Source organism: Neolamprologus brichardi, chromosome 9 (genome assembly GCF_056152115.1).
Source record: "Neolamprologus brichardi isolate AB-2024 chromosome 9, ASM5615211v1, whole genome shotgun sequence".
Lineage (NCBI taxonomy): Eukaryota > Metazoa > Chordata > Actinopteri > Cichliformes > Cichlidae > Neolamprologus > Neolamprologus brichardi.
Window position 1 is genome coordinate 261464 of NC_142112.1, and position 1153433 is coordinate 1414896.

The 1153433-nt window shown below is 42.2% G+C and overlaps 28 protein-coding genes, 3 long non-coding RNA genes and 5 pseudogenes across 57 annotated transcripts in view; 13 read left to right on the forward strand and 23 right to left on the reverse strand.

The window, feature by feature from the left end:
* Positions 1–60933: 60933 nt before the first annotated feature.
* On the reverse strand, positions 60934–80169 carry LOC148101060 (protein NLRC3-like). Its single transcript, XM_087845722.1, has 9 exons — positions 80087–80169; positions 79910–80002; positions 77537–77615; positions 76648–76840; positions 69646–71440; positions 68301–68474; positions 67914–68087; positions 67568–67741; positions 60934–61126 (listed from the first exon to the last, which is right to left on the reverse strand). The coding sequence occupies exons 1-9, from the start codon at positions 80167–80169 to the stop codon at positions 60934–60936; spliced, it is 2958 nt and encodes a 985-aa protein (XP_087701848.1).
* Positions 80170–113446: 33277 nt separating this feature from the next.
* LOC148101061 (uncharacterized) lies at positions 113447–116663 on the reverse strand. The gene has a single exon (XM_087845773.1). It carries the CDS (start codon positions 116661–116663, stop codon positions 115068–115070), a length of 1596 nt encoding a protein of 531 aa, XP_087701899.1. The 3' UTR covers positions 113447–115067.
* An 11866-nt stretch (positions 116664–128529) lies between these two features.
* Positions 128530–687621, reverse strand: LOC118456097 (protein NLRC3-like). 10 transcript variants are annotated; one of them, XM_087845758.1, is made up of 13 exons: positions 683382–683649; positions 681948–683279; positions 681377–681854; positions 672343–672519; positions 664185–664364; positions 661736–661909; positions 653588–653679; positions 604540–604567; positions 602294–602374; positions 196994–197167; positions 151661–151834; positions 130698–130871; positions 128530–128719 (listed from the first exon to the last, which is right to left on the reverse strand). In XM_087845758.1, the coding sequence occupies exons 1-13, from the start codon at positions 683647–683649 to the stop codon at positions 128530–128532; spliced, it is 3522 nt and encodes a 1173-aa protein (XP_087701884.1). The 10 variants fall into 10 exon arrangements, with proteins under 10 accessions (XP_087701884.1, XP_087701883.1, XP_087701887.1 ...); XM_087845757.1 differs by lacking the exons at positions 604540–604567; positions 661736–661909 and adding an exon at positions 602643–602816 and having other exon boundaries at positions 602294–602467; positions 653506–653679; positions 681377–681833; positions 681945–683279; XM_087845761.1 differs by lacking the exons at positions 604540–604567; positions 661736–661909 and having other exon boundaries at positions 602294–602358; positions 653556–653679.
* Positions 141049–149719, forward strand: LOC148101062 (uncharacterized). Its single transcript, XR_015719591.1, has 2 exons — positions 141049–141544; positions 148075–149719. It is a non-coding gene; the product is annotated as an uncharacterized LOC148101062 (long non-coding RNA).
* LOC148101063 (uncharacterized) lies at positions 166446–167685 on the forward strand (annotated as a pseudogene).
* Positions 200116–206845, reverse strand: LOC148101064 (uncharacterized). Its single transcript, XR_015719589.1, has 4 exons — positions 206813–206845; positions 205737–205815; positions 200875–201061; positions 200116–200727 (listed from the first exon to the last, which is right to left on the reverse strand). It is a non-coding gene; the product is annotated as an uncharacterized LOC148101064 (long non-coding RNA).
* LOC148101065 (uncharacterized) lies at positions 253228–253883 on the reverse strand (annotated as a pseudogene).
* Positions 255225–256727, reverse strand: LOC148101066 (E3 ubiquitin-protein ligase TRIM21-like). The gene has a single exon (XM_087845774.1). The coding sequence runs from the start codon at positions 256725–256727 to the stop codon at positions 255225–255227; it is 1503 nt and encodes a 500-aa protein (XP_087701900.1).
* Positions 308757–310292, forward strand: LOC148101067 (uncharacterized; annotated as a pseudogene).
* LOC148101068 (protein NLRC3-like) lies at positions 334873–356927 on the forward strand. 5 transcript variants are annotated; one of them, XM_087845752.1, is made up of 12 exons: positions 334873–334959; positions 336655–338452; positions 342670–342843; positions 343132–343305; positions 343845–344018; positions 349778–349951; positions 351420–351593; positions 352165–352338; positions 352674–352832; positions 353424–353597; positions 356194–356240; positions 356389–356927. In XM_087845752.1, exons 1-12 carry the CDS (start codon positions 334923–334925, stop codon positions 356925–356927), a joined length of 3798 nt encoding a protein of 1265 aa, XP_087701878.1. In that variant the 5' UTR covers positions 334873–334922. The 5 variants fall into 5 exon arrangements, with proteins under 5 accessions (XP_087701878.1, XP_087701879.1, XP_087701881.1 ...); XM_087845753.1 differs by lacking the exons at positions 342670–342843; positions 343132–343305; positions 343845–344018; positions 351420–351593 and having other exon boundaries at positions 352165–352246; positions 352741–352832; XM_087845755.1 differs by lacking the exons at positions 342670–342843; positions 343845–344018; positions 349778–349951; ... (1 more) ...; positions 352165–352338; positions 352674–352832.
* LOC148101069 (uncharacterized) lies at positions 452529–459875 on the reverse strand (annotated as a pseudogene). Its single transcript, XR_015719585.1, has 11 exons — positions 459823–459875; positions 455431–455528; positions 455136–455270; positions 454755–454903; positions 454519–454655; positions 454329–454422; positions 454070–454193; positions 453734–453951; positions 453470–453653; positions 453109–453233; positions 452529–452937 (listed from the first exon to the last, which is right to left on the reverse strand). The product of XR_015719585.1 is annotated as an uncharacterized LOC148101069 (transcript).
* Positions 489342–490240, reverse strand: LOC148101070 (GTPase IMAP family member 7-like). Its single transcript, XM_087845776.1, has 2 exons — positions 490213–490240; positions 489342–490087 (listed from the first exon to the last, which is right to left on the reverse strand). Exons 1-2 carry the CDS (start codon positions 490238–490240, stop codon positions 489342–489344), a joined length of 774 nt encoding a protein of 257 aa, XP_087701902.1.
* On the forward strand, positions 490416–495637 carry LOC102777448 (uncharacterized). The gene is made up of 5 exons (XM_087845775.1): positions 490416–490475; positions 490574–490609; positions 491369–491888; positions 492530–492588; positions 494928–495637. Exons 2-5 carry the CDS (start codon positions 490588–490590, stop codon positions 495557–495559), a joined length of 1233 nt encoding a protein of 410 aa, XP_087701901.1. The 5' UTR covers positions 490416–490475; positions 490574–490587; the 3' UTR covers positions 495560–495637.
* Positions 519181–519857, forward strand: LOC148101071 (uncharacterized). The gene has a single exon (XM_087845691.1). It carries the CDS (start codon positions 519181–519183, stop codon positions 519850–519852), a length of 672 nt encoding a protein of 223 aa, XP_087701817.1. The 3' UTR covers positions 519853–519857.
* Positions 558511–567829, forward strand: LOC148101072 (uncharacterized). Its single transcript, XM_087845692.1, has 3 exons — positions 558511–559084; positions 565947–566216; positions 567735–567829. The coding sequence occupies exons 1-3, from the start codon at positions 558511–558513 to the stop codon at positions 567827–567829; spliced, it is 939 nt and encodes a 312-aa protein (XP_087701818.1).
* LOC148101073 (stonustoxin subunit beta-like) lies at positions 571298–572054 on the reverse strand (the record flags this gene model as incomplete). Its single annotated transcript, XM_087845693.1, has 2 exons — positions 571298–571836; positions 571985–572054. Coding segments are annotated over 2 exons (609 nt in total), but the record flags the coding sequence as incomplete, so codon positions are not given.
* Positions 576455–579026, forward strand: LOC148101074 (uncharacterized). The gene has a single exon (XM_087845770.1). The coding sequence runs from the start codon at positions 576553–576555 to the stop codon at positions 579016–579018; it is 2466 nt and encodes an 821-aa protein (XP_087701896.1). The 5' UTR covers positions 576455–576552; the 3' UTR covers positions 579019–579026.
* LOC148101075 (uncharacterized) lies at positions 580835–587931 on the forward strand. The gene is made up of 2 exons (XM_087845772.1): positions 580835–582247; positions 587376–587931. The coding sequence occupies exons 1-2, from the start codon at positions 581083–581085 to the stop codon at positions 587888–587890; spliced, it is 1680 nt and encodes a 559-aa protein (XP_087701898.1). The 5' UTR covers positions 580835–581082; the 3' UTR covers positions 587891–587931.
* A 13972-nt stretch (positions 687622–701593) lies between the features above and the next one.
* On the reverse strand, positions 701594–723846 carry LOC148101076 (NLR family CARD domain-containing protein 3-like). The gene is made up of 12 exons (XM_087845782.1): positions 723757–723846; positions 722418–722549; positions 722232–722333; positions 720782–720860; positions 718520–718721; positions 716574–718368; positions 715206–715379; positions 714819–714992; positions 714469–714642; positions 709713–709886; positions 703800–703846; positions 701594–703651 (listed from the first exon to the last, which is right to left on the reverse strand). The coding sequence occupies exons 2-12, from the start codon at positions 722504–722506 to the stop codon at positions 703116–703118; spliced, it is 3546 nt and encodes a 1181-aa protein (XP_087701908.1). The 5' UTR covers positions 722507–722549; positions 723757–723846; the 3' UTR covers positions 701594–703115.
* A 16400-nt stretch (positions 723847–740246) lies between these two features.
* Positions 740247–745117, reverse strand: LOC148101077 (hatching enzyme 1.2-like). Its single transcript, XM_087845785.1, has 9 exons — positions 745101–745117; positions 744790–744889; positions 743129–743156; positions 742986–743036; positions 742566–742697; positions 741835–741952; positions 740985–741163; positions 740592–740673; positions 740247–740379 (listed from the first exon to the last, which is right to left on the reverse strand). The coding sequence occupies exons 2-9, from the start codon at positions 744841–744843 to the stop codon at positions 740247–740249; spliced, it is 777 nt and encodes a 258-aa protein (XP_087701911.1). The 5' UTR covers positions 744844–744889; positions 745101–745117.
* An 11237-nt stretch (positions 745118–756354) lies between these two features.
* Positions 756355–760841, reverse strand: LOC102787746 (nuclear GTPase SLIP-GC-like; annotated as a pseudogene). Its single transcript, XR_015719582.1, has 13 exons — positions 760821–760841; positions 760167–760371; positions 759900–760076; positions 759188–759281; positions 759021–759108; positions 758751–758872; positions 757904–758074; positions 757668–757822; positions 757423–757541; positions 757203–757311; positions 756979–757107; positions 756651–756732; positions 756355–756559 (listed from the first exon to the last, which is right to left on the reverse strand). The product of XR_015719582.1 is annotated as a nuclear GTPase SLIP-GC-like (transcript).
* Positions 760842–778448: 17607 nt separating this feature from the next.
* On the reverse strand, positions 778449–788238 carry LOC148101078 (protein NLRC3-like). Its single transcript, XM_087845768.1, has 5 exons — positions 786035–788238; positions 783150–783323; positions 782699–782872; positions 779452–779498; positions 778449–779303 (listed from the first exon to the last, which is right to left on the reverse strand). Exons 1-5 carry the CDS (start codon positions 787771–787773, stop codon positions 778762–778764), a joined length of 2676 nt encoding a protein of 891 aa, XP_087701894.1. The 5' UTR covers positions 787774–788238; the 3' UTR covers positions 778449–778761.
* A 46209-nt stretch (positions 788239–834447) lies between these two features.
* On the reverse strand, positions 834448–863407 carry LOC102798425 (protein NLRC3-like). Its single transcript, XM_087845783.1, has 10 exons — positions 863325–863407; positions 861992–862123; positions 861806–861907; positions 850700–850778; positions 848415–848616; positions 846445–848263; positions 841096–841269; positions 840645–840818; positions 837401–837447; positions 834448–837252 (listed from the first exon to the last, which is right to left on the reverse strand). Exons 2-10 carry the CDS (start codon positions 862078–862080, stop codon positions 836696–836698), a joined length of 3243 nt encoding a protein of 1080 aa, XP_087701909.1. The 5' UTR covers positions 862081–862123; positions 863325–863407; the 3' UTR covers positions 834448–836695.
* Positions 853160–858918, reverse strand: LOC148101079 (uncharacterized). 2 transcript variants are annotated; one of them, XM_087845778.1, is made up of 7 exons: positions 857447–858918; positions 856679–856802; positions 856465–856509; positions 855718–855762; positions 854878–854922; positions 854038–854082; positions 853160–853335 (listed from the first exon to the last, which is right to left on the reverse strand). In XM_087845778.1, exons 1-7 carry the CDS (start codon positions 857569–857571, stop codon positions 853192–853194), a joined length of 573 nt encoding a protein of 190 aa, XP_087701904.1. In that variant the 5' UTR covers positions 857572–858918; the 3' UTR covers positions 853160–853191. The 2 variants fall into 2 exon arrangements, 1 of the variants encoding a protein (XP_087701904.1); XR_015719584.1 differs by lacking the exons at positions 853160–853335; positions 854038–854082; positions 854878–854922; positions 855718–855762; positions 856465–856509 and having other exon boundaries at positions 856724–856802; positions 857400–857518.
* Positions 863408–872389: 8982 nt separating the features above from the next.
* Positions 872390–907147, reverse strand: LOC148101080 (protein NLRC3-like). The gene is made up of 7 exons (XM_087845784.1): positions 906880–907147; positions 904958–906776; positions 895778–895951; positions 891611–891784; positions 880647–880820; positions 873356–873402; positions 872390–873207 (listed from the first exon to the last, which is right to left on the reverse strand). Exons 1-7 carry the CDS (start codon positions 907145–907147, stop codon positions 872666–872668), a joined length of 3198 nt encoding a protein of 1065 aa, XP_087701910.1. The 3' UTR covers positions 872390–872665.
* A 1260-nt stretch (positions 907148–908407) lies between these two features.
* LOC148101081 (uncharacterized) lies at positions 908408–922513 on the reverse strand. The gene is made up of 4 exons (XM_087845781.1): positions 922469–922513; positions 909132–909263; positions 908928–909047; positions 908408–908559 (listed from the first exon to the last, which is right to left on the reverse strand). Exons 2-4 carry the CDS (start codon positions 909218–909220, stop codon positions 908439–908441), a joined length of 330 nt encoding a protein of 109 aa, XP_087701907.1. The 5' UTR covers positions 909221–909263; positions 922469–922513; the 3' UTR covers positions 908408–908438.
* LOC148101082 (uncharacterized) lies at positions 919015–920315 on the reverse strand. Its single transcript, XM_087845777.1, has 4 exons — positions 920164–920315; positions 919867–919960; positions 919592–919679; positions 919015–919478 (listed from the first exon to the last, which is right to left on the reverse strand). The coding sequence occupies exons 1-4, from the start codon at positions 920207–920209 to the stop codon at positions 919095–919097; spliced, it is 612 nt and encodes a 203-aa protein (XP_087701903.1). The 5' UTR covers positions 920210–920315; the 3' UTR covers positions 919015–919094.
* An 81593-nt stretch (positions 922514–1004106) lies between the features above and the next one.
* Positions 1004107–1008590, forward strand: LOC148101083 (uncharacterized). Of its 3 annotated transcripts, none has more exons than XR_015719587.1 (6): positions 1004107–1004265; positions 1005221–1005353; positions 1006502–1006631; positions 1006848–1006960; positions 1007912–1008000; positions 1008193–1008590. It is a non-coding gene; the product is annotated as an uncharacterized LOC148101083 (long non-coding RNA). The 3 variants fall into 3 exon arrangements; XR_015719588.1 differs by lacking the exon at positions 1004107–1004265 and adding an exon at positions 1004574–1004678 and having other exon boundaries at positions 1005226–1005353; XR_015719586.1 differs by lacking the exon at positions 1004107–1004265 and adding an exon at positions 1004587–1004678.
* A 19017-nt stretch (positions 1008591–1027607) lies between these two features.
* itprid1 (ITPR interacting domain containing 1) lies at positions 1027608–1052543 on the reverse strand. 3 transcript variants are annotated; one of them, XM_087845788.1, is made up of 17 exons: positions 1052321–1052543; positions 1051370–1051499; positions 1050967–1051018; positions 1049225–1049262; positions 1046460–1046513; positions 1045357–1045405; positions 1042156–1042233; positions 1041871–1042073; positions 1041062–1041570; positions 1040548–1040608; positions 1035012–1035124; positions 1032707–1034830; positions 1029830–1029957; positions 1029013–1029124; positions 1028615–1028929; positions 1028170–1028220; positions 1027608–1027946 (listed from the first exon to the last, which is right to left on the reverse strand). In XM_087845788.1, exons 1-16 carry the CDS (start codon positions 1052438–1052440, stop codon positions 1028173–1028175), a joined length of 4134 nt encoding a protein of 1377 aa, XP_087701914.1. In that variant the 5' UTR covers positions 1052441–1052543; the 3' UTR covers positions 1027608–1027946; positions 1028170–1028172. The 3 variants fall into 3 exon arrangements, with proteins under 3 accessions (XP_087701914.1, XP_087701913.1, XP_087701915.1); XM_087845787.1 differs by having other exon boundaries at positions 1027608–1028220; XM_087845789.1 differs by lacking the exons at positions 1042156–1042233; positions 1045357–1045405; positions 1046460–1046513; ... (2 more) ...; positions 1051370–1051499; positions 1052321–1052543 and having other exon boundaries at positions 1027608–1028220; positions 1041878–1041966.
* A 6779-nt stretch (positions 1052544–1059322) lies between these two features.
* On the reverse strand, positions 1059323–1061084 carry LOC102779119 (neurogenic differentiation factor 6-B-like). The gene is made up of 2 exons (XM_087845544.1): positions 1060956–1061084; positions 1059323–1060661 (listed from the first exon to the last, which is right to left on the reverse strand). Exons 1-2 carry the CDS (start codon positions 1061082–1061084, stop codon positions 1059729–1059731), a joined length of 1062 nt encoding a protein of 353 aa, XP_087701670.1. The 3' UTR covers positions 1059323–1059728.
* Positions 1061085–1065182: 4098 nt separating this feature from the next.
* Positions 1065183–1082842, forward strand: abcd3a (ATP binding cassette subfamily D member 3a). Of its 4 annotated transcripts, none has more exons than XM_087845795.1 (23): positions 1065183–1065393; positions 1065879–1065909; positions 1065996–1066094; positions 1066999–1067087; positions 1067343–1067412; positions 1068778–1068875; positions 1069218–1069341; positions 1071968–1072024; positions 1072453–1072595; positions 1072668–1072737; positions 1072902–1072971; positions 1073109–1073206; positions 1074713–1074804; positions 1074947–1075038; positions 1075116–1075182; positions 1075282–1075345; positions 1075538–1075615; positions 1075696–1075761; positions 1076073–1076162; positions 1076230–1076349; positions 1079229–1079333; positions 1080020–1080076; positions 1081540–1082842. In XM_087845795.1, exons 1-23 carry the CDS (start codon positions 1065287–1065289, stop codon positions 1081615–1081617), a joined length of 1965 nt encoding a protein of 654 aa, XP_087701921.1. In that variant the 5' UTR covers positions 1065183–1065286; the 3' UTR covers positions 1081618–1082842. The 4 variants fall into 4 exon arrangements, with proteins under 4 accessions (XP_087701921.1, XP_087701918.1, XP_087701919.1 ...); XM_087845792.1 differs by having other exon boundaries at positions 1065184–1065393; positions 1075110–1075182; XM_087845793.1 differs by lacking the exon at positions 1067343–1067412 and adding an exon at positions 1068431–1068500 and having other exon boundaries at positions 1065184–1065393.
* Positions 1082843–1085404: 2562 nt separating this feature from the next.
* LOC118453601 (tartrate-resistant acid phosphatase type 5) lies at positions 1085405–1091073 on the forward strand. The gene is made up of 6 exons (XM_087845545.1): positions 1085405–1085525; positions 1086825–1087015; positions 1088535–1088662; positions 1088873–1089064; positions 1089275–1089422; positions 1089669–1091073. Exons 1-6 carry the CDS (start codon positions 1085450–1085452, stop codon positions 1089906–1089908), a joined length of 975 nt encoding a protein of 324 aa, XP_087701671.1. The 5' UTR covers positions 1085405–1085449; the 3' UTR covers positions 1089909–1091073.
* Positions 1091074–1093110: 2037 nt separating this feature from the next.
* On the reverse strand, positions 1093111–1098117 carry f3a (coagulation factor III, tissue factor a). Its single transcript, XM_006805143.3, has 6 exons — positions 1097986–1098117; positions 1097239–1097350; positions 1096962–1097155; positions 1096036–1096211; positions 1095780–1095948; positions 1093111–1093695 (listed from the first exon to the last, which is right to left on the reverse strand). Exons 1-6 carry the CDS (start codon positions 1098059–1098061, stop codon positions 1093568–1093570), a joined length of 855 nt encoding a protein of 284 aa, XP_006805206.2. The 5' UTR covers positions 1098062–1098117; the 3' UTR covers positions 1093111–1093567.
* A 28113-nt stretch (positions 1098118–1126230) lies between these two features.
* Positions 1126231–1144825, reverse strand: LOC102798192 (calponin-3-like). Of its 2 annotated transcripts, none has more exons than XM_006805144.3 (7): positions 1144651–1144825; positions 1134328–1134449; positions 1130454–1130520; positions 1130204–1130341; positions 1129993–1130109; positions 1129640–1129786; positions 1126231–1127067 (listed from the first exon to the last, which is right to left on the reverse strand). In XM_006805144.3, exons 1-7 carry the CDS (start codon positions 1144705–1144707, stop codon positions 1126732–1126734), a joined length of 984 nt encoding a protein of 327 aa, XP_006805207.1. In that variant the 5' UTR covers positions 1144708–1144825; the 3' UTR covers positions 1126231–1126731. The 2 variants fall into 2 exon arrangements, with proteins under 2 accessions (XP_006805207.1, XP_006805208.1); XM_006805145.3 differs by lacking the exon at positions 1144651–1144825 and adding an exon at positions 1143602–1144268.
* Positions 1144826–1145307: 482 nt separating this feature from the next.
* Positions 1145308–1150486, reverse strand: alg14 (ALG14 UDP-N-acetylglucosaminyltransferase subunit). Its single transcript, XM_087845796.1, has 4 exons — positions 1150255–1150486; positions 1147065–1147210; positions 1146458–1146580; positions 1145308–1145588 (listed from the first exon to the last, which is right to left on the reverse strand). Exons 1-4 carry the CDS (start codon positions 1150394–1150396, stop codon positions 1145358–1145360), a joined length of 642 nt encoding a protein of 213 aa, XP_087701922.1. The 5' UTR covers positions 1150397–1150486; the 3' UTR covers positions 1145308–1145357.
* A 2059-nt stretch (positions 1150487–1152545) lies between these two features.
* The window catches only part of steap2 (STEAP family member 2, metalloreductase), a 7239-nt gene continuing 6351 nt past the window's right edge, over positions 1152546–1153433 (forward strand). The window contains exons 1-2 of one of the 3 annotated variants that reach the window (XM_006805147.3): positions 1152546–1152799; positions 1153139–1153433. The exon at positions 1153139–1153433 is cut by the window's right edge and continues 106 nt beyond it. In XM_006805147.3, the coding sequence (XP_006805210.2) occupies positions 1153158–1153433 (276 nt within the window). In that variant the 5' untranslated portion in view covers positions 1152546–1152799; positions 1153139–1153157. The other 2 variants (XM_006805148.3, XM_006805146.3) reach the window with 2 other exon arrangements.

Sequence of the window (1153433 nt, forward strand, 5' to 3'; positions counted from 1 at the left end):
ACTGATGGAAGAACCTCCTCTAATTGCTGTCATTCAAAGTGATCCAACCTGTTTGTGAATGCAGCTCACAGACTCTCTACATTTCCACACGACTTAACAGACTGATGGTGTTTTTCCTTCAAACAAACTTTACTGAGAACACTCAGTGACACTCATGGACGCTCCAACAGAGTGAAGATGGTGATCAGGATGAAGAAAGCTTTAGAGAGTTCTCAGAGCTGCTGAGCTACTCACAGTGGAGACTCAAAGTCAGGATTTTAACCTTTTTAAGCATCTGTATTAAAGCAGATGTGCAGATATAATATTAAACAGTGCTGTCATATACAGGCTCACCTCCAGGAATAAACATGCAGACACATAAACTTGTGTTCATGCAGACATTAAATAGGAACATACAAAATTATTTGATCAACACTTACAGTTCAGATCAGGCAGAGTGGAGCTGTTTATAAAGACCAGTCAAATCTAAGATAAGATCATGAGAGGTGGAAACAAAATCCCCAAATGACTTGTTTGTATTTTAATGTCACAATAACTCGTGTGTTGCTCACCTAAAGTATAGAAAATGAAAAAGTCCATTGAGTTTAATTTCATCAAATGAATGTTGCAGTTCATTTTCACTGCAGTGAGATAAAAAGGTTTAGTATCTACGTGTTAGCTGATGTTTGTTTGCTTACAGCTGTTCGTTTTTTTAATGTTTGTCAACATCTACAAAGATTTTAGTTTTATATTATAATCATGTAAAATACTATTCTCACCGAGAAAAAGCAAAGATTGAATGTCACAGCTCAAAGTCTGACTTTTCCTACTAAAATAAAGCGTGTGAGTGATACGTATCAGGTCCGCTGTCCACAGGGTTCATACACCTTTTTCAGGGTGAAATTCAAGTACTTTTTAAGCACTTTCAAGGCCCCTTTTCAAGCTTTTTTCCAGCACCCCCCCCCCCCCCCCCACAGAAAAAAAAGGTGCATGTTTCAATTGGCATCACCCCAGTAAGACCACGTGAAAATTAAAACAAATCATCCCAGGTGAACTTAAACACCTTTGTTCACCTTTTGTTAAGAAATAGAAAAACACTCCACACAAAAATACTGCAAAAGGAAACTGTCGCCTTCTATACAGAGTGTATAAACTCAAAATGCACATTTCACTTAAAAATTAAGATGTGAACAAATCAACTTGTTAGATATTCTTCTCCTGTTGAAAAACAACCCAAAAAAGAGATAAATAAGTCTTCTCATCAGATATTGATGCTCCTTTCCTGTGTGACAGAAAACAGGAGACAGATGTTTGTTTGTTTTTAAGTTAATTCCCAATAAAGCTGTTTTATTGCTAACTACATTGCTGTCTGTATTATTGCTGAAGTCCTAAACGATCACCTTTAAAGTGTTTGTGCTAATAACATCATGTCACACAGGCCTGGAGAACAGCACTGACTGGGAGGCTTTGAACACATCACATAGTTCAGTTCAACATATAAGACTTTAAGAAAGAAAAGCATCTACTTAAAATCTATTTAATTTATCATCTGTGATGTTATTATGTACAATCCCAGTGTACTTTGTTCATCTCCCTTAAATAAACAGGCAGCCTTAAAGTATGAAATATTCATATACAAACACACATAAATGTGTAAACTGTCTCAGTGGCTGATTGTGCCCCACAGGCCTCAGTGTGAGCTTGAAGACATTTATAATGTTTAAGTAGTTTGATGTGTCGGTGCTGACCAGAAACACAGTTTGAATGAAACTTTGGTAGCACAGAAACAACTGGCTATTCTTTGTGACCATATGGATCGGTCCCTCATATTACCGTTATTTCAAATACTCCAAAAAGCTGGGGTCCAGGGTGTAACTGGCTGTTTCTGACTACTTTTGATTTGTTCTCTATATTTCACCTTTAAAAACTGTTTATCTTGCCAATCTGTTATTTACTCATTTTGACATACTCTAAATATGTAAATATTGTGCTTAAAACATGAGTAGAAAGTAATATTTTTGACTGTAAAAACCACAGGCATGTTTAACGAATCATTTTCATAACTTGAAATGCAAATAGAAATTGTAAATTTTTATAAAATATGCACAAGTTTTGCAAACAACAAAGTTATATGTTAGGGCTGTGCGATATGACCAAAATCTCATATCCCGATATAAGACATCTATCGTCCGATAACGATATAAATCACATAAATGTAACATTTTCTGTAAATTCTGTGAATCTCGGGCAGCTCAACTTGCGTGACGTGTTTCCAGCTGCGCGTCATGTAGCTGGAGTTGAGTGTTTTAACAGTTGCATGAAACAATACATTTTTAGACATAAGTTGTAACGGCGCCGTTTTCTTTGTGAGTATTTATTACACGGCGTGCTGCGGGGAAAAGCCTGTTCTAACGTTTGAGTCTAAGGTTTATTTTTTAGCACCTGGCGGCTCTTTTTTGCTTCTCATCCGTAAATAATCTGCTCTTTCACGTGATTCACTTTATTTTGAAAAGTCTCAACCGGATCTTGAGCTTTATTGTGAAAGGTTTATGTGGAACATAAACAAGTGGACACGCGATAGTGTTACCGTCATTGTTGCTAATGACAACGCATAAAAACAGGCGCTTGTCTGTCCGTAGTGTGGTTATATTAAATATAAGAGAAAGAGAGAACTTTAAGAAATTAATAATAACTACAGTGACCATCAAAACCATGAAAAATATTGCCATAAACAGTTTATTTTGCGACACCGCGAAACAAACGATAGCGTAAAATGAAACGACAGACGTTTTTATATCGTCATCCGATATATATAGTTATATCGAACAGCCCTATTATATGGTACTATTTACCTAAAAATGCAGCCAAGGCTCAGACATTTTTAACCATTTCAAACTATTTACAGAACAATCAGATGTTCTCCGTCAAATAAGAAGACACACAAATGATTTATGCAACTCCAAAAACATAGTTTGTGTCTCTCTAACACAGATGAGAACAGCACAGGGATAAACCTGCAGGTCTGACAGCAGCTGTGTCACTCAGCGTTTACACTGCAATCTGCCTTTGGTGGCTTTAAGGCAGCAACTGTGACGATCACTAGTAGAACTGACACACAAAACAAAACAACGACTGCACACTAACTACACAAGACAACACACTAACTACACAAGACAACACACTAACTACACAAGACAACACACTAACTTGAGACTCCAAATACGGCAAACGTCACAAATCTCTCACGTATCAAAACTCTCTCTCTCTCTCTCTCTTGCCGGTCACTCCTAAAACTTCCGCCTCTTCCCAAAAAACCAAATGCCACATGTTGCCATATAATTTTTGATTGGTTGACATGGTACATTCTTCTACCAATAGGGAAGGAGTGTTTTTTCTTTCTCTTTTTTCACTCACAAGCAAAGCGTGTTTGCTAGCGCTCTCCTTAGAAAACGCTGTTTTTACCGTTTCTTCCCAGAGGAAACCCACAGTTTTATTAAAAACAAAAAACATCAGTTTTACGTGGCCTATCAACACAATTTAAAAACTGGTACATAGTTTGAAGTCCGCACGTCCGACCCAAGTTGAAATGGAGACTCTGGGTCCGTCGACCCCAGAGGGTTAATCAGAAAGCCCAAGTTGGCTAGTTATGTATCAGGCTAATGTTTAAAACTTTCACTTGAGTAAATTAACTCATATCACTGCTAAGTAATGTTAGCTAAGTTCACAGCATATACCATAATAGCGCTGCCATACTACATCACACTCAGTGCATTTCAATCATTTCTCCAGCGAGTTTGATAGCAAAATAATAATTATAATTTAAAAAAATAGCATGTGTAAGGTACACATACTGGAAAATTATTTACTAGCACTCACCTATCATGACTGGAGAGCATGCTGGGGCTCTGGCTGGGCCTTGGGGGCTTCGGTTCTCGTTGGTGTGTCGCCGAGGTTGTGGGCGGGTGGGTGCACGGGGCCTCAGCCCTGGCGCAGGGGGCCTCTTGTGCATCGGCCTAACCGAGGGGCTCTTCAACTGGCAGGGAGGTTGTTCCATCCTTGCAGGAGTCCACTCTGCAGGTGGGGGAGAGACATAGGAGAGGTGGAGAATAAACTTAACCTGGGTGTCTGTTGTCTTGTGTAGTCTGGGAGATGATTGAATGTTGGGGTGGGTACAGTTTCCTCTGCGGTGGGGTAGGGTGGGCTGCCCCGGGTCCTGTGGGGCTTGGCGGTGCTGCTGCCATAGGCCCCGTTCTGGATGGGCCTGGGCTCCCTTGCCTTGGTGGATACCAGAGGACGGGGGTGCCTACTGGGGTCAGCGGGGGAGCTGGCACTAGGGAGGGACATCCTCCCCTCCCCTCTTTTCCTCCCCATCCCTGGCTACCTCCCTCTTCCCGCTCCACCACACCCACCCACACAGGTAGGGCCTTGGGGTGCGGGTGTGTCACCAGGGTGCAGGGGAGACATTCCCCCCCCCTGTCCTCTTCTGGCCACCTGTGCCTCAATTTTATATCACAACTTAGACATCCACATTACTTACACTCTCATAACACACACATATATATATATATATATATATATATATATATATATATATATATATATGTAGGGCCTTGAGGGTGGGCACGTTAACGGCGTCCAGTAGACGGTCTGTGTATTCAAACCTACCTCTGGTGCTGGTGCCCACCTCTCAATTTTAAATCCATGTAGACATTGAGGGTTCTCGGGAGGGGCCGTGCTAACACCTGCTGCTCTCTGGCAGCAGCACCATGCTCTCCCTTGTTTTAAATACACTTTAGAGCAGACGTTCCCAAAGTGTGGGGCCCGCCCCCTAGGGGAGGCGCAGAGCCATTGCAGGGGGGGCGCGGCATGAAAAGGGGAAAAAAAAAAAAAAAACAACGCTTGGACACTGCTAGCACGGGCGCCCACACAAAGGCAAAGCAGGAGATGAAGCATAGCTGAATATGTTTCCAAACCAACTTCATTCTAAGCCAAAGACTAGGAAATATGGTGAAGCATATCTTCCCTTTGGTTTCACCTGCACAAGTGCTGAGGTAGGTCTCCTTGCAGGATTGGTTTTCCCTTTGTTGGGAGCAGCGCTGGGCTGTTTAAATCATGGACAAACAGTATCCCACATTCTTGATTTGTAGTTCACAAACACTTGTTGTAATGACTAACTACTCTTGACATTTTGGAGATGTTAGCTCTTTATACAGTAAAGTTACAGTGGGATACAAATAACATCAGGCTGATCCTGCCACAATTTGTTCCTCGGTTCAAATCACGGACAAACAGCCTCCAACAGTTGTTTATGTTTTTGAACCCATTTTGCACAGGGATTTTTTGAAAAATGTATTGATAGCAATGTTGAATATTATTACACAGAAAAAAACAACTACATGTAAAATAATTACACCGTGACGCCTCTGCCTTTGTAAATGGAGGGACAGTAACTGCATGTATATGTAACCGTGTAAAACCTGCAGATAGTCAGATTAACAATATTTCGTCTCTACCTGCCATTCTGCAATTCATCTCATGTAAACAATAACGTGCACACAGCGTGATGTGAAAAAAGGCACATACCTTTGACATTGCATGAGAACTCTGTATTCCTCGTCCAGTAAACGCAAAAAAGGAGTTTTAAAAAATCTCCGTTCTCGGTGATTCGAAACGCCGTTTACGTGTGGACGAAATAGCTGCGTTTTCAAAAATACCCGTGTAGGTGTGGACATAGCGTAAAAGAGTTAGTAGTTTATTTTCTTACTACCTGTAATTTATTGCAGATTACTTGTAATTATTTGCTTAATTGTTTACTAAATGTTTGAGGTGTGAAATAAACCGCAATGGAGCAAAATATGGGTGTGTGTGGTTGGAGGATGTGTTCGTGCGTGCGCGTGCATGCGTGCATGCGTGCATGCGTGCGCGCGCGCGCGAGGGGGGGCGCGAACATTTTTCTTGTAAAACAAGGGGGGCCCAGCAAAAAAAGTTTGGGAACCACTGCTTTAGAGCAACATGCAGCAACACTACACTTGAGCGGGAGGAGGGAGGTATGGGGTCTTAACACACCCCCGTTCTCTACTAGCCATCGGGGCGGGGGGGGCTGGGAAGAGATGCTGGCTGTCCGATTGGCCTCCCTGCTGCTGCGGAGCCTGGGGCGGTCTGCTTGCCTCCACCCTGGAGGGAAGGGTAACATCAGTGGCACGCCAGTGGAGAGAGTGGACAGTTTCCGATACCTGGGTGTCCACATCACTCAGGACCTGTCATGGTCCTGCCACATCAAAACCCAGGTTAAGAAAGCCCGTCAGCGTCTCTTCTTCCTCAGAAGACTTAGAGACTTCCATCTGCCACTGAAGGTGCTCAAGAACTTCTACTGCTGCACCATCGAGAGCGTCCTGACGGCAAACATCTGCACCTGGTTTGGGAACAGCACCAAGCAGGACAGACGAGATCTGCAAAGAGTGGTGCGCTCGGCCGAACGATGATCATTCAATCAGAGCTCCCTGACCTGCTGTCCATCTACACCAAGCGGTGCAAGTCCAAAGCTAGGAAGATTATGATGGACCTCTCCCATCCCAACAATGGACTCTTCTCACTGTTGAGGTCTGGGAAGCGCTTCCGCTCCCTTAAGGCCAAAACAGAGAGAATGAGGAGGAGCTTCTTCCCCCAGGCTATTCGGGCCCTGAACCAGGTGTAGGACTGTACTCTCCCACACACATCACCTTAAGACTGGACTCTCACACACATCACATCACCACACGCACCACCACACATTTTCTATAATTTCCTATAATTTATAATCTTTATAATCTCTTTCTGCTGTTTGCACATTTTTATTTATTTATTTATTTTTATTTTTATTTTTACTGTAAATTCCTAAGTTAATTTGTAAATTTTGTAGTAAATTGTAAATACTGTAAAACTTTTTTCTGTCATTTAATGGTCGGGCATTGTACAGCTACAAGCATTTCACCCCCATGTCATACTGTGTATGGTTGTGTGTGTGTGACAAATAAAATTTGAATTTGAATTTGAATTTAAATTTGAATCTCTTGGGTCTGGGTGCCGTTTCCCCCTCTGGGGACGAGGGTACCTGGACCCGGGGTATAGAGTATGTTTGGGGAGTGTGATTGTGTGTACATGTCCATTTACGTTTATTCCTACGTTGGGTGAGTGCTGAGTGTTTGTATATGTGTGCATGAGGGTGGGAAGGCATGTCTGTGTCTGTGTGTGCCTGTTTGTCTGTGTCTATATGTCAGGTCGGGTCTTACACTCCACCTCTCTGGGAACTCCCAGGCCCTCCAAGTGTGGAGGCCTATCTCCCCTCACCACACTCCCTGCCGGTGACTGATGCCCTCAGGGGTTGGTGCATTGTTGGTTCTTGGTGTCCGGGGCTGGGCGCTCAGGTGTGTATCAGCTCACTCCCGGTGGCTACTTGGCGGGGCCTGGCGCCTGCTGCTCGGTCAGGCCTCTTCCGGGGCGCGGAGGGCCCTCGGGCCTCCGGCCTCTGTGCCTGCGGCTCGGTTCATTCTGGCACAGCTGGCTGCCGGCAGAGCCGGCGGGCACGCCGGTGCAGCCCCCTCTAGCTTCTGCCCGGTGGCTACTGGGTGACCCCTCGTCTGGGGATCCTCAGCCCTTCCCATGAAGGTGGCACGGATGCCCCTCCGGTGGTCCTCCTTGGGCTCTTGCACTCTGGGGCCTCTGGATGTCTGGGGCCTGGATCTCCTCCATGCCTGCTTCATGCCCTGGGGGACAGGGCTATGGCTCTCTACATCATCTTGCAGACCATTACATGGGGAAAACATTTGAATACAAGCGCGCCGATCCACACAGGTGTGCACACGGGTGTTCACTGTTCGTAGACTTAAATCACACCTTTCTTGACTGCTACTTCAAAGCACATTGTGCGCTGTCTGTCCTGCGTGCTGCACAACAACATTCAATATTTAGTATTTACTGCTGTTTACACTTAGCTAGATTAATGCGATGGTGTTGTGTTTAGTATGTTGCTTTGTTTTGTTTTTTTTGCTTGTTTTCTATTCTTTTTCTCTCAACAGGTGATCCCGGAGATATTTTTTTTTCCCCCCTTTCTCACTGTCCCTCTCCCCTTCTGTTTTTCTTTTCCTTCCTCTTTCTTTCTCCCTTTCCTATCCCTCACTCATGTCTGTCCCGTCTGTAACAACTGAAAATAAAATAAAATAAATAATAAAAACAAAGGTCGATCAAATGGAACAATACGGCAATGCCATGATGATCCATTTGGCAAAATAAATCCATTGGGTATCCTTGTTGGTCTTCAGACAACAATTCTGACGGCTAAAGAACCAAATGGGACAGGCAAAAAAAAAAAAAAAAATGACTGGAGAGCGCAAACTCCGCCATTTGTTCCATCAAACACTCGTTAAAACAGCGACCTACAGGTATGTTAGCGCACTCATCCCCGACTGTCCGAGGGAGGGGCGGGGTCACACGTTCAATTCAATTCAATTCAATTTTATTTATATAGCGCCAAATCACAACAAAAGTCGCCTCAAGGCGCTTTTGAAAGACGTTGAAACAGACACAAGGCAGCCAGGCGGGGAAATTTTGCTTTTACATTTTGCGACTCATTTTATTTCTCTATCTGATAAGAGAAGTATTCAACCAGATAGTTATTTGTGGTGAATGAAACACAGTTACACTTTCAAGCACGTTTGAGCGCCACATCTGAAATTCAAGCACTTTTCAATCCTTGAAAAGACAACATTAAAATTCAAGCATTTTCAGGGATTTCAAGCACCCGTATGAACCCTGTGTCCATCTCAGCTGAGTACGCTCCCCTCGGATGCATCAGTTTGGTAAGTGCTATAAATAAATAAATAGATCAAATAAAGTAGCAACATAAAGTGTCCTGAGATCTCAGTGTTAAAAAAACTGAATCCTTTTAGAGGTGAATCGTTGTATCTACAGCCTCCAAGGAAACCGGTGACTTCACTTCACTTGTAATTAAGCACATATTTCAACCAACTGATGGTTCCTGTATCACATCTATACAAAATTCAATAAAAGTCAAATTCCGCTAACTGTTGTCTTTTGCCTCCACATATCTTACATCTATGCAGTTCTTATTGGCCAGAACAAAAATACATTTGAGTGCAAAGGAACCATGGAAAGTGTCTCACATGGTGTGTTAGCTGAAACTAACAACACAAGTTAGCCCAGGGAGCACGTGTGGATACGCTAACATCCATTCACAGGCTAACACAGCTAAGAAATCATTAGCAGCTTCTACAATCACATTTCCAACAAAACATCGTATCCTGACTAGTTTTATAACTCAGACACCGGACTGTGAACCACAATTCAATTTGCAAATAAACGAGATTCACCAGGATCTTCTTCACAGAATAAACTCTGTGGTTCAACACGTTACTGGACAGAAACTTTGACAACAGCTTTGTGCATCTACAAAACAAAATCAGTGCTCAAAACCTTGTTTCATGGAGCTAAATAAACACAGGCTCTATATAGAGAGAAACTCACCCTGCTCCATGCAGACAGATGCAGGGAAGCCATGAGCAGCACAACTATGGAAGAAATATAGTATCATCAGAATTCAAGTATTTTTAGACATTGAATTTATAACACTGAACTTTTATTCTCCAAATTTCCCTGCAAAAATATTCACCTGCAAAAATTCACCTGCAAAAAATTCACCTGCAAAAATTCGCCTGCAAAAATTCAACTGCAAAAGTGATGAACTTTTGACCCAAGCCAAAGCAATCAGCACTAGATCGAGTCGAGCGGCTCTCAGCCAATCGTTAAAAAAAATACTCCGCAGATATTGATAGATAGACGAACACTGCAAATATAATGTTGGAAACGAGAACGGCCTTTGGTGAAGGGGTAAAATACACCATGAATAAAGCCATAGAGTGAATGGCTGCCATGGTTGCAGAACGGCCTGATTTAATGACAAGAATGGGGAAGAGTGAGGTGAAGTGAACCAAAGCCACAAAACACGGTCAGACAAGGCGGCAAAAGGGCAGTGATCTGTCCGTCAGTATGAAGTTGGTGTGTGCTGTGGTGAACAAAAACTCGAGACCGGTAGCAGGAAGATGGGAAACTCGTGTTTCACTGGAATAGTGGTGAATTAAAACATCCTTTGTTGGGGACATTTAGGTGTAAACGCATCCATACAGGCAAGACAGAGGTAGACCAGACAGTGAAGAAAACAAGGCAAACATTAGAAATATTAAAACAGAAATATAGGATTAATATAACAAACAATTAGGGAAAATGTAAGGAACACAATGTAAATGATATTGTAAAGTCATTAAAACAGCATACTCTGATTAAAAGAAACATGTAATTGGGTAGGATGATGATGATAATAATAATAATAATAATAATAATAATAATAATAATAATAATAATATTAAAAAACATGTACAAGATGGGTATGTATACTTGTACCCAGAATTTAACGATAAAGTTGTAGCATGCCAGACCATCTTGATTGAATGTAACTTTGCTCCACACAAGTTTTATGGTAGACATATTCATATTGGTATCTAATAAATGATTAATTCTTAGATTTTATCGAACGTTAATTTATAAATTGTTTCTGTCTTTATGTGTTTGTTTCAGATTATGCAAGATGAAATTATTCAGTCAGCAAGACACTTGCTGCAGTTGCTGACATCATCCAACCGAACTGCTGCTGTGATGAATCAGAATACAAGGTTTACTTTAGTAAGACTTATGAGTTAATGCTACATTTAACTAAATTGTTATATATTTTTTGTCCAATATTGTCTCCATATGATTTGGTTTTTGCAACATCTTGCAGAGAACAGAGTCAAGGTGGCCAGGGTACCAGCTTGGTCAACCCTGAAAGACCATCTGTTCATCAAGAAATGACCAGGTGAAAAAGTCATAAACTAAACACTCTGCATGGAATTTAGGATGCAACTTTATATCTTACCTGCTCTACACTCAGGGCTTGAATTACAACAATAGTCAATCACATAAAAAAATATATACTTTTGGTAGTTCTGTGTCTCTGTCTCTCTCCTCCAAACCCAGATGGCTGCTGGTACTGAACCGGGTTCTGGTTCTGCTGGAGGTTTCTTCTTGTTAAAGGGGAGTTTTTCCTCTGCACTGTCACTTCATGCTGCTCAGTGTGAGGGATTGTTGAGGTTGAGTCCACAACTGCTGGGCAATGACACCATGCAATCTTCTGGGATCCCTTAGATAGAAAACCTGTGAACTGCAATTGTCCTTGGTCTTCACAGCTCACCTTTTTACTGTTTATTGAATCAAAATGCTCCAGTGACATGGATTCTACATTGTAACTGATGTGATGTTCTATAAAGTGGTTTTAATAAAAAAAGGCAAAAATTAGTTTGTTTCTTTATTCAATTTTTGAACAGTGAGACTCAGTCAGTACATATTCAGTAAATGCATATTATTTACACGGCAGTGCACTACAGGCATAAATCTAGACCCCTAGATAAAACATTATGGCATTATAGCAGTGACAACTCCTCCACAGTAGCAGGTGGGATTTTTCTTTTTTGAGGACGGCTCCTTTTCCCTGTCACTACGGATGGTCTGTTTATGTTTTGATCAAGAGCCTTTTTTTGGGCAGCTGAAGAGGAGAAGTCTATCTTACGGCCAACCACTGACTGTATCTTGGTCATATTACCCAGCAAAACCCAGTATGCAGGTTCATCTGTAACAGTCCTTGTGCCACAGATCAACACTGTTGCTTCTACATTAAACAGAAGAGCAGTGACATGGGTGCAGGTCTCCGTGACTCCGGCCTTACAGGTGCAGCGGGCGGCTTCAACCTTCCCTGTGATGCTCACAGTGACCCATGGCTGCAATGCTGGTTCATTCAGTCTTTGAGAGTGCAGTACCTGAAACACACAGAGTTAATTTAAAGACAAGAACTATGAGCCAAGGCCGACATAAATGTGTTTAATCTACTTAATCATAAATGTAACAAAGTGTTTAGAAAGTTAGCGCATACATGTAATTTTTCATTTTTTTATGTGTCCATCTATAGAACGCTGCATGTTAAAGTGTAAATCTGCCTGTTCTCTGTCAGAAACCTGCCTGCAGAAAATGAACCTAAAGTATGTGATGCAAGGATGTCATCACTTTAGAGATGGAGAAATTAACAAACAATTATGAATCACTTAATATGATAAGGAGATTCTGCAGGTCATTAATCAATGTATAAAATTAAAATAAAATGTATTTTTAGTGACACAAGATACAAATATGGAAGCAAGATGTATAATCGCTCAGTTTGGGGAAATTGTGGGTAGCCTGCAAGGGCCTCAACTTCTCCATTCCCACAATGTGCAACAAATGGGCACAGCTGATCTTCAACAGTGGAACATCGGCCAGTTACTTCCAACTTTAACGTCTTGGAGAGCAGCACGCCAAAACTGCATGCACAACTTCTGCTAACAGTGGAAACGGATTAAGAAATCCATGCAAACAGATTCATAAACCGAAAGAATATTATTTTACAGGATTAATTATCATATCAGCTGCTGGCTGATCACAAACCCTGAGGGTGTATACGAGAAGCAGAAGAAGAAGAGGGAATATCCCGTTTAAGTTTAGATAGTATTTGTAAAGATATTGACCATATCCTTTTCTGAAAGTGTGGATATAATGGATGGGGTAAGGTACTGGCATGCTACAACTTTATAGTTGTTAAATTCTGGGTACAAGTATACATACCCATATTGTACATGTTTTTTAATATTATTATTATTATTATTATTATTATTATTATTATTATTATTATTATTATTATCATCATCCTACCCAATTACGTGTTTCTTTTAATCAGAGTATGCTGTTTTAATGACTTTACAATATCATTTACATTGTGTTCCTTACATTTTCCCTAATTGTTTGTTATATTAATCCTATATTTCCGTTTTAATATTTCTAATGTTTGCCTTGTTTTCTTCACTGTCTGGTCTGCCTCTGGCTTGCCTGCATGGATGCATTTACACCTAAATGTCCCCAACAAAGGATGTTTTAATTCACCACTATTCCAGTGAAACACGAGTCTCCCATCTTCCTGCTACCGGTCTCGAGTTTTTGTTCACCAAAGCACACACCAACTTCATACTGACGGACAGATCACTGCCCTTTTGCCGCCTTGTCTGACCGTGTTTTGTGGCTTTGGTTCACTTCACCTCACTCTTCCCCATTCTTGTCATTAAATCAGGCCGTTCTGCAACCATGGCAGCCATTCACTCTATGGCTTTATTCATGGTGTATTTTACCCCTTCACCAAAGGCCGTTCTCGTTTCCAACATTATATTTGCAGTGTTCGTCTATCTATCAATATCTAACGAGTATCCTATTTTCTAAAGCACAGCATGTAAAGGGTAGCTCGGTTAGCAGGAAGCTAGCATGTAGCGCTTAGCGAGACACGCCTCAGACGAGTTGAGCAACGACCCCGTCTGTGTACTTTATACGTGAGCAATGGATTTAAATAAAATTAACGTTTCAAAAGACAAACTTGAAGATAAAAAACAATACACTTACTGGAGAACCGCCAGGGTTTGCCGCTTCCATCTTGCTGCTCCTAAATTCAAAACTGCCTCTGCAGACAGGCAGGGGAGGCGTGGAAATTGTCTTTGAGTTAGTCAAACGTTTTCCTTAGTTCGAGTAGATGATAAAATAAAATAAAAATAAATGGGATTTTAAGTAGGACTAGGCGTTCTGTAATGATCTCTATTTAGGAGAAAAACTTAATCACTCACCTTTAAACAGCTCTCTTTTAGGAGACACACTGCTGGCTAACGGTGTCATGTGATCAAGCAGCGTAATTTAATTGGCTGAGAGCCGCTCGACTCGATCTAGTGCTGATTGCTCTGGCTTGGGTCAAAAGTTCATCACTTTTGCAGTTGAATTTTTGCAGGCGAATTTTTTGCAGGTGAATTTTTGCAGGTGAATTTTTGCAGGTGAATTTTTTGCAGGTGAATTTTTTGCAGGCGAATTTTCGCAGGTGAATTTTTGCAGGTGAATTTTTTTGCAGGGAAATTTGGAGAATAAAAATTCAGTGTCTAAAAATGCTTGAATTCTGATGATACTATATTTCTTCCATAAGGAGGCAGGTGAAGCAGGTGGAGCTGTTGTAATGCTGGCAGAGGGTGTGTCTTAGTAACTCTGTGAGGTAGAACTGGATCCAACATTGTGGATGTGTTGATGTTGGAGCCATTAAGATTCTCTGGCCACACTGTAGGATTTCCCTTTGATTCACTGCGGGGGCATTTTGGAGTCTGTCAATGAAACTCTTCATATTTGTGTTTGACACCAGTTTATAGAAACACAGAAATGTGTCATGCTTTTGTTCGGCCTTCACAAATACACACATTTGTTCATTGGTTGGACTTTTTGTAAGGAGACACATTGAAAACCGTGTTAATAAGATCTTGTTGTTTCCTGTGGATCCGACACAGAGAGTGGACTTCAGACAGAAACCATGGAAGAGATTTTAGAGGCCGTGTGTGGCAACAGGAAGTTTCTGTATGTTTGCTGATCTTACATGTGGAAAACAACACGTGATGTTTGTGAAGTTCTACAATGATCATTGTTCTCACAGCATTTTGAGTGGGAACAGTTTAAACTGAGAGTAGTGGGAGTTATTTACTGATTGAAACAAGCTGAATGTTTCTGTGCACGATGAAGATCAGCAGCAGCAGCTCAGCTGATCAATGAATTGACATCTATCAGTCATTTCATGAGATGAAGTCATCAGCAGACATTTGTTCTAGCTGTGTGATAAATGTCAGAACGTCAGGGCTCTGCTTTAGTCACTACTTGATGATCATTGGCTCATTGTTGAATCCAGTGGCCCAGTCTGACCTCTGACCCTTTGCTGCAGGTCTTCTGTGTTATCTCCACTTTCATGTCTGATCTTCTGCTGTATCGTCCAAAATAAACATCTGGATCATTTCCAACACTTCAGCAGATCTTTAGTTTGGGCAGTACAGTACAAAATAACACATATTGTACTATACTGCCCACTTCCTGATCTTATTGGATCTGTGTGTGAGGTTTGTGAAGGAAACACATATTTACTGAGTGAATCGCTGCCATTAGGAACTAGTTTTTATATCACAGCCTAGAAATCACACAGGACCATTTCTGCAAGTTAAAAGTCGTCATTGGAGGAAAATAATTGTGTAGTTTGTGCGACTGTTGTCTGTAAATGAAGAATTGTCCCAACTACATGTGCTGCTGACCTTTGACCTTTTCTTTAGGTGCACAGAGGAGTCTGTGGAAATATCCAGAACTGAGGCAGTGCTACAGATGTCTTCAAATAAAGTGGTGTATTATCCATGTTTTCTATCGATCACATCCAGTATCCTGATCTAACAAGCCCCCTTTTTGTGGATTTTAGAGCCTCTGACTTTTGCTGCGTCTGCGTCTCATTTCAAGCACAAGAGCAAGAAGTGGATGAAGAAATGGGGCGAGTGGGGTCAGTGTAGTCCATGTCAGCTGTGCTCACACATGCTTTCACAAAGAACATGTGTATTCATTGGCAGCATTAAGGTGCACTTTAGTCTTCTTAGTCTTCATAATACTAAAGTATTCTGACTTTATTATTATGAATCCTCACAGTCATGTTGCAGCTCTGCTTTGCTTTAAGAAAATGTTCTACCAGGATGTTACTTTCCTAAACGTGTTCTCCAAATGTTCCCAAAGACTTTGTTCTAAGTAGTTCTACATGATGAAACATTCACACTAAGTTTAAGAAGGACACACAAACACCATCTGTCCTTTCATCATGTGTACAAACATGTTCAGATGTCAAATGTACCGTGAATGGATGCAAATGTGGATTGTTGCAATGAAATGAGACAGTTTTGTAAGTGGATCACAGTTTGAAGTTCATTGAAACCTATAAGAACATGTTATTCAAACCAACTTTATCCAACAGGAAGAAGATCTGTCTATCTAGAAAGACTTGCATTGATTCACAGTGTACAATTCTTTCCAATCTATTAACATCTTCCTCCAAATCCTGTTTCCGCTGCATCAGAAGGGCTCAAACCTCCTGCTGTTTCTACTGGACCATCAATTCTACTTTATGATGATCTTCAAAGATAAAAACGTGAGTTTATTTGTGAACTCTGTGAAATGCGACTGATGTTTAGTTTGAACCAATCCTGTGTCAGCTGCAGCCACATCATTGCCACGCATACAAATGGGTGCGTTCCTGTTTAGACCTGCTCACTGTCAATGGGCTTCATTCCATTTCAGACTGCCGGTGGTCGGCTGTAAACTCAACATGGCTCCTGTGTTAGAAGAGCCTCTGATTTTAAATTTGCACATTTAATAGTTTCTTTCCAACACTATGGAGCTACCAGCCCAGTATATGTAGCCCACAGTAGATGGAGTTATCAAGCTGCACTGACAAACATCAGGACTCATGTAATCCCTACATGTGGACCTTTCACAGATGATCCAAGTGCAGATTCAACTCTGCATCACATTTAACTTCAGCTGTTACACACTTTCATTTTCTAGCTGTGTCACTTCCTGCTTTTTGGATCAGATAGTTTATCCATGTCCAAAAATGTTTGCTGCATATTTGTATCATCTATATTTTCCAGTCTTCATAAAGCCTATATTTCATGTGGACTCCAATCTGCCAGCTGCCATCACGTTTTCAGGGTTCATTCAGTGTTGAAATGTAGGACAAACAGCAGCACATGTTCTCTAAATGTTTGCAGTCATTTTAAATGAAGCTGATACTACATGAGACATTTTCCACATTTACTGTCTTTGAACAGAGAATAATAAAGCCATCAAACATATACGGGCTTGTGCAAATACAAACTTCTGTGGTGCATTTGATGACCTGCAGAGGAGAACAAGTCGGGCTTTTCAGCCCTAACACAACTTCTTTGTTCTCAATACTACAAAACCTTCAAAGGCTGATATGCAAGTTTGCATGAATCACCAACACAGCTGTGTTTGTTTCTAGTATAGTTATAAATAAGCTGATCAAATATCTGCTGACTGATTAGATCCAGTATCTATTACAGATGAACTGGATATCACAGCATGTTGTTTGATTACTGTGTCTGTAATCAAACCTCTGGAAATTTGCTCTGCTTCACTTCAGCACCATCAGGTCATGTTCACATGTGTTTTTGTTCTACTGCAGAATATTTTTAAGGTCATCTGCTATAAAAAGCCAGGCCAGGAAAATCTGCTTCATGTTCTTCTGTTTTATCCTCAGTTACTTTGACACAAAGGCCTCTGCTGTGATGCTCACACCTCTGATGAAGTCTCACAGTGTCAGCTTTCTTTTTATAGATATAAAACTATGGAAATGAATGATAATAATTCTGACTGTCTGAGGCAAACTTCACCGATTAAAAGTGAATGGATTGTAGAAATCAGTGAGGATACCCAGCCCTGTTAGCAGGTGTCCTCTGGTGGCTCCTTGACTGTCACACAATTATGTGCTGACAGGAAATGTTGCAGCAGCTTCAGTAAATGTTCCTCCCTTAGTTGTGCTCAGTCATGTGGTGGAGAGCTTCAGATGTTCAGAGCAGGAGAGCTCCAACAAGACCAGGACTGTGTATTTTCCACAATCTGCTGACATCACAATATAACTGGTTCCTGTTAGTAGTGCAGTGTCAGTGGATGCATTTGACCAAAACCAGAGTGGAAACGGTCATAGATGTCATGTTTCTTCAAGCAGGCTGTGAGGTGGGCAGCAACCGGCTTCTCAACAAGCTTTGACATGAAAGAGAAACGGATCTATAATGTTGATGTAATGTTGGATCTAAGCTGGGTTTGCTGAGCTTTGCTTCCACAATGGCATGTTTGAAAAAGCTGGAACACTCCAGTCTAAAGAAAAGCGTTAAAACGGTTTACAAGGCAAAAAGCTTTGTGGGGAGAATATCTGAGGGAGCTGAAGACGGCTAATTATCATCAAATGTCACAGGTGTAAAAGTAGAGCAGTAGTGAGCTGCCACAACAACACTGAAAAAAAGGGATTGGCCAGCTCTTGGATTTACATAAGCATCTTGGGTGTATTTAACACAATTGCCTCATGCTTTAAAGTTAAGTGTAACTATATAGTGTAGAAACTACATGATATGCAGAGAGGGTAGATTAAATTGTTCATATCATGTTCAAGTGAAGTAAGTCAATAATATAGCAATGTTAAATCCCGCGACACTGCACGGGATTTCAGTCTCGCACTCTTTGGATCGTGGTTTGAGGAAGGCATCCATGTCAGTCAAGTCAAGCAGCCACCTCTACTTTTTTTGGTATACCAAAAAAAGTAAATTGGGTGGTTGTTACATTAAAAAAGTCTACCTTGTAATTCGAACACAATAATTTCATGTTTCTATGAACGTAATTAAATCATGTAGGATCTGTATGAAATTCAACAACTTAATTTGTTCTTGTTGAGATGACATGATACAATCTAGTAAGAGTGGTTAGTTGCTGAACTCATGAAATTCACAAGATCACATGAGATTTCAAACTGCAGGAAAATCAGTGGAGTTATAAGAGGCAGAGAACTACACACACACCACATGCATGCTATTGCTATTTATTGTGGATTAACCTGTCAAGGACAAAAACAAAAAAATTCTGCATCAAATACAGGAAATCATAGCTTTCCTGTACTTCCTAGATTGTTGGCATGGTGGTTAGTGCTGTTGCTTTATAGTAAGAAGGTCCTGGGTTCAAATCCACATTCTGGCTAGTTTGCACTGGTTTCTCTCTGGGTATTCTGGTTTCCTCCCACAGTTAAAAGTCATGCAGTTATTAGAGTTAGGGTTAACTGGTGATTCTAAATTACCCGTGAATGTAAGTGCACGTGGTTGTTTGTTTCTATGTGATAGACTGGTGAGCTGTCCAGGGTGTACCCTGCCTCGTAACCTATCACTTCAGGGTTATTTCCCAGCTCTCCTGCAACCTGGAGAATGGTAGTCATTGTAAATCCATTCAATTTTTATGGTAACCAGGATCTAGACTTTGTTGAACATTATGTAATATGAAGACAACATGTAGTATTTAAGTGACCAAGTAGTACTGGGGTAAAAGTTATTGAATAGTGTTGAAATAAAATGACAAAATTGTGAAGGATTAAAATATTCCAAGAGCTCAACTTAATTCATCTAAACATGTTTCAATTGCGTTTTAGGAACACAAAATGCACAGGTTTATTGAATATGAAAAAGTTGTGTTGATTTAACTCAGTTGTTTAAGTTTCTGCCAAAGCAAAACATTTGTGTGCAACAAATGTCCACTATTGAATCAAGTAAATCCAACATGGCCTTTTTTTCAGTGAAGAACGCTCTGGGGGGGGGGGTTTGTCATCGATTTCTTTGATCTTATATACAGAAAATCAGACTTTTGTTGCTGTCTGCTTTAGAGAGCACATTTATAGGTGAGGCAGCTCGAGACACAACAGCTGATTTTGTCAAACAAAACTTTGGAATTTCTCCCATTTTCTGATCTGAGTTTTGTTTCTGAAGTTTCAAATCGACTCATCTATCCAATGGCACGTCCTCAAGTGAAGGTCAACAAAGACGCAGTTGTGGTCACTCAAACCTACATCCTCCGCAGACACGTTGCTGATGCTGAGGCCCAAAGAAACGAAGCATGTGAGACACGGCGGACTGTGGAGGCTCAGTCTGTCTGTTCTTCTGCTCTTCATCCAACATGTCTGCAGCACTTTACAGGACACTGCAGACTAGTTACCAAAGAACGAGTCAGGAACACATCAGGAACAAACTGAGACACACAAGTTTTACAGAGACCCAACGAAGATGAAGAGAAAGCTGCTGTAACCTGGAGACCTCAGTCTGACCCTGAAATACCCACAGATGGAGACACAAACACCTCCACCTGCACCGTCTGCAGCAGGGAGGGAAACATCCTGCTGAAGAAACAAGTGCTGCTCACTGTCAGGGCTCAGTGCTGTAGATGCAGGTCAGAGGTCAGAGGTCATGGTGGGACCAGTATCAGTTTACTCCATTTAATCCATTCAGCCTGTGGCTGATAATGTTTCTAATAACGACAAACTGGAAACACAACTTTACGATTGTTTCTTTAACATCATATTTCCTGAAGTATTCAGAAACTTATTTGAAGCACCTTCAGCAGCAATCACAGTAGCAGCTGTTTTTGGGGATGATGCAACGAGCCTCGTCCACACCTGGAGTTTCTGTCCTTCTACTTTCTAAATACTCACAGGCTCAGGCAGTGGGGGTCACAAAGAGGTGGCTCTGAGCCCTTTATCGTTTGCAGTGCTGATGAACACTCTGATGTTTGCAGACAAAGTTATGATCTGTAGTGAGAGTGAGGAGGAGAGTCTGGAGAGAAGAGAAAGTACAAGCAAGGAGAGATGAGGAGGAGGTCAGGGCTGATTGATCTATGACAGGAGGAGAGCAGTAAGAGTGAAGAGGAGGAGATGGCAGTGAGACCTGCTGTGATGGTTTGGAGACGGTGGCACACAGACAGGAGGAGCTGCAGGTGGCAGAGCTGAAGATGCTGAGAGTTTGGTTGGAGGTGAGCAGGATGGACAGGATTAGAAAGAAGAAGATCAGAGGGATCGCTCAGGTCCAGCAGAGCTGCAGTCAGACTGTGTGCTGGATGCTCCAGAAACTGACTCAGTGTGTGTGTCAAGTTCACACAGTGCAGAAACAAACTCACTTTACAACATTATCACAGGTTTATTGATCCATCAGAGCAGCTGGAAGGAAGAGACGAGCTCCTGAACATTTCCTGACGCTGCTGCACAAACAAAGTGATTCATTATTAGTTTGATTAGATCTTTAATGTCACAGCTGTCTGAAACATGCTAATGTCACACAGTTTGATCAGACTGTGCATTGGTACATATTGTTGATTTTACTTGCATGATTTTATTGTCATATTTATATGTTTGTTTATTGATATTTAAATCTCAGGTTTTATCCTGATATTTATATTGTGTGTTTTAGTGTTGTTGCACAATATTCTTTTAATCCACTGTGGACTAAGTGGACAATAGTAGGCACCTGTGGAGGTGGGGGCGTTCCCCGAGGCGGCCTATCAGCCGCCAGGCTGACCTGTTAAAGGGGATAGTGAGCGCAGAGATGGGAAGGCGACGCACGAAAGGCGAGCAGGAGGAAAAGAAACGCGCGCAAGCCAGCATAGTGGGAGGCGATGCAATCCACAGCAGGGCCGGGGTGTCCCTCTGCCTGCATCTGGCGGTGCTACGACGGAGGCCGTGTTCAGGTGTGGAGTGGGGCGGGACTGTGACGCGCTGTCAGGAGGAGACAGGTCTGCGACAGGAGCCCCGCCCCCTTGTTCCGGCGTGGTTTCCATCCCGGAAGAGAAATTCCTGTCCTGTTTCAGATAAGGAACATTTGCCCGCGTGTGGCTGGACTGTGGGATTATGGGAATTTTAGCCTATGGAAACATTAGTTTAGCCTTTGTGTTGACAGTGTAGAGTTATTTCTGCGGCTGGTTTTTAGCATGTTGAGACTCTTTTTATTGTATAGGGGGATTTACACTGTAACTCTGGTTGTGTCTGTTTCCATGGAAATAAATGGTGTGTTTAAGGCCAACTTAGTGTCTGTGCCCTGAGCGCTGACCCACTCACTCCCCTTCTACTTGTATGCGAACGCACTTTGAGGTGAAGATTTAGATCCACCACTTTTAGCGGCTCCACTAACACTGAAGCCTCACACAGAAAGTCATTTCCATGTTCCGTTTATTTACTTTCCGGCCCTTTGAAGCTTCGCTGCAAAATGTGGAGGAAAAGTTTTATCTGGAGCTATCTGCAGCATGTATAAACTGATATTAATCTTTAAGAGGGCTGTCAAAATTGAGAGCAAACAAAAGAACAGCTGTATAATGCCGTCCACCCACTCAGTTTAATTGGTCACATGACTGTATCATATGACTAAAATGCATCATTGTTTTCAAAGGGCTCAGTTTTTGCAGTCCAGATTGCAACATGAAAACTGCCTTTTCAAAAAGCTCAGTTTTCCTTGACCAAAAACGCCGTCTCAGTGTGGACGGAGGCCAAAACGGAGAGAAAAAGAAGCTTTTAGAAGGAAAACGTGTTAGTGTGGACATGGCCTCCATCCTCTGCTCTGATCGGCTTCAGCTTTCTCTACACCTCTGAAACCTGCTGCTGTCTGTACACCTCATGCTGTGTTTGCTGTTCTCTCAGAGTGTCAGGTGGAGGTGCAGCAGGGGGCGGAGTCTGTCCGACTGCCTGAGGACACTCAGTTGGAGTGGTGGCACCGTCCTGAGAAGCCTGACAAACAGGAGCAGCATCACAGAGACCGAGTGAAAGAAAGACGAGCGTGTGAAAAGCGGACAGTTCAGCCTGACCCTTAAACGCCCCACAGAGAGAGACAGATACAGCTGTGTGGCCTGGAGCCAGGGAAACATCATCGGATCGAGAGTCGTGCTGCTCACAGTTACAGGTGTTTGTTCACTTTCACTTGGTTCTCTCTGGTCAAAGGAGCTTGAAAAGAAAGGCGTCTGGACTTCTTTAAGTTACTTGAAGACGTTTCACCTCTCATCCGAGAGGCTTCTTCAGTTCTAAGGTCAAATGGTGGAGAGTCCCAGATATAAACCTAGTGGGAGTATCCCCCCACGGAGGGACAAAAGGACCCCCTGATGATCCTCTAATCGCCTGAGCCAAGGTGTGGAACTGGGTGTGGGTCCCAATCAGCCAGAGTTTCAGGTGAGTTCATTGTGAAACCTGGCCCCACCTTATCATGCGAATTCCTGAGGTCAGATGGCCCAGGGTGTGAGTGGGCGTTAAGGCGTCTGGGAAGGGATCTCAAAACTGGATTATAGATGGCAGAGAGTTGGTGTCGTAAACCACCGCCTCTGTTCAAAGATGGTCGCTCACAGTGGACATAGATGGCTTCTTTCACTCCTCTTTCAAACCATCTGTCCTCTCTGTCCAAAATGTGAACATTGGCATCCTCGAAAGAGTGTCCTTTATCCTTAAGATGCAGATGGACAGCTGAATCTTGTCCTGTGGAGGTGGCTCTTCTGTGTTGTGCCATGCGCTTGTGAAGTGGCTGTTTGGTCTCTCCAATGTAGAGGTCTGGGCATTCCTCGCTGCACTGTACAGCATACACCACATTGTTAAGTCTGTGTTTTGGCGTTTTGTCTTTCGGTTTTGTCTTTCACCCGAAAGACAAAACGCCAAAACACAGACTTAACAATGTTACAACAAGAGGCTAAATAAGGTGAAAAACATGTCAGTGTAATATATCAAATATGACAGGAAATGAGTTGGATAATTAACATTTGGAAAATAATCCAGAAGTCCGTTGAAGCTGGAGATGTTGGAGGGCAGCAGGAGCAGTCAGGGAGATGGTATGAAATATATCTTAAACTATCATAAACATGTTTTATCATATAACTAATTTTTCTACATTTTCTTCTACAGATCAGTTTATGTCAGTATGTCCATGAAGGTCCATTGAAGCTGGAGATGTTGGAGGGCAGCAGGAGCAGTCAGGGAGATGGTCACCCTGGCTGACTGCAGTGATGACCCCTGTGAGGGACTAAAGAAAAAAACATCCCCTACTGTTCTGACTGTGCATCACATGGACAGGGGTTTGACTATATCATGTTTAAGATGATTGTACTTAGACACACTGATGCACATGTTGTTTCTACTTTGAACTTACATACAAGTGTTTCCTTCAATGCTTTATGTGACTGTGAACAGTGTGTCTGTGTGTGTGTCACACTGTGTGGACAGCAGAGATACTTCCATCCCTTGTGTCGGAGCTCCACCTTGTGGCAGGTTTAAGAACTGCTGTTCTTGTAAAGCTAAATTAGACTGATGCACCTCCGTAACAGACTGTAGAGGGTTTCTGGGGCAGTGACATGAACACTTTGTCTTTATTTATACTGTCATATTTTCCTGTTACATAAACCACAGCATGCTGAATATGAATAAACTGCATTTATGCAACTCAGTCTCTGCTTCTGACTGAGGAAAACCATAAATCATGTGTGTGACGCCTCCATGAAACAGACTCCTGACAGCCTCTGGGGAGCGAGCTCACATTAGCCCTGTTTTATTTTCTTACATTGGCTCCTGGTTAATTTTAGATTTGCTTTAAAATTCTCACACTTGAGCTGTGATTCAGATTCTGCTCAAACTGTACGATTGAATTAGAAGTTCATGGGTTACGATGCAGGTTCTTACACTATACGACCCGATGCGCTGATGTGACCTGAGTGCTCACACTGTGCGTCCATAACATGAAGGTTATAACACAAAAAGTGTCTCTCTGTCTTTCACTCACACAGACACGCACATCACCATCATCAGCTTTGCTAAATTGCTAATGAAGAACATTGACCAGCTGTGACTGAGCAGCAACGTCCATCCAACTATTTTCACGGTTGTTGTGGTCGTGATAGTTTTGTGAGGCCACACTGAAAAGGCTCAGATGAGCCAAAGTTCCTACAAATCACATGATCACATGACCAGAGGGGCGTGAAACTTTGAAGGCTCCAACAAAGCAGACCTGTGATCACTTTAACTCAGTATGATGGCTTGTTTGGATTTGTCTTTGTTTCTCTGGCTTTTCTTGTGTGTCTGTGTGTCTTTGTATGTTGGATAGAGTCATGTGACCTGCCCAGGGACTACACATAAGCAGTTTAGCTCAAATCTGGCAGGTTTCCATCTTCTGTTTTTATCCTGATGTCCATGAACATGAACTCTGTCCCTGTCAGATAAATCCAGATAAAAACAGCCAGTTAATAATAATAATAATAATAATAACTTTATTTATAAAGCGCTTTCAAACAAAGTCTTGTACAACTATTTGAAAATAAAATAAAAGCGATACATAGCAATACAGGTAAAAGACACAATACAAGTTAAAAACAGTAAAAATTTAAAAACTAAAAGCCATAGAATGTAAGATAGGGTGAACAAATGTGTCTTCAGCTTAGTTTTAAAAACCCCCACAGAGCAGCCTGCCTAATATCTTGAGGGAGGTGTTCCACAGAAACGGGGCACGAAAAGAAAAAGCACGCTCTGCAATTGTCTTTTTTCTGGCTCTAGGAACTTTTAGAAGGTGTCGGATTATAATATTATTTTATGCCATGTTAGACCCCTAATTAAAGATTGTGAATTATTATGTAGTTTTAGTTTGCATTATTCTCCTGAATTAGAAGAAGGTGATAACTATTACATTTGGTAAACTGATTTGCATTATATTAGACTGCTGATTTATTGTGAATGAATGATATTGTTTTATGATGCATTATACTGCTGAGTTATAAGAAAATACTGTTCACAGAAAGTCATCGCCTTATTTGTCTGGTTAGAAGAGAACAGAGCATACTGCTCCCTGTTTATCTGCAGGAGCAGATAAACAGGGAGCCAAGGTCGTAGCTTAGGCGCTGTGTGTGAGAAAGAATGTGAATGTTTAGGCTTTTATGATTAGGTGGGGGCCACTAGAGGCTATAAAAGTTTGATCAAGGCTCCACCATTTTGAGATCTGATGCTGTCTGCTGTATGGTGTCCATCTCCAACGCGTGTGTTCATTAAATCATCGTTTGACTTGACCCGGCCGGACCAGTGTGGTTATTTTTGGTTTTCCTCTTGTATCCATCCCCAATATTTGAATCCGTAACAGTTTTGGGGGCTCGTCCTGTGGTATTGGGGAGGAAGTTTTGGAGGTTTTGGACGGTCCGAGGTGGTTGAACGGGCAGGCACGAGCCAGTGGTCTGACGTGAGTGGGCAAGCCGGCACATCTAAAGGTGAGGCACAACCTGTTGAATGTAAATCCAAACTGTGCCAAATTGGACTGTATAAATTAAAAGTCTACTCACTGAAATTACTGGTGAAGGCCTGTTTTGATTTTGATGAAAAATCTCATGAGTTTTGAAACTTGAAATAAGCTTATAAGTTACAATACTGGGTTAGAGGCCCAAGATAAAGGAAAATAATACTGAGTTAGAGGCTCAAGGTAAAGGAAAATAATACTGAGTTAGAGGCTCAGGTAGTTTGATAGGGAATTGGTCATTTTGTGAGTTAGAGGCTCCATTGGTCTAAAGGATTGCATCTGTGTTGGCCATGTTGAGAGTTAGAGGCTCCATTGTCCATAACGTTGCATCTGCGTCAGTCATACTCTTGTTTTAGAGGGTTGACGGCGGTTTAAAAGTATTATAAAATTTGTGAGAACGGTGGTTAGAGGCCACTAAGAGGCGCATAGCCCGGAGGTTACGCTCCCTCCTGGCCGCGGACGCGCGACCTTGACCTGTTGGCGAACAGGGTTAGTTCAGTTTGGCTTGACTGTGGGGTACAGGGCATCCTGGAACAAGCTAGGAGTTAGAGGCTCCTTACCGTGTTGAACGGTATCTGCGCTTTTTTGGACACTTTAAATTGAGTTAGGGACTTTAGAGATGAGGCCAGATACAGTTAGAGGCTGATACTGGTTAATTGATTACAAAAAAGTTGGACTTTCTTCGGTTGGACCCGTTATCTTAAATTTGTCAAAATTGTGTAGGCGCTAAAACTTTCAGGCCTGAGAGTGATTGTAAATATAAGACGTCTTTGTAAATGTAAGATAGAGAGTTGAGTGTGAAACGAGGCTGTGTGTGACGACAGCGCGCTGCAGCGCTGAGAGCTATTTTTAGATAGTGTGTGAACATGCAAATGAGGTGGCTGCTTTGAAGCCCATACAGGACTTCCTGTTTAGCGTGTTATTGAGTTTTATAAGTATGATTTGCAAACAATGATACATGCCTGTAATTAAAACGCTGATTTGCTGATTATAATATTACAAATAAAGTTTTGAATGACTACGGTGAATGTTTAATGTTTGGCTGGGTTTTGATATGGGAGAGACAGCTTTGCAGCTGCTGGGGGTAAGTGACCGGAAACTTGCATGCCCATAAAAGGCAACTGCCTGACTGTGTGAACTATGCACCAAGAGAGAGAGTAAAATCTAGGCAGATGAACCAAATGGATGTTGTAAGAAAAATAGTAAATGAATGTTTTAGTCTCTTAATACAGGTGGATTTCTCTCAACCTGGAAACCTGAGTACAGCAGCAAAAGGATAGATTAACAAAATTGGGACGACAGACAGGCCAAGCTTTGGCTCAAATTTTTACAGCTTGACCTCTCACTTTGTCCCCACCCGAAAAAGAGGCTTAAAGGACATCTTCTCCTCCAGTTATCGGTTACCATCACTGGAAATTTTCAGGCAAGTTTTTCACTGAATTGTTTTTGGCACCATGTGTCCCTGAATCTCACAAGCAAGCTCTAATTCCTGGCTGAAGACATGGAATGCTGTTATTTAAGGTGGGAAATCAAAATTTGGGAAACAAAATTAAAAACACACACAATTAGAGAAATGCCTTGTTGGAGAAAAAAAAAAAAGTTAAAATAACCCACCCACAAACGCACACACACGCAATGAAGAAACAGCTTACATTCATGAACACGTGAAAATTTTCCAGCAAGGTTAAAGCAGCGAAACTTAGTATACACCTGTTGTTAAATGATAAAGTTTATCCATTACTAACAAATAAACTCTCTGGGTTGCAGGACAACAACTTGACTTCAAAAAGAAAGACACTGGTATGACAAACCAGTGATGAAACAACAAATTTAGTGGTTAAAAGTGTTAGGAGTTGGTGGGGTTTCTCTGGTGTGGTGTCACGGGGTCTGCTTCTGTTTTCAGCTCAGGTAGGCGGGGTGGTGTGTCACGGGATGCTGACACACCGGCGGTGCATCAGACGTCATTTGATGGAGCGTTACTTAGGAGCAGCGCGACTGACGTCTGGTGTCGGAGTATTGCCACCTCCTCGAGTGGTAACGTGTTTAATTCTTCGCGGTGTGCATTACGGCCAACCTATGTCTTGGATTTTGTTTGCTTACCTGTTGTCCTGTATCCTCAGCCGGATCCATCACCCGCTTACCTGTCAGCTGTTTATGAAGCCGCATTTCCGGGATCACTACGGAGATCATTTACAGCGTTTCTCCCACATCCCGAGAATCCCCGCCCGAGCCCGTACAGCCAGTGTGACAAGTGAGCTCTCCAACTCTCCCCATGTTTATTGCTGTTTCTTACCGGTGGTTTGGCATCTCCCTCTAAAGTTTCGTTTTTTTTTTTCTTATACATCCACCCTGCGTGCGCGGGTAACCCCTTTCCCTCCGAATACGTGTCAGCCTCCTCCCCTGGTTTCCCTCTGTTTGTCCCTCTGAAGAACTATCTTCATGAACAACGCTTCCTTCCTGTCGGTGGCGCTGTCACTTGGTGTTCGCTCGCTCTGTGGTATAGTATCACTTCCTGTTCCTGCTCAAACACAGTGGTGTTTCTGAGTAGCTTATTTGCTTAGCAGTTTAATTAACAACTTTTAAATACATTCTTTTTTCATAGTATAATCTTCACGTGCTTCATCCGAAGCACACTTTCTGTGTACTCACTACCTAATTTATAGCCAAAGTATTCACTCACTGTCTCTGTACTGTTTCGCTAGCTTAGCTCGTAGCCGACTCGTTAGCACCATGGCTACTTCACCTGTCCCTCCTGCACTTTCTTGCTCATTGTGTCAGATGTTTAGTTACTCCTCGGCCTCCTTTAGCAGTAATGATATCTGTAACAAATGTAGCATATTTGCAGCTCTGGAGGCCAGGATTACTGAAATGGAGACTTGGCTTCGCACCCTTCACTCACCCTTAGCTAGCCAGGCCCCTGTAGCTGGTGCAGCCGAAGATAGCGTAGGCCCCGCTAGCTTTTCCCCGGCAGATCCCAAGCAGCTGCGGAAAGAGGGCGGCTGGGTAACGGTGAGGAGGAAGCATAGTCCTAAACAGAAGCCCCAGGTACACCACCAACCCGTTCATTTGTCTAACCATTTTTCCCCACTCGGTGACACACCCGCTGGGGGTCAAACTCTGGTAATTGGTGATTCTGTTCTCAGACATGTGAAGCTAGAGACACCGGCAACCATAGTCAATTGTCTTCCAGGGGCCAGAGCAGGCGACATTGAAGGAAATTTAAAACTGCTGGCTAAGGGTAAACGTAAATTCAGTAAAATCATAATTCACGTCGGCAGTAATGACACCCGGTTACGCCAATCGGAGGTCACTAAAATCAATATTGAATCGGTGTGCAACTTTGCCAAAACAATGTCGGACTCTGTAGTTTTCTCTGGTCCCCTCCCCAATCAGACCAGGAGTGACATGTTTAGCCGCATGTTCTCCTTAATTTGCTGGCTGTCTGAGTGGTGTCCCAGAAATGATGTGGGCTTCATAGATAATTGGCAAACCTTCTGGAGGAAACCTGGTCTTGTTAGGAGAGACGGCATCCATCCCACTTTGGATGGAGCAGCTCTCATTTCTAGAAATATGGACAAATTTATTAAACCCCTCAAAACATGACTATCCAGAGTTGGGACCAGGAAGCAGAGTTGAAGTCTTACACGCCCCTCTGCAGCTTCTCTCCTCCTGCTACCCCCCCAAAAACCCATCTCCATAGAGACTGTGTCAGCTTCCAAAAAGACAAAAAACAAACTAAAAACCAGCAACAAACAACTTAAACATTTACAAAGAAAGAACAATACAGTATCCACATCTGAACCAAAGAGTAAAACAGTAAAATGTGGATTATTAAATATTAGGTCTCTCTCCTCCAAGTCTCTGTTAGTACATGACTTAATAATTGATCAACAAATTGATTTACTCTGCCTTACAGAAACCTGGTTGCAGCAGGATGATTATGTTAGTTTAAATGAATCAACACCCCCGAGTCATTCTAACTACCAGAAATCTCGAAGCACAGGTCGAGGGGGCGGTGTGGCAGCAATTTTTCACACCAGTCTATTAATTAATGAAAGACCAAGACAGACTTTTAATTCATTTGAAAGCCTGATGCTTAACATTGTCCACCCCAGCTGTGAAACTCAGAAACCAGTCTTACTTGTTATCATCTATCGTCCACCTGGGCCTTACACAGAGTTTCTGTCTGATTTCTCAGACTTTATACCTAATTTAGTTCTGAGCTCAGATAAAATAATTATTGTGGGTGATTTTAACATCCATGTTGATGCTAAAAATGACAGCCTCAACATGGCATTTAATCTGTTGTTAGATTCAATTGGTTTCTCTCAAAATGTAAAAGAACCCACCCACCACTTTAATCACACTCTAGATCTTGTTTTAACATATGGCATAGAAACTGAACATTTAACAGTGTTTCCTGAAAACCCTCTCCTGTCTGATCATTTCTTGATAACATTTACATTTACAATAATTGATTACGCAGCAGTGGAGAGTGGACTTTATCAAAGTAGATGTCTTTCTGAAAGCGCTGTAACTAAGTTTAAGAATATAATCCAGCCACTGTTATCATCGTCAATGCCCTGTACCAACACAGAGCAGAGCAGCTATCTGAACGCTACCCCAACAGAGGTCGATTATCTTGTTAATAATTTCACCTCCTCACTACGTACGACTCTGGAAACTTTAGCTCCAGTGAAAACTAAGGTCTCTAATCAGAAGTACCTGACCCCGTGGTATAATTCTCAAACACGTACCCTAAAGCAGATGACTCGTAATCTGGAGAGGAAATGGCGTGTCACAAATTTAGAGGATCATCATTTAGCCTGGAGAAATAGTTTGTTGCTTTATAAGAAAGCCCTCCGCAAAGCCAGAACAGCTTACTACTCATCACTGATTGAAGAAAATAAGAACAACCCCAGGTTTCTCTTCAGCACTGTAGCCAGGCTGACAAAAAGTCAGAGCTCTTTTGAGCCAACCATCCCTTTAACGTTAACTAGTGATGACTTCATGAACTTCTTCACAAATAAAATTTTTATCATTAGAGAACAAATTACCAATAATCATCCCACAGATGTAATATTATCTACAGCTACTCTTAGTACCATTGATGTTAAGTTAGACTCTTTTTCTCCAATCGATCTTTCTGAGTTAACTTCAATAATTACTTCCTCCAAACCATCAACGTGTCTTTTAGACCCCATTCCTACAAAACTGCTCAAAGAAGTCCTGCCATTGATTAATTCTTCGATCTTATATATGATCAACCTATCTCTAATAATCGGCTATGTACCACAGGCCTTCAAGGTGGCTGCAGTTAAACCTTTACTCAAAAAGCCATCTCTAGACCCAGCAGTCTTAGCTAATTATAGGCCAATCTCCAACCTTCCTTTCATATCAAAAATCCTTGAAAGAGTAGTTGTCAAACAGCTAACAGATCATCTGCAGAGGAATGGTTTATTTGAAGAGTTTCAGTCAGGTTTCAGAGTTCATCACAGCACAGAAACAGCTTTAGTGAAGGTTACAAATGATCTTCTTATGGCCTCTGACAGTGGACTCATCTCTGTGCTTGTCCTTCTTGACCTTAGTGCAGCATTCGATACTGTTGACCATAATATCCTATTAGAGCGATTAGAACATACTGTAGGTATTACAGGTATTGCACTGCAGTGGTTTGTATCATATCTATCTAATAGACTCCAATTTGTGCATGTAAATGGAGAGTCCTCTTCACACACTGAGGTTAATTATGGAGTTCCACAGGGTTCAGTGCTAGGACCAATTCTGTTTACATTATACATGCTTCCCCTAGGCAGCATCATTAGAAGACATAGCATACATTTTCACTGCTATGCAGATGACACCCAGCTCTATCTGTCCATGAAGCCAGACAACACACACCAATTAGTTAAACTGCAGGAATGTCTTAAAGACATAAAGACTTGGATGGCCACTAACTTTCTGCTTCGTAACTCAGATAAAACTGAGGTCATTGTACTCGGCGCTGAAAAGTTTAGAAATATGGTATCTAACCAGATTCTTACTCTGGATGGCATTACCTTGGCCTCCAGTAACACTGTGAGGAACCTTGGAGTCATTTTTGACCAGGATATGTCCTTCAACGCACATATTAAACAAATATGTAAGACTGCGTTCTTCCATTTGCGCAACATCTCTAAAATTAGAAATGTCCTGTCTCAGAGTGACGCTGAAAAACTAGTTCATGCATTTATTACTTCCAGGCTGGACTACTGCAATTCATTATTATCAGGATGTCCAAAAAACTCACTGAAAAGCCTTCAGCTAATCCAAAATGCTGCAGCAAGAGTACTGACAGGGACTAGAAAGAGAGAGCATATTTCTCCTGTTTTGGCTTCCCTTCATTGGCTTCCTGTTAAATCCAGAATTGAATTCAAAATCCTGCTCCTCACATACAAGGTCTTAAATAATCAGGCCCCATCTTATCTTAATGACCTTGTAGTACCATATCACCCTATTAGAGCACTTCGCTCCCGCTCTGCAGGCCTACTTGTTGTTCCTAGAGTATTTAAAAGTAGAATGGGAGGGAGAGCCTTCAGTTTTCAGGCCCCTCTTCTGTGGAACCAGCTTCCAGTTTGGATTCGGGAGACAGACACTATCTCTACTTTTAAGATTAGGCTTAAAACTTTCCTTTTTGCTAAAGCATATAGTTAGGGCTGGACCAGGTGACCCTGAATCCTCCCTTAGTTATGCTGCAATAGATGTAGGCTGCCGGGGGATTCCCATGATGCATTGAGTTTTTCCTTTCCAGTCACCTTTCTCGCTCACTATGTATTAACAGACCTCTCTGTGTTGAATCATATCTGTTATTAACCTCTGTCTCTCTTCCACAGCATGTCTTTTATCCTGTCTTCCTTCTCTCATCCCAACCGGTCACAGCAGATGGCCGCCCCTCCCTGAGCCTGGTTCTGCCGGAGGTTTCTTCCTGTTAAAAGGGAGTTTTTCCTTCCCACTGTCGCCAAAGTGCTTGCTCATAGGGGGTCATATGATTGTTGGGTTTTTCTCTGTATCTATGAAGCGCCTTGAGGCGACTTTTGTTGTGATTTGGCGCTATATAAATAAAATTGAATTGAATTGAATTATAATTTCATCCCGTGTAAATAACTTTGACACTACTAATAAAGAGCACTCCCTGCATTTTCTGCACTGTGTGTGTGTGTTCTGCCATAGAGTCCATTCACTCAGCATAACAAAAAGAGTCAAATTGTGACATGTTTTCTTCTGATTGATTAATACAAGTGAGTACTGAATGAAAGAAAATTCCTTTTTTGAATTATTAAACATGATCTTAAGAATTTTAACATGTACCTGTGTTGTCCTGTCAACTTGGTGGGTTATGACTTGATTATATAGTGAGAAAAAACAAAAAAAAGGGGGGGAGAAGGCTGACACAGGGCCTGGCCCGGTGTTTCTCCCCTCTCTGAATAACACAGCCAAAACAACATCCTTTTCCTGTTTGTCTGTTTTTGTTTTGTTTTTGTTTTTTCTCTTTATGCTTAATTACAGGCTGCTTTGTCGGCCCGGAAAGCCGAGGCTGACCTGGACTCCTGCTCTCCCCTCTACCATCTTTGCTCTCCCCTCTACCATCTTTGATGTGACCCTGACCAAATGCTACAGCAGCTGGACCCACAACAACAGCCTGAGAATGTCAACAGTGTTGCAGGAAAATGATCTCATGCAGCGGAGACGGAGAACGTTAAATCCAAGGCCCGTTTCACTACACGGGGGAGATTTCCAGACAGCTTCAGCTGACAGAGCTGTGACGAGATGCCTATTAAGCCCGGATGAAAAGTGAGGCCGAGCAAAAGAATGCTGACCTTAACAACTCTGCATTAAAACTGTGCAGGACAGTGACGGACCAACACGGATGATCGGGCAGCAAAAAGGGCGTGCCAGAGACACGAGTAGTAACTGAGGTCAGAAGTCACCTCAGATTGGACAAAAGCAGCAGAAGAACATAAGCTGAAGGCACAGGTGTCGGGGCTCAGCCAGGAGCTGACCTCTGAGAAGAGCCAAACAGCAGAGCTGCAGAAGGCCGTGGAGCAAAGCAAGGAAAACATCAATAAACTTCAATCTGACGTGTACGGACAAGCCTCTGAGGTTTCTGCCCTTAGTGAGAGCTCAAGACATCAGAGCAGAAACTGGCTCAGGAGGAGCTGGCTGCTAATCAAACCCATCAGTCAGGCTTAGAGTCCCAGATACAGGACTTGAAATCAGGCCGGAGCTTGCTGGAGCAGGAGGTTGCCAAACCTGACGAGAAGCTCCAACAGCAGGAGTAAACCCTGAAGGAGCTACAGAAGCAAAAAGGGTCAAGTTAAGGAGGAGCTGGACAAGGAGAAGATGCAGGACACTGGAGAAAAGGACTGCCTCAATTGGGGCCAGAACCAGTATGGACAGAACTTTGGGCAGCAGCACCAAGGGACTCAAACGGACTGAAAAGGGGGAGGCAGGACCCCAGGGGCTTCAGGCCCTGGTTTACCCAGAACACCAGAACAGGAAAGTGATGAACACAAACACACACATACACACACATCTACATACACTGCCTCAGAATCAAGAGAAACACACATATGAACACATATGCACTCATTGATTGAGTGAGAAATGACACACACACACGCACACAAATTGAAATGCTGATTCAATTCACTGAGAAGTGATCCATACACACATACACACATACACATGTTTGTGCAATGAAGAGTGATACACACATGCTGATGCAATGAAGAATGCTTTACTAACAAATGCTATGCTGATACGCAAAATGCTGCACACAAACGTCCAAATACAGAATTTGTTACAACAACAAGAAGCCATTGATTGTTAATTGGTTAAATGCATTTCATGTCACCCAGAGGGCATTTGTGTAGATTTAGGGGACAAGGTCTAAAGCAGTTTGGTTATGAAAACAATGTCTGTGAGTGATGTCTGTTTATGGCTCAAGGCCTCGACTGAATTGTTTACTGTGCTTCACACAGCCTGATAAGGAGCAGTGGTACAGAGTGAAAATGATGAATTAACGGTGTGAGTCGTATTTCGGAGCACCACATTTTTGTGATTAAGATTTAATTGAAGGAGGAAAAAAGAAAAAAAAGAAAAAAAAAAAGAAAAGGGGGCCAGCCCTTGGATTCACGTAAGCATCCCACGTGTATTTAACACAATTGCCTCAGGCTTTAAAGATCTGTACAAAATTCAACAGGAAATTATAGCTTCCCTGTATTTCCTACATTGTTGGCATGCTGGTGAGTGCTGTTGCTCCACAGTAAGAAGGTCCTGGGTGCAAGTCCACAGTCTGGCTAGTTTGCAGTGGTTTCTCTCTGGGTATTCTGGTTTCCTGCCACAGTGAAAAGTCATGCAGCTGTTAGAGCTAGGTTAATTGATGATTCTAAATTATCCGTGAATGTAAGTGTAAATGGTTGTTTGTTTCTAGGTGATAGACTGGTGACCTGTTCGGGGTGCACCCTGCCTCGTAACCTATCACTTCAGGGTTATTTCCCAGCCCTCCTGCAATCAGGATAAAGATAGGAGGATGGTAGTTGTTGTAGACCCATTCAATTTTTATGGTAACCAGAATCTAGACTTTGTTGAACCGTATGCAATATGAAGACAACATGTAGTATTTAAGGGACCAAGTAGAATTTGGATAAAAGTTATTGAATAGTGTTGAAATAAAATGACAGAATTGTGAAGGATTAAAATATTCCAGGAGCTCAATTTACTCCATCTGAACATGTTTTAATCGTGTTTTATGAACCCTAACCCTAACCCTAACCCCAAAATGCACAGGTTTACTGAAAATGAAAAGGTTGTGTTGATTTAACTCAGTTGTTTAAGTTTTTACCAAAGCAAAACATTTGTGTGCAACTAGTGTCCACTATTGAATCAAATAAGTCCAACATGTTTTTTGTCAGTGCAAAAGAAGTTACGGTACCTGTATGCCTACACTATATTGTCCCAGGACAGAGAAAAACTTTCTGGTGAAGTTTTGGTTGATTTTGGGTTTTGCTTAATACTAGGTTGATTTTATCAGTGAGGTTTGGATTGTTTTCTTTCTCTAAGAGAGAGAAAGGTGGTTTTATGCTTGGACATGTTTCTAACGGGTCCCAGTATTTGTTATTATATGAGTATTTTATTGGTTACGTTTGTTTTTGCTTTTGTTACAGTGCACTGAAATAAGAACATCTGAGAGGAGTGATCCACCGGTGGTGATATTTTGGTATTTTGTGAGTTCCTGATTTAACAAATCAGCTCTTTAATCCAGGCCTGAGAGATTGAACTTTAAAGCGCTATAAAACATTCTTAGTGAAAACAGTTGCAAAGTATTTTTCTCCATGATTATAATGGGCTCTGGAGAAATTCACTTATATGGGACATTGATCACATGAGAAGTCCTGAGGCTAAAAGGATTGCAGCGAGTCAATCCAGTCCAAAAAACAAGGAACTGTTTTCCTTTAAAATGATGACGTCATCTTGCTGGTGATGGAGGCTCGAATAGGTTTTGTGTGAGACTCCATTATCAGCAATATCTGGTATGAATGTGTCTGGATGTATGCATGTGACTGGACTGATGACTAAAAGTTTTAACTGACTTGATACTGAGACAAAAACGGTACCGACTTTAGGATTAGTAAATGCCCACAAACAATTCACCCAGCCTGTAAAAGAAGGGTGGATGTTTTGTCTCGCTTTGTTTTGTTTTTGCAGGAACTGAAGGATGACAGAGACTAAAGGGGGAGGCTGTAGCTTCACATGAGTGTGAATCAGAGCTAAATGCCACATCACCATAGAGTTTGTTAACAACAGCTTTCTTTCCCCTTTGTCTCGATGGAATGAATCAGGGCAGACTCGTCATACTTCACCTCAACCATGTCACTGAGAGACCCCCAGCCTGACAAAGCAGCAGAAATGATGAAAGCAGAAACAGCAAACACACCAGATGGTTCAGTTGTGTTTTCCTCTCTGTGTGTGCGCTCACGCCGACTTGTGTATGTGAACTTTCCACGTACCTCAGTTTGTTTCTCCAACATGAGCCATTAGGGCTGCAAAAACATCACTAACACATGAATTCTTTCTCTTTTTTTGTTATCACCTGTGATCATGTGTTTTATGTTTCTTTCATTTACGAGTTCTTGTATAGTTACGTGTAACTAGACTTCTATGGGACGTAAATGATTGTTTTGTATACAGATCTGTACAAAGGATGTAAACACTTGATTAAAAAGGAGATCTCAGCTGTGTTGTTATGGATGGACTTCAACGTATTTGTTAAACAAGAGAATAAAGCAAAGTATTTTAGCTGTTTGGGAGTTTTTGTTTGATTCAATTCAGTTTTATTTCTATGGAGTCAAATAATAACAAAGGCCCTAGAATAGCCCTGAGTTTGTCCAGGTGACACTCCTCGGAAGAACAAATACAAAGAGGAATTGACCCTGTGCACGAGAAAATGCTAACTTCCTGGTTTGAGACCGGATGTGGGGTTGTACATTTTCAGTAGCTTTACTTTGCGGTCAATCGCTACTGCGAAGATATACTCCAAAATCATCTCGAAAACTCGAAAACGGAAAGATCGCGTTAAGTTAAGAGCAGAAGGTGGGAACAGAATCAGAATCAGAAGAATCAGAGTTTATTTGTCACATACAGGTTGCCCCGCAGTGAAATGAGACACCCCCCCCCCCCCCCCCCCCCCCCCCCCGACCTTACACACATAACACAGACATTACATGGGGGTTACAAGTCGGAGATCGGCAGAGTTACGGAAAAAACACTGAAATGTACACACAATGGGAAGGTACAAGAGGAAAAAAAAGAGACCTCTACTCATGCTGTGCTTTCATGGTAGGACAGCACGAGAACAGGAAACAAAAAAACTCCTCTGCACAAAAAAAGCACATGAATGTTCACAGCACAACATTGTGAAGACATAACAAGCCACAGGGTTGGGTAGGGGGATGAGGAGTAATCCCAGGCAACACAGCAGACATCCTGCCACTGCGCCGACTCGCCAGCGCGGGCCCAGACCCGCCTCGTGTTTCCGGGAGGTAACAAGCATCGAAGGCGTTGGAAAGGGAAGGGGAGATGAGTGAGTGCTTATCAGTGTAAGTGTGTGTGTGTGCGTGTCCATAGTTCAGCTGAGACAGTGTCCTTCGCCCTATCAGGCTAAGTAAACAGTCCTCCAGCCAATCCAGGTGGCCTTGCATGGGATGGGGAGAATAGTCATCACACAGTCGTTATCAGGGAGTGTTTGTCCGGCTTCAGCCTTGGGCCTGTGCAGCTGGCGCCGTGGTGGTGTCTGCATTTTGATCCCGAATTTGTTGATATTGTTGATTTTCTTTCAGCTCACGAGAATTTTCAAAGCTGATCTTTAACACTCTGATGCTGGTCTCTCGATCTCCCGTTGGAGAGCCGCGAGCCTCCCCATGATGGTATCAAACTTCTGATCCGTGGTGTTATCATTCTTTTGATTCTGAGACCTCACAACTGCAGTGATCCGTTCTGTGATGTGATCCAACTTTCGCTCAAGGTTATCATTTTGAGCAGGGCCCTCTCTGATGTATCCCACCATACGCTCAATGGTGTTGTTTTGAGCCTTCACAGCAGCTGTAAGCATCTCCAAGGTGTTAACCATGCTGCGTTCGTTGTGAGAGGTCGTGACTCGTCTCGTCGCTTCGATTCCAGCGGGCAGCCTTGGGGGGGTTTGAACAGCCGGTTCCGCTCTCTCAATTCTCCGATAAGTCAGGGCCATGCCAGCTCCGATCAGCAAGAACCCTGTTATCATGGTTCCGAATAGGTAGATATCTTCAGCGTCCTCGATCGACAGTCCCGCCAGGCACATGACTCTCCAGTTCTGCCACCCGTCCATCGTGTATCCGGCAGGGAAAGTCCCTCCAGGGCACTCGGGCTCTCCCGAGCCCAGACTTCTCGTTGAGAAGAGGGTGTCAATAGCATTCAGAGACCAGTTGATCAAATCCATAATTCTCTTTTAGCTTTTAGAGAACGACAGTGAGAGACTGTTCCAGGGAAAAAGTAATGCACATGAGACAGACAAGGACACAGAGGCTAAGCAGGGAAGATAAGGGTAAGGAGGAGAGGAGAAAAGTGCGACCGCCTTCGCTGAGAGCCAAACGAGAAAAAAAAAAAAAAAAAAAAAAAAATCAAAAAAAAAACCCCACTCACCACTGCTGTGTCATAAAAAATATAATGATCAATTTTGACGTTTAAAGAGTTTAGATCGATCAGTTGTTTACATCACTCAACACAAGCAGAACTGCATCACTGCAGCAGAAGACACATCGTCCACATTCAGAAGCACATCTCTGTATAGTGACTGGTCTCATGATTCAAACAGGCATATGTTTAGCATTCAAACTACAGGTGAACAATAGTCAAACCAGATTATTCCCCCATTATGTCGAGATCAGCTAGTCAGGTACACACCTACACAGCATGTTAACAAACCGTGAAAAAAGCCACACAAAAAATGAATGATTGCTGGTAACGGTTTCTATACATTAGTATTTACGAAGAGTATGTTGTGACTTACCTTAAAATTTACAGTGGTCCCTCGCTAATAACGCGGTTCACCTTTCACCTCGCTGTTTCGCAGATTTTTTAATAATGGATTGCATTTATATAGCGCTTTTCAAGGCACCCAAAGCGCTTTACAATTCTATTATTCATTCACTCACTGGTGGAGGCAGCTACAGTTGTAGCCACAGCTGCCCTGGGGCAGGCTGACAGCACCATCAAAAAATAAAATTGGCTACTTGATTTCACCTATCGCTGGTTATTTTTAGAACATAACACCCACGATAAACGAGGGACAGATGAGAAATATAAAATTTGGATGCCTTTTCTCTTTTGCTCTGAGGCGCGGGGAAAAAATATCGACAAGTCGATGAACATCATTTACAGATATATTGGGTAAATGCCCGAGACATCTATAGAAATGTAAATCGCCGCTTGATTCATTCATTTGCTTAACTTGTTTTGGACCGTAAAACAGGCGCGAATAGGACACCGGAAACAAAGCTCCCCACAGGAGTTTCCGCACCAGAAGTAGCATATGCTAACGTGCACATAGTCAATAAGGGGATTAGTTTTCAAGTTTGGTTTCTTTCAAAATAAAAGCTGAAAGTACCATGTTTTGGAAGCATGATAATATTTTCAGCCAGGATGCCGGTCTCCAAGGAGAACTGCACCTCAGCGCTGAGGTCCACATCACGCCCTGTGAAACCACAGATATAAATCTGCTGCAGTGAGAATAACTTTACCCAACACAAGTGTAGAATTAGAAATTTGACTTTACCTACAACCTGTTAACAACAAAGCTTTCATTGCCTCTGTTGCTGATGGTGTAAGTCATGTAGTACTAATCATACTTCACATCAGCCATGCACACGTCAGAGTATCTCCAGGCTTTCAATAATAAAGCCAAGGAGATGATGTGAACATAGCAATAGTAAAATATGCATCATAATCATTGTATGTGTCAACTATGTGGCACCTCAGTCTTGTTGGCATGAAGAAAAGTTGTGTAACATGTAGCATAAGGGCTGCAAAGACATCATTTAAACAGCAGTCGTCTATTAGTCGTAACGTATCTCCTGTTAAATAGTTAAATGTCTCCATCTCTGTCCTCTCACAGCTCGGCGTATACCAACTCCAGGTCCCCACCAGCAGCTGTGGTAACAATGGCTGTGCCCATCAACACGCTGAAGCTGAGACTCCACCCATCACTATGGCGACTCCAATAGGGTTACCTGTCAACTGTGGTGTATGTATGTATGCTGAAAGTCCCTCTTTTTGCTCCTCCCCTCACCTGTGGATGGACGGTGCTGTTACTGTGGTGACAGCTGTGAGCTTGGATGTGTTTCAGTCCTGCCTGGTTATCACTGCAGGAATCTTTACTTTCACATTTATTACAGGTAATAACTCTGATTTTTCTGTGTATTATGAACTAAATGTATCCTGATACACACAGAGATGGATGAGCAGAGGTCACATGATGAAAGAAAAAACATGGAGTCTTTGATTTATTTAGATATTTATTGATGAATGCAAACAAACCCTGACACTGAACCATCGTCCAGCGTTCACAGAACAAACCTGATCACATGACCTGCTGACCCAAACAGTGAAAAGCTCCATGGCAACAACAACAAACAGCCTCACATATGTTAACAGAGGCTGTTAGAAGCACAGAGTCTTTACAGTCTTTCTCCTGTTTGTACACAGATCTCTGCACATCTTCATCACAGTTACTCACAGACGTGCAGAGTGTGTGGATATCAAAGCTAAGTTTCCACCATGTTTGTAGTCTGTACTGGGACTCATGGAGCATCTCTCTATGAGCACTCAGTGCTTTAAACAGTGAGTCCCAGTTTAACCAGCAGCCTTCACACCACACATCACACAGACATGGAAACTTCAAACCCTCAGACTGAAGTCACTGACCGTCTCTGGCACCAGCGAGTGCGCTAACAAACACAGCAAACAGTGAAGGTTTGGTAGAGAAAGCTGGTTGGGTAATACTAAGTACGCGGCGGAGGAGGCGGGGTTACATTACTAGATGATTAAACATGGAACTATTTTGCCTTCTTTTTTTTTTCTTCTCTGTGTCGGATCCACAGGAAACAACAAGATCTTATTAACATGGCTTTCAATGTGTCTCCTTACAAAAAGTCCAAACAATGAACAAATGTGTATATTTGTGGAGGCGAACAAAAGCATGACACATTTCTCTGTTTCTATAAACTGGTGTCAAACACAAATATGAAGAGTTTCATTGACAGACTCCAAAATGCCCCCGCAGTGAATCAAAGGGAAATCCTACAGTGTGGCCAGAGAATCTTAATGGCTCCAACATCAACACATCCACAATGTTGGATCCAGTTCTACCTCACAGAGTTACTAAGACACACCCTCTGCCAGCATTACAACAGCTCCACCTGCTTCACCTGCCTCCTCAGCATCTGTACACCTGAAGAGAAAAGAAAGGCTCCAAAAGCTCAAATCTACAAAGGATTCATGAAGTTTCATCCAACAATAACATGTTTGCCTTCCACAGTGTGCTGTTAGACACCACTGTACCTCTGCCATTTCAAAAAGAGCAGCTTGCTAACATTTTGGCTCCAAACTCTTTGTGTTTAAGTTCCTAATCTTTGTTTTCTTTGTGAAGCCGACAACATCTGGAGCTTTTTGACTCATAGAAACATCATTTTGTTCTTTAGATGACAGCAGATTGGGACTGAATAATCAATCACTATCAAACCAATAAAGACAAAAATGCTGATTTTACAGGAACTTTGTTGGAGAAGCTGTAAAGACATGAAACTGGTGGAGATCCCAAACCAGTTGATAGTGCTGATTATTCCAAATAAAGCTGTTTTCCATTTGAGATGAAATGACTTTCTGTCCTGATATATAATAAAGATGTTAGTTGTTTTTGAGCCCCTGTATTAAAAGTAGATCCAGTTTAAAGTCAGCTTGAGTTTGATGTCTTTATGTCAAAGCTGCTCGTGATGTTGAGCTGCTGATGGAATAAAAACAGTGAAAAATCTGCCTCAATATAAAAGCATGTAGTCCAGACTTAAATGTAGCCTATTGTTAGCTGAGGTCCACACACAGTGTTTGACAGTGTAAACTGTGTGAAAGGGCTGCTGGTGGAGCTCACTAGGATGAGCAGGTGACCATGTGCCACGAGGTGGAGAGCAGCAGGCCTGGCTTTGATTCTGACCACGCCCCCTTTCTCTCTCCCTCTGATTTGCTGTCACTTATCTTCACTGCTCTGTCCAATGAAGCTGAAAAAGGCCCCAAATCAAAGAAATCTGCCTGCAGCCTCTGAAATGTCTTCTGTTTCCTTCCCGACGGCTTTTTCACCGTCAGCCCATCAGACAGTCCAGCAGCATTTATGATGATGTCATGATGTTGAAGAGACTGCTATGGTGGCCTCCCATGACCCCCAGCCTCATCTACACTGAGATGCAGACATTTGAAAACATTCAGCAGACAACTGAATAATAGTACAACACAACAGTCTGTGTACAGACACACACTGACCTTTCATACAGTCAAAGGAGTCAATCAAACACAGCTAGTTGAGTCATTTCTTGTGTGAGTCTAAAGTGAATCTAGTATTTGAAAGTCCACTTCCTGTATTTGTTGTTGAAGACTTCTTCAGCTTCTTCTCAAGGACATCAGCTGCTTGTTTGGCAGCAGAGGCAGTTAAGAAGCTTCTTGAAAAACACTGAACAGTGAGTTCACTGTGGCATATGACAAATTCAGCTTTCTATGTGCAAATGTGTCTGTGTCAACCTTTCAAATGCTGTTGAATCCAAAACATCAGCGGCTCCTTGGCTGCTCACTTCATGCACTTCTGTCTTTGTGACAGTCCAATGACATCACAGCTGTTTCCACCCCCAGTGTCTCAGGACTGGACACCTTTAAACATGTCGAGGATCAAACAGCCGTCCAGCTAAACATACATGAAACTATCAAAGCTGACAATCATTCCAATAACATCTAATGGTACATATATATAGACACAGGACTACAAGTAAATGGCTCTCAGCATCTGGCTGTGGTAACAAATGAGTCCCTGTTTGTGTTCAAATTGTGTCCATGTTTTAGACGTGTGTCACATGTAGAAACACAAAAATCCCACAATGACACAAAGATTGGTTTGACACAACTGTGCAGCTGTAAGTTGTTTTAATGATTCATTGAAGCTCTTCTAACATTCTGGAGACGATCAGTACATGAATCTGTTCAACACGACAACAATTTGACTTCAATGTGAACGTTTGCCATTAAATAACCTTCTTCATCCAGCTGACAGCATCCTTCATCCTATGATATTAACAGTTCCTCCTGTTGATGACAAACCTCTGACATGATCTGCTTGAGGAGCTTTTTCATGTGAAGCTCTCTGAGCTCAGGGCTAAGTTGCTGTGTTTCATCTTTAAGAGCTGCTGCCTCCTCGCCGGACTTGTTCTTCTCTTCTTCTCCTAATGACACCATTTCTGCTTCATATCTTTCACTGGGCCTAAAACAGATGAAGAGTAGATCTACTGCTGTTCACTGTTTGTGTCAATATGGAGAAATATGCAAAGACAAACACAGCACATACAGAGAAATGTAGACAGGATGTGCAGCCAGTGCAGTAAATGGTCTAAATATCAGCTCTTTAGAAAATGATCCTGATGAACATGAAACTAACATCCAATGAGAAACACAGCTTCCTTGTTTCATGTCCAATAACAATAAATGAAGAGCTAATAAAGAGCTGTTCTATTGTAAAATGCTGAGATGATTATTAGACAGAACCCAGCGGCTCACCAAAAGCCTGCATTGAAAATCTATATGAAAGTAATCTATGCTCATATATGGCAAAATCCTTTAACTGTCACTGTGTTTTTCATCTGTGCTCTTGTTGGTTGGACAAGTTTCTAAATGACAAAGAGCTCAGTGGACTTTGCATCCATCAAATCCTGTTAGATGTTTGGATTGTTTTTCCTTCACAGCTTTGTGATGAAGGCTAAAGAACAGAGATATGAACTATTGCCAATATGAATCCTGATGGCATGACGTGGGCATAGACCCACCAAAGCAACACTCAGCTCACCTCATTCCAGGCGCTTGTCTGCTGGAGACCATGAGCCTTGTTAGTCACACATTAGCACCGTGGTAGGAAACAGCCTCCATCATTTCATTAGATCTGAATTTGGACTGTTTCCCTCTGGATGAACCAAGTCTGTCAAATCTATTGATCCAACACAAACTATCAAACACATTGGCTCACAGTCAGATTGGCTTTGTATGGATGGTGTAACAGGGGGCTGGGAAAGGATGCTGAAAGCTGAATATAATACAGAACAATAACAGGACATATAATAATGTAGCAAACATGACCTTCAACAGGCACACTTATATTATTCATGATCACAAACACAAAGAACTTGTGCAGCCCTGATATCAGCCCTAATATATGAGTGTGTTTGCCCAAAGATTGAAACAGCATCAACATGACAGCTGTAAGAAATCTTCTCTCAGCCTTGTTTGGCAGAAGATCCCTGCAACAAAGATTGTAGCTGAAAGATGACGTGTGTAAAGTTTGCTCTTTGGGAGGGTTGAGGCTGTTTTTAGACCTTTGATAGTTTCCAATCCAGTTCTGAAAGACAGAAATAAAAACAACATCATTAAGATCAGATCATGGAGCTGTTTTCTGCCTTGTTTCTATCTTCACATTACAAGACTTTACTACTATAAAGATGCTAACATGTATCTGTAGCAACAACATCATTGAATCTGTAACAACTGGAGCCAAACCAGTGGCCTCTGCTGGGATCACTGGTGAGCCAACACTTCCTTGTTGGGTGCAGATTTCAGGGCTTCCTTTTGCTCCTCCGTTATAACTGTTCTCTCTTCTCAACAAATGATGACACAAAGGAATCAGCAGTGACAAAGATGATGCTGAAGAGAAGCACACATTTCACACATATAACACACCAGTCCAGTTACACACACCTCTGCTTGACATTAGGCCTCAAACAAAGACACAAAACACTAACTTGACTCTAAATAGAAGAAACGAGCAGCTTTTTCTGTTCTGGGCTTATTTATATTTGACACACATGCTTCTCTTTGTGCAAACACACATTGCACTATAAGGGTAACCTAGCACACAATGGTTGGACAGCACAGTGATGATGCTGGGAGATCCTATACGAAGCAACACAGAAACACTGAGAACAAAACTTTAAACATTGATTATATTGAGATAAGCAGCCGACCCAGTCTAGATAAAGGCGAGCAGCTGGGACCGCTGCTGCACCAAAAACAGGTTTCAGTGTTTCCATGTGTGTGTGTGATGTCTTTACTTATACTGGTCAATAGACTTTAGTCAACACATTATTGAAAGGTGTTACACATGAAATAAAAACAGTGTTTCATCTTTATTCCTCTGAAGCAGCTGCATTATAACCAATCTGCTCCTTTGTGGCCATTTAAAACAGCCTTAAATAACTGTTGTTATATTTGTTGCAGTTTCTGCTCCTCTTGGACAGACGACTCTTGAAAAGACATTTTTGAATTTCAACTTTTAAATGGATAAATATCGGATATATAAACGTCTGCAACAAACTGATTCCAGCTTCTACCTCATGATAGGAATGTTTTTGTGGCTCAAGATGACCTGATATCTTTCATGATGGAGACATTTGACACATGTTTCACATATTATAGACCAACAAGTTATTCATAGCAGTTTAAATACGGGGAGTCACTTTTGGGCCCAGCAGATAAAACAGAGCCAATATTTCCTTCTTTATTTAAGTGACGTGTGTCACAGATGTGACATAGTAAAGTGTAGCTGAACATTAGTAACGTTATTAACACTCTCAGCTCGTCCTTGTTCCAGACCTGAAGATCCTCTTCTTTCATTCAGCAGCAGCTTCAGGTCTCTGATGGTCCAGGGCTTGTTGTTGGGAAACAGCCCTGCTGGGATGATGGTGTCCTCACAGAAACAGTCAGTGATGCTGTTGATCTCCATCACAGAGCACGTCCCAGTCTGCAGGCTCAGTCCTGCAGGGTCTCGCTGGCTTCCTGACTCCACCCAGTCAACAACAGGAAGTGTTTGAACTGCAGGAACAAACTGAGGCTGTGGTCAAACAGGAGTTTTTATCTCCTCGCTCTGACTCTCACTGCGGCCCCGCTGCTGTGTCAACATGTGTTTGTGCTAAACAATGATGGAAAGTGTTATAAATGACTTGTTGGCCTCTGATCTGTCACAAACAGCTGAAACGTGTCTCTCATGAGTCACATGAAGGTTTTTGACAGAAAGGACAAAAAGCAGCTGCAGTCAGTTTGTGTCATTTTTATATTTATTCATCTGGGAGAAAAATCTGAGGGACATTAAAATGTGTTTTTCAACAGAGACAAGAACATAAATATAACAGAACAGGTAAATGAACATATTTCAAGTAAACAGCTGGACTGATCAGGTCCAAACACAGAGTGATAAACTTGTCAAACAGCTGTCATATCTTTATATATAAGCTCTTTATAAATCCTGTTCACTGCAGTCTGTTTACTAATAATGTCAAACTGTTAGAAAGAAAGAAACATCAGAATCGTCTTTGTTCACATAAACCTGTCTGGGATCCTTTGTTGTTCTTTTGATGCAGAGTTACATTATAAATATAAAGAGTTATTTCAGAGTCTCATCAGTTTTCCTACATGTCTTTATTGAACACATCAGCAGGGCTGAAGCTCTCATGTTAAACACACACTGATCTATGGACACGTTCATGTGTTTCTAACAGAACCAGGCTGTTATCAGCCCTGCACTAACATTATGTCACACACACTGAATGTAACAGTGACAGTTTACATCATCACACAATCAGCTGTGATTGTTTCACTGTCATCAAACTAGTCAACAGGAAGTAGAATCAATAGAAACCAATCATTTACTGACAGCATGTCTGATGTAAATAAGTGCAGATTATGTATGAAGTATAACTGCACACAGTAACTGTATTACAATAAGGACTTAACAGCGCCCTCTGCTGGAGTGTTTCAGTACTGCGTTAACTAGAATACACCACCTCCTCCTCCTCCTCACACCACCTGCTACAGCTCTACTCTTCTATGACTACAGACATCCACAGCACTGATGTGAGGTCACATGGTTCATATGTAAGGAGCACAGAGACGTCCTAGCAGCTGACCTCAGGTCAGTTTAATGACTGTGAGCAGCAGCTGTGTTATTGTCACTGTGACAGGGAGACACTCTCAGACACAGCGCTCATGTCAGCTTGTTCTCATGCAGGAGGATCAGGAGCTCCATGTTTGTCTTTCTGTTTGAATCATGATGTGTTTGTGCCATCAGAGTCTGTCATGAGTACTCAGGGTTTCACAGCAGCTCTTCTGAATGCTGACGAGGACTCCAACCTTATGTTTCACCTCTCTGAGCTTCTGATGTCTGTGAACACTCGTGTTTCTTCTCTGGGCTCGTCTGGACAAAAACACCTTTCTGTGTTTGGCTCCAGCCTCATTCTGACTGACAGGAAGTGTGTTATCCATGAGCTGCACTTCTGTGAGAAAGTTTCCTGCTGTGTTTCCTGTCTGTGGACAAACACGAGTGTTTCAGCTGAGGACTTGGTTCCTTCCACCTGTCCATACAGGACATCACGCTGTCTTTTCTCTTTAAATGCAGCTCCAGGTCCTTCCACGTGCTGCTCTGTATTTGTGCAGTTTGTAGTGTGTCCTGGGAAACGTAGCACACATGGTGTTCTTCTGCTGAGAGACTGAGGAGGAGCTTCTTCCCGCAGGCGATACGGTCTCTCAATCACACCACCACACAGGACTGACCCACACATATAGTTCTTACACACACTGGACACTCTGGACATTGTTTTCACTTCATCACTTTAAGCATATTTGCACTGCACAAGACACTATATAATGTGGATTGCACAACACTGGACATTATATTCCTCATTTCCAGTTAATATTTGTACAGCTGCTGTTATTGTGTATATATATATATTTATATTTCTCATACATTCTTATATATGTTTATATATGTCTATACTGTGTATTTTGTTGTACAGTTATCTTATTTTCAACTTTAATTTATATATTTTATCTTATTCTTTCCCAGTTAAATTACCCTTCATTCTAATTTGTGTTGTACAGTTATCTCATTCTTAACTTAATTTTTTATATTTTATTTTATTTTATTCCTTCCTGGTTAAATTTACCCCTTTTTTATTTTCATATTTATTTATTTATTTCCTATCTTATTCATAGCCTTTTTTCTTTTTTTTTTTAAGGTCACGAGCAGTTGTCCAAGCATTTCACTGCATATCGTACTGTGTATGACTGTGTATGTGACAAATAAAATTTGATTTGATTTGATTTTGATTTGATTTGCTGTTTTCTCCTTTCACTGAGTGTGAAACACTGACGCTGTGCTGTTGTTCACAGAGGGGAGCTGATTCTAGCTGCAGCTGGACCCTGTCATCTAACTGAATGTGTTGGTGCTGATCACGGGGCTCTGAGGGGGGAGCAGCAGGAGGACTCTGGATACTGACGTCAGTGTATCTGTGGAAGCTCACACAGCGTGTCTCTGTCATTCAATATTGTGCTATATATTGTATCTATGCAAAGATGAACAGACTGTGTATTCACTGGTCTCTGTGCTGCTGACTGCTTTGCTGCAGCTCTGATGTCATCATCACTCCCTCCTCCACCCTCAGCAGTCCCAGCATGCTGCTGTGGTGCACCCCACCCTCACTCTACACCTGAGCCATAGACCACACCCTCCACCTCAATATACACCACAGTTTTCTCTGCTATGGAAATGAGATCAGGAGGAAATCATTATTATTATTATTTAATAAATGCTCACATTAATGTGGGCTTATTTGTTTCATATTAGAAACATTAGTTGAGTGTTTTTAGTATAAAATGGTGAAAGTCCCTCTTTTTGCTCCTCCCCTCACCTGTGGATGGACGGTGCTGTTACCGTGGTGACAGCTTGGATGTGTTTCAGTCCTGCCTGGTTATCACTGCAGGAATCTTTACTTTCACATTTATTACAGGTAATAACTCTGATTTTTCTGTGTATTATGAACTAAATGTATCCTGATACACACAGAGATGGATGAGCAGAGGTCACATGATGAAAGAAAAAACATGGAGTCTTTGATTTATTTAGATATTTATTGATGAATGCAAACAAACCCTGACACTGAACCATCGTCCAGCTTTCACAGAACAAACCTGATCACATGACCTGCTGACCCAAACAGTGAAAAGCTCCATGGCAACAACAACAAACAGCCTCACATATGTTAACAGAGGCTGTTAGAAGCACAGAGTCTTTACAGTCTTTCTCCTGTTTGTACACAGATCTCTGCACATCTTCATCACAGTTACTCACAGACGTGCAGAGTGTGTGGATATCAAAGCTAAGTTTCCACCATGTTTGTAGTCTGTACTGGGACTCATGGAGCATCTCTCTATGAGCACTCAGTGCTTTAAACAGTGAGTCCCAGTTTAACCAGCAGCCTTCACACCACACATCACACAGACATGGAAACTTCAAACCCTCAGACTGAAGTCACTGACCGTCTCTGGCACCAGCGAGTGCGCTAACAAACACAGCAAACAGTGAAGGTTTGGTAGAGAAAGCTGGTTGGGTAATACTAAGTACGCGACGGAGGAGGCGGGGTTACATTACTAGATGATTAAACATGGAACTATTTTCCTGGCAATAATTGAAATTATGAAAGAAATTCGACAAGCTATTTATGCAAGATAATTCTTAATTTTATAAGCTGGAATGATAAAATTATATTGGCTGGATCTGATTATTGGGGGGGTCATGACCCCCGTAACCCCCCTGGAAATTACGCGCCTGGTCCTGAGGTCAAATCCACCATCCTTGTTTCAGTGCTGAGCTTCATGTTCTCCCGTGTTTGTGTGCGTCCTCTCCGGTACTCCGGCTTCCTCCCACAGTCCAAACACATGCAGTTAGTGGGGTCAGGTTAACTGTGAGTGGTTGTGTCTCTGTGTTATTCCACCTTAATCAATGACTTCCTGTTAGCATTAAGTGCTTCTGTAGGACTGATGTCATTTTCATGGGTTGGATCATTTAAATGAAGCTGGACTCAGATGCAGTAAATAAGTTGATTGATCATTAATGAATAAAGCTGGTCAAACTGCATCACGTGGACACATGTGATTGTGTATTGTAGTATTGATCCCAATGCTGGTATTAGTACTGGATCAATAACACTGGATGGATGCGTTCAGCATGGAGCCCCTGAGCTGTGTTACAGACAAACATGGAAAACTGACAGGTCTGTGTCATTCACAGTCTGTAACACTTCTAAACAACAGAGGCTGACCCAAGTGCCTCAGAGCCAGGCACGCTCACATCACAGCTCTCTAAATAAGCCAGTTTCAAAATAAGAGCTGAAAGCTGTGTTTGGTTGTGTTAGCTTATTATTGTGGAGACTAACATTCAGTGATCATGTGTTCAGACTCATAATGATTACTCTCATAAATCCTGATCTTTGTATTTACTGTGTGTTGGATCAATAACTGAGATTCATCGTATCACACAGCTGTGCTGCTGCTGCTGGTGATGTCAGCACATCTGGAACAATACGAGGTATCTGCTACCAGACTGAGTAGGACGTGAGACCTGTGGACTGTTTAAAGCTGTCCCTCCACAGGTCACTCAGATCTGATCCACACCTCAGTGATATTCTCTGACTTCCTCAGTAGAGACAGAAACCATTCAGATCTGGGACGATCAGCTGACTGATGATGTCACACAGACTGTGTTTTTCAGGAACAGTGATTCTGATGTGAGCCTGCTAGCTGACAGCAGACCTGATGAAACCACATGTTCACATCTGTGAGGACAGACTGGACTCTTTGACTGCACCTTGGTTCTCCTCAGAGGTCTGTACAGGAGCATGTCCACCCCCACTGAAGATCTCAGTCACTGTGAAACATAGAAAGCTGCTTGTGTAGCCTCTGCCTCACATGTAGATACAGCTACAGGTTTCTCTGTCAGTCAGACTGAAACAGTGTCCTGATGCTGCATCATTCAGCTCTGTGCCCCAGTCAGCATCACTGTGAGCTACCAGTGTCAGTGTTTCTGCCCTTTTCCTGTAACACTACACTCAGCACAGGCTCAGCTGGTATCCAGTGTTGGACTTTGGCTTCAGCTGCTGTGATAGATCCTCTAACATAGATCAGCTCTGCTACATGTTGTTAGATAAGTGCAGCTGCCTGTCATGTCCTGATGTTTCTCTGGGTCAGCAGCTTCTCCATCAGAGGTTCACATGGAGCTGATCCAGTATCTCCAGTAACTGTGTTCTGTGCCTCACTGGTTCATCCTTCTGTCTGTGTGACGTCAGTCAGATGTTGAAGTTAAACTCTGTAATCTTCACTGTGTCACAGAGTTCAGTGAGTCCCGTTATTCACAGTATCAATCAGATCATCAGAGAACAGCTGATCAGCAATCAGTGGTGCCAACAGCACCTCCTGTGGTGAGAGGATGCAATAATGCAATGTAGCATTTTTACACTGAACACTTCCAGTCATGGAAACTGTCTGTTGGATCTGTTTGACGTTGCTTTCTTGTGTTGCTTTCTTGGTTATAGTTCCTCACTAATGTCCAGATTATTCTTCTAATGAGGCGTCCACCATGTTTTCAGTTCTTTGGAAGAAAACATCGCCCTTTGCCATCCTTACTTTTCTTTGACTTCTTCAAATGCAGCTGAACTCCAGCTGGTATTTTATTGGACTTTGCAGCTGTTTCTGGTCATCAGTTCATTCCTGCAAACCTCTGAACCTGAACAACAATGATGCTGCATTGCTGGCTGATCCCAAAAGGTTGATTCTGTTCATCTGGACGCTTTCAGAAACGTTTGCTCACTGATCAGGTGACTTCTTCAGTCTCAGCTGACTGCAGCTTTACAACCTTACAAACAGCACATTTACACAATGACTGAAACCAGCAGCAGCAGCGCCTGATATATATGATACTAATATAATACATATACATATATAATCCATACTAATGATGAAGGAACTGAGCTCACAGTCCATTGTTCATTCAGTGAACTACTCAGTTTATTTTGGGCCTCAGAAATGCTCACTCTGTTTGTACATCACTGTCAGCAATAGACTCATTCTGCTGTGTGGACAGGAACACATGTGACATCACTTCCTGTTTGTTTGTGACTGAAGAGGAAGAAGTTTACAAGGAATCATTTAGAAGAGTTTCAAACATCAACTGATTGAATCCATGAATCTGAAAACGTGTTTGTGAGTGAAAGAGACAGACATGTACAGACTGAACTATCTGTTCAACAGTCAGAGTGTTTCTGTAACAGGAGACACTCTTTACACCCCACTCAGCACAGGGACACTGAAGAAACCAGACCAGACTGTAAACCCAGGATAAAGAGTTTGAGTGAACGTGGTGTTGAAGGTGTGGAGGTGGATCAGAGAGTCAGAGGAGACTCTGTAAAAGGACAGAGTGCCAGCAGGACAGTCCACATACACTGCTGCTCTGTTAGGGACAGAGGAGGAGGAGGAGGAGGAGGAGATGGATGTTTTTATGTTATTGTGAAGGACAGAATGAGAACCATCATCAGAGCAGCTCAGACTCCAGGACTGATCATTGTATCCAAACAAACAGTCACTTCCTCCTTTCCTTCTGATGCTTCTGTAACTCACTGATATATTCAATTCAATTCAATTCAATTCAATTTTATTTATATAGCGCCAAATCACAACAAAAGTCGCCTCAAGGCGCTTCATAGATACAGAGAAAAACCCAACAATCATATGACCCCCTATGAGCAAGCACTTTGGCAACAGTGGGAAGGAAAAACTCCCTTTTAACAGGAAGAAACCTCCAGCAGAACCAGGCTCAGGGAGGGGCGGCCATCTGCTGCGACCGGTTGGGGTGAGAGAAGGAAGACAGGATAAAAGACATGCTGTGGAAGAGAGACAGAGATTAATAACAGATATGATTCAATACAGAGAGGTCTATTAACACATAGTGAGTGAGAAAGGTGACTGGAAAGGAAAATCTCAATGCATCATGGGAATCCCCCGGCAGCCTACATCTATTGCAGCATAACTAAGGGAGGATTCAGGGTCACCTGGTCCAGCCCTAACTATATGCTTTAGCAAAAAGGAAAGTTTTAAGCCTAATCTTAAAAGTAGAGATAGTGTCTGTCTCCCGAATCCAAACTGGAAGCTGGTTCCACAGAAGAGGGGCCTGAAAACTGAAGGCTCTCCCTCCCATTCTACTTTTAAATACTCTAGGAACAACAAGTAGGCCTGCAGAGTGGGAGCGAAGTGCTCTAATAGGGTGATATGGTACTACAAGGTCATTAAGATAAGATGGGGCCTGATTATTTAAGACCTTGTATGTGAGGAGCAGGATTTTGAATTCAATTCTGGATTTAACAGGAAGCCAATGAAGGGAAGCCAAAACAGGAGAAATATGCTCTCTCTTTCTAGTCCCTGTCAGTACTCTTGCTGCAGCATTTTGGATTAACTGAAGGCTTTTCAGTGAGTTTTTTGGACATCCTGATAATAATGAATTGCAGTAGTCCAGCCTGGAAGTAATAAATGCATGAACTAGTTTTTCAGCATCACTCTGAGACAGGATATTTCTAATTTTAGAGATGTTGCGCAAATGGAAGAACGCAGTCTTACATATTTGTTTAATATGTGCGTTGAAGGACATATCCTGGTCAAAAATGACTCCAAGGTTCCTCACAGTGTTACTGGAGGCCAAGGTAATGCCATCCAGAGTAAGAATCTGGTTAGATACCATATTTCTAAGCTTTTCAGCGCCGAGTACAATGACCTCAGTTTTATCTGAATTAAGAAGCAGAAAGTTAGCGGCCATCCAGGTCTTTATGTCTTTAAGACATTCCTGCAGTTTAACTAATTGGTGTGTGTTATCTGGCTTCATGGACAGATAGAGCTGGGTGTCATCTGCATAGCAGTTACAATGTATGCTATGTCTTCTAATGATGCTGCCTAGGGGAAGCATGTATAATGTAAACAGAATTGGTCCTAGTACTGAACCCTGTGGAACTCCATAATTAACCTCAGTGTGTGAAGAGGACTCTCCATTTACATGCACAAATTGGAGTCTATTAGATAGATATGATACAAACCACTGCAGTGCAGTACCTGTAATACCTACAGCATGTTCTAATCGCTCTAATAGGATATTATGGTCAACAGTATCGAATGCTGCACTAAGGTCTAGCAGGACAAGCACAGAGATGAGTCCACTGTCAGAGGCCATAAGAAGATCATTTGTAACCTTCACTAAAGCTGTTTCTGTGCTGTGATGAGCTCTGAAACCTGACTGAAACTCTTCAAATAAACCATTCCTCTGCAGATGATCTGTTAGAAGGAAGGAAGGTTGGAGATTGGCCTATAATTAGGAAGACTGCTGGGTCTAGAGATGGCTTTTTGAGTAAAGGTTTAACTGCAGCCACCTTGAAGGCCTGTGGTACATAGCCGATTATTAGAGATAGGTTGATCATATTTAAGATCGAAGAATTAATTAATGGCAGGACTTCTTTGAGCAGTTTTGTAGGAATAGGGTCTAAAAGACACGTTGATGGTTTGGAGGAAGTAATTATTGAAGTTAACTCAGAAAGATCAATTGGAGAAAAAGAGTCTAACTTAACATCAATGGTACTAAGAGTAGCTGTAGATAATATTAAATCTGTGGGATGATTATTGGTAATTTTTTCTCTAATGATAAAAATTTTATTTGTGAAGAAGTTCATGAAGTCATTACTAGTTAACGTTAAAGGGATGGTTGGCTCAAAAGAGCTCTGACTTTTTGTCAGCCTGGCTACAGTGCTGAAGAGAAACCTGGGGTTGTTCTTATTTTCTTCAATCAGTGACGAGTAGTAAGCTGTTCTGGCTTTGCGGAGGGCTTTCTTATAAAGCAACAAACTATTTCTCCAGGCTAAATGATGATCGTCTAAATTTGTGACACGCCATTTCCTCTCCAGATTACGAGTCATCTGCTTTAGGGTACGTGTTTGAGAATTATACCACGGAGTCAGGTACTTCTGATTAGAGACCTTAGTTTTCACAGGAGCTACAGTATCCAGAGTCGTACGTAGTGAGGAGGTGAAATTATTAACAAGATAATCGACCTCTGTTGGGGTAGCGTTCAGATAGCTGCTCTGCTCTGTGTTGGTACAGGGCATTGACGATGATAACAGTGGGTGGATTATATTCTTAAACTTAGTTACAGCGCTTTCAGAAAGACATCTACTTTGATAAAGTCTACTCTCCACTGCTGTGTAATCAATTATTGTAAATGTAAATGTTATCAGGAAATGATCAGACAGGAGAGGGTTTTCAGGAAACACTGTTAAATGTTCAGTTTCTATGCCATATGTTAAAACAAGATCTAGAGTGTGATTAAAGTGGTGGGTGGGTTCTTTTACATTTTGAGAGAAACCAATTGAGTCTAATAACAGATTAAATGCCATGTTGAGGATGTCATTTTTAGCATCTACATGGATGTTAAAATCACCCACAATAAGTATTTTATCTGAGCTCAGAACTAAATTAGATATAAAGTCTGAGAAATCAGACAGAAACTCTGTGTAAGGCCCAGGTGGACGATAGATGATAACAAGTAAGACTGGTTTCTGAGTTTCACAGCTGGGGTGGACAATGTTAAGCATCAGGCTTTCAAATGAATTAAAAGTCTGTCTTGGTCTTTCATTAATTAATAGACTGGTGTGAAAAATTGCTGCCACACCGCCCCCTCGACCTGTGCTTCGAGATTTCTGGTAGTTAGAATGACTCGGGGGTGTTGATTCATTTAAACTAACATAATCATCCTGCTGCAACCAGGTTTCTGTAAGGCAGAGTAAATCAATTTGTTGATCAATTATTAAGTCATGTACTAACAGAGACTTGGAGGAGAGAGACCTAATATTTAATAATCCACATTTCACTGTTTTACTCTTTGGTTCAGATGTGGATACTGTATTGTTCTTTCTTTGTAATTCTTTATGTTTAAGTTGTTTGTCGCTGGTTTTTAGTTTGTTTTTTGTCTTTTTGGAAGCTGACACAGTCTCTATGGAGATGGGTTTTTGGGGGGGTAGCAGGAGGAGAGAAGCTGCAGAGAGGCGTGTAAGACTGCAATTCTGGATGAACAAAGAGTACCAGTCTGTGCATAGTGTAGGTGTGTGTGTGTGTGTGTGTGTGTGTAGGTGTGTGTGTGTGTGTGTTCCAGATGTGACCCTGTGACCCCCAAAGCTGGTGCTATGAGTCCAGTGGTCCCCCTAACAAAGGGCTCTTATACTTAACCAGACACAGAGTAGGTGTCCTCCTACACCAGGGGTCTCAAACTCGCGGCCCGTGGGCCAATTGTGGCCCGCAGGACGATAGTTTTTGGCTCCCACCTTAATATGAAAATTTAATGTTAGTTTGATAATGTATGACACTTTACAGTGTTGTGTGCGGAGCTGAATTAACCCACCAATCGGGGTGGGATATGGATTTCAGGGGACACCAGCCGGGCTTGATGCAAGCAGGGAAACATTTCTCAATGAGTAAAAGTTACAGCAGCGTTGCCCTGGAATGTTGCTTTCTTTTCTGTGCCTGGCTGGCTTCCTCCTTTCTATTGGGCAAACGCGGACATTCGCCCCAGCGCGCTGCGTTCACAACACTTCAAAAAAAGTTGTTTTTTTTTAAGTTGCTGCCAAGCGGGACATTATACGTATATAGATTTATACACACGTCAGTGGGATTTTTAATTATTTTTTCACAGAGAGAGATCTCATATTAACTCTCAAAGTGATGCGTAGGCGGCGGGATAAAAGAAAAGTAATGAAGTCAATGCAGCCCAATTTAGTCTGCAGTCACATAGCGACACCTGTTCATCGGCAATAACAGTCCCGGTAACCCGGACTAATTATAGGGTCGCACCGTAATTTGTGGGTCGATGTTTTTTATTTGCATCACTCCGTTTGCATTGCAGCATACATGAACATTACATATATTTCAATATAATGTAAAAGCAGTCAAAACAACTAACATCAGAAACAGGTGATGTTATTTGTTATATGTCACGGTGTCATTTCCGCTTCTTTCTCCTGTAACAACAGCCCGGCGCCGTGAGCAGTCGCCTTTTTTGCACTCGCCATCCCTGGCTACCATTAGTGGCTAATGCTAATTTTAGGTGAATAAGCATTGGCAACTAATGCTAATACCATATTCTCTTGATTTCTAACAATGTGAGCAGCTAATGCTAAGTAGGTTGCCGTTATTAGCTAATGCTAATTTATCCGCTAATGCTAACAATGTTGTTGCGGCTCCTCCAACCTATGGCCGCAGCAGGCTAAACATGAGGACACAGATGACGCGCAACAATAAACACATAAAATACACTTCTGTACCATTTGCTCCTTTTATTCCACATGCAACTGTCCAATATACAAATCAGTGCATGGGATTAACTATTAAACAAATGCACAGACTGCACAAACAAATAACTGCAACTCACCAATAACTGCACTAACTACTATGCCAAATTACAACTTGGTCTATGGCATCAATTAGTGCACAAATATACAAAAACCATCAAGTCACAGTCAAAATACATCAAAATAATTCAAGCTGCGCTCATGCTGCGGTAAACAGAAAGTTTTGCCTCATGCTCACCCTACCTTTCTGCTCATCAACATCAGGTGCTGTGAACAGGTGAGTGCAACCACATTTATCATCTAACACACCCATGAGACACGCCCCACACCCATGCACCAATAAAGTGAGTCCATTTAGACCAACCCACTTAGTCAAAAAAGGAACAACTCATATGGCTCCTACAAATGTTTTTTCTTACATTTTAACAATGTGATGTGTGTTACCGTTAATAACTATTGCTAATTTGATGTGAATTAGCATTATCAAATAATGCTTACTACTTTCCCTTGCATTATAACAATGTGAGCAGCTAATGCTAAGAAGACTGCTGTTATTAGGTAATGCTAATTTGATGCGAGTTACCATTACCCGATAATGGTAAGGGGCTGCGTATAGGGCGGCCAGGGCAGACCTGAGTAGAGGCATCAAGAAAGCCAAGGCTGCCTATAGGAGGAGGATTGAAGATCACTTTGCTGTCGACAACGACCCCAGAAAAATGTGGCAGGGGATCAATCACATTACCAACTACAGAAGAAATAACCAGGCGATATCTAGGACTTGTGGAACCAGCTTCCAGTTTGGATTCGGGAGACAGACACTATCTCTACTTTTAAGATTAGGCTTAAAACTTTCCTTTTTGCTAAAGCATATAGTTAGGGCTGGACCAGGTGACCCTGAATCCTCCCTTAGTTATGCTGCAATAGATGTAGGCTGCCGGGGGATTCCCATGATGCATTGAGTTTTTCCTTTCCAGTCACCTTTCTCACTCACTATGTGTTAACAGACCTCTCTGTATTGAATCATATCTGTTATTAACCTCTGTCTCTCTTCCACAGCATGTCTTTATCCTGTCTTCCTTCTCTCACCCCAACCAATCACAGCAGATGGCCCCACCCCTCCCTGAGCCTGGTTCTGCTGGAGGTTTCTTCCTGTTAAAAGGGAGTTTTTCCTTCCCACTGTCGCCAAAGTGCTGCTCATAGGGGGTCATATGATTGTTGGATTTTTCTCTGTATCTATGAAGCGCCTTGAGGCGACTTTTGTTGTGATTTGGCGCTATATAAATAAAATTGAATTGAAATTGAATTGAATGCCTCGCTGGCTGAGGATCTAAACCGTTTCTTCGCCCGCTTTGAGACGACCAGGCCCTCAGCTGTTACACCACTTCCACCCGCCTCTAGCACCGGCACACTAACATTTGGAGAGCATCAAGTGAGGCGTGTTCTAAGGTCAGTGAATCCCAGGAAGGCGGCAGGTCCTTTTTTTTTTTCCAATTTCGTTGTACTTTGTACAATGACAATAAAGGCTACTCTATTCTATTCTAATGCTAACACTTTTCCCTTCCCTTTTAATAATGTGAGCAGCTAATGCTAAGTAGGCTGATGTTAGCAGCTAATGCTAAGTTGATGTGAATTAGCATTGTATTAGTGAGGAGGTAATGTTAAGTAGATTGCCATTAGTCGCTAATGCTAATTTTAGGTAAATAGAAATTGGCAGCTAATGCTAATACCATATTTTCTTGCCTTATAACAATGTGACCAGTTAATGCTAAGCAGGTGCCGTTATTAGCTAATACTAATTTGAGGTGAATTAGAATTATCCACTTATGCTTACAATATTTTTTCTTACTTTTTAACAATATGCCATTAGTGGCTAATTCTAATTTTAGATGAAAAAGGATTAACAGCTAATGCTCATACTGTTTGCTTTGTAAGAATAACAGCAGCTAATGATACAAAGTCTACCATTATTAACTAATGCTAATTTGATGTGAATTAGCATTAACTCTTTTCCCCTGCATTACAACGACGTCAGGAGTTAATGCTAAGTAGGCTGCCATTAGGGGCTAACTCTAATTAGGGGTGAATAATTATTAGCAGCTAATGCTAATACCGTTTTCTCTTTCCTTATAACAACTTGAGCAGCTAATGCTAATTTGATGTGAATTAGCATTATATTAGTGAGCAGTTAATGTAGTAGGCTGCCCTTATTAATTAATACTACGTTGACGTGAATTAGCATTATGCGCTACTGCTAATACTGTTTTCCATTACTTTTCCCTTGCAATATAACGATGTGAAGGGTTTATGCTAAGTAGGCTCCCATTAGCAGTTAAAGCTAATATGAGGTTAATAAGCATTAGTAGCTAACACTAATACCCTTTTCTCTTTTGTTATAATGATGTGAAATGTTAATATTGTTCTCAAACAACAGAATGAGAATGAAATATTGATTCTAACAGGGCCCATAAAAAGCTTTAGCTTAGCAGCATTAGCTTATCAGAGTTTCCATCATGGTCACACAAATCCTTAGCAGAGCAAAGTGGCCTACTTAGGAATAGCTGCTCAAGTTGTAGAAAGCAAAGGCAAAACAGTATTAGCATTAGCTGCTAAATGTGCACTTGAGAACAAATTTATTGTGAATTCAGCTGTGAATGTAGAGTTTGTCATTATTTAAGCTTCCATTTCCAAATGTTAGCTGCTCCGTTGTCACACACACAGACTGAAATGATTCACAGCCTTGCTTCTGTCAGTGTCACTGACTGTCACTGTGACTGTGGACATACAGCATGGGAAACATACACATGGCTGAAACTTTATTAGGTACAGAGTGCCCACTATCTCAGGTGCACCTGTCACCTAATAAAGTGTATCTAAAGTTAAAAAATGTTGTCTCTATCCAAATATTTATGGACCCAACTGTAGGTCTACTTTTAATGAAACTCTCAACATGACTTATCAGTTATCATTAAAGTTCCTGCAAACAGACTCCTTGGAAACCCCCTACATAAATGGGGGTTGAGTGAAGGACACAGGAAATTTTTCCAGCTCTTCCTCTTCTATCAGACATTATCTCCATACCTCAGAGTGTCCAGTCTCCTGCTTGGATCCTTCCATCCAGCCAACAGCAGCTTCATTCCTTTGCTCCCTGGATAATTGTAGCTCAGGTCCAGCTCTCTCAGATGGGAGGGGTTGGAGCTCAGAGCTGAGGCCAGAGAAGTACAGCCTTCCTCTGTAATCAGACAGCCTGACAGGCTGCAGACACACAAAACAACAATCCGTCTGTTATCCATCTCTATGGCAGTATAACTAAGGGATGGTTCAGGGTCACCTGATCCAGGTCGAACTATAAGCTTTATCAAAAAGGAAAGTTTGAAGCTGATCTTCAAAGTAGAGAGGGTGTCTGTCTCCTGAACTCAAACTGGGAGCTGCTTCCACACCCAGTCCAACATAGCCAGGCTTTCTTTGTGTTTGCTGCTTTGATAAAACCTCAAATCCCAGTCAGAGATGATGAGCATCATCACAGTGATGATCATTTCTCTGTTAACCCAGGCTTTCTGCTTCAGGATCTGTGCACGCGCACAGAACAAGGAGACCTTTAAACATCATTTCACTAAATGGATGGACTGAGCTCAGCCTACAGATGAACTGGATAAAGATTTGACCTCAGTGTGCTCAGTGTTACTGTCTATTCCTAACATGATAGCTGCACTTTAGAGCTCTAAAACTGGAACTGACACATATTTAAACTCTACATGTTACTCAGTACATTCAGTTCTGACACTCGCCCACAGTCCAAAAAAGGAAACATGGAGATCACATCAGTTTGTCACCAAAGTCTAATTATTCCAGAGGGCAGTGTTGATACAACTAAAGTAATCTGGAAGCAAAGTTGAGTTTTTTATCACCGGAGTACTTCATGTCTGAAGTATCACTTAAATGCATTACACGCTGTTGATGGCAGCAAACAAACCACCCAAACAAACAGAGGTGGGAGGCTTGGGCAGACTATGTGGGATCAGCTTGTGGGAGGAGTCTAGATAAACCAAAGAAAGACAAGCTAACAAACGCCACAGTGAATCGGATAGCTACAAACTTCAGGCCGATTATTGTTGTTGAAGAAGTCGGTCTGAGGAACGTTCTTAGGATCAACAAATGATGGCATGTATGAGCCTCCCTCAAGACGCACCATCACAAGAAGAATACATGAGCTGTAGAAAAAGGAGAGACTACGAAAGCCACAGTGTTACAACATGAACCTGCTGTTGGTCTCTCTGGAGACTACTGGGCGTGGCTGGGTAACCATGGCTACTTGGGAGTTACGGTACATGATATTAATGAAGAGTGGGAGCTGCGTTCTATAGCAAACAATTTGTTATGAGGTAATCAGCTGATCTTAGTTTAACCAGAAGCCCTTCACAATAATTGCAAAGCCTTTATTTTGTCCAACTACGATCAGTTCGTCTGTACTGATGGTAACTTAAAGTCACACTAATGTCGTTTAGTTTCTATAGTGTAAGTAGTAGAAGTATACTACAGTACTCTGATCACTGACAGGACAGATTTATGTAGATATACACCTTTGTGTTTAACATTACTGCATTATAGTACTGTGATCTTTGTCCTTATATATGGCTATATTAGCTATACTGACGTATGTACATATATGTACGTACATATAACTGGATATGTAACTTATCTATTCATCTTTTTTGTCATGTATTTGTATTGTGTACTTCCTTTTTGTAAGAAACCACACACGTGATCACAGCCACAAGAATCAATCAGTGAAAGAATAAAGTGCCTCAATCCAAACCTTAAGGCAAGGCAAGGCAAGGCAAGTTTATTTGTATAGCACAATTCAACAACAAGGTGATTCAAAGTGCTTTACAGAGACATTAGAAACAAAAACAAATAAAAAGCATGATTTAAAATTGATTAAAACAAGCAAACAAACTAACTAATTAACAAACAAACAGACAAACAAACAAACAAACAAACAAAACAGTATATAAAATCAAAACAGATAAAATCAGAACAGTAGATAAAATCAGTAGTTAAAATGTAAGTTTTGAGTGCGGATTTGGTTCTTTATTTAAATGCAGCTGAGAACAGGTGAGTCTTCAACCTGGATTTAAATAAACTGAGTGTTTCAGCTGATCGGAGGCTTTCTGGGAGTTTGTTCCAGATATAAGGAGCATAAAAGCTGAATGCGGCTTCTCCGTGTCTGGTTCTGACTCTGGGAACTGATAAAAGACCGGATCCAGATGACCTGAGGGATCTGGAAGGTTCATACTGGGTCAGGAGGTCACTGATGTATTTTGGTCCTAAGCCATTCAGAGCTTTATAGACCAGCATCAGAACTTTAAAGTCTATCCTCTGACAGACAGGCAGCCAGTGTAAAGACCTCAGAGCTGGACTGATGTGGTCCACTTTTTTGGTCTTAGTGAGGACTCGAGCAGCAGAGTTCTGAATGAGCTGTAGTTGTCTGACGGATTTTTTTAGGTAGACCTGTAAAGATGCTGTTACAGTAATCAAGCCTACTAAAGATGAATGCATGGACTAGTTTTTCCAGGTCCTGTTGGGACATCAGATCTTTTATCCTTGATATATTCTTGAGGTGATAGTAAGCTGATTTTGTTATTGTCTTAATGTGTTTTTCTAAGTTTAGGTCTGCATCCATCACTACACCCAAATTTCTCGCCTGGTTTGTGGTTTTTAGGTGTATAGACTGAAGTTCTCTGGTGACCTGTAATCGTTTTTCTTTGGCGCCAAAGACTATTACCTCAGTTTTGTTTTTGTTTAGCTGGAGAAAATTGTGGCACAACCAGTCATTAATTTCCTCAATGCATTTACCAAGAGCCTGTACAGGGCCTCGGTCTCCTGGTGACATTGTGATATATATTTGTGTGTCATCTGCATAGCTATGGTAGTTTATTTTGTTGTTCTTTATAATCTGTGCCAGTGGGAGCATGTAAATGTTAAACAGAAGAGGTCCCAAGATGGAACCTTGGGGAACTCCACATGTGATACTTGTCTGCTCAGATGTGAAGTTACCTATTGATACAAAGTATTTCCTGTTTTCTAAGCATGTTTTGAACCAGTTTAGTACAGTTCCTGAAAGACCTGTCCAGTTCTCCAGTCGTTTGAGTAATATGTTGTGGTCAACTGTATCAAATGCTGCACTGAGATCCAGTAAAACTAAGACTGACATTTTTCCACTGTCTGTATTCAGACATATGTCATTAAACACTTTGGTCAGAGCGGTTTCAGTGCTGTGGTTCTGTCTAAAACCTGACTGGAAGGCATCATAGCAGTTATTCTGTTTTAAGAAGTAATTGAGCTGTTGAGAAACTGCTTTTTCAATGATCTTACTTAAAAATGGGAGATTTGAGATCGGCCTGTAGTTGTTCATTTGTGTCTTGTCGAGATTGTCCTTTTGTAGTACAGGTTTAATTACAGCCGTTTTTAGTGATTCTGGAAACACACCTGATAATAAAGAAAAATTGACGATCTGTAACAGGTCTGACTCTAAAGTCTTTGAGACCTTTTTGAAAAAACTTGTTGGCAGGACATCTAAACAGCAAGAGGAGGAGTTCAGTTGACCTAAGATGTCCTCCAGGTCTTTGCTGTTAATCGGGTGAAACTGTTTCATGGTGTTTAAACTGTTTTTCGGTGGACACAGTACATATTCTGGATCTGCTGTTGATGTACCAATTGCTTGTCTAATCTTTTGGATTTTTTCTGTGAAGAATTTGGCAAAGTCATTGCAGGCCATGGTCGAATGAAGTTCAGCACCCACTGACACAGGAGGGTTTGTTAGCCTGTCAACTGTAGAAAATAAGACCCGAGCATTATGACTGTTTTTGGTGATGATGTCAGAGAAGTAGGACCTCCTTGCACTCCTCAGTTGTAAATTATAATTGTGAAGTTTCTCTTTATAGATGTCATAATGAACCTGGAGGTTTGTTTTTCTCCATCTGCGCTCAGCTTTCCTACACTCTCTTTTTTTCATTTTTCACTAGTGTGGAGTTTCTCCATGGAGACTTTTTCCTTCCAGAGATAACCTTCACCTTAATGGGAGCAATTGTATCCATTACATTTAACATTTTAGCATTGAAGCTATTGACGAGCTTATTGACTGAACCTCTGGACAGGTCAGGTGTTAATGGGAAGACCTGGTTAAATATCTCACTACTGTATTCAGTTATACACCGTTTTGTGATCACTGCTGTTGATATATTTGTGTGGGCTGAGATTTTACTTTCAAAGAAAACACAGTAATGATCAGACAGGCCCACATCAGACACAGTAACCTTTGAAATGCTCAGGCCCTTGGAGATCAGTAGGTCAAGAGTGTGTCCTCTATTATGTGTGGGCTCTGTTACATGCTGAGTCAGCCCAAAGTTGCCCAGAGTGTTACTCAGGTCTTTAGTCCCTTTATCCTGAGGGTTGGATGTTAAAATCCCCAACAATAATTACACAGTCGAAATCAACACAGATCACAGACAGCAGTTCACTGAGATCATTAAAAAAGTCTGTGCAGTATTTGGGAGGCCTGTAAACATTAAGAAACACAACTTTGGATGGGGCCTTCAGCTGTAAAGCCACATATTCAAAAGACTGAAAACTTCCAGGAGATAGCTGCTTACATTGAAATGATTCATTAAATAAGACAGCAACCCCTCCTCCTCTCCTGCTCACCCTGGCCTCACTGATAAAACTGTAGTTAGGAGGGGTCGTCTCGATGAGAACAGCTCCACTGTTACTTTGGTCCAACCAAGTTTCAGTTAAAAACATAAAATCAAGGCTGTGCTCAGTGATTAAATCATTAATTAAAAATGTTTTCCCAGCTAAAGATCTAACATTTAATTAAGCCAACTTAAGTGTTTTAGAGGTATTACTTGTCCCCTCGTGTTTGGGAGCAGTCTGTGGCACACAAGGTATGTTTACTATATTTAAAGATCTTTTAGAGTGCAGCTCTCTGTGTTTTGACCAGGCCACATGTCTCCTTCTGTCACCTAAAAGTACAGAAATTTTAAAACCTTCTAGTAAACAAGGTCCTTATTCCACACGCTGGGATCATTTGGCCTTCAGTGGTGTTCTGGCTGACACAGCGGAGTGACCGGAGTGCTAAAGAGTGAATAGGACACACCAGTGTCATCCCTGATATCTCCACTTTATTTAATCGTCCTTCAGCTTGTGGCTGCCGTTAGCTGGTCTGCTAGTTAGCTGATCTGCTAGTTAGCCGGTGTGCTAGTTAGCTGGTGTGCTAGTTAGCTGGTGTGCTAGTTAGCCAGTGTGCTAGTTAGCCAGTTCACTAGTCAGCTGGTGTGCTGACCAGCGAACCAGTAGGTTACAAGATGAGCTTGTCTGTCTGATGAGCCAGCTCTCTCCATCTTGGTCGTTTTGTCCTTGTGCAAGACCTAACCTACCGCTTACTGGTGATGACCAGAGGGGCCGATGGCGCGATATGGCAGCCTCGCTTCTGTCAGTCTGTCCCAGGGCAGCTGGGGCTACAACTGTCGCTTACCTCCACCAGTGTGTGAATGTGAGAGTGAATGACTAGTGGGATTGTAAAGGGTCTTTGAGGGACTCAAAAAGCGCTATATAAATGCAATCCATTATTATTATTAAGAGCATCTTTAGGCCTGACTGTGCTCATTCTTCCTCCAACCTCTCCTTACCAAAGATAACAACTACATCAGTATTAGCTCAATAACAATTTCTGCAATTCAATTGTGGACATTCACTTTTAAACCTTGTGTAAAATGATAAAACCTAAAAGTCTGAGTATTATTCTTTGTGCAAACAGCTCTTGCAGGTTACCCCGGACTTAATAATCAAATAATAATAATAATAAAAATAACCTTTCCTTTAAGCAGCTGTTCAGGCTACTAAACTCATCCCAGAAATAACAAGTGACACCATTAATAGTGGAGCTACCTTTAACAGGTGAAACTGATTTGACCTATAAGGCTACTGCAGTTACTTCTTATCAGGGTTAGTAAGGAAGACATCTGGATGAGGTAGTTAGTAATATGTAGTTAGTACCGGGCGAGTCCCCTCCCCCACATCGGCACCAGAACCCTGTATTATCTACAGAGTAAGACTGCCTGTTTTATCAAACTATGGCTATTACTACTGTGTTCATTTGCAGCCCAGTGTGCTGCTCTCTCTGCTGGGATGAACCACTGGAGCTCACCCAGTCATCCCTCTCTTTCTCTCAAGAAGAAGTGAAATAAATATATTTATTATGTTACGAGTCTAATATTCTTTAAATCAAACTGTAATGAATAAATCAAGCAAGAAGATTTGGTGGCTCCAAGTGTTGTAGAAGAAAAGATAAACATCTCATTTTGAGAAATCAGCCTTCAAAATTACAGTGTACAGTGAATAAAAAACAAACAGCGAACCAATCAGTAGTCGCCAATATCCTCCTAATTTTATTCCTAAAGAAAACAAATATGTATATTATAGGCCCAAAGGAGCCTAAATCTTTAAATTAGGCAGGACATGAAGTATTTTTTTAAATAAACAAAGACATGACTATAACAACTTTTAGTAATTCAGAGTCCAGTTATCCACTCAAATGTGAATAAAAGTTCACTTGACAGCTGTATAAAAGTTACCTGTTTATACAATAATATAAATCACATTTCAAATGATCATCTGTGGATACGTTTGAATCCTGACCTGAGAGTTTCCACTGCACACTGTGAACTCTTTAGTCCAGCAGACAGAAGCTTCACTCCTGAATCCTGCAGGTCAGAGTTACTCAGGTCCAGCTCTCTCAGACTGGAGGACTGGGAGCTGAGGACTGAGGACAGAGCTTCACAGCTTCTCTCTGACAGGTTACAGCCACTCAGTCTGAAAAATAAAAGACAATCTATAAAACAAATACTCATGTAGAGTTTGTTAATACATTTCACAACATTAAATCATGACTTTCTATTTTTAAATGAAACATAAACATACTAAAATACATCATATGGATGAACTTTACTTAATAATTTAAAAACAAACTGTTTTCTGATCTGACCTCAGAGTATTCAGTTTACAGTTTAAACTTTGTAGTCCAGCAGACAGAAGCTTCACACCTGAATCCTGCAGCTTTCTGATACTCAGGTCCAGCTCTGTATGACTTGAGGACTGTGAGCTGAGAACTGAGGACAGAGCTTCACAGTTTTCCTCTGAGAGTTCACAGATGTTAAGTCTGAAGATAAAAACATGAATAAAGATTGTTGTTAAAGTGTAATCAGGGTGCAATAGCTTATTGTCTTGTGCTGAGCAGGTTAGTAAAACTTCACTTTAACTTGGAAATTAATAAAAATGCTATGAAACAAGGATAACTGGATAAAGATATAAACAAAAACAAACATCAAACACATAAACAAACAGAACTAAACAGAATACAAATTGATCTGACCTCAGAACATTCAGTTTGGCGTGTGGACTCTCCACTGCAGCAGACAGAAGCTTCACTGATGAAGCCTTCAGGCTGTTGGTACTCAGGTCCAGTTCTCTCACACTACAGGTCTGGAAGCTGACGACTGACAACAAATTTTCACAGCCTTCCACTGAGACGTTACAGCTGCTCAGTCTGAGAGAGAAAGGGAAAAAAACAAAACAAAAAAAACAAACAATATATGTGATCAAATTAAATTTGTTTATATGTTGAACCTTTTTTAAAAATGTTATTTTAAACCTATGAGTGCTACCAATCCAGTGCACACAATTGGTACCTTGATGGTACCTTGCTCAGGGGTACCACAAGGTAGCTATTCGGTGGATTCAACCCCTGACCTTATGATCATGGGGTGACCACTCTACCTACTGAGCTAATAATTCTGTGTACACTATCATACAATATTAACTAAAACAATTATTTAAGAAAATTTTACTAATTCAATAATCATTATGCTCATTACCTGTGTATTGTGAAGAACACTGGATTTTAAACACTAGCTGTATAAAACTCTTCCTGTTAAAGGTGCGTATAAAAGAGATGAGCTGAAATGCAGACTTCATGGAGAATGTTTGTTGTCAGGATATATCAAAGACAAAGCAGAGATCCATCCAGTCTCTTCCACTAAGCACACAGATGTACAGACAACCACTCTCACTCACACCTGCATGAAGTTTAGATCACCAGGTAATCTAACTGCATGTCTGTGGACAGTGGGAGGAAACTGTAGAGGACCCAGAGTGAACGCAATGTAATTCTGTGGGAACACTGGTTATGGAAGCCTTACAGTTACATATGGTTACTGACAAGAAACACGACCTTAGAGGCAATTTCAGTAATGAAGACTGAAGTTCTCCCTCCATACGGGATGAAAACATGACAGCACAGCAGAGATTTATATTTAAAAAGGGAGAGTGTGCACTGAAAGTGAGATACAAACTTGAACTTAAATTACGAACATCAGAAAAAGATGTAGGTGAAGTTTGTGCTTTAGAATAAAACAACCAAACTCCTGGAGTTGTAGACAAGTGAACAAGCTGAGGATAATAAACCTGTCAGAGGGGCTGAAGCAACACAGCTCATGTTCTCATAGGCTGGGTCTGGATTGTCCTTTGATAAGAGTTACAGAACAAAGTGTGTTTTAGAAATGCTGGAGTGAAACATTAAAACTACCATATATTTACTGAGTGACTGATGATCATTTAATTCACTATTTAAAAAAATGTTACAGTGCTCTTTGAACTCAGCATTTCAGATTTATTTCCCATGATTTTAACAATGAAGCAATGAGTTCATGTTTACTTACAGAGCTTTGTTGGAGGCTTTGACCACTGGCAGCATTCTCAGAAGAGCCTCCTCTGAAGTAGAGTATTTCTTGAAGTCAAACTCATCCAGATCTTCTTCTGATGACAGTAAGATGAAGGTCAGAGCTGAGCACTGAGCAGGAGACAGTTTACCTGTGGAGAGACTTCCTGAAGTCTTGTATCGTTGGATCTCCTCCACTAGAGAACGATCATTCAGTTCATTCAGACAGTGGATCAGATTGATGCTTTTCTCTGCAGACAGATTCTTACTGAGCTTCGTCTTGATGTACTGGACTGTTGCTAGAGTGATTCCTGAAATACTTCCTGTCTGTGACATCAGGGCTCGTAAGAGAGTCTGAGTGGTCTGCAGTGAAAGACCCAGGAGGAAGCGGAGGAACAAGTCCAGGTGTCCATTTGGACTCTGTAAGGCCTTGTCCACAGCACTCTGGTAGAAGTGTTTCTGTGTAGATTCTCCTGTTTCAGACTTCTGGGAGGTTTTTTGTTCTTCCAGCAGATTGAGTCCAGAGTTGATGAAGGTCAGATGGACATGAAGAGCAGCCAGAAACTCCTGAACACTCAGATGGATGAAGCAGAACACCATGTCCTGGTACAGTCCTCTCTCCTCTTTAAAGATCTGTGTGAACACTCCTGAGTACACTGAGGCTTCTCTGATATCGATGCCACACTCTGTCAGGTCTGATTCATAGAAGATCAGGTTTCCTTTCTGCAGCTGATCAAAAGCCAGTTTTCCCAGTGACTCAATCATCTTCCTGCTCTCTGTACTCCAGTGTGGATCTGTCTCAGCTCCTCCATCATACTTGACCTTCTTCACTTTGGCCTGAACCACCAGGAAGTGGATGTACATCTCAGTCAGGGTCTTGGGCAGCTGTCCTTCCTCTCTGGTTTCCAGCACGTCCTCTAGAACTGTAGCAGTGATCCAGCAGAAGACTGGGATGTGGCACATGATGTGGAGGCTTCGTGATTTCTTGATGTGGGAAATGATCCTGCTGGCCTGCTCCTCATCTCTGAATCTCTTCCTGAAGTACTCCTCCTTCTGTGAGTCAGTGAACCCTCTGACCTCTGTCACCATGCCAACACAGTCAGGAGGGATCTGATTGGCTGCTGAAGGTCGTGTGGTTATCCAGAGGTGAGCAGAGGGAAGCAGTTTCCCCCTGATGAGGTTTATCAGCAGCACATCCACTGAGGTGGACTTTCTAGGGTCAGTTAGGATTGTAGTTTTGTGGAAGTCCAGAGGAAGTCGACACTCATCCAGACCATCAAAGATGAACACAACCTGGACGTCTTCAAAGCAGCAGATTCCTGCTTCTTTGGTTTCAGTAAAGAAGTGATGAACAAGTCCCACCAAGCTGAACTTTTCCTCTTTCAGCACATTCAGCTCTCTGAAAGTGAATGGAAATATGAACTGGATGTCCTGGTTGGCTTTGTCTTCAGCCCAGTCCAGGGTGAACTTCTGTGTTAGGACTGTTTTCCCAATGCCAGCCACTCCCTTTGTCAGCACTGTTCTGATTGGTTCATCTCTTCCAGGTGAGGCTTTAAAGATGTCTTCTTGTCTGATTGTTGTTTCTGGTCTGTCTGGTTTCCTGGATGCTGTTTCAATCTGTCTGACCTCATGTTCATCATTGACCTCTGCAGTCTCTCCCTCTGTGATGTAGAGCTCTGTGTAGATCTGATTCAGAAGAGTTGGGTTTCCTGCTTTAGCGATGCCCTCAAACACACACTGAAACTTCTTCTTCAGTGCAGATTTAAGGTTACGTTGACATACCGTAGGAAAATGCTCTGGAAAAAGAATGCAAAACATTACATCTCATTTCTTAAAGCATGAATATTTGGCTACATGTTGGTCCATCTCTTAAAACAATAACAAATGTTCTAGTCATCCATCCATCCATTTATATTTTTCCGCTTATCCAGGGCCGGTCAAGGAGGCAGCAGCCTACGTAGAGAAGCTCAGACAACCCTCTTCATGACCACTTCCTCCAGCTTGTCTGGGGGAACATCAAGGTGTTCATTTCCACCACTTCACAATCAGGCATGAACCGTTCTGGTACGAGCTGGAGGCCATCACCTGATTAGGGCAGCAGAACCACATTATCTGCGAAAAGCAGAGATCAGATTCTGAGACCACCTAAGGGAAACCCTTCCGCTACTTGTCGCAAATTCTGTCCATAAAAATTACGAAGAGAATCTGCGGCAAAGGGTAACACGGGCAGAGTCCATCACCCACTGGAAACAAGTCCGGCTATGCTAACCAAGCTCCTGCAACAGGTGTATAAGGACCAAATACCCTTAGCAACAGGCCAGACACTCCATACCTCCCAAAAGATCACTCAGAGTGACACTGCTGAATACCTTCTCCAGGTCCACAAAACACATGTAGACTGATTGGACAAACACCAATGCATTCTCAAGTATATTCGAGAGGATAAAGAGCTGATCCAGTGTTCCACAACCTGGATGAAAGCCACATTTTTCTTCCTGCATTCGAGGTTCAGACGGACAGATGGACTCTGCTTTCCTGCTTCCTGGCATAGACTTTCCCAGGTAGGCTAAGTAGTGTGACCCCACTATATTTGGAACACACCCTTGGGACCCCCTTCTTAAAGATGGGGTATCGGAGGAAATCCCCTAGCAAAATTGTATATAGGCATGTCAACCAAGATAACATCCAGAGTCTTCAGGAAACCTCATCCACCCCAGGTGCTCTACACTGTAAACCCTAAAGTACAATGGGCTCAAAAGTTTTATAATCATAGAAATCAAAAGTAGCAACCAAGTCAAAACACCGTAAAAACTATAAGCAGATTCAACTTTTACTTAAGGGATCTTTATTAGAATAGAAAGTTAGGAGTAAATAAAACCTTTGTGTCAAAGTTATTAAGTTAAGAGACTTGATGACATCATGGCGTACGTTCGTGAACCTGAACTACATACTCTGAAAAGTTTTCAAGATGGCCGAGGTCTGAAGCGAAGCGAAGTGAAGAAAAGCAAAGCAAGAAGATATGTAAGTAAAATGAAAGACAACGTTTTCTGTTTGTTTTTTTATTCTTTGAGCTGCTGTCGATTGTTACCAGAGGAATGTTGCATCCGTGTTGAGTCATTTCGGTTGAAAAACTGAAGTTTTTTGTTGACGAGTCGGCGCACATTTTGGAGCTAACTGCTCACTATTTTAATGCAAGCCACGTACCAGTTGTTGGGAATTATTATTGCCAGTGGTTTACTTATTTTCACCATAAGCTTTGTGATATGGTAATGGTTACGTTTTGGCGAAATATGTTTTACATATTAACCTAATAACTGCCGTGGTGTAAATGTGGGCTAAGCTAGCTGTCTCATGGTAAGGTGAGTTGTGGTTTTTCTTTTCGTTCGAAAAGCTTGAAGTGGGATTTGAGCATTAAACACAGTTATTGCCAAACTCCGAGGTAAGTTTTTTTTTTTTTATTGTATTTTAATATTGTTGTGGTCAGTGCAGCAGCTGTAGTGGAAGATGAGCTTGTGGTAGGCGACATTCCCAAGTGGGCTGATGCATTTGTCTTGTTGTTCCGATTGTTTTATGTCTTGCATCTGGACTATCCGCAAAACCTGGTTAACACATTCATCCAGAAACTACTGATGGGCCTTGAGGATGGTAAACAGTTGAAACCATGTCTTCTTCACCCACACACTGGACCCACTACAGTTCGCTTACCGTCCAAATCGTTCAACAGACGATGCCATCTCTCATCTCCTCCACACATCACTTACTCACTTGGACACTAGAAGGGGGAATTATGTTAAAATGCTCTTCATCAACTACAGCTCTGCATTTAATACCATAATTCCTGTGGAGATGGAAAATTATTTTACTGTTACTATTCATAATCATTATTATTACTGTTGCATCACTTATGATTTATTATCACTTATGAGTTATCATCATTTGATTAGAGCATTTATTGAAACTGTTGATGTTACATTAAAGTCTGTATTTCAGGTGTTAGCTGAACCACATAATAATCTTTCATTGCAGGTGCAGCTGTAATCATGTTATACACATTTTGCATTTTTGTGCTAATTACAGAGTTGAAGCTCAGTTGATAATGGTCGGAAGCTTCGGTCAGCGTGAGTTTGATCGATCAATTGGAATACCTACTGGGCTAATGAAAGACTGCATACATGCTTACAATTTACCACATATTATATAGGAATATAATAAAGGCCTGTGTGCCCTCATGTTGCACTGGAGTCTGCCTGGTAACACATGACTCAAACGGCATCAGGCAGTATGCTTCTGAAATGTCTTTGTTTGTTGGTCATGCACTGAGGTCAGGACACACACAGGGTGCCTGTGCACATACATATGTACTATGGTTTGCTCAAAACTGCAAGTTGTACCTGCATACGTGACAGTTTAATTCCACAGACAAGTGAAGTGAAATAACAGGAAGCATCTGGCGATAGTGAAGGAACAAAGGAAGGAAATGCTCTTTTTTAGAATATGTCCTAGGATCTCTGGAAACTTACTGGAACTTATGCTTGTTGATTATCTGCTTGTGACGCACTATTTTCGTATATATATGACACCCAATGTATTGTTCTGGGAAGATCGATGCTGTGTGAGGTTCGTGCTCGGCTTCCCATATGTACAACATATGTTAATAAAATCATTCTTTTGACGCATCTTACTGGGACTTGGCAGTCGTTTGTCTTCACCTCAAATTAAGAATCAGGACATTCCCTTCCCTCACTCACCACCAAGCTGGAGCATCTGGGACTCAGCTCATCTATGTGTCAGTGGATCTCCAACTTCCTAACTGGCAGACCACAGGCAGTAAGGATGGGCGGACATGTCTCAGCCTCCACCACTCTCAGCACTGGAGCCCCCCAGGGGTGTGTTCTGAGCCCCCTGCTGTACACTTTGTACACATATGACTGTGTGGCCACTACCAGCTCCACCACCATCATCAAGTTTGCTGACGACACCGTCGTGGTGGGCCTGATCTCTGACAACAACGAGACGCCCTACCTAAAGGAGATTAGGAATCTGGAGAACTGGTGCCAGAGGAACAACCTCCTTCTAAACGTCAGTAAGACAAAGGAGTTGATAGTGGACTTCAGCACTAAGCAGGAGAGGAACTACCAGACCCCCGTCATCAACGAGTGCCCAGTGGAGAGAGTGGACAGCTTCAAATACCTCGGAGTTCACATCACGCAGGACCTGTCATGGTCCTGTCACATCAACACCGTGGTGAAAAAGGCCCGACAGCGTCTCTACCACCTCAGACGCTTGAGAGACTTCCGACTGCCCTCCAAGGTGCTCAGGAACTTTTACTCCTGCACCATAGAGAGCATCCTGACGGGAAACATCTCAACCTGGTTCGGGAACAGCACCATGCAGGACAGACGAGCTCTACAGAGGGTTGTGCGTTCAGCTGAGCGCACCGTCCGCTCTGAGCTCCCTGACCTGCACTCAATCTACAGCAGGCGGTGCTGGACCAAGGCCAGAAAGATCGTGAAGGACCTCAGCCATCCCAACAACAGACCGTTCTCTCTGTTGAGGTCAGGAAAGCGATTCCGCTCCCTGAAGACCAACACAGAGAGACTGAGGAGGAGCTTCTTCCCGCAGGCGATACGGTCTCTCAATCACACCACCACACAGTACTGACCCACACATATGGTTCTTACACACACACTGGACATTCTGGACATTGTTTACACTTCATCACTTAAACCACTTTAAGCATATTTGCACTGCACAAGACACTAAATAATGTGGATTGCACAACACTGGACATTATAGTCTTCATTTCCAGTTAATACTTGTACAAAAAAACTTTTTGCTGCTGTTATTGTGTATATATATATTTATATTCTTCATACATTCTTATATATTTCTATACTGTGTATTGTGTATTTTGTTGTACAGTTATTTTATTTTTAACTTTAATTTTTATATTTTATTTTATTTTATTTATTCCTTCCTAGTTAAATTTACCCTTTTTAATTTTCATATTTATTTCCCATCTTATTCATAGCCTTTTCTTTTTTTCTTTAGGTCACGAGCAGTTGTGTAAGCATTTAACTGCATATCGTACTGTGTATGAGTGTATGTGACAAATAAAATTTGAATTTGAAGGGTTACACTTAGCGTGCGGTTTAATAGGTAATGGGTAATTAGAGTTTATATAAGTTATAATATTTAAGTTAGTAAAGTAATGAAATAAAGTTCAAATAAAGTAAAATATACAAGTTTAGTGAAATTAAACTTTGTAAGTTACTTAAATACTAAGTTGGAGGTAGTTCAATTCTTTGATCTTATTCAGGTCATATTTTTTAAGTTACAGTGAACTTATAGTTTTTAAGTAAGTTAACTTAAAAATTATTATGTAATCAGTTTCCTCATAAATGTTGAGTTCACTGAACTTATTTGGGTATACAGTGTACCCAACAAGGAGTCATTTATCTCTCTTAGGGACCTCGCCCCCAGAGACAGGTAAGTCGTCCCCTCATCCACAGACTCTGCTTCTTCTACAGGAGGAGGAAGCCAGTGGGATTAAGGAAGTCCTCAAAGTATTCCTTCCTCCTCCCGACAATATTCTCCACCTGCACTATACACAGTGCAAGTAGAGCACCAGTCTCCCTCAGACTGCAGCTGAAGCTCTGCCAGAGGTGTATGTTGAAGGTCTTGCAGAGCGGGGCCTCTGTGAGGCGTTCACACGCACGTTTAGTTGTGCCAGGTCTGTGCCGCGTCCTGGTGCCACGTGCACTTATGGACCCTTATGTTCAAACATGTTGTTCATTAAGGACAAACTGTGATTTGCACAGAAGTCCAAAAACAACACACCACTCGGATTCAGATCCAGGAGGCCGTTCCTCCCAATCACGCCCCTCCAGGGCTCACTGTCATTGTCCACATGAGCGTTGAAGTCTCCCAATAGGACAACAGTGGTTGTTTAATGACTGTTGTAGTCATCAATCAGCTTAAACGCTTACAGAAATGCTCTTACTGCAATAGAGATGGTCAGCCAGCTCCTCCTGCTTCAGTCTCCTCAGGAAGTTCACTGTGATTGTCACAAGTGCCTTTCTGCTCTCCTCCTCATCATCTCTCTGACTCTCTAAGCATTCTGGGTAATCTGGACTCAGAACCTTCTGGATCTTCTTCAGCTCGTTCAAAAAAGTGATGATGTTGTCCTCCATCAGCTGGAGCAGAATACTTTATGAATGAACCAATCAGACTAAAATCATGTAATCATGAAAACATGTAAACACAAAGTGTGGATCATTAACCTGATGTTTACACCTCTGATGAAGTCTCAGCTTTGTTTTTATACCAAAGTAGTTTACACGGAGTTTGTAGTTGCAGAGAAAGACTCAAATCATTTGGAATTAAATGTTTTTCATTTACAAGGTTTAGAGGTTCTTTCAACAGTGAAATTCAAGATAAATAATCATGATTATAATATTTCTGACTGAGTCAAAACTGAATTTGTGAATCAGAACTGAATCATTGTAAAAATCACAAAGTACACAAAGTCTGTACTTTTGTTTAAGTAGAAGGACAACTACTACTATTAAAAACTACTCCAGTAAAAGTAAAAGTACTCATTAAACTTAAAAGTAATAGTAAAAAAGAAAGTAGCTCTTTGGAGGATGTTTCTACTTTTAAGAAGTAGAAAGTTCAGATATTTGTTTAAAAATGTACGGAGTAAAAGTAAAAAATAGTTAGAAAAAAACTACAAGTAAACTACAGATACCTGAAAACAGTAATTAGGTTATGTAATGAAGTATTTGTACTTTGTTCTGAGCCCTACAGACAATCCACTGGTCTACAAAGAGCAGCATGGAGATGACTGTGAACAGAACAGATGTAACAGTAGTTGTTGTACATGTACAGACCATAAATATGGAGTCCAGCTGTGTTTGATGCTGCTGGGCAGACTGACCACTGGGAACCTCTGAGCTCTGCTGGTCCACTCTGTGGAGGAACCATGAAGGATTAGATCAACACAGGATAAAGATCCAGGAGTTTCTGCTCAAATAACTTCATCTGAATCAAGTTTGTCAAGTTTTAGACTCTCAGATTCTGAAGATACATTTTCTGTTTTCTATGAACTTTCTTTTATCAGTGATAGAAGTGATGATGTTGCAGAAGCTCAGAGGAAACTTTGAGACTTCATCAAACTGATAAATTCACTCACTGGAAGGTAAAACTGTGATGAACCATCAACTAATGCTCTCAGGAGGTCAAAGGTCCCTGAATGTAACTGTGCAGTAGATTCATCGAGTGTTTGAAACCTGACGACTTCCATATGTTTTCATTCTAACACAAGAAGTCCTTTTCTCATTGGTTTGATTTGAGTTTTCATTTGAGTTTTCTGAGTCTCGTATTTGGAGTCGAGTCTAATCAATGATCTGACAGAAGAACATTAAAAAGGATTTACCAGTGCTGTCAAAATTAACATGTAGGGTTAGGGTTAGGGGGTTCATCTGTTATCATGATTAACATGATAAAAACCTTTAACACGACACATCTGGAGTGCAGAACGACTCAAAATCCCTGAAATGTTTCTATCAACGCACTTCGGGCAGTTTGTCCAAGTAGAGTTACCTTTGCACATGTGCAGATGTGCAGCACATCTGTTAGTGATGGCAGCTGAACCAATCAGCTCAATATGGAAGATGATAAACACACACTGACCTCTCGATGGAAAATTTGAGTATTAAAAAAAAAATAAGACGGACCAGCCGACCAACATGAAGGATTCTGCACATTGTGACAAAAGGAATTTTCTTTTCACCGAAGCACTTCCAGCTTAAAATATCACAATAATGCAAAGCACTGATGACACAACTGCCAAGTGGACAAACTGCAGACCTGTTAATATTGTTAATAACAACAACACACAGTTTTGGTTCCTCGTGTCTCATGACTTGAAGAAGAGTGACAGAGTGTGTTAGACTGCTGCATGATCAGTGCCACCACGACAGACTTGTGAAGAAAATGATTGTTTTACAGATGGGTTCAGGTTCAGGATCAGCTGAGGAGTTTGTGGCTGACAGAATCATGCACGTACAGAGCAGAGCCCATCATTAGCATGCAGGACTGTCCCTGGGGGGGTCGGCTCATTCAGGAGGTTAATCAATGTTTACAGAGTCGTTCAATAAACATGTTAAGTGTGTAAATTTGCCCTTTTCTCTCGAGTCTGTTTGCTCATGAAATGAAATTTGATTAGTTTACATTAAAAATGATATTTAATCGTGATTAATTCAAATTAATCCACAGTAACCCTGTGATGAGTCTGATTAAACATTTTCATTAACAGCAGTTTATTATATATTATTATATATTAGTGCACACTTACCTTTTAGTATATATGTTTGTTACAAAGTTGTATTTACAGGAGAGAAGCTGAGTTAAAGACTGAAGAAAACTATTCAAAGTCTCTTTGAATTGAAGCATTTAACATTCTTTGTGTTTATTCTGCATTTACTTCATTATATGGTGTAAACGTCTGTTACAGGCTTAAACATAAAGTTGAAAAAATGTAATTGCAGCTATTGATCAAGTAATTGTGATTAATCACGATTAATGACAGAAAATTGTGTCATTAATTAGTCATTTTTTAATCTACTGACAGCACTAGTGTTTACTCTTGTGCCTCCAACTGTTTTACGCCCTTTCAACACCTTCGTGGTCAAAAATGTACACGCACAAAATCTACAATAAAATCCTCATGCAACAATAGGACACACACACAATCCATTTATCTCTTTGTCTCAAACACACACACGTGTATTCAAAGCCTCGATTTGTTCATATTTCATTTGTTGTGTTTTTATCTTCAGCGTTTTCAGTGTTGGTGCATTTTACACCATAAATGTTTCTATTGATGAATCAGATTGATTTGAATGTGTTTCACACACATCCATACAAATCACTCCCTGGTGGTCACATGACTCTATAACATAACAGGAGTCATGTGACAAGAGTTTCATGCTGTGGCCTAAAATGTCAAAATGGTTGAATGTGGTGGAGTAAAAATGTGAGATATCAACTACTTTTCTTCAATATGAAATGTTTGCAGGGCCTGACAGGAAGTGGACGGACGCTCTGATCACTTCCTGTTTGCTGAAGTGGGTTTTCAGTTGTTTAGAAACCAAAGGCTTGTTTTAAAAGACAGTTTAAATGGGACTGAGGGAACGACGTGTTTGCGCTGCAGAACAACATCGAGCAGTTAAATCAAAGAGTTCATGTTACTAACAGCTCACCTCTCTGCAGGCTGGACTTTAAAAGCAATGGGCCAATCTTTAGACCGGTCACTCCTGAAGGACACAGAGCTGGATGGAGGTCCAGGCTGGTTCCTGTGAATAATGATGGAGCAGTGATGTGAGTGCTGAGCTGTGACATGGAGAAGAGTCATGGACAGTTAGAGATGGTCATCTCACCTCTGAGCTTTGGTCTCATGTTCCCCACACAGAGTGGTTTTAGAAGGAGGGACTCCCTCCTTCTTGCTTGCACTCTGACCCATGCTGCTCAATTCACATCAGCTCACACATACTTTCTACCTTCACCTGCAGAGGAAACACAAATCATTCATGTGCACATCAGCTGAAATCCTCCTTTCCATCATGTGTGCTGTCCAAATATCAGCTGCTTCTTTCCTGCTTCATCTCAGTGTCAGCTGAATGCAGTCAGACAGCAGTGTGAGGCAGAGGAAGCTGCCATCAGCTGCTCTACTATCAGTCCACTAGATGGAGCCGTGAAGCACACACGATGCATTCACTGACACACACTGATTCACTGTAACTGGAAGCTTCAGTCAGTCCAACACGTGTGAACAACATTTTAAACATTTCAGCTGATCCATGATTCAAAGAGGATCAGCAGAGTTAAAGCTTCACACTAATTATTCCTGCTGAGTTTGCAGAGAACTGCACACACAATGATTTAATGTTTGGGAAACTAGAAAAATGTTAGTCTTGAACTGGCTGCATAATGCAGACAGGGTAGGACCCGAATATAATGGTGAAACATCTTCAAGCAACTTACAGAAGTCCAGACGCTTTTCTTTCCAAGCTCCTTAGACTACGATGACCTGGATGACTGAGAACCTTCACAGGAAAAATGAAACACACTGAACAAAGAATGCAAGACTTTCACAATAAAACAGCAAACAAAGGAACGCAACACTGACACGAGAGCTTGTCAGAGGAGTGCAGGAAAGGCAGACGAGAGTGAGCGAGGGAAAGAGGAGACAAGAGAGACATGACAGGCTGAGGAAATATAGAATGGAGCACAAGGCCTCACACAAACACACACAAACACAGACACACACAGAGACACACAGAGACATAGGGGGAATCTAATGATCAAGAAACTAAACAGGAAGTATAAGAAACTCAAAGCAGCATAAATAAGACTGTAAATGAACCAGAACAAAAACCATAATACAAAATATCACCAAAACACAAGAAACTCAAAGTGCTGGGTCAAAGGGACCCAGAACCATCAAAGTTCTTTTCTTTGCTCTTCACTGTTTGAGTGCAGACAGACTCCACATTAAACTATGACAGCACCGTCCCTGCTGCTGCTGTCAGACCTGTTATTCACTCACTGCTCGTGTTTCTATTGAAGGTTTTACTCATCAATGAGAGTTTAAAGCTTGCACTTACAAGGTGACTACCGATAAAAATGAGTGTGCATTACTGTCAGAGCTACGGTGATTCAACCAGTAGGTCGAATGACTTGATAATAAAAATATTTGTTTGATGCTATGCATTGAGGTGCATTGTTGAATTTGCAGGGACACAATAACCACAGATCAATTGTTCAAACCACTACAGTAGGGAGCCATGTTATGAATAATAAACAAATAATAATACTAATACTACTACTACTAATAATGTTAATTTAAGTAATTGTTTTCGACTGAACATCACATATAATGTAACAAGCAGTAAATTCAGGTTAAGTGCATTATCAGCATTTGGAGGAGCTCCTTATCCTTCTCTTTACTGCTCACCTCTTACAAAGTGTTCACACAGTTTGCTAGCCTCTTTCAGCCTGCTAGCTACGCTAACAAGTCCACTGCCTGCACGTGACTCAATCACATGACAGGCAGCAGAGATAGCTGCTCTGCTAGCTAAGCTAACTCATGTTAAAGGTCAAAGAAATGACGTGATGGGAGTTACGTCACAGACTAGCAGAATTTAGTTACTCAGCATATATTTAATCCTTATTATCTGCTCCTCTCACCTCTGTTTACCTCTGAAAACAAGAAAATTTAGCCAACAGTTTATTAGCTTTGGTGAAATTATAAACAGGCATCAGCGCGGTCACCTATACTGTCCTTTAAAGCTGGAGCAGCAGGAACACCAGTTAATCTAAAATCTCATTTTTTCTCTAAAAAAAGTGACAGCAGACTGAGTCAAAGACAGAAACCTTATATAAACACCAAATATTCACTTCCTGATCCAGGATTCAAAGAGGTCGTTGCACTTACTTAGCTTCTTTCCATGAACTTCTTCACTCTGCAGTGTGGACCAGGTCTGTGTAGAAACAGAGAAAATCCTCTGCTTCTTCTCCGTCAGCAGTCGTCTGTGTCTGCAGACTGAAGTCACACTAAACACTTCACACCAGCAAAGAGTCTGAAGCTCACAGGTCAAAGGTCAGCTGATGCACCTTGTGTGATATTAATTTGATCAATCATTAACCTGCAGCAGGTTTCTGCTCCAACACTCTAAAGAACCCTGAGAACAAATCAGATGATGTGTGGGTGTGTCTGCAGGCTTCAATAGATGAGCATTAAACACTTCACACCAGCAAAGAGGCTGAAGCTCACAGGTCAAAGGTCAGCTGCCACATTGTATATAACAATACACTTTTGAACAGTAGATAGCCTGTATGCGTCTCTGCAGTGATAAACAGTTTACACATTAAACACTGAACCATAAAAGAAGCTTAAGCTGCAGCTCACAGGTCAAAGCTCAGCTGCTGCACCCAGTTATGAGTTTAAATAAATCATTAATCATGATCTTTTCCCTCTCAGCACTTTCACTTGGCCTTGGGGTGTTTTGACTGAGCTACACTGTATGTTTCAACTGTTGTAAATAAATTGGGAGTTAGGGCTGGGCGATATAGCCTAAAATCCATATCATGGTATGATTTGAAGCACGTGCGGTAACGATATATATCGCGATATATTCTTTTCTTCTGTATAACGTATTTTCCACACTATAAGTCACACTTAACATCCTTTAATTTTCTCAAAAATCGAGAGTGCGCCTTATGTATGAATTCTGGTTGTGCTTACTGACCTCGAACCAATTTTGGCGTGCAGAAATCTGTTAATAATGTTTTAGTACAACTTTGGTAAGCCGCGGGGTGGCGCAAGATGGCGAGTTGAGCAGTCGCACGAATTAGGAGCTCGTTAAACTTGTCCCAGAATTTACCTTGTGTTCGTTATTGTTTCCACTTGAAAGTAGTAAAATGACTGCCCCAAGTATAGTTAAACCTGCTAAATTCAAAAACAAGAAACAACATCGCCATGTGATGAAAAGGAAGACAGCAGAGAAGGAACGGATCATGACTACGTAGCAATGGACGTAGCAGTGATGAGCAAAAGGGAACGGGGCAACGATTCGGTTCCATCTACACCTAGTAAGAAGCCTGCAGAAAAGAAAGCTAAGTCAGCAGAGATAAGTGAAAGTGACAAAGTCTCCAATGCTACTATATTGAAAGCGATTCTAAACCTTGAAAAAAGAGTGGACGAGCAGCTAGCTGACCTGAGTGTGCAATGCAAGCAAGCTAGTACGATGCTAGCCAGCCTAGCCAAAGCGGTTCAGTTCAACTGAGGTTGAGGAGGTGAAAGAATGTAAACAAAAGGTTAAAGAGTTGGAGAGACGAAACGAGCAGCTGACCAAAGATAACTACGATCTCAAGGAGAGAGTGAGAGAGCAAGAAAGGTACAAAATGAGGTGGTGCCTCCAGATTAAAGGATTAGAAGAGAAAAAAGATGAAGATGTCAGATCGCTGGTTATTGGAATTCTTGGCAAGATTGCACCTGATATGATATCATAGCTTGAAGAATCTGTAGATGTGGTGCATAGAGTTGGGAAGAAGATTGAGAATAAGGTCCGACATATCATCTGTTTGCTCTGAGACATGTAAAAGAGGAGATTTGGCGCTGTACCAAAGATTCGGCTGTCTGTAAGAACGGGGGTTTCCACTTCGCTGAGGTATTGCCGCGGGAGGACTGGGAAGAGAGGAGGCGGCTGTGGCCGCAAATTGAACAAGCCAGACGGGCTGGGAAACGGGCCTTTTTCCGGGATCCTCATGGATACATCGAAGGACGGAGGATCGGTGACGTTGAATGAAAGACTTGATGTAAGACTGTATACAGTGGAATATTGTCAATGGGACAAAAGAGTTCTACTTAAAGTTAAAGATTATTAGTCACTGAGTTGGTGACAAGTGTTACAATTTAAAATCATATTTATATATTTTTCTTTTCTTTTTTTTTTTTTTTAATTATTATTAGTTATTTTCTTAGCATATTCTTGTTATGGTTCACTCAAAAATTTCTTTTGGTTCATTAAACGTTTGGGGTTCGAAGGAAATTGTTAAGAGAAAGGCACTTTTTTATTTTGCAAGGGGCAAAAATGTCACTGTCTGTTTTTACAAGAAACTCACTCTGTGGATGCCGATGTTTCCTTTTGGGCTAATCAGTGGGGAGACAAGATTCTTTTCAGTCATGGATCTAACAGATCTGGAGGTGTGGCGATTTGTTTTAATAAGCTCCCAGTAGTGATGGGTCGTTCGCGAACGAAATGGCTCATAGAGCCGGGTCTTTGAAGTGAACGACGCGAGCCGGCTCCTTATTGGGAGCCGTGAGGTTTTTTTTTTTCTTTCTCTCACCCTCTCTCTCGCCCTTTTTTTTGCTAAACTCCGCACGCGCGGCCTGTACTTTGCGCTGGGCAGAGGGGGGAGGGGCGTTAGTTACACTCGCAGTAGCACAGGAACAGAGCCAGAGCGAAAGAGAGCCAGGGACAACAACGTCACATTAGAAAGGTATAGTAATCATCCACTATTTTCAGCTGCAGATGATAAAGGATTCAGAAATCATGCAGGCCCATATGACAGAGAATGTGCATCTTCTTTTTGTTTTAATATTTTAATATATATTTAATTGTGTTGTGGTTTGCAGTGTTTTGTGTTGTTTCACATTAAATTTAAATAGTTAAAAGTTTAAAATGTAAATAGTTGTTTTTTTTTATTATATGATTTATTTATTACATTTTATGTGGAGTGAATAAATAAAGTATATTTATGGTGGCCCTTAGAGACAAAGCACGTACAAACTCCAAAACACGTACAAACTCCTAAGCATGTACAAACTCCAAAACGCGTAAAAACTCCAAAACAAAATGCTTTCAATTGTGTAATTTAAGTGATCTAGTAGCTCTGTTTTGGAAGTTCAGTTAACGCTAGAAATGTGTTTTGGAGTTTGTATATGCTTTAGAGTTTGTACGTGCTTTATCTCTAGGGGCCATATATAAACATGTAAAAATAAAACCACTTTTTTTACATTAGTAATTCCTTTTCTGCATAATTTTATATTATTGTTAATGATTGAATAATTAAAGCAACAAAACAACCTGAAGAGCCGGTTCGGAGCCGAAAGAGCTGGCTCTCTAAAAAGAGCCGGAAATCCCATCACTAGTTCCCAGGGGAGATTATAACATATAAAGCTGATAGAGAGGGTCATTGGTTAACTGCAGTTTTGAAGAGCGAAGGTATATTTCTAATTGTTACAAATCTTTATGGACATAATAATGAGGGTAAAAAAAAAAGTCTATTGGAAAATCTAACAAATGTTATTTCAGAGTTTAAAGTTATGTACCCCACAGATTACATCCTAGTAGGAGGTGACAGGAACATGACACCAGATGAATGGATGAACAGATGACCTCCTCACTTAGGAAGGAGGCAACAGAATAACATTATTGAGAACTTTGCTAGTGATAATAATTTTACAGACATTTGGAGAAGTTTGAATCCTGGAGTTAAGAATTATTCATGGTTTAAACCTAATGGAGAAAGCAGGTCAAGAATTGATTATTGGTTAGTGAGCGATGACATTTTGAGGTGTACTTCACAATTTAAAATCTCCAAAGCACCCCTATCTGATCACTGTTTCATTGATCTTGTCTTAGAACCAACAAGGATGAGACGTAGTAGCAGGGGATATTGGAAATTTAATGCCAGCCTTTTAAATAAGGACAAGTATTGTGATAAAATTAGACATATAATTACAGATATAAAAAATAATGACTCAGTAGTGGGTAATATACAGAAATGGGAATTTGTTAAATTCAAAATCAGAGAATTCACTATAAAATTCTGCAAAGAACTGAACAGGGAAAAACGGGAATATGAAAGTAATTTACTTCGTGAAATAACTCAGTGCTGTAGTACAGAAAAACTAAACGTGCAAGAGAAGAATAAATTGATGGGGTTACAAACTAAATTAGACGATCTGTACCTAGAGAAAGCCCAGGGTGCCTTTATAAGATCGAGAGCCAAATGGATTGAGGCAGGTGAAAAAGTGTAGACAGCAGAGAAATCTAATCACAAGCTTGTGATAAATGGGACTGAATGTAAAGATTTCAGAGAGATTGAAAAGGAAGTCTTCACTTTTTATTCCAAATTGTACTCCTCAGAATATTCAGCAGCTGATTCTGATCGTTTCTTTAATAAGATTCATAATCTCATCCCATGTATTGACAAGCCGTTCAAAGATCTGTGTGATTCAGAGTTTAAAATCGAGGAACTGGATTTGGTGGTCATGAAAATTAAACAAGTCCCCAGGGACAGATGGACTCACTACTAATTTTTATCAATTCTTCTGGAAGGACCTAAGAACTTTATTGTTTGATGCATTAAAGGAATCGATAGAGAAAAAAGAACTGATGCCGAGCATGAAACAAGGATTGATAACCCTGATCCCTAAATCGGGTAAGGGTAAAAGAGTTTTAGACAATTTAAGACCCATCACCTTACTAAACACTGACTATAAGATCCTGTCTGTAGCTGAGAGGCTAAAGAAAGGCATCTCAAACATCATCAGTGAAACACAATCAGGTTTTTTGAAAGGAAGACTAATTCATAACAATATTAGGCTGGTTTGGGATCTCCTTGAGTACAGTGAAATAATCCAAGAGAGAGGAAACATCCTGTTCTTGGATATTTACAAAGCATATGACTCAGTGGAACATACGTTCATATTAAAAACTCTGCAGTCTTTTGGTTTTGGAGAGGAATTTATCAATGTTATAGAGATGCTATATAATGACATTAACAGCTCTGTTTTGCTAGAACATGGTACATGTTCAAGGTTTGAGGTTAATAGAGGGATACGGCAGGGATGTAGCAGCTCACCACTTCTGTTCATCATGGTTGCTGAGCTGTTGTCTATTTTGATTAAAAACAGTCACATTGACGGGTTAACTGTGATGGGTGAACAGATAATAATCAGTCAGCTGGCAGATGATACCACCCTGTTTTTAAAAAATGAGGACCAGATTCCTTTAGCCTTACAGGCGATCAACCACTTCTCCAAAGCTTCTGGCCTACAGCTGAATATTAATAAATGTGAGATACTAGCTCTGCATGAGTGTCCCCTGCAAGCAATAAGTAATATACAGATCAAAAAAGAGGTGAAGTATCTGGGCATTGTAATTTGCAAGGATAAGATATCAACAGAAAATAAGAATATCTGTACCAATATAGAAAAGTGTAAGTCAATTTTAAACAGGTGGCTGCAGAGGGACATAACTCTGTTTGGGAGAATCTTGCTAACCAAAATGGACAGTCAGACTAATCTATCCAGCCTTTTCTTTGCCCATATCTCCAAAACTAATTAAATCTATAAATAATCTTAATTTTAGGTTCATATGGAGGAACAAATGTCATTATATAAAGAGAAATGATATGATTAAGAATTATGAAGAGGGTGGGGCTAATGCCATTGACTTTGATGTTATGAATGGTGTACTAAAATTGAAATGGTTAAGATCTTTCATTAGGAACAAAAATTCCTTTTGGAACATTATTCCCAGTGTGATTTTTGGCAAAATGGGTGGAATAGACTTTTTGTTACGTTGTGACTTTGATTGCAGTTCGTTACCTGTTAAACTCTCAGCTTTCCATCAGCAGGTCCTTCTCTACTGGAAATTAATCTATAAACATAACTTTACTCCTCACAACACCCCTATATGGAACAACAGGTATATCCGTTTGTGTAGGAAATCTGTGTACATGGATGAATGGAGATCTAAAGGGATTTGGGCTGTAGCTTATTTTATGGATGATAATGGGGTCTTATTAAAACATGAGACATTTTGTGAGAAATTTGATATGAGATGTACTGCTAAGAGATATAAATCCCTAGTGAAAGCCATCCCAGTCCCTTTGAGATCAATGATAAAAGAAGATATTGTGCACTCTAAAATTTCTCCTGGACTGAGGTAGCTCTACATAGCTGGAGTTGAATTTGGTGACGGCAGGTTTACAAACAAAGTGATCAGGAATATTTTGATAAGTGAAATTTGCCCTATTCCGGTTAAAAGAAATTATATCCTTAAAGAATTTGAGACCATGGAGGTTAAGACGATAAGAAAAAAGTATATTTCACTTCCTCTTTCCCCTAAAGTAAAAGAGGTTCACTTTAAAACCATTAAAGAGGTTTATCCAACCAATCAATTCTTAAGACGGAAATTTAACTTAGATGTGAACGCCTGCACATTTTGTGAAAATGATATAGAAAGTCTGGATCACTTGTTTTTCTACTGTGAATCAGTGCACTCCTTCTGGACTGACATGTGGAGCTGGCTACAGTCCAGGAGAATTCAGTTACCACATTTGACGGTGACAGTAATAAAATTTGGAATACTTGCTGAGAATGCAGATTTTGACCTGCTGATTAGGACGTTTTTGTTAATGGGAAAAATTTTTATTCACAAATGCAGATACTTTACAGCTAAACCATGCATAAACAGATGTCTGAATGACTTTAAACTCTGGGATAAATCGATGAAATTTGTGAATAACAAGAAAGCTCATAAACTTGTTGTTTTATTTAACGAGTTTAATCTATGTTAAAAAAAAGAAACCTCCCTATATTATAATCATGACTGCCCTTTTTTGCTCATGGTATTTTTTGCCTTTGGTTCAAATCCTTCAATGACTGTTATTTATTTTTGTACTAATTCTTTTAGCTTTGTGTTTATTGGGGTTTTTTTTTTTCTTGCTATAATGCTCAACCGAGGATGTTACATATTCGGATTAATGATGGTGCCTTGTATGTTATACTGTTGTTTGTAAATAAAGTTTAAAAAAAAACTGTGGTAAGCTGCACTGCTTGATGGATTGTCAGAGCATTACGGCTGCCGTAGTGAGGAGCTTCACGGAGTAATCTGGGTCCAAAACTCCGTCAACTTCAGGTCCCAACGTCAAACAAACACTAAGAGTTAAAAACAGTCTAAATTCTTTCATCTTTAATAAAATCATCAGCGTTGCTGCTTTACCAGGTGTAACGATTACGTTTATCTGCTTCTCCAGGCATCCATGAAAACAGAAGTTATTAAATTTAACGGAGGTAGAAGTTAACAGGAAGTTAGCTCGCTAGTTTCCACCTAAACATTTCATACCATGTTCTGACTGAGATTTTTGAAACTAATTAAAACGTACAGCTCTGCTACAACTTCCAACATAAATGAAGACAGAAAACTAAACAGCAGTGGCGTTTGTAGGGTTACTGAAGTTGGACTACCTGGTATATAATGTTGTGCTACGTGATTGCTAGCGACACAGCTATGTTAGCATAACATTAGCACAGTGAAGCTGGAGGATGAACGGCAACTTTTTTTCCACTCGATAAAAGTTAACGTGAGGGATTCTGGTGGTCAGGGACAAATGCAATCACATAGCAGGATGCTATACACGGGCCAAACTTCAGTCAGGAGAACAACTAAGATTATTCATCCACAATACGAGGTTAGTCATTAATATACTGCAACAACATGGGAACAGAGCAGCTGCGAGAGAATTCAACATTAATGAATCAATGTTACGGAAGTGGAGGAAGCGCAGTTTTTGGCTTTCCCCAAATTTCAAAAGTGCTTCATCTCTTTGCTATGACTGTCGCCCGCCATAATTTGCAGATGATAATGGTTGTAGCCTCTTCGACCAAAACAGGCGCAGCTTGATGACATCATCAACATGCGCTATCGCGATAGAGCGATATAGCCAAAATCTCTATCGTTGGCCAAATTTATAACGTTTCTATCGTATATCGTTTATATCGCCCACCCTACTGGGAGTGATTTGGTTGTATTGGTTTGTTTTTTGGTTTTATGTTTCCATGTAGATGAATAAAGACAGATTCACTCTTACCTTTTCAAAATGGCTATAAGGTAGACCATGTCTATGCTTTTCTGCCTCCATCCATTCGCTTTGCCAGTCGCGGGGGGCGCTGGAGCCTATCCCAGCTGTCATAGGGCGAGAGGCGGGGTACACCCTGGACAGGTCGCCAGTCTGTCGCAGGGCCAACACACAGGGACAGACGACCATTCGCACTGTCATTCACTCGCACATTCACACCTAGTGGATTGGATTGGATTATCCAATTAACCTATGCCCACAAGCTGCATGTCTTTGGACGGTGGGAGGAAGCCGGAGTACCCGGAGGGAACCTACGCAAACACGAGGAGAACATGCAAACTCCACACAGAAAGACCCCGGCCTGATGGTGGAATTGAACTCAGGACCTTCTTGCTGTGCGGCAACAGTGCTAACCACCGTGCCACCGTGCTGCCTGCTTTTCTGCCTCTTCACAGATAATCCCAGTGATTTTACCTGATCTTGTGATATTGAGAGTAGAGATGGATGATCCGATATTACGTATCGGTATCGGGCCGATACTGACCCAAATTCCTGGATCGGATATAGGCGAGTAATAAAAAATGTAATCCGATCCATTAAATATCAAAAAAGCACTTCACAAAACTTGCTACACGGCGTAACCCGGCTCATAACCGTAGCACGTCGGAGCAGTATGCATCACGTGATAGAGCAGCTGTGTGCTACCAAACCAGCATTTCATCTCCGAGGAAGTTTTCCCAGAGAGAAGTAAAGCAAGTGTGTAAGTTCAACTCTGAATGTTTGTAAAGCATTCCAGCGTTAAGCTTAACAACCGATATATGGAGCGACTGCCTCTCTCTCTCTCCCTCCCTCTCCTGCTCCTACTTCAAACGTGAAACTGATCAATGATCAGCTGATCGGCTTTTCTGTCGCGAGTCCGTCTCTCTTGTTTGTTTTTGGCCCACTTTGCGCCAGAAAGAGGAAACCAGCGGCTGAACAACAGCAGCACGTTTAAGCTTGATCAGCTGTTGTTAATTTATTTAATATTACTTTCTACACCAGGATCTTTTTCTACGTAGCTGACGGCTGGTAACTGTGCAGGGGCGGATCTAGCAAAGTGTAGCCAGGGGGGCCGATAGGGCATGAACAGGGAAAAGGGGGCACAAAGACATACTTTTCTTTCTTATTCTCATTTAAAATGTCGAGCTTTTAATAAATAATTATCTGAATCTTACACCCAAAGTTTTAATCTGATGTAAAATGTATAGAAGTCCATTACTGTATATAGTAACTGTTAAGTCTAATAAACCCTAGTAAGCTATAGTACTTTTTCCTTTGGGAACCATTTATGCAGTCTGCAATTCTGTTGAAGAATGATGTTGAATCTATTTGATTATTCTTGAAAAATAATTTATTTCTGTTCATTTTTTTCCCCCTGCATCAAATTAAATTTGATTACATCGATTAAGCATCATGAGGTGGAGGGTGGTTCCCTATTATTTTTTGCTGGGAGTTTGCAACCCTATTAGTTAGGTTGCTTAATATTTCTGCTAAGTACTCTTTAAAATACCATAATAGGAAAGTTGGAGCAGGTTTAAGTTTATTAGATTGATCAGTTTTGCTGAACTATGAAATATTTTGGGCACAGTGTATTTTTTACATACAGGTGTAACAGAATAGCTTTAGTGTTGTTATTTATTTAAACTTGAGTATAAACTTATACAAAATGCAGCAAGATATTAAAAAAACATTTTATTGATTAAAAAACACACTATATTGGATTCATATCGGTATCGGCAGATATCCAAATTTATGATATCGGTATCGGTATCGGACATAAAAAAAGTGGTATCGTGCCATCTCTAATTCAGAGTCATCTGCCTTTGAGGCAGCTAACAAAACAGTGTTCTCTAAACTCTTTAACTTTAATATACTTTGATATATTTCAGATTTCTGAGCTCTGCTCTGACTCCGTGCCAGTAGCTCCTTAATATGACTTTAGTTTGATCAATAATTAACCTGCAGAAAGTTTCTGTTCCAAGTCTGCCACGCCGAACAACCCTGAGAACAAATAATATGATGTGGGTGTGTCTGCAGGCTTTAGCACTGTGAGCATTAAACACAATAAAAGACTCACAAGTTCCAGCTGTCTTTAGATCAATCATTAACCTGCAGCAGGTTGTGGCCTGATGTGTTTGTAAGAGTTTCACTTTCAGGAGGAGAAGATTTAAACGAGTCACATAAATGTGAACTACAACGTCTGTGACAAACAATTTAGTGCAAACTGCAGTAAATCTGAGCAATGAAATCTGAGCCTGAAGAAATCCAGTCTTCTGCCTGTTGTGGTTGTGACAGCTGCTCGTAGGAGAGTTTGTTTTAAGGAGGTGGAGATGTTCTCAGAACGAGTGTGTAATCGGCTCTTTGTGTAGACGCTAAAGGCTGTGAGCCAAAACTCTCTGCTCTGAAACTGTTCACTCAGTCTTCACGCTGAGAGTTTAGAGGCTGAACTTCTTGTTCCTCCATAACACTGTTTTCATGAAACAGCAGAAATGAGCTTCTGTTTCTCAGCAGTGCGCACACAGAGAGCCTCTCCTCTCTGCTCAGTCTGAACCAATCAAAGTGAAACGTCTGTGAAAACACAGCTGCTGATGAAACTGTGTCAGATTAATGCCTCAATGTTTCACTGTGAGGTTAAAAAATACATAAAAATGATTCAAAGAAGTAGGAGGCAGATTTTCACAATAAGAGCACTTTGTTTTTAATTCAGTTAATGTCAAACTGTCATCAACACCTCTGTGTTGTCTCCGTCTCTGAGCAGATTCAGGCATTACTCAAATAATAAAGGCTTTTTATTACTATTATACTTTTCATTAGTCTCCAGGTTGATGATTATAAACAGAATTATTAAAGTTTTTATCATTTCAGGCTGAAAATCAACATGAATTTGGTTCTAATCAAAGAAGCTCCTTTAATGTGTGTCATTAAAATCCTCACACAGACTTAAAAAGGCGACATTAACGTTAAAATAAATGAATGCAGCTTCAGCTGAGAGCTTCATGCAGTCATCATAAGCAGCTCATAGCAGTCACAGCTCTTTATTACGCAGCTTTGCAGGAATTAAAGTGGCTGAAGTGTCAGAGTTTGTGTGAGAAGCTGCTTTATGGACAGCTGCAGACACTTCTTTATTATTTCTTCATAAATCAAACACACAGGTTTGTCTGTAGATGATTTAAAGTGTGTCGTTGTGCAGTTAAAGCTGTTTGTGTGACGCCCTGACCTCCTGTGAATGAAACAGCCAATAAGATCCATCAGAGAGAGAGCAGGAAGTGCCGTGTGTTTGTGACAGAACAAGGAAACAGTGATGATGATGAACATAAAGATCCTCTGATGACGTGTTTGTGTTTCCTGTTACAGTAACGCTTGTTCGTCTGTTGCTCTCCTACACTTTCCTATAAATAAAGGAGAAAAAGTCCATTTAGTTTCATTTCCTAAAGCTCAGAGTTACACTTCACATTCCTGCAGTCCAGGGGCGATTCTAGGATCAGAGCTTTGGGAGTGCTGAGCACCCACAGAGCTGCCCAGCCAGCCAACATACACTTTACTCGTCACATCGTCACAATGAGACTTCTTCCCTGTCTCTGTCAGTTCCTGCATCCTCCCTGTTCTCGTCATCTGTTGTCTTCGTCTCCTTTATCAGTCATCATAATTTTACCATCTCTGTGCAAGTCTGCAAATTTCTTCATTAAGTCATAAGATTCTTAAATTCATCAAGTCTCTCTGTGCCTGGGTCCTCGTCTCAAAACATGACATCACTGTGTTGTGCATTTTAACACAATTTAATCCCCACATTTGTGAAAGAAAAGCAAAACACAAAGTCTGTAATAAAACCATCAAATCTGATAAAGGTTATTTAAATGCTGCAAAAGAAGAATGGATTGGAATAGAAAAAATACATATCCTAACCTTAATTACTGGGAGAATAATGAATGATGCTCATAGTGAGTGAAAAATAAACTAAGTGCATTTTTTGGACAGAGATTCACTTTTAATGTGTATGCATGATATAATACAGATGCATTAAAAATACACTCCAAAAATAGAAGTGTTCTTATGCAAAATATACAAAATCTACAACACAAACACACTCCCAAAACAGAATAAATTATTACATATAAATTATTACAAAATATTAAAATATATGTATAAAAAAGGAGGCAACTCTGCCTGTGGTAGAATGTATAAAATGCATGAAAAAATATTTACTGCAGATACAAATTTGACTAATTTAATAATACTAATTTTGTGTTGTAAGATTTATGAGTTTCATGCTTTCATAGTGGTCCTTAGGACAGCTTGACATTTTATCAGGTGGTCCACACTGTAAAAAGTTTGAGAAACACTGATAAGTGTATGTGTGCTTTTGGAAAACATTTAAAGCTGCAGTACAGAATCTTTGAAACAAGCTTAAAACATTTGTAGAATATAAACAGAGCATCTGCTTCTCTTTACAGCTCCTCACTCCACCAGGGCTGTTTGGCACTGATAGTGTGCAAATGTGATGTACGTACAGCGGCAGTCATACAGACAACTGGACGGTCCAAATGTTGGCCTACCTATTTCTGGCTGAGGTTTTAGTAGAGTTGTGGCTGAACCACATAAAAATATATCATTAATTTTAATCTCCCCGATCAATCATAATGTTATGTTGGAATGTTATTAAAGAGGGTCAAAATGTTTCAATACAGTTTGTTTTGCAGATTCTGTACAGCAGCTTTAATATAGAGAGAACACAACTTCCAGATTGTGAGTAAAATCAGGTTTTTTCTCTTTGTCAGTTTAACAGTTTCTGCCTGTCACTGTTCCCTGTCTGTTTTCTTACCTGGTTCTTCCTGACCTTGTACTTTCTCCTCATGTTCCCTCTTTCCTCTCTCCCTCTTTGGACTGACAATCATACACAGATAGATTGTCTTCAATTAGATGAAAAATTACATTAATATGAAAAAATACTATTAAGATCACTAACAAAAAGTTCTCTCTCAGTGTACTTTCAACCAAAAGGCAAATAACCAAACCTCATGAACATCTAATAAAAGATATAAACATTGAAACACTGATCCAACATTATTCTTGATTCACAGGTCATTAGATTTTACACTTTTACCTGAATGTGGCTCCTTTTTTTAAAAAAACTTCCTCATATCCATTATGAACCTGGCTGTCTCTCTGTACACACACACACACACACACACACACACACACACACACACACACACACAACAGGAGTTATAAGGTCAATGGGCATCCAGTCAGTTAGCTAGTTAGTATCCATTTAACTCAGGACAGTGGTAACAACAGCAGGCTGCGGACAATTTTAAGTTTTAGATTTTAAATAGGCTGTAAACATTTCAATGGGAGCAGCAGGACGGTCAAATGCCGCTGATTTTACTACAGAGCAGGACGGATTGTAGGGTAGCAAACATAGTCGGGAAACACGTTTTCAACACTGCAGGTTACCTGGTGTAATGTTTTTCACGGTCTGACTCCTACCAAACTATATAAAGAGTAACTGAAGGTTAAATGCAGCTAACATGTCCTGTTTTAAGGCAGGCACTTACACCTCCACTCCGCTGCGTCTCAGCCACCATCGCTCTGGCAGACAGAGCGCTAGAGCCAGAGCAGGGGAGAGGCGAGCTGGAATAAACTTTTATGGGGGGGGGGGGGGGGGGTATCTATACTTTTGTTGTTAAAATGTTACGTCTCAACCAAGTACTGTTTGCTTTTTATATTTTTAGTAGTGTGTCACACAAACAGCAAATATTGTCAAAAAAGTAAGAAATCTTTGGGGGTGCTTTGATTCTATCCTCAAAAATGGGCTAAAATCGCCCCTGCTGTAGTCACATCAAAAAGCTTCACTTTGGTAAAACATTTACATGTTAACATAAAACACAGAGAGACTGCAGAACATCTGGAACATCTGCATTTTGACCCAAACTGTTATAACCAGAATATTTCCTACATATTTCAGACATGAAGCAAACCTTTATTTTGATTTCTTACATGTTCATGGATGGATGGACGTGTTTAAACTGCTTCAACGTCCCACGTCTTCTATTTAAATATGAATTGTAAACGACCTGTAATCATCTGTAAATGATTTGAGGCACACTGAGGCCACCTACAGGGCAGGTGGGGAACAGCAGGGATCTGAAATCAAATGAGACGTTAGAACAAATGGACTTAAGATGGCTCGAAGTGATCAAAGTTGATCTAAAAATGAAGATAAATCCAAAGCAGCATCAGATGAATGTTATCATTTCCAATTACGGTGCCCTTCATCTAATATGGAAATGTGTTTTTTTGCTGTGTTGTTGTTCTTCCTATTGTGTTTAGGCCAGAGATGCTCTTCAAAAAGCTGACAGACCACATTACAAGAACATGGTGTGAGTCCGATTTGATATTCCAATCAATGCTGAGAGACCTTAACCAGGAAGTCAGAGGTCAGCTGATGCTGCGAGCAGGAAATGAACCAAGGGAGAGGTTCACTCTACTCAATCTCAAAGAAAATATGCTGGTATTTGTTGATGTCGATGGTACAATAATAATATATAATATAATAAATAATAAAATATCATGTGATGTTGAGATGTGTTGTTGGTGTTTGTATTTTCTGTAAATATCTTTTTTAATGCTTTGTTCCAGACGGACAGGGAATCAGTTGCTGTACAATAACGTCATCTTGATGTTGACGAGGAGGGCGAGAAAAACTAGTTTTGTCCTGCAGATGGCGATCTTGCCAGAGCGCCGACACTGTGATGATGCTGCTCTACTTACTTTTAGCCTGGGTTGGACTCTATATGAGTAGCTTCCACTCTGGTTTCACTGTTAAGTTTAAGAATATAATCCAGCCACTGTTATCATCGTCAATGCCCTGTACCAACACAGAGCAGAGCAGCTATCTGAACGCTACCCCAACAGAGGTCGATTATCTTGTTAATAATTTCACCTCCTCACTACGTACGACTCTGGATACTGTAGCTCCAGTGAAAACTAAGGTCTCTAATCAGAAGTACATGACCCCGTGGTATAATTCTCAAACACGTACCCTCAAGCAGACGACTCGTAATCTGGAGAGGAAATGGCGTGTCACAAATTTAGAGGATCATCATTTAGCCTGGAGAAATAGTTTGTTGCTTTATAAGAAAGCCCTCCGCAAAGCCAGAACAGCTTACTATTCGTCACTGATTGAAGAAAATAAGAACAACCCCAGGTTTCTCTTCAGCACTGTAGCCAGGCTGACAAAAAGCCAGAGCTCTTTTGAGCCAACCATCCCTTTAACGTTAACTAGTGATGACTTCATGAACTTCTTCACAAATAAAATTTTTATCATTAGAGAAAAAATTACCAATAATCATCCCACAGATGTAATATTATCTACAGCTACTTGTAGTTCCATTGATGTTAAGTTAGACTCTTTTTTTCCAATCGATCTTTCTGAGTTAACGTCAATAATTACTTCCTCCAAACCATCAACGTGTCTTTTAGACCCCATTCCTACAAAACAGCTCAAAGAAGTTCTGCCATTGATTAATTCTTCAATCTTATATATGATCAACCTATCTCTAATAATCGGCTATGTACCACAGGCCTTCAAGGTGGCTGCAGTTAAACCTTTACTCAAAAAGCCATCTCTAGACCCAGCAGTCTTAGCTAATTATAGGCCAATCTCCAACCTTCCTTTCATATCAAAAATCCTTGAAAGAGTAGTTGTCAAACAGCTAACAGATCATCTGCAGAGGAATGGTTTATTTGAAGAGTTTCAGTCAGGTTTCAGAGCTCATCACAGCACAGAAACAGCTTTAGTGAAGGTTACAAATGATCTTCTTATGGCCTCTGACAGTGGACTCATCTCTGTGCTTGTCCTTCTTGACCTTAGTGCAGCATTCGATACTGTTGACCATAATATTCTATTAGAGCGATTAGAACATGCTGTAGGTATTACAGGTATTGCACTGCAGTGGTTTGTATCATATCTATCTAATAGACTCCAATTTGTGCATGTAAATGGAGAGTCCTCTTCACACACTGAGGTTAATTATGGAGTTCCACAGGGTTCAGTGCTAGGACCAATTCTGTTTACATTATACATGCTTCCCCTAGGCAGCATCATTAGAAGACATAGCATACATTTTCACTGCTATGCAGATGACACCCAGCTCTATCTGTCCATAAAGCCAGATAACACACACCAATTAGTTAAACTGCAGGAATGTCTTAAAGACATAAAAACTTGGATGGCCACTAACTTTCTGCTTCTCAACTCAGATAAAACTGAGGTCATTGTACTCGGCGCTGAAAAGCTTAGAAATTTGGTATCTAACCAGATTCTTACTCTGGATGGCATTACCTTGGCCTCCAGTAACACTGTGAGGAACCTTGGAGTCATTTTTGACCAGGATATGTCCTTCAACGCACATATTAAACAAATATGTAAGACTGCGTTCTTCCATTTGCGCAACATCTCTAAAGTTAGAAATATCCTGTCTCAGAGTGACGCTGAAAAACTAGTTCATGCATTTATTACTTCCAGGCTGGACTACTGCAATTCATTATTATCAGGATGTCCAAAAAACTCACTGAAAAGCCTTCAGTTAATCCAAAATGCTGCAGCAAGAGTACTGACAGGGACTAGAAAGAGAGAGCATATTTCTCCTGTTTTGGCTTCCCTTCATTGGCTTCCTGTTAAATCCAGAATTGAATTCAAAATCCTGCTCCTCACATACAAGGTCTTAAATAATCAGGCCCCATCTTATCTTAATGACCTTGTAGTACCATATCACCCTATTAGAGCACTTCGCTCTCGCTCTGCAGGCCTACTTGTTGTTCCTAGAGTATTTAAAAGTAGAATGGGAGGGAGAGCCTTCAGTTTTCAGGCCCCTCTTCTGTGGAACCAGCTTCCAGTTTGGATTCGGGAGACAGACACTATCTCTACTTTTAAGATTAGGCTTAAAACTTTCCTTTTTGCTAAAGCATATAGTTAGGGCTGGACCAGGTGACCCTGAATCCTCCCTTAGTTATGCTGCAATAGATGTAGGCTGCCGGGGGATTCCCATGATGCATTGAGTTTTTCCTTTCCAGTCACCTTTCTCACTCACTATGTATTAACAGACCTCTCTGTATTGAATCGTATCTGTTATTAATCTCTGTCTCTCTTCCACAGCATGTCTTTATCCTGTCTTCCTTCTCTCACCCCAACCGGTCGCAGCAGATGGCCGCCCCTCCCTGAGCCTGGTTCTGCCGGAGGTTTCTTCCTGTTAAAAGGGAGTTTTTCCTTCCCACTGTCGCCAAAGTGCTTGCTCATAGGGGGTCATATGATTGTTGGGCTTTTCTCTGTATCTATGAAGCGCCTTGAGGCGACATTTGTTGTGATTTGGCGCTATATAAATAAAATTGAATTGAATTGAATTGAACTGTTAAACATACTTGTTTGATTTCACTTGTAAAAGTTGAAAAATAAATATTTTATTGCAGAATTATTTGTTGGTACATTTTTTGAGGGTCAGATATCTTGTTTGATTTGAGGAATGAACTGTTAAGGTGGAAACATGAATCAGGTTAAAATACTTTAAATCAGTGCAGATGTATAATGTAATGTAAAATGTTGATAATGGTTGTAGTGGGCTTGTAATGTAAATGTGGTCTGATCAAATGTGACATTAATGGTGACGCTGCATAAACCTGATAAAACAGTTCTATTAGTGGGTCTGTGTGATCAGCATCAGTGAGTTAAGCTGAGGCCTTGACTAGTAGAACGTCATGTTGGTGACAACACATGAGCCAACATCAGACTCCGAGCTACGATGCTAAAGATCAGAAGATCCAGTGTGACATCATCGTTGCCTGGCAACAGAAGCCCTCATCTGACTTTATTGGAGGATATTTACACCAGCAACACTGTTTAGCTTGATATGACTGATTAACAACATGCTGTGATATCCAGTTAATCTGTAATAGATACTGGATCTAATCAGTCAGCAGATATTTGATCAGCTTATTTATAACTATACTAGAGCACTAAATGTGCACATATTAAAATCAGAGGCTCTTCTAACACAGGAGCCATTTTAAGTTTAGATCACAGCCGACCACCGGCAGTCTGAAATGGAATGAAGCCCATTGACAGCCAGCAGGTCTAAACAGTAACGCACCCATTTGTATGTGTGGCAATGATGTGGCTGCAGCTGACACAGGATTGGTTCAAACTAAACATCAGACGCATTTCACAGAGTTCACAAATAAACTCACGTTTTTATCTTTGAAGATCATCATAAAGTAGAATTTATGGTCCAGTAGAAACAGCAGGAGGTTTGAGCCCTTCTGATGCAGCAGAAACAGGATTTGGAGGAAGATGTTAATAGATTAGAAAGAATTGTACACTGTGAATCAATGCAAGTCTTTCTAGATAGACAGATCTTTAATAATCCCTCAGGTAGGTTCCTCTGGGACAGTCACAGCTAGAAACTCCAATTCTGACGTCCTTTGAAAGCCTGACTTTGAATTTTCATCACTCGTCATGTACACAGATGTTAATTCTACATATTCCTAGAACTGAACTTTAAATCAATATGAAGAAAATGCTCCTACTAATCTGCATATATGTTGATATCAAATCCTTTTCCAGCACATGGATAAATCTCTATAAATCTTTCAATCTGATCAGAATGGGCACAGTGTTGTTATTGCAGCACTCCCTCATGTTTGAAAAGCTAAATGTCCATTTTAAAGTGCTCGTGTGTAGGATTGTGTTTCCTTCCTTTGTGCAGTTCTTACAGTAAACATGTTTGAATGTTTCCTGTTCCTCTGATGCTTCTTCCAGTTGGATAAAGTTGGTTTGGAATAATATGTTCTTATAGGTTTCAATGAACTTCAAACTGTGATCCACTTACAAAACTGTCTCATTTTATTGGAACGATCCACATTTGCATCCATTCACGGTACATTTGACATCTGAACACGTTTGTACACATGATGAAAGGACAGATGGTGTTTGTGTGTCCTTCTTAAACTTAGTGTGAATGTTTCATCATGTAGAACTACTTAGAACAAAGTCTTTGGGAACATTTGGAGAACACGTTTAGGAAAGTAACATCCTGGTAGAACATTTTCTTAAAGCAAAGCAGAGCTGCAACATGACTGTGAGGATTCAGAAGAATAAAGTCAGAATACTTTATTATTATGAAGACTAAAGTGAAACGTAATGCTGCCAATGAATACACATGTTCTTTGTGAAAGCATGTGTGAGCACAGCTGACATGCACTACACTGACCCCACTCGCCCCATTTCTTCATCCACTTCTTGCTCTTGTGCTTGAAATGAGACGCAGACACAGCAAAAGTAAGAGGCTCTAAAATCCACAAAAAGGGGGCTTGTTAGATCAGGATATTGGATGTGATCCACAGAAAACATGGATAATACACCACTTCAAGGGCGTAGATTTGGCATGGACGGAAGGGACATGTCCCCACCAATATCAAGTGATTATTGAATTGTCCCCACCAATAATTTGATCTCTACGAGTAAAGAAAAACAAACCCGATAGAAAGAAAAAAAAAAAACGATCTGTCAACGTCTCATTCATCCAGCAGTGCAGAAAGAGTTAAATTACGTTCTCTATTGGAGTTTTACGTCATGTGACAAATATGACCATATGTGATTGGCTGTGCCTTTCAGGGAGCTTTGTTTAGTTTTAGCAGCGGCAAGCCTGCGCTGCCAGGAGGAGAGGAGGATGGCAGCAAAAAGGAAGAATATAAGAAAGTATTTTTCAAAGAAACCTGTAAGTCACTTAAAGTTCACTCATAAAATGTGTCCGTCATAATAACGTTACAGGCTATGCTAGGCTTTGGCCCACGTCCGTCTAAAATTGTATGTAACCATGAATAACGTGTTTTGTAAACTAACTGCACAACAAGCAGCACTATTAGTTTTCTCAGTCTCAGAGTAGCATTTCTAATTTTGATTGAAATTGTCAGAGGAAACGTCAGCCTCGAGTAAGCCAGGATATTAGTTTACAGAGGCTGTCAAAGTTATATGTCTAATGTTAAAATGTTGGTGACACAATAATTTCATCCTAATGGTAATGACATATTCATAGGGTTAATTTTTGAGACAAAATGTCATGAGGTAGTCATGATTTTGCAAATATTCCACCTTGTAGTGCAGTTTGCACAAATTGTTTTAAAAATGCACTCAGCCTACAAACATTACTGATGAGTCATGATCTGCACAAACTGACAGACATTCACAGACACAAACACTGAAGCACCTACCCATTTTATTCTTATTGTCATGTTTGTCCTATTTGTCAGGTGACAGAAGAACCAACACAAAGCTCAGAGAGTAATGGTGACACAAGATCACAGGTGAAATTGGATGATGACTTGTTGGTTCATGACTGTATTTGAAGCACAGGTGTGACTGCATGTATGTGGAATGTCTCACTGTTGTTCATCAGCTGACAGAGGCAGCTCTGCCATGTTGTAGCTCAGACAGAGGTGAAGAGGCGAGGTCACAGGTCACTGACTGATGATTTGGTGCTGTAGATTAACTAGTATTTATTATCATGACAATTGTCAGGCTGTTTTTAGTCATCCCAGTATCCTCAGTTGAGGCTGAAAGAAGCTTCAGTGCTGTCAGAAGATTAAAAACATGGCTAAAGTCAACAATGACTCAAATGAGATTAAACAATGCTGCTGTATGTCCACCAGGAGAGACTGGACAGTATAGATGTAAAACCAATATGCCAGCAGTTTATCTCAGTTAACAAGAGGAGCAGGCATGTGTTTGGCTCCTTCACATAGTGGACATTGAGTTGTTGTGTGGGACACCAGTAGTATTAATGTCTGTTGGTGTAACAGTAGTTCATGCTTAGAATAAAAAATCACAGCTCACTGATTTGGGCAATAGTGGCTAAAATGTTGCATAATTTTGCTGAGAGGTCTTTTACTTTGTGGTAATCTTAGATGGACATAAACCACCAGGTCATTCAGTGTTCCCTTAGTGCTAATGTATAAGAGATGGTGGTGTAATGTAACTGAAGTAATGTTGTTAAGTCCTTAAACTCATATTCGTTTATTGTCATGACTGTATTACTGTAACTAGCAAAGTTTTGCCAGGGGGCAGGTAGGCCATTAACAGGGAGAGGGGGGCACAAAGAAATACTTTTCTTTCTTATTCTCATTTAAAATGTCTCGCTTTTAACAAATAATTATCTGAATCTTTCAACCAAAGTTTTCATCTGATGTAAAATGTATAGAAATCCATTATTGTATTAGGTAAATATTAAGTCTAGTTAGTATATACCCTAGTAAGTTATAGTATTCTTTACTTTGTTAAGGTACCATTTGTGCAGTCTGCAATTCTGTTGAAGAAAGATGTTTAATCTATTTAATTACTGGAGAAAAATAATAGATTAATGTGCATTTGTTTTATATGTGGATTAAATTAAAATCGGTTTTGTTAGTTAAGCATCTTGAGGTAGAGGGTGGGGGAGTGGTTCCCTACTTTTTTTCTTTTCTTTTTTTGCTGGGAGTTGGCAACCCTATTAGTTAGGTATATGTAATTATAAATTAGGTGTTACTGTTCAGAATACCAGAATAGGGAAGGTGGTGTAGTTTTAAGCTTATTATAAAGGCTTTAAAGGATTTGTGACTTTTCCTATAATACCATTGTGGGCCGGTCACTAATCAAAATGCCCCGGTTCATATTTTGTCCCAGTGCAACCCTGCTGTATTTGAAGCCATTTTTATTTTTGTATGAAACCTGATTTATATTGAATATGGGTGAAGTAAACTAAAGTCTAAAATACTTAGTCATTTGTTTAATTGTAATTTAGCATTATATAACTCACATATAAAACTATCAATTGTAATTTTAAATGGTTTAAAAGCATGTAGAATAGCACATTTAGGCAAGTACATTTCTCCTTTTGTTATCAAGAAGCAAAGACAAAAAGGAAAAAAGAAACTGAATCATTCGTCCCCACCAATGCCAAAACGAAATATACGCCCTTCAACCACTTTATTTGAAGACATCTGTAGCACTGCCTCAGTTCTGGATGTTTCCACAGACTCCTCTTTACACCTAAAGAAAAGGTCAAAGGTCAGCAGCACATGTAGTTGGGACAATTATTCATTTACAAACAACAGTCGCACAAACTATACAATTATTTTCCTCCAATGATGACTTTTCACTTGCAGAAATGGTCCTGTGTGATGTCTTGGCTGTGATATGAAAAACTAGTTCCTGATGGCAGCGATTCACTCACTAAACATGTGTTTCCTTCACCAACCTCACACACAGATCCAATAAGATCAGGAAGTGGACAGTATAGTACAATATGTGTTATTTTGTACTGTACTGCCCAAACTAAAGATCTGCTGATGTGTTGGAAATGATTCAGATGTTTATTTTGGACGATACAGCAGAAGATCAGACATGAAAGTGGAGATAACACAGAAGACCTGCAGCAAAGGGTCAGAGGTCAGACTGGGCCACTGGATTCAACAATGAGCCAATGATCATCAAGTAGTGACTAAAGCAGAGCCCTGACGTTCTGACATTTATCACACAGTTAGAACAAATGTCTGCTGATGACTTCATCTCATGAAATGACTGATAGATGTCAATTCATTGATCAGCTGAGCTGCTGCTGCTGATCTTCATCGTGCACAGAGACATTCAGCTTGTTTCAATCAGTAAATAACTCCCACTACTCTCATTTTGAACTGTTCCCACTCAAAATGCTGTGAGAACAATGATCATTGTAGAACTTCACAAACATCACGTGTTGATCAGCAAACATACAGAAACTTCCTGTTGCCACACACGGCCTCTGAAATCTCTTCCACGGTTTCTGTCTGAAGTCCACTCTCTGTGTCGGATCCACAGGAAACAACAAGATCTTATTAACATGGTTTTCAATGTGTCTCCTTACAAAAAGTCCAACCAATGAACAAATGTGTATATTTGTGGAGGCCGAACAAAAGCATGACACATTTCTCTGTTTCTATAAACTGGTGTCAAACACAAATATGAAGAGTTTCATTGACAGACTCCAAAATGCCCCCGCAGTGAATCAAAGGGAAATCCTACAGTGTGGCCAGAGAATCTTAATGGCTACAACATCAACACATCCACAATGTTGGATCCAGTTCTACCTCACAGAGTTACTGAGACACACCCTCTGCCAGCATTACAACAGCTCCACCTGTTTCACCTGCCTCCTCAGCATTTGTACACCTGAAGAGAAAAGAAAAGGCTCCAAAAGCTCAAATCTACAAAGGATTCATGAAGTTTCATCCAACAATAACATGTTTGCCTTCCACAGTGTGCTGTTAGACACCACTGTACCTCTGCCATTTCAAAAAGAGCAGCTTGCTAACATTTTGGCTCCAAACACTTTGTGTTTAAGTTCCTAATCTTTGTTTTCTTTGTGAAGCCGACAACATCTGGAGCTTTTTGACTCATAGAAACATCATTTTGTTCTTTAGATGACAGCAGATTGGGACTGAATAATCAATCACTATCAAACCAATAAAGACAAAAATGCTGATTTTACAGGAACTTTGTTGGAGAAGCTGTAAAGACATGAAACTGGTGGAGATCCCAAACCAGTTGATAGTGCTGATTATTCCAAATAAAGCTGTTTTAATTTGAGATGAAATGACTTTCTGTCCTGATATATAATAAAGATGTTAGTTGTTTTTGAGCCCCTGTATTAAAAGTAGATCCAGTTTTAAGTCAGCTTGAGTTTGATGTCTTTATGTCAAAGCTGCTCATGATGTTGAGCTGCTGATGGAATAAAAAAAGTGAAGAATCTGCCTCAATATAAAAGCATGTAGTCCAGACTTAAATGTAGCCTGTTGTTAGCTGAGGTCCACACACAGTGTTTGACAGTGTAAACTGTGTGAAAGGGCTGCTGGTGGAGCTCACTAGGATGAGCAGGTGACCATGTGCCACGAGGTGGAGAGCAGCTGGCCTGGGTTTGATTCTGACCACGTCCCCTTTCTCCCTCCCTCTGATTTGCTGTCACTTATCTTCACTGCTCTGTCCAATAAAGCTGAAAAAGGCCCCAAATCAAAGAAATCTGCCTGCAGCCCCTGAAATGTCTTCTGTTTCCTTCCCGACCGCTTTTTCACCGTCAGCCCATCAGACAGTCCAGCAGTATTTATGATGATGTCATGATTTTGAAGAGACTGCTATGGTGGCCTCCCATGACCCCCAGCCTCATCTACACTGAGATGCAGACATTTGAAAACATTCAGCAGACAACTGAATAACAGTACAACACAACAGTCTGTGTACAGACACACACTGAGCTTTCATATAGTCAAAGGAGTCAATCAAACACAGCTAGTTGAGTCATTTCTTGTGTGAGTCTAAAGTGAATCTAGTATTTGAAAGTCCACTTCCTGTATTTGTTGTTGAAGACTTCTTCAGTCTCAAGGACATCAGCTGCTTGTTTGGCAGCAGAGGCAGTTAAGAAGCTTCCTGGAAAAACACTGAACAGTTAGTTCACTGTGGCATATGACAAATTCAGCTTTCTATGTGCAAATGTGTCTGTGTCAACCTTTCAAATGCTGTTAAATCCAAAACATCAGCGGCTCCTTGGCTGCTCACTTCATGCACTTCTGTCTTTGTGACAGTCCAATGACATCACAGCTGTTTCCAACCCCAGTGTCTCAGGACTGGACACCTTTAAACATGTAGAGGATGTGGTATTATAATATTACCTTATGCCATGTTATACCCCTAATTAAAGATTGTGAATTATTATGTAGTTTTAGTTTGCATTATTCTCCTGAATTAGAAGAAGGTGATAACTATTACATTTTGTTAAACTGATTTGCATTACATTAGACTGCTGAGCATTAGACTGCTGCTGATTTATTGTGAATGAATGATATTGTTTTATGATGCATTATACTGCTGAGTTATAAAAAATACTGTTCGCAGAAAGTCATCGCCTTATTTGTCTGATTAGAAGAGAACAGATCACACTGCCCCATCTCAGCAGGAGCAGATAAACAGGGAGCCAAGGTCGTAGCTTAGGCGCTGTGTGAGAGAAAGAATGTGAATGTGTAGGCTTTTATGATTAGGTGGGGGCTACTAGAGGCTATAAGAGTTTGATCAATGCTCCACCATTTTGAGATCTGATGCTGTCTGCGTACAGTGTCCATCTCCCACGCGTGTTCATTAAAATCATCGTTTGACTCAACCCGGCCGGACCAGTGTTGTTATTTTGGTTTTCCTCTTGTATCCATCTCAAATATTTTGAATCTGTAACAGTTTGGGGTCTCGTCCTGTGGTATTGGGTTGGAAGTTGGAGGTTTGGACGGTCCGAGATTGTCGAACGGACAGGCACGAGCCAGTGGTCTGACGTGAGTGGGCATAAGCCAGCTTATCCAAAGGTAAGGCACTACCTGTTGAATTATTTCCAAAGTGTACCAAATTGAACATGAAAAAATTAAAGGCTACTCACTGAAATTCCTGGTAGATGTCTGTTATGATTTTGATGAAAAAATCTCATGAGAATTGAAGCTGAAGTAATGATAATGAAACGTTGAAAGTGACAGTACTGAGGATTTCAAGCAGTTGGACTGCTGAGAGAATTTAAAGCAGTTGGACTGCTAAGTGAATTTAGTTTGATAGGGAATTGGTCATTTTGTGGGTTAGAGGCCCCATTGGTCATAAGGTTGGACCTGCGTCAGTCATACTCTTGTTTTGGGGTGTTGACTGTTGTTTCAAAGTATTAGAAATTATTCTAGAACGGCGGTTGGACCGCCAAGAAGCACAGTGCTCAGAGGTAACGCTTGCCAAGGCCGGGGAAGCCTAGGCCTTGTCCTCTTTGAGGGATAGTCAGTTGGTCACTGTGGAGCTTGGGCCACTCCAGAATAACTAGTGGTTGGACCACTTTACCGTTTGGAACGGTATCTGCACTTTTTTGGGCAGCAAAGGTTGGACCTTGGGTGTTGGACACTTTTAAATTGAGTTAGGGACTTTAGAGATGAGGCCAGAAACTGTTGGACAGATACTGGTTAATTGATCACAAAAAAGTTGGACTTTTTCTGTTGGACCGTTAACTTAAATTTGTCTAAATTGTGTAGGCGCTAAAGCTGTCAGGCCTGAGAGTGATTGTAAATATAAGACGTCTTTGTAATATAAAATAGAGACTTGGGTGTGAAACGAGGCTGTGTGTGACGACAGCGCGCTGCAGCGCTGCGAACTATTTTTAGATGGTGTGTGAACATGCAAATGAGGTGGCTGCTGTGAAGCGCACAGAGGACTTTCGCTTCCTGTTTAGCGTGTTATTGAGTTTTATAATTATTATTTGCAAACAATGATACATGCCTGTAATTAAGACGCTGATTTTGCTGATTATAATATTACAAATAAAGTTGTGAATGACTACGGTGAATGTTTCATGTTTGGCTGGGTTTTGATATAGAAGAGACAAATCGTGCATGATTTAGACCGGCACCTATGGGGTATGATCAAGCACAAATTTCAGCACTAGAGGTGGTGTAGTAATTTCGTTTTATTTAGATAAAAGGCATGTTTATTTCGGGGTCGTGCCGAATTGAAATTTCACCTATAGGGGATCTTCTTTACATGAATTGCATTTGTCACAGTGAGTACAAATAAATGACTAAATACAGTGAATTTTCTTGAGGGTGTGTTTCTAGGGATAATTATTACTGGTTTTATACATTCATATTAATGGAGCGGAGGATTGTGGCTGAGAGTGTGGAGAGAGGATGTGAAGACGGCTTTGCAGCTGCTGGGGGTGAGTAGCTGTGTGTGTGTGACAGGAACTTTGCATGCCCATAAAAGGCAACTGCCTGACTGTGTGAAGTATGCACCCAGAGAGAGAGAGAGTAAAATCTAGGCAGATGAAGCGAGTGGATGTTTTCAGAAAAGAAATAGTAAGTGAATGTTTTAGTGTGTTAATACAGGTGGATTTCTCTCAACCTGGAAACCTGAGTACAGCGGCAAAAGGATAGATTAACAGAATTGGGACGACAGACAGGCCAAGCTTTGGCTCAAAATTTTACAGCTTGGCCTCTCACTTTGTCCCCACCCTGAAAAGAAGCTTAAAGGACATCTTCTCCTCCAGTTATCGGTTACCATCACTGGAAATTTTCAGGCAAGTTTTTGGCTGAATTGTTGTTAGCACCATGTGTCCCTGAATCTCACAAGCAAGCTCTAACTCCTGGCTGAAGACATGGAATGCTGTTATTTAAGCTGGGAAATCAAAATTTGAGAAACAAAATAAAAACACACACACACAACCAGAGAAATGTATGAGAAAGGCAAGTGTTAGAGAAATGCCTCGTTTGAGGAAAAACGTTAAAATAACCCACCTACAAATGCACACACACAAAAAAACAGCTTACATTCATGAACACGTGAAGATTTTCCAGCAAGGTTAAAGCAGCGAAACTTAACATACACCTGTTGTTAAATGATAAAGTTTATCCACTACTAACAAATAAACTTTCTGGGTTGCAGGACAACAACTTAACTTCAAAAAGAAAGACACTGGTAGACCAACCAGAGATGGAACAACAAATTTAGTGGTTAAAAGAGTCAAATTGTGACATGTTTTCTGCTGATTGATTAATACAAGTGATTACTGAATGAAAGAAAATTCCTTTTTTGGGCTTTTAAACATGATCTTAAGAATTTTAACATGTACCTGTGTTGTCCTGTCAACTTGGTGGGTTATGAGTTGATTATATGGTGAGAAAAAACAAAAAAGGGGGAGAGAAGGCTGACACAGGGCCTGGCCCGGTGTTTCTCCCCTCTCTGAATAACACAGCCAAAACAAAATCATTTTCCTGTTCGTCTATTTTTGTTTTGTTTTTGTTTTTTCTCTTTATGCTTGATTACAGGCTGCGTTGCCAGCCCTGAAAGCCTAGGCTGACCTGGACTCCTGCTCTCCGCTCTACCATCTTTGATGTGACCCTAACCAAATGCTGCAGCAGCCGGACCCACAACTACAACCTGAAAATGTCAACAGTGCTGCAGGAAAACGATCTCATGCAGCGGAGACGGAGAGCGTTAAATCCAAGGTCCGTTTCACTACACCGGGGAGATTTCAAGACAGCTTCAGCTGACAGAGTTGTGACGAGACGCCCATTAAGCCCGGATGAAAAGTGAGGGCGAGCAAAAGAATGCTGACCTTAACAACTCTGCATTAAAACTGTGCAGGACAGTGACGGACCAACACGGATGATCGGGCAGCAAAAAGGGCGTGCCAGAGACAGGAGGAGTAACTGAGGTCAGGAGGCACCTCAGAATGGACAAAAGCACCAGAAGAAAATAAGCTGAAGACACAGGTGTCGGGGCTCGGCCAGGAGCTGACCTCTGAGAAGAGCCGGACAGCAGAGCTGCAGAAGGCCGTGGAGCAAAGCAAGGAAAACATCAATAGACTTCAATCTGACGTGTACGGAAAAGACTCTGAGGTTTCTGCCCTCAGTAAGAGCCCAAGGCATCAGAGCAGAAACTGAGCATGGCTCAGGAGGAGCTGGCTGCTAATCAAACCCACCAGTCAGGCTTAGAGTCCCAGATACAGGACTTGAAACCAGGCCGGAGCTTGCTGGAGCAGGAGTCACCAAACCTGACGAGAAGCTCCAACAGCAGGAGCAAACCCTGAACGAGCTACAGAAGCAAAAGGGCCAAGTTAAGGAGGAGCGGAACAAGGAGAAGATGCAGGACACTGGAGAAAAGGACTGCCTCAATTGGGGCCAGAACCAGTATGGACAGAACTTTGAGCAGCAGCACCAATGGACGCCAACGGACTGAAAAGGAGGAGGGCAGGACCCCAGGGCACGCTTCAGGCCGTGATGTACCCATAACACCAGAACAGGAAAGTGATGAACACAAACACACACATCTACATACACGGACTCAGAATGAAGAGAAACACACATATGAACACATATGCACTCGTTGATTGAGTGAGAAATGACACACACACACGCACACAAATCGAAATGCTGACTCAATTCACTGGGAAGTGATCCACACACACACACATGCACATGCTTGTGCAATGAAGAGTGATACATACACACGCTGATGCAATGAAGAATGCTTTACTAACAAATGCTTATGCTGATACGCAAAATGCTGCACACAAACATCCAAATACAGAATCTGTTACAACAACAAGAAGCCATTGATTGTTTATTGGTTAAATGCGTTTCATGTCACCCAGAGGGCATTTGTGTAGATTTAAGGGACAAGGTCTAAAGCAGTTTGGTTATGAAAACAATGTCTGTGTGTGATGTCTGTTTATGGCTTGAGGCCTCGACTGAATTGTTTACTGTGCTTCACACAGCCTGATAAGGAGCAGTGGTACAGAGTGAAACTGATGAATTAACGGTGTGAGTCTTATTTCGGAGCACCACATTTTTGTGATTGAGACTCAATTGAAGGAGGAACACACTGAAAAAAAAAGGGCCAGCTCTTGGATTTACGTAAGCATCTTGTGTGTATTTAACACAATTGCCTCAGGTTTTAAAGATCTGTACGAAATTCAACAACTTAATTTGTTCTCGTTGAGATGACACGATACGGTTTGGATTGTTTTCTTTCTCTAAGAGAGAGAAAGATGGTTTTATGCTTGGACATGTTTGCAATGGCAAGGCAAGGCAAGGCAAGTTTATTTGTATAGCACAATTCAACAACAAGGTGATTCAAAGTGCTTTACAGAGACATTAGAAACAAAAACAAATAAAAAGCATGATTTAAAAATTGATTAAAACAAGCAAACGAACTAACTAATTAACAAACAAACAGACAAACAAACAAACAAAACAGTATATAAAATCAAAACAGATAAAATCAGAACAGTAGATAAAATCAGTAGTTAAAATGTAAGTTTTGAGTGTGGATTTGGTGCTTTATTCAAATGCAGCTGAGAACAGGTGAGTCTTCAACCTGGATTTAAATAAACTGAGTGTTTCAGCTGATCGGAGGCTTTCTGGGAGTTTGTTCCAGATATAAGGAGCATAAAAGCTGAATGCGGCTTCTCCGTGTCTGGTTCTGACTCTGGGAACTGATAAAAGACCGGATCCAGATGACCTGAGGGATCTGGAAGGTTCATACTGGGTCAGGAGGTCACTGATGTATTTTGGTCCTAAACCATTCAGAGCTTTATAGACCAGCATCAGAACTTTAAAGTCTATCCTCTGACGGACAGGCAGCCAGTGTAAAGACCTCAGAGCTGGACTGATGTGGTCCACTTTTTTGGTCTTAGTGAGGACTCGAGCAGCAGAGTTCTGAATGAGCTGTAGTTGTCTGACGGATTTTTTAGGTAGACCTGTAAAGATGCTGTTACAGTAATCAAGCCTACTAAAGATGAATGCATGGACTAGTTTTTCCAGGTCCTGTTGGGACATCAGATCTTTTATCCTTGATATATTCTTGAGGTGATAGTAAGCTGATTTTGTTATTGTCTTAATGTGTTTTTCTAAGTTTAGGTCTGCATCCATCACTACACCCAAATTTCTCGCCTGGTTTGTGGTTTTTAGGTGTATAGACTGAAGTTCTCTGGTGACCTGTAATCGTTTTTCTTTGGCGCCAAAGACTATTACCTCAGTTTTGTTTTTGTTTAGCTGGAGAAAATTGTGGCACAACCAGTCATTAATTTCCTCAATGCATTTACCAAGAGCCTGTACAGGGCCTCGGTCTCCTGGTGACATTGTGATATATATTTGTGTGTCATCTGCATAGCTATGGTAGTTTATTTTGTTGTTCTTTATAATCTGTGCCAGTGGGAGCATGTAAATGTTAAACAGAAGAGGTCCCAAGATGGAACCTTGGGGAACTCCACATGTGATACTTGTCTGCTCAGATGTGAAGTTACCTATTGATACAAAGTATTTCCTGTTTTCTAAGTATGTTTTGAACCAGTTTAGTACAGTTCCTGAAAGACCTGTCCAGTTCTCCAGTCGTTTGAGTAATATGTTGTGGTCAACTGTATCAAATGCTGCACTGAGATCCAGTAAAACTAAGACTGACATTTTTCCACTGTCTGTATTCAGACATATGTCATTAAACACTTTGGTCAGAGCGGTTTCAGTGCTGTGGTTCTGTCTAAAACCTGACTGGAAGGCATCATAGCAGTTATTCTGTTTTAAGAAGTAATTGAGCTGTTGAGAAACTGTTTTTTCAATGATCTTACTTAGAAATGGGAGATTTGAGATCGGCCTGTAGTTGTTCATTTGTGTCTTGTCGAGATTGTCCTTTTTTAGTACAGGTTTAATTACAGCCGTTTTTAGTGATTCTGGAAACACACCTGATAATAAAGAAAAATTGACGATCTGTAACAGGTCTGACTCTAAGGTCTTTGAGACCTTTTTGAAAAAACTTGTTGGCAGGACATCTAAACAGCAAGAGGAGGAGTTCAGTTGACCTAAGATGTCCTCCAGGTCTTTGCTGTTAATCGGGTGAAACTGTTTCATGGTGTTTAAACTGTTTTTCGGTGGACACAGTACATATTCTGGATCTGCTGTTGATGTACCAATTGCTTGTCTAATCTTTTGGATTTTTTCTGTGAAGAATTTGGCAAAGTCATTGCAGGCCATGGTCGAATGAAGTTCAGCTGCCACTGACACAGGAGGGTTTGTTAGCCTGTCAACTGTAGAAAATAAGACCCGAGCATTATGACTGTTTTTGGTGATGATGTCAGAGAAGTAGGACCTCCTTGCACTCCTCAGTTGTAAATTATAATTGTGAAGTTTCTCTTTATAGATGTCATAATGAACCTGGAGGTTTGTTTTTCTCCATCTGCGCTCAGCTTTCCTACACTCTCTTTTTTCATTTTTCACTAGTGTGGAGTTTCTCCATGGAGACTTTTTCCTTCCAGAGATAACCTTCACCTTAATGGGAGCAATTGTATCCATTACATTTAACATTTTAGCATTGAAGCTATTGACGAGCTTATTGACTGAACCTCTGGACAGGTCAGGTGTTAATGGGAAGACCTGGTTAAAGATCTCACTACTGTATTCAGTTATACAGCGTTTTGTGATCACTGCTGTTGATATATTTGTGTGGGCTGAGATTTTACTTTCAAAGAAAACACAGTAATGATCAGACAGGCCCACATCAGACACAGTAACCTTTGAAATGCTCAGGCCCTTGGAGATCAGTAGGTCAAGAGTGTGTCCTCTATTATGTGTGGGCTCTGTTACATGCTGAGTCAGCCCAAAGTTGCCCAGAGTGTTACTCAGGTCTTTAGTCCCTTTGTCCTGAGGGTTGTCCACATGGATGTTAAAATCCCCAACAATAATTACACAGTCGAAATCAACACAGATCACAGACAGCAGTTCACTGAGATCATTAAAAAAGTCTGTGCAGTATTTGGGAGGCCTGTAAACATTAAGAAACACAACTTTGGATGGGGCCTTCAGCTGTAAAGCCACATATTCAAAAGACTGAAAACTTCCAGGAGATAGCTGCTTACATTGAAATGATTCATTAAATAAGACAGCAACCCCTCCTCCTCTCCTGCTCACCCTGGCCTCACTGATAAAACTGTAGTTAGGAGGGGTCGTCTCGATGAGAACAGCTCCACTGTTACTTTGGTCCAACCAAGTTTCAGTTAAAAACATAAAATCAAGGCTGTGCTCAGTGATTAAATCATTAATTAAAAATGTTTTCCCAGCTAAAGATCTAACATTTAATTAAGCCAACTTAAGTGTTTTAGAGGTATTACTTGTCCCCTCGTGTTTGGGAGCAGTCTGTGGCACACAAGGTATGTTTACTATATTTAAAGATCTTTTAGAGTGCAGCTCTCTGTGTTTTGACCAGGCCACATGTCTCCTTCTGTCACCTAAAAGTACAGAAATTTTAAAACCTTCTAGTAAACAGGGTCCCAGCTTCTCCTGGGAAAAGTCACCACTGCCATAATCCTCGCAGCCCGGACCCTCCACACATCAGACATCAGACTGCGGAGACAGGGCATGAAGGTGGTAAGGAGGAACTAAGGGGGGCGAGGCTGGGCAATGTGACTTCGATTGCTCTGTTGTGGGTAGGGCTCGATGGCGAACCTTTGGCTGCTCTGGTGGGGGGTTTATGGGGGACAAAAAGGGATTGGGCCGGGGGGTAGATCTGAGCCCAGCATTGACCCGCTCCATCATCTCCTCAGTGAATTTCAGGTGTGGGGAGGAGGGAGAAAGGGAGGGGGAGGAGGGTGATGGCCTGTCAGGGGTTTGGGGGACTGGGGAAGATTGTGGTCCCTGGTCCTGGTCGTTGGTGTTGTTAAGAGAGTTGGAGGCAAATAGGGACCCCTCTTCTTGCCTCTGATGTCTCTCCTTTCTGAGGCTCTTCCCGGGTGGGGGCAGATGGAGCTCCTCCTCAAGGTTTCTGCTGGGCTTTGTCTGTTCTTGGAGTACTGTTTGTTCCTCTTTATGAGATAACTCAGCCTTGGCACCAAGCACAGATGGATGACGTATGGAATAAAACAAGTTGGAGGTGAACAGTTTCACCCCTGACTTGTTAAAATTAAATCCATTTGCTTTAAACAGATGCCTGCGTTCCCAAAAAATATTAAAGTTGTTGATAAAATGCACTGAGTGGTCAGTACATGCTGATATGAGCCATTTATTCAGTGTAAACAACCTGCTGAATCTCTCGTCTCCTCCTCTGATGGGCGGTACAGGTCCACTGATGAATACAGCTGCATTCAGAGAGTTTACAGTATTTAATAATCCAGTAAAGTCCTGTTTCAGAACCTCCGACTGTTGTTTGGACACATCGTTTGACCCTGTATGCAGAACAATGTTTGTCACAGTTGGATATTCATCTGCAATCCGAAGAATTCTCTCCTTCAGGTTGTTGACCATATCCTTAGGAAAGCAGAGGACTTTAGTGTTCTTACCGCACATTCTTTGTACATCCTTTACGGCAGAGTCACCCACAATCAGAGTTTCAGGCCTAGCCTTTAGCTTTCCCTGTGGCCTTTTACTTTTCAGTAGATTTTCAGACCTTACTTCGCTACTTTTAGATGGATGGTTGTCCGATATAGATCCAGGGTCCTTTGATAGTGGAGCAAATCTGTTCTGCAGTTTCACATTCAGTTGTTTTGGAGGTTTGTTGTTAACCTTCCTATTCACGGTTGTCCAGTCCTGTTTCCTCTCGTATACAGGGGTAGAAGAGCTTCTCTGTCTCGTAGGAAGTGAAGGCCAGTCGGTTTCAGAGATTTCAGCTCGCTGTGCTCTGGCTGTGATACGTCCTCCCCCTTCCAGGAGACATGATTTATGTCTTGGTATTGCACCAAGACAGTCCAAGGGGGGATTATCGCTTGAGGATTTATAATATTGCACAAAGTCTACTTTCTTGTTCTTGTTATCTGTGCTCCTTAGCTGTGTACTAGCTTGCTCATTGCCATTGTTTTGAATCAAAGGCAAGGTTGTTTCATTTCCACACAGTCCATTTACCTCCACGTTTACTTCTAAGCGATGAATTTTTGCCTCCAGTGCTGCAATCTTCTGCAGGAGGCTGTGGTAGTCATCTGTGGAGAGGGAAGGCATCTTGTTGCTAGTTAGCCTAGCGGTTAGCACCTTTCCAGACGCTGTAATCAGGCTTCAGCTGTGTCTAGGCCACAGACACACGGAGCGCTGAGGATAAGGTAACTGTAAAAATGTTGCTGTTTCTGTTAAGAACACTTTAGTCCTAATGATCTATAAGTGTCCAGAAGCTATCGCAGGTAAGCTCATACGGAAAAAAGGGAAAAATCAGCATAAAAATCAATAAAAATCAATAAAAGAAGCAAAGCATTTAAAGAGCAAAGAGATGAAGCGTCCGCACTCACAAAAGGGGGAGGAGCAGCCTCAATGGGCCCCAGTATTTGTTACTTTATTAGTATTTTATTGGTTACGTTTGTTTTTGCTTTTGTTACAGTGCACTGAAATAAGAACATCTGAGAGGTGTAATCCACCGGTGGTGATATTTTGGTATTTTGTGAGTTCCTGATTTAACAAATCAGCTCTTTAATCCAGGCCTGAGAGATTGAACTTTAAAGCGCTACTGAAAACAGTCGCAAAGTATTTTTCTCCCTGATTATAATGGGCTTGGGAGAAATTCACTTATATGGGACATTGATCGCATGAGAAGTCCTGAGCCTAAAAGGATTGCAGCGAGTCAATCCAGTCCAAAAAACAAGGAACTGTTTTCCTTTAAAATGATGATGTCATCTTGCTGGTGATGGATACTCGAATAGGTTGCGCGTGAGACTCCATTATCAGCAATATCTGGTATGAATTTGTGTGAATGTATGCATGTGACTGGACTGTAATGAACTGACGACTAAAAGTTTTAACTGACTTGATACTGACACAAAAACGGTACCGACTTTAGGATTAGTAAATGTCCACAAACAATTCACCCAGCCTGTAAAAGAAGGGTGGATGTTTTGTCTTGCTTTGTTTTGTTTTTGCAGGAGCAGAAGGATGACAGAGACTAAAGGGGGAGACTGTAACTTCACATGAGTGTGAACTGCAGACTTAACCCTTTGGTGGCTAATTTCAATTTACTGATGTTTGCAATAAGAAAATTGTGTTTTATTAGCTGTGTTTCGATTAATGTATCACATTATATTGTTGGGAATGTAAAATGCTAAATGAAGAAAAAGTTTGATTTCACTCATGACTGAACATGTTATTATTAACCATGGCAGGCCACTGTAAAAAGTCAATTAACTTTTATAGAGGAAAAAGCCAAAACTTTAACAATACCTATGAATAACAGGGAAATGATAGCCTTGTCACATCCAAAATGGAGATATGTAACAATAAACACTGGTCCCCGTCATTTAGGTTCTTTCTTGAAATAGTCAGCAATTTAAAAAGTAGAGATATAACCAACAGGGGCATGGGCTGATGTGCTGGACAAGAACAAGAGCAAAATAAAGAAAGAAAAATTATTGTGTTTAGCTTTGATAAATTCAAATTAAAATGTACCATTACACTCAGAGGATCAATATGAAATTCAATATATACAAATTTTGCATGAAGCACATGACTGATAACAGTTCTGTCCTGAGCTTTTGTTTTTACAGCACCCACTTGTCCACACCAACAGTTTCTCGCCACCAAAAGGGGGTACTTGCAAAGAATAGGGAGGAATATCATCAAAAGTGGGAAAGGTAAGCCCCGATGGGGGTGATAACACCATAAATTTCACTTATGGTCAAATTCTCAAAATTTGACCCCAAACATGAAAAATTCTTCAAACATTTAGAGACAGAGTGGAGTTCTAGATAAATAGTAGCAAACCACATAAGGATGGAGCGTTGGAATCAAGAAGATGGTGAAATAACACGCAGGAAAAATGTTGATCATGTTGATTATGTTTATTCCAGTGTGCAGAGATTGGCTAATCTGACCAGGAAATGTTATAAAATGGATTGTCGGAAAAGTCAGCGTTAAAGTCAACTTTGACAGTCCAGACTAAGATGGCGTTGGACATCTTCAGGGTGGAAAAGGGTTGGTGTGACCAAGGTGTGGTTTGGCTTGTTGTATGTATATTTCAAGATGATATGGCTCTGGATGGACCAGTTACCAGGGCATGGAAGGAGGATAGACTCATTAAATGAAGAGAAGGAATTTTCTGGGGTTGGAGATCCTCTGGGTGAGTGGTTGACTAAAAGCATGCATAAAATAAAAGCTATCTTTTGTTATTGATTGGTAATAGATTGATTTTTAGCCACATTTACAGCTTTATTGACTTGTTGTGGACGCAGTCTACTTCATGTTTAATCACGCTAATTAACAGATTGAAAATAGTGACATTAAAGGAAGAACATGCAGCGCCACCCTGTCAGATGCCAGTGACGGTGGGGCTCATTGATGAATCAGGTGAGCTGGATTCATGGCTGAATCAAGACATAGATTCCCCTGCTGTGGTCAGTGAGGGAAAAACAGGGGGAAATAAAATTTAACAGAGGCGTTTTTATATGTGAAGTTCATATTAATACAGGTTTTGTTTCTAGGCAATTCTGCGGACGCAGTCTCTGGGCGGAGCCAGGAGTTGAACAGATCTAACATGACAATTAAATTGATTTCATTCCCTGGCATAGGATAACAAGACTGGAGCAACGACACTGGATAGGAAAAAGTCTGATACTTTCTGAGATATGAGGTCACTAACTTTTTCTTTTAATTTTCTAGCTCCGTTGAATTGACACGTGGGAATGTGTCAAAAGGGGGGGGAAGTTGAGTTTTAACATCAAACAAGGGTTATATGAACATTTTTATGACTTCATTTGTGCTTATAATAACTTAGGTATGGTAAAACTTAAGCTAATAATGACCCAAAAAGTTTCCAGATTTTTTTTAGAGAACCAGTGAGAAGCATAAATCATTATTTCCATGTTTAAGCGTTAATCATTGAAATGAACTGAATAGCGTTTAGAAGATAAAATGCCTGTGTTCACGAGAAGCTGAGTACCACACTGGAGAGGAAACCATGGGACGGTAGGCTGAATGAAACACGTGATTTTTGTGAAAAAGGGGGGGGGGGCACATGTTAGAATTAAAAATGGCTAATTTTTTTTTTTATGTCTTTTGTTAAAATTAGTGGTTTTAATAATTTTCCTATACTCATTGCAAATGAGCTTATAATGAGTTGGCACTCGGTCTTTTGAAGGTCATAAGCTTCGTTCAGCGTGATGTCCGGACTGATAAACTGTAGGAAATGCCTTGAGTGCAGAGGGCTAAATGCAAACACGCTTACACACACATAAATTATGATTAGAATAAGTTACTGGTCAGGAAGTCCTGAACATGATGTGCTAAACCGATTTTGAATCACTAAAGGAACATTGGATAACATCATTAGATTATTAGGGCTAGGCAGAGAGGTGTTTTGGTTTTCTGTCTCTTACAGAGAAAGGAACAGACACCAGACGAGGTCACGGAGATATGGGGATCCTTCGCAGCAGAGACAGACACAGAGATGGCCAAGACACCAACTGGGTTCAAGTGTCATGGCGTTTGGGCTCCGATTAGTGGCCTGGAGAGGATGGATCCCATAAATACAGCAATAACCATGAAGGGGTTGGCGGAAATCCAGGAACACCAGACCAACGAGGTTCGAGAGGCTCTTGGTAAAAAGGGGGACACGGCTGTGACCCCAGAATACACAGATTATTGTTTGAAATCGGGGCAGAATAATCCCCTGATCTGTGCAACGACTGAAGGGTGGTCTAACCCCTGAGGTTGAAGAAAGAAGAGCAGAGGATCACGCGACTGGAAGACACTGGTAGCTGCAGCAATAAAATAAAGGCTAAAAGCTCCTCGGACAGAGGTTCTAGTCTGAGTACGTTTGAAGGGTATAAGGTAGCACCAAAATAAAGCTGTGGGAGAACTGGGGAGTGATGGGAGTGTCATCTGTACCTACTATTGTTGTTGTAATAATAGTTTTTCTTGCATCTGGACTGCGCAAACACAGAGGTCATCTCACATATGGTTCACCCGTTGAAGGGGGACAAAGGGCCTCAGGGGTAAGAACAAATGAACCCGGCAACACTGGATTGCAGGGTGTAGGTGAGCTCTTTATTTTAAAGAGCACAAAAGGGGGAATGTGGGACTATAATATTACCTTATGCCATGTTATACCCCAAATTAAAGATTGTGAATTATTATGTAGTTTTAGTTTGCATTATTCTCCTGAATTAGAAGAAGGTGATAACTATTACATTTGTTAAACTGATTTGCATTACATTAGACTGCTGATTTATTGTGAATTAATGATATTGTTTTATGATGCATTATACTGCTGAGTTATAAGAAATACTGTTCGCAGAAAGTCATCGCCTTATTTGTCTGATTAGAAGAGAACAGAACATACCGGAGAGGTTTTCTGCCCCATCTCAGCAGGAGCAGGTAAACAGGGAGCCAAGGTCGTAGCTTAGGCACTGTGTGAGAGAAAGAATGTGAATGTTTAGGCTTTTATGATTAGGTGGGGGCCACTAGAGGCTTTAAGAGTTTGATCAATGCTCCACCGTTTTGAGATCTGGTGCTGTCTGCGTACAGTGTCCATCTCCCACGCGTGTACATTAAAATCATCGTTTGACTCAACCCGGCAGGACCAGTGTTGTTATTTTGGTTTTCCTCTTGTATCCATCTCCAATACTTTGAATCCGTAACACTACCCACCAGCTCGATAGCTAGCCGGTAGTTTGAGGGTCACTGGAGCCGCTGAGAACGGCACAACTCCCGGCACATCATTTTCAGATCACCGTGGACTTTCGCTACTCGAGTTAAACATAATATATAAGTCACTTAGACAACATAAAAATTTTATTGTTGGGCTTTTTTCAGTGTTTTGTTTGTTCGTGAGCAAATCGGTTTGGCTGAGATTATGGTTATTAGATTAGATAAAATAAAACTTTATTAATCCCCCGGGTGGGTTTTTACACAGCTGACTAAACGTCAAACAGAAAACTGATTAAACACAAGTGTGAGACGGTCGATAATTTACGCCAGTGTCCTGTTATATTTTACATAGCAAGGAGCAGACGGCCGAGTTTATTAAACTCCACCGAGACAGTGGTGGCGCTAATCAGAAGGTTAGACCGTCCAATTTCACAGCTGTTTACTTCCGGCCTACCCGACCTTCTGAGGACCCGGCCCACGTTGACCACGAAGGCCGGGTCCTAAGGAGGATGCAGCCCATGAATTTGGACACGACCTTTGTCTCTGAGCCAGAGAGATGGAGGTCCATGGAGCCTTGGAAAACTCATCTGAAATTCTGTTTGATCATAAAGTGTGAAAACGTCTCATTGGAGCATATTTGTTTTCTCTCTCATATAAAAAAAAGCCAACACAAGCTAACCTGGTAACCCAACAAAAACTCCTCAGTGTTTGAAGAACACAAAGTTAGTGTGTTAGTTTGTTTGCAGCACATCTCACTGTGTGATACATCATTTATCAAACACACCACATACAAATCCAATATGTCAATAAAACAATAAGGGCTTTTTTTTTTAGCTAATGTGATGAAATCATAACTATATGTTGATTAAAGTCTAATATAAGCACAGTGCTGGTGTACAGGGTTGTTATATGCTGCTGACAGATTATAAACTGTTATGTCTATATCAAGGTTTTAGCCTCATAATAAGCAGAGATATTTGTGTGTTTGTCTTCAACATTCAGATCATGCTGTCCTCGCCCTGAGTTTCTTAGTTTCACCAGCTAGACAGCGAGATAATGATGCTCTAATAACCAGACTTATTTTCCTTTTTGCGCTAATTTATTGAAGAATGGCCTCTGACCATTGCCTTCTCTTTGACCATCGTAAAACTGAAATGACAAAATATTGTATTAGCTAACTAACATCGTAACATCGTAAACTATCTTGTTACACTCTTACTACAAGCTAACAAGATAAAACTTTCAAATGTACAAAATATCGTACCATTTTTTTTTTTGTCCCGTTTGGATCTTTAGCCATCAGAATTGTTGTCTTAAGGCCAAGAAAGATGCCAAGCGGATTTATTTTACCAAGTGGATCATCATGGCCTTGCCATATTGGTCCATTTGATTGACCTTTATTATAATTATGTATTTTTTTTTTTTTTTTTTTCGGTTGCAACAAATGGGACAGAAATGACTGGGGGATTGGACAGGGAGAAAGAATGAATGAAAGAGAGGGAGAGAAAGAAAAACAGAGGGGAGACGAGACGGTGAGAAAGGGGGGAAGGAAGAAAGAAAAACAAACAAAACACCTGGATCACCTGTATGGAGAAAAAAAAAACAGAAGAGAAAACAAATAAAAAGAGCAACATAATAAATACAGCACCATCACAATAAACTAGCTAGCAGTAGATAACAGTAGATACTAAATATTAAACGCTATTGTGCAGCACGTAAGATAGACAGCGCACAATGTGCTTTGAGGCAGCAGCCAAGAAAGGTGTAGTCCGCGTCTGTGAACACCCGTGTGTACACCTGTGTGCACACCTGTGTGGATCAGCACACTTGTATTCCAAAGGTTTCTCCATGTAACGATCTGCAAGGGAGTGTGGGGAGCCATAGCCCCATCCCCCAGGGCATGAAGCAGGTATGGAGGAGATCCAGGCCCCAGACATCCAGAGGCCCCAGAGTACGAGGACCCGAGGAGGACCACCAAAGGGGTCGAACCGTGCCACCCTCCTGGGAAGAGCTGAGTAGAGCCCCAAACGAGAGGTCACCCAGCAGCTATGGAGCAGAGGCCAGAGGGGGTTGCAGTGGCGTGCCCACAGGCTCTGCCAGCAGCCAGCTGTGCCAGAGAGGATCGAGCTTCAGGCCCAGAAGCCAGAGGCCTGAGGGCACCCCACCCCCCGGAACGGGGCCCAGCCGGGCCACAGGAGCCAGGCCCCGCCAATCGGCCACCAGGAGTGAGCCGGTACATACATGAGCGCCCAGCCCCAGTCGACAAGAACCACCAACACACCAACGTCTGAGGGCATCAACCACCGGGTGTGGTGAGGGGAGATAGGCCTCCATACTTTGGAGGGCCTGAGATGTACCCAGAGAGGTTGAGTCTAAGACCCAACCTGACATATAGACACAGACGAACAGGCGCACGCGGACACAAACGTGCATTCCCACCCCCATATACACAACCAAATACTCGGCACTCACCCAACGTGTAGACAGACACAAATAGACACCGCACAGACAATCACACTCCCCAAACATACTCTATATCCCAGGTCCAGGTACCCCCGCCCCCAGAGGGGCAAGCCGCACCTAGACCCAGGAGATGTAACCCTTCTCTCTGGGGTGGAGGGAAGCGGACCGCCTCCTTATCTGCAGTAGCAGGGAGGCCCCGCATCCCAGACCCCAATCTGACGGCCAGCACCTCCTCCCAGCCCCCCAGCCCTGACGGCTAACAGAACCGGGGTGAGTGAAGACCCCAAACCTCCCTCCGCCCGCTCATATGTAGTGTTGCTGTGTGCTGTTCTAAAGTGCATTTAAAACACAGGAGAGCATGGTTCCTGCTTCCTATCAGAGAGCAGCACGGCTCCTCCCGAAAACCCTTAGTGTCTATATGCATTTAAAATCGAGGGCAGGGCACCAGCGCCAGAGGTGGGTTGGAATACACCGACCATCCTCTGGATGCTGTAAAACGTGCCCACCCCCAAGGCCCTATAAGTATGTGTGTGTGTGAGAGTGTGAGTAATGTGGATGTCAAGGTTGCAGAATAAAATTGAGGCACAGGCGACCAGAAGGGGACAGGGGGGGGGAGTGCCTCCCCTGCACCCTGGTGACATACCTGCACCCCAAGCCCTGCGTGTGTGGGTGGGTGTGGTAGAGCGGGAATAGGGAGGCAGCTGAGGATGGGGAAGGAAGAAAGGGAGGTGCAAGCGGCCCCTCCCTGGGGCCAGCTCCCCCGCTGACCCCAATAGGCACCCCCACACTCTGGAACCCACCAGGGCAAGTTAACTGCGACTGCTGAAGTTCCTGTATGACGCCAACAAGTGTGAAAATCCAAGGAAAAGCTGAGTGTGTTTTCTTTGAAGCTCAAATGGAACTTGGTGGACTAACATGCAAACTGAGGCTGTATGCAGGACTTTGTCACACTGGTATATGAAGAGTGGGACCAAGAGAAAGTGTGCACACACAATGGTCGCTTCATGCTTGCTCTTCTCCAGCCTCTGGTGTCACTTTGTCCAAACTTGTGTTGTTATTGTCTTATTTGTTGTGATTCAGGCTCTGTGAGCACAAGCAGAGGTTTTTGCTTGGGAAGTAACTGTGAGCTGGTTTTCAGAGGCTTCTCTAACATTTAATGGTGCTGAAATATGTCAAACTTTTCTCCTCGACTTTAACAGCTGAGAGCATTTTGAGCACAGCGGAGAAAAATGAATGATTTTGATGGTTAAGTGTTGTCACTGCTGTGGATTGGTGGACACAGATCTTTATTCACTTAGCTGCTGTTTACAGGATCAAAGTCTTCATCAGAACAAGCTCTTCTAATTGGACTTGGCTCTTAACTGTTTTTGAAAAGCAACAAATCCAGTAAATGTACTTTGATCTTGAAGTTTGGTGTAAAAACGTCCTGTCAGCCCTGTGCTGAGAGGGCTGTGCTCATCCATCCGTCCTGTTCTAATAAAGCCACATTTCAGGAACACCTTCTTTAGATGTGTTCAGCTTTATTCATACAGCACCACTTGACAAACAAATTTAGTCTCAAAGCTCGTTATATTGTAAGGTAAAGAGCCCAAAGAGTTCTCACTGGGATTCATTGATGAAGTGAATGTCATTCAGTAATCAGAGGTGGCTTTTTAGCTCTAACTGACTACATGTGTGTCCTGTATCATGAGTGGACATACATGGATGTGAAGCACACTTAACTGTTTGGCTGAGCCAAAACAAGCACAGCACTGATTCTAACAAAAGGATCATCAGGGAGTCCTTTTGTCTCTCTTTGGGGCGTTACTCCCACTGGGTTTAAATCTGGGACTCTCCGCCATTTGACCTTAGAACTGAAGAAGCTTCTCGGATGAGAGGTGAAATGTCTTGAAGCAACTTAAAGAAGTCCAGATGCTTTTCTTTGCAAGCTCCTTAGAATAGTTGTTCTCCATGATTTACTCCTATGTCATGTTTGTTAGTCAAAGGCTGTCATGCTGCCTTCATCTGGTTTTTACTGCAAACTTCTTCAATCTTGTTTCAAACAACTGAAGTTTTTCCCTCTCAGTATATTTGTGTAAATATCAGTGTGCACAGAGGACCACTAGATGGCAGAAGAGTCTGAGCAGCTCATAGAGCCAACAGCTCCTCAGCCTCCTCAATCCTGAACTCCTTCAACTTTGTAAGAAAACCTTTGAGCCACATGGATGTAGAGTAATGTTGGCCAGTACTACACTTGGAGCAATAACAGCATTATAAATATTTGTAATAATGTCACTAATGATTTTTTCTCAGATACTGTCTGACATATAGCACAACACAACATGATACAACACATCACAACGCAACACAAACAACACAACTCAGTAACTTAACTTAGTAATAAAAAATGAAGAATAGGTGGATGTGTATTGTACACTGTTATTATTGCACATTAATTTTTATTGCACCTTGTGATTAATATATATATTATTATCAATGTTATTGTTTTTACTGTTGTTACCCAACAAACAAATACCATGCAGGCTGATGGACTAACAGCGTGCTAACTTCCATCCAAAACACACAGCCAGCGAGTCACGTACTAACCACAATAATCAGTGTAGGAGCAGCTCTGACTGTGCTTCTCGGTGAAATCAGCAACAGTTCACATCAACGAGAGGAGGCTGAAGGAGGATCAATGTGTTCCTGCTGATAGAAACTGCTGGGACTGTGTGAGGTCCTGAGGACTGAGACTCGGGTGGAGTTCAGGATTTATCAGAGGAGATCTGCGTAATTACAGCTTTGTTCTTTGTTTTCAGCACATTGAAGCATCGAGGCATGAATCTCTCCACATTTATTTATACTATCCACTGAGATACTGCCTATTTACCTTAACACATGTGATGATGTTAAGGAACTAAATGTAATGGGTACAGACATTATCATAAGTCATTTATCATTAGAAACATTATTTCTAAAAGTTAAAAAAAATCATATTCCAATAACTATTAAACAATTTTAAAACTCTCCAAGAAATCTGGATTAACATTAAATCTTAACAACTGAACTGTTTGCCATAAATGATAAACTAGAAAATGATGTCTGTAACATTCCTGTTAAAGCTAAAATCAGATATTTAGGAATTCATCTCACAAAAGACCAAAAACTGTATCAGTCGCTGAACGTGGAGAAAAACTAAAAGAATGCCAAACTGAACTGTGCTTCATAGAAATTTATCAATTTTTATGAAGCCCAGGGAGAATTAGGGAAAATTTATCGAACAAAAATGGAAAGTTTATCAAGATGTATAAATCCAATGCCAACGCCACTAATGCCATTCCAGATAAATGAACAGAAGCTGTTCATCACATAATCTTTAATTTTATCTGTAGAAATAAACCTAACTACATGAAAAAGAAACATTTGATCCAAAATTCTAAAAATGGACTAAAAGCTGTTGACTTTGACCACCTTAAAAAGTAAACTGGTTGAGATCTGCTCTATAGGAATGAAACAGGTGAGACAGGTGGGATCAGCATTAATGTTGTGCAAATATATGAAAAACCAACAGAACAGTGAAAACACTTAGTGTTTCTAGAAAGATAGTTCACCTCATAGCTACTCGTAGTCTGTATTTACAAGTGACAAACTGGAGTATCTAACTCGTAAGTAAATCGACAGTATAAATCAAATATATTCTGTAAGCAAATCTATTCAAAGGTGTTTGAATACCTTTGAATATATTTCTAGGTGAGTTTGATCAAGGGAGGGTCTGAAGCCAGAGTCAGACAGAGACTGTGCAGAGACTGTAGAAGGACAGAGCAGCAGCAGAGCAGTCCAGATACACTGATGATCCTCTGTCAGATCCAGAGGGACACACAGGGATGATGCTGGACTCTACATTGTCTCTGACAGTGGAGCTGTTCTCAGAGCAGTTCACTCTGCAGCACTGATGATCATCTGCAATTCTTCTCATTCCTCTGTCAGTCACTGCTGGATGAAGCTCTCCTCTCCACCTCCCAGTAACATGGCCCAGTCAGAGTGTCTCTACACACAAGCTGCTGCTGCTTCAACCTCTCTGGATCATCAGGACACAGCTCCTCCTCTCTCAGCACACACACCATCCTGTTTACCATCAGCTCCACCTGCAGAGAGAAGAAGGAAGAGCAGAGGAGACGAGTGTTTCCAGAGACTCTTCATCAGCTGTCAGTCAGTGATGCAGCACATCCAGTATAAAGAGCAGCAGGGACTTCAGTGCTGGGACTGTACTAGGAATCATTGTTGCTTCACTTTTTCTAATCTTTGGATTTTTATTGAAGTTGATGAAAATGTTTTTCCCTCCTAGTTTGAGTCTGGACTTTCATTCATTAGAAGAACCTTGGTGTGTCCACTCTGAGCTCTGTAGGAACCCCACCAACAAGCCCAACAATCCAGATGGACGGTTCCAGCTGTTAACTGGAGGAATTCCATCCAAACATCTGCTCTCACTAAATTCTTCCTCGCCTACAGACTGTGTTCTTCACTGCTTTAAACTTGGAAATGAATGCAGTCATTGGTCTGCGTGCTGCTTTGTTCAGAGAGCTGATTGGCTGTTGACAGCGTTTGATCAGAGCGTGTCAGCCTTTACTATGGTGACAAAAAGGCAGAAACAGGAAGTGTTTGTGTCCAATCCTGAAGCCTGTCACCATTCTCCTCTCCCAGCTTCACTGAGAAGCAGCTTTACAGGAAACACTGGATTTTTTTTTCATACTGACTGTGTTTAGTACAATACTGCTGACAGCACCACCCACTCATTCCATCACTCTACTGACCTCAGAGTCTCCAGTCTGTAGTCTGGAATCTGCTGAAGATCAAACAGCTGCCTCACATCTGTAGCCTGTAGGCTGTAGTTTCCTCTCATGTCCAGATCTCTCAGATGGGAGGGGTTGGACTTCAGTGCTGCTGCCAGATAATCACAGCTGATCTCTGACAAACCACAGCCCCACAGTCTGTGTAAAGAATGAAAGATACAAGTTTATTAGACAAAGTGTGAGCTTGAAATCATTCAGTGTTTCATCATCTGTTCAGAGCTGAAGAAGGTTCAGAATGTAGAAGTTTAGAAAATGGAACCTCCAAACAGCTGAAGCCAACAGGAAGTAGTTTCAAACAGGAAACTGTGCAGAGTTTCAGACTATATGTCCTGATGCAGCCAGTTGAATTTTGGAGATTTGAATCTCTGTTCTGTGACTAAGTCCTTGAATCATTTCTTCCAGTTGGTCCAACAAGACAGACTAAGTATTGGACATGTGTTGTGGCTCCATTAGGGGAGCTTCTAAATGTGATGTGATGGCCCCTCTGGGTCTGTCTTGTCACAGGACTGAAGAGAGCTCAAAGTGGGCACACAGTTGTTCCAGTCTGGACCAAAGACTCTATACTGGAACTGAGGGACTGCTTTGACTGCACCCACTGGGACTTTTTAAAGGCTAATGTTCTCACTTAGATCATCTATTTCTACTCACATTTCGTACTGGGAAAAATTGGGACTATTTTGAAAACAAGAAGTATTTTCCCCAAAAAGCAGCCTTGGATTAGTAAATCACTCCAATATGTTCTCAGGCAGAAGAAGCTGTCTTGTTATGAGAGAGAGAAGAAAAAGATTGAGGCACAGAAACTTGTTGAAAGAGAGACAAAGCAGCTAAAATCAGGTGTAAAAGTAAAGCAGAGGATGAGCTGAATAAAGGACACTCAAGGCTGGCTTGGAAAGGAATGAAGTCCATGGTGGGGATGCAGAGCAAGGAGCAAAGATGAATGTGATGCTGAATCAGAAGAAGACTTGGACTCATTTGATTCCAGCTTTGATATTATTGATTTCAATGAAGAGCTTGCAATTTTAGGAAAGGGCTGGTAGCTCTGAGAGTCCCACTGATGAGGTGTTTGGGTGGAAATCTCTTAGTGGGACCAAAGAGAGAAAAAGCCCTGGCCCTGATGCTTTGGGAGGGAAACGATTGAAGTGTGCTGTGAGGAACTGACTGGGAGATTTTCACACATTTTCCAGTCCTCCTTGGAACAACAGGAAGTTTCCAGCATATGGAAACAAAGGTTAAGTGTCCTATGGCACTCAGTGATGATGGTCCTGTGGCTCCACCACCTCCACCTCTTTTTAAAGGAACTAACTCTAATCTGAAGCTTCAAATGGAACTAACATGTCCTCCACTAGGTGGCAGTGTCTGATGAGAAAGTGTTAGTGGAGCTGGCCTGGAGTCAGAAACAGGAAAATGCAGGATTCGGGCTGAATGGGGAAAAGGGGTTAGCACTAGTGCCTTAAAGCAAGAAGGTTGTAGGTTGAAGCTTAATATACAAATTACAACCTTTAATAGAAACCTACTGGTCAGCATCTTATTAGCCTGCTGTTAGCTTCATTCCACAGAAAACTGAGTGAAACTAACAGAGTTGATAAAGAATAAAGACAAATGTGCTGATTTAAAGCCTTTGAAGTGCTTCAGATGATCTCTGTCCACTTCTGTCCACTCATTCATTCATGTAAGCTTTCTAATGCAGCTTTGATCTTCACAGTCTGCTTCATGAAACTCATTCTAACCCTGAATGTCAGAGTGTTCCTCCTTCTCTTTTCCCATCATCCATGCTGGCAGTGGAGGAGATTTGGATGTTGGACTGTGTTTTGGATGATGTGTGTATGTTTGTGTTGGACTGCTGTCTGTAAAGCAAACGCACATTTTGCTTTGGATTTCAGTGTCAGACAGACTTTAAGGTGGAATGAAGAGTTTTAGAGTTTCACAGTAAATTATCTAGTGGAGGATTTTTCTTCTTCTTTGAAGGTTTGAAATGTGAACATTGTTCTGCTACAGTCAATGGACTAAACCAGAGAAGAAGAAAACAGACTTTACAATGAAGAACCTCATTGTGGATCAGTATAATATCACCCTGTCTGCAGTTCAGTGTCAACACAACTAAAACATGATGACTCACCTCAGAGTTTCAAGTCCACATCCTGGACTCTCCAGCAAACCACACAGCTGCTTCACTCCTGATTCCTGCAGCTTGTTCAGGCTCAGGTCCAGCTCTCTCAGATGGGAGGGGTTGGATTTCAGTGTTGCTGCCAGATAATCACAGCTGATCTCTGACAAACCACAGCGCTCCAACCTGCATAAAGAATGAAAGATTTAAGGTTATTAGACAAAGTTTTGCTTTAAATCATTCAGTGTTTCATCATCTGTTCAGAGCTTAAGAATGTTCAGAATGTAGAAGTTTAGAAAATGGAAACTCCAAACAGCTGAAGCAAACAGGAAGCAGCTTCAAACAAACAAGAGAAAAAAAATTTGAACTTTTCACATTAAAGTCATCGATTCATCATAAAAACATGAAAAGTTGTCAAGTTTTACTGTTTGAAATCAAAGAAACCGAACAGGAAACAACAGAGTCCAAAACAAACTCTGAGCTCAGGAGGCCAACAGTGGGACTGTGGTGAGGGCTCTACACTAAAGCTGCACAAAAAGCTGAAGTTTGAAGCTGAAACTGTAAAGTTGTGAGTGAAAGAGCTCCAGCATCTGTCATGTTAGAGGAAACTTTCTTATTTCCACATTGATGAAAGCATCATGTTTTGAGTTCCTGCTGCTTTTATTGAGTCACACTGTGAAACTGAGCTGAGTCAAAGCTGAACAAGCATCCCTGTACAGCAGACACTTACATCGCTTGGCTGCTTCCATTGAACCCTCTGCACAGAGGTTCAATTTACTCTTCTGCTCCCAAAGTGCAGAACAACAAGGTTTCAAACAGCTTCGCTCCAGTATCATCAGCCACCAAATGCAGAGAGAATTCTTTGGATCTCTTGTTTGTGTTGTATGATGCTGTGTTTGCATATCTGGTGTCTGTGTTGCTTTGTGAGGATGGATCACTCATCTACTGCAGCTCCAGATAAACAGAGCTGAACCTGAACCTGGTAGCTTCACTTAGAAGACACTTGTGATGGGAACGTGTGAGAAGTTTTGTGCAGGGCGCATGCACAGCTGGTTATTGTACTGCAAATGTTCTGCAGATGACTCCACACGCTCACAATAAAGCTCAGTGTGGACGACGCTGTGCGAGCTCCAATGCTGATTGGTTGGAAAGTGGGCGGGAACAGGGAAGAGAGCGACAGCAGCGTTCAGCACAAATATGGAGGATAAAAGAAGACGAGCATGACAAGCTCAGATGGAAGCTGCCATGGACACTTTTCATTGCTTTAACACTCGTTTTCACTTCAGATTCACCAACAACAGCACAAGCAGAGCAGCCCATTGACTGCATGGCTGTGGCAGCGCCCCCTGGTGACTGTAAACCACTACAACATGTAGATGGCTGTCTGCTGCTCATTTCTTTGCCTCCATCACAGGAGCTCTTTATCCTGTTCTACACTCTCATTGGTTCTTTGTGCGCTTGTTTTTACAATAGTAGTCATTCTGATTGTTCAAAGAAGACAGTCAGCTGTGACTAAATGTAGCTCCTACAGCAGTGATGGTAATAACTACTGAAGCTAATCCAGTATCAAAACTCAGGACTCAGCAGCTCCCACCTCGTTTTCTTGGAACAACTATTTTTAGCTGCTGTGTTTTTGTGTTACTGCAGACCTCAGACATCCTGCTGTTCTGGAGAACTGAAGATCTAAAGGGTTCAGCCTTTATCTCCAAGAAACAAAGCTGATCATGGAGACACAGCAGGTCAATTTTCAGTTTTCATTGAATTCATTTTAATTTAATATTTGAAGTCCAACAACACCTTTTTCAAGTCACATCACTAAAGCAGACAAACTACAAGCTCATTTTCATTCCAACAAGTCATCTTCGGACCTGGACTAACAACACTGGCCTCTATGTGCAGCTGGCTGTGAGACCAGTGCTCAGGGACCGTCTACAAAGTGCAACACTGAAAGAACATCACATAATTATTTCCTTCCAGCACTTTCACACAAACATCTACTGTCATTATTGTCACCAAACTCTGTGGATCCTTTATTGAAAATTCAAATGTGATTCAAATGGTCAGACAAAAGAGGGTTATGAGGAAATATGATGAAATGTTGTGTATTAGCAGGAAGGTATTGAATCATTTTCCTTGTAAATGAAACAAAATGATTGACAAACATGTTTTTACAAACTCAGTTTTGGACTTTGATCAGCAGGATAACCTGATGTTTAAAGGCATTTTAGTCTCGCTGTATGAGGGTCAAGTTATTACTCAATATTTATGGATGATGTTCTAAATTAGGCTCAAATATCTGACAGACATTTAATCCCATTTCAGTTTGGCCTCATCCTGGGCCGGATTATTCGACACACACTCTGACCACAGACCCAGGGGCCACGCACAGCCGGGTCTCCATCCAAGAGACAGGAAACAAATCAACACAATAAATAATAAAGAGCACCATTTGATTTTCTTACATTTTAGCTCTTCAAGCCAAACATAGTAAAAACATGAGCATATATATGTTTTCTGATAAAATTATGTGACAGGTAGAATAGAGTAAAGTGGTGGTGTTACAGCAGGTCTTTCTCCCCTCTGCCACCGAGGCTGTTAGTCTCTCCCAAAATCAGCTAGATGACTTCCAAATGAATGAAAGCAGCAGAAGTTCCTTTTTCAAATGAAAGAGGAAGAGGAGAAGAAGAGGAGAGGGAGGCCACCCTGACCATCACTCCAGCTGAAAACATCACACTTCCATTAAAGTTGGTGAGAAAATGTTGAGCAGCTTTGCAGACTGTTTCTTTCACACTGTATACACCCTCGACTCCTCCCCTCATATCTAAGCTCCTCCCACCAGAGACATGAGCGGGAAGTTAAGGCAACAGCTGTTTAATAACATCCTCCCTGTGGAGGCTCGTTTTAGATGAATATAATCTGTATAATATGGACAACATGAAGAGTTGTGTTACAGCTAAACTACAGCTGTATGTTATGATGTCAGCTGGTTCCTTTTTTATAATCATGCATAATTACATTTACAGTAAGACGTAGCATTCCCCTTTTCCCTGTCAGGCCCCACCACAGTTCACTTCAATAAAACTTAAGCTTTCATGTTTTGATCCAGCCATGGGAGCTGTTTTCCCCATGTCCAGTCCTTGTACTAAGCTAGGCTAAACATTTCTGACTTGTATTTTCATCCGTTTATTATCTTTCACTCAATCATGTGGATAGACAGAGTTTTTGTTCTTCTGGTGGCTGTGGAACTATTACTTTTATCAAGGAACGGGACCGCGGCAAATCTCCTACACACACGGACTGTTTACTCCAGAGATCAGCTGATCGCCCTGATGCCGGCCGGCTCACTGGCCAGACCCGCAGAAGTACCAGCTGAAATTTGGAGAAAAACACATCGGGGATGCAGAGGTCAAAGACAGAAGAGAAGAAAGAAGGAGACGGTGAGACAGCGGAGGCTCGAAGCGAGGAGGAGGTATAAACCGTGTCTGCCGTCTATCGTAATGGGAAATGTGCATTCGTTATCGAGTAAAATCGACGAGCTCTCAGCACTGGTACCGAGTCAGAGGGAATACCGAGAGTGTAGCCTGATGTGTTTCACTGAATCATGGATGCATGCACCGGGACATTCCCGACGAAAATGCTTCCGTGGAAGGCTTCCACACTGTTCGGGCGGACAGGGACAACATCGCTCGCTAGGTAAGCGGAAAGGAGGTGGGCTTGCTGTTTTAGTTAACAACCTGTGATGTAACCCTGCCAACATAACAATCAAAGAAAGGATCTGTTGCCCGGACATTGAACTGTGTGCTGTTGGACTCAGGCCGTATTATTTACCCAGGGAATTTACTCATGTAATCTTGGTGGCTGTTTATGTTCCTCCCTCTGCTAACCCCACAGCTGCATGTGACACTACCCACTCTGTTATAGCCTGGTTACAGACTCAGCACCCGAGTGCCTTTATTGTGATCTCGGGTGACTTCAACCATGTATCACTGGACACTATACACTATCAACATTCAGACAATATGTGGACTGTCCGACCAGGGGAGAGAAAATTTTAGACCTACTGTATGCTAATATCAAGGATGCATACAGCTCCTCCTCCCTCCACCCACTTGGTAGGTCAGATCATAACCTGATTCACCTCACCCCCCGCTATGTGCCAATTGTGAGGAGGGAACCTGTGACCACGAGGACTGTTAGGAGGTGGTCAGAGGAGGCCTTAGCGGAACTACAGGGCTGTTTCGAGGTGACCGACTGGAAAACACTCTGTGAGCCTCACACCATCAATGGGTTTACTGAGTGTATCTCAGACTACATAACTTTCTGCACCAACTCCATTGTTCCAGCTCAGACTCTTCATTGTTACCCAAATAAGAAGCCGTGGGTGACTAAAGACATCAAAGCCCTCCTCAACGACAAGAAGAGGGCTTTCAGAGGGGGCAATAAAGAGGAGGTGAGGAAGGTCCAGGTGTTACTAAAGGACAAGATCAGAGAGGCTAAGGACAATTACAGGAGGAAGCTGGAGTGGAAACTCCAGCAGAACAGCAAGAGAGAGGTGTGGAGGGGCATGAAGACCATCACTGGATTCAGGCCAACCAACAGCAGGGGAGCTGAGGGAGGTGAGAATAGAGCTAACGAGTTGAATCTGTTTTTCAATAGATTCGACACCACAGTGTCTGCTCCCACCCCCACAACCTCACCTGTAGTCAGCCTGGAATCCAGAGCCACACCACTGTGCCAGCCTCTCTCTTCACATGGCGCTGTTACCTCCTGTGAGATTCCTGACACCCCTTCCCCACCCATCACCTTCACTCAATAGCAGGTTGAGATGCAAATGAGGAGACTTCACTCAGGCAAGTCTGCTGGACCAGACGGAGTGAGTCCCCGCGTCCTCAAGACCTGTGCCCCCCAGCTGTGTGGAGTCTTTCATAAACTGTTCATGCTGAGTCTGAGTCTGCAGAGCGTACCAGTGATGTGGAAGACATCATGCCTCGTCCCTATTCCAAAGATGCCATGTCCCAGTGGCCCCCAGGATTACAGGCCCGTGGCACTGACCTCCCACATCATGAAGACCCTGGAAAGGCTCATCCTGGACCAGCTGCGACCCAATGTCATATCACATCTGGATCCCCTTCACTTTGCTCATCAGCCTCGTCTCAGAACTGAGGACGCCATCATCTACCTGCTCAATCGTGTCTACACCCATCTGGACCAGCCGGCGAACACTGTGAGGGTCATGTTTTTTCACTTTTCCAGTGCTTTCAACACCATCAGGCCGACCCTCCTGGGTGATAAGTTAACAGCGATGCAGATGGATGCTTCTCTGGTGTCCTGGATTGTTGATTACCTGGCAGGAAGACCACAATATGTACGTCTCCCACAGTGTGTGTCTGACAAGGTAATCAGCAACATAACCCTGAGCGCGAGGCCATGGAGCGTGACATCACAGATTCCCTCACATCGGGCATTATTCGGTCGTCCACGACACCCCTTGGGGCAGGATTCTTCTTTGTTGAGAAGAAAGATAAGACCCTGCACCCTTGCATTGATTTTCGGGGTTGAATAACATAACTGTCAAGAAGAAGTACCCCCTTCCGCTGTTGGCATCTGCGTTTGAGCTCCTGCAGGGTGCCACTATTTTTTCAAAACTCGACCTCTGCAATGCCTACCATCTGGTCTGCATTCGGGAGGGAGATGAGTGGAAAACTGCATTCAACACTCACCTGGTGCAATTCGAATATCTCGCTATGCCATTTGGCCTCACCAGCGCGCCAGCTGTGTTCCAGGCCATGGTGAATGATGTCCGTCGGGACTTCATAAACCACTTTGCTTTTGTCTATCTAGACGACATCCTCATTTTCTCAAAGACCTGTGCAGAACACATTAATGAACTGATGGCATTCATTTCAATTCTGTTTGTAAAAGCAATGTGTCCCATTGGTGCCATTGTGGATTGCTGGTCAGAAAGATTTCTGGTGCCAGTAATCAAAGAGGCAATGCCCCAAAATAGATTCAATTCAATTATGCGATTTGATGACAACGACACGGGGGCTGAAAACAGATAAATTTGTGGCGATCTCCGACATCTGGACACGCTTCGATGAAAACTTTGCTAAGAGTTTAACTCCAGGAGAACACATGACCATAGATGAACAGCTGTTCCCTACCAAGGTTTGTTGTCCATTCACACAGTATATTGCAACCAAGCCAGACAAATCTGGGATCAAGTTCTGGATGGCCATGGACTTGGACACCAAATATGTTTGTAGTGAATCTCCTTACTTGGGAAAGGACCCCAGTCATCAGAAGGGAGAGAGGCTGGCAGAGAACGTGGTCATGAAACTGATGTAGTGGTTTTTGGATGATGGGAGAAATGCCACAATGGACAATTTATTTCACTGTAAATGTTACACAGACTGTTGCAGCGCAAAACAACATTGCTGGGCACGGTGAATAAAGTCTGGCTTGAAGTTACTCAATTTGCAAAAGGCACTGCACAGCGAGAGGTACTCTCCACTTCAGTGCTTAGAAGTGGCAGTGTCTCCTTGACAATTTATGCACCTAAAAAAAACAAAAACAAGACTGTGTGTGTTCTATGTTCCATGCACGAAGACGTGACGATCGGTGACGGCAGAAAGAGAAAACCCAACACGAAAACAGACTATAACCATATGAAGGTATGTGAATGTGTGTATAATTTTACACCAGTGCTACAATGTTTTCTGATGTGTGCTATACAGGCCTATAGAAAAAAACATATACTCATTACTCTCTCTCTCTCTGCTTTTACAGTGTGGTGTAGACGTGTTGTACCAAATGGCGCAGATGTATTCCGTAAGAGCAGCAACACGCATGTGGCCAGTAGCGGTTTTCTACAAAATGCTCGACCTGGCGGCAGTGAATGCCTACATTTTGTACAAGGCATGTACAGGGTGGACAGGTAAAAGAAGATTGTTTTTGAGTCTTCTAGCCAAGGAACTTCATTGCCGATTCATGCAGCACAAGGAAATATTAGCACAGAGGCAGGCTGCTGAAGCTGCTGTGGCTGCTGCGGCTGCTGCTGTGCCTGGGACTGTAAAGACAACGCAGTGCCAGGTGCAAAAGAGCTGCAACAGAAATCGCAGCAGGTTTACCTGTGCAACATGTCACAAATTCACCTTTGCCAAATGCAGGGATGATGGACTCTGGGTCTGCAAACGCTGTAAAGTTTTAAACACGTGTGTACCAATATATATTGTGAATGTGTGTCTTTTGTATCAATATGGCAGGAATTTCTGAAGGTTGTAACACAGAGGTTTGGGCTGCCTTGGATCTGAGTAAACAAATGCAAATGTTGCGTGCACACACACACACAAACGCAGCAAATTTGCATTTATTAGTCCCACAAGTGGAAAATCTGCATTGTCATTGCAGAAAAGTGAACACTGCAAGACAAAAGCAGCAAAAATAAAAACTGTACCGAGAGTACAGGTTGGAGAGGAGCGTCCAAACAAACATCCAAACAAAAACACCCAGTTCTTGTTTGGACGGATCACAAGAGCCTGGCTTACCTTCAAGCGGCTAAACACCTCAACGCCAGACAAGCCAGGTGGGCCTTGTTTTTCACCCGTTTCACCCTTGTGATCACTTACAGGCCAGGTTCATGCAACACTAAACCCGATGCCCTCTCACGTCAATTCTCACTGGTGGAGGATGCAGAGAAAAAGGACAAACCTATCCTTCCAGCTTCCTGTATCATCCAGGGAGTCACCTGGGAGATCGAGAGGCTGATCAGAAATGCCCTGCAGCAGGATCCTGACCCTGGGTCAAGCCCAGTAGGCCGACAGTACGTCCGTGTGGCCGTTCGGGGCAAGGTGATCCACTGGGCACATACAGCAAAGTTCTCCTGCCATCCGGGTCGACATTGCACCCTTAGATTCCTACAGCGTCTGTTTTGGTGGCCTATTATTAAAGATGTACAAGATGTACGATTAACTGTGACTAATGTCTGGAACCTATTTTAATCTGTAATTGACGCCATGGGGGGAGGGGGGGGGCGTGTACCCCACTGCTTAATAAGTATCCACAACATGTATTTTGGTCAGAAGACATATGCTGATGTTTTCTCCGGGCTGTTAATAAACTCATCGTTTGATTGCACTTTTCTGGGGCCTCTGTGGTTTGTCTCACTGCTCTACATTGATCGATTTCGCGACAGCTTTGGTGGAGGATGCGGGCAGTGTAGGCTCAGCGGTGTTACTTTCCGCGGTGGTCGAGCCGGATTGGTGGTCAGACGGGCAGACGTCACGGGTGGTTTCTTGACTACTGTGGGCCCACATAAAAAAGGTAAGGCACAAACCTCTTAAACTGAAATTGTGCTGTATTGGATTATAATTCTAAAATGTAGTCAAGAAGTTATCCATTGATCTCTGCTTCGAGTTTTTGTTTGGAACGAAAGTGAAACTGTAGTGTTGCATTCAAGGTCGACTCATAAGAAACAGTACTGAGCTAAAAGTAACTCAAGACGTTGTTTTAAGGAAATAGAGAGAAAAGAGACCAATGTGTGTTAAAGAATAAGAGAATATAAGAGTTATTGGTCAGTTTATGGTTTAATAAGTGTCAAGTTCAGAAGTGCAGACTTCCTCCCTATTGGAGACGTCCAGTAGGTGGTCCGGCGTGGCCGTACTGGAGATTGACCATCTACCAAGACTTGGGACCTTGGTTTAAAATAGGTTATGATCAGAGGATCATTTTGAGATACACTTATTTGTGAGAAAAAGAGTAATACCGGACGCAGAGGTCCGAGGAGTTGACATATGATTTAACAGACTCAAGCCAGCCGTGAGCTTGAGGGAAACAGTAAAAACTTAGTTTGAAGCATGTCAAGGTTTACTGTGTTGAAGTAATTTTGATGATAATGCTGCAGGGGCTGTAGTAGTTTCATCCGTATCTAGAGAAAGGCATGCTCATTTCGGGATCGTGCCAAATTGAATACTCGCGTACAGGGGATCGTCTTTACATGAAATGTATATGTTGTGGTGAAACGGAAGAAACACCTTATTGTTTTACAGTGGCTGCAGAAATAAGACGGTCAGACTTATATAGCTTTTTGTTCCGGGGTTTCCTTATATTTAGGTGCTTGGTAATGTACAGTGCGAGACACGGCGAAGATCCGCGTGAGGCAGAGAGGGCATTTTCTTCCTTCTGCGAGCGTGCATTTAATGGGTTTGAAATTCAGTATCATTGGATAGGGTAAACTACGCGTTGCTGAATCAGAGAACGACTAGTAGCGTCTGAGGGGAGCTCCGCCGCTCCATATCCGGATCAGCTGTGATCCACAAGTTACAGTTGAAAACAGTGACGTAAGAAACTGTCTGAAGTGATCTAAGTGCCGTAGGCTGCAGGCGGTGTGTGAGAGGTTTTGAAGTCTCTTTTTCTTTCTTTTTTCAGGTTGAGAAAGTGCGTAGTTAACATTTGGGTGCGGCCAGTTCCCCTTTTAAGTTTAACGTGAAGGCGTGAGTATCCTCCTGATTACAGAGAAGTTATAGAATTGTTTGAGTGCGTTTCCTTGTAAAAAAAAAAAAGGATTCTGCACAGTGTATGGAGGAACGGTTCCCCTATCAGGCTTTTGATTCAAGCACATTAACTGGTTTTACCTTCACTATTTTGCTGACACCTGTCACTCATGGGGAGCCCGGAGAGGTGTTAGTGGAGGTGTTGGTTTGTTGTGAAACATCAGATAGAGAGTTTGATTTTGCTAGAGCAGAGATTTTAACCGAACCAGAGTTTCCCAGCTTCCTGGCTGATTGTGTAGAACTGCGCGAAGGCTTAGCCCAAGTTCTGGCACAGCACGGTTATTTAGAAGAGTGAGAATTTCCACAGTAAATGTTGGTGTGCCATAATATTTTGTTTCAGTGGAATTTATGGGATAATTCACGTTATTTTTTGACTGCCTAGAAGAAGAGTTGATGATTGGGGAGGCTTAGTTTCCCCTGTGGATGACGAAGTATGATATATTGTTCGTCGATCAGGTTAGAGTTGATTCATAGCATACATAGACACGGAATAATTCATGTGGTTGGTTTAGTTTACGGCGAAACAGAAAATAACTATTATGTGCTTGTACTCCCTGCAGACATCACTGAGGACCAGCTTCCCGAGTTTTGTGGTCATTGTATAAGAATGTTAGAGAGCTGGCTGAATTTGCTGAGAGAGGACTTGTTTCCGAATGAGAGACAATAAAACTCTTGAAGGAAAATCAGTGTTTATTGTGCTGATATTAACAGATCCGGCGTGGTCTGAGGAAAAGAAATAAATCGGTGAATGGTTTATATGCTTACATGAATTTTGGTGGATCCACTGAGGTCCAGAAAAATAATCAATGCGGACTGTGTTGGTTTGAATGTTGATAAATGATCCAGGAAGAATTGCCCTGGGTCTGTGTCTGTGTGTGTGTTGTTGAGTAACAACATGCACAGTTAAAATTGGGCGCTGTTCCTTCCTCTTTTTAGTTTCAAAACACGAAGGCTGTTGGTTGCAGTTTAAGGTTGGATTAAGAATTACTGTGTGAGGAACGGTTTCACTTTTGACTAGGGAAATAATATGCTTACTTTTGGGTTTATTAGAATTGAATTACAGTGGGAAGGGGATCTTCTGAATGCGCAGGTTGTTTGCTACTGTGAGACAGTGGAGAGACCTTACGAAGTTACCTTCTTTCACCAAGTAAGAGTGGAAGATCTCGTAACATTCCGGTGGAGATGCCGGGGTAAAAAGAGTGAGCTCCGACGAGGGAGTCCGAGAAAGGAACACCTTGAGTTGAGCAAGGTGTTTAACTGACTCAGGATTTCAGAGAATCGAGTCAGCTGTGATCTTGAGTTCTAATGGTAAGTTGATTTTAAAGAAAAATCAGTGTTTACCAATTTGAAGTAATTCTGAAGATATTACTAGATGTGCTGTGATAAAAGTGAAGAATAAGTTGTGTACGTGTGGACACACAATTGTGTTGATATGGATGGATCGGCTGCGGTCCATCCGATAAGTGAATGCTGGATAAACTGAGACAAGAAACTGTTTTTAAATCATCACTGGCTGCAGTGATATACATGTGCTGAAGATTACTGGACCCGGCGAGGTCCATATGATGAAGTTCTGGGGCAGATAAATGACAGAAACAGTTTCTGAATTTTGAGGAGAATTCTGAAGCACTGAGGTTGAATTTTCTCTGTGGTTGGTGCGCTGTGTGGACTTATATCAGAGTTATAAGTTCAAAGGTTATGACCTGGAGGTCATTCATTGAGTTTAAAGAAGAACAGGAATTAGAAAAGGATATTTAATGTCATATTTTGTGTAAATTGAGGAAAACTCACCATATATGTTCACCTTTTCTTTGTTTGAAGAGACACAGACATTAACACCCACACACAGTTCTTGGGTGTGCGTTACTTCCTCTTTTAATTTTAAACTGCGACACATGTGTTCATTGAACTAGAACTTCAGCCGTGAATGAGACAGGATTTAGATTAGGTCTAGTTCTGCTAAAGTAAAAGATTATGTTCAAAGTTTTATGCCGTGGAGGCCAAGAGTTGTGTGTAGAGAAGAACATGACTTAGAAAAGGACATTTAAGGACACATTTCGTCTAAGATGGGGAGAATTGTCCCATATGTGTTTATTTCTCTTCTCTTTTAACCCTTTAAGACCTACCATAGAACCAAGTCCGCCAGAGCTTATATTATATTTTTACATGCTGTAGTGCCATTTTTGGGAGCATTTCAAGTTGCTATACATCAATACAACCATTATATCCCAGATTTTAATAATATGTATGCATTAAGTGCATAGTAATTACATAAATTGCAAAAAAGTGCAATAAACTACAAAAAAAATTGAAAATCGTTTTTGTTTTTTTAACATATATTTCTAGTTAGAGAAATTTAAGAGGCTTATCCCTCAAAACTGTAAATACAAAAAAGTTGCACAAAATAGTTTCCCACCACAGGAAATTTATTTTGAGTGTCTTCATAGTTTTATTTTTGAAATACACCAATTTTTTACACTGCAGGAAAAACGAAAATAAATATTATACTGCAAATTTGCAAAAAAACAGCATATGCATCAAAATAAACTATTTCCAGCAGTGCAATATGAGTCCTAAGCATCCCAGAAACGACACAGAAAGTCATAAAGTCAAACATAACTTTTAAAAACACCAGTATAGGCTTATAAGGCCCTGATGGTAAAAAAAACTACATTTCTGCGAAAATGACGTCACTTCCGGTTTTGGGCAGGTAATGGCGGACATGCAAAGGTTCGCGCTGACGTCTATTCCAACGTAGGAAGTGTTATGAACAGCTGATCGGATTGGCAAAGCGTGTTTCTGGAATATTATGTTTTTGTTGCTGCAAGCACTTTTTATGCAGTTTTTGCAAAGCTATATGTGGAAGGAAACTGTGACCTAGGACAAGCTGTTGGCATAAGGTGTAAGTACAACTCCTCCGGTTTCATATGCAAAAAAAATTATTGCGCTAGCTTACGTGGTTGCAGAGCTACCGGGATTTAAAAATAGTTACGCAAAACAGAGCGTGCCCGCTCCCACCAGTTTTAAAGGGTTAAGAGGACATACGCACTTAACTGGGTGTTGTCTACTTCCTCTTTCTGAGTCTAAAAAGCAGGTTTGATAAAATACTCGTAGGAAAACGTATTTTGAGTGATTCTAAGTGTGTGAATATTGTGAGTACTCGATTTGAATGATTCTGTGTGATTTGTACAAAATAATAAATAAGTAATAATAACTCATAGGAGAGTGTGTGAACAGAGGAAGTCTGAGAGAGAAGTGTGTGCGTAGGCAAACTGCAGAGTGTGTGCGTCAAACAGGAAGTCGGATTATAGCTTGTGATGAGAGACGTTGCAACATGAAAACAGAGGAATTAGAGTGTTGATTAGAGTGTTGAGACTGAATGTTTTAAGAAAAGAAATGAAAATGATATTAATTGTATGCTTTAGTGTGTCAATACAAGGGACTCTCCTCAACCTGAAAACATGAGAACAGCGGGAAAAGGATGGATTAACAGAATTGGGTTGAAATTGAAGCCTGAACTCATGATGGTTTAGAGACGTCCACGTCACAAACAAACAGATAAAAAAAAAAAAGTAAAATAAAGAGAGAAAATAACTGACAATTACATTAATGAATAGAAAAAGCACGTACACAAATTGTTACATGTGAAATTATTGTTGGAAAGAATCAGAAGTGAGATAGTTTAATATACACATGCAATGAAGAAAGCAGCTTACACTCCTTTAATTTCCAGAGCCAGTGTGTCCCCTCCCCTCATAGCACCCCTGCCCACTTGGCCCCTGTATCAGGCGAGTATGGAAGGCTGGATAGCCCATGACGGGTAAGATCCCACCTCGAAACCCTGGGACAACCTAAGGCAGGCACAGTCACGATTACTCGGCCTCAGTCCCTGTGAGCTCAGACTCACTGGTGAGATGAAGTGAAGAAGACGGGACTTCAAGGGTAAAGCCGCTGGGCTGAGGTGGAGGGGGAAATGTCATTAACAATGACCAGAGATGAGCCAAAGAGAGAAAACACTCCCTCTCTTTCTGGTTGAATTATTCACAGCGCCATCTCTCCATAAACCTGACAAGTGGGCCCTAACTTCTGGCTGAGGACAAGGAATGCTGTTATTTAAGGAGGGGAATCAAAATTTGGGTTAGCAAATTTGGGAAAGAGAAAACTGACTGTTTAAGTGGAAAATTGTGAAGGAGTCTGAAACACCACAAAAAGAAACATATACACAATCACACACACAAATAGAAAATGCATTAAACTTAGAATACAAGACGAGCTCATGAAGATTAGTCAGCATGTTGAGCATATGAGTCTGTTTATCATCTTGTCCAAATCGCTTAGTGTGTAGTAGTTTTTAGAAAAGAAACTTAGAATTCAGTGATGATGGTGTGCAAGTCTTGTGATTTTTAACAAGATTTTCTGTGTATTGAGCAGGTGAAATTAGGTCAGTTGACCTCAGAGTCTCAGGAGGCTGAAGAACCTGAGGCAACTGAAATATGATGTGGGGAAAATGAACAGATGGAGCGATTTAAGTCTGATTTCAGACTATGTGAGTATTAGTCAAGCCAAAAGTAGGGCAAAACTTCTGTGACCCTGAAGTTCTAATCCCAACAACATATGGATAGATTAATAAGCAAAATGTTCTGAGTTTAAGATTTTTGAGGTTGTTGTTGTAGTGATGGGTTGCTTCTGTCGGTTAGGTTTGTGTTGTTTTCTTATTTTAATAAAGGGAGTTTTATTAAACATGGACATGTCTAAGAGGGGCCCATTATTTTTGTAACAGTGCGCTTAGAGAAAAACAGGCAGGTGATTTTGTTTTGTGCTTTGATGAGCTAATAATCAGCTCTCTTTTTTCTCATTTTTGTTCTAAGCAGGCCTGCAAGAGTGAATAACAGCGCTGTAAAAATTTCCAGGAGAACAAACATAAGGTGACCTTTTCCAGATTACAATGGGCGGAGGAGAAGGATACCTGTGGGGACCTGATCAGATTGGGAGTCCCTGTCTAAAAGGATTGCCGCGAGCCAATCCAGTCCAAAAGCATAAAGAACTATTTTCCTAGAAAAAGTAAAACAAATGAATGAGCTCATGTTGCTGAGAGGGGAGAATCTGATTATTTGCGCGGGAGTCTCCACTATCAGCAATACCTGGTGTGAATGCGTGTGAGTGAATGTGTGTGACCGGACTAAGATTGGGATGAATAAATATGGACAAACAATTTACCATGCCAGAAAGAGAAAGGGGATACTTTGCTTTGCTTTGTTTTGCTTTTGCCATGAGCAGGAGGAGTGGAAGACTTAACTCTGGGGATGCTGATTTTGGGTTGCTGATGTTTGCTTTGAGAAAATTTCTGTTTTATTTACTGGGGTTAGATTATGGTATTACATTATTATATTATTATTATTATATTGTTGGGATAATGCCGAATGCTAAAGGGGAAACATTTTTGATATAACTCATGTTACCATTAACTGAAGAAGCACATGACTGATAACTGTTCTGTTTTAAGTTTTCTTTCTTATAACACAGATTGGATCATAAGTGAGGAAAACTCAGTATGAAATGTGAAGTTCGGGTTAACACACAGGTTTTGTTTACCTGAGAGGAGGATTGCTGAGGTGTGAAATGATATGACTAACCTTTTTCTTTTAATTTTCTAAGCTCGGGTGAAGCATTTTGAGTTTGTGACACATAAGATGTGTCACAAAAGGGGGGATTTAAGGTTTAATTTGAAATGGGTTTTAGGATCATTTTATGACTTTGGGTTTTTTGATAATTTAGATATTGTAAAACTGAGGCAGAAATTGTTATTTTCAGGTTTAAGTTAAAGGATTAAAATGAACTACATCCTGTGTAGAAGATAAAATGCCGGTGTTCATAAGAAGCTGTATAACAAACTTAAAGGGAAACTGCGGGACACTTTGAAGAAAAGATATGCTTTGGGGAAAACTAGCGAAGATTTTAGGAGTAGAATATGGTTGATTTCTTTTTGATTTCTAGAATAAGAGGTTATAATTTAGGCTTACAAATACAGATATGTCAAAGGAAAATCGTGTATATGTGATCAGCTACATGAAATGTAGTCTTTTAGGATCACTGAGCAAATGTCTACATGACTTTTTACCTAATAACTTTTGTGATGATAAACTTATTTACCAACTAGCAGCTTGCTCTCTTCTAGAACATACAGATAGAAAAGGGGAACCTGAGCTCTGAGTTCTGAGAATAATTCTGTTATCTTTGTACACACACACAACAGACACAAGCTTATATAAATAAAGCACGCAGACAGTGATGAGACGCAGGTCTTGCGTTCCATGACTGCCCCTGGTGAGTGAAAGGATTGCAGTGTTAGTGTTCTCTAACTAAGGTGTATCAGCTGAAGAACTACGGGGTGATCTTTAGAAATCCCCTGTCAAGATATTACATTTATATATTATTATTATTTATTTATTTCTAGGGTAGAGGTGAAACACAGTTTGCTTTGTCTTTGTGAAGGAAGTAGATTTAGGGCAGCTCACAGCCTGGTGTAAACGCAGGGTGCTGTCAGACAGCTTAAGTTATTCGTTTGATTTATTTTTATGACAAAATAATTAGGATACAATGAAAACATACAACCTGTTGAGGGGACAGATAGGGTTGGACAATTGAAAGGTTTTGTTTGTTTAGCATAATCTCTTTGGTTACATTTTAGCTTTTAACATGGAACACGCCTCTCTGGAGCTTCTCTCTTGATGCTGCCCCAAATAAAACCCATCTCCACAGAGACTGTGTCAGCTCCCAAACAGACAAAAACAAACTAAAAGCCAGCAATAAACAACTTAAACATAAACAATCACAAAGAAAGAACAATATATAATCCACATCTGAACTAAAGAGTAAAACAGTGAAATGTGGATTATTAAATATTAGGTCTCTCTCCTCTAAGTCTCTGTTATCTCACACCAACCGGTCGCAGCAGATGGGTGCCCCTTACTGAGCCTGGTTCTGCTGGAGGTTTCTTCCTGTTAAAAGGGAGTTTTTCCTTCCCACTGTCGCCAAAGGGCTTGGTCACGAGGGGGTCATATGATTGTTGGGTTTTTCTCTGTATCTATGAAGCACCTTGAGGCAACTTTTGTTGTGATTTGGCGCTATATAAATAAAATTGAATTGGATTGTATTTAAGTAAGCTTAATGTGCTAAATTAGGAATTAGTGAGAAATGAAAAAGGGGCACCCCATCTTAGACGAAATCCTCTGTTAGGGATAAGAGAAATATTTTTTAATGTGTATCTGCTCATTATATTGTTTTATGTACTTTAATAAAGGCTTGTAGAGCAAGGCCACTTTTAACTCACAAACTAAGTGCTCAGCCAGACTGAAAAACAGGACGTTTTAGTGCACAGCCATATTAATAGATAAGACACTGAAATGAGGAACTTGCCATATAAGCAATGTTTGAGACTATGTGACGTGTAAAGTACCAAAATAAAACTATGTGAGGCACAGTTTATGATTCTAATGTTAGAGAGCTCTTGCAACTGGTGTTTAAGCTGTGCAGGGGTCTCTCTTTTCCGGAAGATGATTGAATAAAAGAAAGATAAATGTTTTAACACACTATGAGTCGGTTTTCTCTGTTTTGTCATGGGGAAAAAGAATCGGGGTTAATAGAAGTGGAGATGATGTTGGGAGTGAAACACAGGTTTGGAACAGTGTACCATCCTCAATCTCAAGGGAAGGTAGAGAGGATGAACTTAAATTTGAAAAACAAATTATCTAAAATCTGTGCGCAGACAGGGCTAAATTGGATCTCAGCTCTGCCAATTGCTCTAATGACTATAAGATGCTCCGTTTATCAATCCACAGGGTTTACGCCACATGAGTTGCAGACGGGAAGGCCGTTCCCAGCACCCTGGACCGAGGTCCCGATGGAACCAAGCACCAGGAGTAACAGGTCTCATGCAGAATACTGGAAAGAATTAAAAGCTCTTGTCTCCAGTTTCACAAAGCAGGTCACCTCTGGAGTACACGCTGTGGACAGGGCGACCCCGGAGGCAAAGGTGGTGTGGCTGAAGGTGCTCAAACGAAAGTGGAAGGAACCACGCTGGACGGGTCCTTACGAGGTCATTGCCAGAACGACTACAGCAGTTCAACCGAAAGGGAAAGGCGACACCTGGTACCATTGGTCGCAGTGTGCACCCGCACACGAGAGCTTGGTAGAGGAAAACTCGTCTTCAGCTAACACAGGTGTCAACAAACAGAGGCAGAATAAACCCTCTCACCTGTGCAACGGGCCGACCAGTAGTCCACCTGGAAGGCCGAAGAAAGAAGAAGAGCATCGCAGAAGGTCGCCGCGCCACCAAAAGGAGCGGTAACAAATTGAAAGAACTAGAAGGAGTGAAAGTGTAGGCTAAAGCTAAAATCCACACAACATAATGGAAATGTCTGAACCTCAAAAGAGGGACAGGAAGAGTATTGCAATATTGTTTTTGATTTTACGTGTCCTATGTGTATTAATATTGATTGCGACCGGGTGTGTTTTCTTGTTTATCTTTTGCAGGGCGCATTTTTGTGAGTCCGTGTTTGGCCATACTTTTAGGAATACTGGTCACCTGTGGTTGTTGTGTCATTCCTTGAGTCAGAGGATTGTTGGTAAAGGTAGTGGCAAGGGCAGTGGACCCCGGAGCGGTCGTTCCGGTGTTCCAGTGTCCATCGAGGAACTTAGATGCCTTGGAGTGGGCCAAGGAGTGATACAACACGAGGTGTGGTGACATTCCTTTTTGGAATGTCAAAAGAGGAAACGTGGAGATACAGAAGTTTTTATTGCTGCCATATAATCTGCATCATTATAACTGCATTAATAACATTCTTTACAGCATTATTCCATTTAATAATATTTCTCACGGTATTGATATTGCATTAAAGTTGTTTATTGAAGATGTCCATTTGAGGATCCTTCCATTATGTTAACTTTAATTACAAGTACGGTTAGAAGTATTTCATACACATTGCATATTTGTGCTTATTTTGAGTTGATGTTCGGTTCATTAAGGGTCTTAAGCTTCACTGGCGTGACTGTCCAGGTGATACATGCTGAGGGAAACTGGAACATAGAAGGATAACTGCAATGCATGCTTACAATACATATAACACATATAATCTAGGAATGTGTCAGGCCTGAGGGCTTAACTCATTTGGTGTCTTACTATATTTTACTCTACTTGGCAACAGATGACCAGAGTCTGTAATTAGCCCCAGAGGTCCTGAGGGCTTGAAGTTTATTACCTTGTAGAAAATAGAAGTTCTATGTCTGCTTATAGCTATTAAAGATGTACAAGATCTACGATTGACTGTGACTAATGTCTGGAACCTATTTTAATCTGTAATTGACGCCATGGTGGGGGGGGGGGCGTGTACCCCACTGCTTTATAAGTATCCACAACATGTATTTTGGTCAGAAGACATATGCTGATGTTTTCTCCGGGCTGTTAATAAACTCATCGTTTGATTGCACTTTTCTGGGGCCTCCGTGGTTTGTCTCACTGCTCTACATTGATCGATTTCGCGACAACCTCTATTTAAAGATTGTGAAATCATTATGTAGTTTTAGCTTGCATTATACTCCTGACCAGAGATGTAATCCGATAACTTTTTTCAAGTAACGACTAAAGTAAGGGAATACTATTGCAAAGAAGGTAATTAGATTACTGTTACTTTCCCATAAGCAAGCTGCGTTACTAAAACCGTGGAGTTTTTTGTGAGTGTCTAATGACAATGACGTTCGTAGCAACAGCTGTGTGCAGATCAAAAATGGATAATATATCGAGTGCGGGAGAGAGTATGAGCGTGTAGTGTTTAAAGCTTGGAAGTACTGACCTTACTTTGAGTTTAATTCTGTAAAAAGTGACAAAAACATTAGCGTCTGCTGTTCACTGCGTGGGAAGAAAACTTCTTTTTGCAGCGAAAAAACCTCTAAACTTCCGAGCAAGCACCGAGTACGCTACCAGGGAATGGGAAATTCACAGACAAACTTGCGAATTCTTTCAATGACCGCTGCGGCACGCCTGCACCAGGGCAAACCTCTGCCTGCCCCACTCCTGCTATAAAGGTGAAAATAGAGCAACAGGACTGCTAGTCTGTGATTTTATTTATTTTCTGCTGTTTTACTTGCATCTATTTGAAAGACTGAGTGTAAACACAAAAACCTATTTTATTTTATTTGCGGGAATGTGCAGAAAATAGGTTTAAATGTTAAACAAATTTCTTCCAGTCAGAGAATGTTGCATATAATTTAAGTTTGCTTGATGCATAAAGTTAAAAGATTAAAACTAATAAAAAGAAATTTTAAAAAGAGACTTTTTTTTCATTTGATTACATTTTATATAACCTTCTAAGACCCGAACTCTTCCACGGCATGCATTTTTAATTTCTCTTTGATATTTGGGCTGATTGGGACCCGATTAATGTAAAAACAAAGAATTACCAGATTTTTTTTTAACCTTATTTTTGTTTCTAAGAAAAATGAGAGCCACATATGAGGACATTTGCTTAAAATTTCGATAGAACAGTGGCAGTATAATGTCCTCGTAAGTGGATATCAGGCCCTTGTAGTGCAAAATTGAGTCTTTTGGTCTTGAGCCACTGGGCGATTGTGGCTCAAGAGTTGGGAGTTCGCCTTGTAATCGGAAGGTTGCCGGTTTGAGCCCCGGCTTGGACAGTCTCGGTCGTTGTGTCCTTGGGCAGGACACTTCCCCCGTTGCCTACTGGTGGTGGTCAGAGGGCCCGGTGGTGCCAGTGTCCGGCAGCCTCGCCTCTGTCAGTGTGCCCCAGGGTGGCTGTGGCTACAATGTAGCTTGCCATCACCAGTGTGTGAATGTGGGGACTAGTAAAGCGCTATAAAAATACAGGCCATTTATCATTTTTAGAATTTAAATAACCCAAAATGTGATGTCCACTTTTTGGGGGAAGTAATCAGTAATTAGTTACTGGAATTGCCTGTAACTGCATTTGTGCCTGCATAGCAACAGTTGATGAAAACGTGTTAAAAAATAAGCATGAAATGAACAAGTCAAAAGGAAACATCTGGAGGGTGAGACTGTTGAAACAAACAGCCATGTATGGCAAAAAGTTGCGGATAACGGAAACTTATTTAACTGTCATTAACTGTAACTGATGCATGTTATATTCTTTGCTGGCTCAAGAAGGGGCTGAACCCTGACATATTAAAACCATTTTGAAGTGTGCCTTTTATACATCTTCCCACGTGTGTGTTTAATAAAATAATCATTTGACTGAACTCATTTGGGCCAGTGCTGGTTTGTTCTTATCCTCAATATTGAAGAATCACGACACCATCCAAAGATAAATAAAAGGTCACTTGCCAATTCTGAAAGCTCGGTTGTTTATAAAATAATATCATTCAGACTTTAAATGGGAACGTTAGGATCCTGACCTGAGAGTTTCTAGTGTACAATGTGGACTCCGCAGTGCAGCAGACAGAAGTTTCACTCCTGAATCCCGCAGGTTATTGTAACTCAGGTCCAGCTGTTTCAGACTACAGGACTGGGAGATGAGAACTGAGGAAAGAGCATCACAGCTTTTCTCTGAGAGGTTACAGCCACTTAGTCTGAAAACAAACAAACAAACAAATTAATTAAATCAGTAAAATGAAACCATCTTTTTTAAAAGCCAGCATGCAATACAATCAATGATTAACTAGACAGCTTGATTAGAACACAACTGTCCTTCTATATCAGCACTTAGTCCTTGTAAACTGCACCTGCTCCACCTTCTGAATCAGAAGACATGAAAACAAACTGTAAATCTAGAAGAAACATAATTTCTGACTCGTAATTGTAAATGTAATCTTAGATCCATTTGTACATTTTAGAGCCTGATACTAAAATATAGCAGTGGACAGCAGGGACATTCACAGCAGCAAGATTACAGAAGATGACTCGGTTCAGTAAATATTATACTCATGCTGTAAGGAAATACGAAAGGTAGGTAAAACTGGTTGTTGCAGCCATCCAGTAAGACATGCTTTGTACTGCTGCAGTTTGTGACACCTGGTGGATGAGTTGTGAAGGATGATGAAACAAACACTTCAGTCAATGTTTTTCTTCTAAACTGGATGTAATTTTGGCAGCCGAGTGTATTTCACAGTCTATCCCAGGAACCAATCAGAACACAACAAATAAATAACTTTACCCACTTGGATCCTTATCATTCAAGATTGCAAAAAGATTCTCAGAGAATATGGTGATTTTAGATGAGAGAGATGATTTGGAAGATGAAGAAGGGGAAGAGTTTTCAAAACTTGAGGCATTTTGTCTTCACTGTATAGGACAGAGAAGGCGGACAGAATGACACACAGGTATGGTCTTGGGCAGACTCAAACCCAGGCCCTGGAGTCACACCTCTAACCTTCAGTACACGGGTCATTGCTCAGCCGGGTAAGCTGTAACAGCAGTGTGAGAGTTAATTTGAAGACAATGATAAGAATGATGAAAAGAGCAGTTTGGAGTGAGGGGAGAGAGCAGGCCAAAAACAAAAAAGAAACAAAAACACACTGTGGAAGACAGAGGCAGAGTTTAATCATCATTTCAATTCAACAGCAGAGCATGAACACATGGAAAGTGGAGAAAGGTGGGTGAAGAAGTAATGCTCAAGACACCCTGAGAAGCGCCCAAAAAAGTAAGCTTAAATAGTGCAACTAAGGATGTTTCTATGGCTGCAATGATTCACTGAGTAATGCAAAAGCTTTGTTTAATGCATGAGCCGCCACACATGGAAAAGACGGTGTTTCACCAACATTTGCTACTAAAAATAGACCAGAAATGTATCTAGGAGTATCTAGTATCTAGGTATGCATTTGAATATAAAGTATTACAACATTAGGCACATGCAGCCCCAGTTTTTTAAAAAAGAGTGATAACACAAAAGCAGCAGTGATGATCAGAGTTCATGGTGGATTCAGCATCTCAAGTACAACGAGTTCTTGAGCCATTAAAGACGTTACAGTTGTATTGAAGAAATTAAAAAAAAATTATGATACAAATTCATACAAAGACAGAAAGCCTGCAGAAATAAATCACTGACACAGTTGGATGTTAAGTAAAGACATGAGTACAAATGTACTTACAGAGCTTTGTAGGATGCTTTGACCACTGGCAGCATTCTCAGAAGAGCCTCCTCTGAAGCAGAGTATTTATTCAGGTCAAACACATCCAGATCTTTTTCTGATGACAGTAAGATGAAGACCAGAGCTGACCACTGAGCAGGAGACAGTTTATCTGTGGAGAGCCTTCCTGATCTCAGGGACTGTTGGATCTCCTCCACTAAAGAACGATCATTCAGTTCATTCAGACAGTGGAGCAAACTGATACTTTTCTCTGCAGACAGATTCTCACTGAACTTCTTCTTGATGTACTGGACTGTTTTCTTATTGGTCTGTGAGCTACTTTCTGTCTGTGTCAGCAGACCTAGTAGGAGACTCTGATTGGTCTGCAGTGAAAGACCCAGGAGGAAGCGAAGGAACAAGTCCAGGTGTCCATTTGGACTCTGTAAGGCCTTGTTCACAGCACTCTGGTGAAGAGACTCTTTTTTTCTAAAAAAGCTAGACCGCTTGGAGTTTGTTTGTTGTTGTTCCAGCAGATTGATTCCAGAGTTGATGAAGGTCAGATGGACATGAAGAGCAGCCAGAAACTCTTGAACACTCAGATGAATGAAGCAGAACACCTTGTCCTGGTACAATCCTCTCTCTTCTTTAAAGATCTGTGTGAACACTCCTGAGTACACTGAGGCTGCTCTGATATCGATGCCACACTCTGTCAGGTTTGATTCATAGAAGATCAGGTTTCCTTTCTGCAGCTGATCAAAAGCCAGTTTTCCCAGAGACTCAATCATCTTCTTGCTCTCTGGACTCCAGTGTGGATCTGTCTCAGCTCCTCCATCATACTTGACCTTCTTCACTTTGGCCTGAACCACCAGGAAGTGGATGTACATCTCAGTCAGGGTCTCGGGCAGCTGTCCTCCCTCACTGGTTTTCAGCACATCCTCCAGAACTGTAGCAGTGATCCAGCAGAAGACTGGGATGTGGCACATGATGTGGAGGCTTCGTGATGTCTTGATGTGGGAGATGATCCTGCTGGCCTGCTCCTCATCTCTGAATCTCTTCCTGAAGTACTCCTCCTTCTGTGGGTCAGTGAACCCTCTGACCTCTGTCACCATGCCAACACAGTCAGGAGGGATCTGATTGGCTGCTGCAGCTCGTGTGGCTATCCAGAGGTAAGCAGAGGGAAGAAGTTTCCCCCTGATGAGGTTTATCAGTAGCACATCCACTGAGGTGGACTTTCTAGGGTCAGTTAGGATTGTAGTTTTGTGGAAGTCCAGAGGAAGTCGACACTCATCCAGACCATCAAAGATGAACACAACCTGGAACTCTTCAAAGCTGCAGATTCCTGCTTCTTTGGTTTCACTAAAGAAGTGATGAACAAGTCCCACCAAGCTGAACTTTTCCCCTTTCAGCACATTCAGCTCTCTGAAAGTGAATGGAAATATGAACTGGATGTCCTGGTTGGCTTTGTCTTCAGCCCAGTCCAGGGTGTATTTCTGTGTTAAGACTGTTTTCCCAATGCCAGCCACTCCCTTTGTCAGCACTGTTCTGATTGGTTCATCTCTTCCAGGTGAGGCTTTAAAGATGTCTTCTTGTCTGATTGTTGTTTCTGGTCTGTCTGGTTTCCTGGATGCTGTTTCAATCTGTCTGACCTCATGTTCATCATTGACCTCTGCAGTCCCTCCCTCTGTGATGTAGAGCTCTGTGTAGATCTGATTCAGAAGGGTTGGGTTTCCTGCTTTAGCGATCCCCTCAAACACACACTGGAACTTCTTCTTCAGCTTAGATTTAAGTTTACAACAACACTTTTGAAGAACCTCTGAATTAAAAACAGTAAATCAGGTTATTACTCAGTTTAAAAAGTGTCAAGACCTTTTTTTATTATTTATCTTTTTGCATCTTTGTGATAACTTTATCTTAAACTTCGTCAGACATTTGAGTCATTTCTTCTCACATCAAATTAGGTCTTTTACTCGACCATCTCTGATTTCCATGAAGAAAGAAATGCTACAAAGTGTGGATGTGCATCCAATTTCAGGTAAATGAAATTCTCTCAATTTTTTAAAAAGAGACTGTTGATCTCCAGCAGGTCTTTTTCCACAATAAAATTAGAGGCAAAGCCTGAAATTCTATATGCTGCATATGAAGGACTCAGGATTGTAATTTTGGAGTGATACATCTGAAAATATTACATTTTATATTGTAAGTATTGGCAATTTAACATAAAAAAGGAAATATAATGATGCAGTCTTGTAAACTCTATGGAAAAGTGTGTGTGTGTGTGTGTGTGTGTGTGTGTGTGTGTGTGTGTGTGTGTGAGGGGGGTGGGTCACATTTTAATACATTTTTCAGAAATTCAAAACATTCAGTTCACCCTCAAACATAACCTAAACATAACCTAAAGCTCTGTAACTTTGTGTCTTCTGTTTTAACTTGATGTGACTAAAGAATATCAATATTTAGGTTACTTCTTTTGCATACAGTGGCATAAAGTTAGAGATGATTAAACCAAACACATGTTCACTCATTAGAGCTCACACTTTAGGCATACTGCTGAGGCTACCGAAATGCCATGTGGAACAAACAGAGCTCTGATTGGTCAGCTCATGCTTCATGTGTTTCTGCCTTATCAAAATCTACAGACAAACAGATCAGAAGTCTTACCTTCTGATAAACACAATGAAGGTTCCAGTTCTGAGGGACTGCCTGTTGGAGGAATGTGCGCCTTGAATCATGAGCTCGTCTTTTAAAAAATTAAAACTTGCATGGCTTCAAAATAATGTAAATATAACATTTGTGCTAAATTATATGAGGAAAAAAGACAAAATTAAAACTTATCCTAAAACAGATCGTCACAGTTTATTTTATGAATGTGTTAATGTCGTGTCTGCATACTGTACTGACTGTCTAATGTTGTTTTTTTTCTTCTGACTGACCTTTTTTAATCTTCTTTAAAATCCACCTCACCACCTCCATCACATGGTCAGTAGTGTATGTCTCCACCATAAGATCCACTGTTCTCATTCTGCTTGCTTTCTCCAGTCGGCTCTTTTTGATGGTTGTGAAATGACCTCCAGGTCCATTCTGTAGGTAAAAGCGAAAACGTTCCAGCTCCTCTTCTCCCAAATCATCCAACATGTTGAGCAGCTGCTCCTGAACAGATGCCTCCATCTTTGACCTGTAAAACATGAGAGAGCATGTAAATCATAGTCTCATCATATCTACTATTTAGTGATTCAGTATATTTTACAGAAGATTACATGTTTAATCTGGATTATGGGAAAAACACTGGATACTGAATTCTAATGAATCAATGAGTAGATGTGATGTGCCCTCTTGTGGGAATACATATTTAAATTACTCGAACTTCAGCTCCAACACTGCTGTTAAAATATAAATTAAAGAGGAACTTATAGAACTGATCAAACTGTCAAAAGGAAACAAAGAGATGTTAAAATCTTTAGAATTTTGCTTTTTATCAACCGATGTCTGTACTGATCACATTAGAAGACATCACTTATTAAAAAAACATGAACTATGAAGTCAAATAAAGAAAATAAATGGGCAAGACTCCAGAATAAGATAAACATTCAAATTAGTTTTATCGAGATTTTCATATATACTGGCACCTGTTTAACATGAAGTTTCTATATCTGCTCTAGAGTCAGGAATGTGGCACCAATAAGGAATTCATCACAATCATAATTATGACAATTCTCTGATGATGGGATAACTCTGGTCCTTGAGATGGTTCAACACACGCCACTTCACATACAAACATAAAAGTGTGTGTGAAAAAGAGCTGAGCTGACATTAAACATGATGGAGGCTTTATTCACAAACACTGAGCTACAACAACATTTACACACATACTACCTCTCTTCAGGAGAAGAACCAACTCTCTTTAACTCGTCACTCTGTAAGGACACAGAGCTGGGTGGAGGTCCAGGTGGGTTCCTGTGAATAATGATGGAGCAGTGATGTGAGTGCTGAGCTGTGACATGGAGAAGAGTCATGGACAGTTAGAGATGGTCATCTCACCTCTGAGCTTTGGTCTGGCTCTCATGTTCCCCACACAGAGTGCTTTTAGAGGGAGGGACTCCCTCCTCTCTGTCCTCACACTGATCCATGCTGCTCAATTCACATCAGCTCACACACACACTTTCTACCATCACCTGCAGAGGAAACAATTCAATTTCAATTCAATTCAATTCAATTTTATTTATATAGCGCCAAATCACAACAAATGTCGCCTCAAGGCGCTTCATAGATACAGAGAAAAGCCCAACAATCATATGACCCCCTATGAGCAAGCACTTTGGCGACAGTGGGAAGGAAAAACTCCCTTTTAACAGGAAGAAACCTCCGGCAGAACCAGGCTCAGGGAGGGGCGGCCATCTGCTGCGACCGGTTGGGGTGAGAGAAGGAAGACAGGATAAAGACATGCTGTGGAAGAGAGACAGAGATTAATAACAGATACGATTCAATACAGAGAGGTCTGTTAATACATAGTGAGTGAGAAAGGTGACTGGAAAGGAAAAACTCAATGCATCATGGGAATCCCCCGGCAGCCTACATCTATTGCAGCATAACTAAGGGAGGATTCAGGGTCACCTGGTCCAGCCCTAACTATATGCTTTAGCAAAAAGGAAAGTTTTAAGCCTAATCTTAAAAGTAGAGATAGTGTCTGTCTCCCGAATCCAAACTGGAAGCTGGTTCCACAGAAGAGGGGCCTGAAAACTGAAGGCTCTCCCTCCCATTCTACTTTTAAATACTCTAGGAACAACAAGTAGGCCTGCAGAGCGAGAGCGAAGTGCTCTAATAGGGTGATATGGTACTACAAGGTCATTAAGATAAGATGGGGCCTGATTATTTAAGACCTTGTATGTGAGGAGCAGGATTTTGAATTCAATTCTGGATTTAACAGGAAGCCAATGAAGGGAAGCCAAAACAGGAGAAATATGCTCTCTCTTTCTAGTCCCTGTCAGTACTCTTGCTGCAGCATTTTGGATTAACTGAAGGCTTTTCAGTGAGTTTTTTGGACATCCTGATAATAATGAATTGCAGTAGTCCAGCCTGGAAGTAATAAATGCATGAACTAGTTTTTCAGCGTCACTCTGAGACAGGATATTTCTAATTTTAGAGATGTTGCGCAAATGGAAGAACGCAGTCTTACATATTTGTTTAATATGTGCGTTGAAGGACATATCCTGGTCAAAAATGACTCCAAGGTTCCTCACAGTGTTACTGGAGGCCAAGGTAATGCCATCCAGAGTAAGAATCTGGTTAGATACCATATTTCTAAGCTTTTCAGCGCCGAGTACAATGACCTCAGTTTTATCTGAGTTGAGAAGCAGAAAGTTAGTGGCCATCCAAGTTTTTATGTCTTTAAGACATTCCTGCAGTTTAACTAATTGGTGTGTGTTATCTGGCTTCATGGACAGATAGAGCTGGGTGTCATCTGCATAGCAGTGAAAATGTATGCTATGTCTTCTAATGATGCTGCCTAGGGGAAGCATGTACAATGTAAACAGAATTGGTCCTAGCACTGAACCCTGTGGAACTCCATAATTAACCTCAGTGTGTGAAGAGGACTCTCCATTTACATGCACAAATTGGAGTCTATTAGATAGATATGATACAAACCACTGCAGTGCAATACCTGTAATACCTACAGCATGTTCTAATCGCTCTAATAGAATATTATGGTCAACAGTATCGAATGCTGCACTAAGGTCAAGAAGGACAAGCACAGAGATGAGTCCACTGTCAGAGGCCATAAGAAGATCATTTGTAACCTTCACTAAAGCTGTTTCTGTGCTGTGATGAGCTCTGAAACCTGACTGAAACTCTTCAAATAAACCATTCCTCTGCAGATGATCTGTTAGCTGTTTGACAACTACTCTTTCAAGGATTTTTGATATGAAAGGAAGGTTGGAGATTGGCCTATAATTAGCTAAGACTGCTGGGTCTAGAGATGGCTTTTTGAGTAAAGGTTTAACTGCAGCCACCTTGAAGGCCTGTGGTACATAGCCGATTATTAGAGATAGGTTGATCATATATAAGATCGAAGAATTAATCAATGGCAGAACTTCTTTGAGCAGTTTTGTAGGAATGGGGTCTAAAAGACACGTTGATGGTTTGGAGGAAGTAATTATTGACGTTAACTCAGAAAGATCGATTGGAAAAAAAGAGTCTAACTTAACATCAATGGAACTACAAGTAGCTGTAGATAATATTACATCTGTGGGATGATTATTGGTAATTTTTTCTCTAATGATAAAAATTTTATTTGTGAAGAAGTTCATGAAGTCATCACTAGTTAACGTTAAAGGGATGGTTGGCTCAAAAGAGCTCTGGCTTTTTGTCAGCCTGGCTACAGTGCTGAAGAGAAACCTGGGGTTGTTCTTATTTTCTTCAATCAGTGACGAATAGTAAGCTGTTCTGGCTTTGCGGAGGGCTTTCTTATAAAGCAACAAACTATTTCTCCAGGCTAAATGATGATCCTCTAAATTTGTGACACGCCATTTCCTCTCCAGATTACGAGTCGTCTGCTTGAGGGTACGTGTTTGAGAATTATACCACGGGGTCATGTACTTCTGATTAGAGACCTTAGTTTTCACTGGAGCTACAGTATCCAGAGTCACACAAATCATTCATGTGCACATCAACTGAGAGCTGCAGAGGTCATGTCTGAGCCACTCCATCTAAGACACAGCTTTCATCAGTTCACTAAAAAAAAGTGTCACAGAGCCAAGTTCAGCCTCCAAATCCTCCATTGCTGTAGTCCTACAAAGCAGCAGGTCAAACATGGCTGTAGAAATGGCAGAGAGCAGCTTTACTTCAGTAACAATGCCCAGTATTCCAGGTTAACTGGTTTATAGTTATGTCACGGACCCGGATCTGGAGGACTCGGGGTACGTGAGCAGTGTGGACTGTTGTTGTTGCTATTATTTATTATTATTATTATTATTATTATTATTATTATTATTATTATTATTATTATTATTATTATTATTATTATTATTATTATTATTATTTGGTGTATGTGTGTGCACTGTTCTGCTGTCTGGGGTTTTGTTCCATGAGTCTATGTATAGGGAGGTGTGTGTGTGTGTGCGTTGTTGCGGCTGTAGCCAGGAGGCCAGGCTACAGGCACCGTCAGGCCTGTGGATGACTGGCCACGCCCAAGGAGGATGCCACACACCTACAGCTGATCAGTATCGGCGGAGGGAGCTACTTAATGGTGTGGTGAAGCCTCCACCGACCCGGGATCATTGCATGAGACTTCAGCTTAGTTAAATTTGTGTGTTTGTTTCCCCAAGAGAAGTGTGGAGCGCTAGAAAGCAGCCAGCACAGGGAGTGCTTAGACATGGGAGCGGAGAGCACAAAGACACGGACCTTTAGGGAAGACACGACATGGGAGTGAAGGGAGAGCACGGGAATTTATTGCCTGTTTTCGCACTGTAAATAAACTTACCATTCGCAGTGAAGAGTCCTTCATTTTGGGAGCTATTTTCCCCACATCCCCACGGTTTGCCCTGCTAAATGGTGAAAAGTTAACTGGATAGATTGGTTTATATGATGGGTTTCAAACTCGTGGCCCATGGGCCACTTGAGGCACGTATATTGACGTGAAACTCACGGCAGGGTATTCGCTGTATTTTGTAAACTGACCCAAAAGCAGATGCTGAGGGAGGAACTGCAGGTGTTCTAAGGAGCTTGGAAAGAAAAGCGTCTGGACTTCTTTGAGTTGCTTGAAGACTTTTCACCTCTCATCCGAGAAGCTTCTTCAGTTCCAAGGATCAAATTGTGGAGAGTCCCAGATTTAAACCCAGTGAGAGTTTCCCCCCCAAAGAGGGACAAAGGACCCCCTGATGATCCTCTACCTAATCACATGAGCCAAGATGTGAAAGCAGGTGTGGGTCACAATCAGCCAGAGTTTTGGGTGAGCTCATTGTGAAACCTGGCCCCACCCTATCATGTGATTTCCTGAGGTCAGATGGCCCAGGATGTAAGTGGGCGTTAATGTGTCTGGGAAGGATCTCAAAACTGGATTATAGATGGTTGGTCTTCCTTGGTCTCTTGTGTTCTAAGGGCCTACGGATGTCTGGAGTTTTGATCTCCTCCATACCTGCTTCATGCCCTGGAGGACGGGGCTGTGGCTCCCCCACACCCTCTAGCAGATCATTACATGTAGGAACCTTTTAAAAATAAGCTCGTTGATGCTCACAGGTGTACACACGGGTGCTCACACACACAAACTACACCCTTTTTGGCTCCTACCTCAAAGCACACTGTGCTGTCGATCTTACGTGCTGCACAATAATGTTTAATATTTAGTATTTACTGTCATATTCCCATATATCATTGTGATGTTGTTTATTGGTAAATGGACTGGTTCTTATATAGCGCTTTTCTACTCATCTGAGCACTCAAAGCGCTTTACACAACTTGTGCATTCACCCATTCACACCCATTCGCACAAGCACATCTCTCTAAGTGCTTTTATAGCTAACATTCACACACATTCATACTCCGATGGATGCATCGGAGAGCAATTTGGGGTTAGTATCTTGCCCAAGGATATTTGGCATGCAGACTAGGCGAAGCCAGGAATCGAACCACCAACCTTCCGATCAGTAGATGACCTGCTCTACCACCTGAGCTACAGTCACCCACGTATTGTATTGCTCTCCTTTTCTTCTGCTTGTTTTCTTTTTTCTTTCTCAACAGGTGATCCAGGTGATTGATAGATGTATTTTTTTGTCTGTTTATTTAGTTGCTTTTTGTTTTTTTTGCCCTTTATCCCCGTCCCTCTTCTCCACAGTTTTTCCCCCTCTTCCTTTCTCCCTTTTCTTTTCCTCATTCAAGTCTGTCCTGTATCTAACAAGTGAAAATAAAAAATAAATAAAATAAACGGTGACATTTAACGTATTTTATCTGATAAATAAACCCTGTAAAATGTATTTAACCCCCCCAACAGCCCTTTTGAATGTCTCCCTAGTATGGCCACAACACCTCACTCTTGGAGCACTTTTTTGCCACATGTATCGCAAACCACGTCTCAGCTGTTTGTGGAGGTAAAATAAGTCCGCACATGACTCCAATTACGCTCAGACATTGTTGTGAGTGCGCACGCCAAGGGGCTGCGAGACATTTATACAGCCATATTTCACTATGAAAGGCGGAAGAGGACGTAGTTCCTTTGAATGTAGACAATCCGAATGATATAGTTTCTTTCCACTGTGTTCCTGTTAATGATAAACTCCAAATTTACTGTAAATTACTAAAATATCGATATTTTAATGTGAGAATCAATTCTAGAACATAAATCATTGGTATCGAAGGAATCGATATTTCAGGATCGATCCGCACATCACTAATTTTCAGCCCTGGAGCAACAGGTAACTTAATCACCACACCTGCCACACTGAAATAAATCCTTGAGGGACTTTTTTAAGCTTTCATCTCCATAAAGGTAACATGGCAGTAGCTGAGTGTAAATGACCTCATTAATCTTTTGTAAATTGTTGTGTAAACTTATGAGTGGCTATTATATTGTTGGAGCTTGGACCCAGCGGATGTTTTTATTTTGAAAGTCACAGAGCGACGAGGTGCCGTAAATCAAGTGGCATAAACCATATAGCAGAAGCGCGACTTTTAATACACAGAGAGAAAGTGTGCTCTATGGTTAATGGACGGGAATGGGAAAAAGAACGGCTATTAAGGTGCAATCCAGAGTTGAAAGCAATTCCTTAGCACCTGGTTGATCAGGGAACAAGGTTTGTAACAAAGTTTGTCCTGTGGATATGTACTTTGTTGTTTTATGGATCATATAGCTGCTGACCGCTACTAAGGATGAAGGCTAGGTTTTCCCCCACTAGAGGGTGCTAACGTACATGTCATCATGTTTAGGCAGCGATGCAACGATTTCACTGTTATATGCAATCATTTACAAGTTTTAGTGTTATTTGTTATGTAAGGTAAAGAGAATTAATTTGTGATTAATGAATAAGGTAAAGGGTTAAAGGTAACACACTGTTTGATTTACTAATGTTTTTTGTTTTTATTCTGTATGTTGTAGCTCTTACGGTGTGTTCACATACACGGCTGTTTAATAAAAGGATTGTGAACCATCAGTTTCACCATCTTTTCACCATCTTTTTCACCACAGTCTCAAATTTATGAATAAAAACACAATTCTTCTTATTTCAGACCAGTGTGATTTACCTGCACAGGTAAATCACACTGGATAAAATGGATGGATAAAACATATTTGGCAGGTTGTTAAAAGTACTTACAGCTTAGAGACGCACTGCATCCACTTCAGTTCTTTCTGTGTGAGAACAGCCAGTGATTTTTTAAAAAGGACTGGTTGTGTATTTGATGTTGCGTGTCTGTTTTATCTGACCAGAAATGAGAGTCACTCTTGACCTGACCTGAGAGTGGATCAACCCCAGAGACTTCCTGTGTGGATTTAAACAGTTAGAGAAATGTTCCTCTTTAAAGTTTGAGGAAGCTTTCTTTCTTCCTGTGTGTTGTAGGAAGTAACAGCTGAACTTCTTTTATTTGGGGCTTAAACATGTTGGACAGGATCCAGACAAAGCAGATCACCATTTTTTCTCTCATTCTTATTTTTTTTAAATAAAGTTTAATTACAATTTACACCAATATGAATGCATGATGGGATTACAACTGTATTCAACAACTATAACAATTAAGAACAAGCCTGGTGAAAATGAAAACAACAATAAATAAAATAAATACATAGATTTGAAATTAAATTAAAGTAAATTATTAAAAATTAAGTAAATTAGCTAGAATGTCAAAATTTTTCAGGTTTTGCTCATTATTTTTTCAACAGACTCAACTTTAAAACCAGAAAATGAAGGAATATCTGCCTGTGTTAGGAAGTGGACACAGGCACAATGAATCAAAAGGGAAGTGACCCTCCTCTAGTAAGAGTCATATTACTGTTAGTGGTTTAGTCTTTGTCCCACATACAGGTTCAGACAGGTATTCTTTTATTTGTTTCTCAGGTAAATGTAATCCAAAAGTGTCAGAAACCAAGAGATTTAAATATTAATGGGGCATTTCAAATTATGAACTCAATTACTAACAATTTAACACAGTGGTTTTCTCTACAACTCACAGATGAATGATAATTTATTACTATTGTTTCCTAAAAATTGTCATTGTCTCCCAGTCTGATTCAGTCCACTTTGTCTCCCTCACTCTCTGTCTGTGTTAGGCTTTGACACCAGACTGTTAAAAAAGAATAGTCAGTGGATTCGGTTCCTCAGTATTTAAACATTTGTCAGCTTTTCCTGTGAGAGACTGAAACTTGTCTGTACAAATATGCATATGTACAGACAGATACATTTAATAATCATGAAAATTATGTTTTATTATATTACAGTGATTTAACGTTAATTTACACTTGAAATGTGAAGTCAAAGTCTATTTACGTAACTTTAATGATATTCTAGAAGAACAGAACATTACTGTAAAATGCACAGTAAGATACCTTCATATTAGGATTTTTTCCTACGGTCGCAGCCATACCCGCGACCTTGTGGTTGTTAGTTCACATTCATTGGCCGATGCTTAGCGTCATGTTATTATGTGTCCCAACATCCAATGGCATGTCACATTGTTTTCATGGCCACACCCTCACCCCAGGTGCAGAGGCCTATTTCTGTTCAGGAATGTTGTGAATACTTTGAGAGTTATATTAATTGCAATTCCTACCTCTACATTTCTTTTTCAAAATATATAATTAGTACAGCGTGGCCTGTAACAGTTGCTATTGTAATGCCTCCTGTCTCATGACTGGTGTGTCACCCCCTTTTTGTTCTTCTTCGCACTCCTCCTGTAACGGATGCTCCCGTGTGTACGCGGACTAGTGTGCTCTTTAGTAATGTGTGGTAGAGGTAGGACTTTTATTTTTGATATAGTAAATAAATGAGTACTTTTTGGAAAGTCGGAAGCTGTTGCTCATTCGCTATCCACCTGCACACCTCCGCGGCTGGCTTCATCTGTGGTGGCTGTAGCTCAGGTGGCAGAGCAGGTCAGCCACTAATCAGAAGGTCGGTGGTTCGATCCCAGGCTGCCTCCTGGCTGCATGCCAAATATCCATGGGCAAGATACTAACCCCATATTTGCCTACTGGTGGTGGTCAGAGGGCCTGGTGGCGCCTGTGTCCGGCAGCCTCGCCTCTGTCAGTGCGCCCCAGGGCAGCTGTGGCTACAATGTAGCTTGCCATCGCCAGTGTGTGAATGAATGGGTGAATGACTGAATGTAGTGTAAAGCGCTTTGGGGTCCTTAAGGACTAGAAAAGCGCTATACAAATGCAGGCCATCTCTACCGCACGTTACAACTGGCACCCAAACTTTTTCCCCTTGGACTTCAGACGATTTTTGTATCCCGCCGAGGATTCTTCTCTTCTAGCACGTGAACTGTCTCTGAAATCCCCCCACTTTTGCGGACGCTCAGACGTTTTCCCCAGCCATGGCCGCAGCCTCAGCTCAGGTGGGACCCGACTAATTTCTGGATACCGCGGTGTGCCGCTGCTCCGCTTGGGAGAAAGAAAAAGAGAGAAGCTGACTCCGCGACGCGAATGGACTCCGTGGATTTGTTATTTGGACGTGCTGTTGGTTTCGTCTTCTAAGGATTAATTCTTCTGTGGAGAGCCTGGACATGAACATTTCTGCTGGCTTTTCATTCCCCTTTCCCTCTGCTGAGACTAGACTGACTGTAGCACATGTAAGTGATAACTTGGTCGACTACAACCGTTGGTGCTGGTCTTCGGCTCAGTATAACGAAACAATTTAAAACTAATCTTGCATTAAGCTCTAGTGTTGCAGCCATGCTATTGTAATAACATGGTTCTGATCACTCCAGTCTAATTTCAGTTGTTGGGCGAAATTTTATTTGTGGTTTTTCTAAATTTAATCTTGAACACATTTTTGCAGTTTTGTCTTTCTAGTCTGACCTAACTGACTCTTTTACTGCTATATCAATAACTGCGCTGTGCCCTGGAGCGGCTTAATTTTTTTTTGAAATCGCAATGGCACACTACCCAGACGACTCTGACTCAGACAGAGTCCCTCCCCCTCCTGCAGTCCCACAGTCTCCTGTTTTCCCAATGGCCACATCGACACCTCATGTTCCTGCGAGGGACAAAACTGAACCCACCAACAGTACCAATCCGTTCCTGCCCAGCAACCCATTTCAACCTACAAATCCTTTCCTCCCATCTCACTCACTCGAGCTCAGCAGCACTTCCAGAGTGATTGCGGCAGCTTTACATCATGCCAAACTGGAGCCTCCTGTGTATGCTGGGGACGGCAAAGTGCAACCTGAGGACTGGTTAAATGCAGTTGGCACATACAAAGCCTCATTGAACCTAACCGATGGGCAATTGCTAAACGAACTGCCACACTTTCTTGCAAAAGATCCCGGGAAATGGTTCAAGACATTGAGCTCCCACATCACATCATGGGCTCAATTCTGTCAACTGTTTAAGACAGTTTTTCTGCCCTCAGAAAAACCAAGAACGCATCCTGAGAGGAATTTTGGATAGTGTTCAGGCTCAGGACGAACCGCTCCCAACCTTTGTTGCCCACATGTTGAGTGAGTTTGACAAGCTGAAGGGTCCTCCACCTGAAAAAGACAGAATCGACCTAATTAGTAAACATGCTCTTGAAAAATACAGAGTTGCCCTGTATGGCGCTAATGTCACTTCTGTAATGGACCTGCTGCTACGTGCTCATGAGCTTCACTCAGTGCTTGGACCACAAAGACCACAGCCTGCTTTATGTGGCAAAGACAACTATAAGCCTGAACCTTACTGCTTCAAATGCTCTCAGCCAGGGTTCACTACACGCACCTGCCCAAATTGTAACACCCAACCTCATTTGCCACAACGAGCCTCAAACTATTTACTGATTGAAACAAGCTGAATGTCAAGTCCAGCCATTGCCGGCACCTGGCCCCTCTGACCCTAGCCATGAAAAGGTGGAATTAAGCAGCACCACATCCCAGCCACAGTACAGGCAGTCGGGAAACTACAGGGGGGGGAGGACATTTCACAGAGGCCAACCTTCCCCCAGTTACTAACGGAGCCTCACACGCCCGATTCACTACAGGGTGGACACAGTCTTGGACACTTGGAAGACAATTTTTCACAAGTCCACTGGAATACCCCACTAAGAACGAAAGTGAACTTCAATGCTTCATCTGTGGATGCTACCCTCGACACGGGTGCTTCCCTCTCGGCTGTACGAACAGATCTCATTCAAGTAAATGACTCTTACCCTAGAAACACAAGTGAGTGGAATGGTCCTGCAGTTAACCTCGCCAATAATGCTCCCTGTATCCCTGAGGGTGTTATTTGGTTCAATATTGGATTCATGAACAAGAACTTTTACCAGCGTTTTGCAATAATACCAGATTTGTCCTCTCCTTTCATTCTGGGAATGGATTTTATGGCAAGAGCTTCTGTTTCTATTCACATTCCCACTAGAACAGTCTACATTGAGGACATCCCCTGCCCACTCGCAAACGATGAAGAGGACCTTCAAAATGATTACTCACATTCACCTGGAACACTGATGTCTTTGGACTTGGTTCGCTCAGACTTAACAGCCAAACTGTCTGAAGCAAGTCTCTTAGAGAAAAACAAGGATGCTTTACTCAATCTGCTCAGCAAGAACTATCGCACGTCACTTGCTAAGAAACGTGTGATTGAAGAACAAGTGCAACAAATGTTTAAGGACAACATCATTGAACCTTCCACAAGCCCTTGGGCAGCTCCTGTAGTCATTGTAAATAGAGCGGTCGCGGAACCAAGGTTTTGTGTGGACTTTCGAGGGCTCAACCAAGTTACCCGAAAAGACTCTTATCCCCTGCCTCATGTAGATGAGTCTTTGGACTTTCTGGCACGGGGAAAGTTTGTCTCGACATTGGACTTAGCGCGACGCTATTGGCAGGTTGCTGTAGCAGAGGACTCGAAGCCTAAAAATGCCTTCATCTCTCACTGCGGTCTCTTCCAGTTTCGGGTGCTGCCCTTTGGGCTCTGCAACACACCTGCAACTTTTCAGAGACTCATGAACTCTGTACTTGCTGGCCTCATTTACAAAACGTGCGCAGTCTACCTGGATGACATTGTTATCGCCTCACCTACCTTTGAACAGCACTTGGTGGATCTTGAGGAGGTGCTGGGCAGACTCCAAGCTGCTGGCTTGTCATTGAAGCTCAAAAAGTGCCAATTCTGCCTCGATGAATTCACCTTTCTCAGGTACCGCATCACATCATCAGGTGTTAGGCCTGATCCAGACAAAGTAAAGGCGGTTAAGGAGTTTGATACCCCAACCTTGGTGAAACACGTCCGTCAGTTCCTTGGCTTGACTGGCTATTATCGGCGCTTCATTCAGTATTATGCCCGCCATGCCGAACCTCTTCACGCCATCACCAGAAAGGACAATGCTTTCCACTGGGACGACAGCTGTCGAAGGGCCATGGACACTTTGAAGGACCATGTCACATCAGCCCCGATCCTGTCATTTCCAGACTTCAACCGTCCCTTTTCCATTCACGCCGATGCATGTGACATTGGTCTTGGGGCAGTGTTGATGCAAAAGGATGACAAGGGTCGTGAGTATGTTGTGGCTTTTGCTAGTCGCTCCCTTCACAAAGCTGAACTCCCCTACTGCACTTCAGATAAGGAGTGCCTTGCTGTGATATGGGCTCTGGAACACTTCCGCCCATATGTTGAAGGTGTTCATGTTACTATCTTCACTGACCACAACAGTCTCAGGTGGCTCATGTCTCGTCAAAACCCAACGGGCCGACTCGCCCGCTGGTCACTTCGTTTGCAGGACTTTGATTTCACAATAGTGCACAAACCTGGTGCACAAAACAAAGTTCCCGACGCACTGTCACGCAACCCTTTGCCTCTGACCTGTGACAGGCCGACTGATCTTTTACCAGATCATGCTGTTATGGGCAGCCTGGACATTCGTACTCTGCCCCCCGTCATTCTGGCTGACCGTTCACAATTGAGACAGCTGCAGTTAGACGATCATGTCACAGATCCACTCCTCAGAGACATTGAAGCAGACTCTGAACAGCTCGGACAGTACCACCTTGTTACAGCATGTTGTGTATGACTCTCTTTTGTATTACAGAGAACCCAAGTCCACATGTGCTTTGCACCCTTTGAAAGAGCTGAAACTGTTTGCCCCTACTTCCATTAGAGCAGTGGTTCCCAAACTTTTTTTGCTGGGCCCCCCTTGTTTTACAAGAAAAATGTTTGCGCCCCCCCTCACGCGCGCGCACGCACGCACGAACACATCCTCCAACCACACACACCCATATTTTGCTCCATTGCGGTTTATTTCACACCTCAAACATTTAGTAAACAATTAAGCAAATAATTACAAGTAATCTGCAATAAATTACAGGTAGTAAGAAAATAAACTACTAACTCTTTTACGCTATGTCCACACCTACACGGGTATTTTTGAAAACGCAGCTGTTTTGTCCACACGTAAACGGCGTTTCGAATCACCGAGAATGGAGATTTTTTAAAACTCCTTTTTTGCGCTTACTGGACGAGGAATACAGAGTTCGTCATGCAATGTCAAAGGTATGTGCCTTTTTTCACGTCACGCTGTGTGCACGTTATTGTTTACATGAGATGAATTGCAGAATGGCAGGTAGAGACGAAATACTGTTAATCTGACTATCTGCAGGTTTTACACACTTACATATACATGCAGTTACTGTCCCTCCATTTACAAAGGCAGAGGCGTCACGGTGTAATTATTTTACATGTAGTTGTTTTTTTCTGTGTAATAATATTCAACATTGCTATCAATACATTTTTCAAAAAATCCCTCTGCAAAATAGGTCCAAAAACATAAACAACTGTTGGACGCTGTTTGTCCGTGATTTGAACCGGGGAACAAATTGTGGCAGGATCAGCCTGATGTTATTTGTATCCCACTGTAACTTTACTGTATAAAGAGCTAACATCTCCAAAATGTCAGGAGTAGTTAGTCATTACAACAAGTGTTTGTGAACTACAAATCAAGAATGTGGGATACTGTTTGTCCATGATTTAAACAGCCCAGCGCTGCTCCCAACAAAGGGAAAACCAATCCTGCAAGGAGACCTACCTCAGCACTTGTGCAGGTGAAACCAAAGGGAAGATATGCTTCACCATATTTTCTAGTCTTTGGCTTAGAATGAAGTTGGTTTGGAAACATATTCAGCTATGCTTCATCTCCTGCTTTGCCTTTGTGTGGGCGCCCGTGCTAGCAGTGTCCAAGCGTTGTTTTTGTCTTTTTTTCCCTTTTCATGCCGCGCCCCCCCTGCAATGGCTCTGCGCCCCCCCTAGGGGGCGGGCCCCACACTTTGGGAACGTCTGCATTAGAGGCACCTTGCTGGACTATTACCATGACCACCCCACAGCAGGTCACTTGGGTGTTTCTAAGACATTGGCTAGACTGCGTTTTAGGTTTTTCTGGCCCAAAATAGCAGCTGATGTGAAACGCTATGTGATTTCATGCTCAGTGTGCCAACTCACCAAGCCAAGTCAGAAAAAAGCAGCCGGTCTTATGGTTCCCATTGTCCCCCAGAAACCCTGGGAGTATGTGGGTGTGGATTTTGTTGGGCCACTTCCCCGCACCCCCACTGGTAATGCTTATTTGATCGTGTTTGTTGACTATTCGACTAACTGCGTTGAAGCCAGCGCTGTCAAAGAAGCTACATCTCAGGTAGCAGCTGGTAAATTCGTCACTGACATTTTTGCTAGACAGGGTACACCCACTTACCTGATTTCTGACAGAGGGTCTCCTTTTGTGAGTGAGTTTTTTGAACATGTTGTTTCTGCCTTAGGCTCGGTGCACAGACTCACTACGGCATATCAACCTCAGACAAATGCTACTGAACGCGTCAACCGGACTCTGAAAACTGCAATCAGCGCTTATGTAGGTGATAAGCATGCATCATGGGACAAGTTTCTCCCTCAGATTTGCTTTGCTCTGCGTACTGCCCCCCGTGACAGTACAGGTATGACTTCTGCCATGATGCTTTATGGTCGTGAGTTAGACACCCCGCTTGACCTTATCACTCAGCCTTCTACAGCAGGTGTTGATGAACCAGGTGTGCCTTACCCTGAGACTCTGAGAGCCTCCCTACAGGAAGCTCATGACCACGCCAACACAGCTCTGGACTATAGCCATGACAGACAAAAACGTTACTATGACTTGAGACATCGACATGCCACGTTTCGTGTTGGTGACCTTGTGAGAGTTAAGATGCACCCCAGGTCAGACGCTCAGTCTAACTTTACTGCTAAACTTGCACCACTGTTTGAGGGACCATTGTGTATATCTCAGAGACTCAGTGATGTTAATTACAGGCTCACTTGGGTGGACTCCGGTGTGGATGCAGGTGTTTATCATGTTGTGAACATGCAACCGTTCCATACCTGGGACTCTCTCACTTCCAAAGAACATTCTGTTTCATCGCCTGCTGGGAAAGAGACCACAGAGGATCTGAACTCTGACTCTCAGGTCCACCCTGGCCCCCCTGCAGACACTGACATTGATTCTGAGCCATTCCCCTTTGATTTACCGGACATTGACTCTTCTTCTGGTGTGGGAGCTGTTTCAGACAGTCTTTCACCCAGATCTGTCCAGCACCCAGCTGCTGGTGAACATTACAATCTCAGGCCCAGACGTTGCCCCAGAGTTACGTCTGGCTGGAGCAACAAAAGATGGACTAATGATTTTCACACAACCAGGCTTGATCTGAAGTGAAATGTTTTGGTTAAACCTGTTTGATGCTGTCTTGTTACATTGCTATTTTGAGTCATGATATGTAGATGTTTCTGTTTGCTCTACTTAATCCAGTTTTATGGCTCTTTAGTGTGTTAAGGTTCATTCTTGGCATTTACTTAAAAAAAAAAAACAATGAAAAAACTAAGAAAACTGATTTTCCACTGTACATATTCGTCTTATTTTCACCAGTTTCATTTTTAAATGGTCTTTTGCCCTGTGTGTGTGCACCAATCTTAGCTGTAACCTCTATGTATAGGGTACTGTTAGGTGTGGTGTGTGCTTTTTCAGCTGTGTACGGCTGAGGACAGCCTTTTTCTCACCAGGGGGGACTATGTAACAGTTGCTATTGTAATGCAGTGTGTGACCACATGGCGGCGCCTCCTGTCACATGACTGGTGTGTGACCCCCTTTTTGTTCTTCTTCGCACTCCTCCTGTAATGGATGCTCCCGTGTGTACGCGGACTAGTGTGCTATTTAGTAATGTGTGGTAGAGGTAGCACTTTTATTTTTGATATTGTAAATAAATGAGTACTTTTTGGAAAGGCAGAAGCTGTTGCTCATTCGCTATCCACCTGCGCACCTCCACGGCTGGATTCATCTCCACTGCACGTTACAGGCCGTGCAATGTTTTACATTGTGGCATGCAGAGGAATCTTATCAAAGAAGCTCACAGAGAGAGATTGAGATTATTATTCAACCCCAAGCTGGTAGGGGAAGCTCTTTATTAGAACCCTTGCTGGTGTGACAATGGGCCTCAAGGTTGAACAACAGCACTACAGAAGTCACTCATGGTACAACACTCTCTCTACAAAACAACAACTGTCAGTGACTCTGCACCACGGCGTAAACACAACATTCAAGATAACAGTTAAAAGTAACGTAACAATAAACAATAAAACAAGAACATCTAAACAGCAGCACATGTCCCAAGGCATGATGGGAGAGAACTAGCTGTTCCCCCAACAAGCTACAATATGTTTTTTTTTTTAGTTTTTATTGCTAATAATTATATTTTCACTTGTTACCTCTGAATTATTGAATCAGACCTAGGTGACATGAAATTTTCAGCAAAATTATAATTCAAATACTCCTTTAATTATTGATTATTCTGATTAATTTTCGATCATTTTATATATTTTTCCATAGTATTACATTTGAATTTAACAGATCATTCTCTCACATAACAGACAAATATTTGTGAAATTATGATAAATTTTGCATGTATTTTTACAATCTAAATATGCATATGTACACAAAAATATATTTAAAAAACAAGTAAATTGTGTTTTACTATATTTACAGTGATGTTATGTTATTTTACCTTTGACATGAAAGATCACAGTCTACTTATGTAAATTTAATGATATTCTAGTAAGACAGTACAAAACTGTAAAATATACAGTAAGATCCTTTGACATTACTATTTTTTGGAACAGTGTAAAGCATAAAATGCATTTGGGGTGCTATCCTATATGTATATAACTAAGTGACAAAAAGTAATATTACTATTACTAAAGTGTTAAAAATTTTTGATTAATACAAAAAATAAAAACATTTCCATCACACAAACCACCAACCGTCTGACCATCAGCTGATCTACTCTAACTCATGAGCAACATACGCCCCATATATTTGTAGTGACTGTCCCGTGGGGACCATAATTTTGCAAAATAATAAAAAGAATATTTATATTAATATAAATAACACAAATCAGGTGGATTCAAAGACGTGAGCATTTTGTGATATGGTAAACTGCCAATATCTACAAGGAGGATAGAAAATATTACTGAAAAACAAAAGTGGTGGAAACTGAGCGCTCCACCATCTGCTCCAAATACACTCACTCCAAACAGGCCATCTTTTATATGCAGTTTATGCTCTGGGCTCCTGCAGCCTCTCCTTCAAAGCTCTGAGGCTTTCTGTCTGCAATGACTTTCATTCTCCAAGCAGATGCTGAAGCAGATCCAGGCTCCACAGACCCTTCAGGTCAAAAAGCTCAAATGTGTCCAGAAAGCATTGCCTAACATCAATTCCCAGGAGAGAGGAAAAAGGTGCTGTTAGTGCCTCCACCTGTACTCATACTCCAGCTTTAAAGAGGGCATTTGCCCCTACCCCCAACTGGGTGCACCAGCCAATCACAGGACAGACTGTGCTCTGACTAAAGCTGTCCCAATTTGTACATATGTACACAGTATAAATCCAGAATCCAGCACACAAACAATCCTGGATCTTCAAACAGAAAAGGGCATCAGCACATAGAAAAAGCCAAAAAAATGGAAGTTGAGAGCTTTCAAATCTTCTGGGATCCTCAGGCTGGAAATTCTGGTCATGATGTGTGGAGCGCAAAGGCCGGATCAACTTTAGTGACTAAATGAGTCTTTGGAACGAGGCCACGGCAGAAGCTCTGACGCAGCGAGTGGGCTCATGGAGTCAGTATCTCTGATACAGGCAGGAGCCTGGCCACGGAGGGCTTTAAAGATACGTCTTTATTCTTTATTTACCAACCTCACACACAGATCCAATAAGATCAGGAAGTGGGCAGTATAGTACAATATGTGTTATTTTGTTTTGTACAAACTAAAGATCTACTGAAGTGTTGGAAATGATCCAGATGTTTATTTTAGACGATGCAGCAGAAGATCAGACATGAAAGTGGAGATAACACAGAAGACCTGCAGCAAAGAGTCAGAGGTCAGACAGGGCCACTGGATTCAACAATGAGCCAATGATCATCAAGTAGTGACTAAAGCAGAGCCCTAACGTTCTGACATTTATCACACAGTTAGAACAAATGTCTGCTGATGACTTCATCTCATGAAATGACTGATAGATGTCAGTTCATTGATCAGCTGAGCTGCTGCTGATCTTCATCGTGCACAGAAACATTCAGCTTGTTTCAATCAGTAAATAACTCCCACTACTCTCAGTTTGAACTGTTCCCACTCAAAATGCTGTGAGAACAATGATCATTGTAGAACTTCACAAACATCACGTGTTGTTTTCCACATGTAAGATCAGCAAACATACAGAAACTTCCTGTTGCCACACACGGCCTCTAAAATCTCTTCCACGGTTTCTGTCTGAAGTCCACTCTCTGTGTCGGATCCGCAGGAAACAACAAGATCTTATTAACATGGTTTTCAATGTGTCTCCTTACAAAAAGTCCAACCAATGAACAAATGTGCATATTTGTGGAGGCCGAACAAAAGCATGACACATTTCTCTGTTTCTATAAACTGGTGTCAAACACAAATATGAACAGTTTCATTGACAGACTCCAAAATGCCCCCGCAGTGAATCAAAGGGAAATCCTACAGTGTGGCCAGAGAATCTTAATGGCTCCAACATCAACACATCCACAATGTTGGATCCAGTTCTACCTCACAGAGTTACTAAGACACACCCTCTGCCAGCATTACAACAGCTCCACCTGCTTCACCTGCCTCCTCAGCATCTGTACACCTGAAGAGAAAAGAAAGGCTCCAAAAGCTCAAATCTACAAAGGATTCATGAAGTTTCATCCAACAATAACATGTTTGCCTTCCACAGTGTGCTGTTAGACACCACTGTACCTCTGCCATTTCAAAAAGAGCAGCTTGCTAACATTTTGGCTCCAAACTCTTTGTGTTTAAGTTCCTAATCTTTGTTTTCTTTGTGAAGCCGACAACATCTGGAGCTTTTTGACTCATAGAAACATCATTTTGTTCTTTAGATGACAGCAGATTGGGACTGAATAATCAATCACTATCAAACCAATAAAGACAAAAATGCTGATTTTACAGGAACTTTGTTGGAGAAGCTGTAAAGACATGAAACTGGTGGAGATCCCAAACCAGTTGATAGTGCTGGTTATTCCAAATAAAGCTGTTTTCCATTTGAGATGAAATGACTTTCTGTCCTGATATATAATAAAGATGTTAGTTGTTTTTGAGCCCCTGTATTAAAAGTAGATCCAGTTTAAAGTCAGCTTGAGTTTGATGTCTTTATGTCAAAGCTGCTCATGATGTTGAGCTGCTGATGGAATAAAAACAGTGAAAAATCTGCCTCAATATAAAAGCATGTAGTCCAGACTTAAATGTAGCCTATTGTTAGCTGAGGTCCACACACAGTGTTTGACAGTGTAAACTGTGTGAAAGGGCTGCTGGTGGAGCTCACTAGGATGAGCAGGTGACCATGTACCACGAGGTGGAGAGCAGCTGGCCTGGCTTTGATTCTGATCACGTCCCCTTTCTCTCTCCCTCTGCTTTGCTGTCACTTATCTTCACTGCTCTGTCCAATAAAGCTGAAAAAGGCCCCAAATCAAAGAAATCTGCCTGCAGCCTCTGAAATGTCTTCTGTTTCCTTCCCGACGGCTTTTTCACCGTCAGCCCATCAGACAGTCCAGCAGCATTTATGATGATGTCATGATTTTGAAGAGACTGCTATGGTGGCCTCCCATGACCCCCAGCCTCATCTACACTGAGAGGCAGACATTTGAAAACATTCAGCACACAGCAGAAAACTGAATAATAGTCCAACACTACAGTCTGTGTACAGACACACACTGAGCTTTCATATAGTCAAAGGAGTCAATCAAACACAGCTAGTTGAGTCATTTCTTGTGTGAGTCTAAAGTGAATCTAGTATTTGAAAGTCCACTTCCTGTATTTGTTGTTGAAGACTTCTTCAGCTTCTTCTCAAGGACATCAGCGGCTTTTTTGGCAGCAGAGGCAGTTAAGAAGCTTCCTGAAAAACACTGAACAGTGAGTTCACTGTGGCATATGACAAATTCAGCTTTCTATGTGCAAATGTGTCTGTGTCAACCTTTCAAATGCTGTTGAATCCAAAACATCAGCGGCTCCTTGGCTGCTCACTTCATGCACTTCTGTCTTTGTGACAGTCCAATGACATCACAGCTGTTTCCACCCCCAGTGTCTCAGGACTGGACACCTTTAAACATGTCGAGGATCAAACAGCCGTCCAGCTAAACACACATGAAACTATCAAAGCTGACAATCATTCCAATAACATCTAATGGTTCATATATATAGACACAGGACTACAAGGAAATGGCTCTCAGCATCTGGCTGTGGTAACAAATGAGTCCCTGTTTGTGTTCAAATTGTGTGCATGTTTTAGACGTGTGTCACATGTAGAAACACAAAAATCCCACAATGACACAAAGATTGGTTTGACACAACTGTGCAGCTGTAAGTTGTTTCTAATGATTCATTGAAGCTCTTCTAACATTCTGGAGACGATCAGTACATGAATCTGTTCAACACGACAACAATTTGACTTCAATGTGAACGTTTGCCATTAAATAACCTTCTTCATCCAGCTGACAAGCATCCTTCATCCTATGATATTAACAGTTCCTCCTGTTGATGAAAAACCTATGACATGATCTGTTTGAGGATCTTTTTCATGTGAAGCTCTCTGAGCTCAGGGCTAAGTTGCTGTGTTTCATCTTTCAGAACTGCTGCCTCCTCGCCGTCCTTGTTCTTCTCTTCTTCTCCTAATGACACCATTTCTGCTTGATATCTTTCACTGGGCCTAAAACAGATTAAAATGTACTGCTGTTCACTGTTTGTGTCAATATGGAGAAATATGCAAAGACAAACACAGCACATACAGAGAAATGTAGACAGGATGTGCAGCCAGTGCAGTAAATGGTCTAAATATCAGCTCTTTAGAAAATGATCCTGATGAACATGAAACTAACATCCAATGAGAAACAGCTTCCTTGTTTTATGTCCAATAACAATAAATGAAGAGCTAATAAAGAGCTATTCTATTGTAAAATGCTGAGATGATTATTAGACAGAACCCAGCGGCTCACCAAAAGCCTGCATTGAAAATCTATATGAAAGTAATCTATGCTCATATATGGCAAAATCCTTTAACTGTCACTGTGTTTTTCATCTGTGCTCTTGTTGGTTGGACAAGTTTCTAAATGACAAAGAGCTCAGTGGACTTTGCATCCATCAAATCCTGTTAGATGTTTGGATTGTTTTTCCTTCACAGCTTTGTGATGAAGGCTAAAGAACAGAGATATGAACTATTGCCAATATGAATCCTGATGGCATGACGTGGGCATAGACCCACCAAAGCAACACTCAGCTCACCTCATTCCAGGCGCTTGTCTGCTGGAGACCATGAGCCTTGTTAGTCACACATTAGCACCGTGGTAGGAAACAGCCTCCATCATTTCATTAGATCTGAATTTGGACTGTTTCCCTCTGGATGAGAACCAAGTCTGTCAAATCTATTGATCCAACACAAACTATCAAACACATTGGCTCACAGTCAGATTGGCTTTGTATGGATGGTGTAACAGGGGGCTGGGAAAGGATGCTGAAAGCTGAATATAATACAGAACAAAAACAGGACATATAATAATGTAGCAAACATGATCTTCAACAGGCACACTTCTATTATTCATGATCACAAACACAAAGAACTTGTGCAGCCCTGATATCAGCCCTAATATATGAGTGTGTTTGCCCAAAGATTGAACAGCATCAACATGACAGCTGTAAGAAATCTTCTCTCAGCCTTGTTTGGCAGAAGATCCCTGCAACAAAGATTGTAGCTGAAAGATGACGTGTGTAAAGTTTGCTCTTTGGGAGGGTTGAGGCTGTTTTTAGACCTTTGATAGTTTCCACTCCAGTTCTGAAAGACAGAAATAAAAACAACATCATTAAGATCAGATCATGGAGCTGTTTTCTGCCTTGTTTCTATCTGCAGATTACAAGACTTTACTACAATAAAGATGCTAACATGTATCTGTAGGAACAACATCATTGAATCTATAACAACTGGAGCCAAACCAGTGGCCTCTGCTGGGATCACTGGTGAGCCAACACTTCCTTGTTGGATGCAGATTTCAGGGCTTCCTTTTGCTCCTCCGTTATAACTGTTCTCTCTTCTCAACAAATGATGACACAAAGGAATCAGCAGTGACAAAGATGATGCTGAAGAGAAGCACACATTTCACACATATAACAGACCAGTCCAGTTACACACACCTCTGCTTGACATTAGGCCTCAAACAAAGACACAAAACACTAACTTGACTCTAAATAGAAGAAACGAGCAGCTTTTTCTGTTCTGTGCTTATTTATATTTGACACACATGCTTCTCTTTGTGCAAACACACATTGCACTATAAGGGTAACCTAGCACACAATGATTGGACAGCACAGTGATGATGCTGGGAGATCCTATACGAAGCAACACAGAAACACTGAGAACAAAACTTTAAACATTGATTATATTGAGATAAGCAGCCGACCCAGTCTAGATAAAGGCGAGCAGCTGGGACCGCTGCTGCACCAAAAACAGGTTTCAGTGTTTCCATGTGTGTGTGTGTGATGTCTTTACTTATACTGGTCAATAGACTTTAGTCAACACATTATTGAAAGGTGTTACACATGAAATAAAAACAGTGTTTCATCTTTATTCCTCTGAAGCAGCTGCATTATAACCAATCTGCTCCTTTGTGGCCATTTAAAACAGCCTTAAATAACTGTTGTTATATTTGTTGCAGTTTCTGCTCCTCTTGGACAGACGACTCTTGAAAAGACATTTTTGAATTTCCACTTTTAACTGGATAAATATCGGATATTTAAACGTCTGCAACAAACTGATTCCAGCTTCTACCTCATGATAGGAATGTTTTTGTGGCTCAAGATGACCTGATATCTTTCATGATGGAGACATTTGACACATGTTTCACATATTATAGACCAACAAGTTATTCATAGCAGTTTAAATACGGGGAGTCACTTTTGGGCCCAGCAGATAAAACAGAGCCAATATTTCCTTCTTTATTTAAGTGACGTGTGTCACAGATGTGACCTAGTAAAGTGTAGCTGAACATTAGTAACGTTATTAACACTCTCAGCTCGTCCTTGTTCCAGACCTGAAGATCCTCTTCTTTCATTCAGCAGCAGCTTCAGGTCTCTGATGGTCCAGGGCTTGTTGTTGGGAAACAGCCCTGCTGGGATGATGGTGTCCTCACAGAAACAGTCAGTGACGCTGTTGATCTCCATCACAGAGCACGTCCCAGTCTGCAGTCTCAGTCCTGCAGGGCCTCTCTGGCTTCCGGACTCCACCCAGTCAACAACAGGAAGTGTTTGAACTGCAGGAACAAACTGAGGCTGTGGTCAAACAGGAGTTTTTATCTCCTCGCTCTGACTCTCACTGCGGCCCCGCTGCTGTGTCAACATGTGTTTGTGCTAAACAATGATGGAAAGTGTTATAAATGACTTGTTGGCCTCTGATCTGTCACAAACAGCTGAAACGTGTCTCTGATGAGTCACATGACGGTTTTTGACAGTAAGGACAAAAAGTAGCTGCAGTCAGTTTGTGCCATTTTTATATTTATTCATCTGGGAGAAAAATCTGAGGGACATTAAAATGTGTTTTTCAACAGAGACAAGAACATAAATATAACAGAACAGGTAAATGAACATATTTCAAGTAAACAGCTGGACTGATCAGGTCCAAACACACAGTGATAAACTTGTCAAACAGCTGTCATATCTTTATATATAAGCTCTTTATAAATCCTGTTCACTGCAGTCTGTTTACTAATAATGTCAAACTGTTAGAAACACAGAAACATCAGAATCGTCTTTGTTCACATAAACCTGTCTGGGATCCTTTGTTGTTCTTTTGATGCAGAGTTACATTATAAATATAAAGAGTTATTTCAGAGTCTCATCAGTTTTCCTACATGTCTTTATTGAACACATCAGCAGGGCTGAAGCTCTCATGTTAAACACACACTGATCTATGGACACGTTCATGTGTTTCTAACAGAACCAGGCTGTTATCAGCCCTTCACTAACATTATGTCACACACACTGAATGTAACAGTGACAGTTTACATCATCACACAATCAGCTGTGATTGTTTCACTGTCATCAAACTAGTCAACAGGAAGTAGAATCAATAGAAACCAATCATTGACTGACAGCATGTCTGATGGAAATAAGTGCAGATTATGTATGAAGTATAACTGCACACAGTAACTGTATTACAATAAGGACTTAACAGCGCCCTCTGCTGCAGTGTTTCAGTACTGCGTTAACTAGAATACACCACCTCCTCCTCCTCCTCACACCACCTGCTACAGCCCTACTCTTCTATGACTACAGTCATCCACAGCACTGATGTGAGGTCACATGGTTCATATGTAAGGAGCACAGAGACGTCCTAGCAGCTGACCTCAGGTCAGTTTAATGACTGTGAGCAGCAGCTGTGTTATTGTCACTGTGACAGGGAGACACTCTCAGACAGCGCTCATGTCAGCTTGTTCTCATGCAGGAGGATCAGGAGCTCCATGTTTGTCTTTCTGTTTGAATCATGATGTGTTTGTGCCATCAGAGTCTGTCATGAGTACTCAGGGTTTCACAGCAGCTCTTCTGAATGCTGACGAGGACTCCAACCTCATGTTTCACCTCTCTGAGCTTCTGATGTCTGTGAACACTCGTGTTTCTTCTCTGGGCTCATCTGGACAAAAACACCTTTCTGTGTTTGGCTCCAGCCTCATTCTGACTGACAGGAAGTGTGTTATCCATGAGCTGCACTTCTGTGAGAAAGTTTCCTGCTGTGTTTCCTGTCTGTGGACAAACACGAGTGTTTCAGCCGAGGACTTGGTTCCTTCCACCTGTCCATACAGGACATCACGCTGTCTTTTCTCTTTAAATGCAGCTCCAGGTCCTTCCACGTGCTGCTCTGTATTTGTGCAGTTTGTAGTGTGTCCTGGGAAACGTAGCACACATGGTGTTCTTCTGCTGTTTTCTCCTTTCACTGAGTGTGAAACACTGACGCTGTGCTGTTGTTCACAGAGGGGAGCTGATTCTAGCTGCAGCTGGACTCTGTCATCTAACTGAATGTGTTGGTGCTGATCACGGGGCTCTGAGGGGGGAGCAGCAGGAGGACTCTGGATACTGACGTCAGTGTATCTGTGGAAGCTCACACAGCGTGTCTCTGTCATTCAATATTGTGCTATATATTGTATCTATGCAAAGATGAACAGACTGTGTATTCACTGGTCTCTGTGCTGCTGACTGCTTTGCTGCAGCTCTGATGTCATCATCACTCCCTCCTACACCCTCAGCAGTCCCAGCATGCTGCTGTGGTGCACCCCACCCTCACTCTACACCTGAGCCATAGACCACACCCTCCACCTCAATATACACCACAGTTTTCTCTGCTATGGAAATGAGATCAGGAGGAAATCATTATTATTATTATTTAATAAATGCTCACATTAATGTGGGCTTATTTGTTTCATATTAGAAACATTAGTTGAGTGTTTTTAGTATAAAATGGTGAAAGTCCCTCTTTTTGCTCCTCCCCTCACCTGTGGATGGACGGTGCTGTTACCGTGGTGACAGCTTGGATGTGTTTCAGTCCTGCCTGGTTATCACTGCAGGAATCTTTACTTTCACATTTATTACAGGTAATAACTCTGATTTTTCTGTGTATTATGAACTAAATGTATCCTGACACACACAGAGATGGATGAGCAGAGGTCACATGATGAAAGAACAAACATGGAGTCTTTGATTTATTTAGATATTTATTGATGAATGCAAACAAACCCTGACACTGAACCATCGTCGAGCTTTCACAGAACAAACCTGATCACATGACCTGCTGACCCAAACAGTGAAAAGCTCCATGGCAACAACAACAAACAGCCTCACATATGTTAACAGAGGCTGTTAGAAGCACAGAGTCTTTACAGTCTTTCTCCTGTTTGTACACAGATCTCTGCACATCTTCATCACAGTTACTCACAGACGTGCAGAGTGTGTGGATATCAAAGCTAAGTTTCCACCATGTTTGTAGTCTGTACTGGGACTCATTGAGCATCTCTCTATGAGCACTCAGTGCTTTAAACAGTGAGTCCCAGTTTAACCAGCAGCCTTGACACCACACATCACACAGACATGGAAACTTCAAACCCTCAGACTGAAGACACCATCAGAAATAAATAGATTGTGATGAAGATGAAGAACTGGAACAGTTTGCTGTGGTTTCTTCTGTTCCTGTCAGAAATAAGAGTCTGGCAGCACTTTGCTCTCCTTCCACATGTTTAAGGAGGAAGTGAAGAAGAGTGAGTGAGTCGTCTTCCTCTGTGGGCCCAACATCAGGCAGCAGCCACGTATTTTTAAAAACCCAGCACACTGCTTCAGAAACACTGAGTCAGGTGACCAGAGTCATGTGACCAGTGAGGTCTTCACTCAGGACGTCACAGCTTCAGGACCTGATTCAGAGGTTTATAAGGACGTGGATCATTGGTGCTGATGTTGTGTGAGAGCTGGTGAACCATGGGGAACATAAATAACAACCAGGCCATCAGCAATTCTACCCCCAGCTCTAAAACCTACATAATACACTATACATATAGTTATATAGGTTATAGTATGTTATATATAAACGTAGCTGAAGCAGTTTAATTTGTAGCTTCACGCTGCACTTCATATGTTTGTCCACCAGATGGCAGCACAGAGGCCTGTGTTGGAAAGCTTTGAGTAATGAAGTGTTTTCAATCCAAGCTTCAGAAAGCTTCATGTGGTCATCAAGGAAGCAACCAGGAAATATCTGCTGTGTGTAAAAACAGCAACACAAGAATCCAGAATGAAGACAAGAAACTCAAAGCTCACACACAAAACAGGTGGAGCTAATTTTGTGACGTGTTTCTGTAAAAACACCACAGAAGTGAATCATCAAAGTTTCCATGTGAGCTGATGATGCTGCTGCAGAGTTTCTGTGAACCTCCTGTGACCCCGCCTCCTCATACAGAGACATCTTACTGCTCTTCAAACTGCATCACGTGGACACATGTGATTGTGTATTGTAGTATTGATCCCAATGCTGGTATCAGTACTGGATCAATAACACTGGATGGATGCGTTCAGCATGGAGCCCCTGAGCTGTGTTACAGACAAACATGAAAACTGACAGGTCTGTGTCATTCACAGTCTGTAACACTTCTAAACAACAGAGGCTGACCCAAGTGCCTCAGAGCCAGGCACGCTCACATCAAAGCTCTCTAAATAAGCCAGTTTCAAAATAAGAGCTGAAAGCTGTGTTTGGTTGTGTTAGCTTATTATTGTGGAGACTAACATTCAGTGATCATGTGTTCAGACTCATAATGATTACTCTCATAAATCCTGATCTTTGTATTTACTGTGTGTTGGATCAATAACTGAGATTCATCGTATCACACAGCTGTGCTGCTGCTGCTGGTGATGTCAGCACATCTGGAACAATACGAGGTATCTGCTACCAGACTGAGCAGGACGTGAGACCTGTGGACTGTTTAAAGCTGTCCCTCCACAGCTCACTCAGACCTGATCCACACCTCAGTGATATTCTCTGACTTCCTCAGTAGAGACAGAAACCATTCAGATCTGGGACGATCAGCTGACTGATGATGTCACACAGACTGTGTTTTTCAGGAACAGTGATTCTGATGTGAGCCTGCTAGCTGACAGCAGACCTGATGAAACCACATGTTCACATCTGTGAGGACAGACTGGACTCTTTGACTGCACCTTGGTTCTCCTCAGAGGTCTGTACAGGAGCATGTCCACCCCCACTGAAGATCTCAGTCACTGTGAAACATAGAAAGCTGCTTGTGTAGCCTCTGCCTCACATGTAGATACAGCTACAGGTTTCTCTGTCAGTCAGACTGAAACAGTGTCCTGATGCTGCATCATTCAGCTCTGTGCCCCAGTCAGCATCACTGTGAGCTACCAGTGTCAGTGTTTCTGCCCTTTTCCTGTAACACTACACTCAGCACAGGCTCAGCTGGTATCCAGTGTTGGACTTTGGCTTCAGCTGCTGTGATAGATCCTCTAACATAGATCAGCTCTGCTACATGTTGTTAGATAAGTGCAGCTGCCTGTCATGTCCTGATGTTTCTCTGGGTCAGCAGCTTCTCCATCAGAGGTTCACATGGAGCTGATCCAGTATCTCCAGTAACTGTGTTCTGTGCCTCACTGGTTCATCCTTCTGTCTGTGTGACGTCAGTCAGATGTTGAAGTTAAACTCTGTAATCTTCACTGTGTCACAGAGTTCAGTGAGTCCCGTTATTCACAGTATCAATCAGATCATCAGAGAACAGCTGATCAGCAATCAGTGGTGCCAACAGCACCTCCTGTGGTGAGAGGATGCAATAATGCAATGTAGCATTTTTACACTCAACACTTCCAGTCATGGAAACTGTCTGTTGGATCTGTTTGACGTTGCTTTCTTGTGTTGCTTTCTTGGTTAGAGTTCCTCACAAATGTCCAGATTATTCTTCTAATGAGGCGTCGACCATGTTTTCAGTTCTTTGGAAGAAAACATCGCCCTTTGCCATCCTTACTTTTCTTTGACTTCTTCAAATGCAGCTGAACTCCAGCTGGTATTTTATTGGACTTTGCAGCTGTTTCTGGTCATCAGTTCATTCCTGCAAACCTCTGAACCTGAACAACAATGATGCTGCATTGCTGGCTGATCCCAAAAGGTTGATTCTGTTCATCTGGACGTTTTCAGAAATGTTTGCTCACTGATCAAGTGACTTCTTCAGTCTCAGCTGACTGCAGCTTTACAACCTTACAAACAGCACATTTGCACAATGACTGAAACCAGCAGCAGCAGCACCTGATATATATGATACTAATATAATACATATACATATATAATCCATACTAATGATGAAGGAACTGAGCTCACAGTCCATTGTTCATTCAGTGAACTACTCAGTTTATTTTGGGCCTCAGAAATGCTCACTCTGTTTGTACATCACTGTCAGCAATAGACTCATTCTGCTGTGTGGACAGGAACACATGTGACATCACTTCCTGTTTGTTTGTGACTGAAGAGGAAGAAGTTTACAAGGAATCATTTAGAAGAGTTTCAAACATCAACTGATTGAATCCATGAATCTGAAAACGTGTTTGTGAGTGAAAGAGACAGACATGTACAGCCTGAACTATCTGTTCAACAGTCAGAGTGTTTCTGTAACAGGAGACACTCTTTACACCCCACTCAGCACAGGGACACTGAGGCACCAGGAGAGACATAAAACCCAGGATAAAGAGTTTGAGTGAATGTGGTGTTGAAGGTGTGGAGGTGGATCAGAGTGTCAGAGGAGACTCTGTAGAAGGACAGAGTGCCAGCAGGACAGTCCACATACACTGCTGCTCTGTTAGAGACAGAGGAGGAGGAAGAGGAGGAGAAGATGGATGTTTGTCTCCTATTGTGCCAGACAGAATGAGGACCATCATCAGAGCAGCTCAGACTCCAGGACTGATCATTGAATCCAAACAAACAGTCTCTGCCTCCTTTCCTTCTGATTCTTCTGTAACTCACTGATATCTCAACGTCTTCTCTCCACTCGACCTCCCAGTAACAGCAACCAGTCAGACCATTTCTACACAGCAGCTGTTCAAAAACATCAAATCTGTCTGGATGATCAGGATATGACTGAACCTCCTCCACATGTGTCACCTTCCTGTTGTTGTCAGACAGTTGGAGCTTTGTGTTCACTGTGTTTGTGTCGATTGTGAGTTGACAGGAATCTGATGGAGAGAACAAACACAATCCAGCTGCAGTTATTGATCCATCATCTGTTCATTGATTGACACTTTGATGATGACTCCTGACATGATGAAGATGGTTGAATGTGTGCTGCTTTGTTTTCATGAATCCCATTAAAAACACACTTACACTTCCTCAGACCTGGTCTCAACCATCGGACTCCAGCAGGCTCCACCCTGAAAGGAGGAGGGGGGTCAGAGCAGCACAGTCAGCATGCACACATGGACATTACATGGCTCTCATACACACACTGTTACACACTGAGCTCAAAGCTCGGCTCCACTGTTTTATTCAAAGAAATCTACATTTATTTATCAGCACATTTAAAAACAGCTTGAGCCAAAGTGCTGCACAGAGTAGAGATAAAATAGGAAACATACACAGTAATTACTATAAAGACTCGTCAGAATTGAAAGCTACAGAGTACAAATGTGTTTCCAACCGGGTTTTAAAAATGTCGAGTGTTGGTGACGACCTGATGTGAAGGGCGACTGTTCCAGAGTTTGGCTGCAGCGATCGATAAAGCTCACCTCTGTTTTTACGTCTAGTTCTGGTCAGAAGCTACTTATCTGCAGACCTGAGGGCTCCACTTGGATTATTTTGTTAAAGAGAGATAAGATGGAGCCAATCCATTCAGAGATTTAAAGACAAACAACCAGATCTGGAAGTGGATTCTACGACGTACTGGTAACCAGTGGAAAAAGCTGGAAAAAGCTGGTGATGGGTCGTCTAGCACAGACCCACCGCTGGAACCAGACAATTCATGAGGGAGAGAACTGTGACAGCGCCGTTCCTTCACTTGACCTCAGTCGCTCTCGTCTGCTCCCTCGTAACACTGCTCTTTATTGAGGTTACATGAATATGCATAAGTTCATTAACATATGACGTCTTACACAGGTATGAACAAAGAGTACCAGTCTGTGCATAGTGTAGGTATGTGTGTGTGTGTGTGTGTGTGTGTGTGTGTGTGTGTGTGTGTGTGTGTGTGTGTGTGTGTGTGTGTGTGTGTTCCAGATGTGACCCTGTGACCCCAAAGCTGGTGCTAAGAGTCCAGTGGTCCCCCTAACAAAGGGCTCTTATACTTAACCAGACACAGAGTAGGTGTCCTCCTACACCAGGGGTCTCAAACTCGCGGCCCGCGGGCCAATTGCGGCCCGCAGGACGATAGTTTTTGGCCCCCACCTTAATATGAAAATTTAATGTTAGTTTGATAATGTATGACACTTTACAGTGTTGTGTGCGGAGCTGAATTAACCCACCAATCAGGGTGGGATATGGATCTCAGGGGACACCAGCCGGGCTTGATGCAAGCAGGGAAACATTTCTCAATGAGTGAAAGTTACAGCAGCGTTGCCCTGGAGTGTTTCTTTCTTTTCTGTGCCTGGCTGGCTTCCTCCTTTCTATTGGGCAAACGCAGACATTCGCCCCAGCGCGCTGCGTTCACAACACTCCAAAAAAAGTTGTTTTTTTGAAGTTGCTGCCCAGCGGGACATTATACGTATATAGATTTATACACACGTCAGTGGGATTTTTAGTTATTTAGTTATATTCACAGAGAGAGATCTCATATTAACTCTCAAAGTGATGCGTAGGCGGCGGGATAAAAGAAAAGTAATGAACTCAATGCATCCCAATTTAGTCTGCAGTCACATAGCGACACCTGTTCATCGGCAATAACAGTCCCCGGTAACCCGGACTAATTATAGAGTCGCACCGTAATTTGTGGGTCGATGTTTTTTATTTGCATCACTCCGTTTGCATTGCAGCATACATGAACATTACATATATTTCAATATAATGTAAAAGCAGTCAAAACAACTAACATCAGAAACAGGTGATGTTATTTGTTATATGTCACGGTGTCATTTCCGCTTCTTTCTCCTGTAACAACAGCCCGGCGCCGTGAGCAGTCGCCTTTTTTGCGCTCGCCATCCCTGTACTTTCTACCATCTGCAAACGCCACGGTGTTCGTGTCGTCATGAAAGACATGAACATCGAGCATAAAAACAAAGGAGACTGCTACCGGCTTTTTATCTGCCGATCGCCGTGCTACGGTTGCAAGAAAAAGAAGCAGAAATGACGTTCTCTACGCGTTGAGACGTTCCCCGTCCGTCGGCTAAACGCTTGATTGAAACTTCAATGCGACAGTGACACCAAGTAGAATTATAAATGTTACATAGCCCCAAACATGTCTTTTTCAAAGCCTGCGGTGAAGAGAAAGGTTGGTGATGAGCACCGACAATTTCAGGAAAAGTGGGAAATGCAATATTTCTTTGTTGAGCACAGGGGCACCCCGACCTGTCTTATTTGCACAGATAAAGTTGCGCTGCACAAGGAATACAATTTGAAATGTCATTACACAACTAGACATGCTGAGGTGGATGCAAAATACCAGGGAGAAGAGAGAGCAAACCGGGTTGCCAGTCTTAAAACAGATCTACTGAGGCAGCAAGATTTCTTCAAGAAAGCAACCAAAGAGAATAATGCAGCAGTCGAAGCTACGTGGTTAGTGAGATGATTGCTAAAGCAGGGAAGCCATTCACAGAAGGTGAATTTGTCTAAAAGTGCATATTGCAGGCTGCAAATATAGTCTGTCCGGGAAAGAAAGGTCAGTTTAGCAACATCAGCCTTTCTGCCAACACCGCAGCAGATCGCATTTCTGACCTGTCAAGTGACATTTATGACGAACTGTGTGAGAAAGCCAAATGTTTCAGTGTATACTCAGTCGCTCTTGATGAGACCACAGACATCACCGACCCGACACTGCCCAGCTCCCAATGTATGTCCGTGGTGTTGATGACAGTTTTGAAGTGATGGAGGAGCTGCTCACAGTAATTCCAATGCATGGCCAGACCACCGCTCAGCAGATATTTACAAGCTGTGTGATGCCATTGAGAATGTTGGTTTGCCATGGAAGAGGTTTGTTGGAATAACAACAGATGGAGCGCCATCAATGACAGGGAGGAAAAATGGACTGGTGGCACTTGTTCAAAAAAAAACTGGAAGAGGAAGGCGTGGAGGAGGCCATTACTCTGCACTGCATTATCCATCAGCAGGTCCTTTGCAGCAAATGCCTGAAGTTTGACAATGTAATGTCTATTGTTGTGAAATGCATCAACCAAATCAGATCCAGGGGCTTAAAGCACCGAAGGTTCTGTGCTTTTTTAGAGGAAATGGAGTCAGAATATGGGGATGTGCTCGACTTCACTGAGGTACGTTGGCTCAGCAGGTGAAATGTATTAAAGAGATTTTTTGAGTTGAGAGCAGAAGTGAAGCCTTCATGGAGAAGGATGGAGTTGGTGTTCCTGTGCTAACTGATCCCAAATGGCTCATGGACTTAGCTTTTCTTGTTGATATAACACATGAGCTTAATGTACTGAACAAGACGTTACAAGGCCAGGGGCAACTTGTCAGTGCTGCCTATGACAACGTGAGAGCATTCTCCACAAAACTTGTGCTCTGGAAAGCTCAGCTCTCTCAGACAAACCTTTGCCATTTCCCAGCATGCAAGGCACTCGTGGATGCAGGCACACCATTCAGTGCTGACAAGTATGTTGATGTGAAGGACTCATCCAGGCTGGAAAAACTGATCAGGAAGGCTGGCTCTGTGGTCGGCATGAAGCTGGACACTCTGGTGTCAGTGGCAGAGAAAAGGACACTAAAGAAACTGCTGGACATTATGGACAATGCTGGGCATCCTCTGCACACGGCCATAAACATCCAGAAGAGTCTGTTCAGTGACAGGTTGCTTCTCCCAAAGACAAGAACCAACAGACTTAAAAACTCCTTTGTCCCACACGCCATCAGACTGTTTAACTCCTCTCTGGAGGGGAGAGGGAGGGAAAACAGGAGGACAAAGGAGGGGGGAACAACTAAGCTGTAGTGCCTCTTCACTTCACTGTGCAATTACCTTTTGTGCAATACTTTTTGTTAATAATCAACGGTGCAATAGACTCCATACTTGAAATGTGCAATTCACTTGTATTTTTATTTTTATTTTTATTCCTATTTATTCTATTTATCCCCTTTTTATATTTTATCTATATATGTCTTTGTATTTATATATGTGTATATTTACATATATATATATATATAATATTCTGTAACTCTGTAACTTCTGTCGGTGCTGTGCTTTTTTGGAAACCAAATTTCCCAGAGGAACCCACCCGAGGGATTAATAAAGTTTTATCTTATCTTATCTTATCTTCAAGACACACAGAGCCACCTTTCAAATTTTCGCGGACCCCTTCTCCTTTGATGTGCAAGATGCCCCTTCTGTGCTTCAAATGGAGCTCATTGAGCTGCAGTGCAACTCTGAACTCAAAGTTCAGGGAGGTGAGTGGAAAAGCAGACAAGCTTGGACAATTTTTGAGAGAATTGAGCCCTAGTTTCCCTCGGCTTTCCCGAATGTTCAAGTGGACCATGTGCCTTTTTGGTAGCACATACTTGTGCAAAAAGCTCTTCTCCACTTTGAACTTCAATAAGTCCAAGTACAGGTCCAGACTTACGGATGATCATCTTCAAGACATACTGAGGGTCGCAACTGCTTCCTCCCTCAGGCCAAATCTGGCTTGGCTATGCAAGAGGAAACGCTACCAGGTCTCTGGCAGCAAGGAGTAGGCAAGAGAAGCCATGTTCAGAAGAACAGTTCATTTTCTACAATGTTCCATTCATGTTCAGAAGAAGGTTATAGAACTGTTAATACAGACATTTCAATCTAAATACAGCAGATATAGAAGACTGAAAAAAACACATAAGTTCACTGAAATAAAGAGATTTGAGAAGATTGGAATTTTTTAACCATGCCTTTCTTGTGGAAAACCTAATGCGGCGCAGCCTCACCCAGACTCTGCCTGCAGCGGCCCCCAGCTAAATTGAGTTTGAGACCCCTGTCGTACACCATAAATCAGTAAGAGAGGGTACGACCTCTCTCATGGCCCCAAGTGGTGTGTGCATGCCAGAGCACTCTGGAAGGCACACAGAGTCTTTACAGACTACTGAGGATCAAACCTCTATCATTATGCAATCTATTATAAAACTCTAAGCACATATGAGTAAATATAAATGACAATCAACAATATAAACCTTACAGCTGGTTTTAATAACAGAATTTATTTGTTTCTCAAATGAGAAAGAGCTATCGAGAAACACTCCTAAATCTTTAGTTCTTAACTTTTCCAGAGGGCCAAGGTCAACATTATCTGCTAATGCTAAATAGGCTGCCGTTATTAACTAATGCTAATTTGATGTGAATTAGCATCATGCACTAATGCTAACACTCACTTTTTAACAATGTGAGTAGCTAATGCTAACACTATTTCCCTTAACTTTATAACAATGTGAACGGCTAATGCTAACACTCTTTTCTCTAGCATTACAACATCTGAGCTGCTAATGCTAAGTAGGCCGCCATTAGTACCTATGTCTAATTTAAGGCAAATACAAAATCAGAACCTAATGCTCATATCGTTTTCCTTTGCTTTATAACAATGTGAGCAGCTACTGCTAAATAGCATTAGCTAATAACAGCAGTCTAATTTAATGCAAGTTAGCATCATTTGCATTATAACGATGTGAGGAGTTAATGCTAAGTATGCTGCCATTAGCAGCTAATTCTAATTAGGGGTGAATAATTATTACCAGATAATGCTAATATCGTTTTCTCTTCCCTTTTAACAATGTGAGCAGCTAGTGCTAGGTAGGCTGATGCTAGCAGCTAATGCTAAAGCTAAAGCTAATTTGATGTGAATTAGCATTACATTAGTGAAGAGTTAATGCTAAGTAGACTGCCATTAGCAGGTAATGCTAATTTTAGGTGAATAGGATTTGGCAGCTAATGCTAATACCATATTTTCTTGCTTTATAACAATGTGACCAGCTAATGCTAAGTAGGTTGCCGTTATTAGCTAATACTAATTTGAGGTGAATTAGCATTATCCCCTTCTGCTAACAAAGTTTTTTCTTACTTTTTAACAATACGAGTAGCTAATATGAACACCTTTTTTATTCAATTTTAACTTTTCCCCTGCGATGTGAAGAGTTAATGCTAAATAGGATGCCATTAGTGGCTAATTTTAATTTTAGATGAAAAACCATTAAAAGCTGATGCTAATAACAAATTTTCTTGCTATATATCAATATCAGTAGCTAATGCTAGGTATGTAGCCATCATTAGCTAATGCTAATTTAGGTGAATTAGCATTATCCACTAATGCTAACAATGTTTTTGCCAACTCTTTTCCCTTGCATTATAACAATATGAGCAGCTAATGCTAAGAATGCTGCCATTATTAGGTAATGCTAATTATTATGTGTGTTAGCATTATCCGCTGCTGCTAGCAATGTTTTATCTTACCTTTTAACAATATCAGCAGCTAATGCTAACATTACTTTCATTTCAGTTAAGCCTATTTAGCATTAATTAACTTTATTTAGCATTAAGAAGTTTATGCTAAATAGGCTACCATTAGTGGCTAATGCTAATTTTAGGTGAATAAGCATTAGCAACTAATGCTAATACCATATTCTCTTGATTTCTAACAATGTGAGCAGCTATTGCTAAGTAGGTTGCCGTTATTAGCTAATGCTAATTTATCCGCTAATGCTAACAATGTTTTTTCTTACATTTTAACAATGTGATGTGTGTTACCGTTAATAACTATTGCTAATTTGATGTGAATTAGCATTATCAAATAATGCTAACTACTTTCCCTTGCATTATAACAATGTGAGGAGCTAATGCTAAGAAGGCTGCTGTTATCAGGTAATGCTAATTTGATGTGAGTTTGTTAGCATTATCGGGTAATGCTAACACTTTTCCCTTCCCTTTTAATAATGTCAGCAGCTAGTGCTAAATAGGCTGATGTTAGCAACTAATGCTAATTTGATGTGAATTAGCATTGTATTAGTGAGGAGTTAATGTTAAGTAGACTGCCATAAGTCGCTAAAGCTAATTTTAGATAAATAGAAATTGGCAGCTAATGCTAATACCATATTTTCTTGCCTTATAACAATGTGACCAGCTAATGCTAAGCAGGTGCCGTTATTAGCTAAGACTAATTTGAGGTGAATTAGCATTATCCGTTTATGCATTGTGTGTATGTTCATACACACACTGTTACACACTGATAAAGGAACAGTCCAACATTTTCACAAATACACTTCAATCCATACATGGATCAAACTGTTGATGATTGGACTGATCCTAGATCAGTTCATCACTGTATTGAATGAAATACGACTGATTCAAACTGTGACCTTCATTATCTTTATATTCCTCTTCTGTTTAGGTGGAAAGGACACCTCCCTGCCTTTGCTGCCAGCTGGTTTTCTCCTCTTGGAAACACATTTAACATGGCTGACACTTTATTAGGTACACAGTGGCCACTGTCTCAGGTACAGTACACCTGTGACCTAATAAAGTGGCAGTCACTTGTTTATGAGCCATCTCCCTTCAGCTTTTTTAGCCGACCTGTTTACCTCCAACTTTTTATCAGCAGCAGCGAGCCACAGACCGAGTCCAACAGGAGCAACAATCCCACCACAACGTCTCCAGAAATGACCTCGTCTGGTTTCATTATTTTATTTCCACACAGAACAGACTGGATGTTGTCAGCACACAGAAATCACATGAACTTGTGCATTAAAACATGTTAGTGGATTATCCACCAATAAATGAGGAGATATTGGACATGTTAACAGATGACAGATTAGGCCTGGGTCTGTAACACTGTTAGCAAACACAGAATATTAACCAGGAACAGCTCATTCATTTCCATCATTTAAGTTGGCTAATACGAACCACACCTCATCTCCTAATGCACTGAGCTTTCCTTATCTCTGACTCTGACTGCTGGGTCCATGGTGTTCCTCCGCCTGCTGAGAAGGTGCAAACAGCTGCCTTCTTTGCGTCACATACATCAGTCTGTCCACTGTCATTCTTTCCATGACTTTCCCACATGAGATGTTAGAGCTGTAGGCCTATAACCTGTGGTCTTAGTGGGGTCTTTCCCTGGTTTCACAGTTCTTTCCAGCTTCCTGATATATTCTATTATAGAAGAGCAGCAGAGCATCCTCTAACTGCTTCATCATGATGTAGCACACCTGATCCTTCCCAGGTGAAGTCATTTTTATGCATTTAAGAGCTGCTTTGAATTCAAACATTACAAACTGAACATTAGAACTATCCTCCTCTCCAGGATTTTCCTGATTTAACCTTTCAATATGATTCATTTTTATTCTCTCACATCTGCCGTCATCACTTCAATTATTCCCACTGTGGATTTGATCAAATTGTTTGCCCAGCATCTCTACATTTTCCCATCCATACTACCTGTAGCTCATTAATACTATTAATACTGGAAACTGCTGTTGAAGCCTGATGGTGACACTTTCTGGTGAAGACGTTAATTGCAGCAACAGGACTGGCTGGCTTATGATACACTGGACATTTCCATCAGTGCGTTTATGAAGCCACTGTAAGTAATAACAGGTTTATTACCTGTCAGGACCTTTGTGGTTATTAGTTTATTGCATGGCCTGTTAATGTGTGTCGAGAGGAGTTGTTGTTGAAGCTAACAGCATCATTATTATTTCAACTGTTTAATAGGTGTTATGTAAACTACATTTATATTTCACTCATTGTGGGAGAATCAAAAGCGCTTTGTTTTCTCTGCTCACAGACAACACAGATACACGCATGTATATACAGCCCACGTCCAGCTCTGCATGTACTCCTTCTGCTCCATTTCTATAGAGAATAAACAACTTAACAGAATCATTCTCCATTGTTTTCAACTCAACCAGCTGCATTTAATGAAGGAATTTGAATTTACTTTACGAACACTGCTGTTGTTTCCTGTCTGCATTCATGTTCTTAACTGTACTCCACACATTCTGAATCGGTGTAGTTCTTCCTAAAGTACTGCAGTATTCCTGCCAGTACATCCTTTTAGTTTTCCTAACTGTTTCCTCACCTTTGATGCTCGTTGCTATTTTTTCCTCAATGCAAATTCATGCTAAGCTCCTCCATATCCATCCCTGTTTCTAAACCTGTAATAATTCCTTTAATGTGTCTTTAGCCTAATTATGAGTCTGTCCACATGTTTTTAGTTCCCCACTTGCTTTGGTTTCTTAGCTCTGATTCTCTGAAATTCATCCTTCATCATTTACTGGAATCTCTCCCTCTCACTCCCTCTATCCCCAGAATACCAGAGTATTCATCTCCTGGTTTATCATATGGCCTCTTTACATTTTCTCCAATCATCCCTGCTTCTAGAGTCTTGCCCCATCTGCAGGCAGTCCAAGAGAAACTGCCTCTGCCATTTTCTTCTTCTTAATCTTTGATTCTTCTCTTCACTTTCTCCATTGGGTCTTCTTAGACGCACTTTCCAGAAAGCAGCAACATTTTTTGTGCCCCATTTTTCAAATTGTGTATCTTACTTCAGCTTAATGTGTTTACTGATTTGTTTTTACACAGGTCATGTAAAAAAAGTGTCTGACATTCAAAAATCCTACCAGAGGCTCAACAAAGCTGAACTGAAAGACAGCACAGGCAATAAATCAGAGCAGCACAGAACTTAAGCACACGGTCCACAGAAGCTGGGCTCTACAGGTGTACCAGGACAAGCTTAGTGGTAAGTCCCCCAAAAAGTTTCACTTGTGCTGTTTCTGTGTAAATTACTGGTTTGTTTGAACAATTTCATCAGCTGAACCATAAATACTCCAAAACAATTTCTTTGTGACTCAGAGTGATTTTGCATTTTGTAATATTAGCATGTCAAACTCTACATTCTCTACACAGATGAGAAATGAAGTGTATTTAATAATAAAAGTTATCTCTCAGAGACAAAGTTAGTGTCTCATTCAGGTCTGTATGTGTGTCTCATACACATGCAGTGCTCATATTTGCTGTTTTGTTTGTCACTCAGACCTCTTCCTGACAGGGGCAGCAATTTCATTTAAAGTCACATTCACTGATACAGGCTGTTGGAGCTCCAACCAGGAGGGTACACACATGATCCAGGGAAAAACTGAAACTTGAACATATATGTTCTCTTAGATACATATTAAGATGTTTTACTACTTTGATGTTGTAGTAAAACACAGGACCTTTGGGTTAGATATAAGGTGATTTGACAAATTATGTCTGTTGCAAATGAGGAAGCCATTTATCGACCTGACTCAGGTTTTAAATCATCATCAGAAAAGACTGAATCCTGACCTGAGAATTCCAAGTGTACACTTTGGACTTTCCACTGCAGAAAATAGAAGCTTCAGTCCTGAATCCTGCAGGTTGTTGTTACCCAGATCCAGCTCTGTCAGACGGGAGGATTGGGAGCTCAGGACTGAGGACAGAGCTTCACAGCTTCTGTCTGACAGGTTACAGCCACTCAGTCTGAAATCAAGCGGGAAGGGAGACAAGATCAACAAAACAAAGCAGAGCTTTATTGCTTTTTTTGTTGTTTTTAAGCAGAAATCAGTGAGGTGCTGGTAGATTCTGTTCTTTTGGTTTATTACCCAATAACACACACATACACTAATATTTGTGACCTTTGTAATAGTAGCATTTACAATGCAAAGCAACAGTGATCACAGATTGAAGGGGCCTGAATAAAACTACAATGCAGTGATTTTTAAGATGACCTGTTCTTCCAATTTCCAACAACAGATTTCTCCAACCTTAAAGTTAAAAATAATTCTTTATCTCATACTGAATCTTGGTGCACCTCCCCCCAGTTTATTAAAATGAAGTGATACTGAAGTTGCTGTAAGTGATGTGTGATGCCACTGATTTCCTTTCTGATCCAATACAAAGAAAAATTCAGGCTGGTATCTGCGATACTGATGAAAACTATTCCTTCAGAATCAATACAAGACATCATAAGAAAATATGATGTTTTGTATAACATAAAAAGCCTGAATTTTAAAATATTCAATTAATAATCAAAAACAGGTGTGACTGAAAATAATAAAACTGAGAAACATTTCATGGCCATTGCTACGGGCCATTCGATCCTTTTACAACCATTGCAAGAGCTTGGTTGGCATAGCCGGCAATAAGTTGGAGTTTTACTCCCAGTACACTGTATATTTTTAAAATAGCTAGTCTATAGTCAACTTTAAATGCTCTACAATTTGAACAAATGGGATTTGTAGTTTTAAAGATGCAGTGAATTCCCATCATTTAAACATAGACAGAAAACCCCGGAACCTGGATTTAAGTCACTTTACAAAGTTTAGCAACCGTGCTATACAACACTGCCAGCTACATATTTCCTCCCTCTATACAGGGATAGTACCTGCCTGCAGCACTACTCTGTGTTAAGATTTACTTTTATTTGTGTTGGAAGAGGTTTTCACCCCTGCCACAATTCTCACAACTAGCATCTTGGCAGTTTGTGGAGCTGAAATATCTTCACACATGATTTGCTTAAGATCATCACCTGAGTGAACGAGCACACGTCAGCTGTGAAGCATTTTTACAGCTGTATTTCACACATTACTGTGACAGGTGGAAGAAGTAGTTCCTACTAATCATTTAGACAATCCCAACAATGCAGTTACTTTCAACTGTGTTCCTGTTAATAATAAACAAAAAAAATACCCCAAATTACTAAAATGTTAATATTTTAATAAATTCTAGAATAGAAATAATATATATCAATAAATAACAATCAACACACCACACCCCTGATTCAGGTGAACCAGCCCAAGGCTACATACCGAAAGAAACAACAAAAGAACCAAATTCTCAAAAATCCAAACAAGGAAATATTAGCACACATGTGATTCTGCACATGGGTCCATCCTACCAACCAACCTCAGATCTCCACGCATGATCACATCAATGCACATACATTTGCAGACATACAGATTTTAATGTTCTGTTTTTAGAGTTTAACTAGAGTGTTTAATGTGGGTTCATAGATGAAAACATTTTAAGCTCCTTAAGTGTTTGAAGGCTGTATCAAAAGTTCATTCAAGTTACAATATTGTGGTCAAAAGTTCTCCTTTTTTCTTTTATACTATACAACTATGTAGGCTCATAGTTTTAGGACATGGATCTGTCATGGAAGAAATCTATGACCACTGTTAATCAACATTTTAAAAATAAACATGATCACAGATTTACTTACAGAGCTTTGTTGGAGGCTTTGACCACTGGCAGCAGCCTCAGAAGAGCCTCCTCTGAAGCAGAGTATTTCTTAAGGTCAAACACATCCAGATCTTCTTCTGATGACAGTAAGATGAAGACCAGAGCTGACCACTGAGCAGGAGACAGTTCATCTGTGGAGAGACGTCCTGATCTCAGGGACTATTGGATCTCCTCCACTAGAGAACGATCATTCAGTTCATTCAGACAGTGAAACAGATTGATGCTTTTCTCTGCAGACAGATTCTCACTGAGCTTCTCCTTGATGTACTGGACTGTTTCCTGATTGGTCAGTGAGCTACTTCCTCTCTGTGTCAGCAGACCTCGTAGGAGAGTCTGATTGGTCTCCATTGAAAGACCCAGGAGGAAGCGGAGGAACAAGTCAAGGTGGCCATTTGGATTCTCTAAGGACTTGTCCACAGCACTCTGGTAAAGAATTATTTTCTCTGGAAATGGTTTAAACCACAGCATAAACTGGAAAGGCCACCAAGAGCCTCTTGTTTGTTGTTGTTCCAGCAGATTGAGTCCAGAGTTGATGAAGGTCAGATGGACATGAAGAGCAGCCAGAAACTCCTGAACACTCAGATGGATGAAGCAGAACACCTTGTCCTGGTACAGTCCTCTCTCCTCTTTAAAGATCTGTGTGAACAATCCTGAGTACACTGAGGCTGCTCTGATATCGATGCCACACTCTGTCAGGTCTGATTCATAGAAGATCAGGTTTCCTTTCTGCAGCTGATCAAAAGCCAGTTTTCCCAGAGACTCCATCATCTTCCTGCTCTCTGGACTCCAGTGTGGATCTGTCTCAGCTCCTCCATCATACTTGACCTTCTTCACTTTGGCCTGAACCACCAGGAAGTGGATGTACATCTCAGTCAGGGTCTTGGGCAGCTGTCCTCCCTCTCTGGTTTCCAGCACATCCTCCAGAACTGTAGCAGTGATCCAGCAGAAGACTGGGATGTGGCACATGATGTGGAGGCTTCGTGATGTCTTGATGTGGGAGATGATCCTGCTGGCCTGCTCCTCATTTCTGAATCTCTTCCTGAAGTACTCCTCCTTCTGTGGGTCAGTGAACCCTCTGACCTCTGTCACCATCCCAACACAGTCTGGAGGGATCTGATTGGGTGCTGCAGGTCGTGTGGTAATCCAAAGGTGAGCAGAGGGAAGCAGTTTCCCCCTGATGAGGTTTATCAGCAGCACATCCACTGAGGTGGACTTTCTAGGGTCAGTTAGGATTGTAGTTTTGTGGAAGTCCAGAGGAAGTCGACACTCATCCAGACCATCAAAGATGAACACAACCTGGAAGTCTTCAAAGCTGCAGATTCCTGCTTCTTTGGTTTCAGTAAAGAAGTGATGAACAAGTCCCACCAAGCTGAACTTTTCCTCTTTCAGCACATTCAGCTCTCTGAAAGTGAATGGAAATATGAACTGGATGTCCTGGTTGGCTTTGCCTTCAGCCCAGTCCAGGGTGTATTTCTGTGTTAAGACTGTTTTCCCAATGCCAGCCACTCCCTTTGTCAGCACTGTTCTGATTGATTCATCTCTTCCAGGTGAGGCTTTAAAGATGTCTCCTTGTCTGATTGTTGTTTCTGGTCTGTCTGGTTTCCTGGATGCTGTTTCAATCTGTCTGACCTCATGTTCATCATTGACCTCTGCAGTCCCTCCCTCTGTGATGTAGAGCTCTGTGTAGATCTGATTCAGAAGGGTTGGGTTTCCTGCTTTAGCGATGCCCTCAAACACACACTGGAACTTCTTCTTCAGGGTGGATTTAAGGTTACGATGACAAACTGCAGCTTGAAGTTCTGATTGAGAAGAAATATGAAAAACATAATTTGAAAGTGGAAATAAAGACTTAATTCTAAAAATAACTAATCTTTAAACCATGTTGCTTCCATCTTGGAAAATGTTCATTCATCCAGCAGCTTAAATCCTTTTTGAAATCCTCTTACGTCTCTGCAGACGGTCAGCCAGCTCCTCCTACTTCATTCTCCTCAGGAAGTCCACTGTCATCTTCACAAATGCCTCTCTGCTGCTGCTCCTCTGACTCTCTAAGCATTCTGGGTAATCTGGACTCAGAACCTTCTGGATCTTCTTCAGCTCGTTCTTCACAAAAGTGATGATGTTGTCCTCCAGCAGCTGGAACAGAATATTTATGAATGAGCCACCACTCCACACACACCACAATCAGACTGAAATCATGGAGCCAAACATCACAAACGTGAACTTGTGAAATCTGTTTTATTCTGAGCTGGACAGACTGACACCCAGACTGGTGATGTTGTTGAGACTAGAGATGGCACGATACCACTTTTTTATGTCCGATACCGATATCATAAATTTGGATATCTGCTGATACCGATATGAATCCGATATAGTGTTTTTTTAATCAATAAAAATGTTTTGTTTAATATATTGCTGCATTTTGTATAAGTTCATACTCAAGTTTAAATAAACAACAACACTAAAGCTATTCTGTTATACCTGTATGTAAAAAATACACTGCACCCAAAATATTTCATAGTTCAGCAAAACTGATCAATCTAATATCCAAAAGTTGATTCTGTTCATCTGGACGTAGCGTTTTCTGGGAGAAACGTTTCGTCACTCTATCTAATCTAATAAACTATCAATCAAACTATCAATCTAATAAACTTAAACCTGCACCATCCTCCCTATTCTGGTATTTTAAAGAGTACTTAGCAGAAATATTAAGCAACCTAACTAATAGGGTTGCAAACTCCCAGCAAAAAAAAAAATAGGGAACCACCCCCCACCCTCCACCTCATGATGCTTAATTGACATAATCAACTTTAATTTGATGCAGTGTGAAAAAAAATGCACAGAAATCAATTATTTTTCAAGAAATATTAAATAGATTCAACATCTTTCTTCTACAGAACTGCAGACAGCACAGATGGTACCTTCCCAAAGTAGTATAGCTTACTAGGGTATATTAGACTTAACAGTTACTATATACATTAATGGACTTCTATATATTTTACATAAGATTAAAACTTTGGGTGTAAGATTCAGATAATTATTTATTAAAAGCTCGACATTTTAAATGAGAATAAGAAAGAAAAGTATGTCTTTGTGCCCCCTTTTCCCTGTTCATGCCCTATCGGCCCCCCTGGCTAAACTTTGCTAGATCCGCCCCTGCACAGTTACGTCAGCTGCGTAGAAAAAGATCCTGGTGTAGAAAGTAATATTAAATAAATTCTAACAACAGCTGATCAAGCTTAAACGTGCTGCTGTTGTTCAGCCGCTGGTTTCCTCTTTCTGGTGCAAAGTGGACCAAAAACAAAGAAGAGAGACGGACTCACGACAGAAAAGCCAATCAGCTGATCATTGATCAGTTTCATGATTGAAGTAGCAGCAGGAGAGAGAGAGAGAGAGAGAGGGGCAGTCGCGCCATATATCGGTTGTTAAGCTTAAAACTGGAATGCTTTACAAACATTCAGAGATTAACTTACACACTTGCTTTACTTCTCTCTGGGAAAACTTCCTCGGAGATGAAATGCTGGTTTGGTAGCGAGGCTACAAATACACACAGCTGCTCTATCACGTGACCACACTGCTCCGACGTGCTACGGTTATAAGCCGAGTCACGCCATGTCACAAGTTTTGTGAGGTGCTTTTTTGATATTTAATGAATCGTATTACATTTTTTATTTCTCTCCGATATCCAATCCGGTAATTTACGTCAGTATCGGACCGATACGTAATATCGGATCGGTCCATCTCTAGTTGAGACAGAAAGCGGCTCGAACTGGCCAGACTGCAGAGGCTCTGCTGAATCTATATGATAAACAGGTAAAGTGTAACTGCATGGTATAAATAACATTATGTAGTTGTTTCGCTAGATTGAAGATGCATCAAAGTAGGTCTGGGTCAGTTATGTTCAAATTAATCACCAAGACATTTTAATTTAGTGAATAAGTAAGTTCATGAATTTAAAATACCAACATAAATCCCATTTACATTTGTATATATACACAAATTAGTGTTGCTGTATGAGGAGTTTAGTTTTTTATTTTGAAAATGCTGGACAGCTTAGATATTTCATGAGAGGTGAACTGAACTGAGCCAGACTGAAGCGTGTAAATGCACTTGTAAAATACATTTGCCCTATTAATTTGGATCTTGTCTGTCTGTGCAGCAAGAACAGGACGCTGATGTCAGACGTACTCTGGTCCTGCACGGTCTTATACCTACGGGAGGAGGAGCCACAATTCTTCAAAGTTTGGAATGTAAGTACTTATTATGGATAATGTGTTCAATAAATAGTACAGGTTAAATGTTGGGTCACAGATGCTACTATATTTACAGAATGTGACATAATAAGCCGAATGGGGTCCTGTCTTAGGTTCATTGTCTGCAAATCTGAAACAGAAGCATGCGTATTAAAAAAGGAGCACGTGAGTTCCAATGTTTACAGAATTAAGAGCTGTGCTGGTCAACAATCCAAATGTGCAGACAATATAAACAAACTAGAAAACAATGAGCACATTAACTCCAACAATTGTATACTACTATAATGAAAACGTGTAAGAAAATGCTCATACATATTTTTTTTGTTTTAAATGTTTCCTAAATTCTATTTTTAAAAGTTTTAAAAGTGAACAACTGGAGAAAAAACTGATGCACTAGATTATTTGTTATAAAAATACTATTTATGTTGAAGTTTAAGGGAAAAGCTAAAGAGTAGATTGAGACTATTTATTTTGTAAAATGTTTATAAAAATGCCTTTTATTAGTTTTATAACAGCATCAGGCTGATACTTTTTTATGTTGTTTCCATAATTATTTTTAAAAGAGAGCCAAACAAAAGGCTGAAGCACTATATTGTTTAAAATGTTCACTGTACAAGTTGCACAATAAGCACTAAAAACATGTTTAAATGCAGAAGCATGTAAGGTTTTGTGCAGGTGGTTATAAATAAACTTGCAATTGCAAATCTGTCTCAGCTTTTTTTTTTCTTTACAGAAAGACCCTGTCTATGAAAGGTTAGACTTAGCGTGCGCTTTAATAGGTAATTAGAGTTTATATAAGTTATAATATTTAAGTTAGTAAAATAATGAAATGAAGTTCAAATAAAATAAAATATACAAGTTTAGTGAAATTAAACTTCGTAAGTTACTTAAATACTAAGTTACAGGTTGGAGGTAGTTCAATTCTTTGATTTTATTCAGGTCATATTTTTTAAGTTACAGTGAACTTATAGTTTTTAAGTAAGTTAACTTAAAAATTATTATGTAATCAGTTTCCTCATGAATGTTGAGTTCACTGAACTTATTCGGGTTTACAGTGTACCCAACAAGGAGTCATTTTTCTCTCTTACGGACCTCGTCCCTGGAGACAGGTAAGTCGTCCCCTCATCCACAGACTCTTCTACAGGAGGAGGTGTCAGTGGGATTAAGGAAGTCCTCAAAGTATTCGTATTCCTTCCACCGCCCAACAATATTCTCTGTCGACGTCAGCAGTGCTCCACCTGCACTATACACAGTGCAAGTAGCACTAGTCTCCCTCAGACTGCAGTTGAAGCTCTGCCAGAGGTGTATGTTGAAGGTCTTGCAGACCGGGGCCTCTGTGAGGCGTTCACACGCACGTTTAGTTGTGCCAGGTCTGTCCAGCATCCTGCGGCATCCTGGTGCCACATGCACTTATGGACCCTTATGTTCAAACATGCTGTTCATTAAGGACAAACTGTGATTTGCACAGTCCAAAAACAAAACACCACTCGGATTCAGATCCAGGAGGCCATTCCTCCCAATCACGCCCCTCCAGGGCTCACTGTCATTGCCCACATGAGCGTTGAAGTCTCCCAGTAGGACAGCAGTGGTTGTTTAATGACTGTTGTAGTCATCAATCAGCTTAAACGCTAACAGAAATGCTCTTACTGCAATAGAGACGGTCAGCCAGCTCCTCCTGCTTCAGTCTCCTCAGGAAGTTCACTGTGATTGTCACAAGTGCCTTTCTGCTCCTCTCCTCCTCATCCTCCCTCTGACTCTCTAAGCATTCTGGGTAATCTGGACTCAGAACCTTCTGGATCTTCTTCAGCTCGTTCTTCACAAAAGTGATGATGTTTTCCTCCAGCAGCTGGAAAAGAATACTTTATGAATGAACCAATCAGAGTGAAATCGTGTAATCATGAAAACATGTAAACACAAAGTGTGGATCATTAACTTGATGTTTACACCTCTGATGAAGTCTCAGCTTTGTTTTTATACCAAAGTAGTTTACACGGAGTTTGTAGTTGCATAGAAAGACTCAAATCATTTGGAATTAAATGTTTTTCATTCACAAGGTTTAGAGGTTCTTTCAACAGTGAAATCCAAGATAAATAATCATGATTATAATATTTCTGACTGAGTCAAAACTGAATTTGTGAATCAGAACTGAATCATTGTAAAAAATCAGCAAAGTACACAAAGTCTGTACTTTTGTTTAAGTAGAAGGACAGCTACTACTATTAAAAACTACTCCAGTAAAAGTTGAAGTACTGATTAAACTTAAAAGTAATAGTAAAAAAGAAAGTAGCTCCTTGGAGGATGTTTCTACTTTTAAGAAGTAGAAAGTTCAGATATTTGTTTAAAAATGTACGGAGTAAAAGTAAAAAATAGTTAATAATAAGTTCATAGAAAAAAACTACAAGTAAACTAAAGATACCTGCAAACAGTAATTAGGTTATGTAATGAAGTATTTGTACTTTGTTCTGAGCCCTACAGACAATCCACTGGTCTACAAAGAGCAGCATGGAGATGACTGTGAACAGAACAGATGTAACAGTAGTTGTTGTACATGTACAGACCATAAATATGGAGTCCAGCTGTGTTTGATGCTGCTGGGCAGACTGACCACTGGGAACCTCTGAGCTCTGCTGCTCCACTCTGTGGACGAATCATGAAGGATTAGATCAACACAGGATAAAGATCCAGGAGTTTCTGCTCAAATAACTTCATCTGAATCAACTTTGTCAAGTTTTAAACTCTCAGATTGTGAAAATATGGGTCATTTTTAGTAAGTTTATGGACGTCCTTTCAGTGGTGATGTCAGGGATGATTTTGAAGAAGCTCATTAAACTGAACCATCAGCAGATCACTGCTCCAAAACCAGAACTTGATCCGAGGTCTCCGTCCACCACCAGAACACCAGCTTTACTAACGTGGTAGATCAGTGTAGTACAGATCAATAACTGATGAGTCATTTTATCAAAATCACTGAGTGCTTCACATCTGACCCTCTGGTGCTTCTGTAGACATTTTGCATATTTAATGAATGTCTGACAGTTTTACATTCATTCTATGAATACAGTGGAAATGTTGTGTTATAGTCTCCATGTTTTTTCCAGCATCATAAATTCTTAAGTTCAGAAAATTAGATTCTTTTTTCACAGCTGAAAAACAACAACATTTATTCTCTATTGAAATCTGCATCCTGCACTCCAAAGGTCACAATCTGAAGGTAACATCTGGTTTTGTTCCCTGTGATTAAATCTGAGCATCAGTATGGTGGGATTTATCCACTACATCCACACCACTGTGGTTCAGTGTTGTCCTGATGGAGTCTCATTAACAGCAGCCAGTATGATCCAGGCTTTAGCTGCTGGGTCTCTTTGTGACCTCTCAGACTGTTTAACAGATCAGACACAAAGAGAATCAGAGCAGCTCTGTTCTTTAAAGACAAACATGAACCCACTCAGGTCACACTTTCCCCACAGATATGAGCATCACTGTCCTCAAACAGCAAATGACCAAGTCTAACATTTGGATCTTTTCTCTTTCGTTGTTTTCTTTTTAATGAATCTTTGTAACAATCTGAGGATGTTTCAGGTCATATTTATCCAGGAAACACAAACATGTAAAGGAGTCATCACAGCTCTCTGACCTCGTTGGTCCAGGTTCAGCACTGAAGTCTGGAGGTTCAGGTTTGGAGCGGTCACTCCTCACAGACGGACAGCTGGACCCTGCAGACTGTGACCTCTGACCTCTGCAGACACAAACATGATTGAAGCAGCTGTGATCACAAAGACTGCAGATAATGCAGCTGTTTCCTGTCAGTAACAGTCCTCTTAGATTAGAGTTCAGCTTTTTACAGGAAAACTGGACAAAACTGATTTTTGTTACAAACTCATTTTCATTTCCTCTCAGCTCACAAACACAGTCAGACAATCAACCAGAATCAACACTGATTATAATGTCAGTGCAGAATTATTTCTGTTACTCAGTGAGTTCAGCTCTCTGACCTCGTTGGTCCAGGTTCACCACTGACTTCAACTAACCTGTTGAAGTCATGAATGAAAGTGCAGACTGAGAGTGGATCACATGATGTTTAAGGTGTGTCATGTGACATGTTCAGTATTGTCACACATGTCTAGATTGTCCCTGATATCATAACTGCTCAAACACTGATGAATATATTTGAAGAATTATTACTGATGGCAGCAAAGTTTGAATGGAGCTCTCTGTCTGTGCTGATTTGTCGCCCTCTGGAGGTCAAAGCACAAACTGCATGACGTCACTGTAACCACCACAGTGACAGGAAGCGTTTTTATGACTGAAACACTGAAATGATGCTAACGGCTGTCATTAGGCTCACTGATAGCAGTGCTGATGTGTTGATGTCAAACACTGGCTCAGGTCAGACTCCTTCATCCTTCTCCAATGTGAGGCCGCCCTCAGACCCACAGGAGCTCTGACCTTTGACCTCCTGACCCTAACCATTTTTTCTCGTTGCATCTTTAAATGCAAATCCATCCAAACTGTAGCCGAGCAAAAGAAGCTGGAAGTTGTTCTATGAAAAATGTTGTCTAAGGAGCTTGGAAAGAAAAGCGTCTGGACTTCTTTAAGTTGCTTGAAGACGTTTCACCTCTCATCCGAGAAGCTTATTCAGTTCGAAGGTCAAATGGTGGAGAGCCCCAGATTTTAAGCCATATGGGAGTGTCACCAAAGAGGGACATGGACGCCTTAACACCCATTCACATCCTGGGCCATTTGATCACAGGAAATCACATGATAGGGTGGGGCTAGATCTCACAGTGGGTTCACCCAAAACCTTGGCTGATTGCGACCCACACCCGTTCTCACACCTTGGCTCGTGTGATTAGGTAGAGGATCAACAGGGGCTCCATGTCCCTGAATTTAAACTGAATTTAAACACACCTGCTGACTTCATGTGTTCTGCTCTGACAGCTGCCATGTGTCACAGTGTGGATAATAAAGCCATCAACCTGCACTCAGCTCCAATAACACCATCAGTGTTTGATGTCCAGAGGATTCATGAGCTTTAACCACGATAGAAGCAGGAAGTTAAGATGAAGATGCACCAGGTTGTGACTGAAGGACAGAGCTGAAACATACAAATGTGAACAGATTCAAGATTCAAAGATTCAAGATTCAAAGCGTTTATTGTCATATGTACAGAATTCAATTCAATTCAATTTTATTTATATAGCGCCAAATCACAACAAAAGTCGCCTCAAGGCGCTTCATAGATACAGAGAAAAATCCAACAATCATATGACCCCCTATGAGCAGCACTTTGGCGACAGTGGGAAGGAAAAACTCCCTTTTAACAGGAAGAAACCTCCAGCAGAACCAGGCTCAGGGAGGGGTGGGGCCATCTGCTGTGATTGGTTGGGGTGAGAGAAGGAAGACAGGATAAAGACATGCTGTGGAAGAGAGACAGAGGTTAATAACAGATATGATTCAATACAGAGAGGTCTGTTAACACATAGTGAGTGAGAAAGGTGACTGGAAAGGAAAAACTCAATGCATCATGGGAATCCCCCGGCAGCCTACATCTATTGCAGCATAACTAAGGGAGGATTCAGGGTCACCTGGTCCAGCCCTAACTATATGCTTTAGCAAAAAGGAAAGTTTTAAGCCTAATCTTAAAAGTAGAGATAGTGTCTGTCTCCCGAATCCAAACTGGAAGCTGGTTCCACAGAAGAGGGGCCTGAAAACTGAAGGCTCTCCCTCCCATTCTACTTTTAAATACTCTAGGAACAACAAGTAGGCCTGCAGAGCGAGAGCGAAGTGCTCTAATAGGGTGATATGGTACTACAAGGTCATTAAGATAAGATGGGGCCTGATTATTTAAGACCTTGTATGTGAGGAGCAGGATTTTAATTCTGGATTTAACAGGAAGCCAAAACAGGAGAAATCTGCTCTCTCTTTCTAGTCCCTGTCAGGACTCTTGCTGCAGCATTTTGGATTAGCTGAAGGCTTTTCAGGGAGTTTTTAGGACTTCCTGATAATAATGAATTACAGTCGTCCAGCCTGGAAGTAATAAATGCATGAACTAGTTTTTCAGCGTCACTCTGAGACAGGATATTTCTAACAGAAGAAAGAGCATGCACAATGCCAAGTAGGATAAGGGTTAAAAGAACAAGAATAAATAAAAAGATAAAAATGAGGATAAAAAATAATTAAAATAAAAATAAAATAAAAAGATAAATAACTGCAAATAAGTACAAATAAGTAACTGAAGACACGTGTGGTCTGCAGATGTCGATGTACATGGATGTACAAAGGAGTTTAATGTGCAAAATGAACTTAGTGTGCAAAGTGACCTGATGTGCAAATTGCAATTTGAGGTCGGTCAGCTGTTCAGGAGTCTGATAGCAGTGGGGAAGATGGAGTTGTTGAGTCTGGATGTTCTAGATTTCACACTTCTGAACCTTTGTCTCGAGGGCAGAGGTGTGTCTCTCCTCTGGACTCTGTGATGGTAGCTGCTCTGCAGAGAGGGCAGTGGGGTCCTGATGATCTTCTCCACAGTTGTTATCACTCTCTGCAGGCATTTGCGGTTTGCAGTGGTGCTGCCGTACCATGCAGTGATGCAGCTGGTCAGGGTTCTCTCCACAGTGCAGCTGTAGAACCTGCTGAGGATCTTGGCCAACATACCAAATGTCCTCAGCCTCCTCAGGAAATACAGCAGCTGCTGAGCCTTCTTGACCAGCTGTGTGGTGTTCAGTGTCCAGGTGAGGTCCTCACTGATGTGGACGCCCAGGTACTGCTGCTCACCCTCTAAACAGCGGCTGGTGAGGCCTCGTCTTCTTCCTTGTGTCCACTATCATCTCCTTTGTCTTATCAGTGTTGAGGGTGAGGTTGTTGTCCTCACACCATGACACCAGACCGACCTCCTCTCTCCTATAAGCCACATCGTCCTCTCCAGTGATGCGACCGATCACTGCAGTGTCATCCGTGAACTTCAAAATGATGTTGTCTTTGTTGGAGGTGACACAGTCATAGGTGACCAGGGTGTAGAGGATGGGACTGAGGACGCAACCCTGTGGGACGCCAGTGTTTGTCTGCCAGTCAAAAAGTCCTGTAGCCAGTCACAGAGGGTGGAGGGTGCAGGCCAAGTGTAGCCAGTCACAGAGGGTGGAGGGTGAGGCCGAGTGTTGACAGTCACAGAGGGTGGAGGGTGAGGCCGAGTGTTGACAGTCACAGAGGGTGGAGGGTGCAGGTCGAGTGTAGCCAGTCACAGAGGGTGGAGGGTGCAGGTCGAGTGTAGCCAGTCACAGAGGGTGGAGGGTGCAGGCCGAGTGTAGCCAGTCACAGAAGGTGGAGGGTGCAGGCCGAGTGTAGCCAGTCACAGAGGGTGGAGGGTGCAGGTCGAGTGTAGCCAGTCACAGAGGGTGGGGTGCAGGCTGAGTGTAGCCAGTCACAGAGGGTGGAGGGTGCAGGCCGAGTGTAGCCAGTCACAGAGGGTGGAGGGTGCAGGCCGAGTGTAGCCAGTCACAGAGGGTGGAGGGTGCAGGCCGAGTGTAGCCAGTCACAGAGGGTGGAGGGTGCAGGCCGAGTGTAGCCAGTCACAGAGGGTGGAGGGTGCAGGCCGAGTGTAGCCAGTCACAGAGGGTGGAGGGTGCAGGTCGAGTGTAGCCAGTCAAAGAGGGTGGGGTGCAGGCCGAGTGTAGCCAGTCACAGAGGGTGGAGGGTGCAGGTCGAGTGTAGCCAGTCACAGAGGGTGGGGTGCAGGCCGAGTGTAGCCAGTCACAGAGGGTGGAGGGTGCAGGTCGAGTGTTGCCAGTCACAGAGGGTGGAGGGTGCAGGTCGAGTGTAGCCAGTCACAGAGGGTGGAGGGTGCAGGCCGAGTGTTGTGAGTGAGTTTGTGTGGGATCACAGTATTGAAAGTGGAGCTGTAATCAACCAAAAGTACCCTGATGTAGGAGTCTTTGTTTTCCAGGTGGGAGGGGTAGTAGTGAAGGGCAGCAGCGATGTGTCTGATGAGGACCTGTTGGACTGGTAGGCACACTGCAGGGGTCCAGAGTGTCTGTGATGTTGCTCTGGATGTAGGTGGCAGATTTCTTTTTTCATGTATTAATCACATATTTAATCACATCACATTAGTTATAGTAATATCACTTTCTCAGTTTACCATAGTAAGAGCACTCCTGTCACTAGTTTACATGCATGTGGAAAGATGTTAAACAGATAGCGAGACTCCTTCTGCTTATCAGGTATGTAAATCTTTAGGTGACGGCCAAGCAGAAAACAAGGTCATAATTCTCTCTGTGAGGGAGGAGGTATAGCCCCCCCTGAGAGGGGCCAACATGTGAGAGTCTGTGGATGTTCTTTGTCTGTGTGTCTGTATATAAGATGTAAGGGCGGTGGCCACAGAGATGGTCCTGGTGTTTCACTGGGATGCTCTCTCCACATTGCAATGTGTTTATTAAACCCACTTCAAATCAAGGTCACTGGGTGTGTTGCAGAGTATATAGTTAGTGTAGTTGTTGTTTTGTGTGTCAGTTCTACTACTAAGTGTCACAGTTGCCGCAAGAAAGCCACCAAAAGCAGGTTGAAGTGTAAACGCTGTGAGAAAACAGGAGGAGTGATAAACCTCCTGTTTTCCCACAAAACAGCACAACCAAGGACTCAGAAGCTCAATATAAAATACAAGAAGTTAAAACCGTGACAGACTTACCTTTAACTGCCCAAGACAAAGTTATGTGACATTAGTGATGTTTGTACTAACTTGGTTTTAAAGCTTTTTCTTTAACATATACGCTGTTCAATAGTTGTAGTTGATGATTTTATGGATAATTAAAGTCATATATGATTCATGTTAGTGACGTGTGTATCGTCCACACTGCTTTGAGGAGTTTTTGCTTCGGTTTTCTCATATTTTTTTCTCAGTCTCATGTTTTGTCATTTCAACTCCATGTGTGGCAAATTCCAACCTCAGCCAAGCTTTCCAAGTCCATTGGCACAAAGTGCTTGTGCACAGATGTTTTCAGTACTCCACTAAGAGATTTTGCAGCTTCCCAGTTTGTGATTAGGTGGACATCTCTCCATCCATGCTTTGAATGTATTTTCCAACAGACCATTTAAATAATACATTTCTGTGTCATGTTCCTGTTCCCGCAGGTGCATACTGTGGAAATCTCTGTGGCCATGTAGTGGTGAGGTTGCTACCCAGTGTGGTTATGGCGTTTAAATAGAGCGGCTATTGGACGAATTTCACCAGTGTCACCAATTTTCTAAAGAAATATATTTCAGAAGGTATTGTTGACATGAAAATCTCACCAGATGTGGCAACAACCCATCACATGCAAAGTAATCAAACCACACGTTTCCATTGATTATGTGTAATAAAGAGAAATAAGACAGGGGAAAAGTCTTGAACACACTTGCTGCAGTTGGTTTAATACTTTGTACAAAAGCCTTTGTGTATGATGACAGCATCAAGATGTCTCCTGTGTGGACAAATTAGTTGTACGCATGTATTCTGTGCGCTGTGGGCGTGGCTCTACACAAAGTGACAGTCTCCGAGGTAACCACCATGAGATGCTAAAGTGCTCTTAACTTGCACATCACATGTGCTCAGATGTTTCTCCACATCAACAGGGCCTCTTCTATAAACTGTGAGGATTCAGGTCAATGGCCGTTCTATCAGCTTTATTTTCTCTCTCTGAAACCAGCTGGCTGTGTTTGGGATCATTGTTTGCTGAAATGTCCACCCTTGTTTCATCTTCATCAACACAAATTTTCCACTAGAGGGCACATTTACAAATGTACTTAAAATGTCTCAGAGTTTATGAAAAATCAAATATTAAACAGTTCCTCAAATAAGCACACTGCTCAACTGGCTATTTCATTTCTTTTATTTTATGTCTTCAGTCTCCTGTGAATGTGGAGCTGGTCAGTGTTTCTTCCCCCAGATTTATATTTGAATTTGAAGTTGCTTTCAAAAAAGATCAGACTTGTTGCAGATAAAGATAAAGGTGCAGGTAACTTTGAATGAGCCCTTTCCACATCTGATCTCTGCTCTTGTTACAGTCACAGTTTCCAGGAAGCTCCACAAGTGTGACGTGCTGGAGAAGAGGTTTGTTTGGCAGCCTGACAGTCATACACTTCACTAGTGGCCAATACCACGTCTTATTACCTTCTCTTTGTCTTGAATCATTACTTGAAGAAGAAATGACAAAACTAAAAGTTTATATTAAATAAACTGAAAATAACAAACCCAAAGCAACAAATGAGTTTTGCATCAATCATTGGTTTTTAATTTGAGATCTACGTAAGAAAGCTAATCACAAACTGCTAATGAACTTCTACCATGGAGATCCTTCTGCTGCACACTGTGGTTCAGCTGCTGTGGAGGACAAGAGGAAACTGCAGCGGGTGGTGAGGGCAGCAGAGCGGCCCTGGGCCCGACACTAACCTCCCTCAGAGACATTTATATACTGGCAATATCGTCCTCAAAGACCCCTCGCACCCTGGACACTCACTGTGCACCACCACCCATCACATTGCACCTTATATCGCACTGATCACCTGCTCCTTCGTCTGGCATATAACTTGTATATAACTTGTACATGTCTGTGTAGATACTTAGTCATTATTTACATTCCCTGTGTACGCACCTCTTAAACTTTAAGTCTATTTTTTTCTCTTTTTCTTTCATGTTTTTTTTATTCTGAAGGAATTTTAATGTAAAAGTCAACCTGCTGCTGTGGGAGAGATGCCAAACTGTGTTTCATTGTTCTTGTAAGAGTGACAGTAAAGATCTGTTCTATTCTATTAACGTATAATAACATACACTATGTCACAAAATACATTTTACTAAGTTTTTCACTACATGTGAGTCAGACATGATGTCAATAGACCAGGTCATACAGTAATTATTGTTATAGAAAGTTATTATATAGCATTGTCAACATTGCTCTTCTTCTAAAGATTATTGTTAAGTTAGCTTAAATGCAATCAATTCATTAGTCGATCGTTCTTCTTTTGCATTTTAAAGTTCAAATAGTGTCCTTTACCTGCTTCCTCTGATATTGATGTTTGTGATGCTGCTGACTTCTCTTTGTCTTTGTCTGGACCCAAACATCCTCTTCAAAGAATACCTGGTTAGTAATGTTTACTGTTTACATGTGATCACTTTCCAACCCTCTTATATATGTTGGCTCTGTCTCAGAAGCCTCCCTTTGTTTTTCACGTAGCCGTCACCTGGAGATTTACCTCTCCAATCCTCCCTCCTTCCTCCCCCCTGATAAGGGAAGGAGTCTCACATCTGTGTAACGTCTCCCATGAACTTGCAATGCCCCACTGTGTGTGTGTGTAGAACAAAGATGTGAAGCAGCATAAGACTCACATGTGATGCTGTCCTACATGCATAGAACTAAGTGACAAAGTGATCATGAAATAAAGAAATGTCCCATCACAGATGTTTTGCCTGACAGCTGTGTTCAGCTCACAGAATAAAGAGTTTGAGTCCCTCACTGACTCAAACTCCTTCAGTGACACTTCCAGCCTTGCAGATTAGTTTGCTGATCCTGATGCATCTCTGGAGCTGATGCTGTCCCCCAGCAGACAACAACAACATAGATGCACTCACTAGTCCACTTTACCCTCTAATCACATCTCTGAGATCTGCAGGTTGCTCCAGTAGAGACTCTTGTGCAATGCCAGGTGTTTGTGTTTGTATTTGTCTGTAGGTACACATTAGATATGACCATAGACGCACACACAAGTGAACACAGGAGCACAGATGGTTTCCATCTCCACCTGCTTCCCTCTTTCTTCACACAACTGTGAGGATGATGAAGAGGTTTCAGGACGAGGTGGTCAGCAAGCACAGGATAAAGCAGGGCCATGAAACTCTCTCGTGCAGCAGATGTTTAATAAGACTCAGCTTTAGGTTCTTTTTTCACCTGGCAGCAAAGTAACAGCTTCACTAATGTGAACAGTCACAATGTTAAACGTTACTATATTTTCATATATTTTTATACGTCATCTGTTGATGCTGCAGAATAAAGTCTGTTAACAGAGTCCAGGATGTGTAGAGCAGGTCCAGCTCTCCCTTTACTGTGTCCACTTTCATCAGCCCCTGTTAAGTGACACAGAGTGCATGTGTGTCTGTTAGCTGTTGTTTATTGTGAAGAAGACAGATGGAACAAATGAACACACACTTTTAGAGAAATCTGAAAAAGAAACACGTGCTTGGGCTCCTTCTGTGCTCGTCTTTATTAATGCTGATCTTTCTTTCCTGTTTGTTCTTTGGCACAAGCTTCAGTCTTTTCTCCCAGGGCTCCTTCACACTTATAAATACACCTACATTCATTTATACACAAACATCATGAAACAAAGGGGCTGGCTTTGTAAAAGAGGACATAAGATCCTCTCTGAACAGCACATTAATATCAAACACAGGACTAAACAGGATATACTAAGTCTGTGGTGTTTTCATTATTACTTGCTAAGTATTTTTCCAGTGGTTTGAAATGTGACTCAAGTCTGATTCTTCTACTGTGTGTGAACTCTAAGCAGCTGCATTAAACACCTGCTTTTCAAACTCAATTCTATGACTCTGTGAAGTTAAACTTTTGTCACCTGCATAAATAACAATACTTGATCTAGTAAGGACTGCAGTGCTCCTATGATCCCAGCTTATAGATGGAGGCTAGCATAAGAGGCTCACCAGCTAAAGCAGCACACCTCGGTCTCCCAGCCTATTAAAAGCAGCCCTTTGCTTCACCTGCTTCACTAAACATTATTATTATTTAAGCAGAGTGGTGTGATTTATGTAGGCATTGCTGTGTGACAGGATGACTTTTCTTGCACACCCACCAAATGAGGGCGCACATGCTTCCACGCCCACTGGTGACTGCACACATGCTTTCAAGGAAGCATTTCATTCATCCCTAACAAATGGAACAAAACACTGTGCAGCGTGTTCAGGTTTGAACGTGGCCCTGGCCTCTCTCTGCATCCACCTGCATCGGCACAAACGACACACATCCACTCCCTGCTGAACTGCTTATATTTGATGTGTTGAAGTTTGAATAAATTCCACTTTATTTATAGGAACATTTCATCTGTGAACTCCTGCTCCCCACTCTCCTTGAGCCAATTTGTGACGGGAACATGACATAAGAAAACTGATTTATCCCTTTTTGATTCTGTGTATCTGGCGCTCATCCAGGGAGTTTACACTTGGCAAAAACAGACTGAATTTGTCTGGAGAACTTTGGCTTCAGCCAAGTTAGATAAACACACTGTGTCTCTTTCAAAACAGCAGTGTGGTAACTTGTTCACTGTTATACTTCTATAGTTTCCCATTTTGTGAGCTGTGGATGTGGAAAGTGTCTCAGTGACACATCCACATGAAAACGGCGTTACCTTCTTTCATTTGCTCGTCAAATGAACGAGCTGTTTGGACTTTAACGTCACAGCTGATGCTTTGATACTTGAACTCAAGAGTTCAGCTTCCACTCAGAGGTACAAGTACACACAGCAAAGATAAACGTGTACACAAGGTGGAAACCACAAGTGCACAGCTCCAACCAGAGATGGGCAGTAATCCGATTACTTTTTTCAAGTAACGAGTAAAGTAAGGGATTACTATTGCAAAAAAGGTAATTAGATTACAATGGATAATATATCGAGTGCAGAGAGAGTGTGAGCGTGCAGCGTTTAAAGCGTGGAAGTACTGACCTTACTTTGAGTTTGATTCTGTAAAAAGTGACAAAAACATTAGTGTCCGCTGTTCACTGCGTGGGAAGAAAACATGCTCACTCACTATGTGTTAATAGGCATGCTTATTTATAATTTTGATAAAATGTCATAAAAATAATTCCATGCCAGCTCACCATTGGTGATCAGGTAGATTCCCATAAATCATGAAGCTTGCTGACAGAAAAGCTTCAAAGCTCCTTTGAAAGCTGTTTGTGGTCTTGATTGTGGGAGCTTCAGTTGTCTGACTCCAGCTGCCACACAGTGGTCACTGATATCATTTGCAAAAACCCCAGTGTGACAATATTTATCAGTGAAACAGAAATCAGGAAGTGACGACTTTTCTTTTAACATTTGCTAAGGCTAAACTGTGCTTTAGACCACAGTTGGGAATTTCCTGAGTTACAACAAATTACATTTCAGACTTTTTACATTTTTGTTCATATGTATCTTTTTCTACTTTTATTCTTACTTTTGTTTAGATTTTGTTTACAAAAGTAATGTAACCGTTGTGGTGGGCGTGGTTTGTGGCGCAGCTACAGGAGAGGCCGACACACTGCAGCTCCATCAGTAATCAAGCGTCCCCTGCATAAAAAGACTGAACTGGGTCCTGAGTGTTGTTGTGTGTGTGTGTGTCTGATTAGAGGAACATTATTGTGTAAATGAACCAACAGAGTTTGATTCTCCCATGAAGCTGCTGATGAAACTTATCACAGTAGATGTGATGAAGTGACTGAAACAACCTCCACCTTAGTTAAAGTGGGTGAAAGGTCACAGATAGAGACAGGGTGGGGCAGGAGAGCTTAGAAATAAAGTTATTATTACATATGTGAGGAGAATATAACTGGCACATTAGTGAGGGGGGGTGTCTGTCTAAAATATCTGTCAATGTCCTGTTACTGAGACAATGTGACAGTGTACATCAAAGGCAACACAATTCTTCTAACATACACCTTTACAGACTAGTGTCTAAAACAAGTCTTTGTATGAGGCGTCTCCACAGTGTCAGGATCAAAGATAAAGTCATTGTATAAATTCACACTGAAATATCACTTTATAAAACTCGCCCCACTATGAGGAGACGGGTGTGAGTGGTATGTGCACGGATGGAGGGATCAGGTCTGGAGGGGGGTGCCCGCGCATTCATGAAGGTGGTGTGGACGTGGAGAAGACAGGACCCACTCACAAGCTGAGGATGTGGGCGGGGTTTATGGTGATGACAGGATGAAGTGAACATGACGCACAGACGGCTGACACAATCAAACAGGAAACAATCGGTCAGCAACCCAGGAACCCTGACATCATTCAGGGTTTCACCTTAACTCTGGATGAGGAGTTTCACATCCTGAACATGTGACAGCCTGGTTTAAAGGGACCAAAAGTAACTGGACAGCTGATTCAGTTCAGGTTTATTCATCAGCTCAAACCACAGCAGCAGTCACCTCCAGGGAACCAGCTGATCCATGTAACTGGGGACAGACCACAGCCCTGAACACTGGTTCATGATGCGTTTGTGGACTGTAGGTTATTTGGATAGTGATGAGATGTACACAGCAGTCTGTCTCTAATATATAATGAAATGTTCTGAAGATGATAATAACTTGTGATTTTCTTTTAAATGAATCTTTAATTGTGTTGTAGGGACTCTGACTCTCATGAAGATTTTCACATCAATGTGCTTTTCACAAAGATATTAACAATGAAAATGACATGCAGCCCTGAACTACTCATGTGTTAACGCAGCGGCTCCCAACCCCCGGGTCACGGACTGGTCCGTGAGTCGTTTGGTACCGGGCCGTGAGAGTCGAGGCTCGGTGTGAAATTTATGGTTGATAGGTTTGTAGCATAAACGTATTCGCTGGAACGTTCAAGACAATTCAGCTACACAGCAAAGCAAGACACGGGTAGTTCTTTATGTTTCTCGTGCAACTGGACAAACACCGTTCCTTCGCTTGACCACAGTTGCTCTCGTCCATTCCCCTGTAACACTGCTCTTTATTGAGGTTACATGAATATACATAGGTTCATTAACATACACGTGAACAAAGGTACCAGTCTGTATGTTATGTAGGTGTGTGTGTGTGGAGTCAGAATGTGTCCCCATAAACGACTTCCCTAAACCTGCTGGTCTGGAAGTTCAGCAGTTCATCTAAACAAAAGGCACTTAGACTAAAACAGACATCCTACCACAAAACAATAAGAGGAGGTAGCACCTCTCCCATGATCCCAGGATGTGGGTGTGAATGCCAGAACACTCTGTACACAAAGTCTTTAAAGACTACTATCATTACACAATCGATTATACACCTCTAAGCATATATGGTTAGATATTCCCCAATAAAAATAAGTATAATAAAATATAAATCCAACAATGGTTTTCAGGGTTTTTATCATTAACTTGGTTTCCCTGGGTCTTTTCCCGTGTTATAGTCGTGTGTCTTATTTTGAAAGAAATGTTTACGCATTACCATAGCGACCAGAGAGCATTAAGGGAGCAGACAGGTGCATCCAACCAACATTTTATTTTCCCTTATTTGATTTATGGACCTAACTATATGAACTAGACTTTGGCTTTAATTCTGCTCCTCTTCATCATTTCTGTGTTGCATTTCCATCATTCTGCTGCTGGATTTACTGCAGGCTTTAACAAACACTCCTTTGGGGCAGTCCAGGCCCAGCTACGTGTTTTGTAAGCTGCTGTGCTCTTCACAAATAAAGCCTGAAGCAGCTCAGACTGTTAGAACCAGCACTGAGGCCTGCTACATTTATACAGTGTTAGAGCAACGGCTGCAGCCTACAGCCTTTAAACTAGCTGACAGTAAACACATCAGTCCAGATGTTACTTTGTGATACTGAGAGTTCAAAGAGACAGGCTGATTAAAATCCCATTCCTTACATCACCGTCCTCTGCTCTGACTGGAGATCACACTGGTTTCACTTCATTTAATCACAATACTTCTGATTATTAGGTGAAATTATTTAGGTTACAGTGCTGCAGTACAAACAGGAACAAAGACACAATACACTAAGTAAAAAATAGCACAATATACACAATATATACATGCATATATGTATATATATGCATCACTTATAAGTAATATGTGAGTGCTGGGGTCTATGACAGCAGGCAGGTCTGTATTTACAGGCTGACATGAACAGCCAGTAGTTCAGGGTTCAAAGATACAGGAAAGTGTGTGACCTTCCACACTGACAGAAGATGCTAAACATGACTTTAAACTGTTGTTTGTTAAAGCCTCACAGATCTGAGAGCAGGGCTCAGTGGGTACATGAGCCTTTATACATGAAGGGTTTCTGTTTCCAGGAGAGGAAACATGTGATCCAGCTGTGTTTGATCACATGGATCTGCTCTGCATGGATCACCTGACTCTGTATTAAACATGTTGTTATTATTGTTCTTACAGTCTTAAATCAGTACATCAGATGAGTCACATGACACCCGGGGGTGACAGCAGCCTCTTTCCTCTTTAGAAAGTGTTGCGGGTTCAAATATTGAGGGTGAGCACAAAAACAACAATGGTCCAGGAGAGTCGGTCAAACAATGACTTTTAATGAACACACGCATGGGGAGATGAACACTGCACACAGACAGCATCGATCTCTTCCCAATGATACACAAGCAGTTGTTTTTATAACTTCACGGTTTTGGTTATGACGCGCCCTTATGCGTCAAAGCAGATACAATACAATAAATGTTGACGACTTTTGACACATTTAAAAAGACATCTTCTCCGTCTTGAGGCCAGGCGCTTCCTGTTAATCTTCTGACTCTCACTTATCTCCTGGAGCAAACTGTCCCTTAGGCAGACACAATTTTGCAGTCACAAGATTTTGCAACTATTATTTGAACTCTTACCTAAACATGAGTCTAACTATTTTTTGTGTGTGTGTGTGTCTCGACCTCCAACGCACTCAGCCTCACCTCGCCCGTTGACGCTTCTGGCCTTTTACCAGACAGAAGCTCTCTGTGATAGGTGTAATAATCGTAACTAAGAACATGTGTAATCTATTGAATAAATGCTTTGATGAAATGATAATTAATGTAATGGTAATGATGGTTATGAATAGTAGCAGTAAAATATTTCCCTGATCTCCACAAAAGCTGCTCTCTGTCCCAGGAGCTGTTGTCACAGTAACAGCAGGAACAGGAAGTCACATGCTCTCTGCTCTGTGATTGGCTGCTTCTTATCTCAGCTTCCTGCAGAGGGTGGAGGTCTGCTGATAACGCACACCAACAGAAGTGTGACTTTCACTTCCTGTTTATTGCTGTTGTTCTTAAAGCTCTCAGGTGATGCTGCAGCGCCCCCTGCTGACACAAACTCCTCCCTCTGTCTCAGAGGTCAGAGGTCAGCCTGCTGCTGAGTGTCTGCCTGTTCATGGACTTCCTGTCACAGAGACGGGTCTCAGCGTCAACACTGGTTTCTGATTGGACGGTGTGGAAACCCAGCTTCCTCAAGCCAAGTGATGTGTGGATTCATCACTCTCTATGGATCAGTGTAAGTCTGTGAGTGGGTCAGCTGCAGGAGTTGCTTGACCTTTGACCCTGGCAGACAGAGCTGGTTACTGCTGTGTGACTCCTGCTGTCGCTCCACTTTAAACTTCACTTAAAATAAGTCCTGACATGGCCCCGCCCCCTCTGACCTGCTGCTCCTGGCTGAGGACACAGTGGAGGCTCAGAGGGGGCGGGGCTTTTCCCGTGGTGATAACCAAACTGCATTAGGTCACTGCACTGCCAGTGTTTAACCACACCTCTTCTCATTGACCTTTGACTTCTGAAATGTTGATCTGATTCTTATTTAATTATGTCTTTCATTTAGTGTTTAATTCTGTGTATTTATATGTTCCTGAGTTCAGCCTCAGCTGATATCCACAGACGCTCCTATTGGCTGGTTTTAAAAACACAACAAAGTTGCTCACACTCGAGGTCTTAATGAGGCTCGTTCCCAAAAGCTGATACTGACATTTTTCCATTTAAGTGACTCTTTTAAAAACATGTCTGCCTGAAATTCACGTTTAATTTATTCTGAGGGATTTTAATAGAGAGATAGAACTTTATTAACCCCTCATGTTTATCCTCCAGGATAATATAGCATATAGATATACACATATACACAAAACTTCACCTTTCAGGGGACAGACACTATCTCTACTTTCAAGATTAGGCTTCAAACTTTCCTTTTTGCTAAAGCATATAGTTAGGGCTGGACCAGGTGACCCTGAATCCTCCCTTAGTTATGCTGCAATAGATGTAGGCTGCCGGGGATTCCCATGATGCATTGAGTTTTTCTTTTCCAGTCACCTTTCTCACTCACTATGTGTTAACAGACCTCTCTGTGTTGAATCATATCTGTTATTAACCTCTGTCTCTCTTCCACAGCATGTCTTTATCCTGTCTTCCTTCTCTCACCCCAACCAATCACAGCAGATGGCCCCGCCCCTCCCTGAGCCTGTCGGAGGTTTCTTCCTGTTAAAAGGGAGTTTTTCCTTCTCATTGTCGCCAAAGTGCTGCTCATAGGGGGTCATATGATTGTTGGGTTTTTCTCTGTATCTACTGTACAACATAAAGCGCCTTGAGGCGACTTTTGTTGTGATTCATATAAATAAAACTGAATTGAATTAAGGAGCTCAGAAACAAAAGTGTCTGGACTTTTTAAGTTTCTTGAAGACATTTCATCTGAGAAGCTTCTTCAGTTTTACACTGTGTGCACAATTATTATGCCAGAACTATTTTTGAGGATTAATGTCATTATGGACCAAGGACAGTACTCTCGGTCTCCTGCAGAACAACTCGAGCTGTGATAACTGAATGAAGACCCTCTGCTGGTTTAAAGAAGGAGGCTCGAGGCAGAGGTGAGGTGCAGACCAACCAGCTTTTATTCAGCAACATTAACAGAAAGATCAGAAAAATAAAACTATACAGCGCAGTGATGCTGACTGAAGCCACAGCATTAAACTAAACAAACAGCTTATCTGATCATCTTGAACAACATCTAATAAATACTCTACAAATAATGACAACTATTTAATCCTGTATTTCCTACAATAAACCCTGTTCAGATATTTGTTGCTGATGGAAATGTTAAAAGGCTCCCAGGAACCAAAGGACAAAAACAGAGGCAACAGTCACAACTGCAAAGGATCCCTTAACACATAAACTGGTTCTAAGATATTTTCTAGCAGCTGAACTTCTTTATCTCAGCATCTTCTATGAAGCTCTGCAGAGGAGCTTGATTGCACGGACAGTAAAAAGTGGATTCAACAACAGCAGCGAGCGCTGAGTGATATAACGGGCTCACACAGAGACAGCAGGTACACTGTGTGTGGATGTAATCCACAGTCACAGCTGTGGGTTTCAGTCAGTGTGTAGCTTCATGGTCACATTTCAAAGCTTATTGGAGCCAGAAGATGTTCAAGTAAAAGATTTATTGCTGTACTCGTCTACCAGGATAACAGGAGGTTCATAAAGTTGTGTAATACTTCAGGTTTACATCATGGAGTAGTAGTTGTGTCCCTTTGTGTTTATTAGTGTGTTCACACGTCTACTTTAACTTCACTCTGTAATGAAAGGATTCAAATCACTGATAAAACTAATAAAACACAAACTTCATCCTTGTTTTGTCAAATCTTCATTAAAATGTGATTAAAAAAATGAACAACTTCACTTCTTTGATTAATACTGTAGCTGTTACTGCTGTTGTTACTGCCACCATCCAGGTAGTTGTAGGTCCCCACCCTGTTACATACATGCTGATTCTGAGTCTCAATGAAGGAGGAAAGGATGGATGAAGGCAGCCTAGTGTTGGTCATGTGTGTCCAGGAGTCATCCAGGGCCTGGATCCATCTGTAACAGGAATACAAAGTCCAGCCTGTAATCACTGGCATCCTGTCAGGCACAGCATTTCCATCCAGCATCCTGACTACGCTAACAACGCGTCAAACGTCTCCTCTTGTCCACAGACATCACACTTCCTGTGTCATGTTTATCTTTTTAAGTGTGCTGTTCAAGCCTGTGTGACCAAATCTGACTCTCCAGATTATATCCTCGTCTCTCCTGCAGCTTCTTCTACACGACTGTTTTCTGTATAATGATATCTGCCTTTCCCATCTCTGTCCCATTGTGCCTGCCACTCGTCCCTCATCTTTACCTTGATTATACTCTTCACCTCACTTTTACTGTATTTTATAGTCAAACTTACATGACTTCTTCTTGCTGCACCTTTTGCAAACTTATCATCCTGTTCATTGCATCAACATATTCACAGGAAGCCATAAGAAATCCACTTCTATCCCTCTGTGTATTACAAGTATTACAAAAACAATATCATGCCTAGAGTCTGAAGACATATTACCTTTACTCACTAGCACACTGCTAGAGTCCCAGCAAACCAAATACCTCCCTATTGGTGCGTCCTCCACCCAGTTCAAAGCCAGTAAAATCACTACCAGCTCCCCAGTATAAACTGCCACATCATCTGTAATTCTTCTACTCATCACCAAACTTATTTCTGGGAGAACAAATGCAACAGCCGTTCTTTTATCTGACAGTGTTGACGCATCAGTAAATATCCTCACATGACCTGAGGACTTTCCCACTATATGAACCTGCTTTTATTCGCCCCTCCTCCCTCGCCACAAGCTTCCTTTACAACATAACTTATGAAAAACAACTTTATTGACAATTAGCAATAACAATTACAGACAGTTTAGAAGAAGAATCACATGAACAAGGAGCAGAAGTTTATGGTTTTAATAGCTTTTATATTTTGGGAAAGTTTTAAAAATATTGTTTGGTTTTCTTTCTAAAGCGTTGAAAGGACGGCTTTACATTAGAAAAGTAAGATCAGTAAATGAATCCATTCAAATTATTTTGCCTTGTTTGCAAAAGAAGCTAAACAATATTTGTGTTACAAAGAGAGAATTCAGAATAGATCAAAGATCACAAACATCAGGCACTGATGGAAACAGCCAAACACAGAAACAGATGCACCAACAGGTGAAGGAGGCCTGTTGTATAAATGACTCTGAGTGCTCAGGTAGAAACGCATGAAGAACCAGTGCGTCTGATATTTGGAGACTAATCTGTGTTTGAGCGTCCTGGATGAAACACACATCATGTTGGAGAGCGAGGACGTCGTCTTTCTTCCCGAGTGTGTAACTACAGGACGTGTGCAGAAGGTTTAATCATCCTCCTGACAGTTACTGATAAACGAGTGCTTCAGGGAGGCTCCAAGATCACTGTGGGTTTTACCAGCTGCTGCTAAACTGAGAGGTGTTGCTGCTTTATGTGTGAAGATGTTTGCATCACTTCAACAGTGCAGACGGCTTCTTTCCTCATGTGCACCCATTTCATATGTTTTATTGTGATGTTTAGTAACATCTGCTTTCCTCCTTCAGAGAGACGATAAAGTGAGCTCAGCCTTAAACATGTGGAGAGAACGTTTGACCAACAGTCCTGGGACGACTACAGAACAATGGTTTGTTTTTAATGATAAAACCTTCATAAAGTTTCATAATGGAAATAAATGCTGAGCCTGTTTTATGATGTTTGCCCTGCAGCATCAGGCAGGATTAATACTGTAACAAACCGTGTGTCACAGTTATAATGACTTTAAATGAAGACTTGGATTGGATGGAGATGTTAGCTGGATTTGTACTGACTGTCACTTTAAATGTTTTCAGTTCTGTTCAGCTTCTAAATCTACTTTTGTACAATGTTTGCTGAGTTTTGCACTTCATGACGTTTTTGAGAAGAGCCAATAAATAAATCCTGACTTTATACAAAAATAAAGGTTTAATGTGTTTAGTGTTACAGTGGAGGAGAGCGCACATAATAAGAGTCATTAACAGAATGGTGACAATTATAATCTCCACGCTCCAGTGTGTTTAAACATTTGAACATTTCTGTGGCTTCAAACCAGCAGCTCCTCTGTACTCAGTCATGTTTGTCTGTCTGTCAAAGTGATTGTTGTCTTTAGAAAGCCTTTTGTGTTTGAGTTTTGTGAGCAGTGAGCTTCTCTTTAGTCTAAGGCGAGTCGATATATTTGATTCCATGTTTGGTGTGATTTTCAAAGTCAGCAGCAGCAAACGCTGAGCAAGCAAGTTTGGGACCATCAGAGACAGCAGTGGATCTACTGACCTGTAGGTGTTGGAGGTGTTTGTGTGCAGCTGTGGGTGAATCAGCTTTATTTCACTTATCCATGACAGAGCGCTGTTAGCTTTTATTTAGAATCCACTGAGCTGTTTCATCTACTCTGTCACTGCCAGCAAGCAGAGCCCAGGGTTGGCTTCATAAGCTGGATGTGGCCTTGCTCAAGGGCACTTTAGCAGCATGTTCCCAGCAGTAACAGAGGGATTCAAACTGGTGACCCTGGAGTAGGAATCACCCAGAAAAGTCATCTTATGTCAGAAGTTTTAGTGAGACGGGGAACAACATTACAGCTCTGATGTCATTGATCTGTGCAGTGAGGACATATTGAACTATGAGGACAAAGCTTATAGGTTCAACACTGACCCTGGGTCAGCATGTGCAGGCTGCCATGGTGTTGGTGTCACCACTACAGACAGCTCAAGTCCAACTAGTTCTTCTTTGATTTGCTTCTATAGCACAAAGTTTGACACCAGTCTGGTCCAGTTAGCATCTGAATCCATAAACTTGTGACCTCGTCCCACCAGAGGACGTCAGCATCATGGGGATAATGTCTACAGCAGGAAACCCACAGGGACAGTTGAGTTTGCTGCACATCTGAAACACACAATCAGCTCAGATATGTTCATGTCTCTAACACCAACACAATGACTGAGTGCTCTATAGCAGCTAATGCTAACAACTGTAACACTGCTGTTTGTCATGGTTTTTAGACCAAATGATAACAAAACGTTGGGAAAAGTGAAATATTGGAACATGAAATCATAAATTATTACATTTAAACAACAATAATACAGCTAAATTTCCCCTGTTGGCTCATAAGCTGCTCACCTGGATGCTAAATCAGTGCAGTCCTCTCTGAACATTAGATAACATAGATCAACACACACACACTTATTTTTGAGAGGCTGACTTCACTAAACTCACAGAAACTCTTAAGAAGCTCCTCAAATGATGACTTTGGAGTTTTGTTTTACTGTCAGTGTATAAAAGCTAGAAAAGGAAGAAAAGCAGGAGAAATGATCAAAGTGCTGCTGTGTGCAGGAAAAACTACAACATGTTAGTGAGAAACACAAACAGGGTTGTGAAACACACTCCAGAGGAAACGCTGTGTGCAGGCTGGATCTGTCTGCTACTTCCTGTATCTCTGCCACATGCTGCTCTCTGCCCTCTGTCACAGACTGGGACAGACACCAGTGAAACCAGTCACTGTGTTCATGTGCTTGCAGCCAGCAGCCTGTAATGTGAGGCTGCTTGAGTCAGTCGTCTGCTTTGACCATGTAAACCTTGGTGTCTCCTACATGCACAGATGTTTCCTACAGACTGTGCTGCTCCAGCTGTCACACAGATGTTGAATCACGTCCTCCCTGGTCCCACAGAAAACAGGCTGCATACAAGAGGCTCACCTCTGCTACCTGCTGCTCCACTCCCCATCGGCGTTTTGGCCACGCCTCCCATTGGTCAGCAGGTAAAGGTGAAGCCTGGGACATGGAAGCCTTTACAGCAGAGCTTCATGGGCCTGACAGCGTCCAGCAGCAGACTGAGGAGAGAAAGGTGACAGAGTTCGCTGTTACAAACAGTTTCTCAGCTTTGATCTAAAAGAGCTTCTTTCCTGTTAAAGCAGCTGAGAGTGAGCACATGTTCTCCCCCTGAGGTTCTTATAACAGAGGAAGAACTCAAAGCTGAGGAAGACCAGGATCTCCATCCACTCACAGTCCCTGCAAACAAAACGACCATTTGAACTGAAACTTTAACATTTGTTTTCAGTTCTTGTGTCACTCAGCACATCTCAGCTGTTTCTCTGAGTTTCTGTTGCTCCTGAAAGTCTTCCTGTGATTGGCTGTTCACAGACACATGACTACATGAATCAGCTCCACATGTTCTCAGCAGCAACATCTCGGCAGCAGGTTAAAGACACAACATATTTCTAAGTGCAATTAGAACAAGAAGCCAGTAAAGACACGTCTATGATGGAAAGCAACAGAAGAGCAACGTGAGCCACAGTAAGTGATGGAGGATGAACTGGTTCTGTCTCTGTTGGTGGGCTCGTATACTGGCAGGAAGGAAGTTTCTCTGGGATTTCTCCCTCACAGCACCAGTGAAACCTCTGTTTCTGTCACTATTGTCTCTTTGAACTGTGATTATTTTGTGCTTTCACAGCATTTTCCTGTTTCATGGTGTTTTAGAAGCAGCAGTGTGTGTGAGCTCTCAGGGCCACCGTCCACCCTGTATACTTGTTATTTGTAGTTTCACCAGTGCAGTGATGACCACAGGGTGGCGCTGTGCTTTAAAGTCATCACAGGCAGCCTGAGCTGGGCCGGTTCCATATAACATATATATCAGATGATGATATGAAAAATTGTTTGTTTCATGGTGTAAAAATATGTTACATGGTTGTGATGCTCACTGTAGTGTCTGCATTAAAGTTCTCTCTTTCTCTTATATTTAATATAACCACACTACGGACGCTTGTTAGCAACAACGACGGTAAAACCATCGCGTGGCTCCGCCGTCCGCTTCTTTATTTTCCACATAAACCTTTCACAATAAAGCTCAAGATCCTATTGAGACTTTTCAAAATAAAATGAATCACATGAAAGAGCATGCAGAGAGTTTAGGGATGAAAAGCCAAAAAGAGCCGTCAGGGGCTAAAACATGAACGTTACAACAGGCTTTTCCCCACAGCACGCCATGAAATAAATAGTCACAAATACTCACAAACGTGTCGTTTCATGCATCGGTCAAAACACTCGACGCCCAGCTGGAAACACTTCAGGGAAGTTCATTTGCCTGAGATTCAGAAAAGTCACAGAAAATGTAAAATTGTTGTGATATAGATGTTTATCAGGACGATAGGATATGAGATCATGGTCATAGCGCACAGCCCCAGTGATGTTAAACACAGACGGTTCAAACCTGTTGTTGCGTCATCAGTGAGGACGTTTAAAGATGGATGTAACCATTTAATCTGCTGTAGAGTTTGATGGAAGTACGAGTGTTTCCCTGCTTTTCTAAACATCATATAAAGTAAAACATTTACACACACATGAAACATGAACACTGTGACATCAGCAGCAGTGCATGAATAAACAGACTGTACAACAACAGTCACAGTGATGTGGTGGCTCCTCATTCCCAGATATGCCTGCTCGAGCCAAATGTAATCCCAGCAGGAAAACTGAGCTGAATATATTCCCACTACATGTGAGGAACACCAGCTCCAAATGTTCTCCTGACCTCCTGTGGAGTTTGTGTGGATGACCTGGAGCAGGGTCCAGAGTCCAGGTGCAGGAGCTGGGTCAGCCACTGTGACAAAGGACCCCTCCTCCACTGTGGGAGTCATCCAGGGGCTCCAGGACAGATCCACAGTGGGACCAGGGCTGATACTGTAGTCACAGCAGGGACCTGCAGAGCATTCAGACCCACAATCAGCTTATTTCAGGACACGTCGCTGCAAATATCTGCTCACCTCTACATCTGTGTGTTGGGTTAGAATACAACACATGCAAATACATTTGCGACTGTGTGACACAGACGTGTGCAACAGTAACAGGTGGTGCACTACATTTCCCTGCAGGCTTTGCATGCACAGAGCAACGATCCAGCAGTAGTTGGTGCTCACAGTGTTAATGTGAGCTGAACAGTGTGTGTGCTGTCAGTATGAACAAACTGTATCTATCAGTGTGTCTAACATCAGCATGTAAATAACATTTGTAATCACTGAGAGGCAAAGACAGCAAGTTTCATCCAAATCTTCCCCTCACACAACGTTTCATGCTGTTCACGTAACAGGAGGTGAACACGCTGGGATTCAAGCTTCATCTCATTAATAACAAACCAAACATGTTTCCACAGAGAAACACTGACAGCATCACTGCTTACAGTTACAACACCATCACATAAAGTCTGTGAGCTTCATCACCTCCTCTTCACTGTTTAACACTCTGCTAGTCTGGAGGAATCATTAGTTCTGCAGTCACTGCAGCATCAACAATCATACAGAGCATTGATCTTTTTAGCCTGTTAGCTGATTACTATGAAAACAGATGTATGTATGAATGTGTCTTGATTCATTCTCAATCATCCAGGAAAGTAAATCTCCAAAAGTTGATTCTGTTCATCTGGACGTAGCGTTTTGTGGGAGAAACGTTTCGTCACTCATCCAAGTGACGTCTTCAGTCTCAGCTGCAGGTTTCAATCTTATAAACAGCACATTTGCATAATGACTGAAACCAGCCCACTGAAGGAACAATGGGCTGGGAGGTCAGTTCCTTAATCTAATTATGCAAATTCTCATGACCATTGATCAACAACCATTGATCAAAGACCACTGATCAAAGACCACTGATCAATGGCCATGAGTACCATTCACAGAGTTGGGGAATGGCTGCAATCACAGTATTATAAGATGGTGACAGATGTACCCTTAGGCCCCTCCTCGATTCAGAGATGGTCTTTCCCTTTTCACGTAAATGGCCTCCTTGACTCCGCCCTCAAACCAGCGTTCCTCCCTGTCCAGGATGTTACATCCTCATCATTGAAAGAGTGTCCACTAGCCTGTAGGTGTAAACAGACTGCAGGGTCCTGGCCTGACGAGGTGGCTCTTCTGTGTTGTGCCATCTGCTTCGCCAGAGGTTGTTTGGTTTCCCCGATGTATAAATCCTGCCAATCCTCCTGCACTTAACAGCGTACACTATGTCTGTGAAGGTTCTCAGTCATCCAGGTCATCGTAGTCAAAGGAGCTTGCAAAGAAAAGCGTCTGGACTTCTTTAAGTTACTTGAAGACGTTTCACCTCTCATCCGAGAGGCTTCTTCAGTTCTAAGGTCAAATGGTGGAGAGTCCCAGATATAACCCTAGTGGGAGTGTCCCCCCACAGAGGGACAAAAGGACCCCCTGATGATCCTCTAATCGCCTGAGCCAAGGTGTGGAACTGGGTGTGGGTCCCAATCAGCCAGAGTTTCGGGTGAGTTCATTGTGAAACCTGGCCCCACCTTATCATGCGAATTCCTGAGGTCAGATGGCCCAGGGTGTGAGTGGGCCTTAAGGCATCTGGGAAGGGATCTCAAAACTGGATTATAGATGGCAGAGAGTTGGTGTCGTAAACCACCGCCTCTGTTCAAAGATGGTCGCTCACAGTGGACATAGATGGCTTCTTTCACTCCTCTTTCAAACCATCTGTCCTCTCTGTCCAAAATGTGAACATTGGCGTCCTCGAAAGAGTGTCCTTTATCCTTAAGATGCAGATGGACAGCTGACTCTTGTCCTGTGGAGGTCGCTCTTCTGTGTTGTGCCATGCGCTTGTGAAGTGGCTGTTTGGTCTCTCCAATGTAGAGGTCTGGGCATTCCTCGCTGCACTGTACGGCATACACCACATTGTTAAGTCTGTGTTTTGGCGTTTTGTCTTTCGGGTGAACCAGTTTTTGTCTGAGTGTGTTGCTGGGTCTGAAGTACACCGGGATGTCATGCTTGGAGAAAACCCTCCTGAGTTTCTCTGATACACCGGCTACATAGGGGATGACAATGTTGTTGCGCCTGTCCTTCTTATCCTCCCTCGCTGGTGTCTGATCTTTTCTGTGCCTCTTTGCTGACTTTAAAAACGCCCATTTAGGATAGCCGCACGTTTTGAGTGCTTCCTTTACATGTGTGTGTTCCTTCTTTTTCCCTTCAGGCTTAGATGGAACATGTTCTGCCCGGTGGTGTAGGGTCCTAATTACTCCAAGTTTGTGTTCCAGAGGGTGATGGGAGTCAAACAGGAGGTACTGGTCCGTGTGTGTGGGCTTCCGGTAAACTTCGATGTTGAGGTTGCCATTCTCTTCAATGTGCACAGCGCAGTCCAGGAAAGGCAAACAGTCATCCTTCGTGTCTTCCCTGGTGAACTTGATGTTTTTATCCACAGCGTTGATGTGCACAGTGAAGGATTCCACTTCTTGTGTCTTGATTTTGACCCAGGTGTCGTCTACATATCTGTACCAGTGGCTGGGTACTCTTCCTTTGAAAGAGCCAAGAGCCTTCCTTTCCACTTCCTCCATGTAAAGGTTGGCTACAATAGGTGACACGGGGGAGCCCATAGCACAGCCATGTTTTTGTCTGTAATAGCCTTCGTTGTATTTGAAATATGTAGTGGTGAGGCAGAGGTCTAACAGTTTGCAAATCTGATCGGGTGTGAAGTTGGTCCTGTCCTCCAAGGAGTTGTCTTCTTGTAGTCGTTTTCTACAAGAAGACAACTCCAGCGCAGTCCAGGAAAGGCAAACAGTCATCCTTCGTGTCTTCCCTGGTGAACTTGATGTTTTTATCCACAGCGTTGATGTGCGCAGTGAAGGATTCCACTTTTTGTGTCTTGATTTTGACCCAGGTGTCGTCTACATATCTGTACCAGTTGCTGGGTACTCTTCCTTTGAAAGAGCCAAGAGCCTTCCTTTCCACTTCCTCCATGTAAAGGTTGGCTACAATAGGTGACACGGGGGAGCCCATAGCACAGCCATGTTTTTGTCTGTAATAGCCTTCGTTGTATTTGAAATATGTAGTGGTGAGGCAGAGGTCTAACAGTGTGCAAATCTGATCGGGTGTGAAGTTGGTCCTGTCCTCCAAGGAGTTGTCTTCTTGTAGTCGTTTTCTACAAGAAGACAACTCCTTGTCCCCCGTGTCACCTATTGTAGCCAACCTTTACATGGAGGAAGTGGAAAGGAAGGCTCTTGGCTCTTTCAAAGGAAGAGTACCCAGCAACTGGTACAGATATGTAGACGACACCTGGGTCAAAATCAAGACACAAGAAGTGGAATCCTTCACTGCGCACATCAACGCTGTGGATAAAAACATCAAGTTCACCAGGGAAGACACGAAGGACGACTGTTTGCCTTTCCTGGACTGCGCTGTGCACATTGAAGAGAATGGCAACCTCAACATCGAAGTTTACCGGGAAGCCCACACACACGGACCAGTACCTCCTGTTTGACTCCCATCACCCTCTGGAACACAAACTTGGAGTAATTAGGACCCTACACCACCGGGCAGAACATGTTCCCTCTAAGCCTGAAGGGAAAAAGAAGGAACACACACATGTAAAGGAAGCACTCAAAACGTGCGGCTATCCTAAATGGGCGTTTTTAAAGTCAGCAAAGAGGCACAGAAAAGATCAGACACCAGCGAGGGAGGATAAGAAGGACAGGCGCAACAACATTGTCATCCCCTATGTAGCCGGTGTATCAGAGAAACTCAGGAGGGTTTTCTCCAAGCATGACATCCCGGTGTACTTCAGACCCAGCAACACACTCAGACAAAAACTGGTTCACCCGAAAGACAAAACGCCAAAACACAGACATAACAATGTGGTGTATGCCGTACAGTGCAGCGAGGAATGCCCAGACCTCTACATTGGAGAGACCAAACAGCCACTTCACAAGCGCATGGCACAACACAGAAGAGCGACCTCCACAGGACAAGAGTCAGCTGTCCATCTGCATCTTAAGGATAAAGGACACTCTTTCGAGGATGCCAATGTTCACATTTTGGACAGAGAGGACAGATGGTTTGAAAGAGGAGTGAAAGAAGCCATCTATGTCCACTGTGAGCGACCATCTTTGAACAGAGGCGGTGGTTTACGACACCAACTCTCTGCCATCTATAATCCAGTTTTGAGATCCCTTCCCAGATGCCTTAAGGCCCACTCACACCCTGGGCCATCTGACCTCAGGAATTCGCATGATAAGGTGGGGCCAGGTTTCACAATGAGCTCACCCGAAACTCTGGCTGATTGGGACCCACACCCAGTTCCACACCTTGGCTCAGGCGATTAGAGGATCATCAGGGGGTCCTTTTGTCCCTCTGTGGGGGGACACTCCCACTAGGGTTATATCTGGGACTCTCCACCATTTGACCTTAGAACTGAAGAAGCCTCTCGGATGAGAGGTGAAACGTCTTCAAGTAACTTAAAGAAGTCCAGACGCTTTTCTTTGCAAGCTCCTTTGACCAGCGTACACTATGTTACTCTGTTTGTGTCGGGGGACCCGATCCTTGGGGTGGACCAGTTTTTGGCGCAGCGTGTTTTGGGGTTTAAAAGCCACAGAGACCCGGTGATTAGAAAAAATGTGTCTCAGCTGCTCCGATACTCCTGACACGTACGGGATCACTGCAGGTTTTCTCTTGGGCAGCAGTTGTCCTTCTCTCCTGGATCAGCTGGAGCTTTCTTTAGGAGCCTTTCCAGCTTTGACAAAAGTCCAGCTGGGATAACCACATTTACTCAGGGCCTTCTTGATGTTCTTCTGCCTCCCTGGCTGCTGTGTCAGTGGGGTTGGTGTTCGCTCTGTGTTGTAGTGTCCTAGATGTTACAACACGCAGCAGCCTGAACATTCAGCTGCAGGAGGAAGAGTCACAGGGTTACTCAGAGCTCTCAAACTTACAGAAAACTGTTAGGAAGTAACAAAGTAACCAAGCTGCATTTCTTTAAATACAACCCATCATGTTCAAACTGTGTGAGCTCGACCCCTCTCTGCTCTAGCTCCACAGTTCCATTGATGGTAAAGGTTGGAAAGAGCAGCACATTTAGACTTTCATACTTGTCATTGGTAAAGTAAATCCACCTGGCATCTTTCTTGGCCTTCAGACAACAATTCTGATGGCTGAAGATCCAAACAGGACAGGAAAAAAAAACAGTAAATGAGAGCAGGTACACGGATTCTGCACAGAGACGTAAACACAAAGCTCGGACCCGCCAACGGATCAGTGAGATGTCGCCTTTCTCACCTGACGGCACGGACGCGGTCGGGCTGAAAGCCGACAGCTCGCTGATTCTGATGCTTCGGCAGGTCCGCGCTTTGTGTTTACGTCCTTTTTGTGCTGATTCTGAAGCTGCAGGTTTGATCTCTCTCCAGACAATATTGACTGAACCAGCAGCAAAATAAGATCCAAACTACGCTTCACATAAACATTGTCATGGATTCCCTCTGACTTTTGCTGTTTTGCTTCCACCTCGATAAAATCACACTTCATGCAGAGCTCTCTCTCTCTGTACTTCAAGAACAGTTTCCTGTCTAAAAATCTGTTTTCTGCATTATACGCTTGCTTGTTATGCACAAGTCTACCGTTGTTTGCAGCGCTGTCGGCCGCTGTTTTTTCCCTTTTACTTACTTCCAAAAAGAAAGCCTCTGTTGGCTACTGAACAAATTTAACCTTTTTTAAATTATTTCAAAACACTTATCTGTGTCTGTAATCAAACCTCTGTAACTTTGCTTCACTTAAGCAGCATCAGGTAATGTTCAGATGTTGACTAATGACTTTATTGCGTTTTTGATCTACTGCAGAATATTTTTATAAAATCCCAGGCCAGGAAAATCTCCTTCATGTTTTTCTGTGTTTTATCCTCAGCTACTTTGACACAAAGGCATCTGCTGTGACGCTCACACCTTTGATAAAGTCTTGCAAGTGTCAGCTTTCTTTTTATAGATATAAAAATATGGAAATGTACTGATGCATTTTGCAGTTTGACTGAGAAAACTGTAACCTCTCACTGCTCAGATTTTAATTTGGTTTATGGCCAATTTTGCAGCTTTTGATATAACAGCCTCTGCGTACATTTATTTTGAAGGCCTTCTGTGAGGGTGAATGAGTTTCCTCCAGTTCTGGCATCTGACAGCAGCTCCGTCAGGAGCCTCTCCAATCCTCCTGATGTGGCCGGGAATCCAGTAGCTTTGCGTCCGTTCACCTTCCTGAAGCACTTCCGCACATCCTTCTCAGACACAGTGTGCGGACACATGAAGTACCAGTGTACATCCAGTCAAACCATCAGCTTTAATTTTTCACTTTAATAAAACTAGTAGAATAAATAGAAATCAATCATTTACTGACAGCATGTCTGATGGAAATAAGTGCAGATTATGTATGAAGTATAACTGCACACAGTAACTGTATTACAATAAGGACTTAACAGCGCCCTCTGCTGGAGTGTTTCAGTACTGCATTAACTAGAATACACCACCTCCTCCTCCTCCTCACACCACCTGCTACAGCTCTACTCTTCTATGACTACAGTCATCCACAGCACTGATGTGAGGTCACATGGTTCATATGTAAGGAGCACAGAGACGTCCTAGCAGCTGACCTCAGGTCAGTTTAATGACTGTGAGCAGCAGCTGTGTTATTGTCACTGTGACAGGGAGACACTCTCAGACACAGCGCTCATGTCAGCTTGTTCTCATGCAGGAGGATCAGGAGCTCCATGTTTGTCTTTCTGTTTGAATCATGATGTGTTTGTGCCATCAGAGTCTGTCATGAGTACTCAGGGTTTCACAGCAGCTCTTCTGAATGCTGACGAGGACTCCAACCTCATGTTTCACCTCTCTGAGCTTCTGATGTCTGTGGACACTCGTGTTTCTTCTCTGGGCTCATCTGGACAAAAACACCTTTCTGTGTTTGGCTCCAGCCTCATTCTGACTGACAGGAAGTGTGTTATCCATGAGCTGCACTTCTGTGAGAAAGTTTCCTGCTGTGTTTCATGTCTGTGGAAAAACACGAGTGTTTCAGCTGAGGACTTGGTTCCTTCCACCTGTTCATACAGGACATCACGCTGTCTTTTCTCTTTAAATGCAGCTCCAGGTCCTTCCACGTGCTGCTCTGTATTTGTGCAGTTTGTAGTGTGTCCTGGGAAACGTAGCACACATGGTGTTCTTCTGCTGTTTTCTCCTTTCACTGAGTGTGAAACACTGACGCTGTGCTGTTGTTCACAGAGGGGAGCTGATTCTAGCTGCAGCTGGACTCTGTCATCTAACTGAATGTGTTGGTGCTGATCACGGGGCTCTGAGGGGGGAGCAGCAGGAGGACTCTGGATACTGACGTCAGTGTATCTGTGGAAGCTCACACAGCGTGTCTCTGTCATTCAATATTGTGCTATATATTGTATCTATGCAAAGATGAACAGACTGTGTATTCACTGGTCTCTGTGCTGCTGACTGCTTTGCTGCAGCTCTGATGTCATCATCACTCCCTCCTCCACCCTCAGCAGTCCCAGCATGCTGCTGTGGTGCACCCCACCCTCACTCTACACCTGAGCCATAGACCACACCTTCCACCTCAATATACACCACAGTTTTCTCTGCTATGGAAATGAGATCAGGAGGAAATCATTATTATTATTATTTAATAAATGCTCACATTAATGTGGGCTTATTTGTTTCATATTTGAACCATTAGTTGAGTGTTTTTAGTATAAAATGGTGAAAGTCCCTCTTTTTGCTCCTCCCCTCACCTGTGGATGGACGGTGCTGTTACCATGGTGACAGCTTGGATGTGTTTCAGTCCTGCCTGGTTATCACTGCAGGAATCTTTACTTTCACATTTATTACAGGTAATAACTCTGATTTTTCTGTGTATTATGAACTAAATGTATCCTGATACACAGTGACAGTGAGTCCCAGTTTAACCAGCAGCCTTCAGACCTCACATCACACAGACATGGAAACTTCAAACCCTCAGACTGAAGACACCTTCAGAAATAAATAGATTGTGATGAAGATGAAGAACTGGAACAGTTTGCTGTGGTTTCTTCTGTTCCTGTCAGAAATAAGAGTCTGGCAGCACTTTGCTCTCCTTCCACATGTTTAAGGAGGAAGTTAAGAAGAGTGAGTGAGTCGTTGTTATTTGAAGGCTGTGTGCAGGCAAGAGTGATGATATGAAGGACAGTCGGAGACGGAAAGTAACTCAAGCTCAGATTTATTGGTAAACTCAAAAGGTAACAAACTTGCAAATACACTTACGTAGACAGACACCCCCCCCCCCCCCCCCTCCCCAAAGGGCTGGCTCCCAGACAGCCCAAACCGGAACACCAAAACAAAAAATAAACCCAACTAGGGTGGGCGGCGGGGGTGCAGGACGGAGGGAACGAAACAAACTAAACACAAGGAGCTACAGATCAAAAACAGCAAACACTGGAGCCCAGAAAACAACAGAATAAAAACAGGCTCACGACAGGCGCAGGCGGCCAGGAAAAACAGTTCCCACAAAGTTCCGGGGGCGGGCCCGGAGGTCGACGGCCCAAGAGTTCAAACCCGGGCAGTTCAGGGGGCCGGCCCGGAGGTCGACAACACAGAAGTCCAAAAAACAGTTCAGGAGGCCGACCGCGGAGCCAGCGGCGCCGACAGGGCAGGTCCGGAGGCCGGCCGCGTGGAAGTCAGCAGCGGTGGCAACTGAGCAGGGCCGGAGGCCGGCTGCGACAACGACAAAGTACAGCCAATGGCCTGGAAGGTGGCCGGATAGGACGAGGACGTGCAGGCCGGACAGGACGAGGTGAGGCAGAACCAGACGGCATGGAATCCTCAGGCGCAGACGAAGCAAGACGGGGTGAGGACGCTGAAGCTGACGCTGCAGACGAGGATGAAGACTCGGAGGCTGGACCAGACGAGGATGAAGACTCGGAGGCTGGATCCGATGAGGATGGCGCTGCAGGCGACGGCGTGGGAGCCGCGGGTGGTGGCGCTGCAGGCGACGGCGTGGGAGCTGCGGGTGGTGGCGCTGCAGGCAACAAAGACTGGACGGGCCCCTCGGACCCTCCAGCGGAGGCAGACGAAGGCTGGACCGGCCCCTCGGACCCTCCAGCGGAGGCAGACGAAGGCTGGATGGGCGCCTCTGACCCTCTGGCGGAAGCAGATGAAGGCTGGAGGGCCCCTCAGGCCCTCCAGCAGAGGCAGGTGGCTGGACGGGCCCCTTGGACCCTCCAGCAGAGACAGAAGGCTGAACGGGCCCCTCGGGCCCTCCAGTGGAGACAGAAGGCTGAACGGGCCCCTCAGACCCTTCAGCAGAGATGGTAGATGGCTGGAGCGGTTCTCCAGAACCCCCAGCAGGAACAGACGGCTGGACGGGCCCCTTGGTCTCTCCAGCAGAGACGAACAAAGTCTGGTGCGGTTCACCAGAACCTCCAGCAGAAACGCTGTCCTGCTGTGGCGAACGCAGCTGCTTTACAGCGAGCTCCATCTGCTGCTGCGTTGGTGTGGAGAGAGAGATAGCCAGCTCGCTGGCTCTGACGTGCTCCCTCCACGTGGCTATGGTGTGGCCCAGATAAGTGTCCATGGAGAACTGATGAAGCTGGGGGTTGGTTGTAATCATTATCTCCACCGCCCTCAGTCCCACAGCCATAGCCTGTAAGCTATCGGCCTGAGCAATGCGGTCCAGCAAATCAACCAACCCCTTCATCTCAGCCTCAAAGTCTGAGATGGAACAGTCTGCGGAGTCCATGTTCTGGTCGCGATCTTCTGTTATGTGAAGGCTGTGTGCAGGCAGGAGTGGTGATATGAAGGACCCAAAATGCAGACAGTCGGAGACGGAAAGTAACTCAAACTCAGATTTATTGCTAAACTCAAAAGGTAACAAACTTGCAAATACACTTACGTAGACAGAAAACCAGAACACTAAACCCTAACAAAACCCACACAGAAAACCTAAACTAAGAATAAACCTATAACACATAAGGCAAAGCTAGAATATAATAAAATAAACAAAATCAAAGAACCAAAAACACAAAACACTGGGTCAACAACCCAGGCACCCTAACAGTCGTCTTCCTCTGTGGGCCCAACATCAGGCAGCATCCACGTATTTTTAAAACCCAGCACACTGCTTCAGAAACACTGAGTCCAGGTGACCAGAGTCATGTGATCAGTGAGGTCTTCACTCAGTACGTCACTGCTTCAGGACCTGATTCAGAGGTTTATAAGGACGTGGATCATTGGTGGTGATATTGTGTGAGAGCTGGTGAACCATGGGGAAAATAAATAAAAACCAGGCCATCAGCAACTCTACCCCCAGCTCTAAAACCTACATAATGCACTATACATATAGTTATATAGGTTATAGTATGTTATATATAAACGTAGCTGAAGCAGTTCATTTTAATTTGTAGCTTCACGCTGCACTTCATATGTTTGTCCGCCAGATGGCAGCACAGAGGCCTGTGTTGGACAGCTTTGAGTAATGAAGTGTTTTCAATCCAAGCTTCAGAAAGCTTCATGTGGTCATCAAGGAAGCAACCAGGAAATATCTGCTGTGTGTAAAAACACCAACACAAGAATCCAGAATGAAGACAAGAAACTTAAAGCTCACACACAAAACAGCTAATTTTGTGACGTGTTTCTGTAAAAACACCACAGAAGTGAATCATCAAAGTTTTAATGTGAGCTGATGATGCTGCTGCAGAGTTTCTGTTAACCTCCTGTGACCCAACCTCCTCATACAGAGACATCTTATTGGCTTTATTCATTCTGCTCAGCACAGACCTGATGCACCCTAGATCCCAACAAGAGCTCCAGTTGGATCCAGTTGGATCCAGTTTCTGCAGTAAATCTAATGACAGACCTCCAGGTGCACCTGCAGTCTTCTTGTTGTTTCAGCTCAACCATGAACTCTGTTAAATGTAGTAATCAAACCATCATAGACCCTGTTTGACAGATGAAGCTGTCCCTCTAAGTGTAATCTAACACAGCTTATTAAACTCACTGCAGTCTGTCCTACCTGGACATCAGGACAGACATCAGCTAGTTTTAGTGATCAGTGATAGAGTGTATAAGAAGATGGATGATGACATATTTGTTACTGTGTCTAACTGTGAGTAACTGAAGCTCTCAAAGGCTGAGGACAGACCCTGTCCCCAGAACGGAACCAAAAACAGGAGCACAAAGAGTGTAAAACAAAATGTGCACAAAACACTGGCGCACAGGGAGCAGTTCATCAATAATTCTGAGGACCGACCCGGAGGACGGCAACACAGGAGTCCAAAACAGTGTGGTTCCGGAGGCCAACCATGCAGACGGCAACCGCGGCGACGTGGAAACAGTTCAGGGGGCTGACCATGCGGAGGGCAGCGGCGGCGACTCAGACGAGGGAGATCTTGGGGAAGAGCCGGCCGTGCAAGGTGTGGTCGAGGAAGTGGCGAGTCAACCGCAAGACCAGACGGCAGCTTAGCAGCTGCGGAACCAGAGGACGCTGAAGCTGACGCTGCAGACGATGATGAAGACTCGGAGGCTGGACCAGACGAGGATGAAGACTGGGAGGCTGGACCAGACAAGGATGAAGACTCGGAGGCTGGACCAGACGATGATGAAGACTCGGAGGCTGGACCAGACGAGGATGAATACTCGGAGGCTGGACCAGATGAGGATGAAGACTGGGAGGCTGGACCAGATGAGGATGAAGACTCGGAGGCTGGACCAGACAAGGCAGAAGCAGAGGCTGCTGCAGGCGAGGGCTGAAGCGGCCCCTCGGACCCTACAGCGGAGACAGGTGGCTGAAGCGGCCCCTCGGCCCCTCCAGCGGAGACAGGAGACTGAACGGGCCCCTCGGACCCTCCAGCGGAGACGAGGAAGTGCTGGCCGGGCTCACCAGAACCCCCAGCGGACACGAGGAAGGGCTGGCCAGGCTCTCCAGAACCCCCAGCGGATGAGGCAGGTGGGGGCGTGGGAGCCGCGGAGTGCTGGATGGACTCACCTGAGCTTCCAGCAGGAGCTGATGCAGGGCCAGAGGGTAGTGGGACCCCTGGCTGAATATTAGGCTGACTAGCCGGGTGAGTGTGTAGCTGACCAGGGAACTGAACAGCTACAGGGGACTGACCGGGAGACTGAACAGCCACAGAGGACTGACCGGGAGACTGAACAACTACAGGGGACTGACCGGGAGACTGAACAGCTACAGGGGACTGACCGGGAGACTGAACAGCTACAGGGGACTGACTGGGAGACTGAACAGCTACAGGGGACTGACTGGGAGACTGAACAGCTACAGGGGACTGACCGGGAGACTGAACAGCTACAGGGGACTGACTGGGAAACTGAACAGCTACAGGGGACTGACCGGGAGACTGAACAGCTACAGGGGACTGACCGGGAGACTGAACAGCTACAGGGGACTGACTGGGAGACTGAACAGCTACAGGGGACTGACCGGGAGACTGAACAGCTACAGGGGACTGACTGGGAGACTGAACAGCTACAGGGGACTGACCGGGAGACTGAACAGCTACAGGGGACTGACTGGGAGACTGAACAGCTACAGGGGACTCAACTGAAGTTTGCACTGGCACAGGGGACTGAACTAGTGGCTGTAGTGACGGTTGGGGAGAAAGTGGAGCTGGTGGTTGAGTAGATGACTGAGCTAGCGGCGACTGAGCTAATGGTTCAGGTGGAAATGTAGCTGCTGATGACAGAGCCAATGGCTGGGCTACAGGGAGAGGGGACACTGAAGACGCAGCTATGGGTAGCGGGGATAAGGGCTGTGTTGCGGGCAGCAGTGACGATTGTGGTGGAGGTGTAACGAGTGGAGGAGTGGCTGAATTGGCTGCGGGTCGGGCAGCTAATGGCTCAGCTACAGAGCGCATTAATGGCAGGGCTACAGGTTGAATGACTGACTGAGCAGCAGCCTGAATGGCTGAGTGTAGTGATGGTTGTGGTGGAAGTGAAGCAGGTGGTAGTGTGGATGATGGAGCTAAGGGCAACTGAGTGGCTGACCGAACTGATGACTGAAGTGATGGTAGAGGGGAAAATGGAGCTTCTGGCTGGGCAGCTACGCGATGGGCCAGGCAGCTCCACGTCCAGCCAGTCGGGCAGGTGAGCAGTAGCAGCTGGGGGATGGAGGTGGAGCTCATTTAGGATTAAATGCTGTTCGAGTGGGTGCCAAGTAGCCAAGGAAGACTGGAAATTAAACGCTGTAGTTTTGTTTCCACAGCGCGGTGAAACCCCGTCCCCTCATGTTTAAGCCAGAGTTGGAGAAGTTTTTCCACTGAGTAAATAATGTCCTGACGCAGTTCTTCTGGTAGGTTGAGTGCCGCAGTGTCCATGTCTGGCCACGTCATTCTGTCAGGAAACGCTGTGTGGCAGGAAGGAGTAGGACCCAAAATACAGGCACTCAGACTCAAGGGATTAACTCAAAATCACAGCTTTATTGGCTCGCAGGGAAAAAGCATACAAACGCAAACTAAACTAAACTGGGAAATCACAAACTAAAACTCACAGGGAGACACAGGGAGATCCACACAGCAAGAGGAATGACGCAACACAGACTCAGAGAAACACAGGATTTAAATACACTGGGAAATAACGAGGGGAACAAGACACAGAAACACAGGAAAAACTAAGAACGCTGGGTTGAATGACCCAGGATCCTGACAGATTAGGCTTACTCCACAACTGTAGTACAGAAAAAGTGATTTGTAGTCAGCTAAACGAGGGCTTTTCAGAGAGGTAGTGTTCAGTTAATGCTTGAAGAGATTTTACAAAAGAGTATAGGTGAGATAATGATGTTCAGATTTTTAAATGTCACTGGGAGTTTCTTAAGAAAATACCCAGGCCTTAAAATCGTCATGGTCCACACTCCAGCCCAGCAGGTGGCGGTAAAGCATCTTTAAATTGGCAGCAGAAGAAGAAGCAGCTAAATGTACACAGGTTAAATGGTTTCAATATTGTTAGCAGTCCAGTGGATTGAAGAAACAAAACCACTAAGATCTGTGATATGTTCAGACTCGAGCTCTTCACTGGCCAGTCTGCAAGAAAGTCACTCAGAATGCAGACCTGACATTCTGATAGAGATCCAGCAAACATGATTCAGAATTGTTATGATGGGGCTTATGGTCACATTCTTATGGGTACCAGCGCATCATGGAGTTAAGGGAAATGAAATGGCAGATAGGACAGCAAAAGTCGCAACAAGGGGACCGATGGTAGATATGGTTATTAGTGTGAGTAGGATGGAGCTCAAGAATAGAATACGATACAAACTGAAGGAAAGGTGGCAAATGCAATGGGAGGAAGAGAGGAAAGGGCGATGGTTTTATAAAATCCAAAGGAAAGTGGGGGAAATGAGAAGTACAGGCCGAAACAGGAGAGAGGAGACGGGTCAAAGGAGCTTGCAAAGAAAAGCGTCTGGACTTCTTTAAGTTGCTTGAAGACGTTTCACATCTCATCCGAGAAGCTTCTTCAGTTCTAAGGTCAAATGGTGGAGAGTCCCAGATTAAACCCGGTGGGAGTTTCTCCCCAAAGAGGGACAAAAGGACCCCCCAATGATCCTCTAATCACATGAGCCAAGGTGGGAAAATGGGTGTGGGTCCCAATCAGCCAGGGTTTTGGGTGAGCTCATTGTGAAAGCTGGCCCCACCTTATCATGCGAATTCCTGAGGTCAGATGGCCCAGGATGTGAGTGGGCATTAAGGCATCTGGGGAGGGAACTCAAAACTGGATTATAGATGGTTTAAATCTGGGACTCCCCACCATTTGACCTTAGAACTGAAGAAGCTTCTCGGATGAGAGGTGAAACGTCTTCAAGCAACTTAAAGAAGTCCAGACGCTTTTCTTTGCAAGCTCCTTTGACTATGATGACCTGGATGACTGAGAACCTTCACAGACAGAGAGAGAGGAGACAATTACAGTGGGGCAAAAAAGTATTTAGTCAGCCACCGATTGTGCAAGTTCCCCCACTTAAAATGATGACAGAGGTCAGTAATTTGCACCAGAGGTACACTTCAACTGTGAGAGACAGAATGTGAAAAAAAAATCCATGAATTCACATGGTAGGATTTGTAAAGAATTTATTCGTAAATCAGGGTGGAAAATAAGTATTTGGTCACCTCAAACAAGGAAAATCCCTGGCTCTCACAGACCTGTAACGTCTTCTGTAAGAAGCTTTTCTGTCCCCCACTCGTTACCTGTATGAATGGCACCTGTTTGACCTCATCATCTGTATAAAAGACACCTGTCCACAGCCTCAACCAGTCAGACTCCAAACTCCGCCATGGCCAAGACCAAAGAGCTTTCGAAGGACACCAGGAAAAGAATTGTAGACCTGCACCAGACTGGGAAGAGTGAATCTACAATAGGCAAGCAGCTTGGTGTGAAAAAATCAACTGTGGGAGCAATCATCAGAAAATGGAAGACATACAAGACCACTGATAATCTCCCTCGATCTGGGGCTCCACGCAAGATCTCATCCCGTGGGGTCAAAATGATCATGAGAACGGTGAGCAAAGATCCCAGAACCACACGGGGGGACCTGGTGAATGACCTGCAGAGAGCTGGGACCAAAGTAACAAAGGTCACCATCAGTAACACACTACAACGGCAGGGAATCAAATCCCGCAGTGCCAGACGTGTTCCGCTGCTGAAGCCAGTGCATGTCCAGGCCCGTCTGAAGTTTGCCAGAGAGCACATGGATGATACAGCAGAGGATTGGGAGAATGTCATGTGGTCAGATGAAACCAAAGTAGAACTTTTTGGTATAAACTCAACTCGTCGTGTTTGGAGGAAGAAGAATACTGAGTTGCATCCCAAGAACACCATACCTACTGTGAAGCATGGGGGTGGAAACATCATGCTATGGGGCTGTTTTTCTGCCAAGGGGACAGGACGACTGATCCGTGTTAAGGACAGAATGAATGGGGCCAAGTATCGTGAGATTTTGAGCCAAAACCTCCTTCCATCAGTGAGAACTTTGAAGATGAAACGAGGCTGGGTCTTCCAACATGACAATGATCCAAAACACACCGCCCGGGCAACAAAGGAGTGGCTCCGTAAGAAGCATTTGAAAGTCCTGGAGTGGCCTAGCCAGTCTCCAGACCTCAACCCCATAGAAAATCTGTGGCGGGAGTTGAAAGTCCGTGTTGCTCGGTGACAGCCCCAAAACATCACTGCTCTTGAGAAGATCTGCATGGAGGAATGGGCCAAAATACCAGCTACTGTGTGTGCAAACCTGGTAAAGACCTATAGTAAACGTTTGACCTCTGTTATTGCCAACAAAGGTTATGTTACAAAGTATTGAGTTGTGTTTTTGTTATTGACCAAATACTTATTTTCCACCCTGATTTACGAATAAATTCTTTACAAATCCTACCATGTGAATTCATGGATTTTTTTTTCACATTCTGTCTCTCACAGTTGAAGTGTACCTCTGGTGCAAATTACTGACCTCTGTCATCATTTTAAGTGGGGGAACTTGCACAATCGGTGGCTGACTAAATACTTTTTTGCCCCACTGTATATCTCTCTATATATATTCGGTCACACTGGTTTAAATAGCACATTGTTTTTAATAGGTAAACACTGTACAGGGGAGTGTGACTGCAGTAGGGAACAGGAAACAATAGAACATGTTTTATTGAATTGTCAGAAGTACAACTGGAGACTTGCTGCACTACATAGATAAATGGAAAATGTTTTGCCTGTTTTGTGGTGTTAGCTTCAGCCTCTTCACTCCTTTTTGTGCATCCCGCGTTTAGCTGCTTCTTGTTCTTCTTCTGTATAGGGTTTACTGGCGGTTGGCAAACAGAAAAATGGTGCATTACCGCCACCAACTGGTGTGGAGTGTGGACCGAAATGACAAAAAAAATAAAATTCAAAGCCTCTCGAACAAATGGGTCTGCCTTAAAAACCAAAATACAGCCTGATAACTTTCACTTATAGAGTTCGTGCGAAACAAATCAATCAAGTCGGTCAGGGTAATAAATGTAACGACATGCTCTGAGTAGTTAGTTTCTAGATGTTTGTCGACATAGTTTATCTTTTCATTCTTTCCCCACCTGGAAGCAACATGAGGCAGCTCATGTATCGATGTTACCAAAAGAAGGCATCTGTTTTGGATAGCAGCTGTGAGACGAGCTGATATCCAGTTCTCTTCCATCTCCAAATATCTGTTGGTGTGCTCCAGACATTTTCATTCCGGTAAGTTCTAAATATGTTCATATCACTCTTTATTGTGCTGTATAAATAGTATAAATAGTGGTAATTTTTCAAAAGACACAGTAAATTAAGTAGTGTTAGTAGCGGTTGATATCATGTAAACACTGTCATGATTTTGAAAGTTTGAAATGGAATGAGAGAAGCTGCTTATTTTGTCATATGTGCCGATATTAAACTCAGGAGCCACATTCAGGTAAAAGTGTAAGAGCAAATGACCCATCAATAAAGGATAATGTTGGATCGGTGTTTCAATATTTATATCTTTTATTAGATGTACATGTGGTTTTGTTATTTTCCTTTTGGTTGAAAGTAAACTGAGAAAGAACTTTTTCATTAGTGATCTTAATAGTATTTTTTTCTCATATTAATGTAATTTTTTCATCTAATTGAATACAATCTATTTGTGTATGATTGTCAGTCCAAAGAGGGAGAGAGGAAAGAGGGGAACGTGAGGAGAAAGTACAAGGTCAGGAAGAACCAGGTAAGAAAACAGACGGGGAACAGTGACAGGCAAAACAGAAGCTGTTAAACTGCTTGAGAGAGTTGACCACCAAAAGTGATTTGCCAACTTCAAGGTGAGGTGACATAGGTTAAAATAATACAAAAAACCTTCAGAGCCATATTAGTAGTATCTGCAGTAAAGATTTTTTCATACATTGTACCATAGGCAAAGCTGCCTCCATTTTTATAATTTTTTAATTAATATTTTGTACATTTCAAGGACTCTATTTTTGGAGTGTATTTTTATGTAACTGTATTGGATTATACATACACATTAAAAGTGAATCTCTGTCCAAAAAATGCACTCAGTTTACTTTTTACTCACTATGAGCATCATGCATTATTCTCCCAGTAATTAAGGTTAGGATATGTATTTTTTTTATTCCAATCCGTTCTTCTTTTGCAGCCTTTAAATAACTTTTATCAGATTTTATGGTTTTGTGACAGTCTTTCCTAAAAAGTGTTTTGCTTTTCTTTAAAAAATGTGGGGATTAAATTGTGTTAAAATGTACAAAGCAGTGATGTCATGTTTTGTGACGAGGACCCAGGCACAGAGAGACTTGATGAATTTAAGAATCTTATGATTTAATAAAAAAATTTGCAGACTTGCACAGAGATGGTAAAATTATGATGACTGATAATGGAGACAAAGATAACAGACGATGAAGACAGGGAGGAACAGGGGTTTAAATGCACCAAGGAGACAGTCAGAGGGAACCCGGGACAGCTGGAGACATTTAAGGATGCAGGGACTGACAGAGACAGGGAAGAAGTCTCATTGTGACGAGTAAAGTTTATCTTGCCTGGGCAGCTCTCTGGGTGCTCAACACACCAAAGCTCTGATCGTAGAATCACCCCAGTTCTCCACTAAATCTTTTCATGGCTCCGTCGTCCTCACCTGGTTTGAAACACAAATCCCTCTTTTTGAAGTCCAAATATCCTGATACTGCTCCAATAATGAGAATAATTAACAGGAGAACAGTAAGGGTCACATGATCACTGTGTCAGCTGCAGATGTCCCTGCTGTTATCAGCTGAAGGTTGAGTGTTGGACATCTGGAAGGACAGAGGGACACTGTTAGAGGACAGATGTTGCACATGTGTGTGTGAAGCTTCACTTACTGTGTGTGGCTGACAGGATGGAAATGTTCCACTGCTGCAGTCAGGGCACTCAATGCGTGTGGAGGCTGTTCCTATGACAACAACAACATCACATCAACATCTGTGGATCAGTGCGACAGACTGACACCTTCTGCCCTCACACCAAAGACAGACACAAAGAAGATTTGCTGTGCACACAAACAGCAACACAAAAACTCAATCAGGACCTGCTGATAATAAATGCATACCATGAAAGAGTTCGGGTATCAGAAGGTTAAATACGTGACGCCGGTACATATATTCCGTTGCTTCCCAACGCTGACGCTAACAGAACTATGGAGCGGCAGATTTGTGCTGTTTGTGCTAGAGCTAAGCTGCACACAGCTGATGTTAGCCAGGAAAACATTACAGACTGATTTTAATGGAGAGACCGGAAATAAAAACACACACAGTTTGTTGTGTGAAGAACTCAAACATGAGCTGAACAAACAGTAAAGTTCCTAAATACAAACCGTTAAAGGAGGAAACAAAGCAAACTTACAGTTTCTTCACACACCAACAACAAGCTCCACTCCACACCTGGACGCTAAACATGACACACAGGTAAGCTGCTTTCTAGAAGGAGGTGGGACTCCACCTGAAACTCAAGGCAGGTGGGAGGAGCTCAGTCAGTGCAGTAAAGTTCATTTAACTCGGAACTGGAAAATTTCTCACCTTTCTTTCCTGTTTCTTTTGCATAGAATTTGCATTGGATTTCCCCATGTGTGTCTCTGTATTCAGACCCAATAGTACCACAATTTGTCATGCATAGATCATGAATGGATGAACAGATGCCACTTTAACTTATTTACAAGCTCACGTTTAAAAACATCAACCAATTAATGTATTTATTCATTTATATTCAGAGTTCCTCCAACCACAGTAATTTTATCAAAAGATGAATAGGAAAAATTGTTAATGAAGACAAATCAAATCAGTCCGACATTTTTAATGAATCCTGATCATTTTATAGTCTTTGGACTTATTATTTAATGTTACTCTGCCGCTTTCTGTCTTTCATCACTGTGTATATTTGCCTTTAAACTTGTCAGACTAGTTCAGAGTAAAGGTCACTGTTGAAATGAAGTCTTGCTGTGGCTGCCAGTGTGAACACACTGATCCTGGTTTAGCTCTGACACTGTTTGCTTTATTTGGAATATGAACAATACAAACATTCAAAGCCAGGACGTTTCTCTGTTTACATTCTTCTAGATCCTGTTAAACTTTCTATTTACATCACAGTCAGTCAGTAATATATCCGGGGTATTTTTCCACTTACCAAAACACTGGTAATGACAGATAACTGTCCCACGAAGCTGGATTTCCACCTATTAAGTTAATCCAGGGTTTCAACTGTGTGTCCAAATGAAGGGGGTGGTGTTGGCAGCGTCTGACTAATATAAAAGGAGTGTTTCATAATCTTGTCATCTTCTTCAACAGAAAATTATTCCTATGAGTGACACCCACTCCAGAAACCATGCCACAGCAAATTCTTTGATAATCTGTTATTTTATTCAATTCAGTTCATTTTAACTTAGATGGCACAAAATCACATCAAATTTCACCTCAAGGAGCGTTATATTGTAAGTTAAAGATCCTAAAATAAAACCCCAGCAATCTGAAAACTCCTTATGAGCAAGTGTTTGGGCGACAATGGGAAGGAAAAACTCATTTTTAACAGGAAGAAACCTCCAGAAGAACCAGGCTCAGGGAGGGGGCAGATATCTGTCGCAACAAGTTGGGGATGACGGGATGAAGACAGGACGAAGACATGCTGTGGAACAGAGTCAGTGTCAGGGGGCTGGGTCTACAACCCAGCATTTTTAGTTTATTTTGTATTTTTGTCGAAGTCAAAGTCAAAGAAACCTATTTGTCACATGCAAATTTTAAAACCTGCAGTGAAATTGGAGCCACCTCCCCCAACCATACATAGCACAGACATCACATGGGAAGACAGGTCGGAGACAGGTAGTAGTTGGGAAAAAGAAAACAAAGAAATGTACAATACAATGGGTAAGTGGACAAGGGAAAAAAGAGACTAAAATGAAGAGAATGTTGGTTAGCTGATTTAGAGTGGCAAGATATGGAGGGTGTGTTCCGGTTAAAGAACATGGAGGCAGCTTCCAAGTTCTGTTGATTTATTCAGCTGTGGTCTGTAGTAATGGTACATAAAGCAACTATCAGTACAGCATGCGTCAAACTTTCACCACACCCAAACATAATTCTAGCACAGAGATTACAGAAAGCAACTGTATTCAACACTCATGTATATAGCAACTTCAACAATTACACAAAGTTTATAATTAGCATTAACTAGCTTTGTAGTTTACATAGCGAATTAGCGTAAGATAAAATTAGCATAGTCATGGGGAACAAATACACACCCTCATTTGCTGGATTATGTCCACACCTGGGACAGGCAGGATCGGCTTCTTGGAAAAATTTTGAAAGCCTCTCTATTGTATAATGAAGACGATGAAGAATTTTAAACCATGAAGATATGGCCATTCTATATGGTCAAAGGCCTTTTCTGCATCAAGAGAAATTATTATTTCTGAAGTTTTTTTTTGACTCTGATCCATATAGGATATATATGGATCAGGCGTATATTATAAAATGACTGTCGCCCTGGTATAAAGCCGGTTTGATCAGGATTGATAATTTCTGGAAGTATAAGATCGATTCTATTAGCTAAGAGTTTTGTGAGAATTTTGTAATCACAATTTAAGAGGCTCACCTGTCTGTAGGAGCTACATTGTGAGGGATCCTTACCCTTTTTGTACAGCACAGAAATTATGGCTTGTTACATAGTATCTGGTAATTTCTCTTGAAAGAATATTTCCTTGTATACAACTTTGAGTATTGGTGCTAGTTTGTCTATAAACATTTTTTATAATTCAATAGGGAAACCGTCAGGTCCCGATCCCTTGTTACTTTGCAATGATTTAATTGCTTCAACAATTTCACTAATGGTTATCTCTCTATCAATTTCTGTTCTGTCATTTACGGATATTTGTGGAATCAGTAATCTAGCAAGCATTTCAGAAACGTTTTTTTATATATAATAATTTTCTCTTATATTGTGCATGTATGTAAGCTGGAGGATAAGGGCTTCTAACTGCTAAATGGCTGCTGGACATTATGGGATCCCTTATGTTTAATCATGTTTACATTGCTTTAATAATCTACTCATTGTGTGGGTTCCTTCCTCGTATGAATGGTCATTCTTTTTTGTTTGTTTGTTTTTTTTTAATCTAGTGACAGATTATTTGTTTTTGTTTTTAGCAAATACATCTGCAGTGTTTGAATTGTATACCAAAAGCTACTGACAGTCCAGTTCAAAACTTAATAGGAACATTTTTTCACACTGCCTTATCATCTTATCTAATCGACTGCGAGAAAGGAAAAAAAAAACATTTATCAACGTGTCAGAGCACTCCTTACATTGTTGTACATCTTATCACTTGTTGTGTTTTCTTATCACCTCTTATAGAGGTCTGGTGTTGGATTTTCTGCGTATAAGCAATCAATCTCTTTTATACTGTTGGCTAGGTTGTTCACTTGTTGTAAGTCTTTCTTTTTTTGAAATGATGCATAAGAAATTATCTGGCGTCTAGGCCTTTAATGCCCCCAATATAACAGTCATTTTCATTCCTTGTGTTTGATTTGTCTCTAAGAAATACAGTATTTGCTCACAGACCATTTTTTTAAATGAATCTTTAATTAGGAGTAAAGGATCTAGCCGCCAAGCAGGTTTTTGACTTGGACATTCATAAAAATTAACATCTAATTGCACTGGACTATGGTCTGAGATAACGATAGAGTTGTATTGGCAATCTAAAACCTAGAATAAAAGAATAAATAAAGATAAATAATAATAAATAAAGAATTCTATTATCTACAACAAAAAAATCCATCCGTGAGTATAACCGGTGTACTGGTGAGAAAAATGAGAATTGTTTAGATGTAGGATTTTTATTCCTCCAGGGGTTGAAAAAAGCGTGAGATTGCATAAAGGATTTTAGAACATTGCCCGCTTTTGAAATTTTGCTGTCAGGTTTTGAATTTGATCTGTCAAGTTGAGGATTAAGCACGCAGTTAGAGTCACCACCCAGTATCAAATGGGATTCTGTTAAATCTGGGAGGTGCTTTAAAAAAGTACAATAAAAATTTGGGTTGCCCCAGTTTTGTCCGTATACATTTGCAATAGTTACTTGTTTCCCATACAAACTGCCCTGTATAATAATATATCTCCCTCTGGTATCCGCCACAGTTGATAGTGGAATAAATGGAATCCCCTTCCTAAATAGAATAGCAACACCCCGTGATCTATCCTCAAATTTTGAGCTAAATACTTGGCTTATCCATGTTTTTTTAAGTTTAATTTGTTCACTTGATCGGAGGTGTGTTTCCTGCAGATATACAACGTCGGATCTCAATGATTTTAAATGAATAAAAATCCTTGTGTGTTTAACTGGATTATTTGTACCTTTAACATTCCAACTTATAAAACGAAGAGGCAGATGTCTTTGCGAGTCATCCCCCCCCCAAAAAAAGGAAAAAAATAAATAAATAAAAAGAGCCTCCAGGCTAGAATAGCAAAGTGACTAAACATACTGTTAACCGTCAAACTGCCCCTTAACTGGGCAAATATACGGTAAATGGTAAATGGCCTGTATTTGTATAGCGCTTTACATAGTCCCTAAGGACCCCAAAGCGCTTTACACGTTCAGTCATCCACCCATTCACACACACATTCACACACTGGTGAAGTGTGAAGTCCAACTTATCTCTTCTCATTTGCCCATACCTCTCACGGCCGTAGTAAGTCTTTTTTGATAAAGTCTATTGCAGCCGCTGGGTCTGTGAATTGTCAGTTCTAAGGTCAGGAAAAATACTTATCTTCATGTCCTGCAGCAGCAACGGCTGCGACTTGGCGAACCCTTCGGAACACTTCTTCCTTCTCTTGGAAATAGTGGAACTTCACCACGATTACCCTGGGAGTTTCCCTGTTGACCCAAGTTTCGGTGAGCGCGGTCCAGCATCGGAGAAAAATCGAGGCCCAGTATGTCTTTCAGCATTGCAGCAATAACAACCATGAGTTTCCCGGTGTTTTCAAAGCCCTCCTTCCCTCCTACAATGCGTGCATTGCATCAGCGTTGTCGCCTCTTGATGTCATCCAACTTGCTGGTTAGCTTAGCAACGTCCGATTTCAGCTTGCTAACCTCGTTTTCCAACTCCACTGTCTGGTCTGAATAAGTATTCAAACCAAACTCAACACTTTCCAAACAGGTCTCTTGCTTCTCCAGATCTTCTTTAAATGTGTCTATTTTATCATTTAAATCTTTTATGCTTGAATCAATACGGTCCAGTATTCTCTTTTCAGAGCTAGCAATCGCTATCATGATCTCGGTCACACCAGGAGGTGGTGCCGCTGCACTGTCCTCAGCGTGGTCCGAGGCTTTTGCGGCCTGCTATTTCCCCGATCTAGTTTTGCTCATATTTCATACAACGACGCTTTAAAGATGTCAAGAGTGCGTCAGGACAGTACACGGGCGTGTTATCGTAATGTTATTAAACATTATTATTATTAAAAGTTCATTAGTTTTGGAGTGATTGAATTATGAAAAGAAGTTAACCCTTTGAGGAGCCCTGTACAACACGTCTTCACATGGCTACGCCCCTACCCAAACTCTGAATTATATTTCTTGATTTTCAACTAATATAATTCCGTTTCTTTACTCAACATGTTTGTCATTTTTAACTGGACATATGAGATTGTATGTATTATTGTAGGGTCTACCTTACAATATAAAGCAATTTGAGGCGACTGTTGTTGTGATTTGGCGCTGTATGAATAAAACTGAATTGAACAATCAGTCCGGTTCACTTTGGTCACTTAAATATGATTATCAAACTGTTGTGTTATATTTATTACAGTTTCTGCTGCCTTTTGCCCACCATCATCACAGCGAGCACTGCACACCGTTTTCCCAACAGCAAGCCCTGGACCATCAGGGACCTGAAGGTCCTGCTGAATTAAAGAGGAGGTTCTTCAGGTCTGGGAAGAAATCACCAGCCTTCCTCCATCAGAGACATCAGCAGCAGGAGATGGAGGGTGGCATCGGAGACGATGAGCCTCTGTGTCAGCAAACTGTAACATCACAGCACCAACCTTACACCTCAATAGCTGTTAAACAATCCAACACAACCCCCCACCCCCACTCCAGGGTTTTCTATCAGGTCATAGTACCTGAATGAGTCATCAGAGTGTCTCTGACACGACAGCCAAAATGGCTACAAAAACATCACCGTGGTCCCCGGCACTGAGGCTTTATCCTCGCCTCATTAGCGTTTGTGTCGCACATTAATTACATCATGGGACACTTGGCCACATTGCTATGACAACCCCAGGCACATTAGGTCTTAGTCGGCTTTAATTGAAGATGAGTTGACGCAAGTGGTGCTGGTCCCAGTAAGAACTAATGGAAAAAGGGCTGCAGGCCTGGCAGCATCAGCACCAGGGTCCTGAAGTCCTGTGCTGCCTAGCACAGTGACACCCTGCAGGATCCCCGAGTGTGCTGCAGGAAAAGCTCCCCACACTATAGAAGACACCGTGTTTAGTCCCAGAGAAAGACCCGCCTTCTGCTCTTAATGACTTTAGACCAGTGACCTCAACATCACATGTCATGGAGGTGCTGGGAGACTGGATATGGAGTGTGGAGTAAATCAGGACTTCAACAGATAATTCATTTATTATGTAATCCTGTAATTATCAGATTTTACACTCAATGTGTTCATTTGTTCCCTTCAATAAAAATCAATCAGTTCATCAAATAAAATCAGTCGTTGATCGACTCAGTTTGACTGACAGGACAGATGATTAGAGGTGCAGAGTTTTTACCACCATCATTAGGATTGGGACTGAAGAATGGGTGGAGTTTGTGAGTGAAGGAGCAGCCAGTAAAGGAGTAGATCAGAGCTGCAGCACCTACATCATAAAAGGAGACCAGACCCTCCTCATAATCCACAAACACCCCCACCTTCTCAGGACCAGGATGAAGACAGAGAGGGACTGAATACTCAGTACAAGCTTTGTACTCATTTCCATTTTTCAGTATCACAGTCCAGAAACCATCCTGAGGACTCAGTGGGATTACTCCCTTCCTTTTGATCGAATCTCTGGCCACTCCTAAAGTCCAGTCAGTCTTTCCTTTAACCTGAACCTCAAAGTAAAATCTGCCTGAAGAAGAACTCTGCTCTCCTAAAACACAAGGACATGGAGAAAATCTCTCTGGGTTGTCTGGAAGATTCTTCCTCACATCAATATGATAAACTTGTTTTCCATCATCAGACAGGATGAGAGCAGGATGAGCTGTATCAGGATCCAGAGTCACATCCACTGCATACTGCTGGACCCTCTTCAGCTCAGCCGCAAACAGCTTCTTCTTCATGGGTTTCCACATTGTCCGCTCCAGCTGAGCCACAGCTCTCACCACAGTCCCCTCATGTGATGGTGGACAGACTCTGACCTCTGTCCAGTCCTTGCTGGGTGGAGCAGCTTTCAGGGAGGAGAAGCTTTGGAGGAGGTGGAGGTGGTCTTCAGAGCGTGACAGCTGCTCCACCTCAGAGCTTCTCTCCATCAGCTCAGAGATTTCCTGTTCCAGATCTTTGATGAGACCTTCAGCCTGTTTCTCTGTAGCTTCCTGTTTGTCTTCGATCTCCTTCATGAGCTCCTTCAGGCGTCTCTCAACAGACTCCTTCAGAGCCGTGAGGACCTGAACACCTTCTGCTTTCTGTCTGTCTGCAGCATCTTTACTCATCTTCACCGACTCTTTGATCTCATGAATCTTCAGTCGTCTCTTCTGGATCATCTGCTGAATCTCAGCCTCTGTCTTACCCAGCTCTGCCTTCTTTCCTTCATATTCTTCTCTCACAGGAACAAACTCGTGGTTCCTGTGGTCTAAAACAGAGCAGAGCACGCAGACACACATCTGGTCGGTCTTACAGAACAGCTCCAGGAGTTTATCGTGCTTCTTACACATCCTGCCTTCCAGGTTCTCAACAGGCTCAATCAGCTGATGTCTTTTCAGACTTGTAGCTGTCAGATGAGGCTCCAGGTGACTCTGACAGTAGGAGGTCTGACACACCAGGCAGGACTTCAGGGCCTTCAGTCTGGTTCCAGTGCAGACGTCACGGGGAACTTCTCCTGGTTTGGCAGCTTGTTGCTCTGAGCTGCTGCTGCTGGCTTTCTGCTGAGCTTCACGTCTGAACTGAGCAACCATCTCAGAGAACAATGTGTTGATGTCTAGTTCAGGTCGTCTCTTGAACACTCTGTTACACATAGGACACTTATTTATGCCATTAGTGTCCCAGTGCTGACTGATGCAGGTTTTGCAGAAGTTGTGTCCACATGGTGTAGTGACTGGATCAGTGAACACATCCAGACAGATGGAGCACAGAAACTGATCTTCAGATCGCAGATTGCTGGCAGCAGACACGTCTGCACTCTGAGGGAGAAAGAAAAGAACATTTTATTCAAAATTCACTTTAAATGTCTTTTCTTTTTTTTAAGACAGAAACAAGCATCAGTAGTCTAAGGAGCTTGGAAAGAAAAGCATCTGGACTTCTTTAAGTTTCTTGAAGAAGTTTCATCAGAGAAGCTTCTTCAGTTCTAAGAGTAACTGGTAGAGACCCAGCAACACACTCAGACAGAAACTGGTTCATCCCAAACACAAAACTCCAAAACACAGACTTAACAATGTGGTGTTTGCTGTACAGTGCAGCGAGGAATGCTCAGACCTCTACATTGGAGAGACCAAACAGCCACTTCACAAGCGCATGGCACAACATAGAAGAGCCACCTCCACAGGACAAGACTCAGCTGTCCATCTGCATCTAAAGGTCAAAGTTCACTCTTTCGGCGATGCCAATATTCACATTTTGGACAGAGAGGACACATGGTTTGAAAGAGGAGTGAAAGAAGCATCTATGTCCACTGTGAGCGACCATCTTTGAACAGAGGCGGTGGTTTACGACACCAACTCTCTGCCATCTATAATCCAGTTTTGAGTTCCCTCCCCAGACGCCTTAACGCCCACTCACATCCTGGGCCATCTGACCTCAGGAATTCGCATGATAAGGTGGGGCCAGGTTTCACAATGAGCTCACCTGAAACTCTGGCTGATTAGGTCTCACACCCGCTTTCATACCTTGGCTCATGTGATTAGAGGATCATTGGGGGGTCCATGACCCTGTTTGGGGGGATACTCCCACAGGGTTTAAATCTGGGACTCCCCACCATTTGACCTTAGAACTGAAGAAGCTTCTCAGATGAGAGGTGAAACGTCTTCAAGCAACTGAAAGAAGTCCAGACACTTTTCTTTCCAGGCTCCTTTGACTACGATGACCTGGATGACTGAGAACCTACAGACATATGAGCTTAAAGTGCTTCACAGAGCTGAAATTTAAACTATATTGTAGACAATGTTAAACTTGATCATCATCTTGGCTCCTCTGACGACCTGTTTGCTGCTGCCTGCTGCTGAAAGGCAGCGGGCAGAGGGGACACTTGGGCAGTGTATTTACCGCAGCATATAATGTGTTTTCTGGATACACTGTGGTTTTTCAGCATTTCAATTCTAAACGTGTTAGCCAAATTAGGTCTCCCCGACAGAATTTCCCGTGTCGGAAGCACTGGGCTGTCCAAATCACAGACAAACAGTATCCCCAGTGGCGGTCCTAGCCTGTTTGGCGCCCTGGGCGAAGACTCCCTCTGGCGCGCCCCCCCCCCCCCACACACACACCACCACACACACACACAGGATTGTACATTAACATAAAACTGTTGTTGGAACCATACTGAATTTCACCAGAGAAACATACACACACACAGATATGAAGAGACAGAGAGTATGCATTGTATGCAAACGGCTACCAAACAGCCATCATAATTCGTCATACAATGAGAACTGCCCCGTCCTCCAGGGCATGAAGCAGGTATGGAGGAGATTAAAACTAAGCCAGGGGGGGTTGCAGTGACGTGTCCGTGAGCTCCGCCGGCAACCAGCTGCACCAGGCCGAGAGGCACCTGAGATGGTGGCGTCTGATACCCAACCTGACATATAGACACAGACATACAGGCACACACAGATACAAACATCCATTCCCACCCTCATGCTCTCATATGCACTTACTCAACACTCACCCAACGTGGAGACAGACATAGAGAGACACTGTACACACAATCACACTCCCCAAGCGTACTCTAAGAATCGGGTCTAGGTACAGGCCACTCTCTTCCACATGTTCACACTTCCCCTTTTTACTGTCAGTGGGCTCTGGCTCAGACTCCATCGTATGTGGCTCATTATCTGATGCTGATGATCTCCGGACTAGTGTTAGACACTGAGAGGTTGATGGCTCTGTGTCAGAGCGCTGGCTATAAATTTCAGACAGATCAGGCCTTAACGAAAAAGTTATCAATCATTCTTTTCATCTTTTCTCATTACCCACAGCTACATCCTGTCATGGTCCTGGGTCATTTTGACCCATCGTTCTTAGTTTTCTTCTGATTTTGCATTTTGTTTGCTATTTTAAAGGTCCCTATGTTATTCTGTTTAGATGTCGTTTATTAGGTTTCACCTCGTGTCTTTACCCCATGTCCTCCTCCATGGATCTGAGATCCCATGCCTCGTTTCTCCTCCTTGTGTTTTATTCCATGTTTTCCCCAGCCCGTTATGTCTGTGCTCTCCCCATGTTCTCTCCCCCCCTCCTGTCTCCGCCTCTGTGTACTTCCCGTTTTACTTTGGCAGTCTCCCGCCAGTATTTGTCATGTTGTGTTTGCTCCTGCCTTGTCTCATTATGATTATCTGTGTCAGCTGTGTTCCCACTTCCCTCATTAACCCTCTGTGTATTTATGTCCGCGTCTCCCTCATAGCTGTGTGCGATTCTCCCTGTGTCTCTGGGTGCGCATTATAATTACTTTTTCCCAGTTTAGTTTTGTATTGTTTGGATGATCTGTTTTCCCAGCAATAAAGCTGTGCTTTTGAGTTTAAGTTCTGTCCCCGTGAGTTTGCGTTTGGGTCCAATTCCTGCCTGCCACACAGCCAAATCATGACACATCCACTTCTAAAATTAACAAAGTAAAGAAGATTAAGAGTGACCAACAGCTGACTAAAACTGACTACAAGCTGACTCTGGTACTACTCGTAAAATGCCCTGGAGAAAAGGTGTTTTTAAAAGTGATTTAAAGGTTTCAAATGTTTCGTTTTCAAACCCCCGCGGTCTTTCGCTACTTTGTGTTGGTCTTTCACGTGGCATTCAAAAAAAACTGATTCATGTTTGTGGCTGTAATGTGACAAAATGTGGAAAAGTTCAAGGGGGCCGAATACTTTTGCAAGCCACTGTATTTATCAAATGTACACACACGTAGCCTTACAGGAATATCTGGACCACGGCCAATCAGAGAGGTTCCGCCCTGTCTCTGATTGGCTTAGACCTTGATATGGGCATCATGTGTGTCTGCCGTTGACCACACGGAGACTTTCAGAGTTATGGAGACTTGAGCAAACGGCTGGTCGTACCGGTGTGACCTAGGATATTCTTTAGTCGCACCATTGAGAAATTAGGTCGCACTCTAGAGCCCTGACGAAAGTGAACAGAGTTAAAATTTGTGTAGAAACAGGAAGCGTGATCAGCTGCACTCACCACTGTTGCTGAGAGAAACCTGATGTACTCCGGGGAATTTTCTTTTAGAGACAAACAGGACTCGACTGCCCCTCTGCTGCTGCTCTCTCACACTTTTACCTCTGGAAAATGACGTTGAACTTTCAGGTGTTGCTCCGCCTCTACCTGCAGCTGTTTGTCTGGCTTTGCTGCCTCTCCCTTTACAGGAATCAGCTGGTCTGTACTCAGTGACTTTGTGCAGTGAGTGGGAGAAGTGAGGAGTGCTGTGGGTAAAGTTCACACAGTAATGACGGCCTCAGGTGATCAGGAGAAACTCACCTGGATTTCCTTTTTGTGTCCTTGACCAGATCAGTTTCAAGGCTTTTGTAACATTTCTCAGATTGAAAGTAAAATAATATAAAATGCTGTGTTAATTATACTGTTTTAACATTTAAAAAAAAAAAAGAAAGCATTTTTTCATAAGCCAATAGAAATGTACGTGATTGTACCTGAGATTATTAATATATTTTTGCATTTAAAAAAGTTTTTTCTTTAAAAAATATGATTTAACATGGCAGGTAAATAAAATTAAAGGGTTTGGGTTTTTTTTCTCTTTTGTAGGACAGATATTTGCATCAACACTTTGCAGTTTCTAAAATGGAAACTAAGGGCAGTTCATTTTTTTCTCTTTTCAATATTTATTATTCTTCATTAATGTATGGTGGCCCTGAGAGGCAAAACGGACTGCAACTTCAGAAAACACCTGCAATAAGAACAAACAAAACACAATGGAAATAGGAAAAAACTATATTTTGTTGAAATAAATGGGTTACACAGCGGTCTTTTCCTGTTTTCTTTTCCTGTTTCATATGTTAGACTATTACCTCTTTATTTTTTGGTAATCCCCCCCCAAAAAAAAAAAAAAAAACAAAAAAAAAAAACACACACACACATTAAGAGGCTCTAATGCCCGTGTCTCAATCTCGCGACCCATGTCTTTTTAATTTTAAATTTAAGACACTTATGTGTCTTATTTTACATAAGACACATAAGTGTCTTATGTAAAATAAATTGCTAAAATCATACAACTCATGTTTATCAAGTTAAGATGTATTGTCCATTCTGTGGATTCCAATTTGAGAACTTCACAAAATTTTGCTGTTCCTGTGGAAAAGACATAAGTTTTGTACAAGCTAAAAATGCTTTCACATCGGCAGAACAACAACACTCAAGAGGTAATTTTTTCTGAACTTCCTGCTATTGTAACTCCAACTTGTTCTATAAGGAAAAAATTGAAAAGGGCAAGATTTGTTCAGGTGTTTGTACTTTTCAGATAGTGTAATAAATGAAAAATTATGTTTTTAATAGGGAAATTATAGACATCTGGTGTCATGTGACTGATAAATCCACATTTCTGAAAGCAAAAAAAAAAATTCCTGCTGGATCTGACTGTTGGGAAGAGGTAGAGTTTTATGTACATTATGTTTATAAATTTTTTTAAAATAATGACTTTTTCATATTTGCTTTTGAATTATAAACAACGATAGACAAATAAAGAGCCTCTTACTGTCTCTCTGTGTTACACCCTTTTTTGCCTCTTCAGCCAAGACAGTAGTTACCGTGAAAGTAAAGAGGCAGAAAGGAGGATGTTCTCAAAATCCAAAAAGAAATCAAAGAAAACAGTGAAGGTATAAATAAAAAGATTTTTAAATGTTAATCTTTTGTCTGACAACACTTTTCTAATCTGTGACCATACATTTCCTGAAATGTATGAAAAGCATACAAGAATGAAAACGCATATAAGATTTTAATAGAGAACAAACGATTTACTTGTGTTGTCACAAATAGGAAACAACTAACAATTACCATTGAATGACAATAAGATTTAAGGGAAAGCCACAAATTTGCGAGAAGTTTGCTTTGAACGTGTGATTAAATAAAACCCTACTACATCATTAGAATTTCCCTCTGGGATTAATAAAAATGTTTTTCATTCATTTGTGTAAAGTTTATTTATTTCTTTGTTTAGCATTTTTGTGAAACTAGGCATCCTATTCCTCACTTTCAAATAATGTTTTTCCTGTTATTGCATTGTGACATGTAATGGAAAAAAAGAAGCTTTTCACTCATGGAAAGTTACTTAACCCTTCAGTGCGTGATAAAGGAAGTGTAGTCCAACATCCGGGCTTAGTGTACAAACACCAAACACTAACAGGGGAAAGTCTGCTTTGAAATTTTTGTCTTAAAGAACAAACTTTTCCAATAAGTTTGACAAATGATTAAATCAACACAGTAAATATTCAAAATCCATCTTGAATGTATTCTATATAGACAGAAAAAATGGAAAAGAATATTCATATTGTAGAAGTATTTTTAGTTTTGCACAGAATCAGCAGATTACACAAACATATTTTTGTCTTTTTACATGACCCAAATTCATTATGACAGTGCTTTAAGGACTATTTAAACACCACACCACTAGCCTAATGGAATTACATTGAAATACATAAATGTTGTGAACATGCATTGCAAAATGTTTTGACAGAAATATAATGCACTCAGCTCAAAAACCCATATTCCAATAAAGACGCTGTTCAGAAATGACAGCATGATTGCGTCACCTTTATGAATTGCTATGGCTTTAGACCTTGTTATCCGCACATTTCACTCTTTATTAGAATGACATTTGACACAATTGAAAGCCTTCGAATCTCTCTCATAATCAACCCCATAATCAGTAGCTCCACTGTCACATTTAGATTGAATCATTTACAGTAAGATTTACGATTAAATCATTTACAATAGTATGTATTCAGTAGCAGACATACAATTGAGGTAGAGTGTGGACACTGTATGTACATACATGGCCTAATTATCTGGGTAGCATTTATGGCTTTGTAAAAGCCTGTGGGAAAGTGCACAATTGACATATAGCTCAGCTGAGTTCTGATAACAGAACCTCTGGCTAACTTCTGCACTGTGCAATTACCATATTTTCCTATAGCACATAAACAATGACTTTCCATTTCAACAAAGTGCGAGACAGCAAAAATACTTCCAATTTTTAAATGCACCACAGAATTGTCTCTTTGTTTTGTTTTGCTGTACGTATAACCGTGAACAGTGGCGGTCCTTGCCTGTTCATGGGCCCTGGGCGAACACGGCCTCTACCCCCTCACCCCCACCCCCCCTCTACACACACACACACATAAAACATATTAAGGATTGTAAATTAACACGAAACTGTTGTCGGAACCATACTGAATTTCACCAGAGAAACACACATATATGTAGAGACAGAGAGTATGCATAGTATGCAAACAGCTACGAAACAGCCATCATAATTCGTCATACAATGAGAACAGGACAAATCAACAATTGACAATGACTAATTAATATTAAAATCTGTAACATAATGTATTGTTTGGAGTTTAGTCTGTTACTGTTACTATTTTTACCATTTCTTCTTGGAGCAACTGTAACTCACATTATTTCCTTAGGGATTAATAAAGTATTCTGATTCTGATTGTTTCAGGATGACCTGCCATTATCCAATCACACGTCTGCTTACCTGCATCTGTTGCTCGTTTCTCCTCCTCTTCTTTTCTCTTTTTTCTAAACTGAGCACCTGATGGCTTTGAACTTTTCTTGTCCATCTTCCATTGGTTTGAATTTTGCACTCCAGTATGAACACAAATCCCCCAACTCGAGAATCACCACAACATAACCTAATAGACCTATACCTTAGTTCACAGATTCACTTTGTCTAAGGTGTATTTCTAGTATTTTGCACGACCCAGGATTCAAATCATCAATACATAACGGGCTTGGAGTTACATCATTATGAATGAACTGTAAATTATAAATTATAAATTGTTATTGATCCCTTTACTACACTGTTCCAAAAAATAGTAATGTTAAAGTATCTTACTGTATTTTACAGTTTTGTACTGGTTTTCTAGAATATCATTAAATTTACATAAGTAGACTGTGATCTTGCATGTCAAAGGTAAAATAACATAACATCACTGTAAATATAGTAAAACACAATTTACTTGTTTTTTAAATATATTTTTGTGTACATATGCATATTTAGATTGTAAAAATACATCCAGAAATGTATCATAATTTCACGAATATTTGTCTGTCATGTGAGAGAATGATCTGTTAAATACAAATGTAATACTATGGAAAAATATATAAAATGATCGAAAATTAATGAGAATAATCAATAATTAAAGGAGTATTTGAATTATAATCTTGCTGAAAATATCCAACACGTTCTCACTCCCAACTCATCAAATGTGTGACGCATGGTCAGGCTCCCTCTGCTTCACTTATCGACGCGCAGGGTACCCCCCTCGCGGCGAGAATTGATGTGCAGGGTCCTCTCATTGAATACTATAGAGCTCCCTAAACGTTGCTTATTGACAACAAGAGATTGCCGCGGAAGAGCCTGTTGTCCGTATATTTATATCTTTCCAATATCACATTGTAGTGACGTATACTGAACACAATTAATTATATAATGTAAACAACTACCTGAAAAACAGGTAGATCGTTTATTGCATTTATGGAGGGAGTGATGTATGCTGGGTAATGGCACAGCTAGCGACTGGGTGACTTTATTCACCCGCTTTGGCTGTTATCAGTCCATAGAATGGGCGTTATTAGCACAAATCAGTCCCATAGATATGGGCCATCTCCTTCTAGATTGTTCAGAAGGTTGTTAGCATCCATCCAGATGGAGGATCACTAACAGGAGCGTGGGAAGACTCCAGAATCCACTCTGGCTGGAATCCGGTGGATACAGCAGTGTTTACAGGTAAGACCATTTAAACAGACAGCATTTATAGAATGACTATTAAAAGTCAGCGAGTGTCAATAATGTTAATGTGGTTATGTTAGTAACACACTGAGTGCTAATATAACAGCTTTAAGATGGATTTGTAGATATTATTACGTGTTTTACCGTCTTTATGGTGCTAGCTTAAAGTTACGGTGTAAACGTTAGCTTATATTGGAGTAAAGCTGTTACTGTTTAAACGATGTTAGCACAGAAATATTAGCTTCTGTCATGACTGATGAAGTTACTAGTTAATAAAGTTTCCAGTAAAGTGTTTAATCGCAGCCACAGACTGACAGTAAATATCTCGATTAGCTTCAGTACATCTGTAATAAATATGTGCAAGTTTCAGTGCTTCGTTTAAACTGTATGATACTTATACTGACCCAGGGTCAGTGTAAAATACAATCCTAGCTGTGTGAACAAAGCCTGGCTCCTTTAATCCTGCATGACAAACCTCAGGATGCAGGTTATTATTACTCTTTCCTGCTGGCACACCTGTCACACCTGAGAGTCAGCTAGAAACTTACAGTGACGTGGACATCATGCAAAGACTGCCAGACTCTGTAATACTGCAAATGATCAGTGACTCAAGTTAACACTAAACTTTAAATGGTACCTCTGTGTCTCTGTGTGCTGAACATTTAGGATTGAGTCAGGCTGCATTGACTGTGGGACTTTAATGTGTTAAAAGCAGGTTGAAGACGGCTCAGAAACATTTAAAGATTAAACTTTAGCATTATGGCTGCTGGTGGTTTGTAAAGCCTCTACTCAGCTGTGTTTTTGTTACTAATTTATGTTTGTTGTTGTTTAACATAACATAAGCACTTAAATACTTTAAATGAGAATAACAGAAAATTTCTATTACAGAGGCTAGAGCCTGTCCCAGTAGTCATAGGTAGAGCACAGGACAGGTAGATAGAATTTACTAAATAGCTGGATGAACATGAAAAATATGTCTATAATAACAAATGACCATGAGAGCCAGTAGAATTAATTCAACTGGACAATCAAAAGATGTCCTTAAATGCTCTTTAAGTGGCAGAACAGATGAACACAATATGTGTAACAGAAAATCCACTTAAATGTTTGATATTTCTAATAATAATCATAATTATGACTATTATTTAAAGGTTTTTTTATAAATACAATTTGATTTTTTATAACCCCTAAAATATAAACCTGAGCTGGTTCAGATTCTGACCTCTGACCTCAGTGACCTGGCTGTGTCCTCACTGCAGCTCCCTCTTGGAAGTACATCTGCTTCTTGTCTTCCCCCAGTGATGACCGCCTGCCCTTAATATCGCGTACTGTAACTGAAGAACAAAAAGGACAAACACTTGCCTTCATTTAAGAAGTACATTCATACAGAGGTAATCTATGGAAACACACTAGTTCACCCTGTTAAGGGTTCAATATTGAGGAGAGGTGCAGGAGGTAATCCAGGAATAACAACACTGATCCAGCCAGGTGCAATCAAACGATGATTTTAATGAAGTACACGCGTGGGAAGATCACCACCATACACAGACAGCAACTGATCTTCGACTTACAGAGCATAAGCAGGTGTTTTATACCTTTGAGGGCTTAAATTTAATGACGCCCCAAAAACGTCACAGACATACAGTTTTATACATAGATAGGATTCATAATCACAATGACTCTTAACACAATTAAAGATAACACTGTCTCCGTCTCCACAACAGATGTTTCCTGTCAGCGGTCTGACTTTCACTTCTCGTCTGGCAAACTGTTCTTCTATTTGCAGAGACAGCAAGAAACCATTCCTCTTTTACAGAGACAATTTTAGAGTTACAGGCAAACATGATTAACCTCTCACCTATAAATGACTCTATCTACTGTGTGTTCGTGTGTGTGTGTGTCAGCCCGAGATGCACTCAATTTCACCTTTCATCTCACGCACTAACACTCACAGTCAAACAGAGGCCACTCTCTAATGTGTTAGCAGTTTACTAAAACTATATGTGTACTATGTTGAATAAATGTCTTAATCAAATGATACTACTTAAAACCTCATAAAAGAATATGAACCAATAAAGATAATAAAGAATAACCAGATATATGTGTTTTGTAAGCCTGCGCCCCTTTCCGCTCCAAGTCTCCCCCAATATATCAACCGAGACGTCGCGCTCGGTGAAGCTTATAACCCTCAAAAGACTGAGCCACAACTCTTAATAAGCACAAAATGCAATGTGTACAAATAGTTAGAACTGTACCTGGAATACAAGGTTAGTAGGATAATCATATGCATAAACATTTTAAGGCTATCTTAAAGCTATCTGTTACATTGTTAAGGCAATGATTATACTGCAGATTATATTGTGCTGGTAAAATACTTTTGTTCAACCCCACAACCCTTTGGGAGGAATCAGTTCCTGTGAAACATTTCTGTAAATGAACATCATGTGGAGAATAAATGGAATGAGTTCTTCAGGTGACTCAGCAGACCCACACTGACAGATGAAATGTAGTTAAACTATTAAGCATATTTGCTCTTCTGAAATCTGTGTTAAACAACAACAAACATAAATTAGTAACAAAAATACAGCTGAGTAGAGGCTTTACAAACCACCAGCAGCCATAATGCTAAAGTTTAATCTTCAAATGTTTCTGAGCCGTCTTCAACCTGCTTTTAACACATTAAAGTCCCACAGTCAATGCAGCCTGACTCAATCCTAAATGTTCAGCACACAGAGACGCAGAGGTACCATTTAAAGTTTAGTGTTAACTTGAGTCACTGATCATTTGCAGTATTACAGAGTCTGGCAGTCTTTGCATGATGTCCACGTCACTGTAAGTTTCTAGCTGACTCTCAGGTGTGACAGGTGTGCCAGCAGGAAAGAGTAATAATAACCTGCATCCTGAGGTTTGTCATGTAGGATTAAAGGAGCCAGGCTTTGTTCACACAGCTAGGATTGTATTTTACACTGACCCTGGGTCAGTATAAGTATCATACAGTTTAAACGAAGCACTGCAACTTGCACATATTTATTACAGATGCACTGAAGCTAATCGAGATATTTGCTGTCAATCTGTGGCTGCAATTAAACACTTTACTGGAAACTTTATTAACTAGTAACTGTCGTGTTTTTAATAAAACATCAGTAGTAGTGAGCAAGCTTCTTTATTTTAACGTGGCTCACATCCGTGCATGTAAAACATAACCTGCCACTGCTTCTACGACACAGTATATATCACAATTTGGTTAGACGGCCCCCTAGTGGTGAAGCTGAACTAACCCACATAACTCCTATCAACACATCCCCTTTTCTTTAGATGTTAACTGCTGAACAACACTGTGGAAACATACCTAACATTGCATAGCTTGAATTACATCACAAACATTTGTGACAGTGTAAACTACTGAACACACAATAATGCAGAAAGTTCCTTTTTGATATATGTATATATATCTAGCTATATATGTATACACCAACATATACATATATATATATATATGTGCTTAAAGGTTTAGTCTATCAGGTGGCTTGATAGAGCGTGCTGATCTTCTGACAATGGGTGACTGGTCTCTTTGCTCCACACTGTCCTTCACAGGTGTTGTTGGTTCAGGTGGTGTGTTGTTGTCATCACACTGTCCTTCCGATGGTCCCATTGTCTTTTGAGTGTACAGTAAACTCCTCCGATTTCTCCTTAATATCAGTCCATCTTCAGTTTTCACATTGTATGATCTTGGGTTTACCTCCTCCAGTACAGTTGCTCTCTTTGTCCAGATGTTTGCATCTTTCACTCTGACTGCTTCATTGGGTGCGAGTGGTTTTAGACTTTTTGAGGACTTGTCAAAGTTGACCTTTTGTCTCTTCTGCAACTGTTTCATTTTATCTCTCACTTGTTTGTGTTTCCTGGTAGTTGTGTAAGGAAGAGTGGTCCGTAGTTTTCTTCCCATTAATATTTCTGCTGGTGACTTGCCATGCTCCAGTGGTGATGCTCTGTAGCTCAGTAGTGCCAAATAAGGATCTGCCTTACTATCTTGTGCTTTCTTTAGTAACTGTTTCACAATGTGCACACCTTTCTCTGCTTTCCCATTGGACTGTGGATGCAGGGGGCTTGAGGTCACATGTTTAAAGTCATATTCCTGAGCAAATAGTTGGAATTCTCTACAACTATAGCAAGGTCCATTGTCACTATGAACAATCTGTGGTATCCCATGTCTAGCAAATATTGATTTCATGTGCGTTATGACACAAGTAGCTGACATATTGGACAATAATGCCATCTCTGGATAGTTTGACAAGTAATCAATAACCAGCAGGTAGTTTTTTCCTCCCAGGTGGAAAATGTCTGTTCCGACTTTCTGCCATGGTTCCTCTGGTATGTCTGTTATGGTCAGAGGCTCTTTTGGTTGTTTGGCCTGGTGTTTGATACACGTATCACAAGTTGAAACCATTTTCTCAATGTCTGCATTTATACCTGGCCAATAGACTGCTGTTCTGGCTCTCCGTTTGCATTTCTCTATGCCTAGATGTCCCTCATGCAGTCTTTTCAGGATGTCTCCTCTCAGTGAGTGTGGAATTACTACTCTGTTTTGTCTTAGCAGAAGTCCATTCACAACACTTAGTTCTGCTCTTATGTTGTAGTATGTTTTGCATTCACCTCTTGGCCATTTCCCATTCAACAGTGTTATAACTCTTTGCAGACTGGAGTCCTTTTGTGTTTCAGCCTTGATCTGATGTGATGTTCTTTCTGACATAGGAAGTGACTCTGCTACCAGGTTTACATGTATATTTACATCCATCTCTGTCGAGCTTTGCTCTTTGTTTGGGGTTGTGGCCCTAGAGAGTGCATCTGCTAACACAATGTGTTTAGCTGGTGTGTAGATCAAGTTGAAATCATAGCGCTGTAGCTTCATCATCAATCTTTGAATGCGTGGAGACATTTCACTTAAGTTTTTCTTGATTATGGCTATCAATGGCTTGTGGTCAGTCTCTGCCACAAATGTTGGCAAACCATAGACATAGGTGTGGAACTTTTCAAATCCAAAAACAAGCCCCAATGTCTCTTTTTCTATTTGGGCGTAGCAAGATTCTGTCTCTGTCATTGCTCTTGAGGCATATGCCACTGGCCTCCAGTGGTCTCCTTAAGCCTGCAACAACACTGCGCCGATCCCGGCCTTCGATGCATCTGTTGACACTTTTGTTTTTCTTTCTGGATCAAAATACGCCAAAACTGGCTCTGTTGTAAGGGTCTTTTTCAGTTGTTGCCACTCGTTTTCCAGTTCTTTATTCCATCTGAACTCGCAGTTATTGTGTAGAAGCTGTCTCAGGTGCACTGTTTTGGCTGCCAGGCTTGGGATGAATTTCCCAATAACGTTAACCATTCCTAGGATTCTCAACACACCTTTTTTATCTTCAGGACGTGGCATTTCCAGTATAGCTCGTAGTTTTTCCTAGTCCGGCTCGATGCCTTCGCCTGTCAGCTTGTCACCGAGAAAGGTAATGTCACCCACGCCAAACTTACATTTTGCTCTGTTCAGTTTAAGTACATAACGTTTCACTCTTTCCAAAACCTTTACTAGTCTCTCATTGTGCTGCTGTAGTGTGGATCCCCACAAAATGATGTCGTCCATATAAACTCTGACTCCCTCGATTCCTTCGATCATATGCTCCATGGTCCTGTGGAATATCTCAGGAGCTGAAGAAATTCCAAAAGGCATTCTCAAAAAGCAGTAACGCCCAAATGGCGTGTTGAACGTGCAGTATTTTGTACTGTCCTCGTGAAGCTTGAGTTGCCAAAATCCTTGAGACGCATCTAGTTTGCTAAAAAAATTTGCACCAGCCATTTCACTTGTTATTTCTTCTCTTGTAGGTATCTGGTAATGCTCTCTTTGTATGTTAGCATTTAAGTCTTTTGGATCCATGCAGACTCTAAGAGCGCCGGTTTGTTTTTTAATGCACACCATGGAGTTAACCCATTCAGTAGGTTCTTCAACTTTTCTTATAACTTCCAGTGCCTCCATCCGCTCTAGTTCCTCTTTAAGCTTGTCTTTAAGAGCAGCTGGAACACGTCGAGGTGCATGAACCACAGGCTGAGCTCCTTCTTTCAGCTTTATCTTGTAGGTGAAGGGTAAGACTCCAAACCCCTTGAATATGTCTGGGTACAGATCCACTATTTCTTTCACACTTTTGGGCTCAGAGCTGTTTATACTGTATACCCGTCTGACTAGGCCGAGTCTCTCACATGCTTTATTTCCCAACAGAGATTCATGTCCCTCTGGCACAATGATAAACATCAGACTGTGATATTTTCCTTTTACTTGTACCCTGAGCCTGCATTTACCTTTTGTTTTGATTGGTTCTCCATTATATGCTTGGAGTAAACTGTTATTTTGGAATATGTGTGGTTTCGTTTTCATTGCTTTCACATCCAGCTCATTCACCAGATTAGCCTTGGCTCCTGTGTCCAGTTTGAAAGTTACCAGGGCTCCATTCACTGGTAACATCTCTGTCCATTTGTCCTGCTTCACTGTACTGACTGCAGGTTGGTCCATGGGTGTATCGTGCTGCATTACCATTCCCACAAAAAATGTGTCACTGAGAGCAGTTTCTTCTACTGTGTGTACTCTTTCTTTTTGCTTATTCTTTGAAAAACATTGCTTGGCAAAATGGTTTTGTCCATTGCACTTTTTGTATATTTTACCATAAGCTGGGCATTGTTTCCTTCCATGTTTTGTGCCACATCTTTTGCACAAGAAAGTGTCTTTTGATTCTTTCTGTTCTTTTTTGTACGTGCGCCCTGCCTGCCTTGTATTAACTGCAGCTACAGCTGTGCTTTCCGTGTTTGTTTCCCTCGGCGACCCGCTGAAGGTTTTTGCATGTTGTATTGCGAGCTCGCTGGCATGACAGACTTTCACAGCACTTGCTAGAGTCAGATCCGCCTCTCTCAGAAGCCTCTCTCTTATCTTTGTATCTTTTATTCCAAATACGATCTGATCTCTTATCATAGATTCTTGCAGCTGTCCAAAATTGCATGTTCTTGCCTTTAACTTGAGGTCGGTCAGAAACATATCAAAACTCTCTGAAGGTTGTTGTATACATGACCGAAAGACGTACCTCTCAAATGTTTCATTCTTTTTGGGCGAACAGTGTTCATCAAACTTTCTCACTACTTCGTCAAACTTTTCTTTGTCTTCTGCAGTTGCGAACACAAATGTGTTATATACTTCTAGCGCTTGTGGACCTGCTACGGTAAGAAGCAGTGCAATCTTCCGTGTATCAGGCTTACTATCTAGGCCGACAGCTTGCAGGTATAGCATAAACCGCTGTTTAAAAGTTCGCCACTCACAGTCCACATTTCCGTTCCAGTTGACGGCATCTGGCGGCTTAACACTGTCCATGATGACCTGCTTTACTGGTTCACTCCTGGTACCATGTCGTGTTTTTAATAAAACATCAGTAGTAGTGAGCAAGCTTCTTTATTTTAACGTGGCTCACATCCATACATGTAAAACATAACCTGCCGCTGCTTCTACGACACAGTATATATCACAATTTGGTTAGACGGCCCCCTAGTGGTGAAGCTGAACTAACCCACATAACTCCTATCAACACAGTAACTTCATCAGTCATGACAGAAGCTAATATTTCTGTGCTAACATCGTTTAAACAGTAACAGCTTTACTCCAATATAAGCTAACGTTTACACCGTAACTTTAAGCTAGCACCATTAAGACGGTAAAACACGTAATAATATCTACAAATGCATCTTAAAACTGTTATATTAGCACTCGGTGTATTACTAACATAACCACATTAACATTATTGACACTCGCTGACTTTTAATAGTCATTCTATAAATGCTGTCTGTTTAAATGGTCTTACCTGTAAACACTGCTGTATCCACCGGATTCCAGCCAGAGTGGATTCTGGAGTATTCCCACGCTCCTGTTAGTGATCCTCCATCTGGATGGATGATAACAACCTTCTAGCAGGAGATGGCCCATGTCTATGGGACTGATTTGTGCTAATAACGCCCATTGTATGGACTGATAACAGCTGAAGCGGGTGAATAAAGTCACCCAGTCTCTAGCTGTGCCATTACCCAGCATACATCACTCCCTCCATAAATGCAATAAACGATACAAAAGTAATAACTATAATTAATTTATCTGCTGTATCTGCTGTTTCTCAGGTAGTTATTTACATTATATAATTTATTGTGCACTGTATACGTCTCTACAATGTGATTTTGGAACACCAACAGAGACAGAACCAATTCATCCTCCATCTCTTGCTCTTCTGTTGCTTTCCATCATAGACGTGTCTTTACTTGCTTCTTGTTCTAATTGCACTTAGAAACATGTTGTGTCTTTAACCTGTCACAGCTGCCCAGATGTTGCTGCTGAGAACATGTGGAGCTGATTCATGTAGTCATGTGTCTGTGAACAGCCAATCACAGGAAGAAACAGCTGAGATGTGCTGAGTGACACAAGAACTGACAACAAATGTTAAAGTTTCAGTTCAAATGGTCGTTTTGTTTGGAGGGACTGTGAGTGGATGGAGATCCTGGTCTTCCTCAGCTTTGAGTTCTTCCTCTGTTATGAGAACCTCAGGGGGAGAACATGTGCTCACTCTCAGCTGCTTTAACAGGAAAGAAGCTCTTTTAGATCAAAGCTGAGAAACTGTTTGTAACAGCGAACTCTGTCACCTTTCTCTCCTCAAGCTGCTGCTGGACGCTGTCAGGCCCATGAAGCTCTGCTGTAAAGGCTTCCATGTCCCAGGCTTCACCTTTACCTGGTGACCAATGGGAGGCGTGGCCAAAACAGCGATGGGGAGTGGAGCAGCAGGTAGGAGAGGTGAGCCTCTTGTATGCAGCCTGTTATCTGTGGGACCAGGGAGGACGTGACAGCAGATGTTGCTGATTCAACATCTGTGTGACAGCTGGAGCAGCACAGTCTGTAGGAAACATCTGTGCATGTAGGAGACACCAAGGTTTACCTGGTGTAAACAGACGAATGACTCAAGCAGCCTCATTACAGGCTGCTGGCTACAAGCACATGAACACAGTGACTGGTTTCACTGGTGTCTGTCCCAGTGTGTGACAGAGGGCAGAGAGCAGCATGTGGCAGAGATACAGGAAGTCACAGGCAGATCCAGCCTGCACACAGCGTTTCCTCTGGGAGTGTGTTTCACAACACACCCTGTTTGTGTTTCTCACTAACATGTTGTAGTTTTTCCTGCACACAGCAGCACTTTGATCATTTCTCCTGCTTTTCTTCCTTTTCTAGCTTTTATACACTGACAGTAAAACAAAACTCCAAAGTCATCATTTGAGGAGCTTCTTAAGAGTTTCTGTGAGTTTAGTGAAGTCAGCCTCTCAAAAATAAGTGTGTGTGTGTTGATCTATGTTAGCTAATGTTCAGAGAGGACTGCACTGATTTAGCATCCAGGTGAGCAGCTTATGAGCCAACAGCGGAAATTTAGCTGTATTATTGTTGTTTAAATGTAATAATTTATGATTTCATGTTCCAATATTTCACTTTTCCCAACGTTTTGTTATCATTTGGTCTGAAAACCATGACAAACAGCAGTGTTACAGTTGTTAGCATTAGCTGCTATAGAGCACTCAGTAATTGTGTTGGTGTTAGAGACATGAACATATCTGAAACTATGAACATAGTTTCAGATGTGCAGCAAACCCAACTGTCCCTGTGGTTTTCCTGCTGTAGACATTATCCCCATGATGCTGACGTCCTCTGGTGGGACGAGGTCACACGTTTATGGATTCAGATGCTAACTGGACCAGACTGGTGTCAAACTTTGTGCTATAGAAGCAAATCAAAGAAGAACATGTTGAACCTGAGCTGTCTGTAGTGGTGACACCATCACCATGGCAGCCTGCACATGCTGACCCAGGGTCAGTGTGGAACCTGTAAGCTGTGTCCTCATAGTTCAATATGTCCTCACTGCACAGATCAATGACATCAGAGCTGTAATGTTGTCCCCGTCTCACTAAAACTTCTGACATAAGGTGACTTTTCTGGGTGATTCCTACTCCAGGGTCACCAGTTTGAATCCCTCTGTTACTGCTGGGAACATGCTGCTAAAGTGCCCTTGAGCAAGGCCACATCCATCTTATGAAGCCAACCCTGGGCTCTGCTTGCTGGCAGTGACAGAGTAGATGAAACTGCTCAGTGGATCCTAACTCAAAGCTAACTCTGTCATGGATAAGTGAAATAAAGCTGACTCACCCACAGCTGCACACAAACACCTCCAACACCTACAGGTCAGTAGATCCACTGCTGTCTCTGATGTTCTCAAACTTTGCCTGTTCAGCGTTTGCTGCTGCTGACTTTGAAAATCACACAAACATGGAATCAAATATATCGACTCATCTTAGACTAAAGAGAAGCTCGGCACTGCTCACAAAACTCAAACACAAAAGGCTTTTTAAAGACAACAATCACTTTAACTGACACACAAACATGACTGAGTACAGAGGAGCTGCTGGTTTGAAGCCACAGAAATGTTCAAATGTTTAAACACACTGGAGCGTTGCAGCCATGATGCATTTGTGCTGCTAAGGCCACACCAGTTTGTACCAGTTAATCTCTGACCATGGCAGCACAGTCTTTCCAGTACAGTGATGTTGGTGGGGACAATGGGGACCGTACTGATTGTTCATTGGCTGTAAGCCGGTCACATGGACGTTTAACTGGTGCTTTGATTGCTCTGTAGTCTGTTGTGCCTGTGAGCTGGTCCTAAAACGAGACAGATTATAATTGTCACCATTCTGTTAATGACTCTTATTATGTGCACTCTCCTCCACTGTAACACTAAACACATTAAACCTTTATTTTTGTACAAAGTCAGGATTCATTTATTGGCTCAAACATTATACAAAAGTAGATTTAGAAGCTGAACAGAACTGAAAACATTTAAAGTGACAGTCAGCACAAATCCAGCTAACATCTCCATTCAATCCATTCAATTCATTTAAAGTCATTATAACTGTGACACACGGTTTGTTACAGTATTAATCCTGCCTGATGCTGCAGGGCAAACATCATAAAACAGGCTCAGCATTTATTTCCATTATGAAACTTTATGAAGGTTTTATCATTTAAAAACAAACCATTGTTTTGTAGTCGTCCCAGGACTGTTGGTCAAACGTTCTCTCCACATGTTTAAGGCTGATCTCACTTTATCGTCTCCCTGAAGGAGGAAAGCAGATGTTACTAAACATCACAATAAAACATGAAATGGGTGCACATGAGGAAAGAAGCCGCCTGCACTGTTAAAGTGATGCAAACATCTTCACACATAAAGCAGCAACACCTCTCAGTTTAGCAGCAGCTGGTAAAACCCACAGTGATCTTGGAGCCTCCCTGAAGGACTCGTTCATCAATAACTGTCAGGAGGATGATTAAACCTTCTGCACACGTCTGTAGTTACACACTCGGGAAGAAAGACGACGTCCTCGCTCTCCAAAATGATCTGTGTTTCATCCAGGACGCTCAAACACAGATTAGTTTCCAAATATTAGACGCACTGGTTCTTCATGCGTTCTTCACCTGAGCACTCAGAGTCATTTATACAACAGGCCTCCTTCACCTGTTGGTGCATCTGTTTCTGTGTTTGGCTGTTTCCATCAGTGCCTGATGTTTGTGATCTTTGATCTATTCTGAATTCTCTCTTTGTAACAAAAATATTGTTTGGCTTCTTTTGCAAACAAGGCAAAAGAATTTGAATGGATTCATTTACTGATCTTACTTTTCTAATGCAAAGCCGTCCTTTCAATGCTTTATGAATAAAACCAAACAATATTTTTAAATCTTTCCCAAAATATAAAAGCTATTAAAACCATAAACTTCTGCTCCTTGTTCATATGATTCTTCTTCTAGACTGTGTGTAATTGTTATTGCTGATTGTCAATTGTCAAGGCAGAAATTATTATACAATTCAATTCAATTCAATTTTATTTATATAGCGCCAAATCACAACAAAAGTCGCCTCAAGGCGCTTCATAGATACAGAGAAAAACCCAACAATCATATGACCCCCTATGAGCAAGCACTTTGGTGACAGTGGGAAAGAAAAACTCCCTTTTAACAGGAAGAAACCTCCAGCAGAACCAGGCTCAGGGAGGGGCGGGGCCATCTGCTGTGATTGGTTGGGGTGAGAGAAGGAAGACAGGATAAAGAAATGCTGTGGAAGAGAGACAGAGATTAATAACAGGTATGATTCAGTGCAGAGAGGTCTGTTAATACATAGTGAGTGAGAAAGGTGACTGGAAAGGAAAAACTCAATGCATCATGGGAATCCCCCGGCAGCCTACGTCTATTGCAACATAACTAAGGGAGGATTCGGGGTCACCTGGTCCAGCCCTAACTATATGCTTTAACAAAAAGGAAAGTTTGAAGCCTAATCTTGAAAGTAGAGATAGTGTCTGTCTCCTGAATCCAAACTGGAAGCTGGTTCCACAGAAGAGGGGCCTGAAAACTGAAGGCTCTCCCTCCCATTCTACTTTTAAATACTCTAGGAACAACAAGTAGGCCTGCAGAGCAAGAGCGAAGTGCTCTAATAGGGTGATATGGTACTACAAGGTCATTAAGATAAGATGGGGCCTGATTATTTAAGACCTTGTATGTGAAGGAGCAGGATTTAGAATTCTGAATTTAACAGGATGCCAATGAAGGGAAGCCAAAACAGGAGAAATCTGCTCTCTCTTTCTAGTCCCTGTCAGGACTCTTGCTGCAGCATTTTGGATTAACTGAAGGCTTTTCAGGGAGTTTTTAGGACTTCCTGATAATAATGAATTACAGTCGTCCAGCCTGGAAGTAATAAATGCATGAACTAGTTTTTCAGTATTCAATTCAATTCAATTCAATTTTATTTATATAGCGCCAAATCACAACAAATGTCGCCTCAAGGCGCTTCATAGATACAGAGAAAAACCCAACAATCATATGACCCCCTATGAGCAAGCACTTTGGCGACAGTGGGAAGGAAAAACTCCCTTTTAACAGGAAGAAACCTCCGGCAGAACCAGGCTCAGGGAGGGGCGGCCATCTGCTGCGACCGGTTGGGGTGAGAGAAGGAAGACAGGATAAAGACATGCTGTGGAAGAGAGACAGAGGTTAATAACAGATATGATTCAATGCAGAGAAGTCTATTAATACATAGTGAGCGAGAAAGGTGACTGGAAAGGAAAAACTCAATGCATCATGAGAATCCCCCGGCAGCCTACGTCTATTGCAGCATAACTAAGGGAGGATTCAGGGTCACCTGGTCCAGCCCTAACTATATGCTTTAGAAAAAAGGAAAGTTTTAAGCCTAATCTTAAAAGTAGAGATAGTGTCTGTCTCCCGAATCCAAACTGGAAGCTGGCTCCACAGAAGAGGGGCCTGAAAACTGAAGGCTCTCCCTCCCATTCTACTTTTAAATACTCTAGGAACAACAAGTAGGCCTGCAGAGCGAGAGCGAAGTGCTCTAATAGGGTAATATGGTACTACAAGGTCATTAAGATAAGATGGGGCCTGATTATTTAAGACCTTGTATGTGAGGAGCAGGATTTTGAATTCAATTCTGGATTTAACAGGAAGCCAATGAAGGGAAGCCAAAACAGGAGAAATATGCTCTCTCTTTCTAGTCCCTGTCAGTACTCTTGCTGCAGCATTTTGGATTAACTGAAGGCTTTTCAGTGAGTTTTTTGGACATCCTGATAATAATGAATTGCAGTAGTCCAGCCTGGAAGTAATAAATGCATGAACTAGTTTTTCAGCGTCACTCTGAGACAGGATATTTCTAATTTTAGAGATGTTGCGCAAATGGAAGAACGCAGTCTTACATATTTGTTTAATATGTGCGTTGAAGGACATATCCTGGTCAAAAATGACTCCAAGGTTCCTCACAGTGTTACTGGAGGCCAAGGTAATGCCATCCAGAGTAAGAATCTGCTTAGATACCATATTTCTAAGCTTTTCAGCGCCGAGTACAATGACCTCAGTTTTATCTGAGTTAAGAAGCAGAAAGTTAGTGGCCATCCAAGTCTTTATGTCTTTAAGACATTCCTGCAGTTTAACTAATTGGTGTGTGTTATCTGGCTTCATGGACAGATAGAGCTGGGTGTCATCTGCATAGCAGTGAAAATGTATGCTATGTCTTCTAATGATGCTGCCTAGGGGAAGCATGTATAATGTAAACAGAATTGGTCCTAGCACTGAACCCTGTGGAACTCCATAATTAACCTCAGTGTGTGAAGAGGACTCTCCATTTACATGCACAAATTGGAGTCTATTAGATAGATATGATACAAACCACTGCAGTGCAATACCTGTAATACCTACAGCATGTTCTAATCGCTCTAATAGGATATTATGGTCGACAGTATCGAATGCTGCACTAAGGTCAAGAAGGACAAGCACAGAGATGAGACCACTGTCAGAGGCCATAAGAAGATCATTTGTAACCTTCACTAAAGCTGTTTCTGTGCTGTGATGAGCTCTGAAACCTGACTGAAACTCTTCAAATAAACCATTCCTCTGCAGATGATCTGTTAGCTGTTTGACAACTACTCTTTCAAGGATTTTTGATATGAAAGGAAGGTTGGAGATTGGCCTATAATTAGCTAAGACTGCTGGGTCTAGAGATGGCTTTTTGAGTAAAGGTTTAACTGCAGCCACCTTGAAGGCCTGTGGTACATAGCCGATTATTAGAGATAGGTTGATCATATATAAGATCGAAGAATTAATCAATGGCAAGACTTCTTTGAGCAGTTTTGAAGGAATGGGGTCTAAAAGACACGTTGATGGTTTGGAGGAAGTAATTATTGAAGTTAACTCAGAAAGATCGATTGGAGAAAAAGAGTCTAACTTAACATCAATGGTACTAAGAGTAACTGTAGATAATATTACATCTGTGGGATGATTATTGGTAATTTTTTCTCTAATGATAAAAATTTTATTTGTGAAGAAGTTCATGAAGTCATCACTAGTTAACGTTAAAGGGATGGTTGGCTCAAAAGAGCTCTGACTTTTTGTCAGCCTGGCTACAGTGCTGAAGAGAAACCTGGGGTTGTTCTTATTTTCTTCAATCAGTGATGAGTAGTAAGCTGTTCTGGCTTTGCGGAGGGCTTTCTTATAAAGCAACAAACTATTTCTCCAGGCTAAATGATGATCCTCTAAATTTGTGACACGCCATTTCCTCTCCAGATTACGAGTCATCTGCTTTAGGGTACGTGTTTGAGAATTATACCACGGGGTCGGGTACTTCTGATTAGAGACCTTAGTTTTCACTGGAGCTACAGTATCCAGAGTCGTACGTAGTGAGGAGGTGAAATTATTAACAAGATAATCGACCTCATTTGGGGTAGCGTTCAGATAGCTGCTCTGCTCTGTGTTGGTACAGGGCATTGACGATGATAACAGTGGCTGGATTATATTCTTAAACGTAGTTACAGCGCTTTCAGAAAGACATCTACTTTGATAAAGTCCACTCTCCACTGCTGCGTAATCAATTATTGTAAATGTAAATGTTATCAAGAAATGGTCAGACAGGAGAGGGTTTTCAGGAAACACTGTTAAATGTTCAGTTTCTATGCCATATGTTAAAACAAGATCTAGAGTGTGATTAAAGTGGTGGGTGGGTTCTTTTACATTTTGAGAGAAACCAATTGAGTCTAACAACAGATTAAATGCCATGTTGAGGCTGTCATTTTTAGAATCAACATGGATGTTAAAATCACCCACAATAATTATTTTATCTGAGCTCAGAACTAAATCAGATATAAAGTCTGAGAAATCAGACAGAAACTCTGTGTAAGGCCCAGGTGGACGATAGATGATAACAAGTAAGACTGGTTTCTGAGTTCCACTGCTGGGGTGGACAATGTTAAGCATCAGGCTTTCAAATGAATTAAAAGTCTGTCTTGGTCTTTCATAAATTAATAGACTGGTGTGAAAAATTGCTGCCACACCGCCCCCTCGACCTGTGCTTCGAGATTTCTGGAAGTTAGAATGACTCGGGGGTGTTGATTCATTTAAACTAACATAATCATCCTGCTGCAACCAGGTTTCTGTAAGGCAGAGTAAATCAATTTGTTGATCAATTATTAAGTCATGTACTAACAGAGACTTGGAGGAGAGAGACCTAATATTTAATAATCCACACTTCACTGTTTTACTCTTTGGTTCAGATGTGGATACTGTATTGTTCTTTCTTTGTAAATGTTTAAGTTGTTTGTTGCTGGTTTTTAGTTTGTTTTTTGTCTTTTTGGAAGCAGACACAGTCTCTATGGAGATGGGTTTTTGGGGGGGTAGCAGGAGGAGAGAAGCTGCAGAGAGGCGTGTAAGACTGCAACTCTGCTTCCTGGTCCCAACTCTGGATAGTCATATTTTGAGGGGTTTAATAAATTTGTCCATATTTCTAGAAATGAGAGCTGCTCCATCCAAAGTGGGATGGATGCCATCTCTCCTAACAAGACCAGGTTTCCTCCAGAAGGTTTGCCAATTATCTATGAAGCCCACATCGTTTCTGGGACACCACTCAGACAGCCAGCAATTTAAGGAGAACATGCGGCTAAACATGTCACTCCTGGTCTGATTGGGGAGGGGACCAGAGAAAACTACAGAGTCCGACATTGTTTTGGCAAAGTTGCACACCGATTCAATATTGATTTTAGTGACCTCCGATTGGCGTAACCGGGTGTCATTACTGCCGACGTGAATTATGATTTTACTAAATTTACGTTTACCCTTAGCCAGCAGTTTTAAATTTCCTTCAATGTCGCCTGCTCTGGCCCCTGGAAGACAATTGACTATGGTTGCCGGTGTCTCTAGCTTCACATGTCTGAGAACAGAATCACCAATTACCAGAGTTTGACCCCCAGCGGGTGTGTCACCGAGTGGGGAAAAACGGTTAGACAAATGAACGGGTTGGTGGTGTACCTGGGGCTTCTGTTTAGGACTACGCTTCCTCCTCACCGTTATCCAGCCGTCTTTCCCCAGCTGCTTGGGGTCTGCCGGGGAACAGCTAGCGGGGCCTACGCTATCTTCGGCTGCACCAGCTACAGGGGCCTGGCTAGCTGAGGGTGAGAGAAGGGTGCAAAGCCGAGTCTCCAGTTCAGTAATCCTGGCCTCCAGAGCTGCAAATATGCTACATTTGTTACAGATATCATTACTGCTAAAGGAGGCCGAGGAGTAACTAAACATCTGACACAATGAGCAAGAAAGTGCAGAAAGGACAGGTGAAGTAGCCATGGTGCTAACGGGTCGGCTACGAGCTAAGCTAGCGAAACAGTACAGAGACAGTGAGTGAATACTATAAATTAGGTAGTGAGTACACAGAAAGTGTGCTTTGGATGAAGCACAGTAAGGTTTAACTACAGCCAGCTTGAAGGCCTGTGGTACATAGCTGATTATTAGAGATAGGTTGATCATATTTAAGATTGAAGAATTAATTAATGGCAGGACTTCTTTGAGCAGTTTTGTAGGAATGGGGTCTAAAAGACACGTTGCTGGTTTGGAGGAAGTAATTATTGAAGTTAACTCAGAAAGATCAATTGGAGAAAAAGAGTCTAACTTAACATCAATGGTACTAAGAGTAGCTGTAGATAATGTTACATCTGTGGGATGATTATTGGTAATTTTTTCTCTAATGATAAAAATGTTATTTGTGAAGAAGTTCATGAAGTCATTACTAGTTAACGTTAAAGGGATGGTTGGCTCAGCAGAGCTCTGACTGTTTGTCAGCCTGGCTACAGTGCTGAAGAGAAACCTGGGGTTGTTCTTATTTTCTTCAATCAGTGACGAGTAGTAAGATGTTCTGGCTTTGCGGAGGGCTTTCTTATAAAGCAACAAACTATTTCTCCAGGCTAAATGATGATCCTCTAAATTTGTGACATACCATTTCCTCTCCAGATTACGAGTCATCTGCTTTAGGCTACGTGTTTGAGAATTATACCACGGAGTCAGGTACTTCTGATTAGAGACCTTAGTTTTCACTGGAGCTACAGTATCCAGAGTCGTACGTAGTGAGGAGGTGAAATTATTAACAAGATGATCGACCTCTGTTGGGGTAGCATTCAGATAGCTGCTCTGCTCTGTGTTGGTACAGGGCATTGAATATATACATACATACATACACACAAAGAGTACCTTGCCTGTGCGTTTTGTAAGTGTGTGTGTGTGGTCAGAGTGCGACCCCATAAAACTTCCCTAAACCTGCTGGTCTGGAAGTCTAGCAGTTCATCTAAACAAAAGGCACTTAGACTAGAACTGACATAGGCACGTTTATCCTACCATAAAACAATAAGAGAAGGTATGCCCTCTCCCATGACCTCAGAATGTGGGTGTGAATGACAAAACACTCTGGAATGCACACAACGTCTCTGCAGACTACTAAGGATCAAACCTCTATCAATCTACAACTAATTATAAAACTCTAAGCATATATAAGTAGATATTTCTAAGCATAAATGACAATCAACAATACAAATCTAACATTTCCCCCCTTTTTGACAGTTATGCTAGAAAAGTCCCATGTTATGATTACCTCATGTCTGACAGTGTCAATGCAAACATTTTTATACTCAGCATATGTCAAATCACCCTAAATTACTGTAAACACACACAGTTTGACAAATATATTAGCAGTTATCCAATTTCTCATTGATCTCATTCAATGGTAAACTTCATCCTACAAGCAAACAAATGAATTGTTAATAGTTAAAAGAGAAATGAACATTTTCAAAATCATTCCAGCTTGGTGGTGCTCCTCCTCTAGACATGTAAATCACACGTCTCTCTGCAGAGGGGTTTAAGTTCTGCAGGGCGTCATAAATGTCTCTCCCAGGTGTCCATCACTGTCCACAGTACCAGAGTCCAAATGTATGTAGAATAGAAATTCAAACATACCAGTTGGTTTTGTTGTTTGTCAACACGTGTCTGTGAAGGTTCTCAGTCATCTAGGTCATCGTAGTCAAAGGAGTTTGCAAAGAAAAGCGTCTGGACTTCTTTAAGTTGCTTGAAGACATTTCACCTCTCATCCGAGAAGATTCTTCAGTTCTAAGGTCAAATGGTGGAGAGTCCCAGATTTAAACCTAGTGGGACTTTCCCCCCAAAGAGGGATAAAAGGACCCCCTGATGATCCTCTAATCACATGAGCCAAGGTATGAAAGCGGGTGTGGGACCTAATCAGCCAGAGTTTCGGGTGAGCTCATTGTGAAACCTGGCCCCACCTTGTCATGTGATTTCCTGAGGTCAGATGGCCCAGGATGTGAGTGGGTGTTAAGGCGTCTGGGGAGGGAACTCAAAACTGGATTATAGATGGCAGACAGTTGGTGTCGTAAACCACCGCCTCTGTTCAAAGATGGAACGAGATTCATCAACATCAACAAAACACTAAATATAGTTTAATGCATGAGGCTGTTTCAGGACCTTGAATAGAAACGTGTCGTACCTGAACTGGTTGAATTTAACCAGTTACATGACATAATTCCTCTTCCATGTGGGAACAGAATCTAAAGACAGGAAGTAGCCACTGTCAGCATCCTGAATACCCAATAAGAATCAAATCAGGCCAAATCAACAAACCTTTGGGTCTCGTTTTCAAAGGTGCATGGTCGGCAGCTTCTGTCTCTCCTTCCATCCACTGTTGTATGTCTTGCTCTGAAATAGTCACTTGGACAAACATGGAAGAGAAAACATTTTTGAAACCTAAAACTTACCGGCAACCAGTCGTTTTGCCCTGGCTCTGCTAGGTGACAGGGGAGGTAACATAAATGACCCCAGAGAAAGGAGTGTCAGATTAAAAAACACAAGGTTTATTACCACAACTGAAAACCGTTAGTAAAAAGACTCACTAGGCAATGAGGTAATTTAAACAACAACAACAAAAAAAAAAACCCAACTCTGATATATTCAAATAACACAAGAACACTAATCATCTCAAAGGCAGCAACTCCAAAACAGAGGCTCAAAAGGCAGCGGAACAAAGGCAGAGGCAGGAGGGACCTGCATGCAGTTGGGCGGGCATAGATCCCTGGCCAGCCAATCAAATCAAATTAAATCAAATCAAATCACTTTTATTGTAACATCACATGTGCAGGTACACTGGTACAGTACATGTGAGTGAAATACTTGTGTGCGAGCTTCACAAGCAACAGAGTTGTGCAAAAATACAATAACGTAGAACAAGCAAAATATAAGAATGGCTAAATCTGAGACTAATAAATATATGTACAATATATAATAGTATATGCATTACTGGATGTGTATACTAAATATGTTTTTCTACGTGTGTGTGTGTGTATACATATTTTACAAATTAAATACAGTAAAGAATAAAATAAAATGTATAAAAATATACAGAGTTGGTTGAGACATGTGCAAAACAGTGGCATTAATGTACAGTATGTAGTGCATAATGTTAAAGTTCCAGTAGTGGAGGTGAGGTGTCTATGAAGTGTTCAGCAGTCTGATGGCCTGATGGAAAAAGCTGTCTCTCAGTCTGCTGGTTCGGGACCGGATGCTGCAGAACCTCCTTCCTGATGGAAGTAGTATGAACAGTTTATGGCTGGGGTGACTGGAGTCCTTGATGATCCTGCCCAGTACACACCCCTGTGGTGCACCAGTGTTCAGTGTGATGGGGGATGAGGTGATGCTGCCCAGTCTGACCACTTGGCGTCTGTCAGTCAGGAAGTTAAGGATCCAGTCGCAGAGGGAGCTGCTCAGTCCTAGATCCTGCAGTTTCCTGTCCAGCTTCAAGGGAACGATGGTGTTGAATGCTGAGCTGTAATGTACAAACAGCATCCTCACATACGTGTCTCTCTTCTCCAGGTGTGACAGGGCAGTGTGTAGTGTCAGGGCTATGGCATCATCAGTGGACCTGTTGTGGCGGTATGCGAACTGTAGACGGTCCAGTGAGTCGGGTAGTGCAGAGCAGATGAAGTCCCTGACAAGCTTCTCGAAGCATTTGCTCACGATGGGGGTCAGGGCTACAGGTCGCCAGTCGTTCAATGAGGAGATGGTGGAGGATTTGGGTGCAGGGACGACGGTGGCAATTTTGAAGCAGGCTGGGACTACAGACAGAGAGAGGGAAAGGTTGAAGATGTGTGTAAACACTCCAGCCAGCTGAGCCGCGCATGACTTAAGGACTCGGCCGGGAATCCCGTCTGGACCAGTGGCTTTGCGTCCGTTCACCTTCCTGAAGCACTTCCGCACATCCTCCTCAGACACAGTGTGCGCACTGACGTCATCCGCGGTGTGCACACTGTCCGGTCTCATGGTGTTCGCTGTGTCGAATCTAGCGTAGAATACGTTTAGATCCTCACACAGCGAGGCCGTGGTCTGCGGTGTGCTGGGTTTCCCTCTAAAGTCTGCGATTGTGTTTAGTCCCTGCCACATACTCCGAGGATTGTCAAACTGTTGCTCCACCCTTTCTCTGTACTCACGTTTAGCTGCTTTGATCATCTTCCGGAGTTGGTAATGTGCATGTTTGTAGTCCGATGTGTTCACGTAGAAAAAAGCAGTGCTCTGTGCCGCCAGTGCCATGCGAACATCTCTGTTAATCCATTTGGGAAGGATTTAACTGTTCTGGATGGGACAACATCTTCCACGCATTTTCTGATAAATCCGCAGACTGAAGCTGTGTACTCATCAATGTCATTTGCAGCCACGTGAAATATTTCCCAGTCTGCGTGATCAAAACAGTCCCGCAGCATAGACTCCGATTGGTCCGACCAACAGTGCACCGCCCTCAGGGTTGGAGCTTCCTGTTTCAGCTTCTGCCTGTAGGCGGGCAGGAGCAGGATGGAGCGGTGATCTGATTGGTCGAATGGGGTGCGGGGGAGGGCTGTGTACGCATCCCGGAAAGAAGTGTAGTTCAAGTAGCCGGTCTCCACGAGAGTTGAAATTAATGTGTTGGTGGAGTTTTGGTGAAACTTTCTTCAGGTTTCCCTTATTAAAGTCACCGGTCGTGATAAATACCACCTCTGGGTGTCCGGTTTCCTCACTGCTGATCACGCTGTACAGTTCCCTGAGTCCTTGGTCAGTGTCGGCTTGTGGGGGAATGTAAACAGCCGTAATAATCACTGCTGTAAATTCCCTCGGTAGCCAGAATGGCCGGTACTTAATCATCAGGTACTCCAGGTCCGGTAAGCAGAAGGATTTGACCGGGTGCACGTTCGCATAATCACACCAGCTGTTGATCATGAAACACACACCACCGTCTCTGCTTTTCCCAGTAAGATCCCATGACCTGTCCGCGCGGTGCACGGAGAACCCCGGTAGTTGTATTGCAGAGTCCGGTACCTTGTCCGATAGCCAGGTTTCTGTGAGGCAGATCATGCAGCAGTCCCGCATCTCTCGCTGGAATGAGATCTGTGCCCGAAGCTCGCACAGCTTGTTCTCCAGAGACTGCACATTAGCCAGTAATAAACTGGGTAACACTGGTCTGTTAGTGCACCGTCTCAGTCGAACCAGAACGCCAGATCTTCTTCCTCTGCGTTGGCGTTTGCGGCCTCCAGGGAACAAAGGCGTCTCAGGTGAGATGAATGGGGGGTCTGTAAACGGAGGGTCCGTGTTGCAAAACTTGAACTACGGAAAGTGATGAGAAAATCCGTCTTTTATGTCCAGTAAGGTTTGTCGGTCGTACACAAGGAGACATGTGCTACTTGTGAAAAAATAAAGGAAAAGTAAATCACCTGTGAGTCCTGGCACGCTTGAATTTCCATACAGGAAGGCGGGCCCACGTGAGGCCAGGGGCCATAACAAGTGAAGGGAGTAATGTGAGATCTTACTTGTGAGGGTTTAGTTGGAGGAAATTATCAGTAAACCATTGGTTGATTTCTGTCAAGCAATTACTTAAACTAGAAAAATGTGCATTTCCTGCGAAAATGCTGTGTGAATGCCTTGTAGTGGAATTGGAAAACAGCAGAAGGAGAACAATCTGCTGAAAAGAGCTGAAGAATGTGGAATTTGTGCTGAAAAGAGGTGAAAGACAAAAATTCAGCTGAAAAGGGGTGAAGAAGCTGAAATTTGTACTGAAAAGACGTGAAAGTTAAACTATCACCTGAAAATAAATGTTGCCACAAGCTGGGTTTGAACCCGGCCATCAGGTCTACCGGGCATTTGCTTTGATTTTTGATCAAATTTGATTTTTCGTTTTTATGGGCTAATGGGGTATTATTTCTTTTCGTTTTTTAACTGTATAAAGGAAAGGTGGTGGATTGGCCAGTTGGTCATGATCGACTCTGGGCTGGACCAATTACAGCCGAAGAGGTTGAACTTTAAAGTTGAGGTGAAAAGGAATGCGATTTGTCCTGTACTACTTCAGCTAGAAAGTTGCAAATTCAATCATGAAACTGATCAATGATCAGCTCATCGGCTTTTCTCTCTGCAGCAGAAAGAGGAAACCAGCGGAGGTCACGCTAAACAACAGCAGCACGTTTAAGCTTGATCAGCTGTTGTTAGAATGTATTTAATATTAATTTCTAGTATCAGCTGATGTTTGCTGGAGCCACAGCTGTAAAGTTGCTGGTAGGGATGGGTATTAATAAGATTTTCACGATTCCGATTCCATTTTCGATTCTGTTTAATGATTCGCTTCTTTATCGATTCTCTTATCGATTCTTTTCTTTTTTTTAAAAAAGGAGAACACTAAGGTTGATTAGCTTAGAACTTTGTTTTATATCTTCTCTTTGAACAAGATAGAAATTTAGGAGTAACATGGCCTTACAAACCCAACAGTGAGATCTTAAGACATCCGTTGTCACGGTCCTGGGTCAGTGACCCAGTGTTTTGAGTTTCTTTTGCCTCTGAGTTTTATGTATTATGTTCTTAGTTCTCTTTGTTGTCCCAGCTTATTCTTTAGTGTAGTGTCTTAGTTTGGTTTTCTTGTATTCTGTTTAGTTCTCTGAGTATTTAGTAGCTGCCCTCTGTGTCTCTTTGTTGTTGGTGTTTTTGTTGTTGTTGACAAGGTGTTTTTGTTGTTCTAGTTTGCGTCTGTGCTAATTCCTGTTTTACTTTGAAGGTCTGTCTCATGTGAGTGTATCCTACTTTGCTCCCTTGTCTCGTCAGTTCTGATTTCTCCCAGCTGTGCTCTCCTTCTGTGTCTCATTCCCCTCGTTACTTCCCAGTGTATTTAAACCCTGTGTTTCTCTGAGTCAGTGTCGCGTCGTCCCTCTTGCTGTGTCAATCTCCCTGTGAGTTTTAGTTCTTTGTTTCCCAGTTTAGCTTAGTTTACTTTGTATGCTCGTTTTTCTGTGACCAGCAAATAAAGCTGTGATTTTGAGTTCATCCCCTGCGTCTGTGAGTCCTGCACTTTGAGTCCTCATCTCCTGCCTGCCACACAGAGTTTCATGACATCCTTAAGCGATCAACAGCCTACGGCTCTTCAATGGGGTGTCACAGGGTTCTCGGGGAAAAAATTGTAAATGTAAAATAATATAATAAATATTCTTCTGTAGCAATGACAAAGTATAACATAAATTATTCTGTAGCAATTACACAAGAATATCCAGTAATGTCCCTGCCTACAATTAAACACATTCACTTACCGAAAATCGGGGGCATCTGCTGTGGCAAATGGGTGCAAGCCTTTGACCACAAAGTTAGTCACTGCTCGGTGACATTCGTCTATCCTGGCCTGAAAGGAGACGCTACCGGTAGACTATAGCGAGAACTGCCAGCATCTGAGCCAGACTCTGTCTCTCTAAACCTAATAACGCACAGTAATGGCAGGTTTTGTAATAAGGCCGATCGCGCTAACATAATCTGCACTGTTAGTTGATTATTTACCTGCTGCATTAACGGGAGAGGACGTGCAAACGTTACCGCTGTGCTGGGTTGAGATTCACGAGTCGGAGCGGAATTAAAAACACGACATTCATTTAAGGTCATCGCGTGTTTTGTGAGCAAATGCTTTTGCATATTCGTAGTGTTTCCTCCCTTAAATTAAATATCTACTTTTCAAGTATTGCAAGTTGCCCTGTTGTCATCCTTCCTCGTAAAGTATAACCAAACTTTTGAGCGTTTGAGCCGCTTAGGCGCCGTGTTTCCTGCCAGGTAAATGACGCTCCGCAATGTGGTGACGTCATTCAGGGTGACTGGAATTGATAAGGGAATCGTTTGCAAAAATGGCAAACAATTCCAAGGAATTGAAACAGTGGGAACTGGTTCTCAACAATAACTGGGTTTCAATACCCATCCCTAGCTGCTGGTCATGATATCAGTTTGGATATGTGGTGAGAGGGAAACATGAAGATGAAACCAGGAGATGTCCTTACTGAATCATCAGAGCTGACCAGGTGATGGAGAAACAGGTTTACCTTTTAGGTGACATGATAATAATAATATGTATGTGTTAGTCCCCGTAGGGAAATTAACTTAACTGTGCAGGGGTGGGTCGAGCAAAGTTTTGCCAGGGTAGAGCAAGGGGGACACAAAGAAATACTTTTCTTTCTTATTCTTATTTAAAATGTCTAGCTTAATAAATAATTTTCTGAATCTTACAACCAAAGTTTTCATCTGATGTAAAATGCATAGAAATCCATTATTGTATTCAGTAAATATTAAGCCTAGTTAGTATATACCCTAGTAAGTTATAGTATTCTTTCCTTTGGGAAGGCACCATCTGTGCAGTCTGCAATTCTGTTGAAGAAAGATGTTGAATCTATTTAATTACTGGAGAAAAATAATAGATTTCTGTGCATTATTTTAATACGTTCATTAAATTAAAATCGGTTTTGTCAATTAAGCATCTTGAGGCAGAGGGTGGGGGAGTGGTTCCCTATTTTTTTTTTTCCTTTTTTGCTGGGAGTTGGCAACCCTATTAGTGAGGTATATGTAGTTATAAATTAGGTTGTTTTATATTTTAGCTAAGTACTGTTTAGAATACCAGAATAGGGATGATGGTGTAGGTTTAAGTTTATTATAAAGGCTTTATGGCTTTTCCTATAATACTATGGTGGGCCGGTCAGAAGTCAAAATGCCCAGGCTGATTTTTTTTGTCCCAGTCCAGCCCTGCCAGAGGTGGTCCATACATGGGCCAGCATAAGGCCAGTTGCAGACATACTGCTGGCCCTGTGCTGGCCCAGAACAGTTTCAGCTCTGGCCCCAGATATCGGCCTAATGAGTACCTTAATCAAGCCATGTAACAAAATGTACCGGAACAGGTGAGGTGAGGAACACACAAAAGGTGGAGGGAAAAATTTCCTGTAACTGTCCCAGTTGTCAAAGTAGCTTTCCATTGAATCTTTAATATACAACAGTGCACCCCGATCATAAATACTGGTGGCAGAGACAAAATCAAGACACAGAACGGTAAAAATAATATTGCAGGTGACAATAACAGCCAGTATAAGTGCAGCCTGGATCTGCTCCAGCATCTGCTCAGAGAATGAAAGTTAAACGGATGATTCGATTGCCTGTGAGCAGCATTTGGGAGCAAAGCTGGAACACCTGAGGACAGGTTTGAAGAAGCAGGTAGTCAGTGCAGACAGAAAGCCTTAGAGCTTTGAAGGAGAGGCTGCAGGAGCACAGAGCATAGACTGGACATCAAAGATGGCCTGTTCGGAGTGAGTGTTTTTGGAGCGGATGGTGGAGCACTCAGTTTCTCAGTGGAGTGTTTCAGTTCTGGACACGGATGCTTGTTTGTTTGAAAGGACACAGAAGGCACCTTTTCCTTCTGTCCTTCATTTTTTTGTCCTCTGTGCTTATTCCACCTTATCTCCATGTTACAAATAAAGTAAACAGTGTGTTAGAACTGTGCTGTGAAACGTTTGTTCACACTGGCAACTACAACAAGGTTTCAACTTTTTTATCTTGTCTTCACACATCAGCATGTGAACTTTAGTCTGAATTAGACTAACTGTGAGCCAGTCTGAGCAGTCAAACAACATATTTTCACACTCTTCAGGTGGAGTCCCGCCTCCTTCCAGTAAGCAGCTCACCTGTGTGTCCATGTTTAGTGTTTAGGTGTGGAGTGGAGTTTGTTGGTCGTGTGTGTGTTTGAAGAAACCGTAAGTTTGCTTTTTGTTTCTGCTCTCTGATGTTTGGACCTGATGTCCAGCTCTTATTTCAGGACAATCTTTGATCATTCTTGTGTTTGAAGACAAATCCACATGATTATAGATATATAGATTATTGACTGACTGAATCTACTCTGGTTATCAGTCAGTAACTCTGCACTGAAACATTTGTTTCTGTGATAAACAGGTTAAATCAACGTGTATAGACCAAACAGGCACTGATTAATACTGATGGAACATTGTTCCTCCCTTTAATTGGAAACAACCAGATAAAATCAGCTTGTTTCTAAAAACATGACATTCAGGTTTTACTGAAGTGACGCTGAAGAAAAATGAAGCAAAGAAACTCAGTTGTGGTTTACTCAAAGTAATGTCAATCAGAAGAAACTGCACATTTAAAATTGTGCACATCTGCATATGAAGGCTGACTTACATTCTGCAAAAAGTAAAAGAAAAATCTTTAGACTTCGAAGCCAATTTGTTTGTTTTGTGTTGCTGTCAATTGGTTCATTTGGATCTTTGTCTTCTTATCAGTGGATTTAATTATATATGTAATGAAGTTCTTAGTGAATCATGACTTTAATGTCAGAGTAAAGTCTCACAGCCTCAAACACATTTATACCTCTCCCTTCATGACCCAAGAATATGTAAGATGTGTACAACAAGGTTTAAATAACCTGGTTAGTGTTCGCACACAGACATATGCACAGTGTGACAAAGTCAAATATGAGGAAGTGTTCAGTTAAACATTCCTTTGCTGACAGCTGATGATTGAGAAGAACTGGTGGAATGTTTAGAGCAGAACAGGAAGTGAGACATTTTAAGTTATTTAACATAAAGTAAATCTGTTGTATGATCAGAATTAAACAGTAAATAAAATGATGTCTCTTAGTGTTTTTACAGTTTTTGTTAAATAACATGTTGTTACTGCTGATGCCTCACAAAGATCAGGTGTGTTGCAAACTGAAATTGTGCTGCATGCAGTTACCAGTTTTTCTTGTTTAAACTTCCATGAAGAATGTTAAATAGATGAAAACGCCTAATATAACAACTTTTCATTTTCATTTATATTATCCCTCTAGGTAAAATTATCAGACATTACTTTATTATTTCTTATCATCGCTATGCTAATGACATTCAGTTATACTGTTCTTTCAATGCTGTAGTTTATAGGCTTATATCGTTAAATGGTTATTATGACACAGTTTTAGGTCATTTTATGGAGACATGCAAAACTAATAACAGGTGATTTAAGACGTAGCAGCGAGACAGAGCCTCACTGAGATTCCAATTTAAAATCTGGTATGTAGTTTGAAGTTTGCACTTTCCACACGTGAAAGTGTAAACTTCAAACTACATACCAGTTTTTAAATTGTGTTGATAGGCCAAGAAATACCCGAGATGATTAATATGATTAATTATATTTGGCATACTTGCACTCTTGTCACGTTTACTGCAAGACGAGATGATAAACACCGGACTTTCTAAAGACAGCGCTCGCATTGCAAACGAATCCGCACACACACAGGGACATCTCAGGCCCTCCAAGGTATGGAGGCCTATCTCCTCCCGCCACTCCCTCTGCCAGTAGCTGACGCCCTCAGACATCGTTGCATTGGTGGTTCTTGGTGTCCGGGACTGCGCGCTCAGGTATGCACCGGCTCACTCCCGGTGGCTGCTTGTCATGGCTTGGGCCCCTTCGGGGGGTGGGGTGCCCTCAGCCTCTCGGCCTGGGGCTCGGTCCACTCTGGCACAGCTGGATGCCGGCGGAGCTCACGGGACGTCACTGCAACCCCCTCTGGCTTCTGCTCCGCAGCTGCTGTGTGACCCCTCATCTGGGGCTCTCCTCAGCTCTTTCTGAGAGAGTGGCACGGTTGCCCCTCCGTTGGTGTTGGTCTTCCTTGGTCTCTTGTGCTCTGAGGGTCTCTGGATCTCCTCCATACCTGCTTCATGCCCTGGAGGACGGTGCTATGGCTCCCCACACCCTCTAGCAGATCATTACATAAAGGAACCTTTTGAATACAAGCGTGCTCATGCTCACAGGAGTACACACGGATGCTCACAGATGAAAACTACACCCTTTTTGGCTGCTACCTGAAAGCACACTGTGCACTGTCAATCTTTTGTATTTTTTGTCCCCGCACCTCAATTTTGTTTTGTGCCCTTTATCACTGTTCCTCTTCCCCGCTGTTTTTCTTTCCCTCCCTCTCTTTCTTTCTCCCTTTCCCATCCCCCAATCATGTCTGTCCCGTATGTAACAACTGAAAATAAAATAAAATAAAATAAACAGTTAAAACAAAGGTCAATCAAATGGACCGATATGGCAAGGCCGGGATGGTCTACCTGGTAAAGTAAATTCGTTGGGTATCTTTCTTGGCCTTTAGATAATTCAATAATTTAGGCAAAAAATACAAATGGACTGATGTAGAGAAGGAACATCTCTATCAGTTTTTTTTTGTCTCCTGATTTACATGTCACTTGTGTCACTTCCAAGTCTCAGAGATTACTGGAGGCAGAGTCATATCTTGTCTGTGCCCCTTCCATCCAAAGTGATGACGAGAGACAGGTTCCGCAGCATATTTTGGAACATCCACCTCAGTGATCCTGAGGAGGATCTAAAAAATGATGCAAAGAAGAAAACATCAGGCCATGACAAGCTTTTTAGAATCAGGCCACTATATGACGAGATCCTCAGTGCCTGCCAGGCTTATTACCACCCAAGGAGGGAGTTTTCAGTAGATGAAATGATGGTGGCACCCAAAGCAAAAACTGGGATGACACAATATATGAAAGACAAACCAACTAAATGGGGGATGAAAATGTTTATATTGGCTGAATCAAGAAGTGGCTACACCATCAGCTTTACCATATACACTGGCAAGAGTTAAACTGCAAGTGAGCATAGGCTGGCCTATGACGTGGTGATGAATCTTATTCAGCCTTCCTGTCTTGGCACTGGATACCATATTTACATGGACAATTTTTACACAAGTCCCAGACTGTTCCTGGACCTGACAAGAATGAAATTTGGTGCATGTGGCACCTACAGGGAAAAAAGGAAAAGGGTGTCCCAAAGACAGGGCAGATGCTCTGAGCAGATAATGTCAAAGGGGATCTGTGAGATGGATCAGAGAGGGCCCACTTGTTTTTGTGCAGTGGATGGACACACAGGAGGTGTCTGTGTGCTCCACCACCAATCCTGCATTTTCAGGGGAGAAGGTGAAGAGAAAGGTGAAGGATAGAGATGGGCACTGGGCTACGAGAGAAATCCCCTGTCCCACACCAATCATGGCATATAACAAAAATATGGGTGGGGTTGACCTGTCTGACCAGCTCATTCAGTATTATTCCACTCACAGAAAAACTGCCCACTGGTACAGGACTATGTTGCTGCATTTTTTGGATATTGCGACAACAAATGCATTCATCATGCATCATGAGATGTGCAGTGCCAAGCAGGTTCAGCCCATGAAAACACGAACACAGTGTACAGTCGAGTTTTAATAGCTTACTTATAACTGGGCTCGTCAGACACTCTTTTTGGCTGCAGTGGTTACTATTATATTTACATGCTTCCAGCTCCCATTTCTGGTCGGTGACAACTCGTACTTTTGACTCTCCTTTATCTACCTCCCTCACACTCACAGACACATTGATGGTCTCCATCAACTCCCCACGCTGCCACCTACAGAAATTCTCTGACGACTCTGCCATAGTCGGCCTCATCACAGATGAGGACGACTCAGAGTGCAGACAGTGGACTCTGGACTTTGTGGACTGGTGTCAGCAGAACAGCCTGCTGATCAACACCGGGAAAACCAAGGAGTTGGTGGTGGATTTCCGGAGACGCAGACCCACCACACTGACACCGGTGAACATCCAGGGAGTGGACATTTAGATAGTGGACTCTTATAGGTACCTGGGTGTTCACCTGAATAATAAACTGGACTGGAGCCACAACACTGATGCTCTTTACAGGAAGTGTCAGAGCAGACTCTACCTGCTGATGTGGCTGAGGTCATTTGGAGTACAGAGAACTGACCCAAACTGGTAGGGGTCGAATTCTGGGGGGAGGTAATCCTTGATGTGCTGAAGGACTAGTCCAGGGGTCAGCAACCTTTAACACCCAAAGAGCCACTTGGACCCGGTTTCCAAGCAAAAGAAAACACTGGGAGCCGCAAATACTTTTTGAAATCTAAAATGAAGATAACACTGTATATATTGTTTTTTTTTTACCTTTATGCTTTGTGTGAACAACTAAAGTAAGTAAGTAAAGTTTATTTATTAAGCGCTTTTCACAGACAGGCAGTCACAAAGCGCTGTACACAAATATTAGAATGAACAATACAATCAATAGAAACTAAACACAATGTGAAAGATCAAATGTAAATAATGTAAAGAATATAAACTACGTAGATCAACAAAAGGCTTGTGTGAACAGAAAAGTTTTTAACTGCTTTTTAAAAGAATCCACAGAGCAACTAACGTGTGTTGCTTAAATCCATGAAGTGCTACAGAGAAAATTACATTTTATTTATGTAATTAACACATTTTGAACTCTTAAAGAAATATAACAAAAGGAAAGCTGAACTAAAATGATCCAGCAAACAAAAACTGTTGTGAGCCGCCACCCTCATATCGCCTTTGGGCTTTTGGAGCTTTGACCTGACTTTTTAAATAGTAATTGGAAAAAAAGCACTATGCTGCTAAAAAAAAATAGATATTTGCAAAATTCTGCCTAAATATGTATTTTACCTGGTTAATGTGTGTGGTGGGGCGTGGTCTGCAGCGCCGCTGTATGGGAGTCGGACGCACCTGAGCGGCACCCGCAATCACACCTCGCCGCCTTAACGTCTGTGCTCTCTCTGCTGTTGTGTTGTCAAGCTGTGAGCTGCAAAGCTACAGCCTGCTGTATGCGTACAGCAACCGTATGTGAATAGTGGTCAATAAAAAGATGCTGAAAAGCAGCGGGTCAGCTGGTATGAAGTCACTTTCATCTTTACGCAGGACTGTAAGCTGTCTGTGAGGTGTGAGCGGTGTTTGTTTTTAACATAGTTGGTGGGGAATAGCTGCCGACATAATGTGAATCCGAAGACCCATAATTGGCCTACCTGGGGTTGAAAGTCTCAATAAATGAACGGCGTTTCAGCGGGTATACCGGCTTCCGCGAGTGTGACGCTTATTTTGAGCGATGAAAAATAATAAAATATAATTTCATTTTCATATTTCAAAATCACAATAATCTTCCAATTTAGAACTACAAGTTAAATAAAATACACTTCAGCTAAATACTTCTAATTTATTTTCCCAAACCACCCGGAGCCGCAGTACAAGAGAGCCGCATGCAGCTCTGGAGCTGCAGGTTGCCGACCCTTGGACTAGTCTCTCAAAGCATTTCATGATTACTGGCGTGAGGGTCACAGGGCGGCAATCATTTAGGCTGGTGATGGGAGACTTCTTCAGCACTGGGATGGTTGTGGCTGATTTTAGACAGGATGGGATGGCTACCTGATCCAGTGAGAGGTTGAAGAATCTGGTGAAGATGAGGGTGAGCTGGTGGGCACATGCTCTTAGCACCTTGCCAGGTACTGTCTGGACTGGCACCTTCCTGGGGTTCACTGCACACTAGGAGCACACGTCTGACATAGTGCTCCGTTACTGTGAACAGGTGGGACTCTATGTTTCTTTTGTGGTCTGTCTTGGCTTTTTTAATTTCCCTTTTCAGGTCAGCTCGAGCAGCCCTGTCCAGAGCTCTGTCACCTGACCTCAAGGCAGCATAGCGAGCTTGAGGCAGTGATCAGACCTCGCTGGTCATCCAGAGTTTTTTGGTTTGGGAAAACCCGAATGCTTTTGTCCACAGTCACACTTGCAGTACAGAACTTGATCTAGTCCAGTACTGATCCTGTGAAAGTTTCTAGGCCCTGGTGTTCAAATATCTCCCAGTCTGTCTGTCTGTTCAGGATGATAGAGAGCGCCGTGTTTACGTTGGCATTGTGTGAAATGTATACAGCCTTGATGATCACGACTGAATACAAAAATATTTGTATTCGGGAACAAGGAAAAATTTTATATCAAAAAGCTGAGTTTCCTTATGAGACTGTAGTGCATGGCCGGATGAGTGAGTGATGTGTGAAAGAGGTGACTGACATGGGCTGCTGCACACAGCAACAGAGAAGGCTCATCTGAGCGAAAAAAGACTGAAATGCTTCGCTATTTTTGTTGAGTAGACTTTTTTTGTATCTTAACTGGGTTCCGGAGGCAGTTTATAACTTTCGCGAAGATTGGGAGATTATTCTATTACGCTGCATTTTTGACATCTGGAGTCGGCTCTCTCATGTTCGCTCTGTTTATGTAGCTCTGTTAGCTCGATCATTTAGGCTATAGGCTGTTTACAGAGTAACGTTAACGTTCGGTTAAAAAGGTTAAAACAATGCTTGTGCAGTTGTCACTCATTAACTTAGCTGAAACTCCCCACTTGGATTTGGGGAACCAAATAGAAGAGTGCTGCTGCTGCTGAGCCATCTGGCAGAAACATAAATAACATAACAGCCATTGGGTGTTATGTTATTTTCTTTTCAATGACGTTCCTTGTTACATGTTCATTGCTGGATTTATGGAAAAACATCAACTAATATTCCATATCCATAATTATTATAATGGATATAATCAAAGAATACTTACACTATAATGTTTTATAGAAGTGTAAGGCAAAAAAAAAAGGATTTTTATGCCTATTTTGAATTTTACTCAAATACAAATACAAATACTTTTCCCTCCTCAACAAATACAAATACAGACACAAATACCAGCTGCTTTGCACATTTCTAGTTTGTACAATAGACTGCGGTATGACATCATTGATGCATTTGTAAATAAAGTCTGTTATGTACTCAGTGTCAAAAGTTGTTGTCAGTGGCAGTCCAGGAAGACTTCCCGGTCTGTGATGTTGAAGCAGTGACGCAGGGCGCTGTCTGATTGGTCGGTCCAGTGTTGAGCTGAACGCGTCATGGGCTGGTTGCTTTTCAGCTTTTAGGCTTTCAGTCTATAGTCTGGCAGCAGCAGAATCGAGGAGTGATCTGATTTGCCGAACGGGGCTTTGTAGTCATGTGCGTACGGAGTGTAAACATGGTCTAAGATGTTCTTGCCACGTGTTGGGAAGTTTATGTGCTGGTAAAACTTCGGCAGAACTTTTCATGTTGGCTTTACTGAAGTTGCCAGCCACGATAAAAGCAGCCTCGGGGTGTAACCTTTCCCACCGGTCGATAATATCAAACAGTTTGTCCAGTGTACGTGTGGTTTCAGCATGGGGGGGAATATAAACAGTGGTACAGAATATAGCTGTAAACACCCTGGGCAGATAAAAGGGTCTTCATCTCATCATAAGGTGTTCAAGATCAGGAGAGCACCCTGACTAAACTATCTGTACATCAGTACACCACTGTTTGTTTGTCATTACGCACACAAAAACCTCCCCTACATTTAAGAATAAGAACAACTTTATTCATCCCGAGGGAAATAATTTTGTCATGTACATGCTCAAAGCAGCAGGAGAGACAGAGGAACAGATGAATAAGATATACGATATACAATATATACAATAAGAATAGAATAAGAATAGAATAAGAATAATTTACCAGAGTACTTTGTTCTGTCCCGGCAGTGAATGGAGAGTTCCTCAGGGACAATGGCCGCATCAAGGATGGAAGGGTCCAGCCATGTCTCTGTGAAAACAAAGACGTTGCAGTTCTTGATTTGTGTTTCCTCTGCAGGTGAAGGTAGAAAGTGTGTGTGAGCTGATGTGAATCCAGCAGCATGGATCAGTGTGAGGACAGAGAGGAGGGAGTCCCTCGCTCTAAAAGCACTCTGTGTGGGGAACATGGGAGCCAGACCAAAGCTCAGAGGTGAGATGACCATCTCTAACTGTCCATGACTCTTCTCCATGTCACAGCTCAGCACTCACATCACTGCTCCATCATTATTCACAGAATAAACGTAGAAAAAAAACCCGTAAACCTAAATCTGAAGCTGACCCCCAGCTGTGTGCCCATAAAGACTGAATTTTCTGAGTCCAGGTCATCTTTTTTGGCCAGGTGCTGGGTTTTAGGTGTTCATGTTCAAGTTTCATGTTTTCATGTTTAACTTAAGTTTTCCCCAAGTTTATTTATTATTAACATTATCTTAATTTGTTATGCTCTTCTGTTGTATTGTTTGCTCAGCTTGAAATCCAACCAAGTTCACTACAGCAATGGCTGACCATGATGGCAGCAGCCATCTCCTTCTTTACTGTCTGCTTTGAATTTGTTGGGTATTTTTTTTTTTACTATTTCAAATGGATTTTGTTTTTTCCAACAAGATTTTAAAGGGTATTTCAAATTATTCTGTAAATTTTGTAAACCAGAAGTCGTCTGCACCACACCAGGGCCTCTGCTGCTAGCTGAGGCCATCTACACCACACCAAGGCCTGTAATACTGGTTGGAACCATCTACTTTACTCCAACACCTGTGCTGCTAGCAAAAGCTCATCTGCATCACATTGGTGCATGTGTTGCAGACAGAAGCCATCTGCTAGCAAGCCACCAGAAACTGAAATTCTGGCTGAAGCCTTACTTGACATCCTAGGTTTGTGCAGCCTGATGATATATATTTAATTCAGCAACAAAAATTGTTGTGTGTTTTGGATAATGGCTTTTTTTTTATAACGTTACTTATACTCAAATTTTCTAAGGTGAGCACATTTAAATGTGTCCTCATTCTGCAAGACATTCTCCCCAGATCTACATGCATAAATGCTGTGGTACATCCTGTACAATCTCCAATATATTTGGAACAGGACATGAATCTATGATTTGATCTACACAAAGATTTACCTCATCTCCAAAACCTTCTTGCTTTGTACGATTACAAAGTTAGTTATGAAAACTTCTGCTTAGTTTCAACATAAGTAGACTCCTGCGTGTTTTACTACTGCTCTTATCTGGTAATCTGCAACCTAACCCGGGCCCTGGGCTGCAATGTACTCAGACACCATCTGAATTTAAATCCTCACCTGGGCTGAAGATCATTCATTTTAATGTATGCAGTTTGTCACCCAAGATGGATGGTCAAGATTTTGGGTTCAATCAACAGATGCTGATATTGCTTTAATTTCTTAAACTTGGTTGTTTAAATATATATCTGATGAACATATTAGCATGCCTGGATGCAATATCTATTATATACATAGGCTTAAGAAAGGTGGTGTTGCTGCTTATGTTAAGTCAAAATTTGATGCCACATTAGTCCAATCAGATCTCAGGGCTTGTTTATGGACGCGAGGAAGGGATGACCCAAACGCAGGACTTGTGGATAGTGATGAAATGAAGACAGTTGATTATCAACACTGGATGAACAGAAGATGAACGAACACTGACTGGCTCAATGACTGAATGGCTGGCTGAACTGAAAGCACACACAGGAAAGACCGCAGTGACAACATCAATGACAAGACTATGAACTGATGAAACTGAGGGACTTAAATACGCAGGCTGAATGATGAGTGATTAGGGGAAGGTGAGTAAACAGCTGAATGTAATGTGACTAATGATAAATGGGAAGATAACTAGAACATAATGCACACAGACTAGGGCTAACACAATAAAACAGGAAGTGGAACATACGGAAGATAAACAGTAAACATGAACTAAAAATACCAGGTCAACGACCCAGGAACCCTGACATAAGAATCGATTTGTAAGCAAATGGAACTTTTGGCTCTGAATGTGAATAATGCAAAGGGTCTTTGCATAACAATTGCTTGTTGCTATAGACCTCCTGCTTCTACAGAAGCTCTGGATTCTATAAAGGTTTTCCTATCCATACTAAATTCTAGTGAGCTTGTTTTAGCTTAACCAGTTTTAATTCGCTCGCAAGGGGAGCTTGGTCAGCAGCACCTCTGCCCTCGAACTCAGAAGAATCCAACCCCGACCTCCAATTGCCGTCTTTTATTGAAAAATTCATACAGTGTAAAACAAGCACCACCCACTGTAACCCCCTTATGGTTATAAAAGAAAAGGCACTGTGTGTGTTTGTATGCACATGAGTGAGTGTGTGTGTGTGTGGATGTGGGTGTGTTTGTGTGACCCCCGGTTCTCCCCAGAGCTGGCAGATATCATTAATGAGCATAACCTGGCTTGGGCCAAAGGTAGGAAAATATTCTGATTTAGCTTTCCTCTTTTAAGAAAGCTAAATGAGAATATTATTTGTTTGTCAGGGTCTGATTTGACTTATTACACCTTAGTGCTCCTGACAGAAGGATGGCAGCACAGGAGCCCAGAGAGAAAAGCTTCAGGAAGCCGACGGCTCAATAGTCCAACACAGGGTAACTCAGGGGCCTGACCATGTGGAAGGCAGTGGTGGTGCAGCACACGAAGCTGGGCGGAGGCCAGCCACGTGGAAGGCAGCATTGACGACGTAGGTGAAGCAGGTCCAAAGGCCGGCCACGCAGAAGGCAGCAGCGACACAGTTCAGGGAGGCTGCCCACGACAACAATGATGTCCAGCCAGTAGCCTGGAAAGTGGCCTGCAATGTTGAGGTGACAACTGTAGAAGAGCTGGGCATACTAGATATGGAGGTGCCGTATGAGTAGATTGTGGACCAGACGACGGCAGGACCAGATGAGGATGGCGCTGCAGGCGATGGCATGGAAGCCGCAGGTGGTGAAGCTGCAGGTTGGATGGTTCCCTCTAACCCTCCGGCAGAGACAAAAGGCTGAAGCGGTTTCTCGGACCCTCCGGCAGAGACAGATGAAGGCTGGATGACTTCCTCGGACCCACCGACAGAGTGAGACAAAGTCATGGACAAAATCCATAAATCCGGAGAGCTGGTGCAGTTAAGGTCTTCGCTAGAGGATCACCTCGATGGTGTCGAGCCCAGCAGAAATTGTGATTCAACTGAAAGAGGCAGCTTTATTTTGCTGTTCAAAACTCTAAATATGAAATATAACATAAAATTCAACTAAAAACTAGAAACACCAGAAACTTGGCCAGAAAACTAGGATTTAGGATTTAAGAGGATAGTTAACAACACAACAACAGACAGAGGAAAACACAGTGCTTAAATACACCAGGGAGTAATGAGGGAATGGGAAACAGGAGAGAAACACAGCTGGGACTAATCTGACATAACGACATGTCTTTGGACTGTTGGAAGAAGCCAGAGTACTCGGAGAAAACCCAGAGAAATGTGGGGCGAACATGCAAACACAGAAAATACCCAGCCTGATAGTGGAATTGAACTCAGGACCTTCTTGCTGTGAGTTAAAAGTGCTAACCCCTGTGCTACCATGCTATCCAGGTTATCAACTCAAATACTATATTTGTTAATGAAAATGTTCCACTCATACAATTTAGTTGTAAATATAAAAAGTATAAAGGTAAATCATAAATATCAAAAAGGATTACAACATGCTTAAAAAAAAAACACTTTAGTGTGACCCATTATAAATTCTCTTTGAAGTCTAAGACAGTGCGATCATGATTTTTTTCCCCCCTCCTGATTTCTTTCCTTTTGTTTTTTGTTGTTGTTGTTGTTTTGGTTTTCCTTACAAGTTTGCATACTTGTCACACTTGATGTTTCAGATCAGTTTTTAAATAATTATTTCTTCGATGATTAGAAAAATGATTATTATTTTTCTAGTAAAAAATGCTATCCAAACTTACCTGGTTCTACATGGAAAAGTAACAGTATCACCACTTCACAAATTACAGGCCTGTTTAAGTTCTGACAAAAACAAATACTGTCAGACTAGAAACATTCATTGACAAATAGAAACTTCTCTCTAACAGTGAGTATAGATTTGGTATAAGCTGACTAATAGAGATCATAGAAGAAATTCCATCAACAGTGGTGGTTGATGGTGGTTAAGTGGTTATGACATTTCTTCATCTTAAGAGTATTTGACATAATTAACCTTGAAAAATTAAATAAACTAAATGGAAATCTAAAAGGCAACATTTAGTAAAAAAGAATGAGTATAAAGCTGAATGACTGGACGTTTGCAAGTGTCCGCTGGGATTGGAATGATGGGAGAGGCGTGAGTTTCTCAAAATGGGCTCATTGAGTCAGCACGGATAAGATCTTGGAGAGGCTACGGCTGCTGTGAATACTCAGAATAAGATCTCTGACTGCAGACTGGATACATCTCAGAAGGGCTCGCTTGGAAGAAGATCTCTGGGCGCAAATTGGATGACATCTCGGGGAGGCACACTGCCGTGAGTTCTCAGAAATCGGCTCCTTGAGCGAAAGAAATGACAATATCACAGAACGCAAGTATGGCGAAGCTCGCGGCTCTCCAACGGGAGATTGAGAGACCATTGTTGGACTGTAGAACTGCTTTGAAATTCATATGAGCTGTTCGCACTAAAGTAAAAAGCACCATCACCTATGCGGATACCCCTTTGGCACCAGCGGCGGTCTCAAGGCTGGAGCCGAACAACAACACCCTGATAACGACTGTGTTTAGTCTGTTCTTCCCATTCCATGCAAGGCCACCTGGGTTGGCTGGAAGACTGTTTACTTAGCCTGGCAGGGTGAAGGACACTGTCTCAGCTGAACTATGGATACACACACACATACATATACACTGATATGCACACACTCATCCCCCCTCCCTTTCCAAACGCCTTCGATGCTTATTCCCTTCCGATGCTGCACCCTTTACCCACCCCTGTTGCTTGTCATGTGTTTCTTTGGTGTATTAAGAGTTTTTTCATGTGCAGAGGTGTTTTTTTCTGTTCTCAAACTGATCTCCCTGTTGGAGCTCATTTTGGGGGGAGTCATTTTTTTCTCCTTATCTTTCCTCATGTGGTGCATTTTCCATTGTTATATCTCTGACCTGTCTTCCACATGTGATGTTTTGTGTAATGTATGTATGGTTGGAGGGTAAGATGGCGCCACCATTGCGTGCAATAGGTTGGCAGCCTTATTAAATTTCCCCTTGTGGGACTAATAAAGGTATATCAAATCAAATCAATTATATACGCAAAATGTAACTCAAATTAGCACTAACACCATTAAATGGGGAAGAATCAAATAAGTGTAAACTTCATCCTGCTCTCTGTGATGAGAAGTTTGTACAGGAACTTTGATCTTCTCTCTTTTACGTCAGCAAACATCTCAATGAGCTTCCTGTTAGTCATTTTCTTTTCTATGGACAGTAAAGCCAGAGCTTTAAGATGACCCTGTATCATAGTGTTTCTGAGGTTTTGAGCCTCTTTAAAGTTGAAAAAATGTCCGAGATTCCTGACTGTGTGAGGAGCATCTTGAAGACTGACAGTCTCTGTCAAAGTGGTCTGTAGATTCCTTTCTGCGGGAGGTCAAAGAATTCTCAGTAGTGAAGTGCGGATCGATCCTGAAATATCGATTCCTCCGATACCAATCATTTATGTTCTAGAATCGATTCTCACATTAAAATATTGATATTTTAGTAATTTAGGGTAAATTTGTGTCACGGAAAAGACGGACCCAAGCGCGGTTCTTTTTCACAGAAACACAGTGCGTTTATTTACAGTGAAACAGACAGGCAAGTCCAACAATTCACTCAAAAGTGCAATTTCCCAATTGTGCTCTTCCCTTGCTCCCAGTGCGTTCCGTGTTGTAACTCCCTTCTCTGCTCGCCCCTCCTGGAGGAAGAAGGAAAATCCACTGTTAGCCACATGCTCGCCGAATCACAAACTCACGTTGCTCGCACGGACTATACCATTCGGAGTAATAATCCCACGTCGACTGTCGCCGCGAGTCCAGGTTAAATACCTCTTTCTAGCCGGGAGGAATGATTACCAACGGCTGGTCAGGTAATCAGCTGCAGGTGGCTGGCAACAGCGAAGGGGGACTCCCAATGACGACAGTCGCCAGGACACGCCTCTCCCATGGCGCTCATTTCCGTAAACAGCCCAAGGACCGGGGAGGGAGAAGCAAACACACACACAGAGAAAACATACACACAAGCAGAGTCATCTGGAAGGACCGTCCGACCATGACAGTACCCCCCCTCTAATGGGAGCCACCGGGCGACCTGCTAAACTTGTCTGGATGCTGGCGGCGGAATTCTCTCATCATGCGATGATCGAGAATGGCAGACCGCGGCACCCAAGAACGTTCTTCCGGACCGTACCCCTCCCAATCCACCAAAAACTGAAAGCCCCTACCGCGATGCTGGGCATCCATTATGCGAGTAATGGAATACGCCGGGGCGCCGTCAATAATCCGGGCGGGTGGCGGGGGCCCGGAGGGCAGGCACAAAGGGCTGGTCCGGACGGGCCTAATCAGAGAAACATGGAAGACGTTATGTACCTTCATGGCAGGCGGAAGGGCCAGCCGGACCGTCACCGGGTTCAGGATCTCTTGGATGGCAAAGGGGCCAAGAGACTGAGGGGCCAGTTTCTTGGACTCAGTCCGAAGAGGGATGTGCTTGCTGGAGAGCCACACCCGCTGGCCGACCTGATAATCCGGAGCTGGAGTGCGGTGGCGATCCGCCAATGCCTTGTTCCGCTCGGCCGTTCTCAGGAGCGCTGCGCGCGTGGCCCGCCAAGTGCGACGACAGCGCCTGAGGTGGTGCTGGACCAAGGGAACCGCCAGCTCTCCCTCAGAGATGGAGAGGAGGGGGGTTGATACCCCAGCGATGCCTCGAAGGGTGAGAGTCCAGTTGCTGATGAAGAGCTTGCGTTGTGGGCATACTCCACCCAGGCCACCTGGTCGCTCCAGGTCGCTTGTTTCGACAATGCGACGCAACGCAACATGGCCTCCAGGTCTTGATTGGCCCTTTCGGTCTGACCATTAGGCTGGGGGTGGAACCCGGAGGACAAACTGACCTGAGCTCCCAATTCAGCGCAGAACTCCTTCCAAACCCGCGAGGTGAACTGAGGGCCACGGTCGGAAACGATGTCCTGGGATATGCCGTGGAGCCGAAACACATGCTGTGTCAGTAACTGGGCCGTCTCCAGGGCAGAAGGGAGCTTGGGCAGAGCAATGAAGTGGGTGGCCTTGGAAAAACAGTCAACAATGGTTAGAATGGAGGTGTTACCTGAAGAGGGAGGCAAGCCGGTGACGAAGTCCAGAGCAATGTACGACCACGGGCGTTTTGGAGTGGGTAACGGTCGCAGGAGGCCAGAAGCAGGTAAGTTGGAGGTTTTGTTCTGTGCGCACCACCGGGCATGCCGCAACATAGTTCTGGACATCGAGAATAAGAGAGGGCCACCAAAACAAATGTTGTAGAAAGGAGACAGTGCGATTTTTACCTGGGTGGCACGAAAACTTGGCGGTATGTGCCCAGTGAATGACCTGACTACGCGCCATGGCCGGAACATGCAGTTTCCCCTTCGGGCCCGTGCCGGGGTTGGGCTCACGTCGCTGGGCGTCCCTGACCACCTTTTCAATCTCCCATGTAAGTGCGCCCACAATGCAGGTGGGGGGCAGGATGGGTTTGTCCTTCTCGTCCTCATCGGTCTCCGGTGCAAACTGGCGCGACAACGCATCGGGCTTAGTATTCCTAGAACCGGGCCTGTAAGTAATGGAGAAGTAAAAACGAGTAAAAAATAAGGCCCACCTGGCTTGTCGGGCATTGAGGCGCTTGGCTGCCTGGAGATACGCCAGATTCTTATGGTCCGTCCACACCACGAAAGGCTGCTCAGTGCCCTCCAGCCAATGTCGCCATTCCTCGAGGGCCAACTTGATGGCGAGCAACTCCCGGTCTCCCACATCGTAATTTCTCTTGGCCTGAGACAACCTGCGGGAGTAGAACGCACAGGGATGTAGCTTGCCGTCGATCCGTTGGGAGAGAACCGCTCCCACACCCGAATCGGACGCGTCCACCTCCACGATGAAAGGCCGGCCGAGGTCCGCCTGGACGGGGACCGGAGCTGAGGAAAACAGGTGCTTGAGCCGATCAAACGCCTGCTGGGCTGCGGAGGACCACTGGAAAGACAACTTAGGAGAAGTTAGGTTGGTTAGAGGAAGGGCTACCTTGCTGAAATCCCTGATAAAGCGGCGGTAGAAATTGGCGAAGCCCAGGAACCTTTGCATCTCCTTGCGGGTCTTGGGAACAGGCCATTCCACTACGGCTTTGACTTTGGCCGGGTCAGCTCGCAAACGCCCCTGTTCCACAATGAAACCCAGAAAAGAAATAGTTTGCACATGGAACTCACATTTTTCCGCTTTGACAAAAAGGCGATTCTCCAATAGGCACCGTAGAACCAGACGTACATGGTTGATGTGCTCAGTCTGTGACCTGGAAAAAACCAGAATGTCATCCAGATACACGAAGACAAAATGGTTAATAAAGTCCCTGAGCACATCATTAATCAGGGCCTGGAAGACTGCAGGGGCGTTAGTAAGACCGAAAGGCATCACTAAGTGTCACAGCTGGGGGCAGTCGTGTGGTGTATTGAAAAAGGATCCAAAATGCAGGTACTGGCTGGGGTGCGAGTGAGTGTTTATTTACAGCGGTGAGAAGGTGACAAAACAAGAAGAGCAGAGCAGGGAGTAAACAAACCTAAACTGGGAAAACTAACGAACAAAACTTAGAGTCCAAAAGGGCCCAGACGGACAAGTTCAGGGGGCCGACCCGGAGGCCGACAGCGCCGGAGGCCAAAACAGTTCAGTTCCGGGGGCCGACCGTGTGAAAGGCAGCGGCAGTGGGGCAGGTCCGGAGACTGGCCACGCAGTAGGCAGTGGCGTGGAAATTGTTCTGGGGGCCGACCGTGTGGATGGCAACAGCGGCGTGAACGCAGTTCTGGGGGCCGACCGTGCACACGACAGCGGCGGCGACAAAGCAAGTCCGGAGGCCGGCCACGGTGGCGAAGATGCCCAACATGCGGCCAGGCAGATGACCGACGATGTTGAGGCGGCAGTTGGGGACCTGAAGGCTGCGTGGCCTTCGCAGCACCAGACGAGACGGAAGCTGAGGCTGGACCAGACGAGGCTGAAGCAGAGGCCGGACCAGACGAGGCTGAAGCAGGTGCGGAGGCCGGACCAAGCGACGCTGATGCGGAGGCCGGACCAGACGAGGCTGAAGCAGAGGCTGGACCAGACGAGGCTGAAGCGGAGGCTAGACCAGGCGAGGCTGAAGCGGAGGCTGGACCAGGCGAAGCGGGCGAAGCTGAAGCGGAGGCTGGACCAGGCGAAGCGGGCGAAGCTGAAGCGGAGGCTGGACCAGGCGAAGCGGGCGAAGCTGAAGCGGAGGCTGGACCAGGCGAAGTGGGCGAAGCTGAGGCAGAGGCTGGACCAGGCGAAGCTGAGGCAGAGGCTGGACCAGGCGAAGCTGATGAAGCTGATGAGGAGGCTGCTGCAGGCGACGCTGAGGATGCTGAAGCTGGACCGGGCGACGGCGTGGGTGAAGCCGAAACTGGACCAGGCGAGGGTGGAGACTCGGAGGCTGCAGCTGGCGAGGATGATGAGGCAGGAAGCTGGCTAGGTTCTCCTGAACCTCCAGCTGACGAGTCTTGGGGCTGGACGGGCTCCTCGGGTCCTCCAGCTGACGAGTCTTGGGGCTGGACGGGCTCCTCGGGCCCTCCAGCTGACGAGGCAGAAGGCTGGACGGGCTCCTCGGGCCCTCCAGCTGACGAGGCAGAAGGCTGGCTAGGTTCTTCTGAACCTCCAGCTGACGAGTCTTGGGGCTGGACGGGCCCCTCGGGCCCTCCGGCTGACGAGGCAGGAAGCTGGACGGGCTCCTCAGGCCCCCCAGCTGACGAGGCAGAAGGCTGGACGGGCTCCTCGGGCCCTCCAGCCGACGAGGCAGGAAGCCGGCTAGGTTCTCCTGAACCTCCAGCTGACGAGTCTTGGGGCTGGACGGGCTCCTCGGGCCCTCCAGCTGACGAGGCAGGAAGCCGGCTAGGTTCTCCTGAACCTCCAGCTGACGAGTCTTGGGGCTGGACGGGCTCCTCGGGCCCTCCAGCTGACAAGGCAGAAGGCTGGACGGGCTCCTCGGGCCCTCCAGCTGAAACAGTCACAGAACCAGTGGGCACCGGAGCCCCTGGCACACACAGAACAGAACCAGCAGGTGCGGAGACCTCTGGCAGAGACAGAACAGAACCAGCAGGTGCGGGGACCTCTGGCAGAGACAGAACAGAACCAGCAGGTGCGGGGACCTCTGGCAGAGACAGAACAGGACCAGCAGGTGCAGAGACCTCTGGCAGAGACAGAACAGAACCAGCAGGTGCGGGAACCTCTGGCAGGGACAGAACAGGACCAGCAGGCACACGGGCCTCTGGCAGGGACAGAACAGGACCAGCAGGCACTCGGGCCTCCGGCAGGGACAGAACAGGGCCAGCAGGCACACGGGCCTCTGGCAGAGACACCGGTAACTGAAAATGCGCAGGGCACTGGCTTTGCCCAGGCAGCGCTGGCACGGTGCAGTTCTTAGCTGGCGTCTTGGCCTCCAGGGGTCCAGAGTCGGCTGAAGGCAGAAACTCAGCCTCTGGGGAGGCCCTGGGGCGAATAACAGTCTCTAAATTAGCCAGTTTCTGAGAAACTAGAGTGGTTTTAATGGGTTTGTCTCTCCGATTAAAATGGGTGCTAGGAACGGGATTCAAAATGGGTGGCACAGACACAGCCTCCAGTATGGAGGGAGCGGGTGACCGGGCTAATGGAATAGATGCAGGCTGGGCTAATGAACTGGCTAAAGGCTGATGTACTGGTTGAGGTGAGACTGGAGTTGGTGGTGGAATGGATGAAACCCAGTCAGTTACTGTTATGGATGTTTTGAAAATGCCAACTTGTGAGAGGTCAGTTACCACGAAGGTAGGTAAGCGCCGTGTACTGTCTCTACTCTCCCCATGAACAGCCCCAGAAAACACAGTCCCAGAATCACCAGCATCCTTAAAACTCACCACAGCTGGTCGCACGGGGTCCCTGAATCCGGCTGTGGGGTGAAGCGCCGGTGGCGCGAATGTTTCCTCCCCACCGCTCACGGCTCCGACAGGCAGGGAAAACCCTCTGGGGGGTCGGGCCGTGAAACCTCCGGTGGGTGAATCTGAGACGGCTGCTTTGTGGCGGTCGTTGTCCGTTGTTGCTGGGCAGAATCTTCCCAAGCTTGCACCGCTTCCCGGGCTTTATGCAGCTCAGCGATTAAGTCTGTAAATCCCCGGACCTGGTGGAGATAGGGATTTCCGGCCAGGATAGCCTCAATGGCATTTATCCCCACCACCTTCGCTCGTGCATTGGAGGTGTGGGTTACCCAGTCCACCAGGCGTAGGGCGCGTGTGAGGTCACTCTCCCCGGGCAAGTCCGCTGGATCCATCTTGTGGTCGCGTCTTACTGTCACGGCTGGGGGCAGTCGTGTGGTGTATTGAAAAAGGATCCAAAATGCAGGTACTGGCTGAGGTGCGAGTGAGTGTTTATTTACAGCGGTGAGAAGGTGACAAAACAAGAAGAACAGAGCAGGGAGTAAACAAACCTAAACTGGGAAAACTAACGAACAAAACTTAAACCAGACACTCACGGGAGGAGAAGCAAAATGCACAAAGAGAGATGGCAGAGAGACACAGAATGAGTACCGGGTAACATAGAATAATGCAGACTGACATGGAATTAATCAGACGACGCGACAGAGAGCACAGGAAAACACAGGGCTTAAATACACGGGGAGTAATCAGGGAATGGGCCACAGGAGGGAGACACAGCTGGGAGCAATTAGGCTAACGAGACAGGGGAGAGGTAAAACTGAACACACTGACATGAGACATGAACTTTCAGAATAAAACAGGAAACTAACAGACACAGAGAACCAGACCAGACACTGAACTTGACAGGCAGACTCAAGAGCAGACACAATAACACCATGGACAGACAGAGAGAACACAGGCAGGCATGAAACAAAAACACTAACACATAGCAAACCTAAACAAAAGACAAAACAGAATAACCGAGAACAAAGAATAATATAAAGAAACACAAAACACCGAGTCCTCAGACTCAGGACCATGACACTAAGTATTCGAAGTGCCCCAGGTGGGTGTTGAAAGCCGTCTTCCACTCGTCACCCTTGCGGATGCGAACCAGGTGATAGGCGTTCCAAAGATCCAGTTTGGTAAACACGACCGCCCCCTGTAGTAGTTCGAATGCTGAGGCCAGCAGGGGGAGTGGATATTTATTCTTAGCTGTGATCTTGTTCAGCCCTCGAAAGTCAATGCAGGGACGCAGGCTCTTATCTTTCTTTTCCACAAAAAAGAATCCTGCTGCTAAAGGTGAAGTAGATGGGCGAATAATACCTGCGGTCAGAGACTCCGTTATGTAGCGTTCCATGGTCTCGCGTTCCGGTTTAGACAGACTGTAGAGCCGACTTGTTGGCAGGGGAGCGCCTGGGAGTAGGTCGATTCCACAGTCGTAAGGCCGATGTGGAGGTAAAGACGACGCCTTACTTTTGCTGAATACCTGGCCAAGGTCATGGTATTCGGAGGGCACCAAGGACAGGTCGAGGGGTGAGGAGCTTTTCGCAGAGGCGGTCCCGGGATTGTCCGGGACAGTGGCAAGTAAACATTGTTCATGACACCACGTGCTCCAGCCAGTTACACACCCTTTGGCCCAGTCGATTTGGGGGTTGTGACATTGGAGCCAAGGAAATCCAAGTACCAGTGGTGTGTGGGGGGCTTTGAAAACTGATTTTCTCAGAGTGATTTCCCGAAATAATGAGTGTAACCTCCTGAGTGCAATGTGTGACGGAGGCTAGATGGCCGCCATTTAAAGCTGAGACCTTCAGGACCTCTGGAAGGGGAAGTAGGGACAGCTCTAAGATTTTGGTTAACTCTTCGTCTAGGAAATTTTGTTCAGAACCAGAGTCAATGAGTGCGCAGCAGGAGTGAGTGAGGGAGTGAGACATTATTTTGGCAGGGCAGCTGAGGTGAGGGAATGCTTTAGTTGTGGCGCCTGCCAGTATCCCCACAATTACTGACGGGCCGACTCTTTTACTCGGTCTGGGCAGGAGTCAACAAAATGTCCTCTTTTTCCACAAAGAAAGCACTCACCGGTCCGTGGTTTGCGCCCCAGTCTAGAGGAGGAAAGCTTGGCTCCGCCGAGCTGCATGGGTTGCTCTTCATCCCCGTGTTGCTCCTCCTCACTTCTCCACATCAGAGTAGGAAGGTCCCTAGATGTACCCATGCTCCCAGCAGGCCGCCGACTATCCCCGGTTCTTTTGCCGAACTCCCGCATGTGGTCGTCTAAGTTAATACACATATTGATTAGAGCAGGCAAAGCTTTAGGCAGTTCCTTGGTGGCTAACTCACGCTTTATGTTCTCGTTAAGGCTGTTGAGGAAGGCTCCACGCAGTGCTTTCTCCTCCCAGCCCGACTCCTCCGCCAGGATCCAGAATTCCACGGAAAAGTCAGCAACGCTCCTCCTACCTTGCTTCAAAGAAAACATGCGATGACCTGCGGCGTCCGAGCTAGCGCCTTTATCAAATACACAGCGAAACTTGCTGAGAAAAACGTCATATGACACAGAGGGCTGGGTACTTAAAACCGCCTGAGCCCATTGAAGCGCCTGCCCAGTCATAAGTTGCACCAAATAAGCGATTTTAGCGGAATCAGAGGCAAAGGCACAAGGTTGCTGTCTAAACACAAGAAAGCGTCAAAAAACCCCGGCTCTTCCCCAACTCGCCGTCAAATTTTTCAGGCGCGGGGAGTGAGTACTCTCGCTGCCGCGGTGGAGGGGAAGGAGGAAGCGGACAGGCTGCCGCGGCTTCCAGCGAAGGGGCGGGCTGCGTTGGAGCCGTATGAGGTGAGGAAATCAACATACCTTTAAGCTCTGTTATGGCTTGCAGAAGGCCGGTTTGTTCCTTTGAAACGTGCTTCAGCATTTCCTCGTGTCGCTCCACTGTCGCCGCGAGTCCAGGTTAAATACCTCTTTCTAGCCGGGAGGAATGATTACCAACGGCTGGTCAGGTAATCAGCTGCAGGTGGCCGGCAACAGCGAAGGGGGACTCCCAATGACACACCTCTCCCATGGCGCGCACTTCCATAAACAGCCCAAGGACCGGGGAAGGAGAAGAAAACACACACACACAGAAAACATACACACAAGCAGAGTCGTCCGGAAGGACCGTCCGACCGTGACAATTTGTAGTTTATCATTACCAGGAACACAGTGGAAAGAAACTATAACATTCAGATTGTCTACATTTGAAGGAACTACTTCCTCTTCCGCCTTTTATAGTTATGTGCGAAATACGGATGTATAAATTTGTCGCAGCTGCTGGCGTGCGCACTCACAAAAATGGCTGAGCGTAGTTGGAGTCATGTGCGGACATATTTTACCTCCACAAACAGCTGAGACGTAGTTTGCGATACATGTGGCAAAAAGTGAGGAGTTGTGGCAACACCACTAACCTTGTCAAACACCTCAGATTAAATCATATCACAGAATATGACGAGCGTATGTTGAGGTGAACTGAAGAGGAGAAGAGGGACAGGTGCTGCTATGGTGAGACAGACGTCTCTCACACAGTCCTTTGGTGCTGCAGGCAGGCAACATCAGTTTTTTTATTTCTATATGATGAACTCTGCATCATTAAGTGATAGGAACAAGTAATCTGATGTCCTGTAATCATTATGGTGCTATAATTTGAGATACAATAAATAAAATAAGTTTTTGTACAAAGTATCAGTACCAGATCAGTATCGTCGATACCACCCTGAATATTACTTGGTATCGGATCGGAAAGGAAATCAGTGGTATCGCAAATCACTAATTCTCAGTCCTGTAGTGCTGCTAATTAAATATTTTGAGGGACTTGCTTTGGTGTCCATTAAACGCTGATTATCTTTTGAAAGACAACCAGTGTATTAGAACATAACCACCATCTCTTAGAGGAACACACTTAGTTTTATTTATTTTCAGAGTATGAATACATTGAAGTCAATGGTGCAAAAAATTATCTTTTATTTATAATTCAGGACAAAAACATCCATCTTTTTATGGTGCTAATCCAGTACCAATGGTTGTAAGTATCTATTGATACCGAGTAATGATCCAATTACTCAGTATCAGCAGAGTTGTCATAAATTATCAATAAGCTGCATTCATCTCTGTGAGGAATGCAGATTATTAATTTACCACTGGTAATATATTCTTTAAAGGAAACATGAAGCTCAAATTAAAAAACATAAAAAACAAATGTATCAAATAAACACATCCAAGAACATACATTTACTGAGCTGTTGGCATTAAGTACTGAAACAATGAATGAAAACAGATTAATCCAGTAAAAACATTAACAGTAATGGTTAGTGGTTTTATTGATCTAATTTATTGATCTAATTTATTTTCACATGTTTGTTTTGTTTTGTTTCAGTAACTCTTTAGGCTGCACACTCATTTACAGTCTCAGCAGTTTCCCCTTTTTCCTCACATAGCTTTGCAGCTGACAGGAAAGAGCTGGAGCCAGTATTTATTATGCTAGCATGAGTATAATAGGAAATATAAAAGCTCGCCAAGAAGCATTATGCAGACTCAGCATCTTTCTAGCTTTTTACATAAAGTCTGTGACTGAAATGATCAGAAGTGAAAGTAAATGAACAAGTGAGAAAAAGCAATATTGTTTTTTTTTTGTTGTCATATATTTATTCCCAGACATGTCAGCTTACTCTGACCTCAGTTTATAGTTTGAGAAAAACTTCTTCAAACATATGATCACAAAGTAAGTAAAGTAAGTAAGTAAGTAAAACTTTATTTATATAGCACCTTTTAAGATAAAAATCACAAAGTGTTTCACAGAAGCTAAAACCTAAAAATAAAAATCAACCAAAAGCAAGTTTAAAAAGATGAGTTTTTAGCTGTTTTTTTAAAAGCGACCACTGAGTCCACAGATCTCAGGCTCAAACGGAGAGAGTTCCAAAATCTGGGGGCCACAGTTCCAAAAGCTTTGTCGCCTTTTGTTTTCAGCCTCGTGTGTTGGACAGCAAGCAAGCCCTGGTCACATGACCTCAGGGACCTGCTGGGAATGTATGGATGTAAAAGTTCACTTATATATGTTGGTGCTTGTCCATGCAGAGCCCTGAAAGTCAAGGTCAAAACCTTAAACTGGATTCTGAATTTAACGGGGAGCCAGTGCAGCTGAATCAGCAGGGGTGTGACATGGGAGTACTTGGAGGACTTGGTCAGAAGCTTTGCAGCAGCGTTCTGAACAACTTGCAGACGCTCCAAAGAGGCTTTACATAAACAAGTAAACAAAGAATTACAATAGTCCAGACGAGATGAAACAAATGCATGAATGACAATTTCTAATTCGGAGCGCGATACAATGGGACTCAGCTTAGCAATGTTTCTCAAGTGATAAAAACAGGAGCGAACCAAAGATTTTACATGGGCATCCAAAGTCAGAGCTGAGTCAATACTAACACCAAGGCTCCTGATAGATGGTTTGGCCAATGTAGCATGTTTTAGGAGCACAAACAAGAACTTCAGTCTTCTCCTCATTTAGTTGAAGAAAGTTTCCAGCCATCCAACATCTAATGGAGTCTATGCACTTATGCAAAATCTGTAGCTTGGAAACGTCATGGGGCTTAAAGGAGATATCTAACTGAATATCACCTGCATAGCAGTGATATGAAATGTCCTTAAAAGTGCTCAATAAGTGTTGAAGAGGAAGTAAATACAGTAAGAACAATAAAGGCCCCAAAACTGAACCTTGTGGCACACCATAGGCAAGAAAAGTAGAAGAGGAACTGTACTTAGAGGTAGCCACAGAAAAGGATCGTTCATGCAAATAGGATTCAAACCAGTCCAAAGCAGCCCCTGATATACCCACCCAGTGTCTCAGCCTATCTAGCAGAATATGATGGTCCACAGTATCAAAGGCGGAGGTCAGGTCCAACATCAACAGAATGGAGCATTCTCCTGCATCAAAATGTCGTTGGAGACTCTAAGAAGTGTAGTTTCAGTAGAGTGAGCTCTACAAAAGCCAGATTGGAATTTATCCAGAATGCTGTATTCATCTAGACAAGCTATAAGCTGCTTAGCCACAACCTTTTCTAAAATCTTAGAAATGAACGGTAATTTTGAAATCGGTCTGTAGCTACTGAGAAGAGAAGCATCAAGCTTAGGTTTTTTATAACAGTGGGTGAATGACAGCATTTTTACAATAAACAGGGACCTGACCAGAAACCAGTGAGGTATTGATAATTGTGAGCACACAGGGACCAATAGACTGAAAGACATTTTTAAATAAAGATCCAGGTAAAATATCAAGAGAGCAGGAGGATGCTTTCATCGAATTAACTAACTTGACCAGCTCAGGTAAGGACACAGGTAAAAATCTTTCTTAAATTACAGGCCTAGCTTGAGTTGGAGCAGATAAGAGAGACACAGAAGGAGAGATATTGTTCCTCACGTTACTGACTTTTTCAACAAAGAAAGAAAGAAATTTTTCACAATCTTCATTTGATGAAATTGGGACAGCATGTGGAGCAGGAGCAACAATAAAGCTAACCCCTTAAAAAAACTTTACTCAAAAAGCCATCTCTAGACCCAGCAGTCTTAGCTAATTATAGGCCAATCTCCAACCTTCCTTTCATATCAAAAATCCTTGAAAGAGTAGTTGTCAAACAGTTAACAGATCATCTGCAGAGGAATGGTTTATTTGAAGAGTTTCAGTCAGGTTTCAGAGCTCATCACAGCACAGAAACAGCTTTAGTGAAGGTTACAAATGATCTTCTTATGGCCTCTGACAGTGGACTCATCTCTGTGCTTGTCCTTCTTGACCTTAGTGCAGCATTCGATACTGTTGACCATAATATCCTATTAGAGCGATTAGAACATGCTGTCGGTATTACAGGTATTGCACTGCAGTGGTTTGTATCATATCTATCTAATAGACTCCAATTTGTGCATGTAAATGGAGAGTCCTCTTCACACACTGAGGTTAATTATGGAGTTCCACAGGGTTCAGTGCTAGGACCAATTCTGTTTACATTATACATGCTTCCCCTAGGCAGCATCATTAGAAGACATAGCATACATTTTCACTGCTATGCAGATGACACCCAGCTCTATCTGTCCATGAAGCCAGATAACACACACCAATTAGTTAAACTGCAGGAATGTCTTAAAGACATAAAGACCTGGATGGCCACTAACTTTCTGCTTCTTAACTCAGATAAAACTGAGGTCATTGTACTCGGTGCTGAAAAGCTTAGAAATATGGTATCTAAGCAGATTCTTACTCTGGATGGCATTACCTTGGCCTCCAGTAACACTGTGAGGAACCTTGGAGTCATTTTTGACCAGGATATGTCCTTCAACGCACATATTAAACAAATATGTAAGACTGCGTTCTTCCATTTGCGCAACATCTCTAAAATTAGAAATATCCTGTCTCAGAGTGACGCTGAAAAACTAGTTCATGCATTTATTACTTCCAGGCTGGACTACTGCAATTCATTATTATCAGGATGTCCAAAAAACTCACTGAAAAGCCTTCAGCTAATCCAAAATGCTGCAGCAAGAGTACTGACAGGGACTAGAAAGAGAGAGCATATTTCTCCTGTTTTGGCTTCCCTTCATTGGCTTCCTGTTAAATCCAGAATTGAATTCAAAATCCTGCTCCTCACATACAAGGTCTTAAATAATCAGGCCCCATCTTATCTTAATGACCTTGTGGTACCATATCACCCTATTAGAGCACTTCGCTCTCGCTCTGCAGGCCTACTTGTTGTTCCTAGAGTATTTAAAAGTAGAATGGGAGGGAGAGCCTTCAGTTTTCAGGCCCCTCTTCTGTGGAACCAGCTTCCAGTTTGGATTCGGGAGACAGACACTATCTCTACTTTTAAGATTAGGCTTAAAACTTTCCTTTTTGCTAAAGCATATAGTTAGGGCTGGACCAGGTGTCCCTGAATCCTCCCTTAGTTATGCTGCAATAGATGTAGGCTGCCGGGGGATTCCCATGATGCATTGAGTTTTTCCTTTCCAGTCACCTTTCTCGCTCTCTATTTATTAACAGACCTCTCTGTGTTGAATCATATCTGTTATTAACCTCTGTCTCTCTTCCACAGCATGTCTTTTATCCTGTCTTCCTTCTCTCACCCCAACCGGTCGCAGCAGATGGCCGCCCCTCCCTGAGCCTGGTTCTGCCGGAGGTTTCTTCCTGTTAAAAGGGAGTTTTTCCTTCCCACTGTCGCCAAAGTGCTTGCTCATAGGGGGTCATATGATTGTTGGGTTTTTCTCTGTATCTATGAAGCGCCTTCAGGCGACTTTTGTTGTGATTTGGCGCTATATAAATAAAATTGAATTGAATTGAATTGAATTGAATATCACTAATGGTGTCGAATAGTACCTTAGGGTTACCTCTGCTTTTAGACACTAAGTCTGAGATATAGGCCGCCCTCGCATCTCGAACTGAAGTGTTAAAAGAGACTAAAAGGTCCTTTAGATGAAGGAGATGGACATGCAAACGTGTTTTCCTCCATAAACATTCAACCTTACGGAAGCAACGCTTTAAGAAGCGAATGCTGTCATTTATCCAGGGAGACGACTTTGAAACCGGAGCTAGTCTAGCTTTGACAGGACAAACATTGTCTAAAATACAAAGACAATGATTATTAAAAAGATTTGTTAAAAAATGAACATCTTTATAAGGAGTTAAAAACTAAATTAAAAGCATCAGAAAATTTAACAGCAGTAGAGGAAGTTAAGATGCGAGAGCTAACCACATGTCGAATAGGAGAGAGGGACAAATGAAAAGACAGATTAAAAAGAATACAGTGATGATCCGAAATAAAAATGTCCTCAGTACAAATAAAATCAATGTTTAAACCTAAAGTAAAAACAAGGTCAAGTGTGTGTCTTTGGTGTGTGTGGGACCAGACACATGCTGAGTAAAATGAAAAGAATCCATGACGCTAAGGAAACCGCTAGCAAAGAGGTCAGAGTCATCATGAATGTGTATATTAAAATCCCCGACTATAACCAGTCTGGACAGCTTCAAAGTCGAGGATAAAAAGTCACTGAACTCCTTTAAAAACATGCTGTTTAGGCCAGGTGGACGATACACTACAGCACAGTAAAATGGATCTTTATTTCCAATTCTATCCAGCTGTAGTTCAAAGGATGAAAAATGTCCGACCATTGAGCGACAGTAAAACCGGCTTCCAAACACTGCAGCGACACCTCCTCCTCGACCCGACAAACTGTTGGTGCAGCAAGAAATACCTGTAAACTGCTGTTTGTATGCAGTCAGCTGTGGAATTACAGACAGAACTAGACCAAATGGATTGGAATAATTTTCTGATATCTGTTATGGTTCCCAGGGGTAGTGTCACAATAACAAAGATAAAATTCCTGCAAATACAGATAAAGCTCAATAGCAATGAAGACACAGTGGAGTTGGCCTTTCCAGATTTTATCTCTTGTTCAAGTTTGAACAAACATTAACAGTATCCACCTGTGTATTACTGTCTTTCAGTCCCAGTGTCCATTTCTTTTTTTTTTTTTTTTTTTGCCTGTTCCGTTTGGTTCTTTTGCCATCACAATTATTGTCTAAAGGCAAAGAAAGATGCCCAACGGATTTCCTTTACCAAATGGACCATCCCAGCCTTGCCGTCTTGGTGTATTTGATTCACCTTTGCTTTTATTGTTTAGTTTATTTTCACTTGCTAAACACGGGACAGACTTGACTGGGGAAAAGAAAAGGGAGAATGAAAGAGGGAAAGAAAAACAGTAGGGAAGAGGAACAGTGATAAAGGGCAAAATATAAAACCAACAAAACAAAGAGTCCCAGTGTTCTTACTGTTTGCATATGCCAATCTTTCAAAATCATAAGCAGAAAAATAAAAGTATTTACACCTGAACTTTCCACATTTTTGTCAGGGCTGTGGCAGCAGACCCTGTGTTATTGTGCAGAGCAAACACTCAAAGCAGGCAAAGACGTAACAAAAAGTGAAGCATTTATTAGGGCTGAAAACAGGTGGAAAGAGACACAAGGAGAGGAACAAAAAAGAGAAAACAGAAAAGGGTGACAAGACATTGAAGTCAAAAAGTCAAAGTAAACTTTATTGTCATCTCTGCTATATACCACACAGGATAAAGCAGAAACAAGACGATGAGGCTCCAGTTGCATCAGTGCAGAAAAACATACACAGCCCCAAAAAGGGACAGAAAAGCCATGCGACCAGATGTTTGCTTTATGGCTCACTCCCCGGGCCTCAAACCCTGGCTCCAGGGTGGGGCCCCGGTAACCCTATCCTAGGCAGAGTTAACTGTTCCATTGTTGTTCTTCTCAGAGGGGTCTCCTGAATTGCTCTTTGTCTGGTCCCTCGCCCGGGACCAGTTTGCCATGGGAGACCCTACCAGGGGGCAGAAGCCCCTGGACAACATAGCCCCTGGGATCCCTGGGACATACAAACCCCTCCACCATGGTAAGGAAGCAGTTGGCAGAGGGAACGAGTCACAGGAGAAGGAAGCGGGAGATCGACAGATGGATTGATGATTCAGATGCTGTACCTGTCCAGCGTGGTGAAGAGGGAACTCGATGTAAAAGCGAATCTCCCAATTTACAGGTCGATCTACCTCCCTACCTCACCTATGGGCATGAGCTATTGGTAGTGACAGAAAGAAAGAGATCGCGGATACAAGCAGCAGAAATGAGCTTCCTCTAAAGGCTGGCTCTCTCTTAGAAATAGGGTGAGAAGTTCAGCCATCCAGGAGGGGCTCTGAGTAGAGCTGTTGATCCTACACATCGAAAGGAGCCAATTGAGGTGGTTCGGGCATCTGATAAGAATGCCTACTGGGCGCCTCCTGGGTGAGGTGTTCTGGGTCCCAGTGGGACACAATTTTTTGTGAAGTTCATCGGGACTTCACAAAAAAATGGCTTGCGAAGCTATCATATGTGTATATGCATATTCCATACATAACACTAGCAATGTATGGAAAATAAACAGACTGTTTTAAAAATTATATGGGTTTTTTTGGGGTTTTTTTTGCACTGTACAGCGCTGAAAGGTCATGTTTGTTAGCTGCTGGGCTATATTTTCTCTTACCAAAAAGTACAACTCAGGCAGCGCTTGTTCTGTGAAAAAATTGCAACCAAGCGAGTCACATTGTACATAAAGTGTTGTCAAGTACTGAAGAAGCATAATTTGAAATAGCACTGAGGAAGGTTGCTCAGTGAAATGTGTGCAGTACAGATTCCTTAGAGGAACTAGTCCAGTTTCTCAGAGACAAGGAAAAACAATATGTGCAGTTGTGGTCCAGCTCTGGATCATTCAGACAGTATGCTAAACCAACGCTGATGAACCCTCAGAGTCAAAGGAAGACCGTTATTCATCTCTTCTTCTAACAGTATCTTTGGGAGACCTGCTGGACCTAGACTAGAACCTGGAACTGAACCCAGCTCTGTGTCCTTAAAGAGTGACCAGTCCAAAGAAGATGGCTTTCCTTTTAACGTCCAGCCTCTGTCTGCTGAAGAGAGGTGAGCTGTTAGTAACTGTTAAGAAATAGATAGATATTTTTTAATGCGTATCTGCTCATTAGATTGTTTTATGAGAGGCCCAGACTTGACTAGGTCAAAGGCTGACCAGAAACTGCATGTTTTTGTAGAATATGGGGAACAGACAGAGTGAGACTAAGTTTAGACAGGTTGCCCTGGCAACAGACCTTAGAAAGGGGAAGTTCTTGCAAGCTGCACAGGAAGTTTTAGTGCACAGGCATATTAATAAATCAGACACAGAAAAGAGGAACTGAGTAGAAGGAGTTTTGTTTGTAATGAAACTGTGTGTGTCACGTGTGATGAACACTAACATTGCTGCACATATTTCACTTTTACTCATAAAACTCAGAGCATCAAAGATGACTCAAACAGTGGTTATTATACTAACTTCTACAAACTAAAGTCATTCTCAACTTTTCTCCACTTTTTTGAAAATACATCAAATAAAAATCTAACTCTAATCTGTTAAAATTTGAAAAAGAAAGTTTACTCTCTGACTTTGTGCCTTTTGGAGATCAGAAAAAGGAATTTGAAGCTTTTCTATGTAAATGTTTGGAGGCTTCAAGCATCCATCTGTCAACACAGGCTGTGGTGTTTGACTTGCTGAGTTGAGTTAGCTGGTGGCTGCTGCAGAGACCAGCATCACTCTGTTATTTTGTGTGGTGACCATGGTTTGGCCCTTGCTGTGATTATGAAGTCCACTGCAGATAAACAGCTCAAAGTTAGACAAACTTGGTGGGTAGGAAATTGAGTAAGTTCTTGAGTAAGATGGCATAAATTTTGGGGACAAAATAGATGTATACCAACTTTCATGTAATTGTGACTATTATGTGTTGCTTATTTAAGAAGTGTTATGTAAGCAACACTTTCAGTTCAGGTGTTAGGACTTTTCACTGTGAGTGGCCTTTAGCTGTTTGGTGTCACAAGGTCAGATTTACTAAAATGGAGTTTACACTCAGCAGGTTTGCTTTCCTCATTTTAATGTAGCAAATCCACTGATTTGGGTATCCTTTATGTGGTGGAGCCATTCCAGGGTGGCTCAGTAGGTAATAACGAAGGGAGTCAAATGCCCACAGGATGGCAAGGCACTCTTTCTCTATGGTGCCTCCCGGTCCAACAGTCTCCAGCTGATGCACACCACTCGGCGTTCAATCCCCCTAACCTGCTGGGACAAAACGGCCCCCACCCTTCTGTTTGAGATGTTGGTGTACAGAATAAAAGGGAGGGAAAAGTTAGGTGTGTGAAGCAAAGGTTCCCCACAGAGAGCCCTCTTCTTCTGCACAAACACCACCTGGCACTGCTCTGTCCACCACATAAGTTCAGGGGCACTCTTTCGGGTGAGATCAGTCAAGGGGCTGGTCAGCTCCGCAAAGTCGGGCACGAACTGGCAGTAGTACCCATCCAGTCCCAAGAACTGCCTCAAATCTTTTTTCGTCTTGAGACATGGGCAGGATGTGATGGCTACTGTTTTCTCCATCTGCGGGCGCACCTGCCTACCTCCCAAGTGGTACCCAAAATAATGTACCTCCCTCCATCCAACTACACAATTCTTCAAGTTGGCTGTGAGCTCCGCTAGCTTCAAGGACTCCAGGACCGCCGCCACCTGTGATAACCTTCCCAATGTGTGCAGCTCTGTTCACAGGTCCAGAAGTTTTCTTAAATCAATTCAAACACCCTTTGTAGCTTCCTACCAAACAGTAACTCAAAGGGAGACAACCCTGTGGAGGCCTGGGTGTGTTGGTGCAAGTGGAAGAACACTGAATGTGTTCTCCTTTTTGCAAGTGTCACAACTCACTTGATACAATCTTTCCTTAACCAACACAAAAAGCAGAAATGTCACCGACACTTCAGGGCACACCAGCTTTCCATCAATTTTTTATCACCTGATTGAAGGCTGAGTGTAGGGGGTCATCATGAGACTGCTATAGCAGAAACTCCTCTGTGGAGTGAATCACTGGAGTCAGTGGGGCCTCCTGAAAAGGCCCTGGTGTGTCCTCCTTCTCAGAGTCAGTGTCAGACGACCCCGCATGACTGCTGAGCAAAGCACAGACCCATCATGTCCCTAGTGGCCTCGAAAGCAGCACAACATATTAACCTACCTAGTCTGTTCCTAAAATTAAGCCTGAACTAACCAAAGTCTTTAGTGTATGAGTTGTAACCTTATATCTAATTTCCAAAGGAACCAAGTGATATTCATGAATATCCCCATGCACGTATTTCACCTCTATCCACTCTGACTCCAGCAATGATCCTGGGAGAACCATGGTTTGGTGGACCAGGGTCTGTGTACAGCCCAAATCCACCATAGCCTTATGTGTACCCCATTGGCACCTTACAGGTTTGTGGTATGCCTCTCCTGAACTGGGAGAGGGTGTTGGAAGGCCGATGATGCAGGACATCTGTCCATTAATGGACATTCCTGGTGCAGGTGCCCTGGTCAGCACACCTCAAGCACTCCTGTAATGATGTCTGCACTGCCCCCAGTGAGCTGGGCCTGGCGTCAATAACAGCAGGAACCTGTAGCGAAAACCCAGGTTGGAGAAGGGGTTAGTGGGTGGCAATGGCCTCCACTGCGTCGCCATGAGCCATGCTGGTGGTGGTGGTGGCCCATGGACCCTTCATTGTGGGGCCAGGACCAGTTGGTTTTGCCTCTGCTGATGTTCTAGCCGCTAGCCAGGTTGTCCTTGGACAGAATAGCCGCAGCCTTAAGGATCACTGGCCAGTGGCAATGGACCCACTCTGCCGTCCCGACCAGGAGCCCCTCCACGAACTGCTCAAGTAAAGCAGTGTTAAACAGCTGCATCTCCCCAACATGGGGTCAGGCTGTAACCACCTGACTGTGGCATTATGCAGCCACCTGGTATTCGCAAAACACCAGTTCTCTGCCCCCATTCAATTCTCCCAGAAGCAGACTGGGAGAAGCCCTAACCGGTCAATTTTGCTCTTCTCATCTACGGAAAGTACTCAGTTGCTGGGAGGCTCAGCGCTGCCACCTGGGCTTCCCCTGAAAGCAACGAGAGCAGCCAGAGAGCTCACTCCTCACAGCCAGCTCGGACACCATCTTGGTTAGTGCCTCCACCGGCTGAATTTGTCATTGCTTCAACATGCCAGTAACCTGAGTTTCACCACCACTTGTAAACACAAAGGACCCGGTACAATGCTAATGCTCGCAAGGGCTTTTATTTTATTGGATTTCAATTTAACACATTGCCATGCTCTGCACTCCGCTCTGCTCTCTACACTACGCTGCCAGCTGCTTCAGTTTTAGCACCTCCGATCAGCTATCCCCTTTCTGGCCCCAGCTACTACTGAAATAGGGAATGCATGATTAGATGATGCTCTTCGGCTGCAAAAATCAGTGTTCCCTGACACCACACCTAAAACCCACTGCTCCAGTCCTCCCTTGCAGCCAAGCTATCAACCACACACCACCACAACTGATTTTTATGGTTTACCTCCTCTACTAAATGTTTTACAGGTTTTAATCCTAAAAAGGGCTTGATTTATGCTCTTGCTAGAAAAAAAATTATCATAACTTGACTTCTACTCTCAGTGATCCTGATTAGGATTCAGCTTTATGTCAACAGTATCAGGAGGTTATGATTGAAAAGATGTAACATTTCTACTGTAAGTGAGATACAATTTAAAGCTTTAAAAACTCTGAGGATCCACTGGATTGGTGAATTTCTCCAACTATGTGCTTGAATTAATTCTTCATGATTCCTCCACAGAGTGGACAAGGAGAGCTCAGAGGTTCCCAGTGATCAGTCTACCCTACAACACCAAACCCTGGACTCCATATTCGTGGTCTGTACATGTATAACAACTACTTTTGCTCTTTGTTGTCATGGTGACAAAAGGTATTCAACACATTTCAGCTGCAATCAAAAATGAGACAGTGATCAGTGAATTTAATAATATGAATAAATTACATTGTAGTATATAAATAATACAACAGCTCATTCCAGTCATGCACTCATGGCATAGATCACAATCTTCCAGTATTTCTACTTTATCATACTTTCACTGTCACTGTATACTTTAAAAAAGACCATTACTGCACATTAAAAGCCCATCAAAGTGCACATTGTGATTGTTCCCGTAATTGTTGCCTGTGTTGTATGTGTTTTTTCAGTTCAGTGTTCACGATTGTAATGGCTTTAAGGTGAAAACTGTTGATGAGTCACGTGCTGTTTGTGTTTTAATGGATCAATAAGGTTTCCTTAACAGTTCAAACAGGTCAAGCACATGATGGGTGAGATTTGTTTCGTTTTTTCTAACATTGACAGGTTAAGTTGTTTACCAGGGCAGGGTTAGCACTGGGAGCTGCCAGTATTTTTAAGATTCTCTACAGTCTTTTTTTCACTTAAGGCAAATATTAATTTTGTCAGCAAATTTTGATTTTGTTTTAGTCATAGTCTTTTGACTAAAATGTCATTTAGTTTTACTCATAATTTAGGCATCTAAATTATTTTAATTTATTAAATATCAAAAGACTACTGTGGACTAAATCTACAGTTGATTTACCTGACTAACACATAAGACTCTTTGTTAGCTGTATATTGTTTTCCTTGATATCAAATGTGAAATGTGTCAATATGTCTTCTCATTCCTTCCTCACAGATATTTTATCAATTGGGATCATGGGATTTAGCAAAACCCATTCAGTCTGACTGCAGTCTTTTTTTTTTTTTTTTGAGAAGTGTCTTGTTTGTTTTTTTCGTAAGGAAGTACAGTTGTGGCCAAAGGTTTTTAGAATCACATAAATATTGGAAATTGGAAAAGTTGCTGCTTAAGTTTTTATAATAGCAATTTGCATATACTCCAGAATGTTATGAAGAGTGATTAGATGAACTGCATAGTCCTTCTTTGGCATGAAAATTAACTTAATCCCCAAAAAACCTTACCACTGCATTTGAACTGAAATCATTGTTCTTCCATTGTTAACCATGGTGACCTGCAAAGAAACGCGTGCAGCCATCATTGCATTGCATAAAAATGGCTTCACAGGCAAGGATATTGTGGCTACTAAGATTGCACCTAAATTAACAATTTATAGGATCATCAAGAACTTCAAGGAAAGAGGTTCAATTCTTGTTAACAAGGCTTCAGGGCGTCCAAGAAAGTCCAGCAAGTGCCAGGATCGTCTCCTAAAGAGGATTCAGCTGCGGTATTGGAGTGCCACCAGTGCAGAGCATGCTCAGGGTTAGGGTTGCGCATCTGCACGCACAGTGAGGCAAAGACTTTTGGAAGATGGCCTGGTGTCAAGAAAAGCAGCAAAGAAGCCACTTCTCTCCAAAAAAAACCCATCAGGGACAGATTGATCTTCTGCAAAGTCATATTCTCCGATGAAGCCTCTTTCCGATTCTTTGGGGCATCTGGAAAAAGGCTTGTCCGGAGAAGAAAAGGTGCGCGCTACCATCAGTCCTGTGTCATGCCAACAGTAAAGCATCCTGAGACCATTCATGTGTGGGGTTGCTTCTCATCCAAGAGAGTGGGCTCACTCACAATTTTGCCCAAAAACACAGCCATGAATGAAGAATGGTACCAAAACACCCTCCAACAGCAACTTCTTCCAACAATCCAACAACATTTTGGTGAAGAACAATGCATTTTCCAGCACGATGGTGTTACGCCCCTAGTCTAGGCGTGTAGAGATGCACATAAGGTTGGAGGAGAGAGAGACAAATCCCCGCCCTGGTTCCCAAGCCAAACATCCAGAACCAGTTGTGAGTAAAAAGGTGATTTTAGTGAAGGTAATGAAGCATAGCTCCAGGGTGAACCCAGGCCAAAATAATAATAATAATAATAATAATAATAAGGAGCGTTGCGCAACCCGAAAGGCATGACAGTGTACTGGAGAAAATGGTCAGGAGTAACAAAGGCAGACATTTTGGCCGCACATGATGTTAGAGGAACTTGCCAATAGCCCTTTAATAAGTCCAGCTTAGTAACAAACTTCGCAGAACCGACCCTATCAACACAATCTTCCATTCTGGGAAGAGGATAGGAGTCAGGTTTGGTCACGCTGTTCACCTTCCGAAAATCTGTACAAAACCGTGGGGTTTTATCCGCTTTAGGCACTAGGAGACACGGGGAACTCCACGCAATAGAGCTAGGAACAGCAAGACAATTTTCCAACAGATAAGAGACTTCTGTCTGGAAAAGAGCACGTTTAGTGGGATTCACCCGGTAGGCATGCTGTTTGATTGGAGGATGGTCCCCCACATCGATATCATGCTCCAGCACGGTGGTACAGGATGGAGTGTCCGAGAAAAGATTAGGATGATTCTCAATCAACCGACACACGTCGTTTTGAACATCATTATCTACCTCAGTTAAATGTGACCTTAAATCATGTAGGATTTCAGAATGCCTAAGTCGTGCACAGCCCACAGCACAACCGAAAACCAAATCATCACCTACTGGGTCATACCGGGTTTCGGAACCTGGCACCCCCACAGTCGCAACTGTTGACACACCACCAGCAAAGTAGGGCTTCATCATATTAACATGACACACACGACACTTTTTCCTTCGCTCTGGGGTGTTGATGACATAATCCGTGTCACTCAATTTTGCCTGCACTGTATACGGACCACTGAACTTTGCCTGGAGAGAAGATCCAGGGACCGGTAGAAGTGTTAAAACTTTATCACCAACCTCAAATTTCCTTTGCACAGCTTTCTCATCAAACTTCCTCTTCATCTTACCCTGCGCCGCAACGAGAGCATCGCGTGCGATTGCACATGCTTTATGCAAACGCTCTCTAAAAGAACTCACATAATCCAACACATTTTCCTTAGGAGCATCTGTGTCGGACAGGAAGTTCTCCTTGAGCAGTCGCAATGCACCACGCACTGTGTGACCGAACACCAGCTCAGCAGGGCTAAATCCTAGCAACTCCTGCATGCTTTCCCTCACTGCTAAAAGGAGCAGCGGCAACCCCTCATCCCACTCCTTTTTAGACTCAAGGCAAAATTTCCGCATCATAGATTTCAATGTCTGATGAAACCGCTCAAGTGCACCTTGCGACTCCGGATGATAGGCACTAGATTTCTGATGTTTAATGCCAAGTGATTGCAAAACTTGGCATTCTTAGACATGAAATTAGAGCCTTGGTTGGTGTGGACAGCTTTTGGTAACCCGAAAGTAGAAAAGAAGTTCACCAACGCCTTAACAACTGGTTTAACCTTAAGGGTGCGCAATGGAATTGCCTCGGGAAAACGTGTAGCAACGCACATCAATGTCAAGAGGTACTGGTGGCCCGATTTTGTTTTAGGAAGTGGACCAAAGCAGTCGATGAGTATGTGTTCAAAAGGTTCCCCTAGAACTGGAATAGGGTGTAATGGAGCGGGTGGAATGACTTGGTTAGGCTTACCACTAATCTGACAGGTGTGACAAGAACGACAATACTTAGCCACGTCATTCTTCAATCCTGGCCAAAAGAAATGACGCAGAATGCGGTGGTAGGTTTTTCTAATACCTAAATGTCCAGAAAAGCTGTCATGGGCAAGACTAAGAACTTTGTGTCGGTACTGTTGAGGCACCAGAACCTGCTTAAACAGATTCCAGCCCAGATCACCAGCTGTAGGCGGATACCAGGTACGCATCAACACATCATCCTCAACACTATAAACACGAGGATACTGGTCACTAGAGTTGGCAGCTGAAAAACAACCCACAAGAGTCGGGTCACTGTGTTGTGCCAAAACAAAATCTTTTTCGTTAACTTCCAAAGGCAGTTGAGATGTCACTGATGGGCTAATAGACAGCATCGCCTCAGAGTCGCCCGTCAGCGGGTCACAGGTTTTAGATTCAGAATCCGGCTCACCACCAGCGCAGAGAAAAGAATCAGACAAATCAACATCACCATACTTGCGCTTGTGCGCGCGAGTTACAGCACAGGCAGGAAAAACAGAGGGGAAGCGCTCAGCGGAAGGGTCAGATAACAAAGTATCAGGCACAGGATTCTCAACCACTCTCAGGGTAGAAAACACTTTCCCGTTCGCTAAATCATTCCCCAGAATCATCGCAATTCTGGGCACTGGCAACTGATCGCGCACTCCAACCGGTACCGAACCCGAAACGAGCAGCGATTGAAGAAACACATTGTGTAGTGGTACTCGCAGCACATCCATTTTTACTCCCCAGACAAGAGCATCCGAACCACAAAAAGAGTCATCAGAAAAAGGTAGAATACCCCTCAAAATGAGTGTCTGCGCGGCTCCAGTGTCACGCAAAATTGTGATTGGCACCCGATCCTCCTCTTTTCCGTTCGAAGAAACAAATCCTTCCGACACAAAGGGACGGTAGCTGTCATCAAAGCTCTCACTTCCCACTTCATTGCTAGGTGAAGTGGAAGCAGACATAGAACGAATGAAACCCACACTTTTCGGCTTCCTTACCGTGTGGGCCTGCTCCCTGCGCTGTAGTGATGGGCAAACAGCAACGAGGTGCCCGATTTCATGACAATAAAAACATTTGTGATCTGACACAGGAATAGCAGCAGAACGCGTCTGGCGTTTAGGGGAAACCCTATAACTTTTGGCATGATGAGTTGCGGAAGTGTACTCACGGCGCGCCGTCGAAAGTGCGGCACGATGAGTTAACACAAATTCATCGGCAAGGACAGCGGCTTTAGACAATAACCCCACCTTCTGTTCATTAAGGTATACCACAATATTTTCAGGGAGACATGTCTTAAACTCCTCCAGCAGGATCAACTCTTTCAGCTGACTAAAGTTCTCTGCTTTACTGGCAGCCAACCACTTGTCAAATAAGACAGCTTTCTCACGTGCAAACTCCATAAACATTTGACTGTCGGACTTGTGACAGGCACGAAACTTCTGCCGATACGCCGGGACTAATTCATGAGCCCGCAAAATAGTGGATTTGACAATTTCATAATCCAGACTGTCAGCAATGGAAAGACTCGCACAAACCTCCTGCGCTCTTCCTAATAATTTGCATTGCAACAACAGACTCCAGACATCCTTTGGCCATTTTAAAGTGGTTGCGATGCGCTCAAAAGCAGTGAAATAGGAATCAACCTCTCCCTCCCTAAAAGGAGGTACCAAAACAATCTGCTTGCTAGCGTTAAACTGGTCTACGATGGAAGTGTCGGGGAGTGTACTTACATGGGCAGGAACAGCGTCTTTCGCTCTGGAAGGATCCAGCTCCATAGCTCGTATGCGGAGATGCATGAGCTCGACTTCCTTAGCCTTAGCCTCCAGCTCCACCTCCTTCAAGCGAAGGGCAAGCTTGAGATCTTCCGTCACCAAACCCGCCGCAACCTGGCCAGTCGGGTCAAATTTAGGAGATTGAACGGCGACAGGAGCTTCCGTCCCCGACGTCATCCGCCCCTTGGAAGGTTTCGGGACGGCCCCAGCAGCTTCCGCCCCCACCGCCCCCACTGTCTCCAAACTCCCAGACGCACTCGGCGAGCTTTTCTGCCTCCCAAACACTCCCCTGTCCACCAGTTTCTCTATCGAACATTGTTTAATTTCCGCCTTCTTAGAATGCAACGGAACATCCACATTGAATAAATTAGCCACTAACAAATCTGCTTTTGTGCACCGCTCCAACTTTTCAATGGAGGGCTGTTGCGCAAAATCATCCATGTCAAACGACATCACGAGCAAAGCAACAAAGAAAAACACAACTCTGCAGACAACTAACCGCATCCGCGCACTCCAGAGCCGCAAAACTCGCGCCTACCGCACAGACGAACAAAACTCTCGGTCCTCCCACACCCTCCACGACCTTTTCCGCCCCACCGCAAACGCAAAAAGGAGACGAACCAATCACACAAACAAAAAGGGACGAGCCCCCATTTATGTTACGCCCCTAGTCTAGGCGTGTAGAGACGCACATAAGGTCGGAGGAGAGAGAGACAAATCCCCGCCCTGGTTCCCAAGCCAAACATCCAGAACCAGTTGTGAGTAAAAAAAGATGATTTTATTGAAGGTAATGAAGCATAGCTTCAGGGTGAACCCAGGCCAAAATAATAAACAAAACCAACTAAGTCCCACCAGAGAAAACTAACTAAACCCTAAGAAAGAAACAGAACAAACAAATGACAATACTAACCCTCGCTCCCTAACCCGGAAAACAGGAGAAAACTGTCCCAAAGAAAAAGGCGGCTCACCCGTTCCGCTTCAGCCTAAGGGTGCCTAAGCACTAAGTTAATACAGCAGGAGTGGCTCTCACAGATCACGCTCACACAAATACACAGCAAAAGCATATAGGCTGGAAACCAGGGTCAGGACCGCGTCGGCTGTCAAACTACTCGCTCGCTCGCTCCACTCTCTCTCTGTCTCCGGCGGGAGCTGTCAGAGCGGCTTTTTGAACGCGGCCACGTGTTCTATGGTCCAATCAGCTGCTCACTACTCTTCATTAGGGGAGGGACCTGCAAAGAGTCTTAAGCACAGTAAAGAGACACAGAACAAAACAGCCCACACAGTGTTCTTATGGCCACGGCCGTAACAGATGGAGCACCGTGCCATAAGGCAAAAGTGATAACTAAGTGGCTCGGGGACCATAACGTTGAAATTTTGGGTCCATGGCCTGGAAACTCCCCAGATCTTAATCCCATTGAGAACTTGTTGTCAATCCTTAAGAGGTGGGTGGACAAACAGTCAGGATTTGGCCCAGAAACTGATTGAGAGCATGCCCAGTCGAATTGCAGAGGTCCTGAAAAATAAGGGCCAACACTGCAAATACAGACTCTTTGCATAAATGCCATATAATTATCGATAAAAGAATTTGAAACATATGAAGTGCTTGTAATTATATTTCAGTACATCACAGAAAAAACTGAAACAAAGATCTAAAAGCGGTTTAGAAGCAAACTTTGTGAAAACTAATATTTGTGTCATTCTCAAAACTTTTGGCCACGACTGTACCAGGCCTTCATGTCAGAGCATGATCATTCATACACCTGCGTCCACTTCAAACCACCATCAGGAGAATGTCTGTCTTTTAAAAGATTTAATTTACTTTAGAAGTCAAAATTGCAAGTTTAAAGTGCTGGACCTCGTTGTGAAATCAGCCGTCTGTCTTCACAAAAACCTGGATTGGGCCATACAATTTTATACCACAACAATAACAATTACTATTTTGACTATCTTCTTCCAGAAATGACATGGCAGTCCTGCTGTTTTCCTACGAGTCTTCTTTGCATTGCGGCATCTGCTCCTTTCCTGGAAAATGACAGAGAAGAGAAAACACCTCCCTGCCTAACCTTGATTATTAATATTATCCTACTGATTCTATTTATTATCAGGACATTCTGTTCGGACTCACTTCGCCCACAAAATTTCATCCTGACTGATAATTATGATATGCAAGTATGTTGCAAAACTCTCAGCACTGCTATGTCAGTCACAATAATTCAAGTCAGTCATCGCGCTGTATGAAGCTTTTAGTCCTGAAAACATGAAGTGCCAACTCTTAATGAACACATTGCTCACTATTATGTGTTCATGAAAATTCATAAAAATCTTTTTATTTAATCATTTTACTCCTAACAGAAGTCTTGAACCCACGAGAAGAAAACAACAATGAATGAATGAATGAAAAAAAAAAACAGAAGGCAGAAGGGAACAAAGATGAAGCTTGCATTATGTTATATTTGTACAAATTGAATAATCCTTCAAACATGATCAAGTGTCTTGTTTCCCCTAGTGGGGCAGAGGAAAGGTCGATCAAATTCGAGTAGGACACTCTTTAAATTGGCTATGTTCAAATATCCTCCAGACATAGTAGGTGTCAGTTATTTTTTCACCAGTCATACAACTCTGTCGTCCTGTCCACTTGATGTACTAAGCAGCCTGCTAACTTAATAGCCTCTGTTGGTTTACTTGGGTTAAGTCGAGTCTCGGTGAATACCACACAACAGTCCTTGATGTTTTTCTGCATGGATATAGTAAGTTCAGTCTTCATGGTGAGATAAAATGTGCATTTGTGACATCGAGGCTTGGCAGTATGGGCTTCTGTGGGTTTCTTCCTAGCCAAGCTTCCATTCCCAGGCTCACTTCTGGCTCCTCTCGCTACATTGCCCCTGTCACCTGCTCATTGGGATATTAACGCATGGCGACTCAAATGGTGTAACCAATGACAATGAGAGAGCATGATGATTATATTTTGTGTATATCTGTGTATACATGACTGTTAATAAAAAAGAAGGCTAATAGAACCAACTGAATAGATGGAAGAAGTGCAATAGAAGTGCTGAGTCATTGCAAGTGCATGTGCCACCATTTCTAAACCATAATTTTACATCTATTCTGCTCACAGTCATCTTTATGCTGCTCTTTGTAGAAAGTGGATTGTCAGTGGGTCCAACATGGATCTGATTTTTGGCTCTGTGATTTCAGTCTGATTTGGTCATTCATAATTGTGTTCCAGGTGCTGGAGAACAACATCATCACTTTTGTGAAGAACGAGCTGAAGAAGATACAGAAGGTTCTGAGTCCGGATTATGCAGAATACTTAGCAATTCAGAGGAAGGATGATGAGGAGAAAAATATCATCTCAGAGTCATTTCTGAAGATCACACTGGATTTCCTGAAGAAAATGAAGCAGGAGGACCTGGCTAACCATCTACAGAGAAGTAGGAGGTTTTCTCTAAAGATTTAGGCTAGTTCCATACACTTTATTCCTAAATACCATTACAGATGCACATCTTGAGATCACACTGCATCCTATGCAGTCTTATTCTAAAGGCTAATCTGAAGTATTCTTGCACAGCAGTTACATTTATGTTCTATTGTCTCCTCCCATCAGGAAGTGTAGAAAATAGGACAATGGGTGGTGGGGTGCATCTGCTGCTACCGGTTGGGGTGAGAGGAGAAAGACAGGATAAAAGACATGCTGTGGAAGAGAGCCAGGCATTAATAACAAGTATTACTCAATGCAGAGAGGTCTATTAACACATAGTGAGTTTGAAATGTAACTGAACAAGAAACAGTCACTGCATCATGGGAATCCCCAGGCAGCCTACATCTATTGCAGCATAACTAAGGGAGGATTCAGGGTCAATTGATCCAGCCCTAACTATAAGCTTTAGCCAAAAGGAAAGTTTAAAGCTTAATCTTAAAAGCAGAGATAATGTCTGTCTCCCGAATCCAAACTGAAAGCCGATTCCACAGAAGAGGGGCCTGAAAACTGAAGGCTCTCCCTCCCATTCTACTTTTAAATACTCTAGGAACAATAAGTAAACCTGCAGTGTGAGAGTGACGCGCTCTAATTGTACTAAAAGGTAATTAAGATAAGATAGGGCCTGACTATTTAAGACATTGTATGTGAGGAACAGGATTTTGAATTCAATTCTGGATTTAACAGGAAGCCAATGAAGGGAAGCCAATATAAAAGAAATATGTTATCTCTTTCTGGTCCCTGACAGTTCTCTTGCTGCACCAGTTTGGATCAACTAAAGGCTTTTCAGGGAGTTTTTTGGAGATCCTGATAATAATGAATTACAGTAGTCCAGCCTAGATGTAAAAAATGCATGAACTAGTTTTTCAGCGTCACTCTGAGACAGGATATTTCTAATATTAGAGATATTGCGCAAATGGAAGAAAGCAGTCCTACATATTTATTTAATATGTGTATTGAAGGACATGTCCTGGTCAAAAATGACTCCAAGGTTCCTCACAGTGTTATTACGGACCAAGGTAATGCCACCCAGTGTAAGAATCTGGTTAGATACCATATTTTCAAGATTTTCAGGGCCGAGTACAATAACCTCAGTTTGATCTGAATTTAGAAGTAAAAAGTTAGAGAACATGGAGCTCTTTAAATCTTTAAGACATCCGTGCCATTTAACTAATTCGTCTATTAAAATGTATGCTATGTCTGAAGATACTGCATAAGGGAAGTGTGTATAATGTAAACAGAACTGGTCCTAACCCTGAAGTATGTGAAACTCCATAATTAACTTTAATGTGTGAACAGTACTCTCGATTTTAATGAAAAAAACTGGAGTCTGTTAGATAGATACAAACCAGTGCAGTGCAGTACCTGTAATACCTACAGCATGCTCTAATCTCTCTGATGGAATACTATGGTCAACAGTATCAAACGCTAAACTGAGGTCTTGCAAGAAAAGTACAGAGATGAGTCTACTGTCAGGCCATAAGAGGATCATTTGTAACCTAATAGCTATTTGTGTGCTGTGATGAGCTCTGAAACCTGACTGAAACCCTTTAAATAAGCCATTCCTGTGCTGATACTAATTTCTCAAGAGAAACAATATATTTGCACTTAATAAATTATTTATCATCGTCTCTCTTTTTTTTCCCTGTAGGGACTCTTATTGGAGCTTTTCAATGTCATCTCAAGTCTGCCTTGAAGAAGAAGTTCCAGTGTGTGTTTGAGGGGATTCCTAAAGCAGGCAACCCAACCCTTCTGAATCAGATCTACACAGAGCTCTACATCACAGAGGGAGGGACTGCAGAGGTCAATGATGAACATGAGGTCACACAGATTGAAACATCATCCAGGAAACCAGACAGACCAGAAACAAGAATCAGACAAGAAGACATCTTTGAAGACTCATCTGGAAGAGATGAACCAATCAGAACAGTGCTGACAAAGGGAGTGGCTGGCATTGGGAAAACAGTCTTAACACAGAAATACACCCTGGACTGGGCTGAAGACAAAGCCAACCAGGACATCAATTTCATATTTCCATTCACTTTCAGAGAGCTGAATGTGTTGAAAGAGGAAAAGTTCAGCTTGGTGGAACTTGTTCATCACTTCTTTACTGAAACCAAAGAAGCAGGAATCTGCAGCTTTGAAGACTTCCAAGTAGTGTTCATATTTGATGGTCTGGATGAGTGTCGACTTCCTCTGGACTTCCACAAAACTATAATCCAAACTGACCCTAGAAAGGCCACCTCAGTAGATGTGCTGCTGACAAATCTCATCAGAGGGAACCTGCTTCCCTCTGCTCGCCTCTGGATAACCACACGACCTGCAGCAGCCAATCAGATCCCTGCTGAATTAGTTGCCATGGTGACAGAGATCAGAGGGTTCACTGATGCACAGAAAGAGGAGTACTTCAGGAAGAGATCCAAAGATGAGGAGCAGGCCAGCAGGATCATCTCCCACATCAAGACATCACGAAGCCTCCACATCATGTGCCACATCCCAGTCTTCTGCTGGATCACTGCTACAGTTCTGGAAGATGTGGGAACCAGAGAGGGAGGACAGCTGCCCAAGACCCTGACTGAGATGTACATCCACTTCCTGGTGGTTCAGGCCAAAGTGAAGAAGGTCAAGTATGATGGAGGAGCTGAGACAGATCCACACTGGAGTCCAGAGAGCAGGAAGATGATTGAGTCTCTGGGAAAACTGGCTTTTTATCAGCTGCAGAAAGGAAACCTGATCTTCTATGAATCAGACCTGACAGAGTGTGGCATCGATATCAGAGCAGCCTCAGTGTACTCAGGAGTGTTCACACAGATCTTTAAAGAGGAGAGAGGACTGTACCAGAACAAGGTGTTCTGCTTCATCCATCTGAGTGTTCAGGAGTTTCTGGCTGCTCTTCATGTCCATCTGACCTTCATCAACTCTGGACTCAATCTGCTGGAAGAAAAACAAACAATCTCCATGTGGTCTAAATTCTTTGGCAAACCAAACCTACAATCTCTTCACCAGGGTGCTGTGAACAAGGCCTTACAGAGTCCAAATGGACACCTGGACTTGTTCCTCCGCTTCCTCCTGGGCCTTTCACTGCAGCCCAATCAGACTCTCCTACGAGGTCTGCTGAAGCAAACAGGAAGTAGCGCACAGATCAATCAAGAGACAGGCCACTACATCAGGAAGCAACTCAGTGAGAATCTGTCTGCAGAGAAAAACATCAATCTGCTCCACTGTCTGAATGAGCTGAATGATCGTTCTCTAGTGGAGGAGATCCAACAGTCCCTGAGATCAGGAAATCTCTCCACAGGTAAACTGTCTCCAGCTCAGTGGTCAGCTCTGGTCTTCATCTTACTTTCATCAGAAAAAGATCTGGATGTGTTTGACCTGAAGAAATATTCTGCGTCAGAAGAGGCTCTTCTGAGGTTGCTCCCAGTGGTCAAAGCCTCCAACAAAGCTCAGTAAGTAAATTGTGGTCATAATCAGCATTTTTTAATTATTCTATCGTGGGATTAAGAAGAATTTCTTCCATCGGATGACAGTTTTCTCAGTCGAAGTCAGAAGTGCTCCATCTGCACTGTGTATAGTGCAAGTGGAGCACTGACTCACCTGATGGTTTGCCAGAATCTCTTCGAGGCAGTCCCAAGAGTTTGCTTCAACCACTGCCCAAGCCGTGTTCCGCTTGGCCTGTTTGTACCCATCAGCTGCCTCCGAAGTCCCACAGGCTAACCAAGCCCAATAGAACTCCTTCTTCAGTCTGGTGGCTCCCTTCACCTCTGGTGTCCACCATTTGGTTCAGCCATAACCACAACAACAAGCACGAACCACCTCAGCTCAGTGCTCAGAAGCTCAATGCTGTGGTTTAAGCCTCGGAATATTGTTGACGGCACACCAGGTCTGTCGAGTGTCCTCCTCCGCCAGCTTATTCAACTCCCCACAAGGTCATCATCAGTTTACAGCTCAGCCCTACACAAGTGTTCAGAACATATGGCCACATGTCTGTTGATATGTTTACAAATCAATCATCAGCCACATGCACTTACAGACACTCTTATGTTCAAACGTGGTTTTTGTTATGGCCAAACTGTGGTTTCCACAGAAGTCCACAACAAAACAGCTTGAGTTCAGAGCTAGGACGCAAGAGAGTCCCCAGGCAGAGCACCCTCCAGGCCATTTGGCACATAAGTGCAAGACCCGTTCCTCGACCCTAAGGCACAGGGAACAAACCCTGTTGTCCAATGGGAGAATCCCCAATGTACAGGCAGCAAGCTGAGAGGATACTAGGATACCCACCCTAGCACACCACCTCTCACCAGGGGCAACTCCAGACAGAGAAAGAGTCCAGCCCCTCTCAAGAAGACTGGTTCTCAGAGCCCAAGTCATGTGTTGAGGTTAACCCCACTATATCTAGCTGGTACCTCTCAACCCCACCCATTAACTCTGGCTCCTTGCACACCAAAAGGGTCACATTCCATGTCCCAATTGCCAGTCTTGGCAGCAGGGGATCGGTCCGCCAGGCATCCACTGCTTGCGGCTGCCCAGCACACAATATTGATATTAATTCTACTAAATGAAATGTCTATCAGTACTTGTCATCAATCATGTGATAGTTTTAGTGTTTCATAGCAGCAGACATGGGCAGTGTTTCCAAAATCTTTTTGCCTATAACACTTATCAATAAACCATCCATCAAAATCGTGTTTATTGGCCAAGTATATGTGCAGACACATACAAGGGATTTGGTTCCGGTAGATGGAGGCTCTCAAGCACAGCAATGTAAATCACACACACACACGCACACACACACACACACACACGTGTCTATATATACACATTACACATGCATACACATACATACACACAGCTGTGTAAACCAACTAACTAGTCTAAACTTATATACATAAAATAGAGAAATGAAATGGGGTGGAATGAATACTACAGAATGTACATAAGGTGCAGTTGCAGTCTGGCAGTGGGAGCAGTGTGACAGTTCAACTGTTTAGAAGGGAGATGGCGAGGGGAAAGAAACTGTTCCTGTGTCGGGTGGTCCTGGTCTGCAGGCTTCTGTACCGTCTGCCAGAGGGCAGCAGATCAAAAAGTCTGTGTCCAGGGTGTGAGGGGTCTGTGATGATTTTCCCTGCCCGTTTCCTGCTTCTTGAGAGGTACAGATCCTGGATGGAGGGCAGGGGGGCGCCGATGATCCTTTCTGCTGCCCGTACAGTCCGCTGCACTCTGCTCCTGTCCTGTTTAGTGGCTGCACCATACCAGACTGTGATGGAGGAGCACAGGACAGACTCAATGACTGCAGTGTAGAACTGGATCAGCAGCTCCTGTGGAAGACTGTACTTCCCCAGTTGTCTCAGGAAGCACATCCTCTGCTGGGTCTTTTTGAGGATGGAGTTGATGTTGGTCCCCCACTTCAGGTCCTGGGAGATGGTTGTACCCAGGAACTTGAAGATCTTCACAGTTGACACAGGGCTGTCTGATATGGTGAGGGGGAGCAGAGTTGAGGGATGTCTCCTGAAGTCCACTGTCATCTCTACAGTTTTAAGAGTGTTCAGCTCCAGATTGTGCTGACTGCACCAGAGTACCAGCCGCTCAACTTCCTGCCGGTATGCAGACTCATCACCATCCTTGATGAGTCCAATGACAGTGGTGTCATCTGCAAACTTTAAGAGCCGAGTTCTTGGGGGTGCAGTTGTTAGTGTAGAGGGAGAACAGTAGTGGTGAGAGGACACATCCTTGAGGGGCACCAATACTGAGGGACCGAGTTTCAGAGGTGATCTCCCCCAGCCTCACTTGTTGCTTTCTATCTGTCAGGAAGCTGGTGACACGCTGAGCTGGGAGAGTTTGGAGGAGAGAAGGTCAGGCACAAAGGTGTTAAAAGCCAAACTAAAGTCCACAAACAGGACCCTGGCAAAAGTTCCCGGGCAGTCGAGGTGTTGCAGGATGTAATGCAGCCCCATGTTCACTGCTTCATCCACCGACCTGTTTGCCCGGTAGGCAAACTGCAGAGGGTCCAGCTGGTGGTCTGCAATGTCTTTCAGATGGGCTAAGACCAGTTGTTTGAAGGATTTCATGACCACAGACGTCAAGGCGACAGGGCTGTAGTCATTCAGTCCTGTGATGGTGGGTTTCTTGGGAACAGGGTTGATGGTGAGCGTTTGAAGAAGGAGGGAACTTCACAAAGCTCCAGGGATCTGTTGAAGATGCGAGTAAAGATGGGAGCCAGCTGTTCAGCACAGGTTTTGAGGCAGGAGGGTGAGACACCATCTGGTCCGGGGGCATAACCAACATATGGTTATTGTGGGCCTTAAATAATAAGTCTATGGCACGTTTGTTTGATTCCAAAAGCACATGGAATAATCCAGTTTTATGTTATTAGAATCTTCTCAACTAAATTCACTGCATCACAGGTCTGATCCTTCAGGAAACTCTTGCAGGTTTGAGTACCCTGCAAGAGTTTTTCACTCTGGATTTTACCTCAAAGCTGAATTCTTTTAGTCTTCATTTCTAATGCAATACATAGGTTATTTCTCTTCAGCACCCTCTGGTGGTCATTGTGTGATTACTTTTTTTTTATGTTCCTGTGCGTGGAGGAAACGGGAAGCTGGCTGCATGTTAGCCTGTTCGTTGGCTTAGATGCCTCTTAAAACATTTCTGCCTTGGACATTTATTGCTTAGGAGTATTAATGAAACAACATGTTTACAATTTTATTTAGTGCATTTCTATCACAGAGATTTGTCTAGAAACAAGTTATTTTCTCTGTTATGTTTGTTATGTCTTTGAGGAAGCTAAACTTGCTAAGCCATATTGTGATCACTACTGAGTCCTTGTTGTTACGCATACTATGTAACAGTATAGATACAATGGTTTCATATAATAAGTACTTTCTTCTAAGCCTAATAAACTGCTACAAGAACTGTAATTCATAATTTACAAGTCTTGCAAGTCTTTCACATCGCCATGAAGGAATTTTGGTAATTACCTCACACAACACTATTTGGAAAATTGAGTTCAGTGTCTTTACCCACAAAAAATATTTAACAAATATGTGAAAACAGAAACAAAAAAACCCTAAGGAATTGGGAGGGTGAAAATTCATCTTCACAGCACTTCTGATGTCATCTTCTCATGTCGTAATCATAGTTTGGTTTGTAACTAACCTTCAGTGCAGTGCCTGTTTTTAGTCTTTTATGCCTGCCATAGTATCATACAATTTAGAGAAAAATCTTGTTCTTTAAATGGTCTTTTAAATGACCACTATTCTATACTTTTTATTTTTTTATGACAGCTACACTAAAAATTATAAAATACTGCAACCGAGCAGTACAAAGAAGCTGCCATAAACACCCTTTTTCCCTGTTGTCATCTTATTTTCATGTCATATCAGAAAATTTGAAAGTGACAGACAGTAATTTGTATCAGTGCCACGGTGTACACAGCTACTAACACTAAGCTACAGACTCCTTTCTTTTTTTGTAATTTAAAAATAGAAGTATAATTATTTTTACCAAGTAGATTCTATATGTTTTATTGTTTTTTTTCTAGATGGAAATTGCAGTGTGTGTATTTATATTTTATTTATGTTAAATTAATTATATTGAATATCAGAATAGTTATTTTTGTGTTCTTGGTTCAATATTTAATTTTACTTCATTACAAATTGTTTTTCAGACTGAGTGACTGTAACCTGTCAGAGAGAAGCTGTGAAGCTCTGTCCTCAGTTCTAAGCTCCCAGTCCTCTAGTCTGAGAGAGCTAGACTTGAGTAATAATGACCTGAAGGATTCAGGGGTGATGCTTCTGTCGGCAAAACGGGAGAGTTCAAGTTGTACACTGGAAACTCTCAGGTGGCATTTTTTTCACATTGTAATTTTGGTGTTTGACAGCTGGGCTAAAAGTTGTCTGGGAAGATATCATATTCACCTTTTAACAGGGACTCTGAGTTATATGTTTAATGTTTGAGAAACTGTTCTACACCAAGCAGATTATGAGATTAATGTTTGCCACACAGGGATGTCATGCTGTCATCATTGTTTAGATTAATGTTAATTCCATACTATTGGCCACCAACATATTTCTTTTTCTGTTGGTTCAGCGTATGAAATGATTTCATCTCAGTACAAATTGTTTTTCAGACTGAGTGGCTGTAACCTCTCAGAGAGAAGCTGTGAAGCTCTGTCCTCAGTATTCAGTTCCCAGGCATCTAGTCTAAGAGATCTGGACCTGAGTAACAATGAACTGAAGGATTCAGGAGTGATGCTTCTGTCTGCAGAACTGCAGTGTCCACACTGTACACTAAAAACTCTGAGGTGAGATCTTGTTTTCTTTTCTTTTTTCTTTTGTATAGCTGGGCTAAAAGTTGGCAGAAACTACAGCAGAGTATTACAAAACATGTATATTGGAACGCTGCCATAAACTAGAATTTTAATAGGGACATTCTCTTATATAGTCAATGTTTGAAAAATTGTTTCACACCAAGCAGATTGTGAATACGTTATTAATCACACAGGGATGTCATGCTCTCATCATTGTTTAGATTACTTTTCCAATTATCAGCTAGAAATAATATTTATACCAGCTTTAAAGTTTGTTTTCACAACTTAATAATAGATAGAAGAGAAGACAATAGAAGAGGAGGAGCATGCTTCATATTGCTTGCAGATTTCCATTTAGATATAGAGGAATAATTATTTTTCCCAAGCTAATTCGACATTTTTATTACTTTTTAAAAAGATTTTAATTTTAATATATTTACTTATGTTAAATATATTGCGCCAACATATTTTTCATTTTCTTGGTTCAACATATAAAGTGATTTCATCTGAGAGTGAAAAAAAATGTTTTTTAGACTAGGTGGCTGTAACCTCTCAGACAGAAGCTGTGAAGCTCTTTCTTCAGTTCTCAGCTCCCAGTCATCAAGTCTGAGAGAGCTGGACCTGAGTAACAATAACCTGAAGGATCCAGGAGTGAAGCTTCTAGCTGCAGAACTGAAGATTCCACATTGTACACTGGAAACTCTGAGGTGTTCTTTTTTGTTTTTTGTTTGCCTTTTTTTCTTCCTTTTGCATACGTGGTTTAAAAATTGTCAGAAATTGCAGCAAAGGTGTAAGAAGCCTGTTTTACTGGGAATCTGCCATAAATAACACATTTTAATAAGGAGTCTGTGCTATTTCATTCTTTGAAAGACTATTTCACTGATTATTAATGTAATATTTACCACAGAGGGACGTCGTGTTTTCATCTCCGTTGAGATTATGTTTCAAATCATCAGGAAGAAATCATGTTTACAGTAAATTTATAGCTTGTTTTCACAATTTCTATATCAGCAGACAGAGATTGAGCACCACGCTTCCATTGGCCAATCAAAATAAAAGAGCTTCTTTAGATAGAGGCCAAACAAAGGGACTGGAATCAAGGTCCTGATTGTGATAAATAATTAGGAATAAGGAAAGTGACCAAGTACTTTATGCCTGTGCCAGCAGGTGATTAGGTAATACCACTAAATCTACTGAATCATCATTGGTTTCCATTTCCATCCACCCACCCATCTTGTTCTGCTCATGCAGCCTAGACCCCACGTAATCTCCTCTACTAGGGGCAGTAACTCTTCCTTGACCCGAAATGAGCACCCCACCCTTTTCCAGTTGAGGAACATGGCCTCAGATGTGGAGGTGCTGATTCTCATTCCCACAGTTTCACACTCAGCTGCGAACCACTCCATGTTAGCCGGATGCCATCACCCGATGAAGCCAACAAAACCACATCATCTGCAAAAACCAGAGACCACTGTGAAAGCCTTCTGCTACTTGGCTATGCCTAGAAATTCTGTCTGGAGTTCCTCACCCACCGGGAATGAGTCCGACTTATTGTGGGCTATGCAGGCCAAGCTCTTGCAACAGTTGTATGAAGATCGAATTGCCCCTAGCAATGGGCCAGACACCCAGTACTCCCGGAGCACTGTCCACAGGACACTCCGAGCGACATGGTGGAATGAATGCCTATCTCGGAGGTTCAACTAACAGATGGATTTTTTTTTCTGACTGTCCCGTTTGGTTCTTTTGCCATCAGAATTATTGTCAAAAAGCCAAGAAAGAAGCCCAATGGATTTACTTTACCAAATGGACCATCCCGGCCTTGCCCTATTGGTCTATTTGATTCACTTTGTTTTTATTGTTTATTTTATTTTATTAGCGGACGAACTCTCCTTTCCAGCACCCTGGCATAGACTTTCCCAGGGAGGCTGAGGAGTGTGATCCCTCTGGAGTTGGAATATACCTTCCGGTCCCCCTTCTTAAAGATGGGGACCACCACCCTGGTCTGCCAGTCCAGGGGTACTGCCCCTGATCTCCACGCAACATTGCAGAGGCGTGTCAACCAGGACAGCCCTACAACGTCCAGAGCCTTCAGGAACTCGGGGAGGACCTCATCAACACCAGGGGATCTGCCACCAAGGAGTTGTTTAACTGCCTCAGTGACCTCGCCTCCGGAAATTGGCGGGTCATTCCCCTCATCCGAAGACTCTGCTTCCTCCTCAGAAGACGTGTCAGTGGGATTAAGGAGGTCCTCGAAGTATTCCTTCCACTGCCTGACAATCTTCTCAGTCGAAGTCAGCAGCGCTCCACCAGCACTATACACAGTGCAGGTAGAGCACCACTTTTTCCCCTCCTGAGACGCCTGACAGTTTGCCAGAATCTCTTTGAGGTAGTCTGAAGGTCTTTTTCCATGGACTCTCCAATCTCCTTTTTGAGAGGCCATGCTTCAGTTTTTGCTTCAGCCACTGCCCGAGCCGCATTTCGCTTGGACTGTTGATACCTGTCAGCTGCCTCTGGAGTCCCACAGGCTAACCAAGCCCTATAGGACTGCTTCTTAAGCCTGGTGGCTCCCTTCACCTCTTTGGTTCGGGTATTAAAACTACGGCAGGCACCAACCACCTTACGGCCGGAGCTCAATGCAGCAGCTTCGGCAATGGAGATGCTGAACATGGTCTATTTGGAGTCAATGTCCACCGTCTCCCTCGGAATGCTGTTGAAGCTCTGCCGGAGGTGTGTGTTGAAGATCTCGCGGACTGGGGCCTCTGCTAGACGTTCCCAGGACACCCTCACTACTAGGGATGGGTATCGTTTAGGTTTTATCCGATACCGGTGCCAAACCGGTACTTTTGAAACGGTGCTGGTGCTTAAACGGTGCTCGAACCGGTGCTTAAAGAATGGAGAACACAAAATTGGTCCAAAAACCTCTCATGTTCAGCTGTTTTTTTGTAAAAAGATAACAATGTTAGCCTTTTCTGCAGCTATGGGGCATATATGGTATCACTCTTGGCTGGAAGCAGTGCTTAAACAATGGAAAAAACACAGACTTTGTCCAAAAACCTCTCATGTTTAACTGTTTTCCACTTTTTCTTTGGTCATTTTAGCCTTTTTGGCCAGGGTGAAGGGAGCATCTGCCATCAAACAAGAAGACAGCCGCATGTAGCTATGATGATGTTTGCTAGTTCACCTTACATGCATTAATGTAATAACGTGGTTAGCCTACTCAACGTAAATTACACACGAACAACATTAAGCTACTCACGCAGAGAAGAACGGCTGCTGTTGCCATCATCATCCGTCATAATTTCTGTTACACTGGCAGGGCTAGGGGCCAGGACTCTACTCTTCGGGTTTTTGGGTGTTTTTGGATGTTGCAAACTCCGGGTCCGATAACAGGCACCACACCCGCAGTAGATGTGCTCGGTGTGAGGTATTGCAGCAAGCTATCAAATACGGCGCATTTTTCGGCTTTTAAAAAAAACGCTATGCGTCGCCAGGTGTTTCATTGGATTTGAGGTGTTACTTCCTTTCACAGTATCACAGTATCAGCTTAAAGCACTTGTTGCAGGCTGCTGAGTTTGCATATTTTACTGTGAAATACAGCCAGACTTTGACCTCTTCGCCTTGGGCATTTTTAATCTGTAGCTCTGCTCTAAAAGAACGTACGTACCTCGACCCGCCGACTATCCTCAGAAACATAAAATGATTGGCTAGAATTCAAAGTGTATCACAGCTCAGGAAAAAAAAGCACCGAAATAAAGCACCGAAATGTGCGCTGCTTTTCGGTCTGGTTACTACCGTTTATGTCAGAACCGGTGCCATCGTGGCACCGGACACCGGTACCCATCCCTACTCACTACACGTTTAGGTGCACCGGGTCTGTCCAGCGTGCTCCCCCGCCACCTGATCCAACTCACTACCAGGTGGTGATCAGTTGACAGCTCAGCCCCTCTCTTTACCAGAGTGTCCAGAAAATATGGTCACAGGTCGCACATATGGTGATACGATTACAAAATCGATCATTGACCTGCGGTCTAGAGCGTCCTGGTGCCACGTGCACCTATAGACACTCTTATGTTTGAACAAGGTGTTCGTTATGGCCAAACTGTGATTTGCACAGAAGTCCAATGACAAAACACCGCTCGGGTTCCTATCAGGGAGGCCGTAACTCCCAATCACGCCCCTCCAGGTCCCGCTGTCGTTACCCACGTGATCATTGAAGTCTCCCAGCAGGACAACAGAGTCTCCAGGTGGAGCACCTTCCAGCACCCTACCCAGAGCCTCTAAGAAGGCTGGGTACTCTGAACTGCCACTCGGGGCATAAGCACAGATGACAGTCAGGACCCGTTCCCTGACCCTAAGGCGCAGGGAACAAACCCTCTCATCCACCAGGAAGAACCCCAACGTACCGGCAGCAAGCCGAAGGGATATTAAAATACCAACCCCAGCCCTCCGCCTCTCACCAGGGCAACTCCAGCCTGAGACAGAGTCCAGTCCCTCTCCAGGAGACTGATTCCAGAGCCCAAGCCATGCGTAGAGGTGATCCCCACTATATCTAGCCGGTATTTCTCATACTCACGCACTAACTCAGGCTCCTTCCCCACCAGAGAGGTGACATTCCATGTACCAATTGCCAGTCTTGGCAGCCTGGGATCAGTCCGCCAGGGCCTCCGCTCCTGGCTGCCGCCCGGCACATAATGCACCCAACCTCTATGGCTCCTCCTGTGGGTGGTGGGCCTGCGGGAGGATGGGCCATGTCCCCTCTTCAGGCTGTGCCCAGCCAGGCCCCATGGACTAAGGCCCGGCCACCAGACGCTCGCCCTCGGGCAACTGCCCCGGGCCTGGCTCCAGGGCAGAGCCCCGGTAACCCTATCCCGGGAAGGGTAAACTGTTCCCTCGATGTTTTTCTCATAAGGGTCTTCTGAATCGCTCTTCGTCCGCTAGTCAAACCTCGGATACAGGAGGAACAATGCGGTTTTCATCCTGGTTGCGGAACACTGGACCAGCTCTTTATCCTCTCAAGGATACTTGAGGGTGCATGGGAGTTTGCCCAACCAGTCTACATGTGTTTTGTGGACTTGGAGAAGGCATTCGACCGTGTCCCTCGGGGTGTCCTGTGGGAGGTGTTGCGGGAGTATGAGGTGTCTGGCCCGTTGCGACGGGCCATTCTATCCCTATACAACCATTTCAAGAGCTTGGTTCGCTCCGCCAGGGCTGCCCTTTGTCACGATTCTGTTTATAATTTTTATGGACAGGATTTATAAGCGCAGCCAAGTGGCGAAGGGCTTTCACTTCGGTGGCCTCAGAATCTCATCTCTGCTTTTTGCGGATGATTTGGTTCTGTTGCCTTCATTGCGTGATGGCCTCAAGCTCGCACTGGAACAGTTCGCAGCCGAGTGTAAAGCAGCGGGAATGAGGATCAGCACCTCCAAATCTGAGGCCATGGTTCTCAGCCAGAAAAGGGTGGAGTGCCCACACCAGGTCATTATGAGTTCCTGCCTCGAGTATCTCGGGGTTTTGTTCGCGAGTGATGGGAGAAGGGAGCCGGAGATTGACTGACAGTTTGTTGCTGTGGCTGCAGTGATGCGGACACTGCACCGGTCCGTCGTGGTGAAGAGGGATCTGAGTGTAAAAGCGAAGCTCTCTATTTACAGGTCGATCTACCTCCCTACCATCACCTATGGCCATGAGTTGTGGGTAGTGACCGAAAGAACGAGATCACGGATACTAGCGGCGGAAACGAGCTTCCTCCGAAGGGTGGCTGGCCTCTCCCTTAGAGATAGGGTGAGAAGTTCAGCTATCCGGGTGGGGCTCAGAGTAGAGCCGCTGCTCCTTCACATCGAAAGGAGCAAGCTGAGTTGGTTCAGGCATCTGACAAGGATGCCCCCTGGGCGCCTCCTGGGTGAGGTGTTTCGGGCATGTCCCACCGGAGGAGGCCTCGGGGCAGAATCAGGACACGCTGGAGAGATTATATCTCTCAGCTGGCCTGGGAACACCTATGTGTTCCCCCGGATAAGCTGGAGGAGGTGGCTTGGGAGAGGGAGGTCTGGGCTTCTCTGCTAAGGCTGCTGCCCCTGCAACCCGGCCCCGGATAAAGCGGATGAAGATGGATGGATGGATGGATTTTATTTTATTTTTACTTACTACACACCTAAGAGCACCTAACAGATGGACTCTCCTTTCAAGTCTCGCTGGGATTGACTATCCCACGGAGCATGAGGAGTGTGATCCCCATATAGTTGGAACACAAACCCCTTCTTAAACATGGGAACCACCACCCCAGTCTGACAATCGATCATTTACATATTGAGTTACAATTACTTTTACCAAGAGCATTCCACATTTCACTGAAAAAGAAATAAATAATTTAATCATTTATGCTAAATGAATTATATTGCATACCAACATATTTCTTTTTGTTGTCTTAATCAACAAATAAATTGTTTTTATTTTAGTACAAATTGTTTTTCAGAATTAGTGGTTGTAACCTCTCAGAGAGAAGCTGTGAAGCTCTTTCCTCAGTTCTCAGCTCCAAGTCCTCTAGTCTGAGAGAGCTGGACCTAAGTAACAATGACCTGAAGGATCCAGGAGTGACACTTCTGTCTGCTGAACTGAAGATTCCACATTGTAAACTAGAAACTTTGAGGTGATATCTTGTTTTCTTTTCTATTTTATATTGTAGAGCTTAGCTAAATGTTGGTAGAAAATACAGCAGAACAGGGAATGACATGGTTTATTGGGAAACTACAATAAACAACTTTTGAAAGTTACTTTTATATGGTCACTGTTTAAAAGACTGTTCCCTACTAACCAGTTTATGAATGTATTATTTACCATAAAATGATGTCCTGGCATCATCTTTGTTGAAATTTTCAGTCCTCAGCTAGAAATTATGTCTATAGTAGGTTTACAGTTTGTTTTCACAACCTCTGCATCGGAACACAGAGGAGGTGAAGCAGCATGTTTCCTGAAACTGGCCAATCAAAATGAAGTTATCTTTCTGGGAAGTGGTCCCTCACTAGAATGCAGTTCACCTTGCGTGTCCTTGCTTTTGCTTCGATTTTTTGTGCAATTTTTCATGCAGTTTTACAGGGGAAGATGCTAACCATCGCACAAAAAGCTGGACTTCTGGACATGCTAAAGGAAGGTAGAAGTTACTATATTTTGTGGACCATAAGGCACATCAGATTATAAGGTGCATTAAGCAAAATGAAACAATCAGATAAGTCAAACTTTACTCAACTCATTCTTCTTGCTTCCTCTACTTCCATATCATTGATTCCTTAATGTTGAATTCTCTGGCATCTGCTCTGTTCCCATGTTCTGGACCTGAAAAAAGCGTTTAAGCTTTGGTTTGATTTTAAAATACAGGACTTGTTTTTCTACGTGGGTTTGAACCTTGAGAGAGAAAAGTGTGAAAGCGTTCATGCCTGTGTGAGAAAAGTGTATAAAGTGTGTAGGTAGGGGTTTTACAGCCTTAAAACATCTATAATGAGTGAGCTTTTATTTACAGTAGGGAATAACCAACAAACACGGGACTGGCGAGGACAGAACCAAATATAAACCTAAACTGGAGAAGCTAATAAAAAACAAACCCCGAAACATAACTCACAGAATAACACGCAAGGAAAAAAACCTATGGAAATGACACAGGGGATGAAGAGCGGAGAATGGAAAGCAGAGAGACATGGAGGTTACCAAATTACACAGAGTTACACAGACAAACCCATCAGGAGAAGAGGTAGACGCACACTATAAGTACAGAAACAAGGTAATCAGGAAATGACACACAGGAGGAACACACAGGTGAACCTAATGGACATGACGAGACACAGAACTTCAAAGTAAAACAGGAAATCACAAACTGTTTGACAATCAAACTCAGGAAGACGAACGCAGCACCGGGAAAGCACACAGGCAGGAACAACAAAACACTAAGACCCAAAACCCTAAAAACAGTTGAACATAATACCAAAATCGGAATAAATTAGAACACAAGATAATAATAGGAACAGTAAACACAAAAGACTCATTCTAAGGACCCCGGACCAAGACAATATTACTTTTCATTGGCAGATTTGACAATGATCATCTTAGTACAAATTGTTTTTCAGACTGGGTGGCTGTAACCTCTCACAGAGAAGCTGTGAAGCTCTGTCCATAGTTTTCAGCTCCCAATCGTCTAGCCTAAGAGAGCTGGATCTGAGTGACAATGACCTGCAGGATCCAGGAGTCAAGTTTCTATCTGCAGAACTGCAACATCCACATTGTACACTGGAAACTCTGAGGTATTTTTTTCTTTCAAATTATTATTCTCTATATGAATCAGGGGAGATTTTGCACTTTTTCTCCTTGGATAGCTGGGATACAGGTTTTGAAAAAGTGTAGCAGAGAAGTACCATGCATGTTTTAGAGAGAGGCTGTCATAAATAGCACCTTTTAGGGAAGACTCTTTTTTTATACAGTTGTTGCTTGAAAGACTGTTCCATGTCAAGTGGATTGTGAGTGTAATACTTATCACACATGGATGTCCTGCTGTCATCTTTTTTTGAGATTGCCTTTCAAGTAATCAGCTAGAAATTTGTGTTAACAGGTTAACAGTTTGTTTTTACAACTTTACACCAGAAAGGAGAAGAGTTGAAGAAGCATCCTTCATGAAACTGTCCACTTAAAATCTTTCTGAGCAAGAGTAAACATGAAGGGGGAGGACATAAAGTGGCTTATTTTTGTTATTGAAATGTATTTATTTATATACAGTATTTATTAATATTACATAAATTATATTGGACATGAAAATGTTACTTTTTCTTACCTTAATTCAACGTATAAAGTGATTTCATGCAATACAATTTTTTTCAGACTGAGTGGCTGTAACCTCTCAAACAGAGGCTGTGAAGCTCTTTCCTCAGTTCTCAGCTCCCAGTCCTGTAGTCTGAGACACGTAGACCTGAGTAATAATGACCTGAAAGATTCAGGAGTGAAGCTTCTGTCTGCAGAACTGAAGAGTCCACAATGTACACTGGAAACTCTAATGTGAGATTTGGTTTTGTTTAGAGTTTTTTCAATTTCCTAAATGAATTCACACAGCAAAAAATGAATACATTTAGACAAAATAGATTACACAAAATTAACTGTAACAAACATTGCCAATAGAGTTTAACTATAGTTTTTTTAGGGTGTTATTTTTTAGGATTTCCCACTATTTCTAAGTTTAAGTAAACTGTCAAATTTCTATCCCTTTTGATATCTGACAATAGAGATTAATTAAAAATATATTGTCAACTGTTCCTAAATGTAATAGCCCCTAACTGCACAATGATGAGGTTTTATAAAGAATGTCCTTTTCTTGGTCATGTTTTAATTTTTAGATTGAGCCTCTGCAACCTTTCAGAGAGAAGCTGTAAAGATCTGTCCTCAGTTCTCAGTCTGAGAGAGCTGGACCTGAGTAACTCTGACCTGCAGGATTCAGGAGTGAAAATTCTGTCTGTTGGACTGAAGAATCCACAGTGCAAACTGGAAACTCTCAGGTCAAAATTCAGAATTTTGCACTGATGACAATTAAAAATCATAATCATGTAACGTCATAAAAATCTAACATTTATACAGAATTGTATCTTCCTTTTATTAGAGTAAAGATTTTTCTCTAAAGTCACATTTGTTATTCACCATGATCACCATGATTACTGACAGTTAATCAACAGTATAACCTGTTCCAGAGCGGTTTATGTTCAGTTTGCATTTGCAATCGAGTGGAAGGTCACATTTTTACAGATTATTTCATTGAGATTCAGTTACGTCTTACTAAGACCAGTGAATGATGCCAAGCTGAAAGTTAATTTTATTAATTTCATTTCATAACAATTTATTTATCCATCTGTAAAGTCACAGCAGTACAAACTCTGTGTTGTCATTGTCATTGGAATGCCAGATAGGGTGTGGAAGCAGCTCCCAGTTTGAGTTCAGGGGACAGACACCCTCTCTACTTAGAAGATCAGCTTCAAACTTTCCTTTTTGATAAAACTTATAGTTAGAGCTGGATCAGGTGACCCTGAACCATGCCTTAGTTATGCTGCCATAGAGATGGATAATAGACGGATTGTTGTTTTGTGTGTCTGCAGACTGTCAGGCTGTCTGATCACGGAGGTAGGTTGTACTTGTCTGGTCTCAGCTCTGAGATCCAACCCCTCGCATCTGAGGGAGCTGGACCTCAGCTACAATCATCCAGGAGACTCAGGAATGAAGCTGCTGTCGGCTGGACTGAAAGATCCACGCTGGAGACTGGACACTCTCAGGTATGGAGAGAATGTCTGATAGGCAAGGAAGACCCCGACACTGTGACGAGTTAGGGAGGACTCAGGCGCAGATGGGATTAAATCTAATAAAGTGGGTTATTTACAGGTCACAAGGTGCAAAATATATACAAGTGAAGGGGGAAACCACGGGTCCAGGTTCCAAAAGGCCAATTGAGGAAGGAGAAATCCTTTCACACTCTCCTACGCGCTGTCACAGTTTTACTCCAAACAGGAAAGGCAGTTGGTCTGAGGAAACATTTCACAGAAAGGATTAATCACTAATGCAAAACTCTCAAACTGGAAACTAACTCCTAAGACAAGAAGTGATGCTGACCTGTCTCACCTATTGATTCAGTGAAGACCTGTTCTGCTTCCCAGCTTTAAGTATCAGAGAATCCTCAGCCGACTAATTGAGAACAGGTGTGCAGACAATGCAGGGACTTGCTGAAAGCTCCTCCCAGGCAAAGTGTCGAGAGAGGGAGAAAGAGAGAGGGATGCAAACACAAACCAATGTAGCTCAGTTGGGCCAGCCGAGCAGACAGATATCCCAATATATTTAATAGTACAGATTAGAGTAATTTTTGTATAGAGATGATGAGGACACATTTATCCTAGATTTACACAAAACACTAAAATTAGGTAAACTGTTAGCCTATCCTTACCAAAATAATAAAATCATTATCTTTTAATGGGGCAACCATGGCTCAGGCGGTTAGGAAGCACATCTGTAACCGGAAGGTCGCCGGTTCGATCCACAGGCTCTCTGTCCTGGTCTTTGTGTCCTTGGGCAAGACACTTTACCTACCGCCTACTGGTGTTGGCCAGAGGGGCCGATGGTGTAATATGGCAGCCTTGCTTCTGTCAGTCTGCCCCAGGGGGGCAGCTGTAGCTGCAACTGTAGCTTGCCTGTGTGAATGTGAGAGCGAATGAATAGTGGCATTGTAAAGCGCTTTGGGTGCCTTGAAAAGCGCTATATAAATCCAATCCATTATTAATCAGAGTTGTGGTCAAAGCAACTACAGGGAGATGTTCTCTGTTCATTTAATAGGAAACAATCCTGCAGAAATTGATTCATGTATTTCTTGTGCTATTCATAGATTAGGAGTCACAATGTGCTTTCACAAGCAAAAACACACCATTAAATAACAGAACTGAATACAATGCAGTAAAAAATTTATTTATATGACGACCCAGTGTCAAGTGCCAAAAAGGAGCATTTATTGGTCCAAATGTGAAATTGCAAAAGGAGGAAACAAAAGTCCATATAACAGAAATCCAAAGCAGGCACAGGAAAAGTGGACAGTATATACACTCGGAGCTACCTGCAACCAAGAGACAGGTGGGAGCAAAGGACAGGTATAGATGGTGAGAGACAAGCTGATTGGACAGTGTGTATGTTTTAGCATTGGTCACTTTTTGAATTATTACTGTATGGTATTGATGCTGTTGGTTGTTCTCATTCGGATTTGGAATAAAGATTACAGACTTAAGATTTGTAAAGGATTGGCGGTAGGGGTACTGACCGACAGCCTTTAGTGGTTACTTAAGAATCTCACTGTAATAAACTTTTATAATCCATGTAAAAAAAAAACCAACAAGTTCACTGTTTGTAAACATAAAAGGCCTGAAGATCAAGAAATAAAATCCTTAGTGGAGACTTCAGAACTCACAGTACGCTCCCGGTAAGAGAAACAATAGATGAGCTGATAGAGGAGCTAATATATAAGAAGGAATTAGTCTGTCTGAGTGATGAACAGGGAAACTGACTGTGCTGTATTTCACATCAAGATCAAAGAACAGCAGGAATTTACAGCTGGGAAGTTTACCAGGAAGCAACAATGGGAAGAGGTCACTACCACCCTCTACATGAAGGACTAAATGCTCTCCTGCTCTTCTACAATAGACTATTGATCCAGGAGTCTGCTTAGAATCAGAGATAAGGAAAGCTCAGGGGAAAAAAGAAATAGTGGGGGCAGTTGTTTTTTGTTTGTTTTTTTGGATATAGGATGTAGACTACAGACCTTAAAAGTGGAGAATGTGGTTTATTAGAGATGACCATTTCAGACACACCTGTGCAGAGTTAGCCAGGTAAATAAATTAGGAGATGAGGTGTGGTTTTCAGTAGCCAACCTAAATGATGTAAATGAATGAGTTGTTCCCGGTCAATATTCTGTGTTTCCTAACAATATAACATACCCAGGCCTAATCTGTTATCTGTTCAAAATCGACTAATTTATTGGTGGATAATCCACTAACATCTTTTAATGCCCACGTTAATGTGATTTCTCTGTGCTGATGACATACTGTCTGTTCTGTGTGGAAATAAAGTAACTCAATGAAACTAGAGAATGTCATTCCTGGAGAAGTTGTGGTGAGCCTCTCCAGTCATATTTCATTCAATACAGTGGTGTACTGACAGATCCAGGATCAGTCCAAATCATCATCAGTTTGATCCACATATGGAATGAAGTGTATTTTTGAAAATGTTGGACGGTTCCTTTATCAGTGTCTAACAGTATGCGTATGAGAGCCATGTAATGCCCATGTGTGCATGCTGAAAGAGACTGTCCTGGTCTGACCCCCCTCCTCCTTTCAGGGTGGAGCCTGCTGGAGTCCGATGGTTGAGACCAGGTCTGAGGAAGTGTAAGTGTGTTTTTAATGTGATTCATGAAAACAAAGCAGCACACATTCAACCATCTTCATCATGTCAGGAGTCATCATCAAAGTGTCAATCAATGAATAGATGATGGATCAATAACTGCAGCTGGATTGTGTTTGTTCTCTCCATCAGATTCCTGTCAACTCACAATCGACACAAACACAGTACACACAAAGCTCCAACTGTCTGACAACAACAGGAAGGTGACACATGTGTGGGAGGTTCAGTCATATCCTGATCATCCAGACAGATTTGATTACTGGGAACAGTTGCTGTGTAGAAAGGGTCTGACTGGTCGCTGTTACTGGGAGGTTGAGTGGAGAGGAAACGTTTATATATCAGTGAATGACAGAAAAATCAGAAGGAAAGGAGGAAGTAATGATTGTTGCTTTGGACGGAATGATCACTCCTGGAGTCTGTACTGCTCTGCTGATGGTCCTCGTTCTGTTTTTCACAACAATAGACAAACACCCATCTCCTCCTCCTCCTCCTCTCTCTCTAACAGAGTAGCAGTGTATGTGGACTGTCCTGCTGGCACTCTGTCCTTCTACAGAGTCTCCTCTGACATTCTGATCCACCTCCACACCTTCAACACCACATTCACTCAAACTCTTTATCCTGGATTTAGAATTGCATTCATGGCATATGGTTCCTCAGTGTCCCTGTGCTGAGTGGAGTGTAAAGAGTGTCCTCCTGTTAGAGAAACACTCTGACTGTTGAACAGATAGTTCAGTCTGTACACGTCTGTCTCTTTTCACTCAACATATTTTCAGATTCATGGATTCAATCAGTTGATGTTTTAAACTACTGTTCTAACCGATTCCTTGTAAACTTCTTTCTCTTCCGTCCTTTAAAGATTGAAGCTATGATTATTCCAAGATCCACATGTTGTTTTTCTTTTTTTCCACTCAAAGTTTCACAGTGAATATCAGTATGTTGTGTTTCCCTGAAGCTCAGTTCACAACCAGCTCCTCTGCACTCTCAACAAGTCTGATCTCATTAAAATGAATACAAATGTTTGATTTCTCTTTCTTAATGTGATTTTCCCATCATGTCTGAAAATGAAATGGCTAGTCATGGACAGATGGTTATACCCTCATGCAATAAAGAGGATGGATGTTGTGTCATGTCCTGAGTTCGAAAATGTTGAGCAATGGAACAAACCAACAGAGGCCCAGAAGAGTTCAGTCAAACAATGATTTATTGAGTACACGCGTGGGAAGATGTATACTGCAACACCAGCATCGATCTTTTCCAAACAGCTCAATTCAGAATGGTTTCATTCATCAGGGTTACGCCCCTTCATGCGTCACAAATGAACATAATATTCATCAGTTACAGTAAATGGTCAATTTTAAACCCCTAAAATTATACAAAGAAGTTCCTTTTTCTATCACATACAAGGCAAGAAGTTGCAAGCCTAGATGGTCCCTGAGGGCTTGTCCTTTTCTTGACTTGTCGTCTGTCACCTGTTACTAGGCAAGCTCAAATGCAGTTAGAAGCAAAATGTATCTCAGGCCTTTGGCCTGGAATCAATACTGTCATGTGTGTTTGTAAGCGTGCATGCTATTTATCCTTCTATTGCTCCAAGTCCCCCACAATATATCGATTGAGACATCGCGCTCATCGAAGCTTATAACCTTAAATGGACTGAACATCAACTCTCTATAAGCACAATCATGCAATGTATATATGCGATGATTATAGCTGCACCTGTAATGAAAAGGTTAATATGGTGACAAACATCTCAATGCAGTATCAATGCTGCAGGTTATATTATTAATGCAATGTTAATATCATCTTTCATCTTTAGTAGGCTTGATTACTGTAACAGCATCTTTACAGGTCTACCTAAAAAATCAGTCAGACAACTACAGCTCATTCAGAACTCTTCTGCTCGAGTCCTCACTAAGACCAAAAAAGTGGACCACATCAGTCCAGCTCTGAGGTCTTTACACTGGCTGCCTGTCCGTCAGAGAATAGACTTTAAAGTTCTGATGCTGGTCTATAAAGCTCTGAATGGTTTAGGACCAAAATACATCAGTGACCTCCTGACCCAGTATGAACCTTCCAGATCCCTCAGGTCATCTGGATCCGGTCTTTTATCAGTAACCAGAGTCAGAACCAGACACGGAGAAGCTACATTTAGCTTTTATGCTCCTTATATCTGGAACAAACTCCCAGAAAGCCTCAGATCAGCTGAAACACTCAGTTTATTTAAATCCAGGTTGAAGACTCACTTATTCTCAGCTGCATTTAAATAAAGCACCAAATCTGCACTTAAGCTTAAATTTCAAAACTTACATTTTAACTACTGATTTTATCTACTGTTCTGATTTTATCTGTTTTGATTTTATATACTGTTTTGTTTGTTTGTTTGTTTGTTAGTTAGTTAATTAGTCAGTTTATTTGTTTGCTTGTTTTAATAAATTTTAAATCGTGCTTTTTGTTTTTGTTTCTAATGTCTCTGTAAAGCACTTTGAATCACCTTGTTGTTGAATTGCACTATACAAATAAACTTGCCTTGCCTTGCCTTGCCTTAATAATGCCGGTTATATTGTAGCAGTAAAATAATTTATTTTATTTCCACATTCCCTCTCTTGAGCTTTCAGAGCTTTTAGAAAGCTCACCACACCTCGTGTTGTGTCACTCCTTGGTCCATTCGGCCGCCTCTAACTCCATTAATGGCATCATGGCCACCGGAACCACCGTTCCGGGTTCCACTGCCCTTGCTCTGACCCTCTCTAGCATTCCTCTGGCGCAAGGAATGAGACAACAACCTCAGGTGACCAGTATTCCTAAAAAAGCAGCAATAGAAAGCATGGCAGCCATAAAAAACCCCTCCAAACACGGTGTGCTCTGCAACATATAGACAATAAAACACACTGCCATGGTCAATATTATTGCCTATAATAAACATGTGGTTATAAGGAACATTTTAATAATTTTTTTTGTCATTACCTATCACTGATTTGTGTGTTTGCATTATGTTGTGTTAATTTTGGGCGTTACCATAAAATGTTGCTCCTTTTTATTTATTATTATTTATATATTTTGAACTCTCAATTTGTTACCATTCCTTTCCGCTGGCGTGGCGATTTTCTGCGATGCTCCCCTTCTTGCTTTGGCCTTCCAGGTGGACTACTGGTCGGCCCGTTGCACAGGTGAGAGGATTTATTCTGCCTCTTTTTATTTCCACCTGTGTTGGGTGGAGATGGCTGTTCCTCCACCTGCCTTCCCATCAACAGCTTGTATGGCGTGAAACCTGTGGATTGATTAACAGAACATCTTATAGTCATTAAAACAATTGTCAGGGCTGCAACCCAATTTAAGCCCCATCTGTGAACAGATTTTAGATAATTTGTTTTTCAAATTTAGTTTCATTCTCTCTACTTTCCCTTGAGATTGAGGATGATACACTGTCCCAAGCTTACGTTGTACTCCCAACATCCTCTACACCTCCTTCTTTTTAGGCTCCTCGGTGCTGCCACACCCCCTTTTCCTCTGGGGACGGCTCCTCCTGGGCCTGTCTGGCTTCCTCCCGCACATTGGTGCTTGATTCCTCTTCAGCAGTTACCTGCAGCATCTGCCTTCGTCCTTTGTAACCTGCTGCTTCCTTGGCGGCTTCATCCACTTTCTGATTTCCCTTTGCCACCGTGGTGGTTTCTTGAGAGTGTCCTTTGCATTTTATGATACTCACCTCGTCCAGGTCATCCAGGGCCTTTTCCAGTTCCTCCATTTCTTTCTTGTGGCAAATGTGAGCATTTCCTGCCGTTCTGAACCCCGCTGTTTTCCATTGAGCAAGCTGTTCACTCTCTTACCCTTTGCATCTAAAACTTTACTCAACCTCTTGTTGTGTCAGAGGTGTCATAGTGAATACTTGTGAGTTCACGTATGCCACTACACTGTGTGTGGTCAGCACTTTTAGTGGATGTTCTCTCACTATGTGTGCTGTTTTCTGGATTATTTTTGCTACCCCAGCCGCGTGTTGTGTCTGAATTCAGTCTTATGCTGACATACATGAGTACTGTACTCCCACCCCCTTTTTTCTGAAACAACACACCGTTTACAATTCCGTGTGTTTCAGAAACATCTAAGTAGATAGGTTCATTATAATTAGGTGTGGCCAGTTTAGTGGCTCTTGACAGTTCTTATTTTAGTGAAATGAACGGCGTTTCTGTTGCAGACGTCCAAGGCAGTTCACTCTTAAGGTTTCGAACGCCCATTTTTGATTAGGTCCCGCAATTGGGCCATTGTGCGTGTATAGTTCGGAATGAACTGTCTGCTGTAACCCGTCAACCCAAGAAAAGAAAGGGGTTCCTTCACTGTTCTTGGCTTAGGGTGTGTCAGAATTTGGTCTCTGTGTGTGTTCAGTAATCCCACTTATTTGTGTTCGATTACACGGCCAAGAAATGTTACTTCTGGTCGGACCAACTACAGTTTTTCTTTACTTACTTTCAAGCCACATTCTGCCAGTCTTTTCAGCACTACAAGCGATGCTTCCGTACAGGCCGCTGCCGACGGGGCTGCAATGACTAGGTCATCAACATACTGTATCAGTGTACACCCCTCAGGCAACTGACAAGGTGACAGGGCCTCCTTGAGCACCTGATTGAAAACGCCTGGGGAGACAAAAGAATGCGTTAGCAAAGTGAATGCATGTCAACCACTTTTGGTCCAATGTAATGGCTGTTAGAGCCGTGTGCGGGTTAGGTACGGGCACAGTGTCAGTACATAGCATGGCGTTAATGGCCCTTAGGTCATGTGCCATCCGGTACTTCCCTGTCCCATGTCTTTCCACCGGCAAAATTGGTGTGTTCCAAAATGATTGTCAGGGCTCAAGTACTCCTATTTTTAGCAGCCCTTCAATGGTTTCTGTAAGGTTTGTGTCTGTACTTTGGTCTATAAATTGGTGTTTCTGACTGGAGCTGGAACAGCACAGGCGAACAGATAACCAGACCAACGTCCATGGGTCCTCTAGACTACAAAGTGTCAGGCAGCTTTGAGAGCTCAGCAACTGCATCAGTATGATCAGTTCTCACTCTGCCATGTATTCTGGAGATTTCTTGATGTTCTAAAATCACCACGTCGTTAGACAGACAGGTGATACGGTACGTTTTGCAGGTTGGTGCGTACCAGACATTTGGAATTTGTGTGGACTGCCACCAAGCCTTATCGAGCGCCCGCCTGACCATTGATCCCATTTCCTTCGCCTGATGACCCTCATTGCTCGCCAATGTAATGTTTGGGGCCGAATCAGACCCCATGTTGCACCAAGACAGTTGTTCATCTGTTAATTTGACTGCCGCGGCCACACCTTCTGGCCCTGCATGGATATTATGTGAACGCACATGCTGTCTGTGTTGAGCGCTCAGTGGATCTGCGCTCGACAGTGCAGCCTAGGCGGAGTAGTCGAATGCAGATTCACTGAGCGCAGGGCAAGCTGGCGAGACAGAAGTTAAGCTCTCCTTGCAAAATGGCAAATTGAACCTCTCCCACCCTCATTCAGATGTGGGGTTTGAAACTATTTTGGTTTTCATGTGACTTATAACCCTGAAGATAAGCGCTAAAGTGAAACAGTATGTTGGATGTGCCACGCAATGCTCAATTACATTGGTGGGAACTAGTGTGTTAGCGCAGTTAGCTCGTTAACGTGTTGGCCGTCCAGCCCCACGCACAGGGCGATCCGGGGCAGCTCGGTAACGGAGATTTGCCGTGTTGTGGCGTTAACGTCATTTCAATGAGATTAACGCTGGCAGCACTAGTGGGAACACAACGAATATGACTGCACATTTACTCCGACATCATCCTAGTGCAAAGACAAGTGGAAGCAGACCAAAACAACAAGCACGCATGCTACAAACTTTACCCGAGTCATCTAGACAGCCGTTAGCACATGATTCTCCTTATGGGGACCTGATATGTTTAATATGCTGCTGAGAATATAGCCCAGAAGAAGCGTATAGTAGAGCTTTTATTTTGGAAAGAGCCATTTCTCTGTAATAAACTCTCTTTTCCAAAGATGAGTGATTCCTCAATCAGGAAGATACAGGGCTCGCAAAATCGCTAGCCCGACGTCCCGGGGCTAGCGATTTTTCCAGTCGGGCTACCAAAATCTATCTCTGCCCTGCCCGTCGGGCTATTGTAGGAAGGAAAAATATATGTCAATGCTTTTGCATTCTTTCGGAAATGTAGCTGGGTAATTATGTCATTGGCATCAGTGCGCCACTGTCAATATGTGACATATTGAAATCGCGTTTGAATTTGCGCTTGTTTTTTGCTTTCACTTTGCAATCGCGCGAACTGTGTGTAGAGAGCGACAGTACTGATTGGTGGGTGACGATAATTTGCGCACCAATTCCTCTGACATCGTCTTATCAATCGTTAGCTTACTATTCAAACATGACAAGTGAAATATCCCGCAGCAAGCTTAAACATGTGAGAGGTTGATCGCGCAGAGGATCGCTGAGCGTTATGTGAGTGCCTGTGTAAAAGCAGCAGGATATATATTTTAGTTCTGCTGAGCCAAATTACACAGGCCAGGGTGAAGAAGTGACAGCCAAAGAAAAGCTTACCACAAAACGGAAAAGTTATGACAAATCAGACTATGAGGCAAAAAGAAAGTGCAGCTTTATGGTTTCACGGACAAAAGAATTTCGGTGGCTGCAATATGACAAGCTAAATAATAACCAGGGGTGCACATAAGTGGTCCGCAGGTGCGCATTCGCTGTCAAAATAAAAAACGCGCACAAGATAAGAAGTTGCAACGCGTGTTTGCGTACATGAGATTTTCTGGAGCGGGACAGACGTTTGTTTAGAACTCTTAAAAATGTCGAAGAAGCTCCTTTAAGCAATTACTTGTTTTCCTCCACCTCCAAAGAAATGTCAGATGGAGTCCGAACCACAAAAGAAGCACGTATTCTCGGAAAAGTGGTTGCAGGAGGTGAGCTGGCAGTGGTGGTGCAGAATGTGCCGTGAAAATCCCGCTCTAGTGGACAAAACCAGTGCCTTTTATATGGACACAAACGCGCGTTGCAACTTCTTATCTGGTGCGCGTCTTTTATTTTGACAGCGAATGCGCACATGCGGACCACTTATGTGCACCCGTGTAAATAACATAATGTTCTGCTGGGTGTGTTGTTGGTTTTCCCTCGATTTCTGAGTCGACAAGCGCCTTTGTTACTGGGACCAGTCATTTTAGGAAAAGCCCCCATTAGAACCCATGAGAAATGCAAGAAATGCATTATTGCTCAGTCTGCAATATCTTTCCCAGAACAAACACCGATTGCAAATAACATACTAAAAATAAACCTGAAAAATCTGTTTAGAACAGCGTACTATGTTGCAAAGAGTGAACTACCACTGGCACAATTTAGCAGTCTTTGCAAACTTCAAAAAGCAAATGGCCTAGATCTTGGTTCCACTTGCCTCTTACCCGTGAATTCAATGGAAATTTCAAATTCAGGATCTGACACAGACTGATTCATGTTCTAAACAGTTCTTACAAGTTCATAGAAATTTCTGTTCAATTAGAACCAAGTATTTGACTTGATGACTGTGATTTTTATACAATGTTGTAATTTGTTTTTCAAAAAGTTTTTGATTAATGTTTTGTTTCCTTTACAATATTATACTTTAATGTATAATATTGTAAAGGAAACAATACAGGAAACAAAACATCAATCAAAAAATTGCTCTCTTTTGTATTCGGGCTACTTAAGTTTATTTTTGGGCTACCAAAAACTGAAGAGTCCCTGCCCGAAGGGCTACCAGGGACTTTCAAATTTTGCGAGCCCTGAGATATATTTATTTTTTTTATTACTTTTTTGTTTCAGCAACATAAATTTAAAAACTGTACTTTTGAGTTAAAATATATATTTATAATTTTAATAAATGACAAATTATAAAGGCATGAACATTTTCTTTGTATCGAAAAAATATCGAACCGTAAAGTATCAAACCAAACCGAACCGTGAATTTTGTGTATCGTTTCACCCCTAATATATATATATATATATATACAGTGGGGCAAAAAAGTATTTAGTCAGCCACCGATTGTGCAAGTTCCCCCACTTAAAATGATGACAGAGGTCAGTAATTTGCACCAGAGGTACACTTCAACTGTGAGAGACAGAATGTGAAAAAAAAATCCATGAACTCACATGGTAGGATTTGTAAAGAATTTATTCGTAAATCAGGGTGGAAAATAAGTATTTGGTCACCTCAAACAAGGAAAATCCCTGGCTCTCACAGACCTGTAACGTCTTCTGTAAGAAGCTTTTCTGTCCCCCACTCGTTACCTGTATGAATGGCACCTGTTTGACCTCATCATCTGTATAAAAGACACCTGTCCACAGCCTCAACCAGTCAGACTCCAAACTCCGCCATGGCCAAGACCAAAGAGCTTTCGAAGGACACCAGGAAAAGAATTGTAGACCTGCACCAGACTGGGAAGAGTGAATCTACAATAGGCAAGCAGCTTGGTGTGAAAAAATCAACTGTGGGAGCAATCATCAGAAAATGGAAGACATACAAGACCACTGATAATCTCCCTCGATCTGGGGCTCCACGCAAGATCTCATCCCGTGGGGTCAAAATGATCATGAGAACGGTGAGCAAAGATCCCAGAACCACACGGGGGGACCGGGTGAATGACCTGCAGAGAGCTGGGACCAAAGTAACAAAGGTCACCATCAGTAACACACTACAACGGCAGGGAATCAAATCCCGCAGTGCCAGACGTGTTCCGCTGCTGAAGCCAGTGCATGTCCAGGCCCGTCTGAAGTTTGCCAGAGAGCACATGGATGATACAGCAGAGGATTGGGAGAATGTCATGTGGTCAGAAGAAACCAAAGTAGAACTTTTTGGTATAAACTCAACTCGTCGTGTTTGGAGGAAGAAGAATACTGAGTTGCATCCCAAGAACACCATACCTACTGTGAAGCATGGGGGTGGAAACATCATGCTATGGGGCTGTTTTTCTGCCAAGGGGACAGGACGACTGATCCGTGTTAAGGACAGAATGAATGGGGCCAAGTATCGTGAGATTTTGAGCCAAAACCTCCTTCCATCAGTGAGAACTTTGAAGATGAAACGAGGCTGGGTCTTCCAACATGACAATGATCCAAAACACACCGCCCGGGCAACAAAGGAGTGGCTCCGTAAGAAGCATTTGAAAGTCCTGGAGTGGCCTAGCCAGTCTCCAGACCTCAACCCCATAGAAAATCTGTGGCGGGAGTTGAAAGTCCGTGTTGCTCGGCGACAGCCCCAAAACATCACTGCTCTTGAGAAGATCTGCATGGAGGAATGGGCCAAAATACCAGCTACTGTGTGTGCAAACCTGGTAAAGACCTATAGTAAACGTTTGACCTCTGTTATTGCCAACAAAGGTTATGTTACAAAGTATTGAGTTGTATTTTTGTTATTGACCAAATACTTATTTTCCACCCTGATTTACGAATAAATTCTTTACAAATCCTACCATGTGAATTCATGGATTTTTTTTTCACATTCTGTCTCTCACAGTTGAAGTGTACCTCTGGTGCAAATTACTGACCTCTGTCATCATTTTAAGTGGGGGAACTTGCACAATCGGTGGCTGACTAAATACTTTTTTGCCCCACTGTATATATATATATATAAGCTCTGACTTGTATTATGAGTATGAGGTCTGGTAGCTGCAAAGTTGTATTTTTTAAATGCAGCCAGTGCGCTTTTAAACAAACATTTCAAACTATTTACAAAACAATCACGTGTTCTGCATTAAATTTGATTTAATGGCACAAAATTATTTGTGCCACTCCAAAAAATAATTTCTGTCCACTATGAGATAAAGGAGAACAACAGCCTGATACCTGCAGGCCTGACAACAGGAGATGTATCACTCCTGTAACACCTGTAACATTCAGCAGTCACCTCATTGTTCTGACACACACAACAAAACTATTGACTACACTACACACTCATTTCACAAGATTTGCGCTAAATGTCTCAAATCTCTCACATCTCAAAACACCGCCGTCACTCCTTAAACTTCTCCCCGTTTCTTAACAACTAGATGCCACGTTGCCATATCATTTTTTGATTGGTTGACATAGACGAATATGAAAGGGTGGGGTTTATTGGTTTTGTTTTTGCTCGCAGGTGGCTTTCAAGCGTTTTCCTTATAAAACGATATAAACAACAATAGTATTCAGGAAGAAAACCAAACATTGCATATATTTTTATTATAACTCTGGTTTTACGTGGCCTATCAACACAAAATCAAAACTGGTATAAAGTCCACACTTTTTCCATCAATTGTTCCATCTCTCCTGCTCACATCTCCAATGGTTGTACACATTGTCATTAACTTTGCTTCACTCCTCATCAGCCATCAGCCATGCTAGCTAAAACACCGGTGTCGGCACATAAGGACGCTATCGTAGCCTGTCAACCACGTTGATTAGCTGCGTATATACGAATGTGAATCGCATTATTGGCTGGACTATGGGATAAGGTGGCATCGTTCTAATCCCATATGGGAGCAGCCAGTCACTTACTGTCTAACACTGCAAAACAGAACTGTTGAAGTATTTATTTTAATTTCAATTCAGGTTTGATTTTTTTGTGCGCAACACAGATTTTCTGTGCGCAGAGACCATGCCAGCAGTGCGCAATTGCGCATGTGCGCAGCTTAGAGGGAACATTGGTCCCCAGGCGCGGGAGATGTGTTCCTCCTGGCAGAGTAACAGTTAGTCCATCTGCAGAGCACATTATAGTGGCTCCCAATTTGATGAGCAGGTCTCTGCCCATCCGATTCACAGGCACTTGTCGAAAGACCACATATCTGTGCTTCAAAGTCTGTTTGCCCAGCTTGGTCAGAGCAGGGTCTGTGAGTGGCAGAGTCATTGGAACCCCAGAGAAACCTACCACACTCACCGTGTGTTTGGAGAGTTTTGCACTGTTTGTTGTCATTCTCAGTGTCGAGTAAGTTGCCCCAGTGTCCACCAGGAAGGTCAATTCAGCACCTTCTACAGTCATTGACAACATGGGATCTGCCATCCCCATGTTGCCTGGTCTCTGTCGGTTCCATCAGTACTGCTCCTCCCAGCCCCAATCAGCCACTTGATACTTGGGGATTGGCGCTGCGCTTTGGTTAGGAGCTTGATGTCCTCTGATGGGTTTAGATTTTATTATTGTCATTTGTATTAGGAATTATTTAACCATATATGCTTAGAGGTGTATAATCGATTGTGTAGTGATAGGATGTAGTGTGATCCTTAGGAGTTTGCAAAGCCTTTCTGTGCATTCCAGAGTGCTCTGGCATTCACACCCACATCCTGGGAGCATGGGAGAGGTCGTAACTTGTTTTATTGTTTTATGGCAGAATAAACATATCTATGTCAGTTTTAGTCTAAGTGCCTTTTGTTTAGATGAACTGATGGACTTCCAGACAAGCAACCCTAACCCTTTATGGGGTCACACTCTTACCCCCCCCACCCCCACCCCCACACACACACGCACACACACTTACACAGTATTCTTTGTTCATATGTATACCTATGTAAGATGTTATATGTTAATGACCCTATGCATATTCATGTAACCACAATAAAAGGAGTGCTATGGGGAACCTGGCTGAGACTCTGACGGAGGTCAAGTGGGTGGAACGACACTTGGCTCCAGGCAGGTCTCCCTCATGCATGAGTAACACAAAGAACTTTGCCTACTTGTGTCTTTATTTTGCTGTGTAGTAAATTGTCCTGAACGTTCCAGCGAATAGGTTCAAACTACAAACCTATCATCCTCCTCTGTAGACAGCTCTGCCTCTGGGAGCTCCACGTGCCTGGGGTCGGTAGTCTTGCTGTTCCGGGCTTTGGGCTGGTTCAGGACATTCCCGAGCCCAATGTCCTTCACCTCCGCATCTCAAACAGGTATTCCAAGATGGTTTTCTGGGATTCCCCGAACCACGAGCCATCGGTCCTCCCCTTCCGTATCCACCACGCCCTCTCTGCGAATAAGCCGTTCCCCAATCCCCTTCCAATCTTCTCTGCCTTGGTGCATTCACGGGCCAGCAGTCATCAGGATTAAGGTTTGGATCAAGATCTGGCCATTCAGGCACGGGACCAAACACCGGCCTTGCCACCATCATTGTTTTGTTTGGTTCTTTCATCTCCTTTTTCTTAGAATTGTGCTTTTCACGAGCTTCTTTCAGCTGTAATTTCAGCAGTTGTGCCTGTGCCTCTTCTATCTCTTTTTTCTGTTTGTTTGCGACGTCCTGCTCCAGCTGCAGTCTGTGCACCATGTGTCTCTCCCACTGAGTAGAGTCTGCCACTGCAACCGACCCCAAATTTGGTGTCACATATTTTTCACGGACTGCATCAGCTAGCTTGTCTTCTACTCTGTTATATGGAATGTCATTTGGGTAGGCTATGGTTTTAGCAATTGTCTCCACGTCTGCTAATCCTCCCCCTAACATACATCTTCCACCAATTCCGCGGAAGTCACCATTGGCTAATTCTTCCCCTTCAGTTAAGGTCCTTAACTTCCTTAACCAAGCTGCTCCTCCCTCTGTTATAGGTGGAAGCTGTTTAACCAGCGCCTCCAAATCCCTAATCTTGTATGCTCGATAAACTGGTTCTTGCTTTGTGCCAATCATTAAGGGCATCTCAAGTTCTGAATAATCTGAGCTGTTCTTGAAGTGCACGCCCTTTTCTTCAATCTTCATCAGGTCACATCCTCTGTCGTCTTTTAACATCGACTGCCGTTTTTATAGCCCAGATTTTGTCTTGTCCCTGTTGACCAGCTTTTGTTTTGTTTTGTCCATGCGAGGCACAATTTTCTGTGAGCGCAATTTCCTTCCTGCCATGTTGGTGTCAGGTCGGTTGTCACCACCATCCACACTATCTGGCTCGTCTTCTTCTGATATCTCGTCCTCTTCTTCCAAAACAGCCTTTAATACTTTCTCCTCTACTTTGATTACTCTTTCTAGGATGCCTGCAAGAGCGTGTTTATCGGCCTGAGCGTATGGTCTGGCAGTGTCTCTCCTCACCTCTGACGAGGTGGGGACTAAGATCAAAGGTACTGCTAGCTGCGCACGGGCAAGCTCCAGTTCCTCCTTTTTTGCAGACAGAGTTTGTATCTGTCCTGCTAGCTTCTTGTTTTCCTGTTGCAGAGACTTCAGCATGTTCACTGCGTCTCCTTTCACCTCCTTTTCATTGTTAGGCTCAGTTTTCTCCAGGTCCTCTTTCATCCAGAGGAAGCTATCCCCTGGCACATGATCCTAAATCTGCAACACTTCCCATGGTTTTCTCTCAATGTTTTCATTTCTGCTTTGGTTTTTCTGTTCACTGAATGGCCCAGTGTTTCTTCATGTAGTTGTTTGAGTTTCTTTTCAGACTTTTCACCTTCATGCAAGGGTTCTCTGTCTTCCAAAGTTTTTTGTTGAGCCTCACACAATCTTTCCACATATTCTTTCATCGCTCGACACTCCTTCCCTGCTGCTTTTGTTGTTCCAGGGCAAGCCATATTGATGGCCTTCTCTAATTGTTCCACTTGATCCTTTAGTGGCTTATATGCGTTCTGTCCACTGGGTGTCGCACTTGAGCTGTCTGCCATTTTGTTTTCCTGCGCTTCACAAAATGGCTGCTGTTGACTCCACCCGCAAAGTTGCTCGACGACACTTCCCCGTTTGCTGTCAGAAGCAGTGTAGCTGCTCCAGCAATCACTTCCTCTTTTCACCCGGTATGTGAAGCACCCACCAAAACTGTTAAAATGTTTCTTTTCTACAGTTTATAAATTCACAAAACCAGCCACAGCAGCGCGCAAACAGCCACACACACAAAAAACACTCAATCTGTTTCCTCAGTACTATTTCCGTCAGAGAGATTGCTTCACCCAAGAAAGGGGAAGTAGGCCCCACGGCGTATGTGGCCTATGTAGCAGGAGAGAAATGTGTAAATATACGTCTCAGTCAACTCACAGTAAAGAAAAATCTCAAAATAAATGTTAACTATCTCACCATAGACAAAAAGCTCAAAATAAATCACACCAGCTATGTATATTACTTTAACAATCAATAGAAAATAAGTAAACCTACCCCTCTACTGGAAAAAGGGGAACTCGTACATGGCCCCAAACTGAAAGTAAAACAATTAAAATCTCTAATAAATTCTCCCATTACACACCAAAATAGTAAAATCAATCACACCAGCATTTATTACTGAAATTCTTGCCTGAACTTGCTATTCAAACAGAGATATTTGCTTTCAATGCCTCAAGTTTTAGGCCACAACCTCTGCAGTTTGCACAGTTCACTCACTATAGGCCCAGAAAATAAATCAGTTTATCAACATCCTCTTCAGCAGTTATTATTTTATTTCCACAGTCACTAGACAGCTGATCAGTATGTTTCACTCATTCATCTACACAAGGCATTTTGTAGTGGGTCTGTGAAGGTTCTCAGTCATCCAGGTCATCGTAGTCTAAGGAGCTTGGAAAGAAAATGGTCTGGACTTCTTCAAATTGCTTGAAGACGTTTCATCTCTCATCCGAGAAGCTTCTTCAGTTCTAGGGTCAAATAATGGAGAGTCCCAGATTTAAACCCTGTGGTAGTATCCCCCCAAAGAGGGACAAAAGGACCCCCTGGTGATCCTGTACCTAATCACATGAGCCAAGGTGTGAAAATAGTTGTAGGTCAAAATCAGCCAAGGTTTTGGGTGAGCTCATTGTGAAACCAAGCACCATGCTATCATGTGATTTCCTGAGGTCAAATGGCCAAGGATGTGAGTGGGCATTAAGGCGTCTGGGAAGGGATCTCAAAACTGGATTATAAATGGAAGACAGTTGGTGTGATGGCAGACAGAGGCCATTAATGTCCACTGTGAGTGACCATCTTTGAACAGAGGTGGTGGCTTACGACATCAACTATCTTATCTTATTGTATTTTAAGAAACACATTTGACATTGTCAACTAAAATGTTTATTTCTATTTCTTTTTTTTAACAGTAACGTTTCATTACATTCATTAGCTAACTACTGTAATATTCTGTTTGAACTCATAGTAATGGGATCATTTAATCATTAAATCATTTTTCATCAGGAGGAGGAGTGGACGCTAGCGCGTTTGGCTGCCGCTGCTCCCCTCTGTATACAGTTTATACTTACTGCTTAGTATAGTTACAAAAGTTTGTTTGTTTTTATTCTCTGAACCCACTGTCTGTCAGGTGAAGTGCTTCCCTGCCTGACCTGTTTGGCCATGTGCATTGGACACATTTACTGTCAGCTGTTAGCATCAGCTGTTAGCATCAGCTGTTAGCACCAGCTGTTAGCACCAGCTGTCAGCATCAGCTGCCAACCGCTGCGCTGTCTTCGGATAGGCGGTATTACATCATGACTACTGCTAAGGTGCTGCTCTTCCGGGCTCTTCTCGCTGGGTTTGTTCTGCAGTCCATACTCCGGCCCGTCTCCTCCACGCTGAGGTACTCGACATCAGAGCTACTCGACATCAGAGCTACTCTTTCTGCGCTTCCAGCACCTCTCGACCTTTCCACCGGCTTCACTGCTACACCCTGGCATCGCCTGGCGCCCGCGTCGAAAGTATGTCCACTGCGGATCCATACGGAATTACAGGATCGACAGCAGGAATTCGATACCATCCCTGTGGTCATCTCACCGTCGCTCCGCTAGGAAGCCTGGTGGACGGACTGCTGACCCTAGTGTGCTTGCTAGCCCTGCCTGGTCGGTTTGCAAAGCTTGCGGCAACTATCCCGTTTCCGTCGGATTGCTTAATGTCCGATCCCTCTCCAGCAATGGACCTCTTGTTTATGATCTTCTTAATGAACATAACCTGGACTTTCTATGTCTGACGGAGACCTGGCAGCGTCCAAATGATTTCGCCGATCTCAACCGGACCACTCTGCCTGGACAGACACTATCTCTACTTTTAAGATTAGGCTTAAAACTTTCCTTTTTGCTAAAGCATATAGTTAGGGCTGGACCAGGTGACCCTGAATCCTCCCTTAGTTATGCTGCAATAGACGTAGGCTGCCGGGGGATTCCCATGATGCACTGAGTTTTTCCTTTCCAGTCACCTTTCTCACTCACTGTGTATTAATAGACTTCTCTGCATTGAATCATATCTGTTATTAACCTCTGTCTCTCTTCCACAGCATGTCTTTTATCCTGTCTTCCTTCTCTCACCACAACTGGTCGCAGCAGATGGCCGCCCCTCCCTGAGCCTGTTTCTGCCGGAGGTTTCTTCCTGTTAAAAGGGAGTTTTTCCTTCCCACTGTCGCCAAAGTGCTTGCCCATAGGGGGTCATATGAGTGTTGGGTTTTTCTCTGTATCTATGAAGCGCCTTGAGGCAACTTTTGTTGTGATTTGGTGCTATATAAATAAAATTGAATTGAATTGAATTGAATTGAATTTGTTTACACCTGCCAGCCCCATGTGTCGGGATGTGGGGGTGGCCTTGCAATCCTGTACAACAACAAGTATAAGGTATCTTCTCTTTCTGTTCCTCCCTACTCCTCGTTTGAATCCATGCTGATTCAAATTAATGGACCAACCCCCACAGTATTAGTTGCTGTTTACCGTCCACCTAAAATCAACTCTGACTTTTTAACTGATTTTTCTAACTTTCTCGCTGAAATCCTACTCTTATCTCCAAATATACTACTGCTGGGCGATTTTAACATCCACATGGACAACACATCAAATTCAGCCACAAGAGATTTTATATCCTGTCTGGACAATTTTGGCTTACAACAATATATGGACGTTCCCAAACACTCCAAAGGACACATTTTGGATCTTGTTTGCTGCATTGGTGTCACCCCTAAGAATTGTGCTGTATTGGACATGCATTTTTCAGACCATAAATTAGTTTTATTCAATGCTAGTCTCCCAATATACAAAAATAAACAAAACCGCTCAATTACTTTTAGAAATATTAGGGGCATTGATCTATCAGCTCTTTCCCATGGCATTAATAACTTACCTACCATTGATGCCTCAGCTTCCATAGACGACCTGGTATCTCACTATAACAATGAACTTATCAACCTCTTAGATACCTTGGCTCCCCAAAAAACTCTAACTGTTTCTTTCTCTCGCTCTGCACCATGGTACTCATCTGAACTTCGCCAACTTAAAGCTACTGGACGCCGCCTAGAACATCTCTCCAGGAAAACAGGACTTACTATTCACAAGGACATGTATCTCAGTCATATACAACATTATAAAGAAGCTATTCATCATGCTAAATCTACTTACTACACCTCTGTTATTGAATCCGCTGAAGGAAACACTCGCACTTTGTTTTCTACATTGCATAATATTGTTAAACCCCCAGATACCTTTGCCATACATACACACTCTGCCGCAGTTTGCAACAAATTTATGGACTTTTTTTACACCAAGATTGAGAATCTTCATCAACAATTGCCCTCATCCTGTGAAATGGTCAACTGTTCTACCTGCATTTTTTGTCCTTCTAAGCTGTCATCCTCTCTGTCCAATTTTGAACTTCCCACAATAACTCAGCTATCTTCCATAATTACTAACTTAAAGTCATCATCATGTAAACTTGATCCACTGCCGACAAATCTTGTCAAACTCTCATTCCCGTCTCTTGCCCCACTGATTGCTAATATCGTACACTCCTCTCTTATATCTGGTTCTGTTCCTTCTTCCCTTAAAACTGCAATAATAACTCCCATACTGAAAAAGAATGGTTCAGATCCCTCCAATCTAAATAATTTCAGGCCAATTTCAAATCTCCCTTTCCTAGCAAAAATTCTTGAAAAGATAGTGGCTGCACAGGTTCATCATCATCTCATTGGAAATAACTTGAACGAACAGTTTCAGTCCGGCTTCCGTTCATGTCACAGTACAGAAACAGCCCTAGTACCAATGATCTTTTGCTTGCAGCTGATTCTGGACTTATATCCATCCTCATTCTCCTTGACCTTACAGCAGCTTTCGATACTATCTCCCACCGCATCCTCCTTCACAGATTAGCATCTATTGGCATCAATGGTACAGCACTCGCCTGGTTTGCTTCTTATCTCTCTGGCCACTCACAGTTTGTTCAATTACTCCCTCACAGATCAGTATCTACTCCAGTTAATTCCGGTGCACCCCAAGGCTCTGTTCTGGGTCCTTTTTATCATCTATCTCCTACCCCTAGGTAATATTTTTAGGAAGCATAACATCCAGTTTCACTGCTACGCAGATGACACCCAGCTCTACCTATCCTCCAAACCCACAGCTACTCTCCCACCTACATCCATTTCTGACTGTTTAAGTGAAATCAAGGTCTGGTTTTCTCACAACTTTCTTAAACTTAATGGCAATAAAACAGAATTAATTTTAATAGGCACCAGATCAAAACTGACTACAGTTTCAACCAGTCTTTCGTTATCCATTGATAACTCTGTTGTCAGACCCTCCCCTCAGGTTAAGAGTCTTCACAGCACATATAAATAATATCACTCGGTCTTCACTCACTCCACACAGTACCGCCATACTTGTCAATGCTCTTGTCACATCTCGTCTGGATTACTGTAATTCTCTTCTCTATGGTTTACCTCATAAATCCCTCCATAAACTGCAGTTGGTTCAAAATACAGCTGCTCGTATTATTTCCAGAACTAGATCCACTGAACACATAACAGCTGTTCTTAAACAGCTCCATTGGCTCCCAATTCACCTCCGTGTCAATTTCAAGATCCTGCTTCTCACTTTGAAAGCGCCTCATAACCTTATTCCTCCATATCTATCAGATCTTCTCCATACATACTCGCCCCTTCGTACACTCCGCTCTTCTTCAGCTTCCCTTCTGTCAGTTCCACCTGCTCGTCTGACTGCCATTGGACTCAGAGCCTTTAGTTGTTCTCCCCCGAGACTTTGGAATGCACTCCCACTTGCTCTACGGACCACACACTGTCTCACCACTTTTAAATCACGTCTCAAAACCCATCTGTTTAGAATTGCATACACCTGATCTGTCTTGGGCCATTTTTACCTTGCTCAGTTTTTATATTTGCTTTTATACTTTTATGACTGTTTATGTCTAAATTTTATCTACCATGTTTGCTATATATACATTTTTCTTATGTTTTTATGGTATGTTTACGTGTTACTGTAAGGTGACCTTGAGGGTCATATTAGTAAAAGTATTTTTATCTGTAGGAGCTGTCAAGAAATAAATATATATTCTTAGTGCTTTAAAATTTAAAATAACCGTAAACCAGTTTGTATCATGGGTCCCGCGGTTTTTCATGTATTGCCGCTTACATACAGCTAATTTTGATTTTGTCGAATTGGTGATATGTTTTGGGGAACAAAGACCAAACGGCTTAATTTATCAAAACGAGGAGAAAATGATCACCTCTTCACTGGGGTGAAGAATTAGGCCGCTACGGCATGGAGGTACAAGAATAAATAAATTTACATATCATATTCATATGAGCACGGTTCTATTAACCTTCATGCTGTACAGCAGCAGTCCCCAACCTTTTTTGCGCCACAGACCGGTTTATGTCAGACACGGAGCCTTCAAGGTGTCGCGGATGAATACAACAACATAAAATGATCCAACTAAGACAAAAACTGTGGTATTTTGTAAATATAATAATAAACGTGAATGTTCTGTGTAATTGTGTAACTTTATTAGCAGCGTCCTCCTGAAAATGCGCCAACATTGAGAGTAACATCCTCCTCTCTGCCGCTTAATGCTCTCTGGTTGCTATGGTAACGTGTAAATATTCCTTTCAAAATAAGACACACAACTACAACAAGGGAAAGACCCAGGGAAACCGAGTTAATGATAAAACCCCTGAAAACCATAAATTTCAACTCTCCTGGCCCGGTACCAAACGACTCACGGACCGCTGCTGTACAGAACCTGTGATATCCAGACGGTGTTCCTCTGGTGTTCTGCTGTGAAAACTTTTGGGTTTAGGGCTTAACATAGTTGCCATGGTTTCCTTTCTTCTCTTATTTGTTGTGTGTGATCAGGACAATTCTGGAGAAGATGGGCCTGCAGGGGAAAGTCACCCCCTTGCAGGCCAGAAGACATGAGATCTTTAAAGAATACAAAGTACGTATGTGTGTTATCAAGAAGATAATTCTTAAGAACACAAGTTAATAAATGTGCAATTACTAAGAGTTGTTGTGGTGTGTTTATTTGCCTGCTGTCATTTTTGATTTCCTCTGCCTTTAGGATTGCAAGTATCCAGGCTCAGGAGAGGGGGTCAGTGGGAAGCACACTGCTGATACTTGGCCCTGGTTTGCCCTCATGGATGAGGTGATAGGACAGATGCCTTCCATTAAGCCTCCTGTCCTAATTTCCTCTCTCCCTGAGGACACTCCAGGGCCAAGCACAGCAGTGGGTGACCAAAACAACAGCGATGACGAAGCGGCTCAGGCACCTATGACAGGGAGAAAGAGGAAAAGAGATGATGAGCTGCTAGACCTCATCAGAGAGGACATGAGGCAGCAAAGAGAGGCTGAGGAGAGGAGAGCAGGGAGAGGATGGACAGACTGTTTTCACTTCTAGAAAGATTCGTTCCAAAATGAGTTATGTATTGAGAAATTTATTTATTTGAATATATTTGTTACATTGTTATATGTGTTTCATTAGTTTAAAGGTTTTATGTTATTAATAAATTGATTCAAACAAACAGTAATTGTCACTGAACTCAATTTGATTTACAGGCATTTTTAACATGTATGAACATAATGCTAACTTGGAACAATATTACATGGATATTTATTTGATAGCAATAAAGTAAATAACAATAACAATTAAACAAGAATATTTCAAATACACAGTATGTAAAGATGAAAAAACAATATTTACAGTTGTTCACACAGGATTAACCTGAGTGACCTGTTCCTGGACGGTTTCTTTTACAACTGTAACAGATTACAGGAAGTCTCTGGCAGTGTTGCTGAAGATCAGACATGGATGGGGTGCTGCAACTGAGACCTGCGGTTTGTCTTTTCTGGTTGGCGAGTGGAGAATCACACAGGGTGGTCTGCAGAGAGCTTTAGGATGCTTCCTCCCACTCACCACTAAGATGTTTTCAGAAATACACAAGCTGGAGATGGTGGATGCTATATTATTAGTATAATACTTGTAACTCTGTAGTAGTCAAAAGTTTGATAAAGTGCTATGTCAAAAAACATACAAACAAAAGATTAGATTCTATATGTTTCAAAGATATTTAGTTTATATATTATATATGATACAGTACATGTGTAAGAATGACCGATGTTGTGCCAAAAACTGATTTCCGGTATTTGCCCTAAAGTGATTGCTCGTATTTAACCTGCTATAAATAACTTGTTGTTCCATAATACATGAAACATATGTCAAATGTATCCCTCATTAATGATATGAAGTCACTCTGAGCCACCAGCAACATTCCTGTAACAGGTAGAAGCTGCAGTCAGTTTTTGGCAGTGACTTTTATCCTTTATTCATCCAGTTCAAAAACAATCTTGTTGACATTAGAAATTTATTTTTTAAGAGTAATCTGGTCAAGAGGGCAGCAGACAGCGCAACAAATATATCAATTGTACCTACATTATAACCAGAGTTATAAAGATACTTGAACAACAGGTAATTATTGTACATAGAAAACTCCTTAGTAAACCATGTTCACCGAAGTCTATTTACCAACATATATACAGATATTACACACGGAAACATTGGAAATCAGTTTTGGCAGGCGAACACTTTTTTGGCACAACGCTGGCAATAATTTAATTATCCATGTAATTAGCTAAGTAATTCCTAAATGCATGTAGATTAAAGGAAATTATATTACCTGGATATGATTGTCTCTGATGAGCCTATGGTACAAAACGTGCGGGCGACGACGATAAGGTTTTTCTAGCTCCTTGAGAAATAAAATTGTCCGCATAATGGAGCAACATTTCTGGGTCCATTTTAAAGTTTTCGCGCTCTGGCGCTACTGACCAGAAAAACACGCAAGTAAGGGCGGAGTTGAAGGCTAGGAGGCTGTCCAAAGCCCATCTGTTATGTTGGATACTCATTGTTTGTTCAATAAAGTTTCTTTGGAGAAAAAAAGGGGGCTGTCCACAGCCGCTCACTTCCTGACTACCCGTCCGTCTAAGGACACTACCTTGTGACGTAGGCAGGTAGTGTCCTTATGAGCATCCTTCCCCTGAATTCAGACACAGCCATTGTGTGTGAAAGGTCATAGGTTGCTGAGCAAGACAGTAGTGATGGGAATTCCGGCTCCTTTTAGAGAACTGGCTCCTTCGGATTGGCTCACTAAAAAGAGCCAGCTCTTTCGGGTCTAGTGATGTTCGATTCGTGAACAAATCGTTCAATACTCGAGAATCACTTTACTGACTCGTGAATCATGATTCACAAGCGCAACTGACTCACTGACTCATCCCTGTTGCTGTTAGCAAACTAATTCCATTAGTAGAAATATATCTAGCTTATAATTAAAATTGTGGGGAAAAAAACAACAGTCAGTTTCTTAACAAAAACATTCCTGCTCTGAACTGGAAGAAAAAACCCTGAGTAGAAGCTCACATCAAGACAATAGCTCCTCGGTTCACAGTAGCATCGCTCAGCTAGCATGCTAACAACACATTTGAGTTACTCACCCCCTCCCTTGCTGTGCTGAATCATAGCGTAAGGCGAATCACTCACTCACCCCCTCCCTCCTGGCTCATAGCACAAACGAGTTGAACGAATCACTCACTCACTCATCCCCTCCCTCCTGGCTCATAGCTCAAACAAGTTGAACGAATCACTCACTCACCCCCTCCCTCCTGGCTCACAGCTCAAACGAGTTGAACGAATCACTCACTCACCCCTTCCCTTCCTGTTACGAATCACTCACTCACCACCTCCCTCCTGGCTCACAGCTACTTCTTCTTCTTCTTCTTCTTGGTTGGCAACCAATGTTAAGGCACTTTACCGCCCCCTGGCTCACAGCTCAGTGTAGATTTAGATCAGAAAATATATATTTGACACATTTAAGGAAAATACCAATAAAATAAAATAAAAATAAATAAATGTTCCCTTTAGAATTTTTTTGCTCTTTTTTGCTCTAAAGAAAATAGTTGTTTTCTTTTACAATCATTCATCTTAGCAGTAGGATTTACATTAAAAGAGAAACAAATTAGGTTTGAGTGAAAATATACATTTTTGCACTCTCTGGTCAACTGACTCAGTGACTCAAATGACTCAAGAAACCCAATTCACTTTGGTGAGTGACTCATCAAAACTCGATTCAGTAAAAATAATCGAATTTACCATCACTATTCAGCTCCCAACTGGCTCTTCGGGTTGTTTTGTTGCTTTATAATAATAATAATAATGGATTGCATTTATATAGCGCTTTTCGGGACCCCTCAAAGCGCTTTACAATACCACTATTCATTCACTCTCACATTCATACACTGGTAAAGGCAAGCTACACCCAACACCCAACTCTTCAGCCACGCTTTAATTAATTTATTATTAACAACAATATAAAATTATGCACAAAATGAATTACTAATGTAAAAAAACGTGGTTTTATTTATATATGTTTATATATAAATATATACGGTGGCTGCTATAGACAAAGACATACAAACTCCAAAAAGCACGTACAAATTCCAAAGCATGTACAAATTTTAAAGCACATACAAACTCCAAAACACATTTCTAGCTTTAACTGAGCTTCCAAAACAGAGCTACCCTAGATCACTTTAATTACACAATTGATAGCATATGTGTATTGTTTGTGTATTTATACACAAGCACTCATATATATTCAAATAATTAAAAAAAAAAAAAGTTCATTTACCTGTTACTACCACGCACCAAATCCGGTCGTTGGTACTTCCTGGCTTATGTGGTCAATTTGGAGTTTTTACGTGCTTCGGAGTTTGTACGTGCCATGGAGTTATTACGTGCTTTGGAGTTTATACGGCTATGGAGTTTTTACATTTTTTGGAGTTTGTACATGCTATGGCGTTTGTATGTGCTATGGAGTTTTTATGTGTTTCGGAGTTTTTACGTGTTTTGGAGTTTTTACGTGTTTCAGAGTTTGTACTTTCTATGGAGTTTGTACGTGCTATGGAGTTTTTACATGTTTTGGAGTTTGTATGTGCTAGGGAGTTTTTACGTGCTTCGGAGTTTGTACTTTCTATGGAGTTTTTACGTGTTTTGGAGTTTTTATGTGCTTCGGGGTTTTTACGTGTTTTGGAGTTTGTACGTGCTTTGTCTCTAGGGGCCACCATAAATTACTTTTATTTATTCACTCCACATAAAATGAAAAAGAAAAAAATCATATAATACAAAAACCAACTATTTACATTTCAACCTTTAACTATTTAAATTTTCTGTTTTTTTTAATTTTAAACAAATATAAAGTAAAACAACACAAGACACTGCAAACCACAACACATATAAATTAAAATATGAAAACAAAAACAAGATGCACATTCTCTGTCATATAGGCCTGCATGAATAAACTTTCTGAATCCTTTATCATCCACAACTGAAAATAGTTGTGGATGATTACTATACCTTTCTAATGTGACAATGTTGTCCCTTAGTGCTGTGTTCGATACTGTTGACCATAATATCCTATTAGAGCGATTAGAACATGCTGTAGGTATTAAAGGTACTGCTCTGCAGTGGTTTTTATCATATCTATCTAATAGACTCCAATTTGTACATGTAAATGGAAAGTCCTCTTCACACACTGAGGTCAATTATGGAGTTCCACAGGGTTCAGTGCTAGGACCAATTCTATTTACATTATACATGCTTCCCTTAGGCAGTATCATTAGAAGACATAGCATACATTTTCACTGCTATGCAGATGACACCCAGCTCTATCTGTCCATGAAGCCAGATAACACACACCAATTAGTTCAATTCAATTCAATTCAATTCAATTTTATTTATATAGCGCCAAATCACAACAAAAGTCGCCTCAAGGCGCTTCATAATTAGTTAAACTGCAGGAATGTCTTAAAGACATAAAGACCTGGATGGCCGCTAACTTTCTGCTTCTTAATTCAGATAAAACTGAGGTTATTGTACTCGGCCCTGAAAATCTTAGAAATATGGTATCTAATCAGATTCTTACTCTGAATGGCATTACCTTGGCCTCCAGTAACGATGTGAAGAACCTTGGAGTCATTTGCTACTGTGAGTGTAACTACCGCCGCTCCCCCCCGTCCTAGCGCAAAGCACAAGGCTCGCCTGCAGAGTGAAGCGGAAAAAAAGTGCGAGAGAGAGGGTGAGAGTCAGAAATAAAAAAACCCACGGCTCCCAATAAGGAGCCGACTTGCATCGTTCACTTCAAATGGTCGGATCTAAGAGCCGTTTTGTTCGCGACGACACATCACTACAAGACAGGAAACTGGGCAGAATAGGATGCTTTGTGCAGAGCTGAAAAAGAACAGGATGCAGACAGAAAGCGGAACAAGGCAGAGTGTAGCGCAGAAGTTGTTTTGATCGAAACTGTGTGTGACGTGTGAGTGGCAAAATAATAGGCTATATTATACACACGCGGCTTACTGCTTCAGATCCGCAGAGGGTTTACCCTCGTGCACATCCCTTTCCGGAAAGTAGTGATTGAATAAAATAAGTATAAATCAGGGGTAGGCAACCTTTCTGATGATGAGTGCCATCTAAAATTTCCTCAGAAGTCAATGTGCCATATGATTACTTTAGCAATAAATTTAATAACGCTCTATATTAACAGATAGCTTTAAGATGGCCTTAAAATGTTTAAACATACTGTTATCATGTTAACCTTTTATTCCAAATGCAGTTTTAGCTATTTTTATACACACCTTGCAGTTTGTGCTTTTAAAGAGTTGAGGCTCGGTCAGTAATTGATGGTCGGAAGCTTCGTCCAGCGCTATGTCCAGACGATCTATTGTGCAAAGTGGCCTAGAGCTATGGAAAGATTGCTACACGCTTATAAAATAATACATGACACAAGGTATTCATTGTTATCTTTTATTCACTTATATCCTTTTATTAAGCTTTGAGTAGTGGCGTTTATTTACAGCATTTATTCAATATATTACATATATATATATAGTTTTAGTAAACTGCTACACATCTGTGAGTGGCCTCTGTCTGGTTGTGAGCGTTAGTGGGTGAGGTGAGAGGTGACACAGAGTGCCAATTGAGGTCAGGACACACACACACACATACACACACTGTAGGTAGGCTTATGTTCTAGGTTTTTTGTGTGTGCAGAATTGCTAGTTTGTTGCAGAGCATGGCCCGAGGTTTTGGAGAAGCGAGAGCGAGATGAGCTACCAGAAGCACCTGGCGTGGAGGCGAAGAAGATACTCTTTCAAACATTGTTAAAGTCGTTAACGGAACATTTGTGGTTTTGAAACTTATGCATATATTGTATTTGTTTGACGTATGAAGGGGCGTCATGAAAATAAACCCTGATGGTATAAAACATCTGCTTGTGTATTGTTAGGCAGAGATGGATGCTGATTGTGTAACAGTGTTCATCTCTCCACGCGTGTGTTCATTAAAGTCATCGTTTGACCTAACCCTCCTGGATCAGTGTTGTTTCTGTGTCCCTTTTCAATATCTGAACCCGCAACAACCACTTTATAGAATTATATTTGTTCGCAGATGTTGGCAGCTATCAGCGAATAGTTATCAGCTATTTTGAAACAAAAAAAAGACACTTTTTATCCATAACACCAAAAGAACTGTGAAGCAGAAAATACAAATGCTATTTATGGTCTCCTCACAACAATGATAAGAAAAATAAACTGGGCCAATATGGCATGTTTGTTAATACAGGGATACACATGTTAATGTGATCTCTGGTCTCCCACTGAGATACAAAGGTCTCCGAGTGTCCAGCATTCAGCCTTCAACCTGAGGACACTCATGTGAGAGAAAATCTGCTCACACAGATCTGTAGAGCCAAATACTGTCAATAAGGCCTCTGCAATGTTCTGAAGACAGTTAAACTTGTCAGGTAGTGATGTCCAGCAGGTGAACATGCAGCTCCATGAAAACTCACAGCTGTGGATTCCAGCTGCGTCGATGTTGCATTAACTGGCATTCACTCAGCCAGTTAATGTGAGACAAATCTAGCTGCTCAATAAAGACTTCTGGTTTGATCAGAAATGAAAACATTGTTCCATACACCTGAAAGTCCCAAAAAAGCATTGTGAATTCTGTCTCGAGTCTATGGATGTTTCCGTGTATTTCCGTTGTGCTGAGGCTGTGCTGAGCGGACAGCTCCTGAAGCTTTTGAAGTGTCGAAATGTGGAAAGCTAACAACGTCCCTCTCAGTTATTTTTAGCCAATTACAATTTGAATCTGATAGTTGGGGTTGTTAGCTAAGATACCGTCATTAAGAAGGGGCACAATTAATGTGTCTATGCGAGCTAATTTGCTATGTGCACTGCTGGCCCAGCCATTTATTTTTTAATGCACCTTCTCAGATTAATTTACTGCGTGTCGTGCCCAGGGCTGGACTGGGACAAAAAATCAGCCCAGGCATTTTGACTAGAGACCGGCCCACCAGGTATTAAAGCCATAAAGCCTTTGAATGAAAACAAACGCTGTTGTGACAGTGATGTACAGTCTTGTTGGTATATTTATGATTTCTATACATTTTACGTCAGATAAAAACTTTGGTTGTAAGCCTCAGATAATTATTTAATAACAGCCAGACATTTTAAATGAGAATAAGAAAGAAAAGTATTTCTTTGTGCCCCCCTTTCCCTGTTAATGCCCTACCTGCCCCCCTGGCAACACTTTGCTAGACCCGCCCCTGCACAGTTACCAGCTGTCAGCTACATAAAAAGGATCCTGGTGTTATTTGTCTCTCAGAAACAGTTCATAACTTCAACTCATCCATGTCACCTAAAAGGTAAACCTGTTTCTCCATCACCTGTTCAGCTCTGATGATTCAGTAAGGACATCTCCTGGTTTCATCTTCATGTTTCCCTCTCACCACATATCCAAACGGACATCATGACCAGCAGCTTTACAGCTGTGGCTCCAGCAAACATCAGCTGATACTAGAAATTATTATTAAATAAATTCTAACAACAGCTGATCAAGCTTAAACGTGCTGCTGTTGTTTAGCGTGACATCCACTGGTTTCCTCTTTCTGGTGCAAAGTGGGCAATAAACAAACAAGAGAGAAAAGCCGATCAGCTGATCATTGATCAGTTTCATGATTGAAGTAGAAACAGGAGAGGGAGGGGAGAGAATGAGAGAAGAACAGGCAGCTGTGCAGCAAAGATACAGAATAACTCCAGCTTTGTGTCTTTTTCATTCTAGCTAAAGTCCGGGACAAACTGCGTTCCTTTTCAGCTCAATACGAAACACGTAATAAAAATAAAAATACGGGACAATTCCGTCTTTTTACGGGACGGTTGGCAACTCTACTAACTAACCTTATTAATAAAATAAAGTTCACTATCAGTAACATCGTAGCTCCCACCCAGCTGTATAGAAATTTTGTCATTCCAGCTAGTACGCAGTACGAGTTATTGTAACTGACTGTAAAAAGTCAGCACAACGAAAATAAACTCCACCTAAACTTGGTTTATATCTGACCCAGATAGACTGCAGGTCATAACTTCTTACCTGATGTTCAGTTCACCTGACACTCGGACGGCAGCCGCCTCAGGTCTCTCATCTTGCCTCCCCTTTCTCTCAACTACCTGCTGGTCTCCACCACTTGCTAATGTTACTGAATCTGTGGAAGTTCCGCCATAGCCACCACCAAACAACTGAGTTATTTTTACACACCGGCCAATCTGCATTCGGCAATCGGCATCTGGCCAATCCACCACCTTTCATTGTTTATACTGTTACAAAAAAAAAAAATCATCAGCCCATAAAAACGAAAAACCACCATGGACCCACCGAGCAAATGCCCGATGGCCAGTCCAGCTATGGTCGTGCCATCAGTTAACCCTAGGGTTGCCTAGGGTTGCCGAGTCCTGTACTAGTGAATGTCACAGTTGCTGCCTTAAAGCCACCAAAGGCAGATTGCAGTGTAAACGCTGTCTCCACATGGAAAACAGGAGTGATCCACCTCCTGCTGTCAGACCTGCAGGTTTATCCCTGTGCTGTTCTCCTCTGTCTTATAGTGGACACAAACTATTTTTTTGCAGTGGCACAAATCATTTGTGTGGCTTCTTATTTGATGCAGAACAGCTGATTGTTCTGTAAATATTTTGAAATGGTTATATAAAAACCACCTGGGACCTCGGCTGCATTTTTAGGGAAATAGTTGCAGTTTGCAAAACTTGTGCATCATTTTTTAAATGTACGAAATGATTGGTTAAACATGTTTGTGGTTTTTCCAGTAAAAATGCGACTTTTTTTCTCCTCTGATATTGTGTCCAATGACTGGAGATATGGTGTTGATGAATGTGTCAGAACTAATCCAAAGATATAACCCTGTGCAGTCTGGAGAAATGGCATCATCCAGTCTGTCCTGTTTCCACCAATCACTGTCTGCTTGGCCTCAGTCATGAAGCATGACAGGGCCAGACAATAAGGTCTTTAGAGAGTCTCATCTGTGCTGTCTTTCCTCCATCCAGGACCTGTAAAGGTCCAGAATGAGGGACAAACACATCTCCACAGACCACCCTGTTTCGTAGGATAAGAGTCCATCCAACCTGCAACAGTGATACTGAGGTCTGAACGACACAAAAACCAAATGAATCTGTCCATCAGTGATAATAAAGATCAGCCTGACATCAATCTGGAACATCAGCAGGACCAAGATCACTTCCACTGTGTCCATCACTGGTAGGTTAAACTGGGAGACAGTCTCTAATATAATGAAATGAAACCATAGTCTATGATCTAGAACATCATAGTGGTGCGTAGGTTCTCAGTCATCCAGGTCACAGTGCTTTACAGGAGGATGAAGGTACTGATACCACTGAGTGGCCCCGATACACGCCTGAGTTAAGTCCACTAAAACTCCTCTGGGACGTTAACTTTGGGTCCAGGCTGAACCTCAGACTGTCCAGGAGCTCGGTGATGGCCTGGTCCAGATCTGGGAGGAAATCCTCCAGGACACCATCCATCAGGAGCCTGTCATGTATATATATGAGCACGTGGAGGCCAAACAAACTATAGAGGAGATGGAGTTTCCAGGTGACCTGCTTCTAGGTTTGAAGGATGTCATTCAGAGAGAGGCCGATGATGGAGAAGAAGATGAAAATGAAGAAGCGTACGCTGAGTCTTTACCTCGTTATGAGAGAAGCAGAGGATGATGGAGGAAGGTGTTGGAGATACTGAGAGAGCATAAGGCCTGTGCAGGTTAAGGTACGCCACCAGTGATTAGCCTCTACGCCAGGGGTCGGCAACCCGCGGCTCTGGAGCTGCATGCGGCTCTTTAGTCTTTATTTTGCGGCTCCGGGTGGTTTGGGAAAATAAATTAGAAGTATTTAGCTGAAGTGTATTTTATTTGTGTTTAGTTCTTTTTTAACTTGTAGTTCTACATTGGAAGATTATTGTGATTTTGAAATATAAAAATAAAATTATATATATATATTTTTTTCATCGCTCAAAATAAGCGTCACACTCGCGGAAGCCGGTATACCCGACGAAACGCCGTACATTTATCGAGACTTTCAACCCCAGGTAGGCCGATTGTGGATCTTCGGATCCACATTATGTCAGCAGCTCCACCATGAACTATGTTAAAAACAAACACCGCTCACGCCTCACAGATGACAGCTTACAGTCCTGCGTAAAGATGAAAGCCCCGATTTGCAGACGCTGTGCGCACAGGTTCGGGACCATAAGTCCCATTGTAAACATATCACGGCAGACCAGACGATATTTGCATAAACATGCTTTTCACACACGGTTGCTGTACGCATACAGCCGGCTGTAGCTTTTCAGCTCTCTTCAGAGAGAGCGCAGACTTTAAGGCAGCAAGGCGTGATTGCGGGTCCCGCTCAGGTGTGTCCGCCTCCCCTGCAGCGGCGCTGCAGACCACGCCCTGCCACACACATTAACCAGGTAAAATACATATTTAGGCAGAATTTTGCAAATATCTATTTTTTCTTTTAGCAGCATAGAGCTTTTTTCCAATTACTTTTTAAAAGTCAGGTCAAGGCTCCAAAAGCCCAAAAGCGATATGAGGTTGGCGGCTCACAACAGTTTTTGTTTGCTGGATCATTTTAGTTCAGCTTTCCTTTGTTATATTTCTTTATTTACATTTAGTTCAAAATGTGTTAATTACATAAATAAAATGTAATTTTCTCTGTATCACTTCATGGATTTCATAAGCAACACAGCTTAGTTGCTCTGTGGATTCTTTTAAAAAGCAGTTAAAAACTTTTCTGTTCAAACAAGCCTTTTGTTGATCTACGTATTTTATATTCTTTACATTATTTACATTTGATCTTTTACATTGTGTTTAGTTTCTATTGATTGTATTGTTCATTTTAATATTTGTGTACAGCGCTTTGTGACTGCCTGTCTGTGAAAAGCGCTTAATAAATAAACTTTACTTACTTACTTTAGTTGTTCACACAAAGCATAAAGGTAAAAAAATATATATATATACAGTGTTATCTTCATTTTAGATTTCAAAAAGTATTTGCGGCTCCCAGTGTTTTCTTTTGCGTGGAAACTGGCTCCAACTGGCTCTTTGGGTGTTAAAGGTTGCTGACCCCTGCTCTACGCTGAGCTAACGTCTCTGCAGAAAGGCACCAACGACAGCGTCACAGGTTATTATTGGTGCTGAAGGGTCCAACAAGACTGGTACAAACATCAGAGCTTACTGTGTGAACATGATGATGGTGTCAGGCCTGCTGTGATAGTCACACATGGGTCACTGTAGAACAGAAATAGTCCTTATTGTCCCTCACTGGGGAAATTCATGTGTTCCCAGGTAGGTGGAGCACGAGGATTCAAAAAACTGTTTACAACATGATGAAAATACTGTACAGTTATTACGTTATTAAAAACAGAGAAACTGTGCAAACACCAGCAGGATGTTTGATGTCTGCTGGGAGCAGTGATGGTTATAAAGACTAACAGCTGCTGCAGACACCATAGTACATGCTTACTGGGAGAAAGGATGAAGGTGTTTGGATCAGAGTGCTGTGCATGCAAACAGGATGAGGAAAAAAGTGGATTTTTATGGTCTATGATGAAAATAGCCCATCCTCTCTGCTCTGTCACACAGACCTGTGACGTTTGTTAGAACAGCTGGAGATGGATGACAAATACAGACACATCTGGACACATGTGATGTTGAGACACATGTGGAGACAAAGACTGACCAGCTGGCTGATATTCAGAGAAGATACAGGCCTTCAAAATAAAAGCCCAGAGAGTAGGGCAGGGAGACAATGTCAAAGGTCAAACCCTAACCCCACAGAGAGGATAATAAATATACTTTATACATGAAGACTGAGAGCTTTTTACTTTTAACAAACACTTTGAAGAGGAGGAAATAAGAACACGTGCAGGCCTGCTTTATATGAAACATCTATTTGACTTCACAGCTTCTTGAAAATTAATCAAATAAAAAAATCTTCAAATACATAAAACGCAGCCGTGGACTAATAATTTAAATATAATTAATATTGTAATCATGACTTTAGTTATTTCAGTGAGCTGTGTTTGTAACCACGCTGCAGGCAGCCATCCAGGTCACGCTGAGAAAGCTGCTCACACGTGGGTCCAAAGATGGACAGGACTCTGAAACATGGAGGCAAATCTGTGTCCAAAGAGCTGCAAATTTGTCCGACATGATCCGCACGCATGAACATTTACAGATGTGATGTGTGTGAAGTTTTAAAGGACTCAGACACACGTGCTTCAATCCACATGAAGCAAACCGTTTCACACTAAATGATCATTTATGAACAATTTGCTGAGCCGATAACGTTTACAAGAGAAAATAACGTGTACATCGTTATGTGTGTGCTGTGTAGCAGACATGTGGGTTATATACAGTATCAATAGATAATAACCGAGGTGATGGGTAACTTGGACTAGTGCCAGGAGAGTAAGAGTGGCTCTTGGAGCAGGAATGACCAGACAAAACACGGTTGTTTGTTTTTAAAGTAACTTTAGTGATTTTAAGCCTTTTTAAGATATTTTTAAACAACAATGAATTACAACATGTTTTAACAAAGACTTCAAATATATGAAATTTCCCCCAAAGTAACAAAAAAAATAAAATAAAATTTTGCACAAGTAGAAAATTAATCTTCTTAAGTCCAAATGGTAGCAGTGGAGCCTGTGACGAAACAGGTGTATCCCAACAGAGTCCGTCCGATGAGTGTATGTGTGATTGTGCTACTTGTACAGCAGAGGGCTGCAGTCCATCAATGTGTGAATGAGTGAGTGTGTATGTATATCGCCTCCTAGGATCTTGGGTAGCTCACCATCCAGTGAACACTGGAACACTCTGGGATCTGGAATCATGTAACTCGTCCTTGGATTGGTCCCATATAAAAACCTGACCTATGAACAAGGTCAAGCATGTCACGACCAGTTTAAGGAAAAGCCTCACAGATTAAACTAAAGTAGTGACACACTGCAGGAACTACAGATAAGCTATCATCAGTTCAGTCAAGTTGTACAACATTGAAAGGTCAAGGTTCAAAGTTCACAGGATTAAAGTTCATTTGTAACCTGCAGTAATATTAAAGATTTCCCACAAGGCTTCAAATATTCAGGAACTATAGTCACCTTTAATTCACTTTCATGGTAAACATTCATTACATCCATCAGAAATAACTCACTGTATATATAATCACAAAGAAATAATAATATGTATACTTTATTAATCCCTGTGGGGAAATTCTTCTCTGCATTTAACCCATTCACTCAGTGAAGCAGTGGGCAGCCACCAGGCGGCGCCCGGGTAGCAGTGTGTGGGGACGTGAACTTGCTCAGGGGTACCTCAGGGTAGCCATTCAGGGGATTCGAACCCCCGACCTTCCGATTATGGGGCATCCGCTTTTACCTACTGAGCTATCCCTAACGATCCAATTAGCATAACAACAGCACATTTCAGAGACACTAAACACGCTCCGTACATCACGTGACTAATTAGCCACATTTAGCTTACCGCTGTCAGTGGGACACTCAGTGCTTACGCTGCAGCTCAGTAAACCCTCCGTTTAGAAAGTTAGAGACCGGAAATATGGGAGCTGGCGCAAAGGCGGGACAAGAGCTGTCTAGAGCTTCACCGATTGGCTGACACGAGAGCAGTGGAATAAAATAATAGGCTCTCAGCAGAGCTCATCAACACTTGGAAAAAACACTTCCAAGTGTTGATCAAGTGTTCCTGACCTTTTAAGGTCAGGAGGAGGTCCAACTCTAAGAGTCTGCAGCCATCTGTGAGGCACGGTGGAGGCTCTGTCATGGTTTCAGCTGCAGGTCAGAGTCTGAGCCAGCATGCACGAACATCTGGAAACATCAGCTTCAGCATGACGATGATCCAAGCACACTGCCGTGCATTAAAGCACCTGCATAGAAACACAGAGTGCCTCCATCAGACCATCACAGCAGGTCTTATTACCTGAAGGTGGTGTTCCACTGATGATCTGCTGCCATAATAACCCTCCACACTGATCTCTGCACGATGATTCAACAGGATCGTTTCAGAGTCTTTATATGAAAACCTCCAACAAGTATTTCATGTGTGTTTGTTTGCTGTGGAAAGGTAAAAGCTAACCCTGCACTAAGAAAACAATGCATTCCTTTTTGTCATTACTATCTTTGTCAGACTAAAGTGATCGCTGGGTTGTGATGTATAGTTTCTACTGTTAAAATGCAAACTAGTGTTACAGCATCTTCATGTCTGTAAGGATCACCAGGAGGAGTTCTGTGGGCTTGTTGGAGAACATTCAAAGCTCTTCTTCTGTCATCTTTAAACACTCAGGTACAAGTACTGGACCGAAAACCAGTGAAAAAGAAGCCAACGTGCAAAATAACACAAACCTTCCAGCACCACCATCTTTATTTGAATCCTCCACAGGAACAGAAGCAGGATCTCTTTAAGGAGCTGCAGCGTCACACGGTTGGTGTTCAGACTGCTGCAGGTGTGGTTTGTGGGCTCAGAGCTGTTCACACACACAGGTTACTGTTGGCTTCATGCTCTCTGAGGTAGCTGTGAAAGTGAGGAGACTCTCACAGGGACGTGTCCTCTACAGGAATCAGACACAAACCTGATTGGACAATAATTCATCTTCTCTGACAGGTGACCTGACCTCCACCAGCTCCACACACTCAGTAACCTTCCTGCCTCTGAGTCTGAGTGACTGAAGATCCCAACAAGAAGAGCTCACCTGTCCCAGTTCTCACCTTAGTCATGTGACACACACACATGTTTTCAGACTGCTCTTCAAACAGGTCACACATGATAACACACTACGGACCAATAAAAGTCCTGGTCCTGGTCATGTGATGTATGATGGCTCCAATGTAGGATGCTTCAGTGGCTCAGTTATTACAGGATGTTACCTGGTAAAGGTTTAACCACCTGTTGCTGCATTGATGTGTCAGCCATGTGATGATGATGATGATGATGATGATGAAGGTGTGCAGAAACAGGAAGTATGTTTCGTTTTCCCTCGGTGTCTTCAGATCCCCAGCATTGTTTTATTATATTCTCACAGCCTCTGATGACTACACACCTGTGCATATATCTGATGACATCATCAAGCTTCCTTCCAGAAAACGATGGCCTGTTTTCAGGCCCTGCAGCTCAGACGAAGCTCTTTGGTAACTTCCATGTTTGGTGTTTGGAGGCAGGTCAGTGGATGATGACATCATTGTTCCTGATAGATGTTACAGTGATATGTATTAACTCCAGGTTTGGGGAAGGGTAATTAATAATTACCAGTATATAACATCATCTATGTTTCTACATCCTATTTAAGTGAGGGTGGACGAGTGCTGCTGTGTCACTGCTAGTGATGGGCAGATGAAGCTTCATGAAGCACTGAAGCTTTTCATCCAGTTGGTTCACTCCAGTGCAAAGCATCTTGAAGCTTCATTTGCTCTAGTAGGACACCTACTGGATGTAAAAATATTAGTTGGCATGAATTTGAAGAGTGTGGCCGTTTGCACACAGCCTGTAAATGTCAACAACAAAAGGAGTGTGTAAAACATGTATATTGTAGTGATGCAGTATACTGTGTATATTTATACTGGCAGTATGGAAAATGATCATTTGGAAATGTTTAAAATGGAAATGATCATTTACTGTGAGATGAGGTGAGGTTGGAGTGTGGACAGTGGTTGTGCTTTGGTAACTTTGAGGTATGGACAGCTACACACTGAGGCCTTAGTCCTCCCTATTCACATTTTATTCTGTAAAAACGAAATTTTCACTGCTTTTATGACCTTTTTAGTGGGGAGAACATAGCTAGGATTTAATGATTTAACAAATCTTTTAAATCCTTTGTCCTCCACAATGCTAAATGGCTGGGAGTCCTCAATCACCATGCTAACCAGGTCTTCATCTATTTGAGATTGTTCTCCTGAGGAAAGACAACAAAAACAAAGCACAAATATAAATATCACACACGTAGCTTATTACAGCTGTAAAATATTGTTATATCATTTAGTAACATTACTGCATGCTATATTATCATGGCATTTGATGGCTCACCTGGTCTTGCTCCACAATCGGTGTTCCCCTTATTCTCATGCAAAGCTCTGTAGTGCCTAAGCATGGATGAGGTGTTGTTGTTATATCCCAGCTCCCTGGCACATAGCAAACTGTTAGGAGGTGGTGGGTAGGTGTATTGTTGTTTTTTTGGGTTTTGTTTTCTTTCTTGGCACAGGTAGGCGGGGCGGGGCTTGATGGCATTCCGGCACACCTGCGGCGCATCGGACGTCATTAGGGAGCGCTTTTATGGAGCTGAATCTCGGACGTCTGGTGTCGGAGTATTGTCGTTTTCCTAAGTGGTAACGTGTTGGTGCAAGCTGAATCTGTTGATTCCACGCGATTGAGCTGCATGTTTTAGGATCCATCATCTGCCTGCTTCTCCTTTGTTTTAGCCTGTCTCGCTGCCTGTTCGCCTGCTTAGTTTTCTGTGTGTGGGCTTCTGTGGATCCGTGACGGAGAATTACTTCATACCAGGCTGTGACCACCGCTACATCTGTATGTCGGTGTTGCAAGTAAGCTCTCCAACTCTCCTCGTCCACTTTTAGTTGAACTCTCGGTGATCGACGTACTCTGTAACTTTGTTTGTTCCTCGCTTTTAGGTAATTCCGGTGCGTCATCGGTCCGCCCGCATACCTCGGCTCCGTCTCATCCTGTCAGCGTTGCTCTCGTGCACATTTTTATCTGTCACTGTATATAGCCCCTTCCCTTGTAAATATTCCCTCATCTGTGTACATAAAAACTTGCATCACTACAATCCTGTGCTCGTGTGTGTTTCTGCCACTAAATCCATTCGGGTAAAGTCCCCTTAACAGCAAACACTTCCCCTTGTACAAAAGTAAAGCCGCTTAACATAAATTGTATTGCACCATCAGTATTATGAAAATACATCTTCTGTAGAAATGTACATACCTTGTTGGGAGGAATAAGATCAAGATCAAGCGGACGACATCCTCCTCTTCTTAGCTGGCTCCATTCTCTCCTGACTTTCTCTCCTCACTCTCATAAATCTCCAAACTCTCACTAACCGCAACTCTCCATCAAACACACACATTTTGAATGAAGTCTGAGGGGTTTATATCTCTGTCATAGCTCGCGGCAAAGTCCGAACCACTTCCTGAACCAGTCACGTGGTACAGCCGGGCAGCGAAGCTTTGGACGTCATCATTTTCAGCTCCTCCCATAAATGAAGCAAGCCTCGATACGCGCATCGCGGAAACGCCCCCTCCATTACTCAACACAAGCTTTGAAGCCTCGATACAGAACGTCACATCACTAGTCAGTGCTCTTAATTTTATTTAAATGTTTTCACTTCAAAATAAAAGATCTGAAATGATTGTATCAACGTTAGCATTGATTTTCACACGATCTGTTCACAGTGTTAAACATCCACACTTCGATAAATACTTTCTTTCTTATGTCACGCTTAGATATTTGTCTCTTTTTCCTCCACCAGGTGCTTTGCTGTCAATGTTAGTCTTTTATTTTGATAGTCTACAGGCTGCTGTGATGTCAGCGATACTCTTTTATTTTGATATTCTACGGGGTGCTGTGCTGTCAGCGTTACTCTTTTATTTTGATAGTCTACGGGGTGCTGTGCTGTCAGCGTTACTCTTTTATTTTGATAGTCTTTGTCTCGTGTGTGTTAAGTTCAGTTTTACTTCCTGTGCCTCGTCAGTTAGATTTAGTTCAGCTGTGTTTCATCTCCTAATGACATTGTGTGTGTTTCTGAGCCCTCTGCTCTTCATCATCGTAGCCTTCATCAGTGATGTCAGTGTTTCAGTCAGTGTTGTGTTTTAAATAAAGCTGCGTTTAGACTTCCTGTCTGCTGCCACACAGGACGTCATCACAGTGAAGGATCTCCACAGACTGTACATCACGTTAACAGCAGCACCTGTGGCCACGCGCTTATATTCCCACCACACGTTTTATTTGGCACAGACTTTGTACCTGATGCTCTTCCTAACACAGCCCTCCCATTTTACTGTTCTGGGATCAGCACGAGGAGGACGTGCTAACTGTAGTCTGTTTAAATGTCACTTTATCAGATTTACTTTATTAGACTTCATATTTCAACAGGAGGCTGGAGAGGATGGAGAGAGTGCGGCGTGACTACAGACCTGCATACTTCATAGATAAAGCCTTCACTGGCTGCTCTATGAAGCTGTGACAAATATACAATAACTCCACTGTGAACAATTTCAACACAGTTATTGATTGATCGTTCTTCTGTCTTTGAGCTAAAGGCACCACATATTTCCAAGTGTAGATAGCGGAGCAGCTGGTTCAGAGTCAGCAGCATGTGTGTGGACTGTGGGGCCCACACTGCCCACAGTGACACAAACACGGACCTTCATGTCCTGGACCTTTGTTAACAGTGTCACAGTAACACAGTAAGAGTGCTTCATAATATCTAAAATAATAAATGAGACGTGATAAACAAAGCTGCGTGAACTTCAGCCTGAACAATAAAGGATGTGTTATATGTTTAAATGTTGTCTGTGAAGGTTCTCAGTCATCCAGGTCATCGTAGTCAAAGGAGCTTGCAAAGAAAAGCGTCTGGACTTCTTTAAATTACTTGAAACGTCTTCAAGTAACTTAAAGAAGTCCAGAAGCTTTTCTTTGCAAGCTCCTTTGACATGTTTAAATGTTAGTGTTTCTGACATGTTACAGCTTATATTATTACTATAACACCACTGCTGACAAACAGGCATGTGCAGTCATTTTAGAAACATGAGGGATTTTACATCTGAGCTCACATTTACTGAGAGTCTGCTGCACGAGTTCAGATGTGCATGATTCAGTGCTGGGATTGTTAAAAAGTGTTGTTTATCTGAAAATGATGGTGTTTTCTGTCCTCTGTGGGCAGACATGAACACGTCCATCCTCTCCATGTTTCTTTTTTTTCTTTTTTCTTTTTTTATTTTTTTCTGCCTGTCCCGTTTTGCTCTTTTGCCATCAGAATTATTGTCTAAAGGCGAAGAAAGATGCCCAACGGATTTTCTTTACCAAATTGACCATCCCAGCTTTGCCGTAATGGTCCATTTGATTCACCTTTTATTATTTATTTTATTTTCACTTGCTGAATACGGGACAGACTTGACTGGGGGAAAGAAAAGGGAGAAAGAAAGAGGGAAAGAAAAACAGTTGAGAAGAGGGACGGGGGAGAAGGGCAAAAAACAAAAACCAACAGAATAAGCAGAAAAAAAACAAACAAACAAAAAAACATATATCGATCACCTGGATCACCTGTTGAGAAAGAAAAAAGAAAACAAGCAGAAGAAAACGAGAGTAATAGAATAAACAACATCACAATGATCTATGGGAATATGACAGTAAATACTAAATATTAAACATTATTGTGCAGCACGTAAGATCGACAGCACAGTGTGCTTTGAGGTAGGAGCCAAAAAGGGTGTAGTTTGTGTGTGTGAGCACCCGTGTGTACACCTGTGAGCATGGACGCGCTTGTTTTTTAAAAGGTTCCTTCATGTAATGATCTGCTAGAGGGTGTGGGGGGCCACTGCCCCGTCCTCCATGGCATGAAGCAGGTATGGAGGAGATCCAAACTCCAGACATCCAGAGGCCCCCAGAACACAAGAGACCAAGGAAGACCAACAGAGGGGCAGCTGAGCCACTGTCCCAGAAAGAGCTGAGGAGAGTCCCAGATGAGGGGTCATTCAGCAGCCACGGAGCAGAAGCCAGGGGGGGTTGCAGTGACGTGCCCGTGAGCTCCGCCGGCAGCCAGCTGTGCCTGAGTGACCGAGCCCCAGGCCAAGAGGCCGGGGGCACCCCACCTCCGAAGTGGCCCGAGCGAGCCCCAGGCTCCAGGCCCCGATAAGCAGCTGCCAAGGAGTGAGCCGGTGTGTACCTGGACGCCCATCCCCGGACACAAAGAACCACCAACGCACCGATGTCTGAGGGAGTCCGCCCCCGGCAGGGGAAGTGGTGGGGGGAGATAGGCCTCCAAACCTTGGAGGGCCTGAGATGTCCACAGAGAGGTGGCGTCTGATACCCAACCTGACATATAGACACAGACATACAGGCACACATAGATACAAACATCCATTCCCACCCTCATGCTCTCATATGCACTTACTCCACAGTCAACCAACGTGGAGACAGACATAAAGAGACGCTGTACACACAATCACACTCCCCAAGCGTACTCTACAAACCGGGTCTAGGTACCCTTGCCCCTGGAGGGGGGAACTGCACCCAGACCCAGGTGGTGCTACCCTTTTCCCTGCGGTGGGGAGAAGCAGACCGCCCCGACTCCGCAGCAGCAGGGAGGCCCCACATTCCGGACCCCAGTCGGACGGCCAACTTCTCCTCCTAGCCCCCCCGCTCCAGCAGGTCGCAGAGAACGGGGGGTGAGAGAAGACTCCTAACCTCCCTCCACCCGCTCATTGTAGTGTTGATGTATGTGTGTTCTAAGGTGAGTTTAAAACCCAGGAGGGCATGGAGCTACCTGCCGGAGAGCAGCAGGTAAGCGCATAGCCCCTCCTGCTAGCCCTCAATGTCTACGTGTATTTAAAATCGAGAGGTGGGCAACGACGCCAGGGGTGAGGTGTACACCCTGATGGTAATTTGGATTCTGTGTAGCGTGCCCACCCCCAAGATCCTATATGTATGTGTAATGAGAGTGTGAGTAATGTGAATGTCTAAGTTGTGGGATAAAATTGAGGCAGAGGCAGCCAGAAGGGGACAGAGGGGGGGGTTACCTCCTCTGTACCCTGGTGACACACCCCTACTCCAAGGCCCTGCATGTGTGGGTGGTTGTGGTGGAGCGGGAAGAGGGAGGCAGCTGGAGATGGGGAGGGAAGGAAGGGAGGGGCAAGTGACCCCTCCCTGGGGCCAGCTCCCCCGCTGACGCCAGTAGGCACCCCCATACTCCGCGACCCGCCAGGGAAAGGGAGCCCAGGCCCATCCGAACCGGGGCCCAGTGCAGCGGTGCCGCCCGGCCCCACAGAGCCCGGGACAGCCCACCTGACCCCACCACAGTGAAAACTGCACCCACCCCATCATCCACTCATCTTCCAGACTACATAAGACAATAGACGCCCAGGCTGAGATCTTCCTCCACCTCTCCCGTATCTCCCCCTCTTGCAGAGAGAGTTGAAGAGAGGAAAGCTCCTGCAAGATGTGACAACCCCCCCCCCCCCACCACCAGTTGAAGAGCCCCCCAGGTGGCTCGACACACCGGCGGCACCCCGCGCCAGGGCTGGGCCCCCATACACCCACCCGCCCACAACCCCGGCAACACACCAACCAGGACCCAAGCCCCCGAGGCCCGGCCAGGGCCCCAGGCCAGAGCCGGAGCGCCCCCAGAACCTCACGCCCGTCCTGGACCCACCCAGGGGCAGCCAGGCTACCAGGTCAGTAACCCCCGTCCGTCAGCACAGACCCTCCCCTAGCCCCGCTGCACGCAGCCACGAGGAAACCGTCACCTAAGAGCCAACAGAGCCCCTACTTGGCCATGACCGCTACCCCGGGTTGAGCCCCCCAAGGAAGATGCTCCCGGGGAACCTCTCGACGCCCTAAGCCCGACCCTACCCCCACACCAATCACAACAGTGAAGGCGAGACCAAACTATGACCCCCCACCCCCACTAGGTGATGGAGCTGATCAAAGGAGCCCAGAGCGATTGATCTAATGTGGTGGCAGAGGCTGTATCAAGACTAATGTAATCTAATAGATAATTTCTGTATTGGTTAGAATTAAGATTGTTTTTATTTTTCCAGTTCATGAGGACTGTTTTCTTGGCTATGCATAGGGCAGTAAAAACCATATGGGCTATATTCTTTTCTGAAGTGACATTATCTAAGCTGCCCAACAAACACACTAAGGGGGAAGTTGGAATGTTACATTTCAGACACTTTGATAAGTCTTCACATATCTCGCGCCAAAACTTCTGAACTGGTGGACAGAACCAAAGAGCGTGGATATAATTGTCCGGTGAATTGGTTTGGCAGTGTGAGCAGTTGTTGGTAGACGTAAAGCCCATCTTGAACATCCGATGACCTGTATAGTGCACTCTATGTAGTATTTTGTATTGAATTAATTGAAGACTGGGATTTCTGATTAGATGAAAGGTTTTTAAGCAAATCTGAGACCAGAAGTTTTGGTCTAAGTTAACTGATAAATCCGCTTCCCATTTTGCAATAGGAAGTGATATTGATTCATCTGTTTTAGAAAGCATTCTGTATATTTTGGATAGTAATTTGGGGGTTTTAAGAGTAAGAAATTGAACCACACTTGGTGGTGTTTGTAGTTCAACTTGACCCAGTATAAATTTCTTTTTTATTATGGATTTAATTTGTTGATATTCTAAAAATCTTTTCTTGTTGATCCCATATTGTGTAACTAGTCTGTCAAATGAAATAAATTCTGTTCCTTCTAGTATATGTTCTACATATTTGATTCCTTTACCACTCCAATCTGAAAAGTTTATCATATTATTGTTTTGTAATATGTCAGGGTTGTTCCAGATAGGTGTACGTTTGCATGGGATTAATGAAGACTCTGTCAACTTCAGAAACTCCCACCATGCTGTCAGAGAAGAGTTGATGTTGATGCTTTTGAAGCATTTATGTCGTTGGATGTTTGAGCTGATAAATGGTAGATCTGAAATCTCTAGATTATCGCAAAGTGCTTGTTCTACATCTAGCCAAGGTTCATCTAAGAGGGTATGTTTTAGCCATCCTGAGATAAACTGAAGCCTGTTGGCTAAGAAGTAGTGCTGAAAGTTAGGTAGTTCTAATCCTCCTTTATCCTTGGTCTTTTGTAGTGTTTTTAAGCTTATACGTGGGGGGTTATTTTTCCAAAGGAATTTGGACATATATGAATCTAGAGATCTGAGCCAATCTTGCGGCGGTTTAGTTGGGATCATTGAGAATAAATAATTTATTTTTGGTAATACCATCATTTTTATAGCAGCAACCCTTCCCATGAGTGATATGGGTAGACATTTCCATCTAGCCAGATCACCTTCTACTTTCTTTAAAAGTGGGGTATGGTTTAATTTAGTTAGATCTGCAAGCTTGGGAGAAATATTAATACCTAAATATTTTATATTTCCCGATTGCAGTGGAGTAGAAGAGGAATTATGGAAGGAGCAATTAATCGGAAGGACTGTAGATTTTGACCAGTTAATTGAGTAATCTGATATTCTTGCAAAAGAGTTTATCGATTCAATCACCCCAGAGATATTGGTTTGTGAATTTTGGAGAAAGAGTAACACATCATCCGCATAAAGGCTGATTTTATGTTCCACGTTCTTGCATTTTATGCCCTTAATTGCTGAATTCTGTCTAATTGCTGCTGCTAGTGGTTCGATAAAAATTACAAACAGTGAAGGGGAGAGTGGGCATCCCTGCCTGGTGCCCCTCAGGAGACATAAGCTGGAGGATGTCTGGTCATTTGTTCTGACACAAGTTGTTGGGGAATTATATAATATTTTTAACCAGTTGATGAAAGAAGATCCAAAACCAAATTTGTGTAAAGTTGCAAATATAAATTTCCAGTTAACTCTGTCAATCTAAGGAAAATATTGTAGTTTCAAGGTTTTTACTGTATGAGTAGTCTATCAAATTAAGCAATCTACGTGTATTTGTTGATGAGTGCCTACCTTTTATGAAACCAGTTTGGTCAGGATGAATTAAGAGGGGGGTTATTTTCTCTAGTCTCTTCGAGAGAGCTTTGCAGATTATTTTGAGGTCTACATTTATAAGGGATATTGGACGATAGCTTGAGGGATATACAGGGTCTTTGCCTGGTTTTAGCAGGAGATTAATGTTTGCAGAATTCATATTTGATGGAAGTCTGCCCTTTTCTTTGATTTCTAACAACGTTCTGTAAAAAATTGGTGCTAGAATCGTCCAGAATTCTTTGTAGAATTCTGCAGGAAAGCCGTCTGGACCTGGAGCCTTATTATTGGACATACTTATCAGGGCTTCCTGGAGTTCACCTGATGTCAGTGGCAAATCCAGTGCCATTGCTTGAGAGTCTAATAATTTTGGGAGAGTTATGTTGTCTAAAAACTGATCAATTTCCTTTTTAGATGTGTTTATTTGTGGCGAATACAACGTTTTATAGAAATCCCTGAAAATGTTGTTTATTTGTTTCGGTTCATATATTGTGTTCCCAGATGAATCTTGAACAGCACATATAGTTGTTTTTTCTTTATTTATTTTTAGCTGGTTTGCTAGGAATTGACCGGATTTATTACTATGTTCATAATTTTGTAAGCGTAGTCTTTGTACTAAGAATTTTGTTTTTTTATCAATTATCTCATTTAATTCTAGTTTTGTTTTGCGTATTTTGTTCAATGTTTCCTGATCTTGGTGGGATGCGTAGGCTTCTTCTAGTGATTTGATGGTTTTTTCTAATTCCTGAATATTTTTGTTTTCTTTTTTCTTTTTATGTGATGAGAAAGAAATTATTTTACCTCTCATCACAGCTTTCCCTGCTTCCCATAAAACAGAAGCTGATGTTCCGGGAGTGTCATTAAAGTCTAAATATGAAGTCCACTCTTTTTTAAAATATTTAATAAAGTCTTCATCTTTAAACAGTGATGTATTAAGTCTCCAGTTTTTACTTGGCGTAGTATTATTCTTGTGCATTAGTGTTAAAGATACAGTATTATTTTATTTTAGTATGTATTTTTTTTTTTTTTTTTTTTTTTTTTTTTTGCTTATTCTGTTTTTTGCCCTTCTCCCCCGTCCCTCTTCTCAACTGTTTTTCTTTCCCTCTTTCTTTCTCCCTTTTCTTTCCCCCAGTCAAGTCTGTCCCGTATTCAGCAAGTGAAAATAAAATAAAGAATAAAAGGTGAATCAAATGGACCATTACGGCAAAGCTGGGATGGTCAATTTGGTAAAGAAAATCCGTTGGGCATCTTTCTTCGCCTTTAGACAATAATTCTGATGGCAAAGGAGCTAAACGGGACAGGCAAAAAAAAAAAAAAAAAAAAAAAAAAAAAAAAAAAAAAAAAAAAAGTGTTAAAGATACAGGAGCATGATCGCTGACAGCTATAGGGTGAATCTCAGTGTCTGAAACGTCACTCAGCAGTGAGCTGCTGACCAAAAAATAATCCAGACGAGAGTAGGAGTGATGAACATGTGAGAAAAAAGTATATTCCTTATTGGTGGGGTGAAGGGAGCGCCATGCATCGCAAAGACCAAAGTCGCTCATATACTGTTTGATTATATTTGTGGACTGCCAATTACGCTGAGTGCCTGCTGTATTGAGCCTATCCATTTCTTCATTTAGTCCAAGGTTGAGGTCGCCTCCAAGCACAAGTGTGCCATCTAAGTGTTCAGAGAGTTCACTGAAAAAACCATGAAAGAATTAGGGATCATCAACATTTGGACCATATACACTTACAATACATAGCTTTTTATCAAGTATAGATAGTTTAATGATTAAGAATCTGCCCTCTGGATCTATAACTGTATCGAGTACTGTGAAATTAATATTTTTATGGATTAAAATTGCTACTCCCCTTTGTCTAGAATTATAACAAGCTGAGAACACATTAGGAAACTCAGGTGTTTTAAGTTCATTCGAACCTCTAAGAGGTCTGTGGGTCTCTTGTAAAAGGACAACATCTGCCTGTAGTTTTTTGAGTTGGTCAAATATTTTTAACCTCTTTTCTAACCCTTTTCCCATGTAACGAATCTTAGTGCACCCATAGATGTCTGTGCATAACTAGGGGTGTACTCTGTGTGTGTCGCTTAGACAGGTGGAGAGAATACATCACTTGTTCATAAATAAGGAGAGGGAGAGAGAGAAAAAATGTGTGGCGAGATGCTCCCTGAGCCTGACTATGTGTTTGCATATTTACTAATATGAGTATGCTTGGCTTAAGTGTGTGTATCCTGTAGGTCTGTGTGCGCTGTCTGACTGATATAAATGTGCTGCCGCATGACTGTGCGTGATCGTGCGGTGAGTATGTGTCGAAATAAATGATGTTGTTTGTGGATGAGTGTGGAAGCAGGTGATCGAAGCAGTGAAAGAAATAAAGAAAGAAACCAAGGACAAGGGTGAGCAGCATAAAAAAAAGAGCGGGAAAAGAGAGGAAAAAAAACGAGAAGAGAGAAAAGAAAACGTAAACATTCCAATTAAATCACTGACGGAGAGTGACGGTGTTAATACTGCTATGAAATCACACTTAAGATGCGATTTGATACCGGTAAGTTAAACAGATGTTAATGCAAGTTAGTGTGAGTTGATAGGGAAAGGGTGTAGCGGATTCTTATCTGGTGTGAAGTTAATACAGCCACGGAGTGATGTTGGGGTCGCGGTGGAGCTGTCCGTCCACGTACAGCCGGTCCACAGCGATGACAGCGCGGGAGCCTTTCTGGATGAAGCCGCGTCGAATTGGGAAGAGGACCCTGCGTCGTTCCAAGATCTCTTTGGGGAACTGGTCATTCACGCTGAAGTCCGTTCCTTTTAATTCCCTGCCGCGGCTTTTCACATGTTGCTTTTGTTTGAAGTGGCCAAATTTGGCCACAATAGGACGTGGTCTCCCGGCCGTAGCCCGAATGGGGCCGAGGCGATGCACCCTATCGAAGACGATGTTCTTCACCGTGTCCTCCGGCAGCTTCAGGTGGGTTTTGATGAAGCTTTTTACCGTGGTCTCCGCGTCCTCTCCAGCGGCTTCTGGAATACCAGAAAATACCAAGTTATCACGCATGCTACGAGCTTGTAGATCAATAACCGTTTCTTTTATTTTTTTATTTTCTCTATTGAGCTGGGTAACATTTTCTGTGAGAGATTTCACCGACTCCCTTAGCGTGGTATTTTCAGCAGCGAGCGTTTCCACTTGCTGCTGGCTGAACTCCAGGGATTCTCGCAAGCATTTAAATTCCCGGTGAAGAATCTCCACCAAGGACAGCCTTGCGTCGAAACTGGACAATCGCTTGTCGATTGACTCCAGTATGTCGGCAATATCTTTGCCGGCTGGCGATGTTGTGCCGGGGGAATCTGCCGGGCGTTGTCTTTTCGACGACGGCGTCTCAGATTTGGCCGGGGAAGCTGCACTCTGGGCCTTCTTCATCACGAGATCCTGAAAGCACTGATCAATATAATCTTGGAGAGCCTCTAAACTCTCCCCGTTGTTCTCCAGGGTGTTGGAGATTATTTAGACAAATATTGTTAGTTATGAGACAGTTGATAAGTGTATTTGGTAATACTGAAGCTTAAAGGAATTTGTTCAAATCTAAAATACCATTTGCTTTAATTTTCCGCCAAAATCTCCGGCGTCTGACGTCAGTTACAACATGAGTCGCTTACCTTGACCGTCACTTCCGCTTACCTGTCAACCTGTCATCCTCTCCATGTTTCTGGTGGGTGATGGCTGTTATAAAATCAGAATGATCCAGAGTTTAGTATTTATGATCCATGGCCTAGTGTCTGTATATAAAGCATTGCTCTGCTGCCACAGATGTCACCTCCTCTGTAAACCTGGCTGATCATTGTTTGTTCTTTGGGATCATTTTCATTCAGTCCAATCAATAATGTCACTGGACTGTAAAGAATGTGTGTGATCGGTTATTAACGTCCTGTTATTTTATGGACACGTGTGTTTGTGTGACAGTGAGCTGCACACAGACACCCGACCAGACACAATGTAGAGTGCAGCATCATCCCTGTGTGTCCCTCTGGATCTGACAGAGGATCATCAGTGTGTCTGGACTGCTCTGCTGCTGCTCTGTCCTTCTACAGTCTCTGCAAAGTTTCTTTCTCACACTGGCTTTAGACCCTCCTGGATCAAATTCACCTGGAAAGGCTTTCAAACATGTCTGAATATATGGTAATACAGAATATATTAGATATATACTGTAGATGTACAAAGTTATATATTGCAGTTTTTCTCTTGTAAATACAGTCTGTGAGCAGCTATGAGGTGACATATAGAGAACTGCAGGAGGTGTGTTTTTACATGGAAAACCTTTTTTCATTATTATGTTTTTAGGAATATGTGCAAATATGCCAAACACTAATTTAAATGTCAGAAATCCAGAGGTGAAAAAAAGGAACCCAAAGCGAGATATATTATGTCTGTATATATTTTGTCTCAGCGGCAGCAAGCAGCAGTCAACCTAACATTAAATTATAAAACCAAAGATCAGTTTCTACACAGTGAAGTCTGTAGATGATCAGGATCCAGTAATAATATCAGATTGATTTTATTTGTGCCTTTAAATCAGGGGTGTCAAACTCAATTGTACAGGGGGCCAAACCTCAAGGCACACTTTAGGTTGCGGGCCAAACAAGATAAGCATTAATTGAACACACTAAAACAATGTTTTTTAAACATAAATATGAATAAAAAAAGACAGGAATATTATTCCAGAATAAATAAACTTTAAAAAAAAACCTTTAACTTTAAATATTTTGCTCTTCATAAAAATATATCCTGTCAAAATTATGCAAGTTAGAAATATGAACATGCTGCCAAACCCCCAGAAAAACTAAATGAAAGCAAACACAAGGTTGGAGCCGCATGTAGATGGAGCTGGGCGTTGCTTCAGGAGTGGAGCTAATAAACTGTGCGGGCCATTCAGTGTCGTACTTTCCCTGAGTGCATCATTACACTGCAGCTCCATCTGAATCTGCACAGGTGCAGCTCAGCAAAGTCCGCTGACTTGGTTCAACATTACTGCAACAGGGAAAGTGAGGCAGGTTGCACTGGTGCATTTGTGACAGCTTCACGTGAAACGCTTTCACAGCATCATACATGCCATGTCCCTGAACTGACAGGTTTCCTTGCTGAGCTCAGAAACTCTATAGAGAACTTTTCCCCAACTCAGCCAGCGGACCTCTGTATGATGAGGAATGTCTGCAAACTCTGAATCTATTTCCCACATAAAAGACTGAAATTGACAGTGATTTAAACTTTTAGCTCAGATAAATTTACGGTCTGCGTTACGGTGATTATTACATGCTCCGTTTTTAGGACTTTACCACACAGCCTTTCCTGGTGTGTGATGCAGTGATATGCTGATAACTCACCGGTACATTTCTCCTCCTGCATTTTTACTCGCATCCTGCTGACTAGTCCGCTTTTTTCACCGCACAACACCGGCGCTCCATCTGTTGTAAGTCCAACAAGACCCAGAGCAGTTTCATGTCGGTTACACTTTGACATACGTTTCAAAAAATGTCTTTTCCTGTCGTTTCATCGATTTAATGTTCAATATTTCCTCTCCACGGATGAAGATGGCCAGCTGTGCAATGTCCATCATGTCTGTACTTTCATCCACGGCATGAGAGTATGCAATAAAGTTTTTGCTTCTTTCACACAACTGTGTTCTTAAATCAGTGGCCATCTCACAAACCCGATCAGCAATCGTATTTCTCCTCAGGCTCACATTTGCCAAAATCTGCGTTTTGTCTGGACACAAGACGTTGCACAGCTTCATCATGCAGCTCTTCAGAGTGGTACCGCTGTTATGCCAAAAAGTGATTGCCTGCCAAAAACTGATTTCCAATGTTTCTGTGTATTTTTTATGTGTAATATTTTTACGTCTGTTCGTAAACAGACTTTGGTGAACAGCGTTTACAAAGGGGTTATATATAGAATTAAAAAATTATTTGTTTTTCAAGTATCTTTACAACTCTGTGTTATTGTACTTACATTATAACCAATCCGGTCTTTTATCCCCACTACATTGTAGCCACAGCTGCCCTGGGGCGCACTGACAGAGGCGAGGCTGCCGGACACTGGCGCCACCGGGCCCTCTCACCACCACCAGTAGGCAAACATAGGGTTAGCATCTTGCCTTTGGTATTTGGCATGCAGCCAGGAGGCAGCCTGGGATCGAACCACCGATCTTCTGATTAGTGGCGGACCTGCTCTGCCACCTGAGCTACAGCCACCCCAAGTCTGCTGAGATGTCAGATTCTTCTTTAGCTCTTTCTGAAGTTTCTGCTCTGAATTTAGGTTTTTCAGCTTATCCTGATGTTTTGTCTCGTAGTTCATTCTTAAATTAAATTCCTTACAGTGTACTCACACCGAACGCGATAGATGCGAGCGAAAATGCCTCAGACACCCCTAATTTGACATTTGCGTAATTTGCGTGCACATTCGCACCTCGACGTGTGTCCAACACAAATCCATTGCGCCTCAAAATTGCATATTTTGGCACGTGAACCGGAAATGTGGGAGAAATGTGGGAGGAAGTTGTGCCAGACGGTATCTTTGCAAGATGGCAGCTGTCGAGCTAGTGCTTGAAGAGAGAGTCTCCCTTCTCTATTTACTGTGGAGAGCAGAACAGCGGCGTTAAAGACGTCCTCGTCGTACCTGGGTCCATCAGGTCCTCCAGAGGCGTAAGCAGTTTGGTGACTTTCACCACTTGCTCCAGGAGCTGCGCCTGGATGACGGCGATGACAGCGATACCACCGTCTTTCACTCGCCCAGTTTGAGGACCTGCTGTCCCGCGTTGGTCCAAGCATCGCCCGCCTAGACACCAACTACAGGTGCTCAATCCCACCTGCAGAGCACCTGTCCCTCTGCCTGAGGTTTGTAAAAGTGTTTAATACGGTAGTCCTTTATTGATACCTGTGCTAACATATGCTAAACTATCCGTTTATACACTGCTAACATGGATGTGCTATGCTATCAATGAATGCCGTCTGTGTTTACTGAAAGCAAACTGTGGTATGGAGACGACTGTTTATAACAGGGGTGTCAAACTCAAATTCACAGTGGGCCAAAATTCAAAACTGGAACAAAGTCGCGGGCTAACATTAATATTTATTGGAAAAAAATCATCCTCCAGATATGAGAATGAATCTTTTCTTATGGACTCAAACAAGTTTTGCTGAAAAACTGAATATGGAATAAGCAAAGCTTAATACTAAACAATATATATATATTAGCTGTATAATACCAGTAGGCCAGCTCTAATAGTAATTTGGTATGGCTTCGCAGGCCAAATGTAATTAGGCTGCGGGCCAAATTTGGCCCGTGGTCCAGAGTTTGACACCTAAGGTTTATAATATCTCTAGTGATGCTCGAAAGGTCTCATCAAGTCCCAATTTAATTCGATTTATGCTGTCATCAGTGTTTGCAATGATAGCATGGTTGTGGTGTCATATCAGTTTATGCTCTCGGTGTTTGCTGATATCAAACTGGTACGAGGACCACTGTGGGTTAATCTTTGTAGTGATACTCACTCCTTTTTTTATTTAGACCTGGTTTAATTCTGGGATAGTTGAATATTTGTATATAATCCCCGCAGACTGTTTTATATTATATCGAATATATATCATGTAATTATCCTTATAATTACAAAATGTTTTATGTAAGATTTATGTTTTGTGATTTAAATCTGACATCACAAAAGTATTTTGGAATTTGAATAATGTATTTTGTAACTGCAGTACACATAATACTAATTTTGAACAATTTTGTCCAGGTTCCGTGACACTGGGGACTCCTTCAGGACCATCACATTCAGTTTTCGAGTTTGTGTGTCCATGGTGTGCCAGATCATCCCCCAGGTAGCGACGGCCATCTGGGACTGTCTAATGGATGATTTCATGGCTGTGCCTTCAACTGCAGACTGGCGGTCCATTGCAGAGGGATTCCAGGAGTGCTGGAACTCCCCTTTCTGCTGTGGAGCTATGAATGGGAAGCACGTCCAGACGAAGGCACCCCCCAACTCAGGATCCATGTTCCACAACTACAAGGGAACTTTTTTCATTGTTCTCCTTGCGGTTGTGGATGCAAGGCATCGCTTCCGCGTTATTGATGTTGAGGGGTACGGGAGGACTAGCAACGGTGGTATTCTGGCCAACTCCACCTTTGGTCAGGCTCTTCGGGCTGGGACTCTCCATCTGCCTCCTGACCAGCCTCTACCTGGTGGAGAACATCGTGGAGCCCAGCCCCATGTCTTTGTGGCTGATGAAGCGTTCCCGCTGTGACTTGAGCTCATGAGGCCTTTCCCTGGACGCCTCCTCCCTTTAGAGAAGAGGATCTTTAACTATCACCTTTCCAGGGCCGGGATGATAGTGGAGGGTGCCTTCAGTGTCCTCTCCTCACAGTGGAGGTTGTATCGGCGCGCCATGGAGCTCCGTCCTGAAATTGCGGAGAAGTGTGTGAAGGCAACGTGTGTTCTCCACAATTTTCTGCACTGTTTGGACGAGAGAGGGGCACCTGCTGTGAGGGGTTTGGCACCTGCTGTGGTGGAGCCGTTGCAAGGCCTGGGTCATGTAGCAGCAAACAACTCCTCCAGATACGCTGTCCTGGTGAGGGAGAAGTTCATGGCCCACTTCCTGGCGGAGGGAGCCGTGTCTTGGCAACCAAAGGAGTAGCCTGTTTGGAGTCCCAGTGACTTCCCCACAATGGCTCTTTTAAGAGCCACCCACAAACCTCTAAAGAGTGTTCCTGTCTTTTTAAAATTTTCTTAATAAATGGAGCTCTACTCCAAAAGAAACTAACCTCTCTTTACTCTCTTAAATAACTTGTCTTCACTATGTTCCTATATACAGTGTGATGCAAAAGTTTGGGCAACCTTATTAATAGTCATTATTTTCCAGTATGAATCGCTGTTACAGTAAAAAATGTCACTTGCATATATCATATAGGAGACACACACATTAATATGCACTAAATATTCATTTCAATTCTCTTTTTTTGTGTTGCCAATTTATGCACCTGCTTGATTTAGTTTAAACAGTTATTGCACACTTTTCTGTAAATCCAGTGAACTTCATTTCACTTCTCAAATATCACTGTGTGTGTCTCCTATATGATATATTTAACTGACAATTTTTATTGTAAGAACCAACAATTTGTACAGGAAAATAATGACTTTTAACAAGGTTGCCCAAACTTTTGCATCCCACTGTATTAGTATTTTTTGTCATTAGTATAATATGAAATAAATTCTACATGTGTCAAGTCGGGTGTGAATATTTGCTGTGTAGTAGAACAGAGACATTAGTCATTACAAATGTTTATTGGAAAAAATATATAAATTCACTAACAAAAACATTAAACATAAATATATAAAATTTAACTATTTACAGAGAGACAGGAATAAAAAGGACCCAGCTTGGAGTAGAAGAGTCTCAGGAAGAAGGAGGAGAAAAATAAGAACATTGTTTCTGCCCTGGAGAGCCTGCTGCCTCATCAGAAAACTACTGATCATTAGGGTCCAATGTTTCCAAATTTAACACAGCTGTACTGTTTTCAAAAACAAATTTATACATTTGAAATTTCACGAATTCTTGTGTCTGAGGCGGCATGCTCTCCAGAGCAGGAACAAGGCCGAGGAGGAAATGCTCCGTGGACTCTTCACGGACTCCAGGATGGCCAGCTCCACCGCCGATGGACTATCCTGGGACCCGTCCCTCGACCGCCTTGGAGCTGTCCTTCTCTGTGCGCCTGTAAAACACAGCACAAAACACAAAGAAATGAGAAGGCTGCTACAAGATTTTCAAAATTGAAAAAAACAGGATATAAACAGATTGGTTGTAGATATTTAGTAAAGGTGATCACAAAGGAATCCAAGCGAGTGTTACACCCCACTTAAAAACGAAGTGCTGACTGGGGTGAGGGGTAACACAAAGTGAAAGAGAAAACATGAACTACTGGAGAATAGATGTCATTAAACATGATTTACTGCCCAAAACTACTGCAGTAAAAATAAACACAGGGAAGCTCTTTTCTTCAGGGTCTCCAAAGCCAAAACAACAAACAAAACACCCCCTTTAGCTAAAAATTAAACCAAGTACTCTCTAACCAAAACAAAATACAATGGCTGAGCTCCCTGTCTAACCAAAAACAGGAGAAAACAGTTGAAACAAAATTGGCAGAGAACCCCTGCCTGCTTCCACAACGATGAACTAATTAACACAGTAAGAGCACACCTTTGCTTACAATAAAAGAAAGAAAACCAAAGTTTCACAGAGTTGAAGTTCTCACACACACACACACACTAAGGCCCGCTGCCCAAAACACTATAGCTCACAGCTCTGGCAAGAATGGGGGAAGTGGCAGCGGTGTGGCAGTTTAGGATAGCAGACTATATACCGTGGCTGACGAGCTGGAAAAGGAGAAAAAAAACTCTTCTACAGAGGGAGAGCCACTAGAGGTCAGTGACCGTAACACGAGTAAAAAGCTATCAGTGCTTGATGTACATACCTGTGGGTGCAGCAACAGGAGCGGAGGGACCCTGGACTGGGGAGCCAGGAGAAGCAACAGGGGATGCTCTGCTGCAGAATCTGTTGACTCTATTAAGACAATATTAAATGTTAACAGGTTGAATACAATAGTCATAGAGAAATTATATACAGTGGTCTCTCATTTATTGCAGCACATGAACTAGGGTCTTGCCTGGTGTGATAGACCCCAGCCTCAATGGATCTTGTGCTCAGAGGTTGTTCTTGTGCTGCCATGATTAGTGCCTCTGTGCTATCTTTCAGTCCATCTTTGTCCAGCCACTGGTAGGATTTCTGGATATCAGCCACCTCCTCTATCTGCCGGTGGTACATACCGTGCAGGGGCCTGTCCTTCCATGATGGTTCCTCGTCTCCCTCCTCTTTCTTGGGTTTCTGCTGCCTGAGGTATTCACTGAGCACTCGGTCAGTTGGGGCCATCTTCCCAATGTATTCTTGGATGTTCGTTGTCTCATCCTGGATTGTGGTGCTGACACTCACCAGTCCCCGGCCCCCTTCCTTCTGCTTAGCGTACAGCCTCAGGGTGCTGGACTTGGGGTGAAACCCTCCATGCATGGTAAGGAGCTTTCTTGTCTTGATGTCAGTGGCTTCTATCTCCTCCTTTGGCCAGCCTATTACCCCCAGCAGGGTACCTGATCACAGGTAGGGCGTATGTGTTGATAGCCCGGATCTTGTTCTTACCGTTCAGCTGACTCCTCAGGACTTGCCTGACCCTCTGCAGGTACTTGGTGGTTGCAGCTTTTCTAGCGGCCTCTTCATGGTTCCCATTTGCCTGCGGGATCCCTAGGTACTTGTAACTGTCCTCTATTTCTGCAATGCTGCCCTCTGGTAGTTTGATCCCCTCAGTTCTGACTATCTCCCCTCTCTTTGTTACCATCCGACCACACTTCTCCAGTCCGAATGACATTCCGATGTCATTGCTGTATATCCTGGTGGTGTGGATCAGTGAATCGATGTCTCGTTCACTCTTGGCATACAGCTTGATGTCATCCATGTACAGGAGGTGGCTGACAACTGCTCCGTTCCGTAGTCGGTATCCGTAGCCAGTCTTGTCAATTATCTCACTGAGGGGGTTAAGGCCTATGCAGAACAGCAATGGGGACAGAGCATCTCCTTGGTAGATCCCGCACTTGATGGTGACTTGTGCTATGGGCTTGAGGTTGGCCTCCAGTGTTGTCCACCAGATCCCCATTGATTTCCTGATGAAGGCTCTCAGGGTCCTGTTGATCTTATATAGTTCTAGGCATTCTAGTTGGAGGGGACCGGTCCCTTCTGGGGGTCCTTGAGGATCAGGGACCTCCGGCCTTCGGTTAGCCATCGGTCTCTCGTCAACTAGCAGCTGGTTCATTTGTGCTGCCCGGCACTCCTGGAGTGCCGTCAGCTTATTCAGCCAGTAGGCATGAACCATGTCAGGGCCTGGTGCTGTCCAACTCTTCATACTGGAGACACTTTCTTGGATATCTGCCACTGTGATGGTTACTGGACCCTGTTCGGGGAGGTCGCTGTGGTCTGCCCTCAGATCCACTAGCCACTGAGCATTGCCGTTATGGGTTGCATCCTTCTGCCATATGCTCTTCCAGTATTGTTCTGCCTCCAGCCTTGGTGGTGCTGTTCTCATATTGTTCCCCTGCCACTGAGAGTACACCTTGGCTGGTTCTGTGGAGAACAGCTGGTTTATTCTCTTGCCTTCTATCTCTCTGGTGTACCTCCTCAAGCGGCTGGTCAAGGCAGTGAGTTGTTGCTTGGCAGTTTCCAAGGCCTCAGGTATAGACTGCTTCCTGTACTTCTTAGGCACCTTCCTCATTGCGCCTTTCTGCAACTCCGATAGTTGGCTAACCTCCCTCCGTGCTACCTTGATCTTAGCCTCTAGCCTCCTTCTCCATGGAGGGTACTGCCCTTTGTGGCTGTTCAACTTGTAGCCAAGCATCTCACTGATCACTGCTGCCGTATTGTAGATCAGCTTGTTAGTGGCTGTAGGTATCGTCCATAGTGCTGCATTAACATCATCTAGCAGACCTTCTGAGGGTACTTCACGTAATTTTGGTAACCAGTGTCGGATTATAATATTATTTTATGCCATGTTAGACCCCTAACTAAAGATTGTGAATTATTATGTAGTTTTAGTTTGCATTATGCTCCTGAATTAGAAGAAGGTGATAACTATTACATTTGGTAAATTGATTTGCATTACATGAGACTGCTGATTTATTGTGGATGAATGATATTGTTTTATGATGCATTATACTGCTGAGTTATAAGAAATATTGTTCACAGAAAGTCATCGCCTTATTTGTCTGATTAGAAGAGAACAGAGCATACTGCCCCATCTTAGCAGGAGCAGATAAACAGGGAGCCAAGGTTGTAGCTTAGGCGCTGTGTGTGAAAAAGAATGTGAATGTTTAGGCTTTTATGATTAGGTGGGGGCCACTAGAGGCTATAAGAGTTTGATCAAGGCTCCACCATTTTGAGATCTGATGCTGTCTGCTGTATGGTGTCCATCTCCCACGCGTGTGTTCATTAAATCATCGTTTGACTTGACCCGGCCGGACCAGTGTTGTTATTTTGGGTTTTCCTCCTGTATCCCTCCTCAATATTTGAATCCGTAACAGTTTTGGGGGCTCGTCCTGTGGTATTGGGGAGGAAGGTTTGGAGGTTTGGACGGTCCGAGGTGGTTGAACGGGCAGGCACGAGCCAGTGGTCTGACGTGAGTGGGCAAGCCGGCATATCTAAAGGTGAGGCACAACCTGTTGAATGTAAATCCAAACTGTGCCAAATTGGACTGTATAAATTAAAAGCCTACTCACTGAAATTACTGGTGAAGGCCTGTTTTGATTTTGATAAAAAATCTCATGAGTGTTGAAATTTGAACTAAGGTTACAAGTAATAATATTGGGTTAGAGTCCCAAGGTAAAGTAATAATATTGGGTTAGAGTCCCAAGGTAAAGGAAAATAATACTGAGTTAGAGTCTCAGGTAGTTGGATAGGGAATTGGTCATTTTGTGAGTTAGAGTCTCCATTGGTCTAAAGATTGCATCTGTGTTGGTCATTTTGCGAGTTAGAGTCTCCAATGTCCATAACGTTGCATCTGCATCAGTCATACTCTTGTTTTTGGGTGTTGTCTGTTGTTTAAAAGTATTATAAATTTTGTTAGAACGGTGGTTAGAGTCCACTAAGAGGCGCATAGCCCGGAGGTTACGCTCCCTCCTGGCCGCGGACGCGCGACCTTGACCTGTCGGCGAACAGGGTTAGTTCAGTGGGCTTGACTGTGGGGTACAGGGCATCCTGGAACAAGCTAGGAGTTAGAGTCTCCTTATCTGCGCTTTTTTGGACACTTTAAATTGAGTTAGGGACTTTAGAGATGAGGCCAGATACAGTTAGAGTCTGATACTGGTTAATTGATTACAAAAAAGTTGGACTTTCTTCGGTTGGATCCGTTATCTTAAATTTGTCAAAATTGTGTAGGCGCTAAAACTTTCAGGCCTGAGAGTGATTGTAAATATAAGACGTCTTTGTAAAATAACATAGAGAGTTGAGTGTGAAACGAGGCTGTGTGTGACGACAGTGCGCTGCGAGCTATTTTTTAGATAGTGTGTGAACATGCAAATGAGGTGGCTGCTGTGAAGCCCACAGAGGACTTCCTGTTTAGCGTGTTATTGAGTTTTATAAGTATGATTTGCAAACAATGATACATGCCTGTAATTAAAACGCTGATTTTGCTGATTATAATATTACAAATAAAGTTTTGAATGACTACGGTGAATGTTTAATGTTTGGCTGAGTTTTGATATGGGAGAGACGGCTTCGCAGCTGCTGGGGGTAAGTGACCGGAAACTTGCATGCCCATAAAAGGCAACTGCCTGACTGTGTGAACTATGCACCAAGAGAGAGAGTAAAATCTAGGTAGATGAACCAAATGGATGTTGTAAGAAAAATAGTAAATGAATGTTTTAGTCTCTTAATACAGGTGGATTTCTCTCAACCAGGAGACCTGAGTACAGCAGCAAAAGGATAGATTAATAAAATTGGGACGACACACAGGCCAAGCTCTGGCTCAAAATTTTACAGTTTGACCTCTCACTTTGTCCCCACCCGAAAAAGAAGCTTAAAGGACATCTTCTCCTCCAGTTATCGGTTACCATCACTGGAAATTTTCAGGCAAGTTTTTCACTGAATTGTTTTTGGCACCATGTGTCCCTGAATCTCACAAGCAAGCTTTAATTCCTGGCTGAAGACATGGAATGCTGTTATTTAAGGTGGGAAATCAAAATTTGGGAAACAAAATTAAAAACACACACAATTAGAGAAATGCCTTGTTGGAGAAAAAAGTTAAAATAACCCACCCACAAACGCACATACACGCAATGAAGAAACAGCTTACATTCATGAACATGTGAAGATTTTCCAGCAAGCTTAAAGCAGCAAAACTTAACATACACCTGATGTTAAAAGATAAAGTTTATCCACTACTAACAAATAAACTCTCTGGGTTGCAGGACAACAACTTGACTTCAAAAAGACAGACACTGGTAAATCACAAACCAGTGATGAAACAACAAATTTAGTGATTAAAAGAGTCAAATTGTGACATGTTTTCCTATGATTGATTAATACAAGTGATTACTGAATGAAATAAAAATTCCTTTTTTGAATTATTAAACATGATCTTAAGAATTTTAACGTGTACCTGTGTTGTCCTGTCAATTTGGTGGGTTAGGAGTTGATTATATAGTGAGAAAAAACAAAAAAAAGGGGGGGAGAAGGCTGACACAGGGCCTGGCCCCTCTCTGAATAACACAGCCAAAACAACATCATTTTCCTGTTCGTCTGTTTTTGTTTTTGTTTTTTCTCTTTATGCTTAATTACAGGCTGCTTTGTCGGCCCGGAAAGCCGAGGCTGACCTGGACTCCTGCTCTCCCCTCTACCATCTTTGCTCTCCCTTCTACCATCTTTGATGTGATCCTGACCAAATGCTACAGCAGCTGGACTCACAACAACAGCCTGAGAATGTCAACAGTGCTGCAGGAAAGCTATCTCATGCAGCGGAGACGGAGAACGTTAAATCCAAGGCCCGTTTCACGACACGGGGGAGATTTCCAGACAGCTTCAGCTGACAGAGCTGTGACGAGACGCCTATTAAGCCCGGATGAAAAGTGAGGCCGAGCAAAAAATGCTGACCTTAACAACTCTGCATCAAAACTGTGCAGGACAGTGACGGACCAACATGGATGATCGGGCAGCAAAAAGGGCGTGCCAGAGACACGAGGAGTAACTGAGGTCAGGGGGCACCTCAGATTGGACAAAAGCAGCAGAAGAACATAAGCTGAAGGCACAGGTGTCGGGGCTCAGCCAGGAGCTGACCTCTGAGAAGAGACGAACAGCAGAGCTGCAGAAGGCCGTGGAGCAAAGCAAGGAAAACATCAATAAACTTCAATCTGACGTGTACGGAAAAGACTCTGAGGTTTCTGCCCTCAGTGAGAGCTCAAGACATCAGAGCAGAAACTGAGCATGGCTCAGGAGGAGCTGGCTGCTAATCGAACCCATCAGTCAGGCTTAGAGTCCCAGATACAGGACTTTAAATCAGGCCGGAGCTTGCTGGAGCAGGAGGTTGCCAAACCTGACGAGAAGCTCCAACACAGGAGCAAACCCTGAAGGACCTACAGAAGCAAAAAGGGTCAAGTTAAGGAGGAGCTGGACAAGGAGAAGATGCAGGACACTGGAGAAAAGGACTGCCTCAATTGGGGCCAGAACCATTATGGACAGAACTTTGGGAAGCAGCACCAATGGACCCAAACGGACTGAAAAGGGGGAGGGCAGGACCCCAGAGCGCGCTTCAGGCCATGGTTTACCCAGAACACCAGAACAGGAAAGTGATGAACACAAACACACACACAAACACACACATCTACATACACTGACTCAGAATCAAGAGAAACACACATATGAACACATATCCACTCGTTGATTGACTGAGAAATGACACACACACATGCACACAAATCGAAATGCTGATTCAATTCACTGAGAAGTGATCCACACACACACACACATACATACACATGTTTGTACAATGAAGAGTGATACACACACGCTGTTGCAATGAAGAATGCTTTACTAACAAATGCTATGCTGATACGCAAAATGCTGCACACAAACGTCCAAATACAGAATTTGTTACAACAACAAGAAGCCATTGATTGTTAATTGGTTAAATGCATTTCATGTCACCCAGAGGGCATTTGTGTAGATTTAGGGGACAGGGTCTAGAGCAGTTTGGTTATGAAAACAATGTCTGTGAGTGATGTCTGTTTATGGCTTAAGGCCTCGACTGAATGGTTTACTGTGCTTCGCACAGCCTGATAAGGAGCAGTGGTACAGAGTGAAAATGATGAATTAACGGTGTGAGCCTTATTTCGGAGCACCACATTTTTGTGATTGAGATTTAATTGAAGGAGGAACACACTGGAAAAAATAAATAAATAAATAAATAAAAATAAAAAATAATAACAATAATAAAATATAAAATAAAAAAAAAAAAGAAGAAAAGGGGGCCAGCCCTTGGATTTACGTAAGCATCCCACGTGTATTTAACACAATTGCCTCAGGCTTTAAAGATCGGTACAAAATTCAACAGGAAATCATAGCTTCCCTGTATTTCCTACATTGTTGGCATGCTGGTGAGTGCTGTTGCTCCACAGTAAGAAGGTCCTGGGTGCAAGTCCACAGTCTGGTTAGTTTGCAGTGGTTACTCTCTGGGTATTCTGGTTTCCTGCCACAGTGAAAAGTCATGCAGCTGTTAGAGCTAGGTTAATTGATGATTCTAAATTATCCGTGAATGTAAGTGTAAATGGTTGTTTGTTTCTAGGTGATAGACTGGTGACCTGTTCGGGGTGCACCCTGCCTCGTAACCTATCACTTTAGAGTTATTTCCCAGCCCTCGTGCAATTAGGATAAAGATAGGAGGATGGTAGTTGTTGTAGACCCATTCAATTTTTATGGTAACCAGAATTTAGACTTTGTTGAACCGTAGGCAATATGAAGACAACATGTAGTATTTAAGGGACCAAGTAGAATTTGGATAAAAGTTATTGAATAGTGTTGAAATAAAATGACAGAATTGTGAAGAATTAAAATATTCCAGGAGCTTAACTTACTCCATATGAACATGTCTTAATCGTGTAATATGAACTCAAAATGCACAGGTTTACTGAATATGAAAAGGTTGTGTTGATTTAACTCAGTTGTTTAAGTTTCTACCAAAGCAAAACATTTGTGTGCGACTAGTGTCCACTATTGACTGAAATAAGTCCAACATGTTTTTGTCAGTGCGAAAAGAAGTTACGGTACCTGTATGCTTACACAATATTGTCCCGGGACGGAGAAAAAACTTTCTGGTGAAGTTTTGGTTGATTTTGGGTTTTGCTTAACACTAGGTTGATTTTATCAGTGAGGTTTGGATTGTTTTCTTTCTCTAAGAGAGAGAAAGATGGTTTTATGCTTGGACATGTTTCCAACGGGCCCCAGTATTTGTTATTATATGAGTATTTTATTGGTTACGTTTGTCTTTGCTTTTGTTACAGTGCACTGAAATAAGAACATCTGAGAGGAGTGATCCACCGGTGGTGATATTTTGGTATTTTGTGAGTTCCTGATTTAACAAATCAGCTCTTTAATCCAGGCCTGAGAGATTGAACTTTAAAGCGCTATAAACATTCTTACTGAAAACAGTTGCAAAGTATTTTTCTCCATGATTATAATGGGCTCTGGAGAAATTCACTTATATGGGACATTGATCACATGAGAAGTCCTGAGCCTAAAAGGATTGCAGCGAGTCAATCCAGTCCAAAAAACAAGGAACTGTTTTTCCTTTAAAATGATGACGTCGTCTTGCTGGTGATGGAGCCTCGAATAGGTTGCGTGTGAGACTCCATTATCAGCAATATCTGGTATGAATGTGTGGATGTATGCATGTGACTGGACTGTGATGGACTGACGACTAAAAGTTTAAACTGACTTGATACTGAGACAAAAACGGTACCGACTTTAGGATTAGTAAATGTCCACAAACAATTCACCCAGCCTGTAAAAGAAGGGTGGATGTTTTGTCTCGCTTTGTTTTGTTTTTGCAGGAGTAGAAGGAGGACAGAGACTAAAGGGGGAGGCTGTAGCTTCACATGAGTGTGAACTGCAGACTTAACCCTTTGGTTGAGAAGAGAGAAAGGAACAGACACCAGACGAGGTCACAGATATACGAGGATCCTTGGCAGCAGAGACAGATACGGTGACTGCGGAAACATCAACTGGGTTCAAGTGTCATGGCATTTTGGGCTCCAGTTAGTCACCTCAAAAGGATGGATCCCATAAACACAGCAATAATCATGAAGGGGTTGACGGAAATCCAGGAACACCACACCAACGACGTTCGAGAGGCTGTTGGTCATAAGGAGAACACCTTTCTGTTCCTTTTCCTGGGGAACACAGCTGTGATCCCAGAATACACAGATCATTGTTTGAAATCGGGGCAGAATAATCCCCTGATCTGTGCAACGACTGAAGGGTTGTCTAACCCCTGAGGTTGAAGGAAACAAGAGCAGAGGATCACCCGACTGGAAGACACTGGTGCCTACAGCAATAAAATAAAGGTTAAAAGCTCCTCGGACAGAGGTTCTAGTCTGAGTACGTTTGGAGGGTATAAGGTAGCACCGAAATAAAGCTGTGGGAGAACTGGGGAGTGATGGGAGTATCATCTGTACCTACTGTTGTTGTTGTAATAAAAGTTTTTCTTGCATCTGAACTGCGCAAACACAGAGGTCATCTCACATATGGTTCACCCAACAGGGGGACAAAGGGCCTGAGGAGTAAGGAGAAATGAACCCGGCAACACTGGATTGCAGGGTGTAAGTGAGCTCTTTAAGTCTAAAGAGCTCATCAGGGGGAATAATTGTCGGATTATAATATTATTTTATGCCATGTTAGACCCCTAACTAAAGATTGTGAATTATTATGTAGTTTTAGTTTGCATTATGCTCCTGAATTAGAAGAAGGTGATAACTATTACATTTGGTAAATTGATTTGCATTACATGAGACTGCTGATTTATTGTGGATGAATGATATTGTTTTATGATGCATTATACTGCTGAGTTATAAGAAATATTGTTCACAGAAAGTCATCGCCTTATTTGTCTGATTAGAAGAGAACAGAGCATACTGCCCCATCTTAGCAGGAGCAGATAAACAGGGAGCCAAGGTTGTAGCTTAGGCGCTGTGTGTGAGAAAGAATGTGAATGTTTAGGCTTTTATGATTAGGTGGGGGCCACTAGAGGCTATAAGAGTTTGATCAAGGCTCCACCATTTTGAGATCTGATGCTGTCTGCTGTATGGTGTCCATCTCCCACGCGTGTGTTCATTAAATCATCGTTTGACTTGACCCGGCCGGACCAGTGTTGTTATTTTGGGTTTTCCTCCTGTATCCCTCCTCAATATTTGAATCCGTAACACCGGTTACGGGGGGGTCCGGGTTTCAAGCTTGGCCATGATCCTATCTTTCAGGTCAGTTCCTCTCTCACTCAACGATCCTTCTCCTATCGCACTTGGGGCTTGGTACCCAATCTCGGGTGGGGGTGATGATATCTCCCCCCTGACCTGGCATCCTGGCTCCCCCTTGCCATAGCATTTATGTTGTACCTCGTGAATCTCCAGCTGTGAGAGCAGTCCCTTCTTTCGAATGTTGGAACACTGAGCTACTAGTTGTTTCGCCGTCATTGTGGATGTTGGGTATCGAAGAATCCATAGGTCCCTCATCCTATTCATGTAACCCCTTCCGCCAGGGTTACTTGCGTAGTAGCATTCCAACAACACCCTGTTTTTGTCTCTTGCCCACCGATGCCTTCTTGTTCTAGTAGCCCACTTCTCGTCATGTGCCCTGGCACACCTGACGCGGACCTTGTTGATCCGGGCGATGTCCGAGCCGGCATGCCTTCATATTTATCCCCGATGTAGGCTTGCTTAGCATACGGGGTCTAGCCTTAGGACCCTTACTGGATACAGACGCTCCAGGCGGGAATCGAACTTGTGATCCTCTGCTCCAAAGGCGTGTAGTGTAACCACTAATTTATCTTTTTTGTGTAGATACTTATGTCTATCTATCGATCGATCTATGTGTGTGTTTTTCTGAATATTTTACAGCCTGACTGTGGTATTACCAGCATTGGGAAAATCCACTGGTGCATCTCAAGTCTCACTTCCTCCAAAGAATAAAACTCACTATAAATTGTCAGAAACCTCAAAGGGAAGTGATACCATGGGAAGTCTCTCTGGAGTTGCAATGCATGCAATAGGTACTGAGGACACAGTGATAGAAACAGAGAAGAAGAAGCAGAATAAATAAATAGGAAATGCTTTAAGCTGAACAGCTTATTCTGTTTCTGTGTGTTTGCCTGCAATAATCTGCTTGTGGCTTCTGGGTACCACATAGAAGAGGAAACCAAGACAGAGGGAGATCCAGAGGCTTAGATAGAAACCAATATGTAATTCTCCTTTAAAAGCTTGTGTAATAGTTCCTCTAAAAACTTACCAATGCCCACCATTTGACCAGCACAGAGAATATGACTCACTTCCTCCAAGAACTGAAACCTGATATAACTGAAGCCTGCAAAATAATGCCACTTTATAATAATGTCCTACTTAATTGCTTGCTTAATTACTCATTTATATCTCATTACTTGTCCTTGTTATGTCATATGTTTATCATTCTGTTACTGTTTTATCCTGTAGTTATCATACTCAGTTATAAAACAAAAATCTGTATTCATAAATTACATACTAAGGAAAAGCAATGATATAAATGTTGAGTTAAGCACTTGCTTATATCTTACTAATGCTTAATAGTGTGACATTATGGTGGTACCATGTATTGTGACATTCTGTTTTATGTTTGTGTGTTTATGCCAGTGTCTTTCACAGGAGGCACTGGAAGGTTTCCCTAATAGTTCCTGGTGAATCAAAGCAGAACCATAAAGGTTGCTGGACTGCATCATAGCCTTACCCCTGAGCAGTCATCCTGTTAAAGGAGGAACCAGTTAGAAGCTGTTTTCAAAGTAGCTGAGCAGATTTCATCTCAAGTAAGCGATTAACTGTTTGTTCGTTTGTTCTGCCACTTAAAGAGCATTTAAGGACGTCTTTTGAGTGTCCAGTTGAATTAATTCTACTGGCTCTCATGGTCGTTTGTGATTATGGACATAATTTCATGTTCATCCAGCTATTTAGTAAATTCAATCTATTTACTAATATCTGTCAGCTATAAAATATAATATAGATATGAAAAATATCTAAATATCTGCCCTTTATATTTTAATGATGTAAGACAAGACGTCTGTTATCGTGTTACATTAGCATTCCTCACATATCAATGAATGGACTGATTCTTATATAGCGCTTTTCTACTCTCCCGGAGTACTCAAAGCGCTCTATACAACATGCCACATTCACCCAGTCACACCCATTCTCACAAGCACTTTATCTATACTTAGTGCTTTTTCTAGCTACATTCACACACATTCATACTCCAATGGACGCATCGGAGAGCAACTTGGGGTTAGTATCTTGCCCAAGGATACTTGGCATGCAGACTGGAGGAGCCTGGGATCGAACCTCCAACCTTCTGATCAGTAGGTGACCTGCTCTACCTCCTGAGCTACAGCCACCCTATGATGGTGGGCCCATCCTGACTGTATGATGGCCCCAGTCAGGATGGGCCTGGGCCCCCTAGCCCTGGTGGGTTCCAGAGTGTGGGGGTGCCTACTGGGGTCAGCGGGGGAGCTGACCCCAGTAGGCACCCCCATCCTCAGCTGCCTCCCTATTCCCGTTCTACCACACCCACTCACACACGCAGGGCTTGGGGTGCAGGTATGTCACCAAGGTGCAGGGGAGGCACTCCCCCTCTGTCCCCTTCTGGCCGCCTGTGCCTCAATTTAATTCTGCAACCTAGACATCCACATTACTCACACTCTCACATAACACATACATATAGGGCCTTGGGTGTGGGCACGTTTTACAGCATCCAGAGGATGGTCGGTGTATTCCAACCCACCTCTGGCGCTGGTGCTCTACCCTCAATTTTAAATGCATATAGACACTAAGGGTTTTCGGGAGGAGCCGTGCTGCTCTCTGAGAAGAAGCAAGTACCATGCTCTCCTGTGTTTTAAATGCACTTTAGAACAGCACACAGCAACACTACATATGAGCAGGTGTAGGGAGGTTCGGGGTCTTCACTCACCCCGGTTCTGTTAGCCGTCAGGGCTGGGGGGCTGGTAGGAGGTGCTAGCTGTCAGATTGGGGTCTGGGATGCAGGGCCTCCCTGCTACTGCAGATAAGGAGGTGGTCCGCTTGCCTCCACCCCAGAGAGAAGGGTTACATCTCCTGGGTCTAGGTGCGGCTTGCCCCTCTGGGGGCGGGGGTACCTGGACCTGGGATATAGAATATGTTTGGGGAGTGTGACTGTCTGTGCAGTGTCTATCTGTGTCTGTCTATACGTTGGGTGAGTGCCGAGTATTTGGTTGTGTATATGGGGGCGGGAATGCACGTTTGTGTCCGCGTGCGCCTGTTCGTCTGTGTCTATATGTCAGGTTGGGTCTTAGACTCCACCTCTCTGAGAACATCTCAGGCCCTCCAAAGTATGGAGGCCTATCTCCCCTCACCACACTCCCTGCTGGTGGCTGATGCCCTCAGACATTGGTGTGTTGGTGGTCCTTGTCGTCTGGGGCTGGGCACTCATGTATGTACCGGCTCACTCCTGGTGGCCGATTGGCGGGGCCTGGCGCCTGTGGCCTGGCTGGGCCCCTTCCAGGCGATGGGATGCCCTCGGGCCTCTGGCCTCTGGGCTTGAAGCTCGGTCCTCTCTGGCACAGCTGGCTGCCGGCAGAGCCCGCGGGCACACCACTGCAACCCCCTCTGGCCTCTGCTCCATAGCTGCTGGGTGACATCTCGTTTGGGGCTCTACTCAGCTCTTCCCAGGAGGGTGGAACGGTTCCCCCCCTTTTGGTGGTCCTCCTCAAGTCCTTGTACTCTGGGGCCTCTGGATATCTGGGGCCTGGATCTCCTCCATACCTGCTTCATCCTGGGGGACGGGGCTATGGCTCCCCACACTCCCTAGCAGATCGTTACATCGACAAACCTTTGGAATGCAAGCATGCATTTCTCTCTTGGCTCTCAGCGAAGGCGGTCGCACTTTCTCCTCTCCTCCTTACCCTTATCTTCCCTGCTTAGCCTCTGTGTCCTTGTCTGTCTCATGTGCATTACTTTCCCTGGAACAGTCTCTCACTGTCGTTCTCTAAAAACCTAAAAGAGAATTATGGATTTGATCAACTGGTCTCTGAATGCTATTGACACCCTCTTCTCAACGAGAAGTCTGGGCTCGGGAGAGCCCGAGTTCCCCGGAGGGACTTTCCCTGCCGGTTACACGATGGACGGGTGGCAGAACTGGAGAGTCATGTGCCTGGCGGGACTGTCGATCGAGGACGCTGAAGATATTTACCTATTCGGAACCATTCTTGCTGATCGGAGCTGGCATGGCCCTGACTTATCGGAAAAATAAGAGAGCGGAACCGGCTGTTCAAACCCCCCCAAAGCTGCCCGCTGGAATCGAAGCGACGGGACGAGGCGCGACCTCTCACAACGAACGCAGCATGGTTAACACCTTGGAGACGCTTACAGCTGCTGTGAAGGCTCAAAACAACACCATTGAGCGTATGGTGGGATACATCAGAGAGGGCCCTGCTCAAAATGACAACCTTGAGCGAAAGTTGGATCACATCACAGAACGGATCACTGCAGTTGTGAGGTCTCAGACTCAAAAGAATGACAACACCACGGATCAGAAGTTTGATACCATCATGGGGAGGCTCGCGGCTCTCCAATGGGAGATCGAGAGACCAGCATCAGTGTGTTAAGATCAGCTTGAAAATTCTTGTGAGCTGCTCGTTTGGAAAGAAAATCAACAAATTCGGGATAAAAATGCAGACACCACCACGGCACCAGCTGTATAGGCCCAAGGCTGAAGCCGGACAAACACTCCCTGATAACGACTGTGATATGACTATTCTCCCCATCCCATGCAAGGACACCTGGATTGGCTGGAGGACTGTTTACTTAGCCTGATAGGGCGAAGGACACTGTCTCAGCTGAACTATGGACACGCACACACACACACTTACACTGATAAGCACTCACTCATCTCCCCCCCCCTTTTTCCAACGCCTTCGATGCTTCTTGTCCCCCGGGAACACGAGGCGGGTCTGGGCCCGCGCTGTAAAAGAGACGGCACTGTGGAAGGATTGCTGCTGTGTTGCCTGGGGCTACTCCTCATCCCCTACCCAACCCTGTGGCTTGTTATGTCTTATTAATGTTGTGACGTGGACATTCATGTGCTTTTTTGTGCAGAGGAGTTTTTTTTGTTTCCTGTTCTCGTGCTGTCCTACCATGGAAGCACAGCATGAGTGGAGGTCTCTTTTTTTTCCTCTTGTACCTTCCCGTTGTGTGGACATTTCGGTGTTTTTCTGTAACGCTACCTATCTCCGACTTGTAACCCCATGTAATGTTTGTGTCTTGTGTGTAAGGTCGGGGGGGGTCTCCATTTCGCAGCAGGGCAACCTGTATGTGACAAATAAAGGCTTTCATTCATTCATTCATTCATTCATTCATTCATTCATGCTGATCCACACAGCTATGCACACAGGTGTACACACGGGTGTTCACAGACGCGGACTACACCTTTCTTGGCTGCTGCCTCAAAGCACATTGTGCGCTGTCTATCTTGCGTGCTACACAATATCGTTTAATATTTAGTATCTACTGTTATCTACTGCTAGCTAGTTTATTGTGATGGTGCTGTTTTTATTATGTTGCTCTTTTTTTTGTTTGCTTTCTCTTTTGTTTTTTTTTCTCCATACAGGTGATCCAGGTGTTTTGTTTGTTTTTCTTTCTTTCTTCCCCCCTTTCTCACCGTCTCTTCTCCCCTCTGATTTTCTCTCCCTCTCTTTCTTTCATTCTTTCTCCCTGTCCTATCCCCCAGTCATGTCTGTCCCGTTTGAAGCAACCGAAAATAAAATAAATTCATAATTATAATAAAGGTCAATCAAATGGACCAATGGGGCAAGGCCATGATGATCCACTTGGTAAAATAAATCCGCTTGGCATCTTTCTTGGCCTTAAGACAACAATTCTGATGGCTAAAGATCCAAACGGGACACAAAAAAACAAACAAAAAAAAACATATCAATGAGATGCTGTACAGTACAATCCTAGTGACACATGAGAGGGATAACGACGGCTATTCAACATCGTTACACGACACATTCGAGCTGCATGACGCAGACAAAGTGACTAAATCATCTTTTTTTGTGGTTTATTGTCTTCAAACCAGCAGACAAAGACGATGGCAGAAGATGTTTGGAGAAGAACTTCAGACCATGTACTGAAAAGGTTTTTTTGTCTTGTTATCAAAAGACATTAGGAGTGACGACTTCTACAACTCGTTGTGCTGAAGTCTAAGAAGTCACAGTGTTGATATTCAACACAAAGAGAAAAGCTCACTAGTTTGAATTTATTTACAATTATAGTTTTTATAAATTCTGACTGTAAACAGCTTTTACATCTTTGATATTGTTTGACACTCGATATCAGGTGATGGTATTTAATTTAAAGGTTTCTTTGTCCCAATGAGCCATTTACACTGACCAGTGTCAATTTAACTGTAACACATTCATTATTTAGATCCAACATTTCTAAGAGAAATAACTGAATGTAAAAAATGGCAGCCCTCAGGCCAGGTTCAAATGATAGAGATATATGCATGCATTATGAAATTTATGTATCCCAGATAATTGTTGTTCATCTAGTCATGGCAGACCCCCCCTTCCTCCCAAGTTAACTGCAAAAGTTAAAAGTTAAAAGAACTAGTGGGGGTATCTACACATTCACAACCAGTGTGGGGTAAAAGGAGCCATCAAAAAGCTGTCAGCCTCCACAGCTACAGCTAGAAGAGTTAGAAACTCTACTTATGGAGAAACCCTTAGAGAAACTTTCTAAGTCTAACAGGGGACAGGTACTCCTGCCCAAATAACATGATATAACCCCACATACAGCCCAGACATAAAGTGAACCAAGTCCTCTAGTTAAAGACAGCATGGGTCCAAATGCATGTAACCAGCCTGCACCAACCTGGCATTTCTTCCTCCTGAATTAAAGGAATGAATGGATGAAAGTTAAATGACTACAAACCTAAAGCCACTAGTTCCCACACTGGAGTTCCCTGACACTGTGTTAATTGTACTGAAGAGTTGTAACAAGCTAAGCTACCTGAGACACTGCATTGAATTATTGTTTATTAATTATTTCAGCTGACTGGTTTCAGCTCAGATGTTCTGCTTTTTCCTTTCAGTAGATCAAAGCAGCTCGTGCTCTGTCTGCTTCCATTTGGATGGCAAGAAGAAGAAGAAGAATGCTTCAGCGAAGTCTCAGTGAACAGTCATTGTCACACACTGCATGTGGTTTTAAAAGCAACATGTCTGTTCACTAGGGGCTGGTTTTGATAATCGATTCATCGATTAAAATCGATTCTGGCTTGGATAACGCGATATCGATTCATTAAAATCCTGAATCGATTTTTTAATAGAAAAGTATTTTGCCCAAAACGTCAGAAATTCGGGTGAAACCTAACAAAATTTCAACAACCACCAAACAGCTAAAACAGTAAGTGAGAGCAGGAACACGGATTCTGCACAAAGACGTAAACACAAAGCACGGACCCGCCGATGGGTCAGAATCATTGAGATGTCATCTTTCTCACCTGACGGGACGGACACGGTCGGGGCTGAAAGCCGACAGCTGTTTCGGCGGGTCCGCGCTTTGTGTTTACGCCCTTTTTGCGCTGATTCTAAAGCTGTTAGTTTTATCTCTCTCCAAACAATATTGACCGAACCAGCAGCAAAAGAAGATCCAAATTACGCTTCACATAAACATCGTCATGAATTCACTCTGACTTTTGCTGCTTTGCTTCCACCTCGATAAAATCACACTTCATGCACAGCTCTCTCTCTCTCTCTCTCTCTCTTAGTGTACTTCAAGAACAGTTTCCCGTCTAAAAATCTGTTTTCTGCATTATTCGCTTGCTTGTTACGCACAAGTCTACCGTTGTTTACAGTGCTGTCGGACGTTGTTTTTTTTTTTCCTTTTACTTACTTCCGAAAAGAAAACCTAATTTCTGCCGTTCAATACTGAACAAATTTAAACTTTTTAAAATTATGCAAAATGCAAAACGCTTAGCCGTGTCTGTAATAAAACCGCTGTAACTTCAGAGGTAACGTTCATATGTTGATTAATGGTTTTCTTTCGTTTTTGATCTACTGCAGAATATTTTTATAAAATCCCAGGCCAGGAAAACCACCTTCATGTTTTTCTGTGTTTTATCTTCAGCTACTTTGACACAAAGGCATCTGCTGTGATGCTCACACCTTTGATAAAGTCTTGCGAGTGTCAGCTTCCTTTTTATAGATACAAAAATATGTAAATGTACTGATCTGAATTATGATATTTCTGACTGTCTGAGGAAGAATTTCCCAGATTTAAATCGAATTGAATCGAATTGAATCGAATTAAATCGACTCGTGGATCGAATCGATTCAGGGCCTTGTGAATCGGAATCGAATCGATTCTAGAAATCAGTGACGATACCCAGCCCTACTGTTCACCACAACAATCGAGATGTGTAATATTAGTGCAGCTACGGTTTGTTCTTGAACATCAGTTCTGTTTTCTACTTTGACCACTTAGACCAAGAAAGTTTTGTTTTCAGATTGTTTCTTTTAAATCTATAAAGCACCTGTTCATTTTTTATTACAATGAGTTTCACATAAATGTTAGTGTTTCCTTTATGATCTTTTAATGCTTACACTACACTGTACACGTCTACATTAGAGACATTTGTGTTACCTATTTATGAAACTGGGCTGCTTGACTACGATTTGGAAATGGATGCAAAATCACACGGATCGTGCTATTGTTTGTTTTTTAATATGATGCACTGAACACAGGAGGTGTCTGGCTAAGCAAAGATTAATCTGATCCCATTTCTACCTGTCTCTACTGTTTCAACTGACATTTGCTTAACTGTAACTGTCAGGATATATATTTATTCCAGCTCTCATAGGGCAAAAGAATTACTCGGACTTGTCAAATGTTCTTTGATTAGATACACAATGTAAAGTTCAGAATTTTCTTACAAATAAAACTATAATGACAAACATGAACAGCTGTGCTTATTTCTGAGACATGAATGTTTGTAAACAACTTTATATTTTGAATGTCTTCATATTTAGACAGTTTACAACAGAAGGCAAGTATATATAAATATAAAACTATATTGAAGTAATGTCTTTACCCTGTGCAGCGTGTGTGGACGCTGTGCACGCAATCACCTTATTTACTGTAGTAAACGTGCACCACCAGCTCACGTGACTGACTGTCTCCATAGAATAGAATAGAATAGAATAGAATTCAACTTTATTGTCATTGCACATGCACAGGTACAGGGCAACGAAATGCAGTTTGCATCCATCCAGAAGTGCTTTAGTGATATAGATATATTACAATATATATTAGCAATAATATAGATATGTGAGTATATTACAGAAATGGGTCTATTATGGTATGTTATAATGTACACGGTATGAAGTATGTTAGGAATATTCTATAACTATAAGTATGTACAGGCTGTAGTGAGTACAAGCTATGTACAGCTATGTACAGGCTATGAACAGGATATAAATATGAAAATAAGAAAATAAAAAAAATAAAAATAAAAAAACTATACAGAAATCTGAGATATACAGTTATACAGAAATGTGAACTATGCAAGTTCTAAACAGTTGTAGGATTGTAGGATTAAAAATTATCGTATGATTATTTACACAGAACTATACAGTAGTGCAGTTAAGATAAGTGAGATATGTGGATAATTTCTACAGAGGCTATATAAAGTGCTAGTGGTTGTGAATGGTGGTTCAGTCCATGTTATTATTGTGTGTTTGAGGGTACAGTTGTCCATTGTGTGTGTGTAGGTGGTTGTGGATGTGTGTATGTCCAGTCCATGAGTTTAACGTGGGTCAGATGTCAGGAGGCAGAGTTCAGGAGTCTGACAGCTGTGGGGAAGAAGCTGTTCCGGTACCTGGTGGTCTTAGTCCGGAGGCTCCTGTAGCGCCTCCCAGAGGGCAGGAGGGTGAAGAGTCCATGTGATGGGTGACTGGGGTCTTTGATGATTTTCCCAGCCCCTTTCAGACACCGCTTCCTGTAGATGTCCTTTATGGCAGGAAGTGGTGCTCCGGCGATGCGCTGGGCAGTTTTCACGACCCTCTGCAACGCCTTCCGGTCCGAGGCAGAGCAGTTCCCATACCAGACTGTTATACAGTTGGTTATACTGTTATACAACATGGTTTCATCGTATATTATTAGCTATTTAAACAGCTTCCAAAGATACCGCCATAGCTCTCTGCAGCTGTAACACTTTCACGCTTTGCAAATCGTTTCATGTTTTTGATAGTTATGAAGAAAGAATACGCTTTTAAAGACATGCTAGGCTGTTGCTATGGTGGTTGCTGTGGACTAGGGTGGATCGCGCGTCCGATTCCTGTTATTAGCTGTCCGCCGTTCCATTTACAAGTAGTGACAGTCTGCCATAACTCGAACTCAACTTTGTTCTGTAATTAAAGGCATTTTATAGCCGCTCATGACACGCACGCACGCGCACGCACACACACACACACACACACACAAAGCACTTTGCCTCACAATGACAGTGCAACTTTACTAAAACCTTTAAAGTATCTGATGTAGGATAGAAATATGAAGCAACCAGAGATTTAATGATGAAGACTCTGGGTTCTGTAGTTCACGTTTTACTGTCCTGAATGACTCTTTGCATATAATTTATTGAAGAGGAGTTTAGAATGCACTTTACATTTAGACTGTTGCTGTTTAATTTTTTGCATTGTTACTGTGTTATGTCATGAATAAGGTTCACCTGCTGGGGGGTTGATGGATCAGCTGGACAATACAGTCAAAGACAGACTTCATTCATCATATGCAAGAATCCTAGTTGGATTTTTGTTTCCACTCATATTTTTGAACCACATATTGAAAACAATTCTGACAGACTGGATACCTGGTCAGGGTGTACATTACCTTGTACTCAAGCATCCCAGGTCAGAGCCCTGCCCCACCATGAGCCTGGGTGGATACGTGGTTATAATATAAAAGGACTGATAATGAATATGAATATTTCATGAAAATGAAAATGAAAATCGAAAATTCATGAAAATCTAATTATAATACAAATTCCTAGGTGTTTGTTATATCCAGCAAGAGTAATATTGATCACATATGTCTGAAACCCTAACCCTAGCTCAACAGCCCACATTGCCCTGGACTGTCAGCATTATTACATGCTGTGAACATAAGTACCTTTGATCACAGTTTATGTTGTAAAAGAGAAGGAATATTGAAAAAAAGATCAACATTGTGATATTATTTCTTCCAAACTGACGAGAAACATGCTTGTCAGACTCTCACAGCAAAGGATCAGACTCACTGTGCATGACGGCTCAGGCCAATGATGTCTGTTAGATTTTCAGCTGTTTAGTGCTTCTGTACAGTTAGGGTCACCGTCTCTATTTCAGAATAATTAATATGCGGAAAACACTAAAAGTTGATTGTCTTCCAATATTCTAACATAATTAGAAAACTTTGTAAGTACATATTGTTACAGTCATAATGCCAATATGATTCTTCATAACTCCTGCTTTAAAATACTGAACTTTAAAATTTACCTGATGAAAGATAATTTACAGTGGCACTCTGTCAGGATCATTCTGACTATAAGATCACTGTATTAACCTGAATCCTTCTGAAATGTGCTGTGAATGAATGCTGATGCAACTCACTGTGGGAAAGCTGTTAATAAAATGAATCTGTGACACATGCAACACATTCACAGAGGAAGAGGACACAAAGGGAGGACACGCAGAGGCTGTGTTGAAGTCAGAAATACAAATCTTTAGTCAAAAACAGGCGGCGGTTACAAACAGGAAGACAAGCAGTCCATCAAACAGTCTGCACGGTCAAACATTCAGAGAATTCAAACAGCAGTAAAAAAATAACTGGACACTGAAAAACTTAAAGCAATGTGTGACGCAATAAAAGGAAGCAGCGCAGTATATTCACTGAATTATCATTAATTACAAAAGAGAAAAACGACGATTTCTAAGGATTATTTTCTTAATTGGATTTAGAGTGTGGCTGGTAAAGATGGAAACATACAGAATGTAAACTGTGTGAGTTTGGTGAACTTTGTTAGTAACAAATGAGGTAAAAACCCAAAACAGACAAAGCACAGAAAGAGGCTCTTAGTATTCATTAATAATTAGAAAGCATCTAAACATTCTGGTCGTGGATTTTTACAGTCTTAGTTCCACTCGCTGTCATCATTATAATCATCACGATCAATGGCGAGGTCCTGAGGTGGGCGGGGCTGTCTCTGGTGATGTCACCATGAAGGAACAGTGTCTGGCACATGTTGGTGAAACATCCCAGTACTGGTTTAGTTTCCTCTCCAGCTGTTTGACATTTGACACTTCAACATTAAGGGGAAGAAGAAGAAACAGTGTTAGGTCAGGTGACCACATGGTTTCTAAAGTAACTGACAGGAAGTAACTAGGCTGTTAGAAATGGATGGCATGTGTTTAGAGTTACTGTAGTTAGGTAACTCTACTTACCAAAAGCAGCAGCACACAGATGACAGATCAGATGCTGAATGTTGCAGGAGCATGCTCATGTGTGGTGGTCATTCAGGTTACACAGGCCAAGACTGATATCCTGCCCATCTGAGAGTGGGTGAACTCAGTCACCCAGTCGCTTGCGTCTGTCTTTCTTATCCTCCCTCACTGGTGTCTGATCTTCTTTTCTGTGCCTCTTTGCTGACTTTATCAACGCCCAAATAGGATAACCGCATGTTCTGAGTGCTTCCTTTACATGTGTGTGTTCCTTCTTTTTTCCTTCAGGCTTAGAGGGAACATGTTCTGCCCGGTGGTGTAGGGTCCTAATTACTCCAAGTTTGTGTTCCAGAGGGTGGTGGGAATCAAAGAGGAGGTACTGGTCCGTGTGTTTGGGCTTCCGGTAAACTTCAATGTTGAGGTTGCCATCAGGGGCGTCACTAGGTTTTAAGGACAGGGGGGGCTTAGCCCCCAAGAGATGCACACGATATGAGCGAATGTAGTTAATGAGCAAAAAATTTCACAAAAAGAAAACAAAGACTGAGAAATTGCTTTCCTACTTTTTTGGACAGATTAAACATCCTAGGCCACCAATAGATCTATTGTTTTTTTCAGTCTTTTTTATAATACAATACAAAAAGAAAACAGAGGAAATGTGTTTGCTGCATCAATAACAAGAGAAAAACTGAAAATAAAAAAGTACATCGTTTTTATGGTTTTTATTTTATCACCAGTTACTTGGTCGGTGGAAGAATCAAAGAATGCCTTCTGTTTTTAAGAGTGACAAATTGGTTCTCTGTTGTGACTTATCCAAAGTGTCAAGAGATTTATTCTAAAGACACTTCTTCAGCTAAGAATCTAAAGGTAGAAACACACAGACGCTGCAGCATTTACTTGCAAGGGCATGATCACAGAACGTTCACACCAGAGTGGGGGCCCTGTGATGTGTGCTCTGTTCCTGCATTTGTCTTTATTTATATACAAAAGTAATACAACAGTGAATACGTCTATTCATAAACAGAGGAATGTTAGTGTGTAGGGAGTGAAGATAAGAATGGTTCAGGTGTATGTGTGTCTGTGTGTGATTCTGATGACCCTATTCTGATTCAGCTATTATAGTGAGAAAGAATTTATAAAAACAAGTCTTGTAGTGGACAACAGTCATAAAAAGGTCATCATGCAGTATTCTATCATATGCAAACTTATATCACTAAAAGCTTATACTGACTACTAAGTACAATTTTATATTGACATTCCCTCCTGTTGTCACGTATAACTTTGAAGTGAGATAACAGCATGTAACATCTTGTTGTACATTTCTGTCACACCATCATTAATCACGCAAAGTCTTCAAGTTCCAACAGGTCGGGGTCATCATCATCATCATTTGTCACGGCTACATATGCAGCAACAGTGGAAACAATTATGCAGTTAATCATGAGCTTTAAACATGGCAGGATACATGTTACAAATCACAATATAAAAGTAAAAATACTCCAACTCCAATGAGTAGTCTTTTTAGCACCTGTTGCCAGGAGCCAGTGGAAAACCAAGAAAACCAGTCACTTGTATCACTTACATAGTCCTGATTTTGGGCCTGCTGGATCTGTTTCAAGGCGTTCAGGGCATCAGTCATGTTTGATGAGTGTAAATTGTCTGGTATGTAAGTGCAGCAGGTGTTGTTGAAGAGGACGCAAAGTCCCCCTTTTTCTGCTAGTATCATATCCAAAGCTACTTGATGTTGCATCACCGTGATCCGTAATGCATCAGTTTCCTCGTTCTGCTGTCCGTTGATTTTGCACGAAGTGTTCAAGAAGAGTCCAAAACGGTAGTCCAGAGATTCAATCCTCAACATGTTTTTTCCGGTTCCCACCCAGGGGAACAATGAATGGAGTACTTTCTGTCCGGTAGTCCACAGTTTGGATGGATGTATTCCGGTTTGTCACATTGAAGTTGGTCCAGAAAAGTTGATCACATGCTCCTTTATCAAGTACAACGTCTTCAACTGTGATTTTCTTGTGTTGTAACCCTCCTTGAAGGTTGACATGAAGAGTGTAAAAGGTAGATGGGTTTGTCTCTTCGAGGATGATTTGGCTGTGTTGGAATCCAATGCCAGCGAAGCTAGCGGCACACTTGGCTTGTGTGTTGTTCATGTATTTGCCATACAGTGTAGGGTGTGTCGATTTGCTGGGCATATAAGAACAGACATAACAGTCTATATTTTCCGATTCTGCCCTAGTCCTGTCGTGGATGTAGCGGTACCAGGTGTTGTGGCCATTTTTGTTGAATGTTTATAAAATGCAATTTGTATTAAGTTTTGTTTTTTCTTTAAAGTTGTAAGAATATGTTGACCTAGTTTTGTTATGTAAATTTGTAATTCATTTTATTGGAAAAGGTTTTGGAAAGTGATTGGTTTATTGGCTTGAGGACCCTCCCATTAATCACGGGATTAAGAGCACCCGGGAGGGGTGTGGTAAGGATATTTTTTTGTTTGCCAAATGTCTGATGGGAAGACGGGAGGGTTAGAAAATGATTTTTTGACCACTTTTGAAGTTGTTAAAGCAAATTAAGTTAACTTTCATTTAATTTCAAGTTTTAAGAAGTTATTTGGTTGATTTTTGTTTATAATTTTGCACGAAATAAACGCTATATGATTTTAAAACAATGGAGTCAGAAGTGCGTTCTAAAACAAACCTCCCGTTGCCACCCGCGGCCTTTTCTTGGACTTTTTTGGTGTTTGGAACATAAAAGGCCGTGACACCAGGCATTGTTCATCCAAGGGTCGATGTGGTCTTGCGTCATGTCTCTTAGGTGGGAGTTGTCATGCGTCCATCTTCTCTGTCTGCCTCGTGGTTCAGCTGTTGTTGGCATAAGCTGGGGTCCTGTAAGGGTGAGCGTCGTAGTCAAGGTAACCAACAGGGTCCACCTTCCCATGGTTGCACACAGGTCCATCACACCTCGCACCTGGCTGCCCTAGAGTTGATCAGTGGCTGGAGGTTGAAGTGCGAGCAATTCCCTACGGGCGCCCAATTAGCACTTCCCCCTCACCACTGAAGCAACCAAGTGAGGGTGAAACTTTCCTAGTTGATTTATGTGGAGGAAGTGGAATCCTCTGGGACCTCGACCTTTTTGCAGTGGCTCTGATGTATCCAGAAGGGTCGCTCCGCAGTTGGAGTGGTCAGAAGCACTTGGAATGGACCCTCCCACCGTGGTGAGCTCCAATTTTTCCTTTGGAGTACTTGGACAAGGATCCAATCACCTGGCTTCAATCTGCAAGAAATAGGTGAAAAAGAGTCTTGCGACAGTTTATTGTTCAAAAACAACTTCTCTGTTTGTCAACAATTGAGTCATCCAATCTGCCAGAGTGGTTTCACAGATTGATTTATCTAGTGGCTCACTAATAACTGTCACGGTTTGGCATGGCAAACCGTGGGGGGTGTGGGGAAGGAGGACCCAGGCGCGGTGCTCTATGTACAAGCAGTCCGTTTATTTACAGTGAAAACTGTACACACAATAATACATCCCCGTGTGCTCCCGACTTCCACTCCTTGTCTTCTCCCAGTGTTTGTGCTCGTGTATCCGCTCCCTCGTGCCAGTGCACTCTGTGTCTGCTGCCCTCTAGTTCCAGCAATCCTCTTGGGAAAAACAGAGGCAGCCGTTAGTACCCTCATCTACACAGGTAGGCTCACACAAACGGACCAGCTGGAGAACTGACAGGAAGTCTCACGAAATGATCCTGCGTCGGTGGGAGCTCCAAGACTCTCTTAAGTAGCTCCCCCGACGAGGCTTCATCCTCGCCGTCGCCTGGTTCAGCTTCATCCTCGTCGTCGCCTGGTCCTTCTGCCTCGGCTTTGCTTGTTTCAGCTTCTGCCCCATCTGGCCCTGTGGTTGCCACGCCACCATCTCGTCCACGCCTAGCACGGCCGGCTTTTCCGTGGTCGTCTCCTCAACATTGCCAGCCACTTTCCAGGCCTTTGGTTGGACGTCATCGAGGGCGGCCCCCTGAAAGAGGCCGTCGCCACCGCCACTGCCTTCGGCGTGGCTGGCCTCCGGACTTGCCCCGTCACCGCCGCCACTGCCTTTGGCGTGGCCGGCCTCCGGACTTGCCCCGTCACCGCCGCCACTGCCTTCCGCTTGGCCGGCCCCCGGACCAGAGCTGTCGTCGCCGCCATTGCTGTCCGCACGGCCAGCCCCCTGAACTCTTTCTACGTCGTTGCCGTCCGCACGTCCGGTCCCCTGAACTCTTTCTACGTCATCGCTGCCGTTGCTTTCCGCACAGCTGGCCTCCAGACCAGCTCTGTCACCTGGGTCACCCACCTGGTCGGCCCCCCCGACCGTTTGACTTATGAACTTTTGTGTTTGATCTGCTTCCCATGCTCCAGTGTTTTGGTTATGCTGTTGTCTTCGGTTTCAGCTGTTTTCAGTTTATTCACGTCTCCCTGAGTCCTGCAATTTTGGGTCCACCACTTCTGCTTGCCTGCCACACAGCCAACCATGACAGTTCCATTATCTGATCTTATCAGAGTAGGAATTCCATATGTTGGAACAAAATGGTTGCATAGACACTTTGCAACTGAGATTGCGTCTGCTTTTTTCACTGGGTAGATTTCTGGCCATTTTGAGAATACATCTATAATTACTAGAGCGTATTTTGAACCCTGACACTCATTCAATTCAATGAAGTCCATGTGAATTGTGTGAAATGGGTGAGGTGGTGTAGGAAAATGTCCTCTTTTTGGCCTTAAGTTACCTTGGGTATTGTGTTTTTAGCAGGTCATACATGTTCTCACATATTCTTTTGCTGAAGTTTCAAAATTTATAGTGTAACGTTGTCGGTATCCCTCAGATTATCCCTCCTTATGAGCCATGGCTCACAACCATGGCTCACTAGAGCGGCTGTTTTGTGTAATGATTTGGGAAGAATGGGCTTTCCTGCTATTTTCATTATGTCATCAGTGTCTAGTACTGCTCCATGTTTTAGCCATTGTTTTTGTTCTTTTGGTGGTGCTGCTTTTTGTTCGTCCTGCAGTACAGATAGTGGAATAGTGTGAATTTCATGAGTTGTTAGTAAGACTGTGGTTGCTATAGCTGCTGCTTTTGCAGCTTTGTCAGCAAAATTGTTTCCCTTTGTAATTTCAGAGTCATCCTTCTGATGTGCTGCACATTTGCAAATTGCTAAATGTCGCATCACATGAGGAGTTTTCTCCCATGTAAACAGGTGTGTGCCATGATAAAACCTTCCTCCACACACTAGAAATAATAAACTAATTTCAACCCTTGTGACATCTTATTTATTTATTTTATAATCCAGTCATTTTTCCAAATCTAGTATCAATTAACTAATTTGCATTTCAGCTTATAATGTGCTAAGTTGATAGGTCAACAGAAATGCACGTTCAAAATATTATCACAAAAGAGAATTTCCTTCATACAGTAAATTACTTGTGTTGCATCAATCAAACTGAAAGCGTCTCACAATTTAATGTATTACCAACTAAATTTATTGTCTGATTACTGCTTGGTCATACCAGAATCTATCTGACTTTATTTTCTCTTCTCTGTTACCACAAACGTTTCACCTATTGTCCTGCTGGAGAGTTAAATGTCAGCAGCAGATAAATTTAGCATTTGATAACAAAACTCTGTTAAATCTTCCCTGTGTTAACACCAATGAGAGATATAGAGGCTCATGTATAGTGTGTGCTATAGTGTAAGCTGTTCTTCATTGCATGTACAGTGGGGCAAAAAAGTATTTAGTCAGCCACCGATTGTGCAAGTTCCCCCACTTAAAATGATGACAGAGGTCAGTAATTTGCACCAGAGGTACACTTCAACTGTGAGAGACAGAATGTGAAAAAAAAATCCATGAATTCACATGGTAGGATTTGTAAAGAATTTATTCGTAAATCAGGGTGGAAAATAAGTATTTGGTCAATAACAAAAACACAACTCAATACTTTGTAACATAACCTTTGTTGGCAATAACAGAGGTCAAACGTTTACTATAGGTCTTTACCAGGTTTGCACACACAGTAGCTGGTATTTTGGCCCATTCCTCCATGCAGATCTTCTCAAGAGCAGTGATGTTTTGGGGCTGTCACCGAGCAACACGGACTTTCAACTCCCGCCACAGATTTTCTATGGGGTTGAGGTCTGGAGACTGGCTAGGCCACTCCAGGACTTTCAAATGCTTCTTACGGAGCCACTCCTTTGTTGCCCGGGCGGTGTGTTTTGGATCATTGTCATGTTGGAAGACCCAGCCTCGTTTCATCTTCAAAGTTCTCACTGATGGAAGGAGGTTTTGGCTCAAAATCTCACGATACTTGGCCCCATTCATTCTGTCCTTAACACGGATCAGTCGTCCTGTCCCCTTGGCAGAAAAACAGCCCCATAGCATGATGTTTCCACCCCCATGCTTCACAGTAGGTATGGTGTTCTTGGGATGCAACTCAGTATTCTTCTTCCTCCAAACACGACGAGTTGAGTTTATACCAAAAAGTTCTACTTTGGTTTCATCTGACCACATGACATTCTCCCAATCCTCTGCTGTATCATCCATGTGCTCTCTGGCAAACTTCAGACGGGCCTGGACATGCACTGGCTTCAGCAGCGGAACACGTCTGGCACTGCGGGATTTGATTCCCTGCCGTTGTAGTGTGTTACTGATGGTGACCTTTGTTACTTTGGTCTCAGCTCTCTGCAGGTCATTCACCAGGTCCCCCCGTGTGGTTCTGGGATCTTTGCTCACCGTTCTCATGATCATTTTGACCCCACGGGATGAGATCTTGCGTGGAGCCCCAGATCGAGGGAGATTATCAGTGGTCTTGTATGTCTTCCATTTTCTGATGATTGCTCCCACAGTTGATTTTTTCACACCAAGCTGCTTGCCTATTGTAGATTCACTCTTCCCAGTCTGGTGCAGGTCTACAATTCTTTTCCTGGTGTCCTTCGAAAGCTCTTTGGTCTTGGCCATGGCGGAGTTTGGAGTCTGACTGGTTGAGGCTGTGGACAGGTGTTATACAGATGATGAGGTCAAACAGGTGCCATTCATACAGGTAACGAGTGGGGGACAGAAAAGCTTCTTACAGAAGACGTTACAGGTCTGTGAGAGCCAGGGATTTTCCTTGTTTGAGGTGACCAAATACTTATTTTCCACCCTGATTTACGAATAAATTCTTTACAAATCCTACCATGTGAATTCATGGATTTTTTTTTCACATTCTGTCTCTCACAGTTGAAGTGTACCTCTGGTGCAAATTACTGACCTCTGTCATCATTTTAAGTGGGGGAACTTGCACAATCGGTGGCTGACTAAATACTTTTTTGCCCCACTGTATGTGTGTTAGTATGTTTGCATGCAGGGCCTGTGGGCCTGTCTCACCCAAAAGGGCATTTTCTTAACAGCTGCCTTTCTCTCACGTGTGTTAAGAAGGGTAAATGTGCTTGTAGCAGTTGTAAGATTATTATGCTTTTATATATTACATTGTACCTGTAATCAAAATGAGTTAATCATGATACTGCTGTAGGCCACATCATACTTCTTGTGTAAACAGTATGTAGTTGCATCATACTTCTGAGTTAAAAGAATGTGAAAATCATTAGATTTATTAGATAGGTTTGTATTGTCCTATACTGCTGATTTACTGTGAGTGAGTTACACTGTTTCATGTCATTTCATACTGCTGAGTTATGAAAAGAATATTGTATTCAGAGAGTCAGGGCCTTTTTTTATTTTTTATTTTTAGTAAGGAGAAGAGAGCACATACCACGAAAGCGTCACCCCCACCTTTGGTGGAAGCAGAAAAACAGGGAGCCAAGGTCATAACTCTGTGAATGCTTAGTTTGTGGCTGTGGCGCATTTTGTATGGCTTCTTCTCTTTGTTTAGTAGCTTTCTGCCTTCACCTGAGAGGGTGTGCCCAAAGTATGTCACTTCAGGTCTCCATAACTGGAGTTTATTTAAAGACAAATACGATGATTTCATTTATTGCTCGCAGACGGTATGTTGCAGTATTAGCTTTCTTCACCACTTAAACAAAACATCACCCTTTGTTTTATTATTATTATTATTATTATTATTATTATTATTATTCTTTCTCAAAAACAGAAAATGAATGAAATTGTAGTTGTTCTTGGCTGAGAAACACAAAACCTCCCCTTCTTTATTTGTTTTTCAAAACAAGAAACTAAGTTTTAACTTTTCTGCCTGATCACCTAAAACAAAGCAGACAACCCAGCTCTTAGCTGGCTCTGATCTTATCATCATCAAGGTCGCATGGTGAGAGCTACTTCAGAAGTCACAGTACTCCTCACTCAAGCAATGTCAACAAAAAAAAGAAACAAAAATACAAACAAAAACAAAAAACCTCAGCTCACTACACAAAGAACAACAGCCAAGACACAACGGAAAATGCTTTTCTTCTTTGTTCTTCTTAAGCTTTAGAATAAACTTCATCTGTATTTGTAAATCATTTGCCTAATCATTATGTGTCACTGTGATCCACAAATGTGATCACAAATTTATTCATTTTTCAAACCAACAAAAATAAAACAAAACAGAAAACAAATTGCTGATGGCATGAACGCTTTACACACATGAGTCTGGATGCAAAAAGACTGCTGCCAAAACCAAATCAGAAGTATGAGGGGAAAAAACTGAGCTCACAGACAGCTGCATGTTTGAACTCTCATGCAGCTCCTGCTGTTAAAAAACAAAAACAAAACAAAACTTATTACTTGCTCATCAGCTTAGTAGTTTCCACATATTTGATTCAGCTTCTCAATCTTGTAGCTTTAGCTGTTGTCTACCGGCTTTAGCTTATTAGTTGTTAGTATAGGTGTGCTCTATATTTCACCAATGTCTCATCTAGGATGACAGGTTTTCAAGCAAGTCAAGTGCCTCTATGCACTTAATTAGTTTAGATATTTTCTTTATTTTCTTCATCTCACATACCATTGTACTGAATTTGAGCAACCCTAAGCTTGATGCAGAATACTTTTAACAATTATCCACCTCACATCATAACTGACTGAGGTGCCTCTTCATATTAATATTATTTAATTATTAATGGTATTATTTTTATATAACAGCAATAGTATATTACAATATTTTATTTATATTTCATTAGTATCCACCAAGGGCTGCGGGTGATCTGCAGTTTCACCCTTTCCCAAGCTGGAGACATTTACCTTTTCACACACTTTCCTTGGCTGAACAATGACACAACCTTAATATACCTTATGTATCTTTCTATTTCATTTAATATGTGTTTGTGTGAATTATCTGCTTTCATTCATTCTATTCATTCTGGGCATGTTTCATTGTTAATACCAGTTTACAGGTTGTTATCCTTGCTATTATCAGTTTGAATACATTACAGTTAGGCTCTAATTTAATTGAGCCTTTTGTTTATTTAACTTTGTTGCTCTTGTATTTATATCTATTCAGTTGGGTCTGTTTCCAACCCTTTTTAAACTTCTACTTTGATCTCTAATTTTCACTTGGTGAGGGGTTATTATGTTCTTCCTGGTCTGAACTGTTCTCTTCACCTGAGCTGCTATCCTGTTCTGAGTCTCTTGCCCTATGCATTCCTCTCCCCTTCTTCTTATTCCTGCTCCGGCTTGTTGTTTTTCTAACCATTCATCATCAGGTGTTAATTTTGCTTGTTTATTCTCCATTTTCAAATGTTTTTCTGGGCCGTCGCTGGCACGCTTGACTTCAGAGTGGTTTACTGATACGGCCTTCGACTTCACCCTAAAGGTGAAGTGGTATCAGTTTTATGAGATGAAACTCAACCGTTCTCCTTTGTCACCAGTACGTGAGCCTCAAGCAAAGAAAACAAAAAATAGAAGTAGTTCAGCAGCGTATTGTGCTGTAAAATCAACTTACTTCCAGACACATAAACACATAGACATTTGCGCGCTAATTTGTCACGAAGTATTTTACGGCTACCTCTAAAAGCCAGTCTAAACACAGTTCCTTTTGGCGAACTTAAACCTATTTTGTGACGAAGTATTTAATGGCTACCTCTAAAACCAGTCTAAACACAGTTCTTTTTTGGTGAACTTAAACCTATTTTATCATGTTTCTTTAAACCTTTGCGACCGTTTTATATATCAAAATAGTGTTTCTCACCCTCAGACTTCTCACTGGTGGTTCGGATTGTCAGACTGAATCCCACCGCCGTGGACCAGACTAAAAACACCGGTCTGGACCCGAATTTAACGTCCCAGGTCTTTCGGCCTTGTCTAAGAGGGCTGTGCACAGACTTCGGTGCTGGCTTCCCACGGCGTCAGGAATCAGTGCTGGATCCTGGAACAGAGTCACAGATAACAGTTCTGATGTTTCTGCCCCGGCTACGAAGGACCAAAATAAATGTCAAGAGATTTATTCTAAAGACACTTCTTCAGCTAAAAATCTAAAGGTAGAAACACACAGACGCTGCAGCATTTACTTGCAAGGGCATGATTACAGGACGCTCACACCAGAGTGGGGGCCCTGTGATGTGTGCTCTGTTCCTGCACTTGTCTTTATTTATATACAAAAGTAATACAACAGTGAATACGTCTATTCATAAACCGAGGAATGTTAGTGTGTAGGGAGTGAAGATAAGAGTGGTTCAGGTATATGTGTGTGTGTGTGTGTTATTCTGAAGGACGTGGCCCCTCTTCTTGTTAGGGAGTGCAGATAAAAGTGTCCAGCTCTCCTCTTCCTGGCAGGAGTGAAATAATAACAGCTTGTTCAGCTGTTATCGCTGGGAGAAAGAATTTACAAAACAAGTCTTGTAGTGGACAACAGTCATAAAAAGGCACTACCTGTTGAATTATTTCCAGTGTGCCAAATTGGACATTACAAATTAAAGTCTACTCACTGAAATTACTGGTAAAGGTTTGCTGTAATTTTGTGAAAGTCTCATAAGGTTTGCAAGTTGAAATAAGCATAATGGAAGTTTATAAGTAACAGTACTGGGTTGGAGTCCCAAGGAAAAGGAAAACAGTGAAAGTGAGTTCGAGGCTCCCGTAGGATATAGGGAATTGGTCATTTTGTGGGTTAGAGTCCCCATTGGTCAGACAGGTTGGACCTGGGTCGGTCATACACTTGCTTTGGGGTGTTGACTGTTGTTTCAAAGTATTATAAATTTTTCAAGAACAGCAGTTGGACTGCTAGGAAGTGCATAGCCCGGGGTTTACACCCCCTCCTGGTCGCGGACGCGCAATCTTGACCTATCGGCGAATAGGGTTTGTTCGGTTGGCTTGACCGTGGGGTACAGGGTATCCTGGAATAAGCTAAGAGTTTGAGTCTCTTTGTCTGCGCTTTTTTGGCCAGTAGAAACCGGGTTTCGGGCGCGTAACTTTAACTTAAAACTTTGGAGAAAGCCTTGGCTGTGGAAGGCCAAAAATAGAGCTTCAGGCAAAGTTTGGGTTGGTTGACGCTTTTAAATTGTGTTAGGGCACTAGATATCAGGCCACTGTCCGGGACGGAGACTGGTGAATTGATTGCAAAAAACTCAGGGAGTTTATCCGCTGGGCGGTTAATTTTAAATTTGTCGAAATTGTGTAGGTGTTAACAGGCCTAAAAATCTGTGCAGTTGGAATTATAAGACATCTTTGTAATATAAAATAAGAGATCTTTGTGTGAAAGGAGTCTTTGGGTCAGCAGTGCACTGCCTGCTGACTTCTATTTTTAGACGGTGTATGTGTGTGTAAATGCAAATGAGGAAGCAGCGGTGACACGCATGGAGACTGTTGCTTTCGGTTTAGAGTGTTATTGAGCTTTATAACTATTGTTTGCCAATATTGCTAAATGCCTGTAACTAAGATACTGGTTTTGCTCACTACAATAGTATAAATAGAGTTTTGATTGATTATAGTGAACATATGATCTGTGACTGGGTTTAGAAATAGAATAGAGAAACTGTTCATAGCTTAGACCAGCGTTTCGGTCAGAGGATCTAGAGTGATGTAGAAGGTTTTGAATGATAAATAAAGGTGTGAGATATATTTCTTTTGTGATGCAAAGTAGGATGTTTTAAAGTTTGGAAGTGCTTTTAATTCAGTATATACACTTGGTACACCCGCTTACTCTTTGAGTTTATTATAACAGACGGTGTATTTCAGTTTGAGTTTCAGTAATTGTATGTTGATATAGTAATTTAGTTTTATGTTAGGTGAAGGAGATTCTCATTTCTGCGTCTTGCAGGATTGAAATCTCACATGTAGGAGCTCTTTTGGAGGTGATTCTGTACGATTCGTATCAAATAATAAATAAGTAATAATCACACTACATGGGTTCATAGCAGAGTGTGTGAAAAGAGGAAGTTTGAGAGAAAAGGTAGTGTGTGTGAGACGATTATGAAATTATTGTGTGAATGATGCTACAAAACTGACCTAAAGAATGGTGATATGTGTGAAGGATTGTTAATTGTCCTGATGTCTGAAAGAGCTCTAGTTAAAAGTGTGTGTGCGTGAAATAAGGGTGTATTGTTTTTAGATCAAGAGTTAGTAGAATTACAGAGGGTTTGTAGACTGTAAATACAAAACAAAAAGAGTTTGATTAGCCTGTAGAAACAGGAAAGAGACAAACAGAAAATATGGCTTTGAGTAGCTGCTTGTGTGTGTGACAGGAACTGCATGCCCATAAAGGGGAAACTCACTGTGACAAGTGTGTACCCAGAGAAGAGAGACAGACGAGTTAAACTGTGGGAAGATGAAGCAATGGATGCTTTAAGAAAAGAAATGAAAAGGATATTAAATGTATGCTTTAGTGTGTCAATACAGGTGGACTTCTCTCAACATGGAACCTTGAGTGCAGCGGCAAAAGGATAGATTAACAGAATTGGGAAAAACAGGCCAGGATTTGGCTAAAATTTTACAGCTTGACCTCTCACTTTGTCCCAACCCTGAGAAGAAGCTCAAAGGACACTTAATCTCCTGATGAAGACAGACAGAACATCGTGGACTTGAAGAATTGACAGCAGGCAAAAGACCATTAACACTGACGACACCAGCAGCAGCATGAGAGAAAGCACGTGATGCAACATGCACGGTGAACTGCAGGCTGGTAAGAACAGTGTGACATGACTGTTTGAAGGCACTGAATGTGATATTTTGACAGGACTTAATCTTGAAAGAGAAGACTGAAAAGATCAACAGGGAAGAAGAAACGGTGTTGCTGGAGATTTGAAGACAACACAGGACACTGTGGAGAGAGGGACAGGGACCAGTGAGAGGTGAAGCCAGGACGAGTTCGACTGTGAGAATACAGGATATAATTGGATTGAAATTGAAGCCTGAACTCATGATGGTTTAGGGAGGTCCACCACGTCACAAACAAAGAGGTAAACAAAAAGAAGGAAAAATAAAGAGAGAAAAGAACTGACAATTATATTAATGAATAGAAAACACACGTACACAAATTGTTTCATGTGAAATTATTTTGGGAAAGAAGCAGAAGTGAGACAGTTTGAATCCAGAGCTCAGTGAAAAGATACATGAATTAAACCTGATTATAACATACACATGCAATGAAGAAAGTGGCTTACACTCCATTAACATAAAAATGCAAGGAAGAACATGCTTACATTCATATTCATGATATAATTGGTATTTTTGACAGGAAAGAGAGAGAAGTGGGTCGTTTAAGCACTCGTCATAATAATGAAAATGTCTTAGTTTTGTTATTTTCAGGGGCAAGCAGACCTGGACCAATTTTCCACATGCAGCGGTTGGAAGAAAGTTATAGGTTAACATCACTGGAAATGTTCAGGCAAGTTTCTGGTTGAATTGTTTACAGCGCCATGTGTCCATGAACCTGACAAGCAAGCTCTAACTTCTGGCTGAGGACCAGGAATGCTGTTATTTAAGGCGGGAAATTAAAATTTGGGTTAACAAATTTGGGAAAGAGAAAACTGACTGTTTAAGTGGAGAATTGTGAAGGAGTCTGAAACACTGCAAAAAGAAACATATACAAGATTACACACATAAACAGAAAATGCATTAATCTTACAAAACAAGAGAGCCCTGATGATTAATGCATAGACATTGATTAATCATGGCTAAGAACACAAACATATGCAATGAAGATCAGCTTGCTACTTTTATGAGTGATAGAATAGTGTGAATGTTTAATAAAAACACTTAAGTTTGAAAAATACACTTAAAGTTTGAAGTTGAGGAATGACTCAGAGAAGCTCCATTACAAGAGACAAGTTGGTGGAAATGAAAAGTGATTAAAAGCTTGGAGTAATTTCAAAAGAGTGAATTAGAAGTGCTCTTGTACAGATTGATCAAAACAAGTGATTACTCTAGGAAAATGAAAGTAATTCAGTAATGTGGTAAAATTTAAACATGAATTTCTCTTGTCACGGCAGCTTCTTGAGATATGACTCAGTATGCAAATTAGCTGGAGTGAGTGGTGACGAAGAAGCTTCCTTTGTGTGTGTGTGACTGAGGCTTTCAGGAGAGGAAGCATAGCAGACTGTTTAGAGGTGTAGATTTGGACAAGAATTGTTATAACGGGTCTATATCTTATGCTAAATATAAGTATGTTAAAGTGCTTAAAGGGTTTTATTATTATTGTTTGCAAATTGTGTGGTTTTAACAAGATTTTCGGTGTATTCAGCAGGTGAAATTATGTCAGTTGACCTGGAAGTGTCAGGACTCTGGTGGCAAAACTTTTGTGTGTTTAAGATTTTTGAGGTTGTTGTTGTAGTGATGGGTTAATTCTGTCAGTTAGGTTTGTGTTTTTTTCTTATTTGAATAGAGGGAGTTTTATTGAACATAGACATGTCTGAGAGGGGCCCATTATTGCACTTGTCACCTGTCACCTGTCACCTGTCAGGTGATTTTTTGTTTTGTGTTTTGATGAGCTAATAATCAGCTCTCTTTTTCTCATTTTTGTTCTAAGCAGGCCTGGAACAGTGAATAGCAGTGCTGAAAAATTCTCGGGAGAGCAAATATAAGGTGGGCTTTTCCAGATTTTATCTGGCTGAGGAGAAGGCCACCTGTGGGGACCTGATCAGATTGTAAGTCCCTGTCTAAAAGGATTGTAGCGACTCAATCCAGTCCAAAAGCTTAAAGAACTGTTTTCCTATGACAAATAAAACAAATGAATGAGCTCATGTTGCTGAGAGTGGAGAATCTGATTATTTGCGCTGGAGTCTCCACTATCAGCAAATACCTGGTGTGAATGCATGTGAGTGAATGTGTGTGACTGGACCAAGGTTGGGATGAATAAATGTGGACAAACAATTTGCCATGCTAGCTAGAGAAAGGGGATGCTTTGTTTTGCGTTGTTTTGTTTTGCTTTTGCCATGAGCAGAAGGAGTGGAAGACTTAATTCTGGGGATGCTGATTTTGGGTTGCTGATGTTTTCTTTGAGAAAATTTCTGTTTTATTGACTGGGGTTAGATTATGGTATTACATTATATTGTTGGGAGAGTGCCAAATGCTAAAGGGGAAACATTTTTGGTATAACTCATGTTACCATGAACTGAAGAAACACTTGACTGATAACTGTTCTGTTTTAAGTTTATTTTTATAACACAGATTGGATCATAAGGGGGGAAAACTGAGTATGAAATGTGAAGTTCAGGTTAACACACAGGTTTTGTTTCTAGGAAGTTCCAAGGATGCAGGCTGTGGATGGAGCCAGGAGTTCGAAAAGATTTGACATGATGATTAAATTGATTTCATTCCTTAAATACAGATTTGCAGGGCCGGAGCAGATATACCTGAGAGGAGGATTGCTGAGTTGTTTTGAGAGATGGTATGACTAACCTTCTTCTGTTAATTTCCTATGCTCGGGTGAAGCATTTTGAGTGCTTTTTGACACATGAGATGTGTCAAAAAAAAAAGAGAGAGAGGGATTTAAGGTTTAATTTGAAATGGGTTTTAGGATCATTTTATAACTTTTGGGGTTTTTGATAATTTAGATATGGTAAAACTGAGGCAGGAATTGTTATCTTCATGTTTAAGTTAAAGGATTAAAGTGAACTGAATCCTGTTTAGAAGATAAAATGCCGGTGTTCATAAGAAGCTCTATACCAAACTTAAAGGGAAACTGTGGGAATAAAAGATATGCTTTGGGGAAAACTAGCGAAGATTTTAGGAGTAGAAAATGTTTGATTTCTTTTTGATTTCTAGAATAAGTGGTTATAATGCAGGCTTACACATACAGATATTACATAGATCTATTTCTAGGGTAGAGGAGAGACCTTTTTAAGAGGGTGTTAAAAGTGTCGCTGACCGAAATGAATAAGATTGAAGATTATATACGTAGAAATGATTTTTTATACACATTGCATGCTTATTAAAGAGTTGTGGTTCAGTCCATTAATTGAAGGTCAAAAGCTTTTGCTGGCGATACGTCCAGTCTATCTATTGTGCAAAGTGACTTAGAGCACAGTAGGCTGCACATGCTTACAAACACATAGTATCTATAAACTTGCCAGGCCAAAGGCCTGACATTCATTTAGCTTCTAATTGAATTTGAGCTGGCCTAGCAACAAGTGACAGAAAAGAGGAACTGAATAGGAGTTTCTTGCATTAAAGAAGGACCAAAGGAAGGAAAGCATATATTTTGGCTAAGTCTGATAAGGTATAATTAGAATGTACTGTTACAGTAAGACGAGCAAAATGAAATAAAAATGCTATATCAAGAACATGTTATAACACAGGAAATGTGAGTTTCAAAATGAAGTTACACAGCAAAAACTGTAGTGTTGAATCAACTCCCACAGAGTTGATTTTAACATTTTTTCAGGGTTTATATAGCTCCACACTCTACAGAGTTGAATTAACATTTTCAAAATAGTTAATTATTTAACACTTTGTCAGAGTTCCTTCTTTAACTCTTAAAACTGGGTTAAATTAACACTGAGCAAATTATTATTAACACCATCTCTGAGTTAATTTTTAACTCTTAAAACCGGGTTAAATGAACACTGAGCAAATTATTATTAACACCATGTCTGAGTTAATTTTAACTCACCAAACTGGGTTAAATTAACACTACACAGATTGAAAAATAACACTACTTTAACTCTTTACTCTTTTATTAAGGTAGTTTTAATCCCTAAAAGAACCATTTATGTAATAGATTAACACAACTTTTTAACGACAACAATTACAATTATGAGAATAATTTCAAGAAAACTGTACATTGTCCAAAAACATATATTATCATGCTTCTTTTTCCCAGAAAGTGAATCACAACATAATAAATGAAGATATAATGTACAAACTTTCATCTGCAGCACTGTATGAGTTTTGAATATCAAATGGTCTGTGACATTTGAGTTCAGTTATTTTTATGACACACCGTTCTTCAGTTTGTACTACTTTGAATGCATGGTGATGTTCATCAAAGTTTTCAGTAAAGAGTTTGTGTGTCAACAAAAAAATGTCATTTTCAACCATAAGTGTATCAATTATTTGACAAAAGACTGGCATGTCTTCCTCCATTGTACTGCAAACAACGAGTCCAGCTTTGTACTCTACACCATCAATTTTAACCCAACTTATTGAGAAAACATCTTTTGATAATAGCATTTCACTATTGACCACACTTTCATCTCTTAAAGAAAATTATTTAATTGGCCCAAACTCCTTCTGTTTAAGAGAAAAGGTTTCCCAGTGATAAGCAATGGCCATCTGATGCCGTTTAGCAAGCGATTTGGTGAGGTTTTTGAAATTTTTGAAATAATCTTTGAACAACTTGTGCTTAGCTTCAAACCTCGTACTCCACATATACAGTAAAGGGCCAATTTTTCAAATAGAGGATGGGTAATGAATCATAAAATGATGCTTAGGAATCAAGTTTCTGTGTGGATACGTGTGCTTAAATAGTTTGTGGTGGTCAATAATCAAATTCTTCAAATATATAGTCATTCCCCGAGTGAGACAAGGTGAAAAAACAATGTTCATTATTTAAAGTAACAACAATAACAAATTCCAGTGTCTGTTCCCTGCAGGAATAATGTCACCAAACAAAAGTGGGATGTTTTTCACAAGACAGAATGTCTGGATAGAGTTCAAACCAATGCTATTGCCAGCATTGTCCAATATGATTTTAGTGGGCCGGTTTTTTCTTTCTAAAAATCCATAGTCCAAACCATAAATCCTAGAAAGCAAGTTCTGTTCTGATATGAAGTGTTGCGTAAGATACTCAAAAAGCAATTTGACCTCATACTGAGCCACACCTTCAAGAAGGTCATGCATTATATCAAATGAGTAGTTATTGCAAATATGGTAATACTGCAATGAATTGAGTGCAGAATTTCTTTTCAACCCATACAGTGACTTCAATTTAGGATTTTCCCGAAGAGACTGGCAATGTATGTCAAACAAATCTTTCCCACGAAGAATAATTTTAGGATCATCCTCACTGTACACCATTTGACAATCATTCTTCTCAATCAAACAAAGGCGACAGAAATGACGGCTACTGAACGACTCATTAAAACCAAGAATTGAGTGCATCCCTAGGTTATCTCCAGTGATCTGTGATATTGTGCCATATACCTGCTCATCAGAAAATGGAAGACTTAGCCCTTGGCTTTCCAGTTTTTTGACATCATTTATCAGTGGTTCCAGTATAACATCAAAACCATATTTTTCAGATCTGGTGTGTGGAAAAGTGACACTAAATGAATGTTCATCAAAATGGAATTAAATTTTGGGGGCAAGTTTCTTATAACAAAATAAATACAGCCAATTTTGTGAATTCCGCGTTTAGAGCCAAGAGGATTGGCTGTTTCAAAATCATCATAGTATAGCTGAATTTGTAATGCATGCCTTTTGGCTGAAAACAAAGGGTGAGTTTTAAAGTAACTTCCATCACAAAAGTCATGATAAGCATCAGGCTCTGAGCTACACTCTCTCTGCAGGAAAACACAAATCTCTGGATTTCTAAACATGAACTTCAAAGACTCCAAAATAGGTACATATATAAAAGTATCCTTCACAGGTACTTGATTATAAGTACCAGACTTCTGATTTCGCCTGATGTCATACCTCACTCCAAGTGTTATTTCTCTAGGTTCTAAAACTCCCCATTTTAGATCGAAGTATTTATTTCGTTTCCATTCTGTGTTCAGATTGGTGAAAGAGTTTTCAAAATTTTCAAAACATTCATTTATTAAAGATATGCTGGAGTCCTTTGTGGGTAACGCAGAAAGAATGGCCTGCTTTGCTTCTGAGCGAAGCTTACTTGTTAATTCCTCCAAATCGCCTACAAGTGAGGATACTAAACTGTTAGAAAGGCCACTACCCTGCAGTTTGGCCACAATGGATGCACACATTTCTTTGGATGAATCCCTTGTAAGTACTGAATCAATGCTCACTGGAACACTGGAAGAACTAGACTCTGGAAGAACACTGGGAGAACTGTGAGGAAGATTTGAGGAATTAAACTGGTCCTCCAAAGCAGGTGAAACTGTGTCATTAGAAAAACAAGCAATGGCTGAAGTTCGATCATTTTGGTCAACATTGCTGTGAAAACTACTGAGGAGCTTCCTAAAGCCTGCATAAGTTTGGAACTGAAGCCTGCAGCCTGGCTGCCAACAAAATAACTTAAACTTAGGTCCAGGACAATAACCATGTTCACCTCTTAAATTTGAAATCAGCTGCTGACTGCTGGGATAAGCTCTCTTACACAAAAAACATGTCAGCATTTTAATGATTTTTACTTAGGTTGTGAGAAGAATTTCCTGATTAAGGATTTTGGCTCTCAGGTCACGAACTCTTGGGGACTCCTTCATTTTCCCCATATCAATATTGTATACTGTTGTCTGCAGAAATGTGTAGAAATTCACAAGTGCAGCATCATAAGACACATTGAACACAAAATGAGCTTTAAAAAGCTCATCAAATGCCCCAAGGGAGCGGCTGGCCTGGCAGGGGATGAGACGCTTGTCTATGGCAACATAGAAGCTGTCGACCTTCCTCTTCTGGCGCCCAACAGCCAGGAGGTATGGCTGCTGACTCTGCTGATTCTGGAGATGCTCTTCCAAACTGCAGCAAGACTGGAGTTGAGACAAAGATACTGAGCATTAGACACAGGAGCAAGTCAGAGATAATAGCATCACAGAAATGAGTATGTAAACCTCCTTTGTAAGCTCAACTGTAATTTGTTTCATTCACCTCTTAACCAGTGACATGACAACTTATGATAAAAACTATAAATATTAAATTACGTTATGAAAGACTACAAGTCTCTCAACAGCATCAGAGGCGCTGATTTTTTGATACTTTGGTCCTCCTGGAGGTGGCGGAAGGAGATGTAACAGTAACAACAGGGAGGCCATGTCTTGGTCAAAGGCTGCGGCCAAAGAGTCACAAGAATCAATTGACAGCAAATCTTTCAATGCAATTTTTAAGGAGAACTAGAAAAGCACTTCCTAAAAAAGTTGAAATGTGCTGTCATAAACATTAAACTAACAGCTAAAGAAAACTGATGAAGCAAAGCTAACAGGTGAATGAATTGGTATTTATTAATAGAATCCTGATGCTATTGAACTTTAACTGCTTATAGCAAATCATATTTAACAAATTCACTTGCTGCCTCATCAAGATCACTTCCTGGTGGACTCTCTGCTGACTGCACCAATTGACGCAACTCTACTGTTGAGGTGAGCTGCTTGGCCTCTTTGATGATTTGATACCTAAAGATTGGATCCTATTTCTGAAGCAGCCTGGTAGATATCTCATCATCAAACAGGAGAGTGAAGTCTTGATTCACCTTTAAGAAAGAAAATCTACTACTGCCACATTCATCTTGAAATTTAAAGTGATATTAAAAATTCCACTGAATATTCTCACCAATCCTTTTGCATCCAAGAATCTTGGGAAGATAGACAGGATATCAAGACTTTTGTGAGGATCATTGATGAGCTTCTGACGATGCTGAAAGGTCTCTCTCATCTTCTGGAAAATCAAGGAAGTGTCGGATGTATGGTTCAGCAAAGAGATGGCCTCCTGGCAAGCATCTCCATCAAGCTGCATGTCGACATTAATGGGCCCTTGGTAATTTGGGCCCCCTGAAGAAAAACACACAAATATAAAAGCATAGGTGCTGAGCAGATAGGTAAATGAAAACAAAATAGTATATAATGTAAATGAGAACATTATCTAGTTTGTGGACACTTAATTTCTTACCTCCTTCTTGAGCAAAGCCAGTGGAGCTACTTGGTGGTGCAGATCCTCTTCTAGTCTTTCTCTGTATCGTTTTCAAACGCCAAGAAATGTATCCAGTGCTGCTTGCAGCATCATAGAAGTGTTCCTAAAATGTAAATACATTCAAAAATAATGTGTTGTCAATCTGAAAAATTTCAGAACTTAAATGTCAACGCACACAAATCCCAATGATGCACAGCATGAAAATTATGTAAACAAAGTGCAATAATAGTGACTATACATAGCCTTTCTTGGAGTATGGGTCTTTCAGGGATGGGAACAATGTCACTACCCCTAGCGCGTACTGTTCTCTAACAGCTTTGGTGGGGAGGTGCCTGAAAAACGATTTTAAATTAGCATGCTTAAGTAATGGCAAAATAGTAACTTGTATTTAAAAAATAAAATAAAATGCACAAATAGAACACACATACCCATGGCAATCAATCATGTGAGCCACTATTATATTGACCATTTTTCTTCTGGTAGCATCTGTTAGAGTTTGTGTTGTGTGATATTCCTGGAGAACCTCTTCACCACCTGAATTGGTTCCAAGTACACCTTCAATTAACTTGAGAAAAAAAAGATGCAAAAAGTGAGGAATAGCTTTTCTACATATTAAGAATAATGAAGTAGAAAAAAAACTATGAGAATTGAGTTTTGTCACAACCTTTTTAGCAGATGCTGCATAAACAGTACCCTCAACTCTTGTTTTCTTCCTGGGACCCTCATCTAGAAGTATAGTTGATGTACTTGCATTTGAGCTGAAGCTTGAGTCAGAATAATCAGATGCAGAAGACAAGGAGCAATCAGAAAATTCTAAAAGGAAAAAACAACATCATTCTGTAAGGTGTAGAAAAAAAAATCTGGCTGCAGATTTTTAACTAACAAAGCAACATCACACTGCAGACCTGACTCATTTAAATTAACTGATCTCAATGTTCAAACAGCTGATTGGTCAAATTGTGTGCTCCTGATTATTTGGAACAACCAGCAGCCACACAGCCCTTCCCCATGTCTGGTGTTGAGCTTGCCCCTTTAAATTTCTCACCATCACTTGAGAAAACTGTTAGGACCACAGTGCCTTGGCTGATAAGGTCACTGAAAATCACTTCATCAACTTCTGTCCCTGTTGCATCTTTGTACACTACTTTTGCATCAGGTGGCAGGCAAAATCTCTCGATGGCTGGAAAAGATAAGATATATCTGAGTGCACCTTTTAAGTAAACTGTTCTTGCCTCACATTCACTAAAGTGATACACCACTGTATGATTCAAGAGACTTGGCGAAACGCCCTACAAAAAATTCTGTCCCCCCAACTAAAATTAGGTAAGATATAAACAAACCTTTTTCATGAAACTGCATAAACTCAAACCGCCCATCAACCTCTTCCAACTTCACATACTTCTGCTGTTGGCAGTATCGAACCTGGACCAGCATTTTACTGAGACAAAATAATAACAAAAATGGCATACTAGTAAGTATTTGACATTTAGAGCAATTCAAGCAAAAATGATTAAAACACTGACATATACCATACATGGTGATTAATACTGACCATCCATCTTCATCCATCTTCATCCGCTTTATCCGAGGCCGGGTCGCGGGGGCAGCAGCCTAAGCAAAGATGCCCAGACCTCCCTCTCCCCAGCCACCTCCTCCAGCTCGTCCGGGGGAACACCAAGGCGTTCCCAGGCCAGCCGAGAGATATAATCTCTCCAGCGTGTCCTGGGTCTGCCCCGGGGCCTCCTCCCGGTGGGACATGCCTGGAACACCTCACCCAGGAGGCGCCCAGGGGGCATCCTTGTCAGATGCCCAAACCATGTGGAGCAGCAGCGGCTCTACTCTGAGCCCCTCCCGGATGGCCGAACTTCTCACCCTATCTCTAAGGGAGAGGCCAGCCACCCTTCGGAGGAAGCTCATTTCCGCCGCTTGTATCCGCGATCTCGTTCTTTCAGTCACTACCCACAGCTCGTGGCCATAGGTGAGGGTAGGGACGTAGATCGACCGGTAAATTGAGAGCTTCGCTTTTACACTCAGCTCCCTCTTCACCACGACGGACCGGTGCAGCGTCTGCATTACTGCAGCTGCAGCCCCAATCCGTCTGTCGATCTCCGACTCCCTTCTCCCATCACTCGCGAACAAGACCCCGAGATACTTGAACTCCTCCACTTGGGGCAGGAACTCATCCCCGACCCGGAGTGGGCACTCCACCCTTTTCCGGCTGAGAACCATGGCCTCAGATTTGGAGGTGCTGATCCTCATTCCTGCTGCTTCACACTCGGCTGCGAACCGCTCCAGTGCGAGCTGGAGGCCCTCACCCGATGAAGCCAACAGAACCACATCATCCGCAAAAATCAGAGATGAGATTCTGAGGCTACCAAAGCGAAAGCCCTCCGCCACTTGGCTGCGCCTAGAAATCCTGTCCATAAAAATTATGAACAGAACCGGTGACAAAGGGCAGCCCTGGTGGAGCCCATCACCCACCGGGAACGAGTCTGACTTATTGCCGGCAATGCGAACCAAGCTCTTGCAACGGTTGCATAGGGATCGAGTGGCCCGTAGCAATGGGCCAGACACCCCATACTCCCGCAACACCTCCCACAGGACACCCCGAGGGACACGGTCGAATGCCTTCTCCAAGTCCACAAAACACATGTAGACTGGTTGGGCAAACTCCCATGCACCCTCAAGTATCCTCGAGAGGATGAAGAGCTGGTCCAGTGTTCCGCGACCAGGACGAAAACCGCATTGTTCCTCCTGAATCCGAGGTTCGACTAGCGGACGAACTCTCCTTTCCAGCACCCTGGCATAGACTTTCCCGGGGAGGCTGAGGAGTGTGATCCCCCTGTAGTTGGAACACACCCTCCGGTCCCCCTTCTTAAAGATGGGGACCACCACCCCGGTCTGCCAGTCCAGGGGTACTGCCCCTGATCTCCACGCAACATTGCAGAGGCGTGTCAACCAAGACAGCCCTACAACGTCCAGAGCCTTCAGGAACTCGGGGCGGACCTCATCAACACCAGGGGCTCTGCCACCAAGGAGTTGTTTAACTGCCTCAGTGAGCTCACCCCCGGAAATTGGCGGGTCATTCCCCTCATCCCCAGACTCTGCTTCCTCCTCGGAAGATGCGTCAGTGGGATTAAGGAGGTCCTCGAAGTATTCCTTCCACCGGCTGACAATTTTCTCAGTCGACGTCAGCAGCGCTCCGCCAGCACTATACACAGTGCAGGTAGAGCACCGCTTTCCCCTCCTGAGACGCCTGACGGTTTGCCAGAATCTCTTCGAGGCAGTCCAAAAGTCTTTTTCCATGGTCTCTCCGAACTCCTCCCACACCCAAGTTTTTGCTTCAGCCACTGCCCGAGCCGCATTCCGCTTGGCCTGTCGATACCTGTCGGCTGCCTCCGGAGTCCCACAGGCTAACCAAGCCCGATAGGACTCCTTCTTCAGCCTGGTGGCTCCCTTCACCTCTGGTGTCCACCATTTGGTTCGGGGATTACCATCACGGCAGGCACCAACCACCTTGCGGCCGCAGCTCAATGCACCAGCTTCGGCAATGGCGACGCTGAACATGGTCCATTCGGACTCAATGTCCCCCGCCTCCCTCGGAATGCTGTTGAAGCTCTGCCGGAGGTGTGCGTTGAAGATCTCGCGGACTGGGGCCTCTGCTAGTCGTTCCCAGCACACCCTCACTACGCGTTTAGGTGCACCAGGTCTGTCCAGCGTCCTCCCCCGCCACCTGATCCAACTCACCACCAGGTGGTGATCAGTTGACAGCTCAGCCCCTCTCTTTACCCGAGTGTCCAGAGCATATGGTCGCAGGTCTGGTGATACGATTACAAAATCGATCATCGACCTACGGCCTAGAGCGTCCTGGTGCCACGTGCACTTATGGACACTCTTATGTTCGAACAAGGTGTTCGTTATGGCCAAACTGTGATTAGCACAGAAGTCCAATAACAAAGCACCGCTCGGGTTCAGATCAGGGAGGCCGTTCCTCCCAATCACGCCCCTCCAGGTCTCGCTGTCGTTACCCACGTGAGCATTGAAGTCTCCCAGCAGGACAACACAGTCTCCAGGTGGAGCACCTTCCAGCACCCCCCCCCCCCCAGGGACTTTAAGAAGGCTGGGTACTCTGAACTGCCACTCGGCGCATAAGCGCAGATGACAGTCAGGACCCGTTCCCCGACCCTAAGGCGCAGGGAACAAACCCTCTCGTCCACCGGGAAAAACCCCAACATACCGGCAGCAGGCCGAGGGGATATTAGAATACCCACCCCAGCCCGCCGCCTCTCACCAGGGGCAACTCCAGACTGAGACAGAGTCCAGCCCCTCTCCAGGAGACTGGTTCCAGAGCCCAAGCCATGCGTAGAGGTGAGCCCGACTATATCTAGCCGGTACCTCTCAACCTCACGCACTAACTCAGGCTCCTTCCCCACCAGAGAGGTGACATTCCATGTCCCTATTGCCAGTCTTGGCAGCCGGGGGTCAGTCCGCCAGGGCCTCCGCTCCTGGCCGCCACCCGGCACACAATGCACCCGACCCCTATGGCGCCTCCTGCGGGTGGTGGGTCGGTGGGAGGATGGGCCCATGTCTCCTCTTCGGGCTGTGCCCGGCCGGGCCCCATGGACTAAGGCCCGGCCACCAGACGCTCGCCCTCGGGCACCCTCCCCGGGCCTGGCTCCAGGGCGGGGCCCCGGTAACCCTATCCCGGGCAGGGTAAACTGTTCCCTCGGTGTTCTTTTCATAAGGGTCTTCTGAATCGCTCTTTGTCTGGTCCCTCACCCAGGACCAATTTGCCATGGGAGACCCTACCAGGGGGCAAAAGCCCCCAGACAACATAGCCCCTGGTATCCCTGGGACACACAAACCCCTCCACCATGATTCACGGAGGAGTGAATCGCAACCTTGTCACTGACCATGCGTTTGAATTTCACTGCAATAACATTTAATGTTATCAAATAAACCTGTGTCTGTCCATGCAGGAGTCCAATTGATACACAACACAATACAAAATACATGTTAATCTATGGTGTAGTTTACACCAGACACGGAGTGCTACGAAGCGATTGTTTCGGTATCTGGTCTATTTTTTGCATGGGCCACGCATTTTCCGCAGGAAGTTACACCAAGACACACAAGACAATCCAGGCAATTTTGAAGATAAAAGCTATTCTCCAAAATAAAATACTGCGATTGACAAATGCAATCAGATTTGTGTATGAAAAGAGACAATAGAGATGAAAATAAACACATCGCAAAGGAGGGGACAGCCTAACTGACTATGTTTGGGGCGGGTGTCTCAAAGGGAGAAGAGAGTGAGACAGAGAGAGAGACAGATTAGAGACAAGTCAACGATGAACGATGTCAAAGTAAAAGCAGGAGTGACTAAAACAAGCTCTCTTCAATTATTTTGGGATGCTATTTACTTATCAATTGTGAAAAAATTGCTCTGAATAAACAGAGGAGCAAAAACGCTCATGGCGTGGAGAAAGACGTGTCTGTGTGAACAGGGGAAAAGCTGAACGTAGCGCGGCGCTTCCACGTGCAGTGTCTACCGTCACTCACGAGTAAAAAGACTGCAACATTAACATTAGCATTGGAGGCTAAATAGAATTTTCGACACATCTCCTCCTCTATTAAAGCTCGTTTTCAGCAACCGAACACCAAGAAACATCAAGAAAACCTCACTGCACCGATAGAATACCATGAATTTTATATAAGTTTGAATTACTTACCGTTTGTGTAAAATACTCCAAGCAGCAACACGGCAGGCATCCACCACGGTGTAACCAGCAGAAGCACATGGAAAATCGGCCCAGCAGAGCAAACTATTAATTGATCCACGGGTTTACCTGGGCAGAAGCCCAGGGGCCTACCAAGATAAATAACTCTCTTCAGAGTTCATTTGCTTGGACTTGAATAACACTGTTTAATAACTCCAACACTGAACACTATTTGAATCAGAATGTGTTAAAATGACACTTTGAGAGTGGAAATCAACTCTAACATGTTTAACCCTGAAATTTTAACACTCCAGTTTTTGCTGTGTAGTGTTAACACACAGGAGTTGTTTTTAGGCAGCTTTTGGCTATGATAAAATTTACGGATGAGTAATTGCTTATATGTTTAAAGTTAATTGATTAAAATGGTTGTTTTCTCTCTGATCTTTTAGTAGAATAGGCGCTTATAATGATTTTCTTGTGATCTATTGTGAAAGGTGACTTTAGATCAGAGTTAAGGCACTTGCAGCAGCGACAGTTTGTGTACAGGATGTTGATGATCAGATAAGGGAGAAGATAATTAGGTTCATGCTTTTGATTAAAGAGTCCCAGACATAATAGGTTGAACCAAGTTTGAATAAAGAGAACAACTGATGAACATGATAAGTTAGGGAGGCGTAGGAAAAGGTGTTTTGTTTCCTTTGCAGGAGGTCTCGGCGACCACAGGGGGTGAGGATCCTGGAGGCCCGAGGCCTGACGGACCACAAGAGAGGGACCCAGAAAAAAATTAATCTCACGTATGGAGTGTTCTTAAGGGGGAGCTGGCATTTTATTACTGGGCCACTTAGATGACATGAGGTTGTTGTCTGATTTGCTGAGCCAGAGGATGGCTGGAGAGGGTCAGAGCGGGAACAGTGACCCGGATGTCAATGATGCCATGGATGGACATGGAAGCAGCTGAATGGGCCGAGGAGTGACCCAACACAATGTATGGCGACCTCTGGTGGTCCAGAGGTCGAGAGAGGGAGTGTGGAGATTAGAGAAATTATTTTACTGCTATTGTTGATAATCATCATTATTACCATTGCATTAATAATATAGTTTACAGTATTGATATTGCATTCAGAGGTTTAAACATATTGGCACCCAATTAGCCTTTATAACAGGAGCAGTTATAACCACTTTAAACTGTTGAGTTGAATCTATAATCCTAAATGCTTTTGAATGCTTTTATAATCTTAAATGTTTATATGCAGATTACATTGCATTATAAAAGAAGGGCCTAACTCTGAGTACACTCTGTGCCAAAGTAGACAGGAAGTGGAGGCTTTTGAGCGTGCTTGTGAAAGTGAAACTAACCAGAGAGCATTTAAGGTTGACACACACACATACACACTCTTACACAGCAGTTAGACTCAGGGTATGCATGTATTGTATGTGATGACGCATCAGGGGGCGTTATAATACCCTGATATAAAATGACTGATTGTGTATTGTTAAGACAGAGATCAATACTGTCTGCGTACAGTATTCATCTCCCACACGTGTGTTTCATTAAAATCATCGTTTGGCCCGGCCCTGTCTGGACTTAGTGTTGTTGTGCACTTCATCCTCAATAAATTGAACCTTAACAGTCACGGGCTGGGGCAAGGTCACAGGCTTACAGGAAACTGCATGTTTTTGCAGAATATGAGGAACAGACAGAGAGTGAAACTAAGATCAGACGAGGGGTGACAGGTTGCCATGGCAACAGACCTCAGAAAGGGGAAGTTATTGCAAGCTGAACAGGAAGTAAGACACAAAGAAAAGAGGAACTGAGTAGAAGGAGTTTGTTTGTAATGAAACTGTGTGTGTCACGTGTGATGTGCGTGACATCTGAATTTATTTCATTTATTATGGCAAGCTTTAAGGTTTTTTGTAAGAATAAGCCCTGAAGAGGGAACAAAATGTACCTCCAAGGTTGGGACAAGCAGAAAGACTGGGACCACTGTGAAGCGAAAGGTTGTTCACTTTAACCCTCATGTCACAACTTTCCTCCGGCGGCTTATTGAATTTGAGTGGAAAACTTCAAATTAGGTCACTGTTTTTGCCATGTCTCCACAGGCGATGCGTGGCCCATGCTTTCTGGACATTTACACAGTGCAAACAACAATGAAGACAAGCTCTCTCACCATTTGCAAGAAGTGGTCTCTGTCCAATAGATTTTTTTGAGTGCAAGAGTTTTGGGTTTTTTTCCCTTATTTTACCCGTTTGTTAAAAAGTATTTCAGCTACTTACACTTTAATTGTCACATGTATTGCTCTTGCCAACCAGCACTATACAATGCATCATAGAGGAATTTCAGGATCTTCACAGCTGTGCAATGCACAATGTTCTTGCAAAACTGTCTGACAAACTGTCTGCATTTAATATTCCACAAGCAGAAGTGGATAACGTCATTCAAGAACTTTCACAGAATGATCTCTTAACACTGTACCATAAAGGTGTGTTGAGATCTGACAAATAAAGGAAGACATTTTTCAAAGAAAATGTCAGTTATGTGGAACCCACTCAATTTTTTTTAGGATCTGACAGTACAGGCAAACAGTGTTATTTTCAGTATGTGCCAGTTAAAGAAACACGGAAGTCTCACTTGAGACAACCCACAATACAGGAACAGTACAAATAGTTAAAACTGCACCAATCATCAGACATGGTTTTAGAGGATGTATCAGATGGTCAAAATGTAAGTAAGTAAGTAAGTAAGTAAGTAAAGTTTATTTATATAGCACCTTAGAGAGTGCCCGAGGCTGTGTGTCTGGGCGCGCACATGTGCGCGCCTGTGTCTCCGGACTTAGTGTTTCTCGGGCTCCGTGCTTATGTGTGAAAACGTGTTAATAATACATAGTAAAATAGTGAAACTGTTTAGTTAAACTTGTGCTTTTGTAACGTTCAGTATGGCCAGAAATACAGGCTGCATGCCTTGGGGGAAAACTTTATCTCAATTTATATGCATTTGTTTAATCCGAACAAGGAGATTTAGAATAAAACTCAGAATCGTGAAAAAAAAAAAAAAACTCTGGCGATCCCCGAAAAACGCACCGCGGCTCCCAACATAAAAAACTATTTTTCTCCAAAAAACCCTGATAGGTACCCCTCTATTCCCAAAAACCTTATATTCGAAAACAGGGGGAAAATCCTGAAAAAAATCCTTAGTCTCCCCACGGCTCCCACCTCCGATCCTCCGCGGAGGAAAGGCAAAACTCCTTAAAAAAATCCTCCGTTTTCTTCAAAAACGCACGTCCAAAAACCCTTGTTAGGTATCCCTTCTATTCCCAAAACCTTCGAAAACAGGTGACAAATCCTGAAAAGTCCTTAGTCTTTTTTCTTCAAAACGATCCCTCTTACCAGCTACCTCTAAAATTAAACGCAGAGTCTAAGTTCTCCCTTTGCTCTTAATCGATCTGCTTCCAGAGCACAAATATTTCCTGCCTGTTCGCTCCACATCTCCCCGCATAATGATTCTGGCTATTCGTTCGAAATTACCGCCAGAGACCAACTCCGCCTAACTTAGCCCCGCTTCCAATCACATAACAATGGGGCGGCTCCCTTCGCACCCCGGTTAGCCAATCGGCTGCAGGTCTGATTTTTACATTCTCCCGCTGAGGTTAAGACTGCCAGCGCTCTCCCACAAGACTTCTGACTTCAGCCATATCAACAACTGGCGCCGCTCAGGCTGCTTGCGACTTCGCATAGGACCCACCAATTTCAACAACAGCTGGCGCCTTTTTCCTTATATCCACATCAAACGGTAAGTTTTACACTTTCCTTTTAACGATTTCTCTCAAAAAGCTTTTTCATCTTCAAAAGACATGCAAATAGGCTCTGTAACACCTGGAATGCACTTTTTAAAATATATATAAGCTAGTCTCTAACACTCTGAGCTAAAAGTGCTTTAGTACACAATACCAGCGAACATGTCCTCCTCAGGTACCTCATTTTTCTTACTCTTGCTCATATAATGTTTATATTTTACTGTTTTTCCTGTTTTTAAATACTCGTTATTTCTTTTTAGACTCTGAAATAAGTGTGCTCAACTCCTCTCTTTTAGACTCTCTCGATCAAATTGGTATGGTTCATTCTTGTTCTCACTCTTAACAGCTATTTGTGCTAGAAAAACAAAACATTTACCCTCTTTTCCGTTTTTCTCAAACTTTCTAGATGTAGCAGACTTTGAGAGCTTTCTTTTTTCTAGTTCACCGAGTTCGTCTCCACCAGTGCTCCAGCATTCCACTGGTAAGAATATCCGCCTATCGACCCGTGAAAGAAAACAACTGCTTTCTACGCTGGGTCGCCCTGCTTCTTCTTCCGGACCCAGTTCCAACCCTGCCGGAGCTTCTGCTCTCCCCAGAGCCTCTGGGAAAAACTATGCTCTCTCCGCCCGGGAGAGGCACGATTTGCACGGTCCCCGTGCTACGGCAAATCGGAGCACCACAAGCCCTTCCTCTTCTCCGCAATCAGGCACATGAGATGCACCGCGCCTCCCTTTGAGATCCAATCACGGTTAGTCTCTCTCTAGCTTCTCGCTTTTTTCTCATTTTATAAAAACTATCCCTTTTCTATTTAACATTACTAACTGTTTTGTATCTTACCCTCAAATTCTTAGGGCATTTTACGAGGAGGAAAAGGAGGAGCTCTAGGAGCTCAAGGAGAAGAAGAAGGACAAGGGAAACGCGCAGACGAAAGCTAGCTTCAATTGGTATGCGTCTGGTTTCCCTGTTCGCTGAATTAGTTCAGCTCATCTTATAAAGGTTTTTTTTTTTTTCTTTTCATTCTTCCTTTTTTCAAACGAACTGTGTTTTGTTTTTTGTTCTTTTAATATATAATTGTTAAAAACAATAAAAAAAATGGATAACCAGGAACAAGACATTACAGACCCATTTCTTGCTATAGAAACAGCGTTAGCTAGGTTAAATGAAAATACATACCATTCTCAGAATACACATTCACAAGAGAGTGAGCAACCTGAGGTGATCAATAATAATGACCCTTTAGAATTGCTTAATTTAGCTCTTGCCCGATTAGCGCCTAGTGAAAGTGCCTTTCAAAATAATTCCCTCAGTTTGGGAGTGGATCAAGATGAAATTCAAACAGAGTCAGACGCGGCTCATTCTCAAATGAGTCTGACACAAAACATCTCCTCTTCTGATCCGTTTTTAGCAATTAATAGAGCTTTAGAAGCTTTGGCCCAAACACAAGATGAGGTTCAAATACCGCCAGAGTTATTGAGCCAAATAAACAGGTTAAATCAAAATCGTTTCGCTGATGATCAAAGCCAGCATTCGCTAGTCTCTTCCCCAGACATCTCTGCAAATGACCCGCTCAACCAAGTAAACAATGATCACCCCTTTCAGCAAGGGGGTAATCCTGAGAATACTTGCTCTGGTAATTCACCAGAACCATCTTTAATTGTTAGAAATAAATTTAATAACGTTGAAATTAGACAAATTTTGAATTTCCCTCCTCCAAACGATATACCTGATTATGCACATTATTATCAAGGCGTAATGGCGAGTGCACGTGAAATATCAACCAGGGTGTCCTCCCACGCACGCCCAGGTGATCTTTTACAGTTAGAATTGATAGGGCAGCAGTTACAAAATAATGTTTCAGTGATTTTACGGGACAATCGTGATTTGAGTGAATTTGAAAACTTATTCTTGAGAGCGGTACAGTCCAACTGGGCAGTAATGTGTGATGGTTCACTTGAGCTCGTAGCTCAGATTGTTAGACCACCAGCCAGTAGTGGAAAGAGAATGCTTAAACACATACTCAACCGCGAAATTGTGAAAAAGAAAAGACGTTTTTTATACGTGGTGCATAACCCAGCGAATAAGTTATGTTTTGCTATAAGTCTAGCCCACCTTCTGTACCCCAGTTTTAATGACCGGCAGGCAGAAGCGTTCGCTAGAGAAATTCAAGAAAAAGCTGGTCTAAACGATCAAACGCCTGTGGGCTTGAATAAAATCATTACATTCGAAATCCTACTCAATTGTAAGATTGTAGTATTTTATCGTAACGAGTATGATCGTAGCCTTTGTAAATTTCAATCTAGTACACCAAATACAGAAAAAACCCTGTGCTTATTTTTATTTGACAATCATTACTACGCTATTAAAAATTTAAAAGGATTTTTGGGCACAAACTTTCTGTGTAATAACTGTTACATAGGGTTTAACCATGTGTTATCCCATTTCTGCCCTGCTCGCTGCTCAGTATGCATGCAGCCTGACTGCAAGGAGCATTTACTCTCTCCTATCGTATGTACCGATTGTAATCGCACCTGTAGATCTCCTTATTGTTTTGAGAGCCATAAAAAACTTGTTGAGAGGCGTCAAAGGTCCGCCAGCAACTGCGACCTCTATAAAAAATGTGTCAAGTGTTTGAGGCTATATTGTTCAGCAGCACATGAAAAAGCTCACAAATGCCAAAAGCGCAAATGCCCAATCTGTCGCCAGGAAATCTCTAGTGATCATCAAACACATGAGTGCTACATGCAGGTTATAGAACGCGAAACAGAACATAACAACAAGTTGATTTTTTATGATTTTGAAACGTTTGTAAACGATCACGGCGAACACGCTCCTTTTCTGGTGTGTACAAAAACATCAGATGGTAAATCTTGGAGCTGTCAGGGTGAGGATTGTGCTGAAAAGTTTCTCGCTCATTTTAGACGCCCGCTCTTTAAGGGCTCTATCTTTATCACCCATAATGCTAAGGGCTTTGATGCTTACATTATTCTCAGCGTTATGGTTAAGCAAGGTTTAAAACCAAACTTGATCATGCAAGGCTCGAAAGTGATAAGTTTTACAGACCCATACGTTAATCAGCGTTATATTGACTCCTCCTGCTTCCTCCCTATGCCACTCTCAGCTATACCTAACGCAATGGGGTTTCCAGACAGCATTAAAGGCTTTTTCCCCCATTGTTTCAGTTCGAAACAAAACCTTGCTTATTCAGGCCCTTACCCTCCCCCCTCCGCTTATAGCCTGGAACGTATGACGAGCAATGGCAGGCAGCAATTTTACGAATGGTATGATTCAGTCAGCTCCGGTACCTTCAATTTCATTAAAGAGGCCCTTTTATACTGTCAAAACGATGTTGAAATTCTAGCTCGGGGTTGCGCATTGTTTAGAAATGGGTTTATTGAAGAGACAGGAGTAGATCCTTTCAGCCGCAACACTCTTGCAAGCGCTTGTCTTAAAACTTATTTAACAAACTTCATGCCAGCGAATTCTTTAGCATTACCATGCCCTCTAAATTACAGTAATCAGGTCAAATCATTTTCCTCATCCTCAATTCAATGGCTCGAATATCTCTCATACACGCAAGGTGTTTTTATCAGACATGAGCTCAATCAAGGAGAAAAACAGCTCGGTAGTTATTATGTAGATGGATATTCCGAAAATAATGGCAAAACATACGCGTGGGAATTTTTAGGCTGCTACTTCCATGGGTGTGTTAAGTGTTTTTCGAATCAAACCGATATTAATCCCCTGCTAGGTTCCTCCTTTGCAGACATAAACAGCGCCACCCAAGACAGGCTCACTAGATTGAGAGCTGAGCATAATGTGTGTCTTGTGACAATTTGGGAGCATGAGTGGACCGAGTTAAAACGTAGTGATGAGAGTGTAATCAACTTTCTCAAACGTTATGATCCACCAGAGCCTCTGAACCCTCGCCACGCCCTCTTTGGAGGCCGTACAAGCCCAGCACAGCTCCGTTGTAGTGATGGGATTTCCGGCTCTTTTTAGAGATCCGGCTCTTTCGGCTCGGCTCACTAAAAAGAGCCGGCTCTTTCGGCTCCGAACCGGCTCTTCAGGTTGTTTTGTTGCTTTAATTATTTAATCATTAACAATAAAATAAAATTATACAGAAAAGGAATTACTAATGTTTAAAAAAGTGGTTTTATTTATATATGTTTATATATGGCCCCTAGAGACAAAGCACGTACAAACTCTAAAGCATATACAAACTCCAAAAAGCACATACAAACTCCAAAACACATTTCTAGCGTTTACTGAACTTCCAAAAGAGAGCTACCCAGATCACTTAAATTACACAATTGAAAGCATGTGTGTATTGTTTGTGTATTTATAGACAAGCACTCATATTTATTCAAATAATTAAAAAAAAAAAAGTTCATTTACCTGTTACTACCACACACCAAATCCGGTTGTTGATACTTCCTGGCTTGTGTAGCCACTAGGAAACAAAAGCTCAACACTGCGCCCTAGCATCCTGGAGCACTTCTGTTGTCTTTTGTACGTGATTCTGAGTTTGTACGTGCTTCTGAGTTTTTACGTGTTTTGGAGTTTGTACGTGCTTCTGAGTTTTTACGTGTTTTGGAGTTTGTACGTGCTTCTGAGTTTTTACATGTTTTGGAGTTTGTACATGCTTAGGAGTTTGTACGTATTTTGGAGTTTGTACGTGCTTTGTCTCTAAGGGCCACCATAAATATACTTTATTTATTCACTCCACATAAAATGTAATAAATAAATCATATAATAAAAAAAACAACTATTTACATTTTAATTTTTTAACTATTTAAACTATTTAAACTATTTATTTTTCAGCTTTTTCCTTTTAAACAAATTTGCAAACCAAAACAATTAAATATAAATTAAAATATTAAAACAAAAAGAAGATGCACATTCTCTGTCATATGGGGCTGCATGATTTCTGAATCCTTTATCATCTGCAACTGAAAATAGCGGATGATTACTATACCTTTCTAATGTGACGTTGTTGTCCCTTGCTTTCTTTCTCTCTGGCTCTATTCCTGTGCTACTGAGAGTGTAAGTAACGCCCCTCCCCCCTCTGCCCAGCGCAAAGTACAGGCCGCGCGTGCGGAGTTTAGTGGAAAAAAGGGCGAGAGAAAGGGTGAGAGAAAGGAAAAAAAAAACTCACGGCTCCCAATAAGGAGCCGGCTCGCGTCGTTCACTTCAAAGAGTCGGCTCTAAGAGCCATTTCGTTCGCGAACGACCCATCACTACTCCGTTGTACTGCTGGGTCTGGTGAGAAAATCAATTATGTTGACGTCACATCTCTGTACCCATTTGTAAATAGCACCTGTAGTTACCCCTTAGGTCATCCTCAAATAATCTTTCGAGATTTTCAGGACCCTAAAAACTATTTTGGGTTTATCAAAGCGGTTGTTTACCCACCCAGAGGGCTCTATTTTCCCGTTTTACCTTATAAAACAAAGTCAGGAAAGCTTCTCTTTACTCTCTGTCGCACTTGTGCCGAAATAAACAACCAAGAGGGTGCTTGTAACCATAGCAACGAACATAGAGCACTCAGAGGGGTTTGGACCACTCCCGAATTTAACCTCGCATTAGAAAAGGGCTATGAAATAAGTCGAATCACTGAGGTATGGCACTTTGAGAAACAGAGTAACACAATATTCACAGACTATGTACATCATTTCCTGCACAAAAAACAAGAAGCTTCAGGCTACCCATCAGATGCTGTAACTGAGGAGGCTAAACAGGTTTACATTAAAGAGTACCAGGCTAAGCAAAAACTGTGTACATGTTTTGAACAAGCATATTGACAATGTTGTGTGGGTTTATACATCTTTTCAACCTCTGTATTCTGAGCTTCAGGAGAAAAATAAAAACATTAAATTCATTGAAGGTCTCCCTGAATCTTTTGAAGATGAGAGCCTGTTTCCCTCACAACAAAGTCATCTCATTGTACTGGACGATGTTATTTTCAAGCAGCTAATCATCCAGAAGTGGTCCGGATTTTCACTCAATACAGACACCATAAAAATATGAGTGTGATGATGTTGAGCCAGAATGTGTTTTTACAAGGTAAACACAGCAGGACGATCAGTCTGAACAGTACTTATATGGTGTTATTTAAAAACCCTTGTGATAAATTACAAGTTAATACACTAGCTAGACAAATATGCCCAGGACGTGTGCAATACTTTTTGGAAAGTTTTGAAGAAGCAACGAGAGAGCCACACGGATATTTATTGTTAGATTTAACCCCCACCTGTCCAGAGCATCTAAGACTGAGAACAGGGATACTACCCTCAGAACAGCTGTGTGTTTTCTTACCCAGGAAAAAATAAGAGAAACAATGTCTGTAAGATTAAGAAGAAACTTTGCTTTGCTGAAAACACTAACCACAAGCTCCCCTAAAATTCGTAAGGTTATTTTAGAAGAATGCTCACCCAATTTTATTCAGTCTGTTTGTGAGATCTGTATGAACCTTTTAAAAGGAAATATTCCAGTCACACAATGCCAACATAAGAAGTTGAAACGGCACAGAGAGAAAATCAGACAGATGGCCAACAGAAGGGAGGGTGTTAGGAAGAAAAGGAAGCTAATGACTCAAAAAGGTGGTTTCCTCCTGCCTCTCCTCACAACGGTGTTACCCATGGTCGCAGATTTAGCTATAGGAGCCATTCGCAAATAAAAATGCAGAAAATGTATCTGATCTCGCCTGAGCAGATCAAGCGCTTAAATGAGACACATTCAAATGCTTCTCGAGTAAGCATCAGAGACAAGGCCGAGGATGATCTGGATAGTCAAATGACACGTGTATTGGAGACTCAAGGTCTAACCGCCGATGAGAAAATTAAAAAGTATAACATGCTTTTACAAAAGTACCTAGTACTTGAGAGACAGAAATCAGATGAAAGCAGAGAGATTACCCTAAGACTCCCCGCAGAGCGTCAAGGGAGTCAGAGTGAGAGATCAGATGATTATCAGCAGGAAGAAAGCGAGGAGGGGGGGAAGATGGGAAGTGTGAATAAGGTTTTACACGATGTTTTAACCCACATAAATCCACGTTCAAAGAGAAACACTGAATATCTAATGCGTAGAATATTAGCATCAAAAGGTCACATCGGATGGAGTGACGACGGCGAATTGATGCATAGACAAAACCCCATACCAGGAAGTCATATGTTGGACTTGATGAAATTTTTAGCAAGTTCCCGTGCAAGTGTGAAACCAACAGGCTGGAGCTTGCTCGCGTGAACCTTGGCGGATCTAAAAATACCTCTATCCACTATTACAAACTTGTCGGCCAGAAGGGAAATAGCAGCGTTAAAAGATTCAAGAAAAACAGGAGAATACCACACATCATCTGAGGATGATGTTATTGTTAAGAAAAAAAAGAAGAAAAGCAAGACATTTGTATTATCACCCAAATGGGTGAATTTCTGATGTAATTCAAAATAAAACATTATTGTTTTTTAAAAGTTAATTGTCTCTCATGTTTTTTTATTTAACAAAAAAAAAGCACAATACACCACTTTTTTTTCCCCCAGAAACGTTTTTATTGAAATAGTTTTTAGCATAAATGACAATCATTAAAAGCTTTCAGAGAACATGAAGTTTGATTAAAATTGCTAGCCTTACATATCAATACACATCTGATAAATCGTTTTACAAAACACGAGACCATGCTATCATTTTTGATTTGGTCAGAGCTATATAAAGCAAGTACATCCTCATAACTCTTTCCACGCGATTTGTTAGCCAGGAAAAATATACAGTGTTGGCCACATACCGTGGAAAGCGTGGCTTGTAGCTGTCTTTGATGAAAAGATACTCGTTTAGCATGCTTTTTCAAAAATGTTACAATGCTTTTCGGGTAAAAAGGATAATCTGGTGGGAATCCAAACGAATCATAAAAACTAGCACCTCCATCTTCATCTAAAGAAATAGCCAGCCAATGAGTTCCAGGTTTGTTCCTAGGATCTGTATTTATGATCATATATGTAGGGCGTTTAAACGAGCATTTGAGTAATGTTAATAATTCATCTTCTGCATATACTCCAAAAAAACTATCGCCCACCAGGAGTCTCATAATACTGTCCAATTGGTGATTGTTCATGATTCAAAAAGTGAAAACCTCAGTAATAATCAACCAAAACTTGTCTTTTGGAATTGATCTCGAGAATGGAATCATAACAAGCATAAACGATCAGTGTCGTTGTGTGAGGCAGTGGCACTCTGAAGCGCATTTCAAGTCTCAAGTTGGCATTTATCACAGGTGACAATGCTTGGGTATCATCGGAAGGATTCAGATTGAAAACAAACAATGTATATCCCTGTTCAAACTCCTGTCTGTCAATGCACAAGGACAGATCTTTCAGGTTTCTCCCGGTAGCTGTGTACAGGCTGTAAAACTCTCTTACGGACTGATTCTCAGCAAAATTAGGTTGAAACGCTTTGGCTGGTATTTGCTTACTCTCATGACACAAAGCCAAAAACTCTAGATTGTTGTGTTGGAAATTGAAAGGGCATAAATCATATCGACCTGTAAAAGCCTCATGGTTAACCATGCCTATCACTAGGTAACGGGGAAGTGACCCCAGAAACAGATTCTCATGATGTGATATCCGCGAGTTCTCGGGTATTGAAAATGTTTTTACATTAATCCGGGAGATTGGATAAAGCGCATTTGCGCGCATCAGAGCAGAGGCATGGCCAAGGCGCACAGCGGGGGAGACCGTGACTTTTCTTACGAACAATGAGGCCCCCACAATATTGAGATGGAAATTGGCATTTTGAGGTGCCATTAAGGTGAAAGCATCGTTGGCTCTTGTGAGTTTAATTCGTAGATCCACATTATTTAATAAGAGTCTTTCGCAGAAAAATATGTCTGAATGTAGCGGACCCATCACGTGGAACTCTCGTTCGTGCACTGTAAACTGCCCTGCGGACTAAGCCCGTATTCGGCCCGTTATTCACAACATGGGAGTCGTGTGAGCCAGCAGTATCTTTGTAAAACAGACCTGCACTAAATTGAGTTTTCAGACTTTCTTCTGAGTAATTTAAATATGTTTCAATTATCGCTCTATACGCATGTGTCGAACTCGCTTGTGAAATCAGTCTGTCGCCCAATGTGACGTCACATTGGGAGAAAATGGTGTTTAAAGGGTAATTTATAATTCCATCATTAGCGTCTGCTTCAATATCGCTACCATCAGGGTTTGTTATTTTCAGCCTTAAACTCAGCAGTGTATCATTCAGATCTAAGTAATGCAAGCCATTTCCAGGCACATAAAATTCCAGGGGTCCCCGATCTGTGAGCGCTGTTATTGGTAGAATTTCTGAATAACATTTGTCCTCGATTGACATTTGGGTTAGGGGGACGCTGAAAATGTCTAACTCACTCAAGGCTGCATTCGTTTGATCTCTCGTGAAGTAAAGACATTGCTGTTTGTTTCTTAGTTGTTCTTGTTTTTAGAATATATCAGTCTTAGGCTTGCGTCCTGTCCGTCTGATGGTTTTCCCACTCTGTCTCTTTTTCACTGTTTTCCTCCGCTTTTTAAACTCTCCCAACCTCTGACCAGGGGGCCGCTTCAAGGGTCTGCGTGAAATTAGGGTCAACCCCGAACCCTCTTGCTGTTCTTGTGTGTTTGAACGAGTCAAATTTGAGAGTGAGGATGTGACAATATCTGAAGCAAAGCCTTTGACAGCAGATTTGAGGTGAGGCTTTGCAATGCTCACACCCCTCTTTATGAACGGGGTTACAAATCTAAATAATTTAGAAAAAATAGATGCTATTCCTCGGCCGTAAATTACAGGTGCACCTGAAAAGCCGGGCAGACCGTTACCAGCCTGGGTTTCATAATACCGTATAAATCTATTGTTATCCATTTTTTGTTATGAGTTATGCGAGATCCTTGACAGGTCGGAAATGTAGCTTTACTATCGTTTTACCGTAGGTAAAGTTTACAGGCTCGTTCTGATCGGTTTTGATTTCAATATGGATATTTTCAATGTGTTTGCGCGCTACGGAAATATAGTCTGGTTTGTTAAAGCATAGGGTCACGATATCTCCGTAATTACCCTCTATTTTGACAGTGCACAGCAGGGGGGAGTAGCTATCACCCACGAGCTGCAAGGCGGCTATATCAGAATAACAGAATAAATGGTAACACCCCGCCTTTATATCTGCAGGATATGGGGCAAATTTACGCTCGAATCGTTGCCAGACACCTGTTGGTACACCAAGCATATATGCGAGAGGCGGAAAAAACCTGAGTTGATATATGCCCCCAGCTGTGAATTCAAACTTTTTAACAATGGGATGATATATTAGATAAATATCAGAGTCGATACACCTGAGGCAGGCTTCAATCTCTGTTCTCAACGTGTTAGCGTCCTCATAAAAGCCGGCGCGTATTTTCGTTTTAACCACATCATCAGGCCTCTGCTCAGCATCGTCCTTTTTCCTCCATTCAAAATAAGCCTTATCATTCAGGAGACTAAGCCATGTATAGGGATATGAAATTTCAGTGAGAGCCACCTCCCATGCCCCATCGAGATTGAGTTGCTGGGCTAGATCCACACAGAAGCAGCTGCTGGTGTTATTTTTAAATACATTCAAACTTGCGTTTGATGGAAGCGTGACGTAAAAACCCTGCGACCTGACAGTCATTGTTGACCCGTTACCAAGGTTACCAAGGTGCGTGTGTGGTCCGACGCTTGTTAAACAATGTTTTTAAGCTCACTAGCTTTAACCCAGCTATTAAATTTTTCAGGCCAATTTGTCCATTTGACCAGTAAATAAACTTTTCCCCTCTCTTTACGTTTTGCGAGAATTTTGTCTATGTGATAGAGCTTATCCTTGACAAGAGCGATTTTCTGTAGCTCATGCTCATAAAAACTACCGATAATTTCTTCCCCATCATAATCTTTGATTTTATAAACAGGAGGATCTCTAGGTATGCATTGGTCAATAGTAAACACCTCGCTTGTGAATGTTTGCTCATACCGCTTATCAAACACACCTCTGACTTTGGACAGCCTATCATGATCTCCCTTTTTAAATTTCATGGGTTTTTTTCTAGAGCGACAAGAAGTGCCATATAGGTTTTGAAATACTAATGCTGTGTTGTCTGAATTTACTTGATTCGGGGCCATTTTAATGGACCGATGATAGCTAGTGTTATAGCTGTGTAATAAATCTTGTAACACATCGATATATCTACGCGTATTTTGAGCAGTGAAGTATCTATACATTTTACTTTTAAGAGTTCGATTAAACCTTTCACAGACTGAGGCTTTTAGATCGCTCCCTGTAGCAAAATGATTTATACCATGCTTTTTCATTAAAGATTGAAAACTAGAATTAAAAAATTCCTTACTGCTATCTGTTTGTAGCTTTTGAGGGATTTGGCTATCTTTTAAGACAAAGTCAAAAGCCTTAGTGACTTGAACGCCTGTTTTGTTTTTCAATACTCTTGCATAGGCTTTTTTAGAGAAAACATCTATAACTGTAAGTAAATATTGATAGCCATCATTATGCTCGGCTAACGCCCTCATATCACAAAGGTCTGCTTGGTATTGATTAAGAGGTCTGGGGACAAACACACTGTTTCTCGGAAAGCGCAGGCCTGCAGTTCTATGCAAGGTGTAAGCATCTTGTCCAGAGAGGAATTTTTGGGCTGTTTGCGCGTTAATCTTTGTACCAGTTTCATCCTGTATGCTTTTAATCAATTTTTCCACACCGCAAAAACTACCAGGGTGAGATGGGTCATAATATGCACGTTTCAATAGAATCTGCTCTGCCATGTGTGATCTTTGAGGTTATGTTTAACTATGGTTTTATTTCATGATGAGCGGCTAGTTTTATCTCATGTAACGAGTTTGCAAATATATTTTTATTTGATGTAACATTACACTTTTGATTCAAGTAAGACAAATAATTACATTTGATTCTTGTAAAGTTTTTCCAAGACAGTTTTATTTGATGTAACGGGTTTCCAAAATTATTTCATTTAATGTAATGAAACCAATAGATTTTAACGGGTAAGAAAAATAACGAGATTGATTCTTGCAATGCTTTTCCAAGAAAGTTTTATTTGATGTAACGGTTTTCCACAAAACTATTTAATGAACAAACAATACACATGAACAAGAAAACTGAAAGTAAGGAAAAACTAACAGAGAAAAACATTAAAGCTAAAAACAAGAAAAATAAAACATGTTATGAAAAAAAAAGGTAATAGGGGGAGAGCAGAAAAAACAAATACTAGGGGAGCCAAAGGGCGTAATTCTCGTCTAGAACCTTATCAATCATTGTGCGGGTAATTTCGGTAATGCTTGAGTCAATTTGTTGCAGCGCACTCTCTAAATCGCTGGCATCTCGGAGTTCAAAGAGATACGCTTGGGCCACGCATCTGACTTGAGCCGCTGGTGGTGAAAAACCCTCTAACCGCAAAATTTGTAACAATGTGTTAGTGAAATGTCCATTCCATAATCTTCTACAGAGTTCATCATAGTACTTGAAAAAGTAATATTTTTCCAGCGGGAAAAGACAGGAATGTCGTCTTTGTGATGGATGTGATATCTGGCACCCTTGACAAACATCCTCCCTGTGTTTGTTTACCAAAGAGTTAACGAGGTACTTCACAGTTAATTTTATAAGTTCAAACACAGCAGTAGGGAGCAGAGTCCTGGCCTCATCGTTCTCCGCATGATCTCCGCGACATTTGCCGAGGTCGGGGTCATTGTCTTCAGACTCTCGGAAAAGAGCCCGGCACACAGGGTCGCCCAAGGCCCACAGCGATGCACCGGAGACTGCGGTGCTTGAGGGGGTCTGCTCGGGTGATTGCCAACCGAGTTGTGGGTGGCTGGGCGAGTTCCATCCTTGAGGTGATGAGGGCGGAGGTGGAGGCATAGCAGCCGGAGACACTGAGGCCTGATGCGGGCTCTCCATCAACGGACTCGCTGGTGGAGTGGCCAGGTCCATTGGAGGGCTGGGCGGTGGTGTAGCCAGGTCCATTGGAGGGCTGGGTGGTGGCGTAGAAGCAGCTGATGGTCGGAGGGATGATGGAGATAGAGCGCTGAGGGTTCCAAAGCTGTGGTGATGTCACGGTCTGTGGGGCAGACCGTGGGGATGAGGGGAATGAGGACCCAAGATGCAGGACTTTGTGATGAAGGCAGTGCGTTTATTTACAGTGGTGTAAATAGTTCACAGAATAAACCCCGTGTTTTCCCCTTGACTTCCGTGTCGTGTCTTCACCCACAAGTTCGTGCTCCGTGCTCTTCGCTCCTGTGTGTCCCCGCACCCCGTGCTCGCTGCTCTTGTCTTCCCTGCTCCTTCCTGGAGAAAAATAACAAAGAAGAAACTTGTCAGGACACTCGACTACCGCGGGCATGCACTCACTGGACTTGGTACTAATAACACTAACGTGGAGTCAAACTCAATAATCCAGCGTCGGTGGAAGCTCCATCACTCTTCTAAATAGCTCCACCAACGAGCCCAGATGAGGAGCAGGTGCGCGGCAAGGACTTCGGGTGTGGCCAGCCCTCAAGTCAGGCCACGCCCCCAGGGCTGAAGGTGCCTGTAACTTGGCCCCAGAAGACAGGCAACACAGCCACCTGCCTACATACAGATGTGCACAGGGGCAGTGCAGACAACACACCAAATAATAATGATAACGATAATAAAAACAATAACAATAATAACAACAATACTAGTCCCCACTGCCCACGGACCCCGAGTCCCCAGAGCCGGGTCCGTGACAGGTGAGGCATGCTTGTTTTAAGACGATGTGGACGAGAGAGCGGTTGCAGTTTTTAAAAGGACAGGGTGAGGAGGAGGCGGGGTAAGGGGGGACCGGATGAGGGGCGGGGGCTATGTAGAGCGTGGCTGGTTCTTTCCAACAAGGACCACCTGAGTTATAGTTTTACTCAGCTTAAACAGCTCTAATATTCTGGCATTCTTCTCAGCCACCATCTTCAGCCAGTCCTGAGTCGGAATTCGAAGCAATGTGCTGAAAACACCGGAGTGGGTGTTTGTGAGGTCCAGCACAAAATCATCTTTGTAAGCTCGATCGCATGTTTGGCGACTAGCTCGACATATCCATCTGCAAAATGGAGTGCTCTTGGTCTCCCACTGGGTATATGTCTCGGTTTTGGTCACCATGTTTGCAGTCCGGTGCCTGCTGGGCTCCTGGGTGAATGGCGGGAATGAGTAGGTCTCTTTGAAAACCCGATGGGTCGGTGTTTGCTGGTCTCTGGTTCGCGGTTGCTGCGAGCTCGTTTCCCGCACGCTTCTCTGTATTTCGGGGGTCGTGATGAGAGTGAGAACAGCCCAGTCAGAGCAAGTAAAAGCGATCCGCGGTGATAGCGGGCCAAAACTTTCACCCGCTTTGAGCTGGTAGAAATAGATTTTGCTCTCTCTAAGGCTGAAAGCATAGCCTGCGGGTGAGTTCTGGCGTGGCAGAGGACCTGTAGCTGGTTACCGGAGTTTGAGAGACCACAGTGAGGTTGGTAGGTCTGGTGGCCATGATTCTTTGTGAAAAGAGAGAAAACTTGGTTGTTTTTTCTGAGAGAAAAGCTTGCTTGTTTTTCTGAGAGAAAAAACAGTTAAATTTAAGATGAAATGTTAGATTATTTATCCTGAATGCCAGTAAGAGAATAAACCTATCGCTGAGAAGGTAAATCAGACCTGCAGCCGAATGGCTAACCGGGGTGCGAGGGGAGCCGCCCCTTTGTTATGTGATTGGCAGCAGGGGCGAAGTTAGGCACGCCTGCGAGGCGGAGTTGGTCTCTGGCGGAAATTTTCAAACTAGGTAAGCAGTATTCGGGAGTTGAGCCAGGAGCGAACAAGCAGGAAAAACTGTGCTCTGGAAGCAGTTGCGGTTCGATTAAGAGCAAAGGGAGAACTTAGACTCTGCGTTTAATTTTAGAGGTAGCTGGTAAGAGGGATCGTTTTGAAGAAAAAAGACTAAGGATTTTTCGGGATTTTTCCCCTGTTTTCGAATATAAGGTTTTGGGAATAGAAGGGATACCTAACAAGGGTTTTTGGACGTGCGTTTTTGGAGAAAACGGAGGATTTTTTTAAGGAGTTTTGCCTTTCCTCCGCGGAGGATCGGAGGTGGGAGCCGTGGGGAAACTAAGGATTTTTTTCAGGATTTTCCCCCTGTTTTCGAATATAAGGTTTTTGGGAATAGAGGGGTACCTACCGGGGGTTTTTTGGAGAAAAATAGTTTTTTATGTTGGGAGCCGCGGTGTGTTTTTCGGGGATCGCCAGAGGTTTTTTTTTTAATAACTAAACAGTTTCACTATTTTACGTATTATTAACACGTTTTCACACATAAGCACGGAGCCCGAGACACACAAAGTCCGGAGACAGGCGCGCACACGTGCGTGCCCAGACACACAGCCTCGGGCATGTGCCCTCGCACACACGCTGAGCCACCACCAGATGGCATTTTTTAAGCATAAAAAAAAAAAAAAAAAACTTTTTTAATTGATTAAAAAATAAAAGAATGCTATTTGATGTATAAGAAACTTAAATAATCAATTAGTCAGGGTTAGGGGAAAAAGCAATGAGTTATGAACTAGCATATTTTTATGAATATCATATTTTTATGAATATCATATTTTTATGAATATCATATTTTTATTACTTCCTTTATTACTTCCTAAGGCCATAAATCATTCTAGGGGGTCATAAATAGCTCGGTTTGACATAAGGGGTATAATATCACTCTCTCACCTTTCATAGACATATGTCACAAAGTGCTTTACAAGGTAAAAACATAATACAGTCATAAAATACATCATAAAAACCCTGGTGTAATTAAAAGCTCTTTGAAATAAATATGTCTTTAGCTGCTTTTTGAAGGTCTCCACTGAGTCCAAACCCCGAAGAAATAGGGGAAGTGCATTCCACAGTCTGGGTGCAACAGCTTGGAAAGAACAGTCCCCTCGGGTTTTAAAACGAGTGTGGGGGACGACTAAAAGGTTTTGGTTTGCTGACCTCAGGTTACGAGTGAAGGTATTTGTACGAATCAGATCAGCAATGTAGGCGGGGGGGTTGTCTCTGTAACGCTCTAAAAGCTAAAACTAGAATTTTAAAATGGAACCTGAATCTGATTGGTAGCCAGTGCAGCGACTTTAAAACAGGGGTCATGTGAGCACCCTTGTTCCAGCGGGTCTGTAGCCTCGCTGCAGAGTTTTGAACAACCTGTAGGTGGGCTAGCCCTTTCAAAATGGCAAGGATAATGCACTTTTAAAGCACTTTCCATCATCTCTTTCACTCATTCTCTACCAAGATCCATTTGAAGTGGTTAATAAAAGAAACATAAAATCCTGGCAGTGTACATGACTTTGGGTGAGATCTTACCACACAACCGATCTTCTGTTGGTGCAATGCAACTTGTTCTGCTTTGCAGGGACACTGACTTTAAAACTTTCGGCCATAACAATTTTTTTTTCCCAGTCTTATTGCAGACCTTAAAAATTTGGAAGAGACAGGGTTCTGGCAGAGGATGGAACCATAATGAAGGCAGCTTTGATTGCCATCTTAGGAGACAATCTGGGCTCCCACTGCATAGGTGGTTTCACTGAGAATTTCAGCTGCAGAAAACATTTTTGCAGATACTGTTTAATTGACAGGGAAAGCTGTATCAATGATCCACTATAACTTGGAGAAAAAAAGAACAGCTGATAACTATAAAGACAGTGTTGAGGTCCTCTCTACAAGTGACCACTCAGTTGTTAAATTTGACTTTGTGTTTAATTCACTGAAGTATGTACATGTGTGCTCTGGGTTACCTCCATGTTTGTGCCATGATTTATTTGAAGGATTGGTTTCCAGTGACTTGTCGCTATATATTGATACCCTTGTGCAATTGGAAGGGCATTTCACATACAATCAGTTAAATAGAGCAATTGTTAAGTTAAAACACATAGGAAGTGATGCTTTAAGTAAGCCATGTGAGGTGAATACATGTCAGAGGCTGGGGGGGTTCAGCAGCACACAACTGGTATCTTCTACGACTTCTGCCTTTGTATGTAAGTGAAAAGATAAGATAAGATAAGAAAGATAAGAAGAACTTTTCTTTTGCCGTACACATGCTCAATGCAGCAAGAGAGACAGAGGAATAAGATACACAATATATACAATAGAACACTAGTATACAGTAATATACAGTAGGATCGTGCAAAATATAATATCAAATAACTCTAACAAGTAACAATATAACTATATCCTGAAAAATAAGTAGCTTAGCTATCAGTGCATATCAGAGCAGGTGATTCTAAAAGTGGCATAGTATTGTGCAAACGGATAAAAGAGAGTAGCAGCATATGATGGGGAGATGAAAAAAAACATTCGATGAAAAACAGTTGGGTGATATTGCAAGGTCTGAATGGAAACAGAATAACTTTGTTATTAATCCTCAGGAAAATCACCTACAGAGTGAGGAAGAGTTGTACAGTTTTATTGCCACCGGCACAAAGGATTTCCTGTGGCGGTCAGTTCTGCATTTCGGGGCGATTAGTCTTTTGCTGCGTGTGCTTCGATGGTCCATCATGGAGGCATGCATGGGGTGGGAGGGGTTATCCATGATACAAAGAAGCTCTTTAAGCATTCTCCACTCAGACACTTCCTCCAGGTTCTCCAGTCTGACACCCAGGGTGGAACCAGCCTTTTTATTCAGTTTGTTCAGCCTGTTGGCATCGGCTGTCTTCACCCCACTGCCACTGCCCCAACACACTGCTGCAAAGAACACAACGCTCTCCAACACCGAGTGATAGAACATTGTCAGCATTTTCCTACAAACATTAAAGGATCTGAGCCGCCTTAGTAGGAAACCCCGACTCTGCCCTTTTTTGAAGATAGCATTGGTGTTCTTGGTCCAGTCCAGTTTACAGTCCAAGTGTACCCCCAGGTATCCTTAGTCCTCCACTGTCTCTACATCAGCCCCTCTGATGGTGACAGGGGTAGGAGGAGCATACTTCCTCAGGTCCATGATCAGTTCCTTTGTCTTTGTGATATTAAGTTGTAGATAGTTAAGCTCACACCACTCAACAAAGCTATCCACCACACTCCTGTACTCCTCCTCCTGTCCATCCCAGAAACAGCCCACAATGGCAGAGTCATCAGAGACTTTCTCTACACGTCTGACTTGTACATGAAGTAAGACATGTAGAGGGTGAAGAGGATGGGTGATAGGACAGTCCCCTGCGGCGCCCTCATGCTGCTCATGATGTTATCCGAGCGACAGCTCTTCAGTCGAACACGCTGTGGTCAACTTGTTAAATAGTCGGTGATCCAAGCTACCAGTGGGGCGTCCACCTGCATTTCCGTGAGCTTATTCCCCAGCAATGATGGTCTGATCGTGTTAAAAGCACTGGAGAAGTCAAAGAACATGACCCTCACAGTGCTCCCAACAATGTCCAGGTGAGAATAAGCCTGGTCCAGCAGGTAGACGATGGCGTCCTCCACGCCGATACGAGGTTGATAAGCAAACTGCAGGGAGTCCAGCCAAGGCTCCACCAGCAGACGCAGATGTCTCAGGATGAGTCTCTCCAGCGTCTTCGTGACATGTGAAATCAGAGCCACTGGCCTGTAGTTACTGGGGGTCGATGGGTTAATCTTTTTAGAGACAGGAACCAGGCAGGATGTCTTCCAGAGTGATGGGATCCTCTGCAGTTTAAGACTCATGATTAAGAGCCGATGCAGAACTCCAGACAGCTTGGAAGCACAGCACCTGAGGGTCCTGGGACTGACACTATCTGGTCCAGCAGCTTTACTGGAGTGGAATCTGCCCAAATCCCTTTTGATGTTATCTTCTGAGAGGGACAGGGTGAGACAGGTTGAGGGGGCAGGAGAGGGGGGAGGAGAATGGAGTAGATGTAGAAGATGAGAAGAGCTGGGTGTGGAGACAGGAGACGCAGGGCAGTCAAACCTATTGAAGTGCAGATTTAAGTTGTTTGCACTTTCAACACCCCTATCCATCCCAACACCTCTCTTTTGTTTCAGGCCAGTAATGGCCCGCATTCCATTCCACACCTCCCTGGTGTTGTTTTCCTGCAGTTTATTTTCCACCCTCCTTCTGTAGGACTCTTTTCCCTCTGCAATCATGGCTTTCAGCTCCTTCTGCACCATTTTCAACTGATCTCTGTCACCAGTCTGAAAGCTCATTTTTTCTTGTTCAGAGTCGCTTTGATGTTCTTGGTTGCCCAGGGTTTATTATTGGGGAAGCAAAGAATGTTTCTTTTGGGAACCACAGTGTCCACACAGAAGTTGATGTAATCCGTAACACAGCCTGTGTGATTGTCAATATCGTCCTGATGAGAATCACATAGAGCATCCCAGTCCCACTCAAAGCAACCCTGCAGAGTCTCTTCCGACTCCCTTGTCCATGTTGTCACTGTTTTTATGTCTGCAGGTTGTCTCTGAATGGCAGGTTTGTAAAGGGGCTGGAGGTAGACAAGGTTGTGATCAGCCCTGCCCAGAGGAGGGAGAGGGATGGAGGTGTATGCCTCAGTAGCACTGGCATAGAGCAGGTTCCGGGGTATTATTGTCTCTGGTTTTGTAGTCCACATACTGCTTGAATGTGGGTAGAACAGTTGGTTAAAAATCACCCGTTACAGCCACAGAGGGGCTTCGATTCATGAGATCAGCTGTCGCCGAGCTGATGACGTCATAAGCTTGCACGGCATTTGCGTCAGGGGCGATGTAAACGATGATAATGACGAGGGAAAACTCAGGCGGTAAATAGTACGGTCGATCCGTTTAGATTCACCACCTGATCCAGGATGTCTTTATGCAACCATGTCTCCGTGAAGCACATAACACTGCACTCTTGGAAAACTTTCTCTGTCCTTGTCAGCGTCACCATCCTGTGGATAGTGAGGTTTGGCAGTTATACCTTAAACTTAGAGACATTGTTGATCTTGTATGTGCCCCCAAAATAAGTCACAATCACGTTGCCTAGCTAAAGATAGAGTAGATCACCTCACCCCTCCTCCTCCACGTCCACCACCATGTACAACCATTACTCCAGCTCTTGGGTCTCACACTTACAGATTCCTTGAGAAAAATTTCCACTCCGATTGTCGCATGCAGTCACAAGAGGAGACAGAGCTCATCAAGAGGACAGGAGAAGCGTGGTCAGAATTGTTGTGGAGGCCATGCAAGTTCACTGCAGAAATCCTAAATGTGCATCTTGTGAAGAGGTTGCTAAAATCATTGTTAACAGATACCCTCAAACATATGGAGATTTTACTGGAAAAGGAGAAAGACTGGGTTGTGGACGTTATTCATTACCAGTGATGGGAATAACGGCGTTACAAGTAGCGGCGTTTCTAACAGCGTTACTTTTTTCCGTAACAAGTAATCTAACTAATTACTATTCCTATCGTTACAACGCCGTTACAGTTACTAACAAGAAAATGTGGTCCGTTACTATTTTTCAACAAACAGACGGTTGAAGCTGTGTTCAGCCTCATCTTATATCAGCTGCAGGAAGTAGCTGTAAGTAATCTGGACGCTACAGCTTTAAGCAGCTGCGCGCTCCCGTGGACGGCAATCACGATCACTTTTTGGAACAACACCTGGAGCTAAGGGGGCAAAACAATCGCATGAGTGCTGCTCATGACTGAGGAAGAATAAAGTAGTCGTGGTAAGCCAATCACACGACCACTTAAAGACAAAGCAACAAGGTGATATATACCAGTTTTTAAATTGTGTCGATAGGCCACGTAAAACCAGAGTCGTGATAAACAATATATACACGTGTTTTTCCTCAATAGTTTCATCACGTTTACTGTCTAAGGACAGTGCTAGCAAGCACTCTCTGCTTATGAGCAAAAAAATCTAAACAAAACAGGGGAAGTTTTAGGAGTGACGGCGAGAGAGAGAGAGCAGAAAAAGAGAGAGAGCGAGTTTTGAGATATGAGAGATTTTTGACGTTCAGCGTGTTTGGAGTGTGTATTTAATGTTTTGTCTTGTGTAGTTAGTGTGTAGTGTTGTGGATAATTTTGTGTTGTGTGTCAGAACAATGAGGTGACTGCTGTCTCCAGGTAGAAACAGGAGTGATACACCTGCTGCTGTCAGACCTGCAGGTATCAGGCTGTGATGTTCTCTTTTAGAGTGGACAGAAATGATTTTTTTGGAGTGGCACAAATAATTTGTGTGGCATCTTATTGAAGAACAGCTGATTGTTCTGTAAATAGTTTGAAATGGTTATTTTAAAAAAGGGGTAAAAAGTAAATGGCTGCAAATAACTTTGTTCTTTGCAAAACTTGTGCATAGAATTTTAAAATTGACAATTTATATTTCAAATAAATTTATAATGCAATAGTTACTTTTCAATTAATTACTTTTAGAATCTTGTAACTGTTACTAACTCTTGAAGAAGTAACTAGTAACCATTATTAATTACTTTTTCATAGTAACTTGCCCAACACTGTTCACTACTAAGAAGCATCAAATCTATAGTTGAACATGTTAATAGAGATAATACAACACATAGACTTCGTCAAACAAAGAGAACCAGGAATGAGGAAAACTGCAGTCCCAACAGTAATGCAACCTCACCTAAAAAAGTCTTGTTGATAGCTACGGTTGTATTAATTGGCAGCCAGTTGAACTTCCTGAGGGGGAAATGCCAGCTTCTTTAGAGGGAAAGAAACACATCCTGTTAACAATTTTTAATTCAGAAGGACCTGGAGCTGTGGAGAGACCTGATGTGGATGACTTCATGTGTCTCACATATATTTCTTAGTGGCAGCTTATCAACAGTTGTCCCTCACTTTCAGTAGCTGAAATTCAGGAGCAGTGGCCATTCTTGTTTACTCGGAAAGGTCTTTCGAACCACTTTCACAAACTCACAGGCATCGATATCAGTGAGCGCTTAGGTCAGGCCCTCATAACCAAAGGCAGAAGGATTATTAACTATTTCTCCAGCCAGAAGTTCAAATGGAACCTTGGTATAAGGTCACTCATCCAGCAGATAGAAAGTGAGGAGTTTTTACCAACAACAAGGTTGGCACAGCAGCCATACTTCTCATGATGAAGTATTACAAGGAAGATGAAGACTCCCTCTTTGTCTTAGCAGATGTAAGCTTTTTTTAAAACAACTCGAGGTTTAATGCTGTTGCTTGCTGTCCTGTTTTTTGGGGGTTTTTTGCTACATAAAATGTGTTGGTCCTTTTTCTGGCAGGAAACATCTACCAGGATGTCCCTTGAAGCAGAGAGCAACCTGCCAATCACCCCAAGGTTGATTATGCTTGGTAAGAAGTCATTTATGAAATAGAGCTGATTAGACCATATTAAAATTTCTGTTTGGCACAGGAGCTTTTTGTGGACACAGGTATCCAGTCTCTTTTTTGTTAGCTCAAATTTCTGTAATTTCCTTTATAAACCAAGGTTGTTGGACATGTGTCTCAGTGAATCCAGCAAAGTAACAATATCAAATTTCACATTACATATTACTGATCAGCATGGTAGTCTAGCTACACCAACAGCAGAAATACTGAAGTCAATACTGTGAAGTTTAACAGCAGCACAAACTATAAACTCCAAAATAACCATACAGTTGATGCAACTCCGGTAATCCGGTAATTTAATTGGGCTGACTCTTTGTTAGGTGTGTTTAATGGGCAGAATAATTCCCAATTATTTACAATCATAATATGTTAAAACAGACTTATGTACATAAGGCCATTAATAATTAACCGTATGTAGCTATTTGCTTTATGACTATCTAGACAGTGTGAAGAAGTGAAGTATTGAAATTATTTTATGTTGCATAATGACAACGTGTCGCCCCTATAAATTTAAGGACAAAGTTCAATGACCGCCACCTGCTGGATGGTGAGTGCAGAGAGGTGTGTAGTTGTTGAGCTGGACAAAGAGAACACCTTTGCTGACGCAATGTCAGTCTTCTTTGGTTCACTCTATGTATTGAGGCTGGAATACCAGGAGTCAGCGTGTGCAACATTGGAACTAATTCAGAGGTATGTTTGAACAGTTAGCTAATAGTGATAGATGATGAATAAATTACCCCCAAGTAACTCATTATGTTATGTTAAGAAAATAAATATATATTCTTAATGCTTATTTGTCACGGGCTGGGGCAAGGTCACAGGCTTACAGGAAACTGCATGTTTTTGCAGAATATGAGGAACAGACAGAGAGTGAAACTAAGATCAGACGAGGGGTGACAGGTTGCCCTGGCAACAGACCTCAGAAAGGGGAAGTTATTGCAAGCTGAACAGGAAGTAAGACACAAAGAAAAGAGGAACTGAGTAGAAGGAGTTTGTTTGTAATGAAACTGTGTGTGTCACGTGTGATGTGCGTGACATCTGAATTTATTTCATTTATTATGGCAAGCTTTAAGGTTTTTTGTAAGAATAAGCCCTGAAGAGGGAACAAAATGTACCTCCAAGGTTGGGACAAGCAGAAAGACTGGGACCACTGTGAAGCGAAAGGTTGTTCACTTTAACCCTCATATCACAACTTTCCTCCGGCGGCTTGTTGAATTTGAGTGGAAAACTTCAAATTAGGTCACTGTTTTTGCCATTTATAGTGAGTTTCTTGTATAATTTAAGTGAAGAATGTGTTGTTACCTTTGTCTCCACAGGCGATGCGTGGCCCATGCTTTCTGGACATTTACACAATGCAAACAACAATGAAGACAAGCTCTCTCACCATTTGCAAGAAGTGGTCTCTGTCCAATAGATTTTTTTGAGTGCAACAGTTTTGGGTTTTTTTCCCTTATTTTACCCGTTTGTTAAAAAGTATTTCAGCTACTTACACTTTAATTGTCACATGTATTGGCTCACCATACAAGTCAATGACTCTAGTGTTGGGAACTCCAACACAAACACAAACTGCAAAACAGGTACAAAAACTGAAATAACAGAAAACACTGCAAACCACAACACAATTAAATATAAATTAAAATATGCAAAACAAAAAGAAGATGCACATTCTCTGTCATATAGGCCTTGGATGATTCTTTGGGAGTGTTTTCCTGCTTGGAATTGCATACATAGGATCCACTGCATGAATAAACTTTCTGAATCCTTTATAATCGTCAACTGAAATAGTTGTGGATGATTACTATACCTTCCTGATATGACATTGTTGTCCCTGGCTCTCTTTTTCTCTCTTTCCCTCCCACTCTGTTCCTGTGCTACTGTGAGTGTAACTACCGCCCCTCCCCCCTCTGCTCAGCGCAAGCACAATGCTTGCGTGCAGAGTGAAGGAAAAAGAAAGTGAGAGAAAGAGAAAAAAAAGCCATGGCTTCCAATGAGGAGCTTATGGTGCACTTCAAAGAGCTGTTTCGTTCGCGACTGACACATCACTAATGAACTCAGTCCACAAAGCAAGGTCAGGGTGCAGGTCAGTCAAGTTCCTTCACACCACACATGCTCATCCATGTCCTTGTGGACCCTGCTTTGTGCATTGATTTGGTGGTGTGAGCCAGTATTTTGGACACAGTATAGAAAAAGGCATGGGGCTTGATATTCTATTCATTTCAATTCAGTTTATTTGCATGGTGACATGGCAACAAAATGAATGCCAAGGCACTTCACAGTGTAGCTTTAAGACCCTACAAAATATAACTAAGAAAACTCAACACTTGAGCATATGTTGTCTGTCATGATATGGATATGACATAATATCATTATTGTTTGTAGAACCATCTGAGAAAATACATGTATTACATGGTTCAGTAAAAACAAGTTTAGTAAAAACAAGTGCTTCCTCAATGAACATATGTTTTCAGTTCTTTTTAGCTGCTGATTTTGGAAATGTGTATTTCTGCAGAGAAAAAACAGAACTGAAATAAAAAGTGGTGTAAAGCACATTAATTATATTTTGTGTGTGTGTGTATGTTCATATATTTTTTTTTTGTAATTTTTTTTTGAAACCCTCCAGTCTCTTACAGTATGTTACTGTTTCCTGATAGTACGTTAAATTATGACGCGTCAAACAGTAAATGACCGCCTGTAAGAACACGGTACTGATAATGCGTGATAAAGGCAAGTTACCGGTAAATATATTGCAGTTTATTACCTTGAAGCGGGCTTACAGTGACCCAGCGTGAATAAACGGTAGTATACCAATTTATTAATCACACATGTTACTTTGTTGACGTTATTTACAAAAAAAAGACGAAACGGTATCTCACTGGTACCGTAAAAGAGGCTACAGTAGGATAGATAGATAGATAGATAGATAGATAGATAGATAGATAGATAGATAGATAGATAGATCTTTCGGTTGAATTTTATCTAAGCCATAGACAGTGACTTTGAACAGTGGCTGGTGAAGCCAAGAATGGAAAGTTTATTAATAATGGCTTCATACATTTACATAAAGCAGTACTGGATAGCACATTCACTAATCAATACCATGCAAATGGATTTATATCGTGATTTTAACTACTGGCATACAGAGAAGTTGCATTTCCCTTAATTGCTCTTGACACATTAGATTTTAAACCAGAAACAGGAAACTTGTAAGGTGTACATGTTTATATGCAAGCTTCTCACAGGAAGTTACAGACAGAAATACTCCCATGACATTTTTTTTTAATTAATAAAATCACATTCTATATAGAATATTTCATATGTGATCATGACAACTGATAAACTGATAAATATAAATATTTTTTTCATACATTTTTATAGAAAGCAGTTGTGACTGAATTAACTCAGTTAAAGATCTGAAGAAAATTTACATTAATCCCCCATGTTTCAGTCAGAGGAGTGATCACTGTCTTGTTCATTAGCCAGTATGGCCTGAAACAACAAGATTCTTTGAAGCAGCTGAAACATGAAGGTCATGCTGTGAGTTAAAGCTGTTTCTTTTTTGTCATCACTCTGTTTCAGAATCTCCTCTGCTTTCTTCAACATTTCATCAGTGTAGTATGTTCCTTTATTTAGCTGAACCATTTGATCAACCTTGTTGATCAACTCAACCACCTGAGATCTGCTCTGATCATTATTATTAAAGACATGATACCTTTCACCGCACCTGTTTAACAAGGCTTTGAGTTTCTTGTCACTTCTATTCAAATAATTTTGTATGGTCATTCCATCTTGAGTCAATTTGTCACCATGAGTGAACAGGACAATCATGTAACTTGATGCCTTAGGTCCAAACAGCTTTTCCAAGGCATCCACGCAGTTTTGTTCTTCCTTTGTGAACCTGCCGATCTGAAGGACCAGTAGGAAGACATGAGGCCCAGGAGAGGACATGTGGATACATTTTGCAATCTCTTCCTTTATGGCATCTGCACTTTTGGATGTATCCAGAATGCCTGGTGTATCAATCACAGTGATCTTTCTGGAGCATTCTGAAATTCGATCTGATTCACAGGTCTCTGTCACTGACTCTGGACTCACTTCAGACAGAAAAGACTTTCTACCCACGATGGTATTGCCAACAGCACTCTTCCCAACACCAGTTTTGCCAATCATAACAATCCTCAGAGGAGGACCTGCAGAGAGAAATTGATTTTAAATTCCACGGAATATGACAAGAGTTGCATTTAACAGATAGCTAACAATTATTATTATTCACAGCTGTCTGAAAAGGAAGCTTAAAAAAAAGATCCAACTTCACCTTCTGGGATTGATTGGCTTTTGCCCATGTTGGTCTGATTGTGGCTTTTTCAGGAATGAAATGAAGAGCATTTAATTCCACTATTTTACAATTTACTATTTCACTGCGAAGCAGATGATAGCGCTCCGCCCATCTTGGAGGCGGACCTGTTCCCTCAGTATATATCTGCATGAGTCTCAAAGCTCTTTCAGAGATAGCTGAAACTTGAACACTCTCAGTTAATCATTAAGCAGGTGTTGAGATTAGTTTTGTCAAGCCTCCATGTAAGTTGCATCATGTCTTGTCAAGGGTCATCATATTTATACATTTTGTGTTAATATAAAACATCACAAAATAATTTTTTGAAATTCTTTATTCACAGAATCAGCTGTCAAGATGAGTTCTTCCAGTCATCAACGTAAGTAATTGATTTACTTATTTTTGTATTATTCTTTAAATTAATGTTCACCACATTTATAAAATGTTGTTTAATGCTAAACATGCTGAACATTAAATTATTTGAATACTTTATATACAAAAACGGGAACTTTGAATATTGGTTTGGAACTGATTTCAATAAAAATTTAACTTGAAAAATTTTTTATTTAATTTTTGCTTAATTAATTTTGAGTATTTATTTGCAGCTAAAGCTTTAACTTGATAAATATTTTTATTTTTCTTGACTGTTGCTTGTTTATTATTACTGTCTTTGGGGAAAATAAATATAATCAAATGAAGTAGAAAGGTTTTACATCAGCATTAGCACTTCAGATGACACCATGATATAACTAGGTAATTTTATTTTCATTTTATTATTTTCATTGGGTTGCCAACGTAACAAAACGAGTAAGAACTTACAAAAAATATTTTTATCACAATTTCTGTTTTAAATTTTTATTTAGATTTAATGAGTTTGTGCTCATTTTTGGACTCTAGTAACCGCTTTTGAGCTGAAAGTAATGATCAGAAGACCTTCCAATAGCAAGTACTTGATTTAAAATTCACACTTTAATGCCATTGTCAATAGCTACAACAGGGTCGGCAGTATTGTTTTCAAGTCATCAATTTGTGTGTGTAGACAGTCTGCATCTGTGTTTGGGAGTAAGTGTCCTTTGGCACATTTATGATTCTTGATGATTCCTAAGAATACTAAGAGTTTGAAACTTCATTTCTGCAGAAAACCCTGTGAAGTTTACTATCACTCTGTTTGGAACAAAGCGTGACTTAATGAACAAGATTGGATGTGCATTCCTCAATAACAATAATTTTGTTGAAATGGAGAACGACTTGGTCATTGGAGAGAATGAGTTATTAAGAATCATCATCATTCCTGATTTCTTCAAAGATGATTGCCCCTATCCAGACCAGCTGATTATTGACCTCATGGCACATTCTGATTCTGGAATTCATCTGTTCATAGTGGCAACAGAAAACCACGACGAAATAAGACATCAGATCTCTAGGCTTACAGAATTCTTTAATAAACCAGTCAATCAACAATTACTAACCATCATAGAAAACAACGAAAACTCCAGTATAATCCTTTGCTTGGAGAACCATCAGTTGTCTCTAGAAATGAACGAATTTGCTGATTATTGTTACTCCATATGTGAAAGCCATGAACCATTCCAGTCTCAAGACACAGACTACAGTAAAAAGGTTGTGGACAGAAGGAAAGCTGAACTGAAACGTAAAAGGTAAAGATTGTATTTTGTTTCTTTCTTTGTGTCACAAATAATTCTGTCTAAAAGTGTCTGTTAACCTCTAGTAACACAATGTCTTTGCTTCACCTTGTTCTCTGTCACTGTGTCTGCGTGAACAAAAGCACTCCACTAAGCAGCAAGATCATTGTCCATATGTTTTTACAGTTCTTGAATATTGCTCCTAAGTGGCATTTATGCTTCTTTTTTTTTACACAAATAGTTGCATAACACATTTTTGTTCCCACTTGCTCTTAAGTTAGTTGTAAGAAGCATTAGGTACATTGTGAGAATACATTTTTTGAACATTTGTATAGTTTTTTCTTAACATTGCATTAACAAATTCAGCCCTTTAGATTAAAACTTTGAAGGTGAAGCCTAATTTTTAAGGCCTCTAGGGAATTCAATTAAACTGTTGACCAGATGCGTTTTACCGGGAGAAAGTGTGGATATGCATATAAGATTTATTATCCTGGTAGGTGCACTTTTGGTAATGACATTTATTATTCACTGCTAAAAAGGTATGTAAAAATGTTCCCTGCAAAAATTCCCTGTCCATAGCGTTTTTGTTTATTGTGGAGAGGGTGATATTTGTGATATTTTATAATTTCTTTGTTGTCATTTGTTTTGACTTACAGTGCTAATAACAAATGTGCCAGGAACAAAAGGTCCCCTCTGTATAACCATGAGAACAAATGTAAGTTTCTTATTTATATATATCTGTTGGGGGACTCACTTTTTTGTGGTTATTCACATATGAAATTACAAACAAGAAAAAAGTGAAAAAATATATATACACCAAGTTAACCAGACAATCCATTTACTATACTTAAAGACACGTGTCATCAAAGTTTGATCTTTCAGTTGTCATAGACAAATGAGCAGAACTACTTGCACAACCTTATGCCGGAGTGTTGCAATACCTAAACTGAATGCATAATTGCATTGCAATTGCATAATTTAAATGTTACAGTGACATTGTGTGATGAAACATTTTGCAGATGTGACTAAATTTAAAACCCTTCAAAAGTGAATTTAAGACCAGTTAGTTCATTAGCAAATATGCATCTAAGACATTCTGAAACTTTAAGGATATTTGACAGGATCAGTGTTAGTCATTTGAGGACAATAAAGAGTTAATAAAATAAAGCTGTTTAAATGATAAACTGTAACAAATATGTGAATTAGAAAATTTATAAAATGAAGTGAGAAAGAAAATGGGATTATTCCATGATATAATTTTTGCAGTATCCATTTATTAATAAAATAATTCAGAGGTAGCTTAAAGCTCAGACACCATAGCTCCTCACTTACCGTATTTTCACGACCATAAGGTACACATAAAAGTCTTAGATTTTCTTCAAAAAGTGCGGCGCACCCTATAGTGCAGTGCGCCCTGTGTGTGTTGAAGGAGGACGTAGTAGAGAACACCCTGAGGAGGCTAAAGGGGGAAGTGTGGGCGTTGATTGTATATACAATTGCACATACCTGTATAAAAGAACAGGTATGTGCGTTATGCAGAACATCGTTGTTATGCTTATGAAGCACAGTTTAAACTGAAGGCCATCAGCTACACGGAGGAACACGGAAATCGAGCAGCCGCGAGAGAATTTAAGATTAATGAATTGATGGTTCGCAAGTAGAGGAAGCTGGAAAACAAGCTCCGACAGGTCAAGAAGACGCAGCTGAGTTTCCGCGGACATAAGGCGAGGTGGCCCGAGTTGGAGGAAAGACTCGAGCAATGGATCATCGAGCAAAGATCGAGTGGGAGAAGCGTTTCGACTTCACCATTCGACTAAAAGCAGTAACGCTAGCAGAAGAAATGAAAATTGAACATTTCCAAGGAGGTCCGTCTTGGTGCTTTCGTTTCATGAAACGGTGCCATTTTTCCCTCCGGAGCAGGACTACGGTAGCGCAGCAACTTCCAGCGGATTATAATGAAAAGCTGGCCATCTTCTGCTCCCACTGCAGCAAACACATCGCCGACAAACACATCCAGCCCAGCCACATCACTAACATGGACGAGGTGCCGCTCACTTTCGACATCCCGGTGAGTCACACTGTGTAGGGGACCAGCACGGTAGCGATACGCACAACGGGGCACGAAAAGTCTTCTTTTACTGTTGTGCTTGGCTGCCATGTTAATGGACAGAAACTGCCGCCTATGGTGATTTTTAAGAGAAAGACTTTGCCTAAAGAGAAGTTTCCAGCAGGAGTCACCATTAAGGCAAATGAAAAGGGCTGGATGGATGAGGAAATGATGAAAGAGTGGCTGAGGGAGGTGTATGTAAGGAGACCAGGTGGTTTTTTCCACGCATCACCATCGCTGTTGATCTGTGACTCTATGCATCTCACAGCCGATGTGAAAAAACAAGTGAAGCAAATGAACTGTGAGCTTGCTGTCATTCAGGAGGCCTGACAAAGGAACTCCAACCGCTGGACATCGGTGTGAACCGGCCGTTCAAAGTAAGGCTGCGAGCGGCGTGGGAGCGATGGATGACCGATGGAGACCACAGTTTCACTAAGAGTGGAAGGCAGCGCCGGGCGAGTTACGCCACAATTTGCGAATGGATTGTTGATGCTTGGGCTAACATGTCTGCTTGCACTGTTGTTCGAGCTTTCGCAAAAGCCGGCATTATTTCCGAGGAGCCGCACGGCACGGAAAGTGACTCTGACGGTGAAGAAAGTGAACCTGGAATGTTTGATGGAGATTTAGCGCAGCTGTTCAATTCAGACACAGAGGATGAGGACTTCGATGGGTTTGATTGATGACAATTACCAGTAATATAGATGTGAGTACTAAACTCAGTTTTGCTCCTGCTTTATTTTTAAATACACATACTTGTATGCGCCATATAATCAGGTGTGCCTTATGTGTGTGTTAAATACAGTAATGGCACACATAACTGAGACTGCGTCTTTTAGTACGGTGCGTCTTATGGTCGTGAAAATACGGTAATGTCTGACACTGTTTTGAGAAACTGCTGGTAACTGTAGATAAAATAACTAATTATTTGTTCTAACACTATATTCCAGTTCAGAGTGCCTCTGATGGAAGTGAAGATATATTTAACATCATTCTGCTGGGTAGCACTGGAACTGGAAAGAGTGCCTCAGCAAACACCATCGTGAATGCTGGAAAACACAACAGTTATGCAAATCAGCATTTTACATCTCAACCAAGCCCAGTACCAGTGACCACCAAGTGTGAGGAGAAAATAGTAGAGATGTTTGGAAAACATTTTAGAGTGGTCGACACCCCAGACTTCTTTTACGATGAGGAACATGTAAACCAGGCACAAGTATTGGAGTGTAAGAAGTACTGTCAGCCACGGCACTGCGTGGTATTACTTGTGATACAGCTGGGCAGGTTCACAGACGGTGAGAGAGGAATATTACCAAAGCTGGAGAAAAAGCTTGGCTGGACGATCAGGAATAACACAATCATCCTGTTTACACATGGAGAAGATTTGCAGGGCAGTGTAGATAAATTTATTAGTACACGGAGTCACCTCAAGTGCATTATTGACGCTTGTAGCAATCGTTACCATGTGTTCAAGAACACCACCAGCAACTCTAAACAAGTCACAGAACTCATCAAGAATTTTCCAGGGATGTTTCCTATTTCCACCGAAGAACTATCAGGTCAACGCTGCTGTTTGTGTTAACTGCAGCTAATATAAAGTGAATGTCTACATAAGACGAGTTGGAACCAGTTTGTGCAGTGTAGTAAATATAAATGAAATATACTAATGCTGGGTGTTCATACTATTGTTGTATAATTTAATGATATGCTATCTGTAATGTTTTTTTTTTAATGCTGTTTTATGCTCAAATTTCATGCCAACTGTTTGCCTCTGAATATGTTTTTTAAGCCTTTGGGGAAACATAAAGAACCTTTTGAAATGTACAAATCTGATTTAAAAAAGATATATATGTACATATATACATGCACTAAATCTGTAAGCTTGTTAATAAATGCACCATATATTATATAGAGAAAAAATGTCAACCAGTAAAATAACATTTGATAGCTAATCTTTTTGCATATGATGTTTATGCAAGGCAGTGTTCAAAGAGATCAAAAAGGCACTCCAGCAAATAATAAACTAAGCCACAATAAATGTTGTTGACTCAAATTAGTGAAATGTCTGGGTCAGTCTTCTACTTTTTTCTGCCACTGTTAATGTGTTCTGGTACAATTGGTTGTATTGAATTGCTGAATAATAATAAATGTATCATACATTTTGGTTGTAGTATATATATCTACAACCAATTGTAGATATATACAACAATTATTATATGTATATATCAGTACATATAATAATAATAATAATAATAATAATAATAATAATAATAATAATAATAATAATACAATTTATTTGTAGGCGCCTTTTAGACCCTCAAGGTCACCTTACAGTAACACGTAAGCAATACCATAAAAAACATAAGAAAAAATGTATATATAGAAAACATGGAAGATAAAATTTAGACATAAACAGTCATAAAAGTATAAAAGCAAATATAAAAACTGAGCAAGGTAAAAATGGCCTAAGACAGATCAGGTGTATGCAATTCTAAACAGATGGGTTTTGAGTAGTGATTTAAAAGTGGTGAGACAGTGTGTGGTCCGTAGAGCAAGTGGGAGTGCATTCCAAAGTCTCGGGCAAAACAACTAAAGGCTCTGAGTCCAATGGTAGTCAGGCGAGCAGGTGGAACTGACAGAAGGGAAGCTGAAGAAGAGCAGAGTGTACGAAGGGGCGAGTATGTATGGAGAAGATCGGATAGATATGGAGGAGCGAGGTTATGAAGCGCTTTGAAAGTGAGAAGCAGGATCTTGAAATTGACACGGAGGTGAATTGGGAGCCAATGGAGCTGTTTAAGAACAGCTGTTATATGTTCAGTGGATCCAGTGGCGGTCCTAGCCTGTTTGGCGCCCTGGGCGAACACTCCCTCTGCCCCCCCCCCCCCCCCCCCCCCACACACACACACACACACACACACACAGACAAAACATATTAAGGATTGTACATTAACATAAAGCTGTTGTACACAAACATATGAAGACAGAGAGAGTATGCATAGTATGCAAACAGCTACCAAACAGCCATCATAATTCGTCATACAATGAGAACAGGACAAATCAACAATTGACAACGACTAATTAATATTAAATTCTGTAACATAATGTATTGTTTGGAGTTTAGTCTGTTACTGTTACTATTTTTACCATTTCTTCTTGGAGCAACTGTAATGCACATAATTTCCTTAGGGATTAATAAAGTATTCTGATTCTGATTCTGATAGTTTCAGGATGACCTGCCATCATCCAATCACACATCTGCTTACCTGCATCTTTTACTCGTTTCTCCTCCTCTTCTTTTCTCTTTTTTCTAAACTGAGCACCTGATGGCTTTGAACTTTTCTTGTCCATCTTCCATTGGTTTTAATTTTGCACTCATCCCACCCAACAGCCATCCCTCAACCCAAGGATCACCACAACATGATCTAACACACCTACACCTTAGTTCACAGATTCACTTTGTCTAGGGTGCATTTCTGAGATTTCACACAACCCAGGATTCAAATCATCAATACATAATGGGCTTGGATTTACATGTAACAATGTAGTTTATATTTGGAAAAGTGCGCAGAAATGTGAAATGGCACAAATACTGATAGATCAAAAATTGCAATAAAAATAAGAAAGAAAATCATAAAGAAATTAAAAGCAGAAATTGTAAATAATAACATATTTAACTATCACAGGTGCAGTATCTTTGTCATTTCCTAAAGTGTGTAAAGACATAATCCTAACGGTGATGAGGCAGAATTTATTACATTTTTCAATGGCATGAATATTTGGGATTTTCTATACAGTATTTGTCATTCTAAAGAAAAAAAAAACATTAATATGGTCTGTAGCGCATCTGATCTATGGTTGTCATCATTGATGTATCACCCCAAGGGTGCACCCCAAAGGGATCAATAAAGTTAAGTCTAAGTCTAATACATACTTGTGGTTAAGTATTTGAACTACCCTGATAGCTTTGGAGTTTCTCCGTACATTGTACAATTTTTGTCTTGGTTTTTCTTTTAGCCAACAGAAGATCCAGCTGCATACCATACCATACCATACCACCTTTATTTATAAAGCACTTTAACATAAAACCAGAGTTCACAAAGTGCTGTACATGCTAATAGCATAAGTAAAGAAAATTAAAAAATAAGATAAAATAAAATAACTAAATAACTAAAATAAATTAAAACATGTTAAAACAAATTGAGTCTACTCTAATCAGTGCCAAAGGTTTCAGCGAAAAAATATGTTTTAAGAAGACTTTTAAACTCAGAAAGAGAAGAGGCCTGCCTAACGTGCAAGGGCAGATCATTCCACAACTTTGGAGCAGCTACAGCAAAAGCACGGTCACCTTTAAATTTATACTTAGTTTTCGGTACCTTAAGGAGCTGCTGATTGGCGGACCTAAGGGAACGGGCAGGTGTATATGGTTGTAGTAGCTCCGAAAGGTGGGGTGGGGGTGGGCAGGCCATTAAGAGATTTAAAAACAAATAAAAACAATCCTAAAATGTACAGGTAGCCAGTGGAGTGAAATTAAAATTGGGGTAATGTGCTCAGACTTTTTTGTTCCAGTTAAAAGTTTAATTTCAACCAACCTGCAGGCGCCTAATGGACGCATTACTAACCCCAAAATAAAGTGCGTTACAATAATCCAGCCTAGAAGTAACAAAGGCATGGATTAATGTCTCAAAAAGCTGTTTTGATAAGATGGGCTTTATTTTGGCTAATTGCCTCAAATGAAAAAAAGCTAGATCTTACAACAGCTCTGACCTGGCTTTCAAGTTTAAGATCTGCCTCCATTTAAACTCCCAGATTCGTGATGACTGGTTTAACATACTGTTCCAGCGGACCAAGATCTATAGCAGTGGCCTCAGAAGCGCCACCAAAAACCAGCACTTCTGTTTTCTGCTCATTAAAATGTAAAAAGTTCAAAGCCATCCAGGCCCTTATTTCATCAAGGCATCTGAGCAGCGGGTCTACTGAGAAGCCATTTATCCTTTTAAGTGGGAAATAAATCTGGGAGTCATCAGCATAGCAGTGGAAGGAAATCCCATGTTTCCTGAAAATAGACCCAAGGGGTAGGAGACATAGGGAGAAAAGAAGTGGGCCTAAAACTGAACCCTGTGGGACCCCACATTGAAGAGAAGCAGCAGAGGATACAAACTAACCGAGTTTCACAGAGAAAGTTTGCTCTGCCAAATAAGATCTGAACCACTCCAGTGCGGTACTCCTAACACCCACCAACTGCTCTAACCGGGAGATTAAAATATTATTATCCACTGTATCAAAAGCAGCAGTTAAATCTAACAGCACGATAATAACGCAGTCACCTGAGTCAGTTGCTAAAAACACATCATTAAAGACTCTTAAAAGGGCAGATTTGGTACTATGTAGAGCTTTAAAACCAGATCGGAAAACCTCTAAAATACCGTGTTGATTTGAAGATTGACAAGTACAACACCAGAGGACAGACTACTATTTACAATGGATTGTACGACTGATGCTATAGTGACAAAAACCTCTTTGAAAAATCGAGGAGGGAGAGCATCATAAGGGGAACCTGAGGGCTTCAGGTGAGCAACCAACTCCTGCAGGCAGTGCAAAGAAACTGGCTCAAACCTGTCAAAGACAGCAGAGCAGCAGAGGGACAGGGATAGAAGGGTCGAGAACGGACTGGGAAATCTGCGCTTTCACAGATAGCACTTTATCAATAAAGAAGTGTAGGAAGTTTTCACAAATTTCCTGAGAGCACTCGACACCAACAGTCTGTGGAGCATGAAGGACCATGTCAATAGTCTTAAATAAGACATGAGGCTTACGACAATTTGCCTGAATAATAGCAGCAAAATGTTTCATCTTAGCATCTTTTACAGTTTTCTGGTAGGAATTCCAGTAATTTTGTAATATTTGGTATGACACCTGAAGTTGATCATTCTTCCATTTACGTTCAGCTCTCCTACACTTTCTTCTGGCAGCACGGGTGTCTTCATTCAGCCAGGGTTCAGATTTGGCTTTAACTTGCCGAAGCTTAAAGGGGGCCACCGCTCTTCTGTATCATTACATATGGAATCAGGAAGGCTGCAGTTCTGATTAAAAAACAATAGAGAACTGAACAGCAGAGGAAGGGTTAAAAATGCGACAGCACCTCACAACAACAGGAGGAAGATTAACTTTGGTACAAGGAAGGGAAACCTCAAACAAGACAGGCTTATGATCCGACCATACAATATCACAAACCTCTAAGTTAGAGACAGGTAAATTGTGAGTTAAAACAAGATCCAACGTGTGCCCATATTTTTGTGTAGGCACAGACACAGATTGCACAAGATTAAAAGAGTCAATAAGATTTAAAAAGTCCTTTGCCATTGGCTTGTCAGGGCAGCACACGTGAATATTGAAGTCCCCAACAATAAGGACATGATCATATTTTGGCATAATTTCAGCCAACAGATCAGAAAAGTCATTTAAGAAGTCCTTATTGTATTTTGGGGGTCTGTAAACCACAGCACAGAGCACTGTGTGAGAGCAACCTAGCTCAAACATACTCAGTTCAAAGCTACTACGTGATGCTGAAAACGGCAGTGGTTTACATTTATACTGCTTCTTAAAAACAACCGCTAGTCCTCCTCCTCTGCCTGATATTCGAGGAGAGTTTAAAAAGCAGCAGTCATCAGGTAAGAGATCTGTGAAAACGCTGGACTCACCGGCCCTCAACCATGTCTCAGGTATACAGGAAATCCAGTCCTTGGGTCATAAATAAATCCCTTAAAATAAAAGTTTTATTACTCAGCGATCTAGTGTTCACCAAACCAAACCTGGTGGAGGTCAGCGTGTTCGTGGCTGACTGCGAGACCCGACACAGCGGCTGCAGGTTCTGCAGGTTTGCAACGCGCCGACAAAGATGCGGGAAAATCTGATCCGAGCCAACAACGGGCACCAGCGCGGCAAAAAGACATGACGACGCACAGATCCACGGTCGTTCTAAGGAGCCTTAAGTTTCACGAGCAGACCGCTACGTTTGCCCCGGCGTCTGAAACACTTTCGCCGTGAGGCTGGGGCCAGGGTCCGACAAAGGTTAGCTGATATCCCAGATAGGAATGGAGGTAACGTCTTATGTCCAGTATAAGTTGCACTGGTAAGATCACTGGCAACTAGTCGGAGGTTCAACAGAGTTTGGCAATTGTACATTAAAAGAGGGTTGACTCTAGCAATAAAAAACAACGCAAACAAACACAACAGGGGAAGAGACAGATGGCAGAGACAAAGGAATGTCTTGATCCTATAGATTGAACTCAGACGTTTTCAAATTTATGAAACAGAATGACAACATTCAACAATTAGACTTAACAAGACTTAACAAGAAGGTAAAGGACAATATCCATGAGCAGGACACCACAGGCTCATACAAAAAAGTCATGACAGGCTGTAGAAATTTTTATTGAAAAGTAGAGCTGTTTGACCAAGATGTAACTTAGGTCTGTGTTGGAAGGTTTGAACCTGATAGCTTTGAAGTTGCAATTTACACTTGAATTCTTTTTTTAAATTCTTATTAACGTAATATAAAGTACTTTTTTCTTTAAACACATGTGTTCTGCAAATTCTGTTTAAAATTGCAAATGCTCTCTTTATTACATTTTATATGTTGAGTAGCTAACTGGTTAACTGTTTATCTGTCTCTGTCTAGCTCTGTTTTTACCTGGGCACATGTGTTGCATGGATTCAGTCATATCTTACTAATGTCAGTGAATGAGGCCCAGCTGTAAAGTCAGAGCAGTCACACTGTATGTGTCTCATTGCCACTGGAGTTAAGGCTCCAGACATTCAGCTGGTGCTGCAGAAAAAGTAGAAATGTTTTTGATATGTTCTAATCTGCTGCTGTGTCTCTTTTACAAAGCTAGAACTGCAGCTAATCATACTCATGTAGCCAGTTAGTAAAACCCAAGTCACTGTCATACACAATATACATTTAGTGATAATCACACTGTATGTGGTCTTTTAGCGCTTCCTAGTGGTGTACTTGTGGAGTGGTGTTATTCTGGGTGATGAATGTAATTGTTGAGTGAGAGAGGCCGAGCCTGCATGCTGTTAGCACCTTAGCCACAGCTCGGGTGTGGAGAAGCTGAAAAAAGAAGGTTTTCTAGTTTGTAAAGAGGAAAAAAAATGAGAGGACTGAGTTAAAGAGAGGGTGGGGAGTAACACAGAGCAACAATGAAAGCTGCTCAGACATTTTAGACACCTTAACATTGAATGTTCTAGTGAGTTAGCTCCCAGCTAACTAGCAAACCAGCTATTTAGCAATCCAGCTAACTGCAGCCACAAGCTTTGACTGCGTCTTTATTACAAGAGCGTCAGACATTCACACTGGTTTCATTTGTAGATGATGATTGTGGTGTGGGTGTGGTCTCTGGCTGCTGCTAAGAAGATGCAGGACATGGCTGTGATGGCAGCTCCTGCGACACAGGACCAGCAGTTGGCGATGCTACGCCGTGAGTCGAAGCAGCTGACCGCGGCCCGATTCTATTGGCCCAGCATCTGGTCCGACATGCGCTGACGTGAACCGCTGTGCACCACCGGTGCGCGTTATGTCAGCTGGCTAACCAGCCTGCCATCCCTAAGGCGCCTTTGCATCCGTTAGCACTCATGGAGGACCTGTTTGAACGCATTGCCATGGACCTCATCGGGCCATTTCACCTGGCGGCTATTGCTTCGTATTAGTCCTAGTAGATTATGCAACATGATTCCTGGAAGCGGTGCCTCAGCGCACCATCTCCACGAGGAGTGTGGCGCAGATGCTGTCTCAAGTCATCTCCCAGGTCAGTATTCCGAAAGAAATACTGACCGACCAGGGCACGTCGTTCATGTCTCAGACACTGAAGGAGCTGTACGGGTTGCTGGGCATTAAGGCTGTTCGGACGAGCGTCTACCACCCTCAAACTGACGGGTTAGTGGAGCGGCAGAATAAAACCTCGAAGTCCATGATCCGTAAGTTTATTCATGAGGATGAACACAATTGGGATCGCTGGTTAAACAATCTGTTGTTTGCAGTGCAGGAGGTGCCCCAGGCCTCCACGGGATTTTCTCCCTTTGAATTGTTGTATGGCAGGAAGCCATGAGGGGTGCTCGACTTGATCAAGAAAAAATGGAAGGAAGGTCTGAGCCCCGCAAAGAGTGAAATTCAATACGTGCTGGACCTGAGAGCAAAGGTTGCCTTTTGCCTCACAGGGAATTGAATGAAATGCTGAAAATGGGAGTAGTAGAAGAGTCACACAGTGCTTGGTGTAGCCCCATAGTTCATGTCGTGAAGAAGGATGGGTGTATACGGTTCTGTGTCGACTATTGCAAGGTGAATGAGGTGTTATGTTTGATTCTTATCCCATGCCCCGGGTCAACGAGCTCCTGGACCGGTTGGGCACTGCTCGCTTTTTCATGTACGGTTTGAACTTCCATTCAGCTTGTTCGGTGTTGCGGCCACACGCCTGGGCGGAACATGTGTGGTGGCCACGGTCCTGGAGTCCCTGAGGCAGGGGGGCTCATGGCCAACTGGAAGAAGTGTGCGGTTGGATGAAGGGAGGTACAGTATCTGAGGTAACACTTGGGGGGGCAGGGAGGAGTGTCCGCAGGTGAAGAAAACAGTTGCCATTGCATCCTGCCCATGCCCCAAGACTAAAAAGGAGGTGAGTAGGTTCTTGGGGTTAGTGGGCTGCTACTGCCAGTTCGTTCCAGGGTTTGCGGCCCTGACCTCCCCTTAACTGATCTCACCTGAAAAGGTGCCGTGCCCTAGATCTGGTCGAGTGGACAGAGCAGGGCCAGGTGGCATTTGTGCAAGTGAAACAGGCTTTCTGTGGGGAGCCGCTGCTGTTCTTCCTCCCTTTTTGTCTGTAGACGGTTCCCTCGAGCAGAGGGCTGGGGGACGTTTTATCCCAGTAGATGGGGGGAGTCGACTGACCGCTTGTCTACACCAGCCGCAAGCTGATGGATCGGGAGTCGCGGTACAGCACCATGGAGAAAGAGTGCCTGGCAATCGGGTGGACGGTCGACTCCCTTGGCTACTATCTCCTGGGACGCCCATTCACCCTCTGCCCAGACCACGCCCCGCTGCAGTGGCTCCACCGCATGAAGGATGCCAATGCCTGGATCGTGGTATCTGGCTTTTCAGCCTTTTAAGTTCAAGGTGATCCATAGGCCGGGTGCGCAGATAGTTGTGGCCGGGGTGAGTAGGTTCGGCCGGATGGGCCCCAGCCTCAGTCGGGCAGTGGGGATGTGTGGCGTGGGTGAGGTCTCTTGCCCGATGAGGAGGGGTGGCACAGGGAGCTCCCGGGGCGGCGCAGAGGCATGGTGAACAGGTGTGCTGGGGACGAGTGATTGATTGTGAGTCTTTTTATGTTGTGGTGACAGTCGAGGAGGGTGGTGAGCGGATGTGACAGCGGAGCGGGAGTGTCTGTGTCCCATGCGTTTGTGCTAAAACTACAGTGAAAGTTCTCCAAAAGTTGATTCTGTTCATCTGGACGTAGCATTTTCAGTGGGAGAAACGTTTAGTCACTCATCCAAGTGACTTCTTCAGTCTCAGCTGACTGGAGGTTTCCCCAGTCTTATAAACATTTGCATAATGACTGAAACCAGCCCACTGAAGCCCTTTTAATGTAAAAGGGAAAGACCATCTCTGAATCAAGGAGGGGGCCTAAGGGTACATCTTTCGCCATCTTACAATACTGTGATTGTAGCCATTCCCCAACTCTCTGTGAATGGTACCCATGGCCATTGATCAGTGTGCTTTGATCTGTGGGTTTTGGTCAGTGGTTGTTGATCAATGGTCATGAGAATTTGCATAATTAAGATTAACCTTCTGGGGTCGACGGATGCGCCGGCGCGTCAAAATCACATGACCAATTTAAGATGAAACAGCAACAAGATGCAGCGACCCAGAGTCTCCATTTCAACCGCGGTCAAAAGTGCGGACTTCAAACTATATGCCAGTTTTTTTTAACTGTGTTGATGGGCCACGTAAAACCAGTTATGATAAAAAATATACGCAATGTTTTTTTGTGAACAAAACAGTGGTGTTTACAGCGGGAAGAACAGGAAGAACGTTTAAAACGGCGTTTTATACGGACAGCGCTAGCAAACACTCTCCGCTTGCAAGTGAAAAAAGAAAAAAACATCCCTTCCCTATTGGTGGTAAAGTTTACCATGTCAGCCAATCAAAAAATGATAGGGCAACATGTGGCACTTGGTTGTTTAGGGAGAAGGGGACAGTTTTAGTAGTGACACTTGCGGAAAGCGGGCGAGCAAAAGAAAGAGAGAGACACACCCCTCTCTGTTGCCTGTTCGGGCGGGGGGGCTGAGAGGAGGAGTTGGCCATCCGATAGGGGTCTGGAATGTGGGGCCTCCCTGCTGCTGCGGAGTTTGGGCGGTCTGCTTCTCTCCACCCCAGGGTAAAGGGTAACATTACCAGGGTCTGGGTGCAGTTTCTCCCTCCAGGGGCAAGGGAACCTTAACCTGGGTTGGGGAGTGTGATTGTGTGTACAGTGTCTATTGTCTGTCTCCACGTTGGGTGAGTGTTGAGCAATTGCATATGAGAGCATGAGGGTGGGAATGGATGTTTTTATCCGTGTGTGCCTGTTTGTCTGTGTCTATATGTCAGGTTGGGTATCAGACGCCACCTCTCTGAGGACATCTCAGGATGGGCGTCCAGGGACACACCGGCTCACTCCTGGTGGCTGCTTGTTGGGGCCTGGAGCCTGGGGCTCGCTCTGGCCACTTTAGGGGTGGGGTGCCCTCAGCCTCTCAGCCTGGGGCTCGGTCACTCTGGCACAGCTGGCTGCCGGCGGAGCTCACGGGCACGTCACTGCTACCCACTCTGGCTTCTGCTCCGCGGCTGCTGAGTGACCCCTCATCTGGGGCTCTCCTCAGCTCTTTCTGGGATAGTGGCGCGGCTGCCCCTCTGTTGGTCTTCCTTGGTCTCTTGTGTTCTGAGGGCCTCTGGATGTCTGGAGTCTTGATCTCCTCCATACCTGCTTCATGCCCTGGAGGACGGGGCTATGGCTCCCCACGCCCTCTAGCAGATCATTACATGAAGGAAGCTTTTAAATACAAGCGTGCTCATGCTCACAGGTGTACACACGGGTGCTCGCACACACAAACGACACCCTTTTTGGCTCCTACCTCAAAGCACACTGTGCGCTGTTGATCTTACGCGCTGCACAATAATGTTTAATATTTAGTATTTACTGTTATATTCACATAGATCATCGCGATGATGTTGTTTATTATATTGCTCTTTTATTTTTTTACTTGTTTTGTTTTTTTTCCTTCTCAACAGGTGATCCAGGTGATTGATATAAGGTGAATCAAATGGACCAATACGGCAAGGCTGGGATGGTCCATTTGGTAAAGAAAATTCGTTGGGCATCTTTCTTTGCTTTTAGACAATAATTCTGATGGCAAAAGAACCAAACGGGACAGGCAAAAAAAAAAAAAAAGAAAGAAAAAAGAAAGAAAGTGGGAGAGCAAGTTTTCATATGTGAGATATTAGTGACGTTTAGCGTGTTTAGATGCTATAGTTAGTGTGTTGTGTAGTTATTTTTTTGTATTGTGTGTCAGTTATACTCCTGAATGTCACAGTTGATCCAAAAAAGCCACCAAAGGCAAATTCCAGTGTAAACGCTGTCGCCACATGGAAAACAGGACTGATACACCTCCTGCTGTCAGACCTGGTTTAGGCCTGTGGTGTTCTCCTCTGTCTTAAACTGAACACAAGCTATTTTTTGGACTGTCACAAATAATTTGTGTGCCTTCTTATTTGATGAAGAACACCTGATTGTTCTGTAAATAGATTTAAATGGTTATATAAAAAACGCCTGAGGCCTTGGCTGCATTTTTAGGTAAATAGTACCATATAACTTTTTTGTGTTCAAAACTTGTGCATAATTTTTAGAAATGTACAATTTCTATTTACATTTCAAGTTATGAAAATGATTTGTTAAACATGTTTGTGGGTTTTACAGTAAAAAATATAACTTTTTTCTACTCGGATTTTGAATTTTTTGTCTGAATTTAGATCAATTGTGCTAATATAGTATGCCAAAATGAAAGAAATAACTCAAATCCAGATGTCCAGATGAACAGAATCAACTTTTGGAGATTGACTTTCCCGGATGATTGAGAATGCATCAAGACACAGTGAACATTGTTAATGAAATAAACGTGCTGTCACCACACCCGTGGACCTCTGTATGTGTGTCGGGGTCCAACTTCAAAATAATATATTCTCACACCGATCCTTCATGACGATGCTGCCATCCACCCACTGCTCCTGGATTGACATCTTCATCGTCATCTCCATCAGCCCTCACAATACTCCACCTTCATCAGCTTCATGCTCAGGAGGCTAGATAGACAATTATTCTTTTGATTGGTTATGGTGGGATGTTGAGAGCTGACGTGAAATGAAATGAAATACTGATTCATTTCTATTTAGTCTTGTGCAGCTTTGTTCAGAGCATTAAGGCCCAGCAAAGATTACTGAGGTCATAGAGTCCCTGATGAAACCTGTGTGCTTATAGAAACTGAAACCAGATGAACCAGAATAGAAGGACATTAAAATGATGTGTCAGCTACACAAAGGCAAAGCTATTCAGTTGTTGTCAGTTGAGTTATTTAAATGGAGGATGGAGTCAGACTTTAAGCTGCTGGACTCAGTCACTATATCCTGTTCTCCTCATAGAACCTGGATACACAGACTCACCTGTGACACAGTGACACACAGTGTGGGCTACACACACATTAGAAAGTGGATCAGTCACACTTGTGCAATCATTTGTTGTGCTGGGAAACCATGAACACTTTGAATCACCATTAATGGCATTGTTACAGCAACATTCAATCATGAGTTCAAAAGTAGTGTATTGTGTACTTATTTTAATAGTACTGCAGTATGAGAAGTGCAACATTCAGTGTGCAGAAACAGATCAGGTGCTTTCTAACAGCAGTGTTCCCTTTAACACAGCAGCAGTTCAAATATTTCTGTCAGTCTGAGCTGAAACATGAATCTAATCAAATATCAAATCAAAGTTCTTTGCCTCTGCCAGGACGTTAACATTTGATCTAGTTTTTTACAAAGTTCCCCTCAGCGTCCAGAGCCACCAACATACCTTTGATCAACAGCAAGTGAACATTTATAAATGTGTGTTTTCAGAACAGGAAGCAGCAGAACTATTGTTCTGTTATCAGGTAGCAGCACAAATGCTCATCAGCTCATTTACTGTGCAGGGACTTTGAGTGTGTGAAGTGTGTGTTTGTGCTGGATTTCCTTTGGAGAATCTCAGTCAGAAACAAGACAAAGAAAAACTCTTTCAATAGTCCAGGTTGAGTTGACAACATGAACTGCATTTATCTTCCTCTGACTTGACATGTTCTTCCTCCTCTGCACCGAGCCAGCTGCTAAGACACACAAGCTCATTGACATTTTCTGATGATAAAGAAACTCTCTTCTTCTGTACAATATGAGCAGCAACAGAGAACAAGCTTTCACAGGTACAGATGTTGCAGCTGTGGCCAAGTACATGTGCTGCATGTTTGGAGCAGCACTCTAATGCACAGGCCTCTGTACTGATGGTGGGCTCTGCTCTGTATCCACCACACTGTTCTCCGCTGAGTCTTCCTCCTGTTCACAATCACACTCTGATGAAGCACCAATAGGGCCAACTTTTTCTCTGGTGGCTCGGATGTTGTTGCTTCCACAGGTTTCCCTGCAACAACCCTCTGTTCCTTCAGTAAGTTCAGTAAGATCTGGGTAAGCACTTGAGCTCCTTGAATCTGGCTCCAGTGCAGCAGCAGTTTTCACATATACAATGTTTGCATTTTGTTTGCGTGTCTCCAGGTCTGTTCTTAATGTAGACTTGAATTTGACCACGTAGGCGGGGTCATCATCTGAGCTCTCCATCACCCAAGAGAGATGACAAAACAGAGGCAGAATCACAGAGCATGAAACCAACTTTTCTCCCCCCAGAGGTTCAGTCGCAGACCTGCAACAGAAACAAGAATCAAAGATTCAAATGAGAATGCAGAGCATTTATTTACTTATATACACAAAATGTTGTAACCCAAATTTAAGTATGGCTTGGACAAAATGTACCAAAATGAAAAGAAGACTATTAATCTTAGCAGTTATACTCGGTTTAAAGTGAATAAGCATAGGTTCAGGAGTGAAAGAGTTAACTGTTCTGAAGGAAACATGGGTTGCTCTTCGCCAAGGAGCTGCTGCAGCATGCTGAAGACCCCGCCCCCCATCTCTGTCTGAGAGAGCACAGTCTAAGGAGCTCAGAAAGAAAAGCGTCTGGACTTCTTTAACCCTTTAAAACCTACCATAGAACCAAGTTCGCCAGAGCTTATATTATATGTTTACATGCTGTAGTGCCATTTCTGGGAGCATTTTCAAATTGCTATACAGTAATACAACCATTATAGCCTACATATTTTAATAATATGTATGCATGAAATGTATAGTAATTACATAAATTGCAAAAAAGTGCAATAAACTACAAAAAAATTGAAAATCATTTTTGTTTTTTTAACATATATTTCTAGTTAGAGAAATTTAAGAGGTTTATCCCTCAAAACTGTAAATACAAAAAAGTTGCACAAAATAGTTTCCCACCACAGGAAATTTATTTTGAGTGTCTTCATAGTTTTATTTCTGAAATACACCAATTTTTATATACTGCAGGAAAAACAAAAATAAATATTATAGTGCAAATTTGCAAAAAAAAACAGCTTATGCATCAAAATAAACTATTTCCAGCAGTGCAGTTTGACTTCTAAGCATCCCAGAAACGACATAGAAAGTCATAAATAAGATGTAAGTACAACTCCTCCGGCTTCATATGCAAAAAAAAAAATTTCAGTTCTAGGATCAAATGGTGAAGAGTCCAAGATTGAAACCCAGTGGGAGTTTCCCCCCAAAGAGGGACAAAGGACCCCCTGATGATCCTCTACCTAATCACATGAGCCAAGCTGTGAAGACGGGTGTTAAGGAGAATTGTTAAATGTTGTCAGTTTTATGCTTACCATCTCTACATTGTTTCAAGCAGTAGGATCAAAGACATTCCTTTGTCTCTGACCACCTCTCCAGCTACTCTGGTGCTGGGGGAGGTTTCATTATGTATTGTAAGCTTCCTGCTTTTATGATCCTTTTGGTGAGCAGGAGGTCACACAAACACCCCCCCCCCCCCCCCCCTCCTCCAAGCACACACAAACACACACGTGCACATGCATGCACATTGTTGAGATACAGAAATTATTTTTTTGCTACAATATAACCTGCATTATTAACAGTGCATTAATAATATCCCTTATAGCATTGATATTGCATTGAAGATGTTTATGAAACTTACTGTTATTAACCTTTTACTTACAGGTGCAGCCATAGTCAGTTTATACACATTGCATGATTGTGCTCATTAACAGAGTTGATGCTCAGTCTCAGTTTATTGAAGGTTTTAAGCTTTGCTGAGCGCTATGTCTCAGTTGATATATTGTGGGTGACTTAGAGCATAGAAGGCCGCAGACACGCTTACAAACACATATAATCTAGAAACCTGTCAGGCCATAGGCCTGAAATTCGTTTAGCTTCTAACTGCAGTTTAGTCTACTTGGTAACAGATGACAGGAGAGTAGTTAAGAAAGGTATCAGCCCTCGGAGACCATGTAGGCTTGAAGTCTATTGCCATGTATGGAAGGTGTTATGAAAAAAGGAACTTACTTGTCTGTTTTTAGCCATTTAAAGATGTATTATTTATTGTAATCAATGTATTAATCTGTAATTGACGCACGAAGGGGCGTAAAACCCTGTTGCTATAAAAGAATCCTCAAGTTTATTCTTAGCGGGAGACGTTGTGCTGGTGTGATGTTGTGTAGTTCTCCTGCGTGTGCTCAATAAATCATTGTCTGACTGCACTCTTCTGGGCCTCTTTTGGTGTGTTCTGTTGCTCAACATTTTCAAATTCGGGACAGTTTGGTGCGTTGGCCAGGAAATGTTGATGCAGTAAAGGTGTTTTAGGAGGTGTTCAGGGAGGATCCTGAGGCCAGCAGGTGCTCAGACAACTGACGGACACTGTCAGTGGTTTCGGTTGACTGGACGGGCGCCCTGACAGAACAAAAGAGGTAAGGCACAGCCTGTTAAAATCAAAATGTGCCCAATTGGAATATAATTTCAAAAGAAGATCCAGTCAGTCGATTGCTGGTTAATGTCTGTTTTGAGTCCTGAGTTGAGGGAAAGCAAAACTGTGACGTGATAATTGAAAGTGAAACTGTGAAGTAATGCTCACGGTGTTTTACAAAAGACAGTACTGAGACATGAGATATTAAGAATAAGAGAATATAAGAGTATTGGTCCGTTTATGGTGTAATAAGTGTCAAGGTCACGGAGTGGAGACTCCAAACCTAACGGAGACGTTCGTTAGGTGCCCAAGAAGCGGGCGTACTCCAGATTAAGCATCTGCTGAGAGTTGTGGCCTGAGTTAATCAGCTAATGATGAGAGGATCATTTTGGGAAACACTTATTTGCCAGTAAAAATAGTAATTTCAGACGTAGAATTCAGGAAAAGACATAACATCTGCAGAAAATCCAGGTTTACTGTGTTGAAGTAACTCTGATAATATTACTGCAGGTGGTGAGAGACGATTGAAACATTACCTGTGTATCTGTGGAGACCCACCGCGGTCTATCAAAAGCAGTGTTTCTGTTGATATTTTTTCTCCAAGGTCCCGCAGAAGACGTACAGCTGTGTTGATATCCGGATCCGCCGTGATCCACAAGTTACAATTGGAAACCGTGACGCCCTTTAGTGACGCACTTTAAAATGATTTAAGAGCTGCTGGCTGCAGGGTTATGCGTGCACGAGGCTCTGATGTTTCTTTTCTCTTTCTCTCTTTCCTGGTTAATAAGATACACAGTTAAAACTTTGGTGCGGTCTGCTTCCCCTTTTTCAATTTTAACATAATAGTTACGTTGATTAAACTAGAAACTCAGTAATAAATGATGGTGTGAGCTCTCCTCCCGAGTACAGAGAATTTATTGAATGATTTAAGTGCTTTTTCCTTGACTTTGAAGAAATCTGCGTACTGAATGGGCGAGGCTCACTTCCCCTTTTTTGCATTTGATCAGAGGACACTCACTGGTTTGACTTTAAGGATCGAGCTAGCACCTGCAGTGGGTGGGGTGCAAGTGGATGTTTTTGTTTGCTGTGAGACAGCGGACACAGAGTATGAATTTTATAGAACAGTGAATCTACAGTGGGGCAAAAAAGTATTTAGTCAGCCACCGATTGTGCAAGTTCCCCCACTTAAAATGATGACAGAGGTCAGTAATTTGCACCAGAGGTACACTTCAACTGTGAGAGACAGAATGTGAAAAAAAAATCCATGAATTCACATGGTAGGATTTGTAAAGAATTTATTCGTAAATCAGGGTGGAAAATAAGTATTTGGTCAATAACAAAAATACAACTCAATACTACTAAAGGTAACATAACCTTTGTTGGCAATAACAGAGGTCAAACGTTTACTATAGGTCTTTACCAGGTTTGCACACACAGTAGCTGGTATTTTGGCCCATTCCTCCATGCAGATCTTCTCAAGAGCAGTGATGTTTTGGGGCTGTCGCCGAGCAACACGGACTTTCAACTCCCGCCACAGATTTTCTATGGGGTTGAGGTCTGGAGACTGGCTAGGCCACTCCAGGACTTTCAAATGCTTCTTACGGAGCCACTCCTTTGTTGCCAGGGCGGTGTGTTTTGGATCATTGTCATGTTGGAAGACCCAGCCTCGTTTCATCTTCAAAGTTCTCACTGATGGAAGGAGGTTTTGGCTCAAAATCTCACGATACTTGGCCCCATTCATTCTGTCCTTAACACGGATCAGTCGTCCTGTCCCCTTGGCAGAAAAACAGCCCCATAGCATGATGTTTCCACCCCCATGCTTCACAGTAGGTATGGTGTTCTTGGGATGCAACTCAGTATTCTTCTTCCTCCAAACACGACGAGTTGAGTTTATACCAAAAAGTTCTACTTTGGTTTCATCTGACCACATGACATTCTCCCAATCCTCTGCTGTATCATCCATGTGCTCTCTGGCAAACTTCAGACGGGCCTGGACATGCACTGGCTTCAGCAGCGGAACACGTCTGGCACTGCGGGATTTGATTCCCTGCCGTTGTAGTGTGTTACTGATGGTGACCTTTGTTACTTTGGTCCCAGCTCTCTGCAGGTCATTCACCAGGTCCCCCCGTGTGGTTCTGGGATCTTTGCTCACCATTCTCATGATCATTTTGACCCCACGGGATGAGATCTTGCGTGGAGCCCCAGATCGAGGGAGATTATCAGTGGTCTTGTATGTCTTCCATTTTCTGATGATTGCTCCCACAGTTGATTTTTTCACACCAAGCTGCTTGCCTATTGTAGATTCACTCTTCCCAGTCTGGTGCAGGTCTACAATTCTTTTCCTGGCATCCTTCGAAAGCTCTTTGGTCTTGGCCATGGCGGAGTTTGGAGTCTGACTGGTTGAGGCTGTGGACAGGTGTCTTTTATACAGATGATGAGGTCAAACAGGTGCCATTCATACAGGTAACGAGTGGGGGACAGAAAAGCTTCTTACAGAAGACGTTACAGGTCTGTGAGAGCCAGGGATTTTCCTTGTTTGAGGTGACCAAATACTTATTTTCCACCCTGATTTACGAATAAATTCTTTACAAATCCTACCATGTGAATTCATGGATTTTTTTTTCACATTCTGTCTCTCACAGTTGAAGTGTACCTCTGGTGCAAATTACTGACCTCTGTCATCATTTTAAGTGGGGGAACTTGCACAATCGGTGGCTGACTAAATACTTTTTTGCCCCACTGTAACTAACATTGAACTGTGGTTCAATGGAGTCCCACAGCTTTAGAAATGGCCTTACAAGCTTTTCTAGACTGAGAGATCTTAATTACTTTGTTCCTCATGTGTTCCTGAATTCCCTTGCATTGCTGCATGATGTCTGAGAAATGTTTCTTAGATGAATATATAAGATAAAAACTTTTCCAAAATAATTGCCTACCCCTTTGGTCCAAATGGCATGCTCCACAGCTGACTGCAGCGGCACATGACTTGAACACCTATGCACATCTGTGTACCTGGTGCACACAGAAGTCCATCTCCACACTGGGAGGGTGGTTGAGGTGTCGTATTACTATAAGTACCTCCAGTTCAATTTACACACATCACATATTTTCACACATTATTTGTATGATATGATTTTTAAATAGGAACATGAAGCTCAGGTTCAGGTACTAACATGACACAGGTCTACATAAAAATACAACGACCACCGCAGCTTTGAAGAGGCCTTTTGTCGGTTACCATAGTGACAAATTTGGCTAACACAACATGCATTTTTCTGACGTGACATATTGTAATTACAGACTCCTGCTTACTGACACAAAAAGAAGCTGCTTTTCATGAAAAATGAAATGGAAAAAAAAAGTCTTCGACGCACAGCTGAAGGTGTGGCTACCAAATATCAACGTAATGTTGCTGTGCAACTGCCAAGCCCAAACTTTTCCAGTCTCACCAGACCATCCATCATCCATGAATCATTATCAACACTCTGATCTGTGCACAAAGCAAAAAAACAGGATCAGCAAGTCTGACTGCGCTCAGAGTGAAAGAAGAGAAACAATAAAACTGCCAGCAAACTTAAAGGAGGTTAACTTCTCTTCTTTCACTCTGAGTGCAGTCAAACTTGCCTATCCTGATTTTGGTTGTGTGCACAGATCAGAGTGTTGATGATGATGATTCATGAAGGATCAGTGATGGATGGTGTGGGCTGATTATGATGCAGCCAATAGGAAAAGAAAAACAGGGAGCGTCATTATTTCCTCCTCCTCATCTACCTGAATATAAACCTGTGACCTGCTGAACGCCAAGTGTCCAACAAGCCTTTTCTCCAAGCGACCTCGAGCCTCGGGCGACTCTCCAAAGTGAGTAAGATGACAGATTTTCATCATTTTTCATCTAAAACGTTCACATCATTTTTGATCTATGAAACAGATCCTGCTCAACAATACTGAATCAATGTTTAACATCAGTTTCATTGTCTTTTTAAGCTGAGAAACCTTAAAGGTTAATGCGCTTAATGTTTGACTTCATTTTCCTCCCATGAAAAAAAAGAAAACAGCGCAGTACACTCATTTTTGTGTACACACCATAAAAAATACAGTTACGAGCTGTGGATGAAGCTGACAGAAACATGGATGAAACTTCAGCTGAAGGTGGCGTGCTGCATCCAGCAGCTCTGCTCATCATTACCATGAAACAATCTCCCGAGAGCTGCAACATCTTCCCAACTGCAGAAACAGCAGTACCATGATCTTCATCTGCAGCCTGGCTCTGTCACTCTCAGTTAACCCTTTCATGAATGAATTATGACAACCTCAAACAGTATTTTCATTCATCTTTAGGCATGAAAAGATAAATAACAGGGTTAAATCTCCAAAAGTTGATTCTGTTCATCTGGACGTAGCGTTTTGTGGGAGAAACGTTTCGTCACTCATCTTCAGTCTCAGCTGACTGCAGGTTTCCCCAATCTTATAAACAGTACATTTGCATAATGACTGAAACCAGCCCACTGAAGGAACAATGGGCTGGGAGGTCAGTTTCTTAATCTTAATTATGCAAATTCTCATGACCATTGATCAACAACCACTGACCAAAACCCACTGATCAAAGACCACTGATCAATGGCCATGAGTACCATTCACAGAGAGTTAGGGAATAGCTGCAATCACAACAATGTAAGATGGCAAAAGATGTACCCTTAAACACATCCTGGACAGGGAAGAACGCTGGTTTGAGTCAAGGAGGCCATTTACGTGAAAAGGGAAAGACCATCTCTGAATGGAGGAGGGGCCTAAGGGTACATCTGTCACCATCTTACAATGCTGTGATTGCAGCCATTCCCCAACTCTCTGTGAATGGTACTCATGGCCATTGATCAGTGGTCTTTGATCAGTGGGTTTTGGTCAGTGGTTGTTGATCAACTCACTTGGATGAGTGACGAAACGTTTCTCCCACAAAACACTACGTCCAGATTAACAGATTCAACTTTTGGAGATTTACTTTCCCGGATGATTGAGTATGCATCAACAGGGTTAAAAAACACAAATTACAATGAAACACATACATCTATAGTAACATTAAAGCACCAGTGGGTGGCAGGGTATGGAGTGACACATCAGTGTCCAATGTAGTGGTTTATGTGGAAGTGTACCATCAACACTGACACAAATACAAGCAAACAGCCTTTGAATAGCTGTCCACTGTAGTGACCACTATGCATGAAAGGGTTAAAGATACTGAAGAACAAAAAACTCACCTTTGTGCTCCTTTCAGGCTCCTGCTGATCTCACGCTGACAGACTTCTGACCACCGACATGGGCGCAGAGGCCTCCAAAGTGTCCTCAGAGACCTCCGACATGGGCGCAAAGACTTCCCCCATTGGCCTGAATTTTAAAACGATTTTTGACAGGTTTGTTCAAACTATCTTTGAGATGTTACTCCGGTTCATTCTGTGCTGATTTTTACTTAGAGTGGATTTTTAACCATATTTTTCTTTGTTGTTTAGGAGACAGTTTCTTTTTTAGCAAGTGTGAATGAAATTTGGATGTCTCTTTAGCACCACATGAAAGTGTAGGCCACTGTATAAATATGAATATCTATTTTTGAATATAATTAATATGATTTAATTTAGTTTTAGGTCAGATTTGTGATGTCAGTGTAAACTTTGTTTGTTGATGACATCTTACAGCTGAAATCACCCTGAATGTAACCTCCCTCCTTTCCTTCACAGCTTGGATTCAGCAATGCGCCAGGATGGGCCAGAATGTCAACAAGATGCAATAGGTGGGATTGTCTTTAATCCACCTGAAGGTGTTCGTGATCTCAAGAAAGTGAAGGTGGCATTGCTCAATGCTCATTCAATCAATAATAAATTAGAAAATATCAGAGATCTCATTACGGGAAACAACCTGGATGTGTTTCTCATAACAGAGACATGGTTAAAATTTGTAACTGGCAATGATGACATTCGTCAAGCTTTGCCTGAAACCTTTCAATACCACCATGAGCCAAGGCAGGGTCAAAGGGGCGGGGGGGTCGCTATCACATTCAAAAACAGTTTTATAAAAAATGACAGAGTTCCACTCCACGATTCAAATAATCGATATTCAACCTTTGAATATGTAGCTGCAACGCTTCAAGATCCTGAATGGGAAGACCCTGTTCTGTTCATCAATGTTTATCGCCCAAGTAGAATCAGGTGGGATTTGATTAATAAAAATTCCACAAAATTCCAAAAATTCCTTAACGAGTTTCAGGAGCTCTTGAATAAGGCTCACATCCACCAAAAAATCATTGTGACCGGAGATTTTAATGTCTGGTATGATGATGACAAAGTTAAAAAGACCAGGGATTTTAAATCTTTTTTGATTACTAATAACCTTGTTCAGCTTGTAGCTTCAAAAACACACAACAAAGGTCACATTCTGGATCTGGTCATCACCAGAAATGTGAATATCGATTTTCTGTCTGTGGAGAATGAGGAAATGTCAGATCACTACACTGTATATTTCAACATACTGGGCTAAAAGAAGCAAACTAAAAGTCCAGAAAACTAAAAAAAATATATGTCTCTTTAAGTGCCACCCTTAAGACTGACATTAAAGTGCAGTAGTATAGACTATATTTAACACCATATACAGTTTACACAAGACAATTTAATTTTTTATATGAATGTTATTTATTTTAACTGTCATAAACAGGATGTGAGGAGTGATAATAATAACAACTGTACTGCACATTAAAACATTAAAACATTCACAGCAGGTGGGATATCCAATCTTTAAGTGATGACCTGATGAATTCTGCTTCCAGGTCCAAACTACTCTGTGTTTATTAAAGCTGTTGTGTTTTTAACATGTATCTTGTTCTATTTAATCTCAACAAGCCCCTAAAAACACAGATCACTGTCGGCCTCTCTTGGTTTTTATTACCACTGTTCATTTTAAAGCTCAGTTTTTAAAACCTTACAATGCAACTACAGCCCAGCCCCTGCAGCAGTATATTAATGACTAACATCGTATTGTGGATGGATTTTCTCAGTTGTTCTCCTGGCTGAAGTTTGGTTCGTTTACAGCATCCTGCCATGTGATTGCATTTATCCCTTACCATTGGGAACCCTCACGTTCACTTTTATCAAGTGGAGAAAAGTTAGCGTTCATCCTCCAGCTTCATTGTGGTTATGTTATGTTAACATAACTGTGTAACTAGCCACAGGGTAGGGTTAGGGTACTGATTGTGTTCTGAATTCAGCAGAACACAATCATTCAGGTTCAGCAGTATTTCTCTTCATCATATGAATTCCAGTCTAATGTGAATTCACTGTTTGAGTACAGTTCTGGTCTTAAACTCCAGAGAATACCACTTGACTCAACAATCCTTTTGTCTGATTATTGGCAAAAAGTTTACAGTAGTTTTCTTCTGTGAGATACTGCTGAGGCTGAAATTGAGCCCAGAGAAACAACAACAAAGTTTAGTTCTTCTGGATGTTTCCATGGAAAATTGTTTTATCACTCATCCAAGTGACTTCTCCAGTGTCATGGATGACTCATAAGTGTATCTCCCACTGAAAACCATTGTGTCTAGTTAAATTCCATCGACTTTTTTAAGGAGAGTTGTTACATGCTGTGTTCATGAGCACAATGGGTTTTAACTTGCACAACACAAAGCTGCCAGATCAAAACACTTAATTGATCAGAATTAAGTCAAAATGTAATATCCTCATATGATTACACGTTGGAGTCAAATTGTTAAATGATGTCATTGTGTTACTTAAATTTGGAAGTCTTAGTTCAAGCAGCATGGTCAAAGACATTCCATAGTCTCTGACTACCTCTCCAGCCTGTTAAATGGTGGGGGAGGCTGTAGTGTTTTATTGTAGTGACATCTTTGTGAGGGTTCTGTTTTCTTGCTTAGTAAGCTTCCTGCCTTTATGACCCTTCATGGGCAGGAGGTCACACAAACGCACCCCCAAACACAAACACAGACTCACTTGCATACACACACACACACACATACACACATGTGCTTACATACACACATAGTGCCTTATCTTGAAATATGGTATCTAACCAGATTCTTACTCTGGATGGCATTACCTTGGCCTCCAGTAACACTGTGAGGAACCTTGGAGTCATTTTTGACCAGGATATGTCCTTCAACGCACATATTAAACAAATATGTAAGACTGCGTTCTTCCATTTGCGCAACATCTCTAAAATTAGAAATATCCTGTCTCAGAGTGATGCTGAAAAACTAGTTCATGCATTTATTACTTCCAGGCTGGACTACTGCAATTCATTATTATCAGGATGTCCAAAAAACTCACTGAAAAGCCTTCAGTTAATCCAAAATGCTGCAGCAAGAGTACTGACAGGGACTAGAAAGAGAGAGCATATTTCTCCTGTTTTGGCTTCCCTTCATTGGCTTCCTGTTAAATCCAGAATTGAATTCAAAATCCTGCTCCTCATATACAAGGTCTTAAATAATCAGGCCCCATCTTATCTTAATGACCTTGTAGTACCATATTACCCTATTAGAGCACTTCGCTCCCACTCTGCAGGCCTACTTGTTGTTCCTAGAGTATTTAAAAGTAGAATGGGAGGGAGAGCCTTCAGTTTTCAGGCCCCTCTTCTGTGGAACCAGCTTCCAGTTTGGATTCGGGAGACAGACACTATCTCTACTTTTAAGATTAGGCTTAAAACTTTCCTTTTTGCTAAAGCATATAGTTAGGGCTGGACCAGGTGACCCTGAATCCTCCCTTAGTTATGCTGCAATAGATGTAGGCTGCCGGGGGATTCCCATGATGCATTGAGTTTTTCCTTTCCAGTCACCTTTCTCACTCACTATGTGTTAATAGACCTCTCTGTATTGAATCATATCTGTTATTAATCTCTGTCTCTCTTCCACAGCATGTCTTTTATCCTGTCTTCCTTCTCACACCCCAACCGGTCGCAGCAGATGGCCGCCCCTCCCTGAGCCTGGTTCTGCCGGAGGTTTCTTCCTGTTAAAAGGGAGTTTTTCCTTCCCACTGTCGCCAAAGTGCTTGCTCATAGGGGGTCATATGATTGTTGGGCTTTTCTCTGTATCTATGAAGCGCCTTGAGGCGACATTTGTTGTGATTTGGCGCTATATAAATAAAATTGAATTGAATTGAATTGAATCTTTTGTGACCATGGGGGGGGGGGGGGGGGGGGGGGGTTTACAATGGGAGGTGCTTGTTTGTACTGTAACTGTTTTCAATAAAAGGCGGCAAGCGGAGGCCAGAGTCGAGGTTGTCTGTGGTTGGATTCAGAGTGCTTTCCTGAGACACCGAGCAGGCCTCCCTTGCTAGCAAGTAAAGACTGGTTGAAGCTGTTTGTCTTGCTTCCTTGTCTTTAAGGAGAATAAGTTTCTAAACCAACAGGACCTGTGGAAGCGCAGACCCAACACACATCACATACGACCGCGCATTGTTCTAAAAATGCAAACTTTCTTATTAGAAGTTTCCACAGCTGCCAGAGAGGGACAGATTTCTGTCCTTTAATTTTGACATCATCTCAAATTTAATCAGACCACATTTACATTACAAGCCCACTACAACCAATTATCGACATTTTAAATTACATTATACATCTTCACTGATTTGAAGCACCACTATTTTAACATGATTCATTTTTTCCACCTTAACAGTTCATTCCTCAAATCAATCAAGATGTTTGACCTTCAAAAAAAAATGTACCAACAAATAATTTTGCATTAAAATATTTATTTTTCAACTTTTAAAAGTGAAATCAAAGAACTGTATTTAACAGTGAAACCAGAGTGGAAGCTGCTCATATATAGTCCAAGCCAAGCTAAAAGTAAGTTGAGTAGACCTGCATCATCAAAGTGTTGGCTCTATGAACACGGTGCAAGATCGCTATCTGCAGGACAAAACTAGTTTTTCATCGTACTGCTGCTCTGCCCTATCTGGCTTAGATGTTTAGGTTCAAGGTTCTTTGCTGTCCCTGCATCCACCTGTGTTACTCTTCTCTACATGCAAGCCCCGTGTTTCCACTGATCACCAGAGATGGGCAGTAACATGTTACTTGTAACGTGTTACTTGTAACGCGTTACTGTAATCCGATAACTTTTTTTAAGTAACGAGTAAAGTAAGGGATTACTATTGCAAAAACGGTAATTAGATTACCGTTACATTCCCGTAGGAACGCTGCGTTACTGCGTTACTAAAACCGTGATTTTTTTGCGAGAATGTCTCATGACAGTGACGTAAGCGAGTGCGACGTTCGTGACAACAGCTGTGTGCAGATCAACAATGGATCATATATCGAGTGCAGAGAGAGTATGAGCGTGCAGCGTTTAAAGCGTGAAAGTACTGACCTTACTTTGAGTTTGATTCCATAAAAAGTGACAAAAACATTAGTGTCCGTTGTGCGTGGGAAGAAAACTTCTTTTTACAGCAAAAAAACCCTAAACTTCCGAGCAAGCACCGAGTAGCTACGACGTAATGGGAAACTCACAGAGAAACTCGCGGATTCTTCCACTGACCGCTGCGGCACACCTGCACCAGGGTAAACCTCCGCCTACCCCACTCCTGCTTTACAGGTGAAAATAGAGCAACAGGACCGCTAGTCTTTGATTTCATTTATTGTGCAGAAAATAGGTTTAAAGGTAAAACGAATTTCTTCCAGTCAGAGAATGTTGCATATAATTAAATTTTTGCTTGATGCATAAAGTTAAAAGATTAAAACTAATAAAACAAGTTTTAAAAAGAGACTTTTCCATTTGATTACATTTTGTATGATGGATTATGCAGAAAAAGTAGAATTGGGCTGAAAGATCTATCGCTTTATCACCTATTCAGGTTGTAAATCGTGTTTTTAAAAAGTAACTAAGTAATAAGTAATTACTTTTGAAAATAAGTAATCATTAAATTAACGGAATTACTTTTGGGGGGAAGTAATCAGTAATTAGTTACTGATTACTTTTTTCAAGTAACTTGACCAACACTGCTGATCACTGACCTGTAACAAACATTTATATCTTTTTCTCCCTGTCAATATTCAAGATTTAACATCATGAGGAAATTTACACTAACAAAAGCACTACACCATCTGTTTATATCTGCATGTTATGCCTGCATGTTATTGATATGAACCTGGGTCAACACACCTGAATCGTGTCTAAACTAGAGATTGCACGATACCACTTTTTAATGTCCAATACCGATTCCGATATCATAAATTTGGATATCGGCCGCTAACGATATTAATCCGATAGTGTATTTTGTAATCAATAAAACTGTTTTTTATAAATATCTTTGTCATGGTTCTCAAGATCTGTAGAGGTCGTGGTGTGTGTTTTTTGTCTTCGCCTCTCCCACCAGGGCGGAACTGACCTTGATTACCCGCCTCTGAACCCGCCATGAACACACACCTGTGGCTCATTCATGCTGATCCTGGCAGACTACTTAAGATGGCAAGAGAGGCTGCTTCCTCGCTAGATCGTCACACTACCTAGCGTATATGTAGCCTAGCCTTTGGAAGTATTCCTTGTGATCACCTAGAGTATCCTCCTAACGTTGTTTTTCTCTGTGTACAGGCCTTCTAGATTCCCTGCCCGTCTTCCCTGCCATCTGGATTTCTGTGGATGTGTGTGAGTGAGTGTGAGCATTTTGGAGTGGACATTCAGAGTGAGTTGTGGATTAAGTTGAAAAGGAGCGTGTGTACCCCGCCTTGGACCTTCTTCTCGGACCCCCTTGCACCCCCTGGAGCCCCGTGTTATCTGTCTCACTGTATATATGTAGATTTTCTCACTTTGTGCCACATTGTAAATAAACCCTCACCTTCTCTCTAAACTTCAGAGTCCTGCGAGTGAGTCCTCTGCCTGGTAATCTGTGACAATCTTGCTGCATTTTGCATAAGTTCACACTCAAGTTTTAAAAAAACAGAACACTAAAGCTATTCTTTTATACCTGTATGCAAAAAAATACACTCCACCCAAAACATTTTATAGTTCAGCAGCACTGATCAATCTAATAAATTTAAACCTACACCATCCTCCCTATTCTGGTATTTTAAAGAGCACTTAAGAAACCTGTAATGGAGCCCAGGGGTTCCATTACCTTGTTGGCATCGTTAGTGATTGATTGATGGATTGGGAATTTAAAATAGTATAATAAAGAAAAACACATTAGTTCTTATGAATTCTTTATTAGGTTTATTTGACATACGATTAAATTGACAGCTTGTAAAGGTGAAGAGTGTTAAGGTTCAAAATTAAGGAGGGATACAGGAGAAAAATCCAAAATAACAACACTGGTCCGGCCGGGTGGAGTCAAACGATGATTTTTAATGAACACGCGTGGGAGATGATCACTGTACGCAGACAGCATCAGATCTCGCCCCAACAAAGACACAACAATGGTTTTATAGCATCAGGGTATGTTTACTGATGCCCCCTCTACGTCAAACAGATACCAGACACGGAGAAGTTTCAAAACCACAAATGTTCTGTTGACAACTTTTGACACAGTTTAAAAAGAACATTGTCTCTGTCTCCACGGCAGGCGCTTCCTGTTCCTCTTCTGACTTTCACTTATCCCCTGGAACATCTGGCGTACCTCACATATGCAGGCCCAAAATGCAGAAACAGCAAAATATGTCTGAACTCTTACCTACAAACGAGTCTATCTACTGTGTGTGTGTGTCTGTGTCTTAACCCTTTATGCACTCTGCCTCACCTCGCCGACTAGCTCCTGACCTCTCACCAGACAGAGAGACAGAAGCCACTCTCATATGTGTAATAACCGAACTGAAACTATGTATATGTAATCTACTAAATACATGTTTTAATCAAGAACATCTACTAAAAACTTAATAAAAAGATATAAATAAATAAAAGATAATAATGAATAACCTGGTTATTCAAGTAGCATCATCCAAACAGCTCCTCAAAATAACTTGCACTTAGACTCTGCTTTTGGTTTCACTTTCTGCAAAGCATGCAGTTTCCTGTCTATTATGGCACAGAGTGTACTCAGAGTTAGGCCTTTCTTTATGCAATGTAATCTGGATATAAACATTTAAGATTATAAAAAGCATTCAAAAGCATTTAAGATTATAGATTCAACTCAACAGTTTAAAGTGGTTCTCACTGGACTTGTAATAAAGGCTAATATGATACCAGTATGTTTGAACATCTGAATGCAATATCAATATTAATTATTAATGCAATGGTAATGATGATTATAAAAAATAGCAGCAAAATATCTCTCTAATCTCCAGAAGAGACAGGGGGACTGGCCATCCTACCTGTGACAGAGAAGAGCCAAAGTTAGAGCTGCTTACAGTTAATCATTGGTCAATAACCTAAATCTATGTGAAATGAGAACTTATAAAGGTACTCATCTGTCCGGGTTGCTTCTTGCAGGATGTGGAGCAAAAGAGCGAAAGCCACTCAATCACCTGCTTAAGAGCTCCTGGAGCAGACCAGTGTGCCAGGTTAGGGAGTATGGTTAAAGAGGGTTTTAATTTATATAGTAATGGGTGTAGCTTATGTTATTTGTTTGGTTATAGTACATGTTGGAAATATGTATATGTTTGTGATGTGCTTTAATGTTATTGTATGTTTGTTTGTGTGGAGGGTTATGTTTTCATTTTGATTAGTTAACCCCATACTTGGACTATTCCGGATACTCACCTGAAAAGGTAGAGTATAAAAGGAAGCCATTTTGTTTAGTTGTAGTGAATGGTTTTGTGCTGTTAACATGCGCCTTCTGTAATAAAGTGCCAATCCATGGATGTATCCATGGATGTGCTGCCTCTAATGAATGAGGTAAATATAAAGTGGAAAAAAAATGTAATGAAGTGGCAGAGGGTGGTGAAGGTGCTACAGCTGATCCAGTGGCTAAAGCAGAAGCTAAACCTGGCGATAGACTGGATGAACTGACAGATCTGGTGAAATCATTGATGCAGTCTCAAGCAACAAGAGACCAGAGAATGGACAGAGAATCAGCCCGACAAGAACAAAGATGGAAAAGTATGCAACACCAGTTTCAGCAAATTCAAACTCAAGTGAAAGAAATGACAGAACAGCAGCAGGAACAAAGAGACAACCAAAACGAGGCGGGAGGTGAACCTGATGAGGGGCCTAGTCTGACTGGTCAGCAGATGTGGTCTCTGCCAAGACAGGAACCATTTCACCAGAGAGATCCCAAGTTGTTGCCACTCACTCCAGATGATGATATCGAGCATTTTCTCACTACTTTTGAGAGAATGGCTCAAGTCTGCTGTTGGCCTAGAGAAGAATGGGCTGTTCGACTCGTACCTCTGCTCACAGGTAAAGCACGTAGTGCTTATGTGCATATGGACTTTGCTGATTTGGAAGTCTATGATGAAGTAAAAGATGCCATTCTTGCTAAATATGAAATAACTGCTGACACATACAGAAGGTTTCGAGCTCTGGATATTCACCCAGGTGAAACTCCAAGAGAACTTTATGTGTGATTAAAAGATATGTTTTACAAATGGGCGAAACCTGAAAAATCGACAGTGAAAGACATGTATTTTTTTTTTGTCTTTTTTTTTTTCTTTTTGTGTGTCCCATCAGAATTGTTGTCTTAAGGCCAAGAAAGATGCCAAGCAGATTTATTTTATTGTATTTTTTTTTTTGTCTTTTTTTTTTCTTTTTGTGTGTCCCATCAGAATTGTTGTCTTAAGGCCAAGAAAGATGCCAAGCAGATTTATTTTACCAAGTGGATCATCATGGCCTTGCCATATTGGTCCATTTGATTGACCTTTATTATAATTATGTATTTATTTTATTTTCGATTGCTACAAACGGGACAGACATTACTGGGGGATAGGACGGGGAGAAAGAATGAAAGAAAGAGAGGGAGAGAAAGAAAAACAGAGGGGAGAAGAGACGGTGAGAAAGGGGGGAAGAAAGAAAGAAAAACAAACAAAACACCTGGATCACCTGTATGGAGAAAAAAAAACAGAAGAAGAGAAAGCAAACAAAAAAGGAGCAACATAATAAAAACAGCACCATCACAATAAACTAGCTAACAGTAGATAACAGTAGATACTACATATTAAACGATATTGTGCAGCACGCAAGAAAGACAGTGCACAATGTGCTTTGAGGCAGCAGCCAAGAAAGGTGTAGTCCGCGTCTGTGAACACCCGTGTGTACACCTGTGAACACCCGTGTGGATCAGCATGCTTGTATTCCAAAGGTTTCTCCATGTAACGATCTGCTAGGGAGTGTGGGGAGCCATAGCCCGTCCCCCAGGGTATGAAGCAGGTATGGAGGAGACCCAGGCCCCAGATATCCAGAGGCCCCAGAGTACGAGGACCCGAGGAGGACCACCAAAAGGGGGGGAACCGTGCCACCCTCCTGGGAAGAGCTGAGTAGAGCCCCAAATGAGAGGTCACCCAGCAGCTACGGAGCAGAGGCCAGAGGGGGTTGCAGTGGCGTGCCCGCGGGCTCTGCCGGCAGCCAGCTGTGCCAGAGAGGACCGAGCTTCAGGCCCAGAGGCCAGAGGCCTGAGGGCATCCTATCCCCCGCAAGGGGCCCAGCCGGGCCACTGGCGCCAGGCCCCGCCAATCAGCCACCAGGAGTGAGCATGTGAGCATACATGAGCGCCCAGCCCCAGTCGACAAGAACCACCAAAACACCAACGTCTGAGGGCATCAGCCACCGGCAGGTAGTGTGGTGAGGGGAGATAGGCCTCCGTACTTTGGAGGGCCTGAGATGTTCCCAGAGAGGCTGAGTCTAAGACCCAACCTGACATATAGACACAGACGAACAGGCGCACGCGGACACAAACGTGCATTCCCACCCCCATATACACAACCAAATCCTCAGCACTCACCCAACGTGTAGACAGACACAAATAGACACTGCACAGACAGTCACACTCCCCAAACATACTCTATATCCCAGGTCCAGGTACCCCCGACCCCAGAGGGGCAAGCCACACCTAGACCCAGGAGATGTAACCCTTCTCTCTAGAGTGGAGGCAAGCGGACTACCTCCTTATCTGCAGTAGCAGGGAGGCCCCGCATCCCAGACCCCAATCTGACGGCCAGCACCTCCTCCCAGCCCTCAGCCCTGACGGCTAACAGAACCGGGGTGAGTGAAGACCCCAAACCTCCCTACGCCCGCTCATATGTAGTGTTGCTGTGTGCTGTTCTAAAGTGCATTTAAAACACAGGAGAGCATGGTACTTGCTTCCTCTCAGAGAGCAGCACGGCTCCTCCCGAAAACCCTTAGTGTCTATATGCATTTAAAATTGAGGGTAGGGCACCAGCGCCAGAGGTGGGTTGGAATACACTGACCATCCTCTGGATGCTGTAAAACGTGCCCACCCCCAAGGCCCTATATGTATGTGTTATGTGAGAGTAATGTGGATGTCTAGGTTGCAGAATAAAATTGAGGCACAGGCGGCCAGAAGGGGACAGAGGGGGAGTGCCTGCCCTGCACCCTGGTGATATACCTGCACCCCAAGCCCTGCGTTTGTGGGTGGGTGTGGTAGAGCGGGAATAGGGAGGCAACTACCCCCCAGGGAAACGTCCCTAGGGACTCCCCAGACGCCCTACGGCTGTCCCTACCCCCATATCAACCACAATAGCGAAGGCAGGACCAAACCATGACCCCCCACCCCCACTAGGTTATGAAGCCGATCAAAGGAGCCCAAAGGGATTGATCAAATGTGATGGCAGAGGCTGTATCAAGACTAATGTGATATATTAGATGGTTTTTATATTGGTTATAATTAAGATTATTTTTATTTTTCCAGTTAATGAGGACCATTTTCTTGGCAATGCATAGGGCCGTAAAAACAACGTGGGCTGTGTTTGTTTCTGCAGTGACCCCATCCAAGTTGCCCAGCAAGCATACTAAAGGGGAGGCTAGAATGTTACATTTCAGACACTTTGATAAGTCTTCACATATCTCGCGCCAAAACTTCTGAACTGGTGGACAGAACCAAAGAGCGTGGATGTAATTGTCCGGTGTATTTGCTGTGCAGTGTGAGCAGTTGTTGGAAGGCGTATAGCCCATCTTGAACATCCTATGACCAGTATAGTGCACTCTGTGTAATATTTTGTATTGTATTAATTGCAAACTGGGATTTCTGATCCATTGAAAGGTTTTTAAGCATATCTGAGAGCAAAGGTTTGGGTCTAAGCTGATCGATAAATCTGCTTCCCATTTTGCAATAGGAAGGGATATTGATTCATCTATTTTAGAAAGTGTTCTGTATATTTTAGACACTAATTTGGGGGGGGGGTTAGACTAAAATATTGTACCACACTTGGTGGTGTTTGTAATTCAGCTTCACTGGGATTAAATTTCTTTTTTACTATGGATTTAATTTGTTGATGTTCCAAAAATAGTTTATTGTTGATCCCATATTGTGTAACTAGTCTGTCAAACGAAATAAAGTCTGTTCCCTCCAATATATGTTCCAAGTATTTAATTCCTTTGCAACTCCAATCTGGAAAGTTTATCATATTATTGTTTTGTAATATGTCAGGGTTGTTCCAGATAGGTGTACGTTTGCATGGGATTAATGAAGACTCTGTCATTTTTAGAAACTCCCACCATGCTGTCAGAGAACAGCTGATATTGATGCTTTTAAAGCATTCATGTCGTTTGATGTTTGAGCTGATAAATGGTAGGTCTGAAATTTCTAGGTTATAACATAGTGCCTGTTCTACATTTATCCAAGGTTCATCTAAGAGGGTGTGTTTAAACCATCTAGAGATGAACTGAAGCCTGTTGGCTTAAAAAATAGTGATTAAAGTTAGGCAGATCTAATCCTCCTTTATCCTTGGTCTTTTGTAGTGTTTTTAAGCTGATTTGTGGGGGTTTATCTTTCCAAAGGAATTTAGAAATATACGAGTCTTGAGATCTGAACCAATCCTGTGATGGCTTATTTGGGATCATTGAGAATAAATAATTTATTTTTGGTAATACCATCATTTTTATAGCAGCGACCCTTCCCATGAGTGATATGGGTAAAGGTTTCCATCTAGCCAGATCACCTTCTACTGTCTTTAAAAGTGGGATGTGGTTTAATTTAGTTAATTCTGAAAGTTTAGGAGAGACATTGATACCTAAATATTTTATATTTCCAGATTGCAGTGGGGAAGGAGAAGAATTATGGAAGGAGCAATTAATCGGAAGAACTGTTGACACTTGAGAAAGAATTTATCAATGCAATTACCCCAGAGAGATTGGTGCCCCTCAGGAGAGAGAAGCTGGAGGATGTCTGGTCATTTGTTCTGACACAAGCTGTTGGGGAGTTATATAATAATTTTAACCAGTTTATGAAAGAGGATCCAAAACCAAATTTGTGTAAAGTTGCAAAAATAAATTTCCAGTTAACTCTGTCAAATGCTTTTTCTGCATCTAAAGAAAATATTATGGTTTCAGTGTTTTTACTGCATGAGTAGTCTATTAAATTAAGTAATCTACGTGTATTTGTTGATGAGTGCCTACCTTTTATGAAACCAGTTTGGTCAGGATGAATTAAAAGGGGGGTTATTTTCTCTAATCTTTTTGAGAGAGCTTTGCAGATTATTTTAAGGTCTACATTAATAAGGGATATTGGATGATAGCTTGAAGGAAATGCAGGGTCTTTGCCTGGTTTTAGTAAGAGACTGATATTTGCAGAGTTCATATTTGGTGGTAGTCTACCATTTTCTTTGATTTTCTGCAACATCCTGTGAAAAACTGGTGCCAGAATCATCCAGAATTCTTTGTAAAAATCTGTTGGAAAACCATCTGGACCTGGAGCCTTATTATTGGGCATACTTATCAGAGCTTCCTGGAGTTCACCTGGCGTCAGTGGCAAATCCAGTGCCATTGCTTGGGTGTCTAATAATTTTGGAAGAGTTATGTTGTCGAGAAATTGATCAATTTCTTTTTAGCTGGGTTTATCCGTGGTGTATATAAAGTTTCATAGAAATCCCTAAAAATTTTGTTTATTTTTTTGAGATTATATATTGTATTCCCAGATAAATCTTTAACAGCACATATAGTTCTTTTTTCTTTATTGATTTTTAACTGGTTAGCAAGAAATTGTCCGGATTTGTTACCGTGTTCATAATTTTGCAAGCGAAGTCTTTGTACTAAGAATTTAGTCTTTTTATTAATAATTTCATTTAATTCTAGTTTAGTCTTGCATATTTTGTTCAATGTTTCCTGATCTTGGTGTGACACATAGTCTTTTTCTAAGAATTTGATGTTTTTTTTCTAATTCCTGAATATTTTTGTTTTCTTCTTTCTTCTTATGTGATGAGAAGGAGATTATTTTACCTCTCATCACGGCTTTCCCTGCTTCCCAGAGGACAGATGCTGATGTTCCAGGAATGTTCCATTAAAGCCTAAATATAGAGTCCATTCTTTTTTAAAGTATTTGATAAACTCTTCATCTTTGAGCAGTGATGTATTAAATCTCCAGTTTTTTCTTGGTGTAGTATTATTCATCTGTATTAGTGTTAAAGATACAGGAGCATGATCGCTGACAGCTATAGGATGAATCTCAGTGTCTGAAATGTTACTCAGCAGTGAGCTGCTGACCAGAAAATAATCCAGACGAGAGTAGGAGTGATGGACATGTGAGAAGAAAGAATATTCCTTACTGTTGGGGTGAAGGGAGCGCCATGCATCGCAAAGACCAAAGTCGCTCATATACTGTTTGATTATATTTGTGGACTGCCAATTACGCTGAGAACACATTAGGAAACTCAGGTGTTTTAAGTTTATTCAAATCTGTGAAAGGCATGTGGGTTTCTTGTAATAAAACAACATCTGCCTGTAATTTTTTAAGTTGGTTAAGTATTTTTAACCTTTTTTCCCTAGAGCCAGCTCCATGCACATTCCATGTGACAAATCTTAGCATGCCCATAGTTGTGTGTTTGTAGCTAGTGATGTACGCTGTGTGTCTCGCTTAGACGGGTGAGGAAAATGGAAACACATAATTTTTTTTGTAAGTAAAGAGAAGAAAATGCGCGGCGAGAAGCTCTATAGGTCTGACTATGTGTGTGCATAACTAAAATGAGCAAATGTGTGTGTGTGTGTGTGTGTCCTATATCTGTGTGCGCTGTGTGGCTGTTGTAAATGTGTTGCCTTTAAACGCATGTGTGTGCGTGATCGTGCAGAGTGAGCATGTAGAAATAGACAGTGTTGTTTGTGGATGGATAGGGAAACAGGTGATCGACGTAGTGATAGAAAAGAGAAGCAAATAAACCAAAGAGCAAGGTGAGCGACAAGAGAGAGAGAGGGAAAAAGAAATAAAAATGGAAACATTCCAATTAAAGCATTGGCGGAGAGTGACGGTGACGTTATACTAAATTAGCAAACTGATATTACATAGTTAAGCGAAAATTAATACAAGAGAGTGTGAGTGAAGAGAATAATGTAGCGGATTCTTATCTGGTGTGCGGTCAATACAGCCATGGAGTGGTGCTGGGGTCGCGGTAGAGCTGTCCATCCACGTAGAGCCGGTCCACGGCAATGACAGCCCGGGAGCCTTTCTGGATAAAACTACGTCGGACTGGGAAGAGGACCCTGCGTCGTTCCAGGATCTCTCTGGGGAACTGGTTGTTCACGCTGAAATCCGTTCTGACTCTTCACCTGCTCCTTCTGCTTGAAGTGGCCGAATTTGGCTACAATAGGACATGGTCTCCCGCTTCATGTCTTCGGAGCCCCGATGCGATGCACTCTTTCAAACCCTATGTTTTTCACCATGTCCTCCGGCAGCTTCAGGTGGATTTTAATGAAGCTTCTCACAGTCGTTTCCGGGTCCTCTCCGGCAGACTCTAATACCAGAAAACACCAGATTATCTCTCATGCTACGGGCTTGTAAATCCATAACGGTCTCTTTTATTTTTTTATTTTCTATGTTTAATTGGGTCACATTTTCGGTTAGAGATTTGACCAAGTCCCGTAGCGTGGCGTTTTCCGCAGCAAGTGTTTCCACCTGCCGCTGGCTGAACTCCAGGGATTCTTTTAGAGATTTTAATTCTCGGTGTAAAATCTCCACCAGGGACAGCCTTGCATCAAAACTGGACAATCGCTTATCGATTGACTCCAGGATGTCGATGATATCTTTGCCGGCAGGCGATGTTGTGCCGGGGGAGTCTGCCGGGCGATATCTTTTAGATGACGGCGTCTCAGCTTTGGCTGGGGAAGACATGGTCTGGGCCTTCTTCATTACTAAATCTTCGAAGCACCGGTCGATGTATTCTTGGAGAGCATCTAAACTCTCCCCGTTGTCCTCCAGGGTGTTAGAGATGATAGGACAGATGTTGTTAGTTATATGACAGTTGGTTAGTTTATTTGGCAATACTGAAGTTTAAAGAAACTTTGTTAAATTCTATGCTACCATTCGCTTTTTTCCCCGCCAAATCTCCGGCGTCTGACGTCATCTACAACATGGGTCGCTTACCTTTCCCCATCACTTCCGTCACTTACCTCCTCCTTCCATCATGGCTCAAGTCTGCCGTTGGCCTAGAGAAGAATGGGCTGTTCGACTCGTACCTCTGCTCACAGGTAAAGCACGTAGTGCTTATGTGCATATGGACATTGCTGATTTGGAAGTCTATGATAAAGTAAAAGATGCCATTCTTGCTAAATATGAAATAACTGCTGACACATACAGAAGGTTTCGAGCCCTGGATATTCATCCCGGTGAAACTCCAAGAGAACTTTATGTGTGATTAAAAGATATGTTTTACAAATGGGCGAAACCTGAAAAATCGACAGTGAAAGACATTTCTGAACTGATGATCTTGGAGCAGTTTCTGAGGATGGTCCACCCAGATCTGGAGGTGTGGATTAGGGAACGTGCCCCCAAATCTGCAGAGGAGGCTTCACAGCTAGCGGAAATCTTCATCTCTGCCAGAACAGGATAGAGAGGAATCACCTTTGGCCGGGACAGCTTTGTGACTGGACAAAGTAAGTCTGATGGGGGTGTAAGGAGTGGTGGTATAGGCCAGAGTAGAAGTTATCCTGCAAGCAGACATTTTGTTTCTGGTAAAAGTAACAACACTAAAAAGTCACATTCAGGTTCAAAATCAGATGTTAGATGTTATCACTGTAACCAGATCGGCCACACTCAGTATACCTGCCCAGCAACAACACAAAGTAGGCCATCCCTTTTGTGCTCAGCCCCCAGGCCCACATTGCCAGGTCTTGATCATGAAGCAGTAAGAACAGCACCTGTACTTGTTAATAGTCAGTGTCAAGAAGCACTCTTAGATACAGGGAGCTTTCAGTCAGTGGTTTTGGCTAGTCTAGTACCAAGAGAGCTATGGAGTGACACAAGGACTAAGATTAGCTGTGTACATGGTGATGAGAAGGATTATCCCATGGCTGAGGTGTGTTTGACTGTAGGTGGCCAGACATTTCTCCTGCCAGTGGCTTTGGCACCCAGACTACCATATGCAGTGATATTGGGCTTAGATATACCTACACTAGATTTGGTGTCTAATGAAGTTCCAGGACATTTGCATACAGTTCATGTAGATCAGGACCACAACTTACAGAAGCAAGACATTATCCTGCAGGCACAGCCAGAAAGTGCAATCCCCAGTTTGATCACCACAAGAGCTCAGAGTGCAAATGACCCGTTGAAAGAGCTACCTTTCTATGATGAAGAATTAGAAGTAAGCCCAGCAAAACCAGCGAAACCTCGAGCGCAAAGACGAAGAGACAAATTTAGGGGTTCATCCAGGTTAGAGTGTAGACCAGAGCCACAACCTTCCCCTGGAACTTGATATCCCACCAGATATCTCTTCACTTCAGCAGGCAGATCCATTATTAAAATCCTGGTTTGATAAGGTGTCGGAGGTTGATGAACAGGTGCAAGGGAAAGTAGATGTGTTGGCAGATGCAACCTATGTGCTGAGAAATGGTGTCCTTTATGAGTGTAAAGGCAAGACTGAAGCCATAGCATTACCACAGGCACTAAGAAACAAAGTCATGGAACTTGGTCATTCTGTACCTTGGGCAGGCCATCTTGGTTTTCACAAATCTCTACATAGGATTGCAAGCCGTTTTGTGTGGCCTGGCATGTACACTCAACTACAGCAGTTTTGTAAGTTGTGTCAGATATGTCAGCTCACCCTAAATAAAGGAGTGGCCCGTGCCCATCTTCAGCCATTGCCTGTCATAGATACACCTTTCGAAAGAATAGGAATGGATGTAGTGGGGCCCCTTGGAAGAAGTTCATCAGGTAATCGTTACATCTTGGTCATTTGTGATTATGCCACTCGTTATCCTGAAGCTTTCCCCCTAAGATCAGTGAAAGCGAAACAGATTGCCAATTGTCTCTTGCAGTTGTTTTCTAGAGTAGGTATAGCTAAAGAGGTCCTGACAGACTGTGGCACAAATTTCCAGTCTAAATTTCTACAGCAGGTGTTAAGGTTAAAATATTGAGGAGGGGTAGAGGAGGTAATCTACTTTCCATAATAACAACACTGATCCGGCCGGGTGGAGTCAAACGATGATTTTAATGACACGCGTGGGAAGACCGCCCGCTGTACGCAGACAGCGCCGATCCCCAACTTACAGAGCATAAGCAGGTGTTTTATACCTTTCAGGGCTTAAATTTACTGACGCCTTTAAACGTCACTCAGATACAGTTCATACATAGGTTTCAAAACCACAATGACTTAAGACAGTTTAAAATAACATTGTCTCCGTCTCCACAGCAGATGCTTCCTTTTCATCTGACTTTCACTTCTTGTCTGGAAACCAAACTGTTCCTCTGTTTGCAGAGACAGCAAGAAACTATTCCTCTTTTACAAAGACAATTTTAGAGTTACAGGCAAACATGATTAACCTCTCACCTATAAATGAGATGAAGTCTACTGTGTGTTTGTCAGCATGAAATGCACTCAGTTTCAACTTGTAACCTTTTCCACCAGACAGAAGGCCAGCACGTACACATTTAAGATTATAACAAGCATTCAAAAGCATTTAAGATTATTGATTTAACTCAACAGTTTAACGTGGTTATAACTGCACCTGTAATAAAGGCTAATCGGGTACCAATATGTTTAAACATCTGAATACAATATCAATACTGTAGATTATGTTATTAATGCAATGGTAATGATGATGATGATTAACAATAGCAGTAAAATATATTTCTAATTGCTCACACAGGTATATAGATTACTTGGCATAAAAGGTATTAAAACCACCCCTTACCACCCCCAGTCAGATGGACTGGTGGAGCGTTTTAATCAGGCACTAAAGAACATGCTGCGCAAATTTGTAACAGAGACTGGCTCAGACTGGGATCAATGGCTGCCTTACTTGTTGTTTGCCTATCGCAAAGTGCCACAGGCTTCTACAGGATTTTCACCATTTGAACTGCTTTATGGCCGTCAGGTGAGAGGTCCACTCGACCTGCTGAAAGAACAATGGGAGAATCCAGAGCCTGATGGAGATAATGTAATAGCTTATGTGCTGAAAATGAGAGAGACTAGAACAAATGACAATACTGGCACAGCAAAACATGAAAGTGGCTCAAAACAAGCAGAAAACCTGGTATGATAAGAAGGCCAGGGAAAGGACGTTCCAACCAGGACAGCAGGTGTTGCTGTTGCTTCCTACGACAGACAGCAAACTGCTAGCCAGGTGGCAAGGCCCCTACAAAATTACAAAACATCTCAGCAATGTTACCTATGAGCTGTACATGCCTGACAGGAGGAAGAAACATCAGATCTTCCATATTAACCTGTTAAAAGAATTCATGCAGCAGCAGCTCACCACGCAGCAGCAGCAGCAGCATCCCACCACGCAGCAGCAGCAGCAGCAGCAGCATCCCACCACGCAGCAGCAGCAGCAGCATCCCACCACGCAGCAGCAGCAGCAGCAACCCACCACGCAGCAGCAACTGCCAATGCAGTCCATGCAGCAGGTAAAAAAGCATTGTCTTGTTCGGGCAGTCAAGGACGAAGAGGAGGGAGAACAGTTTTTTCCCACAGACAAATCAGGGCCAAGTTTAGTGTCACTGACCCATCTTAAGCCCTCCCAGCAGGAGATTTAAGGGCTCCTCTGGATCCAAATTTGTTCCAGGAAAAACCTGGTTTTACAAAACTGGTACAACATAAAGTCCATCTGAGGGATAATGCTCCACCCCATGGAAAATTCTATAGGAATTGAACGCCTGGTGCCATAGCTGAAGAAATAAATCGACCTAATGTTGTCACTTGGGATAATTGAAACATCAGCGAGTGAATGGTGCATCCCAATTGTTCTGGTCCCGAAAAAGGATGGAACATTGAGGTTTTGCATTGACTTAAGATATCTCAACTCTGTCTCAAAGTTTGACCCCTATCCAATGCCTCACATTGATGAGCTCTTGGAAAGGGTGGGGAGAAGTAAGTTCATTACCACTCTTGACCTAAGCAAGGGCTACTGGCAGGTGGCCCAAGCTCCAGAGGCAAAGGAACTGATGGCCTTCAAAACCCCATTTGGGCTGTTTCAGTTCAGGGTGAAGCCATTTGGTCACCAAAGGGGCACCAGCAACGTTTCAGCGGCTGATGGACCAAGTCTTGAGGGATGTGTCAGACTTTGCTGCAGCATACCTAGATGATGTTGTGATATTTAGTCAGACCTGGGAGCAGCATGTGGCTCACCTGCGCCGTGTTCTAAAGCTAATCAAATCTGCTGGTCTTACTATCAATCCTCACAAGTGTAAGATCGCACAGACGCAGGTGGAGTACCTTGGATATGTGGTTGGACATGGACAGGTGAAGCCTCAGGTGGGGAAAATTGAGGCAATCCATCCATATCCAGTCCCTACAACAAAGAAGAAGGTGCGGGCATTTATAGGCTTAGTGGGCTGGTACAGTAAATTAATTCCCCACTTTGCAGAGACCTCTCACGGATTTGACAAAAGCGTCGGTGCCGAACAAGGTCAAGTGGACAAAAGACTGTGACAGAGCTTTCATTGACCTTAAGTCAGTCATCACAAGTGATTCTGTTCGACACAGCCCGGATTTCACTCAGCCTTTCACACTGCAGACAGATGCTTCTGGAGTAGGCATAGGAGCTGTGCTGCTGCAGGAGGTGGAGGGAGTGAGGCGCCCAGTTGTTTTCCTCAGCAGAAAGCTTCAGGACAGAGAGTCTAGATACTCCACCGTGGAAAAGGAGTGTCTTGCTATGAAGTGGGCATTACCTGGTTGGTATTGTTAGAGATTAATTGTTGGATTGGGAATTTAAAATAGTGTAATAAAGAAGAACACATTAGTTCTTATGGAGTCTTTATTAGGTTTATTTGACATACGATTAAATTGACAGCTTGTGAAGGTGAAGAGACAGGGGACTGGCCATCCTACCTGTGTCAGAGAAGAGCCAAAGTTAGAGCTGCTTAAAGTTAATCATTTGTCAATAACCTAAATATATGTGAAATGAGAACTTATAAAGGTACTCACCTGTCCGGGTTGCTTCTTGCAGGATGTGGAGCAAAAGAGTGAAAGCAGTAGTGATGTGACGTTCTGTATCGAGTTTTCGAAGCTTGTGTCAAGTAATTGAGGGGGCGTTTCCGTGATGCGCGTATCGAGGCTTGCTTCATTTATGGGAGGAGCTGAAAATAATGACGTCCGAAGCCTCGCTGCCCGGCTGTACCACGTGACTGGTTCATGAAGTGGTTCGAACTTTGCCGCGAGCTATGACAGCGATATAAACCCCTCAGACTTCATTCAAAAATGTGGGTGTTTGATGGAGAGTTGCGGTTAGTGAGAGTTTGGAGACAGTTTGGAGGTTTAGGGGAGTGAGGAGAGAATGGAGCCAGCTAAGAAGAGGAGGATGTCCTCCCCTTGATCTTGATCTTATTCCTCCCAACAAGGTATGTACATTTCTACAGAAGATGTATTTTCATAATACTGATGGTGCAATACAATTTATGTTAAGCGGCTTTACTTTTGTACAAGGGGAAGTGTTTGCTATGTGCCAGGGAGCTGGGATATAACAACAACACCTCATCCATGCTTAGGCACTACAGAGCTTTGCATGAGAATAAGGGGAACACCGATTGTGGAGCAAGACCAGGTGAGCCATCAAATGCCATGATAATATAGCATGCAGTAATGTTACTAAATGATATAACAATATTTTACAGCTGTAATAAGCTACGTGTGTGATATTTATATTTGTGCTTTGTTTTTGTTGTCTTTCCTCGGGAGAACAATCTCAAATAGATGAAGACCTGGTTAGCATGGTGATTGAGGACTTCCAGCCATTTAGCTTTGTGGAGGACAAAGGATTCAAAAGATTTGTTAAATCATTAAATCCTAGCTATGTTCTCCCCACTAAAAAGGTCATAAAAGCAGTGAAAATTTCGTTTTTACAGAATAAAATGTGAACAGGACTGAGGCCTCAGTGTGTAGCTGTCCATACCTCAGCGTTACAAAAGCACAACCACTGTCCACACCCCAACCACACCTCACCTCACAGTAAATGATCATTTCCATTTTAAGAATTTCCAAATGATCATTTTCCATACTGCCAGTATAAATATACACAGTATACTGCATCACTACAATATACATGTTTTACACACTCCTTTTGTTGTTGACATTTACAGGCTGTGTGCAAAAGGCCACACTCTTCAAATTCATGCCAACTAATATTTTTACGTGCAGTAGGTGTCCTACTAGAGCAAATGAAGCTTCAAGAAGCTTTGCACTGGGTTGAACCAATTGGATGAAAAGCTTCAGTGCTTCATGAAGCTTCATCTGCCCATCACTAGAAAGCAGCTCAGTCACCTGCTTAAGAGCTCCTGGAGCAGACCAGTGTGCCAGGTTAGGGAGTATGGTTAAAGAGGGTTTTCAATTCAATTCAATTTTATTTATATAGCGCCAAATCACAACAAATGTCGCCTCAAGGCGCTTCATAGATACAGAGAAAAGCCCAACAATCATATGACCCCCTATGAGCAAGCACTTTGGCGACAGTGGGAAGGAAAAACTCCCTTTTAACAGGAAGAAACCTCCGGCAGAACCAGGCTCAGGGAGGGGCGGCCATCTGCTGCGACCGGTTGGGGTGAGAGAAGGAAGACAGGATAAAAGACATGCTGTGGAAGAGAGTCAGAGATTAATAACAGATACGATTCAATACAGAGAGGTCTGTTAATACATAGTGAGTGAGAAAGGTGACTGGAAAGGAAAAACTCAATGCATCATGGGAATCCCCCGGCAGCCTACATCTATTGCAGCATAACTAAGGGAGGATTCAGGGTCACCTGGTCCAGCCCTAACTATATGCTTTAGCAAAAAGGAACGTTTTAAGCCTAATCTTAAAAGTAGAGATAGTGTCTGTCTCCCGAATCCAAACTGGAAGCTGGTTCCACAGAAGAGGGGCCTGAAAACTGAAGGCTCTCCCTCCCATTCTACTTTTAAATACTCTAGGAACAACAAGTAGGCCTGCAGAGCGAGAGCGAAGTGCTCTAATAGGGTGATATGGTACTACAAGGTCATTAAGATAAGATGGGGCCTGATTATTTAAGACCTTGTATGTGAGGAGCAGGATTTTGAATTCAATTCTGGATTTAACAGGAAGCCAATGAAGGGAAGCCAAAACAGGAGAAATATGCTCTCTCTTTCTAGTCCCTGTCAGTACTCTTGCTGCAGCATTTTGGATTAACTGAAGGCTTTTCAGTGAGTTTTTTGGACATCCTGATAATAATGAATTGCAGTAGTCCAGCCTGGAAGTAATAAATGCATGAACTAGTTTTTCAGCGTCACTCTGAGACAGGATATTTCTAATTTTAGAGATGTTGCGCAAATGGAAGAACGCAGTCTTACATATTTGTTTAATATGTGCGTTGAAGGACATATCCTGGTCAAAAATGACTCCAAGGTTCCTCACAGTGTTACTGGAGGCCAAGGTAATGCCATCCAGAGTAAGAATCTGGTTAGATACCAAATTTCTAAGCTTTTCAGCGCCGAGTACAATGACCTCAGTTTTATCTGAGTTGAGAAGCAGAAAGTTAGTGGCCATCCAAGTTTTTATGTCTTTTAGACATTCCTGCAGTTTAACTAATTGGTGTGTGTTATCTGGCTTCATGGACAGATAGAGCTGGGTGTCATCTGCATAGCAGTGAAAATGTATGCTATGTCTTCTAATGATGCTGCCTAGGGGAAGCATGTATAATGTAAACAGAATTGGTCCTAGCACTGAACCCTGTGGAACTCCATAATTAACCTCAGTGTGTGAAGAGGACTCTCCATTTACATGCACAAATTGGAGTCTATTAGATAGATATGATACAAACCACTGCAGTGCAATACCTGTAATACCTACAGCATGTTCTAATCGCTCTAATAGAATATTATGGTCAACAGTATCGAATGCTGCACTAAGGTCAAGAAGGACAAGCACAGAGATGAGTCCACTGTCAGAGGCCATAAGAAGATCATTTGTAACCTTCACTAAAGCTGTTTCTGTGCTGTGATGAGCTCTGAAACCTGACTGAAACTCTTCAAATAAACCATTCCTCTGCAGATGATCTGTTAGCTGTTTGACAACTACTCTTTCAAGGATTTTTGATATGAAAGGAAGGTTGGAGATTGGCCTATAATTAGCTAAGACTGCTGGGTCTAGAGATGGCTTTTTGAGTAAAGGTTTAACTGCAGCCACCTTGAAGGCCTGTGGTACATAGCCGATTATTAGAGATAGGTTGATCATATATAAGATCGAAGAATTAATCAATGGCAGAACTTCTTTGAGCAGTTTTGTAGGAATGGGGTCTAAAAGACACGTTGATGGTTTGGAGGAAGTAATTATTGACGTTAACTCAGAAAGATCGATTGGAAAAAAAGAGTCTAACTTAACATCAATGGAACTACAAGTAGCTGTAGATAATATTACATCTGTGGGATGATTATTGGTAATTTTTTCTCTAATGATAAAAATTTTATTTGTGAAGAAGTTCATGAAGTCATCACTAGTTAACGTTAAAGGGATGGTTGGCTCAAAAGAGCTCTGGCTTTTTGTCAGCCTGGCTACAGTGCTGAAGAGAAACCTGGGGTTGTTCTTATTTTCTTCAATCAGTGACGAATAGTAAGCTGTTCTGGCTTTGCGGAGGGCTTTCTTATAAAGCAACAAACTATTTCTCCAGGCTAAATGATGATCCTCTAAATTTGTGACACGCCATTTCCTCTCCAGATTACGAGTCGTCTGCTTGAGGGTACGTGTTTGAGAATTATACCACGGGGTCATGTACTTCTGATTAGAGACCTTAGTTTTCACTGGAGCTACAGTATCCAGAGTCGTACGTAGTGAGGAGGTGAAATTATTAACAAGATAATCGACCTCTGTTGGGGTAGCGTTCAGATAGCTGCTCTGCTCTGTGTTGGTACAGGGCATTGACGATGATAACAGTGGCTGGATTATATTCTTAAACTTAGTTACAGCGCTTTCAGAAAGACATCTACTTTGATAAAGTCCACTCTCCACTGCTGCGTAATCAATTATTGTAAATGTAAATGTTATCAAGAAATGATCAGACAGGAGAGGGTTTTCAGGAAACACTGTTAAATGTTCAGTTTCTATGCCATATGTTAAAACAAGATCTAGAGTGTGATTAAAGTGGTGGGTGGGTTCTTTTACATTTTGAGAGAAACCAATTGAGTCTAACAACAGATTGAATGCCATGTTGAGGCTGTCATTTTTAGCATCTACATGGATGTTAAAATCACCCACAATAATTATTTTATCTGAGCTCAGAACTAAATCAGATATAAAGTCTGAGAAATCAGACAGAAACTCTGTGTAAGGCCCAGGTGGACGATAGATGATAACAAGTAAGACTGGTTTCTGAGTTACACAGCTGGGGTGGATAATGTTAAGCATCAGGCTTTCAAATGAATTAAAAGTCTGTCTTGGTCTTTCATTAATTAATAGACTGGTGTGAAAAATTGCTGCCACACCGCCCCCTCGACCTGTGCTTCGAGATTTCTGGTAGTTAGAATGACTCGGGGGTGTTGATTCATTTAAGCTAACATAATCATCCTGCTGCAACCAGGTTTCTGTAAGGCAGAGTAAATCAATTTGTTGATCATTTATTAAGTCATGTACTAACAGAGACTTGGAAGAGAGAGACCTAATATTTAATAATCCACATTTCACTGTTTTACTCTTTGGTTCAGATGTGGATACTGTATTGTTCTTTCTTTGTAAATGTTTAAGTTGTTTGTTGCTGGTTTTTAGTTTGTTTTTTGTCTTTTTGGAAGCAGACACAGTCTCTATGGAGATGGGTTTTTGGGGGGGTAGCAGGAGGAGAGAAGCTGCAGAGAGGCGTGTAAGACTGCAACTCTGCTTCCTGGTCCCAACTCTGGATAGTCATGTTTTGAGGGGTTTAATAAATTTGTCCATATTTCTAGAAATGAGAGCTGCTCCATCCAAAGTGGGATGGATGCCATCTCTCCTAACAAGACCAGGTTTCCTCCAGAAGGTTTGCCAATTATCTATGAAGCCCACATCGTTTCTGGGACACCACTCAGACAGCCAGCAATTTAAGGAGAACATGCGGCTAAACATGTCACTCCTGGTCTGATTGGGGAGGGGACCAGAGAAAACTACAGAGTCCGACATTGTTTTGGCAAAGTTGCACACCGATTCAATATTGATTTTAGTGACCTCCGATTGGCGTAACCGGGTGTCATTACTGCCGACGTGAATTATGATTTTATTGAATTTACGTTTACCCTTAGCCAGCAGTTTTAAATTTCCTTCAATGTCGCCTGCTCTGGCCCCTGGAAGACAATTGACTATGGTTGCCGGTGTCTCTAGCTTCACATGTCTGAGAACAGAATCACCAATTACCAGAGTTTGACCCCCAGCGGGTGTGTCACCGAGTGGGGAAAAACGGTTAGACACATGAACGGGTTGGTGGTGTACCTGGGGCTTCTGTTTAGGACTACGCTTCCTCCTCACCGTTACCCAGCCTTTCCCCAGCTGCTTGGGGTCTGCCGGGGAACAGCTAGCGGGGCCTACGCTATCTTCGGCTGCACCAGCTACAGGGGCCTGGCTAGCTAAGGGTGAGTGCAAGGTGCGAAGCCGAGTCTCCAGATCAGTAATCCTGGCCTCCAGAGCTGCAAATATGCTACATTTGTTACAGATATCATTACCGCTAAAGGAGGCCGAGGAGTAACTAAACATCTGACACAATGAGCAAGAAAGTGCAGAAGGGACAGGTGAAGTAGCCATGGTGCTAACGGGTCGGCTACGAGCTAAGCTAGCGAAACAGTACAGAGACAGTGAGTGAATAATTTATATAGTAATGGGTGTAGCTTATGTTATTGGTTTGGTTATAGTACGTGTTGGAAATATGTATATGTTTGTGATGTGCTTTAATGTTATTGTATGTTTGTTTGTGTGGAGGGTTATGTTTTCATTTTGATTAGTTAACCCCCATACTTGGACTATTCCGGATGCTCACCTGAAAAGGTAGAGTATAGAAGGAAGCCATTTTGTTTAGTTGTAGTGAGTGTTTTGTGCTGTTATCATGCTCCTTCTTTAATAAAGTGCCAATCCATGGATGTATTTTACCCCAGTCTCGCGTCATATTATTGGACAGAATCTATGACCGCCGGCCAAAACTGACAATCATTCATTCAGTCTAATTTGATTTATACAGCACCAAATCATCACAGCTGTGGACTCTCATCTTCTATCAATAAAGTTATGTTGTATATTCACTCTCATGTCATTGAGCTTTTACATTAGAGCAACTCATCTATTTAAAAACACTGAAAACTTACTGCAGCTGGAAGCATGACCATGTGCTTCTGTGCTTATGCACGATGGTAGGTCACACACACACACACACACACACACACACAGCCTTTATCTTAAACGATGCAACATAATTGGTCTAATGATCACATGTTTAGTCATTAACACAAACATTCATTATGTTTTCCTTTGAGGATCAATCAGCGAAGGAGACGCGCTACAGTAAACCTCAGTGTAGAAGCGCAAGGAAAATCCACCCGCGACTGCCGTCACCTGACCACATGTCCCGGTAAGTCACGTGTGTGGAGGCTCAACCGCAGCGCTGTGTAGCTGTAGTGTCTCCGTGATTTACGAACATATATAAAGAGGATTGGATCCCCGCAAAACACTCGTGTCAGTGTTCGTGTTTAATCTGTGACATAGAGGAGCTCGTTACCATGGAGCCTGACGACAGGACAAGGGGTTTCCCTCTACGGCAGCACTTTGAGCTGATCTCTCCCAAAGAGGTATCGCACACAATATGCCCACCCATCCATCCATCCTTCATCCATCAGTCAATCCGTCAACAGCATCACAAACATTAATGTTTAAAGCTTCCACATGGTTTACATTTCCTCCATGGGAACAGGAAGTGCTGCTTTTAATTTGAAAACACATTAAAGGATGTGGAAAAGTACAAATCTGGCAGCTTTTGTTGGACATGAAGTCGGTAATGTGTCTGTGTGACAGCTGTGGAAGCACAGGAGCAACGTCTGTGGGAAAATCCACAGACTCTGTACCACTCTGACATGTTTGAAGGAGGTTTTTCACAATAAAAGCCAAGATTCAGTTTAAATGAAACGTTCTTCACCTTGTAAGGAATCATTTTGTGGACACCATCGTTTTCCAGCTAACAAAGTTAGTCCAGTGAGAGACGCAGGAGGAGCAGAGGTCAGCTCATTGTGACAGAGGTCAAACAGATGTGAACAGCACACACTGGTATGTTTCATCTCCACACACAGACAAACCACAGCAACACTGACTCGACACTCATTCTCCCAGTGACCGGGAGCTCACACGTGCCACCCTCTGTGGACCCCCCTGTGTCATGTGATGGTGATACAGGACGTTTTCCATACCCAGAGTCCTGGCTTCAGTGGGTGAGTCCATCCAGCAGAGACGTGGAGACACAAAGACTGAGAGCTGCTGGACAGTTTCAGGTGTTATATTTTAGTTCAGGTTCATGGTTGTCCACTAGAACCTGATGTAGAAGCTGCAGCATGGGAGCACATGATGATGGGGCCGAGGAGCAGCTCTTTACTGACATCTAGTGCTTTTATGTCCTTTTGCTGCTTAATAAAGTTCAGCTTTCTTCTCCTGCAGATGCTTTCACAAGTCATTTGCTGTCCCCATGACTCATGTTTTATACCTTGTAAAGCACTTTGTGATCTTTTATCTAGAAATGTGCTATATAAATAAAATTTTACTTACTTTTACTTACTTACTTAAACTTAAATACAAAAACAGAGTTCACAGGCACAAAGGTCATCAAAGGTCATCATCTGTCTGTCAGAGACAGGATCCTATATTACTGCTTACAGAGCAGCTGATGGAGGAAGAGTCAGAGAGTAAAGTTGTGTCTGAGCTTCCATAATCAACACTGATGCTCATCAGAGGAACAAAGACTCTGTGAACAACTGTGCTCTCCCCACACAGCTCTGACACACCCTCATGAGAGCTGATTGGTCAGTAGGTGGGCTGGTCACACCTGCTGATCACTCACCTGTTCCAGACCAGACCTGCCCATAGATACAGATTAGAAAATATGAACTATGGATGATTATGAGCTGAGTGCAAAATCCAGGCAGGAGTGACGTTCAAAGAGTTTCCACAGCCTGAGTCAATAAGTGTGTTATTGTAAGAGGTTAGCAGAGCAGTGATCGGGGTAAGGGGGCGTTGTTTAGCTCTTTGGTCCTGTGGTGGTGGAGAGGGTGGAGCAGAAGAAAGGTGTGCTTCATCCACACATGAGCTGAGATCAGGAGTGTGTGTGTGTGTGTGTGTTGTAGCATCTAATACTTTCCTCACTCAGGGCCATGAAAACACTTTATATACAGCCTTTGTGATGCTGTTGATATTCTGTCTGCATTAAAATGAAACAGCATAAAATCAGAGACTTTGTTTTTTGTAACTAAACACATAATTATTTCCCCTCCTGTCATTGAAGCTGCTGCTGCTGCTTTTAGAAACAAAGCAAATCAGAGTTGGAGGAATTATGGGAAAGTTAGAAACAACTTCTCCCAGCACATCGGTGCAGCCATTAAAACAGGAATTCACCATGGCAACAGGGTCATCTTCACCTTGTGATGAAAAACAATGTTTTTATTCTTTAAATGGATTATTTTTGTTTGAGTCTGGAACAAACTCAGAGCAGCGGCTAAGTGGGTAAATGTAGCGGTGCATCCATTAAAACAGTGATCTGCCAGAGTCACAGAGTCATGTTCTCTATCTGTGTGTGTGTTTGTCTCCTCTGGTCCATAATCAAACAGAGGACATCAGGAACAGAAGCAGCTCCATGTAACAAATATAAACATGTTTTCCACATGAGATAGAGAACATGACCCTGTGACTGTGGCAGATCACTGTTTTCATGGATGCACCGCTACATTTACCCACTTAGCCCGCTGGCTTTTCACACAAACACACTTGTTTTCATGTTTTAGGGAGGACATCTAATTAAGATGATGCTTTTTCTCGCCACTTATTCTCCAAACTGAAGCCTAAACCTGACCACACACACACAGTAGCTGCAGCTGTATGATACAACTTTCACCTGCTGCCAGGTAGAACAAACACTCACTGACTTCTTAAAGGAAGCAGGTGTCACATATTGTAAAAACAAGCCATGTAGTCACTTCTAAAGCTTTAGTTATCTTCATGATGGACAGCACCTCCACCCCCTGCTGGAGGCTGTGGAGGCTCTGAGAGCTTCATCCCCACAGTCACACTGTGACACAGAATCAAATGTACACTCTGAAGATCATGAGTGGGTTTGTTTTCTTTTTCCACAGAAAGTAGTGAGAAACAAGTCTGAGCTGTTTGTGCTCGTTCAGCCATGACTTAGCAGCTAAAGCAGGGGTGTCCAACATATGGCCAGCGGGCCACATCAGGCCCTGATACACTTTCATATGTCAGTTATTATTAATGATTAATGTGGGAGCTGAATCTTCAGCTTAAGGTCAAAGGTCAACCAGGCTGTGAGCAGAATCCTTAATGCAGGAAAACAACTTTCCAGGACTTTCCCCAAATTCCAGGTCAGATTTCATTGGTCAGAGAAAAGAACTTCAAATTTGGATCCAGAGCTCGTGTCACGATGCTGATCAGCTGATCGGTCCTTTCATTGTTTATCAGAGGAAACTTTATCACTGAGTTTAGTTTGGACAATCCACCAATCACAGAGCTCCATCAGGGACCTTACAGTAACTACATTCAACAGCAGAGCTTTGATCGCACTTCTCTCCACCACCACTAGATGTCTCCACACTCTGTGCTGACTCCAATGAACCATCAGAGCTGCTGAGCCTGAACCTCTTTACTCGGTTGGAGGCGGCTGAGCCCCCCATCTGCCACAGCGATGTTTCCAGCATTACTTTATTTTATAGAGCTGGAAGATTTCTGAAAGTCACCAAAAACAACAAAAGTGGGACTTCCTGCTTCTCACAGAGGACTTCCTGCCAGTTCAGACAGAAAAAATAACCAAAGTATGAACAGCATTTCTTCATTCACATGACCTTTAACCTCTGACCGCTGAAGCTTTTCTGCTTCCTTTTCCATCTATTTCAAATTAAAGGCCCTCCTAATAGCTGCTGGACTGTTTTGTATTAACAAGGCTTTTATTGTGAAACACTGGAAAACACAGAAACACAGATTTTGTCCTTAAGAATATGTGTGGCTCTGACAAACGCTCCGTTCTTTGCTGTGAGAGACAGAGTTTAGTTTCCTGTGAGGACAGGAAGTGACGTGTGAAACTATGAGGAAGCTGAACTCTGTGGCAGTCTGCCGTGATGTTTGGCTGCACACACTAGGATGATCTGAAAGAGAGTGTGTGTGTTTTAGTTTGCAATAAGAAGTGAAACACACACACACAGCTGCTGCTTTCAGCACACACACTCACTTTGTTCACATGAGGACAAAAAACTTTATTTAACTCAGCTTGTGTGACAGAAGAGCGTGAGTTTAAAGCTCTGCACAGATAAATCACACGAGCTGGGCAGGTTTCTGTGGAGCTTCACCTGAGACACGAGGAGGGAGGAGACAAGGACACGAGGAGGCGAAGGAGACCCGATGACAAAGCGCTCAGAGTACGTAACTGCTCTGACTGGAGGCGGCTTCATGGTGTGATGGTGATGCACACACGTCTGACTCTTCTTCTGTGTTTCCAGATTAGAGAGCAACAGGCATGAAGTCATCACCTGTGTGGGCCTCGTTTACTAATGTTTGTATGAAAAAGTTCAAACTTCTCAGAAATGTTACACAATCAGATTTATTGAACGTGACTATTTTGTTGTCACCACTGTGCGTATGTTGGGACAGCACAAACACAGTGGTGTGTATGTTTTGAAACACTGGGGGCTCAGCGTCTGCTTTTCTTCTGCTCTGCTCCATCCAGATCTTTGCCTTACTTTACACACGACTCCATCAGGTTACAGCTAAACGATGAATGCACTGTTTCCTGCCACAGGCTGCAGATCAGTCAGCCACCCAATGACATCTGTCGTCACAGTCACATGACTTCTCCTTGTGTGAATTAATGTTTTCTATCTGCATTTTATTTATTTCACACAAACTGTTGTTGTAATGTCATCAAATGTCCACTAGATGTCAGCAGTCATCAATGGACATCAGCCTTCATGCTCTGAATACACAAACATACATGTGCACTTAAATGAGCTCACATTATTGATCTGGACTGATGGATCGCCTTTGTTTTTATAAGTCAGTGTTACCATGGAAACGACACTAACACACTATCTAAACATACAGTGGATTTATTTGACTTCAGTCTTGATTCTGCATGGAAACAACAGCCTGACATCTTTGATCATAAGTTTCAGAGCATCACCTGTAACCATGGTTACTGACCTGCAGCCTGACGTCACTCTGAGCAGCTGCATGTATGAGTGTACGCACATGCACGCAGCTGCATGTGTGCAACGTGAGCACATGACTGCACGCACACGAAGTGTATAAAGGTCTGCACCCCTGTAGTCCTGCTGCTGTGAGCGCTCACATCACCAAACCCACGAGGACGAAGCAGCTCTGAGCAGCGTCACTGCTGAGAACACAAACATGTGCAGGAAAGCTGTGCTGGCTTTGATTCTTCTCTGCCTGTTTACAGCTTCTGTAGGTGAGTTTTTGCATGAGAAAGATGGGAATCATGTGTCCATGCACAGGTACATGCGCTTGCTTGTTTTGTACTAGTGTATTTAAGTCTCTGTGCTAAATGACAGACCCTGATTCATGTGCATGAGAAGAAAAAGCAGTGATTCGAGTGTGTTTATAGGTGTTGACAGATTCATGTTTAAGCTTTGCCTCAGACTTCAGTGTGCAGGAAAAGGACATGAAAATGAGTGGAAAGAGCATTTTGATGTAAAATATTTGATAGATGAAGATAAAGTTTGACAGCAGATTGACCAGGATGGGCTCAGGGGGGGTTTCATGGGGCAACAGAACCAAAACAAGAGGCAATATTGAACTGTTTCATCTATGAAGTGAATTTATTTGAAGCACAAACAAAGTGAACAAACATTTAACAATCAAAGTGAAGATTTCACATCCTGCACATCTTTAAAAAGCACTGACTGACATCACTGTGGACTGAAATGTCTGCATGCATGAGTCCATATTTACAGAGAAGTCCACCCAAGGAGGACTTTCCTACCAGCTGGGCTGGAAGCTGCGCCTCCTGTCCCCCATTCATGTGGTGGGGAACGTCCTCAGACTGGGGGGGTCGTCCTCGCTCCTGCTGATGTCTGAGAGACGAATGTGGAGTAAACACGAGGCTGTAACTGAGAACTACAGTAACTTATTACTTTATCTTTTCATTGTTATTCATGAGTGCTACTGGAACTGAGTGTGTGGAGTGTAATCACAGGGCAGTGTGATACACACAGGTCTGAGGGCTGGTCCACTGCGTCCCTCCCAGCCTGTGTCCTCCTCCTCTCTGTAGTTCACTCACGCTCTCCATCTTCATCTTTGCTAACAGGGAACAAACGTCTGTTTTTCTTTCATGTCAGCTGATGCTGAGCGCACTAAAGAGTCCGTGTTGAACACAAACTAGAACACTAGTTCCAGTTTCCGTGCCAGCGTAAGAAATTAATTCATCATCGCATCTTCAGCCTTCGCGGGACCGCGGGACAGTGAGCCGTCGCTGTGAGCCTTCACTGTGAGCCGTCACTGTGAGCCGCTTCTCGTCCGCCGCACAGGTTTTCTTGCGCTTCTACACTCCACTTTACGGCAGCGCCTTTTCTCCTGCGCTTATCACAAACATGGACGCGCGCTCACGTACCAAACATACGGGCGTGCGCACACAAACAAGCAGCCTGATTGCATCATATTAAAAAAAAAATCATTAAAAATCATCCTTGATAGCTGACGTGAAACTTTCAACACATGCTTCCTCGGCTCCACCTGCTCTACACCTGCTCAGTTTCATCCTAAACTGCGTTCATGTTCCTGAGAAATTAAAGCCAAGTCTGCTCAAATGTAACAACTTTAAAGGAATGTGATGAACTCATGTTAAACATTTATTAAAAACTATCTGTGATTGTTGATATGAAACTGTCAGTTGAACACTCCTTTGGGTTACCTTCTCTACATGGGTGCCATGTAACAAACCATCTGTGATTCAATTCAATTCAATTCAATTTTATTTATATAGCGCCAAATCACAACAAAAGTCGCCTCAAGGCGCTTCATAGATACAGAGAAAAAAACCCAACAATCATATGACCCCCTATGAGCAGCACTTTGGCGACAGTGGGAAGGAAAAACTCCCTTTTAACAGGAAGAAACCTCCAACAGAATCAGGCTCAGGGAGGGGCGGGGCCATCTGCTGCGACTGGTTGGGGCGAGAGAAGGAAGACAGGATAAAAGACATGCTGTGGAAAAGAGACAGAGATTAATAACAGATATGATTCAATGCAGAGAGGTCTGTTAATACATAGTGAGTGAGAAAGGTGACTGGAAAGGAAAAACTCAATGCATCAGACAGACAGGTGACAGTCTCAGGTGTACACACTGCTACAAACAGGAGGATTTAGTGTTTGTGTTATTACGAGTTCTAAACACGAAGAGTTCCCAGATGGTACAGTGGACACATGTGTGACTGCTGTGATTAAAGCATCTTTCTTTCAGCTTAACGAGTGAACCGTCAGCTCGTTCAAACAAACGTTAAAGTCTGTTTGGCTCGACACCACCGAACAGAGGCAGCAATATAACAGAGCTAACATTAACAGTGCAGTGAATCCTGCTTGTGCCGTGATATTCAGGACTGCAAACCGAGCAGCATCACTGACTTTCAGCTTGTTGTGTTTGTGGATATATGACTGAGTTTAATTATCCATAAAATCATCACATTCTCTGTAAGATTAAGGTCGACTATCGAACGGCGTATATTTTAAAGTAAAGGCTTTAAAACCAAGTTAGTACAAACATCTCTAATGTCACATAACTTTGCTGACATGTGGCCAACAGCAATGTTTTAATGTTCCTCATTATTAAACATTTGCACATAAATAAGTGACATAATATTCACTTTTGAAAAAGTAATATTTACTTTTGAAAGTTCTTCTTTGAAGTGTCACCCAGTCCCAGTGCACTTGTTAGCATGTTTTGGTTCGTGCAACTGGTCCGTCTGGTTATTGTCTCCCCAGAAACATTTCCGTTGTGTTGTGTGTGCTTTTGCAGCATTTTTCTTTTTGCAGCATTTTTCTTTTTGCAAGTGTTTTTCTTTTTGCAGCATTTTTCTTTTTGCAGCATTTTTCTTTTTGCAGCATTTTTCGTTTTGCAGCATTTTTCTTTTTGCAGCATTTTTCTTTTTGAAGCATTTTTCTTTTTGCAAGTGTTTTTCTTTTTGCAGCATTTTTCTTTTTGCAGCATTTTTCTTTTTGCAGCATTTTTCGTTTTGCAGCATTTTTCTTTTTGAAGCATTTTTTCTTTTTGCAGCATTTTTCTTTTTGCAAGTGTTTTTCTTTTTGCAGCATTTTTCTTTTTGCAGCATTTTTCTTTTTGCAGCATTTTTCGTTTTGCAAACATTTGCACATAAATAAGTGACATAATATTCACTTTTGAAAAAGTAATATTTACTTTTGAAAGTTCTTCTTTGAAGTGTCACCCAGTCCCAGTGCACTTGTTAGCATGTTTTGGTTCGTGCAACTGGTCCGTCTGGTTATTGTCTCCCCAGAAACATTTCCGTTGTGTTGTGTGTGCTTTTGCAGCATTTTTCTTTTTGCAGCATTTTTCTTTTTGCAAGTGTTTTTCTTTTTGCAGCATTTTTCTTTTTGCAGCATTTTTCTTTTTGCAGCATTTTTCGTTTTGCAGCATTTTTCTTTTTGCAGCATTTTTCTTTTTGAAGCATTTTTCTTTTTGCAAGTGTTTTTCTTTTTGCAGCATTTTTCTTTTTGCAGCATTTTTCTTTTTGCAGCATTTTTCGTTTTGCAGCATTTTTATTTTTGAAGCATTTTTTCTTTTTGCAGCATTTTTCTTTTTGCAGCATTTTTCGTTTTGCAGCATTTTTCTTTTTGCAAGTGTTTTCTGAAGTTGCAGTCCGTTTGGCCTCTCAGGGCCACCGTACAATGCTGATGTTTTGTTGTTCACACTCTGTTGTATATTTATATAGTTTTTGGTTTTTAAATCCATGGACAAAATAAATATTATCAGGCAAAATCCAGGGTGAAACATAACCAAATAACTTAAATGGTGAATTCATTATAGAAGTACATGTTGCAAAGATCAGCCTCCTGTATAGACTGCTAAACTGTCTGGGGGGGCCCTGCCTGTCCTTGTTGGATAAGCTCCAGTACCCCTTTTCCATAAGACGGAGACATTTGTATGATAATAGATGGGCGGTAAAATAAAAAATATTCTGGATGACTGTTGCCGCCTTTAAATCAAAGTCCGCCTGAGGTAGGATTTCAGAAGCAGAAACCATGAGGGAGCGCAGTACAACTCCCAGAAGGGCACGAAGTGAAGCCGTAGCTGCTGAAGAGTGAAGAAATGATGATGGAGGAGAACACAGATGAAGATCTGCTGCCTGGTGACTCTTTATATAGAAGAGTGAGATTATCTCCCCACCAACAGCTGCACGTATACAAACCCCAGGTGCTGGGATGGCTTTGAACATGTGACATTTTCTGCAAACACATGGACAGTTTCATAACCACAAAGATTATTCCTGCAGTGGCAGAATTGTATCCACTGTGTGAGAGGTGAACGTCAGACAGTTCTTAGAAAATGTAGTTTCTCTTTTAAGGTTTTAACATCTCTTTTACCCCCATTTGTCTAAAACTACTTGAAAGCCCTTCACGTAAGAGGTTTATTATCTGTGCAGGATGGAGCATCCTCAGAGTGAAAGCAGAGCTTTGTTCACACAGTTTTTTTCAAAGCTGACTGATTAGGAATCTCAAAGTTGGCTTTCCTCATAAGTAATACATGGTCTCAGTCAGGCTGGACATGATCACTCCTACAGGAAGTAAATGTACTATGATTTTATTTCACCTGTGAAATGATGTAAAACAGCAGAATAGCTCACGCTAACAAACGGGTGTTGAAATGTTTCATTTTCTGCTGTTTCATAGGTCAAAAAGGGCGTTGAACCAAACTGAAGCTGAACTGCTGCTACTGCTGTAGTGCAGCATCTGCTGTGTGCTTAATCAGAGAACCTTCTGTACACAGCAGACAGAGGCTACTGGCACTGAAGTCCATCTGTTAGTTAGCTTTAAAAACTGGTTAGTGAAGTGGCTTTGATAATACGGATACACATTCTTTGCTACTGTCACAGGACAGGGATCCACCAGGGAATAGTTGTCAGGATAAAGAGCCTTCGCTTCTCTAAATATAAACTGGATACTTGTAGGAAACTTTGGGAAGCGGCATTTTTCCTCATATCGTCTAAATTGAAGTTAGCTCAGGTACTTCTTCCATACTTGCTCTACAGAAAGCCAAAGAGTTTGGAGCTCTGCAAACATTTCCAGCACAGCTGGATTTGTTCGTAACTTTGGTCACCTCTGTATCATCCCTCAGATTCTTTCTGCACAGCTTTGAAACCATGACACCACTAGTGATGCTGAGGAGATGTCCAGTTTAAATAGACCTTTATTCCTGGAACACAAACAGATGAAGTGATGCTGTTAAAGAAGAACATTTCATCGCACTAATGAATCAAGCATCTGTATGTTTGTCTGTCAGTCTGTCTGCCCAACAGTTCCTCTGATCTCCTTCAGACTTGGTGGGTATTTTGTTTTTGTAGCGGTCAAAGTCTATCAGCCGTGTTGCTTTGTCTGCTGTAAATCTGCCTGTACAAAGGGAAACATGCATGTTTTTAGATGCAAACTCACAACATGGTTGCATTTTTTGGTCATCTTGTATTTTATATTTATTTAATTCTATTATTTTTTGTATATGAATCTTTACAAGTGTGTAGATACAAAGGCTTGATTAAAACAAAGGTCTCAGCTGTGCTGTTTGGGATGCACTCATATTTGTTTCAAAATGTAATAAATCAAAGGATTTTAGGCATTTCATCCTTTTTGTTTGTTTGGTTCTAACAGCAGGTGGATAACAGCATGCAAGTGATAAATCTAATTTTGTGATATTATGAGCATTGTTAATAAAGAAAGAGCAGAGATAGTAAAGTAAAGGACTCTCCACCCCCATCTGCCTCTGGATTAAGGACTTCCTGACAAATAGACCACAGTCTGTTAGACTCGGCCCCCACCTGTCCAGCACCATCACACTCAGCACTGGGTCTCCACAAGGATGTGTTCTGAGTCCCCTCTTGTTTACGCTCTACACATCCGACTGCTCCCCTATCCATCTCTCAAACACCATCATAAAGTTCGCGGATGACACCACAGTGGTTGGACTCATCTCAAGGGGGGATGAGTCGGACTACAGAGATAAGGTTAACAGATTGACTGAGTGGTGTTCAGTTAACAACCTCCAACTGAACACCACGAAAACTAAAGAACTTATTTTGGACTTCAGGAAGGGCAGAGCAGACCCGGCCCCACTCTACATTCACGGGAACTGTGTGGAGAGGATACACTCCATGAGGTTTCTGGGCGTGCAGATCTCTGATGATCTCTCCTGGACTGCAAATACCACGGCGGTGGTAAAAAAGGCCCAGCAGCGTCTCCATTTTTTGAGAGTGCTCAGGAGAAACAACCTGGAGGAGAGGCTGCTGGTGACATTCTATAGAGCCACCATAGAGAGCATCCTAACGTACGGCATAACAACATGGTATGCAGGGTGCTCAGTTGCAGACAGGAAAGGACTGCAGAGGGTCATCAACACAGCCCAGAAGATCACTGGCTGCTCTCTGCCCAGTCTGGAGGCCATTGCAAACTCCCGATACCTCAGCAGAGCTGGCAATATCATTAAGGACTACTCTCACCCCAGTAATCAACTGTTTGAACTATTACCGTCAGGCCGACGGTACAGGTCACATAAAACCAGGACAAACAGATTCAGGGATAGCTTCTTTCCCAGAGCTATCACCGTAGTAAATAAGCACAAAACAATTGAACCTGCTTAACTATACTTGCCATTGTCACTATATTATGCTGCTATTCATGCTACAATTATGTTATGCTGCTATCCTGTATATATCGTACTTACTTCGTACTTATTATTGTCTGAGTACTTCGGTTGTTTTATTGTACTTTTTATATTTTACATTTATATTTATTATTGCATTTTGCACCAAGGGAGTGGCACTCCAATTTCGTTGTACTTTGTACAATGACAATAAAGGCTATTCTATTCTATTCTATTCTAAGTAAAAAGGAAACAGGTCATGGACGTGAGATTTTCAGAACAAAAGCTCCTCAGTGAGACGATCACCTGGACACAAGGTCAGGCAGCTGGGACTCATCTAGAGAGGAAAATGGAAAAGTGATCTGTGCAGAACATCACTGTTGATTGCAGTTATTTACATCAAACTTCTTCTCTGAGATAAGAGCACCATTTCTGGGAAAGATGACAATATTTCCAGGCTGGATGCTTGTTTGCAGGGAGAACTGAATGAAACTCTCCTGCACCTCAGCACTGAGGTCCACACCTGTGAAAAAAGATGAGGTCAACCTGCTGCAGCACGTAGAGCTTTACTGATCAGCAGAACAGGTTCAAAGGATTCAGCAGAGCGTAGAATCAGAGCTAAATGCCACATCACCATAGAGTTTGTTAACAACAGCTTTCTTTCCCCTTTGTCTCGATGGACTGAATCAGGGCAGACTCGTCATACTTCACCTCAACCACGTCACTGAGATACCCCCAGCCTGACAAAGCAGCAGAAATGATGAAAGCAGAAACAGCAAACGCACCAGATGGTTCAGTTGTGTTTTTCTCTCTGTGTGTGCGCTCACGCCCACTTGTGTAAGTGAACTTTCCACGTACCTCAGTTTGTTTCTCCAACATGAGCCATTAGGCTGCAAAAACATCACTAACACATGAATTCTTTCTCTTTTTTTGTTATCACCTGTGATCATGTGTTTTATGTTTCTTTCATTTACGAGTTCTTGTATAGTTAAGTGTAACTAGACTTCTGTGGGACGTAAATGATTGTTTTGTATACAGATCTGTACAAAGGATGTAAACACTTGATTAAAAAGGAGATCTCAGCTGTGTTGTTATGGATGTACTTCAACATATTTGTTAAAAAAGAGAATAAAGCAAAGTGTTTTAGCTGTTTGGGAGTTTTTGTTTGATTCAATTCAGTTTTATTTCTATGGAGTCAAATAATAACAAAGGCCTAGAATAGCCCTGAGTTTGTCCAGGTGACACTCCTTTTGAAGAACAAATACAAAGAGGAATTGACCCTGTGCACGAGAAAATGCTAACTTCCTGGTTTGAGACCGGATGTGGGGTTGTACATTTGCGGTCAATCGTTACTGCGAAGATATAAGATAAGATAAGGTATAAGATCCAAAATCATGTCCAAAACTCGAAAACGGAAAGATCGCGTTAAGTTAAGAGCAGAAGGTGGGAACACTCACCACTGTTGTGTCATAAAAAATCGAATGATCAATTTTGACGTTTAAAGAGTTTAGATCAATCAGTTGTTTACATCACTCAACACAAGCAGAACTGCATCACTGCAGCAGAAGACACATCGTCCACATTCAGAAGCACATCTCTGTAGAGTGACTGGTCTCATGATTCAAACAGGCAAATGTTCAGCATTCAAACTACAGGTGAAGAATAGTCAAACCAGATGTTTCCCCGTTATGTCGAGATCAGCTAGTCAAGTACACACCTACACAGCATGTTAACAAACTGTGAAAAAAGCCACACAATAAGTGAATGATTGCTGGTAAATGTTTCTATATATTAGTATTTACGAAGGGTATGTTGTGACTTATCTTCAAAATTACAGCGGTCCCTCACTATAACATGGTTCACCTTTCACCTCGCTGTTTCGCAGATTTTTTTAGTGCAAGTTTGCATGCTTTTTTTATGTCACATTGTGTCCTGCATCCTGATCGCTGCAGACGATCTCCTCCGTGACGTCTCTCCTGTACAGTACAGAATCGCTGTATCGATGGTAGCAGTGTGACTCTGAAGTGCAGTGCTGTATGTCCACAATGTCCACGAAACGTTTTGCACCGTCAAAAAATAAAAGTGGCTACTGGATTTCACCTATTGCTGGTTATTTTTAGAACATAACACCCACGATAAACGAGGGACAGCTGAGAAATATAACATTTGAATCCATTTTCTCTTTTGCTCTGAGGCGCGGGGGAAAAATATCGACAAGTCGATGATATATTGGGTAAATGCCCACGACATCTATAGAAATGTAAATCGCCGCTTGATTCATTCATTTGCTTAACTTGTTTTGGACTGTAAACCAGGCGCGAATAGGACACCGGAAACAAAGCTCCCCACAGGAGTTTCCGCACCGGAAGTAGCATATGCTAACGTGCACATAGTCAATAAGGGGATTAGTTTTCAAGTTTGGTTTCTTTCAAAATAAAAGCTGAAAGTACCATGTTTTGGAAGCATGATAATATTTTCAGCCAGGATGCCGGTCTCCAAGGAGAACTGCACCTCAGCGCTGAGGTCCACATCACGCCCTGTGAAACCACAGATATAAATCTGCTGCAGTGAGAATAACTTTACCCAACACAAGTGTAGAATTAGACATTTGACTTTACCATCCAACCTGTTAACAACAAAGCTTTCATTGCCTCCGTTGTTGATGGTGTAAGTCATGTAGGACTAATCATACTTCACATGATTAGTCCTCCTTTTCTTCTTTGGTCTACTACCAGCAGCTGCTAGCTCGCCAGTTAAAATAAAAGAAGAAAGGACCCCTGGACTGGAATGGCTGGTTAAGATAAATATTTTATTGGAGTCTCACGAGTAACACAAACTAAAGACAGTATGCCACCCAAGAAAGGCCCAACACCAGAGGAGGTCGAGGATATAAAAACCTCCCTCGGAGCACTGTGCGGAGACGTAGCCGCAGTCAGGGTGCAGCAGGAGCTGCTTCTGGGGCTTTTGGAGGAGGTAAAACAGCTACGCCTCCAAAATGCCGAGAAGGACAGACGAATTATGGATCTCGAGCGGCGGGTGGATGAGCTGGAGCAGTACACCCGTACGAACGACATGGTCATTAGCGGTATAAAAATCAAGCCGCGCTCGTACGCGCGCGCAGTGGCCGGGAGCGTCGGGGAGCCCAGCGACAAGGAGACCCGCTCGGTGGAGCAACAGGTGGCCTCCTTCCTCCAAAGCAAGGGGATAGAGATGGACCTGGAGCACGTAGAAGCATGTCACCCACTGCCCAGGAGGAGTGACAGACCGCTGGCCGTCATTATGAGATTTGTCAATCGGAAGAACAAGGTCGCACTGCTGAAACAAGGACGCAAACTGAAAGGCACGGACGTTTTCATTAATGAGCATCTGACACGAAAAAACGCAGACATCGCGAGGAAGGCAAGGCAACTGAAGAAGAACGGTAAAATACAACATACATGGGTAACAAATTGCAAGATTTTCATTAAGCTAAACGGGACACCAGAAGAGGCAAAAATATTGATAGTGAGGAACATGGAAGATCTGGACAAGTACAACTGACACTAATGTATCGAGGCAATATATAACTCTAATGACAATCAAATGATAAATACACCAACATCTCTAATTACACCAGGAAATGACATGGACACGTTGAAATCAATTCTCCAACAGAAAGTAATTGATCTAGATTGTGAATATAAGGAGCATAATATAATAGACCCAGAAATAGATTCTGAAAGTAACTTTCTTTCTTCTTTTGTTAAAAATTGTAATTATTTCACACAGGAACAATATGAAAAAAAAAATCAACCTAGACGGGAAGCTCTCATTAATTCACTTTAACAGTAGAAGTATGTACTCTAATTTTGATTTCATTAAGGACTACTTGCAACAATTTTCTCGCCCCTTCAGTGTTATAGCCATCACTGAAACTTGGTTCAATGTCGATAAAGGAATAGATTTCTGTTTGAATGGATATGATTTAAAATACATGAATAGATTAAATAAGGCGGGCGGCGGGGTTGCTGTATATGTTCATAACTCTATAAAATATAATGTTGTAACAACTATGTCTATGGATATTGATGGAATTTTGGAATGTTTGACTATTGAGATCATGAATGAAAAAAAGAGAAATGTTATAATAAGTTGCATATATCGGACACCCAGTTCAAGTATTGACACTTTTTATGAATGGATAGAAAAAATGTTTGCTTCGGTGAACCAAAAATTACTATTCATCTGTGGTGATTTTAATATTGATTTGCTAAACCCAACAAGGTTAAAAGCCATTGATGACTTTACTGACACGATGTACAGCTTATCACTATATCCAACAATAACAAAGCCAAGCAGAATAACATCACATAGCGCCACTATTATTGACAACATTTTTACTAATGTCATGGATTTCCAAATTAATAGTGGCCTGCTTGTGACATACCTGACCACTTACCAGTTTTTACTTTGTGTGACTGTGATTTGAAAAAAATAGATACCAAGTTTACGATAGCAAAGCGAACAATAAATGAAGAAGCAATTCATGCCTTCAATTTTGATTTAGCAATACAAGATTGGAGTTCGGTGTATGAAGAGTCAGATGTGGACAAGGCTTATGATAATTTCCTAGATATATTCACTATGTTGTACAATAAACATTGTCCTGTAAATGAACACAAGACAAAGAAAAAAAAGATAAAAAGTCCTTGGTTCACAAAAGGAATTATCAATGCTTGCAAAAAGAAAAACAATCTGTATAAACAGTTCATCAAAGTAAAAACAAAAGAAGTGGAACAAAGATATAAAGCATATAGAAATAAATTGACTGATATTATAAGAATAAGTAAACAACTTTATTATAGAAGAAGATTATATGAAAATAAAAACAATATAAAAGGAACTTGGGATGTGTTAAATAACTTAATTCAACAAGGATCTTCTGGAACATCATATCCTGAATGTTTCATTGATGCAAATGGTGAAAATCATAACATGAGTAACATTGTAGATGGGTTCAATAAATTTTTTATAAATGTTGGCCCTGAACTAGCAGCGGACATCCGCTTGACATCATGTCAAAAAAGTGAAAATTCAATTCTATTCAATTCAATTCAATTTTATTTATATAGCGCCAAATCACAACAAAAGTCGCCTCAAGGCGCTTCATAGATACAGAGAAAAACCCAACAATCATATGACCCCCTATGAGCAAGCACTTTGGCGACAGTGGGAAGGAAAAACTCCCTTTTAACAGGAAGAAACCTCCGGCAGAACCAGGCTCAGGGAGGGGCGGCCATCTGCTGCGACCAGTTGGGGTGAGAGAAGGAAGACAGGATAAAAGACATGCTGTGGAAGAGAGACAGAGGTTAATAACAGATATGATTCAATGCAGAGAGGTCTGTTAATACATAGTGAGCGAGAAAGGTGACTGGAAAGGAAAAACTCAATGCATCATGGGAATCCCCCGGCAGCCTACATCTATTGCAGCATAACTAAGGGAGGATTCAGGGTCACCTGGTCCAGCCCTAACTATATGCTTTAGCAAAAAGGAAAGTTTTAAGCCTAATCTTAAAAGTAGAGATAGTGTCTGTCTCCCGAATCCAAACTGGAAGCTGGTTCCACAGAAGAGGGGCCTGAAAACTGAAGGCTCTGCCTCCCATTCTACTTTTAAATACTCTAGGAACAACAAGTAGGCCTGCAGAGCGGGAGCGAAGTGCTCTAATAGGGTGATATGGTACTACAAGGTCATTAAGATAAGATGGGGCCTGATTATTTAAGACCTTGTATGTGAGGAGCAGGATTTTGAATTCAATTCTGGATTTAACAGGAAGCCAATGAAGGGAAGCCAAAACAGGAGAAATATGCTCTCTCTTTCTAGTCCCTGTCAGTACTCTTGCTGCAGCATTTTGGATTAGCTGAAGGCTTTTCAGTGAGTTTTTTGGACATCCTGATAATAATGAATTGCAGTAGTCCAGCCTGGAAGTAATAAATGCATGAACTAGCTTTTCAGCGTCACTCTGAGACAGGATATTTCTAATTTTAGAGATGTTGCGCAAATGGAAGAACGCAGTCTTACATATTTGTTTAATATGTGCGTTGAAGGACATAACCTCGTCAAAAATGACTCCAAGGTTCCTCACAGTGTTACTGGAGGCCAAGGTAATGCCATCCAGAGTAAGAATCTGGTTAGATACCATATTTCTAAGCTTTTCAGCGCCGAGTACAATGACCTCAGTTTTATCTGAATTAAGAAGCAGAAAGTTAGCGGCCATCCAGGTCTTTATGTCTTTAAGACATTCCTGCAGTTTAACTAATTGGTGTGTGTTATCTGGCTTCATGGACAGATAGAGCTGGGTGTCATCTGCATAGCAGTGAAAATGTATGCTATGTCTTCTAATGATGCTGCCTAGGGGAAGCATGTATAATGTAAACAGAATTGGTCCTAGCACTGAACCCTGTGGAACTCCATAATTAACCTCAGTGTGTGAAGAGGACTCTCCATTTACATGCACAAATTGGAGTCTATTAGATAGATATGATACAAACCACTGCAGTGCAGTACCTGTAATACCTACAGCATGTTCTAATCGCTCTAATAGGATATTATGGTCAACAGTATCGAATGCTGCACTAAAGTCAAGAAGGACAAGCACAGAGATGAGTCCACTGTCAGAGGCCATAAGAAGATCATTTGTAACCTTCACTAAAGCTGTTTCTGTGCTGTGATGAACTCTGAAACCTGACTGAAACTCTTCAAATAAACCATTCCTCTGCAGATGATCTGTTAGCTGTTTGACAACTACTCTTTCAAGGATTTTTGATATGAAAGGAAGGTTGGAGATTGGCCTATAATTAGCTAAGACTGCTGGGTCTAGAGATGGCTTTTTGAGTAAAGGTTTAACTGCAGCCACCTTGAAGGCCTGTGGTACATAGCCGATTATTAGAGATAGGTTGATCATATTTAAGATCGAAGAATTAATTAATGGCAGGACTTCTTTGAGCAGTTTTGTAGGAATGGGGTCTAAAAGACACGATGATGGTTTGGAGGAAGTAATTATTGAAGTTAACTCAGAAAGATCAATTGGAGAAAAAGAGTCTAACTTAACATCAATGGTACTAAGAGTAGCTGTAGATAATATTAAATCTGTGGGATGATTATTCGTAATTTTTTCTCTAATGATAAAAATTTTATTTGTGAAGAAGTTCATGAAGTCATTACTAGTTAACGTTAAAGGGATGGTTGGCTCAAAAGAGCTCTGACTTTTTGTCAGCCTGGCTACAGTGCTGAAGAGAAACCTGGGGTTGTTCTTATTTTCTTCAATCAGTGACGAGTAGTAAGCTGTTCTGGCTTTGCGGAGGGCTTTCTTATAAAGCAACAAACTATTTCTCCAGGCTAAATGATGATCCTCTAAATTTGTGACACGCCATTTCCTCTCCAGATTACGAGTCATCTGCTTTAGGGTACGTGTTTGAGAATTATACCACGGAGTCAGGTACTTCTGATTAGAGACCTTAGTTTTCACTGGAGCTACAGTATCCAGAGTCGTACGTAGTGAGGAGGTGAAATTATTAACAAGATAATCGACCTCTGTTGGGGTAGCGTTCAGATAGCTGCTCTGCTCTGTGTTGGTACAGGGCATTGACGATGATAACGGTGGCTGGATTATATTCTTAAACATAGTTACAGCGCTTTCAGAAAGACATCTACTTTGATAAAGTCTACTCTCCACTGCTGTGTAATCAATTATTGTATATGTAAATGTTATCAGGAAATGACCAGACAGGAGAGGGTTTTCAGGAAACACTGTTAAATGTTCAGTTTCTATGCCATATGTTAAAACAAGATCTAGAGTGTGATTAAAGCGGTGGGTGGGTTCTTTTACATTTTGAGAGAAACCAATTGAGTCTAATAACAGATTAAATGCCATGTTGAGGCTGTCATTTATAGCATCTACATGTCATAGCATCTACATGGATGTTAAAATCATCCACAATAATTATTTTATCTGAGCTCCGAACTAAATTAGATATAAAGTCTGAGAAATCAGAGAGAAACTCTGTGTAAGGCCCAGGTGGACGATAGATGATAACAAGTAAGACTGGTTTCTGAGTTTCACAGCTGGGGTGGACAATGTTAAGCATCAGGCTTTCAAATGAATTAAAAGTCTGTCTTGGTCTTTCATTAATTAATAGACTGGTGTGAAAAATTGCTGCCACACCGCCCCCTTGGCCTGTGCTTCGAGATTTCTGGTAGTTAGAATGACTCGGGGGTGTTGATTCATTTAAACTAACATAATCATCCTGCTGCAACCAGGTTTCTGTAAGGCAGAGTAAATCGATTTGTTGATCAATTATTAAGTCATGTACTAACAGAGACTTGGAGGAGAGAGACCTAATATTTAATAATCCACATTTCACTGTTTTACTCTTTGGTTCAGATGTGGATACTGTATTGTTCTTTCTTTGTAATTGTTTATGTTTAAGTTGTTTGTTGCTGGTTTTTAGTTTGTTTTTTGTCTTTTTGGAAGCTGACACAGTCTCTATGGAGATGGGTTTTTGGTGGGGTAGCAGGAGGAGAGAAGCTGCAGAGAGGCATGTAAGACTGCAACTCTGCTTCCTGGTCCCAACTCTGGATAGTCATATTTTGAGGGGTTTCATAAATTTGTCCATATTTCTAGAAATGAGAGCTGCTCCATCCAAAGTGGGATGGATGCCGTCTCTCCTAACAAGACCAGGTTTCCTCCAGAAGGTTTGCCAATTATCTATGAAGCCCACATCATTTCTGGGACACCACTCAGACAGCCAGCAATTTAAGGAGAACATGCGGCTAAACATGTCACTCCTGGTCTGATTGGGGAGGGGACCAGAGAAAACTACAGAGTCCGACATTGTTTTGGCAAAGTTGCACACCGATTCAATATTGATTTTAGTGACCTCCGATTGGCGTAACCGGGTGTCATTACTGCCGATGTGAATTATGATTTTACTGAATTTACGTTTACCCTTAGCCAGCAGTTTTAAATTTCCTTCAATGTCGCCTGGTCTGGCCCCTGGAAGACAATTGACTATGGTTGCCGGTGTCTCTAGCTTCACATGTCTGAGAACAGAATCACCAATTACCAGAGTTTGACCCCCAGCGGGTGTGCCGCCGAGTGGGGAAAAACGGTTAGACACATGAACGGGTTGGTGGTGTACCTGGGGCTTCTGTTTAGGACTATGCTTCCTCCTCACCGTCACCCAGCCGTCTTTCCCCAGCTGCTTGGGATCTGCCGGGGAACAGCTAACGGGGCCTACGCTATCTTCAGCTGCACCAGCTACAGGGGCCTGGCTAGCTAAGGGTGAGTGAAGGGTGCGAAGCCGAGTCTCCAATTCAGTAATCCTGGCCTCCAGAGCTGCAAATATGCTACATTTGTTATAGATATCATTACTGCTAAAGGAGGCCGAGGAGTAACTAAACATCTGACACAATGAGCAAGAAAGTGCAGGAGGGACAGGTGAAGTAGCCATGGTGCTAACGAGTCGGCTACGAGCTAAGCTAGCGAAACAGTACAGAGACAGTGAGTGAATACTTTGGCTATAAATTAGGTAGTGAGTACACAGAAACTGTGCTTCGGATGAAGCACGTGAAGATTATACCCTGAAAAAAGAATGTATTTAAAAGTTTAAACTGCTAAGCAAATAAGCTACTCAGAAACACCACTGTGTTTGAGCAGGAACAGGAAGTGATACTCTACCACAGAGCGAGCGAACACCGAATGACAGCGCCGTCTTTTTATATCAGTAATATCAGTAAAATATCAGTAATATAAAATCAAATCCCTTTTCACTGTTCCTCTCAGCTACAAATGAGCAAGAAGTAATAAATATCACATTAAAATGTAAAAGTAAGTCTTCAATGGATTATCATGACATAAATATGTCTGTAGTTAAACAGGTTATTCTGAATATTGCTAGTCCCTTAATATATGTCTGTAATTTATCATTTCAGTCCGGTTGTTTTCCAAAAAAAATGAAAATTGCGAAGGTAATACCACTATACAAAAGTAATGACAAACACAGTTTTACCAATTATAGGCCTATTTCTCTACTGCCTCAATTCTCAAAAATTTTAGAAAAACTTTTTAATTCAAGATTAGAAAAATTCCTTGAAAAACATCAAATAATAAATGTTGGTCAGTATGGTTTCAGAACGCAAAGAACCACTTCAATGGCGATAATTGAGGCAGTAGAAGAAATTACCAATGCACTGGATAAAAATAAATATGCAGTTGGTATTTTTGTTGATCTCAAAAAGGCCTTAGACACAATCAATCACTCAATTTTATTGGATAAATTGGAAAGATATGGTATTCGAGGGAAAGCTGGTAACTGGTTAAAAAGTTACCTAACGGGTCGGGAACAATATGTTAGCATAGGGCATTACCATTCAGAGAAACTTGGTATTACATGTGGTGTTCCCCAAGGGTCAGTGTTGGGACCAAAACTTTTCAATGTATACATAAAGGATATTTTTGATGTTTCTCAAGTACTTAAACTCATACTGTTCGCAGATGACACCAACATATTTTTCAGTAGCGATGATTATACTGATCTTGTAATGACCGTAAACAGGGAGCTAAAATTAATAAAAAAAATGGATGGATATAAATAAATTATCATTAAATACAAATAAAACTAAAGCAATGTTTTTCGGTAATTTAAAATACAATATAGAATTACCAATTATCATTGAAGGTGTACCAATTGATAATGTGAGTGAAAACAAATTTTTGGGAGTCGTAATTGATAACAAAATTTCATGGAAACCACACGTCAGACACATAAAAACCAAAATTTCCAGAAGCCTCGCAGTTTTGAACAAAGTGAAACCATACCTTGATAAAGATTCACTTCGTACTCTGTACTGTACCCTGGTTCTTCCATATCTTACATATTGTGTGGAAGTGTGGGGAAACACATATAAAAATACAACAAATCCATTACTCACAGTACAGAAACGAGCACTGCGTATTATTCACAAGGCTGGTTATCTAGATCATACTCACAAACTCTTTCTTCAGGCAAAGTTACTTAAATTCCAGGATCTGGTTAATTACAATACATCTATAATCTTATACAAAGCCTTTAATAAACTTCTACCTACAAATTTACAAATTATATTTGAAATTCGAGAAAGGGTTTATAATGTGAGAGGCTTCGGGGAATTCAAATTACCCAGAACTCGAACAACCCGTAAAGGTTTTTGTGTGTCTGTATGTGGTGTGAAAATCTGGAACAGTCTGAGTTTACAACTGAAACAATGCAAAAATATTCATAGATTTAAATTCCTCTACAAACAGTTGGTCTGGTCACAGTATACTCAATGATGGTTTTAGTGTGCTCTGTAATGTCTGTTCTCTTACCATTGCTGGTATGGATTCCAAAAGAAAAAAAAAAAAAGTGTGTGCGTATGTATGTATATGTATGTGTGTTTGTCACTATGTAATTATTATTGCCTGTTACCTGTGGTAATGCAATTTATAATTATTATATATTCTGTATTTAGTTATGATGGTTCTAATTGTTGCGAGCTGCCATTGAGATGCTTGCATGTGCCCGGGGCTGTTGATGGTTTGTTTGGTTGTAACGATGGGCGTAGCTGTGGGAAGCTTATTGTTTTTTGTTGATGAGTGAGTATAGGGGTGGGATTTAATAAGTTTTCTTCGTCCCACTCCTTTTCAAGTAATTTTTGTTTTTTGTTTTGTGCACTTTATGTTCAATATATGTATTTTGTTGTGCCTGAAATGAATAAATAAATGAAATGAAATGAAATGAAATGAACATCAGCCATGCACAAGTCAGAGTATCTCCAGGCTTTCAATAATAAAGTCAAGGAGATGATGTGAACATAGCAATAGTAAAATATGCATCATAATCAGTTGTATGTGTCAACTATGTGGGCACCTCAGTCTTGTTGGCATGAAGAAAAGTTGTGTAACATGTAGCATAAGGGCTGCAAAGACATCATTTAAACAGCAGTCGTCTATTAGTCGTAACGTATCTCCTGTTAAATAGTTAAATGTCCGTTCTCCATCTCTGTCCTCTCACAGCTCGGCATATACCAACTCCAGCTGTGGTAACAATGGCTGTGCCCATCAACACGCTGAAGCTGAGACTCCACCCATCACTATGGCGACTCCAATAGGGTTACCTGTCAACTGTGGTGTATGTATGTATGCTGAAAGTCCCTCTTTTTGCTCCTCCCCTCACCTGTGGATGGACGGTGCTGTTACCGTGGTGACAGCTTGGATGTGTTTCAGTCCGGCCTGGTTATCACTGCAGGAATCTTTACTTTCACATTTATTACAGGTAATAACTCTGATTTTTCTGTGTATTATGAACTAAATGTATCCTGATACACACAGAGATGGATGAGCAGAGGTCACATGATGAAAGAAAAAACATGGAGTCTTTGATTTATTTAGATATTTATTGATGAATGCAAACAAACCCTGACACTGAACCATCGTCGAGCTTTCACAGAACAAACCTGATCACATGACCTGCTGACCCAAACAGTGAAAAGCTCCATGGCAACAACAACAAACAGCCTCACATATGTTAACAGAGGCTGTTAGAAGCGCAGAGTCTTTACAGTCTTTCTCCTGTTTGTACACAGATCTCTGCACATCTTCATCACAGTTACTCACAGACGTGCAGAATGTGTGGATATCAAAGCTAAGTTTCCACCATGTTTGTAGTCTGTACTGGGACTCATGGAGCATCTCTCTATGAGCACTCAGTGCTTTAAACAGTGAGTCCCAGTTTAACCAGGAGCCTTCACACCACACATCACACAGACATGGAAGCTTCAAACCCTCAGACTGAAGTCACTGGCAGTCTCTGGCACCAGCGACTGCGCTAACAAACAGACAGCAAACAGTGAAGGTTTGGTAGAGAAAGCTGGTTGGGTAATACCAAGTATGCGGCAGAGGAGGGGGGGGTTACCCTACTAGATGATTAAACATGAAACTATTTTGCTGATAATAATTGAAATGATGAAAGAAACTCGACAAGCTATTTATGCAAGATGATTCATATTTTTACAAACTGGAATGATGAAATTATATTGGCTTGATCTGATTATTGGGGGGTCATGACCCCCGTAAACCCCCTGGAAATTACGCACCTGGTCCTGAGGTCAAATCCACCATCTTTGTTTCAGTGCTGAGCTTCATGTTCTCCCGTGTTTGTGTGCGTCCTCTCCGGTACTCCGGCTTCCTCCCACAGTCCAAACACATGCAGTTAGTGGGGTCAGGTTAACTGTGAGTGGTTGTGTCTCTGTGTTATTCCACCTTAATCAATGACTTCCTGTTAGCATTAAGTGCTTCTGTAGGACTGATGTCATTTTCATGGGTTGATCATTTAAATGAAGCTGGACTCAGATGCAGTAAATAAGTTGATTGATCATTAATGAATAAAGCTGGTCAAATACATCACGTGGACACATGTGATTGTGTACTGTAGTATTGATCCCAATGCTGGTATTAGTCCTGGATCAATAACACTGGATGGATGCGTTCAGCATGGAGCCCCTGAGCTGTGTTACAGACAAACATGGAAAACTGACAGGTCTGTGTCGTTCACAGTCTGTAACACTTCTAAACAACAGAGGCTGACCCAAGTGCCTCAGAGCCAGGCACGCTCACATCACAGCTCTCTAAATAAGCCAGTTTCAAAATAAGAGCTGAAAGCTGTGTTTGGTTGTGTTAGCTTATTATTGTGGTGACTAACATTCAGTGATCATGTGTTCAGACTCATAATGATTACTCTCATAAATCCTGATCTTTGTATTTACTGTGTGTTGGATCAATAACTGAGATTCATCGTATCACACAGCTGTGCTGCTGCTGCTGGTGATGTCAGCACATCTGGAACAATACGAGGTATCTGCTACCAGACTGAGCAGGACGTGAGACCTGTGGACTGTTTAAAGCTGTCCCTCCACAGCTCACTCAGACCTGATCCACACCTCAGTGATATTCTCTGACTTCCTCAGTAGAGACAGAAACCATTCAGATCTGGGACGATCAGCTGACTGATGATGTCACACAGACTGTGTTTTTCAGGAACAGTGATTCTGATGTGAGCCTGCTAGCTGACAGCAGACCTGATGAAACCACATGTTCACATCTGTGAGGACAGACTGGACTCTTTGACTGCACCTTGGTTCTCCTCAGAGGTCTGTACAGGAGCATGTCCACCCCCACTGAAGATCTCAGTCACTGTGAAACACAGAAACCTGCTTGTGTAGCCTCTGCCTCACATGTAGATACAGCTACAGGTTTCTCTGTCAGTCAGACTGAAACAGTGTCCTGATGCTGCATCATTCAGCTCTGTGCCCCAGTCAGCATCACTGTGAGCTACCAGTGTCAGTGTTTCTGCCCTTTTCCTGTAACACTACACTCAGCACAGGCTCAGCTGGTATCCAGTGTTGGACTTTGGCTTCAGCTGCTGTGATAGATCCTCTAACATAGATCAGCTCTGCTACATATTGTTAGATAAGTGCAGCTGCTTGTCATGTCCTGATGTTTCTCTGGGTCAGCAGCTTCTCCATCAGAGGTTCACATGGAGCTGATCCAGTATCTCCAGTAACTGTGTTCTGTGCCTCACTGGTTCATCCTTCTGTCTGTGTGACGTCAGTCAGATGTTGAAGTTAAACTCTGTAATCTTCACTGTGTCACAGAGTTCAGTGAGTCCCGTTATTCACAGTATCAATCAGATCATCAGAGAACAGCTGATCAGCAATCAGTGGTGCCAACAGCACCTCCTGTGGTGAGAGGATGCAATAATGCAATGTAGCATTTTTACACTCAACACTTCCAGTCATGGAAACTGTCTGTTGGATCTGTTTGACGTTGCTTTCTTGTGTTGCTTTCTTGGTTAGAGTTCCTCACAAATGTCCAGATTATTCTTCTAATGAGGCGTCGACCATGTTTTCAGTTCTTTGGAAGAAAACATGGCCCTTTGCCATCCTTACCTTTCTTTGACTTCTTCAAATGCAGCTGAACTCCAGCTGGTATTTTATTGGACTTTGCAGCTGTTTCTGGTCATCAGTTCATTCCTGCAAACCTCTGAACCTGAACAACAATGATGCTGCATTGCTGGCTGATCCCAAAAGGTTGATTCTGTTCATATGGACGTTTTCAGAAATGTTTGCTCACTGATCAAGTGACTTCTTCAGTCTCAGCTGACTGCAGCTTTACAACCTTACAAACAGCACATTTGCACAATGACTGAAACCAGCAGCAGCAGCACCTGATATATATGATACTAATATAATACATATACATATATAATCCATACTAATGATGAAGGAACTGAGCTCACAGTCCATTGTTCATTCAGTGAACTACTCAGTTTATTTTGGGCCTCAGAAATGCTCACTCTGTTTGTACATCACTGTCAGCAATAGACTCATTCTGCTGTGTGGACAGGAACACATGTGACATCACTTCCTGTTTGTTTGTGACTGAAGAGGAAGAAGTTTACAAGGAATAATTTAGAAGAGTTTCAAACATCAACTGATTGAAAGAGACAGACATGTACAGACTGAACTATCTGTTCAACAGTCAGAGTGTTTCTGTAACAGGAGACACTCTTTACACCCCACTTAGCACAGGGACACTGAGGAACCAGGATAGACCAAAAACCAAGGATAAAAAGTTTGAGTGATTGTGGTGTTGAAGGTGTGGAGGTGGATCAGAGTGTCAGAGGAGACTCTGTAGAAGGACAGAGTGCCAGCAGGACAGTCCACATACACTGCTGCTCTGTTAGAGACAGAGGAGGAGGAGGAGGAGGAGGAGATGGATGTTTTTATTCTATTGTGCCAGACAGACTGAGGACCATCATTAGAGCAGTACAGACTCCAGGACTGATCATTGTGTCCAAACACACAGTCATTACTGCCTCCTTTCCTTCTGATGCTTCTGTAACTCACTGATATACAAACGCTTCCTCTCCACTCGACCTCCCAGTAACAGCGACCAGTCAGACCATTACTACACAGCAGCTGAGGATAATAACCATCAAATCTGTCTGGATGATCAGGATATGACTGAACCTCCTCCACACGTGTCACCTTCCTGTTGTTGTCAGACAGTTGGAGCTTTGTGTTCACTGTGTTTGTGTCGATTGTGAGTTGACAGGAATCTGATGGAGAGAACAAACACAATCCAGCTGCAGTTATTGATCCATCATCTGTTCATTGATTGACACTTTGATGATGACTCCTGACATGATGAAGATGGTTGAATGTGTGCTGCTTTGTTTTCATGAATCCCATTAAAAACACACTTACACTTCCTCAGACCTGGTCTCAACCATCGGACTCCAGCAGGCTCCACCCTGAAAGGAGGAGGGGGGTCAGAGCAGCACAGTCAGCATGCACACATGGACATTACATGGCTCTCATACACACACTGTTACACACTGAGCTCAAAGCTCGGCTCCACTGTTTTATTCAAAGAAATCTACATTTATTTATCAGCACATTTAAAAACAGGTTGAGCCAAAGTGCTGCACAGAGTAGAGATAAAATAGGAAACATACACAGTAATTACTATAAAGACTCGTCAGAATTGAAAGCTACAGAGTACAAATGTGTTTCCAACCGGGTTTTAAAAATGTCGAGTGTTGGTGACGACCTGATGTGAAGGGCGACTGTTCCAGAGTTTGGCTGCAGCGATCGATAAAGCTCACCTCTGTTTTTACGTCTAGTTCTGGTCAGAAGCTACTTATCTGCAGACCTGAGGGCTCCACTTGGATTATTTTGTTAAAGAGAGATAAGATGGAGCCAATCCATTCAGAGATTTAAAGACAAACAACAAGATCTGGAAGTGGATTCTACCACGTACTGGTAACCAGTGGAAAAAACTGGAAAAAGCTGGTGATGGGTCATCTAGCACAGACCCACCGCTGGAACCAGACAATTCATGAGGGAGAGAACTGTGACAGCGCCGTTCCTTCACTTGACCTCAGTCGCTCTCGTCTGCTCCCTCGTAACACTGCTCTTTATTGAGGTTACATGAATATGCATAAGTTCATTAACATATGACGTCTTACACAGGTATGAACAAAGAGTACCAGTCTGTGCATAGTGTAGGTGTGTGTGTGTGTAGGTATGTGTGTGTGTGTGTTGTCGGGTGAAAAGGGGTGTTTTACTTCATTTTTAGCAGAATCATCATCATTATATCAGAATCGTTTAATAAGCATTGCATTAAACATTGATTGAAGTTATTGACATTACATTTAACTTTTGTATTACAGTGATTGTTATAACCTGGTGTTAATCTTTTTTACAGGTGTCAGAATAATTATATGATCTCTCTTTGCAGGTGTAAACATGATCACCTTATACATATGGCAGTTTGTTGCTTATTATAAGAGTTGTGCCCGAGTTAATAAAGGTTAAAAACTTCAGTCAGCGTTATGACTGGCTGATCCATGGTGTGGGATGACTTTGGGCCCAGGAGGTTGCACGCGCTTACATAACACTGAATCACATTATGTGATTCTTTGTGATTTTTATTCAGTTATATCTTTTTAACTAAACTTTGCTTTGTTTATTTGTCTCTTTTGATTCTATGTTGATGTACTTTTTTAACATGTTCAAAATAAAGATTCAATCAATCAATTTATTAAGTTTTTAAGTAATGGTAGTTCATTAAACCAACATGCATTTAATATTGTAGCCCTGACTCAGCGTATTATACACAGGTCAACTTGATCATTTGGAAAACCTTGCAGCTGTAATGTTGTGTCTCCGTAGGGGACAGTTGGCTCCGAGGAGAGGCGCTGGAGCCAGTGTCTGTCCTCGAGACGAAGAGAATGTTTTTCTTGATGTGTCTAAAGTTGTCAATATTGACTGTATTGTATTATCTGTACGCATGAGGGGGCGTTCTAATACCCTGATTTTCATAAAACAATGAGTGTGTGGAGTTTGTATTGAGATCTGATGCTGTCTGATGTATGGTGTCCATCTCCCACGCGTGTGTTCATTAAATCATCGTTTGACTTGACCCGGCCGGTCCAGTGTGGTTATTTTGAGTTTTCCTCCTGTATCCCTCCTCAATATTTGAATCCGTAACAGTATTGGGGGCTCGTCCTGTGGTATTGAGGAGGAAGTTTTGGAGGTTTGGACGGTCCGAGGTGGTCGAACGGGCAGGCACGAGCCAGTGGTCTGACGTGAGTGGGCAGGCCAGCACATCTAAAGGTAAGGCACAACCTGTTGAATGTAAATCCAAACTGTGCCAAATTGGATTGTATAAATTAAAAGTCTACTCACTGAAATTACTGGTGAAGGCCTGTTTTGATTTTGATGAAAAATCTCATGAGTGTTGAAATTTGAAATAAGCTTATAAGAAATAATTCTGAGTTAGAGGCTCAAGGTAAAAGAAATAATACTGAGTTAGAGGCTCAAGGTAAATGAAAATAATGCTGAGTTAGAGGCTCAGGTAGTTTGATAGGGAATTGGTCATTTTGTGAGTTAGAGGCTCCATTGGTTTAAAGGATTGCATCTGTGTTGGCCATGTTGAGAGTTAGAGGCTCCATTGTTCATAACGTTGCATCTGCGTCAGTCATACTCTTGTTTTAGAGGGTTGACGACGGTTTAAAAGTATTATAAATTTTGTTAGAACGGTGGTTAGAGGCCACTAGGAGGCGCAGTGCTCAGAGGTAACGCTTGCCAAGGTCAGGGACGCCTAGGCCTTGTCCTCTTTGAGGGATAGTCAGTTGGTCACTGTGGAGCTTGGGGCACTCCAGAATAACTAGTGGTTGCACCACTTACCGTTTTGAACGGTATCTGCGCTTTTTTGGGCACTGTAAATTGACTTAGGGACTTTAGAGATCAGGCCAGATACAGTTAGAGGCTGATACTGGTTAATTGATTACAAAAAAGTTGGACTTTCTTCGGTTGGACCCGTTATCTTAAATTTGTCAAAATTGTGTAGGCGCTAAAACTTTCAGGCCTGAGAGTGAGTGTAAATATAAGACGTCTGTGTAAAATAAGATACAGAGTTGAGTGTGAAACGAGGCTGTGTGTGACGATAGCGTGCTGCAGCGCTGCGTGCCTGATTGGATTGTGTGTGTGAACATGCAAATGACGTGGCTGCTGTGAGGTACACAGAGGGCGTCCATTTTGTTTAGAGTGTGATTGACTGTTATAATTATGCTTTGCAAGTATTGTTAAAGCCCTGTAAATAACATGCTGGTTTTGTGTATTATGATAATATAAATGAGTTTTGAATATTGCTGTGAATATATGATTAATGACTGTGGTTGGCATATTTTTCTTGTGTTGCATGGCTGAAAAGTGGAAAGTTTAAAATGCTTTTGATTCAAGCAAAGATATATATGAAGTTATAAGACTGTGAGCGTCTTTTTCTTTCAGTGTGAGACTATAGACAAGTATGCTTGATTAACCCAGTTGCTTTCTTGTGATAATATAAGATATAATACATATAACTCTGAGTTATTGTGGTGTATGCTTGAGGTGAGTGTTTACAATTTGGATGAAAATTGTAGTGAACTAATTTGAGACAAAATTTAAGTGCACTTAGAAAACCACACATTTATTCCCCTAGAAGAATCTTAATCAATAATACCTTTAGATAAAATTGTTAAAAGGTTATGAGCTGTCTTGATACAGAGAAAGTGGAGTTTGTCACCCTAAAAAGGATGGAATGATGCTCTACCTCTGTGTTCAAGTCTAGACATAAGTTTAAGTACATATGAGCCACTAATAAGCGTGACATAATCCATAAGGAATAAATAAATAAAAATATATTTGTTGAATAACTTTAACAGAAGTGAATCCATGAGCACGCAATAAAGTGGACCTGTGAAAAGTAAGAAATTTATTTACATTCACACACATATTCGAAAGAAAAAAAAACCCACTCAATATTGATAAATTCCTGTTCATATAAAGTCATATAAAAAACCTAATAATGTTGCGATCAGCGTCCTGTCACATTGAAGTTACAGGGGTAGAGGGGCGTCTGGAGGTGAATTGTGACTGTTCTGCACAGACAGAAGAGGGAGATGCCCCTTATAAGGTGTCAATAAGTTCAGAAATACATCTGGACGACTTAGATCTATATATTAGTCGATGTTTACTTTTATTTAAAGGGGTGATTGAACTAGCCATACAGGCGGATGACCCCGAGTATGAAGTCACAGAGGCGGCTATGTTTGTTTTCTCCATGGTACAAGCGGTAATAACCGGTACTGAATTTGATATGCTTTCTTAAAATTTGTGGAGTTAGTGGTGGAGAAGTCCCGAAGTGAGAAATTATTTAAAAGGAGATAATTGGCTTTTTGAAATTGTGTGGCTGACATGGATTGTTTGTGACTGTGTGATTGAAATGGTTAATGGTGTCTGGAGTAAATGAGACTAAGTGGAGTTTGATTGTTCAGTGTTGAAGTAAAATAAGTAAAATGGTGAACTATTGAGGAGTTTGGGTTTGACTGGTTCATCACTCTCCCACCGGTTAAAATAAAATGGTGTTTATTTATTATTATGTGATACGAGAGCGCCTTGACGCAGGTTTTGTGGCGACTTGCTGGTGTGAAGGTGTTAAACTGTGTGGCTGTAGCGTGCATAAAGTACAGCACACAATGTATTTGGTTTTATTAAATTAAATGGGAGAGTGAAACATTGTGATTGAGTGTAAACATTAATAAAACCACGGTCAACTCTCTGACGCACTGGGTTAATTGTGTGTCACCGAGCAGGTCTGGAGGAGACTGTGACCGCTGGAGTGGTGAGATTAATTCTGAGAGCTCTCAAGGAGACGTAGTGGGGTGACCCAGGAGGAGGAGTCGAGTAACGTCATTGAGAGGGAGGTAAGCCTGTGTTTCAGGAAAATGGCAAACAGCTCCAGCGCGACATCTAGTGGGTCTAGGGCATTTAGGCCTATGGAGGAGCAACTGCAACAGCTAAAAAAAGCCATTCGCTTGGCTTTCCCTGGATCATTAAAAATAGCGGAGAAAGAATGCGAAATGATGGATGTGGAGGTAAGGAAAATTATTGCCTCCCAACAGAGAGGGCTGGAGGAGAAGATAGCCCTAAACATTGTGTTTAAAACGGAAGGAGAGAGATGTGAACAGAAACTGGAACAACTGGAAAAGGAAGCAGAGGGACGTTCAGTTAACCGGAAAGCCAAAAAAGAAATCAAGAATTTAAAGGAGACCCATGCAAAGTGCTGTAAATGGCTGTTCCTGTGGAATGGAGCATCATCTTGGATGATGGAGGATGTCATGGAGGAAACAGGAGACATGAAAAATGTCATGGAGTCATTGAAACAGCTGAAGGAGGAAAATAAAAAGATAAAGAGCCAAATGAAGGATTTAATGTCAAACCCAGAAGATGCTAACAAACCTCACACACCAAAATTATATACTTGGGCCGCAGTATCACCTAGTGCCCCACCACATTCATACATCATGCCTGTGATGACTCTTGGTGGGGGACAAGTTCATGGTCCAGATGGACAAACTGGAGTGGTTCTTGGAGGAATAGCGGATGTTGAATATACCAGCCCACCTACAGTTCGTCCCAAAGAAAAGTCAGTGACAGTTAAATGTCAGCCCCAAAGTGGGGGAGGGAGAAAGGTAGCCTCAGCTGCAGATGAAGGCTTAACCTCGCCTCCCCGCCCACCAAGTAAAGAGAAAATGTCAGACTCAGAAGTAATAATGGAGGAACAGCCAAGTCACCGTGGACAGACTGAACAGACCCTTAAAATGGAGGATACAATCTCAACGGAAGATGGAAGTGAACGGTCAACCTTTCAGGAGTTGCCAACACCAGCAAGAGAAGGGCAGACCCAAACCAGTAGGTCGGAGAAACCTGACACAACGACTAAGGACAGAAACTGGAGAGGAGAAGTCTATGGCCGGATGCATGAAAATCCAAATGCATTAACGGAAGTAATAAAAACGCTAAAAGACGTCAAGAAAAAACTGACTGAAGCTAAGCCAGGGAAGGAGAGTGAAGATGGTGCGACTTCATCAGAAGAGGAGAGTGATGAGGAAAAAGACAGAGTAGTTCAGTCAGACTCAAATGTAGGCAGAAATTTGAGATCGGGACGTGGAGGAAGAGTAGTGAGAAGGCCCATGTTTCACAGTTTAAGAGGAAAACAACATGCGGTTCGCTATAAAAAAGTGTCACTAGAGCCAGGAGCTGCTGGCCCTAGTTATAATCTTCCTTTAATAGCAGGTTCAAAAAATGAACCACTGTACCGCCCATATAAAATAAGAGATTTGGAAGCATTGGTTAAACAACTTCCACCTATAACTGAGGGAGGAGCGAGTTGGCTAAGAACATTAAGTAGATTGACCGAAGGCCAGGAACTTGCCATTGGCGATTTCCGTGCTATTGCTGGCCACTGTATGCTCGGTGGTGGGCTAGCTGATGTAGAGGCTATAGCCCATACAACTCGGTATGCAAATGATCTGCCATACCATGAAGTGCAAGGTGCCTTATCTGACGCAGTTCGTGAGAAGTACCCAACCCCTAATACTGGAGCTATACCTAAAATAAATTGGGACCCCCAACATACACCTAGGGAGTTTTTAGCAAAAGCCAAAGAGCAGTGGTTGTCAGAAACAGGTATCCATCCAGGTAATGAAGGTGAGCATCGTGCGTGGTTCCGTTCTGCGGTGCTGGCAGGGCTGCCCAATCAAGTAAAAGTTGACTTAGAGAAAAATCCAGATTTTGCTGTAGCGGACTCTGTGCAGTGGGAAAGACATGTAACACATCGGTTGCAGGAGGAACAGGATACCGCGAACAAACAAAAAAAAGACTTGGAAGAAGCGCAAGCGTGGTTGCTAAAATTGCAGTTGGCAGAAGCAAAAAACAAAGCTGGAGAGAAAAAGAGAGAGGAAAAGGAGAACGCAAAGAAAATAATGATAGCTGGGCCCCGGCCTGGTCCCGTGCCTGAATGGCCAGAGGGAGACCTGGGTCTGTGCTCTGATGACAGGTGGCCCGTCAATGTACCAAGGCAGCGTCAACCCATAGGGAATTGGGGGACCGGTGGTCCGCAAAGAGGGCGTGGTGGATCAGTGAGGGGAGCGCAAAGAGCTCGTGAAACAGGGAATCCCACTAACATGCCTTGGAATGTCTGTTGGAGATGTGGAGCAGAAGGACACTGGACTAGAGATTGTCCAGGAAATGTTCAAAGCTATCAAAGGCGAGGCTATCGACCCCAGGCACGTGGACCTCAAAGAGGAGGAAATGGATACAGGGGAGCATATCAAGCCCCAAACCCAAGTGCAGCACCAGTCGCTCAGTACCCAGTGGCTGACTGGGGCTGGGAACAGCAGCAGTACTGAAGGAGCCCGGAGAGACCAAACAGCATGGGCATGGCAGACCCTATGCTGTCAATGACTGTGGAAGGGACAGAATTGCCCTTTCTAGTGGACACTGGAGCAACATATTCCACATTGAGAGCAACACCAGACTGTGCCACACTTTCCTATCACACAGTTAATGTGGTGGGTTTTTCCGGGGTTCCAATGACTCTGCCATTGACCGATCCAGCCGTGACAAAGCTGGGAAAGCAGACTGTGAAACATCAATATGTGGTGTCACCTCAAGTGCCAGTGAATCTCATGGGCAGGGACCTGCTCGTGAAGCTGGGAGCTACTATCATGTGCTCTGCAGATGGACTGTCTGTTACTCTGCCAGGAGGACAGCATTTCCCGTGCCTGGGAACAAACTCAAAGACTCAGTATCTGCTTCAGAACTGTGAACAACCCAAAGCCGACATTTACTGGGGAAGGCTACTGGAGGAAGGCATTCTAAGTCAATTCCAACTGTGGAGACCCTGGATAATGAGCTTGGCAGTTTACTCCCCACCACGAGATCCATACCACGTCACTCTTTTTTATGACAGGGAAAATGATGACACCTATCGTGAACTATTCCAGTCTGATCTTGAGGGTCAGAGCTGGAATGTGCAAACAAATAACATTTACATTGGGCCAGAAGGTGTAGCCGCGGCTGTAAAATTAACTGATGAACAACTGCCTTGGTATAATGTGGGAGAAAATTCGGCCCCTCACATTACATTGGCGGTCCACGAAGGTCATGGAGCATGTGATCTGGGACCAATGGTCAGGCGGGCGCTGGACGACGCAGGGTGGCAAAGCACCCAAATTCCAAATTTATGTTATGCACCAAATTCTAAAATCTATCGTATAACTTGTATGTCTAATGATGTAGTGACCCTTGAACATCAAGAAATTTCAGAAACATATGGAAGAGAGAGAGCAGATCATCCTGATGCAGTTGCTGAACTGTCAAAACTGCCTGACAGTTTGTGGTCAAAAGGGCCCGCAGATGTTGGCCTGGCCACCTGTTCGCCTATCCTGTTCCACCTGAAATCAAACACACCAATCAACAGACCGCAGTATAAACATAAACCTGAAGCAGAAGAAGGAATTGCAGAAACAATTGAAGGGCTGTTAAATGCCGGAGTGTTAGAGCCATCTTACTCACATTGGAACACACCAATTCTACCGGTGGAGAAATCTGGAACAGGAAAGTATCGTATGGCACATGATTTGCGTGCCATTAATGCCATATTGCACACTAACACTGTACCTGTTCCAAACCCTTACACTGCACTATCAGATATTAAGTGTGACCAAAAGTGGTTCACTTGTATTGACCTAGCAAATGCATTCTTTTGTCTTCCACTGCATGAGTCACTAAGAGACATTTTCTCATTCACATACAGAGGCAAAAAATTCAGATACACACGTCTACCACAAGGTTTTGCACTTTCTCCTGGCATTTTCAATCAGGTGCTCAAAGAGGCCCTGTCAACATGTAATTTGCCAGATGGATGTACATTGATTCAATATGTCGATGATCTTCTCATTGCAGCCCCGTCAGCAGCGGATTGTGCGGCAGCCTCGCTCGTCGTGTTGAATAGATTGGCGGAGTGTGGCTTCAAAGTGAGTAAAGAAAAGTTGCAATTGGTTCGACCTGAGGTAACATTTTTGGGTCGGGTAATCGCACACAAATCAGTGGGATTAATGAACACACACAGAGACCAAATTTTGACACACCCAAAACCGCGAACAGTGAGAGAAATGCTTTCTTTTCTTGGTTTGACAGGTTACAGCAGAAAGTTCATTCCTGACTATGTAGGTAAAACTGCCCCTTTAAGGGGCCTACTGAAGCAAGTTGGCGTTCGAAATCTTAAGGCTGAACTGCCTTGGACGCCTGACACTGAAATCGCTTTTATTGCATTAAAACAGGATCTGTCAAGAGCATCTGATTTGGTTACACCTAATTATGATGAGCCATTCTATTTGGATATTTCCGAAACAAACTCCGTCGTAAACGGGGTGTTGTTTCAGAAAAAAGGGGGGAGTAGGGATGTTCTCATGTATGTTAGTATAAAACTACATCCAACAGAAGCAAGACATCCCACATGCACACAACATGCAGCAGGGGTTGCCAAAGTCATTCAGAAGACAGCACATGTAGTGAGAGGACATCCACTAAAAATACTCACTACACATAGTATAGTGGCGTACGTGAACTCACAAGCATTTAGTATGACGCCACGGGCACAACAGAAATTGAGTAAAGTTTTGGAGGCTCCAAATTTGACATTCACACATGAAGGAACTAACATGGCAGATTTAATGGGAGCAGGGGAACCACATGACTGCGTCAAAAGAGCACAGGTTGAAGAAAAAATTAGAGAAGACCTGAAGGCGGAACCTATACCTGGAGCTGAGGATTGGTTCACAGATGGATGTTGCCACAGAGATGAAGAAGGACTAAAAACCGGCTATGCGGTGGTCTGTAGAGTAGGAAATGAGTATCAGGTCAAAGAAGCAGGAAGGATTGAGGGACAGCAGTCGGCTCAGAGAGCTGAAGTGATAGCCCTAGCTCGAGCTTTGAGGTTAGCTAAGGATATGAGAGTGAACATCTACACAGACTCAGCGTATGCATTTGGAGCAGCGCACGTGGAGCTGCCTCACTGGAAAAGAGCAGGATTCAGAACAGCAACCAACGCACCTATTTGCCACAAGAAGGAAATGGAGGAACTGGAGGAGGCCTTGGGCGATCCAAGAGAAGTGAGTATCATAAAATGCAAAGGGCACTCACAAGGAACCAGCATGGTGGCAAAAGGAAACCAGAAAGCGGACGAAGCCGCAAAGGAGGCAGCAGGCTATAAAGGACGGAGACAAATGATACAGGTAATTGCAGAAGAGGAAGGGCCAATTAACCAAACGGAGGAGGTCAAACAGGCCCAGGAGGAGGCATCCCCAGAGGAAAAGGGGGTGTGGAAAAACAAGGGAGCCTGGCAGGATGGAGGCTTGTGGAGGGGGCCAGACGGGCGTCCCGTGCTAACAGACAAAATGGCGAAACAGAAGGTGAGCGAGGCCCACGGGCTTGGACACGTCGGAATAGCACAGATGGAGAGAAATCTGTGTCACTGGTGGCACCCTAACCTCAGAGAAATGATAAGGGAGAAGGCCAAAAGGTGTCTAATCTGTGGAGCACACAATCCCAAGCCAGTGATCAAACCAGAATTGGGTAAGTTCCGGATGCCTGAGAGGCCGGGAGAGGAGATTGTCATTGATTTCACTGATATGATTGATTCAGGCCCTGGTGGTCTTCGTTATTTGTTGGTGTGTGTAGATGTACTGACCGGCTGGCCAGAGGCATGGGCGACTAAAAAGGAAGATGCGAGGACCGTGATCAAATGTTTAATCAATCATTATATTCCTCGACATGGGTTCCCTAAAAGGATTCGATCAGATAATGGAACCCACTTTAAAAATCAAGATTTGGCAAAGGTGGAAAAAATGTTGGGAGTTCAGCACAAATTTGGAACAGTGTATCATCCTCAATCCCAAGGGAAAGTAGAAAGGATGAATTTAAATTTGAAAAATAAATTAGCTAAAATCTGCGTGCAAATTCAATTCAATTTTCAATTCAATTTTATTTATATAGCGCCAAATCACAACAAATGTCGCCTCAAGGCGCTTCATAGATACAGAGAAAAGCCCAACAATCATATGACCCCCTATGAGCAAGCACTTTGGCGACAGTGGGAAGGAAAAACTCCCTTTTAACAGGAAGAAACCTCCGGCAGAACCAGGCTCAGGGAGGGGCGGCCATCTGCTGCGACCGGTTGGGGTGAGAGAAGGAAGACAGGATAAAAGACATGCTGTGGAAGAGAGACAGAGATTAATAACAGATATGATTCAATACAGAGAGGTCTATTAACACATAGTGAGTGAGAAAGGTGACTGGAAAGGAAAAACTCAATGCATCATGGGAATCCCCCGGCAGCCTACATCTATTGCAGCATAACTAAGGGAGGATTCAGGGTCACCTGGTCCAGCCCTAACTATATGCTTTAGCAAAAAGGAAAGTTTTAAGCCTAATCTTAAAAGTAGAGATAGTGTCTGTCTCCCGAATCCAAACTGGAAGCTGGTTCCACAGAAGAGGGGCCTGAAAACTGAAGGCTCTCCCTCCCATTCTACTTTTAAATACTCTAGGAACAACAAGTAGGCCTGCAGAGTGGGAGCGAAGTGCTCTAATAGGGTAATATGGTACTACAAGGTCATTAAGATAAGATGGGGCCTGATTATTTAAGACCTTGTATGTGAGGAGCAGGATTTTGAATTCAATTCTGGATTTAACAGGAAGCCAATGAAGGGAAGCCAAAACAGGAGAAATATGCTCTCTCTTTCTAGTCCCTGTCAGTACTCTTGCTGCAGCATTTTGGATTAACTGAAGGCTTTTCAGTGAGTTTTTTGGACATCCTGATAATAATGAATTGCAGTAGTCCAGCCTGGAAGTAATAAATGCATGAACTAGTTTTTCAGCATCACTCTGAGACAGGATATTTCTAATTTTAGAGATGTTGCGCAAATGGAAGAACGCAGTCTTACATATTTGTTTAATATGTGCGTTGAAGGACATATCCTGGTCAAAAATGACTCCAAGGTTCCTCACAGTGTTACTGGAGGCCAAGGTAATGCCATCCAGAGTAAGAATCTGGTTAGATACCATATTTCTAAGCTTTTCAGCGCCGAGTACAATGACCTCAGTTTTATCTGAGTTAAGAAGCAGAAAGTTAGTGGCCATCCAAGTCTTTATGTCTTTAAGACATTCCTGCAGTTTAACTAATTGGTGTGTGTTATCTGGCTTCATGGACAGATAGAGCTGGGTGTCATCTGCATAGCAGTGAAAATGTATGCTATGTCTTCTAATGATGCTGCCTAGGGGAAGCATGTATAATGTAAACAGAATTGGTCCTAGCACTGAACCCTGTGGAACTCCATAATTAACCTCAGTGTGTGAAGAGGACTCTCCATTTACATGCACAAATTGGAGTCTATTAGATAGATATGATACAAACCACTGCAGTGCAATACCTGTAATACCTACAGCATGTTCTAATCGCTCTAATAGGATATTATGGTCAACAGTATCGAACGCTGCACTAAGGTCAAGAAGGACAAGCACAGAGATGAGTCCACTGTCAGAGGCCATAAGAAGATCATTTGTAACCTTCACTAAAGCTGTTTCTGTGCTGTGATGAACTCTGAAACCTGACTGAAACTCTTCAAATAAACCATTCCTCTGCAGATGATCTGTTAGCTGTTTGACAACTACTCTTTCAAGGATTTTTGATATGAAAGGAAGGTTGGAGATTGGCCTATAATTAGCTAAGACTGCTGGGTCTAGAGATGGCTTTTTGAGTAAAGGTTTAACTGCAGCCACCTTGAAGGCCTGTGGTACATAGCCGATTATTAGAGATAGGTTGATCATATATAAGATCGAAGAATTAATCAATGGCAGGACTTCTTTGAGCAGTTTTGTAGGAATGGGGTCTAAAAGACACGTTGATGGTTTGGAGGAAGTAATTATTGAAGTTAACTCAGAAAGATCGATTGGAGAAAAAGAGTCTAACTTAACATCAATGGAACTAAGAGTAGCTGTAGATAATATTACATCTGTGGGATGATTATTGGTAATTTTTTCTCTAATGATAAAAATTTTATTTGTGAAGAAGTTCATGAAGTCATCACTAGTTAACGTTAAAGGGATGGTTGGCTCAAAAGAGCTCTGACTTTTTGTCAGCCTGGCTACAGTGCTGAAGACAAACCTGGGGTTGTTCTTATTTTCTTCAATCAGTGATGAGTAGTAAGCTGTTCTGGCTTTGCGGAGGGCTTTCTTATAAAGCAACAAACTATTTCTCCAGGCTAAATGATGATCCTCTAAATTTGTGACACGCCATTTCCTCTCCAGATTACGAGTCATCTGCTTTAGGGTACGTGTTTGAGAATTATACCACGGGGTCAGGTACTTCTGATTAGAGACCTTAGTTTTCACCGGAGCTACAGTATCCAGAGTCGTACGTAGTGAGGAGGTGAAATTATTAACAAGATAATCGACCTCTGTTGGGGTAGCGTTCAGATAGCTGCTCTGCTCTGTGTTGGTACAGGGCATTGACGATGATAACAGTGGCTGGATTATATTCTTAAACTTAGTTACAGCGCTTTCAGAAAGACATCTACTTTGATAAAGTCCACTCTCCACTGCTGCGTAATCAATTATTGTAAATGTAAATGTTATCAAGAAATGATCAGACAGGAGAGGGTTTTCAGGAAACACTGTTAAATGTTCAGTTTCTATGCCATATGTTAAAACAAGATCTAGAGTGTGATTAAAGTGGTGGGTGGGTTCTTTTACATTTTGAGAGAAACCAATTGAGTCTAACAACAGATTAAATGCCATGTTGAGGCTGTCATTTTTAGCATCAACATGGATGTTAAAATCACCCACAATAATTATTTTATCTGAGCTCAGAACTAAATTAGATATAAAGTCTGAGAAATCAGACAGAAACTCTGTGTAAGGCCCAGGTGGACGATAGATGATAACAAGTAAGACTGGTTTCTGAGTTTCACAGCTGGGGTGGACAATGTTAAGCATCAGGCTTTCAAATGAATTAAAAGTCTGTCTTGGTCTTTCATTAATTAATAGACTGGTGTGAAAAATTGCTGCCAAACCGCCCCCTCGACCTGTGCTTCGAGATTTCTGGTAGTTAGAATGACTCGGGGGTGTTGATTCATTTAAACTAACATAATCATCCTGCTGCAACCAGGTTTCTGTAAGGCAGAGTAAATCAATTTGTTGATCAATTATTAAGTCATGTACTAACAGAGACTTGGAGGAGAGAGACCTAATATTTAATAATCCACATTTCACTGTTTTACTCTTTGGTTCAGATGTGGATACTGTATTGTTCTTTCTTTGTAAATGTTTAAGTTGTTTGTTGCTGGTTTTTAGTTTGTTTTTTGTCTTTTTGGAAGCAGACACAGTCTCTATGGAGATGGGTTTTTGGGGGGGTAGCAGGAGGAGAGAAGCTGCAGAGAGGCGTGTAAGACTGCAACTCTGCTTCCTGGTCCCAACTCTGGATAGTCATGTTTTGAGGGGTTTAATAAATTTGTCGATATTTCTAGAAATGAGAGCTGCTCCATCCAAAGTGGGATGGATGCCATCTCTCCTAACAAGACCAGGTTTCCTCCAGAAGGTTTGCCAATTATCTATGAAGCCCACATCATTTCTGGGACACCACTCAGACAGCCAGCAATTTAAGGAGAACATGCGGCTAAACATGTCACTCCTGGTCTGATTGGGGAGGGGACCAGAGAAAACTACAGAGTCCGACATTGTTTTGGCAAAGTTACACACCGATTCAATATTGATTTTAGTGACCTCCGATTGGCGTAACCGGGTGTCATTACTGCCGACGTGAATTATGATTTTACTGAATTTACGTTTACCCTTAGCCAGCAGTTTTAAATTTCCTTCAATGTCGCCTGCTCTGGCCCCTGGAAGACAATTGACTATGGTTGCCGGTGTCTCTAGCTTCACATGTCTGAGAACAGAATCACCAATTACCAGAGTTTGACCCCCAGCGGGTGTGTCGCAGAGTGGGGAAAAACGGTTAGACACATGAACGGGTTGGTGGTGTACCTGGGGCTTCTGTTTAGGACTACGCTTCCTCCTCACCGTTACCCAGCCGTCTTTCCCCAGCTGCTTGGGATTTGCCGGGGAACAGCTAGCGGGGCCTACGCTATCTTCGGCTGCACCAGCTACAGGGGCCTGGCTAGCTAAGGGTGAGAGAAGGGTGCAAAGCCGAGTCTCCAGATCAGTAATCCTGGCCTCCAGAGCTGCAAATATGCTACATTTGTTACAGATATCATTACTGCTAAAGGAGGCCGAGGAGTAACTAAACATCTGACACAATGAGCAAGAAAGTGCAGAAGGGACAGGTGAAGTAGCCATGGTGCTAACGGGTCGGCTACGAGCTAAGCTAGCGAAACAGTACAGAGACAGTGAGTGAATACTTTGGCTATAAATTAGGTAGTGAGTACACAGAAAGTGTGCTTCGGATGAAGCACGTGAAGATTATACTGTGGAAGAAAAAAAGAATGTATTTAAAAGTTGTTAATTAAACTGCTAAGCAAATAAGCTACTCAGAAACACCACTGTGTTTGAGCAGGAACAGGAAGCGATACTATACCACAGAGCCAGTGTTGCCAACTCCTCAGTCTGCCCGTGCAAACAGGGCTCAATTGGGTCGCGGCCCTGCCGATTGCGTTGATGACCATAAGATGTTCTGTTAATCAGTCCACAGGTTTCACGCCATACGAGCTGCTGACTGGGAGACAGTTTCCGGCACCTTGGACGGTGGGCCCGGTCGAACAGGGCCCGAGAGGGAACAGGTCTCACGCAGACTATTGGAACGAGTTAAAGGCGCTTGTGTCCAGCTTCACAAAGCAGGCGGCTTGTGAAAAACCCCCAGGAGAAGGAGAGGTCCCAGACGCGAGAGTGGTGTGGCTGAAGGTCATCAAACGAAAGTGGAAGGAACCTCGTTGGACTGGCCCATACGAGGTGTTTGCCCGGACGGCGAAAGCGGTTCAACTGAAAGGGAAAGGCGACAACTGGTACCATTGGTCGCAGTGTGCACCGGCACACGACAGCTGGGTGGAAAAAATTGCAACTCCATCCAACACAGGTGAAAAACAGAGGCAGAATAAACCCTCACACCTGTGCAACGGGCCGACCGGTAGTCTATCTGGGAGGCCGAAGAACGAAGACCAGCTTAGGAGGAAGTCACCGCGACAGCAAAAAGGAGCGGTATCAAATTGAAGATTTCACATAAAGGCTTTGATAAGAAGAGTTTTGAACTTGTATGTAAAAAAAAAAAAAAAAAAAGACTAAAAATAACAAAAAACAAGTCATACATGATACAATGCCATCACAACAATCAGAAACCTGTGATGAGAGAGAAGTTACAAAAATTAACAAAATGTTACTTCGTTTGATGTTAACTATGTTATTAATCACCGCTATATGTTTTTTGGTTTATTTGTTGCAGACCGGCCCACGCAGACTGTCTGAGCACGGAGGTCATTCCAGCCCAGCCCCACTCGATATACCACTCAGTGAACTCAAGTCGCGGGCGAGAATGAAGCGCGAAATCTCTGGTAAAACGGATGAGTGTCTCAGCACTTATGGTGGTTTAGAATTAGATTATGTTAACGGCTCCACAACCTCTTTTACGTTTGATTTGTGTGATGTTTTTAATTGTAAGGGCGCGAGCGGCGATTGGCGAGGATACAATGTGTGGATCTGCTGGGATTACTCAGTGAGTACACACTGCGAAAGGGGAAATCGGCCTTATGACGGGTGGTGTAGGAATTGGAATCAGGTAAAGGGTTATACTGGGGAAAACTGGGAACCGTCAGAATTAGGACCAGGAAATGAGCTTAAACTTCAAAGGGATTACAGTCCATCTAAAAATCTGTTAACTTTGTCATTGGGGAATTGGCAGCGGGAAAAACCTGTATATTTAGTTGTGGGCGTGGAAACTGCAGGAGTTGATCCAAAAAGGTTAATTAAAGTTAATTTCTTAGGAAAACATAACATAGTACAGTCAGTTAGAAAAGAAACAGCAACACCCGTGACTTTCAATCCAATCAACTCTGTTACTTCTTTTACAGGCCAGAAAGGAAGCGGGTCGTCGGAGGCGGTACCGGAGGAGCAGGAACCAAGCGGTAGACGGGTCCTGTCGGTGGACTACAGCACATTAAAACCTCGAGATTTGATTGAACGCGCCACCGGGTTCAGTGACAGTAACATCTGGCTGGACTGGATGGCTCAAAATGCGAGAGAACAAAAATTGTCTAATTGTGTAGCTTGTGCTTCCGCTAGACCGCGTTTGTTCACAGAGCCTGCGCCACTGCATCCAGAGGATCAGTGGGGCTATAATTGCATGTTGCGAATGACGAGAGAAGTAGTGAATAGTGGAAATTGCACTGTTTTGTCCAGTTTATTTCCCCCTATCCACAAATACACCCAAGTAGGACCGTTTATGCCTAGAAAAGATAATTATACGTGTTTTAAGTTCTCCACCGATAAAGTAAAGTATAATTTGGGAGAAATTGATCCCAGTTGGTGTTCTGTTACACACATGGGGAGGACCACAAATAATGTAAGTGATGCATCTACATTGATTGGAACTTGGGCCAGGAGCGGGCTGTATTATTATTGCGGCCACAAGACTCTTTTGGTTCGTGTTCCTCTGGGAAGCGTGGGGACGTGCGCGATGGTGAGACTAGGAGCGCCACTTATGCTAATTGGAAATCAGGTAAAAGCGACCCCACAGCGCAACACACGCACATTGGCAGCCAGACGCAAGAGACACATTTTGCTAAAAAGACAAATTGATGGAACACATGTTTATGACCCTAGAATGAATTCACCAACCTGGATCGACTCCATTGGAGTGCCCAGGGGGGTTCCAAGTGAATATAAACTTGCTGACCAAATAGCAGCCGGTTTTGAAAATCTTCCAATAATCTCTGCTTTCTTTCCAGTGACCCCAAACAAGAACGTAGACAGGATTAATTATGTTCATTATAATGTGCTGAGACTCTCTAACCTGACCAGAGACGGGATGGAGGGGTTAGCGGAGCAGGTGGGTCCCACCTCATTAATGGGTGTGCAAAATAGGATGGCCCTTGATATGCTATTAGCAGAAAAAGGGGGCGTTTGTGCCATGTTTGGAGATCAGTGCTGCACCTTCATTCCAAACAACACCGCTCCGGACGGCTCAGTGACTCGGGCTCTTGAGGGCTTAAAGAGCCTGTCTGAAACGATGCATGATCACTCAGGAGTTGACAATCCGCTGGAGGGCTGGATGGACTCGGTGTTCGGACGGTGGAAAGGGCTTGTGCTTTCGGTCATGCTTACTTTGTCTATTTTGGTGGGTATTTTTGTTATTTGTGGGTGTTGTTTTATTCCTTGTGCCAGAGCATTGTTAGAGAAAGTGATCACAAGGGCAGTGGACCCTACAGTTGTGACTCCAATGTCCATGATGCCACTGATGCACGTAGAACAGGCTGTGTAGATCAAGAATTGATATAACATTTTGGTGTTGTGACCTCTGGATTCTCCTAGAGGTCAACAGAGGGAATTGTCGGGTGAAAAGGGGTGTTTTACTTCATTTTTAGCAGAATCATCATCATTATATCAGAATCGTTTAATAAGCATTGCATTAAACATTGATTGAAGTTATTGACATTACATTTAACTTTTGTATTACAGTGATTGTTATAACCTGGTGTTAATCTTTTTTACAGGTGTCAGAATAATTATATGATCTCTCTTTGCAGGTGTAAACATGATCACCTTATACATATGGCAGTTTGTTGCTTATTATAAGAGTTGTGCCCGAGTTAATAAAGGTTAAAAACTTCAGTCAGCGTTATGACTGGCTGATCCATGGTGTGGGATGACTTTGGGCCCAGGAGGTTGCACGCGCTTACATAACACTGATATTATGTGATTCTTTGTGATTTTTATTCAGTTATATCTTTTTAACTAAACTTTGCTTTGTTTATTTGTCTCTTTTGATTCTATGTTGATGTACTTTTTTAACATGTTCAAAATAAAGATTCAATCAATCAATTTATTAAGTTTTTAAGTAATGGTAGTTCATTAAACCAACATGCATTTAATATTGTAGCCCTGACTCAGCGTATTATACACAGGTCAACTTGATCATTTGGAAAACCTTGCAGCTGTAATGTTGTGTCTCCGTAGGGGACAGTTGGCTCCGAGGAGAGGCGCTGGAGCCAGTGTCTGTCCTCGAGACGAAGAGAATGTTTTTCTTGATGTGTCTAAAGTTGTCAATATTGACTGTATTGTATTATCTGTACGCATGAGGGGGCGTTCTAATACCCTGATTTTCATAAAACAATGAGTGTGTGGAGTTTGTATTGAGATCTGATGCTGTCTGATGTATGGTGTCCATCTCCCACGCGTGTGTTCATTAAATCATCGTTTGACTTGACCCGGCCGGTCCAGTGTGGTTATTTTGAGTTTTCCTCCTGTATCCCTCCTCAATATTTGAATCCGTAACAGTGTGTGTGTGTGTGTTCCAGATATGACCCTGTTTGACTCCCAAAGCTGGTGCTAAGAGTCCAGCGGTCCCCCTATCAAAGGGCTCTTATACTTAACCAGATACAGATTAGGTGTCCTCCTACACCATAAATCAGTAAGAGAGGGTACGACCTCACTCATGGCCCCAAGTGGTGTGTTCATGCCAGAGCACTCTGGAAGGCACACAGAGTCTTTACAGACTACTGAGGATCAAACCTCTATCATTATGCAATCAATTATAAAACTCTAAGCACATATGAGTAAATATAAATGACAATCAACAATATAAACCTTACAGCTGGTTTTAATAACAGAATTTATTTGTTTCTCAAATGAGAAAGAGCTATCGAGAAACACTCCTAAATCTTTAGTTCTTAACTTTTCCAGTGGGCCAAGGTCAACATTATCTGCTAATGCTAACTAGGCTGCCGTTATTAACTAATGCTAATTTGATGTGAATTAGCATTATGCACTAATGCTAACACTCACTTTTTAACAATGTGAGTAGCTAATGCTAACACTATTTCCCTTAACTTTATAAAAATGTGAACGGCTAATGCTAACACTCTTTTCTCTAGCATTACAACATCTGAGCTGCTAATGCTAAGTAGGCCGCCATTAGTACCTACGTCTAATTTAAGGCAAATACAAAATCAGAACCTAATGCTCATATCGTTTTCCTTTGCTTTATAACAATGTGAGCAGCTACTGCTAAATAGCATTGGCTAATAACAGCAGTCTAATTTAATGCAAGTTAGCATCATTTGCATTATAACGATGTGAGGAGTTAATGCTAAGTATGCTGCCATTAGCAGCTAATTCTAATTAGGGGTGAATAATTATTACCAGCTAATGCTAATATCGTTTTCTCTTCCCTTTTAACAATGTGAGCAGCTAGTGCTAGGTAGGCTGATGCTAGCAGCTAATGCTAAAGCTAAAGCTAATTTGATGTGAATTAGCATTACATTAGTGAAGAGTTAATGCTAAGTAGACTGCCATTAGCAGGTAATGCTAATTTTAGGTGAATAGGATTTGGCAACTAATGCTAATACCATATTTTCTTGCTTTATAACAATGTGACCAGCTAATGCTAAGTAGGTTGCCGTTATTAGCTAATACTAATTTGAGGTGAATTAGCATTATCCGCTTATGCTTACAATGTTTTTTCGTACTTGTTAACAATATGAGTAGCTAATGTGAACACTATTTTTCATTCAATTTTAACTTTTCCCCTGCGATGTGAAGAGTTAATGCTAAATAGGACGCCATTAGTGGCCAATTCTAATTTTAGGTGAATAACCATTAGCAGCTAATGCTAATACCATGTTTTCTAATTTGACGTGAATTAGCATCATCCGTTAATGCTAACTCTTTTCCCTTGCATTATAACAATGTGAGCAGCTAATGCTAAGAAGGCTGCTGTTATTAGCTAATGCTAATTTGATGCGAGTTTAGCATTATCGGGTAATGCTAACACTTTTCCCTTCTCTTTTAACAATGTTTGCAGCTAGTGCTAGGTAGGCTGATGCTAGCAGCTAATGCTAATTTGATGTAAATTAGCATTATATTAGTTAGGAGTTAATACTAAGTAGACTGCCATTAGTGGCTAATGCTAATTTTAGGTAAATAGGAATTGGCAGCTAATGCTAATACCATATTTTCTTGCTTTATAACAATGTGACCAGCTAATACTTTGTAGGTTGCCGTTATTAGCTAATACTAATTTGAGGTGAATTAGCATTATCCCCTTCTGCTAACAAAGTTTTTTCTTACTTTTTAACAATACGAGTAGCTAATGTGAACACCTTTTTTATTCAATTTTAACTTTTCCCCTGCGATGTGAAGAGTTAATGCTAAATAGGACGCCATTAGTGGCTAATTTTAATTTTAGATGAAAAACCATTAAAAGCTGATGCTAATACCAAATTTTCTTGCTATATATCAATATCAGTAGCTAATGCTAGGTATGTAGCCATCATTAGCTAATGCTAATTTAGGTGAATTAGCATTATCCATTAATGCTAACAATGTTTTTGCCAACTCTTTTCCCTTGCATTATAACAATATGAGCAGCTAATGCTAAGAATGCTGCGATTATTAAGTAATGCTAATTATTATGTGTGTTAGCATTATCCGCTGCTGCTAGCAATGTTTTATCTTACCTTTTAACAATATCAGCAGCTAATGCTAACATTAGTTTCATTTCAGTTAAGCCTATTTAGCATTAATTAACTTTATTTAGCATTAAGAAGTTTATGCTAAATAGGCTACCATTAGTGGCTAATGCTAATTTTAGGTGAATAATCATTAGCAACTAATGCTAATACCATATTTTCTTGATTTCTTACAATGTGAGCAGCTATTGCTAAGTAGGTTGCCGTTATTAGCTAATGCTAATTTATCCGCTAATGCTAACAATGTTTTTTCTTACATTTTAACAATGTGATGTGTGTTACCGTTAATAACTATTGCTAATTTGATGTGAATTAGAATTATCAAATAATGCTAACTACTTTCCCTTGCATTATAACAATGTGAGGAGCTAATGCTAAGAAGGCTGCTGTTATTAGGTAATGCTAATTTGATGTGAGGTTGTTAGCATTATCGGGTAATGCTAACACTTTTCCCTTCCCTTTTAATAATGTCAGCAGCTAGTGCTAAATAGGCTGATGTTAGCAAATAATGCTAACTTGATGTGAATTAGCATTGAATTAGTGATGAGTTAATGTTAAGTAGACTGCCATAAGTCGCTAAAGCTAATTTTAGATAAATAGAAATTGGCACTAATGCTAATACCATATTTTTTTGGCTTATAACAATGTGACCAGCTAATGCTAAGCAGGTGCCGTTATTAGCTAAGACTAATTTGAGGTGAATTAGCATTATCCGTTTATGCTAACAATGTTTTATTAGAATTAGCCATTAGTGGCTAACTCTAATTTTAGATAAAAAAAGCATTAACAGCTAATGTTCACACTGTTACGAAATCTACCGTTATAAACTAATGCTAATTTGATGTGAATTAACATTATCCGATAATGGTAACTCTTTTCCCCTGCATTACAACGACGTCAGGAGTTAATGCTAAGTAGGCTGCCATTAGGGGCTAACTCTAATTAGGGGTGAATAATTATTAGCAGCTAATGCTAATTTGATGTGAATTAGCATTATATTAGTGAGCAGTTAATGCTAATTTGATGTGAATTAGCATTATATTAGTGAGCAGTTAATGCTAAGTAGGCTGCCCTTATTAACTAATTCAATTCAATTCAATTCAATTCAATTTTATTTATATAGCGCCAAATCACAACAAATGTCGCCTCAAGGCGCTTCATAGATACAGAGAAAAGCCCAACAATCATATGACCCCCTATGAGCAAGCACTTTGGCGACAGTGGGAAGGAAAAACTCCCTTTTAACAGGAAGAAACCTCCGGCAGAACCAGGCTCAGGGAGGGGCGGCCATCTGCTGCGACCGGTTGGGGTGAGAGAAGGAAGACAGGATAAAAGACATGCTGTGGAAGAGAGACAGAGATTAATAACAGATATGATTCAATACAGAGAGGTCTATTAACACATAGTGAGTGAGAAAGGTGACTGGAAAGGAAAAACTCAATGCATCATGGGAATCCCCCAGCAGCCTACATCTATTGCAGCATAACTAAGGGAGGATTCAGGGTCACCTGGTCCAGCCCTAACTATATGCTTTAGCAAAAAGGAAAGTTTTAAGCCTAATCTTAAAAGTAGAGATAGTGTCTGTCTCCCGAATCCAAACTGGAAGCTGGTTCCACAGAAGAGGGGCCTGAAAACTGAAGGCTCTCCCTCCCATTCTACTTTTAAATACTCTAGGAACAACAAGTAGGCCTGCAGAGTGGGAGCGAAGTGCTCTAATAGGGTAATATGGTACTACAAGGTCATTAAGATAAGATGGGGCCTGATTATTTAAGACCTTGTATGTGAGGAGCAGGATTTTGAATTCAATTCTGGATTTAACAGGAAGCCAATGAAGGGAAGCCAAAACAGGAGAAATATGCTCTCTCTTTCTAGTCCCTGTCAGTACTCTTGCTGCAGCATTTTGGATTAACTGGAGGCTTTTCAGTGAGTTTTTTGGACATCCTGATAATAATGAATTGCAGTAGTCCAGCCTGGAAGTAATAAATGCATGAACTAGTTTTTCAGCATCACTCTGAGACAGGATATTTCTAATTTTAGAGATGTTGCGCAAATGGAAGAACGCAGTCTTACATATTTGTTTAATATGTGCGTTGAAGGACATATCCTGGTCAAAAATGACTCCAAGGTTCCTCACAGTGTTACTGGAGGCCAAGGTAATGCCATCCAGAGTAAGAATCTGGTTAGATACCATATTTCTAAGCTTTTCAGCGCCGAGTACAATGACCTCAGTTTTATCTGAGTTAAGAAGCAGAAAGTTAGTGGCCATCCAAGTCTTTATGTCTTTAAGACATTCCTGCACCTGCATTTAACTAATTGGTGTGTGTTATCTGGCTTTATGGACAGATAGAGCTGGGTGTCATCTGCATAGCAGTGAAAATGTATGCTATGTCTTCTAATGATGCTGCCTAGGGGAAGCATGTATAATGTAAACAGAATTGGTCCTAGCACTGAACCCTGTGGAACTCCATAATTAACCTCAGTGTGTGAAGAGGACTCTCCATTTCCATGCACAAATTGGAGTCTATTAGATAGATATGATACAAACCACTGCAGTGCAATACCTGTAATACCTACAGCATGTTCTAATCGCTCTAACAGGATATTATGGTCAACAGTATCGAACGCTGCACTAAGGTCAAGAAGGACAAGCACAGAGATGAGTCCACTGTCAGAGGCCATAAGAAGATCATTTGTAACCTTCACTAAAGCTGTTTCTGTGCTGTGATGAACTCTGAAACCTGACTGAAACTCTTCAAATAAACCATTCCTCTGCAGATGATCTGTTAGCTGTTTGACAACTACTCTTTCAAGGATTTTTGATATGAAAGGAAGGTTGGAGATTGGCCTATAATTAGCTAAGACTGCTGGGTCTAGAGATGGCTTTTTGAGTAAAGGTTTAACTGCAGCCACCTTGAAGGCCTGTGGTACATAGCCGATTATTAGAGATAGGTTGATCATATATAAGATCGAAGAATTAATCAATGGCAGGACTTCTTTAAGCAGTTTTGTAGGAATGGGGTCTAAAAGACACGTTGATGGTTTGGAGGAAGTAATTATTGAAGTTAACTCAGAAAGATCGATTGGAGAAAAAGAGTCTAGCTTAACATCAATGGAACTAAGAGTAGCTGTAGATAATATTACATCTGTGGGATGATTATTGGTAATTTTTTCTCTAATGATAAAAATTTTATTTGTGAAGAAGTTCATGAAGTCATCACTAGTTAACGTTAAAGGGATGATTGGCTCAAAAGAGCTCTGACTTTTTGTCAGAATGGCTACAGTGCTGAAGAGAAACCTGGGGTTGTTCTTATTTTCTTCAATCAGTGATGAGTAGTAAGCTGTTCTGGCTTTGCGGAGGGCTTTCTTATAAAGCAACAAACTATTTCTCCAGGCTAAATGATGATCCTCTAAATTTGTGACACGCCATTTCCTCTCCAGATTACGAGTCATCTGCTTTAGGGTACGTGTTTGAGAATTATACCACGGGGTCAGGTACTTCTGATTAGAGACCTTAGTTTTCACCGGAGCTACAGTATCCAGAGTCGTACGTAGTGAGGAGGTGAAATTATTAACAAGATAATCGACCTCTGTTGGGGTAGCGTTCAGATAGCTGCTCTGCTCTGTGTTGGTACAGGGCATTGACGATGATAACAGTGGCTGGATTATATTCTTAAACTTAGTTACAGCGCTTTCAGAAAGACATCTACTTTGATAAAGTCCACTCTCCACTGCTGCGTAATCAATTATTGTAAATGTAAATGTTATCAAGAAATGATCAGACAGGAGAGGGTTTTCAGGAAACACTGTTAAATGTTCAGTTTCTATGCCATATGTTAAAACAAGATCTAGAGTGTGATTAAAGTGGTGGGTGGGTTCTTTTACATTTTGAGAGAAACCAATTGAGTCTAACAACAGATTAAATGCCATGTTGAGGCTTTCATTTTTGGCATCAACATGGATGTTAAAATCACCCACAATAATTATTTTATCTGAGCTCAGAACTAAATTAGATATAAAGTCTGAGAAATCAGACAGAAACTCTGTGTAAGGCCCAGGTGGACGATAGATGATAACAAGTAAGACTGGTTTCTGAGTTTCACAGCTGGGGTGGACAATGTTAAGCATCAGGCTTTCAAATGAATTAAAAGTCTGTCTTGGTCTTTCATTAATTAATAGACTGGTGTGAAAAATTGCTGCCAAACCGCCCCCTCGACCTGTGCTTCGAGATTTCTGGTAGTTAGAATGACTCGGGGGTGTTGATTCATTTAAACTAACATAATCATCCTGCTGCAACCAGGTTTCTGTAAGGCAGAGTAAATCAATTTGTTGATCAATTATTAAGTCATGTACTAACAGAGACTTGGAGGAGAGAGACCTAATATTTAATAATCCACATTTCACTGTTTTACTCTTTGGTTCAGATGTGGATACTGTATTGTTCTTTCTTTGTAAATGTTTAAGTTGTTTGTTGCTGGTTTTTAGTTTGTTTTTTGTCTTTTTGGAAGCAGACACAGTCTCTATGGAGATGGGTTTTTGGGGGGGTAGCAGGAGGAGAGAAGCTGCAGAGAGGCGTGTAAGACTGCAACTCTGCTTCCTGGTCCCAACTCTGGATAGTCATGTTTTGAGGGGTTTAATAAATTTGTCGATATTTCTAGAAATGAGAGCTGCTCCATCCAAAGTGGGATGGATGCCATCTCTCCTAACAAGACCAGGTTTCCTCCAGAAGGTTTGCCAATTATCTATGAAGCCCACATCATTTCTGAGACACCACTCAGACAGCCAGCAATTTAAGGAGAACATGCGGCTAAACATGTCACTCCTGGTCTGATTGGGGAGGGGACCAGAGAAAACTACAGAGTCCGACATTGTTTTGGCAAAGTTGCACACCGATTCAATATTGATTTTAGTGACCTCCGATTGGCATAACCGGGTGTCATTACTGCCGACGTGAATTATGATTTTACTGAATTTACGTTTACCCTTAGCCAGCAGTTTTAAATTTCCTTCAATGTCGCCTGCTCTGGCCCCTGGAAGACAATTGACTATGGTTGCCGGTGTCTCTAGCTTCACATGTCTGAGAACCGAATCACCAATTACCAGAGTTTGACCCCCAGCGGGTGTGTCACCGAGTGGGGAAAAACGGTTAGACACATGAACGGGTTGGTGGTGTACCTGGGGCTTCTGTTTAGGACTATGCTTCCTCCTCACCGTTACCCAGCCGCCTTCTTTCCGCAGCTGCTTGGGATTTGCCGGGGAACAGCTAGCGGGGCCTACGCTATCTTCGGCTGCACCAGCTACAGGGGCCTGGCTAGCTAAGGGTGAGAGAAGGGTGCAAAGCCGAGTCTCCAGATCAGTAATCCTGGCCTCCAGAGCTGCAAATATGCTACATTTGTTACAGATATCATTACTGCTAAAGGAGGCCGAGGAGTAACTAAACATCTGACACAATGAGCAAGAAAGCGCAGAAGGGACAGGTGAAGTAGCCATGGTGCTAACGGGTCGGCTACGAGCTAAGCTAGCGAAACAGTACAGAGACAGTGAGTGAATACTTTGGCTATAAATTAGGTAGTGAGTACACAGAAAGTGTGCTTCGGATGAAGCACGTGAAGATTATACTGTGGAAAAAAAAAGAATGTATTTAAAAGTTGTTAATTAAACTGCTAAGCAAATAAGCTACTCAGAAACACCACTGTGTTTGAGCAGGAACAGGAAGCGATACTATACCACAGAGCGAGCGAACACCAAGTGACAGCGCCACCGACAGGACAGGAGTGTCCCTCTAACACTGCCTTTCAGTGGCAGCAGGTCATCAGAGGACACAGGATGACATCATACTGTATGTCATCCTAATACTACGTTGTCGTGAATTAGCATTATGCGCTACTGCTAATACTGTTTTCCCTTACTTTTTAACAATGTGAGCGGCTAATTCTAAGTACGCTGTTGTAAATAGCTAATGCTAATTTAATGTGAGTTAGCATTATCCAATAATGCTAACACTGTTTTCTCTTACTCATTAAAAATGATAGTGGCTAACTAATACTCTTTTCCGTTGGGTAACAAGAAAGTGAGGAGTTAATGCTAAGTAGGCTGCCATTAGCAGCTAAAAGTAATTTGAGGTGAATAAGCACTAGTAGCTAATGCTAATACCATTTTCTCTTGTGTTATAATGATGTGACGTTAATGCTAAATAGGCTGCCATAAGTGACTCTTTTCCCTTGCAATATAACGATGTGAAGGGTTTATGCTAAGGCTCCCATTAGCAGCTAAAGCTAATTTGAGGTGAATAAGCATTAGTAGCTAACGCTAATACCCTTTTCTCTTGTGTTACAATGATGTGAAATGTTAATATTGTTCTCAAACAACAGAATGAGAATGAAATGTTGATTCTAACAGGGCCCATAAACAGCTTTAGCTTAGCAGATTTAGCTTGTCAGAGTTTCCATCATGGTCACACAAATCCTTAGCAGAGCAAAGTGGCCTACTTAGGAATAGCTGCTCAAGTTGTAGAAAGCAAAGGGAAAACAGTATTAGCATTAGCTGCTAAATGTGCACTTGAGAACAAATTTATTGTGAATTCAGCTGTGAATGTAGAGTTTGTCATTATTTAAGCTTCCATTTCCAAATGGTAGCTGTTAGCACACACACAGATGGAAATGATTCACAGCCTTGCTTCTGTCAGTGTCACTGACTGTCACTGTGACTGTGGACATACAGCATGGGAAACATACACATGGCTGACAATTTACACTCAGTGACCACTATCTCAGGTACACCTGTGACCTAATAAAGTGTATCTAAAGTTAAAAAATGTGGTCTCTGTCCAAATATTTATGGACCTAACTGTAGGTCTACTTTTAATGAAACTCTCAACATGACTTATCAGTTATCATTAAAGTTCCTGCAAACAGACTCCTTGGAAACCCCCTACATCAATATCCATGTAGTATCCAGCTAGACTAGTGTGTCTGTCCCTGAAAATATTCCTGCATGTGTGATTGTTCATGTCTCATCTGCAGGAAACAAAAAGGAAGTGAGTGAAGGACACAGGAAATGTTTCCAGCTCTCCCTCCTCTATCAGACATTATCTCCATACCTGAGAGTGTCCAGTCTCCAGCTTGGATCCTTCTGTCCAGCCGACAGCAGCTTCATTCCTGAGCTGGCCCAGATGATTGTAGCTCGGGTCCAGCTCTCTCAGATCGGAGGGGTTGGAGCTCAGAGCTGAGGCCAGAGAAGTACAGCCTTCCTCTGTAATCAGACAGCCTGACAGGCTACAGACACACAAAACAACAATCCGTCTGTTATCCATCTCTATGGCAGCATAACTAAGGGATGGTTCAGGGTCACCTGATCCAGCTCTAACTATAAGTTTTTTCAAAAAGGAAAGTTTGAAGCTGATCTTCAAAGTAGAGAGGGTGTCTGTCTCCTGAACTCAAACTGGGAGCTGCTTCCACACCCAGTCCAACATAGCCAGGCTTTCTTTATGTTTGCTGCTTTGATAAAACCTCAAATCCCAGTCAGAGATGATGAGCATCATCACAGTGATGATCATTTCTCTGTTAACCCAGGCTTTCTGCTTCAGGATCTGTGCACGCTCACAGAACAAGGAAACCTTTAAACGTCACTTCACTAAATGGATGGACTGAGCTCGGCCTACAGATGAACTGGATAAAGATTTTCCTCAGTGTGCTCAGTTTTACTGTCTATTCCTACCATGATAGCTGCACTTTAGAGCTCTAAAACTGGAACTGACACATATTTAAACTCTACATGTTACTCAGTACATTCAGTTCTGACACTCGCCCACAGTCCAAATAAGGAAACAAGGAGATGACATCAGTTTGTCACCAAAGTCTAATTATTCCAGAGGGCAGTGTTGATACAACTAAAGTTATCTGGAAGCAAAGTTGAGTTGTTTATCACCGGAGTACTTCATGTCTGAAGTATCACTTAAATGCATTACACGCTGTTGATGGCAGCAAACAAACCACCCAAACAAACAGCGGTGGGAGGCTTGGTAAGACTACGTAGGATCAGCTTGTGGGAGGAGGCTAGATAAACCAAAGAAAGACAAGCTAACAAACGCCACAGTGAATTGGATAGCTACAAACTTCAGGCCGATTATTGTTATTGAAGAAGTCGGTCTGAGGAACGTTCTTAGGATCAACAAATTACGGCATGTATGAGCCTCCCTCAAGACGCACCATCACAAGAAGAACACATGAGCTGGAGAAAAAGAAGAGACTACAAAAGCCACGGTGTTACAACGTACACCAGCTGTTGGTCTCTCTAGAGACTTCTGGGCGTGGCTGGGTAACCATGGTAACTTGGGAGTTACAGTACATGATATTAATGAAGAGTGGGAGCTGCGTTCTATAGCAAATAATTTGTTATGAGGTAATCAGCTGATCTTAGTTTAACCAGAACCCCTTGACAATAATTGCAATGCCTTTATTTTGTACAACTACCATCATTTCGTCTGTACTGATGGTAACTTAAAGTCACACTAATGCCATTTAGTTTCTATAGTTTATGTAGCAGAAGTATACTACAGTACCCTGATCACTGATAGGACAGATTTATGTAGATATACACCTTTGTGTTTAACATTACTGCATTATAGTACTGTGATCTTTGTCGAAGAAGCGAACCAATCAGTAGTTGCCAATATCCTCCTAATTTTATTGCTAAAGAAATCAAATATATATATTATGGGCCAAAAGGAGCCTAAATCTTTAAATTAGGCAGTACATGAAGTATTTTTTTTAAATAAACAATGACATGACTATAACAACTTTTAGTAATTCAGAGTCCAGTTATCCACTCAAATGTGAATAAAAGTTCACTTGAAAGCTGAATAAAAGTTACCTGTTTATACAATAATATAAATCACATTTCAAATGATCATCTGTGGAAAAGTTTGAATCCTGACCTGAGAGTTTCCACTGCACACTTTGAACTCTTTAGTTCAGCAGACAGAAGCTTCACTCCTGAATCCTGCTGGTCAGAGTTACTCAGGTCCAGCACTCTCAGACTGGAGGACTGGGAGCTGAGGACTGAGGACAGAGCTTCACAGCTTCTCTCTGACAGGTTATAGCCACTCAGTCTGAAAAATAAAAGACAGTCTATACAACAAATACTCATGTAGAGTTTGTTAATACATTTCACAACATTAAATCTTGACTTTCTATTTTTAAAGGAAACATAAACATACTAAGATACAACATCATATGGATGAACTTTACTTAATAATTTAAAAATAAAATGTTTTCTGATCTGACCTCAGAGTATTTAGTTTACAGTTTAAACGTTGTAGTCCAGCAGACAGAAGCTTCACTCCTGATTCCTGCAGCTTTCTGATACTCAGGTCCAGCTCTCTCAGACTAGAGGACTGTGAGCTGAGAACTGAGGACAGACCTTCACAGTTTTCCTCTGAGAGTTCACAGATGTTAAGTCTGAAGATAAAAACATGAATAAAGATTGTTGTTAAAGTGTAATCAGGGTGCAATAGCTTATTGTCTTGTGTTGAGCAGGTTAGTAAAACTTCCCTTTAACTTGGAAATGAATAAAAATGCTATGAAACAAGGATAACTGGATAAAGATATAAACAAAAACAAACATCAAACACAGAAACAAACAGAACTAAACAGAATACAAATCGATCTGACCTAAGAACATTCAGTTTGGCGTGTGGACTCTCCACTGCAGCAGACAGAAGCTTTACTGCTGAAGCCTTCAGGCTGTTGGTACTCAGGTCCAGCTCTCTCAGACTACAGGACTGGGAGCTGACGACTGACAACAAATTTTCACAGCCTTCCTCTGAGACGTTACAGCTGCTCAGTCTGAGAGAGAAAGGGAAAAAAACAAAACAAAAAAAACAAACAATATATATGATCAAATTAAATTTGTTTATATGTTGAACCTTTTTTAAAAATGTTATTTTAAACCTATGAGTGCTACCAATCCAGTGCACACGATTGATATCTTGATGATACCTTGCTCAGGTGTACCACAAGGTAGCTATTCGGTGGATTCAACCCCTGACCTTATGATCATGGGGCGACAACTCTACCTACTGAGCTAATAATTCTGTGTACACTATCATACAATATTAACTAAAACAATTATTTTAGAAAATTTTACTAATTCAATAATCATTATGCTCATTACCTGTGTATTTTGAAGAACACTGGATTTTAAACACTAGCTGTATAAAACTCTTCCTGTTAAAGGTGCGTATAAAGGAGATGAGCTGAAATGCAGACTTCATGGAGAATGTTTGCTGTCAGGATATATCAAAGACAAAGCAGAGATCCATCCAGTCTCTTCCACTAAGCCCACAGATGTACAGACAACCACTCTCACTCACACCTGCATGGAGTTTAGATCACCAGGTAACCTAACTCCATGTCTGTGGACAGTGGGAGGAAACTGTAGAGGACCCAGAGTGAACCCAATGTAATTCTGTGGTAACACTGGTTATGGAAGCCTTACAGTTACATATGGTTACTGACAAGAAACACGACCTTAGAGACAATTTCAGTAATAAAGACCGAAGTTCTCCCTCCATACGGGATGAAAACATGACAGCACAGCAGAGATTTATATTTAAAAAGGGAGAGTGTGCACTGAAAGTGAGATACAAACTTGAACTTAAATTACGAACATCATAAAAAGATGTAGATGAAGTCTGGCAGGTGAAGTTTGTGCATTAGAATAAAACAACCAAACTCCTGGAGTTGGAGACAAGTGAACAAGCTGAGGACAATAAACCTGTCAGAGGGGCTGAAGCATCAGAGCTCATGTTCTTATAGGCTGGGTCTGGATTGTCCTTTGATAAGAGTTACAGAACAAAGTGTGTTTTAGAAATGCTGGAGTGAAACATTAAAACTACCATATATTTACTGAGTGACTGATGATCATTTAATTCACTATTAAAAAAAATGTTACAGTGCTCTTTGAACTCAGCATTTCTGATTTATTTCCCATGATTTTAACAATGAAGCAATGACAAAATGTTTACTTACAGGGCTTTGTTGGAGGCGTTGACCACTGGCAGCATTCTCAGAAGAGCCTCCTCTGAAGTAGAGTATTTGTTGATGTCAAACTCATCCAGATCTTCTTCTGATGACAGTAAGATGAAGGTCAGAGCTGAGCACTGAGCAGGAGACAGTTTACCTGTGGAGAGACTTCCTGAAGTCCTGTGCTGTTGGATCTCCTCCACTAGAGAACGATCATTCAGTTCATTCAGACAGTGGATCAGATTGATGCTTTTCTCTGCAGACAGATTCTCACTGAGCTTCTCCTTGATGTAGTGGACTGTTTCCTGATTGGTCTGTGAGTTACTTCCTGTCTGTGTCATCAGGGCTCGTAAGACAGTCTGATTGGTCTGCAGTGAAAGACCCAGGAGGAAGCGGAGGAACAAGTCCAGGTGTCCATTTGGACTCTGTAAGGCCTTGTCCACAGCACTCTGGTAGAAGTGTTTCTCTGTAGATTCTCCTGTTTCAGACTTCTGGGAGGTTTTTTGTTCTTCCAGCAGATTGAGTCCAGAGTTGATGAAGGTCAGATGGACATGAAGAGCAGCCAGAAACTCCTGAATACTCAGATGGATGAAGCAGAACACCTTGTCCTGGTACAGTCCTCTCTCCTCTTTAAAGATCTGTGTGAACACTCCTGAGTACACTGAGGCTGCTCTGATATCGATGCCACACTCTGTCAGGTCTGATTCATAGAAGATCAGGTTTCCTTTCTGCAGCTGATCAAAAGCCAGTTTTCCCAGTGACTCAATCATCTTCCTGCTCTCTGGACTCCAGTGTGGATCTGTCTCAGCTCCTCCATCATACTTGACCTTCTTCACTTTGGCCTGAACCACCAGGAAGTGGATGTACATCTCAGTCAGGGTGTTGGGCAGCTCTCCTCCCTCTCTGGTTTCCAGCACATCCTCCAGAACTGTAGCAGTGATCCAGCAGAAGACTGGGATGTGACACATGATGTGGAGGCTTCGTGATGTCTTGATGTGGGTGATGATCCTGCTGGCCTCCTCCTCATCTCTGAATCTCTTCCTGAAGTACTCCTTCTTCTGTGGGTCAGTGAACCCTCTGACCTCTGTCACCATGTCAACACAGACAGGAGGGATCTGATTGGCTGCTGCAGGTCGTGTGGTTATCCAGAGGCGAGCAGAGGGAAGCAGTTTCCCCCTGATGAGGTTTATCAGCAGCACATCCACTGAGGTGGACTTTCTAGGGTCAGTTAGGATTGTAGTTTTGTGGAAGTCCAGAGGAAGTCGACACTCATCCAGACCATCAAAGATGAACACAACCTGGAAGTCTTCAAAGCTGCAGATTCCTGCTTCTTTGGTTTCAGTAAAGAAGTGATGAACAAGTCCCACCAAGCTGAACTTTTCCTCTTTCAGCACATTCAGCTCTCTGAAAGTGAATGGAAATATGAACTGGATGTCCTGGTTGGCTTTGTCTTCAGCCCAGTCCAGGGTGAACTTCTGTGTTAAGACTGTTTTCCCAATGCCAGCCACTCCCTTTGTCAGCACTGTTCTGATTGGTTCATCTCTTCCAGGTGAGGCTTTAAAGATGTCTTCTTGTCTGATTGTAGTTTCTGGTCTGTCTGGTTTCCTGGATGCTGTTTCAATCTGTCTGACCTCATGTTCATCATTGACCTCTGCAGTCCCTCCCTCTGTGATGTAGAGCTCTGTGTAGATCTGATTCAGAAGGGTTGGGTTTCCTGCTTTAGCGATGCCCTCAAACACACACTGGAACTTCTTCTTCAGTGCAGATTTAAGGTTACGATGACAAACAGCAGCTGGAAGTTCTGAATAATAATAATAAAAATACAACTTCAACAATCATATTTTACAAAATGCTGATGACAATTTCTGACCCACTGAGAAATGACAGAACACACTGGTGTCACAAGTGTCTCATTTATCCAGCAGCTTAAATCTTTAGCTAAATCCTCTTACTGCTCTGCAGACGGTCAGCCAGCTCCTCCTGCTTCATTCTCCTCAGGAAGTCCACTGTGATCTTCACAAATGCCTCTCTGCTGCTCCTCTGCTCATCATTCTCCCTCTGAAACTCCAAGCACTGGGGCTTATTTGGATTCAGAGCCTTCTGGATCTTCTTCAGCTCGTTCTTCACAAAAGTGATGATGTTGTCCTCCAGCAGCTGAAACAGAATACTTTATGAATGAGCCACCACTCTGAACTTCAGTCTACACAACATCAAGAAGGTCCTGAGGAAATGTGAACGCTGGTTTGTGGGCGGAGTCAAGGAGGCCATTTATGTGAAAAGGGAAAGACCATCTCTGAATGGAGGAGGGGCCTAAGGGTACATCTGTCACCATCTTTAACAACACTTTAACAAACAACATGAGATTTTAACAGTAATGTAAAAATCCTGTGATTCATTGTTATTAAGCACAAAAAAATCTATGGCTCGGTTTCCATTAGTAGCCGCTCAGATCGACTCACCACAGGTCGCCACAACTGGACTGGATCCACTGGTTTCCATTACAGTTGAGGACCACCTAATGTGGTCGTCTCAATATAGCCGAGTGTCAACTCACATCATAAGTAAGTGTTAATGCTGCTAATTTCCATCATATTTGTCATTTATTGCTCAAAGTTATTGAAGAAACAGTTATTCAGCTTCATTCTCACTGATCTCGACTACAAACTGTTTCACTTTGGTTTCTGTTTAAAGCCTCGATGTTTAAAATGTTTCCCTGTGATCAATGTTGCCTCTAATGTTTCATGTGTCTGAACACACAAACTCCCTGAGCGTCCCTTGGACCACTGTGAGCAACTGCAGACGTGTGCACTGTGGTCACACCAGCATCGAATCCATCCAGGTTACATGTTTATTAAAATAATCTAATTACTGCATTTATGTTAGACTACTTTTAATTAACTGCTTTAGCCCACTTACAATGAAAATTAAAAACAACCTTGTTCATGACCTGTGTAGTATGTTAACACTATTGGAAGTAAAAAATAACTTGAACTCCAATTTTGAAAACACAACTTCATTTATTTTTTTATTTATTATTAAGCTCTGACTTGTATTATGAGTCTGTGGTCTGGGAGAGAGTCTGTAACTCTGGATTCAAAATACAGCAAATAATGACCAGTGCTGGGCAATTAATTATATAGTTACTTATTCAAAAAGGTAAAACAAAGTTTTTTGCAGCTGTTTACCTAAAAATGCAGCCAAGGCATTTTTTTTAAACAAACATTTCAAACTATTTACAGAACAATCAGCTGTTCTGCATCAAATCTGATGCCACACAAATTATTTGTGCCACTCCAAAAATAATTTCTGTCCACTATGAGATGAAGGAGAACAACAGCCTGATACCTGCAGGCCTGACAGCAGCAGATGTATCACTGCTGTAACACCTGTAACACTCAGCAGTCGCCTCATTGTTCTGACACACACAACAACACTACTGACTACACTACACACTAACTACACACTAACTACACACTAACTACACGCTAACTACACAAGATTTGTGCTAAACGTCACAAATCTCTCACATCTCAAACACGCCATCACTCCTAGAACTTCCCCCTCCCTAAACAACTAAATGCCATGTTGCCATATCATGTTTTGATTGGTCGGCATGGTACTTTTTTCGACCAATAGGAAAGGGTGGAGTGTTTTGGTTTCATCTTTGCTCACAGGTGGAGAGCGCTTTCGAGCGTTTTCCTTATGAAACGCTGTTTTTACCGTTTCTTCCCGCAGTAAATATAAACAACAATATTATTCAGGAAGAAAACCAAACAACCAAACCAACTCCAAGGGTTGTTCACGTTGTCATTAACGTGGCTTCACTCCACATCAGCCGCTTTGCTCGCTAAAACACCGGTGTCGGCACATGAGGACGCTGTCATAGCCTGTCAGCGACGTTGATTAGCTGCGTATATACGAATGTGAATCGCATCATTGGCTGGACTATGGGATAAGGTGGCATCGTTCTGATCCCATACGGGAGCAGCCAGTCACTGACTAACACTGCAAAACTGAATTGTTAACCTATTTACTTTAATTTCAAGTCAGGTGGATTTTTTTTGTGTGCAATGCAGATTTTCTGTGCACAGAGACTGTGCCAGCAGTCAAAGTTTGTTTCTTTTGGACATTTAGTCCACAGAGTCCTTGGTGTTCTGAAAGGGACCTATAAATAAATGTATTATTAATAATAATAAAAGTAGTTGTTGTACATGTACAGACCATAAATATGGAGTCCAGCTGTGTTTGATGCTGCTGGCAGACTGACCACTGGGAACCTCTGAACTCTGCTGCTCCACTCTGTGGAGGAACCATGGACACACACACACACACACACACACACACACACACACACACACACACACACACAGATGAGGCCACTTTGATTATTGAAATGTGAATTTAGCCTCTAAAAGCTGTGTTCAGTCACATTTGCTGCTTCCCTTGTTGCATCTGTATTTGTAGTTTCTCTGTCAGAGATCAAAATGATCAATAATACAAATGATACTTCAGAGTCCTTCCACTGTTATCCTGATCACTGACACTTCTTTGTTGTGTTTTAAACTCTGTAAAAACACAAAGATCATAATTCCCTGAATGACTTCAGTTTTTTTCTAACTGAACTTTGATTCTAAAGTTAAAGGCCGTTTCTCAGTAAATGTACTTGTGATACGTCATCATTCACAGATCAAGTACATTTCAACTCAAAGAAAGTAAACAAAGTGCTCAGAGGAGAAAAGCTCCATATAAGAACCATTACTCCCATTATTATTCCAAACTGGTCCAGCCTATAAAGATGAACTCTGTGTGAACAGCTGACCTGTGTCATGTGACCAAGAACACAAACATGATCTACTGTCAGATCAGGACATGTCACAGTTACTATGTTACTGTTTAACAGCACACTGCAACATTCACACGTTCATCTAACAAACTGGATCATTAACAGCTGCATTTTCACACACGTTTCACTTTGATTCACTACAGATTCAGCAGACAGAAAGAAGTTGATGAGGAAACAACAGTTCAGTTCATTTCTGTCCTGGTTGATGAAAATGGCAGCACTGCTGAGGAGCAGGAAGTGGGGATCAGACTGAGTGAAGAGTTTCAGGACAGACAGTTTGAGAACATCTCCTCTTCCTAAAAATAATCTCTGAGTATCTGCTGTGTTTGTGGAAACACTCCAACACACAGCGCTGCACATATGAACATGTGTGTGAAACAGAGCTGACATTAAACATGATGGAGGATTTATTCACAAACACACAACAACATTTACACACACATTACCTCTCTGCAGGACGACACACGCCTGATTTAAAGTGAATATCAGCATCTTTAGACCGGTCACTCTTTAAGGACACAGAACTGGGTGGAGGTCCAGGTTCAGGTTCATGTTTGCGTTTAGTTCCTTGTTTCTTCCTGTGAATAATGATGGCGCAGTGATGTGAGTGCTGAGCTGTGACATGGAGAAGAGTCATGGACAGTTAGAGATGGTCATCTCACCTCTGAGCTTTGGTCTGGCTCTCATGTTCCCCCCACAGAGTGGTTTTAGAGGGAGGGACTCCCTCCTCTCTGTCCTCACACTGATCCATGCTGCTCAATTCACATCAGCTCACACACACTTTCTACCTTCACCTGCAGAGGAAACACAAATCATTCATGTGCACATCAGCTGAAATCCTCCTTTCCATCATGTGTGCTGTCCAAATATCAGCTGCTTCTTTCCTGCTTCATCTCAGTGTCAGCTGAGAGAATGACAAACCCACTACGTGTCAACATTTGATGGATGATGACACAGAAATGTGAAATGATGTTGACCTAAATCTGTCCTGATGATGATGAGAAGCTCTGATGAGTTGTGACTGTCTGAGGTGTTACTAGGATGTAGAAACACTGGAGCTCAGCCCTGAAATCTTTGCTGTTTTCACTTGATAACAGCAGCTGTTTAAAGTTACTGAGTGTGTTTGACAGTAAAGTGAATGTAAATGTGAGACACTGTGTGCTCACAGCTAAAGGCTGCAGTCAGCTGTGTTAGAGCCTCTTTCACACAATGATCCTTTAATAAACACTCAGAGCTCCATGTTGATGAAGCAGTCATGTGTGAGCTTGTGTGCTGACATGTTGACAGTTTGACTTCAGCTTTTACTGAAGAAAATCCACAGAAGGCTGAAAGTGAGTGAACTCATAAAGTACAAACTACAAGTACACAAACACGAACGTAGCTCAGAGTGGCGGACACACTCGGCCTCGTTGGTCCAGCTGTGAGTCCGTTACCGTGAACTATGGAGCGGCAGATTTGTGCTGGAACTAAGCTGCACACAGCTGATGTTAGCCAGGAAAACATTACACACTGACTTTAATGGAGAGACCGGAAATACAAACACACACAGTTTGTTGTGTGAAGAAATCGAACATGAGCTGAACAAACAGTAAAGTTCCTAAAGACAAACTGTTAAAGGAGGAAACAAAGCAAACTTACAGTTTCTTCACACACACCAACAACAACAAGCTCCACTCCACGAAGTTCTGGAAAGCGAAAGTAAACTGAGCAGGTAGAAAACACCCAGAGAGGCGTTTGAGGACACTTGCGAGCAGTGGCGTGTCCAGCGCTTGACACCCCCCAACCAGACTGGCCACCCCAGGTGCCACCCCGAAGCTAAAACAATAAAATCCAATCAAATATCAAATGAACGATTATGTTTTCACAGTGCAGCTCAGATATCCGAGTGTAAGTGAATGCAGCAACGGCTTCTGCACTATGAGTCTACCTGCAGTCTACCTGGGTCAGATATAAACCAAGTTTAGGTGGAGTTTATTTTTCGTTGTGCTGACTTTTTACCGTCAGTTACAATCTGACGGTACGTTACTGCGTACTAGCTAGCATGACGGAGTTTATATACAGCTGAGTGGGTGCTATGATGTTACTGATAGTGAAATTTATTTTATTCATAAGGTTAGTTAGTAGAGTTGCCAACGGCTCCTTAAAAAATGGAATGGTCCCTAATTCAGAGAAAATATTACGTGTTTTGTATTGAGCTGAGAAGGGACGCAGTTTGTCCCGGACTTTAGCTAGAATGGAAAAAGACACAAAGCTGGATTTATTCTGTCTTTGCTGCACAGCTGTTTCTTCTCTCATTCTCTCCCTCTCCTGTTGCTACTTCAATCATGAAACTGATCAATGATCAGCTGATCGTCTCTCTTGTTTGTTTATCTTGAAGGGAAGTTATGAACTGTTTCTGAGACACAAACAACACCAGGATCCTTTTCTATGTAGCTGACAGCTGGTAACTGTGCAGGGGCGGGTCTAGCAAAGTGTTGCCAGGGGGGCAGGTAGGGCAATAACAGGAAAAGGGGGGCACAAAAAAGACCTTTCTTTCTTATTCTCATTTAAAATGTCTCGCTTTTAATAAATAATTATCTGAATCTTGTGAACAAAGTTTTTATCTGATGTAAAATGTATAAGGCAGCATAGAAAGTATTTACTTGCTTTCAGGTTTCATTCAAATGTTAGTCTTTTCATTTGTTTGCCCACTTTTTTCCTGTTTCCAAATCAAACACCAGCTTGGGAGAAGATTATCTTCTTTTTTTAATAGGCAGATAAAGTGCATTGGCATTGGCTAATTTGCCAACTGTATGTTACAAATGTTCATATTTTAATATTCAAAAATGTTTTTGCCCAAAACATATGTGCACTATATGTCAGTAAAAATACTATGCAAATATTGCTGTCCTTGAATGCTGAATAAACACTGACTGATTGTATCTCTTGTACTTTATCAACACAGTATCTAGAAACTTTGCACAGATTTTCTGTGTGCAGAGACCGTGCCAGTGTTGTGCGATTACACACGCGTGCAGCTTAGAGCGAACATGGCTCCCATTGTGTTGAAGGAGTCCAAGTGACGGTGGTTCTGGACTCACTGTGAGTTCAGCTGCACTGGAGTAGTTAAAAGTACATGTGTATGTAGGTTTGGGCTCATTCCTTGTTATCTGGGAAAACAGACAGACATAAAACAGTGCTCAGTGACACTAATATCTTTGCATTGCATATTATCTAATGCAAAAACAAGTGAACGCACAAAAGCTGTTAGGATTTGGCTTCCTAAGCAGTTGGGGTGCACTCTGTTGGTTTCCAAAAGAGAGGAATGATTTCACAAACAGATTAAAAGTGTCAATAAAACCTGTGTTAGCAGCTCTGTATCTGGAGCCAGGTGCTGAGGCTAAGGAGTCTGCAAACATGTCCTGTGTTTCAGAAACAGCTCTGAGTCCTTCTTCTGACTGGGGACGACCACTTCAGCCCAGGACCATGGATGTGTGGTGTGGAGCAGGAGGAGGGTGAGGATGTTTTGAGGATGTTTTAGATTTGCCCCCTGTCACATTCCTATTTAAGATTCTCTTTATTTAATCACTAGTGTGTATTTATATATACATATATATATTTAGTCAGTTAACTGAAAATCTTTTTTTCTTTTACTACATCTTACTAATATTTCGCTCTTTACTTTATTTTTAGTTATTTTTTATTATTTCTTTTTTTTCTACTGTACCATTCTGCTGAGTGACTGTCTTCTGCTTGTCAAATACATTTCATTGCAATGTTGACCCTGTGATAACTTGCATATGACAAATAAAACTAAAAACTGAAAAACAGAGCTGAAAAGGAGAGCCGTGGATGCCTTACATTTGAAGAGCAGAGCAGCTGAAGAAAAGCTGTGACTCCACTGTGAGATGGACGCTGTGATTCATCACCAGCAACCCACTGACCTGCATTCATCCATAGATGACACTCAGGACCCTGGTTCCACAGCTGTTCTTGTTCACAGCTGCATCCAGTTAGAGAGGAAACTGTATAATGCAATGATGATGTTCCAGCGTCATGTTGTTGCTCCTCCTCCACATGCTTACCTGCCACAGTTTAACTCCGCCTCTCAGACAGTCATGTCACCTGATCTGCATGTCTTGTTGTACGATGACGTCATCTTGACGTTGACGAGGAGGGCGAGAAAAACTAGTTTAGTCCTGCAGATGGCGATCTTGCCCCGTGTTCAGAGAGCCGACACTTTGATGATGCTGCTCTACTCAGCTTACTTTTAGCCTGGGTTGGACTCTATATGAGCAGCTTCCACTCTGGTTTCACTGTTAAATACACTTGTTTGATTTCACCTGTAAAAGTTCGAAAATAAATATTTTATTGCAAAATTATTTGTTGGTACATTTTTTTAGGGTCAAATATCTTGTTTGATTTGAGGAATGAACTGTTAAGGTGGAAAAAATGAATCAGGTTAAAATACTTTAAATCAGTGAGGATGTGTAATGTAATTTAAATGTTGATAATGGTTGTAGTGGGCTTGTAATGTAAATGTGGTCTGATTAAATGTGACATTAATGGTGATGCTGCATAAACCTGATAAAACAGTTCTATTAGTGGGTCTGTGTGATCAGCATCAGTGGGTTAAGGTAAATGGACTGATTCTTATATAGCGCTTTTCTACTCTCTCGGAGCACTCAAAGCGCTCTATACAACATGCCACATTCACCCAATCACACACATTCTCACAAGCACTTTATCTATACTTAGTGCTATCTAATTACATTCACACACATTCATACTCCGATGGACGCATCGGAGAGCAACTTGGGGTTAGTATCTTGCCCAAGGATACTTGACATGCAGACTGGAGGAGCCAAGGATCGAACCACCAACCTTCCGATCAGTAGGTGACCTGCTCTACCTCCTGAGCTACAGCCACCCTTTACGTGACGCCTTGACTAGTAGAACGTCATGTTGGTGACAACACATGAGCCAACATCAGACTCCGAGCGCTACGATGCTAAAGATCAGAAGATCCAGTGTGACATCATCGTTACCTGGCAACAGCAGCCCTCATCTGACTTTATTGGAGGATATTTACAGCATATCCAGCAACACTGTTTAGTTTGATATGACGGATTAACAAAATGCTGTGATATCCAGTTCATCTGTAATAGATACTGGATCTAATCAATCAGCAGATATTTGATCAGCTTATTTATAACTATACTAGAAACAAACACAACTGTGTTGGTGATTCATGCAAACTTTCATATCAGCCATTTAAGGTTTTGTAGTATTGAGAACAAAGAGGTTGTGTTAGGGCTGAAAAGCCCGACTTGTTCTCCTCTACAGGTCATCAAATGCACCACATAAGTTTGTATTTGCACAAGCCTGTATATGTTTGATGGCTTTATTATTCTCTGTTCAAAGACAATAACTGTGGAAAATGTCTCATGTAGTATCATCTTCATTTAAAATGACTGCAAACATTTAGAGAACATGTGCTGCTGTTTGTCCTACATTTCAACACTGAATGAACCCTGAAAACGTGATGGCAGCTGGCAGATTGGAGTCCACATGAAATATAGGCTTTATGAAGACTGGAAAATATAGATGATACAAATATGCAGCAAACATTTGTGGACATGGATAAACTATCTGATCCAAAAAGCAGGAAGTGACACAGCTAGAAAATGAAAGTGTGTAACAGCTGAAGTCAAATGTAATGCAGAGTTGAATCTGCACTTGGATCATCTGTGAAAGGTCCACATGTAGGGATTACATGAGTCCTGATGTTTGTCAGTCAGCTTGATAACTCCATCTACTGTGGCTACATATACTGGGCTGGTAGCTCCATGGTGTTGGAAAGAAACTATTCAATGTGCAAATTTAAAATCATCGTCTCTTCTAACACAGGAGCCATGTTGAGTTTACAGCCGACCACCGGCAGTCTGAAATGGAATGAAGCCCATTGACAGCCAGCAGGTCTGAACAGGAACGCAGCCATTTGTATGCGTGGCAATGATGTGGCTGCAGCTGACACGGGATTGGTTCAAACTAAACATCAGACGCATTTCACAGAGTTCACAAATAAACTCACGTTTTTATCTTTGAAGATCATCATAAAGTAGAATTGATGGTCCAGTAAAAACAGCAGGTGGTTTGAGCCCTTCTGATGCAGCAGAAACAGGATTTGGAGGAAGATGTTAATAGATCAGAAAGAATTGTACACTGTGAATCAATGCAAGTCTTTCTAGATAGACAGATCTTTAATAATCCCTCAGGTAGGTTCCTCTGGGACAGTCACAGATAGAGACACCAATTCTGACGTCCTTTGAAAGCCTGACTTTGAATTTTCATCACTCGTCATGTACACAGATGTTAATTCTACATGTTCCTAGTACTGAACTCTAAATCAATATGAAGAAAATGCTCCTACTAATCTGCATATATGTTGATATCAAATCCTTTTCCAGCACATGGATAAATCTCTATAAATCTTTCAGTCTGATCAGAATTGGCACAGTGTTGTTATTGCAGCACTCCCTGATGTTTGAAAAGCTAAATGTCCATTTTAAAGTGGTCGTGTGTAGGATTGTGTTTCCTTCCTTTGTGCAGTTCTTACAGTAAACATGTTTGAATGTTTCCTGTTCCCCTGATGCTTCTTCCTGTTGGAGAAAGTTGGTTTGGAACAACATGTTCTTATAGGTTTCAATGAACTTCAAACTGTGATCCACTTACAAAACTGTCTCATTTTATTGGAACGATCCACATTTGCATCCATTCACGGTACATTTGACATCTGAACACGTTTGTACACATGATGAAAGGACAGATGGTGATTGTGTGTCCTTCTTAAACTTAGTGTGAATGTTTCATCATGTAGAACTACTTAGAACGAAGTCTTTGGGAACATTTGGAGAACACGTTTAGGAAAGTAACATCCTGGTAGAACATTTTCTTAAAGCAAAGCAGAGCTGCAACATGACTGTGAGGATTCAGAAGAATAAAGTCAGAATACTTTATTATTGTGAAGACTAAAGTGCACCTTAATGCTGCCAATGAACACACATGTTATTTGTGAAAGCATGTGTGAGCACAGCTGACATGCACTACACTGACCCCACTCGCCCCATTTCTTCATCCACTTCTTGTTCTTGTGCTTGAAATGAGACGCAGACGCAGCAAAAGTCAGAGGCTCTAAAATCCACAAAAAGGGGGCTTGTTAGACCAGGATGTTGGATGTGATCCATAGAAAACATGGATAATACACCACTTTATTTGAAGACATCTGTAGCACTGCCTCAGTTCTGGATGTTTCCACAGACTCCTCTGTGCACCTAAAGAAAAGGTCAAAGGTCAGCAGCACATGTAGTTGGGACGATTCTTCATTTACAAACAACAGTCGCACAAACTATACAATTATTTTCCTCCAATGAGACTTTTCACTTGCAGAAATGGTCCTGTGTGATTTCTAGGCTGTGATATAAAAACTAGTTCCTAATGGCAGCGATTCACTCAGTAAACATGTGTTTCCTTCACCAACCTCACACACAGATCCAATAAGATCAGGAAGTGGGCAGTATAGTACAATATGTGTTATTTTGTACTGTACTGCCCAAACTAAAGATCTGCTGAAGTGTTGGAAATGATTCAGATGTTTATTTTGGACGATACAGCAGAAGATCAGACATGAAAGTGGAGATAACACAGAAGACCTGCAGCAAAGGGTCAGAGGTCAGACTGGGCCACTGGATTCAACAATGAGCCAATGATCATCAAGTAGTGACTAAAGCAGAGCCCTGACGTTCTGACATTTATCACACAGTTAGAACAAATGTCTGCTGATGACTTCATCTCATGAAACGACTGATAGATGTCAATTCATTGATCAGCTGAGCTGCTGCTGCTGATCTTCATCGTGCACAGAAACATTCAGCTTGTTTCAATCAGTAAATAACTCCCACTACTCTCAGTTTGAACTGTTCCCACTCAAAATGCTGTGAGAACAATGATCATTGTCAGACTTCACAAACATCACGTGTTGTTTTCCACATGTAAGATCAGCAAACATACAGAAACTTCCTGTTTCCACACACGGCCTCTAAAATCTCTTCCACGGTTTCTGTCTGAAGTCCACTCTCTGTGTCGGATCCACAGGAAACAACAAGATCTTCTTAACATGGTTTTCAATGTGTCTCCTTACAAATAGTCCAACCAATGAACAAATGTGTATATTTGTGGAGGCCGAACAAAAGCATGACACATTTCTCTGTTTCTATAAACTGGTGTCAAACACAAATATGAAGAGTTTCATTGACAGACTCCAAAATGCCCCCGCAGTGAATCAAAGGGAAATCCTACAGTGTGGCCAGAGAATCTTAATGGCTCCAACATCAACACATCCACAATTTTGGATCCAGTTCTACCTCACAGAGTTACTAAGACACACCCTCTGCCAGCATTACAACAGCTCCACCTGCTTCACCTGCCTCCTCAGCATCTGTACACCTGAAGAGAAAAGAAAGGCTCCAAAAGCTCAAATCTACAAAGGATTCATGAAGTTTCATCCAACAATAACATGTTTGCCTTCCACATTGTTCTGTTAGACACCACTGTACCTCTGCCATTTCAAAAAGAGCAGCTTGGGAACATTTTGGCTCCAAACACTTTGTGTTTAAGTTCCTAATCTTTGTTTTCTTTGTGAAGCCGACAACATCTGGAGCTTTTTGACTCATAGAAACATCATTTTGTTCTTTAGATGACAGCAGATTGGAACTGAATAATCAATCACTATCAAACCAATAAAGACAAAAATACCATAGTAACATGCCAAAGCATCTTTGCTGGTCATGTTACTATGGTAACCCAGAGGAGTTTACCATGATTAGTATTAATTTATTCATTAAATGAGACAATCAGTCAAATGTCAATCAGTCATTTTTAATCAGTAGTGTTTTTGGAATCATCACATAAATTTAAAACAAAAACAAAAACACTGAACAAGTTTGTAAAGTTTCTACAGCCGTGTTTCCACTTTTCTTCTCTCACTTCTTCTTCTTCTTGGTCTCCTCTCTGGGCAGACATGCTTTCACTTCCAGCAGCTGAAACATGAATGAGGCCATGAGTTACACTTTGCATGTTCACAGTGATGCACGCTTTTGTAATTTTACGAGATTATAACTGATGATGCTGTAACAACATGTTCTGTTGAAATAACTTCACCACATCTGATACAGAACAATAAAAACATGTATTTTAAAGCTATAATGTTATAACTGAATGTTATGAACAGTAACAGAGTTACAGTGTAAATGAAACATATTCACAGCGCTGTTTGCTACGATGAGTCACCGTCCTGTACTTCATCAGTGTTTAACTTCTTTGAGTCGTTAAGTTTACGTCTCACGGATTATTCTGGAACTCCTGTTTGTCTCGGATTTTTTGAGTTTTTTGGGTCATTTGATTCACTGAGTCAGTCGACCAGAGAGTGCAAAAAATGTACATTTTCACTCAAACTTAATTTGTTTCTCTTTTCATGTAAATCCTACTGCTAAGATGAATGATTCTAAAAGAAAACAACTATTTTATAGAGCAAAAAAGAGCAAAAACATTTCTAATAAGCAATTTCCTATCAAAATTGCTTAATAAACATTTATTTTATTTATTTTTATTTTATTAGTATTTTCCTTAAATGTGTTAAATATATATTTTCTCATCTAAATGTCCACTGAGCTGTGAGCCAGGGGGCGGTAATGCGCCTTAACATTGGTTGCCAACCAAGAAGAAGAAGCTGTGAGCCAGGAGGGAGGGGGTGAGTGAGTGAGTGCTTCGTTCATGCTATGATTCAGCACAGGAGGGAGGGGGTGAGTGAGTGATTCGTTCGCTCTACGATTCAGCACAGGAGGGAGGGGGTGAGTAGCTCAAATGTGCTGTTAGCATGTTAGCAGAGCGATGCTACTGTGAACCGAGGAACTATTGTCTTGATGTGAGCTTCTACTCAGGGTTTTTTCTTCCAGTTCAGAGCAGAAATGTTTTTGTTAAGATACTGGATGTTGTGTTTTTTCTCCACAGTTTTAATTATAAGCTAGATACATTGCTGCTAACAGCAACAGGGATGAGTCAGTGAGTCAGTTAGGCTTGTGAATCATGATTCATGAGTCAGTAAAGTGATTCTCGAGTATTGAACGATTCGTTCATGATTCGCGCATCACTAACCGTGACTCCTGCGTTTGAGTCCTCTTCTCCACATCCACTCAGCAACTCCTGACAGTCCGGGTGGAAAATTGGGAGAAATTCGGGAGAATGGTGGCTCCGGGAGATTTTCGGGAGGGGCACTGAAATTCGGTATTCTCCCGGAAAAATCGGGAGGGTTGGCATGTATGCTTGTGGTAACATCACTAACCTTGTCAAACACCTCAGAGTAAATCATATCACAGAATATGACGAGCGTATGTGGAGACTGAAGAGGAGGAGAGGGACAGGTGCTGCTAGGGCGAGGCAGGCAGGCAACGTGTTCACATAGCACAACTTCAGATTTTTTTTTTCTATATGATGAACTCTGCATTATTAAGTGATAAGAACAAGTAATCTGATGTCCTGTAATCATTATGACGCTATAATTTGAGAGACAATAAATAAAATCAGTTTTTGTACAAAGTATCGGATCAGTATCGTCGATACCTCCCTGAATATTACTTGGTATTGGATCGGAAAGAAATTCAGTGGTATCGCACATTACCATCGCTCTGGCACAAAGGGCACCAGAGCCAGAGTAGGGGAGAGGAGAGCTGGAAATAAAACATTTTGGGATGGGGGGTATCTATACTTTTGTTGTTAAAATATTATATCTCAACCAAGTACTGTGTGCTTTCTATATATTTTTTGTAGTGTATCACACAAACACCAAATATTGTCAAAAAAGTAAGAAATCTTTGGGGGTGCTTTCATTCATTTTGGGAAGCACCCCCCAAAACGGGCTAAAATCGCCCCTGAATATAATTATTTACACATTTGCCTACCAAGTGGAAGCTCAGAGGTTGAATCTCAGGAGGAGACAAAAAATCTCTTTGGGGTTGTGTCAGAAATGGCATCAGGCCTAAAAATCTGTCCAATCACACATGAACAGTCACCCACTGTGGTGCCCTGTGAGTAACAGCTGAACGCAGCCAGTAAGCAGTTAAAGCAATTCTTTTGTTAAATCCCTTGAATTAAAGCTCCAATGCTGCACTTCAACCACATCCTGATTGTTTTACTTTGTACAGAGACACAAAGTTCATTGTCCAAATACTTATGGGACAAACACTTATAGTATTTTACACAACATAGTACGTGAACATGTACTGAAGCACCCCTTCCTGCAACCCTAGGTTGGACATGTGGTTATGAAAATAGATGGGCGGTAAAATAGAAACAATTATGGATGACTGTTGCCGCCTGTAAATCAAAGTCTACCTGAGGTGGGATTTCAGAAGCAGAAACCATGAGGGAGCACAGTACCACTCCCAGAAGGGTGACATGTGAAGCCATGAATGCTGATGAGTGAAATGATGATGGAGGAGAACACAGATGAAGATCTGGAAGTTGCTGCCTCTTTATATAGCAGACACTGAAATTAGCTTTTGCCTCCCTGCCAGCACGGACACCCACACTAAAAACTCACTGACACAAACCCTCGGCTCTGGGATGGATTCAGAAACATGTCAGTTCTGGTAAACAAATGGACGGTTTTGCAACCACAAAGTTTAATCCTACAAGGGCAGAATTATGTTCACTGTGTGAGAGGTGAACGTCAGACAGTTAGCAAGAGAAACATTCAAAGAAACAACTTAAATAACACAAACTTAGCAGTTGGGATGTAGATCAGACGATATCAGCAACGTGATGATCAAATGTAGTTAAAAAACACAAGAAAAAACAGGCTTTTTGCTCCAAAAGGACAAACAAAGCAGGGCCAGATTAACCTGTCGGCACTTCTGGCATGCAGAGTAACATGTAACAAAAACACACGACACATGTGGTAACCTCAACTTGTTTCACTGGAAACTGTAGTTTCTCTTTTATAGGTTTAAAGTCTGTACGAACTTTTGTTTCTTCATTTGCTTGCAAACTAATGGAAATCCTCACTTAAAGCCAAGAAGCTTATTATCTGTGCAGGCTTTAGTGCCTCAGAGCAAACAAGAGAGCTTTGATCACAATGATTTTTTTTTTTTCAAATTTCATTGACTAGTGATTTTTTTAATGTCCCCTGATCTCAGTCAGCAGACTGAATATAATAGTAAAGCACTAGTGAGCTAATTAATTAGATATTGGTCACTCATACCAACTGAAAGAGTGTAAGACAAGTAAATGTGCTATAAAGGAAGGAGAAGAGTTAATAAAAAGGTCTTGAAATGAAAATATTTCATTATTTGCTGGTTCATAGATCATTATTTTTGGTTTTATTGCACTTTTGTCAGCCCTGCTGCTGTTTTTAAAAGTACTTTATTAATAAACTGGCATAAATGGTCAAATTGAACACTTGTCAGTGTGAACAAAAGGTTCTTAACTTTAGCATCAAAGCTTCAGTTAACCTTTCTCATGGCGGTTACTTCAGTATGTGTATTAATGCAAGAAAAACTCGATTCCACACAGCTGACGTACCAAGAGTGTCTGCTGTGTGGTTAACTTTATAACCTTTGGTACGCAGTGGTGTCGTTCCACCTGTTAGCTAGTTTAAGAAACTGGTTAAGGAGGGAGTATCTGTCAGGATGAGGAGGATTTAGTTCTTTAAAGACACATCAGATACTTTTGGGAAGCTTCTTTCAGGTTCTTTTCTCTACTGCGCAGGTTTAAAACCATGACAGCAGAAGTCATGATGAAGAGATCGATTAGTCAGTCACAGTGTACAGAGTCCTCCTGCCTGAGTCGCTCGCCAGTATAAAAAGACCTTTGCTCCTGGAAAACAAATATATCAAAGTCATGTTGTGCCTTGAGGCGACATTTGTTGTGATTTGGCGCTATATAAATAAAATTGAATTGAATTGAATTGAAATTGAATGTTGTCCAAGAAATGCATTTTATCTCACTAGTGAATCAAAGAAAGTCTGTATACGTTCTGAGCAGCAGTTCATCTGATGCACTTTAGACTTGGTGTTGTGTTTGGGACTCGTCCTGTGTGCTGTGTTCAGTTTGAGCTTGTTTGGATGAGCTGTTGCTTCATTTTTTGGCGCTGTCACTTGGTGTTCGCTCGCTCTGTGGTATAGTATCACTTCCTGTTCCTGCTCAAACACAGTGGTGTTTCTGAGTAGCTTATTTGCTTAGCAGTTTAATTAACAACTTTTAAATACATTCTTTTTTCAGAGTATAATCTTCACGTGCTTCATCCGAAGCACACTTTCTGTGTACTCACTACCTAATTTATAGCCAAAGTATTCACTCACTGTCTCTGTACTGTTTCGCTAGCTTAGCTCGTAGCCGACTCGTTAGCACCATGGCTACTTCACCTGTCCCTCCTGCACTTTCTTGCTCATTGTGTCAGATGTTTAGTTACTCCTCGGCCTCCTTTAGCAGTAATGATATCTGTAACAAATGTAGCATATTTGCAGCTCTGGAGGCCAGGATTACTGAATTGGAGACTCGGCTTCACACCCTTCACTCACCCTTAGCTAGCCAGGCCCCTGTAGCTGGTGCAGCCGAAGATAGCGTAGGCCCCGCTAGCTGGTCCCCGGCAGATCCCAAGCAGCTGCGGAAAGAGGGCGGCTGGGTGACGGTGAGGAGGAAGCATAGTCCTAAACAGAAGCCCCAGGTACACCACCAACCCGTTCATGTGTCTAACCGTTTTTCCCCACTCGGTGACAAACCCGCTGGGGGTCAAACTCTGGTAATTGGTGATTCTGTTCTCAGACATGTGAAGCTAGAGACACCGGCAACCATAATCAATTGTCTTCCAGGGGCCAGAGCAGGCGACATTGAAGGAAATTTAAAACTGCTGGCTAAGGGTAAACGTAAATTCAGTAAAATCATAATTCACGTCGGCAGTAATGACACCCGGTTACGCCAATCGGAGGTCACTAAAATCAATATTGAATCGGTGTGCAACTTTGCCAAAACAATGTCGGACTCTGTAGTTTTCTCTGGTCCCCTCCCCAACCAGACCAGGAGTGACATGTTTAGCCGCATGTTCTCCTTAAATTGCTGGCTGTCTGAGTGGTGTCTCAGAAATGATGTGGGCTTCATAGATAATTGGCAAACCTTCTGGAGGAAACCTGGTCTTGTTAGGAGAGATGGCATCCATCCCACTTTGGATGGAGCAGCTCTCATTTCTAGAAATATGGACAAATTTATTAAACCCCTCAAAATATGACTATCCAGAGTTGGGACCAGGAAGCAGAGTTGCAGTCTTACACGCCTCTCTGCAGCTTCTCTCCTCCTGCTACCCCCCCCAAAAACCCATCTCCATAGAGACTGTGTCAGCTTCCAAAAAGACAAAAAACAAACTAAAAACCAGCAACAAACAACTTAAACATTTACAAAGAAAGAACAATACAGTATCCACATCTGAACCAAAGAGTAAAACAGTGAAATGTGGATTATTAAATATTAGGTCTCTCTCCTCCAAGTCTCTGTTAGTACATGACTTAATAATTGATCAACAAATTGATTTACTCTGCCTTACAGAAACCTGGTTGCAGCAGGATGATTATGTTAGTTTAAATGAATCAACACCCCCGAGTCATTCTAACTACCAGAAATCTCGAAGCACAGGTCGAGGGGGCGGTGTGGCAGCAATTTTTCACACCAGTCTATTAATTAATGAAAGACCAAGACAGACTTTTAATTCATTTGAAAGCCTGATGCTTAACATTGTCCACCCCAGCTGTGAAACTCAGAAACCAGTCTTACTTGTTATCATCTATCGTCCACCTGGGCCTTACACAGAGTTTCTCTCTGATTTCTCAGACTTTATATCTAATTTAGTTCTGAGCTCAGATAAAATAATTATTGTGCGTGATTTTAACATCCATGTAGTTGCTAAAAATGACAGCCTCAACATGGCATTTAATCTGTTGTTAGACTCAAATGGTTTCTCTCAAAATGTAAAAGAACCCACCCACCACTTTAATCACACTCTAGATCTTGTTTTAACATATGGCATAGAAACTGAACATTTAACAGTGTTTCCTGAAAACCCTCTCCTGTCTGATCATTTCTTGATAACATTTACATTTACAATAATTGATTACGCAGCAGTGGAGAGTGGACTTTATCAAAGTAGATGTCTTTCTGAAAGCGCTGTAACTAAGTTTAAGAATATAATCCAGCCACTGTTATCATCGTCAATGCCCTGTACCAACACAGAGCAGAGCAGCTATCTGAACGCTACCCCAACAGAGGTCGATTATCTTGTTAATAATTTCACCTCCTCACTACGTACGACTCTGGATACTGTAGCTCCGGTGAAAACTAAGGTCTCTAATCAGAAGTACCTGACCCCGTGGTATAATTCTCAAACACGTACCCTAAAGCAGATGACTCGTAATCTGGAGAGGAAATGGCGTGTCACAAATTTAGAGGATCATCATTTAGCCTGGAGAAATAGTTTGTTGCTTTATAAGAAAGCCCTCCGCAAAGCCAGAACAGCTTACTACTCATCACTGATTGAAGAAAATAAGAACAACCCCAGGTTTCTCTTCAGCACTGTAGCCAGGCTGACAAACAGTCAGAGCTCTTTTGAGCCAACCATCCCTTTAACGTTAACTAGTGATGACTTCATGAACTTCTTCACAAATAAAATTTTTATCATTAGAGAAAAAATTACCAATAATCATCCCACAGATGTAATATTATCTACAGCTACTCGTAGTACCATTGATGTTAAGTTAGACTCTTTTTCTCCAATCGATCTTTCTGAGTTAACTTCAATAATTACTTCCTCCAAACTATCAACGTGTCTTTTAGACCCCATTCCTACAAAACTGCTCAAAGAAGTCCTGCCACTGATTAATTCTTCGATCTTATATATGATCAACCTATCTCTAATAATCGGCTATGTACCACAGGCCTTCAAGGTGGCTGCAGTTAAACCTTTACTCAAAAAGCCATCTCTAGACCCAGCAGTCTTAGCTAATTATAGGCCAATCTCCAACCTTCCTTTCATATCAAAAATCCTTGAAAGAGTAGTTGTCAAACAGCTAACAGATCATCTGCAGAGGAATGGTTTATTTGAAGAGTTTCAGTCAGGTTTCAGAGTTCATCACAGCACAGAAACAGCTTTAGTGAAGGTTACAAATGATCTTCTTATGGCCTCTGACAGTGGACTCATCTCTGTGCTTGTCCTTCTTGACCTTAGTGCAGCATTCGATACTGTTGACCATAATATCCTATTAGAGCGATTAGAACATGCTGTAGGTATTACAGGTACTGCACTGCAGTGGTTTGTATCATATCTATCTAATAGACTCCAATTTGTGCATGTAAATGGAGAGTCCTCTTCACACACTGAAGTTAATTATGGAGTTCCACAGGGTTCAGTGCTAGGACCAATTCTGTTTACATTATACATGCTTCCCCTAGGCAGCATCATTAGAAGACATAGCATACATTTTCACTGCTATGCAGATGACACCCAGCTCTATCTGTCCATGAAGCCAGATAACACACACCAATTAGTTAAACTGCAGGAATGTCTTAAAGACATAAAGACCTGGATGGCCACTAACTTTCTGCTTCTTAATTCAGATAAAACTGAGGTCATTGTACTCGGCGCTGAAAAGCTTAGAAATATGGTATCTAACCAGATTCTTACTCTGGATGGCATTACCTTGGCCTCCAGTAACACTGTGAGGAACCTTGGAGTCATTTTTGACCAGGATATGTCCTTCAATGCACATATTAAACAAATATGTAAGACTGCGTTCTTCCATTTGCGCAACATCTCTAAAATTAGAAATATCCTGTCTCAGAGTGACGCTGAAAAATTAGTTCATGCATTTATTACTTCCAGGCTGGACTACTGCAATTCATTATTATCATGATGTCCAAAAAACTCACTGAAAAGCTTTCAGCTAATCCAAAATACTGCAGCAAGAGTACTGACAGGGACTAGAAAGAGAGAGCATATTTCTCCTGTTTTGGCTTCCCTTCATTGGCTTCCTGTTAAATCCAGAATTGAATTCAAAATCCTGCTCCTCACATACAAGGTCTTAAATAATCAGGCCCCATCTTATCTTAATGACCTTGTAGTACCATATCACCCTATTAGAGCACTTCGCTCCCGCTCTGCAGGCCTACTTGTTGTTCCTAGAGTATTTAAAAGTAGAATGGGAGGGAGAGCCTTCAGTTTTCAGGCCCCTCTTCTGTGGAACCAGCTTCCAGTTTGGATTCGGGAGACAGACACTATCTGTACTTTTAAGATTAGGCTTAAAACTTTCCTTTTTGCTAAAGCATATAGTTAGGGCTGGACCAGGTGACCCTGAATTCTCCCTTAGTTATGCTGCAATAGATGTAGGCTGCCGGGGGATTCCCATGATGCATTGAGTTTTTCCTTTCCAGTCACCTTTCTCGCTCACTATGTATTAACAGACCTCTCTGTATTGAATCATATCTGTTATTAACCTCCACAGCATGTCTTTTATCCTGTCTTCCTTCTCTCACCCCAACCGGTCGCAGCAGATGGCCGCCCCTCCCTGAGCCTGGTTCTGCCGGAGGTTTCTTCCTGTTAAAAGGGAGTTTTTCCTTCCCACTGTCGCCAAAGTGCTGCTCATAGGGGGTCATATGATTGTTGGGTTTTTCTCTGTATCTATGAAGCGCCTTGAGGCGACTTTTGTTGTGATTTGGCGCTATATAAATACAATTGAATTGAATTGAATTGAATTGAATTGTGTCTTTCTTCTCCAAACTGCAGAGCCTGTTGCTTTGTCTGGCCTAAAGGAGAGTTGAACACTATATCTGCTGCTGCTCTTAAAAAAAAACAAAGGGAATAAAAATGTCTCTATTTGCTGATGATTGTAGGTGGGTGACTTTCCTCACACACTTAGAACATTAAAGGCATTCAAATGAAATGAGACGTCTGTTCCCCCTGATGTAACCCAGCTCTGACATCATTTGTCCAAAAACAGTGTTAGCTTGTGTCAATCTAAACACATCTGCACCAAGAGTGCAGTGCAGTGTACTTCACTTTATTTGGCAAGAAGTTCGACAACATCATCAATCTGTCGATCCAATCAACATCTATCAGTTAAAACAAATTAAAGTAAGCTTTAAATTTGCAGTTGAACAAATTCCACCGAGCAGTCCTAACCTTTCAAACTAATCCCTCTTCTTCCTCTTCTGTGTTTCGTCATCATTCTCCATCTCTGAGTGATGTTATCTCATATTCTTTTCTCTCCCTGGGAAATACTGCAAATGTACCTTTAGCTAGCAGACACACTGTGGGACTAACTGCACAGAAACAGTTTGCTGATATTTGTTGAGCTGTTAAGAAGGTTACATGTGTGTTACTGTTAAAGTGTACAATGAAGAGAGAGTTCAGATCACTGGTTAGCAGGACGGAGAAAGAGAGAAGCAGCTCATGAGCTGAAGCATCATCTGTGAGGCAGGGTGGATGCTGTGTCATGTACATGTATTTATTGCCTTTTAATAATAATGGACAGATTCCTGTCATACATTTAAAATGTAATTCCACTTGTTTGTTTTTGGAACAGTCACCACTAGATGTCAGCAGACTACAGACTGCAGTCAGCTGACTCCTGTTGTCTTGCCCCTCCAAAGTGCATAATCCTAGCTATGGTGGCTGCAGGAGGACAAAAAGCTCTGACTGGTTGATCCATATGGAGTGTAGGCTGTCAGTCTGGTCTATTACCTGAGCTCTACGTCTATTTAATCTGGAGGAGGCTGAACAAGGTCATGAAAAGAATCTGAATAGAGCTTTGTGAGTGACTGAAAGACATTTTGGACAGTTGTAAAACTGAACTAGTAAAATGCACGACTTTCGAAAAGCTTACTTATAACACTGAATAGAGCTCAGATAAAACAATATTTGAATTTCAGTTCCACATGTCCTACGATCTTGTTTATATTTAAGATCTTTGGATATGGTGTTCAATAAAGAGCAAAGAGGCTGTAATGAACACCATATTTTAACCACACGTTTGGCAAACACATATTTTTACCTATTTATTTATATGCCTGTCTTCTTTTCTTGTTTCCCTTTTATCCATCACATTATTTTTCTAATGTAAGTGGAGTCATAAAAACTTGTGGCAGATATGAGGAGACTCCTTGGGCATCATTTACTACTATGTGCAAAGACATGTTTTAATGTGTGTGACAAAAAACAACAAACAAATAATAAATTGTATTTATGTAGCACCTTTCTAGACAGAATCACAAAGTGCTGCACATAAGATATCAAATAATAAAAGGGTAAAACAGACTATATAAAACAGGCAGAAATTTAACCAAAAACAGTTTAAAAATGTGAGTTTTGAGTTGTTTTTAAAAACAACAACTGAGTCCACAGTTGTTAATGTCTGAGGGAGAGAGTCCACAGTCTCGGAGCCACAGTGGCAAAAGCTCTGTCAGTCTTAGTTCTCATCTTAGTCTGTTTTATAGCAAGTAAGCCCTGATCAGATGACCTCAGGGACCTGCTGGGGACATCGGGCTGTAGCAAATAACTGCAACATGAAAATTATTGTCAGATTTATCAAATGTGCACCAACCTGTTTTGTTCTTTCCTTGATGCTTATGTTAATGAATCCAAATGATTGAAAATCAGTGTTCACCATCTGTAACCTGCACACTGTCACACACTCTTATTTCTCCAGATAAAGACTCCTGCTGACCTCATGGTAAGATGGGTAAATGGTGAGGATACTGTAAGAGAGCGTGGTTAGGAGAGGGAGAATAATAACTAACTAAATAATAAGCTGGGCTTGGCTTCAAATAACATCGGTCTAAATATTGTTTTCCCTGAGACACGCTGGCTCATGTAAACTAGCAAATACATAAAAAAGAAAAAAATCATTTCAGTTCAATGTTATTTATATAGCACCAAATCAAAATAGCAGTCGCCTCAAGGTGCTTTATATTGTAAGGTAAAGACTGTACAACAATACAGAGAAAACAGAGGAAACTCCAACTATCATATGACCCCCTGTGAGCACTTTGGCAAGAGTGGGAAGGAAAAACTCCCTTTAGTAGGAAGAGACCTCCAGCGTAACCAGGCTCAGGGAGGGAAAACCATCTAACAGTCAAATGTTTGATCATTTCTGAGACAGTCCTACACTTGTATGGACAAATTCAGCTATGAAAGTATGAATGTTTTGTGTGTGAAAGTCACTGAACGAGGCACTTAGACTGTAAACAGCATTTTAATGTCACAGTTATTTGAGGTGAGGGTAACTCTATCAGATGGAAGCAAATACTATTTTTATAATGGGTCCATCTGATGATTATTTATTCATCTTTTAGCCGTCCAGCACTAGAAATTATTAAAACTATTACAAATACACAAAGAAAATGGTGATCACAGTTGTGGAGAATCGTGAAATACTCGTGTGAATTGTATTATTGTGGTTGTTCTTCAGTTTATTTCATATAAAGATGAATAATGAAGAAAAACATTCTAGATTTTTGCATTTTTATTGTTAAAAACTGCTCACGATTTTGCTCAGTCACATTTCCATAACAGATGGTGTCAGATCTTCATGCAGTGTCGGTGAGACGATCAACAACAGATCAGTCAAAACACTCAAGCGGACACTCCTCTGTAGAAGGAAACATGGAAAGTGTAAGGTAATCAGTGCACAACATCAGTTTGTATTTCAGGCTGTTTTTATATAGAACTTCAGTACAAATGTAAAAGTTCCGGTTTTAGGAAGATGAAGAATATTTTCAGGAAGGATGCCGGTCTGCAAGCAGAGCTGGTTGAACCTCAGCGCTGAGGTCCAGACTACGTCCTGTGATGTAAATCTGCTGCTGTAACTTCACAGTTTACTGAACACAGCTAAATGCAACTTTACCATATAATCTGTTTTCAACAAAGGTTTCACTCCGTCCGGTGTTGATGGAATGATTCAGGCCGTACTCGTCAGGCTTCCCATCAACCACACGCATTTCAGTCACAAACCCCGTGACTGACAAAAAGGGAAACAGCAGAAGAAAAGATGTGAAAAATACTGGATGATGATGATGGAGGATTAACCGTGGTGGTTAAACTGTTTCCTGTCTTTGTGGGCGTACTCACAGGGAAGTTTCCGGGCACGTCAGTCTTGGTGGCCAAAGTCTCCATTTTCCAACAAGTATCGCTACGGTGCAAAGACCCATTACAGATCTTTGCAAAGACCATTAATCATCAGTGTAAATATTTTAATGCTGTCCAAATGGTGTTTGCTTTGTCTGTCCTCTCGCACTCACAGAGGAAACGAGGACGCCACCTTCAAACCACATGGACAGTTTCATAACCACAAAGATTATTCCTGCAGTGGCAGAATTGTATCCACTGTGTGAGAGGTGAACGTCAGACAGTTCTTAGAAAATGTAGTTTCTCTTGATGTTATTTCAGCTGTGAAATGATGAAAAACAGCAGAAAAGCTAACGCTAACAAACGGGTGTTGAAATGTTTCATTTTCTGCTGTTTCACAGGTCAAAAAGGGCGTTGAACCAAACTGAAGCTGAACTGCTGTAGTGCAGCATCTGCTGTGTGCTTAATCATAGAACCTTCTGTACACAGCAGACAGAGGCTACTGGCACTTCAGTCCATCTGCTAGAGAGCTTTAAAAACTGGTTATTGAAGTGGCTTTGATGATACTGATACACATTCTTTGCTACTGTCACAGGACAGGGATCCACCAGGGAATAGTTGTCAGGATAAAGAGCCTTTGCTTCTCTAAATATAAACTGGATACTTGTAGGAAACTTTGGGAAGCAGCATTTTTCCTCATATGGTCTAAATTGAAGTTAGCTCAGGTACTTCTTCCATACTTGCTCTACAGAAAGCCAAAGAGTTTGGAGCTCTGCAAACATTTCCAGCACAGCTGGATGTGTTTGTAACTTTGGTCACCTCTGTATCATCCCTCAGATTCTTTCTGCACAGCTTTGAAACCATGACACCACTAGTGATGCTGAGGAGATGTCCAGTTTAAACAGACCTTTATTCCTGGAAAACAAACACATGAAGTGATGCTGTTAAAGAAGAACATTTTATCGCACTAATGAATCAAGCATCTGTATGTTTGTCTGTCAGTCTGTCTGCTCAACAGTTCCTCTGATCGACTTCAGACTTGGTGGGTATTTTGTTTTTGTAGCGGTCAAAGTCTATCACCGTGTTGCTTTGTCTGCTGTAAACCTGCCTGTACAAAGGGAAACATGCATGTTTTTAGATGCAAATTCACAACATGGCTGCATTTTTTGGTCTTCTTGTATTTTATATTTATTTAATTCTATTATTTTTTAATCTTTACAAGTGTGTAGATACAAAGGCTTGATTAACCCTTTAAAACCGGTCAGAGCGGGCACGCTCCGTTTTGCGTAACTATTTTTAAATCCCGGTAGCTCTGCAACCACGAGAGCTAGCGCAATAATTGTTTTTGCATATGAAACCGGAGGAGTTGTACTTACATCTTATGCCATCAGCTTGTCCTCGGTCACAGTTTCCTTCCACATATAGCTTTGCAAAAACTGCATAAAAAGCACTTGCAGCAACAAAAACATAATATTCCAGAAACACGCTTTGCTGATCCGATCAGCTGTTTGTAACACTTCCTACGTCCATCAGCACAAACTATCGCATGTCCGCCATGACCTGCCCGAAACCGGAAGTGACGTCATTTTTGCGGAAATGTACTTTTTTACCATCAGGGCCTCATGAGCCTATACTGGTGTTTTTAAAAGTTATGTTTGACTTTATGATTTTCTGTGTGGTTTCTGGGATGCTTAGGACTCATATTGCACTGCTGGAAATAGTTTATTTTGATGCATATGCTGCTTTTTTGCAAATTTGCATTATAATATTTATTTTCGTTTTTCCTGCAGTGTATAGAAATTGGTGTATTTCAAAAATAAAACTATGAAGACACTCAAAATAAACTCCTCTGAAGAACAAATACAAAGAGGAATAAGGGGATTAGTTTTCAAGTCTTGTTTCTTTCAAAATAAAAGCTGAAAGTACCATGTTTTGGAAGCATGATAATATTTTCAGCCAGGATGCCGGTCTCCAAGGAGAACTGCACCTCAGCGCTGAGGTCCACATCACGCCCTGTGAAACCACAGATATAAATCTGCTGCAGTGAGAATAACTTTACCCAACACAAGTGTAGAATTAGACATTTGACTTTACCTACAACCTGTTAACAACAAAGCTTTCATTACCTTTGTTGTTGATGGTGTAAGTCATGTAGGACTAATCATACTTCACATCAGCCATGCACACGTCAGAGTATCTCCAGGCTTTCAATAATAAAGCCAAGCAGATGATGTGAACATAGCAATAGTAAAATATGCATCATAATCAGTTGTATGTGTCAACTATGTGGCACCTCAGTCTTGTTGGCATGAAGAAAAGTTGTGTAAAATGTAGCATAAGGGCTGCAAAGACATCATTCAAACAGCAGTCGTCTATTAGTCGTAACGTATCTCCTGTTAAATAGTTAAATGTCTCCATCTCTGTCCTCTCACAGCTCGGCGTCTACCAACTCCAGCTGTGGTAACAACGGCTGTGCCCATCGACACGCTGAAGCTGAGACGCCACCCGTCAAAAATAAAAGTCTTAGTTCTGATATTTTGTAATGAGTTTGTAGATTTCCCACAGCTGATAGTAACAGCAGGCTGCCGGTTTAGAGAAGCCAATTCAGGAATACTGGAACAGAAGCTAAACAAAGTCCTGCTGTGAACAGCAGCAATATGGATTTTACACATCCATCCATCTTTTCAGGGTCGTGTGTGTGTTTGCACCATGTTTACAGAAACTGGAATGTGACTCTACTTGTGTGGACAAAATGAGCGTCCCCAAGAGTTTGAAGGCGTTTTTGAGACTAAACATGGTGTTTTAGTGTCAGGGGTACAATTAGGTTATGGTTCGGTTTAGGGCTGAGGGTTAGGGTTAGGCATTCAGTTTTTAGGGTTAGGGTTAGGTGTTAGGTAAAGCATTACATCAATGTCCCCACGGAGATATGAAAACAGGACTGTGTATGTGTGTGTGTAACCCTATCCCAGCTGTTATTAGGCAAGAAGCAGTTAAACTGTGGGAGGATGTCAGGGTACCAGGAGAGAATCAGACATGGATTCAAACCCAGGACCTTCTTGCTGAGAGGAGACAGGTTTATCCCACCAACAAAGATCATCTGTTTAAACGTGCGCTGTAACTGAGTATTTTTTAAATACAAGAAACCGGATATAAGGGTTGCTCTGCCACTCCTGCCTTGACCGGTTACGTCATTTTATTCAGTGAACATGTTCGCAGCATCAAAGCTGAGTAAGGCCACGCCCACACGTACACCGTGATTTTTGAAAACGCAGATTTTTCTGAGCGTTTGCGCCTTTCGTCCACACGTAAACGGCGTTTTAACTGAAAACTGAGATTTTTGAAAACTTATTTTTTGCGTTTACGTGTGTACGAGGAAAAAGCAGATTTAGTCACGCCACATCAAAGGTGTACGCCTTTTTTGATGTCACGTTTTGCGCCACGTTATTGGTTACATGAGATGAATTTCTACTAAATACTGCTGCTGTTAATCTATCTGCCAACGTCGTCGTCGGTTTTGAATAAATAAATTTAAAAACATTACATTTATTGCTGCTATATGTGTTTTATTGATTCCTAAGTTGTGAGTCTACACCAGCCAAAATACTGTTTTTAGTTATTAACATTTGAAATGATGAAGGCATCGGAAAAGCAACACAAAATTAGCTGCCATCCCAGAAAAACACAAGAACTTTTCAGAAGTATTTAACCTTTTCAGCGGCACAAAACCCTGTTTAGTCTTTCCCTCCCAGGATTCTAGACTTCTGATTGGCCAACGTTTCTACACAGTTAGGATTTGGCATGTTTTCGACAGTGTTTGACTTTGTTTTTGGCGTTAACATGTGGATGGAGATATTTTTCAAAACTGCACGTGTGGACGGGATTTTTTTAAAAAACAAAACAAAAACGGAAACTCTGTGTTTTCAAAAACACCCGTGTACGTGTGGATGTAGCCAAAGAGGCAGAGCTGCTCTCTTCCATTAGGCTCCTCCAGACTCCGTCCTGCCAAAGTCTGATGGCATTTAAAGAGCGTAACATCAGAACTGTCTGGGGAAGGTGAGGGAGTGAAAATATTCTAAATCTGTAGTCCATGTCAGTGCTGACCACATGCACAGCAGTACTTTGGTTGGCTTCTGTGCCGTCGTCTTATTCTACGAGTATGCAGGAGACTTCCAGAGCCTCAGAGTTTGAAAGAGAATTTGATGTTTGCTCTGAGGACAAGTTTGAAGTGCAGCAATGGAGCAACGTAAAAGTACTTCAAACAGCCCTGCAGAGTTATTGTAGGGATGTTTTCATTTGATTTGATGGTACTTCAGTGGTGACCTGTCCTGGGTGTACCCCGCCTCTCGCCCTGTGGTAGGTGGGGTAGACTCCTCTCTGACTCTGGTTGGATGATAAAGGGATAATAAAAGAAATTAAAAATGCGCACTAAGAGTAACGTATAGTTGCTCTGACTTTATATCTCCATGGAGCGTGAGGCTGCAGCCCATGAAAAATGAACTCTGCATGTGTTTTTGTATTTAATTACCCATCAGATTTAATTAGTCGTTAACTCTGTTCTGGATCATTCTGGTCCTCGTTAAACCCGGGGTCAGTGTTTTCATTGTGCTGCATTTGGTTGTGTTGTGTTGAGCTACAGTTGAGATTTTTATGCAGGCACTGACAGAGATCCTCATCATGATTCAAAACTTAACAGGTTATTATCTCCACTTATTGACTCCAACTTGTGAGAAAATAACACAAAACTATTATCAACTTCATATTTCGATGGCAGAAACAGACTTCCACAGTCAGGTCATGCAGTCTGCAGAAAACTGGAAGCACTCATCTTTGGCAAATCATTTTCCAAACTATAAAACAATAGAGACATAAAACTGTGGGCTCATGTTGCTGTCCACGCATTTTATTACAATAAATCTGGCTGGGCCATCTCTCCTTTCAAGTACAGCGATGACTGATAACTCCATGAACTTTTCCCTTATTATAACAGCCAGATCTCACAGCGATACCACTGTAATCTCATTAAATACAGAATAAAAAGTATTATTTGGGTCATATTGCAGCAATAGTTCTGAATTTGACACATAATCAGTAGTTTCAAAGAAAATACAACCTGCGTGACCTCAAATGAAACTTCACGAGCTTTCGTGTTGATCACTTTGAGAGACGGGGCTGGTCTGGGATCCTTTCGTGTCCTTTCAGCTCGTTTGCACAGACACATTTGATTGTTTGATCCTGTTTCCACTCTCAGATGCGTAAATCTCCGATGACAGGAAACACTTGTCGTCTTCGTGTTCTCGCTTGTTTAAAACCTGTGAACTGTGATCAGCGTGCAGCCCGAGGCACCCGAATGTTTTCATGTCGCACAAACCAAAATAGACTCAGAGTTTCATTAGAGCTCAGCTGCAAAACAACCTGACTGGGATCAACGGGGGTCACCGGGAGGGGGCTCGGTCCCCATGTAAATGCTTTGTGTTTTTCTGAAAGGCCACTTTTCTTTGTTGAAATTGCATCATTATGAGTCATTATGAAGCAAATTAGCTCGGCGATAGGAAGTTTAATTTTTCTTTCAGGGTTCAAACGGAAAACCACAAACACATTTAGACTGAGCTCAAACCGACAGAGGGCTTTAGTGAAAATGAACAGATTTTCAAGCACCCGAGCACACCGTGTGACTCTTTACAAAAATAAAAAGCAACCCTCTTGACCCTGGAGGTCCCTCAGTCCTCTAAAACAAAACCACGTTAATCACATTGTATTTCATGACAAGCTGTCAGAGGCATTAAAACCCTGATATATCCACAGACTGTATATAAAAGATGGACACAATCACAGTGACATCACTCGCTGGTTTCGGTTTGTTCTTAGAGCACAAAATATGTGAGCCGCTGCTGGTCTGCACTGTATGAATGTGCACTATTTACTAGAGATGGACTGATCCGATATTACGTATCGGTATCGGTCCGATACTGACCTAAATTACTGGATCGGATATCGGAGAGAAATAAAAAATGTAATCCGATCCATTAAATATCATGAAAGCACCTCACAGAACTTGCAACACGCCGTAACTCGCCTCATAACCTTAGCACGTCGGAGCAGTATGCATCACGTGATAGAGCGGCTGTGGCGTGCGAGACCTGTCGGCAGTCTGGTTGAGCATTTTGAGCCTCGCTAACAACCCAGTATTTCATCTCCGACAACATTATCGCAGAGAGAAGTAAAGCAAGTGTGTAAGTTAATCTCTGAATGTTTGTAAAGCATTCCAGCGTTAAGCTTAACAACCGATATATGGAGCAACTGCCTCTTCTTGTTGGTACTTCAATCATGAAACTGATCAATGATCAGCTGATCGTCTCTCTTCTTTGTTTTTGTCTCACTTTACACCAGAAAGAGGAAACCAGTGGCTGAACAACAGCAGCACGTTTAAGCTTGATAAGCTGTTGTTAGAATTTATTTAATATTATTTCTACACCAGGATCTTTTTCTACAGCTGAAGTAACTGTGCAGGGGCGGATCTAGCAAAGTTTAGCCAGGGGGGCCGACAGGGCATGAAGAGGGAAAAGGGGGCACAAAGACATACTTTTCTTTCTTATTCTCATTTAAAATGTCGAGCTTTTAATAAATAATTATCTGACTCTTACACCCAAAGTTTTAATCTGATGTAAAATATATAGAAGTCCATTACTGTATATAGTAACTGTTAAGTCTAATGTACCCTAGTAAGCTATAGTACTTTTTCCTTTGGGAACCATCTGTGCAGTCTGCAGTTCTGTTGAAGAAAGATGTTGAATCTATTTAATTATTCTTGAAAAATAATGTATTTCTGTGCATTGTTTTCCACACTGCATCAAATTAAAGTTTACGATTACGTCAATTAAGCATCATGAGGTGGGGGGTGGGGGATGATTCCCTATTTTTATTTATTTTTTTGTTGCTGGGAGTTGGAACGCTATTAGTTAGGTTGTTTAATATTTCTGCTAAGTACTCTTTAAAATACCAGAATAGGGAGGATGGAGCAGGTTTAAGTTTATTAGATTGATCAGTGTTGCTGAACTATGAAATATTTTTTTGCACACAGGTATAACAGAAAAGCTTTAGTGTTGTTGTTTTTTTTTAAAACTTGAGTATGAACTTATACAAAATGCAGCAAGATATTAAAAAAACAGTTTTATTGATTAAAAAAAACACTATATCGGATTCCTATCGGTATCGGCAGATATCCAAATTTATGATATTGGTATTGGACATAAAAAAGTGGTATCGTGCCATCTCTAGTCACTATGGCGACTCCAATAGGGTTACCTGTCAACTGTGGTGTATATATGTATGTATGGTGAAAGTCTTAACCTCTTTTTGCTCCTCCCCTCACTTGTGGATGGACGGTGCTGTTACCGTGGTGACAGCTTGGATGTGTTTCAGTCCTGCCTGGTTATCACTGCAGGAATCTTTACTTTCACATTTATTACAGGTAATAACTCTGATTTTGTAAATGTATCCTGATACACACAGAGATCGATGAGCAGAGGTCACATGATGAAAGAAAAAACATGGAGTCTTTGATTTATTTAGATATTTATTGATGAATGCAAACAAACCCTGACACTGAACCATCGTCGAGCTTTCACAGAACAAACCTGATCACATGACCTGCTGACCCAAACAGTGAAAAGCTCCATGGCAACAACAACAAACAGCCTCACATATGTTAACAGAGGCTGTTAGAAGCACAGAGTCTTTACAGTCTTTCTCCTGTTTGTACACAGATCTCTGCACATCTTCATCACAGTCACTCACCAGAGGTGGGACCAAGTCATTGTTTTGCAAGTCACAAGTCAAGTCTCAAGTAATGTCAGGCAAGTCAGAGTCGAGTCTCAAGTCACTGGTGTAAAAGTCCGAGTAAAGTCACAAGTCTGAAACTTTGAATTTCAAGTCCTTTTGAGTCTTTAAAAAAAAAAGAAAGTTTGCAGTTATATGCTAAATGTAAATATTAGACCATGTGATTTTTACGACAATTCTGAGATAAGCTGCATGTTATTCTTGGATGCGCTTGTAGGACCGGCTTTAAAATAGCATGACAACACACACATTAAAGTTAGTTGACATCACAAAGTTAGATGAAGTCAGCTATCTCATCGTAGCAAAAGAGAAGCACCACCTACCGTTCTTTATGCAACTTCAACTGTCGGACAAAGTTGGAAGTTGTTCCATCTCTGTAGTTTTGCATATTGCATTTCGTTTTTTTGTTGACTACTTCATAGTTTATGTACCTGAAAAAAATAACTCCTTGCAGCATTTTTGAGGGTTTTTTTCTTCTTAAAAAAAATCTGGTTAATTTGATTGGCTGTGCTACAGCTCACGCATTCATATGTACAGAGTGTGGTTTGAATAAATGAATGAATGAATTGAGTAAATGATGCACACTTTCTATATAATATGCGTGTTAAAATTTAGATTTGGGGTGAAATATCAAGTCTTTTCAAGTAAACCGGTTCAAGTCCAATTGAAGTCCCAGGTCATTGGTGTAAAAGTCCAAGTCAAGTCACAAGTCTTACAACATTTTTTCAAGTCAAGTCTAAAGTCATAAAATTAATGACTCGAGTCCAAGTCATGTGACTCGAGTCCACACCTCAGATGATTGATGATGATGAGGACTGATGATGAGGACTCAGATGCAGTAAATAAGTTGATTGATCATTAATTAATAAAGCTGGTCAAATACATCACGTGGACACATGTGATTGTGTATTGTAGCATTGATCCCAATGCTGGTATTAGTACTGGATCAATAACACTGGATGGATGCGTTCAGCATGGAGCCCCTGAGCTGTGTTACACACAAACATGGAAACTGACAGGTCTGTGTCATTCACAGTCTGTAACACTTCTAAACAACAGAGGCTGACCCAAGTGCCTCCGAGCCAGGCACGCTCACATCACAGCTCTCTAAATAAGCCAGTTTCAAAATAAGAGCTGAAAGCTGTGTTTGGTTGTGTTAGCTTATTATTGTGGAGACTAACATTCAGTGATCATGTGTTCAGACTCATAATGATTACTCTCAGAAATCCTGATCTTTGTATTTACTGTGTGTTGGATCAATAACTGAGATTCATCGTATCACACAGCTGTGCTGCTGCTGCTGGTGATGTCAGCACATCTGGAACAATACGAGGTATCTGCTACCAGACTGAGCAGGACGTGAGACCTGTGGACTGTTTAAAGCTGTCCCTCCACAGCTCACTCAGACCTGATCCACACCTCAGTGATATTCTCTGACTTCCTCAGTAGAGACAGAAACCATTCAGATCTGGGACGATCAGCTGACTGATGATGTCACACAGACTGTGTTTTTCAGGAACAGTGATTCTGATGTGAGCCTGCTAGCTGACAGCAGACCTGATGAAACCACATGTTCACATCTGTGAGGACAGACTGGACTCTTTGACTGCACCTTGGTTCTCCTCAGAGGTCTGTACAGGAGCATGTCCACCCCCACTGAAGATCTCAGTCACTGTGAAACATAGAAAGCTGCTTGTGTAGCCTCTGCCTCACATGTAGATACAGCTACAGGTTTCTCTGTCAGTCAGACTGAAACAGTGTCCTGATGCTGCATCATTCAGCTCTGTGCCCCAGTCAGCATCACTGTGAGCTACCAGTGTCAGTGTTTCTGCCCTTTTCCTGTAACACTACACTCAGCACAGGCTCAGCTGCTATCCAGTGTTGGACTTTGGCTTCAGCTGCTGTGATAGATCCTCTAACATAGATCAGCTCTGCTACATGTTGTTAGATAAGTGCAGCTGCCTGTCATGTCCTGATGTTTCTCTAGGTCAGCAGCTTCTCCATCAGAGGTTCACATGGAGCTGATCCAGTATCTCCAGTAACTGTGTTCTGTGCCTCACTGGTTCATCCTTCTGTCTGTGTGACGTCAGTCAGATGTTGAAGTTAAACTCTGTAATCTTCTGTAACGCTTCCAGCTCTTCAAAAATCACAGACGCTCAGAAAAGTTGGCTTTTCACGATTTATTCCTGCAGAAGACATAAAACACACTCAACAGGTGTCTTCTGATGGTACTAGCAATTGTAGCTCCCTCACAGTGCAAGCGCGCGCTGTCTCGACAGACTTACAATTAACTTTTTAATGAAGAAAAGATGGAAAATAATAATTTCTCCCATTTTTCAGTCTGTCACACTGAACTTGTATACAAAAAAAGAAATCTTATGACTAATAAAATACATTTCACAATCGTATAAAACAAAATAACAGGATGACAGAAGTCTCAGTAAACAGTATCACCGGCTAAACATTGCCCTCTAGTGAAAAATTAACGGTAGCGCACTACATTTTCACTTGCTTGTGCTTTACAGACAAGATGACTGTTAACGGCTCACATACCTGCAGAAGACATAAAACACACTCAACAGGTGTCTTCTGATGGTACTAGCAATTGTAGCTCCTACAATGTAAAACAACATCACAAAAAGCACAGAAAAACAGTAAATCAAACACATTTCCTGCTATGCGCAGCAACCACTAGGGGGCTGACAAAAGCTTACTGCCAAAGAGCATAAATACGGCAGAAACACTGTTTAACAGCAACCAGCCTTTGTTTCGGTTACACAGAAACTTTCTAATATCAATATGAACCTATATACATCGACATGTACAACTTATGTAACAACATTCACACCAGAAACCATAAAAATGCCTGAGCCTTTCATTACAGAACTTACCCTCACAGTGCAAGCGCGCGCTGTGAGGAGCGGAAGCCTTAGCAGCTTCTAAACGTTAGAGTGAGATCCGGTTTCTGGGTTTTCAAAATAAAATATAATAAAAAAAATGATAAAATTCACACTTAAAATAATAATTAAGAACAGGTAAGTGCACGTTTTTCTGCTATATTTTTAACTCCGTTACACTTCACTGTGTCACAGAGTTCAGTGAGTCCCGTTATTCACAGTATCAATCAGATCATCAGAGAACAGCTGATCAGCAATCAGTGGTGCAAACAGCACCTCCTGTGGTGAGAGGATGCAATAATGCAATGTAGCATTTTTACACTCAACACTTCCAGTCATGGAAACTGTCTGTTGAATCTGTTTGACGTTGCTTTCTTGTGTTGCTTTCTTGGTTAGAGTTCCTCACAAATGTCCAGATTATTCTTCTAATGAGGCGTCGACCATGTTTTCAGTTCTTTGGAAGAAAACATCGCCCTTTGCCATCCTTACTTTTCTTTGACTTCTTCAAATGCAGCTGAACTCCAGCTGGTATTTTATTGGACTTTGCAGCTGTTTCTGGTCATCAGTTCATTCCTGCAAACCTCTGAACCTGAACAACAATGATGTTGCATTGCTGGCTGATCCCAAAAGGTTGATTCTGTTCATCTGGACGTTTTCAGAAACGTTTGCTCACTGATCAGGTGACTTCTTCAGTCTCAGCTGACTGCAGCTTTACAACCTTACAAACAGCACATTTGCACAATGACTGAAACCAGCAGCAGCAGCACCTGATATATATGATACTAATATAATACATATACATATATAATCCATACTAATGATGAAGGAACTGAGCTCACAGTCCATTGTTCATTCAGTGAACTACTCAGTTTATTTTGGGCCTCAGAAATGCTCACTCTGTTTGTACATCACTGTCAGCAATAGACTCATTCTGCTGTGTGGACAGGAACACATGTGACATCACTTCCTGTTTGTTTGTGACTGAAGAGGAAGAAGTTTACAAGGAATCATTTAGAAGAGTTTCAAACATCAACTGATTGAATCCATGAATCTGAAAACGTGTTTGTGAGTGAAAGAGACAGACATGTACAGACTGAACTATCTGTTCAACAGCCAGAGTGTTTCTGTAACAGGAGACACTCTTTACACCCCACTCAGCACAGGGACACTGAGGAACCAGACCAGACCCAAAACCCAGGATAAAGAGTTTGAGTGAATGTGGTGTTGAAGGTGTGGAGGTGGATCAGAGTGTCAGAGGAGACTCTGTAGAAGGACAGAGTGCCAGCAGGAAAGTCCACATACACTGCTGCTCTGTTAGAGACAGAAGAGGAGGAGGAGGAGGAGGAGGAGATGGATGTTTGTATGTCATTGTGCCAGACAGAACGAGGACCATCATCAGAGCAGTACAGTTTCCAGGACTGATCATTGTGTCCAAACCAACAGTCCCTACCGCCTCCTTTCCTTCTGATGCTTCTGTAACTCACTGATATATAAACTCTTCCTCTCCACTCGACCTCCCAGTAACAGCGACCAGTCAGACCATTTCTACACAGCAGCTGTTCAAAAACATCAAATCTGTCTGGATGATCAGGATATGACTGAACCTCCTCCACATGTGTCACCTTCCTGTTGTTGTCAGACAGTTGGAGCTTTGTGTTTACTGTGTTTGTGTTGATTGTGAGTTGACAGGAATCTGATGGAGAGAACAAACACAATCCAGCTGCAGTTATTGATCCATCATCTGTTCATTGATTGACACTTTGATGATGACTCCTGACATGATGAAGATGGTTGAATGTGTGCTGCTTTGTTTTCATGAATCCCATTAAAAACACACTTACACTTCCTCAGACCTGGTCTCAACCATCGGACTCCAGCAGGCTCCACCCTGAAAGGAGGAGGGGGGTCAGAGCAGCACAGTCAGCATGCACACATGGACATTACATGGCTCTCATACACACACTGTTACACACTGAGCTCAAAGCTCGGCTCCACTGTTTTATTCAAAGAAATCTACATTTATTTATCAGCACATTTAAAAACAGCTTGAGCCAAAGTGCTGCACAGAGTAGAGATAAAATAGGAAACATACACAGTAATTACTATAAAGACTCGTCAGAATTGAAAGCTACAGAGTACAAATGTGTTTCCAACCGGGTTTTAAAAATGTCGAGTGTTGGTGACGACCTGATGTGAAGGGCGACTGTTCCAGAGTTTGGCTGCAGCGATCGATAAAGCTCACCTCTGTTTTTACGTCTAGTTCTGGTCAGAAGCTACTTATCTGCAGACCTGAGGGCTCGACTTGGATTATTTTGTTAAATAGAGATAAGATGGAGCCAATCCATTCAGAGATTTAAAGACCAACAACAAGATCTGGAAGTGGATTCTACCACGTACTGGTAACCAGTGGAAAAAGCTGGAAAAAGCTGGTGATGGGTCGTCTAGCACAGACCCACCGCTGGAACCAGACAATTCATGAGGGAGAGAACTGTGACAGCGCCGTTCCTTCACTTGACCTCAGTCGCTCTCGTCTGCTCCCTCGTAACACTGCTCTTTATTGAGGTTACATGAATATGCATAAGTTCATTAACATATGACGTCTTACACAGGTATGAACAAAGAGTACCAGTCTGTGCATAGTGTAGGTATGTGTGTGTGTGTGTGTGTATGTGTGTGTGTGTGTGTGTGTGTGACCCTGTGACCCCAAAGCTGGTGCTAAGAGTCCAGTGGTCCCCCTAACAAAGGGCTCTTATACTTAACCAGACACAGAGTAGGTGTCCTCCTACACCAGGGGTCTCAAACTCGCGGCCCGCGGGACGATAGTTTTTGGCCCCCACCTTAATATGAAAATTTAATGTTAGTTTGATAATGTATGACACTTTACAGTGTTGTGTGCGGAGCTGAATTAACCCACCAATCAGGTGGGATATGGATCTCAGGGGACACCAGCCGGGCTTGATGCAAGCAGGGAAACATTTCTCAATGAGTAAAAGTTACAGCAGCGTTGCCCTGGAGTGTTTCTTTCTTTTCTGTGCCTGGCTGGCTTCCTCCTTTCTATTGGGCAAACGCGGACATTCGCCCCAGCGCGCTGCGTTCACAACACTTCAAAAAAAGTTGGGTTTTTTAAGTTGCTGCCCAGCGGGACATTATACGTATATAGATTTATACACACGTCAGTGGGATTTTTAGTTATTTTTTCACAGAGAGAGATCTCATATTAACTCTCAAAGTGATGCGTAGGCGGCAGGATAAAAGAAAAGTAATGAACTCAATGCATCCCAATTTAGTCTGCAGTCACATAGCAACACCTGTTCATCGGCAATAACAGTCCCCGGTAACCCGGACTAATTATAGGGTCGCACCGTAATTTGTGGGTTGATGTTTTTTATTTGCATCACTCCGTTTGCATTGCAGCATACATGAACATTACATATATTTCAATATAATGTAAAAGCAGTCAAAACAACTAACATCAGAAACAGGTGATGTTATTTGTTATATGTCACGGTGTCATTTCCACTTCTTTCTCCTGTAACAACAGCCCGGCGCCGTGAGCAGTCGCCTTCTTTGCTCTCGCAATCCCTGTACTTTGTACCATCTGCAAACGCCACGGTGTTCGTGTCGTCATGAAAGACATGAACATCGAGCGTAAAAACATAGGAGACTGCTACCGGCTTTTTGTATGTATGTACCACAGGCCTTCAAGGTGGCTGCAGTTAAACCTTTACTCAAAAAGCCATTTCTAGACCCAGCAGTCTTAGCTAATTATAGGCCAATCTCCAACCTTCCTTTCATATCAAAAATCCTTGAAAGAGTAGTTGTCAAACAGCTAACAGATCATCTGCAGAGGAATGGTTTATTTGAAGAGTTTCAGTCAGGTTTCAGAGTTCATCACAGCACAGAAACAGCTTTAGTGAAGGTTACAAATGATCTTCTTATGGCCTCTGACAGTGGACTCATCTCTGTGCTTGTCCTTCTTGACCTTAGTGCAGCATTCGATACTGTTGACCATAATATTCTATTAGAGCGATTAGAACATGCTGTAGGTATTACAGGTATTGCACTGCAGTGGTTTGTATCATATCTATCTAATAGACTCCAATTTGTGCATGTAAATGGAGAGTCCTCTTCACACACTGAGGTTAATTATGGAGTTCCACAGGGTTCAGTGCTAGGACCAATTCTGTTTACATTATACATGCTTCCCCTAGGCAGCATCATTAGAAGACATAGCATACATTTTCACTGCTATGCAGATGACACCCAGCTCTATCTGTCCATGAAGCCAGATAACACACACCAATTAGTTAAACTGCAGGAATGTCTTAAAGACATAAAGACTTGGATGGCCACTAACTTTCTGCTTCTCAACTCAGATAAAACTGAGGTCATTGTACTCGGCGCTGAAAAGCTTAGAAATATGGTATCTAACCAGATTCTTACTCTGGATGGCATTACCTTGGCCTCCAGTAACACTGTGAGGAACCTTGGAGTCATTTTTGACCAGGATATGTCCTTCAACGCACATATTAAACAAATATGTAAGACTGCGTTCTTCCATTTGCGCAACATCTCTAAAATTAGAAATATCCTGTCTCAGAGTGACGCTGAAAAACTAGTTCATGCATTTATTACTTCCAGGCTGGACTACTGCAATTCATTATTATCAGGATGTCCAAAAAACTCACTGAAAAGCCTTCAGTTAATCCAAAATGCTGCAGCAAGAGTACTGACAGGGACTAGAAAGAGAGAGCATATTTCTCCTGTTTTGGCTTCCCTTCATTGGCTTCCTGTTAAATCCAGAATTGAATTCAAAATCCTGCTCCTCACATACAAGGTCTTAAATAATCAGGCCCCATCTTATCTTAATGACCTTGTAGTACCATATCACCCTATTAGAGCACTTCGCTCTCGCTCTGCAGGCCTACTTGTTGTTCCTAGAGTATTTAAAAGTAGAATGGGAGGGAGAGCCTTCAGTTTTCAGGCCCCTCTTCTGTGGAACCAGCTTCCAGTTTGGATTCGGGAGACAGACACTATCTCTACTTTTAAGATTAGGCTTAAAACTTTCCTTTTTGCTAAAGCATATAGTTAGGGCTGGAGCAGGTGACCCTGAATCCTCCCTTAGTTATGCTGCAATAGATGTAGGCTGCCGGGGGATTCCCATGATGCATTGAGTTTTTCCTTTCCAGTCACCTTTCTCACTCACTATGTGTTAACAGACCTCTCTGTATTGAATCATATCTGTTATTAATCTCTGTCTCTCTTCCACAGCATGTCTTTATCCTGTCTTCCTTCTCTCACCCCAACCGGTCGCAGCAGATGGCCGCCCCTCCCTGAGCCTGGTTCTGCCGGAGGTTTCTTCCTGTTAAAAGGGAGTTTTTCCTTCCCACTGTCGCCAAAGTGCTTGCTCATAGGGGGTCATATGATTGTTGGGCTTTTCTCTGTATCTATGAAGCGCCTTGAGGCGACATTTGTTGTGATTTGGCGCTATATAAATAAAATTGAATTGAATTGAATTGAATTTTTATCTGCCGATCGCCATGCTACGGTTGCAAGAAAAAGAAGCAGAAATGACGTTCTCTACGCGATGAGACGTTCCCCGTCCGTCGGCTAAACGCTTGATTGAAACTTCAATGCGACAGTGACACCAAGTAGAATTATAAATGTTACATAGCCCCAAACATGTCTTTTTCAAAGCCTGCGGTGAAGAGAAAGGTTGGTGATGAGCACCGACAATTTCAGGAAAAGTGGGAAATGCAATATTTCTTTGTTGAGCACAGGGGCACCCCGACCTGTCTTATTTGCACAGAGAAAGTTGCGCTGCACAAGTAACACAATCTGAAACGTCATTACACAACTAGACATGCTGAGGTGGATGCAAAATACCAGGGAGATGAGAGAGCGAACCGGGTTGCCAGTCTTAAAACAGATCTACTGAGGCAGCAAGATTTCTTCAAGAAAGCAACCAAAGAGAATAATGCAGCAGTCGAAGCCACGTGGTTAGTGAGATGATTGCTAAAACAGGGAAGCCATTCACAGAAGGGGAATTTGTCTAAAAGTGCATATTGCAGGCTGCAAATATAGTCTGTCCGGGAAAGAAAGATCAGTTTAGCAACATCAGCCTTTCTGCCAACACCGCAGCAGATCGCATTTCTGACCTGTCAAGTGACATTTATGACCAACTGTGTGAGAAAGCCAAATGTTTCAGTGTATACTCAGTCGCTCTTGATGAGACCACAGACATCACCGACACTGCCCAGCTCCCAATGTACGTCCGTGGTGTTGATGACAGTTTTGAAGTGATGGAGGAGCTGCTCACAGTAATTCCAATGCATGGCCAGACCACCGCTCAGCAGATATTTCACAAGCTGTGTGATGCCATTGAGAATGTTGGTTTGCCATGGAAGAGGTTTGTTGGAATAACAACAGATGGAGCGCCATCAATGACAGGGAGGAAAAATGGACTGGCGGCACTTGTTCAAAAAAAACTGGAAGAGGAAGGCGTGGAGGAGGCCATTGCTCTGCACTGCATTATCCATCAGCAGGTCCTTTGCAGCAAATGCCTGAAGTTTGACAATGTGATGTCTATTGTTGTGAAATGCATCAACCAAATCAGATCCAGGGGCTTAAAGCACCGAAGGTTCTGTGCTTTTTTAGAGGAAATGGAGTCAGAATATGGGGATGTGCTCGACTTCACTGAGGTACGTTGGCTCAGCTGGGGAAATGTATTAAAGAGACTTTTTGAGTTGAGAGCAGAAGTGAGGCCTTCATGGAGAAGGATGGAGTTAGTGTTCCTGTGCTAACTGATCCCAAATGGCTCATTGACTTAGCTTTTCTTGTTGATATGACACATGAGCTTAATGTACTGAACAAGACGTTACAAGGCCAGGGGCAACTTGTCAGTGCTGCCTATGACAACGTGAGAGCATTCTCCACAAAACTTGCGCTCTGGAAAGCTCAGCTCTCTCAGACAAACCATTTCCCAGCATGCAAGGCACTCGTGGATGCAGGCACACCATTCAGTGCTGACAAGTATGTTGATGTCATTTTGAGGCTACAGGAGGAATTTGATCACAGATTTGCTGACTTCAAGACACACAGAGCCACCTTTCAAATTTTTGCGGACCCCTTCTCCTTTGATGTGCAAGATGCCCCTTCTGTGCTTCAAATGGAGCTCATTGAGCTGCAGTGCAACTCTGAACTCAAAGCAAAGTTCAGGGAGGTGAGTGGAAAAGCAGACAAGCTTGGACAATTTTTGAGAGAATTGAGCCCTAGTTTCCCTCGGCTTTCCCGAATGTTCAAGCGGACCATGTGCCTTTTTGGTAGCACATACTTGTGCGAAAAGCTCTTCTCCACTTTGAACTTCAATAAGTCCAAGTACAGGTCCAGACTTACGGATGATGATCTTCAAGACACACTGAGGGTCGCAACTGCTTCCTCCCTCAGGCCAAATCTGGCTCAGCTATGCGAGAGGAAATGCTGCCAGATCTCTAGCAGCAAGGAGTAGGCAAGAGAAGCCATGTTCAGAAGAACAGTTCATTTTCTACAGTGTTCCATTCATGTTCAGAAGAAGGTTATAGAACTGTTAATACAGACATTTCAATCTAAATACAGCAGATATAGAAGACTGAAAAAAAACACATAAGTTCACTGACTAAAATATCTTATTATTATTTTATTTATGTATTACAGATTGATTTATTTTCTTATTAATTTTTAATTTGTTTATTTATTTTTTATATTTTGTGTTAAAAAATAAAAATAAAGAGATTTGAGAAGATTGGAATTTTTTAACCATGCCTTTCTTGTGGAAAACCTAATGCGGCCCAGCCTCACCCAGCCTCTGCCTGCAGCGGCCCCCAGCTAAATTGAGTTTGAGACCCCTGTCCTACACCATAAATCAGTAAGAGAGGGTACGACCTCTCTCATGGCCCCAAGTGGTGTGTGCATGCCAGAGCACTCTGGAAGGCACACAGAGTCTTTACAGACTACTAAGGATCAAAACTCTATCATCATGCAATCGATTATAAAACTCTAAGGATATATGAGTAAATATTTCTAAGCATAAATGACAATCAACAATATAAACCTTACAGCTGGTTTTAATAACAGAATTTATTTTTTTCTCAAATGAGTAAAAGCTATCGAGAAACACTCCTAAATCTTTAGTTCATAACTTTTCCAGTGGGCAAAGGTCAACATTATCTGCTAATGCTAAATAGGCTGCCGTTATTGACTAATGCTAATTTGATGTGAATTAGCATTATGCACTAATGCTAACATTTACTTTTTAACAATGTGAGTAGCTAATGCTAACACTCTTTTTCCTAGCATTACATCTGAGCTTCTAATGCTAAGTAGGCCGCCATTAGCACCTACGTCTAATTTAAGTCAAATACTCATTAGAACCTAATTCAATTCAATTCAATTCAATTTTATTTATATAGCGCCAAATCACAACAAAAGTCGCCTCAAGGCGCTTCATAGATACAGAGAAAAACCCAACAATCATATGACCCCCTATGAGCAAGCACTTTGGCGACAGTGGGAAGGAAAAACTCCCTTTTAACAGGAAGAAACCTCCGGCAGAACCAGGCTCAGGGAGGGGCGGCCATCTGCGGCGACCGGTTGGGGTGAGAGAAGGAAGACAGGATAAAAGACATGCTATGGAAGAGAGACAGAGGTTAATAACAGATATGATTCAAATGCTCATATCGTTTTCCTTTGATTTATAACAATGTGAGCAGCTACTTCTAAATAGCATTAGCTAATAACAGGAGTCTAATTTAATGAAAGTTAGCCTCATTTGCATTATAACGATGTGAGGAGTTAATGCTAAGTATGCTGCCATTAGCGGCTAATTCTAATTAGGGGTGAATAATTATTACCAGCTAATGCTAATATAGTTTTCTCTTCCCTTTTAACAATGTGAGCAGCTAGTGCTTGGTAGGCTGATACTAGCAGCTAATGCTAAAGCTAAAGCTAATTTGATGTGAATTAGCATTACATTAGTGAGGAGTTAATGCTAAGTAGACTGCCATTAGCAGGTAATGCTAATTTTAGGTGAATAGGAATTGGCAGCTAATGCTAATACCATATTTTCTTGCTTTATAACAATGTGACCAGCTAATGCTAAGTAGGTTGCCGTTATAAGCTAATAACTAATTTGATTTGAATTAGCATTATCCGCTTATGCTAACAATGTTTTTTCGTACTTTTTAACAATATGAGTAGCTAATGTGAACACTATTTTTCATTCAATTTTAACTTTTCCCCTGCAATGTGAAGAGTTAATGCTAAATAGGACGCCATTAGTGGCCAATTCTAATTTTAGGTGAATAACCATTAGCAGCTAATGCTAATACCATATTTTCTAATTTGACGTGAATTAGCATTGTCCGCTAATGCTAATTCTTTTCCCTTGCATTATAACAATGTGAGCAGCTAATGCTAAGAAGGCCGCTGTTATTAGCTAATGCTAATTTGATGCGAGTTTAGCATTATCGGGTAATGCTAACACTTTTCCCTTGCCTTTTAACAATGTTTGCAGCTAGTGCTAGGTAGGCTGATGCAAGCAGCTAATGCTAATTTTATGTGAATTAGCATTATATTAGTGAGTAGTTAATACTAAGTAGACTACCATTAGTGGCTAATGCTCATTTTAGGTGAATAGGAATTGGCAGCTAATGCTAATACCCAATTTTCTTGCTTTATAACAATGTGACCAGCTAATACCTAGTAGGTTACCGTTATTAGCTAATACTAATTTGAGGTGAATTAGCATTATCCCCTTATACTAACAATGTTTTTTCTTACTTTTTAACAATACGAGTAGCTAATGTGAACACTTTTTTTATTCAATTTTAACTTTTCCCCTGCGATGCGAAGAGTTAATGCTAAATAGGACGGCATTAGTGGCTAATTCTAATTTTAGATGAAAAAGCATTAAAAGCTAATGCTAATGCTCATATTTTCTTACATTAAATCAATATCAGTAGCTAATGCTAGGTACGTAGCCATCATTAGCTAATGCTAATTTAGGTGAATTAGCGTTATTCACTAATGCTAACAATGTTTTTGCCAACTCTTTTCCCTTGCATTATGACAATATAAGCAGCTAATGCTAAGAAGGCTGCCATTATTAGGTAATGCTAATTATTATGTGTGTTAGCATTATCTGCTGCTGCTAGCAATGTTTTATCTTACCTTTTAACAATATCAGCAGCTAATGCTAACCAGTGTTGGTCAAGTTACTTGACAAAAGTAATCAGTAACTAATTACCGATTACTTGCCCCAAAAAGTAATCCTGTTACTTTACTGATTACTTATTTTTAAAAGTAATTAATTTCTTAGTTACTTAGTTACTTAGTTACTTTTTAAAAACACGATTTACAACCTGAATAGGTGATAAAGCAATAGATCTTTCAGCCCAATTCTACTTTTTCTACATAATCCATCATATAAAATGTAATCAAATGGAAAAGTCCCCTTTTAAAACTTGTTTTATTAGTTTTAATCTTTTAACTTTCTCAGTCAGAAACAAGACAAAGAAAAACTCTTTCAATAGTCCAGGTTGAGTTGACAACATGAACTGCATTTATCTTCCTCTGACTTGACATGTTCTTCCTCCTCTGCACCGAGCCAGCTGCTAAGACACACAAGCTCATTGACATTTTCTGATGATAAAGAAACTCTCTTCTTCTCATCAAGCAAAAATGTAATTATATGCAACATTCTCTGACTGGAAGAAATTTGTTTAACATTTAAACTTTTTTTCTGCACATTCCAGCACAAAAAATATTTTTTTTGTGTGTGTTTACACTCACTCCTTTAAATAGATGCAAGTAAAACACAGCAGAAAATAAATAACATCAAAGACTAACGGTCCTGTTGCTCTATTTTCACCTGTAAAGCAAGAGTAGGGTAGGCGGAGGTTTACCCTGGTGCAGGTGTGCCGCGGTCAGTTGATTGCTTGGAAGCACTCAACTGACTGCGCACTCAGTGCTTGCTTGGAAGTTTACGGGGGGGGGGGGCCACATACATACATGATCCACTGTTGATCTGCACACAGCTGTTGTCACAAACGTCGCACTTGCTTACGTCAATGTCATGAGACATTCTCGCAAAAAAAATCACGGTTTTAGTAACGCAGTAACGCAGCGTTCCTACGGGCAAGTAACGGTAATCTAATTACCGTTTTTGCAATAGTAACTAGTAACGCGTTACTGCCCATCTCTGATGCTAACATTACTTACATTTCAGTTAAGCCTATTTAGCATTAATTAACTTCATTTAGCATTAAGACGTTTATGCTAAATAGGCTACCATTAGTGGCTAATGCTAATTTTAGGTGAATAAGCATTGGCAACTAATGCTAATACCATATTCTCTTGTGTTATAATTATGTGACATTAATGCTAAATAGGCTGCCATAAGTGACTCTTTTCCCTTGCATTATAACGATGTGAAGGGTTTATGCAAAGTAGGCTCCCATTAGCAGCTAAAGCTTATTTGAGGTGAATAAGCATTAGTGGCTAATGCTAATACCCTTTTCTCTTGTGTAATAATGATGTGAAACGTTAATATTGTTCTCAAACAACAGAATGAAAATGAAATATTGATTCTAACAGGGCCCATAAGCAGCATTAGCTTAGCAGCATTAGCTTATCAGAGTTTCCATCATGGTCACACAAATCCTTAGCAGAGCAAAGTGGCCTACTTAGCAAAGCTGCTCAAGTTGTAGAAAGCAAAGGGAAAAAAGTATTAGCATTAGCTGCTAAATGTACACTTGAGAACAAATCTATTGTGAATTCAGCTGTGAATATAGAGTTTCCAGTAAGCTTCCATTTCCAAATGTTAGCTGCTCCTGTCTGCCTCTTTGTCACACACACAGACTGAAATGATTCACAGCCTTGTTTCATCCTTCTGTCAGTGTCACTGACTGTCACTGTGACTGTGGACATACAGCATGGGAAACATACACATGGCTGACACTTTATTAGGTACACAGTGGCCACTATCTCAGGTACACCTGTGACCTAATAAAGTGTATCTAAAGTTATAAAATGTTGTCTCTGTCCAAATATTTATGGACCTAACTGTAGGTCTACTTTTAATGAAACTCTCAACATGACTTATCACCTATCATTAATGTTCCTGCAAACAGACTCCTTGGAGACCCCTACATAAATATCCATGTACTATCCAGCTAGACTAGTGTGTCTGTCCCTGAAAATATTCCTGCATGTGTGATTGTTCATGTCTCATCTGCAGGAAACAAACAGGAAGTGAGTGAAGGACACAGGAAATGTTTCCAGCTCTTCCTCCTCTATCAGACATTATCTCCATACCTGAGAGTGTCCAGTCTCCAGCTTGGATCCTTCCGTCCAGCCGACAGCACCTTCATTCCCGAGTGGTCTGGATGATTGTAGCTCAGGTCCAGCTCTCTCAGATGGGAGGGGTTGGAGCTCAGAGCTGAGGCCAGAGAAGTACAGCCTTCCTCTGTGATCAGACATCCTGACAGACTGCAGACAAACAAAACAACAATCCGTCTGTTATCCATCTCTATGGCAGCATAACTAAGGGATGGTTCAGGGTCACCTGATCCAGCTCGAACTATAAGCTTTATCAAAAAGGAAAGTTTGAAGCTGATCTTCAAAGTAGAGAGGGTGTCTGTCTCCTGAACTCAAACTGGGAGCTGCTTCCACACCCAGTCCAACATTGCCAGGCTTTCTTTGCTGCTTTGACAAAACCTCAAATCCCAGTCAGAGATGATGAGCATCATCACAGTGATGATCATTTCTCTGTTAACCCAGGCTTTCTGCTTCAGGATCTGTGCACGCTCACAGAACAAGGAGACCTTTAAACATCATTTCACTAAATGGATGGACTGAGCTCGGCCTACAGATGAACTGGATAAAGATTTGACCTCAGTGTGCTCAGTTTTACTGTCTATTCCTAACATGATAGCTGCACTTTAGAGCTCTAAAACTGGAACTGACACATATCAACTCTACATGTTACTCAGTACATTCAGTTCTGACACTCGCCCACAGTCCAACAAAGGAAACATGGAGATCACATCAGTTTGTCACCAAAGTCTAATTATTCCAGAGAGCAGTGTTGATACAACTAAAGTTATTTTTAAGCAAAGTTGAGTTTTTTATCGTTGGAGTACTTCATGTCTGAAGTATCACTTAAATGCATTACACGCTGTTGATGGCAGCAAACAAATCACCCAAACAAACAGCGGTGGGAGGCTTGGGCAGACTATGTTGGATCAGCTTGTGGGAGGAGTCTAGATAAACCAAAGAAAGACAAGCTAACAAACGCCACAGTGACGTGAGTAGCTACAAACTTCAGGCCGATTAGTGTTGTTGAAGAAGTCGGTCTGAGGAACGTTCTTAGGATCAACAAATTACGGCATGTATGAGCCTCCCTCAAGACGCACCATCACAAGAAGAACACATGAGCTGTAGAAAAAGGAGAGACTACGAAAGCCACAGTGTTACAACATGAACCTGCTGTTGGTCTCCCTGGAGACTACTGGGCGTGGCTGGGTAACCATGGTTACCTGGGAGTTACAGAAACGTGCAGAACATGTGATTCATGTTGCACAGCAGTGGGACATTTGAAATAAAGTCAGCACACTCAGTACAGATAGTGCATCAAATATGATGCTGCTGCCAGACGTCTGCCTTTGAACATGTCCCTGCATCGCGCACAACACCAAGGTTGCCATGGCAATCCCAGCTAACAGGGACAAAGTGCACAGCTGGAAGCCTGCAGGTATATTTAACATGATGTATTTCTCAGTGTCCTGTCTGTGTGTGAGAGACAAACAGCCTCTGTATGTGTGTGTAAATACAGCATGAATATCTAGAGGACATGTTTGTGGATATAAGTAAATGAATGCTCTGCGTCATTTGAATCTTTGATTCTTGTTTCTGTTGCAGGTCTGTGACTGAACTTCTGGGAGGAGAAAAGTTGGTTTCATGCTCTGTGATTCTGTGTTTTGTCATCTCTCTCAGGTGATGGAGAGCTCAGATGATGACCTCGCCTACGTGGTCAAATTCAAGTCTACATTCAGAACAGACCTGGAGACTGCTGCTGCACTGGAGCCAGATTCAAGGAGCTCACGTGTTTACCCAGATCTTACTGAACTTACTGAAGGAACAGAGGGTTGTTGGAGGGAAACCTGTGGAAGCAACAACATCTGAGCCACCAGAGAAAAAGTTGGCCCTATTGGTGCTTCATCAGAGTGTGATTGTGAACAGGAGGAAGACTCAGCTGTGAACAGTGTGGTGGATACAGAGCAGAGCCCACCAGAGGCCTGTCCATTAGAGTGCTGCTCCAAACATGCAGCACATGTACTTGGCCACAGCTGCAACATCTGTACCCGTGAAAGCTTGTTCTCTGTTGCTGCTCATATTGTACAGAAGAAGAGAGTTTCTTTATCATCAGAAAATGTCAATGAGCTTGTGAGTCTTGGAAGTTGGCTCGGTGCAGAGGAGGAAGAACATGTCAAGTCAGAGGAAGATAAATGCAGTTCATGTTGTCAACTCAACCTGGACTATTGAAAGAGTTTTTCTTTGTCTTGTTTCTGACTGAGATTCTCCAAAGGAAATCCAGCACAAACACACACTTCACACACTCAAAGTCCCTGCACAGTAAATGAGCTGATGAGCGTTTGTGCTGCTCCCTGATAACAGAACAATAGTTCTGCTGCTTCCTGTTCTGAAAACACACATTTATAAATGTTCACTTGCTGTTGATCAAAGGTATGTTGGTGGCTCTGGACGCTGAGGGGAACTTTGTAAAAAAACTAGATCAAATGTTAACGTCCTGGCAGAGGCAAAGAACTTTGATTTGATATTTGATTAATTTCATGTTTCATCTCAGACTGACAGAAATCACAGGAGAAGCAAGATGGCGCCTGTGTTTGGCTTTGCCGCTGCCTCCGTCCGTGTGTTTTTTTACTTTATATGTTATGCAAGTGTTCTTGCTACAGTTGATCGCCATGCGTTACTGATGATCAAATCTGCTATGGATAACTTTCAGAGTCAACGATACAACGTTGTTTTCCCACCGCTGCTTGAGCGCAAGGCAGCACCCGGTTCACCTCCACTCTTGCCGGTCAGCTCAATTTTCCTTCAGAGGCCTCGTCGGAGGAAGCGGGGGAAGAGAGCCGGCTTTCTTGTCCTGCTCCGTCGTCTTTGGAAAGAGGCAGATCTTCGGTGGCTTTATTCCTGGGCTGCTAGCGGTAAGATCCGCCTGAGACTTGTCGGAGCTGGATTAATCCCCACAACCCACTGGGTTTACCACCCAAGCTTCCACCTAAAAGCATGGAAAGCAATGCCTTATCGCGGCAGGTACCCTGTTTTGCTGCGCAGCTTACTGCATAGTACGAACTCTGTTCCTGGAAACTCTACCCCTGTCCCGGTGGGTCGCAGCGTTAAATGGATGTTAATTAATGCGCGCTCAATTACCAACAAGTCTTATATTTTAAATGACTTGTTCTGTACGGAGAAGCTTGATTTTATGTTTATCTCTGAGACGTGGCAGCATGAGAATGAAGTCTCACATCTTTTAGAGCTGTGTCCCGCTGACTGTTCATTTCTCTGTGCACCTCGGATATCTGGACGAGGGGGTGGAACAGCGGTAATTTTCAAAAAGACATTCTTATGCCAGATGATCTCCTCAAGCTGTTACAACTCTTTTGAGATGAGTATGATAAAAATTGGACGAGAACAGCCCATATACGGCATTTTAATTTATCGTCCACCTGGGTCTGCTGTGTCTTTTCTGTCAGACCTACAAGAATTTTTAACTTCCACGATTAAACTGGGCAAGGTCATCATTGTTGGTGACTTCAACATTCATGCAGAGGACTCATCAAATAGTACCACTAAGGAGTTCCTGAGCATTATGGACTCTTTCAATATTGTTCAACATGTATCAGGTCCTACTCACACAGCTGGGCACACTCTGGACTTGACCACATGAACTTAAATGATGTTTCTTTTAGCGATCATAAGTCAGTCTTTTCGTTCAATTCAGAGTCTCTTCCCCAAAGTTTTATTAGGCGCAGGCGCTTTATTGATGACTCTGTCATTTTAAAGTTTTCTTCTCTTTTTAATTTTAAACCTTCTTCTGACGAGGTTGACATCCTTATTAATTCTTTTAATGAACAGTGTCTTGCCATTCTTAATCAGCTTGCTCCTTTCAAAACTAGTCATTGCACTGTTTGTTCCTGCACACCATGGTTAAATAATCAAACCCGTGGTCTTCGACGCTCCTGTCGGAAAGCAGAGCATCTCTGGAAGTCCACTGGGCTGGTTGTCCATCGGGAACACTTCAAAGAACTTCTTCACTTATATAATGAGTCAGTCAAAGAGGCCAGATCCTCCTACTTCGATAATCTCATAAATCGTCATAAAAATAACCCAAGAATTCTATTTGATACTATCAACAGTATCTCCTCCAACTCAGCATGCTGTGTTACTTTCTGACAAAGACTGTAGCACTTTCCTCAATTACTTTGTAAATAAGGTGATGGACTTCCCCTTATGAAGGTGCCCCTTGTTGTCCTGGGTCATTTACTTCTTTTTCTCCAATCACACTCAATGACTTAATTGCAGTAATAGGTAAAATGAAATCCTCATCATGCTCCTTAGATATATTACCTCCCTCTGTCCTGTCTAGGACTCTCACCAGCATTGGTCCCACATTACTATCAATCATCAACAATTCACTGAGGCAAGGCTGTGTCCCGTCCTATTTTAAACATGCTGAGGTAACCCCTCTGTTAAAAAAACAGAATCTGGATCCTACCTTCCCTAGTGGTTATCGTCCTATTTCAAAATTGCCATTTATAAGTAAATTACTAGAAAAGATTGTAGAAAATCAGTTCAGGTCCTTACTATGCCAATTGCAAATTTTTGACCCTTTTCAGTCTGGCTTTCAAAAGCAGTACCCTACAGAGACCGTTCTCTTAAGGGTCTATAATGATCTACTAATGGCATCTGATGCAGGAAATTGTTCCGTGATCATTTTGCTTGATCTTAGCGCAGCCTTCGATACCATCGACCACAAAATCCTACTCAACAGGCTGAAGGTTCTGGCTGGTATATCTGGCACCGCCTTGGACTGGTTTTCTTCGTACTTATCAGACAGGACCTTTTCTGTTAGGACTGACAGGTTCTCCTCTAACACTGCTGCCCTAACCAGCGGGGTTCCACAGGGTTCAGTTTTGGGTCCATTATTACTTTCTTTTTTTTTTCTTCCTTTAGCTGGCATTATTCAGTCTTTTAGTGACCTGTCTTATCATTTCTATGCTGATGACATTCAGCTGTATATGTCCTTTAAGCCTCATCAGCTGGACAGGCTGTCCACCCTAGTCCAGGCTTTAACTTAAATCTCTGATTGGCTTTCTAACAATTACCTTGTTTTAAACATGAACAAGACAGAGACCATGATCATAGCTCCTCCTGATCTATATTCTAAAATCAGTCCGGTTCTTGCCCCTTTCTGTTCTTCTGCTAAGCCAAATATTCGAAATCTTGGAGTAATATTTGACTCTTCTTTGGGCCTTGACACACACGTAAAATCTCTGTCTCGTTCCTGTTTCTTTCATTTAAGGAATATTTCTAAACTGCGACATATGGTCTCCTCAGCTGAACTGGAAAAAATTGTCCATGCATTTGTGTCATCGCGTTTAGATTATTGTAATTCCCTGTTTACCAGCTTGGATAAATCATCTCTTTCTCGCCTCCAAGCTATACAAAACGCAGCAGCCAGACTACTAACTCGCTCTAGCAAGCGAGCTCACATCACTCCTATTTTATGCTCTTATAATTGGCTCCCAATAGATTTTAGAATTCGTTTTAAAATTATTGTTTTAACGTACAGAGCAGGAAATAGCCCCAGATGATTTATCCAAGCTTCTCACAAAATACACTACTGTTCGCCGTCTCCACTCACAGACTCAGAGTTTGTTGGTTGCTCCCAGAACACACGAAAGGGGGCGGAGCCTTTCAGTCTGTGGCACCAAGGCTGTGGAACAGTCTACCTCTACAACTACGATTGGTTGACTCTGTGGAATCCTTTAAAAAACAGTTAAAAACTTTACTATTTAAACAAGCTTTGTGTTGACCAATGCTTTTTACATTTTTATATTTTTAATTTACATTTAAACTCTATATTGTGTGTATTGTGCATTTTGCTATTTATCGTACTGTTTATTTTTAATCTCTGTGTGCAGCGCTTTGTGACTACCTGTCTATGAAAAGCGCTTAATAAATAAACTTTACTTACTTACTAAATATTTGAACTGCTAATTTGTTAAAGGGAACACTGCTGTTAGAAAGCACCTGATTTGTTTCTGCACACTGAATGTTGCACTTCTCATACTGCAGTACTATTAAAATAAGTACACAATACACTACTTTTGAACTCATGATTGAATGTTGCTGTAACAATGCCATTAATGGTGAGTCAAAGTGTTCATGGTTTCCCAGCACAACAAATGATTGCACAAGTGTGACTGATCCACTTTCTAATGTGTGTGTAGCCCACACTGAGTGTCACTGTGTCACAGGTGAGTCTGTGTGTCCAGGTTCTATGAGGAGAACAGGATATAGTGACTGAGTCCAGCAGCTTAAAGTCTGACTCCATCCTCCATTTAAATAACTCACACCAACAACTGAATAGCTTTGCCTTTGTGTAGCTGACACTTCATTTTAATGTCCTTCTATTCTGGTTCATCTGGTTTCAGTTTCTATAAGCACACAGGTTTCATCAGTGACTCTATGACCTCAGTAATCTTTGCTGGGCCTTAATGCTCTGAACAAAGCTGCACATCACAAGACTAAATAGAAATGAATCAGTCTTTCCTTTCTCACTGCTGTTTGACTTCAGCTCTCAATGTCCCACCATAACCCATGGAAAGAATTACTGTCCATCCAGGCTCCTGAACATGAAGCTGATGAAGGTGGAGTATTGTGAGGGCTGATGGAGATGATGATGAGGAATCCAGGAGCAGTGGGTGGATGGCAGCATCAGCATGAAGGATCAGTGTGAGAACACATCATCATCCACAAAGAAAACCAGTCTGAGTGTCTGACGCTCTTGTTAGAAAGACACAGTCCCAGCAGTTAGCTTGTCTGCTGGTTAGCTGAGAGCTAACTCACTTGTACATTGAATACCAAACTGTGTAAACCAGGGGTGTCAAACATATGGCCCGTGGGCCAAATCCAGGCCTTGAGATAATTTCACATGTCAAATATTGATGAATTTTCAGGCTTGCTGATAATCAATGTGAGCACGCCTGAGATTTTATTCTGATGAGCAAACCATGTGGCCAAACACTTTAAGAGGCAGACTGGGATCATACCATTATGTGAAAGAAGACGGAAATGTCCCATAGACAGCAAGGGTAGTGGTAGAGACCAGGTACACAGAGAAATGGGAGCTGTATTGAAATGCAAGCGTGTCAGGAAAGAGTGAAAAGGCGAAATGAGCAGCATCTGGCTGCATTTCAGTGATATTGGAGACCACAAAGCAGAGTGCAGAATTTATATAGGAGATATACAGAAGACGCTGAGAGTAGAACTGATAAAATTAGGAGCTGGCTAAAGTGAGACCCATTTTTATTTCCACCCATTTTCCATTGTGGAGGACAAAAGGTTTCAAACTCGTCCAGGTGTTAAACCTCACGTGTGTTCTTCCTAATAGCAGTAAATGGATAAAAATAAGGCTTTTATGAAAACACTGAATAAAACTTGCTGCCTCTAAAAAGACTAAATGTACAGTTCAGTATTGAATACTACATAAAATAAACTATATATAAAGTGTGTCTGAATTGCAGAGATGCAGAAATATGTGCATATAGCACAGAGCCACGGCTCAGTGTCTGAATGAGTCTCACAGACCTGAATGTGCTGTTGAACCCATTTATAATTATAACGTAATTCTTTACTCGTTTGATCTGCTCCTTACCACAACCGACCAGACGTAGAAGGTTTTGGACTTTTAACTATATTTTCTTAAGTTTTACAACTTTTCTTACTGTTAAAAAACCTTGTTATGGCCATTCATGCTATACAAAGTAATTAGACATGTGTGGTATCTACAGAAATGTCAGAATCTCAGCTAAAAGTTCACAAAAGCATCTCAACAACCACCAAACAGCTGAAACAGCAGGTGAAAAGATTACACAAAAAAGATGTAAACACAAATCCCCCTGATCATCTGTTTTTTTAAACATGAAGCGTAGTTTTGGACGTTCATTTACTGCTGGTTCAGTGAATTTTGGTTGGACAGTGATGAAGTCTGCTTTCAGCACGCAACAGCATTGTTGTGTTGTGTGCTGTGGATTCACCTCTGCAAACTCATCACTGTTTCACCATCATGTTTCTACTTAGACAATAACAAAGGAAGCAGTTCCCAGGAACTACTTCCTGTCTTGTTAACATAAGAGTATGTTGCCCTTCAAAACACCTCCACTTCTCCTCTTATTAGAGGATTGCATTATTATTAATCTGCTAATTCTGTCAGTTGATGAAAGAAAAATGATCTCACCTGAGAGTTTCCAGTGTACAGTGTGGACTCTTCAGTCCTTCAGACAGAAGCGTCACGCCTGAATCCTTCAGGTTAATGTTACTCAGGTCCAGCTGTCTTAGATTAGAGGTCTGAGAGCTGAGACCTGAGGACAGAGCTTCACAGCCTCTCTCTGACAGGTCACAGTGACTCAGTCTGAAAAATAACAGATAAACAATTACAAAATTAAAACACTTATGTTGAAGTGTAACGAGATACTATTATATTTAGCAATATTTAATCTTGTTTTTGTCAGGAAACTGAGCACCTATGCAGAGCAACATGTGGAGAGAATCAGAGGAGAAGAAGTGAAGAGAGAACAGCAGTAAAAAAACACTGAATTGTTCAGTGTGCTTTTGATATCAACAAAATGTGTCAAACTTCTTTATTTTGTATTTGTTTTACTAGAATTGATGATTATCACTTAGATAACAACCACAGGCCAGGTCTAAATTGCCCTTTGGTAACAGTTACACCCAGAAATATTTCAGAAATGTGGACAATTTGTGCTCCTATGTATTCAGTATTGAACAAACTGAGTACCAATGACCACTTAATATTTTTGATATTTTATTTGAGTTGTTCCCACCTGATCTGTGGTAACTAGAATAAACATTTAAAAACTAAAGGTATGATCACATATTTACTTACAGAGCTTTGTTGGAGGCTTTGACCACTGGCAGCAGCCTCAGAAGAGCCTTTTTAAAGGCTCATGTTCTCACTTAGATCATTTATTTCTACTTACATTTCTTTCTGGGAAAAATGGGGGTTACTTTGAAAACAGGAAGTATTTTCCCCAAAAATCAGCCCTGGATTAGTAAATCACTAAAAAACATCTTCTCAGGCAGAAGAAGCTGTCTTGTTATTAGGGAGAGAAGAAAAAGATTGAGACACAGAAACTTGTCGAAAGAGAGATAAAGCAGCTAAAATCAGGTCTAAAAGTAAAGCAGAGGATGAGTTGAATAAAGGACACTCAAGGCTGGCTTGGAAAGGAATGAAGTCCATGGTGGGGATGCAGAGCAAGGACCACAGATGAATGTGATGCTGAATCAGCAGAAGACTTGGACTCATTTAATTCCAGCTTTGATATCATTGATTTCAATGAAGAGCTTTGTGATTGTAGCAAAGGGCTGGTAGCTCTGAGAGTCCCACTGATGAGGTTTCTGTGAAGGTTCGCAGTCATCTAAAGAGCTTAGAAAAAAAGGCATCTGGACTTCTTTGAGTTTCTTGAAGACGTTTCACCTTTCACCTCTCATCCAAGAAGCTTCTTTATTTATAGGGTCAAGTGGTAGAGAGTCCCAGATTTAAGCCCTGTGGGAGAGTCCGCCAAGGGGTCATGAACCCCCCTGTTGATCCTCTACCTAATCACACGAGCCAAGGTGTGAAAATGGGTGTAGGTCACAATCAGCCAAGGTTGCGGAGAGCTCATTGTGAAACCCAGCCCCACCCTATCATATGATTTCTTGAGGTTAGCCTGTGTACAAACAGACTTCAGCCATATGAGTGAGTGTGAGTGAATGAGAGCACACACAGGACACTCTGATCTCTGAATGTGTGTGACGAAGTGAAAAAGAGGATTGTACTGGATATACTGTGACTGACAAACAGAGTTTAAAGAGAAAGGTGTTTGGATTAAAATGGATTATTATGCTAAAGTGAACGTGCTAATGAAATCTGAACTGACTGAAATGTGAAGTGATGATAATTCAGATGTAAAAGAGAGAGAGGGGGTGATAATAAGGTGGGGCTGAAGATCAGTGAAGGGCATGTAAACACCTGATTGGTTGACTAGATATCAGATCGACAGTTTCACAGTATTCCCTGTGGATTATAACTTTAAGAAGATGTGACATTCATCAAGGAATCCTGCTCTCCGGATTATTTCCATGAACACTGAGCTGGAACACATCTACAGTGCTGGAAGTGCCCATCTCACCACCAACCTCTCTGTGCACATTCACTTTTTAACCCTTTGTGAGACACTAAAGGTGTAAATCTGAGTATTTATCTATGTTAGTGCAAACACCTCTAATAGGTTGGTTTAGTCTTTCCAAGTAATATCTTCCCTTGGATCTGCGGTCCAGGCTCCTAAAATCATTCTAGTTTAACAAGCACTACAATCTAGAGGAGAGCTGCACTAAGAGGTGTGACTGATAAGATCTGCCCTGCAAGGATACTCATGTTTATGTGTATCAGGACAAGCAGGGAAGACATGGACATCAAGACTGTCAGGCTTCCTGAGTCCGCTCACCCACATCAGCTCAGAACTCTGCATTATCTACTGAGTCAGACTCAGATAATCAGGGATCAGAAGTTCTACAAAGAGTAGAACCAGACTTCCTGTATAGAGGTCTGAGGGCTTACTGATCCACAGTGTCAGCACAACTTTCACATCATATTCATCTCAGCAAAACTAAAACATGTGACTGACCTCAGAGTTTCAAATCGACATCGTGGATTCTCCAGAAGAACAGACAGCTGCTTCACTCCTGAATCCTGCAGGTTGTTGCAGTCTACACTCAGGTCCAGCACTCTGGGATACGAGGGATTGGACTTCAGTGCTGCTGCCAGATAATCACAGCTGATCTCTGACAAACCACAGTCCTTCAATCTGTATGAAGAATGAAAGATGTAGGTTTATTAGACAAAGTGCTTGAAATCATTCAGTGTTTCATCATCTGTTCAGAGCTGAAGAAGGTTCAGAATGTAGAAGTTTAGAAAATGGAAACTCCAAACAGCTGAAGCCAACAGGAAGCAGATGCTGAATGTTTCACATTAAAGTCGTACATTTATCATAAAAACATGAAAAAGTCGTGTTTTTCCTTCCAGGATCCACAAGGCTTCACTTTTAAAGGTGAAGTGTGAAAGAAATGGACATATTTGAAGTCCAACACCTTTTTCCAGTCACATTATTAAAGCAGACAAACTACAAGCTCATTTTCATTCCAACAAGTCATCTTCTGACCCTTTATTATTATTATTATTCAATATTTATGGAAGATGTTTTTAAATTAGGCTCAATTATGTGACAGACATTTCATCCCATGTCAGTTTGGCCTCATCCTGGGCCGGATTATCCAGCACACACTCTGACCACAGGCCCAGGGGCCACGCACAGCTGGGCTCCATCCAAGAGACAGGAAACAAACCAACACAATAATAAAAAGCACCATGTGATCTTCTTACATCTTCAAGCCAAACATAGTAAAAACATGAGCATATTTGTTTCCTGATAAAATGATGTGACAGGTAGAACAGAGTAAAGTGGTGGTGTTACAGCCTTTCTCCCCTCTGCTGCCGAGGCTGTTAGTCTCTCCCAAACTCAGCTACAGGACTTCCAAATGAATGAAAGCAGCAGAAGTGGCTTTACAAATGAAAGAGGAAGAGGAGAAGGAGAGGAGAGGGAGGCCACCCTGACCATCACTCCAGCTGAAAACATCACACTCCCATTAAAGTTGGTGAGAAAATGTTGAGCAGGATGAGCTGCTGGCTAATCTGGAGGCTGTAGCAGCAGCTCACAGTCACAGTGGATTTCCACTCATGAAAAAGCTCTGGCTGCTTCATTTCTCATCTCATATCAGAGACTTTAAGGCTTCAGTGAAGCTGTACTGTGATGCTTCCTCTCCATATTCAGCCCAATGTGCTCTGTATTGTTTTATGCAGGTCATCTAAACAGGGAACTGTAAAGAAAACAAACAGAGCTCATAAACTGAAACTGATTTCATTTTTTCAGCTGGAACATTTTAGTTGTTCCTTTTTTAAGACTTATACAGAATTATATTTACAATAAAAATATCATTCCCCTTTTCCCTGCCAGGCACCACCACAGTTCACTTCAATAAAACTTTACTTCAGATTTGTTTTCATGTTTTGATCCAGTGATGAGAGCCATTTCCCCCGTGGGTCCAGTCCTTGTACTAAGCTAGGCTAAACATGTCCAGTGTCTGTCTCTGTGCAGCTTTTTATGTGATGTGAATAAGGAAGAAATGGAGGAAGAAGAAAATAAGTGCACCAATCCACATAGAAGAAAATGACTACATCAATAAACATGCAGCTATCAACCCAAATGGTGAGGTGGTGGTGAGTTATTATTAGTGGTGCAACGGATCAAAAATCTCACGGTTCGGATTGGATCACGGTTTTAAGTCAGGGATCGGATCACTTTTCGGATCAGCAAAAATAGAAAAAAAAGACAAAAATTTGACTCACCATTTACTTATTTAAGTATTTTTTGCCTATTAAAAAACATTCAACTGAACCTGAACTGAACCATGCTGGGCATCCTCTGCATCCTCTGCTCACGGCCATAAACAGCCAGAGGAGTCTGTTCAGTGACAGGTTGCTTCTTCCAAAGTCAAGGACCAGCAGACTTAAAAAGTCCCACACGCCATCAAACTGTTTAACTCCTCTCTGGAGGGGAGAGGGAGGGGAAACAGGGACAGAGGAGGGGGGGTCAAATAGCTGTAGTGCCTTTTCACTGTGCAATAGTTTTTGTTAATATCCAACGGTGTAATAGACTCACAATACTTGAAATGTGCCGTTCCCTTGTTGTCTTATTCCTATTTATTCTATTTATCCCTTTTGTATACTCTGTATGTATATTTGGTATATTTCTGCTCACATTCTGCAACTTCTGTCGGTGCTGTGCTACTGGAAACTAAATTTCAGCTTGAACCCACCCAAGGGATAAATAAAGTTTCATCTAATCTAATGTAATCTATGGGGCAGTGCAGGGCTTTATATCTACCACTCTGCTGTGATATAACGAGCGGTCACGGTCACGTGGCTTTCCGTTGCCCTGGAGGTCCACCCATTTGTAGTTAGAGCAACAGAAGATGCCTGGGACAGTTCAGCCATAACTTCAAACTTCTCCTGCTCATACATGCTTGGAACGATCTTGTCACTGAAGTGGACGCGCAACGGGATATCATAGCGTGGCTCAAGCACGTTCATCACAGTTTAAACCCCTTGTTTTGCACAAGAGAATACGGCCTCCCGTATGCAGTTAAACACCGCAGTAGCTTCTGTAATAGCTTTAGCCCGGTCGGATTGGGCAGCAAAGGGCTGCTTAAATGCCACAAACTCCTCTGCTCCGCCTCTTGGACCGCTAGCACTGACCATAACTACCGCTTGACAGACTGACCACGCCACCATACACATACATTTTTTTTTCTTTTTCGAATCTTCGGATCACGTGCGTACCAAACCGTGGAGTGGGATCAGTTCGGATTTCGGATCAACCGTGATCCGTTGCACCACTAGTTATTATTGTTGTTGATGATCCCCTACATTATCCTACATTCAAATATGCTCTCCAGCTAGAATAGTGTTTGTGTTCCTAACAGGATTTCATGAATGTGTTATTGTTCATGTCACATCTGTATGAAACAAACAATCCTTCATTTTCACTGTTCCAGCATGTAAACCTGAGATCTGTGTGGAGCAGCTGACCTGTACGATGTGCTCAACACAAACATTATTTACCATCAGTTACTGTGTGACTGAACCACGTGGGTGTAGGAAGCATGGCTTTGAGTTTGAATAGCAACATTCAGTAACACTTTGATTTGTTACAGACTGAGCGGAGAGAAGTGACTCAGTGTGAACGCAGTGATGAGATAAGAAGCTCAGCTCATTTCTGCTCTGTTTCATGACAATCCTTTTATTGAGGAACAGTAGGTGGGCTCACCTCTGAACTCTTAGTCTGAGGACTCAGTGAAGAGTTTTAGGATAGAGACAAAGTTTTGGCACTGCGATAACAACTTTGATGTTCCAGTTACACTCGCTCTGATAACATCCTGAAAATCCTAGTAGCAGCTATCACAGCCACAACAAGCCAATGATACCATTTTTATTTCAGTGTTAGACTTCAGTAGAGATCATACAAATAACTGTAGCTGTTGTAGCACCGACCTATGTAGCTAGTATTCAAACAAGATCAAATTAGAAATCCCCGGCCCCGCCCACAGTACTGCAGTACTGTGGGCGGGGCCGGGGATTTCTAATTTAGTGACTTGCCATGGAAAACAGTTCAGACATCGCAAAACGTTAGTTATTTAAATTAATACCAGTCTCTGCACTTAGTAGAATGACACCTTTCAGCATCTAGTGATACTAAGAATATGTTTCTGTATCAGTATTAGTGATGAAGAGACTGTTGAAGGGAACGATGAGGGGAAACTGTAAAGCAGCAACAGAAACCAGGAGACAAAGCTGAGGTCTGGGTTCCTCTATGCTACACACAGCCTCCTGCTCCTGTGCTTTAGTAAACACATAAATATCTCCAAGTACACTTACTTCAGAAACTCTATTAAACTCATTACAAGTTTACTTCAGCTTTAAATTACTCACAACATCAGCACACATGAGTAAACAAAGTAACTCACACAGCTACTGTTCAAGTTTAGTCATCTTTAATACAAATATACCTCATTATTATGACTCTCACAGCTACCTGCTCATTGAACTGAACAATAATTCTGTTTTACCATTAAAACAAAATATGTGACTGTAAAAAATCTTCAGACAGTAATTAAGAATCTCCTAAGCAATCCAAAGATAAAGAAGAGGTCACCTGCCAATTCTATAAAGCTTGGTTGTTTATACAATAATATCATTTAATGATCAGCAGTGGGGATGTTTGGATCCTGACCTGAGAGTTTCCAGTGTACAATGTGGACTCTGCAGTGCAATAGACAGAAGTTTCACTGCAATACAATTATTGGTTAATTAACTAAATAGCTTCATTAAAACACAACTGTCTTTCTATATGAGCACTTACTCCCTTTAAGCTCCACCTGCTCCAACTTCTGCCGTGATCACTCAGACTTTGCTCTTTGAGAGCAAAACTGATAACCTCTCGGAGAAGCTCGTGGCTCTCCAACGGGAGATTGAGAGACTAGTGACGGACTGTTAGATCAGCTGTGAAATTGACATGCAGTTGTTCGCACCAAAGAAAACCACCATCATTTCATGCGGCTAACATACCGGCGCCAGCTGTGGTCTCAAGGCTGGAGCTGAACATAACAAATCTTACCCTGATGACAGACGGTGTTTAGACTGTTCCTTCCCATCCTAAGCAAGGACACCTGGGTCGGCTGGAAGACTGTTTACTTCACCTGGCAGGGCAAAGGACACTATCTCAGCTGACCGGCCAGCAGTGTTGGGAAGGTTACTTTTAAAATGTATTCCATTACAGATTACAGAATACATGCCCCAAAATGTATTCTGTAACGTATTCCGTTACGTTACTCGATGAGAGTAACGTATTCTGAATACTTTGGATTACTTAATATATTATCATGCTGTTTACAACTACATGAATGTACTATTGCTGTGATTTATTACTGTTACTGAAGGTCCGCGGCTCCGAACCGTAGTAAAGGGACCTCTGGCTAATACGGTGGGTTCGTGTCGGGCTCGTAGCTGAAAACTAGCTTTACTTTGTTGTCTGGGTCAACTTTGCTAGCAGAGACAGAGAGAGGCGTTGAAAGGCTGCTCCAACGGGACTTATTGTTTCAGAGGGAAACACGAACACGGTGTACAGTCGAGTCTTAATAGCTTACTTACAAATGGGCTCGTCAGGCTCTCTTCTTGGCTGCAGTGGTTATTATTATATTTACATGCTTCCAGCTCCCGTTTCTGCTCGATGACAGCTCGTACTTTTCCTTTTTCTCCCTCCTCGCTCACAGACACATAACGGGTATGGCAGTCCATTCTCCCTGCAGCACAGACTACACTGCCTATGATGCTACATTCTTTAGAGCTATACCTGTAGCATTCTGCCTGTTAGCTTAGCACAACAACAACAAAAAGGCCTCTCTCACCCAGGAAACACGCAGAGAGAGAGAGAGCAGCACCCTGTAACCATGGAAACCGTAACGCTGCCGCCTGGAACAACAGAACGTAGCTGTCAAACAAATGGTAAATGGTAAATGGACTGGTTCTTATATAGCGCTTTTCTACTCTTCTGAGCACTCAAAGCGCTTTTAGAAATGTGCTTGTGCGAATGGGTGTGAATGGGTGAATGTACAAGTTGTGTACAGCGCTTTGAGTGCTCAGAAAGAGTAGAAAAGCGCTATATAAGAACCAGTCCATTTACCATTTACACAACTTGTGCATTCACCCATTCACACAAGCACATTTCTCTAGGTGCTTTCTAGATAACATTCACACACATTCATACTCCGATGGATGCATCGGAGAGCAATTTGGGGTTAGTATCTTGCCCAAGGATATTTGGCATGCAGACTAGGGGAAGCCAGGAATCGAACCACCAACCTTCCGATCAGTAGATGACCTGCTCTACCACCTGAGCTACAGCCACCAAACAAAACCCAAACAGTCCTGACCCGCCACAATATGAAACAGGGAAGTACCGCCGTGTAATCCATTTATTTCAACAAAGTAACTGTATTCTAAATACCACCTTTTTAAACGGTAACTGTAACAGAATACATTTACTCATATTTTGTATTTTAAATACGTAACGGCGGTACATGTATTCCGTTACTCCCCAACACTGTCGGCCAGCTACCTAGCCTGACCTGTCCCCCCAATGTGATGTTTGTGTATTGTATGTACGGTTGGCAAGGTCAGTATCCTAATTGCCCCTTGAAAATAAATACAGTGTTCTGAATCTGAATCTGAAAAGATTTCAGAAGACGACTCTGTTCAGTAAATATTACGCTCATGCTGTCAAGAAATACCAAAGGTAGGTAAAACTCTGGTTGTTGCAGCCATCCAGTATGACATGCTTTGTACTGTTCTGCTGCAGTTTGTGACGCCTGGTTGATGAGTTGTGAAGGATGATGAAACAAACACTTCACTCAATGTTTTTCTTCTAAACTGTATTTAATTTTGAGAGTTTCCCACACTCTGTTCCAACTACAAATTGGGGAGAACACAGCAAATACATAAACTTCACCCACTTGGATCTTTATCATTCAAGATTGTGAAAAGATTCTCTACTCAGAGAATACTGGTGATGTTAGATGAGAGAGATGGAAGATGATGAAGGGGAAGAGTTTTCAGAACTTGAGGCCTTTTGTCCTCACTGTATAGGACAGCGAAGACAGGAAGGGAGGGAGAAGTGAGGAGAATGAAACACAGGAAATGGTTTTGGGGAGACTCAAACCAGGCCCTGGAGTCACAACTCTAACTTTCAGTACATGCTGCTCAGGATAAATTTGTTACTTTGAAAGACGAAATCAGAGTGCCTTGAAATTGATATGGTATCACTGTGGGGTTGGATACTATTGGATACTATTGATCTAACATCCTGTGGAAAAATGAAATTTCAATTTAAGAGCATTTTGAAATTGTTAAATGAGTAAGTCATTTTGGAAGGCAGAATCAGACCGACTTGATATTGATATAGTATCACTTTGGGGTTGTATACTGTTGATCTAAATAGTTCCAAGAGTAAGTCAGATATGTCAACAAGACAAAACTGCAAACTGGACCTGGGCTTGTTGCAGGGATCTGAAGTTACTAAACGTTTTGTGAGTGTATGCACTCACACTTAGGACCATACAATAATAAATATGTGCGTGATAAAAGTTGGGCAGCCTGATTGCTCTGAAATCTCACTGACAGCCAACAGGTAAAAAGGAAAGTCCAGACTGACAGTGTCTGTGTGGTTAGGCCGTGAACTGCTCACGCTGCGTTCAAGTGCATCACAAACTACTGGAATTGGAACCAACTTTGTGAAGCAGACTTCCTACCAGCTACTGTTTTGAACATTTCTCATTTCCTCATGAACTGTATTAAACTCTGTAAATGAACTGAGAACTATTTCTACATTTGAAACTATGGATTAATTTTCCCATTCACCTCTGTATGTTAGTGTATAAATGAATGTTAGACTGGGCTCCATGGAAACACTTGGACTGCTCTCAGCTGCCTTCTTTCCGTAGTCCAACAGAGTCCTTTCTCTTCTCCAGCTTCTGTTTGAAATCCTCTCACAGAGCCTGAATCCTGCTTTGCTGTCATGTTTGGGCCTGTGTTCATCTGCTCTGTTCCTCTGCTTTAACACACACCTCACCACAGCAGCTGTGTGGGTCGTCTCTGTAGCAGCCAGATCAGCTTCTGATACATGAACATCATCACAGCTCCTAACTTCACCTTATTTGAAATTCATGTCTTTCTTTTCTCTCTCTCTGTGTTTCCACACAAGCTCAAAGTCTCTGCAGCCTGTTTTTATCTGCTATCATCAGATCTTCAGCAGCCTCATTCACATCCCTCACACACTCTACAGCCTCATCAGTACTGACTTCATCTTCACTGACTGATGGAGCACAACATGAATCTGTGGAGGCTGAAACACTGTCCTGTCAAACATCTCCCCGTCACCACTCCACTTCTGTCAGCCTTTAAATGAACCCTGCTCAAGTCTGTCACTTCTGTTTGGAGCCAAAAGGAAAAACTTGTTCAGTCGTTTGGAAAGACAACTTTTCTGAAAGCACTCAAACTTCTTCACATTTGTCTTCAGAAACATCCTGAACATTTAGGAACTAAAGAAAGTTTCAAACATCAATCAAAGACATGAAATATAGAAAAACAACAACAGCCGCAGTCAGTGAACTCACCTCAGAGTCTCCAGTTGACAGTTTGGACTCTCCAGTCCAGCACACAGAAGCTTCACTCCTGAATCCTGCAGGTTGAGGTTGTAACTCATGTCCAGCTCTGTCAGATGGGAGGGGTTGGACTTCAGAGCTGAGGCCAGAACTTCACAGTGAGACTCTGAGAGTCCACAGTGAGTCAGTCTGTGATGATAGAAAATATAAAATGTGTTATTATAAAAGCAGAAAATCTGCATTATAAACACAGACTGAATGTATATGAAGACAAAACAGAGTGAGGTCATAATCTGATGAATCTGCTCTTCACATCTGTGCTTCAGCTCCTCTTACTGTGTTTGACATGACACAACGATTGAGTCTCTCTCAGACCTGCAGACTTTTAATGAGAATCTTTGTTTGGCTTTAATCTGCAGATGAAGGAGGAAGATGGTGTCACATTTAGGCTTCCATAATGTCCACAGTCTGTCACTGAGATCTGATCCAGAGTCAGAGTGAAGACACACATTTGGACTGTTTCCTGTTTTGACTCCAGAACATTTTGAATGAGTTCAGCTCAGTGAAGAGTTCCATCTGGAAAGATGATCTCTGTTTCCTACCTGCTGTCAGGTACGACTGTTCACGTCCACACGCAGGAAAAACCTGCTGACTGTTACCAAACGGAGCAGAAATCTCATCACTGGACAATAATGATGAATGAACTCAGAGCTGCTGATATCAGATCTGATTTCAGGAACTAAACACAGAAATGATTGGCTCATTTTAGCTTTCTGAGCCATTATCTGCTGGTGTGGCGCTAGTTGGCAGAAAATGATTTGTATTCCTGTTCTGGGCTTCAGTGTTTATGAGTCCAGATCCAGGTGACAGCAAGTCAAAATGATGTTACCTGTCTGTGTCCAGCAGCAGCCTGTATTCACTTTGAATATTGTTATAACCTGACATGGATCAGTTTGTCTTTGATTGGTTTGTCAATGTCACTGTTTCCATTGGACCTGAGTGACGGTACAAAGACAGAGAGGGAGAGAAAGGAGAGAGAGGATGGAGACAGCAAAGAGAGAGCAAACACAAACAGGTGAGAGTGGACAGGTGACCAAGGTCAGCAACCAATCAGAAATGGTAAATGGCCTGTATTTGTATAGCACTTTTACTAGTCCCCCCTAGGGACCCCAAAGCGCTTTACACACCCAGTCATCCACCCATTCACACACACATTCACACACTGGTGGAGGCAGCTACAGTTGTAGCCACAGCTGCCCTGGGGCAGACTGACAGAGGCGAGGCTGCCATATCGCGCCATCGGCCCCTCTGGCCAACACCAGTAGGCGGTAGGTGAAGTGTCTTGCCCAAGCACACAACGACCGAGACTGTCTGAGCCGGGGCTCAAAAGCTTCTGTTTGACCCACAGTCAGAGACCCACATGACTGCACATAACCATCAGTGTGTTACTCTGATATCAAATATGGATCCTGCTCTTATAATAATGATCATCAGATTATATTATTGTGTTATTTTGTAGCTGAATACGTAGGGGTGGGCGATAGAAACGATATACGATAGAAACTGTATAAATTTGGCCAACCATAGAGATTTTGACTATACTGCTCTACCGCGATAGCGCATGTTGATGATGTCATCAAGCTGCGCCTGTTTTGGTAGAAAGCATCGCAGCGGCTACAACCATTATCATCTGCAAATTATGCCGGGCGACAGTCATAGGAAAGAGATGAAGCACTTTTGAAATATCGGGAAAGCCAAAAAACTGCGCTTCCTCCACTTCTGTAACAGTGGTCGTGTCCAAATTCATGGGCTGCATCCTCCTGAGGCCACATTTGTAGACCAATTACGTCACAGCGACGCGCCGAAGGCTGTCCTAATTCGTAGGGCCTTTCTCAATATGCGTACTTGTGCGTACTTGCGTTCTCGTGTATATGACACGTCATCAGTCGGAGACCAAGTACTGTTCCAATTCGAAGTACGCATCAAGCCGAGAACGTGAAAAAGCGGATGTGTTCTCGCTCTGCCCGTTTTATCAAGCATGCATCGGTGGTGACTTGTGTGGACAGCTTGGTACAGCTAAATATCCCAGAATGCATTTCGTCCAAAACTCAAACGCGGCAATGGCGGACAAGCGGGGCTAAAAACTTTTAAATATTACTCTTTCTGGGTCACAAAATAAACTTAAGTTATTTTCAAGCGAGAATGTAGCTGTGTAAACTTCAAATATCTGCTCGATTTATCAAGATATCATATATTTCCAAACGCGCTCCGACGTTTTCGGAGACGTCTGTGACCCGCCAGCTCCATAGCAGACAGCGAGGTCGAGGATTATTACAGCCGGCAAGAACAGCGGACTCCCGGCACATCGTTTCCAACCCCCCCACCCCCACGCGGTCTTTTCGCTACTCAGGTTAAACAAACCCCAAACCCCAGTAGCTGTCTATTGTATTGAGTGTCCACTAAAATAAAAATAAAAGCATTCTAACATATCACTCTACCTACTGGGAAAGCTCAGTAGGTAGAGTGGTGGCCCCATGATCGGAAGGTCGGGGGTTCGACTCCACTGAACGGCTGAGGTACCCCTGAGCAAGGTACCGTCCCTACACACTGCTCCCCGGGCGCTGCATTGGTGGCTTCCCACTGCTTCACTGGGTGAATGGGTTAAATGCAGAGGAGCAATTTCCCTACGGGGACTAACACATACACAAACACACACACATGCACCTGCTTGTTTTTATTAAGGTATGTACACGTATCTACATGTACACTATTTGTATTAATAGAGATTTCACTACTGAGGTTAAACATGATATATAAGTCACTTAGATCACTTCTAAATGTTAATGTTTGCTTTATTTCAGTGTTTTATTTGTTCCTGAGTAAATTGGTTTGGCTGTGATTAAAGGTTCATAACATATTACTCACAGTTAAATTAAGAGGGGACGGCAGTAAAAACTCCGGACCTGTGACATCATCAAGTACGCTGGTGTTCCAATTGTACAAATCGCGAGTCCGTGCTCGCATTCTCGGCGAGTATGTACTCGCCAAGAACGCGAGTACATTCTCAATTCTCAAGTACGCGAGCAAGGGCCGTAGACTCCTCCGAATGCAGCCGACAAATGCGTCCTACTTTTCCCCGGATTTGAAGGATGGGTCGGGTGTGTCCTTGGTGGCCCACCATATCCCAGAATTCATAGCGCGGCCCAGCCAAACTCCAGTTTCCAACAATGGTGGCCGCTACTAAGTTTTAAAATTACTCTTATTATTCTTTCTGGGTCACAAAATAAACATTTAACATATTTTCAGGCGAGAAAGTAGCTGTGTAAACATCAAATATCTGCTCGGTTTATCAAGATATCGCATATTTGCAAAAGTGCTTCGACGTTTTCGGAGACGTCTGCTACCCACCAGCTCGATAGCTAGCCGGAAGCTCGATGGTTACTGATGCGGCCGAGAACGGCACAACTCCCGGCACATCATTTTCAGATCACTGCGGACTTTCGCTGCTCGGGTTAAACGTAATATATAAATCACTTAGACAACCTCAAAATGTTCGTGAGTAAATCGGTTTGGCTGAGATTAAAGTTATTTGATTAGATTAGATAAAATAAAACTTTATTAATCCCCCGGGTGGGTTCCTCCTTGGTTTTTACACAGCTGAATAAACGTCAAATAGAAAACTGATTAAACAGAAGTGTGAGACGGTCGAGAATTTACGCCAGTGTCCTGTTATATTTTTTGGTTATAGTTATGGTTTAATTATTTATATAGCACATTTAATTACAACAGGAGCGCTGACCAAAGTGCTGTACAAGAATACAACATACATAATAAAAAAACTGTACAAGAATACAACATACCTAATAAAATAACAAATAACTCTCATGCTGTATTAAAAGCCAGTAAATAAAAATGCGTTTTAAGATAAGAGTTAAAAAGATTGACAGTGGGAGCCTGTCTGATGTGTAGGGGTAAATTATTCCACAGCTTAGGCGCTACAACTGCAAATGCTCGACCGCCTCTATGAACCAGCCTCGACCTTGGTACAGCTAAAAGCAAAAGATCACTTGATCTAAGAGGGGTATAAGTCTGCAAGAGGTCAGACAAATACCCGGGAGCCTGTCCATTCAGGGCTTTGTAGGTCAACAATAAAATTTTAAAGTTAATTCTGAAGTAGACAGGGAGCCAATGAAGCAAGGCAAGCACCGGGGAAATGTGTTCACATCCTTTAGTACATGTCAGAAGACGAGCTGCAGCATTCTGGATCAACTGAAGCCTTGCCAGGCAGGTCTGGCTAACTCCAGCATATGAGGAGTTACAATAGTCCAGCTGGGATATAATGAAAGCATGAATCGCCCCTTCGAAGTTTTTAAAAGATAAAAATGATCTCACCTCAGATAAAAGCCTCAGTTTGAAGAAGGACCGCTGTACGACTGAGCTAATCTGTTTTTCAAAGGTGAAATTGCTGTCAAATATACCCCCAAATTTTTGGCATGCGATTAGACAAAAGGCTCAAGACTGTGCAGGTTAAAATTAGAGGTGCTGGGATTGCCGCTTGGTCCAAAAATTATCACTTCGGTTTTGTTCTCATTGAAGTTAAGGAAGTTAGAGGCCATCCAAGATTTAACTTCACCGAGACACTGAAGTAAGGTTCTAGTGAGGCAGGACTGTTTCCCTTCAGTTGAAGATAGATCTGAGTATCATCGGCATATGAATGAAAACAAATGTTATATTTTCTAAAAATTAGACCTAGAGGAAGCATATAAATGGAGAACAATATTGGCCCCAGTATAGATCCCTGGGGAACACCACAAGTAAGAGGAGCTGAGGAAGAGATAAAATCGCCAAAGCTCACAGAGAAGGTCCTGTCAGACAGGTATGACCTGAACCACTCTAATGGGGTGCCCTTTACGCCACAATGCTCCAACCGTGAGATTAAAACGCTGTGGTCAACAGTATCGAAGGCAGCGGTTAGATCTAAAAGCAGAAGCACAGCTGAGTCACCTGAGTCAATGGCTAATAAAAGATCATTAAGAACTTTTAAAAGTGCAGTTTCTGTACTATGAAGAGTTTTAAAACCAGACTGAAACGTCTCAAGAACATTGTGTCCATTTACAAAAGATTGCAGCTGAACAAACACAATCTTTTCCAAAATTTTCAACAGGAAGGGGAGCTTTGAAATAGGCCTGAAGTTAGTGAGGACAGAGGAGTCAAGATTAGGTTTTTTAAGTACAGGCTGAACAACAGCATGTTTAAAACAGGCTGGCACAACACCTGAGCTAAGGCTGCTATTAAAAATAGCTGAAATGTCAGAACTGACAACCTAGAAGATGTGTTGGAATAATGTCATTTGGACACAATGATGTTTTTGTGCCACTACATACTTCCTCCACCTGATCAAGACACACAGGCTCAAACTGATCAAAATCAGCAGAGCAGGTGAATATTTTAGAAACGTCATGTGAAGGAAGGGTGATCATAGATCGAAGCTGTTTTATCTTATTGATAAAAAACTGCAAGACCCTTTCACAGGTGTCTGAGGAACTATTAATACAAGAAGCTGGGGAAATATTCAGGGCAGAATCAATAATGGAAAAAAGAATCCGAGGATTATTGGAGCTATTCTCAATAACATTAGAAAAAAACCTTGACTTTTCTGCTTTTACAATGTCCTGATACCTGTACAGACTGTCTCAACATGAGAAACCTGCAGCCCATCTTTTTTCCACTTACGTTCAGCCTTCCTGCACTCTCGTCTGGCTGAACGAGTGGCCTTATTTATCCATGGGTCTGGTCGTGGTTTCGAGCTTATAGTTTTAAAAGGAGCGACCTCATCAAGGACAGTTTTGCATTTATCATAAAAATTAACTGTCATTTCCTCGGTACCAAAGCCAAGGGGAGATCTTAAAACCTTTTTAAAAGCAATAGAAAATTGTTCTGTTGTAGATTGGTTAAAAACACGACAACGACGTGTAGAAATAAGAGGTGTAAAATGGCAGAGAGATAAAAGTATATCAAACACAACAGGACAGTGATCAGAAAAAACAGCATCACATATTTCCATGTTTAGGACCAGTAACCCTAGAGACAGCACAAGATCCAACGTATGACCCTGTTTCTGGGTTTGCCCAAACACAAGTTGAGCAAGACTGAAGGAGTCTATCAAACTTAAAAAGTCTCTGGCCAATGAATTGGAGGGACAACACACATGAATATTAAAATCTCCAACGATTAAGATTTGATCGTAGCTTGGCACAGTTCCAGCTAAGAAGTTTGAAAAGTCTTGGATAAAATCCTTGTGATATTTTGGAGGCCTGTATACAGCTGCAACGAGTGTCGGGCGGGGATGCCCCAATTCAAACGTCAGAAGTTCAAAACTAGAATACGAGTCAGTTAAGAGTTGTTTGCAAGTGAGCTTCGTCCTGAAAACAGCCGCCACTCCACCACCACGCCCAGTCATCCTCGGCACATTAAGATATTCACAGTCAGGCGGTAAAAGTTCAGTAAAACAGCTGGACTCACCGACTCTCTGCCAAGTTTCCGTTATAAGCATTAGATCCAGTTCCCGATCAGTAAAGAAGTCCTTAAGAATACAAGTTTTGTTTGCTTGCGATCGAGCATTAACAAGACTTAATCTTAATGGTACCGGTGGCTCAACGGCCGAAGCGGATGCCCGACCTATCGGCCGTAGGTTCTGAGGGTTTACTCCACCTGAGCGAAGACGGGGGGGACACTGGCAAGGGGTTATTGTCGTAAGCCCAACAACAGGTGTCAGGCAAGTGTAAGCCATGTCCAGAGAGTGCCAGTAGTTGACGCGGTCACATCCAGTCGGGATAGAGTGAGGTATTTTTCGAAATCGTGTCCAGGTAGCCTTGATTCTCACCAATAAGCCACTGCGTTTCTCACGGCATCTACAGCGCCCTCTTAGTTGAGGTACCGGAACACCACGGAGACAAGCTGGAACTCCTGACAGGAGCGGTGGGGAGAAGGTTCCCTGATATCCACGATTGCAATAAAGAGTTTTTAACTGAGAGGATCTTAAAGCTAGCAGCATTTGGCGATCATAAACAAGCAGAGAGTTAGCATGTTTTAAAACAAAGTAAAAATAAAACACTAGTACAAGATAGCAAGGAGCAGATGGCGGAGTTTATTGAACTCCACCGAGACAGCGGTGACGCTAATCTGAAGGCTAGACCGTCCAATTTCCTCAGCCGTTTACTTCCGGCCTACCCGACCTTCTGAGGACCCGGCCCACGTAGACCGCGAAGTGGTAGCAGAGCTTTACGTTTGAATTAGTTTCAAAAATCTCTCAGTCAGAACATGGTATGAAATGTTTGGGTGTAAACTAGCGCGCTAACTTCCTGTTAACTTCTAACTCTGTTAAATTTAATAACTTCTGTTTTCATGGATGTTAAACTTAATTGTTACACCTGGTAAAGCAGCAACGCTGATGATTTAATTAAAGATGAAAGAATTTAGACCGTTTTTAACTCTTAGTGTTCGTTTGACTTTGGGACCTGAAGCAGACGGAGTTTAGGACCCAGATTACTGCGTGAAGCTCCTCACTACGGCAGCCGTAATGCTCTGACAATCCATCAAGCAGTGCGGCTTACCAAAGCTGTACTATAACATTTTTTAGCAGATTTCTGCCAAAATCGGTTCGAGGTCAGTAAGCACAACCAGAATTCATACATAAGGCACACTCTCAATTTTTGAGAAAATTAAAGGATTTTAAGTCCTTATAGTGTGGAAAATACGTTATACAGAAGAAAAGAATATATCGCGATATATATCGTTACCGCACATGCTTCAAACTATACAATGATATGAATTTTAGGCCATATCGCCCAGCCCTGTGAATACAATGTTTGTGTGATTATCAGTGAAAGAAGCAGTGAGGAGGATGGAGAGAGAGAGAGGACAGAGGGGGAAGTTAGAAACACTAAAAGGATTTTTCATGGATTTCATGGATGATTTGAGTGATTTCCAGCAGGACACTTAAACATGTCAGTGGACGTCCTAAAGAACATATTCACTGATATGAAACGTGTCATTGAACAGGATTAATATCAGTGGAAACATGGTGGAAACAGCTGTGACTGCATGGACACACTTCAAATCTGTTCTCCACTCTTGGATTTGGGATCCATGGAGCTGCTGCTGAGTCTCTACAATAAAGGATGGTGTGGAAGGTTGCAGCGTACGGACACAAACACTTTGTGGTTACAACATGAACCTCACACCATCTATAAAACACTGATGACATCATGACGTTTGCCAGGAAGTGAGCTCGGGGATGTAAACAGCAGCCAGAAACACAGCAGTGAATTCCATCAGCAGAAAATAGGGACGACATTTCAGCAGCAACAACTAAACACTGAACAATCAGCTCTGTGATTAATGAGGACATGAAGACATTAGGAGCAGCAGCAGGAATGAGAGTGAATCCATGAGCTGCTGTGACATCAGCATTAGCTCACATATCTGACACATGTTCAGTCCAGATGTCAGCAGTGTCTTCTCACTCAGTTTGTCCCACTGTGGGCAGTAAGAGAGCACAGCTGGTTCACCTCTGAGCCCTCCCTCTGAACCACAGCACTGTCACTCATCAGTACATCACACTTTAATCACACTAAACCAGAGTCTTCCTCAGCACCTTCTTCCTCACTCACCATGTTTATGCCACTAAACTGTGTCTGTAGTCAGAGGAGAAGCTCAGACGGTGACTGCTCTGGATATTTGTCTCTGTTTGTAACATTAGAGTTCATTTTACTACAAAGAAGCTCTTCATAGATTCTTATTTCTGTCTCTCTAACAGGAGCGTCTGAATGACCAACAACAGCAGCAGGTTTAAAATACTGCCCCCTGATGACACCACACAGGTACTACATGTAGATGTGAGTCTACAGCACACAGCGTAAGTGCACACACACATTTTATCTGAGAAACTCAAACTAAGGAGAGTCGTTTAGTACTGCGTATATCTGAAGAACTAAACTACTAATCTACACTAATCAATGATGTTAATGATCACATCTGGACTCACAGAGCCTTTCTGCAGTTCCTCACAGCTGGAATCAGTCTCAGTCGTCCCCGCTCTGTTGTGTTGTACTCCTGCAGGTCCAACTCATCCAGAACCTCCTCTGACATCTGCAGCATGAAGGCCAGAGCTGAGCACTGGATCTCAGAGAGTTCCTGTTCTGATCTGTTCTCTGACTTCAGGAACTCTTGGATCTCCTGATATACTGAGAGGTCGTTCATCTCCATCAGACAGTGGAAGATGTTGATGCTTCTGTCAGGAGAGATGTTATCACTGTTCATCTCCTTCAGGTTGTTGATGACTCTCTGGATGGTTTCTGGACTGATCTCTGTCTGACCCAGCAGACCTCCTAAGAGTCTCTGGTTGGCCTCCAGACAGAGGCCATGAAGGAAGCGAACAAACAGGTCCAGGTGGCCATTTTTACTCTGGAGGGATTTATACATGACTCTCTTTAGAAATGAATTTCTGTTATGCAAAGGACGTTCTTGTTTAATTTGGAGGCATTTCAACAGGTAATCATCCAGAGGATAATCACTATGGCCATCATCTTCATCATCATCATCATCACTATGACCACCATCCTCCTCATTCCAGTCTATCCCCAGGAAGTTCTTCAGCACCTTTGTCTTCCTGTTGGTGTGACTGTGGAACATGTAGACTGCAGCCAGAAACTCCTGAATGCTCAGATGAACAAAGCAGTAGACTGGTTTCTGGAAGATCACACACTCTCTTTTGAAGATCTCTGTACAAACTCCTGAGTACACCGAGGCCTCTGTCACATCCAGACCACACTGCTCCAGGTCTTCTTGGTAGAACATGATGTTTCCTTTCTCCAGATGTTCAAACGCCAGCCTCCCCAGCTTCAGAAGAACTTCCCTGTCAGCCTCCGTCAGCTCCTGTGGACTCGTCTCATGTCCCTCGTGGTACTTGTTCTTCTTCCTCTTTGTCTGAACCAGCAGGAAGTGTGAGTACATGTCAGTCAGGGTCTTGGGCAGCTCTCCTCTCTGCTCTGTGGTCAACATGTGCTCCAGAACTGTAGCAGTGATCCAGCAGAAGACTGGGATTCTACACATGATGTGGAGGCTCCTGGATGTCTTCATGTGGGAGATGATTCTGCTGGACAGCTCTTCATCACTGAATCTCCTCCTGAAGTACTCCTCCTTCTGGGCATCAGTGAAGCCTCGTACTTCTGTTAGCCTGTCAACACATGTAGGAGGGATCTGATTGGCTGCTGCGGGTCGGGAAGTTATCCAGACGAGAGCCGAGGGAAGCAGATTCCCCTGGATGAGGTTTGTCAGCAGCTGGCTGACTGATGACTTCTGTGTGACATCAGACAGCAGCTTCCTGTTGGTGAAATCCAATGAAAGTCTGCTTTCATCCAGGCCGTCAAAGATGAACAAAAGCTGAGAGACAGCCAGCTTCTCTGCTGTGACCTTCTGTAATGTTGGATGGAAAACATGGAGCAGCTCCAGAAGACTGTACTGCTCATCTCTGATCAGGTTCAGCTCCCTGAATGAAAGCAGAACCACCACACTGACATGTTGGTTCTCCAAGCCCTCTGCCCAGTCCAGAGTGAACTTCTGCACTGAGAAGGTTTTTCCAACACCAGCCACGCCGTTGGTCAGAACCACTCTGATGGGTCTCTGTTGGTCAGGTAAGGCTTTAAAGATGTCCTGGCACCTGATTGGAGCGTCATGGAGGGCGTCCATCTTGGAAGCTGTCTCCAGCTGCCTCACCTCATGTTGGGTATGAACCTCTTCACTCTGTCCCTCTGTGATGTAGAGCTCAGTGTAGATGGTGTTGAGGAGGGTTCTACTTCCTGTTTCATCACTTCCTTCAGTCACACGTTCACATCTCCTCCTCAGACTGATCTTATGTTCATCTAAAACCTCCTGCAGACCAACATCTGCTGAAAGAAAGAAAAACAGAAAGAAAACTCTTCAATGTCTGAACAACACAAGAAGTCCAGTTTTCAGAAATGAGTCCATCAGCAGACAGATGTCAGTCTTACTTTGTACACAGCTGCTCTGACTGGCTGTCTGCAGTCCAGCTCTGCTTCTGGATCTTTCTCCACACTGGGGACAGGACGAGTCTCCTGATGAAGCAGACTGGTCCCAGTATGAGGAGATGCACTGTCTGCAGAACCAGTGTCCACAGCTGGTAGAGGCTGGATCCTTCAGGACGTCCTGGCACAAAGCACAGCAGGACAGCTGCTCCTCCTCACAAACACCACTCCTCTTCCTCTCTCTGTGAACACATTTCTTCATCACTAAAACCATTTACTGACTGTTGCTAAAATATCCAAATTTAAAAGATGGTGCAGAAGTTCTGATGGTCATAGAGAAAAGTAAAAATGGAGATACTTTTCTGTTTGAAGGCAGCGTTCAGTCTAGTCCTGCACAGACTTCAAAGTAAAAACCTTCCATCAGAGCTGCTTATATCCTTCATGTTTTCCAGTCAGTGTGCAGCTTAGCTTGGTTTAGTTAATTTTGATTAATTTACAGAAGTAACTGATTACTTATAGAAACATATCCAAGGTGAACAGGTTCCCCTCCAGCATTAAGAAGCTCTAAGCAGCTAAAACATGAATGAATGTAAAAAGTGTCCCAGCTGTCAGTCAGACTGTATTCAGTGCCACATTACAGATGTGGTTTCTGACAGCTGCTCCAGCTGCAGGATCAAACACATACAAGTCCAAACATCTTTGCCTTTGCTGCTTCTACACAACAAGTTCTTGTCCTAGTGCTTGTCTGTGCAGTGACCAATCACACTCCTAAGTATGGCAACCTTATAGATGACTCTAGGTTTGGTGGTTTCCAGGACAACATTACTTGTCTTACTGCATTTTTCCGAAATAGATCTCATCAAATATCCTTCACAATGACTTCACAAATGTTCTTCTTGAAGTCAAAAATTCCCATAAACACCCCAAACCAAAAATATTTAAAGATGTAAAGGAGTTGCAGATATCACATAAAAGCCAATGGAGTAAGTACGGGATGTCACTGAAGTTTGTAGGTGTGCTGTTAGGAATAAAATGATTAAAAAAGCTGTTTTTAGGATTTTTCTATACACATTGCTATGTGCTCATTAAAGAGTTGGCACGCTTCATTCAGCGCTAAATTGAATTTTTGTGATTGAGATGTAGAAGTCCAGAGGGTTTTGCAACATGTTTACACATCATGCCGGTTAAAAGTCAGTGTGATCTTTTCTAGGCCAAAGGAGTGTGAAGAGAGTGTCCCAAACTTAGATAATAAATAGAATCAGTGGGATGATATTAATAATCAAGGCAGGACGGTGTCTCATGTGTGTTATTCTAAAAAAGGAGCAGATATGAGGCGACGTCAGAGATAAATGGAGAGGAGAAGATTCGCACAGAGAGAAACAGGACTGCCATGTCGCTTCTGGAAGAACATGGTCATAATAAATCATGTTTTATTATGAGGGTCATCCTCTGTGTGATGACAGATGGCTGATTTCACACCGAGGTCCAGGGCGGTAAACTTAAAGTAACTTAAATCTTTTAAGTAACAGACCTTCTCCTGTACTTCCTTAAGAGAATAAAAAAATGAACACGTCGGTGTGAAGGCAGACAATAGAATAGTTTTGGTAATGTCGTTTACAGCTGTTCTGAATTGTTGGTATAACTGAAAATTCATTGCTCTATTATTGATGGTGAGCCTTTATGAACCAGAAACAGCAAAACAGGCCGAAGCTCTACAATCACCATGTTTCACAGATAGAAAAACACTTTATTTATTCTTCTCATTTAATTCTCATCTCTTGTCATGTGACTTATCCACATGACATTTAGCTATAGGAAGTGTTTTTGGAGAGTTTATCCTTGCAGCCCTGCCATGAACACCACTGTGGCTCAGTGTTGTCCTGATGGAGTCTCATTAACAGCAGCCAGTATGATCCAGGCTTTAGCTGCTGGGTCTCTGTGTGACCTCTCAGACTGTTTAACAGATCAGACACAAAGAGAATCAGAGCAGCTCTGTTCTTTAAAGACAAACATGAACCCACTCAGGTCACACTTTCCCCACAGATATGAGCATCACTGTCCTCAAACAGCAAATGACCAAGTCTAACATTTGGATCTTTTCTCTTTCATCGTTTTCTTTTTAATGAATCTTTGTAACAATCTGAGGATGTTTTAGGTCATATTTATCCAGGAAACACAAACATGTAAAGGAGTCATCACAGCTCTCTGACCTCGTTGGTCCAGGTTCACCACTGAACTTTAGAGGTAGAACTTTGGACCGGTGACTCCTCACAGATGGACAGCTGGACCCTGCAAACTGTGACCTCCGACCTCTGCAGACACAAACATGATTGAAGCAGCTGTGATGACACAGAGTGCAGATAATGCAGCTGTTTCCTGTCAGTAACAGTCCTCTTAGATTAGAGTTCAGCTTTTTACAGGAAAACTGGACAAAACTGATTTTTGTTACAAATTCATTTTCATTTCCTCTCAGCTCACAAACACAGTCAGAAAATCAACAAAAACTCACATGTACAGACCCGATATCTGACTTAAAAACATATGTGAGATTTATATTTCCAGTTTATCCAACACTACTAAGCAATCTTTACCTTTAAGCTCTCTTATTCCTGTCCGTTCTTATCTTTCTCCGTCTCTGAGGGAGGTCAGATCTTTCTTTTTGTCTGTTAGTTTCTCAGCTGATGTTTTTTGAGCTGACAGAAACGCTGCATTTGAAATGACCTGGCACTTTAAAAATGTTTTCCCTTTATTCTCCTCTACAGTAGGCTAACTGGATGCTGAAGCACCACGACTGCAACTTATGGACACCTGCAGTGGTGATGTGAAATAAGAACGTCCAAAATGTGTTAAACCGTGCAGCAGCTCTTGTCGCTCGTATCAAAAACCGCCACTGTACACAGGAGAGGAAACTGAACCATGATTAACACTAAATCAAAGAATATTAATGAACCCAGAAAAGACATAAACACTGGGTCACAGGACCGTAATAGAAAAGAAAAGTTGCTGGTACTAATGCTGCCCCGACGTCATGCCAGCGCAGTATAAAAGAGGAGCTGAGACGTCCTGAGGGCAGAGCGCTCATAACTTAGACCTGTGATGTTATGATGTGTGTTTCCTCTCCTGTATGCATGCAGTAATAACTAGCTTGACCACGGCTCTTTCTGTGTTGCAGACTTTTATCAGAAAATTCCACGACAACATCATGATATAGACTTGTAGTTTGCACCGATGTGTTTTCTAAATTCTATCACACACATATACGTGAAAAGTGAGCGCGAGACACTGATGGAGCTCATAGAATCTGCTGCACGTCTGCACTGTGTTCAGCATAATATTAATTAGCCATTAATTAAAAAAGCTGTATTGTTGGTTTGTCTGCTATTCTACTTAAGAGGTCAAACTAATATATGATATGGACTCATTACATGTAAAGTATTTCAAGCCTTTACTTTCTATAATTTTGACGATGGTGCCCAGGGCACCAAACAGCCTAGGACCACCCCTGCCTGTGTACGTTCCATGTCTTGTGTCTCTACAGGATTTTGTTAAGTTGTGCGTTCTCCCTGTCTTGTTGTACCTGCTTAGTTCCAGCTGTTGTTTAACTGAATTTATCAGAAGAACCAACTCGAGGGATTAATAAAGTTCTCTCTCTGTTTCTCCTCTTTAGCCTTGTTACAAACACTACAGCTAACAAGTGGATTTTCCTGTTTTAGCTCAGCCAGCAAACAAAGCAGAACCACTTCCTGCTGAAGAGACAAAGAGTGAAAGTTTTTAAATAAACTCATTGCTTCAGCAAAGAGCAGCACAACAGTGAGACAGATTTTTAGCTTCAGGGTTCTTATTCTCCACTAAGTCATTGCTTCTGTCACTACTTAGCTAACTAATCTTTGTCTATTAGCAACCAACCAACTCAAAGAGTTCATGTTACTAACAGCTCACCTCTCTGCAGCAGACACAGGCTGGACTTTAAAATTAATGAGACCACCTTTAGACCGGTCACTCCTTAGGGACACAGAGCTGGGTTCAGGTTCATGTTTACGTTTAGTTCCTCGTTTCTTCCTGTGAGTAATGATGGAGCAGTGATGTGAGTGCTGAGCTGTGACATGGAGAAGAGTCATGGACAGTTAGAGATGGTCATCTCACCTCTGAGCTTTGGTCTGGCTCTCATGTTCCCCACACAGAGTGGTTTTAGAGGGAGGGACTCCCTCCTCTCTGTCCTCACAATGATCCATGCTGCTGGATTCACATCAGCTCACACACACTTTCTACCTTCACCTGCAGAGGAAACACAAATCATTCATGTGCACATCAACTGAAATCCTCCTTTCCATCATGTGTGCTGTCCAAATATCAGCTGCTTCTTTCCTGCTTCATCTCAGTGTCAGCTGAATGCAGTCAGACAGCAGTGTGAGGCAGAGGAAGCTGCCATCAGCTGCTCTACTATCAGTCCACTAGATGGAGCCTGAAGCACACACGATGCATTCACTGACACACACTGATTCAGTGTGACTGGAAGCTTCAGTCAGTTCAACACACAGTTGTGTGAACAACTAGTGATGGGATTTCCGGCTCTTTTTAGAGAACCGGCTCTTTCGGCTCCGAACCGGCTCTTCAGGTTGTTTTGTTGCTTTAATTAATTTATTATTAACAATAATATAAAATTATGCAGAAAATGAATTACTAATGTAAAAAAAAAAGTGGTTTTTGGTTTGCAAATCCCATGTAACTTCAGACCCAAAGAAGAACAGAAATTTATCAGCACAAGAAAAACCTTTGGAGTGTGGATTAAAAATAATGCTGACTTTCGCAAATATCCAAACAATGTGATCTTCAACAGTAGTGGAGCAGTTAGCATCTATCCAATGAGTATTACTGGGAACCTGAATCAGAGAGACTGCACCACTTTCTAATTTAACCACAAAATACACAAACAAATACTTCTTCAGAGTAGAGAGAGAACCATTCAAGGCAACAGCTTCTTGTGATCCTCTTCAAATAACAGTCAGAGGTGAGTTATTTAAAATAAATAAAATAATAATAATAAAATGACAAACCACATTCAGATAGTTTTCTATCTATAAAACATCTTTTATCAGCCTAAAAGTTTCAATACAGTCTCAGTGATTGTCCCAATTTACAATTAACTGGCACACACGATGCATTCACTGACACACCCTGATTCACTGTGACTGGAAGCTTCAGTCAGTCCAACACGTGCGAAAAACATTTTAAACATTTCAGCTGATCCATGATTCAGCAGAATCATGGATCAGATTCATGGATCCATGATTCAGCAGAATCATGGATCAGAAGAGGATCAGCAGAGTTAAAGCTTCACACTAATTATTCCTGCTGAGTTTGCAGAGAACTGCACACACACTGATTCAAAAATGTTAGTCTTGAACTGGCTGCGTAATGCAGACAGGGTAGGACCCGAATATAACGGCGAAATATCTTCAAGCAACTTACAGAAGTCCAGACGCTTTTCTTTCCAAGCTCCTTACACTACGATGACCTGGATGACTGAGAACCTTCACAGGAAAAATGAAACACACTGAACAAAGAATGCAAGACTTTCACAATAAAACAGCAAACAAAGGAACGCAAGACTGACACGAGAGCTTGACAGAGGAGTGCAGGAAAGGCAGACGAGAGTGAGCGAGCGAAAGAGGAGACAAGAGAGACATGACAGGCTGAGGAAATATAGAATGGAGCACAAGGCCTCACACAAACACACACAAACACAGACACACACAGAGACACACAGACACACAGAGACACAGAGGGAATCTAATGATCAAGGAACTATTCACTCACTGCTCGCCAGTGTTTCTTTCTTTCTTGTTTCAGTGTTTTTCTAATGAGTTTTACTCATCCATGAGAGTTTAAAGCTTGCACTTACAAGCAATGTTCCCTCAATGTTCCCCTTTTCCCTGTCAGTCACCGCCAATGTTCCCTCTAATTTTTCATGTGTCTGAGCGAACACACAAACTCCCTGAGTGATCCCCGTGAGCGACATTAGACGTGTGCACTGTGGTCACACCAGCATCGAATCATCCAAGTTACATGGTTTATTAAAATAATCAAATTACAGCATTTATGTTAGACTACTTTTAATTAACTGCTTTAGTCCACTTACAATGAAAGTTAAAAAAAAATTCTTGTTCATGACCTATGTAGCATGTTAACACTATTGGAAGCAAAAATAACTTTAATTTTAAAAACAACTTTCTGTTTTTATAAAGCTCTGACTTGTATTATGAGTCTGAGTCTGTGGTCTGGGAGAGAGTCTGTAACTCTGTCTGCAAAATACAGTAAATAATGACCAATGTTGGACAATTAATTATATAGTTACTTCTTCAAAAAAGTTACTGAGTTATGCAAACAAAGTTTTTTGCAGCTGTTTACCTAAAAATACAGCCAAGGCGTTTTTAGGTGAAAGACATTTTTTTTTAAATAAACATTTCAAACTATTTACAGAACAATCAGCTGTTTTGCATCAAATCTGATGCCACACAAATTATTTGTGCCACTCCAAAAAATAATTTGTGTCACTATGAGATGAAGGAGAACAACAGCCTGATACCTGCAGGCCTGACAGCAGCAGATGTGTCACTGCTGTAACACCTGTAACATTCAGCAGTCGCCTCATTGTTCTGACACACACAAAACTACACTACACACTAACTACACACTAACTACACAAGATTTGCTCTAAACGTCTCAAATCTGTCACATCTCAAAACACCGCCGTCACTCCGTTTCTTAACAACTAAATGCCATGTTTTGATTGGTCGACATGGTACATTTTTCGACCAATAAGAAAGGGTGGGGATTTTTAGTGTTGTTTTTTCTCACAGGCTTTCGAGCGTTTTCCTTATAAAACGCAGTTTTTCCCGTTTCTTCCTGCAGTAAATATAAACAACGACAGTATTCAGGAAGACAAACAAACATTGCAGATATTTTTATCATAACTCTGGTTTTACGCGGCCGATCAACACAATTTAAAAACTGGTATAAAGTCCACACTTTTTCCGTCAGTTGTTCGTCTGTCCTGCTCACATCTCCAATGGTTGTACACGTTGTTATTAACGTGGCTTCACTCCACATCAGCCACTTTGCTAAAACACCGGCACATATTTACTTTAATCTCAATTCAGGTTAGAATTCTTTTTGTGTGAGCAACACAGATTTTCTCTGTGCAGAGACTGTGCCAACAGTGCGCAGCTTAGAGGGAACATTGCTTACAAGGTGACTACCAATAAAAATGAGTGTGCTTCACTTTCAGAGCTACAGTGATTCAACCAGTAAATCGAATGACTTGATAATAAAAATATTTGTTTGATGCTTTGCATTGAGGCGCATTGTTGAATTTGCAGGGAAACAATAACCACAGATCAATTGTTCAAACCACTACAGTAGGGAGCCATGTTATGAATAATAAACTAAGAATAATACTAATACTAATACTAATACTAATAATAATGTTAATTTAAGTAATTGTTTTCGACTGAACATCACATATAATGTAACAAGCAGTAAATTCAGGTTAAGTGCATTATCAGCATTTGGAGGAGCTCCTTATCCTTCTCTTTACTGCTCACCTCTTACAAAGTGTTCACACAGTTTGCTAGCCTCGTTCAGCCTGCTAGCTACGCTAACAAGTCTACTACACACACTTGACTCGGTCAGATGACAGACAGCAGAGATAGCTGCTCTGCTAGCTAAGCTAACTCATGTTAAAGGTCAAAGAAATGAGGTGATGATGCTGGGAGTTATGTCACTCCCAGCATCAATGCTGAGTCAAAGACAGATACCTTATTTAAACACCAAACATTCACCGGCTTCACTTCCTGATCCAGGATTCAAAGAGGATGTTGAACTTACTCAGCTTCTTTCCATGAACGTCTTCACTCTGCAGCTCTCTGCAGTGTGGACCAGGTCTGTGTAGAAACAGAGAAAATCCTCTGCTTCTTCTCCGTCAGCAGTCGTCTGTGTCTGCAGACTGCGTCAGATTAAACACTTCACACCAGCAAAGAGTCTGAAGCTCACAGGTCAAAGGTCAGCTGCTGCACCTTTTGTGATATTAATTTGATCAATCATTAACCTGCAGCAGGTTTCTGTTCCAACACTCTAAAGAACCCTGAGAACAAATAAGATAATGTGGGTGTGTCTGCAGGCTTCAATAGATGAGCATTAAACACTCAGCAAAGAGTCTGAAGCTCACAGGTCAAAGGTCAGCTGCCACACTGTATATAACAATTCACTTTTGAACAGTAGATAGCCTGTAGGCATCTCTGCAGTGATAAACAGTTTACACATTAAACACTGAACCATAAAAGAAGCTTAAGCTGCAGCTCACAGGTCAAAGCTCAGCTGCTGCACCCAGTTATGAGTTTAAATAAATCATTAATCATGATCTTTTCCCTCTCAGCACTTTCACTTGGCCTTGGGGTGTTTTGACTGAGCTACACTGTATGTTTCAACTGTTGTAAATAAATTGGGAGTTAGGGCTGGGCGATATAGCCTAAATTCCATATCATGGTATGATTTGAAGCACGTGCGGTAACGATATATATCGCGATATATTCTTTTCTTCTGTATAACGTATTTTCCACACTATAAGGCTTAAAATCCTTTAATTTTCTCAAAAATCAAGCGTGTGCCTTTGTATGAATTCTGGTTGTGCTTACTGACCTCGAACTGATTTTGGCTGCAGAAATCTGTTAAAAATGTTTTAGTACAACTTTGGTAAGCTGCGCTGCTTGATGGATCAGAGCATTACGGCTGCCGTGGTGAGGAGCTTCATGGAGGAATCTGGGTCCAAAACTCCGTCTTTTTCAGGTCCCAAAGTCAAACGAACACTAAGAGTTAAAAACGGTCTAAATTCTTTCATCTTTAATTAAATCATCAGCGTTGCTGCTTTACCAGGTGTAACAATTAAGTTTAACATCCATGAAAACAGAAGTTATTAAATTTAACGGAGTTAGAAGTGAACAGGAAGTTAGCTCACTATTTTCCACCTAAACATTTCATAGCATGTTCTGACTGAGAGATTTCTGAAACTAATTCAAACGTACAGCTCTGCTATCACTTCCAACATAAATGAAGACAGAAACTAAACACCAGTGGCGTTTGCAGGGTTACTGAAGTTGGGCTACCTGGTATATAATGTTGTGCTACGTGATTGCTAGCGACACAGCTATGTTAGCATAGCATTAGCACAGTGAAGCTGGAGGATGAACGCCAACTTTTTTTCCACTCGATAAAAGTTAACGTGAGGGATTCTGGTGGTCAGGGACAAATGCAATCGCATAGCAGGATGCTATACACGGGCCAAACTTCAGTCAGGAGAACAACTGAGATAATTCATCCACAATACGAGGTTAGTTATTAATATACTGCAACAACATGGGAACAGAGCAGCTGCGAGAGAATTCAACATTAATATGACTTTAATTTGATCAATAATTAACCTGCAGAAAGTTTCTGTTCCGAGTCTGCCACGCCGAACAACCCTGAGAACAAATAATATGATGTGGGTGTGTCTGCAGGCTTCAGCACTGTGAGCATTAAACACAATAAAAGACTCACAAGTTCCTGCTCAAAGGTCAGCTGTCTTTAGGTCAATCATTATCCTGCAGCAGGTTGTGGCCTGATGTGTTTGTAAGAGTTTCACTTTCAGGAGGAGAAGATTTAAACGAGTCACATAAATGTGAACTACAATGTCTGTGACAAACAATTTAGTGCAAACTGCATGAAATCTGACCTGAAGAAATCCAGTCTTCTGCCTGTTGTGGTTGTGACAGCTGCTCGTAGGAGAGTTTGTTTTTAGGAGGTGGAGATGTTCTCAGAACGAGTGCGTAATCAGCTCTTTGTGTAGACGCTAAAAGCTGTGAGCCAAAACTCTGCTCTGAAACTCTTCACTCAGTCCTCACGCTGAGAGTTTAGAGGCTGAACTTCTTGTTCCTCCATAACACTGTTTTCATGAAACAGCAGAAATGAGCTTCTGTTTCTCAGCAGTGCGCACTAGGGATGGGTATTGATAAGATTTTCACGATTCCGATTCCATTTTCGATTCTGTTTAACGATTCGATTCTTTATCGATTCTCTTATCGATTATTTTTTTTAAAAAAAAGGAGAACACTAAGGTCAATTAGCTTAGATCTTTGTTTTATATCTTCTCTTTGAACAAGATAGAGATTTAGGAGTAACATGGCCTTACAAACCCAACAGTGAGATCTTAACAGATCCAACCTACGGCTCTTCAATGGGGTGTCACAGGGTCCCCAGGAAAAAACATTGTGAATGTAAAATAATAAAATAAATATTCTTCTGTAGCAATAACACAAGAATATCCAATAATGTCCCTGCCTACAATTAAACACATTCACTTACCGAAAATCGGGGGCATCTGCTGTGGCAAATGGGTGCAAGCCTTTTACCACAAACTTAGTCACTGCTCGGTGACATTCGTCTATCCTGCCTGAAAGGAGACGCTACGGTAGACTGCAGCGAGAACTGCCAGCATCTGAGCCAGACTCTGTCTGTCTCTCTCATCATGGTCACCTAAATGCACAGTAATGGCAGGTTTGTAATAAGGCAGATCGCGCTAACATAATACGCACTGTTAGTTGATTATTTACCTGCCGTATTAACGGGAGAGGACGTGCAAACGTTACCGCTGCTGCTGGGTTGAGATTCACGAGTCCGGAGCGGAATTAAAAACACGACATTCATTTAAGGTCATTGTGTGTTTGTGAGCAAATGCTTTTGCATATTCGTAGTGTTTCCTCCCTTAAATGAAATATCTACTTCGCAAATATTGCAAGTTGCCCTGTTGTCATCCGTTCTCGTAAAGTATAACCAAACTTTTTAGCGTTTGAGCCGCCATGTTTCCTGCCAGGTAAATGACGCTCCGCAACGTGGTGACGTCATTCGGGGCGACTGGAATCGATAAGGGAATCGTTTGCAAAAATGGCAAACGATTCCAAGGAATTGAAACAGTGGGAACCGGTTCTCAACAAGAACCGGTTTTCGATACCCATCCCTAGTGCGCACACAGAGAGCCACTCCTCTCTGCTCAGTCTGAACAAATCAAAGTGAAACGTCAGTGAAAACACAGCTGCTGATCAAACTGTGTCAGATTAATGCCTCAATGTTTCACTGTGAGGTTAAAAAACACATAAAAATGATTTGAAGAAGTAGGAGGCAGATTTTCACAATAAGAGCACTTTGTTTTTAATTCAGTTAATGTCAAACTGTCATCAACACCTCTGTGTTGTCTCCGTCTCTGAGCAGATTCAGGCATTACTCAAATAATAAAGGCTTTTTATTACTATTATACTTTTCATTAGTCTCCAGGTTGATGATTATAAACAGAATTATTAAAGTTTTTATCATTTCAGGCTGAAAATCAACATGAATTTGGTTCTAATCAAAGAAGCTCCTTTAATGTGTGTCATTAAAATCTTCACACAGATTTAAAAAGGTGACATTAACATTAAAATAAATGAAAGAAGCTTCAGTTGAGAGCTTCATGCAGTCATCATAAGCAGCTCATAGCAGTCACAGCTCTTTATTACGCAGCTTTGCAGGAATTAAAGTGGCTGAAGTTTCAGAGTTTGTGTGAGAAGCTGCTTTATGGACAGCTGTACACACTTCTTTATTATTTCTTCATAAAGCAAACACACAGGTTTGTCTGTAGATGATTTAAAGTGTGTCGTTGTGCAGTTAAAGCTGTTTGTGTGACGCCCTGACCTCCTGTGAATGAAACAGCCAATCAGATCCATCAGAGAGAGAGCAGGAAGTGTTGTGTGTTTGTGACAGAACAAGGAAACAGTGATGATGATGAACATAAAGATCCTCTGATGACGTGTTTGTGTTTCCTGTTACAGTAACGCTTGTTCAGCTGTTGCTCTCCTACACTTTCGAATAAATAAAGAAGAAAAAGTCAATTTAGTTTCATTTCCTAAAGCTCAGAGTTACACTTCACATTCCTGCTGTCACATCAAAAAGCTTCACTTTGGTCCAACATCTACATGTTAACATGAAACACAGAGAGACTCAGAACATCTGGAACATCTGCACTTTGACCCAAACTGTTATAGCCAGGATATTTTCTACATATTTCTTATGTTGGACCTGTTTGAACTGTAAACGACCTGTAATCATCTGTAAATGATGTGAGGCACACTGAGGCCACCTACAGGGCAGCTGGGGAACAGCAGGGATCTGAAATCATATGAGATGTTAGTGAGTGAGAAGAACAAACGGACTTAAGATGGCTCGACGTGATCAAAGTTGATCTAAAACAGAAGATAAATCCACTGATTCTTTGTAAAGTTCATCTGCTGCTCACATGAATACATACAGATTTATTTCACTCAATGTTTCTTCAAAGCTCATTTCAACCTGTTGAAGTCATGAATGAAAGTGCAGACTGAGAGTGGATCACATGATGTTTAAGGTGTGTCATGTGACATGTTCTGTATCGTCACACATGTCTAGATTGTCCCTGATATCATAACTGCTCAAACACTGATGATTATATTTGAAGAATTATTACTGATGGCAGCAAAGTTTGAATGGAGCTCTCTGTCTGTGCTGATTTGTCGCCCTCTGGAGGTCAAAGCACAAACTGCATGACGTCACTGTAACCACCACAGTGACAGGAAGTGTTTTTAAATGATGAAATATGTCAGTGATGCTGATAGTGTGTTCATCACAGACGTTCAGGCTTCATGTTGACATGAATCAAAGTGAAAGCAGAGAAACTGGAATGAATCAGGTGTTTTTACCTGGTGTAAATGGCAACACATTAAAGGTGTATAGGCAGTAGAGATGTTTTAAAAATCTTAAACTAAACTAAACAAATACAATTTTCTATTGACAATTATAAAGTTTAATTGGAAAATTAGTGAATCCAACTTGAGTTTTAATTAAAAACAAAAAGTTTTAATTTTTTTGTAATGGATATTTTAGTCATATTTTCTAAACCTTTGCCAGATTGTTAGTAAATTCAAAGTAATTTATCTCAGAGATTCATTTCAAATTAACTAATTTTTTGTTAAAATTAGCAATTTTAACCTTCAATTTGAGATTTTGTCCCTAAATTCAACACATATTTACAAGAGAATGTTAATAATATATATTATTGTTTTTTGTTGAAATTTAATTAACATTTTATCTAAACTTTACATAAATCACTTGAAATTAAAATCTACTTAAGTAAATTAAGTGTCACGTTGTTGCCATAGGTTTTTTAAGTAACCTCTAGTCACAGTTTTTACAGCACATACAGAGAAATGTAGACAGGATGTGCAGCCAGTGCAGTAAATGGTCTAAATATCAGCTCTTTAGAAAATGATCCTGATGAACATGAAACTAACATCCAATGAGAAACACAGCTTCCTTGTTTCATGTCCAATAACAATCAATGAAGAGCTAATAAAGAGCTGTTCTATTGTAAAATGCTGAGATGATTATTAGACAGAACCCAGCGGCTCACCAAAAGCCTGCATTGAAAATCTATATGAAAGTAATCTATGCTCATATATGGCAAAATCCTTTAACTGTCACTGTGTTTTTCATCTGTGCTCTTGTTGGTTGGACAAGTTTGTAAATGACAAAGAGCTCAGTGGACTTTGCATCCATCAAATCCTGTTAGATGTTTGGATTGTTTTTCCTTCACAGCTTTGTGATGAAGGCTAAAGAACAGAGATATGAACTATTGCCAATATGAATCCTGATGCATGACGTGGGCATAGACCCACCAAAGCAACACTCGGCTCACCTCATTCCAGGCGCTTGTCTGCTGGAGACCATGAGCCTTGTTAGTCACACATTAGCACCGTGGTAGGAAACAGCCTCCATCATTTCATTAGGTCTGAATTTGGACTGTTTCCCTCTGGATGAACCAAGTCTGTCAAATCTATTGATCCACCACAAACTATCAAACACATTGGCTCACAGTCAGATTGGCTTTGTATGGATGGTGTAACAGGGGGCTGGGAAAGGATGCTGAAAGCTGAATATAATACAGAACAATAACAGGACATATAATAATGTAGCAAACATGACCTTCAACAGGCACACTTCTATTATTCATGATCACAAACACAAAGAACTTGTGCAGCCCTGATATCAGCTCTAATATATGAGTGTGTTTGCCCAAAGATTGAAACAGCATCAACATGACAGCTGTAAGAAATCTTCTCTCAGCCTTGTTTGGCAGAAGATCCCTGCAACAAAGATTGTAGCTGAAAGATGACGTGTGTAAAGTTTGCTCTTTGGGAGGGTTGAGGCTGTTTTTAGACCTTTGATAGTTTCCAATCCAGTTCTGAAAGACAGAAATAAAAACAACATCATTAAGATCAGATCATGGAGCTGTTTTCTGCCTTGTTTCTATCTTCACATTACAAGACTTTACTACAATAAAGATGCTAACATGTATCTGTAGCAACAACATCATTGAATCTATAACAACTGGAGCCAAACCAGTGGCCTCTGCTGGGATCACTGGTGAGCCAACACTTCCTTGTTGGATGCAGATTTCAGGGCTTCCTTTTGCTCCTCCGTTATAACTGTTCTCTCTTCTCAACAAATGATGACACAAAGGAATCAGCAGTGACAAAGATGATGCTGAAGAGAAGCACACATTTCACACATATAACAGACCAGTCCAGTTACACACACCTCTGCTTGACATTAGGCCTCAAACAAAGACACAAAACACTAACTTGACTCTAAATAGAAGAAACGAGCAGCTTTTTCTGTTCTGTGCTTATTTATATTTGACACACATGCTTCTCTTTGTGCAAACACACATTGCACTATAAGGGTAACCTAGCACACAATGATTGGACAGCACAGTGATGATGCTGGGAGATCCTATACGAAGCAACACAGAAACACTGAGAACAAAACTTTAAACATTGATTATATTGAGATAAGCAGCCGACCCAGTCTAGATAAAGGCGAGCAGCTGGGACCGCTGCTGCACCAAAAACAGGTTTCAGTGTTTCCATGTGTGTGTGTGTGATGTCTTTACTTATACTGGTCAATAGACTTTAGTCAACACATCATTGAAAGGTGTTACACATGAAATAAAAACAGTGTCTCATCTTTATTCCTCTGAAGCAGCTGCATTATAACCAATCTGCTCCTTTGTGGCCATTTAAAACAGCCTTAAATAACTGTTGTTATATTTGTTGCAGTTTCTGCTCCTCTTGGACAGACGACTCTTGAAAAGACATTTTTGAATTTCAACTTTTAACTGGATAAATATCGGATATATAAACGTCTGCAACAAACTGATTCCAGCTTCTACCTCATGATAGGAATGTTTTTGTGGCTCAAGATGACCTGATATCTTTCATGATGGAGACATTTGACACATGTTTCACATATTATAGACCAACAAGTTATTCATAGCAGTTTAAATACGGGGAGTCACTTTTGGGCCCAGCAGATAAAACAGAGCCAATATTTCCTTCTTTATTTAAGTGACGTGTGTCACAGATGTGACCTAGTAAAGTGTAGCTGAACATTAGTAACGTTATTAACACTCTCAGCTCGTCCTTGTTCCAGACCTGAAGATCCTCTTCTTTCATTCAGCAGCAGCTTCAGGTCTCTGATGGTCCAGGGCTTGTTGTTGGGAAACAGCCCTGCTGGGATGATGGTGTCCTCACAGAAACAGTCAGTGATGCTGTTGATCTCCATCACAGAGCACGTCCCAATCTGCAGTCTCAGTCCTGCAGGGCCTCGCTGGCTTCCTGACTCCACCCAGTCAACAACAGGAAGTGTTTGAAGTGCAGGAACAAACTGAGGCTGTGGTCAAACAGGAGTTTTTATCTCCTCGCTCTGACTCTCACTGTGGCCCCGCTGCTGTGTCAACATGTGTTTGTGCTAAACAATGATGGAAAGTGTTATAAATGACTTGTTGGCCTCTGATCTCTCACAAACAGCTGAAACGTGTCTCTCATGAGTCACATGAAGGTTTTTGACAGAAAGGACAAAAAGTAGCTGCAGTCAGTTTGTGTCATTTTTATATTTATTCATCTGGGAGAAAAATCTGAGGGACATTAAAAATGTGTTTTTCAACAGAGACAAGAACATAAATATAACAGAACAGGTAAATGAACATATTTCAAGTAAACAGCTGGACTGATCAGGTCCAAACACACAGTGATAAACTTGTCAAACAGCTGTCATATCTTTATATATAAGCTCTTTATAAATCCTGTTCACTGCAGTCTGTTTACTAATAATGTCAAACTGTTAGAAACACAGAAACATCAGAATCGTCTTTGTTCACATAAACCTGTCTGGGATCCTTTGTTGTTCTTTTGATGCAGAGTTACATTATAAATATAAAGAGTTATTTCAGAGTCTCATCAGTTTTCCTACATGTCTTTATTGAACACATCAGCAGGGCTGAAGCTCTCATGTTAAACACACACTGATCTATGGACACGTTCATGTGTTTCTAACAGAACCAGGCTGTTATCAGCCGTGCACTAACATTATGTCACACACACTGAATGTAACAGTGACAGTTTACATCATCACACAATCAGCTGTGTTTGTTTCACTGTCATCAAACTAGTCAACAGGAAGTAGAATCAATAGAAACCAATCATTTACTGACAGCATGTCTGATGGAAATAAGTGCAGATTATGTATGAAGTATAACTGCACACAGTAACTGTATTACAATTAAGACTTAACAGCGCCCTCTGCTGGAGTGTTTCAGTACTGCGTTAACTAGAATACACCACCTCCTCCTCCTCCTCACACCACCTGCTACAGCTCTACTCTTCTATGACTACAGTCATCCACAGCACTGATGTGAGGTCACATGGTTCATATGTAAGGAGCACAGAGACGTCCTAGCAGCTGACCTCAGGTCAGTTTAATGACTGTGAGCAGCAGCTGTGTTATTGTCACTGTGACAGGGAGACACTCTCAGACACAGCGCTCATGTCAGCTTGTTCTCATGCAGGAGGATCAGCAGCTCCATGTTTGTCTTTCTGTTTGAATCATGATGTGTTTGTGCCATCAGAGTCTGTCATGAGTACTCAGGGTTTCACAGCAGCTCTTCTGAATGCTGACGAGGACTCCAACCTCATGTTTCACCTCTCTGAGCTTCTGATGTCTGTGAACACTCGTGTTTCTTCTCTGGGCTCATCTGGACAAAAACACCTTTCTGTGTTTGGCTCCAGCCTCATTCTGACTGACAGGAAGTGTGTTATCCATGAGCTGCACTTCTGTGAGAACGTTTCCTGCTGTGTTTCCTGTCTGTGGACAAACACGAGTGTTTCAGCTGAGGACTTGGTTCCTTCCACCTGTCCATACAGGACATCACGCTGTCTTTTCTCTTTAAATGCAGCTCCAGGTCCTTCCACGTGCTGCTCTGTATTTGTGCAGTTTGTAGTGTGTCCTGGGAAACGTAGCACACATGGTGTTCTTCTGCTGTTTCCTCCTTTCACTGAGTGTGAAACACTGACGCTGTGCTGTTGTTCACAGAGGGGAGCTGATTCTAGCTGCAGCTGGACTCTGTCATCTAACTGAATGTGTTGGTGCTGATCACGGGGCTCTGAGGGGGGAGCAGCAGGAGGACTCTGGATACTGACGTCAGTGTATCTGTGGAAGCTCACACAGCGTGTCTCTGTCATTCAATATTGTGCTATATATTGTATCTATGCAAAGATGAACAGACTGTGTATTCACTGGTCTCTGTGCTGCTGACTGCTTTGCTGCAGCTCTGATGTCATCATCACTCCCTCCTCCACCCTCAGCAGTCCCAGCATGCTGCTGTGGTGCACCCCACCCTCACTCTACACCTGAGCCATAGACCACACCCTCCACCTCAATATACACCACAGTTTTCTCTGCTATGGAAATGAGATCAGGAGGAAATCATTATTATTATTATTGAATAAATGCTCACATTAATGTGGGCTTATTTGTTTCATATTAGAAACATTAGTTGAGTGTTTTTAGTATAAAATGGTGAAAGTCCCTCTTTTTGCTCCTCCCCTCACCTGTGGATGGACGGTGCTGTTACCGTGGTGACAGCTTGGATGTGTTTCAGTCCTGCCTGGTTATCACTGCAGGAATCTTTACTTTCACATTTATTACAGGTAATAACTCTGATTTTTCTGTGTATTATGAACTAAATGTATCCTGACACACACAGAGATGGATGAGCAGAGGTCACATGATGAAAGAACAAACATGGAGTCTTTGATTTATTTAGATATTTATTGATGAATGCAAACAAACCCTGACACTGAACCATCGTCCAGCTTTCACAGAACAAACCTGATCACATGACCTGCTGACCCAAACAGTGAAAAGCTCCATGGCAACAACAACAAACAGCCTCACATATGTTAACAGAGGCTGTTAGAAGCACAGAGTCTTTACAGTCTTTCTCCTGTTTGTACACAGATCTCTGCACATCTTCATCACAGTTACTCACAGACGTGCAGAGTGTGTGGATATCAAAGCTAAGTTTCCACCATGTTTGTAGTCTGTACTGGGACTCATGGAGCATCTCTCTATGAGCACTCAGTGCTTTAAACAGTGAGTCCCAGTTTAACCAGCAGCCTTCACACCACACATCACACAGACATGGAAACTTCAAACCCTCAGACTGAAGACACCTTCAGAAATAAATAGATTGTGATGAAGATGAAGAACTGGAACAGTTTGCTGTGGTTTCTTCTGTTCCTGTCAGAAATAAGAGTCTGGCAGCACTTTGCTCTCCTTCCACATGTTTAAGGAGGAAGTGAAGAAAAGTGAGTGAGTCGTCTTCCTCTGTGGGCCCAACATCAGGCAGCAGCAACGTATTTTTAAAAACCCAGCACACTGCTTCAGAAACACTGAGTCCAGGTGACCAGAGTCATGTGATCAGTGAGGTCTTCACTCAGGACGTCACAGCTTCAGGACCTGATTCAGAGGTTTATAAGGACGTGGATCATTGGTGCTGATGTTGTGTGAGAGCTGGTGAACCATGGGGAACATAAATAACAACCAGGCCATCAGCAATTCTACCCCCAGCTCTAAAACCTACATAATACACTATACATATAGTTATATAGGTTATAGTATGTTATATATAAACGTAGCTGAAGCAGTTTAATTTGTAGCTTCACGCTGCACTTCATATGTTTGTCCACCAGATGGCAGCACAGAGGCCTGTGTTGGAAAGCTTTGAGTAATGAAGCGTTTTCAATCCAAGCTTCAGAAAGCTTCATGTGGTCATCAAGGAAGCAACCAGGAAATATCTGCTGTGTGTAAAAACAGCAACACAAGAATCCAGAATGAAACCAGCAGCAGCAGCACCTGATATATATGATACTAATATAATACATATACATATATAATCCATACTAATGATGAAGGAACTGAGCTCACAGTCCATTGTTCATTCAGTGAACTACTCAGTTTATTTTGGGCCTCAGAAATGCTCACTCTGTTTGTACATCACTGTCAGCAATAGACTCATTCTGCTGTGTGGACAGGAACACATGTGACATCACTTCCTGTTTGTTTGTGACTAAAGAGGAAGAAGTTTACAAGGAATCATTTAGAAGAGTTTCAAACATCAACTGATTGAATCCATGAATCTGAAAACGTGTTTGTGAGTGAAAGAGACAGACATGTACAGACTGAACTATCTGTTCAACAGTCAGAGTGTTTCTGTAACAGGAGACACTCTTTACACCCCACTCAGCACAGGGACACTGAGGAACCAGACCAGACCATAAACCCAGGATAAAGAGTTTGAGTGAATGTGGTGTTGAAGGTGTGGAGGTGGATCAGAGTGTCAGAGGAGACTCTGTAGAAGGACAGAGTGCCAGCAGGACAGTCCACATACACTGCTGCTCTGTTAGAGACAGAGGAGGAGGAGGAGGAGGAGGAGATGTATGTTTGTATGTTATTGTGAAGGACAGAATGAGAACCATCATTAGAGCAGTACAGACTCCAGGACTGATCATTGTATCCAAACACACAGTCATCACTGCCTCCTTTCCTTCTGATTCTTCTGTAACTCACTGATATATAAACGTTTCCTCTCCACTCGACCTCCCAGTAACAGTGACCAGTCAGACCATTTCTACACAGCAGCTGTTCAAAAACATCAAATCTGTCTGGATGATCAGGATATGACTGAACCTCCTCCACATGTGTCACCTTCCTGTTGTTGTCAGACAGTTGGAGGTTTGTGTTCACTGTGTTTGTGTCGATTGTGAGTTGACAGGAATCTGATGGAGAGAACAAACACAATCCAGCTGCAGTTATTGATCCATCATCTGTTCATTGATTGACACTTTGATGATGACTCCTGACATGATGAAGATGGTTGAATGTGTGCTGCTTTGTTTTCATGAATCCCATTAAAAACACACTTACACTTCCTCAGACCTGGTCTCAACCATCGGACTCCAGCAGGCTCCACCCTGAAAGGAGGAGGGGGGTCAGAGCAGCACAGTCAGCATGCACACATGGACATTACATGGCTCTCATACACACACTGTTACACACTGAGCTCAAAGCTCGGCTCCACTGTTTTATTCAAAGAAATCTACATTTATTTATCAGCACATTTAAAAACAGGTTGAGCCAAAGTGCTGCACAGAGTAGAGATAAAATAGGAAACATACACAGTAATTACTATAAAGACTCGTCAGAATTGAAAGCTACAGAGTACAAATGTGTTTCCAACCGGGTTTTAAAAATGTCGAGTGTTGGTGACGACCTGATGTGAAGGGCGACTGTTCCAGAGTTTGGCTGCAGCGATCGATAAAGCTCACCTCTGTTTTTACGTCTAGTTCTGGTCAGAAGCTACTTATCTGCAGACCTGAGGGCTCGACTTGGATTATTTTGTTAAAGAGAGATAAGATGGAGCCAATCCATTCAGAGATTTAAAGACAAACAACAAGATCTGGAAGTGGATTCTACCACGTACTGGTAACCAGTGGAAAAAGCTGGAAAAAGCTGGTGATGGGTCGTCTAGCACAGACCCACCGCTGGAACCAGACAATTCATGAGGGAGAGAACTGTGACAGCACCGTTCCTTCACTTGACCTCAGTCGCTCTCGTCTGCTCCCTCGTAACACTGCTCTTTATTGAGGTTACATGAATATGCATAAGTTCATTAACATGTGACGTCTTACACAGGTATGAACAAAGAGTACCAGTCTGTGCATAGTGTAGGTATGTGTGTGTGTGTGTGTGTGTGCGTGTGTGTGTGTGTGTGTGTGTGTGCGTGTGTGTGTGTGTGTGTGTGTGTTCCAGATGTGACCCTGTGACCCCAAAGCTGGTGCTAAGAGTCCAGTGGTCCCCCTAACAAAGGGCTCTTATACTTAACCAGACACAGAGTAGGTGTCCTCCTACACCAGGGGTCTCAAACTCGTGGCCCGCGGGCCAATTGCGGCCCGCAGGACGATAGTTTTTGGCCCCCACCTCAATATGAAAATTTAATGTTAGTTTGATAATGTATGACACTTTACAGTGTTGTGTGCGGAGCTGAATTAACCCACCAATCAGGGTGGGATATGGATCTCAGGGGACACCAGCCGGGCTTGATGCAAGCAGGGAAACATTTCTCAATGAGTAAAAGTTACAGCAGCGTTGCCCTGGAGTGTTTCTTTCTTTTCTGTGCCTGGCTGGCTTCCTCCTTTCTATTGGGCAAACGCGGACATTCGCCCCAGCGCGCTGCGTTCACAACACTTCAAAAAAAGTTGTTTTTTTTAAGTTGCTGCCCAGCGGGACGTTATACGTATACAGATTTATACACACGTCAGTGGGAGTTTTAGTTATTTTTTCACAGAGAGAGATCTCATATTAACTCTCAAAGTGATGCGTAGGCGGCGGGATAAAAGAAAAGTAATGAACTCAATGCAGCCCAATTTAGTCTGCAGTCACATAGCGACACCTGTTCATCGGCAATAACAGTCCCCGGTAACCCGGACTAATTATAGGGTCGCACCGTAATTTGTGGGTCGATGTTTTTCATTTGCATCACTCCGTTTGCATTGCAGCATACATGAACATTACATATATTTCAATATAATGTAAAAGCAGTCAAAACAACTAACATCAGAAACAGGTGATGTTATTTGTTATATGTCACGGTGTCATTTCCGCTTCTTTCTCCTGTAACAACAGCCCGGCGCCGTGAGCAGTCGCCTCTTTTGCGCTCGCCATCCCTGTACTTTGTACCATCTGCAAACGCCACGGTGTTCGTGTCATCATGAAAGACATGAACATCGAGCGTAAAAACAAAGGAGACTGCTACCGGCTTTTTATCTGCCGATCGCCGTGCTACGGTTGCAAGAAAAAGAAGCAGAAATGACGTTCTCTACGCGTTGAGACGGTCCCCGTCCGTCGGCTAAACGTTTGATTGAAACTTCAATGCGACAGTGACACCAAGTAGAATTATAAATGTTACATAGCCCCAAACATGTCTTTTTCAAAGCCTGCGGTGAAGAGAAAGGTTGGTGATGAGCACCGACAATTTCAGGAAAAGTGGGAAATGCAATATTTCTTTGTTGAGCACAGGGGCACCCCGACCTGTCTTATTTGCACAGAGAAAGTTGCGCTGCACAAGGAATACAATTTGAAACGTCATTACACAACTAGACATGCTGAGGTGGATGCAAAATACCAGGGAGATCAGAGAGCGAACCGGGTTGCCAGTCTTAAAACAGATCTACTGAGGCAGCAAGATTTCTTCAAGAAAGCAACCAAAGAGAATAATGCAGCAGTCGAAGCCACGTGGTTAGTGAGATGATTGCTAAAGCAGGGAAGCCATTCACAGAAGGTGAATTTGTCTAAAAGTGCATATTGCACTATTATCAACATGCAACATTATCTGCTAATGCTAAAAAGGCTGCCGTTATTAACTAATGCTAATTTGATGTGAATTAGCATTATGCACTAATGCTAACACTTACTTTTAAACAATGTGAGTAGCTAACGCAAACACTATTTCCCTTAACTTTATAACAATATGAACGGCTAATGCTAACACTCTTTTTCCTAGCATTACAACATCTGAGCTGCTAATGCTAAGTAGGCCGCCATTAGCACCTATGTCTAATTTAAGGCAAGTACGCATTAGAACCTAATGCTCATAACGTTTTCCTTTGCTTTCTAACAATGTGAGCAGATACTGCTAAATAGCATTAGCTAATAACAGCAGTCTAATTTAATGCAAGTTAGCCTCATTTGCATTATAACGATGTGAGGAGTTAATGCTAAGTATGCTGCCATTAGCGGCTAATTCTAATTAGGGGTGAATAATTATTACCAGCTAATGCTAATATTGTTTTCTCTTCCCTTTTAACAATGTGAGCAGCTAGTGCTAGGTAAGCTGATGCTACCAGCTAATGCTAAAGCTAATTTAATGTGAATTAGCATTACATTACTGAGGAGTTAATGCTAAGTAGACTGCCATTAGCAGTTAATGCTAATTTTAGGTGAATAGGAATTGGCAGCTAATGCTAATACCATATTTTCTTGCTTTATGACAATGTGACCAGCTAATGCTAAGTAGGTTGCCGTTATAAGCTAATACTAATTTGAGGTGAATTAGCATTACATTAGTGAAGAGTTAATGCTAAATAGGACGCCATTAGTGGCCAATTCTAATTTTAGGTGAATAACCATTAGCAGCTAATGCTAATGCCATATTTTCTAATTTGAAGTGAATTAGCATCCTCCGCTAATGCTAACTCTTTTACCTTGCATTATAACAATGTGAGCAGCTAATGCTAAGAAGGCTGCTGTTATTAGCTAATGCTAATTTGATGAGAGTTTAGCATTATCGGGTAATGCTAACACTTTTCCCTTCCCTTTTAACAATGTTTGCAGCTAGTGCTAGGTAGGCTGATGCTAGCAGCTAATGCTAATTTGATGTGAATTAGCATTAGTATTAACTCCTCACTAATATAAGTAGACTGCCATTAGTGGCTAATGCTAATTTTAGGTGAAAAGGAATTGGCAGCTAATGCTAATACCATATTTTCTTGCTTTATAACAATGTGACCAGCTAATGCTAAGTAGGTTGCCGTTATTAGCTAATACTAATTTGAGGTGAATTAGCATTATCCGCTTATGCTAACAAAGGTTTTTCTTACTTTTTAACAATACGAGTAGCTAATGTGAACACTTTTTTTATTCAATTTTAACTTTTCCCCCTGCAATATGAAGAGTTAATGCTAAAAAGGACGCTATTAGTAGCTAATTCTAATTTTAGATGAAAAAGCATTAAAAGCTAATGCTAATACCATATTTTCTTGCTTTATATCAATATCAGTAGCTAATGCTAGGTACGTAGCCATCATTAGCTAATGCTAATTTAGGTGAATTAGCATTATCCACTAATGCTAACATAGTTTTTGCCAACTCTTTTCCCTTGCATTATGACAATATAAGCAGCTAATGCTAAGAAGGCTGCCATTATTAGGTAATGCTAATTATAATGTGTGTTAGCATTATCCGCTGCTGCCAGCAATGTTTTATCTTACCTTTTAACAATATCAGCAGCTAATGCTAACATTACTTTCATTTCAGTTAAGCCTATTTAGCATTAATTAACTTCATTTAGCATCAAGAAGTTTATGCTAAATAGGCTACCATTATTAGCTAATGCTAATTTTAGGTGAATAAGCATTGGCAATATTCTCTTGATTTCTAACAATGTGAGCAGCTAATGCTAAGTAGGTTGCTGTTATTAGCTAATGCTAATTTATCCGCTAATGCTAACAATTTTTTTTCTTACATTTTAACAATGTGATATGTGTTACCATTAATAACTATTGCTAATTTGATGTGAATTAGCATTATCAAATAATGCTAACTACTTTGCTAACAATGTTTTTTCTTACTTTTTAACAATACGCCATTAGTGGCTAATTCTAATTTTAAATGAAAAAGGATTAACAGCTAATGCTCATACTGTTTGCTTTGTAAGAATGACAGAAGCTAATGATACGAAGTCTACCGTTATTAACTAATGCTAATTCACATCAAATTAGCATTAGTTAATAACGGTAGACTCTTTTCTCCTGCATTATAACAATGTCAGGAGTTAATGCTAAGTAGGCTGCCATTAGGGGCTAACTCTAATTAGGGGTGAATAATTATTAGCAGCTAATGCTAATACCGTTTTCTCTTTCCTTATAACAACTTGAGCAGCTAGTGCTAGGTAGACTGATGCTACCAGCTAATGCTAAAGCTAATTTGATGTAAATTAGCATTATATTAATGAGGAGTTAATGCTAAGTAGGCTGCCATTAGCAGCTCAAGGTAATTTGAGGGGAATAAGCACTAGTAGCTAATGCTAATACCCTTTTCTCTTGTGTTATAATGATGTGACGTTAATGCTAAATAGGCTGCCATAAGTGACTCTTTTCCCTTGCATTATAACTATGTGAAGGGTTTATGCTAAGTAGGCTCCCATTAGCAGCTAAAGCTAATTTGAGGTGAATAAGCATTAGTAGCTAACGCTAATACCCTTTTCTCTTGTGTTATAAAATGTGAAAAGTTAATATTGTTCTCAAACAACAGAATGAGAATGAAATATTGATTCTAACAGGGCCCATAAACAGCATTAGCTTAGCAGCATTATCTTATCAGAGTTTCCATTATGGTCAGACAAATCCTTAGCAGAGCAAAGTGGCCTACTTAGCAATAGCTGCTCAAGTTGTAGAAAGCACAGGGAAAACAGTATTAGCATTAGCTGCTAAATGTGCACTTGAGAACAAATCTATTGTGAATTCAGCCGTGAATGTAGAGTTTCCAGTAAGCTTCCATTTCCAAATGTTAGCTGCTCCTGTCTGCCTCTTTGTCACACACACAGACTGAAACGATTCACAGCCTTGTTTCATCCTTCTGTCAGTGTCACTGACTGCCACTGTGACTGTGGACATACAGCATGGGAAACATACACATGGCTGACACTTTATTAGGTACACAGTGGCCACTATCTCAGGTACACCTGTGACCTAATAAAGTGTATCTAAAGTTAAAAAATGTTGTCTCTGTCCAAATATTTATGGACCTAACTGTAGTTCTACTTTTAATGAAACTCTCAACATGACTTATCAGTTATCATTAATGTTCCTGCAAACAGACTCCCTGGAGACCCCCTACATAAATATCCATGTACTATCCAGCTAGACTAGTGTTTCTGTCCCTGAAAATATTCCTGCATGTGTGATTGTTCATGTCTCATTTGCAGGAAACAAACAGGAACTGAGTGAAGGACACAGGAAATGTTTCCAGCTCTTCCTCCTCTATCAGACATCCTCTCCATACCTGAGAGTGTCCAGTCTCCAGCCTGGATCCTTCAGTCCAGCCGACAGCAGCTTCATTCCTGAGTCACCTGGATGATTGTAGCTCAGGTCAAGCTCTCTCAGATGGGAGGGGTTGGAGCTCAGAGCTGACGCCACAGAAGTACAGCCTTCCTCTGTGATCAGACAGCCTGACAGGCTGCAGACACACAAAACAACAACAATCCGTCTGTTATCCATCTCTATGGCAGCATAACTAAGGGATGGTTCAGGGTCACCTGATCCAGCTCGAACTATAAGCTTTATCAAAAAGGAAAGTTTGCAGCTGATCTTCAAAGTAGAGAGGGTGTCTGTCTCCTGAACTCAAACTGGGAGCTGCTTCCACACCCAGTCCAACATAGCCAGGCTTTCTTTGTGTTTGCTGCTTTGATAAAACCTCAAATCCCAGTCAGAGATGATGAGCATCATCACAGTGATGATCATTTCTCTGTTAACCCAGGCTTTCTGCTTCAGGATCTGCACGCTCACAGAACAAGGAGACCTTTAAACATCATTTCACTAAATGGATGGACTGAGCTCAGCCTACTGATGAACTGGATAAATAAAGATTTGACCTCAGTGTGCTCAGTGTTACTGTCTATTCCTAACATATTCCTAACATGATAGCTACACTTTAGAGCTCTAAAACTGGAACTGACACATATTTAAACTCTACATGTTACTCAGTACATTCAGTTCTGACACTCGCCCACAGTCCAACAAAGGAAACATGGAGATCACATCAGTTTGTCACCAAAGTCTAATTATTCCAGAGGGCAGTGTTGATACAACTAAAGTTATCTGGAAGCAAAGTTGAGTTTTTTATTGTCGGAGTACTTCATGTCTGAAGTATCACTTAAATGCATTACACGCTGTTGATGGCAGCAAACAAACCACCCAAACAAACAGAGGTGGGAGGCTTGGGCAGACTACGTAGATTCAGCTTGTGGGAGGAGTCTAGATAAAACAAAGAAAGACAAGCTAACAAACGCCATAGTGAAGTGAGTAGCTACAAACTGCAGGCCGATTAGTGTTGTTGAAGAAGTCGGTCTGAGGAACGTTCTTAGGATCAACAAATGACGGCATGCATGAGCCTCCCTCAAGACGCACCATCACAAGAAGAATACATGAGCTGATTTGTTATGAGGTAATCAGCTGATCTTAGTTTAACTGGAAGCCCTTCACAATAATTGCAGTCTTTATTTTTTCCAACTACCATCAGTTCGTCTGTAACTTAAAGTCACACTAATGTCGTTTAGTTTCTATAGTTTATGTAGTAGAAGTATACTACAGTACTCTGATCACTGATAGGATAGATTTATGTAGATACACCTTTGTGTTTAACTTTACTGCATTATAGTACTGTGATCTTTGTCCTTATATATGGCTATATTAGCTATACTGATGTATGTACATACAGTGGGGCAAAAAAGTATTTAGTCAGCCACCGATTGTGCAAGTTCCCCCACTTAAAATGATGACAGAGGTCAGTAATTTGCACCAGAGGTACACTTCAACTGTGAGAGACAGAATGTGAAAAAAAAATCCATGAATTCACATGGTAGGATTTGTAAAGAATTTATTCGTAAATCAGGGTGGAAAATAAGTATTTGGTCACCTCAAACAAGGAAAATCCCTGGCTCTCACAGACCTGTAACGTCTTCTGTAAGAAGCTTTTCTGTCCCCCACTCGTTACCTGTATGAATGGCACCTGTTTGACCTCATCATCTGTATAAAAGACACCTGTCCACAGCCTCAACCAGTCAGACTCCAAACTCCGCCATGGCCAAGACCAAAGAGCTTTCGAAGGACACCAGGAAAAGAATTGTAGACCTGCACCAGACTGGGAAGAGTGAATCTACAATAGGCAAGCAGCTTGGTGTGAAAAAATCAACTGTGGGAGCAATCATCAGAAAATGGAAGACATACAAGACCACTGATAATCTCCCTCGATCTGGGGCTCCACGCAAGATCTCATCCCGTGGGGTCAAAATGATCATGAGAACGGTGAGCAAAGATCCCAGAACCACACGGGGGGACCTGGTGAATGACCTGCAGAGAGCTGGGACCAAAGTAACAAAGGTCACCATCAGTAACACACTACAACAGCAGGGAATCAAATCCCGCAGTGCCAGACGTGTTCCGCTGCTGAAGCCAGTGCATGTCCAGGCCCGTCTGAAGTTTGCCAGAGAGCACATGGATGATACAGCAGAGGATTGGGAGAATGTCATGTGGTCAGATGAAACCAAAGTAGAACTTTTTGGTATAAACTCAACTCGTCGTGTTTGGAGGAAGAAGAATACTGAGTTGCATCCCAAGAACACCATACCTACTGTGAAGCATGGGGGTGGAAACATCATGCTATGGGGCTGTTTTTCTGCCAAGGGGACAGGACGACTGATCCGTGTTAAGGACAGAATGAATGGGGCCAAGTATCGTGAGATTTTGAGCCAAAACCTCCTTCCATCAGTGAGAACTTTGAAGATGAAACGAGGCTGGGTCTTCCAACATGACAATGATCCAAAACACACCGCCCGGGCAACAAAGGAGTGGCTCCGTAAGAAGTATTTGAAAGTCCTGGAGTGGCCTAGCCAGTCTCCAGACCTCAACCCCATAGAAAATCTGTGGCGGGAGTTGAAAGTCCGTGTTGCTCGGCGACAGCCCCAAAACATCACTGCTCTTGAGAAGATCTGCATGGAGAAATGGGCCAAAATACCAGCTACTGTGTGTGCAAACCTGGTAAAGACCTATAGTAAACGTTTGACCTCTGTTATTGCCAACAAAGGTTATGTTACAAAGTATTGAGTTGTATTTTTGTTATTGACCAAATACTTATTTTCCACCCTGATTTACGAATAAATTCTTTACAAATCCTACCATGTGAATTCATGGATTTTTTTTTCACATTCTGTCTCTCACAGTTGAAGTGTACCTCTGGTGCAAATTACTGACCTCTGTCATCATTTTAAGTAGGGGAACTTGCACAATCGGTGGCTGACTAAATACTTTTTTGCCCCACTGTATATGTACGTACATATAACTGGATATGTAACTTATCTATTCATCTTATTTGTCATGTATTTGTATTGTGTACTTCCTTTTTGTAAGAAACCACACACATGATAACAGCCACAAGAATCAATCAGTGAAAGAATAAAGTGCCTCAAACCGAACCTTAAGCTCCTTATTCCACATGCTGGGATTATTTGGCCTTCAGTGGTGTTCTGGCTGACACACCGGAGTGACCGGAGTGCTAAAGAGTGAATCAGACACACCAGTGTCATCCCTGATATCTCCACTACATTTAATCATGCTTCAGTTTGTGGCTGCCGTTAGCTGGACTGCTAGTTAGCTGATCTGCTAGTTAGCCGGTTCGCTAGTCAGCTGGTGTGCTGACCAGCGAACCAGTAGGTTACAAGATGAGCTTGTCTGTCTGATGAGCCAGCTCTCTCTGTCTTGGTCGTTTTGTCCTTGGGCAAGACACTTCACCTACCGCTTACTGGTGATGACCAGAGGGGCCGATGGCGCAATATGGCAGCCTCGCTTCTGTCAGTCTGTCCCAGGCCAGGTGTGGCTACAACTGTAGCTTACCTCCACCAGTGTGTGAATGTGTGAGTGAATGAATAGTGGAATTGTAAAGGGTCTCGAAAAGCGCTATATAAATGCAATCCATTATTATTATTAAGAGCATCTTTAGGCCTGACTGTGCTCATTCTTCCTCCAGCCTCTCCTTACCAAAGATAACAACTACATCAGTATTAGCTCAATAACAATTTCTGCAATTCAATTGTGGACATTCATTTTTAAACCTTGTGTAAAACAATAAAACCTAAAAGTCTGAGTATTATTCTTTGTGCAAACAGCTCTTGCAGGTTACCCCGGACTTAATAATTAAATTATAATAATGATAATAACCTTTACTTTAAGCAGCTGTTCAGGCTACTAAAGTCATCCCAGAAATAACAAGTGACACCATTAATAGTGGAGCTACCTTTAACAGGTGAAACTGATTTGACCTATAAGGCTACTGCAGTTACTTCTTATCAGGGTTAGTAGGGAAGACATCTGAATGAGGTAGTTAGTAGTATGTAGTTAGTACCGGGCAAGTCCCCTCCCCCGCATCGGCACCAGAACCCTGTATTATCTACAGGGTAAGACGGCCTGTTTTATCAAAGTATGGCCATTACTACTGTGATCATTTGCAGCCCATTGTGCCGTTCACTCTGCTGGGATGAACCACTGGAGCTCACACAGTCATCCCTTTCTTTCTCTCAAGAAGAAGTGAAATAAATATATTTATTATGTTACGAGTCTAATATTCTTTAAATCAAACTGTAACGAATAAATCAAGCAAGAAGATTTGGTGGCTCCAAGTGTTGTAGAAGAAAAGATAAACATCTCATTTTGAGAAATCAGCCTTTAAAATTAACTAAGTACTGTGAATAAAAAACAGACAGCGAACCAATCAGTAGTCGCCAATATCCTCTTAATTTCATTCACAAAGAAATCAAATATATATATTATGGGCCCAAAGGAGCCTAAATCTTTAAATTAGGCAGTACATGGAGTATTTTTTTAAATAAACAAAGCCATGACTATAACAACTTTTAGTAATTCAGAGTCCAATTATCCACTCAAATGTAAATAAAAGTTCACTTGACAGCTATATGAAAGTTACCTATTTATACAATAATATAAATCACATTTCAAAGGATCATCTGTGGAAAAGTTTGAATACTGACCTGAGAGTTTCCACTGCACAGTGTGAGCTCTTTAGCTGAGCAGACAGAAGCTTCACTCCTGAATCCTGCAGGTCAGAGTTACTCAGGTCCAGCTCTCTCAGACTGGAGGACTGGGAGCTGAGGACTGAGGACAGAGCTTCACAGCTTCTCTCTGACAGGTTACAGCCACTCAGTCTGAAAAATAAAAGACAGTCTATACAACAAATACTCATGTAGAGTTTGTTAATACATTTCACAACATTAAATCTTGACTTTCTATTTTTAAAGGAAACATAAACATACTAAGATACAACATCATATGGATGAACTTTAATTAATAATTCTAAAAACAAACTGTTTTCTGATCTAACCTCGGAGTATTCAGTTTACAGTTTAAACGTTGTAGTCCAACAGACAGAAGCTTCACACCTGAATCCTGCAGCTTTCTGATACTCAGGTCCAGCTCTGTCAGACTAGAGGACTGTGAGCTGAGAACTGAGGACAGAGTTTCACAGTTTTCCTCTGAGAGTTCACAGATGTTAAGTCTGAAGATAAAAACATGAATAAAGATTGTTGTTAAAGTGTAATCAGGGTGCAATAGCTTATTGTCTTGTGCTGAGCAGGTTAGTAAAACTTCACTTTAACTTGGAAATGACTAAAAATGCTATGAAACAAGGATAACTGGATAAAGACATAAACAAAAACAAACATCAAACACATAAACAAACAGAACTAAACAGAATACAAATTGATCTGACCTCAGAACATTCAGTTTGGCGTGTGGACTCTCCACTGCAGCAGTCAGAAGCTTTACTGCTGAAGCCTTCAGGCAGTTGGTACTCAGGTCCAGTTCTCTCAGACTACAGGACTGGGAGCTGACGACTGACAACAAATTTTCACAGCCTTCCTCTGAGACGTTACAGCTGCTCAGTCTGAGAGAGAAAAGGAAAAAACAAAAACAAAAAAACCAAACAATATATGTGATCAAATGAAATTTGTTTATATGTTGAACCTTTTTTTAAATTTTATTTTAAACCTACGAGACTATGAGTGCTACCAATCCAGTGCACATGATTGGTACCTTGATGGTACCTTGCTCAGGGGTACCACAAGGTAGCTATTCAGTGGATTCAACCCCTGACCTTATGATCATGGGGCGACCACTCTACCTACTGAGCTAATAATTCTGTGTACACTATCATACAATATTAACTAAAACAATTATTTTAGAAAATATTACTAATTCAATAATCATTATGCTCATTACCTGTGTACTGTGAGGAACACTGGATTTTAAACACTAGCTGTATAAAACTCTTCCTGTTAAAGGTGCGTATAAAGGAGATGAGCTGAAATGCAGACTTCATGGAGAATGTTTGCTGTCAGGAAATATCAAAGACAAAGCAGAGATCCATCCAGTCTCTTCCACTAAGCCCACAGAGGGACAGACAACCACTCTCACTCACACCTGCATGAAGTTTAGATCACCAGGTAAGCTAACTGCATGTCTGTGGACAGTGGGAGGAAACTGTAGAGGACCCAGAGAGAACCCACTGTAATTCTGTGGGAACACTGGTTATGAAAGCCTTACAGTTACATATGGTTACTGACAAGAAACACGACCTTAGAGGCAATTTCAGTAATGAAGACCGAAGTTCTCCCTCCATACGGGATAAAAACATGACAGCACAGCAGAGATTTATATTTAAAAAGGGAGAGTGTGCACTGAAAGTGAGATACAAACTTGAACTTAAATTACGAACATCAGAAAAAGATGTAGGTGAAGTCTGGCAGGTGAAGTTTGTGCTTTAGAATAAAACAACCAAACTCCTGGAGTTGGAGACAAGTGAACAAGCTGAGGATAATAAACCTGTCAGAGGGGCTGAAGCATCAGAGCTCATGTTCTTATAGGCTGGGTCTGGATTGTCCTTTGATAAGAGTTACAGAACAAAGTGTGTTTTACAAATGCTGGAGTGAAACATTAAAACTACCATATATTTACTGAGTGACTGATGATCATTGAATTCACTATTTTAAAAAAAATGTTACAGTGCTCTTTGAACTCAGCATTTCTGATTTATTTCCCATGATTTTAACAATGAAGCGATGACAACATGTTTACTTACAGAGCTTTGTTGGAGGCTTTGACCACTGGCAGCATTCTCAGAAGAGCCTCCTCTGAAGTAGAGTATTTCTTGAAGTCAAACTCATCCAGATCTTCTTCTGATGACAGTAAGATGAAGGTCAGAGCTGAGCACTGAGCAGGAGACAGTTTACCTGTGGAGAGACTTCCTGAAGTCCTGTGCTGTTGGATCTCCTCCACTAGAGAACGATCATTCAGTTCATTCAGACAGTGGATCAGATTGATGCTTTTCTCTGCAGAGAGATTCTCACTGAGCTTCTCCTTGATGTACTGGACTGTTTCCTGATTGGTCTGTGAGTTACTTCCTGTCTGTGTCATCAGGGCTCGTAAGAGAATCTGATTGGTCTGCAGTGAAAGACCCAGGAGGAAGCGGAGGAACAAGTCCAGGTGTCCATTTGGACTCTGTAAGGCCTTGTTCACAGCACTCTGCTGGAGAGACTCTTTTCTTCTAAAAAATCTAGACCGCTTGGAGGTTGTTTTTTGTTCTTCCAGCAGATTGAGTCCAGAGTTGATGAAGGTCAGATGGACATGAAGAGCAGCCAGAAACTCCTGAACACTCAGATGGATGAAGCAGAACACCTTGTCCTGGTACAGTCCTCTCTCCTCTTTAAAGATCTGTGTGAACACTCCTGAGTACACTGAGGCTGCTCTGATATCGATGCCACACTCTCTCAGGTCTGATTCATAGAAGATCAGGTTTCCTTTCTGCAGCTGATCAAAAGCCAGTTTTCCCAGAGACTCAATCATCTTCCTGCTCTCTGGACTCCAGTGTGGATCTGTCTCAGCTCCTCCATCATACTTGACCTTCTTCACTTTGGCCTGAACCACCAGGAAGTGGATGTACATCTCAGTCAGGGTCTCGGGCAGCTCTCCTCCCTCTCTGGTTTCCAGCACATCCTCCAGAACTGTAGCAGTGATCCAGCAGAAGACTGGGATGTGGCACATGATGTGGAGGCTTCGTGATGTCTTGATGTGGGAGATGATCCTGCTGGCCTGCTCCTCATCTCTGAATCTCTTCCTGAAGTACTCCTCCTTCTGTGGGTCAGTGAACCCTCTGACCTCTGTCACCATGCCAACACAGTCAGGAGGGATCTGATTGGCTGCTGCAGGTCGTGTGGTTATCCAGAGGCGAGCAGAGGGAAGCAGTTTCCCCCTGATGAGGTTTATCAGCAGCACATCCACTGAGGTGGACGTTCTAGGGTCAGTTAGGATTGTAGTTTTGTGGAAGTCCAGAGGAAGTCGACACTCATCCAGACCATCAAAGATGAACACAACCTGGAAGTCTTCAAAGCTGCAGATTCCTGCTTCTTTGGTTTCAGTAAAGAAGCGATGAACAAGTCCCACCAAGCTGAACTTTTCCTCTTTCAGCACATTAAGCTCTCTGAAAGTGAATGGAAACATGAACTGGATGTCCTGGTTGGCTTTGTCTTCAGCCCAGTCCAGGCTGTATTTCTGTGTTAAGACTGTTTTCCCAATGCCAGCCACTCCCTTTGTCAGCACTGTTCTGATTGGTTCATGTCTTCCAGGTGAGGCTTTAAAGATGTCTTCTTGTCTGATTGTTGTTTCTGGTCTGTCTGGTTTCCTGGATGCTGTTTCAATCTGTCTGACCTCATGTTCATCATTGACCTCTGCAGTCCCTCCCTCTGTGATGTAGAGCTCTGTGTAGATCTGATTCAGAAAGGTTGGGTTTCCTGCTTTAGCGATGCCCTCAAACACACACTGGAACTTCTTCTTCAGAGCAGATTTAAGGTTACGATGACAAACAGCAGCTGGAAGTTCTGAATAATAATAATAAAAATACAACTTCAACAATCATATTTTACAAAATGCTGATGACAATTTCTGACCCACTGAGAAATGACAGAACACACTGGTGTCACAAGTCTCTCATTTATCCAACAGCTTAAATCTTTAGATAAATCCTCTTACTGCTCTGCAGACGGTCAGCCAGCTCCTCCTGCTTCATTCTCCTCAGGAAGTCCACTGTGATCTTCACAAATGCCTCTCTGCTGCTCCTCTGCTCATCATCCTCCCTCTGAAACTCCAAGCACTGGGGCTTATTTGGATTCAGAGCCTTCTGGATCTTCTTCAGCTCGTTCTTCGCAAAAGTGATGATGTTGTCCTCCAGCAGCTGGAACAGAATACTTTATGAATGAGCCACCACTCTGAACTTCAGTCTACAAAACATCAAGAAGGTCCTGAGAAAATGTGAACGCTGGTTTGAGGGCGGAGTCAAGGAGGCCATTTATGTGAAAAGGGAAAGACCATCTCTGAATGGAGGAGGGGCCTAAGGGTACATCTGTCACCATCTTTAACAACACTTTAACAAACAACATGAGATTTTAACAGTAATGTAAAAATCCTGTGATTCATTGTTATTAAGCACAAACACATCTATGGCCCCGTTTCCATTAGTAGCCGCTCAGATCGACTCACCACAGGTCGCCACGACTGGACTGGATCCACTGGTTTCCATTACAGTTGAGGACCACCTAATGTGGTCGTCTCAATATAGCCGAGTGTCAACTCACATCATTAGTAAGTGTTAATGCTCCTAATTTCCATCATATTTGTCATTTATTGCTCAAAGTTATTGAAGAAACAGTTATTCAGCTTCATTCTCACTGATCTCAACTACAAACTGTTTCACTTTGGTTTCTGTTTAAAGCCTCGATGTTTAAAATGTTTCCCTGTGATCAATGTTGCCTCTAATTTTTCATGTGTCTGAACACAAACTCCCTGAGCGTCCCTTGGACCACTGTGAGCAACTGCAGACGTGTGCACTGTGGTCACGCCAGCATCGAATCCATCCAGGTTACATGGTTATTAAAATAATCTAATTACTGCATTTATGTTAGACTACTTTTAATTAAGTGCTTTAGCGCACTTACAATGAAAATTAAAAACAACCTTGTTCATGACCTGTGTAGCATGTTAACACTATTGGAAGTAAAAAATAACTTGAACTCCAATTTTGAAAACACAACTTTATTTATTTTTTTATTTATTATTAAGCTCTGACTTGTATTATGAGTCTGAGTCTGTGGTCTGGGAGAGAGTCTGTAACTCTGGATGCAAAATACAGTAAATAATGACCAGTGCTGGGTAATTAATTATATAGTTACTTATTCAAAAAGGTAAAACAAAGATTTTTGCAGCTGTTTACCTAAAAATGCAGTCAAGGCGTTTTTTTAAATAAACATTTCAAACTATTTACAGAACAATCAGCTGTTCTGCATCAAATCTGATGCAACACAAATTATTTGTGCCACTCCAAAAATAATTTCTGTCCACTATGAGATGAAGGAGAACAACAGCCTGATACCTGCAGGCCTGACAACAGCAGATGTATCACTGCTGTAACACCTGTAACACTCAGCAGTCGCATCATTGTTCTGACACACAACAACACTATTGACTACACTACACACTAACTACACACTAACTACACTAACTACACACTAACTACACACGATTTGTGTTAAACGTCACAAATCTCTCACATCTCAAACACGCCGTCACTCCTAAAACTTCCCCCTCCCTAAACAACTAAATGCCATGTTGCCATATCATGTTTTGATTGGTCAGCATGGTACTTTTTTCGACCAATAGGAAAGGGTGGGGTGTTTTGGTTTCATCTTTGCTCACAGGTGGAGAGCGCTTTCGAGCGTTTTCCTTATGAAACGCTGTTTTTACCGTTTCTTCCCGCAGTAAATATAAACAACAATATTATTCAGGAAGAAAACCAAACAACCAAACCAACTCCAAAGGTTGTACAAGTTGTCATTAACGTGGCTTCACTCCACATCAGCCGCTTTGCTAAAACACCGGCGTCGGCACATAAGGACGCTGTCATAGCCTGTCAGCGACGTTGATTAGCTGCGTATATACGAATGTGAATCGCATCATCGGCTGGACTATGGGATAAGGTGGCATCGTTCTGATCCCATACGGGAGCAGCCAGTCACTGACTAACACTGCAAAACTGAATTGTTAACCTATTTACTTTAATTTCAATTCAGGTGGATTTTTTTTGTGTGCAATGCAGATTTTCTGCACACAGAGACGTGCCAGCAGTCAAAGTTTGTTTCTTTTGGACATTTAGTCCACAGAGTCCTTGGTGTTCTGAAAGGGACCTACAAATAAATGTATTATTAATAATAATAAAGTAGTTGTTGTACATGTACAGACCATAAATATGGAGTCCAGCTGTGTTTGATGCTGCTGGGCAGACTGACCACTGGGAACCTCTGAGCTCTGCTGGTCCACTCTGTGGAGGAACCATGAACACACACACACACACACACACACACGCACACACACGCACACACACGCACAAACACACACACACACACACACACACACACACACGCACACACGAGGCCACTTTGAGTATTGAAATGTGAATTTAGCCTCTAAAAGCTGTGTTCAGTCACTTTTGCTGCTTCCCTTGTTGCATCTGTATTTGTAGTTTCTCTGTCAGAGATCAAAATGATCAATAATACAAATGATCCTCCAGAGTCCTTCCACTGTTATCCTCATCACTGACACTTCTTTGTTGTGTTTTAAACTCTGTAAAAACACAAAGATCATAATTCCCTGAATGACTTCAATGTTTTTCTAACTGAACTTTGATTCTAAAGTTAAAGGCCGTTTCTCAGTAAATGTACTTGTGATACGTCATCATTCACAGATCAAGTACGTTTCAACTCAAAGTACGTATAAAGCCAAGTGTGTAAGTTCATCTCTGAATGTTTGTGATTCCTACGTTAAGTTTAACAACCGATATATGAAGCTCGGACGTCTGTGCGCTGCTGAGTCTGTTTGTTTGTTCATTCCAACCATCAAACTGTTTACCTGCAGCACAGTTTGTTTGTTTTTCAAAGTAAAACTGTGAAACACTTTTTTCATACTTGTGTTCAGTTTTGTATAGAAATGACACAAAATTCAGTGTCAGGTTAAATGTGACAGAAACAGCTCACACTAACATCCATCCTGATAAAAGATGAGTGCAGGAAAACCCTGTTTGCATTTATTTGCACTGCTTTCCATGTGTGAATGAGGCGAGTATCAAAGTGCTCAGAGGAGAAAAGCTCCATATAAGAACCATTACTCCCAGTATTATTCCAAACTGGTCCAGCCTATAAAGATGAACTCTGTGTGAACAGCTGACCTGTGTCATGTGACCAAGAACACAAACATGATCTACTGTCAGATCAGGACACGTCACAGTTACTATGTTACTGTTTAACAGCACACTGCAACATTCACACGTTCATCTAACAAACTGGATCATTAACAGCTGCATTTTCACACGTTTCACTTTGTTTGACTACAGATTCAGCAGACAGAAAGAAGTTGATGAGGAAACAACAGTTCAGTTCATTTCTGTCCTGGTTGATGAAGATGGCAGCACTGCTGAGGAGCAGGAAGTGGGGATCAGACTGAGTGAAGAGTTTCAGGACAGACAGTTTGAGAACATCTCCTCTTCCTAAAAATAATCTCTGAGTATCTGCTGTGTTTGTGGAAACACTCCAACACACAGCGCTGCACATATGAACAGGTGTGTGAAACAGAGCTGACATTAAACATGATGGAGGATTTATTCACAAACACACAACAACATTTACACACACATTACCTCTCTGCAGGACGACACACGCCTGATTTAAAGTGAATGATAGCCTCTTTAGACCCGTCACTCTTTAAGGACACAGAGCTGGGTGGAGGTCCAGGCTGGTTCCTGTGAATAATGATGGAGCAGTGATGTGAGTGCTGAGCTGTGACATGGAGAAGAGTCATGGACAGTTAGAGATGGTCATCTCACCTCTGAGCTTTGGTCTGGCTCTCATGTTCCCCACACAGAGTGCTTTTAGAGGGAGGGACTCCCTCCTCTCTGTCCTCACACTGATCCATGCTGCTCAATTCACATCAGCTCACACACACTTTCTACCTTCACCTGCAGAGGAAACACAAATCATTCATGTGCACATCAGCTGAAATCCTCCTTTCCATCATGTGTGCTGTCCAAATATCAGCTGCTTCTTTCCTGCTTCATCTCAGTGTCAGCTGAGAGAATGACAAACCCACTACGTGTCAACATTTGATGGATGATGACACAGAAATGTGAAATGATATTGACCTAAATCTGTCCTGATGATAATGAGAAGCTTTGATGAGTTGTGACTGTCTGAGGTGTTACTAGGATGTAGAAACACTGGAGCTCAGCCCTGAAATCTTTGCTGTTTTCACTTGATAACAGCAGCTGTTTAAAGTTACTGAGTGTGTTTGACAGTAAAGTGAATGTAAATGTGAGACACTGTGTGCTCACAGCTAAAGGCTGCAGTCAGCTGTGTTAGAGCCTCTTTCACACAATGATCCTTTAATAAACACTCAGAGCTCCATGTTGATGAAGCAGTCATGTGTGAGCTTGTGTGCTGACATGTTGACAGTTTGACTTCAGCTTTTACTGAAGAAAATCCACAGAAGGCTGAAAGTGAAGCATCACTTCCTGTTTGAGGAGAGCCAACAGTCTGTTTACACGTCATGTCTGAGTTACAGCTGGAATAAATGATCATTTGCAAAGTCTGCTGCTCTTTCTGTAACCATCTGACCATCAACTAACTCTGTGCTGATGCTGCTGCTCTCATTCACAAAGTGCTCAATTACATTTTTAACTTGTGTCTTTAAGAGCTCTTAGCGTTAGCTTAGCTTTAGCATGCTGTCTGACTAGCTTAGCGTCAGAGCTCTGCAGGTGTGTCGTGTGTAAATATTAATCACAGTGACAGTGAAGGAGGTAAAGGTGAGAAAAACACTGCAGCTGAGCTGTGACGTCATCACGTACGCTGCGTCCTCTGTGGGCTCTGAGTGAACTCACAAAGTACAAACTACAAGTACACAAACACGAACGTAGCTCAGAGTGGCGGACACACTCGGCCTCGTTGGTCCAGCTGTGAGTCCGTTACCGTGAACTATGGAGCGGCAGATTTGTGCTGAACTAAGCTGCACACAGCTGATGTTAGCCAGGAAACATTACACACTGACTTTAATGGAGAGACCGGAAATACAAACACACAGTTTGTTGTGTGAAGAAATCAAACATGAGCTGAACAAACAGTAAAGTTCCTAAAGACAAACTGTTAAAGGAGGAAACAAAGCAAACTTACAGTTTCTTCACACACCAACAACAAGCTCCACTCCACGAAGTTCAGGAAGTGAAAGTAAACTGAGCAGGTAGAAAACACCCAGAGAGGCGTTTGAGGACACTCGGGAGCAGTGGCGTGTCCAGCGCTTGACACCCTTGAAATCCTTTTCTATGTAGCTGACAGCTGGTAACTGTGCAGGGGCGGGTCTAGCAAAGTTTTGCCAGTGGAGCAGGTAGGGCATTAACAGGAAAAGGGGGGCACAAAAAATACTTTGCTTTCTTATTCTCATTTAAAATGTCTCGCTTTTAATAAATAATTATCTGAATCTTGCGAACAAAGTTTTTATCTGATGTAAAATGTATAAGGCAGCATATAAAGTATTTACTTGCTTTCAGGTTTCATTCAAATGTTAGTCTTTTAATTTGTTTCCCCACTTTTTTCCTGTTTCAAAATCAAACTTGTGAGAAGATTATCTTCTTTTTTTAATAGGCAGATAAAGTTTTGCATTGGCATTGGCTAATTTGGCAATTGTATGTTAAAAATGTTCATATTCAAATTAATATTCAAAAATGTTTTTGCCCAAAACATATGTGCACTATAGTAAAAATACTATGTAAATATTGCTGTCCTTGAATGCTGAATAAACACTGACTGATTGTATCTCTTGTACTTTATCAACACAGTATCTAGAAACTTTGCACCGTAGTGGTTAAAATCTCATTCTAATAACAGTTAAAAGTGCATTTGGTTGTTAGGTTTATAGGGTTATTGAATTATGGTTAACGGTTGGTAGAATTTTTTTTTTTAACATTATCTGTCAATTACATCTGCCACCCTTCTACAAATCTGTGCCCCTATCTGGCCCCCCAACTAAAATTTTCTAGACACGCCACTGCCCCCCCAGGAACCACCCCTCCTAAAACTTCCCCCTTCCTAAACAACTAAATGCCATGTTGCCATATCATTTTTTGATTGGTCGACATGGTACATTTTTCCACCAATAGGAAAGGGTGGGGGGTGTTTTGGTGTTGTTGTTGCTCACAGGCTTTCGAGTGTTTTCCTTATAAAACGCCGTTTTTACCGTTTCTTCCTGCAGTAAATATAAACAACGACAGTATTCAGGAAGAAAACAAACATTGCAGATATTTTATCATAACTCTGGTTTTACGGCCGATCAACACAATTTAAAAACTGGTATAAAGTCCACACTTTGTCCGTCAGATGTTCCGTCTGTCCTGCTCACATCTCCAATGGTTGTACACGTTGTCATTAACGTGGCTTCACTCTACATCAGCCACTTTGCTAAAACACCGGCGTCGGCACATAAGGACGCTGTCATAGCCTGTCAACCACGTTGATTAGCTGCGTATATACGAATGTGAATCGCATCATTGGCTGGAGCAGCCAGTCACCGCTCACTTACTGACTCACACTGCAAAACAGATTCAATTGTTAACGTATTTATTTTAATTTCAATTCAGGTTAGATTTTTTTTTTTTGTGTAACACAGATTTTCTGTGTGCAGAGATCGTGCCAGTGTTGTGCGATTACACACGCGTGCAGCTTAGAGCGAACATGGCTCCCATTGTGTTGAAGGAGTCCAAGTGACGGTGGTTCTGGATACTCACTGTGAGTTCAGCTGCACTGGAGTAGTTAAAAGTACATGTGTATGTAGGTTTGGGCTCATTCCTTGTTGTCTGGGACAACAGACAGACATAAAACAGTGCTCAGTGACACTAATATCTTTGCATTGCATATTATCTAATGCAAAAACAAGTGAACGCACAAAAGCTGTTAGGATTTGGCTTCCTAAGCAGTTGGGGTGCACTCTGTTGGTTTCCAAACAAACAAACACAACTGTGTTGGTGATTCATGCAAACTTGCATATCAGCCTTTGAAGGTTTGTAGTATTGAGAACAAAGAGGTTGTGTTAGGGCTGAAAAGCCCGACTTGTTCTCCTCTGCAGGTCATCAAATGCACCACAGAAGTTTGTATTTGCACAAGCCTGTATATGTTTGATGGCTTTATTATTCTCTGTTCAAAGACAATAATGGAAAATGTCTCATGTAGTATCAGCTTAATTTAAAATGACTGCAAACATTTAGAGAACATGTGCTGCTGTTTGTCCTACATTTCAACACTGAATGAACCCTGAAAACGTGATGGCAGCTGGCAGATTGGAGTTCACATGAAATATCGGATGTATGAAGACTGGAAATATAGATGATACAAACATGCAGCCAAACATTTGTGGACATGGATAAACTCTCTGATCCAAAAAGCAGGAAGTGACACAGCTAGAAAATGAAAGTGTGTAACAGCTGAAGTCAAATGTAATGCAGAGTTGAATCTGCACTTGGATCATCTGTGAAAGGTCCACATGTAGGGATTACATGAGTCCTGATGTTTGTCAGTCAGCTTGATAACTCCATCTACTGTGGCTACATATACTGGGCTGGTAGCTCCATAGTGTTTGAAAGAAACTATTAAATGTACAAATTTAAAATCAGAGGCTCTTCTAACACAGGAGCCATGTTGAGTTTACAGCCGACCACCGGCAGTCTGAAATGGAATGAAGCCCATTGACAGCCAGCAGGTCGAAACAGGAACGCACCCATTTGTATGCGTGGCAATGATGTGGCTGCAGCTGACACAGGATTGGTTCAAACTAAACATCAGACGCATTTCACAGAGTTCACAAACAAACTCACGTTTTTATCTTTGAAGATCATCATAAAGTAGAATTGATGGTCCAGTAGAAACAGCAGGAGGTTTGAGCCCTTCTGATGCAGCAGAAACAGGATTTGGAGGAAGATGTTAACAGATTAGAAAGAATTGTACACTGTGGATCAATGCAAGTCTTTCTAGATAGACAGATCTTTAATAATCCCTCAGGTAGGTTCCTCTGGGACAGTCACAGATAGAGACTCCAATTCTGACGTACTTTGAAAGTTTGAATTTTCATCACTCGTCATGTACACAGATGTTAATTCTACATATTCCTAGTACTGAACTCTAAATCAATATGAAGAAAATGCTCCTACTAATCTGCATATATGTTGATATCAAATCCTTTTCCAGCACATTGATAAATCTCTATAAATCTTTCAATCTGATCAGAATGGGCACAGTGTTGTTATTGCAGCTCCCTGATGTTTGAAAAGCTAAATGTCCATTTTAAAGTGGTCGTGTGTAGGATTGTGTTTCCTTCCTTTGTGCAGTTCTTACAGTAAACATGTTTGAATGTTTCCTGTTCCCCTGATGCTTCTACCTGTTGGATAAAGTTGGTTTGAATAACATGTTCTTATAGGTTTCAATGAACTTCAAACTGTGATCCACTTACAAAACTGTCTCATTTTATTGGAACGATCCACATTTGCATCCATTCACGGTACATTTGACATCTGAACACGTTTGTACACATGATGAAAGGACAGATGGTGTTTGTGTGTCCTTCTTAAACTCAGTGTGAATGTTTCATCATGTAGAACTACTTAGAACAAAGTCTTTGGGAACATTTGGAGAACACGTTTAGGAAAGTAACATCCTGGTAGAACATTTTCTTAAAGCAAAGCAGAGCTGCAACATGACTGTGAGGATTCAGAAGAATAAAGTCAGAATACTTTATTATTATGAAGACTAAAGTGCACCTTAATGCTGCCAATGAACACACATGTTATTTGTGAAAGCATGTGTGAGCACAGCTGACATGCACTACACTGACCCCACTCGCCCCATTTCTTCATCCACTTCTTGTTCTTGTGCTTGAAATGAGACGCAGACGCAGCAAAAGTAAGAGGCTCTAAAATCCACAAAAAGGGGGCTTGTTAGATCAGGATGTTGGATGTGATCCATAGAAAACATGGATAATACTCCACTTTATTTGAAGACATCTGTAGCACTGCCTCAGTTCTGGATGTTTCCACAGACTCCTCTGTGCACCTAAAGAAAAGGTCAAAGGTCAGCAGCACATGTAGTTGGGACAATTCTTCATTTACAAACAACAGTCGCACAAACTACACAATTATTTTCCTCCAATGACGACTTTTCACTTGCAGAAATGGTCCTGTGTGAATTCTAGGCTGTGATATAAAAACTAGTTCCTAATGGCAGCGATTCACTCAGTAAACATGTGTTTCCTTCACCAACCTCACACACAGATCCAATAAGATCAGGAAGTGGGCAGTATAGTACAATATGTGTTATTTTGTACTGTACTGCCCAAACTAAAGATCTGCTGAAGTGTTGGAAATGATCCAGATGCTTATTTTGGACGATACAGCAGAAGATCAGACATGAAAGTGGAGATAACACAGAAGATTTGCAGCAAAGGGTCAGAGGTCAGACTGGGCCACTGGATTCAACAATGAGCCAATGATCATCAAGTAGTGACTAAAGCAGAGCCCTGACGTTCTGACATTTATCACACAGTTAGAACAAATGTCTGCTGATGACTTCATCTCATGAAACGACTGATAGATGTTCATTGATCAGCTGCTGCTGCTGATCTTCATCGTGCACAGAAACATTCAGCTTGTTTCAATCAGTAAATAACTCCCACTACTCTCAGTTTGAACTGTTCCCACTCAAAATGCTGTGAGAACAATGATCATTGTAGAACTTCACAAACATCACGTGTTGTTTTCCACATGTAAGATCAGCAAACATACAGAAACTTCCTGTTGCCTCACACGGCCTCTAAAATCTCTTCCACGGTTTCTGTCTGAAGTCCACTCTCTGTGTCGGATCCACAGGAAACAACAAGATCTTATTAACATGGTTTTCAATGTGTCTCCTTACAAAAAGTCCAACCAATGAACAAATGTGTGTATTTGTGGAGGCCGAACAAAAGCATGACACATTTCTCTGTTACTATAAACTGGTGTCAAACACAAATATGAAGAGTTTCATTGACAGACTCCAAAATGCCCCCGCTGTGAATCAAAGAGAAATCCTACAGTGTGGCCAGAGAATCTTAATGGCTCCAACATCAACACATCCACAATGTTGGATCCAGTTCTACCTCACAGAGTTACTAAGACACACCCTCTGCCAGCATTACAACAGCTCCACCTGCTTCACCTGCCTCCTCAGCATCTGTACACCTGAAGAGAAAAGAAAGGCTCCAAAAGCTCAAATCTACAAAGGATTCATGAAGTTTCATCCAACAATAACATGTTTGCCTTCCACAGTGTGCTGTTAGACACCACTGTACCTCTGCCATTTCAAAAAGAGCAGCTTGCTAACATTTTGGCTCCAAACACTTTGTGTTTAAGTTCCTAATCTTTGTTTTCTTTGTGAACAACATCTGGAGCTTTTTGACTCATAGAAACATCATTTTGTTCTTTAGATGACAGCAGATTGGGACTGAATAATCAATCACTATCAAACCAATAAAGACAAAAATGCTGATTTTACAGAAACTTTGTTGGAGAAGCTGTAAAGACATGAAACTGGTGGAGATCCCAAACCAGTTGATAGTGCTGGTTATTCCAAATAAAGCTGTTTTCATTTGAGATGAAATGACTTTCTGTCCTGATATATAATAAAGATGTTAGTTGTTTTTGAGCCCCTGTATTAAAAGTAGTTTAAAGTCAGCTTGAGTTTGATGTCTTTATGTCAAAGCTGCTCATGATGTTGAGCTGCTGATGGAATAAAAACAGTGAAAAATCTCCTCAATATAAAAGCATGTAGTCCAGACTTAAATGTAGCCTATTGTTAGCTTAGGTCCACACACAGTGTTTGACAGTGTAAACTGTGTGAAAGGGCTGCTGGTGGAGCTCACTAGGATGAGCAGGTGACCATGTGCCACGAGGTGGAGAGCAGCTGGCCTGGCTTTGATTCTGACCACGCCCCCTTTCTCTCTCCCTCTGCTTTGCTGTCACTTATCTTCACTGCTCTGTCCAATAAAGCTGAAAAAGGCCCCAAATCAAAGAAATCTGCCTGCAGCCTCTGAAATGTCTTCTGTTTCCTTCCCGACGCCTTTTTCACTGTCAGCCCATCAGACAGTCCAGCAGCATTTATGATGATGTCATGATGTTGAAGAGACTGCTATGGTGGCCTCCCATGACCCCCAGCCTCATCTACACTGAGATGCAGACATTTGAAAACATTCAGCACACAACTGAATAATAGTCCAACACAACAGTCTGTGTACAGACACACACTGACCTTTCATATAGTCAAAGGAGTCAATCAAACACAGCTAGTTGAGTCATTTCTTGTGTGAGTCTAAAGTGAATCTAGTATTTGAAAGTCCACTTCCTGTATTTGTTGTTGAAGACTTCTTCAGCTTCTTCTCAAGGACATCAGCTGCTTGTTTGGCAGCAGAGGCAGTTAAGAAGCTTCCTGAAAAACACTGAACAGTGAGTTCACTGTGGCATATGACAGATTCAGCTTTCTGTGTGCAAATGTGTCTGTGTCAACCTTTCAAATGCTGTTGAATCCAAAACATCAGCGGCTCCTTGGCTGCTCACTTCATGCACTTCTGTCTTTGTGACAGTCCAATGACATCACAGCTGTTTCCACCCCCAGTGTCTCAGGACTGGACACCTTTAAACATGTCGAGGATCAAACAGCCGTCCAGCTAAACATACATGAAACTATCAAAGCTGACAATCATTCCAATAACATCTAATGGTACATATATATAGACACAGGACTACAAGGAAATGGCTCTCAGCATCTGGCTGTGGGAACAAATGAGTCCCTGTTTGTGTTCAGATTGTGTGCATGTTTTAGACGTGTGTCACATGTAGAAACACAACAATCCCACAATGACACAAAGATGTGTTTGACACAACTGTGCAGCTGTAAGTTGTTTCTAATGATTCATTGAAGCTCTTCTAACATTCTGGAGACGATCAGTACATGAATCTGTTCAACACGACAACAATTTGACTTCAATGTGAACGTTTGCCATTAAATAACCTTCTTCATCCAGCTGACAGCATCCTTCATCCTATGATATTAACAGTTCCTCCTGTTGATGACAAACCTCTGACATGATCTGCTTGAGGAGCTTTTTCATGTGAAGCTCTCTGAGCTCAGGGCTAAGTTGCTGTGTTTCATCTTTAAGAGCTGCTGCCTCCTCGCCGGACTTGTTCTTCTCTTCTTCTCCTAATGACTCCATTTCTGCTTCATATCTTTCACTGGGCCTAAAACAGATGAAGAGTAGATCTACTGCTGTTCACTGTTTGTGTCAATATGGAGAAATATGCAAAGACAAACACAGCACATACAGAGAAATGTAGACAGGATGTGCAGCCAGTGCAGTAAATGGTCTAAATATCAGCTCTTTAGAAAATGATCCTGATGAACATGAAACTAACATCCAATGAGAAACACAGCTTCCTTGTTTCATGTCCAATAACAATAAATGCAGAGCTAATAAAGAGCTATTCTATTGTAAAATGCTGAGATGATTATTAGACAGAACCCAGCGGCTCACCAAAAGCCTGCATTGAAAATCTATATGAAAGTAATCTATGCTCATATATGGCAAAATCCTTTAACTGTCACTGTGTTTTTCATCTGTGCTCTTGTTGGTTGGACAAGTTTGTAAATGACAAAGAGCTCAGTGGACTTTGCATCCATCAAATCCTGTTAGATGTTTGGATTGTTTTTCCTTCACAGCTTTGTGATGAAGGCTAAAGAACAGAGATATGAACTATTGCCAATATGAATCCTGATGGCATGACGTGGGCACAGACCCACCAAAGCAACACACAGTGTCCTCACAGAAACAGTCAGTGATGCTGTTGATCTCCATCACAGAGCACGTCCCAGTCTCAGTCCTGCAGGGCCTCGCTGGCTTCCTGACTCCACGCAGTCAACAACAGGAAGTGTTTGAACTGCAGGAACAAACTGAGGCTGTGGTCAAACAGGAGTTTTTATCTCCTTGCTCTGACTCTCTGTCAGGGTTCTGTGTCTGAGCAACCCAGGATCCCTGAGCAGTTATGGACTAGTTATATCTTATGTATTTTTGGTGTTGCTTCCCCTTTTGCTCTATGCTTGTACATATGTGTGTGGGTGGCTGTGTGTCTGAGCACTCGTTTATAGGAGCCTTCAGGCCCGGTGGGTGTGGCCCTGCTAGGGGACTGGCCACACCCGAAGCCACGCACCTGCTGCTGATCAGGCCTCGTCGGGGGAGCTACTTAAGAGAGTCTTGGAGCTCCCACCGACGTGGGATCATTGCATGAGACTCCACGTCAGTCATCCAGTTGTGCTTGGTTAGTGTGTGTGTATGCCCGTGATTGTATGTGTCCTGACGGCTGCTTCTATTGTGTTCCCCAGGAGAGGGGTGGAGTGCCAGACAGCAGCCAGCACGGGGAGTGCTGAGACACGGGAGCGGAGAGCACAAACACTGGGAGAAGACACGACACGGGAGTCTGGGGAAAGCACGGGAATTTGTTGTTGTTATTTCCACACACTGTAAATAAACACACTGTTTATACACAGAGCACCGCGCCTGGGTCCTCCTTCCCCACACCCCCCACGGTTTGCCATGCCATACCGTGACACTCTCACTGCGGCCCCGCTGCTGTGTCAACATGTGTTTGTGCTAAACAATGATGGAAAGTGTTATAAATGACTTGTTGGCCTCTGATCTGTCACAAACAGCTGAAACGTGTCTCTCATGAGTCACATGAAGGTTTTTCATTCACATTTTAATGTCCCTCAGATTTTTCTGAGGGACATTAAAATGTGTTTTTCAACAGAGACAAGAACATAAATATAACAGAACAGGTAAATGAAGATATTTCAAGTAAACAGCTGGACTGATCAGGTCCAAACACACAGTGATAAACTTGTCAAACAGCTGACATATCTTTATATATAAGCTCTTTATAAATCCTGTTCACTGCAGTCTGTTTACTAATAATGTCAAACTGTTAGAAACACAGAAACATCAGAATCGTCTTTGTTCACATAAACCTGTCTGGGATCCTTTGTTGTTCTTTTGATGCAGAGTTACATTATAAATATAAAGAGTTATTTCAGAGTCTCATCAGTTTTCCTGCATGTCTTTATTGAACACATCAGCAGGGCTGAAACTCTCATGTTAAACACACACTGATCTATGGACACGTTCATGTGTTTCTAACAGAACCAGGCTGTTATCAGCCCTGCACTAACATTATGTCACACACACTGAATGTAACAGTGACAGTTTACATCATCACACAATCAGCTGTGATTGTTTCACTGTCATCAAACTAGTCAACAGGAAGTAGAATCAATAGAAACCAATCATTTACTGACAGCATGTCTGATGGAAATCAGTGCAGATTCTGTATGAAGTATAACTGCACACAGTAACTGTATTACAATAAGGACTTAACAGCGCCCTCTGCTGGAGTGTTTCAGTACTGCGTTAACTAGAATACACCACCTCCTCCTCCTCACACCACCTGCTACAGCTCTACTCTTCTATGACTACAGTCATCCACAGCACTGATGTGAGGTCACATGGTTCATATGTAAGGAGCACAGAGACGTCCTAGCAGCTGACCTCAGGTCAGTTTAATGACTGTGAGCAGCAGCTGTGTTATTGTCACTGTGACAGGGAGACACTCTCAGACACAGCGCTCATGTCAGCTTGTTCTCATGCAGGAGGATCAGGAGCTCCATGTTTGTCTTTCTGTTTGAATCATGATGTGTTTGTGCCATCAGAGTCTGTCATGAGTACTCAGGGTTTCACAGCAGCTCTTCTGAATGCTGACGAGGACTCCAACCTCATGTTTCACCTCTCTGAGCTTCTGATGTCTGTGAACACTCGTGTTTCTTCTCTGGGCTCATCTGGACAAAAACACCTTTCTGTGTTTTATATATGGAAAGCTCCTGACCATGCATGGAGGGTTTCACCCCAAGCCCAGCACTCTTAGGCTGTACGCTAAGCGAGAGGAAAGAGGCCGGGGACTGGTGAGTGTCAGCACCACGGTCCAGGATGAGATAACAAACATCCACGAATACATCAGGAACATGGCCCCAACCGACCGCGTGCTCAGTGCTTTCTACTGCCTCAGGCAGCAGAAACCCAAGTAAGAGGAGGAAGAGGAGTGCTCCGATTACCACGGGGACCACCGATACCTTCACCCTCCACATCCTCTCGACCTCTTCTCTGAGCCCTTGGTATTTCTCCAGCTTCTCGTGTTCCTTCTTCCTGATATTGCTGTCATTGGGAACCGCTACATCGATCACTACGGCCGTCTTCTTCTGTTTGTCTACCACCACTATGTCCGGTTGGTTAGCCACCACCATTTTGTCCGTCTGTATCTGGAAGTCCCACAGGATCTTAGCTCGGTCATTCTCCACCACCCTTGGGGGCATTTCCCATTTTGACCTCGGGACTTCCAGGTTATACTCGGCACAGATGTTCCTGTACACTATGCCGGCCACTTGGTTATGGCGTTCCATGTATGCCTTGCCTGCTAGCATCTTGCACCCTGCTGTTATGTGCTGGATTGTCTCTGGGGCATCCTTACACAGCCTGCACCTGGGGTCTTGCCTGGTGTGATAGACCCCAGCCTCTATGGATCTTGTACTCAGAGCTTGTTCTTGTGCTGCCATGATTAGTGCCTCTGTGCTATCTTTCAGTCCAGCTTTGTCCAGCCACTGGTAGGATTTCTGGATGTCAGCCACCTCCTCTATCTGCCGGTGGTACATACCGTGCAGGGGCCTGTCCTTCCATGATGGTTCCTCGTCTCCCTCCTCTTTCTTGGGTTTCTGCTGCCTGAGGTATTCACTGAGCACGCTGTCAGTTGGGGCCATCTTCGTGATGTATTCTTGGATGTTCGTTGTCTCATCCTGGACTGTGGTGCTGACACTCACCAGTCCCCGACCCCCTTCCTTCCGCTTAGCGTACAGCCTCAGGGTGCTGGACTTGGGGTGAAACCCTCCATGCATGGTAAGGAACTTTCTTGTCTTTATGTCAGTGGCTTCTATCTCCTCCTTTGGCCAGCCTATTACCCCAGCAGGGTACCTGATCACGGGCAGGGCGTACGTGTTGATGACCCGGATCTTGTTCTTACTGTTCAACTGACTCCTCAGGACTTGCCTGACCCTCTGCAGGTACGTGGTGGTTGCAGCTTTCCTAGCGGCCTCTTCATGGTTCCCATTCGCCTGCGGGATCCCCAGGTACTTGTAACTGTAACTGTCCTCTATGTCTGCAATGTTGCCTTCTGGTAGTTCAATCCCCTCAGTTCTATCTACCTTCCCTCTCTTTGTTACCATCCGACTACACTTCTCCAGCCCGAACGACATTCCAATGTCATTGCTGTATAGCCTGGTAGTGTGGATCAGTGAATCGATGTCTCGTTCACTCTTGGCATACAGCTTGATGTCATCCATGTACAGGAGGTGGCTGACAACTGCTCCGTTCCGTAGTCGGTATCCGTAGCCAGTCTTGTTAATGATATATATATATATATATATATATATATGTGTGTGTGTGTGTGTGTGTGTGTGTGTATGTATATGTGTGTGTGTGTGTGTGTGTGTGTGTATGTATATGTGTGTGTGTGTGTGTATGTATATGTGTGTGTGTATGTGTATATGTATATATGTATGTATATATGTATATATATATGTATGTAGAGGCTGAGAGTACAAACGTCACTAATGTCACATAACTTTGCCAACATGTGGCCAACAGCAATGTTTTAATGTTCTTCGTTATTAAACATTCGCACATAAATAAGTGACGTCATATTCAGTACTTACTTTTGACAGTTCACTCTTCGGCCGCTCCCTTCTGCCGTATTTTGCCGCAAAATTATCCACACCCACCGCCGCGCTATGAATTGTGGGATATATGGGACCTCGAAGCGTGCACCGGACCACGCTTGATATTTGGGGAAATTGATGGCGCATTTGGAGTATGCATTTGAAGTACACTTTGGATTGGGACAGCCGTCGTCGTGTAGCGGTGACATAATCACACTTAAAATGCGTACTTCAAGCGTGCAGACCCTGAATTGGGACACAGCCTGTGTGTATTTAAGTCGTGTCCTCTGTTATTGTAGTTGCTGGTCCGTCTGTGTATCCACCATGTTTCATTCGTGTGTTCTCCCTGCTGTCAACCGTCGTCGGCCTCTGCCCGCTCTCATTCATGGTCGTGTTCAGTAGTTTAGTTGTCCCAGTATAGTTAGTTTATCTTTGTTTGCCTTTTTCTCACTGTGCTTGGTTTTCAATAAATCACATTCACACCTTTACGACTGCCTGCTATTGGATCCTCCTTCATTATCTCCACACGGCTCACTCCACTCGCCGTGACACCCACAATAATTATTTTATCTGAGCTGAGCACTACATCAGATAAAAAGTCTGAGTAATCAGAGAGAAACTCTGTGTTTGGCCCAGGTGGACGATAGATGATAACAAGTAAGACTGGTTTCTGAGTTTTACAGAAACCAGGAGTGGCATGTTTACCCGCATGTTCTCCTTAAATTGCTGGCTGTCTGAGTGGTGTCCCAGAAACAATGTTGGCTTCATAGATAATTGGCAAACCTTCTGGAGGAAACCTGGTCTTGTTAGGAGAGACGGCATCCATCCCACTTTGGATGGAGCAGCTCTCATTTCTAGAAATATGGACAAATTTATTAAACCCCTCAAAATATGACTATCCAGAGTTGGGACCAGGAAGCAGAGTTGCAGTCTTACACGCCTCTCTGCAGCGTCTCTCCTCCTGCTACCCCCCCAAAAACCCATCTCCATAGAGACTGTGTCAGCTCCCAAACAGACAAAAAACAAACTAAAAACCAGCAACAAACAACTTAAACATAAACAATCACAAAGAAAGAACAATACAGTATCCACATCTGAACCAAAGAGTAAAACAGTGAAATGTGGATTATTAAATATTAGGTCTCTCTCCTCCAAGTCTCTGTTAGTACATGACTTAATAATTGATCAACAAATCGATTTACTCTGCCTTACAGAAACCTGGTTGCAGCAGGATGATTATGTTAGTTTAAATGAATCAACACCCCCGAGTCATTCTAACTACCAGAAATCTCGAAGCACAGGCCGAGGGGGAGGTGTGGCAGCAATTTTTCACACCAGACTATTAATGAACCAAAGACCCAGACAGACTTTTAATTCATTTGAAAGCCTGATGCTTAGCCTCGTCCACCCCAGCTGTGAAACTCAGAAACCAGTCTTACTTGTTATCATCTGTCGTCCACCTGGGCCTTACACAGAGTTTCTCTCTGATTTCTCAGACTTTTTATCTGATTTAGTTCTCAGCTCAGATAAAATAATTATTGTGGGTGATTTTAACATCCATGTAGATGCTAAAATTGACAGCCTCAACATGGCATTTAATCTGTTATTAGACTCAATTGTCTTCTCTCAAAATGTAAAAGAACCCACCCACCACTTTAATCACACTCTAGATCTTGTTTTAACATATGGCATAGAAACTGAACATTTAACAGTGTTTCCTGAAAACCCTCTCCTGTCTGATCATTTCCTGATAACATTTACATTTACAATAACTGATTACACAGCAGTGGAGAGTAGACTTTATCAAAGTAGATGTCTTTCTGAAAGCGCTGTAACTAAGTTCAAGAATATAATCCAGCCACTGTTATCATCGTCAATGCCCTGTACCAACACAGAGCAGAGCAGCTATCTTAACGCTACCCCAACAGAGGTCGATCATCTTGTTAATAATTTTACCTCCTCACTATGTACGACTCTGGATACTGTAGCTCCAGCGAAAACTGAGGTCTCTAATCCGAAGTACCTGACTCCGTGGTATAATTCTCAAACACATAGCCTAAAGCAGATAACTCATAATCTGGAGAGGAAATGGCGTGGCACAAATTTAGAGGATCATCATTTAGCCTGTAGAAATAGTTTGGTGCTTTATAAGAAAGCCCTCCGCAAAGCCAGAACATCTTACTATTTGTCACTGATTGAAGAAAATAAGAACAACCCCAGGTTTCTCTTCAGCTCTGTAGCCAGGCTGACAAACAGTCAGAGCTCTGTTGAGTCAACCATCCCTTTAACGTTAACTGTTAATGACTTCATGAACTTCTTCACAATAACATTTTTATCATTAGAGAAAAAATTACCAATAATCATCCCACAGATGTAATATTATCTACAGCTACTCTTAGTACCATTGATGATAAGTTAGACTCTTTTTCTCCAATTGATCTTTCTGAGTTAACTTCAATAATTACTTCCTCCAAACCATCAACGTGTCTTTTAGACCCCATTCCTACAAAACTGCTCAAAGAAGTCCTGCCATTAATTAATGCTTCAATCTTAAATATGATCAACCTATTAGAGCAGGGCGATATGACCAAAAATATTTATCACGATATACATTTGAAAGTTTGCGATAACGATATAACTGACGATATAATTGACACTAGACAAAATACTTTACAACTCCACAACTTTATTAGTGCAAAAAAAACCCCATCAATGTATTTTCACTTAAACAAGCAGCTGTTTTTTATGTGCATTAAAGTAATATACAAATTTAACAGTGCAAATGGAAATTCCTCGATGACAGTTTAACCAAAAGGCATTTCCAGTGGAAACTGGCCGACATATCCTCAGCATAACCATGTATAATATCCACAAAACTTAAAAAGAGGTTCTACACACACAATACGTATGTTGAAGCACAGTACGTATCACTCCATCAAGCGGTGCGGCTTCGTAGCTTAGCAAAGTCGTACTGAAACATTTGACAGATTTTCGACCACCGTGTACATAAAATCGTTTCGAGGTCAGTAAACACAACCAGAATTCATACATAAGGCACACGGGATTATAAGGGGCTCTGTTGATTTTCAGAAAAATCAAAGGATTGATTTTAATTTGTGCCGTATTTTCCAAAACACGGTAATAACGACGGCCCGCTAACATGCTCTACCAAAAATAGTGCTTTGTTGTGTATCTGATGGAGGAAAGCTAAACCAGTTCCACACCACTGAAATTGAAGCATTTTTACAAACCACTTCTGGTTCATCTGTTTTTTATTCAACGATCCACTTTCACCCTTCTCATTCTGCGTCGCCACCATGCTTTTTCTGCCATGTGCGTATGAAAACAAAGGCACTGCGCATGTGCGTTTTACCCATATTCTATCGCCATATTTCATTTTCTTATCGTTGCCCAACATTATACCGGTATTACCGTGAACAGTATGATGCCCAACCCTACCTCACTTATCATCAGACCAGCAAACAGGGAGAAAAGCTAAGCTGGCAGCCAGCAGCTCCTTAAACATCACCTTTGAACATGCTTGAGAGCTTGCTCCTTGTATAGTTATTTAGTCAGACAGGCAAAGCCAGCATGAACTAGTACAAACAATTACAGCGTGTGCATGACTGAGGTTTCATAACAGTTTTTAACAACAGTTATGAAGAAACACATCACCAGAAACTAAATGGCTGATCAGATTACTATGTGATGCATCATGATGGTGGTGGGCATATTCAAGTCTGTGGGTGTTTTAATCTTCTCAATCTAAACACTTGCACTGAACTGACTCCACCCTACAATAGAAGAAGTAGCACTCTAATCTTGAGAGACATGATCCACTCTCTGGTTTCAGTTTTTTGATGGTTTGGTAGGATTTTAAATGCAGAACATGTATTTATGTAGTAGTATTTGTGCATTTGTTACATTTGTTGCACATTAAAAAAGGCACCTGTAACATTCTGTCCAACTTTAAGCAAAACACATATTTCTAAAATAACTTAAAATATAATAATGAAACAATACCGCCCCTGTTGCTTGAAATATGGAATTTTATTTGATAGCACTTCTTACAGAAAGAGACAACAAACCAAAGATAAAACCCCTCGAAAAACAAAAGCAAGAAAAATTAGAAGACATTGTCAAAAAAATCGATTTTTAAAATATCAGAAGAAAGATTCTTCTTCTTACACTTGTGACACTGGACTGTATCTACACACTATATCTTGTTGATACATGTTGGTCATGTATAGAGTAAGACAACAGTCATGATCATTCCATGAAAGATTTGACTTTTTGTTTTGTTCACATATTTTTTCACTTTGCTGTTTTGCCAAACAAAAAGTTTTGAGACATGTCGCAGTCACAAGGTTTGGTTCTATGTCTGCATCATTTACAGTTACAAAGTTAATTATCAAACTGCACAGATTGAGAAATCCATTAATGATAGTTTATAGTCTAACAAAAGGGGAGAAAACCTCAACAGAAAGCGAGATAACACCATCACCCTCTGGTATATAAGCCTGCCGTTTAGCTCGTAAAACAAAGACCCAGAACTTCAACTCTCTAAATGTGATATTTGCAGCACATTTTATGTTTCTTTTATCATTTTTAAGTATAGTGGATCCAATCCCTTGGTGTAATGCTGGTGTTTGGGCATCTGAAGAATCTGGATGCAAAGTTGAAGGTTCTTGCTGAATTTCTGGTTAGGAAAAAGAAATCAACTCCGATCAGTACTTGCTTCGTACAAAAAGATAGCAAATGTCTTTTTTGTGGGTGTGTCTTAATTACTCACAGCATCCATAAAGCCTGTTTACACGAGCAATGTCATTGGCACTCATTCGGAAAGCATTTCCAAAATTAAGATTAGGATTGGACCTGGCAACAATTGTTGGCTTCCCATTCTTGGAGAAGCCGAATCTAAAAGAACAAACAACAGCACACAAACACACATACGCGGTTATATTAGGAAAACAGAGGAGAAAATGGGCCCATAAAGTATTTAACAACAATCCATTCCCCACTGAGTGTGTGCATGTTTTTGTTAGTCTGGATTACATTTTCTTGCAGAAAATGCAAAACATGTAAGGGAATATAAAACCTTACAAAGTCCCTCTCACACAGCAACTCACCTGCCATAGTGCATGACAGAGTTGAAGTCATAGCGAGTCCGCAAATTGTTGGTCTGCATTTTCATAAAGTTGTGCTCTTGTCCTAAACAGAAATTTCCAGAAAATATTACATGTTTTTATATGCTTCCACTTCAAAATCCGTCTTCAGTCTCAGCTCTTTGAAGATGTATACATCGAAATGCTAGCTAATCTCTCCTGTGGTCATTTGTTTGATAGTCTTGGGACTAAAGAAATACAAAAAAAATCTTCTATGCAGTGCTCGCTTGCAGTGTTTTATGTGCTCAGTTCGGAAAAGCACAGATTACTTGTAATATGTACACTGCTGTGAAACAGGAGGATGTCCCATTGTGTACTAAGTTAACTGCAACCAACGTTTTGGGTAGTTCAGCTGACCTGGGATGATGTTCTCGGTAAGGATCCTCACATGCTGATCTCTGTCAGAGCGGACATGCTCGTGGTGGAAGCCCAGAGCATGAAGAACCTCATGTTGAACCGTCGACTGAAACAAGCAACCATTTCTCTGTAGGGAGATTGGCTGTCCTCCACTCTGATGGCCCACGTATGAATAACACCTGATATACACAATGACATCACTTAAAAAATAGATGGACTGTTCTATAGCCTAGCACTGTGCATCCTCCTCCTTCAGCTAGTCATGCTAAGGCTAAAGTACCAAAAAAAGCAATGACTGTAATCATGTGACCGACTTTGACACTGTGGCTCTATAGACACTGCTCAAACCACACTTTAGCTTTTGTACTTTAATATCTTAAATAATATTTTAAAATAAAAAACACACATATCCATTATCAACTAAAGTAAATAAACAGATACCGGTCAAATCAATCTCAGAAGATTTTTAAACATCTGTCGTCCCTTAATCATCTAATAACCCACCAGATTCATCTTCTCGCCTTACAAGGTGCCAGTCTCTAGTTTTGGAACTAGTGGAACAAATAGTATGTGAAATAATTAAGAGCAGATGAATAAAATGCTCTTTACACTCCTATGCAACAGTATAAATTTCATCTAGTAGCAAACAAAAATAAAACTGGACATTTTACAGTACAAGGTCAATGCAGAATGGTCCTTCAAGAACCTGTTTTGATGACACATACAGAATATTTGTAATGCAATCATTTTCAGAATTGCATTTTTGAAGGGTTTTGAGGGTGTGGGTGTATCAGTCCTCTCCTGCCATATAAATACAAGTACAGTCTAAGTACAGCAAGTGCATTCTCACCCTTGTCCAGAGAAGAAGTGAAGGAAATCTGTCTGGCTTGTACGCCAGACAAACCGGACGCAGGTGGAAGCGTGGAAGGTGACTAGGGCATTGATGATGACGTCGCGCTCTTGGTTGCCTGCAGATTCAAATATGAGTCTGATGAGGAGCTTCTTCAGTATTCAGCATCTTCAATATGTTTCAGCCATTTCAACTTGGCAGCATAAACAGTATTTACAATCTGTGCTGCTTCGAGGATCTCTGAGTTCCCATCGGAATGACATCTATCTATCTATCTATCTATCTATCTATCTATCTGTCTGTCTGTCTGTCTGTTTGTCTGTCTATCTATCTATCTATCTATCTATCTATCTATCTGTCTGTCTGTCTGTTTGTCTGTCTATCTATCTATCTGTCTGTCTGTCTGTCTGTCTGTCTGTCTGTCTGTCTATCTATCTATCTTGAAACAGAAAAATTGAGAAAGTGACATTAAATGAAAACATAATTTGAAAATTGTGTGCATCTGTGTATGATATCAATTCAGCATACTTATATAAATATGACTTTTCAGTTTAAATGCTTTTTAGTTAATCCGACAATAAAACAGCATAGTTAACAAAGCAGTATTTTTGGAAACCACTTGAAATATATATTATATATATTTATATAATAATGGGTTTTATTTAACTATTTTTATCCATCTCTCCTTTTCATAACGTCTGTGTTTAATGGTTAAAGTTTGTACTGCTTACTGTATTCAGGTCCAATGGAGACAGGTACATAGACATAGGGTCCAGTTTTAGGCCACTTGCAGCCAATGGCTGTGCATGGATCAGCATTCCTGGTAGTAGTGGGTACAATGTCACCATGAACCAACACTTTTGCTGCAGAACAACAAACAGAGAGTGGTTAAATGCTCGATACTTAGGCTGCCATTTGCTCAGTTATGTCAAAACAAACAACTTTATTGATCGCACAATTACAATGTTTGATAATAACACAAATAAAACAGCTGACTAAGACAAGCCAGTAAATGACCAAAAGGTTGACTGATCATTGTGTCTGTTGGGAGTCTATTGTTTGTTAACATGTCAGTTCTCAGGGATCTTTCATTTTCATCCAGAATTTATATGTTAACAACAAAGAGTTTTATTTTGTAAATCTTCACTTACTTGAGTTAGCATTGACTTTTTCAATGATCGCTGAGGCGCCCAGAGACTCATCTGTGGATACAAGAGGAAACCAGCAGATTAACTTTAAGCTCTTATATTAAAAACACCTCAATATGTTGGAAGTATTTCATCACTGAACGCACCAGTTATGTTTCTAATGACAGCAGCCCTCTGCAATAAAAAACAAGACATTTTCAACTTACTCTTAATCACATTTGAAACCACACTGACAAATGTTATTGTTGGCAAACAAAAACTATTATGTGAAAATACTTCAACTGCGTCACGCTTAAACGCTCATAACAAGCAGCCATGCCTGTTACAGTTTTTCTCAGTTGCTTTGGTGCATTTCTCACAACAGAATTAAACTTTGCACCACTACTAAGGCTCTTCTCAAAACAATTAGTGCAAACTGCAAAACATGGTGGATAACTTGCAAAAGTGAGTCACTTCATCAAAAAGAAAAGTCAGTTGTTCAAAATAAGTAGTCAATGCTTCAAAAGCAAGTCCCTTAATCAAAACAGATAATATATTCATCAAAAGCAAGTACTTATATCAATCAAAGTGTCAGGGCTGTCACAATTACAAGTCATAACACCAGCACCTTTGGTCACAAAATCAAATGGTTTGAACATGTTCTCATTGTGACGGATTTCTTTGTAGGTGCTTCCCAATGACATGTCAAGTCTGGACAGCATGCATGGCATGTTGAAAACCATAAATTGTAAAGGAAAATCAACACACTTCATATGCACTCTTGATAATATTCAATTGAAACTGTTCACAGCATTGTGCAACTGGGGAAATACAGTAAATCAAACATTTTACAGCAAACACAAACTCACTTAGACAGTAAACCTTACTGCAGTAGTTATGAAACAAAAACAAACAAACTGAAAAACAGACACTGCTGCATATCAATCATTGATATCTAGACGCTCCTGTCTGTCTGCCCACATATTTGCATCAACATCACAGCGAATGTCAGCTCTATCGATGCATCGGGGAAAGTATCTTCTGGAGTGTCGAATCCACCCTCTGCAGGACTCTGCTGTGATGTCATCACAAGCTGCATCCATAGCTGCTAGCAGGGTCATTTGGGTATGTGGATGCCTGTCATATACCTTCCACCTCCAGGAAGAGAAAAACTCCTCAACTGGATTTAGGAATGGAGTGTAAGGGGGAAGAAACTCCATAAGCATCCTGTCGTGTGCTGCAAACCACTGCCTGACTACAGCAGAGTGATGGAAGCTAACATTATCCCAAACCACTATATACATTGTCCGATTGGTTCACCAAGGTTCACCTGAGAAAAGTAATTTATGGAGATTTTCATGGAAACTCCTTAAAAATAGGGTTTTCAAAATGGGTGTACAAATTGTTTGACAAGATGTTCAACAATTTTGAGTGCACTGACACAAGCAATGAAATGAAGACTATTAGTTGTAAGGACAATGACTATTCAGCCGGTACAAGTATAAATAATTGTGACATTCATGATAAAAGCAAGGAGATAGTGATGAATAGCAAGTCAAAAGTGACCTTCTTTAGATATTTGTACTTACTCAACTGCTTCATGTCCAAAGGCATTTGCCATTGGACGAAATGAACATGAAACCGCCACAAGGTTGTGCCAAAACAACTACATGTTGTGGAGGTTGAACTAACTATTGTGCAAAGTTTAATTCTGTTGTGAGAAATGCACCAAAGCAACTGAGAAAAACTGTAAGCAGACATGACTTTCACAGAACAGCCGGCAGTGTTGAACAACATTTAATGCCTTTGCTGGAAGAGTCAAGCTTACCAGACAAACGGCTGTCATTGACAGGCAGACGGAGAAGAAAAAGGCTGGAGTCATGATGTTGGTCCTCTGCAGTTAACCTACAGTCAAAATCTGAACAGCACTGTTTAAAAAAGAACTTCAATGAATGTAACTGCTGGAATAGAAAGGCAAATAAGTGGGATACAGGCAACCCAACAGCTGTTCATCTGGATGTTAACTTTTCTCCCAATGAAAATGCTGAACAGACAACATCCACATAAAGGGAATCAGATATCTGGGATTTCCCTACGTAGAGGATTCAGCATGCAGGGAGATGATATGAGGAGGCTTACCTGTTGTACCAGGTGTTTGCTGGATGCAGCAGGTGTTCGGCTGCTCCATCTTTATAGATAGCTCACACAGGGTGTGGCTGAGGTTTCAGGGCTGTCTTTTTAGTTATCAATCCATTAGTTTCTTTTTGCTGACGCCGAAACACTAAAGCAGCAACAACTTTCCAGGAAGGAAACTTCAATCAAGGACATTGCAAACATTTTTTGAGGCTAACGTAAACATTCAGAGCATTAAATAATTGCAATTAAAAGTTGCAAAGCCCAAAGAAATGCTGATGGAAATTAAATTTCAATCAGACTGGAATGAAATTCTTTTAACAGCATAATTACCTTTGGGCAAAATAGTCAATAACAACAACATTTTATTTCCTCACATGTACTCAATTTGCACCTTTGCCTCAGTTTGCAAAACATTTCATTGCTAGCTTACAAAATAAAGTTCTTCCTTCTGAAATTCAGTCAAGCATCACATAAAGGAAATAGTCACATAAAATGCAAACACTGAATATGTGGTCTGAATGAACAAAGATATGAAGTAAGGCGCTAGAGAAGGAAAACCAAACAATTCATCAGACCTTCTGGGATAAATGTGCCATAAATTAATTAATAATCATTTTAAAATCCTGTAACATTAGACAAATGGCAAACTATGCGTGATTTGTTGTGGGTTGCTGCGATGTCTTATATAATAGTTAGAGTTTAATATTTTGTGTAGATCGAGGTATTAAAAATAGCTTTTTGGCTATCTTTAATACCTCGGCTCCTGAGTAAGGAGAACTGTCTCTATCAATTCTCAGTAAGCAAGACACACATGAAAGAAGATTATGTATGAATAGATGAGAAATTTCAAGTGACAAAAGACTCAGTGCTACGTGAGACAAAGGGCTGGGGTGGAAACCACGAAACAGGTTTTTATAATTAGTTTTTCTAAATAAAGCATCCTTGCGTGCAACCTGATCAAACCACAAGCTGTGCTTAAAATGATTACATAAAAGATCAGCTATAAATCAGTAAATGGAGAAACAGAGTTTAAATGTTCATTTTATTTCTTAAAAGACTATTTATTTAGTTATCTGTTCATAACAATTGATCCACTTTTTTCTTGGAATTCTTATTTTTATTTATACACAGAAAACAGTTGCAGGTGGATGATTCAAAAATGAGGAAGTAAAGCTGTCAACAACAAAAGTAGGCTAACGTGTAAGAAGAAGAAAAAACACCTCTAAGCTGGCTCACCAGAGAATACAAATAACAAAGGACAGCATATTTTAGTAAGGAGGTCTATTTTTGAATTCCTGATAGTCCCCGGGAATGGAAGCAAAGGCACGTATTACCGTACCTGCTAGTCTGGTTCATGAACAGAAAGTTTCAGTTTGTGAAGTGTGATCTAAATAGGAGTGTTTACTGGAAGCTTTTGGGCAGCACCACAGTTGAGATAGGGACGTGCTATGCGATGTGCTGTGAGGCCAGAGTGCTACCCAATTCAACACTGTGCAGCAAATCACGAGCTTGTGATATCCCAATATGTAGAGCTGGTACACTTTACAAGTGTCTTCTTTCTTATTCTTTTTCTTAGAAAGTGGAGTTCCAAAGATCACTCTCAAACTCAGAGAGGGAGAAAAATAAATGCTAAAGATTCTAAAATCAAAACCATACACAAAAGTCCAATTCCATCAGATTAGAAATACAAATCTTTAACAAACTAATAGTGATTTAAGCTACATTAGCTAATGTTTTTGACGCTATTGGAAGAAAAAAAAAATAAGCAGACACTTTATAAGTCACAGCAATGTACACACGTTATGGCAACAGTTTGAACTTTTGACATATTTCATGAATTGTGTTTTAAATCTGTGTCACTGATTTGTGTCATGAAATTATGCCTCCATCTTTCTGTTGCAGCAAGAAAAGTCTTATTTACGCCAATGGTGGCAAACCACGCAACTTAAGCAGCAACACCTCTGTGGGTGAGCGCACTGTCACATCATAGTATTGTGGGACGCCACTTGGTGTTCGCTCGCTCTGTGGTAGAGTATCATTTCCTGTTCCTGCTCAAACACAGTGGTATTTCTGAGTAGCTTATCTGCTTAGCAATTTAATTAAAACTTTAAAATCCATTCTTTTTTCATAGTATAATATTCACGTGCTTCATCAGAAGCACAATCTCTGTGTACTCACGACCTAATTTAAAGTATTCACTCACTGTGTCTTTACTGTTTTGCTAGCTTAACTTAGCTCATAGCCGACTCGTTAGCACCATGGCTACTTCACCTGTCCCTCCTGCACTTTCCTGCTCATTGTGTCAGATGTTTAGTTACTCCTCGGCCTCCTTTAGCAGTAATGATATCTGAAACAAATGTAGCATATTTGCAGCTCTGGAGGCCAGGATTACTGAATTGGAGACTCGGCATCGCACCCTTCATTCACCTGTAGCTAGCCAGGCCCCTGTAGCTGGTGCAGCCGAAGATAGCGTAGGCCCCGCTAGCTGTTCCCCGGCAGACCCCAAGCAGCTGGGGAAAGAGGGCGGCTGGGTGACGGTGAGGAGGAAGCATAGTCCTAAACAGAAGCCCCAGGTACACCACCAACCCGTTCATGTGTCTAACCGTTTTTCCCCACTCGGCGACACACCCGCTGGGGGTCAAACTCTGGTAATTGGTGATTCTGTTCTCAGACATGTGAAGCTAGAGACACCGGCAACCATAGTCAATTGTCTTCCAGGGGCCAGAGCAGGCGACATTGAAGGAAATTTAAAACTGCTGGCTAAGGGTAAACGTAAATTCAGTAAAATCATAATTCACGTCGGCAGTAATGACACTCGGTTACGCCAATCGGAGGTCACTAAAGTCAATATTGAATCGGTGTGCAACTTTGCCAAAACAATGTCGGACTCTGTAGTTTTCTCTGGTCCCCTCCCCAATCAGACCAGGAGTGACATGTTTAGCCGCATGTTCTCCTTAAATTGCTGGCTGTCTGAGTGGTGTCCCAGAAATGACGTGGGCTTCATAGATAATTGGCAAACCTTCTGGAGGAAACCTGGTCTTGTTAGGAGAGATGGCTTCCATCCCACTTTGGATGGAGTAGCTCTCATTTCTAGAAATATGGACAAATTTATAAAACCCCCCAAAATATGACTATCCAGAGCTGGGACCAGGAAGCAGAGTTGCAGTCTTACACGCCTCTCTGACGATAGATATAACAAGTAAGACTGGTTTCTGAGTTTTACAGAAACCAGGAGTGGCATGTTTACCCGCATGTTCTCCTTAAATTGCTGGCTGTCTGAGTGGTGTCCCAGAAACGATGTTGGCTTCATAGATAATAGCAAACCTTCTGGAGGAAACCTGGTCTTGTTAGGAGAGATGGCATCCATCCCACTTTGGATGGAGCAGCTCTCGTTTCTAGAAATATGGACAAATTTATTAAACCCCCCAAAATATGACTATCCAGAGTTTGGACCAGGAAGCAGAGTTGCAGTCTTACACGCTTCTCTGCAGCTTCTCTCCTCCTGCTACCCCCCCAAAAACCCATCTCCATAGAGACTGTGTCAGCTTCCAAAAAGACAAAAAACAAACTAAAAACCAGCAACAAACAACTTAAACATAAACAATTACAAAGAAAGAACAATACAGTATCCACATCTGAACCAAAGAGTAAAACTGTGAAATGTGGATTATTAAATATTAGGTCTCTCTCCTCCAAGTCTCTGTTAGTACATGACTTAATAATTGATCAACAAATCGATTTACTCTGCCTTACAGAAACCTGGTTGCAGCAGGATGATTATGTTGGTTTAAATGAATCAACACAGCAAATTCAAAAGCGTTAAATGTTTTGGTGTTAGTAGTCTTCTTGCAAAAGTAGAGTTAATTTTACTCTAAGTAGAGTCACATTCTTTTAATGTAACTCTGAGGTGTAAAATGATAGTAGTTAAAATCGAGTGTTAAAAATGAGTGTTTATTTTTCAAATCTGGAGGTGTTACAATGGAAACATTAACTCTGAACTCTTAACTCTGAACTCCTACAGGGGCTATGACACCAATAGAGTAAATTCACAGACTCCGCCCCCAGCACCATAGGCTCCAATCGAAGCTGAAGTGAAGCCGTTTCAGAACATTTTGCTCTACATATTTGAGTTGTTTGCCATGCTTGGTAAGTCATTTTTTCAAAGATTGTTTCGATTATTATTATTAGCTTTTACTTCTGTAGCTCTCTGGAGTTGAGACAAAGCTGTGTGAACGGCATTAGCCATGTTGCTTGCTGATAGCATAATATTCTGTTTTAGCTAGCTGAAAGGCATTAGCCATGTTGCTCGCTGATAGCATAATATTCTGTTTTAGCTAGCTGAAAGGCATTAGCCATGTTGCTCGCTGATAGCATAATATTCTGTTTTAGCTAGCTGAAAGGCATTAGCCATGTTGCTCGCTGATAGCATAATATTCTGTTTTAGCTAGCTGAAAGGCATTAGCCATGTTGCTCGCTGATAGCATAATATTCTGTTTTAGCTAGCTGAAAGGTATTGTTTGCAGGCAAATACCACAGCCTTGAAAAAAGCTTGCATGTGAATTTTCAGTCAAATTTTTGGTCAAATACACCTAAAACAATGTCTAGAATGTGAAATGTTGGTATAATGGTGCTACTTGAAGCCTGAAAACGATCTCCCATAAAAAAACGAGCAAACAGCAGTAGCAGACGTCCTGACTGGTTCTACGTTAGCATTTAGATCCCTCCAGAGTTTTGTGCACACGGTTTAGGTAAAAATGAAAAAGGTTGAGGTTTTACATTTAGTTCAGTATTGCCTGTTGCCTGTGTCCTTGTCTTTTGGGAAAATACCTTACACAAGCAATGGCTCAAAGAGGATTCCTTTTTTTTTTACTGTGCTGCAATTGATTACTGGATTATTTGTGCCATTAATTAGTGTCAACTAATTTTTATTCATTCTCCACATAGGATATGCTTGTGAAGATGGAATATGGGGGAGAGCAGAAGTGCGTTGAAGTTCCACAAAGTGATGAATGAAGGACATGCATATTGTATTGAAGAAATAAGTGATGAGAATGCTGTTATTTGCATTTACCAGCTCACCTGTGTCAGACATTTTGATAAACAAAATTCTAATAAAAGTGAGAACATGTACACTGTTACATCTTTCAGAAAATGTTTTGAAATTGTGGTGCACAGTTCAGAATAAATGTTTTTCAAAAACCATTGCGTCTTTTTAGTAAATATTTATTTCCAAAAGAAATTTCTAGAAGTTCAGAACAGTAAAATTCCTGCTTTTTAGAATTAATTAGAAGATAACTCTTACGTAGTTAAACTAAAATACTCTTTGAGAGTTAATGTATAAACTCTTAACACCAAGTGTTAAATTATCAACTCCAGACAGATTTGGTGTTTAACACTAAATCAGAGTTAACGTACCAACTCTCCAAAAAGAGTTAAATTAACACTCTCTGGTGTGGACCCATATAGACACTTTAATAGTGTTGAAATCAAATCTGACAGTGTTAATTTGGACATGCTGGATTTGCTGTGTACTTTCTACAGTCTAATTTATTTAATGTCTATAAATAGTATAATATTTCCAGTTTAAACTCAAAAATGAAACCAATCAAACGCAACAGAACTGCAGATCTTAAACACTGTGCCATTACTCAGATAAATCTGTTAATTCATGTTGATTCGAAGAAATAGAAAAAAAATCATTCTAGCAATTTGAGTTTAGATGTGTGGAGTTAGATATGTTACAGAAGGTGTTGAAAGTAATGCAGATACCAGAGATTGAAGCCAAGTGGCACACCCTGAGAGGGTTTTTTGTTTTTTGTTTTGTAATTATAAACAGGTTTCTTATTTGCATAGGCAGAAAGTTGCTGTTGATATCCTGGAGTAGGTAGAGCAAGGGCGTAGATTTGGCATGGACGGAAGGGACATGTCCCCACCAATATCCAGTGATTATTGAATTTTCCCCACCAATAATTTGATCTCTTCGAGTTAAGAAAAACAAACCCAATAGAGAGAAAAAAAACACCAATCTGTCAACGTCTCATTCTCCACTGGAGTTTTACCTCATGTGACAAATATGGCCAATGTGATTGGCTGTGCCTTTCAGGGAGCTCTGTTTAGTTTCAGCAGCGGCAAACCTGCGCTGCGAGGAGGAGAGGAGGACGGCAGCAAAAAGGAAGAACCTGGATATAAGAAAGTATTTTTCAAAGAAACCTGTAAGTCACTTAAAGTCAAGTTCACTCAAAATGTGTCCGTTATAATAACGTTACAGGCTATGCTAAGCTTTGGCCCACTAAAATTGTATGTAACCATGAATAACGTGTTTGGGAAACTAACTGCACAGCAGGCAGCACTATTAGTTCTCTCAGTCTCAGAGCAGCATTTCTAATTTTGATTGAAACTGTCAGAGAAAACGGAGCCTCGAGCAAGCCAGGATATTAGTTTACAAAGGCTGTTAAAATTATATGTCTAACGTTAAAATGTTGGTGACACAGTAATTTCATCCTAATGGTACTGACATATTAGGGTTCATTTTTGAGATAAAATATCATGAGGTAGTCTTGATTTTTTAAATACCCTACAAACATTACTGATGAGTGAAGCTCTGCACAAATTGACAGAAACACTGAAGCAGCTACACATTTTATTCTTATTGTCATGTATGTCCTATTTGTCAGGTGACAGAAGAACCAACACAGAGCTCAGAGAGTAATGGTGACACAAGATCACAGGTGAAATTGGATGATGACTTGTTGGTTCATGACTGTATTTGAAGCTAATTTTATTTTTCTATGATACCTGATTTATATGGAATATGGCTGAAGTAAAGTAAAGTCTAAAATACTTAGTCGTTTGTTTAATAGTAATTTTACATTATATAATTCATATTCATATTTTTGTTTAATTCAAGACTAAAATTAAATTAAATGAATGAGAGGTAAAACTTGAGGGGGTAGGGACAAATAAGTGTATACTTCTGCCTACTCTTTTTCAAGCACAAAAAATGGAATGATATTTTGTAATGATTGTGAATGTACATGTTTAAAATAAAAATGAACTGAACTAATTCACATATAAAACTATGAATTGAAATTTTAAATGGTTTAAAAGCATGTAGAATAGCATATGTAGGCAAGTATATTTCTCCTTTTTTTATCAAGAAGCAAAGACGAAAAGGAAAAAAAAGAAAAGAAACAGGGCAGGGTTCGGTGGTTGAATCATCCGTCCCCACCAATGCCAAAACCAAATCTACACCCTTGAGGTAGAAGTGATTTGCAGAACAACAAATAACATCAAGAGAACAAAACCATGAGTAACTAATAATCAGGAAATAGAACTTAAACACAAAACACTGGGTAACAATCAGGACAATGACAAGCAGGTTGACATTTCTGGCTTTTAGCGAAGAAGCTGTATATCTTTTGGTACTTCATGTCACATTGTATGAGTTTACATGGTCACAGGGGTATAAAACCAAGCATTTATGAAACAAAAAAACAACAAAGATTTATGAAACAAGATCACCTTTGTGATGAACTGACTTTGAGACTGCAAGCCTGTCCCTTACATCACTAAAAGAGGTCACGTGTACACACAGTACCAGACTCTGTGGCCATACAGTGGTTTAAGTTATTTTTAAAGGATAACCAGGTTTTATAGTTGGATGAGCAAACAGCTTTTTTGATTCCCTGAAATAGAAAGTACAAAGGATTTGGGAACATGATGTCTGCCATCACCATTTTCCCAACCACATTAAAATCTATGTCCTGTTCCACCCACTGCACACACCCAAAGCAAACAAGCCCATGCAAACAGAACACACCATATTAACTCAGAAGAAAAATTAAGCTTGAACAACTTGCTGAACACAGGCAATCTGATTGCCTGATATTGCAACTATAATCTCTATCTAATGTTCTCTGTCATTCAGTATTGTCACTGTGATCCTGCTTTTCTTTAATTTTTTGCTCCTTGTTATTATTTCTGTTGACAATGGGAGTGATAGTGTGTAATGAAATTGTGCAAAGAGTAGCTCAGTTATCATAGTTTTGAAGGAATGGTTTAAAAATAATTTGAAATAACAATTGTTGTGTAATCTTTGAAGATGTTTTAGACTACAGGTAAACTGGAGTTTATTTTTATTGATGATGTAGTTATCAAGTTTCCCTTATAGATGACAGAAGAACTATTTTTAATAATTGTTAAACCAGTGAACAACCGAAACCCCTTATTTACTCTAAAGTGAGAGGCCATTCCTGTCTGAAAGGTTTACAAGATAAGAGTCAAGAGATGATTAGTTTTTCCCAACATGCACATTTCTCCGAATGTTCTTAGCTCCCTCGACTGCTCATCCATGCAGTAACCAGAAAAGGATTCCAACTCAAATAAGCAAAGTTTTTGTGTCAGAACGAGATGTAAATCTTGCAGTCTGGCTAAGATGTTAGTTATCTTACAATCTGCATAATGTAACCTGTAATTTTTGTGGAGTGTTTCAAACTACAGTGATGTGAAAAAGTATTTGCCCCCTACATAATATGTTTTCTTTCTTGTATGTTTGCTGATCTGAAACACTGAAGTGTGACAAACACAAAAATAGGAAATTAGGAAGAGAGCAAACACGTCCTAACACCACTGTATGTTGGTCCTGCAATGCAATTTTTGATGGTTTTTAGGGTTAAAAGATCTAGGTTATAATAAATAAGTTTCCATCTTATGACTAAAATAAATATTTGCTTTCACTCAAGATTTATTGAACAGTATACAATATCAACTACCTGCATTATTTTAGAATCAGTACAGATTAGGAAGCAAGAAAACAAAATAATATAAAAACTACATCACAATGTGCTGGGAAATCCAGATGTGTGACTCCAACAGGAAGCAAAATAAACAATGAAACCACCAGTGAGCTTTAATAATTGATAAATTGTCAAGACAGCTTATAAAAATTATTGCCAAGAAACAGATTTTATTACAGCAGTATAATCATCAAAAGTCATCTCTGGCTTTAACAGTTGTTTAATTTATTAGTTGGAGTTGGGGAATGGTTGCAACACAGCATTGTAAGATGGTGAAAGATGTACCCTTAGGCCCCCTCCTCGATTCAGAGATGGTCTGAAAGAACATTTTTGCAAATATGTGATGTCTTGATAAATCGAGCAGATATTTGAAGTTTACACAGCACCATTCTTGCCTGAAAATATCTTAAAATTTTATTTTGTGATCCAGAAAGAGTAATATTTCAAACTCCGCCACTCTGCATTCCTCCGCCACTGCCTCATTTGAGTTTTGGAGGAAGTGCATTGTGGGATATTGCATCTCATCATTTCGAGCTGACTGGAGACCAAAACAGCCAATCAGATTTTTTTGCATCCAAGTTTGAGATTGGCTGGTTTTGTGGCAGAAATATAATGGTGTACAGAAAGAGATGAATGCACACGGGCAGAAATGTTGAGAAGGCAAGCAACACATTGCGAGCAAGCACAAATACAAAAACTGAGCGAGAGGGGCTGCTCTTGTGTGTGTATATGGATAATAGCAAACACTGAAATACATTTTTTGCACGCAACAGTGAATTTTGTTCACACAAATTTAGCTTTTCTTTGCTCAAAATAAATTTCTCCTCAAAATGCAACTCTTGCGCCTGCAAATTTTTTTTACTACGCTCAGAATAGTGGCACAAAAATAACGCCATAGATAAGAAAGTCTGCTGGGGGCAAAAAAAGTGTCATGTTCTTAATGAAATGACAACAAGACTGCCTTTCAGTTTGTGATAAAAAGAAAATGAAACTGAACTAAAGATCAAATCCTGCCACTTTTCCATTTACATTTTGTTCTCATACACAAATTTACTTAATGCAAAACTTCCCAAAGGTACAGGAAAATTTGCATTAAGCAAATTGTTTCTCGTACGCATGATTAACCTCTGCTTCTGTCCTCCTCTTCAGACATGAAAACAAGCACAAGAATCAAACAAAGCAGGGAGAACAGTCCACACCTAAAACACTAAAAGGCCTGGATCAGTTCTGTTTTGAAATCTCTCGGCCCTTATTTCTGAAGTGAAGTTGTGGTATATTTTGATTTAAAAAAAATTTCTTCATGTAAAAGTAACCTTTTCTGGAAGAATAACACAAGAAGAAGGTTGGCAACAAAAGTTACCCTCTCACAATTTGCACCTTTACTAATGTTTTATTGAACAGTATACAATATCAAATACATGCACACCTTTAGGTTTAGAGCAGATTGAACTAAATAAAACAAATAAAAAAATGTTGCAAATAACTGAATGATGTCATTTTCGTCTTAGTTTAATAGTTTCTTCTATTTTGCAACATTTCTCATGTGGTCATTGATATGAACCATCATCGTAAAATAAGCAAATATTTGTCCTTAAAAACTTTTAATTCAAGACCATTATTGTGGAGTGTCTCAACTCTGTGACCAATGAGTAAAAAATATTAAAAGAAACTTGCCAAAACTGTTATAACTGTTCTACTTGGACACTTACTCTAAAACCTTACTGACTTTGGTAAGAGTATTGCAACAACATAGATAAATAAAGAGCAATTGTTGAAAAGGAAGATGCATGTGAAACTATCATCTTCTTTCAGCTGCTTGTGTTTAGGGGTTGCCACAGCAGATCTGCCTCATTTTACTCTATTCTTGGGATTCTCTTCAGTCACACCTTCTGCATGTCCTCCACCACATCACTGCATCTTCTCTGTGGTTACATGCTTTTATTTGTTTCAACTAAACGTTTTCTGAGAACATACATTTTTATTTGCTTTAAACTGAAGGACAGTTTCACTGCTACCACTGACAGTAGGCGACTCGCCTCACTCTTTCACACACTTTTGAAAACAGTCTCTACAAATCTCTGCTGATTACTGACAAAAGTAAAAAAAAAATTGCAAAAAGCTGCAAGATTAAAAAGAAAATGCATCAACACAACAATATAATGTCTTTGGTAATGATGTGCATGTCAAAACAATTGTAATGTGTACAAACAAATTCTAAAGTGGATAGGGAAGTGTGCTCCTGATTTCAGAACTGCATTAAGTGTGTTTAAGTAGAACAAATGTAGGACACATTTTGAAAAGAAACTGTCGTTGGTACAATAATAATAATAGTAAAAAAAAAACAAAACACTTAAATATAAAATTGAAAACAAAACATATGCTTGAAAAAATTAAAAACTATAGAAAAGATACTTAAAAATCTTAACATAACATGGAACATGAATGGAAATCATATTTGCTTAAAATATGTATTGAAATTTGTATGTTTAAAAAACAAATACGATATTAAAAATTGAGAATCTCCTTAGTAAAATTGTGGAATCAGTTCCTAGTCAAAATATGACCTTTTGATTTTCCCTCAGTTAGTGACATTTCTTCATCTGACGACTGGGCTATTTTCAAGTTTGTCATAATTTTCCTTCACCATTGAAAGCTCTGCTGAAAACTCTAAAACAAGCAAACAAAAAAGTCAAAAATATTAAAAATACGATATTCAGGTTTTGGTGAAGTTGAATTTATTGTCTTTAGAAATGTTTACCTGGAAGTGAGCAGTTATCAGTCTTAAGTGAGAGTTCAATTGATTCCATCATCGTTTTCTGCAGCATCTCTAGGATGTATTGCTAAGATAGTACCAAACTTTTAATCACTTATCAAAGAACCAGTGAGAAATACATTTTAAAAACATAACTTAAGATGCGTTAGAGGTTGCTAGGACTGAGGAAAATACTCAAGGAAACACACATTTCTTATAATATCCACTCAAACAGAAAAAGGCATTGTGTAAATATTGGACAAAGAAAAATTGATGTGCAACAGTATGGTTTAAATTGTGTTCTTATTATGTTTAAATATAAAATATAACAAACCATCAAGGCATTCAGCTTCTTCAACATGGTATTTTTCGCCCGCTTAAACATTCTTAATTGAGTGCACATGTCTCTCAATAGTCTCCCTCATGTTGTTCAGTGTGCCTGGTCCTCTGAATGCTGCGGCCTCTAGAGTAAGACATAAAACGTCTGTCAGACTTTTGATGCAGAATCATGATAAAAAGAAATGTATCTTAGTGGCAACTTATAAATCTCTTTATTACTGATGTAGCTTTCTTCCATAATTTCTTTAATTTTCTGTGTCACACTGTTGTAGACATCTTTCTTCTGCGTCCGGATGATTTTATTGAGTTTTGCCTTGATTTTTTCCTCCTCAGAGAAAAAAAAAGTAAGTGTATATATATATATATCTATATCTCTCTATCTCTATATCTATCTATCTTTTCAGTTTTGACTAATATATTGGGACGTTTGATCTTTTACCCCTGTCTTGAGAAATCTTAGCTGCAGTTCAACATCTTTGTAGTATTTATTTAAAAAAATCGGTGTTAAGTGAAAATGTTTCAATTACACCATTAAATGCGCCGCATTTAACTTCATTTCTGAAACATTTAAACAGGATGATTTTAACAGGCAGAACTGGAATTTTTTATTTTAAAACTGACTTTTACATATCCATTTCATGTTTTTATTTGTTAAAAGGTGTGGTATATAATGTGTATCCTTACGGGAAGGTCTTTCTGAAATCTTCATCAATGCTGTCCATCAAGTATGAAGCTAACATCATGTTAATGTTTATTTGCTTCCCTTTTTTTTGTTTGTAGATGCCACCACTCTGAACAACACGCTTTAGTGTCCTGTGAAAAGCACTACCCTTCTTTCTCTGAAACAAAGTAGATAACATTTTAACACAATCATATAAAATGCAAAGTTGCTTGTGTTGATGGAGCTAGCTTATACATACATAATACAAGAAGGTCTTCAGTTTTTCTCCATATGAACAGATGGAGCTTTCAACTCCCTTGCTAAGGCATCTCTCAAAAGTCCTATAGGCCTCTGCCATTGCTTTTGCGACTTGCGTAAGTTGTTGGCTCATTGTTCTCTCAAGTTCTCCACACACATGTTTTTTACTAGCCTAAAATAAAATTTTAAAAAAAAGAACATGTTACAATTTTTATTAAACTATGTCAATTTTAAAAAGAGCTTCACAAACGAATCAAAAGTAAAAATACAAGCGAAAAAAAGAAAGAAAAAAAAAGCAGCATTTCAGATTAAGGAATAGGTATGGGCAATATTTTTTGGTTTGTTTGGACATAACTTTGAGATTCAAAATTACTAATTCATCAACTACTCACTCAACGCAGCATCCAATATTGGATTATTCACAACCTGCAACTTATCTTAGAGAAGTGCAATCCTGGCACTTTCTTATTCATGTCTAAGAATGTAACAACATCTAACACAACAGTAAGAACTGTTCTACTGGCCCTCTCCTCACTTACAACATGCTTTCAGGATTTAATGAAACTGTTTAAAAACATACATCATACCAATATTCTTTGATTAAAAATTCCCTTCTGAGTAAATTTCTTTTATTTTCTCAAGCAGTTGAAAATTGTGTTTTATTCTGCTTTATAAAATGTTGTATTTTTACTTTGCTGTTGCGCTTTCCTAAAAATCTTTAAGATTCACATTTCATGTGCACCTTGTCATTTTCCAGTGAAACTGAACACACTTTACTAAACTTACTTTCAATAAACACAGCTTTAAAAACATATTAATCACAAATCTGAGTATTTATTACCACTTACCACTCCTCTGCAGTTGGCCCCTTGAATCAAAGACAGAATCCCATAAGCTCCAGACACATAGTTGAATGTCTCTGAGTGACAGTCATTGAGATCTTGCAAAAATTGCTGAAGTTTGGGTATTTCTGTTAAAAGGAATTTGAATGCTGAAATACATGACTGTGCATACTTTGATTTAAATCCAATCGTTCACTCTTGTTTCAGTTAAAAAAACAAAAACAGTTTTTTTAACTTCTTAGCTACAATATGGTCATTTAAGGAGACTTTACCTACCAGTTTCATCTGCATTTAAGCGTTTCTTTTTTAGAAACTCTTTGGAGCTCACTGTGAAGACTTTGAAATGGTCAACAGTGAAGTGTTTCTGGGGAAAATGGATTTCATTTGAACACAATCTTAACATTAAAAAGAGTTGTTGTGTTAGCTTTCTTCAGCTTGCTCACCTTAATTTTGTGTAGCCTGCTGAATTCTTTCCTCATTTCATCTTTGACTTGCATGTTTCTTTTAACTATAAGGTCCCAGAGTTGAGCTGCTGAACTAGAAGAAAAGATATTTGCACATATAGTTGGACAGTAAGGGGGAGTCTCTAACTAGACCCTTTCTAAGTAACCAATAAGTGCACCCTTACTGGGTACATAACAGCTAGGTACTGCTGATAAAATGCACTTGATTAATTAATTAACGAGTGAGCACCGCTTTAAAAGCAGACGTTGTTGTTGAGACAATCCTATAAGTGGCCATCTTAGAAAATTCACCTCAAGGTCAGACTGAAATTCTCAGTGAAATTCGGGGAAATACAAAAAACAATCAAGAGCTACATGTCAAGCTCTACAGGCTTCAGTTAGCATTTTAAATGTTAAAGTTCACAATAATATGGTTAGAACAAAGACTAAACAAGTATGGCTTGTTTGAAGAGTTATAAGGGGAAAACCTCACTTCTCTGGAAAGAAGGTGGCACCATGAGGATTGCAAAATGGGGCTCATTTTACAGCCACTGGAACTGGTCACTGGTAGGTTGAAGTTATTAAGTTGACCTTGAACTTCTATGGTATACCGAAGTATTCTAGAGCCTGTTGTGGGGCATCTGTCTGACACCTAAAGCTTTTCCAGAATTGGGTGTGCAGCTATACACATTTTGTGTCACAATGTACTTACTGATCATCTGAATCTTCAATGTGATCTGACTTAGTGCAGATAAATAGGATTTGTCGACACCCGCCACCATTTCCAATATAGCTGCTGGCACTTCTCCCAGATCTCCCAGGCTTCTTTTTCTGCAATTACTCTATTAATCTCAGTTACAATCCACACAGTAGAACAATTTTAAACAATCTGAAAGAATATTATAATTCAACTGTAAGTAGCCAATTGTCAAAGCTTCATATTTAAAAATAGACAGCAGTGAATATGTGAATAAATCACTTGTTTCCACATTTCATCTCTGCTCTTGTTACGGTCACCATTTCCAGGAAGGTCCACAAGTGTGACATGCTGGAGAAAATCATTGTTTGGCACCCTGACAGTCACATTTCACTAGAGGCCAGTACCACTTCTTTACATCTTTACCATCTCCCTGTTTACAGTCACTTCTTGTGTATTTGACACATCTTGCAGAGAGTTCTTTAGCCTGCAATAATTTAAAAAAAGTAAGACATCATTACTCTTAGCACTACAAGTGTTTTACAAGTTAAACCATTGGAGCAGCAGAAAATATGACAGAAAAGCACATTTTTTAAAAAACAGTGCACACAGAAGAAAAATAAATATTTCATTTATTTTTAAGATATTTACTTACTTGCATGTTTTTCCTGTTTTTAAAGCAAACGTGAACTCCTTACAAACCCAACCAGCTTTGATGTTAGGAAGACCCCAAACAGCAGCCTTGTAAAAATCTCTGGTTTTAATACCAGATCAGTGCATCACATTGGGAACACAAATGGGATTGTGGGCCTAATTTATTTCACACATTCACTGTGTTGCAAATTGTAAAATCATAACCCAGAATCAGACTATTGAAGTCTGGGTTCTTGCACCTTGTCCTCTTCTCCAAAGTTAAATTCAACTTAAATAATGCACATTGCAAGTGCAGATTTGCATTTGTTCAGAGTAGTTTTGGTGTAATTTAACCCTTAGATACTGGTCAGATCAAATTTGACCTGTTGTGACTGTCACGGTTTGCCAGGGCAAGCCGTGGGGAATGTTGGAGAAAGGACCCAAACGCTGGACTTAGTGCAATGAACAGTGCATTTATTTACAGTGGGGGTAAATATACACCACACAATAAGTCTCCCGAGTGCTCCCTCAACTCCTGTGTCGTGCCTTCTCCCAAGTGCTGTTATTCCGTGCTCTCTGCTCCTGTGCCTACGCACACCCCGTGCGTCCTGCAGTCCCGTGTTCCGCTCTCCTGAGGAAAAACCAACAGATGCAGCCGTTATGGCACCACTCCAGCAGGCATACACTTAACAGAACTTGCGACACTGACATGGAGTCTAACTCAACGATCCTGCGCCGGAGGAAGCTCCATTGCTCTGTTAAGTAGCTCCCCCGACGAGCCTGATCAGAAGCAGGTGTGTGGGAACCTAGGCGTGACCAGCAGCTGGCAGGGCCACACCCATCAGGCCTGCAGGTGGCTGTCCTTCATCCTCCAGCCACACCCGCAGACACACACGTACACTCACCAGCATGGAACACAAGAGCACAGTGCAGCAAACATACACCCAATAATAATAATAATAATAATAATAATAATAATAATAATAATAATAAAGGTTCACACACAGATGCTATCTCAGAAAAAAAATATAGAAATTTAGTAGCTGAAGAGTTACATTTTTACCTCAAATTTATGGATACCATAAACAGCAAATAAAAGTAGCTGTACTATACAGAATAAAAGTCTGGCAGAAGTAAATTGAATCCAAGTGAGACTAACTGTGATCCACACTAAAAGCATTGGAATAATTCATTTTCTGTTTTAACCTGTCTGTCAGCAATACAACTTTAAACTAACTAATAAAGTAAGTAATAGTAAAAACATCTTGAGTCTTGCAAATTAAATACGGAATGAATGTCCATGTTACCATGATTATTTATGATTCTAGAATCATTTGCTGGCAAACAAACAAACATGGCTTTCTAACATGGCTACACAGACACAACACAGAATATGGAAACGTAATACTCACTCCAGGAAAGCACTGAGCTTGTCTTTTTCGTGTAGTTTGGCATGGACGAATTTCATTATGTTTTTTACATCAGACAGCACGATTGCTTCTGTAAGCAAAGAAGTAAACAACTATTTAGCAAGAGCTATAAACCTATGGATCCATCCATCTTCTACTGCTAATCCAAGTCCGAATTTGACGCAAAAGACTTTTCTCACAGGAACAAATATCCTGGTGAATTCCAAAAAACACATATAGATTGGTTTGGAAAACTCCCATGCAACCTAGAATATCTTTGGCGGCATACAGTGCTGGTACAGTGTTTTGTGATCATTACAATGGCTGTATTTTTATTCCTGAGTCAAAAGGTTTATTTCATAGCTGGACTGTGCCTAGCATTACACTGGCAAAGACCTTTCGGCGGTAGTCCACCACCTTGGTCTGTCAGTCTAACTGCACTGTCCCACCTCCATGTGACATTGTAGAAGCATATCAACCAAAACAGCCGGACCACATACAGATCCCTGAGAAAAATAGAGAATATCATCCACCCCAGTTGTCTCAGTGACCTTACACAAAGTAATCTCTCTAATTCTCACATTCGATCAGTCTTGCTTCATGGACTCATTGAAAACCCCCACTTTTTGGTTAAGCTACTGTCAGATCTGGAAGAAGTGGTGAAAAGACGAATCTGAAAAGCTAAGAGAGAAAGAGAAAAAAAATCCACTTACAATAAATGCAACAAAATATGTCAAGGTAACTGACACCAACACCAACAAGTAACAAGCCCTCACACTCACAGGAGGCTGATGTTGCTAGCATCCACCATAGAGAAGTAGAGGGACAGCAGTTCCCAAAAGAGTGAAAAAGGAATGGAGAAAGGTGAAATTACCATGGTAAGAAAATAGATGAAAGGACATAATTTGGGAGAGATTCAAGGATTACGGTAAAATGAATGGCTGCTTTGACGATATGCCACACCTAATCTCTAAAGTGTGGCTTTTAATTGTCACATGCTACATTGCAGTGCAACTAAGATATGCTAACCAAACAACAGCTTTACCAGTCTGATTAAACCTGTTTAGACTAACATCTAGACTAATTGTAAAACAACAAGTAGCTCATTGTTCCAGCATCCAAGAGAAGTAACTGCTACCACAACTCAAGACTGATGCTGTATAATGCAAATGCCATGGCAACGGTGGGACAGGTCACATCAGGTCAGAGGGGATTTTATGATCACCAGATCTCACAGAGCTCCAAGAACAACTGGTGTATTGAAGGGATTGAGTACAAGAGCAGCTGAGCTTAAAGAAAAGATTGTGGCAAAGCTGGAAACCTGGATCCTCCATGGTTGATTACCAAGAGTATGAGATGTATCCTCTGACAGTCTACTAGAAGAAGTGAATGCAGCATTATGGATAATCTTTACTATGACCATCACTGAAACCAACCCGTTGATCTACACCACAGAAGCAGTGATCTTTGGGATGCTTGGCTACAGGATAAAAAAGGCCACAAGAAGCAGTATTCTCCATGAAAAAGGAGACTAGAGGCCAATATCAAGGCAGCAAGGATGGAAGTTAGCCAATTATAAGAGCTCCAGAAAGGTGTGATGAAGAAAGGGATGCTTAAGAAGTACAGCAAGCTACCCATGCCTGAAGCAAAGACTCATAGCCTTCACTAGCCACCTGAAGAGGTACACCAGAAAGATAGAGGCCAGGAGAACAAGCCAGATGCTCTTTAGTAAACCATACAAGGTGTACGCTAAGTAGCACTGGAAGAATATGAGAACAGCAGCCCCACCAAGCCTGGAGATGGAGCAAAAAGACTGGCTGTAGTGATAGATGTAACTATATCAAGATATGATATCATTAGGAAGAAGTAAAATGAGAAGTTTGAGAAATTCCAAGGGCTAAGAGAAGAACTTTAGAAGATGTGAAGGGTGAAAGCAGATGCTCTTCAGTAAACCTTCTAAGGTGTACGCTAAGTGGCACGGGAAGAATATAAGAACAGCAGCCCCACTAAGCCTGGAAATGGAGCAATGCTAGAAGAGCAAATGGAAGAAGGACAACATAACAATAATGCTCAGTGGCTAGTGGAGCTAAGAGCAGACCACAGCAATCTCCCTAAACTGGCCTCAATAAACATCACAGGGGCCTCAAGGACCAATAGAGGCAAAAGAAGACAAACAGAAATCTAGACAAGAATGCTTCTTACCATACATGGAGGGTATAACGACAAATCCAGCACCCTGGCATTGTACACTAAGCACAAAGAAGTTGTCAAAACCACTATCCAGGATGAACCAACAAAAGTCCTTGGTCTTTGTTGTGAATCCTGGGAATAGCAAAGATACTGAAAGGATCCTTAAGCCTCCGGGCCTCTGATAGAGGCCCTGACCTTGAAAAAAAAAAAAAAAAAAACAAGCAGAACGAATGGGAAGATGCTCTCAATTGATCACGTACTTAGTGAATACCTAAGGGAGCAGATATCCAAGAAAGAAGATGGGCTGAAAAGATAGCACAGAGACACTAATGAGGGCAGCACAGGGACAAGTGCTAAGGATATGATCCGTAGAAACTGGACACAACCACACCAGGCAAGACTCCAGGTGCAGGCTGTGTTGAGACACCCTGAGACAATGCACCACATAACAGCAAATTGCAAGATGCTAGGAGGAACATGGAATGCCAGAACAAAATTGTTGGAAAAGTATACAGGAATATCTTTGCTGAGTATAACTGTCATGAATCGCTGTGCGGCAGGCAGGAGTTGGACCCAAAATGCAGACACTCAGGCACGAGGTTTAAACACAAAGAACTCAGCTTTATTTGCTGGCGGGAGAAAGGCATACAAAGTAAACTAAACTGGAAACTCAAACTGGAAACTCAAATAGGTGGCGATGGCAAGCTACATTGTAGCCACAGCTGCCCTGGGGCACTGACAGAGGCGAGGCTGCCGGACACAGGCGCCACCAGGCCTTCTGACCACCACCAGTACGCAAACATGGGGTTAATATCTTGCCCAAGGATATTTGGCATGCAGCCAGGAGGCAGCCTGGGATCGAGCCACCGACCTTCTGATTAGTGGTTGACCTGCTCTGCCACCTGAGCTACAGCCACCCCATTACCCCAGAAATATGAGTAAACACAGCCCTGCCAATCACAGCTCACTAAGCTACCACTTCAGGGAGTGGTTCAGCTCCTGCCAGTCTCAGCAAGAGTAACTCCAGTTCGGGGGCCAGGGTACCTGGACCTGGGGTATAGAGTATGTTTGGGGAGTGTGGGTGTGTCTACAGTGTCCTTTTCTGTTTGTCTCCATATTGGGTGAGTGCAGAGTATGTGTATATGTGTGTGGGAATGCACGTTTATCCCGTCGGGTCTTCCCTCTCTGGGAGCATCTCAGGCCCTCCCAGGTATGGGGGCCTGGGAGCGCCTGTGTGAATGTAATGTATCAGGCACACAATATGGTAACTTTAATTATGGTATATGTAGCACTCATGTTGTTGCCTCTTCAAAATTAAATTTTAATAACATATTTTTACACCAATAAACCAATACATTAAAAGAATGGCAGTTTTGTTTAATGGCCAATGTTTAGAGAGAAATACCCAATAGTTGGGAGCTACGTTGTCGTTTAGCTGGTGGTTGCAATTTGCTGGACTCGTCCGGTTGGTCAAACTTTCTCTTTCCTAATTGGATAGAAAAATATTTAAAGAAAAGGATAAATATATAACTTTGTTATCTGGGATTTGCTCAGGAGTCAAATTTAATATTTAACTTCAAAGATATTATTCTGTCCAAGTGACTGTTGTCTTGAAAATACTGCTTAATACTGCTTGTAATGAATAAGATGGCATACATCTTACCTTTACCACTTGTGGATGGGAAAACCTGGGGATCAATGCACATATTAATGCATGAGATTATATATATATATATATGTGTGTGTGTGTATTAGGGATGCACCGATACCACTTTTTTGGAAAACGAGTACGAGTACGAGTACTTGCATTTCAGTACTCACCGATACCGATACCGAGTACTTAATAAAAACATAATTTAAATTTACAGGTAACAGCTTTAGTCCTATAATTAATTAGTCCTAAAAAAAAAAAAAAAAAAAAAAGGGACTGATTTGGAATTAAGAACATTTATTTAAAATGAAAAGCATGTTGTATGCCAGCGGTCCCCAACCCCCGGGCCGCGGACTGGTACCGGTCCGTGAGTCGTTTGGTACCGGGCCGCGAGAGTTGAGGCTCAGGTGTGAAATGTATAGTTTCAGGGTTTTTATCGGTTTTCAGCGTTATTTTGTTATCGTTTTTATGGTTAACTCGGTTTTCCTGGGTCTTTTCACGTGTGTTATGAATAAATCTTCTTTTTTTTGGTACCGGTACTAGTTTTATTTTGTTGTATTTATCCGCTACACATTAAAGGCCGGTCCGTGAAAATATTGTCGGGCATAAACCAGTCTGTAGCGCAAAAAAGGTTGGAGACCGCTGCTCTATGCAACATATTACAGAATAAATAATTATGAAAAAAAAAATTAAACAGTGACAGTGCAACAGTGCAAGTATTTTTTTCAGTTTATTGTAAACTCTGCTGCTTTGAACAACACAAGGGGCATTAATAAACATCTTTGCTATTTAGTGCACAATATTTGAATAAACTAACAACATCCACCAACATAGAACTGTGGCAGTCAGTGCAACTGAGGTAGGTATTAACTTCAAATCTAAGACGACTCACTTAATGGAGAGAAAAAGTGAGTGGCAGGTTTTTTTATAAAGAAAAGTAGCTTTTCTGCACTATCAGCAGTCAGACTGTTTCTGTTTTCATCTATAATGTGTGACACTGAGCTAAAAGGCCTTTCACTTTCCACACTGCTACATGGGGCTGAGAGGTATTTACTCGTCTGTTTCTCTGTTTAGAAGTCTCACTAGCACAGTCACAGCTGGGATGACATCAGAGGCTAGTGCGTCGTAGCTGCTCACTTTTTTAGTTAGTTCCTCAAAGGGGGCGAGGATGGCAACAGTCGTCTCCATAAGAGCCCATCGGTGAGCGGTGAGATAGTCAGGGAGTTCGTGCTCGGACACGCCCAGCACTCGCTTTTGCTCCATGAGGGACTGGAGCATGTAATACGTGCTGTTCCAGCGCGTCTGTACGTCCTGCTGCAGTCTCTTTATTGGCTGGTTGAGCTGTCCCTGAATGTCCTCGAGGCGGGAGTAGGCTAAGGCCGAATGTTTAAAATGCCCAACTATTTTCCGTCCCACTGCTGTAGCATCAGCTATGCTCCTCTGTGCTAATAAGCGTGGGTAAACTCTTTGTACTCGTTGTCGTGTTGGGATTTTGGTGCTTGATTAAATTACTTGTGTTAAATGCGCTACCTTTTGAGCCTCCTCTGGATAATTTCGCTGAGCACAATTTGCAGTCCGCCTTTGTTTTCGCGTCTTCGTTCACTTTGAAATAGTTCCACACGGCTGATATGTCTCGCCTCGCCTTCTCTCAGCTCTGAGCTGCAGCCGGGACCTGGGGGCGGGCACTCTGGGCCTGGGGGCGGGCACTCGGCGCCTGGGGGCGGGCACTCGGCGCCTGTGATTAACCCCTTACATGCCGCTCAAACATAGACAGGTCTCAGACCGTGGTATCGGTCCTCGGTATCAGGGGACTTTTAACGAGTACGAGTACTTTAGAAAATGTGGTATCGAGGCCAATACCCGAAACCGGTATCGGTATTGGTGCGTCTTTATTGAACACATCAGCAGGGCTGAAGCTCTCATGTTAAACACACACTGATCTATGGACACGTTCATGTGTTTCTAACAGAACCAGGCTGTTATCAGCCCTGCACTAACATTATGTCACACACACTGAATGTAACAGTGACAGTTTACATCATCACACAATCAGCTGTGATTGTTTCACTGTCATCAAACTAGTCAACAGGAAGTAGAATCAATAGAAACCAATCATTTACTGACAGCATGTCTGATGGAAATAAGTGCAGATTATGTATGAAGTATAACTGCACACAGTAACTGTATTACAATAAGGACTTAACAGCGCCCTCTGCTGGAGTGTTTCAGTACTGCGTTAACTAGAATACACCACCTCCTCCTCCTCACACCACCTGCTACAGCTCTACTCTTCTATGACTACAGTCATCCACAGCACTGATGTGAGGTCACATGGTTCATATGTAAGGAGCACAGAGACGTCCTAGCAGCTGACCTCAGGTCAGTTTAATGACTGTGAGCAGCAGCTGTGTTATTGTCACTGTGACAGGGAGACACTCTCAGACACAGCGCTCATGTCAGCTTGTTCTCATGCAGGAGGATCAGGAGCTCCATGTTTGTCTTTCTGTTTGAATCATGATGTGTTTGTGCCATCAGAGTCTGTCATGAGTACTCAGGGTTTCACAGCAGCTCTTCTGAATGCTGACGAGGACTCCAACCTCATGTTTCACCTCTCTGAGCTTCTGATGTCTGTGAACACTCGTGTTTCTTCTCTGGGCTCATCTGGACAAAAACACCTTTCTGTGTTTGGCTCCAGCCTCATTCTGACTGACAGGAAGTGTGTTATCCATGAGCTGCACTTCTGTGAGAAAGTTTCCTGCTGTGTTTCCTGTCTGTGGACAAACACGAGTGTTTCAGCTGAGGACTTGGTTCCTTTGGCTCCTCCCCTCACCTGTGGATGGACGGTGCTGTTACCGTGGTGACAGCTTGGATGTGTTTCAGTCCTGCCTGGTTATCACTGCAGGAATCTTTCACATTTATTACAGGTAATAACTCTGATTTTTCTGTGTATTATGAACTAAATGTATCCTGATACACACAGAGATGGATGAGCAGAGGTCACATGATGAAAGAAAAAACATGGAGTCTTTGATTTATTTAGATATTTATTGATGAATGCAAACAAACCCTGACACTGAACCATCGTCCAGCTTTCACAGAACAAACCTGATCACATGACCTGCTGACCCAAACAGTGAAAAGCTCCATGGCAACAACAACAAACAGCCTCACATATGTTAACAGAGGTCCTGAGGTCAAATCCACCATCTTTGTTTCAGTGCTGAGCTTCATGTTCTCCCGTGTTTGTGTGCGTCCTCTCCGGTACTCCGGCTTCCTCCCACAGTCCAAACACATGCAGTTAGTGGGGTCAGGTTAACTGTGAGTGGTTGTGTCTCTGTGTTATTCCACCTTAATCAATGACTTCCTGTTAGCATTAAGTGCTTCTGTAGGACTGATGTCATTTTCATGGGTTGATCATTTAAATGAAGCTGGACTCAGATGCAGTAAATAAGTTGATTGATCATTAATTAATAAAGCTGGTCAAATACATGGACACATGTGATTGTGTATTGTAGTATTGATCCCAATGCTGGTATTAGTCCTGGATCAATAACACTGGATGGATGCGTTCAGCATGGAGCCCCTGAGCTGTGTTACAGACAAACATGGAAACTGACAGGTCTGTGTCATTCACAGTCTGTAACACTTCTAAACAACAGAGGCTGACCCAAGTGCCTCAGAGCCAGGCACGCTCACATCACAGCTCTCTAAATAAGCCAGTTTCAAAATAAGAGCTGAAAGCTGTGTTTGGTTGTGTTAGCTTATTATTGTGGAGACTAACATTCAGTGATCATGTGTTCAGACTCATAATGATTACTCTCATAAATCCTGATCTTTGTATTTACTGTGTGTTGGATCAATAACTGAGATTCATCGTATCACACAGCTGTGCTGCTGCTGCTGGTGATGTCAGCACATCTGGAACAATACGAGGTATCTGCTACCAGACTGAGCAGGACGTGAGACCTGTGGACTGTTTCAAGCTGTCCCTCCACAGGTCACTCAGACCTGATCCACACCTCAGTGATATTCTCTGACTTCCTCAGTAGAGACAGAAACCATTCAGATCTGGGACGATCAGCTGACTGATGATGTCACACAGACTGTGTTTTTCAGGAACAGTGATTCTGATGTGAGCCTGCTAGCTGACAGCAGACCTGATGAAACCACATGTTCACATCTGTGAGGACAGACTGGACTCTTTGACTGCACCTTGGTTCTCCTCAGAGGTCTGTACAGGAGCATGTCCACCCCCACTGAAGATCTCAGTCACTGTGAAACATAGAAAGCTGCTTGTGTAGCCTCTGCCTCACATGTAGATACAGCTACAGGTTTCTCTGTCAGTCAGACTGAAACAGTGTCCTGATGCTGCATCATTCAGCTCTGTGCCCCAGTCAGCATCACTGTGAGCTACCAGTGTCAGTGTTTCTGCCCTTTTCCTGTAACACTACACTCAGCACAGGCTCAGCTGCTATCCAGTGTTGGACTTTGGCTTCAGCTGCTGTGATAGATCCTCTAACATAGATCAGCTCTGCTACATGTTGTTAGATAAGTGCAGCTGCCTGTCATGTCCTGATGTTTCTCTGGCTCAGCAGCTTCTCCATCAGAGGTTCACATGGAGCTGATCCAGTATCTCCAGTAACTGTGTTCTGTGCCTCACTGGTTCATCCTTCTGTCTGTGTGACGTCAGTCAGATGTTGAAGTTAAACTCTGTAATCTTCACTGTGTCACAGAGTTCAGTGAGTCCCGTTATTCACAGTGTTGGGTCTGTCTAGCACAGGCCCACCGCTGGAACGAGACAATTTAAAAACACAGCAAAAGCATTGAACACCAAGTAGGCAAAGTTCTTCGTGTTACTCATGCATGAGGGAGACCTGCCTGGAGCCAAGTGTCGTTCCACCACTTGACCTCCATCAGACTCTCAGCCAGGTTCCCCATAGCACTCCTTTTATTGTGGTTACATGAATATGCATAGGGTCATTAAAATATAACATCTTACATAGGTATACATGTGAACAAAGGATTGTGTGTGTGTGTGTGTGTGTGTGTGTGTGTGTGTGTGTGTGTGTGTGTGTGTGTGTGTGTGTGGGGTCAGAGTGTGACCCCATAAATGACTTCCCTAAACCTACTGGTCTGGAAAGTCCAGCAGTTCACATAAACAAAAGGCACTTAGCCTAAAACAGATATAGCTACGTTTATCCTACCATAAAACAATAAAACAAAGTACGACCTCTTCCCATGCTCCCAGGATGTAGGTGTGGATTCCAGAACACTCTGGAATCCACACCAAGCCTTTGCAGCCTGCTAAAGATCACACATCCTATCACTACACAATTGATTATACATCTCTAAGCATATATAAGCAGATATTTCTAAGCATAAATGACAATCAACAATACAAAACCTAACATTCCCCCCTTTTTGACCTTTATGCTAGAAAAGTTCCCAGTTATGATCACCTCATGTCTGAAAGTTTCAATGCAAACATTTTTATACTCAGCATATGTCAATCACCCTAAATTACTGTAAACACACACAGTTTAACAAATGTATTAGCAGTTATCCCATTCCTCATTGATCTCATCCAATGGCAAACTGCATCCTACGAGCAAACAAATGAATTGTTAAGTTAATAGTTAAAATAAGAAAGTAACATTTTCAACAACATCTCAGCTTGGTGGTGCTCCTCTGGGCGTGCAAATCACATGTCTCTCTGCAGAGTGGTTTAAGTTCTGCAGGGCGTCATAAATGTCTCTTCCAGTTGTTTCCATCATTGTCCATAGGACCAGAGTCCAAATGTATGTAGACTAGACATTCAAACATACCAGTTAGTTTTGTTGTTTGTCAACATGGGTCTCAGCTATCTCCAAAGCTGCAGACCTCTTCAGCACTCTAGTTTTATGGCCTCTATCAACCCCCATCACCTCACTTCAGGCCTTCGTCCTGCGAGGGGGATACTTATGACTCCTCCATTGTCCATGCTCTGCAGAAAAACCCCTCTGTGGAAAGGGTGCTGGGTCCAGTTATCTTACTGCTGTTAAGATCCCAGCAGTCTTCAGAGTGTCATCATATGCACAGTACAGTGACACAGCATTAGGTGATGTTCATAGGAAACTGCTGCCATCACCACCATAGCTTCTGGTTCATGTGCTTTTCACAGAATCATGGTGTCATCCTCGGACTCCCTCTGCGCTGTCGATGGAGCTTGGCACGCTCCCCTCATCCTTCAGGTGCCCGTCTGTTGTCCACAATCTCCTCTGTTGGCCTCTAGAAAGCCCCCTTGGCACAGCTCTCATTCCAACGCAGCTTCAGTTCCTTCCTGTGGCTCCAAAGTCTGATCTCATGATGGGCCCAAACAGCTCGACCTTTGACCTCAACCACTGCCTGGACTGTCAGCCATGCCTGGAATGGTTCTTGTTTCTCACTGGGCCTCTGGAGATTCCTTCCAGCAATACTCTGACTGCTGCACCTGTATTTCCTTGCTAGGAGGAAAAACCTCTATTTGGAGAGCATGTCAACAATCATCAAACCACATTCTTTAGTTCAGTGAACTTCACTTATAGGCCATCAAAGCCTCATCTGAACATGGATGCACCACTTGCATAGGTTAAAATACCCATAAATGAACTGTTAATCACACAAATCACTGCAACAATAATAGAAAACATTGTTTCATGTTAATCCTGGACCCCTCCTCTTGACGCATGGACACTCCCATGAGTCAACTCATCAAACCTAGATTCCTGTCTTAAAGAAAAAAAGGTTAGCTAGATCATGTCCCAGGCAACATCAGGGCATCTCCTCCGGAGTAGCTCCGTAACCCTGCAATAAAAGATGTTAGCGTGTTTTGCATATTAAGTTTGCTTAACACCTGGCTCTGCCAGGAGCCTGCATACACACCATCATGGCCTGGAAAATAGACCTGGAAGTGAAATCAAACTTCACACCTATAAATAATTGTATCATAAGAGTAATAAAGCATTCAACATCAGCAAGACAAGTGTCATGTGCAGGTTTTCTCAAATCAGTAAACTACAATTATTTCCATAATTTGCCTCAGACATGGATCATCCCATGTGCTCAGTTAACATTAATGTAATCGGTGACTTCTCTTAAGCAAAGTCACTCCACTCATATATTACTAGGAGCTCAAAAATGGCCAGTTAATGAGCTCCATATTTAACTAGTCCATAAACAATGCATCTCTTATTTGTTTTTCTCATGTCACTTGTCCGCTTCTGCTGAATTCTCTACATGTACTCTTAGAAAAACAAACATTAGCAATACACATTGACCATCCCGGTGCTCAGATGCAGGTCGACAGGTTCCAGAGGTGCTATAAAATGACCATAAAGTTAACCATCCATAGCTGTGGAAAGAAGTGACACCAGTTTTCAACACAGGAAATTTCTCACATGTTATTCACATTGTCAAAGTAACCTTCACATTTTCCCAAAAACACAGTGTAACAGCATCACCACTCATAACCTGTAAACACAGTTTTCTTCACACATAAACCCAGAAATCCTGTAGTAGGAAAAAACATCAACCAGCTGTCCTGGTATAAATCACATGATCAAATCACATGAAGAACTGTAATGCTGTAGAAAAGAAAATGCAAATGTTAGCGCTGCGCAGATGTATACACTCTTTCTCACAGTTTCCTCTGTGAGCAACACAAGGTAGTGAATAACACCCCTGGTAGATGCACAGACACAGAAAGTGGCATTTAAAAGGTTAAATCGTCACGCAACCTCGAATGTTGCTGTCATCTTTCTGCTCCTGTAAAAGGAAACACACATAGATTCATCCACCCTTTTGTCCTGTCTAGGTGGAGGTTAACCTTGAGTAGTGGTCAAGCCTTGTCAGCTTTTGTCAGCTTTTACCAGTCAGTTTTTTTTCCTCTTTCACTCATTCATTCATACATTCATTCTTTCTTTCTTTGCTAATAGTGGAATCGATCGTCGCATTACGTTTCCACTCTCAGCAAAATGACGTCATTTCAAAAAGAAAAAGAAGAACTTTAGCTCGGATTACCTCGCTGAATCCTTTTTGGACAGGAACTTACTTTGTCCCCAGATAAGTGGCTTTCTCCTGAGCCCATTTTAATGTGGAGAAACTCACTTGTAACAATTTTCTCGACGACGTGTCGTACAGCGCTTTCTGTTCTAATCGTGCAGATCTGCTCAAACAGAGATTATTGAACAAAACTTTCAGTGCACAGTGAAAGTAACAAAATAAAAAGGCCTTGTTACGTCATGACACAAGCTCCTCATCTCAGGAGGGTAAATCATACCATTAGCATGGTTTATCATACCATCATACTAATTGGCAGGCTCAACTTCACAACAAAAGAAAAATCATCAGCTAGATTCACTCCAAACCAACCATCAGCTGCACAACACACAACATAAGCCTAATGTCTTATTAGCTATGAGTTTAATCCCCAGATCTGTGCTTCTCACTCATTTAGGCCACACACCCATTTTATTCAGTTTTCCTTTTTCCCTTCATCATAAAACATGTGACATGTTGTCATGCACTTCACAAAAGAAGTTTGTTCTGACGTATTCAGAATTGTGTATTTAGGTACAGGATTCACTCGCACATCAAAACAGGAAACTCAGTGTTTTAGAGTCTCCACTCTAACAAACTCCAACACATCTCATTCACTCGTGCAAGAATTCAGTCACCTTTCATTAATCTAAGAACGATCAACTAATTTGCATATCAGCTATTAACCCACTAAGATGACAGGACAACAGAAATGCATGTTCAAAATGTTATAACAAAAATAGAATTTCCCTCATACAGTAAATTATTTGTGCTGCATCAATCAAGCAGGAAGCATCTCCCAATTTACTATATTAACAACTAAATTTATTGTCTGATCACTGGGTGGTCAAACCAGAATTATCATTTTTTTCACAAAAGTTAAACTGTTGTCCTGCAACCTAGAGAGTTAATTTTTTCATTGGATAAATTCAGCATTTGATAACAAGTGTCTGTTAAATTCACACTATTTTAACACTGATGAGAGACAACAAGCTGATCTTCATTGCATGTGTGTTTGTGTTATTAGGCAGGTTTAATCAATGTCTGTGGAGCTGCATCTCCAGCAGGGCATGTTCTTAAAGCTGCCTTTCCTACACACTTCTCTGCTATTATTTGATCATTTCTTAACTAATGTGCTATGAGTCCACTGATCTTTGCATCACTTCTCATCACACTAAGTGACTTGGACAAGATGGTAAACAGACTCACATGCTTAAGATGTTGTCTAATCTTCATGAGTTCTCTTGTGTTTGTGTTAGTAGGGTTAATGCATGTTCTGCTTGTGTGTGATTTTGTATGTTTCTTTTTTGCAGTGTTTCAGACTCCTTCTCAATTTTCCAACTTAAGCAGTCAGTTTTCTTTTCCCCAGGTTTGCTAACCCAAATTTTGATTTCCCATATTAAAAACAAAATTCCTATGTGTTCTCACCACTCCTCTCACTCTATTGTCCTCTCCCACTTCAACAGTCCAATAGCAGGCAGTTCTCTTTCAGCTTTGTCCTGTGTTTCACTGTCTCTTCTTGCCATTTTACTCCAAAGGTGGCAAATGTCAAACTCCAACAGTCTCCTCAGTTCTCCTCAAATGTTCTTGTCACATACACAGTGAAGTTGCAGCTTGTTGGAAACACAGTGCCATTCATCCAATCATTCAGGATGATGGGTTTGCTCTTCTTCTCTGATGCTGTTTGTCCACACTGCTGCTGCTTGCTGGGACTCTTTTCTCAGGACTTTGCTGCTGTCTCTTTATCTGCCATGTTATTGCTCTTTGGAGCTGCATTCCTTGTCTTCAGGGAGGAGTGAGAGCTCGCTTGTGAGTTTGAGGGACACATGGAGCTGTAAATAAGTTAGCCAAAAACTTGGCCTGAATGTTTCCAATGATGTTAAACTATAACTTTCTTCCGACCGCTGCATGTGGAAAATTGATTCAGGTCTGCTTTTCATCTGAAAGTGACAAACTAAAACATGTTCATTATTATTATCACTGCTTAATCAACACACATCTCTCTCTCTCTCTGTTTTTTGAATTCTCATTTCTTAAAAGCAGAAAATGAGATTGTAGTTGTTCTTGGCTGATAAACACAAAACCTTTTTCCTATGATTATTTTTCATCTACAATGTAAATTTTGTCTCTTTTGTACTCTTTTTTTTTCTTCTTCACAATAGCTGGTGACCTGCAGAATCACCGCTCTCACAATCAGAGGCAATTACTTTTACACAGCGCACAAAAACACTGTGACGTCAGACACATTCACACTCACTTTTTTCATCTGCGTAAATAAATCATTTGGCCAATGGCATGTGCCATGGTGATCCATAAATATGATCACAAGTTTATTTAATTTTTTTCAACCTAACAAAACAAATAAACAAAAACATGATGCTGATGCTATGAACACTCTACACACATGAGTCAAGATGCAGGAAAACTGCTCACGGAAACGCTGCACACTCTAGTTATCACAGTTATCATAGTTCTGTTTCCCTCTCTTTGAAGAGTTCTCAGCCAGCTCCTGATCTGATAATGTGTAGCTTGCTCATCAGCTCAGAAGAGACCACAACGCAACCTCACACAGTGGTTGCGTGCTTTGCCCCACAGTGGCAAAGACTTGCACTTTCATATTCAATTCAGCTCCTCCATCATGTAGTTTTCAGCTGCTTCATACAGGGTTCAGCATATTAGTTGTTTTCACAGGTGTGCTCTATATCTCAACAATGGCTCATAATAAGACGACAGTCTTTCAAACAGGTCAAGTGCCTCTATGCACGTAATTAGTTAAAATATTTACCTATATCACTTCATCTCATATGTCATTTTACTTAATTTGAGCAACCCTATGCTTAATGCAGATTACTTTTAACAACTGACACAGACGTACACAAACAACACAAATAGGCCTATAACTTTCCCCAGCCTGCGTGAACCCGCACGGCCGTTGAGCTCCTGGACCCGCGTGTACCCGCGCAGTCACTGAGATGCACCTGCCTGCGTGAAACCGCACGGCATAGGCGTCGCTCTCTTTTGTTTATAAGCCTGCGATTAACCGCACGGCTCAGGTCCGCGTGAAACCCGCGCGACCGTGCTCGCGTGAACCCGCGCAGCTACAGCGCTCTTCTTTGTACAGTACTTACTTGGTGTTGCTCTTGCATTAATCTCGAATCCCGTCAATCACCATCCAGCGAGGAGAAAAAACAGACAGCTAATCCCCCGGCCCGATGACGAATTCTCACGTCTCGGGACTTTACTACAGGAACTTCTATACGTCCTGGCTGACGTCTTTCGGCGTGTCTCTTTTTCCCCTCGGTGAATGTCAATTCTAGGGCTCCGGCTCCGAAGGACCAATTAATGTTGGGTCTGTCTAACACAGGCCCACCGCTGGAACGAGACAATTTAAAAACACAGCAAAAGCATTGAACACCAAGTAGGCAAAGTTCTTCGTGTTACTCATGCATGAGGGAGACCTGCCTGGAGCCAAGTGTCGTTCCACCACTTGACCTCCGTCAGACTCTCAGCCAGGTTCCCCATAGCACTCCTTTTATTGTGGTTACATGAATATGCATAGGTTCATTAACATATAACATCTTACATAGGTATACATGTAAACAAAGGATTGTGTGTGTGTGTGTGTGTGTGTGTGTGTGTGTGTGTGTGTGTGTGTGTGTGTGTGTGTGTGTGTGTGTGTGTGTGTGGGGTCAGAGTGTGACCCCATAAATGACTTCCCTAAACCTACTGGTCTGGAAAGTCCAGCAGTTCACATAAACAAAAGGCACTTAGCCTAAAACGGATATAGCCACGTTTATCCTACCATAAAACAATAAAACAAAGTACGACCTCTTCCCATGCTCCCAGGATGTAGGTGTGGATTCCAGAACACTCTGGAATCCACACCAAGCCTTTGCAGCCTGCTAAAGATCACACATCCTATCACTACACAATTGATTATACACCTCTAAGCATATATAAGCAGATATTTCTAAGCATAAATGACAATCAACAATACAAAACCTAACACACAGTATCAATCAGATCATCAGAGAACAGCTGATCAGCAATCAGTGGTGCCAACAGCACCTCCTGTGGTGAGAGGATGCAATAATGCAATGTAGCATTTTTACACTCAACACTTCCAGTCATGAAACTGTCTGTTGGATCTGTTTGACGTTGCTTTCTTGTGTTGCTTTCTTGGTTAGAGTTTCTCACAAATGTCCAGATTATTCTTCTAATGAGGCGTCGACCATGTTTTCAGTTCTTTGGAAGAAAACATCGCCCTTTGCCATCCTTACTTTTCTTTGACTTCTTCAAATGCAGCTGAACTCCAGCTGGTATTTTATTGGACTTTGCAGCTGTTTCTGGTCATCAGTTCATTCCTGCAAACCTCTGAACCTGAACAACAATGATGCTGCATTGCTGGCTGATCCCAAAAGGTTGATTCTGTTCATCTGGACGTTTTCAGAAACGTTTGCTCACTGATCAGGTGACTTCTTCAGTCTCAGCTGACTGCAGCTTTACAACCTTACAAACAGCACATTTGCACAATGACTGAAACCAGCAGCACCTGATATATATGATACTAATATAATACATATACATATATAATCCATACTAATGATGAAGGAACTGAGCTCACAGTCCATTGTTCATTCAGTGAACTACTCAGTTTATTTTGGGCCTCAGAAATGCTCACTCTGTTTGTACATCACTGTCAGCAATAGACTCATTCTGCTGTGTGGACAGGAACACATGTGACATCACTTCCTGTTTGTTTGTGACTGAAGAGGAAGAAGTTTACAAGGAATCATTTAGAAGAGTTTCAAACATCAACTGATTGAATCCATGAATCTGAAAACGTGTTTGTGAGTGAAAGAGACAGACATGTACAGACTGAACTATCTGTTCAACAGTCAGAGTGTTTCTGTAACAGGAGACACTCTTTACACCCCACTCAGCACAGGGACACTGAGCCACCAGGAGACCAGACCATAAACCCAGGATAAAGAGTTTGAGTGAATGTGGTGTTGAAGGTGTGGAGGTGGATCAGAGTGTCAGAGGAGACTCTGTAGAAGGACAGAGTGCCAGCAGGACAGTCCACATACACTGCTGCTCTGTTAGAGACAGAGGAGGAGGAGGAGGAGGAGGAGGAGGAGGAGATGGATGTTTTTATCTTATTGTGCCAGACAGACTGAGGACCATCATCAGAGCAGTACAGACTCCAGGACTGATCATTGCATCCAAACACACAGTCACTGTCTCCTTTCCTTCTGATGCTTCTGTAACTCACTGATATATAAACGTCTCCTCTCCACTCGACCTCCCAGTAACAGCGACCAGTCAGACCATCTCTACACAGCAGCTGATGAACATCAAATCTGTCTGGATGATCAGGATATGACTGAACCTCCTCCACACGTGTCACCTTCCTGTTGTTGTCAGACAGTTGGAGGTTTGTGTTCACTGTGTTTGTGTCGATTGTGAGTTGACAGGAATCTGATGGAGAGAACAAACACAATCCAGCTGCAGTTATTGATCCATCATCTGTTCATTGATTGACACTTTGATGATGACTCCTGACATGATGAAGATGGTTGAATGTGTGCTGCTTTGTTTTCATGAATCCCATTAAAAACACACTTACACTTCCTCAGACCTGGTCTCAACCATCGGACTCCAGCAGGCTCCACCCTGAAAGGAGGAGGGGGGTCAGAGCAGCACAGTCAGCATGCACACATGGACATTACATGGCTCTCATACACACACTGTTACACACTGATAAAGGAACAGTCCAACATTTTCACAAATACACTTCAATCCATACGTGGATCAAACTGCTGATGATTGGACTGATCCTAGATCAGTTCATCACTGCATTGAATTAAATACGACTGATTCAAACTGTGACCTTCATTATCTTTATATTCCTCTTCTGTTTAGGTGGAAAGGACACCTCCCTGCCTTTGCTGCCAGCTGGTTTTCTCCTCTTGGAAACACATTTAACATGGCTGACACTTTATTAGGTACACAGTGGCCACTGTCTCAGGTACAGTACACCTGTGACCTAATAAAGTGGCGGTCACTTGTTTATGAGCCATCTCCCTTCAGCTTTTTTAGCCGACCTGTTTACCTCCAACTTTTTATCAGCAGCAGCGAGCCACAGACCGAGTCCACCAGGAGCAACAATCCCACCACAACGTCTCCAGAAATGACCTCGTCTGGTTTCATTATTTTATTTCCACACAGAACAGACTGGATGTTGTCAGCACACAGAAATCACATGAACTTGTGCATTAAAACATGTTAGTGGATTATCCACCAATAAATGAGGAGATATTGGACATGTTAACAGATGACAGATTAGGCCTGGGTCTGTAACACTGTTAGCAAACACAGAATATTAACCAGGAACAGCTCATTCATTTCCATCATTTAAGTTGGCTAATACGAACCACACCTCATCTCCTAATGCACTGAGCTTTCCTTATCTCTGACTCTGACTGCTGGGTCCATGGTGTTCCTCCCCCTGCTGAGAAGGTGCAAACAGCTGCCTTCTTTGCGTCACATACATCAGTCTGTCCACTGTCATTCTTTCCATGACTTTCCCACATGAGATGTTAGAGCTGTAGGCCTATAACCTGTGGTCTTAGTGGGGTCTTTCCCTGGTTTCACAGTTCTTTCCGGCTTCCTGATATATTCTATTATAGAAGAGCAGCAGAGCATCCTCTAACTGCTTCATCATGATGTAACACACCTGATCCTTCCCAGGTGAAGTCATTTTTATGCATTTAAGAGCTGCTTTGAATTCAAACATCACAAACTGAACATTAGAGCTATCCTCCTCTCCAGGATTTTCCTGATTTAACCTTTCAATATGATTCATTTTTGTTCTCTACATCTGCCGTCATCACTTCAATTATTCCCACTGTGGATTTGATCAAATTGTTTGGCCAGCATCTCTACATTTTCCCATCCATACTACCTGTAGCTCATTAATACTATTAATACTGGAAACTGCTGTTGAAGCCTGATGGTGACACTTTCTGGTGAAGACGTTAATTGCAGCAACAGGACTGGCTGGCTTATGATACACTGGACATTTCCATCAGTGCGTTTATGAAGCCACTGTAAGTAATAACAGGTTTATTACCTGTCAGGACCTTTGTGGTTATTAGTTTATTGCATGGCCAGTTAATGTGTGTCGAGAGGAGTTGTTGTTGAAGCTAACAGCATCATTATTATTTCAACTGTTTAATAGGTATTATGTAAACTACATTCATATTTCACTCATTGTGGGAGAATCAAAAGCGCTTTGTTTTCTCTGCTCAAAGACAACACAGATACACGCATGTATATACAGCCCACGTCCAGCTCTGCATGTACTCCTTCTGCTCCATTTCTATAGAGAATAAACAACTTAACAGAATCATTCTCCATTGTTTTCAACTCAACCAGCTGCATTTAATGAAGGAGTTTGAATTTACTTTACGAACACTGCTGTTGTTTCCTGTCTGCATTCATGTTCTTAACTCCACACATTCTGAATCGGTGTAGTTCTTCCTAAAGTACTGCAGTATTCCTGCCAGTACATCCTTTTAGTTTTCCTAACTGTTTCCTCACCTCTGATGCTCGTTGCTATTTTTTCCTCAATGCAAATTCATGCTAAGCTCCTCCATATAAATCCCTGTTTCTAAACCTGTAATAATTCCTTTAATGTGTCTTTGGCCTAATTATGAGTCTGTCCACATGTTTTCAGTTCCCCACTTGCTTTGGTTTCTTAGCTCTGATTCTCTGAAATTCATCCTTCATCATTTACTGGCATCTCTCCCTCTCACTCCCTCTATCCCCAGAATACCAGAGTATTCATCTCCTGGTTTATCATATGGCCTCTTTACATTTTCTCCAATCATCCCTGCTTCTAGAGTCTGGCCCCATCTGCAGGCAGTCCAAGAGAAACTGCCTCTGCCATTTTCTTCTTCTTAATCTTTGATTTTTCTCTTCACTTTCTCCATTGGGTCTTCTTAGACGCACTTTCCAGAAAGCAGCAACATTTTTTGTGCCCCATTTTTCAAATTGTGTATCTTACTTCAGCTTAATGTGTTTACTGATTTGTTTTTACACAGGTCATGTAAAAAAAGTGTCTGACATTCAAAAATCCTACCAGAGGCTCAACAAAGCTGAACTGAAAGACAGCACGGGCAATAAATCAGAGCAGCACAGAACTTAAGCCCACGGTCCACAGAAGCTGGGGTCTACAGGTGTACCAGGACAAGCTTAGTGGTAAGTCCCCCGAAAAAGTTTCACTTGTGCTGTTTCTGTGTAAATTACTGGTTTGTTTGAACAATTTCATCAGCTGAACCATAAATACTCCAAAACAATTTCTTTGTGACTCAGTGTGATTTTGCATTTTGTAATATTAGCATGTCAAACTCTACATTCTCTACACAGATGAGAAATGAAGTGTATTTAATAATAAAAGTTATCTCTCAGAGACAAAGTTAGTGTCTCATTCAGGTCTGTATCTGTGTCGTCTCAGACACATGCAGTGCTCATATTTGCTGTTTTGTTTGTCGCTCAGACCTCTTCCTGACAGGGGCAGCAATTTCATTTAAAGTCACATTCACTGATACAGGCTGCTGGAGCTCCAACCAGGAGGGTACACACATGATCCAGGGAAAAAATCTGATTAATATTTTTGTGCTGAAACTTGAACATATATGTTCTCTTAGATACATATTAAGATGTTTTACTACTTTGATTTTGTAGTAAAACACAGGACCTTTGGGTTAGATATAAGGTGATTTGACAAATCATGTCTGTTGCAGATGAGCAAGCCATTTATCGACCTGACTCAGGTTTTAAATCATCATCAGAAAAGACTGAATCCTGACCTGAGAATTCCAAGTGTACACTTTGGACTTTCCACTGCAGAAAATAGAAGCTTCAGTCCTGAATCCTGCAGGTTGTTGTTACCCAGATCCAGCTCTGTCAGACTAGAGGATTGGAAGCTCAGCACTGAGGACAGTGTTTCACAGCTTCTGTCTGACAGGTTACAGCCACCCAGTCTGAAAAAATGATGACAAGAAGACATGAAACACTTGTGTTAAAGTATATTCATGGTGCCATGAGGAGCTACTACATTTACAATATTTCAACTCTGTTTCAGGACATGCTGGAATCCTTATTGCCTCATGTTACAAAAGTCAAATGTGGCAGTTTACTGTGACTTGGATGGATTCATTAAAAAAAACAAAACATAAACACTGTTAATTTTTTCCAAATGAAATTGATTAAATGATGTTAATTGGATGGAAAAAAAAAATCGATATTGCTTGATCGGACCTCAGCGTTTCCAGTTTGCAGTATTGACTCTTCATCCCAGCAGACAGAAGCTTCACTCCTGGATCCTGCAGGTTGTTGTTACCCAGATCCAGCTCTGTCAGACGGGAGGATTGGGAGCTCAGGACTGAGGACAGAGCTTCACAGCTTCTGTCTGACAGGTTACAACCACTCAGTCTGAAATCAAGCGGGAAGGGAGACAAGATCAACAAAACAAAGCAGAGCTTTATTGCTTTTTTTGTTGTTTTTAAGCAGAAATCAGTGAGGTGCTGGTAGATTCTGTTCTTTTGGTTTATTACCCAATAACACACACATACACTAATATTTGTGACCTTTCTAATAGTAGCATTTACAATGCAAAGCAACAGCGATCACAGATTGAAGGGGCCTGAATAAAACTACAATGCAGTGATTTTTAAGATGACCTGTTCTTCCAATTTCCAACAACAGATTTCTCCAACCTTACAGTTAAAAATAATTCTTTATCTCATACTGAATCTTGGTGCACCTCCCCCCAGTTTATTAAAATGAAGTGATACTGAAGTTGCTGTAAGTGATGTGTGACGCCACTGATTTCCTTTCTGATCCAATACAAAGAAAAATTCAGGCTGGTATCTGCGATACTGATGAAAACTATTCCTTCAGAATCAATACAAGACATCATAAGAAAATATGATGTTTTGTATAACATAAAAAGCCTGAATTTTAAAATATTCAATTAATAATCAAAAACAGATGTGACTGAAAATAATAAAACTGAGAAACATTTCATGGCCATTGCTACGGGCCATTCAATCCTTTTACAACCATTGCAAGAGCTTGGTTGGCATAGCCGGCAATAAGTTGGATAGTAATAAGTCCGGTGGGTGATGGGCTCCACCAGGGCTGCCCTTTGTCACTGATTCTGTTCATAATTTCTATGGACAGAATTTCTAGGCGTAGCCAAGTGGCGGAAGGCTTTCACCTGGGGGGGTCTCAGAATCTCATCTCTGCTTTTCGCAGATGATGTGGTTCTGTTGGCTTCATCGGGTGATGGAACGGTTTGCAGCCAAGTGTGAGGCAGTGGGAATGAGGATCAGCACCTCCAAATCTGAGGCCATGGTCCTTAGGGTGGAGTGCCCACTCCAGGTCAGGGACAAGTTCCTGCCCCAAGTGGAGGAGTTTAAGTATCTCGGGGTCTTGTTCACGAGCGATGGGAGAAGGAGGCGGGAGAACAATGGGTGGATTGGTGCTGTGGCTGCAGTGATGCGGACCATGTACCGATCCATCGTGGTGAAGAGAGAGTTGAGCGTAAAAGCGAAGCTCTCAATTCACCCATCGATCTATGTCCCTACCCTCACCTATGGTGGCGAGCTGTGGGTAGTGACCGAAAGAACGAGATCATGGATACAAGCGGCGGAAATGGGCTTCCTCCGAAGGGTGGCTGGCCTCTCCCTTAGAGATAGGGTGAGGAGTTCAGCCATCCAGAAAGGCCATTGAAAGGAGTCAGTTGAGGTGGTTTGGGCATCTGACAAGGATGCCTCCAGGGCAAGGTGTTCTGGGCATGTCCCATCGGGAGGAGCCCCCAGGGTAGACCCAGGACACGCTGGAGAGATTATATCTCTCGGCTGGCCTGGGAACGCCTTGGTGTTCCCCCGGACAAGCTGGAGGAGGTGGCTGGGGAGAGGGAGCTCTGGGCTTCTCTGCGTGGGCTGCTGCCCCTATGACCCGGCCCTGGATAAGCGGAAGAAAATGGATGGATGGATGGTGTTATTTTCTCTCTCTTTCCTATATTAAATATTTTGAATTGTATTTTTGTTGCTTAAAGCCAACAGCTGCTGTTTTACTCCCAGTACACTGTGTATTTTTAAAATAGCTAGTCTATAGTCAACTTTAAATGCTCTACAATTTGAACAAATGGGATTTGTAGTTTTAAAGATGCAGTGAATTCCCATCATTTAAACATAGACAGAAAACCCCAGAACCTGGATTTAAGTCACTTTACAAAGTTTAGCAACCGTGCTATACAACACTGCCAGCTACATATTTCCTCCCTCTATACAGGGATAGTACCTGCCTGCAGCACTACTCTGTGTTAAGATTTACTTTTATTTGTGTTGGAAGAGGTTTTCACCCCTGCCACAATTCTCACAACTAGCATCTTGGCAGTTTGTGGAGCTGAAATATCTTCACACAGGACTCGCTTAAGATCATCACCTGAGTGAACGAGCACACGTCAGCTTTGAAGCATTTTTACAACTGTATTTCACACATTACTGTGACAGGTGGAAGAAGTAGTTCCTACTAATCATTTAGACAATCCCAAAAATGCAGTTACTTTCAACTGTGTTCCTGTTAATAATAAACAAAAAAATACCCCAAATTACTAAAATGTTAATATTTTAATAAATTCTAGAATAGAAATAATATATATCAATAAATAACAATCAACACACCACACCCCTGATTCAGGTGAACCAGCCCAAGGCTACATACCGAGAGAAACGACAAAAGAACCAAATTCTCAAAAATCCAAACAAGGAAATATTAGCACACATGTGATTCTGCACATGGGTCCATCCTACCAACCACCCTCAGATCTCCACCCATGATCACATCAATGCACATACATTTGCAGACATACAGATTTTAATGTTCTGTTTTTAGAGTTTAACTAGAGTGTTTAATGTGGGTTCATAGATCAAAACATTTTAAGCTCCTTAAGTGTTTGAAGGCTGTATTAAAAGTTCATTCAAGTTACAATATTGTGGTCAAAAGTTCTCCTTTTTTCTTTTATACTATACAACTACGTAGGCTCATAGTTTTAGGACATGGATCTGTCATGGAAGAAATCTATGACCACTTTTAATCAACATTTTAAAAATAAACATGATCACAGATTTACTTACAGAGCTTTGTTGGAGGCTTTGACCACTGGCAGCAGCCTCAGAAGAGCCTCCTCTGAAGCAGAGAATTTCTTCAGGTCAAACACATCCAGATCCTTTTCTGATGACAGTAAGATGAAGACCAGAGCTGACCACTGAGCAGGAGACAGTTTATCTGTGGAGAGACGTCCTGATCTCAGGGACTGTTGGATCTCCTCCACTAGAGAACGATCATTCAGTTCATTCAGACAGTGAAACAGATTGATGCTTTTCTCTGCAGACAGATTCTCACTGAGCTTCTCCTTGATGTACTGGACTGTTTCCTGATTGGTCAGTGAGCTACTTCCTGTCTGTGTCAGCAGACCTCGTAGGAGAGTCTGATTGGTCTCCATTGAAAGACCCAGGAGGAAGCGGAGGAACAAGTCAAGGTGGCCATTTGGACTCTGTAAGGCCTTGTTCACAGCACTCTGGTAAAGATTTATTTTCTCTGGAAATGGTTTAAACCACAGCATAAACTGTAAAGGCCACCAAGAGCCTCTTGTTTGTTGTTGTTCCATCAGATTGAGTCCAGAGTTGATGAAGGTCCGATGGACATGAAGAGCAGCCAGAAACTCCTGAACACTCAGATGGATGAAGCAGAACACCTTGTCCTGGTACAGTCCTCTCTCCTCTTTAAAGATCTGTGTGAACACTCCTGAGTACACTGAGGCTGCTCTGATATCGATGCCACACTCTGTCAGGTCTGATTCATAGAAGATCAGGTTTCCTTTCTGCAGCTGATCAAAAGCCAGTTTTCCCAGAGACTCAATCATCTTCCTGCTCTCTGGACTCCAGTGTGGATCTGTCTCAGCTCCTCCATCATACTTGACCTTCTTCACTTTGGCCTGAACCACCAGGAAGTGGATGTACATCTCAGTCAGGGTCTGGGGCAGTTGTCCTCCCTCTCTGGTTTCCAGCACATCCTCCAGAACTGTAGCAGTGATCCAGCAGAAGACTGGGATGTGGCACATGATGTGGAGGCTTCGTGATGTCTTGATGTGGGAGATGATCCTGCTGGCCTCCTCCTCATCTCTGAATCTCTTCCTGAAGTACTCCTCCTTCTGTGGGTCAGTGAACCCTCTGACCTCTGTCACCATGCCAACACAGACAGGAGGGATCTGATTGGCTGCTGCAGGTCGTGTGGTTATCCAGAGGCGAGCAGAGGGAAGCAGTTTCCCCCTGATGAGGTTTATCAGCAGCACATCCACTGAGGTGGACTTTCTAGGGTCAGTTAGGATTGTAGTTTTGTGGAAGTCCAGAGGAAGTCGACACTCATCCAGACCATCAAAGATGAACACAACCTGGAAGTCTTCAAAGCTGCAGATTCCTGCTTCTTTGGTTTCAGTAAAGAAGTGATGAACAAGTCCCACCAAGCTGAACTTTTCCTCTTTCAGCACATTCAGCTCTCTGAAAGTGAATGGAAACATGAACTGGATGTCCTGGTAGGCTTTGCCTTCAGCCCAGTCCAGGGTGAACTTCTGTGTTAAGACTGTTTTCCCAATGCCAGCCACTCCCTTTGTCAGCACTGTTCTGATTGGTTCATCTCTTCCAGGTGAGGCTTTAAAGATGTCTTCTTGTCTGATTGTTGTTTCTGGTCTGTCTGGTTTCCTGGATGCTGTTTCAATCTGTCTGACCTCATGTTCATCATTGACCTCTGCAGTCCCTCCCTCTGTGATGTAGAGCTGATGTAGATGATGTAGATGTAGATGTAGATGTAGATGCATGTCGCTGACCCACCACTGATCATGTGATCAGGTACATGATCAATAGTGGGTCAACAATATACCAACAATATAAACAATTATGTCAAGGAGGAAACTGAGAGCCTTTCCACCAGGAACACAAACATCTGGATAGGGCTGCCACAAACGACTATTTTGATAGTCGACTAGTCACCGATTATTTTTGCGATTAGTCGACTGATCAGATCATCATCCATTGGACGTAAAACGTACAGCTTATTGCACCAGCAGCATCTGCTCTTATTTAACTATCATTAGCTTACAGTTTTAAGTGTTTAAGGTGCTAACTAAAAATAAAGAGAAGATGATAGTTTGTTAAATTTTAATGAAATTTGCAGATTGTTTCGGTGAAGTTTAATAAACTTGCTATCTAAAATATAACAGGACACCGGAGTAAATTCTGGAGCATCTCACACTTCTGATAATCAGCTGTCTGCTTGACGTTTATTCAGCTGTGTAAAAACTATAACTTTAATCTCAGCCAAACCGATTTACTCAGGAACAAATAAAATACTGAAAAAAGCCAAACAATAACATTTTTAAGTTATCTAAGTGACTTATATATCATGTTCAACCTGAGTAGCGAAAGACGGCGGTGGGTTTGAAAACGATTAGCCAGGAGTCCGGTGTTCTCACGGCTCTAGTTAGCCTAGCCCCCGGCTAGCTATCGAGCTAGTGGCTAACAGACGTCTCCGAAAACGTCGGAGCGCTTTTGAAAATATGTGGTGTCTTGATAAACTGAGCAGATATTTGAGGTTTACACAGCTACATTCTCGCCTGAAAATATGTTAAACGTTTATTTTGTGACCCAGAAAGAATAATAAGAGTAATATTAAAACTAACTAGCTGCCGCCATTGTTGGAAACTGAGCAGAGCTGCGCTATGAATTCTGGGACACAGCTACTTCTTCTTCTTCGGGGTTTAACGGCAGCTGGCATCCTTGTACATGCAGTGCTGCCATCTTCTGTTTCAGTCCGTTATTACACTCTTAAATCCTACTACTTATTCCTGCGTCTGTTGTGATCTTACAAAGCTTCAAACGACGCGTCGACTATTAAATCAGTCGTTGACGATTTTGATAGTCGACGTAATCGTGACTAGTCGACTAATCGTGACTAGTGGACTAATCGTGGCAGCCCTACATCTGGAGCACAGACATCTGGAGCACAAACACCTGGAGCACAGATATCTGGAGCACAGACATCAGGAGCACAGACACCTGGAGCACAGACATGTGGAGCACAGACACCTGGAGCACAGACACCTGGAGCACAGACACCTGGAGCAGCATGTTGATGCTGTTGGTTGAGATCCTGAAGACTGAAGTCCAGGCAGCTCCAGCAATGATCCACTGATGTGTTTTTATTCCATGTATGAATGTTTTTATTGACAGAGATGACGTTTGTGTGTCAGTGATGCAGTGACTGTTGTTGTTACCTGTACAGGCTGGTTAGACTCTATGAAACAGATCATACAGATCTCTGCATGTTAGAAGAGACTATTAAAGGTCATGAATGAAACAAAGGCAGGGAGGCGTCCTTTACAGCTAAACAGCAGAGTGAGAGAACAGCCAGCACCTCTACATTTATCACATTATACAGCACATGTATGATACTGACAGGGATGATAAGAATTTAGTGATTCTGATTCCATCATTGATATTACTTATTGATTCTCAGTAGCTCTGCTTTGACAGTCACCACCATCACTGAGCAGCATATCAAAGACATTTGTGCACATTAACTGCATGTTGTGGGTCAAATGTTTGTGCATGTTGGAGGCATTTCCTCTTTGTTGTGATCAGTGTTAGTCATTACTCAAAAAAGTTATTATTACACATATTACACAGAACACTTTAATTAAAAGTATGTTACTTCATTACTCCTCATAACATTACTTTGATGTTACTGTGTAAAATGAACAAATGAGCATGTAACAATATAAAGCTGAGGTACAGCCCCACACACCAACACAGATCCTGATGAGGTCACGTGATGTTTCTCTAAGTGTTTATGAACACAAATCAAAGATGAAACAGCACAAAGACACTTCAAAGTGATTCTACTGTAGAAACATGAACAGGTAGAAACCTGCAGCCTGACTGCTCATCACTTTGTTACCTGTTCAAGTTCAGCAGCAGCAGCTCACTTTATCACGGTGCTGGTCTGGGGTCAGTGTTTACTCAGCTTTAACGTCACTCTGGGTTCTTGGCTAGCTTAGCGTTAGCTTAGCTTAGCGTTAGCTTAGCGTTAGCTTAGTGTTAGCATGATGTGTAGCTAGCTTAGCGTCAGAGCTCTGCAGGTGTCTCGTGTGTAAATATTAATCACAGTGACAGTGAAGGAGGTAAAGGGCTGTGACGTCATCACGTACGCTGCGTCCTCTGTGGGCTCTGAGTGAACTCAAAGTACAAACTACAAGTACACAAACACGAACGTAGCTCAGAGTGTCGGACACACTCGGCGTCGTTGGTCCAGCTGTGAGTCCGTTACCGTGAACTATGGAGCGGCAGATTTGTGCTGGAACTAAGCTGCACACAGCTGATGTTAGCCAGGAAACATTACACGCTGACTTTAATGGAGAGACCGGAAATACAAACACACACAGTTTGTTGTGTGAAGAAATCGAACATGAGCTGAACAAACAGTAAAGTTCCTAAAGACAAACTGTTAAAGGAGGAAACAAAGCAAACTTACAGTTTCTTCACACACCAACAACAACAAGCTCCACTGCACGAAGTTCAGGAAGTGAAAGTAAACTTTGAGCAAGAAGGAAACACCCAAAGAGATGTTTGAGGACAATCAGGAGCATTTGACACTGTGTGCTGCATTCAGGTGCACCTCGGAAACTCCAAACCTCTGGCAGGTTGTGATTTATTTCTGCTGGCTTTCCAGTTTGAAGCACAAACATCTGTCATCACTTTGTTTTTGTTCGTCCTGCAGCATTTGAATATTTCAGCACTGAACTGATGTTTGTTCAAAGCTCATTTCAACCTGTTGAAGTCATGAATGAAAGTGCAGACTGAGAGTGGATCACATGATGTTTAAGGTGTGTCATGTGACATGTTCAGTATTGTCACACATGTCTAGATTGTCCCTGATATAATAACTGCTCAAACACTGATGATTATATTTGAAGAATTGATAGCAGTGCTGATGTGTTCATGTCAAACACTGGCTCAGGTCAGACTCCTTCATCCTTCTCCAGCGTGACTTTATCCTTCTTCAGGCGTTTGAGCTCCATAGCAGTAGTGCTGCCGTACCATGCAGTGATGCAGCTGGTCAGTGTGCTGTCTAGCAGGACAAGCACAGAGATGAGTCCACACTTCACTAATGAATGTAATGCTGATTCATGTACTCGTTTTGTAATGTGCATGTTGTGCGTTGGTATTTCCTATATTCTTTGGCACTGATAGATAACATGAAAAGTCTCAGGCAGCACCTGAGCCTGCCAGCTGCTGACAGTGAGCAGGGAGAGAGCAGCAGAAGTTGGTCAAGGGCAGGGCACCTTCAACCCCCTTCATCAGTCAGAAATCATTTGGGTGTCTGTGTGAAATGTCTGATTAGAATGAGCATTGTACATGCTGTTGGAGTAATACTTGGCCCCTCTATGAATATTGTGGCCTCTTGATGGCCCCACACTCAGAAACATAGATCCACCACTTTCTTTTCTACTGCACTGAGGTCTAGCAGGACAAGCACAGAGATGAGTCCACTGTCACCACCACTGGTCTTTTCCAAACCATTAGTCCTGTTATTGCGCCAGTTGATGTGAGTGTGGCCAATGAAATGTCTCCATTACTTGCGTTGACACCAGGGTGTGACATTCTACAGGTGATGGTGGCACACTGTTCAGTCTTGGTTTTGGATCCTGATGTGTGGAGCCAGGGCTTGGGCCACAGCTACTTTCCCCTGTAGACCAAGCCCCTGTAGAACAGGCTGCTTACAGCACCCCCTGGTGGTGTTAAAGTGAAGTAGAGCCATGAGTGAGAGATGATCTCTTTCCTTTGGCTCTGCTGTTTGTCCTCATATGATCCTTCTTCCTGGCAACAGTGGGATGCATAAGTTGGTTGTCATGGTCACTGCAGTGTCCTCTCCTGCTCAGCCAGAACATTGAGACTTCTGATTTCTTGAGGACAGGAATGATGATGAAGGATGTGGGGACCACCAACTGCTTCAGGAAGAGGTTGAAGATGTTGGTCAGCACATGCTCTAAAGCATGACCTGGAACGCCCCCAACACATCTGGAGAGCACTGAACTCTGAGAAAGCACACAGTGTGTAAATCCGTGACTCCATAACCACAGACTGGGCTCTCTTTAAAAGCTGGGGAGGAAATTCTCACTCACTGGGACACCGATCTGCACCACGGAGCGGTCCCATCAAAACATTATCTCAGGACACCACGAGCAACACACTGGAGAGGGGAATCATAGCCAGAGACTCAACTTTGTCTCTGTTTTCTTTGTACTATTGTAGGGTCTTTACCTTACAAAGGAACAAAAACAGAAGGTAGAGGTGGGAACAACAATCCTGGGAGGCTGCCAACAAGCCGACTGTTTTCTGAAATCACACCCTGCACCGCACTTACGGTGTGTTCACACCAACGCGACCAGAGCGTCAGGTTTACATGTAAAGTCAATGTAGAAGCGCGATGACCCGGACCTGCGAAAATTCGAAGCAGATTTGCATCGCATAAACGCCTGAAACGCGCGTCAGTGTAGCGCGTCTGGCGCGTTTGACTCGCGAAAAAAACCCACGCGCGTCAGTTTATGTGTTGCATTTTGTGCATGCGCGGATCGCGTCTACCGCTCGAGTTGGAAAAATCTGAACTCCGGCGTCAATTCGCGCCGCGACAACCAATCAGGAGCCTGGTGACGTGGCTCTGACCTAGGTCAAAGGGGCAAATCCAGCCAAAGCTCTTCATTCTTCAATGGAGGGAAGGCTAATCAACGCCGTAGCAAACCACCCGGAGCTGTACGACACCAGCTGCTTTCTGTACCGAGACAGGAATATAAAGGACGAGCTTGGAGGAAGATTTGTGAAGAGATCGGGCAACCTGGTAAGTTCATTCATTTCTCTTTTGAAAGTTTTCGCTGACCCGGGGAAGCCGCGCTAAAGCTAGCAAGCCACCGCTATTTTCCCACTGACGTACAAATACCGTTCTGCTTTAATGCATGTTGTCATATACGAATATATTTTGTTTATTAATAAACAGCATACAGTGGTCCCGCTGTTCAGCTGTCGCTGCTTCGCTTTTTCACTGATTTTTTATTGCACCGTACAGCATTGCATTCTGCAGCCTGATTGACAAATCTCCTCCGTGTCGTGTCTCCTGCTCTTGCCGAATTTATCATATTTGGTTTTGATAACCATCACGTCCAATAGAAAAAACAGCACAAAAACACCCATAACTATGACCTTTATTCGGAAATAGACACCTGCACCGCGAGGGAAAAAGGCGCACGAAAGTGGCGGGCAGATGAAGACAAAAGGCGGCATAATAATACTTTTACGTTTTGCAATCTACAAAGGTTTGCACTTTGTGAATCAATTGTGAGTACTGTGAGTAATGTTCATGTGTGTGGAGAAAAAAGTGTATAAAGAGTGTGGCGAGGGGCTAGTTATTCTGAGAACCCCTGCTGCAATAAATGAGGGACCACTGTATATACTATCTCTATGATTATTATATTCAACCTGTTAACATTTAATATTGTCTTGATAGAACCAACTGATTCTGCAGCAGAGCATCCCCTGTTGCTTCTCCTGGCTCCCTGAGCTCCTGCTGCTGCACCCACAGGTATGTGGGTATGTGGACAGCTTTTTACTCGGTGGGATTCCCTTGATCACCTTTACTAAATATCTACAACCAATCTGATTAGATCCTGTTTTTTTTTTTTTTTTGATGTTGAAATTAAAATCTAGTAGCAGCCTTCTCATTTCTTTGTGTTTTGTTTTACAGGCCCACAGAGGAGGACAGCTCTGAGGCAGATGAGGGACGGGTCCCAGGAGCTGGCCATCCTGGTGTCCCTGAAGAGGCCACGCCAGCCTCCAATGGAGCATTTCCTCCTCAGCCTTGTTCCTGCTCTGCAGAGCAGCTGGGTCCTTTTTATTCCTGTCTCTCTGTAAATACTTATATTTTATATATTTATTTAATGTTTTTCTGTGTGAGAATTTTCACATTATTTCAAATAAATTTTTATGACTAATGTCTCAGTTCTACTACACAGCAAATGTTGACACGACTTGACACATGTAGAATTTATTTCATATTATACTAATGACAAAATGTACTAATACAGTGGGATGCAAAGGTTTGGGCAACCTTGTTAATAGCCATTATTTTCCTGTATAAATCGTTGGTTGTTACAATAAAAAATGTCAGTTAAATACATCCTACAGGAGACACATACAGTGAGAAGAAGTTGAGAAGTGAAAAGAAGTTTACTGGATTTACAAAAAGTGTGCAATAATTGCTTAAACAAAATCAAGCAGGTGCATAAATTTGGGCACCACAAAAAAAGAAATGAAACAAATATTTAGTGTATATCAGTGTGTGTCTCCTATATGATATATGGGGTGCCTTTGTCTGGACGTGCTTCCCATCCAGAGCTCCACAGCAGAGAGGGAAGTTCCAGCGCTCCTGGAATCCCTCTGTGATGGACCGCCAGTCTCCAGGTGAAGGCACAGCCATGAAGTCGTCCACTAGACACTTGGCTCACCGTGGACACACCAACTCTGAAACTGAACGCGATGGTCCTGAAGGAGTCCCCGGTGGCAACTAGGGATGGGTACCGGTATCCAGTGCCATTATTGCACCGGTTCTGACATAAACGGTAGTAACCAGACCGAATTCGCGTTGGACACGCGTCGATGTGCGAATTTGCACGCGTGAAGTTAGGGGCGTCTGGCGCGTTTTGATCGCGTCTATCGCGTTCAGTGTGAACAAACCGTAAAATACCACAGCTCTAAGATGGAGGCTGATTAGAAACAGATGGCAGAGCGATCAAGTGCAGGTGAGGCCACAGCTGTGCGGAGGAGCTTCCGGGTGGAAGGCCATCCGAGCCCTGCCCTCTCCGGAAACTTCCGTAAACAAACCCCGCGGCTGGGAGAGAGGAGAAACAGGGAGAGAATACACACAAAAATCCATATCGCCTGGGGAGGCCCGTCCGACTGTGACAATTTCAGCTGCACCATGATGACATATTTTCAACTTCGTCCCTGTTTGCAGACTCATTTTCCCCGGTGATGAGCCCGATCACTGGTGTGTCGTCCGCAAACTTCACATTAGTGTTGGACGGGTGGGTGGGGGTGCAGTCATGAGTGTATAGAGTGTACAGCAGGGGACTCAGCACACATCCCTGAGGGGAGCCAGTGTTGAGGCTGAGTGCTGAGGGCAGGTGGGGCCCTACTTTGAATCTCTGTGGGCGGTCACTGAGGAAGGGAACGTGAGGTCATGTCATTTGATTACCAGTCTGGCAGGGATTATGGTGTTAAAAGCCGAGCTAAAATCAGTAAAGACGAGGCTGATGTAACTCTCCTGTTGTTCTAAGTGAGCTACGGTTGTATGGAGGGCTATGGCATCCTGAACTGTTCTTCCTGTGAACTGAGGATCGAATGTGTGAGTTGTGACCAGTTTCTCGAGACACTTTGAGATGACTGGAGTAAGACCCACTCGCTCTGCGAGGCACTAGAAAACTAAATTTATTTATTTATTTATTTATTTTTTGTTTCACACATGGTACAGCAGTAATTCATTTCCCATACACAACCTTCCTTTCAATTAAAGTAACACTGTTTCCATGCATGAAAAGGAGCAGGAAGAAGAATAAATTCTTATTGACACCTGCCTGTGATATCTGTGATAATACAAGTAGGCAACCAAAATTACCCTCTGACAATATTCTGCACATAACAAAACAAAACAAAGCAAACAGAACAAAATACTCAACAATGAGCAATACCACTAAATATCAAACTAAAAGGATAATTTTTCTACAATTAAATTCTATTCTTTTCAACTTCTTCATATTGGTTTATCATTTTATTCTTATAGCAGATTTTAAATTGAGAAACATTTATACAACACTTAAGATGATCACTGAGAGAATTCCAGTTTCTTATGCCTGTGACTGTTGGACACATTTGCCTTTGTGTGGTTCGAGCAAACCGGTGCTTAAAATAAAACTTCCTTCTGCCGTCTCCCAGAAAACGCTATGTCCAGATGAACAGAATCAACTTTTGGAGATTAAGAGGTAGTGTTTTATTTTTTGCCCTAAACATAATAGTTAATGTCTGTAATTTCACCATGTCTTCTAGTTTTAATAATTTCGATTTTATAAACAAACTATTAGTGTGTTCTCTATATTTAACATTATGCATAATTCGAAGCGCTCCCTTCTGTAATAAATATAATGGTTTGATATTAGTCACATATGTATTCCCCCATACTTCAACACAATAACTCAGATAGGGTAGAAACAATGAAAAATATAATATTCTCATTGTCTTGTAATCTAATATATATCTAACATTACCCAGGATATAAATACTTTTAGCCAACTTGTTTTTAACATGTTCAATATGTGGTTTCCATGGTAACTTGTCCACTAATACACCCAGAAAACGGAATTCTGTCACTCTTTCAATTAATACTCCCTCTATAGATAATACCATCTCTTCCTCCTTTACATGGTTTTCAAATATCATAAACTTTGTTTTTTTCAAATTCAGCGATAACTCATTTACATCAAACCATTTTTTAATTTTTTTCATTTCAATAACCATAATTTTAGCCAATTCTTTCAAGTTTTCTCCGGAACAATAAAAATTTGTATCGTCTGCAAACAAAACAAAATGTAACATTTTTGACACATCACAAATGTCATTTATATATAAATTAAAAAGTTTTGGTCCTAAAACAGAACCTTGAGGGACCCCACATTCTATTTTCATTCTATCAGATGAGTTGCCTAAACACTGCACATACTGAAACCTATTATCTAGATAGCTGCTTAACCAGTTCAACACTAGTCCTCTCACCTGTAAACTGTCAGTGTTGATTGGTCCGGGTCCAACAAACTGGTGGTTGGTAACCAGCAACAGCACTTCAATGACGGGCACAAGAAGCTCTCTTTAAAAAGAAGAGTGAGGCGGTGCAGAAGGAGCTGCCTCCAGTCTGTAAGTGCTTCTGAACGTTAGCACTGCTAACACCTGCCTGCCCCACTGCCCACCCCCAGATCCTTATAGACTTACTCTCTGGACGCTCCCTGTTGCTCTCCCAGATCTCTCACCCCTCCATGCCTCGCCTGCTCCCGCAAAGAAGTAAGACTGTTTTCAAATTCACACTTTTCTCACTGCAGTACTGGCTGGAACACCTGCTAACCCCTGTCTCCCTCATTGCAGTGACTTTGAGAATTTTCCGCCTCCTAATTCCTCGCTGGCCACATCTCTCGGTTCCTGCACTGGACGTTACCCGGTGTCAGGTTCCTCACTCAGGTCTGCGAGAGCCCCAAGACTCCCTCATGGACCCCACCTCCCAGTTAGACACAGTGATTACAAAGCACCCTGTTTCTCAGTCTGTGTTGTGTTGCCTGTAAGCATACAAGTTACATTCAATGTGTCATAGAGGCAGTTGAGTAGTCTCATAGAAGTGAGGTATCGCTCACAGGAAAGTGTTTGTATTCTCATGTTAGTGTTCTCATTGAAGAAGTCAAGCTGAGCTCACAGTATAGTAGTGGTATGCTCATTCTTAGTATCTTCGTAGAAGTCAGGCTGTGTTTTCACTTTAGTAGTTCTACACTCGTTCACAGCAATTCTCAGAAAGGTTTAAGTTATTGAATTATTTCCCGCTTAATCGTTGTGTTTTGTAATTATTGCATTCTTGTTCACTTTGTGTTTTCTCTCAGACTCTGTTTGCTTCGCTCATACGCTCTGCGAGTGGTTTTCGCATCTGAGTCCATTCACCTGTGTCTAGCTGTCTGGCTGTGACATGAAGCGCTCATGATTCCCAGTAAAAGACTCTGTGTGCATGTCTGTGTGTTTAAAGTCTGCATAAAGATGATACAGGTTCATCCACAGTGTTAGGTCCATGTTCATGTGCATTATTCAAATCTAGTGGAGAGCGACAAAGAAAAAAAAACTTTGGACGTGGAGAAAACATGCAGAAAATAAAATATTAACATCGTTAAATTTCTAATGCAGAGCTTCCCAAAGTGTGGGGCCTGCCCCCTAGGGGGGGGGCGCAGAGCCATTGCGGGGGGGGTTGAAAAGGGAAAAAAAAACGCTTGGACACTGCTGGCACGGGGCTCCCACACAAACGCAAAGCAGGAGATGAAGCATCGCTGAATATGTTTCCAAACCAACTTCATTCTGAGCCAAAGAAAATATGTTGACGCAAATCTTCCTTTGGCTTCACCTGCACAAGTGCAGAAGTAGGTCTCCCTGCAGGATTGGTTTCCCTGAGTCGGGAGCAGCGCTGGGCTGTTCAAATCACGGACAAACAGGATCCAACAGCTGTTTATGCTTTTAAACCCATTTTGCACAGAGAGGCATTTTTTTGAAAAATGTATTGATGTTGAATATTATTACACAGGAAAAAAACAACTACATGTAAAATAATGACACCGTGACGCCTCTGCCTTTGTAAATGGAGGAACAGTAACTGTGTAAAACCTGCAGACAGTCAGATTAACAGTATTGTGTCTCTATCATTCTGCAATTCATCTCATGTAATCAATAACGTGGCCACAGCGTGGCGTGAAAAAGGCACACACCTTTGACGTGACGAACTCTGTATTCCTCGTCCACACGTAAACGCAAAAAAGGAGTTTTCGGTGATTCGAAACGCCGTTTACGTGTGGACGAAAGGTCCAAACGCATAGAGAGGGGGGGACGCAGTGACGGGCGTTAATGACAATGTTTAGCCCGGTCACACAGCTGGAGACTAATTATATTTTTAACAGACTTTTTTAAAGAAAACTGGTAAGTGGGGAGCTCTTTTTCCACCTGTTGTATTCTCCTCGTGAACTCTAATTCGAGACTGAGAGGTGGCGTGTGGGCAGAACGAGGCATCGGTGTGCGACTTGACCACCTTTTCTTCGAGTTCCTGCTGATCAACAGACACTGTAACGGGGACGCCCGTGGTCGGTGGAGCCACTACCTACATCATATGAGGACGCCACAGGATCAAGGCGAAGAGATGCAGGACGGCGGATGGACGTTTCCACGCCACCAGAGGAGAGCTCGGAGAAGGCAGAGGTCACCAAGCATAAACCGAGTGGCTCAGCGACCGCGAGGAAACACAGGTGAGCTCCCCACTAACAGACACAAGGTTCAAGCAGACATTTCTGAACCCTTAGGGGAAAGTCCGGGTGATGTTGATCTGGTTATGCACGCTGGGGGTCGGGATGAGACGAGGCAAAGGGAGGGATTGGGAAAGCCGGGTCGTCCGGGTTTGAGACGCTTTGGGAAACCGGGAGGGTATGTAGCTGCCCCGGGGTTAAATCGTGCGCTAGATACAGAGAAAAGTGCGCGAAGGACATTTTTAAGTTAATCCAGACAGTGCACCGTAAAGGGGTGATTGAAGAGGCACGTAACACAGGTTTATATCCCAGGGGAATGGTGAGACAGATGTCCAGACTTTTATCAAGCCGACTGCATCTACAGAAAAAGTCAGGGTGCGGCTCGAGCAGAATACGGACTCCTGGATGGCCAAGAATACGGACATACTTTATGAACATTATGATAGTATCATTCACGCCTTAAATGGGATTAAAAAGAATGTGGTGTCGCTCCAGGTAGCGAAGGGGTGGGCTTTAAAAAGATACGGGGCTCGTTTGAGAGCATCCACAATGTCACCTGTGGAGACTCTCCTTGATTCACCAGGGGAGGAAGGTGGAGGGGTGGCTGAGCGCACGGAGGGACAGAGTGAGATGGAGAGGAGGGAGGAACCGGAGTCAGTAATAATTAATTGGAGGGATGAGAATGAGGCTTTACCTACAATTGTGGCGGGCCGTGGTGCTAGCAGCAATAATAAACAAAATGCATCTTACCAGAAAAACCTGTCACTGGGGAAAAGGAAAAAGATGTCGTTTTCCTTTTTCCCAGTGACAGTTAAGTGAGCTTCAGAAAGCGGATGCCCATGCGCCGGTCCATTTGGGTGCCCTCGGGGGAGTAAATGCTGAAATGGGGGAGGGTGGGGGGGAGACAGGGGAGAGTGGGGACGTAGTGGGTGAAGCGAGAGGGATTAGATCAAACGTTGCGGTGGATTTGGATGAGAATGATGACATTTTGTCTGCCTCTCTGTGTTCTCCCTCTGCATGCCCCGTGACTGCCGTGTGCCGTGAATCCTCCCTGATTGCTCCGGGCGCGTTGCCGCCTCGGCCCGCCCCTTCAGGTCCTTTTTCCTCGCCTCGCGCAGGTGACCGAACGGACATGCCGGCTGCGTCTACAACGGAAAGGCCCGTAGCGAAACAGCAAAAACTGTTTAAAATTAAAACCTGTGCTCAAACAGGTGGAAAAGAAGTGGGAGAAATGACGATAGAGGTCCTGCAACAGCAGGAACAAGCGGGCAATTTGAGCTGTGACTCAAAAGCGAGCAGAGGGACGCAGCCGGCGAGAGTCCACAGGGGATGAGGAAGTGACCGGGGCGGGGGCCGGGACGGAGACCGTGGGGGTGGCACACGCCAACATACCACCGAGCGCGGGTGAGCCGTAAGCTACAAGACTGGAAAATCAGGGTTAATAAACCTGTGGTTTTTCTAGGAGACTCGAACCTAAATAGGACCAGAAATGGTCAGATTCAAATAGAAAGCTATCCGGGAGCTAATTTTTATAATTTTTTTAACTTGTCAACGCTGAGCTCAGGCACTAGTGGCCCAAGATGGCGACTGTAAACTAAATAGTTACCATAGACGCAAGATGGCGGATTTAAAATGGCGGTTCATGGACACAAAAGTGGTTGCCCTGGATACCAGCATGGAACATGATGGGAACCAGGAAGCCAAACAGCCAGAGCACATGGTAGACATGGCGGACACAAGTCGAAGAGGGAGCCTCATTTAAAGATTAAAGTACAGGTAAGCAAGGATACAGGACAACAAATATACAAATGAAGGAGAAACAACTGTATAACAGTAGTAATATTTTTAATTCATACAAGCTTAGATTATTATAAATTAATACCAGAAATTTGCAAAATCACGGATATACGTTACATTCAGTTTAACCCAGGCACGGCATTGTTTACTCTTTAAAGTTTAAAATGAAGGTTAATAATAAAGAAAGATTAAAGTATTGGTAAGCAAGGATACAGGACAGCAAATATAGAGAACAAATGAAGGGGAAATAACTGTATAATAGTAGTAATGCTTTTAAATTACAGAAGCTTACATGATTATAGATTAATATGAGGAATTTGCAAAATCACGGATATACGTTAGATTTAATTTAACCCAGATAGGGCGTCATTTGCTCTTTGAAGTTTAAAATGCAGGTTAGTAATGAAGTAGGACACTAAATGTGAAGGAAAATCAACTGTAAAACCGGAATGCTTACTTTTGGGCAACTTTATTATCAAAATCAAGATAAAAATGAATAACGATACAAGTTAACAAAGTCACGGAGACCCGTTAGATTCAGATTGAACCTAACAAGGCCTCACTTGCCTTTAAAAATTAAACCACAGGTGAGTAATAAAGTAGACCACTAAATATGAGGGATAATTTACTATACAACAACAATATCTTGCTTTTCAATTGTTTTATTATGGAAGGCCCAGATGGAAATAAATAGATCAATTTAAGTAATTTCAACAAACTAGGACAAATACCCTCATCCAGGACTTTAATCTCTAACCTTAACCAAAGACTACCCTACCCAGGACTGTAATCCCTAAACTTAACCATAGGATACCCTAACCAAGAGTTCATTCAATTTAAATAGATTTCTATTATTTCATCACTCTTCTCTCCCCTCTGTCTATCCATCTCTTGGAGGTGGAGGGGAGGATGAGTGACAGCCCGATCCGGTGGGGAGGGGACCCTGCCTGGTGGGCGGACCCCTCCTGACTCTTCCTTCTCCTCTCTCTCTTTCTTACGGAGGACCACAAGAGCCACGCGCATCGAAATAAAAAATCCTGTGCTTAATTAATGAATTGTAGAATAAAATCTGCATTTGTAAATTCATTTTTGAATTCCAATTTAATAAACTGATTTTTAAAATGCTTTTTAAGTCTTCATTTCAAAAAACATTTTCAAATTCCACTTTAATAAACTTCATTTCAAAATCCATTTGGTGGCACGCTTTATGGTGGCCCACTGTGGGCTCAACAGGAGGTCACATTGCTGGAAGAAGTGTCCACAATCAGAGGTGATTGACTACATGTTAGAATAGTTGATATAATATATTCTAAAGTCACTGAAACAAAACTTTATGCAATGATTAATTATATATTTTTAATCTTGACACATTATAAAAAATCTTACATTATACAATTTTTTTGATTAACACAGAAACTTCCTGTATCCAAAGATTAACAAAAACTTGGAATTGAAGTGCCTTTTTTGGGTGTTGTTTTCAAATGCATGTATATGTTACCTTACCTTAACACTTTCATACATGAATTATGTAAATGTCAATCAGTATTACTTGCCTTAAGTACTTTTTATTCATCTTTATGCATGTAAAAAAAAAAATCAACTTCATGTCTTTAAACATGTAATTTTCATAGACTGTTTTACATGTCCACTTAGGTTGACAACATATGTTTTGACTTTTGAATTGGATATGGAGTGACACATTAGTGTCCAATTTAGTGGTTAATGTACAACTATACGTTCAACACTGACACAAATACAAGAAAACAGCCTTTGAATAGCTGTAGTGACCACTGCGTGATAGGGATCTTGAATTGTAGAAGTTAAACCTATATATACTCCACAGTTTATATGAAAAGTTTTAAAGTCTTTTATTATATGTAATACGTAGTTTCAGGGATTTTTAATTAACTGTTCTTCTGGTTTTAGAATTGAGCGAGATGGAGAGATGCATTTCACAACGTCCTTGATCTCTTCAGCACTACTTTTCTTCGCCTTGAAGCTGAGGGATGGCCCAGTCCAGACAAGGAGACAGACCTATATGCATTGCACAGGTGTTACATGCCAAATATCCAGTCACATCTGCAACAGTTTCTGAGAGCATGGAACAACCACTCACTGAGATCAGTGTGGAAACAATCTCCTGTTCAGCTGTGGTTGAGCAGAGAGATGGAAATGCAGCACATTTGTGTCAGGTAATGGTTTTCAATGACTACAGTGCCTGTGATATATTTTAAAATGTGTAACCTTAAGAGGTTGCCATAGAAAATACAATTAACAACATTGATGCTGGATTTACAGGCAACTCAAGACTGTGTAATTAACTGGAGAGGGCCACCAGAGTCAGGTCAAGTTTATGTCCCAGAGTTGGAGCTTCCCCGTGCCCTGTCGGCAGCAGAACTGGCAACACTTCCAAGTTCAAACTGACAGTTTACAAGTTTACTTTGAGACTGTTTCCCTTCTCAGAGCAATGATGGACCGGTGATTCGCCAGCACGTACATCAAAGCAAGGAGGTTTTTCCTGCATTAAAGGAATTACAATCATCATAAATTTACAAATAAGTGTTTGAAAATGTTGGGTCATAGTCACAATTCAGTCACACAGCACTTTTGTTTTTCATTAAATCCACAAAAGGCTATCACTTTTCAATATTTGTTATTTCATGTATCAAAATGAAGTTCTCATGTCTGTGTGCAAGACCCCATCTCGTTTAAGAAAAATTCTGTTTCTCTCTGCCAGATGTCTTTGACGTATTGCTATGCATTGATTTTTTACAATCACATTAACCTTCTATTGCTAAGTGTTCTAAAACAAATTCTTAATTACATTTTCACATAAACTGACATGCTTTCTAAATGTACTTGTTGTCCTTCACAAGAACAAACTGAAATAATTTGTAGTTTAATGTCTTTCTTCTTTTCTTGATATTGTTGTATCATTGCTGGTATATGGCTCATATGATCAGTTGGCATGTAGCTAGTGAACTGAAATGATTTTGGCAACTATGGTTTCTAACAGGCGTTTTAAACTCACAGCCCAGGGGCCATTTGCAGTCTGTATATTAACATGCACTAATATAATTCAATATTAAAAGAAGTTATTTCCAAAGCAAGTAATGATTTCATATGAATATGTTCACAATACAAAAAGTGAGTTTTTCCTTCCCACTGTCGCCAAAGTGCTGCTCATAGGGGGTCATATGATTGTTGGGCTTTTCTCTGTATCTATGAAGCGCCTTGAGGCGACATTTGTTGTGATTTGGCGCTATATAAATAAAATTGAATTGAATTGAATTGAATTGAATTGAATATGAGCAGAGAGTACAAACGTGTTTAGGGGTTGTCTATGTTAGTTATGTGAGAGAGTTATTTGTAGATTAAACAGTATTTTCACCAGCAGTCAAAAACTAGTGTACACTTATGTCTGCATTTTTATTTGTTAAATACTAACAACACGATAGCAGTGTCTGGCCAGAAAGAGAGCAACAATTTGTTTATCTGGTAGTTAAATGAAAGGCTTCAGTTAATTAAGAGTGACAAAACATAATCTGCGTTCACGTGATTACTATTGGAAGATTGCTGAGAAAAACACGAGTGAGCTGGCGTTTACACTGATGAGTCGGCAACGGTCCAGCGACGAGAAACAGCTGCCATCTTATGAAGGAACTGGAACGCTCTCAGGTGATGAGCCACAGGTGTGTGATTGCGACCAGGTGCGTGGGCCAAGGGCAGGAGCCCACAGGTGAGCTCTGCCCCAGTTTTCTGAGTGTAACCTACTCCTTTTAGTCTGAGCAGTCTTTATTTTATTTTTTTGAAATAAATCATGATGCCATTTTCTCTGTAAGCTTTTCTCTGACTCCAGATGAAGACGGTAAAGACAGCTGTAATTATCCCAAAAATGTTTTATTTCCTTTGATTTAAAATAGTTTTGAACAATAAATAACTATACAAATAGCAACACTGACATTTCTTTGAGAACACTGTGATGCGACTGTGATACAACCTTTTGAGAAATATGTGAAGATGCATAACAGACATTTTCAAATTGTTTCCATAACATCAGATGAATTTAGCAATTCAAAAACAGCAATTGGATGTTTCCAATGAGGGAATACACCTTTAACAACAACCAAGCTTGTTGGATTTAAGAAAACATTTTGAAAGTGTTAAATATTTTACATGGTAAATAACTACCATACAAAGACACGGTGCATTTAAGCACAAACAGCATGGGATGCAATGACAGTTTAAATACACCAAGTTATGTTAGGACTTTCACAAACTGAAACAGAAAAGGTCACGTCAATACTAACTGGACAACCACTGTCCTGACTACAAAAAGGCCGGTTATGTAGGTCTTGCTTTTCACCTCTACTTTCTGTTGATACCTGTCTATAAAACTTCAAACCTTCAACAACACTAAAGTATTTAGTTTCAGTGTTGAACTATTACTTTAAATCTTACAATCATAGCTTTCATAATAGTGCTATATGAAACATAAAATGGTTAGAAGCAATAACTGACAATCTGCACTGTAAAGTATTCAAAATGGACAATGTAAATGGTGTCCATCTATGCCATGCCAAATGTTGGTGCTCAAAGCATTGCACATTTGTGCTTTAAATGATTCTTAGTCTTTGTGCACTGGCAATTTCAAAACAATGTTACATGTATTTGCCTCAGGAAAAATGTTGCCAGAATCCTCTGGAAGAATCTCTATTGTGGGCTGCATAAGAAAGCCATTTGGGGGTATTGAAGAGGATCCAGAAACAAATTCCAGGACATTCTCCAAGGTCACGGGTGCACATTCTCCATCTAATAAACGAACAGTTGAGTGTTAGTGTGGCGTGGTCTGCGGTGTAGCTGCAGGGAACGCAGAGACACCTGAGCGGCATCCACAATCACGCCTACCAGAATAAAATTGGACCTGGGTCCTGTCATTTGTTTGTTGCTGTTGGCAAAGTGTTCAGCTGCAAACTAGACAGTGTGTGTGTGTGTGTGTGTGTGTGTGTACCTTTTCTTGGTCTGCAAGCAAGCAGTCTTGGTACTCTTGATCCTGCTGGGAACGTATGGTTCTCCATTCATCCAAAGACTCCTGAGGAGAAAGAAGACAAAGAAAAAGATTTTTTTCTGCGCACGTTAAACATCAATGTGATGTCTTTCAGAGTGATGAGATTTGATGATGATGATGAGATGATGAGATTTTACTCATCAGCAATCTCTTTTACACACACACACACACACACACACACACACACACACACACACACAAACAGGTAAGTAAAATGAAATATAACATATAATAAAATATGCGTTTACCAGAACTTGGTCATCTGTTAGGTCAATGATTCCTATTTCAGAGGAGGAGTCATCTCTGTCTGGACTAGTCTGGACTGGAAACTCTGGGCTCACTGGATGGCAAATGTCAGGTAATGCTGTGTCGATCTCAGTTGGAGACCTTTAGAAAGCAGATTGTACATGGCATTTACATTTTACAAAATATTTCCGAAAAGCTACTGAAGTAAAAAAAGAAATTAAATTACAGAGGACAACATTAAAACAGGACAGTCAGTCTACAAAAATATGTATAATGCAGATAAGGCATAGTGCATACTTGCAGTGTTTGACATGATCCTTCAGTTCACTGAAAAGAATTCTTCTGAACACGTCAGACATGTTTCCTTGGGACCAGAACCGCCAGTCTGATGTTCAACCTGTTGTTAGAAGTTTTTGTGAGTTATTGTTGTCTTTATTATACACACAGAACACAAAGAACATTATCTGTATAACAGTATCTCCACAGAATAACTTAGTGTAAGTTATGACTTACAGGAGTTGTGTCGATGTTCTTTTGCATCGGACGGATGTAGATGAGGGAGTGTTTGATATCCTGACAGACTTTATGGTATACCCTGTCCTTGGGCAAGGTATCAGAGAGAGCTTTTTGCTCCTTGTTGACCCAGAAACTTTTAAAAGCTCAAACCCTCCACAGCCATTTAGTTTTGGGTAGGCAACCAGAATATGACTTCGAAATTCCTCTGCACTGGCTTCATCACCTGTAAAACAATTTGGAGGGAATTACAATTATTTTTGAGGGGATATAAGAGTGGCTCATCAACCAACAACTATTATATAACAAATTACCAAAAAGGTAATTCTTTGCTCCCCAATGCCAGCAGCACTAAGAAATTCTTTTTCTTCTCTTGTCGGTGCTGTAGTCTGATCAATCTTGGACAAACAGAAATAAGATCTTGTGTTTGTAGATCGACGTCGTGCAGCAATGGAAGGGTTGCCAGGGACCCTGTTACCATATGAGGCAAATATTCTGCACACTTCAGCTGGAAAAAAGAACCAAAAGATATGTTATTGTATTTCAAATGCACTGTGTAAAGTTCTTTAATTAATAATTAATTAAATAATAATAAGTAATTTAATGTATTATTTAAATTCCTATGAAAGTTTTAGTTACTGAAAATTTTTGTTTGCTGTGATCAAAAACAAATGTTTGATATGACAAAATACAGACAAAATGGTATTGTGTACTTTAATTGTTTACATTAAATCTGGAGACAGGCAAGTTTAATAATTGGTTAAAAATAGTAGGCCCCAATAATACTAGTCTAGGTAGCTTAAGACACTACTTGTCAAGGTCAGCAGACCGTGTAGAGTGCAAAGTAGTGGACCCAAGTGCACACACATATAGGCAAACATTCTTAACAAAAAGCCAGCAGTCTTTTTGGCTGATAAAGAATAAACAACTAAGGGCTAGGGAAAACAATTTGACACGACACTAAACATAAACTGAGGAACTAGGAAAATAAATGTGACAAACTTAAACATGAAAAGCTGGCATGGATGCGTGGAAACATGGAGACATGGTGTGAACATAACAGACAACCTGACAATGAATGAATGACAGCAGACCTAAAAACACGAGGGTGACGAGGGAAAACGAAACACAAAGGGTACATAGCTGGGACAAGGAAAAAAGTTGACAAGACAGGAGGAAGCATGGGATGCTAGACTGTCACAATAAAATGAAGCACCGAGACGCAGACCTAAGACGCATGACGAATGCGAGATGGAGCATGGACATAACTAAGAAACAAGCACAGACATCTGTTGCAAAACATGTCATAATCTTTTTTTATTGGTTAAAAATAATTATGTGCTTATTTACACCAATTTCGTCTACATTTGTCACTTTTAAGAAAATGACAAGAGCTATAATATATACAGAAATAGCATGACATCGACCTGATTACAGTTTACTGCAGTGAGCAGATATGACCTGGTATATTTGCTGGATCGATAGCTAGCTAACGCTTCTACTATAGATTTTAATGAGTCAGCACTAGCCAAAGGTTAAAAACTTCAGTCAAGTACTGAACATTTTAACAATGGATTAGCATTTTAGCATTAGCCTAAATGTACATGAATATATGGAACACATTTTACCGTCAACAGGGTCAACAGGGTGTCTTGACGGCGCGGATGATGATGACAGTTCTTCTGTCGACGAAACAGTCTCTGCCCTCCGCTCCATCTCACTGGCAATGTCTCTCAATATGCGTGATATGTTGGACATTTTCAGCTTACAGAGAGGCCAGGCAATATTTTCTTTGAATATTAAAAATAAGTTAAATAGATCAGGATTCTTAAACTCACAAAATGGTGGCCATTAATCTAGTATGAACAAAATGTCTGACGGTGCTCATCAAGATCCAAAATGGTGGTCCAGCTGAACACGGATTGGTTGCCTCTGGAGACAAGAAGATGGAAGAACCAAGATGGTGGAGGAGCTCATCCAGATCCAACATGGCTGTTCATAGTAAACAAACACAGTCGCCCTTAGTTACAAAATGGAGGAAGGCTAATGCTAAAGCTAAGCTAATGCTAATAATTAAATGACAGTGCAGCATGACAAAGGACAATATGTATATATGGCTATTCAACTTTATATTAAATTCCATTGATCTCCAAAAGTTGATTCTGTTCATCTGGACGTAGCGTATTCTGGGAGAAACGTTTCGTCACTCATCCAAGTGACTTCTTCAGTCTCAGCTGACTGCAGGTTTCTTATAAACAGTACATTTGCATAATGACTGAAACCAGCCCACTGAAGGAACAATGGGCTGTGAGGTCAGTTCCTTAATCATAATTATGCAAATTCTCATGACCATTGATCAGCAACCACTGACCAAAACCCACTGATCAATGACCACTGATCAATGGCCATGAGTACCAAATTCCATTGATGCTAATATAGAAGCTAACACTGAGCTAAGGCTAAAGCTAATGATCCAAGATGGCGACTTTTAACAAAATAGTTACCGTGGATACAAGATGGCAGATTTCAAAATGGCGGTTCACAGACACAAAAGTGGTTGCCCAGGATACCGGCAAGGAGCATGATGGGAACTAGGTAGTCAGACCAGGCGGTAGTGATGTGCGATACCACTGATTTCCTTTCCGATCCGATACCAAGTAATATTCAGGGTGGGATCGACGATACTGATCCGATACCAATACTTTGTACAAAAACTTATTTTATTTATTGTATCTCAAATTATAGCGTCATACTGATTACAGGACATCAGATTACTTGTTCTTATTATTTAATAATGCAGAGTTCATCATATAGAAATAAAAAAACTGAAGTTGTGCTATTTGAACACGTTGCCTGCAGCACTAAAGGACTCGTGAGAGACGTCTGTCTCGCCCCAGCAGCACCTGTCCCTCTCCTCCTCTTCAGTTCGCCTCAACATACACTCGTCATATTCTGTGATATGATTTGCTCTCTGAGGTGTTTGACAAGGTTAGTGATGTTGCCACAACCATACATGCCTACCCTCTCGATTTTTCCGGGAGAATACCGAATTTCAGTGCCCCTCCCGAAAATCTCCCGGAGCCACCATTCTCCCGAATTTCTCCCGATTTTCCAGGACAACATAATTGAAAAACCATATCGCAGAATTCATAGCGCGGCCCAGCCAGTTCCAGTTTACAACAATGGCTACTACTACTGCAGCTACTTAGTTTTAATATTACTCTTCTTTCTCTCATATTTTCAGGTGAGAATGTAGCTGTGTAAACTTCAAATATCTGAGCCGACACATCGTCTTCAAACCCCCGCGGTCTTTTACTACTTGGGTTAAACATGATATATAAGTCACTTTGATACCTTAAAAATGTTCTTGTTTGGCTTCTTCAGTGTTTTATTTGTTCGTGAGTAAATCGGTTTGGCTGAGATTGAAGTTATTAGATTAGATTAAATTAAATTTAACTTTATTAATCCCTCGGGTGGGTTCCTCCGGGATTTTCACACAGCTGAATAAACGTCAAACAGAAAACTAATTAAACAAAGTGTGAGACGGTCGAGAGTTTACGTCAGTGCCCGGTTATATTTTAGATAGCAAGGAGCAGACGGCAGAGTTTCACTCACCCGAGGGAGCTCGTGATGTACTACCCGGCTTTCTTTAGACCGGGAAGGCCGGGTCCTCAGGTGGAAGCAGCCTCTGAATTTGGACACCCCCGCTGTTTCCAATAATAACGGCGACATTTAACGTATTTTACCCGATAAATAAACCCTGCAAAATGTATATATCACCCCCCAACAGCCCTTTTGATTGTGTCCCTAATTCTGAGGTCTCAAGGTTGGCAAGTACGGCCACAACAGCTCACTTTTTTGCCAGATGTATCGCAAACCACGTCTCAGCTGTTTGTGAAGGTAAAGTACGTCCGCACAATTACGCTCAGCCATTGTTGTGAGTGCGCACGCCAAGGGGCTGCGAGACATTTATACAGCCGTATTTCACACATGACTATGAAAGGCGGAAGAGGAAGTAGTTCCTTTGAATGTAGACAATCCGAATGTTATAGTTTCTTTCCACTGTGTTCCTGTTAATGATAAACTACAAATTTACCCTAAATTACTAAAATATCGATATTTTAATGTGAGAATCAATTCTAGAACATAAATGATCGGAGGAATCGATATTTCAGGATCGATCCACACATCACTACCAGGCGGAGCACATGGACCATATGGAGCAGGTGGCAGACGCAGGTCAAAGAGGAAGCCTCATTTGAAGAATAAAGTACGGGTAAGTGAGAATGCAACATAACAAATATAGAGAACAAATGAAGTAGAAAGAACTATATAACAGTAATAATACTTTAAATTTGCAGAAGCTTGGATAATTATAAGTTAATAGGTGGAATTTGCAAAGTCACGAATATACGTTAGATTTAGATGAACCCAAACAGAGCTTTATTTTCTCTTTAAAATTTAAAATACGGCTCAACAATAAAGTACTTCATTAACTGTGCATGACAATTAATGGTACAACAGGAATGCTTGATCTTTGATGGTTTTATTAAAATTAAGATGGAATGAATAAGGTTAGGATTTTACAAAGTCACGGATACTCGTTGGTGTCAGACTGAACCCACCAGGGCCTGATTGGCCCTTTGAAACTTTAAAAACTAAAACCCAGATAGACGTAAATTAATTACTGTAATTTTATTAAGTCAGAGACACACTCCAAGGCGTGATCAACCTTGGGAGGGCCTTCCTTGGAAGAGGGTGTCTAGTGATAATGGCCGAAACACCCAATGATTCCAAGGTCCACTACTGATGATGTGTCCTTACAAATTAAATGAAAACAAACAATAATGTTAAACTAATGAGACAATAAAAGGATAATAAAATAAAAATGAAGAAAAAGAAAACATAATAATAACAATAAATAATAAAAGATTGAAAATGAATAGATAATAAATGACCGTAAAAATTAAAAAAAGAAACAAGACATAACTTGAAAATCAAAAGTTACACATAAAAACAAAATTAAAATTTGAAAAATAGGAAATAAACAACTAAAAAATCTTCTAGAATAATAACGAGGATAGGAGTACAATAGATGGACAATTTAATATCTATAACACTTAAAATGCCAGAAATAAAAGACTAAATATAGGCATTTATGCAAGGGGGATGGACCTAGGTTGCTGTCTCAGGGTCTCCTGGGGGCTACACGGCCATCCTCCAGCAACAACGAAAAAGACAGATAAGATAAATGTAAATGTTATATAAATGTACTGTTACAATACTAAAACAAAACGTAAGTCACTAAATAAAGGGTCCCATATGATGGGAAGTGACCAAAGAGGCTGTCTCTAAAATAATTAAACCTACCTTTGTATACTGACCTTGACCGTAATATTCCCTTTAACCCTTTAAAGCCGGTCGGAGCGGGCACGCTCTGTTTTGCGTAACTATTTTTAAATCCTGGTAGCTCTGCAACCACGTAAGCTAGCACAATAATTTTTTTTGCATATGAAACCAGAGGAGTTGTACTTACATCTTATGCCATCAGCTTGTCCTCGGTCACAGTTTCCTTCCACATATAACTTTGCAAAAACTGCATAAAAAGCACTTGCAGCAACAAAAACATAATATTCCAGAAACACGCTTTGCTGATCCGATCAGCTGTTTGTAACACTTCCTAGTTGGAATAGACGTCAGCGTGAACTATCGCATGTCCTCCATTACCTGGCTGAAACTGGAAGTGACGTCATTTTGCGGAAATGTAGTTTTTTACGATCAGGGCCTCATGAGCCTATACTGGTGTTTTTAAAAGTTATGTTTGACTTTATGACTTTCTGTGTGGTTTCTGGGATGCTTAGGACTCATATTGCACTGCTGGAAATAGTTTATTTTGATGCATATGCTGCTTTTTTGCAAATTTGCATTATAATATTTATTTTCGTTTTTCCTGCAGTGTATAAAAATTGGTGTATCTGAAAAATAAAACTATGAAGGCACTCAAAATAAATTTCCTGTGGTGGGAAACTATTTTGTGCAACTTTTTTGTATTTACAGTTTTGAGGGATAAGCCTCTTAAATTTCTCTAACTAGAAATATATGTTAAAACGATTTTCAATTTTTTTGTAGTTTATTGCACTTTCTTGCAATTTATGTAATTACTATGCACTTAATGCAGACATATTATTAAAATTTAGGCTATAATGGTTGTATTGATGTATATCAACTTGAAATGCTCCCAAAAATGGCTCCACAGCATGTAAAAGTATAATATAAGCTCTGCGGACTTGGTTCCATGGTAGGTCTTAAAGGGTTAATGAGAGGGATCTTTGTCTGGAGGGTTAGTTACTTCACACAAGCAATGAGTCTGAAGCAGGTCAAAGGTCAGCTGCCGCACTGTATATAACAATTCAACAGTAGACAGTGTAAAGGAATTTATTTTACTTATGTATTAACCAAATTATTCTATTGTATGATACCTTGGTGCCACTGGATTTTAACATGTCTCACAGTCATACTGTAAGACAAATGGTGGGGGTGTAGTAAGGAAGTTGGGGGAAGCAGACAACTCCACAGGAAGAATCTTTTGTCTCGTCTCTGACTCTGGGAGGTAGCAAGAGAGTGTGAACCTTAATGATAAGGATTTTGAAAGGGACTCAGGCGCAGGCCAGGTTTTTCTGTTATGCGAAAGATGGTGCGTTTATTTACAGTGAGCACAATCACCAAGTGGCTATATACAATGTGCAGGGGAAAGGGGTCCGGGTGCCAGGGTCCGTGGGGAAACAGGGTTAGGGGAAAAGGTGCTCCACACTCTTTGTACAACCACTCCTCTCCGGTTCCAGAAACAATCTACACACAAGAGGTCAGGTTAGCGGGATAATCACAAAAGCTTTAAAGATTCAGGTTTGCAGATACACAAGTTGACTGACGCTGATAGCTCAACGATCTAGCGAAGACTAACGTAGACCCGCCATCTTAAGTAGTGCAGCAATCAGCTGGGATTGGCGGCCGGTGCGGTGATGAGAGCAGGTGTGTGGGCCAGCAGGAGGAGCCCGCAATGAGCATCGCCGTGGCGAGAGGGAGAGCGAGAGGGGGAGAGGGAGGAGCAAAAGAAAACCACAAACATATTGCCTAATAGAGGGTCGACCAGTGAGGCACAGGCACCATGACACTTAAGGTGTGAAACAGCTGTGTGCTGCCTTTTGTTCCTGTGGACGGTGTTTAACTGAGAGCCATGCTAAGCTCAGGGAGACTCTGCCGTCTGCCCCGCGGTCATGCAGGCTCTCCACAAGCTTGGTTTTCTGTTCTTTGTGTTTGATTAAGGAATGTTAGCTACCGCTCATCTGCAGGCTTTATTTAAATGGAAAACTTCCACAACACTGGGAATTATAATTATTATAATTATATATGTAAATACATATAGATAGATAGATAGATAGATAAAACTTTATTAATCCCTCGGGTGGGTTCCTCTGGGAAATTTGTTTTCCAAAAAGCACAGCACCGACAGAAGTTACAGAGTTAAGAATATTATATATATATATATATATATACACACATATATAAATACAAAGACATATATAGATAAAATATACAAAGGGGATAAATAGAATAAATAGGAATAAAAATAAAAATAAAAATACAAGTGAATTGCACATTTCAAGTATGGAGTCTATTGCACTGCTGAATCGTATCTGTTATTAATCTCTGTCTCTCTTCCACAGCATGTCTTTATCCTGTCTTCCTTCTCTCACCCCAACCGGTCGCAGCAGATGGCCCCGCCCCTCCCTGAGCCTGGTTCTGCTGGAGGTTTCTTCCTGTTAAAAGGGAGTTTTTCCTTCCCACTGTCGCCAAAGTGCTGCTCATAGGGGGTCATATGATTGTTGGGCTTTTCTCTGTATCTATGAAGCGCCTTGAGGCGACATTTGTTGTGATTTGGCGCTATATAAATAAAATTGAATTGAATTGAATTGAATTGAATTATTAACAAAAAGTATTGCACAAAGGTAATTGCCCAGTGAAGTGAAGAGGCACTACAGCTTAGTTGTTCCCCCCTCCTTTGTCCTCCTGTTTCCCCTCCCTCTCCCCTCCAGAGAGGAGTTAAACAGTTTGATGGCGTGTGGGACAAAGGAGTTTTTAAGTCTGTTGGTTCTTGTCTTTGGGAGAAGCAACCTGTCACTGAACAGACTCTTCTGGTTGTTTATGGCCGTGTGCAGAGGATGCCCAGCATTGTCCATAATGTCATAATGGTGAGGTAGGCAGGGGTCCACCTCCATCCTGTTCAGTTTCTCCTGGAGCAGACAGGGCCGGATGGTATTAAAGGCACTGGAAAAGTCAAGAAACAGGATCCTGACCGTGCCTTTTCCTCCATCCAGGTGTGAGTGGGCTCTATGCAGGAGGTACAGGATGGCATCCTCCACTCCCACACCCGCCTTGTAGGCGAACTGTAGTGGGTCCTGGGCATGTTGTACCTGTGGTCGGAGGAGGTTGAGGAAGAGCCGCTCTAGAGTCTTCATAAGATGTGAAACTTATACTGTGAAAATAAACATTCATATTTTACTGTAACTCTTTTTAATGAACTCAATTTCTGCCTGATACTGCAAGTGTTAGCCTCCACCTTTATCATGACTGTGGTGCATGCACTGATCTCATTAATGATGCCACTGATTAATGAGCTCTTTCAGTTTCCAAATCACTGACTTTATTCCTGTTGAACAAGAGTTTAAACATGGCTTAATTTATTCAACAATAAAATGCAATGCAACATTAGAAAGCCATCACTTTGTGAACAACTTGATAAAGAAAGAAATGTAAAGTATTTTTTTCCCAATACTTTAAAATTAAAAATGCCTCCACAGACTATACAGGTTTGCTCAGGGAAAGTCTCTGGTACAATGCACGGTACATGTTTTATCATCTAATATTTAACCTATGAATGCTGAAATTAACATGATTGTGTATAACTGTTGTTTGGAGTGAATGCTTTTTATTGTTTTTATCTTGTGTGTGTGATTTACTTTCAACAGAATGGTCTTAAAAGAGATCTGGATCTCTGTATAAATACAGCTTAATACTCCCAAAGTAAAATGTCTTTCTTAAATGTTTATTTGAGAACGGGGAACCCTTAATACTCACGTTATAAAAGCACCAGGCTGTTCTTTGTACTTTATATGGTCCTTGACAGTGGCGGTCCTAGCCTGTTTGGCGCCCCCGGGCGAACACACACACACACGCACATAAAACATATTAAGGATTATACATTAACATAAAACTGTTGTCGGAACCATACTGAATTTCACCAGAGAAACACACACACATATGAAGAGAGAGTATGCATGCAAACAACTACCAAACAGCCATCATAATTCATCATACAATGAGAACAGGACAAAACAACAACTGACAATGACTAATTAATATTAAAATCTACAACATAATGTATTGTTTGGAGTTTAGTTTGTTACTGTTACTATTTTTACCATTTCTTTTTGGAGCAACTGTAACGCACATAATTTCCTTAGAGATTAAGGTGGCCATCAGCCCCTCACCAGAGGGGCAGCCTCGCTTCTGTCAGTCTGCCCCAGGGCAGCTGTGGCTACACCAGTGTGTGAATGTGAGAGTGAATGAATAGTGGAATTGTAAAGCGCTTTGAAAAGCACTACATAAATGCAATCCATTATTATTATTATTAATAATAATAAAGTATTCTGATTCAAACAAACATCTGTGCAAATTATAAGTCTGTATCATGATGTCTGGTGTTTTCGTGTTTGTTTGTTTTTATTTTGTTTTATTTTGCGAGTTGGTTATTAGATGCTGCTCCAGCCAGCCGGAGACTCCCCCGCCGCCCCGCCCTCTCCTCCCTGTGCAGCAAGCAGCAGGCGCACCTCGCAAACGGAGGGCGCCGCGATCTCCTATCGGGCGCTCAGCCTGACCAGAGTCTCTTTTTTTATGCCTTATTGTGTTGTACATTTCATTGTTTTTCTTATGCTACCTGTTCTGACCTGTCTCCCCAATGTGATGTTGTGTACGGTTGGAGAAGGTCCCATTTTGCTGCAGGCAACTGCAAGTGACAAATAAAGGCTTCATTCATCATCACCATCATCAACTGAACCTCTGAATGTCCACCTGTGGACTCAACCTGACCAGCTGTTAGAGGTACCGTGCTTGTTGGGTCTGCGCTTCCACAGGACCCGCTGGTTTAGAAACTGCCTGTTAATGAAGCAAGACGAACAGCTTTTACTTGCTAGCAAGGGAGGCTGGTCAGAACCAGGCTCTTGGAGCTGAACGTTCCTCAGCTGTCTCCCAGCCAGCATCAAATAACACAGCTAACTCTGACATCACAGCATGTAGCCCCGCTCTTTTAAGCTGATGTTAGTTTATGAAAATGTTAAAAACTGTAAGACTCAGCACTGAGCCCTGTTACAGCAACCTACGACCTTGAAAATCGTGTTTAAAATGCTGTCTGTAAACACATCAGTGCAGATATTAACAAGTTGATTTATGAAACTGAGTTAAAAGAATTGAGACAGGGTAATTAAAATGATACTATTAATTCTGTTATTTCTTATGTCACTACCCTCTGCCAAGGCAAACAGGGCAGTGACATAAGGTAACAATACATCCCTCCCAGTGCTTGAAACATCAAAAGGCTCCTTCTTTTTGGCTTTAAGTCTGTTTGACCCAAGGTATCTATTGAGTTCCAACTTAAAAGTCAGGTCATTCAATTCCTCAAGATCTTTTAAATAGATCATCAGTTTTAGATATGAAGTCTTTGTATTTGGCCTGAGAAGATGCAGATGAATAAAGGTTACATGTTAAGTTTATAACATGGAAAAGTTTCTTTAATACTGATTTTAGCATCTTTGCATTCAACGTCTTGCATCAGTTGTCATGATCCAGCTGTGTGCAGGGCGGAATTGGACCCAAATGCAAAGTCACTGGAAACAGGATTGAACTAAAAATGGCAGCTTTTATTGCCAAACAGAAAACAGAGCAAGTAAGAAACACAGAGACCAACAACAAGGAGACACAGAGGGCAGCTACTAAATAATCAGAAAACTAAACAGAATACAAGAAACCCAAACTAAGACACTAGACTATAGAATAAACTAGGGCAACAAGAAAATACAAAACTCTGAGACACAAGAAACTCAAAACTGGGTCACTGACCCAGGACCGTGAAGTCAGTAAGAAGTAATTGCCTCAGTTTTTTTCTTTTCTTGTGTAAGCTACTAAAATAAGAAGTGTTTCCCCTTCTTTAATCCATCTAGTTCTGGATCAGGTTTAGACTGGAAAAAAAGTCAACCCTGACATTTTTGGTCCAGGTGACCCACAATGGTCAATCGACTGCCCACCAGTTGTGAAGGCAATGCTGAAGCTGAATAGTACATGCAGACACGGTTATCCTTCCATCCATTTCCTTACCACTGTCATCCCTCACTCTGTTGACTGCTGTTCCACCTCTTGCACTTCTCCACAGCTGGTGCTACCAGTAGCAGCCTGACTAGTGATGACTAACCTGTGATTGTGACTTGATCCTCTTTGTGTTGCAGCTGCTAACATGTTGGCTAATGTAACAAAGTTTGCAACATCTAATTCAAGTTTTGTTTTATATTTATCTCTTTGCTTTTCCGCTCCACCTTTTCCTTCAAAACCACTTCTTCCATACTGAACTCTGTAACACAGGCATGGTAAGGGAGGGGCTGGTTGCTGGCTGGAGATTTGTCTGGGCAATTCAGTTTTAGTAATGGAAATGAATGATCATGGGCTAATATCATGCTTGCAGGGCTGGTGTGCAGAAGCCCTTCAAGCTGGTCTGTAGCCTTTATGATTATATCGACACAGAAAAAACAAATGTCAGATTACTATTACTATTATTATTGCAGTGTTGATGTCAGTCTACCCAAAGCTCTTCTTGCTTTCTTCGCACACATATTATCTCCTTTGGCTTGTAAGCTCTCTTTGATGTGATAATTTAATAAAATGTTATCACAGAATTTACTAATTTCTTGTAACAATAAAGCTTTCTTTGTGTTTTTTTAAACATTTTTTACTTAACTATATTGAAAATGGATCATTTTTTTATATCAGAAATTCCCATTTATTACAGATAGTATCCAATTACACATTTTAGGCCTAAAAATAAAAGGATAAAACATAATTCTCCAAATAAATTTACTAATGTTTGTTTTGTTGCACAATTTATTATGAAACCACAAAATACTTTATCTTGATGCTTGTGACTCTTCTGCTCCTCCATATTTATATATGTGAGATTTTTAAGACCAAATGTAAAAATAAGGACCAGACTTACCTTTAACTGCTCAAGTCTGCATCTGAATCTTGCCTTAGACCAACTTCAGGGATTAACTCAGTTATGTAGTTTTTGGTAAGACAAAAAATGCTTTCCACTGTAACTTTGTTAGCTGCAATTAAATATTAAATCTCAGTTATGGAGAGATACAAAATCTGAAATTGCTGCAGAAATCAACTTCATGAAAAAAAAAGTGAAATGAGTATGGCTATTTAATTTAAATGCCACTGTGCCTTTGTGTGATAAAATGTGTGTGATGTGTTGCAAAATCATTTTTACCCTGGTTCTTTTTATTCCTCGAGCATCCAGAGACGGCACCGGACTCAGTAGTTATTTCACAAAACCTTTATTCATCTTCATTTAAGCATGCACTTCTAGAAGGGAAGACGAGGCCGGTGTGTCCCTCTGCAAAATCTTCACCCCTTTGTTAGTTACAGCCAGCTTTATAGAGGCGTCCCCATCATAAACCCCCCTACGGTGTGCTGCAAACTCTGTGTCTATGTGAGTGCTCGTGTGTGACTGTGTACGCATACCTGTGTGTATGTGTGTGCACGTGAGTGAGTGTGCGTTAAAACACTGTGGGTGTAGGTGACTCCCTAGAGGTCATAAAACCCATCTCCCTTCCAGACCACAGTTATCCAGTTACCAATGTTGAGACCTTTCACAGTTCAACTGGGGGAGGGGTCTTCTACAATCTACTCCTAAGTTCATGACACAGTCAGGCCTTTATCACGTTGAGGGCAGTGTCAGTGTCTCTACAATAATTCTACATTCTATGTTAACACATTTCTAAACTCTAAAATAAGCTAAACATTTCTACAGCTGAGGGTAACTCTATCAGATGGAAGCAAATACTATTTTTATAATGGGTCCATCTGATGATTATTTATTCATCTTGTAGCCGTCCAACACTAGAAATGATTAAAACCATTACAAATACACAAAGAAAATGGTGATCACAGTTGTGGAGAATCGTGAAATACTCGTGTGAATTGTGTTGTTGTGGATGTTCTTCAGTTTATTTCATATAAAGGATGAATAATGAAGAAAAACATTCTAGATTTTTGCATTTTTATTGTTAAAAACTGCTCACGATGTTGCTCAGTCACATTTCCATAACAGATGGTGTCAGATCTTCATGCAGTGTCGGTGAGACGATCAACAACAGATCAGACAAAACACTCAAGCGGACACTCCTCTGTAGAAGGAAACATGGGAAGTGTAAGGTAATCAGTGCACAACATCAGTTTGTATTTCAGGCTGTTTTTATATAGAACTTCAGCACCAATGTAAAAGTTCCGGTTTTAGGAAGATGAAGAATATTTTCAGGAAGGATGCCGTCTGCACGCAGAGCTGGTTGAACCTCAGCGCTGAGGTCCAGACTACGTCCTGTGATGTAAATCTGCTGCTGTAACTTCACAGTTTACTGAACACAGCTAAATGCAACTTTACCATATAACCTGTTTTCAACAAAGGTTTCACTCCGTCCGGTGTTGATGGAATGATTCAGGCCGTACTCGTCAGGCTTCCCATCGACCACACGCATTTCAGTCACAAACCCCGTGACTGACAAAAAGGGAAACAGCAGAAGAAAAGATGTGAAAAATACTGGCTGATGATGATGGAGGATTAACCGTGGTGGTTAAACTGTTTCCTGTCTTTGTGGGCGTACTCACAGGGAAGTTTCCAGGCACGTCAGTCTTGGTGGCCAAAGTCTCCATTTTCCAACATGTATCGCTACGGTTCAAAGACATAACATTAATCATCAGTGTAAATATTTTAATGCTGTCCAAATGGTGTTTGCTTTGTCTGTCCTCTCGCACTCACAGAGGAAACGAGGACGACACCTTCAAACCCATCTTCAGTTGGCTCAACCATGGCCGGACTTCCTGTTGGCTTTGTGACAGCAAACCACTTGAAATTAGAGCAAACTCCAGTCAAGCACCAATTAAGCAGAAACCATGAAGGAGCACAGTACGACTCCGAGAAGGGCGCGAAGTGAAGCCATAGCTGCTGAAGAGTGAAGAAATGATGATGGAGGAGATCACAGATGAAGATCTGCTGCCTGGTGACTCTTTATATAGAAGAGTGAGATGATCTCCCCACCAACAGCTGCACGTATACAAACCCCAGGTGCTGGGATGGCTTTGAACATGTGACATTTTCTGCAAACACATGGACAGTTTCATAACCACAAAGATTATTCCTGCAGTGGCAGGACTGTATCCACTGTGTGAGAGGTGAACGTCAGACAGTTCTTAGAAAATGTAGTTTCTCTTTTAAGCTTTTAACATCTCTTTTACCCCCATTTGTCTAAAAACTACTTGAAAGCCCTTCATGTAAGAGGTTTATTATCTCTGCAGGATGGAGCATCCTCAGAGTGAAAGCTTTGTTCACACAGTTTTTTCCAAAGCTGACTGATTAGGAATCTCAAAGTTGGCTTTCCTCATGAGTAATACATGGTCTCAGTCAGGCTGGACATGATCACTCCTACAGGAAGTAAATGTACTATGATTTTATTTCACCTCTGAAATGATGAAAAACAGCAGAATAGCTCACGCTAACAAACGGGTGTTGAAATGTTTCATTTTCTGCTGTTTCACAGGTCAAAAAGGGCGTTGAACCAAACTGAAGCTGAACTGCTGTTCAGACACCACTAGTGATGCTGAGGAGATGTCCAGTTTAAACAGACCTTTATTCCTGGAACACAAACACATGAAGTGATGCTGTTAAAGAAGAACATTTTATCACACTAATGAATCAAGCATCTGTATGTCTGTCAGTCTGTCTGTCAACAGTTCCTCTGATCGACTTCAGACTTGGTGGGTATTTTGTTTTTGCAGCGGTCAAAGTCTATCACCGTGTTGCTTTGTCTGCTGTAAATCTGCCTGTACAAAGGGAAACATGCATGTTTTTAGATGCAAATTCACAACATGGGTGCATTTTTTGGTCATCTTGTATTTTATATTTATTTAATTCTATTATTTTTTGTATATGAATCTTTACAAGTGTGTAGATACAAAGGCTTCATTAAAACAAAGGTCTCAGCTGTGCTGTTAGGGATGCACTCATATTTGTTTCAAAATGTAATAAATCAAAGGATTTTAGGCATTTCATCCTTTTTATTTGGTTCTAACAGCAGGTGGATAAAAGCATGCAAGTGATGAATATAATTGTGTGATATTATGAGCATTGTTAATAAAGAAAGAGCAGAGATAGTAAAGGAAAAAGGAAACAGGTGATGGACGTGAGATTTTCAGAACAAAAGCTCCTCAGTGAGACGATCACCTGGACACAAGGTCAGGCAGCTGGGACTCATCTAGAGAGGAAAATGGAAAAGTGATCTGTGCAGAACATCACTGTTGATTGCAGTTATTTACATCAAACTTCTTCTCTGAGATAAGAGCACCATTTCTGGGAGAGATGACAGTATTTGACCAGGATATGTCCTTCAACGCACATATTAAACAAATATGTAAGACTGCGTTCTTCCATTTGTGCAACATCTCTAAAGTTAGAAATATCCTGTCTCAGAGTGATGCTGAAAAACTAGTTCATGCATTTATTACTTCCAGGCTGGACGACTGTAATTCATTATTATCAGGATGTCCAAAAAACTCACTGAAAAGCCTTCAGTTAATCCAAAATGCTGCAGCAAGAGTACTGACAGGGACTAGAAAGAGAGAGCATATTTCTCCTGTTTTGGCTTCCCTTCATTGGCTTCCTGTTAAATCCAGAATTGAATTCAAAATCCTGCTCCTCACATACAAGGTCTTAAATAATCAGGCCCCATCTTATCTTAATGACCTTGTAGTACCATATCACCCTATTAGAGCACTTCGCTCTCGCTCTGCAGGCCTACTTGTTGTTCCTAGAGTATTTAAAAGTAGAATGGGAGGGAGAGCCTTCAGTTTTCAGGCCCCTCTTCTGTGGAACCAGCTTCCAGTTTGGATTCGGGAGACAGACACTATCTCTACTTTTAAGATTAGGCTTAAAACTTTCCTTTTTGCTAAAGCATATAGTTAGGGCTGGACCAGGTGACCCTGAATCCTCCCTTAGTTATGCTGCAATAGATGTAGGCTGCCGGGGGATTCCCATGATGCATTGAGTTTTTCCTTTCCAGTCACCTTTCTCACTCACTATGTATTAACAGACCTCTCTGTATTGAATCGTATCTGTTATTAATCTCTGTCTCTCTTCCACAGCATGTCTTTATTCTGTCTTCCTTCTCTCACCCCAACCAATCACAGCAGATGGCCCCGCCCCTCCCTGAGCCTGGTTCTGCCGGAGGTTTCTTCCTGTTAAAAGGGAGTTTTTCCTTCCCACTGTCGCCAAAGTGCTGCTCATAGGGGGTCATATGATTGTTGGGCTTTTCTCTGTATCTATGAAGCGCCTTGAGGCGACATTTGTTGTGATTTGGCGCTATATAAATAAAATTGAATTGAATTGAATTGAATTTCCAGGCTGGATGCTGGTTTGCAGGGAGAACTGAATGAAACTCTCCTGCACCTCAGTGCTGAGGTCCACACCTGTGAAAACAGACGAGGTCAAGGATTCAGCAGAGCGTAGAATCAGAGCTAAATGCCACATAACCATAGAGTTTGTTAACAACAGCTTTCTTTCCCCTTTGTCTCGATGGACTGAATCAGGGATACTCGTCATACTTCACCTCAACCACGTCACTGAGATGCCCCCAGCCTGACAAAGCAGCAGAAATGATGAAAGCAGAAACAGCAAACACACCAGATGGTTCAGTTGTGTTTTTCTCTCTGTGTGTGCGCTCACGCCCACTTGTGTATGTGAACTTTCCACGTACCTCAGTTTGTTTCTCCAACATGAGCCATTAGGCTGCAAAAACATCACTAACACATGAATTCTTTCTCTTTTTTGTTATCACCTGTGATCATGTGTTTTATGTTTCTTTCATTTACGAGTTCTTGTATAGTTACGTGTAACTAGACTTCTGTGGGACGTAAATGATTGTTTTGTATACAGATCTGTACAAAGGATGTAAACACTTGATTAAAAAGGAGATCTCAGCTGTGTTGTTATGGATGGACTTCAACATATTTGTCAAAAAAGAGAATAAAGCAAAGTGTTTTAGCTGTTTGGGAGTTTTTGTTTGATTCAATTCAGTTTTATTTATATGGAGTCAAATAATAACAAAGGCCCTGGAATAGCCCTGAGTTAGTCCAGGTGACACTCCTCTGAAGAACAAAGAAAAAGAGGAATAAGGGGATTAGTTTTCAAGTTTGGTTTCTTTCAAAATAAAAGCTGAAAGTACCATGTTTTGGAAGCATGATAATATTTTCAGCCAGGATGCCGGTCTCCAAGGAGAACTGCACCTCAGCGCTGAGGTCCACATCACGCCCTGTGAAACCACAGATATAAATCTGCTGCAGTGAGAATAACTTTACCCAACACAAGTGTAGAATTAGACATTTGACTTTACCTACAACCTGTTAACAACAAAGCTTTCATTGCCTCTGTTGTTGATGGTGTAAGTCATGTAGGACTAATCATACTTCACATCAGCCATGCACAAGTCAGAGGATCTCCAGGCTTTCAATAATAAAGCCAAGGAGATGATGTGAACATAGCAATAGTAAAATATGCATCATAATCAGTTGTATGTGTCAACTATGTGGCACCTCAGTCTTGTTGGCATGAAGAAAAGTTGTGTAACATGTAGCATAAGGGCTGCAAAGACATCATTTAAACAGCAGTCGTCTATTAGTCGTAACGTATCTCCTGTTAAATAGTTAAATGTCCGTTCTCCATCTCTGTCCTCTCACAGCTCGGCGTATACCAACTCCAGGTCCCCACCAGCAGCTGTGGTAACAATGGCTGTGCCCATCAACACGCTGAAGCTGAGACTCCACCCATCACTATGGCGACTCCAATAGGGTTACCTGTCAGCTGTGGACACGTGAAAGGAAAACAGCAGAAACACAAGACATGTTTACTGGAACATTTCCTATTGACAGCTTTATGGAAAAGTGTGTTTAAACACTTTTCTATTTGTTATTTTGTGTATGATTGGATTTATTGTGAAAGGAATTTCAAAGTTTTAATTTGACCTTTCCCCTGTTTTCCATACAGACTGGAGACGAATGGATGGTGCTTTCTTTGTTTGTTTAAAGATAATGAATAAAACTCTACAGACATCTTAAACCACCCTAGTTTCTATATATTTTCTTATATAAATGGAAAGTATATAAGACAAAAACTGAGCTATGATACTAAGGACCCTGGAAGTCAGTCCACCTTTATTATTCAGCACAGCCTGAAGTCTCTTAGTCAAGCTTGTTTGTATTTTCTGTGAGGAAGTATTCAGCAGCACCTCTTTTCTTGGATGTTGTTTCCCTTTGTTTCCATCCTCTGTTAAGATGTTTCAGTAATGTTGAGGTCTGGGGAGGCCAATCCATGACTGAAGTCCTGTGATGCTGCATACTGCATTAGCAGTTTGTTCATAGTGAAAAATGAAGCCACTGCCAATCAGACATTTGCACAGTGGATCAACTTCTGATGGTACTTTCCTGAATTCCATACCTATAATATGTTTGTACATACTGATGAATATTTGATGAATAATATATCTGATGAATATGTGCAGCTGATTTTCAGTCCAGTTCCTGTGTGACAGACGCCAGTCTTTCTGCCTGTGTCCTTCCTTAAGAGTAGAGCCATCCTTCCACTGAGACTGTTTCTGATGAGGCTTCATTGAGCAGTAGATGGATCCCTCAGCTCATCTAATCGTCCTATTTCTTAACACATGACTGTCAGAAACTGTTAATCTGCTGCAGCTCTTTAACTCTTCCACTTCTTTTTTTGTAATCTCTTAGTTTCCTCATTTTTTTAAGGTGGATCTGCTCACCAAATCCAAAGTCAACAAGCTGTTATATAATGGAGTTGAACCTGTAATGGAGTTTGATTTAAACCAATCTAAGCAATTAAGTGAATTATGATGAGCAAAGAAATGATGGTGGAGGTCGTGGATGAGCTGTGGTTGGCTCCTTGTATATAGCAGAGTGAGGTTGTGTTTGCACATTATTATAAAACCCTGTTCACCATATATTTTAGCTGCAGACAATAACATTATTTGTTGTGCTGTGGTGATGTTATTCCACTTTGGTAAAATGGGAAAACGATCATTTCCTGCTGTTATTCACACATTATTCCAAGACCCTCAACATGAGCCTTGTAGTCCAACCATATAAAGACAAATAAATAGTTGTGTTTGTAACAGCTCGTGAACATGAATCGTTCCACATTACTTTAAAAATCATTGTAAACTAAACTGGAATAAATTAGTGTTTATAAATAGTTTTGTCTCAGCTGTTTATACACAGTGTTTCAGTTCTTATCAGAGCCTCACATGTGATGAACCTTTAGCTCTGTTGTAAGCGTGTTGTTAGACCAGGTTTCCCTCATTTAAAAATAATCTCTCATTAGAAATGGATATGATGTCTAAGACATAGAAATGCTTATTATGGGTTCACTTGATGTCATTGAAAAGATGCACATAGGTAACACGCAGGCCGTCCAGCTCCGAGGTTTATCTCTTCACCTCGAGTCTGCGACACTCTCTCCATGTCCTCTCAGATAAGGGCACGCACATTTCTGCATGATCTTCTAAATGAGAAAGAGCAATTCACAAAACAGAAGCTGACCATCACAAAACACTCATCACAAACCAAAAATAGCTCCACTGAGCGTCAAACTATCACCAGAGTTTACTGATAATCTAAAGACTCACATAACTCATTTTGTAACGTTTTGTCTTAGTTTGAGACATAAGTGCATGATTATAATACTGTGTAGTTAGATGAGACAGAGACCCATATCACTCATGGGAAGGGTCGCCACTATAAAAATGATGATCTTGCCAAAAATAAATTACTTATTTTTAATGATCCCTAACAAACCATCACAAGATTGGTTCAGATCTCTGGATTCACATATTTCTAAATTCCTTTGGAAAGATAAACCCCTGTGTATCAGATTAAAAATGCTACAAAGAACCAAGGATAGAGGAGGATTAGATCTGCCTAATTTTCACCAATACTTCTTAGCCAACAGGCTTCAGTTAATCTCAGAATGGTTAAAATGTACCCTCTTAGATGAGCCCTGGCTAGATGTTGAACAGGCACTATGCAATGATCTGGAGATTTCAGACCTACCATTTATTAGCTCAAACATCAAAAGACATGAATGCTTCAAAAGCATCAACATCAGCTTTTCTCTGACAGCATGGTGGGAGTTTCTAAAAATAACGGAGTCTTCATTAATCCCATGCAAACGTACACCTATCTGGAACAACCCTGACATATTACAAAACAATAATATGATTAATTTCCCAGAATGGAGTTGTAAAGGAATTAAATACTTAGAACATATATTAGAGGGAACAGAATTTATTCCATTTGACAGACTAGTTACACAATATGGGATCAACAAGAAAAGATTTTGAGAATATCAACTAATTAAATCCATAGTAAAAAAGAAATTTAACCTCAGTCAAGTTGAATTACAAACACCACCAAGTGCGGTACATTTTCTTACTCTTAAATCCCCCAAATTATTATCTAAAATATACAGAACACTTTCTAAAATAGATGAATCAATATCCCTTCCTATTGCAAAGTGGGAAGCAGATTTATCAGTCAGCTTAGACCAAAACGTCTGGTCTCAGATGTGCTTAAAAACCTTTAAATTGATTAAAAATCCCAGTCTGCAATTAATACAATACAAAATACTACATAGAGTGCACTATACAGGTCATCGAATGTTCAAGATGGGCTTTACATCTTCCAACAACTTCTAACACTGTCAAGGCAATACACCAGACAATTACATCCACGCTCTTTGGTTCTGTCCACCAGTGCAGAAGTTTTGGCACGAGATATGTGAAGACTTATCAAAGTGTCTGAAATGTAAAATTCCAACCTCCCCTTTAGTATGCTTGTTGGGAAATTTGGATGATGTCACTACAGAAACTAATACAGTCCACATGGTTTTTACTGCCCTATGCATCGCCAAGAAAACGGTCCTCATGAACTGGAAAAATAAAAATAATCTTAATTCTAGCCAATATAGTTTGGGGTTCGGAGGTGCTTCGCCTCCGTGCTGGGGCTCTGGCTGGGCCTTGGGGGCTTCGGTCCTCGTCGGTGTGTCGCCGAGGCTGTGGGTGGGTGGGTGCACGGGGGCTCAGCCCTGGCGCAGGGGGCCTCTTGTGCATCGGCCTAACCGGGGGGCTCTTCAACTGGCAGGGAGGTTGTTCCATCTTTGCAGGAGTCCACTCTGCAGGTGGGGGAGAGTCATAGGAGAGGTGGAGAATAAACTTAACCTGGGTGTCTGTTGTCTTGTGTAGTCTGGGAGATGATTGAATGTTGGGGTGGGTACAGTTTCCTCTGCGGTGGGGTAGGGTGGGCTGCCCCGGGTCCTGTGGGGCTTGGCGGTGCTGCTGCCGTAGGCCTCGGTCTGGATGGGCCTGGGCTCCCTTGCCCTGGTGGATACCAGAGGACGGGGGTGCCTACTGGGGTCAGCGGGGGAGCTGGCCCTAGGGAGGGACATCCTCCCCTCCCTTCTTTTCCTCCCCATCCCCGGCTACCTCCCTCTTCCCGCTCCACCACACCCACCCACACAGGTAGGGCTTTGGGGTGCGGGTGTGTCACCAGGGTGCAGGGGAGACATTCCCCCCCCCCCCCTCTGTCCTCTTCTGGCCACCTGTGCCTCAATTTTATCTCACAACTTAGACATCCACATTACTTACACTCTAATAACACACACATATATATATAGGGCCTTGAGGGTGGGCACGTTAACGGCGTCCAGTAGACGGTCTGTGTATTCAAACCTACCTCTGGCGCCGGTGCCCACCTCTCAATTTTAAATCCATGTAGACATTGAGGGTTCTCGGGAGGGGCCATGCTAACACCTGCTGCTCTCTGGCAGCAGCACCATGCTCTCCCTTGTTTTAAATACACTTTAGAGCAACACGCAGCAACACTACACTTGAGCGGGAGGAGGGAGGTATGTGGTCTTCACACACCCCCGTTCTCTACTAGCCATCGGGGCGGGGGGGCTGGGAGGAGATGCTGGCTGTCCGATTGGCCTCCCTGCTGCTGCGGAGCCTGGGGCGGTCTGCTTGCCTCCACCCCGGAGGGAAGGGTAACATCTCTTGGGTCTGGGTGCCGTTTCCCCCTCTGGGGGTGAGGATACCTGGACCCGGGGTATAGAGTATGTTTGGGGAGTGTGATTGTGTGTACATGTCCATTTACGTTTATTCCTACGTTGAGTGAGTGCTGAGTGTTTGTATATGTGTGCATGAGGGTGGGAATGCATGTCTGTGTCTGTGTGTGCCTGTTTGTCTGTGTCTATATGTCAGGTCGGGTCTTAGACTCCACCTCTCTGGGAACTCCCAGGCCCTCCAAGTGTGGAGGCCTATCTCCCCTCACCACACTCCCTGCCGGTGACTGATGCCCTCAGGGGTCGGTGCGTTGGTGGTTCTTGGTGTCCGGGGCTGGGCGCTCAGGTATGTGCCAGCTCACTCCCGGTGGCTACTTGGCAGGGCCTGGCGCCTGCTGCTCGGTCAGGCCTCTTCCGGGGCGCGGAGGGCCCTCGGGCCTCCGGCCTCTGTGCCTGCAGCTCGGTTCACTCTGGCACAGCTGGCTGCCGGCAGAGCCGGCGGGCACGCCGGTGCAGCCCCCTCTAGCTTCTGCTCGGTGGCTACTGGGTGACCCCTCGTCTGGGGATCCTCAGCCCTTCCCATGAAGGTGGCACGGATGCCCCTCTGGTGGTCCTCCTTGGGCTCTCGCACACTGGGGCCTCTTGATGTCTGGGGCCTGGATCTCCTCCATGCCTGCTTCATGCCCTGGGGGACAGGGCTATGGCTCTCTACATCCTCTTGCAGACCATTACATGGGGAAACCATTTGAATACAAGTGCGCTGATCCACACAGGTGTGCACACGGGTGTTCACTGTTCGTAGACTTAAATCACACCTTTCTTGGCTGCTACTTCAAAGCACATTGTGCGCTGTCTGTCCTGCGTGCTGCACTACAACATTCAATATTTAGTATTTACTGCTGTTTACACTTAGGTAGATTAATGCGATGGTGTTGTGTTTAGTATGTTGCTTTGTTTTGTTTTGTTTTTGCTTGTTTTCTATTCTGTTTCTCTCAACAGGTGATCCAGGAGATATTTTTTCCCCCTTTCTCACTGTCCCTCTCCCCTTCTGTTTTTCTTTTCCTTCCTCTTTCTTTCTCCCTTTCCTATCCCTCTCTCATGTCTGTCCCGTCTGTAACAACTGAAAATAAAATAAAATAAATAATAAAAACAAAGGTCGATCAAATGGACCAATACGGCAATGCCATGATGATCCATTTGGCAAAATAAATCCATTGGGTATCCTTGTTGGTCTTCAGACAACAATTCTGACGGCTAAAGAACCAAATGGGACAGGCAAAAAAAAATAAAAAAAAAAGAGACATAGCTGATGCTTCCTCTTAATTATCCTCTTCATTGTTCCCGAGCCTCAGTAGTGGAAGCTACCATGGATAGAAAAACAATGACTCATCTTAAATCTCAAATGACCTCTTTGTCTCCAAAGAGCTGCTGACGTGTCCGATATGATCCACAAGCTTAAACTAGGATTATAAATGTGTGCAGTGATGTGTGTGAAACCTCTGAGGACTCACACGTGTGTGCTTCAGCCCACACACACATATGAAGCACTGCGACCTCACACAGAACTATTTTACACATCCAACCTGAATCCTGATCATTTCTACAGTTTATTAAGCTCAGCTTCACCTGAACATCAGTGATGAAGCTGCTCTGACTCCATCACAGCTCACAGCTGTTGGAAAGAGTCAAACAATGAAGAAGGTTCAGAAACAGCTGATGATTTTACAGAAACATGATGCAAACATGAGAATGGACAAATGATTTTTTATTAACAGACACTGTTTATGTTTCACTTTGCATGACGTCATCAACACTGTGACACCAGGGGGCGCTCATTACCAGCCTGAGGAAGTGTGCAGTGATAATGGGGGGACACGCAGTATTGCGTGTACTGCAGTTGGACAGAAGGAAAAACTTCCTCCTGAAAACATTTTCATCCTTTCCAAAAGTGTTTAAGTCAAATGTTAAAAATATATAAATACAATAAAACACAGGGTCTTACATAAAGTTTGTAATGCAGTTGTGCACTGAGCACCTTTCCAATGTTCCTTCCTCAGATGAGTGTCCAGCTGCTGAACACATTAACATCTGTTATGTAAATGTAGCAGAGAACCAACCTGAGCACTGCTGGGAAAATAAAAAGGCAACATCAAAAGTGCTGCATTATCTTATTTATTTTGAATGTTGACTTAGATCCACACCACGATTTATGAAATTATAGAACTAAAATAACAACAATTGTCTGCTTCTTTAAATTTCTTTTGTTACATCAAACCAGTGCAAACTGAAAAAAACAAAGAGCTGTTAGCATGTTTAGACCAACTTTGAGACAGAGACTGTAAAGTTCTGCACTTTAAATCCTGCCTGTGTTCCTGCAAATGAGTCACACTTAAAGTATCTTAGTTTAGTATTAAGTGAGCCACAAAGCAGCCTAATAGCTTTAAAAACAGTAAAAGTCAATGAAATTGACAGTTTCAGTGTAGCTGGATCTGATTATTCGGGGGGGGGTCATCATGACCCCCGTAACCCCGCCTGATCCTGAGGTCCAATCCACCATCTTTGTTTCAGTGCTGAGCTTCATGTTCTCCCGTGTTTGTGTGCGTCCTCTCCGGTACTCCGGCTTCCTCCCACAGTCCAAACACATGCAGTTAGTGGGGTCAGGTTAACTGTGAGTGGTTGTGTCTCTGTGTTATTCCACCTTAATCAATGACTTCCTGTTAGCATTAAGTGCTTCTGTAGGACTGATGTCATTTTCATGGGTTGGATCATTTAAATGAAGCTGGACTCAGATGCAGTAAATAAGTTGATTGATCATTAATTAATAAAGCTGGTCAAATACATCACATCATCATCATTTATTTATTTATATAGCACTTTAAAAACACACCTGGTAGACCAAAGTGCTGTACAATACTAATATGCACATAGTAATAAAACCAGACATAGCAATAAAAAAAAAAGAAAAAAGAAATAAGAAAATCAGTTACCCACAGAGTTAAAAGCCAGGGAATAAAAATAGGTTTTTAATAAAGACTTAAAAACTGGCACTGATGTAGCCTGTCTAATATGGAGAGGAAGGTTATTCCAAAGCATCGGCGCAGCAACAGAGAACGCTCGGTCTCCTCTTAGTTTCAGCCGTAACTTTGGGGCCGAAAGCAACAACTGCTCAGCTGACCGAAGGGAAAAAGTGGGGACGTGGGGCTTCAGCAAGTCAGACAAATAAACAGGTGCCAGACCGTTTAGAGATTTAAAAACCAATAAAAGGACTTTAAAACGGATCCTAAATTCAATTGGAAGCCAGTGTAAAGAGGACAAAATTGGAGTGATGTGATCAAATTTTCTTCTGCCAGTTAAAAATCGTGCCGCAGCATTTTGCACTAATTAAATTTCCAAACCTTTGATAAACGTCCGAGGTGATAAAATGCTGATTTTACCACCCCGTTTACATGGTCATCAAAGGTAAGTGCAGAATCTATTTTAACTCCGAGATTTGTGATCGAACTCTTTAGTTGGGAAGTCAAAGCTGCAAGATCAACATCCAGAGTATGAGAAGAACGATTTGGGCCAAATAAAATCGCTTCTGTCTTCCGATCATTAAAATTTAAAAAGTTTTTTGCCATCCATGCTTTGACATCAGTAAGGCAGTCGAGCAGAGGTCCAGTTGGGAGACTATCAGAATGACTAAAAGGTAAACAGAGCTAGCAGTCATCTGCGTATAGATGGAATGGCACTTTATGTTTCCGGAAAATCGCGCCAAGAGGCAAAAGGGACAGTGAAAACAATAACGGCCCAAGAATAGATCCCTGTGGCACACCCCAAAGCAGAGGGGCCACAGAGGATGAAGCCGACCCCCCAGCTATTTTATTCTATTCTATTTTAACCACAAAAGTGCCGAACCAGAAATTCCCACACAGTGCTGTAAGCGGGAGATCAGCAAATCGTGATCCACTGTGTCAAATGCAGCGGTCATGTCCAACAAGACCAGCACTGCATATTTACCACGGTCTGTCGCTATCAGGATGTCATTCATAACTTTTACGAGGGCGGTCTCCGTACTGTGGAATGGCTTAAAGCCGGACTGAAAGATTTCTGACAATTTAGAGTCATTCAAGTAGTCCATCAACTGAGTATAAACAACCCTTTCCAGAATCTTACTAAGAAAGGGAAGCTTAGAGATGGGTCTAAAATTTGACATGACTGAACTGTCTAAGCCTGGTTTCTTAAGTAAAGGATGTATGACTGCATGCTTAAACTCCTTAGGTACTTGACCAGACAAAAGACTAGTATTAATAATGTCCAGAATGTGTGGTCCGATGATAGGAAATACCTTTTTAAGAAAACGGGGAGGAACAACGTCATTTGGAGAGCCACACGGTTTAGCATTCAACACAAGTTTCTCTAAATCAGATAAAACAATTGGTAGAAAACCAGAGAACAGACTTGAGCAAGCACCATGCATGGCTGGGTCAGCAATAGGTAGAGTCGGGGGTCTCAAACTAGCAACCTTTTCCACAAAATAATTAAGAAACTTATTGCACATAACCGCAGAAGAGTGCAAAAGAATATAGCCTATATTAAGTACAGAATTTATAGTGTTATATAGAACACGAGGGTTATGCGAGCTGGCAGCAATAAGTTGAGAAAAATAGGAGTGCTTGGCAGCCTTTACTGCTCCCTGATAGACTTTCCAGCTAGTCTTAAGCGCTTCCATAGAGACACACAGTCTATCTTTTTTCCACCATATTTCACATCTTCTACATTCTTTTCTAGCGGCTCTGGTAAAATCAGTTAGCCAAGGACTAGCTTTTGGCTTGCGTTGTCTGAATATAAAAGGAGCAACAGCGTCGAGGACAGATTTACAAGCAGAATCCAAACAAGAAACTAATCCATCTGAGGTGGACAACTCAGGAGGATAAGAAATAAGTTGGTCAAACAATATGGAAAAATCGCTCGGCGGTATCTGAGCCAAAAGCACGATAACATCGAGCAGCACGCTTAAGAACAGGATTAAAAAGAACAAATCACATAAAATAGGCATATGGTCAGAGAACACCGCATCCTCGACGAGTACGTTACGGACAGATAAACCATGTGATAAAACCAAGTCCAGTGTGTGACCACGTTCTTGAGTGGCACCTTTAACAGACTGAACAAAGTTAAAAGAGTTCACCAGTTCCAGAAAGTCCTTAGCCAGGAGCTTCCCTGGGAAGCAGACGTGTATATTAAAATCACCAAGTAGAAGGATCTGGTCATACCGTGATGCACAGTCACATGGACACATGTGATTGTGTATTGTAGTATTGATCCCAATGCTGGTATTAGTACTGGATCAATAACACTGGATGGATGCGTTCAGCATGGAGCCCCTGAGCTGTGTTACAGACAAACATGGAAACTGACAGGTCTGTGTCATTCACAGTCTGTAACACTTCTAAACAACAGAGGCTGACCCAAGTGCCTCAGAGCCAGGCACGCTCACATCACAGCTCTCTAAATAAGCCAGTTTCAAAATAAGAGCTGAAAGCTGTGTTTGCTCGTGTTAGCTTATTATTGTGGAGACTAACATTCAGTGATCATGTGTTCAGACTCATAATGATTACTCTCATAAATCCTGATCTTTGTATTTACTGTGTGTTGGATCAATAACTGAGATTCATCGTATCACACAGCTGTGCTGCTGCTGCTGGTGATGTCAGCACATCTGGAACAATACGAGGTATCTGCTACCAGACTGAGCAGGACGTGAGACCTGTGGACTGTTTAAAGCTGTCCCTCCACAGCTCACTCAGACCTGATCCACACCTCAGTGATATTCTCTGACTTCCTCAGTAGAGACAGAAACCATTCAGATCTGGGACGATCAGCTGACTGATGATGTCACACAGACTGTGTTTTTCAGGAACAGTGATTCTGATGTGAGCCTGCTAGCTGACAGCAGACCTGATGAAACCACATGTTCACATCTGTGAGGACAGACTGGACTCTTTGACTGCACCTTGGTTCTCCTCAGAGGTCTGTACAGGAGCATGTCCACCCCCACTGAAGATCTCAGTCACTGTGAAACATAGAAAGCTGCTTGTGTAGCCTCTGCCTCACATGTAGATACAGCTACAGGTTTCTCTGTCAGTCAGACTGAAACAGTGTCCTGATGCTGCATCATTCAGCTCTGTGCCCCAGTCAGCATCACTGTGAGCTACCAGTGTCAGTGTTTCTGCCCTTTTCCTGTAACACTACACTCAGCACAGGCTCAGCTGCTATCCAGTGTTGGACTTTGGCTTCAGCTGCTGTGATAGATCCTCTAACATAGATCAGCTCTGCTACATGTTGTTAGATAAGTGCAGCTGCCTGTCATGTCCTGATGTTTCTCTGGCTCAGCAGCTTCTCCATCAGAGGTTCACATGGAGCTGATCCAGTATCTCCAGTAACTGTGTTCTGTGCCTCACTGGTTCATCCTTCTGTCTGTGTGACGTCAGTCAGATGTTGAAGTTAAACTCTGTAATCTTCACTGTGTCACAGAGTTCAGTGAGTCCCGTTATTCACAGTATCAATCAGATCATCAGAGAACAGCTGATCAGCAATCAGTGGTGCCAACAGCACCTCCTGTGGTGAGAGGATGCAATAATGCAATGTAGCATTTTTACACTCAACACTTCCAGTCATGGAAACTGTCTGTTGGATCTGTTTGACGTTGCTTTCTTGTGTTGCTTTCTTGGTTAGAGTTCCTCACAAATGTCCAGATTATTCTTCTAATGAGGCGTCGACCATGTTTTCAGTTCTTTGGAAGAAAACATCGCCCTTTGCCATCCTTACTTTTCTTTGACTTCTTCAAATGCAGCTGAACTCCAGCTGGTATTTTATTGGACTTTGCAGCTGTTTCTGGTCATCAGTTCATTCCTGCAAACCTCTGAACCTGAACAACAATGATGCTGCATTGCTGGCTGATCCCAAAAGGTTGATTCTGTTCATCTGGACGTTTTCAGAAACGTTTGCTCACTGATCAGGTGACTTCTTCAGTCTCAGCTGACTGCAGCTTTACAACCTTACAAACAGCACATTTGCACAATGACTGAAAGCAGCAGCAGCAGCACCTGATATATATGATACTAATATAATACATATACATATATAATCCATACTAATGATGAAGGAACTGAGCTCACAGTCCATTGTTCATTCAGTGAACTACTCAGTTTATTTTGGGCCTCAGAAATGCTCACTCTGTTTGTACATCACTGTCAGCAATAGACTCATTCTGCTGTGTGGACAGGAACACATGTGACATCACTTCCTGTTTGTTTGTGACTGAAGAGGAAGAAGTTTACAAGGAATCATTTAGAAGAGTTTCAAACATCAACTGATTGAATCCATGAATCTGAAAACGTGTTTGTGAGTGAAAGAGACAGACATGTACAGACTGAACTATCTGTTCAACAGTCAGAGTGTTTCTGTAACAGGAGACACTCTTTACACCCCACTCAGCACAGGGACACTGAGGAACCAGGGTAGAAACTAAACCCAGGATAAAGAGTTTGAGTGAATGTGGTGTTGAAGGTGTGGAGGTGGATCAGAGTGTCAGAGGAGACTCTGTAGAAGGACAGAGTGCCAGCAGGACAGTCCACATACACTGCTGCTCTGTTAGAGACAGAGGAGGAGGAGGAGGAGGAGGAGGGGGAGGAGGAGGAGGAGGAGGAGATGGATGTTTCTATCGTATTGTGCCAGACAGACTGAGGACCATCATCATAGCAGCTCAGACTCCAGGACTGATCATTGCATCCAAACACACAGTCACTGTCTCCTTTCCTTCTGATGCTTCTGTAACTCACTGATATATAAACGTCTCCTCTCCACTCGACCTCCCAGTAACAGCGACCAGTCAGACCATTTCTACACAGCAGCTGAGGCCAAACATCAAATCTGTCTGGATGATCAGGATATGACTGAACCTCCTCCACACGTGTCACCTTCCTGTTGTTGTCAGACAGTTGGAGCTTTGTGTTCACTGTGTTTGTGTCGATTGTGAGTTGACAGGAATCTGATGGAGAGAACAAACACAATCCAGCTGCAGTTATTGATCCATCATCTGTTCATTGATTGACACTTTGATGATGACTCCTGACATGATGAAGATGGTTGAATGTGTGCTGCTTTGTTTTCATGAATCCCATTAAAAACACACTTACACTTCCTCAGACCTGGTCTCAACCATCGGACTCCAGCAGGCTCCACCCTGAAAGGAGGAGGGGGGTCAGAGCAGCACAGTCAGCATGCACACATGGACATTACATGGCTCTCATACACACACTGTTACACACTGATAAAGGAACAGTCCAACATTTTCACAAATACACTTCAATCCATACGTGGATCAAACTGCTGATGATTGGACTGATCCTAGATCAGTTCATCACTGCATTGAATTAAATACGACTGATTCAAACTGTGACCTTCATTATCTTTATATTCCTCTTCTGTTTAGGTGGAAAGGACACCTCCCTGCCTTTGCTGCCAGCTGGTTTTCTCCTCTTGGAAACACATTTAACATGGCTGACACTTTATTAGGTACACAGTGGCCACTGTCTCAGGTACAGTACACCTGTGACCTAATAAAGTGGCGGTCACTTGTTTATGAGCCATCTCCCTTCAGCTTTTTTAGCCGACCTGTTAACCTCCAACTTTTTATCAGCAGCAGCGAGCCACAGACCGAGTCCACCAGGAGCAACAATCCCACCACAACGTCTCCAGAAATGACCTCGTCTGGTTTCATTATTTTATTTCCACACAGAACAGACTGGATGTTGTCAGCACACAGAAATCACATGAACTTGTGCATTAAAACATGTTAGTGGATTATCCACCAATAAATGAGGAGATATTGGACATGTTAACAGATGACAGATTAGGCCTGGGTCTGTAACACTGTTAGCAAACACAGAATATTAACCAGGAACAGCTCTTTCATTTCCATCATTTAAGTTGGCTAATACGAACCACACCTCATCTCCTAATGCACTGAGCTTTCCTTATCTCTGACTCTGACTGCTGGGTCCATGGTGTTCCTCCGCCTGCTGAGAAGGTGCAAACAGCTGCCTTCTTTGCGTCACATACATCAGTCTGTCCACTGTCATTCTTTCCATGACTTTCCCACATGAGATGTTAGAGCTGTAGGCCTATAACCTGTGGTCTTAGTGGGGTCTTTCCCTGGTTTCACAGTTCTTTCCAGCTTCCTGATATATTCTATTATAGAAGAGCAGCAGAGCATCCTCTAACTGCTTCATCATGATGTAGCACACCTGATCCTTCCCAGGTGAAGTCATTTTTATGCATTTAAGAGCTGCTTTGAATTCAAACATCACAAACTGAACATTAGAGCTATCCTCCTCTCCAGGATTTTCCTGATTTAACCTTTCAATATGATTCATTTTTATTCTCTCACATCTGCCGTCATCACTTCAATTATTCCCACTGTGGATTTGATCAAATTGTTTGCCCAGCATCTCTGCATTTTCCCATCCATACTACCTGTAGCTCATTAATACTATTAATACTGGAAACTGCTGTTGAAGCCTGATGGTGACACTTTCTGGTGAAGACGTTAATTGCAGCAACAGGACTGGCTGGCTTATGATACACTGGACATTTCCATCAGTGCGTTTATGAAGCCACTGTAAGTAATAACAGGTTTATTACCTGTCAGGACCTTTGTGGTTATTAGTTTATTGCATGGCCAGTTAATGTGTGTCGAGAGGAGTTGTTGTTGAAGCTAACAGCATCATTATTATTTCAACTGTTTAATAGGTATTATGTAAACTACATTCATATTTCACTCATTGTGGGAGAATCAAAAGCGCTTTGTTTTCTCTGCTCACAGACAACACAGATACACGCATGTATATACAGCCCACGTCCAGCTCTGCATGTACTCCTTCTGCTCCATTTCTATAGAGAATAAACAACTTAACAGAATCATTCTCCATTGTTTTCAACTCAACCAGCTGCATTTAATGAAGGAGTTTGAATTTACTTTACAAACACTGCTGTTGTTTCCTGTCTGCATTCATGTTCTTAACTGTACTCCACACATTCTGAATTGGTGTAGTTCTTCCTAAAGTACTGCAGTATTCCTGCCAGCACATCCTTTTAGTTCTGTTTCCTCACCTTTGATGCTCGTTGCTATTTTTTCCTCAATGCAAATTCATGCTAAGCTCCTCCATATCCATCCCTGTTTCTAAACCTGTAATAATTCCTTTAATGTGTCTTTGGCCTAATTATGAGTCTGTCCACATGTTTTCAGTTCCCCACTTGCTTTGGTTTCTTAGCTCTGATTCTCTGAAATTCATCCTTCATCATTTACTGGCATCTCTCCCTCTCACTCCCACTATCCCCAGAATACCAGAGTATTCATCTCCTGGTTTATCATATGACCTCTTTACATTTTCTCCAATCATCCCTGCTTCTAGAGTCTTGCCCCATCTGCAGGCAGTCCAAGAGAAACTGCCTCTGCCATTTTCTTCTTCTTAATCTTTGATTTTTCTCTTCACTTTCTCCATTGGGTCTTCTTAGACAGACTTTTCAGAAAGCAGCAACATTTTTTGTGCCCCATTTTTCAAATTGTGTATCTTACTTCAGCTTAATGTGTTTACTGATTTGTTTTTACACAGGTCATATAAAAAAAAGTGTCTGACATTCAAAAATCCTACCAGAGGCTCAACAAAGCTGAACTGAAAGACAGCACGGGCACTAAATCAGAGCAGCACAGAACTTAAGCACACGGTCCATAGAAGCTGGGGTCTACAGGTGTACCAGGACAAGCTTAGTGGTAAGTCCCCCAAAAAAGTTTCACTTGTGCTGTTTCTGTGTAAATTACTGGTTTGTTTGAACAATTTCATCAGCTGAACCATAAATACTCCAAAACAATTTCTTTGTGACTCAGTGTGATTTTGCATTTTGTAATATTAGCATGTCAAACTCTACATTCTCTACACAGGTGAGAAATGAAGTGTATTTAATAATAAAAGTTATCTCTCAGAGACAAAGTTAGTGTCTCATTCAGGTCTGTATGTGTGTCTCATACACATGCAGTGCTCATATTTGCTGTTTTGTTTGTCGCTCAGACCTCTTCCTGACAGGGGCAGCAATTTCATTTAAAGTCACATTCACTGATACAGGCTGCTGGAGCTCCAACCAGGAGGGTACACACATGATCCAGGGAAAAAATCTGATTAATATTTTTGTGCTGAAACTTGAACATATATGTTCTCTTAGATACATATTAAGATGTTTTACTACTTTGATTTTGTAGTAAAACACAGGACCTTTGGGTTAGATATAAGGTGATTTGACAAATCATGTCTGTTGCAAATGAGGAAGCCATTTATCGACCTGACTCAGGTTTTAAATCATCATCAGAAAAGACTGAATCCTGACCTGAGAATTCCAAGTGTACATTTTGGACTTTCCACTGCAGAAAATAGAAGCTTCAGTCCTGAATCCTGCAGGTTGTTGTTACCCAGATCCAGCTCTGTCAGACGGGAGGATTGGGAGCTCAGCACTGAGGACAGTGTTTCACAGCTTCTGTCTGACAGGTTACAGCCACCCAGTCTGAAAAAATGATGACAAGAAGACATGAAACACTTGTGTTAAAGTATATTCATGGTGCCATGAGGAGCTACTACATTTACAATATTTCAACTCTGTTTCAGGACATGCTGGAATCCTTATTGCCTCATGTTACAAAAGTCAAATGTGGCAGTTTACTGTGACTTGAATGGATTCATTAAAAAAAAACAAAAACATAAACACTGTTAATTTTTTCCAAATGAAATTGATTAAATGACGTTAATTGGATGAAAAAAAAATCGATATTGCTTGATCTGACCTCAGCGTTTCCAGTTTGCAGTATTGACTCTTCATCCCAGCAGACAGAAATTTCACTCCTGGATCCTGCAGGTTGTTGTTACCCAGATCCAGCTCTGTCAGATGGGAGGATTGGGAGCTCAGGACTGAGGACAGAGCTTCACAGCTTCTGTCTGACAGGTTACAACCACTCAGTCTGAAATCAAGCAGGAAGGGAGACAAGATCAACAAAACAAAGCAGAGCTTTATTGCTTTTTTTGTTGTTTTTAAGCAGAAATCAGTGAGGTGCTGGTAGATTCTGTTCTTTTAGTTTATTACCCAATAACACACACATACACTAATATGTATGTGACCTTTGTAATAGTAGCATTTACAATGCAAAGCAACAGCGATCACAGATTGAAGGGGCCTGAATAAAACTACAATGCAGTGATTTTTAAGATGACCTGTTCTTCCAATTTCCAACAACAGATTTCTCCAACCTTACAGTTAAAAATAATTCTTTACCTCATACTGAATCTTGGTGCACCTCCCCCCAGTTTATTAAAATGAAGTGGTACTGAAGTTGCTGTAAGTGATGTGTGATGCCACTGATTTCCTTTCAATTCAATTCAATTCAATTCAATTCAATTTTATTTATATAGCGCCAAATCACAACAAAAGTCGCCTCAAGGCGCTTCATAGATACAGAGAAAAACCCAACAATCATATGACCCCCTATGAGCAGCACTTTGGCGACAGTGGGAAGGAAAAACTCCCTTTTAACAGGAAGAAACCTCCAGCAGAACCAGGCTCAGGGAGGGGCGGCCATCTGCTGCGACCGGTTGGGGTGAGAGAAGGAAGACAGGATAAAAGACATGCTGTGGAAGAGAGACAGAGATTAATAACAGATACGATTCAATGCAGAGAGGTCTGTTAACACATAGTGAGTGAGAAAGGTGACTGGAAAGGAAAAACTCAATGCATCATGGGAATCCTCCGGCAGCCTCCATCTATTGCAGCATAACTAAGGGAGGATTCAGGGTCACCTGGTCCAGCCCTAACTATATGCCTTAGCAAAAAGGAAAGTTTTAAGCCTAATCTTAAAAGTAGAGATAGTGTCTGTCTCCTGAATCCAAACTGCAAGCTGGTTCCACAGAAGAGGGGCCTGAAAACTGAAGGCTCTCCCTCCCATTCTACTTTTAAATACTCTAGGAACAACAAGTAGGCCTGCAGAGCGAGAGCGAAGTGCTCTAATAGGGTGATATGGTACTACAAGGTCATTAAGATAAGATGGGGCCTGATTATTTAAGACCTTGTATGTGAGGAGCAGGATTTTGAATTCAATTCTGGATTTAACAGGAAGCCAATGAAGGGAAGCCAAAACAGGAGAAATATGCTCTCTCTTTCTAGTCCCTGTCAGTACTCTTGCTGCAGCATTTTGGATTAACTGAAGGCTTTTCAGTGAGTTTTTTGGACATCCTGATAATAATGAATTGCAGTAGTCCAGCCTGGAAGTAATAAATGCATGAACTAGTTTTTCAGCGTCACTCTGAGACAGGATATTTCTAATTTTAGAGATGTTGCACAAATGGAAGAACGCAGTCTTACATATTTGTTTAATATGTGCGTTGAAGGACATATCCTGGTCAAAAATGACTCCAAGGTTCCTCACAGTGTTACTGGAGGCCAAGGTAATGCCATCCAGAGTAAGAATCTGGTTAGATACCATATTTCTAAGCTTTTCAGCGCCGAGAACAATGACCTCAGTTTTATCTGAGTTAAGAAGCAGAAAGTTAGTGGCCATCCAAGTCTTTATGTCTTTAAGACATTCCTGCAGTTTAACTAATTGGTGTGTGTTATCTGGCTTCATGGACAGATAGAGCTGGGTGTCATCTGCATAGCAGTGTAAATGTATGCTATGTCTTCTAATGATGCTGCCTAGGGGAAGCATGTATAATGTAAACAGAATTGGTCCTAGCACTGAACCCTGTGGAACTCCATAATTAACCTCAGTGTGTGAAGAGGACTCTCCATTTACATGCACAAATTGGAGTCTATTAGATAGATATGATACAAACCACTGCAGTGCAATACCTGTAATACCTACAGCATGTTCTAATCGCTCTAATAGGATATTATGGTCAACAGTATCGAATGCTGCACTAAGGTCAAGAAGGACAAGCACAGAGATGAGTCCACTGTCAGAGGCCATAAGAAGATCATTTGTAACCTTCACTAAAGCTGTTTCTGTGCTGTGATGAACTCTGAAACCTGACTGAAACTCTTCAAATAAACCATTCCTCTGCAGATGATCTGTTAGCTGTTTGACAACTACTCTTTCAAGGATTTTTGATATGAAAGGAAGGTTGGAGATTGGCCTATAATTAGCTAAGACTGCTGGGTCTAGAGATGGCTTTTTGAGTAAAGGTTTAACTGCACCCACCTTGAAGGCCTGTGGTACATAGCCGATCATTAGAGATAGGTTGATCATATATAAGATCGAAGAATTAATCAATGGCAGGACTTCTTTGAGCAGTTTTGTAGGAATGGGGTCTAAAAGACACGTTGATGGTTTGGAGGAAGTAATTATTGAAGTTAACTCAGAAAGATCGATTGGAAAAAAAGAGTCTAACTTAACATCAATGGAACTAAGAGTAGCTGTAGATAATATTACATCTGTGGGATGATTATTGGTAATTTTTTCTCTAATGATAAAAATTTTATTTGTGAAGAAGTTCATGAAGTCATCACTAGTTAACGTTAAAGGGATGGTTGGCTCAAAAGAGCTCTGACTTTTTGTCAGCCTGGCTACAGTGCTGAACAGTGCCCTTTCTGATCCAATACAAAGAAAAATTCAGGCTGGTATCTGCGATACTGACGAAAACTATTCCTTCAGAATCAATAGAAGACATCATAAGAAAATATGATGTTTTGTATAACATAAAAAGCCTGAATTTTAAAATATTCAATTAATAATCAAAAACAGATGTGACTGAAAATAATAAAACTGAGAAACATTTCATGGCCATTGCTACGGGCCATTCAATCCTTTTACAACCATTGCAAGAGCTTGGTTGGCATAGCCGGCAATAAGTTGGATAGTAATAAGTCCGGTGGGTGATGGGCTCCACCAGGGCTGCCCTTTGTCACTGATTCTGTTCATAATTTCTATGGACAGAATTTCTAGGCGTAGCCAAGTGGCGGAAGGCTTTCACCTGGGGGGGTCTCAGAATCTCATCTCTGCTTTTCGCAGATGATGTGGTTCTGTTGGCTTCATCGGGTGATGGAACGGTTTGCAGCCAAGTGTGAGGCAGTGGGAATGAGGATCAGCACCTCCAAATCTGAGGCCATGGTCCTTAGGGTGGAGTGCCCACTCCGGGTCAGGGACAAGTTCCTGCCCCAAGTGGAGGAGTTTAAGTATCTCGGGGTCTTGTTCACGAGCGATGGGAGAAGGAGGCAGGAGAACAATGGGTGGATTGGTGCTGTGGCTGCAGTGATGCGGACCACTACAACCTGGTTTGCCTCTTACCTGTAATTATTTTTTATTTAATTTAATAACTGCACAGTTCTCTCTGTTTATAGTAACCGTTGTCCTTAATGTAAATATGTAAGAAAAATTGTGTATGTTTCTGGTCTGTGTCCTGTGTACTGTTTGTTTGTATATTTGTCTTTTTGGCTGCTGTTACAACCAAATTTCCCCTTGTGGGACAATTAAAGGATTATTCTATTCTATTCTATTCTATTCTATTCTACCGATCCATCGTGGTGAAGAGAGAGCTGAGCGTAAAAGCGAAGCTCTCAATTCACCCATCGATCTATGTCCCTACCCTCACCTATGGTGGCGAGCTGTGGGTAGTGACCGAAAGAACGAGATCATGGATACAAGCGGCGGAAATGGGCTTCCTCCGAAGGGTGGAAGCCCATTTCCCTTCCATTTCTCCCCTTAGAGATAGGGAGAGGAGTTCAGCCATCCAGAAAGGCCATTGAAAGGAGTCAGATGAGGTGGTTTGGGCATCTGACAAGGATGCCTCCAGGGCAAGGTGTTCTGGGCATGTCCCATCGGGAGGAGCCCGCAGGGTAGACCCAGGACACGCTGGAGAGATTATATCTCTCGGCTGGCCTGGGAACGCCTTGGTGTTCCCCCGGACAAGCTGGAGGAGGTGGCTGGGGAGAGGGAGGTCTGGGCTTCTCTGCGTGGGCTGCTGCCCCCACGACCCGGCCCCGGATAAGCGGAAGAAAATGGATGGACGGATGGTGTTATTTTCTCTCTCTTTCCTATATTAAATATTTTGAATTGTATTTTTGTTGCTTAAAGCCAACAGCTGCTGTTTTACTCCCAGTACACTGTATATTTTTAAAAAAGCTAGTCTATAGTCAACTTTAAATGCTCTACAATTTGAACAAATGGGATTTGTAGTTTTAAAGATGCAGTGAATTCCCATCATTTAAACATAGACAGAAAACTCCGGAACCTGGATTTAAGTCACTTTACAAAGTTTAGCAACCGTGCTATACAACACTGCCAGCTACATATTTCCTCCCTCTATACAGGGATAGTACCTGCCTGCAGCACTACTCTGTGTTAAGATTTACTTTTATTTGTGTTGGAAGAGGTTTTCACCCCTGCCACAATTCTCACAACTAGCATCTTTGTGGAGCTGAAATATCTTCACACATGACTTGCTTAAGATCATCACCTGAGTGAACGAGCACACGTCAGCTGTGAAGCATTTTTACAGCTGTATTTCACACATTACTGTGACAGGTGGAAGAAGTAGTTCCTACTAATCATTTAGACAATCCCAAAAATGCAGTTACTTTCAACTGTGTTCCTGTTAATAATAAACAAAAAAATACCCCAAATTACTAAAATGTTAATATTTTAATAAATTCTAGAATAGAAATAATATATATCAATAAATAACAATCAACACACCACACCCCTGATTCAGGTGAACCAGCCCAAGGCTACATACCGAAAGGAACGACAAAAGAACCAAATTCTCAAAAATCCAAACAAGGAAATATTAGCACACATGTGATTCTGCACATGGGTCCATCCTACCAACCAACCTCAGATCTCCACGCATGATCACATCAATGCACATACATTTGCAGACATACAGATTTTAATGTTCTGTTTTTAGAGTTTAACTAGAGTGTTTAATGTGGGTTCATAGATCAAAACATTTTAAGCTCCTTAAGTGTTTGAAGGCTGTATCAAAAGTTCATTCAAGTTACAATATTGTGGTCAAAAGTTCTCCTTTTTTCTTTTATACTATACAACTACGTAGGCTCATAGTTTTAGGACATGGATCTGTCATGGAAGAAATCTATGACCACTTTTAATCAACATTTTAAAAATAAACATGATCACAGATTTACTCACAGAGCTTTGTTGGAGGCTTTGACCACTGGCAGCAGCCTCAGAAGAGCCTCCTCTGAAGCAGAGTATTTCTTCAGGTCAAACACATCCAGATCTTCTTCTGATGACAGTAAGATGAAGACCAGAGCTGACCACTGAGCAGGAGACAGTTCATCTGTGGAGAGACGTCCTGATCTCAGGGACTGTTGGATCTCCTCCACTAGAGAACGATCATTCAGTTCATTCAGACAGTGGATCAGATTGATGCTTTTCTCTGCAGACAGATTCTCACTGAGCTTCTCCTTGATGTACTGGACTGTTTCCTGATTGGTCAGTGAGCTACTTCCTCTCTTTGACAGCAGACCTTGAAGGAGAGTCTGACTGGTCTCCATTGAAAGACCCAGGAGGAAGCGGAGGAACAAGTCAAGGTGGCCATTTGGACTCTGTAAGGCCTTATTCACAGCACTCTGGTAAAGATTTATTTTCTCTGGAAATGGTTTAAACCACAGCATAAACTGGAAAGGCCACCAAGAGCCTCTTGTTTGTTGTTGTTCCAGCAGATTGAGTCCAGAGTTGATGAAGGTCAGATGGACATGAAGAGCAGCCAGAAACTCCTGAACACTCAGATGGATGAAGCAGAACACCTTGTCCTGGTACAGTCCTCTCTCCTCTTTAAAGATCTGTGTGAACACTCCTGAGTACACCGAGGCTGCTCTGATATCGATGCCACACTCTGTCAGGTCTGATTCATAGAAGATCAGGTTTCCTTTCTGCAGCTGATCAAAAGCCAGTTTTCCCAGAGACTCCATCATCTTCCTGCTCTTTGGACTCCAGTGTGAATCTGTCTCAGCTCCTCCATCATACTTGACCTTCTTCACTTTGGCCTGAACCACCAGGAAGTGGATGTACATCTCAGTCAGGGTCTTGGGCAGCTGTCCTCCCTCTCTGGTTTCCAGCACATCTTCCAGAACTGTAGCAGTGATCCAGCAGAAGACTGGGATGTGGCACATGATGTGGAGGCTTCGTGATGTCTTGATGTGGGAGATGATCCTGCTGGCCTTCATCTCATTGCTGAATCTCTTCCTGAAGTACTCCTCCTTCTGTGGGTCAGTGAACCCTCTGACCTCTGTCACCATGCCAACACAGTCAGGAGGGATCTGATTGGCTGCTGCAGGTCGTGTGGTTATCCAGAGGCGAGCAGAGGGAAGCAGTTTCCCCCTGATGAGGTTTATCAGCAGAACATCCACTGAGGTGGACTTTCTAGGGTCAGTTAGGATTGTAGTTTTGTGGAAGTCCAGAGGAAGTCGACACTCATCCAGACCATCAAAGATGAACACAACCTGGAAATCTTCAAAGCTGCAGATTCCTGCTTCTTTGGTTTCAGTAAAGAAGTGATGAACAAGTCCCACCAAGCTGAACTTTTCCTCTTTCAGCACATTCAGCTCTCTGAAAGTGAATGGAAACATGAACTGGATGTCCTGGTTGGCTTTGTCTTCAGCCCAGTCCAGGGTGTATTTCTGTGTTAGGACTGTTTTCCCAATGCCAGCCACTCCCTTTGTCAGCACTGTTCTGATTGGTTCATCTCTTCCAGGTGAGGCTTTAAAGATGTCTTCTTGTCTGATTGTTGTTTCTGGTCTGTCTGGTTTCCTGGATGCTGTTTCAATCTGTCTGACCTCATGTTCATCATTGACCTCTGCAGTCCCTCCCTCTGTGATGTAGAGCTCTGTGTAGATCTGATTCAGAAAGGTTGGGTTTCCTGCTTTAGCGATGCCCTCAAACACACACTGGAACTTCTTCTTCAGAGCAGATTTAAGGTTACGATGACAAACAGCAGCTGGAAGTTCTGAATAATAATAATAAAAATACAACTTTAACAATCCTATTTTACAAAATGCTGATGACAATTTCTGACCTACTGAGAAATGACTGAACACACTGGTGTCACGAGTGTCTCATTTATCCAGCAGCTTAAATCTTTATAGAAATCCTCTTACTGCTCTGCAGACGGTCAGCCAGCTCCTCCTGCTTCATTCTCCTCAGGAAGTCCACTGTGATCTTCACAAAGGCCTCTCTGCTGCTCCTCTGCTCATCATCCTCCCTCTGAAACTCCAAGCACTGGGGCTTATTTGGATTCAGAGCCTTCTGGATCTTCTTCAGCTCGTTCTTCACAAAAGTGATGATGATGTCCTCCAGCAGCTGGAACAGAATATTTATGAATGACCCACCACTCTGAACTTCAGTCTACACAACATCAAGAAGGTCCTGAGGAAATGTGAACGCTGGTTTGAGGGCGGAGTCAAGGAGGCCATTTATGTGAAAAGGGAAAGACCATCTCTGAATGGAGGAGGGGCCTAAGGCTACATCTGTCACCATCTTTAACAACACTTTAACAAACAACATGAGATTTTAACAGTAATGTAAAAATCCTGTGATTCATTGTTATTAAGCACAAACACATCTATGGCTCCGTTTCCATTAGTAGCTGCTCAGATCGACTCACAACAGGTCGCCACGACTGGACTGGATCCACTGGTTTCCATTACAGTTGAGGACCACCTAATGTGGTCGTCTCAATATAGCCGAGTGTCAACTCACATCATTAGTAAGTGTTAATGCTCCTAATTTCCATCATATTTGTCATTTATTGCTCAAAGTTATTGAAGAAACAGTTATTCAGCTTCATTCTCACTGATCTCAACTACAAACTGTTTCACTTTGGTTTCTGTTTAAAGCCTCGATGTTTAAAATGTTTCCCTGTGATCAATGTTGCCTCTAATGTTTCATGTGTCTGAACACACAAACTCCCTGAGCGTCCCTTGGACCACTGTGAGCAACAGCAGACGTGTGCACTGTGGTCACGCCAGCATCGAATCCATCCAGGTTACATGTTTATTAAAGTAATCAAATTACAGCATTTATGTTAGACTACTTTTAATTAACTGTGCTTTAGCCCACTTACAATGAAAATTAAAAACAACCTTGTTCATGACCTGTGTAGCATGTTAACACTATTGGAAGTAAAAATAACTTGAACTCCAATTTTGAAAACACAACTTTATTTATTTTTTTATTTATTATTAAGCTCTGACTTGTATTATGAGTCTGTGGTCTGGGAGAGAGTCTGTAACTCTGGATGCAAAATGCAGTAAATAATGACCAGTGCTGGGTAATTAATTATATAGTTACTTCTTCAAAAAGGTAAAACAAAGATTTTTGCAGCTGTTTACCTAAAAATGCAGCCAAGGTGTTTTTTAAATAAACATTTCAAACTATTTACAGAACAATCAGCTGTTCTGCATCAAATCTGATGCCACACAAATTATTTGTGCCACTCCAAAAAATAATTTGTGTCCACTATGAGATGAAGGAGAACAACAGCCTGATACCTGCAGGCCTGACAGCAGCAGATGTATCACTGCTGTAACACCTGTAACACTCAGCAGTCGCCTCATTGTTCTGACACACACAACAACACTATTGACTACACTACACACTAACTGCACACTAACTGCACACTAACTACACACTAACTACTCACTAACTACACACTAACTACACACTAACTACACAAGATTTGTGCTAAACGTCATAAATCTCTCACATCTCAAACACGCCGTCACTCCTAAAACTTCCCCCTCCCTAAACAACTAAATGCCATGTTGCCATATCATGTTTTGATTGGTCGGCATGGTACTTTTTTCGACCAATAGGAAAGGGTGGGGTGTTTTGGTTTCATCTTTGCTCACAGGTGGAGAGCGCATTCCTTATGAAACGCTGTTTTTACCGTTTCTTCCCGCAGTAAATATAAACAACAATATTATTCAGGAAGAAAACCAAACAACCAAACCAACTCCAAAGGTTGTTCACGTTGTCATTAACGTGGCTTCACTCCACGTCAGCCGCTTTGCTAAAACACCGGTGTCGGCACATAAGGACGCTGTCATAGCCTGTCAGCGACGTTGATTAGCTGCGTATATACGAATGTGAATCAGATCATTGGCTGGACTATGGGATAAGGTGGCATCGTTCTGATCCCATACGGGAGCAGCCAGTCACTGACTAACACTGCAAAACTGAATTGTTAACCTATTTACTTTAATTTCAATTCAGGTGGATTTTTTTTGTGTGCAATGCAGATTTTCTGTGCACAGAGACGTGCCAGCAGTCAAAGTTTGTTTCTTTTGGACATTTAGTCCACAGAGTCCTTGGTGTTCTGAAAGGGACCTATAAATAAATGTATTATTAATAATAATAAAGTAGTTGTTGTACATGTACAGACCATAAATATGGAGTCCAGCTGTGTTTGATGCTGCTGGGCAGACTGACCACTGGGAACCTCTGAGCTCTGCTGGTCCACTCTGTGGAGGAACCATGGACACACACACGCACACACACACACACACACACACACACACACACACACACGCACACACACACACACACGCGCACACACACATACGTGTTTTCGTGATATATCAGTACGTATGACAAAAATGTGACAAATGGGAACGTGCCTTTCCGAAGGTCCTAGAGGCATGGGAATCACAAAAAGTTTGACCCATGCTTCCAGGAACACGCCCATCTGTTGAGATTTTGGCTGGGGCTAAATTTTGGTCAAACCTGAATTTACTGCTACTTGTGAGGACACTGTCAGGTTTATGTGACTTATGAGTACCATAAGGTCACACACTGATATTTCATGTTTAGGTGAATTGTGAAGCCCATGGAAACACATCATTTTCAAGTATACATGACTTATAAGGACCAGGTAAGGGTAGGTTCTGTATTTTTAGCTTGGCTCCTTTTGAGATTACAATATAATAGGCATGGATGCACAATAGTAATGCTCACCAGTCGGGTAACTTCTGACAGAAATATCAGACATTTACGTGTTAATAAAACAGTAAATCTGAGCTGTGTAGAGACTTAAAAAAAGATATAGGTCAAATGTGGTCAGTCTACTTTTTAAGTCTTAATATTGTAATGCATTAATTCATTTTGTAGTGAATGTTCATGTGAATAAAAACGTGTCACATTATCTGCCTTTCTTATCATTTAATTGCAAAAAGCACCCAGCATAAACCACAGATTTATGAGTAAGAACAATGCAATACAGAAAACTGCAATACTGACATAACTGTGGAAGTAACAAAGTATCTCTCTTGCTTGTTTCTTTTTTTCTTGCATCTTTCTTTTAATGCCATGATCCTGTTGTGGATGTAGTACCTTATGACAACCCAGTCTCTGCCTTTCAGAGCTGCCGGCTCTGCTTGGAGGCAGCAGTCACATTCCTTTTTACCTGGTACTTTGCAGCTTGTTATGAAGTAAAACGTGCCGCTCAGCAACCTTCACTTCATCATTTGTCCACTTGATTCTCACCTTCCCAGCTGTCATAAATGGAAACAAAAGAAAATATCTTAATGTGAATGCAAAATGTTCTTAAACCTTGCTTTCTACTGGAGCACTTTAAAGGAGCAATAAGCACAATTCATCATACTTAGGTTGAAGGAATTAAAAATGGCTATGTGAAGAACTAGAGGTGTAATTACATCTGGAGTACAGCATGAAGTCATAATCCCTCTCTCTGTGTGGATCTCCAGCCATAGACTTTGGTTTGGTTTACAGGCAGTGCACAACAGCACACCTAGCAGTGAAAAGATATTGCTTATTGCTCCTTTAAGGATGCTTGGAATGAACCATTTGAAGTGCTGTGTTCTGCTGGGAATCAAATGAGATGAAATGATTTATGATAAAAGCTCTCAATAGTGTCATGTCTGAAAACAATAAACTTGTCCTTTGACAACAAGTATATTCAGCTAAAACATTTTGTATTTGGGTGCGTTTACCCCTTCTTGGTGAAGTGTTGCTAATGTTTTTGTTGTCCAGGGTGATTGAGGCAGAGGTGCCCTTCATGTTGTCCAGGGCAGCTGAGTAAAGCGTGTGGCTTGGAACCCCAGAATACTTGGTCCTTGAGCCTTTGAAAAGTAACAGTGAAATATGAGAATCAATGCATGCAATAGGTCTGTTTGCTTTTTTCTCTGCATTGTAGGAAAAGTCAGCGTTGGGCAGTGTGTAATTCTACATTAAGGGGCTAAGGGGCTCAAGAGTTGTAATCGGAAGGTTGCCGGTTCGAGCCCCGGCTCCGACAGTCTTGGTCATTGTGTCCTTGGGCAAGACACTTCACCCGTTGCCTACTGGTGGTGGTCAGAGGGCCCATGTCCTCATGTCCTTCACAGCTTAAAACAATATGAGGACAATGTAACACACACACTACAATCACTGGTCCTACCATATGAGGACTTCTACTTAAACACACTCATGTCCTTCACAGCTTAAAACAATATGAGGACAATGTAACACACACTACAATCACTGGTCCCACCACATGAGGAAGGCAACTGAAACACACTCATGTCCTTCACAGCTTAAAACAATATGAGGACATGACGACTGAACACATGTAGAGTTCATGTTCCTGACTTCTTACTTCTCCTGCTATTGTCAATAAAAGCTCTAAACCCAACACTGATGTAAAGCCATCTATTTCCCCAGAAATTAAATCATGTAAACTGATCAGCGCGAGGTTAAATGGACAAAAACATGTGTAAAAGGACAAAAATATCAAATGTAGTCAGAATAAAGATCAAGCTGATGCTTTAAGGGAAAGTTTGGACTAACAAATGGTATAGACAATTACTTTCTCCTAATGCTAATGTTGATTTTGGTTAACTTTGACTCAAACTGATTGTTTTAATACAATCAAAGTGCATTTCATTTATACACTAGGCCCAACTGACACATATACTTGATACCAAATACAAAAAAATAATGTGTAACCTGTTGGAAGAATGAAGTGGGTATGTCACTCACCAATTGGTCTGAAGGAGGTTGAGACAGGACCTCAGCACTTGGTGTCTGCAACAAAAGACAACAATATAACGTCAGAAACATTCTGTACTGTAAATCCCGACTAGATAATTAACTACAGATCATATTTGTATGAGTGAACATTATTACAGAAGGATCTGACTTCCTTATACCAGATTCTATAGAAACTTAACACTGTACAGTTCTGCTACCCAACAATATGAGGACAATGTAACACACACACTACAATCACTGGTCCTACCATATGAGGACTTCTACTTAAACACACTCATGTCCTTCAAAGTTTAAAACAATATGAGGACATGACGACTGAACACATGTAGAGTTCATGTTCCTAACTTCTTACTTCTCCTGCTGTTGTCAATAAAAGCTCTAAACCCAACACTGATGTAAAGCCATCTATTTCCCCAGAAATTAAATCATGTAAACTGATCAGTGGGAGGTTAAATGGACAAAAACATGTGTAAAAGGACAAAAATATCAAATGTAGTCAGAATAAAGATCAAGCTGATGCTTTAAGGGAAAGTTTGGACTAACAAATGGTATAGACAATTACTTTCTCCTAATGCTAATGTTGATTTTGGTTAACTTTGACTCAAACTGATTGTTTTAATACAATCAAAGTGCATTTCATTTATGCACTAGGCCCAACTGACACATATACTTGATACCAAATACAAAAAAATAATGTGTAAACTGTTGGAAGAATGAAGTGGGTATGTCACTCACCAATTGGTCTGTACAAGGTTGAGACAGGACCTCAGCACTTGGTGTCTGCAACAAAAGACAACAATATAATGTCAGAAACATTCTGTACTGTAAATCCCGACTAGATAATTAACTACAGATCATATTTGTATCAGTGAACATTATTACAGAAGGATCTGACTTCCTTATACCAGATTCTATAGAAACTTAACACTGTACAGTTCTGCTACCCAACAATATGAGGACAATGTAACACACACACTACAATCACTGGCCCTACCATATGAGGACTTCTACTTAAACACACTCATGTCCTTCACAGCTTAAAACAATATGAGGACAATGTAACACACATTACAATCACTGGTCCCACCACACGAGGAAGGCAACTGAAACACACTCATGTCCTTCACAGCTTAAAACAATATGAGGACATGACGACTGAACACATGTAGAGTTCATGTTCCTGACTTCTTACTTCTCCTGCTGTTGTCAATAAAAGCTCTAAACCCAACACTGATGTAAAGCCATCTATTTCCCCAGAAATTAAATCATGTAAACTGATCAGCGGGAGGTTAAATGGACAAAAACATGTGTAAAAGGACAAAAATATCAAATGTAGTCAGAATAAAGATCAAGCTGATGCTTTAAGGGAAAGTTTGGACTAACAAATGGTATAGACAATTACTTTCTCCTAATGCTAATGTTGATTTTGGTTAACTTTGACTCAAACTGATTGTTTTAATACAATCAAAGTGCATTTCATTTATACACTAGGCCCAACTGACACATATACTTGATACCAAATACAAAAAAATAATGTGTAACCTGTTGGAAGAATGAAGTGGGTATGTCACTCACCAATTGGTCTGAAGGAGGTTGAGACAGGACCTCAGCACTTGGTGTCTGCAACAAAAGACAACAATATAACGTCAGAAACATTCTGTACTGTAAATCCCGACTAGATAATTAACTACAGATCATATTTGTATGAGTGAACATTATTACAGAAGGATCTGACTTCCTTATACCAGATTCTATAGAAACTTAACACTGTACAGTTCTGCTACCCAACAATATGAGGACAATGTAACACACACACTACAATCACTGGCCCTACCATATGAGGACTTCTACTTAAACACACTCATGTCCTTCACAGCTTAAAACAATATGAGGACAATGTAACACACATTACAATCACTGGTCCCACCACACGAGGAAGGCAACTGAAACACACTCATGTCCTTCACAGCTTAAAACAATATGAGGACATGACGACTGAACACATGTAGAGTTCATGTTCCTGACTTCTTACTTCTCCTGCTGTTGTCAATAAAAGCTCTAAACCCAACACTGATGTAAAGCCATCTATTTCCCCAGAAATTAAATCATGTAAACTGATCAGTGGGAGGTTAAATGGACAAAAACATGTGTAAAAGGACAAAAATATCAAATGTAGTCAGAATAAAGATCAAGCTGATGCTTTAAGGGAAAGTTTGGACTAACAAATGGTATAGACAATTACTTTCTCCTAATGCTAATGTTGATTTTGGTTAACTTTGACTCAAACTGATTGTTTTAATACAATCAAAGTGCATTTCATTTATACACTAGGCCCAACTGACACATATACTTGATACCAAATACAAAAAAATAATGTGTAACCTGTTGGAAGAATGAAGTGGGTATGTCACTCACCAATTGGTCTGAAGGAGGTTGAGACAGGACCTCAGCACTTGCTGTCTGCAACAAAAGACAACAATATAACGTCAGAAACATTCTGTACTGTAAATCCCGACTAGATAATTAACTACAGATCATATTTGTATGAGTGAACATTATTACAGAAGGATCTGACTTCCTTATACCAGATTCTATAGAAACTTAACACTGTACAGTTCTGCTACCCAACAATATGAGGACAATGTAACACACACACTACAATCACTGGTCCTACCATATGAGGACTTCTACTTAAACACACTCATGTCCTTCACAGCTTAAAACAATATGAGGACATGACGACTGAACACATGTAGAGTTCATGTTCCTGACTTCTTACTTCTCCTGCTGTTGTCAATAAAAGCTCTAAACCCAACACTGATGTAAAACCATCTATTTCCCCAGAAATTAAATCATGTAAACTGATCAGTGGGAGGTTAAATGGAAAAAAACATGTGTAAAAGGACAAAAATATCAAATGTAGTCAGAATAAAGATCAAGCTGATGCTTTAAGGGAAAGTTTGGACTAACAAATGGTATAGACAATTACTTTCTCCTAATGCTAATGTTGATTTTGGTTAACTTTGACTCAAACTGATTGTTTTAATACAATCAAAGTGCATTTCATTTATGCACTAGGCCAAACTGACACATATACTTGATACCAAATACAAAAAAATAATGTGTAACCTGTTGGAAGAATGAAGTGGGTATGTCACTCACCAATTGGTCTGTACAAAGTTGAGACAGGACCTCAGCACTTGGTGTCTGCAACAAAAGACAACAATATAATGTCAGAAACATTATGTAATTTAAATCCCGACTAGATAATTAACTACAGATCATATTTGTATCAGTGAATATTATTACAGAAGGATCTGACTTCCTTATACCAGATTCTATAGAAACTTAACACTGTACAGTTCTGCTACCCAACAATATGAGGACAGTGTAACACACACACTACAATCACTGGTCCTACCATATGAGGACTTCTATTTTCCTGTTGGAGGTTGAGACAGGATGGAGGGACAGCAGGGTAGTAGCTCGCACAAATGATTCTATTGACACAACAGGGAAGTGAGATTAATGAACTGAACACAACAGACTCTTTCAAAATAAAACAGGAAACATGGCATGAAAATACAAACGTGGTAATATACAGCCCTAACATAAATTTCTTAAAACAATGTTAATAACGTTATGCCAAAGTCAACTAACTAAAGTCAACATAAGAAACTCAAAAACTTTTGAATAAAGTCAGAAATGCTGGGCCAGAAACCCAGACCGTGAGCGAATAACTATAATACTATTGATTTGTGCTAAATACGAAAACATTAATATTATCTTTTAAATCCCCCCAAACATATCTTGTGTTGAAAAAAATGTGTGTTGCAGTTAGCTACACTTAAAAAGAGCTTAGGCTGACTGTCTCTGCAGTTGAAGATGCAGAGCACATGCTAGGCCGCAGGTCCCTTTAACTCCAGTGGGAATTTAAGAACAGTTAAATTTAACTTCTAATATCTATTGTTGAAGATAAAGCTTAAGTAATTTTTTAACATTTATCATCATTCACCATTTTCAGTTTGTTCAAATCGATTGTGCATTGTTTTAATTCCTAACTAACGTTAATTAGCTTGTTAAACATACAACTTTACCTTGCGAAGTGTGCGTGGAATCATGGATATCAAAGGTAAATACATACGTCAAGATAAATCTCTCCTGAGTGCTGAAGGTCCCGGATGTGCCGTTCACGCAGAGCTCAAGTGAGTTTGTATCTTGCCGTGACCAGCAGCTCTTTGGTTGAGGCTTTCGAACAATCAGATGCATCTTTACTCACTTGTTGACCAATCACAGACGTCGTTCTATGCTCCACTGACGAAATGCTGCATCCTCTCACCAGCCACGGGCTCTCCTCGTCCATTTAACAACAAAAACACTGCAACACGCGCTGTATTTGAGGTAGGAACACTTGAGAACTGTCACAATGTTTTGCAAACTGCTGTTACAGTTAATTTCGTTCCGTTAATTTGTTTGGTACCTATTGTTAAGTAACACTTGGTACACATGTGGTTAGCTTGCTGGTCTAGTTTAAGTTAGCATGGGCATGTTGTTCACTGATGGAGTAAGGCCAAATTTGTCTTGATATTGTCAGTGTGTTATCATAAACATGTCCTAATTTGTTATGAAAAGAAGAGCAGCACCCCTAGACCCCCAGGTGAAAATACAGATAATAGATAAGCAATTTAAGAAAATAAGTATAATGTGTATAATAAATGATTTAACTGTCACTTTCCTGGGTCTGTTGACCCAGCGTTTTAAGTTTTAGTTTGTTTGGATGTCGATATTTATTTATAAGTTCTTTAGGTTAGCTAAGTTCATTTGTTTATTAGATTACCCTTGTTATGTCTGTTTTATTGTGAAAGTCCTTTTCCTATATCCAGTGTGTCTAGTTTTGTTTCCCCTTGTCTTGTTAGGTCTGATTTGTCGCAGCTGTTCCTCATCCCCTCATTATCTCTCTGTGTACTTACAGTGGCTTGCAAATGTATTTGTCCCCCTTTTCCACATTTTGTCACATTACTGCCACAAACATGAATCAATTTTAATGGAATCCAATTGCAGCAAAAGGTGGTTCTACAAAGTATTGACTCGGGGGGCTGAATAATTACGCACACCCCAGTTTTCAGTTATTTATTTGTAAAAAATGTTTGGAATCATGTATGATTTTCGTTCCACTTCTCACGTGTACACCACTTTGTATTGGTCTTTCACGTGGAATTCCAATAAAATTGATTCATGTTTGTGGCTGTAATGTGACAAAATGTGGGAAAGTTCAAGGGGGCCGAATACTTTTGTAAGCCATGCTGTGGATTAAAAAGACATGCTGTGGATTAATAACAAGTATGATTCAGTGCAGAGAGGTCTATTAACACATAGTGAGTGAGAAAGGTGACTGGAAAGGAAAAAACTCAGTGCATCATGGGAATCCCCCGGCAGCCTGGATTCAGGAGACAGACACTATCTCTACTTTCAAGATTAGGCTTAAAACTTTCCTTTTTGCTAAAGCATATAGTTAGGGCTGGACCAGGTGACCCTGAATCCTCCCTTAGTTATGCTGCAATAGACGTAGGCCTGCTGGGAATTCCCATGATGCATTGAGTTTTTCCTTTCCAGTCACCTTTATAACTCAGTATGTGTTAATAGACCTCTCTGCATTGAATCATATCTGTTATTAATCTCTGTCTCTCTTCCACAGCATGTCTTTCATCCTGTTTTCCTTCTCTCACCCCAACTGGTCGCAACAGATGGCCGCCCCTCCCTGAGCCTGGTTCTGCCAGAGGTTTCTTCCTGTTAAAAGGGAGTTTTTCCTTCCCACTGTCGCCAAAGTGCTTGCCCATAGGTGGTCATATGATTGTTGGGTTTTTCTCTGTACCTATGAAGGGCCTTGAGGCGACTTTTGTTGTGATTTGGCGCTATATAAATAAAATTGAATTGAAATTGAATTGTACTGCTGCATACTGTGACATTTACAGTTGCTTAGTTAATTAAGTGACTTAATTACTCACTTTTATTTACTAATTGAATTACTAAATGAAGCTGGAATTGTGCATTCTGCAGTTTTTAGTAGTGTATTATTAGTTTTTAAAGAAACAATATGCATTTTATACTATATTGTAAAAAGTATAAGGTAAGTTGAATTTAAAATATAATGAAGTGTTGACTTTTTTCATCAATTCTTGTAGATACACTGAGTCGAGACTGAGCCTGATGATCATACTGAATCAGATGACAGCGGCAGGAATCTCCAAGTTCAACTGCAGATTGCAGATGCAATTATATTAATGCAGATTAATATAAACTCTTCAAGGGTCAAAATCTGCACACACATCATTCTGCATAGTGAAGGTCAGACAATTTGTGCATTGATCTTGAGAAGTAAGACTCATTAATTAATAGTAATATAATTAGACAAATGTTGAAACTTTATATTTCGAGACATTTTGTCAACAACAAAAAAAACCAAGATGTGCAGGCACTGATAACTGAATCTAAAGACCTTCATTTTTGTCAAGATTTGCCTGATTTAACTGTTGTTACCCTTGCTTATAGCTCACCCTAAAATGTATAAAAATGGGAAAAGTTTTTGATATGTGTTAGAATGATTGTTTAATTGGCAAGGTTTGAACGAACAATTTTTAGAAGCCTCAAATCTTATCTGTTATTATTCCACGAATGATTCAAATAAAGTTCACCTCCATTTCAACATTGAATACGACTGTGGACATAAGAGCTAAAAGGTGCTGTCCACGCATGTGTCCGCTAAGCCCCAGAAGGGTATAACCTGGGTCAAATGTGTTATTGTGTCTGACACACCTACAATATGAGGACTCGCAGAGTGACGTCACTGAAAGTGTGTTTAAAGTGTGTTAAGTTCCAAAACTGGCCAGTAGGTGCGAAAACTGAAAGTGAGGAAAAACGCTAAACACACTTAAACACACTTTTTCATAAAATTGTGATGTTTCAGGACTTTCGAGATTTTTGGTTTGGGAGCATGTTGGGAGCCTCTAGAACACTTTAGAAGGCTCAGAAAAATGAGGACCTCAAAAATGTCCTCATTTTTCTGAGCGTCCTCATTTTGTGAGTGTGTTATCATAAAATTGTCCTAAGATGTCATGAAAACAAGTACACACACACACACACACACACACACACACACACACACACACACACACACACACACACACACACACGCACACACACAAACACACACACACACACACACACACACACACACACACACACGAGGCCACTTTGATTATTGAAATGTGAATTTAGCCTCTAAAAGCTGTGTTCAGTCACTTTTGCTGCTTCCCTTGTTGCATCTGTATTTGTAGTTTCTCTGTCAGAGATCAAAATGATCAATAATACAAATGATACTCCAGAGTCCTTCCACTGTTATCCTGATCACTGACACTTCTTTGTTGGGTTTTAAACTCTGTAAAAACACAAAGATCATAATTCCCTGAATGACTTCAGTGTTTTTCTAACTGAACTTTGTTTCTAAAGTTAAAGGACGTTTCTCAGTAAATGTACTTGTGATACGTCATCATTCACAGATCAAGTACGTTTCAACTCAAAGTACGTATAAAGCCAAGTGTGTAAGTTCATCTCTGAATGTTTGTGATTCCTACGTTAAGTTTAACATCCGATATATGAAGCTCGGACGTCTGTGCGCTGCTGAGTCTGTTTGTTTGTTCATTCCAACCATCAAACTGTTCACTTGGAGCACAGTTTGTTTGTTTTTCAAAGTAAAACTGTGAAACACTTTTTTCATACTTGTGTTCAGTTTTGTATAGAAATGATGCAAAATTCAGTGTCAGGTTAAATGTGATAGAAACAGCTCACACTGACATCATCCTGATAAAAGATGAGTGCAGGAAAACCGTGTTTGCATTTATTTGCACTGCTTTCCATGTGTGAATGAGGCGAGTATCAAAGTGCTCAGAGGAGAAAAGCTCCATATAAGAACCATTACTCCCAGTATTATTCCAAACTGGTCCAGCCTATAAAGATGAACTCTGTGTGAACAGCTGACCTGTGTCATGTGACCAAGAACACAAACATGATCTACTGTCAGATCAGGACACGTCACAGTTACTATGTTACTGTTTAACAGCACACTGCAACATTCACACGTTCATCTAACAAACTGGATCATTAACAGCTGCATTTTCACACGTTTCACTTTGATTCACTACAGATTCAGCAGACAGAAAGAAGTTGATGAGGAAACAACAGTTCAGTTCATTTCTGTCCTGGTTGATGAAGATGGCAGCACTGCTGAGGAGCAGGAAGTGGGGATCAGACTGAGTGAAGAGTTTCAGGACAGACAGTTTGAGAACATCTCCCCTTCCTAAAAATAATCTCTGAGTATCTGCTGTGTTTGTGGAAACACTCCAACACACAGCGCTGCACATATGAACATGTGTGTGAAACAGAGCTGACATTAAACATGATGGAGGATTTATTCACAAACACACAACAACATTTACACACACATTACCTCTCTGCAGGATGACACACGTCTGATTTAAAGTCAATACCAAGACCCTTTGAGTCATCACTCTTTAAGGACACAGAGCTGGGTGGAGGTCCAGGTGGGTTCCTGTGAATAATGATGGAGCAGTGATGTGAGTGCTGAGCTGTGACATGGAGAAGAGTCATGGACAGTTAGAGATGGTCATCTCACCTCTGAGCTTTGGTCTGGCTCTCATGTTCCCCACACAGAGTGCTTTTAGAGGGAGGGACTCCCTCCTCTCTGTCCTCACACTGATCCATGCTGCTCGATTCACATCAGCTCACACACACTTTCTACCTTCACCTGCAGAGGAAACACAAATCATTCATGTGCACATCAGCTGAAATCCTCCTTTCCATCATGTGTGCTGTCCAAATATCAGCTGCTTCTTCCCTGCTTCATCTCAGTGTCAGCTGAGAGAATGACAAACCCACTACGTGTCAACATTTGATGGATGATGACACAGAAATGTGAAATGATATTGATCTAAATCTGTCCTGATGATGATGAGAAGCTCTGATGAGTTGTGACTCTCTGAGGTGTTACTAGGACGTAGAAACACTGGAGCTCAGCCCTGAAATCTTTGCTGTTTTCACTTGATAACAGCAGCTGTTTAAAGTTACTGAGTGTGTTTGACAGTAAAGTGAATGTAAATGTGAGACACTGTGTGCTCACAGCTAAAGGCTGCAGTCAGCTGTGTTAGAGCCTCTTTCACACAATGATCCTTTAATAAACACTCAGAGCTCCATGTTGATGAAGCAGTCATGTGTGAGCTTGTGTGCTGACATGTTGACAGTTTGACTTCAGCTCTTACTGAAGAAAATCCACAGAAGGCTGAAAGTGAAGCATCACTTCCTGTTTGAGGAGAGCCAACAGTCTGTTTACACGTCATGTCTGAGTTACAGCTGGAATAAATGATCATTTGCAAAGTCTGCTGCTCTTTCTGTAACCATCTGACCATCAACTAACTCTGTGCTGCTGCTCTCATTCACAAAGTGCTCAATTACATTTTTAACTCGTGTCTTTAAGAGCTCTTAGCGTTAGCTTAGCTTTAGCATGCTGTCTGACTAGCTTAGCGTCAGAGCTCTGCAGGTGTGTCGTGTGTAAATACTAATCACAGTGACAGTGAAGGAGGTAAAGGTGAGAAAAACACTGCAGCTGAGCTGTGACGTCATCACGTACGCTGCGTCCTCTGTGGGCTCTGAGTGAACTCACAAAGTACAAACTACAAGTACACAAACACGAACGTAGCTCAGAGTGGCGGACACACTCGGCCTCGTTGGTCCAGCTGTGAGTCCGTTACCGTGAACTATGGAGCGGCAGATTTGTGCTGAACTAAGCTGCACACAGCTGATGTTAGCCAGGAAACATTACACACTGACTTTAATGGAGAGACCGGAAATACAAACACACAGTTTGTTGTGTGAAGAAATCAAACATGAGCTGAACAAACAGTAAAGTTCCTAAAGACAAACTGTTAAAGGAGGAAACAAAGCAAACTTACAGTTTCTTCACACACCAACAACAAGCTCCACTCCACGAAGTTCAGGAAGTGAAAGTAAACTGAGCAGGTAGAAAACACCCAGAGAGGCGTTTGAGGACACTCGGGAGCAGTGGCGTGTCCAGCGCTTGACACCCTTGAAATCCTTTTCTATGTAGCTGACAGCTGGTAACTGTGCAGGGGCGGGTCTAGCAAAGTTTTACCAGGGGGCCAGGTAGGGCATTAACAGGAAAAGGGGGGCACAAAAAATACTTTTCTTTCTTATTCTCATTTAAAATGTCTCGCTTTTAATAAATAATTATCTGAATCTTGTGAACAAAGTTTTTATCTGATGTAAAATGTATAAGGCAGCATAGAAAGTATTTACTTGCTTTCAGGTTTCATTCAAATGTTAGTCTTTTCATTTGTTTCCCCACTTTTTTCCTGTTTCAAAATCAAACTTGTGAGAAGATTATCTTCTTTTTTTAATAGGCAGATAAAGTTTTGCATTGGCATTGGCTAATTTGGCAATTGTATGTTAAAAATGTTCATATTTTAATATTCAAAAATGTTTTTGCCCAAAACATATGTGCACTATATGTCAGTAAAAATACTATCTAAATATTGCTGTCCTTGAATGCTGAATAAACACTGACTGATTGTATCTCTTGTACTTTATCAACACAGCATCTAGAAACTTTGCACCGTAGTGGTTAAAATCTCATTCTAATAACAGTTAAAAGTGCATTCGGTTGTTAGGTTTATAGGGTTATTGAATTATGGTTAACGGTTGGTAGAATTTTTTTTAACATTATCTGTCAATTACATCTGCCACCCTTCTCCAAATCTGTGCCCCCATCTGGCCCCCCCAACAAAAATTTTCTAGACACGCCACTGCCCCCCCAGGGACCACCCCTCCTAAAACTTCCCCCTTCCTAAACATTAAATGCCATGTTGCCATATCATTTTTTGATTGGTCGACATGGTACATTTTTCCACCAATAGGAAAGGGTGGGGGGTGTTTTTGTTTTGTTTTTGCTCACAGGCTTTCGAGCGTTTTCCTTATAAAACGCAGTTTTTACCGTTTCTTCCTGCAGTAAATATAAACAACGACAGTATTCAGGAAGAAAAACAAACATTGCAGATATTTTATCATAACTCTGGTTTTACGTGGCCGATCAACACAATTTAAAAACTGGTATAAAGTCCACACTTTGTACATCAGTTGTTCGTCTGTCCTGCTCACATCTCCAATGGTTGTACACGTTGTCATTAACGTGGCTTCACTCCACATCAGCTGCTTTGCTAAAACACCAGTGTCGGCACATAAGGACGCTGTCATAGCCTGTCAACCACGTTGATTAGCTGCGTATATACGAATGTGAATCGCATCATTGGCTGGAGCAGCCAGTCACCGCTCACTTACTGACTCACACTGCAAAACAGATTCAATTGTTAACGTATTTATTTTAACTTCAATTCAGGTTAGATTTTTTTTTTTGTGTGTAATGCAGATTTTCTGTGTGCAGAGACCGTGCCAGTGTTGTGCGATTACACACGCGTGCAGCTTAGAGCGAACATGGCTCCCATTGTGTTGAAGGAGTCCAAGTGACGGTGGTTCTGGATACTCACTGTGAGTTCAGCTGCACTGGAGTAGTTAAAAGTACATGTGTATGTAGGTTTGGGCTCATTCCTTGTTGTCTGGGACGACAGACAGACATAAAACAGTGCTCAGTGACACTAATATCTTTGCATTGCATATTATCTAATGCAAAAACAAGTGAACGCACAAAAGCTGTTGGGATTTGGCTTCCTAAGCAGTTGGGGTGCACTCTGTTGGTTTCCAAACAAACAAACACCACTGTGTTGGTGATTCATGCAAACTTGCATATCAGCCTTTGAAGGTTTTGTAGTATTGAGAACAAAGAGGTTGTGTTAGGGCTGAAAAGCCCGACTTGTTCTCCTCTGCAGGTCATCAAATGCACCACAGAAGTTTGTATTTGCACAAGCCTGTATATGTTTGATGGCTTTATTATTCTCTGTTCAAAGACAGTAAATGTGGAAAATGTCTCATGTAGTATCAGCTTCATTTAAAATGACTGCAAACATTTAGAGAACATGTGCTGCTGTTTGTCCTACATTTCAACACTGAATGAACCCTGAAAACGTGATGGCAGCTGGCAGATTGGAGTTCACATGAAATATCGGCTGTATGAAGACTGGAAATATAGATGATACAAATATGCAGCCAAACATTTGTGGACATGGATAAACTCTCTGATCCAAAAAGCAGGAAGTGACACAGCTAGAAAATGAAAGTGTGTAACAGCTGAAGTCAAATGTAATGCAGAGTTGAATCTGCACTTGGATCATCTGTGAAAGGTCCACATGTAGGGATTACATGAGTCCTGATGTTTGTCAGTGCAGCTTGATAACTCCATTTACTGTGGGCTACATATACTGGGCTGGTAGCTCCATAGTGTTGGAAACAAACTATTCAATGTGCAAATTTAAAATCAGAGGCTCTTCTAACACAGGAGCCATGTTGAGTTTACAGCCGACCAGTCTGAACTGGAATGAAGCCCATTGACAGCCAGCAGGTCTGAACAGGAACGCACCCATTTGTATGCGTGGCAATGATGTGGCTGCAGCTGACACAGGATTGGTTCAAACTAAACATCAGACGCATTTCACAGAGTTCACAAATAAACTCACGTTTTTATCTTTGAAGATCATCATAAAGTAGAATTGATGGTCCAGTAGAAACAGCAGGAGGTTTGAGCCCTTCTGATGCAGCGGAAACAGGATTTGGAGGAAGATGTTAATAGATTAGAAAGAATTGTACACTGTGAATCAATGCAAGTCTTTCTAGATAGACAGATCTTTAATAATCCCTCAGGTAGGTTCCTCTGGGACAGTCACAGATAGAGACGCCAATTCTGACGTCCTTTGAAAGTTTGAATTTTCATCACTCGTCATGCACACAGATGTTAATTCTACATATTCCTAGTACTGAACTCTAAATCAATATGAAGAAAATGCTCCTACTAATCTGCATATATGTTGATATCAAACCCTTTTCCAGCACATGGATAAATCTCTATAAATCTTCCAGTCTGATCAGAATGGGCACAGTGTTGTTATTGCAGCTGATGTTTGAAAAGCTAAATGTCCATTTTAAAGTGCTCGTGTGTAGGATTGTGTTTCCTTCCTTTGTGCAGTTCTTACAGTAAACATGTTTGAATGTTTCCTGTTCCCCTGATGCTTCATAGAAAACATGGATAATGCACCACTTTATTTGAAGACATCTGTAGCACTGCCTCAGTTCTGGATGTTTCCACAGACTCCTCTGTGCACCTAAAGAAAAGGTCAAAGGTCAGCAGCACATGTAGTTGGGACAATTCTTCATTTACAAACAACAGTCGCACAAACTACACAATTATTTTCCTCCAATGACACTTTTCACTTGCAGAAATGGTCCTGTGTGAATTCTAGGCTGTGATATAAAAACTAGTTCCTAATGGCAGCGATTCACTCAGTAAACATGTGTTTCCTTCACCAACCTCACACACAGATCCAATAAGATCAGGAAGTGGGCAGTATAGTACAATATGTGTTATTTTGTACTGTACTGCCCAAACTAAAGATCTGCTGAAGTGTTGGAAATGATCCAGATGTTTATTTTGGACGATACAGCAGAAGATCAGACATGAAAGTGGAGATAACACAGAAGACCTGCAGCAAAGGGTCAGAGGTCAGACTGGGCCACTGGATTCAACAATGAGCCAATGATCATCAAGTAGTGACTAAAGCAGAGCCCTGACGTTCTGACATTTATCACACAGTTAGAACAAATGTCTGCTGATGACTTCATCTCATGAAATGACTGATAGATGTCAATTCATTGATCAGCTGCTGCTGCTGATCTTCATCGTGCACAGAAACATTCAGCTTGTTTCAATCAGTAAATAACTCCCACTACTCTCAGTTTGAACTGTTCCCACTCAAAATGCTGTGAGAACAATGATCATTGTAGAACTTCACAAACATCACGTGTTGTTTTCCACATGTAAGATCAGCAAACATACAGAAACTTCCTGTTGCCACACACGGCCTCTAAAATCTCTTCCACGGTTTCTGTCTGAAGTCCACTCTGTGTCGGATCCACAGGAAACAACAAGATCTTATTAACATGGTTTTCAATGTGTCTCCTTCCAAAAAGTCCAACCAATGAACAAATGTGTATATTTGTGGAGGCCGAACAAAAGCATGACACATTTCTCTGTTTCTATAAACTGGTGTCAAACACAAATATGAAGAGTTTCACTGACAGACTCTAAAATGCCCCCGCTGTGAATCAAAGAGAAATCCTACAGTGTGGCCAGAGAATCTTAATGGCTCCAACATCAACACATCCACAATGTTGGATCCAGTTCTACCTCACAGAGTTACTAAGACACACCCTCTGCCAGCATTACAACAGCTCCACCTGCTTCACCTGCCTCCTCAGCATCTGTACACCTGAAGAGAAAAGAAAGGCTCCAAAAGCTCAAATCTACAAAGGATTCATGAAGTTTCATCCAACAATAACATGTTTGCCTTCCACAGTGTGCTGTTAGACACCACTGTACCTCTGCCATTTCAAAAAGAGCAGCTTGCTAACATTTTGGCTGCAAACACTTTGTGTTTAAGTTCTTAATCTTTGTTTTCTTTGTGAACAACATCTGGAGCTTTTTGACTCATAGAAACATCATTTTGTTCTTTAGATGACAGCAGATTGGGACTGAATAATCAATCACTATCAAACCAATAAAGACAAAAATGCTGATTTTACAGGAACTTTGTTGGAGAAGCTGTAAAGACATGAAACTGGTGGAGATCCCAAACCAGTTGATAGTGCTGGTTATTCCAAATAAAGCTGTTTTCATTTGAGATGAAATGACTTTCTGTCCTGATATATAATAAAGATGTTAGTTGTTTTTGAGCCCCTGTATTAAAAGTAGTTTAAAGTCAGCTTGAGTTTGATGTCTTTATGTCAAAGCTGCTCATGATGTTGAGCTGCTGATGGAATAAAAACAGTGAAAAATCTCCTCAATATAAAAGCATGTAGTCCAGACTTAAATGTAGCCTATTGTTAGCTGAGGTCCACACACAGTGTTTGACAGTGTAAACTGTGTGAAAGGGCTGCTGCTGGAGCTCACTAGGATGAGCAGGTGACCATGTGCCACGAGGTGGAGAGCAGCTGGCCTGGCTTTGATTCTGACCACGCCCCCTTTCTCTCTCCCTCTGCTTTGCTGTCACTTATCTTCACTGCTCTGTCCAATAAAGCTGAAAAAGGCCCCAAATCAAAGAAATCTGCCTGCAGCCTCTGAAATGTCTTCTGTTTCCTTCCCGACGCCTTTTTCACCGTCAGCCCATCAGACAGTACAGCAGCATTTATGATGATGTCATGATTTTGAAGAGACTGCTATGGTGGCCTCCCATGACCCCCAGCCTCATCTACACTGAGATGCTGACATTTGAAAACATTCAGCACACAACTGAATAATAGTCCAACACAACAGTCTGTGTACAGACACACACTGACCTTTCATAGAGTCAAAGGAGTCAATCAAACACAGCTAGTTGAGTCATTTCTTGTGTGAGTCTAAAGTGAATCTAGTATTTGAAAGTCCACTTCCTGTATTTGTTGTTGAAGACTTCTTCAGCTTCTTCTCAAGGACATCAGCTGCTTGTTTGGCAGCAGAGGCAGTTAAGAAGCTTCCTGAAAAACACTGAACAGTGAGTTCACTGTGGCATATGACAGATTCAGCTTTCTGTGTGCAAATGTGTCTGTGTCAACCTTTCAAATGCTGTTGAATCCAAAACATCAGCGGCTCCTTGGCTGCTCACTTCATGCACTTCTGTCTTTGTGACAGTCCAATGACATCACAGCTGTTTCTTGCTCCTCCCCTCACCTGTGGATGGACGGTGCTGTTACCGTGGTGACAGCTTGGATGTGTTTCAGTCCTGCCTGGTTATCACTGCAGGAATCTTTCACATTTATTACAGGTAATAACTCTGATTTTTCTGTGTATTATGAACTAAATGTATCCTGATACACACAGAGATGGATGAGCAGAGGTCACATGATGAAAGAAAAAACATGGAGTCTTTGATTTATTTAGATATTTATTGATGAATGCAAACAAACCCTGACACTGAACCATCGTCCAGCTTTCACAGAACAAACCTGATCACATGACCTGCTGACCCAAACAGTGAAAAGCTCCATGGCAACAACAACAAACAGCCTCACATATGTTAACAGAGGCTGTTAGAAGCACAGAGTCTTTACAGTCTTTCTCCTGTTTGTACACAGATCTCTGCACATCTTCATCACAGTTACTCACAGACGTGCAGAGTGTGTGGATATCAAAGCTAAGTTTCCACCATGTTTGTAGTCTGTACTGGGACTCATGGAGCATCTCTCTATGAGCACTCAGTGCTTTAAACAGTGAGTCCCAGTTTAACCAGCAGCCTTCACACCACACAGACATGGAAACTTCAAACCCTCAGACTGAAGTCACTGGCAGTCTCTGGCACCAGCGACTGCGCTAACAAACACAGCAAACAGTGAAGGTTTGGTAGAGAAAGCTGGTTGGGTAATACCAAGTACGCGGTGGAGGAGGCGGGGTTACATTACTAGATGATTAAACATGGAACTATTTTGCTTGCAATAATTGAAATGATGAAAGAAACTCGACAAGCTATTTATGCAAGATAATTCATAATTTTATAAACTGGAATGATGAAATTATATTGGCTGGATCTGATTATTGGGGGGTCATGACCCCCGTAACCCCCCTGGAAATTACGCACCTGGTCCTGAGGTCCAATCCACCATCTTTGTTTCAGTGCGGAGCTTCATGTTCTCCCGTGTTTGTGTGCGTCCTCTCCGGTACTCCGGCTTCCTCCCACAGTCCCAACACATGCAGTTAGTGGGGTCAGGTTAACTGTGAGTGGTTGTGTCTCTGTGTTATTCCACCTTAATCAATGACTTCCTGTTAGCATTAAGTGCTTCTGTAGGACTGATGTCATTTTCATGGGTTGATCATTTAAATGAAGCTGGACTCAGATGCAGTAAATAAGTTGATTGATCATTAATGAATAAAGCTGGTCAAATACATGGACACATGTGATTGTGTATTGTAGTATTGATCCCAATGCTGGTATTAGTCCTGGATCAATAACACTGGATGGATGCGTTCAGCATGGAGCCCCTGAGCTGTGTTACAGACAAACATGGAAACTGACAGGTCTGTGTCATTCACAGTCTGTAACACTTCTAAACAACAGAGGCTGACCCAAGTGCCTCAGAGCCAGGCACGCTCACATCACAGCTCTCTAAATAAGCCAGTTTCAAAATAAGAGCTGAAAGCTGTGTTTGGTTGTGTTAGCTTATTATTGTGGAGACTAACATTCAGTGATCATGTGTTCAGACTCATAATGATTACTCTCATAAATCCTGATCTTTGTATTTACTGTGTGTTGGATCAATAACTGAGATTCATCGTATCACACAGCTGTGCTGCTGCTGCTGGTGATGTCAGCACATCTGGAACAATACGAGGTATCTGCTACCAGACTGAGCAGGACGTGAGACCTGTGGACTGTTTCAAGCTGTCCCTCCACAGCTCACTCAGACCTGATCCACACCTCAGTGATATTCTCTGACTTCCTCAGTAGAGACAGAAACCATTCAGATCTGGGACGATCAGCTGACTGATGATGTCACACAGACTGTGTTTTTCAGGAACAGTGATTCTGATGTGAGCCTGCTAGCTGACAGCAGACCTGATGAAACCACATGTTCACATCTGTGAGGACAGACTGGACTCTTTGACTGCACCTTGGTTCTCCTCAGAGGTCTGTACAGGAGCATGTCCACCCCCACTGAAGATCTCAGTCACTGTGAAACATAGAAAGCTGCTTGTGTAGCCTCTGCCTCACATGTAGATACAGCTACAGGTTTCTCTGTCAGTCAGACTGAAACAGTGTCCTGATGCTGCATCATTCAGCTCTGTGCCCCAGTCAGCATCACTGTGAGCTACCAGTGTCAGTGTTTCTGCCCTTTTCCTGTAACACTACACTCAGCACAGGCTCAGCTGCTATCCAGTGTTGGACTTTGGCTTCAGCTGCTGTGATAGATCCTCTAACATAGATCAGCTCTGCTACATGTTGTTAGATAAGTGCAGCTGCCTGTCATGTCCTGATGTTTCTCTGGCTCAGCAGCTTCTCCATCAGAGGTTCACATGGAGCTGATCCAGTATCTCCAGTAACTGTGTTCTGTGCCTCACTGGTTCATCCTTCTGTCTGTGTGACGTCAGTCAGATGTTGAAGTTAAACTCTGTAATCTTCACTGTGTCACAGAGTTCAGTGAGTCCCGTTATTCACAGTATCAATCAGATCATCAGAGAACAGCTGATCAGCAATCAGTGGTGCCAACAGCACCTCCTGTGGTGAGAGGATGCAATAATGCAATGTAGCATTTTTACACTCAACACTTCCAGTCATGGAAACTGTCTGTTGGATCTGTTTGACGTTGCTTTCTTGTGTTGCTTTCTTGGTTAGAGTTCCTCACAAATGTCCAGATTATTCTTCTAATGAGGCGTCGACCATGTTTTCAGTTCTTTGGAAGAAAACATCGCCCTTTGCCATCCTTACTTTTCTTTGACTTCTTCAAATGCAGCTGAACTCCAGCTGGTATTTTATTGGACTTTGCAGCTGTTTCTGGTCATCAGTTCATTCCTGCAAACCTCTGAACCTGAACAACAATGATGCTGCATTGCTGGCTGATCCCAAAAGGTTGATTCTGTTCATCTGGACGTTTTCAGAAACGTTTGCTCACTGATCAGGTGACTTCTTCAGTCTCAGCTGACTGCAGCTTTACAACCTTACAAACAGCACATTTGCACAATGACTGAAACCAGCAGCACCTGATATATATGATACTAATATAATACATATACATATATAATCCATACTAATGATGAAGGAACTGAGCTCACAGTCCATTGTTCGTTCAGTGAACTACTCAGTTTATTTTGGGCCTCAGAAATGCTCACTCTGTTTGTACATCACTGTCAGCAATAGACTCATTCTGCTGTGTGGACAGGAACACATGTGACATCACTTCCTGTTTGTTTGTGACTGAAGAGGAAGAAGTTTACAATGAATCATTTAGAAGAGTTTCAAACATCAACTGATTGAATCCATGAATCTGAAAACGTGTTTGTGAGTGAAAGAGACAGACATGTACAGACTGAACTATCTGTTCAACAGTCAGAGTGTTTCTGTAACAGGAGACACTCGTTACACCCCACTCAGCACAGGGACACTGAGGAACCAGGACGGACATAAAACCCAGGATAAAGAGTTTGAGTGAATGTGGTGTTGAAGGTGTGGAGGTGGATCAGAGTGTCAGAGGAGACTCTGTAGAAGGACAGAGTGCCAGCAGGACAGTCCACATACACTGCTGCTCTGTTAGAGACAGAGGAGGAGGAGGAGGAGGAGGAGAAGGAGGAGATGGATGTTTGTCTCTTATTGTGCCAGACAGACTGAGGACCACGATCAGAGCAGCTCAGACTCCAGGACTGATCATTCCATCCAAACACACAGTCACTGTTTCCTTTCCTTCTGATGCTTCTGTAACTCACTGATATATAAACGTCTCCTCTCCACTCGACCTCCCAGTAACAGTGACCAGTCAGACCATCTCTACACAGCAGCTGATGATAAACATCAAATCTGTCTGGATGATCAGGATATGACTGAACCTCCTTCACACGTGTCACCTTCCTGTTGTTGTCAGACAGTTGGAGGTTTGTGTTCACTGTGTTTGTGTCGATTGTGAGTTGACAGGAATCTGATGGAGAGAACAAACACAATCCAGCTGCAGTTATTGATCCATCATCTGTTCATTGATTGACACTTTGATGATGACTCCTGACATGATGAAGATGGTTGAATGTGTGCTGCTTTGTTTTCATGAATCCCATTAAAAACACACTTACACTTCCTCAGACCTGGTCTCAACCATCGGACTCCAGCAGGCTCCACCCTGAAAGGAGGAGGGGGGTCAGAGCAGCACAGTCAGCATGCACACATGGACATTACATGGCTCTCATACACACACTGTTACACACTGAGCTCAAAGCTCGGCTCCACTGTTTTATTCAAAGAAATCTACATTTATTTATCAGCACATTTAAAAACAGGTTGAGCCAAAGTGCTGCACAGAGTAGAGAGAAAATAGGAAACATACACAGTAATTACTATAAAGACTCGTCAGAATTGAAAGCTACAGAGTACAAATGTGTTTCCAACCAGGTTTTAAAAATGTCGAGTGTTGGTGACGACCTGATGTGAAGGGCGACTGTTCCAGAGTTTGGCTGCAGCCATCGATAAAGCTCACCTCTGTTTTTACGTCTAGTTCTGGTCAGAAGCTACTTATCTGCAGACCTGAGGGCTCCACTTGGATTATTTTGTTAAAGAGAGATAAGATGGAGCCAATCCATTCAGAGATTTAAAGACAAACAACAAGATCTGGAAGTGGATTCTACGACGTACTGGTAACCAGTGGAAAAAGCTGGTGATGGGTCGTCTAGCACAGACCCACCGCTGGAACCAGACAATTCATGAGGGAGAGAACTGTGACAGCGCCGTTCCTTCACTTGACCTCAGTCGCTCTCGTCTGCTCCCTCGTAACACTGCTCTTTATTGAGGTTACATGAATATGCATAAGTTCATTAACATATGACGTCTTACACAGGTATGAACAAAGAGTACCAGTCTGTGCATAGTGTAGGTGTGTGTGTGTGTGTGTGTGTGTGTGTGTGTGTGTGTGTGTGTGTGTGTGTGTTCCAGATGTGACCCTGTGACCCCAAAGCTGGTGCTAAGAGTCCAGTGGTCCCCCTAACAAAGGGCTCTTATACTTAACCAGACACAGAGTAGGTGTCCTCCTACACCAGGGGTCTCAAACTCGCGGCCCGCAGGACGATAGTTTTTGGCCCCCACCTTAATATGAAAATTTAATGTTAGTTTGATAATGTATGACACTTTACAGTGTTGTGTGCGGAGCTGAACTAACCCACCAATCAGGGTGGGATATGGATCTCAGGGGACACCAGCCGGGCTTGATGCAAGCAGGGAAACATTTCTCAATGAGTGAAAGTTACAGCAGCGTTGCCCTGGAGTGTTTCTCTCTTTTCTGTGCCTGGCTGGCTTCCTCCTTTCTATTGGGCAAACGCGGACATTCGCCCCAGCGCGCTGCGTTCACAACACTTCAAAAAAAGTTGTTTTTTTTAAGTTGCTGCCCAGCGGGACATTATACGTATATAGATTTATACACACGTCAGTGGGAGTTTTAGTTATTTTTTCACAGAGAGAGATCTCATACTAACTCTCAAAGTGATGCGTAGGCGGCGGGATAAAAGAAAAGTAATGAACTCAACGCAGCCCAATTTAGTCTGCAGTCACATAGCGACACCTGTTCATCGGCAATAACAGTCCCCGGTAACCCGGACTAATTATAGGGTCGCACTGTAATTTGTGGGTCGATGTTTTTTATTTGCATCACTCCGTTTGCATTGCAGCATACATGAACATTACATATATTTCAATATAATGTAAAAGCAGTCAAAACAACTAACATCAGAAACAGGTGATGTTATTTGTTATATGTCACGGTGTCATTTCCGCTTCTTTCTCCCGTAACAACAGCCCGGCGCCGTGAGCAGTCGCCTTTTTTGCGCTCGCCATCCCTGTACTTTGTACCATCTGCAAATGCCACGGTGTTCGTGTCGTCATGAAAGACATGAACATCGAGTGTAGAAACAAAGGAGACTGCTACCAGCTTTTTATCTGCCGATCGCCGTGCTACGGTTGCAAGAAAAAGAAGCAGAAATGACGTTCTCTACGCGCTGAGACGTTCCCCGTCCGTCGGCTAAACGCTTGATTGAAACTTCAATGTGACAGTGACACCAAGTAGAATTATAAATGTTACACAGCCCCAAACATGTCTTTTTCAAAGCCTGCGGTGAAGAGAAAGGTTGGTGATGAGCACCAACAATTTCAGGAAAAGTGGGAAATGCAATATTTCTTTGTTGAGCACAGGGGCACCCCGACCTGTCTTATTTGCACAGAGAAAGTTGCGCTGCACAAGGAATACAATTTGAAACGTCATTACACAACTAGACATGCTGAGGTGGATGCAAAATACCAGGGAGATCAGAGAGCGAACCGGGTTGCCAGTCTTAAAACATATCTACTGAGGCAGCAAGATTTCTTCAAGAAAGCAACCAAAGAGAATAATGCAGCAGTCGGAGCCACGTGGTTAGTGAGATGATTGCTAAAGCAGGGAAGCCATTCACAGAAGGTGAGTTTGTCTAAAAGTGCATGTTGCAGGCTGCAAATATAGTCTGTCCGGGAAAGAAAGGTCAGTTTAGCAACATCAGCCTTTCTGCCAACACCGCAGCAGATCGCATTTCTGACCTGTCAAGTGACATTTATGACCAACTGTGTGAGAAAGCCAAATGTTTCAGTGTATACTCAGTCGCTCTTGATGAGACCACAGACATCACCGACACTGCCCAGCTCCCAATGTATGTCCGTGGTGTTGATGACAGTTTTGAAGTGATGGAGGAGCTGCTCACAGTAATTCCAATGCATGGCCAGACCACCGCTCAGCAGATATTTACAAGCTGTGTGATGCCATTGAGAATGTTGGTTTGCCATGGAATAGGTTTGTTGGAATAACAACAGATGGAGCGCCATCAATGACAGGGAGGAAAAATGGACTGGTGGCACTTGTTCAAAAAAAACTGGAAGAGGAAGGCGTGGAGGAGGCCATTGCTCTGCACTGCATTATCCATCAGCAGGTCCTTTGCAGCAAATGCCTGAAGTTTGACAATGTGATGTCTATTGTTGTGAAATGCATCAACCAAATCAGATCCAGGGGCTTAAAGCACCGAAGGTTCTGTGCTTTTTTAGAGGAAATGGAGTCAGAATATGGGGATGTGCTCGACTTCACTGAGGTACGTTGGCTCAGCAGGGGAAATGTATTAAAGAGACTTTTTGAGTTGAGAGCAGAAGTGAAGCCTTCATGGAGAAGGATGGAGTTAGTGTTCCTGTGCTAACTGATCCCAAATGGCTCATGGACTTAGCTTTTCTTGTTGATATAACACATGAGCTTAATGTACTGAACAAGACGTTACAAGGCCAGGGACAACTTGTCAGTGCTGCCTATGACAACGTGAGAGCATTCTCCACAAAACTTGCGCTCTGGAAAGCTCAGCTCTCTCAGACAAACCTTTGCCATTTCCCAGCATGCAAGGCACTCGTGGATGCAGGCACACCATTCAGTGCTGACAAGTATGTTGATGTCATTTTGAGGCTACAGGAGGAATTTGATCACAGATTTGCTGACTTCAAGACACACAGAGCCACCTTTCAAATGTTTGCGGACCCCTTCTCCTTTGATGTGCAAGATGCCCCTTCTGTGCTTCAAATGGAGCTCATTGAGCTGCAGTGCAACTCTGAACTCAAAGCAAAGTTCAGGGAGGTGAGTGGAAAAGCAGACAAGCTTGGACAATTTTTGAGAGAATTGAGCCCTAGTTTCCCTCGGCTTTCCCGAATGTTCAAGCGGACCATGTGCCTTTTTGGTAGCACATACTTGTGCGAAAAGCTCTTCTCCACTTTGAACTTCAATAAGTCCAAGTACAGGTCCAGACTTACCGATGATCATCTTCAAGACATACTGAGGAATGCAACTGCTTCCTCCCTCAGGCTAAATCTGGCTCGGCTATGCGAGAGGAAACGCTGCCAGGTCTCTAGCAGCAAGGAGTAGGCAAGAGAAGCCATGTTCAGAAGAACAGTTCATTTTCTACAGTGTTCCATTCATGTTCAGAAGAAGGTTATAGAACTGTTAATACAGACATTTCAATCTAAATACAGCAGAAATAGAAGACTGAAAAAACACATAAGTTCACTGACTAAAGAAAAGTAATGAACTCAATGCAGCCCAATTAAGTCTGCAGTCACATAGCAACAGTTCAGTGTAAAAATGCTACATTGCATTATTGCATCCTCTCACCACAGGAGGTGCTGTTGGCACCACTGATTGCTGATCAGCTGTTCTCTGATGATCTGATTGATACTGTGAATAACGGGACTCACTGAACTCTGTGACACAGTGAAGATTACAGAGTTTAACTTCAACATCTGACTGACGTCACACAGACAGAAGGATGAACCAGTGAGGCACAGAACACAGTTACTGGAGATACTGGATCAGCTCCATGTGAACCTCTGATGGAGAAGCTGCTGAGCCAGAGAAACATCAGGACATGACAGGCAGCTGCACTTATCTAACAACATGTAGCAGAGCTGATCTATGTTAGAGGATCTATCACAGCAGCTGAAGCCAAAGTCCAACACTGGATAGCAGCTGAGCCTGTGCTGAGTGTAGTGTTACAGGAAAAGGGCAGAAACACTGACACTGGTAGCTCACAGTGATGCTGACTGGGGCACAGAGCTGAATGATGCAGCATCAGGACACTGTTTCAGTCTGACTGACAGAGAAACCTGTAGCTGTATCTACATGTGAGGCAGAGGCTACACAAGCAGCTTTCTATGTTTCACAGTGACTGAGATCTTCAGTGGGGGTGGACATGCTCCTGTACAGACCTCTGAGGAGAACCAAGGTGCAGTCAAAGAGTCCAGTCTGTCCTCACAGCCATTATTGGCCAATTCTAATTTTAGGTGAATAGCCATTAGCAGCTAATGCTAATACCATATTTTCTAATTTGACGTGAATTAGCATCCTCCGCTAATGCTAACTCTTTTCCCTTGCATTATAACAATGTGAGCAGCTAATGCTAAGAAGGCTGCTGTTATTAGCTAATGCTAATTTGATTCGAGTTTAGCATTATCGGGTAATGCTAACACTTTTCCCTTCCCTCTTAACAATGTTTGCAGCTAGTGCTAGGTAGGCTGATGCTAGCAGCTAATGCTAATTTGATGTGAATTAGCATTATATTAATGAGGAGTTAATACTAAGTAGACTGCCATTAGTGGCTAATGCTAATTTTAGGTGAATAGGAATTGGCAGCTAATGCTAATACCATATTTTCTGGCTTTATAACAATTTGACCAGCTAATACTTAGTAGGTTGCCGTTATTAGCTAATACTAATTTTAGGTGAATTATCATTATCCCCTTATGCTAACAATGTTTTTTCTTACTTTTTAACAATACGAGTAGCTAATGTGAACACTTTTTTATTCAATTTTAACTTTTCCCCTGCGATGTGAGGAGTTAATGCTAAATAGGACGCCATTAGTGGCTAATTCTAATCTTAGATGAAAAAGCAATAAAAGCTAATGCTAATACCATATTTTCTTGCTTTAAATCAATATCAGTAGCTAATGCTAGGTACGTAGCCATCATTAGCTAATGCTAATTTAGGTGAATTAGTATTATCCACTAATGCTAACAATGTTTTTGCCAACTCTTTTCCCTTGCATTATGACAATATAAGCAGCTAATGCTAAGAAGGCTGCCATTATTAGGTAATGCTAATTATTATGTGTTTTAGCATTATCCGCTGCTGCCAGCAATGTTTTATCTTACCTTTTAACAATATCAGCAGATAATGCTAATATTACTTTCATTTCAGTTAAGCCTATTTAGCATTAATTAACTTCATTTAGCATTAAGAAGTTTATGCTTAATAGGCTACCATTAGTAGCTAATGCTAATTTTAGATAAATAGAAATTGTCAGCTAATGCTAATACCATATTTTCTTGCCTTATAACAATGTGACCAGCTAATGCTAAGCAGGTGCCGTTATTAGCTAATACTAATTTGAGGTAAATTAGCATTATCCGCTTATACTAACAATGTTTTTTCTTGCTTTTTAACAATACGCCATTAGTGGCTAATTTTAGATGAAGGAGGATTAACAGCTAATGCTCATACCGTTTGCTTTGTAAGAATGATAGCAGCTAATGATTCGAAGTCTACCGTTATTAACTAATGCTAATTTGATGTGAATTAGCATTATCCGATAATGGTAACTCTTTTCCCCTGCATTATAACATTGTCAGGAGTTAATGCTAAGTAGGCTACCATTAGGGGCTTACTCTAATTAGGGGTGAATAATTATTAGCAGCTAATGCTAATACCGTTTTCTCTTTCCTTATAACAACTTGAGCAGCTAATGCTAATTTGATGTGAATTAACATTATATTAGTGAGCAGTTAATGCTAAGTAGGCTGCCATTAGCAGCTAAAGATAATTTGAGGTGAATAAGCACTAGTAGCTAATGCTAATACCCTTTTCTTTTGTGTTATAATGATGTGACGTTAATGCTAAACAGGCTGCCATAAGTGACTCTTTTCCCTTGCATTATAACAATGTGAAGGGTTTATGCTAAGTAGGCTCTCATTAGCAGCTAAAGCTAATTTGAGGTGAATAACCATTAGTGGCTAACGCTAATACCCTTTTCTCTTGTGTTATAATGATGTGAAACGTTAATATTGTTCTCAAACAACAGAATGAGAATGAAATATTGATTCTAACAGGGCCCATAAACAGCTTTAGCTTAGCAGCATTAGCTTATCAGAGTTTCCATCATGGTCACACAAATCCTTAGCAGAGCAAAGTGGCCTACTTAGGAATAGCTGCTCAAGTTGTAGAAATCAAAGGGAAAACAGTATTAGCATTAGCTGCTAAATGTGCACTTGAGAACAAATCTATTGTGAATTCAGCTGTGAATGTTGAGTTTCCAGTAAGCTTCCATTTCCAAATGTTACTGCTCCTGTCTGGCTCTTTTTCACACACACAGACTGAAATGATTCACAGCCTTGCTTCATCCTTCTGTCAGTGTCACTGACTGTCACTGTGACTGTGGACATACAGCATGGGAAACATACACATTGCTGACACTTTATTAGGTACACAGTGACCACTATCTCAGGTACACCTGTGACCTAATAAAGTGTATCTAAAGTTACAAAATGTTGTCTCTGTCCAAATATTTATGGACCAAACTGTAGGTCTACTTTTAATGAAACTCTCAACATGACTTATCACTTATCATTAATGTTCCTGCAAACAGACTCCTTGGAGACCCCTACATAAATATCCATGTACTATCCAGCTAGACTAGTGTGTCTGTCCCTGAAAATATTCCTGCATGTGTGATTGTTCATGTCTCATCTGCAGGAAACAAACAGGAAGTGAGTGAAGGACACAGGAAATGTTTCCAGCTCTTCCTCCTCTATCAGACATTATCTCCATACCTGAGAGTGTTCAGTCTCCAGCCTGGATCCTTCAGTCCAGCCGACAGGAGCTTCCTTCCTGAGACACCAGGATGATTGTAGCTCAGGTCCAGCTCTCTCAGATGGGAGGGGTTGGAGCTCAGAGCTGAGGCCAGAGAAGTACAGCCTTCCTCTGTGATCAGACAGCCTGACAGACTGCAGACACACAAAACAACAATCTGTCAACAATCGTTTTCTCTTTGTCACAGTAACATCCATCCATTTACATCCATTCAATGTAACTTTACTTATAAGTGACAATACCCAACAGACAACAGTCATCTGAAGCTGTTTAACAGTGTAAGGTAACAGCCTCGAATATTAGAGAGAAAGCCCCAAACATCAGACAATCCACTGTGAGCAGCACTTGGTGATGGTGGGAAGAAGAACTCCCTTTGACACAAAGATCCTCCCAGTGAAAACAGGCTCCAGGAGGAGCATCTACCATGACTGGTTGCAGGGTGAGGGGAAAGAGAAGAGATGAGCTCAGAGAGACAAGAACAAAACACAAACTAAGGAGACAGAAGACAAAAGTTAAGGACATGCAGTAGTGACATATAAAAGCATCAGGAGTGAAGAGAGGGGAGAAGAAAGCAGAGCATCATGGGAAGTCCACCAACAGCCTGAGCCTATAGCAGCATAACTAAGGGATGGTTCAGGGTCACCTGATCCAGCTCGAACTATAAGCTTTATCAAAAAGGAAAGTTTGAAGCTGATCTTCAAAGTAGAGAGGGTGTCTGTCTCCTGAACTCAAACTGGGAGCTGCTTCCACACCCAGTCCAACATAGCCAGGCTTTCTTTGCTGCTTTGATAAAACCTCAAATCCCAGTCAGAGATGATGAGCATCATCACAGTGATGATGATTTCTCTGTAACCCAGGCTTTCTGCTTCAGGATCTGTGCACGCTCACAGAACAGGAGACCTTTAAACATCATTTCACTAAATGGATGGACTGAGCTCAGCCTACAGATGAACTGGAGCCAGAGATCATAAAGAACATCAAACAGTCAAATTCAACACTTTTATTGGAAATATGACAATAATGCTGCAGACAATCATGAACCTGCTGAATTCATGAACGTCAAGAATGCAGCGAGTGGTAAAATAAAGATTTGACCTCAGTGTGCTCAGTGTTACTGTCTATTCCTAACATATTCCTAACATGATAGCTGCACTTTAGAGCTCTAAAACTGGAACTGACACATATTTAAACTCTACATGTTACTCAGTACATTCAGTTCTGACACTCGCCCACAGTCCAACAAAGGAAACATGGAGATCACATCAGTTTGTCACCAAAGTCTAATTATTAGGGCAACTTAACCTGTTATTATCACGTTAACTCGTTAATTGATTAACGTCAGCAATTATTTTAATCACAGTTTTTAAAATCATGATTATTGTGAAAGTGCACACTGGCTCTGAATATAAAAGCCATGGGTCACAGGAGGGATGTTGATCAGTGCTGGCTTGAAATGGGCGTCATTATGCATCTCGGCCAATGAGAGCATTGAGGGTGGGCCTAATACTACTGCAGCGCTCACATGACCCAGGACAGAAAGAAAGGGGCGGGGACAGAAACATGGAGACAGGTACAGATCTTTGACATGTTAATTTTAAACTGTTCCAGGAGGCAGTGTTGATACAACTAAAGTTATCTGGAAGCAAAGTTGAGTTTTTTATCGTCGGAGTACTTCAAGTCTGAAGTATCACTTAAATGCATTACACGCTGTTGATGGCAGCAAACAACCCACTCAAACAGCGGTGGGAGGCTTGGGCAGACTACGTTGGATCAGCTGGTGGGAGGAGTCTAGATAAACCAAAGAAAGACAAGCTAACAAACGCCACAGTGAAGTGAGTAGCTACAAACTTCAGGCCGATTAGTGTTGTTGAAGAAGCCGGTCTGAGGAACGTTCTTAGGATCAACAAATGACGGCATGTATGAGCCTCCCTCAAGACGCACCATCACAAGAAGAACACATGAGCTGTAGAAAAAGGAGAGACTACGAAAGCCACAGTGTTACAACATGAACCAGCTGTTGGTCTCTCTGGAGACTACTGGGCGTGGCTGGGTAACCATGGTTACCTGGGAGTTACAGAAACGTGCAGAACATGTGATTCATGTTGCACAGCAGTGGGACATTTGAAATAAAGTCAGCACACTCAGTACAGATAGTGCATCAAATATGATGCTGCTGCCAGACGTCTGCCTTTGAACACGTCCCTGCATCGCGCACAACACCAAGGTTGCCATGGCAATCACAGCTAACAGGGACAAAGTGCACAGCTGGAAGCCTGCAGGTATATTTAACATGATGTATTTCTCAGTGTCCTGTCTGTGTGTGAGAGACAAACAGCCTCTGTATGTGTGTGTAAATACAGCATGAATATGTAGAGGACATGTTTGTGGATATAAGTAAATGAATGCTCTGCGTCATTTGAATCTTTGATTCTTGTTTCTGTTGCAGGTCTGTCACTGAACTTCTGGGAGGAGAAACGTTGGTTTCATGCTCTGTGATTCTGTGTTTTGTCATCTCTCTCAGGTGATGGAGAGCTCAGATGATGACCCCGCCTACGTGGTCAAATTCAAGTCTACATTCAGAACCAACCTGGAGACACGCAAGCAAAATGCCAACATTGTATATGTGAAAACTGCTGCTGCACTGGAGCCAGATTCAAAGAGCTCAAGTGTTTACCCAGATCTTACTGAAGGAACAGAGGGTTGTTGGAGGGAAACCTGTGGAAGCAACAACATCCGAGCCACCAGAGAAAAAGTTGGCCCTATTGGTGCTTCATCAGAGTGTGATTGTGAACAGGAGGAAGACTCAGCTGAGAACAGTGTGGTGGATACAGAGCAGAGCCCACCATCAGTACAGAGGCCTGTCCATTAGAGTGCTGCTCCAAACATGCAGCACATGTACTTGGCCACAGCTGCAACATCTGTACCTGTGAAAGCTTGTTCTCTGTTGTTGCTCATATTGTACAGAAGAAGAGAGTTTCTTTATCATCAGAAAATGTCAATGAGCTTGTGAGTCTTAGCAGCTGGCTCGGTGCAGAGGAGGAAGAACATGTCAAGTCAGAGGAAGATAAATGCAGTTCATGTTGTCAACTCAACCTGGACTATTGAAAGAGTTTTTCTTTGTCTTGTTTCTGAGTGAGATTCTCCAAAGGAAATCCAGCACAAACACACACTTCACACACTCAAAGTCCTGCACAGTAAATGAGCTGATGAGCATTTGTGCTGCTCCCTGATAACAGAACAATAGTTCTGCTGGTTCCTGTTCTGAAAACACACATTTATAAATGTTCACTTGCTGTTGATCAAAGGTATGTTGGTGGCTCTGGACGCTGAGGGGAACTTTGTAAAAAACTAGATCAAATGTTAACGTCCTGGCAGAGGCAAAGAACTTTGATATGATATTAGATTAGATTCATGTTTCAGCTCAGACTGATAGAAATATTTGAACTGCTGCTGTGTTAAAGGGAACACTGCTGTTAGAAAGCACCTGATCTGTTTCTGCACACTGAATGTTGCACTTTTCATACTGCAGTACTATTAAAATAACTACACAATGCACTACTTTTGAACTCATGATTGAATGTTGCTGTAACAAAGCCATTAATGTGATTCAAAGTGTTCATGTTTCCCAGCACAACAAATGATTGCACAAGTGTGACTGATCCACTTTCTAATGTGTGTGTAGCCCACACTGTGTGTCACTGTGTCACAGGTGAGTCTGTTTATCCAGGTTCTATGAGGAGAACAGGATATAGTGACTGAGTCCAGCAGCTTAAAGTCTGACTCCTCCATTTAAATAACTCACACCAACAACTGAATACCTTTGCCTTTGTGTAGCTGACACTTCATTTTAATGTCCTTCTATTCTGGTTCATCTGGTTTCAGTTTCTATAAGCACACAGGTTTCATCAGTGACTCTATGACCTCAGTAATCTTTGCTGGGCCTTAATGCTCTGAACAAAGCTGCACATCACAAGACTAAATAGAAATCAGTCTTTCATTTCTCACTGCTGTTTGACTTCAGCTCTCAATGTCCCACCATAACCCATGGAAAGAATTACTGTCCATCCAGGCTCCTGAACATGAAGCTGATGAAGGTGGAGTATTGTGAGGGCTGATGGAGATGATGATGAGGAATCCAGGAGCAGTGGGTGGATGGCAGCATCAGCATGAAGGATCAGTGTGAGAACACATCATCATCCACAAAGAAAACCAGTCTGAGTGTCTGACGCTCTTGTTAGAAAGACGCAGTCCCAGCAGTTAGCTTGCTAGTTAGCTGAGAGCTAACTCACTTGTACATTGAATACCAAACTGTGTAAACCAGGGGTGTCAAACATATGGCCCGTGGGCCAAATCCAGGCCTTGAGACCACAAAGCTGAGTGCAAAATTTATATAGCAGATATACAGGAGACGCTGAGAGTAGAACTGATAAAATTAGAAGCTGGCTAAAGTGAAACCCATTTTTATTTCCACCCATTTTCCATTGTGGAGGACAAAAGGTTTCAAACTCGTCCAGGTCTTAAACCTCACGTGTGTTCTTCCTAATAGCAGTAAATGGATAAAAATAAGGCTTTTATGAAAACACTGAAAAAAACTTGCTGCCTTTAAAAAGACTAAATGTACAGTTCAGTAGTGAATACTACATAAAATAAACTATTTAAAGTGTGTCTGAATGGCAGAGATGCAGAAATATGTGCATATAGCACAGAGCCACGGCTCAGTGTCTGAATGAGTCTCACAGACCTGAATGTGCTGTTGAAGCCATTTATAATTATAACGTAATTCTTTACTCGTTTGATCTGCTCCTTACCACAAGCGACCAGACGTAGAAGGTTTTGGACTTTTAACTATATTTTCTTAAGTTTTACAACTTTTCTTACTGTTAAAAACCTCGTTATGGCCATTCATGCTATACAAAGTAATTAGACATGTGTGGTATCTACAGAAATGTCAGAATCTCAGCTAAAAGTTCACAAAACCATCTCAACAACCACCAAACAGCTGAAACAGCAGGAGAACAGATTACACAAAAAAGATGTAAACACAAATCCCCCGATCATCTGTTTTTTAAACATGAAGTGTAGTTTTGGACGTTTATTTACTGCTGGTTCAGTGAATTTTGGTTGGACAGTGATGAAACCTGAAGTCTCAGAATCTGTGAGAAGTCTGCTTTCAGCACGCAACAGCATTGTTGTGTTGCGTGCTGTGGATTCCCCTCTGCAAACTCATCACTGTTTTACCATCATGTTTCTACTTAGACAATAACAAAGGAAGCAGTTCCCAGGAACTACTTCCTGTCTTGTTAACATAAGAGTATGCTGCCCGTCAAAACACCTCCACTTCTCCTCTTATTAGTGGACTGCCTTATTATTAATCTGCTAATTCTGTCAGTTGATGAAAGAGAAATGCTTGATCTCACCTGAGAGTTTCCAGTGTACAGTGTGGACTCTTCAATTCAATTCAATTAAATTTTATTTATATAGCGCCAAATCACAACAAAAGTCGCCTCAAGGCGCTTCATAGATACAGAGAAAAGCCCAACAATCATATGACCCCCTATGAGCAGCACTTTGGCAACAGCGGGAAGGAAAAACTCCCTTTTAACAGGAAGAAACCTCCGGCAGAACCAGGCTCAGGGAGGGGCGGGGCCATCTGCTGTAATTGGTTGGGGTGAGAGAAGGAAGACAGGATAAAGACATGCTGTGGAAGAGAGACAGAGGTTAATAACAGATATGATTCAATGCAGAGAGGTCTGTTAACACATAGAGAGCGAGAAAGGTGACTGGAAAGGAAAAACTCAATGCATCATGGGAATCCCCCGGCAGCCTACGTCTATTGCAGCATAACTAAGGGAGGATTTAGGGTCACCTGGTCCAGCCCTAACTATATGCTTTAGCAAAAAGGAAAGTTTTAAGCCTAATCTTAAAAGTAGAGATAGTGTCTGTCTCCTGAATCCAAACTGGAAGCTGGTTCCACAGAAGAGGGGCCAGAAAACTGAAGGCTCTGCCTCCCATTCTACTTTTAAATACTCTAGGAACAACAAGTAGGCCTGCAGAGCGAGAGCGAAGTGCTCTAATAGGGTGATATGGTACTACAAGGTCATTAAGATAAGATGGGGCCTGATTATTTAAGACCTTGTATGTGAGGAGCAGGATTTTGAATTCAATTCTGGATTTAACAGGAAGCCAATGAAGGGAAGCCAAAACAGGAGAAATATGCTCTCTCTTTCTAGTCCCTGTCAGTACTCTTGCTGCAGCATTTTGGATTAACTGAAGGCTTTTCAGTGAGTTTTTTGGACATCCTGATAATAATGAATTGCAGTAGTCCAGCCTGGAAGTAATAAATGCATGAACTAGTTTTTCAGCGTCACTCTGAGACAGGATATTTCTAATTTTAGAGATGTTGCACAAATGGAAGAACGCAGTCTTACATATTTGTTTAATATGTGTGTTGAAGGACATATCCTGGTCAAAAATGACTCCAAGGTTCCTCACAGTGTTACTGGAGGCCAAGGTAATGCCATCCAGAGTAAGAATCTGGTTAGATACCATATTTCTAAGCTTTTCAGCGCCGAGTACAATGATCTCAGTTTTATCTGAGTTAAGGAGCAGAAAGTTAGTGGCCATCCAAGTCTTTATGTCTTTAAGACATTCCTGCAGTTTAACTAATTGGTGTGTGTTATCTGGCTTCATGGCCAGATAGAGCTGGGTGTCATCTGCATAGCAGTGAAAATGTATGCTATGTCTTCTAATGATGCTGCCTAGGGGAAGCATGTATAATGTAAACAGAATTGGTCCTAGCACTGAACCCTGTGGAACTCCATAATTAACCTCAGTGTGTGAAGAGGACTCTCCATTTACATGCACAAACTGGAGTCTATTAGATAGATATGATACAAACCACTGCAGTGCAATACCTGTAATACCTACAGCATGTTCTAATCGCTCTAATAGGATATTATGGTCGACAGTATCGAATGCTGCACTGAGGTCTAGCAGGACAAGCACAGAGATGAGTCCACTGTCAGAGGCCATAAGAAGATCATTTGTAACCTTCACTAAAGCTGTTTCTGTGCTGTGATGAGCTCTGAAACCTGACTGAAACTCTTCAAATAAACCATTCCTCTGCAGATGATCTGTTAGCTGTTTGACAACTACTCTTTCAAGGATTTTTGATATGAAAGGAAGGTTGGAGATTGGCCTATAATTAGCTAAGACTGCTGGGTCTAGAGATGGCTTTTTGAGTAAAGGTTTAACTGCAGCCTTCAGACAGAAGCTTCACGCCTGAATCCTTCAGGTTACTGTTACTCAGGTCCAGCTGTCTCAGATTAGAGGTCTGAGAGCTGAGACCTGAGGACAGAGCTTCACAGCTTCTCTCTGACAGGTCACAGTGACTCAGTCTGAAAAATAACAGATAAACAATTACAAAAATAAAACATTTATGTTGAAGCGTAACGAGATACTATTATATTTAGCAATACTTAATCTTGTTTTGTCAGGAAACTGAGCGCTGATGCAGAGCAACATGTGGAGAGAATCAGAGGAGAAGAAGTGTAGCGAGAACAGCAGTAAAGCAACACTGAATTGTTCAGTGTGCTTTTGATATCAACAAAATGTGTCAAATTTCTTTATTTTGTATTTGTTTTAGTAGAATTGATGATTAACACTTGGATAACAACCACAGGCCAGGTCTAAATTGCACTTTGGTAACAGTTACAAACAGAAATATTTCAGAAATGTGGACAATTTGTGCTCCAATGTATTCAGTATTGAACAAACTGAGTACAGATGACCACTTAATATTTTTGATATTTTATTTGAGTAGTTCCACCTGATCTGTGTTAACTAGAATAAACATTTAAAAACTAAAGCTATGATCACATACGTACTTACAGAGCTTTGTTGGAGGCTTTGACCACTGGCAGCAGCCTCAGAAGAGCCTTTTTAAAGGCTCATGTTCTCACTTAGATCATTTATTTCTACTTACATCTCTTTCTGGGAATAATGGGGATTACTTTGAAAACAGCAACTATTTTCCCCCAAAATCAGCCCTGGATTAGTAAATCACTCCAACATCTTCTCAGGCAGAAGAAGCTGTCTTGTTATGAGGGAGAGAAAAAAAAATCGAGGCACAGAAACTTGTCAAAAGAGAGATAAAGCAGCTAAAATCAGGTCTAAAAGTAAAGCAGAGGATGACCTGAATAAAGGACACTCAAGGCTGGCTTTGAAAGGAATGAAGTCCATGGTGGGGATGCAGAGCAAGGACCACAGATGAATGTGATGCTGAATCAGCAGAAGACTTGGACTCATTTGATTCCAGCTTTGATATCATTGATTTCAATGAAGAGCTTTGTGATTGTAGCAAAGGGCTGGTAGCTCTGAGAGTGACACTGTTTCACCTCTCATCCAAGAAGCTTCTTTATTTCTAGGGTCAAATGGTGGAGAGTCCCAGATTAGCCTGTGTACAAACAGACTTCAGCCATATGAGAGTGAGTGTGAGTGAATGAGAGCACACACAGGACACTCTGATCGCTGAATGTGTGTGACTCAGTAAAAAAGAGGATTGTACTGGATATACTGTGACTGACAAACAGAGTTTAAAGAGAAAGGTGTTTGGATTAAAATGGATTATGCTAAAGTGAACGTGCTAATGAAATCTGAACTGACTGAAATGTGAAGTGAAGATTATTCAGATGTAAAAGAGAGAGGGGGTGATAATAAGGTGGGGCTGAAGATCAGTGAAGGGCATGTAAACTCCTGATTGGCTGAGTAGATATCAGATCGACAGTTTCACAGTTTTACCTGTGGATTATAACTTTAAGAAGATGTGACATTCATCAAGCAATCCTGCTCTCCGGATTATTTCCATGAACACTGAGCTGGAACACATCTACAGTGCTGAAAGTGCCCGTCTCACCACCAACCTCTCTGTGTACATTCACTTTTTAACCCTTTGTGAGACAATAAAGATGTAAATCTGACTATTATTCTATGTTAGTGCGAACACCTCTAATAGGTTGGTTTAGTCTTTCCAAGTTATATCTTCCCTTGGAGTCTGCGGTCCAGGCTCCTAAAATCATCCTAGTTTAACAAGCACTACAATCTAGAGGAGAGCTGCACTAACAGGTGTGACTGATAAGATCTGACCTGCAAGGATACTCATGTTTATGTATATCAGGACAAGCAGGGAAGACCTGGACATCAACTCTGTCAGGCTGCCTGAGTCCGCTCACCCACATCAGCTCAGAACTCTGCATTATCTACTGAGTCAGAATCAGAGGATCAGGAATCAGAAGTTCTACAAAGAGTAGAACCAGACTTCCTGTATAGAGGTGTGTGGGCCTACTGATCCACAGTGTCAGCACAACTTTTACATCATATTCATCTCAGCTCCAAACAGCTGAAGCCAACAGGAAGCAGCTTCAAACAAACACAACAAGAGAAAAAACTCTGAATGTTTCACATTAAAGTCGTACATTTATCATAAAACAGGACAAAGACTTGAAAAAGTCGTGTTTTTCCTTCCAGGAACCACAAGGCTTCACTTTTAAAGGTGAAGTGTGAAAGAAATGGACATATTTGAAGTCCAACACCTTTTTCCAGTCACATGATTAAAGCAGACAAACTACAAGCTCATTTTCATTCCAACAAGTCATCTTCTGACCTGGACTAACTACACTGGTCTCTATGTGCAGCTAAGTTTTCATTTTAATTTCAACTGAGATTTTATTTTATTTTATTTTTTGTGCTCAACGCAGATTGTCTGTGCGCAGAGACCGTGCCAGCAGCACGCAATTGCGCACGCGCGCAGTTTAGAGGGAACACTGGGAACCACCACAGTTCACTTCAACAAAACTTTACTTCAGATTTGTTTTCATGTTTTGATCCAGTGATGAGAGCTGTTTCCCCCATGTCCAGTCCTTGTACTAAGCTAGGCTAAACATGTCCAGTGCCTGTCTCTGTGCAGCTTTTAATCTGATGTTAATAAGGTAGAAATGGAGGAAGAAGAAAATGACTTCATCAATCAACATGCAGCTACCAACCCAAATGGTGAGGTGGTGGTTAGTTATTACTGTTGTTTATGTTCCCCTACATTATCCTACATTCAAATATATTCTCCAGCTACAATAGTGTTTGTGTTCCTAACAGGATTTCATGAATGTGTTATTGTTCATGTCACATCTGTATGAAACAAAGAGGAAGTGAGGTTTATCCTTCATGATCACAAACTGTTCCAGCATGTAAACCTGAGATCTGTGTGGAGCAGCTGACCTGTACGATGTGATCAACACAAACATTATTTACCATCAGTTGCTGTGTGACTGAACCACGTGGGTGTATGAAACATCGCTTTTAGTTTTAATAGCACATGGCAACATTCAGACGTGAATCTATACAGTAACACTTTGATTTGTTACAGTGAAGAGACTGTTGAAGGGAACGATGAGGGGAAACTGTAACAGCAGCAACAGAAACCCAGGAGACAAAGCTGAGGTCTGGGTTCCTCTATGCTACACACAGCCTCCTGGTCCTGGACTTTAGTAAACACATAAATATCTCCAAGTACACTTACTTCAGAAACTCTATTAAAACTCATTACAAGTTTACTTCAGCTTTAAATTACTCACAACATCAGCACACATGAGTAAACAAAGTAACTCACACAGCTACTGTTCAAGTTTAGTCATCTTTAATACAAATATACCTCATTATTATGACTCTCACAGCTACCTGCTCATTGAACTGAACAATAATTCTGTTTTACCATTAAAACAAAATATGTGACTGTAAAATATCTTCAGACAGTAATTAAGAATCTCCTAAGCAATCCAAAAATAAATAAGTTCACCTGCCAATTCTATAAAGCTTGGTTGTTTATACAATAATATCATTTAATGATCAGCAGTGGGGATGTTTGGATCCTGACCTGAGAGTTTCCAGTGTACAATGTGGACTCTGCAGTGCAGCAGACAGAAGCTTCACTCCTGGATCTCGCAGGTCATTGTTGCTCAGGTTCAGCTCTTTCAGACTAGAGGACTGGGAGTTGAGAACTGAGGACAGAGCATCACAGCTTCTCTCTGAGAGGTTACAGCCACTCAGTCTGGAAGAAAACAAACAAACAAATTAATTAAATCAGTCAAATTAAACATTTTTTAATGCCAGCATGCAATACAATTATTGGTTAAGTAAATAGCTTTATTAAAACACAACTCTTCTTCTATATCAGCACTTACTCCTTGTAAGCTCCACCTGCTCCACCTTCTGAGTCAGAAGACATGAAAACAAACTGTAAATCTAGTAGAAACATGATTGGAAATCTTCTCAGATCCATTTGTACACTTAGAGCCTGATCCTGAAATATAGCAGCACGGACATTCCCAACAGCAAAGGGTTCATGCTGATCTGAGCTGGCTTGGCCCTGGCTTATTGAAGATTAAAGAAAGCGGAATCAGCTGATCAAAACCCCACAAGGCTGCCCGCTGTGACTGAAACAATGGGACGGGTCGTGACTTCTCAAAATGGGCTCATTGAACGCAGCACGGATAAGATCTTGAAGAAGCTCATGGCGGTCGTGAGTTCTCAGACTTTGCTCTTTGAGCACAAAACTGATAACCTCTCGGAGAAGCTCGTGGCTCTCCAACGGGAGATTGAGAGACGAGTGATGGACTGTTAGATCAGCTGTGACACTGACATGCAGTTGTTCGCACCAAAGAAAACCACCATCATTTCATGCGGCTAACATACCGGCGCCAGCTGTGGTCTCAAGGCTGGAGCTAAACATAACAAATCTCACCCTGATAACAGACGGTGTTTAGACTGTTCCTTCCCATCCTAAGCATGCTTATCCCCTCCCGGTGCAGACGGTGGGTCGAGAGGACCAGCGCAAATGCTGCAGGCCCGGATGCACTGTCTACACCGGCTGTCTCTCACCTTTTACCCATCCCTGTTGCTTGTCATGTGTTTCTATGGCGTATTAAGAGTTTTCATGTGCTCTGCGCTAAGGTCATTTTTTTTCTGTTCTCAAACTGATCTCCCTGTTGGAGCTCAGTCTGGGGGGAGTTCTTTTTTCTCCTCATCTTTCCTGATGTTGTGCATTTTCCGCTGTTCGGTTCCGGGTCGCTGCTCTAGCGGCTGACCGGCCAGCTACCTAGCCTGACCTGTCTCCCCAATGTGATGTTTGTGTATTGTATGTACGGTTGGGAAGGTCAGTATCCTAATAGCCCCTTGAAAATAAATACAGTGTTCTGAATCTGAATCTGAAACGATTACAGAAGACGACTCTGTTCAGTAAATATTACGCTGATGCTATCAAGAAATACCAAAGGTAGGTAAAACTCTGGTTGTTGCAGCCATCCAGTAATGCTTTGTACTGTTCTGCTGCAGTTTGTGACACCTGGTTGATGAGTTGTGAAGGATGATGAAACAAACACTTTACTCAATGTTTTTCTTCTAAACTGGATGTAATTTTGACAGCCGAGAGTTTTTCACAATCTATCCCAGCTGCAAATAGGAACACAACAAATAAATAACTTTACCCACTTGGATCCTTATCATTCAAGATTGTGAAAAGATTCTCTACTCAGAGAATACTGGTGATTTTAAATGAGAGAGATGATTGGGAAGATGATGAAAGGGAAGAGTTTTCACAACTTGAGGCCTTTTGTCTTCACTGTATAGGACAGAGAAGACAAGAAGGGAGGGAGAAGTGAGGAGAATAACACACAGGAAATGGTTTTGGGGAGACTCAAACCAGGCCCTGGAGTCACTGCTCAGGATAATTTTGTTACTTTGAAAGACGAAATCAGAGTGCCTTGAAATTGATATGGTATCACTGTGGGGTTGGACACTATTGGATACTATTGATTTAACATCCTGTGGAAAAATGAAATTTCAATTTAAGAGCATTTTGAAATTGTTAAATGAGTAAGTCATTTTGGAAGGCAGAATCAGACTTGATATTGATATAGTATCACTTTGGGGTTGTATACTGTTGATCTAAATAGTTCCAAGAGTGAGTCAGATATGTCAACAAGACAAAACGGCAAACAAGAACGTATTTTTTTTTTCCTCACTCTTACTATCTGAAGCCGTTCATTGAACTACCAAATAAACAACTCTTTCTGGCCAGACACGTGGCAGCACTTCTGCTATAATTTTGTTTGTATTTAACAAAATAAAAATGCAGGCATAAGCGTACACATTAGTTTTTGACTGCAAGTTAAAAACTGTTTTCTTTCCAAATAAATCTGTCACTGAACTAACACAGCCAATCCATCAACATGTTTACGAAACACTTATTTTATTTCTATTAGATCTGAAAGTGTTGTGTAACACTACAACCTGAAACAACAAATAGATGTGTTTGCCTGTACAGGAGATAAAGGAAAAAAACAACAGCTGTGAAATGGAATAGTCCAAATCACCAAAGCAAACTGGACCTGGGCTTGTTGCAGGATCTGAAGTTACTAAACGTTTTGTGAGTGTGTGCACTCACACTTAGGACCATATAATTATAAATATGTGCGTGATGAAAGTTGGGCAGCACGCTAACGTGCTTACTCCACTCTGTGTGCTCCTATGGGTCTGACCCTTTCACTCCTTTGATTTTTTCTTTTTTTTGCCTTTCCGTCACGTGTCTTTGTACGGAGCTGCTGTGTTCTTCATCGTTTTGTACAGAACTGTTTTTGGGGCAAATAAAATGCAAGTAGGGATTAAAGCCGCAGAACTAATGATTACCGGTGCTGGAAATGCTAGCGCTTCATGCAGTGTCTTGATGTTGTTGCCACGGGTACCCACAAAGTCGACAATGTCAATCTCTATAGATAAGTTTTTTTGTTTGTTTAAATCACCTCATTGCCTAGTGAGTTGTTTCAGTAACGGTTTTCAGTTGTGGTAATAAACCTTTTGTTTTTCTTTTTTATCTGACCCTCCTGTCTCTGGGCTCATTCATGTTACCTCCCCTGTTGCCTAGCAGAGCCGGGGCGTACCATGTTTCTCAGGTTAGGGTTAATCCATTCATTCTACAACTGCACGTGAATTATACTTTATACACAGATCCACAGTCTCTGATTGCTCTGAAATCTCACTGACAGCCAACAGGTAAAAAGGAAAGTCCAGACTGACAGTCTCTGTGGGGTTAGGCAGTGAACTGCTCATGCTGCGTTCAAGTGCATCACAAACTACTGGAATTGGATCCAACTTTGTGAAGCAGACTTCCTACCAGCTGCTGTTTTGAACATTTCTCATTTCCTCATGAACTTTATTAAACTCTGTAAATGAACTGAGAACTATTTCTACATTTGAAACTATGGATTCATTTTCCCATTCACCTCTGTACGTTGGTGTATAAATGAATGTTAGACTGGGCTCCATGGAAACACTTGGACTGGTCTGAGCTACCTTCTTTCCGTAGTCCAACAGAGTCCTTTCTCTTCTCCAGCTTCTGTTTGAAATCCTCTCACAGAGCCTGAATCCTGCTTTGTTGTCATGTTTGGGCCTGTGTTCGGCTGCTCTGTTCCTCTGCTTTAACACACACCTCACCACAGCAGCTGTGTGGGTCGTCTCTGTAGCAGCCAGATCAGCTTCTGATAAATGAACATCATCACAGCTCCTAACTTCACCTTTGTTAGCTTTGCAATAATTCATGTCTTTCCTTTCTCTCTCTACATTTCCACACAAGCTCAAAGTCTCTGCAGCCTGTTTTTATCTGCTATCATCAGATCTTCATCATCCTCATTCACATCCCTCACACACTCTACAGCCTCATCAGCACTGACTTCATCTTCACTGACTGATGGAGCACAACATGAACCTGTGGAGGCTGAAACACTGTCCTGTCAAACATCTCCCCGTCACCACTCCACTTCTGTCAGCCTGTAAATGAACCCTGCTCAAGTCTGTCACTTCTGTTTGGAGCCAAAAGGAAAAACTGTTGTTCAGTCGTTTGGAAAGACAACATTTCTGAAAGCACTCAAACTTCTTCACATTTGTCTTCAGACACATCCTGAACATTTAGGAACTAAAGAAAGTTTCAAACATCAATCAAAGACCTGAAATATAGAAAAACAACAACAGCCGCAGTCAGTGAACTCACCTCAGAGTCTCCAGTCGACAGTTTGGACTCTCCAGTCCAGCACACAGAAGCTTCACACCTGAATCCTGCAGCCAATTCCCACTCATGTCCAGCTCTGTCAGATGGGAGGGGTTGGACTTCAGAGCTGAGGCCACAACTTCACAGTGAGTCTCTGAGAGTCCACACCGAGTCAGTCTGTGATGATAGAAAATATAAAATGTGTTATTATAAAAGCAGAAAATCTGCATTATAAACACAGACTGAATGTATATGAAGACAAAACAGAGTGAGGTCATAATCTGATGAATCTGCTCTTCACATCTGTGCTTCAGCTCCTCTTACTGTGTTTGACATGACACAACGATTGAGTCTCTCTCAGACCTGCAGACTTTTAATGAGAATCTTTGTTTGGCTTTAATCTGCAGATGAAGGAGGAAGATGGTGTCACATTTAGGCTTCCATAATGTCCACAGTCTGTCACTGAGATCTGATCCAGAGTCAGAGTGAAGACACACATTTGGACTGTTTCCTGTTTTGACTCCAGAACATTTGAATGAGTTCAGCTCAGTGAAGAGTTCCAGCTGGAAAGATGATCTCTGTTTGCTACCTGCTGTCAGGTACGACTGTTCACGTCCACACGCAGGAAAAACCTGCTGACTGTTACCAAACGGAGCAGAAATCTCATCACTGGACAATAATGATGAATGAACTCAGAGCTGCTGATATCAGATCTGATTTCAGGAACTAAACACAGAAATGATTGGCTCATTTTAGCTTTCTGAGCCATTATCTGCTGGTGTGTCGCTAGTTGGCAGAAAATGATTTGTATTCCTGTTCAGGGCTTCAGTGTTTATGAGTCCAGATCCAGGTGACAGCAAGTCAAAATGATGTCACCTGTCTGTGTCCAGCAGCAGCCTGTATTCACTTTGAATATTGTTATAACCTGACATGGATCAGTTTGTCTTTGATTGGCTTGTAAATGTCACTGTTTCCATTGGACCTGAGTGACGGTACAAAGACAGAGAGGGAGAGAAAGGAGAGAGAGGATGGAGACAGCAAAGAGAGAGCAAACACACACAGGTGAGAGTGGACAGGTGACCAAGGTCAGCAACCAATCAGAAATGGTAAATGGCCTGTATTTGTATAGCACTTTTACTAGTCCCCCCTAGGGACCCCAAAGCGCTTTACACACCCAGTCATCCACCCATTCACTCTCACATTCATACACTGGTGGAGGCAGCTACAGTTGTAGGCACAGCTGCCCTGGGGCAGACTGACAGAGGCGAGGCTGCCATATCGCGCCATCGGCCCCTCTGGCCAACACCAGTAGGCGGTAGGTGAAGTGTCTTGCCCAAGGACACAACGACCGAGACGGTCCGAGCCGGGGCTCAAAAGCTTCTGTTTGACCCACAGTCAGAGACCCACATAACTGCACATAACCATCAGTGTGTTACTCTGATATCAAATATGGATCCTGCTCTTACAATAATGATCATCAGATTATATTATTGTGTTATTTTGTAGCTGAATACGTAGGGGTGGGCGATAGAAACGATATACGATAGAAACTGTATAAATTTGGCCAACCATAGAGATTTTGACTATATCGCTCTACCGCGATAGCGCATGTTGATGATGTCATCAAGCTGTGCCTGTTTTGGTCGAAAGCATCGCAGCAGCTACAACCATAATCTGCAAATTATGCCGGGCGACAGTCATAGCAAAGAGATGAAGCACTTTTGAAATATCGGGAAAGCCAAAAAACTGCGCTTCCTCCACTTCTGTAACATTGGTCGTGTCCAAATTCATGGGCTGCATCCTCCTGAGGCCGCATTTGTAGACCGATTACGTCACAGCGACGTGCCGAAGGCTGTCCTAATTCATAGGGCCTTTCTCAATATGCGTACTTGTGCGTACTTGCGTTCTTGTGTATATGATACGTCATCAGTCGGAGACCAAGTACTGTTCCAATTCGAAGTACGCATCAAGCCGAGAACGTGAAAAAGCGGATGTGTTCTCACTCTGCCCGTTTTATCGAGCATGCATCGGTGGTGACTTGTGTGGACTTGGTACAGCTAAATATCCCAGAATGCATTTCGTCCAAAACTCAAACGCGGCAATGGCGGACGAGCGGGGCTAAAAACTTTTAAATATTACTCTTTCTGGGTCACAAAATAAACTTAAGTTCTTTTCAAGCGAGAATGTAGCTGTGTAAACTTCAAATATCTGCTCGATTTATCAAGATATCATATATTTCCAAACGAGCTCCGACGTTTTCGGAGACGTCTGTGACCCGCCAGCTCCATAGCAGACAGCGAGGTCGAGGATTATTACAGCCGGCAAGAACAGCGGACTCCCGGCACATCGTTTCCAACCCCCCCGCAGTCTTTTCGCTACTCAGGTTAAACAAACCCCAAACCCCAGTAGCTGTCTATTGTACTGAGTGTCCACTAAAATAAAAATAAAAGCGTTCTAACATCTCACTCTACCTACTGGGATAGCTCAGTAGGTAGAGTGGTTGCCCCATGATCGGAAGGTCGGGGGTTCGACTCCACTGAACGGTTACCCTGAGGTTCCCCTGAGCAAGGTACCGTCCCTACACACTGCTCCCCGGGCGCTGCATTGGTGGCTGCCCACTGCTTCACTGGGTGAATGGGTTAAATGCAGAGGAGCAATTTCCCTACGGGGACTAACACATACACACACATACACACACCTGCTTGTTTTTATTAAGGTATGTACACGTATCTACATGTACACTATTTGTATTAATAGAGATTTCACTACTGAGGTTAAACATGATATATAAGTCACTTAGATCACTTCTAAATGTTAATGTTTGGTTTATTTCAGTGTTTTATTTGTTCCTGAGTAAACCGGTTTGGCTGTGATTAAAGCTCCATAACATATTACTCACAGTTAAATTAAGAGGGGACGGCAGTAAAAACTCCGGACCTGTGACATCATCAAGTATGCTGGCGTTCCAATTGTACAAATCCCGAGTCTGTACTCGCATTCTCGGCGAGTATGTACTCGCCAAGAACGCGAGTACATTCTCAATTCTCAAGTAAGCGAGTAAGGGCCGTAGACTCCTCCGAATGCAGCCGACAAATGCGTCCTACTTTTCCCCGAATTTGAAGGATGGGTCGGGTGTGTCCTTGGTGGCCTACCATATCCCAGAATTCATAGCGCGGCCCAGCCAAACTCCAGTTTCCAACAATGGCGGCCGCTACTAAGTTTTAAAATTACTCTTATTAATCTTTCTGGGTCACAAAATAAACGTTTAACATATTTTCAGGCGAGAAAGTAGCTGTGTAAACATCAAATATCTGCTCGGTTTATCAAGATATCGCATATTTGCAAAAGTGCTTTGACGTTTTCAGAGACGTCTGCTACCCACCAGCTCGATAGCTAACCGGGAGCTCGAGGGTCACTGATGCGGCCGAGAACGGCACAACTCCCGGCACATCATTTTCAGATCACCGCGGAGTTTCGCTACTCGGGTTAAACGTGATATATAAGTCACTTAGACAACCTAAAAATGTTATTGTTGGGCTTTTTTCAGTGTTTTGTTTGTTCGTGAGTAAATCGGTTTGGCTGAGATTAAAGTTATTAGATTAGATTAGATAAAATAAAACTTTATTAATCCCCCGGGTGGGTTCCTCCTTGGTTTTTACACAGCTGACTAAACGTCAAACAGAAAACTGATTAAACAGAAGTGTGAGACGGTCGAGAATTTACGCCAGTGTCCTGTTATATTTTTTGGTTATGGTTAAATTATTTATATAGCACATTTAATTACAACAGGAGCGCTGACCAAAGTGCTGTACAAGAATACAACATACATAATAAAATAACAAATAACTCTCATGCTGTATTAAAAGCCAGTAAATAAAAATGCGTTTTAAGATAAGAGTTAAAAAAGATTGACAGTGGGAGCCTGTCTGATGTGTAGGGGTAAATTATTCCACAGCTTAGGCGCTACGACTGCAAATACTCAATCGCCTCTATGAACCAGCCTCGACCTTGGTACAGCTAAAAGCAAAAGATCACTTGATCTAAGAGATCTAAGGGGGTATAAGTCTGCAAGAGGTCAGACAAATACCCGGGAGCCTGTCCATTCAGGGCTTTGTAGGTCAACAATAAAATTTTAAAGTTAATTCTGAAGCAGACAGGGAGCCAATGAAGAGAGGCGAGCACCGGGGAAATGTGTTCACGTCCTTTAGTGTCAGAAGACGAGCTGCAGCATTCTGGACCAACTGCAGCCTTGCCAGGCAGGTCTGGCTAACTCCAGCATATGAGGAGTTACAATAGACCAGCTGGGATATAATGAAAGCATGAATCGCCCCTTTGAAGTTTTTGAAAGGTAAAAATGATCTCACCTTAGATAAAAGCCTCAGTTTGAAGAAGGACCGCTGTACGACTGAGCTAATTTGTTTTTCAAAGGTGAAATTGCTGTCAAATATAACCCCCAAATTTTTGGCATGTGATTTGACAAAAGGCTCAAGACTGTGCAGGTTAAAATTAGAGGTGCTGGGGTTGCTGCTTGGTCCAAAAATTATCACTTCGGTTTTGTTCTCATTGAAGTTAAGGAAGATTTAACTTTACCGAGACACTGAAGTAAGGGTTCTAGTGAGGCAGAACTATTTCCCTTCATTTGAAGATAGATCTGAGTATCATCGGCATATGAATGAAAACAAATGTTATATTTTCTAAAAATTGGACCTAAAGGCAGCATATAAATGGAGAACAATATTGGCCCCAGTATTGATCCCTGGGGAACACCACGAGTAAGGGGAGCTGAGGAAGAGATAAAATCGCCAAAGCTCACAGAGAAGGTCCTGTCAGACAGACCTGAACCACTCTAATGGGGTGCCCTTTACGCCACAATGCTCCAACCGTGAGATTAAGATGCTGTGGTCAACAGTATCGAAGGCAGCGGTCAGATCTAAGAGCAGAAGCACAGCTGAGTCACCTGAGTCAGTGGCTAATAAAAGATCATTAAGAACTTTTAAAAGCACAGTTTCTGTGCTATGAAGAGTTTTAAAACCAGACTGAAACCTCTCAAGAACATTGTGTCTGTTTACAAAAGATTGCAGCTAAACAAACACAATCTTTTCCAAAATTTTCGACAGGAAGGAGCTTTGAAATAGGCCTGAAGTTAGTGAGGACAGAGGAGTCAAGATTAGGTTTTTAAGTACAGGCTGAACAACAGCATGTTTAAAACAGGCTGCACAACACCTGAGCTAAGGCTGCTATTAAAAATAGCTAAAATGTCAGAACTGACAACCTAGAAGATGTGTTGGAATAATGTCATTTGGACACGATGATGTCTTTGTGCCACTACATACTTCCTCCATCTGATCAAGACACACAGGCTCAAACTGATCAAAAACAGCAGAGCAGGTGAATATTTTAGAAATGTCATGTGAAGGCAGGGCGATCATAGATCGAAGCTGTTTTATCTTATTGATAAAAAACTGCAAGAACCTTTCACAGGTGTCTGAGGAACTGTTAATACAAGAAGCTGGGGAAATATTCAGGGCAGAGTCAATAATTGAAAAAAGAATCCGAGGATTATTGGAGCTATTCTCAATAACATTAGAAAGAAACCTCGACTTTTCTGCTTTTACAATGTCCTGATACCTGTACAGACTGTCTCTCAACATGAGAAACCTGCAGCCCATCTTTTTTCCACTTACGTTCAAGCCTTCCTGCACTCTCGTCTGGCTGAACGAGTGGCCGTATTTATCCATGGGTCTGGTCGTGGTTTCGAGCTTATAGTTTTAAAAGGAGCGTCCTCATCAAGGATAGTTTTGCATTTATCATAAAAACTAACTGTCATTTCCTCGGTACCAAAGCCAAGGGGAGATCTTATAACTTTTTTAAAAGCAATAGAAAATTGTTCTGTTGTAGATTGGTTAAAAACACGACAACGACGTGTTGAAATAAGAGGTGTAAAATGGCGGAGAGATAAAAGTATATCAAACACAACAAGACAGTGATCAGAAAAAACAGCATCACATATTTCCATGTTTAGGACCGGTAACCCTAGAGACAGCACAAGATCCAATGTATGACCCTGTTTCTGGGTTGGCCCAGACACAAGTTGAGCAAGACTGAAGGAGTCTATCAAACTTAAAAAGTCTCTGGCCAGTGAATTGGAGGGACAACACACACGAATATTAAAATCTCCAACGATTAAGATTCAATCGTAGTTTGGCACAGTTCCAGCTAAGAAGTTTGAAAAGTCTTGGACAAAATCCTTGTGATATTTTGGAGGTCTGTATACAGCTGCAACGAGTGTCGGGCGGGGATGCCCCAATTCAAACGTCAGAAGTTCAAAACTAGAATACGAGTGAGTTAAGAGTTGTTTGCAAGAGAGCTTCTTCCTAAAAACAGCTGCCACTCCACCACCACGCCCAGTCATCCTCGGCACATTAAGATATTCACAGTCAGGCAGTAAAAGTTCAGTAAAACAGCTGGACTCACCGACTCTCTGCCAAGTTTCCGTTAAAAGCATTAGATCCAGTCCCCGATCAGTAAAGAAGTCCTTAAGAATAAACGTTTTGTTTGCTAGCGATCGAGCATTAACAAGACTTAATCTTAATGGTACCGGTGGGCTCAACGGCCGAAGCGGATGCCCGACCTATCGGCCGTAGGTTCTGAGGGTTTACTCCACCTGAGTGAAGACGGGGGGGACGCTGGCGAGGGGTTATTGTCGTAAGCCCAACAACAGGTGTCAGGCAAGTGTAAGCCATGTCCAGAGAGTGCCAGTAGTTGACGCGGTCACATCCAGTCGGGATAGGGTGAGGTATTTTTCGAAATCGTGTCCAGGTAGCCTTGATTCTCACCAATAAGCCACTGCGTTTCCCACGGCGTCTACAGCGCCCTCTCAGTTGAGGTAGTGCCGGAACACAACGGAGACAAGCTGGAACTCCTGACAGGAGCGGTGGGAGAAGGTTCCCTGATATCCACGATTGCAATAAAGAGTTTTTAACTGAGAGGATCTTAAAGCCAGCAGCATTTGGTGATCATATACAAGTAGAGAGTTAGCATGTTTTAAAACAAAGTAAAAATAAAACACTAGTACAAGATAGCAAGGAGCAGACGGCTGAGTTTATTAAACTCCACCGAGACAGCGGTGATGCTAATCTGAAGGCTAGACCGTCCCATTTCCCCAGCCGTTTACTTCCGGCCTACCCGACCTTCTGAGGACCCGGCCCACGTAGACCGAAGGCCGGGTCCTCAGGAGGATGCAGCCCATGAATTTGGACACGACTATTGATTCATTAATGTTGAATTCTCTCGCTGCTGCTCAGTTTGGCCCGTGTACAGCATCCCTGCTATGATTGCATTTGTCCCTGACCACCAGAATCCGTCACGTTAACTTTTATCGAGTGGAAAAAAAGTTGGCGTTCATCCTCCAGCTTTACTGTGCTAATGTTAAGCTAACATAGCTGTGTCGCTAGCAATCACGTAGCACAACATTATATACCAGGTAGCCCAACTTCAGTAACCCTACAAACGTCACTGCTGTTTAGTTTTCTGTCTTCATTTATGTTGGAAGTGATAGCAGAGCTGTACGTTTGAATTAGTTTCAAAAATCTCTCAGTCAGAACATGCTATGAAATGTTTGGGTGTAAACTAGCGAGCTAACTTCCTGTTAACTTCTAACTCCGTTAAATTTAATAATTTCTGTGTTCATGGATGCCTGGATGTTAAATTTAATTGTTACACCTGGTAAAGCAGCAACGCTGATGATTTAATTAAAGATGAAAGAATTTAGACCGTTTTTAACTCAGTGTTCGTTTGACTTTGGGACCTGAACAGACGGAGTTTAGGACCCAGATTACTCCGTGAAGCTCCTCCCTACGGCAGCCGTAATGCTCTGACGATCCATCAAGCAGTGCGGCTTACCAAAGTTAGTTATATATCGTTACCGCACATGCTTTAAACTATACGATGATGTGAATTTTAGGCCATATCGCCCAGCCCTGTGAATACGATGTTTGTGTGATTATCAGTGAAAGAAGCAGTGAGGAGGATGGAGAGAGAGAGAGGACAGAGGGTGAAGTTAGAAACACTAAAAGGATTTTTCATGGATTTCATGGATGATTTGAGTGATTTCCAGCAGGACACTTAAACATGTCAGTGGACGTCCTGAAGAACATATTCACTGATATGAAACGTGTCACTGAACAGGATCAATATCAGTGGAAACATGGTGGAAACAGCTGTGACTGCATGGATGTGACACACTTCCAATCTGTTCTCCACTCTTGGATTTGGGATCCATGGAGCTGCTGCTGAGTCTGTACAATAAAGGAATGGTGTGGAAGGTTGAAGCGTACGGACACAAACACTTTGTGGTTACAACATGAACCTCACACCGTCTATAAAACACTGATGACATCATGACGTTTGCCAGGAAGTTAGCTCGGGGATGTAAACAGCAGCCAGAAACACAGCAGTGAATTCCATCAGCAGAAAATAGGGACGACATTTCAGCAGCAACAACTAAACACTGAACAATCAGCTCTGTGATTAATGAGGACATGAAGACATTAGGAGCAGCAGCATGAATGAGAGTGAATCCATGAGCTGCTGTGACATCAGCTCACATATCTGACACATGTTCAGTCCAGATGTCAGCAGTGTCTTCTCACTCAGTTTGTCCCACTGTGGGCAGTAAGAGAGCACAGCTGGTTCACCTCTGAGCCTCACTCTGACCCACAGCACTGTCACTCATCAGTACATCACACTTTAATCACACTAAAACAGAGTCTTCCTCAGCACCTTCATCCTCACTCACCATGTTTATGCCACTAAACTGTGTCTGTACTTCTGTCTGTAGTCAGAGGAGAAGCTCAGACGGTGACTGCTCTGGATATTTGTCTCTGTTTGTAACATTAGAGTTCACTTTACTACAAAGAAGCTCTTCATAGATTCTTATTTCTGTCTCTCTAACAGGAGCGTCTGAATGACCAACAACAGCAGCAGGTTTAAAATACTGCCCCCTGATGACACCACACAGGTACTACATGTAGATGTGAGTCTACAGCACACAGCGTAAGTGCACACACACATTTTATCTGAGAAACTCAAACCAAGGAGAGTCGTTTAGTACTGCGTATATCTGAGGAACTAAACTACTAACCTACACTAATTAATGATGTTAATGATCACATCTGGACTCACCCAGCCTTTCTGCAGTTCCTCACAGCTGGAATCAGTCTCTGTCGTCCCCGTTCTGATGTGTTGTACTTCTGCAGGTCCAACTCATCCAGAACCTCCTCTGACATCTGCAGCATGAAGGCCAGAGCTGAGCACTGGATCTCAGAGAGTTCCTGTTCTGATCTGTTCTCTGACTTCAGGAACTCTTGGATCTCCTGAAATAATGAGAGGTCGTTCATCTCCATCAGACAGTGGAAGATGTTGATGCTTCTGTCAGGAGAGATTTCATCACTGTTCATCTTCTTCAGGTTGTTGATGACTGTCGGGATGGTTCCTGGACTGATCTCTGTCTGACCCAGCAGACCTCCTAAGAGTCTCTGGTTGGACTCCAGACAGAGGCCATGAAGGAAGCGAACAAAAAGGTCCAGGTGGCCATTTTTACTCTGGAGGGATTTATACATGACTGTCTCAAGGAAATCATCCAGAGAGGACTCGTTGTATTCTTTTCCCAAAAAGTCCTCATTCCAGTCTATCCGCAGGAAGTCCTCCACCACCTCTGTCTTCCTGTTGGTGAAACAGTGGAACCTGTAGACTGCAGCCAGAAACTCCTGGATGCTCAGATGAACAAAGCAGTAGACTGGTTTCTGGAAGATCACACACTCTCTTTTGAAGATCTCTGTACAAACTCCTGAGTACACCGAGGCCTCTGTCACATCCAGACCACACTGCTCCAGGTCTTCTTGGTAGAACATGATGTTTCCTTTCTCCAGATGTTCAAACGCCAGCCTCCCCAGCTTCAGAAGAACTTCCCTGTCAGCCTCCGTCAGCTCCTGTGGACTCGTCTCATGTCCCTCGTGGTACTTGTTCTTCTTCCTCTTTGTCTGAACCAGCAGGAAGTGTGAGTACATGTCAGTCAGGGTCTTGGGCAGCTCTCCTCTCTGCTCTGTAGTCAACATGTGCTCCAGAACTGTAGCAGTGATCCAGCAGAAGACTGGGATACTACACATGATGTGGAGGCTCCTGGATGTCTTCATGTGGGAGATGATTCTGCTGGACAGCTCTTCATCACTGAATCTCCTCCTGAAGTACTCCTCCTTCTGGGCGTCAGTGAAGCCTCGTACTTCTGTTAGCCTGTCAACACATGCAGGAGGGATCTGATTGGCTGCTGCAGGTCGGGAAGTTATCCAGACGAGAGCCGAGGGAAGCAGATTCCCCTGGATGAGGTTTGTGAGCAGCTGGCTGACTGATGACTTCTGTGTGACATCAGACAGCAGCTTCCTGTTGGTGAAATCCAATGAAAGTGTGCTTTCATCCAGGCCGTCAAAGATGAACAAAAGCTGAGAGACAGCCAGCTTCTCTGCTGTGACCTTCTGTAATGTTGGATGGAAAACATGGAGCAGCTCCAGAAGACTGTACTGCTCATCTCTGATCAGGTTCAGCTCCCTGAATGAAAGCAGAACCACCACACTGACATGTTGGTTCTCCAAGCCCTCTGCCCAGTCCAGAGTGAACTTCTGCACTGAGAAGGTTTTTCCAACACCAGCCACGCCGTTGGTCAGAACCACTCTGATGGGTCTCTGTTGGTCAGGTAAGGCTTTAAAGATGTCCTGGCACCTGATTGGAGCATCATGGAGGGCGTCCATCTTGGAAGCTGTCTCCAGCTGCCTCACCTCATGTTGGGTATGAACCTCTTCACTCTGTCCCTCTGTGATGTAGAGCTCAGTGTAGATGGTGTTGAGGAGGGTTCTACTTCCTGTTTCATCACTTCCTTCAGTCACACGTTCACATCTCCTCCTCAGACTGACCTTATGTTCATCTAAAACCTCCTGCAGACCAACATCTGCTGAAAGAAAGAAAAACAGAAAGAAAACTCTTCAATGTCTGAACAACACAAGAAGTCCAGTTTTCAGAAATGAGTCCATCAGCAGACAGATGTTCAGTCTTACTTTGTACACAGCTGCTCTGACTGGCTGTCTGCAGTCCAGCTCTGCTTCTGGATCTTTCTCCACACTGGGGACAGGAGGAGTCTCCTGATGAAGCAGACTGGTCCCAGTATGAGGTGATGCACTGTCTGCAGAACCAGTGTCCACAGCTGGTAGAGGCTGGATCCTTCAGGACGTCCTGACACAAAGCACAGCAGGACAGCTGCTCCTCCTCACAAACACCACTCCTCTTCCTCGCTCTGTGAACACATTTCTTTATTACTGAAATCATTAACTGACTGTTGCTAAAAACTATTCAAATTTGACAAGATTGTGCAGAAGTTCTCCTCCTGTAGGCCCCCTACCAATAGATGGTGCCATAGGGGTCAGGTGAAGTGTGTGCTGGGTGGTGGCTACGAGTGGAGATCCTGGCAGACTGGTCCCTGGCTACTGAGACTAACAGGTGGGACATGTCAGCTCTCTGGTGGGGAAGGAGCCTGAGCTAGGCTGAGAGGTACCTTCAGGTATATAGTCAGGCTCAGCTAACAAGAACCAGTTTCCTGGAGAGGGACTGGACTGTCTCAGTCTGGAGTTACTCTTGCTAAGAGGCAGTAGCTGGGGTGGGTATTTTAGTATCCCCTCGGCTTGCTGCTTGTATGTTGGGGGTTTTCCATCCATTTACAACTGTTGAAATAGGTTGGTCCACATAACCAGCAACACTTTGGATTTTTCCCCAGTGGGTTTGCTGGCAGGTCATATTATGTTCATAATTTTTATTGACTGAATTTGTAGGCTTGGCCAAGTAGTAGAAAGCTTCCACTCAGGTGGTCTCAGAATCTCATCTCTGCTTTTTAGATTATGTAGTTCATTTTGTTTCTATGCTGATCAAAACACAAGATCAGAAATAAAGACTGCTAAACACTATTTTAGGAAACAGATTATTGTGATTTCCTTTTAGTAATTATTATTTATTAATGAGTCATATCCAGGAAGCAGATAAAAAGAAAACAAAGAAATGACACAAAAACATTGAACTTAACCATTCATTGCAGTTTTACTCATCTATAAGATAAAAGTATGAGAAACATTGCTGACAGTATCTGCTGTGACGTCTTTGTGCAACTATAAACATATCGGTAAACTCCTCATCGTTCGCATCAGTTAGAGGGTTTTTGGTAAATCAGAAGCATTTTATTACACTGGAGTTGTTAAAAGTACATGGGCACGTAGGCTTGGTTTTTTCCTAGCAGGTTGTTTTGGACATAAGACAGAATTGTGTCTGAGACAAGACCAAATGAAAGGTGTTAGGATTCGGCTTCCTAAGCAGTTGGGATGGACTCTGTGGGCTCAGGGATAAAAGGAATGATTTCACAAACAGATTAAAAGTGTCAATAAAACCAGTGTTAAGAGGCCTGGTGCTGAGGCTAAGCAGTCTGCTAAAACACTTGAGCCATCATTCAGAAAGAGCTCTGAGTCCCTCTGTGACTACCACTCAGGATCACTAATGTGGAGGCGTGGAGCAGGAGGACAAGGACAGGTGGAAGAAACCAAACTGAGATCAACGAGTTCATGTTACTAACAGCTCACCTCTCTGCAGCAGACACAGGCTGGGATTTAAAATTAATGATGCGACCATTCGACGCGTCACTCTGTAAGGACACACAGCTGGGTTCAGGTTCAGGTCCAGCAGGTCTCCCATTGATCCTGTCAGAAAAAGAAAAATGTGTTTTTATTTGCAGCCACAGAAGCTGAAGGAAACTTAAAATACTCATCATCCCAAAGAGAAACATGTTTCCAGGCTGAGCATGACCAGAAGGAAAATCTGAACTAGTGTTGGCAGTGTAAGAACAGAGCGCCACCCAGAGGTAAACACAGTCATTTACACAGTGCAGGACTATTGACGGTCCTACTGTGAGCAGCAGGAGTTTAAATGTTGGACATGTTTTATAGAATAAAGGAATTCCTCACTCAGTTACTTCCTTTGAGATGAAGTTTAGAGACCAGGAAACAAACAGTTAATTTAAAACAGACACCAACCTGAGATCAAAGAGTTCATGTTACAAACAGCTCACCTCTCTGCAGCAGACACAGGCTGGACTTTAAAATTAATGATGCAACCATTCGACACGTCACTCTTTAAGGACACACAGCTGGGTTCAGGTTCATGTTTACGTTTAGTTCCTCGTTTCTTCCTGTGAATAATGATGGAGCAGTGATGTGAGTGCTGAGCTGTGGCATGGAGAAGAGTCATCGACAGTTAGAGATGGTCATCTCACCTCTGAGCTTTGGTCTGGCTCTCATGTTCCCCACACAGAGTGGTTTTAGAGGGAGGGACTCCCTCCTCTCTGTCCTCACACTGATCCATGCTGCTCAATTCACATCAGCTCACACACACTTTCTACCTTCACCTGCAGAGGAAACACAAATCATTCATGTGCACATCAACTGAAATCCTCCTTTCCATCATGTGTGCTGTCCAAATATCAGCTGCTTCTTTCCTGCTTCATCTCAGTGTCAGCTGAATGCAGTCAGACAGCAGTGTGAGGCAGAGGAAGCTGCCATCAGCTGCTCTACTATCAGTCCACTAGATGGAGCCGTGATATGGGCAGAACGTTGTGCCATCAGAAACTGAATTTGAAGAAGTTGAATTTGAATTTGAACTGCTCAGATTGAATCTGTAACTTGAGTAAACGCTTTGAAACTGTATTTTATCTTTTAAAAATTTCACTTCTTACCGTTCAGTTTCAGTTCTACAATTCAGTTTTTTGGACTGACGTCTGGTTCCGGTTCAACAGTAACTGAGTGCAGATTAATAGAACTACGTTTTACCAGCACTGAAAGTGTTACTGACAGAAATCAACAGCATCTTGAGCTGAATTAAGAAGTCATTCATCATGTCAGACCAGCAGACAAACTCTCAGGTTGGTAATCTTTCTGAGAGTTTATTATATGTATAAGGACAGGCGTTGTGTAAACGACGCCTGTCGTGACAGCCTGACAGTAACTGTTATACTTATTGTAGCTGTTAGCTATAAATGCTAATTTAGCATAGTTTGCTCTGGTTCAGCTTTGACACACAAACATGATTCCAGGGAAACATGAATGTCCATCCATTGTATTTTAGGTTTATTTATGTCTTACACAGCATCCCAGGTTTTTAGCTAACTTAATAACTTTAGCTAAAGTGAATAGTTGAATTCATTAGTGCAGCATTACTGGATCACCTCTGTTTGAAATGATATACATAATATACAAATGATATATGCCACACTGATGTTTCTCCCTGTGTAGCTTTAATTTCTACTGAAGAAAACGCTTAGCAGTCACAGCTTTGTTCAGTGCTGCCTCCCCTCTGCACAGAAGTTGAAGGAGGCAGAGATGCAAAGATGTTCACTGGGAGAGACCAACAGCTGAGGGACAGCTGAGGTCAAACACTGAGACTGACATCTGCACTTCAATCATGTCTGTGTACAAACAGAAATCAGTAAGTGTTACTTGGTTTTAACATATAGAAATACACTATATCAGATTACAGGTCACTAGGGCTGCTCAATTAATCGAATTTTAATCTCGATTACGATCTGGGCTTTCAACGATCATTAAAAATGACTGAGCCGATTATTAGCCCCTCCCTCGTGCTTTATTCTCGCGCTGCTCCGTGTGGCAAATCGAGCGCACCTCTCTGCATTTCGAACACGTGTCACAACAATGAAGAGCAGCGGTCCCCAACCTTTTTTGCTCCACGGACCGGTTTATGCCCGACAATATTTTCATGGACCGGCCTTTAATGAGTCACGTAGGGATGCACCGATACCGATATCGGGTATCGGCCTTGATACCACATTTTCTAAAGTACTCGTACTTGTTAAAAGTCCCCCGATACCGAGGACCGATACCACGGTCTGAGACCTGTCTATGTTTGAGCGGCATGTAAGGGGTTAATCGCCCCGAGTGCCCGTCCCCAGGCCCCGAGTGCCCGCCCCCAGGCCCCGGCTGCAGCTCAGAGCTGAGAGAAGGGCAGGCGAGACAAGTCAGCCGTGTGGAGCTATTTCAAAGTGAACGAAGACGCGAAAACAAAGGCGGACTGCAAATTGTGCTCAGCGAAATTGTCCAGAGGCTCTAAAGGTAGCGCATTTAACACAAGCAATTTAATCAAGCACCAAAATCCCAACACGACAACGAGTACAAAGAGTTTACCCACGCTTATTTACCCACGCTTATTTACCCACGCTTATTTACCCACGCTTATTTACCCACGCTTATTTACCCACGCTTATTAGCACAGAGGAGCATAGCTGATGCTGTAGCAGTGGGACGGTAAATAGTTGGGCATTTTAAACACTCCACCTTAGCCTACTCCCGCCTCGAGGACATTCAGGGACAGCTCAACCAGCCAATAAAGAGACTGCAGCAGGACGTACAGACGCGCTGGAACAGCACGTATTACATGCTCCAGTCCCTCATGGAGCAAAAGCGAGTGCTGGGCGTGTCCGAGCACGAACTCCCTGACTATCTCACCGCTCACCAATGGGCTCTTATGGAGACGACTGTTGCCATCCTCGCCCCCTTTGAGGAACTAACTAAAAAAGTGAGCAGCTACGATGCACTAGCCTCTGATGTCATCCCAGCTGTGACTGTGCTAGTGAGACTTCTAAACAGAGAAACAGACGAGTAAATACCTCTCAGCCCCATGTAGCAGTGTGGAAAGTGAAAGGCTTTTTAGCTCAGTGTCACACATTATAGATGAAAACAGAAACAGTCTGACTGCTGATAATGCAGAAAAGCTACTTTTCTTAAAAAAACCTGCCACTCACTTTTTCTCTCCATTAAGTGAGTCATCTTAGACTTGATGTTAATACCTACCTCAGTTGCACTGACTGCCACAGTTCTATGTTGGTGGATGTTGTTAGTTTATTCAAATATTGTGCACTAAATAGCAAAGATGTTTATTAATGCCCCTTGTGTTGTCCAAAGCGGCAGAGTTTACAATAAACTGAAAACAATACTTGAGTTGCACTGTCACTGTTTACATTTTTTTTTCATAATTATTTATTCTGTAATATGTTGCATACAACATGCTTTTCATTTTAAATAAATGTTCTTAATTCCAAACCAGTCCCTTGTTTTTTTGTTTTTGTTAAATTATAGGACTAAAGCTGTTACCTGTAAATTTAAATCATGTTTTTATTAAGTACTCGGTATCGGCGAGTACTGAAATGCAAGTACTCGTACTCGTTTCCAAAAAAGTGGTATCGGTGCATCCCTAGTGTCGCGGATAAAGACAACAAAATAAAACTAGTACCGGTACCGAAAAAAATAAAATTTATTCATAACACACGTGAAAAGACCCAGGAAAACTGAGTAAACGATAAAAACGATAACAAAATAACGCTGAAAACCGATAAATACCCTGAAAACTATACATTTCACACCTGAGCCTCAACTCTCGCGGCCCGGTACCAAACGACTCATGGACCGGTACCGGTCCGAGGCCCGGGGGTTGGGGACCGCTGATTAAGAGGACCCGAGGGAAGCTCGGAAAGCTAAGCAGAAGTTATTTGGAGAGGAGAGTGATGCTGTTGGTTGAAGAGAGGTAAAAAACTTGAGTGGTGTGGAAACATTATGGGTTCAGTCAGACGTGGATCAAGTCGACACAGTGTGTAAACTTTGCTACAGTGTCGTAGCTGCACCACAGAGCAACACTGCAAAGTTCACTAAACATAGATGTTTACATTTTTCATTTATTTTTTATATTGCAAACATTTGCACTGTTATCAGTATTTGCACTATTTTATATTATTTTTTGACAATCTTTAAAGTCATTATTGAATACATTGTTATTGTTAAATAAATATTGTCAAATAATCGAGATCTCAATTTCAGTGAAAATTATCATTTTTGCCATAATCGAGCAGCCCTACAGGTCACACATATTTTTATTTTTAAACCTATATTTAGGTACATTAGCAGTGTTTAGGTTAGTCTGACTGGAGTTTCTAATATTCCTCTTTGGTTCCTGTTACGTCCCCACGATGAAGGTCTAGGGGTGTGTGGGGACTTGTAACAAATTTTGTGTCTCTGTCCTCTGAGTGTCCTTGTGAGTTCTTTCCCTTTTTTGTTCCCATGTCTCTCGTCACTCTCTGTCTCTCGTCTCCATTAACCGTGTCCATGTCGCTCTCGTTGTCTCCTCCCATTATCTCCCTAATCCATCTGGTTTCCCTGAAAGTCCTTTCCACACAAAAGCAACCTCTTGTGTGAGTTAGTCTGTATCTTAGTGCTTCCTGTTTTACTTTTGTTAGGGTTCAAATATTGAGGAGGGATACAGGAGGAATTCAAAATCACAACCCTGGTCCAGGAGGGTTAGGTCAAACGATGATTTTAATGAACACACGTGTGGGGAGATGAACACTGCAAAACATCAGCTGTAGATCTCCGCCCAATAATATACAAGCAGTTGTTTTTATAGCATCAGGGTAATATTTATGATGCCCCCTTATATGCATAAGTCTCAAAACCACAAATGTTCTGTTGACAACTTTTGGCACAGTTTGAAAAGAACATTCTCCTCGCCTCCAAGCCAAGTGCTTCCTGTAGCTCATCTCGCTCTTGCTTCTCCAAAACCTCAGGGCATGATCTGCAACAAAACTGTCAATTCTGCAGACTCAAAATGCAGTTGCAAGCAAAATATGTCTGAACTCTTACCTAGAAATGAGTCTACCTAAGATGTGTGTGTATATGTCTCCCGACCTCAATTACACTTTGTTTCACCTCACCTACTGGTGGCTGTAGCTCAGGTGGCAGAGCGGATCAGCCACTAACCAGAAGGTCGGTGGTTCAATCCCAGGCTGCTCCAGTCTGCATGCCAAATATCCTTGGGCAAGATACTAACCCCATGTTGCTCTCCGATGCATCCATCGGAGTGTGAATGTGTATGAATGTTAGCTACTTAGCACTTAAACTTAGAAGTGCTTGTGTGAATGGGTGTGATTGGGTGAATGAATTAGCTGTATAAAGCGCTTTGAGTGCTCGGACAGAGTAGAAAAGCGCTATATAAGAACCAGTCCATTTACCTACTAAAGCTCACAACCAGACAGAGGCCACTCTCATATGTGTAACAATCTACTAAAACTATATATGTATATATTGAAAAAATGCTTTAATTAAATGCCACTACTCAAAGCTTAATATTAAGATTATAAATGAATAATCGAGTTTTGTATTTATTTTTCCTTCACACAATAAAGCTGGATGTCCTGCCTGTGAGTCTGTGTTTGGGTCCAATCCTGCCTGCTCCACACACAGCTCATGACAATTTATCTGCAACATATTTTTTCTTCTGTCACCTGATGTAAGTAAGTAAGTAAGTAAAATTCTATTTATATAGCACCTTTCAAGATAAAATGTGCTTCACAGAAGCAAAAACGGACATACAACCTTGAACAAACAAAATCAACCAAAAGCAAGTTTAAACAGATAAGTTCTTAACTGCTGTGGAATAAGGGAAATATTTCACTGCTACTCATACTCATCATTATTACCATTGCATTAATTAACTTTGCATTAAGTCATAATGGTAAATGGCCTGCATTTGTATAGCTTTTCTAGTCCTTAAGGACCCCAAAGCGCTTTACACTACATTCAGTCACACACACATTCACACACTGGGGATGGCAGCTACACTGTAGCCACAGCTGCCCTGGGTCGCACTGACAGAGGCGAGGCTGTCAGTGCGCCGAAATTTTATTAATAAAATTAATAAAATTTCATAAAAGCATTTATTGAAGCTGTTGGCATTACATTAACATTTTTATTACAGGTACAGCTATGACCATTTTATACACATTGTATTTTGTGCTTATTAAAGAGTTGGAGCTTGGTCAATTAATTGGAGGTTGTAAGCCTCGTTCGGCGCGATGTCCGGATCTATTGTGTAAGTGACTTGGAGCTATAGAAGGTTAAAACTGCATACACGCCTACAAAACACATATAATACATATAATCTAGAAACAGGCCTGAATGTATTCAGCTTCTTGTTGCATTTGAGTTTGCCTAGTAACAGGTGACAGAAGATGGGCCAAAGAGGAGGACAAGTCCTTGGGGATCTTCAGGGCCTGAATTCCTCGCCATATTTGGAAAAAGATGCCAGAGAGGGGAACTTCGGTGTCTGCATTTATCTCTTAAAATTGATCATTGTCTGTAAAAGATGCAAATTATGTTCTTGTAAAACGCGAGAAGAGGTGTTAACCAACCCTGACGTTATAAAAGCAATCTGAAGTGTATTTTTGGGCGGAGATCTACATCTGATGTTTTGCAGTGTACATCTTCCCACGCGTGTGTTCAATAAACTCATCTGTTTGATTGCATCCTTCTGGGCCTCTGGTATTTTGTTTTGGTTCGAATTGGGACACTGCTTATTAAAAGAAATGACTGAGTCCACAGATCTCAAACTCAAAGGGAGTGAGTTCCAGAGTCTGGGAGCCACTGATACAAACGCTCTGTTTTTACCTTGTATGTGGACAACCAGCAAGCCCTGGTCACAAGACCTCAGGGACCTGCTGGGACGATAAGGAAGAAGAAGATCACTGATGGGAGCTACACCGTGCAGGGTCATGATTATAATCTTAAAATCGACCCTGAACTTGACGGGGAGCCAGTGCAGTTGAATCAGCAGGGGAGGGGCATGAGAGTTTTTGGGATGCTTTGTCAGAAGCCTGGCAGCAGCATTTTGAACACCCTGCAGTCGTTCCAGGGAGGCGTTACTTAAGCAAGTAAAGAAGGAATTACAATAATCTACGCGAGATGAAACAAAAGCATGAATAATCATTTCCAATTCAGAGCGTGACACAATGGGACTCAGCTTAGCAATATTTCTTAAATGGTAAAAACAAGAGCGAACCAAATATGTAGCGTGTGTGTCCAGAGCTGGATCAAAGGTAACACCGAAGTTTCTAATGGAGGGTTTAATATAAGAAGCACGAGGGCCTAGATTTTAAGCACGAGGGTTGTATAATATATAATGTTCTTCTCCCCCTTTTGCACAAGTGGAGGAGCAGTCAGGTTACATTTCACTGCGTGTTATACTTGTATACGAATAAAGAATCATGACTCTTGTCTCAACATCTGACTTCACCTGTTGACATACCTGATAACTGATGTCTAATTATCTGTTAATGTTAGCCATTAATTTTGCCAAACTTAATTTTCCAAAATAATTTCATTGATCATTATCAATAATTTAGTTTTAATTTTTGTGTTTAGTTTTTATTTCTGTTTTAACTTTTTCACATCTAGTTTTAGTTGTGAGTTCAGTTTTAGTGAACAACAATGACTTTTGTGTGTTTTGTTACGCTTCTTCCTGTTGGAGCGGAGCCAACAGTTTGTGACGCAGTATTTTCAAGACCGTCATGTTGAATCTGCGTCTAACACACATCAAATGTTCATTTACAAAGTCCGCTCTCTGTCTCCTGCTGCCCCTGTGAATATAAACACCAGGATCTCAGAGGCTCTCCGGCCGAGCTCAGACCACATTCAGTGTGTTTAGTCTGATTCCCGGAGTCTGATCACACGCAGAGAAAATGGCGGACACACTCGGCCTCATTAGAAAACATTACACACTCGTCGTGTCCAAATTCATGGGCTGCATCCTCCTGAGGACCCGGCCTTCGCGGTCTACGTGGGCCGGGTCCTCAGGAGGTCGGGTAGGCCGGAAGTAAACGGCTGTGGAATTGGACGGTCTAGCCTTCTCGATCTACTCCCGCCCTTAATTCAGAGTATTTCCGGTTGTCAGCGCCACAGCACGAAAATCGAAAATGGACCCCGAAATCTTTCTCCGTTTTTTGTGTTCATTTTTAATTATCAACGAGCTGAAAAAACTGTGTCGCGGTCGTCATCGCCGGCATGTTTTGTACTCCAGGCTCATCAGAGAAAATCATATCCAGGTAAAACTATTAATCTTGATGCATTTAGGAATTACTTAGCTAGTTTTATGGATAATTTCAGTGACTGAATGACGGCGGTCATTCAAAATATATGAACAAAATCTCTTAGAAAATGTTCTTCTATAAGTTTACATTTATTTTCAATTATTTATATGATCTGTTACTTATTTTAGTACATAAAATTGCAGTAAAATTGTCAGAAAGCTGAAAATAGGGTTATTTTTGAGTTCACAAAAAAGCTTAGCTAAACAGATGAAATGTATAAAATGTTATTCCTCAGTGTTAGTATATTTTACTCAAGCTTAGTAATCAGAATAATGCTTTGATGTAATAAAATAAATGAAGTCATACCTTTCTATTAAAACTGTTTATGCTGTTCTCCACCTTTTCCTTAACCAGACAAGGCCGTTGTACTGCAGGATTAACCAAAGTGTACCAGTCCTGGACCGTTTTTTTAGCCAGGAGGATCCAAGGCCTGATTTTCGGCTAAGCAGGGAGTCTCTGGCAGTGTTGTTAAATCTCCTGAACCAGGATCGGCGGCATGGATGGGGTGCCACAATTGAGATCCTAGTGTTTCTTTTCTGGTTGGCAAGTGGAGCATCCTACAGGGTGGTCTCAAGAGTGTTTGGGATGCTGCGTTCTACTGTCCACTACATCGTCCACAGAGTCACGAAAGAGGTGTTGGCCATTCGCTACCAGGTCATCCACCTCCCAACAACCCCAGAGGACCTGGAGGTAGTGTCCCGTGGGTTTGCAGGGCTGGCACACCACAGAGCCTTTATGAAAGCGGTGGGTGCAATCGACGGCTGCCACATACGCATCAAGTGTCCAAGTGGCCCTGATGGTCAGTGCTATAGGAACAGAAAGCTGTTTCCATCAATCATCTTGCAGGCGGTTTGTGACCATCGGGGCCGCTTCATCGACACGTACGTGGGCTGGCCTGGGTCGGTGCATGATTCCAGGGTGCTCCGCCACAGCCCACTCTACAGACAGTCAGTCTACCCTCCTCCAGGGCATTTCATCCTCGCAGATGGAGGGTACCCATGCCTCCAGCGTCCACTCCCCCTCATCACACCCTACAAGAGGCCAGGCCAAGGTGTGGGAGCCCAGCGCTTTAACAGCCATCATTCCAGGGCACGCTCCATAATAGAGCGTGCTTTTGGGATGATGAAGAACAGGTTCAGGGCCATCTTCCTGCAAGCGCTGGAGGTGCACCACACCTTTGCACCTCATGTAAGTGACCACCCAATGTCAAATTAATTGTGTATATATATATATGTGTGTATGAAAGAATAATGTGTATATGTATATCACTACAGGTAGTAACAGCATGTGCCATCCTCCACAACATTTGCCTCAGTGCTGGCGACATTGTGGCTCCTGAGGATGAACCTGAGGAAGATGGAGCAGAGGATGATGAGGGGGAGGCTGGATTGGAGGCAGTCAGTGGTGCTCTGTGGCGGGACCAGCTGTCTGCCGAGGTGTCTGCCCTGGAGGATGTACCACCAGACCATGACTACTGTTAACAGGCAAGTAAACATTTATCTAAGCATCTTTTTTAATACCACTTTTTCAAACTGTTGTCTGCTACAGAGTCACACGTATTATACTAGTAGTGAATCCACTTTCTCTGGTTTGCATATTTCTGAAAAACCTCTTAGTGGTGTGGCAGCCGTCGATTGAGTCAGCCCTGCAAACCTGTGGATGGACGATGCAGTGGACAGAGGGAGGAAGCATCCTACAACTCTTTGCAGACCACCCTGTGCGATTCTCCACTTTCTGACCAGAAAAGACAAACCGCGGGTCACAGTTGCAGCACCCCATCCATGTCTGATCTTCTTTTGGCAAATCCAGCAACACTGCCAGAGATTTTCTGTTTGTGTGATCTTTCAAAGTATTTTTTTTTTAAAAAACGGTCCAGGAACAGGTCACTTTGGTTAATCCTGTGTGAAAATTTGTAAATATTTGTATATATTTTTCCTTCTCTGACTAAAATTCATGTTTTAGAAATATTCTTGTTTTATTGTTATTTACCTTTAAATGTCCATTTAAAACTCTTCAAAGTTTATGTTCATACATGTTAAAAACTGTAAATAAAATGAGTTCAGTGAAATCTGTTTTCATCAATTTATTCATAATGAAAAACTTAAAATAACACAGAAAAAGGTAAGAAATGTATTAAAAAAAAAAGAATATCTGAAGGCACAACCAATTTGGGGACTAATTTTCATTAATCAAAAACTTTTAGTATGACATAACAAATAGAACAAAGTAAGAACATTATCTGAATATATTTTTAAGTTATTTAGGAACTAATTTTTCTAGTATGGAAAAAAGTCTGTCCATCCTGTCCCTGCTCTCCTGTTCTCTCCTCTCCTCAGCCTCCCTTTGGTACTGCATGTCCTCTTTGATGAGCTCAAGGAGCTCATCCCCTCTTTCCCTTCTCCTCTTCCTTCCCGATGTTGCTGGCTGACCTCCTTCCTCATCTGTCTCCTCTTCCATCTCGCTTTGGTCACCCACTGCTGTACTTGGCCCTGGAGTGTCCTCAGGGAGAGAGGAAATAAGGACAGGGGGCCTAATGGAAGGCCTCTGTCCCATCACCTCATCCATGAGGCCAAACCAGGGCCAAGTAGCAGCAGTGGGCTTCCCACTGACTCCCTCACCTGACCCTGGACACTTGCAATCCTAAAGGCAGAGGAAATCAGAAATGACAGACAAATATAAACAATACAACTTTTAGTAAATGTACATTTATTAAATTTCATTCTTAAAAATTATCTTCTTGACAGCACACATACTTTGTATCTTTTCTTTAAGTTATCCCACTTCTTTTTGGCCTGCAAGGGGGTGACTTTCCCTTGCAGGCCCATCTTCTCGAGAATAGTCCTGATCGCACACAAAAAAATAAGAGAAGAGAGAAAACCATAACAACTATAATAATCCCTAAATCCAAAAGTTTTCACAGCAGAACACAAGAGGAATATCGTCTGGACATCACAGGTTCTGTACAGAATGAGGGTTATTGAAACCGTACTCAGATGAATATGATGTGTAAATTGATTTATTCGTGTACCTCCATCCCACAGTTGCTGAATTTTTTACCCCGGTGAAGAGGTGATCATTTTCTCCTCTAGTTTTGATGAAGTTTGCCGTTTGCTCTTTGGTCCCTTTAAACATATCACAAAAAAGTTGATTGGGAAAAATGTAAGCGCCAATGAAAAACCGCGGGACCCACCATACAAGCTAGTTTACGGACACTTTTTATGAAGATTGTTTAAATAAATATTACAAGTCTATGCAAATTCACAACCCTAACAACATAACTGCTATAAAATTTAACTTTTGTACCACCAGATTTTCATATACTTACATTTAAAAGTGTATTCGTCTCCCGGTGTATCTTTTTGTGCCGCCATCGTTATGTGAATGTGCAATGAAGTTATGTCCAATGAATTCTGGGCCGGCAAGCTATCGAGCTGGTGGGGTGACAGACGTCACCAGTGTTGGGACTAACGCGTTATTAAGTAACGCGTTACAGTAACTACGTTATTATTGTGGTAACGCGCACGGTAACTAGTTATTATGCCAAAACCAGGAACGTGTTACTCGTTACTGGGATTTAGATAGGCTCGTTATTCGTTACTTCGTGTGGTGGCTATCGCGGAGCTTCCACAGATTCAATAACATTAGCAAGTGGTGGAAGCCAGAAGGTGGATGAAGGAAAAGGGAGGCGAGAGGAGAGACCCGAAGCGGCCGCTGGTCCGAGAGTGTCAGGTGAACTGAACTTCAGGTAAGAAGTTATAACCTGCAGTCCATCTGGGTCAGATATGAACCAAGTTTAGGTGGAGTTTATTTTCGTTATGCTGACTTTTTCGTACTGCGTGCTAGCTAGCATGACGGAGTTTCTATACAGCTGGGTGGGTGCTATGTTACTGATGTTTAACTTTATTTTGTTCATAAGGTTAATTATTAGAGTTGCCAACCGTCCTGTAAAAAACGGAATCGTGTTTTGTATTGGAACACAGTTTGTCCCGGACTTCAGCTACAATGAAAAAGACACAAAGTTGGAGTTATTCTGTGTTTATGCTGCACAGCTGCCTCTTCTTCTCTCATCCTCTCACCCTCCCTCTCCTGTTTCTACTTCAATCATGAAACTGATCAATGATCAGCTGATCGGCTTTTCTCTCTTGTTTATTTATCGCCCACTTTGCGCCAGAAAGAGGAAACCAGCGGATGTCACGGTAAACAACAGCAGCACTTTTAAGCTTGATCAGCTGTTGTTAGAATTTATTTAATATTAATTCCTAGTATCAGCTGATGTTTGCTGGAGCCACAGCTGTAAAGCTGCTGGTCATGATGGTTTGGATATGTGGTGAGAGGGAAACATGAAGATGAAACCAGGAGATGACAGCTGGTAACTGTGCAGGGGCGGGTCTAGCAAAGTGTTGCCAGGGTTCCATGTAGGGCATTAAAAGGGAAAGGGGGGCACAAGGAAATACTTTTCTTATTCTCATTTAAAATGTCTCACTTTTAAAAAAATAATTATCTGAGTCTTACAACAAACGATTGATAGATTGATGCATATATACCATCAGAACAGTGTACATCACTGTCACAACAGTGTTTATTTTCATTCAAAGGCTTTATGATTTTTCCTATAATGGCGGCCGGTCTCTAGTCAAAATGCCCGGGACGATTTTTTTTGTCCCAGTCCAGCCCTGTATGCAGCTCATCTGCAGTCTGGTGTTGCCTACATCTTCCTATTCAGAAGGCAGAATTTCCGAGTTCTGAGTACAATCAAAAACACCATGACTGCAGTTTTTGTGTTGGATGTAAAAAGCAGGCTAGGATAGAATCAGGCGTGGGATTTCTCTCGTGGAAATGTGCACATTATTTTTTCCTTTCTATTGGTAGGTGGCACAGTGCACTTGTGGCAAGTAAGCAAGCTAGAAGACTGGCAATCTTGCTGGGTATCCAGTTACGGAAGCAACACATTAACAAGAGAATTCTGAGTAAAACCAAAGTTACTTTCCCTAGTAACTAGTTACTCTGAAAGTAACGAGTAACTTGAAGTAACTGAGTTACTTTTGATAGAAGTAACTAGTAATGTAACTAAGTTACTAATTTAAAGTAACTTACCCAACACTGGACGTCACCGACAACGTCGAAGCACTTTTGCAAATATGTCATATCTTGACAAACCGAGCAGATATTTGATGTTTACACAGCTACTTTCTCGCCTGAAAATATGTTAAAAGTTTATTTTGTGACCCAGAAAGATTAATAAGAGTAATTTTAAAACTTAGCAGCGGCCGCCATTGCCGGAAACTGGAGCTTGGCTGGGCCGCGCTATGAATTCTGGGATATGGTGGGCCAAGAAGGACACACCCGACCCATCCTTCAAATTCGGGGAAAAGGAGGACGCATTTGTCGGCTGCATTCGGAGGAGTCTACGAATTTGGACAGCCTTCGGCGCGTCGCTGTGACGTAATCGGTCTACAAATGCGGCCTCAGGAGGATGCAGCCCATGAATTTGGACACGACCACTGACTTTAATGGAGAGACCGGAAATACAAACACACACAGTTTGTTGTGTGAAGAAATCAAACATGAGCTGAACAAACAGTAAAGTTCCTAAAGACAAACTGTTAAAGGAGGAAACAAAGCAAACTTACAGTTTCTTCACACACCAACAACAAGCTCCACTCCACTAAGTTCAGCAAAGAGAAACTTTGAGCAGGAAGGAAACACCCAGAGAGGCGTTTGGGGACACTCAGAAGCATCGAAAAGTCCGTGTTGCATTCAAGTGAAACTTGGAAATTCACTAATCTTCAACTAAGTCCTTAATTGAAGATTTATTTCTGCTGGTTTTCCAGTTTGAAGCACAAACATTTGTCATCACTTTGCTGTTCTTCTTCCTGCAGCGTTTGAATGTTTCAACACTGAACTGATGTTTGTCCAAGGCTCATTTCAACCTGTTGAAGTCATGAATGAAAGTGCAGACTGAGAGTGGACATGACATGATGTTTAAGGTGTGTCATGTGACATGTTCTGTATCGTCACACATGTCTAGATTGTCCCTGATATCATAACTGCTCAAACACTGATGATTATATTTGAAGAATTATTACTGATGGCAGCAAAGTTTGAATGGAGCTCTCTGTCTGTGCTGATTTGTCGCCCTCTGGAGGTCAAAGCACAAACTGCATGATGTCACTGTAACCACCACAGTGACAGGAAGTGTTTTTAAATGACTGAAACACTGAAATGATGCTAACGGCGGTCGTTAGGCTCACTGACAGCAATGCTGATTTGTTCATGTCAAACACTCAGGCTCAGGTCAGACTCCTTCATCCTTCAACAACATGTTTATGGACCAGCGGACTTTCCAGCATCATTTCCTGTTAGCTTGGTGTCTCAAATGAAAGAATAGATGTGGATCTGTGTCAGAGAGCAGCTTCTTCCTACATTGGTTTCCACGAGCATCAGTCCAGCTGCTTAAATTAAATTAAATTAAATTAAATTAAATTAAATTAAATTAAATTAAATTAAATTAAATTAGGGCCCAGCAGAAGGTGGAAGAGGAGGAGGATGGCTCAGTATCTGACGCCCTGTGAGTGTCACTGATGCTGCCCTCACATCTGATCTGTTTTCCTGTTGGAGGGAAACGGGCCACCATCTGGCATGTCTCGTAGTCTGTGTGACATCCCTCGTGTCATGTCAGGTTAAGTGTTTTCAGGATTGTTGTGCAGTTCATGTTTAAGTTATTCATGTATTGCATTGCCTTCTCATGCACTCTGCACAAGGTCCTGTTCACAGTCATTGTCAGTCCTCCTAGTTTTGTCATAGTCATGTCACAGTTCTCTTAGTTTCAGTTCTCCCAGTGTAGGTTCTAGTTTAGTTTCGCCACTGCCCTTTCTGCTTTATGTTGCCCTGTATCAGCCATAATAAAGGCTCACCTTTTTGTTATAGATATTTCTGTCTCCGCGCCTGTGTCCAACACACACACACCTCCGCACAGTCTGCCTCAGCCGATTGTGACACAGTTATCAGCCCCATAACTGTGGCTCAGATTAGCCCTCCTGCACCTGCTAGCAGGCTCAGTAGGTCGTTATCGCCAATTCATGAGCCGGACCGCTGTGTCCCAAAAATATTGAAACCATTGACATGATCTTTATTTTAAAACAGGTGAGCAGATCCAGTGTATGTCATCAGTGAGCTGGTGAAAAGATGCCAGGACAAGAACATCAGCCTGAACTTCATATACGACACTGTGTGTGTGCTGTCCTCACATATACATGTCAGTATCTTAGTTTACTATATGGCACAAGAACAACATTTCCTATTTATAAAACACTGTTTGGTGTTTATCAGACAAACGCCCACATAGAAAGCAGGTCTGACCCGGATCTGGTATCAAGCCGGCACTGCTGGCTGACTTCCATGAGACGTATGTCATCCAGATACGGGCCAGGCCTGGCATGGATGCCACTGTTTATGTGACTGCATGCCATATCTGGCCTGATTGTGGTTTGGGTATGTGGCCCAGGCTCATAGAAAACAGGTCTTGGGAGGAGGAAGTCATCAGATCTAGGTATACATATTTCTGTATTAGTAGTCAAAATGACTCATTTAGATTCAAACTGAGACAGCTGACAGAGATGGGACAAAGAGGAGGTCACCAGTCTTGCTGAGGCCAAGTCCGATTTGATTTTCCAGTCAACGCTGAGAGACCTTGACCAGGAAGTCAGAGGTCAGCTGATGCTGTGAGCAGGAAATGAAGAAAGGAAGAAGGATAGCTCTACTCAATCTAAAAGAAAATCTCCTGTACTTGTGTTCTTTGCTGTTATTTATATTCATTATGGCCGTTATAATGATGAGCCTTTGATATTAACAAGCACGTTTTCATTGTCACAGAGAGGGAAACGTTGTATTTTCTGCGTCACTTCCTCACAGTAAAGATATTTGTACCGATTCTGCAGGTAAACTGTTGATGGTACGATAAACAAATTTCATTTTGCAAAATGTTGTGCAGGAAAGCTGTGGTTGCTTCTTAGACTATCATGACCTGGAGGACTGAGAACCTACGCAGACACGTTCTGAAGGAAGTCTCCACACTTATATTGTACTGATTTAACTCTGCTTATTGTCATCGTGCAGAGTTTGTTTAATGTGTCTCTATTGACAACACAAAGCATTTTTTTCACTATTTATAAAAAGAAGAAGTCTTAAAATATATCTGCAGTGCTTGGTGTAAATTCAATGATTCAAGCTGCAGTTGGTTGTCATCTTCATTGAACATAAATACGAATAAATGATAATAATATATAATATAATAAATAATAAAATATCATGTGATGTTGGTGTTTTCTGTAAATGTCTTTTTAATGTAAATGCTTTGTTCCAGACAGACAGGGAGTCGCGATCAGGCTGTCCAAGCAAACCCACGTCTGTAACAGAGACTGAAGAAGATTGTAACAGAGTCCAACAGTCTGCAGTGGCCACCACAGTCCACCGTCTTCACATCACAATTTCAACTTGTCTGTGACGTCTCCTTGCACTTGGACTCATGCCTTGATGAACAAGTAGGTAGAGTTCAAATGTGGGTTTTCAGTGAGTTTAAAAGTACAATTTACTGTTACTGCTGCTGTTTGTTTTGTCAGGTTTGTTTCATGAACATTTCTCAGACAGAAGAAGGTGATATTCCAACAGAGCTGAAAAGAAGAGCCGTGGATGCCTTACATTTGAAGAGCAGAGCAGCTGAAGAAAAGCTGTGACTCCACTGTGAGATGGACGCTGTGATTCATCACCAGCAACACACTGACCTGCATTCATCCATAGATGACACTCAGGACCCTGGTTCCACAGCTGTTCTTGTTCACAGCTGCATCCAGTTAGAGAGGAAACTGTATAATGCAATGATGATGTTCCAGCGTCATGTTGTTGCTCCTCCTCCACATGCTTACCTGCCACAGTTTAACTCCGCCTCTCAGACAGTCATGTCACCTGATCTGCATGTTTTGCTGTACGATGACGTCATCTTGACGTTGACGAGGAGGGTGAGAAAAACTAGTTTTGTCCTGCAGATGGCGAGCTTGCACCGTGTTCAGAGAGCCGACGCTTTGATCCTGCTGCTCTACTCAACTTACTTTTAGCCTGGGTTGGACTCTATATGAGCAGCTTCACCTCTGGTTTCACTGTTAAACACACTTGTTTGATTTCAATTGTAAAAGTTGAAAAATGAATATTTTATTGCAAAATTATTTGTTAAATTTTTTGAGGGTCAAATATCTTGTTTGATTTGAGGAATGAACTGTTAAGGTGGAAAAATGAATCAGGTTAAAATACTTTAAATCAGTGCAGATGTATAATGTAATTTAAATGTTGATAATGGTTGTAGTGGGCTTGTAATGTAAATGTGGTCTGATTAAATGTGACATTAATGGTGACGCTGCATAAACCTGATAAAACAGTTCTATTAGTGGGTCTGTGTGATCAGCATCAGTGGGTTAAGGTGAGGCCTCGACTAGTAGAACGTCATGTTGGTGACAACACATGAGCCAACATCAGACTCCGAGCGCTACGATGCTAAAGATCAGAAGTGTGACATCATCGTTACCTGGCAACAGCAGCCCTCATCTTTATTGGAGGATATTTACACCAGCAACACTGTTTAGTTTGATATGACGGATTAACAACATGCTGTGATATCCAGTTCATCTGTAATAGATACTGGATCTAATCAGTCAGCAGATATTTGATCAGCTTATTTATAACTATACTAGAAACAAACACAACTGTGTTGGTGATTCATGCAAACTTGCAAATCAGCCTTTTAAGGTTTTGTAGTATTGAGAACAAAGAGGTTGTGTTAGGGCTGAAAAGCCCGACTTGTTCTCCTCTGCAGGTCATCAAATGCACCACAGAAGTTTGATGATGGCATGACGTGGGCATAGACCCACCAAAGCAACACTCGGCTCACCTCATTCCAGGCGCTTGTCTGCTGGAGACCATGAGCCTTGTTAGTCACACATTAGCACCGTGGTAGGAAACAGCCTCCATCATTTCATTAGATCTGAATTTGGACTGTTTCCCTCTGGATGAACCAAGTCTGTCAAATCTATTGATCCAACACAAACTATCAAACACATTGGCTCACAGTCAGATTGGCTTTGTATGGATGGTGTAACAGGGGCTGGGAAAGGATGCTGAAAGCTGAATATAATACAGAACAATAACAGGACATATAATAATGTAGCAAACATGATCTTCAACAGGCACACTTCTATTATTCATGATCACAAACACAAAGAACTTGTGCAGCCCTGATATCAGCCCTAATATATGAGTGTGTTTGCCCAAAGATTGAAACAGCATCAACATGACAGCTGTAAGAAATCTTCTCTCAGCCTTGTTTGGCAGAAGATCCCTGCAACAAAGATTGTAGCTGAAAGATGACGTGTGTAAAGTTTGCTCTTTGGGAGGGTTGAGGCTGTTTTTAGACCTTTGATAGTTTCCAATCCAGTTCTGAAAGACAGAAATAAAAACAACATCATTAAGATCAGATCATGGAGCTGTTTCCTGCCTTGTTTCTATCTTCACATTACAAGACTTTACTACAATAAAGATGCTAACATGTATCTGTAGCAACAACATCATTGAATCTAGAACAACTGGAGCCAAACCAGTGGCCTCTGCTGGGATCACTGGTGAGCCAACACTTCCTTGTTGGATGCAGATTTCAGGGCTTCCTTTTGCTCCTCCGTTATAACTGTTCTCTCTTCTCAACAAATGATGACACAAAGGAATCAGCAGTGACAAAGATGATGCTGAAGAGAAGCACACATTTCACACATATAACAGACCAGTCCAGTTACACACACCTCTGCTTGACATTAGGCCTCAAACAAAGACACAAAACACTAACTTGACTCTAAATAGAAGAAACGAGCAGCTTTTTCTGTTCTGTGCTTATTTATATTTGACACACATGCTTCTCTTTGTGCAAACACACATTGCACTATAAGGGTAACCTAGCACACAATGATTGGACAGCACAGTGATGATGCTGGGAGATCCTATACGAAGCAACACAGAAACACTGAGAACAAAACTTTAAACATTGATTATATTGAGATAAGCAGCCGACCCAGTCTAGATAAAGGCGAGCAGCTGGGACCGCTGCTGCACCAAAAACAGGTTTCAGTGTTTCCATGTGTGTGTGTGATGTCTTTACTTATACTGGTCAATAGACTTTAGTCAACACATTATTGAAAGGTGTTACACATGAAATAAAAACAGTGTCTCATCTTTATTCCTCTGAAGCAGCTGCATTATAACCAATCTGCTCCTTTGTGGCCATTTAAAACAGCCTTAAATAACTGTTGTTATATTTGTTGCAGTTTCTGCTCCTCTTGGACAGACGACTCTTGAAAAGACATTTTTGAATTTCAACTTTTAACTGGATAAATATAGGATATATAAACGCCTGCAACAAACTGATTCCAGCTTCTACCTCATGATAGGAATGTTTTTGTGGCTCAAGATGACCTGATATCTTTCATGATGGAGACATTTGACACATGTTTCACATATTATAGACCAACAAGTTATTCATAGCAGTTTAAATACGGGGAGTCACTTTTGGGCCCAGCAGATAAAACAGAGCCAATATTTCCTTCTTTATTTAAGTGACGTGTGTCACAGATGTGACCTAGTAAAGTGTAGCTGAACATTAGTAACGTTATTAACACTCTCAGCTCGTCCTTGTTCCAGACCTGAAGATCCTCTTCTTTCATTCAGCAGCAGCTTCAGGTCTCTGATGGTCCAGGGCTTGTTGTTGGGAAACAGCCCTGCTGGGATGATGGTGTCCTCACAGAAACAGTCAGTGATGCTGTTGATCTCCATCACAGAGCACGTCCCAGTCTGCAGTCTCAGTCCTGCAGGGCCTCGCTGGCTTCCTGACTCCAGCCAGTCAACAACAGGAAGTGTTTGAAGTGCAGGAACAAACTGAGGCTGTGGTCAAACAGGAGTTTTTATCTCCTCGCTCTGACTCTCACTGCGGCCCCGCTGCTGTGTCAACATGTGTTTGTGCTAAACAATGATGGAAAGTGTTATAAATGACTTGTTGGCCTCTGATCTGTCACAAACAGCTGAAACGTGTCTCTCATGAGTCACATGAAGGTTTTTGACAGAAAGGACAAAAAGTAGCTGCAGTCAGTTTGTGTCATTTTTATATTTATTCATCTGGGAGAAAAATCTGAGGGACATTAAAATGTGTTTTTCAACAGAGACAAGAACATAAATATAACAGAACAGGTAAATGAACATATTTCAAGTAAACAGCTGGACTGATCAGGTCCAAACACACAGTGATAAACTTGTCAAACAGCTGTCATATCTTTATATATAAGCTCTTTATAAATCCTGTTCACTGCAGTCTGTTTACTAATAATGTCAAACTGTTAGAAACACAGAAACATCAGAATCGTCTTTGTTCACATAAACCTGTCTGGGATCCTTTGTTGTTCTTTTGATGCAGAGTTACATTATAAATATAAAGAGTTATTTCAGAGTCTCATCAGTTTTCCTACATGTCTTTATTGAACACATCAGCAGGGCTGAAGCTCTCATGTTAAACACACACTGATCTATGGACACGTTCATGTGTTTCTAACAGAACCAGGCTGTTATCAGCCCTGCACTAACATTATGTCACACACACTGAATGTAACAGTGACAGTTTACATCATCACACAATCAGCTGTGATTGTTTCACTGTCATCAAACTAGTCAACAGGAAGTAGAATCAATAGAAACCAATCATTTACTGACAGCATGTCTGATGGAAATGAGTGCAGATTATGTATGAAGTATAACTGCACACAGTAACTGTGTTACAATAAGGACTTAACAGCGCCCTCTGCTGGAGTGTTTTCACACTGAGAGCAGCTTTCCTCTGAATTCAGTGAGGTTATGACTGAAATTATTGGTGTAGTCGGTTTTATAAAGACCAGACCACTAAAAACAAGAGTGTCTCTGCTGTCTGTGAGGAGATGGAGCCGAACATCAAGCTGTGCTGTTTCACAGTGAAGCCAGGCGGCTGTCACCAGGAAAAGTCTTGTCCCGAGTTTTTGAGCTCAGAGAGCAGATGAAATGTTTTTGGAGCAGGAGCACAAGTATGAAGTTGCAGAGTTAGTGATGAGAGCTTCCTGGCAAAACTGGCCTACCTGAGTGACATATTTGGAAATGAAGTAAATCTACAGCTTCAAGGGAAAGATAAAAACCTCCCTTAGGTCACAAGATCAGCTCTGTCACTGGAAAGCTTGCAGTGTGGAGCAGGAGATGAAGGAAACACAGATTCATTGGAGAATCTGCATGAATTTGTTGACACTACTGACGATGATGCCGCCTCAGTGACTCCATATATCAAGCAGCATATTTCATCACTGATGGGATACTTTAAAAAGTACTTCCATGAAAACAGTTCCCAGCATGACTGGGTGAGAGATCCTTTCAAAGCACCAGCTCCAACTGGTTCCAGCTTTGCAGAGGAGAACCAGTTCATTGACGTCTGACTCCACACTGAGACTGCAGTTCACATCACAGACACTGAGTGGATTCTGGCTGAGTGTAGAGAAGCAGTATCCGCTCTGAGGGCAGAAGGCTGTGGGCGTTCTTCTTCCTTTAGTCTCATCTTTGTGAGACTGGCTTCTCTGCTGCTGCTGCAGACCAAGTCCAGGTCCCAGCTAAACACTGAGCAGGAGCTGAGAGCTGCAGGATCCTGCTTCAAACCTGTTTTGAAAAGCTGTGCACTGCAAAACGTGTTCGTCGGAGCCATTAATGCTGACTTTGTTATTTTGATCAAAGAAAGAAATCAGCACAAACTGTTTTATTCATTTTTGTTTTGTAGGTTAAAGTGTTTCATATATTGTGCTCCTGAGTTAATGTTGCTGATCAGTTTGAATTCATTTTGATTATTTATTGAGTTTATTTAATTTTATTTTTCAGTATCAAACGGTTCAAATGTTTATAGTTTTAGTAAGGATTTAATTTCTTTTTGATTTACGGCAAATTTTTGCACTTTACATTGTTTGTTTCCATCTAAAAGTGTTACATTGTTTCTCTTCCAAACTAAAAAGTGTTTCTGCTCTGTCTTCCATTCACTCTTTATCATATTCCAGTCAGTGAAAGTCTTTTTGTGTTCTCCTAAAATCCACCGTGCTCACAGTGAACACTCGTATGCTGTTGTGCTGTCACAGACTGTGTTATCAGCCGTGTAGCTCGCTCATACCTCACTTCATTTATTCTTCTTGTTCTACCGTCAGACCCAGGCCGACAGCTTTGGTTGAAGTTCTTATGTATGATTTCATAATAGCTCTTCAGATTTCCACTCTTTATAACTTTATAAGTACTTTTGACAAAGCCGTCTTCTTTTACTCACTCATCCACTCAGCAAGCTCCCAAGATAGTAACCTATCAACCCGCACACCCACATAGCTTGTTCTTCTTTGTCGTTTTATTGGCAGTTGGTGGTGCATTACCGCCAACAGCTGGCTGGGAGAGTGGACCAGCATGATGCTAACCTGCATAGCTGCATGTCACGCCAGTTCAAAGGTCAGCCACAGGACGTCTTTTATGTCTTCTTTCTCTCAGCCAAACTGGTCACATGGCTGCCCCTCCCTGAGCCTTGGACGGCACATCCTGTGGCTGCAGAATAAGCAGCAGCTCAGGAAACAACACCTACAAAGTGTTTTCAGTTTCACCCACAGAGCTGCAGAGCATGATGGGACCCGGTGATAAACTGGAGCAAAGCTCATGCTAATATCACACACAGCAAAGAGCACATGTTTAACAGGGAGGACGGTAACAGAGGGAATGATCAGGACAGTGAGCTGCGGTCATCACAGAAACACTGTTTACACAGACTCCCCAACATTGTGTCAGTGTTGTGTAATCTGTGCATAACACAGAACAGAGACGTGATAAGAAAACCTCTGATCAAACATGATGAATCCTCAAGTGTCAGTGAGAATAAAAGAAAGGGAAAAGTGAGTCATTTGTCATGAGAAGTGGGGCTCAGGAGGTGGAGCAGGTCACCTGACAACAGAAAGGTTGGTGGTTTGATCCCTGGTGCTCCAGTCTGCATGCCAAACCATCTTTGCTGGTCATGTTACTATGGTAACCCAGAGGAGTTTAATATGATAAGTATTAATTTATTCATTAAATGAGACAATCAGTCAAAAGTCAATCAGTCATTTTTAATCAGCAGTGTTTTTGGAATCATCACATAAATTTAAAACCAAAAACGCTGAACAAGTTTGTAAAGTTTCTACAGCTGTGTTTCCACTTTTCTTCTCTCACTTCTTCTTCTTCTTTTTGGTCTCCTCTCTGGGCAGACAAGCTTTCACTTCCAGCAGCTGAAACATGAACGAGGCCACGAGCTACACTTTGCATGTTCACAGTGATGCACGCGTTAGGGTTAGGGTTGGTAAATGTTCCAATTCCAATGAGTAGTCTTTTAGAGGTAGCCAGGAGCCAGTGGAAAGCCAAGAAAACCAGTCACTTGTATCACTTACGTAGTCCTGATTTCGGGCCTGCTGGATCTGTTTCAAGGCGTTCAGGGCGTCAGTCATGTTTGATGAGTGTACATTGTCTGGTATGTAAGTGCAGCAGGTGCTTTTGAAGAGGACGCAAAGTCCCCCTTTCTCTGCTAGTATCATGTCCAGAGCTACTCGATGTTGCATCACTGTGATCCGTAATGCCTCAATTTCCTGGTTCTGCTGTTCGTTGATTTTGCACGAAGCGCTCAAAAACAGTCCAAAACGGTAATCCAGAGTTTCAATCCTCAGCATGTTTTTTCCAGTTCCCACCCAGGGAAACAATGAATGGAGTACTTTCTGTCCGGTAGTCCATAATTTGAATTCCTTGGGTAGGTCGCTTCCCCATATCGGGTCATGTGGTTGAAGTCTAAGGAACGTTGATGTTCTTTTCCGGCGTGCTGTAGAAGTGGTGTTTACTGCGGTCATCCTGAAAGTGTGGTCTGACAGGAATATAGGAGCACATGTTCCTGTCCAGCCTGGGGGCAGTATGAAATATGCCCGTTGTCCACATAGCCAGGCCACTCCTTGCACCCAGTATGTGCCTTTAGATGGTCCAGTCGTTTTCACAGGGGGACCCTCTCCTCCTCCAGCGGTCCAGTTGCAGTTGGTGGTGTTTCCAAGCGGCCTGTTACCTTTGTTTTGTTTATAGCACATGGAGTAGTTCTTCCCTGGAGTTTGGTCCAAGAACACTGGGAAATGGATGGATGTTTTCCGGTTTGTTACATTGAAGTTGGTCCAGAAAAGTTGATCACATGCTCCTTTATCAAGTACAACGTCTTCAACAGTGATTTTCTTTTGTTGTAACCCTCCTAGAAGGTTGACGTGAAGAGTGTAAATAATAGCTGGGTTTGTCTCGTCGATCTTTTCTGTCTGCGTCATGGTTCAGCTGTTGTTGGCATCAGCTGGGGTCCTGTAAGGGTGAGCATCGTAGTCAAGGTAATCAAGAGGGTCCACCTTCCCATGGCTGCGTACAGGTCCGTCACACCCTACTGCTTGGTTGCCCTAGAGTTGGCCAATGGCTGGAGGTGGAAGTGCGAGCAATGCTCAATCAGCACTTTCCCCTCACCACTGAAGCAACCAAGTGAGGGTGAAACTTTCCTTACTCGTTGACTTCTGTAGAGGAAGTGGAATCCTCTGGGACCTCAACCTTTTTGCAGTGTCTCTGATGTATCCAGGAGGGTCTCTCCACTATTTTGCAGGCAGTTGGAGTGGTCAGAAGCACTTGGTCTGGACCCTCCCACCGTGGTGAGCTCCAATTTTTCTTCGGAGTACTCGGACACGGATCCAATCACCTGGCTTCAACCTGCAGGAAATAGAAAAAGAGTCTTGCGACAGTTTATTGTTCAAAACAACTTCTCTGTTTATCAACAATCGAGTCATCCAATCCGCCAGAGTGGTTTCACAGATTGATTTATCTAGTGGCTCGCTAGTAACTGGCAATGGAAAAGGTCACCCATGTATAATTTCAAATGGGGACAGTTTGTTATTTCCTTGTGTTATTCTCATCCACATTTTGACCAGGCCTAAACATTCTGGCCATGGTCTGCCAGTTTCTTCCACTGTTTTCCTGAGCCTTTGTTTTATAGTGCCATTTGTTCTCTCCACTAATCCTGCACTCTGTGGATGGTAGGCAGTGTTGGGGAGTAACGGAATACATGTACCGCCGTTACGTATTTAAAATACAAAATATGAGTAACTGTATTCCGTTACAGTTACCGTTTAAAAAGGTGGTATTTAGAATACAGTTACTTTGTTGAAATAAATGGATTACACGGCGGTACTTCCCTGTTTCATATTGTGGCGGGTCAGGACTGTTTGGGTTTTGTTTGACAGCTACGTTCTGTTGTTCCAGGCAGCGTTACGGTTGCCATGGTTACAGGGTGACGCTCTCTCTGTGTGTTTCCTGGGTGAGAGAGCGCCTGTTGTTGTTGTTGTGCTAAGCTAACAGGCAGAATGCTACAGGTATAGCTCTAAAGAATGTAGCATCATGGGCAGTGTAGTCCGTGCTGCAGGGAGAATGGACTGCCATACCCGTTATGTGTCTGTGAGCGAGGGAGGGAGAAAAAGGAAAAGTACGAGCTGTCATCGAGCAGAAACGGGAGCTGGAAGCATGTAAATATAATAATAACCACTGCAGCCAAGAAGAGAGCCTGACGAGCCCAGCTGTAAGTAAGCTATTAAGACTCGACTGTACACCGTGTTCGTGTTTTCCTCTGAAACAATAAGTTCTGTTGGAGCAGCCTTTCAACGCCTCTCTCTGTCTCTGCTAGCAAAGTTGACCCAGACAACAAAGTAAAGCTAGTTTTCAGCTACGAGCCGACACGCACCCACCGTATTAGCCAGAGGTCCCTTTACTACGGTTCGGAGCCGCGGACCTTCAGTAACAGTAATAAATCACAGCAATAGTACATTCATGTAGTTGTAAACAGCATGATAATATATTAAGTAATACAAAGTATTCAGAATACGTTACTCTCATTGAGTAACGTAACGGAATACGTTACAGAATACATTTTGGGGCATGTAATCTGTAATCTGTAATGGAATACATTTTAAAAGTAACCTTCCCAACACTGATGGTAGGCACAATGATGTTTTAAACTGAAACCTAGTGTTTCAGATACTTTGCTGATCACGTCATTTACAAAATGGGTTCCATTATCTGATCTTATCAGAGTAGGAATTCCATATGTTGGAATGAAATGTGTTTTTGGCAGGTCATACATGTTCTCACATATTCTTTTGCTGAAGTTTCAAAATTTAAAGTGTAGAATTGTTGGTTTATCATAAAGACCATCCCTCAGATCATCCCTCCTGATGAGCCATGGCTCAAAACCATGGCTCACTAGAGCGGCTGTTTTGTGTAATGATTTGGGAAGAATGGGCTTTCCTGCTATTTTCATTATGTCATCTGCTCTGTGTTTTAGCCATTGCTTTTGTTCTTTTGGCGGTGCTGCTTTTTTTTCATCTTGCAGTACAGATAGTGGAATGGTGTGGTTTTCATGAGTTGTTAATAAGATTGTGGTTGCTATGGCTGCTGCTTTTGCAGCTTTGTCAGCAAAATTGTTTCCCTTTGTAACTTCGGAGTCATCCTTCTGATGTGCTGGACATTTGCAAATTGCTAAATGTTGCATCACATAAGGAGTTTCCTCCCATGTAAACAGATGTGTGCCATGATAAAACCTTCCTCCACACACTAGAAATAAGAAACTAATTTCAACCCTCTGTTACATCTTATTCACTTATTTTATAATCCAGTCATTTTTTCAAATCTAGTATCAACCAGCAAATTTGCATATCAGCGTATAATGCGCTAAGTTGACAGGTCAACAGAAATGCACGTTCAAAATATTATCACAAAAGAGAATTTCCTTCATACTTGTGTTGCATCAATCAAGCAGAAAGCATCTCACAATTTATTGTATTACCAACTAAATTTATTGTCTGATTACAGCCTGGTCATACCAGACTCTCTCTGTCTTTATTTTATCCTTCTCTGTTTTCACAAACGTTTCACCTATTGTCAAGCTGAAGAGTTAAATGTCAGCAGTGGATAAATTCAGCATTTGATAACAAAACTCTGTTACGTTTTCCCTGCTTTAACAGCAATGGGAGATATAGGCGCATGTATAGTGTGTGCTATAGTGTAAGCTGTTCTTCATTGCATGTATGTGTGTTGGTACACTTGCATGCAGGGCCTGTAGGCCTGTCTCACCCAGAAGGGCATTTTCTTAACAGCTGCCTTTCTCTCACGGGTGTTAAGAAAGGCAAATGTGCTTGTAGCAGTTGTGAGATTATTATGCTGTTATATATTACATCATACCTGTAATCAAAATGAGTGAATCATGATACTGCTGTAGGCCACATCATACTTCTGTTTAAAATGTTTAAAATCATTAGATTCATTAGATAAGTTTGTATTATCCTATACTGCTGACTTACTGTGAGTGAGTTATACTGTTTCATGACATTTCATACTGCTAAGTCATGAAGAGAATATTGTGTTCAGAGAGTCAGGGCCTTTTTTTTCTGATAGTAGAGACAACAGAGCACATTCCACGGGAGCTTCACCCCCACCTTTTTTTGGATGCAGAAAAACAGGGAGCCAAGGTCATGACTCAGGCTCACTGAGAGTTAGAAAGAATGTGAATGCTTAGTTTGTGGCTGTGGCGCATTTTGTATGGCTTCTTTTCTTTTGTTTAGTAGCTTCCTGCCTTCAGGTGAAGGCTTTGTCCCTCAAAAGTGAAGCCAAACAGGTGTTGTGAGTCGGGGTGTAAAGGCACTGATAAGTCTATCACTAAGAACCATTGTTCTTTTGGAGTGACTTGATTCAGTATAGGGTGGGGATTTGCTACTACTGGTGGCATCATTTCAGTGATTTCATTTATTGCTCGCAGATCATGCACTAGACGGTATTTTGCAGTATTAGCTTTCTTCACTACTTAAATAAAACATCACTCTTTGTTTATTTTATTATTATTATTATTTAGATTTTCCTTTCTCAAAAACAGAAAATGAAATGGCTGAGAAACACAAAACCTCATTTTGTTTTTTGTTTTTTTCCTCAAGATAAGAAACTAGGTTTTAACTTTTCTGATTTATCACCTAAAGCAAAGCAGACAACCCAGCTCTCAGCTGGCTCTGAACTTATCATCATCAAGGTCGCATGGTGAGAGCCACTTCAGAAGTCACAGTACTCCTCACTCAAGCAACACGTCAAAAGAAACAAAAAAACAAAAAAACAAAAACTCAGCACACTACACAGAGAACAACAGTCAAGACACAACTGAAGATGCTGTTCTTCTTTGCTCTCCTTGAACTTTAGAATAACTTCATCTGCATTAGTAAATCATTATGTGTCACTGTGATCCACGAGTGTTGTCACAAATTTACTTATTTTTCAAACCAACAAAACAAAACAAAAAGCAAGTTGCTGACGGCATGAACGCTTTACACACATGAGTCAGGATGAAAAAAAAGGCTGCTTTCAAAACCAAATCCGAAGTATGAGGGAAAAACCTGAGCTCACAGACAGCTGCATGTTTGAGCTCTCATGCAGCTCCTGCTCTAAAAACGTGTTACTTGCTCATCAGCTTAGCAGTGACCACATATTTAATTCAACTTCTCAATTATGTAGCTTTAGCTGTTGTCTACAGGGTTTAGCTTATTAGTTGTTAGTATAGGTTTGCTCTATATCTCAGCAATGTCTCATCTAGGATGACAGGTTTTCAAGCAGGTCAAGTCCCTCTATGCACTTAATTAGTTTAGATATTTTCTTTATTTTCTTCATCTCATATGTCGTTCTACTGAACTTGAGCAAACCTTAAGCTTAATGCAGACTGCTTTTAACAGTTATCCACCTCACATCATAACTGACTGAGGTGCCTCTTCATATTAATATTATTTCATTATTAATGCTATTATCTTTTTATATTACAGCAATAGTATATTACAATATTTTATTTATATTTTATTTTGTATCCACCAAGGGCTGCGGGTGATCTGCAGTTTCACCCAAGCTGGAGACATTTTCCTTTTCACACACCTTCCTTGGCTGAACAATGACACAACCTTAATATACCTTATGCATCTCTCTATTTTATTTAATATGTGTTTGTGTGAATTATCTGCTTTCATTCATTCTATTCATTCTGGGCATGCTTCATTGTTAATACCAGTTTACAGGTTGTTATCCTTCCTATTATCAGTTTGAATACATTACAGTTAGGCTCTAATTTAATTTAGCCTTTTATTTTTCCTATTTTTTCCCTTTTGTATTTATATGTATTCAGTCGGGTCTGTTTCCAACCCTTTTTAAACTCCTTTAAACTACTTTGATCTCTAATTTTCACTTGGTGAGGGATTATTATGTTCTTCCTAGTCTGAACTGCTCTCTTCACCTGAGCTGCTATCCTATTCTGAGTTACTGTCTTCTTTGTTTCTTACAGTCACATACAAAATGTCCCTCTTTTCCACACTTCCAGCATGTAGTGCTAAAGTCACTGTTTGGTGTGTGTCTCTGTGTCTTACAGTCACGTACAAAGTGTCCCTCTCGTCCACACTCCCAGCATGCAGTGCTATAATTACTGTTTGTTGTGTATCTAGGTCTGTCTCTACCTCTTGCTCCTCCCCTACGCATTCCTCTCCCTCTCTTTTGGCCTCTCAAACCTCCCCTGTAGCCTCCACTGAAAGCTGTGAGAACAGTGTCAGCATTGAGGGCAAAAACTGAGACCTTCTCTTTTTTTGTCACCACTGTCTGTGCATGAGTTAGCATATTGAAACGCCTCATCTGCTGTGCCCGTATCTTGCGTTACCCGATGCTTTTCTACATGAGACCTAATGGGTGGTAGTAATCATTTAATGAAAGCGCGTTTAAATTGTTTTTTTATTTTCCTCTTTCTTTTTCTTATTTTCAGTTCTCCTTTCAGCCTCGGTTTCCCATGCTTGGAAAAGTTTATATTCTTCTTCACGTTTTAATTTTTTCTTTGGGTGTTTTGTTAATGTAATTTCTTGTTTCAGTGCAGCTCTCAGCTGGGTAACAGCTGAGGGATTGCATTTCTCTTCCCAGCTGTGGTTTTTAGCTTTTCGTGGATTTCTCCACCTATTTGCACTTATTCTACCTGCTCCGGTTTGTTGTTTTTCTAACCATTCCTCATCAGGTGTTAATTTTGCTTGTTTAGTCCCCATTGTCAAAGATTTTGCTGGGCCGTCACTGGCACGCTTGACTTCACAGTGGTTTACTGATACGGCCTTCGACTTCACCCTACAGGTGAAGCGGTATCAGTTTTATGAGATGAAACTAAACCATTCTCCTTTGTCAAAAGCAGAGATGGGCAGTAACACGTTACTTGTAGGGAACGCTGCGTTACTGCGTTATTAAAACCGTGATTTTTTTTTTGCGATAATGTCTCATGACAGTGACGTAAGCGAGTGCGACGTTCAACAGTGACAACAGCTGTCACGAACGTGTGACCACTGCGGCACACCTGCACCAGGGTAAACCTCCGCCTACCCTATTCCTGCTTTACAGGTAAAAATAGAGCAAAAGGACTGCTAGTCTTTGACTTTATTTATTTTCTGCTGTGTTTTACTTGCATCTATTTGAAAGAGTGAGTGTAAACACCAAAAAAAAAAAAAATTATGTGCTGGAATGTGCAGAAAATAGGTTTAAATGTTAAACAAATTTCTTCCAGTCAGAGAATGTTGCATATAATTACATTTTTGCTTGATGCATAAAGTTAAAAGATTAAAACTAATAAAACAAGTTTTAAAAAGAGACTTTTCCATTTGATTACATTTTGTATGATGGATTATGCAGAAAAAGTAGAATTGGGCTGAAAGATCTATCACTTTATCACCTATTCAGGTTGTGAATCGTGTTTTTAAAAGCAACTAAGTAACTAAGTAATTAATTACTTTTGAAAATGAGTAATCAGTAAAGTAACGGGATTACTTTTTGGGGGAAGTAATCGGTAATTAGTTACTGATTACTTTTTTCAAGTAACTTGACCAACACTGGTCACCAGTACGTGAGCCTCAGCAAAGAAAAAAATAGAAAACATAAAATTAAAGTAGTTCAGCAGCGTATTGCGCTGTAAAATCAACTTATTTCCAGACACATACACGCATAGACATTTGCGTGCTAATTTGTCACAAAGTATTTTACGGCTACCTCTAAAACCAGTCTAAACACAGTTCCTTTTGGCAAACTTAAAACAATTTTATCTCAGTTCCTTTTGGCCTTTTGGCGAACTTAAACCTATTTTACTTTGTCAAAATATTTTAATTTGTTGAAACGTATTTTAATTTGTCACAAAGTAATTTTGGCTACTTCTAAAACCGGTCTAAACATATTTTACGTTTCTTTAAACAAAATACTGTTTCTCACCCTCAGATGTCTCACTGGTGGTTCGCATCGCCAGACTGAATCCCACCGCCGTGGACCAGACTAAGGACACTGGCCTTATTTTTTATAGATGAAATAATTATTGTGGGTGATTTTAACATCCATGTAGATGCTAAAAATGACAGCCTCAACATGGCATTTAATCTGTTACTAGACTCAACTGGCTTCTGTCAAAATGTAAAAGAACCCACCCACCACTTTAATCACACTCTAGATCTTGTTTTAACATATGGCATAGAAACTGAACATTTAACAGTGTTTCCTGAAAACCCTCTCCTGTCTGATCATTTCTTGATAACATTTACATTTACAATAATTGATTACGCAGCAGTGGAGAGTGGACTTTATCAAAGTAGATGTCTTTCTGAAAGCGCTGTAACTAAGTTTAAGAATATAATCCAGCCACTGTTATCATCGTCAATGCCCTGTACCAACACAGAGCAGAGCAGCTATCTGAACGCTACCCCAACAGAGGTCGATTATCTTGTTAATAATTTCACCTCCTCACTACGTACGACTCTGGATACTGTAGCTCCTGTGAAAGCTAAGGTCTCTAATCAGAAATACCTGACTCCGTGGTATGATTCTCAAACACATAGCCTAAAGCAGATGACTCGTAAGCTGGAGAGGAAATGGCGTGTCACAGAAGATCTAGAAGATCTTCTGTGACATTTAGAAGATCATTGTTTAGCCTGGAGAAATAGTTTGTTGCTTTATAAGAAAGCCCTCCGCAAAGCCAGAACATCTTACTATTCGTCACTGATTGAAGAAAATAAGAACAACCCAAGGTTTCTCTTCAGCACTGTAGCCAGGCTGAAAAAAAAGTCAGAGCTCTGTTGAGCCAACCATCCCTTTAACGTAACTAGTAATGACTTCATGAACTTCTTCACAAATAAAATTTTTATCATTAGAGAAAAAATTACCAATAATCATCCCACAGATGTAATATTATCTACAGCTACTCTTAGTACCAATGATGTTAAGTTAGACTCTTTTTCTCCAATTGATCTTTCTGAGTTAACTTCAATAATTACTTCCTCCAAACCATCAACGTGTCTTTTAGACCCCATTCCTACAAAACTGCTCAAAGAAGTCCTGCCATTAATGAATTCTTCAATCTTAAATATGATCAACCTATCTCTAATAATCGGCTATGTACCACAGGCCTTCAAGGTGGCTGCAGTTAAACCTTTACTCAAAAAGCATCTCTAGACCCAGTAGTCTTAGCTAATTATAGGCCAATCTCCAACCTTCCTTTATATCAAACATCCTTGGAAGAGTAGTTGTCAAACAGCTAAATGATCATCTGCAGAGGAATGGCTTATTTGAAGAGTTTCAGTCAGGTTTCAGAGCTCATCACAGCACAGAAACAGCTTTAGTGAAGGTTACAAATGATCTTCTTATGGCCTCTGACAGTGGACTAATCTCTGTGCTTGTCCTGCTAGACCTCAGTGCAGCGTTCGATACTGTCGACCATAATATCCTATTAGAGCGATTAGAACATGCTGTAGGTATTACAGGTACTGTGCTGCAGTGGTTTGTATAATATCTATCTAATAGACTCAAATTTGTACATGTAAATGGAGAGTCCTCTTCACACACTGAGGTTAATTATGGAGCTCCACAGGGTTCAATGCTAGGACCAATTCTGTTTACATTATACATGCTTCCCTTAGGCAGCATCATTAGAAGACATATAATAAATTTTCAATGCTATGCAGATGACACAGAGAGATAAACTCGCCTAAAGAACACAAAATTCCAAGAAACCAAAAATGGAAATGTTTGCACACACGTGTGATTATGCGCAGAGGTCCACCCTACCAGTTAAAAGATCTCCACGCAAGAACACATGATTGCACATGCATTTGCACACATCCACAGATAAACTCCCCTAAAGAACACCAAAATCCACCAAATCCAAACATGGAAATATTTACACGCACATGTGATTATGCGCAGAGGACCACCCTACCAGCCAACCTCAGATCTCCACGCAGGCACACATGAATGCACGTACATTTCCACACATTCAGAGATAAACTCCCCTAAAGAACACACAATTCCAAGAAATCTAAACATGGAAATGTTTGCACACACATGTGATTATGCGCAGAGGTCCACCATACCAGCCAACCTCAGATCTCCATGCAGGCACAAATGAATGCACATGCATTTGCACACATCCACAGATAAACTCCTACAAATCAACCAAATTCCAAGATATCCAAACATGGAAATGTTTGCACACACATGTGATTATGCGCAGAGGTCCACCCTACCAGCCAACCTCAGATCTCCACGCAAGCACACATGAATAAACAGACATTTGCACACATCCACAGATAAACTCCTACAAATCAAAAAAATTCCAAGAAATCCAAACATGGAAATGTTTGCACACACATGTGAATATGCGCAGAGGTCCACCCTACCAGCCAACCTCAGATCTCCATGCAGGCACACATGAATGCACATACATTTGCACACATCCACAGATAAACTCCCCTAAAGAACACCAAATTCCAAGAAATCTAAACATGGAAATGTTTGCACACACATGTGATTATGCGCAGAGGTCCACCCTACCAGCCAACCTCAGATCTCCATGCAGGCACACATGAATGCACATATATTTGGACACATGCAGAGATAAACTCCCCTAAAGAACACCAAATTTCAAGAAATCCAAACATGGAAATATTTACACGCACATGTGATTATACGCAGAGGTCCACCCTAAAAGCCAACCTCAGATCTCCACGCAGGCACAAATGAATGAACATACATTTGCACACATCCACAGATAAACTCCTACAAATCACCAAAATTCCAAGATATCCAAACATGGAAATGTTTGCACACATATGTGATTATGCGCAGAGGTCCACCCTACCAGCCAACCTCAGATCTCCATGCAGGCACACATGAATGCACATACATTTGCACACATCCAGAGATAAACTCCCCCACAGAAACAAAAATCCACCAAATCAAAACATGGAAATGTTTGCACACACATGCGATTATGCACAGAGGTCCACCCTACCAGCCAACCTCAGATCTCCACGCAGGCACACATGAATGCACATACATTTGCACACATCCACAGATAAACTCCCCTAAAGAACACCAAATTCCAAGAAATCAAAACATGGAAATGTTTGCACACACATCTAATTATGCGCAGAGGTCCACCCTACCAGCCAACGTCAGATCTCCACGCAAGAACACATGAATGCACATACATTTGCATACATCCACAGATAAACTCCACTAAAGAACACAAAATTCCAAGAAATTCAAACATAGAAATATTTACACGCACATGTGATTATGCGCAGAGGTCCACCCTACCAGCCAACCTCAGATCTCTATGCAGGCACACATGAATGCACATACATTTGCACACATCCACAGATATACTCCCCTAAAGAACACAAAATTCCAAGATATCCAAACATGGAAATGTTTGCACACACATGTGATTATGTGCAGAGGTCCACCCTACCAGCCAACCTCAGAACTCCATGCAGGCACACATGAATGCACATACATTTGCACACATCCACAGATATACTCCCCTAAAGAACACCAAATTCCAAGAAATCAAAACATGGAAATGTTTCCAAACACATGTGATTATGCGCAGAGGTCCACTCTACCAGCCAACCTCAGAACACCAAATTCCAAGATATCCAAACATGGACATGTTTCCAAACACATGTGATTATGGACAGAGGTCCACCCTACCAGCCAACCTCAGATCTCCACGCAGGAACACATGAATGCACATACATTTGCACACATCCAGAGAAAAACTCGGCCACAGAAACAAAAATCCACCAAATCCAAACATGTAAATGTTTGCACACACATGCGATTATGCACAGAGGTCCACCGTACCAGCCAACCTCAGATCTCCATGCAGGCACACATGAATGCACATACATTTGCACACATCCACAGATAAACTCCCCCACAGAAACAAAAATCCACCAAATCAAAACATGGAAATGTTTGCACACACATGCGATTATGCACAGAGGTCCACCCTACCAGCCAACCTCAGATCTCCACGCAGGCACAAATGAATGAACATACATTTGCACACATCCACAGATAAACTCCTACAAATCAACAAAATTCCAAGATATCCAAACATGGAAATGTTTGCACACACATGTGATTATGCGCAGAGGTCCACCATACCAGCCAACCTCAGATCTCCACGCAGGCACACATGAATGCACATACATTTGCACACATCCAGAGATAAAATCCCCTAAAGAACACCAAATTCCAAGAAATCTAAACATGGAAATGTTTGCACACACATCTAATTATGCGCAGAGGTCCACCCTACCAGCCAACGTCAGATCTCCACGCAAGGACACATGAATGCACATACATTTGCATACATCCACAGATAAACTCCACTAAAGAACACCAAAATCTAAGATATCCAAACATGGAAATGTTTCCAAACACATGTGATTATGCGCAGAGGTCCACCCTACCAGCCAACCTCAGAACACCAAATTCCAAGATATCCAAACATGGACATGTTTCCAAACACATGTGATTATGCGCAGAGGTCCACCCTACCAGCCAACCTCAGATCTCCACGCAAGGACACATGAATGCAAATACATTTGCACACATCCACAGATAAACTCCTACAAATCAACCAAATTCCAAGATATCCAAACATGGAAATGTTTGCACACACATGTGATTATGCGCAGAGGTCCACCCTACCAGCCAACCTCAGAACTCCATGCAGGCACACATGAATGCACATACATTTGCAAACATCCAGAGATAAACTCCCCTAAAGAACACCAAATTCCAAGAAATCAAAACATGGAAATGTTTGCACACACATCTAATTATGCGCAGAGGTCCACCCTACCAGCCAACGTCAGATCTCCACGCAAGAACACATGAATGCACATACATTTGCATACATCCACAGATAAACTCCACTAAAGAACACCAAATTCTAAGATATCCAAACATGGAAATGTTTCCAAACACATGTGATTATGCGCAGAGGTCCACTCTACCAGCCAACCTCAGAACACCAAATTCCAAGATATCCAAACATGGACATGTTTCCAAACACATGTGATTATGGACAGAGGTCCACCCTACCAGCCAACCTCAGATCTCCACGCAGGAACACATGAATGCACATACATTTGCACACATCCAGAGAAAAACTCGGCCACAGAAACAAAAATCCACCAAATCCAAACATGGAAATGTTTGCACACACATGCGATTATGCACAGAGGTCCACCCTACCAGCCAACCTCAGATCTCCATGCAGGCACACATGAATGCACATACATTTGCACACATCCACAGATAAACTCCCCCACAGAAACAAAAATCCACCAAATCAAAACATGGAAATGTTTGCACACACATGCGATTATGCACAGAGGTCCACCCTACCAGCCAACCTCAGATCTCCACGCAGGCACAAATGAATGAACATACATTTGCACACATCCACAGATAAACTCCTACAAATAAACAAAATTCCAAGATATCCAAACATGGAAATGTTTGCACACACATGTGATTATGCGCAGAGGTCCACCCTACCAGCCAACCTCAGATCTCCATGCAGGCACACATGAATGCACATATATTTGGACACATGCAGAGATAAACTCCCCTAAAGAACACCAAATTTCAAGAAATCCAAACATGGAAATATTTACACGCACATGTGATTATACGCAGAGGTCCACCCTAAAAGCCAACCTCAGATCTCCACGCAGGCACAAATGAATGAACATACATTTGCACACATCCACAGATAAACTCCTACAAATCACCAAAATTCCAAGATATCCAAACATGGAAATGTTTGCACACATATGTGATTATGCGCAGAGGTCCACCCTACCAGCCAACCTCAGATCTCCATGCAGGCACACATGAATGCACATACATTTGCACACATCCAGAGATAAACTCCCCCACAGAAACAAAAATCCACCAAATCAAAACATGGAAATGTTTGCACACACATGCGATTATGCACAGAGGTCCACCCTACCAGCCAACCTCAGATCTCCACGCAGGCACACATGAATGCACATACATTTGCACACATCCACAGATAAACTCCCCTAAAGAACACCAAATTCCAAGAAATCAAAACATGGAAATGTTTGCACACACATCTAATTATGCGCAGAGGTCCACCCTACCAGCCAACGTCAGATCTCCACGCAAGAACACATGAATGCACATACATTTGCATACATCCACAGATAAACTCCACTAAAGAACACAAAATTCCAAGAAATTCAAACATAGAAATATTTACACGCACATGTGATTATGCGCAGAGGTCCACCCTACCAGCCAACCTCAGATCTCCATGCAGGCACACATGAATGCACATACATTTGCACACATCCACAGATATACTCCCCTAAAGAACACAAAATTCCAAGATATCCAAACATGGAAATGTTTGCACACACATGTGATTATGTGCAGAGGTCCACCCTACCAGCCAACCTCAGAACTCCATGCAGGCACACATGAATGCACATACATTTGCACACATCCACAGATATACTCCCCTAAAGAACACCAAATTCCAAGAAATCAAAACATGGAAATGTTTCCAAACACATGTGATTATGCGCAGAGGTCCACTCTACCAGCCAACCTCAGAACACCAAATTCCAAGATATCCAAACATGGACATGTTTCCAAACACATGTGATTATGGACAGAGGTCCACCCTACCAGCCAACCTCAGATCTCCACGCAGGAACACATGAATGCACATACATTTGCACACATCCAGAGAAAAACTCGGCCACAGAAACAAAAATCCACCAAATCCAAACATGTAAATGTTTGCACACACATGCGATTATGCACAGAGGTCCACCGTACCAGCCAACCTCAGATCTCCATGCAGGCACACATGAATGCACATACATTTGCACACATCCACAGATAAACTCCCCCACAGAAACAAAAATCCACCAAATCAAAACATGGAAATGTTTGCACACACATGCGATTATGCACAGAGGTCCACCCTACCAGCCAACCTCAGATCTCCACGCAGGCACAAATGAATGAACATACATTTGCACACATCCACAGATAAACTCCTACAAATCAACAAAATTCCAAGATATCCAAACATGGAAATGTTTGCACACACATGTGATTATGCGCAGAGGTCCACCATACCAGCCAACCTCAGATCTCCACGCAGGCACACATGAATGCACATACATTTGCACACATCCAGAGATAAAATCCCCTAAAGAACACCAAATTCCAAGAAATCTAAACATGGAAATGTTTGCACACACATCTAATTATGCGCAGAGGTCCACCCTACCAGCCAACGTCAGATCTCCACGCAAGGACACATGAATGCACATACATTTGCATACATCCACAGATAAACTCCACTAAAGAACACCAAAATCTAAGATATCCAAACATGGAAATGTTTCCAAACACATGTGATTATGCGCAGAGGTCCACCCTACCAGCCAACCTCAGAACACCAAATTCCAAGATATCCAAACATGGACATGTTTCCAAACACATGTGATTATGCGCAGAGGTCCACCCTACCAGCCAACCTCAGATCTCCACGCAAGGACACATGAATGCAAATACATTTGCACACATCCACAGATAAACTCCTACAAATCAACCAAATTCCAAGATATCCAAACATGGAAATGTTTGCACACACATGTGATTATGCGCAGAGGTCCACCCTACCAGCCAACCTCAGAACTCCATGCAGGCACACATGAATGCACATACATTTGCAAACATCCAGAGATAAACTCCCCTAAAGAACACCAAATTCCAAGAAATCAAAACATGGAAATGTTTGCACACACATCTAATTATGCGCAGAGGTCCACCCTACCAGCCAACGTCAGATCTCCACGCAAGAACACATGAATGCACATACATTTGCATACATCCACAGATAAACTCCACTAAAGAACACCAAATTCTAAGATATCCAAACATGGAAATGTTTCCAAACACATGTGATTATGCGCAGAGGTCCACTCTACCAGCCAACCTCAGAACACCAAATTCCAAGATATCCAAACATGGACATGTTTCCAAACACATGTGATTATGGACAGAGGTCCACCCTACCAGCCAACCTCAGATCTCCACGCAGGAACACATGAATGCACATACATTTGCACACATCCAGAGAAAAACTCGGCCACAGAAACAAAAATCCACCAAATCCAAACATGGAAATGTTTGCACACACATGCGATTATGCACAGAGGTCCACCCTACCAGCCAACCTCAGATCTCCATGCAGGCACACATGAATGCACATACATTTGCACACATCCACAGATAAACTCCCCCACAGAAACAAAAATCCACCAAATCAAAACATGGAAATGTTTGCACACACATGCGATTATGCACAGAGGTCCACCCTACCAGCCAACCTCAGATCTCCACGCAGGCACAAATGAATGAACATACATTTGCACACATCCACAGATAAACTCCTACAAATCAACAAAATTCCAAGATATCCAAACATGGAAATGTTTGCACACACATGTGATTATGCGCAGAGGTCCACCATACCAGCCAACCTCAGATCTCCACGCAGGCACACATGAATGCACATACATTTGCACACATCCAGAGATAAAATCCCCTAAAGAACACCAAATTCCAAGAAATCTAAACATGGAAATGTTTGCACACACATCTAATTATGCGCAGAGGTCCACCCTACCAGCCAACGTCAGATCTCCACGCAAGGACACATGAATGCACATACATTTGCATACATCCACAGATAAACTCCACTAAAGAACACCAAAATCTAAGATATCCAAACATGGAAATGTTTCCAAACACATGTGATTATGCGCAGAGGTCCACCCTACCAGCCAACCTCAGAACACCAAATTCCAAGATATCCAAACATGGACATGTTTCCAAACACATGTGATTATGGACAGAGGTCCACCCTACCAGCCAACCTCAGATCTCCACGCAGGCACACATGAATGCACATACATTTGCACCCATCCAGAGATAAACTCGCCCACAGAAACAAAAATCCACCAAATCCAAACATGGAAATGTTTGCACACACATGCGATTATGCACAGAGGTCCACCCTACCAGCCAACCTCAGATCTCCATGCAGGCACACATGAATGCACATATATTTGGACACATCCAGAGATAAACTCCCCTAAAGAACACCAAATTCCAAGAAATCCAAACATGGAAATATTTACACACACATGTGATTATGCGCAGAGGTCCACCCTACCAGCCAACCTCAGATCTCCACGCAGGCACAAATGAATGAACATACATTTGCACACATCCACAGATAAACTCCTCTAAATCAACCAAATTCCAAGATATCCAAACATGGAAATGTTTGCACACACATGTGATTATGCTCAGAGGTCCACCCTACCAGCCAACCTCAGATCTCCATGCAGGCACACATGAATGCACATACATTTGCACACATCCACAGATAAACTCCCCTAAAGAACACCAAATTCCAAGATATCCAAACATGGAAATGTTTGCACACACATGTGATTATGCGCAGAGGTCCACCCTACCAGCCAACCTCAGATCTCCACGCAAGGACACATGATTTCACATACATTTGCACACATCCACAGAAAATCTCCTACAAATCAACCGAATTCCAAGATATCCTGACATGGAAATGTTTGCACACACATGTGATTATGCGCAAAGGTCCACCCTACCAGCCAACCTCAGATCTCCACGCAAGGACACATGAATGCACATACATTTGCACACATCCACAGATAATCTCCTCTAAATCAACAAAATTCCAAGATATCCAAACATGGAAATGTTTGCACACACATGTGATTATGCGCAGAGGTCCACCCTACCAGCCAACCTCAGATCTCCATGCAGGCACACATGAATGCACATACATTTGCACACATCCACAGATAAACTCCTACAAATCAACCAAATTCCAAGATATCCAAACATGGAAATGTTTGCACACACATGTGATTATGCGCAGAGGTCCACCCCACCAGCCAACCTCAGATCTCCACGCAAGGACACATGAATGCACATACATTTGCACACATCCACAGATGAACTCCTACAAATCAACCAAATTCCAAGATATCCAAACATGGAAATGTTTGCACACACATGTGATTATGCACAGAGGTCCACCCTACCAGCCAACGTCAGATCTCCATGCACGCACACATGAATGCACATACATTTGCACACATCCACAGATAAACTCCTACAAATCAACCTTATTCCAAGATATCCAAACATGGAAATGTTTGCACACACATGTGATTATGCGCAGAGGTCTACCCCACCAGCCAACCTCAGATCTCCATGCAGGCACACATGAATGCACATACATTTGCACACATCCAGAGATAGACTCCCCTAAAGAACACCAAATTCCAAGAAATCTAAACATGGAAATGTTTGCACACACATGTGATTATGCGGAAGGTCCACCCTACCAGCCAACCTTAGATCTCCACGCAGGCACACATGAATGCACATAAATTTGCACACATCCACAGATAACCTCTTACAAATCAAGCAAATTCCAAGAAATCCAGACATGGAAATGTTTGCACGCAAACGTGATTATGCGCAGAGGTCCACCCTACCAGCCAACCTCAGATCTCCATGCAGGCACGCATGAATGCACATACATTTGCACACATCCAGAGATAATCTCCTATAAATCAACCACATTCCAAGATATCCAAACATGGAAATGTTTGCACACACACGTGATTATGTGCAGAGGTCCAACCTACCAGCAAACCTCAGATCTCCACGCAGGCACACATGATTGCACATACATTTGCACACATCCAGAGATAAACTCCCCTAAAGAACACCAAATTCCAAGATATCCAAACATGGAACTGTTTGCACACACATGTGATTATGCGCAGAGGTCCACCCTACCAGCCAACCTCAGATCTCAACGCAGGCACACATGAATGCACATACATTTGCAAACATCCACAGATAAACTCCCCTAAAGAACACCAAATTCCAAGATATCCAAACATGGAAATGTTTGCACACACATGTGATTATGCGCAGAGGTCCACCCTACCAGCCAACCTCAGATCTCCACGCAAGGACACATGAATGCAAATACATTTGCACATATCCACAGATAAACTCCTACAAATCAACCAAATTCCAAGAAATCCAAACATGGAAATGTTTGCACACACATGTGATTATGCGCAGAGGTCCACTCTACCAGCCAACCTCAGATCTCCACTCAGGCACACATGAATGCGCATACATTTGCACACATCCACAGATAAACTCCCCTAAAGAACACAAATTCCAAGATATCCAAAAATGGAAATGTTTGCACACACATGGGATTATGCGCAGAGGTCCACCCTACCAGCCAACCTCAGATCTCCACGCAGGCACACATGAATGCACATACATTTGCACACATCCAGAGATAAACTCCGCTAAAGAACACCAAATTCCAAGAAATCTAAACATGGAAGTGTTTGCACACACATGTGATTATGTGCAGAGGTCCACCCTACCAGCCAACCTCAGATCTCCACGCAGGCACACATGAATGCACATACATTTGCACATATCCACAGATAAACTCCTACAAATCAACCAAATTCCAAGAAATCCAAACATGGAAATGTTTGCACACACATGTGATTATGCGCAGAGGTCCACCCTACCAGCCAACCTCAGATCTCCACGCAGGCACACATGAATGCACATACATTTGCACAAATCCAGAGATAAACTCCTACAAATCAACCAAATTCCAAGAAATCCAAACATGGAAATGTTTGCACACACGTGATTATGCGCAGAGGTCCACCCTACCAGCCAACCTCAGATCTCCACGCAGGCACACATGAATGCACATACATTTGCACACATCCAGAGATAAACTCCCCTAAAGAACACCAAATTCCAAGATATCCAAACATGGAAATGTTTGCACACACATGTGATTATGCGCAGAGGTCCACCCTACCAGCCAACCTCAGATCTCCACGCAGGCACACATGAATGCACATACATTTGCACACATCCACAGATAAACTCCCTTAAAGAACACCAAATTCCAAGAAATCTAAATATGGAAATGTTTGCACACACATGTGATTATGCGCAGAGGTCCACCCTACCAGCCAACGTCAGATCTCCACGCAGGCACACATGAATGCACATACATTTGCACACATCCAGAGATAAACTCCCCTAAAGAACACCAAATTCCAAGATATCCAAACATGGAAATTTTTGCACACACATGTGATTATGCGCAGAGGTCCACCCTACCAGCCAACCTCAGATCTCCACGCAAGGACACATGAATGCAAATACATTTGCACACATCCACAGATAAACTACTACAAATCAACCAAATTCCAAGAAATCCAAACATGGAAATGTTTGCACACACATGTGATTATGCGCAGAGGTCCACCCTACCAGCCAACCTCAGACCTCCACGCAGGCACACATGAATGCACATACATTTGCACACATCCAGAGATAAACTCCCCTAAAGAACACCAAATTCCAAGATATCCAAACATGGAAATGTTTGCACACACATGTGATTATGCGCAGAGGTCCACCCTACCAGCCAACCTCAGATCTCCACGCAAGGACACATGAATGCAAATACATTTGCACACATCCACAGATAAACTCCTACAAATCAACCAAATTCCAAGAAATCCAAACATGGAAATGTTTGCACACACATGTGATTATGCGCAGAGGTCCACCCTACCAGCCAACCTCAGATCTCCACGCAGGCACACATGAATGCACATACATTTGCACACATCCAGAGATAAACTCCCCTAAAGAACACCAAATTCCAAGATATCCAAACATGGAAATGTTTGCACACACATGTGATTATGCGCAGAGGTCCACCCTACCAGCCAACCTCAGATCTCCACGCAAGGACACATGAATGCAAATACATTTGCACACATCCACATAGAAACTCCTACAAAACAACCAAATTCCAAGATATCCAGACATGGAAATGTTTGCACACACATGTGATTATGCGCAGAGGTCCACCCTACCAGCCAACCTCAGATCTCCATGCAGGCACACATGAATGCATATACATTTGTAAACATCCAGAGATAAACTCCCCTAAAGAACACCAAATTCCAAGATATCCAAAAATGCAAATGTTTGCACACACATGTTATTATGCGCAGAGGTCCACCCTACCAGCCAACCTCAGATCTCCACGCAGGCACACATGAATGCACATACATTTGCACACATCCACAGATAAACTCCCCTAAAGAACACCAAATTCCAAGAAATCTAAACATGGAAATGTTTGCACACACATGTGATTATGCGCAGAGGTCCACCCTACTAGCCAACCTCAGATCTCCACGCAAGGACACATGAATGCAAATACATTTGCACACATCCACAGATAAACTCCCCTAAAGAACACCAAATTCCAAGATATCCAAACATGGAAATGTTTGCACACACATGTGATTATGCGCAGAGGTCCACCCTACCAGCCAACCTCAGATCTCCACGCAGGCACACATGAATGCACATATATTTGCACACATCCAGAGATAAACTCCCCTAAAGAACACCAAATTCCAAGATATCCAAACATGGAAATGTTTGCACACACATGTGATTATGCGCAGAGGTCCACCTTACCAGCAAACCTCAGATCTCCACGCAGGCACACATGAATGCACATACATTTGCACACATCCACAGATAAACTCCCCTAAAGAACACCAAATTCGAAGAAATCTAAATATGGAAATGTTTGCACACACATGTGATTATGCACAGAGGTCCACCCTACCAGCCAACCTCAGATCTCCACGCAGGCACACATGAATGCACATACATTTGCACACATCCAGAGATAAACTCCTCTAAAGAACACCAAATTCCAAGATATCCAAACATGGAAATGTTTGCACACACATGTGATTATGCGCAGAGGTCCACCCTACCAGCCAACCTCAGATCTCCACGCAAGGACACATGAATGCAAATACATTTGCACACATCCACAGATAAACTCCCCTAAAGAACACAAATTCCAAGATATCCAAAAATGGAAATGTTTGCACACACATGGGATTATGCGCAGAGGTCCACCCTACCAGCCAACCTCAGATCTCCACGCAGGCACACATGAATGCAAATACATTTGCACACATCCACAGATAAACTCCCCTAAAGAACACCAAATTCCAAGAAATCTAAACATGGAAATGTTTGCACACACATGTGATTATGTGCAGAGGTCCACCCTACCAGCCAACCTCAGATCTCCACGCAAGGACACATAAATGCAAATAAATTTGCACACATCCACATAGAAACTCCTACAAAACAACCAAATTCCAAGATATCCAGACATGGAAATGTTTGCACACACATGTGATTATGCGCAGAGGTCCACCCTACCAGCCAACCTGAGATCTCCATGCAGGCACACATGAATGCAAATACATTTGTAAACATCCAGAGATAAACTCCCCTAAAGAACACCAAATTCCAAGATATCCAAAAATGGAAATGTTTGCAAAAACATGTTATTATGCGCAGAGGTCCACCCTACCAGCCAACCTCAGATCTCCACGCAGGCACACATGAATGCACATACATTTGCACACATCCACAGAAAAACTCCCCTAAAGAACACCAAATTCCAAGAAATCTAAACATGGAAATGTTTGCACACACATGTGATTATGCGCAGAGGTCCACCCTACCAGCCAACCTCAGATCTCCACGCAAGGACACATGAATGCAAATACATTTGCACACATCCACAGATAAACTCCTACAAATCAACCAAATTCCAAGATATCCAAACATGGAAATGTTTGCACACACATGTGATTATGCGCAGAGGTCCACCCTACCAGCCAACCTCAGATCTCCACGCAGGCACACATGAATGCACATACATTTGCACACATCCAGAGATAAACTCCCCTAAAGAACACCAAATTCCAAGATATCCAAACATGGAAATGTTTGCACACACATGTGATTATGCGCAGAGGTCCACCCTACCAGCCAACCTCAGATCTCCACGCAAGGACACATGAATGCAAATACATTTGCACACATCCACAGATAAACTCCTACAAATCAACCAAATTCCAAGAAATCCAAACATGGAAATGTTTGCACATACATGTGATTATGTGCAGAGGTCCACCCTACCAGCCAACCTCAGATCTCCACGCAGGCACACATGAATGCACATACATTTGCACACATCCACAGATAAACTCCCCTAAAGAACACCAAATTCCAAGAAATCTAAACATGGAAATGTTTGCACACACATGTGATTATGTGCAGAGGTCCACCCTACCAGCCAACCTCAGATCTCCACGCAAGGACACATAAATGCAAATAAATTTGCACACATCCACATAGAAAGTCCTACAAAACAACCAAATTCCAAGATATCCAAACATGGAAATGTTTGCACACACATGTGATTATGCGCAGAGGTCCACCCTACCAGCCAACCTCGGATCTCCATGCAGGCACACATGAATGCAAATACATTTGTAAACATCCAGAGATAAACTCCCCTAAAGAACACCAAATTCCAAGATATCCAAAAATGGAAATGTTTGCACACACATGTGATTATGAGCAGAGGTCCACCCTACCAGCCAACCTCAGATCTCCACGCAGGCACACATGAATGCACATACATTTGCACACATCCACAGATAAAGTCACCTAAAGAACACCAAATTCCAAGATATCCAAACATGGAAATGTTTGCACACACATGTGATTATGCGCAGAGGTCCACCCTAACAGCCAACCTCAGATCTCCACGCAGGAACACATGAATGCAAATACATTTTTACACATCCACAGATAAACTCCTACAAATCAACCTAATTCCAAGAAATCCAAAAATGGAAATGTTTGCACACACATGTGATTATGCGCAGAGGTCCACCCTACCAGCCAACCTCAGATCTCCACGCAGGCACACATGAATGCACATATATTTGCACACATCCAGAGATAAACTCCCCTAAAGAACACCAAATTCCAAGATATCCAAACATGGAAATGTTTGCACACACATGTGATTATGCGCAGAGGTCCACCCTACCAGCCAACCTCAGATCTCCATGCAGGCACACATGAATGCACATACATTTTCACACATCCACAGATCAACTCCCCTAAAGAACACCAAATTCCAAGATATCCAAACATGGAAATGTTTGCACACACATGTGATTATGCGCAGAGGTCCACCCTACCAGCCAACCTCAGATCTCCACGCAAGGACACATGAATGCAAATACATTTGCACACATCCACAGATAAACTCCTACAAATCAACCAAATTCCAAGAAATCCAAACATGGAAATGTTTGCACACACATGTTATTATGCGCAGAGGTCCACTCAAACAGCCAACTTCAGATCTCCACGCAGGCACACATGAATGCGCATACATTTGCACACATCCACAGATAAACTCCCCTAACGAACACCAAATTCCAAGAAATCTAAACATGGAAATGTTTGCACACACATGTGATTATGTGCAGAGGTCCACCCTACCAGCCAACCTCAGATCTCCACGCAAGGACACATAAATGCAAATAAATTTGCACACATCCACATAGAAACTCCTACAAAACAACCAAATTCCAAGATATCCAAACATGGAAATGTTTGCACACACATGTGATTATGCGCAGAGGTCCACCCTACCAGCCAACCTCAGATCTCCATGCAGGCACACATGAATGCAAATACATTTGTAAACATCCAGAGATAAACTCCCCTAAAGAACACCAAATTCCAAGATATCCAAACATGGAAATGTTTGCACACACATGTGATTATGCGCAGAGGTCCACCCTACCAGCCAACCTCAGATTTCCACGCAAGGACACATGAATGCAAATACATTTGCACACATCCACAGATAAACTCCTACAAATCAACCAAATTCCAAGAAATCCAAACATGGAAATGTTTGCACACACATGTTATTATGCGCAGAGGTCCACTCTACCAGCCAACCTCAGATCTCCACGCAGGCACACATGAATGCGCATACATTTGCACACATCCACAGATAAACTCCCCTAAAGAACACCAAATTCCAAGAAATCTAAACATGGAAATGTTTGCACACACATGTGATTATGTGCAGAGGTCCACCCTACCAGCCAACCTCAGATCTCCACGCAAGGACACATAAATGCAAATAAATTTGCACACATCCACATAGAAACTCCTACAAAACAACCAAATTCCAAGATATCCAAACATGGAAATGTTTGCACACACATGTGATTATGCGCAGAGGTCCACCCTACCAGCCAACCTCAGATCTCCATGCAGGCACACATGAATGCAAATACATTTGTAAACATCCAGAGATAAACTCCCCAAAAGAACACCAAATTCCAAGAAATCCAGACATGGAAATGTTTGCACACACATGTGATTATGCGCAGAGGTCCACCCTACCAGCCAACCTCAGATCTCCACGCAGGCACACATGAATGCACATACATTTGCACACATCCAAAGATAAACTCCCTTAAAGAACACCAAATTCCAAGAAATCTAAATATGGAAATGTTTGCACACACATGTTATTATGCGCAGAGGTCCACCCTACCAGCCAACCTCAGATCTCCATGCAGGCACACATGAATGCACATACATTTGCACACATCCACAGATAAACTCCCCTAAAGAACACCAAATTCCAAGAAATCTAAACATGGAAATGTTTTCACACACATGTGATTATGCGCAGAGGTCCACCCTACCAGCCAACCTCAGATCTCCACGCAGGCACACATGAATGCACATACATTTGAACACATCCAGAGATAAACTCCCCTAAAAAACACCAAATTCCAAGATATCCAAACATGGAAATTTTTGCACACACATATGATTATGCGCAGAGGTCCACCCTACCAGCCAACCTCAGATCTCCATGCAGGCACACATGAATGCACATACATTTTCACACATCAACAGATAAACTCCCCTAAAGAACACCAAATTCCAAGATATCCAAACATGGAAATGTTTGCACACACATGTGATTATGCGCAGAGGTCCACCCTACCAGCCAACCTCAGATCTCCACGCAGGCACACATGAATGCACATACATTTGCACACATCCAGAGATAAACTCCCCTAAAGAACACCAAATTCCAAGATATCCAAACATGGAAATGTTTGCACACACATGTGATTATGCGCAGAGGTCCACCCTACCAGCCAACCTCAGATCTCCACGCAAGAACACATGAATGCAAGTACATTTTCACACATCCACAGATAAACTCCTACAAATCAACTTAATTCCAAGAAATCCAAACATGGAAATGTTTGCACACACATGTGATTATGCGCTGAGGTCCACCCTACCAGCCAACCTCAGATCTCCACGCAGGCACACATGAATGCACATACATTTGCACACATCCACAGATAAACTCCCCTAAAGAACACCAAATTCCAAGATATCCAAACATGGAAATGTTTGCACACACGTGATTATGCGCAGAGGTCCACCCTACCAGCCAACCTCAGACCTCCACGAAGGCACACATGAATGCACATACATTTTCACACATCCACAGATAAACTCCCCTAAAGAACACCAAATTCCAAGATATCCAAACATGGAAATGTTTGCACACACATGTGATTATGTGCAGAGGTCCACCCTACCAGCCAACCTCAGATCTCCACGCAGGCACACATGAATGCACATACATTTGCACACATCCACAGATAAACTCCTACAAATCAACCAAATTCCAAGAAATCCAAACATGGAAATGTTTGCATACACATGTGATTATGCGCAGAGGTCCACCCTACCAGCCAACCTCAGATCTCCATGCAGGCACACATGAATGCACATACATTTTCATACATCAACAGATAAACTCCCCTAAAGAACACCAAATTCAAAGATATCCAAACATGGAAATGTTTGCACACACATGTGATTATGCGCAGAGGTCCACCCTACCAGCCAACCTCAGATCTCCACGCAGGCACACATGAATGCACATACATTTGCACACATCCAGAGATAAACTCCTACAAATCAACCAAATTCCAAGAAATCCAAACATGGAAATGTTTGCACACACATGTGATTATGCGCAGAGGTCCACCCTACCAGCCAACCTCAGATCTCCACGCAGGCACACATGAATGCACATACATTTGCACACATCCAGAGATAAACTCCCCTAAAGAACACCAAATTCCAAGATATCCAAACATGGAAATGTTTGCACACACATGTGATTATGCGCAGAGGTCCACCCTACCAGCCAACCTTAGATCTCCACGCAGGAACACATGAATGCACATACATTTGCACACATCCACAGATAAACTCCCCTAAAGAACACCAAATTCCAAGAAATCTAAACATGGAAATGTTTGCACACACATCTGATTATGCGCAGAGGTCCACCCTACCAGCCAACCTCAGATCTCCACGCAGGCACACATGAATGCACATACATTTGCACACATCCACAGATAAATTCCCCTAAAGAACACTAAATTCCAAGATATCCAAACATGGAAATGTTTGCACACACATGTGATTATGCGCAGAGGTCCACCCTACCAGCCAACCTCGGATCTCCACGCAAGGACACATGAATGCAAATACATTTGCACACATCCAGATATAAACTCCTACAAAACAACCAAATTCCAAGATATCCAGACATGGAAATGTTTGCACACACATGTGATTATGCGCAGAGGTCCACCCTACCAGCCAACCTCAGATCTCCACGCAGGCACACATGAATGCACATACATTTGAACACATCCAGAGATAAACTCCCCTAAACAACACCAAATTCCAAGATATCCAAACATGGAAATTTTTGCACACACATATGATTATGCGCAGAGGTCCACCCTACCAGCCAACCTCAGATCTCCATGCAGGCACACATGAATGCACATACATTTTCACACATCAACAGATAAACTCCCCTAAAGAACACCAAATTCAAAGATATCCAAACATGGAAATGTTTGCACACACATGTGATTATGCGCAGAGGTCCACCCTACCAGCCAACCTCAGATCTCCACGCAGGCACACATGAATGCACATACATTTGCACACATCCAGAGATAAACTCCCCTAAAGAACACCAAATTCCAAGATATCCAAACATGGAAATGTTTGCACACACATGTGATTATGCGCAGAGGTCCACCCTACCAGCCAACCTCAGATCTCCACGCAGGCACACATGAATGCACATACATTTGCACACATCCAGAGATAAACTCCCCTAAAGAACACCAAATTCCAAGATATCCAAACATGGAAATGTTTCCACACACATGTGATTATGCGCAGAGGTCCACCCTACCAGCCAACCTCAGATCTCCATGCAGGCACACATGAATGCACATACATTTTCACACATCCACAGATAAACTCCCCTAAAGAACACCAAATTCCAAGATATCCAAACATGGAAATGTTTGCACACACATGTGATTATGCGCAGAGGTCCACCCTACCAGCCAACCTCAGATCTCCACGCAGGCACACATGAATGCACATACATTTGCACATATCCACAGATAAACTCCTACAAATCAACCAAATTCCAAGAAATCCAGACATGGAAATGTTTGCACACACATGTGATTATGCGCAGAGGTCCACCCTACCAGCCAACCTCAGATCTCCATGCAGGCACACATGAATGCACATACATTTGCACACATCCAGAGATAAACTCCTACAAATCAACCAAATTCCAAGAAATCCAAACATGGAAATGTTTGCACACACGTGATTATGCGCAGAGGTCCACCCTACAAGCCAACCTCAGATCTCCACGCAGGCACACATGAATGCACATACATTTGCACACATCCAGAGATAAACTCCCCTAAAGAACACCAAATTCCAAGATATCCAAACATGGAAATGTTTGCACACACATGTGATTATGCGCAGAGGTCCACCCTACCAGCCAACCTCAGATCTCCACGCAGGCACACATGAATGCACATACATTTGCACATATCCACAGATAAACTCCTACAAATCAACCAAATTCCAAAAAATCCAGACATGGAAATGTTTGCACACACATGTGATTATGCGCAGAGGTCCACCCTACCAGCCAACCTCAGATCTCCACGCAGGCACACATGAATGCACATACATTTGCACATATCCACAGATAAACTCCTACAAATCAACCAAATTCCAAAAAATCCAAACATGGAAATGTTTGCACACACATGTGATTATGGGCAGAGGTCCACCCTACCAGCCAACCTCAGATCTCCACGCAGGCACACATGAATGCACATACATTTGCACACATCCACAGATAAACTCCTACAAAACAACCAAATTCCAAGATATCCAGACATGGAAATGTTTGCACACACATGTGATTATGCGCAGAGGTCCACCCTACCAGCCAACCTCAGATCTCCACGCAGGCACACATGAATGCACATACATTTGCACACATCCAGAGATAAACTCCTAAAAATCAACCAAATTCCAAGAAATCCAGACATGGAAATGTTTGCACACACATGTGATTATGGGCAGAGGTCCACCCTACCAGCCAACCTCAGATCTCCACGCAGGCACACATGAATGCACATACATTTGCACACATCCACAGATAAACTCCTACAAAACAACCAAATTCCAAGATATCCAGACATGGAAATGTTTGCACACACATGTGATTATGCGCAGAGGTCCACCCTACCAGCCAACCTCAGATCTCCACGCAGGCACACATGAATGCACATACATTTGCACACATCCAGAGATAAACTCCCCTAAAGAACACCAAATTCCAAGATATCCAAACATGGAAATGTTTGCACACACATGTGATTATGCGCAGAGGTCCACCCTACCAGCCAACCTCAGATCTCCATGCAGGCACACATGAAAGCACATACATTTTCACACATCCACAGATAAACTCCCCTAAAGAACACCAAATTCCAAGATATCCAAACATGGAAATGTTTGCACACACATGTGATTATGCGCAGAGGTCCACCCTACCAGCCAACCTCAGATCTCCACGCAGGCACACATGAATGCACATACATTTGCACACATCCACAGATAAACTCCTACAAATCAACCAAATTCCAAGAAATCCAAACATGGAAATGTTTGCACACACATGTGATTATGCGCAGAGGTCCACCCTACCAGCCAACCTCGGATCTCCACGCAAGGACACATGAATGCAAATACATTTGCACACATCCAGATATAAACTCCTACAAAACAACCAAATTCCAAGATATCCAGACATGGAAATGTTTGCACACACATGTGATTATGCGCAGAGGTCCACCTACCAGCCAACCTCAGATCTCCAGGCAGGCACACATGAATGCACATACATTTGCACACATCCACAGATAAACTCCCTTAAAGAACACCAAATTCCAAGAAATCTAAATATGGAAATGTTTGCACACACATGTTATTATGCGCAGAGGTCCACCCTACCAGCCAACCTCAGATCTCCACGCAGGCACACATGAATGCACATACATTTGCACACATCCACAGATAAACTCGCCTAAAGAACACCAAATTCCAAGAAATCTAAACATGGAAATGTTTGCACACACATGCGATTATGCGCAGAGGTCCACCCTACCAGCCAACCTCGGATCTCCACGCAAGGACACATGAATGCAAATACATTTGCACACATCCAGATATAAACTCCTACAAAACAACCAAATTCCAAGATATCCAGACATGGAAATGTTTGCACACACATGTGATTATGCGCAGAGGTCCACCCTACCAGCCAACCTCAGATCTCCACGCAGGCACACATGAATGCACATACATTTGCACACATCCAGAGATAAACTCCCCTAAAGAACACCAAATTCCAAGATATCCAAACATGGAAATGTTTGCACACACATGTGATTATGCGCAGAGGTCCACCCTACCAGCCAACCTCAGATCTCCATGCAGGCACACATGAAAGCACATACATTTTCACACATCCACAGATAAACTCCCCTAAAGAACACCAAATTCCAAGATATCCAAACATGGAAATGTTTGCACACACATGTGATTATGCGCAGAGGTCCACCCTACCAGCCAACCTCAGATCTCCACGCAGGCACACATGAATGCACATACAATTGCACACATCCACAGATAAACTCCTACAAATCAACCAAATTCCAAGAAATCCAAACATGGAAATGTTTGCACACACATGTGATTATGCGCAGAGGTCCACCCTACCAGCCAACCTCAGACCTCCACGCAGGCACACATGAATGCACATACATTTTCACACATCCACAGATAAACTCCCCTAAAGAACACCAAATTCCAAGATATCCAAACATGGAAATGTTTGCACACACATGTGATTATGCGCAGAGGTCCACCCTACCAGCCAACCTCAGATCTCCACGCAGGCACACATGAATGCACATACATTTGCACACATCCACAGATAAACTCCTACAAATCAACCAAATTCCAAGAAATCCAAACATGGAAATGTTTGCATACACATGTGATTATGCGCAGAGGTCCACCCTACCAGCCAACCTCAGACCTCCACGCAGGCACACATGAATGCACATACATTTGCACACATCCACAGATAAACTCCCCTAAAGAACACCAAATTCCAAGATATCCAAACATGGAAATGTTTGCACACACATGTGATTATGCGCAGAGGTCCACCCTACCAGCCAACCTCAGATCTCCACGCAAGAACACATGAATGCAAATACATTTTCACACATCCACAGATAAACTCCTACAAATCAACTTAATTCCAAGAAATCCAAACATGGAAATGTTTGCACACACATGTGATTATGCGCAGAGGTCCACCCTACCAGCCAACCTCAGATCTCCACGCAGGCACACATGAATGCACATACATTTGCACACATCCAGAGATAAACTCCCCTAAAGAACACCAAATTCCAAGATATCCAAACATGGAAATGTTTGCACATACATGTGATTATGCGCAGAGGTCCACCCTACCAGCCAACCTCAGATCTCCATGCAGGCACACATGAATGCACATACATTTTCACACATCCACAGATAAACTCCCCTAAAGAACACCAAATTCCAAGAAATCCAAACATGGAAATCTTTGCACACACACGTGATTATGCGCAGAGGTCCACCCTACCAGCCAACCTCAGATCTCCACGCAGGCACACATGAATGCACATACATTTGCACACATCCAGAGATAAACTCCTACAAATCAACCAAATTCCAAGAAATCCAAACATGGAAATGTTTGCACACACGTGATTATGCGCAGAGGTCCACCCTACCAGCCAACCTCAGATCTCCACGCAGGCACACATGAATGCACATACATTTGCACACATCCACAGATAAACTCCCCTAAAGAACACCAAATTCCAAGAAATCTAAACATGGAAATGTTTGCACACACATGTGATTATGCGCAGAGGTCCACCCTACCAGCCAAACTCAGATCTCCACGCAGGCACACATGAATGCACATACATTTGCACACATCCAGAGATAAACTCCCCTAAAGAACACCAAATTCCAAGATATCCAAACATGGAAATGTTTGCACACACATGTGATTATGCGCAGAGGTCCACCCTACCAGCCAACCTCAGATCTCCACGCAAGAACACATGAATGCAAATACATTTTCACACATCCACAGATAAGCTCCTACAAATCAACTTAATTTCAAGAAATCCAAACATGGAAATGTTTGCACACACATGTAATTATGCGCAGAGGTCCACCCTACCAGCCAACCTCAGATCTCCACGCAGGCACACATGAATGCACATACATTTGCACACATCCAGAGATAAACTCCCCTAAAGAACACCGAATTCCAAGATATCCAAACATGGAAATGTTTGCACACACATGTGATTATGCGCAGAGGTCCATCCTACCAGCCAACCTCAGATCTCCATGCAGGCACACATGAATGCACATACATTTTCACACATCCACAGATAAACTGCCCTAAAGAACACCAAATTCCAAGATATCCAAACAAGGAAATGTTTGCACACACATGTGATTATGCGCAGAGGTCCACCCTACCAGCCAACCTCAGATCTCCACGCAGGCACACATGAATGCACATACATTTGCACACATCCACAGATAAACTCCCCTAAAGAACACTAAATTCCAAGATATCCAAACATGGAAATGTTTGCACACACATGTGATTATGCGCAGAGGTCCACCCTACCAGCCAACCTCGGATCTCCACGCAAGGACACATGAATGCAAATACATTTGCACACATCCAGATATAAACTCCTACAAAACAACTAAATTCCCAGATATCCAGACATGGAAATGTTTGCACACACATGTGATTATGCGCAGAGGTCCACCCTACCAGCCAACCTCAGATCTCCACGCAGGCACACATGAATGCACATACATTTGCACACATCCACAGATAAACTCCTAAAAATCAACCAAATTCCAAGAAATCCAAACATGGAAATGTTTGCACACACATGTGATTATGCGCAGAGGTCCACCCTACCAGCCAACCTCAGATCTCCACGCAGGCACACATGAATGCACATACATTTGCACACATCCAGAGATAAACTCCTACAAATCAACCAAATTCCAAGAAATCCAAACATGGAAATGTTTGCACACACATGTGATTATGCGCAGAGGTCCACCCTACCAGCCAACCTCAGATCTCCACGCAGGCACACATGAATGCACATACATTTGCACACATCCAGAGATAAATTCCCCTAAAGAACACCAAATTCCAAGATATCCAAACATGGAAATGTTTGCACACACATGTGATTATGCGCAGAGGTCCACCCTACCAGCCAACCTCAGATCTCCACGCAGGCACACATGAATGCACATACATTTGCACACATCCACAGATAAACTCCCATAAAGAACACCAAATTCCAAGAAATCTAAATATGGAAATGTTTGCACACACATGTTATTATGCGCAGAGGTCCACCCTACCAGCCAACCTCAGATCTCCACGCAGGCACACATGAATGCACATACATTTGCACACATCCACAGATAAACTCCCCTAAAGAACACCAAATTCCAAGAAATCTAAACATGGAAATGTTTGCACACACATGTGATTATGCGCAGAGGTCCACCCTACCAGCCAACCTCAGATCTCCACGCAGGCACACATGAATGCACATACATTTGCACACATCCACAGATAAACTCCCCTAAAGAACACTAAATTCCAAGATATCCAAACATGGAAATGTTTGCACACACATGTGATTATGCGCAGAGGTCCACCCTACCAGCCAACCTCGGATCTCCACGCAAGGACACATGAATGCAAATACATTTGCACACATCCAGATATAAACTCCTACAAAACAACTAAATTCCCAGATATCCAGACATGGAAATGTTTGCACACACATGTGATTATGCGCAGAGGTCCACCCTACCAGCCAACCTCAGATCTCCACGCAGGCACACATGAATGCACATACATTTGCACACATCCACAGATAAACTCCCCTAAAGAACACCAAATTCCAAGATATCCAAACATGGAAATGTTTGCACACACATGTGATTATGCGCAGAGGTCCACCCTACCAGCCAACCTCAGATCTCCATGCAGGCACACATGAATGCACATACATTTTCACACATCCACAGATAAACTCCCCTAAAGAACACCAAATTCCAAGATATCCAAACATGGAAATGTTTGCACACACATGTGATTATGCGCAGAGGTCCACCCTACCAGCCAACCTCAGATCTCCACGCAGGCACACATGAATGCACATACATTTGCACACATCCAAAGATAAACTCCTACAAATCAACCAAATTCCAAGAAATCCAAACATGGAAATGTTTGCACACACATGTGATTATGCGCAGAGGTCCACCCTACCAGCCAACCTCAGATCTCCACGCAGGCACACATGAATGCACATACATTTGCACACATCCACAGATAAACTCCCCTAAAGAACACCAAATTCCAAGATATCCAAACATGGAAATGTTTGCACACACATGTGATTATGCGCAGAGGTCCACCCTACCAGCCAACCTCAGACCTCCACGCAGGCACACATGAATGCACATACATTTGCACACATCCAGAGATAAACTCCCCTAAAGAACACCAAATTCCAAGATATCCAAACATGGAAATGTTTGCACACACATGTGATTATGCGCAGAGGTCCACCCTACCAGCCAACCTCAGATCTCCACGCAGGCACACATGAATGCACATACATTTGCACACATCCACAGATAAACTCCCCTAAAGAACACCAAATTCCAAGAAATCTAAACATGGAAATGTTTGCACACACATGTGATTATGCGCAGAGGTCCACCCTACCAGCCAACCTCAGATCTCCACGCAGGCACACATGAATGCACATACATTTGCACACATCCACAGATAAACTCCCCTAAAGAACACTAAATTCCAAGATATCCAAACATAGAAATGTTTGCACACACATGTGATTATGCGCAGAGGTCCACCCTACCAGCCAACCTCGGATCTCCACGCAAGGACACATGAATGCAAATACATTTGCACACATCCAGATATAAACTCCTACAAAACAACCAAATTCCCAGATATCCAGACATGGAAATGTTTGCACACACATGTGATTATGCGCAGAGGTCCACCCTACCAGCCAACCTCAGATCTCCACGCAGGCACACATGAATGCACATACATTTGCACACATCCACAGATAAACTCCCCTAAAGAACACCAAATTCCAAGATATCCAAACATGGAAATGTTTGCACACACATGTGATTATGCGCAGAGGTCCACCCTACCAGCAAACATCAGATCTCCACGCAGGCACACATGAATGCACATACATTTGCACACAGCCAGAGATAAACTCCCCTAAAGAACACCAAATTCCAAGATATCCAAACATGGAAATGTTTGCACACACATGTGATTATGCGCAGAGGTCCACCCTACCAGCCAACCTCAGATCTCCACGCAGGCACACATGAATGCACATACATTTGCACACATCCAGAGATAAACTCCCCTAAAGAACACTAAATTCCAAGATATCCAAACATGGAAATGTTTGCACACACATGTGATTATGCGCAGAGGTCCATCCTACCAGCCAACCTCAGATCTCCATGCAGGCACACATGAATGCACATACATTTTCACACATCCACAGATAAACTGCCCTAAAGAACACCAAATTCCAAGATATCCAAACAAGGAAATGTTTGCACACACATGTGATTATGCGCAGAGGTCCACCCTACCAGCCAACCTCAGATCTCCACGCAGGCACACATGAATGCACATACATTTGCACACATCCACAGATAAACTCCCCTAAAGAACACTAAATTCCAAGATATCCAAACATGGAAATGTTTGCACACACATGTGATTATGCGCAGAGGTCCACCCTACCAGCCAACCTCGGATCTCCACGCAAGGACACATGAATGCAAATACATTTGCACACATCCAGATATAAACTCCTACAAAACAACTAAATTCCCAGATATCCAGACATGGAAATGTTTGCACACACATGTGATTATGCGCAGAGGTCCACCCTACCAGCCAACCTCAGATCTCCACGCAGGCACACATGAATGCACATACATTTGCACACATCCACAGATAAACTCCTAAAAATCAACCAAATTCCAAGAAATCCAAACATGGAAATGTTTGCACACACATGTGATTATGCGCAGAGGTCCACCCTACCAGCCAACCTCAGATCTCCACGCAGGCACACATGAATGCACATACATTTGCACACATCCAGAGATAAACTCCTACAAATCAACCAAATTCCAAGAAATCCAAACATGGAAATGTTTGCACACACATGTGATTATGCGCAGAGGTCCACCCTACCAGCCAACCTCAGATCTCCACGCAGGCACAAATGAATGCACATACATTTGCACACATCCAGAGATAAATTCCCCTAAAGAACACCAAATTCCAAGATATCCAAACATGGAAATGTTTGCACACACATGTGATTATGCGCAGAGGTCCACCCTACCAGCCAACCTCAGATCTCCACGCAGGCACACATGAATGCACATACATTTGCACACATCCACAGATAAACTCCCATAAAGAACACCAAATTCCAAGAAATCTAAATATGGAAATGTTTGCACACACATGTTATTATGCGCAGAGGTCCACCCTACCAGCCAACCTCAGATCTCCACGCAGGCACACATGAATGCACATACATTTGCACACATCCACAGATAAACTCCCCTAAAGAACACCAAATTCCAAGAAATCTAAACATGGAAATGTTTGCACACACATGTGATTATGCGCAGAGGTCCACCCTACCAGCCAACCTCAGATCTCCACGCAGGCACACATGAATGCACATACATTTGCACACATCCACAGATAAACTCCCCTAAAGAACACTAAATTCCAAGATATCCAAACATGGAAATGTTTGCACACACATGTGATTATGCGCAGAGGTCCACCCTACCAGCCAACCTCGGATCTCCACGCAAGGACACATGAATGCAAATACATTTGCACACATCCAGATATAAACTCCTACAAAACAACTAAATTCCCAGATATCCAGACATGGAAATGTTTGCACACACATGTGATTATGCGCAGAGGTCCACCCTACCAGCCAACCTCAGATCTCCACGCAGGCACACATGAATGCACATACATTTGCACACATCCACAGATAAACTCCCCTAAAGAACACCAAATTCCAAGATATCCAAACATGGAAATGTTTGCACACACATGTGATTATGCGCAGAGGTCCACCCTACCAGCCAACCTCAGATCTCCATGCAGGCACACATGAATGCACATACATTTTCACACATCCACAGATAAACTCCCCTAAAGAACACCAAATTCCAAGATATCCAAACATGGAAATGTTTGCACACACATGTGATTATGCGCAGAGGTCCACCCTACCAGCCAACCTCAGATCTCCACGCAGGCACACATGAATGCACATACATTTGCACACATCCAAAGATAAACTCCTACAAATCAACCAAATTCCAAGAAATCCAAACATGGAAATGTTTGCACACACATGTGATTATGCGCAGAGGTCCACCCTACCAGCCAACCTCAGATCTCCACGCAGGCACACATGAATGCACATACATTTGCACACATCCACAGATAAACTCCCCTAAAGAACACCAAATTCCAAGATATCCAAACATGGAAATGTTTGCACACACATGTGATTATGCGCAGAGGTCCACCCTACCAGCCAACCTCAGACCTCCACGCAGGCACACATGAATGCACATACATTTGCACACATCCAGAGATAAACTCCCCTAAAGAACACCAAATTCCAAGATATCCAAACATGGAAATGTTTGCACACACATGTGATTATGCGCAGAGGTCCACCCTACCAGCCAACCTCAGATCTCCACGCAGGCACACATGAATGCACATACATTTGCACACATCCACAGATAAACTCCCCTAAAGAACACCAAATTCCAAGAAATCTAAACATGGAAATGTTTGCACACACATGTGATTATGCGCAGAGGTCCACCCTACCAGCCAACCTCAGATCTCCACGCAGGCACACATGAATGCACATACATTTGCACACATCCACAGATAAACTCCCCTAAAGAACACTAAATTCCAAGATATCCAAACATAGAAATGTTTGCACACACATGTGATTATGCGCAGAGGTCCACCCTACCAGCCAACCTCGGATCTCCACGCAAGGACACATGAATGCAAATACATTTGCACACATCCAGATATAAACTCCTACAAAACAACCAAATTCCCAGATATCCAGACATGGAAATGTTTGCACACACATGTGATTATGCGCAGAGGTCCACCCTACCAGCCAACCTCAGATCTCCACGCAGGCACACATGAATGCACATACATTTGCACACATCCACAGATAAACTCCCCTAAAGAACACCAAATTCCAAGATATCCAAACATGGAAATGTTTGCACACACATGTGATTATGCGCAGAGGTCCACCCTACCAGCAAACATCAGATCTCCACGCAGGCACACATGAATGCACATACATTTGCACACAGCCAGAGATAAACTCCCCTAAAGAACACCAAATTCCAAGATATCCAAACATGGAAATGTTTGCACACACATGTGATTATGCGCAGAGGTCCACCCTACCAGCCAACCTCAGATCTCCACGCAGGCACACATGAATGCACATACATTTGCACACATCCAGAGATAAACTCCCCTAAAGAACACCAAATTCCAAGAAATCTAAATATGGAAATGTTTGCACACACATGTGATTATGCGCAGAGGTCCACCCTACCAGCCAACCTCAGATCTCCACGCAGGCACACATGAATGCACATACATTTGCACACATCCAGAGATAAACTCCCCTAAAGAACACCAAATTCCAAGATATCCAAACATGGAAATGTTTGCACACACATGTGATTATGCGCAGAGGTCCACCCTACCAGCCAACCTCAGATCTCCACGCAAGGACACATGAATGCAAATACATTTACACACATCCACAGATAAACTCCCACAAATCAACCAAATTCCAAGATATCCAAACATGGAAATGTTTGCACACACATGTGATTATGCGCAGAGGTCCACCCTACCAGCCAACCTCAGATCTCCACGCAGGCACACATGAATGCACATACATTTGCACACATCCAGAGATAAACTCCCCTAAAGAACACCAAATTCCAAGATATCCAAACATGGAAATGTTTGCACACACATGTGATTATGCGCAGAGGTCCACCCTACCAGCCAACCTCAGATCTCCACGCAAGGACACATGAATGCAAATACATTTGCACACATCCACAGATAAACTCCTACAAATCAACCAAATTCCAAGAAATCCAAACAGGGAAATGTTTGCACACACATGTGATTATGCGCAGAGGTCCACCCTACCAGCCAACCTCAGATCTCCACGCAGGCACACATGATTGCACATACATTTGCACACATCTAGAGATAAACTCCCCTAAAGAACACCAAATTCCAAGATATCCAAACATGGAAATGTTTGCACACACATGTGATTATGCGCAGAGGTCCACCCTACCAGCCAACCTCAGATCTCCACGCAAGGACACAGGAATGCAAATACATTTGCACACATCCAGAGATAAACTCCTACAAATCAACCAAATTCCAAGAAATCCAAACATGGAAATGTTTGCACACATATGTGATTATGCGCAGAGGTCCACCCTACCAGCCAACCTCAGATCTCCACGCAGGCACACATGAATGCACATACATTTGCACACATCCACAGATAAACTCCCCTAAAGAACAGCAAATTCCAAGATATCCAAACATGGAAATGTTTGCACACACATGTGATTATGCGCAGAGGTCCACCCTACCAGCCAACCTCAGATCTCCACGCAGGCACACATGAATGCACATACATTTGCACACATCCACAGATAAACTCCCCTAAAGAACACCAAATTCCAAGATATCCAAACATGGAAATGTTTGCACACACATGTGATTATGCGCAGAGGTCCACCCTACCAGCCAACCTCAGATCTCCACGCAGGCACACATGAATGCACATACATTTGCACACATCCAGAGATAAACTCCCCTAAAGAACACCAAATTCCAAGAAATCTAAATATGGAAATGTTTGCACACACATGTGATTATGCGCAGAGGTCCACCCTACCAGCCAACCTCAGATCTCCACGCAAGGACACATGAATGCAAATACATTTGCACACATCCAAAGATAAACTCCCACAAATCAACCAAATTCCAAGATATCCAAACATGGAAATGTTTGCACACACATGTGATTATGCGCAGAGGTCCACCCTACCAGCCAACCTCAGATCTCCACGCAGGCACACATGAATGCACATACATTTGCACACATCCACATATAAACTCCTACAAAACAACCAAATTCCAAGATATCCAGACATGGAAATGTTTGCACACACATGTGATTATGCGCAGAGGTCCACCCTACCAGCCAACCTCAGATCTCCATGCAGGCACACATGAATGCACATACATTTGCACACATCCACAGATAAACTGCTACAAATCCACCAAATTCCAAGATATCCAAACATGGAAATGTTTGCACACACATGTGACTATGCGCAGAGGTCCACCCTACCAGCCAACCTCAGATCTCCACGCAAGGACACATGAATGCAAATACATTTGCACACATCCACAGATAAACTCCTACAAATCAACCAAATTCCAAGAAATCCAAACATGGAAATGTTTGCACACACATGTGATTATGCGCAGAGGTCCACCCTACCAGCCAACCTCAGATCTCCATGCAGGCACACATGAATGCACATACATTTGCACACATCCAGAGATAAACTCCTACAAATAAATCAAATTCCAAGAAATCCAAACATGGAAATGTTTGCACACACATGTGATTATGCGCAGAGGTCCACCCTACCAGCCAACCTCAGATCTCCACGCAGGCACACATGAATGCACATACATTTGCACACATCCAGAGATAAACTCCCCTAAAGAACACCAAATTCCAAGATATCCAAACATGGAAATGTTTGCACACACATGTGATTATGCGCAGAGGTCCACCCTACCAGCCAACCTCAGATCTCCACGCAAGGAAACATGAATGCAAATACATTTGCACACATCCACAGATAAACTCCTACAAATCAACCAAATTCGAAGAAATCCAAACATGGAAATGTTTGCACACACATGTGATTATGCGCAGAGGTCCACCCTACCAGCCAACCTCAGATCTCGATGCAGGCACACATGAATGCACATACATTTGTACACATCCAGAGATAAACTCCCCTAAAGAACACCAAATTCTAAGAAATCCAAACATGGAAATGTTTGCACACACATGTGATTATGCGCAGAGGTCCACCCTACCAGCCAACCTCAGATCTCCACGCAAGGACACATGAATGCAAATACATTTGCACACATCCACAGATAAACTCCTACAAATAAATCAAATTCCAAGAAATCCAAACATGGAAATGTTTGAACACACATGTGATTATGCGCAGAGGTCCACCCTACCAGCCAACCTCAGATCTCCACGCAGGCACACATGAATGCACATACATTTGCACACATCCAGAGATAAACTCCAATAAAGAACACCAAATTCCAAGATATCCAAACATGGAAATGTTTGCACACACATGTGATTATGCGCAGAGGTCCACCCTACCAGCCAACCTCAGATCTCCATGCAGGCACACATGAATTCACATACATTTTCACACATCCACAGATAAACTCCCCTTAAGAACACCAAATTCCAAGATATCCAAACATGGAAATGTTTGCACACACATGTGATTATGCGCAGAGGTCCACCCTAACAGCCAACCTCAGATCTCCATGCAGGCACACATGAATGCACATACATTTGCACACATCCAGAGATAAACTCCCCTAAAGAACACCAAATTCCAAGATATCCAAACATGGAAATGTTTGCACACACATGTGATTATGCGCAGAGGTCCACCCTACCAGCAAACCTCAGATCTCCATGCAGGCACACATGAATGCACATACATTTTCACACATCCACAGATAAAATCCCCTAAAGAACACCAAATTCCAAGATATACAAACATGGAAATGTTTGCACACACATGTGATTATGCGCAGAGGTCCACCCTACGAGCCAACCTCAGATCTCAACGCAGGCACACATGAATGCACATACATTTGCACACATCCAGAGATAAACTCCTACAAATCAACCAAATTCCAAGAAATTCAGACATGGAAATGTTTGCACACAAATGTGATTATGCGCAGAGGTCCACCCTACCAGCCAACCTCAGATCTCCACGCAGGCACACATGAATGCACATACATTTGCACACATCCACAGATAAACTCCCCTAAAGAATACCAAATTCCAAGATATCCAAACATGGAAATGTTTGCACACACATGTGATTATGCGCAGAGGTCCACCCTACCAGCCAACCTCAGATCTCCACGCAGGCACACATGAATGCACATACATTTGCACACATCCACAGATAAACTCCCCTAAAGAACACCAAATTCCAAGAAATCTAAACATGGAAATGTTTGCACACACATGTGATTATGCGCAGAGGTCCACCCTACCAGCCAACCTCAGATCTCCACGCAGGCACACATGAATGCACATACATTTGCACACATCCACAGATAAACTCGCCTAAAGAACACCAAATTCCAAGATATCCAAACATGGAAATGTTTGCACACACATGTGATTATGCGCAGAGGTCCACCCTACCAGCCAACCTCAGATCTCCACGCAAGGACACATGAATGCAAATACATTTGCACACATCCACAGATAAACTCCTACAAATCAACCAAATTCCAAGAAATCCAAACATGGAAATGTTTGCAAACACATGTGATTATGCGCAGAGGTCCACCCTACCAGCCAACCTCAGATCTCCACGCAGGCACACATGAATGCACATACATTTGCACACATCCAGAGATAAACTCCCCTAAAGAACACCAAATTCCAAGATATCCAAACATGGAAATGTTTGCACACACATGTGATTATGCGCAGAGGTCCACCCTACCAGCCAACCTCAGATCTCCACGCAGGCACACATGAATGCACATACATTTGCACACATCCACAGATAAACTCCCCTAAAGAACACCAAATTCCAAGAAATCTAAACATGGAAATGTTTGCACACACATGTGATTATGCGCAGAGGTCCACCCTACCAGCCAACCTCAGACCTCCACGCAGGCACACATGAATGCACATATATTTGCACACATCCACAGATAAACTCCCCTAAAGAACACCAAATTCCAAGATATCCAAACATGGAAATGTTTGCACACACATGTGATTATGCGCAGAGGTCCACCCTACCAGCCCACCTCAGATCTCCACGCAAGGACACATGAATGCAAATACATTTGCACACATCCACATATAAACTCCTACAAAACAACCAAATTCCAAGATATCCAAACATGGAAATGTTTGCACACACATGTGATTATGCGCAGAGGTCCACCCTACCAGCCAACCTCAGATCTCCACGCAGGCACACATGAATGCACATACATTTGCACACATCCAGAGATAAACTCCCCTAAAGAACACCAAATTCCAAGATATCCAAACATGGAAATGTTTGCACACACATGTGATTATGCGCAGAGGTCCACCCTACCAGCCAACCTCAGATCTCCATGGAGGCACACATGAATGCACATACATTTTCACACATCCACAGATAAACTCCCCTAAAGAACACCAAATTCCAAGATGTCCAAACATGGAAATGTTTGCACACACATGTGATTATGCGCAGAGGTCCACCCTACCAGCCAACCTCAGATCTCCACGCAGGCACACATGAATGCACATACTTTTTTTACACATCCAGAGATAAACTCCTACAAACCAACCAAATTCCAAGAAATTCAAACATGGAAATGTTTGCACACACATGTGATTATGCGCAGAGGTCCACCCTACCAGCCAACCTCAGATCTCCACGCAGGCACACATGAATGCACATACATTTTTACACATCCAGAGATAAACTCCTGTAAAGAACACCAAATTCCAAGATATCCAAACATGGAAATGTTTGCACACACATGTGATTATGCGCAGAGGTCCACCCTACCAGCCAACCTCAGATCTCCACGCAAGGACACATGAATGCAAATACATTTGCACACATCCAAAGATAAACTCCTACAAATCAACCAAATTCCAAGAAATCCAAACATGGAAATGTTTGCACACACATGTGATTATGCGCAGAGGTCCACCCTACCAGCCAACCTCAGATCTCCACGCAGGCGCACATGAATGCACATACATTTGCACACATCCAGAGAAAAACTCGCCTAAAGAACACCAAATTCCAAGATATCCAAACATGGAAATGTTTGCACACACATGTGATTATGCGCAGAGGTCCACCCTACCAGCCAACCTCAGATCTCCACGCAGGCACACATGAATGCACATACAATTGCACACATCCACAGATAAACTCCTACAAATCAACCAAATTCCAAGAAATCCAAACATGGAAATGTTTGCACACACATGTGATTATGCGCAGAGGTCCACCCTACCAGCCAACCTCAGATCTCCACGCAGGCACACATGAATGCACATACATTTGCACACATCCACAGATAAACTCCTACAAATCAACCAAATTCCAAGAAATCCAAACATGGAAATGTTTGCACACACATGTGATTATGCGCAGAGGTCCACCCTACCAGCCAACCTCAGACCTCCACGCAGGCACACATGAATGCACATACATTTGCACACATCCACAGATAAACTCCCCTAAAGAACACCAAATTCCAAGATATCCAAACATGGAAATGTTTGCACACACATGTGATTATGCGCAGAGGTCCACCCTACCAGCCAACCTCAGATCTCCACGCAAGAACACATGAATGCAAATACATTTTCACACATCCACAGATAAACTCCTACAAATCAACTTAATTCCAAGAAATCCAAACATGGAAATGTTTGCACACACATGTGATTATGCGCAGAGGTCCACCCTACCAGCCAACCTCAGATCTCCACGCAGGCACACATGAATGCACATACATTTGCACACATGCAGAGATAAACTCCCCTAAAGAACACAAAATTCCAAGATATCCAAACATGGAAATGTTTGCACATACATGTGATTATGCGCAGAGGTCCACCCTACCAGCCAACCTCAGATCTCCATGCAGGCACACATGAATGCACATACATTTTCACACATCCACAGATAAACTCCCCTAAAGAACACCAAATTCCAAGATATCCAAACATGGAAATGTTTGCACACACACGTGATTATGCGCAGAGGTCCACCCTACCAGCCAACCTCAGATCTCCACGCAGGCACACATGAATGCACATACATTTGCACACATCCAGAGATAAACTCCTACAAATCAACCAAATTCCAAGAAATCCAAACATGGAAATGTTTGCACACACGTGATTATGCGCAGAGGTCCACCCTACCAGCCAACCTCAGATCTCCACGCAGGCACACATGAATGCACATACATTTGCACACATCCACAGATAAACTCCCCTAAAGAACACCAAATTCCAAGATATCCAAACATGGAAATGTTTGCACACACATGTGATTATGCGCAGAGGTCCACCCTACCAGCCAACCTCAGATCTCCACGCAGGCACACATGAATGCACATACATTTGAACACATCCACAGATAAACTCCCTTAAAGAACACCAAATTCCAAGAAATCTAAATATGGAAATGTTTGCAAACACATGTTATTATGCGCAGAGGTCCACCCTACCAGCCAACCTCAGATCTCCACGCAGGCACACATGAATGCACATACATTTGCACACATCCACAGATAAACTCCCCTAAAGAACACCAAATTCAAAGAAATCTAAACATGGAAATGTTTGCACACACATGTGATTATGCGCAGAGGTCCACCCTACCAGCCAACCTCAGATCTCCACGCAGGCACACATGAATGCACATACATTTGCACACATCCAGAGATAAACTCCCCTAAAGAACACCAAATTCCAAGATATCCAAACATGGAAATGTTTGCACACACATGTGATTATGCGCAGAGGTCCACCCTACCAGCCAACCTCAGATCTCCACGCAAGAACACATGAATGCAAATACATTTTCACACATCCACAGATAAACTCCTACAAATCAACTTAATTCCAAGAAATCCAAACATGGAAATGTTTGCACACACATGTAATTATGCGCAGAGGTCCACCCTACCAGCCAACCTCAGATCTCCACGCAGGCACACATGAATGCACATACATTTGCACACATCCAGAGATAAACTCCCCTAAAGAACACCAAATTCCAAGATATCCAAACATGGAAATGTTTGCACACACATGTGATTATGCGCAGAGGTCCACCCTACCAGCCAACCTCAGATCTCCATGCAGGCACACATGAATGCACATACATTTTCACACATCCACAGATAAACTGCCCTAAAGAACAGCAAATTCCAAGATATCCAAACATGGAAATGTTTGCACACACATGTGATTATGCGCAGAGGTCCACCCTACCAGCCAACCTCAGATCTCCACGCAGGCACACATGAATGCACATACATTTGCACACATCCAGAGATAAACTCCTACAAATCAACCAAATTCCAAGAAATCCAAACATGGAAATGTTTGCACACACATGTGATTATGCGCAGAGGTCCACCCTACCAGCCAACCTCAGATCTCCACGCAGGCACACATGAATGCACATACATTTGCACACATCCAGAGATAAATTCCCCTAAAGAACACCAAATTCCAAGATATCCAAACATGGAAATGTTTGCACACACATGTGATTATGCGCAGAGGTCCACCCTACCAGCCAACCTCAGATCTCCACGCAGGCACACATGAATGCACATACATTTGCACACATCCACAGATAAACTCCCATAAAGAACACCAAATTCCAAGAAATCTAAATATGGAAATGTTTGCACACACATGTTATTATGCGCAGAGGTCCACCCTACCAGCCAACCTCAGATCTCCACGCAGGCACACATGAATGCACATACATTTGCACACATCCACAGATAAACTCCCCTAAAGAACACCAAATTCCAAGAAATCTAAACATGGAAATGTTTGCACACACATGTGATTATGCGCAGAGGTCCACCCTACCAGCCAACCTCAGATCTCCACGCAGGCACACATGAATGCACATACATTTGCACACATCCACAGATAAACTCCCCTAAAGAACACTAAATTCCAAGATATCCAAACATGGAAATGTTTGCACACACATGTGATTATGCGCAGAGGTCCACCCTACCAGCCAACCTCAGACCTCCACGCAGGCACACATGAATGCACATACATTTGCACACATCCACAGATAAACTCCCCTAAAGAACACCAAATTCCAAGATATCCAAACATGGAAATGTTTGCACACACATGTGATTATGCGCAGAGGTCCACCCTACCAGCCAGCCTCAGATCTCCACGCAAGAACACATGAATGCACATACATTTGCACACATCCACAGATAAACTCCTACAAATCAACTTAATTCCAAGAAATCCAAACATGGAAATGTTTGCACACACATGTGATTATGCGCAGAGGTCCACCCTACCAGCCAACCTCAGATCTCCATGCAGGCACACATGAATGCACATACATTTTCACACATCCACAGATAAACTCCCCTAAAGAACACTAAATTCCAAGATATCCAAACATGGAAATGTTTGCACACACATGTGATTATGCGCAGAGGTCCACCCTACCAGCCAACCTCAGATCTCCACGCAGGCACACATGAATGCACATACATTTGCACACATCCAAAGATAAACTCCTACAAATCAACCAAATTCCACGAAATCCAAACATGGAAATGTTTGCACACACATGTGATTATGCGCAGAGGTCCACCCTACCAGCCAACCTCAGATCTCCACGCAGGCACACATGAATGCACATACATTTGCACACATCCAGAGATAAACTCCCCTAAAGAACACCAAATTCCAAGATATCCAAACATGGAAATGTTTGCACACACATGTGATTATGCGCAGAGGTCCACTCTACCAGCCAACCTCAGATCTCCACGCAGGCACACATGAATGCACATACATTTGCACACATCCACAGATAAACTCCCCTAAAGAACACCAAATTCCAAGAAATCTAAACATGGAAATGTTTGCACACACATGTGATTATGCGCAGAGGTCCACCCTACCAGCCAACCTCAGATCTCCACGCAGGCACACATGAATGCACATACATTTGCACACATCCACAGATAAACTCCCCTAAAGAACACTAAATTCCAAGATATCCAAACATGGAAATGTTTGCACACACATGTGATTATGCGCAGAGGTCCACCCTACCAGCCAACCTCGGATCTCCACGCAAGGACACATGAATGCAAATACATTTGCACACATCCAGATATAAACTCCTACAAAACAACCAAATTCCCAGATATCCAGACATGGAAATGTTTGCACACACATGTGATTATGCGCAGAGGTCCACCCTACCAGCCAACCTCAGATCTCCACGCAGGCACACATGAATGCACATACATTTGCACACATCCACAGATAAACTCCCCTAAAGAACACCAAATTCCAAGATATCCAAACATGGAAATGTTTGCACACACATGTGATTATGCGCAGAGGTCCACCCTACCAGCCAACCTCAGATCTCCATGCAGGCACACATGAATGCACATACATTTTCACACATCCACAGATAAACTCCCCTAAAGAACACCAAATTCCAAGATATCCAAACATGGAAATGTTTGCACACACATGTGATTATGCGCAGAGGTCCACCCTACCAGCCAACCTCAGATCTCCACGCAGGCACACATGAATGCACATACATTTGCACACATCCAAAGATAAACTCCTACAAATCAACCAAATTCCAAGATATCCAAACATGGAAATGTTTGCACACACATGTGATTATGCGCAGAGGTCCACCCTACCAGCCAACCTCAGACCTCCACGCAGGCACACATGAATGCACATACATTTGCACACATCCAGAGATAAACTCCCCTAAAGAACACCAAATTCCAAGATATCCAAACATGGAAATGTTTGCACACACATGTGATTATGCGCAGAGGTCCACCCTACCAGCCAACCTCAGATCTCCACGCAAGGACACATGAATGCAAATACATTTGCACACATCCACAGATAAACTTCTACAAATCAACCAAATTCCAAGAAATCCAAACATGGAAATGTTTGCACACACATGTGATTATGCGCAGAGGTCCACCCTACCAGCCAACCTCAGATCTCCACGCAGGCACACATGAATGCACATACATTTGCACACATCCACAGATAAACTCCTACAAATCAACCAAATTCCAAGAAATCCAAACATGGAAATGTTTGCATACACATGTGATTATGCGCAGAGGTCCACCCTACCAGCCAACCTCAGACCTCCACGCAGGCACACATGAATGCACATACATTTGCACACATCCACAGATAAACTCCCCTAAAGAACACCAAATTCCAAGATATCCAAACATGGAAATGTTTGCACACACACGTGATTATGCGCAGAGGTCCACCCTACCAGCCAACCTCAGATCTCCACGCAGGCACACATGAATGCACATACATTTGCACACATGCAGAGATAAACTTCCCTAAAGAACACCAAGTTCCAAGATATCCAAACATGGAAATGTTTGCACATACATGTGATTATGCGCAGAGGTCCACCCTACCAGCCAACCTCAGATCTCCATGCAGGCACACATGAATGCACATACATTTTCACACATCCACAGATAAACTCCCCTAAAGAACACCAAATTCCAAGATATCCAAACATGGAAATGTTTGCACACACACGTGATTATGCGCAGAGGTCCACCCTACCAGCCAACCTCAGATCTCCACGCAGGCACACATGAATGCACATACATTTGCACACATCCAGAGATAAACTCCTACAAATCAACCAAATTCCAAGAAATCCAAACATGGAAATGTTTGCACACACGTGATTATGCGCAGAGGTCCACCCTACCAGCCAACCTCAGATCTCCACGCAGGCACACATGAATGCACATACATTTGCACACATCCACAGATAAACTCCCCTAAAGAACACAAAATTCCAAGATATCCAAACATGGAAATGTTTGCACACACATGTGATTATGCGCAGAGGTCCACCCTACCAGCCAACCTCAGATCTCCACGCAGGCACACATGAATGCACATACATTTGCACACATCCACAGATAAACTCCCTTAAAGAACACCAAATTCCAAGAAATCTAAATATGGAAATGTTTGCAAACACATGTTATTATGCGCAGAGGTCCACCCTACCAGCCAACCTCAGATCTCCACGCAGGCACACATGAATGCACATACATTTGCACACATCCACAGATAAACTCCCCTAAAGAACACCAAATTCCAAGAAATCTAAACATGGAAATGTTTGCACACACATGTGATTATGCGCAGAGGTCCACCCTACCAGCCAACCTCAGATCTCCACGCAGGCACACATGAATGCACATACATTTGCACACATCCACAGATAAACTCCCCTAAAGAACACCAAATTCCAAGATATCCAAACATGGAAATGTTTGCACACACATGTGATTATGCGCAGAGGTCCACCCTACCAGCCAACCTCAGATCTCCACGCAAGAACACATGAATGCAAATACATTTTCACACATCCACAGATAAACTCCTACAAATCAACTTAATTCCAAGAAATCCAAACATGGAAATGTTTGCACACACATGTAATTATGCACAGAGGTCCACCCTACCAGCCAACCTCAGATCTCCACGCAGGCACACATGAATGCACATACATTTGCACACATCCAGAGATAAACTCCCCTAAAGAACACCAAATTCCAAGATATCCAAACATGGAAATGTTTGCACACACATGTGATTATGCGCAGAGGTCCACCCTACTAGCCAACCTCAGATCTCCACGCAGGCACACATGAATGCACATACATTTTCACACATCCACAGATAAACTGCCCTAAAGAACAGCAAATTCCAAGATATCCAAACATGGAAATGTTTGCACACACATGTGATTATGCGCAGAGGTCCACCCTACCAGCCAACCTCAGATCTCCACGCAGGCACACATGAATGCACATACATTTGCACACATCCAGAGATAAACTCCTACAAATCAACCAAATTCCAAGAAATCCAAACATGGAAATGTTTGCACACACATGTGATTATGCGCAGAGGTCCACCCTACCAGCCAACCTCAGATCTCCACGCAGGCACACATGAATGCACATACATTTGCACACATCCAGAGATAAATTCCCCTAAAGAACACCAAATTCCAAGATATCCAAACATGGAAATGTTTGCACACATGTGATTATGCGCAGAGGTCCACCCTACCAGCCAACCTCAGATCTCCACGCAGGCACACATGAATGCACATACATTTGCACACATCCACAGATAAACTCCCATAAAGAACACCAAATTCCAAGAAATCTAAATATGGAAATGTTTGCACACACATGTTATTATGCGCAGAGGTCCACCCTACCAGCCAACCTCAGATCTCCACGCAGGCACACATGAATGCACATACATTTGCACACATCCACAGATAAACTCCCCTAAAGAACACCAAATTCCAAGAAATCTAAACATGGAAATGTTTGCACACACATGTGATTATGCGCAGAGGTCCACCCTACCAGCCAACCTCAGATCTCCACGCAGGCACACATGAATGCACATACATTTGCACACATCCACAGATAAACTCCCCTAAAGAACACTAAATTCCAAGATATCCAAACATGGAAATGTTTGCACACACATGTGATTATGCGCAGAGGTCCACCCTACCAGCCAACCTCAGACCTCCACGCAGGCACACATGAATGCACATACATTTGCACACATCCACAGATAAACTCCCCTAAAGAACACCAAATTCCAAGATATCCAAACATGGAAATGTTTGCACACACATGTGATTATGCGCAGAGGTCCACCCTACCAGCCAGCCTCAGATCTCCACGCAAGAACACATGAATGCAAATACATTTTCACACATCCACAGATAAACTCCTACAAATCAACTTAATTCCAAGAAATCCAAACATGAAAATGTTTGCACTCACATGTGATTATGCGCAGAGGTCCACCCTACCAGCCAACCTCAGATCTCCATGCAGGCACACATGAATGCACATACATTTTCACACATCCACAGATAAACTCCCCTAAAGAACACCAAATTCCAAGATATCCAAACATGGAAATGTTTGCACACACATGTGATTATGCGCAGAGGTCCACCCTACCAGCCAACCTCAGATCTCCACGCAGGCACACATGAATGCACATACATTTGCACACATCCAGAGATAAACTCCCCTAAAGAACACCAAATTCCAAGATATCCAAACATGGAAATGTTTGCACACACATGTGATTATGCGCAGAGGTCCACCCTACCAGCCAACCTCAGACCTCCACGCAGGCACACATGAATGCACATACATTTGCACACATCCACAGATAAACTCCCCTAAAGAACACCAAATTCCAAGATATCCAAACATGGAAATGTTTGCACACACATGTGATTATGCGCAGAGGTCCACCCTACCAGCCAACCTCAGATCTCCACGCAGGCACACATGAATGCACATACATTTGCACACATCCACAGATAAACTCCCCTAAAGAACACCAAATTCCAAGAAATCTAAACATGGAAATGTTTGCACACACATGTGATTATGCGCAGAGGTCCACCCTACCAGCCAACCTCAGATCTCCACGCAGGCACACATGAATGCACATACATTTGCACACATCCACAGATAAACTCCCCTAAAGAACACTAAATTCCAAGATATCCAAACATGGAAATGTTTGCACACACATGTGATTATGCGCAGAGGTCCACCCTACCAGCCAACCTCGGATCTCCACGCAAGGACACATGAATGCAAATACATTTGCACACATCCAGATATAAACTCCTACAAAACAACCAAATTCCCAGATATCCAGACATGGAAATGTTTGCACACACATGTGATTATGCGCAGAGGTCCACCCTACCAGCCAACCTCAGATCTCCACGCAGGCACACATGAATGCACATACATTTGCACACATCCACAGATAAACTCCCCTAAAGAACACCAAATTCCAAGATATCCAAACATGGAAATGTTTGCACACACATGTGATTATGCGCAGAGGTCCACCCTACCAGCCAACCTCAGATCTCCATGCAGGCACACATGAATGCACATACATTTTCACACATCCACAGATAAACTCCCCTAAAGAACACCAAATTCCAAGATATCCAAACATGGAAATGTTTGCACACACATGTGATTATGCGCAGAGGTCCACCCTAACAGCCAACCTCAGATCTCCACGCAAGGACACATGAATGCAAATACATTTGCACACATCCACAGATAAACTCCTACAAATCAACCAAATTCCAAGAAATCCAAACAGGGAAATGTTTGCACACACATGTGATTATGCGCAGAGGTCCACCCTACCAGCCAACCTCAGATCTCCACGCAGGCACACATGATTGCACATACATTTGCACACATCCAGAGATAAACTCCCCTAAAGAACACCAAATTCCAAGATATCCAAACATGGAAATGTTTGCACACACATGTGATTATGCGCAGAGGTCCACCCTACCAGCCAACCTCAGATCTCCACGTAAGGACACATGAATGCAAATACATTTGCACACATCCACAGATAAACTCCTACAAATCAACCAAATTCCAAGAAATCCAAACATGGAAATGTTTGCACACACATGATTATGCGCAGAGGTCCACCCTACCAGCCAACCTAAGATCTCCACGCAGGCACACATGAATGCACATACATTTGCACACATCCACAGATAAACTCCCCTAAAGAACACCAAATTCCAAGATATCCAAACATGGAAATGTTTGCACACACATGTGATTATGCGCAGAGGTCCACCCTACCAGCCAACCTCAGATCTCCACGCAGGCACACATGAATGCACATACATTTGCACACATCCACAGATAAACTCCCCTAAAGAACACCAAATTCCAAGATATCCAAACATGGAAATGTTTGCACACACATGTGATTATGCGCAGAGGTCCACCCTACCAGCCTACCTCAGATCTCCACGCAGGCACACACGAATGCACATACATTTGCACACATCCACAGATAAACTCCCCTAAAGAACACCAAATTCCAAGAAATCTAAATATGGAAATGTTTGCACACACATGTGATTATGCGCAGAGGTCCACCCTACCAGCCAACCTCAGATCTCCACGCAAGGACACATGAATGCAAATACATTTGCACACATCCACAGATAAACTCCCACAAATCAACCAAATTCCAAGATATCCAAACATGGAAATGTTTGCACACACATGTGATTATGCGCAGAGGTCCACCCTACCAGCCAACCTCAGATCTCCACGCAGGCACACATGAATGCACATACATTTGCACACATCCACATATAAACTCCTACAAAACAACCAAATTCCAAGATATCCAGACATGGAAATGTTTGCACACACATGTGATTATGCGCAGAGGTCCACCCTACCAGCCAACCTCAGATCTCCACTTAGGCACACATGAATGCACATACATTTGCACACATCCACAGATAAACTCCTACAAATCAACCCAATTCCAAGAAATCCAAACATGGAAATGTTTGCACACACATGTGATTATGCGCAGAGGTCCACCCTACCAGCCAACCTCAGATCTCCACGCAGGCACACATGAATGCACATACATTTGCACACATCGACAGATAAACTCCCCTAAAGAACACCAAATTCCAAGATATCCAAACATGGAAATGTTTGCACACACATGTGATTATGCGCAGAGGTCCACCCTACCAGCCAACCTCAGATCTCCACGCAAGGACACATGAATGCAAATACATTTGCACACATCCACAGATAAACTCCTACAAATCAACCAAATTCCAAGAAATCCAAACATGGAAATGTTTGCACACACATGTGATTATGCGCAGAGGTCCACCCTACCAGCCAACCTCAGATCTCCATGCAGGCACACATGAATGCACATACATTTGCACACATCCAGAGATAAACTCCTACAAATAAATCAAATTCCAAGAAATCCAAACATGGAAATGTTTGCACACACATGTGATTATGCGCAGAGGTCCACCCTACCAGCCAACCTCAGATCTCCACGCAGGCACACATGAATGCACATACATTTGCACACATCCAGAGATAAACTCCCCTAAAGAACACCAAATTCCAAGATATCCAAACATGGAAATGTTTGCACACACATGTGATTATGCGCAGAGGTCCACCCTACCAGCCAACCTCAGATCTCCACGCAAGGACACATGAATGCACATACATTTGCACACATCCACAGATAAACTCCTACAAATAAATCAAATTCCAAGAAATCCAAACATGGAAATGTTTGAACACACATGTGATTATGCGCAGAGGTCCACCCTACCAGCCAACCTCAGATCTCCACGCAGGCACACATGAATGCACATACATTTGCACACATCCAGAGATAAACTCCCCTAAAGAACACCAAATTCCAAGATATCCAAACATGGAAAAGTTTGCACACACATGTGATTATGCGCAGAGGTCCACCCTACCAGCCAACCTCAGATCTCCATGCAGGCACACATGAATGCACATACATTTTCACACATCCACAGATAAACTCCCCTTAGGAAGACCAAATTCCAAGATATCCAAACATGGAAATGTTTGCACACACATGTGATTATGCGCAGAGGTCCACCCTAACAGCCAACCTCAGATCTCCATGCAGGCACACATGAATGCACATACATTTGCACACATCCAGAGATAAACTCCTACAAATCAACCAAATTCCAAGAAATCCAAACATGGAAATGTTTGCACACACATGTGATTATGCGCAGAGGTCCACCCTACCAGCCAACCTCAGATCTCCACGCAGGCACACATGAATGCACATACATTTGCACACATCCACAGATAAACTCCCCTAAAGAACACCAAATTCCAAGAAATCTAAACATGGAAATGTTTGCACACACATGTGATTATGCGCAGAGGTCCACCCTACCAGCCAACCTCAGATCTCCACTTAGGCACACATGAATGCACATACATTTTCACACATCCACAGATAAACTCCCCTAAAGAACACCAAATTCCAAGATATCCAAAGATGGAAATGTTTGCACACACATGTGATTATGCGCAGAGGTCCACCCTACCAGCCAACCTCAGATCTCCACGCAGGCACACATGAATGCACATACATTTGCACACATCCAGAGATAAACTCCCCTAAAGAACACCAAATTCCAAGATATCCAAACATGGAAATGTTTGCACACACATGTGATTATGCGCAGAGGTCCACCCTACCAGCAAACCTCAGATCTCCATGCAGGCACACATGAATGCACATACATTTTCACACATCCACAGATAAAATCCCCTAAAGAACACCAAATTCCAAGATATACAAACATGGAAATGTTTGCACACACATGTGATTATGCGCAGAGGTCCACCCTACGAGCCAACCTCAGATCTCCACGCAGGCACACATGAATGCACATACATTTGCACACATCCAGAGATAAACTCCTACAAATCAACCAAATTCCAAGAAATTCAGACATGGAAATGTTTGCACACAAATGTGATTATGCGCAGAGGTCCACCCTACCAGCCAACCTCAGATCTCCACGCAGGCACACATGAATGCACATACATTTGCACACATCCACAGACAAACTCCCCTAAATAATACCAAATTCCAAGATATCCAAACATGGAAATGTTTGCACACACATGTGATTATGCGCAGAGGTCCACCCTACCAGCCAACCTCAGATCTCCACGCAGGCACACATGAATGCACATACATTTGCACACATCCACAGATAAACTCCCCTAAAGAACACCAAATTCCAATAAATCTAAACATGGAAATGTTTGCACACACATGTGATTATGCGCAGAGGTCCACCCTACCAGCCAACCTCAGATCTCCACGCAGGCACACATGAATGCACATATATTTGCACACATCCACAGATAAACTCCCCTAAAGAACACCAAATTCCAAGATATCCAAACATGGAAATGTTTGCACACACATGTGATTATGCGCAGAGGTCCACCCTACCAGCCAACCTCAGATCTCCACGCAAGGACACATGAATGCAAATACATTTGCACACATCCACATATAAACTCCTACAAAACAACCAAATTCCAAGATATCCAAACATGGAAATGTTTGCACACACATGTGATTATGCGCAGAGGTCCACCCTACCAGCCAACCTCAGATCTCCACGCAGGCACACATGAATGCACATACATTTGCACACATCCAGAGATAAACTCCCCTAAAGAACACCAAATTCCAAGATATCCAAACATGGAAATGTTTGCACACACATGTGATTATGCGCAGAGGTCCACCCTACCAGCCAACCTCAGATCTCCACGCAGGCACACATGAATGCACATACTTTTTTTACACATCCAGAGATAAACTCCTACAAACCAACCAAATTCCAAAAAATTCAAACATGGAAATGTTTGCACACACATGTGATTATGCGCAGAGGTCCACCCTACCAGCCAACCTCAGATCTCCACGCAGGCACACATGAATGCACATACATTTGCACACATCCAGAGATAAACTCCCCTAAAGAACACCAAATTCCAAGATATCCAAACATGGAAATGTTTGCACACACATGTGATTATGCGCAGAGGTCCACCCTACCAGCCAACCTCAGATCTCCACGCAAGGACACATGAATGCACATACATTTGCACACATCCACAGATAAACTCCTACAAATCAACCAAATTCCAAGAAATCCAAACATGGAAATGTTTGCACACACATGTGATTATGCGCAGAGGTCCACCCTACCAGCCAACCTCAGATCTCCACGCAGGCACACATGAATGCACATACATTTGCACACATCCAGAGATAAACTCGCCTAAAGAACACCAAATTCCAAGATATCCAAACATGGAAATGTTTGCACACACATGTGATTATGCGCAGAGGTCCACCCTACCAGCCAACCTCAGATCTCCACGCAGGCACACATGAATGCACATATATTTGCACACATCCACAGATAAACTCCCCTAAAGAACACCAAATTCCAAGATATCCAAACATGGAAATGTTTGCACACACATGTGATTATGCGCAGAGGTCCACCCTACCAGCCAACCTCAGATCTCCACGCAAGGACAGATGAATGCAAATACATTTGCACACATCCACATATAAACTCCTACAAAACAACCAAATTCCAAGATATCCAGACATGGAAATGTTTGCACACACATGTGATTATGCGCAGAGGTCCACCCTACCAGCCAACCTCAGATCTCCACGCAGGCACACATGAATGCACATACATTTGCACACATCCAGAGATAAACTCCCCTAAAGAACACCAAATTCCAAGATATCCAAACATGGAAATGTTTGCACACACATGTGATTATGCGCAGAGGTCCACCCTACCAGCCAACCTCAGATCTCCATGCAGGCACACATGAATGCACATACATTTTCACACATCCACAGATAAACTCCCCTAAAGAACACCAAATTCCAAGATGTCCAAACATGGAAATGTTTGCACACACATGTGATTATGCGCAGAGGTCCACCCTACCAGCCAACCTCAGATCTCCACGCAGGCACACATGAATGCACATACTTTTTTTACACATCCAGAGATAAACTCCTACAAATCAACCAAATTCCAAAAAATTCAAACATGGAAATGTTTGCACACACATGTGATTATGCGCAGAGGTCCACCCTACCAGCCAACCTCAGATCTCCACGCAGGCACACATGAATGCACATACATTTGCACACATATAGAGATAAACTCCCCTAAAGAACACCAAATTCCAAGATATCCAAACATGGAAATGTTTGCACACACATGTGATTATGCGCAGAGGTCCACCCTACCAGCCAACCTCAGATCTCCACGCAAGGACACATGAATGCAAATACATTTGCACACATCCAGACATAAACTCCTACAAATCAACCAAATTCCAAGAAATCCAAACATGGAAATGTTTGCACACACATGTGATTATGCGCAGAGGTCCACCCTACCAGCCAACCTCAGATCTCCACGCAGGCGCACATGAATGCACATACATTTGCACACATCCAGAGATAAACTCCCCTAAAGAACACCAAATTCCAAGATATCCAAACATGGAAATGTTTGCACACACATGTGATTATGCGCAGAGGTCCACCCTACCAGCCAACCTCAGATCTCCACGCAGGCACACATGATTGCACATACATTTGCACACATCCACATATAAACTCCTACAAAACAACCAAATTCCAAGATATCCAGACATGGAAATGTTTGCACACACATGTGATTATGCGCAGAGGTCCACCCTACCAGCCAACCTCAGATCTCCACGCAGGCACACATGAATGCACATACATTTGCACACATCCAGAGATAAACTCCCCTAAAGAACACCAAATTCCAAGATATCCAAACATGGAAATGTTTGCACACACATGTGATTATGCGCAGAGGTCCACCCTACCAGCCAACCTCAGATCTCCACGCAAGGACACATGAATGCAAATACATTTGCACACATCCAGACATAAACTCCTACAAATCAACCAAATTCCAAGAAATCCAAACATGGAAATGTTTGCACACACATGTGATTATGCGCAGAGGTCCACCCTACCAGCCAACCTCAGATCTCCACGCAGGCGCACATGAATGCACATACATTTGCACACATCCAGAGATAAACTCCCCTAAAGAACACCAAATTCCAAGATATCCAAACATGGAAATGTTTGCACACACATGTGATTATGCGCAGAGGTCCACCCTACCAGCCAACCTCAGATCTCCACGCAGGCACACATGATTGCACATACATTTGCACACATCCACATATAAACTCCTACAAAACAACCAAATTCCAAGATATCCAGACATGGAAATGTTTGCACACACATGTGATTATGCGCAGAGGTCCACCCTACCAGCCAACCTCAGATCTCCACGCAGGCACATATGAATGCACATACATTTGCACACATCCAGAGATAAACTCCCCTAAAGAACACCAAATTCCAAGATATCCAAACATGGAAATGTTTGCACACACATGTGATTATGCGCAAAGGTCCACCCTACCAGCCAACCTCAGATCTCCACGCAGGCACACATGAATGCACATACATTTGCACACATCCACAGATAAACTCCTACAAATCAACCAAATTCCAAGAAATCCAAACATGGAAATGTTTGCACACACATGTGATTATGCGCAGAGGTCCACCCTACCAGCCAACCTCAGATCTCCACGCAGGCACACATGAATGCACATACATTTGCAAACATCCACAGATAAACTCCCCTAAAGAACACCAAATTCCAAGAAATCTAAACATGGAAATGTTTGCACACACATGTGATTATGCGCAGAGGTCCACCCTACCAGCCAACCTCAGATCTCCATGCAGGCACACATGAATGCACATACATTTTCACACATCCACAGATAAACTCCCCTAAAGAACACCAAATTCCAAGATGTCCAAACATGGAAATGTTTGCACACACATGTGATTATGCGCAGAGGTCCACCCTACCAGCCAACCTCAGATCTCCACGCAGGCACACATGAATGCACAAACTTTTTTTACACATCCAGAGATAAACTCCTACAAATCAACCAAATTCCAAGAAATTCAAACATGGAAATGTTTGCACACACATGTGATTATGCGCAGAGGTCCACCCTACCAGCCAACCTCAGATCTCCACGCAGGCACACATGAATGCACATACATTTGCACACATCCAGAGATAAACTCCCCTAAAGAACACCAAATTCCAAGATATCCAAACATGGAAATGTTTGCACACACATGTGATTATGCGCAGAGGTCCACCCTACCAGCCAACCTCAGATCTCCACGCAAGGACAAATGAATGCAAATACATTTGCACACATCCAGACATAAACTCCTACAAATCAACCAAATTCCAAGAAATCCAAACATGGAAATGTTTGCACACACATGTGATTATGCGCAGAGGTCCACCCTACCAGCCAACCTCAGATCTCCACGCAGGCACACATGATTGCACATACATTTGCACACATCCACATATAAACTCCTACAAAACAACCAAATTCCAAGATATCCAGACATGGAAATGTTTGCACACACATGTGATTATGCGCAGAGGTCCACCCTACCAGCCAACCTCAGATCTCCACGCAGGCACACATGAATGCACATACATTTGCACACATCCAGAGATAAACTCCCCTAAAGAACACCAAATTCCAAGATATCCAAACATGGAAATGTTTGCACACACATGTGATTATGCGCAAAGGTCCACCCTACCAGCCAACCTCAGATCTCCACGCAGGCACACATGAATGCACATACATTTGCACACATCCACAGATAAACTCCTACAAATCAACCAAATTCCAAGAAATCCAAACATGGAAATGTTTGCACACACATGTGATTATGCGCAGAGGTCCACCCTACCAGCCAACCTCAGATCTCCACGCAGGCACACATGAATGCACATACATTTGCACACATCCACAGATAAACTCCCCTAAAGAACACCAAATTCCAAGAAATCTAAACATGGAAATGTTTGCACACACATGTGATTATGCGCAGAGGTCCACCCTACCAGCCAACCTCAGATCTCCACGCAGGCACACATGAATGCACATACATTTGCACACATCCAGAGATAAACTCCCCTAACGAACACCAAATTCCAAGATATCCAAACATGGAAATGTTTGCTCACACATGTGATTATGCGCAGAGGTCCACCCTACCAGCCAACCTCAGATCTCCACGCAGGCACACATGAATGCACATACATTTGCACACATCCACAGATAAACTCCCCTAAAGAACACCAAATTCCAAGATATCCAAACATGGAAATGTTTGCACACACATGTGATTATGCGCAGAGGTCCACCCTACCAGCCAACCTCAGATCTCCATGCAGGCACACATGAATGCACATACATTTTCACACATCCACAGATAAACTCCCCTAAAGAACACCAAATTCCAAGATATCCAAACATGGAAATGTTTGCACACACATGTGATTATGCGCAGAGGTCCACCCTACCAGACAACCTCAGATCTCCACGCAGGCACACATGAATGCACATACATTTGCACACATCCAGAGATAAACTCCTACAAATCAACCAAATTCCAAGAAATTCAAACATGGAAATGTTTGCACACACATGTGATTATGCGCAGAGGTCCACCCTACCAGCCAACCTCAGATCTCCACGCAGGCACACATGAATGCACATACATTTGCACACATCCACAGATAAACTCCCCTAAAGAACACCAAATTCCAAGAAATCTAAACATGGAAATGTTTGCACTCACATGTGATTATGCGCAGAGGTCCACCCTACCAGCCAACCTCAGATCTCCACGCAGGCACACATGAATGCACATACATTTGCACACATCCACAGATAAACTCCCCTAAAGAACACCAAATTCCAAGATATCCAAACATGGAAATGTTTGCACACACATGTGATTATGCGCAGAGGTCCACCCTACCAGCCAACCTCAGATCTCCACGCAGGCACACATGAATGCACATACATTTGCACACATCCACAGATAAACTCCCCTAAAGAACACCAAATTCCAAGAAATCTAAACATGGAAATGTTTGCACACACATGTGATTATGCGCAGAGGTCCACCCTACCAGCCATCCTCAGATCTCCATGCAGGCACACATGAATGCACATACATTTTCACACATCCAGAGATAAACTCCCCTATAGAACACCAAATTCCAAGATATCCAAACATGGAAATGTTTGCACACACATGTGATTATGCGCAGAGGTCCACCCTACCAGCCAACCTCAGATCTCCACGCAGGCACACATGAATGCACATACATTTGCACACATCCACAGATAAACTCCCCTAAAGAACACCAAATTCCAAGAAATCCAAACATGGAAATGTTTGCACACACATGTGATTATGCGCAGAGGTCCACCCTACCAGCCAACCTCAGATCTCCACGCAGGCACACATGAATGCACATACATTTGCACATATCCACATATAAACTCCTACAAAACAACCAAATTCCAAGATATCCAGACATGGAAATGTTTGCACACACATGTGATTATGCGCAGAGGTCCACCCTACCAGCCAACCTCAGATCTCCACGCAGGCACACATGAATGCACATACATTTGCACACATCCAGAGATAAACTCCCCTAAAGAACACCAAATTCCAAGATATCCAAACATGGAAATGTTTGCACACACATGTGATTATGCGCAAAGGTCCACCCTACCAGCCAACCTCAGATCTCCACGCAGGCACACATGAATGCACATACATTTGCACACATCCACAGATAAACTCCTACAAATCAACCAAATTCCAAGATGTCCAAACATGGAAATGTTTGCACACACATGTGATTATGCGCAGAGGTCCACCCTACCAGCCAACCTCAGATCTCCACGCAGGCACACATGAATGCACATACATTTGCACACATCCACAGATAAACTCCCCTAAAGAACACCAAATTCCAAGAAATCTAAACATGGAAATGTTTGCACACACATGTGATTATGCGCAGAGGTCCACCCTACCAGCCAACCTCAGATCTCCACGCAGGCACACATGAATGCACATACATTTGCACACATCCAGAGATAAACTCCCCTAACGAACACCAAATTCCAAGATATCCAAACATGGAAATGTTTGCTCACACATGTGATTATGCGCAGAGGTCCACCCTACCAGCCAACCTCAGATCTCCACGCAGGCACACATGAATGCACATACATTTGCACACATCCACAGATAAACTCCCCTAAAGAACACCAAATTCCAAGATATCCAAACATGGAAATGTTTGCACACACATGTGATTATGCGCAGAGGTCCACCCTACCAGCCAACCTCAGATCTCCATGCAGGCACACATGAATGCACATACATTTTCACACATCCACAGATAAACTCCCCTAAAGAACACCAAATTCCAAGATATCCAAACATGGAAATGTTTGCACACACATGTGATTATGCGCAGAGGTCCACCCTACCAGACAACCTCAGATCTCCACGCAGGCACACATGAATGCACATACATTTGCACACATCCAGAGATAAACTCCTACAAATCAACCAAATTCCAAGAAATTCAAACATGGAAATGTTTGCACACACATGTGATTATGCGCAGAGGTCCACCCTACCAGCCAACCTCAGATCTCCACGCAGGCACACATGAATGCACATACATTTGCACACATCCACAGATAAACTCCCCTAAAGAACACCAAATTCCAAGAAATCTAAACATGGAAATGTTTGCACTCACATGTGATTATGCGCAGAGGTCCACCCTACCAGCCAACCTCAGATCTCCACGCAGGCACACATGAATGCACATACATTTGCACACATCCACAGATAAACTCCCCTAAAGAACACCAAATTCCAAGATATCCAAACATGGAAATGTTTGCACACACATGTGATTATGCGCAGAGGTCCACCCTACCAGCCAACCTCAGATCTCCACGCAGGCACACATGAATGCACATACATTTGCACACATCCACAGATAAACTCCCCTAAAGAACACCAAATTCCAAGAAATCTAAACATGGAAATGTTTGCACACACATGTGATTATGCGCAGAGGTCCACCCTACCAGCCATCCTCAGATCTCCATGCAGGCACACATGAATGCACATACATTTTCACACATCCAGAGATAAACTCCCCTATAGAACACCAAATTCCAAGATATCCAAACATGGAAATGTTTGCACACACATGTGATTATGCGCAGAGGTCCACCCTACCAGCCAACCTCAGATCTCCACGCAGGCACACATGAATGCACATACATTTGCACACATCCACAGATAAACTCCCCTAAAGAACACCAAATTCCAAGAAATCCAAACATGGAAATGTTTGCACACACATGTGATTATGCGCAGAGGTCCACCCTACCAGCCAACCTCAGATCTCCACGCAGGCACACATGAATGCACATACATTTGCACATATCCAGAGATAAACTCCCCTAAAGAACACCAAATTCCAAGATATCCAAACATGGAAATGTTTGCACACACATGTTATAATGCGCAGAGTTCCACCCTACCAGCCAACCTCAGATCTCCACGCAAGGACACATGAATGCAAATACATTTGCACACATCCACAGATAAACTCCTACAAATCAACTAAATTCCAAGAAATCCAAACATGGAAATGTTTGCAAACACATGTGATTATGCGCAGAGGTCCACCCTACCAGCCAACCTCAGATCTCCACGCAGGCACACATGAATACACATACATTTGCACACATCCAGAGATAAACTCCCCTAAAGAACACCAAATTCCAAGATATCCAAACATGGAAATGTTTGCACACACATGTGATTATGCGCAGAGGTCCACCCTACCAGCCAACCTCAGATCTCCACGCAGGCACACATGAATGCACATACATTTGCACACATCCACAGATAAACTCCCCTAAAGAACACCAAATTCCAAGAAATCTAAACATGGAAATGTTTGCACACACATGTGATTATGCGCAGAGGTCCACCCTACCAGCCAACCTCAGATCTCCACGCAGGCACACATGAATGCACATACATTTGCACACATCCACAGATAAACTCCCCTAAAGAACACCAAATTCCAAGATATCCAAACATGGAAATGTTTGCACACACATGTGATTATGCGCAGAGGTCCACCCTACCAGCCAACCTCAGATCTCCACGCAGGCACACATGAATGCACATACATTTGCACACATCCAGAGATAAACTCCTACAAATCAACCAAATTCCAAGAAATCCAAACATGGAAATGTTTGCACACACATGTGATTATACACAGAGGTCCACCCTACCAGCCAACCTCAGATCTCCATGCAGGCACACATGAATGCACATACATTTGCACACATCCAGAGATAAACTCCCCTAAAGAACACCAAATTCCAAGATATCCAAACATGGAAATGTTTGCACACACATGTGATTATGCGCAGAGGTCCACCCTACCAGCCAACCTCAGATCTCCACGCAGGCACACATGAATGCACATACATTTGCACACACCCACAGATAAGCTACTACAAATCAACCAAATTCCAAGATATCCAGACATGGAAATGTTTGCACACACATGTGATTATGCGCAGAGGGCCACCCTACCAGCCAACCTCAGATCTCCATGCAAGGACACATAAATAAACAGACATTTGCACAAATCCACAGATAAACTTCCTCTCAGAAACCAAATTCCAAGAAATCCAAACATGGAAATGTTTGCACACACATGTGATTATGCGCAGAGGTCCACCCTACCAGCCAACCTCAGATCTCCATGCAGGCACACATGAATTCACATACATTTGCACACATCCAGAGATAAACTCCCCTAAAGAACACCAAATTCCAAGATATCCAAACATGGAAATGTTTGCACACACATGTGATTATGCGCAGAGGTCCACCCTACCAGCCAACCTCAGATCTCCACGCAGGCACACATGAATGCACATACATTTGCACACATCCACAGATAAACTCCTACAAATCAACCAAATTCCAAGATATCCAAACATGGAAATGTTTGCACACACATGTGATTATGCGCAGAGGTCCACCCTACCAGCCAACCTCAGATCTCCACGCAGGCACACATGAATGCACATACATTTGCACACATCCAGAGATAAACTCCCCTACAGAACACCAAATTCCAAGATATCCAAACATGGAAATGTTTGCACACACATGTGATTATGCGCAGAGGTCCACCCTACCAGCCAACCTCAGATCTCCATTCAGGCACACATGAATGCACATACATTTGCACACATCCAGAGATAAACTCCTACAAATCAACCAAATTCCAAGAAATCCAAACATGGAAATGTTTGCACACACATGTGATTATGCGCAGAGGTCCACCCTACCAGCCAACCTCAGATCTCCATGCAGGCACACATGAATGCACATACATTTGCACACATCCAGAGATAAACTCCCCTAAAGAACACCAAATTCCAAGATATCCAAACATGGAAATGTTTGCACACACATGTGATTATGCGCAGAGGTCCACCCTACCAGCCAACCTCAGATCTCCAAGCAGGCACACATGAATGCACATACATTTGCACACACCCACAGATAAGCTCCTACAAATCAACCAAATTCCAAGATATCCAGACATGGAAATGTTTGCACACACATGTGATTATGCGCAGAGGTCCACCCTACCAGCCAACCTCAGATCTCCATGCAAGCACACATAAATAAACAGACATTTGCACAAATCCACAGATAAACTTCCTCTCAGAAACCAAATTCCAAGATATCCAAACATGGAAATGTTTGCACACACATGTGATTATGCGCAGAGGTCCACCCTACCAGCCAACCTCAGATCTCCACGCAGGCACACATGAATGCACATACATTTGCACACATCCACAGATAAACTCCTACAAATCAACCAAATTCCAAGATATCCAAACATGGAAATGTTTGCACACACATGTGATTATGCGCAGAGGTCCACCCTACCAGCCAACCTCAGATCTCCACGCAGGCACACATGAATGCACATACATTTGCACACATCCAGAGATAAACTCCCCTAAAGAACACCAAATTCCAAGATATCCAAACATGGAAATGTTTGCACACACATGTGATTATGCGCAGAGGTCCACCCTAACAGCCAACCTCAGATCTCCATTCAGGCACACATGAATGCACATACATTTGCACACATCCAGAGATAAACTCCTACAAATCAACCAAATTCCAAGAAATCCAAACATGGAAATGTTTGCACACACATGTGATTATGCGCAGAGGTCCACCCTACCAGCCAACCTCAGATCTCCATGCAGGCACACATGAATGCACATACATTTGCACACATCCAGAGATAAACTCCCCTAAAGAACACCAAATTCCAAGATATCCAAACATGGAAATGTTTGCACACACATGTGATTATGCGCAGAGGTCCACCCTACCAGCCAACCTCAGATCTCCACGCAGGCACACATGAATGCACATACATTTGCACACACCCACAGATAAGCTCCTACAAATCAACAAAATTCCAAGATATCCAGACATGGAAATGTTTGCACACACATGTGATTATGCGCAGAGGTCCACCCTACCAGCCAACCTCAGATCTCCATGCAAGCACACATAAATAAACAGACATTTGCACAAATCCACAGATAAACTTCCTCTCAGAAACCAAATTCCAAGAAATCCAAACATGGAAATGTTTGCACACACATGTGATTATGCGCAGAGGTCCACCCTACCAGCCAACCTCAGATCTCCACGCAGGCACACATGAATGCACATACATTTGCACACATCTACAGAAAAACTCCACTAAAGAACACGAAATTCCAAGAAATCCAAACATGGAAATGTTTGCACACACATGTGATTATGCACAGAGGTCCACCCTACCAGCCAACCTCAGATCTCTACACAGGAACACATGAATGTACATACATGTGCACACATCCACAGATAAACTCCTACAAATCAACCAAATTCCAAGAAATCCAAAGATGGAAATGTTTGCACATACATGTGATTATGCGCAGAGGTCCACCCTACCAGCCAACCTCAGATCTCCACGCAAGAACACATGAATGCACATACATTTGCACAAATCCACAGATAAACTCCCCTACAGAACACCAAATTCCAATAAATCCAAACATGGAAATCTTTGCACATGCATGTTATTGTGCGCAGAGGTCCACCCGACCAGCCAAACTCAGATCTCCAAGTAGGCACACATGAATACACATACATTTGCACAAATCCAGAGATAAACTTCCTCTCAGACACTTAATTCCAAGAAATCCAAAGATGGAAATGTTTGCACACATGTAATTATGCGCAGAGGTCCACCCTACCAGTCAACCTCAGATCTCCACGCAGGCACACATGAATACACATACATTTGTATACATCCAGAGATAAACTCCTAAAAATCAACTGAAATCCAAAAAATCCAAACATGGAAATGTTTGCACACATGTGATTATGCGCAGAGGTCTACCCTACCAGCTAACCTCAGATCTCTATGCAAGAACACATGAATGCACATACATTTGCACACATCCAGAGATAAACTCCTACAAATCAACCAAATTCCAAGAAATCCAAACATGGAAATGTTTGCACACACATGTGATTATGCACAGAGGTCCACCCTACCAGCCAACCTCAGATCTCCATGCAGGCACACATGAATGCACATACATTTGCACACATCCAGAGATAAACTCCTACAAATCAACAAAATGCAAAAAATCCAAACATGAAATTGCTTGCACACTGTTGTGGAAGTTTTCCATTTAAATAAACCCTGCAGACCAGTGGTGAGCGGCACCTAACATTCTTTAATCCAACCACACAAAGAACAGAAAACCAAGCTTGTGGAGAGCCTACATGACCGCGGGGCAGACAGTCAGCAGAGTCTCACCAGCCTAACATGGCTCTCAGTTAAATACCTTCTTCAGAAACAAAAGGCACTACACAGCTGTTTCACACCTTAATCTACCATTGAAACTGTCAATAAAAAACATCTTTTGTTTGTGGTTGTAAGGTGACAAAATGTGCAAAAGTTCAAGGACTATGAATACTTTTTCAAGGGTCTGTAATGTCAGATCACCCCCCATGCACACATCAGTGCACATGAATGTACACATATGCAGAGTTACATTATCAAAGAAGCTAAAAAAAAACAAGCTCTGCTTTAACTTTTAAGTAAAAAAAGACTGCAAACTTTAGGAACAATATGGAATGAGTGATAATGTCATCATTCCATGACTTGAAAAAAATTGTTTCACCTTAAATCTTTTTTTTCTTTTCTTAATTGCAAAAACTGTAAATTTGGCTCAGGGGGACCTGAAAGCCAGGAGACAATTTATTGACTTTGCCCCCAAACAATCTCACGGAGGAAAAGATTTCCAATAAATATTAATAAAGATTTCTATCAGAGCAAAATCTCTCTCTCTTAAGTATTTGCGCCTAACCACGTCCTAACCTAGCAGTCATATACAGCCTTTAATTAATCCTGCATTTTTTTGTCAAAGACATTTCTCTCGATGAAATTACCCGATTCAAAACATGAACAGATTCACCGAGTAATCAGAAAAGTTTAGCATGAATCTGGACATTAGATTTAAGCTTGAAGTTTTAACCTTATCAGATATCACTTGGTTGAAGCTCCTTACCGTTTGAAGAAATCTCTTCTCAATCTGCTGTCCTCTTCTGCTTGCATCTTTTTTTTCTCTCCATCTCTCACTGACGTTATTCCATGTTCATTATTTTTTCTCCGTGAAAAACACAGCAACTCATCTTATCCCGGGGTGCCAGGGCCTCGAGCTCCGGATCTCAGCAGAAAAGTGCCAATAAAAGTTGGTACTTTTCAAACTGATTCCAGGTTGATCCAGGTGTCCGTTTGAAACAGGTTCTCTTCTGTGACGCGCCAGTCGGAACGCATCTGGGTAACCATGGTTACAGGGGGACGCTTTGGAGGTCTGCTGCTCAGCAGCAAAATATTTCAGATCAATATATAAATACTCCAACTCTACAACCAAGTAAAATAAATATACTGCATATGTGTACAGTGCGTTCATTTTCTGGAAGAGGTTGTAAAACGGAGTAAAAAGGTGACCGATGGCAGCCATACTGAGGTGAGTTGTTGAGGATATGTCGAGCTGTCGATCAGCACGGCTGTTTTTGTGCTCTTATATACTGTTAGCATGTTTTGCTGGCGTTACTGAAGCTGTTTTCAACTGGATGTAACATTGTTGAACTCTGATGATTAATGAATAAACTCTCGATGTGACGATGTGAGCATGTAATTGTAACCCTGTGTTCATTTAGTCGTTTGATACCGTTTAATATCCAGTACATCTATTGGGTGTTTTCTTATAACATGCCCTGGAGTCATTTTAAGTTTTACAATGCCGGTGATTTACGACTCTTTCGCGACAGTCAGCTGGGGAGTAAACTGTGGCGGGTCTCAGAGCTAGCTTATGTGAGCCAGCAGTGACATCTGTACATGCAGTAGCCTTAAAATACTCATTATTTATTCTCCTGCTAGGTAAGAATTTGTGTTTTATACGTTTGTTGTCACATTGTGGGCGACCGTGGCTCAGGGGGTTGGGAAGCGGATCGATCCCCGGGCTCTCTGTCCTGGTCGTTGTGTCCTTGGGCAAGACACTTTACCCTCCCGCCCTGTGGTGTTGGCCAGAGGGGCTGATGGCGCGATATGACAGCCTCGCTTCTGTCAGTCTGTCCCAGGGCAGCTGTACAGCTGCTACAACAGTATGAATGAACTGTGTGAGAGTGAATGAATAGTGGCATTGTAAAGCGCTATATAAATGCAATCCATTATTATTATTATTGTGCGCTATGTTACTGTTAATTTGACTCTCTGCAGTGTTTAAATGCTCACATATACACACGCGGTTACTGTCCCTCCACACGTAGGACTCAGTTCTGCTTCTATGCCCCATCTTTGTTTACTCTTTCCCACCCAACAAGTGCATAAATAAGATGTTAAAAACGTCATCATCATATCAAACATGATAGATTTGGGGGAGTTTGTTTGGCACATGCTGACTGCATTCTAATTATAACCAGAACAGGAGGCGAGAGCAGAGAACGAGAGTGCAGCAGTTTGGTGAAAGGAACAGGAAAGGTGAAGAAGAGGTGAGCATCCAAAAGACGAGCAAGAGGACAGTTTCAAAGGAGACATCACGGCACAATAAAAGCTGTAAGAGCAGAGATTCATTCATATCTTTACTATTTTTTCTTTAGCTTTTACTCCCGCTGCTTACAATAAATCCAATATAAAGAACAAACAAGAACAACTCACATGGCATTGATTGTTTAGTTCAGTGTCACTCTGTGATTGTTTGACATTTCATATAAATGTGACTCTAAAATATAGTCAATAATATTAAAAAGCTGCTGTTACTGAGTGAAACTTGAAGGATTATGATAAACTTCAGTTCTTACTGAATCTGTAACATTGCTTTTTTTAAATTGTTAAATGACTTTTGAGTCACTGTGCACAGTGAAAAGCTCACCTGATGTAGTGGTGAGGCCATGTTCACCACTAGATGGAGACAACCTGGCACAGGTGTTTTCTCTATACTCTAAATTTCACACTGAAAAGCCTCGGTGGGATTTTTGTTTCATAGAAAGTAAAGGAAAACATGTCTTGAGGTCTTTTTCCAGTGTTTTCAGAATTGTGTTTTTCAGATACACATCAAAACTTCACACAGACAAACACACACACAAAACAACAAAATATGTCAAATTACACGTCTCATTCATTTTCTGAGAATTTCACCACTTTTAGTTTTCATGGAAAATAACTTTGTCAGGTCAGTGAATAGCTGCCACATAAGTACAAATCTAAATCATACATGTGTATTATAGAAAAAAGCACAAACAGTTGTGTTGTTAGTTCATAATAAATGGGTAGGTCATAGTCAGTAAAAGTCACCAAGGCTCTGCAGAGCTCCAAACCTCCTCTGCCACAGACAGAAGCATCAAAAATGTGCGCTGGGAGCTTCATGGCATGATTTCTACAGCCAAGTATATCTATATGTATGTGGCCAAGAACCTCAGTCCATGTAGGGCATCGTAGCACAGTTTACTTGTGTCAGCTAGTGGGAGGGCAGAGAGGGCAGCCTTTACATTGTTTTATTGTAGAGTGACAGGAAGTGCCTATGAGCTTCTAATCAGGCAGAAATATTGACAGAAAACATATCAAAGGAAATACATTGATGAAAATCAAAGAAGAGAAATATTTATGTGATGTTCCATTTTCCTGAGAGCTGATTGGCTGTGATGACTCCTTCAAGTACTACATGCTACTGTGTCCTGCTAGTTAAGCCTGCTGTCTGTTCTCAGGCCTCCTCCTGTTTCACTGCCATATATCCATCACCAGAGGGCTCCACTGACCTGCCTGCTGACATCAGACCACACCCCTGTGTCATGTGACCTGGCTGGAGTAGCAAAGCTGGACTCAGACCTGGCCCAGGCAAGTTCAATGCAGCTGTGGTAGAGACAGTATATGGGCTCAAATTGTGGTCATAAATATTTTGTACTTGTAAATCAGGATTTGTGTGTGCGTAAAAAAGATTTGTGTGTGTATGGGATCAGAACGATGCCACCTTGAAATGAAACAGAAAAAAATATTGTAACTGAAATAAATGTACAACGCGGCTGCGGTCACGGACAAACTTGCACGTGGCAGATGCTGAGAGGTCCAGCGTTTACATTACCGGCTATTTCAAAGTGACAGCCTGAGGTGTTCTTCAGTAAATTGGACTACCAAGGAGGACCTGAGGCCCCACCGTAATATTTTCGGTAAGTTAAATGTGTGTGTAAGCTAATCCGTAACTTAGGTCCTTAGGTGAGCACTCGGCTGTCGGGGAAACTTGTTTTGTAAAGTTTAGCTAACCCGTGCAGGTGAATGAATTTACCCTGACTAAAGAAATCAAGAGAAACGCTGCTCAGTGACTAACCACGGTTACTGTACTTTTATTATGAGTATCATACTGTAAGAGCAGCAGGCTGGACTCTGCTTCTGCTCCTGTGCAGAGCTGATTATTAAATATGTGCAAACAGCAGCATGTTTTAATGGATTGGATTTATAAAGCGCTTTTCAAGGCACCCAAAGCGCTTTACAATGCCACTATTCATTCACTCTCACATTCACACACTGGTGGAGGCAGCTACAGTTGTAGCCACAGCTGCCCTGGGGCAGACTGACAGAAGCGAGGCTGCCATATCGCGCCATCGGCCCCTCTGGCCAACACCAGTAGGCGGCAGGTGAAGTGTCATGCCCAAGGACACAACGACCAGGACAGAGAGCCCAGGGATCCAACCGGCGACCTTCCGGTTACAGATGCGCTTCCCCCTGAGCCACGGTCGCCCCGTTTTCTGTCGCTTTCCACATGTGGAACGACATTAACGCCAACTTTTAAAAACCTGGCACTTCAGTAACCCCTCATTAGTCAATAGCTACGGATTAAATAGCAACGCCCGATACTTATGTACTGAAACCAACTACTTCCGCTTCTCAGCTTAAGTTAAAATGTTACATTTTTCCTCTGATTATTTTTTTAGCATTTTTTTACTGAGTTTGTTACAAATATTCAGGTTAAAAAACAGTCCGAATTATTGTTAATGAGTTATGTTCACAAAGTCACATGTGCAGTACTCTGTACAGCTTGCATCCTTTAGGACAAATAATTAGAAACATTAATATTTCTTGTTCAATACTGAGCTGATAACACCTCTGTATGTTGTGACCAGGATGCAGCAGCTGACTGAACCTCGACTGAAACCTGCTCCATCATCTCATCTTTGCAGATGTCCATTTATAAAGCATCAACAACTCAAAGGTAAACATGATATTAGAAAATGTGTTAGTATATAAGGCCTTTAAAACAAATAAAAAATAAACAGCTGTCGGCAGAACTGTAGGACTGAACAACTTCAGATCCCGAGTGTGTGAGGACAGAAGGATCAGCTCTATTTCAGATTTGAGATAAACTTTATATTTCAGTTTGTGATGATTCTGTTTGTGATTACAGGAGCCGTCCTCAGATTCAGACCTCAGCACCACCCAGTGACAGCAGACAGATCATCCTATATCTTCACTCTTTGTAGTAACTCCAGAATGAACTGAAGAAAACAGTACAAAGGTTAAAGTACCACATGTGCTGTCAGTGAAAGCTGCAGCTGTTTTATTGATAAATTTAAAGACAAAAAGTCAAAAGGATTAATCACCCCTGTAACTGTGTCACTATACATCAGCATTAACAGGACCTCAGTTTGGTGTTTCAGAAAACTGCTGATCTCAGACCTGCACAGCTTCTGTTTTAAACACTGAATGTACTCAGCTACATGAAGAGCACATGATGTTTTCTCTGACACAATTAAATAAAACCTGATGAAGGTCAAAGGTCATCACTTGTATTTGAACTAAAAACGTGTGATCTGGAATTCTTTCACTGTTTTGTGACAATAGTGTGTTATTTATCATAAAGTAGTTCAGAGTCATTCATACCAGAGTAACCAGAGAGCACAACATGTATTTAACTTTCTACAGGACTTAAAGCTATGATATTATGTAAAAGTCCAGAGCCTCTGAGGATTATCTGAGTACTTCTAACATTACACAAAGCAAAGGTCTCCATCAGTGTTCATGAAATGCTGGGTTTATCCTTCTTGTGAGGGAGCTGCTGGTGAAGATCACGAGCCCTGCTTGATCCCGGCGATGAGTTTCAGTCTTCCTGGTGTTTCTGAGATGATGCCTCTCACTGTGGGTCAACAGAACATCTGGCACAGCACAGCTGTAATGAAATAAAAAATCTTGGAAATGCCCTATATGTAAGAAGCAGATTTTGTAGATAACTAACAAGATAACTAAAGTATAATTTTCACCATACAGTTACTAACCTTGTCATCTCCTGCACTGTCTGTTCTGGGCTCTGGGCTTGTCCTTCCCAGCGCTCATGAGACTGCTTTGCTGCTCTGTGGTATGAGGTAATAACCTGTTGTCAGTGTTGGGAAGGTTATTTTAAAATGTATTCCACCAAAGATTATAGAAGCGCTTTTCAAGGCACCCAAAGCGCTTTACACTTCCACTATTCATTCACTCTCACATTCACACACTGGTGGAGGCAGCTGCAGTTGTAGCCACAGCTGCCCTGGGACAGACTGACAGAAGCGAGGCTGCCATATCGCACCATCGGCCCCTTATCACCGGTAGGTGAGTCATGTGCCCAAGGACACAACGACCAAGACAGACAGAGGGGGGGATCACACCGGCAACCTTCCGGTTACAAGATGAGCTTCCCAACCCCCTGAACCACGGTTACCCCGATCTATACCATTTAAACCGCAGCACTTTGACGTTAACGCTGTATTTACATTCATTCGGTTGGTTGAAACAAGTGATGGTGAAAATCTCGAGGCTTCAAAATGAGACGTCAGAAACCAGCTGATGATGTTACCGTAGCTACGTTCAGCTTTGAGATGGCGTGGGTGTAATTCAAGCACGTAGGTCAGGGGTTGCAAATGTAAATCTGATTACATTCCATGATAATCAGGTAAAAGTGGAGTCGTCTTAATTTACAGATTGACAGGTGACAGGATATGATGTATATATAATGGAGCAGGATTTAGAACATGTGATTTATTCTTTGTGAATGGATCATCAGACAGTTTTTAAGCCAAGCTGATAATAATAAATTACAAGAGAAGTAACTGAAGCTTTAAGTAATAATTGCAAAAACAAGCTTTTCAGCATCACTCTGAGGCAGGATGTTTCTAATTTTAGAGATATTACACAAATGTAAGAAAGCTGTCCTACGTATTTGTTCAATGTGCACTTTGCAGCACATATCCTGGTCAAAAATGACTCCAAGATTACAGATCATATTTAACCATATAAACATTAAAATGATGTGTAACAGCTGGGGGAAGTCCAAAGGAAGGCTCCAGTCACTCCAGGCTCCATCATGGTTCTGACACAAAACCTTGTACCTCTTGATTCACATCAGCAAATTTCACTCCTGCTGGCACTGAGTGACACGTTTCTTCTGCACTGATTTAAAGTCAAATCCAGAGTCACAAAGTCAATCAGACAATAAATTTGGTATAAACAGAGAGCAGCCATAAAGAGAGAGGAGCTGAAGCTGAGTCCAGTACCTGCATCAAGACTCAGTATGAGACTAAACAGGTGCAGCTTGAACTGTCAGGCAAAAGTCCAGATGAATGTAGCAATGAGAGTGATTAATGATTAATAAGATTAATAGATTCACTTGAAAGGATAATTCTAGATTTTCAGATCAATTTCACTTTTTTGCCATTAATAAGAAGCTGTAGGGGAGACCGGGGATAGTTGTAACGTGGGTCAGTTGTAACACTTCCAATTTCTCCAATCAGGGCTAAGTTTCAAATGATGTGACTCATCCTGTGCATGCCCAACTCAGTTCTGCTATCACATGTGAAAAATCAGCACATTTTGTCAAACACAGACAATTTAACACGAAAAAAAGTAATTTGTATGCCAAAAAGTAAGTTTTTCTACTTTATTTCAATTTCTAATAGCATTATCTGCTTTGCAGTTAAACTCATCAAACTTAAATTATGTTATTTGTATGTCTATGGGGATATATTCTGTGTAGGTCTTTAGTGCTAATGTTTTAGCCGTTGGCTGTAATGTTAGCTAGTTCATGGCTATAGGAGTCTGGGTCAGTTGTAACAGCAACAGTCTGGGTCAGTTGTAACAATAATGCAGATGTTACAACTTACCACACTATTACTTTAACTTATATTAAACAAGTTGGGGCAACGACATCAGCAGAGAGGTTCACTGGTCGCTTTTGTATATGCGGTTAATGCCATTGGCAACACAATTCCTCCACTGTTTGTGTTCCCACACATACATTATGCAGACCACTGTGTCAGAGATGGACCAGTAGGAAGTACTGGTAGTGGAAATAAATCAGGATGGGTGCAAGAAACAGATTTCCTCATCTTTCTGAAGCACTTTGCAAACCACACCAAGGTCAGCCATGATAAAAACTAATGGAATTGCGATGCTGGTGAACAACTACATTTTTTCAGCTTCATTGTTATGTTCAAAATTGGTGCAAGAGTTGTAGGTTATAATGCCCACTGAGCCAATGAGGCCAAACTCAAGGAAGACCAACCAAAATGAATGAAATATTCAGTTGCAGAAAATTCCATAATTTGTCTTTTTTGGGGGGTTGGCATATGTTCAAAAGCTAGATTTCTGCATTCTGTCACACACACACACAGCTACATAAATGGCTCTAAGTGCATTCATGTGTTGAATAAACAAAGATTACATGTTAATGTTTTGTTAGTATCCTTATTTCATTGTGTTTCATTTCACCCCAGGATATGTTACAACTAACCCAGACTATGGGGTTAATTGTAACATTTCACTCTTTGTGTTTGAGACCATACCATGCAATGGGTAATTGTGCTGCAGAGAAAATAGCTGCACTATTTAATAGCCGAGACATGTAAATACTTTGCATTACATTTTCAATCCACTACCTTAAAAGAGCTCCAATTTACAGACAGAAATGTCAAAAATGTTACAACTATCCCCGGTCTCCCCTACATAGTACTTAGTCCTGTGCACTGACCCCTCTCTCTTTTATTCACATGCTTGATTATTTGGATACAATCTTTAAAATGAGTCAAATAATGACAGAAGATCATATATGGTGGTTTTGCACCTGTATGTCACGCCCATCCCTGTCTCCTCTATGTGTGTGTCGTAATTAGCTTTTAATGTTTTATCTGTGATATCGAGTGCGTATTCTCGTCTTCAGTGGGAATTTATACTGGGAGAGCACTATCGCCATCGGGAGAAAATACACTTGATTCTCTAAAGCATTTACTGTTGGATTCCTTAGATCCCTTGAGTGGAATTTGATTGATTTATATGCTTTTTGGGAAAGCCAGGATTTTTGAATGGACACATCATACTGTGACATCTTAGTGTTATGTTACTGTCAACATGTAGCCTAATGAACATCTACCTCTGCATGTAATTTGTGCTCTATTACTTTGCTGCTATCAACAGTATCAGCTCTGACTGGCTTTAGCTAAACTAAAAGCTAGTTTGCTGCTAGTTTGGAGCCATGACGCTTCCTCCTCATCCATGTGACTCACCACCAGTGTTGTAGAGCTACATATGCTTCTTCCAATGATAACTGGGAGACAATTATTGTCACTCACTAAAATATATTCTTTATAATCAAAAAGAATGCAGCTGAGATGCAGATACACACAGCGACACAACATCCTTTATTAGTGTCAGCTATCTGAAAATGAGTTGCAGTAAAACAGCACATGTATCTTTATTTAGTTCTTTTTAGTTTGTGGCAATGATTTTTAAAACATTTAGGAGTAATTAAGATTGAAAACATTATCAAAGCCTTTGCTTGATTTGCAAATCAATGAACTTCTGTTACTCATAGTGGATTCATAGTGTAATGTTTTACAATGGAGACACAAATTCCTCAGGAAAAGCATCTGATGGAAACCAAAAGCAAACATCAGCCACCTGCTGTAGTGACCCCGTGTGAGTAAGGCAGCTGCCACAAAATGTGTAAAAATGTAATCTGAGTACTTCTTGTAATTCATTACAGCCAAAGCTTGTCATGCTCATCACATTATACATTTGAGTGTATATAACTTTATTCAGACTAATTTTAAAATAACCAAGTGCTGAATTTAAAAATATTTTCCCCAAAAATTTCTAATTTTGTCTTTCTGTATATATCCAGACGAACGCACTTGACATGAAGTACAATATTCTTAATTTGTTGAACAAATATTATAATGTGAAAGTTTCTTGTTGTGTTAGCAGATTTACTTTTTTCTTATTTAGCGTCACCATGCTTTTATTTGTTCGAGAAGGCAAACAAAAATGGTTACATGTATTTGATAGTTGAAGTATAATCTGGAAAAAATCTAACTATATATGTGTGTTGTCATGTAATTAATATATCCTTAGTATCCTTATTTTCTTATTATATTGTTTTATGTGCTTTAATAATGAAGGTTTGTAGAGCAAGGCCACTTTTGACTCACAAACTGAGTGCTCACCCAGACTGAAAACAGGAAGTGTAGAGCTGTACAGCATATTCATAAATACAGGAAGCCAGACAGAAAAGAGGAACTTTGCCATATAAGCAATGTTTGTATTGAAACTGTGACGTGTAAAGTACCAAAGTAACACCTATATGAGAGACGTTCTTAGATTCTAATATTAGAGATCCTGCAACTGGCGTTTGGGCTGTGTTTCTCTCTTCTGGAAGATGATTGAATAAAAATCAATGAAAAATAAATGTTTTGACCACTATGAGTCGGTTTTCTCTTTTCTATTATGGGGATCAAAGAATCGGGTTTAATATTTGGTGTTTCCGCCCGGTTCCCTTTGCAACAGAGAGAACAAATGTGGCCGAAGGTTGGATCTGATATGAGGCGAACAGGAGACCGGTCTAAAAGATTTAAAGGTAGGCACAAACCTGTTCAGAAAGCAAATCTGTGCATTTTGGATAAATTTTCTTTATCTGTTCGCTGAGTGATGATCTTAACTATTAAATTGGCTCAGTAGTGGTAAAACTGAATTCTTGAGAATAAAGTGAAGCGTTGAAGTAATGATAATGAAACTTGGAGAATGACAGTACTGAGTTAAAGGTAATATGGTATTTCATGGTAAGTCCGACAAAAGGACGCCTTGAGCTGGGCAAGGTGTCTAAGTGAGTTTTAATGGTAAATTGATGTTAAAGGAAAATCAGTGTTTACCATGTTGAAGTAATTCTGATGATATTACTGGATCCGCTGTGACACAAGTGAAGAATCAGTTGTGTACATGTGGATACACAATTGTGTTGATATTGATGGATCGGCTGCGGTCCATGTGATAAGTTAATGCTGGCTGCACTGAGACAAACTGTTTTAAGTCTTCACTGGCTGCAGTGAGATACATGTGCTGAAGATTACTGGACCCATAGAGGTCCGTTTGATGAAGTTCTTGAGCAGATAAATGACAAAAACAGTTTTTGAATCTTGTGAGACTTCTGAAGCACTGAGGCTGGAGTTTCTCCGTGCTTGGTGCGCTGTGAGGACTTATATCACATTTATAAGTCCAAAGTTTTATGCCCTGGAGGCCAAGAGTTGTGTGTGGAGAAGAACATGACTCAGAAAAGGACATTTAAGGTCACATTTTGTCTGATTTGGGGAGAATTGTCCCATATGTGTTTATTTCTCTTCTCTTTTAAGAGGACATACGCACTTAACTGGGTGTTGCCGACTTCCTCTTTCTGATTCTGAACAGCATGTTTGATAAAATACTCTAAGTGTGTGAATGTTGTGAGTACTGATTTGATTTCATTTGAGTGATTCTGTGATTTGTACAAAATAATAAATAATTAATAATAACGCTACGTAGGTTCATAGCAGAGTGCGTAAAAAGAGGAAGTCTGAGAGAAAAGTGTGTGTGCGTCAAACAGGAAGTCTGATTATAGCTTGTGAGCTGGTGAGAGACGTTGCAACATGAAAACAGAGGAATTAGAGACTGAATGTCTTAAGAAAAAGTAATAAAAAATTATATTAATTACATGTTTTAGTGTGTTAATACAGGTGGACTGTTCTCAACCTCAAAACATGAGAACAGCGGCAAAAGGATAGATTAACAGAATTGGGACGAAAAACAGGCCAGCCTTTGGCTTAGGATTTTACAGCTTGACCTCTCACTCTGTCCTTATCCTGAGAAGAAGCTTAAAGGACAGTCGATCTCCTGATGAAGACAGAAGACAGACAGAACATCGTGGACTTGAAGAGTTAACAGCAGGCAAAGTCAGTGCAACTGACCTATAACACTGAAGGGTCAAGCAGCAGCATGTATGAACACCACTGATGGAACATGAGCTTTGAATCACAAGCTGGAAACTTGACCAGTGACATGATTGTTTGAAGGCACTGGACGAGATATTTGCCGTGCTGGGAGTTAACCTACAAGAAAAGACTGAAAAGATCAACAGAGAAGAAACAGAGAAGAAGAAACAGCTGAGTTGAGCCTGTGTTTCCTGGAGATTTGAAGGCCAAACAGGAAACTGTGAGAAGAGGGACAGGGACCAGTGAGAGGTCAAGCCCGGACGAGTTTGAGGGAGAGAGTACAGGATATAATTGGATCGAAAATGGAAGCTGAGATCATGGAGGTTTAGAAATGTCCACAACATCACAACAAAAAGAAAGAAAAGAAAAAAGAAAAGAAAAAGACTGAGAAAAATAAATACATGAACTAACGATTACATGAATGAATAGAAAGAACACACACAAATTGTTACATGTGAAAATATTTTTGGAAAGAATCAGAAGTGAGACAGTTTGAATCCACAGCTCAGTGCAAAGAGGCATGAATTACACCTGATTATAAAAATACACATGCAATGAAGAAGCAGCTTACACTCAATTAACATGACCACATAACATGAACGCAATGAAGAACACGCTTACACTTACATACATGACATAAATTGGTATTTCTGACCGGAGAGAGAGAAGCAGGTCGGTTAAGCAGTGATGATAATAATGAAGATGTCTCAGTTTTGTTATTTTTAGGGGAAAAGCAGACCTGGATCAATTTTCCACATGTAGGAAGAAAGTTATAGGTTAACATTATTAGAAACGTTCAGGCCAAGTTTCTGGTTGAATTGTCACTGAACCTCACCAGCGAGCTCTCACTCCTGGCTGAAGACAAGGAATGCTGCTCCAAAGAGCAATAACAGGGATGAGAAAAGAAATCTAAGCTCAAAAGCTCTTTGCCCAAAGATCAAACTTGCAGCGTAACATCTCACAGTCCATGTCCACACTGGGGACTTGACCCGAGAAGAATTCATCTCTGAGTGGCAGCCGCTCATCTTGCCTCAGTGTCAACTCTCCTGATGTTGAGAAGAAATGCAAATTGGGACACAAACGAACCAGCAGCTCTGACAGCAAGGTGTCTCTGGGTCCTTTCTCCCAGGTGGGCCGCTCTAAGCAGAGCAACAGTGACCTGAACAACCTGTGCATCAACGGCAGCCATGTGTGCACAGAGGAGACCAAACCCAAGAGTGGATTCTGTCTCGGAAAGAGAACTGCCTGATATTGGACTGTTGAAGTGAGAGAGGACAACGGAGCAGGAGGTGAGAACACAGAGGAACGCTGTTATTTAGTGTGGGAATTCAAAATTTGGGTTAGCGAACCTGGGAAAGAGAAAACTGACTGTTTAAAGGGAAAATTGTGAAGAAGTCTGAAACACTGCAAAAAGAAACATATACACAATCACACACAAACAGAACGTGCATTAACCTTACAAATACAAGAGAGCTCATGAAGAGTAGACAGCATGTTGAGCGTGTGAGTCTGTTTATCATCTTGTCCAAAAATCGCTTAGTGTGTAGTCGTTTTTAGAAAAGAAATGTAGAATTTAGTGATGATGGTGTGCAAATTGTGTGGCTTTTAACAAGATTTTCTGTGTATTGAGCAGGTGAAATTATGTCAGTTGACCTCAGAGTCTCAGGATGCTGGAGAACCTGAGACCACTGAGATATGATGTGGGGAAAATGAACAGAGGGAGTGATTTAAGTCTGATTTCAGACCATGTAAGTATTAGTTAAGCCAAGAGTAGGGCAAAACTTTTGTAGCCCTGAAGTTCTAATCCCAACAACATATGGATAGATTAATAAGCAAAACTTTCTGTGTTTAAGATTTTTGAGGTTGTTGTGATGGGTTGATTCTGTCAGTTTGCTTTGGGTGTTCTTCTTATTTTAATAGAGGGAGTTTTATTAAACATGGACATGTCTAAGACGGGCCCATTATTTTTGTAACAGTGCACTTAGAGAAAACCAGACAGGTGATTTTGTTTTGTGCTCTGATGAGCTAATAATCAGCTCTCTTTTTTCTCATTTTTGTTCTAAGCAGGCCTGCAAGCGTGAATGAACAGCACTGTAAAAATTTCCGGGAGAACAAATACAAGGTGAGCTTTTCCAGATTACAATGGGCAGAGGAAAAGGCTACCTGTGGGGACCTGATCAGGTTGTAAGTCCCTGTCTAAAAGGATATCCGCGAGCCAATCCAGTCCAAGAGCATAAAGAACTATTTTCCTAAAAAAAATTAAATAAATAAAACAAATGAATGAGCTCATGTTGCTGAGGGTGGAGAATCGGATTATTTGCGCGGGAGTCTCCACTATCAGCAATATCTCGTGTGAATGTGTGTGACTGGACCAAGGTTGGGATGAATAAATGTGGACATTTACCACGCTGGCAAGAGAAAGGGGATGCTTTGCTTTGCTTTGCTTTGCTTTGCTTTTGCCATGAGCAGGAGGAGTGGAAGACTTAATTCTGGGGTTGCTGATGTTTGCTTTGAGAAAATTTCTGTTTTATTGACTGGGGTTAGATTATGGTATTACGTTATATTGTTGGGAGAATGCCAAATGCTAAAGGGGAAACATTTTTTGATATATCTCATGTTACCATGAACTCAAGAAACACATGACTGATAACTGTTCTGTTTTAAGTTTTTCTTATAACACAGATTGGATCATAAGTGGGGAAACTGAGCATGAAATTTGAAGTTCAGGTTAACACACAGGTTTTGTTTCTAGGAAGTTCCAAGGATGCTCTGGATGGAGCCAGGAGTTCGAAAAGATTTGACATGATGATTAAATTGATTTCATCTCTTAAACACAGGTTTGCAGGCCCAGAGCAGATATACGTGAGAGGAGGAGAGAGGTGTTTAGTCAAATAATATGACTAACCTTTTTCTTTTAATTTCCTGCTCTGGTGAAGCATTTTCAGTTTGTGACACATGAGATGTGTCAAAAGAGGGAATTTTAGGTTTAATTTGAAATAATGGGCTTTATGATCATTTTATGACTTGTTGAGTGTTTGATAATGTAGGTACGGTAAGACTTATGCATAAGTGATTGCTTATAGGCTTAAGCTTAACTGATTGAACATCTCTTACTTGGGTTGGATGTATTTTAGTAGAATAAGCGTTTATAATCATTTTATACACACATTGCATATTTGTGCTCATTAAGAGTTGTTAAGCACTCAGCTTTAAGAAGGTCATAAGCTTGGTTCAGTGTGACTGTCTGGACTGATATATTGCAGGGATGCCGTGGAGTGTAGTGAATGAATGCATAACAGGCTTACATACACAAACATCACATAGATATATATTTTCTGGGGTAAAGGTGGAACACATCTTGTTTTGTCTTTGCTTAGCAACTAGTGATGCAGAAGGTGTTAAAGATAAGTATGCCATAAGTCAACAGGAAACGTGTGAGACGGCTGAAACAAAAATGTTGCAGATAACGGAAACTTGTCTAATTGTCATTAACTGTAACTTTTGCACGTTATGTAGCTGCTTGAGGCAAAAAGAGGCGTATACACTGATAGACGAAAATTTTGGAGTGTGCTTTCTAGCAGAGATTTATGCTGATATGGGGATGGTTTATATCTGACCCTGGGTGTGTTTAATAAAATTAAAAGTGTTCCTCACACACATAAAGAACATTGAGATTAAGTAAAGATTAAGTAAAGTTAATATAAAGGATAGAGCCCAGAACATGATATTGTGAACCAACTTTGAATAATTAAGAGAACAATAGATGAACACAGTAGATTATTGAGGTGTAGCAGAGGGAGGCGTTTTGTTTTCTATCCTTTACAGGAGAAAATTCAGGACCACAGCGACCACAGGGGCGAGAATCCTGGAAGCCCGAGACCGAATGGAACCAACCAGAGAAAGGAGAACCCGAAAAAGAAGCACAGAGCACAGAGAACCATTGTTCCAGAAAATGTGACACAGGTTAAATGTGAGCATAAAAGATATGCGCTACCCGTTAAAGGGGGCGAAGAAACCAGGCCTAAGTTTTAAAGATGAAACGGGTTAACTCTATAAAGGATGTTTCCAAAGGTTGACAAAATAATCGAATCTAATCCCTAAGCACTCTGTCAGAGTCACTGAGCACTGACAGAGTCACCAGGCACTTCACTGTGCTTTGGGGTAACAAAAGAAATAAAATGTGCATTTCTGCAGTCAGGCAGTTCGCCAAGGGCAGAATGTCTCCCCAGTTTCATAATAAAAAACACAAGAAAATCACTGGCAATTCTCTTTGTCCCCAGTGGGGGGAGCTCACACTCTTCCCGAGGGGGACAGCCCCAACTCCTTCCGTGAGACCGTGATGTCATACTACCCCGTCTTCAGGGACCCTCTCGGAGCGGTGGTGCACATGCGCAGTCCATCCCTCGGTCTTGTCAACCGTTTCCCATGTTAGACTACAATTTGCGGTAAAACGATCGAGATTCAGCGGAGTGTTAACTTCAGTGGCCAGTGGCGATTCAGCAAACGTCCTGGAGGACAAAATATCCTCCCTGTCACACAAACAGGCAATCAGAGCGGTCCCAAGCGAAGACGCTCAGCGGGGCTTTTACTCCCGCTATTTCCTCATCCCGAAAAAGGACGGAACATCGCGCCATCCTATTCTGGATCTGCGTGTGTTAAACAAGCATTTGAGAAAGTACACGTTCAGAATGCTCACACACAAAATGCTCTGCCGCTCAATTTACTCAGGCGATTGGTTTGTCACAACTGACCTCTCAGACGCATGTTTTCATTTATCACAGGAAATATCTCATTATCAGAGCGTAGTGAACGAGTTTCAAACTATCCCATTGGGGCTATCCTTAGCTCCGAGGGTGTTCAGCGAATGTGTGGAGTAATCCGAGTGAGAGATCAGGGCTGTCACTGATTTAGCTCCATCCAAACACAGAATAGCAGAAATCAGCCAGCTTCTGGTGGACGAGCTATCCGCAGGGACCTTCTCAGGCACGTGGGGAGATACACTATCCCCACCCTGACCAGGTCGCTCTCTGGGCCTGGCATGCCTTCGAAGGTTATTGAAACCATTCAGAATGCTAGAGCCTCCTCCACGCGGTTTTTGAAGAGTGTTGCCATGAAAAGCAGGTAATCCCTTTTTAGTGTTCAGTAGTGGAGCTGTTGTGTTTCCTTCAGGACTTACTGGACAAAAGGAGAGCTGTTTTCACTATAAAGATGCCAGCAGATGACAACAAGACCAAGTGCAACGCGGTCAACTCAGTGATGAACTCCAATAACAACTCGTTCAACGCTGCAACAAACTTCACTACCAGCAATGTGTTCCACTCTGCAAGCACGCAGTGAACTGCAAACACGTGTTCGACGCCTCGACAAAGAATAACAAGACCACAACAACAACAGGAAATGTGGGACTACGACAGGTGGTCATGTCCAAGAACAGGGCCATATGTTGGTCTTCAATCATCTACAGAGGACAAGAGGGTCCCGTAGCAGCAGCAACAACAGCAACAATAATGGCATCCCATTGTTGTTCACTGTCCCAGCCCATCCCAGTCCCAAACCTAATCTCAAACTCAAAGTCAGTCACTAAGGGGAAGCCCCACAAAATACGCAGCGGCGCAGATCACGGACATTGAGTCTACGTTCCGCTTGTTCCTCTCTCGGGATATCCTGGATGTAATTCTACACAAACACAGAGGGCCCCCGCAGATACGAATGGGAACACTGAGAAAGTGGAGGACGACTAGGACGAGGACAAGAGATATTGATGAAAGCGACGACTGATACGACAGCCGATGGGAGCATGAGAGGGATGGGTGAGACAGAGCTACTCACCTACTTGGGCCTGCTGATCTTGGCTGGTGTTTACAGGTCTCGAGGAGAGGTTGCCACCAGCTTGTGGGACATGGAGAGCGGCACGTTGATGTTCAGGTCCACGATGTAGCTCAAAACCTTTTTTATTCAATTCAATTTTATTTATATAGCATCAAATCACAGCAACAGTCGCCTCCAGGTGACACCCTGGCTTTCAGATCTGCAAATAGGCTACATTTCTTACAATATGGTTACTAAAGGAGGCTGAAGAATAGGTAAACACGTCTTAATCTAAACATTTTAAATTATGGCACATGGTCTCCTAGTGCAGTGAGCTCATCTTGTACCCATCCATCCTTCCATTCTCTTTCGCTTATCCTTATCAGGGTCACGGGCTGCCTGGAGCCTTGTAAGCTGCAGGAATAGTGGTGTGTGCATTGATACTGATATATCGATTCCTCCAATATCAGATATTTATGTTCTAAAATTGATTCTCATATTGAAATATGAATATTTCAGTAATTTGGGGTAAATTTGTAGTTTAACAGGAGCACCGTGAATGTAATTATATTATTGGGAAATAATTGCTGGATGATTTGCGAAATACAGCTGTATGAATGTGGCACAGCTCACATGTGCTCACTCAATGACAATGATTAACGGAGCCAAGACGCAGTTTGTGACACATGTGGCAAGACCACAAACCTTGTCAAACACAAACAAAAGTAAATGATAACACAGAATATGATGAGGAGTTTATGATGAGGTGAAGAGGAGGACAGGAACTGGTGCTGCTAGGGTGAAACAGCCATTGGCTGTGGAGCCCTTTGGTGGTGCAGGAAAGCACTGTCCAGCTAAAGCCAGAGAAGTAGCACGGTTGCTGAGTTTTAGAAAGGCTTATGTCTAGATTTAGGTTTTTGTGTCTTAAAACTGCAGAATTTAAATTAATAAAGATGTTTATGCAGTATGCCCCCGAATTGTTAAATGTTGTCATTTTTATGCTTACTATTTCTACATTGTTTCAAACTGTGTGATCAAAGACATGCCTGTGTTCCCCTCCCCAGCCTGTCGATGGTGGGGGAGGCTGTAGTGTTTTATCACAGACACATCCCATGTGAAGATTCTGATGTTTGGTCAGCTTCCTGCCCTTTTATGGCTTCACTGTGTTGTGTCTGGTGAACCATCCATCCATCAATCTATTCGCATCCGCTTATCTTTTTCAGGGTCGCGGGGGGCGCTGGAGCCTATCCCAGCTGTTATAGGGCGAGAGGCAGGGTACACCCTGGACAGGTCGCCAGTCTGTCGCAGGGCTAACACACAGGGACAGACAACCATTCGCACTCACATTCACTCGCACATCCACACCTAGTGACAATTTGGATTATCCAATTAACCTATCCCCACTAAGTGCATGTCTTTGGACGGTGGGAGGAAGCCGGAGTACCCGGAGGGAACCCACGCAAACACGGAGAGAACATGCAAACTCCACACAGAAAGACCTGATGGTGGAATTGAACTCAGGACCTTCTTGCTGTGCAGCAACAGTGCTCACCACCGTGCCACCGTGCTGCCTATGTCTGGTGAACCAATACAGGAAATGAACCATATATGGGGTGTGGGGGAGATTACCCCCTTATGACCAAGGATGTTGTGATCAGGAAGTCACACACACACACACACACACACACACACACACACACACACACATAGTGCCTTGTCTTAGCACCATTGGGGGGTTTTACGGTGGGAGGTGCTTGTGTTGTGTTGTGTAAACTGTAACTCCACTGCCTGGTTCTGACCAAGCTCTCCCTCGTTAGTGAGTAAAAGACCGGTTGAAGATGTTCTGTCTTGTTTTCGTTCTTCATGAGGAATAAGTCTCTAAACTAGCGGGGCCTGTGGAAACACAGACTCAACATTTATTTGGTCCTTCGAGCCAGAGCCCAACACAATGCGTCCACCGAGGGGGAGGTGTCTGTTTTGTGTGTGCAGGCCAGACGTGGTCTCTTTGAGTGAGTCTGATTGTCGTTTTGTATGCCGTCACTTTTAAGCTGATGAGCAAGCTACACATGTTCAGAGCAGGAGCTGGTTAAACGTATCAGAGGGAGGGAAACAGAGCTATGATATCTCGAGCATGCAGCTATCCGTCAGTTCAGTTTCTTCCTCACACCTCAGATGGGCAACAGCTTTTCTGCATCCTGATTCATGTGTGTGAGACTTTTGTAACATCAGCATCATGCTTTTGTTTTGGTGAAAAGCAGGTGATTGTGTCTGACGTCGTGGTGTGTGTGAGTTACAGAGAGGTGTGAAAGTATGTGAGTGAAGCTGGGGCAGACATGATTCTGCAGGTCACCCGCCCAGTGGACACAAAAGGGAAAAAATAGTTGTGTTGATGAAATATGAATGATAACATGAAGAGTGTTTGGTGTTTCTCAGCCTGAAACAACTGTAATGCTACTTTCTGTTTTTAAGAAAGGAGGGTTAAAAAAACAGAGATGTGTGTTGTTTAAGCAGTGATGAGAATAATGAAAGTGTGATGAGAGAGGAACACAAGAACATACAGAAAATGCATTAACTATACTAACCCTACATGCACATACAATGATACTCATGCAGACCAGACAGCACCTTAAGCACGAGATTCTGTTTGTCATCTTGTCCAAGTCACTAGTAAGATGAAAGTGATACATAGACTAGTGGACTGAATATTATAGGAGGACAGATGGTTGCATCATAGAGGAGAAAAACAGAATGCTGATGAGAGGTTTTAGATGAGTGAGCTGATTGTGAGTTTCTGGTGTGTGAAGTTTTAACATGGCACACATTTAGTTACATGAGAAGAAACTTATGTGCTAAGACAACAGGGTTATGCTGTATGTTGTGTGTGATTGGATGAATGTTTGAGATTAAACTGGTTAATGATTTGTCTTTTGTTGCAAAGTTGAGCCAATTGGGTTGTTATGATTTACCCCCCCTGAGATGAAGAACACGTGTCATGATTTAACAAGGCCTTTCCTTTTTATTTTGTTACTTTCATGGTGCACTGAAAGTTTTGTTTGATCATTTCTCTGTCATCTAAGCAGATCTGAACGTTGAGCAGGGAGAACTACAACATGTTGTTGCGAACGGTTGCAAAGTTTTTTCTCCAGAATTAAAATGGGCTCAGGAGAAAGCCACTTATTGGAACAATTATGAAGCAAGTCCCCAAAAGGATTCAGCGAGGAAATCCAGTCTAAAATCATTTTTCTTTTGAATTGTCGTCATTTTGCTGAGTGTGGAAACAAAATGCGACGATAGATTCCACTATCAGCAAAGAAAGAATCAATGAGTGAAAATTAAAAAAATGGGAACTGACTGACTGACAAAAGCTGACAACACTGACTTAACACCATTGTGTGAAGTTAACCCCCACCTGACAAAGGTGTGGGTGTATCTCTGTGTGTGTCTCTGTTGCAGGAGCAGAAGGAGACCACAGGAGGAAACTTGGGTCACATGACTATGTGAACTCTGCAAATTTAACCTTTAATTTTTCTGTGTCTGTGAATTTACCATGGGTGTGTTATTCACTACCTTGTGTTGCTCACAGAGATTACTGTGAGAAAGAGTGTATACACCTGCGCAGCGCTAACATTTACATTTCTTTTTACAGCAGATGGTTAATCATGTGATCTGATCATGTGATTTACAGCAGGACACAACTTAATGTTTCTCTACCACAGGATTACTGAGATTTTGTGTGAAGAAAACTGTAGTTACAGGTTATATGTTGGTGATGAAATTACACTGTGTTGCTGAGGAAATGTTGGAGAAAATGTGAATGTTACAGGGGAAAAAGTTAATACAGTGTGACACTGTGTTTGAAACCAGCGTTGCTTCTTTTTACAGCAGAGTGTTAACTTTATGACTTTTCACAGCTCCTCTGGAATCTGGATGACCGACGCCTGACCACCAGGATGATCCGTGTGTTTGGCTAATGTTTGTTTTTCTAAAGGATCTTAGTTTTTCTAAGAGTGTTTCTAAAGGATTCAGCAGATAGACACGTGACAATTGAACAGATGTGCAGTGGTTACAGAATAGTTACATGGGGCTCATTATCTGACCACTATTGGGCTCATGGTGAGTGACAAACTTGAGAGAAGTCACTGATTACAATGTGGAATGACGTTGAGATGTTCAATGATTTGGAACAAATTATGGAAAAAGTAAGAGTTTAATGAGTTTAGAATAAACCTGCAATGACACTTGTCTCTGTGATGCTGAATACTTTATTGCACTTATGAGCTGCAGTTGGTTGCAAATGTGAAGTTTGATTTAACAGATTTGTCTTCTAGGATACAGGCTCTGGGTGGAGCTGGGAGCTAAACAAGCTAAACATTTAATTACTTCTATCTGGGTCAGATATAAACCAAGTTTAGGTGGAGTTTATTTTCGTTGTGCTGACTTTTTACAGTCAGTTACAATAACTCGTACTGCGTACTAGCTAGCATGACGGAGTTTATATACTGCTGGGTGGGTGCTATGATGTTACTGATAGTGAACTGTATTTTATTCATAAGGTTAGTTAGTAGAGTTTCCAACTGTCCCGTACAAACGTAATCGTCTGGTATTCAGAGTTAATATTACGCGTTTCGTGTTGAGCTGAAAAGGATCACAGTTTGTCCTGGACTTCAGCTACAATGAAAAAGACACAAAGCTGCAGTTATTCTCTGTCTTTACGCTGCAGCTTCTTCTTCTTCTCTCATTCAATCCTGAAACTGATCAATGATCAGCTGATCGTCTTTCTTGTTTGTTTATCGCCCACTTTGCGCCAGAAAGAGGAAACCAGCTGATGTTGCGCTAAACAACAGCAGCGCCTTTAAACTTGATCAGCTGTTGTTAGAATATATTTAATATTAATTTCTAGTATCAGCTGATGTTTGCTGGAGCCACAGCTGTAAAGCTGCTGGTCATGATGGTTTGGATATGTGGTGAGAGGGAAACATGAAGATGAAACCAGGAGATGTCCTTACTGAATCATCAGAGCTGAACAGGTGATGGAGAAACAGGTTTACCTTTTAGGTGACATGGATGAGTTGAAGTTATGAACTGTTTCTGAGAGACAAATAACACCAGGATCCTTTTCTGTGTAGCTGACAGCTGGTAACTGTGCAGGGGCGGGTCTAGCAAAGTGTTGCCAGGGGGGCAGGTAGGGCATTAACAGGGAGAGGGGGGCACAAAGAAATACTTTTCTTTCTTATTCTCATTTAAAATGTCTCGCTTTTATTAAATAATTATCTGAATCTTACAACCAAAGTTTTTATCTGACGTAAAATGTATAGAAATCATAAATATACCAACAAGACTGTACATCACTGTCACAACAGCGTTCGTTTTCATTCAAAGGCTTTATGGCTTTAATACCTGGGGGGCCGGTCTCTCATCAAAATGCCCCGGCTGATGTTTTTGTCCCAGTCAGCCCTGGGCACGACAGTGAGTTAATCTGAGCAGGTGCATTAATAAATAAATGGCTTGGCCAGCGGTGCACATCTCAAATTAGCTCGCATAGACACATTAGTTGTGCCGCTTCTTAATGACGGTATCTTAGCTAACAACCCCAACTACCAGATTCAACTTGTAATTGGCTAAAAATAACTTAGTCTACCGGTGAGAGGGACGTTGCTAGCTGGCAGTTTTTTCAAGCAATGTTGAAATTTCCACATTCTGACACTTCAAATGCTTAAGGAGCTGTCCGCTCAGCGCAGCAACTGTTCATATAGAGCGTTATTAAATTTATTGCTAATGCAATCATATGGCACACTGACTTCTGAGGAAATTTTAAATGGGACTCGTCATCAAAAAAGCTGCCGACCCCTGCTCTAAAATGTCCCTGTATGTGTATGTGTGTTTGTGTTTTATGTGTATAGACTTTAAAAAATATTACTGATGATATAACATTGTCCAGACATGCTCTGTAAGGACATGAAGAGGAAGCAGTGACAGAAGAAGCTGTGTGAGGCAGAGGATCCATCAGCAGCTGGATTACAAAGAGCACAGGTAACAATAACATCTGTACCAGGTGTTGCGTTGCAGAGGTACTCAAGTATAAAAACAATAATAAACACAATGTGTTGGTTCAATAACTTCTTTCAAGAGTTGCTAAGTGTGAATAATAAAATAATAGATTAATACAATAGCAGATCGTGCCTTGTTCTCCGATATACAGCAGGTGGAGAGTGATAGATGGAGGAAGAGAGGCAAGAGTGAGTCACAGGCAGAGCTTGGTTTATTTCTCACTGTTTTGTTGTTTTGTTGTTCCAAGCGCTGTCACCAATCTTTGCATTTTATTATTATCTCATAACACTTAATCACACTTTAATCAGCTACCATCTCTCCTGTGGACTCTTTAATGTCTACAGGCTCAGATCAGCCCTGCCCTCCTGCACTATCAGCAGCAGGACCAGCAACTCTTCAACAGCAACATTGTACCCATCAGGTAAAACATGGGCTACATTTGCTTTGCACTGTCCCCACCTGGTGACAGTGATATAGTATGATGTGATTCCATATTTGATTCTTGATGAATGTGTGTTGTTGTTATTCAGCCTGGTTCTGTGTGTACAATTTTAACTTTCTCTGCACAGCCCTGCTCTCGATCCTTTAGTAAAACCAAAACCTTTAGAAGTCTTTATTCAGGATTTTACTCCAGTAACTGGTACATCCTGCTGCAGTCTGAAGTCGCACAAACAAAGACTCACAGAGATTATGAATGCACAAATCACACAAGTGTGTTTTACTTTTCCAAGGTATATTGTTTTAATATAATTAAGGTGTAAAACTTGCCAAACATACTATATTTAATGAATTAAGTCACAATTATATTGCTATGCTTTATCTTAAAAAACAAACATCATTCTTGTAAAACTTGATATGCTATGCCTTTTCACTTTCTTTTGGTTGTCTTGTTAGCAGATCCATTATACTGACACAAACAGTAAAAGCGAAAATGACAGAAATACTAAGTAAACACTAAAACTGCACATCATACAATAAGGCTTTGAAAGAATGGAATATTGACCAAACATAGGTGTGCATCACACAATGTTCCTGACACCTGTAAAACAGGAAGGCATAAAAGTTATTTGAAACGAACAGCTGGATTTGAAGATAACCCAAGGAAACGTCAGCTCACACAGGTTGTCTCACAAACTTTCAACCTGTGGCTACATCCAGAGTGACGGTTCTTTAGTGGGCCACTAGTTTGCAGAAAGCACATTAACTGGGCAAAACAAAAAAAGTCTTTTCACAAGTTTGTAAGCTCTGCAACTGAATCTTACCTCTTATTCTGATGGGTCTGTGTTCACAGAATGATGCAAAGTCTCCTTCAGCTGAAACACAGGATACACAATCCACAGTAAAAAGCAAGATCACATTCACGTAAACATTGTAAATCATTCTGTCAGTTATCTAGAAAATGTCACTAGTTCAGACACTTCTAATGTCAAACTCCGGTGTACCATTTTAAATTAAAAAATGCCTCATAAGCTGAGGAGTTCATGTAAAAGTTTACATTAATTTAATACTCATATTTTAATTTTTCGTGGTATAAATAGTCACGTGGACAGTTTAGAAACGTCTTCTATTTCACAATCAGGTTAAATTTAAGAGCTCGTAGTGCAGGCAGCCGAAGATAAGGAACCCATGACTTTTGTCACAGTTCGGCTGTGTGGCAGGCAGGATTTATCGACACATGAGAAGATAAAAATGGGATTTTTTTCTTACTCTCTGCAAGAAGCCTACTATATCTAGCTTGTCTGCTTTGGTGGGAGAACCGCCCTGACCATCACAGATGCTCTCAGACCCAGGAAGTGACGGTCTGTTGGAATCCAGTCCAGGTTTCAGAGTCTTCCAGCCTTTCCAATCAGAAATGTGGCTACTCTGTATGTCAGCTGCCGTGAGCAAGGGTAGCAAAGAGCACTGAGTAGCTACTGTCCTGTTGGGCATGGGTTTAGATGATGGTGTGGGGACTGTTCCAGGTAGAAAGACTTTAAGTTGAGAGCAGAGGAGAGACTGTTCATCCAGCAATCTGTGCATCTTCTACTCCAAAACACAGAATCAGAAAACATAAAGTTAAAAAAAACAAAAGCTGCCGATCTGTCTCAGGAGATGAATTTTGTTACCATTTTCAAGCTTTCATCATAGTCATAGGCCAGTTCTTTTAACTGCCTCTCCAGCTCACCAGCCTCTCGTTTTACTGCACGCCTCAGCTCTTCGATGTCCCGAATCTTCTCTCTAAACACGTACAACACACACACATTTATTGTTGGGTGCATGAAACTGTATGGTAATTATCATCATGCCAATGCTCAAAGCTGGTTATCATGTGGACCAAAAACAATGAAGTGTTTTCCAAGTGTACACTCATAGTTACACTCCAATGGATGCATCTGGGGCAATTCAGGGTTCAGTATATCGGCCAAGGATCCAGAAAATGCTCGAATAAATAAATATTGCTAAATTACAACCTATGCTAATGAACTCCCAGGGTCTATAACTTGAAAAAATAGTATGAAGATAAAATATACAAGATATTCCATAAGCAAAAAGAACAATCTGATTCTGAATGTTATTAGCACCTCACTCCCTGATTCTGCGATAAAGCTGCACGTCTGCTGCATCCTCGTGAAACAGAGAAATTCCCAGAGAGTGACACAACAGTAGAACCGTAACTACCATGTGTGGAAAAGCTTTTAGGACCTCACTTTTTTGCAAGGTCTGGGACCCTTACTAATGTTTTTGTCAGATTTGACTTGTGATTCTAAACGTGCAGTTTTTATATTAAATTAATGTTAAAAATGAATACTTTAAAGAACAAAATATATTTAATCCCTAGACGCGGTTCAAGTGGACTGCTAACTGATAAAACCTGTTTCTGAAAGGACTGTGGTTGCGCCTGCAGCCAGAACACATTAGAAATGTATAAACTATAGTTTGTACCTGTCCTGGTCAGAGAGACAGCTGAACACAGCAGCCTGGTCTTCAGAGAGCTGCTCCTCCATGTTACTTAGCACAGACCAAAACTGCTGCAGACACAGCAGCATCTCCTCCAGCTCATCCAGAGAGTACTATAGAGGACAAACACACAGTTATCATTAAAAAAAGAAAACATCTATCTGTCGAAGACATTTCTCCGATAAGCTTCTTCAGTTCTAACAACAGACGGTGGAAAGTCCCAGGTGTTTAGGCCCTAGTGAGAATTGTCACTAAAGAGGGTTTTCAACCTACTATTGATCATAGTCTCAACACATGAGCCATGGAAACTGTATTCCCTGGATACTATGGTCTCTTGGTCTGAATAATGTGCTGTGCCCCAAAGAAAGAAATGGTTCACCAATGGTTTGACGAGCACAAAAACGAGTTTTAGGTGTTGACTTGGCCTCCAAATGATCCAGTCTCAGTCCAATCAAGCAAATGTGGGCCTCCATGGATAAGACTTCTTTGGCAGTAGATGGGACCAAGAAGTCTGATCCAGCAAAGAGGCCCCACCTTGTAACCTACAGAATTTGAAGAATTTGTTGCTAACATCTCGCTGCCAGATACCACAACTCTCCCTCACACGGCTTAAGGTTGGTTTGTTTTATAAAACACATTATACTTTTGATGGATACGTTATCAAATATGTTACTAAATATTAATTATAGTCTGTTAGTAATAATCCAGTTGCACAAGTGACACAACAGAGAGCATTATTTCTTAACAAGATAGAAGTATATATTGATATTTGCATGGCTCAAGTGTCTCTTTAGTGTTGTATTTTTCATACTTTGGATTTCTCTGTCTTTGGCTACACTACGGTTGGTAGAAAAAGCTTTTCTTGTGTAATAGCTAGCTAATTACTCACTGATGTATACACAGTAGACCTTTCCAGGACTGGACTTCTAATCTGGCTTCTAATCTTTCTGTGAATCCAATAAACTTCATTTCACTTCTCAAATATCACTGTGTGTGTCTCCTGTATGATATATTTAACTGACATTTTTTATTGTAACAACCAACAATTTATACAGGAAAATAATGACTATTAACAAGGCTGCCCAAACGTTTGCATCCCACTGTAAAATCTTTATCTCAGTATTTGGGTCTATAATTTTATAATTTTGCTCTCCAATGTGTCCATCGGAGTGTGAATGTGTGAATGTTTTTAGATTGCACTTGAGTATAGAAGTGTTTGTATGAGTAGGCGTGAATAGGTGAATGAGGCATGTTGTATACGGTGTTTTGAGTCCTCAGAGAGAGTAGAAAAGCACTATATAAGAATCAGTCCATTTACATGAGTCCAACACCACAAAGCAAAAGTGAAAACCAGCAAAACGATATTTCAAACCAATTATCACAGTGATTCTACTTTAGGAACAGAAGCAGGTAGAAACAGAAGCTGCAGCCAGACCTCTCATGAGTTTGGTCAGCTTTCACACAGCTTTCAGCTTACATCACTCTGGACTTTTGGCTAGCTTAGTGTTTGCATGCCGTCTTGCTATCTTAGCATTAGCATGCTGTCTGTGCAGATGCTTGCAAAAAGCCAAAGTGATGTTAGCAGCATAATGCAGCTGTTTCTGTCCTGGAGGCAGCTTCCGCTTTACCATCGCTCACAAAAGTTGTCCATATACACTAGCATTTTCCTCCTCTGACAAATGAAGTCAAATCACCTAGTTGTTGTGTAACCAATAAGCAAGATTGATAGGCAAACAGCCTAACAATTCCAAGGAACTGTGCTTCTGGAACCGGTTCTTGATTTCCATCCCTAATAAACAGCGCTGGACTGGTTATCCGGCATACCGGGGATTTTCCCAGTGGGCCGACGCACTTTTAGGCCAATGAGTTGAATGCATTGGGCCAATGAAAGATGTGCAACATCGTGCGCTGACAGTAGCCCATTTGTTCATTTTCATTACTGACACTTTTTTGCCCAATCAAATCTCATAACGCAACCGGGCGCTCCCCTATCTTCGCTGTGTGCTCACGCACCTTGTAGAACATATTATTGTGTGGAAGAATGGCCGAAAAGGTGGAGCTCAAAAGCTAAAACAGAAAAAAAAGAAGAAACTAACAATAAATGTAGCAAAGTGTTTCAAATTAATGACATTAGCTTTTGGTGACGTTGCACTGTCAACAGTAGTACCAACAACAACTAGTAACCAGCCTCACGGTCACAGGAGGCTGCTGTTTTTAGCACCAGATGTGGAGAAGTGTAGGAGTGAAGCAGTATGTTTTTTGTGTGTGTGATCTGATTTCTTGAGCAAACACGATGGGCTGCCTGAAACAAAATTACCAGTCCCATTCTAGCCGTGCAAATAAATAAATAGGTTTCAGTTAGATTGCAGGGTTGCTGCACACCAGCCCCACAAGCACTGACAGCAGCCCATTCTTGCCCAATCAAATCTCTTAATGCAACCATCCCTGCTCCTACCTACCCTGAGTGCCTAGTGCACCTTATTGAACAGTTTAATGTGGAAGAACTGGTTGATACAGACAAACTCACAGTCATAAGAACCAGCTGTGGGGAAGTGCTGGATGAGGGACAGCAGTCCCAAAAACTTTAGTCCTCGGGCCCTAAAAGTTCAGCTCTGAATGGAACTCAAATAAACTACTTTCATCAGACACTGCCTATCGGCCTTGGTCTGAACCTGAAAAACTGTAAGACTATAGACGTAAAATAAAACCAAACCTTACTCACTGTGGTGCTTAAATACATGTAGTCCAGCACCTGAAGTTATACGTAAAAGGGTGTGATTTTATATGATGGTATCAACATAAATCTATTTGGGTAAATACACAAAATTAAGTAAGGATACTGGACAGTGTGGTATTACTCACAGGACTGTTTCCGAAAGTGGGTTCCTTGTTGTTACTCTTGTGAATACAGCAGGTATGGTCACAGGAGCAGCAGCAGGCCATGGTGTCTTGCTGATTGCCCTCCCAAAGTTGCTTCTGAGTTTCATTTCCATTTCTGTTCATGTCTTCTTCCTGCTCATCCGGCCACAGTCCTGTATCTACAGATACTGACTCTGGCTTACAATTTATAGCCATCTCAGGGATAGTCTCCTGTGATTTCCAATTATTAGACAGGTGAAAGAAAGAAGGAGATGAAGAGAAGAGCTCTTGATGTGTTGGTCTTTGTGTCATTCCTGGACAACTCATGGACAAATTCATTTTGTTTGGAACAGCATGAAGAGCCCCATATGATAAATTCTTGGTCAGAGTACTGCGCTGAATTTGCAGGTCTGTCCATGACTGGACAGCACGAAAGGGGCTGGAGGTGTCCAAAGGTAGAATGATAGGGAGACGAGTGCTTTTTGACTCAGGAGTGTATGGAACATCCTTTCTGTGGACGATATGAGAAGACAGATATGACGGCATTTGAACTGAAACAGAACGATTTGATGGTCTGACATTCGGGATTGCAGACTGGGATGTGGATGTCAGTGAGGAAGGTACATCCAAGGAGCCATTTGCAGCTCTTGAGGTCTGGCCTCTGTCTGTGTTCGCTGAGTATGACAACGGTAAAGGGATGGCACTGCCCGTGGAAGGAAATGAATCTACAGGAAGATTTCCAGGAGTTCCATCTGAGACTTCAAAGCTTCCTGACGCTTCAGGGGTTGGATTGGACAACTGGATGGGTTCTGCCCAATAGACTCGCCCTTCAGTATCAAGCTGCTGAAAAAAGTCATCTAAATCTATATTCTCATTGTCAGAGTCATCTACTGAGGTTTCAAATACCAGATCTAAGTTCTCAATCGCAATGAGATTATTGGGTTTTACTTCATCTCCACTGTGTGCCTGTGCAGCTTGATTGTGTAAATATATGTAACTCCCGGGTGATTCACTTTCTTTACCAGCAACGTGTTTTTGATAGAGTTTTCTAATATCGTTGTGTTTTGTCTTTGCTGACATGTCATCATGCACAGTAGAGGAGGTGACCAGTGTATCCATTTCTGACTGGCTTTCTACTTCAGAAGGTGAAGGTGAACCTTCTGACAGATTAGCGGGAGTTTCTGTGTCTGAGATGTAAACGACAGCTTCTTGAGAAAGTTGGGGACCGTGTCCCTCACTTTCTTCCTGTTGTTTGTCATTCCTCTGAAATTTTTCCAACAGTATATCATTCATCTTGGTACCATTTTGGATCTGACAGGATAGAGCAAGATCCTTGTTATCATTGTGAGAATGCTGTCTGTTCTCTGGGGGTAAGACTGCACTATGCTGTTCAGAGACAACTTGCTCTGACTGGTCTGAAATTTCTCCTGAAGCTGGGTCTATGAGGCCATTTTGATGATGTGATTGTGATGACACATCAGGCTGACAAACTGGGATGTAAAGTTTATAAGAAAGGGAGGAAGGTGTGGGAAAACCTTCCTCTAATTTTGAGAAGTCCAAAACAGGTGGTGCTGATGGATTAGCTTTGTCCAAATGAAAAGAGAGCAAAGGGAGACTTTCATCCTCTTCCTTTTGTGTTTCAGCAGTTGACTTTGAAAAACTTACTCCATCAGAATCTAGAAAAAAAGATTTGTTTTTGTTGCTTTCGGGAGTTTGTGAGATTAACTTGAGTGATTTGGGAGAGACCAAAGTGGGTGGAGAACAGATCTCTCTGTTAGCAGAGTGAGGTAAAGGAGGAGAAGTGGGATGCTGAGACGATATAGGACCAGAAGAAAAACTTTGTATTGAAGCGGGTGGAGACTGATCCTGATTTGGTGCTGTTTCAGTGTTTGCAATTTGCAGGTCACAACTTGAGAGAGGCAGTGAGGCAGAAGCTATGGAAGTGCTCGAGTCTATAGTAGAATGTGGTGAAGGGCAAGGTGAGGAAGGGAGATATTTATTAACACCACAAGAGGTCGTTGTTGAGGCAGGGATGGGAGATTTGTCAGTATGAGGAGAAAAAGCAGAAGACTCTGGTTTCTCACTGTCCTGATTGTCACCACTCATTCCTGAAAACCCTGAGCGAGCCTGAAATCAAACAGGAAATACAGTCAAACATCTAAACATTCAAATGCTCCAAATATCCTAAAAAGCAACTTAGTATACTCTACGATCTAGTGTCAGTGTTATGCATTAGGGTAGTGCCCTGCATTTCAATAAACTTGACAGACTGTGAGAAAAGTGAGACTGCACTGACAAGAGAAGAGACCTTGATGATTTCAGATCCTGGTGATGCCAAATGAGGGACCAGTGGTATGAAGGGTTCTTCTAGAAAGCCACTGCTGTCTGACTGGCCGCTGTTGGTCCGCATTACACCTCTCACTGCTCAAACAAATGAAGGAGACAAAGAGAAAGAGGACATGGAATTATATCCACAACTTATCAAAATCTCTGGTATTTGTCTCAACACTGGAATTTAAAAAGTTTTAAAAACATGTTGTGGGAAATCTGTTTTTTATTCCAAACTTTCTAGAGTTCTGTTGTTCTCAGGCCAGCTAATAGAAACAATCTCTCCAGCATGTCCAGTGCCTGCCCCGGGCTCAGACACCCTTCAGAGAAAGAAATTTGCAGACATAGTCTCTTTCTTTCCATCAGCAGCCACAGCTCAGGGTCATAGAATGAACCGAATTCAGTCTGCATGTGGTTTTTGTTTGCAGTGACCACAACTCATGCTAGTTGAATTGCTGCGATAATCGTATGGAGCTGAATATAATGGATTTAATTGTTTTTAACCCTTGTTCATTGTAGCTTTTTCTGTGTTTTTACTGTGCGCTGTTTTTATAAGATTGTGACCTCACAAACTTTTCCTCCAGATTGGTCGAATCCATGTATATCCATGATATTTGGTACTTTGAACATATGGGCATGTCAAAACTGCCGGTCCCCAACAGCTTTTCCCTTGCAGCAAATGACAGCAGCAACATTATTCTCTGGTTCCTTGTGGAGAGACCCTTAGCTCTGCTTGGCCTTGTGTCTGTGAGCTGATTTCTTGCTAGTAGTGCTTAACTTACTCATTGTGTATATATACAGATCACTGAAACGTAAGAGCTGAACTGCTTTTTTGCTCTGAACACTTGTTCTCCTGTTGCTCATTTAGGGAGTTAGGTTTAGCATACGCCTTCTGTTTGTTTCGTTTTTTGCTTGTTTTTTTTATAAGGTAGCCCAGCTCCTTGAAAGATTTGCTTGCTGATTTTGTTTGTTGTTTTGGCATTGGTTCATCCTGGAGTCAGTTACTGGTATTGCTTGTGACCAAGTATGTGTTAATAAACAATGTCTTTGACAGAAAATTACTGGTTAGACTCCACCTTGTTTTGTGACCACAGTAGGGACTCCCTTTGAGGTTTATACATTCCCAGTAATGTGCAAGATGTCCTACTTATCCTTGGTCTTTGCTTCCTTCCAGGAAGGCATTTTAGTGCGAATCAGAAGATTCAAAGTATTCCCTTCACTGCTCTACCTTATATAAATGCCCTTAAGCTAAACATAATGTTTAGTATAGACAAACTGAAAGAATCACAAAGGTTCAATAATAAAGACGAGACTCTGTACTCTCAGGATTTAGATTAGGCAAGCTGTTCCTCCCAATCACATCCCTCCATTAGTCCCCCAGTTTGACAATGGATGCCTCAGACCACTTTGATCTTGTAGCAGAAAATGAAAAACAGAAACTTTTCTGTCACACAGTCATTTAATTGTTTATTGCTTAATTACTTTGTGTAGTATGAATGGGCATAGGGTTATTTTTATCAGCAGGAAATGCTGTGAAACCTAGCAGATCAAACAAGTTAAGAAATATTATTATTATTATTATTATTATTATTATTATTATTATTATTGTTATTAATGCTCAATACTGAACTGAGACTTATTTTTATGCATTTACTACTAAGCTTAAATCCAAGCTCTCCCATCTATCCTGCTCTCAAACGTTTGCTGTTTGAGTCCGATGTAGTCCAGTTTATTGTCCAGTGAGGAGACCACACAGTGGGAATTTAGGGACTGCTGCATCTTTGTTTCTACAGAGATGCAGCATGCAGCATTTTACAGAAGCATGGCTCAGTGACAGAGCTCCAGACGCCACCATTCAGCTTCACGGGCTCATTTCATTTCGTGCAGACAGAAATGCAGCTCTGTGTGACTCCTGGTGGTGGCTTGTGTGTCTACATAAACTTGGAATAGTGCAAGAACTCTGTGCTTGTTTCTTATTACTGCTCATTGCTGGTAGAGTTTAGGACTGCTAGATGCAGACCTTTTTAACTTTCCTCGGGAATTCACTGCGGTGTTCATTACAGCAGTGTAAATGCCACCCAGCACTAACGCTAAGGGGGCGATCAGCGAGCTGCAGAACTCACACCCGATGGACTGATTATTATCGCCAGAGATTTCAACCACTCAAATCTCAAGTCACTGCTTCTGAAATTGCATCAACATGTGGACTTTGCGGTGAGGGGAAAAAATGGGCTGGATCTTATTTATACAAACATTTCAGCATGTAGAGAGCAAAGTCTCGCCCCCACCTCAGACACTCAGACCACTTGTTATGCTATTTCCAGCATGCAGACCGCTCGTCAGACGCTGGAAACCAGTTCTGAACAGGTGAGAACTTGGCCTGCAGGAGCTCTCTCTGCTTTTCAGGACTGTTTTGAGCAAAGTGACTGGGACATGTTCAGGGAAGCTCTATGAAATGGCGACTGCACCAACTTGGAGGAGAACACATCATCTGTGACCAGCACACAGGCAAGTGCATCGATGATGTCACTGACTCCAAGACTATCATAACACGCTCCAACCAGAAACTGTGGATGACTGCAGAAGTGCGTGAGCTGCTAAAGACTCGAGACTCCGCCTTCAGAGCAGGCAACAAGGCAGCCCTGGGAACAGCGAGGGCCAAACTGTCTCAAGCCGTCAGAGCAGCGAAGCACACGCATGGCAGAAGAATCCACAGCCACTTCCAGGCCATCACCAACTACTGGTAGCAACACCTAATAATAATAACAATAACAATAATATTTCTTCACACCTCTCTACCAGATGTGCTGAACAACTTCTGCTGAACACAGTTTGACGCTCAGAATGATGGTGAGGAAGCCCACCCCCTCACAACAACCAGGTTCTGTGTCTGACCTCTGCTGAGTGAGGAAAATTCTTCGCAGAGTTAACCCACAGAAAGCTGCTGATCCAGATAACATCCTGGGAGAGTGCTCAGGGAATGTGCAGACCAGCTGATGTCCTCACTGATATCTTCAACCTCTTCCTGAGCACTGCTGTTGTCCCAATGTGCTTCAAGGCCAACACCATCGTTCGCGTGCCAAAGAAGTCCCCAGTGTCCTGCCTCAACGAATGCTGTTCATAGACTTCAGTTCAGCATTCAACACAATCATTCCTCAGCACCTGATTGGAAACCTGAGTCTACTGGGCCTGAACACCTCCCTCTGCAACTGGATCCTGGACTTTCTGACGGAGAGGCCTCAGACAGTCCGGATCAGCAACAGCATCTCCAACACCAGCACACTGAGCACTGGAGCCCCTCAGGGCTGTGTGCTCAGCCCACTGCTGTTCACTCTGCTGACTCACGACTGTGCAACAATGCACAGTTCAAACCACATCATCAAGTTCACCGATGACATGACTGTGGTGGGTCTCATCAGCAAGAATGACGAGTCAGCATACAGAGAGGAGGTGCAACGGCTAACAGACTGGTGTAGAGTCAACAACCTGTCTCTGAATGTGGACAAAAGAGATAATTGTTGACTTTAGGAGAGCATGGAGAGATCACTGTCCACTGAACATCGATGGATCCTCTGTGGAGGTCGTCAAGAGCACCAAATTCCTTGGTGTCCACCTGGCGGAGAACATCTCCTGGTCCCTCAACACCAGCTCCATGACTAAGAAGGCCCAACAGCATCTCTACTTCTTGCAGAAGCTGAGAAAAGCCCACCTCCCTCCATCCATTCTCACTATGTTCTACAGAGGGACTATCAAGGGTGTCCTGAGCAGCTGCATCACTGTCTGGTATGGTAACTGCACCGTATCCGATCGCAATACCCTACAACAGACAGTGAGAACAGCTGAGAAGATCGTTGGAGCCTCTCTTCCCTCCATCACAGACACTTATGGCACCCACTGTATCTGCAAAGCCACCAGCATTGTGGAGGACCCCACACACCCCTCACATACACTCTTCATCTTGCTGCCTTCAGGCAAGAGGTACCGGACCATTTGGGCCCTCACTGCCAGACTGTGAAACAGTTTCTTTCCCCAAGCTGCCAGACTCCTGAACACCCAGTGACTGGACCGATACACACACACACACACACACCTTCATACACCAAGTTACTTTTTGCACATTTCTATTGCACTGTTGTGTCAGCACTGTCTTGTCTCTGTATTGTTCTGTTCTGTCTACTGTTGCACTGTCTTTGTTATTGCACATTGCACTTTATGTTATCCTGTGTTGATATGTAGCACCATGGTCTTGGAGTAACGTTGTCTCTGTACTGTACCACTATGCATGGTTGGAATGACAATAAAGCCACTTGACTTAACTTAATGGGAGAACATACATGAGGTTTAAGCCTTGGACAAGTTTGAAACCTTATGTCCTCCACAATAAAAGTGGCTGAAAATAAACACTGGTATCACTTCATCCAGTTCCTAATTTTATAAATTCTGCACTCCGCTTTGCAGTCTCCAATATCATTGAACTGCAGCCAGATGCTGCTCATTTTACATTTTTCACTCAGTTCTCCACTTTTTTCCTGACATACTTGCATTTAAATCCGGCTCCCCGTCTCTTTGTGCACCTGGCCTGTACCACTACTGTCTTCGGAAGGTCTGCCTTGGCATATGAAATTATCTCGTGGGCCGGATATGATTGTATCACAGATAAAGCAGGTCAAGTCCAAGGCAGATACTTTTTTTTGGGTTGTGCAAAGATCTTGTAGAAGTTCCTCTTAGTGCTGCTTAGTGCTTGTTTAATCTTTAGACTATTGAAAATGTAGTAAGTCTAATAGCTTTTCCAGGAACAAAAAAGCATGAAAGTTAAGTTGGAAACTTAAGTGGTTTGAGTGCTTTGAGAGAATAGAAAGCTGCTATATAAGAAACAACCCATTAAGCATTTACCATATGGGTCTGTAATTGGACAACATCTCAAGCTCTTCAGTGTAGGTTCAAGTATAAGTCAAGTGTATTTGAAGTATAGTATGGTCAAGTGTATGCTTTTTAAGCAAAAGCTTAACTAAAACACAACTGTGTAAATATTAAACATGCTCTGGTCTCTGCACTTGAGGGTGCGAGAGAGCAATGCAATAAAATTCCCTCGATCACATATTAATGCTGCAATTACAACATGATGACGATTGATACTTGGTTTGACAGCAATGATCCAAATATGAAAATAACCAAAGCCTGTAACGACTTTGCATCTCTGGATCATGGTAGACTCTCCATGATGCTAAAACTGCATGCAAATAATGTAATTGTGCTCTGTTTATGTCCATGAATTACATACCTACAAAGAATCCCAGATGTTTCATGTATGAGGAAGTTTTTATCCTTTTATAATTGGGACTGAATAAAAAATAGTGAGCGAATAAAAAACAGCAGAGATTTAACAGATCATGTAGCACCTGAATGAAGCAACCACTTTGTCCTCTTTCCATGTTACTTCTATGAAGAGAAAACTTTGCTGATATTTCTTTGATTGCTACAGTCTTGTTACTTTGTAATTGTACAGTTTTACTAACCAAAGTTTTCTGCTCCTCCCACGTAGCTCACTGCGACACTGCTTTCATCAAAGCTCTGTATCTAGAATGAGACATGAAATATAACGTGTATGATTAGTAAAACTCACAGGAAGTCAACACAGAAGGAAAAATATTAGATATACAGGGTGGGCCGTTTATATGGATACACTGTAATAACATGGGGATGGGTGGTGACCATGGTGGCCAATTAGAAGTCGGCCATCTTGGATACAATAGGAAGAGGGCCATGTGACACATCAAACTTATTGGTAATGTCACAAGAAAAACAATGGTGTGAAAAACCGAATTAAATTGCACATCACATTTTTAAGCACTTATTTTAAAAAATACCAGATGTAGCATAAATGATACAAATGAAAAGTCATATATGGAAATGAATATGTAATTAATTTTGTAAACTAAATTGTTCACTAAACTCTCTATTTTAAAAACTGTCCATGTTTTCATATTTCAGGTTTTAAGGGCTTTCTGTTCTATAACAGATTCAACTTGCCTCCTCCATTTCAAACGATTCCCTGATCTGTCCTTGGCTCTTCTTCCTCTGTAAGAAAGATTTAGCTGCCAAGGGGTGACCTTCTCTCAGGGGTGCAGATTTGAGCGCTCCCTCCTGGGATAGTAAATAAACCAAGGGATGTTGGGATTGAAGGTCTGGGTCATTTCCTTGTTCCTCTGCCAAAGTACTCAGAGACGCCGTCTCTAGAGAGCCTGGTTTAACTCTTTTTAAGCCGATGTTTTTGTCTCTAGGGCTGGATGTGGGTTGCTGTGACTCAGATGCAGGAACACAGTTGGCAGCAGGTGTACTCAGGCCCTGGGTTTTATTCCTGTGTATTTGGCCAAGTGACTTTTTTGATGCTCGTCTGAACAGCATGCTCATGCGCCTTCTCCTCTCCTGGGCCTCAGGAGGCAGGTCTTGTGTTGCTTTCATTGGAGAGGAGGAAGATCCCATAAAGCTGGAGAATGCTGTAGTGACCTGCTGTAGAACCTCAAGTTGTCTAAACCGATCTGAGATAGGAAGAAAAAACAAGAAAGTTTTCAGAAATATGGACTTGATTATACAACGTACAGCGTCACAAACACAATGTCTCTCCATTGTTTTGTGTATTTGTAGCACAGATTTAGTATTCCTTGTGTGTGCTGAAGTCTGATGCCTTCAAGATACTTTTGAAAACAGGCTTTTGTTTGTTTTTCTATCAACAATCTGAGTTTGACGGGGGCTTGACTGTGAACCAGATCTCAGTATGAAAGCAAATGTGACCAGATGTCAATATTTTATATAAGAAAAAAGGAATCAGTTGGACTCACTACTGACGTCTGGGTTCTCCAGGTCCAGACGGTTTTTCTGAGCCTCTAGAAACACTTGGAGATTTATTCCTCTTGCATGAGACTGATAATTAATGAATCGTGCAGGAATGCGTCCAGAGAGGTCAGGCTCATCACAGCCAAAGCCCAGGTCCAAGAGGATCTCTTCTGGGTCGTCGTTCCATAGGTTAAGTACATCCATCACTCTGCAAGTATGAGAAGGTATAATTGCTCAGATTCAAATAGTTCCAGTTGTACAGTTCTGTTGTGTGTCGGTCAGTGTTTAACCTGAGTGGTCCAGAGTGACCTGAAGTTGCTGAGCTAATGCTGTTCCACCTACTAAGGGCTGGACCTGAGCTGCTCCACCTGTAGGACACAATCAAAGCACGAGGTTTTATTTGATTTAATGCATTTATATATAAATCGAGGATACTTAACAGTATTTTAAAATATTATTATTATTATTATTATTATTATTATTATTAGATACCTTACAAATATAATTTATAATACATTATTATAGATAATGAACAATTTTTGACCCAGTACAGAGCCACATGTGATGTCCAAGCATGATGAAGAATAGTCACCCAGCTTCACAAGTTGTTTCCTGTCACCCAGCAGTACAATCCCCCTGATCCCGTACTATTTACCGTTTATTGATTAAGACATGACTGATTGTGTCAATCCAGCTGCATGCTGTTTCTGATCTATAGCACTTCTCCTCGATTGACTCCGTTAATGCCAGTGATGTTGATCCTTCAATCTGAATCCGTACCAACTGTCAGAGTAATTTATATTTATCTAAGAATCATCACTGATGACTAGTGGATTAGTGGATCTGTGAAAGCCTATTAACACACTATGATGAACATGGATTTTAGAGCAGCATATATTAAATAGACAGACCACTGAACCTTTGAATTCAGGTGTTTTCTCTCCCATTGCCATGGGTCTATAAAACCAACCACCAAGCAGTGTGCCTTTAAAACGTTTGTGATAGAATGACTCATTGGAAAGAGCTCACTGAATTTTCTCCACTTCAACAATTAACCATAACTGGTATTATTGCAAAGTGTTTGGGAACCACAGCAGCTCAGCCAGATAGTTATAGTGAGGAGTCACCAAGTCGGCCTGCAGAATTCCAGACCTCCTTTAGCATTAGCATCGGAATAAACGTTCCGTGCCCGGAGCTCCATGGCATAGGTTTCCATGCATCCTGCAGGTTCCCCCAGTGCTTTTGATCATGTAATGTCACAGGGCTGTTTTTCAGGGGAAGCTTCCTTATTTCAGCAAGATAGACAATATCAAGCCACATGATTGTGTTGGGCTAAATTAATCCTGACACACTGACAATATTTAAGTTAGCATTAGGAAAAGAAAAGCACATTTAAGGAGGCTATTGAGTCATAAGTACCTTATAACTTAAATCAATCAAGAATGGTAAAAAAACTCTATGGCTTCCAAAACTATGGCAATGAATTTGCTCAGCTCGTAACATAAGAAAAATAATATCGAACAAGTGCACTGATATGTCTCGATCAGCTAGCAACCAGAATTTTTTAGCATAAAGGGGGGAGGAGATAGCTCAGTAGGTAGAGCGTTCACACCACGATCAATGGCTACCCTGAGATACCCCTGAGCAAGGCACCCCCACCCCACTGCTCCCCGGGGGCTGGATTGGTGGCTGCCTCACTGAGTGAATGGGTGAAATGCAGAGTGTAATTTCCCTACAGGGGATTAATCAAGTATACAAAAAATGAAAATAGAAGTGCAGCAGAGCACTGTATGTGAGATACGATACTGTAACTTATTGCAGTTTAAAAGAGAGTATAAAGTTTAATAAGTCATTTTATTATGAAACCTTTTTCTGTTGAAGAAAAGTGAGTTTTTATTTGCATATGCTGGAAATCAGACTCTGCAAAACTTGATTTGGCAGGTTCAAATCTGAATTAGCGACGATGGTGCAGCTCTAGTTTAAAAAAGCTTAGATGAAGTTATTCAGTTACATATTCATTAGTAACCAGGTGGTTTGTTGAGAGCCAGAGACAATGACACCTGTCATGTGTGGATTATTGCATTATATTTAATGGCCTAGCTTCTTTCTTACCGATGTTAAATGATGTGACCTGTAGCTCATCAGAGTGACCAGCTTTTTATCTCTCATACCTCCTTCTACATACGTGCACATGCAACCCAAACCAGAAATCACATTATATTCTTTAAAGGCTCAAACGCTATGATAGATACCTACATTTATTTTTATTTTATTTATTATGCTTATTTGTAAACATTCAAGTTACATTAGAGTACAGCGTTTGGGTATTTCAACCATCAGATCTGATATTTTAAGCTGCCAAAAGCACACAGTCTTTCCACACCTGCTAATCAAGACTAAAAAAGAGACAGAAAAGAGAAAAGACGTTTAATTGTGCACTCACATCTTCTGCTGGTCTTTGGTGATCACTACCCGATTGAGCCTGTTGTCTTTGGCCCTTTGCTCTTGGATGATTCATATTTATTGTACTAATAGCTTTTCCATGATCCTTTTACTTTCTATGCAAACGATGTGCTTTGCAGAGGGGGAGCGTGAGCTCATTTGCCTAGTAAATATTACTCGTAGTTGTGCAACTATATTTGTAGTTTTAGATGGTATCACTGTAACATGTTTTATTAATTCTAATGAAGCACAGTTTTGAAGTGGCACTCACTCACCACTTAGCTCTAATGTAAGGATGTGTAATATCTTATCGTCTGCTTCAACTGAAAGTTATGTGTGTTTGTAGCAGCCTCTCCCTGGCGCTGAGTTAAACCCTGAAAGTCTTTGCTTCTTATTTATTTAATAGTTTTATAGTTTTTAGTAGGTTATAGATCCATCCATCCATTCTCCTTGTCAGGGCTGAGGGGGGGCTGGAGCCTGTCCCAGCTAGCATTGGGCGAGAGGCGGGGCCTGACGCAGGCCTAACACAGCGAGACAGACAACCATGCACACCGATGGGCACTTTAGATTCAACACTGCATGTCTGTGGACTGTGGGAGACCCACACATGGGAGAACATGCAAACTCCACACAGAAACAGCCGGAGCCCTCTCTCTGTGAGGCAGCAGAGCTAATTACCATGCCACCATGGTTATAGTCAGATTTGGAAACTCCTTGGCTCTGAACTATAATAAACATCTTACTGTTGCTATTGTGCACCCTAACATATTGTTCATTGAGAAATTCAATGTTGGCACGTACCTCGATTAATTCCCACCTTAAATTTCACCATATTAAATCCAACCTCTAAAAGCATCATCAATAGTTAGTCCTTGATGTAAAACGATCACCTTCACTGATAACAACAAACTCATCCGTCTGTGCTGGTTGATCATGAGCTATTCCTCTGTAAATGCATTTAAATGGAGCTCTGTGCTGTGTCACAACAGACTCCGTCTGTACTGCTGTCTGTGTGGTTCTGATGACTGACAGAAGAGCGAGCTCCTTACCGCAGAAACTCCTGGACCGTCTTCACTCCTTGTTTGGCGTATAAAGACGCTGCAGGGAAGAAAGGTCGTGTTAGCCAAACAGCAAAGTAAAAGGAGCATGTAGAGCTATAATGACAGAAACACAGACAGAAACATCAGGAAGGCAGAAACAACACGTCTCAAAGTCAGTACAACCTGTAAAGGTCGGCTGTCAAACGTGAGCTATATTAGGAAAGTGTTTCTCTGTCCCTCACCCTTCCACCTTTTTCTTCTGGAGGATGTTTAAGCTTTGGCACTTGCCCCTGCCTCCCTCTCCCAGACTGGGAGTCAGAAACAGGTCTGTAGCTCTGTGATCATTACGTCCTCAGCTTCGTTGCTTTGAGACCTCAGGAAACCCATCCATGGTGATTTTATGAGCTTCGTTGTTTGTTTAATGTTATACTGAATAAACCATGTTGATGATGATAATTATACGAGTACTTCCTGACTTTTGATTGACAGGTCATCAGCAAATGAGCCGCAGACCAAGACACCAGTGCAAACACACATGATAAAAAGAAAGTGCAGGACATGGGTTTAAAAATCAGTCTGTGATAGAAAACCATGTGTGCAGTCTCACCTCAGATGGGCAACAACACGCTACATATTCCACCGTGTTTATCTAACACACATGAAGCCAAAAAGCAGTGTGTGAAATGAGTCAATACACCTTTACACTGATATGATGATGAGGTCATTCCTATAGCTTCTCTCAGGTTCCCTCATTTTCAGACTTGGCAGCGAATAAATGACCCTTTTTATATCCTGGTGCATCAAACGTCGGATTGTTTTTGTGATGGCTGTAGTTCATGTTTGTGACTAAACTTGGAAACGGTGAATCTGTACTCGAAGAAGTCTGTCCTGATGTCTGTGAGCTACACACTGAGATGTGGTGACGTGTCAACACAGCAACTCTGTCCTCAGTATAAATACACAAGATCTCCTGGCAACTTTCTGCTGGTGTTGAAAGATATACACTGAAAGATTAATCGTGACTTATTTTCCTAAACTGCGAGCTCTGTTTGCTTGTAAGGAATCCCTGCTGGTGATGTTGCCTTACAAGTCCAGGAAATGACACTATTTACCTTCTACACCAAGCGCCAAGTCATCGTCACTGCTGGGGTTCCTCTGCAGAGGCCCTAAAGGGAACATACAGCACTGTGAGAACCAGAAGATACTACGGCAATGTGCATCAACAGCGTCAGGGCCTAAGATTTACAGACAATCCCAAGAGGAAGTGATATACAAGCATCCACTCTGGCTTCCTGCCAGTCCAAAGACATGTAAGGGCAACTGGTGATTTAATTGGCCATTAATGGGAGATTAGGTGTTTACAGTAAGAATGTCTTTGATGGTCATTTAGACATTTAGAAAAGTGCAAAAAGTGTAAATGCAGTTTCCATTTTCTATTTCTGAAAGCAGATACACTTAGGTGAAAGTATACCACTGACTGCAACATGAAATCACACAAATGTCCACATCTCTACAGTATTTTTACAGGGCCAGGTCAACATGGAAAGAATCGTACAATTATATGTTTTCCATGTCGCAATATGAATCAAATCTTTATTTCTGTCAAGGTTCATTGTTCCTCCTGAATATTGAAGGTTAATTATCATTTAAATGTACCTTTTGTTTGAAATTGAACATGGTATATGTAAGTGTACGTACAACTGAAACTATGCTGCAGTCATCAGGCATAACATCATGTCTGCCTAATATTGGGTTGGTCCCCCTTCAGCTGCACAGACCTGACCCAGTGAGGCATGGACTGACCCCTGAAGGTGTGCAGAGGTATCTGATGCTAACATGTTAGCAACAGACCCTTTCAGTGCTGTGAATTGTGGGCTGTAGCCTCCATGGATTGAGGCCCGTTTCTGCTTTGTGGCAGGGCACAGTCACCTGCTGAATACAGTTTCCATGCAATAGTGCAACAATGCTCAGGTAAGTGGTACGTGGCAAAGACACCTCCACATGGATGGTTGAAGCCAAGGACTCCCAGCCACACATAACCATCACACTGACTCCACCAGCTTGTTTTCTTCCCATAGTGCATCCATGTCTTTTACAAACGTTTCCACGAATGTGTTTCATCAGATGAGGTCACCTTCTGTCTTTCATCAGTTTGAGCTGCTTTAGTAACTTGTCCGTTGTGTACGGACCAGCCTTTGCTCTTTAATTAGTCTTGGCTAATTAAATGACCCTTTCGCTTGTTCACCACTGTTCCTTCCTTGTAACACTTTTGACCAGTAGGACAGTGTGCGCAGTATCTTTGTGTTCCTAGGACAGAGATCTCACATGTCATTACTGAGATTAGATTAGATCTGCTGGAGCCGCTCTCCCAGTTTGGGAGTCGCTGCCAGAGTGCTCTGATTACCACAGGGACCACTATTGCCACTGTTACTCTCAACCTCTTCTCCAGATCCTCTCTCAGACCTCGGTATTTCTGGAGTTTCTTGTCTTCCTTCTCCCTGATCTTGCTATCACCATGTATAGCTACATCTACGATCACGACCTTCCTTCTCTGCTTGTCGGCCACCACTGTGTCTGGTTGGTTAGCCATTAGCACTTTGTCCGTCTGTATCGGAAAGTCCCATGGGAGCTTAGCTTGGTTACTCTCAACCACCCCTGGGGACGTATCTCCTTTGGACCACCACAAATGTTACTTGGTTATGCTGTTGCATGTATACCATGCTTTCTAGCATATTTTTCATTCACTTTTTGTTCACTTTAATAATAATAATAATAATAATAATAATAATAATAATAATAATAATAATGAAGAAGATCTTTGTCTATTACTTTTCCCTTTCACACATTAGATGCTAAGCTAATGGGCCAAAAGCAGCACAGACATGAACAAACCATCTGTTTGTCACTGACAGAACAGCACATTGATTTGAGATCTATAACGCCATGTTCAAATACATGGTTCCAGTGCAGGTACGTAGAAAATTGAAGAAACATGTGTTTATTCATGATTGTTGAACAATAATGGCACGAATGACCAGTCACCAGTGTTTTTATTCTCTTAAAGTTATATTTTCTTCTCTAGATGTTGTAGCCCAAACTCATCGTTCTGTAAAGTCCACAGAATCACTGTGAGTGACTCGTTATAGTCAAACAGAGAACAGTGTGAGGTTCGTTTGATTTAAACACGTGTAACAAAGAAGCAACAGTGCCTTGAATTACAGACACAATGGCGAGCTGGATGTTTTTCTTCAGGGAGCGGGAAAGTGGCATAAGGACTATCTGTTGTTCCCATGGTGCTCTCAACCACTATTTGCATGCTGTTTGAATAGGCTTGCTTCAGGATGGGGTGAGGCATGCTTACATAATTCATACTGCTGCACAACAACATGCATAAATGTGTGCATGTTGTTGGTACAGCTTTTAATTTCCAAACCACCAGATTTTCAGTTTTAGTTCAAATGTAGTTACAGTCTTCAGTAAAAAGCATAATGATGACTGCGGCAGCCGTTTTGGATAAAAACAACTCATGAAAACATTAAACAGCAAAGGATGTTGAGACTGGATCATTTCAAATAGACTGTATAACAAACGCACAGCAGGAACAACATCTGTTGATCAGACAGCTTCGTCTATCAAGGATCTGCAGCGTCTACTCTACAGGATAGAATAACCAACATTTTCTGCTCGTATTTGCAGGCGGAGCTCTCTGCCTCATTTAAAAGCGCTCTAGATGACTACAGAAACAATCGAATCCAAACAAAGTACTCACCGCTCTGTAGCACAAACTCACACAAAGAATAAAACAATATACAGCTGAGGCGGAGTGAAGGCGTGAAACAGCTGACAGGTAAAACAGAAGGATTCCCATTGTTCGTACCTGCGTCTTCCTGCTGTGGCTCTTGCTTTGCATCTTCCCTGCAAACACAGGTCACATTTTATGAGAAGGAGGAACAGAGGACTCACACACAGAGGTAAGTTTCCATCACTTCTGAGATCATTACGCTGAGTCGGGATACGTTTACTATCACCACCTGCCATACTCTAAACATGCTCTTAAAACATCCCTGCAGCTCATCTCCAAGCTAAAAATAAACTATTTATATTTTTATTTCATTCATCAAATAAAGCCAAGCTGCTACATCATAAGTAGTCCACTTAAGCACACATAATGTGGGCAGTATTGTCGTGGGCACCTTTATTATCACTGGGTACTGTGTGTGAAGGGTGGCAACAGTATGCTCCATCTTCATCCTCAATCTCCTCCACAGATATGACAAAATGAGGTCAATTATACAGTATTTACTATTTCTTTAAATAGTAAATACTGTAATAGTAGTAATAGTAGTAATCAACTATTTACTAAGTAGTAGTAAATAGTTGATTAATTATTTTGCTCATGTTTTACTTTAGTCTAGAGTTTGAGTACACCTGAGGATGTTTCTCATGATCAAATAAAAACTATGACGCACAAAATGAAACTCTGACTACTATCCACAGGAAACATTTGTGTTTCTTAAAATGTGTTCTCAGCATAACAGAACAACAATGATGTTAGGAAGTGTCAAGATCATATTGATCAGTGTAGCTTAGTTCATCTTTTGTCTTTGTTTAATTTAATGCCCCAGTGAAAACTCATCATCTATTAAAAGCAGTCCTCAGGCCTGACCAGCTGTCTGTACTGTCTGGAAGAACACATTGTTGGTGTTGTTGCAACTTAAACTGACAGTATACCGACTACTGACCCTGGTGCCATTCTAACTTTCAGCTTGTGATCATAGAAGAAGAGTTAATAAAGCCATCGTCACCAGAGAAGGTTGCAATGATCACCTTTCCTCTTGCATCAGTATGAAGCCAAGTCAGTAAAGTGTGTCTTCACATACGTTATCCCACACAAGGATTTACTTCATGTTTAACATTATATATATAACTGAGTCCAGGATACTTTCTGTGAATCCTTACAAACCAGCTGGGGGTGTGTCCAGGTGAACACAGGTTTTCTGGGTAATTGAGATTTGATTTAAAAAAAGTCATTTCCATTCACTATTCGGTCAAATTTAGACTCCAAACGTTTGATTTCAACCCTTCATTTTGCTGCCAGCTTAGTCACTCATTAGATGAGTGATTTAAAATAATAATTGAATTTTGGGCTTAACAGTTCCCAACTAGGCGTGTGAAAAATTCACTGCAAAGTGTGTGGTGCAGCCCGATATCACGGCGAAGCGTGTAACAGGCACGCCGCGCCGCTCCTCAACATGAAATGGACACACTTGCAGAAGTTGCAGTGTGCTGCCAGCAGAGGGAGATATTTTCAAGCCAACACGAACATAATAATGGGAACGCATTATTACATTATTATTACATTTACATGTATTACATACCAGTCCCTTAGCTTAATGGTTCTGACATGTTTTTGTTCACTGCTGATATCGTCTCTCCCTGCTGGTGATGCTACTTCTGCAGGCATGAAATGCTGCGTCTATTATACGTTTTTCTATCATATTGGGTAAGTTAAAATGTGACAAAACTACAGATAAGTGAAGTGGTGTTTTGTAATCTTAGAGGTTGATCGCTAACTGTTTACACTGACAAAGCAGTCTGTAGTCATGCCGTGATACTCACTGAGTGACATTGGTGCTGAGCCACTTCCCAATACTGTCCTGACTTGAATTTCCTGTCGTGGACAAACAAATAAAGAAACCACTAACAGTAAACACAAGGAGACGCAGCAGGACGCTTCCACTAACAGACTGCACCATAACAACAGTTGAACTGACGTGGTCATTTTACACTTTAACAGTAAAGACGTCCTTTCTAATACAATAAGAAGCATGTGGCTGTTTTTGGAAACAAGTTGGACGTATTGTGGGTCACATGTCAGAAAGGAATGAAAACATGATCTGGGAAACTATTATTCTAATTCAACTTTAGTTATCTTTATATTAGCAACATGAGATTTTAAGCAGACGAGAATAAAACAACTATTCTTTAGTTTTGGTGTGTAAAGTGCATGTAGTCTCCATACCGTGAGTGTCCTGGTCTGTAATGGAAACACATGGGCCCGTGTTGCCCCAGTGGACCCTGGACGCAACGAGTTTGGCCCTTTTGGCCGCAGCTCCTTCAAACGCCATGAAAGGACGGTAGGACGGAGACAACTACAGAGAGAAACTTCAGAGCATCAGTATGAAGTATACAGAATTATAGGCTGACGTACACATGACTTACCAGTGTGAAGTTCAGGCTTCACATTGCTGTGGAACCAGCACCGAGACAGCTCAGCCTATAACTGGATCAACACAGAGCAGCTTTCATCGCGCTCTCTTCCCACGCTGTAAACATGACTGAGCAAAGGAGGGACATGCAAATGACCTGCTTAGACTTTTCAGCCCTACAAGGAAATACTGTTTCCTGGTTGAGCGGTTAATGCCTTTGAATACTTCCTGCTCTTATTTTATCAGTGTGTCTGCGTACATCCACATGAAAATGTCTTTGTACTCCTCCCCAGGACATGTCGTCAAGCTTTATTCTAAGAGTGTTATAAAAACATATAATTGTGTGAAACGATCTCGCTCTCATCAGAGTTTTGTTCATGTTTTAATTACTTGTTGCTTCCTCTGCTGGTTACAGAGTTCATGTCCTAATACAAGCTTTTGTTCTCTGTAAATATCATTTTACAAAGTGTTTCAGATTTTCCTGCTGATAGGAAGTTGAAGTATTGTCCTGTGTTTTTCTTTTTTGGGGGGGTAAAGGAAAGTTTGGGTCATTAAAGTAGCGTGTGTTGTCTCTGCAAAGTGGCTTTCCTATCAGGGACACTTTGCATGAACTTTAATGGCAGCAGGCCTCAGCAGGCAGGAAGAGCTGATAGGCTGACTTTAAAATGCAAAGTGATTTTCTTTTATGAGCAGTTTTATGAGTAATGTCTGCCCTAAAGTTAGAAAGAGGGAATTAAAAGGATGCATGCAGTCCAAAAATGTACCTTTCCTGATAACCGTGAAGAGAAGCACAGAACATCCACGAGCACAGAGAAGATACTGATGTGGGTTGCTGTGGTAACAGTCGACTCCTGAAGATTATTGTGCTTGTTTACACAAGTCATACAACAGATAAACTACCAGAGAAAAATATATCTGAATTATATGCTGTTAACATATTAATCAGGAATAAATACGGTGGCCCTGAGAGGCCAAACGGACTGCAACTTCAGAAAACACTTGCAAAAAAAAAAAAACGCTGCAAAAAGAAAAACGCTGCAAAAGCACACACAACACAACGGAAATGTTTCTGGGGAGACAATAACCAGACGGACCAGTTGCACGAACCAAAACATGCTAACAAGTGCACTGGGACTGGGAGACACTTCAAAGAAGTGGAAGCGGAGCGGCCAAAGAGTAAACTTTCAAAAGTAAGTACTGAATATTACATCACTTATTTCTGTGCAAATGTTTAATAATGATGAACATTAAAACATTATTGTTGGTCACATGTCGGCAGAGTTATGTGACATTAGTGATGTTTGTACTAACTTGGTTTTAAAGCCTTTACTTTCAAATACACGCCGTTCGACAGTCGACCTTAATCTTACAGGGAATGTGATGATTTTATGGATAATTAAAGTCAGTCATATATCCACAAACACAACAAGCTGAAAGTCAGTGATGCTGCTCGGTTTGCAGTCCTGAATATCACGGCACAAGCAGGATCCACTGCACTGTTAATGTTAGCTCTGTTATATTGCTGCCTCTGTTCGGTGGTGTCGAGCCAAACGGACTTTAACAAGTGTTTGAACGAGCTGACGGTTCACTCGTTAAGCTGAAAGAAAGATGCTTTAATCACAGCAGTCACACATGTGTCCACTGTACCATCTGGAACTCTTCTTGTTTAGCACTCGTAATAACACAAACACTAAATCCTCCTGTTTGTAGCAGTGTGTACACCTGAGACTGTCACCTGTGTGTCCTGCACTCTCTCTCTGTTTCTTTCTCTCTGATTGTGGAATAAAAGTATGAACATGTGTTTATAAGTTACACTTGTGTTTGAATCCTGCAGCTTATCACACATTTGATTTCCATGTGTGACGACTGCAAGTGTCCAGAGTGAGGACAGACTGAGGGACCCACTGCTGCACATCATCTGTGAGGCTTTGCACCCCTGATGATCCACCAGGACAAACTCAGCAGTGTGTGAGGAAGAGGAGGAGGAAGAGCCAGCAGCAGCTGACAGATGGAGAGAATAGACAGACTGTTCCCTGTTTGTGAAGGACTGCTAGGAAAGTTTAACATAACTGTCTGTCCTGAATCAGTCTTATTAGGTAATGTTCAAATAATGTTATCATCCAGTGTTTTCAGTGTGGGAGAAAGTACTCAGGGCCTTCAAGTTACACACTATGAAAGGCAGCAACAAGTTTAATGTTCAGAAACCTAAAGTATGTATCAGCAGCAGAATGGAGCTAAAAATAAATGTTTGTTTCAGTTCTATGAAGCTTTGAGTATTTTGGATCAGTAGCACTGCTGTGTTTGTTGCATCATATTGCTGTAATTGTTTATATGCTTTATATAGTCTGAGGTAAGTTGATCTACAGTGTTACATCATATTCTATAAGGATGTTATGTGTTTGTAGACTTTCTGCCCAGTTTGACCCATTTAGCAGAAGTCCGCCTGTTTAAGGCTCTGATATCTATTCTGTATGACTTAAAGCAGTTATGACATGGTCTGATTTTCTCACCCAATAAAGGAATATTTCATATATCAGTCTACTCTTCATTCTATCAGAAACAGTTTTCACAGCTCGTACATTTGCTTTTTACACATATATATAAGCATTGAGCCAAATTTAGTAATGCCAACATACTGAAGGAACAACATTTATATATAATACATCTATATATACACTTTCAAAGATACTTGAGTGTCTTTGAGTGAAGATTTAAGGTGATAGGAAATATAAATAACTGCAACTTGAATCTTTACTGAAGCTCAGTGTTTGACACAGAGTTCAAACTCACTGCTGTAATAACTAATAATGATTAATATAATATTGGCCATATTATATTTACATTACCAAAGTGAGATGATTTTAGTCTCATGAACAATATTAGCTAATTGTTATTTACTAACTAATCTTAAATGACTGTTCAGTACAGATATGAAGCCCAAAAATCATGTTTTACAGTCCTGTGGTCTCAGCCTCAGATACTCATCAAATCACACAAAGCTCGTGTAGAAACAAACAAACACATAACTCTGCCGACATGTGGCCAACAATAATGTTTTAATGTTCATCATTATTAAACATTTGCACAGAAATAAGTGACATAATATTCAGTACTTACTTTTGAAAGTTTACTCTTTGGCCGCTCCGCTTCCACTTCTTTGAAGTGTCTCCCAGTCCCAGTGCACTTGTTAGCATGTTTTGGTTCGTGCAACTGGTCCGTCCGGTTATTGTCTCCCCAGAAACATTTCCGTTGTGTTGTGTGTGCTTTTGCAGCGTTTTTCTTTTTGCAGCGTTTTTTTTTTTTTTTGCAAGTGTTTTCTGAAGTTGCAGTCCGTTTGGCCTCTCAGGGCCACCGTAAATAAGTAGTGAAAAGGTTTGTTATACTGACATGAGATGTATTCCCGCAGATATTCCCTCTTCCTGGTGGAGAGGTTGTGTAACTCCTGCCTTTCATGAAGCCAGATTAAATGTTCACAGTCTGCTTTTGAATATCATCAGATTTTGGTGTGAAACCTAAAATTACAGACAGTATCAGTCTAAACTGTTTCATTTTTAATATTTCTTTGACTTTCATCAAAACCAATGTTGAGTGTGTCCTACGGTGATGACAGTAAAGAACAAAGTAACTGTTACAGATAGTTCCAGGTGCCTTTACTCCCTTTAGAAACCTTTGATCGCACCCTACGTTAATGTCTTTCTTTTTTTTTACCACTAGGTGTCACCAAAACATCTAAAATCATACATCATTCTTGAGCTAACACCTGCAGGATGAATGAAGCTGCCTTCCTCAAAACAGCATGTAAACTGTCTCAGGGTAACTAAAGTGATCTGTAAATTAATCTCTGTGTGTTTCCTAATGAAGGATACTTTTTACAGAGTAGTAGTTACAGGACACCCATACGGCTTCATCTAACTTCAGCAGCTGGAGTAAGTGGTCACTGTTACCTAACGAGTCAGCCCAGGGTGTCCTGGTCTGTCTGTGCACATTCACACACTGGTAGCATCAGACCGGTCATCAGCAGCAGACACAAACCACGAAGACGTTAAGCACAGACTGAAAGCAGCACAGGGAAGGTGTGTTTGAGAGCCAAAGCATGCTCTATGAGACAGTTTACGTTCTTCTTTCAGCTGCAGCTGCACTGCTGTTTAACCAGAGACAGCAGGTTAAGTAAAAAAACAAACAAAGCTGATGTGCAAGGGTCCACAATTACGTGAGGCTTTACAAAAAATGACAAAATATGCAATCAAAACATTACAAAACAATAAGAAAACAAAAATGATGCACTGATGGCAGCTGGGGGGTCATATCAAAGCAAGTTACCTGTGTGAGCTCTGAGTTATCGCAGCTGGTTAACCTGAAGAGAAGCAACCGAGGCTGTTTTGGGAAAACTATTTAATTTTTGTTATTTTTGTTGTTATGTGTGTCGTGGTTATCGGGGGAAAGCTTCTCAGAAAGGCCTGCCATGTGCCAGCTTGTAAGTGGGTGGCATGTACAAGACACCCAAGGGAGTTGGTATAGGCAGTGGACCGTATCCATTACTAACCAGCACCCTGAGAAGGCTGCCAGATGGGCCTTTTGGATCATCTGTGGCCCCAAGAGACAGCAAGCAGCCAACCAATCAGATCAAAGATTGACAGAAGGAACGTGTGCACGCCATTTTGTTGTTACACAATTTTCTGGCTGAGAAACAACATGATATTTGATTTAATACATAACAAAATCGTTATGATCTCATCAAGATGATATCAGGGGTTTTGTTTGTGCAACTGCTTACAAAGGCCTCCTGACAGGTGGAAGTGCACTAGTCCACTATCATGGTAAATATTACTGCTATAAGATTATTATATTGTTATTATTCTTAAATATTACAGTTTACGTTTGTTACTAACATTACTAATCACTAGCATTTATTACTGAAACTTAGTTATAGTCGAACAAAATGAAATTTGCACAACACCGTTGTTGTTTGGGGTGGTGTGGGAGGGGCTACAGGTGGCTCTGCGTTTACTCATGCTGAGTGACATCGTTCACAGCTGAAAAACACTCACACATTGAGTAAACAGAAGGACATGATGTTATTAGGAGCCCCGTTATTGCTGTGTGCTGTTTTTGTCTTTGTCTGCTTTTGTGTCTCCTTTTTTGGCACAGGTGGGCGGGGCTACACTGAGCCTGTGGCACACCTGTTCTTCACCAGACGCATTCATCAGAAGCGTTCTTATGTCTAGTGTCGGAGCATTGTCCTTGCAGGAGTGCCTGTGTGCCTGCTCACCCGTGGAGATCATCTTTATTGGGCTGAAGCTTTGGTTTACATCCCAGCGTCCCGCCTCTCGGTCTCTCCGTGCCAGTCTGGCTGATAACGTCCCGGCTCTGCGTTTCTATACACGTCCTGAATGTAAATACACTGTGCCTGTAAACAGCTCTTCACTGTTAATACATTTCCTCATTGCAAACCCTCGTGTCTCCTGTTCTGCTCTCTGAGACTCTGAACCATGCTCTGGAAGAGCCCAAAATAAGGAGCCTCCTGCCCAGTGAGGGTTTCTGTTGTTATTGTTACCTCGCTGTGGATCGTTCTCTTCAGCTACCTCGTTTTAAATCAATGAACTGAAATTGGGATTTCTTGTACTTTGTCCTTTTTTACAGACCAACAGCTCTCACAGGCTCATGTGTTCAATGAGTCCCACGTTCATTATTGCTGCTGTGTTGGCTCAGTGGGAGCTCTGCTGTCATCAGCCAGTGTTAACTCAGCCACACGCTGTGACAGCACGAGGTCACTGACACAGGGGTCTCTGGTGGACTTGGTGTAAGAGCAGCAAATGTGAGAATTATCTGTGAAAGACTCGTAGAGGCTCAAAGCTGCCACAGCCTTGAGTTCACTTCCTGCTTTCTGTGGTCTGTCAGAAGTCGGTCACAGTGTGACAACAGAGGCTATTTGGGGTATGCATGTACAGAGTGTATGTAACACTTAAATATTTTAGATCATCAAACACATTTAAATATTAGACAAAGATAAAACAAATAAACACAAACAGCACTTCCTGCAGGATGCTCTGGTAGCACCACACGTCTGTCATCAGACAGGTCTGGACCAGCTCCTACATCTTTCTGATCTTTTGAATCGGCAAGATGTTTGAGGTCTGCGGACCAAATGCTTCTAGTTGTCCCCAGGTCCAGATTAAAACACAGAGGAGATCAGGCTTTTGCTGTGACCGCTCTGTGGAATAAACTACATATCAGGACCTCTGCAGCACTGGACACTTGTTCAAAGACCCATTTTTACTCTTTGGCCTTTAATTCTGAGTCTGTCTTTATTTTATTCTTATTATTGTCTTTCATTTTATTCTCCTTTTAATTTTTTTTGATTGATTGATTGATTGATTGATTGATTGATTGATTGATTGATTGAGTGATTGATTGAGTGATTGATTGAGTGATTGATTGATTGATGCTAATCTATTGAGTAGTTTGAAATATCATGACCTGACTGATATTGCTTCAACCCCTTTAACAAAGCCTCTCACTCCCCTGTAGTTACTGCTGGGTTTCCCAGTCCATGATAAACAAAGACAAAGCAAACTTTTTCCCCTTTTTTGGATAAATTTAAGTTGTTATAACAAAAAGAAATAGCTGAGCTTTTCTAAGGCAAAGACACAAGATTAAAATTATATCACAAAACAGAAGCGATAAAAGAAAACAGTGCAGAGTTTCCATGTGTGGCATTTGCTTAAAATTGAAAAGTTAAAACAGAAGAGAAGAATGATGAGATGAATGCATGGATGGATGGAAACTGGACCTTTGAAAGAGGAAGTAGTTTAAATGTATAACAGTAAGTGTCCCAGTGTTTATCTAAACCTTTACAGACGACAATCCAAAACAAAAGGTGGGACAGGGCCAACCACAGAAACAGGACGACGTCTTCTGGGTCCAGAGGTCGTGGAAGATATATCGAGTCATCCCAAAGTGATTCGGATATAAAATGCAAATCAGCTGTTGACTGGCTGTTAAGCCCACGAGGGCCTCTGAGCACTTTCATATTAAAATGCTCCAACATTCAGCTTCCTGCTGCTTTGGTCGCCCTGTGACTCCGGAGCTTGTTGGAAACCTCTGTCAGCGACTAGCTTCATGCATCACAAGTTCAATTCATTGCTTTAATAACAGAGAAAAAATCTTCTAACTGTCATTCACATCAGAGCTTTAATCCATCAGCCCATGAAGATCTGCTGTGAAAAAGACGGACCAATGTCCTGGATTTGTAATGTAAAAATCGTAGGAAGAGGAAATTGTTCATTAAATGTACGGAGCATGTGAACAGCTGGGAAGACGTTTATCGTCAGTGTTTAGTGCATGACCACTGTAACATCTGACATTAGTCACATTATGATATGTGAGTTTTATTAACATAGCACCAGTTAACATTTACATGTCACTCAAAGTGCTGACTTTGCATGTAAATCTTCTCTAGTACACATAGTTCAACATACACGTCCATATACACAGTATATACCTGCCTGGAGTCAGCTCTGAAAAGCTGCTGAAACACTGACACTTTCATCATTGTAACACAATGAATCCAAACATTATTAATGAAACAGAGACTCGTTGTTATCAGCAGAATATTATTTTTATCATGTATTTGTCAGTGAAAACAAAGCTGTGACAAATGTGGTAAAGATGTGATGCAGAACAACAGCTCACCATCAAATATTCACCAGCAGCTGCTAAAAACAAACAAAATGGAGTCACAGAAACAAAATGCATTTGACATCCTTATAATAATTTACTACGTAAAGCAAAACCGAGAGGATTACAATATCACACCACATTTGTTCTGTTCATCCAACATGACAGCTGCAGCAAAAACACCATGGAAACGGCCGAGCATTCGATTTAAATGTCGTTTCAGGGAGTTCTGGATAAATGCCCTGATAGTTCAAAAGTATGTGTTTTGGATAAAACCTTCAGCGATTTGGCCCACAAGAAGATAACAGATTATTATTATTATTATTATTATTATTATTATTATGGGACTCTGCATGTGTCACATTACAGGTTGTCGTCCGCAGACAGTTCAGTGGAGATGACTTACTGCTTTCTCATCATGCTGGATTAGTTTTTCCCCTGTTATTGTTGGCACCACTGAACTTCTTAAGAACTCATCCATTTATATGCTGTTTATTAATTATGGAAAGGCTTGTTTAATTCCCCCTGCACCTGGTAAAACTGTCCCCGCAGTTGGATGTCATAGGGACCGAGGCCTGAGCTGGAGGCCTGATTGATGGGACAATAGCGGAGACCATTGTGACAACTTCGGTACTCGACCGGTTCCTCGTGTTTGAGGGTGAAAAGCCCACTGAAGTTGAAGGGTGGGCTGAGAGGCCCCATATCCAGAGAAGCAGAACTGTCTGGAGAGGAGCTGTCGTTTACAGACTCAAAGGGGCTGCAGAAAGAGCCAAAGGGCCGCAGAGACCGACCCGCTGTGGTGGAGCCCCCAGCCTCGGGACCAGGATCATAGGCTGCGCACAGAGACAACGACTCCTCGTCGGGTTGTGAGATGACGCTGCAGGTGTTGAGCTGGAGACAGCCAGCGACAAGGTTAGTGGTCGGCTGAGAGAGACCTTTGCACAGAGTCTGAACGAATGTGAGCGAGTCCAGCCTTTTGCCAGTGCTCAGGATCTCACTGAGAAGCCAGATGTAGTTCTTGGCCAAGCGGAGGGTTTCTATTTTGGACAGCTTCTGTGTCTTGGAATAACAGGGAACCACCTTCCTCAGGCTGTCCAATGCATTGTTAAGTCCATGCATGCGGTGTCTTTCCCGCGCATTCGCTTCCATCCGTCGTAGTCGAACCCGGTCCAGGCGAGAGTGGCTCAGTTTCTTCTTTTGAGAAGCCCTTCGTCTGAGCCAAGCTGGATCTCCTGCTTCACGTTCCTCCTCCTTCACTGCAGCATCCCTCAGTTCATCCTCCCTCCTGGTGGCAAGGCTTTCCTCTGGGGCTCTGTCGATCTCTGGCTTAATCAATTTGACTAATTTGTTCGAGGTCCAACTCATCCTTACTGAACTGATGGTTTGATTGGAGGACTGTTCATCAAATGGCAAAGTCAGCATGCTGCCCTGCACATTAATGGTGGGGAAAGAAAAATTAGATACAAGGCTTCAAACCTCAGAGGATACAAATCCCCAAATTAGGAAAAAACTGGACTTGTAGCAGAAAATTTGACTGTACACATAAGAAACATCATAATATTTGTGCAAAAATCACAACAATTAGGAAAAACTGGGATATAACAAAAGTCCTTATCATGTGAAAAATAACAGTTGTGATAGATACAGCTGAAATTAATTACCCGGCTTACCTCTTTTATAGTAGGCTGTTATTATTTTTCAATGACGCACTAAATAACTCACCCAGCTCTGTTGTTCAATCTTAAAAGGTATCGTCCTGAAGCCTCCAAATATCTCGACAAACACGCTCTCCTCCCTCGTTCTCCTGCTAGCGTCTTCTTCTTGTTGCAGCCTCACAGACACTGATGCCATCTGCTGATGTCCTCTCTCTCTCCCTCACACTCATGCAAACTAGCTTCATATCCCTCTTTTCTCTCTGCATCACTCTGCCTGTGCCTCTATCTTCTCTAAAGACCAGGTTTTTATGGCTTTTAACCCCAAAAAATGCTACACCAAAAAGTAGTCCACCCACAGTCCCCCGGCACAGATTAGTAATACACTATTAGATTAGTAATACACTATTAGAGTAATAATACACTATTAGAGTAGTAATACACTATTAGAGTAGTAATACACTATTAGAGTAATAATACACTATTAGAGTAGTAATACACTATTAGAGTAGTAATACACTATTAGAGTAATAATACACTATTAGAGTAATAATACACTATTAGAGTAGTAATAAACTATTAGAGTAATAATACACTAATAGAGTAGTAATACACTATTAGAGTAGTAATACACTATTAGAGTAATAATTCACTATTAGAGTAGTAATACACTATTAGAGAAGTAATACACTATTAGAGTAGTAATGCACTATTAGAGTAGTACTACACTATTAGAGTAGTAATGCACTATTAGAGTAGTAATGCACTATTAGAGTAGTAATACACTATTAGAGTAGTAATACACTATTAGAGTAGTAATGCACTATTAGAGTAGTACTACACTATTAGAGTAGTAATACACTATTAGAGTAGTAATGCACTATTAGAGTAGTAATGCACTATTAGAGTAGTAATACACTATTAGAGAAGTAATACACTATTAGAGTAGTAATACACTATTAGAGAAGTAATACACTATTAGAGAAGTAATACACTATTAGAGTAGTAATACACTATTAGAGTAGTAATGCACTATTAGAGTAATAATGCACTATTAGAGAAGTAATACACTATTAGAGAAGTAATACACTATTAGAGAAGTAATACACTATTAGAGTAGTAATACACTATTAGAGTAGTAATACACTATTAGAGAAGTAATACACTATTAGAGTAGTAATACACTATTAGAGAAGTAATACACTATTAGAGTAGTAATACACTATTAGAGTAGTAATGCACTATTAGAGTAGTAATACACTATTAGAGTAGTAATACACTATTATAGTAGTAATACACTATTAGAGTAATAATACACTATTAGAGTAGTAATGCACTATTAGAGTAGTAATACACTATTAGAGTAGTAATACACTATTAGAGTAATAATGCACTATTAGAGTAGTAATGCACTATTAGAGTAATAATGCACTATTAGAGTAGTAATGCACTATTAGAGTAGTAATACACTATTAGAGTAGTAATGCACTATTAGAGTAGTAATACACTATTAGAGTAGTACTACACTATTAGAGTAGTAATACACTATTAGAGAAGTAATACACTATTAGAGAAGTAATACACTATTAGAGTAGTAATACACTATTAGAGTAGTAATACACTATTAGAGAAGTAATACACTATTAGAGTAGTAATACACTATTAGAGAAGTAATACACTATTAGAGAAGTAATGCACTATTAGAGTAGTAATACACTATTAGAGAAGTAATACACTATTAGAGTAGTAATACACTATTAGAGAAGTAATACACTATTAGAGTAGTAATACACTATTAGAGTAGTAATACACTATTATAGTAGTAATGCACTATTAGAGTAGTAATGCACTATTAGAGAAGTAATACACTATTAGAGTAGTAATACACTATTAGAGTAGTAATACACTATTAGAGAAGTAATACACTATTAGAGTAGTAATGCACTATTAGAGTAGTAATACACTATTAGAGTAATAATACACTATTAGAGTAGTAATACACTATTAGAGTAGTAATACACTATTAGAGAAGTAATACACTATTAGAGTAGTAATACACTATTAGAGTAATAATACACTATTAGAGTAATAATACACTATTAGAGAAGTAATACACTATTAGAGAAGTAATACACTATTATAGTAGTAATACACTATTAGAGTAGTAATACACTATTAGAGAAGTAATACACTATTAGAGAAGTAATACACTATTAGAGTAGTAATACACTATTATAGTAGTAATGCACTATTAGAGTAGTAATACACTATTAGAGTAGTAATACACTATTAGAGTAGTAATACACTATTAGAGAAGTAATACACTATTAGAGTAGTAATACACTATTAGAGTAATAATACACTATTAGAGTAATAATACACTATTAGAGAAGTAATACACTATTAGAGTAGTAATACACTATTATAGTAGTAATACACTATTAGAGAAGTAATACACTATTAGAGTAATAATACACTATTATAGTAGTAATACACTATTAGAGAAGTAATACACTATTAGAGTAATAATACACTATTAGAGTAGTAATACACTATTAGAGTAGTAATACACTATTAGAGAAGTAATACACTATTAGAGTAGTAATACACTATTAGAGTAATAATACACTATTAGAGTAATAATACACTATTAGAGAAGTAATACACTATTAGAGAAGTAATACACTATTATAGTAGTAATACACTATTAGAGTAGTAATACACTATTAGAGAAGTAATACACTATTAGAGAAGTAATACACTATTAGAGTAGTAATACACTATTATAGTAGTAATGCACTATTAGAGTAGTAATACACTATTAGAGTAGTAATACACTATTAGAGAAGTAATACACTATTAGAGTAGTAATACACTATTAGAGTAATAATACACTATTAGAGTAATAATACACTATTAGAGAAGTAATACACTATTAGAGTAGTAATACACTATTATAGTAGTAATACACTATTAGAGAAGTAATACACTATTAGAGTAATAATACACTATTAGAGTAGTAATACACTATTAGAGTAATAATACACTATTAGAGAAGTAATACACTATTAGAGTAGTAATACACTATTATAGTAGTAATACACTATTAGAGAAGTAATACACTATTAGAGTAGTAATGCACTATTAGAGTAGTAATACACTATTAGAGTAGTAATACACTATTAGAGTAATAATACACTATTAGAGTAATAATACACTATTAGAGAAGTAATACACTATTAGAGTAGTAATACACTATTAGAGTAGTAATACACTATTAGAGAAGTAATACACTATTAGAGTAGTAATACACTATTAGAGAAGTAATACACTATTAGAGAAGTAATACACTATTAGAGTAGTAATACACTATTAGAGTAATAATACACTATTAGAGTAGTAATACACTATTAGAGAAGTAATACACTATTAGAGTAATAATACACTATTAGAGTAATAATACACTATTAGAGTAGTAATACACTATTAGAGTAATAATACACTATTAGAGTAGTAATACACTTTTAGAGTAGTAATACACTATTAGAGAAGTAATGCACTATTAGAGTAGTAATACACTATTAGAGTAGTAATACACTATTAGAGTAGTAATACACTATTAGAGTAGTAATACACCAGTAAGTGCCAGGATGATTGTCATGTTTATACTTTAAGGAAACCAAACAACCTCTGGCCAAGCACATGGCTTAAGGCAGAAGAGCTACCTCATTATCACCATCATTGATTATTATGTCTAAAGCTGGGTTAGATCTTAAACTAATTGAGCTAATTTAAGTTAGAATTTAACTTTACAGGTACTTTAAAATGACTAAACCACAAAAACACATGCTATTGTAAAGTAAGTGCAGCTTTGATTTAATATTACACTGCGTTCACATGCTTATTTTTTGCATAGACATTTAGATATGATGATTTGTTTTTGTATGTACATTTATTCACTGTTTTCATTCCTTGTTACTGATCTCTTTGGCAGTTCATCCATTCGTATATTTGTACTTGATGCGTCAAAGTAAAAATGGATAAATAATCCATCCATTCGCTTCCGCTTCTCAGGGTCGCGGGGTCGCTGGAGCCTATCCCAGCTGTCATAGGGCGAGGGGCGGGGTTCACCCTGGACAGGTCGCCGGTCTGTCGCAGGGCCAACACACACAGAAAGACCCTGATGGTGGAAATGAACTCAGGACCTCCTTGCTGTGCGGCAACAGTGCTAACCCCCGTGCTGTAGATAAATGATAATAATGATAATTTATTATTATTATTATTGTAGCCACAGGTAGGTGGCAGTAATGCATCTCTATAGTTGTTGTCAGCCGCCGATAAAGACGAAGAAGACTTCGACCGAAAGACGGTGGAGAGCAGGCCGGTCGTTGTGTCCCAGTCATGGCGGGTTTCAGTAAATACCTGACGGCTAGGAACTCCTCCATAGCGGGCAGCATTTTGTTTGTGTTCGTGCTGCTGAAGCACAGGAAGCGGACCAAGTCCAACAGGTAAGCGGCGGCTGTGTCGCTCAGCAGCTGGTTGTCAGTCCTGCTACCGAGGAGCGGCTAGCAGCTGACAGGTGACCTGCCGCTGCTCGGGGCTCCTGAGGCTGCTTTCTAAGCAGGCACGTTTCTGTGTGCTCTTCGGGGTCCTCTTGTTTCGGCATACATCCCAACACACAGAAATAACGTGTGTCCCTGACAACCTGTCTGTGACTGGGCTGACTGGGAAATCTGTGGCTTGGTGTCTTCTGTTTCTTTCTAAGTAACGTCGTACTGTCAGCCGAAGCTGTGTGTGTATCATTTAATAAGCTAGTAGTTATCTGTCGGCCACGACAGCATCAACCCTGCAGGTGAATGTTGTGGGAAAGAGGTCGCTCTGACGCGGTGAACGCTGAGTTTGTAGCCCGTGTGTGGCTCCTGTAAACGGGCCTCCGGATGGCAGCGGAGGCCACAGTTAACAGCGTGTTTATCGTTTAATGCTTGTTTTTCAGAGGAAGCTCGGACCTGGTGCTGAACACACAGGTATGTTGAAACACCCTGACCGGAGTCAAAGTCTGCATAATACTTAGTTTGGTGCATTTAATTCTCGTCTGTTCCTCTTCGTGCAGAAGGATGGCAAGAAAGATCGCGCAGCTGTGGACAAAGTCTTCTTCCTCCGGATCCTCCGGATCCTCCGGGTCTTGGTGCCTCGCGTTTTCTGCATGGAGGTGAGATTAGCGTGGACTTGAACCAGCGACCGCCTGCACACACTGCTCTTCATACATGTGCTTTGGTTTGACTCCAGTGGACAGGTCATCAGTGTAGACATGCTGTACATTTCTCCTGATCGCTGTTAAACGATTACCAGGAGGAAAACGGCCCTTACATGGATGCTGCGTTTAAAGGCTTCATGCATGGTGTCCACACTGCGTCCTTTATTCTAGAAGCTAGCAGAAGAGTAGTACATATCTATAGCACCTTGCTGGCCCGTGCAGACCCTCACATATCTATAGCACCTTGCTGGATCCCAGAACACAAAGCGTACTCTGGAAAGTTCTGGATCAGCTTTGGTTCATGTCACAGTGAGGTTGCTGTGTTCACACCTTCACATCACTGTCAGTGAAATAAACACAGCAGGTGTGTAAATATGACACTTGGACAGTAATGACCTGATAAGGTCGTAGTGATGCCAGCTCTTCATCTTTGCTTCCTTCTGGTCAGCATTAATGTTGAGGCACCTGTTTCCAGTCCTCCCATTTAAACATACTGGTGCCCGTGGTGTTCGATTGGCTGCTCTCTGACATTTTCATGGTTATTGGTATTAAATTGTAATTCTAGTTGTGTGACAGCCCCAATCACTGAGGCCTTTCATGTGACCAGTGATGACTGGGCCAAGCATAAAACAGTGAGTCTGGTAATGGTTCAAAGATACTGGGAAACTGGCGTTACTGTGATTGCAGCAGAGCCCTTTGACACAGAAACAATAACTCCACAGGTCAAGGTCGCAGCCACATGGCTGCTGCTGCTCTTATCTCATCAGCTCATTAGATACGAGCAGAGTCAAAGGTAGGACCATAAACATCTTTCACACACTAACCCGTCTGTGGGCGCTGTCTCCCCTCTCCTCCACAGGCGGGCTACCTCATGTTTATTGCTGCCATGCTGGTGGCCAGAACCTACTGCGACGTGTGGATGATCCAGAATGGGACCATGATCGAAAGGTCAGTGTTTACGATGTTTTTGTTACAGGAGTAAATCAGACGATGAAACGGTGATGAACCACTACAGTGGTGTACGTGGGGGGCGGGGCAGTGTGTGGTCGTCGTGTACGTTGATGTTGATGCCCTACCAGGCCGATGCAGCACACAGGGCGTTCCCGTTTCTCTGCTGTTGCTCACACAATGAACGTTTGAAAATGTTGACTTTGCTTTGCTGTCTTTACAGGAAGTGATGAACTCTGTTTTGACTCTTCACAGTGGCATTATAAGCAGAGACAGCTGTGTGTTCAACACACACTTTTTTTCCTACCTGTCAGTCATACCAGGGGTAACTGTCAACGCTGTGCTAGAACATTAGCATGGTCGCTCTAACATCTGCTTTGCAGTTGTTGTGCTTTGTGTGGTAAAGCTCTGACCTGTGGTCGTCACGGGTAACATCTTGGCACAGATTCACTGGAATGCTACTCGGTGTGTGCTCGTCACTCAGCCGGCCGGCTCTGGATCAGCTGGCTCCACCTGCAGCGGATCAGACGTGGCGTGCAGTATGAACTTGTTCTGCTTCAGATACTGTGTGCGCCATTTCACGTATCACATGACCCGAGCACACAGAGTGCTGCGTACGAGCGCTGCATCTTTGTAGGAGCAGTGAAAGCCGTGGCACGCTTTAGAAGCGCCTGAAGCTGAGAGTTTCTCAAACGCAGACTTGTTCTGTGTGAACTCTGCAAATGTCAGAAACCCAGGAGAGAGCTGGGCCTGATGCTCATCTGAGGTTTGATCCAGATGTGAACCCAGACTGTGGTTTGATCCATTTCTTCATGGTGGAGACGCCACGCTTTGATCCCGGAGTCGAAGCTGCTCGAGCAGACTGAAGTACTATTGATTATAGATTTGATATTGCTGCAGATTGTGAATTACGAGCACACACACTGCACTTGGGTATGGGCTGCCATATTTTGTTATTTTTCTGTGCGATCAGGTGGATCTGACAAATATTTGTAACGTACGTTACAAATATTTGTTACATATGTTACAAATATTTGTAACATATGTTACAAATATTTGTTACATATGTTACAAATATTTGTAACATATGTAACAAATATTTGTAACATATGTAACAAATCCAGTTTAACGCCACTGTCCGTGGCACAGTGGAGCCTTCAGAGTCGGGCTCTGTGCACAGCAGCTAACAACATGGAAGTGCGCAGATTGAATAGTGTTCCAGTGTCGCTCCATGTCAGGATCCCACCGTCCTGTTCGTGTCACATCATAAATTGCACACAGCAAGCTTCAGTGTTTGTCTCTGACCTTTGTTTGCTCATCTTTGTTCTTGTTGTGGTTTGCAGTGCAATTATCGGTCGCTCCACTAAAGATTTCAAGATCTGCTTGTTGAAGTTTATTGAATTCATGCCAATTGTAAGTGTGAACTCTGGAGGTTTGTGACACCCACGCTGATTTCATGCTCCCACATCCCATCATCACACTAGCATGTGCTTGGCTAACAGTGCGAATGACTGTGTGACTGACTGCATGGTTGAGCTCTGCGGCACAGAAACTGGTGTAATTATCTGACATGAACTGAGCATGCACCGGCTGACTGTCTGTAGCTTGCATGGCCTTCATCACCTGTAGCTGTGTTACTGCACGCCGTTCTCCTGGAGCTTTCTTTGAATGTGTGATTGGCTGTTTCCAGATCTCCTTGGTGAACAACTTCCTGAAGTTTGGTCTGAATGAGCTGAAGCTGAGGTTTCGTGAGAGGCTAACCCAGCATCTCTACAACCAGTACCTGCAGTAAGTACACCAGTAATGCTCGTCGTGTGCAGAGGGGTTCACCTTCAGTGCATGTGAGACTGACAGCAGCAGGGTCAGGCTGCTGTATTTCAAGCTAAACGTCAATGAAACGAGTGGCTTTGTTTGCTAAATGACACAACACCTGGAACATGTTCAAATGCATGTAAGCTAGGTCTGTGTGGCTGCAGCGGTTTCCTGTTTGCTACTATCAGCTCGGCTCTACTGAACTTTGACCCTGCAGACGTAACTGAGGAGAGCCAAAGCAAACAGTGTCATCATCACAGGGACTCTAACCCGACTCGTAGACCTGTTGTGTGATTGCTGCTCTGTCTCCTGCTTCAGAGGTTACACTTACTACAAAATGGGAAACTTGGACAACCGTGTAGCCAACGCAGACCAGCTGCTGACACAGGATGTGGAGAAGTTCTGCAACAGTGTGGTGGATCTGTACTCCAACGTCAGCAAGGTACTGCCATACATGTTACTGATCAGTCAGTACGGACACAGCCGCACTCCCCCATCATGCAGAGTGGGATGTAAACACACTGTACACATCAGAGTACCATCACCCCGTGGGGCGGGTGGATGGAGAGCAAGGCGACCCAGCAGAGTCAGATTAATATCATGGATATATGTAGCAAAAACCTCTGACTGCAATAATTTAACAAGATCATCGCCTGGGCTTTGAAATGGATAGCAGAGGTGTGGTTACCAGGAGGCTGAGGTGCAGCAGTGGTGGGAGGGCTGGGCCACATCACACCGTTCACTGTAACACCAGTATAATGTGCAGAGTGTGTATAATGGGAATTCTGGTTGTGTTTACTGACCTCGAACCGATTTTATGTCCACGGCGCTCATGTCAAAATGTTTCAGTACAACTTTGCTAAGGAAGCCGCAGACTGGAGCCTGGTGGAGCGATGCGCGCTGCGCTGCGATGCGCGCTGCGCTGCGCTGCGCGCTGCGCTGCGCGCTGCGCTGCGCGCTGCGCTGCGCGCTGCGATGCGCGCTGCGATGCGCGCTGCGATGCGCGCTGCGATGCGCGCTGCGATGCGATGCGCGCTGCGATGCGCGCTGCGATGCGATGCGCGCTGCGCGCTGCGCTGCGCTGCGCTGCGCGCTGCGATGCGCGCTGCGCTGCGATGCGCGCTGCGCGCTGTGCGCTGCGATGCGCGCTGCGCTGCGCGCTGCGATGCGCGCTGCGATGCGCGCTGCGATGCGCGCTGCGATGCGCGCTGCGATGCGCGCATCTGCAAATGAACATTTTTTGTTCATTTGCAGAAATTTGAACAAACTGCTTTAATAAATTAAAAAAAAAAAATAATCCATTATACACACTCTGCACATTATACTGGTGTTACAGTGAACGGTGTGATGTGGCCCAGCCCTCCCACCACTGCTGCACCTCACCCTCCTGGTAACCACACCTCTGCTATCCATTTCAAAGCCCAGGCGCCGATCTTGTTAAATTATTGCAGTCAGAGGTTTTTACTACATATATCCATGATATCAATCTGACTCTGCTGGGTCGCCTTGCTCTCCATCCTTCAACATAATATGACAGTATTGTGTGTGTATAAGGAGCCCAAATGGCTCCTGTTAAGGCACGTGCATGAAGTGGATTTTAAAGTCTCAGTGGCGCAGTCGATCATGAGAACAGAGCAGCAACATTAACCTTTTAGAACCAGTCAGAGCAGCACGCTCTGTTTTGCGTAACTTTTTTAAAATCCCGGTAGCTCTGCAACCACGTGAGCTAGCGCAATAATCTTTTCTGCATATGAAACTGGAGGAGTTGTACTTACATCTTATGCCATCTGCTTGTCCTCGGTCACAGTTTCCTTCCACATATAACTTTGCAAAAACTGCATAAAAAGCACTTGCAGCAACAAAAACATAATATTCCAGAAACACGCTTTGCCGATCCGATCAGCTGTTCATAACACTTCCTACATTGGATTAGACGTCAGCGCGAACTATCACATGTCCGCCATGTCCTGCCCGAAACCGGAAGTGACGTCATTTTCGCGGAAATGTCGTTTTTTTTTACCATCAGGGCCTCATGAGCCTATACTGGTGTTTTTAAAAGTTATGTTTGACTTTATGACTTTCTGTGTGGTTTCTGGGATGCTTAGGACTCATATTGCACTGCTGGAAATAGTTTATTTTGATGCATATGCTGCTTTTTTGCAAATTTGCATTATAATATTTATTTTCTGTTTAGTTTTTTCCTGCAGTGTATAAAAATTGGTGTATTTCAAAAATAAAACTATGAAGACACTCAAAATAAATTTCCTGTGGTGGGAAACTATTTTGTGCAACTTTTTTGTATTTACAGTTTTGAGGGATAAGCCTCTTAAATTTCTCTAACTAGAAATATATGTTAAAAAAACAAAAACAATTTCAATTTTTTGTAGTTTATTGCACTTTTTTGCAATTTATGTAATTACTGTGTACTTAATGCAGACATATTATTAAAATCTGGGCTGTAATGGTTGTATTGATGTATATCAACTTGAAATGCTCCCAAAAATGGCTCCACAGCATGTAAAAGTATAATATAAGCTCTGGCGGACTTGGTTTTATGGTAGGTCTTAAAGGGTTAATGAATCGATGGTACGAAGTGCAGGAAGCAAGAAGAACGAGTAAAGTTTGGTTTTCTTATAAAAAGAAAAAGACATATTTGACATATTTATCTGGCACACTACAGTTTCATGCTGCACAGCAGCTCTTTTTAACTCGTGTGGATCCATGCTGAGGACGTGTCGGCCAGTTTCCACTGGAGACGCCTTTTGCTTAAACTGTTGCATTGTTGCACAGCTCATGCACATGAAGAACAGCTGCTTGTTTAAGTGAAAGTATTTTGTCTCGCAGCAGTTATATCGTTATCGCACATTTTCAAATATATGGAGATAAATATTTTTGGCCATATTGCCCCGCCCTCGTGGTGGGGCCGCCCTCTACCACGTGGGCGGGGCTTTCTGTGCTGGACGTGCTGTTCACCTTCTGTTTGGTGTCTGTGTTAAAATCCACAGCAGACTTGTGAGGCGTCCTGTGGCGTTTCCTGTTTCTAACAGTTTCCTGTTTGTGTCCTGCAGCCTCTGTTAGATATCGGCCTCTACATCTTCAAACTGACGAGTGCCATCGGTGCCCAGGTGAGCAAGTTTCCAAGGAATGTCCTTTTATTTATGATGGGACGAGTACAATGATTCCTGTTGGTTCTCAGGTCTGTGTGATCAGCAGGTTTGTCTGGGCTGGTTGTAGCAGAAAGTCAGCAGAAATCACTCATCGTGAAACGCTTCCTTTCTTTCTGCTACAAATCGCTGTCTGGTCCAACATAAACACCTAAAGTTCTCCTTCTGAAACAATCCCGAGGTTGAGCTCCTGTGTTGTACCAGACAAACGTGTCTACCCAGACTTCAGGTGCCTCCAATAGTGCTGAAGTATTTCTACTAAATCAAAGGACTGAAGTCGTTTTTGACCAGGATGTTTCCTCCACCTGCTCACGTCTGTTACGTCTTCTCGTTGTTTGCCGTGGGCACATCTCAAGCTCAGCTGCTGTCTCTTTCTTCATCATCACCAGGGTCCAGCCACCATGATGGTCTACCTGCTGATCTCAGGCCTGTTCCTGACCAGATTAAGGAGGCCAGTAGGCAAGATGACCGTGGCTGAGCAGCGTTACGAGGGCGAGTACCGCTACGTGAACTCTCGCCTCATCACCAACAGGTAAACCCGTCAGCGACTCGTCTGTGGCTGTGTAGGCTTGGCGTGTTTGTTAATGATGCATCTTCTCGTTAGTGAGGAGATCGCCTTCTACAACGGGAACAAGAGGGAAAAGCAGACCATTCATAGCGTTTTCCAGAAACTGGTGAGTAGCCCTGTGTGCAGCCCAGGCTGAGGGCCGGTGACCTCAGGAAGTACTCGTGTAGAGAAACTTAGAACATTTTGCTTTTGAAGGATGAAACCAGTAAAGCAGGACAAGTTCCTGTAACTAGAGTGAATATGGGAGTGTAATCCAGACTGTTCTTCCAGGTGGACCACCTGCATGACTTCATCTTCTTCCGCTTCTCCATGGGCGTCGTGGACAGTATAATTGCTAAGTGTAAGTATTTGCTCCTCGTCCAGTCCTCCACGAGCACCAGTAACAGCCTGTAACTGGCAGAATGAAGCCATCTTCATCACGTTCACCCCAACAACATCAAGTGTCGTCCTGAGTGTGCACGTGCTGTTCCTTTGCAGATCTGGCCACCGTGGTGGGATATCTGGTGGTTAGCCGGCCGTTCCTGAACCTTTCCCATCCACGGCACACACACAGCACCCACTCGGAGCTGCTGGAGGTGAGCGCAGCTGCACTGGAGCTTAACACGTGTCTGAAAGAGCACTTTATAAAGCCACGATGACTCGAGATTACAAATGTAATAATGAACTGTAGCTTCTGTCAGCATCGCTAGAACAACCCTGACTTTAGTACTGTGGCAGCAGGAGGTGCAGTCTGTGTAGCCTGGCAGCATCAGACGGACCGAACAGCTGTTACGTTGAGTTCAGGTCAGGTGATCGTGGGAACCAGTCGGTGGTATCGGTTCCTTCTCCAGGAACAACCTGCATCCATGAGGTCTGCCACAGTCGCACGCCACAAGTTCTGACAGCAGCAATCGGACGATGGGCGCCATGCATGCTGCTGCTAACACAACTTCAGCTCTTTACAAGCACCTGCACAGACAGCATGCTAATGCTAACACCAACCTAGCTGTTGGGCTGCAGTTGACAGCTGGCTAACTGAGCGGCTGCAGACCTGAGCCCAGCTGCTCAGTGCTGTCAGACTCCTGGTGGGAGATGTTGTCCATCAGGGACGACAGCTTAGCCGCCGTTCTGTCACTGAGAGTTGGAACCCTGTTAGTTTGGTTGTTTAATATTTCTGCTAAGTGCTCTTTAAAACACCAGAATATGGAGGATGGAGCAGGTTTATCTTTATTAGATTGATCAGTGTTGCTGATCTATGAGATGTTTTGGCTGCAGTGTATTGTTTGCAGACAGGTTTAACAGAATAGCTTCAGTCTCTTGTTTTTAAAAACTCGAGTATGAACTTAAACAAAATGCAGCAAGATACTTATAAAAACAGTTTTGATTAAAAAGACACTACACCAGATTAATTTATCGGCAGATATCCAAATTTGTGGTATTGGACATAAAAAGTGGTCTGGTGCATCTGTAGTGTGGCCCTGCAGACCTGTGGGTTTCTATTCAACAGTAACTATGAAAGGATGCGTTTCAGGTCATTAACAGACAGGAAAGGAAAGTAAACACTTCTGTGTGATGCATTACACTGTAGAGCACCAACTCTAACACTGATCACAGCAAAGAGGGGACATGCAGCATGCAGTTATATTGCACACTATGCTGCGATGCTGTTGACTCTCAGAGCCAATGACAGAGGTATTGATAAGTGATATGGATCATGGTGAGTCCAGCCTTCTGTGGCAACAGTGGAGTATCTGGAGGATGAAGTGTTGCCTTTAAACGGCTCCGTGCTTCATCTGCTGCTGCCAGGCTCCGCCTCCGACTGTCCGGGAGCTCCGTGCCAACTGATTCCAGATCTGTGAAAGGGTCCATGATTGATTGTTCAGGGTGTCTGTGAACTCGGCCCTCTGTCCTGATCATTTAATGTCTATCCAACGATGTGGCGTCCCTTCAGTCCTCATGTTAGACGTCCAGCTTAATTCGTTTTCACACGTAGATTTAAGTGTATGTTTATGCTGCAGTCAGGACGTGCAGCAGGAGCACAGCTTTGACAAACTGCTGTAGTGATGTTTGAGGTTTGAGGTCTGACTGATTGGTGTTCGTAGGACTACTACCAGAGCGGCAGGATGCTGCTGAGGATGTCCCAGGCCCTGGGCAGGATTGTTCTGGCTGGCCGGGAGATGAGCCGGCTCTCAGGGTGAGTGCTGCAGGAGAGGAGCTTTAAATGGTTAATAATGTCCGACAGCATTGGCATGATGAGCTCTGCCCGTCTGGGTTGTGTGTTTCCAAACAAAGCTGGTGTGCTGTTCACTGAGTTGTGTTGAATTGTGCCCCGACAGGTTCACGGCTCGTATCGTCGAACTGATGAAGGTGCTCAAGGACCTTAATGCTGGCAAATACGAGCGCACCATGGTGTCCCAGCAGGAGAAGGGTACGCGTGACTCCTGATGTACTGTGAAGTGGGTTTGCGACGGCTGCCATCATTTGTTTTTGTGTGTTTAGAAGCAGATGCTGCAGAGAAACTGGTGCTGGTCCCGGGCAGTGGTCACATTATTAACAAAGACAACCTGATCAAGTATGTGCTGCTGGTGTGGTTTCACTTTGTGCTGCTGGTGTGGTTTCACTTTGTGCTTTGGTGCGACATCGAGTCTGATTTGTGTTTCCCTCTCTGCAGATTTGAGAATACTCCCCTCGCAACACCCAACGGAGACGTCCTGATCAGAAATCTTACGTTTGAAGTAAAGTGTGCATGCATTACCTCATCTCCATCGACATGTTGTAGGGTCACATACTTGTTTCACTCAGTGGTGTGCTGACACAGTTCAAACCTTTCGTGGCTGCATGTGTGTGAGACCAGCCGGGGCTCAGATAGCTTTGTGCCTGTGTCTGATGTTCAACGTTGTGTAGACGCTGTTCTCTCTTTTCTGAAGGTGAAGTCTGGCACTAATGTTCTTGTGTGTGGACCCAACGGCTGTGGGAAGAGCTCCCTGTTCAGGGTGCTGGGAGAGGTGGGCTGCACCATCAGTAATCAGTTTCATCTCAAGCTGGTTTTACTTTGATAATGTGGATTTATGTGGTTGTGTTTCAGCTGTGGCCTCTGTTTGGTGGGCATCTGACGAAACCTGAGAGGGGGAAGCTTTTCTACGTCCCGCAGGTGAGTCTTCAGGAGGTGTTTGGCTAACTCTGACTCAGTTTGGGGAAGATAGTCTCTAAAAATGAGACGGGATAACACACAACACTGTCAGAGTTTATAGACTGCTCCAGAGTCTCCCTGGCTTCCTGCACTCTTCACCAGGAGCATGTTAGTTTGTTAAAGCCTCCTGTGTGTAAACACAGGTCTGATTCTTCAGTAGATGCTCATTTCATGAGTGTAGGTCTCTGCTGAGATGTTACCCACACACACGTTTAAGGGTCAGCTTGGAAAGCACAGCATTAATGCATCCCTCCTCCTCTGTTTCTGCCCAGAGACCCTACATGACTCTGGGTTCTCTGAGGGACCAAGTCATTTACCCCGACACCCACGAAGAACAGAAAAGAAAAGGCATCTCTGATCAGGTACGACACTGCACACTTCCTCCACACTGCCATGTGTTTGTGTGTATGACTCCATATTTGTGCACAGGTGCTGAAGGAATACCTGGATAATGTTCAGCTGGGTCACATCCTGGACCGGGAGGGCAGCTGGGATACTGTGCAGGACTGGATGGACGTTCTCAGTGGAGGGGAGAAACAGAGGATGGCTGTAAGGACTCACTTACACCAGCCTAGTTATGCTGAACAGCCATAGACATGTTAAACTCTTCAGGCCTTTCTTTATTCATAGTCTGGGGTGGGGGGCAGTATGCTGGCAGTGAGGGGATGGCTCATCTGTTGTGGGTCCATCAGACAGACACACTGCCTCCATGTCTCAAAGGGATCATGTCCGCAGCATGTGTTGAAAAATGAACTGTACGCTGCAGCCAGTGTGGTTCTCTCATCCACTGTCGCCTCTAGTGTCGCCTCTGCTGTCGCCTCTAATGTCACCTCCACTGTCGCCTCTACTGACGCCTCTACTGTCGCCTCTGCTGTCACCTCCACTGTCGCCTCTGCTGTCACCTCCACTGTCGCCTCCACTGTCACCTCCACTGTCGCCTCTACTGACACCTCTACTGACACCTCTGCTGACACCTCTGCTGTCACCTCTACTGTCGCCTCTGCTGTCGCCTCTGCTGTCGCCTCTGCTGTCGCCTCTGCTGTCGCCTCTGCTGTCGCCTCCACTGTCACCTCCACTGTCGCCTCTACTGACACCTCTACTGACACCTCTGCTGTCACCTCTACTGACGCCTCTACTGTCGCCTCTGCTGTCGCCTCTGCTGTCGCCTCCACTGTCACCTCTACTGTCGCCTCTACTCTCACCTCTACTGTCGCCTCTACTGTCGCCTCCACTGTCACCTCCACTGTCGCCTCTACTGTCACCTCCACTGTCACCTCTACTGTCGCCTCTGCTGTCGCCTCTACTCTCACCTCTACTGTCGCCTCCACTGTCACCTCCACTGTCGCCTCTACTGTCACCTCCACTGTCACCTCTACTGTCGCCTCTGCTGTCGCCTCTACTCTCACCTCTACTGTCGCCTCTACTCTCACCTCTACTGTCGCCTCTACTCTCACCTCTACTGTCGCCTCTACTGTCACCTCCACTGTCACCTCTACTGTCGCCTCTGCTGTCGCCTCTACTCTCACCTCTACTGTCACCTCTACTGTCGCCTCTGCTGTCGCCTCTACTCTCACCTCTACTGTCGCCTCTACTCTCACCTCTACTGTCGCCTCCACTGTCACCTCTACTGTCGCCTCTACTCTCACCTCCACTGTCGCCTCTACTGTCACCTCCACTGTCACCTCCACTGTCACCTCTACTGTCACCTCTACTGTCGCCTCTACTCTCACCTCCACTGTCGCCTCTACTGTCACCTCCACTGTCACCTCCACTGTCACCTCTACTGTCGCCTCTACTGTCGCCTCTACTCTCACCTCTACTGTCGCCTCTACTCTCACCTCTACTCTCACCTCTACTGTCGCCTCTACTCTCACCTCTACTGTCGCCTCTACTCTCACCTCTACTCTCACCTCTACTCTCACCTCCACTGTCACCTCCACTGTCACCTCTACTGTCACCTCTACTGTCGCCTCTACTCTCACCTCTACTGTCGCCTCTACTCTCACCTCTACTCTCACCTCCACTGTCACCTCCACTGTCACCTCTACTGTCACCTCCACTGTCGCCTCCACTCTCACCTCTACTCTCACCTCCACTGTCACCTCCACTGTCACCTCTACTCTCACCTCCACTGTCACCTCCACTGTCACCTCTACTCTCACCTCTACTGTCGCCTCTACTGTCGCCTCTACTCTCACCTCTACTCTCACCTCCACTGTCACCTCTACTGTCGCCTCTACTCTCACCTCCACTGTCGCCTCTACTGTCACCTCCACTGTCACCTCCACTGTCACCTCTACTGTCGCCTCTACTGTCGCCTCTACTCTCACCTCTACTGTCGCCTCTACTCTCACCTCTACTCTCACCTCTACTGTCGCCTCTACTCTCACCTCTACTGTCGCCTCTACTCTCACCTCTACTCTCACCTCTACTCTCACCTCCACTGTCACCTCCACTGTCACCTCTACTGTCACCTCTACTGTCGCCTCTACTCTCACCTCTACTGTCGCCTCTACTCTCACCTCTACTCTCACCTCCACTGTCACCTCCACTGTCACCTCTACTGTCACCTCCACTGTCGCCTCCACTCTCACCTCTACTTTCGCCTCTACTGACACCTCTACTGTCGCCTCTACTGTCGCCTCTACTGTCACCTCTACTGTCACCTCCACTGTCGCTGTGCGATATGACCAAACTCTCATCTCCCGATATAAAACATCTATCGTCCGATAACGATATAAATCACAAACATGTAACATTTTCTGTAAAGTCTGTGAATCTCGGGCAGCTCGACTTGCGTGAAGTGTTTCCAGCTGTGCATCGAGTAGCTGGAGTCGAGTGTTTTAACCGATGCATAAAGCGATACATTTTTAGACGTAAGTCGTAACGGCGCCGTTTTCTTTGTGAGTATTTATTACACGGCGTGCTGCGGGGAAAAGCCTGTTCTAACGTTTGAGTCTAAGCTTTATTTTTACCACCTGGCGTCTTTTTTACTTCTCATCCGTAAATAATCTGCTCTTTCACGTGATTCAGTTTATTTTGAAAAGTCTCAACAGGATCTTGAGCTTTATTGTGAAAGGTTTATGTGGAACATAAACATGCGGTGGTGTTACCGTTGTTGTTGCTAACGACAACGCATAAAAACAGGCGCTTGTCCGTCTGTAGTGTGGTTACATTAAATATAAGAGAAAGAGAGAACTTTAAGAAATTAATAATAACTACAGTGACATCAAAGCATGATTATTTTGTGACACCACGAAACAAACGATAGCGTAAAATGAAACGATAGATGTTTTTATATCGTCATCAGATATATATCGTTACATCGAACAGCCCTAACTGTCACCTCTACTGTCGCCTCTGCTGTCGTGACTGTGGATTTGAGTATCAGCAGTGACTGACTTACCTGACACATCTATTTCATGTAGATGGCCAGACTGTTCTACCACAAGCCCCAGTTTGCGATCCTGGACGAGTGCACCAGTGCAGTGAGTGTGGATGTTGAGGATTACATCTACACCCATTGCAGGACGGTATGTCTTTGCATACACATAAATGTAGCACATGAGCACATTTGTTGGGGGGGCTCTGCTGAACTGGGGCCAGTTACACAGTGACTGATTATGTGAACCTGCTCACTGGCTCCTCCCGTCCAGTTTAATCATTCTTCATTCAGTCATATCAAAGTGCATCGTGGATTTCATTGGTTTCTAGAAGTTTCCCTGTTTACAGAAACTGAACAGTTAAATGTTTGACTTCTCAGTGATGTCAGGGACTGACCTTGATCTGAACTCATTGCTTTCACAATAACATCTGTCCAACGCCCTCCTCTAACTGTTGTCAGTCTAAACTGAAGCTGATCAGCCTCAGAGGGCTCAGCCAGTCCTGAGCATGCAGCTTCTACTGACTAAACTCAAAGACACACAGAAGCTGCTGTCAGCTTTAAAGAGAGAGCAACAAAACTGAGGTGTTGGTCAAAAAGCTGAAAAGTCAGTCAGTTAGTTAATCAGCCACCACACAGCTCGCTGGCTGCTACCCAACAAGGCTCTCTGGCACTAGAGCTCAGCTTTCTCTGGCCTGAAGTACCTTTAAACTCTGATCAGCTGTATGAACAGGTCCCTTTGAAAGGAGGCCCTGCTGGGGCTGTAACACACTATGAGCTTTGGTGAAATCTCACCATGGTATTCTTTAAAACGGGGTTTGTTTTTTATCTCAACAGGTGGGCATCACCTTGTTCACGGTGTCTCACAGGAAATCCCTGTGGAAACATCACGAGGTAGGACTGGATGTTCTTATGATTCAAAGTGCAGGGCTCTAGACTAACTGTTTGACATGGGCGCACTGGTGCGCCTAACTTTAAACAGTTAGGCGTACCAGCACAAAAGTTAGGCGCACTCAAATTTTTCAACCGCATCGTTTAACACCGCAGTTTTACACGTGCACTTTCTTTGGGGGGAAGTCCATACAGACAACATTCATTTCTAAATTATTAACTAACAAACTTGTGCTTAAAGTGCTTTGTCAATATTGTAGAAAACGTTAAACTTAATCATCGTCTCGGCTCCTCTGACGACCTGTTTGCTGCCGCCTGCTGCTGAAAGGCAGTGTTAGAGGGGACACTTGGGCATTTATTGCAGCATATAATGTGTTTCCTGGATACACTGCTGCTTTTTCAGTGTTCAGAGGTTGATGGCACCGTGTCAGAGCACTGGCTATGAATTTCAGACGGATCAGGCCTTAACTTAACAAAAAAGTTATCAATAGTTCTTTTCCTCTATTGTTATTACAGCTACATCCACTTCTCTCAGGCCTAGGCTGCTCACTGGGGCTGGGTATCATCACTGATTTCTATAATCCATTCGATTCCGGTTCTCAAAGTCCTGATTCGATTCAATTTAGCCTCAGACAGTCAGAAATATTATAATTCTGATCATTTATCAGCACTGATACACGTGAGACTTCATCAGAATTGTGAACATCACAGCAGAGGCCTTTGTGTGAAAGTAACTGAGGATAAAACAGAAAAACATGAAGGAGATTTTCCTGGTCTGACTTTTTATAGCAGATAACCTTAAAATATTCTGCAATATTCTGCAATTTTGCATAATTTTAAGAAGTTTACATTTCTTCAGTATTGAACAGCAGAAATGAGGCTTTCTTGTCAGAGGTCATTTAAGTGAAAAAAGAAAAAGACAGCGCTGTGAACAACGGTAGACTGGTGGGTAATAAGCGAATGAATAATGCAGAAAACAGATTGGAGACGGGAAACTGTTCCTGAAGTACAGAGAGAGCTGTGCAGGAAGTGTGATTTTTATCGTGGTGGAAGCAAAACAGCAAAAGTCAGAGGGAGTTCATGATGACATTGATCAAATATGAAGCGCAGTTTGCTGCTTCTGTTGCTGCTGGCTCGGTGAATTTTGGTTGGAGACAAAACCTGCAGCTCAGAATCAGCGCAAAAAGGATTACTGCTCATTAGTTTGTGCAGTACAGTCAACCAATGACAACAAAGTCTTTGTGTCACTTTAGACGTGTGAATAGTGACGGACCTCCCAGTTCTTCTTCATGTGTACAGAAACATGCTGATCTTGGTGCTTACTGTTACCTAGACCTAACCATCTGACACTTGGTTACATTTGTAACTGATCTCTTTGCTGTTGTAAACGACATCTCTTTGTATTGGTAAATGTGTTTTAACCCATTGGTCTCTTTGTATTTCCCACACTCTCTCTGTTTTTGTAGTATTATCTGCACATGGATGGACGAGGAAACTACGAGTTCAAGCCCATCACAGAAGAAACAGTCGAGTTTGGTTCATAACCACCAGCTGCTGACGCCGGCGCAGACTTCCTGTTGATTTAGAAACCCGTCCTGTGTCCTTTCTGTTTAGTGTTTTGGTTTGGTGGGTGGGTTGCACTCGTGGCAGCAGTTCAAACTACTCACTGTTAAATCCTAATCACTGTCGTCCTGTCGAAGCAATAATTTGTTCACTGCCAAACGTCTGTTTCTGGCCTTTAGGCTGTTTCACACTGAGAGGTAGAGTCATGCTACTGTGTCACACTGCAGCCATCATAACAGCACCAGGTTTCCTTGTAATGAGGATGCTGCTTACATGTGTCTGTCTGGGAGCTTCTGACTGAACATGAGAGTCGAGCTAATTTATGGGAGCATTTGTGAGGAGGCTGTGGCATCACAATCATGTCACACAGGACATCTCGTCTTGTTGCAGCCACTCACGTTTCTCTCTCGCTCTCGGGTAACCTTTAGCTAAACTGAGTTTAGGTTCAGATTCACAATGTTTGTTTTTGTTTGTTTTCAATTGTGGTACCAGGGGACATCTTGCTCTCCACCTACAGGTGACGACGCCAGCAAGCATTTCAACTTCCACATGTAGCTGTGGGTCATAACCTGTGGGGGAGTTTGTGGGGGGGACCCCTTATCTGATGGCATAAATGTGCTTGCTGCTTCATTACTGGCTGTTCCTCTCAAAGCCGAAGGATAAAGGCCGTCTAAATGTGTCACGGAGTTAAAACAAGTTTGCTCGATGACTTTTCCTGTGGGGCAAAGTCATCGAGGCCTGTGGTTCATGTTAAACACATTAAGTGCTGTCACAGCCTGTAGTTTTCCAGAACTGTGCTCTTGTTTATAAAGCTGGTCTGAATATCTTGACTCTGAAACAAACAGAGAGGGAGAAGCAGCTCGTTTCAGCGTTTTATGAACTGTTGGTAACAGTACGAGCTGTGGCTCTGGAGCTCAGAGTCAGTTGAACCTGGTGGTTGTCGAGCTGCACCTTCTCCTGTTTTTAATCAGCGATGATGAAACTGGTCGAACAGCAAATAATGACTTTGAGCGTTTCCCTTCCCGATGTGTCGTCACTAATTCATGAATGAAACGTAGATTCAGTGGGTGGTGGGACTGAAGCCTGTTTGTTTTGTACCTTACACTAATGGTTTAAAAATGTAAAGGGGAGCCTTAACTGTGTTGGTATTTTCTATAATTATGTTCTCTCACCTCAGATTAATGAAATAAAGAGTTTCAGAAACGATTGTTGTGTCTGTACGTCTGTAACGTTTCAGTTGTTCGTTTAACGAGTGAAATGGTGCAAAGTGTTTTTTTTCTTTTTGGGGAAACTCAACACGGGTAACAGCTCTGCAGTGATGGAGGTCGATCTTGAAAGCGATCCAGCACACGCCTCCACCCCTCCTGGCAGCTCACGTTTAATCTGTGAGCATCAACCTGTCCGTCAGCATCGTGACCACGAGGAGGTTCAGAGCTGATCTCTGATGGGATCCATCAGCCTCAGCTATGACACGCCTCCCCACCGTCTCGCTGTGCTGGTCCAGCTCCTGCTCATGAATCCATACTGCTGCTTGCTGATCACGACCTCTGTCTTCACCCCAGTTTCAGACGCTGTTTCCATCGCACTGTAGTTACTACAGCCTTGCACATCAACCCTGTTCCTGTTCTCTGCCTGAACTCAGTTTAACAGGGAAAACGTGATTCGGGGGTGAATGAGGACTCTTGTATAAAGTGCTGAGAGTAGACAGGCGGTGCATGAGAGCCAGTCCATTCACCAAAATATCTGAAAATATAAATGTGTACGACTGCTTTTCTTCATACGTTTGTTACTTCTATCTGTAATCGCTGTCAACAGGAAGTCCTAAAAACTCCCTGAAAAGCTTTGAGTTGATCCAAAACGCCACAGTAGCTGTGTCCCAATTCAGGGTCTGCACGCTTGAAGTACGCATTTTAAGTGTGATTACGTCACCGCCACGCGACTCAAAGTGTACTTCAAATGCATACTCCAAATGCACCGTCGATTTCCCCAAATATCAAGCGTGGTCCGGTGCACGCTTTGTGGTCCCATATATCCCACAATTCATAGCGCGGCGGTGGGTGTGGATAATTTTGCCGCAAAATACAGCAGAAGGGAGCGGCCGAAGAGTGAACTGTCAAAAGTAAGTACTGAATATGACGTCACTTATTCATGTGCGAATGTTTAATAATGAAGAACATTAAAACATTGCTGTTGGCCACATGTCGGCAAAGTTATGTGACACTAGTGATGTTTGTACTTTCAGCATTAACTTGGTTTTAAAGCCTTATATATATATCTATATATATCTATATATATCTATATATATCTATATATATCTATATATATATATATATAGATATATATATAGATATATAGATATATATATATATATATAGATATATATATCTATATATATATAGATATATATATATATATATAGATATATATATATATATATATATATATATATAGATATATATATATATATATATAATCATAATAATCTGACAATAACTATAATATTGACCATATTATATTTACATTACCACAGTGAGATGACTTTAGTCTCATGGCCAACATTAACTAATTGTTATTTACTAGCTAATCTTAAATGACTGTTCAGTACAGAAATGAAGCCCAACAATCATGTTTTACAGTCCTGTGGTCTCAGCCTCAGATACTCAACTAAGTGATGTCATGACAAAAATGAATGACCAACAAAACATTTTTCTCCTTCATTTCTGTCACACAAAGCTGTATGAAATGTGTCTCGCGGTTAGTATCATGGTTGCTAGGCAACCTGAACAGCGCGATGAAGGCTAGACCGTCCCATTTCACAAGCCTCTCACTTCCGCACTTCTCGTACTTATAGTACGCAACGTACGTAGTACGCGTAGTGCGCGTACTTCAAGCGTGCAGACCCTGAATTGGGACACAGCTAGTGAGTCCTGACAGGGAGCTTCTCCTGTACTGGCTTCCTTTGAAGTTCTCACCATCTCTATTTTTAAGAAACTTAAAAACTTTGCTTTTCATAAAATTACCACAAAAGAACTAAACTTTGTGTTTGTTGATTTTATTTCTGTTGTAACAATGTTTCTCTTATTTGCCCATAAATAGTAACACAGTTAGAAGGACAATGCACCTGTGAGTTGTGCAGCATCCATGAAACACCAAATTTTTCTCTACCAATGTCACATTTTCTGATACGTTGGTGTTTATCAGAGGGGATGACTGAAGTGTGAACTATCTGGCACTACATCAGTGAAAGTGAATTCACTTCCTACTGGAACAAGCATGGTTATCTTGGAGGCTGGACGGTCCCCGGCTGTGTGGGATCACTATCTGCAGCGAGGAGCCTCCGGTGATGACGAGGCTTTTCCACGGAGGGTGACAACACCACACTGCTGTGACCCAGTGCACCAGTCAGCATAGCGCTCTCTGCACAGCCTGTGTTTAGTTAAATTACTCTGATTTAGGAATTGCTGTCGTCGTTAGCTTTGAATGACAGTATAATAAAAGTGACACACTAACCACAGGAAACACCCACACAGGTGGTTAATCTCGTTATGTTTTTGCTTTTTGCAGAGAGGTTTGTCTTTAGAGCTTCCTTTAAAATCATTTAAATGTCAGTAAGACTTCATGCAGAGCAGGAAATACTGAAAGTGTGACGGTCTGCACTTCTTTTACTCGCTGCAGTGTCACAACATGTCTGCGTAGAGCAACTGCAGTCGGTTTGTACTTTGACCTGCTGATCAGCTGATATCCTGTTTTTCTCGCCCGGCCTGATGCAGGAAGTTTCAGGTTTGTTTCGGTTTTAAACAGCACAGTGAAGCCATGGACAGGCTCATGTGTACAGTGTTGATTCTGAGCTTTCAGAACTTGTGGAAAGGCCTCGACGCTGTGGACCAAGGTAGGCTGCTGCTCATGTCAGTCAGTGTTAGGTTTGATTTACAGTGTGTTGACCTGTCACACAGGAAGCACATGAAGAGTCATGATTATGGACTCAGGTTCGAGGCTTATATTTGAGCTTAAACATATTATTATTACTTTGTTTCCTTGTTGTGACAGGCTGCTAATAAAGTGCCCAAAGTTACCAAGTTGTGTGTTTAGTGTAGCTGCATCATTGGTTCATCCCTTGAGCTGGGTACCTTTATAAGGCTTGAATGACTGATAGGTCAGTTTATAATAACGATAATATTTATTTGTTGGCCCCTACAACACAAAAAGTTGATCTCTGTCTAAATAAATAAATAAATCTGAGTAAACTCCCAGATGATTAAACATTCAACTATTTTGCTGCTGAGTAAAGAAAATCAACAGCCTATTTATGCCAGATAATTCATAATTTTATTGGGGGGGTTATATTGGTTGGGTCTGATTAATGGGGGGGTCATAACCCCCCGAACCCCTCTGGAATTTACGCCCCTGGCAGTCGTATGACAGGATGCTGTAAACGGACCAAACTTCAGTGAGGAGAACAACTGCGAGGTTAGTCATTCATATACTGCTGCTGGGCTGGAGTTACATCGTAAGGGTTTAAAAACTGAGCTTTAAAATGAACAGTGGTGATAAAGACCGAGAGAGGCCGACAGTGATCACTGACTGTTTTTAGGGGCTTGTTGAGATTAAACAGAACAAGATAAAAAGCATTAAAACATGTTGAAAACACAACAGCCTTAATAATCACAGAGTAGTTTGGACTGAAGCAGGTTTCATCAGTTAACGATTGGCTATCCCACCTGCTGTGAATGTTTTAACGCAGTACAGTTGTTATTATTATCACTTGTCACGTCCTGTTTATGACACTTCAAACAAATAACATTCATATGAGAAACAAAATTGTCTTGTGTAAACTGCATGTGGTGTTAAATAGGCCCATACTACTGTACTTTAATGTCGGTCATAAGTACTTTAAGAGCCATATGTTTTATGAGGTGGTGCTCATTGTGAAACGGCTGAGAACCACTGATTTAGGTCATATGGCACCACTAGAGGGCAGCATGGGGCACAATATTTAGTGCTGTTGTTGCCCAGCCAAAGTAATAAACAAGAAGGTTGTGAATCCACCATCTGGCCGGGGCCTGTCTGTTTGAATGTTCACCATTTGTTTTCATTAAGGCATTTCACACAGTTTTTAAACCACAAAACCATTCACGTGTATGTATCTGTCTGTGGATGGTGCACACAAAAGTGTCTTCATTGTCTGTAGGTGTCCTGAACTTCGTGGTGCTTGCAGACTGGGGTGGGCTGCCTTTGCCTCCTTACTACACTGCTCAAGAGAAAGCTGTTGCTGCAGAGATGGAGAGACTGGCCCAATCCGAGGGCGTGGACTTTGTTCTCAGCCTTGGAGATCACTTCTATTTTAGCGGCGTCAAGGATGTGGAAGACCCACGCTTCAAGGTATATCATATCAGGACCCGTGCATTAACAGCTGTTGATATATTCTGTTGAGCTCTTCTTGTAGCCCCAGACTTTGCGATGAATAGCATCTCTTCAGAGTTTAGTCTACCCTAAAGGATTTTGCAGGGTGATGTCATTTCCTTGGCTAAAAACTAAAATGTTACAAATCAAAAGCATAGTTTTAGATTTGTAGTTAGCACTTCTCACTGGTGTTGCTTCACTCTTTTACAGTGAAGATCAGCAGGGATAATTTATTCTCTGACAGTTTCTTTGTGAACTTCACAATAGGTGAGAGAACCAAAAGAAACCCATAGCAACAGGAAGCTTGTCCATGTTTATCTCTGCTGGACTGAATGTGGCTTGAGATTTCCAAAGAAACACACGATCACCATATTCCCTGCAAAGTGCAGACTGGAGAGACAGTACTGGTACCCAGTGTTGGGAAGGTGACTTTTAAAGTGTATTCCACTACAGATTACAGATTACATGCCCCAAAATGTAGTTTGTAACGTATTCTGTTAAATTACTCAATGTGAGTAAGGCATCCTGAATACTTTACTATTGTCCTGCTTTTTACACCTACATGAATGCACTACTGCTGTGTGATTTATTAGTGTTACTGAGGCACCCCCGCGCTGGCATTAGCTGAGGTTAGGTCAGAGTCTGCTTTCAGAACATGATTATTTGCAGCTAGCAGCTTGCTAATGCTATCATCAGTCTAACAGACTGCAGGCTAAGAGTTGTTGACCCACTAGTGATCACGAGCTTCATCACGAGTCAAGGTGTGATACAAGAACGGAGGCGTGATAAGTATGTTTCAGGTGGAACCATTGTGAGACCTTGCCTTACCCTGTCATGTGACCTGCTGAGGTTACCTGATGTAAATGTCTGGCCAGAGATCTCAAAACTGCATCGTAGCCAGCAGACAGTTGGTGATGTAAGGCAGCCTTTAAAGATGATATGATAAGATATTTAAAGATGATTATTCACAGTGGACATAGATAACTTCTTTCACTCCTCTTTCAAACTTCTCTGTCCACAATGTGAACACTGACATCCTCAACAGACCTTTGTCCTTGAGATGCAGATGTTCTGGTGAACGTCAGTGTTGAGGTTTCCGTTCACCTCCATGCGCGGCGTAGTCCAGAAACAGTGAGCAGTTATCCTTTGTGTCTGCCCTGGTGTGTTTCTATCCACAGAGCTCATGTGAGCAGTGAAGGCTTCTGCTTCCTGGGTTCTGACCCAGGTGTCATCCACGTATCTGTGCCAGTGGCTGAGTGCTTTATTTTCCTCCATGTAAAGGTTGGCTATAATGGGTGACACTGGGGACACTGGCGCACTCATGTTTGTGTCTGTAGACTCTCTTGGGTTTAAACACCTCAGGCTTTAGACTTGCAGGAGCTGCTTTGATGGCAGGTGAAACAGAAGAAGTCCAGTACCTTCAAAGCTTCTAGACTACCATGAGCTGGACGCCTCAGAGCCTACACAGACTAAACTGTGAGGTGTTTGTCCTCCACAGAACACGTTTGAAGGTGTCTTCTCGCAGCCATCTCTACTGGATATACAGTGGTACCTAGCTGCTGGAAACCACGACCATATTGGCAACATCTCAGCACAGATGGCTTACTCTAACATATCCCACCGATGGTAAATATCAAGCAAGGTTTGAGTGAGAAGGTCAGTCTTCTCACACCTGTAGCGTTGACCTGAACTAGTTATCATGTGACTTGCATTAAAATCATGTTTCAGGCGTTGCTAAAACGTGCTCTGATGTTTCGTACACTCGTTTCTGTGATACCTGAGATGATTCAAGGTTCCAGACCTCAGTGTTGCTCAGACGTTATGTTGTCTCTGCAGGAATTACCCAGCTCTTTATTACGATCTCCAGTTTACTGTTCCACACACAAACGTGTCCGTGAGCATCCTGATGATTGATACGGTGGTGCTCTGTGGAAACACGAATGACCGGGTCCAGCCTGTGGGACCAGAGGACTCCACGGCAGCAGCAAACCAGTGGAACTGGATCAGTGCTAAACTGGCCAGCAGCAGGTGATTCGTTTGACCACTTATCTGCAGATGTCTCAATACAAACAAAGATACGTTTGTAGAATGAGGATTTAAATAAATATACAGTGTACAGAATACCAAATAAAGAAGAGCATCAAAGAGAGGGAAACATACACCCACCAGTTTAAACCAGTTAGCTCTGCTGGTGTTGCTGGTCCCTGTGTGGGTTTAAAGGCTGTCTGACTTGTGCAGGTCTGACTATGTGGTGGTGGCTGGTCATTATCCTGTGTGGTCTATTGGCAATCATGGACCTACAGCCTGTCTAGTCGACAAACTACGGCCTCTACTGAAGAAGTACGGAGCCACAGTCTACCTGTGTGGCCATGATCATGATCTGCAGGTGTGTTCACATACAGAACATCACGTTCACCAGTTAAAACCAGTAAATGAAGTGTCTCCACCCAGCACTGAACTGCTGGGACAACCAGTCCTGTGCTATGACCAAGTGTTTCCTGACTGCTGATCAGTTTCTGTGCCCAAACCAGATGATATCATATTTAAACAAAGAGATGCTGGTTTCTGATCTTTGTGTAGAAAGTGTGAAAATGCAACCCATCAAAAGTTTCTCTGTTCTCTCCTCCAACAGTTCATCAGAGAGGATGATGGGAGCTCGTATGTGGTCAGCGGGAGTGGGATGGTCAGTGACCGTTCCACTCGTCACATCAGCAGTGTCCCTCCGTCCTGGCAGCTCTTTTCCAGTCCTGTCAATCACACAGCCGGCGGCCTGGCTTTCTTCCAGGTGACTGAGCGTCAGATGACAGTCAGCTACATGCAGACAGATGGGAAATGTGTTTACCAGGCTGAGCTGCCAAAACGCAAAGTCTGAGGCCGCAGAGAGCGTAACCATCAGGAGCCGCCATGTTTGTTCATGTGCTGCACAGCTTTGTGTCATTTACTCTGGCCTTCTGTAAAATATAAAACCTTCATTTTAATTACAACTTTTAATTATTGTGAAATTAAACAGCTGTTTGGTCAATGATAGTAAATGTAATGCTTTTCACTTCTAATCTTTATGAATAGATCAGTGTGTATGCGTACATACCTGCATATGAATATGTAGGGAAATGTATGTGATGCCACATCACAACAGCAGCCGCTTCAAAGCACTTTATATTGTAAGTTACAGGTGCTGCAATAACACTACAGTTACTTTGTTGAGTACTGTTGCTTCGGTTACAGAAAAGCAGCCTGTGAAGAATAACTCGTTACTATTTTGTAACCATCAGCACTGTTTTCTTTGCTTTTGTTAAACAAATTTAATGTAAATTCACAGTTTCACATTCATAGTCACAGACGGTGTAAAAATAATTAAGCACTGATCGGCTCCTGATCAGTTATCGATCAGATGCTGTGATTGATGATGATGATGGTGATAATCATCTATAATGAAGCTACCTGATTGCAGCTGATGTCATAGATTTGTTCTTTAGAACATGTACAACGTTCCCTCTGGAATCAATATGTTACCACAAAGTAACAGAAATACTTGTTTTCTTGAAATACACTTTTTCTCAGAATGATTGACAATATTTTTCTCTTAATGTGTCCCTGATACTTCTTTGTAATATACGGAGTCCAGTCCCACTGATGAGAGGCTCTGTGCAGCCTCGTCTTCCTCCTGTTACACTCACTCAGAATTACATTTGTCAAGTTACAAGATCAGAAAATTCATTTGACCAAGACGTTTACAAAACTTTAAAGAACTTTTCATTTTGGTGGTGGCAGATCTGCATTTCGACTCGTGAATTAAAGGTTTAGTTACAGCTTTTCCAGGTTCCTCGACTGTGCAAAGGGACGTCTTTGATCTGTCAGTTTTGGACCTCTGGTGATTTTGGTCCAGTGAAGCAGCTGTTTTGTAACACCAGGAACGTCTACTGAACGTCTAGTGTAGAGATGGCACGATACCACTTTTTAATGTCCGATACCGATATCATAAATTTGGATATCTGCCGATACCGATATGAATCCGATATAGTGTGTTTTAATCAATAAAACTGTTTTTTAACATCTTGCTGCATTTTGTATAAGTTCATACTCAAGTTTAAATAAACAACAACACTAAAGCTATTCTGTTATACCTGTATGTAAAAACACACTGCACCCAAAATATTTCATAGTTCAGCAAAACTGATCAATCTAATAAACTTAAACCTGCTCCATCCTCCCTATTCTGGTATTTTAAAGAGTACTTAGCAGAAATATTAAGCAACCTAACTAATAGGGTTGCAAACTCCCAGCAAAAAAAATAGGGAACCACCCTCCACCTCATGATGCTTAATCGACGTAATCAAATTTAATTTGATGCAGGGGGAAAATGCACAGAAATAAATTATTTTTCAAGAATAATTAAATAGATTCAACATCTTTCTTCAACAGAACTGCAGACTGCACAGATGGTTCCCAAAGGAAAAAGTAGTATAGCTTATTAGGGTATATTAGACTTAACAGTTACTATATACAGTAATGGACTTCTATATATTTTACATCAGATTAAAACTTTGGGTGTCAGATTCAGATAATTAATTATTAAAAGCTCGACATTTTAAATGAGAATAAGAAAGAAAAGTATGTCTTTGTGCCCCCTTTTGCCTGTTCATGCCCTATCGGCCCCCCTGGCTAAACTTTGCTAGCTCCGCCCCTGCACAGTTACGTCAGCTGTAGAAAAAGATCCTGGTGTAGAAATAATATTAAATAAATTCTAACAACAGCTGATCAAGCTTAAACGTGCTGCTGTTGTTCAGCTGCTGGTTTCCTCTTTCTGGTGCAAAGTGAGACAAAAACAAAGAAGAGAGACGATCAGCTGATCATTGATCAGTTTCATGATTGAAGTAGGAGAGAGAGAGAGAGGGAGAGAGAGAGAGAGAGAAAGAGAGAGAGAGAGAGAGAGAGAGAGGCAGCCGCTCCATATATCGGTTGTTAAGCTTAACGTGGGAATGCTTTACATTCAGAGATGAACTTACACACTTGCTTTACTTCTCTCTGGGAAAACTTCATGAAATGAAATGCTGGTTCGTTAGCGAGGCTACAAACACACAGCCGCTCTATCACGTGACCACACTGCTCGGTTATGAGCCCAGTGTCGTAGTTTTGTGAGGTGCTTGTTTGATATTTAATGGATTGATTACATTTTTTATTTCTCTCCGATATCCGATCCAGTAATTTAGGTCAGTATTGGACCGATACCGGTACGTAATATCGGATCGGTCCATCTCTAGTCTAGTGTTCACGTCCGTAGCACCTCCGTGTGCGGCTATTTACAGTCCCGGTCATTGTGGACGTCTTTTAAACGTCAAACTTGGCTTCTATAGGCTCTGATGTCTCCAGAGGGTGGAGGACATGATGTCTGTGAGCTACCAGGTCATTTTTCTGTAGCTTTGTGTCTGCAGCGTTCATCTGTGGCTGAGACAGTAACAGTACGAGCCCTGTGAAACGGGGCTAGATCATAAGAGTTACTGTGGAGGAGTCATGAGTGGACATGTTCAGGATGTTTCAGGCTCTTCATGCTCAAACGAGAGACGCTGCTCGTGGATGCAGCGACTGACAAAGACGAGCAGATAGTCCGGCTCATGCAGACACTTGGACAAACATCTGGTACTTTCCTCACAGCTGGTCTCAGCAACTGATCACAAACACATTCACTTCCTCTTACAATCACGAGCTTTTCACAATAAAACAGGATGCTGGTCAAAATGGACCATATGCATTTTAAATGCTCTTTGAAAACTCGTTAAACATATTCCAGGAACCCTAACCCCCTAACCCCCTAACCCTAACCCTTTTAACATGGAGTGTAACATTATGGCCGTTTGAACCTGGTGAATGAACCAGGAAAATGTAAAATAACAAACACGTGCACTGAGTAAATCAACACATAATGAAGGTGTTTGTTTATAAATGATCTGTAAATAAACAACGGGACACATCCAGCCTGCTGCAGCAAATGTATTAAACTGATGGTCTGAGCCAACCGCGGGGTTTCATCCTGCATCAGCTCAGACAGCGTCCAGCTGTGTGTTGTTGTTGTGTTGCTGATGATCACCAAAGCCAGTGATGCTCTGCTGTTACCAGTGAAATGAACGTTTGGAGTAACATGTTTATTGTCTTTAATGTCAGTTAAACATAAAATAAATACACCAGATACAAAAATATACATCCTACATTTTGATTCCATAAAAATGTGTTTCAAGAGAAAATCCCCGCTACAGTATAAGCATGATTTACATTTACACAACAGACTGTAACATTAAATAAAAGAAATAACCTGTTATATTTAACTATAGTAGTCACAGGCACAGCACAGGAAATGCAGTGTTTGCAGTATCAGTACTGCAGCAGAGCTTTAACAGTCTTCCCATCTTCCCAGGGTCAAAAATAAGGTTGTTTCACAGAAACTAAACCAGAGTCCAGTGTTTGGCTGAGGAATGCGACATATGTCCATGTGTCCAGTTCAACGTACCGCGAGAGATGTGCAGTGAAGCACGTACTTTATACTACGCCCTTCTTTTCAGCTTTTGCAGCTTTTTTCTTGCAGCACACCACTGTGACGGTGATGATGATCCCGGTGAGCAGGAGGATGAGGATGATGGCAGAAATGATCACTGCAGGAGAGTACACTGTGGAAAACACAACACAGTCTGTCACACCAGAGCTTCACTGCTCATTTCTAACCAGTAACCCACACGGGATTACAGATTACTGTAGTCAGAGTACTCAGAGTACTTAGGACTACAGTACAAGCCACACTGAAGCTTTTCACACAAATCCACAGGCAGACTCTCTGTGGTGTTTGAACCGTGAACACAGTCACACGCATGCTGTGTGAGCAGAATCATCTGCAGCTCAACGTGACAAAGACTGTGGACTGTAGGAGGACCGAGAAACCTGTGACCTGTTTCAGTCCAGCAGGTGGATGTGGACGTCGTGGACGAGCATACACACAGAAAACACCTGGACTGGGTCAAAAGCACCACCGCCTCTACAGGACGGGCCAGTCGTCTCTGAGGTCCTTCAACATCTGTCGGACAATGCTCAGCATGTTCTGTGAGTCTCTGTGGTCGGTGCCGTCCTCTGTGGAGGCTCACAGATGCCAACAGACTCAACAAACCGCTCAACAAACGGGGCGATCGCGGCTCAAGAGCTGGGAGTTCGTCTTGTAATCAGACGGTTGCTGGTTCGAGCCCCGGCTCGGACAGTCTCGTCGTTGTGTCCTTGGGCAAGACACTTCACCTACCTGGTGAGGGGCTGATGGTGCGATGTGGCTACAACTGTAGCTGCCTCCACCAGGGTGTGAATGAAGTGCTTTATAAATGCAATCCATTATTATTATCCATAAGTGACATTCATAGGTAATGATATTTGTATGTACCTATAAATGTTCCAGTAATTGGAGCTATTTTGTAAAATATTGTATTATTTATTCAATTCAATTCAATTTTATTTATATAGCGCCAAATCACAACAAAAGTCGCCTCAAGGCGCTTCATAGATACAGAGAAAAACCCAACAATCATATGACCCCCTATGAGCAGCACTTTGGTGACAGTGGGAAGGAAAAACTCCCTTTTAACAGGAAGAAACCTCCGGCAGAACCAGGCTCTTTAGTTCTTACTGCTGTGGAGACGCTGTGACCACGGAGGATTAATAACTATTCACACACTTGGTTTAACTTTACTAATTAATGAACATACTGCATTACTTTGACGAGTAATGTGATTACTTTCACTGTTTGCTAATTCAGAACAACATCTGTAGACAGACGTGTGTCCACAGTGATGTCTCCATGGCTCCGTGTGGGGTTATTGCCTGTTACTGTTGCAGCGTCCTGAAGGGGGCGCTGTGGGATTTCTATTAAGAATAGGCACACACTGCAGCTGTACGTTCATCACAAACCTTCAGAGTAATAAATAAAAGTGTTGTTTCTGTGCACAAACATCCTGATGTTACTACACATGCTCCCTTTAACACGTTTGTGTTATTGTTCACAGATAAAGGACACTGAGGTCACGTGTTGTGTAAATAAAACTGAATTAAAAGTAGATTTAATGTTGTTTTAGTCATGAAGACCTCTGGAGGTGCTTGACGACCACCTGTTTCACTAAGACAATAAATAAACATGCTGTGAATTTATAGTCCAAATATTTACTGAGGATGTACATGCTCTGGACGCACACACGCACAAGGCCGTGGGAAGTGGATGTGCTGGAGCGCCCCCTGTCCCAGAGGCAGACATCCCAGCACCACAGTGTGTGTGAGCTCTGGTATTTTGGTACCCGCCCTCTCCTTCTGTAGACTGAACTGTAGTGGAGTCACAGTCATGTAATAAATCAGATCAGGCACGATTCACTGCCTCACCTCTGTTTTCCAGCTTGTAACGCTGTTTGTAACGCTGCTGTAACGCTGTTGTCAGCAGCTCGTGGTCAGCAGCTCGTGGTCAGTGCTGTGCTCACCAACCCTTTATCTCTTATTTTGCTAGTCCAGAGGTATCGCCTGTTTAAATGTACTTCTGCTACTGTTATATTCCTCTAACATGTTCGATGGTTGTGTTGATCTGTGTGGTAGTTGTTTTTTTTTCATATATATATAAGTATGTTTAATTAGGAAAATGAAGAAAGGTTAATTGTAGTTCGGTAACTGCGAGTACTGTTGTTTTCTTTTTTCAATAAAAATATTTTCAAAATAAAAGAAATCTAGAGCTCACCCTCTAAGATGGTCTCGTTCTCGTCTCTTGAGCACTGCGCGTGACTCAGGTCTCCCAGCTGCTTGCCATAGGTGCGGCTGGGGATGTAGGCTTGGACCTGGAAGCAGTAGCTCTCCCCTTGATCCAGACCAGTCACGTTTATCATGCTGGTGTTATAGTCGGAGGTTTTCTGTGGACAGCAGAAGGAAAAGCCCGGTGATGTCATGCACATATAAAGACTGCTGCTGTGATGTTGTCTGTGCCGGGTGCTCCTCACTTTGCCAGTGCTCTTATTCTTCCAGTAGGTGACTCTGTAGTGGAGCTGCTCGGAGAAGACGTCCCTCAAAGTCTGCAGGTGTTGGCCGCTGACGATGGCGGTGGGCGAGTTGGTCACATTCAGGGTGGCGATGCCTTTACTGACCTCCAGCGTGAACTTGGGCCTGTCGAGTTCAGCTGTGGAGGAGAAGTTTTTAAACTGCTGGACATGTGCACACGTACGTCCTGTGATCACTGACGTCTCTGTTAACCTTCCAATATCACTCTGAACTAAATGAGACGTGACAGCTTCAAAAAAACTGCTCATTTCTCAAAGTGCTGACATGAAACGATCAACTTTTCTTTGCGTTTGCTGAATGATCACATAAATAATCTGATGATATTAATGTTGCTCTCTGGACCTTTAGACAGAACGACGCCTGATTACAGGGCGTCACACTGTGGGCTGACGCTGTCGTCTCATTGGAGGACACGTCAGTGTTCAAGTGTACAAAACAAGAAAACAAGTGTTTGTTTGTTTGTTTGTTTGTTTGTTTGCATTTCAAATATTGTAAAACTAAACTTTATTTCCTCCCTCTGAAGCCGTTCGACTAAATAAACACGTCTCTGTGTGACACGAGGCAGCAGTGCTGCTGTCACTGTGTCCGTGTTTGAATCAAGCGCAGAGGTAGGGTGACCTCGGGTTTGACCCTGCCTAATGACCTCCTGTGACGGGCATTTATTTATTGGATGGGCAACAACTTTGTGAAATTGTACAGATCCAGGGATGATGGAAACAACGCAGACTGTGAATGTGAGACTTCATCATCCTCACTGAGGCTCAGCAGCCTGACGGCGACCATGAGAGCGGGTGTGTTACTGTGTCATGCTTCATGCTTTCATTTCTATGTTATTCTGATTTATAAAAGTAACATCAAAGGGTCTTACTGTCATGGTATGGGCAGAATTTCGGCGAGGTTTTGTGGGGAAACTCGGAGAGGTCAGAGGTCGCCCCCTGTGGGGGCTGAGATAGGACAACTGCTACGTAGCAGGCTTTGGGGTCAGTCATGGCGGTGGACAGATCGCACATCGTTTGTGACGAGCGGATGCAGTAAGCGATCCTCTGTGCGTTCCCTCCAACCCTGCAACATGTGACACGTTACACATGAACATCCACATACATGAAAACGTAAGTGAACTGATGGGCTGTGAGGGCGGCACTCACGGAGACAGCTCCACTGTGTAAGAGTAATCCGCTGACGGTTTGGGTTCCCAGACCAGAACCGTTTTAAAGTTGGTGGATTTCCAGGTGACGTTCTGTGCTTGAGGATACGAGCCTGCAAACAAGGAGTGGATCAGTCACGTGATGGAAATCAGACTCTATATTATTATAGCAATAGCAACTATAGCAATATTAGATTAAACCCATTTAAACCCATTTATTTTTGAAGGACAGTGTCTGAATGACTGAAGGTCTTTAACACACTGTTGCACATCCTTTAACAGCAAAACGACCCAAACTGAGCTCAGATTCATCATCTCATCAGGTTCACATGGTGAACATCCCAGAGCTGCGCTCTTATCAGGGTGGAGGAAAAGGTCCCACTCGTGTAGTTTTACGGACGGACTGTTCGAGCTGCACTTTGACCACAGAAAGTGTGCCACCCACAGAGCGCACCACAGCTCCCCCCTCTTACACCGAGGATCGCAAATCTGTCTGAAATATTGTTGTTTGCAGACCTCTGTGGTGTAAGTACCTCCTTCCTCTTCAGCAGTGCAGCTCTCACTGCTCTCACAAGTGAGGCAAATAAAACAATAGACGTGTTCTGACTGTGCCTCTAATAATAACAATAATAACAATAATAATAATAATAATAATAATAATAATAATAATAATAATAATAATAATAATAATAATAATGTGAAGAAGAAGAGTTTCTGTCGCTGCATCCACAGAACGCGCCGGACTCACCTGAGGCAGACAGCAGCGTGGGGAAAAAAGAAAAGTAAAGAAAATAAAGTCCTGCTTCTATTCTTGTGGTCGCCATGGTAGCCAAGTGTAGTCCAGATCACACAGCTGTCCGCGCGCGGAGCCTCCTTTCACACTGGGATACTTTTCGTCTCTGCTCAGGACTAAAAAGCTCCGCTCACAGCAGTTTAACTCAGTCCAACATGACCAAATAAGGAGCGTCCGGCTCGCTCGTCATCACATCGCTGCGGTATGCGCTGCGTGCCTGTCCCGCTGAAGTCACTGAGCGGATATAGCGGCTCAATGGCTTCGTCGGACTCAGCCGATCATTATTACATCATAAGAACTTCTGTTGATCCGGACGGAACCAGCTCTGGGTTGTTTGCTTACCTGATGATGGTTTTTGTGTTTGACTTTATTCTCAGTGAGTCGCTGAAAGTGTTTTCAAGTGAAACAGTTTCTTTAGAGGTTTGATGTGAAATCACAAGAACACCTTCATTCGTGCCTCACTCTGGTTTGTGTGGTGCTACAGACACACGGTTGTGTTTCTGCAGGCAGCCCTGTGCAGGTCGTGTTTTAGTGCTGCTCATGCTGACTACACGACTTTCTAGAGAGGTCAGTGCAATGACGTGACCGCAGCGTGGCCCTTACAGTCACCGCAGCTCACTGTAACTCACCGAGTCAAGACCTTTAGTCACCGCTCCATTTATAGATCTGATTACTGTTGCTGAATTTCACACACATGTGGATGGAGAGGTTGTTCCAAAATGCTGGGATCCTCTCATCCAGTCATTTCAGAGTGCACACTTGCACACATTAAAGTGGCGTAGAGCCTGAACAGTGTAGCACAATAACAGTTTGGCTTTGTTAATGATACCTAAAGAAAGCTGGAGCTGATTTGTTTGTTCCAGGCTGTTATTGTGGCTGTTTCAGCCTTTTAATATCTGCCTGCACTTTGGCAGCCCCCCCTCGTCCTCCTCCTGAGAGGGCGGAGCAGAGATAATGAGAGGCCCGACTGCCGTAGGGTACAGTGTGGCTTTGAATACCGAGTAAGTCTCAAACAGGAAGGAGTGAATACACAAGCTGGAGTCCAACAGTTCCTCTGAAGAAAAGCGGCGTGAGAGCTTCTAATGGCGGCTTCCTGCTTCGTCTCAACGTTCAGCTGTTTGAGATGTAACCTGATGTTTGGAGCACTGATCATCACTGATAATGAATTACTGTGTGCATGTTCTGCTTCCACAACACTTATTCACCCCAGCAGTTATCTCTGTCACCATATCTCGAGCATTTCCTAACAGCTACTGTTCTGTTATGGAGAAATGCACCACGGTGTGGGAGCACCGTGCACACAGGGCGAGTCGCCCTCCCTCCTGCCTTAATTACTTTCACAGGCTCATTCCTGAAAGGAAGGAAGGGAGCAGCAGCGTATCACCGACTAACCAGTAACACTGCTCTGTTTACTGCATTCAGCAAGGAACTGGTGACCAGTAACAAACACTTTAGGCTGTTTTCTTGGCCAGTTGGGACATTGAAGCTGGAGCTGGGTCTTAATCATCGATCTTAATCTTCAGACAGGTAGTCGAGGCAGACAGTACTGTCCCAGCGCTCGGCTTATTATGTCTGCTTTTGAAATCCATGCAGTTTCTGGCAAACACATGAACACTGATGAGGGTTAATGAGTCACTGATGCTGGTCAGAAGTGACAGCCTGTTTCTGAGGAGCCTGTTACTCACCTGCGTCCAGTGGCGGTCCTTTTTTCTAAACTGAGCACCTGATGGTTTTGAACTTTTCTTGTCCATCTTCCATTGGTTTTAATGTTGCACTCCAGTATGAACACCCATCCCCCAACTCGAGGATCACCACAACATAACCTAACAGACCTACACCTTAGTTCACAGATTCACTTTGTCTCTGGTTTATTTCTGAGATTTCACACAACCCTGGATTCAAATCATGAATTCGGATTTACATCATTATGAATGAAATGTGCTCTATTTGGAAGCCCCTCCCCTTTCGACAGGTTGTGTGAGACTTTAAATCATCAAACTGTAAATTTTAAATTGTTATTGATCCTTTACTCCGAGTCCTAAAGTGTATATTTATTTTCTTACTCTTCTTACATATATTGTTTGTTTACTTGCACTGCTGTAACTGGAGCCTCGCCGTCTCGTCTCTCTACTGGATTGTAGCGGAGATGACAATAAAGTTTACTCTGACTTCAGCAGCGAGCATGCGCACTGAGGGCTCTCGCGCTCACTTTTCGTGTATAGAATTTCGAAAAAACATCAGTGCAAATTATAAGTCTGTATCATGATGTCTGGTGTTTTCCTGTTTGTTGGTTTATTTTTATTTTGTTTTACTTTGCGAGATCGTTATTAGACGCTGCTCCAGCCACCAGTGAATCCCCCGCCGCCTCGCCCTCTCCTCTCTGCGACACAAGCAGCAGGCGCACCTCGCAAACGGAGGGCGCCCCAGCAAATGTACGATAGAAAGCCGATCAGTGCCTGTGACATTCCCAATATGCGCTGGCTGACATCAGGGCAGCATGAGTACGAACATTATTTATTTTATTTTTTTTGCCGATGCCCGTGATGCTGCCCCCCACCACGATGCCGCCCCGGGCAACCGCCCGTGTCGCCCGTATCTAAAAGCGCTGCTGCCTGCGTCATCGTGAACGTTTGAATTAGACGTTTCAGCAGCTCCACTGTACTTCACAGCGATGGTGACCAGATCAGTGCAGAGTGCAGGACAGTAATGTGACTGTGAGCACACGTGTGGCTCGCACGTCTGCCACAGCCTGAAACCATGACTCTGTTCATCTGGATGTTTCAGTGAGAGGAAGAAGTCGCTGGATGAGCGAGGGAACGTTTCTCCCTCTGAAAACATGCAGACGATCAGAGTCAGCGCTGGAGGATTTCCTCACCTGCACGACTGAGCACGCACCAACACGTCTGCAGCACATTCAGAGAGTGAGAGCACTCCTTATATTTGTGCTTTAACAACAAGCCTCATTCACCAGCTTTCTGTCCAACCTTCACACGTTCACAGCCACACGGATGCATCTTTGGTCTGTTCTGCGCCCTCAGCTACACCGATCAGATCAGATGAGCACGTTACCACAGCTCTGTGAAAGCGCACACTGATAGGCTGATTTATGATGCTGTGTGTTTGATTTATGATGCTGTGTGTTTGATTTATGATGCTGTGTGTTTGATTTATGATGCTGTGTGTTTGATTTATGATGCTGTGTGTTTGATTTATGATGCTGTGTGTTGGGCAGCTCTGACTCTTGTAGAAACTGCTCCTGCTCACAGATTCACACATTTTACATCAAACCTCCTGATAACTTCAGATGTTCGGTCATCAATGAGCACTTAAAAGCTTCGGCATGTTTGAATCAAAGATGGCTTTTACAGAAGAGTTCATTTTTATTTGGCACAAATGTCACAGACTGTGTCCTGATTTTCTATCATTCTGGTTGCAGCTGGATCAAGCACCAGAAAACCTAAATGTAGAGAGACTGGCAGGCTGCCCGAGGAAACCTGTTCCCAGTAGCATTATCCTGCCTAACCTGCACACAGTGTGGTGAACAGGCTTCAACAGCTTCCAGCAAACAGGGTGTGGTTTCAGAGGCGATCGGAAACAGCAGCCTGTTTCTGCAGAGGTGGAACAGCCACAGTGAGAGATCATTAACCAGAGCTCTGCTGGAACCATCAGCATGTCTCCAGGTGTGGTGTTCAAACTGCACATGCAGTAACTGTATGAACATGATGTTCTACTCTGAGATCAAAGGTGCACAGTTTGCTCTTTTAGGCAGAGTTGGGAACACAGCAAAGCGATTTCCACTCCCAGCAGACGGATTGGTGCAACGCGCAGGAATGCAGGGATGAATGCTTGGAGCGTTGGTGTGCAGGTTTCAGGGAGATTAGAGAGGCGGATTTTCACCTGTTGGAACAGGCTCGCGATGAAAACAGGAAAGAGATCAGACACAGAGATATACGTGTTTGTCAGGAGTTTTTCCTGTGAGGAATAATGGCCTGTACGTACACGAGCCTTTTAAGGAGAACACAGTCTGGACTCTGATCACGTGAGAAGCAAGAAGCTGTTTCATGAGAAAACAGAGCAAAGAAAACAGTCACATGAGAAACTGACGAGAGCTGAAACATTCAAAAGATCCACGAATGTAACGTGTCCTGAATGTTGCACACACACACACACACACGCACACACACACGCACATATAACAACTTTAGACCACGGGGAGGACGAACCCTGCTTTGACAGGATGTTGGGGGACAGAAGGAAAGAAGAGGAAATGTGATGGCGTGCAGTAGTGGCACTAACATGTGTAGTGAAGTCTTTTATCCTGTCTTCCTTCTCTCACCCCAACCAATCACAGCAGATGGCCCCGCCCCTCCCTGAGCCTGGTTCTGCTGGAGGTTTCTTCCTGTTAAAGGGAGTTTTTCCTTCCCACTGTCGCCAAAGTGCTGCTCACAGGGGGTCATATGATTGTTGGGTTTTTCTCTGTATCTATGAAGCGCCTTGAGGTGACTTTTGTTGTGATTTGGCGCTATATAAATAAAACTGAATTGAATTGAATTGAATAGTAGATCAGGTCACATGTCACACTCTGTGGGCTGTTGTGTGATGTAGACACACAACAGATACAGAACAAATAAACTGTTCCTTCTCAGTTGTCTGCAGCACAAGCAAGCCACAACCACAAGCCCAGCATGTCAGCAAGCAGCTAGTTATATACCCACACACAGTCACACATGCAGAAGTTTGCATGAGTAACAGACACTCTTTCCAAGAGAAGATTCAAAAGTACCTGCTGCTGTGAGCGTGGCGTCATACACTCTGTACACAAAAAGAAGGTAAACGGCCTGTACAGCGCTGTACTCAGTCCCTCTGGACCCCAAAGCACTTTACACATTCACACACTGGTGACAGCAGCTACATTGTGGCCGAGGCTGCCGGACACTGGCGCCACCGGGCCCTCTGACCACCACCAGTAGGCAACGGGTGAAGTGTCTTGCCCAAGGACACAACGACCGAGACTGTCCGAGCCGGGGCTCGAACCGGCAACCTTCCGATTACAAGACGAACTCCCAACTCTTGAGCCACGATCGCCTCACAAACTGGTGAAGCAGGATCACAGTGTGATGTCTTTTTACCCAGCAGCCTCGATTTACAGCTGAGAGCATGAGAAACAACTTCAGAAGTGTTGTCTTCAAAACCAACAGATAAGCAACACAAGCAACAAGCCACACATATCACAATATCGCACACACACACACACACACACACACACACACACACACACACACACACACACACACACACACACACACACACACAGAGACACAAATTTGCCCTTTAATATATTAATAGACATTATTAGGATAAAGACATTTTTCCATAGAAGTCTAAAAGAAGAAGAAGAAGAAGAAGAAGTGAGACCAACCAGACTTGGGAAGCAGCAGCCGTCTGCTGTGGCCAGTGAGGGGGGGGCACATTTTCTGTCATGGTCTGTGTGCAGGGAGGCAGGAGAGGACCCAAAGGGCAGCTTTATTGCTGCACACGGGAAAGAACTAAACTGGAATACAAAACTAAACTGGACAGGCTCTGCAGTCAGCACAGACACGTACGAAGATCACGACACTGACAAAGAGAAACACGGGGTCGTGTCCAAATTCATGGGCTGCTTCCTCCTGAGGCCGCATTTGTAGACCGATTATGTCACAGCGACGCGCCGAAGGCTGTCCAAATTCGTAGACTCCTCCGAATGCAGCCGACAAATGTGTCCTCCTTTTCCCCGAATTTGAAGGATGGGTCGGGTGTGTGGCCTACCATATCCCAGAATTCATAGCGCGGCCCAGCCAAGCTCCAGTTTCCAACAATGGCGGCCACTACTAAGTTTTAAAATTACTCTGACTAATCTTTCTGGGTCACAAAATAAACTTTTAACATATTTTGTTGTGTAAACATCAAATATCTGCTCGGTTTATCAAGATATCGCATATTTGCAAAAGTGCTTCGACGTTTTCAGAGACGTCTGCTACCCACCAGCTCGATAGCTCGCCGGGAGCTCGAGGGTCACTGAAGCCGCAGAGAACGGCACAACTCCCGGCACATCATTTTCACATCACCGCGGACTTTCGCTGCTCGGGTTAAACGTGATATATATAAGTCACTTAGACAACCTAACAATGTTATTGTTGGGCTTTTTTCAGTGTTTTGTTTGTTCGTGAGTAAATCGGTTTGGCTGAGATTAAAGTTATTAGATTAGATAAAATAAAACTTTATTAATCCCCCGGGTGGTTTTCACACAGCTGAATAAACGTCAAACAGAAAACTGATTAAACAGAAGTGTGAGACGGTCGAGAGTTTCCTCCAGTGTCCTGTTATATTTTAGATAGCAAGGAGCAGACGAACGAGTTCATTAAACTCCACCGAGACAGCGGTGACGCTGATCAGAAGGCTCGACCGTCCAATTTCACAGCCGTTTACTTCCGGCCTACCCGACCTTCTGAGGACCCGGCCCACGTAGACCACGAAGGCCGGGTCCTCAGGAGGATGCAGCCCATGAATTTGGACACGACCAGGGTTAAATCCACCGAGGGATAACGAGGGGATGAGACACAGCTGGAGAGCACAGCTGGAGGAATCTTAAAGGTCTCATTGATACTCTGACCTGCCTTTGCTGGGTGGGACTGTTTGACCAGGAGCAGTGTTACATCCCTGACCGCTCTTCATAAAGGCTTTGTGTGTATGTGGGGGTGTTTGCCTCCTCCACTCGACCCTTTTCCTGTTTCTCTCTCTCGGTTGGCTCCAACCCTGTGTGTGCAACAACCACTTTTGTCCAGGTTGTTTAATGAACAATAAAGTTTCTGCATTTTTGACGTCTCCTGTCAAGTCCTGTTTTGGACCTGTGAAGCCTCCGGCTCTCACACTCAAACCTTTCATGTCCTGGTGGTGAACGACTAAATGATTCTTCACCGTCGATGCAGAGCAGGAGAAGTGCTCAGTGTGCGTGGGGGGTTAACCACGTGGGGGGTTAGCCTCCTCAGCAGCAGGACGCAGGAGCTGACCTGTATGTGTGGAGTAACGGGAGCTGGACGGCTTTGAGTTGAAGAATCAAACGCTCGTGTATATCTGTGCATGGCTCCACCTTAAATTAGGCCTCATATTACGTTTGCCCCCCCAACACCTGAATGCATCACAGGCTGCACCGTCTCCTGAACCTGTATAAATAACTCTAGCTGGATATTTGGACTTTGATCTGGCTGAAGTGCGTCTGCACACGAACAAGAAGCTCTTTGTTCAGACTCGCTGCACACACACTGTATATGAAGCTACACACAACAGTCTGGAAATGAACGAAGACACAATAAAATGTGGACACAGACAGTGGCTCTAACCTTTACTGTGGGTGTGTCGTGTGTTTATCGACGCTTCTGTTACCTTCACGCCGCTGCCAGCTCCCAGTGTGACGAAGGTGTGAGTGGGAAGTAAAACAATGATAACTGACTCATTTTGCTTTAAAAAGGTTTGAGCTTCATGTGTAATACGAACACGCAATGACATGTCTTTATTTTCCCAGCCTCAGTGACTAAACTCGTCATCCTTCCCAGAATTTCATCATTTTTCTGTTCTCGTGGTATTAATCATGACGACGGAAGATTTTAAACACTGTGTTCATCATACAGATAAAACAGCAGCGCTCACGCCAGCAGAGCCACAAACGAAGGTTCAGAAACCTCCAGCCATGGAAAAATGTGTCTGTAAAAGTACTTGAAGCACGCTGGAGCTACAGATGGAAAATGTGTTATATAAGTGAGGCTGGTGCAGAGCGGGTCTCTGTCAGGGATCCTTCACATACTCAGACTGTGACTTAAAGGGTTTCTGCTCAAAGTGGCACCGCTGACATCTTCACGTCAAACCTTTCTTCTTCTTACTGACGGCAACGATGACACAGAGCAGACGGACGTCCATAAACTCTGTTGTTATGTTTGTTTGCTGTTGTCAGTGTTCACTCACTGAAAACAGGAACACACTCACTGAACCTCAGAGGATGCTAAAATACTTCCACCTGTATTTGGAGTAAATATGCATGTACATATAACCAGGTCAGACTTGTTCATTTACTGTTTTCCTGTGAACCTGAAATAACGTCTCTATGCCAGCAGACATGTCATAGGAGGTAAACGACCCTGGCTTCAGCGCTCTGAGTTCATGTTACCGGTTTGTTATCAGCTCCTGTTCTCCTGGTTTAACTCTTCACAGGTAACTTCAGCATCCAACCTTTTCCCACACAGAGAACTATTTACCGAACTCTTCAATGGAGATAGGAAACATTCAACGAGATCCTCAGCTGGCGGCGTGTTAGCAGCACGCAGCAGCCACTCAAATGGGCTGTTTTTGTATTTTTGTGATTTCTGAGCCACATTCAATTCAACTTTATTTATATAGCGCCAAATCACAACAAAAGTCGCCTCAAGGCGCTTCATAGATACAGAGAAAAACCCAACAATCATATGATCCCCTATGAGCAGCACTTTGGCGACAGTGGGAAGAAAAAACTCCCTTTTAACAGGAAGAAACCTCCAGCAGAACCAGGCTCAGGGAGGGGCGGGGCCATCTGCTGTGATTGGTTGGGGTGAGAGAAGGAAGACAGGATAAAGAAATAAAAGAAGAAATAAAAGCCACATGGACACCAGAACAAGAGGTGCTCGCGTTCACCAACGGCAAACACAAGCATCATATAAAAACTGACCAGGAACTACTGGGAGCGGTGGTCAGGTGTTATCCACGCTGCTCTCAAACATTTGCTCACTGGACAATAAACGGGACTACATCCGATTCCAGCAGATTACACATGGATTAAGCATGGCTCAGTGACGGACGCCACCATTCAGCTTCACTTCATTTCACGCCAACAGACATGCAGCTCTGTGCCGTCACACTCTCGGTGGTGGCTTGTGTGTCTGCATCACAGTAAGAACTGTGCTCGTGTCTAAAACTGCTCATCGCTGGTGGAGTCTATGGCTGTTAGATGCAGACCTTTTTATCTACCTCACTGAGGTGAATTCACTGTGCAAAGCTGAGACCGGTGAGAACTGCAGGAGCTCTCTGCTCTTCAGGACTGCTTTAAGCTCACTGACTGGGACATGTTCAGGGAAGCTGCGAGAAAAGGCGACCGCACCAACTTGGAGGAGGACACATCATCTGTGACCATCGATGATGTCACTGACTCCAAGACTATCATAACACGCTCCAACCAGAAACTGTGGATTCAATTTGATTTGATCTACACAGCGAGCGCCAAATCACAACAAAAGTCACCTCAAGGCGCTCTATATTGTACAGTAGATACAGAGATAAACCCAACAATCATATGACCCCCTATGAGCAGCACTTTGGCGACAGTGGGAAGGAAAAACTCCCTTTTAACAGGAAGAAACCTCCAGCAGAACCAGGCTCAGGGAGGGGCGGGGCCATCTGCTGTGATTGGATGACTGCAGAAGTGCGTGACCTGCTAAAGACTTGAGACTCCGCCTTCAGAGCAGGCGACAAGGCGGCCTGTACAGTTGTTGCTGTAATTTGAGTCCGCCGTTGGAGCTATCGCCATTAGCACGTTCAACTAGCACTAACTGGTTTCTGGGTAGAGAGACAAAGCTACTCCGAGCTGCACTCACACGCTCCTCACGCCGCTCCTCGGCTGTAGATGCAGGACGGCTCATCCTCACAAGTGTCCTAGTTGATGCCAGCTGCATCCAACCACACGCTCTGCCATCTCACTCTCTTTGTTCCCACTTTCTCTGCTTCCTCTTCCTCTTGATCTCTTCCTCCAAAATAAAAGCCCTTTAACAACAACCTAATTTCCACTGATATGGCTTTACACAAATGATCAAATAGAACTGTTCATACATGTAAAACGTAGTCCCTGTAAATATCTACATAAGCATAAGAAACCACCACAGGAACATTTTAGCGTTCATAAGGTTTAAAGGAGGCTTCATAAGCCACCTTGTTCCCTCTGCAGTCTGCAGAACACCAGCTTTGAAGCACAGAGTTGTTTGTATACAACATTAAAAAGAAACTGCTCAATCCTGGTTTACGCAGCCGCTCACATTGTTGTGCCTCAGCCATCTGGGATTACAAAAATGCTGCTCAAGTTTAAATAACTCTGTGTTTGTTGTTCTGGTTCCTCCTGGGACGCAGCCGTCTGAGTCCAGCTGGGAGGCTCATCCAGTCACCAGCATGCAAGTACAGAAAACACTGTTCAGCCTGCAGGTATGCAAATATTGATCGAGTGGAGAAGCCTGACAGCACACAGACACACGCCTTTCTCGCTCGTCTTCATCGACACAGGTTGAGTTACGTGAAGGCTGCTGAGATAGTGGACATTAAATGTGAGAAGAAACATGACTGAAATGGATCATTTGCTGTTTCAACATAAACAAGCATTAATCTCATACATTATATGGACCAATCTCTATTAAACACTCAGTATGTTTTAACTGAAGAAGTCACTCTGGTCTGTTATGTAAAAACAAATCAGCTATAAAATGATCACATGATCCACATCTGTTCCCCTTTCTATGTACAGGCACATGTATTCTGGTCATCTATCCAGCCGACGGCTCTGCCAACAACAGACTGTTGCACTGCAGTGCGTCTCATCCAAAGAGTCAATAAACTTCATTAAATATTTGCAAACAGTCTGTAGAAGCTGCCAGCAGGATGCTCTTAGCTACGCAGCAGCTCGCTGCAGGGCTCCGAAACATTTCCTGCCGTGTGGCGTAGCAGGGTTTGTTGTTTCACATGCTTGACATGCCTGAGTTTGGACTCAGGTTAAACTTTCTGAACTGCTGAGGCTTGTTTGTTTGGAGGGGAAGCAGATGCAAAAGCGACCCAGCATTTATGTTACCGTTGTCACACTTTGAGTTAAATCCACACAGTTGAGCACTTCACCACTGCAGATACATGCAGATCAATCTGCATCTCAAAACCAGAAATGTTTTGTCTGTTCAGGAGGTTGCTAGGAAGGATGCTTCCTACTGGCTTTCTTTTTTAGTCCAAGCACTTCCTGGTCGACAGGAACAAAACAACATGAAGGCCAAACCAAAGCGACTTCCTGTACGTGAAACATGTGCTCAAGCTCACCTAGAGGGTGACTGCAGGGACTGAGCTGGCCTCGTGTTGGAAATCACAGTGAGTCTGTTCTGCAGAGATGCAAACAGCTCATTTTGCATTAGTGTGAAATCTCAACAACACTCACCTGAAGGCTCTTTATACTGTAAGGTCCAGACTCTGCAATGATTCAAAGACAACTGAGAAAACCACAACAATCATAGGACCCGAGGGACCCAGGAGACAGTGGGAAGGAAGAACTCCCTTTTGGCAGGAAGAACCCTCGGGCAGGAGCGTGATGGGTGGGGGTGGGGGTGTATACCATCAGAAATTGTCACCAGCTGTCTTTTGCGATGTTAACCATTAACAGTTACAGATGCTGAGTTTGATGGTCACACGTACATCCTCTGCTTTCATCAGGTGGGGGAAGCAGCTCAGTAGTCCCAGCAGCACTCTGGGCTCGGTGACAACGCCGCTGCATTCTCTGCAGACCTGCTGACTGCACCTCAGCAACACAACCAGTTCACTGCCAGCAGCAGAGCAGCTCTAAGGAGAGATCTCACAAAAGCTTTGGGTGCTTAAACCGGGAATGATTGGAGCTGAGATATTGCCATGGGAACCAGCTCTGACATGTTTTACCTGTTTTAATTATTATTCTGTTGTTATGACCCATGACCCACTTCAAATGTCCCATGAACACTCTGGTCTGCTCGCTTTGCCTTTATTCTGAGCTGAGAGTTAAGAGCTGGAGTTTGTAGTGCACCCACTGTCTGTGCTGCCTCCTTTTATGGGCATGTGGAGCACGGGGCTGAACACCAGAGCGGACACTGCTTTACTCCAGCATTCATGTCATACAGCACATGGTATGGATTGGTTTGTTTTCTTTGTGTGTGATCATCAGTCAGAGCTGTTGCATCAATGCAGTTCTTAAATGAACCAAATCTGTCATTTAGTTCCTCTTTTGCTCTCTTTGAATTACTGCAGAAGTTGTGAATGAAGTTATTTCCACTTTTGCACCAAATGGTTTCATAGATGACGCTGATGAGTCAGTCACATTACAAACAATAAGGCTGGAAAATCCCTTTAAAGATGTTTATTTCAAACATGACGCGCTCATGCAGGTTTACAGGAAAAAGCTTCTCCCAGAGTAAATGGAAAATGTTCCCACCATTAAAGATGGTAGCATTAAATATGTCTGAATTACTGCATAATTATACAAAATAACAGTAATAGTTAATATTCTGTGGTTCAAAAAGTAATAAAATGTGTAGGAAACAACAAAAGCAGTCAAAGCTCATCTTATTCGTTACATGAAATCAATCTGGACAAACAGGCCAACGTGACACCTGGAGACACCTGAACCCTGCAGAGGCTGCACAGGTACGTAATCCATCAGCATGACCAGGATTGAGCCCTAAAATGACCTCCAGCAGGCAAACAGAAACAGAGGATGGCCTCAGGGCCAAACGTCCTCTAGTGGGTCCACTGTGGGGCGCATACGATGCTAAAGTGGGCAGCTCCACCACTGAGTTTTTCACAGTTCAAGTCAATGTTATTGATGCAGCACCAAATCACAGCAACAGAACCTCGAGGCGCTTCGTGTTGTAAAGACCTCAAACTGACACATGAACACGTGTGACCGCCGTGGCGAAGCTGCCTGAACACACCTCACCATGACCATTACTTCTCAGCCTCACGTGGTGAGAGTATGCAGGCAGGATGAAGACGTCCACCGACTGTCCCACACTCACCTAAATAATAGCGTAATGTTTCTGGGACATTACGCCCTGGCCTGTACCTGCGAGGACACCGTGTCACTGACAGGTCGGGACTGTGTGAACTGTGGACACCATGGATACCAATCATCCTGATACAGCCGTCGGTCTTTAATGACGTCTGATTTCAGTCTTCATTTGATTCTCACAACATTATATAATCAAAGATGTTTCACACGTGTGAACGGGACAAAATAACAAGTCAAACAGCTGCTGTCAGTGTTTTCACATTAGTATGTGTGATGGACCGAGTTGAAAAGGAATTATTAGAAAAATATAGTTTCCATTTATTTAACCCCCAAAAATTATATTTACAAGCGTAATAAATGTTGAGCTCATAAAAGAGGTCAAAGAAACCAAACTGAACTCAGGCAAAGACTGCAAACTTAACGACCCAAATGACTGCTAACTGACCTGAACATGAAATGACACACAGGGGTATATATATATATATATATAATGGCTGATCAGACCATTGTGACATGAGGGGTAACAAACAAACACAATCATAAATCACACGATGCAGCACAATCTAGTTTGTTAATAAACTAAACACCAAAGAAGAAAACCAAAAACCATTAAACCCTAAATTCAAATATTTAATTAAGTACAACTACTTTGTTTTTAAATGAAAGAAAACACACATTCTCCCCTTCAGCAGGAAGTGGTAGTGCGGTCCAATTATCCCTTTTTGCATTTAGTGGTTTCAAACCCTGGCTACCATCTGTTGTCCAGCAACTCCCAGGGATGATGGCAGGTAAGAAATAAAAGACAAAGGTTTGTCAAAAATCAAAGAAATGAACTGGTATGAATACATAAGTAAACTAAATGTGCTTACAAATAGAACAAATGTATCCAAACTAATCAATAAAGTTATTGGAAACTAAAATGTGTTACTGTGTTCAAATGAAGAATGAAAATACAAACGTTACCGACTCTAGAGTGTGGCCACGGGTTTGACCATCACAGTATGACTCACGATAATTCACTAAACATGTCTGCCTGTTTTGCAGTTAGGGACTATAAAATAAACAACAGGATAAAAATGCCAACGGCTGCATATTTTCTCAGGCTTGGGCCAACACAGCGTGTAGATCTGAGCTGGTGCTTTGAAACAGACTGGATGACCTTACAGCAGAGAGAAGGACAGATGTTACACTGCTGATCCATTAAACAAACTTTAAGGGCCACAGTTTTATCCACACTTTGGGCTGATTGTAGCTCAGGAGATACAGCAGCTCATCCAGATGTTTGGTCCCAGCTGTTCCAGTGTGCATGCAGCGTCCTCAGGCTCTGTGATGCCTCCATGGGAGCATGAATGTGTGTGAATGTCAGACAGACTCGTGTGAATCCACCTTCACGCCTCAGCATCAGCAGACTGAACAGATTATTATGGAGAGAACAAACACGTTATGATCCATGAGCATAAACTAAGATTTACACGTGTGAGTCATTTTTACTTTATACTCACAAAGTGACCCTCCATCCAAACTGAATAAATGGTGATTATTTGTGTTCAGTGACTCATGGTTTGACCTTCGTAAACATCTCTCGCACCGTCGCCTGATATGCACAGAGCACATCCAGGTGGGGTTTTGGTTCATGCTGCCAGCTTTGCACAGACTCACAACTGTAAGTTGTATTCATGCAAGTCCCTGTATAACACCAGGACATCTGGTCGTCCTCTGCAGGGGGGTTGTTCTTCAAACAGAACAGCTAATCTACGAGGAACAGCCCTGCTAGCAGAGCCGGTCAGTGCGCAGCTGCAGAGCGCGGGGACACATGCAGACGAATCTGTTTGTTTTGGATACAGTTATAATCCAGGTAATCTGGAACAGAGATATCAGTCTCACCGTGCTCTGAGAAAGCAGGCTAACACTGACGCCAGCTTAATGTCTCCTGCTGATATACGATATAGAAACAGTTCATTAAACCATATTTGAACCTTCACAGCCGTTTTTGTAATGCCTTTAATTGTTAACCCTGTGTTGTATTACAGCTGTGACGAGCAGAAGAAGAAACTCCTATTGTGTTAAAAACACAGTAAGAGATCGGCTGTCCCAGTGTTACACGGGGACATGAGGGCAGCTCACATTTGTGGATGTTTCACGTCGTTTGACACATTTTTGGAAGTGAAAATGATGTAAGTGGTGACCCTAATGATCTGTGCATCACCACTCAGGTCAAACACGTTTGTGAGTCCTCAGCGGTTACACACAAATCACTGCACACCTTTGTAAACCACACTTTATGCTTGTGGATCATATCATACACATTCATAATTTCCTGTCTGTGAAGTTCATTAAAAACTATAAAACTGTTTCAAACATTTCGTTGTTTTCGTGGATAACACGTTCAGGCACGTGCTGGTTAAGAGTAGTGCATCACCGTGTGTTTATCCACGGCGTGTTTATCCACGGTGTGTTTACACGGCGTGTAGACGGTGTGTGGCTCTTACTGGGTGAACTCAGCAGAGCAGCTTTGAATGAAGTGGACCGGACGTGACTGTGAAATGTTTGTTGACATTATTACATTTCTTCTTCGAGGATTATCAGAAGCACGGAGACATCAGTGAGTCACGTCAGCCGTTTGTTTTCACAGCAGCACACCGGACAGCACAGCTCGGCCCCACAGTGCCGACGCGTGGGTGCGTGGATCGAGCACGGAGCGAAACCCCGTACCGGTGCGTGTTCCGCTTTAGGAAAAACCACGTGACCGGCCTGTAAACCGTGTTTATCGGGAAGCGCGACTTTCGCGCTGTGGGGGCAAAGTGGGTTTGATGACGCAGTGCTGTGGCACGAGGTTCCTCGTGGCTGGGTCACGAGGAGAAACAGGGCAGTGTTTAGCTGTGGAAGCTGTAATCTCCACATTTACTCTTAAAATGACGTTTTTATTAAACTCCGTGTTCCTGTCTGCAGCGTGGGGTTCGTTTGGTGTTGTCTCCAGCAGGTGTCGCTCTCCACGAGGCGCCACGCAGATGACGGCTGGTCTCTGGAGGTCTTTTCTCTGCCAGTAGGGGGCAGTGAGCGTCACTAAACAGGGACGACGAAGCAGCGAAGAAAACGGGCGCACAGAAACAAAACTGTGAAGGCGCCGGCAGCTGCCGCTAAATTTCATATTCATAAGTCCAAATGTTTAGGAAGACATCCCTCTTTATGTATTCTCCTTTGAACTTGTACAGTATCTTAACTCAATTAAGAACTCCACTAACCCAAAAGCTATAAAAACTATTAGTGTTTGTGAAAAAATCACTTTATTCTTTGGCTTGATCAGTTACTTTCCCCCTCGCATATTTATATTGTTGTTTCTGAATACTGTTCTTGTATTTGTTTATCTATGCATACAATTCTTTTGTAAGTACGACACCTTTATTGTGGTACTGTTTAATTGGTAAATGGACTGATTCTTATATAGCGCTTTTCTACTCTCCCGGAGTACTCAAAGCACTCTATACAACATGCCACATTCACCCAGTCACACAAGCACTTTATCTATACTTAGTGCTTTCTAACTACATTCACACACATTTATACTCCGATAGACACATAGGAGAGCAACTTGGGGTTAGTATCTTGCCCAAGGATATTTGACATGCAAACTGGAGGAGCCAGGGATCGAACCTCCAACCTTCCGATCAGTAGGTGACCTGCTCTACCTCCTGAGCTACAGCCACCCCACAAGGACTCGAGGATGAAACGAAATAAGGGAATGTGGCACTGAGGCTGAATCATCAGGATGTTTAGACACACAGGGACACGTGGACAGCGTTTTTTTGATGTTTGATGTTCCATTTTGTATTGTACTGATGTTTAAATAAAGGTTTGGAAAAAAAACCCATCAGCTGCCGTCGCCCCACGTCTACCTGGAACATCACGTGATCTCTGATGTAGGCGCCTTAACTTCCTGCTGCTCCACAAATACACTGAAACTTTCTCACTTTCATCAACACATTCTTTTGGCACGAGCACTGATTTACACAATTTCTCTCCACAAAACTGTTTATTTGGAACAACTGCAGTATTATTTATAAAAATAAACTCTTTTTAATAACTGGGTTAATAATGGAATAATCCTGGTTAGTCAGTTAAATAGAGAAGATGGACTCTTATAATTACTCTGAATTCCTCAGAGATACGATGTACCAATAACGCCTAAACAATTCTCAGTAGTGTTCGATGCCCACCTGGTCCATGTTACTCAGTGCTCCACCATCGATCACACGATGTGTTACACTCTTCTCTTGGCAGTGTTTGCTTCTCCTCTCATAAGTCTATAAATACCAGAATAAGACCTCTTTCAGGAGGCAATGGTCTCTGTTCCATCAGCCATGTTTTATTAGCCAATCACAGATATTTAATGGAAAAGGTTTGGACTTTACCACAAAGGTTTCTTTTAACAAAGTTAAAGAGATTTCATTTAAATTGATTGATAAGTTTTACCCCACCAAACAATATTTGTCCACATTTATGGCTGAAATAAATGTAAATTGTACCTCCTGTCAAGAGCGACCTGAAACAGTTACTCATTGTTTTGGTCGTGTAAACTGTAAATTCTGGAAGGATTTCCACAAGTTTGTTACTGACTCTGTTCTCCCTAAATTTCAATTACACTACAAGGACTTTATCTTTGGCTGTTATAATTTCAAAAACAAGGACAATGATGCTTTCGTCTGTATAAATATGGTTTTATTTTTGGCTAATTTCACATACACAAAAGCAAAGTCCTCGGCAGAAAGCCTGAACTTCTTGTATTAAAAATGGAACTCAATATATGAGGACGATCTCCTCATCAAAAACACTGAGACTCTCAGGACTGTTAACATCTGTAACCGTTTGAAACTTGGCTCTTGCAAACTTTTGTTTATTTATGTTCCCCTTTCTTTATTTTATGTTCGTACTCACTTTAGTGTCCCTGTCCCTCTCTTTGCTCCTCACTGTAACACCACAATGTCATCTTTATGTGATTCCTGTTTTACTTAACTGTGTCTAAAATGTGATAAATAAAGTAAATAAATGTTGTAATGTGTCGCATAAAAACGATGCCACGGAACTGACCTGACCCTTTATTGTGGTAAGTAACTTCCGGAATAAATCGGAAATTCCTCGTTTCCAGCCGGACATTTTCCGTGGAACTCTGACCCGGGATGGCGCCGCTGAACGTAAACACACTACGGCTGTGTCCTAATTCAGGGTCTGCAGCCTCAACGATCCTCAAGGGCCGCTACTCAAAGACCGCTGAGGCCGGAAGTGCGAGGCTTGTGAAATGGGACGGTCTAGCCTCCGTCGCGCTGCCCAGGTTGCCTAGCAACCATGATAGCGGGAAACGTGTGGTGGACAGAAATGAAGGAGAACATATTTACACTCCGGCCTCAGCGGTCTTTGAGTACGCGGCCCTCGAGGACCGTTGAGGCTGCAGACCCTGAACTGGGACACAGCCGTTACATTACTCCGTCGGGACAACCCACAGTGGGCAGCCGGGTGTAGTGATGGGTGGGTGATCAGTGTGTCGTCATTACGTGGATCAGCCGGAGAGAACAAGGCCCATTCATTCTGACATGCGCACAACACGGGACAGTTTACATAGGCTCGGGTCACAGCTAACAGCACACGGGGAAGGGGAGGGGCCAAAATAATAAAGCAGCACAATGTCACAAAACACATTTTACTGAGGGAGTAAAAACAGGAATCAAAGGGAAAGATTTGTTTTGGAAAACTGTGTTTATGTGAGGGTGAAAGGTTAAACGATGCCAGACTGAAGACGAGGACCTTTTCCTGTGTGAACACACGAACAGTCCAACGTCGTGCTGAACACATCACAGCGTCAGCGCTCTGAGGTTAGTGACGATCTCCTGCCCTCCGACTGCTCCACACAGAAATGTATTTGACCTGATGTCCTGATCAGTTGAAGGACCTTCATCCTTCAACTGGACCTGATAACCAACATGTAAAGGACGCACACTTTGAATGGACATTTTTCACACTAATGATGTTATTAGACTGAAATCTAAGGTGGATGTAAACGGTTGTATGTTTTGTGTTTGTGAGTCAGTAAATGCAGAAACAGGGCAGTCCTGGAGCAATGTGGGGAGTCTGGTGGGGAGTCTGGACCCACCCCCACTGACAATAACCTGTGAAACGTGTGAGTGCGGACTCTCCACAGCCTGACGTCAGTTACTGGACGAGTAACTGAAGCTGTTCATCATGTCTGTGAGGGAAATGGATCAGCTCAGAAACTACTCTCATTACTCAATAACCCTACTTTAATATTCGGTACATTTAACATCGTGTTCAGCTCATTTGCTCTTTATCATCCTTTTTGTCTTCAACATTTAAAGTGGACATGAAGCACTACATGTATCCAGACTTCAGTACTGGTTTGGTTCTGGTATCAGAGAAAACCTAAACCGTACCCACTCATGATTTTCATTCACACAGAAACATTGTTACAGCTCTGAGTCAGCTGATCACATTACACGCCCTCTGCCTGCTAACCTTTCTGTTTCAGCCCAGCTACAGGCTTCACAGGTTTCTCGGTATGGCTTCGTTTAGGTCACGAGGTGACTGTTCCCTTAGAGATGGTTTTCCCTTGTATGTCACACACTCTGATACCCTGTTGAAGCTCCATGAATCAAAGACACGTCTGCACCTGTGAGGAGTCCTCAGACTGGAGGAGACGCCTCGGAGAAGGAGGTGCAGGGAGAGCACATCCTGCATGTGGTCGACTCGACTTAAGCAGCCAAACAAGTGCAGGAGACAGATGTGTCCAGTGTGGCGAGTGAGTTATTCACCGTTTTGTGACCAAACAACGTTTACAAAAATAAATAAAAACTCAACTCCATAATTAACTCAGGTCAAAGAAACACAACTGAACTGAACGGATGTTAACACACAGCTACACTGACCTGCATTCATCTGCTTAAATACAGTTTCTAACACTGTAAAATCAGCTTTGTTAAATTACCAAGATTACCCCCTTCTTCACCTGGTCTCTTCCTGTGACCCCAAATTAACCAGGAAGCTATAAAATACAGGAAGTAAAACTACACTTCCTCCTTTTGTTCCTGGAACACAGGCAGATAAGGTTCTAACTAAACCAATTAACAGTTATTGTGAGTGATGTGAGGCAGCCGCTCGCTGCCCCCCATGCACCCGAGTTCACAGAGCCTGCTCCAAAGTATTTTTCATTCCCTGATCCAAAGCTCAGCCAGTCCATGTGGTTGTTTACAGTGGCTTACAAAAGTATTGGGCCCCCATGAACTTTCCCACATTTTGTCACATTACAGCCACAAACATGAATCAATGTTATTGGACTTCCAGGTGAAAGACCAACACAAAGTGGTGAACACGTGAGAAGTGGAACGAAAATCATACATGATTCAAACAATTTTTACAAATAAATAACTGCAAAGTGGGGTGTGTGTAATTATTCAGCCCCCTGAGTCAATACTTTGTAGAACCACCTTTTGCTGCAGTTCCAGCTGCCAGTCTTTTAGGGTCTGTCTCTACCAGCTTTGCACATCTACAGACTGAAATCTTTGCCCATTCTTCTTTGAAACAGCTCCAGCTCAGTCAGATTAGATGGACAGCGTTTGTGAACAGCAGTTTTCAGATCTTGCCACAGATTCTTGATTGGATTTAGATCTGGACTTTGACTGGGCCATTCTAACACATGGATATGTTTGGTTTTAAACCATTGTTGCCCTGGCTTTATGTTTAGGGTCGTTGTCCTGCTGGAAGCTGAACCTCCGCCCCAGTCTCAAGTCTTTTGCAGACTCCAAGAGGTTTTCTTCCAAGACTGTCCTGTATTTGGCTCCATCCATCTTCCCATCAACTCTGACCAGCTTCCCTGTCCCTGCTGAAGAGAAGCCCCCCCAGAGCACGATGCTGCCACCACCATATCTGACAGTGGGGATGGTGTGTTCAGAGTGATGTGCAGTGTTAGTTTTCCACACAGAGCGTTTTGCATTTTGGTCTCATCTGACCAGAGCAGCTTCTTCCACATGTTTGCTGTGTCCCCCACATGTTTGCTGTGTCCCCACATGTTTGCTGTGTCCCCACATGTTTGCTGTGTCCCCACATGTTTGCTGTGTCCCCCACATGTTTGCTGTGTCCCCACATGTTTGCTGCGTCCCCCACATGTTTGCTGCGTCCCCCACATGTTTGCCGCGTCCCCCACATGTTTGCTGTGTCCCCCCACATGTTTGCTGCGTCCCCCACATGTTTGCTGTGTCCCCCACGTGGCTTGTGGCAAACTGCAAACAGGACCTCTTATGGTTTCTGTTAACAATGGCTTTCTTCTTGCCGCTCTTCCATAAAGGCCAACTTTGTGCAGTGCACGACTAATAGTTGTCCTATGGACAGATTCCCCCACCTGAGCTGTAGATCTCTGCAGCTCGTCCAGAGTCACCATGGGCCTCTTGGCTGCATTTCTGATCAGCTCCTTGTTCGGCCTGTGAGTTTAGGTGGACGGCCTTGTCTATAGATTAGATTACACACAGGTGCAGCCATCAGGGGAACAGGAAACATTCAAACATGTTTACTGTAAGAACTGCACAAAGGAAGGAAACACAATCCTACACACGCCCACTTTAAAATGGACATTTAGCTTTTCAAACATCAGGGAGTGCTGCAATAACAACACTGTGCCCATTCTGATCAGACTGAAAGATTTATAGAGATTTATCCATGTGCTGGAAAAGGATTTGATATCAACATATATGCAGATTAGTAGGAGCATTTTCTTCATATTGATTTAGAGTTCAGTACCAGGAATATGTAGAATTAACATCTGTGTACATGACGAGTGATGAAAATTCAAACTTTCAAAGGACGTCAGAGTTGGAGTTTCTATCTGTGACTGTCCCAGAGGAACCTACCTGAGGGATTATTAAAGATCTGTCTATCTAGAAAGACTTGCATTGATCCACAGTGTACAATTCTTTCTAATCTATTAACATCTTCCTCCAAATCCTGTTTCCGCTGCATCAGAAGGGCTCAAACCTCCTGCTGTTTCTACTGGACCATCAATTCTACTTTATGATGATCTTCAAAGATAAAAACGTGAGTTTGTTTGTGAACTCTGTGAAATGCGTCTGATGTTTAGTTTGAACCAATCCTGTGTCAGCTGCAGCCACATCATTGCATACAAATGGGTGCGTTCCTGTTCAGACCTGCTGGCTGTCAATGGGCTTCATTCCAGTTCAGACTGGTCGGCTGTAAACTCAACATGGCTCCTGTGTTAGAAGAGACGATGATTTTAAATTTGTACATTTAATAGTTTCTTTCCAACACTGTGGAGCTACCAGCCCAGTATATGTAGCCCACAGTAGATGGAGTTATCAAGCTGCACTGACACATCAGGACTCATGTAATCCCTACATGTGGACCTTTCACAGATGATCCAAGTGCAGATTCAACTCTGCATTACATTTGACTTCAGCTGTTACACACTTTCATTTTCTAGCTGTGTCACTTCCTGCTTTTTGGATCAGATAGTTTATCCATGTCCACAAATGTTTGGCTGCATATTTGTATCATCTATATTTCCAGTCTTCATACAGCCGATATTTCATGTGAGCTCCAATCTGCCAGCTGCCATCACGTTTTCTGGGTTCATTCAGTGTTGAAATGTAGGACAAACAGCAGCACATGTTCTCTAAATGTTTGCAGTCATTTTAAATGAAGCTGAAGCTACATGAGACATTTTCCACAGTTATTGTCTTTGAACAGAGAAAAATAAAGCCATCAAACATATACAGGCTGTGCAAATACAAACTTCTGTGGTGCATTTGATGACCTGCAGAGGAGAACAAGTCGGGCTTTTCAGCCCTAACACAACCTCTTTGTTCTCAATACTACAAAACCTTCAAAGGCTGATATGCAAGTTTGCATGAATCACCAACACAGTTGTGTTTGTTTCTAGTATAGTTATAAATAAGCTGATCAAATATCTGCTCACTGATTAGATCCAGTATCTATTACAGATGAACTGGATATCACAGCATGTTGTTAATCCATCATATCAAACTAAACAGTGTTGCTGGTGTAAATATCCTCCAATAAAGATGAGGGCTGCTGTTGCCAGGTAACGATGATGTCACACTGGATCTTCTGATCTTTAGCATCGTAGCGCTCGGAGTCTGATGTTGGCTCATGTGTTGTCACCAACATGACGTTCTGCTAGTCGAGGCCTCACCTTAACCCACTGATGCTGATCACACAGACCCACTAATAGAACTGTTTTATCAGGTTTATGCAGCGTCACCGTTAATGTCACATTTAATCAGACACATTTACATTACAAGCCCACTACAACCATTATCAACATGTTAAATTACATTAAACATCCTCACTGATTTAAAGTATTTTAACCTGATTCATTTTTCCACCTTAACAGTTCATTCCTCAAATCAAACAAGATATTTGACCCTCAAAAAATTTAACAAATAATTTTGCAATAAAATATTTATTTTTCAACTTTCACAGGTGAAATCAAACAAGTGTGTTTAACAGTGAAACCAGAGGTGAAGCTGCTCATATCCAGCCCAGGCTAAAGTAAGCTGAGCAGCATCATCAAAGCGTCTCTGAACACGGGGCAAGATCGCCATCTGCAGGACTAAACTAGTTTTTCTCCTCGTCAACGTCAAGATGACGTCATCGTACAGGAAAGCATGCAGAGCAGGTGACATGACTGTCTGAGAGGCGGAGTTAAACTGTGGCAGGTAAGCATGTGGAGGAGGAGCAACAACATGACGCTGGAACATCATCAGGCGATCGTGGCTCAAGAGTTGGGAGTTCGTCTTGTAATCGGAAGGTTGCTGGTTCGAGCCCCGGCTTGAACAGTCTCGGTCGTTGTGTCCTTGGGCAGCAAGACGCTTCACCCGTTGCCTACTGGTGGTGGTCAGAGGGCCCGGTGGCGCCAGTGTCCGGCAACCTCTGTCAGTGCGCCCCAGGGTGGCTGTGGCTACAATGTAGCTGCCATCACCAGTGTGTGGATGTGTGTGAATGGGTGGATGACTGGACTTGTAACTAGTAAAAAGTAGTGGGACTAGTAAAGTATACAAATACAGGCCATTTACCATTTAATAGCTGTAGATCTCTGCAGCTCGTCCAGAGTCACCGTGGGCCTCAAGTTCAAGGGGGCTATATACTTCTGCATGTGCGTCATTGTTTTATTGCAGTGAATGCAGACGTCCGGTGACTTCCACGGCGAGCAGACGTTCCCACGAGGACAAATAAAGTGTCTTGTTGTTTTCCTGCGGCCTTGTGGCAAAGTGCAGGTTTGTTCTTATTTTCATGTGAAACAGAAACACAAAGTTGAACAGGCTTCACCTTGAAAGCCTTTGTAGCTTATTTTGATCTTCTGAGAACACAAAGATCCAGACAACCACCGGAGACATCATGACGTGTGTGTGTGCTTTGTACAGAGAAACCGCTGGAGCACCACTTCCTGCCATACAAGACATCTACAGGAAGCGGTGTTTGAAAAGGGCTGGGAAAAATCCCAGCACACGGACTCTTCACCCTCCTGCCCTCTGGGAGGCGCTACAGGAGCCTCTGGACTAAGACCACCACTGCAGCTGTCAGACTCCTGAACTCTGCCTCCTGACCCACATTAAACTCATGGACTGAACACACACACACAAACACCTAAAACTGCACCCTCACACACAATAATAACATGGACTGAACCACCAGCACTTATATAGCCTCTGTCCTGTATCCACACATCTCACTGATCTCACCTGTAAATGCTGTACAGACGCTCATACTGTACAATACAATAATAATAGTTGTTACAAGTTTATTAATACGTCTACAATCTGTCTAGTTTTCATATTTTAACCATGTACCTGTTCGTAGCCTGCACATATATTCATACCTTCATGCTGTGTACACTGTAACACCTACATCAGATCCATATTCTGTAATATATCTGTATCTTTGCTGAAGCACTTCTGGATGGATGCAAACTGCATTTCGTTGCCTTGTACTGGTGACGTGTGCAATGACAATAAAGTTGAATTCTATTCTATTCTATTCAAAGTTGTGCATGTAAAAGAAACAATAGTAAATGTGCTTGTGTGGCGTTCTTGCCTGTTACAGGTAAATCATTTTCCATTAAAAGAACTCCGACTTTAATCTCAGAGTTGCCCACTTTGCTCTAACCCTGTTCTGTGATTCAGAATTTGTTGGTTTATTTTAAGCAGAAGGCTTGTAAAGAGATTTTCCCATCTTAGATCCTCTGACTGGAGAAAAATGAAAGCTCTTTGTTGACTACAGGAGGGCAGCTTGGCTCTTGCTGCAGAGATGCATGTAATCACAACCTGAGGATGCTAATGATGTCCGTGCCTGCCAGGACGAGTGTTTCCACAGACACACTGCTTCTAAGTGATGAGCACAGCATGTTACAGCAGCGATGATTTCAAACAGAATAAGGAGGAAGTAGTTCATCTCCTTCAGTGATGAGCATTTCTTTGTCCACAGTTCTGCTGTTTTGATAAGAAAACTGCTGATTATTAGTAAAGCCTGGCGGCGTGTTGCTGGGCCCAGCACTGTGTGCTGCAGGAGCACAGCATGGTTTGTGCTTGCATCGAGGCGGGCCTGCAGGACTGCCTCTTTATGCCATGCCTTCTAGGGCCCTCTGCGGTTGCTGCGGTTACCACGTTTTTTTGGACTCTATAATTGAGTCTTGCGCTCTCACTCTGGATCCTGCAGCCCCGTACAAAGCAGCGATTATTCCTGAGCAGCAGAGGAGTTGGGGAGGCCTGGGGTTAAAAGGGGCTTTGAATGAAGGCCATTGGATTCTCATGAAGCTCACTGGCTGCACGCTCTTTGTCTTCAGCTCTCTGCGATGCCCCGAGCCTGACTGAGCGCTCAGAACAGACAACAGCTTGTCTCAGCACAATTAGAGGTCTAAATTTAACTAGAAGGACACAGGCTGAATGTTTTCAAACTGTCATTATTTCATTATTTATACTGCAGACAGACCATGGAAAACATGAAAGCAATTACAACACTCGAGAAAATTACTTTAACAAGTCTCTGAAGACCCAGAGCGTTTAATGCGTGGCCATGCAGAGCAGCGAGCTGCACTCGGCTCCCACAGAGGTGGTTAACACTGTTGCATCCTCACTGCTGCACACGGCGGCTATTCTGATAAGTCTCAAATCAAACGCGCTTGACTCCTTGGTGGCTGCAGCTCAGGAGGTAGAGCAGCTCACCTACTGATCGCTTCTTTCTTCAGCTAGCAAAGCACGTGACACAACTGTGAATGAACACAAAAAACTGAAGTAAACATAGCTAGAGGAGCACTTTTACTATCATTCAAACTACACTATCCGTCTGAGTTAAGCTGGATATGTGGGAGATATTACAGGACAAGAGAAGAAAGCCATAGAAGCTGATGCTTATTATATCACAGCCAATTAGACGCTGTCATTATCACGATGGGAGCACTAAGAGGGAAAAAGACTGTTTAAAGATCTAAACTTGATATTCTGCCATTTGTCAGTTACTAACTGAAGTGTGACACAATGGTAACACAACACAAAGTTAAAGGAATACAATTTAAAGTGTTCCTGCACATAGATGTGGCAGCCTTCTACAGATGTGGGTTCAGTCACACAGAAACATGTTTCCAGGCTTTCCTCGTGTCTCAGTTGAACACAGGGTTTCTTATATTAGCTGCCATGTTGACATTTTCATGCATCTTGGAATTTTCTGTGCTGAAATCTGACCTACTTGTCCTACTTGGCTGATTTCCTGGATTTTCCCTGGTGGAAACTTCTCTTACATGCACCATGAAGAGCCTTTACAGTCTTTTTATTGCACTATGGGAAGAATCGCACTTTTCACATCCATGTAAATGCATTTGAACGTTTTCACCCATTCATCTGTCTTCTTAAGCTTCTCCAGTTCAGGATGAGAGGCTGGTTTGAGCCAGAGTGTACACCCTGAACAGTCTGTTGCAGGGCGAGCACATCAAACACTCATTCACATCTACCACCAGTTTCATCAGTTAACTGAACCCCACGCCTGTGTCGCCTGCTCCACACAGGACCGTGGCCTGGAGTCAAACCCAGGACCTTCTTGCTGTGCGACATGATGTTAATCATCATTTGAAAGTTTCCTTTGGAGTTACTCATGAGAAAAACTTGCACCCTGCAATTTTCTGCAGAGACAGCATCTCACCTAAGAAACATCAGCTTCAGTTTTATTACAACAACAGTCACCTGAGGGGGAGGCTCAAAGGTGATGGGACACTGTCACGGCCAGGTACGGCCTGTTCTCTCAAGATTTCAGATTAGCAGATAAAAGACGTCCGTCAACAAACAAAATTGGGCTAAAGCCGTGTGTTCATTGGGAATAACAGGAGTCCAGCTAAGTTCCTACCAAGAGATTAAAAGTTTGAGCGTGTCTGGAAACAGTTTCATTCCACAGTTGGTCCTGAGTGGGTGCTTAGATGTCCTGTGCACAAATACAACCTCTGTACTAATATGGGGCCGAGCCGCTCCCAGTAGCACATTACACAACAGCGTGGTTGCTGCACTGACCAGTATATAAGGAGCTTCTGCAGATAATCATTGTTAGAATGTACAGGGTTTATTTTCACTTCTTCCTTTCATGTTTGCTACATTGTTACACAAATGTAGACACGATATACTCCCCAGATAAAAAGTAGTAACAAAGTAACATTCCTGTACTGTATAACAGTATCTACTGCACACTACATCGATTAGCTACACACGTTTGAGTTCAGGGACGCCACATTATTCAACCTAGCACACGTGTCTCTGTACGGGGAGAGAAAGCTGCCTACATACGTAGGATGAAACCCGGACCTGAAGAGGAGGGTGCTTTAGTCCTTGTTAGGAACAGCTGCTGCTAGAGAGCCGGTGCTACCAATCAGGAGGTTGTTGGTTTAATTCCTGGCTTCTCCCACGTAAATGCAACATGTTCTTGGGCAATTTACTGAAGCCCAAAGTGCTGATGACTGTATGTGCACGTGAGGTCGAAAGTACTTCAGCACAGAATAAAGCATCTGCATGAATGTGTGTGATTCAGGCTCTGAATACAAAATAGTGCTTTGATCATTAACCATGCACCGGTCCATTGTTGCCATCATACGGTTTAGTTACTCTGAACATCTCCTATTAGGATCTACAGATTACATTTGGGGTCACACACTCTTTGCCTGTTAGCACCGTACCTGTGTGGGGGAGTGGCTACAGTCTGTTCCCCAACTATGATGATGTCAGCCTCCAATCAGAGCGAGCGCTTCACCTCCTGCACACTCGGAGCATCTTTCCACAGACGTGACCTGATGGTCCAGGTTTAATATTAAAGATTTAAAACTTTATTTATAACATGTCGTTTTCATTGTGGAACAGAACAGCAGACTGCTTTACTTTGGGACACTGCACATGAATACAGTGAAACAAGAACAAAACAGAACAAAGGGAGGCTGGAAACTCGGACGCAACTCCGGTCTCGCCATTAGCATGAATCCTAAACGACGTACGTGCTCTTGGAGCCGGCGAATGGATCAGCAGCATTTAAGGAATGCAAAGAGCAGGATTCATCGGATTCATGGGCAGCAGCGTCTCTACATCAGTGTTCCATCATTTCTTTTATAAAAGAGGCTATTAGCTTAGAAAACAGCAGTCGTGATGCTACGCTACGTCTTACAAACTTTGGAGCTGAGATCAAAGTCTAGGTGAAGATGAAATACATGCAACGTTTCAGATAATAGAGGATAAAAAGACTAGCGAGGATAGCAAAAGGCTTGCTCTGCTGTAGCGATAAAACACATCTGCTAACAGGCGGCGAGCCGACTAGCAGTCGACGTTCTGGTCGCTGTAATGGTAGTCGTTGTGGTAGCCGGCGTGGTACTCGTCCTCGTGGAATTCAGCCTGATAGTCACTGTCGCTGATGTCAGAGCCATTGGTGCCGGTGCCTTGGCTGCCGTTAGTGTGGATGACCGGCTCGGTGGGGGGGGCGCAGTACTTGGGGTCATAAACCTGGCGGCCCAGCCCGTACACGCTCATTCCTTTCTGAGACGCCACCTTGTTGGTGCCCATCTGCAGAGAGATGGTGGTGTTGTCCAGCGGCTGCAAGGCCACTTTCTGATCAAAGATGTCTCTGCGAGTACCGGGCGCCGGCATGCCCGCCTACGTGAAACATGGCAGACATCAGCACGACAAACATTCACACAGAGAGGACTCAAAATGATCAGTGAGGAACAACACGGAGCGTCACGGGTCACACGTTTCAAACTCATTTTATTATTAGACAAAGACGACTTTTTAAAATGACGGCTCATTAAGAGAAAGATTCATGTATGTAATTGACTTTTTCAGACTGTGTTTTGTCCTGATGCTAACCATGCTAACCTCTGACCCTAACCCCCTAACCCTTCTCAGTGCAGGATATTTTATTTAAGCTCTTTAGCAGGGACAAAGCTAAAGCTAACAAGAGTCCCATAATCACCTGACTTTTATTATGATCAAACTGGTCTGTGCTTGATGCCAGTGCTGATTTCTGATTCAATGCTCGACGCTCCTTTGAGACGTTAATGAGGGAGAGAGATCAAAGCAGCTCTTAAACCCACAGTGGCTGTTTCCTTCTTCAGGTGTTGACCCTCGCTAAACTCATTTATTGATGAATCTGAGCCACACAGCTGTCAGCAGCTGCGGTGCTGCTTTTTCTGTGTGGCACCGCCTGCTTCACCTCACTAAACACTCTGCACTCTCAGCAGAGCTCACACGTTTGCGTTCACAGCCTCGCTCCATACTGACTCATCATGTCAGAATGCCTCATTTACATGATTTTAGCTCTGTGTCACTCAGCATGGGAAACGTCGTATAGACACTCAAGTGTCTCAGATGTTGTCGAGACACTCTTGGAGTAATGTTGGGAGGTTGGCCACTCCTGGGAGGGCGCCGCTCCAGGTCTCCTCCATTTGTGGTTTGAACGAGGCCCACACGGCTTTGTTACCCAAATGCAGATGATTTCACTGAGCTTTTCTCGTGTTGCTTTTAGAGATGGACCGATCTGATATTACGTATCAGTCCGATACTGACCCAAATTACTGGATCGGATATCAGAGAGAAATAAAAAATGTAATCCGATCCATTAAATATCAAAAAAGCACCTCACAAAACTTGCTACACGGCGTAACTCGCCTCATAACCGTAGCACGTCGCAGCAGTGTGGTCACGTGATAGAGCGGCTGTGTGTGTTTGTAGCCTGCTAGCAAACATTTCATCTCCGAGGAAGTTTTCCCACAGAGAAGTAAAGCAAGTGTGTAAGTTCATCTCTGATTGTTTGTAAAGCATTCCAGCGTTAAGCTTAACAACCGATATATGGAGCAACTGCCTCTCTCTCTCTCTCTCTCTCTCTCTCTCTCTCTCTCTCTCTCTCTCTCTCTCTCTCTCTCTCTCTCTCTCTCTCTCTCTCTCTCTCTCTCTCTCTCTCTCTCTCTCTCTCTCTCTCTCTCTCTCTCTCTCTCTCTCTCTCTCTCTCTCTCTCTCTCTCCTGCTTCAATCATAAACTGATCAATGATCAGCTGATCGTCTCTCTTCTTTGTTTTTGGCTCACTTTGCACCAGAAAGAGGAAACCAGCGGCTGAACAACAGCAGCACGTTTAAGCTTGATCAGCTGTTGTTAGAATTTATTTAATATTATTTCTACACCAGGATCTTTTTCTACAGCTGACGTAACTGTGCAGGGGCGGATCTAGCAAAGTTTAGCCAGGGGGGCCGATAGGGCATGAACAGGGAAAAGGGGGCACAAAGACATACTTTTCTTTCTTATTCTCATTTAAAATGTCGAGCTTTTAATAAATAATTATCTGAATCTGACACCCAAAGTTTTAATCTGATGTAAAATATATAGAAGTCCATTACTGTATATAGTAACTGTTAAGTCTAATATACCCTAGTAAGCTATAGTACTTTTTCCTTTGGGAACCATCTGTGCAGTCTGCAGTTCTGTAGAAGAAAGATGTTGAATCTATTTAATTATTCTTGAAAAATAATTTACTTCTGTGCATTTTTTTTCCCCCTGCATCAAATTAAATTTGATTACGTCGATTTAGCATCATGAGGAGGAGGGTGGGTCCCTATTATTATTATTATTTTTGCTGGGAGTTTGCAACCCTATTAGTTAGGTTGGTTAATATTTCTGCTAAGTACTCTTTAAAACACCAGAATAGGGAGGATGGAGCAGGTTTAAGTTTATTAGATTGATCAGTTTTGCTGAACTATGAAATATTTTGGGTGCAGTGTGTTTTTTTACATACAGGTATAACAGAACAGCTTTAGTGTTGTTGTTTATTTAAACTTGAGTATGAACTTATACAAAATGCAGCAAGATGTAAAAAAAAAACGTTTTATTGATTAAAAAACACTATCGGATTCATATCGGTATCAGCAGATATCCAAATTTATGATATCGGTATCGGACATAAAAAATGGTATCGTGCCATCTCTAGTTGCTTTTTGAAAACCTCATTTACTGCAGGACTGCAGGAAGCGAGTGAAATCAAAGTTTTCACACAGGGCCAGTGAGCTCTGAACAGCTTTTTTCTTTTAAGAAATGAAATCTTCAGGTTATCTTTGTCTAAACACACCAAGTGTAGACAATATGCAAAATGAAAGATCATAATAATGATCAGGGAGTGGGCCAATACTTCTGTCCCAGCACGACACATGGCAGAGAGTAAAGACGGGCTGGTCTCACCTGGCTGGCTCCTTTGTTGGTGCCCATCTGCAGGCTGATGGTAGTCTGGTCATAAGGTTTGTCGGTGTGAGTCTTTGGGTCGTACAGATGTCGTCTCGTTCCATACGCAGTCATTCCAGCCTGACTTGCACACTTGTTTGTTCCCATCTGAGAAACCAAAGCCAGAGACACGAGCTCAGCAAACACAGTTCGTCTTAGTTCACTCTGCAGTGAACGTTGGCATTTAAATGGACCCTAAAGGTATCAGGTTTAAATGCAGTTACACAGGAAGTGTTTCTCTGCTGTACCACCATCAGAAGACATTTAAATCCAATGATGAAACAGGTCATGTGACAGTCACACTGAGCACTTACCTGCAGTCCGATGACACACTGGCCTGCCTTGATCTTCTCATCATCAAAGTGTCGAGCTTGTTTGTCTGCATATTTCACTCCGATATCAACCTTTGTGTCGATGCCTTTCGTCTTTGCCTGTCAGATAACACACGCTCGTCAGACCGATGGCGCTTTGTGTGACAGAACAGAAGAAGGACGCACTCGTCCTCTGCGCTGTGCGTGCACTCACCATGCTAGCCAGTGCGAGTAGCGTTGTCTGGACCTGAGTCATGTTTCCGTTTTCAAACAGGTCATTGGCCTCAAAGATGTCATTGGGCTTCAGGCCATAGGCCAGGATGGCTTTTATGAAATTCCCGAGGTTTTCCAGCTGCAGAGAGCATTATGGAAACAGAGATGAGAGTGGAGACGGAGCGCTAATACGACTGCTGGTGAAATGAACGACGTGCTTTAGCTCTGCAGTGTTTGTGCGTCGCTCTCACCTTGTGCCAGTTGAGCTGTGAAAGGTTGATTTTCTTTACTGAACCAGGCTGCAGCTTGTTAATCAGTCTGTGAGACGCAGGGAGGAAAACATCACATTATTCCCACTGCTGCAGTGGATATCGTGCGACTGCAGTTCAGACACAGTTCCTTCATTTGAGAGGACATTACATCACTCACAGAACTTCCTGTTTAACGCTCAAAGTACCATCAAACCCTAAAATGTGAATTTCTTCACAAATCAAGTTCAAACCATTAGAGAACATTCATAACCATCCCACAGACATAATGTGCAGGTAAGCAGCAGTACTGCTGACATCGAGTCACCATCTTAAACGTGACCACGGCCTTTAAGGTGGCAGTAACCTGACCGTTACTTCACCCTCTGGGGTTACAACCCTTTCAGCTTGTTCATGGCCAAACGTAGGTCTGTAGTTTTTATTATTTTTATGTTTTTTCTGCATAAAGCTTTTAACTAACTTCAGTTCTTTTCATAAATATAAAATAATTATTACTTTTTACATGTTTAACCCTTTAAACACCAGTTTGTTTGTGCACTGCACTGGCTGGAAGACAACCTCAAATCTCACAGTTTTATATAATTGCATTGCTACTGAAATTTCTTGTGTTATTAACAGTAGAGTCTGGGGCGTGTAATTGATTCACATCAACACTGATTATAATGCATTGTTATTTTTGTGCAGGGAGAGGAAAAACATAAAAACTCCCTCTCAGCTTGTTCGTGGCCAAAAATGGCCACCCCTTGTTTACGTTTACAAAATGCTATAAAATTCATATATATTAAGAAAAAATTCTTAATATAAGAAGCCAAAGACAGACAACAAAATCTTCCTCTGTTGCAACTGGAGGAGCTGGGGAGGAAGCTCTGGGTTGTTTCCCCTGTGCCAGTTTTCATCTGAGGGGTTCGTCTGCCAAGGTGCCCGAAGGAAAGACGTTGTCCTCGGAGCTCCTCCGTCAGTTGGAGTCTGAACCCCATGCCTTTTTTACTTCCTGAGAACTTCCAGTGTTGTCATCCAACATGCTAGGTATTGCTTTATTCTGGTTTAGGCTTACATCTCCACTTCATCTATAATCCTCCAATCCTCACACCTTCGCCTCCCGTGCAGGTTTGTCAGGGTGCACAGCAGCTAAAAGATCTCCTTTGTTTTAAAAAAGTCAAAAGTAGATCTCAGGCTGCTAATGCAGGGAACTGCATACAGGGTGAGCCCTGGTTTGATACCAGTGGGTACTGGATTGTAGAGCAGTCTCTCTTCAGTGGTGGGACCCACATGGTTTTCCTTTCATGAGGGATCCACTCAGTCACCGGCTCCTCGGTCTCAGAAAATGCTCCTATGTTCTTTTCCATCAGCTGCTCGGCCTCCACCTCCATGCCCCCCAACCCCAATCCTCCCCCAAAGAAGAGGATTCAGGCACTGGCTAGTACTCATCATCAGTGGTGATGCAGTCAGCCTCTTTGGAGATTGTCCCCTCATCTTCTGGAGAGGAAGTTTCTTCATCTTGGGCAGATGACTTTTCTTCAAGGACAGAGGACTGCTGCTGTCCTTTGTCTCTGACCAGATCATACAGACAGTGCTTGAAGCAGTGATGACCTTCTTGCCATATAACCAGAATAAATGATCTGGAAGCTGTTAGGCTTACTTACAGCAGTAGCAACGTCTGCACCTGCATAAACTCCAGGACACGTTTACAAACAGTGTTTGTTGTTGTTTGCGCTGCAGCTGCAGGTTTGAACTCTGCAAAATGTCCTGTGATTGTTTTTGTTTCTAGAGTTAATATTTTGGGTATGGTCTCTTTTTATGAAAAATACAAGAGTAAAAGTGCTTTTAACATGTGCTTCAAAGCTGAGTTTGACTGGGAACCTCAAAGCTCAACAACCTGCATCCACAGGAATTCACTGCAGCCTATGTAATGTTTGATGCGTCATTATTTATTCCAGTCTATCTTGCAAATACATGTTTGTGCTGCAATGTCATGCACAAACACAAACTATCAGATCCTTAAGATCAAACCTATGTCAAAATTGTTTCATTATATTGGTCCATTGGAGTGTGGCGAGCCATCAAAGGCCGCTACTAGAAACAAGGAATGTTACATGAAATCGCTTGATTGGCCAAAAATGGGTAAAAGATGTAATTTGGTAAAAACATTAAAAACTACAATTTTCATGTGTTGAGTTTAGAATGAAAGTAATTTTACCTAAATCGCATGATATAGTACTGCCAGTAACAAGGAATCAATAAAGGTGGTTATAATGGGTTTCAACTGGCCAAAAATGGCCACGATAGAGTCAAGAGGAACAATTTGGTGTATAGTGAATATTAGTGACATTATTAAGGAGCTGATGTTGAAAATTAAACAATCTGAAATAAATACACACCTTTGGAAAGTTTCATTCCATTAACAGAACAAAAATGGTTGAAAAAAGAAAAGTGAACTGGCCACAAACGGCCAGGATAGAGCCCAGAGGGTTAAAGGTCTGTGTTTGGTTATTATACACCATCCTTTCATTAAAAAAACAGCAGCTGATCATCTGCAGAGGAAGAGTTTCAGTCAGGATTCATCACAGAAAACTGATGAACATCTGGTCCTTTGAACGGCTGCTGTTGAACCACCTGGAGGACATCCAGCAGTGTGCCTACCAAAGCGCCCGGCCGAGGGTGCAGCCAGTATGGGACTGCGCTACATCCTGCATCACCTTGACAAACTGGGGGCGTATGCCACGATCCCGTTTGTGGACTTCAGCGCCGTATCCTAGACATCCTCCACCGGAAGCTCACCTAGCTCATGTGGTCATCCGACAGGAAGCCGGATCACCAGCTTCCTGTCGGACAGGCAGCAGCAGGCGAAGCCGACGGGCGTCACATCCCACACACAGACCATCAGCACCGGCCTCCCCCAGGAGTGCCTCTCCACAAACGACTGCACCTCAGGAGAACCACCATCGTTGGTCTGATCACGACGAGGCCAGCTCAACACCGTAGAGATGCCGGTGGGCTTCTAAACAATACAGCACCCACTGTGGATCCCTTCAGATTCCCAACATCCACCTTTTCATGCAATCTGAAGTGTTGCTCACGCACAGACTGTGTCTGGAAGCAGGCCCAGACACAGTCTGTGCGTGAGGACTTCCTGCAGCAACTCAGGAAGTTCAAGCTGCCACAGGAGGTCATCTTCTACACAGCCATCATCCAGTCTGTCCCATGCACATCAATTACTGTCTGTTCAGTTCAGGCCCGAAGACTGCAACAGACAGGTCTGCAGATCATCAGCTGCCTGCAGACTCCTCCCACCCTGTTCAAACTGCTGCCTTCAGACCAACGTCTAGGTTTTCTTCCCTCAGGCTCTGATGAACACTGTGAAATAAGCTGTTAGAGCATTCATATGTGCATTGGGCTACTATTGTGCCCAGTTTGTATAGTTAGTTAGACTTTGTGTAACTTGTTTTCTCTTTGTGTTTGCATGCATAGATCCAAGTGACCCAGAGTCAGAGTCCATGTTTGTGGACACAAATTTGGCCAAATAAAGAGGATCTGACGATGCCGACTTTGGAGAGTGGGTTTTCAACAAACTCTCCAGTTTGTCTGCATGGAGCTTCTGTGCAGGAACATCATGAAAACGGCAGTAAAAACTATGATCGTCCACTCAGTGTCCACAGGTTAGAGAAACAGAGGTGCATGACTGGCCGACGCACCACAAAGATGTGGGTGTTACGATAAACAGAGCCTTGGTTTGGTGTCAAACTGAAGTCAATCGATTAGAAAACATACTTAACGTTACATGGAATTTGCTTTTGTCTCCATTACAAAGATCAAGAGGCCCAACAACGTCAGTAACACAAGAGCAAACAGAACTTACTCGCAGAGGATGACCCCGTCCTTCAAGCCTTTCTGGAAATTCTCTCCAATAGACATGCCGGTCACCTCTTCGATCCAGAAACGGAGCTCCTCCTCTTTCTGTGGGTCATATTTCTGAGCAATCTGGAGAGATGAAAACACAAATAATAACATGACCACATGAGTCTGTGATAGCACAGCTGCTAGCACCAGTGCCCAGCAGACCCTGCTGAGCCTGTACCACCAAAAGACATCAGAGCTTTCAAAAATCATCAGTCGTGTTTCATCTGACCAAAGCCTCACCAACGTATAACGGGTATGCTTTGGTTATACAGAACTAAATAAATATTTCACCCTCACAGGGTAGTGTAGGGTCAAAGGTCACCCTCGGAGGGTAGTGTAGGGTCAAAGGTCAGCCTCAGAGGGTAGTGTAGGGTCAAAGGTCAGCCTCAGAGGGTAGTGTAGGGCCAAAGGTCACCCTCAGAGGGTAGTGTAGGGTCAAAGGTCAGCCTCAGAGGGTAGTGTAGGGTCAAAGGTCAGCCTCAGAGGGTAGTGTAGGGTCAAAGGTCACCCTCAGAGGGTAGTGTAGGGTCAAAGGTCAGCCTCAGAGGGTAGTGTAGGGCCAAAGGTCAGCCTCAGAGGGTAGTGTAGGGCCAAAGGTCAGCCTCAGAGGGTAGTGTAGGGCCAAAGGTCAGCCTCAGAGGGTAGTGTAGGGTCAAAGGTCAGCCTCAGAGGGTAGTGTAGGGTCAAAGGTCAGCCTCAGAGGGTAGTGTAGGGTCAAAGGTCAGCCTCAGAGGGTAGTGTAGGGCCAAAGGTCAGCCTCAGAGGGTAGTGTAGGGTCAAAGGTCAGCCTCAGAGGGTAGTGTAGGGCCAAAGGTCACCCTCAGAGGGTAGTGTAGGGCCAAAGGTCAGCCTCAGAGGGTAGTGTAGGGCCAAAGGTCAGCCTCAGAGGGTAGTGTAGGGCCAAAGGTCAGCCTCAGAGGGTAGTGTAGGGCCAAAGGTCACCCTCAGAGGGTAGTGTAGGGCCAAAGGTCACCCTCAGAGGGTAGTGTAGGGCCAAAGGTCAGCCTCAGAGGGTAGTGTAGGGTCAAAGGTCAGCCTCAGAGGGTAGTGTAGGGCCAAAGGTCACCCTCAGAGGGTAGTGTAGGGCCAAAGGTCAGCCTCAGAGGGTAGTGTAGGGTCAAAGGTCAGCCTCAGAGGGTAGTGTAGGGTCAAAGGTCAGCCTCAGAGGGTAGTGTAGGGCCAAAGGTCACCCTCAGAGGGTAGTGTAGGGCCAAAGGTCAGCCTCAGAGGGTAGTGTAGGGCCAAAGGTCAGCCTCAGAGGGTAGTGTAGGGTCAGAGGTCAGCCTCAGAGAGTACTGTAGGGTCTTGGCTCTCTTAAATGATGAGGTTTGGCCACTTGCAGCAGAAACAGCTTTTTTAAAAGCTTTTCTCAGTAAATTTCAGACCACGAGTGACGCACTAACACTGTAGTCATGAATAATAGAGTTATGGTTTACAGGTGCTTGGTTGTGTTAAATCATCATCAATTAAACAAAACGATCTTCTGCTGAGGTCCAGGAGTCTCTGTGTTGTCCTTTAAATGGTGAGGCTGTCACAGAGTACACTTCCCATCAAAGGTTTTCACATGTTTACCCTGAACCGTCGTTTTCTCTTCAGCTCTCCATCAATCACAGTAAAAGACTGAAACAGGAGTTCCTAGAAACCGGTCAGCGAGCAGCCAGCAGGGCTTTTCTTCTTATCAGTTTGATGTAGAACAGGCATTCTGCTTCTAATTATTACTGTTTTGGGGTTTTTAAGATGCCAAGTAACACATCCAGTTACCCGTTCCAAGATAGTCCAAGATGGCGCCGGTGAGGTCGGCTGCCGTCACGACTGCTCCGACCACCTTTTCTTTGTTTTTGTTTTTTAAGTTAGTTTTTCGGTCATGCCAACAACAGACTGTTCTCTCTGTTGAGGTCAGGAAAGTGATTCCGCTCCCTGAAGACCAACACAGAGAGACTGAGGAGGAGCTTCTTCCCGCAGGCGATACAGTCTCTCAATCACACCACCACACAGCACTGACCCACACATATGGTTCTTACACACACTGGACATTCTGGACTTTGTTCTCACTTCATCACTTAAATCACTTTAAGCATATTTGCACTGCACAAGACACTAAATAATGTGGATTGCACAACACTGGACATTATATTCCTCATTTCCAGTTAATATTTGTACAGCTGCTGTTATTGTGTATATATATATTTATATTTCTTCATACATTCTCATATATTTCTATACTGTGTATTTTGTTGTACAGTTATTTTATTTTCAACTTTAATTTATATATTTTATCTTATTCTTTCCCAGTTAAATTTACCCTTCATTCTAATTTGTGTTGTACAGTTATCTCATTCTTAACTTAATTTTTATATTTTATTTTATTTTATTCCTTCCTGGTTAAATTTACCCTTTTTAATTTTCATATTTATTTCCTATCTTATTCATAGCCTTTTCTTTTTTCTTTAGGTCACGAGCAGTTGTCCAAGCATTTCACTGCATATCGTACTGTGTATGACTGTATGTGACAAATAAAATTTGAATTTGAATTTCAGCTGGTAAAGAACTGCTGATAGATTAAAGTGGTTCTATGGGAGAGGACACAACAGAATCAACAGGACATAAAGCGCTGATCACTGTGTTCTGTTCGATCGTGTGGACTAAACAAACACTCCTGCTGGGATCAGCTCATGCCCCAAACACATGTGGAAGCCTCTCCACTGAATCCATCTCACCAGGTAATCCTGAGGACAGATGGACCTCAACCCATCCAGAGTGCAGGGACTCTGCTTTTCTGAAGCATGCAGAGGAACGATGGAGGACTTTTATCTGATAATATCTCTGAGTCTTTGTTTTTGTAGGAAGTTTCATCGTATTGTAAATATTTTAGCCAGAAAAACAACTTCTTTTTGCTGCTCCAAAACTACCGTTGATGTATCGTTTAAAAACATCCATGTCCACACATTTATTGTAACACATTCACTCAGGCAGCCAGGCTGTTTTGTTTGTAGTGTGTGGTAACAACTGGCTGGCTCCCAGTTCAGTTACTCAAACAGAGAATCATGAAAAACGGGACAAAGTTCAGAGTGTGATAACAAAACGGTTTCTTTGAGCTTCTGTGATGAAGCAGGAAAAGCACAGCGCTCGTGCACAAACATGGGAAACAGCTTTCCCAGACTCTGATGGACAAAGCTGTCCACTGAATCAGGGCTGGTTATATCTGTGGGGCTTTTCTTTGTCAGTGCTGTCATGTTTAGCTATATTACACGTTTTTTTAAAAAAAAATCGCCCAAAAGTTTCCCTCAAAACTCCAAATTTCAGTGGAGCTTGAGAGCATCTGGAGCAGGTCTTTGTTTTTAGTTGGCACTTAGTCCATGAAACTCAGAGAAGCTGCTGTCCACATCATGCCAGAGACTTGGTGGATCCCAGGTTGTTCCTGATCCTAACCAACCTTCTCCAATCCGAGGAAGACAATGTGAGTCTTCCTCTCGACCTTGGCAAAGAGGGGAGCATTGGAAGAACTTGTCCTTCCAACTGTTAGAACTCTTGGAACCTGCAGTTGTTCCAAAATGGTTCCATTTCTGAACGACTGCACTTCCAGTTTGGTCAGATGCTTTTTATACTGGCAGAGAAAAACTACCAGCTCTAACAAAAAGGGCTTAAATTCAGCGGCCTGGACAGCAGGTCTCAAGGGTCTGTTACATGTTCCTCCAGCAGTTTAAAAGTTATTTATACTACTGAGCATTAGTGCTCAGATTTTTGCCCTTAAAAAGCCGAAAATGTCAAAAGTTTAGACGTCTTTAATGAAGGATATTTTATTAAAGCAAACTAACAAAGCAAAAACAAATGCAGACAGTAATCACAAAATAATAATCAGCTGAAATATAACCTAGTCTGAGCTAACGCTGGGAGTAAAAGGCTTGGAGAGACGATGAGCACCATCACTTACTTTAAGCACCACTACTACAATAAATACAATGAACAACCCATTAAGAATAAAGAAATAAAGATATCACAGTTCTGCAGACACCTCGTTTTATCCGACCACCAGTCCGGCCTCCTCTCCCAGTTCCTGATAAAAGCCACAAGAAAACCAGTCAAACAGCCTCCGTCTGATCCTGACCATCAGCATCCCACCGTTGACAGTTTGGTTTTTTTGGCATCAGTACCAAACAGCATGTATTTGGAAACACAACCAGTGAAACCAGTGCATGTATGTACTCTGAACTGGTTCCACAGTGGAACCGACTTTTCAAACTCTTCAGATTGTGTCACAGCTTTAGTTTCAGACACAGCTGTTTCAAGGCCGTCAGTCACTACTGTCTCACACTTTTACTGAACAAAGATAAAGCAGCACAGACGAACTCCAGTTTGAGTCTGACTCATCACACCAACACACTGCAGTGTTAAATGATCATGTTAGCATTTCCCTCCAGCAGCCTGAGCAAACATGCAACAATGTGTCCACACAGCAACTTTATAATCGTGTGAAACATGTTGGTCGAATACTCAAACATTTTTAAAAACCCAACAAACTGAACACGTTCCAGTCACAGACACTGATGTTCCCCATCAAAGACATGCTCATAGTGACGTTTTACTCAATATTTAGTTTTCAATTTTACATACATACATGTGTGTGTTATTTTGGTCTGTCAGCCCATTATCAGGTGTTTTTCTTCCAAACACACTGAAATCTGTCTCAACATGATGAGATCCAACAGCAGGTTTCAGTGCAGCACTCGTGCTGAGCGCACAACAGGAAAAACTTTACACTGTAACAGAAAACCAGTGAAATAACTGGTCCAATACTGGAAACTGTCGAATACTTGCTTTAGTTTTATGACCAACGTAAAATTCTTTGGTCACAATGAAGAAAATTGTACTTTTATGTAACTGGCTGCTCCATTCTGCATGCCAAACTGCTGGGGCAACATACTACTACTGTAAAGACCAACAGGGGGCTAAGCTAGTGTACTCCTGAGCCCAGGCAAACAGGACAGGTTAGGTTATCTGGTATAAAAACCTCAATAAAATCAAACATATGGTAATAAATAAGATTTCCATAGCGGATCAATCAGAGCCCAGGCTAACAATGACACTCAGGAGATGTACTCAACATGAATCATGCAGCACGTCTACTGAACACACCGGAATAACACGATCTGCCCACTGAGCCGAGTGAAAAGTAGTGGGCGGACGGTCTGCTGGATCGAGGCATTGAAGAATCTCAGGAATGTGATGTATGCTGACAGGATCAGAGCGTGGACTCCTGATCGCACGTTATGCAACGGAAGCCATTTGCTGCTCTGCTTTTGTTGACACAGGAGAACAAAAGTCATATTTACATATCCAGAAGGAACATGGCTTCACACCAAAGTGACTCACAATCCAGAACTTTGGTAGGAATCAAATCCAGTTCTTACATCGACACCATCATCAGAGCACATCCTAAAAACCTGTTTAAAATGGGAGAGCACCAGCCTTCTGTCGGACGCCCGGCCTGCCGTCGGACGCCCGGCCTGACTGTCCAGCCCGCCGTCAGACCGTCCGGCCCGCCTGTCCGGCCCGCCGTCGGACCGTCCGGCCCGCCTGTCCGGCCCGCCGTCGGACCGTCCGGCCCGCCTGTCCGGCCCGCCGTCGGACCGTCCGGCCCGCCTGTCCGGCCCGCCGTCGGACCGTCCGGCCCGCCTGTCCGGCCCGCCGTCGGACCGTCCGGCCCGCCGTCGGACATGCATCATTCTCCTGTCTCTGATCAAGGCTTCAACTTTCAGAGGGAGTGTTACTTTCAAGCAGTGCACGATGCTGCTTCCAGAGTAATCATGATGTAGTGCAGTGGTTCCCAAAGTGGCGGGCACAGAGCCATTGCAGGGGGGCGCAGTATGATTTTTATAAGTAAACACTGCTAGTATAATGGACACAAACGCAAAGCAGAGGTTGAAGCATCGTCAAAGATGCTTCCAAGCCAAAGACTAGAACAGCAGCTGTCGTGCCGACAGAATGAGTTTCCCCTGCGTGCGCTGGGCTCTCCAAATCACGGACAAACAGGATCCCACATTCTTGATTTTTAGTTCACAAACACTTCTTATAACGACTAACTACTCCTGAAACTTTGGAGATTTTGGCACTTTGTACAGTTACAGGAGGATAAAAGTAATTATCAGGCAAAATGTCCTTCGTTTGTTAAAATAGTCCCATCCGACACCACGTGAGAACAATAAATATATAATTTTCTGTTGTAACCTCAAACTGAATGGTATGGAGGCCGTTTCCACCACTAAAAAAAAGTATCCACATAACTCAAAATTTTGAGTTATTTTCTCAAAATTTTCGATTTAACTCAAAATTTTGAGAGAAGTAGCTCAAAATGTTGAGTTAGCGCTGCCAATTAGTAATCTACATGAATGGCGTCATTTCCTTGTTACCCGGAAGCTGAAGCCCTCAGCTACAAATGCTACAGCTAAGCTAGCAGTATTACAGTCATGAATGCACACATTGCTGATTATTTTCAGCTTGGCTTCACAGATGATGAAATCCTTGTGTTGTTAGCTGAATTATTAGCGTTACTATCAGCAAACGTACTCTCGAAAGCGCCAAGTTGTTGCGGTCCGGTTTTGAGTGCACGTTCCACGACGGAGCAAATGACCCAAAATTTGGAGTTATGGATACTTTGTTGTTGTTGGCTCCCACAGAATGGTAATGTAACCACACTCACCGTTCACAAAACTAAAACATCACTACTTCCACATCTAACTGTCTATAATGGAGTAAACTGGTGTCCAGCCACTGACGCAGGAGGAACACATTGTGTCGCTGATACCGACCTCGGCACAAACACGGATCCTGCCACAGTTTGTTCCCCGCTTCAACTCATGGACAGACTGTATCCCACAGTTTGAGGCTTTTAAACCCATTTTGCACACAGAGACATTTTTGGAAAAATGTATTGACAGTTGTTGAATATTCTTGTAAAATTAGGGGGCCTAGCAAAAAAGGTTTGGGAACCACTGACGCAGCGTACAGCATCAGGAGCTTCCACATGTTTTTCCTGCGTGCATACAAAGGAACCGTGGTGGTTTAGGCTCCTCTCAGCATGTCATCAAAAAGGAAAGCGTCCCCTCCATTCATGTCTATATGAAACTCACATAGCTTCAGATATTACGTTCCCTCGGTACAAACACTGTGTACACGTACACTAGTGTTTCCCTGTTTGAGACTTTCCACTGTGATGATGGAAAACACTTTAAATATTCAGACATTTTTGGGCTCTGGGAAATTTTACTAATATAAAACCTGCACAGATTAAACTTTCCTGACCTGTTTTACAGATGCTTCTTTGATACTGCCAATGCTAATGCTAACGTCAGCACACGCCTGGATGAACGGGAGGGCAGGCTGAGAGCATTCGTCCCATTGCTGTGTTGTGATCCAGGTAATCATTTACTATCATTCACAGAAAGGAAATCCTGGAAGTTCACCTGGAACGTTCCGGCGCCGCAGCGGTGGCCTGGTATTGGCTGCAGCTCTGTATTAGGATGGAATTGATCATTTGAGTAGGTCGTAATGTGGCAGTTGTTGGTCGCACTGATGTGACAAAGAGAAACAGGCTGTGGGAGGAGCTAAAAGCTGTGGCACACACACTTATTGCTGATGCGTCACTACAGTGCAGGACTTGTGTGGACTGTATCCACACGGCTGGTTCGCTATGCTGACTGACACTCTGGCACATTTATTTGTGCCTCCCATTTTTACTGACCAACAGACGCTTCTTCCTCTCACGTTAAACTGCTTCATGTTCACTCTGTTTCTTTGTTTCATGGTGAAGCTGACTGATGCATTTCCTTTGCTGAAACTCTAATACTGAGGTTTGTCCTGAGCAGGGACAGCTGTGTAATATCCCAGGAGGCGTGTTTCTTACACTGAAGGTTAACACACAAAACCAGAAAGCTGTCCACTGTCCAAACAGACGCTGATGCTCGCCGAGTGTCAGACAGATGTGAGAGTAGCTGCAGTGCACAAGTCCATGGTTTCTATGGAGCTGTTGTGTGTCCAGCACAGAGCCATGTGACTCGGTTACAGTCTGTACCATGATGTGACACAAACAGCATCAGCAGCTAACGAACAGTCAAAGCTAACCAGCTTTCATAATGTCCATCATCAGAAACAGTCTGATGGAGCTTCACATGCTCACCTGCATCTCCAGATGTTGAGCTTAAGTTCTGAGGAGACTGATTTAGGTCAATTGTTTGTTCATGTGAAGACTGACACACATAGTTTGTGTGCTTGTAGGGAAGTGTCTGCAGTGACATCACCACAGAGCCTTCATCCTCTGATAATGAAACCTGGGAAAGTCTGAAACTGCGACGCTGGCTTTGCCACATCGCTTTTCATCAGCTGTAGACGGGAAACACGGATGAAACTTCCAGGTCGGAAAAAGCGTCTTCAATCTGCAGCCCGATGACTGTGGTGACCGAAATATTTATTCATTAAAATAAGCTCACGGGAAAACGTTTCTCTCGCAGTCTGTCAGCATCTTCTTTGTTTTTTTGCTCTGTCACTGACTTTGGGTCTGTTTTATAAATCGTTGTCATTCTGTGTTTCAGACGCACTCACGACCTCGTGGCCTGTCGATCACAAGACAGCAGATCGTTACATAGACAAACCTTTTGAATACAAGCGTGCTGGTGCACACAGGAGTGCACACAGGAGTGCACACAGGAGTGCACACAGGAGTGCATACAGGAGTGCACACAGGAGTGCACACAGGGGCGCACACAGGGGTGCACACAGGAGTGCACACAGGGGCGCACACAGGGGTGCACACAGGAGTGCACACAGGGGCGCACACAGGGGTGCACACAGGAGTGCACACAGGAGTGCACACAGGTGTCCACACAGGAGTGCACATAGGAGTGCACACAGGTGTCCACAGACACAAACTACACCTTTCTTGGCTGCTACCTCAAAGCACATTGAGTGCTGTCAGTCCTGCGTGCTGCACAATAACATTCAATATTTAACATCTACTGTTAGCTAGATTATTGTGATGCTGTTGTGTTTGTTGTGCTGCTCTTTTTTGCTAGTTTTCTCTGTTTTTCTTTCTCTCAACAGGTGATCCAGGTGAAAAGTACCCTTTCTCCCTCTTCCCTCTGTTTTTCTATCTTTCCCCCAGTCATGTCTGTCCCGTCTGCAACAACTGAAAATAAAATAAATACATAATAATAATAATAATAAAGGTCAATCAAACGGACCACTATGGCTGGGCCGTGATGATCCACTTGGTGAAGGAAATCTGTTCACTGTGATGCTACAGAAACGGCACAAACACGGACGGAGCCTCTTTGGCTGACACGGGGAACATCGAGCTTTGGTCCTGCTCACTGTTAAAATCTCAGACTGCTGACAGTGAACAGGAAGATGAGGCCAAACATGAACAGCCAAAAACACTAACTCGTCCACGCACACGCAGACTGGCAGCGTGCCCACCAACTTCTCGTGCTCACACAACAGATGTTTTCAAATCAGTCCTCTCGAAACTCCTTTACTTCATTCTGGCGGAATGTCAAATCCCAAGTTAGCAGAAGTCCCTCCATGCAGCGAGTCATGCGTGGCGTGGGTAATGTAAACCTCACAGGGCATCGTGAACACGCAGTAATAGATGGAGGCATTGTGAGGAGCAGACAGAAGAAACGCGAACTTCGTGGAGAGTGCGCGTTTGTGTTTCTGATGGCGTCATCCCTCACAGACTGTCCACGGAGAGCAAAGACACGACGCGTCTGCCGTGAAACTAACAGATGGTTTGGTTCCTCTGAATATTTGCCACGACACGGACTCCTGTTCTAAGACTGCTCCTCAAATCTGAGGCAACATGGAAGCATCAGAGTCCGGGCTCCTCCCAGCTCCTACAGACCCGTTTAGCCTCTCGTCATCAAACATCTTCATCACAACATCTTCATCACAACATCTCATCACAACATCTCATCACAAGTTCACTAAACTGCCGCCGTGTCTGTTTTAAACGCTTTAAAGCGTAAAAATCACGGAGGCGGCTGCGGTCACAGTAACGCTCCCCGCGTCTTTCTTCGTGCTGGACACGAAGCAAAAAGTTCCCGAGCGCCGGGAACAAGTTCGGGAACAAGTTCGGGAAGGTTCGGCGCGTTCAGACAAACAAGAGGACTGAAACTTTGTTTCAACTCTCGTGTTCGGCCCACAGTGAGACCCCGACAGGCCCGTGGGCTTCTAGCATCCACACAAAAGTCTGAAAGCGAAGGAAACGTGAAGACGCGACCGCAGCACTTACTTTGCTCTTCACCTCAGCAGACAGGCCGTAGGCTGGTCCCTTATTAAAGTGAGTCATCGTGGCGCGTTTGTAACCCACGGGATTCCTCGCAAAGTCCGCGGAGTCGTCTGTGGAAAAAGCGGATTCTCAGCGACTGTTTCGGGAGTAGCGCAGAGCTCGGTCAGCCCCCCGCCTCTGACCCCTCCCCTCAGTATCAGCTGCATCCTGAAAGCCCCGGAGGAGTACACTTCCACACATGACCACAACTTTCCATACCGGGATCGTGTTTAGGAATCCTGCTGAAAACAAAACGCTGGTCCCACAGAAACACACGGATCTCACCCGCTCCCCGCCGTGGAAGCAGAGGCTGCGCGTGGGCTTACTAACAGGCCTCGCTGCGTTCAGCTTTATGAGACACGCGTGTGTACTGTCAGGGGAAACATGCTAATCCACGCGCACTGTGGTCATGCTGGAATGTGTGGGTGGACATGGTGCATCTTCCTCCTCTCGTGCAGTGGCTCGGTGTGGGCTGCACAGCATCACACGTGACGCCACGTCGGACAGATAACATCAACCTCCGCAGCGACGCGCAGGTGCAGCAGTTTCACCTTTACTGCGTTGTTTTCTGAGTAGTTTCATAGTCGTGAGTAAATAACGAGACAAACAACTCGACAACACAACATTTATTCATCACACAACAGGAAAGAGTCCGTGTGGATCCGACACTTTCACACCATTCTTCCCAGGAAAATGGATTTGGGGTATTTGTCCCTCAGAGACGCCCACTGTACAAAGAAGTAGTCGGATACAGGATACAGGATCTTCCCAGTGAGCGACAGCGTCTGCACACGGCAAATACTCTCAGCGTAAACTATCAGGACTTTCTTTATTCCCAGAATTCCAAGGAGGAGTCCTGCTGCACAAAGGGGAATGCACGTTCCCGGGCCGTTACACAGCACCTGAAAAAACAGACAGGGGAGGGGCGAGCACATGGAAAGAGGTTATTCCGTACATCTGTTATAAAACGGTGTGTCATGTGACAAAGACGGGCTCATTCTGGATCGGCTCGGTTCCCGTGTGCACTCCCTGTCATCACAGGACGAGCGCAGCAGCCTCTGTCCTCAAACCTGACCTCCTCAGATCCTTCAGTAGAAACTGAGAGTCAGAGAGGGCACACGGGAACCCGGACACGTCCGGTGCATGTTGGGATTTGGAGCTTACCGAACATATTTAAGGCCAAAGCTGAGCTGAACGTCTCAAACCACAAATGTATCTGAATGTTTCAAACAGATACGTGTTTGACTCACGAGGCCTGCGTTCAGTGAGACAAAGGGAGGGGCTCGAGTAAGTACGTGGCCTCAGGACTGAAGGAGGCTGATGGAGTTTACAGGAGAGCTGCCGTGGAGTCTGGAGAAGTAATCACACAGCTCTGCATGCACAGAGCCCCACTCTGCAGCAGCTCACACCCACACCGTTCAGAGTCTGTTTCCCTGCACAGACGTTCTTACAGCAGCAGGGCTGCAGCGATAATTGATCAGAAAATAATCCTTCGCTTCGACGCTTCGTTTAGTGCTCGGCTCCGTCGCCACGCAAGCGCCAGCGTTTCAGCTGCGACTAAAACAGACCTGAAACTTCCAGCGTTTGAATAGAAGCAGATTCTCAGCAGAAACCAGTGAGAAGCCGTTTCCTCTCTTTACTGTTGCTCATTAATCAGACAGCAGTATTTGTGACTCAAATAAACATAACGATGAATATTCTGTTGGTAACAGCCTTCAGCAGCAGCGTGCTAACCACCGCTGTGTGACGCTGCTCACTACAGTCCACTCACCATGTCCGGTCTGAGCCTGAACACCAGAGGCAGGGAGTAGCGCAGGGCGTTGAGAGTGCTGACGACGGACGAGCTCCAGGACTGCTGCACCTCACGGCTGCGTGGGACCCGACAGATGGTGAACTGAGGAACAAACACATTCGTCTTACATCAGATGTTTGAATGGATTCACTGAGCTGTAACCTGACAGGGACTGAAGACAAACAGAAGCCAATCACACACAGGAGGAAGTGCTTCTGTAGATGCATAAACACAGTAACAGGACTTCAGAAACTCTCGGGGCCAACAGGCCAAACTCTCTGCTTTGCTGAGGTGCTCTTTGCCTGGTAGTGGAGTGTTGTCACAGTGTGATACTTTCCTGAAGGAAATAAGTAACTCTTCCAGTGTGTGAGCCTGCTGCTGTCAGGATGATGCAGTCATGTGGGAGCAGGAAGTCCTCTGCAGCGTCCGGCGGTGGCACGCTTTACTGTATCTGAACCTCTGCGCTGTGCTTGGGTGCAGCTGCTGGGCCACAGAGACCCACAGAGCTCAGTGAGCTGTGACTGTGCATCACCACGCTGCTGTCATCAGTAACACTGAGTGAAAACCAAAAGTTCATCATGCGTACCTGTGAGTCCGACTGCTGTTTGAGGCTTTCAAACGTGCAGATTTTCTCCTCGCTCATCCGGTCTGTGTCTGCGATGACATAGTGTCGAGGTGTGTAGGCTGCAGACGTGCACTGCAGCAGGTGCAGGACCTCTGTGGTGTGACCACCTACAAGTCAGGAAGAAGCACAGCACCAGTTACAAGGTTAACCACGACCTGGAGGACACTGAACTCTTACATCACTGACTGTTGGACGTCCTGTCTGCTCAGCATCTAGGACCAACAGCTCCATAAAGCATCATTATCACTTTGAACTTCACATCAGTCTACTGACCTTAAAGAAGAGGTCAGAGGTCAAATGTGACATTACATTATAAATGCTTTATCATAGTTTATACGTCATTCTCACATCAGCAGGTTCCCATAATGACTACAAACTGTTTCTAAGACGACTCCAATCTCCCCAAAACAGCCGAGCCCGAACCTCAGAGACCTCTGAGTATCCGGTTGTTCAGTCTGACGTCACTAGCCGTGTCTGGGCCTAAACTCCGCTGCAGGTCCATATATCAAACGATCACTATGGCATTACTGAGAGTTGAAAAACTGTCTAAAGTCTTTCATCTTTAATAAAATGATCAGCGTTCTGCTCTACCAGGTGTAACAACTGAGTTTAACATCCAGGCATCCATGAAATTTAGCGGAGTTAGAAGTTAGCAGGAAGTTAGCTCGCTAGCTTCTATCTAAATACAATATAGCATGTCCTGACTGCGGGGTTTTGGAAACAAATTCAAACGTACAGCTCTGTTATCACTTCCAACATAAATGAAGACAGAAAACTAAACAGCAGTGACGTTTGTAGGGTTACTGAAGTTTGGCTAGCTGGTGTATAATGATGTGCTACGTGACCGCTAGCGACACAGCTATGTTAGCATAATATAAACAAGCTAACTTTTTTTCCACTGATAAAAGTTAACGTGAGTGTTCTCGGTGGTCAGGAACAAATGTAATCGCATGGCAGGATGCTGTAAAAGGACCAAACTTCAGTCAGGAGAACAACTGAGATAATCCATCCACAACACGAGGTTAGTCATTCATATACTGCTGCATGGGCTGGGCTGTAGTTACATCCTAAGGTTTTAAAAACTGAGCTTAAATAAATGATTAGTGGTAATAAAAGCCGAGGGAGGTCAACAGTGATCACTGACTGTTTTAGGAGCTTTTTGAGATTAAATAGAAGAAAATACAAACATTAAACATGTTAACAACACAAAAGCCATATTAAACACAGACTACTTTAGGCCCGCAAGTAGGATTTGTCACGTCATCACTTAACGACCGGATTATCATATGATCCCTGCAGAAGCAGCTTTCTCATGCTGTCTATAATATATGTGCTATTACTGCATGCCATCAGCCTTTGGAGTCTCTCTGCCATACTTGAGTCCACTGATCCTGGTTCTGTTTGAGGTCACTTCCTGTTAAACGGGAGCTTTTTGTCTCACTGTCACCAAGTGCTCGCTCATAGGGGATCATTTGATTGTTGTGGTTTCTCGCTAACACCGTAGTGTCGCTACGTGTGAAGATAACTGCTGTTGTAAGTTGACTGTATATAACTAAGGCTGAGCTGCAGAGCTGCACCCCAGCACCAGCTCTGCGCTCCAGACTGTACTGGATCGTCCCGCTCGGCATTAAGCTGAGTGTTTTCACCACTGAGACCAGGAAAACTGCACATTCATTGGCTAACGGTCGTGTTGGCTGTACGTTTCAGACCTGGACCCAATTCCAGTGAGCATGCTCAGCAACACTTCTCAAAACGAAGCCTGAGTTGATACGTCAGAGCCTCCGTTTGAATCCAGCAGAGTAATGTGAGTACTGCTGACTGTTCCTGTCACCAAAGCAGAGGGTGGAGCTCTCTGTCACTCCCATGGACAGCAGGAACGCTCGTGGTTATCATTTAACTTTCTGATTCATCCGAATTTGGATTTTTAAATCTAATCATTCAAACTGAAGACAAGAATACAAACACATCACACACTGACGGGCCTGTGATACACACGACGACACAGTCGTTACCCCAACATCAAGAACTGAGAAGTAGGACCACACAGTACAGAACAAGGAAAGGAAGCAAACTAGTGAGAGATGTGTCTAAAGACCAGGAACAACTGCAGAGACAGTATAGTGACTGTTGGGAATTGTAGTCTCACACATGGCAGCCACTAGAAACCATCACAGGAATGGACTGTAGGGTCTCAGGAGGAAAAACGTCACCTTGGAGCCGGACAAAGCTCATGCATACTGGAAGTGCATCCTTTGGTGAGCTCTCCCCGTAGAGATGCTGCTGATGTTTGGAGAAAGGAGCAGACTCAGTGCTCAGATCGTGCACTCGTGTCTTTAAACCAGCCCACGTGCCACGGGATGTGAAAATGATCACACCCCAACACCTTCATGTGGATGTGGTTCTGGTTAGACCCACTGAGAGTGAATCAGTGGGAAAAGGTTCTGACTGAACTGTTGATGACAAACTGACTTCATTTAAAAAGTCGCTTCAAAATGTGTGAGTTTATGTTTGAAGTGTCTGAATGAACACGGAGAGAGGGGTGAAACATGTGGTCCGTGTGCAGCAGGAGGGCAGACAGCAACAACCTCACACAGATGACTGACTCCACAGTTTCCCCTCGTCTCAGCGTGGAAAACGACTCACGCCTGTCACAGGTCCACATGCATCCACACTGTGTTTCTTCAAGGAAATAAAACTATTCCTGCCTCTTTTAACAACTAAATACATAGAAAATAACCAGCATCGCTTCATCTGGATGAATTATTAAGAAACAATCCAGTATTTTGACGGATCTTTTTTCACTAATCACCAGAATGACCTTTATGTACTCTATGTGTGTATAGTGTACCGGAAGCTCGGGATGTTGTTTGTACGGTGGCGGAAGTGTCGCACTCCTGCCTGACGCAAAGCAAACATGTTCAGTATCCACAGATAAAACAGCAGATACGTAGCATGGCTAGAGTTAGCATGCGTCCACGCCGTGTCCGATACACCCACGGTGTCACAGTGTTGCTGAAAGACGTCACAGTGACATGTCTCCGTGCCCGGTAGCCCGGTAGCTGCGGAGGACGGCTGTAGTATCTGTAACGTAACAATATGAGCGAGCTTTCCCTGTGACACTTGAACGCAGCGCAGCCGTGTTTCCTGTTACCTGATCCTGCGACCACCAGAACAGAAACCCGACCCTTGCTTCCGGGCTTGTAGCTGGCGCCCGTCTTCACAACGATATAAAGGCGAATAATGAAAAATAAACATAGCAGTAAAACTGCTGATGTGAATCCCAGCAGCAACATCGTGACGGCTACGGCAGCCTGGCGTGCCCAAAATCAGACAGGGCGAGGGGCAGTGCAGCCCTGAGTGCGGGCTGGTAGGCAGAGCCAGCTCCTGCGAGGAGCGAGAGGACTGCTTAGTGTTCACGTTACTGTCTGTTTTTACGCTTCCACATCTATTCAAAAGTCCTGGACACGTGTCTATAGATCTGCAGTGAAATGTGCTGAGGAGGTGGAGCTTATGGGAGAAGTTTTAAAGAAAAATATACGTCGACTTTCACTTTAAATTCATTGTAATTTGTAACTGTAATAATAATAATGATAATAATGATAATGTTATCTGTGTTTTGCACAGCGGAGGAGCGTGTCAGGACACATTTCACTGCATGCTCGTATAACTGTGAGTGTGCCAAATGAAGAAGGTTGAATCTTCAGTGATCTGGTGGATCTCAGGGCTGTGGACCTGAAAGCAGCTGTGGACCTGAAAGCAGCTGTGGACCTGAAAGCAGCTGTGGGCCTGAAAGCAGCTGTGGACCTGAAAGCAGCTGTGGACCTGAAAGCAGCTGTGGACCTGAAAGCAGCTGTGGGCCTGAAAGCAGCTGTGGACCTGAAAGCAGCTGTGGACCTGAAAGCAGCTGTGGGCGCTGCTAACGCCCTCTTTACTGTTCAAGTCATAGCAAACAAAACGAAGAAAACTGATATTTCTGAGAATGTTTGTTTGTTTTCATTTCAAATATTTTATAAGAAGACTAAACTTCTTTATAAACACATGGGTCGTCTCTGTGTGACACGAGGCAGCACTGCTGCTGTCATCGTGTTTAAATCAAGCTACACATGAGTTTGTGAGTCCGTCACTGCTCTCTGCTCATAAACAACTTATTTTAACATTGAAGTCAACAACAAAGCGAGCCTCCCTAACACCAGGTTTCTAACACACAGCACAGTCATCCACACTGAAGCCAGTTCACAGTCCCAGTGAAGCCAGTTCACAGTCCCAGTGAAGCCAGTTCACAGTCCCAGTGAAGCCAGGGCACCGAGAGCAGCACCACAGACCACAGTCAAGCCCAGGACGGTGGTGCTGTGAGGCAGTGCTAGCTGCTGCAGCTCTCCACAATGTTTACAACATCAAGTTGAACCAACCAACGTTGTAAACAAGTAGAGCTGAAACAATCAGTTACTGAGTTGAAGTAAAGTCAGCAGCTGTTAGAACATGAACATATCCATTACATGGGCTGGACGCCCTCATAGATAATGACTTACTGTATGTTGTACACAGTTTTACTTCTGTCACATTTTGCAGGACATTCACTTGCAGAATACGTCGTCAGCCTTCAGGCGTGTGTTCTGACTATCGCCCACATCCTGTTCACATTTCATACTAAGTATATGTGCAGAGACGGCGGCTACACTGATGGTGTTTGTGGGGCTTTTACGACCATATAGCTCAAAGTGTGTGCGGCCTGGAGTGAGACAGGAAGTGAAAATGCAAACAATGATTCTCCTGGTTCTGATATCTTTGTTCAGGTTGACGTCACTGACAGCTGACGATACCTGTGCTGTGCAGGTAAGAGGATTGTAAAAGAGGCTAACAGGTGAGTGCTACACAGTAACCACACGTACCTGTGCATGTGATCACCATGCTGATATATGCAAACCAAAGACTAAAAATGTCCCAGATGACAACGAGGCTTCTTTCACACTGGCCAAATGAAACAGAGTTGTGACATCACTGTGATGTCATCACCCTTTTTTAGTAAATGTTTGGTTTCTAAGGTAATCAGGAATAAATGTGAGTCAGTGCTGTAGTCCAGATCAGCTCTGCTGCTCTGATTGGACTGAACTAATCGTGGGCAGCGCTGGGCGTCCTCTGGCTACCATGGTCACCTGGTTAGTGTTGTGCTTGACCAACGCCTGTGTCTGATGACCGTTTTCATCCGGTCACATCTGTCACAGCTGGTTGGAGACACAGGTGCACTTTAATCATAGAGTGATAGAGAGTGTGTAGAACATGCATGTGTGTAGATGCACAAACACGTGCAGGTGAACACCGTCGTCCTCACCTGGTTGAGCATCAGCACATGCGCACACTGAGCTGATGTCACCAGACAGAGGCGACACAAGCGCGAGCGTGAAGCCCGAGTGTAAACAAAAGCTCTGCCCTCACGTACATGACGTCACATTGTACTGAGCAGGCAACAGTGACGTGTTTCCTGTTTCACGGTGAAACAGGAGACGGAGTGGAGCTGTGGGAGGCGTCGTGGGTGATGTACAGAGAGCTTCAGTGTTGTCTGCAGATAATATCGCCTGGAAATAACTTCCGTTTGAGTGAACGATGGCGCGAGCGAGTGTGATGACGTCACGCCGCAGAGGCTGAGGACCGGGAGGGTGAGCTAGCAGCTGCGACAGCATCCCCGCGTGAGACACACGGTAACATCATACGTGTGCGCGTGAGTGGGTAAACGGGCAGCTCGCGGTGTCTCGGTAGAGGATCTGGTGCAGGTGCACGAGCACACGCGCGACCGCGTCCTTCGCGAAACCACTGTCTGCAGTCACAAGGTCGCGAGGAGAGCGGATGTGGTGTGGGGGGCTCCACGCGCGGTCACTGGGGTAGCTAGTGGAGGCCTCCTGTCCCAGCGCGCGCTCACACACGCACGCAGCGTGGACGTGTTTGCTGTAGCTCTCAGAAATGTGGAACAAAGTGTGTTAATGCGTGAAACCTGAGGATCCTCTGTGTTCTCATAGACACCGTGCGTCTGTCTCCTGCAGGCCCACAGACGCAGTAAGGATGGACTCCATGTCTCTGATGAGCGGCAGCAGGAAGCCCCTGTTCCTCACAGCCTCCTCCTCCCACCACGTCCAGGCCCCCCTGCTGTCCAAAGGCCTGAAGAACGGAGCTGCAGATCCAGGAAGCTGGTGCGTGTCTGCTCAGCCCACTGTGGCCATTCTGGGATCAGGTGACTTCTCCAAGTGCCTGACCATTCGCCTGCTGCGCTGCGGCTTCCATGTGGTGGTGGGCAGCCGCCATCCCAAACTGGCAGCCCACTCATTTCCACATGTGGTG

What these genes read in the sequence shown, in the direction of transcription:
- LOC148101060 (XM_087845722.1), bottom strand. Translation starts at nt 80,169, where the DNA reads ATGGGTCAGAGTGCAAGCAAGAAGGAGGGAGTCCCTCCTTCTAAAACC. An exon ending in AAAGTCCAGCCTGCAGAGAG is followed by an intron (nt 77,616 to 79,909) that starts GTGAGCTGTTAG and finishes GTTCCTCCACAG; the next exon opens with AGTGGACCAGCAGAGCTCAG. An exon ending in TGTAAACTGAATACTCTGAG is followed by an intron (nt 67,742 to 67,913) that starts GTCAGATCAGAA and finishes TTTATTTTTCAG; the next exon opens with ACTGAGTGGCTGTAACCTGT.
- LOC148101061 (XM_087845773.1), bottom strand. Translation starts at nt 116,663, where the DNA reads ATGCCTTCCCTCTCCACAGATGACTACCACAGCCTCCTGCAGAAGATT.
- LOC148101066 (XM_087845774.1), bottom strand. Translation starts at nt 256,727, where the DNA reads ATGTGTAACAGAGTGTTCAAGAGACGACCTGAACTAGACATCAACACA.
- LOC148101068 (XM_087845752.1), top strand. Translation starts at nt 334,923, where the DNA reads ATGAAGCAGGAGGACCTGGCTAACCATCTACAGAGAA. An exon ending in TGCAAACTGGAAACTCTCAG is followed by an intron (nt 352,833 to 353,423) that starts GTCAAAATTCAG and finishes GTGTGTCTGCAG; the next exon opens with ACTGTCAGGCTGTCTGATCA. An exon ending in TGGAGACTGGACACTCTCAG is followed by an intron (nt 353,598 to 356,193) that starts GTATGGAGAGAA and finishes TCCTCCTTTCAG; the next exon opens with GGTGGAGCCTGCTGGAGTCC.
- LOC148101070 (XM_087845776.1), bottom strand. Translation starts at nt 490,240, where the DNA reads ATGGGCAAAAGCCAATCAATCCCAGAAG. An exon ending in AAGCCAATCAATCCCAGAAG is followed by an intron (nt 490,088 to 490,212) that starts GTGAAGTTGGAT and finishes TTCTCTCTGCAG; the next exon opens with GTCCTCCTCTGAGGATTGTT.
- LOC102777448 (XM_087845775.1), top strand. Translation starts at nt 490,588, where the DNA reads ATGAGTTCTTCCAGTCATCAAC. An exon ending in GAGTTCTTCCAGTCATCAAC is followed by an intron (nt 490,610 to 491,368) that starts GTAAGTAATTGA and finishes TCATTTCTGCAG; the next exon opens with AAAACCCTGTGAAGTTTACT. An exon ending in GCTGAACTGAAACGTAAAAG is followed by an intron (nt 491,889 to 492,529) that starts GTAAAGATTGTA and finishes TTTGACTTACAG; the next exon opens with TGCTAATAACAAATGTGCCA.
- LOC148101071 (XM_087845691.1), top strand. Translation starts at nt 519,181, where the DNA reads ATGGTATCTAACCAGATTCTTACTCTGGATGGCATTACCTTGGCCTCC.
- LOC148101072 (XM_087845692.1), top strand. Translation starts at nt 558,511, where the DNA reads ATGCCACCCAAGAAAGGCCCAACACCAGAGGAGGTCGAGGATATAAAA. An exon ending in AAGGCAACTGAAGAAGAACG is followed by an intron (nt 559,085 to 565,946) that starts GTAAAATACAAC and finishes AAAAGGCCTTAG; the next exon opens with ACACAATCAATCACTCAATT. An exon ending in TGACACCAACATATTTTTCA is followed by an intron (nt 566,217 to 567,734) that starts GTAGCGATGATT and finishes GTCCTCTCACAG; the next exon opens with CTCGGCATATACCAACTCCA.
- LOC148101074 (XM_087845770.1), top strand. Translation starts at nt 576,553, where the DNA reads ATGGCAAACAGCTCCAGCGCGACATCTAGTGGGTCTAGGGCATTTAGG.
- LOC148101075 (XM_087845772.1), top strand. Translation starts at nt 581,083, where the DNA reads ATGTATGTTAGTATAAAACTACATCCAACAGAAGCAAGACATCCCACA. An exon ending in AGTGATCAAACCAGAATTGG is followed by an intron (nt 582,248 to 587,375) that starts GTAAGTTCCGGA and finishes ATCAGTCCACAG; the next exon opens with GTTTCACGCCATACGAGCTG.
- LOC118456097 (XM_087845757.1), bottom strand. Translation starts at nt 683,649, where the DNA reads ATGGTTTTAGTGATGAAGAAATGTGTTCACAGAGAGAGGAAGAGGAGT. An exon ending in TCAGAGCAGCTGTGTACAAA is followed by an intron (nt 683,280 to 683,381) that starts GTAAGACTGACA and finishes TCTTTCTTTCAG; the next exon opens with CAGATGTTGGTCTGCAGGAG. An exon ending in TGTCAACTGGAGACTCTGAG is followed by an intron (nt 664,365 to 672,342) that starts GTGAGTTCACTG and finishes TTCTTCATACAG; the next exon opens with ATTGAAGGACTGTGGTTTGT.
- LOC148101076 (XM_087845782.1), bottom strand. Translation starts at nt 722,506, where the DNA reads ATGGATCAGTGTGAGGACAGAGAGGAGGGAGTCCCTCCCTCTAAAAGC. An exon ending in TGTAAACTGAATACTCCGAG is followed by an intron (nt 714,643 to 714,818) that starts GTTAGATCAGAA and finishes TTTATTTTTCAG; the next exon opens with ACTGAGTGGCTGTAACCTGT. An exon ending in GAGACCAGGTCTGAGGAAGT is followed by an intron (nt 703,652 to 703,799) that starts GTAAGTGTGTTT and finishes TCTCTCCATCAG; the next exon opens with ATTCCTGTCAACTCACAATC.
- LOC148101077 (XM_087845785.1), bottom strand. Translation starts at nt 744,843, where the DNA reads ATGACTCCAGCCTTTTTCTTCTCCGTCTGCCTGTCAATGACAGCCGTT. An exon ending in TGTCATTAGAAACATAACTG is followed by an intron (nt 743,037 to 743,128) that starts GTGCGTTCAGTG and finishes TTGTATCCACAG; the next exon opens with ATGAGTCTCTGGGCGCCTCA. An exon ending in CACTTCTTCTCTGGACAAGG is followed by an intron (nt 741,164 to 741,834) that starts GTGAGAATGCAC and finishes TGTGTATATCAG; the next exon opens with GTGTTATTCATACGTGGGCC.
- LOC148101078 (XM_087845768.1), bottom strand. Translation starts at nt 787,773, where the DNA reads ATGCATCTACATCTACATCTACATCTACATCATCTACATCAGCTCTAC. An exon ending in AAAGCCTCCAACAAAGCTCT is followed by an intron (nt 783,324 to 786,034) that starts GTAAGTAAATCT and finishes GCTTGATTTCAG; the next exon opens with ACTGAGTGGTTGTAACCTGT. An exon ending in GAGACCAGGTCTGAGGAAGT is followed by an intron (nt 779,304 to 779,451) that starts GTAAGTGTGTTT and finishes TCTCTCCATCAG; the next exon opens with ATTCCTGTCAACTCACAATC.
- LOC148101079 (XM_087845778.1), bottom strand. Translation starts at nt 857,571, where the DNA reads ATGCATCTGATTGTTCGAAAGCCTCAACCAAAGAGCTGCTGGTCACGG. An exon ending in TGTTACACTGTCCTCATATT is followed by an intron (nt 856,510 to 856,678) that starts GTTGGGTAGCAG and finishes CTTTTGTTGCAG; the next exon opens with ACACCAAGTGCTGAGGTCCT. An exon ending in AACCTTGTACAGACCAATTG is followed by an intron (nt 853,336 to 854,037) that starts GTGAGTGACATA and finishes CTTTTGTTGCAG; the next exon opens with ACACCAAGTGCTGAGGTCCT.
- LOC102798425 (XM_087845783.1), bottom strand. Translation starts at nt 862,080, where the DNA reads ATGGATCAGTGTGAGGACAGAGAGGAGGGAGTCCCTCCCTCTAAAAGC. An exon ending in AGCCAGACCAAAGCTCAGAG is followed by an intron (nt 861,908 to 861,991) that starts GTGAGATGACCA and finishes CATTATTCACAG; the next exon opens with GAACCCACCTGGACCTCCAC. An exon ending in TGCAAACTGGAAACGCTGAG is followed by an intron (nt 840,819 to 841,095) that starts GTCAGATCAAGC and finishes TCATTTTTTCAG; the next exon opens with ACTGGGTGGCTGTAACCTGT.
- LOC148101080 (XM_087845784.1), bottom strand. Translation starts at nt 907,147, where the DNA reads ATGATTTCAGTAATAAAGAAATGTGTTCACAGAGCGAGGAAGAGGAGT. An exon ending in TCAGAGCAGCTGTGTACAAA is followed by an intron (nt 906,777 to 906,879) that starts GTAAGACTGAAC and finishes TCTTTCTTTCAG; the next exon opens with CAGATGTTGGTCTGCAGGAG. An exon ending in TGGAGACTGAACACTCTCAG is followed by an intron (nt 873,403 to 880,646) that starts GTATGGAGATAA and finishes TCCTCCTTTCAG; the next exon opens with GGTGGAGCCTGCTGGAGTCC.
- LOC148101081 (XM_087845781.1), bottom strand. Translation starts at nt 909,220, where the DNA reads ATGGATCAGTGTGAGGACAGAGAGGAGGGAGTCCCTCCCTCTAAAACC. An exon ending in AGCCAGACCAAAGCTCAGAG is followed by an intron (nt 909,048 to 909,131) that starts GTGAGATGACCA and finishes CATTATTCACAG; the next exon opens with GAAGAAACGAGGAACTAAAC. An exon ending in CCTGTGTCTGCTGCAGAGAG is followed by an intron (nt 908,560 to 908,927) that starts GTGAGCTGTTTG and finishes TTTTTCTGACAG; the next exon opens with GATCAATGGGAGACCTGCTG.
- LOC148101082 (XM_087845777.1), bottom strand. Translation starts at nt 920,209, where the DNA reads ATGGCGGCACAAAAAGATACACCGGGAGACGAATACACTTTTAAAT. An exon ending in AGACGAATACACTTTTAAAT is followed by an intron (nt 919,961 to 920,163) that starts GTAAGTATATGA and finishes ATATGTTTAAAG; the next exon opens with GGACCAAAGAGCAAACGGCA. An exon ending in ACTTAAAGAAAAGATACAAA is followed by an intron (nt 919,479 to 919,591) that starts GTATGTGTGCTG and finishes CTCTGCCTTTAG; the next exon opens with GATTGCAAGTGTCCAGGGTC.
- itprid1 (XM_087845788.1), bottom strand. Translation starts at nt 1,052,440, where the DNA reads ATGACTTGTGTAAACAAGCACAATAATCTTCAGGAGTCGACTGTTACC. An exon ending in CTTCACGGTTATCAGGAAAG is followed by an intron (nt 1,051,500 to 1,052,320) that starts GTACATTTTTGG and finishes TTCTCTCTGTAG; the next exon opens with TTGTCTCCGTCCTACCGTCC. An exon ending in AATCGTTTGAAATGGAGGAG is followed by an intron (nt 1,040,609 to 1,041,061) that starts GCAAGTTGAATC and finishes GTCTCATTCTAG; the next exon opens with ATACAGAGCTTTGATGAAAG.
- LOC102779119 (XM_087845544.1), bottom strand. Translation starts at nt 1,061,084, where the DNA reads ATGGCATCAGTGTCTGTGAGGCTGCAACAAGAAGAAGACGCTAGCAGG. An exon ending in AGATTGAACAACAGAGCTGG is followed by an intron (nt 1,060,662 to 1,060,955) that starts GTGAGTTATTTA and finishes ATTAATGTGCAG; the next exon opens with GGCAGCATGCTGACTTTGCC.
- abcd3a (XM_087845792.1), top strand. Translation starts at nt 1,065,287, where the DNA reads ATGGCGGGTTTCAGTAAATACCTGACGGCTAGGAACTCCTCCATAGCG. An exon ending in TGTTCAGGGTGCTGGGAGAG is followed by an intron (nt 1,075,616 to 1,075,695) that starts GTGGGCTGCACC and finishes GTTGTGTTTCAG; the next exon opens with CTGTGGCCTCTGTTTGGTGG. An exon ending in CCCTGTGGAAACATCACGAG is followed by an intron (nt 1,080,077 to 1,081,539) that starts GTAGGACTGGAT and finishes CTGTTTTTGTAG; the next exon opens with TATTATCTGCACATGGATGG.
- LOC118453601 (XM_087845545.1), top strand. Translation starts at nt 1,085,450, where the DNA reads ATGGACAGGCTCATGTGTACAGTGTTGATTCTGAGCTTTCAGAACTTG. An exon ending in CCTCGACGCTGTGGACCAAG is followed by an intron (nt 1,085,526 to 1,086,824) that starts GTAGGCTGCTGC and finishes CATTGTCTGTAG; the next exon opens with GTGTCCTGAACTTCGTGGTG. An exon ending in TCTAACATATCCCACCGATG is followed by an intron (nt 1,088,663 to 1,088,872) that starts GTAAATATCAAG and finishes TTGTCTCTGCAG; the next exon opens with GAATTACCCAGCTCTTTATT.
- f3a (XM_006805143.3), bottom strand. Translation starts at nt 1,098,061, where the DNA reads ATGGCGACCACAAGAATAGAAGCAGGACTTTATTTTCTTTACTTTTCT. An exon ending in TACACAGTGGAGCTGTCTCC is followed by an intron (nt 1,097,156 to 1,097,238) that starts GTGAGTGCCGCC and finishes CACATGTTGCAG; the next exon opens with GGTTGGAGGGAACGCACAGA. An exon ending in AGAATAAGAGCACTGGCAAA is followed by an intron (nt 1,095,949 to 1,096,035) that starts GTGAGGAGCACC and finishes TGCTGTCCACAG; the next exon opens with AAAACCTCCGACTATAACAC.
- LOC102798192 (XM_006805144.3), bottom strand. Translation starts at nt 1,144,707, where the DNA reads ATGACTCACTTTAATAAGGGACCAGCCTACGGCCTGTCTGCTGAGGTG. An exon ending in TACTCGCACTGGCTAGCATG is followed by an intron (nt 1,130,110 to 1,130,203) that starts GTGAGTGCACGC and finishes GTTATCTGACAG; the next exon opens with GCAAAGACGAAAGGCATCGA. An exon ending in CCAACAAAGGAGCCAGCCAG is followed by an intron (nt 1,127,068 to 1,129,639) that starts GTGAGACCAGCC and finishes TGTTTCACGTAG; the next exon opens with GCGGGCATGCCGGCGCCCGG.
- alg14 (XM_087845796.1), bottom strand. Translation starts at nt 1,150,396, where the DNA reads ATGTTGCTGCTGGGATTCACATCAGCAGTTTTACTGCTATGTTTATTT. An exon ending in AACAGCAGTCGGACTCACAG is followed by an intron (nt 1,146,581 to 1,147,064) that starts GTACGCATGATG and finishes TTTGTTCCTCAG; the next exon opens with TTCACCATCTGTCGGGTCCC. An exon ending in TCAGGCTCAGACCGGACATG is followed by an intron (nt 1,145,589 to 1,146,457) that starts GTGAGTGGACTG and finishes CTGTTTTTTCAG; the next exon opens with GTGCTGTGTAACGGCCCGGG.